The sequence below is a fragment of the Phocoena sinus genome, chromosome 15, assembly GCF_008692025.1.
Source record: "Phocoena sinus isolate mPhoSin1 chromosome 15, mPhoSin1.pri, whole genome shotgun sequence".
NCBI lineage: Eukaryota > Metazoa > Chordata > Mammalia > Artiodactyla > Phocoenidae > Phocoena > Phocoena sinus.
Window position 1 is genome coordinate 62159150 of NC_045777.1, and position 1153433 is coordinate 63312582.

Sequence of the window (1153433 nt, forward strand, 5' to 3'; positions counted from 1 at the left end):
TGGGGCTCTAGAGCGCAGGATCAGTAGTTGTGGCGCATGGACTTAGCTGGTCCACATCATGTGGGATTTTCCCAAACCAGGACTTGAACCTGTGTCCCCTGCATTGGCAGAAGGATTCTTAACCACTGTGCCACCAGGGAAGCCCTCCATTATGTTTTATCAGAGGATACTGAATACAGTTCCCTGTGCTATAAAGTAGGACCTTGTTGTTTACCCATTCTATGGGTAAACTCCCATGGAAAGCTCTTTGACTGTGTCTTGTATACCCCCCAAGCCAGCAACTCTACCCTAGAAAAATTCTTGAACATGTGAATCAGGAGACTATTATAAGAATATTCATAGCAATGTACATAACAGTGGGAGGGAGTGCGGAAAGAAAAAAATCTAAATGTTGGAGATAAGAAAATGGATTTATAAATCATGGTATGTTCATATAATAGAACACTACAAAGCAGGGAAAACACAATTACATACAACAGGGATGGATTCTAGAAGCATAATGTTGATTGAAAAGAAGCAGCAGCATAATACTGCATGGAAGTAATTTTATCATTGAAAGACAAGTGAAAATAAACAGTATATTGTCTGGGAATATATATGGTAATTGCATAAAGAAAAGTTGAAATGATTTTTAAAAAATCAGGTTAGTGATTACCTTGAGAGGAAGCAGGGAAAAGGTGGGATATGGAAGGAGCACACAGGAAGAATCAATAATACAGGTTGTTTCATAAGTTGGGTGTACATTCACAGGTGTTCACTTTACTATGTTTGATAACTTACATTAATATATATTCTTTTTTACATATCAGACTTTCTAAAAATGAAAGAATAAAGTAATTGTCAAATTGCTTGACAGTACAGAGTTAAACTTCTACTGGCTGAGAGTGCAAAGAATTGTTTTGTTTTGTTTTTTAAGCTCTGGCGGTGGAGGGGTAAAGATTCCCACTTAAACAGCTGTCTTGAACATCTTTGTGAGCTAGGGCGTAATTTCCTCTGTTTTGGGGACATGAATGATTTCTGCCCAGCATTCCGCAGGAACTCTAAAGCAGTGAGCGAAGAAATGGTGAGACCATATGGAGACAGCAGAAGGACAGTTACACTGTTGCAAAAACAGAACAGTGCTTTATATTCAACAAGTTGCTGTAGCTGGTTTACGTCCTTTTTATATAGTTCTATACAGTTTCCAAAGGTTGCAACATTTTCCCTTCTTAGAAACTGAGGGGAGGGACACACCCTTTTTCCCTCTGCCTCCTTCCCACCCACCCTGCTTTGGCACCTGTTGTTCCCTATGCTTGGAAGACCCTTCCCTGCTTTTTTGGTCGGCCGACTCGGTACCTCCTTTAAAATTTTAAGTTTAAGGGCTAATGCCTTTTGGAAACTGTCTTCTCTCACTCTCTGATTTCTCATCCAAGCATCATCACAGCTCTGAGATTTCTGGGTAACTCTCTTCGTCAAACCTGCTTCCGGGAGGGTAAGATTAGCTTACCCAAGCTAATCTGCGAGGATAGCGCAGTGGGGACGGAGAAGCGGGTTCCTGGGTCAAGCTGACTTGTTCAAACCCCGACCCACCTATGTCTCTGCGGGTTTGGATTAATCACAGGGCTTCGGGTTCTTCAGTTTGATTGAGGAAGGCTTTGACTCCAAAAAGTTAATACTCGCCATACCCAGCCACCGCTTAGCACCTCCCGGTGTCCTCGTCCTTTCTCCTGGAGCCTCAGGGCTGGACCGAATCATCCTACAAACGTCTCCAGCCTTAATACTAGAGGTGGCCTCATCGCCGCACCTCGCTGGGCGGAGAAAGTCCTCCAAGCGGAAGGAGGGGCCTGATGCAGGGGGCCGAAGAGACCGCCTTGGCGGCACTCTAGCCCGCCGAGGTCACTCAGCTCTCCCCACGTGGGGTTCCTGATTGGCTGAAGGCCGTCGCTCGCACACTCGTTTTCCGGGATGGAGGCGGTCCTAGAAGGAGCACGACTTCCGGCGTAAGGTGTAGTCGTCGCGTGTCCGATCAGATGGCGGCACCGTTGCTTCATACGCGGTTGCCCGGAGATGCCGCCGCTTCGGCAGCTGCAGTCAAGACGCTGGGCGCGTCGAGGACCGGGTAAGAACCAAGGACGCTTCCTTCTGCGCGTCTGGGACCAAAGCCCAGGACCGGGATTAGGGAGCTGAAGGGTCTGGGACAGAGCTAACGGAGTGGGGTGGGAGCAGAGGGAAGAGGGTCACTTCATGTCCTCAAGAGTGAGTCCATGCCCCTTAGATGGGTAATAAAAATGGGAGAGGGGATGGAAAAATGAACCTATTCGCTGTTACATAGTCCCTCCTTTCTCCCCACTGGTTCCTTTATAGCATCCCAGGCCTGGGTACTGCATTCTGTTCCTTTACTCTTCCCTCCTGCTTCTTCGACTAGCTTTGGAAAGAGGTCCCTGGGCTATTTGGGTTATTAGCCAAATGCTGCCACTGACGGAAAATTGCGTCTTACGTTTTGCTTGTTTGTTTTTTAAAATTTGTTTTGACATACGTTTGTTTAACAGTGTTTATATCTAGCTCAGCTTTTAAAGCTCCTAACGCCCGTAAAACACTTCGGGGTTTAACTTTGAGAGTCCTTAGCAGGATGCTATGTTTTTTCACTAATCTGCTCTGTTTAAAAGAAGCAAACTTTGCGGAACACTTGGCATAATATCATTTATTTTATATATATATATATATATATATATATATATATATATATATATATAGGTTTTTTTGTTTGTTTTTTTCCGGTACGCGGGCCTCTCGCCGCCGTGGCCTCTCCCGCCGCGGAGCACAGGCTCCGGACGCGCAGGCTCAGCGGCCATGGCTCACGGGCCCAGCCGCTCCGCGGTATGTGGGATCTTCCCCGACCAGGGCACGAACCCGTGTCCCCTGCATCAGCAGGCGGACTCTAAACCACTGCGCCACCAGGGAAGCCCGTATAATATATATTTTTTAAGTGCCTACTTTTGGCGTTAGGCATGGGGGACAGTATATCAAAAGAGACAGTGTCTCTGGTCTCAACAGACCTTCAGTCTAAGGAGGGAAAGACAGTAGATAAGTAAACGATGATTTCAGATAGCGGTAACTGCTGTGAAGAAATAAAACAGTGTGATGGTAGGGGAGAGGGAGAGGATGGGTACTTTCGATTTCTGATGGGGAAGGTCTCTGACATTTGAGCTTCAACTTGAATGAAGACAAGTGTCCAACCATGTACACATCTGGAGAGTGTTTCTGACAGAGGGAATAATAAGTAAAATGGGAATCTGCTTGGCAGGTTTGAAGAACAGAAAGGACCCTGGCTGCAGTACGGTAAGTGGTTAGAGGTGAGGTCAGAGAGGTAGGCAGGGGCCAGATTAATGTAGGACCTTGAAGACGATAAAGAGTAGGAAACCTCTAGAGAATTTAAGCAAGAGAGTAGAGTAGCATGATCTGTCTTAAGTTTTTGAAAGATCATTAGATCACTGAATGAAGAGTGGATTGCTGGGGGACTCAAGTGGAAGGAGGGAGGTCAATTAGGAGGCTTTAGCAGAAGTCCCACTGAATGATGTTGGTTTAATAAGTATTGGCTGTTATAGCTTTTATTTTTCCCTGTCATGCACTTAATGGCTTGATAATCTTGGTTCTATAGGCTTTCAGATATGCTTGCACTAGAAAATGATTTCTTCAATTCTCCCCCAAGAAAAACTGTTCGGTTTGGTGGAACTGTGACAGAAGTGTTGCTGAAGTACAGAAAGGTAAGAGGTGATAATGTGAGGTTGGTGGGGGTTTTTCCCAGCTTTATTGAAATATAATTGATATATTGAGGTTTGAATTTTGCTAGTCAGAATACAATTATAGCTGTTATACTAAAAACCAGTAGATAAATAAAATGGATTTTAGATATCAATATTGAAATCAAATAAATTTAACAACAGCACGGTGCTGTCAGTTCAGAATTAGAGTAGTAACCCCTTTACTGAGGTTTCACATCTTCAAGTGCTTTATTTACCTAGTGTCTTTTAAAATCTTCAGCAAGTAGTAGAATAAAAAACCATTAGATCAAAGCATTTTATTTCTTTTTTTTAAATAAATTTATTTATTTTATTTATTTATTTTTGACTGTGTCGGGTCTTTGTTGCTGTGCATGGGTTTTCTCTAGTTGCAGCGAGCGGGGGCTATTCTTCATTGCAGTATGTGGGCTTCTCATTGTGGTGGCTTCTCATTGCAGAGCACGGCTCTAGGTGCGCGAGCTTCAGTAGTTGTGGGACGTGGGCTCAGTAGTTGTGGCTCGCAGGCTCTAGAGTGCAGGCTCAGTAGTTGTGGCGCACAACTATGTTGTGGCTTAGTTGCTCCTCTGCATGTGGGATCTTCCCAGGCCAGGGATTGAACCTGTGTCCCCTGCATCGGCAGGCGGATGCCTAACCACTGCGCCACCAGGGAAGTCCCGCATTTTATTTCTTAAGGAATTACCAAAGCATTGCTTTGGGACAATAAACCAGCTCTGTTATTGGGGATTTTTTTTTTTTGGCTTTGTTTTTGTGTGTTTAGAAGTGATTCTGCTGTATCTCAGCAATGGTGGGAAAATATGCATTACTGTCTATTTTTATATGTAACCTGCATTTATATCCATATATATGATTGGATAGTATCATGGAATATTGACTATCATATTCAAATGTCAGTACACAAGTATAGCTAAATATGAATGGCCTGTTGTCATTTTCTTACTTCCAAGCCCCCTAGCTACACTAACATGAGTTTTAAAATTTTCGTAGTCAGGATTTTATAATCCGCAACTGATATGTGTATGTTACAATGTTCTTTTTGTAAAAGTTAAAAATCCTGCTGTTGGTCTTTAACTGGAAACCCAAGCAAGGAAAAATTCACTTCTTTTCCCCCCTTCTTGTTAAGGGGGAAACAAATGACTTTGAGTTGTTGAAGAACCAGCTGTCAGATCCAGAGATAAAGGTAATTAATTTTGTGTTTGATTATTAGCAAAGTTGTTGCCACTTTGTAGAGACATTGGTTTGCACTTTTGGTCCTATTCCATTCTCTAGAGCTTGCTCTATGATCCTTCTTTAATGGTTCTCAACCAGGGGCACTTTTGCCTCTGAGGTAATTTGGTGATGAACTGGAGACTTTTTTTTTTTTTTTTTTTGCGGTACACAGGCCTCTCACTGTTGTGGTCTCTCCCGTTGTGGAGCACAGGCTCCGGACGCGCAGGCCCAGCAGCCATGGCCCACGGGCCCAGCCGCTCCGCGGCACGTGGGATCCTCCCGGACCGGGGCATGAACCCGCGTCCCCTGCATCGGCAGGTGGACTCTCAACCACTGCGCCACCAGGGAAGCCCATGGAGACATTTTTGATTGCCACAACTGGGAGAAGGGAAGAGTGCTACTGGCATCTAGTGAGTGGATGATAGGGATGCTGCTAAACATCCTACAATACACGTGGCAGCCCTTCACAGCAATGAATGATCTGGCCCCAAATGCCTGTAGTCCTGAGGTTGAGAAACCCTGCTTTAATTTTTCCTTTTTAGAACCTTTCTTCTATGCTGCATGCAACTCTCATATTTCTCCAGTTCTAAAACAACAAAACAAAGAAACAACAGAAAATGACTTGTCTTTCAAACTACTACTCTTTCAGTGTTTTTGGAAATGGTTCAAGGTATATACCTGTCATGTAGTAACAACTCAGTAAATGTTATTTCCCTTTTCTTCCTTTATTGCCCAGTTTTGGAAAGAATAGTCTATTACTGTGGGCAGTGGTAGTTAAATTGCCTGGCATTAAAATCCCAACTCCATTGTTTCCCAGTGTGTGATACTGGGCATGTTGTTTAACCTCTTTGCCTCTGTTTTCCTCCTTGTAAAACCAGAGAAATGAGAGAAGTACTTTAAATGTAGCTGTTTTAAGAGGATCCAATGAGTTAATATACAAGAAGCATTTAGAACAGCCTCTGACTCAGAGGACTTTGTAATTGTTAGTTGTTGTTCCTGTTGACAGTCTGCATTTTCTCATTTCTCATGCATGTTTAAATCCACTGTTAAGTCCACTGCTGTATTTACTATGACAGAAGTTACCAGTGATTTCTTATGTGTTGATTTCAGTGGACTTTTTTTTTTTTTTTAAAGCCCCATAGTAATTCCTTGTAGCAGTTTATACAGTTGACTACCCATTTCTTAAAACCTTTCCTTCAAGACTTCCCTGGCGGTCCAGTGGTTAAGACTTAGCACTTCCACTGCAGAGGGTGCAGGTTTGATCCCTGGTTGGGGAACTGAGATCCCGCATGCTGCGTGGCGTGGCCAAAAAATAAAATAAAATGAAAAAACAAAACAAAAAACCCCTTTCCTTCGGTTTCTTTGATCTTCCTCTCTTCTTATCACTTATCTCTAATCATTTTCTTGACAGGTTCTTAAATTTGGCATTGATTGGATTTCCAATCTTAACCCTTTCCTCACTTTACAGATTCGTCCTGTGTGTTTTCCTTATGCCCTCATGGCTTTGAAATTTATCTGTGTCCTTATAACTTCCAGATTTGCATCTATAGCTCAGATTGCTCTTGTGGGCTCCAGACCTGTTTCTTTCTTTTTTTTTTAAATCTTAAAATTTTTATTTAATTTAATTTATTTTTTATCGAAGTATAGTTGAATTACAATGCTGTACAGATGTCTTAACTGCCAGCCCACAGTGTTACAAGTGCCCTGAACTTAGCATTCTCTCTCTCCCAAACCCACGTCTGCAGCTTTCTTTTTTTTTTTTTTTTTTTTTTTTTTTTCGGTACGCGGGCCTCTCACTGTTGTGGCCTCTCCCGTTGCGGAGCACAGGCTCCGGACACGCAGGCTCAGCGGCCATGGCTCACGGGCCAAGCCGCTTCGCGGCATGTGGGATCTTCCCAGACCAGGGCACGAACCCATGTCCCCTGCATCGGCAGGCGGACTCTCAACCACTGCGCCACCAGGGAAGCCCCCTGCAGCTTTCTTTATGTGCTTAAATGATTTATTGCTTACCTTTGTCTCAGCCTAAGTCATCTCTAAAGCACATTCTAAACATGTCATTGCCCTTCTTCATGCCCACTGAAGAATAAAGGACCAGCTTCTTAGCATGGTCTGCAACAAATTTTCAGAGTTCAGTCCCACTAGATACTTTATTTCTTAAATTTGCCATTTCTGTTCATCTTGAGGGCTTTGCATGTGCCTTTTTTTTTCTGGCTGTAAGAGGTCCTCTGTATCTACTTTGTTTGCTACCTATTTGAGCATGGGCTCTGGTTACATAGCCTCCCTCCCTTACTGGCTTTGTGACTGAGGCAAGTTACTGCATTTCAGTGCCTCAGTATCCCCAGCTATAAAATGGGAACCAGTGGTAGTACCTATCTCATGGAGCGGTTGTAAGGATTAAACGAGTTAATATATGTTAAAGTCTTAGAATAATGCCTTGCACGTAGTTAGTCTTATATTAGTGTTTATTATTATTATTACTGTAATTATAAAACTCCTACTCTTTGAGATCCAACTGCAATATCATCTTCACCAACGAACTTTCTCAGGTTCTGTCTAAGCACATGGTTGTTCATTCAGTCCATACCCTACACTGTCAGCAGATCTTTCTAATTGTAAATTTGGCTTACAAGGACTTCACTGATTTGTCTGGCCCCTCTTTGCTCCCCAGATTTATCTGTTGGCTTGCTTGCTCACGATATAGTCCAGCCATACTGAACTACTTTTGGTTTTCTGAAGACATGCTTTTACCTCTGTAAAGTATAGAGCCCCCAAAAATACTCACTCTGTTTAAAGACAATGGAAGCATCACTTCTTTAGAGCTTTCTTTAAAGACCTGTGCATTCTTCCACAGGTACGAAGAACCACATTCTTTGTGTTCGGCTGTATTTTATATCAGCGCATCTCCTTGGGATTTTGACAGACCAAGAATCACATCATTTGTGTCCACATTAGTTCAGAGGAGTGTTAAAATAATTTGTTTCTAATAATAGTTCAGTACTAAAGCACCAAAGTCTCTGACTGGTTTACTTTAAAAAGTGGAGCAGTTTAAATGTTGTCCTTATAATTTTGTTGTACTTGTTTTAGTGGAAAAGTGACAGGATAGAGCCAACTTATTTTTATTTATGTGTAACTTAGCTTGTCTTCTCTGTTTCAGGCCTTGTTATCCTTAATGACTGTGGACATTATGAAGTTACTGTAGTGCAAATGAGTTGCGACTTACTTTATTTTATTACCAGGTTACTTAGGGTTCATCAGTAAATAGTCAGTGTCATTGAGGTTTGTCACATAGATAATGCATAGGAAGCACTCACTGGTGAACCGGTGGGGGAAACGTGGGGAGCTTCTTCATGTGGGGCAAGGCATTGTGGGAAAGTGGGCAGAACGTTGATCTAGGCGGACAGGTTTTTTTTTTTTTAAACATCCTATTGGAGTATAATTGCTTTACAATGGTGTGTTAGTTTCTGCTTTATAACAAAGTGAATCATCTATACATATACATACATCCCCATATCTCCTCCTTCTTGCGTCTCCCTCCCATCCTCCCTATCCCACCTCTCTAGGTGATCACAAAGCACTGAACTGATCTCCTTGTGCTATACGGCTGCTTCCCACTAGCTATCTGTTTTATATTTGATAGTGTATATATGTCCATGCCACTCTCTCACTTCGTCCCAGCTTACCCTTTCCCCCTCCCTGTGTCCTCAAGTCCATTCTCTACGTCTGTGTCTTTATTCCTGTAGGCGGTCAGGTTTGAACCTAGTTTTTTACTGGTTTGGTTGGGCAAACTGCTTATTAATCTTTCTTAGGCTCAGTTGCCTCAACTGTAAAATGGGAATAACAGTAATCCATTTGCAGCATTGTTAGGATTCGGAAAAGGTATATACGTACGGTGTTGAGCACCGTGCCTGGCACATGGTGTGTTCTCACTAAATGACACCCCCTATAAGTAGTCTGTTGCTGTAGGTCCAGCCCTGTCTGCTAATAGTTTATCACTGCAGGTTCAACACTGTCTGTTTGTAGTCTGTTGCTAAAGGTACAACACCATATGTCTCTTTCCCCTACTGAGTCTTAGTCAGCATTAACCATTTTCTTTAAAAAATTAGGGCCTTTTTTTTTTTCTTTTTTGGCTGTGCTGCCCAGCTTGCAGGGTCTTAGTTCCCCAACCAGGGATTGAATCCGCACCCTCAGCAGTGAAAGCCACTGGACCACCATGGAATTCCCCAAAATTAGGGGCTTTAATTTTTTTCTTGTGTATGCTGTATATATGCATGAATACAAACAGTATCTTTATTAAATATAACTGATATCTTATTCTCTACATGGCTTTTTTGTATTGCTATTTAGGTTTTCCCATGTCACTAAAAGTATTATGAATAGTAATTTTATTGTCTGAAAAATATTTAATGGAGTAGTGGAACCATCATTTATATAGAACACATTTTAATTCGTTTAAACCCATTTGAAGGTTGGGTTAAGAAAAAGTTACATTTATTGATGAGTCTAGTTAATCAGCTTAGATGAATGTTGTCAACATGCTTGCAGGTCAGCATGAGTATAGAGGAAGTAGAGGTACTTGTTGGTCCTTGTGGTCTTAGAATATTTAAATCTGTTACAATTCTTTAGTTTAAAGAAGTCCCAGGTGTCAGCATTTGAGGTGTTCTCACTTTTCTAGGGCAAACAAAAGTGATTAGAATTAAGTATTGCATTTGATTCTTTTTCCTGTATATCAGTTATTATATTACTTTTAAAAAAAGGAAAATTTATTGTAACATCTTTTTCCATTTTGATACAAACTAAGAAGTTTTCACCCCAACTTTGGCTTAAGTCCAAGTTTGTGACATTTTTTTCCCTCAATTTAAATTTTCTTTTTTTTTTGATGTGGACGGTTTTTTCTTTAAGTCTTTATTGAATTTGTTACAATGTTGCTTCTGTTTCATGTTTTGGTTTTTTGGCCACGAGCAATGTGGGATCTTAGCTCCCTGACTAGGGATCGAACCCGAACCCACACGCCCTGCATCGTAAGGTAAAGTCTTAACTACTGGACAACCAGGAAAGTCCCTAAATATTGTTGATAGATGATCAATGCCAGATAGCTATCATTTCTCTGTTATTTGAGAGAATTTGTGATTTTGAACGTACTTTTGTTTAACTTAAGGATGACCAGATCATTAACTGGCTGCTGGAATTCCGTTCCTCCATCATGTACTTGACAAAAGACTTTGAGCAGCTTATTAATATTCTGTTGGTAAGTTCGCCATTTATTTCATCAACTATTATATGTAATTCAGTACTTCGAAAATAGTATATATTGTATCAGTAAAATGTTCCTTTTGTCTTTCTTTCTCTCCCACCTCTAGAGGTTGCGGTGGTTAAATAGAAGTCAGACAGTGGTGGAGGAGTATTTAGCTTTCCTTGGTAATCTTGTATCAGCACAGACTGTCTTCCTTAGACCATGTCTCAGCATGATTGCTTCTCATTTTGTACCTCGTAAGTGGCTGCTCTTTGCTTGTTTTTATTTTTATTTTTTTAAATATCTCTATTAAAAAGTTACCTTCCGGGCTTCCCTGGTGGCGCAGTGGTTGAGAGTCCGCCTGCCGATGCAGGGGACACGGGTTCGTGCCCCGGTCTGGGAAGATCCCACATGCCGCGGAGCGGCTGGGCCCGTGAGCCATGGCCGCTGAGCCTGCGCGTCCGGAGCCTGTCCTCCGCAACGGGAGAGGCCACAACAGTGAGAGGCCCGCGTAACGCATAAAAAAAAAAAAAAAAAAGTTACCTTCCCACTATATTTTGGAGATTATGCCACCATGGAAGATTCCAGGATGCTTATTGGCAGCAGTTCTGGTACATGTCTGTCCCCTATAATGACCTCTGTGGAAGTATCTAGATTCATTTGTTGCTATGATTTTTATGGATTGTAATTTGCTTTAGTGAGCTTCTGACGAAGTCTTGGAACTCAGGGATTTTTAGCTACTTAAACCTCCTGCCCGCATTGTAAATTTTATTGTATTAAGTTTGGACAATGGAAAAATCGCTTTTTTATGTAGCTGTTGATTGTTTAGATCAATATTAGAAGAATAACATATTTCCTTTTTTCTTCAAAAGCCCGAGTGGTCACTAAGGAAGGTGACATAGATGTTTCAGATTCTGATGACGAAGATGATAGTAAGTATAAAGAGGATTAAAGCCAAAATTGCCTCCTGTGTCTTAGTGAATGCATGCTGAATGCTAAAGTATCCTGGCACCTCCAGGACTTAACCTAATATGTAGACTGCAACAAAAGGCAACCTTAGATGGAGTCGTTTTGTTATATTTAATGTTAATGTGCAATCAGTTGCCCTTAATGGCATTATTCATAGTCTTCGTTGATAGTTGGTCATGGAGAAAACTCTTGAAGTTATTATTTTGCTGACACATGATTCAGTTTTGGTTAGCAGGCATTTTTAGACTTAGGTAGATAATTGTTCAGTTTTCAGTTTTATCTTCATGCCCATACTCTCCCTTTTCACCTTGTAGATCTTCCTGCAAATTTTGACACATGTCACAGAGCCTTACAAATAATAGCAAGATATGTCCCATCGTGAGTATACTTTGTTTACTTATTTTGAATTGTGGTGTTTAAGTCTCAAGAAAATTATGATTGGTTAGTAGAAAATTGTAAAATGTTCATAGCATCAAAACTGAAGTTATATGCTGCATATATTTTGTATCCTGTTGATATCAGATCACATTCTATAAAAAATAGCATTTCAGTTCTCTATTCATTGTCTTTAACTATTTTTCAAAACTTGTATGCAAATTCTCCCCTCCAGCTTTTTATGGTGGTTAGAATTTTGCTTTTATCTTCAACAGACACGATATCCAAAACTTTTCAGTGAGAAGCCCCTGCGTTTGTGCCATGCCATATGAATAAAAATTAGTTCTAAGAAAATCTTTTAAGGTGTGTAGGTTTCTTTTGGAGGGGTGAACTTCAAATTCCCCCAGTAAGTTTAGCAAATAAGCTAACTTTAAAAAGTCCAAGTTGATAATTTTTTCTCCTTTTTAAAATAATATATATGTGCAGTGATTTTAAACTGAAGCTCTTCATTAAACTTTTGTGGAAAAAAGGATCCCCCCTTTAATTTGCTGTTGATATCAAACTTAATAGAAGCTTATTTTTCCCCAAGTTGTTACCGATTTTCTGTGAAGCCATGCATTTATTTTCAGTTCCAATTGCTTGAAGTAGGAGTTACTGTTTGCCTCCTGTATCTATATTTGCTCTTAGAATGGAAATGTTAGCCTTCCAAGAAAGTCCAGTTAACATGGATTGGTTGCATGTTTTTTCTTTTTAAAATAGAACACCATGGTTTCTTATGCCGATACTGGTGGAAAAATTTCCGTTTGTTCGAAAATCAGAGAGAACATTGGTAAGAAATCTTTTCATGGGGGAAACTAATGGAAAAGTATGTAGTTTTTTGTTATGTAGTTTTAGCTGAGTTTAGGTCTTTTTCTTAAAAGTTGTTTTGTCTGCTGAATTTTAAACTCAAGGCTAAGAATTTGACTCAGATTCCTTTCTTAGCAAGCGACTGACTGAGGGTTCTCAGTGCCTTTTCTCTTATTCCTACGTGCAAGTCAAAGGCAGAGTCCATTTCAGAAATATCTAAATAGGCTTAATGCTTACACAGATGGGAATTACTAGAAGATAATAGTTCATTTAATACCAATTATAAACATGCTTTATTTAAACATGAAGGCAGAGCCTTCTATAGATGAAGTCTTAAGTTTTTTGTGTAATATTTAGATCATCTGCCTAACTTTCAATAGTGGTTCCCTTTTAAGCATAGATTATTTTTTCCTAAATAATGTATTACAGGTATTAAATAAGGAGTTAATAACTTTTGCTGCTATTTGTGATGGTATGCTTCAAGTGGAGTATTACAAATTCTGTATCTCTTATGAATATAGTTGCAAAAATTCTCAACAAAATACTAGAAAATTGAACCTAACAACATATGAAAGGAATTATGCACCATTATCAAATGAAATTTATCCTAGGAATGCAAGGTTGATTTAATACCTCAAAACCAATTAGTATACTGTATCAGAATAAATGATAAATACCACATGGTCATCTCAATGGATGGAAAAACACCAAAACCCTTTTATGACAAAAATAGAAGGGAACTTTATCAACCTGATAAAAGGCATCTATGAAAAATTCACAGCTAACTTTATACTCAATAGTGAAAGACTGAAGCCTTTCCGCTAAGATAAGGAACAAAACAAGGATGTCCATTTTTGCCATTTCTGGTCAGTATTATTCTAGAGGTTCTAGCCAGGTGAGTTAAGCAACAAAAAGAAAAAGGTATCCAGATTGGAAAGGAAGAAGTAAAACTATCTCTATTTGCAGATGACATTATCTTACATATAGAAAAATCCTAAGGAATCCACAAAAACAGTAGAAGTAATAAATGAGTTCAGTATAGTCACAGAATATAAGATTAATGTATAAAAACTTGTTGTACAGGACAGTGGGGAAAAGAATAGTCTTTTCAACAGTTGGTTCTGGGACAAGAGTATGTTCACATGCAAAGAATGAAATAGGACTTAATACACCATATACAAAATTGAACTCAAAGTGGATAAAACTCTTAGAAAATAGATGAAAATATTTGTGACCTTGGATTAGACAACCATTTCTAGATATACCACAAGCAGCCGTAGAAGTAGTTAAATTGGATTTCATCAAAATTAAAAACTGTTGTGCTTCATAGGACACCTTTAAGAAAATGAAAAGACGACTTAAAATGGGGAAATACTTGCAAATCATGTATCAGATAAAGGCCTTGTATCTAGAGTATATAAATAACTCTTACTGACTCAATAATGAAAAGTCATATAACCCAATTTAAAAATGGACAAAGGGTCTGAATAGGTGTTTCTCCAAAATAGTCATACAAATGGCTAATGAGCACATGAGAAACAACATCATTAGCCATGAGGGAAATGCAAGTCAAAACCATGAGATATTGTTTCTTACCAACTAGGATGGCTGTACTCAAAAAGATAGATAATAGCACATGTTGGCAAGGATGTGGAGAAACCAGAACCCCCCTACCCTGCTGGTGGGAATGTAAAATGGTAAATGGTGCAGCTACTTTGGAAAACAGTCTTACAGTTCCTCAAAAGGTTAAATGTAGAATTGCCATATGACCTAGCATTTCCGCTGCTAAGTATATACCCAAGAGAAGTAAAAATATATGTCCACCTGAAAACTTTTACATGAATGTTCAAGGCAGCATTATTCATAGTAGCTAAAATATGGAAACCAAATGTTTAGCAGCTTATGAATAAACAGAATGTGCTATGTCTATACATTGGAATATTATTCAGCAATAAAAAAAGAGTAGTTTACTTGCTACAACATGAATGGACCTTGAAAACATTATGCTAAAACACCACATGTTGTAAGATTCCACTTATATGGAATGTCTATACTAGGCAAATTCATGGAGAAAGAAAGTAGACCAGTGGTTACCTAGGGCTGAGAGGAGGTACATTATTAGAAGATACAAAGTTTTTTTTTTAGGGTGATGAAAATGTTCTAAAATTGATTATGGTGATGGTTACACAACTCTGTGAATATACTAAAAACTATTGAATTGTATACTTTATAAATAGGTGAATTTTATATGAATTATATCTCAACAAACCTGCTTTAAAAACACTGTAGAAGTATACAAATCACAAACTTAATTTACTGGGGGTAATTAAATTATACTAGTATTGTGTATATAAATAGTGTTGTTTCTATGTTGCTTGATAGTCTTTTCTATTTGAATAGTTGAAACTAAAGATTGTGTAGTTTTGCTTGCATAATTATGAAACATTTATTCTCTGTTGAAATGTTCATCTTTTTATGTTTTAGGAGTGTTATGTTCATAACTTACTAAGGATTAGTGTGTATTTTCCGACCTTGAGACATGAAATTCTGGAGCTTGTTATTGAAAAGCTGCTCAAGTTGGACGTAAGTATTGGGTAATCTGTTTTTCTCTTTGATTTTTATTTATTAAATAGTGTTATAGTATTTGTTATTATCATAATATTTGAAACAGTAGTAGCAACAATGGAAAAAAATCCACAGTTCCACCTTTGATTCATTTCTTTGAACATTTCTTGAACATTTCTATGAGCATTGATGTGCTGATGTTTATAGACAGTCCCATTTCTCATGGTTGGGGAACAAGGCATTAATTAAATAGTCACGTAAATGGAAAAGTACAGTGGTAAATGCTGTGAATGGAACACATGCGTTATGAGCTAGAAAACCTGATGTAGTCAGAAGAGGTTGGAAATGCATACCTAAGGAAGTTATTTGGGGATTCTTTATACTTTTTTTAAAGAGGCTTGCAATAAGCTGCAGTGGGAATGAGAAAGTGATGGATTCTGGTGACATGGCGAGGAAAGGTCCTTGAGACTGTATTGGAAGTAGGGGAGTAGAAGGTAAGGGAAAGGAACCCTTCAAAGGTAGCTCCCTGTGGAATGAAAGTTTGGTGTTGCGGTAACAGTAATAAGAAACGTTAGGAGGAAGTTGCAGGATGATGAGTTCCATTTTGTATGGATTGAGGTGCAGCTGGGGAGCTAGATGGAGAATATTCACCAAGCAGTTTTAGCTGCAGGTAGGGGACTGAGAATGAGGCCAACAGGAGAGAGGAAGTGAGATCGGAAATGAGAGGAAAATCAAGAGTCTGGATACCCAGGGAGGATCTGGAGGGAGGAAGGCTTTAGTAGGCAGCATGAGACTTTTTAAAAAATTATTTTATTTATTTATTTATCATTATTTATTTATTTATTTTTGCCTACGTCGCGTCTTAGTTGGCAGCATGCGGGACCTTTGTTGTGGCATGCGGTATCTTTTGTTGCGACGCATGGACTTCTCTCTAGTTGTGGTGTGCGGGTTTTCTCTCTCTAGGGATGTACGGGTGTTCTCTATATAGTTGTGGCGCACAGTTCCAGAGTGCGTGGGCTCTGTAGTTTGCAGAATGCAGGTTCTCTAGCTGTGGTGCCCAGGCTCAGTTGCCCCGTGGCATGTGAGATCTTAGTTCCCTGACCAGGGATCGAACCCACGTCCCCTGCATTGGAAGGTGGATTCTTTACCATTGGACCACCAGGGAAGTCCCCTATTGCTGAGCTTTTTAAGGAGGATGAGAAAAGCAAAGTCCTTGGGTTTGGTGTTTAGGTTGTAGTCTATTGCTGGAGAGAGCATGGATGGTTAGGAAGTGGGGCTGCTAGAGACCTGGTGAGAGTTTGTGGTGTAAAGGGGGGATGAGGCGGGGTGAGAGACATATTTCAGGGTTGGGGAGACTTGAGGTTTGTGGACTAAGGAAATAGGAGTTGATGGGAAGAACATTGATTCTGTAGGAGGTCTAGGAAGGGCTGGAGGTTGGGTGGGCTGGCACATTGCTCACTTGGAGTTAAACCTCTGGTCAACTGCATAAATATATGCTTATGGAACATTTTAGAGTATACTTAGGAAGAAGGTCATTTATAGACAGTTGAAAAGGCATGATTTGAGTGGTATGTTAAACAAGATATCTGAAGGGTTATATAGCCAAATAAATATTCATTAATTCAAATTGATTGCATTTAATAATTTTCTCCTCAGTTGATTGATGATATGCTTCTTATACACCATGCGTGTGTCTTGTGCATAGTTAGAGTTGGACAAACGTTGAGTCTGTTGAAGCTATCTGTTTTAGACCAACATAGCACAGTTCATATTAATTTTATGTACATATGTAGTACAGGGAGCTTAATTTATAATCTTGTAAATTTCTCCATGACCCAGACCCATTTATAGGTTTGCATTGTGATTATTTATTGAGTTACAGTGCTATATAGGGTGCTAATATGGACATCTTTAAAGCATGTGTATCAGATGAATTTCAAGTCCCTGAATAATGTAGTTATATTTTAAGTGCTTTTATTCTTTTTTTTTTTCTTTGTTGTAATGTAGGTGAATGCATCCCGGCAGGATATTGAAGATGCTGAGGAAACAGCAACTCAGACTAGTAGTGGAACAGATGCCACAGAAGGGCTCTTTAATATGGTCAGCATTTATTAATGAAATCAGACATACGCAGTTCACAGTCCCAGGGGGTGGGAAGAAACAGCTAATGGCTTCTCACCTTTTTCAAGGCTTTGAATTAAAACAGTAGTTCAGCAAACTTGAAAATGATTTTTTAAATGAGTAGTTTGCTTTTTTGTTGCTTATTGACTAGTAGAGCTTATTTCCAAGGCTTTGAATTTGGGTTTTGTGAAGTATGTTTCATTTTTATTCTTCTGTTTGTTCTTTGTAAACCACATATTGTTTGTGAAAGAGTGATAAATGGAAAAGCATACCAATGTAACTTCTGTGTTTTACAAACTGTATACCTTAATGCAGTGCTTCTCTACCTGGGGCAGTGTCTTCAGTTGGGTTCACCGGGAGGAAAGCCTGAGATGGGGATTCAGGTGCCCTTGGGACAAAGGGTGTGAGGAAGCTGGAAAAGGCAGGGGAAGGAACTAAGTGAGAGTTCGGTCTCAGTTGGAAAGCAGCTCCAGCCTGATCCCCCGCAGAAGCTCTGGAGCGTGAGTTGCAGGATAGAGTTAGTCCTACTTTGAGACCAGAGAGATGGCCTCCTGTGACCTCAGGTCAGTCAGTTCTGATGGGGAAGGAATGGGAGCAGCAAAGGCATTTCTCTGGAGAAGGGGGGCAGCTGTGAGCTGTCAGCAGCCAATACTCATAGCAGCTCAGGGATGGGCACCCTGTCCTGGGAAAGGAAACCTGGCACCAACAGTGGGTGCCAGGAGCTGGGGGAAATCTGTGATGTTTGCATGGCCACACTGTAAATGGGTGTCTAAATGAGAATAAGAGGCTGAATCTGTGCTTTCATTTTGAATTCCACGGGTGGTTCTGACACACCTCTGGTTGAGAGCCCCTGCCTGGAAAGGTCTTTGTGCATTTTCTTTTATCTTTTAAAGGAAACGATTACCTCAGAATTTTCTCACTAAACTACTTTTACTGAGGCATTTCATGTTAGTTTTTACTTTACTTTCAAAGGACGAAGATGAAGAAACTGACCGTGAAACAAAGGCCGATCCAGGAATGCTTGATCAGATGGTCCATCCTGTAGCTGAACGCCTGGACATCCTGCTGTCTTTACTTTTGTCCTACATTAAGGATGTCTGCTATGTAGATGGTAACAACCTGTAGTAGTCACAGTAACCGCTGCTTTGTTGAACACCTACAATGCACTGTGCTGGGTATTTTTCATACTTTAGTACTGATAGAAATCCTGTCAAAAAATCACTGTTTTGAGTATGAGGAAGAGAAGGTTTAGAGAGATTGTTACTTGCCAACATGACATAGCTTGAGAATAGTGGGACTGGGATTCAGGCTTAGTTATGTTTGTCTTCAGAGCCCTTGATGATATTTTCACCGATTACTGTATTGAAAGCTTATATATGGAGTTTGGACAGTTTTAGGCAGACCTCAAGTTCAAGACATTTAAGAAATGGTATAGTAGACGTTGATACATGGTACTTGGTGTTCCGTATTGAATTTAGAGAGTCTGGGTACTTTGGTTTTGCCAGGTGTTGGTACTGTAGTGAACAAATTGATATGCTTCTTGCCCTTACAGAATTTTTAGTCTAGAGGCTTTGCCTGATAATAGGACTGCCATTCAGTCCTATTATTAGGACTTGAATCTGAATTAATATGTTACTACTCTAACTTTTTTGCTGTTATAAAAATAATACATATTGATTAGAGAAAATTTGGAGAATACAGTAAAGGATTTACAAAGTTTATACAGCCACATTCTTACTATTTGGAGAACCGTTATTAGCATTTTTTTTTCTTTTCTGTTTGTATGGGTATATGTGTTTTTCTCAGTGAATTTGGGGATCACACTATATGTAGTATTTTATAATCTTCCCTTTTCACCTCTTGTGAACATTTTCTCATACCATTCACTGTTCTTCTAAAATAGTTATATGGATTTAACTGGTTTCTTATTTTTTTTCTCCCCCTGCTTTTTTTGCCATTATAAATAACAGTATAATGAACATCCTTGTGTATATATTGTCAATTATTTGCTTGTGATAAATTTCTAGCAGTAGAATTACTGGATCAGAGGGCTTCTGCTTCTAAATGGCAGTTTTACAATGTGTGGCATCACAGTAGTGTGTATGAGATGAGAGCCTGCTTCCTTGCTAGTGCTGGGTTATTGTAATTAAAAAGGGAACTCTGTACAAAATAAAGATGGCATTCCCCCCACCCCCCCACCCCCCGTAGCTTAATAGATGATGTATGTCTTAATGGTGTTGTTTGCTTTTTACAAATTTGGTAAATGAAACTGGTAGCTTGAAAATAATGTCTTTATAAAACTGAAATGCCAAATTTTCTTCGTAGGTAAGCTTGATAACAACAAAACAAAGGATTTATATCGAGATCTCATAACCATCTTTGACAAACTCCTGTTGCCCACCCATGCCTCTTGCCATGTGCAGTTTTTCATGTTTTACCTCTGTAGCTTTAAATTGGTGAGTATGTCATTCACATTATTGTAGCTTATTTTCTTCTTTCCCAGAATTTCCCCTTAAAAAGTGGGGGGTGGAGGGAGGTGTGGAATAGAGACCATGAGGTATTTCTTTGTCTTGAGCTCATTTTACTTAGTGCCCCTGATGAAATAACAAGCCCTTTTTCAACCCGTGGAAAGAGCAGAGGGCATTGCTGCTGCCTGTCAGCTTAAGCTGAGTGCTCTGAAAATGTCATCCTGCATTTGGTCCACTAGGTGGTGCCCTTCCCTTTAATTCAAGCTTTTATTAAAATCTCGTAAGGGATATTTAACTGTTTATTTTCTTTATTCTCTTTCAGTTGATCTTAACTAGCCCAAACTAAATTTTTAATCTAGGATTTAAAAACTTTAGATTTTGTTTTTCTATTTTGAGAACAAAGCAAAACAAAAGAACACAGGACTCTTCTTTGCAACTATTTTGTAGCTTCCTAGAATAGTCCAGGAGAGTATTGGTCATGGATAGAAAGGTTAAACTCAATCTGCCCCAAAGCATGTGTTAGTGGCTTTTGAAAAGAGCTATTTGGGAGAAGTTGGAGGTTGCATCCTTTGTTGAAAAGAAGCAAATTGGTCTTTTTTTTTCCTACAATTAGCATAATTAGTCAAATGCCAACTATATTTATTTATTTTAAAATATTTATTTATTTATTTTGGCTGCACCAGGTCTTCGGTGCAGCATGCAGGATCCTTTAGTTGCGGCATGTGGTCTCATATTTGGGGCGTGTGTGTGGGATCTGGTTCCCTGACCAGGGATCAAACTCGGGCCGCCTGCATTGGGAGTTCAGGGTCTTACCCACTGGACCACTTGGGAAGTCCCACCGACTATACTTTAGTCTCTATTTCTGGTTAAGTTTGATATGTGCAGCCTGAAAGGTACTGCAGAAGGGGTTCCCATGTGAGCGTGGTTAATCATTGGTTTCCAATTATGGCTAAATATCAGAATCATTTACATAGCTTTATTTATTTGTGTTTTTTTTGGCTGCGCCACTTAGCTTTTGGGATCTTAGCTCCCTGACCAGGGCTAGAACCTGGGCCCTGGCAGTGATAGCACCGAATCCTAACTACTGGACCACCAGAGAATTTCCTAACAGAGCCAACAGAGTTCTGGTGGATCCCAAAGCCCTGTCACAAATTTGTAGGGTTCCAAAGCCCTGAAACTGTAGGCTTGATTTTTTTTTTTTGGCTGTGTTGGGTCTTGGTTGCTGGGCATGGGCTTTCTCTAGTTGCAGTGAGCGGGGGCTACTCTTTGTTGCGGTGCATGGGCTTCTGATTGCGATGGCTTCTCTTGTTGCAGAGTACAGGCTCTAGGCGTGCAGGTTTCAGTAGTTGTGGCACACAGGCTCAGTAGTTGTAACTCGCGAGCTCTAGAGCTCAGGCTCAGTAGTTGTGGCGTACAGGCTTAGTTGCTCTGTGGCATGTGGGATCTTCTTGGACCAGGGCTCGAACCTGTGTCCCCTGCATTGGCAGGTGGATTCTTAACTCCTGCTCCACCAGGGAAGCCCCTATAGGGTTGATTTTGATGCTCAGCTAGTTTTGGGATCCATTGAATTATTTAATGCTGTGGAACACCTTTTGTTTTTAATAGTATTATCTCAAGATGTTTTAAAAATAAGAACCATAATAACGTATTCATTATTTATCTAGCAGTATAACTGAGATACTAGAACTTTACCATATTGGTGAGTTAAAAATCTTAGGATTCTGATCACCAGAATATCTTAAGTGTTAAAAAAAGATGAGACCAACACCTTCTCTTTTTATAGGGATTTGCAGAAGCATTTTTGGAACATCTGTGGAAAAAATTGCAGGATCCAAATAATCCTGCTATCATCAGGCAAGCTGCTGCAAATTATATTGGAAGCTTTTTGGCAAGAGCTAAATTTGTTCCTCTTATGTAAGTAACCTAATTTTCTAAGTGCTTTTCATATCATCCTTTAAAAAGTATAGTATTGTCTCAAGTCAGAGAAATATCTGCCTTATTTTTTTGGTTTGTCAGTGAAAAACAGTGACAAAATCTGTTCTCCCACTCTATTCAAGAAGTTTATATTTCTGAGAGGCAATTTCAGAATAAAATGTCTCCTTTTCAAAATGTAAAACCTCACACGAAAAGCTTTTGTAATCTGTTCTGTATGGTTGCACTTGAATATGAAGATCCATTTGTCTTCATGGATGGTGTACAGTGTTGTATACTGTTTTGATTCTTTTTATAGGTTTGTCATTTTTCATTTGCATTCCGAATCAATTGTATCTGTTAAAGCTGAAGAAAAATATCCTTTTAAAGGTAATAAATCTATTTAGGAGGCCAGCTCTGGGCCTGTTTCTTCTAGTTATCCATGAAGATACCTTTGGACAAGGATGCTATTTAAAAACCCTTTCCTGATAGCTAAAAGCTATCTGGCTGTTCTGTCCTAAATTGTTGACTATGGGATTTCATCAGAACCCCTTAGGGAATGGTGAGGTCAACTGGACTGTCTTTCTCTTGTAAGATGTGGGTAAACATGCCCTGCTCTTTGGCCATATTCCCCCAAGAGGGCTGGGAGGCCATCGGAGAAGCCCTTCTGAGTTGATGAGGAGAAACTGTTCTCTAGCTCTTGGGACTTCAGGCATTCTTAGGGGCCTGCCTGTTGTTCCTAGGAGGTCCATGTGCTTGAGCTTGTAACCGGAAGGCTGTCTTTCCACCTGCCTACCATTTTCCTTCCTTTCTTTGCTTCTCCTCTGTGCCCATGGGTGATAGATACAGAAGACAATGGACAGACTTTTCTTAGTTTGTAAGGAGAGGCAATTGTGTGTTCTTATGTCATTCTAGTTTTTTATGAAGCAAGTGAAGTTGACTTGAATTTTTCTTTTCTCTAGTACTGTAAAATCATGCCTCGATCTTTTGGTTAAGTGGCTGCACGTATACCTTAATAACCAGGATTCAGGAACGAAGGCATTTTGTGACGTTGCTCTCCACGGACCATTTTATTCAGCCTGCCAAGCTGTGTTCTACACTTTTGTTTTTAGACACAGGCAGCTTTTAAGTGGAAACCTGAAGGAAGGTCAGTGATGTGGGGTTGATGGATATGAACTGGAATTTCCTTTTAAGCCCCACTTCTAAAAAGATGTGGGGCTTAAAAATAGTTGTATGAACTCTAGTAGGACAAAGTTTTATCACAAGATAAGTAAAATCACTGCTTTTTTTTGTATAAATAAATGGTAAGCGTCTTGGTTAAAGAGGACCTACTTTATATGGGAACATATGTATAACTGATTCACTTTGTTATAAAGCAGAAACTAACACACCATTGTAAAGCAATTATACTCCAAGAAAGATATTAAAAAAAAAGAGGACCTATTTCTTGTAAGCCATTACCTTATGCCATTTTTAGTAATTTTTATCAAAATATACATCAAAGAATCTCCTAACAAAAGACACTTAGGCACAAGTTGGTTTGCTTGCCTCTTAGAATAAGTGTGGTGTCTTTCTTTTTAACATAGGAGAGAAGTATATTTATCGGTTCCAAGACAGTAGTATCTACCTAATTTTTCCTTCTACCTCCATAGTTTTTTGTAAACAAAACAAACAAAACCCTGAAATACAAAGAACTAATGCACACTTGATAAACATGCTCAACTTTACTGATAACTTAAGACATGTAAGTCTCTCTTGGTTTTGTTGGCTGTCACATTGACAGATTGTGTGTGTGTGTGTGTGTGTGTGTGTGTACATATGGAATTCAAGAAGGAGAAATTCCATATTATATAATCATTACCTCTAAGGAATGGAGAATCACTGTGTTGTCTCAGCTTTTTAATGATTCCATGATTGTTAGCAGAAGTCATCACAGTCTTTGTTTCCCGCTATACGCTCAGCATGTGCTGAGGTTGCTTATATCTGAGTTCCAAATTGTCATGTAAGGTTGCCCACTGGAAATGTATGTTTACTTCCTGACTCTTTAAAAGAATAAACTCTTTTCTTTAGAAAAGTTGGTTTGGTCATAAATACATATGGTTGAGCCTAGTGATATTCTTTGGGCTCTACACTGCGTGACTGTCTACATGGACCTATAAAGCATTTGTGCAAATACCTCTTTTAAATTTGTTTTTTTTACTGTATAAAATAATAAGTGCTGCTTAGACTATATTGTGTTTGTATCTTTTAAAAAAATCTTTTGTTTTTTAATCAAAGGTTTGAGGTACCTTCAAAGTCTAAATTTTGAACGGATAGTGATGAGTCAGCTAAATCCTCTGAAGATTTGCCTGCCCTCGGTAGTTAACTTTTTTGCTGCAATCACAAAGTAAGTTATTTATGCTCTATTTGTGGAAGTTATTTCTTAGTGAATTTATGTTAGTATTATAAAATTCCATTAAATTTCTATGGAATTATTTAACAAAATTAATAGCAAAAAACATTTAAAAACCAGTAACCCAGTACTTGTGGAAAGCACTGCATTGAAGGTGTTGTTTTTATACTTAGGTTGCACTGGAAATTGCTACTACTTTTTAATCTGAGGACGATAATTCAGCAGAAGCTTAGGCACTTTGAAATAAGTAAGGCAGCTAGCAAGCTGAGAGGTACAAACCACAGATGTTTATTAGAGTGACTCTCATAATGGTAATAAAAATAGACTGGACATGAGATAAACATCCAACAATAGGAAATTGGTTCATTGAGGGCCTTGTGGCTACAGCTGATGTGCGTAGCATTTATTGTGTGCCCAGCACAGGTCTGATAAGCACTCTGCATAGAACTCACTTAATCCTCACACAATCCTATGACTGTATTATTAATCCCTATTTATAAATGGCAAGAAGGGGGGCACAGAGAGATTGAATGACTTGTGTGGACTCATGGCTAGACTGTGGCAGAGCTAAGGTTTGAATGCCGGCAGGCCGGCTCCTTCGTAAGCATTCACTGAATTATTTTGCTTCACGTAGAAAGTGAATTGGAGACCTTGGGTATCTTATCCTGATATTGAGGGCAGGATCATAGCTTAAAATCTTTAACAGATTGAGCTATTAGAAGATAAGAATAATTTCTGCATCCCTCAGTCCCCTTTAGACATCTTGTTGCTCTCATTCAGCAGGCTTATTTTTCCTTCGCTGGCCATCTAGTTCAAGGTATTCTCTCTCCCTCAGATCTCAAAAATGGTAGTAAAGAATTAAGATAAGAAACCAATAAGCAACAGTGTCCAGTGGGTGGACATTTCCAGCACATCGCGGGAAGATAGAAAGCAGCTGGAAGAGTAGGATGGATGGAGCAAAGCAGAGGCAGCTGCCCGTAGAATATTCATGGGGTGGGAGTAGAGGGCTGCAGTTGAGGAGCAGACTGGCCAGAGAGGCTCTAGATCTGGGGTTTGGGATTAGCATGGACGTTAGGAGTAAGACGTGAGGCTGAGAGCAAGAGGTCGAAATAAAGGTCTGTGTCAAGGAATTTATGTATCATTCTGTAGCTACTGCTTCTGCTATATTGACTCAAATAGCTGTATTTTGATTTCGACTGCTGCGTAATGTTCTCATAATTTTAAAACATCGATTCTTTGTTGGGATTTAAGCTGTCTTCCTTTTTCAGTGTGGGTGCATGGTTGTGTGTGTGTCCTGGTACACAGGCACATACTTCCTGTCACCCAGAAGTGCAGTTGCTGGGTTGTAGGAGGTGCACATCTTCACTTTTACCGAATATTGCGAAGTACTCCAGTGTGGTTTGGCCATTTAACACCAAGAGTCAAATGTGATCCTTGGCTAATGGAACAGAAATGAACATATGGTGCTTAAAATAGCAGTAGTGACCTAAGAGCCTGAGAACAGATACCTGAATGAGTACCGTGGGAGGGAGGGTGGGAGGGGGAGCGTTGGCAAAGGTGAGCTAAATCTTCCTCGCAAAGAAGTGGCCCAGTGAGTGATTTTTGAAGTTCCTAAGTCATAACCACCAGGGAGTTTGACAACATATGGTCCTGTTGGGCTTTGTTGTTGTTGTTTTTTTTAATTAATTAATTAATTAATTTTTGGCTATGCTGGGTCTTCGTTGCTGCGCATGGGCTTTCTCTAGTTGCGGCAAGCGGGGGCTACTCTTCGCTGCAGTGCAAGGGCTCGTCATTGCAGTGGCTTCTCCTGTTGCGGAGCACGGGCTCTAGGCGCATGGGCTCAGTAGTTGTGGCTCACCGGCTTGGTTGCTCCGCGGCATGTGGGGTCTTCCCGGACCAGGGCTCGAACCCATGTCCCCTGCATTGGTAGGTGGATTCTTAACCACTGCACCACCAGGGAAGTCCTGGTCCTATTGGTTTTTATCGCAAGTTTTTCTGTCCACTTAACTGTTTTCACTCACTATGGCTTTTCTTTTCTTTACCACACCACTTTCTGAGGTCGTGATTCAGTAAACCCCATGGCTTTCCCTTAGTACCCTCCTTAATATCTTCAACAGCCAAGTTTCTCTACCAACAACCCATATCCCCTCTCAGTGAATCCTGAATCCCTTTTTCACCAACCCACTAATTCTTACAAACAGTAAAAAATAAGTAAATACAGCTACATAATTCTGTAAACTAAAAGAATTACCGTGAATGCATTAATTTTTAGTGAGTTGTGCCTAATTAGTAATGTAAGCCCACTCTCATATTCTTAAAGTGATAGCACATATTCTTTCTCCTTAGCTAACTTGTAAATAGTAGGCCCAGAGGACTGTACCCCAAAAGCATTACTTTCTACTTTATGTTATTTTTTTTCTTGTAGTTGTTATGTTCAATAAGATCTATGTAGTCGGGGTAGTTGTCACACATGAACGGGCGTGTCCATGCAGAGTAATTCCAGCACATTAATGCCTCTGTCTGTGTTGGTATTATTCCACAGCAAATACCAGCTTGTTTTCTGCTACACCCTCATTGAGAGGAACAACCGCCAGATGCTGCCAGTTATCAGAAACACTGCTGGGGGAGACTCAGTGCAAACCTGCACGAACCCACTTGACACTTTCTTCCCCTTCGATCCTTGTGTACTGAAGAGGTAGGTACACTTAGACGGTCGACCTTTCGATGGTGAATTTAAATGCGGTGTGTATGTGCCTTTACCAGGATCGGGATTTGGGGTTTCTTTGTGGTGAGTGACCCTTCTGGTCGTTGATAGGGTCTCGTGGTCTCCTTGCGTGTTTTCCAGGCCCAGTGTGGAGAAGCCTGTTCAAGCCTGCTGAGGGTCGTGGCACACGAGGGCTTGCAGGTCTCTCCCTCAGTAGGAGCCCAGATTGACACCAAGAGGTTTTTGTTTTTCTTGAAACCTGTTGGTTTAAAAATACAAGAGGCTGGGGATAGAGGTACCTGGATAGGGAGGATGCTGCCTTTTCTTGGCTCATAAATTTCTGCCAAATGACTTGTTCCTTCTTCTAGAGACCACATCCCATACTGTTGCACAGGATAAGCAAATGCCAAGTGATTTATCTGGATGGGGAGTTCTGGAAAACCCCCAGGCCAGTCTTAACTTCAAATGTATATATATATAAGGAAGCAGGATTTCTGCTTATGACAGTTTGTTAACTAACAACACAATGATTTGGGATTATCTGGTCCCCCAAGTCTTGGTTGACTGAAACCAGATTGGTCTTTTTACCCAGATTTATTTTTAGTAAATGACTATAGGAATATTAAAAAGGAATTTCCAGAATAATATAATTTCACCTTCATTTGGACATATTATAATTCACCGTTAATCTTTGCAAAGTTGAGAAGTAATTTCACTTGAAAATGAAAAGTTGAGAAACAGTAAGTGTAATACTCCATCTACGTGAGTGGATGAACTCTTACAAAGAAGGAGCCCCGTTAGTTACAGAACCTACATAGGATATTTTTGGACACCATTATTATTTGAGCGATAGTTTTTACTTCTTCATTTTGGGTAATGGGTCTTGTGAGAAAAGAGTTAAATATGTGGTGACCTTTGCTGTAGTATTTAATTTGATTTTGAAACCTGATCTTCTTGACAGGTCAAAGAAATTCATTGATCCTCTTTATCAGGTATGGGAAGACATGAGTGCAGAAGAGCTTCAGGAGTTTAAGAAACCCATTAAAAAGGTAAATTTATGATTCAACATACTTTCTGGGAATCTCCTATGTGGTTACAGAGCACAGTCAAATAGTTAATAGCAATGTTACACTTTAAAAATACATTTGTTCATTCTGCCTTTACAGAATTCCAAGCCCAGGTTGTGTTCTTACGAGAATAGTGTTTGTTTTTTAATGAATTGTTCAAACCAGACACTTCACATGCTGACTTTGGGAAGTGAATGGTAATTAAAAGTCGGCTTAACACATTTAGATCTCTACCACTTGATCGTTACCACCAAGTAACAGTCTCAGATCTGCTTACCGTTGAAATGTTCCCAGAAGTTAACATTAATTTTGTAGGTTTTCATGAATAGGTGGTGAAGATGCAGGTCTGCAGCATGTCCTCCAGTGCGTGGCCATGGAGCTGAGGCAGCTATTGCCAAAGGAGAAAACTAGAATCCAATAATAAAAAATGTCACCATTTGTTTCTTTGTGGCGCATTCATTTCTGTATTAAAAGTCAGCTTTAATGTGCCTGTCTTCTTTTTTATAAGTAATCATTGGAAAGCTCTTTTTAGTTTTATTCTTTCTTTAAATTTTGCGTTTGAGGAGGATGGTCATTCATTCATTCATTCACATTATGTTAGATTGAGCAAGAATGACATATTATGTTACCTGCCCTCATTGAGCTTAAAATCTGTTCAAAAACAAAAAATCAGACTTTAAACAAACACAACGTGTGATGAGCAGTTGTGCGGATGGTTCATAATAAAGAAGTGTGCATTGGGAAGCGTTCGAAATTAAGATTCTTTTCCTTCACCTTTGTCTTTCCAGAAGTAGCACATTCCTGAGGAAAGGGATTCTTGAAAGCATTTCAAACTGCCACTTGATATCTTGTTGATAATCTCTGTTCTTTGTGCAGGAGGTGGTGGAAGATGAAGAAGATGATTTTTTGAAAGGTGAAGCTGGGATTACACCGAGCTCCTTTGATGCGCATTTCCGCAGTCCTTCAAGTAGTGTGGGCTCCCCACCTGTCTTATACCTGCCAGACCAGTCCCCCACGATCACAAGGATTTGTGATTGAGACTGATATTCCTCCCGTCGTGCCCTTCAGTACCAAGGTTCATACTGTTTGAGCATCGCGTTGAACTAGAGCGAGTACGTGCTTCAGGCGTCTCACTTTCAAGTTAGACTTACGCTAATGTCTGAACAGACGTGGTTGGGTTTTTTGTTTTGTTTTTGTTTTTTCTGTTTTGCTCCTGTACAGACAAAAGGAAAAGACAGGGGCTTCCCTGGTGGCGCAGTGGTTGAGAGTCCGCCTGCCGATGCAGGGGACACAGGTTCGTGCCCCGGTCCGGGAAGATCCCACATGCTGCGGAGTGGCTAGGCCCGTGAGCCATGGCCACTGAGCCTGCACGTCCGGAGCCTGTGCTCCGCAGCGGGAGAGGCCACAGCAGTGAGAGGCCCGCGTACTGCAAAAAAAAAAAAAAGGAAAAGACAGGATATCATGTGCAATATTTTACGGTGGAGTTGATGATAAGTGTTGAAAGCTTGGCTCATTTGTTTAATGTATACATTTTTTTGTTACAGCTTTTTGACATAATTATTGTGAAATTTCTAATATCAGCAACAGCCTATTTTAACAGATTGCATTTTTAACGAGGTTTTTGTCAGAGCCATACTTACAGGACTTTGTTGATATGATATCTTTTCACTGAAAAATCCTCAAGGACACTCTTTGAAGTCTTCAGAATGAGTTTCTTTTGGATACGCTGTTTCCCCTCTGCTGTAACTGTATTTGTGTTCCGCGGTTTCAGTGGGGTGCAGAGAAGATAGCAGCAAAGTGTGGGGAGGGGGCCAGGGCTGGTCCTGGATGCTGCAAGTTGGAGCTGGCACTGAAGGAGATCTCCAGGGACTTCAGAAACTAATAAAAGCCTAGAGGGACGAGAGAGGATTTAGAGAAACAGAATCAGACACATCGTACATTTGTGAGTGTAAAAATGGGTTTAAAAGAAAAAAGGAGTTCCAGGTAAATGTAATTCACATTGACTGAAGTAGGGTTGGACTTTTATAAAACACAGCTCACAGTGTTTTACCCTGACTCTCCCAGAAGTGCTGTCAGAACTGGAACTACTTGTAGTGGAATGTAGTATTGATCATTGAGAATTTCTTTGTCCAGAAGTAGGGGAAGAGAGGGGATTTTAGGTTATTTGGTGGAATGGTTTTGCTAGCAACAGTAGGTCATGGTTACAGCTACAGTCCCTGTCTACTGGCTGTTCGTACCATGGATTCCAGCTCAGTGAAATCCTCTGGCGAGGCTCTTTTTGTATTTTTATAACTAAACACTGAGAGAGAGGAGTCTAAACAACCTCGCTGTATGATAAATTTGTGCAAGCGCTGCTAGTCATTTTGAAGCTCCTGCATATTTTAGCTTCATACCTTATTTGTGTACTTGTTATTTGTGAAAATGGACACCTTTAAATATATTTATTTTTCTGCCACTTTCCTATTCTTTATTTAAAGGCAAGTGATATTTTCTTGATCACAAATATTTTATAATGAAATACTGTCTCTTTCCTAGGGCTTTGTATGCTCTCATATATTTACATTGATGGCAATGTAGAGTTTGAATTTCAGTCTGTAAATATGTTTTTGGAAAATAAGAAATTTTTATTGTTTTAAAAAGTTTTGGGTATTGGTGATTTTCTTTTGGTGACTTGGTGGAAAGTTGTTTGAGAGCCTTTAGGTTCTCTGTTTTTTTAACTGCTGACAAAAAGGTAGGATTTTTGTATAGTGGATAAAATGAGTAATTGAAGATGTGTCTGTAGAAATTAACAGTAAGTGGGGTCTTTGTGAGTTGAGAAGTAGTTTTAATGTAGAAGTATTTAGACAAATAAGTCTAAAATTTCAAAGGAATTTGAGAAAAAAATACTGTGAAAATAAAACAATGACATGGTTAATCTGGAACTTTTGTCCTTATGCCAATAAAGGGAGGTACCCCAATAAAGAAGCTTCTCATGTAAATGTTCTTTTGACTCCTGTGTTTTTTTTATTTTATATTTATTGATCTACTGTATTAAAGCACCGTTTTGCAGTAGAAAACTGCAACTGAGACTTTACTTAATTGATACTTTATTAAAGAGGCAAAAGTAATGCCAGTGTGATTGCAAGTACTCAAAAATAATTGCATACTGGTGATGAGAATGGCTTCCAGGTGCATCTGAAGTGTCACTGACTCTCCTTGATCACACCCAGCGAGTCCAAGGAAAACAAACACTTCCAAAAAGTTACATGCTTTTAAGGAACATCTGTGCAAAAAAAAAAGTTGTTTAATCTCCTTGGGAATTATATATGAAAACAGGATTTTCCTATCCCTCTTACTCAAAAGCAGGTTTTCAACTGGGGTAGGAGTTCCAGGGTCCATCATTTTGTTTGTCTGCTATGGGCAGGTCTTCTTTAATGAGAAGTGGCCAATTCATACAAGTGTGAAAGGACCAATGTCATGGGTGTCAGACCTGTCTTCTCTTTCTAATCAGCTGTGTGACCTTGAGCAAGTTACCTAGCCTCTCTCTGAGCTCCACTTTGAAAATAAAAGTGGAAATTACTAATACCTACTTTATGGTTGTGAGGATTTGATGAAAATGCACGTAAAGTCAGCTGTTTGGTTACCTTGTGAGAAAGTCTAGTTAAGCTGGAAGCATTTTCATGGAAAGGTCTTTTCAAGGCAAAGATAACTTCCGTTTCACCTGTATTACCTACTTAGTACCAACTTAATCTCAACTGGAGGGGAAGGGCCAGAGGGCTCCACCTGCCAGGCAGTGCTTATTACAGCATCCTGTAGACATTCTAATAGTTTTTGCTCTGTGTGAAGTGGGGCCTCTTTTTCGTCCCACCAGTCTTTTGTAAAATTAGTTTGGTTAATGTGGAGTTGGATCTATTTGGGTAATATTTCCAAGTTTTAGAATAGCTAAAACTATTTTAAACTCAAATAAGGTGAGAAGTCTCACGCCAGGGTACCTGTCCTCAGTAGGGTCTGTAGGGTATCTTGCTGATCTTTACTCCCAGGGTTCTTAATCCATCTATGAGTGCCTACTGAATGTCAAGCACCAAGTGTTATTAATGATTTCTGAATGTGTGGCGCTAGCAAACTTTAGGCTCCATTTTCCCAGTTTAAGACAGGTTGTGTTTACTATTAAATACAATCCTATGGCGCAGAACGGCAGGTTCGGAAACTCGTAAAACTTGCTCAAGGTCACTATGGGAAGTGGTACAGCCGGGATATGAACCTAGGCAGGCGGCGACCCCAGAGCCCGCACTCAGGCCAGGTTGGCTGAAATGTGAGCCACGCTTTCAGAACTACATTTCCCAGCGCCCCTAGCGGAGGCGAGCCGCTCCCTCCCGTTTGGACTACGTTTCCCATGGGGCCATGCGCCCCTTCCCCCCCCCCCCCCCCCCCATAGATTTCCTCAGCCTCTTGGGGCTGCACCGCTTCCGTCGGACTCCACTTCCCGGTGGCACCCGCGGCTGGGCGCGGCGGCGGGGCGGCCCGAGAGAGAGGGCGAGGGCGAGGGTGAAGGCGAAGGCGAGGGCGGGGGCAGGGGCGGCGGGCGGCCCGCGGCTGAGGAGGCCGCCGCCTCCCTGGGCCTGCCGGGGTGGCCGCCTCCGCGATGCCGCTGCTCGTGGAGGGGCGGCGAGTGAGGCTGCCGCAGTCCGCTGGGGACCTCGTCCGAGCCCACCCGCTTCTGGAGGTGAGCAGGGCCCGGGCGGGGGGCTTCGAGGCTGGCCCGAGGGAATCCGCAGGCGGTCCAGAGCCCTCCTCACCCAGCCACCACCACCCGCTCTCCCCGAATCAGGCTCGAAACTTGGCGCAGCGGAGGTGCTATCGGCACATCCGGAGCCCAGGCCGTCGGCAGCAGAGTTTTCTGCCCTCGCTTGAGCCATCTGTGGAGCTTTTACCTTCTTTGGACCTTAGAGGGCATCTGCTGAGGCCCCTCTTTTCCAAAGGAGGGAACGGGGGCCCAGAGAGGTTAGGTGACTTGTCCAGGGTCGCCCAGCACCGCGGCTTGAGGACACCCCGGGACCCCCTTTTTCCAGACAGGGCGGTCCCAATCTCCAATCCGGACTTGGCCCGTTTAGGCAAATCTGGGCAGCGCCCTTGCTCGCTCCCTCGCCGGGGATCCCCACCCGTGGTGAGCGCGGCATCGTCCTTGGGTCCTCAGGAAGCAGGAGGTTTTCTGGGGTGGGCAGGGGTGTCCTGGCGGGTCGCCTAGTCTTCTAGACCCGGGATCTGGGGCTCCCGGTTAGTTTCAGTCGGAAGAAAGGGTCCTATTTTCACCCAGCTGGGGCGTGTTGAGAAACCACACCCTATGGAAGGGTGTTTTGTTTTGTTTCCTGCTTTTGTCCTTAGATGGATCTCTGAACCCTTAGTCCAAGCTTATGCAGAGACTGTTTAGAAAAGGGTTCTTACTGTAAAAAAAAAAAAAAAAAAAAAATCCGAACCAAACCTCCCACTTGCCCCAGACCCAGTTAAGGGGAAATCAACCATTTCATTGATTTAAGAGATTCATGTTGAGCCTCTAATGTACGTTGCCTATGGTGTTTGCCTCTTTCCCCACAATCAGGACATTTATAGGGTGGGGATGTTTTTTAATCACAGGGTGGCTCAAATACCATGACTGTTAATTAAGTGCCATAAAGGGGAAAAAAAATGCCCCTTTTGACTCTGCAGAGTGAAGCCGGGGAACCAGATTGAGTCTGTAGGCTCAGGGAAGGTATTTTTGGGTTTTCTTCTGTAACAGTTGCAGGGTGATTTTGTCTGCATGCTTGTTTTGTTTATTTTCCTTTGGTCTCACCCCCAGAATGTAAGCTTCCTGAAGGCAGACAGTGTGTCTTTGTATCGTCAGAGCCTAGGGCAGTCCTTGTCAGTGAATCTGTGCTTTGTAAATATTTGTTACACAAATGTCTGATCAGAATGACCCCTGAAAATGACCCAAAAGATGGGGGGGGGGGCGGGTGTTACTGACAGGGAAAAGAGGACAACTCTGTGTGATTCTCAACTTGCATTTCAAGAAAACAGTAGTGATATTAGCCAACACATACGGGGCACCTAGCAGACACTAGGTTAAGTGTTAAGTACTTTCCTTGTACTGTGTCACTGCCACACCATGAACTGGTGTAGTTGGGAGTACGACTCACCAAGGGAGAAAAATTGCAGCTGCCTAAAGAATATAGGTGGCACCCTATTTTTACGTCTGCTTGAAATTTTCTATGATAAAAAGTTAGATCAGTGTCCAAAGCAGCCCCCTAAGTGTGTAGAGAGCGGGGAATGAGATGAGATACCAGGGCGGCTGGCCCCCTAGAAGGGAGGTTTAGCTTCTCTGGGGAGACGTGGCCTAGAAATGCTGTGTAGTGGGGACCAGTTTGCCTTACAGGAACGGGGGGGGGGGCGGGGTGGGGGCACTTCCATCTCAGCAGCCTAAGGGAAGAGGGGGAGGGCATTCTAGCTGAGCAAGCTGGACTGTGCCCTGTGGCCCCTGGGCGGGAGGGGAAGGGCCCCGAAGGTGGGTGGACTGGCAGAGAGGGCAGGAGGGGCAGAGTGGAAGATAAGCTGGGAGGGGTAGGTCGTACCTACGTGGCAGGGGTTTAGATGGATCTTTCAGCTGACGTGCAGTGTGGAGAAATGAAAGGTTTAATTATTTTTTTAAATAACAAGTAGTGTCTCCTTGGTAAGGAAACAGAAATTATAAATCTCAAAAAGAAGAAAAAAGAATCTGTGACCACAACCATGCTTCACATTTTGCTATACTTTTTTACATGATAGCATACTATATATTCTGTTCTATAACGTGTCTTTTTCATGTGACAGTAGGTTGTGAGTATGCAGTAGCAGCACTTACAAGCCTGTCCATAGCTATGCTTAGCATAGGATAATAGTAACAACAGCAACAATGATAGCAATGCCGTGGAACTTGCTGAGCATCCCAGCCCTAGGAAGCAGGTACTGCTCCTGTTCCCATTTTACAGATGGGGACCCTGAGGCACAGAGGGTGGAGTAAATTGCCCAAGATCCCACATCCTGTGAGTGGTGAAGCCTGGATCACAACCCAGGTGGTCCGCCTTTGCCTCTAGAGCAGCAGTGCTCAATATGTTAGCCACTGGCTGCATGTGGCGATTTACATTTAAGTTAATTAAAATTTAATAAAATTTAAAAATCAGCTCCTCAGTCACACTAGCCACGTTTCAAGTGCTCGACAGCCACATGTGGCCAGTGGCTGCTGTATGAGACAGGGCAGTTACAGATCCTTGCCATCGCTGCAGAAAGCACCTTTGGGCGGTGCTGTCTAGAGCCTTTGTTCTTAACCAGTCACTGGATGCTCAGGAACTGGTCCTGCGGCCTCTTGAGAAACAGTCCCGTGGAATTCCACGTAACTTCGTTCCTGCCTTTAAGCATGCGCAGTATTTATGCTCTTTCCCCATTAGGAACGTTCACAGAGCTAAATCTTTATAAACCCCTGGAATTATTCCTCAGAAGGGTTTTTTTGAGCAGAAAAGCGGGGTCAGGACAGGGGACCAGAGGTGGGGAATGGTGACAGCCACCCCCTACAGACCTGCTGTCAGTTAATCCTCCCGCAGCCTAAGGAGTGGCCGTCATCTGCCCCGTTTCCCAGAGGAGGGGATGGAGCACCGAAGCTCAGCCTAATGCCCAGGTCACTGGCTCAGGGAGAGTCCCCCGGGCACTATATCGTAGGAATTTAGGTGTAAGGGAAGAAAGGACTGAAATGAGGTAGCGCCCGAGGGGTGGGAGGAAGGCTCAGTTCTGAGGGCTGCGCCTGGCAGCACTCTCATACTTGCTCTTCCGTCTTCTTCAAATTTCAGTGTCACTCATAAGTAGCTTTCTGGGGACACAGCCACGGCCACTTGTCATGTGTCGTCTATGCTGCTTTCACGCTGAGGAGCTGAGACCGCACGGCCTGCAAAGCCCAGGATACTTACTGTCTGGCCCTTTCCTGAAACAAGTGTACTGACCCCTGGGTTAAGAGAACAGTGCCATCCGATAGGGACTGGGAAATGAGGATGAGCCGTAGCAGGGAGAGACTGAGGGAAAAGATATTTTTTCGTGAATCTGAGCGTCCAGCGAATAAAAAAAGTTCAGGAAAAGTTCAGAAAACGACTGCTTTTGTTTCAGAAAGGATGCGAGTTTATAAAGTAGGACTGTGTGTTTTTCCACAGAGGAGAACTTTGGCTAACCTTTTTTCATTTTTTGAAGTGAAAGACCAAAGCAACGTTGCTGTTTTCACTTTCTGGCCATTCTCTCTCCTGATAATTTGTGCTTCTGTTTCTCTGGGAAATAGTAGGAGCTGTGTCGATGAGAGACATTGTGATTTTTGGTCTTGGGCACGCAAGTGATAATTCATTTCTCAGAAATAGCTTTGCTTTTGGGTGGTGACCAAGTTGTGAAAATAAGTGGTAAAAATTTGCCGTGACTTCTCCCTCCCCCTCCCCGAAAAGAACAAAAAGAGGTAAGTATTAAAGGAATAATAAAAAGGAAATTCTGCATTCTCCTTTATCTTATCTTGAATTAAGGTGAGAAATGGTGTGAAAATGAAAAGTGCTTACTGCTATGAGGTGTTGTGAGTTTTTGCACAATTGGCTGCATCTCTTTCTCCCCGACTCAGCCGTCTGATCACACACTGCACTTCATTCAGTCCTTAGTTCCTTTCTTCTTTAAAAAAATTTTTTTATTGAAGTATAGTTGATTTATACTGTTGAGTTAATTTCTGCTGTACAGCAAAGTGATTCAGTTATATATATATACTCTTTCATAGCCTTTTATGTTATGGTTTATTACAGGATATTGAATATAGTTCCTTGTGCTGTACTGTAGGACCTTGTTGTTTATCTATCCTATATATAATAGTTTGCATCTGCTAATCCCAACTTAGTTCCTTTCTTAAATGGAGGGGCCAGTCTCACTATAACTGTCTTGCTTCCAATTAATGAAAGTTTATTAAAAGAGAACCCTCTGGAACTCATCAAGTGTATCGTCATGTTTTTTTACATCTCTTGTATTTTGTTAAGTAAGCAAGTACTAACCTAAATTAGCACCAACAGTGAGGAATGGCCAGAAGCCAGTATAAGACCATAAAAATGTTCCCTGGTCTAGACAGTACACAAGCTCTGTATTTGCACACATGGTTAGGAAATTGTTTATTGAGCAGTTTATTTGTTGCAAGTAAGAAGAAAATTATGAAACATTTTAGTGATGCCTCAATTTGACGTTTTTGAAGAAAAAAAAGTTTAATTTAGTTCTCATGAAAGAATTAACCACCTGAGTTTTTCCCCCCAGGCTTACTAATAATTTATACAAATATTCAATTAGTCAGAATTTTCACACCTAATATTAACCTATCTTTTCATAAATTTGCTTATTTATGAGGGCTCCTTTTTGGTTTTCTACTTTAAAAACATAATTACATCATAAGATATTTGGAGACTAGAGCGACAGTTAAATGACTTGTGTTTGCCCTGTTCTAACACAATCATGGTTATATTCGTGAATTTCCTTCCAGTATTTTTCCCTATATGTGGCAACATTTTTAGCATTGTTGTATTAACAGCATATTTGCAGCTTAAATTTTTTTACTTGAATCTTGCTCTTCAGTTTATATTTCCAAGCTCTTTTCCCATAGTCTTCATTTTTTCATGTCTGTGCAGTTAGCAGTTGTGAGTTGGTTCTGCATAATTTACTTGCCTTTTCTGTGGTTGTCCCCAGCTTTGTGCCATTCTCGATAACACAGGGATTGAGTGCATTTTAGGTTATTTCCACAGTACAGATTTCCAGAGGTGGGAATTACTAGATTAGGAGACAGGTAAGGTCTGGATCCCTCCTCCTCTTTAAAGAAAGTGAAGAAGGTCTGTGATTTCTGAGCCACCCAATCCACTAGTCCATATGATCTGATTCTCTTTACAACTGTAAAGAATGGGGAAAGATTTTTGCATCTTATTTCATAGGTACTAGGGTCTTGTTCTATAGGGTGAAAAAAGAACAGAACTTCCTTGTTTCCTTCACATTGTTCCACATGGTAGTTACTGCTGCTGCCTTTTTATTTTAGCTTTTCTGTCAGATAATACACACACCTCAGACCTCACAAGTGTGTGTTTCCCACGTAGGGCACACTTTGGCTCTCTCCACCTCTCTAGTCACTCAATCCTCACTAATTTCCATCACTATTTTATTTTTTTTTTTAATAAACAGGAAAGAGCCAGACTTCTCAGAGGTCAGTCTGTTCAACAAGTGGGACCCCAGGGCCTTCTGTATGTTCAGCAAAGAGAGCTTGCAGTGACCTCCCCAAAGGATGGTAGGTTAGGAAGCAGTGAATTGGGCGTTATCCCCAAAGGCTATTGGATATTTTATTTTATTTCTTTTTTAAACAGGCTCCATCTCCATTCTGGGTTCTGATGATGCCACCACTTGTCACATTGTGGTCCTGAGGCACACAGGTATGATGAGAGAGATGAAGGAAACCGTTAACTTAAACGGACCCGACACGTGGGACCATGAATTTCTCGATTTGCGTTTTCTGGCTCCGCTTACCTCTTCTCCATCTGCATGGCCCCTCCCTGTGGCCCTGGTCAGATGGGTTGGCTGGGCAGCCCAGACGTCTCTATTTTTCCTTTTACAGGCTGTTCAAAGATGAGGCGGTCCGAATGGACAGGCGTAGACCTGGCCTGCTCCCCGAGTTCTCATCGGGAATAACATGAGTCGTTTCACCCTTGTTCTTCAGGTAATGGGGCTACCTGCTTGACACATTGTGACGGAACTGACACCAAAGCTGAGGTCCCCTTGATCATGAACTCCATAAAATCCTTTTCCGACCACACTCAATGTGGAAGGTGAGCTCCACGCTACTCTGTTTTGTGATATTGGGAACTTGACACCATCACGTAGCGGAAACAGCCGTGGCAGCTGTTCCAGCAACGTGGCCTGTCACCAGCACAGTGGCCGCCTGGTCCCCCTGGAGCAGAACGTGGCCCAGCGTCGGCCCCTCGTCAGTAGTTGCTGAGGGAGTGAATGGGTGGCGGGTACAAGGGAAGGTTTGACTTTGAATCTGTAGTTCTGTTCTCAGTAACGTCCTCTTAGATGTCCGTTTTGCGGACATTGCCTTGTTACACCCCAGCGGTGGAATCTCTTCATTCTTTCAGCAGTTGTTTGTTGAACGTTTCCTGTGAACTAGAACTTGTTTTAGGGACATAGCAGTGAATGGAGTAGACAAACCCTGCCCCCGCGGGGCTCACATTCCATAGCAAGGAGATGTCAGCAAAATAGGATTCTAACGATGGACAGGGCTCTGAGGAAAACAGGGCTGGGGAGGAGCCGGAGATGGCCGGGAGGAAGTGGGTGCAGTTCTCAGTGTCGTGGATTCTGTATGACAGCTGACGCCTGCCCTGGGTGTCCACCACAGCGCCCAACCCTCTCACCGGTGACAGAAAGCATGACCACCTGTTTCACATGTGCGGCCCCGAGATTCAGCTTCCCAGAGTCACAGGGTTAGTTAAACGGGAGGCCCATGACCCCAGCCTGGCTGTCTGGCTGGTACTCACTGTCTGGCCTGTCCTCTCCCCTTTCTCTCTCGTTGGTGGGCCTGGCAGGCATTTCATCTTATTTGAAGTCTAAGGCAGCAGTTCCTTTGAATGAACTAGTCCTATGCAAGTTCTTAGAATCCCAAGGCTTTAAAAGACCAGCCTCTCTGTCCAAGTTTCACTAGTGTAACACAGAGCAGTTTTAAAATGTAACTGTTCTCCTGCCAGGTCTGCGACAGGCTGGGCTAGCCTCACGGCTTTGTGGCTTGTGCAGACTGCTGGGCCCTCCAGGTTACGTAGCCGGACTGGGCCATGGGCCCAACTCCGTGATTCTCAGCACACAGTTGTGAGATAGAAGATGTCATGAGGCGACTTGATGCTTTGCCCTGTGCTGCTGATGCGGAAGATTCTGGTTCATTCCTCAGGAGGATTTCGTCTGTCAGGAGAAGGGATGTGAAATACGGCCACACTTTCCCAAGCTCTGGTTGCCAGGTTGTCATAGGCTGAGGACCAGGGGTTAGCAGAGAAGTGTGCACGGGGCACTCAGGGTTAACAAGGTTAGTGCGGTCTGTCCAGCTGTAGGGCTTCCTACCTGGAGCTTTGCTGTGCATGGTGACTCCCTTGGGGAGTAGGCAAGGCTTCCCAGACTTATTTAACCCCAAGAACACTTTTTTCTGTCTCATGAGGCCAGTGTTCAGGGGAACACACTTTGGGAAAAGCTGGTGTTGTAGATAAGCATGTGCTTTAGACACAGACGCAGTTTCCTTCTCTGTGAAACGGAGATGCAAACCCATCTCTCCACGACGCTGGGTGGTAGAGAAGACGGCGTCTGTGCAGGGAAGGTGTCAGTCCCGCCCTTCCCAGTTCTGCACCCCAGGTCCTCTTAGGCTGAGACTTTTAAGAGGTTTGGGAAGCATCCAGCTCGGGGCGGGTCCATAGTGTGACATGGTTGTCTTCTTCCAGAGCAGCCTTTTTCACCCTGTGCCTCGAGGTGGCATCGTGTTGGTGTTAAGACACAGCTCCGCTCGGCCCCCAGGCACCCGGGCAGGGTCCCAGTGTGCCGCCTGGGTTCTTGTGCGTGTGCTGAGGCGTAAACGGGGCCCGGGAGCCGAGAGCTAAAGTTCACAGCAGACCCAGCACACGCTGTCCCGTGCTGTTCGGCCTCTGACCACCTCCTGTCTCTTTGCCAGGCTGGAAGTGCACCTCGTGGGCGGCTTCAGTGATGACAGGCAGTTGTCACAAAAACTGACTCATCAGCTTCTTAGTAAGTTCACTTTCTTCCTCAGATTTGATAAAAATATGTATCTATTCTTGCTTAGATAAAAATCCCAATTAGTACAAAATCCCAATTATTAGTACAGTACAGAGGGGTGCACCTGCTTGGAGCCACACAAACTGCTCAGCTTGGAATCTTCCATAAAGACAGGATAGCAAAGAGCTAAATGCTTAGAGGTAATGGGATGGGGACAAGATTTTCTTTCAAAACAGCAGGTGATGCATCCCAAAATAGCAAGTGCTGTGGACTGTTTGAAAACAAGAACCACCTTCTGGGCAGAAATGTCCATTTTAATCTGAAGAGAATTAAAACCCCGATAAAAGCCAATTTTTTCCCCTGTTAAATTAGCAAATATTAAAAAAAAAAAAAAGATGTTCTTTGATTAACCATGAGGCGGTGAGGTGGGTGTATTCCTGCAGCACTGGAACATACTTTGGTGTAACCTGTCAGGAAAGCCATTTGGCATCATGGTCCATTATGGACCCAGTAATTCCCCTTCTGGGAATGTATTATAAGAAAATAATCTGAAATGTACACAGAGATTTATGCCCAAAGATGGGCAGTAGAATGTTATTTACAATTGGAAATAATCTAATGTCCATTAGTAGAGGAACAGTTATATAGCCATTAAAAAATAATACTTATGAAGAGGTTTGAATTACATGAGAAAATACATATGTACAAAACAATCAGGATATAAAATTGTCTACATCTGAGCTCAGCGGTGCACGGACAAATATGGCAGGAAACATACTGAATGTTAACTGCTAGGATTATGGGCATTAAAAGCCCATACACTTATATCTTTAAAAACCCACGTATTCTTTCCACTCTCCTGTATTTTCCAAATTTTTCATAATGATCAAATTTTTTATGACTGATAATCAGGAAAAAAAAGTTATTTAGGAAAAGGGTAAAAATCTTATGAATTTGTCCCCCCAGCCTCTCAGAATGGAGAGAAGAATGGAAAGCCTTGGTCGAAGTTTCCTTTGAGCTTGAGGCTAGAAGCACGTCTGTCCCTTGGCAGGCAGGGTTCTGGGCATCAGCTCATGTGGATCTGACCTCTGATAAGAGGCCAGGTTGTGACCGGAAGGCTAGTGGATCCGACTCTCTGTCCCCTTCTTGACTTGTTCAGCATATGCTCTGCTAATTAAAGGAACTTTTTATTTTCTTTAAATTGTGTGTCAAATGCCTGAAATCTTTTGAATACTGCACACAGCTCAGAACTGGCTTACATATTGGCAGATGGATTTTGTTTTTTTTGTTTTTAATATTTTTTTAGGCTGTGCCAGCTTAGTTGTGGCACTCAGGATCTTCCTTGTGGCATGCGGGATCTTTTTAGTTGCAGCAGCATGTGGGATCTTCTTTTAGTTGCAGCGTGAGGACTCTTAGTTGCAGCATGCACGTGGGATCTCGTTCCCAGACCAGGGATCGAACCCAGGCCCCCTGCATTGGGAGCGAGGAGTCTTACCCACTGGACCGCCAGGGAAGTCCCTAAAGGAACTTGTTTGACATCAGTTTTTAAATTCTCATCGTAGGTGAATTTGACAGACAGGAAGATGACATTCACTTGGTGACATTATGTGTGACAGGTAAGTTCTGCCATCTTTCCCAAAGCAAAGCTGTAGATTTCGGGGATGTTTTGCCCTTGCTCTTAAAGCAGGACCCAGCATCCGTGCCTCAGTCGCAGGCGGTACTGTTTGTCAAATGCTTTGATGCCTTCTGGCTTTTCCCGTATCTTCTGGGATGGCCTTCCCCGCCCTCCCCACTCCAAATCCTGCTCAACCTCAGTTGAGATCCTGACCCACCCCCTTGAGTGCAACTCCTCTGTCCTTCCTTGGGATTCTCAGCAGTCTGCTCTGTACTTCTGGGAAGGTGGAGGGGCCAGATCCCGGAGAGGAGCTGCCGCCACGCGTGTAGGCGGCTGGGAGGCCCAGACTCTGGAGAGGCGGTTTGTTCGCTATAACCTTACTGCTCTGGGGCTCAGCAGGGAAACAGGGACACAGTCCCTTTCATGTTCTGATTTCCCCCCTTTTTGCAGTGGGGACTCCTTCTTGGCCTTTATTTATGGAAAATAAAAGCGATTGTTTAGTATTTATTAAAAATTGATCTTAAAATTTCTTTTTTTTACGTGTTAGAATTAAATGACCGGGAAGAAAATGAAAACCACTTTCCAGTAATTTATGGCATTGGTAAGTAGCGTGTTGATCGGAAGGTTTATTGGTCTCACACTGACAAGACAAGCTCCGGTTAAAGGCCGATTCCACCAGCTAGTAAGCCCGTTGCTGTCGGTGTGTCACAGCCTTAGGTTCTGATCCTGACTTCTCGGTGTATTTGCTGGGAAAGAAGCTTACTTTCTCTAACCTTTATCTACAAAATAGAGAAAACATCCAAATCCTAAGGCTGTGAAAAGAAACAGGGTAGCAAATATAAAGTGTAGGCATCACCCCCATTAGGGGAAAGCTGAATGTCAGTGGTCTCTGCTCCCCCAAGAGGCCTCTCTGCTTTTTTCCAGCCAGTGCTCTGGGGGCTGGAGCAGGGCATTTGAATTTGAATCTTCTTCGGGATTCAATCGAATCCCTAAGAAGATTCAATTGAATCTTCTTCCCTTCTTAGGGAACTAATTAAGGTTTTGATTGAGAACAAAGATCCTACAAAGGAAAGTGTGCAATCACCCGGCTAAAGAAAACCCAGAACTTTCCTCCCTCCTGTAACAGCCCCTAGGACTCCCAAGGCTGTAATAGGGTGAGCCTGGCTGTCTCTACAGAGGGCTCCTGCCATATCTGTGACATTTATTTGGCTGGGTGTTCACTGCTTTATTCTCTATACTTTGTATGTCTGAAATAGTAAAAACCAACACACAAACACCAATTTGGCCCCAGTCCCAGGCCATGTTCGCAGCCATGTTTGGTCACAGGGCTGACCAGGGAGGCTTTGCCACATGCTGCCTGAAGAGATGGTGTGCCTCCTGTGGGGGGGCCCTTGGTTTGGAACCAGGTCTTACCTAGTCCAGCTCAGGCCTCAGCTCTTCTCAGCGAGATGCTTGGCTAAAGGACTGCATTATCCCTTTCCAGGAAGGTAGATGCTACAGACACCTAAGAGTAACTTTGTTCAGTTTCCACTCTTTTCTCTCTGAGGGAGACTCATCCATATTCTATTACATGTGGTGGCAGAAGTGTGAGACTGTGCCAACCCTTGTGGCTTTTGTCAAGGAAGTCATCCTGTTGTCCCTCACAGCTGTCAACATCAAAACCTCGGAGATCTACAGAGCCTCCTTCCAAGACCGTGGTCCGGAGGAGGAGCTGCGTGCCGCACGAGCTTTAACAGGAGGACCAGTGAGTTTGATTATCATCTTTGTGTTACGGGGTTAAGGGAAAAAGGGGGGCATCAAACTCCGAAGTCTTAAGTTTTATAGACCTTAGAAATGAAAAGTTTGTCACTTCTTTAAAGTTGTACATGATCAGGAACCATCACGAACACGTCACGTAGAATAATAATGAACGTTTTCAGTTATAAGCTCAAGACCCCAGTTCTCTGCCGTGAAGATGTTGGGGAGGTATGTGAACACCCAGCGCCCAGATCCAGAGAGAACGAGCCCCTTTTACTTTGTAAGGACTTTGCCAGTGAAGCTGCTGCAGAGAAAGGCGAGCTAAGGGGGAAGAAGAGCCTTCTCCCCTCTGCACCTCAGGATCACACTCTCCTCTGGACCAAGTAACTGAAGACCGGTTTGCTGGGATGAATTGATTAACCCCCAAAATAATCAAATCATTTTAAGAGTCTGATTGCCTTAGGGTGCTTTTTAATTAAGTAACACCTTCATTTTAAAAGTTAGAAAAATAAAAACCTAAGACTTACACGTTGTTTGAGGAATGGGTGAAAGAATCCTTTTAAAATGCTTAAAGTGTGAAAAAAATAGAAATTGCATTCAGAGCACCCAAAAGAAATCTGCTCACTTATGAAATACTGCCACTTTCATTGGAAATGTCTGGATTCAATGGTCTGTTCTGCCAACCCTTTGACATTGTTAGGGTTCCTTTTGCAGCCTCTCAAGTAGCATAACAGCCTTGATTTAGCTAAGATTCAGGACATATTTCAGTCTCAGTAACCAAAATTGAACATTGCTGGTGAAGCTGAAAACTACCATTGGCACATTTGAGAATTCAGGGAATTGATCATTTGGCAAATTAACATTTTTACAGATTGGTTTTCCCCTTCTTCTGATGGGGCAACGGCATGTGTACTTTTAAGTTTCAAGGTTACTCGGGGTGTGAATAATGAGGCAGTGTTTCATGTAGCATTGAGGAGTGTGGACTTCAGTCAGACACACCTGGGTCTGGGCCTGGCCCTAACTCTTATGGACGTGTGACCATGGGCAACGGGCCCGTCTCTCTGAGCCTCGGGTTTCCAACCAAAATGGGAAAAATGCCATCTTCCTGCAGGACTGTTGTCAGAACTAAACAAAGTAATGTCTGTTTCCCACAAAGTGTAGTACCAGAGAGGTGGAAAGTATTCAGTAAGTAGCAGCTTCTGTTAGTTATGAGACAAAAACTGAAAGAAGCTTATCATCCAGACAAATGCCTTAATTTCAAGACTACACTGGAGCTTGCATTAAAGGTAGGGTTTAAGCTGATTAACATTCCTTAAATTCTATCCTTAAAACGTTCTTTTTTAGATGATTAGTATTTACGATGCAGAGACAGAACAACTTCGTATAGGACCATATTCCTGGATGCCATTTCCCCATGTGGATTTCTGGTTGCAGCAAGATGATAAGCAAATACTAGAGGTGAGAATTTACATGTTGGGTAAATCTTAAATCTGTGGACCTTGGTTTCCTCATCTGTAAGGAAAAAAAAAAGGGATTAGACTAGATAACAGCAGCTTTTCCTTCAGTGTTTGGAGGATGCCATTGGCAGACCCTGTTTAGCTGCTGTATCAGTCAGGGGTAAGTGGAGTCCTGGATGGACATCTACACAGGGCAGCAGTAGGCAACCAACTGTTTTGTTCTTATTAACCCAGGACACCTCGTTTCTTATGTAATTTTACAAATTACATATATATGTGTATATATATATATATATATATATATATATATATATAGTGATCTGAGAACAGCCTGATTAATGTTTAAGGAGCACAGAGAGACTCTGACATCTTTATCAAAGTAGGGAACAGAGCAGGGTTCTTCTCTCATGCCCCAAATCTTGTTTGTTTTTCCAGAACCTTTCCACGTCACCTCTGGCTGAGCCCCCCCACTTTGTTAAACATATTAGATCTACCTTGATGTTTTTAAAGAAATACCCTTCTCCGGCTAACACGCTGTTTCTTGGAAATAAGGCTCTACTCTACAAAAAAAATGAAGATGGCTTATGGGAAAAGATCTCTTCTCCAGGAAGCTAAAAATAAATAGGAATTACCAAAGAAAGCAACTTTTTGGCATGACAAAAGACCACTGGTGGAGGTAGGAAAGAATATCCATTCTACATCCATTCAGTCTTAGGTCTCTTTCCTTGCTCCGTGTTTTTCAAATGACTTTAAAATAAAATCTTATTTTGGCAAAGGTATTTGTTTAGGTTTACTTTTTGGTTAGTAATGAGAGGCAGAGGAGAAGCCAGCTTTCTCACTGTGCTATAAGCAGCTATTTCAGATACTTGGGTAAGTCTAATTCTGCTAAATTAACGAATAAGGGAAAAACTGTCATCTATTTTGTTTAAAAGAACTATTTAAAATGCAGTAAAGTTCGGTGAGAATTTATACATCTCACAGAGATTTTTTTTTTTTGACCTCAAAATATTTTAGAAGCATCAAATCCAAAACTGATGTTATATTTTTAGAAACCTTTATTTTTCTGAAATTGTTATCCAAAAGGAAGTTACCATGCCCAATTAATGCTAAGATTTATGAAGTGAACTCAGTGGTACCAATTTCAAGAACCTTTATTGAAACCAACATTCAAATAGTATCTCAAGGGTGAAATTCTGTTTCAGCAAAACCAATTTAACAATTTCAAATATATATAAAAACATTTAAAAATTAATCTTGTTAAAGGTGATAATTTCCCCTTCCCCCATTTTATCTGCTATACTTCATTGCACCAAATAAACAGGGAAGACTTTGTTTAATCATTTGCACCAAAAAAAAAAAAAAAGGAAAATTGCATTTTGACAAGTGCAAAATGTCAGAAATCACATCAGATCAGAGTGTAATTACAGACTTAATGTGGTGTAACTAAGGCTTTCAGTACTACAGTCCACAAACCCAATGTGAATCCCCACCACCTTAAGGTCTCCCGTAGCTTGACTTCACTGGACTAAAAGGCACAGGGGCCCTTACCTATGATAAATGAAGTGATGCAGTACTTTTGGAAAAGTAGGAACAGGCAGTAATCAAGGGTTACTTCCAATCATTTCAGCAGTAGTCTGGCGTGATCAGCCTGAGAAAGATTACATTTCTGGTTCTTGTTTGATTTGGGCCCAAAAGGGTGAGCTGCTAGTGGAACAGAAGCTACAGAAGCTCCCACGAGAACGGGTCAAAGGTGTACTTAATTTAGAATTTCAACGTAATGAGGTGCTATACAATATTAATAGGAGGCTTTTAAGAGTAGCATCTATTGAGTTTTAGATATTAAACATAGAAATAAGTAGTCTGTACTTGTGTGCCAATTTAAAAGCTTTATCAGTATTTAAAAATATACACACATATATATATATATATATATATATATATAATATGGTCAAGAAGAGTCTTTACAGTTACCCTTAATAGATGAGTCCTTTAATTTGTTTACAAATAGTATATAAAGGGAGAAATGGATTTGTGGCAGAGCTAAGTCAGACAGAAGCACTGTCCAGTCTAACTTGCTTGACGACCCTGCCACAGCTTGAGCGGACACGGTCCTTCCTGACGTCTCCGGGGAAGCAGCAATCGGGGGTGGCAGGAGAGGGCCTCTGACACTCTTATTTACAATCCCATTGAAACCCACTCTCCTTCAAGCCAAACGCAATCCAGTTGTATACTGCAACCTGATCAAACTAAACACCAAGCAAAACAGATGGCAAAGAACACTGTCTGTCTCCTCTGCAGCAGGACAACAGAGAACCCAGAGAGTTCTAAAGAAAGCTGTCTTACCGAAGGGTTATTATGTGCAACCTAGTAACTTCTCACACGTGTGTTTAGAAAGATGAGAGCAAGTGTTTCAAGTGGCAGGCACTTGAAATTCTAAGTTTTCTCTGTGAATAAAAAGTGTTTATGGTAACTGGGGGGAAAAAGGTATTACTACAGTTGGGTAGACAGAAACAGTAGTTGTTGGTTGTTCTATCAATACATACCCACAAAATTAGACAAGTCAATTGCCCTCCCAGAAGCCTGGCTTTCAGGCACATTTGTGTGCAAAAATCCCAGTTAAGCACAAATAACAGTAATTTCTCTCATACTAGCATGTGGCACAGTTCACATTTTCAGAATAACTTCATCTTCCCTGAAACAATATTCAGTACAGTCTCCAAGCAAACACTGAATTTTATCTTAAGCTCTCTGGCTCCTCTACCTGTGGGCAGTCATCTTCCAGGCGCTGGGCCCTGTCCTGGAGGGCCCCCGTCTGCTCGGCTTCTGGAGGGGTGGGCACCCCTGGGTGCCGCTCAGGGCTGTTAGCTTCCGAGGCATCTTGCCCACCCGACAGGTGCTCGATCTTCTCTAAGTCCTCGATGTGACTGACTGAGCTGGTCTCGCTCACAGCATCTGAACCTCTTAGGGACCTTTTAAAAGGCTTCTGGCCTAGAAGGAAGATCAATGAACGGCACTGAACGCTCGGAAAAGGACACCCCTGCAATGGAAGCTGTCTGTGCTCTAAGTGATTGCTTTATTTAATCACAGCTGCTTCGGCAGAAACCCCTGGGATCACTGGCTCTGAAGCATTTAAGTGATGAGGTGAGAAATGAGAGTTGATATGACATTAACACGCCCCCAGTGCCGAGGACTTTGAGGGAACCTCAGTTGGGAAAAGCTCAGGGGAGTGAACACCAGGTTAAGCATGACAGCTATCCAGACCCTGACTTCCCCCAGGGAGTGCTACCCAGGTATTTCCCCAAGGCTTTGAAAAAGCTAAAGGGACAGTGACAACTGTCCTTAAATGATGAGAAATAGGACTTTGGGTTGAAGAATCAAGAAAACAGGAATGCAGGTAATACCAAACGGTTAGGCGTTACATGATGCAAAGGTCTGTTTTACCAGGGGAAATACAACCAGTTTTCTTCAGTGTTAACGAACTCAAACATGGAGACGTGACGTACCTGGAAGTCTCTGTTTAGTGCGAGCGCCTGAGGGGGTCTGAGGCGGTGTTACTCCCGAGCCTTGTACTTTGTACACGTATGTGTGTTCCGTGGACTCCAGGGAGCCTGCAGAAAAGAGGGGGGTGGGGAGGTGTGTGTGGGGGAGGCCCCAGGTCTCCTGACACGTGCCGGGAAGCATATGACAAAGCCATCTCGCAGCTGTGCCCACGAGTGAGTCCCGGCCCTGCTGGGGTGTTTCAGCCTCGTCTCCCCACGTGTCCTGTGTACGTGTGAAAACAACCAGACAGCAGTGTGGCCCAAGTGTGCCTGGGGAGCCAGGCCCCAGTGGGAAATGTCCTTTAGCAACAAGGAATGGATGCCTCTTTGCTAAAGGTTTGGCGGGTTCAGTGTCAGATTATCCCTTGCTGTCATATGACAGTGTAGTCATCATTTCCTGGGGAAGGGGCCCCAGGTTCAGGGAATTATTCCACTGGTAGAACAGGAAAGGAGGGGCCTGCAGCTCAGTATCATCTTCCCCAAATCCCAGCAACTGGTAATACTTGCTAGTTGCCTGGTTTGAAATAAAATGGCTCAGCACTACAGACTATAATCTTTCACTTGCCCCTGGCAAAAGCAGCTCTCTGCTGGGGCAAAACACTAATGAGGACTGCACAGAATGTTAACACTGAACCAAAACGTCCAAGACACACTGTCTGGAGGACTGAACAGCTGAGTGAGCGCGTTCTCGTTGAGGTCAAGAGGAGTCTGCTGTGGGCAACAGGCACCTGCTTTCGTACTGTTTCAGCTGTCGGGGCAGGAGAGGGAAGATGACAGAGTCCCAGGGGCAGACAAATCTCGCCTCCTCTCACAAGAGTCCCGGCCCAGTGCTTGGTGTAAAGCCTGGGACATGGACAAGGCCCCTCAGCACGAGTGTGGGATCCCAGGGCATCATCTGGCAAAACTCTCCAGATGTAAGAGAGTCCTACCTGCCGTTAGGTTAAAAGTTCTTCCCTTTTGTGAAGCCTGTACTGGAGAAAACCAATTCAGCACGGATCCTACCACGGGGATTTGCCGTAACACCCCCTGCAAAACATAACCGTTGCTCAAGGCCATCCTGTGGAGGCTGGCGCCCAGCCTGAGGCCAGCTGGGGAGCCCACCCTGGAGCCTCACCTCTTCCAGAAGTCGCTCCTCATTTGCCTTCTGCAGTTGAACCTGAGCTTCCTGAATTCCTTTCCGAACCACTTCTGTCATGTTTTCCAGAAGCTGTGTTAAGACCAAGAAAGGCATTATTTGTCTAAGCTGCTTGCTGAAGGCCTAGAACTATTAACATAGTGCTGGGGACATCTTTCAAAAGTATATTAGTAAATGGCACTTTAAAATGTCAGTGTAAAAATAAAACAGAATGTCAAATAGAAGAGGTCAAAATGTTAAAGGAGGCCTAGGCAGACGTACCTTGGTGACCAGCCTCATTTGCCAGGGAACAGCAATAACTGTCCCTGTGATCTGAATGTCATATCAATAGAAAACAGACATGACTCTCAACATTCATGGAGACAGAGGCAGAAGTAATATAGGCGGGTTTGGAAGAAACTTCAAGAAGTCCACCCAAGAATGAATAAAGTTGGCTCCTAGGCTTCATTTCCAACTCCCTTCTCTTCCGCACCCCTACTACCAAAAGTGAATCACATGACACGGGTTTCTGCCTCCTCTCAGACCAGTCTTGCTTTGGTCCCTTTTCTCTCCTTTTGAGTAATTTCTAGTGACTCGCATATCTGGTGTGGAGAGCGTCCTGTAAGTCTGACAAGCCTGGTCCTCCGTGCCAACTGGCCAAGAGAAGTAGGTCTATTACTGGCGGAAAGTTCTGTTATCAGAAGCACCATCCCATCCAGCCTCAGGACCAGCTCCAATCGGGAACTCTTCCCTGGCCTTGTCAGGCAGAGGCGAACACATCTTCCTGAATGCACAGCCTCCCCTAACTTCTGTCCACAGCATTTACTACCTCAGTTGCTCACATGCGTCTCTTCCCCACTCTGGCTTGTGAGTTCACTGAAGGCAGTGACCGCATCACATCACCGGCATCCCTGATGCCTGCACAATGCCTGGCTCACAGGAAGCCTTTAAAAACTTGGGGAAAGAATGAATGAACAGACACTGCCAAGGGTAGCTTCTTCCTTTGTGACTCCAGCTAATTGCCCAGGGAAAACCCAGAAAAGGAATGAGACACTGATTAGTCTTACAGACCCTGGAGTTTTCCTCGATTTCTCGGGCTGTGACTGCAATGGTCTCCACTAGTTCAGAAACATCTATGTCGTCACTTGCCATGCCAATGTAAATACAGCTCTTCATGCTTTTATACTCAGGGCCTGCGGGCAGAAACAACAGACTGACTTGGTTCCCAAGTCCTCAGACACGGGCCACTCCCTGTACAGCAGCGCAACCAGGCACAGGAGAGCCTCCCCGAGGGGGTGAGGACGTGGATCTAATGAGGAGATGGGACCCAGAGAGGCTGCAGAAGGGGCAGAGGGCTCTATCACCCTGGGAAGATCTAAATAGCTAAGAGAGACCATTTCCCTTCAAACCAGTTAGAAAACAGCTTTCAAAGTTCACAGTTGACTTTAGAAGGAGTAATTACCCATTTTAAATGTAAGGTCAGATTCCAGTTCATTTAACTTTTTCAGGAGTCCAGCATGGATTTTTTCCCCTTCTGGATCCGATTTCAAACTGCTCTTATCATCATTAGCGTGTTCATACCTATAAACGATATCACATAACAGTACTTCAGCAATCTACAAGATCAAGTGTCTCTTCAGACACAGGATAACAGGTGGAATAGAAGCTACTGGAAGTTACCAAGGATGTGGAATGAGACAAAGGGCAAAGGAGCCACTCAGAGGGTCTCAAGATCAAACCTTTCCAGAAAGTCCCAAGGGAAGCCCAAGTCTCCAGGGGCATGAAAATGTAGAAGGAGGGGCAAGGCTGGGAAGTCCCATCACTTGTAAGAGGAACAGGAGGCTTCCCTGATCCAGAGAGGGGACGAAGGGGCCACAGGAGGGACACACACTGAACCAGAAGAACTGGGAACTGGCTGCTCCTTGGTGAGCTGTAGTTGTCTGTACGCACGTCAGTGGTGCACCCAACGTAGTTCTCCTAGTAACTTTCAAGCTGGCACAGAAAGAACACAGCAACTCCTATTTCACTCAGTGTGCGCTGGGCCGCCTGCCCGCTGTGCTCTTGTAAATGCCCAGCACATCTAGATGAACTTTCATCAGACGTGAACACTGTCACTCCACGCAGTCATCTTAGATTTCTAAGCTGGTTCACAAAATGACCCACCCACGGTCTTTACACCGTACCTGACAACCCCTATTCCAGGCCAGTTTGGGTCATCAACGTATAAGAGACCTGCTGTTCCCATCACCTCCTGCTTGAACTCCTCTCGCAGCTGCAGTGTACAGGTCAGGACTGGCAGCTGGCTCTGGATGCAGGCTACGAGCTGATCCACATCCTCTCCCCGAGTTCCTAAAACTGAACACGTGCACAGAATGTTAGGCAAACGCTTAAGGAATGGCTAAAAATGAGGGGGCAGTGCTCCCACTTCTACTGTCAGAAAGTCAGCAGCTCTAGGTATAGCACATTAGCTGAGCTGAGGGGTTTTAAAAAAGAAGAAAACCCACTAAACCCAGATATGGAAGAATCAGGTGTTAAAAAATCATATAGCTGGCTGCCCAGGTGTAGACACATTTTTTCATTACACCAAAGAATTAGCCTCTCCGATTTAATACACAATGAAATCCTACCATAGAAATCAGATTCTTCTCACAGAAAGACTCTGCTTAAGTCAGGTTATAAACATCATAGCACAGGTTAGAAACAAGGAGACGTCCACACAGTTCTCGCTCTATGTTCACATGGAGAGAAAGAGAGGGGTTTCAGGGGGCAAGGGTGGGGGGCAGAAGGGCAGGGTGATGATGGCTTCTGAAGGTCAGAGCCTGAGAGGTCTCCGGGTTCAGGGATGCAAGAGTCTTGGCAACATCACTGCACCCTCACTTCTGCTGATTCCAACGCTTATATGATCTAAGCCTCAGTGGCCTGGGGTAGCCACAGCTAGCTTTTCCAGTTTCAGAGGCTAAACCTCTGGGGCTAGGCCCCCTGCATAGCAGAAGCAGAGACTCCTGGAAGATCTGGAGGCCACTGGCTATCTTCACGATGGCTTTTCTGTGCAGGACAGCTGCCTGCACTTCACCACTTTGATGTTTTTGAGAAAATATCTTTCCAAAAATGTTGAAAACACCTCATGAAAAACCATCAAACATTTTCTGAAAATGTTTAAATCGTCTCAGAAAAAAGCACAATCAGATTTTTAAGGCATCTCTTTTCAGCTTATTTTTAAGTGCCTACTATAAAATATGCCAACCACTATCCAAGCTATTTCATATTCATGATCTCACAGTTTAATCTTCACATCACCACTATGAGGTGGTGGGGAACAGGTCTGGAGATAAGAAACTTGCTCCAGATCCTACAGGTATGAAATGGCCGAGGGGGGGGACAAGAATCCCCAGGACTTTGTCACAAAAGTCCACGTGCTTTCAGCTCTATAGTTCTCTAAAATGTCTACAACAGTGGTTCTCGACCTTCACTGGCCTACTGTGCCCAGGCTCCACTCCAAGTAAACCCAGTCAGTCAACCAGAATCTCTGCAGGTGGGGCCGAGGCGCTGGGAGTTTTCAGAGCTCCACAGGGATTCTAAAGTCAGTCTGGGCTGAGAACCACTCAACAGAGGGTCACAGGACATCAAAACACAGGAATTCAATTGACTTCAGAGATCTCTCTTTCTGAGAAGTTACCCCGGAAGGTTAATCTACCTAAACTCAGCCCAAAGGAAAAGGAAAAGCCTCTCCAGGGAGAGAAGAGAATATCACAGCCTGGACTTTGACAGACACAGCACTGGTGCTCCCAGAACAGCGAGGGCGACCCACGGAGACTGGTTACCTGCCGCGGTAGTCAGGGGGCTGAACCGCACGCACGTGCCTTCCACCTCCAGATCCATGACCGTGAGGCCACTCGCGGGCACCAGCTGCTTCAGCTGTTCTCCCAGCTGCAGGGAAAGGGGCAGAATGAACACACTCCCGCAAGGAGGGAATCCAGTGTCTCTGGACCTGCCCTCGTCCGCTCAGCCCAGACCCAAGAGGCTACTGGAGGCTAGTTTCCTTTCACCTTTGATTTTCTTTGAATACTTACGGTACCTTATTATTATTTTTTTTAATTAATTAATTAATTAATTTTTGGCTGTGTTGGGTCTTCGTTTCTATGCAAGGGCTTTCTCTAGTTGCGGCAAGCGGGGGCCACTCATCATCGCAGTGTGTGGGCCTCTCACTATCGCGGCCTCTCTTATTGCGGAGCACAGGCTCCAGACGCGCAGGCTCAGTAGTTGTGGCTCACGGGCCTAGTTGTTCTGCGGCATGTGGGATCTTCCCAGCCCAGGGCTCGAACCCATGTCCCCTGCACTGGCAGGCAGATTCTCAACCACTGCGCCACCAGGGAAGCCCACCACCTTGTTTTTAAAAACCGTAAATTTTACCTTTTTTCTTACTCAAAAATAAGTTCACTATAGAAAGATCTACGCAATCAGGTAAAGTAAAAAAAAAGAAAATTTACCCACAATACACCACTGAGAGACACACACTGTTGACATGTGGTATAACCATCCCCCACCCCTGGATCTTCTGGGTGTGTATGTGTGTGTGTGTGTGTATGTATGTGTCTTCTGTTGTCATAAAACATGACATTCTACATGCTGTGTAGTAATCTGCATTTTTTCACATAATTTACAATGACCATTTCCCCTCTGCCGCAAACATGCAGCTATGTGGTTTATACTGGCTGTTCTGAATGTCACTGTGTGGATGTACCATAATTTATTCACCAAAACCCCTAGGTTAGGCATGTCCAATGTTTTTTGTTTTGTTTTGTGTCTTTTTAGGCCGAGCCGTGCAGCTTGCAGGACCTTAGTTCCCTGACCACGGATCTAACCCTCGCCCCCTGCAGTGGAAGCGCGGAGTCCTAACCACTGGGGGCTTGTCCAGTGTTTTGCTAGGATTGGTACTGCTCTGGTGAACATCTTTACATCGTTTAGAATATTCTTTATACTCAAATCCAGGAGGTATGATTTCAGTGTCAAAAAGGAGCCAAAGCATAATGCTTCTGATCCATGTCGCCAGACTGCCAGAGGCGTGCAAGGGTCTGGCTCATGTGCTTCTGGTATCACCAGAGCTCCAAAGTGGCTGCACCGCAGGCCACGTCTTGCACGTTGTTGCTCAGCCTGACACAGCAGCAGGGAAACAGTCCCGTGAGGAAGCGGCGGGAACAATGCTGACGGGACCTGCTGTTAGTCGTGCAGCACGTGGGGCTGTGGTCTGCTTAAGAAGCCCAGGACGAAGCCCCGCGCCTTCACAAGAGGCTCCCCCTGTGGGTTTCTGATTTCCCAGACAGGACCATGTGTTACCCCAACCATCCAGGACGCAGAATAAAGGGCACGTGACAGCTGATCTTACCCAGCGGTTCAGTGCGTCGCAGGAGTGCCTCTCCTGGCTGACTGCTGACGGGGCTGTGTTGGGCGCTGGGATGGCATTAAGTCCTGGATCTGACACACAACACAGAGAGGGGATTCGCCTCCCAGAAACACAGCTAACTACAAAACACCCCTCCAACCCCGTTTCACTTAGCTCCCAACGTTAACCTGAGAGAAATGTCTCAACCGGAAATCAAACAAATATCTCACCATGAATGAACAAAATGGCACATACAGACAACGGAGTACATACAGCCGTAAGAAGTACGGAAAGTCTGTCACATGCTCAACATAACGTACCCGGAAGGTGTTATGCTAAATGAAATAAGCCGGCCACAGAAAGACAAACACTATATGATTCCACTTACATGAAGTAAAGCTGTCTAATTCAGAGAGACAGAGAGTAGAATGGTGGGTGCCAGGGGCTGGGGGGAAGGGGGAATGGGAGTTAGTGTTTAATGGGTATGAAGTTTCAGTTTTGCAAGACGAAAAAATTCTGGAGAGCTGTTGTCCAATGATGTGAATATATTTAACACTATTGAACTGTACACTTTAAAATGGTTAAGGTGGTAAATTTGTTTTTTTAACCACAATTAAAATTTTAAAACAATATATATGTTACAGAGGGTTTAAAGCTTTCACTTTTTTTTCTCATGAAAAATACATTTGAATATATTCTCACAAATAGAATTCTTAATTTCATTTAAAAAGTTTTTCTTTCAAGGAATTTTGAAGGAAAATCAAAGCATAAAATTATAAGTTACCAACCAGTCTACCAGCACTGAGCACCGTGCAAGGAAGTCAGAGACCCAGCAGCACACCAGGCCTCAGAACACAACTGGCTTCCTTTTGTTAAATGGTTGAGGTGCCTGCTTGTGCCAGGCACTGTGCTGGGCACGGGGTTACGATATGAGGCAGACAAGGTTTTTGTCAGGGTGGTGCTTACCTTCTATTGAAGAAGTAGCATAAGGAAATGAAATGAAATCACCATACATTGTTGTTAGGGCCTTGAAAGAAGGCGGGAGCTCTGATATAATGTGAGGGAGTCACCTTGGACAGGACAGGCAGGGAGGGCCTCCATGAGGAGGTGGACGCTGCAGGGACCTGAATGGTGAGAAGGAGCCAGAAGAGCGAGAGCGAGGGGGACAGCAGTGCAGAGGTCCTGCTCTAGGAGACGGTGGAGTGTTCTAGAGACTCAGAGAAGACCAGTCTGACTGAAGAACAGTGAGCAGGAAGAGGAAGTCGGAGGGGAAGGCAAGGGCTAGGACCCGCAGGCCTTCCATCTGGAACAGAAGGTACACAGGCTTCTGGGCAGGGAGGCGGCAGGATGTGGAGAGCGGCCCGGAATGGAGCATGTGGAATGTATGGAAGTGAGAGGTCAGGTGAGAGGGGACCCGTGGCTGTCAGGTGAAAGATAACAGAGCCCTGGACTGGGTAGGGGGCACTTGGGACATTCTTTAAAGATAGAGATTCCTAGATCCAGCTTACTGAGTCAAAATACTCAGGAAGGAGGGCCCCCAGCTCTATTTTCAAGGGACTCTCTCTCATCCATTCCAGCACTAGTCCAGGGACTGGTGTTTGGAAAACACTGGTTTAATCATAGGAAACTGTCAGGAAAATGCTAAGGCAAATAGGTCTGGAGTTCTTGTGAACATTATTCAGTTTTTTTTGAAATGATGGTAAGATTCTAGCAATCAAAATATTTTGGATTATTTAGTTAACTTGAAGTGGTTTAAAATTCAAAGCCCTTAAACACAGAGAGAAAAATAACCCCCCTTTTAAAATCACCTACCTGAGCCTGGTAACTCCTGGAAAAATCTGAACACCACCACTGGCGAACTGAGCTCATCCTCCACCTAAAAGATGGAGTCTGATTATTACCCAGTAACAGTAAATTTCAAACACCTACAAAATCAATCAGTGAGCTTGGAAAACAGGCTACAGACATTGGCACTTAAACACATCAAGGGAATTCCCTGGTGGTCCAGTGGTTAGGACTCGGTGCTTCCACTGCCTGGGCCTGGGTTCAACCCCTGGTCGGGGAACTAACTTCCTGCAAGCCGAAAAACACACGCACACACACACACACACACACCCCACCACCACCAACAAAAAACCACATAAAAAAGTTCAAAGGTTAATTTCATTTGCTAGAGAAACAAAAATCAATGGTTTAGTAAAATTCTTAAGACATAATTATAAGCCAGTCCCGAGAATACATGGCTGAATCATAACATCTGACACTGATACCTTGAAAAGTGGGAGGAAATTTTAATAATTATGGATAAACATGGGTCTAACGTGAAAGATTAAAAAAAGGCAAGGAAAAAGTGGCACTAGAATCACTGTCGAGCGTCCGAGCTTTCAAGAATCCAGAAGTGACGCCACCTCAAGCAGGACTGACTGGAGCTTTTTCTACTCACCCTGTAAACTCTCTGGGCAGGATGCAAGTCCTGCTGGCAATGTGGATAACCACAGTCTAGAACTGAAGCTACGTTTTTCTAAATCATTGAAGCGGTACTTATACTCGGGACAGGCATCAGACAACTATCTTCACTAACAGATTTCATAACAGCTGAAGACGTCCACTGCATTAAGATTGCACAGCACTAGGTCCATGTTCTCCACTGAAGGAATGTACAGTGAGCGGTCAGCTTTCCCGTGGGGTCAGGACACAAAGGGAGCGGCAATGCCCTTGACAGACTGTGGTATTTGAAGTGGGGGGAGGCGGGAGAAGGGAGAGAGGATCTCTAAGCATTTAACAATTCCAGTACTACAATTCTCGTCTTGAAACCATTTCCCAAGGCTCTGCCAGTGAAGGCTCACTCGTAGGGCCACAACAGGATATGCTAACCGGAGAGACAGGAAGTAGCTGGTGCAAGATCTTCTCTACTAAGCTTTTCAAAGGGACAGTGGATGTGATTCAGATCAAGCAAGAGGAACATTCAAATCTGCCAATTATTTATTGAGCCAATTCCTGTGCTTTCATAGGTACTATCTCCTTTAACTTTCACATAAACAAATAAATCTATTAATACCTTTAAAGTTAGAGGGGTTTAATATTTATATAGAACGGAGTAAGCCCAATAAGTAAAGAGGAACAAAGTGACAAAATTCTACACCCATTCCCCTATTCTCAGTTAGGATAAGGCAGAATGACTTGAGTGCCAAGACTTATAGTCTTTTGTTTCTTGTTTCTTTGAGCTCAGTGGTCTCAAATGTCAGCCTGCACAAGAAATCCTGTACAGGGTTATATACATAGAATTCTGGTTCCAGCAACATGGTAGATCAAGCTAATATTTAAGTCATCAATTCTAAATACCTGAAATGCTTGATTAAATGTCACCAATAACCAAAAGAAGTTCAAATCATTGCTAGGCTCACAAAAAAAAGGTGAATCCAGAAAGAAAACAGAAAGAATAGTGTAAGCTGAGCTGCAGGGGCTGGGGGGAGAGGAGCACGGATGGGGCCTGGAACTTCACTTTAATGTCTAAGGTCATGGGTTTGAAACCCATGTGAGGGACAGTGCTGAGTTTACATAAAGCCAGGACCCTTGAAAAACACTCTTCATGAAAAGAGGGAAAAACTCCACCCACTGATCAGTAAGAAAGCTTAACTCTGCCTGATGCTCTGTAGAGAGAGAAAAAATTCTCTCACAAGAAATCAAAATGTCAGGCGTGCTCTGCACCTGGGTGTGATGTCCTCTGTAGTGTAAGACTCCTAGAGCTGTGAAACCAACATAAATAAATGGACCTAGGCCAGTCACAGAAGAAAAAAAAATCTAGCTCATAACAGAAAAATTAAAACACACACAGGGAGCAAGAGTCAGCAGACACAGCTGAGAGGACAATCTGTGGCCCCAAGAACCGAGACACTGAAACGACCATCGGAACAGACGTCCATCACTGTGTTTAAACAGAAACGAAGGACCAGAAATCTTTTTTTTAAAAGATGCTTATGAAACAGAATAACTTGAAAAAGAACTAAAGAGAATATCCTGAAATGAAAAAGAGGTCACTGAAAGTTAAAACGCAGTGAATAGGTTAAATGGCAGATTAGATGCAGCTCCAGAGCAAATTACTGAACTCCAAGAAGGATGTGAAGGGCTACACTAGAAAGCAGCAAAGAGATGGAGGCATCCAAGAGACTGATGGAAGGTGGGATGACAAGGTTCAATATGCAGCTCACTGGTGTTCCAGAAGAGAAAGAGAAAGAGGTCATAGCTGAAAAAATGAATTTTACAGGATTAAATAAAAGAATCCTCAGGTTCAATTAGCACAAGTCCCAAGCAAGATTAAAAAACGAAAAAAATCCTTACTTAGATATACCATGGTGAAAGTGGCAGTACACTAAGGACCAGGAAAATCTTAAAAGCCACCAGAGACGTAAACACGAAACCATGTTAACTGCCCCCCAGAGGCATTCTGGAATTTCCAGGTGTAAGAGTGACAATATTAGAGTTTCCCCTCACATGCTGACTTTAGAGTCTACTCCATGTGCTGGATAAGAGTCCTGTGAAACAACAGCCTTATCAGAATGCAGCTGCAGAGGAGACTGAATCGGGCACTGATAAAGCGGGGCACAAGCACCACCCCGGGCCCTGGAAAAGGCCTTGGTGCTGGAGGCGGTGAGCTGGGGCAGTGGGCCTGTGCTTCTGGGATGGGAGAGGCTCCTGAAGGGCCATCCAGGTGGGAAGGAAGGCGGCCATGGACGCCTGGAGAAGGGAGTGGCTGAGCAGCAGAGAAGCTCTTCTGTGATAACCTGGGGTCAAGTCCTGGCTTTGCCACATACTAGTTCTGGGACTCTGGACACATAACTCATCTGAGCCACAGAAATGGAGATAACGCTACTCTACCCCAGAGATGTACTGTGAGGATTCCGGAGTCAGTACCTATGAAAGCACTAGACTAATACCGTGGTGAGGAGCAAAAGACACTTAATAATTACTTCTATCTTACGGCACCTGACAGCCTTCATGTTGCTTTCCCACGCATTATCTGATATACCCCCTCATAACGAGCCTGAGGCAGGAGGAATTCATTCTCCTGTAACTGACCTCAGAGGGATGGTCCACTGACTAAGTTCGCAGGCAATAAGTGTGCATCCCAGCTCTACCACTGCCTCGCTGGGCAGCCTGGGCACACACTCAACCTATCTGTGCCTTAGTTTCCTCACTAGTAAAAAGGGAATAAACACTGCATCCAATTCACAGATTCTATATATTTATTCACACTTGCGTGCCTACTGTATGCCAAGTATCATACTTGGCACAGGATATAAAACCATGAAAAAACAGGCAAAAGTCCTTGCCTTTACAAGGCTTCTTCAGGGGAAAAACAGACAACAAACAAATATAGACCACAATTTCAGGTAGTAATAAGTTCAATGAAGGAAAAAACCCAGAGAGTGATGGAAGGTGGTGGGTGTTACTCTAGGTAGGGTCGGGGCTCAGGGAAGGCCTCTCTCAAGAGGTGATATTTGAACTAAGATCTGATGGATAAGAAATCAGTAATGAGAAGAATTAGGGGGAACAGTGTTTTCAGGTACAGGGAACAGCATGTACAAAGGAGACTTGTGAGGGTTAAATGAAATAGGCATGTAAGGGACTTAGTACCACGTATGCTACACAGCAAGCATTTCAGAAACAGCATCTGTGATGATGATGATGACGATGGTGGTGGTGGATTACCGACAGGCCACAAGGCCTCATGGTGTTTGCCAGTTACTGTGCCCCCTACTGAGTAAAGCAGCCACTGGAGGGAGGGAGGGAGCAGGGTTATGCCTGGACCATATGTGGCCTTACAAAGATGTTCCAAACCGACTGGAGATCAATTAGCATCATCAGCTCCTCCCTGCTTGGAGGAGAATGAGGAAGGAGAGGACATGAAGAGGAGCCCCAGAGGGCTCAGCAAGGGCGGGACAGGAAGTACACAGGCCCAGCACTGCCTTCACCCCACCAGCGCACTCATTCTAGTCCATAATTTAGGTCTCTGTTTGCAGTCAAGGGCATCCAACCAACATACCTTCACCGACAGCTGAGCGCACAGGCTTAGGAGGTTAACAGAATGAGTCAGTGTCACAGGGCCCCAGTGGTACTGCTGAAATTGGAACCCAAGTCTCCTGACTTACATTCATCCCTCTGCTTCTCCGGAGGGGCCACTGTCCTCTTCCAGGCTAGGACTTGAGTCACCTCAGGTCAGCTGAGTAGCTCCAAGCTCCTACTCAGAAGGCAATGCGAGCAGCCCCCATTCACGCACTTAAACCGAACTGTGTACTAAAGTGGAAATAAACTGCACTCACCTGAACCCCAAATAAACTCAAACATTGGTTTTAAACTTAACTGTATCCTGCAGAATTGTCAAAGAAACACCAGTGACCCTGTTTAAATTAGAATCTGATCTACGTATTTTCTGAAATCCTAAAATACAATGAAGCAAAAGATGAAAACATTCAAACGTGACTGATACTTGGTTATCAGACCCCCTAAATCCTCATCTACTTGTCTAGTTACCGGCCTTAGGGCACAATCTCTGACAGATGGTGGTATCTTTCAGGAAGATTACCAGGGCAAGAGGAGCAGGGCCGCCCCCTTTTCTCTGCCTTATTCCCCTTCATGCAAATGCCAACTCTGGGGTCAAAGGGTTTCAGAAAGAGTAGCTCAAAGCACTCACAGACAAAATGATTTTTCACTTCAGAAAAATGGACGTTCTAAAAATCCTTGGGCAGGTGAAATCAATGGTGCTTATTACATCTTTGTGCAATGCTAAATTTTAACAGAATAAAAACTGCAAATGGATTATATGAAAAGCACTGTATGGGTTCAAACAGTATATGGGGCAAATTTCTAGGCTTTCTGCTAACCGCAGAATTAGGTCATCAGTACACGCATGACTCTCTCCCAAAGAATGTGGTTTTACTGGAGCTGCCACAATTCCATGGACATGCATCAAACCTGGAGAAAATCATTCTAACTCACTGAAATTGAGTTATTTACTTCAAAAAACAGATCAAATTATATACTATACCAAGATTTTGACGTGGTTCACTTTCTTCAAACTTTCTTGCAATCGCTGACTCTGCAAATGACAGAAAAACAGCTTATGTAATTTCATATTAGGAAGCATTTTTTTTGTTTTTTTTTCGGTACGCGGGCCTCTCACTGTTGTGGCCTCTCCTGTTGCGGAGCACAGGCTCCGGATGTGTAGGCTCAGCGGCCATGGCTCATAGGCCTAGCCGCTCCGCGGCATGTGGGATCTTCCCGGACCAGGGCATGAACCCATGTCCCCTGCATCGGCGGGCAGACCCTCAACCACTGCGCCACAAGGGAAGCCCAGAAGCGGTTTTTACGAGGGTCTTTGCAGGTCTGCAAACAAGGATCTCAGGCAGATAAAGCCATCTGCAACTTGATGATTTCTAATTTCAGCTGCCAATTTTTGCATTTAAACATCTGCAATATTCCCCAATATTTCAGTTAAAAGTTATATTTAGTGGTTCCAGAAAAGCTTTTTCTAATGAGACATATGTGAATTTGTCATATTAGCAATATAGGTCATTCATTGATTCAAAAACTACTGAGTGCAAGGCAACAAAAGCAAAATTAAAGAAGCAGACTATGTCAGACTAAAAAGCTTCTGCACAGCAAAGGAAATAATCAACAAAATGAAAAGGGAACCTATGAAATGGGAGAAAACATTTGCAAATCATTTATTTGATAAGGGGTTAATATCCAAAATATACAAATAACTCATACAATTCAACAGCAAAAAGCCAAACAATCCAATTAAAAAATGGGCAGAAGATCTGAATAGACATTTTTCCAGACATAGAGATGGACAACAGGCACATGTAAAGATGCTCAACTTCGCTAATCACCAGGGAAATGCAAATCAAAAGCACAATGAGATATCACCTCACACCTGTTAGAATGGCTGTCATCAAAAAGACAAGAAATAAAAAAAAAAAAAAAAAAAAAAAAAAGACAAGAAATGACAAGTGTTCACAAGAATGTGGAGAAAAAGGAATGCTTGTGAACTGTTGGTTGGAATGTAAATTGGTGCAGCCACTGTGGAAAACATATGGAGCTTCTGCAAAAAATTAAAAATAGAACAACCATATGATCCAGCAAGTCCACGTGGGTTATCTGAACTGAAGAACATGAAAACGCTAATTCGACAAGGTATGTTCACTGCAGCATTATTTATGATCACCAAGATACGGAAACAACTTAAGTGTCCATCAAAGGGTGAATGGATAAAGGAGATGGGATACACACACACACACACACACACACACACACACACACACACACACAAACACACACACAATGGAAAATAATCAGCCATAAAAAAGAATGAAATCTTGTCATTTGCAACAACATGGGTAGACCTTAAGGGCATTATGCTAAGTGAAATAATTCAGACAAAGACAAATACCATATGATCTCACTTACATATGAAATCTAAAACAAAACAAAACAAAACAAAGCTCATAGCTACAGAGAAGACTGGTGGTTGCTAGAGGCAGGGGCTGGCGGTGGGTGGGTGAAAGGGATCAAAAGGTACAAACAGCAGTTATTAAAAATGAGTCACGGGGAATATAGTCAATAATACTGTAGTAACTTTTTTTTTTTTGGCCACAACTTGCTGCTTGCAGGATCTTAGTTCCCCGACCAGGGACTAAAACCGGGGCCTAGCAGTAGAAGCGCGAAGGCCTAACCACTGGAATACCAGGGAATTCCCAATACTGTAGTAACTTTTTTTTTTTTTTTGGCAGTACGCGGGCCTCTCACCACTGTGGCCTCTCCTGTCGCGGAGCACAGGCTCTGGACACGCAGGCCCAGTGGCCATGGCCCATGGGCCCAGCCGCTCCACGGCATGTGGGATCCTCCCGGACCAGGGCACGAACCCATGTCCCCTGCATCGGCAGGCGGACTCTCAACCACTGCGCCACCAGGGAAGCCCCTGTAGTAACTTTAATACTGTATTGCATGTTTGAAAGTTGCTAAGAGAATAAATCTTAAAGGTCTTTATCACAAGAAAAGAAAATTTTTTGTAACTATGTGTGGTGATGGATGTTAACTAGATGTATTGCGGTGATCATTTCACAATGCATACAAATATCAAATCATTATGATGTACTCCTGAAACGAATATAATGTTATATGTCAATTATACCTCAAAAACAAAAACAAAAAACAAAAAACCAGGGGCTTCCCTGGTGGTCCAGTGGTTAAGACTCTGTGCTTCCAATGCAAGGGGTGTGGGTTCAATCCCTGGTCGGGAACTAAGATTCCACATACCACATGGCGTGGCCAAGAAAATGTTAAAAAACAAAAACAGAAACAGAAAAAAAACAAAACCAAACTACCGAGTGCAAATGTGTGCAAAGCACAGTATCCATATTGGGAGGAAGAGCAAAGGTAAATGAGAGTGCACAGCACCGTTAAGAGCTGGTCAGGAGCGTAGAGTCTGGAATAACCACATCTGGGTTCAAAACCTGGCTCTGCCCCTTACCACCTGTGGGACTGTGGGTAAATTACTTATCTGCCACTTACTAGCTATGACCTTGGACAAGTTTTTCAGCCTCTCTGTGCTTCCGTTCCCTCAACTACATAGTGGGGTGACAGTATCTATCCTCCACAAGTTGATATACATTAGGTGTCTAGGACGTGGCATGCATTACATAAGTGATGATGACTGTCATCATCGTTAATATCTCAATCCCAGCTCTCTCATCACTAATGTGGGGACAAAATAACATATACTGCATGGCCTGGGGGTCATTAATTCAACAGATGTTTATTTGAGTGTTGGACACAGGAAAACCCCTCATGAAAACTAATTCTTAATATGTTATCAGTGGACCTTATATTCTGGGGAAGCTGTAGGGACCAAGTGAGAGCCTGCATCCACGGTGCTGTGCAGCGCCTGGCACTGAGTAAATGCTCAGGAACTGCTTCCCACGAAGACGAAGATGAGAAGGAGGAAGAAAAGAAGGAGGACACTGATTTTTGCTCTCAGGAAACATGTGACCTGGTGCGGACTACAAAGGCAGGACTGGACACGGGCGACCACACCTGCTAAACCTCCATGCGGTTTTCACGTGTGCATTTAGCAGCAGTGAGTCAGCAGCAGAGTCAAGTGCTCAGGAGGGTTTGAGATCCGCCAGAGTGTTTGCTGGCAGGAAGATGCCAGAGCTGCAGTGACCTCAAGTGTTTGGTGGCTAATTGTCATCATTATTTTCCTGCGCCCCACTGAATTGAATTGAAAAACACTGAAGGGAATTGAAAAACTCTCCCTGGACTGCCCAAACCTTCCCCAAACTGACTTAGTTACCATGGCGATGAAGGCTTCTCCTTCCAAAGGACCAAACCTCAAGATGTGAGCCAACAGCCCAGTGAGAAAATGTTTTTAAAAATGTGGTGCTTCTGTAAACATAATGAACATAAATCTTAATATTACTTAATGTAAAAATGAAACTACTTCATTTAGAATGTTTCTATTTCATTAGAAACTAATATTAAAATGAACTATCCTAATATTATAAACCAAAGGACTCCTGCTACAGTAATATGAAAATACTAATTTTTCTTAAATATAAAAATGACATGAGGAAGTGTCAATTTCAAGAACATATTTAAAACAAAGATTTATTTTTAAAACTATCTGCATACCTTACTATATGACTAGGTGCCGCTATAAGAGCTTTACATGTACGAACTAAGTCCTCATAACAACCTTCCATCACATCATCACCCCTATTCTACAGGTGAGGAATTGGAGGTACAGAAAGGTGACATCATGCTTTAGACTTAGGTAGAACTCAGCTCTCAAACTGTGTAAATATGGCATTTTTTTTGCTTTCTAAACTACAACATAATTATATATTTTTCACAATTAGAACACCTCAAACAGAGAATTAAAATTGTCCCTAGAGCCTTGCAATTTGGGAGCCCAAGCCGGTGGGTGTTAAAAATATCCATGCCAGCCTTACTCCCCCCAACCATCATATTTCTTTACCCTCAAGAGTCGGTCAGTCAAGTGGAACATTTATCCCGGCTTCTGCATTCTTCTCCACTCCTTCGCTGTCACCTTGGGACTTCTTTTCTCCCCCATGCTGACACCGGCATTCATTTTAATCTGATTTCATATGGACACAAATGCTGGGACAGCCCCAGCAGTCTCTCCCAGAACTTTGAACAAGAAACCTATATATGCAGGGAAATTAGTCTGCTTGCTTATGAGATGGGAAATCTAGACAACAAGGTATTGGGGGGAGGGTAAATCAATGAAGCATTTTTCTGTCTCTGTTTTTGCCATGGAGTATCTGTGACTCATTTGAACTTCAGGTTTCTACTCACCAGCTGACAGGCATGCTTAATCCTCTCCACAATCCCATCAAGTCCCAAGTATTGTAAGGACAACCACAGTGGCAGGGCACGGAGCTTGTCTGTTGGCTTATTTGATGTAAGACCAGCAACTAAAGTCTAAAAATGCCAATATGGGTTTATTAATCAAAGCCAATGAAATCACATAGCAGAACTAACTAGTTACCATTTATTATGCACTTGGTTTGTGTCAGATGCTATGCAGGCACTTGGCTTGCATTATTCATTTGATCGTCAAACAACTCCATGAGGTAAGTATTCTAGGCAACTTAGCTCAGAGACCTTGCTTTGTCTAAGGGTTCACGGCTAAGATGTGGCAAAGCCAGGATGAGAATCCAAATGGGTTCATCCCAGAGCTGGAGCTCTTAGCCATTCAAGAGGCGGCCCCTCCCAAGGCTGTTCTGAGCATCCTCAAACACCTGGCCATTATCACCTGAGCAAGGTATTAACTGTTTAAGAAGAATCAACGAAAGCTTATTTTGCATGTGCCTCTCACTAACTGATCCACTAACAAGAACCACTACTATCCTTTTAAAAACTATATCATGTTACAACCTTTTAGACAATGTGGATCAAGAACCTTAAAATACTCTTACTCATTATTGATTCCACTTCTGGGAACCCAGTCTAAGGAATAATTTGAAACACAGAATGATGCTCATTATTTTAGTAACAAAAATTTGAAAACAGCCTAAAAGTTCACAAATGGAGAATAATTAAATAACTGTGGTACTCAAGTGATGGAATATTACACAGTGATAAAAAGGTTTTCATACACATGGGGTAGTATGGGGAGACTAAATAGAAAAATATATATGGCATAGTTTCATTTATGTTAAAAACATTTTTTAAAAACAAAAAGTCACAGAGGTAACATTAAGGAAAATGTTCACTTTTTCCTTTTTCTGTATTTTGCCCCCAGACCCAATGATTATTAGCCACTCCCCACTCCCTCCCAGTGAGAGTAAGCTTACCAAGGCAGGATCGTCGTGCTTATAAAGCGTCACAGCAGGAACTGCTGGCAAACCCAGCCATGGGCCTGGAGTCAACGTCATGCTGTCACATTTGGTTGCAGCCTACCACAGAGAGAACAACTTCTTGTTACACTATCAGGATACACTAAACCCAACACCTTTCTCCATTCATAAAAACTGTGAAAAGCCATCAGGCATTAAGTGATGTTAAATTCCTTCTTAAAAACACAGTATTTAGTAAATCAACAACATACCAGCACTGATGAGGAGACATAACCTAGAGCCAATGTTGCCAGATTCACACTGGAAGGAAAAACACAGACCTAAGAACTAATTATTTACTGCTGCTTATTCACTAAGTACACACTTTAAATTTAAAAAAATTTTTTAAAAAGGGCTGTGCTGTTCCACACTGACATTTACATGTCTTTCAGCTGGGTTGGTAGCTTTTATAACAGCAACATAAAGTGTGGTACATATACAACTTTCAGGAAAACCTGGAAAATGCATTTTAATCAAAACGTATTTCAGGGGGTGACATCTACTTACTCAGTGTAATGGGTGTCTTATTTTATATTATTTTATATCTTTGGTAGATACCAGTATTATTTCCCAGTCATCCTTCTTTCCCAGAGGGACAATATTAAAAAGCAACGCACCGTGTACGTGTATGATGTCCTGGAAATGGACTACTTGGGCTGCCCTGCATCCTCTCCCCTCTCTTCTCTTAGCAGCAGTCCAATGGTCTTCTGGGAAGCCACCCCAATCTCCTCTATGAGACCACAGCTTCACAAATCACCTAAACTATTAAGTGTTACATTTCCCTCACCACAGCAATTGGCTCAGTATGAGACTCCCGCTGGGACGTCTGACCCTCTGCACACACCTGGAAAGGCGGATGGAACTCTGCACCAGAACAGGAAAGGCTATCTACAGACGGAGCCACCACCATGGAGGAACTTCAGCCAAGTGACCTGGCTGACGTGGTGCCTAAGGCCAATCCTAACACTGGTCTTCTTAGCTATGGGAGCCAATAAAACTTCTTGCTTAAGCCAGTTTGGGTAATTTTGTAATCTGCAAGCCAAAGAGCCCTTAGTGATATATGTGACGACAAAGTGAGCTCCTCCTGGGCCCTCTGCCAGCCCACCATGCAGCCAAATTCCCCTCCACTCACCCTTTCACGTGGAGCCATATGCCGTACTGCTCACAGAGCTCTTTCAAACGCCCAATCTTATCTGTGTGCCCTACTGCTGCAGTTCCTAGGATAAAACACACAAGAAAGGATACTAAAACAAATATTTTCTGAGTCTTTGCAGCATGATAAAAGCTTCTATATACATTATCTCCTTATGAGAGAAGTAACACTGTATCTCTGTTTTATTGAGCTTTTCTTTGAGGACTGGCTTAAAATCAACTTTTGCAAACTGGTTATTCAAGTTTTGAAGAGTGTGTATTGTTCACTATATGTATCTATAAAGTCAAACTTGTTAACTGTGTTATTTAAATCCTCTATATACTTATTTTCTATTTACTTGATCTGTTGTTTCATGAGAAATATATTCAAGTCTCCCACCAAGATTGTGGTTTTGTCAATTTATACTTGTACTCTATCAACTTTTCCTTTATATATTTCAAAGTTATATTCATAAGCATTCATACCTGTTATATCTCTGAGTAGATGTCATGAATTATTATTAATATGAAGTCTATTTTATCTCACAGCAACCTTGCTACAGTACTTGTGTTTCATTAGCATTTGCCCAAGATATCCCTTTTCCACACTTACTTTTTATCACTTTCTGGGTTATTTTTATTTAGGTGTGCTCTCTATAAAAAATACATAGATGAATTTGTTTTGTTTGTTTTAACCAAATTTTAGAGGTCCTTTGTGGTTTTTTTGTTTGTTTTGTTTTTTGTTTTTTGCTGCACTGCACGGCTTGCGGGATCTCAGTTCCCTGACCAGGAATTGAACCCAGGCCATGGCAGTGAAAGCGCAGAATCCTAACCACTAGACCACCAGGGAATTCCCGAGAGGTATTTTGCTTTAATATAGAAAGCATTCTGAAGTCAGCTGAAACATATCACACACTTTGACCCATTCCCTAGGTGATCTGTTTACACTGCAGGCTTTGCTGGGCAGATCCTCCTCACAGAGCCTTTAGTAAAATGCACAGTCACACATTCTCCCAACTGTCCTAAATTTCCAGTTAGCAGAACCCACCTCACAAGACTCCTAACGCTCATCAACAAACACAACTAATACAAGTGCTTCTTTTGCAGGGGTTATGCCAGGAAAAGGGCTGACAACTCCACTCCTCCCCCCACCTAAATTTGTCTCAAATTTTAAAAAAAAATCTAAAATGACACATTTAGTTTAGTAGAAACAAGATCAAAGGCCAACACATGGGTTGTGTCACATGAGCCATCAAAACATAAAGCACTGTGCCGTGTTTAAGTGACTGGACCACATTCAGGCTCTCTTTCTTTTTTGGCAACGCCCACTTGCTAACCACTGGGACGTGCACTCTGGTGACGGCAATGTAGTCACACTGGTAAACCACTCAATCACGTGTAAACTGCAGCCTCTCCCATCTATTAAGTGATTGATAGTAGACTGGTTATGTTTCTTTCTTTTTTTTTTTTTGCGGTATGTGGGCCTCTCACTGTTGTGGCCTCTCCCGTTGCGGAGCACAGGCTCCAGACGCGCAGGCTCAGCGGCCATGGCTCACGGGCCTAGCCGCTCTGCGGCATGTGGGATCTTCCCAGACCGGGACACGAACCCGTGTCCCCTGAATCTGCAGGCGGACTCTCAACCACTGCTCCACCAGGGAAGCCCTATGTTTCTTTTTAAACATACAATATACTAAGGCAGGCAGAAAGTGGTAGTTTTTCTGCTGGCAACAAGGTGGATATGTGTTTTTTCTGTTTATTATTATTTTTTTAAATAATTAGCTTTACTGATTGAAGTATAATTTACATACAATAGAATCCACTCATTTAAGGGTATGGTTCAATGAATTCTGACAAATACAGTGTGCAACCACCATCACACCAAAAGTTCCCTCATCCCCCCTGAAGTTTCACCCTTCTCTATACTCCTCACTGGCCCCAGAAAACTGTGATCTGTTTTCTGTCACTGTAGTTTTATCTTTCTAGAATTTCATATAAACGGATCATATACTATGTAACTTCTTTCATGTTTGGATTTTGGCACTTAGAATGCTTTTGAAATTCATCTGTGTTGATATGTGTGATCAGTAGTTATTTCCATTTATTGCTTAGTATCCCATGATATGTTTATACTACAATTTGTTTATCCATTCATCAAGGGAAGGGCATCTGGGTTGTTTTCAGTTAGGAATATTGCATCCCTAACTGAAGGGATAGTTCCAGTTACTCTGCATCCTCACCAGTGTTTGGCATTGTATTTTTTTATGTTCTCCATTCTAACAGATATATAGTAGTAGCTCACTGTGGTTTTATTTTGCATTTCTCTAAGCATCTTTTCAAGTGCTTATACGTTCATATATTTTCTTTGGCAAAGTTTCTACTCAAATCTCTTGTTCACTTTAAAAACTGTACTGTCTACCTCCAAAATATTGAATTGTAAAACTTCCTTATATATTTTGGATATAGTCTTTTGTCAGAAAAATATTTTGCAAATATTTTCTCCCAGTCTGTTATTTGCCTTTCCATTTTCTTTTTCTTTTCTTTTTTTTTTTTTTTTGGCGGTACGCAGGCCTCTCACTGCTGTGGCTTCTCCGGTTGCGGAGCACAGGCTCCGGACACGCAGGCTCAGCGGCCATGGCTCACGGGCCCAGCCGCTCTGCAGCACGTGGGATCTTTCCGGACTGGGGCACGAACCGGTGTCCCCTGCATCGGCAGGCGGACTCTCAACCACTGCACCACCAGGGAAGCCCAATCTCACACTCTTTTATTTGTAGCTGCACAGTAAGTCTAAAAGTCAGATAGGATAAGTCTTCCAGTGTTGTTCTTTTTCACAATTATTTTGTCTCTTCTTAGATCCTTTTATGTCCATATAAATTTTAAAATCAGCTCATCAATTTCTATAAGAAATTGGAAGTCTGCTGAGATTTTGATAAGGATTGAGTTGAATCTACAGATTAATTTGGGGAGATATGACTTAATAATATTGCGTCTTTCAACCCATGCACATGCCATATTGTTCCATTTATTTGGGTCTTCTTGAATTTCTCTCAGCAACATTCTGTAGTTTTCAGTGTACATATCTTGCCTTATTTTGTTAAATTTATCCATAAAGGTTTTTTTCTTGATGCTATTATGAATGGCATTTAAATTTCAATTGTTCATTGCAAGCTTGATAGACCTGCTTATTAGTTCCAATGGCTGTTCTTTGTGGTTTCCTTAGGACTTTCTACCTATACAATCATGCCATCTGCAAATAAAGACAGTTTATTCTTCCTTTCCAAACTGTATGTCATTTAATTATTTTTCTTGCCTTACTTCACTATCTAGAGCTTCAAGTACAATGCTGAATACAATGTGGTGAGCACAGCAGAAAGTGGTAGCTGACCAGCTGTCTCAAAGGTGGACATTTAAATGTGACATTTAAGAATTTAATTTAGGGCTTCCCTGGTGGCACAGTGGTTAAGAATCCACCTGCCAATGCAGGGAACACGGGTTTGAGCCCTGGGCCAGGAAGATCCCATATGCCACGGAGCAACTAAGCCCGTGTACCACAACTACTAAGCCTGCGCTCTAGAGCCCGTGAGCCACAACTACTGAGCCCACATGCCACAACTACTGAAGCCTGTGCACCTAGAGCCCGTGCTCTGCAACGAGAAGCCACCACAATGAGAAGCCCACACATGCAACAAAGAATAGCCCCTGCTTGCTGCGACTAGAGAAAAACCTGCGTGCAGCAACGAAGACCCAACACAGCCAAAAAAAAAAAAAAAAAAAATTCAATTTAGAAAGGAAGCATATGAAGGAATAGAGAAGCACAACCTAAATGAAAAAGTATATACACACAAACAAGAACTCCCAAAACAAACCAACAATTAAGGGAATCTAATGAGCTAAAACTTTAGTACTGTAATTCTCACCACAGTGCTGCTACCGACTTCCTTAAACACGTGGCACACAAACATTCTTAAGACTTGATCTCTTTTAGGCTAACTATCTAGCCTCTTTCTTGTATGTCCAAAATGGAAGATTCAGGTTCATGATACCTACCAGCATTTGCAACAAGCAACAGAGGCAGTCTTCCTCGTTCTATGTCATCTTTAATCAGTTTCTCCAGGAAGGCAACGTCCTGGGATTGAAAGACAAACCACAAAAACATGAGACAACCCGCACAAAAGTGTATACACTGAAAAATTATAACTTCTAAAAGAAGCAGATGACTCTCAAAATTTATCAGAGCAATTCTTTTCTTGACAATTTTCCTTTTTTCTCCAATCATAGTTGTGAAAATAAAATCGTTTTCCTTCAAAACTAGAAAAATCAGTTAAATGAGATTAAAGTTAGAAACTGGACATACAGAACCAACATTTCTCTAGTTTTAAACATTTACAATAAAAAAAATGTTCTCTCAAACCCCCCCACCAAAAACAACCAAAAATGTTATCTCTGATATTACTCATTGACGTATCTGAACCAGAAAATCTAACTACCTTGATAAAGAAATGCAGAGGGCTTCCCTGGTGGCGCAGTGGTTGGGAGTCCACCTGCCGATGCAGGGGACACGGGTTCGTGCCCCGGTCCGGGAGGATCCCACATGCCACAGAGCGGCTGGGCCCGTGAGCCATGGCTGCTGAGCCTGTGCATCCGGAGCCTGTGCTCCGCAACGGGAGAGGTCACAACAGTGAGAGGCCCGCGTATGGCAAAAAAAAAAAAAAAAGAAAAAGAAAAAAAAGAAATGCAGAACCCTAAAACCTATCCCTTTTGCTTCTGACTTCAGTATGGAAAGGCTTATCTCTTGCATGTCTAAAAATAAGCAGAATCCAATGCCAAGGATTACAATAATCAAAATCTGCCCATTCATAAATCCAGGCAACAGTGATAACCATTTGAAAGAATGAGCTTTAGAAGGAATTTCTGAGGCTTAATTGGACTCCATGTTTCTACTTAAAACAGGTGATACAGTGATTACAAGATTCCTTAAGAGCCAGGTGCTCCTCACCTTTATGCCAGCCAATCTTCCTGGACATTCAAACCTGGCAGCATGTATTATGCAACAGGAAGATCTAAGCAATCCATGAATAACCTAATAATTATCTGGAGGCCAGCAAATAGAACTGCAGTTTAAAGGAAGGTACGGTTTCAAAACACAATTCTTTATTATTTTATAAACCTAAAGAACTCACCATCTGATGCTGGGATCCAAACATAGTGTTACAGGGTACACGACACAAGCAGGGGAAGGGCAAGCCAAGCTGCAAGAAGAAACATACAATTTTACAAGAAAGATCTTTGTCACCATTCCCTTATGTCCCCAAAAGATTGTGGCTCTAAGTCACAATTATTCTTTTTAAATATTCTCTCTCCTTAGGAACTCTTAATATGAGCATTTGGGGGGATAATTTAAAATCCTTCCTCCAAGGATAAGTGGTAAATAACACCAGCTAAAGGCATTCAAAGTACAATATCTTATTTATGGGTCCACCAATTCCTAAAAAGCAACAGATATGGACTAGCAGATGTACATATCTTGAGAGAAATGAAGTCAGCGTTATGGAGACAGTAATTGTCAAATAAATTTTATATTCCTCATTCTTAGCTTCCAAATCCTTAAGGAGTATATGTTTTAGGAATTTTTTTTAACATTTGCAGCATATTGCTCTGTATAACTAAAACTTGGAAGCATTTAAAGACCAAAAATTTAACAAGCAATTTATTCACACTTTATCCCCTTAAAGAATTTTTCTTTTAAATTATGAAAGTGAAACCCAAGTAAAACACACAATAAAAAATTATAGAAATTAAAAGTGAACATCCCCCCCCATAAGCCACCAATCTACTACTGTTAATAGGTTAGTATAGAACCTTGCAGATAATTGCTAGGCAAAAATATATATATTTATATATCTAGGTATAAAAAACATATGCATATAAGCATGTACACACTTTTTAAAACATGAACATGACTATTCTGCCACCTACCTTTCCCACTTAACAGAACACTCTCACACATCTTTTGCAGATTGGACTGCTGTTCCAAGACAGCTCTGGGTCCATAAGAGTCTGGCCTACAGTAGGTACTCAATAAGTAATTTGTTTCATGTTTCTACAGAGATATTATAAAACTCCTTATTTTGTACACCCTCAAGAAGAGGACATAATTTCTTGCCACCAATGACCACAGCTCAGAATCAACTTAAGCCCTGAGTTTCCCCTATGTATCTCCCTGGACTCCTCCATCTTACAAAAGACAACCCCTCCAATCCTATGGGTTTTACTTTAAAACATTCTTGGCCAAGAGGCTTAACAAGTTCTTGACTCAAGGTAGCCCCGTAATCAGGCTACCGTGAACTTTAAAAAATGGTAATGCAAAAAAAAAAAAAAAAAAAAAAAAGGTAATGCTCTTTGATCTAATAATTCTAGACTGGCTCTGAAAATCCATCTGAGGAATACAACCCAAAGTATAGAAAAGCTTCATGCACAAAGATGTCCATAAAAGCACTATACAAAGAGCACTTCCTCAAAATGGTCATAAAAAGCAAAAGAATGCGAACACTCTAATTGCCCAAAAGGGAAACAGGTAAAATACTATATACTCACTTGAAGGAATATTATGAAGATATTAAAAATATACTTTACTTTGGAGAACTGGTAAAACATGATATGAACCTGTATAACAGTAAGTGAAAAAAGCCAGCTATAGCTATGTAAAAACACACATACACTCTGATTAAGCCAAGTCTGAAAGGAAATAAAGTAACGTGTTGACTGTGGTTGCCTTTGGGCAAATAAAAAAAAAAAATATATATCTATATATAAATTTATTAATACACATTTATACATAATAATGACAAAACAAGCTTATAAGAAAATCACCTTTCTTTTCACTTGAAAAAAACAGCAGCTAAAGAAAAACTTCCAGGACAGAACAAAACATCGTTTCTTTAAAATATCCACCTTATGCCACATTACCTGATTACAGAGGTACTGGCCCAGGCCAGGCCTAGCAGCAGCACTTAGATATATAACAGGCGTCTTGTTATATAACACATTGAACCCATCCACCACAAAGTCTTCATAACGGGAATGAATGGCAAGCCTACAGATCTTTGCAAGTCCTTCTCTTTCTTCTTCATGGAAATAAGCACAGCCATTTTCATACCTGTTAAGAGACACCCATATGTCAGTATGTTCCTATCTCTGATATTATATCCCAGTCTTATAACCATGGAAGTAATTCTTTTCTCAATTCCTATCTCAGTGAAAGGAGATAGGAATCACCCTCATCTCAGTGGGCTGACACCTCACTGCAGCTGGAGGTCATAAAGAACAGAGGCAATGACCCCTCATCCACACCCAGCTCCAGAAAGAGCAGAAACTATGAAAACCAGTAGAGAATGGAAATCCCTCAGATATAAAAAGGCTGAAGATCATGGACTGGCTTACTTTACAATAAAGCCAGCACTGGATAATGCAGGCATGGTTCTTAGTAGTTTCAGCCCTAAAACATCCAAAGTTAAGTAAAACTGTCAAAAATGCTAGTCAGGCTAACTTTTGCTTTCACTAATATCTGCCTGGGACATTTTATTCTTCTCATTCTCCAAAAAGAAGGACAGAGAGATTTTCAGTTACAGGTATTGGATTTTTATTAGAACAGAAGAAAATTTCTCCTTTGCCATACAGTTAGGCAAATTCATACTCTCGCCAGGTCAAGCTCTTTCCCAGCATCTGAAAATAAGTCTCCCAAGTTAAATGTTCCAACGTTAGGTAAACATTCCTTTTCCATAAACATAATAGCATAAATAAACACAAAATACCATTGGTCCCATTTCTTCTACTGACTCCTTAGTCTGCTAGAATTCCTTAATAATGCCAATATTATCACAGTATAAAGCAAATTTCAATTTCATAACACATACTCATCTTCCTTATGACAGCATTTCCTTTTTACTAAAGCACAGCTAATACTTTGATTAAAAATACTTGAACCTATTCCACTGCTGTACCTTCTATCAACATGTGCCAATTAGGAATCTTAAGAACAAGTAACTGTGGACACTATCCAACATGTATGTGCTCATGTTCTCAGCTCTTTACATGTATTAATTCATTAGTTCATTTAATCCTCACAACAATGTCATCAAATAGATATTAAGGCTATCCCCATTTCATAGATAAGGAAACTGAGGCACGGAGTGGTTAAGTAACGCTTCCAAGAGGAAAGGGAAGAGGCAGAGCTGAACCCAGGTAGCATAGCTCCAGAAAATAGATCTCTCACAGTCTATACCCAACACATAAATGTCTTTACCAGAAACCAAAAACTTATTACCTGAAAATTCTGCATAGCCATAAGGTAGTGTCTGAAAGTATCCTAGTTGTAAGTTTTCTCAGCTTCTCTTTGTCCAGAGTTGAAATGTAAGCTCCCAGACTGTGCCCCAACAAAGCTATATGACCTTGTTCTCCAATATTCTGGATTCTGTTAATCAAAATTTATTAGATTAAAAAAAAAGTATTAGTCAAAGCATAAATAAATAAAACACAGAGACACATTATTCCACACAAATTTCTGTCAGACTTGAAATGCATTTAATGGCCTAGAAGGCAGACACTGAGATACATTTAGAAAATTCAATGCATAAGGTATTAATAGTTTGGGGGGAAATTTCTTTTTTTAAATTCAAGTCCTAGGAGATAAATATCCTTTTTATTGAATACCAACTAAATACACAAACTGTTTTTGAATAATTTTCTCCAAAAAAGTTTTTTAAATTAAATACCAGTTGAAGAACTATGGAGAGTAGAGCTAAAATGTGCAGAAAATTTAATAATCAACAGACGAAGATCAATTCCCTGCATTAAATAGCTATTTATAACAACACAGCACATTCAAGGGGAACTAGGTATTGTTTTACATATTAAAGTGGAAGGACTAATTTCCCTTATAAAGAATAAATGTAAAAAGAAAAACACAAAAAATTGACAGGATACTGGGCAAAGGAGACAGTTCATAGAATAGGAAATATAAATGGGTCTTAAGACATACAAAAAGACACTTAATCTGGTTCATAAGAAAAATGCAAACTAAAACTATGCTGAAATATCATTTCTCACCTATCAGACTGGCAACGATCCTTAAGTCTGCTAATACCCTTTCAGGCAAAGGTGTGGGGAAAGATGTACTCTCACACATTATGGGTGGGAATGTGAATTGGCACAATTCCACGAAGGGAAATTTGGCAATATCTGTCAAATTTACAAATGCACAAACTTATCTGGCCCAGCAATCCCACTTCTAGGACTTTAATCTACAGAAACACTTCTTCTATGAGAAATGACACATGTACAGAGTTACTGGCTGTAGGAATGTTCATAAGAGTAAAACATGAAAAGGAGACTAGTTAAATAAAATATGGCTCATCCATTTAGAGTAACACTAAACAGCTCTTAAAGGAGAAAGCTCCTTGTATACTGCTATGCCAGGAACTCCAAGACATAAATGAAAAAAGCAAGTCACAGAACAACATGCGTAGTATTTAGGTACTGGAGGGGGTGAGCACAGACATTTTGATTGGGTGTACATACACATAAAGTATCTCTGACGAATACACAAAAAACTGGCAACTTATCTCTAGGAAGGAGAACAAGGTAGGGAGGCAGAGGTAAGAAGGAAAATTGCCTTTGTGTATACACCCTTTCTATCTTTTGAAATTTGAACTGGAAGAATGAATTACTTACTCCAAAAAAATTAAATTTAAAACTATTAAACAGAAAATGAAACTAAATAAATTGCTTGATAGATGCATAAACAGAAATAAAATAAACAGATGATTCACAGACAAAGCGGCCTGCCACCAAGGAATTCAGCTGCAGCACTTCTCAGCAATCAGGGGCGGAAGCACAGGAGCAGAAGCAGTCAGAAACAGAAAAGCACACGGCAGCTATTCTCTGGCCCCTGTGCCAGCCCCTCCCTAAGACACAAGACCATAAAAACGACAAGATTTTAGTAAATGACTTCCTTTTACAAAATATATTATCTAAAATATGTCAATGTCTCTCTGAAGAAACTGAACATCATTTTAATATCACACGTAACTAGGAATTAAATATAGCTTATTACTGCAGCAACTTGTGAGAATGCAATCATTATCAAAATCAAGAACACATATACTTTCAAACAGAAGCTGCCAACTGTTCTCCATTACCGGGTACTCTGGGGCTCCTCATCTTCATCTCCGTGCATCAGATTCTGAACTAACTGGAGGATGCTCACCATGTCCTGTCCACTGCGGAACAGAAAAACAGCTGACAAACAGGTGGAAACAGCACACATCCCTCACCAGTCTCTCACTATTTTTCTCTCGTATAAACTAGCTTGACATGTTTTCTTTTTTAACTGAGGAGCTACGAAAGAAATAATGTGTTTTGAGATACAGTATACATCATTTTAAAAACAAACCTCAAATTATCAACTGAATTCTGAATATAACCTTACTTGTGATTAATCTTCTGCCTAAATATTAATTTGATTTTTAAAAATTTCACCAGCTTTAGCAATATTTCTCTACCTGTTCATTTGAATCTTGGAGACTATTTAATAAGCATGTAATAAGGGCCGAAGTAGTCCTTATAAGCTGTTGGAAGGTCACAAAAGCAGCAAGAATACTCCAATGCCACTGGTGTATCTAGCTTCCCTCCATGTGGGAGTCTTGTCTGTTTGTTCTAACAGAGCTAAACATGAAATGCAAGCATGATTTATTATTACCTCTTCCCCAAGCTGGGGAAACTGCAGATTCGCTTGCAGTGTAAACACTTACTTCTATCCAAGATATGTTTTTAAACGCTCATCACATGAGGAGGTGGAAACTTACGAGAAGAATGTGAAAGGTGAAGTTCTAAGCAATAGCAAGGCAACTTGTAAAACATGTGATGTCAAAAAACTATCACTTTATTAATGAGAATGTGACTAATAAAAAGTTCTCTCTTTCGGGCTTCCCTGGTGGCACAGTGGTTCAGAATCCGCCTGCCAATGCAGGGGACATGTGTTCGAGCTCTGGTCCAGGAAGATCCCACATGCCGTGGAGCCACTAAGCCCGTGTGCCACAACTACTGAGCCTGTGCTCTAGAGCCCGTGAGCCACAACTACTGAAGCCCGTGCGCCTAGAGCTTGTGCTCTGCAACAAGAGAAGCCACTGCAATGAGAAGCCTGCGCACTGCAACAAAGAGTAGCCGCCACTCGCCACAACTAGAGAAAGCCCATGCGCAGCAATGAAGACCCAATGCAGCCCCCCCCCAAAAAAAAAAGTTATCTCTTTTCAAAAAGCACCATCAAAACAATGTCCCCAAACCTATCCTCCTCAAGGTGCTGACCTTCACGTGTGAGGGACTCTGATCCTTGGACATTGTGTAGAGATGAGGCCACGTGACCTTGAGCAAGCTACTGAAACTCACGAAGCCCTACATTATACAACTGTGAGGATGCTGTCAGTCCATGGAAAGCACCGAATGCCACGCCTGGGGAACTGCTATCTCAGGCGCTGGCTATTAGCATTATTAGTGTGAGTACTCCTGACTGGTGACATTAATGCCCTCCCACTCTGAGAATTACGGATGTTCTTGGTAGTACGTCTTCTAGGGAAACTTCTGTGGGATGAGTGGAACGCTTTAATTCCCTTCAGTAGGCCTGGGATGAGGAGACTTACAAGATTTGGTTCCTGTTCTCAGTTGGAGAATGAACTTCACCCGTAGAGGACTTCAAGTCAGCACCCTTCATCTACAAGCAGGAGTGCTTATTTTAAAATGTTAGTACCTGGGGACTTCCCTGGTGGCACAGTGGTTAAGAATCCACCTGCCACTGCAGGGGACACGGGTTCGAGTCCTGGTCTGGGAAGATCCCACATGCCGCAGAGCAACTAAGCCCGTGAGCCACAACTACTGAGCCTGCGCCCTAGAGCCAGCGAGCCACAACTACTGAGGCCCGTGTGCCTAGAGCCCGTACTCTGCAACAAGAGAAGCCACTGCAATGAGAAGCCAGCACACTGCAGCGAAGAGTAGCCCCTGCTTGCTGCAACTAGAGAAAGCCTGTGCGCAGCAACGAAGACCCAACGCAGCCAAAAAAAAAATTAGTATCTGGGTGTGTTAGATGTGACATTTATTGGCACACTGGGATCCTTCTTCTATACTACTCTTTTGCAACATACTTATTGTACATATTTATATTCAGGTCAAAGGACAACTTAAGGGAGTTGTACTATTTACCTACGTACAGTTTCCTGGTTATAAAAAAAATAATAAGTTTGTCTGAGGGAAACTGGGCTGGGACTTTAACTCCAGACTGAATGCTAACATCCTGTGAAAATGTTAGTTGGATAACTACTTATTTTTCTGACTTCTTCCCTGATAGCTCAAGTCACAAACACTTGACAGATTTGCTTTAGTTGCCAAAAAATAAACCACTCTGCTAATAAATTAGAGTTGACATTTTCCTCTCATTTACTATATAATAAAATGATAAATCTTATCAAGTTAAAATAACTCTCACAATAAAGCTCAGTCTACCAAATAGATTACTGGTTTCAAGGATGAATCAAGTATGATAGTTGATTATAATTATGAGTTTGCGTATCACTTTTGAGTTACGAGGCTGTGTTAAACTCTGAACGGGAAAGGGGGAGAAACAGTAGGTTTAGCGTTATCACCAACCAACCAATGGCATTTCAGTTTTCTGTTACACTACATATAACTCTCAATTTGCTTTGTGCTCATTAAAACTAAAATTGTAAGTCAGTGATGGTAAAATCTTGGTTTAAAGAAAGTGTACACCCTAAGTAAAGGTACTTATCTTCATTGCCACCTACCTGCCTTGCAGTGGCCCTGGAATATCCCCTGATAGGAGCTTCTTTCCATTTTCCTCCTCTGTTCTTCTAATTTAAACGAAATAAAAAACTGTTAACCTTCTAACATTTGAGCATGAACATGTGATAATGTTGCTCACAAACTCTTAGTAAATGATATGAGATTTGAAACACACATCTCGCCTTCTCGTCCCAGCCCCCAGGCTGGGGTAGGGTTTAGTTTCAGGAAAATAATATTAAAAATATAATAATACTTCAAGCCACTGCTTGGTTAGTTGATGCCCTATATGACCTGAATATACAGTAAGAAGTATTTATAGATTCAAGTCAATATATTAAATAAATGAAACTCTTAGTAGGCAGGACTGAAAATTATAAGTCCTGTCCCTTAATTTCAAAATCCTTTAATTACAAAGCACCTTATAACCAAGACAAATACCAATTTTAAATTCAGCTGAAGCTAAGTGTGACGTTCTGAAACCAAGAGGTGTCTTTTTTTTTTCATCTTTATTGGAGTATAATTGCTTTACAATGGTGTTAGTTCCTGCTTTATAACAAAGTGAATCGGTTATACATACACATATGTTCCCATATCTCTTCCCTCTTGCGTCTCCCTCACTCCCACCCTCCCTATCCCACCCCTTTAGGTGGTGACAAAGCACCGAGCTGATCTCCCTGTGCTATGCAGCTGCTTCCCACTAGCTATCTACCTTACGTTTGGTAGTGTATATATGTCCATGCCACTCTCTCACTTTGTCACAGCTTACCCTTCCCCCTCCCCATATCCTCAAGTCCATTCTTTAGTAGGTCTGTGTCTTTATTCCTGTCTTACCCCTAGGTTCTTCATGACATTTTTTTTTTTCTTAGATTCCATGTATATGTGTTAGCATACGGTATTTGTCTTTCTCTTTCTGACTTACTTCACTCTGTATGACAGACCAAGAGGTGTCTTTAACAGAAGGAAACTAGTGCTGCCAGTTTCACAGCAAGTTGAACACATTTAATGGGTCACTTCTGTTCCACAGGCTCACCTCTGACTGTCCTCTAGCATCTTCATGGCCTCCTTCAAGTTTTTTCCCATTTCAGCTAGTGTAGGGTCTGCTATCTGGGAAACAAATTTTCAAAAGGTTAAATTTTAACAACCCTCTATTACTTCTGCAACATAATTCATCCAGAAAAACTAAATCCAAGTCCATTTTCTTCTGGATTTATTATAAAATACCTGCATTATTAAAGAACATGTTTGATTTTAAAATTCCAACAGTACAAAGGTATAACATAAAAAAGTCCCACTCCCCAGGGGAGGCCACTTTTAAGTTTGACGTATCTCTCCAAAGTTTCACTTTGCTCATATGCACCTCTCCAAATTGCTTTTTTCTGCTTTATAGTGAATATGGTTCCATGTCAGCAGGTCTACTTCATTCCTCTTAGTGGTTACACCTTTTTGCATCTGATGGATGTATTATAATTTACTGAACCAGTCCTGAATTAATGGACCCTTAGGTTATTTCAGTTGTTCACTATTAGAAGCAAGGTCCAGAAAAGTATGTATAGTATACTATTCATTTTACTGTTGTAGTAGGCTGAAAAATAGCCCCCCAAAGGATATTCACATCCTAATCCCTGGAATTTGTGAACATTACCTTATATGACAAAGTCTTTGCAGATGTGATTAAGGATCTTGAGATGGCACGATTACCCTGAATCATCCAGGTGAGCCCTAAATTCAATCACATGTATCCACATGAGAGAATTGGAGGGAGACCACACAGAGAGAGAAGACTACGTGAAGACAGAGCAGAGAGAGATTTGAAGATGCTGGCCTTGAAACTGGAGTGACGGAGCCACCAAACAGGGAAGGATGGCTGGCAAGCAATATAAGCTGGAACAAGAAAGGAAGGGACACTCCCCCCAAGCCTCTGGAGGGAGCGCAGCCCTGCCAGCGACAGTGATTTCAAACTTCTGGCCTCCAGGACTGAGAGAGAATGTATTTCTGTTGTTCTAAGCCACCCAGTTTGTGCTCATTTGTTACAGCAGCCCCAGGAGACTAATACGCTCAAACATCTGCAAGTGCTTCTAAAAACTTTGGGACACTTACACAAGCTAGCCATAGTGACTGCCTCCAAAGAATGGCTACAGGGGTCAGAGGGAGTCTTTTTAGTTCATATCCTTTTGTTCCTTTTGGATTTTAGTACCACGTGTACATCTATCTCCCATTCAAAACATAAACGAAACAAATTTTTAAAAATTCTTGCAGAATTGAAACACTCATTTTCCTTTCTTTCTTCTTACATCTCCGTAAAAATTTTTAGAGAGACAATCTTGTTGCCCTGAATCTCTGTATAGTATGAATTAGGTTATAAACAATCACAGAAGCTCTCTCTTGTTCCCCCCTTACTCTTCAAATACACTTCAAGTGTATTTATCTGCTTTTCTCTTCATATTGTCTCTTGTACCTCGTAATAGTTTACACAGTGTAGATGTGCAATGAGTGTATATTACCTTTAGTACTGTGTTACCTCCTCAAAATTGTTTATTTTTTAAAGAAATTCTACTGTTTATCAATGTAAGCATCAGAAAATATTAATTCTAGAAGGGACCTTAGGGGTCTAGTCCAGGGATTTCCCACCTGTGTTCTTCTCAGCCTTAAGACTCCTGGAAAGAACTTTGGGGAGAAGGGGTTGGGTAGCCAGTTGGAGCTGCTACCTCTCTGCCCCCCCCTTAAGGAGATCAGCTGTTTTTAACAATAGGGTTTTGAGTAAAGTTTCACTTGTAAAAAGTTTCATTAAAAAGAAGAAAAAAAAGTATAAGCATGAAAACCTCTGATTCTGGTATAACATTTTAGAGGAGAGGAAACTAAGACTTAGAGAGGTACACTGACTTGCCTAGGCTCATGGAACTAATAAATGACAGAGAGGTGCCAGAACCCTGGTTTCCTGATGTGTTTCTGCCTGTTTCTATTACATCACACTGATTCTACAAGAGATTAGAAAATAATCACATAGCCACATCCGATCTAATTTTTACACGAGAAAAAAAAAATTAAAAAAAACAGGTGTTTCCAATAAAAATCACGATTTAAATGTAAGCACCAGATGGGTTAGAGAGTAATCTAAAAGGGTCTCCATGATCTCCATTAACAGTTCTGAGTAGGATGAGGAACAGATAATGGTCAAGAGAATTGATCTTGCTCCTCAGTCTTCTGGTCACGGTCCTTACTACCCTCATCTCCTGTGACACATCAATCCCTGATCATCTGGCCAAATGAAAAGATAAACAGTTTGCTTGATCAATTACACCTCCGTGTTTCATGCTTATAACATCTGCCCCATCTGAAATGTCCTTGTACCTTTTATCCACCTCTAACTACCTATTAAATCACAATTCACTACTTCCAAGAAACCCCTATGGATAAAACCATTTTCACATGTTCACATCCCCTCTAATGATATCGATACCATTTTTTCCTAAACCAAAAATCTGGACTCACTGCCTGACAAATGATTGTATTTATGGGGACAACAGGACGGAAGGCTTGAAACTGGGGTCATTCTAATATGCAACTGCCATTTATCCTCACGATTCTTTACATCCTTTACTATGAACTGTTTATAGATGATCTTTCCACTATAGGTATTCTCCCCAATTAGATTATATGCTTTTTGAAAGCAGCCATTCAGACTCCTACTAATTTTGACTTCTCTTATAAGACCAAGAATCTAAAGTCAGCTTGATTCTTGGGTTGTCATATTACCTCTGAAACCCCTTAGGAAGGCATGGCATATTGGATATCAACATACTGCCTCTAAGTTCAACACGGCTAACTTCTCCTATAAGATTGAACAGATTTTTCAGTTAAGAATAGACAAAATAGTTGACTTACTTTAGAAGCCACTTCATATGACAATACTTATTTTTAAACACCAGAATCGCATGTGATGACAAGATGTTTACACTGAGAGAGGCAAGAGGGAAGTACAGCTTCACATTTCTCCATCTGAGTCTCTCGAGAGAGCAAGCACACACTCATTGAATGGAAAGGCTGACATTTAAATTGCTCTTGATCCTACTCTCTTTTAGAGAGTTAAGTGGGGACAGCGGGGAGTGGGTAACGGGTGCGTAGGGAAAATAGCACTTTTAGTTAAATTTGACTCAATTAAATGGGAATATGATGTAGACCCTCACGTGCTTGTGTTAACGGGATAATCCAAAATATAAAATGTTATCCAGTTGCAGGATATTAGGCCTTAAGTCAAGAAATGCTCTAAGAAAAATATTTATAAATTGGTTCCTTAAACCATGCCTTCATAAACTTCTACTAAGGGCAGCAACTACTTTCTTATTTGCATTTCGTATCCTCAGCACCTGTTACAGTGCCAGAGTACTTGTGTGATAAATGTTAATAAATAATAGCAGGGTAACAGCCAGACACAAAACAAAATGAGTGAGAATTAAGTTGAATAAAGATGTCCATTATTTGGTATTTAGAAGGAGGCTGTTTTACAATATTGAGGGAAGAAAAAAAATAGTATTCTATGCCAGGTTCCCAGAAGAATGTCATATTTTTTCAACCCTTAGCATCTAACACAGGATCTGGCACAGAAAAAGGGCTCAATAAGATTTGTGATCCTTAATAATTACTAACACTTACTGAGTTGCTTGCTCTAATTAACACCTTTACATGCATTACTGCCTGGCTAACCCAAAGGCACAGAGTTAGTATGTTTTGGAGCCAGAATTTAAAACAAGGTCTGTACTACTCTAGAACCAGTGCTCTTGACCACTAGGCAATACTGCTCCTCAATTTCATCAAAAAAGTAAACAAAGCAACTCACATTTTGAAAAAGCTCTTGTCTCAAGAACCATAATTAGAGCTAAGTAAGGTCTCATTTTAAAGATAATCCTTGGGACTTCCCTGGTGGTGCAGTGGTTAAGAATCTGCCTACCAATGCAGGGGACACGGGTTCAAGGCCTGGTCCGGGAAGATCCCACATGCCATGGAGCAACTGGGCCCATGCGCCACAACTACTGAGCCTGTACTCTACAGCCCAAGAACCACAACTATGGAGCCCACGTGCCACAACTACTGAAGCCTGTGCACCTATGGAGTGTGTATATCTACAGGTTCACTTTCTAATTACAAAACTACCACATGTTCACTACTGAAGATTCAGAAACCATTATTAGACCGTTAGTCATTAGATTGCAAATTTGTAAATTATATTTCAGCTATGTTGATTCTGTGTAATGAAGTGGATTCGGTATTTTTGCTTCAATTATGTCTAACATAGATGCATGGCATGGCTTAAAGCAAGTTCAAAACTCCTAAGGAGAACCATTCAACTGTTCATATGATAACTGTCACAGAACTAGACAGCTCATTTTGTAAAACAAGCCCCGCCATTCATCCTTTGATAAGCATCTTTTCAATATTTTTATACTAGTTGATTTCCATCACTTTCAGTGTGGGATATTAAATATTAAAATATCCTGCCATTATCAGAAGAAGAAATAGTATATATGTAATGGTAAAATATCATTAAAATTCTCACAATTTAAATGTTGGAGGAAAAAAGTTGAAAGTCAAATGCAAGATAAAATAGTAAAGGAGGTCAGGAAGTAATTCTCTATTTTTCAAGCCAGGAGGAAATTATACATTTATTTGGAATAAGGCAACATGGGTTAATGAAAAAAATCACTTATTTTTTGCTTTTGGCTAGAATTATATCAACTTAGTTATGAGGTAACACTGGTACTATTCCTACCCGTATTATTCGGAAGACATTATATTTATCATTTTATTCTACTTCATTAAAAAAAAAAAACTGCTGGTCATGACCTGCTAAATTGATTTGACATCTCATATATAGGATGTAACCTGCAGTTTGGGGGGGGAACCCACACTATTTTAATGGATGTTATTGAAAATTAACATCCAGTTATTAGTAATGGAATAAACAATCATTTGTTAATAAAGTTTATTAACTGAGAAGTTGTTTATAATAACCTTTCAAAAGTGGAAACTACATGGGCTTCCCTGGTGGCGCAGTGGTTGAGAGTCCGCCTGCCGATGCAGGGGACACGGGTTCGTGCCCCGGTCCGGGAAGATCCCACACGCTGCGGAGCGGCTGGGCCCGTGAGCCATGGCCACTGGGCCTGTGCATCTGGAGCCTGTGCTCGCAACGGGATAGGCCACAACTGTGAGAGGCCCGCGTACCGCAAAAAAAAAAAAAAAAAGTGGAAACTACAGCAGAAGAAGAATAAAATCTTAGGGCCTAAGATCTGGGAACTACTGCTCTCCAGTCACTTAAATTTTTCTCAGCTTTCAAATGCTTAATCAGCTCTTGTATACATTTTCTTCAGTTAACCAGCCTACCAAAGTGTGACCAAAACTATATGATTCACTTTCACATGAATTAAGGAAAAAATAATACCTCAAATCCTGAATTCATAAACATTACTGTTTAGCACAAATCTAAGTTTAAAAAAAAAAGGGCTGTAGTGACAGCAGATCTGGGATCCACTTGCAAAGGGGCACAAGGGAACTTTTTAGGGAGATGGAAATGTTCCATATCTTGATTATGCTGGTGGTTATATGACTATACACAACTGCCAAAACTCAAACTGTATAATTAAAGTGCATATTTTTATTGTATATAAATTGTTCCTCAATTTTAAAGAAGGAGGTTGAATTGATTTAGTCGACTGAAAAGAAATATTAAGCAAATAACCATACAAGTGGTAACTGATGTGACAAAATTTGCAAAGATTGTATGTGAATAACTGCTGTTTGAAAAATGCAGAGCTATACATTTAAAAAGAAGCAACGTCCAGAAAAGGGGAAGTTTAAAGAGTAATTTTAAAATATATAAATCACAACATTCATTAATAATAGAAGTATACAACACCATGTTTCAATAAACTTTTTTCAGGGGAGGAATATTCATTTTGGGGGGTTCTAGGACTATTGACAGAAGAAAAACGAAAGCATGTGAGAATACTAGCTGATCGTACCAGATAGAAGGCCTTGATGTTAACAAATGCTAGTTTCCAACATTTGCATTAGACTTACAAAAAAAAAACACTACACAGAAATTACCACAACAGTATAAATCAACTATACTTCAATAAAAAACAAATCACTACCTTTCTTCAATTGATAAACGTTATCAGATAAAGCTCTGAATTGATGTTTCTAACATTTCACCTACTCTTTTGCCTTCCACAGCTTTCTAAGCAAGGTTAATCCTGGATAGTGATAAGCATGCAAGTATCAACTTTCCAAAAACCATATATTTTCCTCCCAGGTGAAAACACAAAGGATGCCTGCTATCTAGCACTAAACAAGTGCCCCAAATACTACACATCTCAGAGAAGCAATAAGAACAGCAGCAGCTGCTTCAGGAACACAGCTGTTCCTTATGGGTCAACAATGAGAAAATGTAGGGATTCTCTAAGGTAATAAAAGCACCTTGCAAACCTGACTTACTCATTGGAGCCTCAATTTCTACATCTGTAAATACTTTTGTGTAGTTCCAACAGAAAAGTATTTAATTAAGAACAAGGCACTTTCGTCTATGTTTGTCTTTTAAGAATTGGATACTCTTGGCAAATCTTATTTTTAACTATGCTTGAGTGTGGACTTTACGCTTGAGTGTGTGAGAGCATGAAGACATACTGTACTTATTGGCTCATTAAGCAAAATATTTTAGTTGAAGAGGGATTTGCAAATATTGCATGAGGTGTTAGTATTTAAACTTACAAATCCCTCATGAAAAGAGGCAAAAAAGAACATATAGGGAAAAAAGGGCAAAAATATACAAAAGAGCGGGGAAAATCAGGTAGCAATAAGGAGGCAGCAAAGTTAGTAACACCAGATCAAACCTGGCATCAGTAGAAGTACACAGGGACTTCCTTGGTGGCGCAGTGGTTAAGAATCCGCCTGCCAATGCAGGGGACACGGGTTCGAGCTCCATTCCGGGAAAATCCCACATGCTGCAGAGCAACTAAGCCCATGTGCCACAACTACTGAGCCTGCGCGCCACAACTACTGAAGCCCTCGCGCCTAGGGCCCGTGCTCTGCTACAAGAGAAGCCACCGCAATGAGAAGCCCATGCACCGCAACAAAGAGTAGCCCCTCCTCACCACAACTAAAGAAAGCCTGCATGCAGCAATGAAGACCCAACACAGCCATAAATAAATAAATAAAACAGTTTAAAAAAAAAAAGAAGTACACAGAAGGAAAAAAAGGGGCATTCAATTTACTTGCCTTAAGATACATGATGGGAAAGCCAGGATCGAAATCTAAATTTCAAAAATGTATTCCAAGAGAATCAATTCACTTAGACATTTTATTTTTTATTTTTTTAAATTTTTATTGGAATCTAGTTTGATTTACAATGTTGTATTAGTTTCAGGTGTATAGCAAAGTGAATCAGCTATACATATACATATATCCACTCTTTTTTAAATTCTTTCCTATATAGGCCATTACAGAGTATTGAGTAGAGTTCCCTGTGCTATACAGTAAAGTCCTTATTAGTTATCTATTTTACATATAGTTCATTTACACATTTTATTATGAGTGTTTGCCAATAACTACACGGATGGAAAAATACCACAACAGGCAAGCTCTATTTCTAAGAAGTTTACTAGTTTATCTGGAATCACATACTTATTCTGGAACAAAAAGAAAACTGCTTAAAGCAAAACATGCTATAGTCACTGGAAAAAATAAGTCATTAAGATATGCTTCTTAAAGAAGGTGTTTCCTAGGACTTATTGGGGGATCAATTCAGAAACATAAAGATATCCATTACCCTTATCAATATCATTATTTCCAAAACTGAATTGGAATTATGCAGGTTTAATGTTGCCAACCTTATCTTAAAAATAATAATTCTAAGGAAAGGAACCCATCAATTCCTTCTATGTATCTTCAGAACTTTACTGTTGTAAAACTGTAAACTGTGTGAAACTGCCAATATTCAGATATTTCTAGGGGACAAAAACAGCAATTTCATATGACTGCACCAAGTAATTCAGTCTCACTAGGCTCCTGAAAATCTCACTGTAGCAAATGTTCAATGTCCCTGAGTTGCACCTTCAAATTGAAGGCTTTACTTTGCTGTTTGTTTTTCTGCACATAGGAAAAAGATCTCAGAAAGGTTTACTTTGCCCTCAGTCATTTGAAGCTCAGCATGCCTTTTCCACAGGCACTGGGGGAAAAAAAAGTGGACAGGGCCCCAGGCTGGGCCTCAAGGACTAACTAACCTTAAGGCAGCTAAACACTTAGCATTCGCCACAAAAAACAAAAACTACTGCAATAGTAACAGAAATTAAATAAACAAACTATTAAACTCAAAATAGTTTTATGGCCCTTGACTATTGTTTGGAGGGAATGGATTTAATTTAAGTTAGATAAGTTTCTGAAAGGAATTTTTTAAACATTTTCAAAGTGACTGGAGGCATATTTTTTATATCTAACTTTAAAAGGTAAAATGGCTTCCTTTCTCTTATGTTCTACCAGCAATAACATTAGGCACAAACAAAGTAAAAATCTACATTATATTTACATTTAAAACAAACCTAGAAAAGCCATGATTCTGAACTAAATATTCTACCTAAAGAATCTCTTCCACATACTCTTTCCTGGTCACTCACTCGATGCCCTTTGTTTCTTAATTCCTGTGATTCTTTTTACCCCTCTTTGTTATACAAGGCTTTGCCTAAACTTGTATGCCCCTTACTATAATGTAACCTCTCCAGGGATCATGTCTTATTCACCTTGTGTCTTTCTCAGCACTCAGCACTGGGCTTTGACCATAGTTGACCAGCAATAAAAATTTAAGTCAAAACAGGTTTCTGCTTCAGGTGAAAACATGACTTTAAGCTCAAGCAACTGCTATCTATAATTATAACTCATAATTCTAGATAAGGTGGAACACACAGGACTGGGGACCACCAACAGCTCTGCTAACTACAGCTGAAATTTTGAATAAATCGAGAACCACCAACGCCATAAATTTTTAGGATCAGGAACCTTGTGCCACGCTTTCCCTGACACCCAGCATTTGATAATCATTTACTGCCTTAGGCACCATGCACCTGTATGCAAAACCCTCAATCATGATGGTATAGAGATCAGCTTTAAATGAACGGTAACATTATAGGCTATCATATCCTCACAGAAGTCCTTCTATTCTAGGTAAGAGAGGGATCTACAAAGGCTTATCACAGAAACTGGTCATTTCAAGCTTGGCTAATGGGGGTTCTTTACATGAGCTTTTTAGGTAAAGAGCAGGAATAGAAATTCTGGTAGTCCTTATCAGTAATGATCAGCAATGATCCATCCACGCAGATCCTATTGCCCCTTATAAACAGTAAGGTGGTAACAGAATTTTCCAAATCAGGTCCAAGGGGGTAGGGGGGGAACTTAGCTCAGGATGAGTACAACAGTAAAAAATGGGTTTGGTTGTAATTATTTAGGTCAGAAACAGGGTCAAGGTTGCCTCTTTTAGAGACGAGAATTAGATATACGGTAAATAAATAAATTGGCCCCGCTCTATAGCACTATCCAATAGAACTTTCTGTGGTGAACATTTCTATTATCTGTGCTGCCCCAGTACTGCAGCCACAAACCACATTGTGACTGCTGAACACTTGAAATGTGGCTAATGTGACTGAGGAACTAAATTTTAAATTTATTTAATTTTAATTAATTACATTTAAATTTAAATAGCCAAATGTGGCTGGTGGGGTTTCCATGGTGGCGCAGTGGTTTAGAATCCACCTGCCAATGCAGGGGACACGGGTTCGAGCCCTGGTCCAGGAAGATCTCACATGCCGCAGAGCAACTAAGCCCGTGCGCCACAACTACTAAGCCCACACACCACAACTACTGAAGCCTGCGCACCTAGAGCCTGTGCTCGGCAACAAGAGAAGCCACTGCAGTGAGAAGCCCGCGCACCGCAACGAAGAGTAGCCCCACTGGCCGCAACTAGAGAAAGACTGCACGCAGCAACAAAGACCCAACGCCGCCAAAAATAATAAATTAAATAAATTTTTTAAAAATGTGGCTGGTGGACAGTGCAGCTCTAGATTCTCTAAGTCAGTGGTTCTCAACCAGAGGGGATCCTTTCACCCCCAGGGGACAACTGCCTCAACTGGAGATGTTTTTGGTTGTCACACTGTGGGGAGGAGATGCTACTGGCATCTAGTGGGTGGAGGCCAGGGATGCTGCTAAACATTCTACAGTACACAGGACAGCCTCCTACAATAGAGAATTATCCAGCCCAATGTCAGTGGTGCCAAGGTTGAGACATCTGCTCTAAGTTTACTCAAGGTTGGAATTAAAAGTGCAAAACAGGGCTTCCCTGGTGGCGCAGTGGTTGAGAGTCTGCCTGCCGATGCAGGGGACACGGGTTCGTGCCCCAGTCCGGGAGGATCCCGCATGCCGCGGAGCGGCTAGGCCTGTGAGCCATGGCTGCTGAGCCTGCGCGTCCGGAGCCTGTGCTCCACAACAGGAGAGGCCACAGCAGTGAGAGGTCCGCGTACCGAAAAAAAAAAAAAAAAAGTGCAAGACAAACTGCTATACACCTTGTCTAAACATAATACCCAGGAAGAATGAGATTTTTCCAAGCAGCAGGAAAAGATCTGGGCTGTTCTACAAATATAAAGTAGCAGGTTTTTACTAACAGGTGTTATGTAGGTGTGTTGAGTGCCTTATTGAAATCTTCAGCATCAGCGTTATTACTTCCTGTGGCATTTTTAAACTTGGATATTAACATAAGTAAACACTGTGAGATTTGTTCCTTATGAGTTGGACATACAGTATTGGGGGGGCCGAGGCACCAACTCTTCTAGTTTGAATTCCTTGTCCCTATAATTAACCTATCTATAGTTTCTCTGGATGTCACTAATTTTGAATACAAAAAGAAAACATATATTGTGAAAGAAAAGCAAATCAAGGGCAAGAAAATGGCTCTGTCATCGCAGGTCTGCATGTCTACATATTTAAGAAAAAGCAAGGGTACAAAATTATATTTGGACCAAAGGAAATGTACTGAGTGATTCTATTAAACAATGATAGCACACTACATTATAGAGTGAGAGAGATTACTTGAAATTTTAGAGGATGGGTATCAAATAACATTGTGGTTTCTGTAGCCAGTCTAAATTATGCAAGGATTAGTGTAAATGGCATCATTCAGAACTGCTCAAATAGTTCTTAAATTTATACTAGCAATGTAGAATTTAACCCAGCAGTCTATTCCTCAAAGAAACCAGAATGGACACAATTCAATGTTTTACTTGATTCAAACTTTTTCACAACACAAAATTTTCAACATTCATATTACAGCAATGCTTTTTCTTTTCTGCCCACTTAGCACCAAGAGAAATTGTTCATTACAAGTAAAAGCCCTGTCTTGCTTCAGGGAATATAAAAATAAGACACAATACTAGTTCTGAAAAACTTACATTCAGAATTTTACACACTGGCCTAAGGCAGAGACTTCCAGCCCACACATTCTGAATTCCTGAAAGATCCCTGCAATTTTTGTGAATGTGCCAGGCTTAAGCATGCTGGACTTTCAGTACCTCTTCAGATCTTCATTTGAAGAGTTTAAGATCTTTTATCATCAATTAACATTTAGGGAGCAACCACTGTAATCTAGTAATCAAATACCAGAAAAAGTAATATTTGAAGCAGGATTCCAACCCATTCTGTTTTGCAGATTTGCCTATAACGAACTCTTCTTGGAGGAAAGAACACTCCAGTTCTTTAGATTTCTAACTGAAATGCCACAAAGCCCCTCCCATCTTCTTTATGAAATTGGAAAGGAAACAACACTGAAGGGACATTTTAGCATCATTTTGTATTCAACCACTGGCGTTTGTATTCAACTACTGGTCCACACACGGTGTAGACCGGGGGTTCTCAGCCTCAGCACTACTGATAATTCTCTGGTACAGGGTCTGTCTTGTGCAATGTCGGATGTTAGCAGCATCCCTGGCCTCTACCCCACTAGGTACCAGCAGCCCCTTCCTAATGCCTGATTGTGACAATCAAAAGTGTATCCAAATGTTGGCCAAATATCCCCTGGGGAACAAAACAGCCTGGTGGTTGAGAATCACTGATCTAGACTGAAACTCAAAGTACCACAAGGTATACACTGTGCTCATCAAAAGCCTGGGGAAGACTTTATTCCTAGACAGAAAAACATGTAACATCACCACAGAGGCGGTGTAAGAAAAACATATTATCTTTGTCCTTTCTTGATTCCTTCCACCCAATATATGAGAAACAACGGAGGCATAGGCAATACCACTGTGTGCACATGAAGACATCTGGCTCAACTTGTACAATTACTCCCTTCAACTCTCCAGTGACAAGTGAACAAATCCACAGCAGCTGCTGCATTGAAAAATTGACAAAATGTTACTTCTACCAGTTCAAAATTAAAATAAAGCAGTCTTGAAACACTAGCATTGCTCCTGAATTCCACATATATGAAAAACCGGGTCTGGACAAGCGGACTCCCAAGCTTGAAAAGAAAGGACTTTGAGGGAGGGCAGAAAGTCAGGGTCTGAAAGTAGGTATCCGTGAAGAAATCCAAGCACTGGTTCTCATTTACTAGCCCTAAATCCGGGACAATTAGAATCCATTTCACATGCCAGAGCGGTCAGCCAGGTACATCACGCTGCTGTTTCCCCAAGAGGAAACCAGAGTAAAACCCTGCTACCAGTGGATTTCCGACTGACCTCAGGGTCCCCCCCTCGCCACGGAAAGGGGGAGCCAGAAGTTGTGGAGCAGCAGCAGTCCCAAAGACGAAATTCACAATCTACAGAAGCCCCGCCCCTTTCTGGACCTCAGGGGTCTTTCAAACTACTGCATCAGAATCACGTGAGGACCTCGTTAAACCCACAGATCCCGGTCCCGTCCCCCAAGGTTCCGACCCGAGGGCTGAAAAATCTGGATTTTTACCAAGGGCCCCAGGTGATTCCTAGGCTAGCTGAAGATGGCAAATTACTGCTTGCACATCTCCCTTCCTAACTTGGAACCCACAGACAACCTACAGGTTTCCAATTGGCTCCGAAACAACTGGGGCTTCATTCCAGGCGCTTCTGCGGCCGCAAGTTGTTAGCTCTGTCATCCGAGAGGGTGAGCCGAGCTCTCGCAGGCCCCAAGGTCGGCCCCGCGGCCCCCGACCTGGGCTCCGGGTCGTTCGGGGCCCCGGGTAGAACCCGGCCCAGCCTCTCCCGGCCCACAGGGACCCCAGAGACCCCCGGCCCCGTGACGTGACCAGGCCCCAGCCTCGAGCGACGGGCCGGACGCCCTCGCAGCCAGGCCTCCTCAGGCGGGCCCGTTAGCCCCCGGCCCCCTCCCCGGTCACAATGGCAGCTCGCGACCGGGAAACAGGCGCCCCGCAGGCGGGGGCCTCGGCCGCCGCTCCGCATCCACCCCCGGTACGGACCTTCTCCAGGGGCGCGTCCATGGCTAATGCGGCCGGTGGAGCACGACAGAGGCCCGGCGATCCCGGGCACTACTTCCGCCTCCCGAGCCCCGCCGCCGTTTCCCACGCTGGCAACGCTGACGTCCCGCTCGCCCGCGGCGGCGGGGCGGAGAAGAGAAGGAACTTCCTGGCTGCGCAGCGGGGAGTGGAAAGCGGAGCTCAGGAAGGCGGGGGAGGGCGGGGCCCACGGGGAGGCGGGGCCCACGGGGGTGGGTGGGGCCCTGGGTGGGCGGGGCCGTCCAGGCTTCCGTACAAGGCCGTCACGCCGGCCAGCCCAAATGTTTCCAGGTGAGAGGGGGAGAATGGATGGTGGAGCCGTTCCAAACTCTCTTCAGAAGCCTGTCCGGGTGTCAGAGTAGAAGTATAATAATTATAAGGGGTCACTCATGTAGCAAAATGCTGGAAATACTGGTAACGCACCTCTACTTCTAGTAGTGTTCCAAGTTCTCCCCGCTATCGACATTCCTCAGGAATGGAACAGGCCATTCACCACGGAGAGGCGGGGCGAGCGAGCGCCCCCGCGCACGCGCAGCTTCGGTGGTTTCCTAGGTGCTCAGCGCTTCGCGGGTTTCAGCTATTGGACTCCTGACCAGTGACCGCTACTCTGAAAAGGCGCTGATCAGAGCTGAGGTATTTGTTTCAGACCTTACCGCAGAATTCTAGACGGAAACGACTTTGAGACAACTGGCTCAGCCACTTTCTTCGTGTCAGGCCACAATTATGACTTGTTAGGTAATAATGATAATAATAGATCAGTTGCTGCTATTCCAGTTTATGGTACAACTGCCTTGTGATGTAGAGATCATTATTATCTCCATTTCACAGTGCACATCTAGGTTGGATCCAAGCACCCTGACCCCAGCGTCTGTACATTACACATACTGCCTCTATAACCGCTTCCACCCCTCCTGTATAATCATAAGGTGTTTCCAGGGAATAAGAGAAGACATAAATTTCCTTATTCTTCCCTCTAAATGAGGAAAACTGAAATGAACTAGTCTATCACGGTTACAGTCCGTAAAACAATTCACCTCTAGTACACCGATGACGTTACAACCGCAAAACCATACCTCTTCTCTCCTGTTCTGGGCGCCTCTCTTCCGAAATCTGTGTAAATGACTGGGTTGCATTTTCAGTGTAGTAATTATATTTTTTGAGCTCTCTAAACTGTATTAGATAAATTGCCCAGTTATGTTAATAAAATTATTCTCTACCAAAAGAAGCTTTGTGTACAGTGGGAACTATTCAGATTCTCCACAGAGCTCTGCAAACAGAAAAGGATGATAGATTTATGTCTTCCAAGATCTAAAAGTGGAATGTACCTCTTCGAGCTAAACAAGTCACCTTTTCCAACGTGTTGTTATCAAGCATTTAGAAAAGTTGTTATACCATGAACACCCATATGCCTATCCTACAATGAACATCTACCTGTATTTGCTTTACAAATATGATATTTACATAAGTATCCATCTATCTATCCATCAATACGTCTTAGGTTTTGATACATTCCAAAATTGCAGACATCAATACGTCTCACCCCTTAACACCTCAGCCTGGGTATCATTAAAAACTCCTAATTTTTAAAACCACCTCCAAGTATCTGGATTATATTAAAAAGTAGATTCTACAAAACAAATACTAGAGAGATGAAACTTACATTTTCTATTTTAAAAGTAGACTTTAAAAGCCAACATGAAGAAAGTGGGAATAATTGGTTCATTCAATATTTATCCAAATGTTTATCGACTGCCATCTTGGACAGTTAGGGGCTAGAAATATAAGATCCTGCCCTTAAGAAAATGCTGTTTAGGGCAGAGGTTTTTACTTTGGACCCAGGGGGAGGTCTGTGAAACCCTTGAAACTATGCTCTAAATTTTGCATGAGTGCATTTTTCTGGGGAGCATTGCATAGCTTTCAAGATCAAGTTGGACACACACACACACACACACACACACACACACACACTCCTGTCAAAAGAAATTAAAACCACTTGGCTTGTAGACAGACAGATATGTAAGCTGATAAATTATAATGCGGCATTCTATGGGCTAGAACAGAGAGATGAAAAAAATATTGTTGGAAGCCAGAAGATGAAACCACTCCTTGTGGGAACAATTTGGCTTATATGTTCTGATATAGACCTTTCCTGATTAATAGGCAAAAAGCAAACCAAATAAAGGAAGTTTGTGGTTATTTTTCCTTTTGGGTCCATTCACATGATTTTTGTTGTATCCTGAATAATATTTACATACCCATATTGTAGATGTTGTTTTTAAGTCTTTAAGTTTTAGAATCAACCAAAATTACACATACGGAAGATATAGTTTATTATTCACCATGGTAATGTAAAAATATAAATTACCAAAAAGTGGGCAGGAAGAGGTGAGGTGAAGAGGAACTTAAGGGGAATCACTAATGTCCTCAACTTCATTCCAGGAAGTAAGTAGATACTCTCTAAAAGGGCTAAATCAAGGACTTCCCTGGTGGCGCAGTGGTTAAGAATCCACCTGCCAATGCAGGGGACACGGGTTCGAGCCCTGGTCCGGGAAGATCTCACATGCTGCAGAGCAACTAAGCGCATGCACCACAACTACTGAGCCCACATAGCACAACTACTGAAGCCCGTGTACCTAGAGCCCGTGCTCCGCAACAAGAGAAGCTACCACAATGAGAAGCCCAAGCACCACAAGGAAGAGTAGCCCCGACTCACCGCAACTAGAGAAAGCCTGCGCGCAGGGATGAAGACCCAACGCGGGCATAAATAAACAAACAAAAGCATTTAAAACAGTGAATAAAAGAGCTAAATCAAGATTCAAAGTTTTAACTACAATATTTAAAGACATAAATGAAACCTCGGAAGAAATAAAATCAACAAAAATCAGGAGTTGGAGAAGATAGGAAAGCTGATGCAAATGGCAATAAATTTCTCATTTTTATAGTAAGGAGTCAATATATTTTTCTGAATTAAGAAACAGATATAAGGATATTTTTTACAAAGTAGAAGGTAAAGGCTTTGGAGGAATGGGACTAGGAGTTTGGAGATGAAAGAAAAGAAATGGCAATATTCCATTTTATATTCTTCTGCACTATTTGAAGTTTTATCATTTGCATGCATTTTCTCTTATGAATTAAAAAATTTAAATTAAATTGCCTGTAAAAACTAGATTTCAATCATTTTTTAATATTTTAAAATTTTGAGAGAGAAGTCTGCAGTCCCTAAAGGCAACTTGAGGTGGCAACCCTGAGACCATTTGTATCCTACCTTACTTCATTAGTTACACCAACTTCACTAACAAATTTTTTTTAATCTTTCTATTGTTAAAATATAGAAAACAACTTAAAAGAAATGAATTGTCATTGACTAACACCCTATAATCACTAACACCCTAAAATCACCATCCTCCCCATGAAAGGAACCTTCTCAGATACTCCATAAGCCCCAAAACAATCCCAGTCCCCTCCCAAGAAAAAATAACCACTCTCCCACATTTATAGTAATCATGCACTTACGTTTTCTTTGTAGTTTTATCACCCAAAGATGCATCCCTAAACACTACAGCTTAGCTTCATCTTTAAAAACAAAAACAAAAACTGAAACAAAGCCCCATCTGTATCTATATCTATATATCTTTTTAGTCTCTTTTAATCTATAGGTTTTCCTATACCTTTTTCCTCCTTTGCAACTTATTTGTTGAAGACACCAGATTATTGTTCTAGAATTTCCCTTAGTCTGGGTTTTCCTCTGTTCTCTATATTTCCTGCAGATTGGCAGTTGGACTTAGGCTTAATCAGATTCAGATTTGAAGTTTGGGGAAAAGTAGTCAAAGATGGTGTTGTTCTCTTCACCAAGAGGCACAGAGTACCTGGTTTTCTCTCTTTTTGTGCTGTTAGCAGGCACTAATATTCTTTAACTTACATTAATTCTGACCTGAATGGGAAGGACTGTGGATTTTCTTATACCATATACATTTTTATATCTGAGGAAGGTTCTTCGAGAGTGTAAGTCTGAGATATGATTCCATATCACCCTACTTTCATTTTGGGGTTTTTTTGATGTAATTTCAAACTTGTAGGAAAGTTGTCAGAAGAGTACAAAGAAATTTTAAAAACTCTTCACTCAAATTCCCCAAATGTTAATATTTTACCATACTTGCTTCATTGTTCTCTCTCTCTCTCTAAATAAATATGTATATACACACATTACTTTTTTTCTGAATCATTTCATAGTCAGTTGCAGATGATGCCCTTTGATTTCTAAATAACTTAGTGTATATTTCCCCCCAAAGAAGGACATCCTCCTTCACAACCACAATGCAAGTAATAAAATCAGGAAATTAACATTGATACTATTTCCTCTTTTAAAAAAATTTTATCGAAGTATAGTTGATTTACAATGTTGTGTTTAATTTCTGCTGTACAGCAAAGTGACTCAGTTATACGTATATATATTCTTTTTCATATTCTTTTCCATTACAGTTTATCACAGGATATTGAATATAGTTCCCTGTGCTATACAGTAGGATCTTGTTGTTTATCCATCCTATATATATAAAAAAATAGTTTGCATCTGCTAATCCCCAACTCCCAATCCTTCCCTCCCTCCCCCTCCCTCTCCCTTGGCAACCACAAGCGTGTTCTCTATATCTATGAGTCTGTTTTTGTTTTGTAGCTAGGTTCATTTGTGTCGTATTTTAGACTCCACATATAAGTGTTATCACTTGCTGTTGGTCTTTCTCTATCTGACCGACTTTGCTTAGTATGATAATCTCTAGGTCCATCCATGTTGCTGCAAATGGCAATATTTCATTCTTTTTATGGCTGAGTAATATTCCATTGTACCTATATACCACATCTTCTTTATCCATTCATCTGTCGATGGACATTTATGTTGCTTCCATGTCTTGGCTATTGTGAATAGTGCTGCTATGAACATTGGGGTGCATGCATCTTTTTGAATTACACCTTTTTGAATATATTCTCTGGATATATGCCCAGTAGTGGTATTGCTGGATCATATGACAATTCTGTATTTTTAGTTTTTTGAGGAAAGTCCATACTGTTCTCCATAGTGGCTGCCCCAATTTACATTCCCACCAGCAGTGTACACTCTCCAGCATTTATTTGAAGACCTTTTTTCTTTTGTAGTAGTAGTTTGTTTTTATTTTATTTTATTTATGTATATTATTTATTTATTTATTTTGGCTGCATCGGGTCTTGGTTGCAGCATGCAGTCTCTTTGTTGCAGCGCTTGGGCTTCTGTGTCTTGTTGCGGCACCCGGGCTTCTCTCTAGTTGTGGCATGCGGGTTTTCTCTCTAGTTGTGGTGTTCAGGGTCCAGCGCGTGTGGGCTCTGTAGTTGTGGTGCACGAGCTTTCTCATTGAGGTGCACGAGCTCCGTAGTTGTGGCACATGGGCATAGTTGCCCCGTGGCATGTAGGATCTTAGTTCCCCGACCAGGGATCAAACCCGCATCCCCTGCATTGGAAGGCGGATTCTTTACCACTGGACCACCAGGGAGGTCCCTATTTGAAGACTTTTAATGATGGCCATTCTGACTGGTGTGAGGTGGTACCTCATTGTTGTTTGATACTATTTTCTAATCAATATACTCTATTCAGATCTTGACAGTTATCCCAGTAAAGTCTGGGAGAGAGAAAGTCTGGAATAGTGTGTTCTGGAGTAGCTCCTCCATCTACCAACATACAGTTGTTGGATTTCCTCAGCACTCAGCCCTAAAGCCCCTTTCTTTCCTTATTCTACACACTCTCATCCTCCATTATTCAAGTAACATCTATACCTGGGCTCTTAAACTGAGAGTCACTTCATTAATGCATTGTGAAATGAGTTTACTGGGTCATGTTTAGCAATTTTTAACAAATCAAATGGAATAGAAAACACCAGAGCACATGACATATGGAATAAGAATAATTAGGAAAAACTCCAAATGTCCATCAACAGGTGAAGACATAAATTGTGATCTGCCCATACAATGGAATGGAATATTATGCAGCAATGAAAGGGAACAAACCGCTGATATACAGAATACCATAGAGCAGGGATCAGCAAACTTCTTCTGTCAGGCGCCAGGTAGAAAATATTTTAGGCTTTGCAGACCATTTGGTCTCTGTTGCAACTACTCAACTCTGTGTAGCATGAACATAGCCATAGATAATACATAAGGAAATGAATCATGACCAAGTCTCAATAAAACTTTATTTATAGGCACTGAATTTTGAATTTAATATAATTTCACATCATGAAATATTCTTCTGATTTTTTTAAAGTTGTTTGAAAACATAAAGCCATTCTTAGCTTTTGAGCCTTTAAATAAACAGGGAGTGGGCCAGATTTGGCCCACAGCCTGTAGTTTGCTGCTCCCTGTTACAGATGAATCTCAAAAACATTATGCTGAGTGAAAGAAGCCAAATACAAATTGACACAGACACTGTATGTATACTGTGTGATTCCATTTATATGAAATTCTATACCATGCAAACTCATCTATAATGACAGAAAGCCTAGGGCCAGGGGTCAAAGGGAATTGAGTGCATAGGGGTGCTAGGGAACTTTTACAGGTGATAGAAATGTTCTGTATTTTAATTGTGGTGGAGGTTCAGAGGTATACACATTTGTCAAAACCCACTGAACTGTACAAGTAATATGAATGTATTTGATTGTAGGTAAAACATACTTCAATAAAGTTGATAAAACATATCAGAGTGCATCAACTGTAGTAAGGGTAATCATTGTTTCTGAAACTTCTCTTCCAGTTATGTATATATAGATACGTGCAGTGACTGAATTGAACTCATCCTCTTCCACCCCAAATTCCTCAACATTCCTCATCCCAGTAAAGGCACCATCATCCACCCAGTAGTTCAAGCCAGCAACCCTGATATCTCTCTCTCATACACACAAACTTTCTCTTCCCTAGTCACTTTCAATCACTGTTGCCAACTATACCTCCTAAATATCTCCTAAAGCTGTCTACGAACGGATCTCTGTTGCCACACCTTGAGCACTGCCATTATATAAGTGATCTCTATAGCCACACAGAACCCAGAGTGTAACTCAGCCTATGGGGCCTTCCCAGGCTAGACCGTTACCCTATATCCTCTGCTGTAGCTCCTCTCTGAAATACCCAGATAATAGTATCTCATGCACATCTCCAGAGTTTTTCAGATGTTAAAAACCACCACCTTGGGACTTCCCTGGCAGTCCAGTGGTTAAGACTCCATGCTCCCAATGCAGGGGGCACAGGTTCATCCTTGGATGGGGAACTAAGATCCCGCATGCTGAGTGGCATGGCCAAAAACAAAAACCAAAAAACTCACCACCAAATGGAAGAAATTAACTACTTGTTGATCATGAGCACATAGCCCCCAGACCTACTGATGCCTCAGGATAAATATAGATAATTTTAACCCCTGTGACACCTCCCTGCTACCTCACCATCAACGGATCAGAGAACTGTGCACAAGCTGATCACATACCCTGGGATGCCCCTCCTCACTTTGCCTTTAAAAAGCTTTGCTGAAACCCTGCAAGGAATTCAGGGGCGGGGCAGGGGGGGAGGGGGGCGGGCATGAGCCACCCGTTCTCCTTGCATGGGCCTGCAATAAACCTTTCTTTGCTCCAAACTCTGATGTTGAGGTTTTTTGGCCTCACTGTGCGTCGGGCACCTGAATTTGCATTCGGTAACAAGAGTAGTCTGTTAAACAGAGAAACTGGATCCTCTGTTTATAAGCTTTCCGTTGCTCATAGAATAAAGCATGCATCCTTCACATGGCCCTTTCTACCTCTTCGGTCTTGGTTGTCATTCTTTGGGAAATGTCTTATGTACATATAGGCACCTCTAGGCCCCTATGTCTCTCTTTTAATGTACTTAGCATAACTGTAATTAATTAGTTATTTAATGTCTTCCCCCCAAAAGACCATTTCTGCAGAGATAAATGCCATTTCTGCAGAGATGGAGTCTGTCTTTAATGTTATTTTGTTCCCAGTGACTAGCAGGTAGGCTCTAAAAATTATTTGTGGAATGAATGGATGAATGAATGAATGATGAATCTACATACTGGCATGATGTGCAGACTTTATTCCTAAACATTTTCATTATTTTCAATCTGGTTTTAATGGGTATCACATCTTAAAAAAACATCACAGTCCAAGTGGCGATTTTACTTCCCAAGTCTAGCCAGGTCAGTGTCTAGGATGCAGTGGGGGTTCAATGAATGAATACTGAATGCAATGATTCAACAAATACTTTCTGAGAGTCCACTATACGCCAGGCAGTATTCTAGGAATCGGGGATACCATGATTAAGAGATTGTCTCTGCATTTGCAGATCTTACATTCTTTTGGAATGGGGTGATAAAAAATGGCTCTATATTAATTTGTTGTAAGTATCATAAGGAAAATTAAGCAGGATAAAAGAATGGAGAGTAAATTATAAATGAATCCATGCCTCAGGACGTAAACTTGAAATCTTTGTTCTAAAACATTGAAAATATTTGTTCAGTGATAACTAGCTGGAAATAGAAGAAAATTAAGCAAAGCCAACTTAATACCATCAACAATTTACTAATTTTCAAGACCTTGAGGAAGGCGTTTCTGTTGATTTCTGTTACTTAAAGGACTTTTCTTTGATGTTTGAGCACCTCTGGTAATTTACACTCTACCATCATCTAATTATCCCTGGAGCAGGATTGGACATGATGTCTTGGAAAATCTGAAGCAGATATGTTAACATTGATACAGCAATATGAAAAAAAATTTTGCTAACATTTTAAACTATGATTTAATTTATGTTTAAGACTTTCTTCTAGGGACTTCCCTGGTGGTCCAGTGAGAAGACTCTGTGCTCCCAATGCAGGGGGCCTGGGTTCGATCCCTGGTCGGGAAACTAGATCCTGCATGCATGCTGCAACTAAGAGTTTGCATGCTGCAGCTAAAAAAAGATCCTGTATGCTGCAACTAAAGATCCCACATGGGCTTCCCTGGTGGCGCAGTGGTTGAGAGTCTGCCTGCCAATGCAGGGGACACGGGTTCGTGCCCCGGTCCGGGAGGATCCCGCATGCTGTGGAGCGGCTGGGCCTGTGAGCCATGGCGGCTGGGCCTGTGAGCCATGGCGGCTAAGCCTGCGCGTCCGGAGCCTGTGCTCCGCAACGGGATAGGCCACAACAGTGAGAGGCCCGCGTACCACAAAAACAAACAAACAAAAAAAATATCCCACATGCTGCAACGAAGATCCTGCAACTAAGACCCAGCACAGCCAAAATTTTAAAAATAAATAAATAAATAAAATACTTTCTTCTAAGTAGGATTTTAGAGTATACTTAAATTTTAGGTGATGCTGTAAAAAGGTGAAATAGTATAAAAAGGTGATTTCACCTTTCATTTGTTTCAGATTTATTTATATTTTATGAAAGAATTCAGCCTTCTCTAAAACTGTGTAACCGAAAAGAATGAGCAAAGGCATTAACAGACGATATAAGAAAAGAAAAACATGTGCAGATGCTCAATTAACATGAAAAAGCATCAACATTACTAGTGATTAAAAAAATGCAAAATTCAAGTGAGTTTTTTGCCTATTAAATTAACAATTTTATTTTTTTTGCTTTTAATAATAACATCTACGGTTCATTAGAGTAGGAGAGAAGAAATACTCTCATGCATTACTGGTTGAATTTCAAATTGTTATAAACCTTTTATAGGTTTCAATTATATTCAACTGAATGCAATTTGGCATTCAGTAATAACAACCAAAAAAGCCTAAAATATACGTATCTTTTGTCCGCAAAATTCTGCTCCCAGAAATTTAAACTAAAGACATCAAGTTAAAGACTTTACTATAAGAATGTCATATCAGGGCTTCCCTGGTGGCGCAGTGGTTGAGAGTCCGCCTGCCGATGCAGGGGACACGGGTTCGTGCCCCGGTCCGGGAAGATCCCACATGCCGCGGAGCGGCTGGGCCCGTGAGCCATGGCCGCTGAGCCTGCGCGTCCGGAGCCTGTCCTCCGCAACGGGAGAGGCCACAACAGTGAGAGGCCCGCGTAACGCAAAAAAAAAAAAAAAAAAAAAAAAAGAATGTCATATCAGATTGTTTATATTGGTGAAACATTTTAAACAATCTGTATATTCAATAATATAATAAAAAATTGGTTAAGTTATGATAAACTTGGTCAAAACACACCTTCACAAACAATGATGTAGATAACCTACTTATTGACATGGAAAGATGATATATAGTTAACTCAAAAAGATATCTAACTCAAAAAGATATCTAAGAAAATAGCATGTATAACATTAAATAGTACTTGTGCTAGTTATTAATTTGTAATCTCCTGGCTCCAAATCCATTCTTTTTGCTTGCTCTGTAAAAATGGATCTGGGCCCTTTAAATGTTTCTCCTTTGCCAGCTGGCACAATGTTAAGTTTTATCATTAGAGGGCGCGGGAGAGATATTGCAGGAGGAAAGGGGTTTGCTTCCAGGTTCTTGCTAGTGGGCTTCTCCCTTGCCCTGCGAAGCTTCCCCCAGATGCAAGGAAAAACTTACTCCTCCTGTGTCTCCTCTACTCTCGACACTCTACTACAATCCTACTTCACTCCTACCAGATGTGCGGGTTTTCCACTCATCAAGCAGTTCTGTAACATCAGCTCGGTGTCCTAAGTTTAACCCAATTCTGACACTATCTACGTGGGGAGAGTCTGATCTCATAGGTTAGGGTCTCACTCCCACAAGACTTCCTCCCACTTCACACGCCAATCACAAGTCCAGGTTGTTACCTGTGTTTCTGACCAACTGAATATAAATCAGAGGGTCCCACAGCCTCCTCACTGGGTTCGATTAATTTGCTAGAGTGGCTTACAGAACTCAGAGAAACAGGTTTCTCGCTAGATCACCAGTTTATTATAAAAGGATATAACTCAGGAACAACCAGATGGAAGAGATGCACAGGGCAGGGTATGTGGGCAGGGGTTCTGAGCTTCCATGTCCTCTCTGGGGACCACTCTTCCCCAAATCTCCACACGTTCACCAACCTGGAAGCTCTCTGAACCCCATCATCTTGGGGTTTTATGGAAGCTTCTTTACAAAGGCGCAGTTGATTAAATCCTTGTCCACTGGTGATTGCTTCAATCTCCAGTCCCCAGCCTGCATCCCCAGATGTGGGTGTGGGACTAAAAGTTCTAACCCTCTAATGATGAGATTGGTTTCCCCTGGCAACAAGCCCACTCTTAGAAGCTTTCCAAAAGTTACCACAATAACATAAGCTCAGGTGTGGTTGAAAGGGGCTTGTTATGAACAACAAGACACTCCTCTTATATCGAGGACTCAGAAGCTATTTCAGGCAGAGTACGAAACTGTAGACCAAATACTACAACAAAATGATGCTCCCATTGCTCTTATTACTCAGGAAATTCCAAGCATTTTAGGAACTCTGTACCAGAAACAGGACACAGACCAAATAAATATTTCTTATTATAAATCACTGTATCAAACCCTGGCACCCACTCTGGTGGTTTTGTAGCTGAGTACCTCCAATGAGTTCCCACAACAGTTTACCCTAGAGAGCAGATCTCCAGCAAATTCCACCAGCTGTCAGGGCATTAGAGCAACTGACTTCTTTGTCATTCGGTGAGACAGGGCTGTACCCTCCCAATAAGATCAGGATTTCAGCCCTAGAGGGTAGGGAGGGTTCTTGGGCGTTTTATCTCAGTCCTAGTGGTAGTGGCTGGTCCTTATGTTTGCTATTTCTATACTCTTTAGGGTTCTCTTATTATTCAATCCCTCATCATTCCAATTCCCTGTTAATAATTCTTTATACAGTCGATAATCATTATTTGGTGATTCCATATTTGCAAATTCCCCTACTTGCTAAATTTTTTTTGGAACCCCGAAGTCAATACTCTTGATGCTTTTGCTGTCATTTGAAGACATTCACACACTCAGAGCAGCAAAATATTTGAATCACCCAGCTTGCACTTTCCCAGCTACAGTCAAACAAGGTGATGCTTGGCCTTTTTGTTGTGTCTCTCATACTGCAAGCAAGTGTCCTTTTCATAGTCTATTTCCACATTTTTTGAGCTTTCTGTCAGGACTTTCACTGTTTTAAATGGCCCTCAAGTTTAGTTCTGCAGTGCTCATAGTAACTTTATAGAATGTACCTACATCAAGTAATAAGAATCGACTGTATTAAACTTTCCCTGTTCTAATTACAATGTGATTTCTCCCTCCTGATTGGATCGTACAGAGTACTAAAATCATCTCTAAACCATTATTCCACTAATTAGTTATTTCTTCCACACGTTAGTAGAGTCACACATTTTCTATAGTAAATGAAGTTTCCAGAGGTTCAAAAAAGCATAACTGGAGAAGAAAACTCTCTGAAATTAATTCCACCTTTTATGTGGGAATTCTTAATCACTTGTATATTTGAATATGCAAGATCTTTAAAGCTACCTCTAATGTTGGGTTTTTCATAATTTCAGATTTTCTATTTTATCTCTTCTTTATGTATTTTAGAACTTAAAAAGGTATTTATTTTCCCAAAACTTAACAATGAAAAAATTAATGAAATAAATTTAATTGGCTGCTCTATTATCCCACACCAATGTGGGCAGAATAGTTTCTTAAAATAAAGCTGGTGAAAACAGAGTTCCTGAACACTCTACTTTGAATATTTCTTCCAAATGGCACATTTTCAAAGCACCAAGTCAAAGGTGGAATCTCTGATGGCCGCCATCCCTCTTAAGAAATCTGTTATCACATTTTCATACTCTATTGGGGGCAGGATAGAAGGATGGGGAAGTGTTCCAAACTTCTAAACAAGAGCAAAGGACGGGTACAATTCTCACCTTAGTACTTTGTTTTAGTTCCAATGCTAAGATGGTCTGAAAATGACCATATGGAACCAAGCACCTTTCACATAATTGGTGCCAATGCCAAGGGCATAAGAGTTGCCTAGGTCATAGAGACAGAATTCTTAGGGATGGTTTTTCCACAGCAGAGCTGAAATGCAATGATATCGTGAAGGAATTGTTTAATATCATTTCTGTTAACAGGAAAAATTAAGGCTCTGTTGGGAACCAGGCTTGTATCTTCTTTCTAACAACCTCCCCTCCTGACCTTTTCCAGCTGAGTACCCTTTCTTTCTCTCCCGTGAACATTCATATAGGGAGTCAGCAGTGGCGGTGCCTCCTACCCCCACCTCCATCATTTCAATCCTACCCACTGGAACTCATCCAAATAAAAATAATTTTTGAAAAAGAAAATCATATTTACATTTGCATAAAGCATAGCTCTTTTTATTCATCTGTAGCCACACTAAACAAAAACCTTGTGTTTACTGGGTACGCCCAGCTTCAAATCCAAGTACCCTCTTCCATTCAGGTCAAAGCTGGAGAAATTCTACTAAGAATGAAGGAAGGGGTGGGTGGGGGAGAAAATCTTGAAAGAAGGAGAATTAGATAAGGGTTTTTATTGCCAACCTCACTTCAGGTGACAAGGAGGAAGACAGTTGCTTCAGTTTCTGGCTCTGTACTCACACCCTCAGAGACAATTGATATCTCAGAGGTGATATTGAAGGGGCTGGAGGAACTTCCATGACCTTTTCTGAAGGTCATGACTGTTTTTGAAGCTGATTGCTTCCTCTGTTCATTGGAAAACAGACCTGTTGGTCTTGGAGCCTGTTAAGAGTAGTAGCCTTTTGTTTGTCAGTAGAAATTTACAGATTAGCAAGAGAAGGTAGAAGATTTTAGACACTGCAGCCCACTTGGTGGTTCTTATTAAGCCCCCATTCATTTAAATAAAATGAAATAATAATGGTTACAAATAAGCGTCATTGTAATCATCTTAATGTATGTTTCATGTGATCCTTAGTTGTAAATTGAAGCTCAGTTCCCACATCAGTACTTTATTCCCTGCTGAAAAAGCTCTTAACAAAACACCTCTTTTCCATTTTAACACAGCACTATGTTCTCTGGTTATCCCCCAGTGTTCAGAGATATTTATGTCACATAAATGTGTTGTCTCATTATTGCCAGAGGGCTCTGAATCACAACTTGCACAGATGATGAAGCATCAATATAATGACTTAATCTTAGAGCATCTCTTCCCTTTGAAGGCCAAGCAGGTTCTTTAGCATCTTTACTGAATGAGATTGTCTTTAAGTACTGTATTTTTTGTGGCTTTTAAGAAGAGACAAATATACAGCAATAGTCGTAAAACCATCTCAGCCTTCGAAGTATTCATTCCTCTTTCTTTCAATTCCCATTAAGTAAATACATTGAGCTGCTTGATAAAGATCACCATAGATTTTGGAGGATATTTGCCTCTACAGATTGTTACCAATCTCCAGCCTCACTGGCTTTCTGTGAAGAGAAAATTAATTCATGTAGTAAAGTGCTTAGTAGAAAATCGACACCCACAGTGGGGTCTCGGTAAATGTCAGTCCCATCCCTTTGGGGTTGCCAAATTTAGCAAAATAAATTTTAAAAATAGAGGATGCCCTTGGGACTCCCCTGGCGGTGCAGTGGTTTGGATTCGAAGCTTTCACTGCAGGGGACACGGGTTTGCTCCCTGGTCAGGGAACTAAGATCCTGCAAGCTGTGAGGCCAAAAAAAGAAAAATATAGGATGCCTATTTCACTTCGAATTTCAGATGAACAGTGAAAATTTTTTTAGTGTGCCCCAAATATTGCACTGGGACATACTTACACCAAGAAGTTATTCTTTGCTCATAGGAAATTCCAAGTTAACTTGGCACCCTATATTTTACCTGGAAACCCTAATCCCTCCCCCCACCCTACTTTCCTGCAATTTTCTCCAATTTTGCTCTATTTTTCTCTCTAAAAACTTTGGTTAAGGGAATTGTGTAGGAATCATTAGGGAGATTTTCTTTTTTTCATAATGAAGACCACAATTTTCTCTAATTTAGGCAGGAACTCGTTTTTTGGGTTTTTTTTTAAGCACTGCAAATACAAATCCTTCCCACAAGCCCATAGTTTAGTGCCTGGCACATAACTGTGCTCAATGAATATTGATCAACTGAATGAATGAATGAAAGATTGCCTGGAAAAACCGATGGTCCTGATCTCAGTGTGCTGAGAAATGGGTAGTTTGATTTCAGCTAATGTGATCAATTGCTGTTAGAGGAGATCAAAAGGATTACAGAGAAGAAAGGCACGAATAATGGCCCTCCAAAGATGTCCATGTCTTAATCCACCACACCTGTGAATATGCTATTTTACACGGCAAAAGGAACTTTATAGATGACTCTTAACGTAAGGATCTTGAGATGTGGAGATCACCCTGCATTATCCAGGTAGGCTGAATGTAATCATAAGGGTCCTTCTAAGAGAGAGGGCAGGTGGGTCAGAGTCAGAAAAGACTATATGACAATGGAATGACAGAGAGAGAGATTGGAAGATGCTAGGCTGCTGACTTTGAAGGAAGGGGCCATCCAGGAATGCAAGGGGGCCTCTAGAAGCTGGAAAAGGCAAGGACATGGATTCTCTTCTAGGGCCTCTGGAGGGAATGCAGCCCATGGACCCGTTTTTTTTTCCTTTGGCTGCGCTGCGTGGTATGTAGGATCTTAGTTCCCCAACCAGGGATCCCTGCAGTGGAAGCATGGAGTCTTAACCACTGGACTGCCAGGGAAGTCCCCATGGACCCATTTTAGACTTCTGACCTCCAAACCTCTGAGGACAACAAATTTGTGGCAACTTGTCACAGCAACAATGGGAAAATAATACAAGGGGAATGTAAGTAATAAACAAAGAAAGGTGCGTGCTAGGAGCCTGCTTAGCTGGGACAAGTCTGACAGAAAGATTTACTTGGGACCAGTAACAAGCACAAGGAGAGGGGAGGGATGAGAATCAGCATATGGGTGGATAGAAAGGGTCAAAGAACACAGAAATTGGCAGATTCCCAAGAACTGAAGAGAATGGGTGTATTAATCTGCCCTAGGGCTGTCAGAACAAAATACCACAGACAAAGTGCCTTTAAAAATATGTTTTCTCCAGTTTTCTGGGCTAGAAGTCCAATGTCAAGGTGTCAGCTGGTTTGATTTCTTCTGAGGCCTCTCCCCTTGGCTTGTACGTGGCCTCCCTCTCACCATGTCCTCACATGATCTTTCCTCTGTGCATGCACTGCCCTCGTGTCTCTTTGTGTGTCCAAATTTCCTCTTCTTATTAGGACGCCAGTCAGATTGGATTAGGGCCCATCCTAAGGGCCTCATTTAAAATTTTTTTTTAATTAATTAATTTTTGGCTGCGTTGGGTCTTCGTTGCTGTGCGCAGGCTTTCTCTAGTTGCAGTGAGCGGGGGCTACTCTTCTTTGCGGTGCGCAGGCTTCTCATTGCAGTGGCTTCTCTTGTGGAACATGGGCTCTAGGCGCGCGGGCTTCAGTAGTTGTGGCACGCGGGCTCAGTAGTTGTGGCTTGCGGGATCTAGAGCACAGGCTCAGTAGTTGTGGCACAGGGGATTAGTTGCTCCATGGCATGTGGGTTCTTCCCGGACCAGGGCTTGAAACTGTGTCCCCTGCATCGGCAGGTGGACTCTTAACCACTGTGCCACCAGGGAAGTCCCAGGGCCTCATTTTTAACTTAATCACCTCTTTAAAGGTCTTATCTCCAAATACAGTCATATTCTGAGGTACCGGGTGTTAGGGCTTCAACATATGAATTTTGGGGGCACACAATGCAGCCCATAACAGTAGGGTTGACAAACTGAGGAACAGTCTACGATATAACTGATAAGTGCCCCAGATTGGAGACTAAGGTGATCGTGATCTATGACAATTCAATACAAGGCAAAGTGATCCAGAATTGAAAGCCAGTCCTTGACAAAGGACTTTAGTGGGACAATTGGCAATAGTTTGAATAAGGTCTGTAGATTGGGTAATAGTATTACATCAGTCGTTCTGAAAATTGTACTATGGTTATGTAAGATGTCAATATTGGGGGAAGTTTGGTTGAAGAATATATGGGAACTCTGTACTATTTTTGCAAGTTTTCAGAAAGTCTGGAATTATTTCAAAATAAAAAGTTAAAAATCAAAATATTAATAGTTAACTAAAATAGGATAAACAAATAGAAGAGAGAGGGAGAAAATGAAAATGGAATTGGGTGTGACAATGACGGAAGGAAAAATAGAGGAAAAGAAGCAAAGAGGAACTGATTTCCATGAGGTCAGAGGTTACATCTGCTGTTTGGGTTTCCAATGACCCCCTGCTTTTGGGAGCTCAGCATATGATTTGGGAGGTAATATTCATTGAGGCACAGACTCTGAAAAGAAGGCAGTAGCCCCATTGAATCCCACCTCACATTCATGAAAGGCCTCAAAGTTTAACTTCTGACATTGTCTCTAAAGACTGTTACATAGTCAGTGTGTGTGTCGAAAGTGTGAATTCCTTGTATGTTAAGACATTTAAAATACACTGCCATCTTGGTAACTGAGTTTTGGTATTCTGCCCACACCACTTTTTTCCCCCAATTTTTCCCTTCTTTTTTAACCTTTTTTGGTTCGTTTTGAGATATAATTCACATACCATACAATTCACCATTTTAAAGTGTAATTAGGGACTTCCCTGTTGGCTCAGTGGTTAAGAATCCGCCTGCCAGTGCAGGGGACACGGGTTCCAGCTCTGGTCTGCAGAGCAACTAAGCCCGTGGGCCACAACTACTGAGCCCATGTGTCACAACTACCGAAGCCCGTGCGCCTAGAGCCAGTGCTCCCCAACAAGAGAAGCCACTGCAAGGAGAAGCCCCCGCACCACAACGAAGAGTAGCCCCCGCTCGCCGCAACTAGAGAAAGCCTGCGCGCAGCAACGAAGGCCCAACGCAGCCAAAAATAAATAAATAAATAAAATTTTTTTTAAAAAAGGGTCTTTAATGGTTTTCCGTGCAACTGTTACCACTATCTAATTATACAATAGTTCATCACCCCAAAAAAGAATCCCACACCCGGTTAGCAGTCACTTCGCATGCCCCCCCATTGCCCATCCCCTTAAGTCTGTAAGGATTTGCCTGTTCTGGACATGACTTGTAAGGGGTTAATGCATATGCGGACCAGCAGTATTTCAAAAGCTCAGCCTCCAGGATCGCCAGTGGCCACGGGATTGGTCGGTGCAGTTGGGTGTACGCGGGGCGCCCAATCGCCTTCGAGCGTGGAGAGGAGGCAGGTGCAGGTGGCGGGAGACGGTGCGCCGGTGGCTGGGGGCAGAGGGCGGAGGCCGGGGGGTAGGGGGTAGGGAGCAGGGGGCGGTGGGCGTGGCCCGGAGCTGGCGGCGGTCGCTGGCCGGCGCCCAGGGCACGGGCATGGCGGGCTGGTGGCGGGAGCTCCTGCGCACCGTCCGGCGCTACCCTTGGCCCATGAACGTGCTGCTATACGCCGCGCTCTTCTCAGCCGGCGACGCGCTGCAGCAGCGGCTGCGAGGCGGCCCTGCTGACTGGCGGCAGACGCGGCACGTGGCCACCGTGGCCATGGCCTTCCACGCGAATTTCAACTACGTGTGGCTGCGCCTGCTGGAGCGCGCGCTGCCGGGGCGCGCGCCGCGCGCCGTCGTGGCCAAGGTGCTGTGCGACCAGGCGTTCGGCGGGCCGGTGTACCTCTCTGCCTTCTACTTCAGTGAGTAGCCTTGCCAGGCACCTGGGGGCCGGAACTGGGGGACGGAGGCGGATCCGGAATTGGGGGACGAGAGGCAGGGGTCGGGGTTTCAGGGGCTGGGACCAGGCAGGAGCCTAGGGCTCTGGGGGCCGGGGACCGGGGCTGGAATCCTGGGGTGGGGGCCAGGGTTCAGGAGACTGGGAGGGTCTGGATGAGGGCCGGAGGTCGAGGTGCGAGGGTCGAGAAGTTTGGGGACCGTGGATTAACAGGATTGAGGGGAAAGAAATTGAGGGAAGGTTGCCGGAGAGGCCAGGAATTAGGGGGCCAGGTCGCAGTTCGGACGCTGGGTTGCCCGTAGTCTGGGGCTGGAGGTTTCAGGGGGCCTGGGGCGTACGTAGGCCGGAAGTGGGGAGGCAGGGCTGGGGATCCATTTTCCCCTGATAAAGGTCCACGGGAACGTCGAGGAGACCCCCAGCTTGCTACCATGTCAGCTGTGAGCCCCGTGACCATGTTGTGGGGCGGGGGTCTCCTTTCCACTGGCGGGATACTCCTTTTCAACATACAAACAAAAGGTGAGGGGATTCAGGATGGTGCGGGCAGAGCCGGTGGAATCTGAGGTGCGGCCTGGTTCCCCTCAAAATGTGTGCTCAGGGCGGTAGTCCTGCTTTTGTAGCAAGATTTCCCTGAAGGGGGTCCCATCCCCATATCAAAACCCACAGAAAATGTCAGGAGACCTCGGACCCCTGCCATGAGAGGACTCTGTACCTGTGAGGGTCTGGGGAGCCCCCTCCTCAAAAAGTCCACCCTGGAGCCTGAGGGCCTGACTTTGGGAACCTTTCTTAGCGCCCTAAATTCTAAAAACAATGTCAAGGGCCCTGTGGCCTTCATCTTCATAGCGTTTTCTATTGCTTGGAAGGGAGTGGGCAGGGGAGGGTCACCCAATCCCCTAAGAAAATTCAAGGGTCCTAGGCCTGGCCTTGGCATTGGGGATCACAGATCCCCCAAGGGGTCTTGTCAGTGGCTGTTGGTGCTTTCTTCTAAACTGTGTTGAAGTGGTCAAGTCACCACTTTGAAGGAACCTACACTGCCCCTTGGATCTTATTTTGGGGGCCAGAGTCACTCACAAACTCCGCAGGAAACATGCCTGATGCAGTGCCAACCACGTGGCCCATGGAGTCAGTGAGGTCAGGGGATAGAGGACCTGAGACCAGGAGCTGCCTGATTTATCAGAAGATCTGTCTCTGATCCCAGCGCGTGACTTCCAGGCCAGATTGGCAAACAGGTTCCTCATGCCTGTTACTGCAGTGCCCTTGTACTCTGGTGATGGGATGGAGGGTTGGGAGCTGCTGGCATTTGGGAGTCAGATTCCTATCTAATCCTCAAACAACCCAGTGAGGCAGGTATTGTTATTCCCATGTTACAGACAAGGAAACTGAGGCTCAAAGGGATAAACGACCTACCCGAAAGCAACACAATCCATATTATGGTCTTCATCTCCCTGGGGGGATGTCAGCGTTCCTGAAACCAGAAAGATGCTGCAGTCACAGGGCTGCTGGGGCCTGTGGTTCAAGCCTGAGGCCCCTGAAACCGATTCTTGCCCACATTGCTTAAACTGAAGGGGGAATGGTGGGAAGGGGGTGGGTTGGATGTTTATTCAAGGCACTTCAGACCTGGAAATTGCCTGTATCAGATGTTCCTTTGTGTTGGGGCTGCCTTGGGAGGTAGAATAGTTGTGATTGAAAGGTCTGGCTCGGAATCCACACCTGGGTTGGACTTGGATCACTATCAACCTCTCTGAGCTCTTTTCCTCCTCTGCAACTCCATCATCCTTAGCTGAGGGTTAGGAGAGTCAGATGAAAGAAAACACATCAAGTGCTTAGCCCTTAATTAGTGCTGGGTAAGTGGAATACTATTACCAATATTGGGTTCGGTTTTCTTACCGGTCCTGTTCTAAGAATCCCCGGCAATTGACTGAAAAGATTTTATTTCCCCTTCTTCCTAATCAGAGTTGGAGGAGACTTTTTAAAGCACTGTCATTTTCACACCTTTCCTAAAATAGGAGGGTTTTGTCCTTGTTCCCTGACTTCCTTTTCAGGGTTGTTGAACGTCAAAGTTTTCCAGATGTTTTTAGGAAGTCTGAACTGGTGTTCTGCTTTCAAATTCCATTTAGAAAGCCTCTTAGATGGGAAATCTGCAGTTGCTAGAATACCCAGAGTCCAGCAGCCTTTTTGTAAAAGGAGGAAATTAAATTTTTTAAATTTTAAACATTTCACAACATGTTTTGAAGGGAGAGAAGAAAAGTCACCAATAGTCCCACCATGCTAACACTGAGGTTTTTGTGAATTCTCTAACAGCTTTTTAAAAAAATAATCATTCTGCTATAACTCGGTACCCTGCTATTCTCAGTTCATATTTATCATCACTTTAAAATTTACCTAACTTTAGAATGGAGATTATCTTTTGTTTTCACTGTTGGGTCAGACGGAACATACTGAGTTAGTGATGGTGGTGGTTACCTTGCATACTGGAATAGAAAACTTGAACATGAGCTGTTATACAGTATTCTTCGTATTAAATCTTTTAAAATTCTTCTGGTGTGTGTTTTTTCAAATAGGCATGAGTATTCTCCAGGAAAAGGATGACATATTTTTGGATCTGAGACCGAAATTCTGGAATACATATAAGGTAAGACAGACTTTTGAAAATACGACCAGGATCTTTTTGTATCTTTTTAACATTAAATACATTTAAATAAAAATATTCTTGGGTTTCCCTGGTGGCGCAGTGGTTGAGAGTCCGCCTGCCGATGCAGGGGACGCAGGTTTGTGCCCCGGTCTGGGAAGATCCCACATGCCACGGAGTGGCTGGGCCCATGAGCCATGGCCGCTGAGCCTGCGCATCTGGAGCCTGTGCTCCGCAACGGGAGAGGCCACAACAGTGAGGGGCCCGTGTACCACAAAAAAAAAAAAAAAAATTCTTAAATTAGGGCTCCAGTTGGTTAGCACAGGGTACTATATTTTGACAGATCTTAAATTTGTTTTGATAGTTGAATGAGAAGCTTTAAGAGTGTCTATATGTGTCTCTGAATTTTAGTCAGTGTTCACAACGATTTCTGACATTCTTATATTTATTCTTGTTAGCGATCACAGTGATTTTTTTGGAGCCAAAGAAGTTATTGCAAAATAGGAATAGTAGAATGTGAGTGGCTTAATGGAATCATTCTCACATTTAGAGCTGATGTTTCCAAGTGTGCATTCTGCTGAGTCCCTATGAAAGGAACCTTCTTGACATCACAGAGGTATTTACAGAAAAGGAAGATGTTTCCCAGGGTTATCCTGAGGCTGGAATCAAGTCACCTCTTGTCCTGTTTGCTTAGTACAAATATATATATGATCCAATCCCACAAATATCTATTCACTTATTCAATGAAGATTTATTGAGCAGTGTCCTCAAGACCTGGCAGAGTCAGGGGTGCTTTCCATCTCTGGCCTAGTGTGATTCTATTAATGACAATGTTTGATTCTATTATTAATGACAATGAGGTGAATTTTCAGGATTCCAGAATATACACAGCCTTGTCTAGGGCTCCACATCTACTTAATTCCTGATCAGAAGCAGTGCCAAGCCACCGCCAGCCATCCCGCCAGCCTCACCACACCCCCAGCATCTTCTGTTGAGCTATTCTGAGCACGAGAACCATTATCACCCGCTTGGTGGTTGAAGGCAGATGACAGGGAGGGTGGAAGCCACATGCTGCCGAGCCCCTCCGGGGGGAAAAGCATTCAGAACTCTTGTTACTTCTCTTGAGGCAAAAATTATGGGCCCATGGTGACAACCAAATATGATTTTCTTCTGCTTTACTTTGGGAAAGGAACAAATTTGCCCATGATGTTATAGATCTCATGGAGATAGGTGCATCTGACATTTATACATTTATACAAAGAGCAAGCCAAGCAGAGTTGTAAAAGAAAGGGGCTGTGACCAAGGATTTGCAGATGTTTCAGACTCTCTTTCTTTGATGAAGACATACAGGCTATCTTCATTGGGTAGAAACATGGCGACTTTTACACACCTTTTTAAAAACAGTGGTTCTGGGATTTCCCTGGTGGTCTAGCGGTTAAGACTCTTCACTCCCAATGCAGGGGGCCCAGATTCGATCCCTGGTCAGGGAACGAGATTCCACATGCCGCAACTAAAGATCCCGCACGCGGCAACGAAGATCCTGGGTGCTGCAACTAAGACCTGGTATGGCCAAATAAATAAATAAATAAATATTAAAAAAAAAAACAAAAACAAAAAGCAAAACACAACAAAAACAGTGGTTCCAAATGAGTCAGTTGTATCTATGCCCTTGAGAAGAAAGAGGGTACCGGCAGTCTGATTCCCAGCACCATTTGGGGACTTTCCTGAAGATCTCCCATAACAAGAAACTATCTGCTAGGTATTGCACTAGGTGTTAGCAGAAGATAACACAAAACATATATAGATATAGATATAGATATAGAGAGATATACATGCACACACATTGCTACTGTCTTTAAGGGACTTACAATGTCGTGGGGTAGATAGACAAGTAAATAGACAAACATTAACCTCAATGCCAGGAGCAGTGCTCAGAGCATGCAAACGTGTACTTAGCACAGCACAGAGATGTAAGGGTGCGGCTCAAGGAAAGCTTCCGGGGGCAGGTTATGCCTGAGCGGAGTCTTAAAGAACTCAGGGGAGTTAGGCGGATACCTGGGGCCTTTCCAGGGGCAGAAGGAGCCGAGGAAGGAATGCATAAAACACTGTGGTGTACCTGTAAGGGAGAAACTACAAGAGATGCTATTCATAGAATATAAGATATGAATTGAGGAACAACTGCAAATGACTTTGGATCTTGGAAGGTGTTGAAGGCCATGCCAAGGATCTTGAACTTAAGTGATTACTGGCAAGGGAGACCAGTTAGAGGGTTACTGTGACCAAGTTCATGTAAGAAATCATGAAGCAGTGGGCAGAGGAAGGATTTCAAAAATACTTAGGAGATAGAATTGGTAGGTCTTGATGATGGATTGGAAGTAGGGTTGATGGGCAAGGACACATCTACGGTGACCCATCCGCATTTACTGGGTAGCACGCAGCATTCTGTAAGCAAGAGCCCACTTTTCTCTCCCGGTTATTTGCTTATTTCTCTGTCATCAGTAGGGACTCAGGGATTCCCATTTTTCCGATGGTTTATAATTCATTGCTGTGTTTAATTATTTTTGTTTTGCAAATGTCCCAGACTTGGCCAGTGAGAGTTGCTTCAAGCTGGCTCCTATTTCCTTGTGATAGTCCCCCCATCTTTTTTTTTAAACCACTTCCTTACTTTATATCATAAAGGTAGATGTTCTAGGGCTCATCTTGTACCTTGTACCTGCCCTACTCTGGCCCTGGAATCAACCATTTCTTTGAGGAGTCCTTTTTCCTTTTTGTGGGGAATGGCATAGGAGACCAAGATCTGCACACTGAGTGAGGCTACATTCTGAAGAAAAAAAATTGCCATAAGAAGTGAAGCCATGTTTGGATGGGTTTTTCCTAAAGTAGTACATTCTTTTTTTTTAAAATAAATTTATTTATTTATTCATTTATTTAATTTTTGGCTGTATTGGGTCTTCGCTGCTGCACGCGGGTTTTCTCTAGTTGCTGAGAGCGGGGGCTACTCTTCGTTGCGGTGCGCGGGCTTCTCATTGCGGTGGCTTCTCTTGTTGCAGAGCGCGGGCTCTAGGCACATGGGCTTCAGTAGTTGTGGCCCGTGAACTCTAGAGCACAGGCTCAGTAGTTGTGGTGCACAGGCTTAGTTGCTCCACGGCATGTGGGATCTTCCCGGACCAGGGCTCGAACCCATGTCTCCTGCGTTGGCACGCGGATTCTTAACCACTGCATCACCAGGGAAGCCCCTAAAGTAGTAAATTCTTAAATGAGTATACACTTTAAACTTTAAATAGCTTTTATTGCAACAGTTTATTATAGAAACTTTAGAAAATAAAAATCAGTAAAAACAAAAAAAAATAATACCACCTTTATATTACTAGTGTAATACCACTTGTAAGGACTATTTTAAAAACCTCTAGCTTTTTTTTTTAAGATATAATTTACATACCAAGATCTCTGTCTTTAAAAAAAAAATCCATAATGATGACTCTTTTGTCAGAATGAACAGGTTAAAGCCTGTTAAAATAAATCCATCTTTTTTTTTTTTTTGGCCACACTACGCGGCTTGCAGGATCTTAGTTCCCTGACCAGGGATCACACCTGGGCCCCACCACTGAAAGCCCCGAGTCCTCACCCCTGGACCACCAGGGAATTCCCACAAATAAATACATCTTAAAAGCGAAACTTATTCTGTAGCATGAAGTAGTTAGAATATATTATTATCAAATCACCATAAAGAACAGGTTAGAGTTTTAAAAATTGATTGATGATCCTGTATGTTATCAATATTTCCCTTGCATCATTTGCATGGGCAAACAGGAAAATTGCAATATATAAATATGTGGTGTGGACTTCCCTGGTGGCTCAGTGGTTAAGAACATGCCTGCCAATGCAGGGGACATGGGTTCGAGCCCTAGTCCGGGAAGATCCCACATGCCGTGGAGCAACTGAGTCCGTGAGCCACAGCTACTGAGCCTGCATGCCACAACTACTGAAGTCTGCGCGCCTAGAGCCCGTGCTCCACAACAAGAGAAGCCACTGCAATGAGAAGCCCACATACCACAACAAAGAGTAGCTCCCCCTCGCCGCAACTAGAGAAAGCCCGCACGCAGCAACGAAGGCCCAACGCAGCCAAAAGTAAAATATAAATAAATTTAAGTAAATAAATATGTGTTGTTATTTTGAAAGCAGTTGTCTTCCAGAATTGGTACTGATTCAGGTAGACTTTTTATTGTAAATTTGTGAATATAATAAAAATCTTTATTCCTGTGCCTAACGGCTGTTTGTACAACTCCTTACCCTCTTCCACTCAAGAGACCATAAGTAGTCTAATTTAATCTGCTTAGTCTGAAATGTAATACCGCGTCCACATTCCACCCGCCTGGTGTTTCTCAATGCTTAATACAAAGAACTGTGTGATCGTTTTGTGCGATTAAAAAGCATCCTAATAAAGTTTTTCTTTATTCCAGAGTGGTCTGATGTACTGGCCTTTTGTACAGGTGAGTTTCAAACTACTTAGAATGCCAACTCATGGGTCTGGTTTATATGGAGCCCTAAAAGACTCTTTCTCTATCTGTTATAGCTGACCAACTTCAGCCTCGTTCCTGTTCACTGGAGAACAGCTTTCACTGGGCTCTGTGGTTTTCTGTGGGCCACTTTCCTCTGCTTTTCACAACAGGGTGGTGATGGTACCTTGAAGTCAGCTTTTACTTTCCTTTATATAAAGGGAACAAATGAAGTTGAAAGACCCCCAGAGAAATGACAAGTCAAGAACTCCCTGAAATTGCCTAATTTTTTTCCCTTAAATGCAGAGGATTGCCTGCAGATGAAGTACCCTGCTTACCAGTTATGTGCGGCATTTTGAAGAATTACTATTCTGTAGACCTGATTGTTTTGTTTTGTTTTGTTTTTTTATTGCGGTACACGGGCCTCTCACTGTTGTGGCCTCTCCCGTTGCGGAGCACAGGCTCCGGACTCGCAGGCTCAACGGCCATGGCTCATGGGCCCAGCCACTCTGCGGCATGTGGGATCTTCCCGGACTGGGGCACGAACCTGTGTCCCCTGCATCGGCAGGCGGACTCTCAACCATTGTGCCACCAGAGAAGCCCGACCCAATTGTTTTTTAATTAGCAATGATAACTTTCAATTCTATTCAGATCTCCTTTTTTTTCATTCTAATCCGAAAGTATTATTGATACTTCTCTAGTATTTTCTCTTCCCTAATACTTTGGTTAATATCAATAACAGTGGCAGAATGGCAGTTTATAATCATTACTATTTCTGGTCCAATATTTTATTGCCAGTTGATTTAAGGAGCTTCCATTTTGATTGTACACATCTCTCTTCTAAAATCTCAGGTTATCTCTTAAACACTTTTGGCTCAGATTACCTTTTATACCAAAAATAGTCCTTATAGTTAATTTCTGTTTACACAGAATTCAATCAGGAATATGGAATAACCAGAGTTTCCCCTAAAATGCTGTATAATAATTTATTGTTATGCTAATACTAAAGTTCTGCAAGTACGTTTTATGTACGAAGAAATGTGCACAGTGTATGATTAGTGTTCTGTATAGAGTGTATTTTACTGATGTCTTCTACTTTTATAGTTTTTAATTATTTTTTTAGTTAATGTTTTTTAGTTTTCAGCATAGTCACTTGGCTAAATATCCCATTTCCTAGATATACGAAATATATAAAATATTTCACTTTTAAAAGAAATATATTGAGTGAAGTTTCTAAAAAAAATTAATAAGTTTTCTTCTGGAAGGGAGAACTCTATTCCATAAAGTTCCAGGGAAAATGGTTACCCCAAATTCACACTGATGTTATCTTTTTTAAAATTAGTGCTTTAACATAAATCTTTATAGGTAATCTTTAAAGTGTACATGAGAAACTTGATCCAGTTTTTCAGATTTACTCAGTTTTTCTAACTTCAAAACCAGTGGGTTTAACAATTACTTGACTATTTCAAGAAATTTTAGCAATTTTCAGCTGAGAATTGCATCACTATTCTGTTGCTTCCCATGGAGTGTTTCACAGATTTAAAGATGTGAAGCACTGAGATATTAATATATTTATCTTGAGACTTTATATTTAAGATTAATTTAAGAATGTATGCCTAAATATTTTAAGCAAATAATTTATATAACTTGTAATATAAATTTATATGCCATAAGTAAATAACTTTTAAGTGTGGATTTATTTGAATTTAACAGATATGAATATATTTTACATTATTGGGGCAAGAGTAAGGAAATTTCTAGATAGTTTAGTTCTAAAATAATTTTTTTTCAGTAGTTTTAAAAGTAGTTCGTACAACAGAAGAGCTATTTCACAACATATAAGACACGTTTTGTCATTTGAAAAGAATATCCAGAGTAACTACAGAAAGAACTACCTGGCAATCTTTTAGATGAGCTTCAATATTACTTATGGTGGAAGAATAGTGTTTGGGAAAATATTTCAGAAAATGAACCGTTTTTATACTGTCGAGGGGGAAAAGCTTATTATTCATAAAAGTATGATAATCTTTACTCAATAATGTGTTACTCTGTACTGTAGAGAGAATATGTAGCATGTATTCTCTGAATTTTTGCAAATAATACCCTTTTAATTTTTATGCAGGACTACTTTTTTTTTTTGGTGTGAGAAATGGAACTCATTCGAAATAATGCAGTGTTTGTTTTAAAATGCTGCTGTCCTTGGTAAAACACGCTCTCAACCTTCCAGTGTTTAGAACAGAGCAGGGGGCTCTTACTCTTCTTCCAGGTTTTCCCATTCATAAGGTTTCTTTAACTTTCTTGTGTGTTGCCACCTGGCCCCTTTTCTGGCCCCCTGGTTGCTCAGGCAAAGGCAAAACCTTTCATTGATTTCCCTTGACAGAGTTGAGGTAGACTGGATTTTCAAAACAACTTTACCTAATACGTGTAGAAAACAAAAGGGAAATTTAGAGGATGTTGAAGCATTTTTTTGAAAAAAGTTTACAGAATATTGCTTTTTGATCCTGGGTCCTGGCATTTGAGGTATTTACGTTGTAACTCTAATGGCACCTACCCAGCTTTCCTACTTTTCTGATGCCCTGATGGTCATCGTATGGTTATGCCATTGGCCACCACTACCGGGGAGTTGTCTCCTTGGCCCTGCTACCAGTAAAATCAAGAGTGCCCAGTCCCATCTTTTTGGACTCGTGGTTTCCATTTCCAGTCTCAGATATAGGCCTTTTACCCAGATAACTGAAAAATGATTACTCAGTTCAGGGGAGATCTTTTCCTTCTATACAAGTGGATGCAACCATCCTTATAGTCCACCAGGATAACCATAGTAGATAAAATTTCATAACCCTTATGTAAATAATAAATGTTATTAAAGGGCCACTGTAGGGATGTGAAGAGGGTAAACAGCAAGGTGATAACTGTTAAAAGAAGTCCGTGGTCTAGTTGGGAGTATAAGTGAAGAAATTGATAATCAGGTTCTCAGGACATCTAATCCGATTCATCATTCATTGCTTGAACAGCATCTGTGACAAGTGGTCAATAGAAAGCTTGAATATTACTCAAGTAATGCCTCCCAGCTGTAGGTTAGTGACATAAGCAGTAGGTACTTTGAAATCATGGTGCCCGAGGCAACCTGGGAAGGCTCCATGGAGGAGATGCCTGAGCTGGGTCTTGAAGGATGGAAAGTCGCAAGACTGAAGGTCTGTGAACTGGAGTGGTGATGATAGGATCAGATGAGATGAGATCTTGAAAGAGAGAGAAGAAAAAGAAAAGGCATTTAAGTTCTAAATTAGAGGGAAATTTCCATTGGCTGTTCCTCAACTTTGAATAAAGTAGATGTTTCTGTCCAGCTTACTTGTAATTAAAAATCATGCATAATTTGTAACCTATCAGTCTTTTTCATTTGTAGGAAAATTAATGAAAGTTATTCCCTTTTAGCTATATCATAGTGGGTTTGGTGAGGAAAAATTAGGCAACGTGAGAGTTTACAAGTTTGCAATTTTTTTTGCATAAAAATTTCTGATAACAAGTTTGAGAGTGGCATGTAAAAATATTTTCCTCAAAATCTGTCAGTAAGGTGATTCAGCAGACAAAGTGATTATCTGCCCACTACACAGTCAGTGAGATTTTGCATTTAGGGGTTCATGAGATTTTGCATTTAGGGGTTCATGAAGGGTGCTTTAGGAAAACTTTATCTTATTTGTATTGATGTTTTGGGGGGCCAGAATAAGAAAAGTGTTTAATGAATCAGATAAATTACAGCTACTAAAAGATAATTCGAAGAGAAAAACAGTTTCACATTCTAGTACTTCATTAATAATTACAATTTTGGTTTTTAATACTTTGAAGAAAATTTTGTTTCATTTCTTTCACTGTAAAGCACATAGATATAGAGATTTAACTTTGGTATTTCAGGTTGTGTCTAAATAAGGCCTCCAAATCAACTGTGTTAACCACAACCAAATTAAACATAGATAGTCTCTCTAATTGAGGTAGATGACCCAGAATTACAATTTCTAACTCACCCATACTTTATTTCTCTCCAAGAATTGTCATCCTTTAGGATTCATTTGAAGCTATTGAAAAATATCTTTTGCTAGGTGGGCAATTTACTTTTAGTTCAGTGAAATTTTATGTGAATTTCTATAGTGTTTGCCAAAACAAATTATACCCAGAACACGCTTAACCATATATTCTGGAGGCAGCTTTCGTTTGAAATTAGGTTCATTAAATTAGAAATTTAATGGATTTTTTGTGCCTGAAGATCTTGACCTTGCATTGACTACACTTAACCTAGTTTTACCCACAATGTTTAGAATCTAAAGGAACAGAAAATGCAATTAAACAACTATTGAAAATTTTTCTTTTAATAATGGGGAATAAGTGAAAGGGGAAATCTGGAGATTAACAATAAAGGATGTACTTGGAATTTCAAGCTACTGTGAGCAGTAGCCAACCAAGTGAATAAAATGGAATAGTTAGTAACTGAGTAACATTATTGGCATATATCAGTTAGAAGCATATCTTTTTTTAGTTCTCTTCCCCCTTGTGTCTTCCTTTCCTTAAATCTTTATTTATCTATACCTTCCTTTCTTTCTCTGTCGAATGGCCATAACAAGCCCCCTTCTCCTGTCCTTCATCCCTCCCTAACCCTGACCACCCAAGACAATCCAAGGGGACAGAATAACTGTGATGAAGTTAGGGATCAGACTACTTAAGTGACATAACAGCCATGATGTACAGAGATGGTAGCAGAGCCTCCTCTTTGGATCTTTTCTTCCCTCTGGGGGAAGAAAATGTGGAAGGATCAATCAGCCCTAGGGAGAATTTTGAAGTGAGTGAACATTCTGGAGGCAGCTTCCATTAGAAATTAGGTTCATTTTCTGAAAGTATTAGAAAGTTAATGGGTCCTTGTACTTGAAGATTTTGACCTTGAAGTGTCCCCTTTCTTTTCAGAGATGCTCTCCTTCCTCTGGATGCCCGTTCCCTGCATTCTCTCTGACTTAGTGCGATATCTTCCAAATCAGTTCTCATGTCTTTTCCTCACCTCTCAAAACTCCCATTCTCTCTATCTGACTGATTTCAGCTACATTTAGAAAAGTAGGTTTATTAAGCTAATTTACTGAGATGTGGATGACAGCCTTTCTAGTTGAGTTTTGTTTTGTTTTGTTTTAATTGCTAACACAAATGAATCTCTGGATGGAATTTTAGTACCTATTGCTGTGGTGGGAGGGGGTGGAGATAAGAGGGTATTTTGTGGCAAGAAGACCTCTGAGACACTTTACATTATGCTGTCTATCATTGCAATGTATTGTGAACCTTCCACAATAGATAATCATTATCTGTTTGCATATTTGTATTCCTTTCTAGACTGAGCTTCTGGAGGGAAGAATATATTTCTTATGCATACTTGTATCTGAAATGTCTAGCACAGTGTTGGGCATGTAGCAGAGGCCCTGTAATACTGCTGAATGAATGAATGTAATTTGGATTTCTCATCTTTGTTTTTTGCCTCTGGACTGCTGCTGAGCAGTCTGGACTGATGGCCCTTTCATTTTCATCCCCATGTGCAGGCAGCTGTTTCTGTCTTAAGCTGGGCACAGTCCAGACCTTCACCTACTTTGGCCTCAGGCCCATAAAATTGTCTTTTCTTGGAGATGGTTATGACTTGCAGGCTTTGATGCCCCTGGCCCAACTTGCACATACCCTCTGAAAACCATCTCGTCACACCTCTCCCCAGCTCTACAAAGACTGGATTGTTTGTCTTTAATAATTGGGTGGAGGGGGCTTCCCTGGTGGCACAGTGGTTAAGAATCTGCCTGCTAATGCAGGGGACATGTGTTTGAGCCCTGGTCCAGGAAGATACCACATGTCGCGGAGCAACTAAGCCCATGCGCCACAACTACTGAGCCTACGCTCTAGAGCCTGCGAGCCACAACTACTGAGCCCACGCGCCACAACTACTGAAGCCCGTGCGCCTAGAGCCTGTGCTCCACAACAAGGGAAGTCACCTCAATGAGAAGCCCATGCACCGCAATGAAGAGTAGCCCCCGCTCGCCGCGACTAGAGAAAGCCTACGCGCAGCCACCAAGACCCAACACAGCCAAAAATAAAAAAAATTAAAAAAGGGTGGAGGGAATTCCCTGCAGTCCAGTGGTTAGAACTCCATGCTTCCACTGCAGGGGCCCTGGGTTTGATCCCTGGTCAGGGAACTAAGATCCTGCAAGCCATGTGGCATGGCCAAAACAAAAAAGGGGGAATTGGGTGGAATCTTGATAGCTGGGCCTTCTCCAAACCACTAAATTACCCTTTGTGATGGTTAGTTTTATGTGTCCACTTGACTGGGCCACGGAGTGCCCAGATATTTGGTCAATCATTATTCTGGGTGTTTCTCTGAAGGTGTTTTTGGATGAGAGTAACATTTATATTGGTAGACTAAGTCAAGCAGATTGCCTTCCCTAATGTGGGTGGGCCTTGTCCAATCAGCTGAAGGCCTGAATAGAACAAAAAGGCTGGCCTCATCCCAAGTAATAGAATTCTTACTGCCTGACTGCCTTCAAACTGGGACATTGGCTTTTCTTCTACTGTTGGACTCGAACCATTGTATATATATATACCACATCTTCTTTATCCATTCATCTATTGACGGACATTTAGGTTGCTTCCATGTCTTGGCTATTGTAAATAGTGCTGCTATGAACATTGGAGTGCATGTATCTTTTCGAATTAGAGTTTTCTCCAGATATATGTCCATGAGTGGGATTGTAGGATCATATGGTAGCTCTATTTTTAGTTTTTTAAGGAACCTCCATACTATTCTCCGTAGTGGCTGCACTCATTTAACATTCCCATCAGGTCCCTTTCTGTTGTTTCAATATTATAATTGAACTGTTGTGGATATAATGGAAATAGTAAGTGGCTGTCAGGAAGTTAACTTGGAGGGTGGGAGATGGAATTCCTTTCCTTGTACCCATCTGTTAGCTTTTAGTTCTAGAATTTGAAGGGGGATAGAACAAATGAAAGTAACATGTAGAGTTCAGGTTTGTTAACTTTTCATGGGTCATTCTTTCTGAATGTCTTCTGCATAAGGGTTGTACATTGGAAAGTTGAAACAGAAACTGCTAAACCAAAGTGAAAATATTCCCTGTCCACTTGATTTCTTCAATAGCAGGCCTCTAAATTGAAGATTAAGAGAATGTTTTTAGGGGGGGAAAAAAGTATGTCAGTAAAGTTGTTGTACATTTGGCCAGTATAACTTTTTGCTATGAAAGGAAAATGGGAAAAAGTCAGTTTATGCATGGGTTGAATGCCAGAGAAAACAATAATATTTAGAGGACTTAATAAAGGGACATGAAGTATTAAATTAATATACTGAACAGTAAGATACAGACCCACCACACAAAAATTATAATTTGCCAAGTTTTTGCAGTCTGTTTTTGCTCCATAATGATAAGTATTACTAAAGTGAACCACAATTTCCAGGCTTTTGGCCAATAATGAATTTGTGAGAACAGTATTAGAGAATCTTCTGCAGGTGATGTGTGAATTTTTTTTTTAAGGGTGATAGGTAAGTTGCTTGTAATATGTTATTTATTTACCTCTTTATTTATTTATGGCTGCGTTGGGTTTTTGTTGCTGCGCCCGGGTCTCTAGTTGTGGCGAGCAGGGGCTACTCTTTGTTGCGGTGCGCGGGCTTCTCATTGCAGTGGCTTCTCTTGTTGTGGAAACAAGACCCATATATATGCTGTCTACAAGAGACCCACTTCAGACCTAGGGACACATACAGACTGAAAGTGAGGGGATGGAAAAAGATATTTCATGCAAATGGAAACTGAAAGAAAGCTGGAGTAGCAATTCTCATATCAGACAAAATACACTTTAAAATAAAAACTATTAGAAGAGACAAAGAAGGACACTACATAATGATCAAGGGATCAATCCAAGATATAACAATTGTAAATATTTATGCACCCAACATAGGAGGACCTCAATACATAAGGCAAATACTAACAGCCATAAAAGGGGAAATCGACAGTAACACAATCATAGTAGGGGACTTTAACACCCCACTGTCACCAATGGACAGATCATCCAAAATGAAAATAAATAAGGAAACACAAGCTTTAAATGATACATTACACTAGATGGACTTAATTTATATTTATAGGACATTCCATCCAAACACAACAGAATACACTTTCTTCTCAAGTGCTCATGGAACGTTCTCCAGGATAGATCATATCTTGGGTCACAAATCAAGGCTTGGTAAATTTAAGAAAATTGAAATTGTATCAAGTATCTTTTCCGACCACAACGCTATGAGACTAGAAATCAGGTACAGGAAAAATCTATAAGAAATACAAACACATGGAGGCTAAACAATGCACTACTTATTAACCAAGAGATCGCTGAAGAAATCAAAGAGGAAATAAAAAAAAGACCTAGAAACAAATGACAGTGAAAACTCGATGACCCAAAACCTATGGGATGCAACAAAAGCAGTTCTAAGAGGGAAATTTATAGCAATACAATCCTACCTTAAGAAACAAGAAATATCTCAAATAAACAACCTAACCTTACACCTAAAGCAATTAGAGAAAGAACAAAAAACCCCCAAAGTTAGCAGAAGGAAAGAAATCATAAAGATCAGATCAGAAATAAATGAAAAAGAAATGAAGAAAACGGTAGCAAAGATCAATAAAACTAAAAGCTGGTTCTTTGAGAAGATAAAATTGATAAACCATTAGCCAGACTCATCAAGAAAAAGAGGGAGAGGACTCAAATCAATAAAATTAGAAATGAAAAAGGAGAAGTTACAACTGACACTGCAGAAATAGAAAGCATCCTGAGAGAGTGCTGCAAGCAACTCTATGCCAATAAAATGGACAACCTGGAAGAAATTGACAAATTCTTAGGTGTAACCTTCCAAGACTGAACCAGGAAGAAATAGAAAATATGAACAGACCAATCACAAGTAATGAAATTGAAACTGTGATTAAAAATCTTCCAACAGGGCTTCCCTGGTGGCACAGTGGTTGGGAGTCCGCCTGCTGATGCAGGGGACACGGGTTCGTGCCCCGGTCCGGGAAGATCCCACATGCCGCGGAGCGGCTGGGCCCGTGAGCCATGGCCGCTGAGCCTGCGCATCCGGAGCCTGTGCGCCGCAATGGAAAAGGCCACAGCAGTGAGAGGCCCGCATACTGAAAAAAAAAAAAAAAAAAAAAAAAATCTTCCAACAAACAAAAGTCCAGGACCAGATGGCTTCACAGCCGAATTCTATCAAACATTTAGAGGAGAGCTAACACCTATCCTTCTCAAAGTCTTCCAAAAAATTGCAGAGGAAGGAACAGTCCCAAAGTCATTCTATGAGGCCACCATCATCCTGATACCAAAACCAGACAAAGATGTCACAAAGAAAGAAAATTACCAATATCACTCATGAATATAGATGCAAAAATCCTCAACAAAATACTAGCAAACAGAATCCAACAGCACATTAAAAGGATCATACACCATGATCAAGTAGGATTTATCCCAGGGATGCAAGGATTCTTCAATATATGCAAATCAATCAGTGTGGTACAACATATTAACAAATTGAAGGAGAAAAGCCATATGATCATCTCAATAGATGCAGAGAAAGCTTTTGACAAAATTCAACACCGATTTATGATAAAAACTCTCCAGAAAGTAGGCATAGAGGGAACCTACCTCAACATAATAAAGGCCATATACGACAAACCCACAGCAAACATCATTCTCAATGGTGAAAAACTGAAAGCATTTCCTCTAAGATCAGGAACAAGACAAGGATGTCCACTGTCACCACTGTTATTCACCATAGTTTTGGAAGTCCTAGACATGGCAATCAGAAAAGAAAAACAAATAAAAGGAATACAAATTGGAAAAGAAGTTTGCAGATGACATGATACTATATATAGAGAATCCTAAAGATGCCACCAGAAAACTACTAGAGCTAATCAATGAATTTGGTAAAGCTGCAGGATACAAAATTAATGCACAGAAATCTCTTGCATTCCTATATACTAATGATGAAAAATCTGAAAGAGAAATTAAGGAAACCTATTTACCATTGCATCAAAAATAATAAAATACCTAGGAATAAACCTCCTTAGGGAGACAAAAGACCTGTATGCAGAAAAGTATAAGACACTGATGAAAGAAATTAAAGAAGATACAAATAGATGGAGAGATATACCACGTTCTTGGATTGGAAGAATCAATATTGTGAAAATGACTATACTACCCAAAGCAATCTACAGATTCAATGCAATCCCTATCAAACTACTAATGGCATTTTTTACAGAACTAGAACAAAAAATCTTAAAATTTGTATGGAGACACAAAAGATCCCAAATAGCCAAAGCAGTCTTGAGGGAAAAAAGCAGAGCTGGAGGAATCAGACTCCCTGACTTCAGACTATACTACAAAGCTACAGTAATCAAGACAATATGGTACTGACACAAAAACAGAAACATAGATCAATGGAACAAGATAGAAAGCCCAGAGATGAACCCACGCATCTGTGGTCAACTAATCTATGACAAAGGAGGCAAGGATATACAATGGGGAAAAAACAGTCTCTTCAATAAGTGGTGCTGGGAAAACTGGATAGCTACATGTAAAAGAATGAAATTAGAACACTTCCTAACACCATACACAAAAATAAACTCAAAATGGATTAAAGACTTAAATATAAGACCAGACATTATAAAACTCTTAGAGGAAAATATAGGAAGAACACTCTTTCACATAAATCACAGCAAGATATTGTTTGATCCACCTCCTAAAGTAATGGAAATAAAAACAAAAACAAACAAATGGGACCTAACGAAACTTCAAAGCTTTTGCACAGCAAAGGAAACCATAAACAAGACGAAAAGACAACCCTCAGAAAGGGAGAAAATATTTGCAAATGAATCAATGGACAAAGGATTAATCTCCAAAATATATAAACAGCTCATGCAGCTTAATGATAAAAAAAAAACCCAACCCAATCCAAAAGTGGGCAGAAGAGCTAAACAGACATTTCTTCAAAGAAGACATACAGATGGCCAAGAAGCACATGAAAAGTTGCTCAACATCACTAATTATTAGAGAAATGCAAATCAAAACTACAATGAGGTATCACCTCACACCAGTTAGAATGGGCATCATCAGGAAATCTATAAACAACAAATGCTGGAGAGGGTGTGGAGAAAAGGGAACCCTCTTGCACTGTTGGTGGGAATGTAAATTGATACAGCCAGTATGGAGAACAGTATGGAGGTTCCTTAAAAAGCTAAAAATAGAATTACTATATGATCCAGCAATCCCACTACTGGGCATATACCCAGAGAAAACCATAATTCAAAAAGACACATTCACCCCAATGTTCATTGCAACACTATTTACAATAGTCAGGTCATGGAAGCAACCTAAATGCCCATCGACAGACGAATGGATAAAGAAGTTGTGGTACATATATACAATGGAATATTACTCAGCCATAAAAAAGGAACGAAATTGGGTCATTTGTTGTGATGTGGATGGATCTAGAGACTGTCATACAGAGTGAAGTAAGTCAGAAAGAGAAAAACAAATATCGTATATTAACGCATGTATGTGGAACCTAGAAAAATGGTACAGATGGACCGGTTTGCAGGGCAGAAATTGAGACACAGATATAGAGCACAAATGTATGGACACCAAGGAGGGAAGGTGGCGGGTGGGTGTGGGGTGTGGTGTGATGAATTGGGCGATTGGGATTGACATGTATACACTGATGTGTATAAAATTGATGACTAATAAGAGCCTGCTGTATAAAAAAAAATTAAACAACAACAACAAAATCCAAATGTTTATTGAACTGAGTACCTACTCTAGTTTTAAAGTTGTTTTTCAAAGCCCAGTCCCCGACACCTTGCTACAAAGCCATCTCTGCCTGTTCTGACTTTTGTTACACTTCTTTTCTCCTGGCTCTGAGAACATTTATAGTCTGTACCAGATAATTTAGCACTTTATTTTGTTTTATTCTCTATTATAAGCTATTTTGTGTGTATTATACTTTCTCCCAATGAAATTGGAGCTTTTCCAAGTTAAGGGTTATATCTTATATTTCTTCTGTATCCCTCTAGCCCAATGCTTTGCCCAAAGGAGTTCAAGAAATACTGGTTGGTTAACTTCTGTGTAAATGAGTACTGACAATGGCACTAATTGCATTCACGCATGGAAACCCCCTGAAGTTGAAGAAAGTAGATTTCTTTGACTTTACTAACCACTGTAATAAGTAATATACCATTAAAGCTCAAGCATAGAGAGAAGGGAAGGCGGAGGTGGGAATTAAGATCGGGCAATGGTTCTCATCTGGGGATAATTTTTGTCTCCAGGTAGGGTTGCCAGATTTAGCAAATAAAAGTATAGGACACCCAGCTAAATTTGAATTTCAGACAAACAGTGAACACTTTTTTTAGTATAATTATGTCCCAAATGTTGCACTTGGGGCATATGAATAAAAGTGATTTGTTGTTTATCTGAAATTTATATTTAAGTGGAAGTTCTGTATTCTATCTGGCAACCCTACACCCAGGGGATATTTGGCAATGTCTGGAGACATTTTTGGTTGTCACAATGGGGTGGAGGGGAGAGGGTGTGCTACAGGCATCTGGTGGGTAGAGTCCATGGATGATTCTAAACGTCCTACGATGCACAGGACAGCTCCCACAAGAGAAAATAATCTGACTCCAGATGTCAGTTGTACTAAGTTGAGAAACTCTGTTCTACAGGATATAAGGAAACTAGTTTCAGGTTATCTTACCTTTTGGGCACGGCGATTAGGGTCTTTGACCTTTAAAGGTTTATAAAGATGTTTAAGACTTGAAGTGTGTGTGTATGTCTATACACATATACATACATGCATATATACATATATGTCTACACATACATAGGTATGGCTTCAAAATACAAAAAAAAAACCTCAGAAAATCAAAATCAATAAGTTTAAATCTCTTTTAAAAGAGAATATAATGTCGGTCAGTAATCTGCAACTCAATTCACATAATTATATCATCTATATTAAATGTGGGATGTGGGTGCATTTCAATATGTTTGATACAATGTAGGGTAATCCTCTAAAACAAAGAGTAGAGTGTCTGGGTTTTACAAAGGTTTAAATAGTTCTGCTGAAGTCAGGCAGCATCCAAAATATTGTTTCTGGCTGGGTTCCTGAAGGGAGAAGGCGAGGTTTTGAGATATGGAAGATGCTAGAATGTAAGGTCCACATGGAATATCCAAGGGAAACTTGAGTGAAAACCCAAGGCTGACAGGATAATCAAGGACAGAAATTAGAGGCAAGGGAGAAAAAAAGAAAAAGCTTTTCTGAATCATCATGAGTATGAAATAATTTGTTATATAGTGCTAAAGAAATCCTACCTTCTTATTCAGTTGTCAGACCAGTAAGTCATCTCATGTCACTCTTCTGAGAATGAACCCTGGCAGTGGCTCTCCATCTCACTCTGAGGAACTACCAGGATTCTTATAGAAGCCTGGAGATCCTACCACACCTTCACCTTGACCCTCTGTTCTCAGTTCCTACCACTTCCCTCTCTGTCTCACATTCTCCAGTCTTATTTAGGGTCTGTATTATTTATCTGTTGCTGTGTAACAGATTACCCCCAAGTGTAATTAAAAGAAAAAGCATACATTATCTCACAGAGTTTCTGTGGGTCAGGAATCTGGGAGTGGCTTAGCAGGGTGGTTGGAACTCAGGATCTTCCATGAGGTTACAGTCAAGATGGCAGCTGGGGCTGCCGTCTGTGAAGACTTGACTGGGGCTGGAGGACCTGCTTCCAAACTCACTCACCTGGCTGTTAGCTGGAGACCTCAGTTCCTCACCACATGAACTTCTCCACTGGGCAGCTCCCAACACAGCTTTCCGTAGGGTGAGATCCAAGAGAAAGAACACTCGAGAAAACACCAACACATGCCTTTTATGACTTAGTTTTCAAGTCACACACTTTCACTTCTGCCACACTCTCTTCTCCTCTCTTCTAAATTCAGCCCTCAAGGGCATGAACACCAGGAGGCAGGGGGTCACTGGGGGCCCTAATGGAGGCTGGATACTGTAGGATCCTTGCACTGGCTCTTCCCTATGATAATCTCATGGCCAACTTCCTCACCTCCTTCAATTCTTTGCTTAAATGTATCTTCTCAATAAGGTCTGCCCCTACCACCCTGGTTAAAATTGTCATTGGCCCCCCTTTCCGCTATACTCTCCCAATCCTCCTTACTCAGCTCTACTTTATTTTTCCATAGCTGTAACGTCGTCTTCTACTATCCTATATAGTTTATTTATTTATTATGTTTATTGTATGTTTCCACCCTTCTCTTCCCCCAAGCTCCAGGGAGGCAGGATTCTTTGTTTCTTTTGCTGACTGATGTATCCCAAGCTCCCAGAAAAACACCTGGCCTACAATAGGTACTCAAGAGACATTTTTGATTGAATAAATGAAGACCATAAAGCAGAAACAGTTTATTTTTAAATTGCATTATTAGGAAATCCCTGGTGGTCCAGTGGCTAGGACTCCACACTTTCACTGCTGAGGACCTGGGTTCAGTCCCTGGTCGGAGAACTAAGACCCTGCAAGTGTGCAGTGCGGCCAAAAAACAAAATTGTGTTATTTACAATAGCCAAGATATGGAAGCTACCTAAGTGTCTATCAAGAGATGGATGGATAAAGAAGATGTGGTATGTTTATGGTGTGTATGGCAGTAGAATACTACTCAGCCATAAAAAAGAATGAAATTTTGCCATTTGCAGCAACATGGATGGACTTGGAAGGCATTATGCTAAGTGAAATAAGTCAGATAGAGAAACACAAATACTGTATATCACTTATATGTGGAATCTAAACACCACTACAAACTAGTGAATATAACAGAAAAGAAGCAGACTCACAGATACAGAGAACAAACTAGTGGTTACCAGTTGGGGGTGTGCAATATAGGAGTGGGGGAGAGGGAGGTACAAACTGTTGGGTGTAAGATAGGCTACAAGGATGAATTGTACAACATAGGGAATATAGTCAATATTTTGTAATAACTGTAAATGGAGTGTAACCTTTAACAATTGTATAAAAAATTTTTAAATTGATTTAATTTCTCAATGTCTCAAATAGACAACTACAGCATGTATCAGAAACTCTTATCTCAAAAAGAAAACTGGAACCCAAGCAAGTTCAGACTTCCATAGGATAGAAGAAGACAGAAATGAGAGATGAACTAGGAGTCTTAACAGAGGCATGCAGGGGAGAATGGACAAATCTGGCCCACAAGAGTGCTTTTATGGCAATCACAGTTTGAAGATGGGAAATTTCATATTAAAAACCTGGGTTTCTGGCATCTCCTGAAAACTCTACTTCCATCGGAGAGTTCACTATAGACTTCACTCCCTACGTCTGACAACCTGCCCAATGTGTTCATTTCCATTACCCACCTGGCCCCTGAAGGCATTGAGTTTGCAGTCCCCTTTTTGGATGGTACACTACACTGGTGTCATTGGCCAGATAACCACACACTAATTATAAGCTTAGTTGATAAAAACATAATACAACGTAGGGACATAGTACCTTGACATTTCTTGGATCTGTCCACTGGTAGAATGATGAACCTGTTGGTCAGAGATGGTCTGATTCCATCTTGCTCACTATTCAGCACGTTATATTAATAGTGTTAACATCTGATGTGGTACAGTGTGATTCAGCTTTTCTCTTGCACTTCTCCTGGCAACAACAAATGTGTCCCTTCTGAGTCAGCATTACCTAGATGCTACTGCTGACCAAAATTAGACCATATCTTTTCAACCACATAAATAAGAGCAATTCAAAATGTTCTTAATATTGAGTATGTAGGTCATGTAATCAGCCTATGTTCATAGTTCCTGTGATCTGAGCCAGAGGCAGAAATACAACAGCATGCTCTGCTATGCAAGCGTCATTATATTATAATGAATAGGTAATATTAAATTGGGCTAATGAGTCATATTACCGTAATCCAATATTTCCCTTGTAAAATCCCTGAGGTTTCTACAAGGAAATCTTTTCTAGTAACAAGAAGAGTGGTTCTGAGGCATGTGCCTCTCAGCACCTGGGTCTTTATTTGTTAGTTGTGTGATTCTGGGTAAGGAGCTTAACCTTTCACAGCCTCAATTTACTCAGGATTAAAAGAGATCACATTTGTGAAAGCTTGAAGGACAGCGCCTGGCACACAGTGGGATTAATCGATGTTAGTGTCTTTTTAATTGACATTGATTCTTAAGATCCACAAAATAATAGACTAGATCAGCCGTCCTCTTGAAACTTATTTTCCTATATAATATGGGATCATGTAGCGCATGCTCAAGCAACACTTCTTGAATAGATTTAAGGGGGAAAGAAAAAGGTTGATTTTCTTCTCTTCTACTCCCAAGCCAGGCAAAGCAGATAAAGACACTTCACTTAGCATTTCTTTTCTGAATTGACCCAAAATTAGAGCAGACCCCTAAAAATATATCCTGAAATTTATTCCAATTTTAACCCCAGTCTGTAATTCAACTATATCCAGCTTGGTTATCTTATCAGTGTCGTGGACCAGCAACAGTGTATGTTTTCATATTCCCTTAAGTCATACGATCCTCTTTTTTTTCTTGTAATAATTTCTATAACTCTATCACATTGTATTTCCCATTCCAACTATTAACATTAATTCAACAAATATTTACTCTATGTCCCAGGTGCTGTGCTAGGCATGAGGGACGCCTGAGCTGAGAAGGACCCCATTCTCCGTTTGCTTCTGGTCTAGTAGATAGACTTATAAGCAAATTACAGCTACCACTTACTGTAGGCCCACAAACTGTGGACAAGATTCTGTGCCACGCCCTTTGTATAATGTACAGTGAATAGTTGTACAGTGAAATGTGTAGTGAATAGTTGTCAGCTGCCTCTCCAGCATCCATTTTCCACCCTCCTTCCCTACAGCACCCAGTTCGTGTTTGTAGATCCTCAGGGAGGGCGATTCCACTCCTGGCTCAAAGGATGGAGCAGCTGACCAAGGTGAAGCCAATCTGTGCATTTCCTGCCTGTGGTTACAGTGATTGGTTCAGGGATGGCCATGTGACCTGCAGTGGTAGGCATTAGGAGAGTGATACTCCTAACTTTAGCTGGGAACACCCAACAAAGGCATTCGTATTTTCAGGTTGGGGTATTAATACAGATGTGAGTCCTAGAACTGATGTAACCTTTTTTTTTTTTTTTTTGCGGTACGCGGGCCTCTCACTGTTGTGGCCTCTCCCGTTGCGGAGCACAGGCTCCGGACGTACAGGCTCAGCGGCCATGGCTCACGGGCCCAGCCTTTCCGCGGCACGAACCCGTGTCCCCTGCATCGGCAGGCGGACTCTCAACCACTGCACCACCAGGGAAGCCCGCTGTAACCATTTTTATTAGCATGAAGGGCACAGGAAGAGGAGTGTATCACTGAAAGAATCTCAGAGAAACCCTGATGATTTCTTAATCTCTACACTAGCCTATTTCAAAGCTTGCTTTACCTCTGGGCTTTTCTGTTTCAGTAGCTGATAGATTCTCTTCCTTGTTTAAACCGCTGTGAATTAGGTTTCCTATTACTTGAAGGAAAGCATCTTGAAGGCTACACATGACCTCACAGTAGATGGTGCCTCCATTTTTATAACTGAGGAAGCAAAGGTACTTGTCTTCATCATCAACCCAATACATGGCAGAGCTATGATTTGAACTGAAGTTCGATTGGCTCCAAAACCCACACTTTCTATGATTGTAGAATTGCTTTCAGCATTTCCAGTGCAGTGTGATAAGAAGTATATTAAAGATGTGGCAGTGACACAAAGGAAGAGATTGTTAATTCGTGTGTGTGTGTGTGTGTGTGTGTGTGTGAGTGATGTGGGTATGGAGATATTCAAGGCGAAGGAATAACATATGCAGAGGCATGGAGTGACTGGCTCATGGTATATGCTGAGTAAATGTTTTCTATTTCTTCTGACTTTATGCTTTTGAAAAATTTATATTGCCAGAGAATCTTAACTGGAGGGTACTAGTATCTCCATGGATCCTTCAAGATAACATAAAGGACTGAGAGTTACTTCCAAAAAGCTATCATTCTAAAGCAAAGTTGCACAGATTAATTCAAACATCCCTTCTGTACTATTTGCAGGAGCTGTGTCAACTCAGTGTGGCTACCTCATGCTCAGGTAACCTCAGGTAGCTCAGGTCAACAAGTCATGTCTCTTTAATATCTCGTTAGTCCATGCCCTCCTTTTGATTCCACTGTCATTTTTTGTTTCAAGCCCTCATTGTTTCTCGTGTAAAGTCTTGCTACTCAAAGTGCAGTCCATGGACCAGCAGCCTTGACATCACTTGAGAACATCTAAGAATCTCAGACCCTCACCCCAGACCATCTGGATCAGAGGGTCCATTTTAACATGTTAAACTTTGGGAAGGGGCTTCCTGGTGGCGCAGTGGTTAAGAATCCGCCTGCCAATGCATGGGACACAGGTTCAATCTCTGTTCCGGGAAAATCCCACATGCCGCGGAGCAACTAAGCCCATGTGCCACAACTACTGAACCTGTGCCCTAGAGCCTGTGAGCCACAACTACTGAAGCCTGCATGCCTACAGCCCATGCTCTGCAACAAGAGAAGCCACCGCAATGAGAAGCCCATGCACCGCAACGAAGAGTAGCCCCTGCTCACTGAAACTAAAGAAAGCCCACGCATAGCAATGAAGACCCAACACAGCCAAAAATAAATAAATAAAAATAAAATAAATTTATTAAAAATAAAAAACTTTGGGAAGTACTTATGTATTTTACCACTAGAGTCTCTCAACTGATATCCCTACCTCTAGTTCTTTGCCACCTCCACTCCTCCATCCCATTCTCCTTAGGACCATCAAATGACCTTTCAGGAGTAACACTGAATATATCTCTAGCCTGCTAAAAATCAGTGATGAAAATTATTGTCAGGGGTAGCGATCATTTGAGCGCAAATTAGTTCAATGGGAGTAGAAGTAGGGAGGAAGGGATAGTCTAGGTTGATAAATTCAGATGTACCTAGGCAATATCAGTAAGATTTATAGGACAAAATACACATTTTCTGGCTTGACTGACTGGCTGGAAGGAAACTTACCACCTGTGGAAGGTTTTGGAAGGAAGAGATTTAAACTGAGGTGCTTTGGGGACATTTATTCTAGCAGAGCTGTACAACAGAGAGATGCATATGCAGTCGTCCCTTGGTATCCCTGGGCTTTTGGTCCCAGGACCCCCTGGATACAACAGCCACAGATGCTCAAGTCCCTTATATAGAATGGTGCAGGTTTTGCTTACAGTCTACTCTCATCCTCCCGTATACTTTATTTTATTTATTTATTTAAAAAATAAATTTATTTATATATTTATTTTTGGCTGCATTGGGTCTTCATTGCTGCACACAGGCTTTCTCTAGTTGTGGTGAGCGGGGGCTACTCTTCGTTGTGGTGCGCAGGCTTCTCATTGCGGTGGCTTCTCTTGTTGCAGAGCACAGGCTCTAGGCGCGTGGGCTTCAGTAGTGGTGCGCAGGCTCAGTAGTTGCGGCACACGGACTCCGTAGTTGTGGCTCACAGGCTCTAGAGCGCAGGCTCAGTAGTTGTGGCGTACAGGCTTTAGTTGCTCCGCGGCATGTGGGATCTTCCCAGACCAGGGCTTGAACCCGTGTCTCCTGCATTGGCAGGCGGATTCTTAACTATTGTGCCACCAGGGAAGCCCCATCCTGTATACTTTAAATCATCTCTAAAGCACTTATAATACCTAATACAAGGTAAATGCTATGTAAATAGTTATAAATATAATGTAAACGCTATGTAAATAGTTGCCAGTGAGCAACAAATACAAGTTTTGCTTTTTGGAATTATTTTCCCCCAAACACTTTTATTCTGTTGGTTGAATCTGCAGATGTGAAATGCACAGATACAGAGGGCCGAGTGTACACATCCGGAAATATAGATTTGTGAAATTTTAGCACCCTTTTACTCATTTTACTATTTAGGTTAACTCCTTTCCAGGTAACCTCTAACCTGCATAGGTGATGATGGAAAATTGAAGAAATTACAAGATTGGGTCTGTACATGTGTAGTGAATATGGATAGGAAGCGAAGATTTTGTTCCCTGGATGGAGCACTGTTGTGGAGCATCCCGTAAATATCAATCCCATGTGCAAAAGGATGCTACTGGATTAATTCTACATGAAACAGTCAGATTTAGACAACATCTAGAAGTTGTGTTACGATATGCTTATTTTAAGTTATACACAAGTCGGGGAGCTTTTCACAAATGGACTTTTCTTCTGTTTATTCAGTTCTTCATTCATTCAGCAATCATTTGCTGAGTACCATGTGCTGTTCAGTATTCCAGCTCTGATTATTTGAAAGTGAATAGAACACATTTCCACTCCGTGGGTATACCCATGAAAACATGTGAATTCTAGTAAGTTGTAGTACACACTTCTGGTGAGTGTAAGTTAAGTATGGCATTTCTGGAGAACGGTTTAATAATAGTCATCAAATGCCTTTGACAATGTGCATATCCTTTGATTTAGCAATTTCACTTTAAGGAATTCATCCTAAGGAAATAAAGGACGTCTACAAAGCTTTAACTGCAAGACTCTCCTCATGGTTTTCTTGATAATCTCAGGAAGTTGGGAATAACCTGATGGTCCTCAAAACGAAGGAGATTGCTTATGTAAATTACTCTGCAGGCAGCAGGAATCCAGTGGAGGCTTTTAAGCGTAGGAGTGGCATTGCATGTGTATATGTGTGTGTGTATTTGTATGTGTGTTTTAAAGATAATTTTAGGGGACTTCCCTGGTGGCGCAGTGGATTAAGCTCCATGCTCTCAGTGCACGGTACCCAGGTTCGATCCCTAGTCAGGGAACTAGATCCCACATGCATGCTGCAACTAAGGAGGCCACGTGCTACAACTAAGGAGCCAGGGAGCCACAACTAAGGAGCCCGCCTGCCTCAACTAAGACCTGGTGCAACCAAATAAATAAATAAATATTTAAAAAATAATAAAAAATAAAGATAATTTTAGAAGCAATGTGGAGAATAGTCTCTAGTAGGGAAAAAAACCCAGAAAAGATGTTTTTTTGCAATAGTCTGGGAAAAAGGTGTTGCAGCATTGAGCTAGAGCAGGGCAGTGGGAATGAAGAGGACAATTGGATTTTGGAGAGATTTCCAAGGTAGAATCAACAGGATTTGTTGACTGACTATGTGTAAAAAGAGTGTGGAATATTTGAGAGTAAGGTACAGAGGCTAAATCTGAGATTTCTAATTGAGGTGGAGCAGGTTTGGGGGGAAATATAAGGAGTCTGATTTTGAACATGTTCAGGTTGAGGTTATAAATCCCTCTTCCTGGCTGTTGCCATGGTGATTCCTGGAGGAGAAAGGAAAGCTTTGAGAGGAGATGTGGGATTGTGGTTAAGTGTTTGGACTCTAAGACTGGTCGACTGAGACTGAGTGCAGGTGCTGCCACTTACTGGCAAACTACAACCTCTCTGTAGCTACAAACCCTGATCTCACAGGACAGAGATATAGAGTTAAGAAGGGTAAGTCTTATAAAGTGCTTGGTACACAGTAACCACTCAATAAACGTTGAAAAACAGAAAGCACCGTAATAGAGTCCCCACATGCCCTGGGGACTTTTTTTCATACTTTCCTCACCACCACCCTCTTACAGGCATGTAGCATTGACCTCACTCCTAATAACTTCATGCCCCAGCACAGCCAAAACACCTGATCCCACTCCTTGAGCACTTTGGGCAGAAGTACCAGCTCCCTGCTCTCCAACGGATGCAGGATTTCAGGTCTGAAGTCTTCGGCATATGTTTCCTCAGCTTCTTTTCTCTCTTCTAAACCTCCTTTAAGAGGAATACACAGTGTGCTTTCTGGAACTCTCTTTAACTCTATTTTCTCTTCCAAACCCATTTTCCTCTTTTTATCAATTTCCCCAAGACTGCTGGATATTTCTAAGAGGAGAGAAGGACGGGGGCTGGAGATGGAGATTGAACAGAAGATGAGTTTAACTAGGAAGAGGTGAAGGATGAGAAGAGGAGAAGATGAAAGGGATAAACACTGGGAACCTTAACTGAAGGGGGTGAGTGATGGAGAAAGAGCTTGTGAAGGAGATGAGAAGGGAGGACTGGAACAGCAGGAGTGGGAACCAAGAGGACAGGAGAGAGCATGTCCTGGAAACTGGGTAGAGAGGGAGTTTGGAGTAGGGTCTGGTCCACAAAGTTATATATTTTTGGAGAGATTAAATAGGATGATGACTGGAAAGAAGCTATTGGATGTGACAAAAAATAGGCCATTATGGATCTTTAGAGTATTTTCAGGAGAATAGAGAGGAAGTGACTTGCCCAAGGTCATACCGCTAGTAAGTGGTGGAGCCAGGATGACAGAGCCCAAGTTTTTTTTATCACTCTGCTCTACAGGTAATATTCTTTACATGCCTACTAACATGTCCCAGGTGTGTCTTGTGTTTATGTGGGTTGGAAACTGATGATATGTTATTTTATTATAGAAATGAAACACTAAAACCCCAGATCTGCTTTATGAAAGTGATGCCTTCTTAAGACATTGATTACTGACTTTACAAATGGAACACACCAAAAAAAATAAAATAAAAATAAAAAATAAACAAATGAAACAAACCAACAAAACACCCCAGTTTTGAAGAGAGAAGAAAGCTGTACTAATCCCAACTCTGCCTGATGAAAGTGTACGGTTCTGCTTTGGAGTCTGCCTTGCAAGCATAAGTGACAACTTCTTTGCAGAGCAGTTGACATGGGGTAGGCTCCTGGACTGTGCAGGAGGCATGCAACCTGGTCCAGTTTTTGCATTTTCCAGTCCTTCTCTGTGAATTTCTTTCACTGCTTCCTGAAACTCCTCATCTGTGGAACTCCAAGATATCTGCTAACCATCAATTTAGGAACGTGTTAATACTGGATAACACCGATCTCCCTGGAAGAGTCTGTAAAATTAGGAATATTATTATGACAAATGTAATGACTTCATAGAGTTGCATATTCTGGGATTTATGTAAGGATGATCTTGATAACTTGATGACTACAGCACAGCACGGAAGCCAACTTTTAACTTCAAGTAATGACAGCAGTGATGAAATTAACAGAATAAATGACATTTATTGAATATTTATACTGTGCCATGTGCTGTACTAAGCATGTTTCATAATTAACCCCATTTTACAGGAAAGGAAACTATTTCTTGGACAGCTTCCATAGTTGGTTTAAGGTAAATAGCTTAAATAGCTTCCAATCATGGAGTCAGGATCTCACTCAAGCATCCTGACTTCCATCTATGGCCCTAACCTCTAGAACTTTTTCTTCTGAATCTTAAAATTAATGTTTCTTCTCATGCAAATCATAGTTTCTGGAATTCCCACGTTCTAGAAGCAACACTTCTTATATTTCTTTGAGACACGGGGAGATTTTGTTTTCCCTCTGCATTAGGCTTTTCATTGAAACACAGATGAATTCTTTTTCTTTTCCCAGTTTTTTTTTTGAACTTTTGAATTTTATTTTATTTATTTTTTATACAGCAGGTTCTTATTAGTTACCCATTTTATACATATTAGTGTATGTATGTCAGTTCCAATTCATCCCCCGCCCCCCCACTTTCCCCCCTTGGTGTCCATACGTTTGTTCTCTACAGACACACAGATCAATTCTTCTCTGGCTATTCCCCTGTTTCTATAATCAGAGTGTGTGACTGACAGGATGTGATTCAGTTGGAATACAAGGTATAATGCCATACTGATTATGGGGGGCATTCCACTTAAATGGCTAGTAACGTCTTTCCCTGAAATATTCAAAGAATGTCTTCCAGGAATCAAAGAGAGACAAGGCTGATAAATGATATGCTTTAATAAAAAATGATCTATTAGGAGAAATTGGGGCCATTAGGGGAGGGACCCATTTTGTGAGAGTAAAAATAGCTTGAACAATATCAGGGCATCTCCACGCCCACATGTTCCCCCTTTCTCCATGATTCAAACTGGAATGAAAGACATATCATGGGAATGGGAAATGATCCTTCTGATGTTCTTTCATGAACATGTTTGTATTGCAGTTGAAACTTTTACTATCTCTCCAGATACAGAAGCATCACTCTAGTCCTACTAACATATAGCCTATATACTAGTAGCAAAATGGCTAATTCACTAAAACCCCAGGATAATGCTGGCCAAAGTACATATTAAGTGGGAGACAGAAGGGTTGGCGGGGGTGGGCTGATGGGTGGGGAGGTGTTCGCCTAGCCTAATTTTTCTGAATCGGGCCGTGTAATTGAGCCACTAACTGGGGAATCACTGTCCTGGAATCAGTGTCATTGTTTTGGAAATTCCACTTGCCACGGGACCTCAAGTGATATCCATCAACACACAAGCTGATGGGGGAAGAATGGATCGGGGGTATGGGATTAGCAGATGCAAACGATTACATATGGAATGCATAAACAACAAGGTCTTTATGTTTAGCACAGGAAACTATATTCAATATCCTGTAATAAACCATAATGGAAAAGAATATGAAAAACACACACAAGCTAGAATGGACAACCACCATCAGGTAATGCCAAACCCCAGGTAGGACCAGGACAGATTTGGATTGTGTGGCCAGACCCCTGGAATTCCCTGCTGGCTGGCTGCACAGGCTGGCCTTAGTCATTTCATTAACCTTATGATGTGTTGTGATTTAAATGGTTAAATTCCATTCAATTTAATTTTTTTTGTTAATAGCTTTATTGAGATGTAATTCACAAACTATTCAAATCACCCTTTTAAAGGTACATATTCAAAGGTTTTTAGTATATTACTAGAGTTATGCAACCATCATCACAATTTTAGAACATTTTCACCCAAAAGGAAACCCTGTAATCTTTAGCAGTCCCTGCCTTCACCTATTTTCCTCCACCCCCAGCCCTAAGCAACCACTAACCTACTTTCTTTCTCTGTTGATTTGCTATAATGTTTTCTCTGTAGATAAAGAATCTAGACAGTTTATATAAATGGGATCATGTAACTTATGGTCTATCGTGACTGGTGTCTTTCACTTAGCATAGCGTTTTCAAGATTTAACTGTGTTGCAACATGTATCAGTACTTCATCCCTCATTATTACCAAGTAACATTCCCCTGTAGGAATATACCACATTTTATTTATTCATTCATCTGTTGATGGACATTTGGGTTGTCTTCACTTTTTTGGCTATTGTGAATAATGCTGCTGTGAGCATTTGTTCAAACAAGTTTTTGTGTGGATGTATCTTTCATTTCTTGTGGGTCTATACCGAGGAGTGGAATTGCTGGGTCATGTGATAACTGTGTTTACCCTTTTGAGAAAATGCCAGACTGTCTTCCAAAGTGGCTGCACCATTGTACATTTCCACCAGCAATGTATGAGGGTTCCAGTTTCTCCACTCAGTGTTGTTGTTGTTGTTGTTTTAATTTATTTATTTTTGGCTGTGTTGGGTCTTCGTTGCTGTGCGCAGGCTTTCTCTAGTTGTGGCGAGCAGGGGCTACTCATCATTGCAGTGTGCGGGCTTCTCATTGCGGTGGCTTCTCTTGTTGCAGAGCATGGGCTCTAGGTACGCGGGCTTCAGTAGTTGCGGCATGTGGGCTTAGTAGCTGTGGCTCACAGGCTCTAGAGCGCTGGCTCGGTAGTTGTGGTGCATGGGCTTAGTTGCTCCACGGCATGTGGGATCTTCCCGGACCAGGGTTTGAATCCGTGTCCCCTGCTCTGGCAGGCGGATTCTTAACCATTGTGCCACTAGGGAAGTCCCTATTACCTTAATTTATGCTCTTATTATTATTTTTCTACTTCACTTAGGTTTTATCTCTTCTTTTCTCTTATAGTCTTTTCAGTTGAATACAATGATTTTTTTTTTAACCAGTTCAACTAGTTTTAAGTGTATAGCTCAGTGGTATTAAATACATTCACATTGTTGTGCATCCATTACCCCCATCCACCCCCAAAACTCTTTTCATCTTGAAATACTGCAAATCTATACCCATTAAACAAAAACTCCACATTCTTCCCTCCCCTTAGCCCTCAGCAACCACCATTCTACTTTCTGTTCCTGTGATTTTCACTACTCTAGGCATTTTCACTACTCTAGGCATCACATAAGTGGAATTGTACCGTGTTTGTCTTTTTTGTGACTGGTTTATTTCACTTAGCATTATGTCCTCAAGTTTCAACCATTTTGTAGCATATTGCAGAATCCCCTTCCTTTTTAAAGGCTGAATAGTATTCCACTGTATGGAAAGACCACATTTTGCTTACCTATTCATCCTACCCCATTTATTTTTAGACTTACATTTTTAAATGCATGCATTTAAGGCTATGCATTTACTTACATCAAAACTTACAAGTTTTGATATGTGATACTCTCGTGACTATCCAGGTCTAAATATTTAGAATTTTCCATTGTTATCTCCTTTTTCTCTCACGAGCTATTTAGAAGTACTTTCCTGATCATAAATTTTTGAAGTCTCTTGCTGCCGGTTGATAAATCATTTTCTTAAAGCCTTTTCATACCTCCACAAGCTGTGTGGATACCAAAAGTTGCCCCAGATGATGTGTTAAGAATAACAACAAACAACAAATGAACAACACATGTCCTATAGAGCTTCTCCCCCAGCCCAGTACAAAGCTACATACCTGTGCAGTCAAGAAGGTCAGTACAATAAAGAGGCTAAGTCTGGATTCAAGTGCTGACCAGACCACTTGGTAAGTGTGGGAATTTGGGCAAATAACTTAATCTTGCTGCACCTCAGTTTCATCTTCTATAAAACAAAGCTAACAAAACAGTATCTGTTTCACAGAGTTATTGGGGAGTGTTTAGCACCTAGCCATCATTCAATAAATAGTACTATTTTAAAAATCAGTCTAGCTGCTGATTTTACCTTGTACTTTTAATGCTGCCATGCTTTGTTGGTTAAGATAAACCTTTGGGTTTCTGGAAAGTAAAGACCCATGTTCCAAATAGCTTTGTTATACTTGTGTCCAAAATAGTTTCATGTCTTTCTGAAGTTCATGCAAACACATACAGAGTGGACACAGGCACCGGCAGACAAGATTGTCCCATTTTATATTCAAATTCAAATTCAAAATACAGATACAAACGACAGAGATTGTCACAAAAACGCACTCAGCTAAGCCCAGAACCCACAGATCCAGGTCCACACTCACACTTCTGTAACACTCGCCACAAAGATGGATCCATTGCCCCCAGATAGAGATGCTCTCACAAATCCCACTCAAAACCTAGCAGCACGCTGATGTCACAAGCCCCAGTATGGGCTGCTGCCTTGTTTTTACTTCCTTTGTGATGGTTCTATTTTAGTTGTTTTGTTGTTCTTCGTAGAGTTATCACCTACCCTCTTTTCTGTTTACCCAGCCCCCAAGCTCCGCTCCCCAAGGCTCCATTGCGCATGCGTCCTCATCCTTTTTTTTTTTTTTTTCTCTCTCTCTCTCTCTCCACCTCCTTCCCCCCCCCCCCACCCCCCACTCCTATACCAGTCGGCTGTCCCCGGCCCTGGCGGCGGAAGAGATGGAGCAACGTCACGAGCGCCCGGCCCCTTAAGACGCTGCTGGCTGGAGCCGCCTCCCTCCCTGCAACCCGCGGCGGGGATGGAGTAAAGGGAGACCCGTCGATCTGCCCGCGGAGATCAGCGATGGAGTTAAACCAATCTTTGTCCATCCACCTGGAAGCTGAGAAGCCTTTGAGGCGCTATGGGGCGGTGGAGGAGACGGCGTGGAAAGCGGAGGGACTGGGGAGAAGTGAGTATTCGGGCGGGGGGTGGGACAGTTGGGGATCCGTGCGCTGGAGCGGGTGGTCGCGGGAGTGAGGGGTTGGTAGGGAGCGGACCGAGGGAAGCGCCCCCGCAGCGGGGCTTTCAGCGCTGCGGGGATGCGCTGCGCTGCGCTGCGACGCTCTCTCCCTCGAACAAAAGCCTCCGGGTTGGGCTTCACCGGGAGGCTCGGGAATCTCCAGGCAGCTGAGCCGGGAGCCTGGGGTGGACTCGGGAGTCGCGGATCCAAGCTCGCAGCCGGTCTTGGAAAGTAGGGTCTTTCCCGCAGCCGAGGGAGGAGGGTCTTTTCTCCACCCGGGATGCACTAGGACGCCGGAGCCTTTGGACCATCCTGGAAAGCGCCCACGTCTCTGGAGAGGGGGGAGTGTCCGCTGGGTTTCTGCTTTTGCTTCTCCCCTGGCGTGAGGTTCAGGGCACACCTGAAATTCCCAGCGTTTCTTCCCCTGCCTTCTCCAGGGTCGCGAGGGGGAGGGAAAGGATTAGGGGAAGGTTAACCCTGTGCACGCCCTCCTTTCTCTCTTGACTCAAAAGTCTCTGGTTTGGGTACAATCCTAGAAGGCAGTTCTGAAATGGACAGACTGTATTTGCTACTTCTGTCTACGGTATTTTGGGGTCAACAACATTAACAAATAAACTAAGGATTGTTTGTTTTTAATGAATAGGATGCAGTAGTTGAAACTCCTGCTCTCAAAGTATAGAGGCAGCTGCAGGGGTCCCAGCGTCACCAGCCCTGCCTGCAAACCCCGGGCGCTTAGCAGTCCCCTGCCCTTGCACTGCTTGCTTTAGCTCCGTACCTCCATCCGGGCTGGGAAGGGCCGTCTCGCCCTTCACAAGGACCCTCAGCTTCCTGTCTTGGTGCTGAGCTATGTTGGACCGAAGTATTGTGAATATGCTCTTTTCCTGTCTTCACCTGGTAGAAGATTGTGTGTGTGTGTGCTTTCTCCATACCTGTAATTACAAATTAAGAAGATCTTTTTAGAATGGCTTAACTGTACTCTGGTTTTCATGGGTTCAAGTAGAAATCACAGTCAAATGTCTTAGTTCTGCACCTGGAAACCAGAGTGTGTCCAGCCTCTCTCCTTTTCTTTTCTTTCTCCTTTTAAAATATGGGTCCTTCCTCCCGTTTCATCCTTTCAAAACCCTTTGGCTTTGGTACTTTAACATGACACCAGGGCTGAGGGTCTCTGGTCTTCCTGTACGCTCAAAATAATACCCACAATGGCTGCCTTTTGTTGATAGATTGCCATGTATTAGGTCTTGCCTGTGCTACGAACTTTAAATGCATCCTCTCATTCAATCCCTGGAACAGCCTCCTTGAGGGGAATATTATGACTTATGACTCCCCTTACATAGATGGAAAAATTGGGGCTTGCTAGGTGAGGTGATTTAAGTGGCAGACTCAGGATTTGAACTCAGGTTTGTTGGGCCCCTGAGCCCCTCTCTGCTTTTAACCTGAAGGTGTATTGCTTTCACATTTTCAGGAAGCTTTCTAAATCTGTTGAGAGTCCCAGAACACATTCAGTGATTTTAAGTATCTGGCAGCCTGTTGGTCTCTGGAGTTCACAGTGGCCTTGAAAGTCTACTGGGTCTGTGCAGAATAGAAGCCCTGGGTTTGAATCCTGGTTCTGCCCCCTTGCTGGCATGTGACTGAATTTATAACTAGTCACATTTTTGTTAAGCCTCACTCTGCCTCTGTTCTCTGAAAGGGAGATGAGAATAATGCATACCTTATGGCTTAATTGTGAACATTCAATAAGATGATGTAGGTAGAGCTCAAGGTAAGTGCTGAATATATTGGCTGCTTCCATTATTTTATTACTACATCTGTAGAAAGAACCTGCTTTTATCCTTTGCAAAGAATTACATAAATCAACACTATGGACTAAAGCTGCAACGTTGGCCAGGTCCCTAGTAATTCTCTTATGTTTTTTTATGTTCTCACCACTTTATTAGGAAAAATTTCAAGCATACAGAAAAATTGCAGTGAAAACCTGATTTATAGCATTTTTGCTCCTGAAATTTTTGTACTTCTAAGTCTTAGGCTGCAAACTGTTAAAAGCTTGGCGGGAAGGCCTTCTTATCCTCTCTCTTCCAAACCAACAAAGATTCTCACTCTTGCTTCCCATTCAGATGCAAGACCACAGTTTCTGATCTGCTTTTGGTGTGGATCCCCAAATCTTTTTTTTCTTTCATTTTTACCTATTCAAATTCAAAATCTTCTTAAAGCACTGATCCAGAGTTTCCCTTTTTTTTTTTTTCAGAGTTTCATTTTTGAATCTAGACTTTTGATCTCTAGACTCTTGTCTGCAGCCTAACTTTTTTTTTTTTTTAAAGTGGCCTTTTTTTTCTTTTTGGACTCTCAACTCCCAGGGGATCTGTGGATCCATCCCATAACATCTGGGGCCTCCACTTATTTATTAATGAAGTGTGAAAATTAGTACTATTGATTCTGTGGCATAATAATTGTCAAGCCAATGTCACTATGCAGGAAATGCTGGAGAAAAAGAGAGGCCCGTTAAAAAGAAGACACTGTTTAACTTTTACACATATTTAAATATTTTATGTTAAACACTGAGTAGGTGTTACTTAAAAAGACTTGAAAAGGGGAAAAAGATTGCAAAACTGGTCATTTTCAGTTAAGGTTGTATTAACCATTCTCTTTAATGTTAGCTAGAATTTCTAGGTAGAAGATATAAATAGTATAGTAGCTAAGAATGAGAGTTTTGAAATCAGGTGACATAGATCCAAACCAGCTCTAACACCTTGTTGCTTTGTCACCCTGGGAAAATTGCTGAACCGTTCTGTAAGTTAGCTGTCTCATCTATAAAATGGGGATATGTTGGTTTGAACCCTTGGGAACTTGCCAGCTGAAATCTGAAACTGGCCCCGTACTCAGAGGGCAAGAAGAGGCCAAAGAAAGAGACAGCCACTCCAGATTGGTAGGTTGCAGGTTTAGCAACAAGGGAACTTACATACAAGGCTTGTCTTGGGTGCCCCAAGATCTCTGCACCGGCCCGCCAGAATCTCAACAGTTTACATAGAGGCCTTAATGGGGTTCAGTGGTGTATCCCCTCCTGATGGTCTCAACAACATCCTACTCTCTCAAAGCTTCATCCTTGAACTGGCTCCTAGTGCAAGAAGAACGGGTGGAATATACATTTCAAGGACGGGAGGGGTGAGGAGCCTCCGATTACCCCAGTCCTGCTCAAGAGTCAGTTGGCAGTTCCATCCTCTCAGTGACATCTTCCAACAGGATAGTAAGGACCACTTCAGGCTGTTGGGAGGATTAAATGAGATAATGTATATAATGCATTTAGCACAGTGCTTGACATACAGTAAGCACTCAATCCATGCTGAATGGTTGTCACAATAGGGCAGGGGTCCCCAACCCCGGGCCATGGGCCGGTATCAGCCTGTGGCCTGTTAGGAACCAGGCCATACAGCAGGAGGTGAGCAGCGGGCAGGTGAGCGAAGCATCATCTGTATTTACAGACTCTCCCTATCATTGCACTACCGCCTGAGCTCCGCCTCCTGTCAGATCAGCTGCGGCATTAGATTCTCATAGGAGCTCGAACCCTACCGTGAACTGCGCATGCGAGGGATCTAGGTTGCGAGCTCCTTATGAGAATCTAATGCCTGACGATCTGAGGTGGAGCTGAGGCTGTGATGCTAGCGCTGGGGAGCGGCTGCAAATACAGATTATCATTAGCAGAGAGGTTTGCCTGCACAGAGACCATAATAAATCAATTGCTTGCAGACTCATATCAAAACCTTATCAGTGAGTGACAAGTGAAAACAAGCTCAGGGCTCCCACTGATTCTGTATTATGGTGAGTTGTATAATTACTTCATTATATATTACAATGTAATAATAATAGAAATAAAGTGCACAGTAAATGTAATGCCCATGAATCATCCTGAAACCGTCCCCCCACCCCCGGTCCGTGGAAAAATTGTCTTCCACGAAACTGGTCCCTGGTGCCAAAAAAGATTGGGGACCACAGCAATAGGACATAAGAGGATGGTGCCCAATAGCATTGGAGGAGATTATTCCAGGCTGCCAGTTTTTCCTTGCGTGCATTTCTTTGTAAGTTCCAGGTAATGATTGTGTAGATACCACCTTCTTCCTTATGGGAAGGTGTAGGAGACGACTTTTGCACCCTTGGAAACCACCTAGTATTTTCCCCTTTGAGAAAGAGTCTAAGGAATTGCTCCCATCCACTTATTCTTTTTTTTTTTTTTAATACATTTATTTATTTATTTTTGGCTGCGTTGGGTCTTCGTTGCTGTGCACGGGCTTTCTCTAGTTGTGGTGATCAGGAGGCTACTCTTTGTTGTGGTGCACGGGCTTCTCATTGCGGTGGCTTCTCCTTGCGGAGCACAGGCTCTAGGCGTGCGGGCTTCAGTAGTTGTGGCACACGGGCTTCAGTAGTTGTGGCTCGCAGGCTCTAGAGCACAGGCTCAGTAGTTGCGGCGCACGGGCTCAGTTGCTCCGTGTCATGTGGGATCTTCCCGGACCAGGGCTCGAACCCGTGTCCTCTGCATTGGCAGGTGGATTCTTAACCACTGCGCCACCAGGAAAGCCCTCCCATCCACTTCTGACAACATTTTTCCACTAGAAGTGAGTAGGTTTTTTGTTTTTTTTTTTACTCAGTTGGAAAATGCATAGTGACATTTCAGTGTGGTTAGATATATAAAAGTATTGCTTTCAACCAACTGTAATTAATTAGGGGAGACACAAAGACAAGGTGCCTTTTGACAAAGCACAGAGCTTTTTAAAAGCACAGTTGTCGGTGGTCATGGCCGTTTCATGAAAGATTTGAGTGTGCCTTAAAGGATGATCAAGATTTTGGACAGGGGAGGTGGGGGATGGTGGCACAGCGGGTAGGAGATGCCAGGAGAGATAACAGCATTGGCAAAAGCATAGAGGTGGAAAAAATGTGCTTATGAGTAGGAGATTGGAATAAAGTGGAAAGCTCAAACGATAATCTTTCTATAAGCCCAGGAGAGATGACAATTATTTAAAAATCCAAGGGTGTGTGCCGACTGGCAAACAGATCATTAAACTGGCCAATGTTTCAGGTTTAATAAACAGTGTGGAGACTGAAAAATATGAATTGCCGGCAATCTATATTATAGATACTTGGGAAAGAATTTGTGTTACTTTCATCTATTTGATTAAATATGCTAATTTTATTATTTCAGTTTTGTTTTAGTCTTATTTCTCTGTTCTTATTACAGAAGTAGTACATGCACTTTATAAAGAATTCAAATTCATCTGAAATATAAAAATAAAAAGTGAAAAATTCCCATAATCTGCTCCCCCTTCCCCATTTATTCATTCAATAAATAGGTATTAACTGCTTTATAAGTGCCAGGCAGTGTTCTAGGGGCTCAGACGCAGTGTGGAGCAAGACAGGCAAGGTTCCTGCCTGCATGGAGCTTCTATTCAAGGGGAAAGCAGGAAGTGGGCTGGGAGTGAAGGTGACAGACAATACATAAGCAAATAAATAATGTCGTTCAGATGATGATGTGTTACATGGGAATTAATAGGGGAGGGATATTTCCCGTACAGTGGTCAGGAAATGCTTTCCTAAGGAGGTGACCCTTTGCCATGTAAATGTCAAGGATCCAAGAAGCAAATGCAAAGGCCCTTGGTATGTTAGAGGAAGAGACAGAAGGCCAGGGTGGCTGGAACCGGGAGGGTCAGGGTAGAGAGAGGAGATAAATCAGCGAGGAGTCAGACTGGGTAGGACCTTGTAGGTTGTGATTAAAAAAAAGAAAGTACAAATTTTATTCTTGTAGGAGAAGCTGCTGCTGATTGTCTAGCTTAACTAACATGAGCTGGTTTTGTTTTTAAAAGGTCACATCGGGGCTTCCCTGGTGGCGCAGTGGTTGAGAGTCCGCCTGCCGATTCAGGGGACACGGGTTCGTGACCCGGTCCGGGAAGATCCCACATGCCGCGGAGCGGCTGGGCCCGTGAGCCATGGCCGCTGGGCCTGCGCGTCCGGAGCCTGTGCTCAGAAACGGGAGAGGCCACAGCAGTGAGAGGCCCGCGTACCGCAAAAGAAACAAACAAACAAACAAACAAACAAAAGGTCACATCGGCTATACTAGATGGAGAATCAGACCGTGGGGCAAGTGGTGATCGATGTAATCACTGTTCGCTGTAGTCCCAGGGTCCTTCCTAATCAATCCCATTTAGGATAAGTGGTAGGAATTTCCTTAGTGTGAAAGGAGTGACAAGGGTAAAGGCAACATGGACCACCTTTTGGGAGACTGAGCATCGGGTTAAGGTTTAGGAGGTGTGCTAGTCTCTGCAGTCTCCCTGGAGAGGCAGCTGACAGTGTAACTTTATTGCAGGAACCATAATAGCAGGAAGGTAAAGATGATGAATATGATATTATCTCATTTGTCCTTTGAACAAAACCAATTATTTACATAGCTCTGTTTATTCGGTATTTTAAGTTTCATTTTTGCAAGCGTTTCCTTCTTATATGTCCATTGAAGGAAACATCAGTTATGCCTATTCTTGGTCTCGGATTAATTATTAAACACTTATTAATAATAATAGTAGTTAGTGAGCCTTAGCTATGAACTCGAGCTTATTAAATTCTAACAACTCTATTAGGTCAGCAGATAATTATTCCCCTTTCATAGATGGGGAAACTGAGGCTTAAGGAGGTTAAGAAAGCTGAAGGCCACGAAGCTAGTGAATGGTAGAGCTGGAGCCTGATTCTACCTCTCTTTGACTCTAAATATTCCTAGTCAGTGTCTGTTATTCGTGGCACCGCGCTAGATGTCGCAGAGATTAGAGATGAAATAAGACACAGCCCCTACTCTGAAGAAGCTTACAGATTTGGGGAAGGGGAGAACAGATGTAAAGAACATCATGATATATATTATAAACTGGTATAAACAGTATGAAATAGATGCTAAATGAAGGTACAAGTGGGAAACGAACAGAAGAAGAGATTGGCTCTTCCTGGGGGCTCCAGCATGACAGTTGGAGGAGTGTTTGCACTGGACCTGAAGGCTGAGCAGGGTTTAAGTGGGTGAAGAGAGGGGAGAAGGGCATTTCAGGTGAGCTGCCAGCCTCAGGCAAGGAGGTGGAGATCCCAAAGGCCATGCACCACGTTTTTTTTTTTTTTTTTTTCTGTTTCTTTCCCCTTGGAAAGAAACCTTGGGGGTCTGTTTCACTCATGTGAATCATCTGTTACCTGGATGATCTTGAGGGCTGGAGATAAGCACAGGTGGAGGCTCTTTTAGTGTAGCTCTTCAGAACATCACTCACAAAGCTCCCCCAAGGATGCTTACCATACAATCCACTCATTCCCTAACTATTCACTTACCCAATGGGCTTGAGCCCCTACTATGCATTAGCTAATGAAGAAGACCCAGACTTCACCGTTAAGGAGTTCTCTGGCTGGCTGTGTTCCAATCCTCCCTCTGCTGCTTCCCAACACTGTGATCTTGGACAAGTTGCCTAACTTCCCTGGACCCCACTCTCTTCATCTGTGAAATGGGAATGTACTTAATACCACAAAACTGTACACTTAGAAATGGTTAAGATGGGAATTCCCTGGCGGTCCAGTGGTTAGGACTCAGTGCTCTCATTGCTAGGCGCCCAGGTTCGATCCCTGTTCGGGGAACTAAGATCCCATAAGCCGTGTGGCACACCCAAAAAAATAAAATAATAAATAAATAAATACAGGTATAATTTATATAATATAATAACAAATATATTGTAGGTCCAAGTGGTCACACCGAGGGATGGTTCTGGGGTCTGGAAGAGAAAAAGACTCTTGAAGTAGGCTGAAAAGGTGAACAACATTTCATCACTGAATGAGGGGAACAGCATTCCAGGCAGAGGGAATGGCACACATGCACATTTTACCCAGGAACTACAGCTGGATCAGTTGTGCTTGCTAGGCTCTTAAAAAGTGAGGGAGACAAGACAGGCAAGAGGTGAGTGCATTTTGGAGTCCAGATAAGTTCGTAGGAAGCTAGACAGGAGAAGGCTCAGCTCCACATTTCCTGCAGGGTCCACGTGGGGTGACCAAGGACTAGACTGCTAGAATTAAGTTTGGGGATTTTTGTTTGTTTGAATGAGTCAGAGTCTGACTTACTGATAGTTATTTTTTAGTTAAAATGCCTTGACATTAAAGGAGCAAAACTAGTGATTTTAAGAGAAGTAGAAGAGAATGATGGTAAGAAATGTCATACACTGAACACTTACTATGTGCCTGCTCCAAGCACGTGTTTACATGCATGGTCTTATTTACTCCTTCCAACACATCCTATGATGTGAGGGGCAATGGAGCCATTTATTGCTCTATTTTACAGATGAGGAAACTGAGGCTCAAAGAGATTAAGCAACTTGCCCGATGTCAGTCTGCTAGTAAGTGGCAGAGCTGGAACTTGAACCCAGCATGGGTGACTTCATCCTACTGCCTTTCTTATTTCCTGGGATTAGTAAAACCGCTCTTAATACAGATACAGATAAGGTCGGTTAGACACTGCTCTGGGTTTCTTAGTACTGATTCTGTTCTCTGGCTCATTAATTTCCTTTTCCATTACAAACGCATCCCTTGTAAACTTGAGGACTACATCTCACTGCTTCAGAGTGCCTTCAGGGTAAAACTGTGGTGGGAGCTTAAAGACATTTACAGAAATGCAGCAGAAGAATTTTCCTGTTTTGAAGACTTGTAGCTTCCCAGAGAGAGGCCTCCCTGGGGGTGACCAAGAAAGATTTCATAGACAGTCTAGTGTTTGAGAGTGGGAATTCTGCCTGCATTTGAATCATGACTTTAACACTTATTAGCTCTGTGACCTTGGGCTAGTTACTTAACCTCTCTGAATTTCATCTTCTCAGCTATACATAGCTTTTTTTTTTGGTGGGGGGGTGGGGGCCGCACTGTGCAGCATACGGGATCTTTGTTCCCCAACCAGGGATTGAACCTGCATTGGGAGCGTAGAGTCTTAACAACTGGACCGCCAGGGAAGTCCCTCGTCTTCTCATCTATAAAATGGAGATAGTAAGAAGACCTGCCTCATAGGGTAATGAGGAAGATTCAGTGAGATAATGTGGAAAGCCCTTGCAGAGAATCTGGAAAGCCACAGTCTCACTAAATGATGGTGATGGTGTTGATGATGATGCTGCTGACAGAACAGGACATAAAGTGGACCTTAACTGGGTAGTATTTAAACAATTGGAAAGAAGGAAAAGAGGAAAGTTAAAGTGGGTGGTCTGGCCTCAGGAAAAGAGTGGAGGTGATGAGGTGTAAGGAGATTGTTGGAGGCATGCATGAACTTGGCTGCACTGGTGGATTGGGGAAGTCCAGGGTTGATTGATCAGGGCTCCTAGACTTGAGCAGATTAAAAATGACAGGCTGCTTGGAGCCACTGCAGGACAAGGGGCAGAGGTAAAGAAAGTAGCATCTTAGGAAGACTTGTCTGGCAGTGGTTGCAGACGGGATGGAAGGGCAGGGACTCCGGGGCGGTGGAGGACCAACCAGGTGTGTTTTGGAATCATCTGATCGTGAGTTCACAGGGACTGGCGTCTAAAGCAGTGGCAGTGGGTTGGGAGGAAGGGACTAACCAGACAGACATCTGGAAGGGAAAAAGCATTGGTGGTTGATTACGGAGAGGAAAGAAAGAGGGTCTTCTAAATATAGGCAATGTGACAGGTGGGAAATAACTGTTGTTAGCCTGAGGTCTTCGGAATTTAAATACATCAGCACCAGTGCTGCTTATTCTCACTTTCAGTAGGTTTTAAAGAGGTGCATGGATTATGGGTGTCGGGAGAAGTAATAGTAATGGCCTCTTACCTTTATAGCACTTTCCAGTTTATACTTTTCCTGTGTTTTCTAATTTACTCTTTACAAAAAAGGGCAAAGGGCAGAAGTCGTCATGGCCCTTTGTAAGTGGGGACACAGGTTAAGGACTCACCCCAGGGAAGGGGTGCAGCCAGTATGGACTGAGCAAGGACACAACAACCCAGGCTGTTTGCACTAGACTAGGGTTTCCAGGGACATATTTATTTGGATAAATCACGAACAACAACTGCATTACAAGATGGTGACAGGTATGTCTAGATTTCATAAAATGCAAATTGGAAAATAACTACAATGCATGACACTAATTATTCAGTTTATTTAAAATTCCCAAACAGCTAAGTCATTCATTCATGTATTTGTCCATTCATCCATTCATTTCTTCATCCATTGAATACATATTTAATGATAGCCTCTTATATGCCAGATATTGTGCTAAGCTCTTGAGAGTACAGTAGCCCTTTGAGTAGGACATCTATAGTCCCTGCCTTCAGGTGACTTAAGGTCTTTTGGAAAAAACAGTACTATATGATCCAGCAATCTCACTTCTGGAAATATATCTGAAGGAAATGGAAACAGGATATCAAAGAGCCCTCTACACCCCCATGCTCACTGCAGCATTATTCACAATAGCCAAGACATGGAAACAACCTAAGTGTCCATCAGCCGATGAATGGATAAAAAAGATGTGCTGTATATATACAATGAAATATCATTCAGCCATGAGAAAGAAGGAAATCCTGCCATTTGTGACAAAATGGATGGAACTTGAAGGCATTTTGCTAAGTGACATGTTAGAGAGAAAGACAAATAGTGCATGATATCACACATGTGGAATCTAAAAAAAAAAAATCAGTCTCATAGAAACAGAGAGTAGAAAAGTGGTTGCTAGGGGCTGGAGGAGGGGGGAAATGGGAAGAGGTTGGTAAAAGGGTACCTACCAGCTTTCTGGTATAAGATGAAGGAGAAAAAAAAAGAAAAAAAAAAAAAAAAAAAAAAGATGAAGGAGGTCTGATAAGAACTTGCTGTATAGCACAGGGAACTCTACTCAATACTCTGTAATGGCCTATATGGGAAAAGCATCTTAAAAGAAAAAAAAAGAGTGGATCTACGTATATGTTTAACTGATTCACTTTTCTGTACCCCTGAAACAAACACAACATTGTAAATCAACTATACTCCAATAAAATTTTTTTTAAAAAGATGAGGTCTGAGGATCTAGTATAAAACATGATGACTATAGTTGATAATACTGAATTATATCATTGAAATTTGCAAAGAGAGTAGAACTTAAATGTCCTCACCAAAAAAATAAACAAATACATAAATGTGTGGTGATAGATGTTTTAACTAACTACACGGTGAGAATCTTTTCACAATGTTTACCTATATCAAATCACCACAATGTACACTTTATTTTTAAAAAATTTTTTAACATCTTTATTGGAGTATAATTGCTTTACAATGGTGTGTTAATTTCTGCTTTATAACAAAGTGAATCAGTTATACATATGTTCCCATATCTCTTCCCTCTTGCATCTTCCTCCCTCCCACCCTCCCTATCCCACCCCTCTAGGTGGTCACAAAGCACCAAGCTGATCTCCCTGTGCTATGAGGCTGCTTCCCACTAGATATCTACCTTACGTTTGGTAGTGTATATATGTCCATGCCTAACTCTCGCTTTGTCACAGCTTACCCTTCCCCCTCCCCATATCCTCAAGTCCATTCCCTAGTAGGTCTGTGTCTTTATTCCTGTCTTACCCCTAGGTTCTTCATGACATTTTTTTTTCATAAATTCCATATATATGTGTTAGCATACGGTATTTGTCTTTCTCTTTCTGACTGACTTCACTCTGTATGACAGACTCTAGGTCTATCCACCTCATTACAAATAGCTCAATTTCGTTTCTTTTTATGGCTGAGTAATATTCCATTGTATATATGTGCCACGTCTTCTTTACCCATTCATCCGAAGATGGGCACTTAGGTTGTTTCCATCTCCGGGCTATTGTAAATAGAGCTGCAATGAACATTTTGGTACATGACTCTTTTTGAATTATGGTTTTCTCAGGGTATATGCCCCGTAGTGGGATTGCTGGGTCATATGGTAGTTCTATTTCTAGTATTTTAAGGAACCTCCAGACTGTTTTCCACAGTGGCTCTATCAATTTACATTCCCACCAACAGTGCAAGAGGGTTCCCTTTTCTCCACACCCTCTCCAGCATTTATTGTTTGTAGATTTTTTGATGATGGCCATTCTGACTGGTGGGAGATGATATCTCATTGTAGTTTTGATTTGCATTTCTCTAATGATTAATGATGTTGAGCATTCTTTCATGTGTTTGTTGGCAGTCTGTATATCTTCTTTGGAGAAATGTCTATTTAGGTCTTCTGCCCATTTTTGGATTGGGTTGTTTGTTTTTTGGTTATTCAGCTGCATGAGCTGCTTATAAATTTTGGAGATTAATCCTTTGTCAGTTGCTTCATTTGGAAATATTTTCTCCCATTCTGAGGGCTGTCTTTTGGTCTTGTTTATGGTTTCCTTTGCTGTGCAAAAGCTTTGAAGTTTCATTAGGTCCCATTTGTTTATATTTCCATTTCTCTGGGAGGTGGGTCAGAAAGGATCTTGCTGTGATTTATGTCATAGAGTGTTCTGCCTGTGTTTTCCTCTAAGAGTTTGATAGTTTCTGGCCTTACATTTAGGTCTTTAATGCATTTTGATCTTATTTTTGTGTATGGTGTTAGGGAGTGATCTAATCTCATACTTTTACATGTACCTGTCCAGTTTTCCCACCACCACTTACTGAAGAGGCTGTCCTTTCTCCACTGTACATTCCTGCCTCCTTTATCAAAGATAAGGTGACCATATGTGCGTGGGTTTATCTCTGGGCTTTCTATCCTGTTCCATTGATCTATCTTTCTGTTTTTGTGTCAGTACCATACTGTCTTGATTACTGTAGCTTTGTAGTATAGTCTGAAGTCAGGGAGCCTGATTCCTCCAGCTCCATTTTTCATTCTCAAGATTGCTTTGGCTATTCGGGGTCTTTTGTGTTTCCATACAAATTGCGAAATTGTTTGTTCTAGTTCTGTGAAAAATGCCAGTGGTAGTTTGATAGGGATTGCATTGAATCTGTAGATTGCTTTGGGTAGTAGAGTCATTTTCACAATGTCGATTTTTCCAATCCAAGAACATGGTATATCTCTCCATCTATTTGTATCATCTTTAATTTCTTTCATCAGGGTCTTATAATTTTCTGCATACAGGTCTTTTGTCTCCTTAGGTACATTTATTCCTAGATATTTTATTCTTTTTGTTGCAATGGTAAGTGGGAGTGTTTTCTTGATTTCACTTTCAGATTTTTCATCATTAGTGTATAGGAATGCCAGAGATTTCTGTGCATTAATTTTGTATTCTGCTACTTTACCAAATTCATTGATTAGCTCTAGTAGTTTTCTGGTAGCATCTTTAGGATTCTCTATGTATAGTATCATGTCATCTGCAAACAGGGACAGCTTTACTTCTTCTTTTCCGATTTGGATTCTTTTTATTTCCTTTTCTTCTCTGATTGCTGTGGCTAAAACTTCCAAAACTATGTTGAATAAGAGTGGTGCGAGTAGGCAACCTTGTCTTGTTCCTGATCTTAGTGGAAATGCTTTCAGTTTTTCACCATTGAGGACGATGTTGGCTGTGGGTTTGTCATATATGGCCTTTATTATGTTGAGGAAAGTTCCCTCTATGCCTACGTTCTGCAGGGTTTTTATCATAAGTGGGTGCTGAATTTTATTGAAAGCTTTCTCTGCATGTATTGAGATGATCATATGGTTTTTCTCCTTCAGTTTGTTAATATGGTTTATCACATTGATTGTTTTGCGTATATTGAAGAATCCTTGCATTCCTGGAATAAACCCCACTTGATCATGGTGTATGATCCTTTTAATGTGCTGTTGGATTCTGTTTGCTAGTATCTTGTTGAGGATTTTTGCATCGATATTCATCAGTGGTATTGGCCTGTAGTTTTCTTTCTTTGTGACATCCTTGTCTGGTTTTGGTATCAAGGTGATGGTGGTCTCGTAGAATGAGTTTGGGAGTGTTCCTCCCTCTGCTATACTTTGGAAGAGTTTGAGAAGGATAGGTGTTAGCTCTTCTCTAAATGTTTGATAGAATTCGCTTGTAAAGCCATCTGGTCCTGGGCTTTTGTTTGTTGGAAGATTTTTAATCACAGTTTCAATTTCAGTGCTTGTGATTGGTGTGTTCATATTTTCTATTTCTTCCTGATTCAGTCTTGGCAGGTTGTGCATTTCTAAGAATTTGTCCATTTCTTCCAGGTTGTCCATTTTATTGGCATAGAGTTGCTTGTAGTAATCTCATGATCTTTTGTATTTCTGCAGTGTCAGTTGTTACTTCTCCTTTTTCATTTCTAATTCTATTGATTTGAGTCTTCTCCCTTTTTTTCTTGATGAGTCTGGCTAATGGTTTATCAATTTTGTTTATCTTCTCAAAGAACCAGCTTTTAGTTTTATTGATCTTTGCTATCGTTTCCTTCATTTCTTTTTCATTTATTTCTGATCTGATTTTCATGATTTCTTTCCTTCTGCTAACTTTGGGGTTTTTTTGTTCTTCTTTCTCTAATTGCTTTAGGTGCAAGGTTAGGTTGTTTATTCGAGATGTCTCCTGTTTCTTAAGGTGGGCTTGTATTGCTATAAACTTCCCTCTTAGAACTGCTTTTGCTGCATCCCATAGATTTTGGGTCGTTGTGTCTCCATTGTCATTTGTTTGTAGGTAATTTTTGATTTCTTCTTTGATTTCTTCAGTGATCACTTCGTTATTAAGTAGTGTATTGTTTAGCCTCCATGTGTTTGTATTTTTTACAGATCTTTTCCTGTAATTGATATCTAGTCTCATAGCGTTGTGGTCGGAAAAGATACTTGATATGATTTCAATTTTCTTAAATTTACTAAGGCTTGACTTGTGACCCAAGATATGATCTACCCTGGAGAATGTTCCATGAGCACTTGAGAAAAATGTGTATTCTGTTGTTTTTGGATGGAATGTCCTATAAATATCAATTAAGTCCATCTTGTTTAATGTATCATTTAAAGCTTGTGTTTCCTTATTTATTTTCATTTTGGATGATCTGTCCATTGGTGAAAGTGGGGTGTTAAAGTCCCATACTATGAATGTGTTACTGTCCATTTCCCCTTTTATGGCTGTTAGTATTTGCCTTATGTATTGAGGTGCTCCTATGTTGGCTGCATAAATATTTACAATTGTTATATCTTCTTCTTGGATCGATCCCTTGATCATTATGTAGTGTCCTTCTTTGTCTCTTCTAATAGTTTTTATTTTAAAGTCTATTTTGTCTGAGATGAGAATTGCTACTTCAGCTTTCTTTTGGTTTCCATTTGCATGAAATATCTTTTTCCATCCCCTTACTTTCAGTCTGTATGTGTCTCTAGGTCTGAAGTGGGTCTCTTGTAGACAGCAAATAAATGGGTCTTGTTTTTGTATCCATTCAGCCAATCTGTGTCTTTTGGTGGGAGCATTTAGTCCATTTACATTTAAGGTAATTATCGATATGTATGTTCCTATTCCCATTTTCTTAATTGTTTTGGGTTCGTTGTTGTAGGTCTTTTCCTTCTCTTGTGTTTCTTGCCTAGAGAAGTTCCTTTAGCAGTTGTTGTAAAGCTGGTTTGGTGGTGCTGAACTCTCTCAGCTTTTGCTTGTCTGTAAGGTTTTAATTTCTCCATCAAATCTGAATGAGATCCTTGCTGGGTAGAGTAATCTTGGTTGCAGGTTTTTCTCCTTCATCACTTTAAATATGTCCTGCCAGTCCCTTTTGGTTTGCAGAGTTTCTGCTGAAAGATCAGCTGTTAACCTTATGGGGATTCCCTTGTGTGTTATTTGTTGTTTTTCCCTTGCTGCTTTTAATATGTTTTCTTTGTATTTAATTTTTGACAGTTTGATTAATATGTGTCTTGGCGTATTTCTCCTTGGATTTATCCTGTATGGGACTCTCTGTGCTTCCTGGACTTGATTAACTATTTCCTTTCCCATATTAGGCAAGTTTTCAACTATAATCTCTTCAAATATTTTCTCAGTCCCTTTCTTTTCCTCTTCTTCTTCTTCTGGAACCCCTATAATTCGAATGTTGTTGCGTTTAATGTTGTCCCAGAGGTCTCTGAGACTGTCCTCAGTTCTTTTCATTCTTTTTTCTTTATTCTGCTCTGCAGTAGTTATTTCCACTATTTTATCTTCCAGGTCACTTATCCGTTCTTCTGCCTCAGTTATTCTGCTATTGATCTCATCTAGAGTATTTTAATTTCATTTATTGTGTTGTTCATCGTTGTTTGTTTCATCTTTCGTTCCTCTAGGTCCTTGTTAAATGTTTCTTGCATTTTGTCCATTCTATTTCCAAGATTTTGGATCATCTTTACTATCATTATTCTGAATTCTTTTTCAGGTAGACTGTCTATTTCCTCTTCATTCGTTACGTCTGGTGGGTTTTTATCTTGCTCCTTCATCTGCTGTGTGTTTTTCTGTCTTCTCATTTTGCTTATCTTACTGTGTTTGGGGTCTTCTTTTTGCAGGCTGCAGGTTCGTAGTTCCCGTTGTTTTTGGTGTCTGTCCCCAGTGGCTAAGGTTGGTTCAGTGGGTTGTGTAGGATTCCTGGTGGAGGGGACTAGTGCCTGTGTTTTGATGGATGAGGCTGGATCTTGTCTTTCTGGTGGGCAGGTCCACGTCTGGTGGTGTGTTTTGGGGTGTCTGTGGACTTATTATGATTTTAGGCAGCCTCTCTGCTAATGGGTGGGGTTGTGTTCCTGTCTTGCTAGTTGTTTGGCATAGGATATCCAGCACTGTAGCTTGCTGGTCGTTGAATGAAGCTGGGTGCTGTTGTTGAGATGGAGATCTCTGGGAGATTTTCGCCGTTTGATATTATGTGGAGCTGGGAGTTCTCTTGTGGACCAGTGTCCTAAAGTTGGCTCTCCCACCTCAGAGGCACAGCACTGACTCCTGACTGTAACACCAAGAGCCTTTCATCCACACGGCTCAGAATAAAAGGGAGCAAAAGTAGAAAGAAAGAATTAGAAGTAGGAAGAAAGAAAGAAAGAAAGAAAGGAAGGAAGGAAGGAAAGAAGAAAGAAAGAAAGAAGGGAGGGAGGGAAGGAGGGAGGGAGGAAGGAAAGAGGGAAGGAAGGAAAAAAGAAAGAAAGATAAAGTAAAATAAAATAAAGCAAGATAAAGTATAATAAAGTTATTAAAATAAAAAAGTAATTATTAAGAAAACAAAACAAAACAACAAAAAAAGGACGGATAGAACCCTAGGACAAATGGTGGAAGCAAAGCTATACAGACAAAATCTCACACAGAGGCATACACATACACACTCACAAAAAGAGGAAAAGGGGAAAAAATCATAAATCTTGCTCTCAAAGTCCACCTCCTCAATTTGGGATGATTCGTTGTCTATTCATGTATTCCACAGATGCAGGGTACATCAAGTTGATTGTGGAGCTTTAATCCGCTGCTTCTGAGGCTGCTGGGAGAGATTTCCCTTTTTCTTCTTTGTTCTCACAGCTCCAGGGGCTCAGCTTTGGATTTGGCCCGCCTCTGCGTGTAGGTCGCTGGAGGGCGTGTGTTCTTCGCTCAGACAGGACAGGGTTAAAGGAGCCGCTGATTCGGGGGCTCTGGCTCACTCAGGCCGGGGGGGGGGGGGAGGGAGGGGCAAGGAGTGCGGGGCGAGCCTGCGCAGCAGAGGCTGGCATGACGTTGCACCAGCCTGAGGCGCGCCGCGTTGACGTTGCACCAGCCTGAGGCGCGCCGTGCCTTGTCCCAGGGTAGTTGTCCCTGGGTCCCGGGACTCTGCCAGTGGCGGGCTGCACAGGCTCCCCGGAAGGGAGGTGTGGATAGTGACCTGTGCTCGCACACAGGCTTCTTGGCGGCGGCAGCAACAGCCTTAGCGTCTTATGCTCGTCTCTGGGGTCCGCGCTTTTAGCAGCGGCTCGCGCCAGTCTCTGGAGCTCCTTCAAGCAGCGCTCTTAATCCCCTCTTCCTCGCACACCAGGAAGCAAAGAGGGAAGAAAAGTCTCTTGCCTCTTCGGCAGCTCCAGACTTTTTCCCCGGACTCCCTCCCGGCTAGCCGCGGTGCACTAACCCGCTGCAGGCTGTGTTCACGCCGCCAACCCCAGTCCTCTCCCGGCGCTCCGACCGAAGCCCGAGCCTCAACTCCCTGCCCCGCCCCGCCCCGGCGGGTGAGCAGACAAGCCTCTCGAGCTGGTGAGTGCCGGTCGGCCCTGATCCTCTGTGCGGGAATCTCTCCGCTTTGCCCTCCGCACCCCCTGTTGCTGTGCTGTCTTCCGCGGCTCCGAAGCTTTCCCCCTTCGCCACCCGCAGTCTCCGCCCGCGAAGGGGCTTCCTAGGTGTGTGGAAACTTTTCCTCCTTCACAGCCCCCTCTCACTGGTGCAGGTCCCGTTCCTATTCTTTTGTCTATGTTTATTTTTTTTTTTCTTTTGCCCTACCCAGGTACCTGGGGGGTTTAGTGCCTTTTGGGAGGTCTGAGGTCTTCTTGCCAGCGTTCAGTAGGTGTTCTGTAGGAGTTGTTGCACGCGTAGATGTATTCTGGTGTATCTGTGGGGAGGAAGGTGATCTCCGCGTCTTACTCTTCTGCCATCTTCCCGGAAGCTCAATGTACACTTTAAATATCATATTTTTGTCAGTTATACCTCAGTAAAGTTGAGAAAACTTCTTTGGGAACAGTCCCTGTTTCCAATGATGCAAAACCAAAGGACCAAGAGATGTTGCTGTGTCTCCCAGTCCTTCAGAAACAGAATTCAGTCAGCTTGCTGACCCGATGCCCTCATAGCTAAATGTTTTCAAGAGATTAATTCAGTTGTTTGGCCACAGGTGTGTTTTTGCAGGCCCTTGAGAAAGTGAGTACTAATAGGGTCGAACCAAGTTTTCTGGGCTAACCTGGAGTGCAGTTACTTGATTCTGTTTTCCTGTGAGTGCCATGACCACAGAAACTCTGCGTGTCACATTCACTGCTGAATGCTGAATGCTCGGTGTCTATCACATCACCCAGCACTCAGAAACTTCACATTCAAAAAAATCACCAGTTGCTGAATTGGGCAACTGTTAATCCACAAAGATTGATATGCAAATGATTTAACTGTGTTTTGCAAACCTTCAAAATCATCAAACTAAAAAGAAATAAAGTTAGCTGGAGTCTTGGTCGAAATCACCTGCCCATCTCCTGCTTTAGAAAGTTTGTTCCTGCTCCTGTGGGTAGATGAGCCTTCTTGCTTTCCTGCTTTGAGGGAAGGTTGCAAGATTTTCAGATCAGATACAAAACAACAGGAATAGCTACTATTATTATGAACTGGCAGTGCACCATGAATGTTATGATGGGTGTAGGCTGGGCAAGGTGCTTGACATATATACCGTATCTCCTTGATTCTTAGATGTCAGCAAATGTGGGATGCACCATTCATAGTCACATCTTTTTGGAACAACAAGAACAAAAAACAGCATGGCAGCATTAAATGTACTGGTCCATTAAAAGTCCTTTTAATTTCATGCGGAGAGCAGAGTCATCTTAGATGCTGCTGGCGAAATTGTTGAGTGTTCCAGCCTTTGGGGAAAGCAGTCAGATAACATCTATTAAAGTTTAAAATACTCATATGCTTTGACCCAGCAGTCTGACTCTGGGACTCTACCCAACAGAAATAGAAGCACCAGTGTACAAGGGAGTATGTGCAAAAAAACAGAAAACTGAAACACTGAACACAGTGAAGGCCCAAGAGTAGAAGAATGGTTGAATAAATTATTGCTCATCCACTGTGAAAGGTAGGGAGCTGTTACAAAGGAATAAATTAGAGTAGTCATAGTTGTCTTAGAGGTATTATTGAGGGAGAAAAATGAGATCAAGGAAAATGTATATAACAGGATCTCATTTTTATAAAACAAAATGTCTTTCTCTGTATATAGCACATATAATATATATGCATCCATGGATATGTGTGCGTGTTTGTATGTGTGTGATTTTATTAGTATGGAGAAAAACATGGAAAATGCATAACAAGTTGTTGCTATAGGCTACCTGGGGGAAGGTGGGGAGTGAGCGGGGGAGACGGGGCTGATGTGAGGGCCAGAGTGAGGTGGGGGCAATGGAGAGTCAAGCAAAAAAGAAAATTAAAAGGAAAACTTCACTAAAAAAATCTACTTAATGTTATCACATGTATACATTTATGTTAAATTATGCATTTGTGGGATGGGGAAGGGGCATCCTAACTTCAGAAATGCTAAAATGTGGGAGAAGAAAGTGGTCTCAAAATTGAAGAGATACAGTTTTATCTGATTTACTCCTCTCTACCACCCTATAAGTTAAAGCATTGTGTGTGTGTGTGTGTGTGTGTGTGTGTGTGTGTGTATTAATATATATATGGAAATCCAGGAACAGAGAGATGAAAATCTTGCCCTATTAATCAACGGAGAAAGGATTTGAATCTAGGACTATCAAAAAGTCCATAACTTCCCCTTTAGTTACTTGTAAGCTTCCAACTATATTAAATTCCATTGGCTTTCCATATTTTTAAAGGGAAAGGCACCTGAAAGAGTGTGTGGAAACCAATTTTAAAGATTCTGGGTTGTCACCATGCTGACCCTTCCCACTTAGACCTTCTCCCATTGCAGTTCCCACGTGCCAGATTTCTTTTTTTTTTTTAAGTAATAATTTTATTTTTGGCTGCGTTGGGTCTTTGTTGTTGTGCATGGACTTTGTCTAGTTGCAGCAGTGGGGCTACTCTTCATTGCAGTGCGTGGGCTTCTCATTACGGTGGTTTCTCTTGTTGCGGAGCATAGGCTCTAGACGCGCAGGCTTCAGTAGTTGTGGCACTCAGGCTCAATAGTTGTGGCTCATGGGCTGTAGAGTTCAGGTTTAGTAGTTGTGACGCAAGGGCTTAGTTTCTCTGTGGCATGTGGGATCTTCCTGGACCAGGGCTCAAACCCATGTCCCTTGCATTGGCAGGCAGATTCTTAACCACTGCACCACCAGGGAAGTCAGTCCACATGCCAGCTTTCTCCTGGTGATCCCAGGGCAGAAGAAAGAAACAACTCTCTCCATAATCCTGGTCCCAGAGATAAATTTGGGAAATAGACAATAATGAGCAGAGGAAGGGACAAACCAGTCTTTCCTTACTTCGTGTTTTTCTTCCTGTGTTTATACCCCTTTGTCTTGGTCATTCGGGATGCTGTGACAGAAAGACCATAGACTGGGGGGCTTTCAAACAACAGCAGTTTCACTCTCGCAATTCTGGAGGCTGAGAAGTCCAAGATGAAGACACTGGCAAATCCAGTGCCTGGTAGGGGCTTCCTGGTTCATAGATGACTGTCTTTTAGCTGTGTTCTCATGTGGAGGAAGGGGATGGGGGGACTCTCTGGGGTCTCTGTTATAAGGGCACTAATTCCACTCATGAGGGCTCCACCCTCATGACCTAATCACCTCCCAAAGGCCCCACCTCCTAATACCATCACATGGGGGATTAGATTTCAATATATGAATTGGGGCGGGACATAAACATTCAGTCTATAGCACCCTCCTCAGTCCAGGAAGGAGTTAAGACAGCTGAAAGCTGGAAATTTGTCCAGCCCTACTCCAGGGATGAAATGCAGGTGGCTCTTAAAGTGGCTATCATTGTGACAAGGAACAAAAGTGCTTAAATTATTTCCATTTTGGTTCCATTTGGTTCTTTCACACCCAGCACTCCTGGTGAGACCATTTCACCCACTCCGTGTTTGCGGTGCACTGTTAGTGCTGGAGACCTGCCGTCCACCACTGCACAATCCATCCGTCTTCATCTGTTTAAATAGATGTAGGGAAGGTGTCCCCGGAGCACATCTAAAACAAGTGCAAATGACATCCAGAAGAGCAGCCCAGCAGGGGCGCAGGCGGCCGTGCTGGGATCCAGGAGCTAAGAGGTCGGCTTTTGTAAGGGTCAGCTCTGCCTTGTAGCAGGGCTTTCTTTCTCAAATGCTTATCCAAAGCCAGGACTAGGTTGGCTTTATAAGTCTTTCTTCTCTACTGAGATCAAGATTTTATTTATTAAGGTCAATTTCACATACCATAAAATTAACCCTTAACCGTTGTAAAGTGTACAATTCAGTGGCACTTAGTACTTTCACAGTGTTGTGCAACCATCACCTCTATCTAGTTTCAAAACATTTCTTTGCCACAAAAGGTGACCCTGTATCATTAAACAGTCCCTCCCCCTGTACCCCTTCCCCTACTGCTTTCTGTCTCTTTGGATTTACCTATTCTGTATGTTTCATACATGGAATCATACAATTTGTGACCTTTTGTGCTGGGCTTCTTTCACTTATCATCATGTTTTCAAGGTTCATCCATGGTGTAGCAGGTATCAGTGCTTCATTCCTTTTTATGAATAGTATTTCATTTATGAATACACCACATTTTGTTTATTCATTCATCAGTTGATGGGTATTTGGGTCATTTCTACCTTTTGGCTACTGGGAATAATGCTGCTATAATCATTTGTGAACGAGTGTTTGAGCACCTGTTTTAAATTCTTTGGGGGTGTATACCTAGGAGTGGAGTTGCTGGGCCATTGGCTTTTTGAAGAAGATACGGAGATTTTTGATTTGACTTTGATTTTGATTTTTGATTTTATATTTGACTTTTTGAAGAAGATACGGAGATTTTTGATTTCCACATTCTGTGGCAATTTCACCCTCCTCTGGCCCTTTTCTGTATCCTGCCTTCCCTTGAAGTTTATAAGTTTAAGTAGATAAGACAGTCAATTAGGGAAAGTGACATCTTATGGTAATTAAATACATGAATTCTTAACCAGGGCTCAGGCTGTTTAGGTTCATAGCTCATCTCTCCCATTTACTAACTGGTTGATCTTAGGCTAGTTTTTATAACCTCTCTGAGCCTTCATTTATTCTTCTGTAGGGATAATAATAATTCCAACCTCACAGGGGGGATGTTGAGAAGTAAGAGTGATAAGGTATGTATAATGCTTAGCACAGGGCCTAGCATATAGTAAAAACCTAAGAATATATTAACAGTGACAGTTACTATAAATAGCTGTATGAGTTTGTTCAGGCTGCCATAACAAAATACCACAGACTGGTGGTTTAAACAACAGAAATTTGTTTCTCAAAGTTCTGGAGGTAGGGATCAAGATCAAGGTACTGAAAAGGCAAAGTTTCATTCTGAGGCCTCTTGTCTTGTAGGAGGCCACCTTCTCATTGTGTGTTCACATGGCCTTTTCTTTTTGCAAATGCATGGGGACAGAGAGAGAGGGAGAGAGCGAGAATTATGTCTTTTTTTGATGGACACTAATTCTATCTGATCAGGGCCCTATCCTGATGACCTCATTTAATGTTAATTACCTCCTTATAGACCCTATCTCCAAATACAGTCAAATTAGAGGTTAGGGCTTCAACATGGATTTTGGGGGACACAATAGTAACAGATTTCTTATTTGGGACTAGAAATTATGTTTTAGCATCATGATGTCTTGGGGCTAGAAGGAAATTTGGAATCCATTTGTCCAGGATTTCTCAATCGTGGCACTACTTTTTAAAAAAATTATTGAAGTATAATTGACTTACAGTATTATATTAGTTTAGGGTGTACATTATGAAGTGATCACCATGACAAGTCTAGTTACCCCCTGTCACCATGCAAAGTTACTACAACATTATTGACTATAATACCTATGTTGTACATTACATCCGCTTGATTTGTTTATTTTTAACTGGAAGTTTGTACCTCTTAATCCCCTTCACCTATTTTACCTATTCCCCTAACCCTCTCTGGCAACCACCAGTTTGTTCTCTGTATCTGCGCCCGTTTCTGTTTTGTTATGTTTGTTCCGTTGTTTAAATTCTACATGTAAGTGAAATCATGTGGTATTTGTCTTTTCCCTGTCTGACTTATTTCACTTAGCATAATACCCTCTAGGTCCATCCATGTTGTTGCAAATGGCAAGATCTCACTCTTTTTTATGGTTGAGTAATGTCCCATTATATAGATATACTACATCTTCTTTATCCTTTCACCTATTGATGGGCACTTCTGTTGCTTACATCTTGGCTATTGTGAATAATGCTGCAGTGAACATAAGGATGCATATATCTTTTTAAACTAGTGTTTTTGTTTTCTTTGGATAAATCTTCAGAAGTAGAATTCCTAGATCATAAAGTGGTCCTATTTTTAATTTCTTGAGGAACTTCCATTCTGTTTTCATAATGGCTTCACCAACCTACATTCCCACCAACAGTGCACTAGGGTTCCCTTTTCTCCACACTCTCTCCAACACTTATTATTATTCATCTTTTCAACAATAGCTGTCCCGACAGGTGTGAGAGAACCTCAGCACTGACATTGACGTTTGGGGTAATAATTCCGTGTTGAGGGGACTTTCCTGTGCATTGTAGGATGTTTAGCAGCATTCTGGCCTCTACCCACTAGACACCAATGGCACGTCCCCCACCCATCCCCAGCTATGACAACAAAAGTGTCTCCAGACATTGACAAATGTCCCCTAGAGAGGCAAAATTGTCCCCAGTTGAGAATCACTGATCAGGTCTAATTCTTTTTTGATGCAGATGGCCTAGTTTCATGATGCAGAAGAGTTTAAAGACTTTTCCTGTTCCATCTCTTCATCTTGGCCCCTAGGTTTCTGCCCTCTTTTCCTTCAGATGTCTCACAGTTCACACACACAAAGCGCTGGCAATAAAAACTTGCATGTGCTCAGGATTAAGCTAAGAGAAACACTGTTATGAACTTCCTGAAGCATCAAGAGCTCTCCCCATGCAAAATGGGTTTGATTTTCCTCAGGCATTCCTGCCCTGGAAGATTTCTACTTCCTACAAATTGAAGCGAAGAAGAAATTGTCACTTTCATTTACAAAAGAAAATGCTTCAGGTAGATGACTAGAAATACCGTTCAGACAATAGCTGTTAATTCTGCTACCAAAAGGAGAGGTGTTTATGTCAGCCCAGAGAACAGTGACTTCCATTTCTCTGGAACATTATCTGTGTCCAGGGACTGACCATTTCTTCTTTATTACCACCCCAAAGAGTGCCCAGACAATTATGAAAGGACCAAGAAGGTAGAACATACCAGGTGACAGGTGACATCTCAGTTTTTGGAAACAGAAATGAGCACTTCTATGGGTGGGGTGGGGGGAGAAAAAGAATGCCTAGTTCTTTTTTTTTTTTTTTTAACATTTATTTTATTGAAGTTTACTTGATTGACTATATATATACATCCTTTTTCATATTCCTTTCCATTATGGTTTATCCCAGGATATTGAATATAGTTCCCCATGCTATACAGTAAGACCTTGTTGTTATCCGTTCTGTATATACTAGCTTGCATCTGCTAACCCCAAACTCCCAATCCTTCCCTCCCCCACTCCCTTCCCCCTTGCAACCACAAGTCTGTTCTCTATGTCTGTGAGTCTGTTTCTGCTTCATAGATAAGTTTATTTGTGTCATATTTTAGATTGCACATATAAGTGATATCCAGATGAAGTTCTTAGTGTAGAGGTGTACTCAGAAATCAGGTATTCCTGGTGATTCAGGTGTCTCTTCCTCCTCTTAAGAGAGACAGTGTGTGTACACATCTCAGTTCATGTTCAGTTGCTTCTATGGTGTCTGTAGGGGCACAGAATAAAAATTGTTATTACTGGGGATAGGCTAGTTCCTATGTGACCCCCAATTCTGGCTGTAGATTAGAAACCATCCCCCCCAGTAGCTTTTAATAGAATTAGCCCATGCCCCCACCTCCTTTGAGAGTGGGCTAGAAACCCCTTGCCCAGAAGGCAGATGATTTTCCCAAGTGCTCAAGCTAGGCAGTAGCAGAAATAGAACTTGAACCCATTTGTCCTGTATAATCAAATGCAGCTAAGTAAACAAGAGTTCCCTCCCTTTCTCTACTAGACCATGATGGCCAAACCTGAAAGCTCTCAGTAAAATAAATTATTAAATCTTAAATTGTAAATCTGTCATCGCTCTTGGGAAACCAATTCATCCCCTCTGTCCTGTTGCCCTAGATCAGTCATCAATTTCCGAACACAAAAGATAATATTGGTATTATTATTAGCAACCATTATTCAAAAATTTGTCATGGATGGAGAGATACATAACCTGTGTTTGGTGGACGCATCACTCCATTAATTTAGCTCCTTTTCTGAAGAAAGAAAACACAATACACTGCATTTAGAAAAGATAATTATCCATTAGCTAATGCATTTCCCAAAGAAACAGCCTACTATCCTACAATACAACAGGTCAGATGCAGTGGAAATTCACCCGTAGTTCTAATGGGGCAGGGGCAGGAGACAAAGGCATGTTTCAGGGAATACAGAAAAAAAATTAATGTTACTGTTAAAAGATAATTTTCAGAAAGAGGTAAAATCACGACTCTCACGAAGATATAAAAATGAACACGTGTTAAAGATCTTATTCTACTCAATCAATGAGGGAAACCAGGTAGATGTTATAACCAATTCAAAAGAATCTGAAGAATGGACTCATTTATGCATCAGAAATATTGAAATGAAGGCACAAAGGAAAGTAAAACTGAGTTTTCCATGAAGGAGAGAGAAGTCATTTGGACCCCTCTAGACAAGAGAGGATTTGCATGTGTATGAGAATTATGTTTGCGTTGTTACCAGTTACCTACTACTCACAGTGTTGTAAAATAGCTCAGAGACAATGAAAGACTAGAATCAGACAACCTGGCTGAGGTGGCCCGGAGACCACGTGTGCTTTTTCACTGAAGCATTTCCAGCCCTCCCTCCCCCCCACATTATCTACATGCTTTCCTGCAGAGGGAGCGATGAGAATTCAGGTTCTTCATTAACCACCGTTTACAAGCACAATGAAAGCTACTAGTTTTTAAGAGTTACAGTTATGAAAAGTATGCTTTATTGCAGAAAATGATTTCAAATGAAATCTGATCCAGTGAAAGCCTGAGCTTGAAAACATGGAGTCCAGAGGGGCACTGAAAAATGCCTGAAAATTCGGTCTATTAATTACCCAGCCGTTCATCTCTTGATGCCAAATGGGGGATATTTTATTGACTTTTTAAAGCATCATCCAGATGTTCAGCTTGATTGAAGTTGAGAGTGGGTAAATCCAGCCCTTGCTGGTTACCCATTTAGCTGCTCTGCAAACTAAAATTATCTACTACATATCTATACACACATACATATATATTTAATAAACACACACATTATATATGTATGTAGCAGATATATATTACACACATATATAATATATATATACGTAGTGAACATATATATAAAGCAGACACATATATACGTATATATATATAATTTATTTTTTTATCTTTAGAGTTCAGGGTCATTACCATATCATCCCGTGACTGATAACTACCAACTCTGCCTGGTTAACAGACCTGCCTTTCAAAGAAGAGGCTGTTAACACAGGGACTGGCACATAATGGAAATTCAATGCATTGAGGTATGTGATTCCTTAGCGACTGAGGAAAGGTGCTTCACTTCTTAGGGAGGAAAGGATCCTGGGCAAGCAGCTAACCAGCTTCTAAAAATGGCATTGAAAGAGAAATTACTTTGTCTTCTGTGGCACTGGGATCAGGTATCTAGATTTACAGTATTTACTCAGCTGCCATTTCTATTATTATTTATTTATTTTTGGGCTACGTTGGGTCTTCGTTGCTGCGCGGGTTTTCTCTAGTTGTGGCGAGCTGGGGCTACTCTTCATTGCAGTGCGCGGGCTTCTCATTGTGGTGGCTTCTCTTGTTGCAGAGCATGGGCTCTAGGCGCATGGGCTTCAGTAGTTGTGGCATACGGGCTTAGTTGCTCCGTGGCATGTGGGATCTTCCCAGACCAGGGCTCGAACCCGTGTCCCCTGCATTGGCAGGTGGATTCTTGACCACTGCGCCACCAGAGAAGACCTCAATTATCTAAAAATAAAGCAGAGCAGTTTGAAGTTGGCCAATGAGTCTAAACCCCGTGGTGTTTGATGGCTTACCAGCTCGGCACACATTGCTGCTCCGAGTATAAAGATCCGGCACCTCCACTAAGCAGTTTATCAGCAGCAAGATCTAAAGATAGAAATCCATGTCTCCATTCGTCTTCTCGCCACATTTATAAAATCAGCCCTCTGGATGCCCACTGGCCAATACAATGATGTCTCGTATGACTGTAGGCCTTTTCTCGAAGGCAGCATTTTCTAAGCCGTGTTCTGAGGAATAACAGCTGTTGATAGGTTTTCTAAGAAAAAGGGAGGCCGATGGTCAATAAGTTTGGAAACTGCTGGGTGAAAGGTAGTTCTGTAGATTTCTTGACTGTAGGAATCCTTACTGGGCTGACACGTGGAGCAAATCTCCGTGGGTGCATGAAACCTGCCTTGGCCTTAGTTTCCTGCCTCAGTTCTGGCTGCTCTGCTGTTCACCAGTGTTTTCATCACTCCCTCAGCCCATCTCTCCCTTTCCCAAAACTTCCCATTGCCTCAGATGCCAATTACAAACTCCTCTACCGTATTTGGTTGGTTGGTTGTTTTCACTTTTTAATTGGATATAAAACACTCTGCCTGATCTTCCCCACTCTCCATAGTGCCCTGCTACACTCCCTCCCAACCAAGCCTTATTCCCACCCTGCTCTAAAATACACCCCTACTTTAAATGCTCCAGTTAGATTGGTCTCCTTTCCATCCTCACCTGTAAAATGGGGATCATCTGTCCCTACCTCTTACACTTAGGGCGAGCCTTCGCGCTTTGAACACAGTGCCCAGCGCAGGATAAGGGCCGGATCATGGGAGCTGCTGTTATCATCATTGTCATTATGGTGCTTATTCCCTTCTTTTGCCACTCCGCCCTCCTTTCTTCCTTTCTGCTTAAACTTAATCCTACCTTTCCTCATGGAAGATCCATTCTTCTCCCTGCTTCGCCCAAGCCCTTCATCTGATTTACACAATTGATTTGCACATTTTCTTCTGTAAGGAAAATGCAAATGTAGCTTCAAGCCCCAGATTACTGTCTCCAAGCGCTTCCTATGTAGAAATCCAGGAATTGCCAAAGGTTCCAGCTTCACCTCCTCCAGAAGCCCCCAGTCCTTCCACCGCACCTGTTCTTTTGAAGAATTCCTTCCATTTGACCTCCTGTTATGCTTTCTCAGTTCTGTGCAATATCATGCTTAGTTGTCCTTGATTTGTGTCAGTCGCATGGGGACTATCTCACCTTTAGAGCAGGAACCAAGCCTTAACTTCATTCTCAATCTCCCCATAGTGTTTAGATCAGGTGTTGGCAAACTTTTTCTGTACAAAGGTAGATAGTAAATATTTTAGGCTTTGTGGTACATATGGTGTCTCTCTACTGCTATAGCCCCAAAGCTACCATAGATGAATGCCTCAGTGAATGGGTATGAATGTGCTCCTTATAATGTTTATTTATGGTCACTGAAATTTGAATTTCACATAATTTTTCCATGTCATGAAATACTATTCTTTTGATTTTTTTCCCCCAATCATTTAAATATGTGGGGGCCATTCTTAGCTCAAGTCCAGATTTGGCCTCTGCAGGCTTGTGGCTCCTGTCTTAGACAATCAGCAGGCACCGTAACACAACAGGTCGGATCACAACTGACTTCTTTTTTTTTTTTTTTTTTACTTTCTTAATTCTTTTAATGAGAGCAAAGTGAGGATTGGTACTGGAAGCTGTAGTGGTATTTCTATGGCATTGCTAATGACATCATCAGCTATCCAGCCAGGAGAGTATTGGATTCAACAGACAGATCTTGCGCAGTTTTTCTAGTACAATGAGAGGAAGTTTTAAAATAGATTCTAAAAAAACAACTGACTTCTGATTGCTGCCGGAGAAGAAAGTTCTGGCTGTGATTGGCTTTGTTCTTCCCAACCAGCCACTTGCTGGCTTTCTGCTCCCAGAGCTTGTCCTGTAGCTAGAGAGAGTTCACTGCCTGAGAGAAAAGTTTGTATGGTTCAATGTTCCTTTTTTTTTTTAAACATCTTTATTGGGGTATAATTGCTTTACAATGGTGTGTTAGTTTCTGCTTTATAACAAAGTGAATCAGCTATACATACACACATGTTCCCATATGTCTTCCCTCTTGCGTCTCCCTCCCTCCCACTCTCCCCATCCCACCCTTCCAGGCTGTCACAAAGCACCGAGCTAATATCCCTGTGCCTTGCGGCTGCTTCCCCCCAGCTATCTACCTTACTACGTTTGTTAGTGTGTATATGTCCATGACTCTCTCTCGCCCTGTCAAAACTCACCCCTCCCCCTCCCCATACCCTCAAGTCCGTTCTCCAGTAGGTCTGCGTCTTTATTCCTATCTTACCCCTAGGTTCTTCATGACATTTTTTTCCCTTAAATTCCATATATATGTGTTAGCATACGGTATTTGTCTTTTTCTTTCTGACTTACTTCACTCTGTATGACAGACTCTAGGTCTATCCATCTCATTACAAATAGCTCAATTTCATTTCTTTTTAAGGCTGAGTAATATTCCATTGTGTATATGTGCCACATCTTCTTTATCCATTCATCCGATGATGGGCGCTTAGGTTGTTTCCATGTCCTGGCTATTGTAAATAGAGCTGCAATGAACATTTTGGTACATGACTCTTTTTGAATTTTGGTTTTCTCAGGGTATATGCCAAGTAGTGGGATTGCTGGGTCATATGGTAATTCTATTTGTAGTTTTTTAAGGAACCTCCATACTGTTCTCCACAGTGGCTGAACCAATTCACATTCCCACCAGCAGTGCAAGAGTGTCCCCTTTTCTCCACACCCTCTCCAGCATTTATTGTTTCTAGATTTTTTGATGATGGCCATTCTGACTGGTGTGAGATGATATCTCATTGTAGTTTTGATTTGCATTTCTCTAATGATTAATGATGTTGAGCATTCTTTCATGTGTTTGTTGGCATTCTGTATATCTTCTTTGGAGAAATGTCTATTTAGGTCTTCTGCCCATTTTTGGATGGGGTTGTTTGTTTTTTTGTTATTGAGCTGCATGAGCTGCTTGTAAATTTTGGAGATTAATCCTTTGTCAGTTGCTTCATTTGCAAATGTTTTCTCCCATTCTGAGGGTTGTCTTTTGGTCTTGGTTATGGTTTCCTTTGCTGTGCAAAAGCTTTGAAGTTTCATTAGGTCCCATTTGTTTATTTTTGTTTTTATTTCCATTACTCTAGGAGGTGGGTCAGAAAGGATCTTGCTGTGATTTATGTCATAGAGTGTTCTTCCTATGTTTTCAATGTTCCTTTTAAGGTGCTCATTTTGGTTTTTCTCATGCACAAGGGATAGGATTATTTGCAAGCAAGAGAAATTGACTCTGGATAATTCTGAGCCTTTCCAAGTATGGGAGTAACCCATTGGTCAGTTTAAGAGGTTGCAACTGGAATTTTTTTAATGAAATAGAGGAGAATAGAAAATATAAGAATGCCTGTAAGGTACTAAGAGTAAATATTATTTTGTGCAAGTTTTATCTCACTTATGCCTATGTGTGATTGTAGACACTGGGCTGCTCTGTATGTCTTACTGTGGATCACATTAAATAAATTTGCAAAGCACAGGAACTAAAGGAGAAAAAGGGAATTTAGAAGCATGTCAAAATCCTTCCCGAATCAAAAAAGAGCTAAATAGCCAGGCCTTAAAAAGACAGGGGCTTCCCTGGTGGCACAGTGGTTGAGAGTCCACCTGCCGATGCAGGGGACACTGGTTCGTGCCCCGGTCCGGGAAGAGCCCACATGCCGCAGAGCGGCTAGGCCCGTGAGCCATGGCCGCTCAGCTTGCGCGTCCAGAGCCTGTGCTCAGCCACAGGAGAGGCCACAACAGTGAGAGGCCCGCGTACCACAAAAAAGAAAAAGAAGAAGAAGAAGAGGAACCGTGACAACTATTAAGTTTCAGGTGGCAGAAAATTCAGGGCACTGTCATTGGGCTGAATCAGACCCATTGTTTTGCATCCCTGCAACATTGTGCTCAAGATTCAAATACACAGGAAAGGACAGAGAAAATTTCTGAGTTAACCAGAGTCAATTCTGTTGCTTGAAAATAATCATACCTCCTGTTTGTGAAAACCCTCCAAATGAGAACCTATAAAAGGCATGCTGAACCTTATAAGCTTTTCCCACATCCTAGTGCCTTCTGCCAGTATTGACCTTTGCAACTACTGCTCTCAGGACAGTGGACCCTCTCTATCAGAGGACAAGCTCTGGGACCAAAATGTGGCTGAATGTCAGTTGGAAGAGCCAAGTTAAGATCAAAGCCAAACATAGCCAGAACATAGCATGTGTATATTGGCCCAGTTAGATCAGGACCCAGCCCTTGGCTGAGAAGGGCGCCATCTTGATTGCCAGTCCCACCAGACAGCATTCCACGGGTGAATTGTGTTCTCCTATGGAAATACAGTGGAAATGTTATGACCAGAGAAAGACAATGCATGCTTGCAGACCAAAATCCCTCTGGAGGTAAATCCTTCTCCAACAAAAATAACTGGTGGTTTTATTCTGATAATAAGAGGGATAATGGTCATAATGGTGATAATGATAATAGTCATTTAATTTTTTTAATTAAAAAATACGGAAGATTATAAAAGAGAGCAAATGTCCTTTAAAATAATCCTGCCAACCTCAGATAAACACTGAGAACATCCTTTCAGATGCTCCTTTGTCCTTCCTCTTCTCTCTCCTTCCCTTTTCCCCTCTGTCCTTCTCCTCCTCTGAATCATGCTTCTCAAAGAGAGACAAATCACATTTTGGAACCTGGTCCCTCTTCTCACACATCTCTATTGTCTTGGGGTTTACCTCCTTCCCTGTGGAGGAAGAGAGTTCTTTTCCTTTTAGTGTTTGAATGGAGGATGTCTTCAGGCAGAGCTGTGTGCAGCTCAGAGCAGTGGAAGTTTAAGAGAAAATAATACTTGACAAATTAGATATAACTTGTACAATTTGGAGTGAAAGTTATGAAAGTAGGTTGGAATAGAAAGTCTAATCTGATCCAACAGACACACGTTTTGATGCTTTTTGTGCAAATGGCTCTGCTTGGCTCTGAGGATGGGAAGGAAATGGAGATGAATAAGGCAGAGCTTCTTTCAAGGAGCTTCCTGCTAGTGGAGGAGAGAAGGACAAAGAGATGATGGCACGAACCAGTCCGTGGTAAAGCATGAACCACGTGCTATAGGGACACAGAGGAAAAGGCAATAAGCATGCAATTGTCAATTACAATCTTCATTTCATAAATAACAGGGCACCCCATCTGTCTTCCATCCCAGCCTCACCTGAGTCCTCTCCTGCGTGCTTTGCTTTCAGTTCCCAGGATGGGGAAGCTGTTTTTCCCCTGGTGCCTTTGCCTGGATTCTCTTCTTTCTCCCCTGGTGAACTTTTCCTTCTCACACTTTTAGGTAGCAAATATCAACACCTCAAGAAGGCTTTCCCTGACCTCATCCCCCAGCTCAACACCCTTCTCTCTTAGCACACTGTTTGCTTTCCCATCACATCATTACTGTCTGCTTTCCCTCAATTCTGTTAGCAGAGGGATCACACCTGTTTTATTTGCGCAGCACTTGGCAAGTGCTCCATTAATATCTGTTGAATGAATAAAGAATAAATGAACATGTTCAATGCGAGAATATACTCATTAAAAAACAAGATTCAGCTGAGGAAATTTAAAGGTCTTATTAGTTTTATTCAACGATTCGTGAATTGGGCAACATCCGATCTAGCAGATAGAAAGGAGCTCCAAAGAACAGTCCAAGGCAAGAGATTTTGTGGGCAGAAGTGAACAGGAACAAGGAAGTTGCACTGGACAAAAGAGCGGATTGGTTATTGCAAGGTTACTTTTCTTATGGAGATGGCAGGGGTCTATCAGGAAGATTACTGACAAATGCTGATTAGGGGATTCCTGGTCGACTGGTTTAAGATTCCATTTCTGGGAGAGCCAAAATTGTAGTTAAGTCAAGTCTCGGTGATGTGGGACTCAGCAAAAGCAACTCCATTTGGATTTTACCTAAAATACGTAAAATCTGTCATCTTGGATCAAAGAATTTTCTCTCATAGAAGAGAGTCTTTTTGTGATCTCAAGAGTGTTTTTAAAGTCTCAAAAGAAAATGAGCTTGCAAAATGAATTTCCATTCCTTTATGTGGAAATAATAAATACATTAGTATAATACATTTAAACACATTTTGCAAAGTCAAGCTATACTAAAATCAGACCACTGGATCAAAATTTAGGATCATTCTGCTAATACCTAACTGATTTTTTCCTTCTGTTTTCTAACTTGTAATCATGAGAAGCCTAGCCATGGACTATGATTAAATAGTAACTGCTTTGGTGCAGAGCGCCGAAGCCTGAATGTGCTAACAGGGCCTTCTCAAACTAGCCATGAGCAAGGACCAAGAAGAAGTGTCAAGTTTCCAGCCCTACCTGTCTTCCACTGGGTCATTTTCTCTCCCCCTGGCACATAATAAAATCACCTATGCCTGGACACCATTCCCATCCAATGAGAGATTCTAATCTCTGGAGATATGCGTTGGGCTTATGGCTATAAATGACTTTGCTACAAGATCAAGATCGCTACTGTATGATACTGTGAACTTGCTGAAGGACTGAACAGGAAGAATGGAGAGTAACACTCAGGAAACCCCATTTGAAGGGCTGTCTTTGAGCAGAGCAACGGTTCAGTTGTTGGAATTTGGTTATAATGAGTATTTCATGAGAAATCACTGACATGGGCTCTGTAGCATCAACAATCTCTTGCAACAAAGAAGTCTTGAGTAGGGGAAGAGTAGAAAAATGCCATCTGAAAAAATACCCAGCAATGGCCACTACGAGGGTATTCAACATCCTTTTTTGCCTAGGATTGTCACGATTTTAGGGCTGAAGAGTTCTGCATCCTGGGAAACCATCATTCCCAAGTAAATCAGGTTGGTTGGTTACCCTACTACTACTGCTTGTTTCATGGAGATTTCAAGGATTGGGAAGGCATTTGCTGCCCAATGGTGAACAAGAGAACTGGTCGTCCCCTCCTTATCCATAGCATTACAAGCCAGGTACTGTGATACTGAGAGTGACTGTTGCAAGAACATGGCCCCAGAAGAGAAAGATATAGAATGAAGCTGGTGTATTGGATGCAAACAAAGCAAGCAGTGCTAATGCTTACTAGATATTAAGACAGGAAACAAATTTGTTTTAAGAAACGTACCTTTGGAACTGTATTCACCAACAAGACATTTAACCTGTATACTGAAGCCAGGATGCCTCTGGCCAGACTTTGCCACAGTGTTCTCTGAAAGGGCCGTAGTTGAATGTCTGACTATTCTTTATAGCAATTTCTGGCTAATCAAGTTGACATTTTCCTTTCTCTTCAGGTGGCTGAGATTTAAGAGATTGAAGTGATTTAGTGGCCATTTATGGCAGGGGTTGCATAGATACTGTCAGTGCACTTTTAAAAAGTCTTTTTAAAGACATATCTGCTCATTATGAAAATTCAAACAAGACAGAAGTGTACAAAGTAGAAAGTAAAACCCATTTCCCACCCTCAAACTACCATCAGATTTGGTGTCTAGCTTTTCAGTCTTTTATTGGACATGTATTAACATACGTATTTTTGTAATAAAGGGAATCATATTATGTATATTATACATAACATAGTTTTTTCACTCAAACATTATGTCATGGCCATCTTCCTATGTCAATAATATAGAACTATCTCATCCTTTTTGATGAGTGCATAATTTTCCAACGTCTGCGTATACCCAACCGTTCCCTGTTGATGGACATTTAGGCTATTTCACACGTTTACTCTTATAAATAATACTACAATAAAAATTTTCATTTTTACACATGGATAAATTTTTTAAAGTGGCATTGCTGAGTTAAAGCATTCAGTTTTTTTTTTTGAGACCTTAAAAACATTCTTGAAATCACAAAAAGACCCTCTACTATGAGACTGAAAATTCTTTGATTTGAGATGCCAGATTTTACGTATTTTAGGTTACCTCCACTGCTGTTTGAACAATACCACATACTCAGTATGTCCTGAATAAATATCCTAGATTGAATTGAAGTGCTCTAAAGAGTGTTGGAGAAACAGTCATTATTCAATTAATATCAAGTCAGGCTTTAGGAGATAGGAAATTTCATATTTCTGTTTTAAAATTATGATTAAAAATGGAGGGACCTAATATTTCTCCTGAAAATACAAAATATGAGTGAGTTTAATCAGGTCATAGAACTTAGCATGTGGGAAGAAAAACTCTTTTAGTATTTTTCCTCTCATTTTTGAATGTGGTTAACTGTGTGAGCAATACATAAGTCTGAATTCATCTTATGGGGTTCATTTTGAGACTAAATTAAAACTTCTTAACTTGAGGCAGAAAGGAAATATCCTTATTTGAAGGCAACATGATGTAGTGGAAAAAGTGGCAGTCTGGGAATCAGATTACCTTGGTTCTAGTTTTTGTTCACCCCTAAACTAACTATTTGCTTGTCAACAATCCCCTAATCTTTCTGATTCTTGCCTCCAGATGTATCTTGTCTCATTGGTCTTCCAAATAATTGACAGTCGTTTTCCACAATGCAAATATGACCCCTTGCTTAAATCCATCTGGAGTTCACCACTGCCTTTAGGATGAAGCTAAATTCCTTAGCTGATGGTGTAGCAATCTGTCTTTCTAGCTTTTTCTCCCTTCACATGCCCAGCTAGGACCTTTGATCTAGCTGCCCTCACCTCCTTGCATTACTTTCAAGGCTCACAGTCTGTCATGCCTCCAGGCTTTGGTTCAGGTTATTCCCTCCTTCTGGAAGACCTGGTTCCCACCTGTCTGACCCGCTAACTCCTACTCATTCTTCAATATATAGCTCAGGCTTCTTGCTTTCTTGGAAGCATTTTCTGACCCCTACAGGTTGAATGGACTTGTCTCCTTTTGGTTCTTGTGGACATAACCTATTACCCCATGCATCCTCTGTAATGTCGCACTAATCACACTGCATCATTACAGCTGACTTTCTTGTCTTCCCTCTTTTGAGGGCAGAAGCCTTGACCTGTTCATCTCTGAGTCCCCAGTGTCTACCACAGGGTCTGACACATGTAGATGTTTGATAAATCTTTGTGGAATAAAACAATTGATCTGTCAAATAAGTGATGAAATTCAGTGATACAAAATTCTAGGATTCTTATGAGAATTAAAAGTTGAAAGGAACTCCAGAGCAACCTCTAAGGATATAACTCAAAATAATACAGTAAAAATAAATAAAGAAATAAAAATAATTAAAATTGTTAACTAGAAAATATCTATTTAACATAAAAGAAGTCAATAAAGGAGGAACAGAGGAACAAAAAAGACATGGGACGTAGAGAAAACAAACAGCCAAATGGCAGATGTAAATGCAACAACATCAGCAATTACATTAAATGTAAATTAAACACTCTATTCAAAAAGCAGAGATGGTCAGACTGGATTGAAAAAAAAAGGATCCAACTATATGCTGCCCACAAGAGACACATTTTATATTCAAAGGCACAAACAGGTCGAAAATAAAAGGATAGAAAAATATATACCATGCAAACTTAGAGAGCAGGAGTGGCTATACTAATGTTGAACAAAATAGATTTTAAGACAAAAATGTTACTAGAGACAAAGAGGGACATCTTATAATGATGAAAGGGTCAATACAGCAGGAAGCTACGACAATTATACATATATGCTCCTAACAACAAAAGCAGAAGGGAAGAATAGAATGAGAGTGTGTGTTTTCAGAAGCATTCCTTGAAAGCACTCCATGTTCTTTACCTGGTGGCCTCCTCTCTACTCCATTCTAAGGTATCATCATGCCCCATAGTGGCAGCCTTAATACGGAAAATAAATCACAACAGCACTAGCAGGAACCAGCCTAAGGGAGGAGGCACCATCATTTTTAGGTAAAGGGGAGATGTTTAAGAACTTATTCTAAACCAGGACTTTTTAGTCTTCAGAATTGCATCTTCTCAAGTCTCCTTCCTTTCCATTGGTTTCCCTTTTGCCACATCTCATTTCTCAGTAGTTCTGGTCTTGACACTAGGAATCTTTCATTTTGTGCATTCAATCAGCATGATTTTCTATTTTAATCCCAATCCTACTCTGTGATTGAAAGTGCCATCTTCTGGTGTGATAGGAAGCCATAATTAAATTACCGATTTAAAATTCCCTATCCTTCTCCAACTTCTAAGGAAGTTGACTCCCAAGAAGAATTCTCTGAGTGGGCTGAGGATTTCCTCAATGGGATGCAAATTGGAGAAGTCCAGAGAGGACTAAACAGCCCTACCTAAGAGAAAGAACCCACAAATTACAGGTGATGGGGTGGGGTAGGTGCGTGGGGACCCTGGAGGCAACGTAGCCAGACAGGGGTGGGAGAAGAAATAAAGAGGAGATTCAGGGAGGTGTAAAGGGTATATAGAGAGAAGAGATGTAAATCCAGAGAACATTTAGAAATTTACAAATCTGGGATGAGCAAAATAACCATCTCCCAATAAAACCTTCAACTAAAAAAAAAAGACATTACTGACTACTGGGGACAGGTTTGTTGATTTTGTTTTTCATTTTCTTCTTCTTAATTTGTTTTTGATGTGATGATGTACCATGACCAGCCTGAAGGTGGCCAAGGGGGTAGAAGCAGCAGTTGTTACTCATGGGCTACATTGAGACTAGGCAGTCAGCTTGATATCTCAACACGCCAATGAACACTGGCTGAATATTTACCAGCTCTGCCTAGTTACACAGTTTCCAAGATGAATGAGACATCATGCCTGCCCTCAAGGAATTTATTGGCTGGTAAGAGAGACAGATACATTAGTAGATAATTACATAATATGGTAAGTGCTTCATCAGAGAGAAGATCTGCATACACTGGGATCTCAGAGGCTTCTGATCCAGCCTGAGGACCCCAAGAAGCCATTCAGACCCCTGGGATCATTAACCAGCTGAGGAAGGGAACAGGCAAAGTTGCAGAAGTACAAAGCCGTGTGGTGCTTCCCAAGACCTAAAAGCGGTTCATTATCCACAGAACATACCCTGCGAGGCTTCCATTCCTACCTAGCTTTCCTTCTTTTCTCTCTTCTTCCCTCCTTCCTTCTCATGCTTATCCATTCACCTGTCAGAGTTCATTTCATGCCCTCTGTACCCAAAGCTTGCTCCTCAGAGCCAGAAATAAAACGGGGGAGAAACAAACTTATTCATTGCCCTCATGGAGCTAATCACACAAAGAAAAATATAATTTCCACCTGTGGTAAGTGCTCTGAAGGAGAAGTCCAGGTAGGGTTTCCAGATAAAAATGCCAGATAACTTTGAATTTCAGATAAATGACAACTTTTTAAAGTATAAGTATGTCCCGTGCAATATTTGGGACATGCTTATACTAAAATTTTTGCTTGTTTGTCTAAAATTAGAGTTACCTGGGCATCATGTATTTTTATTCACTAAACCTGGCAACCCTAAGTTCAAGATGCTATGAAATCACACAGCCGGACGGCTTGGAAGAGGAACTGGGGAGAGGGGGGTGTTTCCGGAGGAGGAAACAGCATGGATAGAAGTAGAAGCAGCCTGGATGGAGTATTTGAGAGAAGGTCCCTGGGGCTTGAGCACAGATAGTTAATCCACTGGGATATGGAGAGAGGAGAAGCAATTGGAAAATGAATAAATATATCACGTTTTAAAGGAGGGTGCTGTACAAGTAAATGTCGGGTACAGGGACTCAGTATCTTAATTCTAAAAGATTAGTCAGGAGTGATGTGCACTGGACTCTCTCAGCCCTCCTGTTGCCAGATGTCAAATAATTCAGATGTGAAGGCCAGTCCCCGGGCAACACAAGATTCTTAAACCATGCAGTGTCATCCTCAAATGAGTTGGGTTTTGCTTGTAAACATGCAACCACAGAGAGTTTCAAAAACTAGAAAGAGTTCTGGAAGGCCAGTGTATTTCCATTTAAATATAAGGCGCAGCATAACGGACCCGTCAGAGAGAAACCACCTGGAAAACCTTTCAGTAAACTAGGCGGGCTTTGTTTGCCATGTGGATGGAAAGCCATGGTGAAGAGGATGCCTGAGTGTCTGGCCCATGACCAGGCTAGCTGGACTGGAGCCCCAGTGACTATGCATCAGGCCAGTCACGGGAACAGTGGTTCTCAACCAGGGGCGATTTGGTCTCCCATGGGACATCTGGCAATGTCCAGAGACATTCTTAACTGTCACAAGTGGGGTTGGGGGGATGCGGCTGGCATCTAGTGGGGAGAGGCCAGGGCCGCTGCTGAACCTCCTATGATGCACAAGACAGCCCCCCTTCTCCCCAACAAAGATTAATTTGGCCCCAAATGTCAGCAGTGCTCAGGGCAAGAAATCCTGGCATCGAGGCACTTATGTGGAGAGGAGGGGAAATGTCATTCTGACTCCAATGACAAGAATGATGTCCTGTGCTTCCAAGAGTACAACTCTCCCTCCGTATCGTGGGGGATTGGTTCCAGGAGCCCCATGAATACCCAGATTCACGGTGTTCAAGTCCTTACTCCAGCCTTCACGTATCTGTGGATGCGGAACCTGCGGACAGCAAAGGCGACCCTATTATTTGTGGCAGGGCCTCTGAAATACCCTAAAAGCCATCCTTTGAGCAGCTGTTACAGCAGAAGTGTAGCTAGGTCCTAACACGAAGGGTGAACAGCCTGGAAACCTTGCAGGAGGATGAAAAAGGGCTTCTCTTTAACTACCTTCTCCTGCCTTATCATTGAACCACTGGACGGCCTGACCTGTGCTTTCCCTCAGCCTTCTCGAATATGTGTCATCACAGCCTTAACAACGATTATAGTAACTTCTCACCCTAAATATTCTTGAGAAGATGCCACTAAAGGAGAATATAAGCAGGGAAAGCCACCCCCTTCCCCTCCCCCCACCCCACTCCTGCTGTTGCTCGTCGTGATGCAACTGCCTTAGCAGTGAGGCTGATTCATCCTAGAGCCGGGTCTTCCAAATGTGGGTGTGCCCTAGCATCACGGAGCAAACTTGGGTTCCTTCTGTGTGTGCTTTAATTCCAGGCATAAGACTAGCACAGAATAAAGCCTAGCACTTTTGTATCCACCTTCCAGAATTGATCAACACTAAGATCTTTACTTCAAATCAATTTTTAAGCAAAGAAACAAACGAACAAACCTTAAAGATTCAGCTGAATATCCCTCTTTCGTTCTCTTCCTTCCAGGAGTGACCTGATTGTGAAATAACATGTATCTTATCCACGTGTTTGTGTTTTTACTTTATTACATATGTATCCACACACAATATGCTGTACATGTCCATTTATCTCTTATTTTTACCACTAAACATTATGTTTTCAGGACTTATGCATGTCGATACATGTAGGCCAATTCTTTTATTTATTTTTTGAACTGTTCAAAGTATTTGTAATATAGGAACATACCACAAATGCTTCAACCAGTGTCCTATTGATAATATATAGGTTGTTTTCAATTTTTCACTATTACCAAACACTGCTCTCATGGCCACCCTGGTATATATGTCTTTTTGAGCTCAGGAGCAAGCATTTACGCAGGGTATTTATCTAGACGTGGAAGTGCTAAACAAACAGTATGCACGCTTTTTTTTTTTTTGCGGTACGCAGGCCTCTCACTGTTGTGGCCTCTCCTGTTGCGGAGCACAGGCTCCGGACACGCAGGCTCAGCGGCCATGGCTCATGGGCCTAGCCTCTCCGCGGCATGTGGGATCTTCCCAGACCGGGGCACAAACCGGTGTCCCCTGCATTGGCAGGTGGACTCTCAACCACTGCGCCACCAGGGAAGCCCTGCACGCTTTTATTTTTAATAAATATTGTCAAATTGTTGTCCAACTGTGATTGTATAAATTTACACCCTTCTCAGCAGGTTATGAATTGCCATTTCCTTACATCCAAACAACCATAAGCTATCAAGATTGTTAGAAGTTTGCAAATCTGATGAGTGTGAAATGGTTTTTGTTATTTTATTTTTGCATTTTCTTGATTACCAATGAAGTTAAACATCTTTTCATCTGTTTATTGATATTTGAGTTTCCTTTCTGTGAATCCTTAGTTCATATCCTTTTGCTGTTTTCTTTTCCTATTGCGTTGTCATTTTCATAGTCATTCTTTATATTTGATTCCTGATCTTTTGTATATTCTTGTATGATAAACATCTTATCTCAGTCTGTGGCCTGTCTTCTTTTTTAGCATTTTATTTTGAGATAATTGTAGTTTGCATACAGTTGCAAGAAATAATAGAGAGCTCTCTACCTTTCACCCATTTTCCCCCAGCGGTAACATTTTGCATAGTACAATATCACAAGCAGAAAATTGACATTGATACAACCCATTGACATTATTCAGATTTCCCCAGATTTATGTGCACTTGTGTGTGTGTATTTACTTCTATATCATTTTATAGATTTATATCATATGTATAGATTTGTATGGCCACACCATAGTTGAGATACAGAATAGTTCCATCACAGGGATCCCTTGTGCTACTTTAATAACCACAGTTACCTTCCCCCGCTCAATCCCTGGCACCTACTAATCATTTTCTATTTCTATAATTTTGTCATTTCAAGAGTGTTATATAAATGGAATCATACAGTATATAAGCTGCTGAGATTATCTTTTTTCAGTCATCATAATTCTCTTGAGATCTATCCAAGTCGTTGCATGTATCAACAGTTCATTCCTTTTGATTGCTGAGTAATATTCCATAGATGGATGTACCGTAGTTTGTTTCATCCATTGAAGGATGTCTGCATGGTTTCCAGCTTGGGGCTATTATGAATAAAGCTGCTGTGAACACTTGTACAATTTTTTAGTGTGAACATAAGTTTTCATTTCTCTGGGATAAATACCCAAGAGTATAATTGCCAACTCACATGAAAGCACATGTTTAGCTTTGTAAGAAACTGCCAAACTATTTTATGCTTCTTCTAAGTTGTCAAATTTCTGAGTGCAAAGTTGTTTGTAGTATTCCTTTATTATTCTTTTAATGGCTACAGAGTGTGTAGAGCTATCCCATTTCATTCGATACTGGTGATTTGTGTCTTCTCTCATTTTATCTTTGTCAGTCTCCTAGAAGTTTTATCAATTTTGTTGATTTTGGGGGGTAAGAATTTGAGTTTTGTTTCATTGATTGTTCTCTATTATTTTTGCTGGTTTTGATTTCACTGATTTCTGCTCTTAACTTTATTATTTCCTTCCTTCTGCATTCTTCGGGTTTATTTTACTATTCTTTTAGTTTCTTGACGTGGGTGGGAACTTCGGTTATTGATTTGAGACCTTTCCTCTTTTCTGATGTAAGTGTTTAGTACTATAAATTTCCCTCTCAGTAGTACTTAAGCTGCATTTCATTTATTTCAATATGTCATATTTTCATTTTCATTTGATCCTTTAAAAAAAATTTTCCTAATACAAAAATTTTTCCTTTGAGACTTCTTTGACTCACAGACGTTTTAGAAGTATGTTGTTTAATCTCCAAGTGTTGGGAGATTTTTGCTATATTTCTGTCACTGATTTCTGGTTGGATTACATTATGGTCAGAGAACATAATTTGTATGATTTCAATTCTTTTAAATTTGTTAAGATTTGTTTGAGGGGCCAAGATATGTTCTGTCTTGATTAATATCGCATGGGCATGTGAAAAAAATGTGTTTTACTGTTGTTCAGTGGAGTGTTTCATAGATATCAGTTGAGTTAGTTAATAGTGCTATTCACTTATTTTATATGCTTGCTGATTTTCTGTCTAGCAGTTCTATCAGTTGCTGGCAGTGGAGTGTTGAAGTACCCAATTATAATTATGGATTTGTCTATTTATCCTTTCAGCTCTATCAGTCTGCTTCTGTTTGGTGCATAAACAGGATTTCTGTCTCTTCTTGGTGGACCAGTCCTTTTATAATTATATAACTGTCCCTCTTAGAATGTTCTTTGTTCTGAAGTCTACTTTATCTGATATTATTATAGCCACTCCTTCTTTCTTTTGGTTGATATTTGTATATCTTTTTCTATCATCTTACCTTCAGTCCGCCAATGTTGTTACATTTGAAGTGAATTTCTTGTAGATAACATACTATTGGATCATGTTTTTCTATCCACTCTGCCAATCTTTGTCCTTTAGTTGATATTTTTAAGCAATTTACATTTAAGATAATTATGGATGTTTAGGGCTTAAATCTGCACTCAGTTCTACTGGTAATCATTATATTCTTCACTATCATGCACCGATAGTTAAAAACAAACACCAGTTTCACTTATGTTTTGATGAAGCAATAAGAATTATTAATTTTATCAACTCTTGACCCTTTAGTCAAGGGTCAAGAAAATTTTTGTTTTTTATTTTATTATTTATTTAAAATATTCATGTGTTTACAAAGTCAAAACCTCAATCAAGGTACAGCAGAAAAGTCTAGCTTTCATTCCTGTCTCTTCTGTTCTGTTTCCTCCCCCATCAGTAAATGTTTAAAATTAGATCTTGATTTCTTCTTCTTTTTTAAAAAAATGTAAGCAAGGGCTTCCCTGGTGGCGCAGTGGTTGAGAGTCCGCCTGCCGATGCAGGGGACACGTGTTCGTGCCCCGGTCCGGGAAGATCCCACATGCTGCAACAGTCAGAGGCCCGCGTACCAAAAAAAAAAAAAAAAAAAAAAAAATATATATATATATATATATATATATATATATATAAGCAAATATGTATATTCTAGTATTTCCCACTCTAAAAAAAAATATTCTGGATGATGGAATGGGAAGTACATATAAATCTTTTTTTTTTTTTTTCCCCTGTAGAACACCATTTTTCCTGGAAAGAATAACTGACAAACTATGATTTTTCAGGCTTGAGCGTATGTCAGTTTCTCAAAAATGAGTGAAGTGAGCCTGTCACTTCAAGGAAAACAACTGACAGTATTTGTTGCCAGTGATACAACTTGAGCTTTCAGTAGATGATTAGGATTTTTGAAGACTTGCATCTGTTACCATGAACTTGACAACTTCCCAATATAAGACTTTTCTGGTGAGATTGGTAATAAAGTGAATTAACGTGATTTTTGTGATAAAGTATGTCTGCATTTGGAAGATTGGCCTAACAATATTTTGTTTTTTGTTTTATTTTTTTCATCTTTATTGGAATGTAATTGCTTTACAATGTTAAACAAATATTTTCTAAATGACCAATATATGATACTACAAAATCATATTTGGTTAAAAGATCTTTTCAGGGCTTCCCTGGTGGCTCAGTGGTTGAGAGTCCGCCTGCCGATGCAGGGGATACGGGTTCGTGCCCCGGCCCGGGAGGATCCCATGTGCCGCGGAGCAGCTGGGCCCGTGAGCCATGGCTGCTGGGCCTCTGCGTCCGGAGCCTGTGCTCCGCAACAGGAGAGGCCACAACAGTGAAAGGCCCGCGTACCAAAAAAAAAAAAAAAAAAAAAAAAGATCTTTTCAAAGTGTAAGATAGACCAATGGATTTTTAATGTAACAGAGTATAAAAAGTTCATTGATAAAGTTTCAGATTCCACATTGCAACTAACCTTAAAGAAACTACTCCATCTTGAGTTTCGGTGTAGTAGAAAATAAGAGTATCCACAATAACAATCTGAAAAGGCTATTAAGATACTCCTCCTTTTGCTAACCATGCATCTGTGTGAGGCTGGATTTTCTTTATATACTCCAACCAAAACAATATATCACAACACACTGAATGTCAAAACAGATATGAGAATCCAGCCAGAAATTAAAGAGATTTGCAAAAATGTAAAACAATGGCACTCATTGATGTTTTTTTTTAAAAATAGAGTTTTTTAAATTAAAAGTATGCTATTTATGTTAACGTGTAATGAATTTATAACAATTACTTTTAAATGAATTAGTAAATATTTCTAAATTTTCTCAGTTTTAATTTATTATATAGTAAATATTGATAGGTATAGTATAAGCAAAAGCTCTTGGAGTCCCCAATAATTTTTAGAAAATTGTCAAGAACTGTTGATATATTGCATGAAATAGCTATCTTATTTTATTTTTCCCACATGAATAACCAGTTTCCCCAGTACTAAGGAATAGTCTGCCCTGTCTCTACTGATTTGTAATGTAACCTCCTGCCTTCGGCATGTTTCCATATGCATGTGGGTCTGTGCCTAGACTTCCTTTTTCTGTTACAATTTTCTGTTTGTCCATCCATATGTCAATTCCACCAGTAATTAATAGTCTTAATTACTATTGCACAATATTATTTTACTATCTGGGGAGAATTGACATTTATGATACAAGTCTTCCCATCCATGGCCATGGTATGTATTTCAGTTTATTTGGGTCTTCTCTTTATGTCCTTCAATAAAGTTTTATCATTTTCTCTGCAACAATTTTATATATTTTATTAAATTCATTCCTATAACTTTGTTTTATTTGCTATTATGATTTTTAAATAAAATTTTAAATTAATAGTTATTGTAGTATAGGAATCTTACTGATTTGGGGTGTTAATCTTATAACCAGAAACTTTATTAAAGTCTCTTATTAACTTTAGTAGTTTATAGATACTCTTTTTTTTTTTAACATCTTTATTGGAGTATAATTGCTTTACAATGGTGTGTTAGTTTCTTCTTTATAACAAAGTGAATCAGCTATACATATACATATATCCCCATATCTCCTCCCTCTTGTGTCTACCTCTTACCCTCCCTATCCCACCCCTCTAGGTGGTCACAAAGCACGAAGCTGATCTCCCTGTGCTATGCAGCTGCTTCCCACTAGCTATCTATTTTCCACTTGGTAGTATATATAAGTCCATGCCACTCTCTCACTTCATTCCAGATTACCCTTCCCCACCCCCATGTCCTCAAGTCCATTTTCTACATCTGCATCTTTGTTCCTGTCTTGCCCGTAGGTTCTTCAGAACCTTTTTTTTAAATTTTTTTAGATTCCATATATATGTGTTAGCATACAGTATTTGTTCTTCTCTTTCTGACTTACTTCACTCTGTATGACAGACTTTGGGTCCATCCACCTCACTACAAATAGCTCAATTTCGTTTCTTTTTATGGCTGAGTAATATTCCATTGTATATATGTGCCACATCTTCTTTATCCATTCATCTGTCGATGGACACTTAGGTTGCTTCCATGTCCTGGCTATTGTAAATAGAGCTGCAATGAACATTGTGGTACATGACTCTTTTTGAATGATGGTTTTCTCAGGGTATATGCCCAGTAGTGGGATTGCTGGGTTGTATGGTAGTTATAGATACTCTTGAATTTTCGGTGTGGACAATCACAGAATCTGCAAATTAACACTATTTTGTTTCTATGTCTTATACTTACTTTGTCTTGTCTTATTGCACTGGCTCACCCCTCAGGTATACTGGTAATAGTGGTGATGTTGCATTATGTCAAGCGCCATGACCTCCTGAATTAGGATTTCTGATGATGGAGAAGGGTGCCTGTTACAGGTTGAAGGTATCTAATATGGTGGATAAGTAGTCTGTATGAGGCTAAGAGCATGGGTTTTAGAGTAGGATGATCTGAGTTCACATTGCTATTCTTTTTCTAACTCTGTGACCTTGGCAATCACTTAACTTCTTACAGTCTTAGTTACTTCATCTGTAAAATCAGAATAAAAATAGTCAGGAACTTACCATGTTGCTGTGCAGGTTATGTGAAACAAACATTAGCTTTTGCTTTGAGACCATCTGCCTTGAAGAGAGCAGTTGTACCATGACCTGCTTCTCACTTGGGCGGTGATGGATTTTGTCAATGCTTCCCAGTGCATTTCACTGCTCTTTCCCTCAGGTCAACTGTGCAGTTATCTCTTCTATCTTATGTTGAAGTTCAAGATAGAGAGTGTACCTACTCTATAAATATTAATCTCTTTGTAGAGGTCCCTTGAAAGGAAGAAAAATATTGGGATTAAAGCAAACTTAAAATACCTTTTCCCAAACACTTACTACAGTTATTTGTTAAATCTTAAGAAGTCAGCCTCAACTTGAAAGGCTGAACTTGGACATTCATTTGGCCTTTTGGAAAGGCACTTTGGCAATACTTAACAACAGCTTAAATGAACCATCCTTTGACCCGGGTGTTTCACTTTTAGGAATCTGTGTTATACAAATATCTGCACAAATGCATGAAGCTCTCTGCATTCTAACAGAATTTCATTAGAGCATTGTGTCTAGTAATGAAAATTTGTATCCATAAATGGGAAAGTGGTTAAGCTATGGTAGAGCCTTAGAGCAAAATACTCTGAAGCTATTTGGAAAAGAATGCAGTAGAACTGTCTAGAAAATCACGGAAGGGTCTTCAAGACACATCATTAAGTGAAAAAATGAGTGACAGAATAAGTAGTGTATGTTCCCATTTCCATAAAAAATTGAAAAGATACCCTGCACATGTACGTATAGATATGCATACCCAACTATTACCAGTGGTTGGTTACCTCTGCGGAAAGGGGTGGGGCTGAAGGAGAGGTGTCAAGGGAACTTTTTCCTTTTTTGACATAGTTCTAGATTCTTTGAATTTTCTACAATGAGAATTAATTCACATATTGCTTGTATAATTCTAAAATATCGTTAGGACCCCAAACCAGACCTGTGAAAGTCAGAGATATTTCTTTGCAGGATAGAATCCATCATCATTAATACTGGCAAGATGCCTGCAGTTCCCCAGCCTGCCCCAAGGGCAGAGTGACCTTGAGTAAGAACCAGTCTTGAGAGAAGGGGAAAAGAAGGTCAGGCCCTAATCATGGGGACCACCCAGAGGTGTGGGACGGTGCTGAGGCAGCACCTTCTCTGTCTCTAAGGGAAAAAGTCTCTGCCCAGCGTATGGACCAAATTGGGTGCCTTGATATGAACAGGACCCCATGAGGTGAGCAGAGATGCTGTCCCTCTGCCAGGGCTGGGATTAGGGAGTAAGAAAACAGCTGACTGTCACCAGAACTATCCAGTGGGTGGCTTTGAATCTCGTTACCCTCTATCGATTGGTTGGTGGCTTCTGGAGGGGGAGCCCAGTGGAGAAGGCTGAACCTCATGTGTTAAGAGAAGAAGCTGCATTCAGCCGAGTCCAGCCCACAGTTCAAGGGCAGCTGAGGAAGCAGCCCATGACTCACTGCTCCCTTCAGTTTCACACCTGGAGGAGGATACCACTGACAGGGAGCGAAGGGAGGCAACTTCCAGGGGCTGTGACGTAGGAGTCTCCTATGTTTTGAAAAAACTCAAAAAACAAAAGAGGTTCTACAGGATTTTAAAATAGCGTTTATTGCCTGTGTTCCAAGTTACAAAATAAATACATGTGCATAATAATAATTATAGTTACAATTATTTTGCTGAGCATTTATACTATGTCGGACACTGTGCTTCAAGATTTATATACATTATCTCATTTGGTCTTTATAACAATTTCAAGAGAGAGGTCCTCAAATTATTTTCTCCATTTTACAGTCATGAAAAAATATATATATATACATACATGTAGGAAAAACTCATACATAATTCCACCCTTCAAAGTTGATCAATATCCGGATGCATGTTTTTCTAGTAAATTTTCCATCTGCTTTTTTTCCTATACAAATGATACCCATTTATTTTTCCATATCTGGCTTTTTTAGCATTATAGTGTGATTGCATCCCCAGCTCATCAAATAGTCTTCGATAACTTGATTTTAACCAGCCCCTACACAGCGGAACATCTGACATTTCCAGTATTTCACTGTTATAAAGAATGCTGTCATGAATATATATCTTAGTGGACTACTCTATGATTATAGTTTTGTGAAGACCATAGAAGGATGCATTCTTTTTCTTTTAATTGTGATATACTTGACATATTTATTAGATGAGTTTAAGTGTACAACACGATTCGATATTTGTATATATTGATTGCCAAATGATCACCATGAGAAGTCTAGTTAACATCCATCACCACACATAGTTACAAATTTTTTTTCCTTGTGATAAGAACTTTTAGAATGTACTCTCTTAGCAGCTTTCAAGTATGCAGTACAGCATTATTAGTTACGGTCACCGTGTTGTACATTACATCCCCGGGACTTATTTATTTTCTAACTGGAAGTTTGTACTTTTGACCACCTTCACCCATTTTACCCTGCCCCAAGCCCACCCCCAGGATAAATTCTTCTAATTTTTTGAGAGTATATGCTCCTCCCTCTACTAGGAGACAGTTTAGCTGGGTTGAGATCAGATGAACCTAGGTTTGATTTCCAGCTCTCTGCTACTTACCAACTGTGCAACCTTGAACAAGTCGTTTCCTCTTTCTGGGCCTCATTTTCCCATCTATGAAACATGGCTAATACAACATTTCCTACCTGGAAGGGTTGCCCTGACAATTAATGATGCAGTTACTGCTTAGCCCTTCACTAGACCTAGAAAATTTCCTTCACCCTCTTCTGCCTCTCAGCCTCCACAGGACAAAATCCAACCCACCCTTCAAGGTCTAGCTCCAAAGCCACCCCTGCTAGGAATATGATATATTTCTGGCTAGAATTATGTCCTTTATTTTTTTTAATTAAGGTGAAATTCGCATAACATAAAATTAACCATTTTGTAAATTGAAGTAGAGTTGCTTTACAATGTTGTGGTAATTCTGCTGTATAGCGAAGTGATTCAGAACATTGATCATTGTAAAAGTTTATTATTCAGTGGTATTTAGTATATTCGCAATGTCTGCAACCATTGCTTCTAATTAGTTCCAGAACATTTTCGTCACCTAAAACTCATACTCATTAAGCAGTCACTTCCCCCACCCCTACCCCAGACTAATCTTTCTGTCTCTATGGATTTACCTATCCTGGATATTTCATATGAATGGAACCATACACCATGTGGCCTCTGTGTCTGGCTTCTTTCACCATTTTTACTTTTTTGACATCTAAAATATTTTTTTCTACATACTTTTCCTCTCTTGCCTCATGAATTTCTCCCTCCCCATGGGCTTCAAAGTCCCTCAACCCCGAGACATCCTCTTGTTTATTCTCCAAACGCCCAACATCCAACAAGTGGCCTTGCCCAAAGGAAGCCCCAAACACAGTTTGGCTGAACTGAATGGAAAGTGCAACCCTGAGCATGTTCTCCTGGCTCAGTTGCTAAAGAATTCAAGGAATGGGACTTCCCTGGTCCAGTGGTTAAGACTCTGTGCTTCCACTGCAGGGGGCATAGGTTTGATCCCTGGTCAGGGAGCTAAGATCTTGTATGACGCACAGCCAAAAATGAAATGAAATGAAATAAAAATTCAAGGAAGACACAGGCAAAGGACAAGTCGTCATTCACTGCAGTTAATCCTGAGCGGCCTGGGTGGCTTTGCCAACACCTGCAGATCCCACTGGGGTACTCTTACCTCAGACTCCACTAGCAGTCTGAACGAACACCCAGAAAATAACTTCAGGGCCCATTTGAGAAATAGTTAAAGATGATCTGCAGGCAAAGTAGAGACCCTCATCCTAAGAGGGCCTGCCCCTTCCCTGCTCATGTCCTTTCTATGGCTCCCTATTGCCCTCACCCTGGTTGCTGTGTGAAGAGTGGATTGTGGGGAGTGAAACCATGACGGCTCTAGAAATTGCTCAGATGACAGGCTAGGAGAGGAGTCATGAGATGGCATGCAGCGGGTGGATTCAGGATATGCTTTAGTAGTACAGGCACACCTTGGAGATACTGCGGGTTCAGTTCCAGACCACCGCAATAAAGTGAACTTCGCAATAAAGCAAGTCACACGAATTTTTGGTTTCCCAGTGCACATTAAAGTATGTTAACACTATACCTGTAGTCTGTTAAGTGTGCAACAGCATTATGACTAAAAAGCAATGTATATACCTTAATTAAAAAATAGTTTATTGCTAAAAAATGCTAACCATCATCTGAGCCTTCAGTGAGTCATAGTGGTAACATCAAAGATCATGGATCACAGATCACCATAACAAATATGATGATAATAATGAAAAAGTTTGAAATATTGTGAGAATTACCAAAGTGTGACACAGAGACACAAAGTGAGCAAATACTATTGGGAAAAATGGTGCTGATAGACTTGCTCAATGCAGGATTGCCACCAACCTTTGATTTGTGAAAAAATGCAGTATCTGCAAAGTGCAATAAAGTGAAGTGCCATGAAATGAGGTCTGACCTGAAATGAGGTCAGACCTGCTAATGAAAAAAAGAGAAGGACCTCCAGCATCCTCCCGTGCTAGTTCCTAGCTCAGACATTACACTGCAGCCATCCTGGGCTGTCCTCCTCTCTTGAGGCTTGGTCTTGGCATATGTTTCCTTTCCACCTCGTCCCCTCTTTTTCTCCTCTCCCACTCTCGCTCTGTCCTTCTTGGGTGTCAGCTTAAAGGTCACTTCCTTGAAACACTTTTCTGGCTCCAGACTAGTGAAGGTCTCAATGCTTCTCCTGCCCAAGCACCTATCCACCTTATTGTACTAGCTCATTTGATTGTCTGTCTTTGAGCTCTATGAGGACAGGGGGTGGGTCTGTTTTGTTCACCTCTGTGTCAGCTGCACTGGGCCCAGGGCCTGGCATATAGTAGGCACTCGATAAACAGTGCATGCAAGAATGTCCATTGTCACATTCAGCCTGCTGGTCTGTTCCAAATATTTAGAATGTTCAGGGCAGGTACTAACCACCCCTGCAGGCTATAGGATGACAACTGCACTACTCAGGGCTCTTGAGTTCAAGCAACAAAGCTAATTCGACTGGCTCAAGCTAAAGAAAGAAGTTATTGGCTTAGGTCCTGGAAGAGATTGGGCTAGCTTCAGGCATGGCTGGATGCAGAGGTTCAACTAAGGATCAGTTCAGTTCTGGATGAGCAGGACTCAGTCTCTCCATCTTCTTTTCTTTATTCTGCATCTGCCAATGTCAGCTTTACTCTCAGACAGATGCTTTCTGTGTGGCAATCTCAACAGCTCCAAGCTTACATTAGCCATCAGCTAGCAATCCCAGAAGGGAGAGCATACTCTTCTCCAGTAGGTTCATTAAAAGTCCTGGGACTGACACTCATGACTCCAAATTGGGTAATTTGCCCAGACCTGAACCAATTATTATGGCAGGAGAAAGGGGAAGAGGTTGTGGTGGGATATTTTCATTGGCCAGGTTCTGGATCACATGCCCAATCCCCCAAGGGGAAATCAGGACACAGATGCTGGCTGGGGAAGAGAACAGACATCACTCAGAGGCCACTGGGATTGAAGAGCTGGACTCAAGACCAGAGGCCTAATCCTGACCTTGCCATCAGGATAGCAAATTTCCTGGCCATTCAGGTCCTCATGTTGCCCATCTATAAATGGGACTATCACACCCATTAAAATCACAATTACTACCAACCCTGGGAAGCCATCACTTTCTTTTCCATCCCACTTACTAATTTCTTCAGAGAAGCATTTGGATTGTCTCAGAACCATTTCCATCTTCAGAAATGTGACTTATGAGGAAATTATGCAACTGCATTTTATATCCATTCCGGTCATTTCAGCAACTGGTTCTATGACACTGTTTATCTCCCTCCCTCAGCTCCATCCCAAGTAAAACTGCCATTTCCAGCTGTTTCATTGAAGGAAAATGGAGAAGAATGTTTGCTGCTTTTCAGGGAAAAAGAATAAAAGTACACAACAAATAAGAAAAGGTAAACTGAAGTCTAACACCAATTTGTTGACTCCCTGCATGTCCGATACACCATTTTAGGCATTTTCAACTAGTCCCTCCGCCTACAAACCAGCGATTCTTGGGAGCTGGCCTAGTTAGTGCACAACTAAGGGAATAATTAGAAATCCAGCGAATCCATTATTTGAGAGGCTCATGCTGATGATTCAGAGAATATGAAAACGGGAAGATTGTTTTGCCCTTAATTGGGCTACGTTTGAGGATTCTTTTGGTTGTAGGTAATTGAAACCCATTTGATTTAGCCAAAGGGGATATTATTTAAGGATTCTGGATCATATTAGGATTCTCCAGAGAAACCCAATAGGAAATTTTATATATATATATATATATATATATATATATATATATATATACATATACATATATATATATATATATATACACATACATACATACATACATACATACAGAGAGAGAGAGAGAGAGGGAGAGAGAGAGGGAGAGAGAGAGAGAGAGAGAGTTGCTATAAGGAATTGGTTCATGCAATTATGGAGGCTGAGAATTCTCACGATCTGCCATCTGCAAGCTGGAGACTCAGGAAAGCCAATGGAGTAATTCAGTCTGAGTCTGGAGGAAGCCTGAGAACCAGGGAAGCCAATGATACAAATACCAGTCAGAGGGCAGGAGGATCAGACGAGACGTCCCAGCTCAATCAGTGAGGCAGGGAAAAAAGAGAGGAGTTCTTCTTTCTTCTGCCTTTTTTTCTATTCAGGTCCTCCAGGAACGGGATGCTGCCCATCCAACATGAGGAGGGCTATCTGCTTTATGGAGTTCACCCATTCAAATGCTAATCTCACCCAGAAACACCCTCACAGACACACCCAGAAATAATGTGTAATCAGGGCATGGTGGCCCACTCAAGTTGACACTAAAATTAACCATCACGGGGGTGCCTCACAAAACCCAGGGCGGAGTTCTGCTGGAAGTCAGGAAGGGACTAGGGCATGTCGTGAATCAGGGAGCTCCCTTCCTCCACCATTTCTCCATTTCTCATCTGTATTTTCTTGTCATGTCTCCTTCATTCTTCTCTCACACTGAAGACTGGATTTTTCTGGTTTTGGGGACTTGTGGCAAACAGCTACCAGGCTTATGTTTTAAAACAGCAGTTAGATTGAGGCTAGAATCTTTTATTTATTTACTTATTTTTGGCTGCGTTGGGTCTTCATTGCTGCGCGCAGGCTTTCTCTAGGTGTGGCGAGTGGGGGCTTTTCTTGTTGTGGAGCATGGGTCTAGGTGCACGGGCTCAGCAGTTGTGGCTCGCGGGCTCCAGAGCGCAGGCCCAATGGTTGTGATGCACAGGCTTAGCTGCTCCGCAGCACGTGGGATCTTTCTGGACCAGGGATCGAACTCGTGTCCCCTGCACTAGCAGGCAGATTCTTAACCACTGCGCCATCAGGGAAGTCCTGAGGCTGGAATCTTAATCTCAGTACCAAAGTCTCAGGGAAGAGCCTATTGGTCCACTTGGGTCAGATGTCCATACCCAGTCCAATCAGATGTGGAGATAGGAGAGGGGTGGGGGTCTGTTGCCTAACATGACTATGTAGAATGTTCAGAGAAAAGACATTTTCCAGAATACCTGACGTTCTAAGAAGCTTAAAAAAGAAGTGTGCACTGCATTGTGCTACTAATTAAATTTCAGACTATAGTGTGTTGATGAAAAATTAATCAATAGTGAATCTAAGAAAGAAATGGAAAATTTTATTGGAGCCAACCTGTGGATTGTAACCCAGGAGACAGTCTTTCAGAAAGCTCTGAGGAATATTCTACCCGTTAGAGGTCAAAGCACAGTTACATAAGTTTTTGAGATAAAGGGTTATACATCAAATTATGTATTATTGACAGTTTACACAATCCAGATCTACATGTACAAAGTGAGTAGTAGGTCATGGGTCACTGTGGTCCCTTACAAGATAAAGAAGGAAGGTTATCTCCTAAGGAGGTCTGGTTAATGCAGATATACAGCACACACTAAAGGAGAAGGAGGAGGCCCAAACAGGCAGAGAACAATTTTATGTTTAAATTTTCTTGTCTTGCCATAAAATATGAATTTTGTTTCATCAGGTGAAATCTTGTTGCCCTCATATCTCTCTCTCTCTCTCTCTCTCTCTCTCTTTTTTTTTTTTTTTTTTTCCTGCAGTGGAAGCACAGAGTCTTAACCACTGACTGGACCGCCGGGGAAGTTCTCTTTTATTTTTTTTATTTTTATTTTTATTTTTTTGGCTTCATCATGCAGCTTGCAGGATTTTGGTGCCCCAACCAGGGATTGAAGCCGTACCCCTGGCAGTGAAAGTACTGAGTCCTAACCACTGGACTGCCAGGGAATCCCCCCGCCACCCATCTCTTTTAAATAAAACTGAGATAGTCTTCCCCATAGTGTAGCCCAATTTAGGGGACCAGTTTACAGGGGTTTGAATCCTGGCCCCAGTGTTTTCTGGTTGTGTGACTGTAGGCAAATTACTTACCTTGCCTCTGTGCCTTAGTTTTCTCATCTACCAAATGGGTAGAATAATAGTATCTACCCAGTGCAGTGGTTGGGACAATTAAATGTGTGAATATAAGTAAAATGTTCAAATTCTGCCTGCAAATAGTAAAGGCTTAATAAATAATAGCTATTGTTAAAATAAATAAGTAATAGCTATTGTTATTCTTACTGTTAAGTTCATTTCAATTATGGCTTATATTAGTTCTTAGATTATTTAAAAAATAGAAGATACTAGAAATAGAATTTTTGTGGTTATGGGAAAATAAATAACCATTACTGAAATTGAATACATCCTTGCTGTTGCCTTTGGGATTATTTTTGAGTTCTGGATAGTACTTCTGGTTTACAACCTTAAAAGCTTAGAACGGAGTTTCTTCTAAACAAGTTTCTATAAATAATTAGCAATTCTCATTTTTACTTGGCAAGAAAAGCCAATCGTTTTAACATGTTTCTGAGCATAATAAGTTTGGAACCTAAAGCCCTTAGTAGCCTAGTTTATAAAAGGCTACTTACAAAATGTCCTTTGTGTAAAGGATCCTTTAGGACAAAGGTCTGCAAACCTTCTTTTAATGGGCTAACAGTAAATATTTTGTCTTTGAAGTCAGATGGTCTCTATTCCAACCATTCAGCTCTGTTGTAGTGTGAAAGCAGCCATAGATAATACATAAACAAATGAGCATGGCTAGGTTCCAATAAAGCTTTATTTAGGGACACTGAAATGTGAATTTTGTGTAATTTTCACATGTCACAAACTACTATTTTTCTTTTGATTTTTTTCCCGATATGTAAAAAACGGAAAAACCATTCTTAGCTCACAGGCTTGTACAAAAACAGTGGTGGTCTGGATTTGACCTGTGGGCTGTAGTTTGCAATCCATGCTTTAGGAGACGATCATATTTGCATTTTTGACTATGGACAGGGGGAGACACAAGGATTGCCCTGAATCCACAGCCCTGTTACCCCAGAGGCATTTCCACCCTCTGCTGCTCCTCCTTACACATTTCTCTTAAAAGATGTGGAGTATTTATGTGACCATTATATGCAACATATTTCTGTTATATGCAACAGAAAACTCAAACTTCTTAAGCAAAAAGAGAATGCACTGGGTTCTGTTACTCTAGAAGTCGATCCAGGGTTCATCTGCTTCTCTCCATCTCTCCATCTCTTGGCCTTTCTCCCTTCCATGAAGGTTTGCCCTCAGGATCCATGTTCTGAGAGGTCCAAGGCCAGCAGGAAACTGGGCAGGGTTTCTCTCCCTCCAAGAGTTCACACAAAAGCTCAGGGCCTGATTGCTTGTCTTTTGTTACGGAGCTTCATGCCCATCTGAACCAGCCCCAGGGGTCTGGGGAAACAGAACACCACACCCTGGCAGGGTCAGCCCAACAATCCCCAAGACCCAGGAGTGGTGCCTGCATCGGTTCCCCAACTAAAATGGGGGTCCTCTTACCAAGGAAAGGTGAATGGATGCTGGGAGGCAAAAATCAACAAATGTCCACTTCATGTCGGGGACATCACCATGTGACATTTAGAATCTAAATGCCTCGAACAAAGTGGGTGGATGAGCTGCCAGGAGCAGGAAATTGCTGTTCACACCCCGTCTTCTCAAAGGGATTGCCTGTCTTCCCTTTGGCAAAGTTCTCTCTGCAGGTTCCAGCTTCTCCTGGAGCAGACCTTCTAGGCTTGAGAAACCCGGAGCTACAGAATGGTTTAGATTTCATTTTCTGTGCAGTCAGGTGGTCTAGACTCTCAGCACTCAGTTGATTGAGATTCTGTTTAGGGGAAGCAGTGACTTGAATAGCGAAAAGCCTGGCTCAGCCCCTCACCCGTCTCAGTAAAGGCAGACAGTGCCCCACCCTCTAGCTGGGCTCAAAATAGCTGTTTCTTGATGTGGGCTCTTTGTGACTCATGGTGGAGTTTTCCAGGCTTGGGAGTATTGATGACAATTTCCTCTGCTCGTCTCCACACCACAGAGTCTAGCTTTTCCTACCTTTCCCCAGATATTTATCACCTCAAGGTTATCCCTTGGTATGCTTCATTCTGACCTTGTTTTTCTTTTGCTCTCAGTGACCCACTCCAGATTCAGCATTTTTCCCCCCATCCTCCACCAAACAAGAGTGTGGCCCTCAGTTACATGCACCTACTTTAGGAGGTGCCAACCAGATGTGGGGAAGAGAAAAAATTTTGTCCTCTACCCATCTCAGGCTCCCTGGCTGGAGCCCTGTAAATAAGACTGACAAAAGACAGATTCACAAGAGAAAAAATAAACAGGAGTTTATTAACATGTGCATCACACATATACCTGGGAGTGATGAGTAGCTCATAATAGTGGTTAGAACTTGGGCTGATGTAGCATCTTAACAGAAGAACAATACATTTTTAGAGTACTGGCAAGACAAAGAAAAGGGACTTTGAGTTTCTTATGAGAAGGTCGGTAGATGGAGGAAACTAATGGACAATAAGGACTTGTTAGTCTAAGTTTGTTGTATAGATTGCTCGGGAGCCACCTCCAGGCTGATGAGGATCTAGAGTTGTTTCCAGTGATTAATTTCTCTCCTTCCTGGTACAGAGGGGAGGGGAGACCTCTTTATTATAAACTGATGTCCTGCTTTTAGGCAGATCAAGGAGGGCGGAGAGCTTTTCTTGTATCTTTTTTTTCCTCTCCATTGTCTTCAGCTGAAAATAATCCTGTGCCAAAGGGGCATGTTTTGGGGTGGCATATTCCCGTCATCCTTTACGGAGGACCCTCAGGACATACTCCAGTCCTAACTCTGGGGCCTGGGCCAATGCTTCAGACCCCATCTGTGTGCCTGGGTGTGTGTGTACCCCCAAAATGCTCAGCCTCCCTGCCACCCATTTGCCACACCCCAGGCCAGACAGCCCTGTCTGTGGGAACAGGACAGCCAGCAACTGCGGGGCTGAATCACCTTCTGCAAAAGTCCGCAGAGAGTGGGAGCTACAGAGGTGGCTGTGGCTGAGCTGGAAGAAGCAGGAAGCATCTGCATAACTGCAGTCATGCATTTATTGACTGCATGTATTTTATTTCATTTACTGATCACTTTCTATGACCAAGCCCTAGACTAAGCAATTTGCACACATTATGCTGCATTTAATTCTCCAACTCTCTGAGGCAGTTGCAGGAAGCTGGTCTTCCTACCTCGGTGCCTGCTCCCTACCTCTACACCCTCTCTCATGGGAGACAGCAATCTCATCTCTCCCCCGCTTAGAATCCTTCTGTAGGTCAACCACTGGGAATAAAATCCAACTTTCCACCAGGGCTTGCATTATCTGGCCCCTTCCTGTCTCTCCATCGTGTCACACCCTCCCCTGTTCTCATTTTGTTCTGCCCACACTGGCCTTTTCTCTGTTCTTGAGCGTGAAGCTGGTTCCCCTCTCAGGGCTCCCGCACTTGCTGTTCCATCTGCCGGTAACATTCTTTCCTTCTATCTTCCCAGGCCGGCTCCTCTTGGTCATTTAGTGTCAGCTCAAATGTCACTTTCTTAGAGAGGTCTTCCTCAGCCCCACTGTCTGAAGGATGCCCTGTCAATCGCTTACCAGACCATAACCACATTTTACTCTCTGCATAGTCCTGTCAACTTAAAGGATGTTTATTTTTTTACTTGCTGCCCATCTTCCCCACTAGGATGAATGCTGCATTTCTGTGTGCCTAGTGCCCAGAACATTGCTTGGCCTATGGTAGGTACATTGACTATATGAGAAGCCCCTCAGAACATCTGAGGCCAAGTCATTTGCCCAAGGTCCCACAGAGGAAGGACCCCGTGAGGGGGTGGAGCCCTGAGTATTGAAAAGGGATGCTGGATAGGATAAAAATCACTGCCTGTGAAAAGTATCCCAACTGGCTGAAATTTTGCCTAGTTTTTACGCCCAGCTTTTTGGCATCTTCAGCTTCGTTGAAATCAAGTTGACGTTTGGACTTGAACACAAAGATTTTGCATCTCTTGCAGTGTTGCTGGGAGCTGGCCCTTGCCACACTCCCAGTTCTAGCTGGGACACACAGAAGTTCTGGGGTTTTGATCCACTGGCATGTGACCCTCCTCACCTTCTAATGTGGGAATATTTTTCTATTTATAAAAAATAATACCATATGCTGCCCTCAAGGAAGTGCTCATCAGTCCCCACCCTGTCAGAGTGGGCTGTGCTTAGTGACTTCCTTCTAAAGAGTACAGTATGGAAAGGAGTAGGGGGGGAGAAACCTGACAACTATGACCTCGGCCAGGCGGTTAAGGTCAACATCAAGAGTGACCTTTACAGTGCCCTTGATAGAAGGCAGTGAGAATGGCACTCTCCCTCTGTGGTCTTCCTCTTGCAAACCCATAACCCCAGTCTAATCAACAGAAAAACAGCAGACAGATTCCAGTGGAGGGACATTCTACAAAAACATCTGATGAGTCCTCCTCAAAACCATCAACATTGCCATCAAAAACAAGGACACTCTGAGAAACTGTCACAGCCAAGAGGAGTCTAAGGAGACATGATGATTAAATGTCATGGGGTGTCCTGGATAGGATCCTGGAACAAAAAAAGGACATTAGGTAAAAACTAAGGAAATCTGAGCAAAGTATGGACTCTAGTTTAGTTTAAATATATATATATATATATATATATATATCTCCTTGAGTATTTCTAGTCCGATGCTTTTGCCTTTTATCCGACACTTTTGCTTTCTTTCTGTTTAGGGACTTATTTCTCATGCTGGACTTCCAGTCCAGCAAGTCCATTTCCACATTTGTGTCCTTTCTTCTTCTGCCATGATCCAACTCTCCCTCTGGCTTCCCAACTTGCAGCCCGTGTTGGTGAACATTGAACTTGGCCCACTCAAGCTTGCACACAGCCCAGGCACAGACTTCCCTGGCTGGTTTTCTCTGACCCTCAAGCATCCCAAATCACACCCAAACCACCCCAGCTCAGATAAGGATTTATCCCAGGCTATTCCTCGGTCTTGAACTTTCTGAAATAAAATAATGTTCTTCAAGCAGTTTATCTCTCCAGTTAAGTTTCTAGCCAGTGAGGGATGAAATGAACCACATGATTTCCAAGCTAAGCAATTTTTAAAAACTGAAATATTACTTTAGACAGTCCCAATTTATTTTCCTCTAGATTCTAATCATCTTGGCCCCACCAAGTAGGCTTTTAAGCAGCACCATCTGGTTCTCTACCCATCCTTGCGTGACCTGGGCCCTCTGCTTACTTCTGAATTGGTTTGTAAATTGGAAGTGTTAGGGAGTCTTAGTGAAAGATGCATGAATCACAGCTCAGGATAGATTCATAATTGTCTATATTCATGAAGTCTGTCTGAGATTGCAGGGCTGGAGGACATTTTTAAAGAAATGAACCTTGAATAATAGGATGAACCTGCAGAAGTACCAAAAAAACAGTTGTCTATGCAATTTTAATTGGACAATTACCTTATTGTTATTACAGGGTTATCGATTTCCATGGTTTTAATTCAACATTCTTACCAACTCCCTCTGAATTAGGGAGAATATTCTCTTGTTGGGTCTTTAAGGACCTCAGAAACCAATCTGAGCCCTTCTGCTTGGGGTTGGAGAAATACAACAGAGTGATTTGATGACTCATTGAAGGTCACTTAGGACGTGTTGGGGTGAGGACGCTGAATAATGAAAAAAATGACATTACAGATTGTTAGATAACTGTCAGAACTCATGTGTCATTTCCTTCAAAGCCCCACTTAGAGGTAACACACACATTATTCAAATGAAAAACCTTGCTGGAAACCTCCCTTGGGAACTGCAGTCCCAATCTGTGTTGAAGTCTTGTGAACATTCTCAATGGTGATAAACCTTTGCCTTGGAGAGGGAGTTTGAGGTTTGGAAAGGTCATTCAGAGCCAAATAAAGTGGGTAATCAAATCACGTGAATATAAATGTGTTAAACTGCTTTTCTGGAATGGCTCATAAACTGGTTTGAAAGCAATGATCAAAGAAGAGTTTGTTTATTAATACCTCTCCTTATTCCAGGAAGGATTTAATCAGCATATTGGAGTCTAAAAAATGTTTTAAAAGGCTTGAGGAATGTTGGTATTATTAGAAGCATAGGGCATTCTGAGGTGATTCCTTGATGGGTAATATTCTAGAATAGTCATTTAAAAAAAAGAATTGCTTTCCACTACATTAATATGATCTCCCTCCCCCTTCCCTCCAGACCTAAGACTAGTTTTGTGGATGAGGCAGGTGGGACACACAGCTTTTTAGTGCCTCTCATTCTCCTTAAAAGGCATGGAATGGGATGGTGTAAGAGGTAGGGTATTCCCAGTGAAGGGAGTTCTGGGGAGGGAGGTAAAGTTGGGGCAGGGGCTCCTGGGGCTGATCTCCTCTGTCCTTCCCCACCCCCAGCTCCAGCTGTGGTGTTGGCCTAAGGTGGTCTGATTTCTCTTTTGATGATGGTGGTGATGCTGATGCTGATGATGGCAATGGTGGTGATGATGATGATGGTGATGGTGGTGATGCTGATGCTGATGATGGCGATGGTGGTGATGATGATGATGGTGATGGTGGTGATGATGATGATAATGACGCAGAAGATGATAATGATGATGTGATGATGATGGTAATGATGATGAGGAGGAGGAGGATGCAGCTGCTGATGACGGTGATGGTAGTTGTGATAACTGACACTCGCTAAGACCTCACTGTCTTTATGATGTACCAGGTACCACATTAAGAGCGTTACACACAACCTGTCATTCAACCCTCACCACAGCCAATGAGTAACCTTTATTATTATCCCCACTTAACAGATGATGGACCTTGACAGTGGGAAAGGTCACATAACCAGCTTACCAGCCTTGCAGATAGTTATTATGGAATGAACAAATACTGCAAGCTAGGGTTATTAGACACACTTTACAAACGAAAAAGCAAAACCTCAGAGAATGTAAGTAACTTGTCCGAGGGCACAAGCCAGTAAGGGGCAGAGCCAACATTTTAACTTGAGTCATGCTGTCAGCTAAGGGTGTTGTGCCATGGCTGCTGGCACTGAGCTGGGTCGGGTGGACGATACCCAGCGAGCAGGAGGGCAGTCTTACTGCTTGGTTGCCTCACCTCCTTCACTAAATCTAGGTCCCTTTCTACAGAACACAGATTTTGCCCACGAGGATGTTAATGACCCCATCCTGGGACCCTCCACAGTAGGTTCATTTGGTCTCCTCTACTATATACACTGTGATTTACTGAATAAAGGTCCCCAAAAGATGCTTACACCCTAATCCTTAGAACCTATGAATATGTTACCTCATACAGCAAACAGGAATTATTGTTGCAGATGGAAGTAAGGTACAGACTTTGAGATGAGAAGATTATAAGGGATTTCCCAAGTGGACCCAATCTAATCACATGAGCCCTTAAAATGAGAGAGGCTTTCTTGACTGGGTCAGAGAGAGTTGTGAAGGGCGAAGAAGAGTCAGAGAGATGCACCATAAAAGGACTCAACCTGTCATGGCTAGCTTTGAAAATGGAGGAAGTGGCTATAGGCCAAGGAGTGTAGGCGACCACTAGAAGCTAGAAAAGGCAAGGAAACAGATTCTGGGACTTCCCTGGTGGTCCAGTGGTTAAGACTCTGTGCTTCCACTGTAGGGGTGTGGGTTCAATCCCTGGTTGGGGAACTAAGATCCCGTATGCCGTACAATGCAGCCAAAAAGTAAAAAAAAAAAAGAAAAGAAAAGAGAAAAAACAAATTCTTCCCTAGAGCATCAGTCCCTGCTGACACCTTGTTTATTGCCCAGTGAGACCCATGTCAAACCTCTGACTCCAGAACTATAAAATAATACATTTGTATTCTTTTAAGCCAATAAATTAGTGATCATTTGTCATGGCAGCCATAGACAACTAATACACAGACGGATATTGTTTTTCTTTTTCGCCTCTTGCCTTTTTTTTCCTTCTTGCCTTTTATTAACAGTTGTCCACGTTTGTTTTAGCTGGGGAGGCAGTTTAAGCATGAAGTCAATGTGAGCAGTGATTATCTGCAGAGAGGAAAGCCCCTGTGTGGCTATCATGGTCCCCCTTGTGTCACCTCATTACTAGTCACAGTTCTCAGCTGGCATTTTAGTAGAGTGGTCATTACCAGGGTGTCACCCTCCTGTCCATGGTTTTCCTGTTCTTCCCCCAATTCTGGAGTCCTCCATGTTCCTCTCTGTCCAGACCGGTGCTTCTGGGATGAAAAGAGCTAACGTGTATTGAGGACACCGTGCCAAAGGCTCTATGGATCCCCTCAGTTAATCTTCATAATGAGCCTTTGTGGTGGATTCCATCACTCTCTCCCCATTTCAGGAAACTGAGGCACAAAGAAATGAATGAAGAATCACCTTAACGAAGTACAGATTGTGGGGTCCCCTCTCGGGGGATTCTGATTCAGTAGACCCTGGAGAAGCCCAGAGAGATGGATTTTTTAGTCACGCTCATGTGGGTCTCATGTCCGTGCTCCCAAAAGCACTGGTTGAAAATGTGGGTCTAATAGAGAACAGACTGGTGGTTGCCAAGCGGGAGGGAGAGGGATGGACTGGGAGTTTGGGGTGGGCACATGCAAACTATTACATGTAAAATGCATAAACAACAGGGTCCTAGTGTATAGTAACAGGAACTATATTCAATATCCTGTGATAAACCATAATGGAAAAGAATAATGTCCTATATGTATATAACTGACTCACCTTGCTGTACAGCAGAGATTGCACAACATTGTAAACCAACTATACTTCAATTTTAAAAAATTGAAAAAAAAAAAAGAAAAAGTGGATCTACATCACTGGTTTTCAAGGGAGGATGAGTCTGTGCCCTATGGCAATATTCACAAATGTTAGAAGACACTTTGGGTGGGTGGGAGAATGCTGCTGACTTCTAGTGGGTGGAGGCCAGGGATGCTGCTAAACGTCCTACAATGCACAGGCCAGTCCCCCAGCTAAGAATGATCCAGCCCCATATGTCAGTAGTGCTGAGGGTAAGAAACTCAGGTCCCAACAAAGTGCTCAGAGGCTGCTAAGTAGAGGGGAGGTGAAACTCTTGCTTTCCCTTTGGTTCCTGAGCTTTCAGAATGAGCCCTCAGATGTTCTCACATTCTACATCATTATTCCCAATTTACAGATAAGGAAACTGAGGCTTAGAGAGGTGAAGTCATTTGCCCAAGGGCAGCAGTTAGAAGGAGGCAGAGCCAGGACTTAAACCCAAGTCAGCTTGACTCCAGTGCCTGTTTCTTAACCCCACTGCTGACTGGGCCTTCTCCCTCATTACTTTTGTGACCTTGGACAAGGCCGATGTGGCAGAGAAAATAGAAACTCGGAGACGCTAAAAAAAACATGCCCAAAGTCCCATTAGAGAATAATAACCATGGCCACGATTTGAAGACAAGTCAGTTTCCTCAAAACCTTCCTTGGGAGGTGATTGTGATTACAAGGAGACATCACAGATGGGAAGGCTCCGTGCAGCGGGAGGTATAACTCGCAGGACCCAGAGGCATCCTTATTCACAAAGCAGAGGAGGAGGGCACGGAGCATCTGAATTAAAAGCAGTTACTTTAGCTTCTTGGGAAATGGTGACTCACTAAAAGCAACCAGCTGTTTCCCATTAGATTCACTTTATAGCGAGAAGGCGAGATGCTTGATATATCCCATAATAGGATGTTTGGGGGTTGAAATGGGCTTCTTTCCTACATGAATGATTGATGACAATAAAAGCCTGGGGTATCCCCAGGAGCCTTTGAAATGCATCAGGATATCCATTCCCAGCAGTGGGGCCCAGATATTATTTCCCCAGTGTTTAAGACTCTCTGTGGGGTTGATACCAGGAAGACATGCCTGTGGGTACCCAGGGTGGTGAGAGCTAAGGGCCTGGCCTCTTGACAGAGGGCTGGTGGGGCCACTCTTGGACCCTCTGTTCGGAGCAGGCATTGGTCTAAATGACCGGAAGGCCGTCCTTCTCCAGATCTGATGATCCTGACTTTGACTCCTCCGCCATGTTAGTCTGACTCTTCCAGGGAAAGGACAGGTGATACTGACCACCCTTTATCACGCCCGGGCACTGCACCAAGCACTTGACATGGTTTCTCACTTCATCTCCATAGCAGCAGCTCCATGAGGTAAGAGTTACTGTCCCATTTTACAGAAGAGGAAACTGAGACTTGGGAAGAATCAGTAATGTGTCCAGATCACACAATTACTGGTAGAGCAAGGACTTGAACCGAAGTCTATCCAAACCTGCTATCAGGGGTAAGCTGTTGGTGAGCTAATGACTTTTCTCCCCAACATGTAAGCCCTTTCCTACAAGGTCAACTTGATGAGGGCAAGGGTTTTGTCTGTTTTGTTCCATCCCCATTGCTTAGAACAGGATCTGGCATGAAGCAGGTTTTCAACGCATATTTATTAAATGGATAATAAGAGCAAATATTACAGAGAACTTTCTATATGCCTGGCACTTATGCAAATTCACTAAAAGATGTATATGATTGTCCCCACGTTGCAGATGAAGCAACTGAGGCCCAGAGTCAACAATTGATGGGACCGTGGTCAGCCTGAGAGGTGGCCCTGAGACCTGAAAGTCCATGCCCTTAACCGGCCCCTTCACATGCCATCTCTGAGGGCTCACATGGCTCCCAGAGCATCTGTACCCAACACATTTTTCTTTATTTTAAATCTGTTTTGAATAGGTAACACCTGCCATGGTAAGATTTCAAACAACATGGCTAACAGTAAATCACCAATGTCAGTGTCTCAGTGATGTTAACAGTGGTGGGCACTAGGGGAAGCGTAGATGGAAATTCTCTGTGGCGTTGGTGTTGCAACTTTTCTATAAATCGAAAATTATTCCAAAATAAAAAGCTAATTTAAAAATTCAAACAATAGAAAATGGTGTGTTAGGTGGAAGATGATTGTCCTCCAACATTGACCCCCAGTCTCCCACATCCTCCAAGGACAACCACTGTGGCCCTTCTCTCATGTGTCCTTCTGAGGGTGTTCTAAGGAAGCTGGATGCCTAATAGGTGTTTGTAGGATTGAAATGAATAGGTTCACCTTCATTAAATTGCCTCTGTCATACAAGCTGGGATGAAATAATGACTTGAAATGGCTGATTCATCTTTGGGTGAAAAACTTGACATGTGATTGCAAATTTTCCTTCAGGCCTCAGTTCTCATTTGATTTCCAATGAGAACTGAAGAGTTTGGGCCCACTGCTGCTTGTCAAGGGACCATCAGAACCAAATCCTGTTGTGTCATTCCACATCCTGTCAGACACAGAGATGAGGCTGCCCTAAGGACCTCTAAGACTCTCCCAACCCAAAGGGCTGGAATTCAGTTTTACAACAGCTTTCCCAGGAGGTGGGAGATGCCCAGATGCTCTAGCATCAAACCACATTGAATTAGGTTGCAGGAAAATTACAGGCATACCTCGTTTTATTGCACTTCCCAGATATTGTGCGTTTTTGTTTGTTTGTTTTTTGGCTGCACTGCGTGGCATGCGGGATCTTAGTTCCCGACCAGGGATTGAACCCACGCCCCCTGCAGTGGGAGCGTGGAGTCTTAACCACTGGACGGCCAGGGAAGTCCCCAGATATTGTGTTTTTTACAAATTGAAGATTTATGGCAACTCTGTGTCAAGTCTATCACGCCACTTTTCCAACAGCATTTGCTCACTTCATGTCTCAGTGTCAAGTTTTGGTAATTCTCACATTTCAAACCCTCCACCAGCAAAAAGATTATGACTCAGTGAAGGCTCTGATGATGGTTAGCATTTTTTAGCAATCAAGTGTTTTTAAATTAAGGTGCGTATATTGTTGTGTGTTTTTTTAGACATAATGCTATCGCACACTTAATAGACTACATTAAAGTGCAAACCTAACTCTAATATGCACTGGGAAACCAAAAAATTTGTGTGACTTGCTTTGTTGAGATACTTACTTTATTGCAGTGATCTGGAACTGAGCCCACAGTCTCTCCTACGCTCTCTTTTTCCCAATTTTCGATGTTTATGATTACCAAAGAAGAAAGCCTCAGTTTGGTGGTTTGTCCTTAACACCTCTCCAGTACTTGTTAACTTTTAGTACTTGCTAATCTACTTGGTTAAGAAAGAAAAATTAGGCCTTCAATCTGAGCCTTGGGCAGGCTACAATATTTAGCCAGAATTTGATAACACCACTTTGTTTCCATTGGACTTATGGTTATGGCTATTTTCTAATTATGCTAAGTGATGGTGACCTATTATTTATGGATGTGATAATGAAATTTCCTTTAAGGAGTTTATGTGAGTGAAAAAAAGTCCTTTAAGGAGTTTATGTGAGTGAAAAAAAGTCAACATAAAGAAATATCGAGATGGTATAGTTAGTGTTTAGCTCATGCTGCTGTAACAAAATACCATAGACTGGGTGGCTTAAATAACAGTTATTTCTCACAATTCTGAAGGCTGGGAAGTCCAAGATCAAGGCACTGGCAGATCTGGTGTTTGATGAGGACCCTCTTCCTGGTTTGTAGACGGCTGTCCTGTGTCCTCACATGGTGGAGAGCAGAGAGAGAGGAAGCAAGCTCTGGTGTCTCTTCTTATAATGGCACTAATCCCATTATGGAGCCCCACCCTCATGACCTCCCCTAACCCTAATTACCTCTCAAATGCTCCACCTCCAAATACTATCACATTAAGAGTTAGGATTTCTACATATGACTTTGGGAGGCGGGGTGGGGGTGGGGGAGCCACAAGCATTCAGTCTCTAACAGATAGTACATGATTGTGGTAAATTCTGAATGGTAATTGAGGTTTTGGAAACACTATTCTGTATCCCTTTGTCCTACAGCCTGGGCTTTGGAATCAGACAGACCTGGGTCTGTGCCACTCACTGGTTGAGTGACTTTGGCCAATCACTTATGTTCTCTCTGAGCCTCATCTTATTAACCTGTAAAGAGAGGGTGATAATGAGTATACCTACCTGCCAAGGTATTTAGGAGCATGATGAGTTTAGTGCTGGACTCCTAGTAATGCTTAATATGAGAGAGCTCTGGTGTATGAAATTAGGAAGCAGAGCAAACGTGGGCATTGTCCAGGGGACCCTGGGCTTAACTTCCTACTGTGACCCATGGCTTGGAAAAGACGAACCAGGGAAGACTTCTCTTTGGTCCCCAGAAATTTCCCTTCTCGCCTGTATTTGAATTACGAGTTTCTAGGAGATTGTCAGCCCTCATTTGCCAACCCCACCGCCTCCGCCCTGTCCCCGGGTAGCTTTAAATTTCAAGATAAATGATTAAAACCTGCTGGCACATCCCAGTCATGTCCGGTGCTCAGCTCTTGTTTGCTGGTGCTGCTGTGGCTCATGAGGCATGAATCTCCCTGGTGTGGCATTTGGGGATAAAATGATGGATTTAGCTGCCTCATCCCCCAGAAGTGACTCAGCTGCTGGAAGCTGACTGACAGCAATGGCAGTTGGAAGCCCCTGGGGACTTCTGTGCCTTCGTGCTTCGTTCTCTCTACACAGCCATGCTTTGCTCTCTCTTAGAGCCTTGTTACAACTGTCTTCTCTAGTCGGCCTGAAACGCTTGTCTGTCTCCTTCCAGGATTTGTCCTCCTCGTGGACACCTCATTGGCAGCTGTTGGATGCCTGCTTTCTAGCTGGAGAATGTAGTCAGGTTTCCATCATGCTAGTTTCTATTACACAAGTTCAGACTGAAAAGAAACCGACCATGCATGATATTCACTTACTCACATCCTGTACCAGCATTTCTCAGAGTCTGCTCTGAAGACCTCCTGTATGAAGGTCCTTGGACACGACCCCCACCCCTCAACCCAGGTGTATCCTAATCCCTGGGGGTAGAGCTCCCCAGATAATCACCGCACCTGCAAACTCTTAAAAACAGCTACTCTCTATGTACCTAGTGCAATAAAATAGACTCCGTTTTCTCTATTGCTAAGGTGATGATGGTACTTCTTAAGTGGGGAGGTAGTTCTTAAATGAATAGAACTGATGACAACAAGGGCTTTGGAGTAGGACAGAGCTGGTTTTAAATCTTGGCCCCATCACTTACTCCTTTTCCTGAGCCTCAATCTGCTCATCTGTGAAATGGATGCTAACAGTATGTACCACCCAGGACTGTTTGGGGAATTAAATAAGGTGATTTGATCCTGGCATGTGATAAATGCTCAATAAATGTTAGCTATTATCATTACTGGCTAAACCTGGTTTTTTTGTTTGTTTTTTTAACCTTTAAACTGGGGAAATGATAGCATCTACCATCTAGGGTAGGGGTGCAGGGGTTGGCAGACTTTTTCTGTAAAGGGCCAGATAGTAAATATTTGATGTTTTGTGGGCCAGTCTCTGTTACAGCTACTCATTCTGCTGTCATAGTTCAAAAGCACCTATAAATAATACATAAATGAACGAGCGTGGCCAATGTTCCGATAACACTTTATCTACAAAATCAGGGAGGGGGCTGGCTTTGGCCCATGGCTGTAGCTGGCTAACTCCTCAGCTGGGGTGCTGTGAAGATTAAATGAGATAAGGCTTGTAATGAGCCTAGCACAGTGCCTGGCACAGAGCAGTGACTAAGAGAAAGAATTCTAACGTGTTCCATATCTGATTTGAGGGCTAGGCTTTGCTCCTTTCTCCAGGGGAAGGAAAGCATCCATGAGCAAGACTTTTCAACAGAGGTATCAGCTCCATCCTCTGCCCCAAGTCAAAGCTAAACATTCATCTCAGCACCTGGAGCCTGGCAGTGCCACCGCCTCCATCCTCCCCCAAGGATGGAGGTAAAATGCCAATCCATGGGGTGTGATTAATTCTCTCTGTCCCACGCTTTGCCCCAGGGTATGTTGCCATTTTCAGCATGTGTCCCACGGAAATCAGGTTGCCCATCTAAACCATGATGTGTGAGAAATGAGGATACTTATATCTGCGGGGCAGTTAACTGCACGCATTCACATCCATAAATGCATTTAACCCTCACCTGAGGCTGTATTATGTGGTTAAGGCAGGCAGTTAAGGGGAGAGAGAGAGAGAGAGAGAGAGAGGGAGAGAGAGGCTAGATTTGAATTCTGCCTCTGCAACATTCTGGTTTTGTGATGTTGGCCAAATCACTTTGCTTCTCTAAGCCTCAGCTACATCTTCTATAACATAGGGATTAAATGAGATGTTACATATAAAGCCTACAGCACAGTGTAGCACATGATAGCTGTTGAATCCCATTTTGCAAAGGAAGAATGTGATGCTAAGAGGTAAAAGGGCTCATTCAAGGTCATGCAGCTGGTGATTGGCCTCAGACCAAGGATCTCTAACTCTGACCCCCAGCTGGTTTTCACCATGTCCCATGGCCCCCGCCCACCGCATCCCACTCATCCCCACCACCCCCAGCTGCTTCCAGGGACTCTTGCTGCTTCCAGCCACGGCTGTGCTCCATGCACAGTGACTAAATCTCTTGGAGACAGTGACATGGCTGTCAGGGAGCTTGTACGCTTGTGACCATTCATCACTGTAGTGGATTAAATAGTGTCCTCCCAAAAGTCATATCCACCCAGAACCTCAGAATGTGATCTTATTTGGAAATAAGGTCTTTGCAGGGAGAATTAAGATAAGATTGAAATGAGATCATACTGAATTAGGGTGGGCCCTAAGTGCAATGAGACAGTAAAGGACAGAGGAGGATACACAGAGCCACGGGGAAGAAGGCTATGTGAAAACAGAGGCAGAGGTTGGAGTGATACAGCCACAAGCCAAGGATTGCCAGGAGCCACCAGGATCTGGAAGAGGCAAGGAGGGAGCCTCCCCTAGAGCCTTTGGAGAAAACACAGACCTGCTTCTGGCCTCCAGAACTGTGAAAGAATGAATTCCTGCTGTCCTAAGCCACCCAGTTTGTGGTGATTTGTTGCGACGGCCACAGAAAAGTAAGACACCACCTTCGACCCTAAGATGTGAATGGATAGGGGGGTATCGGACTCAGAATGCCTGTGTGAGGAAGGGGCAACAATGACGGGGCAAAGAGCATGTGTTTTAGAGGCAGACCTGAGCTCAGCCCCTTCCCTTGCCAGCTTTGAGCTATTTTCCTTATTTACTAAGAAAGAGAACATCCTCGTCCTTCTGGCTTGTGGTGAGGATTAAAAGAGATGGCGTGGCACAGTGGGGTAATAACAAAGGTAATCGTAACCGTTCATCAAGCGTGACATGCCTTGGTTAATTCAATCCTCACAACAGCCCAGGGTGGAAGGAGTTAGCAGATGCAGGTGATGTGATGTAGACCTCGGAGTAAAGCAAGAACATTCCTTCCCTACATCTCCTTCTCTACCCATGAAGAGCAGTAGACTACTGCATCCTTCCAAACCCAGCCATTCACTCTGGAAATGTGGCCTAAAGGCACCTCTTAGAGGCATGCGGAGATTGATCTCTGAGAATGCTCATCACAGGGCTGCTTCTTCTAGTGGGGGAAACAGCAAACAACCTAAGTGTCTGGGATTTGGTGAAGTGATTCATGATACAGCCACAAATAGACACCACACAGCCTTTCACACTGCTGCTGGGGAAGAGCATCCAAGGACGTGTGGAAATGCTCGTGAAATGTCATTAAGTGAAAAGAGCAGGTAATAAAATGGTGAGATCCTAACTTTATATTACAAAGACCAGACCTCCATGATGGTATATGTGTGTGTATAACATACGTATAAATATATAGCATCTTTTTTATTTTTTTAAATTTAACTTGGTCCTTTTTTTTAAACTTATTTATTTACTTATTTATTTTTTTATTTATTTATGGCTGAGTTGGGTCTTTGCTGTGCGTGGGCTTTCTCTAGTTGCGGCGAGCGGGGGCTACTCTTCGTTGCAGTGCGCGAGCTTCTCACTGTGGTGGCTTCTCTTGTTGCGGAGCACAGGCTCTAGGCGCGCGGGCTTCAGTAGTTGTGGCTCTCGGGCTCTAGAGCGCAGGCTCAGTAGTTGTGGTGCACGGGCTTAGTTGCTCCTCAGCATGTGGGATCTTCCCAGAGCAGGGCTTGAAACCACGTCCCCTGCATTGGCAGGCTGATTCTTAACCACTGCACCACCAGGGAAGCCCGATATATAACATCTAACTACTAACATCTTTGTGTATGTTTTTCCACTCTTTAAAAAAGTATAGATGTGTTTATATATAACATATATATAAAACACATGTATAAAACCATATATATTACCCTATATATGCACACTACCTATATAATATATATAATCACATAAATTACCATATGTGTGCACTAGAAGAATGTACACCAAGATGTTAGCAGCAATATATGAGGAATTATGTATATACATATATACGCATGCATACGTACTATTATGGATTGAGTGTTTATGTCCCCCACGAATTCATATATTGGGGCCATAATCCCCAGTGTGGCTGATTTGGAGATGGGAAAATAACTGAGATTAAATGAGGTCATTAAGTGTGGGGCCCTGATCCCATAGGATTAGTGTCCTTATAAGAGGACACACCAGAGAGCTCTCTCTCTGCATGAACACAAAGAGTCCATGTGAGTACAGTGAGAAGGTGGCTGTCTACAAGCCATGAATAGAGCTCTCACCAGAAGCTGACCCTGCCAGACCTTGATCTGGGACTTCCAGCCTCCAGAACTGGGAGAAAATAAATGTCTGTAGTTTAAGCTGTTCAGCTTCTGTTGTTTTGTTATGATAGCCCTAGTGAACTAACATACATGCATATATACATACATACATGCAGATATATTTATATATAGGCATATATATAGTGTCTTCCTATATATATGATAATATATATGGCTATATGTATATGGTGTATATATATGTTTATATATATAGTTTTTTAATATATGGTTTTACTTATATGACAATATATATAACTCTAATTATAAATATAAGATCAGAAGAATGTCCATCAAAATGTGGTTAGTTGTTCCCTCTGGGCAGTGTGGTTATAGGTGACTTTTTACTTTGTTCTCTTTTGCTTATCTGTATTATCTGAATTTTCTACAATAAACCCATATTATTTCATATTATTATTACATTACTTAGTATTCCTATAATTATTAATGGTATTGCTAAAATAATTATCATAAACTTTTTTGTGCCTGAAGTTGGCGTCGGTCTTTGGCGACTGGGAGAGGGTGAAAAGGCCATGGTCAAAGGGACCAGAGGCTCAGAAGCCAGGACCAGGAAGGGCTGTCAAGGCCATATGTATAACCCTGAACAAGTTTTGGTGACCCCGCCTGAGCCTCCTCTTGCCTTGTAACAGGGTTCCCATGGAAACGTGCTTTCCAGTTTCCAAAGGGCTGGCTCACAAATACACACTTGCAGCACTGGCAGAGATCTGTGTGCCTTCTTGGGGTATGAAGGTTGCTGGGGCAAAGAGGAGGCTGTCCAGAGGGAATTCTTGAAAACCCATGCAGCCTTGGGGTCCTGATGCCTGCGTTTTGTGTCTCCTACACAGATCAGCTAGACATCATCTCCATGGCAGAGACAACCATGAGGCCAGAGGAGATCGAGCTGGAGATGGTGAAAATCCAGCGTCTCCGGGAAGTCTTGGTCCGGCGGGAGTCTGAGCTCAGGTTTATGTGAGTGCCTGGGGGAGGTGGCGGAGAAAAGGAAGGGGTGTGGAGGGGGAGGACACCGGAGAACCTGACATTTACTGTTTATTGCTGTGTGCCAGGCACCGGGATGAAGGTATTACATACATTCTCACAACCACCTAGAGACGTGGGTATCTATTCCTCTATTTCTTAGTATATAACCATTAGTCAATATATGGCCCTATACAAGATGATTAAATTAGTGCCTGGGTCTTGCTTTCCTGTCTTTTTTCTATTTTTATGCTTCCAATTTTTATTTTTTGTATTCTCAAAGAGCACAGAACTTATATTTTGTTCCAAAACTATAAGCTTCTTACACATTGTTTCTAACATTAAAAACATATCACTAGTGTTTACAATATACTCCCCGTGTTTTAAAAGGAAGGGAGACAGAGAATGTGAGTTCTTTAAAGTACTGAAGAGCTCCCTTCAGCCTGTGGATGCTCAGAAGGGCCAAGGTTGCTTTTGTGACAATGGCTGTCACTCACTGCGCATTTACTGACCTTTGCATGGTGTGTGTGTATGTACATATTATCCCTGCACCTGGCACATGCACAGCAAGTGCTCAGTGAGAAGATTAGCTAACACATAAGCTCTAGCCCTGGGCCAGGCACTGCACTAAGCTCTTGACTTGTGACCTCACTAAATTTCCCCATGTTGCCCGTGAGTCCGACTGCTTAGAGACAAATGTCAACAGTAGACACTTGAATAAATCAAATTATCTAAAACATACAGAAGGATGTCAGTGCAGTCAGGACATATTTTGGGGGCTCAGTGACATACTTCAGGGGAGGGGCTGGCTTCTTGGCCCCCAGAAGTCTTGCTAGCATCCTGCAGACAGAGGTGGATGATAATGAGGGCTCCCCCCAGGCCCCACCTTTAGAGTATGTAGCCTTGCCTGGAGGTGCACCACCTTGTCAATCTCAGAGACGCATGATGGACTCCAGGATGGCCAGGGTAGAGATCATGGCCCACTCAGACCTGGATAAACACCTCATCAGATGACGATCTGTAGCCTCCCGGGCTAACAGGCTGTGTGTGGACCATTCTTGAATTCAGTTTCCTGGCTCTTTCTCAGAGCTAGACCCTCACCTTCCTGTAGGGCTGATGGTGCAGGTGGGTCCTATTCTTGCCTCCATTTTAGAGAAGAGGGAATTGGAGATTAAGAAATTTACCCAAGGTTGCATTAACTAATAAGTAGCCAAGGTAGGATGCAGTCTGACTCCGGAGTTTTTATTAAGTGAGTGAATAAGCGAAGGAAGGATGGAAAGAGGGAGTGAGGGGAGGAATGAAGGAAGGAGGGAAGCTCTGAATATATCTGCCAAGATAATGCCTTAAAGAGTATAAGCTCCTGAGGGCAGGGATCCTACGTCTCATCTTCACTGTTGGATTTTCCCAGCATCTTGAACACTGCCCGGCACTTATTAGGCCAATTAGTATTTGTTGAATGTGCAAAAATTGTTCTTTCACACTCCATCCTGACCCCAATAGTTTCCCTTCACACACACACACACACACACACACACACACACACACACACACACACACACGAGACCCGTTGGAATAGGGTAAGAGGGAAATAGAATTTCAGACCGTACTAAGCATTTACAGGCTCGGGGGGGAAGCTCGGAGTGACGGGAATGTGACAGCCCTTGACTGAAATAGTCCCAATGACTGTAGCTGTAATAACCAGGGTGAGATTGGTTTTGTCACGCCTGCTGGGAAGTAATCAAGTTAATACCCTCAGCTCCCGTGCAGACTGTATGAGTCAGATCATATTGCATGGCTGAGGATGTCTTCTCACTTTACCGTCTCCTGCGATGTTGATTCTTTCGAGAATGGGTTTGAAGACTGCTGTCCCAACACCCCCGACGTTCAGCATTATTCTTTCATGGCTTTCCATTTTCCTGGCCCCTCTCTCTTGCCCTCCCCCTGGGACTCACAGCTTCTGCTTGTTCTGCCTTCCTCTCAGCGTGAACTCATAAGAGTGGGTTCAGTGTCATCCTGGCTCTCTTGCATCCTTGTCTGTGACCCTGGGCACATGACAGGCTTCAAAAGAACTGCTGTTTACCACAGGCACTGTTATACTGCACACGTGCTATGTGTGTTATATGCATTTGCTCACTTATTTTAGCTTTTTGAATCCTCATAAGACCCCTGAGGGAGTGGTTCTATTCCTTCTATTTTATGGATAAGGAAACTGAAGTTAGAGAAGTGAAATAACATTTTCAAGGTCAACAGATAGTATGGGTGGAATTGGGACTTGAACCTGAGGTGTCTGCCTCAGAGGCAGAGCCCTGAACCCTAAGTTAGCCTGTTATTTATTCCCAGCAGAAGGATGCCTTTTCTCTTTGCCTTTTGCTCTTCTAGAATGCGAAGACAAACTCCCGATTGGATGCCCACAATCCCACAATCCCACATTGGGTTTGGTCTTGTTCCACGCCATCTTGAATTGAGTCGGGTGGAAACAGAAGTCATTCTATTGAGTCAGGCTTTGGACTTTTTCATACCCTTTCTCTGGAGAGAAGTGATTTATTTGAAGCCTAAAATGATGAGCTCCAACTTAGTCAAGGTTTTCAAGTTCACCTGCTGGGAATTTGACATAGAGCCTTATTCCTCTAAGGGTTCTCAGGGACCTCAAGAGTCAACACTTATAGAACCCTTAGCACAGATCTAGGCCTTGGCTAAGCCCTGTGCACACATTATCATGTAACCTACGAAAAATGCTTGCTAATGGAAGGATGAAGTAGGAGCGCCTCCAGCGCATAAGGCTCACAAGGTCAGGTTCAGAGAAGGGCTATGAGTGACCCCGACGGGCATGTGTCTCCACCACACACCCAATGCATCTGCTCTCAATGTCCTCCCTTCGCTTGTCCCCTAGTTTCCAAGTCGTTAACTGGTGTTTAGAGATCTCCCTCTTGAATCTGGCAATTTTACAAGCTTCATTTAGATGAGTCAATAAACCCCTTAGTGTCACGAAAACGCCGCTTTAATTGGCAGCAAATGTCCAGGAGGTAAAACTTGAAGCCTCCTTTGTTCCATCCTCGATCCTCCGTGCCACCCACCTCCCAGTCCCTCCCGCTGTTGCCCCATCTCCATGCCTCTCGCCATCCTGGCCTGTGGAGGCTGTCAACAACCTCAGACTCATTTTCTCACCCTTAATTCCAGCACTGACGCACACCATTAGCTTTTCATAACCCCTCCTGCAGCTCCGCTGGCCTGCCTCAGCCCTTCCACACCTTCTCTACTAGGCTGGTCCTGCTGTTTATCTGGGTTTCAGATAATTAAGTATTTTCGGAGGTGGGGGGCGGTTATCTTCATTTTACACCCGTTTGCAGGATTGTCATAAAGGGACAGTGGGCTTTGTCTCTCAGCTTGCTCTGGGCGGCGGCAGCTTCTAATTAATGAGTCAGAGCTGCAGCTGGCAGGGGAGATGGGCTTGTGAAGGACAGATTTCAGGAGCACAGACTCTGGGCTTGGACCCAAGTAACATTATTTTATTAAGAAGGACCAAGTGCGGTGAAGCGGTCGTGCCCTAGAACGTGGCAGAGGTTCAGGGTGTGGTGGTAGAGAGTACATGACTTGTAAACTTTTCAAATACGTGCTATGCTGGGCAGTGTTCTAAGTGTTTTACATGCATTGATCATTCAATGTTTACTGCAACTAGACATATAACATCCTCCCTCCCCATTTTATAGATGAGGAAACTAATGCACAGAGAGGTCAAGTGACTTGCCCCAGGTTGCCCAGGGTCTGTGAAACAGCAGATGATGATATAACCCTGGCATTCTGAGTCCAGAGTCCATGATCTCAGCCATGATGCTATAGGGTCTCTCAACTGGTTTTGAACCCCAGTTCTACTTCTTATCGACTCTGGGCCCTGGAGCAAATCTTCTGCCCTGTTGGGAATTCCCTGGTGGTCCAGTGGTTAGGACTCCAGGGTCTCACTGCTGAGGGCCCCAGTTCAATCCCTGGTCAGGGAACTAAAATTCCATAGGCCGTGCCACGTGGTCAAAAAAAAAAAAAGTTTCTTTAAGGGACTTTCCTGGCAGTCCAGTGGTTAAAACTCCGTGCTCCCAATGCAGGGGCCCTGGGCTCGATCCCTGGTCAGGGAACTAGATCCCACATGCTGCAACTGAGATCCAGTGCAGCCAAATAAATATTTTTAAAAAAAGAAAATCTTTTGCCCTGTTCCAGCCTCAGTTTTCCCCTCTTTACAATGGGACATTGATATTTCCCTGGCAGTGCTGTCGCAAGGGATGGAAAGAGAGGACACATGAAAGTGGGTGGCTCTTCCTAGGTAATAAGCACATCAAAATTCCCTTCCCTCCTTTAACTGTTAATAATGTGCTTTGAGGGAGAAGAGAGGAACAGGGCTGCTTCGTTATCTCCAGAGAAGAGCGAGAAAACACCCCTCTACCTGAGAAGCTGGGGAGTGGCTCTCACCCATCAAATCCAACTCTATTCTGGGGCCTTGACTTTATTATGGTTGTTGTTATTTAAAAAAAATTTTATACTCCTGCATTCTTTATCCCTTTAATGAGCTAATAATTCTGAAGCCTGTTAGGAAAAGCTTCAAGCCAAGGGTGAAATGAAGCATGTGCATTTATGTAACTTGACACTTCTCAGCCACATTTGGCAGTTTCGAGACACTTTGGATGCACTCTGGGTTTTAAATACCATCTCCTAAGAACAGATCAGCATTGTCAGAGCCACTGTACATATCAGGTGGGAAGAAATGTCTTTAATTGCAAAAGATCTAAAAAGCAATTTGTCTTGGGCAAAATATACGAGAATTTGAGGAATTGGGGAAGAAAGGGAGGAAGGAGACCTCGAGGGAAGAGGAAAGGGATGGGGAGGCTAGAGAGGATGGGGAATGTCCCAGGTGAGATATAGGTTGGGGATCTGGGCTGATCAAATGGAGAAAAAAATATCCCCCAGTGGATGGGCTTCTGCTGTTCCAAGTTGCTTCTCGAAGTCAGAACAAGCTTCAGGAAAGGAAATTCTTCTCTCAGGGAGCTCTGGCTGTCTTACCATAAAGGATTTCATGCTCTTGGCTCTAAGGATCTCCTCTGGGCCCTGGTGAGCTGGGAAAGGGATCACTGTATTAGACTCTTATGATGGTTACTTTTATGTGTCAACCTGACTGAGCTATGGGGTGCGCAGATATTTGTTTAAACATTATTTTGGGTTTGTCTGTGAGGATGTTTCTGGAATAGATTAACATTTGAATCAGTGGACTGAACAAAGCAGATTGCCCTCCCCAGTGTGGGTGGACCTCATCCAATCTGTTGAAGACCTGAATAGAACAAAAAGGCTAAGAGGGAACTTTGCCTGCCTGACTGCATGAGCTGGGGCATCGATCTTTTCCTGCCTTTGCACTTGAACTGAAAAATCAACTACTTTTGGGTGTTGGGCTTGGAGACTTGGGCTTGGACTTAGCCTCTATAATCCTGTGAATCCTTATAAGAAGTTTATATCTATCTATCTGTCTATCTATCTATCTACCTATCTATCTATCTCTACATATCTATATATCTCTATCCAACAGTTTCTCTCCTAGGTATACCCTAGAGCTGCTCTGTATAGTTGGGTATGCACTAGCCCCATGCGACTATTTCCATTTAAGTTAATTAAAATTAAATAAAACCTAAAATGCAGTCCTTCAGTAGTCCTAGCCACATTACAGGTGCTCTTTAATCAGTTATGGCTAATGGCTATCCCACTGGAAAGCAGACATTTTTGTAGAACATTTCCATCATCACAGAAGAAACTCCCACACATGAATGACAGGAGGCATATTCCAGAACATTCATATCAGTCTGTTCCCACCTTTTCATCTTCATCCATTGTCCCCCTGCAGCCCCCACCCCTGCTTTCCACGGGCCTCCTTTCAGTCCCTCCCCCTCCAAGGGAGCCTTTTTGTCGGGGCTGTTCCCTCTACCTGGATGCCCCCCTCCCACCTGGTTAACTCTCCCCCTCCCCCCAGGGCTCAGATCCAGGGATACTTCCGAGGGGAAGCCTTCCCAGCACTTCCCAGGTTGTGTCCCATCCTATCACCATAACCAAGATCCTTTGGGTCTTCTAAGGAGAAGCCTTTCCTCCATTTATAAATCTATGTTCATCAGTGTGAGTACGTGTTCCCTATCTCTCTTCTGCTCAATGCTGGCCCTGATGAGGACACAGGCTGAGCTGTTTTCACTCTCAGCAATGTCGTTAGCACCCAGCACATGGCCAATGTGAGTAGGTGCTCTGTGACTATTTACCTAATAAATGAGCAAGAGCTTGACCCCCCTTCTTTTTTTAGTGCCTGACTCATTTGAAGTGGGTCAGTCCATAGTATTCCTACAGAGTGGTCGTGTGACATAGCAGCTTGCAGTGTAGACACTTTACGAAGTGTATGAGTTTACTGTGGCTGCTGTAAGAAATTAGACAAAGTTGGTGACTTAACATACAGGGACTTCCCTGGTGGTCCAGCAGTTAGGGCTCTGTACTTTCACAGCCAAGGGCCCGGGTTCAATCCCTGGTCGGGGAATTAAAACCCTGCAAGCTGCGCAGCGTGGCCAACAAAAACCAAAAAACAAACAAACAAAAAAACCCCACACACTTATTTCTCTTGTCGTTCTGGAGACCAGAAGTCTGAATGGGGTTCACTGGGCTGCCATCAAAAGGTGTCGGCAGTGCTAAGCTCCTCTGGAGGCTACAGGGGAGGATACTTTTCTGAGCCCTTTCCAGCTTCTAGAGCCTTGTTTCTCATGTTCCCTGCTGGTGGTCCCTTCCTCCATCTTCAATAGACCACAGAGTGGGATCGTCCAATCTCTGCTGGCATCAGCCCACCTGTATAACCCAAGATAATCTCCCATCAAGAGCCTTACTTGAATCACACCTGCAAAATCCCATTGCCATATAGGGTAACATATTCACAGGTATCCGGGGATTAGGATGGGCATATGGAGGGACATTATCAGCCGATCACGTTAACTGACTACGGCAGTTCATTTAAGGGCTAAGTGGCAGAGCTGGACTCCCAGTGTGGCAGTGACGGTGACAGGGATGGGCCGTGGTGAGGCCGAGTGGAGGGGAAGGCAACATACACTATATGGAGGAATCTGCATTGCTTCATCTGATGCTGAGTCTTCATCATTCTTTGAAATCTCCCAAGGAAAAAAAAGCATCTTACGAGACAGAGACAGAGAGCATGCTCAGTAATGGCAGCACAGTGCCCTGATAATTAAGGGTTTTCCCCTCTCTTTGCTTGTCTCTGGGAAACTGCTGATTTGAGTGGCAGCTGGGGTTGGGAGGTGCTTGTCCATATCACTTGATCTCAATTGAGGACTCAGTTCTTTGCTCTGCAATTAGCCCAGAATCAGATAATGCTTGCCTGGGCCTCATTTCTCTTCAATAAGAACCACCCTCTCTTGATATTTCCAGGGACAGGCTGCTCAAAGAGAAATGGGAGGGGGAGAAATACAAACAACTTAACAGATTTGCCTTCGTGTTTTGGGTCTACACAGCACAGGCCACTCATTAAATACAGTATCCGGATTACATCTTTGACTTCGTTTAATTGGCTGCTAGTCACTGAGTGATCAGTTACACAGATCTTGCTCCTGAATTCTGGCCACATCTTGGTCCTTTTGTCCTCTAAACTCCTCAGAGGTTTCAAATGAGATTAGGTAAATCTAAGACATTCCTGGTTTGGTTCTGCCAAAGGAAGGGGCAGCCTGTTTTTTTCATTACTAAATGTCCTGGTCTTTGACAGAGTTGCTTTCTGATGAAAAGAGAGGCCTATAACTTTCTCCAGATTATATTACACTTACCTTTGAATTCTAGCTCTGCCATTTGTAGGCTGTGCAATCTCAAACAGATACCTTAACCTCTACAAGACTCAGCTGCCTCATCTGTCAAATGGGATGCAGCCAATATTTCCCAGGGTGGTTTTGAGGAGTAAAAGTGATCATGTTTATTAAGTGCCCGCCCCCATAGTGCCTGCCACAATATAAGTGCTCATTAAATGTTACTTTCCTTTCCTTCAGGAAGAAATTGAGTTTGGAAATGAACAGATGCTTGGTAAGAGCAGACATTGGAACCATGTTTCTTGGTTTTTACTAGTAGTTACTTATTTTGAAGAGGGGTACAGGAGAAGGGAGGAGATTGGAGGGGCGAGTGAAGGTCTCTTCCATGACATGGAGGTACATACAGACCAGAGAGGAGTGACTCGGGGGCACCTGTAAATTTGTCTTGAAACATCTGAAGGACTGTCATGTGAAGAAGGAGTTGTTGTCTTCTTTGTGGAACTAGAACCACAAATGCTGCAGTGAATCCAGTTACCATCCAAGCATGAAAAAGGGCCTTTCCACATATTTGGAGCTCTAAAAGTTGGGGACCGTTGGGAGGTAATGGGTTTCCATACCTGGAGATATCCAAGCATTTATTTATTTTCTTCCTTCATTCGACAAGCACATGCAATAAGTAATACAGATGAGGACTTGCCCTAATAGGAGTCCAGGGGAGGAGACAAATCTGGATGTCTCCAGAGTGAGAGATGGAAGCTTCAGATGGGTGGTGGGGTAGGGTAGCAGGTGCTGAGGTGCTATCTATGGTCAATTCTCAGTGTTGTCATTATTACTAATTTATCTAATGACTCTCGAGCACATACATGTGCCAGGCACAATGCTAGACTTTTTATGTAGATCACCTGGTTTCATCTTCATAGCAACCTGATGTAGCAGGTTTTAATAATATGAGCCACATTTTACAAACGAGAAGACTGAGTTTTGCAGAAGTTAGGAGGCTTGCCCAAGATCACCCAGCTAAGATTGAGCAGGGTTGGGATTCTAGCTCTGCAGCCTGACCCCAGAGCCCTGCTCTGCTGTGTTCGCGCAGTGCCAGTGGCTGCCTCCCAGCCCACTGCCCCTTCTTAGAGAACCAGCCCCACATGAGGGGGTTTCCGGCCTCTCCCTGCCCCCTTCCTCCAGGCCAGAGCTCACTGGTCCACATTGGCTTAGCTTGGGCCAATCAGAGTCTCTCTCCTGGGATACAGAGAGACTGGGCCAGTTAGGTGATGGGAGATTTGCAAACCAAAGACTGGGGGTGAGCAGAGAAAGCCATACTTCGGTGGGAAGGACAGCACAACTACCTTAAGAGCAGCAAACAGGGAGGATGGGGGCCCCCAAAAGCAGAAAATGAACTTGGCCATGACATTCCCATTCCAGTCCTCAAGCTGCCTCGCTGAAATGGGACTGTAGTAAGATGCCACATCTTCTTATACCCTGGGTGTCTACTCTCCAGACCCTTGGAGAAATACCTCCCACCCATGTTGCCACAGCCTGGAGAAAACCAAAATCCATGGCGATGACGTCTGTGAATATCCAGCGGGTTCCTCTCTGCCCCTAGGCTTGGTTTCCTGGGTCCTGTACCCCCATCTGTGTGGATATGAAACTCAGATGCTTCACCACTTTCCATAACAACAAAACAAAACAAAGCCCTATGCTACTCCCATTGGAGGAGTTTAGAACTAAGGATCACGAAAGGGGTTTGCACTGAGCTCTTCACAGCAAACAATTTCAAAATCCACATTTGACATTCCTGGCTGATAAGGTCCTTTTCACCACCCTGTGCAAGGCAGTTCTTTTTCTGGCCCAGTCTCACCACCCTCCTTGTTCTTCTCCTTTGTCTCAGCTCCCTCCATTCCAAGCAAGACAGATTCCTCTCCCTGTCCTTGCAGAGCTGTTTCACCTTCTTCCAAGAAGCCATGGCACCAAAAGATGCTTGGGTTCATGAGAACACGACCCCAGGTGTTTGTCAAGCTATGATTCGCAGCAAAATTTCCTCCCCAAGGGGAATTTGGGTACTAGCTATTAAGGTATTAACATTTCCCCAATTTCTTACACCTTTACTAACCTATCTTTATTTCTATTCTTTCTAGTCTGTGCTGGAACGTTCTATTGAAAACTTAGCTAACGCTGAGAACTCTACTTCCCAGCATCCCTTTCCCTACATTGTTTCCAAGTAAAAGGTGGGAGATTCTGGGAGGCAGAAGGGAAGCAGCAGTGTTGACCTTTTAAGGGCCACCATAGGTTAGACCATGGAGGCAACCAGGTACAGAAGTTCCTGCTCAGCCTCACTCTCTTGCTGCTTCCGGTCCGTCTTGTCTTCCTGATCACGGTGGCCCCATGTCTTCTAGACACTGGGGCAGACAAGGCAACAGCCTTGCATGGACCTGTCCACTTTGCCCCCTGCTGCCCCACCTTGCCAGCTACACGTGCCTGACTTCTCAGGTGGGCTGGCTGGTGTCTCCTTTGGTCCTCACCTCCCCTTCCCTGACCTCCACCTCCCCAGCTCCTCCCACGATTGTGACAGGTCTAATTCCTATAATGCAATCCCTTGCCCTGTAACTCAAGCTGGTTCTGCTTCCCTACTGAGGCCCTGATACACATCAATATACACATCAAAATACGCATCAAGAACCTTTACAGAAGCCACCAGTGGCTGGAGCTAGTGAAACTTGTCCATCTTGCCCTTGGCTGGCAATTCCCCCCAAATCACTGGTTCAAACCTTGACTCACCTAGAGTCAAGGAATCACAATGGAATCACCTGGAGAGCTTTAGAGAAAATGCTGCTGCCTGGGTCTCACTACCAGATTCTGACTTAATTGGTCCAGGGTGTGGCCTGGCCATTGAGAGTTTTAAAAAGCAGTTTGGGTGATTCTCCCCTGACCTCCCACTGCACAGATGTCCCCTCACCTCTTTCCTGGATGAAATAGAAGAACCCAGATGTCTGTCAGCTGCTTGAAGATGACTCACCTTGCTTTCTTTCCACAATTTTTTACTTGATGAAAATGGGCCTCAGACAGAAGGTATAACATACCTACATTAGCCCGACTCCTTGGCACGGCAATAGGCAATAGGTCTGTCTCCAGTAGCTTAGATCGTGACAGGAATCAGAATGAAGTGTATGTTTGTGGTCCTCCCGTGGAGCAACGAGACTCTCAGTGTCATCTGTTGTCCTCCTCATCACATCCATAGTCGAAATTCATTGATTAAGGCTTTAATTGGAAGCGGTGCTGTGTTTATCAAGAAATTTACAGTTCTAAAAGCTCCTAATCAGAAGCTGAATTTATAATCCCTCAGCAATGCTCGCTTCAATTCATTCCATTGCCCACCTGTTTTTGACCCCTAAAAAACCAACACGTGGTCTCTTTTTAAATTTTTATTAAAAAAAATTTTATTGATGTATAGTTAATTTACAATATTGTGTTAGCCTTTTTTTTGGCCACACCCCCACGGCTTGCGGAATCTTAGTTCCCCGACCAGGGATTGAACCTGTGTTAGGAGTGTGGAATCTTAACCACTGGACCGCCAGGGAAGTCCCTAATTTTTATTTTTTAAAGAAATCAAACAAGCAAACCGAGAGTTGGGAAGATGTGGATTTCTGAGTTTCTTCACTGAACGGCAGAGGGATTTGGGGATTAGAGGATAGTAATGGTTTAAGTGGATTCTAGAACTGGACGGTGCAGAAATTCACCTCCTCGCTCTACCAGCAAGTAACTAAGAACTGTAACACTCAGGTCTTTTTTCTGTAAACCTGGTGCAGTAACAGTTCACACTTCGTAGAGTTGGATTGAGGATTAAATGAAATAATGCGTGAAAAGCGCTTACTATAGAGCCCCGTCCCTTGTAAGGACCTCTTGTAGCTAAGTACCTCTTGTAGCTAAGTCTTTCTGCAGCCTACGAAAGGAGCTAGAGTTTGAAACAAGACAAAATTTATCTAGATATCAAATGAGATGTACATTTCGCTTTGAAAGCAACACTTTAGAAAATGCCTGAATAAACTGACATTTTGGCTCAACATAAGCTATATCAGATCATGGCAGGGAACTCTGCACCTTCCTACCGCCTTGAAGATGGTGATTATCTGCTTCTGTTCCACTGTCTCCAGGTGCTAACACTGCCCCTTAGGCCAACCATAACTGGCCTGGAGCTGTCCTGGAGGAAAACTCCACCTGCTCCTAGAACAATTTAGAGTAGGTCTGCACTGCACTCTGGTGCTTAAATCCAGGGACCCTTGCCCAGGGCTTCATTAAGTGCTTGGAGGAGTCAGCCCTCAGCCCATCTGTTGTCTGCTGTCTTGAGAAACATCCTCTGCTTGCTCCCCTGACAAAGTTAACCTGTGCCAGGGCGTGGTCGAGGGATCAGCATTGTGGCAGAAAGAGCACTGGATTTGGAGATGGGACCTGGGTTGAGATTTTGGCTGTGTGACATTTTGAGATTCATTTGGTCCAGTTTTTCCTGAAGTAGGGTACACGCTGGAATGATTTTAGGTAGTATTTGGGAAAGCATTAATTAAGAATTTATTTTCAGGAATTCCCTGGCGGTACAGTGGTTAGGGCTCTGCGCTTTCACTGGGCAGTGCACGGATTCAATCCCTGGTTGGGGAACTAAGATCCCACAAGCCACAAGCCGTGGCCAAAAATAAAAAAATTTATTTTCATGTCTTTTAAGGGAAAATATTGGTATTTTCATTTATGGTGCTGTAAAAAGTTTTATATTCAAGATTTTTTAATTTTTAAAATTAAAGTCAGTGTAAGCAGTCAAGTATAAAGGAAACTATTGAATAAATAATAGTGGAGAGGACCAGAGACCTGGCAGACATTGCCATGGCGATATGCAAATGACCGATGTTTAGGAAACAATGACTTAGCCATTGTCTAGCCTTCTTTCTCCAGAGGGACATATGAATGTCACCTCTGGTGGGTGGTGGGAGGTATAGTCAGCACAGGTAGTGATTAAGGTCAAGGGCTTGCTTACCAGCTGTGTGATCGTGGGCAAATCTCTAAACTTCTCTGTAACTCTTTTGTGTGATGTTTTCTGACACCACCATCCAATGACAAAACTAAACAATTAATAATGAGTTTGATGTCCTATATTCAAGAGAAAAACAATCCACGGGTTGGGAAAGTACAGAGCCTCACAAGCAGAGAAGCACTCTTCCTGATGGATTTGGGGCAAGAGCATTACAGAGCGTTAGAAGAGGCATGAGTGGCTAGAAGGTCAGGATTTCCTTATAAGGCCGGCAGGTCTATTTTCTTTCTTTTTCTTTTTTTTTGGCCACGCGGTTTGTGGGATCTTAGTTTCCTGACCAGAGAACCTGTGCGCCCGGCACTGCGCAGAGTCTTAACCACTGGACTGCCAGGGAAGTCCCCAGTAGGTCCTATTTTCTAAGGTAAGGTGAGCTCGCTAAAGCTGAGTTGGAGGATGTGATTGGTGTGTGTTAGGTTTCCTTGACAGTGGGTTCCCATAAATGCAGACTGACTTAGTGTAGAGGTGTGATGTGGGCCTGGCCCCTGGGCCAGCCTCCATTTTGTGGGTCCTGATATAGTGGAACTGTGCACCTCAGATTGGGACTTGAACTCGACCAAAGCCCTGACTGGGACTCAAACCCACGCAGCTGGGACTTAAACCCGGCCAAAACCCACAGTCTTCCAACTGAGATCACACACCTGGTCTCAAGACTTTAATGAAGCTCAGGTTCTTGATGTCTTGTTGCAGAAAGAATCCAGTGAGAGACAAAGTGATAGGTAAGAAGTGGATTTATTTAGAGAGACACACATTCCATAGACAGAGTGTGGTCTGTCTCAGAAACCAAGAGCAGCCCCAGGGCATGGGGGTCATCTCAGAAAGTAAGAGCGGCCAGTGCAGAGTGTGGGCCATCTCAGAAGGTGAGGCCCCAAAATGTGGCGTGGTCAGTTTTTTTTGTTTTTTTACAGATATAACTTTTCCTTTATTGCACATTAAGCTGTACAAGAGCCACAAAAGAGAGGTACTTCAGTCACACTTCCAGCACCGACTAAGGTTCTCCCAGCTGGAGTGGTTCCAAAAAAGGAGACAACATCAGAAAAGAAAGGGGTACAAAACACCTGAACGGCAATCCTATACTGTGACATGGATGCCCCAGGCCACAGAGTTGTCCTTAGCATGTGCCTGAGAGCACAGGAGAGTCAGGGTGTGCTGTCTGCTTGTGTTTGACACTGGGAGGGAGCCCTAGTCCCTTTCTCCCTCACCCGACAGACCATGGCTGACACCACCCGGGAGCCTGACTGAATTCAAATGGCAATTTTGTATTTGTGGCTCACAAATGTCACATGAAAAGCACCTGAATGTTCACACTGATCACGTGCAAAGAAGCAACACCACCATTAGCTCACCACTTGGACAAAAATAAATTTAAAAAATAAATGTATTCCTCCATTCTGGGAAATGTTTCTTTATTCCTTTCTATCACTTCATCAGATTGAGAGGTATTTAAGGACCTGATTCTTATGCAACCCACCTGGAAGTGCTTAACGGCATCTGTATGTATATATTTACAATAAGTCGACTACCATCGGCATCTACATCGTCTAAGGGAGGAATCACGGACAAGAACATTCATACTCAGTGCATTTCCCTGTAGTGCATTTCCCTGTAGCTCAGAATTTGCCAGCAACCAAGAGAGAAACCAGGGCACGTGCCCCTTGACACAGAAATCATGTTACACAACAGCAGTTATTCCTCAAACCTGGCAATCCAGAAAGGTGACATGAAGTGACAGAAGTGAGAGGGAATGTTAACAGTAGAGCTAGAAGCACTTCTTCTAAAAGGCAAACTGCTGGTGTGAACTCCCACGACCCATGGTGCTAGAGGAGGCCACTTGGCTCCCCATCAGGACATGGCAAGATGAGGCACTGACCCGAGGCCTGGTTTAGGAACTGCCTCATCCCTGCCCAGGAGCTGCATGTCGGAGGAAAGAGGACAAATGGGTGAGGGCTCTTTAAGAACCATCGCTGTAGAGCCAAAGCCCGAAACACACAAGCTAAAACCTGAGACAGTCCTCAGGAAAGATAAAGCTCTTCATTCTCTGGACTCTGGAGGGCTCTTGGGACAGCTGACATCTAAAGCAGGCACCCACCTCAGAGCTCTGGAGGCAGTGTAAGGGATGGTTAGTTTTTATGGGCTGGGTAATTTCATAGGCTAATGAGCGGGAGGATTATTCCAACTATTTCAGGGAAGGGGCAGAAATATCCAGGAACTGGGCCACTGCCCACTTTTTGACCTTTTATGGTCGGCCTCAGAACTGCCATGGTGCCTGTGGGTGTGTCATTTAGCTAATGTATTACAATGAGCATATAATGAGGCTCAAGGTCCATTGGAAGGTGAATCTTCCACCATCTTGGACCTAGTTGGTTCTAACCAGTTTATGTCCTGTCCTTAAGGCTATGTCATTCTTTTAGAGGTTGTGCCCTGCCCCCTTCCCTCCTGTTTCAAATCCAGTTCCTTAAAAGCTCTGGGAATGAGCTTTACCATCTTATTGGTTCCCTCTATAATGGGTTAAATACATTTTTGACAAGTGTTCATTCTCTAGGTGTGTGAGTCACGTGTTTAAATTTTGAAACTACGCTTCAGCATGGTCCTCATAGAGCCAGGTCCCAAGTTCCCTGGGCCCATAACTGAGTTCAGCCAGCACTCACAGAGAACGTTCTGCATGCCAGGCACCGTGCAGAGCAGAGCACTGCGGGGAAGATGAAAGTGGGTGGGACTGGTCCCTAGAGTCAAGGGATTTCATACTTTTATAATAAGTATATGTTAACGTCTTCTCTAGGCCAAGGTGTTCTGTTGAACATAAACAATTTTGCAGATTGCCAGCATCAGATGAGGCCATTCTAAGACCGAGATAGATCAAGACCAAGACAAGACAACTTCACAAGTATGTCTGAAAGTGAATAAGGTTGTGAACATTGTCCAAACCATAAAAATGACCAAACATCTCCATATCCTGGTTCATCTGAGCGACTGCAGCTGCTTGTTTACCAATCTCAGCTTTAGCCTCACTCTGTTCTTCTCACTTTATGGCTAAGAATTAAGATGCCCTATCAGAGAATTCCCCCCACTTCCTGATGACATCCAATCCAGAGTAAATGCCCACTTCCTTTAAACCATCCCCAAAGCACCTAACACAAGCCCAAATCTTATCCTAAAGCCCTTTGTAATACCCTCTTACTGATATCTTTCTGTCCAGAATTGAATTAAGGGGCAAGCTAGCCAGGTGTCCCAGGTATCTGCAGACTCACTAAAGTGGACATAAGATGGAGAAAGTTGTCCCCATCACCACTTCCCTCAGAGGCAGGAGCTGCTTGGGAGAGAAGCTTGTTTCAGTTAGGGTACTTAGCTTCCAAAAACAGAAATCAATGCTGCCTGACTCAAGCAAAGAAAAAGATTTACGGGAAGGCTAGGGGTGGGGTAGGGTGGGAGGAGAGCTCATAGAACCAAAGGTAGTCTTAAGGGCCAGGCTTGGAAAATGGGTAGGAATCCAGAGAGCTCCAGAGGCTAGCCACAGAAACCAATCTGGCCAGGATGCCACAACCATTGTTTGCTGGACATCACAGATCCAGCCTCACCATCCTTCCATCTCTGTGTCATTTGCTCAGTGGTCTTGGGCAGGATCTTCTGGTTAGGTGAGTGTGGGGAAGAGGGAGTGCTCCCTTTTTTAACTTCTCTAATGAGGACTGACACAATGAAAGGTTCCCCCAAAACTAGAGTTTGGGTGTTAAGCAAACCAAAAAATTCCAACTTTTGTCCATTATAAAAGCGAGACTTCCTCTGTTACCAAACCCAACTTGGGTCTGCTCGCTTGCATGTAGTGAAGCCAATCTACTGACACCAGGTCATGGTGAAGGAAAGTGGAGCATTTACTGCAAATGCCAAGCAAGGAGTCCAGGCCAGCTAGTGCTTACAAGACCCAAACTCCCTGATGGCTTTTCAGGGGAAGGTTTTTAAAGACAGGGACCTGGGGTTTACAGGCTTGGGGGCAGCGTACAGTTAACTTCTTCCACCTGGCAGGGGTTCCAGTATCTGCAAAACAGCTCAAGGACATGGCTCAGAATATTATCTAGAGCCCTTGAGAAGGAACTAAAGGTTCTTGACTTTGTTTAATGGCTAAACTATGATTATTTTGTCTTGACTTGTTTTCCTTTGTTTCTGCATTTTCTCAGTTCTCTAAGTTTATTCTTTGGAACTTGGGGGAAGGCCTAGGAGGCTAAGTTTTACTACAAACAAGAAGCAGGTGGAGGTCATGGGGTGGGGAGGGGTCCTGTCCTGGTAAGGCCCCATAGGGCCCTGCTCCGTTGCACTCCAAAGAGTCATTCGTCAGTAATGTAACAGGAGATGGTCTGTAAACAGCCTTCTAAATAGAGTGAGTCGTGCTATCTACAGGATTTTGAAGAGGGTTATGCTGAATTGGTGTCAGAGCTGAATTTCTTGGGACAGTAAAGGAGAGACTTGGAATAGTAAAGCGAGAGACTTCTCACTACTGTAACCTGTGCACTCTGGTGGCACTACTTAGATTAGCATCCTGGCACCACCAATTAACTGGCTGTGTGATTCTGGTTGAGCCACTATAAACTCTAGATGCTGCAGGATCTTCATCTATAAAAGAGAGATGATCACATAGTATCCATCTTGAAGGGTTGTTATAACCCATGTAAGAATTAACTGGGATAATCTGTATAAAGCACTTAATGCCTATCACACAGTAAATTATAAATAAACAGTAGCTAAAATCCTCATTATCATCATATCATCATCATCATCACCATCATCGCCACCAATAATCTTTACCCCATACAGCACTCAGCTTCTCTTTTAAATAAGTGTTTGAATTAATATTTAAGAATGTTGAGGACTTCCCTGGTGGCGCAGTGGATAAAACTCTGCGCTCCCAGTGCAGGGGACCAGGGGTTTGATCTCTGTCAGGGAACTAGATCCCACACGCATGCCACAACTAAGGAGCCTGTGTGCCGCAACTAAGGAGCCAGCGAGCTGCAATGAAGCAGCCTGTCTGCCGCAAGTGAGACCTAGTGCAACCAAATAAAAATAAATAAATAAATAAAAACTAAAAAATCGACAAAATACTTTTTAAAAAAAATTTAAAAAATAATGTTAAAGAGGCATTCTCCAATTTGCCCACCTGTCGGGTCTAGCCAGTGATATTCAGGAATCTTGCCAAACCTGCCATGGTGGGACTATTATACCATGGATATTGGCAAATGACACAAACAAGGCTTCTCCCTCCCTCACCGACTCCCAGTCCATTAAATATTTGCCAGAAGCACCACTGTTTACACTCCTGCCCTGTCCTGGCTTTGGAGGATCCAGCAGAGGAAACTTGCTGTTTCTTTGTGGTTTGCCAAGCCTGGGATCCTGCATTCCATACAAAGAAGGCCACTAATCACTGGTGCTGAATAAACATGAGGGTGATTTAAATGTCAATATGCTTATCATCAAAAGCAGATCTGCTTTTGATGGTGCAGTGAGTCTAAGGGAAATTGTGGGTGGTGATTGTAGATAATCCAGGGCTTACAGAGGGGTGCTCGGTGTTTCATAGGAGGAGCAGGGCTAAGCTAAGAGTATGGACAGTGCTGCCAAATCCATAGGCTACCTTTTGGGCGGGAGCCTTTGCTGGGCTTGGAGTTTGCAGATAGAGTTTCTAAGATTTTTACCTTCTGTCGTTAGATGCTCAGATGAAAGGGAATAACAACTTGAGAAATTCCTATATAGGAGGCGCTTCCAGCCAGCAGTCCTGATCACAAGGAGGAATCGGGATTTATCTGAAGACTGCAATTTCCAATAGCAGGCCCACAGTTTTTTATTGATTGTGTGGTAGAGATCAATAAAAATCACCTGATTTTCTCCCAAGATTTTTTTTTTTTTTAGTTGAACTTTACACAAAACTGGGGAAAATGTCTATTGCCCATCTCAAAAACATTTTGATGTGTATTCATTTTGGTTTATTTTTCAAAAACACTTTAAGAATATTGAGGTAGATTTGACGGCTAATGGAAATTATGGGATGGGGCTAAACCCATCACCCAAGAAAGCTCACATTTTGGAATGGCCAGTGGTTGAAAGTATTTTAAAAGCCTCCTGACAGCAAGGACGGGGCAAAGGATGAGGGTACTAGGGTAGAAGGGGACAACCTGGTACATCAGGGTGACATTTCTAGGCAGTTTGTCGTAGTGGTGATTGTCAGGGCTCTGGAGTCAAACTGTCTTCTTTCAAATCTTGCCTTCATCCCTTGCCAGCTGTGTGATCTTGGGTGATGTACTTAACCTCTCTGAGCCTTCTATAAAGTTGAGAATGATAATACCTGCCCTATAGATAGTGAGGATTTAAAGAGATGGAGCTGGACCCCGTTCCTGACCCCTGGGAACTGTTCAAATGCATGTTAGCTTTTGTTAGTGTCAGCAGGAAAGAAAGATGAACTTGGGAGTGGGGAGGGAAGGTTTGGGGGAGAAAACATGGTCGCTCTGGCAGGAACTCAGCAGGGATCAGACAGTGGAGGCACAGGAGGCCCAAATGCTGAGAGAGCTCAGAATAGAAACGGTATTGATAGCAGAATGCAGAGGCGGGATCACTTGAAATACGGATGTTTAATTGGATTTCTCTGGGGATGACTCACCGCCTTTGATAGATGCTATTACCCTGGTGGGGTCTCTATCATGGGATTTGAGAATTTTCCATCTGCACTTGTAGTCTTGAGGCCTTGTTTCAATAAATGTCCAGGACAGTGTGTCCTCCTCTGTGCCCGCGCCCGCCAGCTTGCCTTCCTCTCTTCATCACGTATTTAATGCGACGTGTCAGGCATGTGTGACGTGCTAGAATCACAGGGCGAAGAGGCAAAGCCCCTTAAAGGGTGCAGTCTATTTAGGGAGAAACACAAGTGCCCAGATGATTATCAGGTGGGTGAGGGGCTGTGCAGCTGAAGGAAGAGGACGTGATGCAGCCTGGGAGCATCAGGAAGACTTTGGAAGGAGATGCTGGGGCCGTCCCGAAGGCTGCATAGGAATTAGACTGAAACAAAGGTGTTCCGCGGGAGGGATGCGTTGAAGGGAACAAAGGCTTGAAAGGTGCATGTCGGGATCACACAGGCATGCAGGCGGGCTGCTAGCCTGAAATGCAGGCTCTATGGCTAGAAATGAGGCTTGAGAGACAAGGGCACAGAGGGCCTTCTGCTGCAGCTATAGTGACCAGCCATGGAGTGGCCCATGGTAATTTAAAACAAAAAACAAAAAACTTAAAAAAAAATCATCCAGATAATACATGCATGTTGAAAAAAACAAACAAAAATTTTAAATACAGAGAAGCCAATGAAGGAAATAAAATTCCTTCAAGAGAATTCCCTGGCGGTCCAGTGGTTAGGACTCTGCACTTTACTGTCGAGGGCATGTGTTCAATTCCTGGTCAGGGAACTAAGATCCCACAAGCTGCGTGGCGCAGTCAAAAAAAGAAATCCTCAAAATAATCAAATGTAACATTTTGAATGCAGTCTTCTTGTCTTTTTTCTAAGCATCTGTATTTTACAAAATTGGATCCTAACATTTCTTAAACCACTTTTTGATATGGTTTATATTCTCTTATATCAATAACATCTCTTTTGAGCATCATTTTTAATACCTGGGTAGAATTTCATTATGCACACATCCCATCCTTTATTTAAGCGGCCCTCTGTTATTGTTGACAATTATGTTGCTTCCAGTGTTTTGCTATTGCAAACAAGGCTCTGTTGCACATAATCATAGCTAAATCTTTATGGTGTCCTTAATTATCTCCCTAGGATGAAATCCTAGAAATGGAATCACTAGGCTAGAGTTTAAATGTTTTCAAGGCCTGTGACATATGTTTTCACATTGTCCCCAGTTTTCTACTCTTATCAATCCATTGGCCGTATTTGCTATTTCTCCTGTGTCTTCTCAAATTCGCACATCACTTCGAACTTGTCAACGGAGGACCGTCCAGGGAGAACGGAGAGGGATCAGGCTGGGAGATGAGGCCACTGTTCTAAACCTTTGTGGCTGAAGGAGATTTTCCTCCTACCCTGCACAGAGCAGGCCCCCTGGGCCAACGACGGTTTTAGGTGATAAGGCTGAAATCCAGAGTCTGGCCTCCCTTTTCTTGTAGGATTGAAGAGAAAACGCAGGACACGCGGGTAGATCTGAATTTCAGATCAATGACATATTGTTTTTTAGGATAGGCATGTTCCAAAGATCACATGTGGCATTTTTTTTTTTTTTTTTTTTGCGGTACGCGGGCCTCTCACTGTTGTGGCCTCTCCCATTGCGGAGCACAGGCTCTGGACGCGCAGGCTCAGCGGCCATGGCTCACGGGCTCAGCCGCTCCGTGGCATGTGGGATCTTCCTGGACCGGGGGCACGAACCTGTGTCCCCTGCATCAGCAGGCGGACTCTCAACCACTGAGCCACAAGGGAAGCCCACACGTGGCATTCTTATGCTAAAAATGATTCCATATTTATCTGAAATCTGACTATACTGGGCATCCTCTGTTTTTGTTTGTTGACTCTGGGAACCCTTCGTGTCTTACCACATCCATTCTGTGTTGGTTGTATTTTCTCCTGAGGTCCTCTTGAGAAAACACTGCAGCCTGGCCAGCAATAACTTTGTTTATTTATTTATTTGGTTGCACTGGGTCTTAGTTGCAGCAGGCAGGCTCCTTAGTTGTGGCATGCATGTGGGATCTAGTTCCTTGATCAGGATCGAACCCGGGCCCCTGCATTGGAAGTGTGGAGTCTTAACCCCTGCACCACCAGGGAATTCCCTGTCCAGCAATAACTTTTAAATGGTTGCAGAGTTCTTCCTTGTGTTGTTGGAAAGTAATATACGTAACTGATGCCCTATTGTTGGACACTCATGGTGTTTCCTTTTCTCTTCTCTCTTCTCCTCTCTTTTCTCTTTCCTCCCCCTCCTCTCCTCCCCCTCCTTCCCCTCCCCCTCCTCATCCTCCTCCTTTTCCTTTTTCCCTCTCCCTTCATCTCTCTATCTTACCTGTTTGGAGTTTAATCTTTGTGCACATCTTAATTCTTTGTGGACCACTCAGCCGAGAGCCTCAGGGCTAGAATTAAGGAAACCCAGGACCAGAACCCTTCACAGCTTGCTGAGCCATCCAAGGGGATGACTTAAACCTGTCTCAGTCTAAGCACTCTTCTTGGCAAGAGATTGGGGGACTAAAAGTAGAAAATACATGAGATCACAAAAATTAGTATGTCCTTAGTGAAGGGAAGGATGTGAAGGACAAATGCCCTAGCAGAAACTGCCAGATCACATTAGCAGGTGCTGCAGGAAATCTGTAGGCTGACCTCATACTCACTGCCACAGCTTAATCCCCCACTGGTGCCCAGAGGAGAAAGCAGCTGGGCCCTCGTCAAAGCGTCAGGTGGTTTGAGAGCCCCGTGGCCCACCCCGTGGCCAGGAACCTTAGCCAGCTTGATTCCTGATGTCTCTCAGAAGTGAAAATTGAGGCAGGAAGCCCACACATAGTAGGGCTGTCAATAATCATCTAGGTTGTCTAGATGATTGATTTATTGGACAACTCAGCAAATCAGTGACTCAATGATCAATATTCCCTTCTCTGGGCATTTACTTCTTCATCCGTATAAGGTGAGAGCTCTTCCAGCTCCAGAACTCGGTTAGTCTCTGATTACTTTCCAAGTTTTTTCCCAAAGATTAGGGTTCAGGATGAAATTTTTCTATAAAGGGCCAGCTAGTGAAAATTTTAGACTTTGGGCCATATGGTGTCCGTCGTCATTACTCAACTCAGCCATTGTAGGGTGAAATCAGCCACAGACGGTAGGTAAATGAACGGGCACAGCTGTGTTCCAATAAAACATTTTTTATAGACACTGAACTTTGAATTTCATATAATTTTCATGTGTCCAGTAATGTTCTTCTCTTGATTTTTATCCAGCCATTTAAAAATGTGAAAACCATTCTTACCTCATGGATTTCAACAAAGCAGGCAGGGAGTCAGGTTTGGCCCATGGGCCATAGTTTGTTGACCCCACTGGAGATTCAAGAGCAAACACAACTTCCAGGAAGTCCCTTGAGCACCTTAAATAGAAAGTTCAGAGTGAGGATGCCCTTTCTCCTTGCTGTGTACATACTGGTCACCATGTCTGCCAGACTGGCTTTCATAGCCACATAGCCCTGCCATGCTCTCACTCTAGAACCTAAGATGGCTCCCATGTCAAGTCCTTTATAACCAAGACCTGTACGTCACCAGTATTTCAGTGGACTCTTCCCTGTCACATAACACTGATATCACACTCCTTTCTACAGTCAGTGTTTGAGCTGCTCCCTCTGCCTGAGTGCCTGGGAGCCTTCTCTGTGACCCTCCAGGCTGTGCCCCTCCCATAAGTGGCGCTGAGAAACCTTCCCCCAAACTACTCTGGTCTCTATCTTCCCTGAACTTCAACCACCACATGAGATGGGACTTTGATATTCCTGTTGCAGGAAGGGGGACCCGTTCCAGGGCTCGAGAGTGGGCTCTTGTCTAACACTAGGAAGCGAATTGTCCCAGGAGACACGCGGGCTGACAAAGCAAGAGACTTTATTGGAAAGGGGTGCCCGAGTGGAGAGCAGCAGGTTAAGGGAACCCAGGAGAACTGCTCTGCCACGTGGCTCGCAGCCTCGGGTTTTATGGTTATGGGGTTAGTTTCCGGTTGTCTCTGGCTGGTCATCTTGCTTGGCCCATAGTTGGTCTGACTCAGGGTCCTTCCTGGTGACACCGTCTCTCTAAGCCAGATGGATTCCAGCGCAAAGGACTCTGGGAGGTTGGTCGTCTCCTCCCTCTTTTGGCCCCTCCTGAATTCTCCCGGTAGATTGGGTGGCAGCACCATGTTCCTTATTGGGACCAGTCCTGCTGTGAGAAAACTCAGGCAAGCAAGGCCTGGCCAAGGCCGGTTGGTTTCGGTCAAGAGTTCTCTAACATTCCCACCTGAGAGGTCAGACTGCCTGGGTTCAAGTTCCTATTACTTACTCTGTGGCCTTGAGCAAGTTCCTAACACCATCCACGGGATGATAATGATAATACTCGCCTGATAGGGTTGCTGTGAGAGTTTATTGAGATGATTTTTATAAAATGCTTAGCCCAGAATCTGGTGCCCGTAGTATGAAAACATTAATAAATGCCAGCTACAACTATACTTCTGTGTTGTTTGACGTTTTTACAGGGAGGCTGTCTTTATATGTGTATAATTTTTAAAAGACCAAAAGTACTCTTTTAGGTCTAAAACAAAAAGCAAAAAATATTGTTGGTAATTTTTTCAGGGAAACTTGTCATTGACATGCAGCATACACACAGAAAAGGGCACAGCCCCCCAGAGTTCAGCTTGATGAGTTTCTCAGTATTAGTAATTTTTCTGAATCCAAACAGAGATGATCTAGAAAAACCTGGGGAAGAGAAGAGTAATCCATGCTTGAGGGAGGTGACATTCTTTTAGGAACAGTGTCCCCTCCCAGATGAGGGTCTGATTACAATCAAGGGAGAAGCCAGTTAACATGCAGACCATAAATGTGCCACGGGGAGAAAACAGGCCTTCTGTGACGTGTCATAAAGGTGTCCCTTTCATGGATGTGTCACCTGAGCCCGTGTGGCAGGTATCTCTCTGGTCGCTTGATGCTGAGAGATGACTGAGCCCAGGGTCTCCCTGGAGATGTCTCAACACTTACTCTCCCCCAGGGACAGCGTTTAAGCTCATTAATCCAAGAATGCCAAACAAACGCACACACTCATCATCTCAGTGCCATTAGGTTGGAGGAAATTGAAGTAGCATAGAAAGTGAGATTGATTCTTTGATGCACGAATGTTGGCTAAGAGTTTTCAGGAGTGTCTGCCAGCTGGCAGCCTAGCCGCTCACCTCCTTACCCAGGGCTGAAGGATGGACAGAAGTAGCCTTTCCTTTGCACCTACTATGTATGTGCTAAGCATAGGGCTGCCTGCTCTACACAGATAAGGTTGTTTCATTCTCATACAACCCCGAGACAAAGGTATGATTCCTTTTCAACAGTGAGAGCACTGAGACCAATGAAAGCAGTGAAAGGACTCACCCAAGTTGTACAGCCAGTCAGCGGCGGAACTGATACCTGCACTCAGGTCTGGCAGGGTCTAAAGCAAGTTATCACCTCTAAATGCTAGCAGAACAGGGCTCCCAGTATCCTTGAAACCCCTCATCCTATATCTGAGGAAACAGAGGTGTGGGGAGAGAAATGATTTGTCGAGTCATTATGGTTTAGTTAGGGGTTTTTTTGGCTGCTCTGAGTGGCTTGTGGCATCTTGGTTCCCCTACCAGGGATCGAACCCACACCCCCTGCATCGGAAGCACGGAGTCTTAACCACTGTACCACCAGGGAAGTCCCGTCATTATGGCTTAATAAGAAATATATTTGGTATTTGACCCCATTCTTGGCACAGAGCTCCTGAAACTTTTGTAATTTTCTGAGTGATTGTGGCGCTAGGAGCATTTTTTGTTCTACTATTTGCTCCTTGACACAAGAGCTTCTAAGACCCCGGGAATTTCCAGAGTGATGAGTGCCTTTTCGTGTGCAAATGAGATGCCTGGAGTCCCTAGGTGGCTTTAGGATGGGGACTGGTCCCCTGAAAGACCAAGACATGATTAGAAGCTTGGAACTTTCAGCTCCACCTCTGCATTCTCTGGGGAGGGGGAGGGGCTGGAGATTGAGTTAATAATTGATCATGCCTACGTGATGAGCCCTCATAAACATCTCTTAAGTATGATGTTCGGAGAGCTTCTGGGTTGGTGAACACATGGAGGTGATGGGAGGGTGGCCCACCTGGGGAGGGCCTGGAAACTCCACACCCTTCCCCATACCTCGCCCTGTGTATCTTTCTTCTAGCTGTTCATCTGTACCTTTAAAATATCCTTTATAATAAGCTACTAAATGTAAGTAAATGTTATTCTGAGTTTTATGAGCAGTTCTGGCAAATTATTGAACCTGGTAGAGGGGGTCACGGAACCACCAATTCATAGCCAGTTGGCATCTGCATCAGGGGCAGTCTTATGAGACTGAGCCCTTAACCTGTCGGGTCTATGCTACCTCCAGGCAGTGAGTATCAGAATGGAGTTAAATGGCAGGACACCCAGTTGGTGTCCACCAAGAATTGGAGAATTGCCTGGTTTGAGAAAACCCACGCATTTGGTGTCACAAGTGAAGAGTGTATAGGAAAAACAGAATTTTCCCTTTAGTCATAGAGGAGGTTTATGGTGAGACTGAGGTCCAGGCTGCACATCCCAGACCAGCATTCCACCTCTAAGACCAGATGTTATTTCTTCTCACCCATCCCAAGAAGTCCACCGCATCCACAACTTACAGAAGAAGCCGAATAAATATTATCTTAAAAAAGCCAACCCTTTCCTCCGTCAGTCTGCTTCTGCCTTCACATCTTGGTCTCTGCTGGGTTTCCATTAGGCTCCACACCATGTCATTTTCAAAGAAATCTTGTAAAGCAGCAGCGCTGTTATTCTGACAGAGCCTATTCACCTCTCCCCGCCCAAAGCTGGTAAAATGACCAATTTTCTCCATCGTCCCAGCATGAAAGGTTAAGATGCATAATGACACAGACTGACTGTCTTTTCCTTCCTTCATCAGACAGTTTCTCAGAGATGACATCGCTTTCTCTAGAACCAGCTGGCAGGAGCAGTTTGATTTCCAGGGTTCAGCACTATTCATGCAGAGAACTGGACTAATGGGGCTTATTGGAAGTTCCAGCCAAGCTTCAAAAGTGCTTTGCATGAACGGTTTAAATGTTTTTTGAATTATATTATTTAATGGCATTGGACAATCATCATGATGTAATGCTCACAGTGAGCAAGGCATACGAATGTTTATTTTGATCCTGTTTTTATTAAAAATGCACATATTGGGACTTCCCTGGTGGTCCACTTGTTAAGACTCCATGCTTCCACTGCAGGGGGCATGGGTTCAATCCCTAATCGGGGAACTAGGATCCTGCCTAACATGCGGCACTGCCAAAAAAAAAAAGGCTATCGATAAAAATGTATGATTCCAATATTTTTCAAGAGGCACATATCCACATACATGTATCAGTGAAGCTGTCTTCAGCTGCATGTAACAGAACATCTGACTGATAGTGTCTTGGACTTTTTTTTTTGGCCGCACCTCGTGACCTGCAGGATCTCAGTTCCCCCACCAGGCCGTGGCAGTGAAAGCCTGGAATGCTAACCACTAGGCCACCAGGAAACTCCCAATAGTATCTTCAATTAATTAGGTATCAGTGGGGTAGCTCAAGGATGTCATCAAAAGTCTGGCTCTTTCCTCGCTTCCCTATGCCATCCTCACCACAGTGGCTATAGCAGCTTCAGGAGTATGAGGGGATAGCACCCAAGACTCAAATCATCTTCCCCAGAACTGCCCGCCCCCCCCCCCCCCCGCACAAGAAGACTTCCTCTTACCTCTCGTTGCCCCAAAGTGGGTCTCATGTCTACCTCTAGCTGCCAGGAAGCCTGGGAAAGTAGATGTCTGGCAGAGGCAAATGACTGGTGCTATGGGAAATGTGTCCCTCCCCTCCCCCCAACAAATTTGTTTGTTGAAGCCCTAATCTCCAATCTGGTGGTCTTTAGAGGTGAAGCCTTTGGGAGGTGATTAAGGTCATGAGGGTGGAGCTTTCATGAATGGGATTAGTGCCCTTATAAAAGAGACCCCAGAGAGAGGATCTCTTTCTTCAACATGTGAGGGTATAGGAAGAAAGCTGTCTGCAAATCAGGAAGAGTCCTCACCAGGAACAGGACCAGCTGGCAGCTTGATCTTGGACTTCCCAGTCCTTCAGAACTGTGAGAAATCAATGTTTGTTGTTTAAGCCACCCAGTCCATGGTATTTTTGTTATAGTAGCCTGAACAGACTAAGACAACTGGCTTCTGTTGTTACCGACCTGGGTCCTTGGACTCCTGTAATCAATAGAAATTGATAAGAGGCCAGATGAGGAATTCAGGTGGGGCTTTATTGGGACTCGTGCAGCATGAGGGAAAGAAAACGAGAAACAGGTGCCCGTGCTTGCTCTCCAAGGGCTGGCAAGCTGGTTCTTTAAATAGAGTGAGGGTGGGGGCAGGTTGGTGGGTTGGGCTGGAGGGGTGGCTTAGGTGAGCTGCCCACCCCCTTGGTGGCGCAGTGTGCAGGGATCATGCACAGTGCCCTACTTTTGCTCTCCACAAAAGAGAAATGGCAGTTGGAGAAATGGAAGGAATGGAGAAATGGCAGTTGGTTTGTGGCCTTTTTGTATCTTATTGTTCATAATTGCCTCGACTGCTACTGCACAGGCATGCTTGTGTGTGCAGTTAGTTTTAGTCCCTTCTAGCTTCTTTGTATCTGTTGCTTGTGGAGACGTGTGTCCAGGTGCAAGCATTGCAGCAAAGGGTCCAGGTCCCAGGTCCCAGCCTGTCTCGCTGAAAGGAGCTGGAGACATTGCCTCCTAAATAGATCAGGGCTATGGGAGGAAGGGGCAGAACGAAGGTCAGTTCAATGTCAGCCTCAACTCCTGCAGCCACTTGGAGAGGAGAGACCATGGTGAAGTGGTCAAGAGCGCCCGCGAGCTTGGGCCGAATCCCAGTGGCCACATACCAGGATGGCACTTTGGTCACATCGCTTAACTTCCATTTCCTTGTCCGTAAAAATGGAGATAAAAGCAACACCTCTCTCAGGGCTGCCATGAGGACTTAGGTGAGTTTATGCACAGAAAGCAAATGCTCAATAAACATTGACTTTTTGTTTCCCTTAATGGTGGAGCCCGTCCCTCCCTCTTCCAACCTGATTTTTGTTTAGGTAAATTCCCTGATAGACAGATTGGGTGGAGGTTGGGGGAAGCAAGCTCCTTTCCTGGGGATGTTCAGGGAACCACCAGGCTTTGGTTTTGCCAACTGGGGTTTGTAAGTTGAAGACCAGAGGTGAATTGCTTGGGATCTGTCCACTGAAACAAACCTAAAAAAGCACAACGTGAGAGTTGTGAGTTAAGATTTATTGGAGGCAAAATGAAGACTATAGCCCGGGAGACAGCGTTTCAGATAGCCCTTAGAAACAGCTCCAAAGAGGTAGGGGGGAAGGTCAGTATATATGTGATTTTGGTGAAGGGGGAGTACATGCAGTCAAGCATATATTTTTTGCAGAAGGTTTCTGCTAGTCTCGTGAAAGTTACTGCTAGTCACGAGGAGCAGACGTCACCATGAAGGATTTTAGTGCTTTTCTAGATGCGAGGAGATGCAAGATTGGGCTCATAAAATCATCTCCTGAAAATATCCAACTATCTGAAGACCTGTTCTGCCAGTTTTTCCCAGAGCACAGAGTGCTTCATTTCTGACCTCTACCCTGAACTCCTTTCAGGGGGTGTCGAAGGTCAGCAGCTGCAGTGGCTCATAATTTAATCCTTGTAGAGGTAGATGGCAAGTGCCAATCTGTAGGTGACAGGTCCGAGGACCACGAGGTGTGTGGAAGAGGAGAGAGAGAAAGAGAAGAGATGGAAAGCTGGCGACAAGAGAAGAATCTGAGGAAAACAACAGTGCTATCTACTAGGAATCTTCATGGGGTTCTGACGCATGCCTGTCTGTGAGAGCGTCACAAGAATTTCACCTTGCTCGTTAATGTGGGGTGAATGTGGATGTGCTTGGGAGGACTCAAAACATGCTAAGTGCAGTTTCGAGATGGACAAAGGGTGAAGGCCCCCCAGGGCAAGCCCGCCACACCTGGGTTACATGTAGGAAGAAGACTGGCGTGAAATTCCACCCAAGCACTCGGAGTGGAACAGTGGCCTCTGGTGCATGTGGATCAAGGTTATGTGTAATCTTAGGTTCCTTCTTCGTACTTGTTTGTATTTTCCAAAATTTCTACAATGATCAGGAATCTGTTCTGCAATCAGATAAGAATTTTATTTAAAAATTTTATTTAAAAAATTTTATAAGGAATATAATTTTTAAAAGTTGTTTTAAGGTTGAACGTTATCTCTGTTTGTCAAATACCCTGCTTATCCAGCATCATTTTCTCTTTCTTCTCCCCCTGCCTCTTTCTAACGGCTAATAATAGCAACAGATACGATTTACTGAGCATTGTACTGTGTATGTCCCAGACACGTGCTCAGTGCCTGACTTGCATAATAATCCTAGAAAGCTGTACTATTATAATTCCTATTTCAAAGATGAGGAAAGTTAGACTCAGAGAAGAATTTCTGGCACATGGCCCTTTGAACTAGAGATGTTTGGTGCCAATACTCTTGCTTCTAACATTACCTGTCGCTCTTTTGTTCTTTCATCGTCTTTCCTTCTCTCATCTTTCAAAAAGTATCTCTCAGGTACCTGTGTCAATTCTGTGGTTATAACCCAAGATTCTCAACTTCATCATGATTGGCATTTTGAACCAGGTAATTCTCTACTGAGGCGGGCTGCCCTGTGCATTGTAGGATGCTTTGGAACATCCCTGGACTCTACCCACTAGATGCCAGTAGCAATCCCCCCACATACCCAGCAGTAACAACAAATATGTCTCTAGATGTTGCCAAATGCCCCCAGGGGCCAAAATCATCCTCCTTAAGAACCACTGATGGAGCCTCATCTCCACGCTAGATGTGGAAAAGGATTCTGGAGCACCTCCAGTTGAAGGCTCACAGATAGGAACCCAGGGGGACAGCATGTACCCTTCTGGCAAAGCCCCCAAGCTCATTTGTGGCAGCTGCCACCTGCTAGGACATTCCAGGGCAACGTTTGACAAGCGCTTGGAGTGCCTGCCCCTGGCAACAAGAGCAGGAGATGCAGGCTGAAACAAGACATTACTGCCACTTGTCCTGAAAGCTGGGATGCTGGGGGTCACACGGGCAGGGCAGGGGGCCCCACGCTGGTCTGTGGATGGCACTTCTGAATGGAGATCAGGTTCTTGGCGAAGACGTCAAGGAAGGAGGCAGAAGGATCAGTGGATTCAGACAAATGGATTTCTGGTCCTGGTCCTGCCCCTACTTGCTGTGCAGACTCAGTTGAGCCTTTTGAGAATATTCCTGCTTTCCTCCATCTCTTCCTGGGACAGAAGGTTGATGTGTCCAAAGTGGTCCACTCCATCCCCTCACCTGCTTCACTCTTCTTCAGAGCATCTGACGTTCTGTTGTATTTGTGTTCACCCTCTGTCTCTCCTGATTAAATTTCAGCTCATGAGGGCAGGGGAGCTGTGCATCCCTGGAGCCTGTGTCATTGGTGAACGTAGTAAGTGGTCATTAAAGACATGCAGAATGAAGGCACACACATACCCCATGGGGAAGCTATTTGGAAATACGTCTTAATGGCCATAGACATGTCATACCCTTTGTACTCAGTGGTTTTACTTCTGAAAATCAGTAGCCCCCACCCCAAATAATCCAACACGAAAGAAAAGCCTTTTCTTTCCTGGAAAGGTGAATCCATGTTCATCCTAAAGCGGCTAAAATAACACAAACAAACAACTCTAAAAGCCCACCTAAGTAATCAAGATAAAGGCATAGGGAATTCCCTGGGAGTCCAGTAGCACTTGGTACTCTCACTGCCGGGGCCAGGGTTTGATCCCTGGTGAGGGAACTAAGATCCTACAGCCGTGCAGTGTGGCAAAAAATAAAAATAAAAATAAGGGCATAATTAAAACTGCTCTGATAAATCTACTTGGTGAAATTCCAGGCAGCCATTACAAATGTTGTTTACAGTAAGATGAGTTAATATTGCAACACACACACATGAAATACATAATGCAAAATTGTATATGCAACCCAATTGCTGAGATTATAGGGGTGAGCTTCCTTTCATACTGTTGGTGGGAATGTCATGCACGGTCCCTCTGAAGGACAGTTTGGAAATTCCTATTAAAATGTTCATGTCACTTAACCCTCCAGTTGCACTTCTGGGAATTGACTTAGCTAGGAATTCCTTTATTTCTAGGAATCTATCCTAGAAATCTATCTGGAAATAAGTCTAATACCTATGAATGGGGGGAATGGTTAAATAAATCGCTGTATATCAATATATGGAATATTATATAGTCATTAAAATGAGATGTGCATATCCTGACATGGAAGGATGCCCAAGACATATCGTTAACTTAAAAAAAGCAAATTGCAAAATGTTTTTTGTGCATGAATGATGGTGTCATCTTTGGTAGTATAAGCATAAACATTTTTTTCAATCTGGAGGAATAGATAACAAACCACTGACAATGGTTTTCTCTAAAGGATAGAGGGAGATTTTCTGTCTATGCGGTGAATTTCTGTAATGTTTAAAAGCTTTTCACATAGCTGAAAAAGGAAAACACTGAACCCACAGCATGAAGTCTCTCACGTATGCCAACAAAAAGCCAGGCATGGGAAGACTGGAAGGAACTCTATCAAGGTGTTATTAACTGTGATTGATCATTTCTAAGTCATTGGATAAAGGGCAGTTTGTTTTGTTGTTTTTTTTTTACTTTTGGTGTAAAACTTCTAAAGAGCATGTGTGGGCTTTACAGAGGACAGAACTCCCCCATTAGCCCTCTTTGTTGAAACCAGGGTGGTGCTCAGGGTGTACAATGTTCTGTTGATGTAACCTGCTGTTGTGCACTGTCCTCTTTCCCCAGGATGGATGACATCCAGCTCTGCAATGACATCATGGACTTGAAGCAGGAGCTGCAGAACTTGGTCGCCATCCCAGGTAACCATGGGGGACCCCACCTCGTGAACCAGCTGCTCAGATCCCCCGTCTGGAAGGCCCTAATGCAGCCTCATTCTTGCAATGCAGTGCTTGCTCCCTGATCATGTGGTTCAGACTCTGCATCGGGCAGACCCGGGTTCAAGTCCTAATTCTGACCACCTCCTTGACCTTGGGCAAGTCACATTATCTCTCTGAGACTCAACTTCTCTTCCTCTGAAAATGGGGTAGGAATAGTAATAGTACCTAACTCGTTGGGTATAAATCTTACTGCAATAAATGAAACAACACAAGCCACGTGCTTAGCTTGATAGTTGGTCCAAAGAGTCCAGTAGATATTAGCAATGATTACTCTTATTATCCTGTTTGGGAACAGGTAGAGTATGGTGGTTACGAGCTCTGACTTTGGAGTCAAACCTAGATCTGTCACTTATTAATGATGTGACCTTGGGCAAGTTACTTCACTATAACTGGGTTTCTTTGTCTGTAAACTGGGACAATCATGCTATCTACCTCAAAGGATTGTTGTGAGACTGACCGAGGGGTGACACACGTAAAGTACTTAACACAGTTCCCATCTTATAGTGAGTGTGTAATAAATAAGTGCCATTATTATTATTACTATTATTATTATCATTAACCGAACACATTTCTACTCAGTGGTCAGGACTCAGAGCTTTCACTGCCATGGCCCCAGGTTCAATCCCTGGTCAGGGAACTAAGATCCTGCAAGCCCTGCCATGTGGCCAGAAAAAAATAGAATGAGGAGGGGGAGAAATAGCCAAGTCCAGACACTACCCACTAGAAACTTCCATTTGATTAGCATGGGGCCCTGGCATTGGTCATGTTTACAAGCTTCTCACATGGCTTTGATGGGCAGTCAGGGCTGAGAGCCACTGGGTCAAGTCTCTCATTTTATACTCCTCCGAGGGATCGTTTAGTTGAAAGATACAAAAACCCATTGAAACGGGCAGTTACTGAAGGACTGCGAGACTCCTGGAGCCTGCAGGCATTATCGTATTCGTTTGCTAGGGCTGCCCTGACAAGTTCCCACAAACTTAGTGTCTTAAGACAACAGAACTTTATTCTTTGAGAGAAGCCAGAAGTCCGAAATCAAAGTGTCAGCAGGACCATGCTCCCTCCAAAGACTGGAATAGAGAATCCCTCTTTGCCTCTTCCAGCTTCTGGTGGTTCCCATCAGTCCTTGTTCCTTGTCTTGTAGCTGCCTTATTCCAGTCTCTGCCTCTGTCTTTGCGTGGCCTTCCTCTCTTTGTGTTTCTCTGTGTGTCATCTCCTCTTCTTATAAGGACACCAGTCATTGGATTAAGGGCTGGCCCAATGAGTATGACCTCATCTTAACTGATTGCATCCACAAAGACCCTATTCCCAAATAGCGTATTTCCAAATGAAATTAAGAGTGGCAAGGACGTACTATTTACTCTCAAACAGGCAGGAAGCTCAGCCCAACTCACAAGGGTCGAGAACCAAAAACAGGAAGGCTGTGGAATGTTCTTTCGCCCTTGCTCTCTCTTTCTCTTCTCTCTTTCTCTCTCTGTCTCTTTCTCTCTTACTCTCCATTTTGGAGCATGTTCTATTTTCTCCCTCTATAGCACATGAGCCAAGCAAGGCCACTTTGTTATCAAACCCAGCTTGGGTCTGCTTGCCCGCAGGCTGTAAAGCCAATGTACTGACACCGGGTCGTGGTGAAGGAAGGTGCAGTGTTTATAGTAGAGCTAAACAAGGAGCCCAGGACAGCTAGTGCTCAAAACGCCCAAACTCCTCCATGGGTTTCAGCAAAGCATTTTTAAAGGCCAGGTGAGGGAGGGGCATCCCAGGGTATGTGATCAGCTTGTGCACAGTTCTCCGACTGGTGGATGATGAGGCAACAGGGCGGTGTCACACGGGTGTGTGTGGGGGGGTGTTAACATTGTGAATCCTCAGGCTCCAGGAGGCCTGGGGGCTATGTGCTCATCAAGTAGCTAACATCTTCCATTTGGTGGGGGTTTTAGCATCTGTAAAACAACTCAGGAAGTGTGCATCAGATACTGTTATCTAGGGACTTCAGAGAAGAGGATGTGGGGGAGGGGTCTGTCCCAGGAAGGCCCCACAGGGTGTAGCTCGGTTACAGCCTCATCTCCCTTCCATGATTTTCCCACACAAGAGCCCAACTCTCGGGCCTCTGTGTTCCAATTTTCAACTTCCCAGGGGACAATGATGGGCCCAACATAGACTGACGTCTCCCTCTTGAGAGGAAGGATTCCCAGAGCCCACTGTTGGCTCAGCAGGACACTTGGGTGCCACTGAGACAAAGGAGACACGAGTGTGTGGCCACCAGGCCAGCCAAGGCCTCCTCAGGCCACAGGGGCTCCACGGGGGGCCGGGGCAGCCTCTAGAGCATGGGTAGGAAATGGGTGGGAAATGGCTGGGGGTGAGGGTCTTTGGCTGACACAGTGCCTGGGCTGCATGACTGACCAGGACTGGGACTAGGGTAGCTCAGCTGGAACATGAAAAATTCAATAATCATATTTTCATGCAATATTTAAAATACCAAAATTCATGCAAAAATATATACCAAAAGTTTAAATAAAGATGAGATCGGGGGCTTCCCTGGTGGCGCAGTGGTTGAGAGTCCGCCTGCCGATGCAGGGGACACGGGTTCGTGCCCCGGTCCGGGAAGATCCTACATGTCGTGGAGCGGCTGCGCCCGTGAGCCATGGCCGCTGAGCCTGCGCGTCCGGAGCCTGTGCTCTGCAATGGGAGAGGCCACAACAGTGAGAGGCCCGCATACCGCAAAAAAAAAAAAAAAGATGAGATCGGTACTGACACTCAATGGGCGGAAGCCAGGAACGCTAGCCCTGCATGGAGGGGACAGTCCCCCTGAAGAACAAGTTCTACCTGAAATGCCATCAACTGTCCTGCTGGGAAACATACACGGTCATAGGGCCACTTAGCAACAGAGCCCAGGTCTTCAACGGCAGCTCCATTGATTCTGCCGGAAAACTGCATCTTCCCAATCACTTCTGTGCAGAAATTCAGATATTAAAGTTCCCTTTCCTCTCCTGCCTTTCCTGCTCACCTCTCCCCACCTTCTCCTCTGACTCCTTGTTAAGAGCCTTTCTGTGCATTCCTTGGGCCAGTGCCAGGTTTCTAGATGGGTTTAGCTGAGTTTAGGGGGAAAAAAAATGATGCTCCTGGCAATTTATCAATAAAAATATTGAGTAAAGAGAACACTGAATGGCCAAGAAAATCATGTTTCTCCAGCCAGGGTCAGAAAATAATTTACCAGACTGTGATGAGATAGAACACCTGGAGCCCTCCCCGCCTTCAGGGCTTCTCAAGAACAAGCCAGGATGCCTCACCTCACCTCCACTGCCACCACGGTCCCCTTAGGGCTGGGGATGCTTAGACCTGGCTGTAGAGGCCATGATACCCTCCCCTTGGACATAAAAATAGTGTCTCCCTCATAGGGTTGTTGGAAAGAATTAATAGTGGTTCTCAAGCAGGGGTGAGTTGGGCCTCCCTGGAGACATGGGCCATGTCTGGAGACAGGCTTGGTTGTCACAACTAAGAGAGGGGGCTGCTACCAGCATCTAGTGGGTAGAGGCCAGGGATGACGCTCAACATCCTACAGTGCACGGGACAGCCCCCATGACAGAGAATGATCCAGTCTCAAATATCAATAGCACCAAGGCTGAGAAACCAGATTAAATAAAAATCTAAAGCTCACGGTAATACAAATACAATGATAATTGCTACAATTTATTAAGCACTTACATTTTGCACACTTATGCGACTTGCTTTCCCTTCATTAAATAAGTGTTTATTTCTTTTGTACCTCGTTTGGTAAATATTTAACCTAGAGGGCACTTAGTCATTAAAACAACAGTGACTATGTAAAATAATAGCCTGTAATAGTAGCAGCTGACTGTTCATGAACTCTTACTATCCACCAGACTGTGAGCCTAGGGTTTTACTTGATTTCTCTCTCTTAAAACTTGCAACAACTTTATGATTATCTGTGTTGAGAAACTGGATGCTCAGAGAGGTTGAGGAATGTGCCCAGAGTCACACAGCTAGGAAGGGGAGGAGCTGGAGCATTAAGCCACGACTGTCTGATTCTATGGCAAGGGCTCACAGTTGTGATAGGGTCTACAGGCCAGGGAAACCAGTTAGGAAGTCATGGCATGGTCCAGGGAGAGCTGATGGTGGCCTGGGCTAAGGAGATGTGCTGGAGGAGATAGATGAGAAGCAAGTTGGAGGGTCACATCGGCAAGCACGTGAAGATGCTAGGAATCAGGTGTGTGATGCCAGCAGGGGATAAAGTTGGCAAGTAGGTGGGTGATGATGGCCAAAAAAAGTGTGTCCCGAGATAGATGGGTGGTGCCTGGAAGCAGGTGAGTGATGCTTGCAGGCAGGTACGTGATACCTGCAGGTAAGTGGGTGATGCCTACAGCTAGGTGGGTGGGGCCTGCAGGTAGGTAGTTGGGGCTTAAGGTAGGTAGGTAGTACCTGGAGACAGGTGGGTGGTACCTGGAGGCAGGTGAGAGATGCTGGCAGAAAGGGTATATTACACGGAAAAGCAGGTGAACAGCATTGGCTGGTGGCATGGAGACTTAGGTCAGTAACTGGTTTGTAAGCTAGCACAGACCCCTTTGAGTAGGTGGCTTCTCCCGTGAGTTGCTGGGAGGGGCTGCATGAGCAGAGGGCTGCAGCTGAGTATCTGGGGAGGCTGGGGGATGCCTGAACTGGCAAGAGATAGAAAACGGGGATGAATAACTTGGGCAGGGAGGTTTGTGAGTTCCTGGGGGCCCTGCCAGTTGCTATGTGACTCTGGCTTAGATCTGGAGCCTGGCGGAGGACAGGGGAATATTGAGGGCTGTCGCTGGTAACTTGGAGAGGACGGTGACATCACTCCCCGAATCCAAGGGCGCTGTGGTTAACTCGCCTGCAGAGGGCAGGGAGGCTCTGTGGTACTGACGAGTGACTTGCAGAATCAGACTTCGGGACCCACCTCGAGAGGAATGATGCTACCATCGTCAACGCAGCGATGAGCAGGAACCCAGGGGCTGCTAGCAATTCCACTCCACTTCCTCACTCCGCTTCTGATTAATGAAAGAAACCGATTTTCTCTCTAATCCAAATATTATATTCTCCTTGCCTCTGGTTCTGCCCCCAGGTCTAGAGGAGATGGTCAGTGCCAGTTCCAGCAGGCAGATGGACAAGCTGCCCCATGATTTTTATCTTCTGAAAAAGTTTCTGCCCTCCTAGTTTTCTCAGTCCTCGTGTCCAGCCCTCGTTCTGTTTCCTCTATGGCGCTCTAGCCCTTGGTATTTGGAACAGGATGGGAAAGCATGGGTGCTTTCCTTCTGACAGATTGGTTGAGCCTTGCTATAGAGTAATTCCCTCCTGCCCCTGGCCTTCTGCACGACCCCCTTGCAGCATCATCATCATTTACCGAGCATACACCACGGGCCAGCTCTATGCAAAGTCATTTACTAACATCACCACAGTCTCGCATTCAAGCCTCACTGTGTATTTTACAGAGGAGGAAACAGAAACTTGAAGAGGTCAAGTTGCTTCTCCAAGTTCATCCAGCAAGTTAAATGGTAGAGCCAGGATTCCAACCCTGACCCCTCGGACTCAACTGCTTTCAACAGCTACACTCAAACTGTCTTTGCTAATGTTGTATTCTTCCCAGAAAAAGAAAAAACCAAGTTGCAGAATCAGAGAGAGGACGAGCTAATCCAGAAGATCCACAAACTGGTGCAGAAGAGAGACTTCCTGGTGGACGATGCAGAGGTTGAGCGGCTAAGGTAAGTGGGCGGCATGTCCCCCGAGCAGAGGGCTGGGGCTGTTAGAACACAACTCAGTTGCCTTCCAAAACCCATCACCTGCTCCCAGGACTCACAGCTTTGCAACAGGCATGGCCTGGGCAAACACTCCCCAAACACTGGATCCAGATGAATCCTGGCCTTCTGGCCTGAGGACCCACTTCACATTCAAGAGAAACTCAAATCCAGCTCCAAAATGTTTTGCAAAGGCCTGTGGATCTTAAGTGAATGTTATTTGAGGAGGTAACCAGGGAGGAATTACATCACATAACACACGGCAGAGCTTCCTGCACATTCTTTTCACTGAACTTTCTCCCAGCTCATCAAGGCAACTTTTCCAGAAACTTCCATTGGTTTCTACAGAAACTCTGCCCCCAGTACTGACTTGCTTCCTTGCCTGCCCACTTCCCAGCTTTGTTCTTTCCCTTCCCCTCTCCTAGATGGCTCTGATGCCCCTTCCTAGCCTTCAGGGTCTCCTGTTTGCAGATGCACCTGCCACCTGGATCTGGACAACCATGGGCCCTGGAGCCATGGCGCACCTGAAGGCTCCCCAGGGAGCCAGGGCACGGGAAAGATGTGAATATTGATTCTTGAATGTTTCTGTGCTGGAGCAAGGCCTTTGGAGTTGTCCACAGGGTAGAGGCTCAGAGGGCCTTTTCCAAACCAGAGGGCAACTTCCTTTTAATTCTCTGTGTCCTCCTGAGTCCTCTGAGGCCCCTAGGATGCACCTTGCCCAACTCAACCAGGCTTGGATTGTTGACTTTGCTCCTGGTGACCCTTGGAAGAGCTGAGGTGACTTGCCCTCTGAGACCTGCCACGTACCTTGTCTAGGGTAACATAAAAGTGCAGGGTCAGGAGAGGGGCTGCCCAGCTCACTAAACCTCCATCAGGGAGGCTGGGTCCTGTAACATACCTGCCTCTCCCCTGGGGTCTCACACTAGTGGGAGTAGCCATTTACTCCATCATTGATATGTGTCTCCGCTTCAGAGTAGATTCATCAAACAAAACACACACACACTATACACACATAACATATGCACACCACCCACACACAACACACATGTACCACCCACACATAACACACATCAACATACATGCACCACCACACATAACACACAGCAATACACATGCACCATCCACAAAGTCTGATACATGATCCCACACTCTTGCCTCATTTCATCAGTTCCTTGATGCTCTCTTAGCTTACTGTACTTTCTTCTTGTCTTTACACATCTTTCTACACAGGGAGCAAGAAGAAGACAAGGAAATGGCCGATTTTCTGAGAATCAAGTTAAAACCTCTAGACAAAGTAACCAAATCTCCAGCCAGTGAGTGCATATGTTATTCCTTTTCCTCCCCCCATCCAAGAGAAAAGGAAATTTAAAAGAGATCTTGAAGCCGAGAGGGGGGCACAACAAAATGATTTCTACAGATCAAACTTGAGCCCAGGATGGCAGCAGGCAGGGCCAGCTTCATGGGTGAGAAACCCGTGCAGTTTCCCAGGGCCTAGAAGGGCACTATGCTTGCTTTAGTGCCCTGCTATTGCTGTCTTGGAATTCTTAAGAATTTTCGAACAGGGGGCCCTGCATTTTCATTTTGCGCTGGGTTCTGCAAACTATGCAGCTAATTCTGGCAGCAGCTGTCACTCTCTGATCATATGGTGTGGTGCACTTCATTGAAGGAGTTGGGTGGCCACTGAGGTAAGAAGGTGAGGACTGAGGGCCATGGAGCTCTGGCCTCTGTTGGAGCTGGAGTTGCTGGAGGAATGGAGCCAGAAGTTTACTTCTCAGAATATTAGCCTCACAAGATACTCAGAGCGAAAAGGGTTCTGTGTGAAATAAGTTTGGGAGATGCTGTGTATTTGACCCTCTCTTTGTAGGCTTCCAATGTCCATTAGCATATTAAAGTGATAATGGGTCCTGCTGTCTAGGAACTACCTTCTCTTTGTTGGCCCAATGAGACCACACTTTGAGCTATAAGAAATGGATGCCCAATTCAAACTGGCCCTAGCAAAAAAGAGGATGTGCTGGAGAAAGAGCAATGGGAACCAGGGGTTCAGGGACTGGACACTGTTAGAACCCTTGCTTTCCTTCTGTTTATCATCTTGGCACCTCTTTGCATGTTAGCTTCATTTTCTCCTACTACACGGGCCTTCTCCCTGGGGCCAGAACTCTAGAACCATAACTTAGTAGCAGCAAGGCAACACCAGTGATTCTCTCCTGCTATCTAAATATATAAGATTCTGATTGGCCTTTCTTGGATCGTGTTCCCACTTCCTAGGCCCATCACTCTCACCAGGAGGCTCAGAAGTTGTGATTGGCTAGATCTGTGTCACATGCCCACTCCTGTAGCCACAGAGACATGAGCTGTTATCAGAAGAAAAGGGACAGAAAATCTTGCTAGGAAAACACGACCCAAAAGCTGCCACTATCAACTGAAGCAGCAAACCCAGTTTTCCCTGACCATCCATTAACATCCCACGAAAACACTGTAGTACAGTGTGAAGGAATACAGAAAGAGAAGGGCCCTGGTCCCTTCTGCAGGCCCCTAAAATCATAAGCCACATGGTCCCTGTCTCAATCCAGCATCTTCAATGGACTGTCCCTTCCATGAAAGGTAAACTAGAAAAACTCCACCAAACACTGTGGAGAAGGAGCAAGGAAACCTGCCTTCTATGTAAGATTATGGATAGAAAAAAGAATTCTGGCAAGAAATCAAAACACCAAGGCTGTACCACATGCAAGAGGCCCAGTGTGGGGTCCAAATATACACCACCCATCTGGTGCTGGAATCCCAAGTTGAAACATTAAAATTAATCCAAAACCAGTGAAGTCTCTGGGACCCCAGCAAAGCAAATGCAAAATTGCTCAGTAGAGTCCCTTCAGCTCTCATAATACACAGCCCACACATTAAAAACAACCCCCATGAAGATGATCTCTCAATAAAAATTTTAAAACCAATAAAGAATTGAACCACCATGAGAGGAGTCAGTAGATGCAACAAAGAGGATGTCTGTCCTCCCATGAGCCAGAACTAACAGACTATCTAAAGTATATTTAAAATGATTAAAGAGGTATGAGAAGGAATAATACCCAAAATGAAATAGCAAGATGCTATGAAAAAAGAATAGGTAGATTAGCAATTAGCCTTCTAAAAAAAAATATTGTCACTGAAGTGAAAACTCAGTGGGTTAAGCACAGAGACATAGCTGAAGGGAGGATTCATATAACTGGAAGACAGAGCTGAGGAACTTACCCAGAATGCAGCACCAAGAGACAAAGAGATAGGAAATATGAAAAAGAAGTTATGAAACATGGAGGTTAGAATAATAAGGTCCAACTTACATTTAATAGACATTCCAAAAGGAGAGAGAACAGAGAACGACAGGTGAGGGTATCTGAAGAGATAATGTGTATTTTCCAGAATTGAAAGATACGAGCCCTCGGATTAAAGTGACTTAAACAAAATTTGTGTCATCCACTCACCAAATACTTCTTGAATTTCAGACTCTGTGCTGGGGTTGGCAGATACAATGGTGAGGAGAACAGAATAGGAGAAGGGCTAAAAGCTATAGTTGTAAGCCAAGGACTGAAAGCCAGTGGGCCTACAGGGAGGTGGGAACAGTCACCAGGACCATATAAAATGCATGCCAGCTCTCCACACCACCTGATCTGTGACATTGAAGCAAGGCCTGGCAAGGGTTGGGATGGAACTGGGGCTGCAGATGATCAGGGCTCTCCTCACCTCACCTCTCTCTCTCTCCTGTTTCCCCTCTCTGCCTCTGCTCTCCTACCTTGCTGCAGGCTCCCGAGCAGAAAAGAAAGCAGAGCCCCCACCTAGCAAGCCCACGGTAGCCAAGACGGGGCTGGCGCTCATCAAGGATTGCTGCGGGGCCACCCAGTGCAATATCATGTAGCCCCCACATGGGGTGCCCCCGGGGCCACGGGGAACCCCCTCCCACCCTCTTGTCTTCATAGCCCCCATTTCACCGGGGCCCAAGAGCTCTCCAAGGCGGAAGGGATTGAAGGCAAGCCCATGACTGCCACCAGGGGCCGTGGGTGCGGCGGGCGGGCCCGGCCGCCCTGTACAGAGTGTAGCAATAGGGAGTCCCTCACCGTCGCATGGCCCTCCCCAGAGCATGCCGAACCCAGGAGTCTGTCTCACTGTTTATCCAACCACCAGGAAAGGTCCTCCCTCGAAAAAGTATATCTCCACTTCTATCTAGCTGTATCTAACCCACCGTGGGAATGAACTGGGAGGGGGCATGATCCCCAGGTGTGTATAGTCGTGACTTTTCAACAGTCTAGCACCATGTTGGATACATCCCCCATCCACGCTCCTAGTTCTGCTGTCAGGCTGCCCCAAACGGCTCCACCCCCGATCTGTCCTCTCCCAGGGGCTGTGCCCTGGAGGGCTCCACACAGCCCATGTGTCTAGAGACACAGAGGGCCCATCTGTAAAGACTGAGCTTGTGTGTGGTGTTGTGGTCACGTCTCCCGCTTCCTCCCCTCCTGTGTCTGGGCACGGCTTGTATCAGGAGTGTGTCCGTTCGATCTTGGCTCTTCCTTCCCTTGCAACGTCTGTCCCAGGTGTGTGGAGCAGAGTGGGGATGGGGCCCCAGCTGGAGCACACCTAGTACTTGGGAGAGGTAGCAGAGAGCTGGGAGCTCCAACACGAGGCAAGGGCAGATGAGAAGGGACCCAGAGCAGATGCTGACCCAGGCACTCTCCACCCACGGGGGCCACCGGATGGACGGAGTGCCAGCAGGACGCCACTCACCAGCCTAACACACAGACCTCCGCAAACAACAATGGCAGGCAGGAGAGGCGGCCTGACCCAACCGTGTCCCATCATTCGGTGGTGTATTTTAACCAGCCTAACAATTCCACCTGTGTAACTTGATGTACATTTGCTACAGCCAGCCCGGCACAGCCCATGTGACCTCTCTGTACGTGTGTGTGTGTGTCGTGACCGGCCTAAGTAGTTAGCATAACTCAAGATTTGCTGATGTGCAATCATCCATCAGAGAAAATAAAAATGGAAACCACGTACACAGCATTTTTAAAGTTTTTACTTTTTTCTTGACTATAGAAGTAACCCGTGTACATAGTTAATCATTTAAAAAGTACAGAAAGTATAGAGAAGTGTTTTTGTTTTTTTAACTCCCATCATTCCTCCAGCCACTCTGACATTTTGGCATATTTCCTCTCTGTCTTTTTGTATGATTTTTTTTTCATGATTGGCATCCTATTGTACCATTCTATAACAGTTTTCTTTTTCCATTTATCATAGTATCACTATCATTCTGCCACATCATTAAAAGCTCTTTATAAACATTAAACACTCTTCATTATATTTACAATGGCTGCCTAGTAATCCATCTTGTGGATATACCGTAATTTATCTAACCAGTCCCTCAGTGTTGGACAATTAAGCTGTTTCTAGTTTTTCGGTATTATAAGTTATGTCAGGATAAACATCTGGGGGGACAAAGCTTCATCTGAATTTCTGATTTTTCCTTAAGACAAACTCCTAGAACTAAGGTTCTAATTTAAATGGGTCACATTTTAAAAAAGTATTTGTAAATCAAAAGTTAACCTGAAGGTCTCTCTAGTCACAGCAGCTGAGTTGACACAAAATACCTCTGAGTTTGATGGCCCCTCCTGGTGGGCAGTGCACCATCAGCCCCTCCCGCTCTGTCACTGATGTGCTTCTGCTTCAGTCCAAGCTTCGGCCCACACAACACTTCCTGCCATTAGGAAGCTGAAGAGGCTCCCTCAGGCCACTGCCAGGGCCACCATCTGGCCTCAGAGGGCACCGCCCTAGACCAAGCATGAAGCGGGGCTGCATGAGCTTCCTAGGGCTTCCATAACATATTCCCTCAACCAGCGTACTTTAAACAACAGAAATTGATCCTCTCACAGTTCTGGAGGCTAGAAGTCAGTGTCCTCAGGGAAGTGTTCCCCCTGAAGGCTCTAGGGAAGAATGCTTCCTTGCCTCTTCCAGCTCCTGGCGGCCCCTGGCAATCTGTTATTGCACCAATCTCTACCTCCATCTTCACGTGGTCTCCTCTGTCTGTGTCTCTGGTCCTCTCTTTTTATAAGGACACCAGTCATTGGATTTAGGGCCCACCCTAAATCTGGGATGACAGATCTTGATTCTTACCGTAACAACTTCTGCAAAGACCCTATTTGCAAATAAGGTCACATTCTGAGATGGCAAGTAGACATGAATTTGGGGGAAGGAATGGTGCTGAAAACTCGGCCTCTAGGCACTGGTGCTGAATCAAATCTCGGAGAGAGAGTTTTAGGTAAAGTAGAAAAGAATAGCTTTATTGCTTTGCCAGGCAAAGGGGGTTGCAGTGGGCTCCTGCCCTCAAAAACTGTGTCACAGCCCAGGAGAATTTGGTAAGGAGTTTTATAGCAATGGTTTAGGGTAGGGTTGCTGATAAAATTAGGGTGTGTGCAGGGCCTGCACTCCTTTAATTTGGTCTCAGGTAATCTCTTGATGAGCTTCTCTGGTTCCTTTAATCTGGCCTCAGGTGGTCTTCTCTGGAATAAAGAATGACAACATCTTCCATTTATTGGGGGTTTTAGTTCTGTAAAGAGCTCAAAGATATTTTTATGTGTATCCCTTGAGGCAGAACCAGGACCCTTCCCCAAGGCTGCACTATTGTTTCTTCACTGCTCCTACCCTGTCTCTGCGTCCCCTCCCTTCCCTGATTAGCAACTGTTCAAATCTGCCCTTTGGAACTCAGGGAAGGTCATGGAGGCTGGGGTTTATTCCCTACAAACAAGAAACAGGAGACAGAAAGGCTTCCATGCCCAGGAGCCCCATGGGGTCCTGCTCGGTTTCAGGGTGACACTATTTAACCTGACTATGCAGATTCTTCCCACTCTTGCAATAAAAACTCAGGCTGCAAAGGGCCCGCCACACTCCCTTCCTGGTGGAAAACGTGTGTCTGGAAGGCCTGACCTCAGACCAATTAGACAGCAGTCACTCACTGCTCCAACAAGCTAAAAACAATCAAAACCCTCATAAAAATCCTGCCTCTAGTACACCCACTGAGCTCTGGAGAACATCGTAACTTATGGCCCTACCATTCCTATCGATTTTTTTAAAGCCAATAAACCACCATTTATTGAGGTTTTCACAGAAGAGCAGAAGAAAGTAATTATTCAAGGTGCTCCCAGATCACCAGGGCTGCCTGCAAAGCTGGGAAACCTTGCAGGCCTCGGGGTCCCACACCCCCAGACTTACTCCTTTTGGATGTTGGTTGGGAGGGGACATGATGATAACTGGAGAAACATTTATTGAAAGCCTATCGCTGTGCACTGAACATGTACGCACATTTTCTTTTCTGTTCTTCACATCAACCCCACAAGGCAGATCCTATTACTGATACCCGAAAACTGGGTTTGCCTCTTGGTGGGTGTTGAGCCAATAGACACAACCAAGCCAAAGATCAGGAGAAGGAAGGATTTATTATTACTTGCAGCAAGTAAGGGGAATATCAGGGTTCTTTCCCAAAGAAGTGCCTCCCCAACAGCAAAATTGGGGAGGTTTTAAGCTAAAGGTACATGCATATTCATGAAGGGGCTTGAGCATAGAATTGGGCCCAAGGTCGACAGAGTCCAAGCCTTAGTTGACTGAAGTCAGGAGGGTCAACCTCATCATTCCATCCTCCACCTGGGTGGGGTCGTTAGTTCCTGCAGAACTCAAGCACTGTATCAGATCGTGATGTATAGCCCTTGAGGAGGCACTAGGACTCCGCTTTATCACTGCACTATTGTTTGACTGTCTTTTCTCTGTTCCTGTCTTCTTTTGTCCCCTTAAGATCATTGATGACTGGGACCTGTTCAAGGGCAAGAATCGTGGCCAGGCTTAGATCACCAAATGGCTTAGGCCAAAATGGGTTCTCTTATGTCAAGAAAGCCATGCCTGGTTCTCTTTCTCCGGGGACTCCCTAGCCCTATCTTCTTACTTTATTACTTCCACTCTGTAGATGAGGAAGTGGTCCAAGGTGCCATGGGCAGTTAGTGGTGGGATGGACATTCATTCTCCCCCACCCCCGGCCCCCTCCTGTAGCCTCAACTGTCCTTCCCCTCCCCATCAGTGTTTAAGCAAATCCCTCCCACTAACAAACAACCCTCTATTCCTTCTTCCCTTGAGGCTCCTGAAACTACACACCTGGTCTCAGATTGGGACACAAACCCAATCGCACCTTAGATGGGATTCAAATCCAGCGAAAACTCGGATTGGGACTTGAATCCATGGGCTGGGACTCAAACCTACTGTCTTTTAGTTAGAATCACTCACCTGGTGTCAGGACTTACTGAAGCTCAGGTTCTTTATGTCTCAGCGCAGAAGGAATTCAGCAAGAGGCAAAGTGATAGGCAAGAAGTAGATTTATTCACATAGGATGCCTGTGAGGCATACAAGCAGGTAGTTCTGCCCTGAGAACTAAGTGGGAAAGCTGGTTTATTTAGGGAGATACACACTCCATAGACAGAGTGTGGGCCACCTCAGAAGGCGACAGGCCCCAAAATATGGGGTGGTTAGTTTTTGTGGGCTGCGTAATTTCATAGGCTAATAAGTGAGAGGATTATTCCAATGATTTCAGGGGAAAGGGACAGGGTTTTCCAGGAATTGGGCCACCACCCACTTTTTGGCCTTTTATGGTTGGCCTTGGAACTGTCATGGTGCCTGTGGGTGTATCATTTATCATACGCTAATGTAATGAGCATACAATGAGGCTCAAGGTCCACTGGAAGTCAAATCTTCTGCCATCGTGGGCCTAATTGGTTCTAACCAGTTTATGTTGTATTCTCAGTGGCCCTGTCATTCTTTTAAAGTTGTGCCATGCCCCCTTCCCTCTGTCTCAGTCTCATCCCCCCTGCTTGCTTGGATCCCTCTTTGAACTGGGGCTGCAGAAAGCTTCTTTGGGTTTTTGGTTCTTCTGGCCATGCTCTCTTTTGGCACCTCTCGTGGACCTTCACAAGTTATTCTCGTGCCAAGAACTTCTCAGATTCCCTGCCAGCCTTTCTCTGATCTACCTGTGCACCACTTTGAAGCCAAAATGGCCTCCTTAAAGTGCAAATCTACCCGGGTGTGTTGCTTCCCAGTTTAAAACTCTCCTGCACCTTCCCCTCCATCCTTGTAGTCTTGGGGCTTGGACCTGGTTTTCAAAGCCTTACTCAATCTAGCCCCTGCGTGTCTCTCCCACCTCCTTCCTCACTGCTCCTCCAGCTTCAGACCCTTGATCACACCAACGTTTAAGGGAACAGACTGAGTAGGAGCAGCTGGGAAGGAAGACGGAACACCAGGCGATGTCAAGGAGGGTGTGTGCTGCAGCATCCAACTTGACCCAGAGGTCATGCACCCATAAGAATTTTATGAAAAGGGCCTACAGGACTTTGCAACAGGATTGGCTTGCTGCGAGAATTTTAGCAAGGCGCTGGTGTGGGAGCCAGATGCATCTGGCAGGGAGTGATCCCTTACACTCTATCCCACTGGAGGGAGGGCTCATCACTCCTATGTGGCAGATGGGGAACTGAGGCTCAGAGAGGGGAAGTGACTAGCCCAAGGTCACACAGCATGTAAGTGGTAGAGCACCAGGACTCGAGTCTGAGAGCTGGGGTGAGAGCCAGGGCCAGGTGTTTATTTCTCATTTCTAATCCCAGCAGCATTACCACCCCACTCCCTGTTGAGCTGTGCTCAATTAGAGGTGACTCATGGCCATGCCAGCAGCCACAGAGGCTCTTATGAACCTTTCCATTCCGTGCTGGCTGGACAGCCCTGGGCTGCAGGGGCTCAACAACTCAGCTCATCTGCAGCTTGAGAAGAAGCAGTTACAACGTGCCCAAGGCCACCAGCCAAGACTCAGGACAGCTGGGAGGCCATCAGGGGCTGGGGCGAGACTCTCAGGAAAGCTGGTTTGAGGAGCACATGTCCAGTCACTTTTCCCTTCATGTGTCTCGAGAATGCCTCCCTTGGCAGGTACCAGGGAACACAGCGATGAACCAGAGCGGGACAGTCCTGCCTTCGGGTACCTTACATTCTAGGGAGGGAGACCAGCATCAACTGCCCAGCGGGATTAGCCGCAGGGAAGGGAAGCTAGAAAGTGAGGAAGGGCTCCGGCTTGGTGTTAGCCTGCCGGGGTTAAGATCTACCACTCCCTGTGTAAGCCTGGGGGGGGTTCCTTCACCTCTCTGGGCCTAGGTGTCTGGATCTGTGAAATGGAGAGAACCACGGGGGTGGGTGGGGGTAAATGAGACAGTGCATGGGAGGGGTTAGAGCAAGGCACAGGGCGAAGTGGATTATTATTGCCTACATCTGCATGTAGGAAGCTGGAAAAACAGAAAGGCTGCCCAAACCTGCCTGTGGTTCTTGGAGGGCTGGAGGCTGGGGATGCAGGGTGAGCGAGCCCAACCCGGGCGCTGCGCTCGTGAAGCTGATAGTGAGCAGAGCCGTGGACATGCTGCCATATGACAAAAGTGGCTGTAACCTAAATGTTGGCCAAGGCCCGTTCCACGTGCTTCCCCAATGTCTGCACCATCCTGGGCATATAGTTCCACAGTCACACCTGGCCCTGACTGCACCCCCATCCACTCTCTACACCCCTCCCCCACACCCTTCCCCTCCCTCTACTTCTGCGAAGTCCACATGGAACTCAGCCCCAGAAACTGATGCTGAAATCTCAGCCTCTGGGCACTGGTGCCAAATCGAATCATGGAGACAGAGTTTTGGGTGAAGTAGAAAAAAATAGCTTTATTGCTTTGCCAGGAAAAGGGGGACACGGCAGGCTCGTGCCTCTCAAAATTGTGTGTCTCAACCCAGGAGGATTTGATGAGTTTTATAGCAATAGTTCAAGGGTGGGGTTGCTGACAACATTAGGGTGTGTGCAGGGCTTGCACTCCCTTAATCTTGTCTCAGGTGGTGGGTCTCCTAATCTTGATGAGCTTCTCTGGTCCCTTTAATCTTGCCTCAGGTGGTTTCCTGGCTGTTCCTCCCTTGATTAGCAACTGCTCGAATCTGCCCTTTGGAACTCAGGGAAGGTCATGGAGGCTGGGGTCTATTCCCCACAAACAAGAAACAGGGGACAGAAAGACTTCCATGCCCAGAAGCCCCACAGGGTCCTTCTCGGTTTCAAAACCATGCTGCTCAAGGTCTCCCGACCTTCCAGAAGGATTATGGGAGTGGGAGGGGGTTTGCATCACAGCCCCACAAACCGGTGATGCTGGACTCCTTGATTCCCATTTCCATCAGCTCTGCCACCGGCCACCCTCTTGCTCACCCCATCCCCAGGCCTCTCCACCAGCAATTTCCCTTTCACTTTCTTCGAACAATTCAGCTCCCTCCAGCCTTCGCCACTGACCTCAACTTGCATCCCCTTTGCATTTCCAGAGAAGCCTCAGCTGTGCTGCCAGCCAGCTCCAGGCTCATGTCCCACCCACAAAGATGATTCACTTCTCTCCTGATAAGATACACGTGCCTCATGGTTCCTCTCTCAGGAAAAGCCCCAGCATCAGGTCTGGTTTCTCATGAAGAATTGTGGGCTTCCTCTGTCACACTAGCATGGGGTGAGCACAGAGGCTGTGGGAACATGGGAGGGGGCGGCTAATGGAGTCTGGGGTGCAGGTTAAACTGTGCAACTCAGATCAGGACTTGGACCCACGGGCCGGGGCTGGAAGCCAGCCAAAACCCAGATTGGGACTTGAACCCACAATACTTTAACTGAGGTCACACACCCAGTCTCAGGACTTAATGAAGCTCAGATTCTCGGTGTCTCGTGGCAGAAAGAATTCAGTGAGAGACAAAGTGATAGGTAAGAAGTGGATTTACTTAGAGAGAAACACTCCACAGACAGAATGTGGGCCGTCTCAGAAGGTGAGAAAGGCACCAGGGTATGGGGTTGTCAGTTTTTATAGCAGTGGGTAATTTCATAGGCTAATGAGTGGGAGGAGTATTCCAGCTATTTCAAGAAGGGGTGGGGATTTCCCGAAATTGGGCCACCGCCCACGTTTTGACCTTTATGTTCTGGCCTTGGAACTGTTATGGCAGCTGTGGGTGTGTCATTTAGCTTGCTGATGTGTTAGGAGGAGGCTTAAAGTCTAGTGGAAGTCGACTCATCCTCCATCTTGGACCTATTTGGCTCTAATCAGTTTATGTCGTGTCCTTGGGCTCTGTCACTCTTATAAAGGTTGTGCCCTGACCCCTTCCCTCCTGTTTCACAGGGACTTGTCCTGAGGGAGGACACATCTCAGCAACAAGACGTGGCAGGGAGAGGAGCTGGAGGAGGAGTGGGGGGTAGTGTGTGGGCAGGGAGCCACCCACCCAGAGGGCTCTCCTGGGCTGCAGGAACCTCTCAGTGCCCCCCTCCGTATCCCGTGTGGAACTAGAACTCTCTGCATTGGGATTTGTTTAAGAAAAAAAATTCAACTAAATAAACTTTAAAGATCTTACTGGCTTTATTCAGTGAATCAGGTGGCATATAAACTAGCAGATAGAAAGACACTCTGAGGGACTGTACAAAATGAGACTTTTATAGGCAGAAGGGAACAGGACAAGGAAGTTACCCCAGACCAAACAGCAGGGAGATTATGGCAAGGTCGCTTTCCTTTAGGGGATGACAGGGGGCCATCAGGCAGATGACGATTCCTAATCAACTGGTTAGGGCTGAAACTGTAGTGAAGTCTTGTTTTGGTGACATGGGGCTTAGCATAAGTGACTCCATTTAGTGCCTGTTGACTTGTTTTTAACAGATCTTTTTGGCTGTAAAAGACCCAAACTGAAGCCAAACAGGCAAAAACATAAGGGCACTTCCTGGCTCCTGGGCTGGGATGTCCCGAGGTCTAGGGTACCAGCAGGTCCAGGGATTCAAACGATGTCACCTGCGCCTGTTTTCCATGTTTTGCTACCTCTCCACCCCACCTCCCTCGTGCTGGCTTTGTCCTTGTATGGCTCCAGCTATAGCTCCTGGCTTCCATTCCTTGGGCCTTCTGGAGGAACAATCCAGAGATTTCAACAAGAATGCCAGCCTGGAGTCTCCCAGGCCTGGCTAGGGTCACATGCTCAGCCCCGAATCACTTGCTGGACCATGGGGTGCAGATCTCTCTCAGCCAAGCTGAGGTCCAAAGGCTGACTCTGGGGACAGAGTGTGATGTCAGCCCAGTTGTGCCAGAAGAGGAGAGGAGAGATGCTGGGAAGTTAAAAACAAGTGTCTGCTGCCTTTTACTAAGAAACAGGACTTCCCTGGCTGTGCAGTGGTTAAGACTCCGCGCTTCCACTGCAGGGGGTGCGGGTTCGATCCCTAGTGGGGGAAATAAGATCCCACATGCCACATGCCGTGCAACGCAGCCAAAACAAAAAAAAAGGAGAATAACAAACAGGCTTTCAGAGCAGGGAAGGGGTTTGTTAAGGTCACCAGCGAGCTTGCTGAAGCCAAGACAGAACTCAGAGCCCTTGGGCTGACTCAGTTCTCTGTGTCCCCTTCTCTCTCTGACATCTGGCCCAGCCCCGTGGGCAGCTCAGGCCTGAAAGGAATGCAGTGGTTCTGGGACTGTCAGTCCCCCATGGGCCTCTAGCATGCTCTTGACTTGCTTTACCAAAGACCTGTTTGTTCAGGTTCGAACAGCAACTGTTTACCCATGTGAACCACAATCTATGCATTTGGAGAGAAGAAACCCCAGAGGAAGCATTTCTGTGGCTTTAGTCTTCGAACAAACCGTGGCCCTGGGCCAGCCAGCTCCGAGCCTATGGGCCCCACTTTCAGTCCTCAACCCCCAGAGAGGCCTGGGAGCCTTTCGACAATATTAAGATAATTTTTTATTTTGAATTTTTTTTTTTTTGGCCATGCCGTGCGGCTTGCAGGATCTCAGTTCCCTGACCAGGGATTGAACCTGGGCCACGGCAGTGAAAGCCCAGAATCCTAGTCACTAGGCCACCAGGGAACTCCCCTATTTTGAAATAATTTTGAATTTATAGAAGTTGTCTTTAAAACAGTACAAAGAATCCCTGTACACCCTTTGACTCAGATTCAGTGATTGCTAGCGTTTTGCTACGTCTGCTTCATCACTCCCTTTCCCTACGTGCTTGTTTTTTTCCAAGAATGACTTTAGCTGCAGACATGATGTTGCTTCACCCGTAAATCCTTCAGCGCGTATTAAAGAACAAGGGTTCTCTTTCCTATTACAGAACAATTTGCAAAGCCCAGCGACACGACACTATGATCTAGCATTTACATTTTATTGATTGTCCCAATATTTTCCATTATTCTCCTCCTCTGCTATACAGAATCTGGTCCAGGAACAAGTGTGCTATGTGTTGCCCCGTCTCTTTAACCTCCTTCAGTCGTTTTGTCTTTCATGACCCTGACAGCTTTGAAGAGCCTAGGCCGGTGGTTTTTTTTTTGCTGACCTGGGCCCTTGAACTCTTTAATCAATAGAAATTGATAAGAGGCCAGACGAGAAATTCAGGCAGGGCTTTACTGGGACTCATGCTGCAAGCACAAGGGAACGAAAACAAGGAACAGGTGCCCTTGCTCGCTTTCCAAGGGCTGGCAAGCTGGTTCCTTCAATAGGGTGAGGGTGGGGGCAGATTGGTGGGTCCACTGGAAGGGTGGCTTAGGTGGCCTGCCCACCCCCTCGGTGGTGCTGTGTACAGGAATCATGTACAGTACCCTGCTTGTGCTCCTGGCACATCACAAGTGGCAGTTCGCTTGTGGCCGTTTTGTATCTTATTGTTCATCATTGCTCCAACTGCGCGTACATGCAGTTATTTTTAGTCCCTTGTATAGTTTCTTTGTATCTGTCGCTCAAGGAGACATTTGTCCAGGGGCAGGAACAAGCACTCCTGTGGAGGGTCCCAGGTCCCAGCCTATCTCAGTTTTAGCCGACAATCTGCATCTTAAACGTGTTTTCCTGGTGATCCTGACGCCCTCTCTGGTCTCCCTGTCTGAGCCCAGAGTCCTGCTGCTATGGGGAAGGCCTGTGTCTTACTCACTGGGGGCCCCACAACTGGCTCAGGGCCTGGCACCCACTGGGGCTCCAGAAAGACTAGACTTCGGAGCTGTGTAGACAGGAACTCCAGCCCAGCTGTGCCACAGCGTGGCTTGAGCAATGGCTCACCCTCTCCAGCTTCACTGTCCCCATCTGTAACCTCACCATGGGGGTGGAGAGTGGTTGGGTTGGTCAGTCTTTAAGGCCTTGCAGCTTTGAAGCTCGGTTGTTGACCCTCAGAAGGTTGAGCCCAGCCCAGGGATCCCTTTCCTCCTGCACCAGGAGCTGGAAACTGGATGTCTTAGGCCTCTGATGTCAGTCACTCACTCAAATTCATCAACTACGGATAAATTTACGTATCATCCATGTAAATTCATCTGCTGAAACTAGGAGTTGCTTCTAACTAATGGAAGTTGGCAAAGGTGATGGGAAGTCATTTCCTTGATTAGGTTACATTACACAAGCCTCCCTCTTAGAGGAATGGAAATTCTTGCTGGCTTGATGAACTGAGCTGCCATTCTGAGGAAGCCCAAGTGGCCGGGAACTGTAGGCAGCCTCCAGGGTCTGCAGGTGGCTTCCAGCTGACAGCCAGCAGAACCCAGGGCCCTCGGGGGGGCTGGGGTCGGGGGAGATGCGGGAGGGTCAGCAGAGGCCAAGCCTCAGAGTCCATGTGCAAAACTGGTCTCCCCACGTACAGAAACGAAACAGGGATTCCACTTCAGAACAGAGCTTTCTTTTCCGAAACTTCTTTCCTGATTCCATGTCTGGCCCAGACACACTAGGCTCGGCTAACACCGCGGGCTGGGCCCCTACAGCCTGTGGGTGGGTCTGTCTGCACTCACTGTGACTCAGGTCTGCGAGGGAGAAGGGGTGGGAGCAGGGTCGGGGTTCTCTCACACCAGGCCCCGCATCGGGAAGGCTTTCGGGCAGAGATGGAAGGGCCACCCTGACCACTGCAGCGCCCCTAGCTGGTTCACCAATGTGGGATGAGGGGGCCCAGCGGCCAGGTCTTTAGCTTCAACTACAGATGCTTCTTCTCCTTTCCTCCTCTGGACCCTAAATTCTCCCCACTTCCAAATCCTTCCTTCCCAGGACATGTGAATCCTTCTCTTCATCTTGCTGAGGAAGGTTCTGGCCCTCAATCTCTGATCTTGTCCCACACACCTGAAAACTGAGGGGCTTGCTTTCCCACCAGTTCTATAATTTGCCAACTGCATCCCAAAGGCGACCGGGTTTCCTCACATTCCAACCTAAGCTGTGCCGCAGGGCTGCCTACCTCCCAGGGAGAGACTAGAACTCTCCTGTGAGAGGGACTTGACACTCAGCCTTGAAAGTATTAATCCACGCAAGCAAATTAGATCAGTCTCCACTGCATGTCTCCCCCAAGAGTGGCATTAGTTAGACCAGGCTGATGCTGTGGAATCACATTAGCAGCTGGGAGATTGGCCAGCGATGGTACGAGCCTGCAGTATAGCCATGCAGGAGGGCATGAGGTCAAGCAAAGCAGTGACGGAGACCTTGCTGACTGCTGGTTTATGGGGCAGAGCCAGGATTCCTGCTTCTCCCCAGCCCTAGAGCCAATATGTGACCTGTCCCCACCCGCGAACGGGGACTAGAGCAGGTCCCTGCTGCAGGAGGGACAGGGGTGCTTCTGAGGACTCGGACTCTGCCCATATGAAGCAGCTAGAAACCAGAGAAGCTAAGTCCCAAAGCACGAGGCTCCTCATGGTAAAGGGAACACACAGGTCAACTGCACATCTGAAGTCAGGTCCTAGAAGGTCACATCCATCTCCTCTGTGTGGACAGGTCTGCTTTCACCCTGACCACGTCTGCTAGGCTGCCATCTCCAGACCGGATGGGAATTGCACAAAGATAAATGTGACGCCCTGTTTCAACCCGCAATCTAGACCTTCCAAATTCCCTTGCCCCCTCTAAAGGGGCACAGTGGCTGCTCAAGTTTCCTGGCAAAAACTGGCTACCGTGAAAGGTGTTTTGAAAGGATTGCCAGAGGTTTTTAAGAGACTTTTAACGTTGAACTTTAAAAAAACTGCACTTCATCAAGAAGCAATTTACCCAAACATTCAAGTCTCTTCTGGGTCCTTTCAAAATCCTGAGACGGGAGTGGAGAGTGGGTGGGGAGTAACAGTGGTCTCAGGAAAAGGGTTTCACAATGGAATCTGTGAAAGAAGTCTCTTTCAAACAGGCTATTCAAAAAGCATGCTTGGCAGTGACAAAAACCAAGGTGGCCTGCAAAATGGATTTCTTTCCCAGGGAGAGAGTTCCTAGGAATTATCCCAAGTTTTATAACTGGAGGGTATTTGTGATTATTGTATTTTCCCCAAACGATTATGAGCTGGAGCGAGGCTGGAAACCCTGGAGGGTCCTGACCACGAAGGGCCAATAGTCCAGTCACCTGCCAGGGCCAGATGCCAAATTTCAAGAGGCTCTAAGACGACAGACCAATTTGCTTTCCATCTCAGAGGTTCTCAGAAGGGATGAGAAGCTGACACAACTGGACTGGTATACAATCCCCCACCTCAAACAAACAAAACACTCACTTGCAAAACTCAAAAATTTGATGCTTGCTTTTAAAGTTTATTGACAACTGTTTGGTCCCAACACACAAAACAGCACTTGAACCACAGAAAAAGTGTTCAAACAAAGTAGACAGTTAAGAAAAACATCTCTTCCCCCAAGCTCAATCCAAAACAAACAGTGCAAGATGGGAAAGGGGGTTTTGGTGATAACTTTTGTCTTTTTTTAAACAGATAAATCTAATCTGGTACATCTTTCCACCCAGAAATAAAGAATTTCGTTGTCTTAATTCTCATACATCATTCTGTCACATCATTCAATTAAACCTCTAGATAAAAAAAAAATAGATAGCAATTGGACTGGCCATCGTGGAGTACATTACGAACACAACGAGCTTCGCTGTATTCTCACACCTTCAAACAGCGATTGTTGGAGTCACACACGCGTCCCAGGCTGACAGGTGACTCCAGTGAACAATTCAACCACACCCACACCACAGCGCACAACTCCAGTCTCTTCTTTGTCTGTTGCCCAAAGAAGCTGCTCTTTGAGGCTGTTCCTAGTGACTTGTAATGGTGCCTCTTACATCTTTAAAGTCCACATTCTTTACCTTCGAGCAAAACTAAAGTCCACGTGTGCAAACTCAGCCTTATGAAATCTCAGAATAAGGCCACTGATGTTCTCAACACCAACTTTGTCACACTGTTTAAAAGCTTCTTACAAAAAAGTGCACCTTTGCATTTTACTTCCTGTCACACTGTGTCGGTAGAGGAAATGCCTTTGGGAGGACTCAAGAGTGCCATGATGCCTAGAAGGCTTTCCCAGGGCCGTTCCATCTTGGTTGGGGCCATGTGCTGAGAACTGGGAATCACTGGCTTCATTTAAAAGATTTGGGGAACAAAAAATCTTACTTGTAAAAATCTCTCAATAGCCCTTATTTTGTGGCATTTTATCAAAATGCTGGCTATGAAATCAGAGCCCATTTTCCGGCTTTCTAGAAGCTACAAAATATAACCATTTCCCCAAAAGAAACCATCTAACTAGTGGAAGACCTTATGCCTACAGGTTTTTTTCTGCTCTATGAACGAATCCGCCTTTTTGCCCAACAAATACAACCCATTGTAAATGTCAGGTTTCTCCAGGAGGCGTAAGAGGCTGCCTGTCACCGGATGCCTCAGCCACCTCAAGGCGAAGGTCATTCCACAGGGCAGTGCTCCCTCAAAAGCTGGCTTTTCCCAAATGCCAACATCAGACACCACAAAAAAACCCAAACATGCTTCCAACAGCAAGAAGTAACAGAGTAAAAGCAGACACTATTAAAAGACACTGAGTTAACAGACACAAATACTCACACACAAAGCTTCCCAGCTACCAAAACCAGCTTTAAAATTATGAATACAAGGTTAAGTTGATCAACCTTGGCCTTCCTATGTATAGATAGAATTTCTGTCTCTTCCTAGTGGAAAGAGCATTGATACCGTTCCTGTTAAAGCACCTCCCTCCTCAGCTCTGATTTGTAATTTATGCATTTGATGCATATTTTAGAAAATCAGACTCTCTTCCCAACATTGCCTCTCGACACACAATAATGTGTGTTGGAATTCAAATGCTGACTTTAAATTCATGACACCAAGACCATCTCCTTTTCCTTAACCTAACCCATATCAAACTGGAACTTAACATAAAAGGGAAGCTTAAAACATCCTTGACTTTCTAGAAAGCTCCTAAATGGAACCCCAAAGTGGAAACATTTTAAAAAATCTGTGATGAAGCCACATTTGTCAACTACAGACATAGTTAAATAAAAAACAAGGCACGCTTACAAGTCACATGGAAGCCAGGAGCCTTCACATCCAACCAGAAAATACATTCTTCCTGCCTCGCCCACCATTCTCCTTCAGTGTTGTGATTGCACAGGATCACAGAACAGGCTTTGCTTCAAAGACACCTCATGCATTTGATTAATACTGTCTGAAAACATCAGTAAGCAAAGGCTTAAGAGACTATATTATGCTACATGTAAGATTTTACCACTGACATGGCTTGATGGAAGTAAAACCACTTCCTCCTTGCTGAGTCCTCACTGCTGTCTTCTTACAGAACACCATTACACTTCATAGTAACTAACAAAAATTTGTTAAAATATATTAAGGATTCTTTAACAAATGACAGAATTTTTTTTTTCCAAATAAGTGGGGGAAAAACTGAAAGAAAAAATTCAGCTCAAAGCTGTGTCAATGTAAGAGAAACAAAACATTATGGAATATGTCTAAAGATGAAGTAGCTGGTTTCTGGGGGTCTTCATCAAAACAGAAAAGGTGTTTTTGAACCCACTTTTGTGTGCAGAATCAGACAGTGCTTTCCCATCCTAATTCTATGTTCAAAACGAGACTCAAAGCTTGGTTATAGGTGCAAAGGAAAAGTTGGCTGCCAATTTTACTCTATTTTTGGGTTGCTTTTTGGCTGGGCTTTCCACAGGGTCCTTGCTGAGCAGCGACTCTGGGGTTTCCGTGGAGAGGCAGGGAGGCACTGGGACAGCCGCTGAGATGCCAGATGAGCTGGAATCAGAGGGCAGGTTTTCGTTCTTCATTGGTATTGGAATTTCCATTTTCTCTTCTTGGTTTAAAACCATAATTTCTGTAAATACAGGAAAGCAAACACATTCAGTTCTAGGACCTGCAAAAAGTGTTCGTTTTCAGTTTTCCTCATTTCTCAAAAAAATACTCCCCAAATGTCACACCTATGCCATAATTTACTTATTAGCTCTGTGGCCAATATTATATGTCACGTAAGTCAAACATTTATCAACTTCGTCTCAGGTCTCCCTTGAATTACAAAACTTCAGAGACCTTCGTTTTTGGCTACAAATCAATGCGCAGTGGTTTAACATTTTTTTCCACTTTCTCTGCCCATTCATTCTCTCTGTCAGGTAGTTAAAGACCCATAAGCCACATGTGACCTAAAGACTTTCAGACCAGGAGGGGCCTTGGTACCAGGGGGCCCTGGCCTATTCCACTGACAGAGTACCGTGCTCTTCGTGCACCCAAGGTGGGGCTGGGGAGGGGGAGTGGGGAGCAGGGCAAGCAGAGATAAGGGGAGAACTGCACAGAGTCAGAAGTACCCTCAAAAATCCAGGAAGTGAAGCAGCCACTTTTCCCAGAGCGCGCACACGCTGCTCTTTCTCTGGCTGAGCCACAAGTAACTAGCCTGCTGTAGGTACAGAGACACTGCTTGGAAGTGATGTGTCCTTACACCTTGGACTGCCACTGCGTGTGCAAGGGGCTCCCGCACCAAAGGAACACAGAGGCTGAGGGTGACGGCAGGGAGGCAGAACCTCAGCTCAGCTCTCAGGCTGACTCTCGCTGGGGAGAATAACGGACAGAACTGCCAGCACCGCTCAGGTTATTTCTCTCCCCGACACACAGGGACGGTTGAACTCAGTACACTAAACACACCAAGGCTACACCCACAGAAGAGCTAACGTCAATTTCCCACCAAGTCTGCTTCTAGGGGAACCGCCCCCGCCATCGCCACAGCCCAGGTCCAGCTCCACAGCCAGGTAGGTATACGTCTCCTCACTGACTATCTTCCAGATAAACAGCCTCAGCTCTTTCACTGGGTGACGGTGCCAAAGGTGCCAAAGGCTGCTAAGAAGACCGAGGCCTGTGGTCAGCAGGGTCATCTCCTGGACGGCAGTGTCAGCAAAGCGGGGAAGGACCATCCCAACAGAGGAGACGACAAGGGAAGGACCTCGACAGAGCAGGTGGGCCAGCCTCTCAGGAGGCCAGGGACATGACAGAAAGACAAGAGGCCTGGGGCTCCAATCCTGGCTCTGCCTCTTCCTAGCCGAGCAGCCTGCAGCCCATGCCATCTCTAGCTGTGGCACAAGCTGGGGCGCTAGACACAGGTGCCCTCCCTCCCCTATTCACAGTCCCACGGAGCCCCAGTACCCTCTGGAGTCGTTCAACTCTGGGCCAGACCGGGGGTGACGTGTATGTCTGGTGACAGGCGGGGGTTGCCGCTGGAGTTGCTGCACTTTCCAAAGGTGGGGAGCACAGCCCAGGAAGCCCCTGCACGCTCTCCTGTGGGGTCCCCACCCCCAGCGCAGCTGCGGCACCCCTCAAGACCACCATCGCTCCCGTGCTTGCTGCTCCCTCAGCCACCTCGGGCTGTGAGCAGGAACCCTGATAGGAAAAGGGGGTCCTGAATAATCCTCACAGGTATATTTGTGCCTGGAAAGGTAGAGTCTCTCCCCACTCCCATCAAACAGTGAACATCTTGGCATTAAGGGTTTACCGTTTAATTAAATCCACAGAGAAAACCCCACAGTGACACAGGGCCTCCTACCAGAAGGCTCCTGAGGGCGCTCCTCAAACTGAATGAGGTCAGCGGACTGGAGGATGACGGGATCCGGTCTCAGCTGAGGGGACGGCAGGCACGACGGGACAGGCGCGCACAAGAGGTCCACAGGGGAGTCGCTGGTCAGGCGGAGGAGCTCCTGCTCCACCGGACGGGGCCCTGGGGGAGACGGCAAGCGGGGCTCCGCTCAGGACTGCGCGGCCTGTGCCTGAAGCCTGCCTTCTCCTTAAGGTCAGGAAGTACTCAAGGTTTAAAAAAAGCCATTAACAGAAAGGTCTGGGTCACTCTCGGTAGGTGAGATGCCACAGCCAGGATCTCCCGATTTGTGTTCTTAGGAACAAAGGGGGGCAATTAAAAAACGCTGAGAAAAATTTAAAAACCCATAGAAAGTAGCTAAGCGAGCAAAAGGTCTGAATTAGAAGACTTGGGTCCCAGTTCTGTCACTTCCTCGCTGAGTGCTCTTGGGTAAGCTACTTAACCTCCCGGAATTTCAGTCCTTCATTTGTAGGATGGAGGTAACTACTGCTGAAGGCTGTGCTGACAGCTTGAGAGGATGAGCTACATTCAGGTGCTTTGTAAAAATGTAAAATGCTACATAGCGGATTATCCTATAAACAGAGAGCACAGTAGCACTTGTAACTATTTAACAATTTGCAGAGTCTTAAGAACATAAAATTCTCATATCTAGCAACAGACTCAAAATTCAAGCGAGTTGATTTCTATCTAGTACACAGAAGATTCCACATAAAATCGGGATCACTCGATGTTGTTCTGAGTAATACTAATTCATTACTATCAAGTCTTTCCCAGGAATGTCCTGTGACAAAGACTCTCCCTAACCCAACTTTAGTCAGGAGTCAGGCTCCTCCAAGCCCTCTTCTCCACCAGACCTTGACCTTGGTCTTCTGTGTCTCGTGTCCTTGCCATGTCCAGTCTTGACAAGAATCTTGAGAAGTCAGTTTAGCAAAAATCCCCCAGCCTTTTGATATCTGATCAAGTTCCTCATCCCACCCCACCCCCAACCTTTGATGTCTAAGTCCTTGGCCTGCCTTTAACAAAAATCCTCTTAGGTCGGCAGGAATCCCCCTACCTTGTTGTCTCCTCTTGGTAGTTTCCCAGCCACCGACCCCCTTGCTCTGCTCCTTGACTATAAGCCCCCACTTGTCCTTGTCGCATTCAGAGCTAAGCTCCCTCTCTCTCTCCAAGGGCAGCAGAGTTGACTCCACTGCAATCATCTTGAAGTATTCTAATAAGTGTCAGAATCTTTTTCCTTTAACATCTGAATTATGCTGGCTTTTTGTCATTATGGGGGCTGCCGACATCCTTCAAGAACATTAACCGGTCAACCATCAAATGCAGGCCAGTTTTTCCTCTGTTCTTAACCAAACACCAGACTCCTTTGGAAAATGCATGAATACTTACCTTTAACGAATGAAAATGACCCAGCATCATCCTTCACCCTCAAACCACCCCAGCTCCACCCCAAGCCATTTCCTGAAAATTTCACCAGCTTTGCTTTGTTTTTCCTCTCTTACCGTCACCACCTGCTCCGAGTTTGAGTTCCAAGGCTGTGCGAGATTCGGGCACCTCCAGGATGCGCTCGGTAGCTGAGGGCCGGGTTTCATGACTGGCAGAGGGGAGACCAAGTGAACTCACACGACCTGGAAGACAAAGAGCACCCATCAAAGGGGGATCAGGGCGAGAACTGGGGCTTCTGAAGGGGGAGGGGATGGGGCTTACTTACTTTTCATGTCATTTTTTAACACTACAATTCTCTTATGACCATGTCCTTTTATCCAGACCACCTGCACACAAGACATACTACTGGTTAAGCAGTGGAAAAGGAGGGGAAATAAGCCCTAAAATTCAGGAAGAGTGTGACCTACTGTGTTTGGTAACATACTTAAACATACTAGGACTTAAAGACCAAATTAACGCCAAGAAAAAATCTTCTACACTTTGTTTTAAAGCAACAGAGGCTGGCAGAAACATGCTGCTTATAAAAAGCTGTAGTCTTAGAAGTTGTGAGACTCAGCTTAAAAAGTACTCTTTATGGCTCTTTAAAAACATCACCTCGCAAACACCAGAGCTGGTATGTAAATGAAGCTAGTTCTCATGTGGGAGCTCTTACCATTTTTTCCAGATACTAAATGCACCTTAAAAGAATTAATGGCTCTCCCACGCCCCTCAAGCTAAGCTCATTACCCTGACCATAAAACAAGGGCCCCGACCTAATAACACTGCCCCCACCTCCGCCGAGAGAGAGGCAGCAGTGGCCCTTGGCTCCCAGAGCCCCGCACGTGCATCTGACACCAAGTCCCTCATCTCGGCTCCCACGCTGTCCTACCCTCGTGTCCCTTCCTACTTCCTTCACTCAGGCTCAAGCCCAGCGTAGCGCTCACCTGGGCCTCCGCAGTGGCAGGCTCCTCCTCTCCTCCTGGTTCTCTCAACTCTACCATGGACAGCAGCCCCATGGCGCTTCCTACAGCAGCCCCGAGGCTCCTCCCCTCTCTCCACAGTCTTGGCCTCCATAACTGAGCTCTTATTTCGCTGAGAGGCTCCAGCTCGGGAGCTCCACACTACTTCTCGCTGCTCTGCATCTGCTTACACTGTCTGCCCTCTCCCCTCTTTGTCACGTGGTTGATTAACTTCTACACATCGTGAGGACTCTGCTCTGGGATCCCCCGCACCTGTCCTCCTCAGTGCCCACCGACGGCTGCACTGACCACACCGACTGTCACCTGCTCAGATGTCTTGACTCTCCATTACCCCATACCTTTCTGAGGGCAGGGTCTGGGACTCACCCACCTCGCACCTAGGAATTTAATGAAGGTTTGCAGAATGAAGGAGAAATGCTAAAATCATTCATTTTTCTCCAACGGTATGTATGTTTTGAAAGGATCAGTTCAAAATGCCTGCAGTTTCATTATTCTGTCCACGAGTGAGCCTGTGGCTCTCCAGTAGGACACCCTCCAAGAAACTGAGAAAACACCCACCTGTGGGATCGCTCCCAAGAGCTCCTCTACACTACTGTAGCCATACGTCTTGGGTTGCAGTGTTTCTCCGACATACTTGGTATAGGCCATGGAAAATTCATGAAGGAAAAGCTGCTGGTAGTGGTAAGTATGAAGCAAAGACCGCACGTTCTTGGCAAACAAATACAGACTTGTGAGCTTCACACACTCCTCTGTCTTATCATTAGTAAAAACCTGGTCCAGGAGAAAACAGCAGCATTAGAAACTTCCAGAGTGACTGGTCCTGCATCCTAGAAGTGAGGGTCTCTCAGAGAGTGAAAAGATGCCAAGTCAACTTGAAAACGTGCAAAAAGCCAGGGAGGAGGAAAGATTGATTCAAGGATCTCCTCCAAGAGAGGGCTATAGCCTTGAGCCAACTCGGGTCCTATTTGTAGGTGTAAGGCAGCAGAGGTCTGACGAAATCGTGTGTCAGAAAGGAAGGAAACTGGTAAACTGAGATCTCAAACGAAAGGAGGCAGTGAAGAGAGAGGGCAAACCCCTAAGTGGACAAAGGGGCACCAGACAGTGGGGACGAAGCCACTAAACCTCGTCTCCCCAAGGAACACCGTGATGCAGGACAACAACATCACTGTTCTTAAAACAACAACAACAAAAGCAATAAAGGGAAAAAACCCCACAAAAACCTTTTGTCCTCAAGTAAGCAAATCTGTTTACCGTAAGCCTTTCAGTCTAACATGCCCTCACTGAGATCTCCTAGAGAACAGATCTTTCCCAGCCTTAGCTGGCAATGGAAAGCCTTTGGTCCAGGAACATCCACTAATATTGCCTAGAACTAGTGTTCATATAATATATAATTAACAGAATTTAGAAAATGTTCGATTTGATATTGTGAAAGAAAACCAGAGCTGGATAGTAGTTAAAGTGGAAAAAACAGATTTTCTTCAGGACTATTGCAACAGGGTATAAGTGTAGGTGTCCTTTTCAGATACAAGGAAAAGTGAGGACTTATAGCCAAGGGGGGCTGGGGAGAGGGACATCCAGGGTAGGGGGAATTCTTGTTAAACTGACCTAACAGGATTCTTGCAGAAGGTAAGCCAGGGTGATCAGATTCCAAGGGTAGGAGATTCTCTCTAAAACTGGGCCATGTGGGCCCATCAAGGATAAGGGCAGGGCCCAAAGACAAAGTATAGTCTAGAAAGTGGCTCAGGGGAGGCTGTTTGGCCAAGGAGAGAGTTTTAAAATTATTTAATTATTGGTCACGTGGTTATATGATAACAATGGTATAATCATTGTTTTCTTACATTGCGGGATTTATTTAGTTAATATTCTATTTAGAATCATTTTCTTTTGGGGGACTGGTATTAAAATTACTTTGGCTTCATAAAAGAAGTGGTGTGCTTCCCATCTTTTTTTTTTTTTTCCAAGTGATCTAGAAGTGGTTTTTAAAAAGTTGGAGTTATTTTTTAGGTGAGTTAAAACCCAGTTCTTAACCATCTGGTCCTTGTGCCTTTTGTCAGTGGTAAAATTTCAATGACGTTCAGTCTTTTTTGTGTTAACTGGTCTAATTTTTAACTTCTTAAAAATCTGGAGTCAATTTAACTTTTTTCCTCAGGATCTTACCTATTTCCTCTAGGTTTTTATATTTGTTGTCCCACAATTGCACACAGTATTCTCTTACTATTCTTCTAATCTTGAAGTATCATCCTTTTTTTCTTTTAAACTGTACCACGCGGCTTGTGGGATCCTAGTTCCCTGACCAAGGATCGAACCTGGGCCCCCTGCAGTGGAAGCATGGAGTCCCAACCACTGGACTGCTAGGGAATTCCTGAACTGCAATTCTTTTTTTTTTTTTTAAGAGTTATTTATTTATCTATTTATTTATGGCGGCTGCGTTGGGTCTTCATTGCTGAGCGCGGGCTTTTTCTAGTCGTGGCGAGCCAGGGCTACTCTTCGTGGTGGTGCGCGGGCTTCTCTTGTTGCGGAGCATGGGCTCTAGGCGCGTGGGCTTCAGTAGTTGTGGCTCGCAGGCTCTAGGGTGCAGGCTCGGTAGTCGTGGCGCATGGGCTTATTTGCTCCACGGCATGTGGGATCTTCCCAGACCAGGGATCAAACCCATGTCCCCTGCATTGGCAGGCGGATTCTTAACCACTGCACTACCAGGAAAGTCCCCCCGAACTGTGATTCTTGAAAGGCCACCTGGTGACCAGCCAGTCAACCTTCCTTTCTGCCCTGCATGTGACTGACAGACCACCACATAAGCGATCTCCTTCAGAAAGAGGTAACAGCAGCAGAGTCTAGCTTGGTACAGGAAAAAGGCACCCCAGTCTAAGAATCTGGAGGCCAGGGCTTTCATCCTGGCTTGTCACTTGTTTGGGCAGGGTGCCTGCACCTGCCAACGCCTCTGTCTGTCTATAAAATGACCAATCAGTCTAATCTAGACCATTTGGTGATCTATAAATACCCAATACAACAGTTTTCATTATGGTGGTTCCAGAACCATTACCATTCATACCTCAACTAAGTAAGGCAGACTCTTCAGAAGTTCGGTCAAAGTCATGAACCCATATTCACAGGGGTTGAGAGGAGTACTGTGGGTGGTTTCATAGTGTCTCTTGAGGTCATCAACAGAAAGATGGGCAGTTCCCTCCCAAGACATCAGCAATACCAGCAGTTGGGCAGTGAGAGCACGCAGAGACTTGCGGTTGATCAGCTGAATCTGTTTGCCAGATTCCATATCAGCAACCTGGGAAGAACAAGAATGCAAACTTTTCAGAACTCAAGAGAGACAGCCTGGGTCATACCTGGTTCATCTAGTTTCACTTTGGCAAACGAGACCAAAAGAGGAAAATCTCTAAGTTTTTCTCTTAAACTGAAGTAAAGTGAGTGGGTTTGCTGTAGCTTCTTTGGGACCCCAGATCAACACTTCAGACCAACTGCAGCAGAAGTCATTCTCTCCCTCCCTCCCTGCTGGTCCAGAACCAGAAACTTCCATCAACACCACCGCTCTCCCAAGAGAAGGAGATAAGACCGGCCAGCAGACATCCATTGGCCCAAGCTTGTGAATTAAGGGTTGGTGTTCTCCGAAAGCAGGAAGTAGTTAGATTGCAGGCAACCCTCTACAGAGCTGCTCTGCAGTCGACTTGCCCCACGTGTGTGTCCCAGGGGCTAGACACAAGGCCTTCTCTAGACATAAGGGCAAGCCGCATTCTTATAGCCCATAAGCACTTGAAAAAAAGCTGGTATTTTCATGTCTGACTATATGTCTACTTCTCGATTTTTTTTCAGATTCTCAAGGAGATAAAGGCTTTAACTGATTAAGTGTATTGGGAGGGAAACCTTGTGAAAGAGACACGGCTTATCATTTGGGGACCAAACAGCATGTGAAGCATGTGAAGAAACAAACATTTGGTGGCTGAGACCTGCAGGCCTTGGGCATGGTGCGGGTGGGAGGGGGGCCGTGTCTGTGAAGTGAGCCATCATGGGAGTGAAAACAGGCAGAGCTTCAGGACACAGGCTGCTCAGGCCTGGGCAGGTGAACCACTGCTCACTATCACGGCTGTTTTCCCCTTTATCTGATTTCCAGCCAGGACCACGGGTCAAGCTCAGGGGCTTTGGACCCTTGGAGGCAAAGGGTGGGTGGCATTTGAGGAGCTAGCCCAGTACCAGTTTGTCTTTGGAGCCGACGCCCACCCAGAGCCAGGGCAGGAGGCTGGTGGGTCAACCCTGACTCCACTCATCGTGGTTATGGATCTGTGAAGATTCACACTACGGATTTCCTCAGCAGACCTGGGGTTTAATCAATCAACAGATACAAGCCCAGGGGAGTCCGAGTCATCTTCTTAGATGCCCAGACTATTATTAAGAAGAAAAAATAAAAACCTGCTTGATGCTACTTAGATACATCTCTTGATTCTCGACCCAGGCTACACATTAGAATCACCTCGCGAGCTTATCTGTGCTCTGAGGCTCAGAGCACACCTGGCCTCATTCTATAAGAATCACAGAGGCCTCAGTATTTCCCAGAAGCTCCCCGGGAGATCGCAATGTGCAACCAGGTTACAAAGCTGGAGCCACTCCCATCTTTTCCCACTTTAATGCTCACATCCGAATGTCCCAGTCATCGGCCCTTATTCATCACAGTCAGCGGTATTGGCTTAGTCTTCCGATCCACCGAAGCCCTCCAACTGCCATCACCCTGAGCAAATGAACATCCAGGGGGCCTGTCCCACACCAGGGCCTTCAGCTCCTCTAAGTTCTCATCTCCAATGACATTCTCTTCTACTCAGTTCCACTCCAGACCCCACCCCAGGCCACACTGGGGACCTTGTCACGGCCCACTTCCAGAATCACTCATTCGAACCTCCCACACGTCCTGCCTGAAGCAGATGCCAGGGTTGGAGACAAGAAGGCGATCCGAACGCTCAATTCTTATGTTTCTTCAACTTTGCCAGCATGGACTCCTACTTCCTCCCGATTCATGAGCCCTCTCTTTTCTTCACTTTCCTCTTTTATCCATCTTGGCACTGATAGGCCATTAAGTCATGAACATTCCTGTCAATACTCTTATCTACACTCCTTTGTCCCTATGTCTTTTCATTGCACCCACCTGGCAAAATCCCACCTTGAACCCAACGCTCTGCTTTCCCTGAGTCTGTACCCAAGCAGCCACATCTCCACTCTCTCCACAGGAAACCTACGTGCACTCAGCCCCGGGGAGCTCCACGCTCCCAGCACCCCTACGGCCTCCCTGATCAGGCCCCTCTCCCGCTCACCACTGACAATTCAGACCTTCTCAGCTCTTCAGTCTGGAATCCCGTCTCTCTCTCCCTCTCTCTAAGCAGTTGCTCTCACCTTGTACTTGACAGAGGAAGAGCTCTGGGAAGGTAATTCCCTCTTTTCCTGGTGACACACATCAAACTCCCCTACATCCGCCTCCGCCCTACCCGCTTCCCTTTTGTCAAAATACTAACGTCAGAGCTGTCCCTCCTTCCACTGAATGCCAATTCCCACGCCTCTGGCTCCCTCAGGACCCTCACCCCACCACCCTTTCTGGCCTTTGTGTATCAATCTCTCTCAAAGAGAGCCTTCTCGGCGGCTCTCAGACACGCCCAGGCTCCCCGACTGGAAAGAACAGCCAGCAAGCACTCGCTGGCTCAGACCCACAGTCTCCTGCTCTTCTCCTTCACAAGCAAACAAACCGAACAGCTGTCTAGTCACCTGCTGCCAATGTCTCGCCCCCGCCGCCTCCTCGTTTCTCAGCCCACTCAGTGCGGCTGTGGTCCCATATCACTGGCGCCGATCCTGCTCCGGCCAGCAGCACCACGTACCTGCACTCAGCTTGGCCCCACGGTCACTAAGTCCTGTCTCACCTGCCCTCTCAGTAGCACCTGGTGCTGCCGGCCACTCCTCGTCCTTGGCCTTGGACGTTCCCCACTCCTAGTGTTCTTCCTGCTCTCCGGCCTCTGCATCCCTGCCTCCCACTAAGGGTCCTCCTCCTCTAACTGCCCAGCATAGAAACAGACTCCTTCCAGACCTGTGACTGGCGCTGCCACCACTTCGTACATTTTCCTTCCACTTCTTCCTCCTTGTAGTGAGTTTTCTTGGTCCTGTGGTGGACGCAGCCTGCACACTGTTCCCAGGACTGCGAGGGTCAGTTCAGCACAGGCTGGGGAAGAAGAGGCAGTCACCCTCTCCAGTCCGGCCTCTCCAGCAACCAAGGCAACTCTGAGCCCCAGCCTGCTCCTAAACCTACTCCATAAGTGAGTCCGAATCCGGAAAGGAGAGCTGTGATTTCAGTCTCCCCAAAACTTCGGAGACAAAGATCTGTGTACAAGGATCCAACTTCAGGTCAGCAGGACTGAGACTGAGACACCCAAGAATAAACACCCTGGGATAAACTGGCGACTTCGCAAATGTTCACAGAGACATTATTTTGGCGAGGCCACTAAAAGACACACAAAAGCAAGACCAAAAATCTGAACTGCCAAACCCAAGTCATCTCCTATTACCCAAAAACGTATTAAAAACACAAGTTGTGAAACAACAGTAAGCAGTGCAAGGTGTAAATACAGAAATGCTAAATCACACGCAAACATCCCGATGAGGATTATGCCGCTGCAAGTCTTACTACGTGAAAAAAAAAAATGTTACCTTTACAACATGGCAGAGTTTCTGTGTTAGAGCCGAAACTGAACTGACATCGTAGTCTTGGAGACGAAATGTGTAACCAAAAGTCTTAGCATATTCTGTAAGCAGATCTGTCATCATAAGGCAGTTATCTTTTTGGGACCGAAGGAGTTTAACAAACTGGGCAGCTAGAGCTTTGAACCGTTCGACCTCTGTCAAAGTAAGGATTTTTTCTTCTCCACATTCCAATACCTTGGAAAACACACAGGAGGAGGAAAGGGAGAACCAGTTATGACTGTTCACGGGATTAAATGGCATAAAATGTATACAATTAGGAACTAAGAAGCACTTCAGTGTTCTTTAATGGATGTCCGATTTCAGTTTTGCAAGATTAGGAAGTTCTGGAAATTAGCTGCCCAGCAGTATGAACATATTTAACACTGCTGAGCTGTGCGCTTAAAAATGGGCAGGTAGGTATTTTACACACACACACACAAACACACAAAATTTTTAAGCACTGCAGGGGTCAAAGATGGTAAGAGTAATGAAAATCAACAACAGAAATCTGGTTTAACAGCGATGACTTAACAGCCAAGCATTTGCATCACCTCGTGCACTCACGCCCACCTCCAACAGAAGAGATCTGAAAAGTACGGGGCTCATGAGAGAAGATTCAGTTTATGAAACAAGCTATGTAATCCTTTTCTCAACAGATTACCTAAAACTAACCTGAAGAATGATTTCTTTATTGAAGGAAAAACCACATTTACCTAAAAATACTAAGAAGCCAACAACACAGCTTCTCTGACTGAAGTATTTCAAATTTTCATCCTATTTCATAACTCCCTACTGCCCAGGCAAACAGGTCTGAAAAACATTTTTTTTAATTCCCCCTTACATTTTTCTGAAAGATATAATTAGAATTTCTTCACTTACTTGTAAAATATCAGGTATGGCTTCAAAAAGTTCGAGTAGTTTGGTAAACCCGTAGTATGCGAGTTTGCACTGCCGGCCAAAGTGGTGATGGTAAGAGGGGATAAATTTATTAAAGGGCATCCGGAAATGGGGTTGGTGTCGCAGCAAATCTACAACATCCTTGGAGAACTGTTTTGTCCTTTCTATTTCATCCTGGGTACGTTCTTTAAAAAACCAAAAAACAAACCATGAACCACGATCTTCTTCTACCCATTTGTGCTTGACATTATTAGTGTAGTTAGTCCTATGCACTGGTTACAAGAGATACCATCTCTGCCTTCCAAACACACACAACCTAAAACCAACACACTCTTCTCTTTCCAGATGGTTTTCAAATTCAATCAAGGGCAGAACACCAGGAAGTCATGACACACATACGCACAAATACACACCTATATAATTTCAGCTTACAAACTAGAAATAATTTCTCTAGCCCCTCCACCTCCCCACACCCACTCCACATATATGAACATGACACACATACATGTCTCTGTACTTTAAAAAGTAATCTAGAAATTATTTTACTAAACCACACTTCTGAATATTAACATGCTTTGTTTACTCATCTGATCTTCAGTTAAAATTGCTAGCAGCAAAGAGTATCAGGCACCAAAAGTTTAACAAAAACAAAGGAGGGAAAAGTTTAAACTTAGATTTCTGTTTCTATTAAATTTTAAATTAGAATTATGAAAAGACTGGCATTAGTCATTTTAGCTTTGGAATACTATGATTTCATGGACATCAGTGTTCTGCAACAGCACAGTTTAAGACCCACTGACTGAAAGAGCGGGAGAACACGACTGTGTGTAGATTTAATTTTTCTGTCCTAGTTCCCACCCCAGACCTCAACTGGAACTACTAAAACGTGGAAGATGAAACATCCATTTGAGTCTTCTTTCCTTCTCAAGTGTGTTATCTCAGAGTTAAAAAGAAGAGACAAGCAACAGCCACGGTAACTGACTCAAACGGATAATTACAGCATAAACAGCCAGAGGCAGGCTGAAAGAGACATTTTCAGAAAGTGCTCGTTATGCCCTTTTTTCCCCTTAGAGTGAATTCTGAAAAAATAGCCTGGTTTTCTTCTTGACAAGTGGCTTCCCCACTCTGAGGACGCTAGGATCCACTGCCTGGCAGAGCAGTTTTCACACTGCACTTTCCATGCAATCTTCAGGAATCACAGAGAAGGAGTGGGAAAGTGCATCCCTTGTATGATTCCATGTTAAAATGACCACTGAGACAGACAACTTTCTTTCAGCAAATTTAAGTCACATACCTCTTTTGGGGATACAAATCACCATTTCATTATCTTGTTGGGACAAGCAGATGGTCGTGTCTGGAATCTCTGATACGATATCAATCAACTCACAGACACCATACTCGGTGACATCCCAGTCCTTTGAGAAACACCTAGGTTTTAACCATGGAAATGGATGAAGAATGAGAAGTAGCATTTGCCTAAATAATTTATAAGTTTTCCAAAAGAATGCTAAATGGAGAAGTTAGATGATTATTTTAAATTTGGGAGAACAAGTGTTTTAAAATACTTGCTTTCATTTTTAAAACAAATACCATATGCTAACACATATACATGGAGTCCAAAAAAAAATAATAATGGTCATGAAGAACCTAGGGGCAAGATGGGAAAAAAGACAGACCTACTAGAGAATGGACTTGAGGATACGGGGAGGGGGAAGGGTAAGCTGGGACAAAGTGAGAGAATGGCATGGATATATATATACTACCAAATGTAAAACAGATAGCTAGTGGGAAGCAGCCGCATAGCACAGGGAGATGAGCTCAGTGCTTTGTGACCACCTAGAGGGGTGGGATAGGGAGGGAGACAAAATAAGGAGGAGATACGGGGATATATGTATATGTATATGTATAGCTAATTCACTTTGTCATAAAGCAGAAACTAAAAATAAAATAAAATTTGCTTTCATATGTTTCCCTTCTCATCAACTCACCAATGATAAGCCTGCGTGAATTCTCTCACAATGACTTGTTTGCTGGCTTGGGATTTGAGAAGTTTTAGTAAATCCTGAGTAAAGCGCTTCACCTGGGCCCTGTGGGTAAGGGTCAGCAAGCGTTTGGAGCCCATTCCAAGAATCTGCAAACCAAACACTTTGGTTATTTATACTCATGAGACCCTGGCAGATTCTGACTTTCTTTTTGATGGTGCTCGCTCTCTCGCTCTCTCTCTCTCTCTCTGTTACCACTCTCAGAGAACAAATCCTTTTATGTATGATATCTGCATTTTGAAACACACAGACCAACAAAATGTAGGTGTCAGAATGAACAACTGCTCACGTGCCTGGGACCCTTTTTTCCTTGCACACTCTTTCCTAAATAGTCATGAATACAGAAATAAGTATGTTATCAGCCTGGGCAACTAATTTTGTCTTTAAAAGACAGCTCAAGTTTTGCAGGCCATTTTTTTTTTTTTTTTCGGTACACAGGCCTCTCACTGCTGTGGCCTCGCCCGTTGCGGAGCACAGGCTCCGGACGCGCAGGCTCAGCGGCCATGGCTCACGGGCCCAGCCACTCCACGGCACGTGGGATCTTCCCGTACCGGGGCACGAACCCGTGTCCCCTGCATCGGCAGGCGGACTCTCAACCACTGCGCCACCAGGGAAGCCCTGCAGGCCATTTTTAGAAGTGGGAAGCTATTATAACACCTTAAGTTAACAGGCAAAGACTCCTTAGGAAGCACTGTCAGGCTCCAGCCCAGTAACTGGTCTTGAACTCCTTCATAAGAAAGGTAAGCCCGCGTTGCAGCAGCTCCTGTGTAACAGGGAACAATTCTGGAGAGGACTCTGCTAGGAGGAAGGAGGGCAGTCTATAGAGATGAGAAGGAAAGTACTCCTCGGTGCACTTAGGAGTTCCTTTGGAAACTCACAGCTTTCTGAAAAACTGAGAAGCCACATCGTGTATAAAACACGTGTATAAAGGAAGTTTTTACAGGATGTTTGCTCTGAGCTGACTTCTTAGGGATTAAGTTACCAGCTACCCTGTTTCTTTGGTGGAGATAGCCAAAGCCACGGAGGAACATTTCCACTGTTAAACAAATAAGCTCTTGGCACTCCTTACCTGCAACACATGAGGCACTGCTTCTAACAATTCGATCAGCTTGGAATATCCATAGTCTGATACCCGGCATTGCTTTGCAAAATGATGGTGGTAAGATGGGATGAAATTACTAATCGGTATGACACAGGATGGCTGGCTCTTCAGTAAATCGATCACTTCTCTACTGAACTGGATCAGCTGGGGGTTACCCACAGGACTTTTAGAACGAAGAAGCCAAGGATCTAAATATGGGGGGAAAAAAAAGGAACAGGCACAAGAGATAAAGCATGACTGCAGCCGATGAAAGAAAAGTAACTAACCTTGCATTCCCTTGCGTGAACTCAATAATGACCGAGCACACAAGACCAAACAGTCGCTTTACTTCTCAGCTGCTAAACCCAGGTCCTCTATAACCAACAGGCTAGCCCAACTTCTTTACAGGCTGGCAAATGCTTCCCCACTACTTCTCGAAGTCAAGTTGCCAAAGCAAAGTATGGTTCACCATAGTGTGAACTTAAAAGGGAAGTGCAGATACACAGGTAGTTTCCAGCTTATAAACTGGTTGTATGTCAAAGATAAATTTGTAACTTGGTCACTAACATACTTTCCCACAGAAACAAAGTTATAAATGGTCATCACGCAGGTAGCCCAGAAGGGCCTAATTAACCCAGAGAGGGGCTGCAAATGTTGTCTAGGAAACTATGGAAAGCAGTGATGTAAAACTAGCATGAGATAAAACTAAGAAACAGGTTTTTGCAATTATCTTGAATGTTCATCTAATTAAGAAGTGTTAATTATTTTATTTATACAAGTGTAAATAATCAGATGGAAACCTTTATAAGGGGATAGTGGGCTAATGACACAGGAGAAAGGAGGGAGCAGCGTAACAAGACAGGATGGGGAGGGTGTAGGCCTGAGGGGAAAGGTAGGAAGAAGCTTTGGTACAAACAGAGCTCACTTGTTATCCTTACCTTTCTTCCTACAGGGCAGGGGGAGGTGGGAGGAGAAGAGGATGAGGAGAAAAGGAGGAAGTGTTGGGGGCCAAAGAGAAGGGAGAGTAGATATGAAGGCAACAATTCACAGTGCTGTGCACAGGTAGCAGGATTAGACACCTGCAACTCAGGGGGTGCCAGAGCTCAGAAACTCATCCAAATCTCGGTTCAAATATCCCAGTCCCTTACATTTACAGTTAAATATATTTTCACATTGATCAAAGTCATAAATGTTGATCAAAATAAATTTCCAAAATAAATACTCAGAGATATTTCCTTCAAATAGCTAAAACTATTTTTAAAGGGCAAGCCAAAAAAGCTTTACAAAATTACATAACTAGAGAGACTTGTAACTGTGAAATTTGGATTTTAAATTTTTTAATAATTTATGCTGGTACTTTCCAAAAGTCTAGCTCTGCCAAACCTTTAGCACTCTGGAGTTTTTAAAAGATCAAAGGAGACACCCACGGTGTTTTATGACAGGCAAACAGTGCTGCTCTTTAAGAGAAAAGCCAACCGCCTGGACCAAATACCTGAAACCTACCTGTGTTTGGAGGCGGGGGCTTGTTGTGAATCCACTTAACTACTTTGATGCCATTCTGTGCAGTGGCGATGTTCACACCTGGGACGCAGGTGATGAGGTGTTCCAAGGGAACACCCCCCCCTCGGTTTTCCTGCACTACTTCTAGTTCACCAAACTCTGCGGCATAACAATCTGGAAAACTGAAGTTGGGGGAGAAACAGGTTAATTAAAATAATGGAAAAGCAAAGCACTTGCCAAACAGACGCCTGCCTTTATTTTAACACATCCATTAATAAATAATTTCTGTTAAGATGCCCATGGGGCTTCCCTGGTGGCGCAGTGGTTGAGAGTCTGTCTGCCGATGCAGGGGACACGGGTTCGCATCCCGGTCTGGGAAGATCCCACATGCTGCAGAGTGGCTAGGCCCGTGAGCCATGGCTGCTGAGCCTGCGCATCCAGAGCCTGTGCTCCACAACAGTGAGAGGCCCGTGTACCGCAAAAAAAAAAAAAAAAAAAAAAAAAAAGATGCCCATGATCTGGGTTTCAAAGTTAAATTAAGGTCCTAGAGAGGCAATCACTGTGGCATTTCTCTCTTTGATGCATTCTGATGGTATCAAAAATTCCTGCAATTTTCTAGCAGAGGGGGTTAAAAATAAGGCAACAGCGTTGCAAGTTCAACCTCCTCTAACATATCAGTTCGGTGGTTTTAAGGCAACTTGGTTCTGTGTTGGCCCCTCTATTAAGCCTACCATGTGGCCCATGGTGTGGCTGAAAGGACTTCTGAATACTTTTCTCCTACAAACGTTGAAATCTACAACTATTTGAGACCGTGCACTCTCTCGCAGTACTTGTGCAGAGCACTTCTAATCATCTTTTCTCTGTGGAGAAGAATCTGCCCTATTCATGCTGATGTTTCTAAAATTCAGCACAAACACAATTTCTTGTTGAAATATCGAGTGAATGGATCCCATCTCAGATACACTTCGACTACAAGTGGTACCTAAAAACGTCAGGCTGAAGCCTGGTACAGTGCGTGCTTGGGGAGAGGTGCAGGCAGGTGGCGGACTTTCTACAAAGGGGAGGACTAAGGTGTCACAATGGCTTTGACACGGTCACCTTAATAAAGGCACGGTGCCCTCGTGTGTCTGCAGAAGACTATGAACCTGGGGCGCGAACGTCTTCAGCGAGAGAATCACAAAAGGAATCTTGTAAGAGTCTGGATCAAATTCATGTTCACTGCCGAAAAGAGAACAAAACAGATGACATTTCTCAGTGGTCTAAGACGTTCCCAAGGTAATTCTAACAGATGCTCCACGACCTTTTACGAAAGGATTACTTCTCAAGGGAAGCGGGCAATCTACCTGAAATCCTTATTGGGACAGTGCTGCCTGCAGACAGGCTCGTGATATTCTAACTCTTCAAATATAATTGGGCTGCAGTTTGTTGAGGAGCCGTCATGTGACTGGGAGGACCCCAAGGGGCTCTGGCGGGCCTGACTGCTGGGTAAGAGACACACCAGTCTGCCATTTCCTTGTTCACGGATTGCGACTGTGTCTGTTAGTTTATACAAATCTGACACATTCAACCTGTGTCCAAACCTAAAAGCAAGGAAAGAGAGAGATGCTGACTTAAAGAGAACGTTTTTCTTTGTACAGAAATTCCTGACCTGTTTAGATAAAGCTCTATATCCAAGAATGGTTCCCCTGTCTCTCTGAAAAGTAAAACTGGGATAATTCTACTATAAATTTATTCACCATCAAACCAGTGATGCTTGGCACTCCCTTCCAGTCATCCCTGGCCCATTGCCCATTACAGTGATTATATATATCATTTGGTACCTAGCCTCCGACCCCACACAGTCTCTGTAAATGCCTCACCTAATTTTTTGAGATGGAAAACTATCAGCCATGACCCATTTCACCTTGGCCTCCCCTTCACTTCCAAATCCCTCTGTAATACTTCTCACCATCTCTGCTCCTCTCCCCAGAAGAGGTATACCCCTTTTCAGCTAACCCTATGCTTCAGCCCCCTGACCTACACTAGACTGGACTCCCCAGTCACCACCCTGACTTGTGTCTTTCATACTTGGAGCTTAAAGGCACAGGATCTGAAGACAGACAGATTTGAGTTCAAATCCTGACTCAACCTATGTGACCTTAGTCAAGTTATAGAACCAAGCTAGGCCTCAGTTTTCCCATCTGTAAAATGGGGTGACAATCCCCACCTCACAGGGCTGATGTGAGAATTCAATGTGGCATGTATGGAGACAGCTTAGCACAGAGTAAGTGCTCATTAAATGTTAGCTGCTCCAATGGTCTCTTCCTAGTGCCCTGCCTACACGCTCAGATCGCCCCATGACCAACACCAGTCTCAAATCCCAGCCCCCACCCCCTACACTGCCCCACTCCACTTATGTCCAGTCTCCTCTGTGCTTTCACTCAGTCTGGAGCTCTCGCGTCTTCCCTATAATGGAAACAGCTGGTCTCTCAGGAGTTGCCTCTGCTGTTTCACCATCCAGTCTGCCATCCCCTTCCCTCCAGGATTGTCTCCACAGGACTCTTCAGAGTTGGCTCTCAAGTCACCAGTGGCCTCCTCCTCCTCCACCCCAAACCTCACACCATGTTCTCAGGCCATCCCCACCCTCCTGATAACACTCTGGCCTCTGGGTTCTCACCGGCTTCCTGTCCCTGGTTGCATTCCACCCAGTTCTGCCCTTTCTCTAGTTCTCCTTCTCCTCTAAGTTCATCTGCTCCCAGGTCTTTCAAGATCATCTTTAGGCAAATAACTGCCGTATCTTCAGAGCTGACTGCTTTCCTGAGGGACTCCAAATGTGCAGAAGACCACCTGAACTCTCTGCCCAGATATTCCAATAGCCCCCTAAAACTCATATGCCCAAAGCCAAGCTCAAAAACTCATTGTAGGGCTTCCCTGGTGGCACAGTGGTTGAGAGTCCGCCTGCCGATGCAGGGGACACGGGTTCGTGCCCTAGTCCGGGAAGATCCCACATGCCGCAGAGCGGCTGGGCCCGTGAGCCATGGCCGCTGAGCCTGCACATCCGGAGCCTGTGCTCCGCAATGGGAGAGGCCACAACAGTGAGAGGCCCACGTACCGCAAAAAAAACCCCAAAAAAACTCATTGTAACTCCTGGACATCCCTGGTGGCACAGTGGTTAAGAATCCACCTGCCAATGCAGGGGACATGGGTTCGAGCCCTGGTCCAGGAAGATCCCACATGCCATGAAGCAACTAAGCCCGTGCACCACAACTACTAAGCCTGCGCTCTAGAGCCCACATGCCACAACTACTGAAGCCCATGCACCTAGAGCCCATGCTCTGCAACAAGGGCAGTCACCTCAATGAGAAGCCCGTGCACCGCAATGAAGAGTAGCCCCACTCACTGCAACTAGAGAAAGCCCTCGCACAGCAACGAAGACCCAACACAGCCAAAATTAAATAAATGAATTTTAAAAAAAACGCACTGTAACTCCTAAACAAGCTTTCTTTATTTCTTCCCTATTTCCAGTTTAACCATACAAACTTCCTCCCAGTCACCTAGGGCAAAAAACTCAGAATCAAACTGACCTCTACTTTTTACCTTGCCTGCTACATAAAACTAGTTACTAAGTCCAATTTCACTGACATTTGAAACTTCTGTGGTGTCTAGTTCCCTCTGTTCCGACAGCGTCTACTCAGAGCCGGGACTGGGGCACACACTCCCCCGTGTCTCCCTCCCTTCCCCATTCACTCCAGCTCAGACACCACCACTGCCTGAAGTCTTCCCACCACCACACCTCTCCCCTCCCCTCCTTCCTCCGATACTTCAGTGGCTCCCACTATCCACGGGATAATGGCCACGCTCCTGGTTCCTTCCACCCTCTGTAACCTCAAGGCCTTTTCTCCTTCCCACTCCTCCTTTGTAATGATAGTTTTCTTTGTTCTATACAATATATGGCGAGTGTCTTTTCCCTTCCAGACATAACAGCCCCAAAGACAAGGGCTGTCTTTCCAGCTCTGCACCTTCCACAGAGCCTTTCGTTCCACTAGTACTTGCTGAGCGTCTACTGAGCACTGGGCATTGAAGACATGGTGCTAGGTCAGACACAGTGCCTGCTGTCCTGGAGCTTACAGTCTCGAAGGTGCTCGAAAATGTCCACGCAATGAATAACAAAACTCATCAGCCAAGTGGAAAAGATGAAAGTACAGCTTTGGGGACTGACGTCTAAATTTGCTAAAAATGAAAGATGTTCTTCAAGTGTGTGTTAAAACTGGAATTTCAATCTGAACACCACTGTCTTGGTCTTATTTCCTCTGCTAGTTCCTTAAGGGTTGCTACCAGTTTTATGCATGGAAGTCACCCATCAGTACTGGCTGGATCAATGAAAAAAGTAATCCTTACTTACTTTTTTTCATAGATATCTGTAAATTTAAAAAGAGGCAGACAACAGGCAGGAGCATCCTGAAGAATGGACATCGTTTCTGCACTGCAAGAAAGAAGTTTAGTCCATTAGAGAACAGACGACTTCCTCTCCGTTCCAAGTTGTATTTTAAAAACAGAGTTCATAAAATTGATTACCATAGTGTGTATGCAAAATAAACATACCCATTTATATCTCAGAGTTGATCTTCCAGAAAACCTTAAAGAATGGACTTCAGGAACAAGGCAATTAAACAATATTTAGTCACATATACTGGGATTTTTATCAGACTCAAGCATAGGGCTTTGCACACCTGTGTATCAGAAAGACACTGACTACTCACTGAGACACTTTATTAATTCAGAGCAAAGGGCACAAGAGCTTGACTGTCTCCTGCCACAGCGCAGTTCTATCAGACAGATGGGCGAGGAATCCCCACAGTTGAAGATACACAACTGAATACACTGGTTAAGAGTGACTGGCTTTAAGCCATAGGATTATGGATGAATTTTGTCTCCTACTTCCTTTATGTTTCTGAAATTTTTAAATTATATTTAATGAGTATTATCTTTATTCTAGGAAATTAAAAAATAACTTAAAATGATGGTGAAGTTTGACTTGCGCATGTTATGAAATGATCATCACAATAAGTGAACATCCATCATCTCATATAGATACAAAATAAAAGAATTATTTTCCTTGTGATGAAAACTCTTAGGATTTACTCTCTTAACAACTTCCATACGTAACACACAGCAGTGTTCATTATATTAATCATGTTGTACATCACTCCCCTAGTGCTTAGTTATCTTATAACTGGAAGTCTGTACCTCTTGACTGCCTTCATCCAATTCCTCCTTCCCCCATACCCCACCTCTAGTAACCACAAATCTGATCTCTTTTTCTATGAGTTTGTTGGCTTGTTTTTTGAAGTATAATTGACCTATAAACAGTATGTTAGTTCCTGGTGCACAAATCATTATACTGTCTGTACACCTTAAACTTACAGGGTGCTGTGTGTCAAAAGCATATTATGAATAAAACCATCACTAGATTCCTAAGATTAGTCTAGTCGTAATGCAGACTTACGGGGCTGGGTGTCTGTGACATTAAAGATATATCTGCAAGTTGAGAGCTTACAGCTTTGTAGATCTACCTGTTATAGACAAATCCACCTTCTACTAAGACTGGAAGGTAATATTTCAGACTTTCTAGGCTTATAAACTTTTATTGTAGAGGCCTACTATTTTTAGAACCTGTTCTAGATATGTGGCATATTATTTTACTCCTAAGTGCCTGCCAAGTTTAAGCTGTACTTCATCTTTGATTAATGACTTGAACAAGGGTAAACTATTCTAGCTAGCTTATTTCTAACTTCTACCTTATTTCTAACTCTATCAAGGGAGAAAAAGCATTTATTGCATATGTGATCATCACAAGAGGGTTGGGAATGGGATAAAATCTATTTTTATTATTTCTAAAATTGTTTCTGGGCCAAAATGTTATTTCCTGAAATAAACGGCTTGTTTGTTCTTTACCTCAGTAAAGAGAGTGATTTATTCGCAGCTCCCGTGGCAAGTGAGACCAGGATCTTCTTGCTGCCGATCTTGTATCTGTGGAGGCTGTTCACGGCACTGATTGCTTCTTGTAAGTTTTCCATCTGAACAACAGCTTTGAGCTGATAATCTGTGTGGGGGCTGAGCTCAACACTCTTCACCTGCAGCAGCAAAAGAGAAAACAGAATGTGATCTACCCAGAACCCTGTCCTCTCAAAACTGAAGGTGACTCGCTAGGCAACTGGTTTGTGGGCTTCAGTGCTGCCGTGAGGGAACCTGTCTGAACTGTGCACTTCCGCTGACCAGAACCTAAGTGAGCTAGGATGGGTGACCTTCAGGGATGTGACATCAGCCTAGCCTGCCTTGTGCTCTGGCACACAATGCTCTCCAAGGCAGGCTTGGGGCCAGCACATGCAAGGAGTCTTTTGCGTCTTCTCCAGACCCTGCCAAAACCTGGGGCATAGCCATCTTAAGTTTCAGTAAAAGGTGCATTTTTAGCAAATTGCACCTAAAAACTGAATCAGATACCGTAAGACATTAACAAAAACAGCCAATATCATTTTAGAACCCTATTTCCATATTTTAGCAGCCAGAGCTAACTAAATAAAACCCATCAGTGTTTTATTTCCCGAAGAGCCACTTAAATCCCTGCCCATGACCACAAGTGCTTCTATGCCAGGCTTCTTGCTCTCTTGGGCTGTATCCTAAAAACAGAATACACAGTACCACCATGAGCAGGCTAGAGGAAAAAGGAAGGTGTTCAAACTCGTTGAGTGACACTTACACCCTGCCTGTAGTTACGTGTGCTGAGTTAAGTGCACTCAACTTGAATGCCAGCAAGGGGTAAAACAAAGGCAAGAACAAGAGTGAAAGGTTACCTTGCCGTGTCTAGAAAACGCTTCCTGCATGAGCTGCTGCAGCTCCTTCCGGGACAATCTGTAGTCTAGGTTGCTGATCTGGATATCAGCACCATTTGCAAATGGGTCTGGGCAGTCGGCACCAACGCTCGAATTTGCAGCATTGAAAGCAAGTGGGGATGCTCTGTTTAAGAGGTTTGGAGACATACTCCTGCTTAAAACATACATAGGTTATTTTTAAAAACTGTTATTCTATTTATTCAGTTTATGCCATTTAGATTTTGTTTGAAGCTATATAAAAACAGCTTGCCGCAATACAATTTGGTTTTCAAATTTTTTTTTTATCTTAAACACGCACTGATTTAGACTCATTGTCAAAAATACGACCTGTTGACTACCTTATTAACAGCAAATAAATTACTCAATATCGGGCTTCCCTGGTGGTGCAGTGGTTGAGAGTCCACCTGCCGATGCAGGGGACACGGGTTCATGCCCCGGTCTGGGAAGATCCCACATGCCGCGGAGTGGCTAGGCCCGTGAGCCATGGCCGCTGAGCCTGAGCGTCCAGAGCGATGGGAAAGGCCACAACAGTGAGAGGCCCACATACCACACACACAAAAAAATACTCAATATCCTTTTATTGGATTATTTAAGGCTAACGGCAGAAATTACAGGCAGGCCTAATGAATTAATTTTCCACTTTGTGCATTTATTCTTAGGACACTGAGCATTTATTCTTAGGAAATTAGCTTGCGATATCAATGTAAATCATTTATCTCCCCCTGGCTCTGAAAAAGCCAGATATTCTTTATGTGTGTGTGTGTGTGTGTGTCTATATATATATATGTGTATGTATGTGTGTGTGTGTGTGTGTGTGTATATATTTTTTTTTGGCTGCGCCACATGGCTTATGAGATGTTAGTTCCCCGACCAGGGATCAAACCCGGGTCCTCGGCAATGAAAGCATGGAGTCCTAAGCACTGGACCGCCAGGGAATTCCCAATATATTTTTTAAATATAAAGATATTTTATTTGATTTGTTTTTTGGCCGTGCCACACAGCATGTGGGATCTTAGTTCCCTGACCAGGGACTGAACCCAGGCTCCCTGCAGTGGAAGCACAAATCTTAACCACCTGACCACCAGGGAAATCCCAAGCCAGATATTCTTGCTTATATATTGTGGCCCTTCTCCACGTAAGGAAATCTTTTACGTGAGTTTGTACATGTCATTTGACAGGTCCAAAGTCATGTTCTATAGTGAGCCTTCACCAACTCAGAAGAACAAATACAATGCTAGAAGGAGCTCATGGGATGCATGAGCTCCTTCTGTTTTCCAAGGTTCCAGAATTACTTGGAGTGAGTTTAGAAAGCTTAAATAAGGTTGGTGTTAAGGTTGTTTACAGAGACCCTCGTTCCTCAAACAGCTTCCTGTAATTACCCCACGAATAAGAATAACCAATGTGTGTCCGTTTGGGCCTCTTCCTCAGCATGAGGCCCATGATGAAGCCATGAGGACATGTTAAGAACATAACGTGCCTCCCATCACTGCCCAAGGACTCCAGGACAGGTTTCTCTCTCTGACCTCTGCTTACCAAGACTCCCACGTGGAGGAGGGAGAAACAGCAAGAATCACTGCCCCCAAATGTTAGCTATCGTTACCAGTGGAAAAGGGGACTGGTGGAGGAGGGGTGGAAGATTTCTCTTTTAAATATGCACTTGTGTATTGCTTGAATTCTGTTAAACAAACTATTTCATAACCCCTTCTACTGCACACAACCACTCCTTGGATCAAGAACCACTCACCGAGAAGACCAAGACTGAGGCGTGAGCAGAGGACCCACTTGCCTGGATGCAATCAACTTGCTAAAAGCAGACGGGTAACTCACTTGGAACAGAGTCTCCTCTTTATCTTTTTTCTCTACAGGAGAACTGGTAACACTGCGGGTGCAGAGGTTCTCTTTTCTAGTGGAGGGAAACATTGCAGGGAAGAGGTCACTTATTTTCCTTCACATCATGACAAGCAGCTACAAGGGAGAATAGCGGAACCTACTTCGGATTGGTTTTGTAAACAGATTCTGCCACCCCCGACGTTTTCGGTGTGGGCGCTGCAGCACTTGAATTTCTGTGAGGCGGTGCCACCGGCCTCAGGTGGCCTTGCTGGGGCTCACTGCTTCGAGTGCCAGTCTTCGACTCCATGCGGCATAGCTCCTTAAAACAGACAGAGCAAGGGAGTTTAACAGTTAAGCCCCCAGGATGTGCCAGACCTTGCACAGAAAACACCTCACTTTGAGTATCCTCGAAAATGTAGAAAAGGACACACCAAAAGCAAGTGAGCACATAAAACAGAGACCAAGAAAGCAAACCTACCATAAACTTCAGAAAGCAAGAGGTATCACAATTACCTGTAAACTTTTAACATTGGTATTTTTGGTAGCAGATCCAGAATTTGCCTGCGACCCTTTTCCAGGTGCGGCTTTGGCACTGGAAGATGGTTCACTTGTATCTTTGATGAGGCACAATTTTGGATTCTTAAGTTTTTTGGGAGACTTCGCTTTATCAGCAGTTGCATGTGAACTCTTTGTTTCACAGAGTTCTCCACTTTTTGGAGTAAATGACACGATGATCCTATTACCAAAGACATCTTCATTTTCCATTCGCTTCAGAGCCCGTTCTGCACTATCTCGGTTTATGAAGCGGAGGATTGCGCTGCAGCCTGTGATATTTAGCACTTTCCCGCCACAATTATCGGACAGGCGTCTGAGCCTGTTGCTGATGCTCTTGCCATCTTTATTTGCTGGTAGGTTATAAACATAGAGTAGAGTCTGGCACTGTTGATACAGAGGAAAAGTGTTACAGTGGGTTGATTCGAGGGCACACATTCCATTATAAACAAGAAGAACAATGAGTGATCTCCAAACTTTAGCTAGCGACCTTGAAGGGGAGATAACAGAGATTTCCACGGGAGAGGGTAAACTTACTTAGACTGAAAAACATGGAAGAAGAGAAATGTATCTAAAATTATCACTCTGACGAATGAGAAAAAAATAAGTGGCAAGATTGAAACGTACTGAATAATCGGTCTTTTTATTTTTTTGTAAATCATAAGGAATAAGGATCTCTACAGTGGGCAATCTCTCACCTAAAATACTACAATCGACTTAAAGGCCTTCCGGATTAAAAAAGTGAGTGCCAAACACAAGCGAAATAGAGGAAATGTAGCTATAGCCAAAAGACTAGAAACATAATGAAGAACAACAAAAGTGAATCAGCAGAGCAGCTCCAAAGCCTGAAGTAGGGCCTATGTATGTTACTCCTTGGGCCAGACTCTGGTATCCCCAACTGCGGATTATCCTTAGCATGTGTTTAATCTCCGGCCAGGCTCTGATCTTGTTGGGTATCAGGCAATGCAGTGGGGCCAGCAATGCAAATGCCTGAATCTGGGGGCGGGGCAGGGGGGCAGTCTCGGTTCTGCTGCCATCACGCTGTGGGACCTCCAGCGGCTTGCTTACTTTTTCTAAGTGCTGACTTCCTCCTCTCTAAAATGAGGAGGTTGGGTGAGATCATTCCTAAAGTGCTTCTGTAATCCTAAAGTTATTAAAATACGTTAAAACTGCATTTCATGAATGGGATTGCCCACCCTTCTGGACCATCCACACTATAGCTCCTCTCTGTTATTACTGTTTAAAAGTTGCACATATAGTCTCCAGACAGCTTAAACACAAGCTCAGTGTTGCAGTAAACATTCTTATCCTAAACAAGACTATGAGAAATACTCAGCCTGCTGGAAACATGTGCACTTTCTCCTGTCAAGTGGCTTACCAGGCTACAGGTGTAGCGACCACTACTCCTCATTGTGCCCATGCATGCCAGGGACCACAACCATAGAAAACAGGCTCAGAGGCCTGCTGGAGCTTCAGGATTAAGTGCCACAACTGTACTATCACTGCTTATTTGACTCCAACCACACCAGTATGTGCAAACCATCATCATATTCTTTACCCTTGAAACCTAGAAGCAAAAAGAGTAATAACTCTCATTCCATTACTTCCATCCCGCTGGCACAAAACATTGCTAGCTTTGTAGACACTGGCAAGTGGTTGTCAGTAAGGTAAATCTGAAAGTCAGTTCCCTATGACATTGTGAAAATAATAAAAGCAAAATGCATACATATCAATTCTCTGAATATCTGTAAGAGAAGAAAGTTTCTAGGCCTGTTTCAAAATCTGGCCAGCCTACTATAAAGAACAGCCTCACCTGGGCTTGGAGACCCCTTATGAAGGGCTGTCTTGAGCCTCTGTAATCTCAACTAGAATATGGCAGAAAGAACACAAACCCACTTACTGGCATCTTTACTGGTAACCTGGGGGGCAGGTCGGAAATGAATTCTTCAAATCTGATCAGCTCATTAGCATGATGCAGCAGTGCTTCTGAGGCCTGGTTTTTATGGACCAAAATTATGTGGAAACCATGCCTGTGTCTCAGGTCACTAAGTTCCAATGCGAAATTGACATCAGCTGAAAGACAAGGTACAGCCCAACCCCCATCCCCAAACATTAGAAACACCTGACAGAGAGAGGTAACTCTAATGACATCTACTGAGAAGGAAGGAATGGCAGGATTGTATTCTAAGTTGCCACCCCCACCCCTTTCTAGAACAGGAACGCATTTCATATCAGAAGGAGTAACATGGTAAGACAATTTTACATATACTTATACTGAACCCCAAGACACGTTACTTCCAGTAGTAAAAAGGAGCAAATGTTAATACTCTGAGGAGCCCCAACTTCATCTTAGATTTTTAAAATTAGCAATACGGGGCCCCCAGGATTAAAAAAATTACATTTTCTTTAATAAACTTGGCCCTGCAAGAATCCTTAAGTTCCAAGGAGAAAAATACAGAAATCCACGTAGACCCATTTTTTTTCTAAACAGTTTTCAAAGATAAGCATAAAATGTCCTATGTATTTCAGCGTCTCTGGGGGCACATTTTACTTTAACATATTTTGGTTTCTATGATAATTCACACACAGCGAGTTTAGCTGAAATTAGCAGATGTTTCTACACTTACTTGACACAAGAACCACAGTGGCAGGAGCAGTGTGAGTATTTGCAAACCTTCGGAGGCTCTGGCGGAGCTTGTCGTCAGCAGCGTTCTTTGCAGTAGCATTGATGTGGGCAACGGTTACCTGCATTAATTTATAATAAGGACAAATGAGAAAGAGCTGAGGTTAGAAAATCACTACACATTCTGCCCGCCTCTTAATAGACAGTTCTTGAGGAAACTTTTATTATTACTGCCACTTAGGAATGGAAAAAAATTACAGTCAAATCTCAATAATTTCCACTTCAGTTCTCCAGACAAATTAACTGGATCCTTATCCCTAGTTTCTAATCTTCTGCTTTTCTGCTTCATCCATCCCCCTTTCAGAAAATAAAGAAAAGAAAGTGAAATGTGAAGTAAACGATCTCTCTCTAGTATCTTTTGCCAACAATTTTGTGGGTGGCAGAGGTATGATATATAATTAAGGTACGATTTGGGGCTGTATTTGATGTCACTTCTATTCATCGTCTATGGCTTCCACCATCAGGTGGTGGAAGAAGAGAGGCATCTGCCCCTAAGGGAGCTAAAATGTGTTTATTCCTGTTAAAACTATCAGGCTCATATTAAAGTCTCCAAAGGAAGGAAAGGTTTGAGAGGTGCCTCAACTACATACAATACAAAATAGGATTTATTAGTTTTCACAAGGAACAGAACTATATAATTTTAGGCAGGAATATGGCATATCAATGGAATTACTTGTCTGAAAGTCAAAAGAACTTGATTCTGGTTCCAGCTGAAGAGAACAGACTTTGGGGTCAGACAATCTGGATTTAAATCTAAGCTCATCCACTTACGGCCATATGATCTTAAAAAAGTTGCTTCACCTCTTGGGCCCTTTCATTTGTAAATTCCAAATAATAAATCCTATGAGCCTTGTTCACAAAGCAGTTATGAAAATCAAAGGAAGTGATACATATGTAACCACTATACTAGGAAAGCACTAGTCACATATAAGCAGCCTTGTTGAAAGATCAGACATGATTAAATGATTTCTAGTACCTAATTAAGAGATAATCTTTTGCTATTTTCCTTTATTTACAAACTTAGCACAAATGCATATTATTAAACAAATTTTCAATTAGAATTCTTAAAAAAAATCACACATGCTTATTCTTCTACCAAAATAGATAAAAATTCTTTTTTTTTTTTACCTGGCAATTATTCAGTTCTTGAATAACTTCTTTGTTTTCTTTACTGATGTCACACACACAAATGAATTCTGCTTCTCTGTGGCCTTTAAAAAACTTCTCACGAATTCTTTGTACAACTGCAGTAGCTGAGCGGCCAGAGGGGACTGAGCAATTTTCAATATCCCAAAAAACTCCAATGGGGGGTAAGTTTTCTAGCACCTGTCCGGCTAGCGCAACTTCTGGTGACCCTTAAGAAATGTTAACATTTTCAATTACAATGGTAAAAAAGAGGTAAGACATTCAAATAAAAATAACAGGTAGCTACCTCTTATTCTTAGGGGCAGGAAAATGAAATTATTGACTAATGTTAAATTTAAGGATACCAACCTCAATGGCTGGTCTAATAAGACAAACAACCCCAAGTTGCCATAGTATCTCTAAGTGATTATTCCCATTTTTCAGGAGAGAACAAATCTAAAGATCAAGTCACTTTAAGCCCACAATAAATCCATCACAAAGCATGAGGCGTTCTCACACTGACCAGTTATGCTCCTCTTAACACTAACACATAGGTGAATGGACGCAGCAGCTCTGAGACCTGACCTTCATGCTCCACCCACACTTGTCTACCGACTCAGTGTGGGAGAACAATGAAGAGGAGACGGACCGTGAAGTTGTTATCATCCTTTATTTTATTTTATTTTTAAAGCACATTTGTTTGTTTGTTTGTTTCTGGTTGCGTCGCAGGGCTTGCTGGATCTTAGTTCCCTACCCAGGGATCCAACCCGTGCCCACTGCAGTAGAAGCTCAGAGTCCTAACCACTGGACCGCCAGGGAATTCCCTTGTCCTTGATTTTAAATGATTTTTAACACTGCATTCATATCTGATTCAAGTTTTTAAAAAATGTTTTTTAAAGATAAAATATATCAATTACTTTTTGGGGAAATGATCTTAGGTTTTCAAATACTGTTTTTCATCAGCCATTACTAAATCTTTCTAAATACTAAGTATGTCTAGGGAGCATACAACCAACAAGTGTGATTATGAACCTAAGTTGACACCAAGTCCCTTCCAGCACTTATTTCTCCTAATATACTCCTCATTTTTCTATACACAGCTTCTGGTCTCAAATAGCATCAGCCCAACATTAATGGCAACTGACCTATTGGTCTATAAGGATAAAAAGATCTTTACCAAGAGATGGAAATGGAGACTCACACACAGTAGCTTTAGAACCACAAGGAATCTTTTTAAAGGTGATTAAATGCAGTGTTAGTATCAGGTATTGAAAACTAATATGCACATTTTACACCATACTGTCATTTACCAAATTTCGAAGCAGCTTTGCCTAGACTGGTCGCCAATAACAACGTGGTCTCCTTCCCTGTTCCTTTGGTTCCACAGCCATTACACAGAGGAATAGTAACAGGTGCAGTTTGAGTATTTGGAGGTGGTATATTTGGCCAGACTTTAGCAGCATCAATTATACTATTTCTTGCCGGCTGTTTTAAAATTTTTTTAAAAAGAGGAGGAGGTTTCAGATACATTATTTCAGAACCTAGAGTTACACATAACAACTGAAAACACATTCTAAGTGTTTCTCCTTTCCACCTGCTAATCTCTGATAAAACGTATTTTCAAATCACCTTTCCCAGAACTATCAGCTACCAATGCATAAACTCACTTCCAAAGTGACTTGAAATGATCAGGGAAGATATTCACATGATCAGACCTTTACATTCTGGGCCATGTGTCTGCTACGGTGGAGACCCTCAGACACACTTTACATAAAAGGAAGTAACGTCTTTACCTGAACACTGGGTGTGACTGAGACCAAGTTTCAAGTTCCCCAAATTATTACAAAGGGACAACATGCAGTTTTACAAGAATGGGTCCATGTATCAAGTGAGTGTTAGCTATAAGAAATCACAATTGTGCTCTAGCCTTTAAAGACTGAACAGAACACGAGGCTTTGCCAAGCTAGGTTCACACGTAAGAAGTAGATTTATTACAGGAGACTCTAAGAGCATAAACTAAATAATTACTCTGTACTTTTTTGAATGGTCCCCCCCATTTTACCCTTTGCTTTCTTTCAGGACCAGAAGGAGTTATGCTGATGGGGAGAAAGCCTCATCACGAAAGAGTCTTTGACCCCACTCACAAAAAAGATTTTTTTCAAGATATATCCATTAGTATTTTAAAAAAGTCATTCCTCAAACCTTAGCTGCACCCAACATAACAAATAAAAAGATACAAACCTTGTTGAGGCAGTCTTCGCAGTAAAGTGAGCCCTTTAAACAAACCGGAGGTACCACATTTAGGTGCAAAGAGTTGGTGCATAAGTGAGGCGTTAGCTCCGACTGTGAAATGTGCTCTTCCAAGTGCCCGGGAGCCCCACTTGTGAAATCAGAACAGGGGAAATAGCCAGCGGAGGAGGTGCAGCCCTGGAGAGCTGGAAACTGATGCAGCTTGTGCACATTACCATGACATGACTGGAAATGGAGCTTTCCACAACAGGGCAGGTGTTTGCAGGGAGAGAGATTACTTTCTAGACACATGCTGGGAAAGTCACTTGCAACGCTGGCCAAACTGTTCCTAGCTGAGGCACTCTGGAGTGAAGATGCAGACTGGAAAGCAAACCCTGACCCCACCTGACACGTGACTGTCCTGGTGCTTTGCGAGTCTAACAGTGCGCCTGGGGGAATCAAGCTACCAGTCCCTCCGCCACCGCCACCACCAAAACGCATTGGCGAAGTGGAGGGGTCATTAGGGCAATGGGCACAGCAGCTTACTTTGGGGACAGTTGAAAGCTGTATTTTAGGTTGCTGAAGAGAATGGATATCTGGAAGTGGGACTGCTGGAAAAAGTTTAGAGCCAGCATGAAGGGGAGATGGTACATCCTTTAATTCCACAGCAACTTTCTTGTTCTCCATGTAATCTTTCTGAGAAAAGAAAACCAGAACACAAATTAATTTTATGAGGCTAGTGACTTGGGGTTACTCACATCTGATTGCATTAAAAAATGGAAACAGTGTTCAAACCTATATACATCACTCCGTCATAACCACACAAAATCACAACCACAAAAATGGAATGGCAGCTAAAACCAGGAGCATTCTTCAGCAGGAGGTGAACATTGAAACAGACAACTAAAATTACAACTGTGTCCTTCCTGAATTTTAAGAGACTTGGGGAGAGGGTCTGTTTACATATTCAACAAGCCTGATTAACCAACCATGTCTCAGTGTCTTCCCTTTGATAACTTCCCCTTGCCTCTCAGTGTCTTCTGAAGACAAAATAGGTGGTATGAAAAACAACACAGTCATAAAAGTATTCACTAAAGACGGCTTATAAGCAAAGCGCCTTGAGGAAAATACTTAATAGTTTGTGCAGTCAGAGCTAGGTGGTTTTAGTAAGGTCCTCCAGGGGAGAAGGTATCAAGCACTACGGATGAGCTCAGCCATCTGCCCAAGTGGCCCATCCATGAATAGGTTTTAAACGTGTTGCTGATGACATTTAGCAAACCCTGGGGTATCATGACCTAAAGCCATAATGCCAACAATTATTTTGTAACCAGTGGAAAGAATTAGAGTAATTAGAAAACTATCTGGGAAAAAGATAAAAGAGAAATAGTTTGTCATATGCCTGTAACATAGACACATGAGGCTGGTATGCTTATAAAGGTTATAGCATTGCATTGGTGTCAGAGACCTGGGTTTGAAGATGATACTAAATAGTTTTATGACCTTGGGTAAGTGACTTAACCTAACCTCTTTATGCTTCAATTTTACCATCCTTCAACTGGGAACAACAGAATGGACCTACTACATTTGTTAGAAGGATAAAATTAAATAGTAAACATAAAGCACTCAGCAGAGTACCTGGCCACTGAAAGGGGATCCGACAAATCAACAACATTTATTGGCTGAGTGCAGGCACTATTAAGATGAAGGGGATGCCCTGATATAGTGATTGAGACATGCTCATCCCTTAGAGCATAGAAAGGTTCATCTGACTGCTATGATTTCAGTCCTTCTGCTATGGGAGGGTATACTAATACGGGAGAAATTTGGATTTTCAGTTACTTTTCCTAAAAGGGAGGTAATAGCAATGGTCTCACCAGCCAACAAGCAGTGTGTTCTGCCCTCTTGATAATTACAGTTCAGGCTGGAAATTAACTCACTGGCATTATGATTTATATAGATCTGGCTCTTATGGGCAGGGTTACTGTGAGTTGGTCTTCCTGAACGTACTCAATTCTGGGTACCACTGACAAAATCGAGATTCTGGATCTGTAAAGGTGACAGTGCAATTCCGTGTCCTGTGACTCTGTTAGGGCTATATCTGCCACCCCAGGACCCTGCTTGAGCTGCCAGCCCTCAGTGCAAACTGTCCCTGAGGTAAAATACTTCTGAAATAACTCCAATTACTGATGCCATGCGACAAAGGTAACTATATAATGGAAAACTGGAGAAGACAGGGAATAGATTTTTTTTAAAAGTCATTATCAATACCCTTATATAAATTCATAGTAAAGTCTCATTTAAATCCCCAGTACAATAGCAAAAAAAAAAGTGATAACGATGAAGGAAATAAAATCAGAAAACGTCAAAATCACTACAAAAAGACAAAAGAAAAAGTTCTAGACATATTTAAATATTCAAGAGAAATCTTGAACAGAAAAAGACTATCAACAAATCCTATCAATCTTTCCTTGATTTTAAGACACAAAACTCAGAAGGCTACTGTAAAACAATATCTATTTTGTACTTTCCTCCGGTCTTACTCTACAATGTGGATTTTGTCTTTGGAATCTGTGACGTTAATGAGAAACAAATCTTTCCAAAATTTTAACATCAAATATTTAAAGCATCTATTGTTACTTAGTGTGTAAGTACAGGAGTTAAAAAATTGTGCCTTCATTGAGTCAGGAATTACAATAATGTGCTACAAGGAGTAATATAAGCAGGATGCAAGAGAAAATTTAGCACAGACTCCAGGGAGAGAGACTGAACCAGACCAAATGGATCTCTCATCTATTTGCATTAAGAATTTGCTATGTCCTTAGTCTTGCACATAGTTACCGTTTGGGGACTAAGTGGCAACGTTTGCTCAGGACGAGAAAAGCAATTTGAGAATTTCCAAAGCCATGGCTTAGCATCATTATCTTGTTGAAGCCATCCAAGTGTTCTACTGCAGGAGTTCTCAGTTCCGTTTCCTTCCATCATACAGCCATACAAAGTGGTTCAACATTCTTTCATCTTTCTTTTCTTTCATTCTTCCACCCTGTTAAGAATGAGATCTAAATATTATTTATTTGCATAAGTACAAATTTTATTACTGAAATCTGAGACTACAACTATATTTATGGTGTATAGGTCATTGCAAAGAGGGCTGATGGGACCAAATCCAGGAACTCTTAATGCTGTGACCAAAGACTGAGTTTTCCATAGGATGTAACAGCCACTCAGTGGTGCTATGTTTTCCTGATGGAGACACAAGATTTAGCCACTCATATCCAGGATTAGTGATGTGGGAAAGTAAAAATAAATGTAAATGTCTTCCAAGTTAAGAAAAAAAAATTATGGTGCAATGGCTCCCAACAAGTCAGATCTTAAGGAACACAAGTAGAATAGCTATCAAAACATATTACACCTTACTAAAATTGGTAAACTTGGTTGACTATTTATGCTTGAACCCTAACTACATCAACCTGATTTTTTAAAAAGTCTATCATCTTCCATTCCTTACGTTTCATAGGTCTTCAAACAAAAATGAACTCTGGACGAGCCCTATTTCTTTTCAGCCATGCTTGAGAGAAGTAGCCACATCTTGGACACCTGCATAACTGGGAGAGAAACCTCTCCTCTTCACTTGGCTGGAGGCAAGCTCCTCCAGCCCACAGCAGATGTTTTCTATATAATATTTCTTAATTCTTCTCGACTATCCCTCACTAAACACTCTACTTGGGAGATTCAAAAAGTTAACAGAAGACAGCATATAATTTGAGTAAAAGAACAACCACATGTCCTCATTCCCAATTATGTAAGATCGTGAAATTGATTTCAGAGCAATCTATCCCACTGTGTCTTTGATATGAGTATTGAAGGTCCAAATTAAGTGACCTCTGTGGTCTTTGAATTTGATTCGGCTACAAAACAAGTCGAACCAACCTCTTAGTTTACTTGTTATGAAAGTGGAATCTGCTATACCACCAAAAATCTAACAGAGAAATCTCAAGTCCCAGATGTGCTCTTATCTACTCCAGAGCAACAACACTCTACAAGTCTTAAATGATACGATAAAAGCAGATCCAATCAGTAGTAGCCATTGGACACAGAGGCGGCCTGCCAGTGGTAAGGACAAGGAAGTCTCATTTCCAAGCCCTCGCCACCATGCCCCAACCACCTCCTACTCTTACTGACAATGGCCATTTTAAGGTTATTAATTTATCTTTCAGAAATTTCTGGGCATATAGAGAAGAATTTCTTTTAGCTATCTCCCTGATAAGATGCTCTTTTCAAGAGATTTCAACATCTACATAGTCCAATGAGGGGAGAGATGACTATATAAGCACTATGTCTAAGATACAGGAAAACCAATCACAAAAAGCAGGGGTAGGCAAACTACTGCCTAAAACTATAGCCAAAACCGGCCCACTAATTGTATTTAAATGGCCTGCGAACTAAGAATGTGTTTCACATTTTTTAATTCTTGGGAGAAATCAAAACAATATTTTGTGACAAAGCTACATGAAATTCAGATTTCGGTGTCTACGACTAGTTGTATTTGAAACACAGCCAAGCTTATTGAAGTCCTATGGCTATGTTTGCACTACAACTGCAGAGTTAATTATTTGCAACAGAGACTGTAGATCATATACCTACAGAGCCAAAAATATTTACTATTTGGCCCTTATGTAGAAGCTACAAAACTTTATTAAGTTTCAGTTTCTTCCTCAGTCAAGTGTGCCTAATTTCTCCCCTGCCCACCTCAAAGCATTACTATGGGGGAAAAAAATCAGATAAAAGATGCCACCATCTGTTTGTCTTCACCGCTGTATGGCTTGTGCCAAGCACGGGGCTCCTACATAGTATATACTAAGGAAATATTTGTTGAATGAGGGAATGAATAAAGCAGCTATTTACCTACAAAAACTGGAGCTAATGTGGAGACAGAGATGGAGTTAACTGCCACAATGATAGTAAATTATGGTACTTGTTCTTCCTATTAAATACAGACCTCATATACCCTATCTTCTCTCTAGAGCCTAAGAATTTGTGATGTTCACGACATACACAACTTCAACATGCTCTCTCAAGCCCCTTCAAGGCCAATCCTGAAAGTGAGCTAAGGTGTCAAGTAAAATACAGTTTACAAAGCTTTTTTGTTTAACATTATTTATTTCCTCATTCAGCAAATATTTACTTAGTATCTACTATGTAGTAAGCCTGTGCTTGGCACAAGGCATACAATGAAGGAAACAACCAGACACTGCAATCCATTTATGTCATCTTTTTTCCCACAGTAAATCTGTGAGAAAGACAAGGGAGAAATTAGCCACATTTTTACAGAGGAGAAACAGAAGTTAAATGAAATTATGTAACTTGACCAATATCACACAATAGAAAGGGAAAAGAACCAGGCTTGTCCACCTCTTTCTATCACACCAAGGTACCTCTGGTATCGCTCAACACGAGCAACAGAAAGTATAAACGTATTAGCTTGTTAGTGGCCTGCACCCCGAAGTTTTCCTAAATATTCCTGGGAATTACATGATGTAATTCAGGTATTCAAAGCAAGTTCTGTTTGATTTGAGTGGAAGTCTCACTTCCGCCATTATCTCTCAGTCTTTGAGCAATTCAGATAGTGGTTGAGAGCCCAGACTGTGACATCAGACTGTCCTCCTATCAATCCCCAATTCTGCCGCTTCCTATCTGTGCAGCTTTGGACAACGCGCAACCTCTCTGAACCTCAGATCCCATCTGTAAAATGGGCCTGATGGTAATAGTAGCACCTTCATAGGTTGTTGTTTGTATTAAATGAGACAAAGTAGAAAATTTAGCAGTGGCCTTCTCTCAACACCCAATCTAGTCCTCAACACCCCACATCACCGCATCCCATTCCTGGGTATTTCTGTTGTTTTTCACAGTTCTTCTTCCTAAAATTATCTTAGTTGCTTGCTTTTTTATTATCTGTCTCCCCCACGTAAATATAAACTCCATGGTAGTACATATGGATCATGTTTTCTTATTCATTATTGTATCTCCTGCACCTAGCACAGTGTCTGGCACCCACCAACAACTGGTGAATGAATGCAAAGTTCAATAAATGCCTCAGAAGCCCATTTAGGTTTCAGTTTCCCTGTATGCAAAACAGAATATTTATGCTCAGAGATGTTAGAAAGTGCAAAAGATGTAACTTGAAAGCTCTAGGTGCTTTCCCTGGCACAGAAAGGTGCCAGGGAAACTCTAAAAGGTGTATCACAGTGTCGCAGTACAATTATTGGGAGTGGTTCAAGTCCTAAGACAACTCAACGCTCAGTCAAGCCAGAGGCTACACCCTAGGGAGTGCTGATAGACCGAGGAGGGTGCAAAACGCTGGGGGGCGGGAGGGTTGCAAAAACACCAGCTGTTCTCTTCCTCTCTTAAACTTCCAACAAGAAGGGTTGCTCTCCACACCTGGAGGGCCCCAAAGGGAGAAAGGAGACAAGTGTGGGCAGGGAGCCAAACACCCCCAAAGGGCAGCAGAGGCGCTGCAATGACAGTCGTGAATTGACCCGAAAGGGAGACAACTCGAACCTGTAGCGGGGGCTTGCCCGGTGGGTCACATTCCTTCCCCTCATACCAGCCAACCTCCCCCACCCCCGCCGGCAACAGGCAAAAGGAGGGGACGCTCTCCCCCTCTCCAGCCTGGTGGCCCCAGAGCACTGGACGCGTCGGGGACTACTTCCCAGCGCTGCCAGCAAACTCACCTCAGCCGCCAGCTCCACCTCCGCTCACATTCCGGCCCCACCGCCTTCCCCCCACCCCCCCCAGGCCCTTTGTTTTGATTCCCGACTCCGCAGCTCCCGCCGCCGCCGCCAAGCGCACCCTCCACTTCCGCTTCCGCACCGCACCGCCCCTGTCGCAAAACCGACGCCCTTCTCTCCTCCCTGCCTCCGCCCCTTCCTCCGCCCCTCCCCCGCCGCCGCGTCCTCCCCGCGCGGGGCGTGCTGGGAACCCCGGGGGGGGCGGGGCCTCGCGGCCCTGCAGCCTCGTCAGGCTCAGTCCCCTCCCGATAAACCCCTAAATAGGGACCTTCCCGGGGGCCTACCCCGGCATTTTTGGCGAAAACCAACAGTTTAAGAAAGCCTTGCCGCTGGCTTATCGTTGTGGCGTGGGAAGGAACCTGAAAGCGGAGATTTAGGGTGCTTGTGAGGTGGAACCCGGGGAAAAAATCTGCGAACCGGGATTTGTCACCGTTCAGCTCTTTCGGGCTTTTGAGGGAAGGCGACTTAAAAGGGATTTTGATGAAAAACCTGATCGTTTTGGCTTTTTTTCTCTCTTACTCTTGTCACGTGATGACCCTACTTTTTTTTTTTTTTTAAATTAAATGACGCATATTTGCTACAGCATCCTTCATCTAGTGCAACCTAGCGGCGAGTGGAGAAAAAAATAACTGCCAACTGGGCTGCCCGCGAGGTCCTTCGGGCCGGCAGGGCGCCTCGAGAAGTTGTGATCCAGCTGGCAAAAAGAAAGCCTGTGCCAAGACTAGGCTGGATTTTGTCACCAACAATTAAGAGGTCCTCGTGACTTAAGTAAGAAAACGTGATTTTTTTAAGTCCTGGTCCAAAGCTCGTTGCAAATGATTACAACTTTTCCAGTGCCCACTTAGGTGAGCAAAAAGGAGACTTTATAGTTGCAAAAGCCATGTGAAGCCAATAACAGCTTGTGTTTTTGGTGACTAGATTTGCCATGTTTGGGGTTTTTTGGTTTTGGGGGGTTTTTGTTTTGGGTTTTTTTGCTTCAGATTCTTTACTTATATTTGAAATTTTTTTTTAATTGTTTTTAAGTAGGCACAACGGACATTTCTGAAACTACCAGCTACTCACTATTTCCTGTTGCAAATTGGGAGAAAAACAAAGCATATATATTTTAAATCTAGACAGTTTACGATGCAATAGCCGAATGCTACGTAAAAGATTATTTCTGAAGTTTGCTAAGAAACAGGTTAACTTTGCATAAGGATCAGCAAGTAAAAATTGCCAAAAGAGAACTTTTTTCCCCCTGAAGTCTGTACTGTGAGGCAACTTCATGAGGCAATCCACATTAAGTGGGGGAGATTTCAGGGGAAGCTGATACATCCCTGTAGACGTCCTTGTAGACAGGTATTGTGGAGGGCAAGATCAAACACATAGCTGAAGAACCCTTTGTGCTTGTATTCCATTTCCAGAAGGCAGATGACAAGTCCACACATCATCTGCCTGCTTAGGTATTTATTACTGCTGAGTAAATCTTCATTGTGTCTGTGTGTGGTAGTATTCTCCAAGTGGGAATTAGAACAGATGAAAAGCAACCCTGTTTCTAGCGTTTTGTTTTTTTCACAGTACCAAAAAATATGCTTCTCTTTAGAGATTTTTTTCTCTCCTTTTCATTCTAGTTGAGTATCTCTGAACACAGACAGTACTAACTAAAAATATAAAAAGGAAACAAAATAATTGTGGATTTTAAAATTGCTTTTTAAAAAAGGTTGTAGCCATAAAATAAAGATCAGACACATTTTGTTTGACATTGCTTGGCATTCTTTCAAGTCCAGAGCTGTGCCTGGTGTCAGTAAGTAAATGCAGTAAATAAAAATGTTATCAATCATACTAAATGGAAGGCTAATGAAAAGTTTAGTGTTTTGAAATAATAAATTATGATGGTAGAATTTAAGCAAGAGAAACCCAACTTTCTGCTCATTAATATCTGAAAGCTACAAGGAAAACAAATTGAATAGAGAGAAAAAAGTTTTAAAGTATACCAAAATTTCCCTTTCATTTTTTTAAGGTTTTATCCAATAACAAACCCATTTACCTAAACACCTATTCCTGAAGAGGAGTTTAATGATAATCATTTCAATATCTTCTCCCTTTTATTTTTAATGGAAAAATGAAGGAAATTGAAAATCAACTGGTTTAAATGATTTAATGTCATGTAGTCAGTACTGATAGCTCATCAACTTGTGGTTCAGTTTATCTTTAAACTGGGGTGATTATTCTCTGCCCAGAAACCTCACAGAAAGGTGAGGCTCTGGAAAGTGTCAAGGGCGTGCAAATGATTTATTAGCATTTGGGGCCAGGATGGAAGTTTCCTAAAAGACACTTTGATACTTAACCCCGTTGATGTAAGTGGTAGTTCCCTTTTGCATCTCTGAGCTTCTTTCAGGAAGTAGCAAGGAGTCGAAGTAGAATTAAAGGTCATTCTTAACCATGGCAGGGATGCAGGAGGGATTCTATGACTGGTTGGGGGCCTCAAAGCAGCTAAGATCTCTGCCTGTAGCATTGTGCTGAAGAGCACCAGTGTAGGAGTCAAACAGACCCAGCTTTGAAGTCTGATTTGTTGTTTATTAATTGTGAAACCTTGGGCAATGCATTTAACTTCCTGCACCCTTTTCTCAGCTTTAAAACGAGGACCATAAAAGTGCTTTCCTGTGGTTCTCATCATCTGGGTCTCAGCTCCATTGTCACCTGGTAGAGTGGCTTTCCCTGACATTCTATCTGCAGGGACCCCTCCCCAGCCCCTTTCTATCATATGACCTTGCTTTAGTCATAGCACTTATTAGCATCTGACATTATTTCACTGTTTCTGTTTGCTGATTTAGTGTCCTTTTAGTACTATAAGCCCTTTGAGGACAGGTGTCTTGTCTGACATTTATTTTGATATAAGTGAGTGTTCAATAAATATTCGTTGGTGAACATCAAGAAGTTAGCATTATGCCTGACCTAGATAACCAATTGAAAAATCACGATCACTACATAGATTGTACTTAACTATGTGCTTAGGCACTGTCCTAAACGTTTTGCAAATGCCAAGTTGACTCATTTCGTCTCTGCATAACCCCATTTTATAGATGAGTAAAGTAAGTCACAGAGAGAATAACTTGCCCAAGATCACACAGCTACTAAGGGACAGAGCAAGGATTCAAAGCCAGCCTCGAAAACAAACTCCTGTAAAGGAGTTTTGCTGCCTTTGAAGAAGAAGATAATGATGTGAAAATTGTTATATTGGTTGTGGGACTTCCCTGGCAGTCCAGTGATTAAGACTTTGCCTTCCAATGCAGGGAGCGTGTGGGTTCCGGGTTGGGGTTCCATCCCTGGTGGGGGAGCTAAGATTCCCACATGCCTCCCAGCCAAAAAACCGAACATAACATAGAAGCAATATTATAACACATTCAATAAAGATGTTAAAAATGGTCCACATCAAAAGGTCTTAAAAAAAAAGAAAATTTTATATTGGTTGTAAAGTTGTGAGGAGGACCTGGGGCATTGCTTATCCTCACTGGACCTAGATCTTTGTCCTTCTATCTGCTTTGGGGAAAAGCCAAGAACAGGAAAATGCAACCGCTGTCAAGGGGAGCGAGTCATATTTTCTTGAAGTGCGTGGCCCGCAAATCCCAGCCCGTTCCCCCGGTGTCCAGGGAACACCCTTTAGCCTCCAAGGCGGGCCAGAACCCTGCCCAGCAGCGGGAGCCTCCCAGGGCCCCTCCCGCCAGCCCGCCCAGGGCCGCCGCGTGGCCATGCCGCGCCCGGGCCCTGGGAAAAAAGTTTCCAAAAGGCGCTGCTCGGCGCTGATTGGCCGAGGCAGACGCGGTCCCGTGGCGCGGCAGCCAATGGGCGGCGCCGGCCGCGGGCGCGGGCGCGGGGGCGGGCGCGGGGGCGGGGGCTGGAAGCCCGGGGCGCACCGCCCCCAGCCGCTGCCGTCGCCGTCGCGGTTCCTCACAGCCGGAGCCGGGTAAGTGCGGAGCTGCGGCCCCCGGGGTGGGGACTTCTCGGGGGCTGCCAGCGCCGTCGCCACCGCCACGGCCGCCGGGAAACTCTTCTGCCCGCCCCGGCGCCCGCCACGCTCTCGGGACCCCGGGCCGCCGCCGTGCAGGGGCCCTGGCGCGCCCCTCACTTGCGCGTCGCTTCCCAGGTGCTGGGCTCGAAAATCGCGCTTCCCTGGAGCCTGCCTTCTTAACTTTGTGCCTTCACACCCTCGTGTCCCTCGCGCCTGGTTCCTCACCCTTGCCAGCTTTCTTTCTCTTTCTGCGCTCGCCTCTCTCCGACCCCGCTGCCCTCCCCTCCGTCCTAGACTTCCTCGGTCCTTCTGCTCTCCACGTCCCGGGTCCCCGCGGCCCGGCCACTCTGCCCTCCTGTTCCCTCCCACCCCGACTCCCCTGGTCTCCCTTCTCGCTCATTTTTCTGCCCTTCAGTCCTCGCCATTGCCTTCTGCTGCCCCCCACCGCCCCTCATTCCTCGTAGCCCCCCTCCCGCCCACGTCCCCACCCACCTCCACCCTCGGTGCAGGCCTCTTTCCAAAAACCTCCCTCCTCCTTGGCACTTCCCTCCCTTTGGGAACGTGTTTGGAACGGTCTTCCTCCCTTCGCTTTCCTCAGATCTCTGTTGCAGGACGGTTCAGATTTCCCCTGACAGCACTTTGGGGAAGGATTGGATAAAGGATGAAAACGCTTATTTTACAGCTTGAATGCGGTGGCTGGGCTCACCTGCCTCTCTGAGGTCATAGGAAACCCCGCCATCACCTTGATACTGCTTTTTGGGGAAGCTACATTGTCTTCTCCAGTCATCTCAAGTTCGCTGTCTCCCGAGGGCTCGACCTTCCCGGATTTCTTTGTCCAGGGTTTTATCATGTTGTGCCCCTCTCTACCTTTAGGCCCCTTTTAACTTCCTTTCTAAAGAAACGACCTTTGCAGCACGCGCCGGACAGAAATTTCTCATTTTCTATGCGAGTTTTGTTTATGTATTCTAGGATAGGATGGCATTTTAGGACATGGGTAAGGTACTTTGAAGAGTAATTGGATCCCAGCGACTCCCAGAGCCCCTTGTTATCTGACCCCAGCGTTGGTATTTAACCATTTTTGAAATTTAAAAATGTAGATGATCTGTGCTCCTGAAGTGTCAGAGGCCTCTGATTGGTATATTTCATCCCATTTGGTTAATAGTTTCTTAACTTGGCTTATTCTGTTAGGATGTGATTTTTGTTTCCAGAGTGTGTTCTTTTGCTTTAGAACGTGTGAGCCCAGAGAGATTACACTCCGCTTCCTCACAAGATAATTCCCTAACACGAGCATGCCTGCATGTGGAAAGTTTGTGCCTGCAACTGGTACTATGTTTGCACCTAGTCCTGACATAGGTGCTTTGTGTTTGCCTCGCTTAGCAGTGCCCAGCACTTAGTAGGTGTTGGGAAATGTTTGAAAAGGAGCAGAGGAGGGGAATGCCTCCGTAGGAAAAGCTCCTTCCTTGGCCTCTTGGTTCAAGAAAATAAAAATTATCCTTGGACAGGATAATTTGTTTTCTTTTTGTCCAAGTTTAAGCTTCTTAAAATTTCAAAAGCAATATGTGCTTACTGCAAAAAACAATATATATCTTAGAGAAGTGTCAGGTACAGGTTCGAACCTCAGTGTCTGCCTTACCCCCATACTGGTATATCCTTACAGACTCTTCTATTTGTATACGCAGAGTGAGATACATTTGCAAACAAAAATGACACTTTCTTAACATATCATAAACTTTCTTCCATATCAGTACATTTACTACTTTTTTTTTTTTTTTTTTGTGGTACGCGGGCCTCTCACTGTTGTGGCCTCTCCCGTTGCGGAGCACAGGCTCCGGACGCACAGGTTCAGCGGCTGTGGCTCACGGGCCTAGCCGCTCCGTGGCGTGTGGGATCTTCCCGGACCGGGGCACGAATCCGTGTCCCCTGCATCGGCAGGCGGACTCTCAACCACTGTGCCACCAGGGAAGCCCAGTATATTTACTTCTTAACTGCACCATTTTCTGATCAGTCCTCTGTCAACAGTTAAGTTCCTCCAGTTTTCCCCTCAGTCAATGATGGTGTACACCCTTGAGCATATGTCCTTGCATGCCTAGTGAGGTATTCTGGTAGCTAGATCATAACAGACTTTGAAAGCACCGAAACAGAAGTCAGACCTGCTGACTCTTGACTGATTTTGCCCCAGTAATGTCACTTCTGCAAAATGCAAAGCCTGCGTCATAACGTAGAAGCCGTGGGAGCATGTGCCAGCCTCTGGCAGTTTCTTTCTTTTTCTCCCTTTCCCTTCTGCTCTTCCATGTGTTTTGATTGGGAGGGATTGGAGTTGGGGTGGAGAAGGGCCGTTAATTCCTGATGGTTTATATGTGTGTGTTGCTCCTGACCAGCTGTGCTGGCTTTCTTCACTCAGAGGAGAGCTGAGAAAGGCTTTGTTTTTTCTAGAGTTTTGAAATCAAAGGTGTGTGTCTCAAGTGTGTTTTCAGACTTTCCTGTTAGGTTTGATCATGGAAAATAGCCGCCCCCCCAAAACTTGCTGAAACACTTTTGTAAGAGTAATAGATCTAAGTTATCCAAAATAGAAAATAAGTACTTACTGGACCACTTGATCCCAGTTTTTGCATGCTGTAGCACATACATTTGAGGTACCCATCAGGTTTGTCCACAGAGCTACTGGGGCATGACGGCATGATGGTGTATTGAGAACGCAAGTTAGGAAGACATATCCCTGTGGCTCGGATGCAATAAATGCATGCAGTATCCACTTTTAAGATAGTGGGTACAAAGTTGTGTATGCTGTGACCAAGCATTAACACCTGCCTGACACAGTGCCTTTCAAAAGACTGCATGGACCAAAGATTGAAACTGACCTCCAGTCTATTGGCAACCCCAGGGAGATCTGGAATTTGAATTCAAAGACTCCCTTGCACTTGGGTGTGGTTTGCCACTGTGTTGCACCTATGCAGAAGGCCAAGGCATACGATGTTTCTGCTTTAGCTTCCTAAGAAACCAGGTGATTGCCTTGCCTACCTACCCCTTACAGTTAAACAGCTTAAAGAGGGTCAAGTTGTTTGGAAGTAATGTATTAAATGCCTAACACACCACAAATAGAAGGTGATGATAAAATTTAGTAAATAATGCTGGAAAAGGGGAACCTTTGCCAGTTGTCTTACCTGCTATCTGTGGCAGGGAGTAATGCACATTAGAACTTTCTGAGACATTTTCAAATGGCCAAAAAAAAAAAAAGTCAGGTTTTTAAGTATGCTGTTTCATAAGAAAGTGAGGTTCAGCTGTTACTTCTTTCCTCTTAGCCTCTAGCATAGTTTTTCTCTTCCCTAGGGGTGTTTTTAAAATGCAGGGGCTGTAATTAGAGTCACAGTGGAAGCGCCTCCTAAAACATCTCAATTTCATTTCTTTACTGAGGCTTAAGTTATAAGCCTCACTGGCTGTGATAAAGAGCCCTTTTCTAAAACTCATCTGTCGTAAGATTGCAGGATGAAGGTTATTAAACTCCAGTAACTGTATCCGATACTCCTTATCATGTACACCTGGGGAGGGGGTAGTTTCCAACATGGCACCCTGTCCTCCAGCCCCTTCCCGTTAATGAGATGCCACTCAGGTGCTGAGGGAGAAAGGTTTTCCCCATCCTGTTAAGTATCTTAGGGATTTACAGAAGTAAACTATAAACTAGCCTGCAGAGGGTCTCTTGCTTCTTTTCCTTAACCTCACATCCCCTTCCAGCGAGTGGCTAGCCTCTATCTTTCCCTGTGTTCGTTCCTTCCACAGGCATTTATCGAAAGCCTGTTATATGCCAGGCACTGTTCAAGGAATTGGGAATAAAAAAGTAAGATGGTGAAGGTCCCTGTGCTCAAAACTGACATACCAGCGGGGGAAGATAAAACAAAAACAAAACTCATAAAGTGATGAAATAAAACAAAGCAGGGGTTAATATGACAGTGAAGGGCTGGAGGAGGTATTTGGTGGGATGTTCAGATAAGGTCTCTCTGGGGAAGACAGTTCAGCTGTGATCTGAACAGCAAGAAGGAAATCTGCTAGCAGAGATCTGAGGGAGGAGCATTCCAGGCAGAGAAAACAGCCAGTTCAAAGACCCTGAGTGGGAGCAAGCTTGGTGTGTTCAAGGAACAGAAAGAAGGCAGTGTGGCTGCAGCGTAAGCGAGTGAGGGGTAGGGCTGTAGGAAATGTTTAGAGAAGTAGGCAGGGACTCATGACGTTGAACTTGGACGTGATCTGTTTCCAAACATCAGGAAAAGTCCGTGTACATTCATTTTTCCTAGTTCCTCACTTTCTCACCCTCCTGTACACAGAATTCCTCCCATACCGTGCATTTGAGACTGTCCTCAATATGATCATCAATGGCCACACAGTTACAGTTGCATGGGCTCTGGTCTCTTAACGCTATAGACATTGGTTTGGTGACCCCATACTAGATGAGCTCTGGGCTCATTAGAGCTTGCGGCTTGAGCAAGGATTACCAGAATTAGGTTTACCCTTACCTGTCACCACGGTAATTACTGTTATTTACACTCTAGGTGCTCTATCCTTTGTACTTTCAGCAAACAAGATCTTTCACTCCAAATGTTAATTAGGCCTCTCTTGTAGCAGAAATCCAGACCTAACTGGTCCAACCAAGAAAGGGAATTGATTATCTCTCCTAATCTTAAATCAGGAATAACTGGACCCAGGTGTCCGAATGATATTGTCAGGACCCAGTCTCTCCACTTCTTGGCCCTGCTTTCCTTTGTTTTGGCTTCATTCTCAGGCAGGCTCCTCCCTTGTGATAGCAAGATGACCACCACGAACCCTAATGGAAAGAGTTTCTTCTCCCTCCCCCTCGGGCTTTATGGAGATATAATTGACATATAACGTTGTGTAAGTTTAAGGTGTAGCATGTGATGGTTTGAGCCGTATATTTTGTGAAATAATTACTACAGTAAGGTTAGTTAACAACTCCAGAGAGTTTCTTTCTTGATAGCTCTGTGAAAGGCCTGGGCCTGGACACTCATTGGCTCAGCTTGGGTTATGTGCACCCCTGAGCCAATCATTGGCTCAGTTTGGATTAGGCTGATCCTTGTCATTGGTTCAGCTTGGGTTAGGCCCACCTCTGAGCCCGCTACCGATTATGCTGGCGGTATGAGTAGTCACATGCCTTCTCCCAGATGCAGAAGATGATGTCAAGTCCATCTGAGCCCCATGGAAGGAGTGTAGAATTGGTTTCCCCAAGGGAATGTTGGGGTGCTGTTACAGAAAGATGGAAGAAGGAATGATGGACTGGAAAAAAAAATCAAATTAACAATTTTCTACTCCATCCAGCTTCTCTGCTTTAGTCAAGCTTTCAGAGAAGCTCTGTTCCCCAGAAGGGAGTGGGTGGGGACGTGGCATGTTTTCTCTGAATTAGGGAAGGGAGAGAAATTTGGAGGAAGTGGTGTGAATACAGGTCCTAACAAATGTAGAGTTATCAGTAAGTACTGTGCTCGGATGTAGGTATCATTGTTCAGTTTCTACCAGGGATAAAGAAGTTGGTGATTGTGTCCATGTCAGCACTGACATATTTAGTGGAATTATTTGTATATTTAGCCAGATACACAGCTTGTTAGTTATGTCTTGCAGATTGAGGGGTTGTGTTCATTCTGTTGTCCCCAGAGACAGAACCATGAGCTAGCTTGAGGGGAAGAAGGGACTTTGGAGAGATCTCATTTGGATTCCTAATGACCTTTTGACAAGCTCAGAGTCTTAAATAAATTGAGAAAATAAGCTGTTACATTGAGAGGCTTTATCAGCCGGGAGTCCATAGACTGATAACTGTTAATAGAAATTTGTTCCCTAACCTCTGCTCTGGATAGCTCTGAATCCTGAGTCCAGGCCCTTATCATCACTTCCCTCTGGCTACTGTCTAATGTGTCTCCTTTTCTTCTCATACCCAGTTCTCCAAAATCCCACCTACTTCCTCTTCCTCACCTCCTAGTTACTCCTCCACCCTGTTTATCCCTCCTCCCTGTGTTGAAACCATTCTTGCCCACATCACCAGTGACCGGCATTTTGCCAAGTCTTGTGGGTGGATATTTCCCAGTCCTTACCTTACCAGCTTCTCTGTTGCATCTTGGATATTGTGGAACATTCTCTTTTTTCCCCTTGAAACCATCTACTCCCGGGACAGCTCACTCTTCTGGTTCTCATCTCTCTCACTTGTTTCTCTGTCTCTGATCACTGTTTCTCTTCCCAGCTTTCAGACACTGACACTCCTCAGAGATCCATAAATAGTTCTCAGTCAATTATCTCGTGGTTCTGTCACAAGAAAAAAGGAAGAACCAGCTACAAACTCATGATTCTTAGATTTGTATTGTTAGCCTGGACTTCACCCCGAGTTTCAGATCCAGTGTTGCATCTCGGTGTATCACAGGCATGTCCAATTAAAAATGTCCCGAGCTGGGTTCAGTATCCCCTCACCCTAAAGACTTTTCCTTCTGATTCTCTGTCTCTGGTGATGGGGATGGCGGTGGCACCTGGTTGCCTAAGTTGGAACCTGTGAGACATCCTCCCCTCTCCTCCCCTCCCCCCACAAATGTAATAAATCAGCAAGTCCTGGTAGGTTTTTTTTTTTAGTACATTTATTTATTTTTGGCTGCGTTGGGTCTTCTTTGCTGCACGCGGGCTTTCTCTAGTTGTGGCGAGTTTAGTTTCCTTGCGTGGGCTTCTCATTGCGGTGGCTTCTCTTGTTGTGGAGCACGGGCTCTAGGCGCGCGGGCTTCAGTAGTTGTGGCTCACGGGCTGTAGAATGCAGGCTCAGTAGTTGTGGCGCACGGGCTTATTTGCTCCGCAGCATGTGGGATCTTCCCGGACCAGGGCTTGAACCTGCATCCCCTGCATTGGCAGGCAGATTCTTAACCACTGCGCCACCAGGGAAGCCCACTGGTAGGTTTATCCATGGAATGTAATGTGTAGGTGGGCTGTATTTTGTCTGGGTTTAGTTTTAGTTTTTTGGCAATGTTTTTTGCCACATTTAATCCAACATAAAGTCTAGGAATTTTTTTTCCCCATTAAAGATCAGCTGTTTAACCAGATGTGGGTAATAATTTTAAAACTTTCTCTTCTAGACATCATGAGACAAGAATAGTAATCTTTTCCCCTGTTTTCACAATGGAGGACTCGGGCAAGACTTTCAGCTCCGAGGAGGAAGAAGCTAACTATTGGAAAAACCTGGCTATGACCTACAAGCAGAGGTCAGTTCTCCAAAGTTCACCTTGCTTTTTCTTCCCATAGTGATGGCAGCAACCATTTATTGTGGGCCTACTATGTGCCAGGCACTGTGAAGGGCTTAACATACATCATCTCAGTTAAATCTCAGCACTGTTCCATGGAGAAACCATTCTCACCCCATTTTACAAATGAGGAAGCTGAGACTCAGTGAAAGCAAGTCAACTTGCCCAAGGTCAGACAGCCAGGGGAATAGCAGAGCTGGAATTTGAACCCCAAAGCCTAGGGTCCAAAGCAAACGGCTGTGCTACTTCCCAGCTTATTTTCTGGCAGGGTTTTATTAGCTCCTGGATGCCGTATCTGGTCTGCCCTTCGTGTGTGGGGAAAGAACTCCCTATGCCTAGCAAAATGGGTTGTTACAGTTTTTTAAATTTGAAACCAGTGTTTCAGTGCCCATATCTGGGAGCTGTGTGTGTGTGTGTGTGTGTGTGTGTGTGTGTGTGTGTGTGTTTAACGTTGTTTCTTTTTATTTCTCATGGACTCTTGTAATCTACCCAGGGAGGTCTTATTCCGGCTCCTCTAATTTCTTTATTCTTAGTTTGATTTAAAGAGAATTTAGGCTTGGTGTTAAAAAAAAAAAAAGATATCCCTTGACTTTTAAGGATTGAGAAGGTAGAATTGGGTGTTTGGGATATGGGGCAGGGACTCATGATAGTGGTGTGATAAGTGAGCATTTGTATTATGTCCAGTTTCTACTTGCAAATAAATCAGAGAATACACAATCCAAAGTGTGCTTACTACATGTTGGGCTCCAAAAAGTACAAGTGGAATGAATGCGTGGAGAGTGAATTGGTTAAGAAAGGGCTATGGAGTCAGGCACACCTGGGGGCAGGCCCAAGCTCTGTTTCTGACTTGTTTGACCTCGAGACAAGTCACCTCATCTTCACATCTGTATAATGAGGACAATGACAGTTTCTGCCTCAAAAGGCAGTTGAATAAAGAGCTGATACATGTATAACAGCAGCATGTAAGCGCTCAGTAAATGATCAGCTAACATCTGGGAATTCTGTAGGGCAGAGAACACGCAAGAGGAACTCCGAGAATTCCAGGAGGGAAGCCGAGAATATGAAGCTGAGTTGGAGACGCAGCTGCAACAAATTGAAACCAGGAACAGGGACCTGCTGTCAGAAAACAACCGCCTTCGCATGGAGCTGGAAACCATCAAGGTGAGGGGGTGAGAGGAGACGCATGCAGGTGTGGATGGTGTCCAGCGTCGTGACTGGAAAAGGGAGCCTGCAGACTTGGCCCCGGGCTCACTCCCACCCCAGGCCTGCCGGGCGTGTGTGACACTTGAACTCTTTATGCCCCTGATGGAGGCGCTCTGTGAGAGGCAGGTCTCACACATGTCCCACGGCCATTCTTGGCTGTTGGTGACAATCCTGCAAGGCACATGGAAGGTAGACCCTTCTAGAGTATGGAGTGTCTCTGGAATTGCTGATGGTTATAAGGCCTAGGGTTATGCTGTCCAGAATTGTCGCCCCTAGTCACGCGTGGCTACTGACATTTAAGTTAATTAAAATAAAATAACTAGAAATTTAATTCCTCAATCATACTAGCCAATATTTCAAGTGCTCAAAGGCCACACGTCTCTAGTGGGTGTCATTGTGGGACAGAGAGGCTGTAGAATGTCTCCATCATTATGGAAAGTCCTGTTGGACAGAGCAGATTCCTCAACCTGGGCACTGTTGACATTTGAAGGTAGCTACATGATTCTCTTGTGGGGGCCGAGTTTCACACTGTGGGCTGTTTAACAGCATCCTGGTCTCCACCCACTAGATACCAGTAGCACCCCCTCCCCCAGGTTGTGACAACCAAAAATATCTGCAGACATTGCCAAGTATCTGGAGAACCACTTCTCTGCAGGGTAAAGAATGCCTTTTGGACACTGTAGAGCTTAGCAGATGATCACAAAGTATAACTGTGTGGCCTAGGGACAGCTCTCAGCCCTCACTGCCAGGCAGGGTCACCTGGCCAGCTTCATAAATGTCAGACAGGCCTGGACCCACCCCGCCCTGAGACTCCCATTCTCAGGAAGTCTGGGTGGGGCCCCAGCATGTATGCATGTCTTGTTTTTTTTTTTTTTTTTTTAAAAACAAAGCTCTTCATATATTTTGATGAGCCACTGGGAGAACTAGCCAAGGCCCTGCAGTGTGAGTCCAGGGCTAGGTGTGATGCACAGTGGAAGGAGATGTGTCTCTTGCCCTCTGGAAGCTTTGCGGGGAAGACAAACCTGACAGCCAGAAACACTTAGTGAAAAGATGCTCAGTTATGTGGTACTGACCATGAGATCCTCCTGAGAGAGATTTGCACGGGTTGTAGACAGCATCATGGAAGAGATGGGAGGGACTTGAGCTGGTGTTTGAAGGTGTGTGTGTGTGTGTGTGTGTGTGTGTGTGTGTGTGTGTGTGTGTGTGTGTGTCTAGCCAGCAACTTGGCATACAAGGGTTTGATGAAGAGTTAATATGGAACTGCCACAGACACGGGCAAGAATGACTGTCAAGTGGACCTTGGGAATCTGGCTTTACTAGCACATGGGAGAAAGCGGGGCCAGCACATGGATTGGGGATCAAGGGGTGAGGAGTAGCAGAGGAAGGACCACACAGACCGTAGAAACTGAGCAGTGGACTCTTAAGCTTTTACGGCATAGACCACAGAGCCCAAGCTGGCCACCCACTGGTCAGTCTGGCCCATAGATGTTGTTTGCTTAAGCCTTTAGTGGTTTTCACTTAACATTGTATCATGAAAGTTTTCAAGCACACAGTAGGGTTGAAAGAATTTTCCAGTGAACACCTGTATCCACCACCTGGGCTCTACCGATGACCTTTGCCATACTTACATACTTTATTATATATCTGTCCATCCATCAATCTATCTTCCCAATGCATTTCAAGGTGAATCACCAACATCTCTACGCTTCCCTGTAAATACTACAGTAGGCTGTTAACTAGAGGTGAGGGTTTGCTTACAGTTTGTTCTTTTGATAGTAAAATTTATATCTTTAGTGGGTTTTTTTTTTTATATTTAGTATCAACATTCAGAGTTGTGAGGCTTCTTGTAAAAACTTAGATTTCTGACTTCCTTTGATCTTCCTTTGGTGGATCTGGCTACCCCAGGCCGGCCTTCTTCCACACCAGCAAAAAGCTGAGTTGTGGTTGCTTAGACAGAGCAAGGCTTCTCCAGTTTGCCCCAGTCCCCACTTCTGTCCTTTCCTCCCCAGCTCTTGACACCGGGGACTGAGTGTCTTTTGCTGCTTACACGTGGCCCACGTCACTCATTTTGTTAACAGCCTGGCCCCTGCCCTAGGCACTGGGGAATCTTTACAGCCCTTACACTGAAGGGGGCTCAGGGATGGGAAGACTAGTGGTATGAACCATCGTTTGGAGAAGGTAGGAGGACGTGCTGACTAAATATCATGCAGTTGCTAAGTAATTAACCACTTCCAGACTGAGCCATTGAACCGGCAGAAGACCTCTTCATTATAACCACATGGCAGGTTCATGAGACACAGTGTGTGGAGCAGGCGAGGAAACAGAACTACCTTGGAGTGAAGAACTGCCCCCAGCACATATTTCTGTCACCTAAGAGGAAAGTCTTCAACTGAGACTCCTTGACAGTGGCTTATTCATTGCAAGTTGAATAAAAACGCTTGTAAGGGATCCAACAGAGCATCTATTGATGCCTCCATCAATTTATTATAATTAGCCCCAAATGAAAGCACAACAGCTTTTCATGTCCCCAAGTTCAAAGGACAACATTTGAATCCTTATGCTGGTGGACAAGCCCAGTAACTGCGTCTTCTTGGAACCTGTGTTGGAACTTAGGTTAGTGACCTAGGATCCTGTACCCTCCTGTTTTATTTGGGGAGGCACCCAAATCAAGGGTGGGAAGCCATCAGAACCATGCCTGGGAATTCGCCCGTGCCTGGGCCTGGTCTGCCCCTGCTTGTCTGAGCCAAGACACTTCCTGTGCTCGTAGCCAGGAAACAGTATCAGAGGAGACAGAGCAGCGTAAGGATGTGACACCCCTCCCTGTCCTCGCCTTGTAAATAATCTGTCTGTTCTGTGGACCTTCTTCTTTCACCATGGCTCTGGCCACGCCTCTCTGGCCCGGTCACCATTACATCACTCTCCCCAGTGCCTCCAGACTGTTTCTAGCAACAGCTTTGTTTACTCGACTGACTCAAGAAGAGGAGTTGGCCTGTTTTTCTAACTTTCTAATTAGACTTGGGCCTTTCCTGTGGAAAGTGAGTGTTTTCTTTCATATTTGTAGATGAAGGAAAGGTGGTAAGGGTGTTTGATGATGGAAAGTAATTAGAGGAGCCAGAGCCGGAGTGAGTGAGTGAGTGTGTGTGCGTGCGTGTGTATGCGCGCGCGCGCGTACATGTGATCAGTTCCCACGTGACCTGGATGGAAGTGGTTGAGGGCAGTTTAGCGTAGTTGTTCTAAGAGCGCAAGCCCAGGTGGCCGGGATGGATCTTGGCCCGGTCATGTGCTTCCAGTTGACTCTGGGCTGATGAAGTGACTGAGCCTCAGTTCCCATGTCTCTGAAATGGCATTAAATAAGGCAACGAAAACAGCGTCCTGAGCCCAGAGGCTGGCGCAGAGTAGACCTGCGGTAAATGTTAGCTGCCGTAGCTGGGCAGCAGCAGGTTGTTGAGGCGTCATCTGGGCTGTGCCTTGCCTTGGAAAGCACCAGCTAGATCACACTAAGGTTCTTTTGGTAAAAACAACAGTTTTGTTTTTTTCCTTCTTCCCTTCCCTTCTGCCTCCCTTTCCCTCCCTCCCTTCTCTCTCTCCCTCCTCAGAGGCCCAGAAGTTCCTAACTCCCCCATGCCACAGGGAGAGTGTCCTGGGTCACAAAGTCAGAACAGTTCTCAAACTGAGTCCATGATGTCCTGATCTGACTGTGAGGCACAGGCAACAAAGTCATTGTGATTCCTGCTATTCTGTCTGTAATCCAGGGATATCATGTGAAGTGCATCGGTATTGCCCTTGTGGATCAGGCTCGGAGAGGTTTATGAGGCTTTCTGTGGCTGTGGACACCTTGCACAAAATGATTGCTTTGAAGATAGTTGGGGGCTGCTTGATACTAGAGGCTGCAGGGACCAGTGTGGGAGGGGGCAGGGTATAAGATGCTCAGGAAGCACTCGGGACTTGACAGCTTGATGGCCCCCTGTTCCCCCCATCATCCCTCATTTGCTTAAGAGTCCATGTCTGTGGACAGAAGGTTCTCCTGACTGAGCTTAGGCTTGTCCTCTGGCATCCTGAGTGAGTGTGACGGGAAGGCTGGTCCCACAAAGATCCTAGAATAAGGGAGAGAGAAATCCCCTAAAGAAATTGGCGTGGGACTTCCCTGGTGGTGCAGTGGTTAAGAATCCGCCTGCCGGTGCAGGGGACACGGGTTCGAGCCCTGGTCCGGAAAGAATCCCACATGCTGTGGAGCAACTAAGCCTGTGAGCCACAACTACTGAGCCTGTGCTCTAGAGCCCGCGAGACACAACTACTGAAGCCCGCGCACTGCAACGAAGAGTAGCCCCCACTCGCCGCAACTAGAGAAAGCCCACACGCAGCAACGAAGACCCAACAGCCAAAAATAAATAAATAAATAATAAAAACAAATTAATTATAAAGAAATTGGCGTGCCGGTGGGCTGTGCAGAGGGGGAGGAATGGATGCTCAGCAGCTAGGGACAACACACATTCACTGCAACGGAGAGGGTTATGTCCCAGGATTAACCTTCAGTGTCTTAAGGAGATGACAGGGAAGGGAGATAAACATCCTCGTCGGGAGTCTTAAATCATTCACTCAGTGTTGATTCTGTCCTTCAGGAGAAGTTTGAAACGCAGCATTCTGAAGGCTACCGGCAGATCTCAGCCTTAGAGGATGACCTTGCCCAGACAAAAGCCATTAAAGATCAACTTCAGAAATACATCAGAGAGCTGGAGCAAGCCAATGATGACCTGGAAAGAGCCAAACGGTACGTTGGGAAGGAGAAAAGAGGTTTGGGAGCCTTTTGTCTCTGGGTACCAGGCACTGTGCTGAGGGTAGAGGATTCAGCACCGAGCAGAGCCAGTGCCCTTGTGGGTCCTACAGCCTCATAGGAAATGGGCAACAGGCAGCGAGTGCTGCAAGTCCCGGGTGCAGTGGGAGCATGTAATTGATTATGTTAATTTGTCCATTGCTGGGAGAATATTAGGCAAGGCTTCCCAAAGGAAGTGCCATTTAGGCTAAGACCGAGGGATGCCTAGGCATTTTCACTCTTCCTAGGGGAAGAGTGTGGGGTGAGAACATTCCAGGCAGAAGGACAAGCATGTGCTCAGTAAATAGGCCCTAAGATAGGACAGTATTTCTTAAACTGATGTTCTGAAGTTTAGCAGAATACTAACAGTAATAAATAAGTTATCGAATATCTACTCTGAGCCAGGCACTTATTTTTTTTCTTAAGAAAACTTTTTTTTAAAGATTTAGATATAAATTACATGCAGCGATACACACAGATCTTAAGAAGTATACAGTTTCATCAGTGTGGACAGTTGTGCACATGCCCCACACTCCTGTTGAGACGCGGGCCCTTGGCACTGCACCCACAGCTCCTTACGTTCTTTTTTGCGGTTGCTTTAGGGACCCCAGTACACACGCTCAACTTTTCAGTCTACTTCATTAATAATGTACCAAATACAACGGCCTTGCAACCTTAGAGTTTCACTTACCATCCTTGAACTTTATGTGATAGCCATAATGTGAGAAGGTAAGAGAGTAAAAAGATAGCCTTTTATATTTACCCACAGATTTACAGTTTCTGGTTCATTCCTTCTTGAAGTTTCCCTCTGGTTATCATTTCCCTTCAGCTTGAAGAACTTCCCTTAGGGTTTCTTGTGGTGCAGGTCTGCTGATGGTGAATTCTTCTCGCTTTAGTTTATCTGAAAATGTCTTCCTTTTGCCTTCATTCTTAAAGGATATTTCCACTGGATGTGGAATTCCAGGTTGACAGGTGTTTTTTTCTTTCAGCACGTTAAAGATGTTCTGCTGTCTTCTGGTCTCCTTGCTGGAGGTCAGAAGTTAGTGGTCATTTGAATAGTCACTCCCCTGTATATAATATGGTGTTTTTCTCTGGCTGCTCTCAGAATTTCTCTTTATTTTTGGTTTTTAGCAGTTTGTGATGTGCTTAGATTTTGTATGTATTTATCCTCTTAGGGGTTTGCTGGGCACTTTGGTCTGTAAATTTGGCTTTCGCCAAATTTAACTTTGGTCATTATTTCCTCAAAGATTTTTGCTGCGCTGTTCTTTCTTTCCTGCCCTTCTGGGACACCAACTACACACATGTTGTGTCCCGTGTCCTTTTGATATTGTCACACAGGTCTCTTAGGCTCTGTTCATATCTTTTCCTAATTTTGTTTGTCTTGGTTCCTCAAATTAGATCATTTCTATTGATCTGGTTTCAAGTTCACTGACTCCTTTTTCCCTTCTCCAGTCTGCTGTTAAGCCAGTTCCAATAATGTTTTATTTTAGATATTTAAGATCTAGAATTTCCTAGTCCTCTACTGATATTTCTTTTTTTTTTTTTTTCTACTGATATTTCTTTGTTTGCATCCTTGAGATAGTTATAACAACTTTCTTTAAGATCCTTTTCTGCTAATTCTAACATCTGGGTTATCTCAGATGTTAGATGTTCCAGTGATTGCCTTTTCTACTGAGTTTGGGTCACATTTTCTTGCTTTTCACATGTCTAGTAATTTTGGATTATATTCTGGACATTATGAATGATGTGTTGCAGAAACTATGGATTCTGTTATGTTTCTAATTTGTTTGTTAAGTAGGCTGAACTCAAACTCCAAACTCTGTCTCCCTTTGATGAGTAGTAGGTGAAATCCGTTTGACGCTTTTAACTAGGCTGCTTCAAGTCTGCCATGCACATGCATGGTTCAGGGGTGAGCCAGAGGTGTGGGAAGAGTTATATATGCAGAATTTGGGATTCCGCCAAGGTGGTGGATTTTTATCACTGGAGCTATAGACACAAAGCTTATAAGATGCAGAATTCAGCCACTGCTGTTCCTTCTTCCAAGTGTTGTCTCTCTTCCAAGTGGTGTCTCCCTTCCGGTTTTTGCCAGTGCCTTCAGATCATTGTTTTTCTCGTTTCACCCAGAGTTTGTAGTTGTAATCTATAGGATGTTTGGTCTGATACAAGCTACCTTATTATTACCAGAAGTGGGACCTCCTTTTTTTTTTTAAAATCAGTTTGTAAGAGTTCTTTGTGTATTTTTGCTGCTCATCTTTTGTCCCACATTGAAAAATATTTTTTACAAATAATCTTTTGTCTGTTGACTTTGTGGTATCAATTTTCATACAAATATTTTTCATTTTGGGGTCATCAATTATGTCTTTTTTTTTTTTTTTAATTATGTCTTTTATAGCTTCTAGGTTTCCAGACTTCACTAGGGACATCTCCTTGATCGTTTGATTATGCGTGTATTCTCTTAATTTTTTTTGCAAGATTTTTTTATTAATTGTTTTAACTTATGCTTTTAATCTACCTGGAATTTATTTTTGTACCTAGTATATGTGTCCCATTTTATTTTCATTAGGTAGATAGCCACTTGTGCCAGTACTATGTGTTAAACACTCCATCTTTTTTCCACTGAATTGAACGCATCTCTGTCATTTGTTAACCTGCCATACAGTTGTTCCTTGGTATCCATGGGGGATTGGTTCCAGGACCCTTGAGGATACTAAAATTTGTGGACGCTCAAATCCCTTATATGAAATTGTGTAGCATTTGCATATAACCTATGTGCATTTTCCCGTACACTTTAAATTATGTCTAATTATAATACCTAATACAATCTAAAATCTGTATGAATAGTTGCCAGTGAGTGGCAAATTCAAGTTTTGCTTTTTGGAACTTTCTGGATTTTTTTTTCCTGAATAATTTTGATTTGTAGTTGGTTGAGTCCAAGGATATGCAACCTACAGATATGGAGGACTGACTGTATATTCTGGAATCTAATTCAGGATTCTTCTTTCTTTTTTGTCTAATGTGCAATTTGTGAATTACTACCAACACCATAATGACTTGGTTCCTGTGGCTTTGTAGTATTTTCTGATTTTTGGCAGGCCACTGGCTTACGATCATTTCTACCCATATATCACTGATGAAAGCAAGTCACACGGCCAAGCCCTGTTAAGGGGTGGGAAGGTGCATTCCACTCACAATGAGGCCAAAGCAAGGGTGTGGCTACAGGGAGGATGAAGAATTGGGACCAATAATGCAGTCTATCACAAAGAGATAGTACATTCATGTGATTCAAAAATAATATACAAAGGGTAGAGTTTTAAAATTCAAATTCAAATAGAAATTTGTATTATTTCCCCCGCCCCGTTCTTTTTCCCACAAAAGAGCATTCTGTATACAGAATGTATGTACTGTTGTACATCTTGCTTTGTCACGTAATAGGTTTTGGAGGTCATTCTGTAGTAGGACACAGAGGATTCTTTGTTGTTGGTTTTTTCCAAGTGCATAATATTTTATTGTATGGTTGGTATTGTATGATGCATAATTATTTATCCGTCCCCCCCAACGGCTGGATATTTGCTGCATTTCCTTTCTTTTGCAGTGATAAGGGTTGCTGTAGTGAATGATACGCATTGCTTGCATAGATGTATATCTGTAGAATAAATTCCCAGAAGTGGAATTCTTGGGTCAAAGGATGTATGCATATGTGTTTTGATAGTTTTTGCCCAATTGTTCTCTACACTTGTACCAATTTCCATTCCGAGCACCTATGTGTGTAAGTCTCCATTTTCCAAATAGCTTCACTAAACAGTGTTTTTTAGACTTTGGATTTCTGCCAATCTAATAGGTGACAAATTAGGTACATTTCTGAAGTATGAGTGATCTTGAGTTCCTTTTCATATATTTAATAACTGTTTTATTTCTTTTTCTGTGAACTCTATCTTCTTGCCTGTTTTCATACTGGATTGCTGGTTGTTTTTTCTCATCAGTTTCTAGGAGATGTTTATATATTTGTTTATGATATGAATTGAAAATGTTAGGAGTTTGTCATTTGTCTTCCATCTTTGTCTATTGCATATGTTACTATTGAAAGTTATTTGGATTTCTGTGTAGGCAAATTTATCTGCAGTCCCAGGTTTATAAAGCAATTAGCCTATGTTTTCTTCTTGTATTTTTATGTTTCCTTTTTTTCTTTCTCTCTCCTGAAGATGCATTGGGTTCACATTTTAGCCAGATGCTGAATAGTTGAATATTAAAATCAGATGTGATAGAGACCCAAATCATCATTATAGAACAAATAAAGTTTTGGAATACTGAAGTTATATTAAAAAAAAAACTTTAAAACATTACAATTTACAATTTCATTATAAAATTTTAATAGTTATATATGGAAAATTTGACAGTCTCCTGCAAGAATGGTAATTTCTCAGCACCATCAGCTGTTTGCTTGTTTTGGTCTCTCCAACTGTACATCCGTAAAACCAAATGACTCACTTTTAACTGAGGAAGGAGATGACCTTGTGAAAGATAACCTTGAAAGACTCCAGGCCTAACTGAATTAACTAAAAAGTAAATATATTCCTTAAAGGGTATTTTGTTTAATATGTGAATGCCAAGATGCCAAAAAATTCAACGAAGATTAAAATTGATTTAATCTAATTTTTAAAAAAAAGTGTCTATGTGGGCTTCCCTGGTGGCGCAGCGGTTGAGAGTCCGCCTGCCGATGCAGGGGACGCAGGTTCGTGCCCCGGTCTGGGAAGATCCCACATGCTGCGGAGCGGCTAGGCCTGTTAGCCATGGCCGCTGAGCCTGCGCGTCCGGAGGCTGTGCTCCGTAACGGGAGAGGCCATAACAGTGAGAGGCCCGCGTACCGCAAAAAAAAAAAGAAAAAAGTGTCCATGTGTTATTACATAGACATTTTTTTTTTCTTTGTCTCTGCCACATGGCTTGTGTGATTCTAGTTCACCAACCAGGGATCGAATCCAGGCCCCTGCGGTGGAAGCACAGAGTCCTAAACAGTGGACTGCCAGGGAATTCCCTACATAGACTTTATTTTTAATTTTTTGTGGTAAAAAATTTGACATCAGATTTACACCTTAACCATTTTTAAGTGTGCGGTTCAGTAGTATTATATGTATTCACATTATTGGCCAACAGCTCTTCAGAACTTTTTCATTTTGCAACATTGAAACTCTATACCCACTAAACATTCATTCTGCTCCCTGTTCCCTTCAGCCCTTGATAATCACTTTTCTACTTGCTGTTTCTATGATTTTGACTACATTAGAAACTCCATATGAATGGAATCAAATAGCATGTGTCCTTTTGTGACTGGCTTCTTCTCTTAGCATAATGTCCTTGAGATTCGTCCGTGTTGTAGCATGTGACAGGGTTTCCCTTTTTTAAGGCTGCATAATATTTTGTTGCATGTATGTACTGCATTTTCTTTATCCATTTATCTGTCAGTGGACACTTGGGTTGCTTCCACCTGTTGGCTCTTGTGAATAATGCTGCAGTGAACAAGGGAGTACGGATACCTCTTTGAGATCCTGCTTTCAGTTCTTTTGGATATGTACCCAGAAGTGGGACTGCTGGGTCATACAGTAATTCTACTTTTAATTTTTTACAGAACCTCCGTACAGTTTTCATAATGACACACCATTTTACATTCCCACCACATCCTCACCATCACTTGTTATTTTCTGTTCTTGGGATGGAGGCCGTTCTGATGGGTGTGAGGTGATACATAGACTTTTAAGTATTTATTGGCTCAAAAAGGATATGTTTTTAGTTATCTAACAGATGTATCTCTTAATATTCATATTTACTGAAAATCTCTTTTCCTGCTTAACTATTTTCAGGTCCTTATAACTGTCCATGAGATTAACAGCTTTCACAGTTATGTATTGCAGCATTTTACTCTTATGATAATAAATATGCAAATACATCAGTTGGCAGAATTTCACCATATAAAGGACATAAAGCTTTTTCCACTCGGCACAACTAGGATGCTTACCTTTATTTGAAAGCAAATAGTCACATAGTAACAATAAGTCTCTGTGCTGTGCCCTGCTGGTATTACTGACTCTGCCTGATTGTATACAGTCGTGGGGGGGGGAGGGTGTCGTTCATCCACACAGGTTCAGGAATGCCAGAAATGCTGCTGAAGTTGGTTCTCTGGCATTCCAGAAGCCAGTAGTAGATTTTGACCAAATACTGAGTTTAAATATTTGATCTAGTTGGAATTCATCTTCGGGTGTAGCATGAGGTGTGGATCCAACATTAATTTTTTCCAGGTGGCTACCTGGTAGTCCCCAGACCTAGAACTGAACCAACCATCTTTTCATCAATGATTCGTGATGCCACCTTTATCATAAATTAAATTCTCATATGTATTTGGATCTATTTCTGGACCTTTGGCTCTCCTTGGTCTGTCTGATCTTATAACTGTTTCACTCTGTGGCACACTGTTCATTACTGAGGCTTTAAAGAGCATGTTCTTTGTATCTAGGGGAGCTAGTGCCCCTGTCCTCTTCTTTTTCAGAGTTCTGGCCAATTTTTTCTTCCAGTTTTATTGAGATATAATTGACATGTAGTACTGTGTACGTTTAAGTGAACAGCACAATGATTTGACTTATATGCATCATAAACTGATTATTACAATAAGTTTAGTGAACGTCCATCACCTCATATAGATACAATATTAAAAAATAGAAAAAACTGTTTTCCTTGTGATGAGAACTCTTAGGATTTACTCTCTTAGCAACTTTCGTACATAACATAGAGCAGTGTTCATTATAATTATCATGTTGTGCATTGCACCCCTAGTACTTGTTTATCTTTTAGCTAGAAGTTTGTACCTTTTGACCATCTTCATCCAGTTCCCCTTCCTCCTATCCCCCCGCGTCTGTAACCACGAATCTGATCTCTTTTTTTTTTTTAACATCTTTATTGGGGTATAATTGCTTTACAATGGTGTGTTAGTTTCTGCTTTATAACAAAGTGAATCAGTTATACATATGCATATGTTCCCATATTTCCTCCCTCTTGCGTCTCCCTCCCTCCCACCCTCCCTATCCCACCCCTCCAGGCGGTCACAAAGCACCGAGCTGATATCCCTGTGCTATGCGGCTGCTTCCCACTAGCTATCTACCTTACGTTTGGTAGTGTATATATGTCCATGCCTCTCTTTTGCTTTGTCACAGCTCACCCTTCCCCCTCCCCATATCCTCAAGTCCGTTCTCTAGTAGGTCTGTGGCTTTATTCCTGTCTTACCCCTAGGTTCTTCATGACATTTTTTCCCTTAAATTCCATATATATGTGTTAGCATACGGTATTTTGTCTTTCTCTTTCTGACTTACTTCACTCTGTATGACAGACTCTAGGTCTATCCACCTCATTACAAATAGCTCAATTTCGTTTCTTTTTATGGCTGAGTAATATTCCATTGTATATATGTGCCACATCTTTATCCATTCATCCGAAGATGGACACTTAGGTTGTTTCCACCTCCGGGCTATTGTAAATAGAGCTGCAATGAACATTTTGGTACATGACTCTTTTTGAATTATGGTTTTCTCAGGGTATATGCCCAGTAGTGGGATTGCTGGGTCATATGGTAGTTCTATTTGTAGTTTTTTAAGGAACCTCCATACTGTTCTCCATAGTGGTTGTACCAATTCACATTCCCACCAGCAGGGCTTTTTTTTGATGATGGCCATTCTGACTGGTGTGAGATGATATCTCATTGTAGTCTTGATTTGCATTTCTCTAATGATTAATGATGTTGAGCATTCTTTCATGTGTTTGTTGGCAGTCTATATATCTTCTTTGGAGAAATGTCTATTTAGGTCTTCTGCCCATTTTTGGATTGGGTTGTTTGTTTTTTTTGTTATTGAGCTGCATGAGCTGCTTGTAAATTTTGGAAATTAATCCTTTGTCAGTTGCTTCATTTGCAACTGAGGGTTGTCTTTTGGTCTTGTTTATGGTTTCCTTTGCTGTGCAAAAGCTTTGACGTTTCATTAGGTCCCATTTGTTTATTTTTGTTTTTATTTCCATTTCTCTAGGAGGTGGGTCAAAAAGGATCTTGCTGTGATTTATGTCATAGCATATGCCTATGTTTTCCTCTGAGAGTTTGATAGTTTCTGGCCTTACATTTAGGTCTTTAATCCATTTTGAGCATATTTTTGTGTATGGTGTTAGGGAGTGATCTAATCTCATACTTTTACATGTACCTGTCCAGTTTTCCGACCACCACTTATTGAAGAGGCTGTCCTTTCTCCACTGTATATTCCTGCCTCCTTTATCAAAGATAAGATGACCATATGTGCGTGGGTTTATCTCTGGACTTTCTGTCCTGTTCCATTGATCTATGTTTCTGTTTTTGTGCCAGTACCATACTGTCTTGATTACTGTAGCTTTGTAGTATAGTCTGAAGTCAGGGAGCCTGATTCCTCCAGCTCCGTTTTTCGTTCTCAAGATTGCTTTGGCTATTCGGGGTCTTTTGTGTTTCCATACAAATTGTGAAATTTTTTGTTCTAGTTCTGTGAAAAATGCCAGTAGTAGTTTGATAGGGATTGCACTGAATCTGTAGATTGCTTTGGGTAGTAGAGTCATTTTCACAGTGTTGATTCTTCCAATCCAAGAACATGGTATATCTCTCCATCTATTTGTATCATCTTTAATTTCTTTCATCAATGTCTTATAATTTTCTGCATACAGGTCTTTTGTCTCCTTAGGTAGGTTTATTCCTAGATATTTTATTCTTTTTGTTGCAGTGGTAAATGGGAGTGTTTTCTTGATTTCACTTTCAGATTTTTCATCATTAGTGTATAAGATTGCCAGAGATTTCTGTGCATTAATTTTGTATCCTGCAACTTTACCAAACTCATTGATTAGCTCTAGTAGTTTTCTGTTAGCATCTTTAGGATTCTCTATGTATAGTATCATGTCATCTGCAAACAGTGACAGCTTTTTCCAATTTGGATTCCTTTTATTTCCTTTTCTTCTCTGATTGCTGTGGCTAAAACTTCCAAAACTATGTTGAATAAGAGCAGTGAGAGTGGGCAACCTTGTCTTGTTCCTGATCTTAGTGGAAATGCTTTCAGTTTTTCACCATTGAGGACGATGTTGGCTGTGGGTTTGTCATATATGGCCTTTATTATGGTGAGGAAAGTTCCCTCTATGCCTACTTTCTGCAGGGTTTTTATCATAAATGGGTGTTGAATTTTGTCAAAAGCTTTCTCTGCATCTATTGAGATGATCATATGGTTTTTCTCCTTCAATTTGTTAATGTGGTTTATCACATTGATTGATTTGCGTATATTGAAGAATCCTTGCATTCCTGGAATAAACCCCACTTGATCATGGTGTATGATCCTTTTAATGTGCTGTTGGATTCTGTTTGCTAGTATTTTGTTGAGGATTTTTGCATCTATGTTCATCAGTAATATTGGTCTGTGGTTTTCTTTCTTTGACATCCTTGTCTGGTTTTGGTATCAAGGTGATGGTGGCCTCATAGAATGAATTTGGGAGTGTTCCTCCCTCTGCTATATTTTGGAAGAGTTTGAGAAGGATAGGTGTTAGCTCTTCTCTAAATGTTTGATAGAATTCACCTGTGAAGTCATCTGGTTCTGGGCTTTTGTTTGTTGGCAGATTTTTAATCACAGTTTCAATTGCAGTGCTTGTGATTGGTCTGTTCATATTTTCTATTTCTTCCTGATTCAGTCTTGGCAGGTTGTGCATTTCTAAGAATTTGTCCATTTTTTCCAGGTTGTCCATTTTATTGGCATAGAGTTGCTTGTAGTAATCTCTCATGATCTTTTGTATTTCTGCAGTGTCAGTTGTTACTTCTCCTTTTTCATTTCTAATTCTATTGATTTGAGTCTTCTCCCTTTTTTTTTTTTGATGAGTCTGGCTAATGGTTTATCAATTTTGTTTATCTTCTCAAAGAACCAGCTTTTAGTTTTATTGATCTTTGCTATCGTTTCCTTCATTTCTTTTTCATTTATTTCTGATCTGATTTTTATGATTTCTTTCCTTCTGCTAACTTTGAGGTGTTTTTGTTCTTCTTTCTCTAATTGCTTTAGGTGCAAGGTTAGGTTGTTTATTCGAGATGTTTCCTGTTTCTTAAGGTGGGCTTGTACTGCTATAAACTTCCCTCTTAGAACTGCTTTTGCTGCATCCCATAGGTTTTGGGTCATCGTGTCTCCATTGTCATTTGTTTCTAGGTATTTTTTTGATTTCATCTTTGATTTCTTCAGTGATCACTTCGTTATTAAGTAGTGTATTGTTTAGCCTCCATGTGTTTGTATTTTTTACAGAGTTTTTCCTGTAATTGATATCTAGTTTCATAGCATTGTGGTCGGAAAAGATACTTGATACAATTTCAATTTTCTTAAATTTACCAAGACTTGATATGTGACCCAAGATATGATCTATCTTGGAGTATGTTCCATGAGCACTTGAGAAAAATGTGTATTCTGTTGTTTTTGGATGGAGTGTCCTATAAATGTCAATTAAGTCCATCTTGTTTAATGTATCATTTAAAGCTTGTGTTTCCTTATTTATTTTCATTTTGGATGATCTGTCCATTGGTGAAAGTGGGGGGGTGTTAAAGTCCCATACTATGAATGTGTTACCGTCGATTTCCCCTTTTATGGCTTAGTATTTGCCTTATGTATTGAGGTGCTCCTATGTTGGGTGCATAAATATTTACAATTGTTATACCTTCTTCTTGGATTGATCTCTTGATCATTATGTAGTGTCCTTCTTTGTCTCTTGTAATGGTCTTTATTTTAAAGACTATTTTGTCTGATATGAGAATTGCTACTCCAGCTTTCTTTTGGTTTCCATTTGCATGGAATATCTTTTTCCATCCCCTTACTTTCAGTCTGTATGTGTCTCTAGGTCTGAAGTGGGTCTCTTGTAGACAGCATATATATGGGTCTTGTTTTTGTATCCATTCAGCCAATCTGTGTCTTTTGGTGGGAGCATTTAGTCCATTTACATTTAAGGTAATTATCGATATGTATGTTCCTATTCCCATTTTCTAAATTGTTTTGGGTTCGTGTTGTAGGTCTTTTCCTTCTCTTGTGTTTCTTGCCTAGAGAAGTTCCTTTAGCATTTGTTGTAAAGCTGGTTTGGTGGTGCTGAACTCTCTCAGCTTTTGCTTGTCTGTAAAGGTTTTAATTTCTCCATCAAATCTGAATGAGCTCCTTGCTGGGTAGAGTAATCTTGGTTGCAGGTTTTTCTCCTTCATCACTTTAAATATGTCCTGCCAGTCCCTTCTGGCTTGCAGAATTTCTGCTGAAAGATCAGCTGTTAACCTTATGGGGATTCCCTTATGTGTTATTTGTTGCTTTTCCCTTGCTGCTTTTAATATGCTTTCTTTGTATTTAATTTTTGACAGTTTGATTAATATGTGTCTTGGCGTATTTCTCCTTGGATTTGTCCTGTATGGGACTCTCTGTGCTTCCTGGACTTGATTAACTATTTCCTTTCCCATATTAGGGAAGTGTTCAACTATGATCTCTTCAAATATTTTCTCAGTCCCTTTCTTTTTCTCTTCTTCTGGAACCCCTATAATTCGAATGTTGGTGCGTTTAATGTTGTCCCAGAGGTCTCTGAGACTGTCCTCAGTTCTTTTCATTCTTTTTTCTTTATTCTGCTCTGCAGTAGTTATTTCCACTATTTTATCTTCCAGGTCACTTACCCGTTCTTCTGTCTCAGTTATTCTGGTATTGATCCCATCTAGAGTATTTTTCATTTCATTTATTGTGTTGTTCATCGTTGTTTGTTTCATCGTTAGTTCTTCTAGGTCCTTGTTAAATGTTTCTTACATTTTGTCCATTCTATTTCCAAGATTTTGGATCATCTTCACTATCATTATTCTGAATTCTTTTTCAGGTAGATTGCCTATTTCCTTTTCATTTGTTAGGTCTGGTGGGTTTTTATCTTGCTCCTTCATCTGCTGTGTGTTTTTCTGTCTTCTCATTTTGCTTATCTTACTGTGTTTGGGGTCTCCTTTTTGCAGGCTGCAGGTTCATAGTTCCCGTTGTTTTTGGTGTCTGTCCCCAGTGGCTAAGGTTGGTTCAGTGGGTTGTGTGGGCTTTCTGGTAGAGGGGACTAGTGCTTGTGTTCTGGTGGATGAGGCTGGATCTTGTCTTTCTGGTGGGCAGGTCCACGTCTGGTGGTGTGTTTTGGGGTGTCTGTGGAATTATTATGATTTTAGGCAGCCTCTCTGCTAATGGGTGGGGTTGTGTTCCTGTCTTGCTAGTTGTTTGGCATAGGGTGCCCAGCACTGTAGCTTGCTGGTCGTTGAGTGAAGCTGGGTGCTGGTGTTGAGATGGAGATCTCTGGGAGATTTTCGCGTTTGATATTATGTGGAGCTGGGAGGTCTCTTGCCGGTAAGCAATGCCATTTCCATTGAGCTTTTGCGCCGCCCTAGTCTCGAAGCTCCCGCCACTGCTCCTCAGGCCGGGTCCCCGTTGATCTCTTTTTTTATGAGCTTGTTTTGAAGCATAATTGACCTACTGTGTTAGTTCCTGTTATACAATATAGTAATTCAGTATTTCTATACGTTTCAAACTGATGGCCACAGGAAGTCTAAGATGTCACCATACAAAGATGTTACATAGTTATTGACTGTACTCCCCACACTGTATTTTTCATACCTGTGACTCATTTATTTTGCTACTGGAAGTTTGTACCTCTTGGTCTTCCTCACCTATTTCTCTCCTCTCCCTAACCTCCTCCCCTCCGGCAACTACCTGTTTATTCTCTGTATCTCTGTGTCTGTTTTGTTGTATTTGTTCATTTGTTTTGTTTTTATTTTTTTTAATGCTGGTTTGGCCAATTTTTTTTTTTTTTAAGATTTATTTGGTTGGTTGCGCCGGGTCTTAGTTGCGGCAGGCGGGCTCCTTGGTTGTGGCATCTGAACCCTTAGTTGCAGCATGCATGTGGGATCTCGTTCCCTGACCAGGGATCGAACCTGGTTCCCTTGCATTGGGAGCACGGAGTCTTACCCACTGTGCCACTGGGGAAGTCCCCATTTGTTTTATTTTTTAGATTCCACATATAAGTGAAATATATGGTATTTGTCTTTCTCTGTCTGACTTATTTCACTTAGTATAATACCCTCTAGGTCCATCCATGTTGTTGCAAATGGTGAGATCTCATTCTTTTTTGTAGCCAACATTCCTCTCCTGGCCATTCTTGTTTCATTATCACATCATATTTCAAATCAGTCCCTGGTGCCTGTGTCCCCCAGTAAAAAACCTGTTCATTTATTTATTTATTTTTTTGCGGTACGCGGGCCTCTCACTATTGTGGCCTCTCCAGTTGCGAAGTACAGGCTCTGGACGTGCAGGCTCAGCGGCCACGGCTCACGGGCCCAGCCGCTCCACGGCACGTGGGATCCTCCTGGACCAGGGCACAAACCCGCGTCCCCTGCATCGGCAGGCAGACTCTCAACCACTGCACCACCAGGGAAGCCCCCTGTTCATATTTTTATTAGATGGTGTTAAACTTATTAGGTAACTTATGGAGAATTGATTTCTTTATGATTTGGGGTCTTCCTCCTCATAAATACCATATGTCTGCATTTTGACAAGCCTCTGTGCCCTACAATAAAGTCTTACATGTTTGCTATTACATGAATTCCTAGCTATTTCATCTTCTTTTGTTGTTATTTGACATGCCAGCCTTAGGGTCACTTTAACTGGTTCCAGTCTTGTACTCTAAAAACAACAAAGGATGATATTTATTTATTTATTAAATTTATTTATTTATTTTTGGCTGCGTTGGGTCTTTGTTGCGGTGTGCGAGCTTTCTCTATTTGCAGTGAGCAGGGGCTACTCTTCACTGCGGTGCACGGGCTTCTCAGTGCAGTGGCTTCTCTTGTTGTGGAACATGAACTCTAGGCACACAGGCCTCAGTAGCTGCGGCACACGGGCTCAGTAGTTGTGGCTTGCGGGCTCTAGAGCGCAGGCTCAGTAGTTGCAGCACTTGGACTCAGTAGTTGTGGCACGCGGGCTTGGTAGTTGTGGCTTGTGGGCTCTAGAGCGTAGGCTCAGTAGTTCTGGTGCATGGGCTTAGTCGCTCCAGCGGCATGTGGGATCTTCCCAGACCAGGGCTTGAACCCATGTCCCCTGCATCGGCAGGTGGATTCTTAACCACTTCGCCACCAGGGAAGTCCCAAGGGATGATATTTAAATCAGGCACTTTTGGTAACTTTACCTTCTTTACCTCTAAAGACCATTTGAGGTAGGAACTAATACGACTCAATCTTGACATAGTAGAAAGTGGTGAATAAATGAATGATTGATCCTCACTTTGCCGTTGGAGGCCCAGAGGCTCTGAGAGGTTAAGTTCCCCAGGGACACTTAGCTAGTCTTACACATTAGAGCAAGGTGTTAACTCATGGGTTCCACTCCAAACAGATGCTTCTGATCACCATGAGATACAGTTACGGGGATGTTAAAGGTCTTCTGGAGACAAACACGGGATCAGTGAGAAAAGTTGCTGACATTTATTGAGCACTTATGTGTGAAACATCTGTTGTGTGTTTTGTGTGTTGCTGCACTCCCCAGCCCCCCACCCCATGCAGAAGTTCTGTTATTACTCCTGCTTTGCATGTGAGGAAACTGAGGCCCAGAGAAGGTAGCTTGTCTAGTTAAACAGATTTCCTTATTGCAGCACTTGTCAGTATCCTTTTTTTTTTTTTCTGCATTGAGTCTTCATTGCTATGTGTGGGCTTTTTCTAGTTGCGGCAAGCGGGGGCTACTCTTCATTGCAGTGCACGGTCTTCTCATTGCAGTGGCTTCTCTTGTTGCAGAGCACGGGCTCTAGGCGCGCGGGCTTAGTTGCTCCGTAGCATGTGGGATCTTCCCAGACCAGGGCTTGAACCTGTGTCCCCTGCATTGGCAGGCAGATTCTTATCCACTGCGCCACCAGGGAGCCCTGCCAGTGCCTTTAACACGGCATTCCAGTGGCTATCTACACTGTCCAAAAGAAGCAGTTGTTAGGGCAGCTGGGCTGGGGCTGGGCGTTGTGAACTTTTTGAACTTTTTAAGGTAACTGAGGGATGAAGATGGCCTCCCTTAGCTGTTTAAATGCGTGTTATTACATTGCATGTGCGTTGTAGTGGGATGTTCTGAACGCTGACTGCATCGTGAGTCTCCGAGACAAGATGGAACATGCCACATCGTGGCATCTGACCGGGGCCTATGGTCCTAATTAGGTCCTGGCTCGTTGCTAAGTGCTTTATGGACATGATCTTATTTAAGCCCCCGGGACAGCTGTGTGCACCTCGTGAGCTGAGAGGTTCCCACTGTGCAGGTGAAGAGCTGGGTCCAGGAAGGTTGAGGGGCCTGCTCAGCTCCGTGGGATTAGGACGTGCCAGAGCTGGGACTTGCACCATGTGTGCATGACCCTTCTTGCTCCCCGGGGCTGTAGGTGCCAGACGGATATGCCGTCTGCTGTCTTGGGCAGCTTTGCTTGTCTCTCACCCAGGGCCACGATCATGTCTCTTGAGGACTTTGAACAGCGCTTGAATCAAGCCATTGAAAGAAATGCCTTCCTGGAGAGCGAACTGGACGAGAAGGAGAATCTCCTAGAATCTGTTCAGCGACTGAAGGATGAAGCCAGAGGTCAGGAGGCCTTGGCTTTGCTCTGTGTGTTTCACCACCGTTGTGCCCTCTCCGGGCCTGAGGGTGTCCTGTCCCACAGCATCACCTAGCATTACCTGTGTTCCGAGGGCAGGGAACACACCGGGCAGGCTGAGCCTTGGTCCCCACCCTGTGCTAAGAATTGTCTGATGTCCAACCCTGTAGAGACCCTTTGTGGGTATTTAAGCCCAGCACCCACTTTATGCCCAGCAGGAGCACAGGAGTTTTGTGGGGAGAAAATGCCTGTTGATGGAATTGCTAGCCAGCCCATTTCTTTTGTGACTTGATGGCTGCTGATACACGTGGCTTGGAACTCCAGAATCTCATCAGCGTTTGCTCTTTGGAGGTAGCACTTCCAAAGGTAGAGCTTTCTAACTCTAAGACATTAGCAAGTCATCCAAGTTGGGTCCATAAGGGATTTTGTTAAAGTCCCAATTAATTGTTTATGACATTCATTTCGTTTATAATGTTTAGCCAGTAGAAGGGGGTTTAGAAAGAAAAACTCTTTTAAGTTTAAAAGGTAGTTGTTCCTAAATGCCCATCAGTAATGAAGTGCTTAAGTAAATTACATAGATTTATTTTGTGGAATGTTAGTTAAACAGTTGTTCAAACAAATACGGTATAGATATAAATGTAGTCATAGAAAGCTTGTTAAGGGACTTCCCTGGCAGTCCAGTGGTTAAGACTCGGTGCTTCCACTGCAGGGGGTACGGGTTCGATCCCTGGTTGCTGAACCAAGATCCTGCATGCCGCTTGGCCAAAAAAATTAAATAAATAAAAAAGCCTATTAGGACATGCCATTGAAGGGGGGAAAACACATAGATAGTAGATGTATGTTTCTATTTACGCTTAATAAGTTATTCATCTTATATGCTTAATAGATACACATATAAACTCTATGTGTGAAATGCAGGGAAAAGATTGAGAAGATCTCCCTCATGTTACAGTTGATTAGGAGTGAGAAGGGGCATTTGAGGACGGGTTGGGAAAGCACATTTTCACTGAGTATTCTGTGTATACCTTGATACATTTGAATTCTCTTAAAACAGTAAAAGCAGTAGTGTATCACTGCCATGATTTGAAAAAAATTTTAAACCTTTTTGTTTTTACTCAAATAAAAACCATGTAGTTTTGCAAGCCTTCCAGGCAAGGTCCTATGGGGTTTGCTTCATTCAGGGTTTCCACCTGGAGTTTTTCACTCTGATCGTTCTTCTTGCTGACCAGTGCCTCCTGTTGACCCTCCCCTTGCCTCATCACTCAAAGCAGAGACTTAAATCTGAATCCTTTTCCTGGCCCAGATTTGCGGCAAGAATTGGCTGTGCAGCAAAAGCAGGAGAAACCCAGGACTCCCATGCCCAGCTCTGTGGAAGCTGAAAGGACAGACACAGCTGTACAGGCCACTGGTTCCGTGCCATCCACCCCCATAGCTCATCGAGGACCCAGCTCTAGCTTAAACACACCTGGGACATTCAGACGTGGTAAGGAGGATGGGAATCAGGAGGGTTTTCTTGGCTTCACAAAGCTTTCCTGGGTGAGAACCGGGGTGGGTCCTGGGTGAGAGAGAAGCAGGACCAGGCTGTACAGCAGGGAGCAAACTGGGGTGCTCACAGGGGCAGACCATTGTGGTGGGTGGGAGGAGCCTCTTGGATGTAAGACGATAGGGAGTAGTGGAGTCTGCGGCAAAGTAGAGAATGGAAGCCTCATCCAGAGGGGCAGCTGCCACTCTGCTTCTACCGCAAGAGGTGTGGGCCCAGCAGACACTCCACTCTTCACCAGAAGCCAGAAATCCTCTTGTCTAATATGAAATCTCCCAAATTAAAAGTTTCAGTAACCAAATAAAAAATTTAAAAAGGATTCTGTGGGTCCAGCAATACATCATCTAGAACTGGACCCAGCATAACCTGTGCTATGCAGTAAAAACCAAGAAATTTGAGTTCTTCTCCAGCCCCTCTGCTGACTGATTAACTGTGAGGCTCTGATTGGGCCACTTAATAGTAAATAATAAAAATAGACAATTATTGAGTACGTAGGATATACCAGTCCCTCTGCTTACTGTGCTTTGTATTTACATATGACCTCACTGGATTCGCACCACGGCCCAAGACGCAAGTAATGCGAGTGCTGTCCCCCTGTGATGGATGAGGAGACTGAGGCCCTGAGTTAAGGAGCTGGCCTGACATCACGCAGCTGGCAAATGGCAGGCCGGCTCCTGGGGTTACACCACCACATGCTCCCTGTCCCTCAGCTTGTGCCCAGGATGAAGGGAGTGTGAGGTTTCCACAACCCCAGGCTAGACCACACTTGAATAAGCACACGACTCAGCTGGGCCTCAGATTCAGCAGGTCTGGGCAGGGCCTGAGATCCTGCTTTTCTAACAAGCGCCCAGGTATGCTGGTCCTGCTGCTCCGTGAGCCCTGCTTTGAAGAGAGAGGAGGCTCTTAGGAGCAGAACCCTTACCAGTGGGGCTTGTTCAGATGCTGTTAATGTTAATTAATTGTATGGAATTCCTAGAAGTTTAAGAGGGCCTGTTTTGATTTTGTTTAAAAAGAATAGCAGGTAAAGATAAGTATAGTCATTATAAGGCCGCAAGAAGTTGGTCATCAGATATGCTCTTGTTATGTTAGGCAACAAACCATTGACCGAAACAGGGCAGCGTTGGGATCAGAGGGGCTTGCTCGCCCACCCCCGGGTTTCACGTTCAGAGACGTTAGTGCCCAGACTTTTGAGTGTTTGTTGGTGTCATGTGTGCATCCTTTTGCACACGCAGGTCTGGACGACTCCACTGGGGGGACCCCCCTCACGCCAGCGGCCCGGATATCTGCCCTCAACATTGTGGGAGACCTGCTGCGGAAAGTGGGGGTAAGACGGCGCTTCCCCAGGGTCCGTGTGGTGTCTTCTGTCTTCAGGAGACTTGAGGGGTGACCTTACCTATTGCTTCCCCTCTGGCAGAGGCTTCATTAGGTGCAGGTGTCACCCTGGCTCTCGTGTCCCTTACAGTTGCTGTGCTTCCATGGGTGTTGTTTCTGACAAACAACCGGGCTGTGACCCTGAGTCACCCTTTGATCCCCGGCTATATCTTTCTTTTCCTGTACCATTTTCCCTGGCAGTTTGGGAGATTCGGATGGTATCTATGATATTTTTTCTTAATTTGAAAAAATTGAGAAACATTTGAAAACTGCCTTCCCTTTTTTTAATTTCTCAGGGAGTTAAAGGGAAAATCTTGAAAGGCTAGGGCAGAGAACATGACCTTATAGGTTTTATGTTAATTCCAGGGAAGGAGTCTTTTGTGCTTAAGAAATCACATAGATATTCTCTGTAGTTGTTTTTCTTAGTTTTAAAAATGATGCCTGGAAAGCCACAGAGTTTAAGTCCTGCCAGTCTGTCATTGACCAGAATGTATGCATTCAGAGTTAATAGAAGCTTGCAACTCGTTTTCTATGTTTTTCCTTTTGGCTTTTGTTTTTTTTGGATCGCTGTTATATAAGCAGGTTTTTATGTTTAGTTAGAGTATACAGAAGCTCAGGGTGATCTCAGTACCCATTTGGTTTCCAGAGGGTCTGTTTACAGCGAGGCAAGTCCTTCTTCAAACCTCCTGCCACTTGGTGCATGTTTTACAAGGTAGCGGAGACAGTGAATGATTCCAAAAGTTTATTTCATATTTCTTGTAGGCAGACGTAAATCATAGGTCGGGTTGGGGACTCTTCTGGAAGCTCCTAAATATCTTAGACTACCAGTTCTACGAGTTGGACATACATTGAATTTGGTGATGGGGTGGAGCACGCTTTGGGATTCTGACACACAACCCAGTTTGACAACCACTGTCTTAAGCTATTATTACGTGTATGGGCTCTGGTGAGAGGCAAGAGTTCTTGTCTTCAGCTTGAGACAGGAAAGCATATTTCTCTCCAGGCTCTGGAGTCCAAACTTGCTTCCTGCCGGAACTTCGTGTATGATCAGTCCCCAAACCGACCCAGTGGCCCAGCCTCAGGGTGGGGGAGCAAGAACAGAGACGGCGGCGACAGACGGCCAGGCAGCACCAGCGTGCCTCTGGGTGACAAAGGGTCAGTACCTTCTGCTGTTCCTCCTCAGTGTCGGGAGAACCCATCCTCTCCAGCCGGGAGCCTCTGACCCCTGACCCACAGCCATTTTTCAAAGTCGCAGGATTATGTCAATGAGGCGTTATCCTCTACTCCATCCCTTAAGACAGAGTTAGGTGGTGTCTGCTGGTTTAGGCAGATGGCCAAGGAGAGGGTCATTTTTATTACTTGATTCTGCAGCCCCAGCTTCTGGTCATGCTGTGAGAATGTCCTTTGTATAAATCACTCCCTTGTTTAAGACTCAAGCTTCAAACACTGCTCTGCTTCCCCCAAAAGAGGATTTTTTTTTTTTTAACCTTTAGAACCTTCAGGAAACTGAATCAGCCAGACTAGATTCCTGAAGCCAGTCACCTGATTGGAAAACACAAATCTGACCTCTAACAGCTTCATTTATTTTCTTGCCTGAAGAAAATCAGTGCAGCTTCCAGATTCTAGAATTCTGTAAGATGTGCCACCATCTCACTGGACCCCAGGCCACGTAAATTTGGGAGCGATCAGTGGCAGACAGAGGACAGGAAATGAAGAATCGTTCTCCCCAGCATGCACATAACTTCCGGACCTTTAGATGTGGGTGTTTTTTTGGAGCGTCTGGGCTTTTTGCGTGGCCTTGGGCATGTGAGCCCTAGATAGCCAGTGTCCTTTTCTTCATTTCACAGGAGAGAAAATTGAGACCCAGTGAGACACTGCTCCCGACCTTGATATTCACTCTTATAACTTTGTGGGGCCCCGTGCTAGCCAGTCTATAACAGCTGTAATGTCCGCCTAATTTGGTTTGCTCTGTCTGAAGGTTGGGAAAACGCCTGGAATTTGGGAAGCCGCCTTCAAATATTTCCTCACCATCGCTGCCGTCAGCCCAGGGTGTAGTCAAGATGTTGCTTTAGGAAATCCACGGAAGCCAAGGCCCCGGTGTCTGTGCAGGAGTCATTTTATCCTCCTTCCCTCTTTAAACTAGGTTTTTGTTTTTTTTAAGTTAGTTTGAGATATACGAGCAAGCAGTCGCACTAGCCAGTGACGGTGGGGAGCGGGGATCGCCTGTGGCCCCGGGTGGTCGTCCCCAGGAAATGCCATCTCATAACCCCTGGCCTCCTTGTCGGGGTGTTGCCAATGGACAGGGACAAAGCGGACCCTCTGGAAATGGCGACGTGGGTGCTGAGGCTGCTCCATCATTTTCAGCAGACCTGAGTCCTGATTGGTCTTGAGAGGTGCTTTTCATGACCGGGGACACCTATAAAGTGGGGTCTGAGCCCATCTCAGGCTCACTCTGGCCCCCACTTTGCTGGAGCTTCTTCCAGAACAAAATCTCCAGTGCTCTTTGGCACAGCAGGGATCAGTGCACTGAAATCACATCTAGGGGTGAAGAACAGAACAGGCATGTACCTTTTATTTAAACTGTGGTGTGGTGTACCTCTGAGACTTTTTAATCTGCCTCTCACTGAGTCTTTTAGAGGCATGCTTGAGTTTCAGAGTACGTTTTGTGGGACCAGGTCAGTGGAAACTCTGTGTCCTCTTTAGACCAATCCTGGCTGTAAGTTGTCCTGAGCCCCTCTGTCCTGGCCTGGGGGTGACCTCTGCTTCAGGACCCTTAGGGTCTCTGGGGTGTGATGGCCTTGGTAATGCAGCCCCTAAGAACAGGACTTCATTCAAAGCCTTGATGAAATAATTGGGGTGACCTTCGGATAAGGTTAAACCACCAAGACTGTCGGTGGGAGGTTCCTTATTAAAGAAGAAACGAACCCAGGATCTCCACACAGATGGCGTGCAGCTCATCCCTGCTGGTTGTGAACGGCAGTCTCACAATTTGGACGCAAGTAAAAAGAACACATGAATTCCAGCGCGTGTGTGCAGCTTAACGGCCTTCTGTTACTAAGTTATTTTTCCAAAAGAACAGCAAAAATATCCTTGAGTTGAAAACAGAACTTTTCAAATGCTACTGAAATTCAGCAGAGAATTAAACTTGAGTGCCCACTTCGTTGCCCTGGCAACATTCTAACCTATATCGGTAAAAGATGTACTTCTATTTTTTTTAAAAGAACAATAAAATCAAGAGAAACTGGTTTTCAGCTAGTTTGTGGTGGTCAGTAAATGCTGCTGCCTTTGTGCTTCTGTGTTTGCTATCTGGTGATGAAAAACTTTTTTTAACCAAGTGACTATGAAAAAAAACTACTTTTTTAAAGATTTCCTGTCGAGTCAGCTTCTTAGAATTGTATTGGGACACGTGCGTGTCCTGTTCAGGGTGTATTAGCATTTGGTCATTCAGTGCGTCCTTGGTTTCTGTAATTCCCCTCTTTTCAGTCTGTTTGATCCCATGGAGTTGGTGTATGGAATCATATGTGTTGAGTGGAAACTTCGCCAGGGATCTCTGTCTAGGACATGCAGGCCAAGGAAGGGACGGGCCCAGGCCTGGGTTTTATGGCCCTCACGCCAAGAACGGTTTTTACATTTTTAAAGGGTGGTTTGATTTTTTTAAAAAAAGACAAAAATGTGACAGAGACCATGATGGAGGCTAAAATACTCAACTTTCTGGGCCTTTATAGAAAAAGTTTGTCGAGCCCTGCCGGGCGAAGTCTTGTGTTTTAACTCAAACATTCAAGGAACTCATATTCTTCACATTAAATACGTGCTGTTTTGATTGATAAATATGTTCTTCCCGGGCATGGTCCTACACCCTGGGCCTCGAGCCACCCACCTCCTGTGTGGAGGAGCCCCTCACTCACACTCACTCTGTGTCTCTGCTCTGCTCTTGGCCAGTTGTGGGGTCTCAGACGATTCATCTCACCTCCCTGGGCCTCAGTTTCCCCATTTAATGAAATAATAACCCTGACTTGATAGGGTTGTCATGAGGATTAAATGAGGCCACCCCCCCCACCCCATCCTCTTTCTCTAGAAAACAACAGAAAAGTCAACTCTATTCTAGTGATTTATAACCTTTTATTAGTGAGGGTGTCCTTAAGTACAGCTGGGGTGCATATGAAACAGCGTGACATTCCTGCTCTTAGCCGTCTGAGCGGCGTCTCCTTTTTAATTCACGTGACTACAGAAGGCACTTGGTCTCGGTGAACTGTGTGCATCTGATGTGCGGGAACTGGAGGGAAGAGGAATTTTCAAACCAGGGCCCACTGGGACGATGGAAGAGTCCACGGGGCAGGAAGGGCTGGGGGTGGGGACAGTGGCACCCATCGTGGTGACTTTCTCCCCAATTCATGTAAACTAAGTTGCCAGTGATTAGTTACCATGGATATATTTTTCTAAAAATTCAAAATCTCTGCACAGTTCTCGGCAGAGGGAGTGGGTGTGTCTGTGTCTCCTGTTGGGTTTTTCCCCTTCGGTACATCGTTCCAAACTTAAGTTGATGCCCTGAATGCAGGGTAGTGGTCTTTATATTCATCGTGAGGGGTGTCTGTGATGTTTGGAGTTTGAAAATGGATTTAGACGGTGCTAAGAGGAGTCCACTGGGTTTGGTTCTGTCCTGTTTTGAGCAAGTTGTTCATTCACTGGCTTTGGTTCCGTTGAAGTCTGCATCGCGAGCGTCCATATCCTCTTCAGAACCGTCCGCGTTTTCAATAACTCTGCGTCCTCCAGACCTTCTCGAGGGAACAAAAGAGGTCTCGTTCCCTCGCCTGTGGGTGTTAAGAAAACACATGTTTCTTTAGTACAGAAATCTCCCTCGAGCTTGGAAGAGATTTTCAGACGGGGCAAAAAACAAACACAAACAAACTCGAATGAGACGCAGATATTCAAGTTGAAGTGAACAAATCCTGACCCATATGGGTGCATTTAATCAGCTGGAATGGGGGCAAAGTAGGTTTTTCAAAGCAGGACCATCTGCTTTAAAAAATGTCTGGCTTGGTCGTTTGCTGACCCACAGGATTCTGGTTGGCTGTGGATTTCTGTTTAGAAAAGAAGGAAAAAAGGCAAGTGGGGGTGATGGCCTCATGGGATTATTCCTACACTGTGGAGCAGGGATGAGGGGGACCTGTTGTGTCTCTACCTCCTTGCTTTCAGAAGGAAAAGGGGGCAGGGGTTTAGGTTTTGAATTGTAGGAAGGTGAGAATGACCACCAACCCTTGAGAGGGAAGGAGGTCCCTGCGTGGATGCCAAGGGTGCTGTCTGGTTAAAGGCACGGCATTGCTCTGCTTTTATGGAGCAGAATTCTTGTTCTGAGTTCCCCCAGGGCAGGGATCTCGCCTGTTTTGGGCGCACCATGGCAGGCACTGTGCAAGGCATAGAACGGGTGCTCAATGAATATTTGTCAGAAAAACATTAGACATGTTAATCCAGGGTGTCTTTTAGCCCTACCTGGTGGGACACCCCTTTCTCTCTGTCCTTTCCGCTCCCATCTCCTCTGCTCTGTGCTGCTGGATGCCCTTTTCCCACAGGGCCTGCCCTGGTCACCTGAAGTGAGGCTTTGCGTAGGAGGGCAGGGCAGGCAGGAGGAGGAAAAATCAGACCCGCCTGCACTTAACCTCCACTGTTTGGAAGGAAAGTTTGCCTTCTTTTCAGCGACCACAACAAATAATGTTGTGTGTTGGGCTCCAGCCATCTGACCCTGTTTGACAGGTCTTCACTCATTTTAGGATGTCTAAGAAGAAAGCAAGTTTTTTGCAACAAAAACGACCTGCTTCGCCACACAAAGTATGGACAGAAAAGCCACGAGGGTGAGCCCATCCCAGTGAACCCAGCCCGTCAGTTCTTTAGTCAAAGGGGGCAACTCAGGTAAGACAGGAGGCATAAGCAAGGCCCAGAGATTTCCTGATCGCTGACATGAGGCTTCCCAACACGAGCCTTCTGGAGTCCAAGGGTGGGAGGAACCCGGGCTGGTAAAACCATCTGGGGACGGTGGATGGTACTTCCCAAGGGGCAGCGATCAAGAATAAATACTTAGTGGCTACTGCCGACTAAAGACCTGGGTCAGCCTCACTCCCATCAGAGGGAAGCTTCTAGGCCTCCAGCCCCTTTTATTTATTTATTTCTTTTTGGCCGCACCTCAAATGCAGAACTTCCCCAACCAGGGATTGAACTTGTGCCCCCTGCAGTGGAAGCACAGAGTCCTAACCACTGGACCGCCAGGGAAGTCCTCCAGCTCCTTTGGAACTAACTTTCTATCACTCAGTCTCTAGAGGTTCTTTGAAAGTCTCTTCCTTCTTTAGCACTGTGTTCTCCAAGAACTCGGGACAGAGTAGGGTCCCGGCGTGCAGGGCTCAGCAGCCATCCACACAGCTCTCCTCCGTGTCTAACCCTCCAGGTTCAAAACTGGATGGGATGGCCTGGAGCTGGAAACAGTGGCTCAGGCTCCCTTTGTCTCTCCGAAGAGTCTGCATTTGCTAACTAGAGGAGTTTAACTGATTAATGCGCTCCCTCGATCTAAGAAGTAAATCAATCGCGCCTGGGTCCCTGTAAGCCCCCTGCGTGGGCACCAGTCCTGAAGCCGGTCTGTTCTGGTTCAGGGGCCTTTCTTGAAGGAACTGGCTTCAAATCCTAGGCAAAGGTTGACACTGGCTATATCTGTCACAGGAAGTAAAGGACCCCTCTAAAATTTTCTTAAAGGGTTTGATCCTGGAGAACTTGGATTCTATTCATGGACTCAGAAATGTATCTAAGGTACTCCTGGCATCCCAGGGATCGGCACAAGAGCGTAAGCACCTGCTGCTTTGCAAGGACTCAGTTTCCATCAACGGGTGGGTCCTACACCCCAGCCAACCCTAGACTCCAGCTTATCCCGTGATCGGGATGCGCTGGCAGAAAAACTACTCAAAAGCCGTGTCTTGGAGGTGTGATGCTCCTGCCTAAAACTCCTGCCAAGACCTCATCCAGCTTTAAGTATTTGGGTAGCGACAGCAAGGCGGGATTCTCCAAGAGAGAAGACAGACACAAGGCAAGGCTGGCTGGGTCTCTCAAGGAGGATGAGGCGAAAGCCAGGCCCCAGGTGCCTCACTTCATGTGTGAGGACATTGTCAGGATCCCAGAGAAGTTGAGGCCTCTCAACCCTGTCTTTTGAAGGCCCCGTGTGCTCCCTGAGTCTTGGGTGTCCATCCCCAGTCCGTGAACATGTGCCCGTGAGACCTCCAGTAAAGGATCTGCCTGGACCGCGCCTGGCCCTGTGGTGGCCGGTGTGGCCCTCGTGCACTGAAGATGCAGTTAGCAGCTGGCCCTCGCTCAAGCCCCACGCAACCCCAGTGAGACATCGGGGTGAGAGCTCGTTTGCCTTGCACGCGTGTGTGGAAACCCCACCTTGGGGGGCACATTGCTGGGCTGCGGCCACCGTGACCCTGTGCTTTGCTAATTCTGACTTGTGAACCAGACCAGCCGGATGGAAGCCGTTCTCCAGGATGGTACCCAGACAGTGGAGCTGGCATATCTGCTCAGCGTGGTGTCTGAGCCAGACGAGGGAGTACGGCACAGCCATGGCCTCATCATTATTAGGGGCCTGTCACACAGGTAAGAGCCATCCAAGCCACACGCAGCCTCTAAACCCTCAGCACGCGGCGACAGGCCACATCAGTGCCACGTCACACGCCAAAGCGGGAGGGAGGAAGGAAGGAAGGAAGGAAAGTGGGTAAAGAGATGAGGTCTTCTTGTGTTGATGTTGGTTTTGATGAAAGACAGTTTTGAACTAAGATATCTAGGCCTTCAGATTTTGTAGGAATCCCGGGAATTTGCGAGGGCCACAAAAGGGGGGCGGGGGGGGCAGGTTGGCAGAAAGGAAATGGAAACCAAGAGCCACAGACACGAGCCGCGAAGCTGCAGGCATGATACCTGGTGAGTCATTGCGGAGTTTCCTGGGGGAGGGGGCCTCTGAAACAGAGAGAGTCCCCGGTGGTTACCATCCTCCCATTCATGTGCAATTTTAATCATCAATGCATTTGCTTCAATTAAATAATTAAAGGCACCTTTAAGTCACCCTTACGTACGGTGGAGCACCTGAAGCCATGAGATCCCAGAGAGCCTGGCACACAAAAGGACGAGCCTTTTTTTCCCCCAATTAAAAAGCAAATTTCTGTCCTTCAGAGCTTCTCTGAAGAACTCAGGTGGCTTCCTCCCATTCTGCATATCTGTTCAGGAACGTAAAGGAATCTGAGTAAGCTAGTCCAAAATATCCTTGTGGGAACAGAACCTGAACAGACCTGGGCAAGGAGCCCGCAGCAGCCTCTTGTTTTAGTATCATTACTCCGTCTTCGTTGCCTTTTATGCCCATAGCAAGACAGTAGAGGTGGGCACCCTGGGCGGCTCCTGTGGAGATGCCTGGTGGTGTCAGGAGTGATAGGTGCGTTGTTCGGGCTCTAAGCAGGGCTTGTGTTGAGATTTACCTGCCTGGTAGAACTGTGTGAAACTTGCTCTATAATTTCTTGCTCGCTGAGGAGCTGGCTAGGTTTGCCCACCTCACTCAAGGCTCTAGTGCTTGATTTTGTGCTTTTGTACATCTAGAGGACTCAGAGAAGGTGGAAAAGGTAGGACCCATCTTCCACTTGTATGTTGTGTGCGTGTTCATATTAACTGTAAAAAATGGTTAGTCCGATGCCAGCCTGTACAGCCCAAGAAGGGTCGTTGTTTGGGGCAGAACCCAAAGAGAATGGTCGGCATGTGCTGCAAGAGTCATCGGTCCCAAGAAAGGGAGCAGTGACAACAAAAGGGTGAGAGAGCTGGGGTGGCTGACTGCTCTCCCACTGCTCAGCCCGCCTCCGAGGAAGGGCAGCATCCAGTCAGCAGCCGAGCAAGTGCTGGGGGGGTCCAGCAGTGGGGACGCACCACCCCTCACGTTGCACGGGCAGGGGGCTCCTTCCCCAATCCCTGTACTCCGAGCCAGTTGCTCTCTTTCCCCTCTTGAAAGGGGTTTGGGCTTTCCCCTTGTCTCGTGCAGTGGTTCTCAGAGTCTGGAGTCGAGATGCCAGGTGATTGCAGAGGGTTCCTAGGTATGCCCTTGGACTGCTGGATTGCACAGTGAGAAAGGTATTCCCTTGTCCACTCTTAAATACATCTGATTATGTCAGAAAATCTGTTTGGTGCTGATGCCTTTGCCATTCCCTTTCTAACTGAGAAGTCTGCCTTCAGGTCATAGTCATCAATTTGTGGCCACAATAGCTAGAATTCACTATTGTTTAGTTTTCACTGTTTCAACTTCATTGTGACCTGTTGATGCAAGGCATGCTGGTTTAACAGTACAGGGGTGGTAGGTTTCATTTGTAAATAGACATATGTATGATTAAATAGTTTATTTCAAAGAAAACATCAAGTCAACAGAAGTACAGGTGGTAAGGCAAAATGGCAAAGGTGGTACGAGAATGCCTGAGGTTGGAGAAACATCACCTCTGACTCAACAATTGAAGGTTTATTCTGTGCCCAGCACTATCCCAGACACTGGGAACAAATAAGCAGACAAAGCCTCTGTGTTCATGGGCTCGCAGGCCAAGAGTGAGGACAGACTGTGTACGAGATAAGTAAAAGAAATAGCAAGTTCCATGATGACAAGTGGGTAAGAGAGAGGAGAACGGTAAAGAGTAAGGTAGGAAATTCTAGTAACATGGGTGAGTGAACACCTGCAGGAAGGGAAGGAGGGGCCAGCTAGTGCAGCAAGCTGGGGGAGGGGCATTCCAGGCAGAGAGAGCAGCCAGTGCAAGGGCCTTGAGGCAGTGTAGGAAGAGGTGGAGGTGGAGGGGTAATTTAGGAGGCAGAGTACAGAGATCACGTAGGGCCTAGTGGAACTAACCATTGGGAAGATGTTACTTTGGCTGTGAGTGAGGTGGAGCCCCCATAGAGGGCTCCAAGCAAAGGAGGGACGTGATCCAGCTCCATTTCTGTGTTGAGAACAGACTATAAGGGGCCAGTATGGATGCAGAGAGGCCCACAAGGAGGCTGAGAAAGTTGTCTAGGTGGGAGGAGAGGGTAGCTTGGACCAGGGTGGCAAGCAGTGGTTCGATTCTGGATGTAGAGTATTTTGTAAGGGAGAGTTGACCAGATTTCCCAACAGAGTGGATGCAGGGTGTAAAGGAGAGAGAAGAATAAAGAATGAGCACAAGGTTTGTGGCCTGGATTAATGGCAACTTTCAGCTGTGGAGGATTGTGAGAAGAGCTGGTTTTGGGGTGAAGGGGTTCAGTCAGGGCCCAGGTTGGGGTATGTTTAGGTGTGAACTGCCTGTTAGGCATTGAATGGGAATGTCAAGGAGGTCTGGAATCCCAGGAAGTCTGGGCTGGAGATAAACTAGGAAGTCACTAGCTACAGATGGAACTTTGAAGCCACGAGGCTGGTTCAGATCACCTAAGGAATGAGCAGCAGTAGGGGTGGAGAGAGGACCAGGATGGCGCCCTGGGGCAGGAAGACGGGGTAGGGGTGGGGGATGGGGAGAGGACCAGGATGGCGCCCTGGGCAGACCAACAGCAACTGGGCTTTGAGATGAGGTACCAGCAGAAGAGGTGAAACATGACCAGAAAGGTAGGAAGGATACCAGGTGAGGGTGGTATCTGGGAGGCCCAGTAAAGAGGAGTGATGGGCTATAGCATATGCTGCTGAGTCAGGTGAGGACTGAGGACTGACCACTGAGTTAGAGTTTTGTGGTAACAGCAGGGAAGGGGGATTAGATTTGTTCACCTAATGGAATGACTCAGTGAGAGAGAACATATCACAAGGGAGAAGGGTAGGACTTTCAGGAACAACGTCCTCAGTTAAACAAGAGGGGGGGTGGGTCTGATGGTGGGGTGGACCTCATTTGGTGCTGGACAGTTGAGCACAGAAATGGGAAAAAACAGAGGAAATGAGCATAGATGTAGGGAGGTGTGTCGATAGGGAAGTGGGGGCTTGTCTATACTTCATGATAGTTTCCATTTTTCCATTAAACAGGAAGTAAAGTCATCAGCTGAGTGAGGATGACAGGGATAGTAAGTTTAGGGAGAGTGAAAAGCAGATGCCTAAGTGGGGAGGGCTGAGAGGATGGGGGAGGGTGAGAGGAGGCGGGGACTGAGAGGAAGGGGAGGCCAAAGTCCAGGCAGCACTAAGTGAGGTCGGCTTGGTTCCGCCATTTAGAGTTTCCAGCGGAAGTGGCAGCACACCTGTTTGCTTTTCCACACTGCTTTGAGCTGCAGAAGGTTGGCAGTTGGGTTTAATTTGGCTTGTGTTTTAACCAAGTCAGTCAGCACAACACAGCAGGAGGGGAGACCAGAGTGTGGAGGATGTGGGAGAGGCCGACCATAACCATGGAGTCAGTGGGGCTGCGAGAGGATGAGAGGATAAGCTGATGGGTTGGAGACCCCGGCGGAGACAGAGGGAGTAAGCTAAAGAAACGTGGTGGCAGGCAGATGATGGGTGCTTGATGGTCACATTAGGGCTGAGAGTTACTGGGAATGCCCGGGGAGTGGCAGGGTCCTGGAGGAGAGAAGGTCGTGGACTTGAGAGGCTGGATCACCCACCTGCTGTGGGGTGTGAGTGAGTGTGATAGGAAGCACGGAGCTCAAACCTTCAGGGAACCAGGTGGACCAGGGGATGGGAGGGAGCCCTGAGGAGTGGGGGAGCACCCACCCCCTTCAGGCTCGGAGGTTCAGGGGTGTGGGAGAGAAAACAACCGCAGTCCACTTACGGCGGAGGGTCTCGACTGTGGGTGCTGGCCCCCCGGGGGACGCTGGGGGAAGTGCCACTGCATCTAGTGGCTGGAGGCTAAGGATGCTGCTTAACATCCTACAGTGCACAGGGCAGCCTGTGATAAAGAATTATTCAGCCCTGAATGGCAGTAGTGCAGAGAAACGCCGAGTCAGGGAAAGTTGGGGAAGAGAAAGTCCAGAAAAGAGGTTAAGGGAGAAGGGATTCTGCAGATGTTGATGACACAGTGAAGAAAGGTCTCAGGAGATGGAGGTACTGCCGCCTCCTCCTCCTCACCTGGAGGATGGGATGGGAGCGGTTGTTAGGACAGAAGGGGTGCTGCTCAGAGGGAGGGCCCCTGTGATCTGGGCCCCGCCCACATCCAGCACACGCTGGTGCTGCATACGTGATGCTGAGCCGGAAAGCCGCGAGGGCTTTGGGGAAAGGGGCTCTGAGCCCCTGTGGAGGTTTCAGGCCGACCCATGCACCCAGCCCATGAGATGAGGCCCCCGGGGGCTGGTCCCTCACCTGAGCTTGCTCTTGAGCGCTGTCACCTCGCGGCCCATGGCCTCGTTGCTCTCTGTGGCCTCATCCAGCTCCCGCTGCAGCTTCCTGCGGTTGGCGTTGATGCGCTGGGACTCTTCCTCTGCCTCCTCCAGCTGCCTCTTGAGTTGCTTGACCCTCGTGTTTCCTTTCTCAGCCTGTCAAGGAGAGGCCCGAGGGTCAGGGGGGTCTGTGGCGGGGCTTGCGGGGCTGGGAGGGGGCGGGGCAGGGTTACCTGCTCCTTGTACTGCTCTGCCATTTTGCGCTCGTCTTCCACCTGCAGCAGGGCCTCCTTCAGCTTCTTGTCCTTCTGCTTCAGCGACTTGGCGGCCGCCTGTTTCTCTCTGCACACACAGGGGGAGTGGGGATGTTTCGGATGGGGAGGGCCTCCCTAGCAGTCGGTGTGTAAACCAGACCAGCATGGCCCATGGTGGGCACTTTTCCTGAGCCCAAATCAGGGCTCATCCTGAGAATAATGTTCGTCCATGAAAAGGAATGAAGTGCTGACATCGGCTACAGCATGGGGGAGCCTTGAAAACATGCTCCGTGAAAGAAGCCAGTCACAAAAGGCCTCGTGATGTATGATCCCACTTGACGAAATGTCCAGAGTAGACAACAGAGACAGAAATTAAATCAGTGTTTGGCTGGGGATGGGAAATAGAGGGTGATGGTTAAGGATACAGGGCTGCTTATCGGTGATGACAGCGTTCTGCAGTTGACTTTGGTGAGCGTGTGCCTATGAATTGTACACTGAAAGCCACTGAACTGTACACTTTAAATGTGTGAACTGTGTGGTATGTGAGTTATCCGTAAAGCCACCACCGAAAGCAAAACCAGTGCAAGGATCCCGACCCTATCTGATGGTCATGAATGTGCCGTGACCTTACAGCTCAGGGACCGTACTTAAGTGAGAAGCCTTCCCATGTGTCTGTGGGCTGATGATTTGGATGTTTTGTGTACCCATTAATGTGACATCCTGCAGACACAACGTTAGGCAAAGTGACATGAGCTCCTGGGAAGTCTGGCTGACATCACTGAAGAGTCATGCTGCTTAGAGCAGCTAATGTCTCAGAGGCTTACTCCAGGCCAGGCTAGGGCACAGCACCTTCCTATGTCCTCACTCAGTTCTCCCAACACAGCTGCAGCGCAGGTACCACTGAGCTGATTTCTCAGCCAGAAATGAAGCCCAGAGAGGCTGACTGACCCCCGACATCCCCGCCACTCACTGGCAAGCCGGCTGTCGTTCGGGCACTGGTCCCACCGTACCTGGCCTCCTGCTCGACCTGCTCCTCTAGTTGTGCGATCTTGGCCTCCAGAGCCGCAATGGTGGACTTGAACTTGGACTTGACTGCCCCCTCCATCTCCTGCAGCTTGCTCCGCAGCTCCTTGTTCTGGCGCTCAAGCTGCTGCCGCGCACTTTCATTCTTCTGGGCCGTGCTGCGCTCCGTGGCCAGCTCATTGTTGAGCTGCTCGGCCTGGGGAGGAGGGTGAAGGTCACCAGGTGGAGGGCTTGGGAAGTGCCAGACGGTGCACTGAGATGAACGGCTCCCCCCCGCCCCACAGCCCCCAGCCTTCGTTGGCCTCTGCGCAGGTCCCTGGAGCTGGAGCACCCAGAAGCCCTCCTCCTTCCCCTCCAGCAGCCAGCTCTTTCTTGGCCATCCTTGAAGACCCAGCTCAAGAGGCAGCTCTTCCAGGAAAAGCATCCCGGTGCCACCCAGGCACCCAGGTCACACGATGGGTCCCCAGCGCCCATCATGGAGCTGGCGCTCAGTGACGTCACTGAGTGCTCACTGTTGTAAGGTGGGGGCTGAGGAAAGAGCAGGAAGGAGACCGCCAAGGCCCTTATGGGTGAGCATCGTCTACTGGAGGGAGCCACCAAAGGAGGTGCTGCAGGCAGGGTGCTGGTGTGACCGGAAGGGGAGGGAGTGGACACTTGGGAGCAGACGTGCTGGGTCCCTACTCTCCCGTCTTCGCGTTCTCGTCCACCCCCACCGGGGCCTGGCACACAGGAGCCTGCCCTGAAGCCGTGTGAGGCTTGGGACGGGGCGGATCTGAGGCATGTGCTGCCCTGCTCCTGGCCGCCCCGGCCCCACCTGCTGTGTGGCCTTCCGGACTCGGTCACTCATGGCCTCCATGTTGCCTTGCTCTTCCTCCAGCTCCTCCTCCAGCTGCGCGATGCGGGCCTCCAGGCGGCGCTTCTCGTCCTGCAGCGCGTTCCTAAGGGAAAGGCAGCCGCTCTGGGGCCTCCAGCCTCCACTCAGAGGCTGAGAGAGCTTCCTCTCTTGGAGAAGCGATGCCTCAGGGTTGCCGCCTTTTATAACTGAGGCTCAGAGAGGCTTAGAGGCTTGTCCAAAGGTACATAGCAGGAAGTGGGGAGCCAATTGGTGTCAGCAAAGCCAGGCCTGGGATGAGGATCAACTCCCTCCTCCCCGACGTCCCCAGATTCCCCGTCCCCACCGTGCCGAATGAGTGAAACTGGCTACACCCTCAAATAGGGTGTGAGAACCCCATGACCCCTGTCATAAGCTCAGCTGAACGTTCTATCATTTTCAGCATTAAATGGGGTCCAGGAGACTCTCCTCTGACTGCCTCTCCCTCATCATCTGAGTCTAGGGACTCCCTTCTCCCCATGAGGCTCATACCTTCCAGACACGCTGCTGGCCAGTTCCTCAGCCAGCTCCTCCTTCTCCAGGTCTGCCTGCTTGCGAGCCCTCTCGGCCGCGGCTAGATCCTGGACGGTGGCAGGTGGGGAGCAAGGAAACCTGCTGTCTGCCCGGAAAGGGCTGAGCCCACCCGAGAATCCACCCTGTTCCTGTCACCTGGCCCCCAGCCGTCTCTAAAATGGCTCGGCCTCCTCTGAGCTCAGGGGGAGGCCTGCAGATCCATCAGGGAGGAAACCCTGTGTCTTTCCCCACCCTCGCTATGGGGCCCACCCGTGTGGAATGCTGGACGAGGGTGCACAAGCTGGGGGTGCCCGGGGCTGCTATCACGGCATCTCTATCAGGGCTCTCGCAGCAAGAAGAAGCCTTTACCTCCTGTAGCTGCATGAGGTCTGCCTCCAAGCTCTTGGCCTTCTTCTCATTCTCTTTGGCCGTGGCAAAGATCTCATCCCGGGAGGTGCGGGCGTCTTCCAGCTCTCTCTGGAAGTCCTTCATCTGAGCCTGCGTGGTCAACAGGCGGGACCAGCTAAGAGGTCCTTACTCACCAAGTCCTGCTGCCCAAATTACCTTTCTGTGCCGACCCTAGGATTTCCCACGATTGACCGCAGAGGCCTCAGCCTCACGTGGCCAGGTGGCTGCCTGGGGCGCGGTTCTGGATGGGCTCCGCAGACCTAAGAAGTGGTGCTGAGATCTGGGGGCCGTAGCCAAATGCCTGATGTTGCCCCCCCAAATGTTGCCCCCCCCGATGTTTCCCCAGGGCAGGAAACAGCCCCCAAAGCTAAAGGGTGATGGAAAAGCACCAGGTGACCAGGCACTGGCGACAGAGGGAGGCCTGTGTCCTCCCACTGCTGCTGACCTGGCTTCCCCCGCGCGCCCGGCCCTCGGGGCATCACCCACCTGCAGTTTTCGCAGCTGCTTGATGGCTTCCTCTCTCCCCTTGATGGCCGAGTCGGCCTGCAGCTCCAGGTCCTTCAGGTCCCCTTCCAGCTTCTTCTTGGCGGCCACCGCCAGGGCACGTTGCTTTCTCTCGTCTTCCAGTTCCGTCTCGTACTCGTGAAGCTGAGCAAGGAGAGAGACGTGCGCTGCCGGGCAAGGCCGCCCCTAGGATCCCTTCCCAGCGCCCAGGTTTGCACAACCACCTGCAAGGTGGGTTTCTCATCCCCAGGTCAAAGGTGAGAGATCAGAGTCTCCATGAAGCCAGGAAGTGGAGGTGGGAGGAAGGAAGCAGGCCGCCCCACCTCCCCTTCCCCCCTTTCCTTCCTCCTCACAGATTACCTGCCTCTGGAGCTGCCTCCTCTTTTCTTCATTCTGCTCATCCCGGGCCTGGAGATCCCGCTCGAACTGGCCCTTCAGGGCCTGCATGTTGACCTCCAGCCTCAGCTTGGCATCTTCTGTCGCCTGCAGCTCATCCTCGAGCTCTTCCAGCTGGGTCTTCATCTCCTCCATCTGGGTTTCCAGGGCTCGCTTGGACTTCTCCAGTTCATGGACCTTTTACGTAAGGGTTGACGTCATGAAGATGGTCGGGCAGCCCCCAGGGACAGCTCATCAAGGTCAGGGAGATGGCTTTTGCCACCCTCAAGATGCCTGACCAGGAGTCCAGACCAGAGCCATCCTCTCGGAACCCTTGACTCAGAACCCACCCCCAAATGCAGTTCTCAACCAGGCCCCTTCTTTGCATCAGCCCGAGGGACTCCTTCCAATTCCTGAGTATTGCTTAGCATGAAGGAGGCACGGAGCCCCCTCCTTCCCCCGTGGACTGATAAATAGCACAGAGAGTGGGTGGGTGAAACGTAGACAAGCAAAGATGATGAAGAGCCACTTACGTTCTTGCCCACGTCGTCCTTGGAGCTAACCAGATCCTCCATCTCAGCTTTGAGCATTTTGTTGGTCCTCTCAAGCTCCTCTTTGGCTTCTAAGGCCTCCTCAAGGGCCCGTGCCAGCGACAGGGCCTTGGTTTCCTTTTCCCTGGCTTCTGCCTCGGCTCTGTCCCTTTCATCCGCATATTTGGAAGAGATGTTTTTCTCCTCAGCCAACAACTGCAACACAGCAGAAGACCCAGAGGTGAGCTCTAGGCATGCCCGAGGGTCGGCTGCATTGAACTGCAAATATGGGGAAGAAGCCTTGTGTCCGGCTGAACTTGTCCTGGTGCAGGTGGAAGGAAGTCAGGTGTCTAAGCAAACAGTTTATAATAAGACTGCTCCCCGACTTCGAGGTCAACCTTCTGCAGAGCCAGCATCCACTGAATCTCTGTGCTTGGAAGTCACTGACGCTGCCCATGTTGGTTAGAACGTGCTGCGACCGAGGTCAGGGTGACATTTAATCCTCCCAGAGTCCAGTTATTCTTTTGTTTCATGGCCACAGTCGCTCGCTCACAAGAGTAGCCTATGAGCCGCGGTAGGGCAATGGTGAGTGGTGGATGGATCTGCACATAGTTCCCCCTCTGCCTGGAGAAGCAGTTCCAAGAACACACCATACTGACGTTAATCTCAGCTTTAGAAAGAGAGAGCAGTATACGCCGTAACATCCAAAACCCAGACTGCCAGAATTCCACAAAGACAGGCAAGTAACAGGGACTCCCAAACAGCAGTCAACACAAAAACTCTCCACTGTTTGCGACAGGAAAATAATAAAGCAGCCTCAGACCCTGGGCCAGGTAATGAAACCACAGATTAGAAGCAATGAGGACAAGCTGTCAGCACAGGGAAGGGATGGCTGGTAGAAGAGGGAAGAATCCCAAAGTACAATCCCAAAACTGATTTTTGGAATAAATCCCAAGTCACTTGTAAACCAAATCATACTTACTAAATCTGAGTAACATATATTAAAAGTTGGTATTTAGGGGTTTGGGTCATACAGGTGTATGCATTTATCAGAACTCAGTGAGTATATGCTTAAGATTTACACATTTCATTGTATGTATTCAAGGGAAGAAAAAATACTTTAAAAAATGAACCCTAGTTTTTATATGCAATGCTGAGGTATCAAGGGGAGATGTACAGATGTCTGTAATTTGCTTTGAAATGCATCCAAAAGATACAAATGACAGATGCAATACACCCTTATAAATAGTGTGTGATAAAGTCTGCGTGGTGAAGCATTAATGATTGAAGCCAGGTGGTGGTGTACAGGTGTTCACGGTATAGTGCTTTCCGCTTTGCTGTGTGCTCAAGACTCTCTGTGATGAAATGTTAGGGAACAGTGGTATTTCAAGGGTAGATACTTTAAATTACTTGGAAATCTCAGCAGGCACTCAGTAAATACTCGCTTAGTAATAAAATCAGTAAACGTCGTTCCTTATCGGGGCTAGAACCCAAGGCATGACTGGGTTTCTAGATGGCCCTTTCTAGATGGTGGTGGGACCCGGAAAGTCACAGTCACTGAGGCTTTGCCACTCTCCTCCCTCTGACCAAGAAGCCCTAACTACTGTTTCACACAGAGCAGGCTAGGCTTCCATCGCATCCAGCAAAGCCTGGATGGGATGCTGACACACACGCAGCAGCCACACTGGATACTTTACAGACCCGATTCCCCCCAGCCAGGGTCCATGAGCAGAGTGGAAGGCCCTCTAGCCCCTACCTGATCAAACTTCTTCTGCTTCTTTTCCAGGTTGGACACCAGTTGCCGCTGGTTGTCCAAATCAACGACCAGGTCGTCCAGCTCTTGCTGAAGCCTGTTCTTGGTCTTTTCCAGTTTGTCATAAGCAGCTGCCTTCTCTTCGTACTGCTGGGTGAGGCCTTCAATTTCCTTCTGGAACCTCTTCTTGCCCTCTTCCAGGGATTCCACGGTGCTGGCAAAGTCCTGCAGTTTCTTCTTCGAATCGGAGAGCTGAAATGGCAGTGTCCAGGGTGGGATGAGAGGAGGGTGGTGAGGGATTCCCATCCCTGTGCCCCTGAGAAGCAAAGACCACCGACTCATTGAAGGAACTCAACAGCAGGGGGAGCCGGCGAGCCAATCAAAATGACGCCACCATTCTACCACAATCACATTGGAGCCACTGATCTACCCTTAAGGGCTCAGGCCCAGAAAAGCAAGGACATGCAGGGGCACCTGGATGTTCAGAGTGGAGATGTGGCGCTCCAGGTTCTGCTTGGCCTCCATCTCCTCATCCAGCTGGTCCTGTAGGCTGTTCTTCTCATCCTCCAGCTGGCGCAGCTTGGTGGACACATTGAGCTTCTGCCGGGTTTCTTCTTGAAGCAGCTCCTATGTAAAGGACACATGGAAGTCTAGGGGCCCACCCCCAGCAAGGTCGTACCCCAGGTGCCTCTGGCTGATGTGGCACGATACCCACCTGGGTGTCCTGGAGCTGGGACCCAAGGGATGCCACGTCCTTGGCCAGTTTGATGGCCTTCCCCTCTGCCTCGTTGAGCAGCCCCGTGACACTCTCAACTTCATTCTGAGGGTGCCGAGAGACTGGTTAGTCGGAACCTCTAGAACAGGATCCTCATTAAGAGGAGCCCTTTGTACTCGGTGATAGGCCTTGGGGTATCCACTGCAAAATACCCATGAGCTAGGGGGCCTGGTCATGGTCACTCCATGGCCCCCCAGGGAAGCACATCACGTACAAGTTGCAATCTCTGGCTGTAGACTCTGGTTCTAGGACCCTGTTAGAGCCCTGTTAGACTGTAGTTAGACTGTGCTGACTGCTGGGCCCTGATCCCTCTAAATGGATCCTGGATCCTTGCCAAGGTTGGCAAAGATGAAGCAGCAGGTCTGAGGCTCCAGACACTGAACAATGTTCTGGGCTCACTCACTCCCTAAAGTGGGGGAAGAGACTGCAGGTGGCACTTCCACTTCCAAGGGTCCTGTCCCTACCACCCCTCTTCTTCACCCCTGCTCTTTGCCCTTTCACTGACCCTTGTGGCAAAACCAAAGACGCAGACACTAAAGGTAAAAGCCTTCTAACTTTTCTCTGCCTTTTACTCCAGGAGCTGGTATCTCTGAGCAAGTCCTTTCGGAGATACCTGCACACCATCTGTCCTCTTCCCATTTACAGTAAGGATATAAATGATCTTGACTCCACTCCTTCAGGACGTTGCTTGTATTAGGATAGCAAAACCCCTGTGCCCAACTGCATGTGGAAAAATTCATACTTAACGCTGCCCTACACCCTGATCCCAGGCTCTAGGTGCATTAAATCTTTATCAGAAGTGGGGCCATGGGCTTCCCTGGTGGCGCAGTGGTTGAGAGTCCGCCTGCCGATGCAGGGGACACGGGTTTGTGCCCCGGTCCGGGAAGATCCCACATGCCGCGTAGCGGCTGGGCCCGTGAGCCATGGCCGCTGAGCCTGTGCGTCCGGAGCCTGTGCTCCGCAACGGGAGAGGCCACAACAGTGAGAGGCCCGTGTACCGCAAAAAAAAAAAAAAAAAAAGTGGGGCCATATCCCACAAATGGCAGGTCAGGCCAAATGTCTATTCAAAGCTAATTAAGACCAAAGAAAACCAGACCATGTCATTCTTCAGCTTAAAACCCATCAGTGGTTTCCCATCACTCAGAGTAAAGACCAACATACATATAATGGGGCCTTGAAGGCCCTGTGTCCTCCGGCCACAACCTACCTCTCCAATCCTATTTTGTGCCACATTTCCCCTTCCATTTGGCATCTAGCTCTACTGGCCTTACGTGATCTCTTCTAATTTCCCACTTGCTGCCGGGCCTTTACACATTCTGCTCCCTCTGCCTATGAGTAGATAGACTTCTTACCTGTCAGACTATACATCTTTCTTTGGGAAGCCTTTCCTGACCCCTCCTCCTGCAGCCCAGGCAACCATATTATTTACACTTATTGCATTATGTGCCTCTGCTTTCTAGCATCATTTTACATTCATTTATGTGGTTATTAACGTCTTACCCTCCACTAGTCTGGAGTTCTCCTGGGGCAGGGACAGTGTCTGTCTGCTTCCTTGCTCTTGTATCTCAGGATTAAACATGGTGCCTGGCATACAGCAGGCACTCAATAAATACTCACTGAATGAGTGGAAGAGAGTTTCTAAAGATTAAATTGAATAGGGCGACCATCTCATCTCCCCAAGGAATGTAACTAGAGGAAACGGACTTGCTTTGCCACGAGAGAGGCTTTGTTAGCCGGAAGAGCCTCATTCCTCAAGGGTCGGTCCCAGCAAAGCCTGCCTCACCTGCAGTTTGTGGACCTTGTCATTGAGCTCGGCCCGGGCCCGTTCCCCATCGCTGCACTTGGACTGCAGCTCCTGCAGCTGCACCTCCAGCTTCTTCTTCTTGTACTCCACCTCCTGCTTGGCTTGGCTCAGGACACACAGCTCTCCAGCCAGGTCTGCGTTCTCTTTCTCCAGCGCCTGCTTGTTCTTGTCCAGGTTGGCCTTGGCCTGGCCAGAGAGGCAGAGGGGAGGGATGGTGTTACAGCCGTGGCTGGGTGAGCATTTAAGATAGGGACCTGTGCTGTTGGGGGATCTTTCTCTTTCCTTTCCCCTCCCTCAGTAAGTCCGGGGACCTGTGCCCCCCCCGCCTCAGGGGAGGGACACGGCACAGTGAAGAACACACAATCACCAGTAAAACTTTTTGGATTCCATTTTCCTAAATCTCAGAGGTTGCAAACTGGCATCCCCTGGGCTGCATCAGCCCTGCCATCCTGTCCTGTTTAATCCATGCAGTACCTTTTAACATTTTAATTAAGAAATACCACATAAAAATCTGGATTCCCAGCTTCTCTTTTTAAAAATCAAATGTTCTATTTCATGGCTAGGTGGTGGTTACACTAATGAATACATTTGTCAAAATTATTGAACTATACATTTAAAATTGGTGAATTTTGCTGCATGTACCTCTGTAAGTCTGACTTTCAAAAAAACAAACTGAAGATCTGGAAACAGAGGCCTTGCCTTCCTCCAAGGTAACAATCAGCTGGATCTACATAGCAGCCAGCCCTGTAAATAGGGCAATCACACTCCACTTGGCCCCAGTCCCCACCATTCCCTATTGTCCATCAGATTTATCATTGAACGTACACTGCCATTTCTGTGAAAGTTTAGAGAAAGTTATTTTATCTAACTAGCTCATGTAGGTGCATGAGTTTCTCCAAGAAAAAAAGTATTTTGGGAAAAAGCAGAAGAAGGGAGGGGCCTTCTCCCAGGGCTGTAGGGAGGAGGAAAGAAGCAAGAGAGAAGTGTGGGTCCCAAGAGCAGAGGAAGCAACAATGGGCTCACCCTCAGCCCCCAGGAAGGTGCTGTGCAGTGTCCAGGCAGCCTCAGAAGCCATTCCTCTGCTCCAGGTGTGACTAAGAGCTGCTGGGACCTCAGACAGGGACAAAGTGCCTCTTAGGGTAACAGTACAGATTGATGAGCAAGGACCCTGGGGGACCTCACGGGATCTGGGCTCCCCAAAAACCTTTTTCCCAGAATGGTGGCAACACTATACACATGTAAGGGGATTCAAGATAGGAATGATGTTACAAGTTTCTCCCAACAATCTGAAAAGTTGCTAGAGGTCAAATAGTCCTCTTTTTCAACGCCCCTGAGATGGTGGACAGGCATTCCAGCCTCTTCTTTCTTATACAGGTCAGGCGCGGATGCTGTCTGCTGGTGGTGTGAACAACTGAGTCTTTCCAAAGAGGCCAGGCTGTGAATCCGGGGTGTGGTTTCCAGCCCCTGCTCACCTCTGACAGCCACCTGGCTCGGCGCTGGTCAGTTACCTTTCCAGGCCCCACTCTTCCAAACACAGAGTAAGAGGGACACATACACCTTACCACTGTCTGGAGGCCTTACTATTTCAGAAGGTGGGAAGAGCCCATTTGGGTTCAGATTCTATCACAATAAAAAATAACTTCTGAACATAAAAAAGGGAAGACAATTAAAAGGGGAAATACATGTTGTAGATAAAATTAGCAAAGGTCTTATTTATCCGACACGTAAAGAATGGACAGAATGCTGAAGACTCATATTCAGACCCCATGTGACAAGTGACAAAGGGGACATGAGCAGGCGTCCTTTTCTCCATTTGGAGCATGAGGGGTGTTCAGTCTGGCACAGCACGTTGCAGCGTGGGGCCTGGAGATTTGCATTTTAGCAAAGGTCACGAGTGAAATTAAATGAGTCAGTGTCCGTAAAACTTTGGAACAGTGGCATTTAAACAGTGCCGTATGAGGGATTGCTGGCGTTATTTAAATGTACGGGAAAATTCTGAGATTCTGATAGAACCGGTGGTGAACCAGCTCATAGAAGAACATTTACTTTGATTGGTGATAGAAACAAATGCAAACTCCAACAATTTTTAGGTAACGCAACAGCCATTTAATCTAGAAAGTGCCGGGGGGAAGCCGTAGCGCTGAGGATGGTATAATTCAGACTCTTAGGGAAGCAACCTGGCAGGATGTCGTAAGCTAAAAAAATTCCCTCCTGGGAATGAAATACAAGGAAATTCTCCAAAGGGAGAGAAAGTTCCCGATACGAAGCATTCAGAGTAGAGCTATTTAACTGTCTCAAGTCCCATATACCCCAAGTAGCCAACCATGGGAGAAAGAAAGATTAGATCTAGCCATTCTCAAACTACACCAGTGGACTTCCCTGGTGGTGCACTGGTTAAGAATCTGCCTGCCAATGCAGGGGACACGTGTTGGAGCCCTGGTCCGGGAAGATCCCACATGCCATGGAGCAACTAAACCCGTGCGCCACAACTACTGAGCCTGCGCTCTAGAGCCCATGAGCCTAAAGCCCATGCTCTGCAACAAGAGAAGCCACCCTAACGAGAAGCCCACGCACCGCAACGAAGAGTAGCCCCCGGTTGCCGCAACTAGAGAAAGCCCGCACGCAGCAACGAAAACCCAACACAGCCAAAATAATTAATTAAAAAAAATACACCAGGGAGAGCTGTCTTGCTACTCAAATCAAATAATGATAGTCTTCTTCTGATCTGCAGAGAAATGAAGATGGCTAGAAGGTTCTCAGTGTTGTTACCTTCCCAGAAGTTTTGCTAAACTTTGCTTATCCATAAGAGCAGTGTATAGTAGACCCTACCCTGGAGAGGCTAAGAAGTGGGTCCAGAGCCAGACTGCTTGGACGCTCGCTGACTAGCTGTGTGACCTCTAGGTGCTCTGGACCTCAGTTCCTTCATGTGTAAAATGAGCTTCATTGTACCTATCCCAGTGGGTGGTTGTAAAGATTAATCAGAATATACAGTAAGCACTTAATAAATGCTGGCTGCCATCACTCTCATTCGAATTGTTGTAGCTTGTTATTGGTCTCAGTATAGACACTGATATGTAGTTATTTGAAGCTGCTGACATACCGTTCTCGATATTTTGTTGTCACAAAAAAAGCATCGCAACTCACCCTCTTGAACTGCTCCAGCTGCTCAGTGAGCTCCTCCACGGCCTGTGTGTGCTTCTGCCTCATCTCCTGCACCTGGGCCTCGTGGGACCGAGTCTCCTCGTCCAGGGCCTTCTTCAGCATCGACACCTCCTGCTCCCTCTTGGCCCTGGACAGGAAGAATACAGTGGCTGGCGGTGGAGGAGACAGCGGTTCACCTCAGTACTATGCAGAAGAACAAGCGCTCTCCCGGGTGACCTTGGGGGAGTCACCTAACCTCTCTGGACCCGGAATTTCCTCAAAACGAGGAGCATGCTACCTGCCCAGAATCTCCCAGGGCTGGCAAACAAATACACAGAATACACAAAATACAGCACATGATATTGTTGGAAGAATGCAAAGTGAATTGCAAACTGTACCGTAAATATTAACATTAGCTCTTATTTACTGAGCATGCACAATATGCCCGGCCCTGACCTAAGTTCATCTCATACAATATTCAGAGTGACCCTAAGAGGCAAGAATATCATCATTTCTATTTTATAGATGAGGAAACTAAAGCTAAGAAAGTAAGCAGCTTGCCCAAGCTGTTGAAACCATTGTGTGACAGGGCGAGAATTTGAACCCAGTCTGACTCTGTGCCCATGCTCTGAGCCATTGCACTGGGCCAGTGGGAATGGAGAAGAACATTGTGCTGGCTTCTAGGCCCAGGTAAGTGATGTTGCACAAAACCCAAAATGTGGGAAATAAATCTCCATGTTAGCGCTTGATACGGGGTGCACTCAAAGCACACTTGTGTATTTGTTGAATGAATAAGCGATCTAGTTTCACTAAAGTCAGGCAGTAACTTTCATTATCTGGCAGGTGACCCGTTCTTATGGTGGGTTTTGTTTTTGTGTTTTTTGGTTGTTGTTGGCTGTTAGCCTGCAGTGACTCTTTAATCATAGACCAATCTAATATTATTTTGAAAATTTAACACACACAGGAAAAGACAGGAATGAAATCCCCCAAAATGTTAACTGTGATGGGACTGGGGGTGATGCTTTTGGTATCTACTTTCCTACAGTTTTCAAATCATTCTCTAATTGAGTATATCCTCTGTGATGCAAAATAAGATTAAAAATAAGCATGCTTATATTAGTTAAAGCAAAATACAATCAGGCCGATAAACATAGGGCCTGAGGAACCCCATGACCCAGGATCTGCTCGGGTTTGCCCCTCTCCACCGTCGCATCAGCGTGGCGGGCCAGTGGGGCGGGGACCCTTCACCTAAGCTCCTGTTGGGTGGCTGTGCTGTCTAGCGTGTCCTCCAGCTCCGTCTTCAGCGCCTCCAGCTCCTCCCCGAGGTCCCGCTTTTGCTTCTCAGCTTTGCTCCTCGCGGCCCGTTCTGAGTCCAGGTCCTCCTGGAGGTCTGAGATGTGACCCTCCAGCTCCCGGATCTTCTTCAGGGCATTGTTCTTCTGAGCGATTTCATCATCAAGCCTGCCGGGGACGGATCCCCAGAATTAAAACCCTGGGGTCCTGATACCCCTGCTATCCATCCCACAATGTGGCCAAAAATGGCTTTATGGAACCAGCCATTTGGGTTCCATACATATCAAAACATGTTTCGCTCATGTCCCAAGACACAGCAGACCACTTCTTGCCATGCTGGATGGTTTGGAGGCTTATGCAGAAACGTGGTTTCCAAGGGCTGATGTAAAAAAACAGGTCATGCACATGTGCGTGTGTGTGTGTGAGAGAGAGAGAGAGAGAGAGAGAGAGGCAGAGACAGAGACAGACATAGGGGCAATACAAAGCACTGTCCCAGACTAGCAAGGTGCCTTGTCTACATTAGGAGCCTAATAGATGCTTTCTGAATGTTAGACAATTATTCCTCCCTGGCAACTACTGGTTTATTCTTTCTTCTATCTGCTCAGCGTCTGAGTTCTGCTACATGCAAAGCTCTTAGCCAGGCACTGCTTGGGGGTGGGGCTGGGGGGGATGTTAAAACCGGGGGAGGCAGTGACTGGGGGTCAGTGTGGGACATGGGGAGCCTTGTCTGAATGGCACGGAAGGGAGCTCCCTCCTGACCACTGTGGAGCTGCCTCTGGTTTTGCCCACGATGGATGGAAAGGGACCCTCAGGAGGGAAGGCACGAGGTGGCCCATCACCCTCGCACTGTCACATGGCACAAACGGGCTGAGGGAGAGCTGGCCAGGGGATCAATCAGAGAATGGATCCCAGCCTGTCTCTCAAAAGCTGGGAGACTGTCACATGTCCCTTCACCTCCCCTGGCTCAGCTTCCTCCTCAGTGAATGGCGGTAACAGCCGCATACCTGGCCAAGTGTCTGCAAAGACACTGCTTGAGCAGAACTTAGCATATGGCGAGCAGGCTAATACCCATTAGTTGTTGCTGCTGTAATACCCCCGGGGGGAAGCCGTTAGAGTGAATCCAGCTCAGAGCTGGGAGAAGGGGGCACAGAGGAAAGGGTGTGGGACACACCTCAGGGGACGGGCAGACTCTGAGGACTGCTGCACGCTGTGCGTGGGACAAGAAGGAGGGTAAAAGCTAGGGAGGAGACACATTCGCAAAAAGAAGGACCTCAGAAGGAGGGGGCGGGGGACAGGAGGGTCCTCTCAGCCTCAGACCCGTGGTGTTTGCGGTGCCAACAGAACAGACTCCGTGCACAACCAGAAATCCAGAGCTGGGGTGTAGACGACAAAGGCTGGGCACCCAAGAGGCAGACACAGTGGGAGAAGAGAGGGTGAGTTTGGAGGGAAGAGAAGAAATTCAAAGGCAAAGTTATGAAGGTGGCAGCAGGACTGGGAGGCACCCGGGAGGCCTGGCCTGGGCCACCTAGCATGAGATGGAGGCCTGCCTGGAGGAGGAGGAGGAAGACCGAGGCCCCCGCAGATAGGCAGTGGCCCTCAGGGCACCAGCACACACTGGACCTGCCCCGCCAGCCTCGCTACCTGCCCAGGGCTGCCTGCAGCTCCTCCTCCTTCTTGGCCAGCTGCATCTTGAGCTCAGCGATCTGCGCCTGCAGGTCGGCTATCTGCTCGTGGAAGTCGCTGGCCTCGCCCTCCAGCTTCCTCTTCAGCTTCTCCAGCTCCTGCCGGCTCTTCTCCTCCTTCTTCAGCCGCACTACAACAAAGCCAGGGCCCCTCAGGAGGTGGACACTACCAGAGAGACCCCTGGAGGACGAGCCTTTCCGCTCAGGCATTTCACATGGAGGAAATTCACACTCACACATCCCCCCCACTGGTAACTGTCCCGCCGGCACCACTGTCTTGTGGAAGGAAAGTCAGTCCCGGTGACAAGCACCTTCTGGAATTAACGTGTGTGTTCACTAAGGGTGAGCAGGCAGCTGGATAGGGTTGTCCCCTTCCTGCAATAATCTTCCGTTCTCAGATTTCCTGTCTGATATTCCTACTTTTAAAATGTCCACTCAAAACATCACTGGGGGACTTCCCTGGTGGCGTGGTGGTTAAGAATCCGCCTGCCGATGCAGGGGACACGGGTTCGAGCCCTGGTCCAGGAAGATCCCACATGCCGCTGAGCAACTAAGCCCGTGCGCCACAGCTACTGAGCCTGCGCTCTAGAGCCCGCGAGCCACAACTACTGAGCCCTCACGCCACAACTACTGAAGCCTGCGTGCCTAGAGCCCATGCTCCACAACAAGAGAAGCCACCGCAATGAGAAGCCCGCGCACCACAACGAAGAGTAGCTTCCACTCGCCGCAACTAGAGAAAGCCCGCGCGCAGCAAGGAAGACCCAATGCAGCCATAAATAAATATATATATAATTTTTTTAAAAAACAAAAAAAAATATCACTGGGTAGCCGTTTTACCTTCCAGTTCTGAAATCATAGATTCGTGCTTATTTTTCAGCTTGGTAAGATTCTTGGCTTTTTCTTCCTCTTCTGCAAGATTTGTTGTTAAGTCACTAATCCTCTCTTCAAGGAGTTTTCGCTCCTTTGGGGGGAAAGAAAAAGAAATATCATTCATTTTTTCCTTTTCTCCAGGGTCTACATTTCACTGTTAGTAATTTCCAGATAAACAGTTGAAAGCAAAGCCCACATTATAACCAAATGCAACCTAGAGTTTTCAACGGGCAAAGAGAAGTTCCTTAACAATAATAATTTCCAAAGATTGACGACTCCTCATCTCAGGCCCCTCCACCCCTCAACTTCACGTCCCAGCCAGGGGGCCCCTCTTTCCTTTCCTACCACAGGCCAGCTCCTCCCAGCCTCAGGGCTCTTGCACAGACGGGACCATCTGCCTGGGATGTGCCTCCACCCCCTCTCCTTCTAACTGCTTCTCACTATTCAGGTTTCCACTTAAATGTCACTTCTTCCAGGAAGCCTCCCCTGAATCCCACCCCCCATCCCCTAGTGCTCTGGTCTTATAAGATGGTGAACACCTCCTTCAGAGTCCTGATCACAACGGCAATTAACGTTTGCGTGTATGATTATCTACTTGCTGCCTCACTAGGATATAAGCCCTACGAGGACAGGGTCCTCCTCCACTGTGCGTGCCCTGCACCTGATACAGACTGGCTTGCAGTCGGTGCCCAGCTCAAAGGACTAAAGGTAGTCCGCCTCAGTGGGGCTGCTTAGTGGTTACTGACTAGGGTGACCTAGTCATCCTGGTTTACACTGGGACATTTCCGTCTTAGGGGCTGAAAGTCCCACATCCCAGAAACCCTTCAGTCCCAGGACAGCTGGTTCCCCTATTACCAACTGCAAATGGACGGTGAGAATGTGAGAGGGGCCCCTGAATCCCAGGCGTATTGCCCTCCCACCCTTGTACAACTTGGGGGTTCCTTCGGTCGTGGTGTTTCTGAGACTTGCTCCGTGGCAGCCCTGGTGCTGGTGGGACCACCGGGGACCCCATCCATGGCACACCTGCATCCAGACGGCAGTCACAAGGCCGCCACATCAATGCTGGACGTAACTACTTGCTCGGCCTTCAATACCTTGTCTCTGACTAAAAAGGGAAGGCATCTGGAGTCCTCAGCCCTCATGAGACTGCCATTTTAACAAAGACGCTCAACCCCACTCACTTTTGACAGTTTATTGTTCTGATCATCCATGACCAGAATATCATCCTCCAGTTTCTTGATCTTGGCCTCAGCCGTGACCTTCTCAAGTTGTAGCTTCTGCCTGGCAGCTTCCTCTTCCTCCAGCTGTTCTTCCAGGTCCTTTGTAGGGGAAGGAAAAGAATCACAGCCTTGCTTAAAACGAAGTCACTCCCGGAGCTCTGGGGACTCATGGATACAGAGGCTTAGCCTGTGGCTCCCTGCAGTGCTCTGCCATCTCCTTTCATCACAAAGAAAAGGTTTGGGTAAGCCACTTTTCTTTGTGGAGCCTCAGTCTCCTCCTCTGTAAAATGGGGATAGTAGATACCATGGTGGTTTAAAAATATGCCCATAAATTCTTTGATACTCTTCCCTTCAAGAGGTGGAGCCTAATTCTCCTCCCCTTGAGTGTCAGCTGGACTTAGTGACTTGCTTCTAACAAATAATATCAAGAGGAAGTGATGGAGTGTATAAGTCAGAGATTAGGCTATAAAAGGCTTTGCACCTTCCTCCCTGTTGTCTCTTCATTCACTCCATCTGGGGAAAGCCAGCCGCCACGTTGTGAGGGCACTCAAGCAGCCCTATGGAGAAGCCCACATAGTGAGGAACGGAGGCCTCCTGCCTACAGTCGCGTGAGTGAGCCATGTGCAAGTGAGTCCTCCAGCCCCAGTCCAGCCTTCAGATGCTGCAGCCCAGGCTGACATCCTGACTGCAACCTTGTACGGGGCTCTAAGCCAGAATCACCCAGCTAAGCCACTCTCAAGAGTCACGACTGTGTGAGATAAATGTTTGTTATTTCCAAGCTGCTAAGTTTTGGGGTGTTTTGGTTCTGCAACAATAGCTTACTGATACAATTACCCCTCATCCAGGGTTGCTATTAGGAAGAAAGGTGTTTGCACATGAAAGCCAGGGCAGTAGAACTGAGCGGGCTTCCAAGGAGACCTGTGTGGGCAGATGGCGGTTTCTCTCCGAGCCTTAGTCTCTTTCTCTGTCCAAAGGGGACATACAACGTCAGATGCACCTCACAGGCCTGCCGTGAGGGTCAAGGGATTTCGTACCCACCGAGGGCTGCCCCTGCAGTGCCTTACCAGCATCTGCTGGGCCATCTTCTTCCGTTCTGCCTGCAGCTGCTGGCCCCTGTCTTCCTCCTCCTCCAGGCGGGCCTCCATCTCATGCAGGATCTCCTCCAGCTCCTGCTTCTTGGCTGCCAGCCGGACCCGCATCTCCTCGGCCTCCGCGTACAGCTCCGTCTCTGCCTGCAGCTGCTCCTGAAGCAGGTTCTTCTCCTCAGTCAGCTGCATGCAGAGGGTGGGGAGACGGCCCGTGAGCCCCACAGGAGCAGGCGTCCTGCCCTCCACAGCCCCGGCCAGGCTCCCGGCCCGGTACCTGCGCGTGTTTCTGCCCCAGCTCCTTGAGCTCGCTTTCTGCCTTCTGCTGCCGCTCCTTGGTCTTCTGCAGCTCATCCTCCTTGGCCTGCATCTCCTCCTCCTGCCTCGTCACCTGCAGCAGGGGCTTCACCTGCACACAGAGGGTCAGCCCGTCACTTGCTTTTGTGGCACAAGGGAAACACTCTCATAATAAATAAATCAGTGGTTCTCAGCAAAGGACAATTTTACCCACTCTCAGATCCTAGCGGGATATTTGGAAATTTCTGGGGACAGTTTTAGCTGTCACAACTGGGGTGGGGAATGCTACTGGCATCTAGTGGATATAGGCCAGGGATGCTGCCCAACATTCTAGAATGCTCAGGACAGCCCCCCGACACAGAATTATCCATCCCAAGATATCAGCAGTGCTGAGATTGAAAATTCCTAAATTAGAGCAATGGGAAAAGGTGCAAAGTGAAAGGAGAAAGTCTCCCCTCCCCCCATTTAGTCCCATCCTGAGAGAGAACTGCTGCCAACAAACTGATATGTTTCCCTCCAGAGAGAAAAGGAAAGAAAAATCCCTACATCCTACCTCCCATTCTCAGCATTGTCCTACACATGAAAAAAAAATACCTGAGATCACGCTGCCCAGTGCTTTTTTTTTTGGCTGCACTGCACGGCTTGTGGGATCTTAGTTCACCCCCCAGGGATTGAACCCAGGTGCCTGGCAGTGAAAGCGTGGAGTCCTAACCACTAGACCGCCAGGGAATTCCCTACTTGCTGCTTTTATTACTAAAAGCTATAAGATAATTATCACCCCATGCTGTCCCATCAGCTTTACAACTTGATTTTTAGATAACCATCATTTTTAATGGTTGAAAAATATCCCATTGATGGATGAGCTGGTGTGAGTCAGTCTGCCAGGGCTGGGCACGGAAATTTTGCTCTTGTAAATGAATGCCCTTCATTCTTGATTTTCTTTATTTCAGATGGTTTTCTGAGAAGAGTTTTCTAGAAGTTGGGTCAGTGGGGATGAACATTTCCAAAAGCAGCTTCCCCTCACTGCTCTTCACCAAGCTGACTCCTAACTCCTGTGTTCAAGCCCTGACTGGGACTAGGGGAGCCCCTGTCAGACACACTGTGGCTACCTTCCTGCGCTGACCCCAGTCTGCCATGGGCATTGTTCCTGTGCTGACCCCGTCTGCTTCCCCACTCGACTAGAATATTCATGAGGCCAGGGCACCCCTAGCACCTTGCACGTGTCTGGTGTACAGTAGTTCCTCAATACATACTTGCTCAGTGAAAAAGGTTTGTGCCCATTTACACACTCAAGGGCACCTAAGAGAAAGCCATGTCTGTCCCTACAGAGCAAGTCTTTGCACGATTGGCTCATGACAGCCAGCGATGCTGCAAGACCAAGTTGTACCCAGAGAAACAGACAATGGATACACACAACAAGCTGGATGGAGGGATCTCCAGGGAGTGATGCTTCGTGACAAAAGCCCATCTCAAAAGGTGACATCCTGAAGGACCCCATTTATAGAACATCCTTGAGATGACAAAATGATAGAAATGGAGAACAGATTCGTGCTTGCTGGGGCTATGGAGGGAAGTGGGTAGGGCTCTAAAGGCGCAACAGGTGATCCTCGCGGTGATGGAAATGCTCTGCATCTGGGTTAAGGTCATGGCTGTAACCCATGTGCCAAAGAGGGGGCCTTTCTCAGGCCTGGAGAATCGCCAAAGGGCAAGGTTTGGTTTCGAGCCCTCAGTTGCACACCTGCTGTCAATGACCTCCAGTTCCACATGGACAGCGTCCAAGTGAAGACCCAGGACTGGGTGGGGGGATGGGGGGTGGGAGAAGGAGGCACTCACTTTGGTGAAGAGCCGCCACCACTGCCAGTTCCTCAGCTTGAGGTAGGCAGCGCAGTTCCTCTGAATCACCTTCATGGCCGTCAGCTGCTGCTGCCTCTTGGCGAAAGCCCTGGGGAGAGGGAAGGGGAGCTGTGAGAAGACCTGCTTGGCTCAGCACACACCTCACTGTGTTGTCACGGCATCCCGCCCCGCGGCATCCCGAAGGCACGATGCTTCTCTTTGGCTTGTGATTTAGTGATTTGTACAAGGACGTCCCCCATTCTCTCCAGCCCAGATTCTCCAGGAAGCTCTGAGCATCAGCAAAAGTATACCATCTGGAGGCCAGAGCCTTTCTCAGTGGACAAGGAAGACCCAAGGCTCACAAAATGCCCTGGATTCAGGTCTGTGGTCCTGACAACACCCAGGAAACTGATCTATGCTACACCGTTCCTAAGGGCTGTCCTACACCCTCAGCTGTGCCACATCTTCCCCAAAGCTGAGTGTCTGACAAACCTATCCTTTCCTCAGATAATTTAAAATCCCAGACCTGACACAGAACCAGCACTCTTCCTACTTAAGGGCTACTGGGTTTGAGAAACCACAGAACAGTGAGCACCATCCTCTCGCCTCTGTGCGGCTGCCATTGCGGCTGCCATCTTGGATGTGGGTGAATTTGAAGAATAAAATTGCCCCAGTTAGTCTGGAGGTGGGAGGGGTGGCAACAGAGAATTTAGTTATGAAAGTTAACAGTTTAGGTCTGTCCCTGGACCAAGAGCTCCCCAGATTTGACCTTGACCATCCTGGGTTTACTTGACAATGAATCAGCTTGACACAGTCAGGGCTCTGCAGATGAGTGCATGGTCCGTACCTCCTGAAGACATATGCCCTGGACAGGAGCTACTCTGCCAGCCCCTGTGTCCTGTTTGGGGTGTGAGTTTCATGGAGGAACTGCAGCCCTCACCCAGCCCTCAGGATTCCCAAAACAGAGGGGGCATCAGGCCTTCTAAGACTTTGCCTTATGAGTCCCACTTGGACATAGGGGTATAGACACAAATACTCTTTCCTCAGACACTTTATCATATTCTCACATTTCTGAAATGATAGCCAGCCACTGTTCTCAACCCTTTTCATGCAGTATTTCATTGACCCCTCATTAAAAGAAGTTTATGAGGCAGGAATGATTATGTTCATTTTCCTGAGGCTCAGAGGTAGAGTAACCTTCCCAAGGTTCTTCAGCAAATAAGTAGGGGAGCCAGGGTGAGAACCCACGTCTAACTCTCCAGAGCCCATGGTCTTAACTCCTTCCTGCCCTGCCCTTATAACTAGTGCATATATTTAAAGTGGTAGCATTTCTCTCCCCCAAGAAAAGGCTGCCATTCAATCAATGATGCATCTTAGAGCAGATGGCCTCTTAGAATCAGAAAATCAGAACATGAGGCCAGAAAGCCCGCGAAATTTTGTATTTCTGGCCTGTGTTTGCAGGGAGGTGATAGCGCGTGGGCCTTTACTTTCTGGCCAGGTAGCCGCGACACATCGCCTGGAAAGCCATGATGACGTCGGTGATCTTTAAGTCCCGCTCCTCTTCTAGGTGGGCCAGGACGCCAGTTCGGAAGAAGATTTTGCTCTGCCCAATCCTGTACAAGTTGGGGTCGAGTTCTAGGGCTTTGATCTGCAGAAGGAAGGAGGATGAGAGTTCCCGTTCTCGGCTATGCCACTTGGCCAGGGGTTAAGTGTGTTTAAGGAGGGTCCCACCCGGAGCAGCTGCGGGAAGTGCCACCAGAGGCCGGGAGGTCTGCAGTTGGATATTTGAGGTGGGGCTGGGGCTGGGCTCACCATCAGAATGCAGGCCTGCTTCCCGTCCATGAAGCCTTTGGGAATGGCGTTTGCGGCCAGGATCTCATAGCTTGAGACACAGGGCAGGAGTCACCGACCGAGTGAATCTCTGTCGTCCGTCTGTCCCTCCACCCAGCCTGCTCACCCCTATCCCACCCGCTGCCCCACCCGTGCCCGGCCCCGGTGGGCTCACCGTTGGCGGAACTCCTGGAAGACGATCCTGTTAGGGAATCCCTGGCGGCAGATTCGGATGCCTTCCAAGACCCCGTTGCACCGCAGCTGCTCCAGCACCAGAAAGGCGTCCAGCTTTCCGGACTGCAAAGACGCAAAGGGCAGTGGGCCGCCGGGGCCGCGGGGAGCAGCAAGCCCCAAATCTCAGGCCTGGTGACCCACCTCGCCAGGCCATGGGGGATCACGGGGCACCAGGTGAGAGCTCAGCTGAGGGTTCTGGTGTCACCTCTTGTACTTGGTGGCACTAGCATCACCTGGGGCTTCCTCCTCGTCACTTCTCCCTCCCTCACTTCCTGTCCATCACCAGTTCTATGACTCCTACCTCCCAAATGTCTCCCCATCTACACACTTCTCTCCACTACCATTGTCATTGCCATCTACTCACCCCCATCTTCTCCTGTCCCAATGATCACAACAACTTCATACTATCGTCCCACCCTGTCCTGACTCTCTTATCCCCTTATTTGGTTTCTAAAATGTGAATCTGATCATGACATACCCCTGCTTTTAAAAGCCCCCGATGGCATCCTACAGCAGGAAGGCCAAGCTCTGGTCCACCCACAGGAACTCCACAATCTAGCCCCACCCACAGTTCCAGCCTCAGCTCTTCCCAATCCCTGCCTCACACCATCACACGTCAACACAAAATGACCCACCTAGCGTTTCCTTGCCCAGACCCTTCATTTCTCACCTCCACGCTTTTGCTTATTCTGGTCCCTCTGCCTAGGGTGCCCTTCCCACACTGCTCTCAGCATCACCAACTTCCCATTCTCTAAGAAGCTTTCTCGGAGCCCCCAGTCTCAAGTGGGAGCCCCAGCTCTTTGGTGTTCTCATAATTTACCCAGATAACATCATGGGTATCAGCTGTCTACCTCTCCCACAACCTCAGCAATACTGACATCTCGGCCTGGATAATTCTCTGTGGTGGGGGACTGCCCTGCACACTGAAGGATGTTTAGCAGCATCCCTGGCTTCTATGCACTGGATGCCAGTAACTGCCCCCTCCCCGTTAAAAATGTCTCCGGACATGGCCAAATCTCCCCTGCAGGGGAGGGAGGGCACACAATTGCCCCCAGCTAAAGCACCCCTGCCCTAGATTATAAGAAACCTGCAGGCAAGGACAATAATTTATCCAGCACTGTATCCTGGCACAAGTGGAGCTCAGTAATTATTAGCTGGAATAATGGACGAATGAGTGATCTGATACCCTGTGCAGCCACTCCAGGGCTCAAGGTCCCCGGGTGCATTCTCCTTTCCTCTCTTGCCTTCTTTTGCCTCCAGGCTGGGAAATGAGCGCCTCTTACCCATGTCAGATGGAGCCCTCGGGGTGGTGGGGTGGTGGTCAAGCTTTCCTCCAGCCCTTGTACCCCGCTCTGCCTTCCCTTTCCCCACAGACCCTGATGATGTCCCGGGGGGACCTTCTGACCCCCCAAGAGCCGGGTGGTAGCCTCACCCTCTTCTCATGGTTGGGGATGATGCAGCGCACGAAGTTGGGGGTGGTATTGCGCAGCGTGGTCATCAGCTTCCCCAGCTGCTCCTTGTAGAGCTGCCCCACGGTGCGGAACATGCCCTTCTTGGTCTTGGAGGCGCTGGGCAGCGAGCTCTCCGTCATCTTGGCCATCTGGTCCAGGCCCACGATGCGGTCCACTGTGGGCACATGAAGGGTGATGTCGGCCCACCCAGGGAACCTGAACCTCCACAGCAGGCCAGGGGACCAGCCTGGAAGGTTGAGACCTCAGGTCCCCTGCTCCCTTGTGGGCACCATTCCCCATTCTTTCCTCTGCCAGCCAACACCTTCCCTCTAGAGGCAGGTAAATGGAGGCACAGGGGGCTTTGCTTTCCAAGTACTATATTATCTATTTCTGAGACCCCGAGAGCTCCTAAGTGACAGAAAGAACAAATTCTCTCTGACATTGTCACAGAGACGTGGGAGTAAATCCTGCTTTTGCCACTGCCTTGGCCTAGCGTCATTTTGTGCCTCAGTTTCTCCTTCTATGAAATGGAGTTGATGACAGCATCTACCTCCCAGGGCAGGAACAAGCGAATAAGGCATGCGAAGTGCTTACTTCCCTGCCTGCCTTCAATCCTTCATCCACCAACAAATATTTATTGAGAGCCTACTGTGTGTCAGGCCCTGGGCATACAGACGTGAACAAAACACAGACCCTGTGTCCCCCTGACCCCAGCTCATATCCTATGGATATTCTAATGGAAGGAGCAGACAATGATCACACATGTAGGTATATAATATTTGGGGTGGTGAAGGTGTGCTTAGAAAGATAAAGCAGGGTTAAGGTGGGTTGGGAATGATGGGGGTGATCTCTTAGCATGATGGGGGTGTCCCTCTGATAAACTGATATTTTTGAGTAGAGACCAGAAAGTAGTCAGGCAGATATCAAGAGAAGGAATATTCTGGGTAGAAGGCATAGCAAACACTCCAACATAGGAATCTGGCACTTTGGTAAGGGCTCAACAAAGCAACAAAGAGTGGGTGGTGGTATTATTATTATTACTATTATCACCACCAAGACTCTTTTTCTTTCAGAATGGAATGAGAGACTCCTACTGGCCCAGCAGGTGCTGCACATACCAAGCCCAATCCTGGCATTGCTATAAATTTCCCTCAAAGCACAGCTTTTGCTGCATCCCACAAATTTTAATAAGTAGTGTTTTCATTTTCATTTGGTTCAACATTTTAAAATTTCCCTTGAGAAAATTAACAAATGACAACACACTTCTAAATAACACATGGGTCAAAGAAATTTGTTCTTTGACCCATTGTGTTATTTAGAAGTGTGTAGCTTAACCTCCACATATTTTCAGATTTTTCAGTTATCTTTCTGTTATTTTTTTTGTGGTACGTGGGCCTCTCACTGTTGTGGCCTCTCCCATTGCAGAGCACAGGCTCTGGATGCGCAGGCTCAGCGGCCATGGCTCACGGGCCCAGCCGCTTCATGGCATGTGGGATCCTCCCGGACTGGGGCACGAACCCGTGTCCCCTGCATTGGCAGGTGGACTCTCAACCACTGCGCCACCAGGGAAGCCCTCTTTCTGTTATTTCTAGTTCAATTCCACTGTGGTCTAAGAGCAGACATTGTATGACTTCTATTCTTTTCAATTTGTTAAGGTGTGTTTTAGGGTCCAGAGTGTGGTCCATCTTGGTGAATGTTCCACATGAGCTTGAGGAGAACATGTGTTCTGCTGTTGGACAACACAGACTACAGGTATAGTCAATTGTATCCAGTTGGTTGATGGTGTTGTGGGGTTCAACCCCACTGGCATTAGACCCCACCATTTCTGCTCCTTGTGCTCAACTAGGCTTCATGTAATAATGTCTTTGTTTGTCTGCCTCTCCCACAAGACTGTGGCTCCTTGAAGGAAGGACTTGCTGAGTTCATCATGAGTCCTAGGTGTGAGGTATGACCCAGGTTGAGATGCTGTTACCCCATCCCAGGGCCTTGACACCCAGGAAATGTTGGCAGAACTGAACCCCATGCTTAAAGCAAGGGCAGCCAGTCCTGTAGGCCCTAGGCCCACAGGCTGTGTGTCAAGAGTGAAATCTGCTGTGGGCACCGAGGTCCAGGAACAAAAGCAGTAAAGCCCACCACCCCTAATAGTCATTGCAGCAGCTGATATATACTAAGTCCCTACTATGGGCTAGCGAATGCTAAGTACTTCACCTGGGTTATCTATTCTCTAATTCTTAAAGGGAACCGAAGTGTGGTCCCCAAACCAGCAGCATCAGCACCACCCAGGAACTTGTTAGAAATGCAAATTCTCAGGCCCCATCCCTGTGAGGAGGCCCAGCGATCATCTGCGTTTTAACAAGCCTCCCAGGAGATCCTGATCCATGGTCAAGCTTGGCCCCACTGATCTCATTTCACCCTCACAATAATCTTAGGGGAGGTAGGGGATTATTATTTTTTTTCTGGCTTTAGCAATGAGGACAGGGAAGCTTAAGGCAGTCAAGTGACTTGTCCAAGATCACACAGCTGGTACATGGCAGAGAAGAGAATTCAGTTAAGGCTTTCTGACTCCAGAGGGGCCTTCTGACCCAACATGCCTTCTAGGATATTTCCTCCATCAGTGCCTGAGCCCTGACTCAGGACCTTCTCCCTGGGGTCCAGGCGTGGGGTTGAGGGCCTCAGGAATTTGTTGAATGTGTCAATCAGACATCATTAGCACCTGCCAACACTGCCCTCTCCCCCACCGCACAAAGGCCCGCCCCTCCTGGGAGCAGGTGTGGGAATCAGGGGCAGCTGGAAGGGGCTGGAGGGAGTTCAGTCCTCCTGCTTCAGCAGGCAGGGCCTTACCGTCCTTCCACAGGTCGGCCACAAACTTGTCCGAGGAGGCATTGAGGAGGGAAGTCACATTGTCATTCAGCGGGTCCATATTCTTGGTCAGCCAGGCGTTTGCATTGTAGTCCACCTGCCAAGGACCACCCCACCGGTCAGGTGCTTCTGCTTCAGTTATGAACTAAGGGCAGGGCTCCAGTCCTCCTGTTTCCCTCCCGGATCTTCCGAGGTCAGAGAGGAAACATTAGTGGTTGCCATGATGGGAATCCACAAACATCAATGAAGAGACCAATAGGTCAGAACTTTAAAGGGCTCTGCGCACAGTAGGGCATCAGCCATGGTAGCCTTTGCTAGGAAGGCCTCGTCTCTATCCTTGCCTTCTCCTAGTAAGCCTCCTCCGGCAGCCTCCCTTTGCCAGAGCCCAGCATGATGCCTGTGATTTCCAAAAGGTGTGGAGCTTTGCTGGCGGTGAATACCCTCTCCTCACACCCAAAGTTCCCCTCTCATCCAGTGAAGGCTTGACAACAATCTGGTTTTTAAATTAAATTTGGGGACCTCTTTTTAATTTTATTATTTTGACTATGAAATGGAAGGAACTGATAAAATAGCTCTGGTGGGCTCTTACAGGATGTGGGTTTTAACTGTGCTGGCCAGGCCTGAGCTAAACTGTGTGCCAATAAAACTTTATTTACAAAAGTAGGCTGTGGGCTGGGTTTGGCACCTGGGCTGTAGTTCGCCAATCCCTGGTTTAGGGCATTGCTTGTCCCCAGTGAAGATACTGGGGAGTCAATAAAATACTCTTAAGATTCTTCAAGTCAGACTGAGCTATGTCTTTTCTACATTATCCAGGACCCTCAGGAGCCATAGGGGAAGGTCCTGTACATCAAGAGCTATGACATGATGACAGTGATGACAGAGGCAGAGGAGGAGGAAGGAGGAGGAAGGAAGAAGAAGACAGCCATCGCAGATTTCCCTGGGTGGCACAGGCTGGCAATGGCAAACCCAAGGGCATGATAAAGGAGATTCCTGTTGGACTCAAAAGTGGGTTTATTGGTCACCCCATTCCAGTTGGCCCTTCCTGTTGGGTTTAACTTGTAGCAGGAAGGATTTAGAGTCTATACAAGAAAGAATCGCCTGGCCACTGAGGTTGGAGTATATTAGAGAGGCTAATATAATAGCTGTATACAGTAGCCTCTCTAATATATTATATTATATATCTCATATATGTATATAATAGACAACATATATATTAGCCTCTCCACTACATTATATATTCTATATCTCTAATATACATGTATTATATATACCTTAGCCTTTCTATTATATGTTATATCTCTATATCTTGTCCCTTACTGATGCTTAGACAAATCATGTATAAGACTTGGTTGGGATTTGATTTATACCAGATGTCTTTGGGTTCTGCCATTCGCAAGTTACTCCTACTCTGAGCATCCTGCCTGGGTCCCCTGGGACAGAGAGACCCCTGGGACATTCAGCTGGTACCTTCCCGGCATAGTGGATGATAGAGAATTCAGTTTTGTCCTTGAGTTGCTTGGGCTTCTGAAACTTGGGGTGGTTGCCCTGCTCCGAGCACAACTTCTCCACAAAGGACTTGTCTGTGGCTTTGGGGAACCAGCACTCCTCGTCCAGCAGGGCCAGCACACCTGGAGGGTTGTTCTGTGGAAGACAAGCAGGGCAGACCATAGCAAGGATGCCCAAACCTCAGGCTTGCCAGGAAGAGCCGGTCACCCAAACACACGCATAGGCTCCATTACTGTATCTACCTACATATAAAGGTGGATTTATGCCCTCGACCCCAGCTCCCCCAATCTATCCTCAAAGAATGATGTGCCCAGTGGACCAGCACTAGGGAAGGGCCAGCCCCAACAGAACATGCTTGCTGCTGCCCCCTCGTGGGCAGTACACACACAACATCACAAAGAGTTTAGCAAAGGAATGCACTCCTTTACGTATAAATTCACCTAAGGGTTCCTTTGGGTAAAGTGCTTCGCTGTGGCTGAGACACTTTAAACTAAGGTGTCAGGAGCACCACCAGATCTGCACATGCCATTTTCTCTGCTGGAATAGCCTTCGCTTTTTGGACTCAGATCAGAGAAGCCTTTCCTGACTATTCTGTCCAAAGCAGGCACTCCTAAACCACTCTCCGTGTTGGCCTTATCAGGGGTTTTAGTTGCTTCTTTTGTTTGGTTTCATTATCCGCTCTTCCAGGAGGGCAGGGACTGCATCCATCTCATTCATTGTTACATCCCCAGCCCCTAAAGAGAGGGCCCAGCCCATAGTAGGTGCTCAGTAAATGGTCATTCAATAATTATTTCTTGTGTACCTATTACGTGCATGGTTCTAGGAGTTTGGGATGGGTCAGTGAAAACAACCAAGATCCTCGCCTTTGGGAATGAATGACTGGGAGAGATGGGAAGGGGAGGGATGGGCGTGGTGGGGAGGGGAGGAGAGGGGAGGAATAAAAAAAGAAATACCGTTGATATGAAAATGTGAGTCAAGGGACAATGTGACTTAGTTCACAAAGATTCAGTTTACAGGCTTTTGGGACTCATTGAGGGGGGAAGCCATGCCCCACGGAGAGTGTGCAGGGTCCGCGTGCCGGCTGCGTGCGAGTGTGAGGTGGGGCCTTACCGGCCGCTCGATGAGCTCGATGCAGGGCTGCAGGTCCAGCCCGAAATCGATGAAGTTCCACTCGATGCCCTCGCGCTGGTACTCCTCCTGCTCCAGGACGAACATCGTGTGGTTGAAGAGCTGCTGCAGCTTCTCGTTGGTGTAGTTGATGCACAGCTGCTCGAATGAGTTCACCTGAGCACATGACACCAGGGGAGGCCCCGTAAGCATCGCGGTACAAGTCAGAGGACTTGGGGCCCCGGAGAAGCTCCGTGCTGGAGAAAGCCCCACGCCGGACACACTTTCCACAAGCCTGCTGTGCCATTTCAGCACCCAGAGAGGTCTCAGGCCCCAGTGAAGGCTGCCCAGGGTTCATGAGGGCTGGCAAAAGTTACTTATTCTCATGTCACATGGTTTTACGGACACACGTGGTTTTAAGGATGCTTATCTCCATCTGCACAATGATTTATGGATAGAATAACCGTGTAAGGTATTTCATCACCCCATTTTGCAGATGTGGAAACTGAGGCTCAGAGAGGGAGTAATTCCATAGTAGATATGTTCTGGAATATCTGTCAATCTCAACATCTTCCCTTTCACTGAGAACTTCCCTCCAACCCATGGGAGTGGGACCCAGGAGGCATGTTACATTCCATGAAGTACTGAAAGACCCGAAAAACAGTGCTTGGCTCTGAGGTGACATGTGGCCCAACTCAGGTAGGAGTCAATGAGACTCAATTCCAAGACTTTGGGTGGAACTGTTGGAAAGAATTGGAACTGGTTGGAACTGAGAGGCAGTCTGGAGCGGTGGCAGCCATCTTGCCACCATGAGGGGAGAGCCTGCTTGAGAATAGAGCCAAGGTGGAGGATGGCGGAGAGAGGGAGATGGCAGGAGTTCAGGTCCTGCCTGTTGGATCCAGCTGTATCTCTGGCCTCAGTTTCAGAAACCAATATATTCCCCATTGGATTTCTGTCTCTTACACCCTCAAGGATTTAACCTTAACTAGACAGTCTCCCACCCTATAGTAGCCACCTGCCTTTCTCCAAAATAGTGATTTCTCCAAGTGGAAGCTAATTTCCAGAGAACCGAGACCATGTCTGTCATGAACCTGCCAAGCTGTACCTCAAAGATCTCAAATCCAGCGATGTCCAGGATCCCCAGGAACGAAGCCCCTTGCCGGTGAGTTTTGTCCAGGGCTTTGTTCACGCGGGAGAGTATCCAGCGGAAAAGGCGCTCATAAGTGGCCTTGGCCAGGGCCTCTATTGCAAAATCTGCCTACGGGGGGCGAGAGGACATGGTTACTCCCAATGGGCTGTGTTTTCACATGGGCCTGGCTGGTGGCCCTGGAGTTTTATTTTCCCTCTACCTATAATCAGTCCTTAAAAAATAAACAAAGAAAAGGAAACTATACCATCTCTACAACCAGCAATGAGGGGCAGAGTGGTCAGACCTAGGAATGACAATGTGAATAATAATCACTTCCTGTCAGAGGGACCTGGAGCAAAGTGGAGTCTGCTCCATCCCAGTGATCATTTAGAGGCGGTCAGTCCTGCCTCTAGAAAGGGTATACAGTCATTTCCAAAACATAGTTCAACCTCGTACCTGCAATTAAGAGCTCAAGATGAGGTCAGGAGTGAGGAACTCTGCTGTTCTTATGCAGTCAGTGTTGTATCTTCAAAACCTGACATAGGACTTTGATTATTCTAGTATTGGATAGATGAGGGATACAAAGATGGATGGGTGGATGGATGGATGTGAAACCAAGTCCCCCTAAAACCGAGTTCCTCTGCCTAGTTTATGATTAATCTCTCTATCCAAAATTTTATTCCCATTCTCGTACTGTACCTGTTCCACTCAGGATTGGAGCGGGGATGGGGGCCAAAACTGAGCAGAACCCTGTGGGGCCTTGACAGGTACAAAAGCCCCTCCATGTCCCCTGTTTCTTGTTTGTAGAGGAAGGGCTCCTAAGCCTTCCCTGATTTCCAAAGAGCAGATTCAAGGAGTTACTAATTAGGGAAGTGAGGGAATGCAGAAACAAAGGAAAAGCCGTCAAGGAACAATAGTGCAGGGATAAAACAGAGTCCTAGTTCCTCCTCAAGGGATACACATCACAATCTGAATGTGATACAGTCTTTGAGTTGTTCTGCAGGAACTAAGACCCCCACCCAGGTGGAGGATGGTGACTACGTACACAAGTGCATAGAACCCAGACTAGCTGGAAGCAGAAGGTCGATGATTAAGATTCCTGGAATACCACCTTGTTACCTCACCACAAACCAATCTGAAGAAAGTCACGCCCCCTGCAACCCTGACCCCAAATGTTGCCTTTAAAAGCCCTTCCCTGGGCTTCCCTGGTGGCGCAGTGGTTGAGAGTCCGCCTGCTGATGCAGGGGACACGGGTTCGTGCCCCGGTCCAGGAAGATCCCACATGCTGCAGAGCGGCTGGGCCCGTGAGCCATGGCCGCTGAGCCTGCGCGTCCGGAGCCTGTGCTCCGCAACGGGAGAGGCCACAACAGTGAGAGGCCCGCGTACCGCAGAAAGAAAAAAAACAAAAACAAAAACAATAAAAGCCCTTCCCTGACAGCCACCAGGGAGTTCAGGTCTTTTGAGCATGAGCCACCCATTCTCCTCATTGGGCACCTGCGATAAACTCTGTACTTTCCTTCACCACAACTCAGTGTCAGCAAATTGGCTTTGCTGTGTGGCTGGTGAGTGGACCCAAGTTTGGTTAGGTAACAGATGGATGGGTGGATGGATGGATGGATGGATGGCTAGAGGGCTGGATGGATGGAAGATTCTGCAGGAATAAATGACAAGTGCAGGAATAAATGGCAAATGCATCATTTACCTGTTCTTTTGTCTGAGCTTTCTGTACCACATCCCGCCCGACTTTGATACGTGGGGTCAGGATGGATCTGGTGAAATCTGTCACATTAATCCCCATGAGGTGGCAAACTTTCTGAGCAGCTGGATGGAGAAAAGAAGCATATTAAGTGTATCACAAAAGTGCAGGCTTGGAAAGAGCACATAACATGGGATATTTGTGATCTGTGAATACATTGGTTTTTCCTTGGTGAGATGGAGCATGATAGTGAACACAGCATGAAAGAGTCCTACAAACTGCTGTCATTAGTGACCTCACCCCCAGTGTTTGGCTAAAAGAGGCAATGATGGGGCTGGGTTGGAGGTGGGCCCCAATTGGGGGCTTAGGGTCAGAACTAGGTTCAAATCCTTGCTCCTTTCCCACTTCCTAGCCATGTGATTTTGGAAAAGCTACTTAGCTTCCCAGGCTCTTGCTTACAAAAAGGATCAGCTATTTGGTACCTTGTTAGGTTATCAATGGGATTAAATGAGGTAGGTATGAACATGACATATAGTTAAATTCAATAAGCATTTGTTCCACCATTCCAAGATATATGTTGCAGCGTATGTAGTGGAAGAAATATTGGAAACAACTTAAATGTCTATTCATAAGGGAGCAAACAAATATATCACAGTATTTTTATAAGATGGAATACTGAATAGCAGTTAAAGCAATGACCTGGCTTTTTCTTTCTCTCTAGACCAGTGGTTCTCAGCTGGGAATGATTTTGCTCCCATGGGACATTGGCAATATCTGGAGACATTTTTGGTTGTCACACTAGGGGATGCTACTGTTAGGAAACCCTGATCTAGACAGTTGTGAGTACAGAGTAAAAAAAAAAAAGTTGCAGAATGATGCCTACAGAGTGACATCATTCATGTAAATTAAAAACACACTCACAAAGCAACACTGTATACTGTTCAGATACATGTGTGTGAAATTATAAACATAAAACCAGAAGGGTATGTGGTACAGTACAATTGTGGTTGCCAGGAGGTTCAGGGACTCAGTTGGGAGGATAAGAGATGTCAGTCTTCTCTATACTGTGTTTTGCTTCATTCTAAAGACAAAGATGTATTTGAAAATATTCACAAATGTCAATTCTGAATGGTGAACATGTGGGTTCTTGCTGTATTCATGTAGTTCTGCATAAAAACTTTTTCTCCAAAAAAAAAGTCCATTAGCTGCTTCCTTAATGTGAAGACTAGTGATACACGACAGTTTGGATGTGTGAGGTGGACGGTAAATAGTGTAGTTTTAGGATTTTTTACCATCTCTTTTCAAGGGTGCTCTTTTGGTTTCTCTTTCCCTGAGGGTCTCTCCTCAGAGCGAGGATTCCTTTAACTTGCTATATCTGGGAGTATAACACATAAGAAACAACTGGCAGTCAAACTGGGAGCTTGGAAAAGCAACCCAATATACAGCCTGAGATGGCGATGTGAGGCCACAGGTGAGCACGTTGGGAACCTATGTCATCCTTTTGCATCAGCCACCAACAAGCATGGTGGTAGCCAGGCCATCTTTTCAAAACACGAAACACTGCTTATTTGCAGGTAGGGCTGTTAAGATTTAGGAAAAATATATAGGAAGCCCAGTGAAACTTGAATTTCAGATAAACAATGAACACTTTTTAGTATAATTATGTCCCCAATATTGCCTAGAACATACTTACTATCAAAAGTGTTTATCTGAAATTCAAATTTCACTGGGCATCCTTTATTTTATCCAACAATCCCATCTGCAGGGAAACGTGAGGTCTGTCTCCCCAACAAGACCGTATATGCCATAAGAAATGGGGTGGTCCCTGTCTCATTTCCTGCTGTATCCCCGTGCCCGGCATATAGCAGGTGCTCAAAAATATTTGTTTAATAAAACAAATGAGTGTGGTGTTTTTAGAAGAGGCACTCCCTAAGGATGTTGTCTGATCCAAAACTTAGTTTTTTCCCCCACTCTCTGACTCAAGAACTTTCCATGTAGGATCTTAAGCAGTGAAAAGTTTGAAAAAAGAGAGAATCAAGTGATAATAATCTAGTCTAGTTCTTGTTAATGCCCCAGATAACCTCATCCAGAAAAATAACCAAAGACAATGTGACCTTCCCTCCCATCACCAAAGTCATCAGTTATTATGAAAAAGCAGCAAGCACCTGTGTTATCCGGCATGGACGCCTGGTCTGTGTTTCTTTCCTTCTTGAAGACAATATTCCCAAGCTGCAGGACGGATGACACCACCTTCAATATGGCTGAAGTGAAGAGAGAAGTACAGATAAGACACAAGTGCCAATCCCAAGGTTTGGAGTCTAAAGGTCATTGAGGACCCAGAGCCAGCCTACATCTTTCCCCTAAAAAGACTCAGTTCTGAGCTTTTTGGAGAAAGCCAAAGCACCCCAATTCCCGGCTAAGAGGGGAGAAAACCTGGCTGGGAGGAGCAGAATATTTTTGGATGGTTGCTAAAAACCATGCCCTACAGTGGAATACTATGCAGCAGGGGATGGCAATCTATAGCCAGTGGACCAAATCCGGCCCAATGCCTGCCATTGTAAATAAAGTTTTATTGGAACCCAGCCACACTCATTCACTTACATATTGTCTATAGCGGTTTGCATGCTTAATGGCAGAGTTCAACCATTCCCATGGAGATCGTATGGCCCACCAAGGCTAAAATATTTACTCTCTGGCCCTTTACAGAAAATGTTTGTCAACCCCTTCTATACAGCAAGGAGACTGAATGATTTATGACTACAAACAACAAAATTGCTGTATATCTCACAAATACTAATGCTGAACAAAGGACTCCAAATGCAAACAAGAACATACCATGTAAGTTCCATTTACAGAACGTTCAAGAATGGGCAAAACTATGCTGTTAGAGGTCAGCATGGTGGTCATCCTTGACTGGGGGAAGCTACTAGAAGGAACAAGATGGAGCTTCACGGGGTCTGGTGGTATTCATGTTCTCTTAGTTATAAAAGGTACTAGTTACACAGGTGTGTTCAGACACATGGGAAGGGATGGAAGATGGATGGTTGGAAGATGAATTGATGGATGGATGAAAGGAAGGAAAATGGATGATAGATGGATCAATGAATGAATAGATAATAGATGGATCAATCAATGGATTGATGAATAGATAGATGGAAGAAGATGGATAGATGGATGGATGGATGGATAGTTGGTTGGTTGGTTGGATGGATAATAGAGAGAGGATTGATTAATGCAAATGCGTGGCTTTAGATTAACTCAGGTGCAAATCACCCAGGACTTCCAAGAAGAAATCACTGTGTTCCAAGAACAAAACCTAGAGATTCCAGCCTCCTCTGGTTCCTTAGGCCAAACGAGCGGTGACAACCTTTTACAACAGCTGTCCTCACACCTGGCCCAGCTCAGGAGGAGAAAGGCCTAGATCAGCCACCCATATGCTCCCATTCACCACTGCAAAAATCTACACCCAAAAGATGAACAGAGCTCCTGTTGATAGGGCACAGCTGAGGCAGTCTCTTTACTACCATCTATGAAAGGGGTTTAGTAAACTGTCAAGACCAATACTCACAGTTCTTAAACTGCAAGTCTAAATTAGGATTGCTGGAATGCCTGCAGAGCCTGGGTAAGCAGTGAATTTCGGCACTCAACCCCGGGCACTAGTGAAAATTTGTTCTGGGGATATCCTATGCATCATTATAGGCTATTTAGCCACATCCCTGGTCTCTAACCACTAGATGTCAGTAGTGCTACCCTCTCCCAAGTTGGGACAACCAAAAATGTCTCTAGACATTGCCAAGTATCCCCCCGGGGCCGAGTCACCCCTAGCTGAGAACCACTGGTCTAAATGAACAAAGCAGATTGATGGGGACTGTGGGGACTCATGGGGGCCACAACCCTGCATGAAAGGGGAGAGTTGCTACTCCAATCATGGCCGCGGGGGAGGCAAGCCCAGAGCTGCCAGGCTTCTGATTTTTCCAAAGATGATGGAAACCCAGATTTTTATGTGAAATCTACCCAGGTTTAAAATTGACAACTTTAATGGCTGTGGAGGCCAATCTCTCTTGAGGGCTCAGGCACTGCTGGTTTGCACTTTCTGGTATAGATAGCACTGTCACAGAAATAACGAATTGTCACCACTCCCAGGTCACAAGAGCTGGTGGACAGCAAAGTGCAAAATGGAGAGGGCTGCTCAGATAGCAAGGGTGGCAAGGGCTGGCAGTCTGGGGCAGTGGTTGAAAGCATGCACTCTAGTGTTAGGAAGTCCAGCTTCACCTTGCTAAGCCTTAGTTTCCCCATCTGCAAAATGGAGAGGGTAACAGCTGTACCTGCTTCATAACGTTTATATCAGGAGAGATGCTGCAAACAGGGGCCTGGCCCAGTAGGTGCTAAATAGAAGTAGCCACCTGTAGTGAGTTGACAGGTGGCCGCCCAAAGACATGACCATCCAGAACCTGTGAATGCGACCTCATTTGGAAAAAGATCCCTGCAGATGCAATTAAATGAGATCACCTTAGATTAAACTGGTGGGCCCTAAATCCAATGACAAGTGACCTGATAACAGAGAGAACAGAAGATGCACAGGGCAGAAGGAAACATAAAGAAGGAGGCAGGTTGTAGTGATGCGTCTACAAGCCAAGGACTGCCGGCAGCCACAGAAGCCGGGAGAGGGGCCTGGGATGGATTTTCCCTCAGAGCCCCCAGAAGAAACCAACCCTGCCCACCCCTTGGTTTCAGACTTCTGGCCTCCAGAACCATGAGAGAATAAATTCCTGTTGTTTTAAGCCACCAAGTTTGTGGTAATTTGTTACAGCAGCCTCAGGAAACTAATACGCCACCCTTATTACTGAGGAACAGGAAATAGGCTTTCCCAACATGTGGCAGACGTACCCCATGTACACAGGGTGGATGATTATAGGTGGTATGTGAAACTTTTAAAACATTTCAATAGTTAGGCACTTATTCTAATTTATTTCAAATTGTATAACCAGGACACATACTTAGTGACTGTCCGGAACTGTTGTTTAGGACAAAGCCCAGAGTGGATGGGGCTATATAAATCCACCCTAGGCATAAAAATATTCAAACAATGATGATACAGATGAAACCCAGAAGCGGCATCAATTGTGAATGACTGACACCTGGAAATGGACCTAGACAGTCCCTGGGAGGATCTGAGGACAATGCTGAAGTTAGCTGCCGGGAGTTCGCATCTTGGCCATGTTAGTAGCAGCTGTGTGACTTCAAGTCAGGTATTAGCCTCTCTGGGCCCATTTCACCATCTGAAGGCCCATAAAACCACCTGCTTCATAAGGTTGTCCTGAGGATTAAATGCATAGCACCTAAACCCAGGCAGTGCTCAATAAACAGTAGCTGCTATGATGTCACAATGATTATGATGGTCTTATACTGTTCCTAGCTCCCTGTGCAATCTAGGGCAAGTAATTCTCCCTTGCTGAAGTCCAGGAACCAGAGGAGACTGGTCACCTGGAACCTCATGCAGCTCCAGGGGTCAGGCCTGACACTACCATCAGCTCCCAATTTTCCTTTGGCTTCTTTGGGGAGGGTTGGGAGTAGCCCTAGATTTATAATCAAGGTTGGTATACACACTGGTCTAAGTCTGTGTCCCATGGGTGTCAGTCATTTGTACACCCTCATCCTAATGCTTGTTCTACAGGCATACCATCTGTTCTACTATTTACTTAACATTTTTTTTTACATTCACTTCTCTTTCCTATGATTCACTTAAGTAGAAAACTTTATCTTAAGTGAAAAATCAGCTTCCCTTGCCATAAATAGATGGCACCTGTAAAAATAAATACAGGAAAGATAAACCATATTATCAAATGCTAGCAAGAGGCTAGGGCCTGCCCAAGGTGCTGGGCCTGGGGTCTACTCTCCAGGGTTAAAAGGGTGATTAGCAAGTGTCAGGGAGGGGCTGAAGACCTAGTAGGTGCCAAACTGCTCCTCTCTTTGAAAGTCATCAGAAGAACTGAAAGGGACTAGAGAAGGGACCACCATCTCATGGTGGGCTTCTGTATCACTTATCACCCAGCAAAGCGAGTCCACATTGTAGAACATTCTGGGCCCCTTTTAACTTTGGTTTCCATACCTTGGTTCTGACACAGATTTTTTTTTTTTAAGATTAAAGGACAAAACCCACCTTCCCACAGACAAAAACAGAGCACAGTGAATCATAAAGTGGGGCTTGGGATTCCATGAGACCCGAGTGAGTCCCAGCTCCAACAGTGTGTCCTTGGGTAATTTCCTTTACTTCTCTGTACCTCAGTTTCCTCATCTGCAAATTGAGGTAATAATGGCCACCCCTTAGGGTTGTTGTGACATTAAATAATGCATATAAAGCATTTAGCACATTGCTTTGTTCCCTGATGTCTTCACTTTAAATATATTAGAAGCATTTCCATGTAAGGCAATGTCTTTCTAAGACCATTTAAAAGGTCCCGTTGCTTTCTTTCATAAGGTCAACCAATAATTAAATAAGCCTTCTATCAATCAATACTTTAGTTTGTTCCAGTTTTTTAGTATTTAAATAAAACTGAACATTCTGGTACATTTTTTTAAAAAGGGGATTTAGCACTCAGAGGAAAACATAGGAAGAACACTCTTTGACATAAATCACAGCAAGATCTTTTTTGGTCCACCTCCTAGAGTAATGGAAATAAAAACAAAAATAAACAAATGGGACCTAATGAAACTTAAAAGCTCTTGCACAGCAAAGGAAACCATAAATAAGATGAAAAGACAACCCTCAGAATGGGAGAAAATATTTGCAAACGAATCAACGGACAAAGGATTAATCTCCAAAATATATAAACAGCTCATGCAGCTCAATATTAAAGAAACAAACAACCCAATCCAAAAATGGGCAGAAGACCTATATAGACATTTCTCCAAAGAAGATATACAGATTGCCAACAAACACATGAAAGGATGCTCAACATCACTAATCATTAGAGAAATGCAAATCAAAACTACAATGAGGTATCACCTCACACAAGTCAGAATGGCCATAATCAGAAAATCTACAAACAATAAATGCTGGAGAGGGTGTGGAGAAAAGGGAACCCTCTTGCACTGTTGGTGGGAATGTAAATTGATAACAGCCACTATGGAGAACAGTATGGAGGTTCCTTAAAAAACTAAAAATAGAATTATCATATGACCCAGCAATCCCACTACTGGGCATATACCCAGAGAAAACCATAATTCAAAAAGACACATGCACCCCAATGTTCATTGCAGCACTATTTACAATAGCCAGGTCATGGAAGCAACCTAAATGCCCATCGACAGACAAATGGATAAAGAAGTTGTGGTACATATATACAATGGAATATTACTCAGCCATAAAAAGGAATGAAATTGGGTCATTTGTTGAGACATGGATGGATCTAGAGGCTGTCATACAGAGTGAAGTAAGTCAGAAAGAGAAAAACAAATATCATATATTAACGCATGTGTGTGGAACCTAGAAAAATGGTACAGATGAACCGGTTTGCAGAGCAGAAGTTGCGACACAGATGTAGAGAACAAATGTATGGATACCAAGGGGGGAAAGCCGTGGTGGGGTGGGGATGGTGGTATGATGAATTGGGCGGTTGGGATTGACATATATACACTGATGTGTATAAAATTGATGACTAATAAGAACTTGCTGTATAAAAAAATAAATAAAATTAAATTAAAAAAAAAAAGGAAATATAACCCTGACATTTAAGACCTTTCATTGTGGGACAAAAAAGGCCACCTACAAACTTGTGTTTCTCATTACAGTGGATCTGAAATTCTTAAGCCATTACTTTCCCATGGAGCGTTGTACTTAAAGTCACAATTATGTAAATGATATTTCTGCTACTTGTTACAGTCTCTGGACTTCTGAGTGCAATTTGTATCTCTTTTCAGGTACCTGTCATGATGTTGCTATCTGTTTATTTGTGTATATGGCCCTTTCCACCCCATTAATTTCCTTTTTTTTAAGATTTTTTTTTTTGATGTGGACCATTTTTAAAGTCTTTAAAAAGTCTGAATTTGTTACAGTATTTATTCTGTTTTATGCCTTGATTTTTTGGCCACGAGGCATGTGGGATCTTAGCTCCCTGACCAGGGATCGAACCCTCGCCCCCTTCACTGGAAGGCAAAGTCCCAATCACTGGACCACCAGGGAAGTCCCGAAAAAAAAAAGGGGGGGGGGGTATTTAGCAAATATCTGGCCTACAGCAAGTACTTAATCATCAGTTGTATTTTCTTTTTTTAAAGCAAAGATTAGAAGTAAAAACTGACTCATGTTCCAAATAAAATGAATCATTCTTGGAGAGCTGATGTCATTAAGGAAGGGATGCTGTAAGCACTGGATTCTGAAGTAGGTTCCTAGCCAAAATCCACAAACACCACCCATTTGTTATCTCATTCATGGAGTCTTCTTTTTTCTGGGCCCCAAGTTATCTCTGAAGGAGCTGCCCTTCCTTATAAGTTTCATTTTTGCAACTGTAGCCATTATTCTGGGGCTCCAAAGGGGTGGGGGTGTGGGAAGAAAGCGAAAATTTCCACAATCTTGTCTTGGTGTTCCCAAAAGAGATTAACCTTGAATACTGAGGCATATCTAACCCAGAAGAAAAAGTGTTTCTTGCACAGTATGGAAACCAGAAATATCTCTATGAGCTTTCCTATTCTCAGGACGAAATGTGTTTCTTGGTCATTGGTTGATGATATTGATCAATATTGGTCCATCACCAGAACTGCCTTTCCAGGAAGAACCCAAGTACACTGACTGCCTCAATTACTCACCCTCCCCTCCACCTACATGTTCTCAATGAGGCCAATAACCTCTCTACCTCCAGCTCCAAGAATGGAATCGAGACCATAACCAAGAGACATAACAGAGCTTTCAACAACCCTGGCTCATTGTGAGTAGCTCAGGAATATGCATGTCAACCTAGGCAATATGACTCCATTCAGGGGTGCAGGCAGGGAATCCACTCTGCTCATTTCTGCTGGACATAAAACCAATGGATGTAAGGGCTGGAGCCACAGCAGCTATTTTGTTGCCAAGAAACTACTTCCTACTTAAAGACAATGTTGTTGAGAGACCAAGTTCTAAAGACATTCTTTGAGTCCCTAGAATTTGCTGTTCCTGAAACCACTATCCCTGAATTTTTCAGCTCTATGAGTGAATCATTTTCCTTTTTGCTTAAGCCAATTTGGTCACTTGTAACCAAAAGAGCCATAACTCGTGCAGCCACCTTTCTAAAACACCAATAAACCACCTAAAGTAATGTTAATTTTTCTCCTTCTCCTTTATTTTTTGAGGGAGTGGGGAATTCAGAGAGCAGAAATCTGTCCTGACCAGAGAAAAGTCCCTAACTAATTCCAGTGGTACTGAGGCAGGAAAGATAGGGCCAGGCCCAAGGACAGCCTCCTCATGTATAGGCATTAGGCAGAAGGCAAAGCCACCTCCTTGTTTTGCACTTAATGAGGCCATGACGCATGAAGGAATGGTATCCAACACAGAAATTTTGTAACATCTGAACAAGAAACTGACCAATAAAACTGTAGAGCATGCACAATAAAAATGCACAGGTTGCTGATGACCCTATAAGACTTTTCACCTGTGGCGCTTGACTAGTAAAGGAAAATGTAAGGGAAAACATCTCTTAGAGCACAGGTACAGTGGTTTCAGCAGAAAAATGCACAAGACTGGGGGCTGATGCAACCTGGTGTAATCCAGGCCACACCTCAACCTTCCCCCTCAATGAACATTCCACCCCTAATCAAAAACACCCACCCATTCAAAGGGCTAAAAATAAGATAAAAGGAGGATCAACAACCCTGCGGGGCACCCCTCACTCACGAGGATGCCCACACTCTTCTTTGAGTATGTAATTTTCACTTCTGCACTAAATAAACTTCTTTGTTCTCTTGCTACTCAGCCTCAGTATGTGTGTGTGCACGTGTGTGTATGTGTGTGTGTGTGTGTGTATGTCGGTGCGTGTTTATTTTTTTCCTTAGTGCCTTGTGTTCCTTGCCCAAACTCTTTTGGACGAGTTGAACAAGAGCCTGGACTTCTGGTAAAGCTTTTCTGGTATCCGTATCGAGAGCAGGAACCTTGCTCTCCTCACCAGCACCCCGCCTCGAGGTGGGAAGACTTACACAGCTGCTCCTCTTCATTGAAGCCCATGATCGCCATGGCCTCCAAGGTTTCTTGGAACATCTCATCGTCCTGGGCTGCCGGGATGGGCACAAATCCATTGGAGAGGAATGTGTAGTTGCTGAAGCCCTCCAAAAGCAAGTCATCTAGAAGGAGAGGAAGACGGGGTGGTGGTCAGGAAGGCACACTTCTATTTTGAACAGGAGACAGGAACCTGGTAAAGGGTCTGGCCCATCGTAATTTCTTTCCCTTTCCCAAGACTTGGACAGTTTAAACCTTCCTCTGCTTCATTGCATAGAAGCCATCACCCACCTCATACAGTGGTGCAGGCTGTGCACTGCCCCAGGGTGCCTGGCAGCTGAAATCCATTGTTGGCTCCACTTGCTAAGCCATGACCCCTGACAGAACATTGCATTTACCCAGAGGAAGAGACACCTTTATCTCAGTTGCCCAAAAGTACCCTGCCTTCAGAAACAAAGCTCTGAAAAGTTAGATTAATCTTTATCCATCCATTTATTAAACTTTTATCAAAATCACACATACACATGGATTTTAAAAATCAATGACTGAGCTATTGATATGAAGCTCGTACTAAGAGCCTGAGAAATGAAACTTGCAGCTTCTAGTCAACACTGATCAAACAGAATTTAATGTGAACTTGACGAGCATCCCGAGGGAGGAAAAAGGCACCCTCGTTTTACAACCTTCATCAGCATTTGTCCCTGAATCACCCCACTTTTTCCTTCTTTAGTAATCAAATAATTCTTTAGCTGTATATGATTTTACCATATATATGTTTTTGGACATCTAATTAACACTGTGATTTTTGTTCTATATATGTTGTGTAATAGTTGATTTTGTCCTATCTTCACCAAACATGTTAAGCTTAATAAATGTATTTATGAGAAAAAATTAATTACTATCTAAAGGTTTATAATAAAAACACCAATTGCTTGTCCCATCTTTTCTCCAGCTCCTACCTTACCCTACAATAACTGCTTTTATCTCTTTTAACTGTTTTTTTCTGGTAGTTACCATTATCTCTCTATGTAATAGGCTTACTATATATTACTTTTATATATCATATTAATGGCTATTTCTGGATATGTCAAAATTAGATATTATCCATTGACTTCCTGCTATGGTGGAAAAAGCTTTGGTGCTCTTACAATTGCTTTTACAATTTAGCCTCCCTCTTCTCAAACTATTTCTAGCTGAATCAGTAGATAAGGCTTATATTAGGGATTGGCAAATCTGGTCTGCTGGTTATCTTTGTAAATAAAGTTTTTTTTTTAATTTAATTTTTTTTAACACAGCAGGCTCTTTTTATTTTGAATTTTATTTTATTTATTTTTTTAAATAGCAGGTTCTTTTTATTGAATTTTATTTTTATTTTTTTATACAGCAGGTTCTTATTTGTAAAAAAAGTTTTATTGAAACACAGCCGCTCCCATCTCCTTGTCTATTTTCTATGGCTGCTTTCATGCTACAACAGCAGCCAGAGTTGAGTAGTTGCAAGAAAAACCAAATGATCCCCAAAGCCTAAGATATGGACTATCTGGCCCTTTAGTAAAAACATTTGTCAACTCCTTGTTTATGACATCTATCAAATATTATTCTCTGAAAAGTCATACTCTGTAGTTACATTCCTTTGTTGTTATTCATCCCTTTCTCTCCAAAATTTATAATCCCTTCTTTTTTTCTTATACTATTTGCTTTTATGACACTGTCCAATATATCAAGTGTCCTCTTCCAGATCAATCTTTAATTAGGCTGGATTTGATTATACTTTTGGAGGGAATTCAGCAAGATGCTCTTCTTTTTAAACAAAGTGTTTTCCTGGGTCAAGTCACTAGGAAGCTACTTGATAAAGTTGAGGTTAAGTTGACACGAGATACCAATTAAGCCTTTGGATTAACTGAAATGCCTGATTAAAGTCACAAGGATTTGAGTCTTTGCCAAGATTTCATTATCCAGACCATGGATACATGTGGAAATATTTGACTCCCCCTAAGAGCCTAACCTCTTCCCAGATCTATCATCAAGCCTACAAGTGGTTCCTAGGGATCTCAGTTGTTGCTTTTATCCTCTCTTGATTTCTGGGGGACCGGAGGCAGAGCACAAAACTGGAACCCAGGTTACCAAACAACAAAATTGTTGACTTTGGTGCCAAAGAGGTGGAAGAAAACTATAAACGCTTCCCTCTGGGCCACGCCATCGTGTCTGCACTATAACTGCTAATTTACCTATGTGCCACTAACATCCATTCCGCCTCCCCTCTTTTATCCAAAATTGCTCCAGATGCCAAGCAACAAGATTAAATAAGGAACGCTGCTTCCCCTAGTGGTGGAACATTGCAATACACCTCATCACAGCAAAGGTACCAGCCCACACATCCTTTTGGTAATTTTCTAAGCAAAATAACTAACCCCGGGTCACAAAACTGATGGGAAGCAAAATTTGTACTGTTCTCCTAAAATTTAGGACTTAAACTTATTACTAGAATGTAGACCATACTATGTACTTGTATTGACTGGTATACTCCTTTATTCAGCTGTGATTTATATATTCTTTGCAGTTAGTAGATTAACTCTTCTACACACCTAGAATGTATAATTTCCTATTGGAGCCTGGTATACAGTATATAGCTTTTATGTGAAAAATATTTTCCTTACAACAGAGGGCAGCAAACTACAGCACATTCTTATTTTTGTAAATAAAATTCTATTGTATAGCTTTGCCCATTGGTTTAGGCATTGCCTATGGCTGCTTCTGCATTACAACATCAGAGCTGAGTAGTTGTGACAAAAACCGTGTGGCCTACAGAACCTAAGAGATTTACTATCTGGTTCTTTACAGAAAAATATAGGTGACCCCTGCCCTACAAAAAGGTCAATTCAAAGTTATTTTCAAAACAGGAATAATGAAAAGTGCTTGGTTCCACTGCCCTTCCAAATTCCTTATACAATCAGAATGCCTCTTAAATACCTGCAAGTTTTGTAAACGTGCAAATATGGCAATTGTCTTTCTCCGTTCCTGGAAGGCACAGATTGTGTCTATTTGGACTTGATGTCGTCCAGTCTAACTGGGCTTGATTAATTAATTATTTAATGCCTAACTGAAATGGACATCTACTATGTCACATAGTAGGTGCTCAGTAAATGAGAATGACTGAACAGAAGCCACACTCACTCACACAAAAGAGATGCTGCCCAGAGATGTGTAGCTCTTTCCCTGGCAGGATCTCAGACTCTATGTTAACGGCTGATCGATTAACCCTGGATCATGATGAAAGGGAGGGCTGAGATCTCCCAACACACGTCTTTGCTCATCACTTACTTCTCATCTTCTCCTTGGCTCCAGCAATCAGATAGTAAAAGATGTGGAATGTCCTCTCGTCTCTGGCTTGGCGAATCGCCCGTGACTTTTCTAGCAGATCTGGTTTGGGAGGAGTTAAGAATCCCAGGGACACCACGTGTACCTCTTGTGGGAACATGACCTTCCTCCCCAATCCTTGTCATACCAGCTGCTGGAGGGGAAATCTCCAGGACCCGGGAGAGGTTCCCTGGAGTGTTCTGAAGAGTCTGATTGCTGGGACAGAGTCAAGCCATCCACGCCTGGTCCACATGAGTTGACCTTCCAGTTCTGGCTCACAGATCCAAAAGAAACCACTGGGTGCTGCTGGCAGGCCCCAGTGCCGGGGAGAAGTGAGGGGAACAGAGTGGGGGAAAAAAGCATAAAAAGACAGGAGTCAAAGGACTCCAGGATGAAAGACTTACGGGAGGGGCATGAAATGAGATGTTTCCCCAGCAGCCATCACCAACTCCTCTTCTGCAGAGTAAGCTGTCTTTAGATATTACAGAGTAAAAATAATTACACCCTCTATGATTTGTTAATCCCTGTGCTAAATGTTTGACGTGCATTTTCTCATTTACACCTCACAAACTATCCTAGAAGCTAAGTGCGAATATTATTTGCATTTTCAATATAGGGAAACTGAGGCCCAGGGAAGCTCGGGGAAGGCTCAATTTCCCAGGAGCACAGAGCTAGGAAGTGACAATGCCAAGTGTCTGTGGTAGCCAAAACCATCCCAGACAAGGGGCTGGGCTTCAAGACCTGGGTACCAGTTCTGGCTGGCTGAGTGACCTTGACCCAGCTGACTAGCTGCCTAGCCTCAGGAGACTGTAAACATGACCCACTAATCAATCTAAGGAGAGCTGTTCTGCCATGGGGGGAGGGGATGGTAGGGAGGCGCATGGGTGGTTGGGCTCTTGTACCAGGTGGATTTCCCCATGTAAGAACCAGGCTCTACTTGACTATGACAAAATCTGCAAAACCCTAACCACTGAAGAATGAATGATCACTTCTTCTCTGTGCTCCCAAATCCATTGGATTAGACTGTGTCCCCCACCCCCGCTCTGTCATGTCAGGTCATGTAGACTAATTTCTCCTCCCAACGCCTCTTATTATACAGGGTCACAAACTCTCATCTGCAATTCCCAAATCCAGAAACGTCTGAAAACCAGAACTCAGCTGGTGGCCATACCCGTTCTGAGCCCACACGAGGCTATTTATGGTCTCCTTATCCCCCCGTAGGAGAATATGGGTGTCTTTTGCTGTATCTCATTTAATCCCTGCCCAGCTCTGGGAGGTGGGGATGGGGCCTGGTCAGTTGACCCCAGCCATGCCCTGAGCCCCCTCTGGGATGCTAAAGAGCACAGGTGGCACTGGTGGGCTGGTGGGATTCTGATTCCTTAGATTTACAGAAACAGCTTCCTGCTTGCTTTGCCAGAAGCAGGCTGTTCCTCTGGGAAAGTTCTGTTTCCATTGACGTCCTATCTGTGGGCTGAAGCTGCCCTGTTCCTAAGAAGGACAAGGGGTCCAGGTTTAGCCTTGGACCCTGGCTCGAAAAGGATGAAGCGAAGTTCTCACGATAGCCGATGCTCAACCAGCCCTTATTCCGTCACGGTTCTAAGAGCTTTACATGAATGAATTCACTTGATTCTCACGACACCTCTATGAGGCAGGTATTATTATCATCCCCATTTCACTGACGAGGCACAGAGAGGTTGAGTAACTAGCCCAAGGTCGCTCAGCTAGGGAGAGGTCCACTCAGAATCAAACACAGGCTGCTTGAGGTCCTCAAACCTGGGGACCACCACACTACAAGGCTTGCTGTTAAGGGAAAACAACCCCAGGGGAGATTTGTTCTGGATGGCACCCAAGCGCCTGGGGAGAGAGGGGTGGCTCTTGTGCCCCCCTCAGGCTCTGGGCAGGAGGTTGGTGGGACCAAGGGTGGGAGTCCCAGGTGGCCCAGGCTCAGCAAAGGATACATGTCTCAATGTTGGCTCCCACGATGTAACCCGTGACGTCGAAGTTGATGCGGATAAATTTGCCCTGCCAACAGGAAAACACAGTCCATGGTGGGTTCCCCAGCCTCAGCCCCTCACCCTCATGCTGCAGGCAAGTGGGGAGAGAGGAGTCTGGGAGCACTCAAGGGAAAAAGAAGAAAACCAGAGAGAGCTTCTTGCAAACACTCAAGAATCTCACAGGTCAGCATCTCCTGAGCTGGGGAGATCGAGGGCCTTATGGCGACAGAGGAACTTAGAAAACACTTTCTCAAATCAATTTCACTTGCTCTTGCAGTGACCCTAGCCCATCATAGCTCTCCCCATTTGAAAGGTGGGGAAACTGAGGCCAAGAAAGCTAGTGGGACCTGCCCAGTGTGGTAGTGCTCCTAAGAGGTAGAGGCGTGAGTAGAAGGCACATTTTGCCACACCCAGTGGCTGGAGGCCTCCTCCGCTGCCCCCCTGCCCAGAAACACGCTGGGCCTCCATGATCAATCAAGCCCAAGTTCATCCAGCTGCGAATTAAACCGCTTCTTTGGGGCAGGTGAGCATGAACAGTGATGCCAGGGAGCCACGCTATCTGAGCAGGCCCTGCATAGGAGGCTCTGTAGGCAGGGCTGGGCCATGCCCCCAGCCCCGGGGCCCATCAGATCTCTCCACTTGGAAAAGATGCCAATCCACTTGCCTTCTGCCTCAGCCGAACCACAGAACCCAGGACAGCCAGGTCCCGCCTCTGGCAGCACTGGCCCTTTTCCTGCTTTCTTAACAGCTGACAAAGGATCATATCCTTACCACCCTCACCCACTCGTGATTACATGGTGGGAGGCACCGTCCCCTAGGCTTGCTTGGGCCTTGACAAAACCCTCCCTCTTTCTCCATCAGGAAGCGAGACAGACAGTAGAATGATTCAGGACAATGAACGTTATTGCAACCGTAACAGAGGAGCCTGCTGGTCCTGGAGCCATCTTGCCTTCCACCCGAGAAGGCCTGGGGCACCAGTGAGTGGGAACATTGCAGGGATTCACTTTGAATTTGCTCTCATTTACTGACATCCTAGAAACTCTGCACTGGGTTACAACGCACAAATGCAGTGCTTCTTGGTGCAGCCAACACAAACCCCACGGGGAGTTTGGAAATCTGGGGGAGGGACTGGAGTTGTTACATGACAGTGGTAGCTACTGCTCTTAGTGGACAGGGGCTAAGGATGCTGGGCATCCTGCAATGACCAAGAGAGTCCCAGACACCAAGCATTAGCCACCTACCCTATGACTTTCAAATGTCCCACCTGACACTCACGGAGGTGAAAAACCTGTTTATAATTAGCTAAGCCTAGACCCTAATGGTGTTTTAGATAAAAACACACAAAAAATGTTAATGTTGTTCTCATGTAGGAATGTCATATCCATGTAACTCGAGAGCAAATTGTTCTTTGGTTCAGAGCTTTCCAAAGAGTATGTCATCATTCTGGAAAATCCCATCCCATGGCTTCCGTCCCCAGACGAACCCTCCCTTGTCTCAGCCTGCATTTGTAGCTGTCAAGGTCACAGTGATTCTGGATATAAATGCAAGTGTCTGACTAGTTCATTGTGTCTTCATATGTGGTCTGGCCTGAGAACTGATATGCTGAAATGCACATTTTAATTATGAATTGTTTTATTTCTCCTTCATATTTTAGCAAGGACATTGTGCTATTTTTTTTTTTAATCTGATGTGTGTAGTAGGTGATGTTATCTATGACTAAATTTTCAGGGAAGGAAAGGGAACACCGCATAATTACTTGTAATAAGAAGTGGGTCTTGGGGTTGACAAGGCTGGGGCCCATGCGTGTGAATATGCAGGACACAGAGATACCCACAGAGCAGCTCTACGTGGGCGGGGCAGAGGTTTCTACAAAGAGTTTTTCACAGGGTCCCATCTGGTGACTGACAGTTCAGAGGGGCACCCACAAATCAGCAGGGGCCTCCTCACTAGTGGAATTCAGATGCAGTCTTTCCGCCAAATTTCTTCATCAAAGTATCTTTCTGGGCTTCCCAGGTGGCGCAGTGGTTAAGAATCCACCTGCCAATGCAGGGGACACGGGTTCAAGCCCTGGTCCAGGAAGATCCCACATGCTGCGGAGCAAAACGAGGCCCATGTGCCACAACTACTGAGCCTGCACTCTAGAACCCGCAAGCCATAAATACTGAGCCCTCATGCCACAACTACTGAAGCCCGTGCACCTAGAGCCCACGCTCCACAACAAGAAAAGCCACCGCAATGAGAAGCCCAAGCACCGCAACAAAGAGTAGCCCCTGCTCGCCTCAACTAGAGGAAGCCCACGCACAGCAACAAAAACCCAACACAGCCAAAAATAAATAAATAAAACAATTTTTAAAAAAAGCATCATTCCTCTTAAAAAAAAAAAAAGTATCTTTCTGACTCTCCTATGGAGTGGAGGCCCCCACTTCTTTTGTACAACAAGATAATTTTTGTGTGTCATCAACCACCTGTGTTCAGAGTTCTCCTTCCCCCATTAGGCTCAGGTGAGAAAGTGGGGGGGCCCTTGGAACCTGGGAAAGCCTGTGTGGGAAGTCCTGCCTCGTTGACTATTGGCTCCCCAACTAGGCCACAAGCTTTGTGAAGCCTGGAACCACGTCTCAATTGTTTGCTGTCTAGTTCAGGGTCTGCTATACAGTAGGCGCTTAATGAAAATGAGCCAAATGAAGAGAGAGAGAGAGAGAGAGAATGGTGTGTGTAAAAATGCCTGCCAGAATGATTGTATACAGTGGGTGCATAATAAATGTTTATTGAAATTTGCATGTGCTTGGTACATAGTAGGTACTCAATGCATGTTTTGCTGAATAAATAAATGAGTATTGGGTGTAAGTGTCTAGCACTTACTAGGTGCTCAGTAAATATTTACTGAATGAATTATGAATGTCAAATTCTAACAGGGAGCCTAGCAAGCAGATGCTGAATGAATATTTGTTGAATGAATAGTGAGTGAATGAATGAGGGAGTGAGTGGCTGGAGCACTTGCAGGGTTGTAAGGTCAAGACAGGACTGGAGATGCAGAGCAAAATGCTGTTGCAATGCACACCTCCATCCCTTCAGCCTCAGACGTCCCCTGCACACACATACTCTGCGTTCTCAGGCAGGAGGGGACACCAGGGGACCCAAGCCTTTTCCAGAAAACCCGTGTGGCTTTGCTACTTACAAATCGTGAGGAGTTGTCGTTCTTGACAGTTTTGGCGTTGCCAAAAGCCTCCAGGATGGGGTTTGCTTGTAGAAGCTGCTTTTCCAGCTCACCCTAAAATTCATTCACATCTAGTTATTGGAGAAAGTGACGTAGACACTGACAGCTCTGCCATAGACAGATGTTGTCACAAAATTCTGCCCTTAACCCACGGGTTCTCTCCTATCCTATCACCTACCCATCTGAGACCCCCAATGCTAATGTCCAGATTTACTCAAGGATTTCAGAAGAGAAACAAATGTCTGAGCTCTCTTATAGCTGGGACATCTGTAAGGACATCACCTAGGAAGACCACTTTTTCCTAGATAGGGCCTGCTCATCTATGTGACATCATTGTCACTGAGAACTGCCACACTGTACAACACCAGGATGTCATTTACATCATAGTGAATCCATGGAGGTGTGCAGTGCACAGCCTGCCCTGCTGTACACGGCAGTCCTGCTGCTGCTTATGTTTGACAAGCAGCTTTCTTCAAGCTAAATCACTACAACCCTCCTTCTGTTGGTTTTAGTGCCACTTTTTATAGTTGCAATTTTTCCTTTCTCAGGACCAGTTTTCTGAAGTCTCCTATGGAAGACAAGTAAGGAATGTGCAAAACCCACCGGGAATACTTCAAACCGACTGCAGAACAAAGCTTCAAAGCAGGTTGCTTGAGCTCCATTCATCAGGTTAAATGCAGCTGAGACTGTACACAGCCCATCGGCCCCCTCTGAGGGGGCTCCTGTGCACAAACGCGGTCACGTGATTAATTGTTGCAGGAAAGGGCCAACAAGGTAAATCATGCCAGGAAGCATCGAGCTGCTCTCTGCCTATCCCCACGACACAGCGGCTGCAGACTGGCTCAGCGGCTCTCCTACCCAGCTCCTCCTCCAGGCCGACCCTGGGAAGTATGGGTCCTGAGGGTTTTCTCCTGTTTTCTCTGCTGGTTCCCCTGTCCTCTTTTTCAGGGCAGTTGGGCTGGGCTAAGAAGAAGCTGGGAAAGGTTCTAGAAGGGAAAAGGCAGCGCACAGCTTTCTCCCTGCTCCTCTATACACCAGGAGGGCATCATGGGTGGCTGTCCCTAAAGGAACAGAACAGGAAGCTACTAATTTGCGTGTCTATTTATTCACATGCCCTCCTCCTTCACAGCTCCCAAAGAAGATAAAAGTGTCATCTCTGGGCTTCCCTGGTGGTGCAGTGGTTGAGTCCGCCTGCCAATGCAGGGGACACGGGTTTGTGCCCTGGTCCAGGAAGATCCCACATGCCGTAGAGCGGCTGGGCCCGTGAGCCATGGCCACTGAGCCTGTGCGTCTGGAGCCTGTGCTCCGCAACGGGAGAGGCCACACAGTGAGAGGCCCGCATACCGCAAAAAACAAACAAACAAAAAAAAGTGTCATCTCTGTGAAAATCCCAGCCACAGTAGAATCCCCATAATTGGGACTTGTGGAAATTTACAATGAGAGCAAAGGGCTTTGCTTGACTAGTAGGAAGAAGACTAATGGGGTCACTTCTGTCAACACAAACTTGGGATCCCAATATCCCCAGAAAAAAGTTCCCTTCCTAGAATGGGAGTTCCAGCTGCTGGGGCCAAAAGATCCTTCTCAGGAGAGCTCTGAACATGAAGATCTGGTCCAAACCACTCATTTTATGGATGATGAGACAGTGGCCCAGAGAAGTTAAGTGACTTGGCCAACGTCACACAGGAGCAGATCCTATATAAGAAGCCTGATTCTCCTTCTGATTCATCCATGACACTGCCGCCCAGGTCTAACTAAGATGGATTGAGTGTGATCCTAGCACACGCTAGGATCTCTTGATCTGAGGGTCTCTCCCAGGCTGGGACCCATATGCCAGCCCCCCAAGCTCTGAGTTAGAGATGAGTTTACACATGCAGAGGTTTGAGCAGGGCCCGGTTGTGTGTCACAATAGCTGGGGCCTTACCGTGCCACCAAAGCTAGTGCATCGTGAACACCAAGACTCCCGTTTCTGGAGCCCTGGGTCAAGCAACCGGCATGCAAAGACGGACACGCACTGCACACACGTGCACAGGGACACACCAGTGCACAGGGGACAGGGCTCAGGGGAGATGTTTAGGGATGATGGCAGGGAGTGGGGAGAGAGGCATGCCACAGCAGTGCCATTAACTGACTGTCAATCAAGCCAGGGAAGCTTTAGGGCCAGAAGGTCCTTAAAGGCTCAACCAGATGGAACAGACGTCTCCAGGGCCTTCCAGTCAGGGTTACCGGTGGCGGACACATTGGTGGGAAGGGTAATGAGATCCATTCTGAACTGGGAAAATCCATTCCCGGCTGGAGGTCAACCCTGGGAAGTCCAATGGGTCCTGCGGGTGGCAACGCGCCCCACGCCCCACACTGACATTGGACACCCGCAGGACGGTGTTTCAGTGAGTTTGTAGGTTTAGGTTGTGAAACTTGGGGATCTAGCCCGTTCTACCATCAGCTACGGGGCTCAGTGGGTGCGACAGGAGCATGCACATCTAAACACACTCCGTGCCTCCCGTACACACCAGGAAAACACTCCCAGTTACTCACGTAGGCAAAAGATGGGCCTTGCTGTGGTTGAATAATACAGTATAAAACAAATGTCAGTGTTATTTCCATCACACGTACATCAGGGTCTGGAGAATATACGATTTCAATCCCCCCACTTAGCCTGGATTCTCCAAGATTCTCCAACTAGGAAAGCAGCAACTTTTCTTGGATTCAATTTCCTTTCTGTTTTGCTGCTTTCTTTTCTAATTTCTTAGAGATTCAGACATTTCAAAGTTTTTTAATTGCTGGGGCCGAGGTGCAGTCTTTAAAACTGTGTCTCATGAGATGCTGTCTGAGATGTGTTTTCACACACAGAGAAAAAGGTATCTGGCACATAGCAGGTGCTTGATAAAGATCAGTCACTATTATCAAGTATTACTATTACTTATCATCACTATTCTAGGAAAAGGAAAGGCGGTGGGAAGTGGTGTTTAACTGCCACGTGAACTTTGGCACTATTTGTTCCCATACACGGTGCCAGAGACAGTGTGGGTTTCCTGCGTCTGTTTGAGGGAGGAAGGTTCCCCAGGCTACAATCAGTGCCCACCAGAGATCTCCGAGGGCCTCCAGACAAACTGGCCTCTGTGGCTGCTCCAGTGTTGCCTCTGAGCCCCAGAAGCAAGATCCAGAGTGGCAGGAACCAGTGACACCCCAAGCCTTCTTCAGGCCTCCGCTCTGCCGTTCCCCTGCCCCCACCCCAAACCTTCACACAGAGGCGCTGGCAGGTCCTTCAAGCAGCCCCATTGCTTGTCGCCTCCTCTGGGACAGACGAGGCAGGGCTAAGACGGAGGAGGAAGAGAGGGATGGACCCAAGAAGGGATGATTCTAGAAACAGGCTCTTCTTTCCTTCTAAGGCCTTAATCAAACTGCATCACCATGGGTTGATCTGTATGATTATTTGATGACCATTTCTCTTTCCCACGAGTCCAAAAGCTCAGTAGCTAGAATAACAGTGCCTCTCAGCCTCATCGCTGGACCCCATCCTGGCAGTGCCCAGCATACAGTAGATGCTCAGTCAAGGGCACTGGACCAAAGCCCATATGCTGAGTGACACCAATGTTCCCATCCCCTGGGGTTCCCATTTGAGGGACACATGGAGGAATGACAGGTGTCCCTCAACACTAGGGAATTTACAGAGATTCAGTTCAGGCAGTAGTTCTCCAGCAGGGGTGACCGTGCCCCACAGAGGGCACCTGGCAATGTCTAGAGACATTCTTGGTTGCATAACTGAGGGCAGGGGTTGCCACCAGCCTCCAGTGGGGAGAGGCCAGGGATGCTGCTAAAAACCCTCCAAGGCATAAGACAGCCCCACAATTACTCAGTCCAAAATGACTTCGGTGCCACGGTTGAGAAGCTTTGATGTCAATCAAGACTCCTCCTCTCATTTCACAGGACAGGACCCCTCAGGAGATGATCCTGGCTAAAGCGAGAAATCACCTAGACCCAAACGGGCCCACCCAGGAGGAAAAACAGCCCTCTGGTGAGCTGTCTGGGGAGGGGCAGTGAAGCACAGCCCTGAGTCCTTACAACGCCAAGTCCTGGCCTTCTTAACGGTGCTGTCTCTCCCTCGGTCAGCCCACGAGCCTGGGGGCCCATCTGCTAAGTCGTGGCCACAGGGCAGGAACTACCACTCACCGTGATACTTGTGTCCTTCTTGCCCTTGTGGGAGGAGGCCACCACGGCCAGGTACTGGATGACTTTCTTGGTGTTTTCAGTTTTCCCAGCTCCAGACTCGCCTCTGAAAGATACGGGAAAAGTGACCCACCGGAAACAGCCCCACACAGGTGTTCTGTGGGTACTTTTCCACAGCTCCGTGCCATTTGTCAGATGGGGAAACTGAGGCTCCCAGAGGGGAGGAGACTTGCCCACCACTGGCAGAGAGCTGGGCTGGGTTTTCAAACCCCACTCCATATCTCAATCCACTCCTCCCGAGAGGATGCAGGAAAGGATGTAGATGAAAAGAGTAAAAGAGAAAGCTGAGTTTTCCTAACAAGGTCCAAACTTAGGTTTATTTGGAACTGTCTACTTTAAAAAATAAATACTTCGTTTTCTAGAGCAGTTTTAGGTTCACAGCAAAATTGAGCAGAGGTACAAAGGTCCTATACGCCCCTGCCCCTGCCCCTTGACATACACAGCCTCCTCAACCATCAACATCCCCCACCAGAGTGGTACCCTTGTAACGATCAATGAACCCACGTTGATGTATCATTATCACCCAAAGTCCGTAGTTTACATGAGGGTTCACTCTTGGTGTTGTACATTCTATGGGTTTTGACAGCTGTACAATGAAATGTATCCACTATTACAGTATCATACAGAATAGTTTTACTGCAAATTATCTATTTTAAAGACATTATTAGGGACTTCCATGGTGGTGCAGTGGTTAAGAATCCGTCTGCCAATGCAGGGAACACAGGTTCGAGCCCTGGTCCGGGAAGATCCCTCATGCCGCGGAGCAACTAAGCCCGTGTACCACAACTACTGAGCCTGTGCTCTAGAGCCCACGAGCCACAACTACTGAGCCCACCTGCCACAACTACTGAAGCCCACGCACCTAGAGCCCGTGCTGTGCAACAAAGAGAAGCCATTGCAATGAGAAGCTCATGCACCGCAACGAAGAGTAGCCCCGGCTCCTGCAACCAGAGGAAGCCTGCACATAGCAACAAAGACCCAATGCAGCCAAAAATAAATAAATTTTATAAAGAAAAAAAAAAGACATTATTAGCCTTGTCAGAGATGGAATGATCAGGCAAGAGACTGCCTTCCAGGAAGGACATAAGTACCCCTCAGAGTACCAGGATATATGTTACAATGTTTTGAAGGTCCCCTTGCAAAAAAGGAGAAAAAGGAGAAGAAGAGGGAGGGGGAGTGGGGAGAGGGAGAAGGAGAAGAAGAAGGGGAAGAAGAAGAAGAAGGGGACGAAGGAGAAGAACTGGTTATCCCATCAGCCACTGGACAGACATAAGCCCCTTCATCCTCTGGAGAACCCCATTCTAATGGTCAGGTGGCTAGCTAATGATCTCAGTCAAGTATCAAAGAATAAACCTGGTTGAAGTAATTCATGCTAAAGTGTAAATGACTGATAAGTTTAGATCAGCAGGGCGTTGTTTGTCTTATCAAAAGAGTACTCCTAGAATATGAGCAGTGGATTATTTTACCAAAATGGCCTTCTCGAACCAGCTACCTCTCTTGGCCACTGGAGATCATGGTGGTGGAATTGTTTCATCCAAGGAGTCCAGACACTGCCTCTGACTCCCACTATTCTCAGTGAAAGGGAAAGATGACTTCAACCAAATCTTTCCTCCCTTCTTGTCCTCTCCTCTGATTTTCTTTTGTTTTTCCTTCCTTTGCCTAGACTCTCATTTGCTGAGGTCACTGAATATTCTGAAACGTACTAATTTTTTTTAAGTCTGAATTTGTCTACCCCAAGGTCGGTTCAAGGTTCTCCACACTGAACCACTGCCACCAGCGCTAGTGCAGTGCTTGCCCTTTTTCCTAATTAGGAAATAAAGAAATTAACTTGCTCTGCCAAGGGCCCATTAATAACTTTGCTCATGGCTAAACGGAAGAAAGAGAGAAAGAGGAAGGAAGGGAGGGAGGGAGGGAGGGAGGAAGAAAGAGAAAGAAAGAAAGGGAAAGGGAGAGAGAGAAGGAAGGGAGGAAGGGAGGAAGGGAGGAAGGGAGGGAGGGAGGGAGGGAGGGAGGGAGGGAGGGAGGGAGGAGGGAAGGAGGGAGGCAGAGAAAGAAACATGTGCCCTGAATTGTCAGACGCAACCCCATGGGTCACCATCCGGAAATCAAGTGTCTGATCTCCAGGAAGGTTGAAACATGTCTCCACGTCTCACGACGATATTAACACTGTCCTCTCCCCTTTCCTAATGGCCTTTCTTCCCAATGGTCACATTATTTCATATGGCCTCAGAGGCACTTTGTGAAATGGGAGCCATGGAGGCATTATCTTTATTTTCTTGAGGAGGACAATTGAGTCCAAAAAAAATTTTTTTTCTTTAATTTTAAGGAGAGAATTGACTTTTCAAGGGGAGTGGAGGCCCTATGTTAATTGTTTCACATGTATTATCTCCTTTACCTCCCCTCCCACAATCCTGAAGGTAGGACATATCACTTTCATGTTATTACAGAAGAGGAACTTTGGGCCAGAGTGGGTAAGCAACTTGCCCTAGATTACACAGCGAGGCAAGAGCACACACAGCATTGAAATCAGGTCTCTGGTTCCAATGCAATCAGGACTCTTTCTATGACGTTTCACAAAGTCATTCCATGACACAGGCCTAACCCTCTAGGAACTTGCTTTCTAAGGTCAGAGGAAGGGAATGGGGAATAGGAATTGATATTTCTTGAAGACCTACTCTATGTTACTGGGCTCAGAAATCTTTTTATTTAATCCAACAACCTAATGAAGGAGTCATTGATTATCCCCATCACCCACCTGGGGAAACTGAGGCTCAGAGAGGTTGAAGTAGTGTTCTAGGTCATAACTGCTCCTGCTATCACACAGATAGGGAATAGAAGAGTGAGATTTGAATGCAGGTCTGCTTGATACCAGAGCCCATGTTCTGCCCACTACACTTTTTTTTTTCTTTTTTACACGTGAAATTATTTTCAAACATTATTTAACACAAGTCTTACAAATATATCACATTAGTTGTGGAGGAAGTTAGATATTTTATAACTTCAGGGCTATAATTTGTTATTGGCAACAAAAGGCAAAAAACCTCACTGCCAGCATGAGGGCACAGTTTGAAGCAACTGAAATCATACAAGCATTGCTTCATAAACACCGATTTTTGAGTGGCATAGTTTCAGAAAAGATTGATTTTTAAAGGATATTTTAATTATGCTCTAACAGGTGTTTGGAATGAAATGCTATATTGCAGCTATCCGTATGAAGGTTTGGTCAGCATTGATTATTCGGAATGTCTAGCTCTGCAAGAAAGCAAAAAGGAAAGTGGTTTGAAATAGACAAACTCTTGTGGCATATAGTTTATATGACTAGAGGTTGTCATCAAACCTTGAAAACAGTCTTGATGTATTTAAGTGAAAGATGGTGGACACTAAGCTGTTATAGGAACAAACTGATCTGTGTAGCTTATCCTTGGAAATTAAGTTACTGAGTTAAAGTTCTTAGTTTTAAAGACTAATAATAATCCATTTAGATCTTCTTTTCAAATCAGTTTACTCGTGAATGACTGCCATGTATTCATTCTAATTTGTCAAGAAATTGGCATGAAAAGTTGGAAACTGATCTTTTTTTGTTGTTGTTGTTGTTGTACGCGGGCCTCTCACTGTTGTGGCCTCTCCCGTTGTGGAGCACAGGCTCCGGACGCGCAGGCTCAGTGGCCATGGCTCACGGGCCCAGCCACTCCGCGGCCTGTGGGATCTTCCCGGACCGGGGCACGAACCCGTGTCCCCTGCATCGGCAGGCGGACTCTCAACAACTGCGCCACCAGGGAAGCCCTGCCAAGTCCTTTTGATCAGTCCAGCCTCAGTGGCTGGAAGGAGGTACCCAATGGCAGCTTAACCCCTCAGCCCCCAGCCAGGCTGGATTCATGGGTGTGTGACCTGTGCAGTCCCACGGGGACAATACTGAGGAGGGCCCTGTGCTTGATTTAATGCTCTGATGTTGCGATCTTGAATTTCTAAATAATTTTTTAATTAATTTTTTTTTATTGGAGTAAAACTGCTTTACAATATTGTGTTAGTTTCTGCTGTACAATGAAGTGAGTCAGCTATAAGTATACCTATATCCCCTCCCTCTTAGACCTCCCTCTCCCCCACCCCCGCATCTAGGTCATCACAGAGCACCGAGCTGAGCACCCTGTGCTATACGGCAGGTTCCCACCAGCTATCTATTTTACACATGGTAGTGTATCTATGTCAAACCTAATCTCCCAATTTGTCCCACTCTCCCCTTCCCCCTCTGTGTCCACATATCAGTTCTCTACATCTGTGTCTCCATTCTTGCCCTACAAATAGGTTCATCTGTACCATTTTTCTAGATTCCACATATATGCATTAATATACGATATTTGTTTTTCTCTTTCTGGCTTACTTCACTCTGTATGACAGACTCTAGGTCCATCCACATCTCTACAAATGACCCAATTTCATTCCTTTTTATGGCTGAGTAATATTCCATTGTATATATGTACCACATCTTCTTTATACATTCATCTATCATTGGACATTTAGGTTGTTTCCATGTGTTGGCTATTGTAAATAGTGCTGCAATGAACATTGGGGTACATGTGTCCTTTTGGATTATGGTTTTCTCAGGGTGTATGCCCAGTAGTGGGATTGCTGGGTCATATGGTAGTTTTATTTTTAGTTTTTTAAGGAACCTCCATACTGTTCTCCATAGTGGCTGTACCAATTCACATTCCCACCAAGAGTGCAAAAGGGTTCCCTCTGAACAAGGGGCTCAGCATTCTCATTTTGCATAATTTTACAAGTCAGGTAGGTGGTCCTAGCTCCTAGGGTTGAACACCATTTCTGAGTCCATTTCAGCCGTGGTCTGCCATTGGTAGCAAAGCCAAATTGCCTCTGAATCTCAGAGCTGTTCAGTCCCTGGTCCTCATGTGACTCCCACCCCTGCAGCCAGCAAAGTCCTCTGGATTTGTGCTGTCCAACTCCTATACACCCTACAAAGCCCAGTTAAGCACTGCCTCTATTTTGAGTACTGCCTCCAGCTCCCCAGGCAAAAGCAGTTCCTCTTTCCCCTGCAGCATCAATCAGCAGAATAACACAGTGGGCTCCAGGGCCAGACTGCCTGAGTTCAAGTCTCTGCTCTGCCCTATGTGACCACGTGCAAGTCATTTAACTACTCCCATGCCTCAGTTTCCTCATCTATAAAATGGGTATAATAAAAAGCACTTCTATGATTGTTATGAGGATTAAATGAGTGAATATATAAAACATTTAGAACAATGCCAGGTATACAAAAATGTTACCTATTGCTACTTTTACAACCATTTCTCTCCTAATGCTTATATATTCTGTTTATATCATTATCTTCAATATTTATACTATCATTAACATACAAGACATATTTTTCTATTGTTTAAGCCAGGAGTCAGCAAACCATTCTGTAAAGGACAGATAATAAATACTATAGGCTTGGTGGGGCCTGCATTCTGTGTCCTAACTACTCAGCTTTGCCTTTGTAGCACAAAAGCAAATGTGGAAACAAATGGGAGTGGCTATGTCCCAATAAAACAATAAAAGAACAGACAGGGACCAGATTTGGCCCACCGGTCAGAGTTTGCTGGCCTCTGGCTGAAGTGTTCCAGTGCTTTTCTGTCCATTTTAAAGTTCAGACTCCTCTAGAAGACCTCACCCACCTCTCTCTGATCTCATATCCCACCCCTCACAAAGATGCCCACATCCTAATCTCAGGAATCTGTGAATACATTACATGAGACAAGAGACTTTTTAAATTAAATTAAGGATCTGGAGAAGGGAAAATTATCTCGGATTATCCTGGTAACCCAGTATAATCACGTGTCCTCATAAGAGGGAGGCAGGAGGGTCAGAGACAGAGATTAGGAGATACACTGCTGGCTCTGAAGATGGAGGAAGAAACCACAAGCCAAGGAATGTAAGCAGCCTCTGGGAGCTGGAAAAGACTAGGAAACCGAGTCAGCAGGTTGTTTTAGCATTTATATCCACTTACCTAAGTAGCATTATATCACTAATTTTTGATTATTCATTGTTAAGCATCAGATGTTGATTTCCCATTGTGGAAGCTGATAATTTAGCCCCTGTTTAACCCTCTCCTCTTTCCCCATAGAAGCAATGTGGTCGCATATAGTATTTCCGGCTAGATCAACACTCAGGGTTTGCATTATAAAGATGATGGAAACACTGCACACAGCTGGGCCCCTTTGTCACTGTGATTACTCTTCCTTCTTGCCTAACTTTGATTTCCCCTAGAATTAATAATTACCTTGTCTTAGTGTTTCCCAGCTTTCTATCTCTATACATATCAGCCCCAAACTTATTACAGATTTTCTAAATCTTCTCTCAATGCATTTCATTGTCTTCACAATTAAATCGCCACCTGACACTCTTATTTATCTGGTTCAGCACCAGGACCCCCAGGCCTAGCACCTGCTTGGTGCCAGTTGGTGCAAAATAAGTATTTGTTGCCTGAGTCTGTCCTTTGGCCTTGGGAGTTTGCTGTAAGGAACATTCGGGGGAAAAAATCTGGAAAAGCGTTTTTGAAAAGCAGATAGCAGGCTCTATTTTCAAGACTATGGCAATTAGAATTCCTTAGCACCTGAACTCAGAACCCATCATTCACAACTCTAAACGTGCAGAGAAAGTTGTGGAGCAAAAGTCTAGAAACAATGCGGTTACTGTTACTATCTGTTAATACTGTGAATAATTCTGTTAATAACATGATTTGTTGACATTGCTTTTAATTGAAGGAGAGGCTAACTTTCAGTTAGAAGTTTAAAATGTATGTTTGTGTATGTAGAGGTATATGTTTGTATACACACACACACACACACACACACACACACAGAGTCATTCTCATTGTTCACACTAGTTATGCTCTATGAAGCCACTGCGAACACTGAATTAGTGATCACTGAACCATCGTCGCTCGTAGGGGAAACACACAGATAGGTTCCTTTGAGCTTCTGGTCCCAAAATTTTCATCAGCCAATCACTATGGTATAACTTTGTTTTATGTGTGTTTCTGTTTAAAGACACTTTACTTAATATATTGTTGATTCATTGACATTGAACTCATGGCTAACAACACTGTAACTCATGCCTGAAGGAGACTCATCTAATACACGTATTTCCTCCATAAGGCACAGCCCAGCCTTCCTGCCCTTAGGAAAACCAGACAGCACTTCGGCACTACACTTGGTGGATGTTTTAAACAGCAAAATCACTAAAAAAAAAAAAAAAGCAACAACAATTCAAAAACGTGGCACTAAATATGCCACAAAGAGGACCCTTGTTTACAGTCTGAGCTGAAACAAGAAGGCCGAGTGTCACCTTGTTCCACCTCAGCTGGGAATGTGTGCGTCAGGGGACCCAGATTTTAGCTCTGCACATGTCCTCGAATGACCACGAAAGCACCATGAGTATTGAATTAGGGGTACAAATCAATGTTAGCAAGTAGGTAAACCTGCATATACAGAATCAGTGAATAATGAGGATCAATTATGTGTGTGTGTATTTTTTTTCACATTTTTTAAGGAATAGAAACAACCAAAATTATGATCCATAGGGGTTGATAAAATAAAACACAGCATCTCCAGGCAGCCACTACTATATATGATCAGACAGAATGCACTCTAAAATACACTGTTGGTTAGAAAAAGCAAGGGCAGATAAGCATATGGTGTATACAACCATTGTGTTTTATGAACTCCAAAGTTCTGGATTCTCTTGGGGAGGGACAAACCCAAGGACCTCTGGTAACACTGGGTCGACATTCTCCCAAGGGATCAATTGTCTGTGGCAGAATCACAGCTGTTCCCTTGAATGGATACTGTGGCTTTCCAATTTGCCGCAGTCTTCACCACTCCCTATTGTCACTCCTGGCCCACTTCACTCCTTTCCATTACCTGCCAGGCTCTCCTAGGCATTTGCATTTGTAGATCCTGGTCTGGGGTTAAGATGAATATCTCTAAACAGCCAGCTGTAGATTCACTGGCCATGCCTAAAAATTCATTAAGATAAAATACCCATGGGCATGGTTATTATGCTTATTAATAGCTACCACTCTTTTTCTGTTACCCTATACTTTCTTCTTTGGTTTCACTTAGAATGGCTGGGGGCCCAGTGGAAATTTCAAATGTAACTTACAAGTAGCACTTGTGTTCACTGTGCATTAACACGTCATCAGGCACTGTGCTAAGAGCTTTTTATGAATTAACACATTTATTCCTTACAACCACTCTGTGAGGTAGGTGCAGTTGTCCATTTTCTAGATGAAGAAACTGAGGCTCAGACAGGGTCAGTGGCTTTCTGTAGATCATGTCATGAGAATATGACAGAGCTGAGACCAGGACTCTGTTCTTTTCCATGTAGCACACAAGCCACCCCCAAAATGAAAACCTGGTCTGGAGCCAAAATGTCCTTGTGTCGCCTTGCTCAGTGCCTCCAAGTGTTGTCACAGCATCACTTAGGAGTGAAAGGGACCCAAACGCCCCACTATCACTTTACTTCTTCAGCCAGGAGAGTCAGCTAACGGTCTGAGGACCCCAATCTCTGCGTGGGCTCACTCCCAGCCCAGGCTCCCCGGGAGCCAAGACTGGGGCCCCCTCGTTAACCCCTCGCAGCCACCAGGTAACCTGAGAAGTCTTCCTACCACAAGGCCTGCACCGATGGGTCAGCAAACTGGGGGATGAGCCAGACGCCCTCACAGCAAAGTGTGCGTCAGAATCTCCAGGACCCTCCAGTCCTCCCTGACTCATGCTTCCCGCCCTTCTGAGCTCCCAGTGGGCTGCAGAGGGGCAGCACCCCAGCTCCCTCCCTCTGCTGGTGGAGGTTCAGCTCCCAGATGCCCCCCTCTAGACCCCCACCCAGAGCAGACGGGGGTGCACAGCTCAGACACAGCCACCCCTTCAGCGTCCCCTGTGCAGACGACCCTTGACAAGTGTTTCCAATCCCTGCCAGCTTGCTGACTGGCCCTGCAGCTTCACAGTCGCCCAAGACACTAGATAAAAACACAGGTTTCCCCAGCTCTACCCCAGATCCACTGAGTCAAGAGCTGCTGGGGGTGAAGTCAGGCCATCCGTCTCTTGAACTAATGGCCCAAGAACTGACGTGCAGCCACGTTTGTGGAGAGAGGTCTAACAGAACCCACACTGGAGGTATCGGAGGTGGTTTTACACAGTTCACGGTCAAGCAAGCAGGGCTCAGCAGAACTCTGGTTGATACTAACCACGGCGCTGCATCAGAACCTCAGCTGCCAACCATGGGCACCTGCACCGTGCCAACATCATGCTCAGCTACCCCCTACGCAGCTCCTTCAATTCTCTCAACAACCCTGGAAGGTGGGCACAACTGATACCCCCCTTCTACAGATGAGGAGACTGAGGCTGGGAGGCTTAACCAACTTGCCCAAGAACAAATTGCTGGCATGCAGCACAGCGGGAAAGCAAACCTAGATCTGTGCCTCCACAGCCTCGCCAGCTAAGCACAGCGGCCACTCTCCTGAAGCATCTGCGCCCCTTCAACACTGCACTGTTATCAAAAGCACCTTTAAAAACCCTGCAGGCCTCTGCCAGAAAGTGTTTCTCCCTCTTCTTCAGAAACAGGGTGGAAGGGATGAGGGCAGGTGGGGTCAAAGTAGGAAGCCTGGTTGGGAGCGAATGCAGGCCGTGGGTGGAGCAACCAAGGCAAACCCCTGGGAAGCCTCCAGTTTTCCAAGAGTCAGCACTGGCCCCAGAGAGAGTGACAGAGGCACCTGTTGGCCTGAGTTGCCTCCCCTGAAGGGGAGAGTCGCCTGACACCAGCATCTCCTGCCACTGAGTCCCAGTTCCCCAGACACTAGGGCATCAGTGCTTATCCCCAAGCGGCACTCTGGCCTCCTTGAATGATCAGAAGGATCTGCTCTAACCTCTTGTCCATACGCTCGCCCCAGTCTGCAAGGCCCTGCATGACCGTGTCCCCGACCACATCCTCCTACCCTCCTCCTTCCTCCCTGCGCCCCACCCACTCAGACCGTCTCCGACCCTCAAAACACAAGTGGTTCCCACCTTAGGACCTTTGCCCTCGCTGTTCCCCACCCGAAACTCCTCCCCCAAATCCTCCTCGGGGCTTGCTTCCTCTCATCACTCCGGTCTCAGCTCATACCCCGAGTGGTTGAGCCAGGGCGGACAGGCTGCAGCTCTTTTTCTCCAGATAGATGCGCTAAATACGAAAGATGCCAGCCATTCCCCACTCCCTGAGGCTACAGTCCGCGGTGGGGCAGGGGACGGTGGGGCTGCGGCTGGCTCATCAGCGAAGGCCAGCGAATGAGGGTTGGGCCCTCCAATGGCCTCAAGAAATTTAGGTCCAGGTCTCACTATCGACAAAAACTCGCTGTGCGCCTCTGGGCAAATCTCATGACCTCTCTGATTTCCTCCTCTATAAAAATGAGGTAACTGGACTTGAGCAGTGGGTTCTCTGCTCTGCCAGGACACACATGTTAGTCATGACATATGAATATCTAGCTTACAGGGCTTGCTTGGTTCTTAGATATATACATAGTAGTCATATATATGAGTATGTGTGTCTGTATATATAGATATACATATACATATTCATATACATACATATATATATGTAACCCTCACAACAACCCTATTAAGTACCATTAAGTACCATTATCATCATTCCCACTTCCCCACTTTATAGTGAGAACACGGAGCCATGGAGAGGTTAAATTTTTACCTGAAGCTACAAGCTAGTGAGAGGCAGAGCTAGGATCGAAACCCGGCTGGTCTGGCTTGTAACCCCCACTCTAAGGAGGCTTTCAATGACATAACTCAGTGGACAGTCCCTTCCATGGATGAACCTAGATTCTAATGAGACCTGCAGAGAAGTGGAGTCACATTTGATATGGAGGCTGGGGACCAACAGCCTGTAAGTCAACACAATCAATCACAGAAAGGTAAAATTGAAAAATCCCTTAAAACATCCTCAAACCTATGCATCTGTGACTTGGTATGCAACGCCCCTCTAAAGCAGCCTCTGTGTATAAATGCCAACTAGATTCTGAGTGTGCAATACGGACAATGCAGGGGAGAGAATGGGCTTGGCAAGGCGAGATGCTCACACCGTCAGGGCCACAGGGGAATGAGACCAGTGGAAGGACTGGCAGAGTCCCATGTCTATTCTCACCCTCACTCTGGAACACATCCATTGGGTGGATGGTGGTGACCTCACCTGCACTAGATCCCCCAGTGCTAGTTTTCCTCCCGAAGCGCGTGGTTGGTTTCTCTAAGCTACGTGCACAGTATGAGATCCCAGTGCCAACAGCCATGACCACCCCTGACACATACAACTCACGCTGGCCATAACCAGCCTGTCTGTGTGCTATTGACCCAATTCTCCACCATAATTATCACCCTGCTGCCGCCCCACCCCCTCAAAGCAATATTTGGAATACAAGTGAATGAAAGGGAGATATTATTACAGAGACCAACTTGAATCCACTTTCATATTAAATAATATGAATCATTCCTGATTTTGATGCTCTATGAAAATTTCCTGCAACCCTTGTAACTGACCAGGTGTGTGTGTGGGGGGGCAGGAAGTGCAGTCTCAGTTATCTCTGAGGACCCTTCCTGGCCCAAAGTTCTGGGACAGAGGTTGTAAACAGGTGGCCCATTGGCAAAGCCAGCCCACAAATGGACTATATTTGGCTGGAGCTCTGTGTATATGTGTTCATGTAAATTAGGTGCCAATGTTTAAAAATTTGATATTTCACATAAAAACCTAGATTTCCAGCTTCTACTGAAATGTAGGAAAGTCTGGCAACGTTGGACCTGCATTCTCCCCTGGCAACAGTAGACAGAAGATGGGTAGCAGCTCCCCCCCTCAGATGGGCCATTTTCTCCAGTTCACCACACTCCCCACCATTCCCTACTGTCCTACACCCAGGACTTTTCACACATTAACAGTACTTGGTCGACTTTGACTGGCCTTTGAGTTTGCAACCACAGTCCTAAATGTCCTGTAATACCTCTTTTCAGACAGAGGGCTTTTGTTGGGAGACACACTCCGGCCAAACTGATCTCTCAGTTTCTCCAATAGAACATGCTCTATCTGACCTCAGGGTCTTTGCATATGCTGTAAACTATTCCTCTCTTTTCTTCATCATCTCTGCATCACTTCTTTGGGAAACCTTTAGTGTTCTCCCCAGTTAGAACTTCTCTGATTTACACATTCTCCTAGTTCCTTACATGTCTCATTCTTCATAATTTTCAGTTTTTAATTACACATTTCTTTAAGTGATTTTTAAAATGTGTATGTATTTTTTTTTTACTTCCTGAAAAGGTAGTACCTTCACAGGATCAAATAGTAAATTCAAGCAGTACCAAAGGGAAGTGTGTAATTATTGTTTTAGTGGCTGTCTTCCCTCTTGAGAAGAGGGTTCGTTTATTTTTGGTTCATTCCTATACGCAAAGTACTCACCAGTGGGACAGACCCATTCAATCTGTTGAATAGTGAGTGAGACAGGAGTGGGTGTAGAGGTGAAGAAGGAAGGAGGGTGTATTAGTTTCCCATTGCTGCTGTAACAGATTATACAAACGTAGTGACTTAAAACAACACAAACTGATTATATTACAGTTCTGGAGGGCAGAAGTCTGACATGGATTGTACTGGGCTAAAACCAAGATGTCAGCAGGGTTGTGTTTCTTTCTGGGACCACTAGGGGAGAGCCCGTTTCCTTGCCTTTTCCAGCTTCTAGAAGCTGTTCTCATCCTGGGCTTCCTCCATCTTCAAAGCCAGCAGTGGTGTGTGAAGTCCTTCTCACACTGCATCTCCCTCTGACTCCTCCCCTGCCTCCCTCTTCTACTTGTAAGGACCTTGTGATTATATTAGGCCCACCTGGATAATCTACGATCCCTTCCCTATTCTAAGGTCAGCTGATTAGCAACCGTAATGCCATGGCAACCTTCATTCCCCTTTGCCATGTCACCTGACACATTCACAGGTTCTGGTGATTAGGAGATGGAGACCTTGGCGGCACCATCACAGGCACTTGTATTGCACTTTGCTTTATTGCAATTTGCAGATATTGTGTTTTTTTTACAAATTAAAGATTTGTGGCAACACTGTGTCAAGCATTTTTCCAACAGCATTTGTTCACTTCATGTCTCTGCGTCATGTTTTAGTAATTCTCGTAATATTTCAAATGTTTTCATTATTATTTGTCATGGTGATCTGTGATCAGTGATCTCTGATGTCACTACTGCAAAAAGATTGCAACTCCTGAAGGCTCAGATGATAGTTAAGATTTTTTAGCAATGGGTATGTTTTAATTAAGGTGTGTACAGTTGTTTATTTTGATATAATGCTATTGTACACTTCATAGACTACAGTATAGTGTAAACATAACTTTTATAGTACTAGGAAACCAAAAAATCTGCCTGACTCGCTTTACTGTGATATTCACTTCATTGCAGTGGTCTGAACTAAGTCCACAAATTCTCCAAGGGATACCTGTATTCTGCCCACCACAGGGGAGATTTTCCTGAACACTGAAAACCCTCTGAATGATTCTAAATTGAGTTAGTATCTTCTACCTATGTATCCAAGTCTTCAAGGAAATCATGACACCAGCCACCAAATATGACACAATACGGTTACTAATTGTGAAATTTGAGGGTGATTGTTTAACACATTGTTTAACACAAGCCAAGACTTCCTCACCAACAGAAATGGCATCTACCTTCACAGAGCGGTTATGGAATTAGAAGCAATTCTGTCTGTAAAATATTTAGTTCAGGACCCGGCACACAGTAAGTGCTCAATAAATGCTGGTTTTTAAAAGGGGGTGGTGCAGAACAAGATGGCATCAGGTATCACTGGCAGTTTAGGGGTGCCAGCCTCAGCATCAGAACATTTGTTCAACAAATGTTTAGTGAGCACCTATGCTGTGCCAGGGACAGGGCAGGGGCAGGGTGCATGGAACAGCAAACACATCAAAGAGCCCTGCTCTCATGGACCTTTTTCTTTAATAGGTTGGATCTTGACTCTAGAAAAACAAAAGAAAAAGCAGCTCCACTTACGTGCAGAGAATGGACTGGTCCTCTCGATCTGAGAAGAGAAAGAAAAAAAGAGCCATGAGTTAGAATTTGCTCTGAGCTGAGGGTCTGGATATGGTGCTTCCCAGGCCTCCCATTTAAGCTCCTACATGCTGGCACCCCTGGGGGTGACAAGAGCCCAGCTGGGCTCATTGCCCAGGTCATAGGGGATAAGACCAAAGCCAAGAGGGCAGCAGGGCTCCTTTAGATACTTTTCCTGACCTCCTAAAGCCCTGGAGGCAGCCCCAGAAAGATACCGGAGACTGACGCGTTCAGGAGGCAGTGAGAATCCCTGCCCCACTAGCTCTGGAGGGTCCCAGGAGACCCACTCTGCCCAGATTAGGTCACAGACAAAACACCGACTTTGGATCCAGACAGACTGGCATTCCAACTTGGCCACTTCCCACCTCTATGGCTTTGGGCAAATATTCTTAACCTCTCCATGGTTCCGTTTTTTTATCTGGAATATGGGGTAGTGGACATTTTTGGTTCGAAAATCCAGTATCCATTTCCTCTTCTTCTGAGAAGAGCATCCTATGGTCCTTAAGGATCCATGTTCGCTGCCCACCCCACCCCACCACCCCACCATCATGTACAGTCTTGGTGGGACTGACCCACAAGCTACCCCAGCCAAGAGGCAACAATGTTTCCTAGGCTATGTCAATCAGAATCTCTGAGCTCAAACTCTGAGCTGGATCAAGGATGGAGAAGGACAACGGAGGCCCTGAGGGGGCCTCACTTCCTGCCCCCAGAGCCCAAACAGCCCCATTTTCTAACATTTTCTGAGGCTGGCTCCCCACTCTTCCCACCCCACCTGTGAGCTCCCCAATACGCCTCCAGAAATTCCTTTTCTAGATAAGGTCTCTGTTGCTTACCACCAGAGAACCCTGGTGGGTGCACAGGGCATGGTGAGGTTAAACGTGATTAAGCAGACATTACTGATCACCTTCTGCTCTTAAAGTGGCCTTAGGGGGTGGAGTCAAGATCCCCTATGAGGGACACGGGGAAGGTTACACACCTTAGTCATCAGCCAGTTAACCATAACCGAGAAAGCAGAGCATCACATCCTCTGCTGGGCAATGGTGAAGCGACAGGCATTTCTTAACTCCATTCCCTGCTCCATTCCCACCATCGCAACCCTCAGCCTCTTATGATCAAAGATCTCCCGGGATCTTGTGACATCCCCCTCCAAACCCCTTCTCAGAGTAATCTTTCTGACACGCTGAACTGCCTGATCGTTCTGCTTCTTAACCCTCTTCCACTTTGGAAGTTTCTTAAAATGTTAAACATAAATTCATCATATGACCCAGCTATTCCACTCCTAGGAATCTACCCAAGAGAACAGAAACATGTGTCTCTACAAGACTTGCACACAAATGTTCACAGCAGCGTTATCATAATAGCTAAAAAGTAGAAACGACCCAAATGTCATAAAATGTGGTCAATCTATACAATGGAACATTATTCGGTCATAAAAACAATGAAGTACTGATACAGGCTACAACATGGATGACCCTCAAAAACATGATGCTAAGGAAAAGTCAGACACACAAGGCTACATATTGTGTGATTCCAGTTATAAGAAATGTGCAGAACAGGTAAATGCATAAAAGAGAGAAGGTGGATTAGTGGTTGCCAGGGGCTGGGGTGGGGTGACTGCAAACAGGCATGAAGGATCATTTTGGGGTTTGTCAGCTGGATTGCGGTGATGCTGACACAACTCAATTTATTGAAAATCACTGAATTTTACACTTATCTTGGGAGGATTTTTGGTATGCAAGTTTTATCTTAATAAAGCAGTTTTTAAAAGCTGTCCACGGCCCCAGTGTCCTCAGATGAGGCCCAGAAGGGGCATCCGAGGCCTCCCGTGAATGGCCCTGACTGCCTCCCCAGCCTTGGCACTTCTATGTCCGTCACTCTTAATTCCCCAGCAACCCCACCCAGATCAACCCCCAAACGCACTCTGTGCCTTTGTTCAGGCTATTCCTGCTGCCTAGCAGCCCTTTCTCTTCTCCTTTCCTGGCCATTTCCCTCAGTCTCAAAGATGACACCTCTTGTAAGAAGCCTTCCACACAGTGATGGAGCCAGGGGGAGGCTTGGCTGTAAATCTCCGTCAACGCTCCTAAGCTATCACAAATAGTCAACCTTGTTAGAGAGAAGAAGCCCTAAGAAAAGCCCCCAGCCTCCATCAAATAACCTGACTACTGCCTCTAAGACCCTCCCAGACGGAAATCCTGGAGCCATCGCTGGCTCCTGCCCATCCCCGAGACAGATGTCTCCACTGCCACAGCCCCTGTGCTGCCCGAGCGCCCTGTCCCAGGCTGGTTTTTTTTCTCTTTGTTTGTGTCTCTGCCCCCACAGAACCATGAACCGCTCATAGGCAGAAGTATCCAGTTCTGGACCCCGCTTCCCTCAGTTTCTGGATCCCCAGCCCCTGAACCCTAAGTCCCTGACACAGAGAAGGTGTAGCTTGGTGAGCACTGAAAAAAGCCAACCCCAAACCTGGAAGACATGAGTTTCTTGATGGGGAAGTTCAATATACACACAAGAAACTGAGTCACTCATTCATTCATTCAACAAATGCTTTTAGGGCATCTACCAGGTATTCTTCCCCATGCTAGACCCTGAAAATACTACATAATAGTATCTACTACTTAGCACCTTCTCTGTGTCATGCATTATTTCAATCATTTGCCTGTATTAACTCATTCAACCCCCGTACATCCTATGAGACAGACCAATTTTATCCCCATTTCACAGATTAATAAACTGAGGCACAGAGAAATTTTAAAACTTGCCCACAGTTACACAGCTAGTAAGTGGATGAGGCAGGATTTGAACCCAACACCTACTACTTATTGAACACCTATTATGGGCCAGATACACTTTTCTGGCACTCTCCCTGTGTGGTCTTTGACCCTGACCCTTTTAAGTTTAAGGAAACTGAGGTCAGGTAACCCAAAGTCACACAGCCACTTCAGGGACCAACCTGGGGGTTGAAGCATCATGCATCAGAGTCTGGGCACTTTCTGCTGTTCCAAATACAGGACAGGGCACAGGAAATGGAACGGAGATCCCTAGCGGCCAAGGCTCCTGCTGGATTAGGGAAGGCATTGGGAGACAAGGCAGCTTGGAGAGACCAGCAGGGACCAGTCAAGGGAAGGAGTGAGGCCTCTTTCCCAGGCCAGAGAAGCAGCCTTACCACCTAAGGTCTAAGGTGACAAGAAGGAAACCAGGGCATGAAGTGGCCTCGGGGATGGAAGGATCTGCTTCCCATGAATCAGGGTAGATCCATCCCATCACCGCTGCCACGCCTGGTCTGAGAACCATCGCTTCAGGCCCAGATCCTCCCCTCCCATCTCCCTGCTTCTGCCCACGCCCCTGCCGTTCTCACAGGGCAGCGGGAGGGGCCTTCTTTTTTCTCTTATAAACTTTTAAAATTTTGGTAAAACATACATAAAATGTACCATTGAGACCATTTTAAAGTGTCCAGTTCAGCAGCATGAAGCATGTTCACATTGTTGTGCGAGCATCACCACCATCCATCTTTTTCATTTTCCCAAAAACTCCATACCCATTAAATAATAACTCCTCAGTCCCTCCTCCCTCCAGCCCCGGGCAGCCACCATTCTACTTTCTGTCTTTACGATTTTTGACTACTCTAAGTAGTCTCATGTAAGTGGAATCGCACAGAATTTGTCTTTCTGTGTTTGGCTTATTTCATTTAGCATAGTTTCCTCAAGGTTCATCCATGTTGCAGCATATGTCAAAATGTCCATTGTGTGGATACACCCCATTTTGTTTATCTATTCATCTGTTGATGGACACCTGGGTTGCTTCCATCTCTTGGCTACTGTGAATAGTGTTGCTATGACCATGGGTGTACAAATATCTGTTGGTGTCCCTGCTTTCAAGTCTTTGGGGTATATGCTCAGAAGCAGAATTGCTGGATTATGTGCCAATTCTGTTGAACTTTTCAAGGAGTCACCATACTGTTTTCCGTAGTGGTTGTACCAGTTTACTTTCCCACCAGCAATGCACCAACATTCCAGTTTCTTCACACCCACATCAACACTTAACTACTGTCTGATTTTTGATAACAGCCATCCTGACAGGTGTGAGGTGCTATTGCATTATAGTAGAAAAATCTTCTTAAAAGAGTCAGATCAGGGGCTTCCCTGGTGGTGCAGTGGTTGAGAGTCCGCCTGCCGATGCAGGGGACATGGGTTCGTGCCCTGGTCTGGGAAGATCCCACATGCCGCGGAGCGGCTGGGCCCGTGAGCCGTGGCCGCTGAGCCTGCGCGTCCGGAGCCTGTGCTCTGCAACGGGAGAGGCCACAACAGTGAGAGGCCCGTGTACCGCAAAAAAAAAAAAAAAAAAAAAAGAGTCAGATCAGCCACGGCCTGGTCAAAACCAGCTGGCTAGTCCCAGTGGTCCCCAGTCTCCCCACCATGGCCTACGACGTCTGGCCTGATGTGTCCCCACTCAGCTGCCTCACTGGCACCTTTCTCTCCTTACCCCTGCTCAGCTCCTAAACAGCCGCTTGCTCCTCACAGAGAACACACTCTTCCCTTCCAGGGCCTTTGCCTGGAACACTCTCTCCCCAGTTTTTGCCATGGGTGATGCCTTCCCATCATCTTGAGGGCTTCCACTCTCCCAGAGGCCTTTTCTAAGTCTCTGTCCACAGGGATGCAGGCAGTTGTCTCAGGGCACTCAGGCAATTAACCTGTTTATTTCCTTCACACCACTTAGAGCCATCTACAATGACCTCTTGTGTTTGTCTATCTCCCTGTGCTGAAAAGCAAGCTTTACTGGGGAAGAGGGGGGCTTGTCTGTTTTGTTTAACACTGTATCTCAAGTACCTGGCATATAGCAGGTGCTCAATTATATTTGTTAGATGGATGGATGGGAGGATGGATGGATGGATGGATGGATGGATGGAAGGAAGGATGGGAGGATGGATGGGACTGGAATAGCCTATGCCTATGCATCACTGGGGACCAGAGAGGATAGTCATGACCATATCTGGGAGAGGGAGGCAGATTTACATCACATAAAGAAGATCTGGGCCACTCCAGGGTCAGATGAATGAGATGACTGTGCAAGCTCCGTGGACCCTATGCCCGTCTCCAAACAACCTTCCCTCTATCCCCTCAGATAACAGATGGACGTTCTGGTGGCCTGGCTGAGCCCAATCCTCAGGACAAAATGCAGAAGAGCCAAAAGGCTATTTCATTCCTCTTTCTCACTCTCATTTTTTCCACCTTGAGCTGGTAGCAAGGGCCACAGCTGCCCGCAGGGGCCACGTTCAGGGGGTCTGGGGAGGCTCCCCTCAGGCAAGTCTGACCTCTGAGCCAAGGGCCAGGGGCAGCCCTCGCAGGGAGAAGGGCCACAGGAAAGAGGCAGCCCCTCCTTTGGCATCAGGACGCTCCATCACCACGAAGTCCCGTCTTCCGGTCCAGCTGTGCTGATTCCGATCAGGCCTACATCCCTGCCTCCTGCTACGACTCATGGGCTGCTCCACAAACCTCAAGAAAGCCACATCGGAAACTCCCACACGTGTGCCCAAGGACAGACGTTTAAGTTGGTCACTGCAAGAATATCAGCAAAAGCAAAGGACTGGAAAGAAACCATTCAACCAGTCTATCAACTGCAGACTAGCAAAATACATTTTGGTATTTAAAATCTGGTAGGGCATGGGCGGGGGGGATAAACTGGGTGACTGGGATTAACATATACACACTACTATATATAAAATAGATAATCAACAAGGACCTACTGTACAGCACAGGGACCTCTATTCAATACTCTGTAATAACCTAAATGGGAAAAGAATCTGAAAACGAATGGATATATGCATATGTATAACTGAATCACTTTGCTGTACACCTGAAACTAACACAACTTTGTAAATCAACTATATTCCAATATAAACTAAAAATTAACTTAGAGAAAAATCTGGGGACTTCCCTGGTGGCGTAGTGGTTAAGAATCTGCCTGCCAATGCAGGGGACACAGGTTGGAGCCCTGGTCCAGGAAGATCCCACATGCCACGGAGCAACGAAGCCCATGCGCCACAGCTACTGAACCTGCGCTCTACAGCCCGCATGCCACAACTACTGAAGCCTGCATGCCTAGAGCCCGTGCTCCACAACAAGAGAAGCCACCGCAATGAAAAGCCGGCACACTGCAACGAAGAGTAGCCCCCGCTCGCTGCAACTAGAGAAAGCCCGTGCGCAGCAACGGAGACCCAACACAGCCAAAAATAAAGAAAGAAATAGAAGACATTAAAAAAAAAAATCTGGTAGGGCCACACAGCAGCACATTGGGCAGCCACTGAAAAGAACCAGTCAGATCGTCATGGACTGACGCAGACCAATCTCCAAGACATAGTAAGCTAAAAAATAAAAGGCTAGGTGACATAGCATTACACCTTTTATGCTTTAAAAAGAGGGATATACGTTCACACACACACATATACATACCTAAGGTGTACACACATACACACACACACACATCTTCAAATACTTGTGTATGTTGGATATATCGTGAAGCTACTTGACACCCCAACGATGGTTGTCCCTGAGAAGAGGGTCTGAGGGACTGAGAACCAGCACAGGAGGGAGACTTTCCTTCAACTCCATCTCCTTCTGTCCCGCACGTGTTTATGCTATGAGTATGTATGACGGTACCCGCATCTCACCAAAAATGGGTAATGTAAAAATAGTCTTTATTGCTCTCAAGCCCATTATGACCATGAAACTTAGGAAAGAGAGGAAAGAAACAGCTGCCTGCCTGCAGCGTCCCCAGCAGCGCCCACCTCCAGAGTATGCACTGTGCCGCGGGGCCCCCTGAGCTCGTTCTGTGCAAGGTGACCCGTTCCACCCTCACAGCAGCCCCTGAGCTGGGCACTGGCACCACGGCCACTTTACAAATGAGGGCAGTACAGTGGAGTGAGGCGACTTGCCCGAGGTCACTGCAGTGGGCTGACCTGTGGCCCCCAAAGAAATGTCCACTCGGAAACTCAGAAGGTGACCTTATCTAGAAGAGGGGTCTTACAGATGTAATTAATTAAGGATGTCCAGATGAGATCATCTTGGATTTAGGATGGGACCTAAATCAATGACCAGTGTCCTTATTTGTAAGAGAAAGGAGAGGGGAATTAGAGGCAGAGGGAGAAGCCACGTGAAGGAGGAGGCAGGTTGGAGGAATGCAGCTACAAGCTGAGGATGCCGAGGACCTGGCAGCCGCCTGAAGCCAGAAGAGGAGAAGGGTCTGGACTGGATTCTCCCTCAGGGCCTCTGGAAGGAACCAACCCTGATGACACCTTGATTTCAGACCTCTGGCATCCCGAACTATGAGAGAACAAACTCCTGTTGTTTTAAGCCACCAAGTTTGGAGCCATTTGTACGGCAGCCCTAGATAATGAACACAGTCACACAGCTAGGAAGTGGCAGGCGGGGACTCAAACTGAGGTGTATGATCCCAGAGGCCTTGCTTCCAGGCCACGGCTTTGTTCTGTCTTCCTCAGATAACCCACAACCATGCGCTGGTGGCATTTCCTTCCAAGATAAAAACAGTAAAACTTTCATCTCCCCAGTACACTCTGGAGAGAGACAGAGGTCAGCATCACAAGAAATCTGTGGAGGGAGGTACCCTGTGCTGGTACGACCCCCAGCTCCTTGGACTGGAATCGAGGGAATATGGATGCCTGTGCCTCCAACTTCCACCTGGAGGGAGAAGTCTGCTGAGGACCAGAGCAAACTAGGAAACCAGTTCAAAACGGATTCAGGAAGGGGCAGAAAGGCAAGACATGGAGGAGCCAGCACCCTGTGATCAGCACCCAAGCAGAGAGAGGACCCGCTGGGGCTGGCCCAGAGCCTGCACTATTTTTTTTTTTTTTTTTTTTTTTTGCGGTACACGGGCCTCTCACTGTTGTGGCCTCTCCCGTTGTGGAGCACAGGCTCCGGACGCGCAGGCTCAGCGGCCATGGCTCACGGGCCCAGCCGCTCCACGGCATGTGGGATCTTCCCGGACCAGGGCACGAACCCGCGTCCCCTGCATCGGCAGGCGGACTCTCAACCACTGCGCCACCAGGGAAGCCCGAGCGTGCACTATTTTAAGGAGTGATTTTGAGATGGACAGACAGACGGGCTATCTCCATCTATCTGCTACAGGGAGACAGGCAGTCTTTCCCAGCAGCCTTGGGAAACCTACATCCAGAGGACGAGAGATTTATAGGGTCAGATGCCTGTCCTGAGGCCTCTCCTCCCAGGTCCCCAGGAAAGGGAGCAGGCTCCAGGGAAAGGCTGGGCAGCTGCTGGGGCGGATCCATGCTGGGCGCTGCCAGGAGACCTCCGGCCTGGGACATTCCCATCGGAAACACACCAGCTCCAAGCGTGGGAAGCTAACTGTGCCCTGGTTGGTTATGGGCAGGAGGGCTCAGCGTGGGTGCTGCTTGCTGACCCATGCGGAGCCCAGGAGACCAACTTCCCCGGGCTTCCTAGCTGATTCCTTCCCTGAGCTTGAGATCGTGTCTGACACGAGAGAGCAGAGTTCTCTCAATGTGCAAAGCAGTTTCCCCCCCAAGCTTTGCACACACTGTTTCTTCTGCCCGGAGCACCATCTTCATCACTTTTCTACCCGCCTAATCCATTCTCTTTTTCTCTTTTTTTTCCCTTTTAGGTGAAATTCACACCACATAAATTTAACCATGGAAAAGTGAACAATTCAGTGGCATGTAGTACGTTCACAATGTCATGCAATTCACACTTCTGTCTAGTTCCAAAACATTTCTATCAGTCCCAAATAAAACCTCATATCCCTTAAACAGTCACTCTCCATCCCCCACTCCCCATAACCCCTGGCAACCACCAATCCGCTGTCTGCCTCTATGGATTTGCTTATTGTGGACATTTCACACAAATACAATTGTATAATATGTGACCTTTTGTGTCTGGCTTCTCTCACTTAGCATGATGTTTTTGAGGTTCACCCCCGTTGTAACATGTATCAGAACTTCATTCTTTTTTATGGCTGAATAGTACTCCAATGTATAGATAGACCACATTTATGGTTCCACTCATCTGTTGATGGGTGTTTGGGTTGTTCCTAGCTTTTGGCTATTGTGAACAGTGGTGCTATGAACGTTCAAGTACAAGTTTTTGAGCACCTGTTTTCAATTCTTTGGGGTATATACCCTAATCCATTCTTGAAATGTCACCCTGAGAGTCACCTCCTCTATGATACTTTTTCTGACTCCATACCTCCCTAGAGCTAAGGTGGGGGCCTTTTTACTCTACATCACCCCCAGGGCTGCCATGGACAGTGGTATGAGTTGTACACTGCATAACTCTAAGGGAGAACCATTCACACTGGTCACTGTAGATTTGTATATTTATTACAACCATCTTTCAGCGGACGGAAGAAAGATGCCTTGAGAAAAGGGTACCTTTTTCTAATTCTATAAAGGTACCACCTGTTCTAGTGGTGACCCTGGCTCCCATAGTCCAAAGATTCCCTCCATCGTAGCACTTAACCTCACCATGATCATTGTTTCACCTCAATACTTTTTAGGAGAAAAGGATTATTTGGAATGATAATGGACCATTTTCCCTTAATATGACAGGCAGAATATTTCTTTTTCATCTTAGTAAAAATTATGCTACTTTACCAAAGAGTAGAAACAATACAAATGTCCAACTGGTAAATGGATAAACAAAATGTGGTCTATCTATACAATAGAGTATTACTGAGCCATAAAAAGGAATGAAGCACTGATACAGGCTACAACAGGGATGAACCTTGAAGACATTATGCTAGGTAAAAGAAGTCAGTCACAAAATACCACATGTTGTGTCATTCACTCCATTTCTACTAAATATCCAGAAGAGGTAAATCTATGGAGACAGAAGGTAGGTAGTGATGGGGTGGAACTGGGAGTGGGAATGGGGGAGTCACTATAAGAGGCCACAAGTGGGCACAAGATTTCTTTCTGGGATGATAGAAAGATAAACTTAGATTGTGGTGATGGCTGCATAACCTTGTAAATTCACCAATAACTGGTGAATTGCATATCAAAATGGATTGATTTATGGCATATAAATGACACCACAATAAAAGTTTTTTAAAAAACAATGTTAGTTTTACACCACCTCTAAATCAAGAGATCTGATTCCTTAAACATCATACAGATCTATTCATTTTTCAAGTTACAAAACTGTTTTTTTCTTAAATAAGTTATTAATTTTTTATTTGGATTACAAAATTAGTACACAACAACTGCAGAAAGTTTGGCAAAGACAAAATCCCCCTACCCTGTGATGGTTAATATTTGGATATATCTCCTTTTCATTATTTTTTATAGCGGTTTAGACTGATTTACACAATTGATGCCATTCGACGGCGTGATTTTCTAGTCCTTTTCATTTAACATTTGACTATAAGCGTTGACCATGTCATACAGTCTTTGTTGCTGATATTAAATGGGCTTGTAATAGTCTATGGGGAGGCTCCTGCTGCTTCTCAACCTCATCTGGTTACTTCCCTCCCCCACTTACACCCCAGCCACACCAGCCTTCTTGGCACTTCCCTAGCACATCGTGCCCATTCCTGCCTCAGGGCCTTTGCACTGCCTCCTCCTTCTGCCTCTAAAGCTCTTCCCTGGTTCTTGATGTGGCCAGCTCCTTCTCACCTTTCAAATCCAAGTTCAAATATCACATCCTCAGATGGAGCCACCTCTGACCACCATGCATTCAGAGCCACTCCCTCAGTTTCTCTCTCTCTTTTTTTTTTTTTTTTGTGGTACACGGGCCTCTCACTGCCGTGGCCTCTCCTGCTGCGGAGCACAGGCTCTGGACGCGCAGGCCCAGCGGCCATGGCCCATAGGCCCAGCCGCTCCGTGGCATGTGGGACCCTCCCGGACCGGGGCACGAACCCGTGTCCCCTGCATCGGCAGGCAGACTCCCAACCACTGTGCCACCAGGGAAGCCCCCTCAGTTTCTCTTGATCCCATCATCCTGTTTTATCTTCTCCTTAGGGGGGAAAAATAACTGTATAATTTCATCACCTGAAATTATTTATTTATTTATTTGCTTACTTCACAAAACTGCTTTAACGCTTCTCCTACTGGCCCATGAATTCCCGAGGTCCAAGGGCTGTGCCTGATCCAGGGGGGCAGGGACCATGTTTGACACATAGTAGGTACTCAGGAAATGCTTGTTGATTTGAATCAGTCTCAACCAATCATTTTTTCTCTCTCTCAATCTCTCTCTCTCTCTCAGAAAGGCAATTTAGATTGAAGCCACAGTCAGCGCTTCTTCCTTTATTCACATATTCACTCAGCAAACAAGTCCAGGGCCCGTACTGTGTGTCAGGCACTGGAAACACAAAGTTTACTAAGACCTACTTAGTCTTTGCTTTTGAGAGGCTTATGATCCAGTGTGGGGGTCAGATGGGCAAAGAATGGACTGCAAGATGTGGGCAAATGCCACAATGGGTATATGTCAGAAGTGCTACAGAAGGGCTGTTTTAACGCTCCCCGAGAGACAGACAACTGAGCCACAGAACAGCTGAGCCACACAGAGAAGGATGTGTAGGAATCCACAGGGGAAAAGGAACCAAGGAGGCAGAGCATCCCAAGCAGAGGGCCTGGGCCACAGGAAGTCAGAGATGGGAAAGAGCACAGCACAAGAGCAGAGATGGCAGGGCTGGAGCCTGCATCCCAGCACCGCCTGCGCCTGGCTGAGCTGTCCGGCCCGGAGCCCTGGGGTCTGCCTCATCTCACACCCCAGCCCCAAACGTGCCTGTCTTCCCTTCTTCTCCCAGGCCTGGGGGTCTGGCCTTGGATGAGCAGGTGTGCAGGGGAGCTTTCCAAGGACAGAAAGGGCTCCCTGCTGTCTCCCCTGCACCAGGCCTGAGTCTCCCAGGAGACGTCCAGCTCCCCACAGACCAGCTATTTCGGCCTGATCCCGACACCAGCTCGTGGTTTCTGGCTGGGGAGCCAGAGGCCTGCAGGCTGACCATAAAAGGAGAAAACCGAGCTGGGCCTGACAGCAGCCCGGGCTGGCAGCTTCTCTTCCTCCCTCCCGCGCCAGGCTGCTGTGGGACCCGTGGAGAGGGAGGTGGCCAAACCCAGGTCCCCGCAGGGTCACCGCTCCCCCCCCACCAGGGAAGGACCTGGCCTCCACCAAGTGCTGAAAGGTGGCTCCCTCCCTAATGCCACCCACAAAGGTGGATGCGGAGGGTTCCAGACCAAAGGTCAGTGCTGGGCCTCCACCCTGGGCCCAGCCAGGGGACAGCTCAGGCCCTGCACTTGCCTGCCTGGTGCTGTACTCCCCAGGCACTGTCCAAATCAACCCTCACAACCACCGGGATAGGTGTCTCCTCATGGGACAAATGAGGAAACTGAGGCACAGAGAAGTGGGCGCCTTGGCAGAGCTGGGATTTGAACCCGCTCCAAAGTGACTCCCTTAACCTCTGCTCTGTAAGTCCAGGCTTTCCTCTCTCTACCCTCCTCCCCCCAGCAGCGTGGGGAGGAAGAGATTCTCGGTGGGCAGAGGTACTCTGAGAGCTTGTGCTGGACCCCAGCAGGACTCTTCCAGACCCGCATGAAGCTCTGGCATCTTTAATAGTGGAACTGGCCAGCTAAGGGGGCGTGGGTACCCAAAGATCGATATCCTCCCGGTGGCCTCCTGGGTCGCAGCTCCCACCTCCACTTTCTGTGTCCTCCTCTCTGCTCCAGCCCCACAGCCTCGTGTGTCCCATCAGCTCCCTTAGGCCCACATGTCACCTCGTAAGGAGGCCTCCTCTGCCCTCCCAGCCTGGGACAGGTCCCAGGGTCCACCTCACAGCTCCCTTGACCTTCCCGACAACACATGTAGTTGTGGTTGGATTTGATTAACATCTGCACCCCTCAGTAGACTGTGTCCCCCACCACAAGCCTCCCCACAGTGAGGCCTCAATCAATACTTTTGGACAAAAAAGGGAACATGGAGCTAGATTCTCTCTAAGGCTGGGGGGACACAGAGCCAGGAGGCTGGAGCATGCATAGCCCAAGAGGAACACACCATCACCAAGTGGCAGCCAGAACTTCCCAAATCCACTCCCTTAAGCATATCTGCTTCTCCAACTCAATATTTACTGCTTATTTCAAAAATTTAATTCTCCTTAGCTCTTTCCCATCTGTGTGAGACACCATGGACAGTCCGTAAAATGCTCATCAGAATCAGATGATCCTTCTTCCTCATTTCCTACCTAAGAACGTGATCTTCTCATGATACCTCAGAGGGCCAACCAGACGGGGCCAGACAGATGGAGCTGCCAGCATCCCTCACACCGCCAGGCCAGATGCTGAGCAGAGAGCGGCAGCAGAGTCTCCAAGAGGCAGAGAAGCATGCAACCGGTCCCCTCCCTGGGGATGTGTCACAGGAACACAGTCTCAAGAGCAAAATGACTTGGAATTACTTCCCGGCTCCACCTCTTAGGCAACTCAGAGCATCAGTTTCCTCACCAGGAAGGGATAAAAACCCACACATTCCAAGGATGTGAAAATAAATGAGACTGGACACACAAAGAGCTTAAAAATACCCAAAGCCCATTCAAAAGCATAATAAGTGCTTTTACTATTAGCTTTTTTATCATTACCACTCTATCCTCTCTGTCCTCTACAACAGTGAGCCAGTGAAGTGGTTACAGACGGCAGTGATTCTGTCCCAGGAGGACAGGGTATCAGGCCAAGTTCAACCCTTTCTAATTATAAGGCCTAAGCCAGTCCTTTAGCCTTTGGGGGCCTCAGTTTCCTCATCTGTTAAATGGGGGTAACAGCACTACACTATCTACCATACTGCCTCAGAGAATGTTTCTAGGGTGGCAAAAGGTGACGTTGCCAGGTTTGACACTCAGCTCGGGGGCCAAGCCACTCGGTGCTCTGAGCCTCAGTTTCTTCAGTCTGTCAAACGGGGAGGCTGTCCTGCAGGGGACTGGCAACGGCCAAGGGAGGCAGGATCTACGGGGCAGTGAGCCCAATGCACATCACTGCCCTTCCTGTCTCTGCTGAGCTTACAGGGGAGCCCCTTGGGAGTTGGGGGAGCACGAGCCAGCCCCCCAGTGCCTGCCGGCCATGGACAGAGGGTTCAGACTGAGTGTGGGAACTTGCAAAGCAGAGAGCGGAGTTTGGATCACTCCACTCCCACAGACCTCTCCGCAGCCTGAAGAGGGTTCAGCCAAGAGCCTGGGCTGATAAAGGTCTGTAGCTGTTGTTTTTTTCTTTAATCCCCTGAGAGTGGCCATTTGGTGCTAATTAGGTGAGGACACAACACTTCCAGTGACAGATCCTGACGGTTCCTCTCATCCTCAGAATGAAATCTCATCTGCCTTTCACACTGTCCCTCACCCCAGGGACCCACAGAGGGGCGGTGGGAGATCCAAAGTGGATTTTGTCAGGAAAGCTTTGGTGATGCTTTCCCCACACTCATCATGCTAATTTGCTGAAGTCACTAACATCAGCTTCCCAAGTGCTGGGTCCTCAACACTAACCCCCTGAGATATAAGGAGACAGCCCTGCAGGAGCAAACAGCCTTCCATGGGGCAGCATGGGCCTGTGCAGCAGCTCAGCATCACCCACTTGTCCAGCAAGCCCTGGGCTTTGCAGTCTGATAAACCAAGTTCAAATCCACTGTGATACTCATGTGTCAAGTTCTTCACCTCCCTGAGCCTCAGTTTCCCCAGCAATAAAATGGGGCTAAAAATAGCACCTGCCTCCAGGGTTGGATTATCTGACCAGTCATGTAAACGTAGGTCCACAAGCAAAGGAAGGGAGGAAGGTAAAAATAAAGAACATTTCAAATGAGTCAATATTTGCTACGTCTTAAAAACTATCATAGTAAATGTCATGGGAAAACTTAAAACTTTGTTGGCTTTCATTACTTTATAGTTTAGTGTTCTTTTTATTATGGATTACATGTGTGGGCACTGTAATAGTTTCAGGGCTTAATTTAAAGGTTCTAATCTGATCCTGTCTCCCTTGTGGGTTTGTGGGAAGGATGAATGGAGATTATTCCTGGAAAGCCCTGTGCATATAGGAAGCACACAATAAAAATCCACTATCACCATTATTGCTTCTTTGGAAAAGAAGGTGTGAGAGAATTTCCATCAAAAGATAGTGGGTTGAATTGTGAAAATAACTATACTACCCAAAGCAATCTACAGATTCAATGCAATCCCTATCAAAATACCACTGGCATTTTTCACAGAACTAGAACAAAAAATCACACAATTTGTATGGAAACACAAAAGATCCTGAATAGCCAAAGCAATCTTGAGAAAGAAAAAGGGAGCTGGAGGAATCAGGCTCCTAGACTTCAGACTATACTACAAAGCTACAGTAATCAAGACAGTATGGTACTGCCACAAAAACAGAAATATAGATCAATGGAACAGGATAGAAAGCCCAGAGATAAACCCACACACATATGGTCACCTTATCTTTGATAAAGGAGGCAAGAATATACAATGGAGAAAAGACAGCCTCTTCAATAAGTGGTGCTGGGAAAACTGGACAGCTACATGTAAAAGAATGAAATTAGAACACTCTCTAACACCATACACAAAAATAAACCAAAAATGGATTAAAGACCTAAATGTAAGACCAGACACTATTAAACTCTTAGAGGAAAACATAGGCAGAACACTCTATGACAAAAATCACAGCAAGATCCTTTTTGACTCACCTCCTAGAGAAAGGGAATAAAAACAGAAATAAACAAATGGGACCTAATGAAACTTAAAAGCTCTTCCACAGCAAAGGAAACCATAAACAAGATGAAAAGACAACCCTCAGAATGGGAGAAAATATTTGCAAACGAAGCAACTGACAAAGGATTAATCTCCCAAATATACAAGCAGCTCATGCAGCTCAGTATCAAAAAAACAAACAATCCAATCCAAAAATGGGCAGAAGACCTAAATAGACATTTCTCCAAAGAAGATATACAGATTGCCAACAAACACATGAAAGGATGCTCAACATCACTAATCATTAGAGAAATGCAAATCAAAACTACAATGAGGTATCATCTCACACCAGCCAGAATGGCCATCATCACAAAATCTACAGACAATAAATGCTGGAGAGGGCGTGGAGAAAAGGGAACCCTCTTGCACTGTTGATGGGAATGTAAATTGATACAGCCACTATGGAGAACAGTATGGAGGTTCCTTAAAAAACTAAAAATAGAACTACCATACGACCCAGCAATCCCACTACTGGGCATATACCCTGAGAAAACAATCATTCAAAAAGAGTCATGTACCACAATATTCAATGCAGCACTATTTACAACAGCCAGGACATGGAAGCAACCTAAGTGTCCATCGATAGATGAATGGATATAGAAGATGTGTCACATATATACAGTGGACTGTTACTCAGCCATAAAAAGAAACAAAATTGAGTTATTTGTAGTGAAGTGGATGGACCTAGAGTCTGTCATACAGAGTGAAGTAAGTCAGAAAGAGAAAAACAAATACCGCATGCTAACACATATATATGGAATCTAAAAAAAATGGTTCTGAAGAACCTAGGGGCAGGACAGGAATAGAGATGCAGACGTAGAGAATGGACTTGAGGACATGGGGAGGGGGAAGGGTAAGCTGGGACGAAGTGAGAGAGTGGCATGGACATACATACATTACCAAATGTAAAATAGATAGCTAGTGGGAAGCAGCCACATAGCACAGGGAGATCAGCTCAGTGCTTTGTGACCACCTAGAGGGGTGGGATAGGGAGGGTGGGAGGGTGATGCAAGAGGGAGGGGATATGGGGATATATGTATGTATAGCTGATTCACTCTGTGATACAGCAGAAATTAACACACCATTGTAAAGCAATTATACTCCAATAAAGATGCTAAAAAAAGATAGTGGGTTGAACACAGGTATTTAGCGCTTCTTCCTCCCCAAACTGTACTAAAGTGACAGTAAAGGGGTTTTTCAAAAACACATGAAGCCGTTCAAATGAACAGGAGAGGAGAGAACAGCAGCAAAACCTGGGAAGCCAGCAAACAGGATGAGTGATGACAGTCCCAGGAGAGAAGTCTAAGCTGATGGTGGGGAAAGTGGAGAAGCACAGCCCCCTGCCTCCAGCCCCAAACCTCAGTAATTGGCAGCCCCCAGGGCCTTGGGAAGTGGGTAGAGGGGAAAAAAACCCCACAAGGACTGATCGAATGTCTGTTTGAGAAGCTGCTAGATACTCCAGATACCTTCTACACCCCTGCAGTCAAGTGACTGCCCTTCCCACAACCCACAGAAGGGGGGCAGATTTATTCTCTGGAGAGGAAGAAATAGAGGGTCTCTGTCTTGGGGGACACCAGGGACCATACTGACAGCAGGAGAATAACACGCAAGTTTGATCCCACAGTTTGAAACCCTCAGCCTCTTCTCAACTAGACCCTCAAAATGATGGTAGACAGATATTTCTCCTCCAGGCAGAAGATTGCACAAGTCTTCTCGGAAGAATCTCATCAGCCCAAGAAAAAAGCCTGAAAGATATAGCAGAAGTGCCCCAATGGAGCAGCCCAGCTTCACCCGCCCATAGCCAGGCTCATTATGAGCAAGCTCCTCCTGCAAGCAGGGAGCCGCCATCAACTGTTTGGTGCCCATGCATTAAAGCATCCCAGATGAATGGACAGCCAGTAATTCACCGAGCATCTGAAGAAAGCCACTAATAAGACAAACATAAATGAAAACAAATAAAAAAGAAAATATGCCTCTTGGAGGAAACAGAGACCTACCTGTGGAAAAGTACCCTCCAAGAAAAGGGACATACATGGAAAAAAGAATGTTATAAGAAAGAAACATTCAGGAAACAAAACAAAGCTCTTGGAATTTTTTTTTTTTAATGAAAGCAGTAATTGAAAACTCAATGGAAGGTTCATAAGATAAAGTTGAGGTAACTGCCCAGAATATAAATGAGACGAGAAAGATGAAAATCATAAAAACAATCTAGGAATTCCATTATGGAAATAAGAAAACATCTAGAAAAAAAACAGGAGAGAGAATACAAAGACAAAGAAATCATTAAGGACGTAATTCACAAAAATTTCCCAGAATTTAAGGACGTGAGTTTATAGATTATGAGGGTCCACTCAGTCTCCAGCACAATGGGTGAAAACAGACACATGCCAGATTCCACCATCATAAACAGGGGGATAAAGAAGAGTCAGGGGAAAAAAAAAAAAAAGCTTCCAGAGAAGGAGAAAAAACTGGTTATACACAAAGGATCAAGAATCAGATCGGGTTTTTTTTTTTTTTTTTTTTTTTTTTCTGTACGCGGGCCTCTCACTGTTGTGGGCCTCTCCCGTTGCGGAGCACAGACTCCAGACGCGCAGGCTCAGCGGCCATGGCTCATGGGCCCAGCCGCTCCGCGGCATGTGGGATCTTCCCGGATCGGGGCACGAACCCGTGTCCCCTGCATCGGCAGGCGGACTCTCAACCACTGAGCCACCAGGGAAGCCCCAGATTGGCTTTTATCTCCTCAAAAATGAAACTGAATCTCAAAGCTAATGAAGCAATGCCTTAAAACTTCTGAAAGAAAACTATTTCTTGCTTAAAAATTTAAAACCAGCTAAATTGCCCTTAAATATTAGAGAAGCATCAAGACTTTCAGATATGCAAGATCTCAATTTGCCTCACACACATCCTTTCTTGAGAAGCTACTAGAGAAAGTGTTCCATTTAAACAGGGAGTAAATCAAGGAAGAAGACCTGGAAACTAGGAAACAAGGAATCCACCATGAGAGCATTGAAGGGTATTCCAAGAATGATAAAGAAGATCCCAAATGTCAGCTACCAGTCATAGAAGGTAGCCAGGGCAGGTCAGAAGACTCCAGTAGCGATCACCTTCATGGAGAAGCTATCAATAGGATCTTGAACACATAGCTAGACATATTAGAAGGAGATTAACATATTTTGAAGGAAAATTTGGGGTAGAATTAGTGATTAAGTACATAGATAATCAAGTTGGGGAAAAAAAGGCAATTACTAACTCCAGGGAAAAGAATAATTGTACTGGAAAAGCAATCACAAGACAGTGCAGAGCTCAGCTGTGAAGAGCATCTACACAGTCATAATAATGTAAACTCTGAATATAGTTTTCATCAAAGTTAATACAAAACTATGTTGGGATTCTATGAGATAGGGCGCAAATGCACGTGTGCTGGGAGGAGACAGGAGGCGCAAAGCAAAGGAGTGACTGAGCTAAATCCTCATGTTCCATGATGAAAAGTCAATAGGCTAGGGCTTCCCTGGTGGCGCAGTGGTTGAGAGTCCGCCTGCCGATGCAGGGAACACGGGTTCGTGCCCCAGTCCGGGAAGATCCCACATGCTGCGGAGTGGCTGGGCCCGTGAGCCATGGCCGCTGAGCCTGCGCATCCAGAGCCTGTGCTCCGCAACAGGAGAGGCCACAACAGTGAGAGGCCCGTGTACCGCAAAAAAAAAAAAAAAAAGAAAAGTCAATAGGCTATTGACTAAAACAGGGGAAAAATTAAGATATGAGCAATATACTCAAGTTTTTTAGTGATTACAGAGGTAACTATCCAAAAATCAGTTAAAAGGTTGATAATGGATACCCCTGGAGAAGAGGAAAGTAGAGAAGCAACAAAGGAGGGCTATTTTCCTTAATAAGCCTTGAGGAATTGACTCTGAATCATCTTCACATATACCGTCACTAAAAATAAAAACTAAAAATGGAAAAAAGGAACAAAGAATCCCTTTAGGCATGTAATACTCTAGCAGCCTATAGAACGGTGCATATGGAATGTTACTATTTGTGGGGAAATCTTGGGGAGAGGGAAATAGATATGTATCTGCACACATGTGCAGAAAATATCTCTAGGAGAATATCTAATAAACTAGAAACCACGGTTATCTCTGGGGAGGGAAATTAGGCGTCTAGTGCACAAGGGTTGAAAGGTGAGAATTTTCAGCTTTTGAATTTAATCTATCATCTCTCCAAAAAAAAGAAAAAAATTGGGAAATGTAAACACGACATCATGTACACATACACATATATAAGCTGCATCTTTAAATGCCTACTTCTCCCATTCTCTTCTTCCCCAGGGGCTTGGCTTCCTTTGAGGAGGGGGTAGTCAGTAAATTATGTCTTAGAAATCCCCTACCATATTCCCAACTCCCCTGTTACTATTCTCAGCCAGAACGCCACCCCAGATCCCCTTTCCCCTCTTAGTAAGCCATCAAGGCTTGTAACTCCCCATCCCTCTAAGACAACCCCCGCCCCCATCCTGACCCTGGTTGGTTCTTTTCTTTAAACAACTCTAAGAGTTCTTCCTTCATTCATCACAAATATTAACGGAGCAGCTACTCCACGCCAGGCACCAGCAAACATGCCAGAGATTCAGTGATGAGCAGGCAGACAAGGATGGAGTTTGTGGGTTTTATGGAGTTTAGGGGTCCTCGGGAACTTAAGCATCTACGTCACATATTTTAAACATTTCATTCTGTATTCAGTGAACGTGTTCTCCACCCCTTCCCAACCCCACCTCTTCACACTCCAGCCTGTTCCACAGAGGACTTGAGGAGGAGGCCACAGCTGCTAGCTTGACACCTCCAAGACAGAAAGTCCAGCATGATTCAAGCCAAATGACTGTACAGCCTGGGATAGCAACATTCACCAATAGAGTCACAAACCGAGCCCACATGTTCCTTCACAGAAACCAAATTCCCACTTTCTAAAGAAAAAAAATTATTTTTCCCAAGCCTATATTTTTCTCCTTGATTTTTTCTTGGGGGGGAGGGATTTTTTTCCATTGGAGTCTATCATAACTAATTTGCCAGGAAGCACCAGGTAAGGCCAAAAGGAATACATACGTAGCAGCTGTTGATTAACATTTAATCTAAAAAGAGCTTATCTTTTATGGTTCTGTGAGCTCATGGCTGTCATTTTCTCTTGAGGTTTGAAATTTCAAATTTTATTTTTTTAAATTAATTAATTTATTTATTTGTTTTTGGCTGTGTTGGGTCTTCGTTGCTGTGCGTGAGCTTTCTCTAGTTGCGGCGAGTGCGGGCTGCTCTTCGTTGTGGTGCGCGGGATCCTCATTGCGGTGGCTTCTCCTTGTTGCGGAGCAGGGGCCCTAGGTGTGCAGGCTTCAGTAGCTGTGGCACGAGTGCTTAGTAGTGGCTCGCAGGCTCTAGAGCGCAGGCTCAGTAGTTGTGGTGCAGGGCTTAGTTGCTCTGTGGCATGTGGGACCTTCCCGGACCAGGGAATGAACCCATGTCCCCTGCATTGGCAGGCGGATTCTTAACCACTGTGCCACCAGGGAAGACCCTGAAATTTCTAAGTAATTTTATATTTCGCTATATAATTCTGTGTTAAAACATAGAGCCTAAAAGGAATGAAATGTTATCAGCCCCAGGGGTCCCGGTATAGAGTATAACATTGCCCCATGGATGGGAAGTTGTCTAGAGAGATGAAAGTTATCACAACACAAAAATATTCTTCAATGAGACGACTATTTAGGAAATCAGACCCCACTGAAACATCTTTCTCTGGTCTGCATCACTGTTGCCCTCCGACTCAAAGGCTTCACCTTGCCAACTACTGGGTGTCAACATCCATTGTCTTGATACAAACACAACGAAGTGGCAGCTCTGCAAAACTGTTGATTTCCCTGAAGGTGCAATGTCACATGTCCATGCCCTCTGAAAGGCCACAGAAAGTCAGATCAATTCACAACCAAATATCAGAGAGTCATCGGGAAAAGTAACATAACAGGGGCTTTGAGGCACTGTGCTAAACGCCAAATAAGTAAAAGCCCGTGGCAAAAGTGGTGATCTCTCCAATAAGTATGCAAAAATTATCCTCTTACCCTACACTGCAGAAATCAAGCATGACATGAGAATGGTGTCTTATGCTCTCACATGGTTCTGTCCAAAAAAAACTTAAGGCAAAAAAATGAATTAATTTTATACTCAATCTAAGAATTAGCATCTAGTTGAAATTACCACCAAATTCCTATTACACGTAAAATAAATAAGTCTGTGTTCATAATTTGCAGTGTCATTTTTCAAGTCCGTCAAGCCCCCTTCCCCCTTAATCTACAGTGCCTGTTTTAAGTGATTTTTTTTCTGGAACCTATTATTTTCAGATAGTCAAAACGTCCTTCATTTCATGCCATTCAGCTCAGTTAGTGTATGAAGGTTTCATAGCAAAATGTTAATGGTGGTGATCTCTGGGTGATAGAATTATGGGTGCTGGTATATTCTCTTTTGCTTAAATATATGTTTTACTTTTTCTAGAATCAATATATAAGATTCAAGTTTTTTTTAAAGTTACACATATGTATTTTAAGAGCACTATGGCAGTGCTTCACTGTCACTCCCCTCTTCCTCTTTGCTAACGAAATTTTCTTTCATTCTGGTATTCAGATAAAATGTGCTTAGTGGGAGCTCCCTCAGCTCCAGGAAAGAACCAGGAATAGTCCAAACCAATCATAAATGTTCCAGTCCTCTTTGCCAATGATTGGTTTAAAGGTTGGCATGTGACCAAGTTTTAGCCAATCAGACATAAGGGATGCCTGCTGAGAAGCTTCTGGAAAAGGTTTTCCTCTCTGATAAAAAAGAGACATAGGAAAAAAACCTAACCCTCCACGTCCTTCATGCTTTTGGATATTATCACATGAGGATGTGATACCTGGAGCTATGGCTGCCATCTTGTGACCATAAGGAAGTAGCCAAGAAAATTCCAAAAAAGTCTGGTTTTGAGCTGCTGAATTAGCTAAGCCTGAAATCATCAACCTTCAGACTATTTGCTATGTGAGGTAATAAATTCCCGTTGTTTAAGCAACTTTAATTGGTTGCTATGTTTCTCGCAAGCAAAAGCACCCCAAATGATACAAGCACTGTAGCTTTGTGATGTTCAGCTTCGCAAAGCGGTGTGTGAACCACCATTTTATACTTTTCCATGAAGAGAGACCACAAATGATTTTTTTCCACAAAAACACATACCTAACTCCAAAAGTCATCACTTTAAAACCTGAGATTTTATCTCCACAGCCCTCTTTGCAAGGTTCCATATTCTGGCCTTTGGAGGTAATGGTAGTCTCTCATCTGGAGTGGTCCAGCTTGAGTCACACCTGTGGGGTTTGGCTAACCCTGTCAGTAACCTTTGGGGAACTTATACCTGAGTCCCTCTACCTTGGGGGGTTATATCTCCTAGGCACATCTGGATCTCTGCCCTCAGGAGCTTCCAAAACTGGGCTCCTTTCAATTCCCAACTCAGAACATTCCTGGAGGAAGATATTCCAGGGGTTGCAAAGTCAAACACAGGGGCCAGGCAGTTAACACAAACAAGTGCATCAGGCCAGGTGAGAACTGGGGAACTGGAGAACTCATACCCCCTCTAAAGGGGCAGCTGACAGGTGGGATCACATGTTGCCAGACATTCCAATACTTTCAAAACAACCTAGAAATCTGGCTTTTTATGTACAATCTCCAAATTTTTAAAAGTTGGCAACTAATTTAGGTATCCTTAAAACTCCATGTGGTGGAGAACAGTATGGAGGTTCCTTAAAAAACTAAAAATAGAACTACCATACGACCCAGCAATCCCACTACTGGGCATATACCCTGAGAAAACCATAATTCAAAAAGAGTCGTGTACCAAAATGTTCATTGCAGCTCTATTTACAATAGCCAGGACATGGAAGCAACCTAAGTGTCCATCATCGGATGAATGGATAAAGAAGATGTGCCACATATATACAATGGAATATTACTCAGCCATAAAAAGAAATGAAATTGAGATATTTGTAGTGAGGTGGATGGACCTAGAGTCTGTCATACAGAGTGAAGTAAGTCAGAAAGAGAAAAACAAATACTGTATGCTAACACATATATATGGAATCTAAGAAAAAAAAAAAAAGGTCATGAAGAACTTAGGGGTAAGAGGGGAATAAAGACACAGACCTACTAGAGAACGGACTTGAGGATATGGGGAGAGGGAAGGGTAAGCTGTGACAAAGTGAGAGAGTGGCATGAACATATATATATACACTACCAAATGTAAAATAGATAGCTAGTGGGAAGCAGCCACATAGCACAGGGAGATCAGCTCAGTGCTTTGTGACCACCTAGAGGGGTGGGATAGGGAGGGTGGGAGGGAGGGAGACGCAAGAGGGAAAAGATGTGGGAACATATGTATATGTATAACTGATTCAGTTTGTTATAAAGCAGAAACTAACACACCATTATAAAGCAATTATACTCCAATAAAGATGTTAAAAAAAATAAAAATAAAAAACTCCACGTGACCAAACCAAACTTATCTGAGGGCTGGATCCAGCCTACCAGTTGCCAGCTTACAACCTCTAGACTATTCGCACCTAAAAATCACATAACAATTGTGCACAGCTTTAAAACTGCCAAAGCTCTTTTCCGTTGCCCTTTCCCAAGTGTAAAGAGGGCAGAACTCCTGTATCTCAAGACCAGATCCATTTATACGAGGAGGTATTCCATTTATGGGAAGAGGCATGAGGGAACTTTCTGGAACTATTTCCCATCTTGGTCTGGGTGGTGATTAAACAACTGTAGACATGTAAAAATTAATTTTATGCTGGACACTGAATTTGTACACTTTTTGCATTCTACTGTTATGTTCTACCTCAGTAAAAGTTATTAATGATAGCAATAATACATAAACATGGAGGTAATATGCAAAGGTCTTCAGTGTGGAAAAGCCTGTTTTACAATCTTCACCACAAGCTGAGAGATGGATCCTATCACTCTCTTTTCACAGATTAGAAAACTGAGGCTGGAGATGAAAAGACATTTGCATAGGATCCCGCAGGGTGTGAGTGACAGCTGGTTGCAAATCCACATCTGATTGGCTCAGCCCCAGGGCTGTTCCCCACCCACTTCCCTTCCCAGGTGAGAGCATCCTACCATTTTCCAGATAGCTGGCCTGCCCAGGGCGAGCGAGCTCTGGAGCGGAAGCCAGAGCGGGCCCATGCCCATATTTGCCCAAGCTATCTGCCCTCCTTTGCCCTCCCGGGCGCAAACACAGATGTTTAGTTTGCTTTTTCCCTTTTTCAGTCACAGCCCTCCTGAGGCCCAGTGCTGCCTGCCAAACTCCGCATTCTTGGCGAGAACTGCAGTCAGGCAGGACAGGAGGGGCCCGGGGAGTGACTGTAAGCAGCCCTGGTGGGCTCCCTGGAGGAGGAGGAGCTCCATGCACCCACGGGCGGCTCACCTTGCAGCATGCTCCGGTAGGCCGTGTCGGCGATTGCGTAGATGTGGGGGGGCATCTCGTGCCGCTTCTTGCCCTTGTACATGTCGATGATCTTCTCCGAGTAGATGGGCAGCTGCTTGTAGGGGTTCACCACCACGCAGAAGAGGCCCGAGTACGTCTGCCAAACAGAGAACCCATCTTATTTCCAGAACCCAGCAGGGACGAGAGCTTGGACAAACAGCCCATGGGGTCCAGCCATAAGAACACCTACCACGGCCTGCACTGTCTGAGCACCACCGTGTGCATTTTCTCACTTCATCCTCACAGTGGCAGCCTTAGACAGATGCGCTCAGAGTCTCATTTTAGAGATGGGGAAACTGAGGCTCAGAGTCCTAGTGGGAACCTCTTGGCATCACTGACTCTGGATACAGGGGAAGAGGAGCAAGGGGCAAGACTGGATTTCTAGGGCACCTGTGTTATAGTTTATAAGTTCTGCGCTCAGATCCCAGCTCCACTCTCACCACTGTTGCTTCACCTCCCTGAGCCTCGCGGGCTTAAATAACATCTACCTCTTCTGGAGCATCTACTGTGTGCCGGCCACTGAGCTAAGCACTTCACAGTCGTCTTCTTCTTTAATCCTCACATCCACCCTGTGACAGGGATACTATGATTTCCCTGCTGCCCATTTGACAGATGAGGAAACTGAGGCTCAGTGAGGTTGTCACCAGGTCATACAGCTGCTGGGGAATTCGGAACTAAAATCGCGACTGCTAACCCCAGAGCTCACACTCTCAACCCTGAACAAAGCACACACTCCCTTGTCTCTAAAATGGTGATGAACACAGCTGCCCTTAAATAGGAATGGTCCTGACACGTTACAACACAGTCAGACATTACACTGAATGAAAGAAGTCAGACACAGAAGGTCATGTATCACATGGTTCCATTTATATGAAATGCCCAGCACAGGCAAATCCACAGAAACAGAAAACAGATCTCTGGTTTCCAGGGACTGCAGAGACGGGGGAATTGGAGTGACTGCTAGCTGGAATGGGTTTCTTTGAGGGGTTATACAAATGTTCCGGAACCAGACAGTGGTGATAGTAGCACTACATTGTGAGTGAGTGTATTACTGCCACTGAATTGTTTCCTTTAAACTGATGAATATGGTGAATCCATATTATATGGATTTTATCACAATTAAAAAAAAAAAGTCAGGAATTCCCTGGCAGTCCAGTGGTTAGGACTCGGGGCTTCCACTGCTCGGGGCCTGGGTTCAATCCCTGGTCGGGGAACTAAGATTCTGCAAGGCACATGGCACAGCCAAAAAAATAAATTAATTAATCTTAAAAAATTGTCCTATATGTATATGTATAGCTGATTCACTTTGTTATAAAGCAGAAACTAAGGCACCATTGTAAAGCAATTATACTCCAATAAAGATGTAAAAAAAAAAATGTCCTGCCCTACCAAGCACAGAGGAGCGTGTGAAAATGAACAGAACAGGGAAGGGGCGTGAAGAGGCTCGCACACCCTGCCGTGCTGTGCCTGGGGGAGGCGCTGTCCTGGTTCTTACTGTATGCTGGCCTTTCGCATGGGCTGAGGTCACAGCCCAGGAGGGAGGCACCAACCTGTCCCACAGGAACTGCTTTTCCAAACAATAACATCAGTGCTGCCCAAGGCTCCGATGGCCAGGAAGCATGTCTTCCCTCCAACTCCCCCGAGAAGTGACTAAAGGAGGAGGAACAGATATTCCATCACTGGGTTTCACTCAGAGCAGTGATCAAAGTCACTTTCACTTGACCAAAGTCACCCAGCAAGACCCTGGCAGCACTGAGCTCCAACTTGGCCCACTCCGAGGATTGGACACTGTCCATAAGGCTGTGGACCTATCCCTGTCCTACAGAAACAATAGATCATTTGTTCATTCATTTACTCATTCATTCATTCATTCATTCATTCAGTGTGTGCCCTAACACTGTGCAAGGCTCTGGGGTTATACTGGAAGACAAAACACACAAGGTCCTGCCCACAAAGGGCTTTCAGTCATGCTGGCAACTGGTTGAAGAGTGGGAGCCTCCCTCCAGGGCACCATTTGCTAAGGGACAATGATGATGAGAGTTGGGCCCGGGCGCAGGGAGAATGATGTTCCTGAAAAGGTACAGGACTGGTGGGGGAGGGAGGGAGTAATCCCCCAGGTTCTCACCACTCCCCAAAAAGGGCAAGAGTGAGGTCAACATAAGGCTTATCTAAACATCCATCAGCCACTTATTGAGCACCTACTGTATACCAGCTCTGTGTTAGATGCTGGAGACAAATAAGTCAATGATCATTCCTGCCCTCAAAAAGCCCCCAGATCAAAAGGGAGACAAGGATGTTCAAAAATAACATCATAAGAACAAGGATGGAGCCCAGCGTATTATGGGAGCAAGGAAGAGAGGGCCCTAACCCACATGGGGGTGCTCAGAGAAACTTCAGTGGGGAGGTACTCCCAGCACTGAGACTTAACAGATAAGGTGCTAACCAGCTCAGGTATACAGTGGGTGCTCACTAAATGCCTGCTAAATGAACGCCTGAGGGGTCAGTTAATTACGAAGCTTCCCTGGAGCAGGGGCAGTGCTGCCTTCATCTCTGTGACCCGGGGCCTTGCACTGGTCCACACATAGTAGGTGCTCAATAGACATTCGTTGAACAGGTGGCAAAGCTGTTCCAGGGCAGAGCCTGTGTGTCTTGTTCATCTGTGTCCTGGTCCCCAGCTTGGGGCCTCCATGGAGTAAGTGCCCAACAAACGATCGATCGTTTGAATGAAGGCCAACCAAGCCCTACCTCCTCTTCAGGCCTCAACTCCACCTCCAGCTCCTCTCAGGCCATGCCCACTGCCACTGCCATGTCCTTTCCAGAATGTATCATTTACAACCCTAACCACCCCTCCAGGGACCTGGAGGCAGTAAAGGGCAGTGGTTAAGAGTATAGGATTGACTACCAAGGAATTGTTGGAGCTCTCATTCTGCTACTTCTTGGCTGTGTGTCCCTGGGCAAGTCTCTTAGCCTCTCTGAGCCTCAGTTATCCTCATCTGCAAAATGGGCAGGTGTAATAGGAGCTCCTTCATTGGTTTGCTGTGAGATAGCCCTCGTGAAACATTTAGCACAGTACCTGGTATGTAATAGGGGCTCAATAAATGTTAGTGAACACCCAGTGCTCCCTTTGTTTCATGATGATGAAAACCTTGCCACCTTGGAAACTTCACATGGAATGTCCTCTCTCCCTGGAACACTTCTCCCTGATCTTCCCAGAGCCATTTCCATCTGCTCTTTCAGGGCTCAGTCTAAATGGCCCTTCTGGACTGCAAGCTGCACACCAGCGTATATCTAGCACCCAGCACAGGGCCAGGCACATAGCAGACACTCAGTAAGTATTTGCTGAATACAATGAATAAAAGAAAGAAGGGAGGGAGTGAGGGAAGGAGGAAGGAAGGAAGGCATGGCTCTCCCAACTCCATCATCAGCTTCTGAAGGAGAAATATCACCTTCCTCCTGTTTGCCTAGGACACCTCCTGGTGCTATGTACACAGCAAGCACTTAATCCATGCTTCCAGACAGATCTGAATCTCTGTCCAGTTCAGCACATCTTTCCGGGGCACAGTGGCCCTACAGGAAGGACTAGGAAGGCAGTAGCACACCCCACACAGAAGCTGGGCTTCAGAATCTCAAGTCTCAATCTCCATTGCTCCAACTTGGGGTCTCACCTGACCCAGCCCACCTGCACTTGATTGTGCTTCTGCTTCCCCATCCCCACGGGCCCCTTTCCAGCTGGTCAAGTTCAGGTTTCAACATCCCCGCTTCCCGTGTCCCAGCCGGCATCTCAGGGCCCGGTGCCACAGCAGGTCCCAGCTGCAGGCCAAGGGTTTCCCTCTTGTGACCGTATTAGGAAGTGAGTCCACTTTTTCCCTAACACTTTATATGGTCAGCCGTGGAGCCCTGAGCTCCCAAGGCCTCTGGCAGAAATGAGGAACAGTGGGGGAAGGTGGAAGAGATGCAGGCTTTAAGTCACAGAGGCCTGGTTGAACCTCAGCCTTGCCCTCATTGCCTGTGTGACTTGAGCAAGAGGCCAAACCCCTGAGCCTCTTCTTCCCCATCTATAAAACAATGGACAACCATACTTTCTTTACCAGGTTGTAGTGCAATGTCATGACTTTCTGAACATGTATCCTAGAGAAAGACCTGGTCCATCAAGAATGTGATCTGCTACAGCCTTGATTTTAAAGGGCAAAAAAGACTAGAAACAACCTAAATGTCCATCAGTGGGAGACTGGCTCAATAACTATGGTACACTGCCCTTTAAAGGAATACATATGTATGTATACAAATATACATATATTTGCCTCTATATGTATAAAATATTGCTGGAACGCTACATAAGGAACTGGTGACCATGGTTTCTCTAAGGAGGGGAACCAGATGGTGAGGAATGGGGTTGAAAGGAAAAGTCCTAAAATACCCTTATATACTATTTTATTTACTATTTGCATGTGTTGTCTATTCAAAAAAAGTGTTTTAAGTCTGAGTGGTTAGATAGTTGTGAACAGACACAAGAAAAAGCCACAAATAAATACATAAATAAGAAATTCCCCATTTCCCCCTCCCCGCCAGACCCTGACAACCACCATTCTACTCTCTGATTCTCTGAGTTTGACTATTTTAGATTCTCATGTAAATGGGATCCTGCGGGATTTTCCCCTCTCTTTGGCTTATTTCACTCAGCATAATGTCCTCCAGGTTCATCCATGTTGTTACAAATGGTAGGATCTCCTTCTGTTTTAAAGCAGGGTTATTACATTGTACGGCGTATCTACCACCTTTCCTTCATCCATTCATCGTTGTAGAATCTATGTTACATATCTGCATCCAGCTCAAGTGTGCCTTATCTTCCTCCCCTCAGTTATCAATCAGCCTCAGGGAGAGGACTGGGCCCTGTGACTCTCAGCATCCCACAAAGAGGGAAGCAGGGGAGCCTGATCCGGTCCCTCCCCAGGCAAGTCTCGTCACCTCTCTGCCTCGGTCACCTCGTGCGCAGGGTGGGATGTGAGCTTCACTCTCGCCAGAGAGCTGGGACTTGGGACGGTAGCCAGTACAAGCAAGGCCCATCTCTTCACTGAGTTCCCTGCGCCTGAAACCCTTGTCTCATCTCCCAGCCCAACACCAGGGACAGAGCCGACTGCTAAGCAGTCATGAAAAATCCCAGGCAGAGAGAAGCCAGCCAACAACAACAGCCAAGATAGCAAGAGAGTGCTGGACCAGGGATCAGAGCCACATGCACGCCCCACATGTGCCATCAATGATCTGTGGCAGCTCAGGCAAGAACCTGCATGTCTAAGATTAGGAGACGGGACCCTCTGGCTTCTACCTCTTCCAGACCCGAGAGGACAAGACATCAGCCAGGACCTGAGCAAAAGTGCCTTGTTCGAAATGAGCCTTGCAGAATGGAAGGGAAAGTTCTCTTCTTTATCAAGGGCAAAGTCGGGCACGGCCAGCTGCCTGAGCATCACCTGCCACCCACCTGTAATAAGGGCTGCGCCTTCCGCTATCACGCGCCGGGTGGATAACTTGCTGTGCCCCCCATCTCCACCCCTGTCCTCCTTTATCTCCTCTGTCACGGACAACGGTTTCTATTTAAGTGATTAAACTGACCAGAAAGGAACGAGACAGGAGTGGACGTGTGGTCACAAGACTGAAAGGCTTTTCATCTAATCTGTCCAGAGAAGCGTAGCAGGAATTTGAAGATTTGATTCATTTTTTAATCTGCTGTCGGAAGATAGTCTGGGTCTTGGGACCTTCATAAGCTCCTCATTTTTCCTGATTTCTATTTTGGGCTCAAACATTTGTGTCAGAGCACAGCAGACGAGATTCATATCCAGGCCCATCCTTGACCTCCTTGGATGAAGATGACTCATCTTGGACAGGAGACCCGCTCCCCTCTTGCTCCCTGCAGATTGGTGTCCTTAGAGATATCCACTCTGTACCAAGAGCCCCAGGTTGATAATGCTTCCAAACAAGGAGTTCGACAAAAGGGACTTTCCCTGCTTAGAGAGCATCTTAGACTATCCTTACAGGGTCTTTAGTACTCTGAGCCTCAGCTTTAATTAGCACAACATCCACTGAATGAAGTATGCTCGTCCCATCTTACAGACTAGCATACTTCATTCAGTGGATGTTGTACTAATTAAATGAGATAGAGAGGAGGCATTTATAGAATTATGAGTTGCTCCCCCATTCTCCCTTGGCTCTTTAAAAAAAAAAAAAACCCATTGTAACCCCCTCTGAACAATCCATAAGAAGAATAGATCATTAATTATGGTACATCCATAGGATAGGTCACAAAGCCCATAAAGGGACATTTTGGGGTTATGAATGAGCAATGGGGATGCTCATCACTGACTTGTACGTAGAAAGAAGAGCAGGTTCCCAGCCTAGGTGCACAGGCTTTTCAATATGTAAACACGCACTATTCTCACATAGAAACACCGGGAATGCACCAACATCTTATCAGCTGTTATCTCTGGGGGAGGACTGATTTTTGTGTTTACTGTGCTCTTCTGAATTTTCCAAATCTTCTGGAATAAATGTGCCTTATTTTCCTAATTAGGAAAAAAGTCTGCAGGACAATTTTAGAGATGACAAGGGAGTTTTGTAATTTTCACATGGTAAAACACAAAGGGCGGGACCAGAGGGCCTAAAGATGGAGGTGACTGTTTCCATAAGTTTGCAAAGAATCCAAGAACATCTGTCTGGTAATAACAAAAATGACCATAACAGCAACAAAACTAATAAAAACAACACCTAGCATGTTGAGTGCCTACAACATGCCAGGAAGCATGCCAAGTGCTTTCTTTTCAGAGTAACCCAGCCTATGAGGCTGGTACTCTTCTTGTGTTCATTTTACAGAGAAGGAAACAAAATTTCAGAGAAATTAGATAACTTGCCCAAGGGATTAACATACCCTTTCTGAGAGGCAAGATAGACAAAGGCTGGACTGGGGGACCCTCTGCCCACCAGTTTGGCTTAATGGGGTTACCATGTCCTTCTATATCCTGGGGAGCTGGCCCACCCCACAAGGAACCTGTACCCCTGAGTCACACATCATCTGGTCCAGACTGTCCCACAGAGCTTTCTGTAGTGATAGGAATGTTCTACACTTGTGCTGTCACAGGTATACAGCAGCCACTAGACACAGGTGGCTGTTGGGCATTTAACATGAAGCCCAGTACCAGTGAAGAAGTGAACTTTTAAGAATTGATGCTTAATTAGTTTACATCTAAATTTAGTTAGCCACATGAGGCCGGTGGCTACCATATTGGACAGTGCAGCTCTAGTGCACTCTGGTCTGCACAGTCAACCCAGAGATGTCCAGGTCAATCTAGGCGTTCCCATTTGGGACAGGGAAGGCCTCCACCAAACCTCACCAAGATCCTCATGTCTCCTACCTACTTGACTGCCAGGATGGACCAGCCTTCCCAAGGAGGGTTAAGAGCTCTTCTTTATTTCCCAGATGGAGGGAGGGCAGGGAACTACTTCACTGAAATCCGTTGAGCACTGACCAAGCGCCTACGGGATTACATGGAATCTTTGGATCTCCTTTACGTGGGGAGGGTGATTGTTCTTATTTTGCAGATGGGAAAACTGAGGCTTCAAGAGGTGAAATAACCTGTTCAATGTCACAGAACTAGGTAGGGCAAGGTGAATGGGAACCCAGGTCTGGACGATCCCATCCCACCATGCAGCCTCTCTCAGTGAAAACTTCAGCCTCCCAACCTGCACCCCGAAGACGTCTCCAAGCCTCTCCCTTCCCTCAGGGGTGCAGGAGGCCAGCAAGAAGTGACTGGCTGCCCCAAGATACTCACGTATATGAGTCCTGAGAAGTACCTCTCCCTCAGGTTGTGTAGCACGGAGGCTTCGTTGAGACACGTCAGCTCTGCCATGTCCTCCACCTTGGAGAACTTGGGCGGGTTCATCTTCTGGATATCATCTTTGCCGACCGTGACCTTCTTGCCATTCTCCACTAGCTCCACGATCACCTCATCCCCCTTCTCCTCCTTGATGCTGGCCGCCTCGAAGCCCTGCTTCTCCGAAGGGACCCACACCAGCTTCTTGGCGGCCCAGTCAGCCTGGGCCACTGGGTTGTTGATGAAGTTTTTGTCTACAAAGAGGAACTTCTCGTCATCACTGAGCTGGTCCTTCTGTGCCATGGTGCCTGGTTGATCCTTTGGGGAATAAGGCCACAGGGTCAGAATTAGACCAGAACCAAGCCCTAAAGATAGATAAAGCCCTCACCTCATCATGTCTGGGAATGCAGTCTGCAGAAACATTCCATAGAGTACAAAGGTGTTCCCTGTAGGATGGTTTATGTTGTCAAAAAATGGAAACAACCCAAAGGCCCTTCAGTAAAGGATCTCCAGGGGCTTCTTTGGTGGTGCACTGGTTAAGAATTTACCTGCCAGTGGTTGAGAATCTGCCTGCTAATGCAGGGGACACGGGTTCGAGCCCTGGTCTGGGAGGATCCCACATGCCACGGAGCAACTAGGCCCGTGAGCCACAACTACTGAGCCTGCGCGTCTGGAGCCTGTGCTCCGCAACAAGAGAGGCCGCGATAGTGAGAGGCCCACACACTGCGATGAAGAGTGGCTCCCGCTTGCCACAACTAGAGAAAGCCCTCGCACAGAAACGAAGACCCAACACAACAATAATTAATTAATTAATTAATAAACTCCTACCCCCAACATCTTCCCAAAAAAAAGAATCTACCTGCCAATGCAAGGGACACGGGTTCGAGCCCTGCTCCAGGAAGATCCCACATGCCGCAGAGCAACTAAGCCTGTGCACCACAACTACTGAGCCTACGCTCAAGAGCCCGCGAGCCACAACTACTGAGCCCGCGTGCCACAACTACTGAGCCCACGTGCCACAGCTACTGAAGTCTGCATGCCTACAGCCCGTGCTCCGCAACAAGAGAAGCCACCACAATGAGAAGCCCGCGCACTGCAACAAAGAGTAGCCCCCACTCACTGCAACTAGAGAAAGCCCGTGCAGCAAAGAAGACCCAACGCAGCCAAAAATAAAAACAAACAAATAAATAAATAAATATATTTAAAAAAAAAAAAGAAAAGGATCTCCATCATTGCCTGTTGTCCATCAACATGGCATGGGTACATAAACCATTATATTTTCATACAATGAAATGCTATCCAGGGGTTAAGATGCAAGAAGTATGTCGAGGTGTGTTGACACAGGAAGATATCCAAGTCTTACAGTTTACTGTAAAAATAAAAGGGGGGTCCTTAAATGGTTAAACAGAGAATTATCATATGATCCAACAATCCCATTCCTGGGTATATACCCAAGAGAAATGAAAACATACCTCCACACAAAAACTCATAAGTGAATGTTCATAGAAACATTATTTCTAACAGCCAAGAAGTGTCAAAAAAAAAAAACCCCAAATGTCCATCAACAGATGAATGGATAAATAAAATGTGGCCTCTCCATATAATGGTATATTATTCAGCCATAAAAAGGAATGGGGTACTGATATACACTGAGCATTAATGAATCTTGAAAACACTATACTAAGTAAAAGAATCTAGTCACAGAGGACCACATATTATATGATTCCACTTACCCAAAATGTCCAGAATAGGCAAATCCATAGAGATAGAAAGTAGATTAGTGGTTGCCAACAGCTGGGAGAGAATTAGAGGGTGACAGCAAAGGGGTGCAGGGTTTCTTTTTGGGGTAATGAAAATGTTCTAGAATGTACTACAATGATGGATGCACAATTCTGTGAATATGCTAAAAGCCATTCAATTGTACAGTTTAAATGGGTGAATTGTATGGTATTTAAATTATATCTCAATAAAACTGTTTAAAAATGAAATATAGGGAATATTGTAAAATAGTAGGTATAATAACCCATTTTATTTAAAAATATATAGAATCCATATAGACAGAATGACTGGAGAAATATGCACTTATCAATGTAGTTATGAAGGGCTTTTTACTTTTTATGGGGTTTTTTGCCAATTTTTTATTGTGGTAAAATATACAAAGTATACTATCTTACTTATTTTATGACACTAAGTTCAGTGACGTTAAGTACATTCATATTGTTGTGCAAGTATCACCACCATCCAGCTCCAGAACTCTTTTCATCTTGCAAAACTGAGACTCCACACCCATTAAAGACTAATTCCCCATTGCCTCTTCCCTCCAGCCACTGGCAACCACCATTCTACTTTCTTTTCTTTTTTGTTTTGTTTTTTTAAATTTATCTTTTGTTATTATTATTTATTTATTTTTGGCTGTGTTGGGTCCTCGTTGCTGCACGCGGGCTTTCTCTAGTTACGGCGAGCGGGGGCTACTCTTCGTTGCAGGGTGCAGGCTTCTTATTGCGGTGGCTTCTCTTGTTGTGGAGCACGGGCTCTAGGCGTGTGGGCTTCAGTAGTTGTGGCACACGGGCCCAGTAGTTGTGGCTCGTGGGCTCTAGAGTGCAGGCTCAGTAGTTGCGATGCATGGGCTGAGTTGCTCCGTAGCATGTGGGATCTTCCCGGACCAGGGCTCGAATCTGTGTTCCCTGCATTGGCAGGCAGATTCTTAACCACTGCACCACCAGGGAAGCCCTCTACTTTCTATCTCTATGAATTTCACTACTCTAGGAACCTCATACCAGTGGAATCATACAGTATTTATCCTTTTGTCACTGGCGTATGTCACTTAGCATAATGTCCTCAAGGTTCAACCATGTTGCAGCATGAATCAGAATACCCTTCCTTTTTTAAGGCTGAATAATATTCCACTGTATGGATATATGACATTTTGTTTACCCATTCATCTGTTGATGGACACTTGAGTTACTTCCACATTTTCTCTATCGTGAATAATGCTACTCTGAACATGGGTATACTTTCTATTATGTATTTTTGCCATACATATAGTTTTATAACTTTTATTAAATTTATTACCAACAAAAATAGATACTTTAAAAACACTTTCAAATAGCCAATCCACATAAGAAAAAGATGTTCAACCTCACTAGTAAATGAAGAAATACAAGGTGAAGCAGTGAGATATTGCTTTTCACCATAGCTTGGCTAAGATGAGAACCACTGATAATATCCAGTGTTGTCAAGAGTGTAGGGTCCGGGCCTCTGCATACATCGCCCTTACAGATGGAAAGTTCCTAAAATTCATGCATACACCCTGACCTGCAATTCGATTTCTAGCAATTTAGCTTAAGGAAACTGAGAAGTGTTAACAGATGTATAAAAATGTACATTGCAGTGCTATTTGGAACAGCAAAACCTGCAAGCAATCCAAACGGCCTTCAGTGAGTGCCTTGTTAAATTACAGAGCATCCAGGCAACAGAATCCTATAATTCCACCCAAAATTCAAGATGTAGACTTATTTATGCCACACAAAGATTTTTCCCTTTTGAACCCTCCTACACTGTTGGTGGGAATGGAGGTTGGTACAGCCACTATGGAAAACAGTATGGAGGTTCCTCAGAAAACTAAAAACAGAATTACCATATGATCCAGTAATCCCACTCCTGGGAATATACTCAGACAAAACTATAATTCAGAAAGATACATGCACCCCTATGTTCATAGCAGCACTGTTCACAATAGCCAAAACATGGAAACAACCTAAATGTCCATCAACAGATGAATGGATAAAGAAGATGTGGTACACATATACAATGGAATACTACTTGGCCATAAAAAAGAATGAAATAATGCCATTTTCAGCAACATGGATGCAGCTAGAGATTATCATTCTAAATGAAGTAAGTCAGAAAGAGAAAGACAAATACCATATGATATCACTTAGATGTGGAATCTGAAATATGGACAAATGAACCTATCTACAAAACAGAAATAGACTCACAGACATAGAGATCAGACTTGTGGTTGCCACGGGGGAGAGGGGAAGGGAGAGGGATGGACTAGGAGTTTGGGGTTGGTAGATGCAAATTATTACATTTAGAATGGATAAGCAACAAGGTCCTAATGTGTAGCACAGGGAACTATATTCAATATCCTATGATAAACCATAATGGAAAAGAATATTTAAAAAAAGAATGTTATAAAAGAAGAAATAATAAAAGTGATAATTCATAGAGTTAATGCTGGTTACAGATTTGCACACAATTTTTGAACATTAAAAGACTATAAATTGGGCTTCCCTGGTGGTGCAGTGGTTGAGAGTCCGCCTGCTGATGCAGGGGACACGGGTTCGTGCCCCGGTCTGCAAAGATCCCACATGCCGCGGAGCGGCTAGGCCAGTGAGCCATGGCCGCTGAGCCTGCACGTCCGGAGCCTGTGCTCTGCAACGGGAGAGGCCACAACAGTGAGGGGCCCGTGTACCGCAAAAAAAAAAAAAAATTAAAAATTAACAAAAAGATTTTTCCCTTTCATCTTAACATATTTGTTTGTCAGTTACATGCTTTAAAATCCTCTCATTGTAAATGCACAATTCAACGATTTTTAGTAAATTTACAGAGCTGTGCATTTATCATGATGCTAAATTTTGGATCATTCCCATCATCTCAAAAGGGTTTCCTCATGCTGGTCTGCAGTCACTCCCTGTTCCTACCCACAACCCTCAGCAACCACTAACCTATTATCTGTCTCTATAGATTTGGCTTTTCGGGGCATTGCATATAAACGGAATAACACAATAGATGACTTTGGACCATGCAAAGATATTTATGATATCTTTTTAGGTTAAAAACAACATGAATAAACGGAATACTCAGCGATAAAAAGGAACAAACTACACAATAAAATAGACGAATCTCAAAAGCAAGCTCGGTGAAAGAAGCAAGACCCAGTCTACATGCTCTATTATTCCACTAATGTGTTAAGTCTAGAAAAGGCAAAACTATGGTGACAGAAAGCAGATCACTGGTTGCCAGAGGCTGGGGAGGCCACTGACCGCCAAGAGGCACAAAGGAAATTTGGGGGTGATGAAAACGTTCTATATCCTGATTATGGAGGTGATTATATAACTGTATACATTTGACAAATCTCATTGAGCTGCACACTTAAAAATCAGTGAATTTTTAAAAAAATGGTGAGTTATATGTAGATTATACCTCAATAAAGCTGATTAAAATATTTATAAGAGAGTATTTCTTGTCATTTTATATGTCTGTGTATACATTTTTAAAAGTCTAGAAAACTACACACTAAAATATTTTATGTCTGTGTATACATTTTTAAAAGTCTAGAAAACTACACGCTAAAATATTAAACTACACACTAAAATATCAATAAAGCTGATTAAAATATTTATAATAGAGTAATTCTTGTTATTTTATGTCTGTGTATACATTTTTAAAAGTCTAGAAAACTACACACTAAAATATTAAACTAGGGTTCTATTTGGTCAAATATGGGACAAGAGTTGAAAGGTGAATATGTTTAAATCCATGAGCTCATAATGATTAAAAAAAATTCACAAGTCATCCTTGTAAGATGCTGGGGAATCAACCCACTGTACTGAAAACTGGTAAAGAAAAGGCGAAACTAAAACACTGATGCTGCCTTTCTACAAACTGTTCCTCAAGGTCACTAAATAATTGACAAGAAGTCTGTCTTTATATAAAATGTCAAGTCATTAAATGCCCTCTCAATATGGGGAGCCCATTTGTGACAGATTCTCCATTCTGTTGTCTAGATGTGTTCATGAGACAAGGTGCTGAGGCAACAGACTCTTTATAGGCCAATCCAAGGGCCCATTCCAGACCCTCTGACCATACCTGAAGGAGCTGCCCTGCTCTAGTAACACTTGCTCTCACTCAGCTCCTCCAATCGACCCCATCTCCCCTCCCCCATCCACTGTTGGTTCCAAAGAACTAAGGTGCAAGCTGAGTTAGGATGTACAGCCACCAGTACGTACTGTGTGGTTGATCCCCCTACTTCAGCAGAAAACAATTCATAACTCCTTTGAATTCACCAACATAATCTCCACACTTAGGCCAACAAATCCCACGGAGATGGAGTAACCCCCATATCCCATCAATGGGCCCCTGGAGCTGGGCAGCTACCTCCTAAAATGCAGACTTTGCAAGGTAAAAATCAGAGGGGCAGTTACTACCACTTTTCTCTTCTGGGGTGAAAATAACAATATTACAAACCAAAGGCTGCCAACAAATTCACTCAATCTCAAACTTATTTTAAAGTAAAAATACAAATTAAAAAACCAAACAAGGGCTTCCCTGGTGGCGCAGTGGTTGAGAGTCTGCCTGCCGATGCAGGGGACACGGGTTCGTGCCCCGGTCCGGGAAGATCCCACATGCCGCGGAGCGGCTGGGCCCGTGAGCCATGGCCGCTGAGCCTGCGCGTCCGGAGCCTGTGCTCTGCAACAGGAGAGGCCACAACAGTGAGAGGCCCGCATACCAAAAAAAAAAAAAAAAAAAAAAAAAAACCAAACAAACAAAAAAAAACCCCAAAGGCTGATTTGTTCAGAAGGGATGGTTATTTCTCCTGGGAGACCTGATCTAGTAGCTCATTTAAAAAAAAAAAAGATGGAGAAATGGGTGAACCATTCCCTAAATCTGAATAATCACTTCAGTTATTCCAAAAAGTGAACTAAAGAATCGTAGAGAATGTGCACTGTGCCAGGTTTAACAATCACATTTCCTGCATTTTTAAATTGTTATTGAATTTCTCTTGGGATGTAATGAGTCCAACATCCTCCCTTCACCTCACTTTCACTGTTTAAAAAAAAAAAATACTACCTTCTACTTAGAAGAATTCCAGCCAATAAAGGTGGAAGAAATGATGAAACTAAAATGTAGCAATTTTGGAACTCTGAATAAAATAATGGGTCTTGACAATGACTATCAATGTTGCTAAAACATCAGACCATTGATTCTCAAACTTCCTTGTGCATCAGCTTCACCCGGGCAGTTGTGGAATCACGGATGGCTGGGCCCACCCCAAAGCTTCCGAGCCAGTAGGTCTGGGATGAGCCCAAGACCTGCATTTGTAACAGGTTCCCAGGTGATGCTGAGGATGCTGGCCTGGGGTCCACACTTTCAGACCCACTGTATTAGATGAAAAGCAGACGGCAAACTTTATAATGGATGGATCGGGCTGGCACCACCTATACCTACTCATTAACCTTAACGTTGCAAAAACAAAGTTGATCAGAGGTTATGTGCCTCCAGAGGGGTTGCTCTAGGAAGTGCCACTACCACCAATGAAATATTCTTACAAAAAGGAAAATGGGGTGGGGTTGGGGGATCAAAACCAACAAAGCCTCTGGATCTAACACCTATTTAAGGCAAATGCGGGGCACAGGGAACATGCCAAACAAGGTCATGGGCATGTGACAAAGCCCACAAGGTGGGAAGGCATAGGACAAATGACTCAGTTTCTTTAACAGGTAAAGTATTTTTAAAAAGGGTAACCTATGGATTAGAAGGGACTTTGGGACCCACAAAAGAAATGGGAGGAGGGTGGGGATGAAATGATTGGCCTCATATGGAAGGTGAGTGACAAGAACCAAGGGGTACGTCATACTGTTCTCTCCACTTTTGCATATGTTTGAAAATTTTCACAATGAAAAAGTCTAACAAGTACGATAAAAGAAGAACACTGATAGAGGCAGAGAAAGAACACCCCTATCCTGTCAACATGCACATCCACACACGGAGCAAATCAGAAATAAAGGTACATTTTGCTGTCTTAAAAAGCCATGCTTTAGGGACTTTCCTGGTGGCGCAGTGGTTAAGAATCCGCCTGCCGATGCAGGGGACGCGCGTTCGAGCCCGGGTCCGGGAAGAACCCACATGCCGCGGAGCATCTGGGCCCGTGAGCCATGGCCGCTGAGCCTGCGCGTCCGCCTGTGCTCCGCAACAGGAAAGGCCACAACAGTGCGAGGCCCGCGTACCGCAAAAAAAAAAGTGGCAGAGCTGGGATCCGAACCCAGGTCTGATTCGAAGCCTGTGTTCTTCTGTCTCCTACACAAGCTTGATGGGCTTGTCAGAAGCTCAGTGGAGTATTTGCAATCAATGAACCGACCCTTTAAGGCACCTAGCACAGTGACCGGCACATAATAAATGTTCAAAATGGGACCCAGATCAGATGAAGTGAACTATAACTCCACACCGCGATAAGAACAAACCTCACAAACACTTGTGTGAAAGAAGGCAAACCCAAGAAGGACATACTGTGAGATTCTGTTTGCAGGCAGGACGTGAAGATGCCGCGAGCTCAGTTCCAGACCATCTCAATAAAGCACATATCACAATAAAGCAAGTCACATGGATATTTTGGTTTCCCAGTGCTTATAAAGGTTATGTTTACACTATGCTGTCATCTATTAAGTGTGCAACAGCATTATGTCGAATGTCTAATTATGTCAACATACGCACCTTAATTAAAAATACTTGATTGCGAAAAAATGCTAACCATCATCTGAGCCTTCAGCGAGTCATAGTAGCAAAAACAAAACCACTGATCACAGGTCACCATAACAAATATTGTAATGAAAAAGCCTTAAATATAGCAAGAATTACCAAAATGTGTCACAGAGACACAAAGTGAGCAAATGCTGTTGGAAAAATGGCACCGATAGACTTGCTCGACACAGATTTGCCATAAGCCTTTAATTTGTAAAAAAAAAAAACCCACAGTATCTGTGAAGGGCAATAACATGAGGTGTGCCTGTATATGAGGTTCAAAAACCAGGCAAATCTAACCTAAGGTGGTAGATGTCAGATGTTGTAACTGGAAGTGTAGGACGTGACGGGGGTGTGTGGGGTTGATGTTCTGTTTCTTGATCTGAGTGCCAGTTACATGGGTGTGCCCACTTTGTGGAAATTCACCAGGCTGCATACCCACAGGGAGGTGTACTGTTCTGATATAAAGTATACTTCAATGAAAAAAAAATTTTTTTCTTTTTATCTTTAATTATGGTAAAATGCACATAATAAAATTCACCACCTTAAGCACTTAATTATACAGTTCGGTAGTATAAGTACAATCAATGAAAAGTTTTTGAATGGTAGCCGAGTATACTCAAGAGGGTGGGGAGACATGTTTTATTTGTTTAGGGCAGCATGACAACTAAGTGGGCTCTTTCTAATTACGATGTTACTGAGTTGCCTTACAAATCAGAAAAAAAAAGCAAAAACTACAACAGAAAAATAAAAGGACAGAGGAATTCCCACTGCCACGAACCCTGCCTAATCTAGGACTCAAAAATGCAAAGAAGATCAAGCACAAAGATTCAGTCTCTGTCCAGAAAAAGGAGAGAGGCTGGGTTGCTTCCCATGTCTTTGAAGCCTGACAGTCACGATGTGTGAAATCTGTTTTGGTCGAAAGAAAGAAGGAAAAGGGAAGAGGAGCTTGGCTTCACCCTAGAATGGCATTTGTCAGAGTATGTTCCTTGGAACCCTAATCCCTCAAAATATTTGGGGTGGTGTGGGGCAGGATTCAGGGAGGTTGAGACACTCTTCAGATATCAATTCTGGGGACTTCCCTGGTGGTCCAGTGGTTAAGACTCTGTGCTTCCAATGCAGGGAACGTGGGTTTGATCCCTGGTCAGGGAACTAAGATCCCACATGCCTTGAGGCACGGCCAAAAAAAGAGAAAGAAATCGATTCTGTGGTCAAATCCATTTGAAAAGCGATACACATCTACCCACCCCATCATTAAGAGGGAGAACTCCCATCGGGATATCAGAGGTCCTGACATCTGAAAGCTAGTTCACTCCTTTGAGCCCATGGCTCTCAAAAACATTTAGCCGCAGACCTCTTTTCCCACCAAACACTGATTAAATCCCATAGATTTGTCCTTGAGAAAATGTGGTGAGCCTAGCAAATTAATATTATTAATATTAGTAATCATAGCTGCTGCTCTATCTTATTGAATGCCAGCTATTAACTCATTTAATCCCCTCAAAAAGGCTATGAGAAGCACCATTACCTCTGGTTTACAGATGAGGAAACTGAGGCACAGAGAGGTTAAGTAACTTGCCCATCATGGCACAGCTAGTTATGGTAGAATCTGAATAAAGATATATTTTTGAAGTGATCTTTTCCGCTTTGTCTACCTTCTTTGAAATAGGGAGAGAACTTGAGAACTGAAAGAAATACAGACACACACGGGACACACCCCGCATCGGTCTGCGGCAATTTGAAGTCTCCAGATAACTTGGTTTTATTGCCGCAAGGACTTGCCTCAGTGTGCGCCCAGAGCCTTGAGTTTTTAAAATTTGGGGTAGTGGACAATCAGGCAAAAAGTGTCAGGTCAGACATTAGGTAAGGCACAGGGGGGAACGCAAAGCAGTTTGGAAGACTGTAGCAGTGATCAGAGAGCACAATTCTCCATGCACTGAATGGAAGGAAAACTTGGTCTGCACCTCCCTGCTGCTAGAGCAGGGTTTCTCTCAACCTCGGCACGCTGACATTTGGGGCTGTTGACATTTGGGGCTGGATAATTCTTTGTTGGTGGGATAGATGGTGGGCAGAAGCCATGTAGCAGAGGGGGAGTGGTGGGCAGGCCGAGAGTGGGGGGGAGGGGGACTGTCGTGTGGAGTTTAAGGCCATTAGTAGCATCTCTGGCCTCTACCCAATAGATGCTAGTAGCACACCCTCCCCACCCCAGTCATGACAACCAAAAATGTCTCCAGATATTGCCACATGTCCCCTGGGGGAAAAAATTGTCCCAACCAACCTGGAATGCCAAGTGTAGAAGGTCACATGGGTGGAGTGTGGGCACATGAGAGCAGAAAAGAGACAGACACCCAGACAGCTGAACCTCAAGGAGACTCCCCACCGACCTGGTTTCTTCCTCTCAAGCCTTCCTCCCCCACCACCCCCCGTCCAATGTCCTGCATCAGCTCTGAGAGCTGAAAGGATACCTTCAGGATCATTATACAGGACTGATGGATACTACCTCCAGTTCATGATCAATGGTATTAGCAACTCCTGACACTGCCGAGTGTGTCGGCTCCATACACAGTCCTGTATTCCTCACCAACAACACCCAGCTTCGTTCCTTGAGCGCAGACAAGCTGTTCGTTAGCCTCTGTAAGACCACAGGGTTACAAGTCCCCGTTCTGCACCAAACCTGCTGGGTGAATCTGGGCAAGTTACTCTCCCTCTCTGGGCCTTGTGCTTTTCATTTGGGGACAGAAATGTGGAGGGCTGGCTAGCTGTAACTTTTTTTTTTTTTTTTTGTGGTACGCAGGCCTCTCACTGTTGTGGCCTCTCCCGTCGCAGAGCACAGGCTCCGGACGCGCAGGCTCAGCAGCCATGGCTCATGGGCCCAGCCGCTCTGCGGCATGTGGGATCTTCCCGGACTGGGGCACGAACCCGTGCCCCCTGCATCGGCAGGCGGACTCTCAACCACTGCGCCACCAGGGAAGCCCCTAGCTGTAACATTTTATGATAACTGTGATTCCAGATCAAAGGGTTGAAGTTGAACCAACTGAGAATGTTTAACTATTTTAGCTTGTTTTAGCATCAGTTTTATTTTCCCCAGGGGAACTCAAGGGTAAAAGATCTTGCCCCTTCTGCTTCTGTATTAATGGAAAATGAATAAAATACCCAAGAGCCCAAACAGTAACAGGATTTGCACATCATCAGGCCTAGTTAACAGCTTCCCTCAGTATTTTACTGCCAAGATTTTAGACCAGAGACACCAACCCAAATGTCCCTGGGGTCAGGTGAGCAATGCAAGGTGACCCAGGCTGGAGGTGGCTGGACAGAGCTCTCTGGTCCTGCCCAAAGAGCGTGGCAGCTTCTCAAGTCCCGTTGGGGTGAGTGAGAATGTGGGCCCTGCGTTGCCAGATCTCCAACAGACCCCGAAGTCTGCGTTTAGGAATGAAATATCCACCCCTAAAGTTAAATCACTGCACATTTTGAATGTCATGCAGGCAAAATGAAAACCCTCTGGGCTTGATCTAGAACACGAACCACCAGCTGGCGGGACCTCTGCAGAGGAGCAACTATTTCAAGGTCTGGCCCAGGTGTGGGAGGAGCCAAAGTGGAGAGGGAAGCAGGGAGGGGGTGGGCCCCCCAGATGCACCAGATCTCCAAGCCCCAAACTGTCCCCACGAGTAATCGGGACTCTAAATCTGTCATTAATAATAGGCACAATTATCACTGTGCTCTTTCTATTCATGGGATATCGGGCCAGGCAATCTATTATATACACCATCTTGCTATGTCTCCTAAGCGTTCAGCAAGGTGGGCATTATTTATTATTCCTATAAGACTATGGAGGTCCCGGAAGGTAAGTGAAAGTAAAGGCTTTTGCTTGTAAAAGTTGGAGCCGAGATTTGAACCCAGATCTGACACCTGATCTACTCTTAGCAAAAAGTCTCTTCCTTGCATGAACTTCCTTGCATGGACTGGTCCCCGCGCCACTCCCCCACCAGCTGCACCCCCTTCTGATATCTGCCTAACTCATTAGAATACTGTTTTTAAAGTACCTCCAGAAGGAAGTTCTTATAAGCAGTAAAGCTAAATTATTTTTACCACCCCAAGAGAACTTGGTTAGCAAGAGGTCTGGTGGCTCTCATGGAGGATGCTTTGAGGATTAGAGAGAACTAGCCATTTCTGGCCCTAAAAGCCCTACTGTGTCTTGTGTCTTGCAACTCTGGCTTACCACAACTTAAAAGAAATGTAGTCTCCTATATGCCCATTTGAAGTTTAAATTTACAATGTCTTTAGAGGACTGTTTAGCAATATCTATCCATTTTCAATGTGCATGCTCTGTAACTTAGCAAATTACATTGCTGGGACTTTATCCTACAGATAAACTCATGTAATTAGACATAAATAGATACACAAAGATGGTCCCTGAAGTCCTGTTTATATGGTGGAGTGAAGCTGGTATGTTTCAGTAAGATGCTATCCTTCCACATAATAGAATATTATGCAGATGATAAAAAGAAACACCACAATGTGCTGATATAGAAAGATGAAGATATGTAATCAAGTGAAAAAAAACCACCTAATTTACAAAGCCAATATTCGTGCAAAAGAGGAAGATTTGACATAGAAAAGTTTTGGAAAGAGGTGCAAGAATACATTAACCATGTTTATATCAATATCTAAAGATGGGGAAGAGCGGAGAGGTGGGGAAGGAGAAAGAGGGTCAGGAATTCTACCTGGAGACCAGGGAATGGCTATAATGACCCACAGGGGTCTCAGACACTGGCCCCTTCTGTGATTCTGTATCATTCGCTGCATGCTTCACCAGCAGAGGGAAGGAAGTTCAAGCCTGCATGGGTGAGCAGGAGGCGAGCACCATGGTCCTTTCTCAAGGACTTTGATGAGGGCTGTTCCTCCTTAACCCCCAAATCACTGATGCAACTCAGAGACACCCAACTTCCCCCTGCAGGAACAATGGGCAGCGCTAGCTTCTTCCTCCATCATCTGATCCCTTACAAAAGTTTCTTCAAAGTCAGCTATTCAAAACAGAACAAAACAAAAATTTCCTTCAAATTCCGACTTGGCCTTTTCCAAACTCAGCCTTTCCCCCATGGTGTGGCCATAGTTAACTGTGTTTAAAGGTCAGGGGTAGAGGGAAGAGACCCCTGGTAGCAAAAGAGTCACCGTGGAAGCCAGACAGGCTCCTCCCACTCACAGGTGAGCTCTTAAAGGATGCCCTCGAGACCCTAAATGAATTAAAAAAGGGCCAATAAACCTGGTATCAGTCATGTTCCTGACACAGGTGAGGAAGTGGGTCTATATTCGAGTGGAAGAAGAATAGGAACTGAGTTTATGAAAAGACATTACACAAAAAGAAAATTGAGGGCAAGTTTCTCTTTTACGGAAAGACTATACCATAGGGTTCCTGGTTCTGCCAAGTACCAGATGGGCTACACTGAGCAAGATCCTTAAGGTCTCTGGTCATGTATGTTATAAATAACCATCCACAGAAGTTCACCAGGGGCGAGACACTGTGCTAAACCCTTCATATGCATGATCCCCTTGAATCCTCCCAAAAGGGCAATCCCTTAGGCTCTGCAGTTAGAAAGAGCTAGGTCTATAGAATCTTGTCTTCCTCATTGGCTAGTTGAGCTATCTTGAGCAAGTTATTCAGACTCCACATTGGTAAAACAGGGCCAATAACAATAGCATCCATTCCAAAGGGCTGTTGTAAAGACTTAGAAACATGATGCCTGTAAAGGATTCAGTGTGTTGTCCAGCAAAAGTGATCAACTAACATTAGCTATTCTCACAAGCCCCATTTTACAGATGGGAAAACTGAGGTTAGGGAAGGTCAGCCTGCATGATTTCTAAATTTGCTTGTGATGTTCTCGGATTCCAGTGGACTTAAAATTGGATGTGGTTTTCCAGAAAAATCTAATGTGTACCCAATTTTAGAAGTACATGGTTGCCCCTACAGCATAAAATCCACCTGTTTGGATTCAATACACTGAGGAAAGGAGAAGACAACTTTCCCACCCCAAAAATAAAACTTCCAAATAAGAGAGAGTAGGGAAAGGTAATCCCCCTTTCCTCCCAAATGTTTTCTCCTCTGGACTCCCCCACTTGTTCCCAAACGGGAAGGACAAGGACAAAGAAATCTCCAGAGGCATGACCAACAAAGCTGCAGTACAAGGCTAATTTGTGAGGGGGCCCGAGGATGGCCTCATGGAAAACGCTACCATAAATGGGCATGTTTGCCTCAATCTCAGCCCTCACACAGAAAAGTAAGGATAACAAATCCATAACAAATACCTTGTACGGAATAACACGTCTACTTCAGACATGATAATAAGATACACAGTGTTTACGAGCCCTAGAAGCTTCTCAAGGAAGGCCCGGCTAGTTCACGTTTTGGACTCTTGGGATGGCAGCCCACCTAATCTAGTCATCGGGCCAACTAGATGACCCCAACACAGAGGACAAACAGTGCATTTTACTTTAAATTTGCAAAAAGTCAGTTGATGTTTTCTTCAGAGATGATAAGCACTTGCCTTACTGGACACATCTGGTCCCATCAGAAACCTGATTCCAACAGTTTTTGTTCATGGTAAAGAAAAAAGATGGTGGGGTCAGGGGTATAGAATTAGCATCAGACAGACACAGGAATGGGATCCACCACTTGTTAGCTGTGAGACACTGGGCAAATTACTTAACCTCTCTGAGCCTCAGCTACCTTGTATACTAAACAGGCATCATAATGACTCCCTTAAAAGGTTGTTGCAATGATTAAATGAGATCAATTAAGTCAAACGCTGCTACAGTGCATGGCACATAAGTGCTCTGTCAATGGTAGTTTATCTCAATGCGAAAGCACCAAGGAAGGACTGCATTTCCTTCCATGGATCTTCAATATCCTATTTCACACACTGCTATCTAATGACTTTCAGTTCTGCTTCTTTAAGCTCCTTCTCTGCATAAAATGGCCACTTTGCAATTTAATCTATCAATTCTTAATACTGTAGTAAATGCTCCCTTTCTTGGGGTTTCTAAATATTTACTTTTACTTCTTGATAAGTATGGCTTTGAATGGTGCCTTTTCCTCAAGCAGCCAAATCCCCACCAGCTCTCAGTGCGGAGAGAGAACGTACAACAGGCAGTAGCCACTTTCTCTCACTTTGCCCACTTAGTAGGACATGAGAGTAACATGTGTACTGGATGCTCTGCAGGAAATCCCAGCCCAATCTTAGCTAACGCACCTGCAGACTTTGTAAGCAAATGTGGACTCTGGCATCCTTCTGAGTATTTGAGACCCTTGGGGTCAACCTGGGTGAGATTTTTAAAAATCTGGAGGGGGGGGTGTGTCTGGAAGAAAATCAAGCTGTAATAAATAAACTGGATCATAACCAGCCTATCACTCAAGGGTTATCAGCAGGCATCCTCTAGAGTGAGGAAAAAACACTCCCCTTTCTGCCCATGTGTTTTTAACTGATATAATTAACAGAACTAAGCAAGCTCCACTGGAAGCCATATTTTGCCTGCCTATGTGATAGGAAATGACTTTTCAGTGAAGCTCAGCTGCACTCTTTTTGCGGCCAGAATAAAAGAAGCCTGGCTGTTCAAGCCAGACCTCTGTGATTTCTAAGGGAGCACATCTCTCAGATTTGCCTCATAACAAGAATCATCTGGGACTCATATATAGAGGGAACAGTTTTTCTGAAGATTCTAGTGTAACCGAAGTTGGGCCCGGGCATTATCTTTAATAAGTAACCCCAAGGTGGTACTTATCATTGGTTACCTTGGGAGATGCTGGTTTGGGGGAAATCTAGGATGATGGGGCAGAGAGAAATGAAAATTGTGAACCCCCAGCCCCATAGTCCTTAAGAAGAGGTCAACAGATGCTCCTCACTGCTCCCCAGCCCCTGTAGGATGTCTTCTAGGATCCTTAAACCCTCTACTCAATTTCCCTTACCCCACCAGGACCACATACTTACAGATCTCCAACTTGGGGGAGAGCGGAGAAGAAACTGGATGGAGAGCTCCTATCTGGCACACCTCCCAGGCAGGGGCGTCCAAACCTTCTCGCTCGCCTGGGACGCCTCTCTTTATAGACCCGGAGCTGCCCGCGGGAGGGAAAGGGGAGGCGGCGGAGGGGGCTGAATGGGTGTGAGTCCTGCGCTGCTCCCTCCGCAGCGCCACCTGCAGGGTCCGAAAAGCGCAGCTTTGGTCCACGCCTCGCGCGCACCTGTCGCGGCGCCCGTAGAGGGGCGCACCCAGGCGGGGGCTCAGGGGGGAGCGGGGGGCCGCAGGGCTCCCGGGAAAGGCGCAGCGGGCAGAAGCGTTCGGGGCCAGTGTCTGACCCCGGCTCTAGGACAGTCACCGAGACTCCGGGTCCCTAAAGAAAGGGGTTGAGCGGCCGGCGTCTATAGGGGATGCTTGAGAATTTCTCCCTTGAGTCTGTTCCAGCCTCACGGAATTTAACCGCTTCCTCCGCGTGGCGGGAACTGTGGGGGGCCCGAGTTGACACCTCCTCTCCCCGCTCGCCATTTTTCTTCGTCCCCCACTACCTGGAAAGGGCCTGGCCGTGCTGCGTGAAGGGTGGGGAAAGGGGATTTTTTGAACTTTGCAAAGTACAAGGCAAGACCCCCCAACTCTGCTGGGAATTGTGCAGAAAGGGGAAGTTTTTACTTTTCCCAACTTGGCATCCCCACCTCCACCCACAAGCAAAAAAATAAAAGAGGCCCAATTGTTGTGACTTCAGGCCCTGGGTGTGCCATTCGCTGGCTGTGTGACCTCAGGCAAGTCATTTCCCTTCTCTGAGCCTCAGTGTCCGAAGCTGAAAAGTGTGTGTGTGTGTGTAATTACGTAATTTGCAAGGTGCATGTCAGGATCCAAGCAGAATGTGAGTGCCAGGCGCTCTTGAAAGTTCTCTTCACCTGCTCCTCCCCGCCCGAAGAAATTCTTGAAAATGAAGCTGCCTGAAAGTTTTCTCTCTCTCCCTCCCTCTTAGTACCACTCCCTTACCCCGTGTCCGCCCCACCCACTCCTGTGTGTCTGACACCGTGTCTCTCCATCACCGTTTCTGTCTTGTTCTGCCTTTTTTCTCTTTATATATCTCCGTCACTCTGCCCACCGCTGTCTCTTTCTGTCCCTCTGTCTCACTCTGTCTCCGGTCTCTGTGTCTCTGGCTCCAGATCTCCCTCCCTCTCTCGCTCTCTCCATCTCTCTCCATCTCTCTCCATCTCTCTCCATCTCTCTCCACTCTGTCACATGCACGCACACAGGCCATAAAAGGAAGCCGCGGCGGTGGGCTGGCCCCGCGCCAGGTCGGGGACCTGCGGGCAGCCGGGCGCCCCGCTCCCCGCCTGGCCCGGCTCCGAGGTTCCCGGCCGGTCCTCCCTACCCGGGCGGGCGGGAGACAACCCAAAAAGGGCAGGCTCAGGCTCCTTCCTGCAGGAATTCCCAGCGCCGCATACCAGCCCGGGGCTGCCGCTCCCCCTGACTAAATATGGTGCCGAGCGGCCTCCCGGCGCCCCGCGGAGGTTGAGGGGGTGGCATCCGAGACCAGCGGGGTGGGAAGGGGACCCTTCTGCTCCCGGCAGAGCCAGAAGGGGGCAGCCCCCAGTCCCCCGTGGGTCCCAGCTGCTTCCAGCCAGAGGGTTTACAGACAGGGTTAAAGATGTTGGAAGACCCTTACCAGGCTCTGTGCTTGGCACTCGCCCCAGTCTTATCCAACAAACCCTCCCCCAGCCACGAGCCGGGTGATGGTGGGGCCTTTATTAATACCCCCATTTTGCAGGTGAGAAAACTGAAGCCCTGGAGGAGTGAAGGGATTTGCCTGAGCCCTCACTGGGTCCAGAGCCCACTGTTGCCATGATTCACTTCCAAGAGAGACTTTTAGGGGAAATGCCCAGGACAATTAGCCTTGAGGCTAAAGACTCCTCTCTGAGGTTAGATAACTAAGTTTGAATCTGCCAGTGCCATTTTCTAGCTATTTGGCCCTGTGCCTCAGTTTCCCTACCTGTAAAGTGGGAGGAACATCAGTCACTTCTTCACTTCCCAGCTGTTTGTAAACAGTCCTTGAGATGATCCATGTAAAATGAACATAGTACAGTGCTTCATGTTAGCTGCTATTATTCAAAACAAACATGAAACCAAGCAGAGTTGCACCAGGCCTGGGGGACGTCATAATGGTGAGGGCCTGTCCTGCCCTCTGTTTCCTGCAGGCTACCAGTCTCCTCTGTAGAGTTCTGCATCTCGGACCCTCTCGGTCCCTTACATCCCTCCAACATCTTGCCTGCTTTTCACCCCTGAAAACATGCAGGCCCAGCTCTCTACCCAACAATGGGCCTAAGTCAGAGAGTCAAAAACAGCCAGCATTCAGCTGGCTGGGACGTTAGGGGTTAAGTTCTTCAGAAAGCAATGAATGCACTGCTTCCCCACGTGCCTTTTAATGTCTGCACTGTAAAAGGAGTGGAAATCATCTCTGCGTTAGTACAGAGCTGATGTGGAGCAGAGAATAGGAAGGGGGAAAAACTGAAGTTGATCATCCCCTTCCCATCCTGGAAAGATAATCCAGAGCAGGCCATCAGTCTTAACTTGCTGGCCTCAGAGTAAAAACGGGCACTTTTCTGGAGGCATTAACGATATTCCAAAGGGGTGCATTTGATTCTTTAAAGAATTTGGTAACTTTTAAAAGAAAATAATTATAATAAATTATCAATAAATGAGGGCTTTATAACAGACACTGAATTGTACTACATTGTCTAACCTAATCCTTATAACAACCCTATAAAGTACTTCAACTTTTTTTTCCCATTTTGCTGTGGAGAAACCAGGTTCAGTGAGTGAAATAATCAGCCAATTTAGCACAGCTAGTTAATGGCAGAGCAGGGATCCCAACCCTGCCTGTGTGATGGAGTCTAGGGTAAGCAGGTAAGAAGTGTGAGGTTTTTAACTCATGATCTGTTAAGCACCAGCCAGGCAGCCACAGGATTGTCAGAGAACCTCTCTGAGCCTGTGTTTTCTCAAAGCACAGATGGTCAGAATCTTTGCCTCAACATGGAAAGTGTTTCATACCCTTCTGGTATACTCTAGAAGTACTTAGGGACAGTGTGCACATAATAGTCATTCAATAAATATCTGTCCAATGCAGAAGCTCAGATGTTTGAATCTTCAAAATCAGATGCCTCCATTTTATTTCTCATGGCTCAAAAAGCCAGTTAAAGACAGAGGGGGAAAAAGTTACCTTCAAAAAACATTACTGTGGGGCTTCCCTGGTGGCGCAGTGGTTGAGAGTCAGCCTGCCGATGCAGGGGACACGGGTTCGTGCCCCGGTCCGGGAAGATCCCACATGCCAAGGAGCGGCTGGGCCCGTGAGCCATGGCCGCTGAGCCTGCGCGTCCGGTGCCTGTGCTCCGCAGCGGGAGAGGCCACAACAGTGAGAGGCCCGCGTACCACAAAAAAAAAAAAACAGAAAAAACAAAAAAACATTACTGTGACTGACTGTCAAGTAAGTTTCCCTGGCATGTCTTCTGTGAGGCGCTGGGTACTGGGAGTTTCCATGAGCTCATGGAACAAGATAGCAGTGGGGAAATTCCACTCTCAGAGTCTTTTTTTTTTTTTAATCTAATAGCTTTGATTTTGCTACTAGGTTCAAAAACTTCCAAAGTATGATTCCCTCCAGTTTCTAATAACATCAAAAACTGGGGGGCTTCCCTGGTGGCGCAGTGGTTGAGAGTCCGCCTGCCGATGCAGGGGACATGGGTTCGTGCCCCAGTCCGGGAAGATCCCACATGCCACGGAGTGGCTAGGCCCATGAGCCATGCCCGCTGAGCCTGCGTGTCCGGAGCCTGTGCTCCGCAACGGGAGAGGCCACAGCAGTGAGAGGCCCGCGTACTGCAAAAAAAAAAAAAAAAAACTGGGTCCAAGCATGGCTTGTCCTTCACAATTATGCATGTCCTTCACAATTATTTAAAAGTGCATCAGCACTCAAGTCATCCAGCTCAAGATCTGCACAGGACTCTGCCTCCTTGCGAATAAAGGGCCATCTTTCCTGACCACAAGCACGGTTCTGCTCCAACTCTCCTGTGCAGAAGCACTTGGTTTCACTCATCATGGTCCCCACGTTTCTCCAGGCTCGAGACTGAATCACACAGTAACTTGCAGTGCTCTTTCCTTTATCACCAATTTCCAGCTCCGGTGTCTTGGTAACTCCAGATTCTCTATCAGGAAAGTCCTAAAATTCTCAATAAAAATAGTTTTATAGTTTCTTACAAAAGTAAACATATTCTTACCATATGACGCAGCAAGTCACACTCCTTGGGATTTACTCAAATGAGCTGAAAACCTATGTCTGTACTAAAACCTGTACACAGTTATTTAGAGCAGCTTTCTTCATTAATTGCCAAGACTTGGAAGCAACCAAGACGTTCTTCTAAGTAAGTGAATGGATAAACTGTGGTACATTCAGGTGACAGAATATTACTCAGCACTAAAAAGAAATGGGCTATCAAGCCATGAGCAGGCATGGAGGAAACAAAAGCATATTACTAAGTGAAGGAAAACAATATGAAAAGGCCACATACTGTATGAGTCCAACTATATGACATTCTGGAAAAGGCAAAACTACGGAGACAGTAAACAGATCAGTGGTTGCCAGGTGCTAGAGGAGAAAGGAGCGATGAATAGAGCACAGAAAATTTTTAGGGCAGTGAAACTACTGATACTGTAATGGTGGGCGGATACATGTCACTATACATTTGTTCAAACCCATAGGCTGTACAGCACCAAGAGTGAACCCTGAGGTCAACTACAGACTTTGAGTAATAATGATGGGTCAATGTAGGTTCACTGATTGTAACAAATGTACCACTTTCGGGGGTCATGTTGATAACAGGGGAGCCTGTGAGTGCGTGGGGACAGAGGGTATGTGAGAACTCTGTACTTCACACTCAATTTTGCTGTGAACCTAAAACTGCTTTAAAAAAATGTCTATTTTTTTAAAGATAATTTTACTTCACTTTCATTTAAACAAAAATTAATGAAGACCACACAATCCTTGCAGAATGGTTGTTACAAAAATGAAATGCCAAGTGGCTGGGAAGCATTGCCCTAAATGCCTTTAAAGGCATATTTTCACAAAATGTTAATCATTCATGTACACTTGGCTTCAGGTTAAAAGAACACATCAAATTTTACATAATCATACAGGCATTCAGTCATATATAAATGTGTTCTTGCACATAATTATAAAGCTATTAGTTTATTCTAAGCAAGCATATATGCTATGCTTAAATTTATCATCTTCAAACGCCACCTCTGCTCTTGCTGAGTTTTTACATAGCCAAAGTTTTAAATGTCTACTTTTCCTAAATCCCTCTTCAAGTCCAATTCCCATCCTATTTTTGTATAAGTTTTCTCCTGAAACTTCTCCTGCATGTCTGGAGGATAACTTCTCCCAACAACCTCATGAAAACCACCAGCAATGATGTACTAATTTATGAGTTCGTGAGAAGAGTTTGATGGGTCCTCTGTGTTTATTTTTGTCTTTTCCTTCCTTGAATTTAAGTGTCTCAGCTCAGGAACCTATTTAAACTACTAGAACATATGGGAATTCCCTGGCGGTCCTGTGGTTAGGACTCAGAGCTTCCACTGCCAGGGCCCGGGTTCAATCCCTGGTCAGGGAACTAAGATCCCACAAGGCACGTGGCATGGCCAAAAAAAAAACTACTACTAAATGCACTTTTTCAAGCCATATGTGGCCCCACAGATTATGATACTGTCCCCTCAGAGAATAACACCACCAGCCCCTACCACTTCCACCCTATTAAGAATAATTGTCCCGGGGTGATATGGCTGATGCCAAGTACCCTCAACCTTACTATGCACCCTCCAACAACTAGGTTCCTAGAGATCCCGAATGAAGGCCTAGGGAGCCATCGCCAAGCCTTCTTCTGGTTCCAGTGGACACCTCTTGATGACGGACAGTCAGAGGAAAGCCCTTTGCACAAAGGTGAGTTGCTTAAATTTTTTTTTGTTTTTTATTAAATGATACACTGAAAGTATAAAAGTTGCCTAGGTACAAACCAGTTATAGAATAATGCATACAAATGTGCTATAGACTACATGTGACAATTCTGTTTAGCTTCTATTTTGATGATTTTATATCAGTATCCAAAATGACAAACTCCAGCATTTTTTCTTAACCCAGTCCTGCATGATTGCAATTCCTGAGGTAAACAGTGTCCACTACCAACAACCCTGCATGTAAACTAAATCCTCTGAGAATAATTCAGATATTTATACTCCCCATACAATAGAATTCATAACTGTAATCAGGTACTATAGATTTCATTTAAAAAATGGAAATGAGCCCTTATCATACTTCTACATCTGTATATGTAATTTTAGCCCACCAATAGGGCCTCTCAAAATCCTTTGACTTGTAAAGTATGGTTTAAGGCAATTTTTAAAATAATTTTCTGCATTCAGATAAAAGTTCTTGGTTAATCTGTAAGGACTGAACCCTGACTAGCACCAAAAATAAAATCAAGTTTCAATAATTTCCAAAAGCAGCACAGAATCTATACCCTGAAAAGAAGGCCAATTCTGTCAACTACAGCCCTTATCACCTTCCCTGTGGAAAATGTTTAAGCTAAATGTCGTCAGTGTACAGGCGCCCATGCAGTTTTGTTCTGAATACACCTTATGATTTGTGCCAATCAGGTGTCTACTATAATAGTTTGTTGTTTTCAGTGAAATCAGTCTGAAGACTCCACATTATAAAAATGTCAATGAATACCAAAGTAGCATTTTAGAGATGGCACTATAAGAGCTCTTACTATTTTTCTACCCCAAGAATAAAAATCGACATTTAATAAGACACTCAGAGCCCATACAAGTAAGGGTTGGCCCTTTCATAGCTCATCTTATAATTGCACAACTTAAGGCCACATGGAGGTTAAACAATGCCATCTTTTAAAAGGTACTTTCTGGTATTTCTCATAAAGCCTGTCTCTTCATGTTTATTCCATTCTTCACGTAATAAACTCTTTGTTTTACTTACAGCAGAATTAAAAGAATTATTCCCCCCCACACACCTTTTAATTAAATCTTCTAGGAGAAACCAAACTGTCTAAGGAAAGAAAAAGTACGTCGTTACCAAGTTTCAACGTTCAAATTTAGGTAGTAATTCAGATACTTAAACCTAATTATAAATGGTTACCTGAAAAAGAGCTAGCTCCATCCCCAAAAACAATCAAACTTTATAGGAATTATAGTTTTTTCTGGTTTTGGTGTTCTTAAAAATTTTTTTTTTTTAAAACATGAATGACTTTTCCTATAAATCCACATAATTCCAGCCTGAAGGAAATTTCATTAATGTGCCATGGTAAAGAACAGAGCAGAGAATTCCCTGGCAGTCCAGTGGTCAGGACTCAGTGCTTTCACTGTGGGGGGCCTGGGCTCAGTCTCTGTTTGGGGCACTAAGATCCTGGAAGCCATGTGGTGCAGCCAAACAAAGAACAGAGCGTATGGCTATAAAGACCTGACTTTTTTTTAGAAGAATTTATAGGGAACTAAAAAACCCTTTCATTTCTCAAAACTTTAGGGGCCTTTAAAATCTTCCTAAAAACAACACATTTTCTTTCAAGTCAAATCTGGTAAGCTAGATGACAGAGTTAGCTTTTATTCACAAATGCAGTAAAACACAAGGGGCTAAAGGTTTTGCAGAAACTCACATTTCCACAAAGTACAAATATTAGTGATGAGTTCTGGTAACATTAGGAGGATAAATAAGTTATTTAATGCATACAAGTTTATAAAAAATGCCCCACATGGAAATGTCATCTCTTCATTGCGGGAGAAGCGTGCAGGTTTTCAGTGTTGGCGCTCCTCCCCTGCTCCTTCTGTAGGTGGTCCTCTGCAATGAACAGAAGCAAAGGTCAGTACTCATCCCAAGTAAAAATGGGCAGCAGGCAGACTTATCTACATACATTATAGGATGTTATATATTTAATATTGTGTGAGTTCTTTAGATGGCTTAGGACAATAAAAGGGCTTTTTTTTAAAACCCTATTGAAGAAATCAGAAATGTTTAGTACTAGGGACTCACTCTAATTTTTCACAAGTGTTTCCTGACTTTTTTTTTTTAAGTGAATAGAGTACACCCTGGAGTAAACCCATGGATAAGTACTTACAAACTTACACTGTATGTAAGGAATGGAATTCACAAGAAAGGACTGTGTATTCAATTAGTATTTTGAGGGATGCCAAAGCTCAACTAAAAAGAAAAACAACAAAAACAAAAAACTTTTCTTCAAATAGAAATCCTCCCAGCAGCACCCTCTTGCGGCAAGAAGAAAATTAGCATGGTTTACAACTTCCTACCAAAATCAGAAAACCCCCCGAGAAATTGTAGAAAATGTTCTTCAGCCAAAAACAAGCAAGTTCCATGCAGGTTCAGAGGAGCCCAGAGCCCCTGTGACCACACACTGTGCTCCAGAATAGTAAAGAAAGGGCCCTAGTTATGTCTGCTCCATTTCTTTTGTCCTGGGGGAGAGGGGAGCTGGCAGAAGTATTCTCGATTAAAAGAACCTAAAGAGACTTAACATCCAATGCGACAAAAATGCAACACACAGGGACTTCCCTGGTGGTCCAGTGGTTAAGAATCCACCTTCCAATGCTGGGGACATGGGTTTGATCCCTGGTCGGGGAACTAAGATCCCACATGCCGTGGGGCAACTAAGCCTGCGTGCCACAACTAGAGAGCCCACGCACCACAATGAAGACCCAGCGCAGCCAAAAAAAAAAAAAAAAAAATGTGATGCACAAACTAAATTCCTAAGAAAACATGAACCCCCCAACCCTAACCCCCAATTCCCCAAACACTCTTTACAAGTAAAAAAGCAAAACCAATGACCATTTTGATAACAGGAGACAAAAAAATACAAATTTAGACAAGTTGTTAGAAATATGCAATTGTAGCACCAAAAATGCACACTAGATTTGCTAATTCTGAGGACAAGTTGCTGTACACACAGTCTTGCTAGTCCAGAGCAGCCCCTCATCCTCAGAGGCAGTGCAGAGTGCTAACACTACCACAGGTCTGGAAAATTCATCCCCCTCAGTGTTAGGCAACTTTGCTGGAAGAACAAGATCAACAATATCCTTAGGGCAAAACCATTTTAGGTTTTCTATAAAAGTGTTATAAAAGAGTTAAGTATGTCACTCATGTACTTCATAGATGTGCAATAATGTTGAGCTGATAATGATTTTCTCTATTATAAAATATCTGGGCTTTTATTTATAGCAAAAACTACCTTGCTTTCAATATTACAAGCACTAATAGCAGCAGCATTAATGAACTGGCTACCATTTCAAAGGTGAGTGTGCCTGTTATATAAACCCTCTTCATTTTTTTTTGTACTCTGAAAGCTTTAATAAAAGAAGTGCTTTCATGATGGCAGGCTTTGGACTTATCTTCAAATAAAAGAGAATTTAATTTTAGTGTTTTATATTTCAGCTGGATGACTCTGTGTAGATAGAAGGTATATAATCTGAAGAATAATTATTTTAATACCTTTATAACTTCTCGATGTTGTCAAAAAAAACTTATGTATCTTTCACACAATAAGTTGGAGTTGAGAAAGTAAATGGAATGCCTAAATGTGTTACTGAAACATAATGCAATTTGGGGCTAACAATTCTTCACAATTCATTGCACGAGGTTCCTGTTGTGTCAGTAACATCTCTGATGATCAAGAATAATAATTTGCAATCACTGTTCTCCTATTAGTGCACTCATTCTCCTTTCTGAGTCTTCCACAGAATAGGTACCCAAAGCTTTGTTGACTTGAACTCGAATCTTTGATGTCTCTGGCACTTTATACAGACAGGAGCCAAGGTAACCCAAGGACTCTTGCATCCTCTCTAGCACACCCTGCCCCCACCCACCCAACTGGAATTAAAAATACCAACGTCATGGGTTTGCTGTGTTAACATGTGTTAATGTGTACAATATCCACTGGTGACAATTAAAGAGAAACTGGCATTATCATATATTCTTGGCAAGCATGTAAAGTGGTAAAGCCTTTTTGGAGGGGAATTAAACAGTATCTACTACATTTTTTAATATGCATATATTTTGAACCAGCAATTCTACTTCTAGGCATCCACATAAGAAAAATACTAATGCTACCCTGCAATACTGTAAAAGCAAAAAATTTAAAACATACAAAAGTAGGACTTCCCTGGTGGTGCTGTGGTTAACAATCCACCTGCCAGCGCAGGGTACACGGGTTCAATCCCTGGTCCGGGAAGATCCCACATGCCACGGAGCAACTAATACTGTGCTCCACAATCACTGAAGCCCGAGAGCTCTAGGGCCCATGTGCTGCAACTACTGAGACCATGTGCTGCAACTACTGAAGCCCACACGCCTATAGCCCGTGCTCTGCAACGAGAAACCACCACAGTGAGAAGCCCGCACACCACAACTAAGAGTAGCCCCCGCTCACCACAACTAGAGAAAGCCCACATGCATCAACGAAGACCCAATGCAGCCAAAAAAAAAAAAACATACAAAAGTAGATCAGTAAAGAGTGATTAGCAATAGTACTATGGAATACTACAGAAAGAACGAGGTAGAAGCAGATCTACATAAATTGATAACACAAGTGAAAAAAGCAAACTGTAGGATAATATGTACAGGAACAGTGCATATAAATTTAAATACGTAGAAATGACTCCTGAAGGACACCCACCAAGCTGCTAACAGCACTACCTTCTGTGGAGGGGAGGGAAATCAAGGCATTAGGGAGAGACAAGGAGGGAGGAGGTTAGAGGGAATTTCACTGATTACTACTGATGTTTAGACATTTACTCTTGTACCGTGTGTTTTGTTTTGTTTTTTAAGTTCTTGCCAAATAGCAGGCAATAATGACAGCTTCTTACCAATACTTGAAAAAGGAACTAAGAAAACTTCTCCATATTCTTTAAGTGGAAAGTGTACAGGAATGGCAATCAAGGTGTTGACTCTGCTAAAAATGATCAGCTACCGGGTTTTAGATGAGTCAATGAACCCCTTAGCCTTGGTTTTCTCAACTAAAATAAGAAGACGGGAATGATTTCTTTTCCAATGTTCCATGGACTTAGAATTCTAAGATATATAGAAGAATAACTCCTAGTAAAGTCAGAACTAACCTTCAAGAGATCACCCTGATTCACAAATATTTTGTTTTCAGATATTAAGAGACAGAGTAAGTATTTAACATGATCAATATATATTTTTTAAATATTCGCAATTATCTCAAAAGGCCATTAAATACTCCTTTCTTTTCTTAAAAATTTATTTATTTTTTATTTATTTGTTTTTGGCTGTGTTGGGTCCTCATTGCTGTTCACGGGCTTTCTCTAGTTGCGGCGAGCAGGGGCTGCTTTTCATTGAGGTGCACAGGCTTCTCACTGCGGTGGCTTCTCTTGTTGCAGAGCACGGGCTCTAGGCATGCAGGCTTCAGTAGTTGTGACATGTGGGCTCAGTATTTGTGGCTCGCAAGCTCTACAGTGCAGGCTCAGTAGTTGTGGTGCACGGGCTTAAATGCTCTGCGGCATGTGGGATCTTCCCGGACCAGGGCTCAAACCCGTGTCCCCTGCACTGGCAGGTGGATTCTTAACCACTGCGCCACCAGGGAAGCCCAACATGATCAATATTGCTCATGGCAGTTCAGGAAAACTGCAAAAGACAATTTGCACTTTAGATGTTTCTTAAAAGTTTATTTCAACAGTCAAGATTTATATTTGTTCTGGGAATTCCCTGGCAGTCCAGTGGTTAGGACTCCACGCTTTCACTGCCAAGGGTGCAGGTTCAAAAAAAAAAAGATTTATATTTGTTCTGATAATCAGCTGCCTGGGCCCCACCTATGATGATCCTTAAAAAGAGAGATCAACTCTCAACCACAGTTGGAAACACTGAGCTATAAACCATTCAATTTAGATTATCAAACTGAGGTCCTACTGCTGATGTAATCAAAACAACTGAAACCTCACTGGAAGAGTGAGCATTCTTAAAAGAAATATGAGCTGTTCTCCTAAGAATTTATTTATAGATAACTACAACACTACCACAAAGAGTATTCCCCCCACCCCCTCAAAAAAAAGGAATCCTGAAAATGCAAAGGACAACACATAAACCTCTGACTGCTCTATCTATATTCAGCAATCTTGCCTTTTTTCAGTCTTAGAGGGAAAAAAATTGATAATGTGATAAAAAGCTCCTTCTTCAGTACGCTAAGGATCTAAGCTACTCCAAAGAGTACAAATCTATGTGAAAATCAAGTTTTTCAACACTTCTTTATAGAAATTATATCTAAGAATTTTGTCTAGTCATCTCCCCACCCCTCACAAGATTCTCCTTCTGAAAAGCATTGGTTTTTTGAGGATAAATAACACGGGCTAACTATATTGGATCTAAATGGAATTAAACTTTGACTCAAAATCTTAGGAAAAACTGTTCCAAAGATAAAAACAGATAGGAAGAAAACATACTTGCTGATAGCTAAATGATAAGTCTCAGAAAACTCATACCCAGTTGCTTTCTTCCATTAGGCTGTCTGCCAAGATTTGGGTTTGGAGGCTGAAGTGAAGACCCTTTCAGAAACGTATTTTGGATGTCATCCTTAGTTCCATGCAAGAAATGAGCTAAAATTCCATATAAAAGAGGTCTATAGCAGGAAGAAAATCAAAATCAATTCAATTTGAATAAATAGGAAAAGCTTAAAAATATCTACTCTTTAAAAGGTAGCCTCTGGCACGAAAATAGCCAATTAATTCACCAGACTTAAAAGAAAAAAGATGCATGGTTATTATCCAAATTGAAAACTTGTTCATGCCTTTTCAAATTTAAGTGTACCATTTAACTCTAAAGACAATTTTAAAATCCAGAGAAAACACATTAACAAATTAAACCTCACCTAAGCTGAAATACAATTTCAATCAATGCACAGGAATCAGCTTTTTTTTTTAAACTCCGAAGTCCAGTATAAGATTTCCCACTACCTAACATGGTCTGATACAAAACAACTATTCAATATATACTTATTGGATTAATAAATCCTTGCCTGGGTTCAAATCCTGGCCCTGCCACTTGACCTCAGCAAGATTCTTAACGTCCCCAGCCTCATAAATGTTTCTTCCTCTATAAATGAGGATAAGCATAGTCTCTACCTCATAGGGCAGTTATGGACAAAATGAATTAATAAATGTCAAGTGCTTAGAACCATACCTGGCACATATTAAATGGTATATAAATGCAAGCTATACAGGAGTCAGGTAAGAACTAGTATTTTAAAAGCTACTTTACAGTTTACAAAACACTCTTCTCTCTCTTCATTTTATCTTTACCTTGTGATATCATAATCATCATCTCCAATTTATAAATGAGAAAACCACAGCTCACTGAGGATTTGCTAGAGATTGCTTAGATAGTCAACAAACTTTACACTTGAACCCCAAGTCCCATATTCTTTTCCTTACAGCATGCCTGGAGATTTACATTAGTGCCCTTGCACCAATGGAGGCTGCTCTGATGAAAATAAAGAGTGGTCTTCCCTTGTTTCCAATATCACAGTTGAAAATATCAATTTAATGGATTGTCTTTTTGAGATAATCTATCTACTTATTAGCAGGTGTGATGGTTCAAAGTATGACATCCTTTCCCTTCAAAAGGTGGAGTCTAACTGCTCTCCTCTTGAGTGTGAGCTGGACTCACTTCTCAGGAACTGAGTAAGGCATTAAGTGACAGCACTTGCAACTTCACAGTCTAGGTCGTAAACGGCATTGTGGCCTCCTCCTTGCCTTCTCTCTTGGTCACTCTCTCTGGGGTAAGTCAGTTGCCATGTCATGAGGACACTCAAGCTGTCCCGTGGAAAGGTTCATGTAGTGAAGAACTGAGGCCTCCGACAAGCAGCCATGTGAATGTGCCACATGGAAACGGATCCTCCAGCTCCAGCCAAGCCTTCAGATGACTGTATCCCTGGTCAACATCTTAACTGCAATCTCATGAGTGAGACCAGCCACAGAAGCCACGCCCAGATTCCTCTCCACTGATAATAAATGTCTGTTGTTTTAAACCACCAACTTCTGGGGTAATCTGTTATACAGCAATAAATAACCAACTACACACAAAAGCAATTTTTCCATACCACAAAGAAACCAAGAGTGAGTTTCTCTATTTAATAAGATGCCTCAGCTCTTATAAAAGCTTCATACAGGGATATAAAATAGGTCTCTTTGTCTACTTTAAACCATTGTTTCCCAAAGTGTTAACTGGTCAAAGAAGATTTTTAAATTTAAAAAATTCTGCTTTCCAAATTTACAATAAAATTTACTTAAGATTTAAAATTTTTAAGACATATTAGAAAATATAAAACTACCACATTTAACCTGCAGCTTCATGAATATTGTTTCTTTTTTCAAAAATCCTACTTAATGTTTTTAAAGTACAGCTTCACAATGCCTTATTTGCAATTCTGAAAAACAAAAACTCTGAAAACTAATTTTCTTCATAAATTTGGCACAAACTCATTTGGTGGCATGGCTTGACCTAGCATAAGGTTATTATACACTTTATCCTACTTTTTGTGAAAATTCTTAAGTTTCACTGAAAAATATTAATGTGACTATTAATGCTACTTCAGACTTCCACTGGAGCCTACACCATATATGGACCACATTACTTTTTAAAATCTGAACCCTTTTCAATGGAAATGTTTTAAAGCAACACTTGCTTTCAGAAAGCAAACTACTGGCAGCGTGACATGAGTTAGAAAAGAAAGTGACTGGAGAGAAACGGGACAGACGCCTCCTGAACTGCACGGCACAGGTCGTGAGGACACACAGGCGCTACTGCACAGGCCAAATTGATGAGACTCGCAAAATGACTGGTGGAGAAGGAGCCAGAAGTGCAAGTGAGCTCTCAGGTGAAGACCTGAATGGCTGTATGAGGAAGCTACGAGGGGGGCTTGAAGAGATGAAAATAATGGACTTGATTTTTGGACACACAGAGTTTGAGATGCCAGCAGAAATGTGGGCCTGTAATTCATGAGCTCTGTAAGAATTAAAGCAGAGTCACCAGCGTGGAGACATCACTAAAGACTCAAGACTACATAGAAAAGTGGGCAGGGGGACGAGAGGAAAAGAAAGTTAAGGACAAAACTTGGGGAAGAGTGCCCACAATTTAAAGGAACCCTAAAGGAGCCAATGAAGAAACTGTGATGACCATTAGGGAGACAGAAAAACCAAGACAGTAAAGGGTCATAAAAGACAAATGACAAGAAGTGTTTTAAGGAAGAGTTGTCAATATTACAAAACACTGCAGAAACTCAAGTAAAGCTGAGCTTCTCAAATTGGAAATAGATATATACCCACTCTTAGTGCTAGGGGCCTGGTACAAAGTACAGGTAGCATGTGATCCCAGAACACTAATTTTACACAAAGATTTGAGGGAGAGTTCAATTTAATTGGCATGTCATTTAAAACATTTTAATGGTAAAAATAATTATATCATGAAGTAGAACGAAAAAAATTCAATAAACTTTTAGAAAGAGAAAACATGAGACTTCAAAGAAATTTCTTACTAGGGGAAAGGTGCTTTGATCTATGTTCCCAGGCCTCCTAGGTACAATTTTTTCTGCCTTTCAGGGATCCTCTAGAAAAAGTTTAAGAAACACTAAAGTAGGAAAAAAACTAAAAAACTACTAGAAAGTGGTCACTCTTTTTCAAGAGCATAGTTTCAGTACAAACAGTGAGGGGAGAATTTAAAATGCAGAGATGGCAAAAGAGGGGGTAATAACAAAATGAAAACAGGGGGTTGATCTTCACTAAGTTCAGTGATAAAAAGGAGTTAAGAGGTTTTTTTGGAGAGGGGAGATTTGAGTACATTCCCAAGTTGAAGTGAAGGAAGCAGTGAGGAGGAAGAGTTAAATGTGAGGAAGAAAACAATTGATAGAGCAAAGCCTCAGGTAAAAAACGAAAGGATGGATCAAGAAGCCAAGAGACGTGACCCTTAGGATGAAGCAGGGGTGCTCAGTCCTCTGAAACCACAGGCATTTAGCACGTACTCACAGCTGCACACCGTAGACGTGTGCTAGATACACGCTGGCCCCAAGTAAATACCTCCTGAATTAAAATGAAATAAAACCACTGCTAGGCAATTATGACTCCAATAAACAATATCTGAAAACTTATTTTTTTAAAAAACTTCTTACATTGTATTATCCTTTGATTCTTCAAATGCATTTAGTTCACGGATGAGAAACTGTCTGTCCAATGGAACTATGGGTTGACCAGATTCTGGGGGGAAAATCATAAAACACATAAAGGTAAGCATACACTTACCACACACAACCCAGCAATCCCACTCTTAGCTCTTTACCCAAGAGACATGAAAACAACGTTCGGCCAAACCTTGTAAATGAATGTTTTATAGCAGCTTGACTCATAATTGCCAAAAACTAGAAACAACCCAAATGTCTATCAACTGATAATAGATAAATCAATACAACCATACAATGGAATGCTATTCGGAGGGAAAAAACAACAGCATCGTCTCAAATGTGTTATGCTGAGTGAAAGGAAAAAGATTCAAAATGCTACATCCTGCATGGTTTCACTTATATGACGTTCTGGAAAAGGCAAATGATAGGTACAGAAAACAAGAGATCAGAGGTTGCTAGGGGTTTGAGGGTAGGAGAAGAGGTTGTCTACAAAGGGACACAGGGAATTTTCTGAGGTGATGGAAACGCTCTATATCGTGATTGTGATTGTGGTGGTAGTTACACAACTGTATGAATTTGGTAAAATCCATAGAACTGTAGACTAAAAATGGTAAAGAATCTTATATGTTAATTTTACCTCATTTTTTGTTTTAAAAAGCCAAGACACTGTAGAAACTTGACTATGTCATTATGTTCCATTCTAGGTAAGCACAAGTCCAAGACATCTAATTGATGATATTTTCATATTCTTCTTTTCTGATTATTAATGTATTATATAGCCATCTATAACAAACTGAAGAAAGTGAAGATACTGATACTGAAGATCCTTAAACCAATAAAAATCATCAGTCTTTATTCAGTTAAGGTATTAACATTCAGTTAACATTAAATAAAAGATGTAGAATATTAACAAAAGATCTATCGAATGGAAAGTTCCAGTATCACAAATAAGGAATCCATTGTCTCTTCCAAAATCCACTTCATGATCTCTTTTCTTTGATGAGGCATATCTCCAAGGCACCAAACAGTCTTAAAGCACAGATTACACCTTGAACAAGGGAATCAAGTTATGTACATGCAAGGTGTTTTTGATCATCCTCCCAACCTCATCTCCCCCAGCCCAGAGGCAATGCTGATCCTGACTATTGTGCATATTCTTCCAGTTCTTTTGCTTTCTTAAGGAATAAAATTTAACAGATAAAGTAAATTTCTTTTTAACTGTTGACTCCCTCCCCCCAATACCATTTCTCTCCCTCTGATCACTAGAATGAGTTTGGAGTTTGCCTTCCTAATCCTTTTCTTTTTTTTTTTTCTTTTTTTTAATTGAAGTATAGTTGACCTCTTCTTTCTTTTTTTATTTAAGTATAGTTGGTTCACAATATTATATTATATTAGTTTCAGGTGTACAACACAGTGATTTGAAATTTCTATAGATTATCTAATCCTTTTTAGATATCATGCTTTCACATACATTTGTATACAGTGCCTGATCAATACATGGTAGCAATATTGAGGCTTTATCTCCAATGTTTTATATTTTTTAATAAAGAATATATATTAAATCTGTGTGTGTGTATTTTTAAAGCATATACATAGAAAAAAGACTGACAGCACATAGGGTAAAATGTAAAGAATTGTTTATTCTCAATACCAGTAAACAAGTATTTATTGTCAGTGCCAGGAATTATGGATGATTTTTCAAAGTATGCACCTAGTTTAAGTGTTTATTGAGTTATTTTCCCCTATAATACAATAAACCTCACGAGCACTTGTTCAAGCTATGGAAAGAGCCCCATGGGAGTTTTATGTTCCAGTCATGTCCCAGATGATACTGTTTGGTAATGGAATTAGATTTCTAGGCTAAATACTTTCTGAGAATTGGGAGAAGGGAAGAGGCAGATTTCATATCAGGTAACTAACAATAAATAACCTCTTACCTGCTATGAGGACAGACGCTGTATACTTATATTTGTTGAATTCCAAATACTCCCGAATTAATTCATTAATTAGAAGGTTTTCATGAGACAATGATGGTCGAGGTTCACTTTCATCATCAAGAGCATTGAAAACTTCAGCTCGAATCCTTGCTTTTAAATGCCCTAATACTCCTCTTTTTTCCAAGGTGTCCTTTAAAACTGTTAAATATAAAATATTAATGCTTCAGTTACAGCAGAAATTTTGTCATTCTTAGCCAAGCTCTGAAGAAAAATGCTTAAAAAGTAAATGGCATAACATGCACTTTCAACCTATACTCTATGACAAACTGAACAATCATCTCATTAGCTACCACAAGCCACATTTGTAATAAAAAATAAAGTTCCTGAGTTGCGATGATTTACTATTTTAATATATTTAAGCAAATGCAAATTTATCCTTCCAACATCATCACTGTCAGAGGCTATAGACTGATACACATTCTTTAGTGAAGAAGAAAAGGGGGAGAGAAATATACTTAGCTTACTGGGACCTGAACTTACCTCCCAGTGTCTCGTATCTTTTCAAGAATGGTTGTCACTGCAGACAGGTTCTCTATGTCACTAAAACCCTCTGGTCCAGAAAGTAGATGATTAAAGATAACAAGTACACTCCGAAAAGGAAGGACTATGTCGTGCCCTTTGTATAAAAACTGATACCCAGAACCCTTGGGAAACGGCCCATTCTGAACATAAAGGTGGGCTTTTGTTCTGGGGGGTTTGTTTTTTAAAGGCAATTATGAGTTAATTCCTTAAAATAGTAAGATTCTGAAATTGTAAGCCTACTTAGAAATCTAACATGTAACTTTATCAATGTCATCTCAAGGAATCAGGGATATATATGCTGAATGTAATCTAACTTCTTGATAAGCAAGGGTCATTATTACAAATATCAGTAGTTATGATAATGAGATTTAGCTATAAATACTAATATGAATAGGGCTGAATTGGCATCATCCCTTGCAGTGGTCTGGAACCTTTTTTTTTTTTCTCACGTTGTCCTTAATAGCTAAATAACAACTCCAGAGAATTAACACATTTCCCCCATAGTGCCTAGAATAGAGAGCTGCCTAGAGGCATTATAATACTGTGCTGTATACTATTGGCGTAATAAATATAGTTTAATACTGTATTATGCTATAGATAAGTACACCCCAATAATGACAATTCAGAAAGGGAGCCCAGAGACTTCCCTGGTGGCGCAGTGGTTAAGAATCCGCCTGCCAACACACAGGACACGGGTTCGAGCCCTGGTCCAGGAAGATCCCACAGGCCACGGCGCAACTAAGCCCGTGTGCCACAACTACTGAGCCTGCACTCTAGAGCCCGCAAGCCACAAGTACTGAAGCCCACGCGCCTAGAGCCCATGCTCTGCAACAAGAGAAGCCACCGCGATGAGAAGTCCCCGCACCGCAACGAAGAGTAGCCCCCCTTCGCAGCAACTAGAGAAAGCCCGCGTGCAGCAACGAAGACCCAATGCAGCCAAAAATAAAATAAAATAAAAGGAGCCCAGGGAGCGTATCCAAGTAGGCATGGACATGAAATTTTTTTAAGCTTTGATAAACAACAAAAACCTGAGTCAGGTTTTTTTTTTTTCTGAGTCAGGTTTTGTTGATTAAAGAGATACAATCTAGACTAGACTAGACTTTAACCTTTCTTGGCCCTTATATTTAGATTCATCCCCTCAACCTTTTTTGCAGGTGTGTTAAGAGTAGTTATCGGGCTTCCCTGGTGGCGCAGTGGTTACGAATCCGCCTGCCGATGCAGGGGACACGGGTTTGAGCCCTGGCCCGGGAAGATCCCACATGCCACGGAGCAGCTAAACTCATGTGCTTAGTTGAGTAGTTGAGTAGTAGTTGAGTAGTTAGTAGGCTCAACTACTGAGCCTGTGCTCTAGAGCCTGCGAGCCGCAACTACTGAAGCCGCACACCTAGAGCCCGCGCTCCACAGCAAGAGAAGCCACTGCAACGGGAAGCCCACGCACCGCAACGAAGAGTAGCCCCCGCTCACCACAACTAGAGAAAGCCCGCATGCAGCAACGAAGACCCAACACGGCCAAAAATAAAAATAAAATAAATAAATTTAAAAAAAAAAAAAAAAAAAAAAAAAAAGAGTAGTTATCACCCAGTCAGACTGTGTAACAGGCCCATAAAAGGCAGGTACAGCTTTATTATGTTGGGATCATAACCGAACCCGTTCTCCAATTCCATCTTTAGAAATTAGACGGAGAGATTTTTTCCCCCCAATTACTCTGTATTTGCACACAGCACAGCCTCAAACTCAGCAAAGAAATGAGAATTAATGAAGCTGGAGTTAGGAAACCCAGCATGTCTCATCGCTACCTCAGCGGTAGGTCACTAACTCCTGCCTCACTTGTCTTCTCCAACATGAGTTCTATGTCTCAGAGGTAGAACCAAGTCAGGTGGAAAAATGTGAGGGGAAAGTGCTTTAAAAAGGTGAAAGCCCATATAAGATAATTGATTGGCAAGCATCTTCAATGGGTTTCTCTTGAACACTAAGTATATTCAGAGCTGACGAATGCAGGAAAAGCATAAAGAGCTCCCTACATCTGTGTAGGACATCCCTTGTCTAGAGAGTTCTAGGGTTCCATATCATCCTGATCTGCCCTCTATTATCATGTTTATTAAAACACTGTACCATGACAATTTCTTCGGAAAGAGCTTCTTAACCTGGTTTATATTCCAAAGTATCTTTAAATCCTCAGAAGTTGCATGCAATAGTACAGGTGATATGTGTTTCCTGGGGAGAGAGTTCACCAATTCATGTCAAGTCTGTCCTTGTGGATAGAGGTATGCCTTTTTAATGACTGTTCATCAGCCCTGGGGCGCAAATATACATTTAGATCAATAATTCCTGAATCATATTCTCAAATCATACTCTCCCCACCAAATCTCTAAGAATCACTGATTTAGAGCCTAAATTGCCTGAAAGATGGAACTGGTTTTACTAGGCAGGCAGCAGTATCACTCAGTAACTGAGACCTGCAGGCCTGGTGCAGCATCTCTAGGTTCTCACTCTGCCTCTTTATAGCTAAATCACTTTAGTTGATCTATTTCACCTCTCAGCGCCTCAATTTCCTAATCTATGAAATGGGCATAAGGTTCATACACAGAATAAATTAGATAACACAGGGGCTGGGCTGTGCCTGACACATAAGGCTCGATGACTAATAACTATAATTACTATTACTTGTTTGGACATTTGCGTCAAAACTAACGGTGTACAAATGTTCTCAGCTTAAGGCCTCGAACCTTTGGGGAACTTTTCCTAAAAACACAGGAGAATGGCCAAGCCAGACACCTTTCTACCTGCACTTTTTCCCAATGGAAAATCGCGACCCACCTCGCAGGTGGTTGTAAGGACGTAACGAAATAAGCAAGCAAATGGTTTAGGATTGTGCTGAACACCAACAACGGTGGTTTAGACATTGTAATCATCAGCCCGGAGGAAAAGGCCCGGCCCACGGCCTCGCCCCCGTCGAGGTCCAGAAGGATGCGACAGAGCCCCAAGGTGCAGAACTATAGACCTCTCAGGTACCTGGGGATCCTGGGACTCCTCCTCCAGCTCAAAGCCGGTTTAAACATTGTCCCTATGCAACCACATCCCCTCAGGGCCCCCGCGCCGCGGCCGCCACACCCTCTGGACGCTCCGCAGGCCCTGACGCCACAGAACGACCCCCGAAAAGGCTGACTAGTGTTCCGCGCCCCCTCATTTCGTCCCATCCTTTTCACAGGCTGAAGGCCGACAAAGTTCAGCCGGCAAGCTTCCCATTCGCACTCACCCGCCTTCAGCTCGGCAACAGTGGCCATTTTTCAACGGCCCACACGGGCGCGCCTAGGCCGTGCGCACGCGCAGCTCCGCCCCGCCCCGCGGCGTGGCCTGTAGCCAACAGGCTCGCCGCTCTTGCCGCGCCTAGTCCCGCCCCTCTTCGTTTACGCTCTCCGTGGTTGGATGGGGTGACGGTCCAGAGAGACCCCACCAATCAGCGAGTGCACTAGGCGGGCCCTGCTGAGGGAGGAGGGAGGGTAAGCCCGGGCTGAGGCAGGTTGGAACCTTACCAGGAGTCTTGCTGGCACCATAGGGCTTAACTTTAGCCTTCATAATTTGCCCACTGCTCACCTCAGCAGCCTCAAGTACTAATTGTTAATAGTTACCAGGTATTAAATTTGAGAATGCATCAGAATCACCTGGAGAACTTGTTAAAACAGATTTCTGGGCCCCACCCCTGGAGTTTCTGATTCAGTAAATCTGGGGTAAGGTCCGAGAATTACATTCTAGTAAGTTACTAAATGATGCTGATGCTGCTGATCTTGGGGATAACACCTTGAGAACCGGTGTATTAAGGGCTTACTATGAATGAGCCTGACACTCTTATAAGTGCTTTACATGCGTTGACATTGATTTCTCTATTACTACCACGTTTCACGAAGGAGGAAACTGAGTGTTTGAAGACTGCAGAGGCGTAACCAAGATCACCAGCAAATGGTGGAGGTGAGATTTGAATCCAGGCCTCTTGCTCTTCAAAGCCTGTTTTCTCCACTGGCGCTTAATACTGGGCAGTGCACATAAGGAATCCAAGAGCTATTTGTGAAGATGATTGATGAACGAATAAGCTCTGGCATCCCAAGGAAATGAAGAAAAAGGAACAAGGGAATAATGTACCCAAAACTGAGTGTGAGGTTCTATGATTCCAGTTGTATTTCCAGAAGGGTCAACATTTTTTACCTAGAACACTGCCTTTTAAACTACTAGTCTTAACCCAATAGTAGATTTTGAAATCTATTAGCATATCCCAATGAACATATTTTCAATGAAATGGAATGGAACAAATAGAAAACATAGAAGTATTGTTTTTGAAACTTTTGTTTCAGGTCTATATGTGTGTTCTGGTTCCTGGTGTATTTCTTAAAGTGGATGGCAGTGAAAAAAAGCTTCACAGCCATTGTAACCTAGAGGAACCCATTCCTATTCCAAACTCAATTCATTTTGACCTCGTGGGACACAGATCTGTTCTGTAACCTTAAAACGGTGCTATCCTGTTGCGCTTCCCTATTCTGTAAAGCCCACAGTGCCTGAAATCCTAGCCAGCATCTGAAGAGATTTATAAGGATTAACTAAATTCCGTAGGCAGAATGTATGAGCTCTTTGGAAAAAGCGTTTGTGAATATACTGATGAGGAACTCAGAGAGAGAGAGGCAAATAATAATGATTAATAGTGGTAATCATACAATAACTATTAACCTCCATTGCCACTCTGTGCGTGGCAGGCCCTGCTCTTAAAACTCTACTTTAAGTCCTCACCAACAGCCCTATGAGATGGATACGCATAGAGCAGTCGTCTAAAGTGAAATCTCATTTAAAATTGTAGTGATATTGGGTAATACACTGTGTTGGTGATGATGTGGTGAAACAGGTATTATTAAGATGTTATGGAAACACCAGCACGAACTTTTTGGCCAACACAATGCCATACCTAGCTGGTAGGCAAGGAGACTGGCCCCACCTTCTCAGAAGGCTGTTTGGCATACCTAAACAACCTTTCACATCCTTGGCCCATCAATTCTAGTTCTAAGACTATATCTTACAGTTATACTCAAACCCGATTATAAAGGATATGTGTATAAGAATATTCATTGTAGCACTGTTTGCGGTAGACAAAATTCTATATATACCTATGGGAATGGCTGAAATAAAAACAACTGACAATGACAATACCAAATGCGGGTGAATTGGCATATATTGCTGGTAGAAAGACAAAGTGGTACAGTCACTTTGGAAATCAGTTTGGCAAGTACTTATTAAGTCAAACATGCACTTACCATACAGCCCAGTAATCCCACTCCTAGATGTCTACCCAAGAGAAATAAAAACTTATGTCCACACAAAAACTAGTAGGCAATGATAGCAGATTTATTCGTGATTGCCCCAACTGGAAATGACCCAATGTTTTCCAGCTGGTGAATGGATATAAACTAGCTGTGGTATATCTGTACCATGGAATATAACTCAGAAATAAAGAGGAACCAAACACTCATACACACAACAATATGGATGAATCTCAAATGCATTGTGCCTAGTGAAAGCAACAAGGCTCAAAGGCTGCATCCTGTATGATTCCATTTATATGACATTTTGGAGAAGGGAAAGTCCTTTTGGGCAGGGTACAGAGAGCAGATCAGTGGCTGCCAGGGGCTGGGGATGAATGAAGGGGATGACTATGTATAAAGATGCACTAGGGAGACTTTTGGAGTGATGAAATTGTTCTGCATCGTGGTTGTGACTACATGATTGTATATGTTTATCAAAATTCATAGAGCTGTACACTACCGCATGTATACCTCAATCATCTTGACTTTTAAAAAATAACTGGAAATAACAATATCATCAGTAGGGGGATTGGTTAAGTAAATTAAGGTTAATGAAATACTATGCAGTCATTCCAAAGAAGAGGGAGCTCTAAACATATATATGTAATTATCAGAAAGATGCATAGATAGAAATTTTTAAAAGTACGGTACAGGAGACTGTGTGTAGTATGTCACCGATGGTCTAAAAAAAGGGAAAATACTATTTGTTTACCTATGAAACCATTCTCCATATAATTAAAAAACTCATCCTTCTCTGTGATGACCTAGATGGGGGGGAGAGGAGGAGGGAGGTCCAGGAGGGAGGGGATATAGGTATGCATATAGCTGATTCACTCCATCGTGCAGCAGAAACTAACACAACATTGTAAGGCAATTTTACTCCAATAAAAAAAATTAATACATAAAAATAAAGAGAGGGAAGCTTGGGGCAAAAAAAAAAACCCAAAAACCCAACTCATCCTGAAACTGTGCCTCATAGGATTAACAGAAACTGGTCACTAATAGAAATTCTTGAGGTTGTCTAACAGCTTGCTTAAAAACCCCTCTGCTTGTAGCCCACCTTCACTAGGCAAGCTTGCCTTAATTATTTTGTTCAAATTGCATAGGCAGCAAGCTTCATGAAGCCTAAACAATAAGATGTTTGCCTGAGTTGTTTTCCAGGAACTTGGAGTCAGCTGTGTCTTATTCAAGCTCAATCAGGCTAAGACTGGTTGGGACCACCAACCCTAAAGCTGGGCCTGTGCGGGTGTCTGATGAATAACCTTTTGATGTCAGAGGGCCAAAAATGCCACCCTCGGATCGTGCTAAGTGCCTCCATTTTTGAACATACATCCCATGAAAAAGCGTGTAACTCAGATATGTCTGTGTAGAACAGTGATTACCTCACATTTTCCCTACCTCCAATCACCTTTCCCCATATCTAAGACCAACCTTCTTTTTTTTAATTAACTAATTAATGTATTTATTTTTGGCTGCGTTGGGTCTCCGTCGCTGCACGCGAGCTTTCTCTAGTTGCAGCGAGCGGAGGCTACTCTTCATTGCAGTGTGCGGGTTTCTCATCGTGGTGGCTTCTCTTGTTGCAGAAGCACGGGCTCTAGGTGCGCAGGCTTCAGTAGTTGTGGTGCGTGGGCTCAGCAGTTGTGGCGCACGGGCTTAGTTGCTTCGCGGCATGCGGGATCTTCCCCGACCAGGGTTCCAACCCATGTCCCCTGTACTGGCAGGCAGATTCTTAACCAGTGCGCCACCAGGGAAGCCCCATCCTTCTTCTTTATCCCATAAATATCTCAAGCCCCTCGTCTGCAGAGAAGTGGATCTGTTCTCCTGTCTCTTCACTTGACTACCTTGTAAATAAACCCTTTTTTTGCTGCAAACCTTGGCACCTCAGCATTTTGGCTTGCGGCACATCAGGCAAACAAACCTGGTTCAGCAATAGCTATACATAGCACACATCTGAAAAGATATACAAGGAAGTACAAACAAAAATTGCCCCTGGGGAAGACTCGATAGCTAGGGGTCAATGGTCAGAGAGAGACATTCTTTAATCCATAGAGTAATTTTGATTAAAATTTTTAATTATGTGTTTACATTACTGTGCACAACCAGCTGTGTGCAGGTGAAACTTGATAGCCCTCCTTTTGACCACATTAAGGGTCTTGACATGCTCAATTCTTGAAGTGTGTGGGGGGGTAAGTAACACCTCCCTTGACCAATGGGAGCCAGTGAATACTCCATGTCTCAGGTGGACATTTATGAGACATATTCTACATAGTTCCCTAGAAGGTCTCCAGTGGGATTAAGCCCTAGTTGCCCAGAGCAGAACTCACCACTGCACTGATTTCACCTTCTTCCCAAGTTCACTGTCACAGTTCCCCCACTCCAGTTTCTCAGAATTCTTCCCTGCAAAAAACTATTTCCACAATAACTCCTTGTCTCAGATTTTGCTTTTTGGGTGAAACCAAGCTAGGACAATTGAAGGAAATGCAGAGTTCTTGAACGATTCTTCATCGTCGCAATGAGGAGTTTCAGCTTCTTGACACAGGATCGTTGCAACTGACCACCTCAAGTGCAATAAATGGCAGCTCATGAACTTCATGGAATCTGAATTCACGAGCTCTTATGATGACAAAATGGGAATTTTATTGTTGCAGCTCACTTTTTTGTATGCTATCATTATGTGATATTGTACGCTGATGCAAATATTCAGTTGGCCAAAAGTTCCTTCAGAGAAGCCGAACAAACTTTTTGGCCAACCCAATATATGTAACTGATGTGTACAGAGAGCATTCCAAACGAGGGAAGGAAGGGTACATAAAGGAAGGACCTGAAATGTCTTCTCGAACCACAGAGACTTGCTTTGGGGTTTTAATAATCTGGTTTCCGGGGTTGGCTGCCTCTTTCTGTAAATAAAGTCCAATTAGGACACAGCCATCGCCACTTTCTAATGTAGGGTCTGTGGCTGCTTTCATGCTACAAGAGTTGAGTAGTTGTAAGAGACCACTTGTAATGGGGTCCACAAGCATAAAATACTCAATCTGATCCTTTAATAAAAAGTTTGCCAACTCCTGACTTCTTGTTCTATGATTTTTCTAGGCAAAGAGTATATTATTAACAAATGGACCATTATTATTTTCAGAGCAATATCCATTAATAATAGAGCAACCAACATTTATAAGCCCTTACTGTGTGCATGTTATTTCACATCATCTTAACAATACTGGGACTTCCCTGATGGCTCAGTGGTTAAGAATCCTCCTGCTAATGCAGGGGACATGGGTTCTATCCCTGGTCTGGGAAGATCCCACATGCCTCAGAGCAATTAAGCCTGTGAGCCACAACTACTGAAACCGCACGCCCTAGGGCCCACGTGCCGCAACTATTGAGCCCACGTGCTGCAACTACTGAAGCCTGAGCCCCTAGAGCCCGTGCTCCGCAGCAAGAGAAGACACCACAATGAGAAGCCCGTGCACCGCAGCAAAAAGTAGCCCCCGCTCGCCGCAACTAGAGAAAGCCCTCACATGGCAGTGAAGACCCAATGCAGCCAAAAACAAAAACAAAAACAAAACAGAAAAACTGGGAGGCAGGTATATCATCCCCTTTCATAAAGAAACTGGGGTTTAGAGAGTTTATGTAACTTTCAGGTAAATGGCAGAGTCAGGACGACCTCAAGTCCACTGACCCCTGCTCAGCTATTTTCAGTTATCCCGAACCAGAGGCACTTCTTCCCTGACCCTCCCATTGCCCCCCCCCATCTCTTATCACTGGACCTTTGCATATGCCCTTCCCTCAGCCTGAAAACTTCTTCCTGCTCTCTCCTCTCCCTCCTAGTTGATTTCCACTCATTCTTCAGATCTCAATTTATATCTCATTTCTTACTAAATGCTATCTGGCTAGAATAGGTTTCTCTTCTCATCTATTTTGGGAGCTGGGAAGGGCTGAGAAAAGGGAGGAATATAGAGATAGGAGAAGGCTTCCAAATAGAGATGTACCTAACCTGGTTCCCCAACCAAGGCTCAAGGTCATGCCCCTTCTTGAGGACAGACCACTTCCAGTGCCTGGTCCATGCTGGAGTATAAAAGTCCAGACTTCGCACCACAGCTTGGGACAATTCCGTGGGGACCCCTCAACTTCAGAGCTTCCTGTGGTAGGTTGAGGCCTTTCTGGGACCCAGCTTCCTCCTCCCCTCTCCTGATCCCCCTCCCTAGGTGTTGAAACCAAGAGTCCTCCCTAATAATAATCTCACTTCCTAATAACCTCACTCTCCGAGTCAGCTTCTCTGGGAACCTGCCACTCAATCCCAGAGACCAGGGATAGCTCCAATTGCCCTTGGTCCCCTACCTTCCCCCCCCCCCCCCCCCCCCCCCCCCCCCCGGTTCTCTGATGACTCATCACTCAGCAATTCCAGAGTTTAGGGCATTCCCTGCATTGCACCTGGAGAGCGGCAGGAATGTAAAGTCATAGTCATACTCAGAATGCCCCAGAATTCCCCCACCCTGCACCAGCACCATGGCAAAGCCACCTACATAGGCTGGACGGAGACTCTGTTTCATGTCCGGTGCCCACACTGGACTGCTTTGAAGGACAGAAACCTTGCCTACCTTGCTCTTCTCTGGTAGAACAAATATTTGTAGAATGACTAAATGAATGAAGTCCTGCAAGGTGGCTCATCTTACAAATGAAACTGAGACTCAGAGACGTAACTGACCCACAATTGACTATGAGTGGTGGAGTGGGGATTGCAGCCCAGCCCTTCTCCTCCAGAGGGACTAAGAAAATGGAACCCACGGAGATCATAGGTCCTGATTTCTGCACTGTGGCATATACATAGTTCTCACATTGGAACGTTGCCATGTAGGAGATTTTAAAGTGGAATTTTGGGGGGTAGGAAGAGGCAGTGGCAATTAATGTAGGTCCTTTAGAGGAAGTAAAATGAATCTGCCAGGTAAAATGACATTCTCAAGCCACTGCCAACAGGACGTTTTTGGAGGGATGGATGAGCAATAAATTCATCAAATGCTTTGTTTACCAAGAGGGCTAAGGATTAAGGAATTCTTGAGGTAACTCTTGCTGATGTATTCTATCAGAGAATCCCAGCTGGACCAAAGCTGCTGGTTGAGATCAAAAGAGTTCAGTCTGTTACCAAGATTTAGTCACCTCCCTCCTGGTAGGGTCCCTTTTCTTAGGAGCTGCAGGAAAGGCTGTCTGGAGAATGGGGGTGAGGTGGGGAGTGCAGATGGAATTTTACAAATTGGAGACAGCTACTTTATAGAAACGTTATCCTCAACAGACAAGTCAAGGCATCTTTTGAAAATACGACATGCCTGCACGTAAGTCATTCACAGCCCCCGAGACTATGGCATCTAAGCTGCTGAGTCAAAGGGATGTGTCTGAATCCCAGGGGAATTCAAATTCCTTCTGATTCATTAAGGAGGAAAACAGCTACTGTCTTTTTTTTGCAATATTGTTGCACTGAGCACAGTGCTAAAAATAGAAGTGACTTATTTTTTAAATACTTGCCTCTTACTAGACACTGTGTGAGACATTTTGCATGTATTATGTAATTGAATCCTCACTTTACCCCAGGAGGTAAGTATTACTGTTATCCTGCTTTAAAGATGAGATGAGGAAACAAGGCTTCAGGAGGCAAAGTGACCTGCCCAGGTCAGACAGCTGGACTGAGACCTGACCATTCAAACAGTCTGATGCCAAGTCTAAGTGTTGCCAAACAAAGTTTGTGTGCCTGAAGCATAGTAAGGCCAAACAAACCAAAAACGTCAGAGTTTGGAGCAGAGAAAGGTTTACTGCAGGGCCAAGCAAGGAGAACAGGTGGCTTGTGCTCAAAAACTTCAAACTCCCCAATTGTTTGGGGGGAGAAGTTTTTATAGGCAAAATTTGGCATGAGGGCTGCAGGGTGTGTGACTTTCTATTGATTGGTTGCTGGTGAGGCAACAGGGTGGACTCCAGGGATCTCGTGCTCAGCCTGAATTTACCATCCTCTACCCATGTGGGGGCCATAATTCTGCAGAAGAACTCAAAGATATTGTTATATATATACTCCTTGAGGGGGAACCAGGATGCTGCCCCAAGGCTGCACGATTGTTTCTTGACTGCTCCTCCCTTGTTCCTGCATTCCCTCCCTTACCATATCTGCCCTTTTGGAACTCAGGGAAGGTCAAGGAGACTGAATGAAGCTTATTTCCTACAAACAAGAAACGGGGGGACACAGAAAGGATTTGTACCCGGGAGCCCCACAGGGTCCCGCTCGGTTTCACAAGGTTTCCTGTTTCATTCATACAACAAGTGGACAGACTATTTGATAGTCCAGATGGGCTAGACAAACCTGTGATGTGTGGTTGTTATAATGAACTTACAGATCCACACAATAAGCACGTTTTCATGCTGGAAAAGAATGTAGGATAAAGATGCTGTCTTGTCCAAAATCTCTCCCAGCTTTCCTAGTCTTTATCTCAGTTAGGGCTTCCCTGTCCTCTCTGAGCTCCAATCATCGTGAGATGATACACACTAAAACTGAAGCAGAGAAGGGTCAAGGACCTTGTTCAAGGTCACAGAGGTCACACAGCTGTTTGGGAGAGGAAAATTTCTCCTTTACCCCTTTGGGTTATTTTGACTGGTCTAACAATGAAATTGACATAAGAGAGATAAACAAATCTAATTTTGTACATACGGAGGTCACACAGGTATAGCACCTAAGAAATGACCAAAGCAGGCTGTTTATAGACTCTTTTAGACAAAGTAACAAGTGAAGGTTACCTGCTTTAAAGCTTTTTGGTAATATTTGTGGAGAAGGTTTTGAAGATTTGTATTTGCTCTTGACAAGTACATTGACCCTCAAGCAACACAGGTTTGAAATTCACAGGTCCACTTAGACATGGGCCTGCACATCCTGCACAGGAACCACATGATCTATGGTTGGTTGAATCCGTGGATGTGGAACTGCAGATACCGAAGGATGAGTGTAAAATTATAAATGGATTTTTGATTTCTTGGAGAGTTGGTGCTCCTAATCCCCGTGTTGTTCAAGGGTCAGCTGTAATCTTAAGGAGGCTGTAATTTATAGTTTGGGCAAGAGAACCCTTTTAGCAGTTTTTTTTTTTTTTTTTTAATTTAAAATTTTAAAAATTTTATTTATTTTTGGCTGCATTGGGTCTTTGTTGCTGCGCGTGAGGGCTTTTTCTAGTTGCGGCGAGCGGGGGCTACTCTTCATTGCGATGCTTGGGCTTCTCATTGTGGCGGCTTCTCTTGTTGTGGAGCACAGTCTCTAGGCGTGCGGGCTTCAGTAGTTGTGGCTCTCAGGCTCTAGAGGGCGGGCTCAGTAGTGGTGGCACATAGGCTTAGTTGCTCCGTGGCATGTGGGATCTTCCCGGATCAGGGCTCGAACCCGTGTCCCCTGCATTGGCAGGCGGATTCTTAACCACTGCGCCACCAGGCAAGTCCCCAGCAGTTTGTATTTTTAAAAGCCCTCAAAAGTAAAATAAACTAGGGAATTCCCTGGTGGTCCAGTGGCTAGGACTCAGCGCTTTCACTGTTGTGGACCTGGGTTCAATCCCTAGTCAGGGAACTAAGATCCTGCAAGCCACGAGAGGAAAAAAAAAAAAGAAAAGTAAATAAATAAAATATCCCCTCTCTTTAGTCTCAAGCAAGTATGGGCATGGTTTTATTATTATTTTTTTTCGGTACACAGGCCTCTCACTGCTGTGGCCTCTCCCGTTGCGGAGCACAGGCTCCGGATGCACAGGCTCACAGGCCCAGCCACTACGCGGCATGTGGGATCCTCCCGGACCGGGGCATGAACCCGTGTCCCCTGTATCGGCAGGCGGACTCAACCACTGCGCCACCAGTGGGCATGGTTTTACATACTTCCTGGAGTATTTACATTTCAAAGACAAGGTAAGGTTTACGTCTTCAAGGGACATAGAGAGAATGCAAGTTTTCTCTTAAGAGTTTTGGAGTGTATTTGTCTATTATCAGAAGTCTACGGTAATTGCTGTTAAATTTTTTCCTTCCTTCTGAGTGCATAATTCAACTTTAGGCCAATTCACTTTAGAGGAGACGGCCTCTAATATCATACCTATCAAATCTTGACTATTAGCCTCCAGCTGAGCTACTTCCTGGTCATTTGCAGGAGGGCCTGGGAAACGTTCTGGCCACCTGTTTCCTTCGTGAAAGGGGATGGGGGTTTAGACCAGGGATCCATAGATCCAAAAGATCTTCTAGAGGATCAAGGACAGGCTGTTGGGGATAAGGGGTGTATAAGAGGGAGATAAAGGGGGAATTTATGTTAGATTTCGTTTTTAATTTTGTTCTAAATTTAATTTCTGTTCTTTCATCTTATTAAGAGAGTCCCAAAGACTGGGTGTTATATTTTTTTGTATCCACTTTTTAGTTTGGTCTTTTCATGGGTACCAATGAGACAATTGTTTGAAGATGAGAAAATTGTCAGTTTAGAAGTTTTTCCAATTCAAAGGATCCATTGTCTGGAGAGTAGGGTTTTCTTAACAGCCACCCAACCCAATAAGCCTTTTTATGGCTTCATTGTGGATTCAAGAGGTATTCCCGAGGAGAGTGAAAAGATGCAGCTTTCACAAAATCCAGGAAGTTCATTCCCAAAGAGAATCTGAGAAAGCAAAGCAAAAACTCAGCCAGGCAAGGTGACATCTCTATCCATCACCCTGCTGTACTGGTTCTTGATAACGTTCTTCCAAATGCATCTGTGGTACCCTTGCAACTCTGATTTCCCACCTAGGACAGCATTGCAGGATCCTGGTTATCTACACAAGCTCTATTAAAATGCAGCACTGGGGGTGAATCCTGGATAGTTACATGGCTTTGAACAAATTGCTCTACTTCTCCGAGCCTTGATTTTCCCATCCATCAAAAGGAGACTAATCATACCCACTTCCTGGGATGTTGGCTACAAATTAGCTAATGCATGATAAGCGCTCAACACAGTTTTTTAGAAAACTGCCTTTATTTGATTAGTAGTTGAAAAAAATTAACAGATACAGAAAAACAGTTTAGTCAGCTGGAGAGACGATAGACACTGAATGCCCCCCAAGAGAACTGACCAGGAGGATACGTGAAAGGGTGAGGAAAAGAGGCATTGTGAACCAGAGCCCGACCCCACCACCCAGGTGAGGCAGGTTATAGCACCTTCTGAAACGTTTAAGTGCCTCAGGCATGAAACCGAATTCCAATTTACTTAGCCCAGCACAGGGCCAGGGGTACTGGGATGGGTGGGGTGGAATGAGACACATTCCAGAGGGTGAGACGGCCATCTTTGACTAGAGAAACTGACAGAACGGGAATTTTTTAAATGAATTTTTCATCTGACTTTATTTTCAAATACACTTTCTTAAAAAAAAAAAAAAAAGACACTTTAAGCAGGGATGACAATTTCAGTACTAGGAAATCCAGTTATACAAAAAGAAAAAAAATACTACATCTAGTCTGGGGTAGATACATTTATTTGGGGTAATGTACATTCAGTGACACTAATTACACAGTAACTATAAGGTAACTAACATGAAACCATGGAACTGTAACTTTGCCACAGCTGCATGGACTTGGGCCTTTCTGGCTGAGCACATCAAAAACGGGATGCCTACCCCAGAGCTAGGCCAGTGAAATCTGTTAAGGAGTAAAGCTCTGCAGCGGTGACTCACCAGAATACCTTGCAGCTGACAGATAATAGGCAGGACATGTTAGTTATAAAGCAGTTATAACCACTGTATAGTTATTGTCATGGTCTGAATGTGGGTTGGAAAAGAATTTCCAGACATAAGGCAGAATGTAAAGAAGATAGAATTTATTGTGCGGAAGGGTCACTGCCAGAACAGCAGGCTGACTTCCTAGTAGTCTGGGAGACTCAAACCCGAACATGTGCTATTGATCAGTTTTTATGGCCAGAAAACAAAGGATGGTCTGAGGTGAAAATTTCATTTACCGATTGGTTGAGGGATATATACTTTCCTTCTATAGGGTGGGAGTGGGACAGGGCAGATGCCTTTCCTTATTTGGGACAGGTCCCGCTGCCCAGGTGGGCATCGCCCAGGTGGGCTCAGGAATTTCATAACCATCACAACATGGTGGAAAGGGCAAGTAAGAGTCCGGTAGGGGCTGTAACACTGACACTTTTTCAGGCAGGGTTGTCCTTTGTCCTTGAAGCACCATTGTCCTTGGAGCACCACAGTTATAACTTGAATTAGTGCCTGGTGTGTCAGATGGGAGAGCAGAGGGCTGTTAGAGCTATGTCAGAGGAACCCTGGCAGGCCAGATGGTTTGGACATCATCGATAATCATGGTTGACTGCTAAACACTGATAGCAAGATGACTTCTGATATGTAATCTTAGATAAATTATAGATAAATGAAAAAGGCCAGTAATCAGCCACTAAGATTAATAAATAGCTCTTCGAAATTTACTGCCTGAGGGCTGTGTTTTGCAGCACAGTTTCCCAAGATGAAGTACCCAGATTTTTCCTTCCTATATCTGGCTTGCAGAGCTGCTCTCATGCCCATTTCAAAAACCTCTCTCACTCCATCTTTGGGCTTTGATGCACACCCCATCTACCCCAAAGCTCCAATTCTGTTTGCCATATTTCTGTCTTCCTCTAGTTTTCCTGGCTCCTGCCTTATCTTGGTTAGCTCCCACCTTCCGCTCTCATCCTTCCAAAGATCCTTCTTCTCCCAAGCAGGATAATGGGACAGAAATGACTACTGGAGTCCATTTTTCTGGGATGTTTTCTGATGAATGTCTGATGTTTCCTGATAAATGTCCCTTTATCAGGGCTCTCAGTGGAGAAACACATCAGTATAACATCAGCATCCAGATAGGCGAGGGGCCTCAGGTGATCTCTTCCTGCCCACCTGTGTTCCACAAAGCCAGTTCTGCCTGTTCTCCATCCACCTCGATATCTGCCACGTAGTTTTCAAACACCATGTGTACACACACCTTTGGGAACTGGTCCTTGCTACACACAGTGACAGAGCACACTGGCCAATGGGGAAGACAGCAATTAATCAAATATTTAATTACAAACTGAATAGGTACTACAATAAAAAAAAAATACAGAGACAACAGGGGACCTGCCCTGGAATGGAGAGGTGGTTAGGGAAAGGTTCTGGCTCAGAAGCTCTGTAACAAACTATCCTAAAACCTAGTGACTTAAACCAACAACAGTCATGTATGTTGCCCACAAATCTGTAATTTGGGCAGAATTCAACCTGGACAGCAAGTCTGGGCTCCACTTGGTGTCATCTGGGGCACCTTGACTGGGATTGGAGAGTAAATTAATTTATGTTAATTTGAGAAACTGCTCCAGAGAAGCATGGTTTCCAGCACAGTTTTATATCTTGTCAGAACAAAGAACATTAAATAAGTCAGGGATACATTTCAAGGGAAAAAAAGAAAACACATAGGTCAGCATGTATACCACAAGCCAGCATGACCTTGGCACCTGGGAAGGGAGTCATCATCAAAGGAGGACCAGCATTGGCATCCAGGAAGGGAGGCATTTAACCTTTATTTTTAACATGGACATTTTTTCTTTGGTCAATGTGTCCTTTTCTCTGATAATTAAAGCAGATGTACAATGTATGTTTGCTGGGCCACAAACAGGCTATTTTAGTTAGTATAAAATTCAAGTTAACTCATGTATAAGCCAGAATGACTTCCCTATATCTCAATATGTGAAAATTTCTTTTATTACTGTCTCTGTAGATATTCATAATCTGGACATTTCATATAAGTGGAGGCATACAAAACGTGGTCTTCTGTGTCTGGCTTCTGTCACTTGATGTTATCAAGGTTCTGGAGGCTTCTCTCAAAGATGGCTCACTCACCTGGCCTGTAAGTTGGTGCTGGTTGACAGCTGGGAATTCAGCCAGGGATTTGGGTTAGGGATCCTAGCTCCTCTCCATCGGGGCCCTTTTGTGGGCTGCTTGGGCTTCCTTATGGCATGGTGGCTGGGTTCTAAGAGTGAACATCCTAAGAGAATCAGGCAGAAGCTTTTCACATTTTATGACCTAGATTTGAAAGTCACATAGTGTCACTTTGATGTTTGTCTCAAGCTCACCTGGATTCAAGGGGAAGGAACACAGACCACACTTCTCAATGGGCAGAGTGTCAAAACACCTTGTAAGAAGAGTGTACCATGGGAGATATAACTGTGACCATATTTGGATAATAACTGCCACAGCTTCCCTGAGGAAGTGTGACGTTTGACCTGAAAGCTGAAAGATAAGTAGGTGTTAACTAGGCACGGTGGTGGAAGAGCTTTCCAGGAACATGGAACAGCATTTAGAAAGGCCCTGAGGTGGAGCAATGAGCACATTTGAGGAAGTGAAAGCAGGTCCAAGTAACAGGGGCAGAGAGGAGAGACACAAAATGAATGTGAAGGGGCTGACGGTGGAGGACATTGTCTGTCATGTGCTTTAAATGTCTTGTTTCTGCTCAGGTTCTCTTGTCCATTCTTCCAGAATAGACAGCACCCTAGAGTACCACTTGGGGACAGTTACTCCCCCACCCGCCCCTTTCAGTGGGGCTGCAAGAGTGGACATAAGACGCAGTTCTCACCATTTAGGACATTCCACACACCCCCATCAGCTTCAGTGATTGGTTCAGTAACAGACACATGACCCAAGCAGGGCCAATGAGCCTCAAACCCAAGACACCCCTGCAGCTGCTGGACAAGGGATGCACTCTTTCTCTGGGGGTTGCCAGGCAGGATATAGTTGGAAGTGCTGGGTGTCATCTTTGACTCTGAGTGAGAAGAACCTGACTGAGAATGACACTGTTAACCTAAAATCAGCCAGTTTTACCAGCAAAAATGTGTTTATTTGGGAAAAGCAAAGAACTGCAACTCAAGACGTGCAATCTATAACAAACCACAGGCACGTCCGGAAAACAACGGGAGCCTGTTTTTATAGGAAAAAGGAGGGGTGGGGAGTTGGGAGGTGCTGTTCTAAGTGAAAGTTCATTGGAGGAAAGTAGGTGGCGATGGCTTCTCATTGGCTGAGCTGCAATGTTTCCCATTGGCTGGGTAGTTGCTGAGGGAGGAGAAATTCTTCCTTTGGGCTAGTAACATAGTTGCGCTTCCTATTTGGGAGTGCAATTTTCCCTTTTTCCTGTGTGGCGTGGAAGTGAAGGTCAGTGCATGCAAATGAAGGTCAGTGCCTGAAAATGATGATGAGTGTTAATGTATGAGACTTTTCCTCCGCTGGCCATTCCTGCCTCTAACTTTAGTGAGGTTTCCTTTATTAATTTTCAACGGGAACAAAGAGAAAAGCAGTACCAAGTGATAGAGACTGTGGAGCTCCTGGACCATGATTAAAGCGAAATTTACCACTCGCCATTTTAGGTACATGAGTCAATAAATTTTGGTTTAAGCTGATTTTAATTTTCGTCACTTGCAACTAAGAGTCCTGTTTAAATTCACCGTTAGGATTTTGGTTATCCTGATGCTTATCCTTCCTGGAATGTTCCAGCACTTCATTTGGCCTCTTCCTGAATTTTTTGTGTGTGTTTGTGATCAATAAATTTTTTTTATTGCTTCTCAGTCTAAATGTCAAGTTAAATTTGTTTGAGATTCAAACAAATTCTATAGAACATTTAAGAACGTTTGTACATAACATTTATAAATTTTCCTTCTTAAATAAAAATAATATGTAATAAAGCCAATTGTCATGTTGGTCAATGATTAATCAAATAGAAAATACATGACAGTTTATGGGACGGTTTAAAATGTCCAAATATTATGCCCCTGGAGGATTTGTCTAGATTAAAGATCTCCCTCAGTCCTTTTCAGGGGACAGATGGATCTTCGGCATATTTGGGCAGGTTTTTTTAGAGTATGCTAGAGGAACATGTCAAATCAGCAGTTATTTGTCTGATTTATTTTTACTCCCTCCTTACCCCCTCCACTAAAACAAAACAAAAAACCCTCCTGATTGATGAGACTTTTTAAAATTGAAGTATAGTTGAGTTACAATGTTGTGTTAGTTTCAGGTATACAGCACAGTGATTCTGTTATACATATACAATATATCTATTCTTTTTCAGATTCTTTTATAGGTTATTACAAAATGTTGCATATAGTTCCCTGTGCTATACAGTAGGTCCTTGTTGGTTATCTATTTAAATATAGTAATGTATATATGTTAATCCCAAACTCCTGATTTATTCCTCCCCCACTTTCCCCTTTAACCATAAATTTTTTTCTATGTCTGTGGGTCTATGTTTTGTATATAATTTCATTTGTATCTTTTTTTTTTGGATTCCACATATAAGCGATATCATATGATATTTGTCTTCTGTTTGGCTTACTTCACTTAGTGTGATAATCTCTAGGTCCATCCATGTTGCTGCAAATGGCATTATTTCATTCTTTTTATGGCTGAGTAATATTCCATTGTGTATATATCCCATATCTTCTTTATCCATTCATCTGTCGATGGACATTCAGGTTGCTTCCATGTCTTGGCTATTGTAAATAGTGCTGCAATGAACATTGGGGTACAGACGAGACTATTTTTTAATGCAAATCAAGCTGTCTTATTGGTAAGAAAATTTAATGTTAAACATAACTGAATATCCAGACACTTGGCAGTTTTAAAAGCTACTATGCCTGTGGCCCTGGCTCCTTTTCCTTATATTCCCATGATTGCCCGAGGGCTGCCACTAGTATACATGGAGGCCTTAAGCAAATTAGAGAAAAGGCCCCTATGGAAGAACAACTTTTAGAAAAAATTATCTCTTTCCATGGGAAGACTCAACCACATACCAAGAAGAACAGAGGCTGAAATTCAGCCCCCAACTACCTATCCAGTGGGAAGCATTTAGTCAGAGCACAGTGCAAAATAGCATGCAAGTAACCTTCACATCCTCTCCTCCATAGATGGGCATCATTTTTTAAGTGTTGTTGAGATGACCCAAGCTGTTCTGGGTATCACATTCAAGCATTACAATGGTCAGAGGAGAAAAGAGAACAACTTCCAGAATGTCTCCCAGCAAACTGGGAAGAACTTTCCCAGAAACACTTAGCAAAGCTCTCCTTATATTCCATTAGTCTGAATTGGATCACTCTTTCTAATCATTTTTTAATTTGTTGAGGTAAAATTCACATAACTTAAAAAAATCACGATTTTAAAGTGTACAAATCAGTGGCTTTTAGCACAATCACAGTGTTTTACAATCATCACCACTATCCACTCCAGAGAATTTTCATTGCACCAAAAAGAAATTGTACCCATTAAGCTGTCACTCCCCATTCCCCCCTTCTCCCAGAACCTCAGGCCCTGACAACCACTAATCTACTTTCTATCTCCATGGATTTACTTATTCTGGACATTTCATGTATGTAAATGGATTCATACAATATGTGGCCTTTTATACCTGGGTTCTTTCAAAAAGCTTGGTTTCAAGGTTCATCCAAGTTGTAGCATGTATCAGTATTTAATTCCTTTTTATGGCTGAATAATATTCTGTTATATGGATAGACAAAATATGATTTACCCAGTCATCAGTTGGTAAACATTTGGGTCATTTCCACTTTTGGACTATTATGAATAATGCTACTGTGAACATTTGTGTACAAGTTAATGTTAAAACACCTGTTTTCAATTCTCAGGCAAATATGGAGTCATGGGATTGTTGGGCCATATGGTAATTCTCTGGTTCCCTTTTTGAGGAACTGTTAAACAGTTTTATTGATTGACTGATTGATTGATTGACTGTGCTGCGCTGCTTGTGGAATTCTAGTTCCCTGACCAGGGATTGAACCCAGGCCCTGGGTAGTGAGAACGCAGAGTCCTAATCACTGGACTTCCAGGGGATTCCCTGTCAAACTGTTTTCCATAGAGACTGCATTATACATTTCCATCAACAATGTATATGTGTTCCAATTTCACATCCTTGTCAAAGAGGATGTTATTTTCCATTCGTTTTTTATTATAGTCATCCCAGTGTCTATGAGGAGACATTTCATTACAATTTTTATTTGCATTTTCCTGGTGATTAATGATGGTAAGCCTCTTTTCATGTGCTCGTTGGCCATTTGAATATCTTCTTTGGAGAAATGTCTATTTAAGCACTTGGCTCATTTTTGTTTTTTGAATTTTATTTTATTTATTTTTTTATACAGCAGGTTCTTATTAGTTATCCATTTTATGCATATTAGTGTGTATATGTCAATCCCAATCTCCCAATTCATCCCACCACCACCACCCCACCACCGGCCGCTTTCCCCGCTTGGTGTCCGTACGTTTGTTCTCTACATCTGTGTCTCTACCTTGGCTCATTTTTGAATTGAGTTCTTTTCTTTTTTGTTGTTGAGTTGTAAAAGTTTTTTTTTTTACATATTTTAGATACTAGAGCCGTGTCAAATATGGGATTTGCAAATATTTTCTCCCATTCTGTGGGTTGTCTTTTCACTCTTTTGATAGTATCCTTTGATGTACAAATGTTTTTACTTTTCATGAAGTCTAATTCACCTATTTTTGTTGTTGTTGCTGCTTCTGCCTTTGGTGTCATATTTAAGAAACCATTGTCAAATCCAAGATCATTAAGATTTGCCTCTAGGTTTTCTTGTAAGTATTTTATAGTTTTCACTCTTATATTTGGTTTGTTGATCCACTTTTTTCACATACACACACACACATATATGTACATATATATTCTTTTTCATATTATTTTCCATTATGGTTTATTACAGAATATGTAGTTCCCTGTGCTTTACAGTAGGACCTTGTTTATTTTATATACAGTAATTTGTATCTGCTAATCCCAAACTCCTAATTTATCCCTCCCCCACTCCCTTTCCCTTTTGGTAAACATAAATTTGTTTTCTATGTCTATGTGTCTGATTCTGTTTTTGCTTTTTTTTTCGGCTGTGCCACACGGCTTGTGGGATCTTAGTTCCCTGACCAGGGATCAAACCCTGGCCATAGCAGTGGAAATGCTGAGTCTCAACCACTGGACCACCAGGGAATTCCCTCTTTCTGTTTTATAAATAAGTGCATTTGTATCATATTTTAGATTCCACATATAAATGATATCATATGGTATTTGTCTTTCTTTTCTGACTTACTTCCCTTAGCATGATAATCTCTAGGTCCATTCATGTTGCTGCAAATGGCATCATTTCATTCTTTTTATGACTGAGTAGTAGTCCATTGTACATATGTACCACATTTTCTTTATCCATTCATCTGTCAGTGGACATTTAGGTTGTTTCCATATCTTGGCTATTGCAAATAGTGAACACTGGGGTGCATTTTCTTTTCAAATTATGGTTTTCTCCAGATATATGCCCAGGAGTGGGAATTGCTGGATCATATGGCAACTCTACTTTTAGTTTTCCATAGTGGCTGCACTAACTTTACATTCCTACCAACTGTTGGTCCACTTTGAGTTAATTTTTGTATATGATATAACTTCAAGGTCCAACTTCCTTCTTTTGCATGTGAATATCCACTTGTTCCAGGACCAGCTGTTGAAGAAATGTTTCCCTAATCAACTGACCATAGATGTATGAGTTTATTTCCACACTCTCAACTCATTTTTAATTTCAATTTCATTGATTCAATCAATTTCATTGATCTATATGTCTATCCTTATGCCAGTACCACAATCTGTGTTTATCGTAGCTTTTAGTAATTAAAAAAAAATTTTTTTTTTTTTAAATTTGGCCATGTCACGCAGCTTGCAAGATCTTAGTTCCCCGACCAGGGATTGAACCCGAGCCCTGGCAGTGAAAGTGCTGAGTCCTAACCACTGGACCACCAGGGAATTTCCAGTAAGTTTTAAAATCACGAAGCATGCATCTTCCAACTTTGTTCTTTTCCCAGATCATTCTGGCTTTTCATGGTCCCTTGCCCTTGCAATACCATATACGTTTTAGGTATGGCTTTTCCATGCCTACAAAAAAGGACATTGGGATTTTTACGGGGATGGCATTAAATCTATAGATTGTTTTTGTGCAATATTGCCACCTTAACAATAGTAAGTCTTCCAATCCATAGAAACACAATGTCTTTCTATTTATTTAGGTCTTCTTTAATTTCTTTCAGCAATGCTTTGTAATTATTAGGGCCAGGAATGAGACAACTAGGGACAGCCCCTATACCCCAGATCCCACTGAAATTATTCAAACTAGCCAATCCTAAACTGCCTACTCTACCTTTCCCATTCCTTCCCTTTGAAACTCCAATGAAGGCTCTTGTCCACATTTCCTCCTTATGCCTCTACCGCCTGACCAGTTCTTGTGTTTCCCTTTGTGACCCCTGCCACAATGTGGCATGCTCCCTTTCCTTGGGATCTGAAGGTATAATAAACTATCTTTCAAAGGCAGTCATCTCCTAATCTGTTGGCCTCACCATGCCTGAATAATAATGAAACCTATATTTAAAAACATTCAAATATTGATACAATGTTGAATAAAGGTAGCAAAAGTGACATCCTTTTCTTGTTCCTGACCTTAGGGGGAAGCTTTAAGTCTTTCATCATTGTATGTGATGTGGGTTTCTTATATATGCCCCTTATCATGTTGAAAAAGTCCCAGTTGTTGGAGTACTTTTAGCATAAAAGGGTGTTAGAGTTTATCAAATGCTTTTTTTCTCCATCAATTAAGATGTTCATGTGGTTTCCACTCCCCCTTTTGTTTTATTAATTTGGTGTATGACATTGATTGATTTTTTAAAGTGTTGAATCACCTTTGCATTCCTGGGATAAATCTCATTTGATCATTATGTAGAATCCATGTATATGCTGTTGGAGTCGCTAGTATTTTGATGAGGATTTTTGCCTCTATATCCATAAGACACATTGAGCTGTAGTTTTCTTGTGATGTCTTTGTCTGGCTGTGGTATCAGGGTAACACTGGCTTCATAGACAGAATTAGGAAGTATTACCCTCTCCCATTTTTTTAAAGGGTTTAAGGAGATTGGTATTACTTCTCTTTTACTACATATTTTTCAGTTATTTTCTTAGTGGTTCCCTGGGAATTATAATTAATGCTTAATTTATAATAATCTAGTTAGAATTAATACCAACTTAGCTTTAATATTATACAAAATTTTTACTGCTACATAGCTCCATTCTTCCCTCTATGTTGTTATTGGCACAAATTACATATTTTTCACTGTGTGCCCATGAATATAGATTTGTAATTATTGTTTTATGTTATTGTCTTTTAAATCACATAGCAAAAATGAAGAGTAACAAGCCCAAAATACATTAATACTGACTTTTATATTTATCTATGTAGTTACCTTTACCAGTGTTATTTATTTTTCCATGTAGATTTGAATTACTGTCTAGTGCCCTTTTATTTCAGCCTGAAGAACTCCTTGCAGCATTTATTGCGTGTCAGGTCTACCAGCAATGATCTCGCCCAGTTTTTGAAGTCCCTTTGAGTATATTTAAAATAGTTGACTTGGGACTTCCCTTGTGGCACAGTGGTTAGGAATCCGCCTACCAATGCAGGGCACATGGGTTCGAGCCCTAGTCCGGGAAGATCCCACATGCTGTAGAGCAACTAAGCCCGTGTGCCACAACTACTGAGCCTGCACTCTAGAGCCTGCAAGCCACAACTACTGAGCATACGTGCCACAACTACTGAAGCCCACGCATCTAGAGCCGGTGCTCCACAACAAGAGAAGCTACCACAATGAGAAGCCCGTGCACCGCAGCAAAGAGTAGCCCCTGCTCGCTGCAACTAGAGAAAGCCCGCGCGGAGCAACAAAGACCCAACACAGCCAAAAATAAAATAAATAAATAAAATAGTTGACTTAAAGTCTTTTTTTTTTTTTAAAGTACATTGCTTTTTTTTTTTAAATTTATTTTATTTATTTATTTTTAGCTGTGTTGGGTCCTCGCTGCTGCGTGCGGGCTCCCTCTAGGTGCGGCGAGCGAAGGCTATTCTCCATTGTGGTGCACGGGCTTCTCACTGCGGTGGCCTCTCCCGCTTTAGGGCACGGGCTCTAGGCACGCGGTCCTCAGTAGTTGTGGCTCGCAAGCTCCAGAGCGCAGGCTCAGTCGTTGTGGCACGCGGGCTTAGTTGCTCCATGGCACGTGGGCTCCTCCCGGACAAGGGCTCGAACCCATGTCCCCTGCACTGACAGGCGGACTCCCAACCACTGCGCCACCAGGGAAGCCCGACTTAAAGTCTTTGTTTAGATATTCTGTTTTTTTTTTTAAAAAATGTATATAGTTGGCTTTTGTTTTCTCAGTTCAGGATTCAATCAAGACTATGTGCTATATTTAGTTGTTATATCTTTTTTTTTTTTTTTTTTGCGGCACGCGGGCCTCTCACTGTTGTGGCCTCTCCCGTTGCGGAGCACAGGCTCCAGACGCGCAGGCTCAGCGGCCATGGCTCACGGGCCCAGCCGCTCCGCGGCATGTGGGATCTTCCCAGACCGGAGCACGAACCCGTGTCCCCTGCATCGGCAGGCGGACTCTCAACCACTGCACCACCAGGGAAGCCCATAATTGTTATATCTTTTTAATATCTTTCAGTCCAGAATGATTCCTCCACCTTTTTCTTTTTTTTTAATGATACTGGCTTTTTAGGAGAGCCCACGTCAGATGTCTAATAGAATGTCCTATTTGATATTTGTCTTATTGTTCCCTCATAATTGGATCCAGGTTAAACATCCTTGGCAAGATGATACATAAGTAATGTGTATGTACAGTCTTTCCAGGGCAATGATGTTGGAATGAATTGGATCCAAACATTTTTGGTTGTGATGTCACTTTGGTCAGTATTCAAATTTCCAGAAGAAAGAATCTAATTGGCCAGGTTGGTTCACATGCCCACTCCTTGGCCAGAGAGGGAAGGCATTTTGACTGACAGTCTCATCAAGAATGTTCTCAGTGAGGAGTAGGTAGCTCAGCAAAAGAAAACTAAGATGCCGTTGAAGCAGGGGGAATGGATGCTGAGTAGGAAAAAATGACGAATATCCACTATCCCTCTCTCTTTCAGTGGTCTCAGCCATTCACTTGACTTCTACTGTTTACTCTATCAAATTCTCAGAATGAAAGCTGACTTCTCTCTCCATTTCCATACCATGTTTACAGCTGTCTGCTCAGAGCCTCTACTTGCATGTCCTAAGGTCATCTAAAGTAAAACTTAATGCCTTCTCCACCTGCCCCTACTCAACCAGCAGAGGAGCTGAATTATCTACAGCTCGATCACCGCCCCCCCCAGAAACCAAAACCCAAATTCATGACTCAGTGTGCCTAGTCCTGTGGTTTGTACTTTTGTCGCGTCTTTTATAGCCTTTCTCTCTTTCATTCCCACATGTATCATCTGAGACTATGCCCAAAGTGTTGTCTGGAATTACAAGTAACAAGGAAGAAACAGCTTTTCAGGTTAAACACATTCAGGGAGCATTGGGGGGACACAAATTTATTTATCACAGAACTTCTCAGAGCCTTGAATGAGCCAATGTGATTTTTAAAGAATATTCTTTTCTTTTTATTTTGCAAAATAATTCAATTTATGGAAAAAAATCTCAAGAATAGCACAATGAACTTCCCAATATTTGTTACCTGGATATATTAATTGTTAACATCTTCTTACATTCTCTCCTCCCTTTCTCTCTTTCTTTCCCTCTTTCTCTCTCATATCTATATCTATACCTATCTCTAAACCTATATCTCTATCTATCTATGAGAGAGAGGATTATTTATATATGTACATATATATATATACACATATATCCTCAATATATATACTGTCCATGTATACTGTCAAATGGTTCAGCAGTAATAACATATATAATTATATCTATCTGTATCTGTATATAATTATTGCTGAAACATTTGAGAATAAGTTGCATACATACGTAAATACTTCACTTTGTATTTCCTAAGAATAAAAACATCTCATTGTTTCATAAATAGTCCATTGATAAATCCATATGATAAGAAAATTCTTATCTCCCACATCAGAGGACAGCTATACAATTTGGGAAGTGCTAGTTTACATTATTTCTATAGGCTCTAAACTCAGTGGTTCCCAAACCTGGCTGCCCATTACTGCCATCATTATTACCGAACAGTAAATGCTTATTGTATACAGATGTAAACATTTCACATGGATGCACTCATTTAATCTTCATAGTAACTCTAAATAATAAGTATTATCATCTCTAGTTTGTACATGAGAAAACTGGGTTACAGAGAGGTTGCCCAGGATGCACAGCTGGTAAGAAACAGAGCTGGCATTTATAGCCAGAATCTGAAGGGTATAATACACTTCTCCCAATGATTCTGTTGGGCAAACAGGTTAACTACTCCTCTCACTGATAGGAAGGCTTTTTGCCTCCTTCTCCTCCAAATTCCAGTTGCTAGATGAATTTACACAAAACACATCTTCTGTTGCTTGTGAGTTAAGGAAATTGTCATTCAGTGGCGTGGTTAAGAACCAGGACTTGGAAGTCAGTTCTGGATTTTCATCTTGGCTCTACCCTTAACCAGCTCCATGGTTTTGAGCTGGGCACCTCACTGGACAGTGAAGGTCGGATCAGAGGAGGAGGTATGGCCAACACTCAGGAAAGGGCTTGGCGATCAATCCATGGCAGCTAATAATTGTGGTTATTATTATTGGTGGTGGTGCTGTGTTATAAACCCCTCAGCCACAAATGGGCAAATTATCAACCGATCTTTGTCTCTGTTTCCTCACCTATAGAGTTGGGCTGTTAATATATTGTCTTCTAGGAGTGTTGTGGGGGTTATAGAGAGGATGTAGTGTTTCGAATGCTGCCAGGCACATAGTGAGTATACAATGAATGTTGGTTATTACTATTATTTATTATTTTCTTTATCACTATGCTCCTGACAAAAGGTTCTACTTAGAACAGCTTAAATATGCTCCATTGTTAGCTGCTTCTGTGTGTTTTTCTTTGCTGTGCTCTCTGCCTGGGACACCATCCCCATTTCCCTGTGTCAAAACCCCAATTGTGTCTCCTCCTGTCCCACCAGCAGTGTCCTTGGTGCCAGGGAAGCCTTTCCTTATCCCCCCATTAGGACTTTATTCATCTCATGGGATACTTATTTCCAGCTTTGTATAGAAATCTCTTGTCTCTTCTCCCCTTAAAGGAGCCCCTTTCCCTACTTCAGGTAACATCTAAACCAGAGCAGACCCCATAACCTGTTACCCTAAAGAGACCAGAGCCATTTTTAGAAGGTGCTAGATAAAAGTCTGCTTGGAGTCAGGGAAACCCATAGATCCCTTTGGTACCTCCCATCTGTCTGTTGCCAAGACTCAGAATAAATGCACTGATAGGGACTGACTCCCACCGTTTAAGGGGCTGCTGCTGAGTAACCTCCTGTCTAGGGAGAGACCTTACCACACCAAGAGCTTCATCATTGCCTAATGGGGGCCCTCCGGGGCTTTATCAAGGACAAGGGAGCTGGTGAGCCTCCTCCACCCAGTGAAACTGATAGAAAGAAATACAATGGGCAGATGGATTGCTACAAAGGCAGGTGGGCAAACAAGACACACAGGCAAGAACCTTCCCTTGCATGAGATGTTTCAATTGCTTTCTGGGGAGGCAGGTAAAAAACAGTCACCAGAGTCCAAGCCCTCCCGCTCTTCATTTGCAAACTTTTAGGCATCTTCCTTAGGTAAGCGTTTTGGGGGCTCTTGCTAATTCCTGGGGACTGAAATAAACAACAGCTACTGTCCTTCAGAGCCTGCTGGATGCCAGGTCCTTCAAAGGTGTTCTCCCAGTAACTCTCCAGAGTGGCGGGTGTCCCATCCAGCTTTGAGCCTTTCTCTAACGTTCCCTTCTCAGTGAGGTCTGCCCGGGACACCATACTGAAAACTGCAACCCGCCCCCACCTCCACTCCGCATCCCTGCGTTCTCAGTACGACCCTCACCACCTTCTAATGTGCAGTTTGATTTACTTATTAAACAGATTTATTGTCTGATTTTCCTCCCACACTCCACAAGGGGGACAACCACAGGGTGGGGCTGGGGGGGCCTTTGCCACTTAGGCTCATTTGGGCATCCCTAGGGCCTACAACAGAGCCTGGATCATTAATACCATGTATGATCTATGAATCGTTTATCATCGTTCATTTATTTTCCTTTTCAAAAATATTGTTTAGTTTTATATTGAAGTATAGTTGACAATAATTACAATGTCAAATAATTGTCCATAATTAATTGACAATCATTTACAATGTTGTATTAGTTTCATCATTCATTTAACCCGTCCCCTTCTGATGAACACTTGGCTGTTGTAAACCTTCTACTATTATAAACACACTGCAGTAAACATCCTTGGGCAAATATCTTTGCACATTTGTGCATTTATATCATAGTAGAGATTCTTCCATATAGAACTGCTAAGTCAAAAGTTATGGAAAGTCTCAATAGATACTGCCAATAGCTCTTCCAAAAAGACTGTTTCCATTTAGACTCCCACTAAGAGTGCATGAGAGGGCTCACTAAGGATTGGTGAAATCGGGGTGGGGGTGGGGAGGATCCCAACTCATCTACACTTGCTGAACCTCTAATATCTGCAAGTGTAGAATCTTAATGTTAAAGGGACGTAAAAATTCATCTCGTTCTCCTCCAACTCCCTTCCCAAGGCAGTAATCCTCTCCAACACAGCTTTGTTCTTAATTCTTTCCTTGTCAGGGACAGAGGTCAAACTTCCCTCCTATGGTTTTCAGGATAAATTGCTACTGACAGGTGACTGGGTCAAAATCTGCTTTCCTATAACCCCACCCCACCTATCCCGGCTCCATTCTCAGGAGCCACAAAAAACTGGGCTAATCCTTTTTCCATGTGACAGCTCTTAAAATATTTGAAGACTGTATCAAATCTCCTCTAAGACTTCTTCCAGGGTAAACCTCCCCAGCTCCAGCCAGATACACCCCCTGGATATGACAGTGTTGACCTGGGGACCCTTTAGGTTAGTGGCCAAGCGTAAAAGCTTTAGGGTTCCCCAGGCTTAAGTTCAAGTCCCTGTTCCCACACTTTCCAGCTGTCTGACCTTGGCTAAGTCACTTTTCAGACTTTAGTTTCTTCCCTTGAATAAATTATATAACAATAGTGCCCACCTTATAAGGTTGCTGGCTGGGACACATTCTTACACACACACACATACACACGCGCACACACACACACACACACACAAATCTAAAACTATATTTTATGATGGTGTTGGTATAAAGACAAATATAATAAAGGCAGGGTTATATTTATTTATTTTTCTTCTGATTCCAAAAGAATTAAAACATTTTCCTGGGGACTTCAACGTATCGTGGCCTTAGACTGTGCCTTCTATAACTGATGGATACATGGGCTCTGGTAACTGGGGGAGTGAAAAAGAGAAAATAGGCCAAGTATATAAAGTTCTTACCACAGGGCCTGGATCTTTGTAACTTAATAAATGATGACCACAAATTTAAAAAGGACTGTGCAGAGAACAGAGTGTGACACTGAGAACGTTTCCCCACAGACCTCTTTATCAGTGCCTGTGGGCTTTGCAGACCCAGCTTCTGAACACAAGTAACACAGCCTGTGCCTTCTCACCTTGCCCGCAAGAGTCTCGTGAGAGAGTTGGTAAAAAAAGATCCAGAGTCTATGGCATTTATGTTGAGAAAAGAGGTGTCTTATCTGCTCAGACTGCTATAACAAAATACCACAGACTGGGTTCGATCCCTGGTCTTCTAAACAACAGAAATTGATTTCTCGCAGTGCAGGAGGCTGGGAAGTTCAAGATCAAGGTGCCAGCACGGTCACGTTCTGGTGAGGGTCCTCTTCCTGGTTGATAGCTGGTGCCTTCTCGCCGCGTCCTTACATGGTGGAAGGGGGCAAAGGAGCTCTCTGGGTTCTCTTTTAATCTTTTGTTTTGTTTTGTTTTTTGTTTTGGCCGTGCCACGCGGCATGTGGGATCTTAGATCCCCGACCAGGGATTGAACCCGCACCGTCTGCAGTGGAAGCACAGAGTCTTAGCCACTGGACTGCCAGGGAAGTCCCAAAGCTAATCTTTTTGTTTGTTTGTTTTGTTTTTGTTTTGGGGTCTCTTTTATAAAGGCATTAATCTCATTCATGAGAGCTCCATCCTCATGACCTCATCATCTCTCAAAGACCCCACCTCCTAATACCATCACATTGGGGATTTGAATTTCAACATATGGATTTGAGGGGGGTGGGGGGACACAAACACTCAGGCTGTACCAAGAGGAAATACACATTTTCTTCAAAAGAAACCTCTTCAAAAGAGGGTCAAAATATCCATGGACTAGTAGAAGATATTTGAAATATATGTAAATGGCAAAGCATTTATACCTAGACTAAATAGAGCTCCCTGAAATCATTAAGAAAAAGACAATTGATAGAAAAATGGCAAAAGACTTTAAGAAGCCCTTGCAAAAGGGAAGAAATCGATATGGCTAATGAAAAAAAAAAGTAGCTTCATTTGTAATCAGGGAAATGCAAATTGAAACCACAATGAGATACCACTACATACTCTACCTACAGCACTTTTTCTGGATACATGTTATATTTTACCATTAGCCTGTGTTTTTAAAATGTATACAATCACAAGGTAAACAAAAAATTGCAAAAAAACAAATAAGTGAAAATTCTCCCTACCACTGGACCTCCAAACCCCTCCCTCCAAATACTTCCTGTTACTAATGGCTGGTGAGGCCTTTCAGAGACTGTGCTTGCCGTAGCATCTATGCATAAGCAGCCACCTTTCCTCAGATAATTAGTGCCATACTTACATCAATTAGGGTTTGAACAGGGAAGCAGAACCAGTATGAGTCCTTACAACTCATAATAAGGGATTTATTATTGAGATTAAGTCTTATAAAACTGTGGACGCTGGTGGAGGATTCAATGGGCCTAAAGTTGCTGGAGATCAGCAAGGCCAGCAGTTGCGGGGTGGGGGGAAGCTAGACATGAATTGGAAAGAAGGAAGGCAAACTACAACCCATATCTGTTTCTGACGTTGTCCTTTTTATTACAGTCATTCTGGTGTGTGTATTGTGGTATCGCATTGTGATTTGCTGAAATATTTTAAAGTAAGTTACAGAGATCATGACATTTCACCTTAAATACTCCAGTATACCACTCTAAAAAATTATCACTTCCGTCAGTTCAGAAAATTTATTTTTAATTATTATTTTCTTGATAATTTTCTCTCCTTTATTTTCCCAGTTTTATTTTTCTCAAATTCTTATTATTTGGATATTGGACCTTCCGTTGTGATCTTCTAATGTTCTTTATTTCCTCTTCTCTCTGGAAGACTTCTTCAGTTTTTTTCTTCCTCTTGTTTCATTGAATATTTTTTACTTCTTAGTTTCTTGATTTCCAAGAGCTTGTTGTTGTTGTTATTCCCTGAATATTCCTTTTAAAAGATATCTTGTTCTTGGGGCTTCCCTGGTGGTGCAGTGGTTGAGAGTCCACCTGCCGATGCAGGGGACATGGGGACGCCTGCGCGTCCAGAGCCTGTGCTCCGCAACAGGAGAGGCCAAAACAGTGAGAGGCCCGCGTACCACCAAAAAAAAAAAAAAGATATCTTGTTCTTTACAACTTAAATTTATACAGTGCTGTATATCAATTACATCTTAACACTGGAAAGAAAAATAAATAAATACAGTTTAATTTAAAAAAAAGATAGCCTGTTCGGTTCCAGGAATGCTATATCATCTATTATCTCTCTAAGATGTTTATGGCAGAGTTTTAGAAATTTACTTCATTCCTCTCATTGTCACTGTTTCTCCAAATCCCATTTTCCTGCTTGTTTTGGAGTTGTCTTTCATAATAAAAGCTTTTCTCAGATGACTGGAGTCTTTGGCTGGTAAAATGCGTGTACACATATATTGACAGCATTACCCTTCACAATAGGCAAAAGATGGAAACAGTCCAAACGTTCAACTGATGAATGGCTTTATAAACAGTGTGCGGTATATCCATACAATGAAATATTACTCAGCCATTGAAAGGAATGAAATGCAGGTACTTGCTACAATGTGGATGAACCTCAAAAATATTATGCTAAGTGAAAGAAGCCAGACAAAATGTCACATAATGTATGATTCCGTTTACAAATTCCATTGGACGATTTTCATTATTCATGGTAGATATGTTCTACAGCGTCTCTGGGAACACTTAATTATTGAGTACGGAATCACTTCTTCTAGGGAAATACAGCTCCTGTGAACCTCTGGTCACAACATTTTCGTGAACCAATCAACACATAATCTTGATTTATATGTGCTTCTGTTGAAAGAAATCTTATTTAGGGAATTCCCTGGCAGTCCAAGTTAGGACTCTGTGCTTTCATGGCTGAGAGCTCAGGTTTAATCCCTGGTCGGGGAACTAAGATCCTGCAAGCCGTGTGGCGCAGCCAAAAATAAAAAAAAATTTTTAAATTCTTATTTAATACATATTGTTGGTTCATTAACATTGAACTCACGGCCAACAGCACTAAAACTCATGCATGAACAAAGCTTACCTAACACATGTAGTTTCTTGGAACACTAGCCAGCACTTCAGCACTCTACCTGGGATTATTTTAAACAGCGAAATCACAAACAAAAGGCACGAAAATGCAAAATGTGGCACAAAATATACCATGAACGCTTGTTTAGAGTATGAGAGCTGAAATAAGAAGGGTGTTGCCTCCTTCATCCTCAGCTGGGAACATGCATGTAGAGCAAGTCAAATTTGTTGCTGCTCCACCAATGACCAGGAAAGTCCACAACTATCAATTTTTTTTTAGGATTTATTTTTACGTATTTATTTATTTTGGCTGTGCCAGGTCTTAGCTGTGGCTCATGGGATCTTTGTTGCAGCACGCGGACTTCTTAGTTGCAGCATGCAGACTTCTTAGTTGAGGCATGCAGACTCATTTGCGGCATGCGGAATCTAGTTCTTCAACCAGGGATGGAACCTGGGCCCCCTGCATTGGGAGCACGGAGTCTTACCCACTGGACCACCAGGGAAGTCTCTCGATTTTGAAATTACAAATAAGTTAAAGTTAATGTAGTAAGACAAATTCAGAAATATGGAATCCACATATAGTGAGGATTACCTGCATACAGAATAGGTCAATCCATAGGGACAGAATTCAGATGGATGCTTGCAGAGACGGGGGGAGAGGGGCCTGGGAAGCAACTGCTTATGTGTATGGGTTTCCTTTTGGGATGATGACAACAACTTGAAGCTAAATAGAGTTGGTGGTTACACAACATTGAGAATGTACTAAATACCAGTGAATTGTTCATTTTGAAATGGTGACTTTTATGTTATATAAATTTCATCCCCCAAAAATTGACATATCCCTCTAAGCAGGACTCTGAACCTCTCTTTTCCCTTTGGTGTGGTGATTGTCCACCTTCAGATCATGGCTGCTCCAAGAAACTGAGTGAAGACAACCCACAAGGACATAAAACTTGAGCAAACAATACACTAACATTGTTTTAAACTACTGAGATTTAGGGATTTTTGTTACTGCAGCATAACTGAGGCTGTGTTGATTACTTCAGAGGTCTAAGCCTGACTGTCATCACTGTGGGAGCCAAGTGGGGTTGGGAGCTTGGAAGTCTCACCATTTCTAGATACCCTCTCACTTCATCCTCCTGTTTTCAGTTTCATGACTCACTCCATCCTCTACTCTGCCCTTTCCCAAATCTAGACTCTCTAAAACTTCCTGTCTTATGCTGTGGCTGGGAAAGATAGAGTCACCTGCTCTATAGGGTGGAAGAATCCACCCTCTCCTTATACTGACTTCCACACAGTTCTTCAGCTTTTGGTCCCAACTCACCCCAGCCTCCATATATGATGGGCATTTTCAGTTTCTCAGATTCCTCTGGTTTGTCCATTGGGGATTAGCTTAGTTCTTGGCCTCTGTCTCTGTGTTTGGCTAATTCACTTCCCAACTGTTTTCTATCTTCTGAAATTTTGTCAACATTCTTCATCTAATGTTGTTTCCTCTCCTATTCTCCTTTTCCTCATTAGTTTAACCTTCTTTATTCCTCAGTGGTCATTTCAGGGAGGTTATGGGAGGGAGCAGGGAGAAAATGTGTTTAATTTGTCATGACTTACTGGGGTCATGAGTGTTTTCCTGTTCATCAGCTATAGACTAGCATAACCGTTTCTGGTGGGTGTGTAGCCTCCCATTATAGGGACGTATCCTCCCACAAAGGATATTTGGCGACGTCTGGAGACATTTTTGGTTGTCACAACCGGTTTTGGGATGAGGGGGCTACTGGCATCTAATGCGTAGTGGACAGGGATGCAGTCAAACATCCTATGATGCTCAGGACAGCCCCCACAACAAAGAATTATCTGGACCAAATGTCAATAGGACATTGAGAAACTCAGAAGTTGAGAAGCTCTGTTCTAAAGGGTTCCTATTGTCTTCAGGATAAAATTCAGACTCCACAGCATGGCCTACAACACCCCAGCCTACCTTTCCTGCACTCCCCCTGGCTCACCATGCTCCAGCCACAGCATCTTCTTTCTATTCCTGGAACACACCAAGCTTGTTTCTGCCACAGGACCTTATCACTTGCTGTTTCCTCAGCCTGAATCTCTCTCTCCTGGGTTTTCTGGTTGCTGACATCCTCACTTCAGGTCTCAGTTCAAATGTCACTTCCTTTGTGAGACCCTGACCAACCCAACTTCCCCTCTCCCCCCACCCCCACCCTCATCCTTATCCAAGGAACAGTCTATTATATTTATTGTACTCTTCAAAGTATCAACTCCTGAAACTGGCTGTTTTTCTTCCTTTGTTTATTACTATGGTATCTCATGAGAGCAGGGACCTGTCAGTCTTGATCTTGAGCATTTTGCCTGCACATGGTTTCTGCTCAGGAGATGCACAAAAGGTCTTGTTTAGTGATCTTCAAGTATTTTACTTGTGTTTCTTCTTAAATAATTTCTAAGAACTCTGTACCCCTTGCATATTTTTAACTTGACATCTAAAATTTTTTAAAATACATTTATTTATTTATTTATGGCTGTGTGGGGTCTTCGTTGCTGTGCACGGGCTTTCTCTAGTTGTGGCGAGTGGGGGCTACTCTTCATTGCGGTGCATGGGCTTCTCATTGCGGTGGCTTCTCTTGTGGCGGAGCACGGGCTCTAGGCACACGAGCCTCGGTAGTTGTGGCGCGCAGGCTTAGTTGCTCTGCGGCATGTGCGATATTCCCGGACCAGGGCTTGAACCCGTGTCCCCTGCATTGGCAGGTGGATTTTTAACCACTGCCCAACCAGGGAAGTCCCTAAAATTTGTTTATTGTAAGTTTAAATAGTTGCAGTCTTAATTTCCTAGTTATTATAAATATTGATATTTTAGAATATAATTTTACTTCATACTTTTAAATATACCTATCATCATTTATTTTTAAAAATCCATGAGCATAATCACACACCATCATGGAAATAAATGGAAAATCTTGTAGGAAAAGAAAAAGAACAGGCTTTTAACACCTGGAAGTTTAATTTTACCATTTTTTTTCTACTTGAACTTGTATTTCCATTCTATTTCTCCCACAAACTTCTATTCTAATATTGATATAATATGTGAAAAGTTTTAAAATTAATCACCAGATCATACTTCTCTGCAACAAAATGCTTGTAAGTTATGTTAATATATATGTGTATATATATATTAACGTCCGGTTTCCCTTAGACTCTAATTTTGAAGAGTATCGTGTGTTCATAAGGCTCTAAGTGTTAAATGGATAATTAATAAGAACCTGCTGCATAAAAAAAATAAATAAAATTAAATTTTTAAAAAAGGCTCTAAGTGTTAAAATTTTTCTCTAAATTATCATTACAATTATTATTTGAATATAATTGATCAAAACAACATAAATATACCACATTATGATCAGTAATTGTTATACATTGAAAAGTATGTTTTATTCTAAATGAGTCTTTTAATGAGATGAATGGGCTAGTTATTTTTTGGTGTTTTTTGGGGGGGTTGTCCATCTGTCTGTGGATAAATATTATTTATTGCTGGAATGGGATAGAGTTTAGAAGAAGCTCTATTCCTTTTTTTTTGCTTTTATAAAGTAAATACTGAGAAATGTTTTTCACATAAACAGGAGACTGGAATGGAAATTTTGTCACAGCCAAGTAATTCAATGTCACCCATGTTTTTTAAAAAATATTTATTTATTTATTTGGTTGCACCGGGTCTCAGTTGCGGCAGGTGGGCTCCTTAGTTGTGGCATGTGAACTCTTAGTTGCGGCATGTGGGATCTAGTTCCCTGACCAGTGATCGAACCCGGGCTCCCTGCATTGAGAGCGTGGAGTCTTATCCACTGCACCACCAGGGAAGTCCCCAAGGTCACCCATGTTTGAATGCCTATTTGCCACACATCACATTATGATTCATTACCAGAAATTATTTGTAATAATCTATTATCCAACAAGTCTTGCAGTGCCTCCTTGATGTTGGTTGGAAGCAAATAGGAAATCATCCGAATTGCAAAAGGATGTTACCCAGTCCTTAGGGGCATTGCCTTTCCTAGCCACACACTATTATGTTTATGCTTTTGTTCGGCATCCAGGTTTTCACACCACAGCACATGCCTTAAGTAAGTTTCAAGATGACTGAGAAGCATTTGCCTTACTTTTACAAAGTGGAGGAAGGACAGTTGTGAAGGCGGGAACACCTTGGACGCAGGCCCTTTCTCAGGCATCTTAGTTCTAGGAGAGAGAACACACAGAAGCTGAGATCTAAACAGATTGTCTTTCTCCTCTATTGAGATATAATTTCATAAAGGTATGTTTTATACAGATACAGTTTAATAAAATGCACCCATTTGAAGTATCCACTTTGATGATGGGTTCTGACATGTATACACCTAATTTCCACTGCATTCAAGACATGGAAAATTTCCATCATTCCAGAAAGTTCCCTCATGTTCCCTTGCAGTCAATCCCCCCTCACCCAGTAGCTCCTATTCTGGGAAGAATGTATACTAACCTGAATCCAATCAAGCCTTTAGATCTAACGTTTACAGAAAATACAGGGGACAGAGGAACGCAGTAAACCATGCCAATGAAGAAACAAAAAAGGAGAAATCCAGAATGTGGGGTATTCTACAGTATAATTGTCTTGCTCTCCTCAACAGGACAATGTTTTATATATATATGAGAGTGGGTAGTATTCTAGATTAAAAGACACTTAAGAGACGAAACTACTAAATGTAGTACATGATCCTTAATTGTAGGAAAGTAAAAATTGGATCGGACTGAGAGATCCAAAACTCAGCCAGGCTGGGGTAACAGACATAATAAAGCTGGCTGCAAAGTTAACAGAAAATAGTATTTCTTCCAAGGACACTCATAGATTTAAAGTGCCACAGTACCCCCCCTCTTTGAGTGACCACTACTTTCTTACTCACTGAGAAACTTTGTTCTCTAAAATTATAGAAAATTTGCAGTTTGAAATTCTATGAGTACCAATGACATGCCTTTCTCTCTCCTGGAACTCAGACGCTGAGAAGCTGCCTTGAGTTCCAAGCCAGACACAGAGCTTCGGATAATGGTGTTCTGAATACAGTGGTCCACAATAATTGAACGCTGTAGTTTCGCAAAAACAGGACCCTGGGTCCACTTGGCAGTCCAGGCTGATATTAGCCCTTTTACTCCTCGACCTCTTTGAGCATATCAAACCCTGCTTCCCAGCTGCTAGCCCTGCTTCTGCCCCTCCCTGCCAAGCCCATGGTCTTGTCGACTGACAAAAAATGAACAGCCTAAAAGCTGAGATTATTAAAATTATTAAAAAATTATGTTTTATTTTATGGACTTTCTGAGGACTCAAACCTGGGAGGCAGCCTCTCCAGATAGCTCTGAGGGCCTGCTCCAAAGAGGCAAGGGAGGAGCCAGGATATACAGGAGTTTTTGCAACGAAAGCCAGGTAGTTGGATCATCACCAGGTTACTGTTAATCAAAGAAAGCCAGGCATCTCAAGTCGATGAATTTAGTGCTTCTCTATGCATGGGAAGATGCAAGAATCTGAGCTCACTGAAATCATTCCCTTGATAGGCACCTCAACTATCCAGGGCCAGTATCCTGCTTTTCTCCACCCTGAATCCTCTCAGGGTGCACAGTTGGAGGTGGCTGCAGGGGCTGATGGCTTGATGGCCACAACATCCTTTGTTTACTGATATGGCAGGTGACATTCTTCATCACAGTCTATTTTTCACCCAGCAGCCCAAGTGATGCTGAAAAAATCAAGTCACACCAGCTCCTCTGCTCAATTCCCTCCCGTGACCTCCTGCTTCACTCCAAGGATAACCAAGTCATCGCTGGGGCCTACGAGGCTCTATGTGAACTGGCTGCATCTCCATTCCAACCCCCCTGGGTTCTCTGCTCTTCCCCAAGCTTGGCTGTCTTGCCTCAGCCCAGGCCTTTGATTTAGTACTCCCCAAAAATCCACTCTCCTTTCGTACGTTTACTTAAATGCCACCTCCTTGGCCTGTCTTCCCTGATCACCGAGTCTAGATATCCACCCTCCTGACCCATACTGTACATTTTTCTTCTCAGCATTTAACTATCCTAAGTCAACTATATTAAACTCTGTCCTATTTATCTTGTAAACAGGTAAATCTCTTTCTCTCTCCCACTAGAATCTCAGCTCCACCAGAAGTGTGGGCGGGGGATTTTGGTATGTTTTGCTCCCTGATGTAGGCCAAACTCCTAGACCAGAGGTCAGTACAATTTTTCAGGTAAAGAGCAAGGCGGTCAACATTTTAGGCTTTTTGGTCACGCGGTCTCTGTTGCAACTACCCAGTTCTGAGGTTGTAGCATGAAAACAGCCATGAAAAATACACAAAAGGGGACTTCCCCGGTGGTGCAGCAGTTAAGAATCCACCTGTCAATGCAGGGGACACGGGTTCGAGCCCTGGACTAGGAAGATCCCACATGCCTCGGAGCAACTAAGCCCATGCGCCACAACTACTGAGCCTGAGCTCTAGAGCCCGTGAGCCACAACTAGAGAAAGCCCCCCCACAGGAACAAAGACCCAACGCAGCCAAAAAAAAAAAAAAGAAAGAATTCCATAGAGCATTAAAAAAAAAATACATAAAAGGACATGTGGGACTGTGTTCCAATAAAACTTTATTTATACAAACAGGTGGCTGGTAGTAGTTTGCCATCTCCTGCCCAGAACACAGTTTGGCAATAAATATTTGCTGATTGAATTGTGAAGGAAGATAAGGTCATGCTCTTATTCTAGGAGGAAAAAGAACCAATTAAAAAATTTCAGGGACTTCCCTAGTGGTCCAGTGGCTGAGACTCTGCACTCTCAATGCAGGGGTCGGGGTACGACCCCTGGTCAGGGAACTAGATCCCGCAGGCCACAACTAAATATCCCACATGCCACAACTAAAGATCCCATGTGCTGCAGCTAAGACCCGATGCAGCCAGATAAATAAATAAATAAAAAGAATTTGAGGGTCTGGCAGGAATAATTGGGGAAAGGAAGGGTAAAAGACAATTAAAAAAAAATTCAGATCATGTTAGAGCAGGGGTGAGATGAGGGGATGGTGGCTACTCGAGGTAAATGAAGTAGGGAAGCCTCTCTAAGGAGATGGCATTCGAGCTTAGGCTGGGCGAGCAGGGAGCCCAGGCTACTTGAAGCTTCAGAGGCTGAGGGTTCCAGGCAGAGGGATTGGCAGGGGGCAAGATTTGGAGGTGGGATGGGCTTGGGGTGTTCAAGAAACAGAAAGCTCTCAGTGTGGCTGCAGCAGCACAGCGACTGAAGACAAAGCGGTTCAAGATGACATTGGGGATGGGCAAGAACCATATCATAGAGGCCTAGTAGGATTTTTTTTTTTAAACCACTCTTTTTTGCTTTCTTTTTTCATGTATATTTTTTATTGTGATAAAATGTACACAACATAAAATTTACCACCTTGACCATTTTTAAGTGTATAGTTCTGTGACATTAATTATACTCATACTGTTGTCCAACTGTCCCCACCATCTGCCTCCAAAACTTTTTCTTCTTCTCAGATGGAAACTCTATACCCATTAAACACTAAGTCCCCATCTCCCACCTCACCCCTGGCAACAACCATTCTACTGTCTCTATGAACTTGACTACTCTGGGAACTTCATATAAGTGGATGCATACAATATTTCTCCTTTTATGACTGTCTTATTTCACTTGGCATAATGTCTTCAAAGTTCACCCTTGTAGCATGTGTCAAATTTTCTTTCCCTTTTAAGGCTGAATAATATTCCATTACATGTATAGATGACGTTTTGTTTATCTGTTCATCTATTGATGGACACCTGGGCTGCTTTCACTTCCTCGCTATTGTGAACAATGCTGTTATGAACATGGGATGGGTGTGGAAATGTCTTTTCAAGTTCCTGCTTTTACTTCTTTTGGGGGTCTACCCAGAAATGGAATTGCTGGATCACATCCAGTAGGATTTTGTACTAAGCACGATAGGAGGCCAGGGGGGCTTTATGCAGGGGTGTTGCTTCCTTGCTTTAATAGGACTCCTCTGGTTGCTGTGTTGAGCTCTGATTGCAGTGGGGAGGGACAGGGATGGGGAGACCAGGCAGGAGGCTGTTACAGCAGTCCAGGTGAGAGACAGCAGTAGCTGGAAGATTCCAGTATGGCTGGGGAGGCCTATATGAAGCAAGTAAATGAGATGATTACAAATAGTGAAAAGTCCTGTGAAATAAATGAACAGGAACATGGTACTCTGATTTCAGGGAAAAACAAAAAGGATCTCTCTGGCATTCTTGATATATGATTCACTCAACTCATGGTCTACCAGGGCTGCTGATGCTTGAAATCCAGATCCCGCATTTTTACCATCAATTTATTTTGTTTGCTTTCATTGAGTGGGTTTGGCCCAGGGCCCAGAGCTGCTGGGTCTGAGGGTGTTCATTACTGTACTTGAGTCACAGGTGGGAAGGAAGGGGCTTGGAAAGAAGGGGAGGGGAAGACTTGTGAGTCTGTGGCTGAAAAAGAAGTGCGGAGAGGGTTTGGTGGTTAAAGCAGGGCTGAGTCTCCTCTCTGCCACGCAGCTGGGGGATCATGGGCAAATTATCTCATCCCTCTAACCATCAGTTTCTGCTCCTGGAAAACCGTATCCTCATTCATTTGGTCTGTCGTTTGCTTGCTTCTCACGAAGGCAGAGATCTTTGTTTTGTTTACCGAAGTGTCTACAGCACCTACATGGTAGGCCCCAATACATATTTTTATTTTAGTTATTTTCTATTTCAAATTTTCGTGTAAGTTATAACTTTTTTTTTTTTTTTGGCTGCACCGTGTGGCATGTGGGATCTTAGTTCCCCGACCAGGGATCGAACCTGTGCCCCCTGCAGTGGCAGCACAGAGTCCTAATCATTGGACCACCAGGGAATTCCGTAAGGTATAACTTTTACAAAGCAAAGCATAGCAAACTTAAGTGTCCAGCTCAACAAATTTTAAGATGTGTGTGTGTGTGTGTAAACCATCTAATGACCACCAGATCAAGTTATAGAACATTTCCAGCTCTCCAGCAGGCTCTCTTGTACCTCGTCCTAATCACACTCCCTAAAGGTAACCACTGTTCTGACATCAATCAACATTTATTAGTTTTTGCCCGTGCTTGAACTTCATCTAAATGGGATCATGAAAAATGTACTCTTTCATGTTTGGCTTCTTTTGCTCCTTGTTATGTGTCGTGAGATTTGTCCATAATGTTACATGCGTTAGTAGTTTGATCCTTTTTATGTTTTTGCTGTATCACATCACAATTTATTCATCCTTTTGACTATTGATGGACAGTCAGGTTGTCTCTAGTTTTGGGCTATTTGAATAAAGCTGTTCTGGACATTTTTGGTAGATGGTCTTTTGGTCTTTTGATGACAGATTTTGGTCTTTTGATGGACAAAAGCACTCCTTTCTCTGGGAAAGGAGTGGAATTGCTATGTCACCGTGTAGTTGTATGTTTAGCTTTAGCAAAAATTGCCAAACAGTTTTCCAAAGTGGTTGAACCAATTTTCACTTCCACTAACAGAGGGTGAGTTTCGGTTGTTCCGCGTCTTTGCCAAGACTTTTGGCGTTTTCATTTCAGTCATTCTGGTGGGTGTGTAATGGTATTTCACTGGGTTTTACTTGCATTTCCCTGATGACTAATGATGTTGAGCACCTTTTCATAAAAATAAATATTTGTTGAAAGAATGGATGAATAAAGAATTTGAATAAAAATGGAAAGAAATCTGACCTTCTTGTACCCTGCTTAAAATCCACAAATGGCTCCCCATCACTCGTGGGGCCAGGCTGAAAACCCTCCTCCAGCCAACAAGATCTTGCATGCTCTGGCCCCTCCTGATCCCTCCTGCCCCAGATGAGTCCCTTCTGCTTCTGTCTCTGATTCCTACCACCCAGACTCTCTTCAGGTTCCTCCAGGGACTTGCTCTGTCCTGCTTCATGGTTTTCCATAAGCTGTTTTCTTCATCCCAGAACACAGCCCAGGCCTCATGAAACCAGACTCATCCCTTGTATCCCAGTTCAAAAGACCCTTCCTCCAGGAAGCCTTCACTGACTTCCACTGCCAGTAGGCCAGGACCCTTTAAAACCCTCTTACTCCCACTTTTTCTTCCTAGCTTTTATCACAGCTATAAATATACTTTGTGTGATTAGTTGATTAACCTGTTCCCCTCCCATTAATAAAAAACACTTTAAACACCCCTCCCCTGCAAGAAACCCCAACACTTTAAGCACCATAAGAGCAGCAACTTTGTCCTGTTTCCAGCAAGACCTGGCGTATAGTAAATGCTCAGTAAGTATTTGTTAAATGTATAAATGTCAAAGCAACAGCTCAAAGAGCATTATAACCTGAAATTAATTATCCCATAAAAACTCACTCACCCTGAGGGGAATCTGGGCCAAAAAAAAAATCACAGAAAACAATGCTATCTCCCTCCCTCCCTCACTAGGTCCATGGCAGGGCAGTGGCAGGGGGAGGGGAGGCAGTCTCAAGTTCAATCACTGTTCCTCTTTTATTTGGTGCAGCCAGTGTGTGTGTGTGTGTGTGTGTGTGTGTGTGTGTGTGTGTGTGTGTGTGTGTGTGTGTGATGGAAACCATACATCAGGCAGGGGATTAAGGAGGAAAGCTTTGACTCCCAGGCCCCAGGCCCAGCTTCTGTCACTGGCTGCCTGTGTATTAAAAAGAGACAGTATGGCAAGATGGTTAGCATTATAGCTTCCTCCCTTCCCGATCAGTCAGCTTGGATTCAAAGTTTGGTTCAGCCACTTACGGTCTACATAATCCCTGACAAAGTACTCTGCCTCAGTGGGCCTCAGTCTCCTCAACTGTAAGATGGGGATAATAATAGTACTTACCTCTTGGGGTTCTTGTGAGCATTACACGTGTTAATTCATGTTCATTGCTAACAACTCAGCCTTGGGAAGCCTCATGACTGTGAATGCTTGTTAATTATTACTGTAACTCTAGTCCTCAGTTTCTTTACCTCAAAGGTAAAGATCAGTAACCTGGTTTTTTCCTAAGTGCTGCAGAAAAGGTGGAGAAAATGTCAAAGCTGCTTGCATACAGCTGTTTGGGTTGGAGATTGGAGCCTTCAGGCTATGAGTGCTTTGGAGTCAGACTGGTCATGGGTTCCAATCCCACTTTTGCCACTTGCCAGCGGTGTGACCTTGGGCAAGTCGCTTCACCTCTCTGAGCCTCAGTTTCTCCACCTGTAAAGCATAGATTAAATAGAGTATCCACCTCCTACTGTTTCTGCGTCAGCTCTGGAGTCAGCAGGCTGGGTAAGCCCAGTGACCCTGGAGAAGTCACTCAAACCTCTCTGCCTCTTGTTTTCTTCCTTCATGAAAAGGGAGTCATAACAGTGAGGGTGCAGTGAGGACGCAGCTACGCTGTCTGGCACTCTCTTGGCTCAAAGATGGATAAGTACACTCTATTTCCCCCGGTTGTTTCTATTACTATTGCTATCGTCGTCGTTGTTGTTACAGCAGGATTTGAAAACCGGTCGCGGGGTCTGGACGCAAAGGTCGCGGCCGCATCTGCAGAGGACTTCCCCGGGCCCCCTATGAGGGGGTAAGATCGGGCGCCCGAGGGTCCGGGGCCAACCGGCCGGCCCGGAGACGGTGCAACCTCCCGCCGCGGCCCAAGCGGGCCGGACGAGGTGAGCGGGGCGGGGCCGTGCGGGGCGGGGCCGCCGCATCCCCGTGACGCGCCGGCCAACCAGGCGGCGTTGCGGCCCCGGCTCCCTCCGCCGCTGCCTCCCGCCCTCGCCGCCGCCGCCGCCGCCGCCGCCAGCAGCCGGGCTAGTCCGTCCGCCGCTGCCCGCCGTGCCCGAGCCGGCCGCATGGCGCTCCGCGGCTTCTGCAGCGTCGATGGCTCAGACCCCTTCTGGGTAAGTGCTCGGCGGCCGCCCGGGCCGCGTGGGGCCGGCGGCAGGGAGCGGGAGGGAGGGAGGGAGGCCGGCGGGCGGGGAGGCAGGCGGTTAGGGCGAAGCGCCGGGAAGGGCGGGCCGGGCCCGCAGCCCCGGGGACCCCTGCCGCCCCGAGCGCCGGGCTCCCCACCCAGCAGCTGGCCTGGGGGCTCCGCTCCCCAACCCGCCCGCGGCCGGCCCCTTCGGGAGTGCTGCTGATGGGGGAAAACTTGGGTGACTCGGCTCCGGGGAAGCAGGGCGTTGGGGAGGGGTTGCCTGTGCCCGGCTCTGGGGCTTTTGGGGGAAGCTGAGGGGCCAGAGCCTGGGGGAGGGGGCTGAAAAGAGGGGCCCTATCCTCTCTGGGGTTCCTTTTTCGATTAAAAATAACCTGCCGGGGAAGGAGGCGCCAGAGGTGGGGGATGTCTCGCTGCTTAAGTTCCCCCATCTCCTTTGTGGGGTGGAGCCCCCTTTTCGCAAACACCCCGTTACCAAAGGGCTGAGCTGGGGAAGGGCTCAGGCTATGGAAAGGGGCTTCCAGCGACTGGGTTGAGGTTTTCCCCTCCCCACTTGTTTTGCATCCGTATTAGTCTCCTGTGGTTACAATTTTTTTTTGTCATCTTTTACTTTCCTTTTGCTTATACTTTGAGGGGAGTTTGGGGGAACAGGGGGAGAATTAGGGAAGTTTGAGGAACAGCCAGGAAAGAAGGTAGGGCTACTCACCCCTGCTCTGACTTGCCTGACCCTGGGGTCAGGTTTGGGGTGCAGCTGAGGATGCCCAGTATCCTGGTACCAGTGGGCATGCCATTCCACCCCCTGAAACGTGAGGCTCGTCTCTGTGGGGACCCCCACCTCCAGGTTTCTTCTGAATGTCCATTGCTGAGCCTGCTGAGTCTTGGAGTCCATTCTCTGTAGTTTAATCCCCAGTGTCTTGGGCTTTAGTTTCCCAGTAATGCTATTTGCCTCTTTGTTACAGGAAGCACTCTTGTGTCCCACCATCTTGATTATTGGTAAACACGGAATGCAGTTCTGGACAGGATAGTTTTCCCACTTTTGTTTAGGAATCAGGAGAGGGAAACACCCTTGGTTCGTTGGAGCCAGTGATTAGCATCCAAAAATACCTTCTTGTTCTGTTTTGTGGTCCTCTCCTTGCAGGCTGCATTTGGAGTGTTGAAAAGTCATCCTTGAGGGCCCCGTGGGAAAGGCTTTATTTTTGGGAGGTATCACTTGGTAGAATAACAAAACACTTCTGGGTATGTCTCACATTTTCAGGCCAGTGGGACCAGAGATTTACTCTGGGGCTGGAAATAGTCCAGAGCTTTGCACTCAAGGTCCAGGACTAATTGGAGAGCAGACTTATTTGCAAAGTAGTGTTGTACTTAGCAGAGAGAGGAGAATCTGAGGAGTCCTTGCTCCCCGTACCTGGTGTAACAACAGCAAGATGATTTCTGTAAGAATCAGATGGGGATCTGGTCTAGTGTTGGCTGTGAATACTGGAATATTTCCTTGTTTATTTTCTTCTCATAAATTACAGAGGGGAAAAAATAGGCGGCTGTAAATTAGATTCTGCACCAGGGTGTATTTTATTGATGGCAACTGGCAGTTGACGTCTAGTCAGGTTTTCCAAAGTCGACTGGGTTTGGGGGTGTCCTCCGTTTATTTAGCTAAAGAAGCTCATCCGGGGAAACAGTTGTGTTTTTTCTCCTGCAAGGACTTTTGCTACAGAAGTTGCCAGGTGGTTGGCTTTCCCTTCTACCAGGCCCTGCATCTTTCCCCAGTCTTTGGCCTTGCAGACTTTCCTCTGCGCTCCCTCCCTCTGGATTTCTGGACTTGCTGGATGTCCCAATTTCTGGAGGTGCCCTGGAACCAGAGTTTGAGAGTAGGCAGCTGGGGCATGAGCACTTCCAGGTAGCAGGAGAAACCAAATGTAATTGAAAGCAGGTGACTTCTGTGTTTTCCAGGGCACACACTCAAGGCCAGGAGAGACTCTGTGACCTTGGGCAAGCCAGTGTGCCTCTCTGTGCCTCAGTTTCCTCATCTGTAAAGTGGGGGTGGGGGCCCCCAAAGTCTCAACCTCCTGCGGTTGTTTTGAAAAGTAAATGAGTCCATCTGTGCAAGTGGCTCAGCCTGTGCCCTGCACAGAGTTAAGCAGAGGTTATTCTTCTTTCCAAAGATGAAGTTGTGCGTTTCGAGTTGCTTGTCCTTCCTTTGGACCCACTTTTTCTTCACCTGGGGCATGGGATTGGGCCACCCACCCAGTCATGCCTGCCTCCTCCCTTGACCAAGGTCATGTGTTTAGAAATCAAGGTGACTAGCCCACCTGAGACTCTAGTCAGAGCTTTGTTCCTGGGCCAGTGCCGGCCTCTGAGCCCCAGGAAATGGCCAGAAAAACCAGCACGTGGAAATAGCCCGTGGTGAGTGTTTGGCTGACTTCCCACCTTCACCCAGGCAAATGCTCTGGGATGGAAAAAGAGGAACTTGGTTATCTAAATGGAAAATAGGGGCTGAGTTCCCCAGCGATGGGTTTGCCTTTGTTTTTTTTTTTGAGGGTGGTTGTAGGGGGGGGCGGGTAGGAAGGACTGTTTTGTGGCTGATGTTTAAATGATGGTTGGGAAAATGGGCACGGGCCTCCCCTTGCGAGTTCATTTTTTTAAAAAATTCATTTATTAATGTGTTGCATGTCCAGTGTAGAAAAATCAGAAAATGTCGAAAAGTAAGCGACAAGTCAGTAAGCAGTGGAGTATGGCGGCTCTGAGCAGTGCTCACATCCCTGGGGTTCAAATCCTGGCTCTGCAGCTTGGGCGAGTTACTTCCCCCTTCATGCCTCAGTTTCCCCATGTGTATAATGAGGACGGTAACACGGTACCAAGAGAATCCTTGGCAGGTGCTTAGAATGTTGCTGCTTGGTATACAGTTAGCACTTAGTACATGTGAGCGGTGCAGCAACTGGAATTTTCTAGTTAATTTTTGCTGCTGTACCTGCTGCTGCTGGGGATGAACAGAAGTGGCGGATCTGTGTCACGGTTCATGGAGTCCTGCTAATATTTGGTCCTGGTGCTGATACTTGCCACGGAGCTGCCCTGAACCATCTTCCACCTGAGTAACCCCCTGAATATTCAATTTAGCTTCTAAAGGGTGGGAGAAAAGGAGTATTTTAGAAACCATTTGAAATTCTTCTTGGGGTAAGGTCTGACCTTGGGGTCAGGCTAATTCCTGGCGTAATTAGCTCCCTTAGGCTTTACAACAATGTAGAATGAGCGGATTTATTTTTCCCCCATTCTTCAAATTTTCTATGGGTTTTTAGACGCATCACTGTGCCTTCCTCCACCTTCCTCTCTGCCCCTCCTTCCAGTCTCCTCTCTCCCTTGCGGATTAGAGCCAAAGGGCCCCTGGAACCGATGGGGTCTTCCCCTCCGTCCACCCCACTTCACGCATGTTGAATCTGAGGCCCAGAATGGCAGCGTGACAAGGCGGATGGCTTTGGGAGGAGAAAAGCCATTCGAGAGGCTAGGGCAGGGCAAGGGCTAGTTCAGGGTTCCTGGGTTCCCCTTCAGCCTTGCAGAACGAAGCCCCAGCGACCCAACAACAAGGAGCAGTGATCTTCTTCCAGCTGGACCGGCTCTGTTTGTGATAGTCTTGGAGGAGCCTCATGTTTGGAACGCAGTGGTGGATGGAAAAATCTCTTTCCATTCGTGTTCTCAACTTTTTGGAACTAACGTCTCCAGCTGGGTGTCTCATGGGTGGCTCCAGTTTACCGCATCCCACATGGAACTTGGAGGCCCCTCACCCCAGCCCTCCCCATCTCAGTTGATGGCAGCCCTGTCCCCAGAGGCTCAGGCCCAAACCCTGCGTCATCCCTGACTCCGCACCTTTGCCTCCCGTTGCACAGCTGATCTGTCAGCAAATCCTGTTGCCCGTTCCTTCAGAATGCCTGCTTCTCACTGCCTCTCCAGCTGCTGCTCCGGCCAGAGCCACCATGGGCTCAATCCTGCATTTGGATGTACCCGCCTCAGTGCGTTCCCTGCTGCCCTCCTTGGCCCCTACAGTCTGGTCTCAACCCCGCAGCCAGAGGGCTCCTGTTAAAGACAGAGGTCAGATCCTCTCCCCCTTGTGCCCAAGACCCTGCAGCGATGCCCCACTTCCCTCAGGGAAAAAGCCAGAGGGCTTAGAGAGGCTTACAGGCCTGACAGCATCTGGTCCCCTCACCTCTCTGACCACATCACCTGGTACTTTCTGTCTCCCTCACACTGCCTCAGGGCCTTTGCAGTTGCTGTTTCCCCTGCCCAGAATGCTCCTGCACCTTCAAATCCTTGTTCAGATGTCACCCCAGACAGCCTTTCCCTGACTCCCTGCCGCTTCCTTGTATTCCCAGTCCTCTGGCTCCTCCCAACCCCCCCACCCAACCCAGTACGTACTGCCATCTACACCAAATCTTTTTTTTTTTTTTTTTTTTTTTTTTTTCAGTACGTGGGTCTCTCACTGTTGTGGCCTCTCCCGTTGCGGAGCACAGGCTCCGGACGCGCAGGCTCAGCGGCCATGGCTCATGGGCCCAGCCGCTCCGCGGCATGTGGGATCCTGCCGGACCGGGGCACGAACCCGTGTCCCCTGCATCGGCAGGCGGAATCTCAACCACTGTGCCACCAGGGAAGCCCTACACCAAATCTTTTACTTATTTATTTTGTTTACTCCCTGTAAACTCTGACCAAAAGGTCAACTTCACAGGGGCAGGGGTTTTGCCTGTGCTGTGTAATCCCAGCACCTGGAACAGTGCCTGGAACATAGTAGGTGCTCAGTAAATATTTACTGAAGGAATGAATGACATGAAGCTTTGGAGTGGCTTGTGAGCTGGGTTGGAACCTCTTTCCAGAGCCCTCTAAGGATGAAATAGTCCCTTACCTGTTTGGAATGGATTCTCAGGTAGAACAAGCCTTCCAGCTTCCACATCCAACTGCTTATATTTTGTATTGCAAAGGTCAGAACTGAGTCTTGTCCGTCCCTTTTTCCAGGACTCAGAGACTGGCATACTGTAGGCGCCATTAGCATTTGAATTTCAGTGTCTGAGGTATGTGTTCCTTGCGGGGAGTTAGATCTGGCCCACTGGTGTGCTGCTTTGACTTTATTTTAATGTTGAATTACTGTGATTGCTAATATTTACAGATGGGGAGAATTCACAGAAAAATCTGCATTTCTGACTTTTGAAAAATCATTGCATGAGGGCCCGTGTTTGTACATGGTGGTGGTCAGCTGGGGCTGCCCCCTGCAGAACAGGCCTGCTGGCCCCAGATTGCCACAGTCCCTGCTCCTCCTTATTGCGCTTTAATTCGTAGGCCCGGTGTCTGTTGCCTTTTTTCTTCGTGCTTTCTTACCTGGTCTCCTTCCCTCACTGATGGACCCCACCTGGCACCCATAGGCGTTTGAGTCGGCATCTCCTGCTTTGAAGCCCGGCCTTTTGGTGAGGTGACTGGGGCCGCTCTGGCTCACTGGTTTGGTGCTGCTCTAGCTTGGTCATGTTGGCAGGAGGGAGATGGATAAGCAAATTATCAATGCCCGGGGAATTTGAAGCAAGCGTCTAGTTTGTGATGTTGGCTCCAGATTTTCATGGTGGGATAAGGTCTAGATTTCATCAGCTCTTAATGGTCAGTAAAACTCTAGCCCATAAAAACTTACCTGAACGTTTTGCCAAAAGAAATAAAGGGCTAATGAAATGGATTGAGATAATGACAAGGACTTGAACATCCTGAGGTGAGTGTTTCCCCCAACCTGGCATGGTAACTGAGACAGCGTCTCTTCCGGTGGAGCTGTGGAACTCCTGCTTCCCTCTTGAAGGCTGAGCAGTGAGGAAGCTGGCGTGGGGGAGGGGTGGTAGGTGTGGAGCAGTTTCTCATCCTGGGCACGCTTGACCTTTTGGGCCAGATAACTCCGTTGTGGGTCTGCCCTGTGCGCTCTGGGCTGTTTGGCAGCATCCCTGGCCTCTACCCACTAAATGCCAGTAGCACCTCCCCGCTGTTGTGACAACAAAAATGTCTTCAGACGTTGTCAGACGTCCCCTGGGTGGCAAAGTCCCACAGCCGTTGGTGGGGAGGAATCTGGAAGAGAAATCTGGGGCAAGACTTTTGCCTCACCCCTCCTGCATTTCCTTAAGTTTTTTTTTTTTTTTTTTTTTTTGCGGTACGCGGGCCTCTCATGTGGGATCTTCCCGGACCAGGGCACGAACCCATGTCCCCTGCCTCGGCAGGCGGACTCTCAACCACTGCGCCACCAGGGAAGCCATTCTTAAGTTTTTAGGCTGTTGAACGTCTCCCGTAATTGGCTTATTGGGGTTGCCGTGGAGAAGCTTAATGAGATGTTAAGGAGGTTAAACTCCAATTAGCTAGAGAAGCGATTGCAGCCGTTTCTATGCCGTTTGCCACTTTCCACCCAGGGCTTTTCTCCCCGAATCCATTTGGGTTGGGAGTGGGGTTTCTGACGGCTCAGTCCCAGGGTGAAGTCCTGGTCCTTAGAGGTCAGCTTTGAAGCGCTGCTCCTTCATCTTAAACTGCCCCAGGATAGGTGGACAATCACGAAGTCGAGACTCTACTTAAGTTTCCCCTTGGTTTAATTGTGGGGTTTCATCTCCTGGAGGAGGTTGCCAAGTTCTGAAAAATGGGTTCTAGGTGACCCGGGGAGGGCGGCATCCGGTACTCTCGGGGAATAATTCAGGTTTTTTGAGGCTTTTTCCTTTCCTCTCAGTGAGTTGTCTCTCTGAGAACCTCCGTTTACCTTTTATTGGCCTCTTGGGTAACTACGGATACTTGCTTGGGAATACCTTCCTCTCTGGAGAGCAGTTATCAGTGCCTGCGTTTCCCCGGCACGGACAGCTTGAGAGTGGTTTTTACAACACTGGATTCGTTCTCCTGTTCTTCTTGCAACCTTTTCTCACTCGTTCATTTATTCAGTCTTTTATTATTAATTGAGCACCTACAGGGTGCTGACACTGTTCTAGACGCTGGGAATACAGCCACGAACAAGGCAGACGAGGTCCACGTTCTCATGGAGCTTACGCTGGGGATGACCAAAATGATTTTGGGTGGCGGCAAGTGCCGCAAAGATGTGAACTGGGAAGAACTGGGGTGCAAGCTATGATAGGGGCATGTCCATGGAAGGCTTTTTGGAGGAGGTGACATTTGACCTTTGACCTGAATGGCAAAGCTGGCTGTGCAAGGGCTGGGGGAAGGGAGCCTCAGACAGAGGGAACAGCAGATGCAAAGACCCTGAGGTGCAGAGCCTGTCTCATGAAAATCTTGCCTGGAGCATTCTGCAAAAATCCATAAAGCACTAATAAAATGGCTTGTGGTAATAATAAGGGTTTGGAAATTCCAAGGAAGAAGCTCACTGCAGCTTAGCGAGGAGATGGAGCGTTACTTGCTCCCCGATAGTCATGGGCTTTTGATCCATTTAGGTTTGAGCGAGTCTCAGGTTTATATTTTTCAATGAGTTTCATCTGTTTCAGAACCTTAGCTGCACCGTTCAGGGTCAGATCAAGTTCGAATTCCCCACTTGATTCCTCCCCTCCAAAGCCTTTTCAGGACCCATTAAGATGATGAGGTGCTTTTCTTGCACGATTAAGATGACTTTCTATAGATTGCTAGAAAACTCTTCTTTTAAAACTAGATGTTGGAGTGAAGTAAGAAAGAGAAAAACAAATACCGTATGCTAACACATATATATATGGAATCTAAAAAAAAAAAAAAGGTTCTGAAGAACCTAGGGGCAGGACAGGAATAAAGATGCAGACGTAGAAAATGGACTTGAGGATATGGGGAGGGGGAAGGGTAAGCTGGGACGAAGTGAGAGAATGGCATAGACATATATACACTACCAAATGTAAAACAGATAGCTAGTGGGAAGCAGCCCCATAGCACAGGGAGACCAGCTGGGTGCTTTGTGACCACTTAGAGGGGTGGGATAGGGAGGTTGGGAGGGAGACGCAAGAGAGAACAGACGTGGGGAATATATGTATACATATAGCTGATTCACTTTGTTATAAAGCAGAAACTAACACACCATTGTAAAGCAATTATACTGCAATAAAGATGTTAAAAACAAAACAAAACAAAACTAGATGTTGAATTGGCCTGGAAGATCTTGCACGGTAACTTTTTTGATTGTGCTTTTACTTTCAAAAAATTATCATTTTAAAAAAGTTATAACTTTTTAAAAAAGTTATAAAAGTCCCAGAATAAAACTATATTCTAGAAGAATATAAAGGGAAAGTAAAAGTTTCAGTACTTCCTCTCCCTGTGCTCTGTTTGCAGAAGTCGCCATTCATGGTAATTTCTTGGGTGTCCTTCTAGAAAATTTCAAGCATATGCAAATATGTATGAAGGGTGAGGGGGTGGGGAGAGATTGAAAATGAGTATCTTTTTTTACTCCCCAAATAGTTTCATATTCTAAATAATGTTCTGTATCTGGCTCCTTTCACTAAGAAACCAGTGTTGATTTTCTTTACATGTTAAGTCCATGCAAATTGAAAGAAAAAGGGAATAATACTTTGCAGGCCACACTTTCTTCTGTTAAGGACTGTGCTGTGTATTCACCCAGTCCTCCCTCGCTTGCTGTCAGGGTCCTTGGTTCCGGTTTTCAGTGTGATGAACGGTGCTGCCACGAGCACTCATCTTGGTACTGTATGCAAATAGATGTAAATGACAAAGCAGAGTAAATCCCTACCCCCACCCCCCCAGAAATTGCTGGGTTGGGGGATATGTGCATTTTGAAATCTGACAGTTCTAATTGTCAGGTGGAGCTGTAGTTTATACTCCCACTAATGGACTCACCAACATTTATTAAGCACCTGCTGTTTGTGGAATTTGAGAGCATTGATCAGGCTGGGAATTGACCAGGCTCATGTTGCTTCCCTGTGTATGAGAGGGTTTTGCCCAGCGGAGTTAAACCTTACGTTCCAGCGGATTTGGTCCAGAGAATGATTGGTTTTGTTCTAATTTTAAAAAGATATGTTTAAATTTTAAACATTCTTTGACGTCTTTGTTGTTTAAAAAGTGTTTTTACATCAACAATTTAACAGGTAAAAGTTTTACTCATAATCTAATGCTAATACATGCTAATACAACGAATACATGTGAATACAACTAATGCATGCTAATACAACTAATACATGCTAATACAAGCTAATACAACTCGGATTTAATTTTTACATGTAAACTTTCTAGTTTCACTGTAGAGTTCTTTTGTTCCTAAAGTGATACTCCTTGTGAGAAAACAACATAGAGATATTTAAATAAAGCGTTAACTCTCTCTCTAATCAATAACCAAGATATACTTCCTGTCCTTTCTCTGTAATCATGGAAATGTTTATAAACATAAATAATATGCTTAAAAATAAAATGGGTTATGTTATAATCATCACTTTATTTTTGCTTAACATATGATACATGGCAATACATAGAATCTCACTAGTAATTCCTTAGTGAATTGTATAATATAGATTTGCTATAATTAACTCAGCCATTTCCCAGCTAATAACATCGCTTGTGTTATTCCCCATTTTTTGTTTCTGTAAACAATGCTCCAGTGACCATTCTTGTACATGGGTTAAAATTATGTAAATTTTAGTTTTTAATGGGTATTGGCTGGTTATTTTCCAGAAAAGTTGTAGCAAGTCCATTCCTAGTGACAGGGACTGAGAATTCTCATTTCTCTGCATCCTTCCTGGCACTGGACATGGCCGAATTCTGTTAATTTGATGGACAAAAAAGATATCTTTTTTCACCCACGTTTCCCTTAGAAGTTAGAAGCTGAGCATCCTACAACATATTCCCTGGTAATTTGCGTGTTCTTTTCTGTGCATGTCTTTCTTTCAGTGTCCTTTTTGTGCATCTTTACTCTGGTTTGCTTTTCCCTGTTAATTTGCGGGGCCTCTCAGTGTATTGGGAATCTTGCCCCTTTGTCATGTGTGTCGCACATATTTTTCCATTGGCCATTGTTTGTTGGTGTGTTGACATCCGATTCTTTTCCAGATTTTTATGTGGTTTTGCACGTTGAGCTTGTAAAGTGTGTACTATTTTCTATCCCACATTTTCATTTATTCTTGTAAGAATTTTCCCATGTTCCTGCACAACTTTTGTAATTATACCTTTAAATGTCCAAGCAGTAGTTCCTAGTATTGGTAGACTGTAATTTATATAATTATTGCCTGTGGTTTGACATTTAGGTTGCTGTTTCCCCCCCCCCCCTTTTTTTTCTTTCACAGAGAACATTGTAATGAATATCATATGGGTAGTGCCTGTTGACTTACTTTCTTGGAACATACTCTTAGGAGTGGAGTGAATATCTCAAATCATCGAAAAGGTTTTGTCCTATCTACAGCCTGGCTTGTGTTTAAAAAAAGTGGTGGCTCAATTCTAGCAGGGTCTCTCTAAGGGTGCCCATCATTATTGTTGTTGTTTTTATGATTGTTAATAGCAGATGACAGGTGCATATTAATGGCAGTGCCTTCTGCAGTCCCTCTAATCAGCTTTATAAGGCTGGAGACCAGTGGCCCAGGGGAAAGCTGGAGCTTTAGGGTGCTGGGGAAGGTGACCTGGTAGTTATAATTTAGATTACCCAGGAGCCCTATGATAAGGCTTCTTCCTCAAAAACAGTTTCACTCACTCAGGGTCGCGGAGCAAAGGACACGTGGTAGTTTAGGCTCTGAGGACTGCAGTTGTAGTGTAATGGGGCTCTCCCTTCTTTTACTTTGTCCACTGAGATCCTTGTGGTCTAGGTGGACCACTTCACACTTGGTGCTGGGGTCAGGGCTGGCCCACTTCCAGCTCATTTGCATATTTGGTGGGGAGGGGTTGGAGAAATGGCCCACCCCCTCAGTCAGACCCTCTTTATTCCCAAATAGGATATTAGTCGGCGGTGGTGGTGGGGGGGCAAGCATTGGCAGCTGAAGGCATGGGGATACTTGGGCGAGGAGAAGGTGTAGCTCCAAAGAAAGCCAGGGACATATATGGCTGGGGTCACGAGGCCAGCTTCAGGGGCCTGGGGGGCGAAAATTCGGTCCTGCCAGTTCCCGGTGTGCGACCTTAGGGCCAGCCACTTCACCTCTGGGAGCCTCAGTGTCCTCATCTGTAACGTGGGGATCATGATCATGCCGTGTATCTCACAGAGTTGGAAAGAAAAGAGGCAAGATATAGAGGATGCTTAGCTTAAGCGTGGCCGGCACTCGCTGTGGTGCTGCAGGAGGCTGGACAGCACGGGACCGTGATGGACAGTTGGGTGCAGTGGAGTGGGGATTTCTGGTGTGGCAATTCTCTTCTGGTTTATCACCTCCTTGTAACCGCTGGGCCCAGGCAGGCCTTGACAAAATCAGGATGGAGCCCAGTGCAATTTCAGGGATTCAGACTACCGGTCCCCAGCATCTGAGGATTTGGGCTAATTCGCCCAGTTGTTATGGGGTGTCTGTAGGGTGCCCGGGTCTGGATGAGGCATGCCAGGGTGTAGGGTGTCAGCTCTGAAATTGGGCTGATGGGTGGGGAAATTCATTCTGCAGATTTTCTTTGTAGTTGAGGATTAAGAAGACTTGCTTAAGTACCTAAATCCATGGTACAGGAGTGAAGGTGGGCTGTGACAGCTGAGACTGCTGACAGATGCATACTTGGGAAGTTCCAGGTTTTCAGTTACTGTAAAGATGGTCACGATTGAGTTACTTAAAGGGACTTCTTTTCTCTTATGCTCTTCTTTGTCTGACATTATAAGAGGTCCAGTATAAAATGAAACAGTACAGGAACCAGTATAGTAGAATGTGAAAATCCTCCATAATGATGCTCTTCTAGAGATAACCTCTTATTGGCATTTTAATTTTCAGTCTCTTTTCTCCGCACATCCCAAATATAAGATATTTTTTTTTTGAAGCAGGAACGGGATTTTCTGAAAACATTCTTTGTGTTTCAGTAACTGTGCGTCTTGGATTCGACCCATTTTTAACTAACATATTTACTCGAAGGTGAAATGTCAACATGAGCCTAATGAAGTAATTTGCTAATAATTGTTTCCTCTCCAGGCGGTTGGATAGCCTTGTTTTTTAACTTCTATGTAAGGGAGATCTGGGAAAGATGTGAAGCAAGGTTGGGTGGGTGTCAAAGGGGCATGTTTTCCACACTCTTAGATGCCCCTTGCAGGAGACAGAGCCTCCGAGGGTCAGTGCGCCAAGACCGTGAGCTGTGCACAGAAGGCAGAGCTCTCACCCCTTGGTCCCGTAGCCTGGGCCCATTCAGTCGACATTCTCTGGGTGCTCTTGATTATCCTTGCACTGAACTTGATGCCGGGAGTCAAAGGATGTGCAGAGCAGAGCTTCCCTGCCACCTTTGAGTGCCAGTCTTGTCTGGGGATTGAACAAATGAGTGGAAGATCATAGCTGTGCAGTGCTACGAAAGGGAGCTCTGTGATGTAGTAGGGGGGTTTGATCTGATCCAACGAAGGAAAGGAGAGGACTTCCTGAGGCCTATATTATATTATAGGTTTGGCTGTATGTGGGCATAGACCCTAAACACAGTGGCTTAAGATAGAAGCTAAATTCTCTCTGGTGTAAAAATCCCAGTTTGGTGTGGCAGCTCTGTCCCTGAGGGTGTCAGGGGCCCAGGCCCCTCCTGTCTTGTTGCTTTGCTGTCCCAGGTGCCGCCCACATTGTTGACCCCAAGAATGTGTACCGCTGTGACTTCCCTGGTGGGCCAGTGGTTAAGAAATCTGCCTTCCAGTGCAGGGGATGCGGGTTGATCCCTAGTCGGGGAACTAAGATCCCACAGGTCGCGGGGCAGCTAAGCCGGTGCACACACAACTACTAGCCTGTGCGCTCTGGAGCCCGCATGCCGCAACTAAGACCCGACACAGGCAAAACTAAAATAAAATAAATATTAAAAAAAAAAAAAAAAAAAGGAATGTGCAACCCCATGTCCACATTCTAGCCAGAGCGAAGGGGGCAGAAGGGTGCAACCCAGAAGTCACCCACATCACTCTGTTCACATCCCACTGGCCAGTACCTAGTCATGTGACCACATCTACCTACAAGGGAGTCCGGGAAATGTAGTTTCTTTTCTGGACAGGCATGTGCCCAGCTGAAGATTAATTACTAGGGGTTCAGGAAGAGTGGGTATTGGAGTACAACTAGTAGTTTGCTACAGAGACAAAAGCAGAAGATAAGAGTGTTCTAGGCAGTGGAAAAAGCATGTACAAAAGCCCCAGCTTAACAAGGAAGGCCAGTGTGGAGATTGGAGAGAAGGGGGGCTGGTGTGAGGAGACAGACAGTGGACCTCTAGACTTGGATCCTCCAGAAAGTCTTGGTTGCTTGATTTTCTGTCTTTAGCACCAAGGCAGGGGTATTTTACATACAATCCTTACAGGCAGCTTCCTTTCTAGGTGTTGCAAAGAACCAATGACTGAATCAATTCTAGTCTTATTTATTTATTGGCTGTGGTGCATGGGATCTTCGTTGCTGAGCTCTGGCTTCTCTCTAGTTGTGGCACACAGGCTCTGGAGTACGTGGGCTCTGTAGCTGCTTCATGTGGGCTCAGTAGTTGTGGCACATGGGCTTTAGTTGCCCCACTGCATGTGGGATTCTTAGTTCCCCGACCAGGGATCGAACCGGTATTCCCTGCATTGCAAGATGGATTCTTAACCACTGGACAACCCGCGAAGTCCCCAATTTTAGTCGTTAGTCCTATTTTATTGGGTGACTTTGGTGAGAATTTATTTTTGTAAATAACATGCATTGAGGATTATTCTACGTCAAGTAGTGCCTTCTTTGTAAATACTTTGTTTGGGGCTCATGGTAATGCTGGGTATGTGCTCTTATGATCCCTTATTTAGATGTGGAAACTGAGGGCACAGTTAAACTTGCCCATGTTCACACAGCTGGCAAGGGTTGTAGACGGTGTTCAAAGCTTCCAGTTTGACCTCAGTGCCTGTCCTCCTCTCCACTGTCTCACCCTCAGTCCCTTGTGTGTAGTCTTCATGATTTTGACATTTATGTCTCACTTCATACCTACTAGGATTGCATTTGGCTCTAAGGAACAGAAAGCATAACTCCAGTGGCCTAGACCTAAAGGTATTTATTTTTTTACACATCAGGAGGTCTAGTACCTCTGGCGGTTGCTGGCATTGGATTAGTGACCCAGTGGTGTCAGGGCTGACACCATTTTCTGTGTCTTTCCCTCAAGGCCCCAGAATGGCTGCCATCACATGTAGGTTCAAGGTAGGGAGAGAGAAGGAGCACACCAGCCTCATTTATCTCTTTTTATTCAGGAGAGTAAAAATATTCCCTCAAAGCCCCTCTCCTGGTGCTATAGACTTCTGCTCGTGTCTCCTTGGCTGGAGCTGGATCACATGACCACCTCTAGCTACTAGGGAGGCAGGGAAAGTGAGCATTTGGTTTTACGCTTCTTTAGTGGGAGACAGCGAGAGAGAAGGGAGTTGGGAAAGGCTGTTGAGGAAGCTAACCAGTAGTGTCTGCCACCTACTTATTTATTACTTTTCTTTAAATAAGTTCACTTTTTTTAAAAAACCTAAATAAATTTATCCCCAAAGGAAGTTTCATGTCACTTTTGAACTTCTATGAGGTTGCAGGTTGGTCATATTCTTGTGTTTACCTAATAGCTGTTAAATATGTCACCACTAAATGAAAAAATAGGATATTCTGCAAACTGCCTAGATCAGTGCTTCTCTCCTCCAGCAGTTTTGGCCCCAGGAGACATTTGTCAACATCTGGAAACATTTTTGGATGTCACAACTGGAAGGAGGGTGCTCCTGGCATCCAGTGGGTAGAGGCCAGGGATGCTGCTAACATTGTACAATGCATAGGGAAGCCCCCCAATAACAAAGAATTATCGGGGCCCAAGTGTCAAGAGTGTGAAGATTGAGAAACCCTTGCCCAGACTCAGTCCACATGCTGCCATGTTTTGGGTAAGGCCATGATTTGCTAGTCACTTATCACTGTCTGTGTGATTCTGTTTTCTCCCGGGTGACGGTGTATCGGTAACACTTTACATCTGTAGCCTGCTTGTACTTTTCAGGCCTCTTCCCACAGCTAATCAGATCTCCAGCAAACCTGAGAAGTATACATGTGGATGTGAATCCAGCATGTTGCTGCTCCCCAAGTATCTTATAGAACTTGAGGAGAAGGGAGCTCATGGACCCAGAAGTGGTTGAAATAAAACCCCTTTTCTGAGGCAGATCCTATCTGAGTGTGTGTTTCAGAAAGAACACTGTGCTGGTAGAGAGGATTGCTCTCATGGGGCAGAAACCATGGCCCTTGGGAAAGGGCTGTACGTCCTTTGTTGAGTAGGAGGTTTTATTGCCTCCTCTCTGCCTGGGTTTGGCAAAAACAACCTGGCCTGGGCAAGGGCCTGGGGAGGGGACTGTAGAGACAGGAACGCAGCTGGCAGGTGGAGATTATCAGATGAGGCTGCTGGCGGTTTTGCCCTAGGTGGCCTGGTCAGGTAGCTTGACAGTTACACTCATCCTCCCGCACCCCCATTAAAGTTACTCGAGTTGTTATGGAGCCGTGCTGAAGAGGTGGGGCAGGGTGGTGATTGCCTCTCTCCTAGGGTTAGCTTGGCTAACAAGTAAGGGCAGTTTTCATTTCTCCTTCTTGGTTCTGGAAACTTAGGAAAAAGCCTCTTGCCATCCTTCATGGTGCAGTAAGATTAGAGAAGAGGCTGGGGTGTTGAGAGAGGCACACCACATCTCATCGAATCCAGGAGGCCGGCAGTTGTGACATGCATCCCAATTTCAGGGACGCTAGGCTATGAAAACGTGGCCAGCAGAGATTGTAGGATGCACTGATCTCGAGATGCAGACAGATGTCACGTGACGAAACATGGGCCTTTGAATTGATGCAATAAGATAATAGTTTCTATTTTCTTTTTGGCCGCGCAGCGTGCGGGATCTTAGTTCCCCGACCAGGGATCAAACCCGTGCCCCCTGCAATGAAAGCGTGGAGTCTTAACCACTGGACCGCCAGGGAAGTCCCAAGATAATAGTTTCTGATCCCTCCCTCTTCTGTGTGTTATTGTTGTAGGTCCAGTGCTAAGTACAAGTGAAACCATAGCCTCCCTGCCTCATGGAGGCCAGTTGGGAAGATGTTTAGAGGAAAATAGCAACACAGGGAGCCAGTGTAGCCTCCGCTCAGATCCTGGTTCTGCTACTTGCCAGCACTGTGACCTCAGTAAAGTGACTTTACCTCTCTCTGCCTGTGTTTTCTCATGTGTGCACAATGGTAGCGCCTGCCTCATAGAGTGCTAAAATTAAATAAGTTAACATACAGTTACGGTGCCAGTCCTATCACTGCGAAGTGCTGTTATTATTACTATTGTTCTCCATCGTTGTTATTACCATTGTCTTCATCATCATCATCGTTACACAGCAGTCCCTGCTCTGGCCCAAAGTGAAATCTGAGGATCTGGGAGGAAGCAGAGGTGGAAAAAGTACAGGACAGCAATGTAGGCCCCTCGATTGGCCCCTAAGTTAGCCACAGTTGACTTCTGGTCTTCTGGGTAACACGGTCTCCTTGGCCCAGGTCAGGGAGCATTTTCATTCTGTGCCTCAGTTTCCACATCCATAAAATGGAGACTAGTGATAGGACCTGTCTCCTCATAGGTTTGTTTCAGGGATTAGACAGGTTGAGCCTGTGCCTGGGGCTATTTAAGGACTTTCTATGAGGGTACCTAAACCTCTCCAGAAAAACAAGACCTCCCTTCCACCTTCAGCACCAAGCATTTCTGTGATGTGGGATCCTCCCCTAACCCTTAATCACAGCTCTTAGGTGGTTGCAGATGGTGTCACAGCTCTTGTTCTTGGTCTGCTTTCACATGCAGGTTAAAAACCCTCATCAGAGGGCGTGAGCCTGGGTGGCCAATGCCTGCCCCTCTCTGTTGGTGGCCTCTCCAGAGCCAGAGGTGGCCCCGGCTTTGGTTCGTGACAGCTGGGTCATTTTCAGCAGGATCCCCTGCCACTGCTTGCTCAGCTCTTGCGTGCCTGGGAGCTTCCTGGTTGTCACTGAGAATGGCCCAGCATGTGAAAATTGTTCCTTTTCTTGCTGTTTGAGTTATTTCCTTTGGGCTTGTGCCCATAACTATGATTGCTGGGTCACAGGCGGGGACAGTCTCTGGCTTTTCTTTGCGCGTTTCTGGGTAGCTCTTCAGATAGATTTATTCACCCCTTCTTTCATTTGTTGAACAAGTCTTTAATGAGCACCTCCTGTACGCAGGTGATTAAAGGACACGATCCCGCTTTGGGGAGATTACAGGTAGGAGGGAAAGAGGTGTCTACTTAGAGCTCAAACGGGATAGTAGTTGATAGTGCAGACGTGCAGGGCATTTGCAAAGCCCTGGGGACTGTGCTAAGCTCTTTACAAGTCCTAATGATTCCGTCCCACAGTAGTGGAGTAGAGACTGATGGGGAAACGGAGGCAGAGAGAGGTGACGTCACCCAGCTAGTAGATGGCAGAGCTGGTTTCAAACCCAGGCCATCTGGCTCGAGTCTGGTTGGTAACCCCTGTCCTGTGCTGCCCCATAAACATAGGGGCACTGAAGGAAATACACGGGATTTGGTCCTAGTAAAGAACCCGGGAGGGGGGCGCTTTAGACAGGTAGGCCTCTCTCCTCCGGCATCGCTGGAAGGATGTGAAGGAGCTGGCCTGGCCAAGGGTATTCCAGGGCCAGAACAGTGGGTGGGAACCCCCGAGGTGGGGAAAAACCTGGGTGAAATTGAAGGACGGTGGGGAGGCCATCACAGCTAGAGCATCAGAGGTCAAGGGGAGAGTATCGTGAGCCACAGTAGGGGCACGACCATGCCTTACAGGACCCGGTAAGACTGATGGTCATAGCTAACAGTCACGGCGCTCGTTAGCCCCAGGCCCTGGACAAAACACTTTCCATTTAATCCTCAAAAACAGCCCTATGAGGTTAATAGACTGCTATCATCCCCATTTTACAGATGGGGAAACTGAGGCCCAGGGTGGTTATGTGACTTGCCCAAGGTAATACAGCTCATATGTAGCGGAGCTGGGATGGGACCCCAGCTGTTTGGCCCAGAGTCTAGGCTCTCAGGGGTGGCACCGTCTCCACCGTGATGGGAGTGTCCCTGGTTGTCACAATAGTGGCCTGTTTGACAGTAGCCATTGTGGGTGCTTCCAGGTCAGTGGCCATGGTAGGAGCACTCAGGTGGGCCAGAGTGGAGGCTTTTCTGACAGACTGTGTCAAATGATTTTGACTAAGCCTGGAGCAAGATAGATGAAAGAAAGTCTCCTTGGGGAGGCTTCAGCATTCCGGCACATGGCTTTATGAGCTGTTATCCTCACTCAAACAATGATAATGACAACAACAACAATAATAGTGGCAGTAGTAATATAGCAGAAGTAAGCAGCAGCAAGTTCAGCCCCCAGTGGCCACTCCCTCCCCTAACACTGGGTTTCTTTGTTTGTTTATTTATTTATTTTTTGGCCATGCTGCACAGCATGTGGGATCTTAGTTCCCCAACCAGGGATTGAACCCGTGCCCCCTGCAGTGGAAGTGCAGAGTCTTAACCACTGGACTGCCAGGGAAGTCCTGTAACGTTGAGTGTTTAGTCCAATGAGAGATGAGTGGCTCAAAGTCAGAGAGGTGGAGTGACTCCCACAAGGCCACACAGCCAGGAAGCAGTGGTGATAGGATTCAAGGCCTTCAGCTCCAAAGCTTGTGCTTTTGGCCATCGAGTTCTGGTCCTCTTCAACAGTGCCCGTGATGCTTCTTGGCACGGATGCGGAGCACAGAGTTCAGATTTCAGTTGGGAGTAGAGACCTTGGGACATGGAGATGGGCGAGCTGGGACACTCTTTGCGTTGGAAGGCTCTGGGGCAGGGGACAGTGACAGGGTGTCTCCAAGAGATTGTTTTGAGGATGAGGTGGCTTTCCCAGTTTCCTGTTTTTGGCCCTATTCAAGAGAAGGGAATGAAAAGAGTAAGCCAGGAATTTTCTCTCTCAGTTTCACAATTCCTTGGAGCTTTTGCAGCGTATAGGTGATGCAGCACTTTCTTGGTGGGAAGCCTAAGTGAACCTCCCCTTTGCTTTGCTTAATTTGTTCAGGCCCTGGCCTGTCCTCCCAGCCCTGTTTGTCACCCAGTCCCCTCCTGGCACTTCGTTCCACTTCTTTGTTCCACTCACATGCCCTAAGCTTGTCCAGCAGCTGCCTTCCATCCTGCCGTGCCCCCGTCTTAGAACACCGTTCCCTCCTGTCTCCATATTGGCAAATCTGGGCCCCCTCCCCTTAGATTTTACCTACTTCAAGAAGACTGCTGAGTTCTCAAGTGGAAATAACAGCAATGACAATAACTTCCACTAATAGAGTGGTCACCGGGTACCCGTCTGTTGTCACATGTGTATTTTCTCAGGGAGGCAGGACCTGTAGCAGTGAACCAGCCTGCCTGCGTTGAAGTCTGCTTTGGCCACAAGGCTGTGCCACCTTGGGCGAGTTCCTTTACCTCTCTGTGCCTTGGTTGGTTCCTCTGCAAAATGGGAACAATAGTACCCACTTCAGAGGGTTGGGGGCGAAGATGAAATAATGTGATGTGTGGATTCACTCTTCATGATGACTCTGAAAAGCAGGTATTATTGTCCTTGCCGTGTGGATGAGGAAGCTGAGTTTTCTTCCCATTCGCTTTGTGAATTAACCCTTCTCTCTTTTCTGGAAGTGTCTTGCCATTTATGTGTATGTCTTCGATGACACTTAGTGCTTTCAAAATCCTTTAGCTATTTATGTACCTGTCCTACCTTCTGGACAAAGTTCTAAGCTCCTTGAGGGCAGGATAGGATGTGGATGTTTCTGGTTCACCCCTGTTACAAAGTGGGGCTTAGGAAATGTGTTAAATGAATGGATGGCAGGTGGGTGGGTCTTGAGAGTCACTAGGTGTTGGCAGGAGTGGGGCCAGATGGAAAAGCTGTTAAGACAGTGGATCAAAACTGGGGCAGTTTAGCCTCTAGGGGGCACTGACAAGATCTAGAGACATTTTTATTGTCATGACTGGGGGCGGGGCAGAGGATGCTACTGGCTTCTAGTGGGTAGAGGCCAGGGATGCTGCCAGACATCCCACAGTGCACAGGGCAGCCCCACAGCAGAGAATTACATGGCCCCAAATGTCACTAGTGTGAAGGTGAGAAACCTAGGTTAGGGGAACAGGTAAAATCTAGTTATAAGCAAGATAACAATGGGAAAAGACATTGCATTAATTCTTTTTTTTTTTTGCGGTATGCGGGCCTCTCACTGTTGTGGCCTCTCCCATTGCGGAGCACAGGCTCCGGACGCGCAGGCTCAGCGGTCATGGCTCACGGGCCCAGCCGCCCCACGGTATGTGGGATCTTCCCGGACCGGGGCACGAACCCGTGTCCCCTGCATCGGCAGGCGGACTCTTAACCACTGCGCCACCAGGGAAGCCCAATTCTTTTTTTTAAGCAAGTGCAAACAAGTCCCGTCTGGATGTATCCTCTTCCTGAGGTGATGAAGTGGGGGTCTTTGTATATTTACTAATTTTTTTGAAGAGTGTTAGGTTCTAAGGACAGCATATATAAGGTGAAAACTTCACGGAATTAAAATGACGCTGGGTCTTATTCATCTTTTTAAAATAGCTTTATTGAGATATAATTCACATGCCAGGTAATTTGCCCATTCAAAATGTACAATTCGGCAGCTTCTAGTATAGTCACGGAGCTGTACATCCATCACCACGACGTCTTTGGGGGGAGAGCGGGATGCAGAAGAAATAATGTATAAAATTAGCAGCCTCGGAAATTGCTGGCATTCAGTGATTCTTGACCTATATCCAGGGTTGGCAAACTTTTTCTGTAAAGGACCAAGTTGTAAATATTTTAGGCTTTGCAGGCCAAGAGGCAAAATTGAGCCACGCCGTTGGCAGAGGCCAATTGTTATTTTTTACATTTTAAATTAAAAAAAAATGTGGAATCCATTCCTAGTTTGGGGGCTGTACAGAAGCAGGCAGCGGGGCAGATTTGGCACATGTGTTGTAGTTTGCCAACCCTTGTCCTGCACAAATGGCAATTCATATGGTTCATCTTAGTCATATATTATACATAATATATACTATGGTGCATATTCCATGACAAATGTAACATAAAGTATTAAATAAGGTAATATATGACATTGACAAATAAATAATATCTGAAAGAAACATGTAGTGACAGAGTGTGGTGAGTGCCCGAAGGAAGCATACAGAGTTCCATGAGGTGGTTAAATGAGGGATTTGTTTGAGCAGGGCTTGGGGGTTGGGCAGGACCCCCTGAGGAAGGGATGTTTCAGCTGAGAATGGAAGGATACCTCTGAGTTGAAGTCAGGGCCGAAGGAACTGGCTGTGTAAAACCTTGAGGCATAGGGTGGTCCAAGAACGGCAAGCCAGGGCTAGACCCAGAGGCTGCAGTGAGGAGTTTTAGGCAGAGTGTGATGCGATAAGGGTTGCAGGTTGAAGCTCTCCCCTTGGCTACTGTGTGGAGGATGGACTGGAGGAAGATCGGGCCACCTGTTAGGAGACTGGGGTGGAATGAACATTTATCAGGTGTGGGATGAATCGAAGCAATCACGTACCTTCTAGCGGTGCGTCACTTTTTTGTTTTATTATTTCAAGTTAGGATTCAAAAGGATTTCTTATTTATCAAAAGGTCGTGGCTAGGGACTTCCCTGGCGGTGCAGTGGTTAGGACTCCACACTCTCACTGCCGGGGCCTGGGTTTGAGGCCTGGTGGGAGAACTAAGATCCTGCAAGCCACGCTGCAGGGCCAAAAAAAACCCCCTAAAATCATGGCTATGTCTTATTCCAGCAAACCCATACGCAAACCCAAGGAAATGAGAATTTCCTTGATGATCTCTCTACCTTTCAGTGGCTAGCTGAGCACTGCCCAATAGAAATATAACGCAGGCCACATATAGAATGTTAATTGTCTGGTAGCCACATTTAAAAAAAACAGGTGAAATGATTGTAATAATATATTTTATTTAACCCAATGTATGCAAAATATTATCATTTCAACATGTAATTAATGAGATATTTTGTATTCTTTTTTTTCATCCTAAGTCCGGTGTGTGTGTTTTTTTAGCACATCCCAATTTGGACTAGCCTCATCTTAAGGGCCCCATAGCCCCAGGAAGCTGGGAGTTACTGTATTGGACACTGAAGGTGTCTTCTCTTATTTTGTTAAAAATTAAACATTATATAATAACATTATAATATTTATAGAGCTATATATACCTCCAGGAATTACATACTACTTTGTTTACTGATTTCCCCCCCAGGTTTATTGAGATATTATTGACGTACAACATATGTAAGTTTAGGCTGTAAAGCATTTAATACCCATGTATATTGTGAAATGATTACTGCGGTATGGTTAGTTACCACCTCCATCCCCTCACATTAATTACTTTCTTTGTTTTCATTTTGTGGTGATAATTGTTAAGATCTACTCTCTTAACCATTTTCAAGCATACAATACAGTATCTCATCTTACAACTGGGAGTTTGTACCCTTTGACCAGCATCTCCCCACTTCCCCCACCCCCAGCCCCTGGCAGCCGCCATTCTCTCTAGCTGAGTTCAGCTTTTTTGGATTCCACACGTGAGTGAGAACATAACACTAGTTTGTCTCTCTGTGTCTGACATGTCACTCAGCATGATGCCCTCAAGGTTTATCTGTGTTGTCACAAACGGCAAGATTTCCTTCATTTATGGTTGAATAATATTTCACTGTGTATATGTATGTGTGTGTGTGTGTATCACATTTTCTTTACCCTTTCATCCACTGATGGGCACTTAGCTTGTGTCCACATCTTGGCTGTTGTGAATAACGCTGCAGTGAACATGGGGTACAGATATCTCTTGGTGAGTGATTGCATTTCCTTCGGGTGTATTTCGTCCTGTTTTAAGGACTACATTCCCACAGGAATCCCTGGGTCAGCGTTTATCTTTAGTTTGGTGACTCTCATTGTGTATCTGCAGGTTATCACACTTAACCTGGGCCACCTTGTTTTCCGCCCGCGTGGCTTACGAGCGATTAAGTGAAGCCCTGTTGGTCTTCGGGTCAGGCTGTCCGTGTTTTCTTTAGCTTAAGGAGTAATTTCTAAGGGAATTCATTGTATCATTGTTTGGAATAGCAAAAGCTTGGCAGCCACCCAAGTGGTGGGCAGTAGGGACTGTGCAGAGGGGATGGGCTTATGGGGAAGAGGGAGACTGAGTAACTTTCTACTGTTTGCCCTTGTATTTTACACACATATGTACATAACATATACGTAGTTAAATTTGAGTCATGTGTTGCCTGTTAAAGTGAAATTTAAAGATGGATTAATATTTTCCATCATTCCCTGCTCCCCAAATCATACAAAAGTGTTTCCTAAGCAGCTCCCCTGTAGGGGGAGGCAAGGATGAGTCAGCCCGTCCTTTAGGAAGATGTCAGAAGTGCCCCCCCGGGCCAGCAGAACCCAGGGCGTCAGGGAGCACGTGCTGTGGAGGCCGAGTTTGATTCAGAGCAGGACCAGGTCAGGATGAGGTGGGGACCAGAGCCTGCCCGAGCGCATGGAGGCCTGCAGGAGCGTCTGCTCGCTGGGGGCACCGCTGGTCCTTGTGCCCTGCCGGCTCTGTGCTGTATGAGTTTCCCATGGCTGCTGTAACAAATCACTGTAAACTTCTGGCTTAAAGCAACACAGATTTATTCTCTTCTAGTTCTGGAGGTCAGAAGGCCAGGGTGTGGTGTTGTGTTCCTTCTGGAGGCTCTTGGGGAGAATCCATTTCCTTGCCTTTTCTAGCTTCTAGAGGCCAACCACGTTCCTTGAGTCGTGGCACCGCCTCACTTTGACCCCTCTTCTTTGGTCATCACATCTCCTTGTCTGATACCTCCCCCCTTTTCCCTTGTAATTCCCTTGTGGGTCCATGGGGCCCACCTGGATAATCAGGATCCTCTCCCATCTCAAGATCCTCAACTTAATTACATCTGCAAAGTCCCTTTTTGTCATGTAAGGCAAAACACCCACTCATTCTGGGGATTGGGATGTGGACATGTTGGGGGGCTCTGGCCAGCACAGTTCCTGGCACATTGTAAGGGCTCAGGACATCTCTGTTGGGTGAAAGAATCATTTGGTGAGGCTGGAAATGTGGAAGGGACATAACAAGAGGTGGATCTGGCACTGACATTTGTTGACCACCTACTGTGGACTCTGGCTCATGGTTAATTGAGTGCATGTTTGCATCATCTCATTAGTATTTCCACTTTACGGGTGTGGAAACTGAGGCTTAGTGGCTTGCCCAGTGTCACATGGTGAGGAGCTGAAACTCCATCTGCCTGATAAGGGGTGTGTTTGGGGAATAGGGCCATTAACCTTGGTAAGGACGGGGATTCTCTTAAAACGGGGTTTCTCAGCCTCAGCATTATTGACACTTGGGGCCGAGTCATCCTCCGATGGGCAGCTGTCCTGTGCATTGCGGACGTTTAGCAGCAGCCTCGGCCCCTACCTGCAAAATGCTCATAGCATACCCCGCAGCCGCACTCCAAGAGTGACACCAAAAATGTCTCCAGACCTTGTCAGATGTCCCCTGGGGGAAAACTTGCCTCTGGTTGAGAACCACTATCTGAAAACATAAAGCAGATGATGACACATCATATCCACAGTCTCCATGCCATTCAGAGTGAAAGTCAGAATCCCGACAATGGCCTGTGAGTCCTGCACAGTCTGTCCTTCCCCAGCTCCCACCTTCCTCCCTGACTGCCTCTCCCATTTTTCTTGAATCATATTGGCCTCTCTATTATTGCTCCCAAATGCCAGACGTGTTCCCACGTCAGGGCCTTTGCACTGGCTGTTTCCTCTGCTTGGAGCGCTCTTCTCCCAGATTCTTTTCCCAAATGGCCAGTCGGCTTACTTACTTGTTTCTTTCAAGCCTTTACACACATACGCCTTCTCAGCAAGGCCTTCCCCCTTCTCTGAGTCCTTTTGTTGTTGTTTTTTTGTTTTGTTTTGTTTTGTTTTTTGCCTGCACTACTCGCTCAACTTGCAGGATCTTAGTTCCCAGACCAGAGATTGAACCTGCGCCCTCTGCAGTGGGAGCGCAGAGTCCTAACCACTGGACCACCAGGGAATTCCCTCTCTGAGTCCTTTTATTATTCTTTAAAATAAATTCTGTTTAATTTTATTATCTCATCCTTTTATTTTTAAAAAATATTTATTTATTTATTTGGTTGTGCCAGGTCATAGTTGCAGCATGTGGGCTCCTTAGTTGTGGAATGTGAACTCTTAGTTGCGGCATGTGAACTCTTAGTTGCGGCATGTGGGATCTAGTTCCCTGACCAGGGATCGAACCCGGGCCCCCTGCGTTGGGAGCGTGGAGTCTTAACCACTGGACCACCAGGGAAGTCCCCCCTCTCTGAGTCCTTTTAATCATCACTCACACACACTATATTTTATATAATACATAGTTTGCGTGTATATATATTTCCTCTAGTTGACTCTCTGTCTTCTCTCATCAGACTAGACTGTCAGATCCAGGAGGGCAGCCCTTTGTCCTGCTGTTCACTGCTGGGTCCTCAGCACCTACAAGGGTGCTCAGTGGATGGATAGATGCTATCCCTCCTGTTTACTGCTGTGTCCCCAGACATGCCTGGCACATGCCTGACCCCTGACAGGTCCCTGGAATGTGACCAAATGGAGGATTTGGTGAAGCTCCAGAGTCTGATAAGAGGAGAGGAGTCGGCAAAGGGGTCAGGGCTGGATGGAGAGTGCAAGGACAAGTGTGTAATTTGCCCATGTGCTCACTGGGCGGGCTGGGGTCAAGGCAGGTCGGAGCAGACTGCCTGCTGCTGACATTCAAAACACCTATGATGGGCAGCCGTGGCTGTTTTCTTCTTGGCGCTCGAAGTCCTGTTCAGGCAGTCTTACTTTTGCGTGTCACTCCTATCCCTGTCTCGCCAGAGTATCCAAATCTGCAACTTGGGCAGGAGGGTTCGGTGAGGATTTGGGGCTCTTGCCTGGGCATGGCCAGGGCCTTCCTGGGCGCTGGGGGTAAGACCTGGATGCTGCCCCGCCCCTCCCCCCAGGTTTCTGGGCTTTATTCTTAGCTCTGGTGAGTCAGAGGGGGAAGGAGGGCCACGGCTCTGCCCGCAGCGTGATACTGGCACCACTGCCTTCTCCACCGCCATGTGGGGGCTGTGGCCTCAGGCCTCTCCCAGATCTCTTCCAGGACTGTGCGGGGCAGTGGAGGCCCCCTGCCGCCTCTGTAAACATGATTAATGTCCAGAAGCCCAGCAGGTCCCCTGACCTAACTTGGGCCTCCCAGCATTCTTTTTCTCGGCTTCCCTTTGCTCCAGAGCTGCCCCTTTGCCGGGGATCTCGCACCCGGGATGGTTCTGCATATGGACTATATAGATGGCCTGTTGCCTCCACGTCCGCCCCTGCCCCTCCACGGTGAGCCCAGTCGTTGGCTGTGTCCTGCAGAGCTCCTTCTTTCCTTTGCTGGGGGTGTTGGCCCCGGCTCTGGAACCAGCCTCTCCGGGTTTGAATCCAGGCTCTGCCAGGTGCTGCCCGGGTACCTTACGACTAGTCTTCTCACCTCCAGTTGCCTCTGTGTCCCTCCCTGTAAAGTGGGAATAAGACAGAAGCTACCTCATAGGGTGGTGGTGATGATGAAATGGAACGATGCACACTGAACCCAGAACACGGAGCCTGTCGTTACAGTCAGGGCTCGGTAAGAGCTGCCATCTTATTGCTGTTATTGTTAGTCTGAGTTTCAGCCCCCTGGGTTTGCACCTTCTACCCTCCCAATCCCAGCCCCTGCCGCCGATGAGGCCGCCCCAGGCAAGCTGAGCACTCACCCCCGCAGTCCGAGTATTGGTGCCATTCTTAATCCTGTTTTTGCAGATGAGCGGTCAGGGTGGGAGAGAGGAGCTAATTTTCTGAAGGTCAGGAGCCAAGTGAGCAGCAGCAACTAGATTCAAACCCAGGCCCAGCGGTTCCAGGGTCCCCACTCTTTCGTGGCTATTGCTGTTGTTTGCATTCCTTTTATCCCCTTTCTCCTTTCTCTCCCTCCTTCTCTTACTTCTCCGTTTCTGAAAAGGTGGATAGGCGCCTGGGTCCCTTCTGCCTGCCTTGGACACGTTTCCTCCGACCTCTGGCTGCTTCTGACCCTCTCAGATCCTCACCTGATAACTTTCTGTCCCATCGCTCTTCCCCTTCATAGCAAGTGTTGTCCTTTGTAATTAGGTTTTGATTTGTGACCTTATGTCTTTAATGGACTGTGAGTCTTAAGAGGGCAGGGTCTGCGCCTGCTTTGTTCCCATATCCCCATGATTAGCCCAGAGCTTGGCATGGAGTAGGCACTCAATACATATTCATTGCATGATGGAATGAATGAATGAATGAATGAAAGCTTGCACTTGTGTTTGTTGATTAGTCTCTTGGCCAGGAACTGAAACTGGAAGCTTTTGGGTCATCTCATTTAATCCTCCCGATCACTCTACAATAGGTGGGTCCTGGAATTAGTCTCATTTCACAGATGAAGAAACCAGGGCCTGGCAAGGCCACTGCATTAGGGTAGTGGGGGCATTTTTGCCCCCCAGGGGCACATTTAGCAGTCTCTGGAGACATTTTAACTGTCACCACTGGCTGTGTATGTCACTTGCAGGTTTTGTGACCTCAGTTTCTTACTCTGTAAGAAAACTGTAAAATGGGTTTAAGTATAGTACTTGCCTCCTAAGGTGGTTTGTGAGGATTCAGCCTGATGTGTGCTATTGGCATATATTGGGTGGAGGTCAGGGATGCTGTTCAACGTCCTACAGTGCACAGGCCAGCCCCTCAAAGAACGTTCTGGCCCCAAATGTAAGTAAGTAGTGCTGAGCTTGAGAATCCTTGTTTTGGGGCACGTATCTGTGACCCGGAGGAGATTAGAACCCAGACCTTGAACCATCATTCTTAACCATCACCCTGCATTGCTCACATTGGGTGGATGGGTAGGGGGAGTTGTAGAAGATTCTGTGTCTGAGTCAGCACTTTGCTTCTCCATTCTGTGCCCATGAGCTTGGAATCCCCAAGGCCTGAGGACAGCATTGCCTTGCAAGCTGCCTCTGGCGGGACGGTGGGACCACTGGCCTCGCAAAACGCTTAGCGCTCCAAGCACCTGGCTGACGGGTGGTGGAGCCCGGGAATTAAGAACTCAAGTGTCAGACAGACTCTCTATGGGTTCAAATCCCCGTGTTGCCTGACTCTTCCTGGCTCTGTGAGCCTGAACCAGTTCTGTAAACTCCCTGGGCCTCAGAGTCCTCACCTGAAAAGGGGGAGTTTTCACATTCCTGACTTTGTAGGGCTGTTGTGAGGTTTAAATGGACTCACGCTTGGAAAACGCTTAGCACTGGGCCCGGTGTGACCACTGTGCTTTTATGATAGGCACCCAGTAAATATGTGCTCTCTCTTTATTCCTAGCCCAGCATTTAGAAATTTCTACTCTTAAACTCCTGCTGCTGCTATTTATTTATTTAAAGTGTGAACTAGTTTTGTTTTTGTTATTTTTTAGAGGTAATACATGTGGAGTAAAAAAATTCAAACAGTACAAAAGATAATAAAACAATAACTAGTAGTCGCCTTCCTCTCACCAGCTTCAGCCCTACCCCCTGGAGATAATCACTCTTCATGTTAACAAAAATGTTAGCTTTTGTTGTTCTTGTCCCCTGCTAAGAAAATTTCCCTGCCTAGGCAAACATCTATATACTCTTTCATACTAATTTTAAGTGGGAACAGTAGTACATGCATATGATAAAAAATTGCAGACAGTACATTTGCTACGTATATAGAGGCATCTGCACTGGGATTCAAATTCTTGGCTGTCCATACTGCTTGCAGGCTGTGTGACTCGGCCTCAGTTTCTGTACCTGTAAAATGGGTTTAGTTATAGCCCTGTCTCCTGGAGTTGTTTGTGATGTAAAGCCCTTAGATCAGTCCTGGCACATGATACTAAGAACCTTACTGACTCTTTCACTTTCCATAGATAGTAGAAGGTAGCACACATTTCTTCATTTGCTTCACACCTTCGCTTAGAGGACATCTTGGCTCAGAGGCCTTTCCTGTCCACCTGATATAAAAGTAGCACCCAGTGCCCACCATGATCCTCTGTTCCCTTGATTCTTCGTCGGGTCATTTGTTGCCTAGACACACATGGAGTTGTTTGTTTAGTATCTACCTCTTGTGATAGAATGAAACTGAGAATGGAAACCTTATTTACCTCCGAATGGTATTGGCATATAGGAATCTCATGAGTAATAGTTGTCCATTGAACTTCCCTGGTGACGCAGTGGTTAAGAATCCGCCTGCCAATGCAGGGGACATGGTTCGAGCCCTGGTCCGGGAAAATCCCACATGCCGCGGAGCAACTAAGCCCGTGCGCCACAACTACTGAGCCTGAGCTCTAGAGCCCGCGAGCCACAACTACTGAGCCCGTGAGCCACAACTACTGAAGCCCGTGTGCCTAGAGCCCGTGCTCCGCAACAAGAGAAGCCACCGTAGAGAAGCCTGTGCACCGCAAGGAAGAGTAGCCCCTGCTCGCTGCAACTAGAGAAAGCCCGTGTGCAGCAACGAAGACCCAGTGCAGCCAAAAATAAACAAACAAACAAATAAATAAATTGATTAAAAAAAATTGTCCACTGAGCCTTAGAAACCTGATGGTTGTAAGTTATTGAGACAGTTGAATGCGAAAAGCGACGTTCAGGCCCCGGGGGAACAGCCTGGTACTAGTAGGCCCTCATTACTCAACAGTGTCAGAGCAACTCTGCTCACGGATGCTGGTGATGCTGAGCGGCAGTTCAAGTTCATAATCACCTCCCCCCTCCTCCTCTCTGCAGCTTCCCTCCTGTCCCGAGGTCGGCCAGCTGGGTCCAGGCAGGACCGTTTCCATTGTCTCCACAGGCCCCAGCCAAGTGAAGCTGTGTCGGCAGGTTGGGGCTGTAGGGGCAGCCCTGCAGAGACCTTAGGCTCTGGCCTAGGGGACACCTGGTACCTGGGTGCTCCTCTCCAGAAGGATTGCAGCCCTGCAAGCACCTTGATTTTAGCCCAGACAGACCCATTTCAGATTTCTGACCTCTGAAACTATATGATAAGAAAAAGTCTGTGTCATTTTAAACCACGAAATCTATGGTAATTTGTAACAGCAGCTGTAGGAAACTAATACAGGTAATTGGTTCTGAATTTGGTGGTGTTTTGGGGATTCACATCTTCCTCTTGGCCCAGATTCCCTGTGGGTGAAGGCATGTGCTCCAGAAAGCTCTGTTAGAATTCTTATATTGCCCAGCACTAGGAGTTGGCGTCAGGGGTGGGGTGGCTCAGTAGTCAGGCTTCCTAGGTTTGAGCCCCAGCCTCATCCCTTACAGGCTGTGTGATCTTAGGCAAATTATTTGACTTCTCTGTGTCTCAATTTCCTCATCTACCAAATAGGGATCAAAACAGAACCTCCTTTCTGGGTGATCATGAAGATTGAGTTAATTCACATAAAGTGCATGGAAGCAATTCCTGGCATACAGTTAGTGCTCAGTTAAAGCTAGGTGTTGTTATTATTGATAACAATATAAGATTGTCGTATTAAGAGTATAATGCTATAAACTTCATTTATTTTTATTACTGATGTAAGACTTAAGATTAGTGACAATAGTCCTTTATTGAGTGTTAAGATATGACACTGAGCTGTATGTATGTAATTTTATTTAAACTGCAGAATAGCTTTAGGAGATAGGTATTCTTAGCCGTTAGTCATAGGTAAGGCTCGAAGAGGTTAAATAACTTGTCTAAGGTCACACAGCGAACAGAGAAGGAAATTGGACCTGTAAGAAAAGGGACAAGGGGACAGATAGTCTTTTGGGGAGGGGAGGAGGAGTGATTGGGAAAGAGAATAGGAAGAGAAGTGGGTTCCAAAAAGTCAACTGAGGCAGTTATAAATAATAGTCATAATCAACATTTATTAGGGCTTTTAGGATCTCCTGTGGAGGAGAAGGTAGTCGCTCCATTTTGACAGTGGGCTTTTTGAGCCTCAGAGAAGAACAGTGACCTATCCAGCAGTATGCTTCTAGTAATGTTGTATCCCTAAATTCACTCGTGTCAAGTTCTGAATCATGTTGTTGTATAAAAAGTTGATGTAGTGGATCAGAACTTGTATTACTAGGGTGCTTTGTATTGTAAGTGAGAGCAAATTTATTTCAAACTTGTGTAAAAGTGAATTTATTGGAAAAGTCCAGTGGGAGGGTGGGCTGCAGGTGAAGCTTGATCCAGCAGCCCACAAAACACCAAGCATCAGTTTCTTTCATCTCTGCCTTTCACGATGTCAGCTTCATTCTCACACTTGCCCTGGTGGTGCCACCCCTTCCTCTCCACTCCCAACTCTTGGTGCTTCCCTTATAAATGGCTGAGACACTTGTCAACCCCACATCCTCACTCTGTGTCACTGGGGACAAGAGAGTATGTGTCCTTGTAGTGATTGGATTGACTGGGATCAAGTGCCCATTCTGGAGCTAATCACTAGCACGTGGGTAAAGGACTCTGCTGACTGGCTGATACTAAAGAGGACCTACCCCTGGAGCTTTGCCCCAAGCATGTGGCTGACGAGAGGATTTGCTTACGAACAAGAGCCAGCGGCTGTTGCCAGAGAAGGGAAAATGTGTGTGGGGCGGGGACAACATAAACGCACTGCAGCATGGCCTTTGGGAAGATGCCTTATCTCCTGGTGCTGTGAAATGGGGATAACAACAGTGCCTCTTCTGAGGGCTGAGTGATGTGCCTGGCCCATCCGTGCTCAGAATGTGCTGGTTGTCATTATTCCTCTGAGAGAGAAGGGTGCGACCTGACACCACGCAGTAGAAATTGTATGAACTTCCAAAGCTTGTGGGCCAAGCAGACTTGGACTTGTTCCCCAGATCCTCGAATGTCAGCACTGGAGGGAGAGGGACATAAATGGATGACGAAGGTGTCCTGAGAAGAAAAGCCTCAACTGGGCGGATCAGGGGATGCCCTTTCTCTAAGATTTCCATGGGCTGGGTTCCCGGAAGTGCAGAGCCTGGGCCAGCGCTGGTGACTGTTTTCCAGACTCCTGGAGCTGAATTTTGTTTCCCAGTAGTTGGGCTGATGGACACTCCATTAGCAGAAGCAGGAAACGGTGGTCCGACCAGCTTGATTTCCGAAGCTCCCTGCGTTTGGAGGTAGAGCCCCTGAGGAGGAAGACTGGGGTTAGCTGTCGTCTCTGGGGTCGGGGCAGTCTCAGTGAGTCGTTTTTCCTTAAGAGTGGCTTTCGGCATTCCCTGTTTCCCCCAGAAACCCCAAATAGAGGGGGCCCCACTGCCTGTCTTCAGGGGTTCTCAAGGGGATTGCACAGAGGATTCATCAAATTCCTGGCAAGTGAGGGACATGCAGGCCTTTGACCCTGTTACGTCACTGCTGTGACAGTGTTGTGGTCAGGACCACTATTGGCAGGCGGTAGTGGCAGCAGGGATGGTGCAAGTTCACGGTCACAATCGGATTTCCTCTTTTCATGCCCCCCTGTTCTTCCGCCTCCCTCCCGTCTCTGCCCTCTCTGTCAGGGCTGGCCACCTGGCTTTAACAGGAAGCCGCTGTCTGAAGAATAAACCCCTTCCTTTGCTAAGCATTTCTCCGACCTCTCCTTCCCCGGAGTTCCGTGTCCTTAGATGCTCCCCAGTCTCCTCTTGCTCACTTCCTAACTTGAACTTTTCTTTGTCCCTTAAGCTTCCTGACTCTGGGCGGTGCTGCGGTTAGTGGTGGAGATTATTATTAATTATTGGTGTCTGCAGCTAATAGCTATCACTTACCAACTCTAGACCGTGCCAGCTGGTGCAGAGGATGGGCCCATTTGATTCTTTTTCCAGGCCTGTGTGTTTTCCTGACCACACTGCTAAGGAGATTGAGGCTTGGAGAAGTTAAGTGACCTGCCCAGGTTCACATGAGGTCAGGGCCTGAATTTTAATCCACATCCATCAGACCAGAAAGCCAGGGTCATAGCCAGGTTCTACCTTGATGGATTGTTTGGTTTTGTTTTTTTTGAATTTTATTTTATTTATTTTTTTTATACAGTAGGTTCTTATTAGTTATCTGTTTTATACGTCTTAGTGTATATATGTCAATCCCAATCTCCCAATTGGATTGTTTTTTAAATAACAAAGTAGGGGGACTTCCTGGTGACGCGGTGGTTAAGAATCTGCCTGCCAGTGCAGCGGACGCGAGCTCGAGCCCTGGCCTGGGAAGATGCCACATGCCGCAGAGCAGCTAAGCCCATGTGCCACAACTACTGAGCCTGCACTCTAGAGCCCGCGAGCCACAACTACTGAGCCCGTGTGCCACAACTACTGAGCCCACGTGCCTAGAGCCTGTGCTCCGCAACAAGAGAAGCCACTGCAATGAGAAGCCTGTGCACCGCAACAAAGAGTAGCCCCTGCTCACCGCAACTAGAGAAAGCCCGTGCACAGCAGCAAAGACCCAATGCAGCCAAAAATAAATAAATAAATAATAAAAAGTAAATTAATTTTTAAAATTATTTTTTAAAAAGTAGGAAATAATGCTGGGGAGGGGAGACATGGTTTGGGCCATTTGTTTACTCAGTAACCTTTGGGTACCTGCTGGGTGAGGAGAAGATGAGTCAAAAGTAAATACCACACAGTCCTGGCACTGAGGTCCTTGCGTGGTCCTTGCAGGACAGAGGTATTGACAGACACGTGAGAAAATCATTGCAATGTACAGGGGGTGTCCTGATGGTTTGGGGAGTGAAGAAGAAGGCTTCTTAAAGGAGGTATCTGAGTTGGGTTTTGAAGGATGAATAGGAGTTTGTTACTGTGGAAAGACAGTGCAAGAAGAGCTTCTAGCAAGACATTCCCAAAGAACCATTCATTTGACTAGCAATTGGGGAATGCCTTAAAGGCAGGGACCATGCCCTTCTTGAATCTCCAGTGCCTTGAGCAGTGCCTGACACAGGCTTGATAAATCCTCCTTTGAGTGAATAGTGGAGTTGACACATTGGGGAACAGGGCGGGAGAAATTGTAGAAGAAACAGATGGGGCTTGAATGTGGAAGGCCTCATGAACCGCAGCAAGGATCGGCTCTGAAAGGTGATCCGGAGCTATTGGAGGTTGTTACCCAATAGCAACAGTTGTGGTCAGGGCCACTATTGGCAGGCGAGGGTGATCAGATCTGTCCCACTTAATATCACAAGTATTTAAGCCTATAACTTTTCCCCTAAGGAGGAGAACCTGACTGCTTTTAAACGCAAAAAATGACAGGACTTTCAGTTTCACTCATCGTAAAGAGAAAAGGAAGTTAAGCTACAGGGATATATGTTCCACTATCAGATTGGCAGAGATCAAAAGCTTTTAATATACTGTGGTATGGGAAGTAGTTACCCTTGTACCTTGTTAGGTGCAGTATAAACTGATGGTACCCGTTGGAGGCAGTGTCTGTATAAATTGTAAAGGCATATACCTTTTGATCCAGCAGGTCTACTTCTAGAAAGTTATCTTACAAACATGCTTGCTTTGTGTGCAATGAGGCACTTATTAGGTTATTTATTCACGGCTTCATTGTTTGTAAGAGCAGCCCAGTGCCCAGTCAGCAGGAGGCTGATGATATAAGGTCAAGTCCATCCATACAATGGAATACAAAGCAGCTGGAGCAAAGAAAGAGGAAGTGTGCAGAGCAGGATGATCTTTCAGATGTGTTATCAAGAGATGAAAGGAAGGTACAGTGCAGGATGTGTGGAGTATGTTTCTCTCCACTTGATAACAGAAAATACGTATTTATTTTTGTTATAGATGCATAAAATATTTTCTGGAAGGATACACAAGAAACCGATACTGTCACCTCTAGAGAGAGGAACTGGGAGGTTAAGGACCAGGAATGGAAGGTGGCTTGTCACTTCTACCCTTTTTTCAAAAGAAATAAAATTAAGCTATCAAGAATAAAGTAGATCTGTGGCACTGATAGAGATAAGTTTCTAATGTTAACTAAAAAAAAGCAAGGCATGGAACTGGTATGTATTATGGTACCTTTTGGGGAATCAAAGTAGGTAAGCTATATTTGGAAGAATATACAAGGTGTTAGCCATGGTAGTTTTGCCTGTGGTTTAGGAGGGGAGTGCTGTGAGTTCAGGAAGGAGGATTCATTTTTCACAGTGTACCATTTTGTGTAGTTTGGGAAAATTTTAGCACGTAAAGTAAATGTATTACCCATTAAAAGTAAATTAATACAAAGAGAGACATGGATGAATGCCTCGGTGGATGGGTGGGTGGATGGACGGATGAATGCCTCGGTGGATGGGTGGGTGGATGGATGGATGGATGAGTCAGTGGATGGGTAGTTGGGTGGATGGATGGATGAGTCAGTGGGTGAGTAAGTGGGTGGATGGATGGATGGATGAGTCAGTGGGTGGGTAGGTGGGTGGATGGATGGATGGGTGTACGGGTAGTGGGGGTGGGTGGATGGATAGATGGTAGATGGATGGATGAGTTGATGCACGGATGGATGGATGGGTGGGTGGGTGGATGGATGGGTTCATGGCTGAGTTCATATCTGATGCACGTGTGGATGCATAGATAAATAAGATAAATTTGGCTGTAGTGGGGAGGACTAAGTGGGGCCCAGAGGGGCTGGAAGCAGGGAATGGCTAGAAAACTACTGCAGGAGTCCAGGCAAGGAATAATTGGGGTAAGGATCAGATTATTGAATTGATTCACATAGGAACCGAGCTTCCTGTATACCTAACTGTGTATATTAGGTCCCAGCATTCTTTTCTTACTAGAAAGGCAGATACCTTTGGAATGAGCTTTTTCTGGCAACTGCCCAGAAACTGCTTTGTATATAATAACCACCAACAGTTTAATCCCCATTTTCACCATCACCTTAAGAATTATAAGTGAAACCAATTAAAATAGTCTTTGATATAAACTACTCCTCTCCATGCTCATTCTTATTTGCAAGGCTGTCTTCCAGTGCCCAAGTCCAGAGGCATGACCTTTGTCCTTTTAAGGGTTTCTTTGTGTCTAGAAGTTTCCTGGCTAAATCCCTTGGTGTATGTTGACCTTTTAAAGTTTACTTTTCAATGATTCCTTGTTCTTTGTTCTGGAAAAATAACCATTTATATCACAGAATAATTAAACCTCTGAAGAACCAGTTTGGGTACTTAATACCTAGGTCTTTGTCTCTCCCTCTTTTTCAAGTCAAATCCTTTTTTTTAACCATCTTAACCATTTTTAAGTGTACACTTCAGTAGCGTTAAGTATACTCACAGTGTCATGCACAACTCTTTTGAAAAACTCGGAACATATATTTTGATTGATCATCAAATGTATCTTTAAGTGAAATGGTCTGCTTGTTCCCATAATTTTCTCTTCTGTAACGTTCTTTGATGTGGCTTTAAAACTTGCGTGGAGTTGTAAGAATCCAGGTTCCTTGGAGTTCCTTGGTGGTCTCACTTATCTGATTGTGGGAAGGCTGTTGGAACCGGAGCTGTCTGGAGGTGTCTGGAGAGCACATCATCCAGTGGTGGGGAGAGAGTGCTAGGGGAAGGGGGCTGCATGGGGACTGGCCAGCTGGACCGCATGGACCTTATCCAAAGGCTGGCTACTTCTAGCTCCTCCCAATGGTTGTAAGGTGGGAATATGGGCCCAGTGCTGCCAGATTTTCTGATTTTTTAAAAGAGACACTGGAAATCCAAGTTTTACATGAAATTTCCTGATTTTTAAATGTTGGCAGCTAACATAAGATTTTTTTTAAAAAAAAGCATGCTTAAAACACCAACAACAGTAACAGCAAACAATCTGCGAGCCATATCAGCCTGGGAGCCACCTGTTTCAGACCTCTAATTTCATCCCACCTAATTATGGTAGAGATAGGAAATTGAGACCCCAAGATAGGGTAATAACTTTTCCCAAAGTTGTATAATGGTTCAGTGGTCAGATCAGGACTTGAATTAAATTTTCCATTACAGAAGTCCGAAGTTTATTCTTGGGCAGATACAGATATACCTGGTCTATTTATGTATGTATCTATCTACTTATCTATTTGGCGTGTCTCTAATGAAGTACAGGTGGCTTGTTAAAAAATTAAAAGTAATTAAAACAAATTTGTTTCTGAGGCTGGATAGCTTAGTGGTTAAATGCAGGAACTCCAGAGCTGAATTCCCTGAGTTTGAGTTTGGCTCCAGATCTTACCAACTGTGAGATACTGGGCAAATCACTGAACCTCTCTGTGCCTTAGTTTTCCCTCCTGAAAAAGGAATGATAAAGTAATTATAGAATTAAAGGAGATAATACGTATAAAGGACTTAGAATAGGGCCTAGAACATAGGACTGCAATTTGGATGTTATCCATGCTGCTACCGCTGCTGCTACCGCTGCTGCTGAAGGTGGCCGTGATGGCCATGCTGATGGTGCTGACGAAAGCGATCACGATAGCGGTGATGCTGATGACATTGATGGCAGTGATACAGGGGTCACGGTGAGGATAATGAAGAAGAATAGAAAGCTCTTAATTCCCAAGATTGTGAAGTAGGAATGATCTATATGACTAAACGACATTTCCGTTTACAGAATACCCTTTAGGATTCCTTTAAATGGCAGTCTCCATCTTTTGTACAATAATGGAACTTACCACAGGTCCCAGAACTTGTCCGTTAGGTGAGATGAGATATACGTTTGTTCGTCGTTCCTTGTTTGTAGTCTTTCTGGCTACTAATCTTTCCGGTTTGCCTGTTCTGCCTGGTAGGGCCTCGTTGTTCTTAAACCCCATGCCAACTAGTTTTGAATTCTTTGTGGGCCCCTTGTCCAAGCTCTTGGGGACGTCCTGTTGACCTGTGCCTGTTTGTGTCCTCAGGAGTGGAATGTCACGTGGAACACCAGCAGCCCCGACTTCACCAAGTGCTTTCAGAACACCGTCCTCGTGTGGGTGCCTTGCTCTTACCTTTGGGCCTGCTTCCCCTTCTACTTCCTCTATCTCTCCCGCCATGACCGGGGCTACATTCAGATGACACATCTCAACAAAGCCAAAACTGTAAGTCACGTGGGAGTTTATCATGATGTGTGTGTTGTGGGGGTGTGTGTGCTGGGGTGGGGAATGGTGGTTGTGAAAACTGACATGTTCCTTCTGCTTAATTGGCCCTGAGTTCCTTTTACTGGGAGACAGAATAATAATGTGGTGGGTAAAGACTGGGGCACTGAGTTCAGACGTGGGTTCAGATATCGGCTCTGCCACTTACTAGCTGTGTGGCTTTGAGCAAATTTCTTTTTTCCTTCCAGTTTTATTGAGATAGAATAGACATGCAGCACTGTGTACGTTTAAGTGTACAGCATAATAATTTGACTTACATCGTGAAATGATTATCACAGCAAGTTTTGTGAACATCCACCATCTCATATAGGAACAAAATCAAAGAAATGGAAAGAAAGTTTTTTCTTTGAGCAAATATCTTAACTTCCCTGAGCCTCAGTTCCCCCATGATTATAGTGGGGGTGATAGGATCTATCTCATGAGATTATCCGGAGGTCTTCCTCCCTGACCAAGGATGTCTTTTTTTTTTTTAAAGATTTATTATTTATTTATTTTATTTACTTTTGGCTGTGTCAGGTCTTAGTTGCGGCACGCAGGATCTTCGTTGAGGCATGCGGGCTCTTTGTTGTGGTGCGCGGGCTCCAGGGTGCACGGGCTCCGTAGTTGTGGTGTGCAGGTTCCAGGGTGCGTGGGCTCTGTAGTTTGCGGCACATGGGCTCTAGTTGTGGCGCATGGGCTTAATTGCCCCGTGGCATGTGGGATCTTAGTTCCCTAACCAGGGATCGAACCCACATCCTCTGCATTGTAAGGCGGATTCTTTATCACTGGACCACCAGGGAAGTCCCAAGGATGTCTTTTTAATTTAAAAAAAGTTTTTATCTTGAAATAGTTTCAAACTATAGAAAAGTTGCAAGGATGATACTAAGCACTCCCCCAGCCCTGTATACCCGTTACTCATAGTCACCGATTTTTAACATTTTGCCACATTTAACATTTTAACCTCATCCTTCTCTTTTGCTCTCTCCATATACACGTATTATTTAGGTTTTTCTGAATCATTTGGGAAAAGCTAGTATCCACCACACCCCTTTACCTGTGATTCTTCAGTGTATCTTTTCTCAAAACAGGGATATTCTCTTATATAACAACAGTACAGTAAATTCAGGAAATTTAACATGGACGCAATACTTAAAAAAAAAAACCTACTGTGTATATTCCAGTTTTGTCACTTGTCCCAATACTGTCCTTTCTAGCACCCCCTCCCCCTCCCCCCACTTCAAGGTCATGCGTTGCATCTAGTCACACTCTTTATTTTTCTGTAATTTTGGAAGAACTTTTCACCTTTCTTTGTGTTTTATGACATTGGCATATTTGGAGCGCATGGGCCAGTTAGTTTAGAGTCAGTTCCTCAACTTGGGCATTGGGACGATGTTCCCTCATGATTAGATTCAGGTAATGCCTGTCTGGCTGGAAAACTACAAAAGGGATGTGGGGTCCTTCTCTGGTTACATCTAAGGCCGCATGGTGTCCGTCTGCCCCTCGGTGATCGGCCTAATTTTGTTCCTCTGGTCAGCGTGTCTGGTTTCTCTGCTGTGCAGGTGCTGGTTTTCCCCTCAGAAGGATGAGCTTTCTGGGGGAGACACGTGAAGGGCATGTATATACCTGCTCCTCATTCCACTTTCTCCTCTTGACTTAGCATGTGTCTCAGTCCTTTTTTAAGCCACATTTCCCAAAATTTATTTTCATAAGCCCTTGGCAAACAGGAAAACTTGAGTGATTTTACTGAAGCTGTCCCCTTGCCTATAATACCGCCGTCCAAACCTGTCTCATTCAGACCACAATCCAAGCCTATCTCAACATGCTGTCTGCTCCCCTATCCTCAGCTGGACCTGCTGTCTTCCTCTTAGACTTCTGGAAGCGCTTTGTACTTCTCTTGGGGAACAACATCTCCCTTTAAAATGTAAATCAGATTTTATCCGTGCCTTGCTCAGAAAACCTCTAGTGGCTTCTCATTATAGGGAGTAAAACCTGGACGTCCTCACAGTGGCCCCGCTTGGTCTGGCTCCAGACTCCTCTTCAGCCATCTCCTGCCACACCCACGGCTCATGCCACAGCAGCCGCAACCTTACTGAACACATTCCTACCGCAGGACCTTTGCACTTGCCCTCTGCCTGAATTGTTCTTTCCCTCCAATAGTCACTGTTGGCTCTTTACCCAGATGTCACCTGATGGGAGAGGCCTTCTCTGACCACCCTATCTCATCTGTTTTATTTCTCCTTATATTACTTCTTGCTGGCATTATTAGGATGTATTTTTCAGTTTGTTTCTTGCCTGTTTCCTTCCACTGGAATCGCAGTCCCATGAAGGCAGTGACTTCTGTCTGTTTTATTCTGTTGTATTCTTGGCACCTTGGCAGGTATGTGGCCCACAGTAGGACCCCAGTAAATTTTGGTTGGATGAATGGTCATCGTGAGAGGCGCCCTGTGCAGGCTGCTGGGGTTACAGATGTCGATAAGCCAGGCTTGCGTTTTCAGGTGCTGGGGAGAATAGTGACCACACAGAGTTGTGCCTGTGGTGCAGGAGAGATACAGACCAGTGTGGGACGGCCCAGGTGCTGGCTCACCCTACCTAGGGCTTGTCTGTGTTCCAGAGGATACCTGCTGTATCTGAAGACCACAGCTGATGGTTTAGGGGGTGGCTGGTGCCCCCAAGGCTGAGATTTTTGCACAGGTGCTGGGGGAAGTTCCGTCGCTGTCCGTTGTAAGATGTGTATGTACTTCTCTTCCAGGCCTTGGGATTTTTGCTATGGATTGTCTGCTGGGCAGACCTCTTCTACTCTTTCTGGGAAAGAAGTTTGGGCAAGCTCCTGGCCCCAGTGTTTCTGGTCAGCCCAACCCTCTTGGGCATCACCATGGTAAGTAGGGGCTGGCACTGTGGAGACCAAAAGTAGTGGCTGGCGTTTAGAAATGAAATGATCTCACAGTAGAAATCCAGAAATACAGCTGTGTTAGGTGAATTTGATGTGGTCTTGGCGGGGGGGTGGGTAGGGAGGAAGGGATAATGGGGCTGAGGCCTAAAGGATGAGCAGGATGTTAAAAAGTTGAAGGGGCTGGGGGTAGAGGATGATCCAGTTGGAGAAGACAGCATGTGCAGAAGTCCTGGGGTTGGAGAGAGAGAGTGAGAGTTGGCCTGTGTGGCTGGGGCAGAGACAGTAAGGAGGGGAGAGCAGGGGAGCAGGAAGGGCAGAGGGCTGACCCCGAAGGACCTCGAGCTTCAGGCTTAGTGGGTTTTGTCTTGTTTTTCATTCCTGAAGGTGGGTTCTAAACCTTTTTTGTGCCATGGACCCCTTTCTTCTTTGCCAATCTGGTCTCCTCAGAATAATCATAGAACACATAGGCTTACAAAGGAAACCAGTCATACACACATATGTATACATATGAAGATTTTGTGATGTACATTTATATTTTTACTTGAGGTTTAATTTACATAGGGTAAAATTCACTTTTTTCCTTGAACAATTCATGAGTTTTGATAAACAGATATGGTCAGGTGAGTACCATGTCCACAATCAAGATACGGAACAGCTCCATCACCCCCAAAAGTTCCCTGGTGCCGCCCCAGCCCTTCTCTCCACCTCTTTACCCCGCCCCCCGCCCGGCTACTGCTGCTGTGTTTTCTGCCCCTATTGCTTTTCCTTTTCCAGAATGTCATGTGAATGGAACCATGAAGTCTGGAGCAGTTTGAGTCTGACTTCTCAGGCCCTGCGGTTCCAAAGATCTTTTTTTTTTTTTAAAGTCACTCAGCATGTTTGATTGTATGGATTCCACACGCACTGTTTATCCATTCTTTGGGTGCAGTACATTTGGGCTGGGAAACCAGTTATCTTTAATCACAGTTATGAAAAGCTTAAAATGCAAAATAAAAATATATGTGCTTCTTTATGAATGCATTTCAAATCAAGACCTACCAGCAGCTGTGACTGACGCCTCCTTAATTTCCAAATAGCGATTGACCATACATGATAGAGACATCTTCAGGTACCTTTTTTTTTTGGCCGCCGCCGTGCAGCATGTAGAATCTTAGTTCCCCAGCTGGAGATCGAACCCATGCCCCCTGCAGTGGAAGCACAGAGTCTTAACCACTGGACCGCCAGGGAAGTCCCTTCAGCTATCTATTTTCAGATATGATGACAGAGCCCCAGGCACTGCTGATGCTGTTGTGGTGTGTTGCTTTCACGTGTCATTGGTGGTGCTAATAAGGGAAAGTGAAACTGTAATTGTTTCCCATCTAAGTTCATGGACCCCTGGGTTCTATCCAGAGCCTGTCCTTGGACCCCAGGTTAAACCCCGCAGTCCTAAAGGCAAAGGTTCTGAGCAAGGGCACGCCAGGCTGTGCATATTTAAGAGTTGACCGTGGCCTCCAAGTGGAGAATGGATTGTGGTGCAGGAGTGGAAGCTGGGAGGCCAGTAGGGGGTCATCTGGCATAAGGGGATGGAGGCTGAGACCAGGGTGAGCAGCAGGTAAGCTGAGGGCGGGCCTTGGTGGCAGAGCCAGTGTGAGTTGCTGATGGATAGATGCAGGGAGTGAGGGAGATGGGGGACCGAGGAGGACAGATGAGGACAGACAGACGTGTCTCTGGCTCAAGCAGCTGGGGGCTGAGGGGAGGTGCCCTGGGTGCCCGTAGCTCCACGGGAGTCAGGTTCGTGACTGTGACTGGCGTTGGGGTCTGCCTCCAGAGGGCCGCCTGTCTGGGGAATGGCCGTGGCATTTCCTTCTTTCAAGGAAACACAGTTTCATTGTTTATTTTCTCTTCCTGATCTCTAAGTCACATGTAAAATGGAAGTCATAGCTCTGGATATCAGGAATGAAATAAAATCCCAATCCGCCCACCACAGTTGTTCTAATGAAGTTTCCTGAAGACAGGCGTGTGACAGTAGCAGGTTAAGTAAGTTTCCTGATCTGCAAACTGGGGTTGAAAACAGTTGAAAACAGGCTGCACCGAGTCGGTGCGTGTGAATGCCTCCTGTGTGGCGGAGATAAGAGAAGCTCAATAAAGGGGAGCAGTTACCACTGCTGCCTGACGCACAAGAACCAGTCAGCATCAGGGCTGGATTTCCTGATCTAAATCGAGGGTCGGCCTGCCACCTGTTTTTGTAAATAAAGTTTTATTGGCACACAGCCGTGTCCACTCTTTCATGTATCGTGTAAGGCTGCTTTCACACTGCAGTGCAGACTTGAGTAGTTGTGAAAGAAATTCCATGGCCCACAAAGCCTAAAATATTTACTCTCCGGTCGTTTAAGAAAAAGTGTACCGATCTCTGTCATAAACTGAGCTTTCCCCTGACTTTTCCATCCTGTCCTGGGTCTGTACCTGGTCTGTTAGATTCCCACAGCTCTCGAGTTGGATACTGTTGTCATCCCCATTTTGCAGACAAGGTAGCAGAGGCTCAGAGAGGTTCGGTGACTTGTCCAGGGTCACCCAGCAAGGCGAGAGCAGAGCTGGGACTGGAGCCAGGTCCTTCCCAGGCTGTTCCCAGTGCTTCCCACGCCCGACAGCAGCCCTCCTCCAGGCCTTGCATCTGCCAGGCTCTGGACTATGGGAGCCTTGGGAGCCTGGCCTTCTCCTGACAACTCCTGTTGTATGCTTTTCTCTTCCAGCTGCTTGCTACCTTTTTAATTCAGATTGAGAGAAGGAGGGGAGTTCAGTCCTCAGGGATCATGCTCACTTTCTGGCTTATAGCCCTACTGTGTGCCCTGGCCATCCTGAGATCCAAAATCATGACTGCCTTAAAAGAGGTAAGTGGTGGCCTCGTTCGGCGTCTTCCGTCAGCATCTCCTGGAAGATGCTTGTTCCTTCTGGCTTTTGTGGAAACCATGCGTTTCCATGGGAACCAGGGGATGGCTACTGCATGGGCCCAGCTTCTTTCCTGAGGATTTCCCTCGCCTGTGCAACCTTTGTTCTAGAACCTTATTTCCTCAGGGCCCCATGTGTCTGTGTAGCTCTCGGGCAGGAGCTACGGGCAGATGCACACCACCCTTTGAGCCTCTGTCAGCGGTAACAGCCAGGCAGGTTGGCTCTCAGTGTCTATTGTCTGGAACAGAGCGGAGCAGGGAGCAATGTTTGCAGGGTGGTGGCTTGGGGACCCTAGACTCGTCCCCACTTTGCCTTGGTGCTGCTCTGGCTGGGAAGTGGCTCTCATTGGCTGCCATCTGCTGCTCCTAGGGATTCAGAAGAGTGTGCTCTTTCAGACTGTCACGTGTTTCCCTGTCACCTTCAGGCTAATCAGGAACTGGCATCAAGCAAAGGAAGGAAGAGTAACTGAATGTTTATTGAGCACCTGCAGTGTACATTTCAGGCAGTCTTTAATAGTGATGGCAGCTGACATTTATTGAGTTGGTGTTTACAAAGTGCCAGGCCGGGGACTGAGTCGTTTCCGTGAATAATCCTACTGACTTCTCATAATTACCCTGACAGGGTCTCTCAGCTTCAGCACTCATTGACATTTGGGGCCCAAGACATCTTTGTTTTGTGGGACTGTCCTGTGCTTGTCGGATGTTCGGGGCAGTGCCAGTAGCCTCCCACTCCTGAACAGAAGAGTCTCTAGACACTACCAGATGTTCCCCGGGAGGCAAAATCACGCCCACTTGAGAACCACTGGTCTGTCTGTAGATGGGGAAACTGAGGCACAGAGAGGTTAAGTCCCATGGCCAGAATGAGCAGAGTCAGGCCTTGAAGGTAGGTCTGTGCTACTCCCAAGCCTGGGGCTCCTCCCCCGTGTCGGCTGCCTGGACCAGGCAGTGTGGACCACGCTGTGACGTCACTGCTTGTCTTCTGTTATCTTGCAGGGGGTAGGGTCAGGGTGGGAAAGCTTGCCGTCAGGCCTGCAGGCTGAGAGAGTGGGCCTCCTGCTGTCTGCTCCCCCGGCCTCCGCAGGTTGCTTCCAGAAAGTGATCTTTTCTTCCTCCTTCCCTCCCTCTCGTGCAGGATGCCCAAGTCGACGTCTTTCGCGATGTCACTTTCTACATTTACTTCTCCCTCGTGCTGATCCAGCTTGTGTTGTCCTGCTTCTCAGACCGCTCACCCCTGTTCTCCGAAACCATCCACGATCCCGTAAGTGTGATCACAGATGAGCACAGAGACACGTGTGTGTGCATGTGCGTGTGCAAGAGAGAATGCACAGTGCCAGCTAACGTTGATTTGAGCCAGTGTCGTACATCTAGGAGCTCCTTCTGTCTTCCCTGAACACCTGGCGATACGTAACATTACCCTCTCCACTTTACCGTTGGAAAAACTGAGCCGTACACGTGGCTTGGGGGATTTAAGGAGGGAACCTGATTCACAGTTGCTAACTGCTGTGTCTTCCAGCCCGTTGTCTTGTTTGGTTGGCGTAGTGGTTTTAGACAGTGCGAGTGAACTTTTAAAAATCAGGAAATTTCATATAAGTTCAAACTGTCCAGATTTTCTAGAAAAATGAGAAGTTCTGGCAGCAGTAGGGCTGTTATCCCACATGGCAGCGGTTGGCCAGATTGAGGAGCATTGCCCTGGTTTCCTTCCGCAGTCCTCACCACTCCCTGCTTCATTAGACAGTCTTGCTTCCCTCACCTATGTACGTGCCTGGCCCCTGGGGGGTTTGAGTTTGAGACCCTGGGTCTCTTGCGTCCGCTTGAGGGAAATCCTGCTTGTGTAGAAGGATCTGAGTGGGCCGGGTGGGGATGGCCGCCCTTCTGCTGGTAGCAGGAAAGTGAACATGGTTATTTATCACCCTTGCCTGTCTTCTTTCTCCCTCTCTGCCTCCGCCCATCCTCTTTGCCTTCCTCATTCCTCCCCTTTCTTCCCTCCCTCCTTCTGTCTAGTGCCGAGTGCCAGGCCCCAATCTGGACACAAGGCTGTAGCAGTGAATAAAGCAGAGTTATTGCCGCTTGAGGTTTATGTTTTCATGGGCAGGGGCACAAACAGTAACCTAGGAGCCAAGTACATATCCTATCAGTCAGGTGGTGGTAAAGGCTGGGAAGGAGAAAGCAGGGAAAGGAAGTAGAGATGATGGTTTGGGGTCATGTGTGATTTTGATAAAAGCCATCAGGGAAGCCTGCGCCCCCCGCTCCAGGAAACCTCATTGGAGCAGAGACCTGAAGGAGTGAGGGAGCCAGGCAAGCAGATACCCAGGGAAAGAGGTTCCAGGCAGAGGGGTGGCAAGTGCAAAGGCCCTGGGGCAGAGCTGCCGTGAATGTCGCCGGAACAGCAGGAAAGGCTAGTGTGGCTGGAGAAGAGAGAGGCAGGAGGGGGCTGAGGGATGGCCTCTCAGAGCTGGGACAGTCACCTATGGGCTGGGTGGGCTGTTTGGATTTTATTCTGAGAGGGATGGGAAGCCTTTGGAGCATTCATTTGATGTTTTGTTCATGGTTAGTCAGCTGCTAACGGATGAAATTGCAGTGGGAGCAGTTTTCAGCTGTGGTTCTGCTGGGTTTGGCCTGAACCTCAGCACAAGGCTGAGGCTGCTTTTGTGGGTGATGAAAGGATCTGTGGGGCATCAGCCTGGAGGAGGTGACGGATGCTCCCAGTGTAAGCTTCAGAAACCCGTGCCCTAGAGTGTGTTCGGAGAGGCCCCATTTTCTCATCTCCCTGCTCTGGGAGGAGCTGGGTTGGAGAAGTTAGAAAAGTGTGTATGTGTGTCTGTGAATGTGTGTATATATGTGTGTTTGTGCACACAGGTGTGTGTGCGTGTGGTGTGTGTACGTGCACGCACCTATGTTTACATGTTTTGCATGTAGATGTGTATGAGTGTGTGCATGTGTGTGTTTTTGTGTGTTCATGTGAGTGTGTTTTGCATGTGTATAAAGTTCACAAGGGCAGCAGCCATGCGTGAGCACCCAGGGGATCCAGCCCCCAGCTGGCACAGAGGAGGAGCTAAGATGTCTCCAGCCCTCATGTCTGCTCTTCATAGGTGTTTGTGTGCACGGGTGTGGGTGTGTGACAGTGGAGTGTCCCCATCAGAAACATTAGGTGTCAGGCTGTTCTGTGGAGAAGGGGATCGCAGTGAACAAGTCATACCCCCCCCTGAGTGACTGCAGACCCTGGGGTGCTCTGGGGGTAACCGGAGCCCAGGGGAGGCAGACAGGCCCACGTGGGGATCTCCTGACTCTTCAGGCTCCCTGTGGGGCCTGAGAAGCAGCCTCTCCCACTGGACGGTCCCTGATGCTTTATGGGGAATTTCTGATTTCTGGTCCCCTCTGGGATCTGGATAGAATTCTTGTCTCTTCTCTCCTGGGTGTGTGTGCCTCGGGGTGTCTCAAAGAGCTGCCTTCCTCCTCTCATTGTGCTTTCTGCAGTTCTGGGGTGTGGGGCCTTCTCTGCCCGGGTACCCCGACTCTTCTCCCAGCTGTTCCTTTTCTCTTGTGGGACTCGAGGCTCAAAGAGGTTGTCTTGACTTACAGCCTGAATCTGATGGTGGAGGCAACATGGTAATGGAAGGAGAGCCTCATTTTGGAGTCAGGCAGACCCTGGGCTTTAATTTCACCTGCGTCCCATTTATTCTGCCAATAGATATTTATTAAGCACCGTTTTTATACTGCGCTTCATTCTGGGGACAGAGCAGTATGTGAAAAAGTGTGGTCCATGCCCTGCTACGCTTATCTGTTACTCCATAACAAACCACCCTGAATTTAGTGACATAAAACAGCAACAGTACTTTGTTATGTTTCACAGGCCCGGGCGTTGGCTGGGCTCAGCTGGGTGGTTTTCACTCAGGGTCCTTGCTCATGTGTCGGGTGGTTAGCACGTTGGCCTCTGGCTGGAGCCTCAGCCAGGGTTGACAGCCCCACCTGGTCTCCCCGAGCTGCCTGGGCTTCCTCACAGCCTGACGGCTGGTCTCTAAGAGTGAGCGCGCACGAGGTGGAAGCTGTGTCACCTTTTAGGACCCAGTCCCGGAGTCACATAGAGTCACTCCTGCCACCCTCTTCTGATTGAGGGAACCACGAAGGTCTTCTGGGTGCAAGGGGTGGGCGCACACAGGCCCCCCACCTCTAGATGGGGGAGCGGCCAGGTCTCATTGTAAGAAGAGCATGTGAGATGGCAGGTGATTCCTGGCCAACTTTGGAAAGTACCATCTACTGCATGCCCCCAGGAAGCTATCGTCCTGTTAAGCAGGTCAGCAGACTGTGTGACTACAGTTGGGATGAAGGCTGGGAATCAGGTTATGTGACTTTTGGATCTGACTTTGGGCAAATCACTCCTCCTTTCAAGACCTCAGTGTCCTGTTCTGGAAAATGGGTTGCGGCTCGATTTAATGCTGGCTGCACCCGCCTCCCTGCCCCGGAACTGAGGCCCGTGATCTGGGGAGGAGGACATTGCTAGGTGTCACCTCTGCTGTCTCCCCGTCACCCTCAGGGCTCACATCACAGTGGAGCCTGGAAGATGGGGTGAGTCCAGTCCCTGTCGCTGTCCCACCCTCAGAGCAGCAGTCACATGTCACCTGTCCTCAGAGCAGTCAGCCAAGCCCAGGGTCAGGCGGGGCCAGCATGGGGGCCGGCAGTGCTGACCTTCTCCCCCCTGCTGAGTCACCAAGCTGTCATCCTCCCCAGCTGGCCCCGTGCCTGACGTGTGACTCAGAGCTGTGTCCTGGCCCTGCTTCCTGGCAGGGCTGCTCCCCTCTGTGCATCAGGTGGGGCCTGGCTGAGTAGGCCTCACAGGCTCTCTGAGGCTGTCACCTGTCCCCAGCCTCCAGTGCTTTGATCTTGCTGGCCCTGAGGCTACTGCTTAGGTTGCAGGGAGGGGGTTGCCATTGGCAGTTGAGGGCATCAGGGGCAAATGTGGCAGATAGTAGACCCTCAGTTCTCAAAGTGGGGTACTCAGACCGGCAGCATCAGCATCCCTCAGGTGCTCATTAGAAATGCAGAGTTTCAGGCCTGCCAAGTCCTGTTGAGTCAGGGTCTCATTTTCACAAGATCCCTGGGTGGTTCATGGTTGGAAAGCACTGGTTTAGCAAATTCTTAAAAGTTGCTCAGCTCATTTGGTGTAAGAGGTATTTTTAATCCTGTTCCTATTTTACTGTGAACATTTCAAATCTACAGAAAAGTTGAAAGACACAGCGAGTACTCCCCATCTACCCACCAACTATATTTTACAAGTTAACATTCTGCTAAATTTGCTTTATCACAAATCTATCTAGTCAGCCAGCCGGCTAAGATTTTTGGTATTTAAAAGTGACCTTGAAATACATTAGTATCCTTCATTCACACACTTAACTGTGCAAATCATTAACCAGAGCGCAATATCTCTTTATGATTCGTTTTTTGTTTGTTTTTTTTTTTTAAAGTAAATTTACATAGTGACATTCCTGAATCTTAAGTTACCATTTGATGGGTTCTGACAAATGAGTAACTCAAACCCCTATTGAGATACAGAACATTCCCAGGATCCCAGAAAGTCCCCTCCTGCCCCTTCATGGTCAGTCTCTACCTCTTGCAGCCCAGAGGCAACTGCTGGGCCTAGACTGTTAATGAGAGCATCGAAAACTCCATTTTTAATTCCTTTCTCCGTTACGCTTTCAGCCATTTCGTGACCCGGTGTTGTGCCGGGGGCTCCGCTGGGCTCGGAGTACCTAGAAACGAACTGACATTGACCGCCCCTTAGGAAAGATGGAGGAGGTGGCGGGCAAATAAGCTGCTGCTGCAGGATGGACAGTGGGGTTCCAAGACAGGGGAGTGCTGGGGGCTGTGGGTGCCCGAGGAGCAGTCCTGCACTCAGCCTTGGGGGCCAGAGCCAGCATCTGGACGAGGGGATGCCTCCATCCCCTCCCGTAAGGTTGAAGGCTGGAGGGTGGATGGGAAGGTGCTCCTGGTGGTGGAAGCAGCATGTCCAGAGGTCCAGCGGTATGATGGAACTTGTGGGTGTTTGGGTACTGTGTGGACTTCTGCTTGGTTGGGTCTCTTGCTGAAAGGAGGATGCATGAGGCTGGTGACACTTTAGGAAAGCCATTGCCAGAGTCCAGGCAGGTTGAGAGGAAGGGTGGCCTGAACAGTGACCCTGTGTGTAGCAGAGCATCAAAAACCAGGAAGAGAAATCAGACAAGTTCATGGGCAAAGCACACATCGTGTGTGCTGCAGTAGAAGAAATTGTGGTCCTGCGCCCAGAGGAGCTTTACACAGCTGAGAAGCGGCAGAGCCAACAAAGGACACCAGTGTAACATGCTGTACCAACGGATTTCTTACTGTCCGACGTTTAGGTGGTTCCAACCAATAATAACAATCGCAGCCTTGTGTTAATAAATAAAATTAACTTATTTAATCCTCACGGCAACCCAACTTTGAGGCGGAACTGTGAGTCTCCCCGCATTTTACAGATGAGGACACCGAGGTTCAGGATGGTGTAGTGTCGCCTGAGTTCACAGGGCTGGACTGGGAGCCCTTCCACCAGGAGAGCCCTTCACATCTGAGCCTGCATCAGCATCACCTGGGGGGCTTGTTAAAACACAGAGCTGGGTCCCACCCCCAGAGCTTCTGAGTCAGTCGGTTTGGGTGGGGCCTAAGCCTTTATGTTTTTAACAAACCCCCAGGCACCGTGGATGCTGGTGATGGGGCCAGGTTTCAGAACCCCTGGTTTGAGCTACACTGCTGCTTACGCGTCCCTTACTGCTGGAGTAACTGGCAGAAAACTGAACTAAAAGTAGAATCAAAACCAGAAAAGGTGGGTGAGGACCCAGAGAGTTTCTGACAGAAAGGCCAAAATGCTGAGGGCCCAGACAAAGGTCCTCAGAGTGCCTTGTGGTCACGGGTGACCAGTTCTCAGGGAACCAGTGCCTGGCGGCTGTGTACCAAATTAGTTTAAACCTCATAGTTTCAGGCCAAATTACCTGCACCAGGTAGAGATGCCAAAGAATGCAGCTCTCTGCATGAACCTCCCTGCTCCTCTTCCTCCGCCTTCAGCCAGGGCCTGTCTGAATTATTCTTGTTTCTTTTTTTTTTTTTTTTTTTTTTTAACGGTACACAGACCTCTCACTGTTGTGGCCTCCCCCGTTGCGGAGCACAGGCTCCGGACGTGCAGGCTCAGTGGCCATGGCTCACAGGCCCAGCCGCTCCGCGGCATGTGGGATCTTCCTAGACCGGGGCACGAACCCGTGTCCCCTGCATCGGCAGGCGGACTCTCAACCACTGCGCCACCGGGGAAGCCCTGAATTATTCTTGTTTCTAACCAAATGGGGGATCAGTTAATAATCCTCCTTCCTCCTGGGACAGGAGTTACTCCATTTCAGTCTCAGAGGCCGGGAAGCCCCCAGCCAGCAGCCCTGTCTTTTCCACCTCGAGAAGTTCTGCTTGGTTTTGGTTGAATGGAACGCTGCCTGGATCCTTGTCCAGCGGCCTCCTTTTTTTTTTTTTTCCTTCTTTCTTATTTTATTAATTTATTTTTGGCTGCGTTGAGTCTTCATTGCTGTGCATGGGCTTTCTCTAGTTGCGGCGAGCGGAGGCTACTCTTCGTAGTGGGCTTCTGATTGCAGTGGCTTCGCCTGTTGTGGAGCACGGGCTCTAAGGCGTGCAGGCTTCAGTAGTTGCGGCACGTGGGCTCAGTAGTTGTGGCTCGAGGGCTCTAGAGCACAGGCTCAGCAGTTGTGACGTGTGGGCTTAGTTGCTCCACAGCATGTGGGATCTTCCTAGACCCGGGCTCGAACCCGTGTCCCCTGCATTGGCAGGTGGATTCTTAACCACTGTGCCACCAGCGAAGTCCCTTTCCTTCTTTCTTTAATTCTCAGTTCTTGACTGCTTCAGAACTCTAATTGTCTGTTATCACATGAGGCCTCTCATGTCAGATAGGGACTTCCAGAAACCAGCTCCCAAACTGATGTAATTTCTTATCTGTGCTGGTGACAGGAGCCAGTGTCTGCCCAATGTGACTTCTGATTATCTGAACATCTGTATCTGGATCCAGAAGAGGGAGGAGAGCTGGGGAGACGAACTTAAGGAGGCTCCTGGATTGTGCATATTAGAAGCTGAAGTGTTCATGTTGCTGATCCAGCCTTACTGCATCTGGAGGGTGCATTTTCTCGCAGGGGCTGGGATTTTTACTAGCCAGAGTGAGGATTAGTCTCTCCCCGCTGGGCCGTCATTTCTTATGGTCTTAGGGGTAGGACTCCATTTGGGTACAATTGGGTATAAAGGGAATGAATTCACCTTCAGTTAGGTAGCTGACAGGTTGCTTTGTTCTTTTCCTTCAGTTTTATTGAGAAATAATCGACATACATCACTGATTAAGTTTAAGGTATAACAGCATTGATGGTTTCATTTACATATATTGTGAAACGATTACCACAGTTGGTTTAGTTAATAACATCTGTTTTCTCGAATAAAAGGAAAAGAAAAAAGCAGTTGTTTTTTTTTTTTTGGTTGCGCTGCATGGCTTGTGAGATCTTAGTTCCCCGACCAGGGATTGAACCCTGGCCCTCAGCAGTGAAAGTGTGGAGTCCTAACCACTGGACCTCCAGGGAATGCCCAAAAGAGCAGTTTTTAACTTTATAAATGTTGAGATGAAGATTGAATAACTCCACCTCTCCTTCCTCATCCTCTCCCCCCAATTTTATCATACTTTAAATTACATCAGTAATTAGTGTTTGCATCATTATAACAGTTGTAAATATTGTTCACTGCAGACCTGTTTGAATTCTGTGTTTACATGTCCCTTTTTTTTTTTTCAATTGAAGTATAATTGGCCTACAATGCTGTAGGCATAGTGATTCGCCATTTCTATACATTTACAAAATGATCATGATAAGTCTAGGTTGCTTTGTTCTTGACCCACAGCTGGGCTTGCCTGATTTTGAAACAATGCCAGGATTTGTGAGGCCCCTGTGTGTATAAGCCTGACACCCTGACAGTTTGCACCGGGCCTGTGTGCAGGTTAGAAAAAGGCATCTGGCCCGCTCTGGGTGGATGAGTTTGAGAAAGGCCCTGCGTCCTTTCAGCCAATGCAGTCCTGCCGCCCCCAGGCCCAGGACCAGCTGCACTTCAGCCCCCACTCGCCCCCTTGGCTGGGCTTCTTTGTGCAGGGCTGACTCTGTGTTGATGCCAAGACTGAAAAAAGGCTGGATTTGGAGGCAGAAGGCCCGCGTTTGAGTTCTAGTTCCTCCCCTTAAGGATCGCCATCTTTGGTGTCGTGAGGTCTGACGTAAGCAGGGGTCAGCCAACTTCTTCTGTAAAGAGGCAGATAGTAGATATTTTACTCTTCGTAGAGCACGTGGTCTCGGTCGCAAGTACTCAGCTCTGCCACTGTAGCTCAAAAGCAGATGTGGACAGTACGGAAATGAATGGGCATCGCCGTGTCCAAATAAAACTATTTTGCAAGTGGCCGGACTGTGGGCCTGACTTTGCCAGCCCTGATGTGAAGCGTCTGGTACAGTTCTTGGTGTGTCACGGTCTGCAGGAAATGGCGGACTTGTTACTGTGTTTACCATTAGTATTCATGTTAATACTGCTAATGTCATTGCTTGAGCTTTTACTCTGCACCAGGAACTGTCGTGTAAGTACTTCACACGTTTTATCTCATTTAATCTCATCATCACCAAGTAACTTGGCCCAGGCCCCTCAGTTAGTAAGTGGCAGGGCTGGGATTCAAACCTCCCTCTAACCACCTTGCTTCATGTTGCTTCACCCATGGACGCCCCCCAGCCCGGCTCCCACCCCCGCCGGGACCCTGTTTTGTTGTTGTTGTCACAGCTCTCACCGTGTATAGTTGTATATTTATTTGCATCTTGGTTTGCTTACTGTCCCTCTCTTCCGAGGCGAGAGGCAGTACGGGGCTGGGACCTCACTGTCTCTCCTGCGTAGCTCAGTCTTGGATGTATTTAGCCACCTCCTGGCGTATAAGCAGATCCTTCCTCATTATTTGCTTAAGAAATAAATGAGTCATTGCCAGCTGTATCCGGCCCCCATCCCCTTCTCTGCCAGCGCCTTAGGGAACTGGGCTGTAGTTGAAGTGTATTTGCGATTCCCTGACAACCCACCCACTTCCGGAAGAAAAGCCAGCCTACAAAGCAAATACCACCACCTGCTCCAGGAATAATGCTGCGGCCTTAGGTTGGAAAAATGAGGTCCCATGGACCTCATTCCACTTGTCCCTCCTTGCAGTCCCATGAGGTAGGCTGAGCAGTGGGACTGACCGCTTCCAATTCCCAGATGCGAAAACTGAGACTTTGGGGTGAAAGAACTTGCCCAAAGTCATTCAGCTAGAAAATGGCATAGCTGGGATTTGAACCCAGGGCCATCTGGCTTTAGGTTGGATTAGAATGTAGGTCTGTGGGCCAGCTGCATCTGATTAAAGACATGCTGATGCCAGGGCCCCAGCCCCAGAGAGAGTGATCTCGTTGGTCTGGGCTGGGACTCTCAGCACCTGTGTTTACAAAGCTCCCCAGATGATTCCCGGGCTGGTAGGACTGGAACCTCCCCATGCCTCATGGCCCCCAGAGTGAAACCTCGTGGTTCTCAGCCCAGGCTTCTTGTTTGACTCACTGGGGAAGATTTTCATGATGGAAACTTTCAAATGTGTACAAATGTGGACAGCATGGTATAATGACCACCATGGACTATTTACCCTGCATCGCATGTAAACATTTCAGTATGTATCTCTGAAAGATAAGGAATTTAAAAATTTTAATAACATTTTATCTTGAAATAACTTGACTCGCAAAAAGTTACAAAAATGGTAGAGTTCCTTCCCCAGCTTGACCATCTTCCTCAGGGGCGCCTTTCCTGACCTGTGTCAACTAGATCAGCCCAGTGAGATACCAGTGATCTTACTGGTAATATTGACTTGCCTTTGGGGTATGATCCTTGTCACAGTTGCGGTTTTGTACTTGTTCACGTGATCGTTTGATTAATGTCTGTCTCTGGACACTGACTGTTTGGGGCTCACGTTCTATCTCCGCTGCTTCTAGCTGTTGGCACCCCGAGCAAGTCTTTTCATTTCTCTGCCCCTCAGTGTCTTTAACTACAAAATGAGGATGATGCTTTTACCTACTTCATAGCGTGGTTATGAAGATTAAATGAGTTAATTTGTGTAAAACATTTAAAACAGAGCTAGCTAGCAGAGAGTGTTAGCAGGTGGTGTTATTGCCCTGGTTTAAGGTTATGTCTGTTTGTTCAGATTTGTGTACAGGTGGCAGGCACATAGTAGGTGCTCAGAAAATATTTGTTGAATGAGTGAATGAATGAATGAAAGAAATAGGAATACTAGTAATACCACACTTACGGTTCTGTGAGGATATGAGATAATGCTAGTACATCGTTGAGTGCCTGGCACATTGTAGATGCTCAATAAATACTTGTTGAATGGACAAATGAATGAACTAAAGCAGGGACAACAGTAGGGCCGTGTTTGTTGGGTTGCTGTGGGGATATAAGATAAGGCAGGTATGGGACGCATTGTACTGTTTTTACACATAGCAGACACTCAGGAAACAGTTACTGGGTAAAACTGGAGGAGCTGCCAGGTGTTTCTTTCCAGGCCACTGGTGCTCAGGAGGGAAGCCCTTTCGGGGTGAAAATCAGTGGTGTGAGACTGGCCGCTGGTCCACTGGGAGGAAGAGCAGTCAGCTGGCTGCTCCCTGCCTAGAGCTGGCGTAGATGAGAAATTTAACCATTCATTTCCCCTTTGCTCCCCGCCCTGTGCTTTCTCTCCACTAGAATCCTTGCCCAGAATCCAGCGCCTCCTTCCTTTCCAGGATCACCTTCTGGTGGATCACAGGGTAAGTCCTGGTCCCCAAACCTCGGGCGGCTGCTGGGCCATGAGTGTGCCACTAGGGCCCCTGCTCTTCCTCCCTTGCCCTTTCCGATGGGGCTGTGTCCTGAGTGTGCCTCCCCTGGGCCGGGGTCTCGGAGACACTCACCCTGACCCCACGTTCATGTGATAAATGCATAAACCTAAACAGCTTGCACCTCTGTGGACGGCTTGGCCTGGGCAAGAAGCTGCACGCTCTTGGCTCAGCTTTGAGTTTGGCTGTTTTTTTGCATTAGGTGTAATTACTGTTGTTGGCATTGTTTCCCCCCATGAGAAAAATAATGCCCGTGCACCGTAGGAAAAGTGGCTGAGAGTGTGGACCAATAGCAACAGAGCATCAGAGGCAGCCGCCGTCCACAGCTCAGTGCACCCCCTTCTCGCCCTCCTTTTTATTTGCACATTTTTTTCTTTACATTGTCAGCATCCTGCTGGGGATTATTAAGATCCTGCCCCCAACCCCCAAGCATTTTTCCTTGTCTTTATAGGTTTTTACAAACATTGTGGGTTTTTTTTTAATTTAATATTTGTCTTACTTAACTATTTTTCAGTTGCCGTTAAAGAACAGCGCTAGGACAGTGTAGTTTGAATATGGACTGTAGGTCATGCCAGCCAGGCTCATATTTCTGATTTTGGTCATTGTACTCTGGTTATGTCAGAGCATGTTCTTTCTCTTAGGGGAATGCACACTAATATTTAGGGGTAAAGATGTGTAGAGTCTGCAACCTACTATGAAATGGTTCAGAAAAAAGAAATACTTCATTTTTTTTTTTTTTTTTTTTTGCGGTACGCGGACCTCTCACTGTTGTGGTCCCTCCCGTGGCGGAGCACAGGCTCCACACGCGCAGGCTCAGCGGCCATGGCTCACGGGCCCAGCCGCTCCGCGGCATGTGGGATCTTCCCGGACCGGGGCACGAACCCGTGTCCCCTGCATCGGCAGGCGGACTCTCAACCACTGCGCCACCAGGGAAGCCCCGAAATACTTCATTTTATTACACTTCGCAGACACTGTGTCTTTTACGAATTGAAGGTTGGTGGCAACCCTGCATCAAGCGAGTCTGTTGGCGCCATTTTTGGAACAGCATTCACTCACTTTGTGTCTCTGTGTCACATTTTGGTAATTCTCACAATCCTTCAAACTTTTTCATTATTATTATAATGACTATGGTGATCTGTGATCCATGACCTTTGATGTTATTACTAGGATTCGCTGAGGGTACAGATGATGTTTAGCATTTTTTAGCAATAAAGTATTTTTAAGCTAAGCTCTGTATGTTGTTGTTTTTAGACATAACGCTGTTGCACATTTAATAGATTATAGGATAGTGTAAACATAACTTTAATATGGGAAACCAAAAAATTCCTGTGACCTGCTTTATTGCAATATTCACTTTATCACGGTGGTCTGGAACAGAACCCACAGTATCTCTGAGCTCTGCCTGTATGTGTTTGCATATGTATGTATCTAGAGACAGAGGCAGATACAGCACACTTAAAATGTTAACAGTCGTGAACTAGGTGAAGGGTAGACAGGAATTCTTTGTAAGATTCCTGTGATTTTTCTCTGAGTTTGAAATGTTTCAAAATAACAAGTTAAAATATTAGGTTTGCTTTTTATCATGAAAGTATTCAAACCGGAAAGACTAGTTTAATAAACCTCAATAAACTCATCACCTGATTTAACGATGGTTAATGCTTTGTCATATTCGCCTTAAAAAAATTTTTTTAAAGTAAATTAGAGCCATCCTGCTATTCCTCCTAAATATTCTCTATGTATCTCTAAAAATGAGGCTGTTTTTCTTGGGTGACCTAACAGTAAAATTAGCAATAATGATTTAATGTGCCCACATGTCCATTATTCCTTATTGAGATATTCCTGAGTTGCGGCCGCCTTCGGTCGCATGGCCGTGGTGGCGGGGAGGGTCGTCGTCCTCCTCCTTCTGACTCTCATCGCCTCGCACCTTGTGTTTCGGCCACAGGATGATGGTCCAGGGCTACCGCCAACCCCTGGAGAGCACTGACCTCTGGTCCCTGAATAAGGAGGATACGTCAGAACAAGTTGTGCCCGTTTTGGTAAAGAACTGGAAGAAGGAATGTGCAAAGTCCAGAAAGTAAGTGCCAGGCATCCTGCCCCGGGGAAGCTGGGCACTCACTGGGGCGACCCCATAGCTCCATCCTTCCACCTCTTACTAGCTTCATGGCCCTGGGAGGGCTGCTTCCCTCCTCCGAGCCATGGTTTGCTCATCTGCAGAATGCGTAGAGTCTGACGTGTAGCTAAGACAATTTGGGTAGGAAAGAAGAGAGAAAGATGTCAAGTGGGAGAACCATTTTGTTTGCCGTGACCTTGGCGCGCGTGTACCTGGCTGTGTGACCCTGCCCTTCCCGAGTCAGTCTCATTTTCCCTGCTTCTCTCCGAGCATCTGGCATCCTGAATGTTCTTGCTGTTTTAAATGTTTTGGTTCAACACGCCACGTCAACTACTTCTTGAGGTGTTCAGCCTAAGAACCCCCATTTGACGGTGATTTGGGCTGTACTGGATTTTTTTTTTCCAACAGCCTTTATTTTTTGGAGCAGTTATAGGTTCACAGCAGTTCTGAGCAGAAGGTGCAGAGACGGGTGCGCGCCTCCCCTGCTGTCAGCATCCCCCATCAGAGGGGCACATGAGTGACAACCCGTGAGCCCACATTGACGCAGCATTGTCACCCCGAATCTGTGGTTTACATCAGGGTTCACTCTCGGTGTCCAGGATTTCAGACTCTCGCCGACGAGAGCTGCATGCCAACCCCGACCTCTGTCATCGGGTTATTTGGGGAATCAGGCCAGGGCCTCCCCAGCACATACCTTATTTCATCAAATCTAGGACGTCATCAGTTGTGCGATGCATCGTTATTTTATGCACCAGTGAGAAAGAGAAACGGCTGCCGATTAAACCAGAACGTGACATTGACATAAGACGCATCCTGCGTCCAGAGGAGCTGGAAGAGAAATCACGAGGGATTTGGTGGCAGGGGACGGTGTCATTACTTCTGTTGTCGTTACGGGGTTGGGCCTGTTGTCCACCTTGGAGAGCTGGCTGATGAGAGCCCAGCCTGGTGTGTGGCCCCGCAGAGCAGCTGGCCTCCCAGGAGAGAGGCCCAGGCTCTAGGTCTGATTCCTCACCCATTGCAGGAGTTCCAGGTCTTCACTCAGGCCGAGGCTGTGGATGGGAATGTGGGACATCTGTGCTGGCCACCAGGACATCAGCAGAGGACTTGTGAGGCTGTGCCATGGCCCGTTCCGGGTGGCCACGGACAGAGGAGAAGTTGTCCCTTGGGAGGTGGATTGAGCTTGAGCCTCTGTGGTTGGGCGTTGTGAGGAGACGGCCGGTGCTCTGTGCACACACGGCTCTGGCCGGGTCCCACGTCTGTGACCCAGTTGGAGGTTCTCAGGCAGAAGTGGGGTCTCTGGTTTCCTTCGGCCTGGCCTGCAGCCTCCTTCCTGATGAGAAGGCTGCGTCCTCAGCTTGAGTTACCCGAGCCTCGCTGACTGCTTGGCTCCGTCTCCTTCCCACGTTGGGTGGCAGGGGATGCCCACCGTGCCGTCCCATGGGGCTCACGCCGTGAGCCGGTTGCCGCGATGTTGTAGGAGGGGCTGGCAGTGAGGCTTCGTGGGAAGAGGACTGGCCGTACAGCATAAAGCTCCATCATGGGCCTGGCCCTTCGTTGGTCCGTTCAGCAGATGCAGTCGATTACTGCTGATATGCTGAGTGCAGTTTAGGCCCTGGGGGTTCAGAGAGTGGAACAAGATAGACAGGCTCCTTGTTCGGTGCTACTTACATTCCGTGTGGGACACAGGGAGTTGGGAGTCAAACACACACTGTTGAGAAACTTTGAAGAGCCTTAGTGTGATGACGAGGTTAAATAGGGAAATGAGGGGGAGAGTGACTGTGGAAGGTGATGCAGGTTTGGTGGTCAGGGATGGCCTCTCTGAACAGAGATTCGTGTCAAAGGAGGGAGTAAGCCGCGTGCAAATGTGGGGAAAGGGCTCTCCGTTTCACGGGAACAGCTAGTGCAAAGGTCCTGAGGTAGAGGTGAGTGTGGCATTCTTATGGAGCAGCAAGGGGCCCCATATGGCTTGAGTGGAGTGAGAGGTGGGGAGAACAGGAGGAGATAAAGTAGGAGAAGTGTTTGCAGGGATCTCATAGGCTATGGTACTGGCTTAGGGGTTGATCCCAAATGCGGTGAGAAGACCGCTGGGTTTTACACAGGGCAGCGGCATGCGTGCCCGGAGTTCTGTTTTATATCAACCAGTTAGGCTGTGCTGAGGAAGGTGGTTTGTGGGGCGAGAGTAGGGGCAGATGGGTCAGTGGCTCTGTTCCCAGAGGCGTGAGCCACATCCGGCCCTGTGATCCCTGTGGGCATGGGTGGGGAGGGGAGAGTCCTGTGCTCTGGGCTGCTGGGTGCCCCAGGGCTCCCGGGGAGCAGGTGACTGCGGCCTGGGCAGGGCTGCCTTGGCTTCTTGGCCTTGGGTCTCAACCTCCACCCCCCCCACTCCGCCCCCAGTTCTTCTCCTCACCCCTGAGTGGCACCTCTCAGGAGTCAGGTCTGAGCTGCTTCCCCTGCTCCCCTGACCTTTGGGTTTTAAAATCCAGTGCCTCACTGGTTTTCATTAGATGATTTTGAGTTTAACAAAATGGAGTAGAAATTTCTCGACTTATGGCCTCCCATAGGTTAAGGCCATTTTGGACTGTGGTTCCTGCTGGAATGACTATAAAATGGTTTGGCGGCTCTGGAAAAGACTTGGGCAGTTTTTTTAAAAAGTTAAATAGTTATGATACCACCCAACCATTCTACTCCTAGGTGTACACCCAAGAGAACTGAAGACATATGTTCATAAACTTGTACAGGGATGTTCATAGCAGCTTTATGTGTGATGGCCAAAGCTGGAAGTAACCCAGACAACCATTAACAAGTGAATAGATGTGCAAATCACAGTGTATCCATGCAAGGGAACACTTCTGAGCAGAACAACAGAATGAACTATTGGTGCACTCAGCCACATGAAAATCTTTAAATAATTATGCTGAGTGAACGAAGCCAGGCAACAGTACATACTAGGTGATTCTATTTATATACAATTCCAGAAAATGAAAGGAAGTCTGTAGTGATGGAAATCAGATCAGTGGTTGCCTGAGGTAGGGGGAGGTAGTGAGATGGGAGGAGAAATTTCAGAGAGGAGAGCTCTTTGGGGGTGATGGGCCTGTTCATTATCTTGGTTTCCCTGATGGTCTGACAGGTGTGTAAATATGTCAGAACTCATCACATCGTACACTTCAAATGTGTGAACTTAATTTTACATCAGTTATACTCCAATAAAGCAATATATAAAAAAGCAGTAGTGTTTAAAGAAAGGGTGACCATTTTACTTAATTGTGTCTATTTCATAAAGGAGTGCAAGCAGCAAATAACAAACAAAAACAAAGAAAACAAAATGCTCCAAAATACAGGTGTTAAGCTATGGTTCCCAGCCTTTCAGACTCATTACCCCCTTGAGTAATAGAGATATTGTAACACCTCCTTAAATATACTTTCAGGAAATATATAAAAATAACCCACTCATGTATCTTACTTTAAAAATCAACAAAGTGTTCTTGCTCAACTTTAACAGAGAACTAAAAGGCAAGGGATTTGTAATAAAACGTCATCCACGTATGTCTGTGTGTAAATGCTCAGGCACATGCTAGAATAGAGAATGAAGAATCGCTGAGTGCTCGTAAGTGGAGCCTTCTCTGTGGCAGCAGCAAATCCTGACCGACCCAGTCTTGCGGTTGTGGAGATCAGAACCGTCATCACCCTCATGGACAGGGTTTTGCAAAGTGGTGATTCATGCTTGGCAAATTTCTGAACAGAACTTAATTTGCACACTGACTGCATTTCTGAAAAAAATCGAGGTATATTTAAACTTGCAAAAAAAAAAAAAAAAACAGAAAACACTCTGTGTATGGATTTATGCCAAAGCTGGAGTTAAGAGTGTAGATTTAGGTGATTTGGGGACTTCCCTGTCTGTTCAATTGTTAAGACTCTGTGCTTCCACTGCAGGGGACGTGGGTTCGATCCCTGGTAGGGGGAACTAAGATCCCACAAGCTCTCGTCGGTGGTGGCAAAAACAAACAAATAAACAGACAAACCCCCCCATAGATTTAGGTGATTTTAGGCAGGCTCTTCACCTGTGTGGATGCCTGGTAGGATCTTGTTCCTTTGGGATGGTCCTGTACTCAAAGAGGGTCTGGTTTCTGGCCCAGTCATTGTGACATCAGAGGGTGAGAAACCCCCTTGACAGCCTGTTTTTGAGAAACAAAAAGCACTCTACGACAACAACAAAAAGGGAAAGAATGATCTTGAGTCATTTGTATTTGTGCTCAGCACAGTCAAAATCCTGCCAGGGCTATACTTTCCTTGCCGGGCTGGAGGGGTGGGAGTGGGGAGGTGACTGCCATGCCCATCTGTGGTTTCCAAAACTGTTATCCTGTATATTGTGAGCTCTGAGGAGAATGAAAATGTGAGTTAAGGGTGTAAAATCCATTCTCTACAATTGTAGGTCAAATCTGCCCTTCTGTGTTATACTGGGTATTATGGATCAAAGACAGTGCTCAGAGTACATCCAGAAATTTTAGTTTTAATTGAGCTATGATCTTTATAAGTTTGAGGTTTTTGCCTTTGCCTCAACATTAGAGATCTTATTTGTTTAACAAATGACAAACAAAGCCTGAAGTAGCTCCTCATGGCCCTTTGGTTGGTTCACGCACCTCCCAGTCTGCTCTCTCAGCCCTGCTCTGGTTACTTGAGGTTCTTGGAAGGGCTGCCTCACCTCTTTTCAAAATCCCTTCGTTCCAGGCCTTGGTCATCCTGTTCCCCCTGCCTAGAGCACCCTTTCCCTCCCCAAGTAGACTCGATCCCTCATCATGCAGGTCTCAGCTTTGATGTCCCCTCCTCCAGGAAGCCCCCATGATAGTCCCCCTCACACGGCTGATCCGTTTCTCTCATGGGGCTGCTTGATGGTGGGGCTCTCCCCAGGGCCTGGCCCAGAGCAGGGCATTCGTGGAGGAGAGAGCAATGGGCACCTTTGCCCATATCGAAATCCCCTGGGTGAGCAAGTTCCTTTTTCTTCCCAGCCTCCAGCTTCCCCACCCTTTCCTGTTCCCCTGTCCTGAGCAGTTTTCTTCTGACTCAGACCTTTCCTCTCCAACTTTCCTTTCTTTCCCAGCCAGACCATTCAGGTGCCCTGCTTTATTCCTCACCCTCCAGGAGCACCAGCTTCCCTTGGAGGGCTCTTGTTCACTGGGTATTTTTTCTCTCCTGACTCGGCCGTAGCTGGTCCCTTCCACTTCTCTAGACCCCTTCCCCCCAGGCCTGAGCCTTCCTACTCTCTGCCCTCCTGAGACCTTCTCCCTGGCCCTTTGGCCGCCCGTCTCCTGGCCACAGAAAATAGCCTGGGTCAGTGGCAGCCCAGGCAGGCCCAGGGCCAGGGCCCAGCTTAGGACGTGGTGCAGAAAATGAATGCGGAGGGGGGAACGACTCAGCCACTCCCTGTCCCCCGGTCCTGCCTTCTTGTCCTCCTTTCCAAGAGGGCATGTGTGTGCTGAATGAGATCATACTAAAAATCCCCGCCAGAATCCCAGCTTCAGGGGAAGTCAGTAAAGTGAGCAGGGAAAGAGCTTACGCAGTGACACTGACAACACGAAAAATAGAAATAATCCTCTGTGGTTGGTGGAATGACCCCCCCCCAAAAAAAGATGGCCGCATCCTGATCCCCAGAACCTGTGAATATGTTAGCAAAGGGACTTTGCAGATGAGATTCAGTTCAGGATTTTGAGATGGGAGACTATTCTGGGTTATTGGGGTGGCCTGATAATCACAAGGGTCCTTATAAGGAGGAGGTGAGAGAGAGAAGATGCTGAGTGGCTGGCTTGGAAGGTGGAGGCAGGGACCACGTGCCCAGGTGTGTGGGCTGGTTTTTTTTTTTTTGGCTGCGTTGGGTCTTCATTGCTGTGCGGGCTCTCTCTAGTTTTGGTGAGCGGGGGCTACTCTTTGTTGCAGTGCACGGGTTTCTCGTTGTAGTGGATTCTCTTGTTGCGGAGCATGGGCTCTAGACGCACAGGCTTAAGTAGTTGCAGCATGCGGGCTCAGTAGTTGCAGCACATGGGCTCAGTAGTTGTGGTGTGCGGGCTCAGTAGTTGTAGCTTGCGGGCTCTAGAGCACAGGCTCAGTAGTTGTGGTGCATGGGCTTAGTTGCTCCGTGGCATGTGAGATCTTCCCGGGCCAGGGACTGAACCCACATCCCCTGCATTGGCAGGCGGATTCTTAACCATTGCGCTACCAGGGAAGTCCCTGTAAGCATCTTCTAGAAGCTGGAAAAGGAGGAAACAGATTCTCCCATGGAGCCTGCAGGCCCACCTTAGATTTCTTTTTTCTTTTTTTTCTTTTAATCTGTACAAATCAAGCATTTTATTTATATAGCAAGGAAGCACTCCTTTATTCTCCTTTTAAATACCATACTTGAGATTTAAAATGACAGTTGGTGGGGCTCCCCCGGTGGCGCAGTGGTTGAGAGTCCGCCTGCCAATACAGGGGACGCGGGTTCGTGCCCCAGTCCAGGAGGATCCCACGTGCCGCGGAGCGGCTGGGCCCGTGAGCCGTGGCCGCTGAGCCTGCGCGTCCGGAGCCTGTGCTCCGCAACGGGAGAGGCCGCAGCGGTGGGAGGTGAAGAAGTGAAGAATGTTACTTGTGCCAGTCAGAATCTGATACCAGTTAAATAGTGGCAGCTTTGCCAATAAACAAGAATGTGCTCTTCCATGGCTAGGAAGGGAGACTTCCACAGCTGACGGGTCCCAAAGATACATGGAGCCACCTTAGATTTCTGACCTCCACAACTATGAGATGTTAAATTTGTGTTGTTTCAAGCCATTGAGTTTGTGTTAATTTGTTGCAGCAGCCGTAGGAAATTCTACAACTTCACCCAGACTTTTTTATTCTGGATGCAGTGGGAGGCCAGCAGTGGCGTTGAGGTTGGGGTGATGCACTTTAGGAGGATCCCACTGGCTGCCGTGCAGGGACTTGGTTGTTAGGGAACGAAAGTGGAAGGAAATGGGGGGAGTGGGAAGGAGGCCCCGGCGATGGTCACTTGCATGGGTCAGAGGCTGTGGCGATGGAAAGCGTGGATGGATGACTGCACACATCCCGGGAGCGGGATGGACACAACACGTGCCTGACTAGAGCTGGGAGCGTGGAGGAGAGGGGTTCAGGGATGATTCCCATGTTTCTGGTCCTTTCCTGGGGTGAGGAGCATCGAGGGGAAGGATACCGACTTGACAGAGCCCAGACCAGTGCCCACGGTTTGGAGTGGGGACAGAGGAGGGCGTCCCCTCCAAGGCAGGTTGGGAGGCTGTGGTCTCCAGGAGGGCGTTTCAGTTGGTCCAAATGGTCAGATGTGGCTTAGATGGGAGAGGCAAGAATCCCCCGTGATTAAACGATGTTCAGTGAGCTCATGCAGTGGGCGATTGTGTCAGGTGGACGATGGGGATGAAGCTTGGGTGCACATTTCAGGGATGGAGCCCATGTTTGGCCTTTTGAGGAGGTTGCTTTGACTGCATTTTGGGAGAGGGAAGCTGTATGTGTTGCTACATAAAAGGTCACCCCCAAGCGTAGCAGCTTTAAATAAGAATGAACATTTACTATGTCACACAGGGTCTCTGGGTCGGGGGTCTGGGATGGGTCTAGCTGGGTAGTTCTGGCTCAAGGTCTGTCATGGCTGCAGTCCTCTGAAGCCTTGACCGGGGCCGTGGATCTGCTTCCACATTGCACATGGTTGGTAAGACTGTGCTGGCTGTTGGCAAGGTCTCAGCATGGGGGCTTCTCCAGGAGGCTGGTGGAGTGTCCTCTTGACCCGGCAGTTGGCTTTGCCCAGAGTGAATGATCCATGAGAGGGCAAGAAAGAAGCCACAGTGTTTTCTGCAACCTAATCTTGGGAATGACACTCTCTCTCCATCATTTCTGCAATATCCTGTTACAAGTGGGAGGGGACTTCACAGGGGCATGTATGGGGGTTCCGATTTCTCAACATCCTTGCAGACCTTGTTGTTATCTGACTTTTTGATGATAACCATCCTAGCGGGTGTGAAGCAGTATCTCATCCTGGTGTTGATTTGCATTTCCCTGATGACTTAAGATGTTAAGCAGCATTACATGTGCTTACCCCGTTCGCATGTCTTCTTTGCGCCTTTTATGGTTGGGTTGTCTTTTTCTTATTGATTTGTAAGAGTTCTTTATTTGCTCTAGTTACGGGTCCCTTATCAGAGTTTTGATTTGCAAATATTTCCTCCCATTTTGTGGGTTGTCTTTTTACTTTGTTGGTGGTGTCTTTTGAAGCACAAAAGTTTTTGATGAAGTTCAGTTTATTTTTTCTTTTGTTGCTTGTGCTTTTGGGGTCGTATTTAAGAATCCATTGCTAAATCCAAGGTCCTAAAGTTTTGCCCCCTCTGTTGCCTTCCACGAATTTTATAGTTTTAGCTCTGTGTTAGGTCTTTCATCCATTTCGAGTTAATTTTTGTATATGGTGTGAAGTAAGGGTCCAACTCACTCTTTTGCCTGCAGCTGTCTAGTTTCCCAGCACCATTTGTTGAAAAAACTGTTCTTTTCCCATTGAACGGCCTTGACAACCTCGTCAAAATCAATCAGGTTTATTTCTGGATTTTTAATTCTGTTGCATTGATCTCTGTATATGCTCAGCCTCATGCCTGTCTCGATTATGGTTGTTTCATAGTAAGTTTTGAAGTCGGGAAATGTGAGTCCTCCAACTTTTCTTTTTCAGGATTGTTTTGGCTCTTTTGGGTCCCTTGAGTTTCCGTATGAATTTTAGGATTAGCTTCTCCATTTCTATAAAGAGCCAGCTGGGATTCTGATGGAGATTACACTGAATCTGTAGGTCATTTTGGGGTTGGCACTTTTCTCTGCCTTTTAGCTATATTAAGTCATGTATAGGTGAGGTAGGTCTTACTATTTCCCCATTGTACAGATGAGGAAACTAAGGGCTAGAGAGGTTAAGGCACTTGCCTAAAGTCACACAGCTGGCCAGGATCCTGAGTCTGTGGTCAGAGTCACCATGCTAAGCTGCTTCTCTGCAGCGACTGGTTTTCTTTGGCTAGGCCTCCCTGTTGGGGGGGGCCTTCTCCTGCCCTCTCCTGGCCGGTGGGCTGAGTGTCTGGCAGACCCCGCAACTGCTCCTTGCTCCTCGTGTTCCAGACAGCCGGTGAAGGTCGTGTACTCCTCCAAGGATCCCGCCAAGCCGAAAGGGAGTTCCAAGGTGGATGTGAACGAGGAGGCCGAGGCTTTGATCATCAAGTCCCCCCAGAAGGATTGGAACCCGTCCCTGTTCAAGGTGTTATACAAGACATTTGGGCCCTACTTCCTCATGAGCTTCTTGTTCAAGGCTGTGCACGACCTGATGATGTTTACCGGCCCAGAGATCTTAAAGTAAGGCCTCTTCCCTCTCAGCCGGGTAGCTCTTCACGTCCTTGACCTTCCACCTGCGACACCCTTCACCCTCCCTTAGGGTCATGTGGCATGCTCCCGAGGGCACGGGGCCAGGCCTCTACCTCCTTACCTGCTTTGCCTGATGCTTTGCTTTAATACAACCATCTTAATTAAGGCCACGTTGGTTGCAAGTAACAGAAACCTTACCAGGCTCCCCTGAAGCCAAAAGGGGGAAGATAGAGGATTATCTCGGGAAACCAAAAGCAGGGACATGGCAGATTGCATGAAAGCTGCAGCCTAAACCCGGAAAGGGCGTCATCTCTGTTTACCTCCCTCCCTCCCTGCTTCTGTCTGTCTCTTTGGTGCCACACGTTCGTTCTCTTTCCCTCCCTCCGCCCCTTGTGCTCTCTACTTGGTCACTTTTGGGTGATGAGGCAGAGTAATCAATGCGAGAAGCCCGGGGCTGCGCGCCCTGCCGTGGTTACTACCCTCCACCCCCACCCCGGCATGGGCATCGCCACGTGGGTTGGGCTTCATAACACTGGCGTTGAGAGTGCCTGCCTTGCCTGGCTCAGGAGAAGGTCACCCGCGGAAGCCAGAGGACTTGTCCCCACGCGCACACATTTCGCGGTCTTTGACGTGGGGCTCTGTCCCTGCTGCCCCACAGGTTGCTCATCAGCTTCGTGAACGACAGGAAGGCCCCAGACTGGCAGGGCTACTTCTACACGGCGCTGCTGTTCGTCAGCGCCTGCCTGCAGACCCTCGTGCTGCACCAGTACTTCCACATCTGCTTCGTCAGCGGCATGCGGATCAAGACCGCCGTCATCGGGGCTGTGTACCGGAAGGTGGGCCCGTGGCTCCCGCTGCCTCCGCGGAACCCCTGGGGGCTCGGCCGGGTTACCTCTCGGGCCCAGCTTCTGGAGCAGTGGCATGACGGTGGCCTGAGTGGTCGCGGGCAGCAGGGAGTGACCGTCAGGCCTGAGGGCTTAGCAAAGCTGATCCCAAGGGCGAGCCTGTGGCATGTCCGGGAGCCCTGGGGTCAGCTGAGGGTAATTGAATTTCTTAGATGGCGCTTGATTTGGGGAGATCCAGGTTTGAATCCGTGCTCTGCTGCCAATAGTGTGTGTGTGAGCGTGTTCTAACTCTCCATCTGAACTGAGCAGATGGTATGTTCCTTGGGTGACAGATACTCAGCAGGTATCTGGGCACGGACAGCCTTACAGGACCTGGATTACCTCCTCGGTCCCTTCATTTCTTAGCCTCTGGGCCACGTGGGTTAAGAAGAGACTGTTCAGCAGGTAGTCAGGAAAGACGGACTTGATCGTGAGCTCTCAGCCCTGCCTGGAAGTTAGACTCACCCGGAGAGCCTCAGAAACTTCCAAGGACCAGGCTACACCCCAACCAACTAAGTCATGATCTCTGAGGGTGGGACCCAGGCATCAGTATTTCTAAAACTCCCCAGGTGACAGCGTGAAACCATCGAGAGCCAGGATGAATGTGTGTCCCTCCAGGGGATGTTTGGCAATGTCTGGAGACATTTTTGATTGTCATAGCTGGGGGTGGGGGCATCTAGTGGGTGGAGGCCAGGGATGCTGCCGAACATCCTAAAAGGCACGGGACGGGCCCTCAAAGAATTAGCCTCAAACGTCAGTAATGCCAAGGATGAGAAACCCTGGCTGAGACCTTGGTCCTTCAGGGTGATCTGGGGACCAGCAGCGTCAGCATCTCTTGGGGGCTTGTTAGAAATGCGGAGTCCCTATTCCAGTCCTACGATAACAAACTCCCTGGGGGTGCGTACACACTCAAGTGTGTGAAGCCCTGGTTTAGGCGACCTCTGAGGTCCCTTCCATACTGAAGAGCTCAGGATGGGGAGGCAGTGAGTGCTGTCGATAAGAGAGTGGGCTTTGTGATGAGACACATGGGCTGGGAAGGCAGATAAGCCGCCAGGAGAGGAGAAAAGAGCAGTGGCCTCTCGACTGTTGAGCTGTCTCCTTCCTCCACGTGGGCCTGGAGGGAGGGCACTGGGCTGTCGCCTGTCACACTCACCCTCTTTCCCTCTCCTTTGTCTCCAGGCCCTGGTGATCACTAATTCAGCCAGAAAATCGTCCACCGTCGGGGAGATCGTCAACCTCATGTCTGTGGATGCCCAGAGGTTCATGGACCTGGCCACGTACATTAACATGATCTGGTCAGCTCCTCTGCAAGTCATCCTTGCCCTCTACCTCCTGTGGCTGGTGTGTGTTTGATGTCATTCCCGTGGCGCGTGGGGAGGGGCCTCCATGTGTGGGCATTGGGGGCGAGTGAGTGGGTGTCAGTGTCTGTAGCTCACTGGCATTTCTTGCCGTCATTCACATTTTATTTTCTGGCCTATCAGCCAGTTCCTGGATATTTTATTCCTTTCTTCAGTTGTTGGGTTATGTTCTCTAGGGTGGCATGGTATTCATTTGCATTTGTCTCTTCTTGACAGTGTATGTAGTTAACAACCCTATAACATACACATTGTATTTCTCCCTCTGTATCCTCCCAAATGCTAACCAAACTCATTTATTCACAAGTCCCAGGTTATGTTGGTTAAGAGTCTCTTGGCTGCAGGGGATAGAAATGCATCTTAGAGTAATATAAGCAAATAAAGGGAATTTTATGGGTGCATGTAACTGAAGAGTCCAGGGTCTGGCTTCAGGTAGGGATGGATCCAGGAGTTCAAGCAGTGCTGTAAGAATTCAGTCTCATACTCTTATCATTTCTTAGCCTTGTGTTTCTCTGAGTTGACTTCATTCTCAGTGGGATTTCTTCAAATGGCTTCCATAGTGTTGGGCTTAGATCATCTTCACAGATAGTGGTGCCAGAGAAAAGAGATTCCTTTTTGCATTCCTCTTTGTCTCAGCCGGGTCCCAGGGGGCACTCTGATTGGCTCGGCACAGTCCTATTCACATCCCTGAGCCAATCACTGTGAAATAGAGTTCTCTGATAGGCCACCCTGGGTCACATGCTCTCTCTCATTGTGGAAGGGGTGGAGGTGTGATTGACAGCCCTTCCGCATGGGGAGGGGCAGTTCCCAAAATATAAAGATGACAAGCAAAGATACTTATAGCCGAATATGTGCCTTATTCTGTTCTACTCTTGGGGCTTTGCACGTGTCTTTCCTTCCACCAGGAATTCCCTTTCCTGTTTCCTCCCTACTGATGGAATCCCACCCAAACTTCAAGGCTGTGACAAATGCAACTTCCACTGATTCTTTTTCCCTCTCAGTTAGATGGACTTCTTCCATCTAGCAGATGTCTTAGGGCATCTACTTCCCCAGAAAGTGCTGTCATAGAACACTTCTTTTAGAATTGCCTTCAGGGTTGATTTGTGATCCATTACAAAATTGCTTTTTTTTAGATGAGACTTGCTGAATGTGTTACTGATATCTGGGGCCGGATAATTGTTCCTTGTTGAGGGCTGTCCTGTGCATTGTAGGATGTTTAGCCGCATCCCTGGCCTCTCTCCATTAGATCCCAATAACACCCCACCTCCCCTCCCCCACACTCCCACCACCACTTGTGACAGTCTCCAGATGTTGCCACATGTCCCCTGGGGGAATAGTCCTCCCTGGTTGGGAACCGCTGCTTGAGACCAAAACCAGGGTTTCTCTATTTGACAATCAAGAACACGACATAAGATAATGGGGGTCAGCGTGGCTCTGAAATCAGGCTGCCTGGGTTCAGATCCTGCCTCTTCCAGACCTTATTACTTAACGTCTCTAAGCCTTGGTGTTCTCACCTGTAAACTGGTAATAATAAGGGAACCTCATCATAGTGATGTTGGGATGATTGAATAAATTAGCGCAGGTAGTGTTCCCTGAACAGTACATGGTACAGCGACGTGCTTGGTATCTTTTTGTTACTATGATTTGCTCTCAGAATTGATTCCCAATGCTTTAGATTGTTGGTAGAAATCACCTTCGTGCTTAGAGGTGGATTAATCTTCACTGGGCAGAGATCCATCACAGAAACAAGCGGTAGCAGCATTTTTTGGGTAACTTAGGACTGGAGACCCCGAGGGTGACTCCTTGGAAGGGACTAACACGCTTACCCTCTAGTTCCATCCGTCTCAGCTAAGCAAGTGTGCACTGGACGGACTTCGTAGGCTGTCTCTTTTTATTTGTGTAACTTGGAAGTTGAAAAATGTTGATCTGTATCTTGTCTCAGTCATGACCACTCAACCTTTCTGAGATGCAGTTTCCTTATCTGCAAATGCGATAATAGAACAGTCTACAGCATCTTATCTACAAGTCCTCAAATTAAAGAGCTCTGAAAATTGAAAGTTTTTCTTAACTTATTTGGTGGCAAGACTTGACTTGAACTGATGTGTGATTTATAATTTTGATTATCCCTCTCATGGGAATATTCCTATTTTGCTACTGAAAAAAATCATTGCATTTGCTTCTGGAGCACTGTGCCAGGGCCCTGTGGAGGTGCGATATACAGGCATATCTACCTGTGTCAGGGGTCCCCGAGACCCCACCAGGTTCGTGATTTGCTAGGAGGACTCATAGCTGTCATTTATTACAGCAAGATTAGCAAAGTTCGGAGGGAACCAAGGACAAGCTTCCAGGAGTCCTCTCCCCCTGGAGTCACACAGGATGCACTTAATTCCCCAGCAACGAGTTGTGACAATTGTGACAGCACATGTGAAATGTTACCAGCCAGGGAAGCTCAGGAGAGACCCTGTGCCCGGGGTTTTTATTGGGGGCTGGTCACACCGGCAGCCTCTGCCTGGCACAGACCAAACTTCCAGACTCCCAGAGGGAAAAGGGGTTAATCAGCAGAAACCACATTGTTCATGCAAACAGCTTAGGCGCAGTGAGTCACGCTTATCCGTTCTGAGAATGGTGGGAACCCTCCCAAAATCCAAGCACCCAGGCGCCAGCCAAGGACCTTTGAACAAGATAAGCCGTCAGGTGGGCCGTGTTCACTGTTTTCTGCTCCACATCCTGTTACCTTTCTGAAATCCTTACGTTCTCATTTGCAAAACTCAACCTGGTCCCAAGGGTTTCGGATAAAGGATTGTGGCCTTGAACGTTCTTACAGGGTTTGTGGGACCCCAAGGGATGCTCCCGGATAAATCTGAAAAGTAATGTGGCTACACTGGGTGGCTCAGCCCGTGGAAGCCCCGTGCTAAGGCCTTTGTTCTTGTTCCTTCCATAGAACCTGGGCCCCTCCGTTCTGGCTGGAGTGGCTGTGATGATCTTCATGGTTCCCCTCAATGCAGTGATGGCCATGAAGACCAAGACCTACCAGGTAGGGGGTGTGTCCGCACAGGGCTCCAAGCTGCATCCCTGCCTAAGGCCTTTCCACTTGGGTGTTAGTTGAGTTCCTTCTGCACAGGCCTTGGGAGTCTCAGCCTTGTCTGCCTGTGGGAACCCCGTGGGGAGCTTTAACAAATGCTGATGCCTAGGCCCAGTTCTGGGGATTCTGATTCACCTAATGTGGGTGAGGCCTGGGCATTGGGAGTTTTTAAAGCTTCCCAGGTTATTACATTGGGTCACTGAGGTTGAGAGCTCCCGAAATAGTTAGACCTCATGGGCCAGTGACTGAAGTCCCATCTGTGAGCCTCCAAGAGATTCCTTATTTCCCATGGGTGTATTCCTTTCTGTGTGTGTGCATTTTCAAGAGCTGAGCAAAAATCACCCCTTGCTTTTCTCCCCATTTCCTTATGCTGGTCTCAGTGTTAAACTCTTTATTTTCAGAGATACTTCGTATTTTTAAAGTTTTTAAATACTCAAGTAACAGAGTGAATGCCTTTTCATTATAAAAGGAAGTTCAAATAATACAAAAGTATATAGATTAAAAGGGCATGTCCCCTTCTCTGTCCTCTTTTTTTTTTTTTAATTTAATTAATTAATTAATTTATTTTTGGCTGTGTTGGGTCTTTGTTGCTGCACGCAGGCTTTCTCTAGTTGCGGCAAGCGGGGGCTACTCTTCCTTGCGGTGTGCGGGCTTCTCATTGCGGTGGTCTCTCTTGTTGCGGAGGACGGGCTCTAGGCATGCGGGCTTCAGTAGTTGTGAAACACGGGCTCAGTAGTTGTGACACGTGGGCTCAGTAGTCGTGGCTCGTGGGCTCTAGAGCACAGGCTCAGTAGTTGCGGCGCACGCACTTAGTTGCTCTGCGGCACGTGGGATCTTCCCGGACCAGGGCTCGAACCCGTATCCCCTGCGTTGACAGGCGGGTTCTTAACCACTGCGCCACCAGGGAAGCCCCTCTTCCCTGTCCTCTTAACACATTGAAGCAAATCCTTCTAGAACTTTTGATGTGTTTATATAGAGATTGGACTAACTCTATAGTTAGGCTTGGTGTGTATATGTGTATGTGTGTCGTGGTGTTGTCACCATATATATTTTAACACAAACGGGCCTGTTTGGCAGAGTGATTTTATCGTCCGACGCCATGCCTGGGGGATCTTTCTGCAGCATGCCATGTGGTCTGACTTCATTGTCTTGAACTCGTGCCTGATGGTCCATAGCAGAGACAGGCCAGAGTTCATTCCTCTGCTCCCCCACTGATGGCTATTTATGATGTGCCTGTGGAATTTCAAATGAGAGAGCTTGGCCGCGCTGGTGATGCCGAAGGAGAGAAGAGTTGCAGGACGTGGGGCTGTTGGAATGAGGTTTGGGGAGAAGGGAGGAGAGGCGTGGGAGGGGCATGGGGCTGTGTCGACTCTTAGCCTCTTCCCTGAACGGCCCACCTCTGAAATGGCTTCAGTCTCTGGCTTTGACCTCATGTTGCTTAAACTGTCCTCTTCTGTGACGCAGGAATGACATAACACTTAATGATAGGGTTCTCGTGAGCAGAACTAAATGCACTTGAAAAGCTTAGAAAAGTGCCTGGCATAAGGAAAATGCCAGGTGGCATTAAAAATATTTAACAACTCTGCAGCATGGGCACCCAAATGGTCAGAACCAGTGCTAGCTGGTACAGAAACACTTCAGCATTTTAACAACCGTGTACTGCCTGAAAAGCAATAAAGAAAATAAGAAAATGGAAGGAAAAAAATGTCATCTCTCGGTTTAGATCAGCAGAGTAGGGCATGTGCCCCTTCCTCCCTGGATACCTGAAAGGTTTTTCTTGCCTCTCTTCCTCCCTTCTGAATTTAAGAGGTTTCTCTGATGTCCAATTTAATGTGATTCGAAGCAGTTTTTTTTTTCCCTTGAAAAAAGAATCCCTTGGAGTGCTCTCAGGGTCAAGAGTTAGGGTTCATAGGGATTGCAGGCCAGCTTTCCCACCCTTAGGATGGCCCATTTTTAATAGGTGGGGTTGTTGAGTGTTGGCCTGATGCCAGGGCCAGAAGTGAGCAGCCGGCCCCCAGGTGTGGTATTGACTGCTCCTCTCTTCGAAGGTGGCCCACATGAAGAGCAAAGACAATCGGATTAAGCTGATGAATGAAATTCTGAATGGGATCAAAGTGCTAAAGCTTTACGCCTGGGAGCTGGCATTCAAAGATAAGGTGCTGGCCATCAGGCAGGAGGAGCTGAAGGTGCTGAAGAAATCTGCCTACCTGGCCGCCGTGGGGACCTTCACCTGGGTCTGCACACCTTTCCTGGTGAGTGAAGCCAAGTTTATCCTGGCCCACATTGTTTGATGTTTTATTGTGTTGTCATGCCTAAATATTTTTCACAAGTCACCGTTTCAGCAAGTCAGCAAGGCCTTCTCCAACCACTCCTTTTTAATAGTGCCACTCCCACCTTTTGTTTTATTCACAGCATTTACAGCTTCCAGCCCAGGGATATTCAAAGTAGCTAGTTCGGGAACTGTTTGTTACAGGTTCACGATAAGATGAGAAGTTTGTGGTGGAATGTAAACTTCTGCTGTCTGCTTCCTTTATTGAGAAAGTCTTTTTTTTTTTTTAAATTAATTAATTTTATTTTTGGCTGCGTTGGGTCTTTGTTGCTGCACACAGGCTTTCTCTAGTTGTGGCGAGCGGGGGATACTCTTTGTTGTGGTGCGTGGGCTTCTCATCGCGGTGGCTTCTCTTGTAGAGCACAGGCTCTAGGCGCGCAGGCTTCAGTAGTTGTGGCTCGCAGGCTCTAGAGGGCAGGCTCAGTAGTTGCGGCGCATAGGCTTAGTTGCTCTGCGGCATGCGGGATCTTCCTGGACCAGGGCTTGAACCCATGTTCCCTGCACTGGCAGGTGGATTCTTAACCACTGCGCCACCAGGGAAGTCCCGAGAAAGTCTTGCTAAGAAAAACAAATGTCAGCTGAACTACATGCGTGCTTGTTGCCATAGTTGAGCTACATTATGGTAGCAGCTCCTTATCTACTGTCATCTGGTCACAAACCGCGGATTGGCAGTGACCTGTGGACCACACTTCAAGTGGCAATGCCAAACATACTCTGAAAGTCACTTATTATTTCATGAATCGTCTGCCTCTCTCCACTAGAATGTCAGGGATTTCTTCTGTTCACTGCTGTATCCTGGTGCCTAAAATGGTGCATAATAGGCACTCAACAAATATTTGTCATTCACCGAAAAAAAATTCAAACTGTACAGAAAGTTATGAAATGAAAAGTATATTGTCCTCCCCTCCATCTGTCCCTTTCCTCCAAAGTGACAGTTTTGTATGTCTTTTTAGGAAAATTATGCATATAGATATTTTTAAAATATTTGTAATATATTCAAATGGACTCATACTTACATGGTGTTCTAGACCTTTGGACTTGATATGTAATCTCTCAGTTCATGCATTCAGATCTGCTTCGTCTTTTTTTCGGTACGTGGGCCTCTTACCGCTGCGGCCTCTCCCGTTGTGGAGCACAGGCTCCAGACCCGCAGGCCCAGTGGCCATGGCTCACGGGCCCAGCCGCTCCACGGCATGTGGGATCCTCCCGGACTGGGGTACGAACCCGTGTCCCCTGCATCGGCAGGCGGACTCTCAACCACTGCGCCACCAGGGAAGCCCTGCTTCGTCTATTTTAGTGATGTATGCTTGTCCAGAGCATGGATGTACTGTAGTTGACTTAACCCATCTCTCGTTGCTGGCCTTTTAGGCTGGTCCCTCTTCTTTGCAGTTATGACCCACATTGCCCTGAATGTTCCCATATGCACATCTTGGGGTACTGTAATGGGTCTATCCCTAGCTGGCCAACTTTGAAAAGTTTAAAGACAATAGTGTGAGTTAACTATTTTCCAAAGCTGGCCCCAAACCAGGAGACAATATGGACTGTGGAAACCCTTTAAGCTCAGTTGACAGTTGAGCATGGTTATGGAGGACTTCAGATCATGCCCCCGCCCATGTTTATTTTTTCTCTCTGTTTTTGTATTATTAACTATGTCATTCTTTTTAAAAGATGTTGTGCTAATAAGTATTACTTAGCTATGTTGGCAAATATATACTCTTATGGGAAGTTCCTATGACTAAAACCACACATTTTCATAAATTAGAAACAGAATTTTCTGTTAGGCTACCATCCGCTTCATCACAGCGGAGTTGCAGGTGGAATGTTGAAGGAAACTCCTGCCTTTTCAGTGTTTGTCAAAGTGTATCCATTCTGACGCTGGATTTTTTTAGGCTCAGCTTAATGTCTCCCAGAGTCTTAACCCGCACACAAGGCAGTGTGGTGGAAATCAGTGATGCTCAAACTTGTGTGGGCCCCCCAGTCACCCGGAGGGCTTGTTAAAATGCAGCTCACTGGGCCCCACTCAGAGTTTCAGATCCAGTCGGTCTAGGTGGGCCCGGAGTATTTGCATTTCTGACATGTTCCCAGGTGCTGCTGATGCTCTTGGTTTGGGATCCACGCTTTGTCCTCAACAGTGGGGCCCATGGACCAGCAGCACCGGCATCACGGGGTCGCTTATTAGAAATGCAGATTCTCAGGCCTCACCCCAGACCAGGCTAAGACAGACCTGAGTATTAGCAATCTCCCCCTGGGTGATTTGTATGCACATTAAAGTTTGGGAAACGCTGGGAAAAAGGAGGAGTAAGCAAACATTTTCTGTATAGGACCAGCTAGCAAATATTTTGGGTGTTCTGAGCCGTGCGATCTCTGTTGCAGCTGCTCGTCTCTGCCGGTGTAGTGCAGGAGCGGCTGTGGATAACACGGAATGAATGGGTGTGGCTGTGTTCCTGTAAACATGACTTTATAGACACTGAAATCTGAATTTTATACACTCTTCATGTGTCATGAAATATTTTGATTTTTTTTGATCCTTTAAAAATATAAAATCCATCCTAAGCTCATGGGCCCAGACACAGATGGGTAGACCACAGGCCATAGTTGGCTGAGCCCTGGCTTAGAGGAATGGAATGTTTTGCTGAGAGTCAGGACCCCTGCTGAATTCTCCTGCCAGCTCATGGTGTGACCCGCAGCGGTCATTTCACCTCCCTGCCTCTGGGTTTTTCAGCGTGAAAGATGAAGGGGTTAGGCCCCAGGGATGTGACATTCGGGCCCTGCCCTCCCCTGCCCCCATACCAGACCCCCGGTCTGTCGTGGTGCTCTCTCCCACTGAGTTACGTTCAAGCAACCCTCCAGGTGACCGCTGCCAATTGACTGGAGTTGGCCCAAGCAGAGACGTCTCTTCGCTGTTCTGAGATTCAGTGTTCCCTAAGATCCCCTCCAGCTCCCCTCCAGCATTCCAGGCTGGAAGGGACTGCTGCTGTCTGATTCTTTTCATACTCCAGTCTCTCCAGCTTTCCCCCAGGTCCTTAGCGACTCTCTTGGTTTTTTTCAAAAGTAAAAATATAAGACTGGATGGTATAGAGGATGTTCGTTCTTTTTTTTTAAACTGTTAAATAGTCTATATGTATTAAATACAACTGCTAAATAGTCCTTATTGTATATATGATACATTTTAATTTAAAAACAGAAAGTAACGCATTCGCGTGGTAAAAATAGTTAAAGCTGTTCCACAGAGGGTCTGCAGCTGCGTTTCTCAACCCCAGCGCTGCTGACATTTGGGACCCAGTAATTCATTGTATCTTTGTTGTGGTGCTGTCCTGTGCTGCATCCCTGGCCTCTACCCACTAGACGCCAAGTGGTACCTCTCCCCCCAACACCTCCCCAGTTATGACAGTCAATTTTTGATTGTCTCCAAACATTGCCAAATGTCCCCCAGCTGAGAACCACCAGTCTGCAGTGAAAGGCACTGCTCTTTCTCTCCGCAGACCCCCATCACCTAGCTTCCCTCTCCATACCGGTTTCTTTTGTGTATTTCCAGAGAGAGCCTGCATGTATACCACCATAACATTGACTATATGCAATAAATGTAATCAAACTTAACCATCTCTTTTATTTACTTTACTTTTATGCAAGTGATAGCAAATCACACAGAAATTCAAGGCATTTGGATTGCATTTTTTTTAATAGGAAAAGATCTGCAGTCAGAAGGGTCAGGCAATAAGGTTTAGTCGGTGGGTTGTGTTACACTTAGGACGAAGGGGACCTTTCCCCCTTTCCCCGTAACCCTTTGCTCCGTACATCAGATCCTCTGACAAAACCTGCAGTTTCCAGCTTGTCACCCACACTGCTAACCCTTCAAATATCATCTCCTGCCCTGGCTTCCGTTAGGAGGCCACAGCAAGAGATGCTTAAGAGTGGGACTGGCTTTTCTTGACCTTGAATTTGCCATAAAGTTTTTGGGTGATGATGGGCTTCCAGAGACGGTGTTGGTTCAGCTGTTTGGCATGAAACAGATGAGCCCAGGGGTCAGTCGGGGACCTTGGCCCAGACCGAGACACTGAAGCCTCTGACTACATTAGGATAAAATATGTGGCCTTCTGTTCCCTTGGAAGGTGTTTGCATGTGCTTTCCACTGGTGAATTACTGCACTTCAAGGATGATGTGGTGTTTACCCACTGGTAGGTGTGATGGAAGACAGAGGCCTGGGGAGGTCAGGCAGGAATAGGGATGCCATGTGGCAGGATTGATGGGACTGTTTTTCTGGAATATAGACCCTGGCATTTATCGTGTCCTCATGTCTACCTAGTGCACTTTCCTAAAATAGCATCCCTGTCAGTATTTAACATTTGCTCTCTTGGAAGATTTGTGAGCTTCTTGCCTTCTCTGTGCCTTGTATGTCCGTCCCTTCTTTAGAATAATTATCATTCCATATGCTAATTACCTGTTGTGCAGTTCTCTGCTGACCGGAACATACATGGGCCTTGTCTTTTTTTGCTTGTATCCCTAGAACATATCCCTAGAACAAGTGGTACCCACTCACTAGGTGTATGTAGAGGAATGACTGACTAAATGAATGGACAGAAAATTTGAATAAACTGTATTAGTCAGGAACTATCTCGCAAGTGGCAGAAACCTAACGTAGGCCCACTAGAGTAAAAAAGCGAAATGGAGATTTTTGAGTCACAAAACTGAGAAGTCTAGGAAGGTGCTGGTTTTAAGCACGACTGGGGTTTCGGGTGTGGCTGGACCTAGGTGCTCCAGAGATAATGTCGGGTATAATTCCTCCTCTGTCTCCCAGCTCTGCTTTCTCCATGGTGGTTTCTCTGTCAGATGGAAACTCGCCATGTGATTACAGTTGATTCTGTCATCTCAGTAACCACAGTAACCAAGGAGAGAGCTCCCCTTTTCCCATTAGTTCCTGCAAAGCTGTGGGGTTGAGTCTCATTGGTTGCGGTTGGCTGCATGCTTGTCTCTGAATCACGGGGGCCAGGGAGCAGGGATGCTTGGATTGGCCAGGCCTGGGTCATGTGGCTTCTTTGGAGATTGGGGTCAGGTTCGGTATGGGCAGTTCATCTGTGGCTGAAGCTCATGGACTGAGGTTGGGGGAGGTTCAGCTCCCCAAAGGAAAACTGACGTGTTGTTACCAGCAACAAGAGTGGATGCCGACCAGGCAGAAGGAACAGATGTCCTCATGGAGAGATGGCAGATTTTTAGGGGTTGGGCTGGGGAAGTTGGTTCCGTCATTTGCCCCATTTCTCAGCATGGGGGGAGGCTCTTTTAGCACTTAGAGGGGGGCGGTAGTCTTCCTTGTTTGCGAAGGATTTTTCGCATCCTGGACCCTCACCCTTTATAAGGCTGTAGCAAACCCCAGCTCCCCGGCCGCCTCCACACGCTTGCAGACACTCGTGCTAGAGAGACCCTGGTGCATATCTGTTCCCCACTAGACTGTGCGTCTCAGGATCTCCAAGGCTGCCTCACACAGTGCCTGGCACACAGTAGGTTCCCAAATTAACAAATGATGGATGAATGAGTGACCTCTGCTTCCTGGAGAAGTGGATGATGTGGATCTGACGGGGACCACGTGATGTTTCTCCCTCTTAATGCGCTTTCTGTGCTGCCAGCAGCCACCCTATCATTTGGGCCAGTGGAGCTGGGATATTCTGGTGGTGAGATGCCTGAGGGCTGATTTTCTCTGTTGCTGAAGAGACACCCTTGAGTGTGTGCTTTCTCGCCCTTGGGCAAATCCACCCACCTGCCTACCCATCCATCTGCCTACCTCTCCATCTACCTGTCTACCCAGCCATCCATCCACCCACCCACAAACATTTCCTGGGTATCTGCCATGATCCAGGAGCTGTCCTAGGCACTGATGATAGAGCAGTGAACACTAAAGACAATAATCCGCACGCTCATGGGGAGTTCATTCATTGTAACTGGGAGAGACAGATAATGCACACCAGTATGATAAATATATAGTATGCTAAACTGTCATAAGTGCTATGGGAAAAAAGGGTTCTGGTTAGAGTGATAGGGAGGGCTTGCAGTTTTTAAATAGGATGATCACGGGACTTCCCTGGCGGTCCAGTGGTTAAGACTCTGTGCTTCCACTGCAGGGGGCACAGGTTCGATCCCTGGTCAGGGAACTAGGATCCCCCATGCTGCACAGTGCAGCCAAAAAAAACAAAAAAAACAAACAACAACAAAAAAAGGGATGATCAGAGCACTGAGAAGGTGATACTTGAGTCTTAACCTAATGGTGGTCAGGGGCCTGACCAGGGAGAGGGCAGAGTGAGAGGCCCTGAGGCAGGACTGTGCTGCCCCAAAAAGGAATAATCGTGGAGGCAAGCGGGGCTGGAACAGAGGGAAGGAGGTGGGAGAGTGGTAGGAGAGGAGGGCACAAGAGTTCAGAAAAGGGACGTTTATGAATCAGGTGGCCCCTGAGCCTGAGTCAAGACTTTGGCTTCTATACTGAGTAAAATAGACTGATACTGGAGAGATTTTTTTTTTAATTTATTATTATTATTATTTATTTATTTTTGCTGTACAGGGGCCTCTCACTGTTGTGGCCTCTCCCGTTGCGGAGCACAGGCTCCGGACGCACAGGCTCAGCGGCCATGGCTCACAGGCCCAGCCGCTCCGCAGCATGTGGGATCTTCCCAGACCGGGGCACGAACCCGTGTCCCCTGCATCGGCAGGCGGACTCTCAACCACTGCGCCACCAGGGAAGCCCCAAAAATTTATTATTTTTATTGACATATAATTCACCACTTTTATGTGTACAGTTCAGTGGTGTTTAGTATATTCACAAGGTTGGCCAACCATCTCCACTGTCTAATTCCAGAGCACTTTCATCACCCCAGAAGGAAGCCCTGTACTTACTGGTAGTCACTCCCATCCCCCCTGTTCCCCCCTGCCCCCGCCATCCCCGGGCACCCACTAATCTACCTTCTGTCTCTGTAGATTTGCCTTTTCTGGGTATTTCATTTAAATGGAACCATATAACACGTGTGACCTCTGTGTCTGTCTCCTTTTACTTAGCATCATGTTTTCTGGGTTCGTCCATGTCGTAGTGGGCATCAGCGCTTCACTCCTTTTTATGGCTGAATACTGTTCCTCTATGTGGATGTGTTTAGAGAGTTTTGAGTGAGGAGAGTCTCTGGCTAAGAGGCAAGTACGTCATCACTACCTGGAGGAGGGGACCTGTGTGTGCAGCCATCCCAGGGATCAGGTGTCAGTGGCTTTTTGAGCATCTAACTTCCCTCCTGGCCAAGGATCCTGGAAAATTTCTGTGTCTCCCCTCAGGGTCACCTCGCTCGTTAATGTCAGAACCAGAACAGGAACCAGCTCTGCTTTCCAGTACCTTGTTCTTGGGAACCAGTTAATAGGCTCTTTGGAAAAATAGTCCAAGGAGTTTGGACCAAGTCCTGAAACAAGAAATAAAACAGCCACCATCTACTGCATTTTACTGTGCCCCAGGCACAGGGCTAAGCACGCTGCACAAGTGCCTGATTCCTTGCTGCCAGAAGCCCTGTGAATACGTATCATGACCCCCATTTTATAGATGGAAAAACAGAGGCTCCATTGGAGAGCTGAGGTGACATCACAGCTCAGAGTCATCCAGCTGATAAACAGGCAGAGCTTATGGATTTAATTTTTAAGATGTAGGACCTTTTAATAGGTAACAAAGAAATGAGGCAGCTGAGACCCTGAAAATACCCTGGACCACATCCACACCAGAATCTTGGCCACTCCGCAATCTCCTGATTGCCGGACATCTGCCCTGAGCTCAAGAATGAGGTCCCAGGCAATTTGTTTCCCCTAGGGAAAGCCTTTAATGGCTCTTGGCGCCTGGGACTAGCATGGGGTAGAGACTTTAGCCCATCTGCTGGGGTGCACGGTTTTCCAGATTGCTTTGGTGGTGTATACCAGGTGATCTCAGGGGGGATGTTATTAGCCTCCTCCGGCAACACCTGGCACTGCTCGGGGGCCAACAGGTGGGCGGGGCATGGAGATCCACCTGTTGATATTTTCCCTCCTAGGCCACGCAGCCCAGCCTTGGATTATTCAGGGGTCCTTCCTTTTTCCTGGCGAGGGAAGTGAAGTGCTGCTGTCTCAAACAACCGAGCCCAAATTCTGATTGCCTGGGAATTGAAATCCCAGGCCCCACTGCAAGGCTTAAGGCAGGTCTGACTTTGAGCGGAAGAGAGTAGCCTTTGGGGGACCCTTGGCTGTTTGTTTTTCTTTTTCTTTCTTTTTTTTTTTTTTTTGAAAACCTATGTTCCTTTCCTGGGGGTATAAAACCCTATACTCTGAGCTGGAAGGAGCTTTCAACAGTAGCACGAATCCTCCACATCCATTTCACTGATGAGATGTCGGAGGCATGGGGAGAGGAGGTGACTTACGTGAGGTCTCGGTGCTCCTATGTGCCCGCGGTCATTCTAGGCCCTGAGGATACAGCCGTGTACAAAAGTCCTTGCCTTTGTGGAGTTTGCATTTCACACTGCAGGAGACGGACAATAAACACCTATAATCTTACAGTGTAAGGTAGTGATAGGTGTTATGAAGAAAAATAAATCAGGATAAAAGGATGGAGGGAAGTAGCAGGGCTGTTTTGGGTAGGGCAGCCTTTTGGAACGGGAAGAGGGAGTAACCAGGCCACTGTCTGGATAGGAAGGTCATTTCGGGCAGAGGGAACCACAAGAACAAAGATCCGGAGGTGGGATCATGCTTGGTGATGTTGAGGGACTCTGAGAATGCCATCCGGTGTCCCATGGAGAATGTTGGTGGGAATGGCCCGGACTTTTGGCTTCTGGTCATTGGTTTATCCAGTTCGTTCTCTGGGTGTTTAGTGAGTGCCTGCTGTGTGCTAGACACTGTTCGGGCGTTTCTGCTGCCTCCAGAGGCCAGTCGTCAGCCCCTGCAGCTCACACCAGGAGGCTGGAGCAACTTCCCCGGGCGCAGGTCACTGCTTCTGTGACTGGGACTCTGACTCGGCCTTCTGCTTGCAGGTGGCCTTGTGCACGTTTGCCGTCTACGTGACCATCGACAAGAACAACATCCTGGATGCCCAGAAGGCCTTCGTGTCCTTGGCCTTGTTCAACATCCTTCGCTTCCCCCTGAATATTCTCCCCATGGTCATCAGCAGCATCGTGCAGGTACAGGCGAGGCTGGGGAACTTCAGAGAGGGGGTCTCTTGGGGAAACAAAGCAGAAGGGCATGAAAATCCCCCTGGATGCAGCTCCCTCTGTGCAACCCATCCCACTGTGGCCAGGGGGCTTATCAAGGCCCAGACTAGTGGCCTTCGTGCTTTTTTGGTCCTGCCCCAAAGAGAGACATACGTTTTACTTCTCGACGCACGCTCGAGTGTATGAAACGAGTTATTGCAGCTAGGCTGTCCTAAGCGCTGCAAGATTCTTTCTGAAACATTTGATCCTCTTCTATTCTGATCGAGTCTGTTCCACCGTGCCCTACCTTATCCTGTTCTGTTTCTTCAAAAAATGCAGCTTTTGACCCACTAAATTAGTTTTGCAACCCATTCACAGGCCTTGGCTCACCATTTGGAAAACCCCAGCTGGCCCCCCTAGAATCCCCCCAGTCCCTGCAGTGGCTCTGTAACGAGAGGGAACCACTCATTCGCACTTGCACCATCTGAAGCTCCTGCACTTTGCTGCCGACAGCATTTGTCACACTCTTCTCCCTAGCCTTGCACGTTTTCCTGTGAAAACCCTTTTCTTAGCCACATAGACAAATTAAGATTAAGATTTGGTTGTACAAGCCCTGGTCAAGGTTTTTTATAAAAAAATAAGCCAGTAAAACCCCTTCTTATTACGAACAATTTCAAATATACACAGAAGTGGAGCGAATAGCACGAGAATGCTGCGTGCCTGTCACCCGGAGTCAACATTTTGCCACAGTTACTTTGTCTAATCGTTTTTCTGTCTTTCTTCTTCCCTTCGTTACTTTCTCTCTTTGCCGAAGAATTTTAAAGCAAATCACAGACCTCTTGGCATTTCACCCATAAATACTTCAGCACAAATTTCTTCTTGCATAAGTATAACACCATTATCATACCTAACAAAATTAACAGTAATCTCTTAATACCCAGTTCATATTAAAATGTTTTGGATTATCTCAGAAATGTCCTTACCATTGGGCTGTTTGAATCAGAACCTTTGCTTTTTTAAAAAATTTATTTTTGTAGAACCATAATTCACATTGTGTTCAACGTGTGCAGTGTGGTGATTGGATCCGTGGATATGTTGCCATACAGTATCGCCACAGTGTCAGCTACACTCCTGTCACGTGCCACGATTATCATTTCTTTTTTTTGGGGGGGGGGAACCATTAAGTTCTAGTCTCTTAGCAACTTTGAAGTTTATTATACAGTGTTGTTGGCCATAACCACCACGCCATGCATTCGATCTCCAGGACACGTTTATCTCCGAGTCGCAAGTTTGTCTTAAACGGGGCCATTGCCTTCGGTTGTTTCTTAGGTCCCTTGTCAGCTACGATAGTGCCCCGCTGTCTTTTTTAATACCGGTTGTAGGCTTTTAAAGGAAAGCAAACAAGAACCAAAACCCTTTTTGTTTTTTATTCTAAGGTGTGGCACTGCAGCACCTTCAGAAATAAGGGAGGATGTGGGCCCCTCTGCACCCAGAGGAAACCACTGTAAGTTAGCCTCGGTCTGTTTTGCAGAGACGTTTTTCAAAATAACTACACCTTGTCGTTGCTTTCTGTGTAGGCGAGTGTCTCCCTCAAGCGCCTCAGGATCTTCCTCTCCCACGAGGAGCTGGAACCCGACAGCATCCAGCGATGGCCCATCAAAGACGGTGTGTCCTAGGAGAGTAGGCGGGCGCAGGGTCTTACCTAGTCTTCCCAGGAGGGTGAACTTGCACTTCTGTTATCTTGCTTTCTTGCTGAGAGGCAGCCTCCCTGGGAGAGGTCCACCCCTGAGGGCCGGGTTCCAGGGCCTGGGCTTTGATTCCATACTGGGCAGATGGATGGGGGCAAATCAAGGATGTTGGAGATTGACCAACCCCCTACCCCCACTAGCTGTGCAGCCTTGGGAAGGTCACTTCAGTGCTCTGAGCCTCACTTTCCCCACCTGGGCAATGGAAATGAAGGTGCCTTTCTTTGGCTGGGTGTTACATGGATTTTTATTGGTAGGTTTGTTTATTTTATAGCTTATTAATTTATCCTTTCCTAGTCAACCCCCCTGAGCAGGGATTTCCAGGCACTTTATAATAAATATTAATAGCACTAATGGTAGTGACCACTTTTGCTGAAATGACACTCCCGCCACGCACGTCCCGTCCTGAGGACATCACTGTACTCCCCGTCCGTTGCTCACTGCAGCTCAAGGAGAGGGGCCCCCACCTACAGATGAGAAGACTCATCTGGGTAAGTTGCACGGCCAATAAGAAGTAGAGTCAGGATTCACACTTGCAGCCCGTCAGCAGAATCTGTGCTCTCACCCACTGTAGAACATCTCTGCACTGAGATTTATTGAGCACCTACTATGTGTCAGTCATTGTTCTGAGGACTCTCTGTTTTGCATAATGTTCTCATCACAGCCCTGTGAGGTTGATCCCATTATCAGTCCCATTTTACAGATGAGGAAAGTGAGGCACAGAGAAGTTAGGTAACTTGCCTGTGGTTCTCCAGCTAGGAAGTGGCAGCACGGGGATTTGAACCCACACAGTCTGGCTCCCGAGCCCAGTAGATATGGTCAGGAGAATGAATGTGTGTATATGTTGGTAATAATGTGTGAGCGGTGCCTGGCACCTTGCAGGCATTCAGATGTCCTCAGTGACGTGAAAACACCCAGCACAGTGCCCGCCAAACAAAGATCACGGTGGTTGTTCCTTCACCAGTATGTGTGAGAGGTGATCGGCCTGGGGGCAGGGTTCCTCAGCCTCAGTACCACCGACATTTGGGGCAAGATCACTTTGCTGCGGGGGCGTCCTATGCATTATAGGATGTTGAGCAGCACCCCTGGCCTCTACCCACTAGATGCCAGTAGCACCCGCCCCAGTTTTGGCAACTAAAAATGTCCCCAGACCCCTGAGTTGAGAACCACTGCTCGCTGGAATCTCACTCCCGATGTCCCTGGCCCGTGGTTGTCCAGTTTCTGCTGTGTGAGGACCGAGTCACTCCCCCCTTCTCACACACACACACACACACACACACACACACACACACACACACACAGATATGAACACACACACACACGCACGCACGCACACATGATGTGGAATGATGCCATCTACCAGAGTCAAATTTCCCTGCATAACACAGGGCTGAAATTTGGGGCAGCCGAGGAGGTTTCGAGCTCTTGACGTTGTTCACAGCTCACTACAGGAGTCACATTGGAAAACCCCTGGGCCTCAGCCCAGGCCTCAGCCCCATTTCCTGCCCTGATGGCAGTCTCCCGGGCGGTTTGACTTTATGTTTACTCACATTCTCTGGGTGCCAGGCGGGGCCCCCTTTGCAGCTCCGGGCCACGTCTTGCAGCCTCTAGCTTGACCGACTCAAGTGGCTTTTCTTAAATTCCTTTAATAGCACCTTCCAGCTTCCTCCTTGTTCTCTGTTTCAGGGGGTAATGGGGGAGGGGGAGGTTAAGTTAGGTTAACCAGTAACTTCCTCTCTCCACAGTTTTTGTTTCTTTGATGGGTGGGGGAATTTATTTCTTCATTGGACAACTCGAAAACACCCCCATCTTTTCTCTAGATGGTTTTAAGTTGGCTCATAATTGAGTCAAAAGTTGTTTTTGTAAGTGAGGGGCGTGGAGTAGAAAGAAAATAAGGGGAGCAAAAGTAGATGAAGGCAGAGGTGCTAGAATCACAGAGGGTCCATATAACGCAGACTTCGTCTTAAGCACCCTCCCCTCCTCCGCCACGATTCCCGACTTCCTGTTCCATCCCTGAGTTTGCACGGTTTACAGTGGCCTGTGTTTTAGGAAGACTGGCTTGCTGTGATGTGAGCAGGGTGGCTGGAGGGAGCGGGGGAGGGGGGGGATGCAGGGAGGTGAGTTAGGAGGCTGCCCTGAAATCCAGGAGTTTCAGGGCAAAGGACCCCGCTTTGAACATAAAGGAGGGGCCCCAGAGGTGTAGTGAGGGCCCTGGGCCAGCCCAAGCTGATGGACAGGCATCTGCATGAGGGCACTGCTTGTGCCCCATGACCTTGGCTTCTTTTCGACTCACCCAGCCAGAGCTGCCGGAACCTCCCAAGACTGAGTAAGGGAGGCCCCCAGGGGTCCCCCGACCTTTCCAGATGGTGCAACATCCTATCTTTCAAAGGCAGAGCCCTCTCGCGGTTTCCTGCTGCTCTCTGGGTCTGAGGCCGCCTCCAGGGCTGCTGGTTGAAGTTCTTTAGAAACGGTGACTGATGTAACCAGATAATTAATGCCTAGCGTGAGTGGCTAGCAGCTGGAGTTGAACCACTTGATGAGGCAAAGCAAACAGTAAGAGCCTGCTGTTCACGCTCAGGCCGTGGCTTCATCTACGCCTGACATATTGTCTCTGGTGCTTTCCAGCTGGGGCCACAAACAGCATCACTGTGAAGAATGCCACGTTCACTTGGGCCAGGAGCGAGCCTCCCACGCTGCATGGGTAAGTGGGACGTGGAGAAAGCCACAGGGCTCTGGGCAAACACAAGTTTGAATTCCAGCTACACTCCAGCTCTGTTACCGTGAATAGGTCACTGCCTTTCTGAGCCTTAGTTTGGCTCGTCTGTCAGATAGATCCAGTCACACCTGCTTGGCCTTCAGGGAGAAGCAGCTGAGAGTGTGCCTGGCTCAGAGAGTTCCCTCAGACTGTATGTGACAAACCTTGTACAGATAGCGGATAGGTTTAGGCAACAAAGGGAAATTTCTGGTTCACGTAACTGAGAAGGTTCCCTTTCAGGGACATGGATCCAGGGGCTCAGACAATGCCATCATGACTCTCTCCATCTTGTCTTTGTTCCCCTTCCATCTGTGCTGCTTCCTTTTCAGACGTCCTCTCCCCTCATGATCCAGATGGCCCCCATTGACTCTAAGTGTCCCTCCTACCTCATCAGGAGACCCACTTGCCTCTTATTGGCCCAAGTTGGGTTATATGCCCCTCCCTGAACCAGTCACTGTGCCAGAAGAGACTGAGTGCACTGATTGGCCAGGCTGGGTCCGAGGTTGTGATGCCACCACTGGTGGCAGGAAGGCTTGGGTCAGCTGAAAAGAATTCTTGTCCACTCACGTTTGCTATCAGGATGGATTGTTCTCCATCCTCTCCAAGGTCCCCCAGCTGCCTGGCTTACCCTTTCTCACACCATTTCCACATCTGGGACCCTGCCCACCCCAGTCCTTATTTTTCCAAATCACAGGATCCAGGGAATTGACCTGATTCCCTGGGTAACTTGTCAATTGCCTCTGATTTCTTTCTGACCGGAGGCCTTGCCCAGGGGCTCTTTCAAGCCTCCTTAAGGAGTCCCCCAAACACAGGGCCACATGGGACATTTTTAGGGGCCAGGTTTATCCTCCATGCCCCTAAATAATTGCTCCCATAACTGGGTAGCCAAATTACTGCTGTATTTTATCTGGGGACGTGGGGAGGGGCAAGGGTCAAACTCTCCAGAGAAAAGAATCTGTGTTAACACCTCCCTTGATGGGACTGCTTGTTTAGGAAGTTCTTTCTTGTGTCTAACTTAACTTCTGCCTGCTTCAATTATAGCTTTTCTCTCTAGTCCTGCTTCACAACTAAATAGTCTGTACCTGTGCCCCCATCCCTGCCTCCATCCTTCCAGTCTCAAAGACCTTACCTTCTTGTTCCAGTCACCCTTCCTCACCCCTTGAATCCCCTGCAAATTTCTCCATCCAAACCTTTTTTCTCGTCAGCCTATAAAATATTCCTGTCTCGCCTGGACGATCACAAGAGCTGCCTCACTGGGCTTCCTGTTCTGTTCTGCCCCCTTAATCCATTCCCCTCCCGGCACAGAACAAAACAATCAGTGTGACCATGCAACAGGTACACAAGAATTAGACAATGGCAGCAAAATCCATCAGCCTTTCCACCAATATGTTGAAATCATAATAGCAGCGGCTGCAAGGCAGCCGATAGCCGATGTCAGTGAACCCAAGGAGGCCCTGGACGTACCCGCTCTTCCCCGGGTGGGTGGAATCCCAGCTCCGACTTTGCTGTCCACGTTGGAGGGGCCAGTCTTTCTGGCAGTGTTGAGCCTGTTTTATTGTACTTCGATTACTGTTATCTGCCATAGGGCAATTTCTGTAGAGACGTGTTTCTGAAACTCAGATTCACCCCCTGCATGGCTCCCAGCTGGGAAGCATGTCCTCTGAGGCCCTCTTCAGTCTGGCTGCCACCCACCCACCTCTTTAGGATTGGCCTTACTTTCCCTGCCTCATCTTGTGTCATCGACGTGTCCACCCCTGATCACGCCTGTGATTTCACACCCATGGGCCTTTCCTCAGGCTGTCCCCTGGGTCTGGGGCACGCTTACTCTTCCTCCAGTGTTGGTTTTGGGGTGTCCTCTCCCTTGGGCACCTGCATCACGCCCCCAGGCAAAGCTGATCCCCTCTGCTCGGCCCCCTTACAGTGGCTCAGCCCCTCAGGTCTGTCCCGCGGGATCTTTTCTAAGATGCAGGTGCATCCCAGCACCTGTCACAGGCCTCAGGCCCAGAGGCCTCTGAGACAGTTCCCTGAGCTAAGCTCATCGTAGACGCGGCGGGAGGAGTTTCCAGACCTCAAAGGCTCGCGACAGCCCTGCCTTCTGTCTCTCTCTCCACTCAGGGGTCCGTCCAGCTTGGGCGGGCCGAGCACCCCCAGCTGAGCCCCAGGGTGTGTCGTGTCGTTTCAGCATCACTTTCTCCATTCCGGAAGGTTCCCTGGTGGCCGTGGTGGGCCAGGTGGGCTGTGGGAAGTCGTCTCTGCTCTCAGCGCTCTTGGCTGAGATGGACAAGGTGGAGGGACACGTGGCTATCAAGGTAGGAGGCCTGGGTGGGGGTGGGGTAACTAATGGCCAAGGGGGAGGCCAAGGGCAACATTATGTTCTCTTTTATGACGACCTTGTTACGTGGGAACAGCTTCATCCTTTCTCCTCTTCTCTGTGCCATCCTAGGAGGCAAGATTGTGGTGTCATTTATTTCCTGCTATGTCTCAGCACCCAGAATAGTGCCCGGCATGTAGTGGGCACTCGATAAGCATTTCTTGGAGCGTGGTCTGCAGCAAACTCAAACTCATCTTGCAGGATATTTGGGGAATAAAGAGTCCTGGGCTCAAACAAGCTTGGGAAATACTGCATATTCTGATTCCCTCCCTCCTGGAGACTTATAAGAAACATTAATAAAGTAAAGGCTCTGAGAAGTCCTGCAAGGAGAAAAAACCTATTTAACTTTGGTTAATCCAGCGTGTCCCAGACACATTTGTCTGCATCTTTTGGTTGTCTGTATAGCAACTCCTTAAACCCCTAAAATTACTGTCTCCTGGAATCTACTTTTGGGGATGCTGGTTTGTGCCATTGTTTTCATTTCAGAGCAAAATCCTTTGCTGATTATATGATGCCCTTGAGCCTAGTGTGCCTTAGAGAAAGCGTATATTACAATAGTTGGGTCCAGACTAATGACATTTAGCCCTTGTTTTAAGAAATGACCTGTCATTACTTTCAAATATATATTATAAAGTAAGATTAATGGGCAATGTGAGCTAGGTTAACGGAAGAAAATTCCAAATCACGGTGGGATCCACATTGCGTTCTGTTTCACTAACCCCGGGTTTCCACAACTGCAGCCCTATTGATATGTCAGGCCAGGTAATCTCTGCTGTGGAGGCTGTCATGTGCATTGTAGGATGTTTAGCAGTATCCCTGACCACTACCCACTAGATGCCAGTGGCAGCCCCAAGTTGTGACAGCCAAAAGTGTCTCTAGACATTGTCAGATGTCCCCTGGGGGACAAAATTGCCCCCAGGAGAGAACCACTGTTTTAAAGTAAAAACGCTTTAAATACAAAGATATGATGGATCTAAAAAGTGAGGGTGCTTGAGTATTTGGTTTGATAAGGTTATAGATTTATTTGTGACTGGTTATTTTGCCTTGGTAAGGGGAGTGTTAGAAATGTGTCTAACACGTTTATTTTTTTCTAAATATTTTAGTTGGTAGGGCTTGTGCATACTGTGTCTGAATTATCTGTGGGTTGTACAGTGAGGCTTTGTGATAGTTTGGCCCCTTTAAGTTAGGAGACTGGAGTCAGCAATTTGGTTATTTATCTCAGAATGAAGGAGAAGAGTTGGGTTACCTGGGTTCCATTCCCAACCTTGTCCTCCTAGAATCCCTTTTTGAAGAAACTTTGATGGCTCCCCTTTGCCTTTCCAGTGAAGCCCATACTCCTCACTAGGACCACCAGCCCCCCTGCCTTCCCCTGCCTCCCAGCTCATTCCTGCCTGTCTTCCCCTCACAGCATGTTCCTGTCACACCAGGCTTCTTGTTCCTTGAACTTGCCGAGTTCCACTCATCTCCAGGCCTTTGCATGTGCTGTTCCTCCGACTGAAATGCTCTTCCCTCTTCTCTTGATCAGACCAAATTATTTTCACCTGTCAGTGCTTGTTTAAATTTTTTTTCAATTACTAAAATATGTAAAACAAGTGCCCTCCCCCTAGCCTTTATTTTTATGCCACTTTTGACACTTTATATTATGTGGAAATAAAGAGTTTAGAAATGGACAATTTTTATACAGACATCCTTGGTTAAATTTCATCAAGGAAATTTCCTCAAGGACTCCTTCCCTGATGTCTCAAACTAAGTCTCCCTTTTTATTTTATTTAAAAATTTTTTAAAATTTATTTTTGGCTGTGCTGGGTCTTCTTTGCTTCGTGCGGGCTTTCTCTAGTTGCAGCGAGCGGGGGCTACTCTTCATTGCGGTGCACGGACTTCTCATTGTGGTGGCTTCTCTTGTTGCGGAGCACAGGCCCTAGAGTGCATGGGCTTCAGTAGTTGCAGCGCGTGGGCTCAGTAGTTGTGACGCACGGGCTTAGTTGCTCTGCGGCATGTGGGATCTTCCCAGACTACTGCTCGAACCCGTGTCCCCTGCATTGGCAGGTGGATTCTTAACCACTGTGCCACCAGGGAAGTCCCTAAGTCTCCCTTTTTTAAAAAAAATGTATTTTTTAATTGATGTACAGTTGATTTACAATGTTGTGTTAGTTTCTGGTGTACAGCAAAGTGACTCAGCTGTATGTGTATATATACACTCTTTTTCAGATTCTTTTCCATTATAGGTTAAGTCTCCCTTTTTAAAGGACTTTTTAAAAGTCTCATATTTTTCTCTCTTGGCATTTACCACAACAATAATCAAACCATTTTCTTTTATCATTCAGGTACTTCCCATTCTTGGGAGTTAGGAGGTTTTTGTTTATTTTAAAATTTATTTTATTTTTAATTTCTTTTTCAATTTTTTAAATTGAAGTATAGTTGATGTACAATATTTTATAAGTTACAGGTGTACAGTATAGTGGAGCTAAGTGTTTTGTTCGCTGCTGTAGGCACTCAGTGAATAGTTACTAAACATGTAAGTGTAATCTCATCAACGAGGATTTCAGCTCTCGAACTCCTAATGTTGGGGCTAGTGATTGACCTAGTATGGGCTCTGGTCCCAGCCCTGGTGACTGTAGTCCTTTGGGACTCGGCTTCCCTCTTGTTAAAACCATAGATATGATGAAAATGTCTCGTGAAGCAGGGCCCTCCTGGTGGGTGGGTAGGCCAGCTGCTGTCTTGTTCACCAAGTCTGTCGGTCTTGCTGCCTTCTCCGCTTTCCTCCTAGGGTTCAGTGGCCTACGTCCCCCAGCAGGCCTGGATTCAGAATGTTTCTCTCCGAGAAAACATCCTTTTTGGACGCCAGCTACAGGAACGGTATTATAAGGCTGTGATAGAAGCCTGTGCCCTCCTCCCAGACCTGGAAATCCTGCCCAGTGGGGACCGGACAGAGATTGGTGAGAAGGTCAGTAGGCTTCAGCATGGCCCCTGTATCAGTCAGCTATTGCTGTGTAACAGCTACAAAATCTGAATGGCTTATGATGTTAAACACTTAACTCTCCTACTTATGGGTGAGTCGACTGTGACTGGTGACCCAGGCTGGGCTCAGCTGGGTGGCTCTGCTCCATGTTGCCGGCCAGCTGATCCTGGCTCCAGGCTGTGGGTTGGCTCAGGTCTGCCCCACATGGCTTCTTGCTAGGGCCTAGGTGAGGGAGCAGCAGCTCCACGGGGGGGAAGCTCTTCTAATGGCGGCAGCAGAAGCCCAAGAGAACAAAAAAAAAAAAATGTGATGTCCCTTAAAGCACACTGTCCTTTCTACCCACAAAGCAAATCACTTGGTTGAGCCCAAAGACAAGGGACCAGGAAGTGCACTCTACCTTTGCAGTCATGTGACTTTGTCACATGACCAAGGGCACTATACAGAGAAGAGGGGTGTCAATGATTCAAATGTCCACAGTTCCTTTCAAAACTGTGATAACGGTAAAAATAATACAATAGCTAACACTTACTGAGTAATTACTATGAGCCAGGCACTGTGCTAAACATTTTATACATATTTTGTCCTTACAGCAAGCCATGAGATGGGATTTACTGTTAACCCTATGTAATGGTTGAGGAAAAGGAGGCCAAAAGACTTGCCTGAGCCCCTTCCCACCTCAGGGCCTTTGCATGTGCTTTCCCCGCTGCCTGGCTGGCTTGCTCGAGTGCCCCCTAGTGGTTACGTGGTGTGCGCTCGGGGAGTGTGAATGTTCTACTGGGGCACCGAAGAGCTTTCCCATCTTTGCTTTTAGTTACAAGCCAGTGGCTCCACCAGCTTTCCTAGTTGGTGAATGATTTCTTTTATTTGAGGGAAATCTGCAGCTCCTTGGAAAGAAAAAACAAATTACTAGGGTTTTCTGGGTTTTTAAGTAGAAAAGGAGCCTGAGTTATTGCTAGTATAAGCAGAAAATAACTCAGTGAGAACTGAGTTTAAGGATACAAATGCATTTCCTGGAATCCAGGGCCTGGAATGTGGTGGGGCTCACAGGCAACCTGGGACAGGCAACCTGGTTTCTCCTCTGTCTTTTGTCTCTGCTTTTCTGCACAGCTTTGTCCCTTTTTTTCACAAGTGTCTGTTTCTGCCACTTGGAGACTCCTCACTTTCGCTGTTTAGGTCCCAGTACCAAATTCTGGAGGGAGAGGACGTGATTGGCTTAGTTTGGGTCTGGTGTCTGCCCTGGGCCAACAAGCTGTGGCCAGAGGGACCCTCAAAATGAACCTGGCTACCAGGACCCCACCTCAGAGCATGGAGAGGGTGGGCATCTCTTGGGAGAGAGGCTGGGCAGTTAGCCCATGTCCACTTTGATTCCAGCCAGATATGGAAGCCATGCTGGGTTATCTGTTGCAGGAGGGCTGTGTGGGCCATGCCCCCTGGTTCACATTAGAAAATGGTGCCCTTCCTGCCGGCGAGTGGGACACAGGCTGGATTGCAGCACCCCCGGGGCACAGCCTGCCTTGACTGTGTGGCTTCACCAGTGAGTGATCCAGAGTAGGAACCAGACTCCAAGATCAGGAGCCCTCCCTGTAGCCAGCACTGTCTGGTGCCACCGGCCTCCCTTTCCCAACTGTGCCGAGTACCCTGCTCAGCAGTGCCCAGAGGCTCAGGTTTTCTCTTTGCCTGTTTTACATTTGAGGCCGAACCCCCTGCCGGCACTTGAACCCACATCGGTACAGGTGTGATCTAACGCCGTTGCCACCTGCTCCATCCGTGGGTGGCGGGTGCAGCCCTGAAGGGCCTGCGGCCGCCGTCTCCTGCCTCCCAAGCAGGTGGCCCCCTCTGTCTGTCTCTGCTTCCCAGGAGGCCCACCCTTCTAACGTGTCTCTGCCCAGGGCGTGAACCTGTCTGGCGGCCAGAAGCAACGCGTGAGCCTGGCCCGGGCCGTGTATTGCGACTCCGACATCTACCTCTTTGACGATCCCCTCTCGGCGGTGGACGCCCACGTGGGGAAGCACATATTTGAAAACGTGGTTGGCCCCAAGGGGATGCTGAAGAACAAGGTACCTGCTGCACGTGTGGCTCGGGGTCTGGGTCTGGCCGTCGCTCTTTGGTCAAGTCGCAGTGTGTCCCCTTTGGGATACCTTAACTTAACTGGACTCGAGAACATGTTTCTAATCCTTCCCTTGGCAGCCTTCCCGGGACAGCCTTCTTGCTCTTGTCTTTATAGGCGGACGTCCTCGGCACTGAGTGGAAGTCATTACCTCCACTTGGCCAAAAGAAGCCTCTCTTCCTGATTAAATAACGGGGGGTGGCTTCGCAGAGGGAAATCCCACCCCAAGATCCCCTGTCAGCAGGGAGGCCGCTTTCCCTTCCCTGCTGAGATGGCCATGGGCTGAGGGACAGAGGTTTGAGCAGGAAAACTGCCACCACACCTTAACGTGAGAGGAAACGGTTCCTTTCCTCTTTTATTACTTTTTAATTTATTTGTTTAGGGGAATTATAGGAGAGGGAGGTTAACTGGCTCTTCTTCCCCCTCCCCCATTAAAAAAGTAAGACATGCCCGTGGGAAAAATGTAGCAAATTCAGAAAACCACGGAGGAGAAAAACAAAAGCAGTTATGCATAATCCCCCCACTTGGAGATTTTTGTATTTCTTTCCAGTCTTTTTGCTGTGTATATAAGTTTTTTAATAGGATTATCACATCATACCTAGATACAGTAAACCTCATGCCACTTAACGTGTTGTAAGCATTCCCATGCACACCACAAAAATTCTGTATAATTTTTAAATATTAAAAAAAATTTTTTTTGCTGTTGTCAAAGTAACATATGTCCATAGTAACAAAACCAGAGAGTACGAGAGCATATGTAAAGTTAAAAAAATGATTCTCTCTCATCCTGCAGCCCTAGCTCCTCTGTGGAAAGCAGGGGCCAGCAAATCTGGCCTGCTGCCTGTTTCTTGGGCAGCCCACTAGCTAAGAATGGTCTGTACGTTTTTTAACTGCTTGGAGAAAACCTGAAGAAAAATATTTTGTGACAGGAAAATTGCATTAAACTTACATATCGGCTTCCATAAATAAAGCGTTATTGGATCACAGCCAGCCCATCTGTTTATGTCTTGTGTATGGCTGCCTTCAGACCTGGCAGCGACCAGAGGGCCCATAAAGCTGAAAATATTTACCAGTTGACCATTTAAGAAAAAGTTTGCCAACTTGTGTAAACAGTTTGATGAACATCCTCCCAAACTTGGAGATAGTTAGATAAAATGTATACACATGTACAAAACTCTGTACTCTTTTCGGGGAGGGAGACACTTGAAAAAAATTCAGCTACTGCCTGCACATTTTTTGCAGCAGTGTCATTCTTTTATTCATCTACACATGCATGGTTCCCTCCTTCCCTCTCCTCCAGATCTTTGTTTAAAAATAACCTCCCCCATAACCCTTGTTAAAATTGCACCGCCCCTAACTACCTCGATATCCCTTCCCCTTTGCTAATGTGTGCTCACCATCCAGCACAGTGTTTTACTTACGTTGGTCATTTCTCCCCCGACCCTGGAATCTGGGGCAGGAATCTTTGTTTCCCTCCCTGCTGCCCCCCCGACCCCAGCTCCCGGCCAGTGCGTGTTGAATGAAAGCACGTGCGGATTGGAATGCTTCTGCACGCTTGCATCCCAGGCACATGTCCAACCTCGCAGTTGAGATCCGTGTCCAGGTGGGCGGAGGGGGGGCAGGGAATTTCCTTCTCGCGCGCATGCGCTGATGTGGCCGTGGCTCTGCCCGCAGACGCGGATCCTGGTCACGCACGGCATCAGCTACCTGCCCCAGGTGGATGTCATCATCGTCATGAGTGGTGGCAAGATCTCCGAGATGGGCTCCTACCAGGAGCTGCTGGCCCGGGACGGGGCCTTTGCCGAGTTCCTGCGCACGTACGCCAGCGCCGAGCAGGAGCAAGGGGAGCCCGACGACGGTAGGGCTGCGCGGGGCCCCGGCGCGGGTGGTGCCTTGTCCAGCCCCAGTTGTCCCCTGGAGGTTCCCACCAGCCACCCTAGCAGCTCATCAGGGCATCAGATGGGGGGTTGGGCCAGGCACCCTGAGGAACCATCTGGAAGGACTTTCTGGGCTGAATTGAGAGGGGGCCCCAGTGCTTTATAGCCGGGTCAGCAGAGCTGGACGCAAGTCCGCACACTTTTCTGCGATGAGGCTCTGTGCCTATTGAGTTTCAGGGTCTCGGTGGCAAAAATGGAGGTAGTGATAGTTACAGTCCTCCTGGCTCCCAAGAGACTGTGAGAAGCCAATGGCATATGCGCCATAATCCAGAACAGATGTGAGGGTCATGAGGCCATACGTGGTGGCAGAGCCTGCAGGCTGGAAGTTGGCAGGACCTGGCTTCGAACCCCAGCTGCTGCTCTTTCCAGCTGTGTGATGTCAGGCCGTTGCTGATAAAGCAGTGTAACAACAGAGCCAACCTTCTGGCACTTGGTGTAGAATGAATGTGCTAGATTACTGGAGCCTTTGGCACGGTACCAATGACAGCTGCTGTTATTACTCCCCTGGGAAGCGTGCCCCTCTGATGTCCCCATGCACTTGGCATCTACCAGGTCCAGGTAGACCTGCCCGCTTCCCAGCCACCACACCCGCTCTGTCCTCCCAGGTCAGGACTCTGAGAGCAGGGATAGTCCCAGAGGCACGCTTTGAATTCTGGGCTGGGAGCTCATCCTGTCTTTATTTGAAGCAAATGGGGTGAGGCTTCTGAGAATCCTGTTCTCTCTCTTATTCGTCGGTTTAAAATTCAGGGAATTGGTTGGCAGCCTTTCCAGGCTCCCCTGTGTTTATGTCAGATTGGCGTCTGGAATGGATCCTCTGCCGGTCCTCCTCGGAGCCTCGACCTGAGTTAATACGGAGAGGGAAGAGGTCACCTGATGCCTTTTCTGCTTTGGGTTCAGCTGTTGCTAAAAAGAGTGGAACTAAAGAGAGGTCACCTGTCCTACTCCGATCTCCCTCTTTCAGGAGCTAATTACAGACTCCCTGAGGGTCTGGGGTGTGTTTGTTACATACTTAGTCCCCAAACAGGTCTCAGCTTGGCTATCCCCCAGGGTGGGGCTGCAGGACTGCCTCGTTGCACAACTCCTGTGGGCAGAGTTGTCATCGAGGTGTCTGTGATGTAAAGACATACAACAGTGAATGGTTGTTGACTACTTACTGGGGCTTCTGTCCTTGACAGGGGTTATCCTGTTGACTCCTCCTACCAGCTTTTCATGAAAGAGGTAGGATGTGGTTCCCAGTTCACTGGTGAGGAAGCTGAGGCTTAGAGAAGCTTGTCCCTTCTATGCCTGGGACAGGCGGGTCCCTGTCCCTGTCCCTGTGAATGGGGCCGATCACTAAGAAAGCTATCTACTATTCATTGATTTAGTCATTCAGTAGGTGTTTACTGAGCACCTAATATGTGTTAAGTGCTTGTATTATTTTCCTAGGGCTACTGTAACAGAGTACCATCAGCTGAGTAGCTTAAACAACAGAAATGCCTTTTCTCACAGATCTGGAGGCTGGAAGTCTGAGATCAAGGTGTCAGCAGGGTTGGTTCCTTCTGAGGGCTGTGAGGGTTCCATACTTGTACCCCAGCTTCTGGTGGTTTGCTGGCAATCTCTGGCATTCCTTGCAGAAACATCACCTCAGTCCACCCTCATCTTCACATGGTGTTCTTCTCCTTGTGGTGTGTCTATCTCCAAACCTCCCCTTCTTATGAGGACACCAGTTATATAGGATTAGGGTCCATCCTCATGAGCTCACCTGAACTTATTACATCTACAAAGACCGTATGTCCACGTACAGTCACATTCCAAGATACTGGAGGTTAGGACTTCAGTATATGAATTTAGTTGGGCGGGGGGAGTATAATTCAGCCCATAACAGTACCATTCTAGGTTTTGAGGAGACAGAAGTGAACAAAATATAGGCAAATCCTGCCCTCGTGGAGCTCAGAATCTAGTGGGAGAGAAAGGCAGTAAGCAATCAGTGGAAGAAGATGGTGTCATGCAGCATTAAGTGCTGTGAAGGAAAGCACGTAGGGGAATGGGCTGGGGAGTGATGGGGGTTCGGGCAACTCAGGCAGGGTGGTCAGGGAAGCCCTTTGTGGGGAACAGTGTTCTGACATGGAACAGCACAGGCCTCAGCCTGGCGTGAGCTTGGTCTGTTCAAGGAACAGAGAAGAGGCCAGTGTGGCCACACCGTGGTGGGCAAGGGACAGGGTGGGAGACGAGGCTGGCAGGGGTGTGGGTGGTTTACCCTTCGGGGCCTTCAGAGTGAGGAGTTTGGGTTTTGTTCTCAGTGCAGCAGGAAGCCACTGAATGTCAGAAAGGGGAGGGCACACAGCAAGAGTGCACACCTTCATTCCTCTGTGTTAGAGATTGCTGGAGTCCTCGTAGTTTTTTAGTTTGTTTTTTTTTTTTTTTTGCGGTACACAGGCCTCTCACTGTTGTGGCCTCTCCCGTTGCGGAGCACAGGCTCCGGGCGCGCAGGCTCAGCGGCCATGGCTCACGGGCCCAGCCGCTTGGCGGCATGTGGGATCTTCCCGGACCGGAGCACGAACCCGCGTCCCCTGCATCGGCAGGCGGACTCTCAACCACTGCGCCACCAGGGAAGCCCTCTCTTTTGGTTTTTTTTTGAAGTGTAATTTACCTGCAACACTATGCTAGTTCCTGGTGCACGGTGTAGTGATTTGATATTTCTATACATCACAAAGCGACCGCCACACAAGTCTGCTTTCTGTATAGATTTGTCTTACTCTGAACATTTCATATAAACAGAATTCTTTAACGTGGTCTTTTGTGCCTGGCTTCTCTCACTTAGCCTGATGTTTCCCAGGTCTGTCTATGGTAGCTTGCATCAGCACTTCATTTCTTCTGATTGTTGAACTGTAGACACACAACGTTTTATTTACTCATTCATCAGCTGACGAGCATTCGAGCTGTTTCCACTTTTTGTCTATTATGAATAGTGCTGCTACAAACCCTAGGGGTTTTAAAAGAAAAGTATTTTCTTTTGCCAGTGCAAGATAGCTGACGCTCCCTCCAGCATTTAAACTCTAGGTTGGAATGAGTTTCTACATGTTCATGCTCCTGTGATTGGAAGGTTCTGCTGTGAGTCTAAGCTGCTTTCCTCTTGCTGCAGAGTCTCCTTCCTCGGATTGTCTCTTAGCCCAAGTCAAGCCAAGGTCACACGATGGGTGGTGGCAACTTCAAGATCACTGTATTTCACCGGCCTGCTTGGTGGGCTGCATGTAGGCAAAAATAACCCTCTGTGCTTTCTAAAGTGACGTGTGTGGGTTTATCTGAATCTTTTTCCCAGAATGAGGTCTCTGTCTCCCCTTTCTATCCAGCTGAGCAGGGACTGTCCTTATACCTTGTTGAGTTTTTTCCCTTCCCTTCCGCCCCAGCCGCCCGCATATCCAAAGCAGGTTATGCAGAACATGGAATGCTGCCAGTTAAAAAAATAGTTTTGTGTGCACGTCAGCACTTAATTTAGTGGTGAAAATACCATCCACCACCCTAGCTCCACTGTGGGTTTATTTCCCCAATTCAGCCACCCATCCCCATGCTGGACAGGTCACAGAGGTCTTCTGCCCATGGGTCTAAAAATCAAACGCCCTCCCCCCTTTCTTTCCACCTCTGTGGAGGGGCCCCCAGCGATAAGGCTTGGCGTCAGGGTCCAGACTTGCTCAGCTGTAGTCAACTCTGAGTGCCAGTGACCTTGGATTTGTTTGAACCACATTTTTGGCTCCTTCTAAAGGGAAACTTTTGTTTCCTCATTGGATTAATCAGGTCTTTTTTAGAACACGCAGGCTGAAGGACAAGTGTCTGCTGTGAGGGGATTCCTTCTCCCTGGAATGGGGAATAGTAGCTAGAGCTTGGGGTCGGGGGAGACTGACCCCTCCCCAGGGATATGCATGATCCTGTTTCTAGGAGACTTTTTGTTTGTTGGTTTTGGTTGCAAAGAGAGTTACAAAGTAGTTCGTTAACCTTGTACTTGGAAGATATAGAACATTTTCATTTTCTCTGGTTTCTTTATTAGAAACGTAAAACCTAGAATGGCGGTTTTCAGTAGAGAACATTTGTGCCTCCCAGGGACACTTGGCAATGTCTGGAGACATGTTTGGTTGTCACAGTGTGGGTGGAGGGGGACACTCCTGGCATCTAGTCAGGAGAGAGCAGGGATGCTGCTAAACAACCTGCAGTGCACGGGGCAACCCCCTGTGTCCCCCAGGAACAGAGAATGACCCAGCCCACGATGTCAGTAGAGCCGAGGGTGTGAAAGCCGCTCTGCTTTGACATCTCTCTGCCCAGGTTCTTCCCTTGTCATCTTGGGAGAAAGACTTTGATTCCAACGACCTGGCTGCTTTTCAGAACCTTATTCGAGACATCTCTCAACCTTGTCACTCATTTTTTTCCCTTTTTTCAGATTTTTTGGGGATTTTTTTTTTTACCTGATTATAAAATCACTATGTGCTCCATGTAGACAATGGCAAAGTGTAGAAAAGCTCCAAGAACCAGCAAAAAGAACATCCTTCTGCTCTTGCACTGCCCAGAGGGGAACTGCGTTGGCATTTGGCCCCTTTCCCACCTGTCTTTCTAGCCCAGGACCTTTTCCCTGAGAAGAGTAGGGTCCTAGGGCGTGCTTTTGTCATCAGTTCTCCTGTCCCTCTTTTGTTTCTTAACGTCAGGTCCCAGGCACCTCCCCGTGTTGCAGAAGTCTGTTGTAAGCACCGAACAGCAGCTGGAGAGTCTGTCAGACAGATGGCACATTCCTCCCTGCTGTCCTCAGTGTCCGTGTTTCTTCCCCTTTTGAGTCTGAAGAACTTGCAGGGCCGAGGCGGGAGGATAGGGCTGGGTGATGTAGCCGATCGATTCCGTTTTTGGTCAAAAACCAGCCGTTGACTGTAAAGCAGTGACTTGAATTCTTCCCTCAAGGGGGAGGCTTGCCTCCTGGCTCTTGCCCAAGCTGAGTTCCAGAACCTTCTTGAGAATAAACAGCGAGCCTGCGAGGTGCCCGCCTTGAGGGTCAGTGGCTGGCTGAACACACGGCCCGGGCAGTGCTTATTATGTATGTGGTTCAAGGGCCGGGGTGGCGCCTGGCTTACTAGTATCACAGGCCCGTCCCTGGTACTTAGAAGTACTCAAAGAAGAGTCATTGGGTTGCAACTTTTATGTCTTTGCTTCTTAATTATTTTATAGCACCCTCCCTCTCCCAACCCCCCACCATTCATATTTTCTCCTTACCCTGCTTTATTTTTCTTTGTAGCATTTAACACTGCCTGACAGTATATTCTGGATCTACTACTTGATCATTTCTTTTTCTCCCTTGGAATTTAAGCTCCATGAAGGTTTTCTTGTTCACCTCTGTATCCCCAGGGCTGAGAACAGTGCCTGGCGCATAGTGGATACTCAGGAAATGTGTTAAATAAGTGACTGAATGAGTTGCATCTTGATTGTTCAAGGCATGCCCTGCGTAACCATCGGACATTAACACATCTGTGTATATATCCCAGATTGGAAAGAACCATGAGCTGGTATTGCCCGTTTCTCTCAGGGCTGGTTTAGAAACCATCTTTGTGGGTTCAGGCTAGGAGATGGCACCACTGTGGCCGATATTGTGCCCCTCTGGCATTGGAAGGTGGCTCTGCTCGTTCACTTGGCCATTCATTTGTTAATCCGTCCATCTGCTTATCTGCTGTGTGCCACGGGGACATCTGGTACATGAGCCACCATATGAAATGGTGCCTCTTGGATTGTGCAGTGCACATCCTGTGCAACCCCACATGGCCATTGGATGCACCAGGTGCTGGGAGTAGAGTGGTAGATAAGACCTAGGAATGGTCTCAAGAGTTCACAGTATGATGGGGGAGACAAACACTAAATAATCAGGGACATCATCGTGCTAAACGCGGTGCTGGAGGCGAGCCTGGGAAGCTGGAAGAACCCTGAGATGGGGTCCCCGTCCCAGCCTGGGGGGTCCAAGATGATATCTAAGCCAAGTCACCTCCTCTTCCCCCTTCTCTCCACGTGGAGCTGGCTCAGAGCAAGGTGTTCGTGTCCTTGAAGAAGCAGAGGCTGTGGGCTGGTGAGAGGCCTGTGCAATCTCCCAGCTGGCACGTCTGCCCTGTGCTCTGTAATATTTTCTCTCTCTCCCTCTGGTGCCCGGAAAACAGGCATGAAGACAGAAGGTCTGTCTGCGTTTTTCTAGCTCTCTTCATGTTTGAACATTTGCAGCTTTTAGAGTAGGGGGCTGGCCCAGGCAGTGTACTTGTCAGGGATGCGCCCAGAACACGTGGGATGGGGAAACCGAGGCACAAATGCAGCAGGTCCCTCAGCTGTCCTTGCCCCTCACCCTTAAGGAAAGACATTCATCCAAACCCTCTGGGCATTTAAGTGGGGGAACTCAAGGCTGGGGGGTTTTACCTTGGTGCTTAACGCTTTCTTGGGTCTTGTGAATTCCCAGGCACCAGTGTGATGGATGAGGAAGGTCAGTGCCAGCGAGGTGGAGTGGGCTGTGCTTGCAGAATGAGGCTGCAGATGGGCTTGTCCTGCTGCTGCATGCCTGGGAAGGGACCCTTGAATGTGTGCCTCTCCATCCCTTTCCATCGTTCCAGCATTTATTGGGCACCTGCTCTGTGCCCGGCTTTGTGGTTGGCCCTTGGGGATACAGTTCAAATCTCCAGATTTCTTACAGGTTGGCTGAGTGACCTCAGCTAAGCTTTACCATCTTTGCAGGTCAAATGACCATGACCAGCATGCCTTGAAGGAGATCCTGGTTGTGAAATGCCTGGCACACAGTAGGTGGACAGTGAATGTAACAGTTTGATTATAACGACCCCACCCGTACCTCCTGGGCATGATCAAGACCCAGGCAGGCCAACACAGCACTGGGGTGATGGGCTCCTGATGGAGTAGCTGCAGGTGGCTGGGGCACCGGAGGTGGGATGTTTCTAGAAGAACTTCAGCAGGGAAGGCTGCCCTGTCTCCCTCTGGTGACAGAAAAGTGTGAACCCGCCACCAGAGCAGACCCCTCCCTCCTGTCTTCCGTAACCGGTATGTGTGGCTGAGGGTCCAGGCGGAGGCCCCTTTTGGAGGCCACGGGAGCCAACTCCAGCCAGTTAAACAAGGGTGTTTACAGCCAGCTCAGAAATCAAAGGCAAAACTGAACAAGCGGGACTCAGGCAGTGGGAACTCTGGGCATGAGACTCCTTTAGGACAGAGCAGTTGGACAGATCTTTGGTCCTGAGGCCACCGATGGCTGAAAGTGCCGGGGGGAGGGGTTCTGATAGGCTGGCCTTGGGCAGGTTCCCCCTTGGCTGGGGAGCCTGGGCATCCTGGCAGACAGGCCAGGGAGACTCGGGAGGAGGGGGACTAAGCCCCTGAAAATTATGGGGTAATGCGGCACACACGTTCGGTTCCCCTCCTAGGACTCTCGGTCCCTCCCTTGCAGACGAGAATTTTCCAGCTGCCCCAGTTGGCGTATCACCTGTGGGCTAACTGGGTGGAGAAGACGGGGAGGCAGCCATGGAGGCCAATGTGGGGGCCTCTACTGTGTGGGAAGCAGGAGGGGGAGGGAAGGTTGAGGCTCCCAGAGGGCCCCCGGGCAGCCGTGCAGGACAGAGGGTTCTCTGAAGCACCTGCCGCAGGACAGGTGTCTCTGGGAGTGTTTTAAAGCATCCCCATCCCTGCACAGAGCAAGACAGTCAAGGCCGGGCTTGGGCCCCAGTGCTGTGCATGTATATGAGCACTGTCTGCATGCAGCTGCATGGGAAGTCCTGCTTGTTATCACTCTTCTTTTCTGTTTGTTTTAGGGTTTTTTTCCAATTTAAAAAAAAAGGTTGCTGATATTTAAAGAAACATTTAAAGCAGTGATTCTCAATCCTGGCTGTGCCCCAGAATTACCTGTGGGACACGTTTAAAAATGCAGATATAACAGTAAGCGCCTCATCAACATCTTACGTTTCCCGAGCACCAGGCACAACCTCATCTCGTCCTCCCGCTAATGAGGGCGGGTGCTGTTGTTGCTCCCATTTTGCAGATGTGGAAGTTGAGGCTCAGAGGTTCATTGCTTCCGCAGTACCCACAGCTGGGAAGTGAGAGAACACTTCCCACACGTCCCAGCTACCTGACTGTGCTCTCAGCATGGAGGTCGGCCTCCCTGGCAGAGTCAGTGCAGGGACCTGGCTGGCCCAGGGCATCCTGGGTGATTCATTCACAGCCAAGATTGAGAATCACCAGCTCAGAGCTCCTCCCATCAACCCAGGAATGACCCCCCAGCCCTGGTTCCCTTCCATCTTCTGTTTCTTCCTGTGGCTGACGCCTGAGAGAGCCTGCCTTTCTGGATTCTGCTTTAATTCATGTCACATCAGCATGTTCTCAGGGTCACTGCTGGCTGTGTATTTATCCCCTCATGTAACGTCTGTGCTGCATCCCCTCCTCTTCCAGGGTCAGTCCTCTGGAGCCCTACTTTATGCTTCTCTCTCCTGCTTTCTCTGTCCTGGCATCAAAGAGTGAGGAAATCAGTGCAAAGTGGGCGGTTACAAACGTATCACTGAGTTGCTGGAAGATTAAAGGAGAGACTGTATTTCAACACAGCACAGTGGCTGACGATAAATGTTAGCCACCGTTCTTAAGGTGACGGTGATCATTGTTGATGCTGGGCAGATACTTCCTGGGATTGGGGCAGATATCCGGCTGGTATGGTGCCCCGTGGTGGCGGTATCAGTTGTTGAAGTGTTGAAATAGTTCCTTATTACTGGAAAAGCAGCCACTGCCCTAGCAGTCCCAGGTACCCCTTACCCCGATCTTCAGGCCCTCCCCTTGATCCGGCAAACAGAGGGTTAACTCTTGGCTGGGGGCGTCTGGGACTCTAGTGTCTGATGCCCTTGTCAAAACTGGTTGTCATTTATTTTGGGTTTCACCCCTGCTTGGGATGCTTGGGGGACCAGAGGACTGTGCCCTTTCCCCCGTGTGGCTCACTGTGTCCTGGCTCCATTATCCGAGCTTCACACAGCACAGATGCCATCACCAGAACTGGATTTTACTGGTCGCTGCTGGCACAGGGCACTTGCTCAGGCCCAGGGCCCTTGAGACGGTTGCAAAGCACCATCCCTGCCCCAAGGAGGCTGGTTCCAGTATCTCCTGCAGCCCAGCTGGGGAGCCTGTCCGTGGCTGCAGCAAAGCAGGTCTTTCTGAGCTCCCAGGAGGCCAGGTTATCTGCCATCTCCCCGCACAGTGACAGGTTTTGGTGTCCAGCTCTTAAAGCCATGATTCCCCCTCCCCGCCAGGCTTAGCAGGTGTTGGCAGGCCAGGGAAGGAGATGAAGCAGGTGGAGAACGGCATGCTGGTGACGGACGCTGTGGGGAAGCAACTGCAGAGGTAAGGCGCGGGGTGGGGGTGCGGACACCCTGGGGATTCTCCCGGCACCACGTTTCTGCCCCCTGCCTGGGGAGGGGGGAGAGGAGGGAGACGGGTGCCCGCGGCGAGGCTCACCTACCAAAAAAGGCCTTCAGCTTCTGCCTCCCTCCCAAATCCTTGCGGGGGGACTTCACTTTCCAGGGAACAGAGGCCCAAAGGGGAAGCCTGGTTCTGTTCCTGCGAGACGGCATGGCTCACACAGGCCTCACGATTTACCCATCCTTCTGCGCTTCTGACACTCAAGCTCCCTACATGGTGTCTGTGGCTCTTTGCTCAAGTCACGCAGAGGGGCCTGGAACGTTCAGGCTTTAAGGACCAGCAGCTGATTCAAAATAGAAGTAATATTGACGGCTGCGTTTTATGTCCTGTTAGGAGCCAGGCACAGCGTCAAGCCCTGTAAGGTCTGTGGACCTGGAGGCAGTTACTGTCATCTTCCCATTTTACGGGTGAACAAACTGAGAGCTGTCCATAGGTCACGCAGCTGCAGAGAAGCTGAGCTTGAATTTGAACCCGAGTTTGGCTTCTGAGTCAGTGCTCCTAAGTTCTACACTTTGGTGCTTTAAAGAAGGTTGCTTTTGGTTAGATCATTGGGTATTTGGAGGAGCGGCATTAACCTCCCTGTGCCTCAGTTTCCTCAGTTGTCAAATAGGGTCTTTGGTGCACTCACCTTGTAGGGTTGTAGGAAGGCTTGTGTGATACGCTGCCTGTGAAGCCATCAGCACTCAGTAAATGCCACTCAGTTATTTGGGTGAGCTGGGACCGCCTGGGGTTACTTCTTTTGGGGTGGGGGGATTTCACAGAAATGGGCTGGGAAGGAAATTGGCACAAGCATCTGTGCCCCCCAGAACCCTGCCCACGGTCCCCTCCTGGGCCTGGCTTTGTATCACACACAAGAGGTGGACATACTTCCTTCCTTCTCTGCTGGTACACCAGTACCGGTGATGAGCTCGGGGTGTGTGTGTGTGTGTGTGTAAAGCACTTAGAACAGTGCCTTGCCTGGAGTCAGCCGGGGGGTGAGGGGACACTGCCCCTGTCTGTGCGGCGGCCAGCATAATTAGTCTAAGAATTAGCTGAGATGAGGCAGGCTCCTGCAGGCTGTCCTGGGACGTAGGGGCAGGTGACTGCGAGAGAGAGCCACAGATGGACTGAGCAGAAACACACAGAACACTGGGTATTCGTTTTCCATTGCTGCATAGCAAAGGATCACAAGCTTAGTGGTTTGTCATCTCAGTTTCTGTGGGTCGAGGCGTCCAGGCACAGCTTAGCTGGCTCCTCTGCTCAGGGTCTCTCACAAGCTGTGACCAAGGCATTGGCCAGGCTGGGGTCTCAGCTAAAGGCTGGGCTGGGGAAGGGTCGGCTTCCAAGCTCACGTAGCTGTTGGCAGGACTCAGCTCCTCAGTTCCTAACTGGCCACAGCCTGGAGCATCCCTCCGTTCCCAGCTCCGTGGGCTTCTCCGACCTCCACACACGCTTCATCAAGGCAGGCAAACCAAGAAGGCAGTAGGGTTGACGACCAAGGTGGAAATCGTACCCCATCCCTTTGCTTGTGTGGGTCTGAGCCGTGTACACACACGCACACGCACACACACACCCACCCATGTCATTCCCAAAGCATACACCTCCTCAGGGAAAGAGACTGCCCCAGGGAGGAAAGCACTCTGAATGATGATCTGTCATGATTTGCATAAAGCTGGTGAGTACTGGTGGGCAGGAAATGCTTTCTGAATAAAGTCTGCATAAAGGAGCGGTTCTTCCATGGGGCTCTGGGGCCAGACCCGTCCCCTCTCGGGGTCACCTGTGTAAAATCAGAAGGGTGAACTAGTTTGGTGCTTTGGGGCCCCACCTCTGCCCGGGTCCTCCATTGCGGTTGACGCCTGTGTGCCTTGCTTCCCCAGACAGCTCAGCAGCTCCTCCTATGGCGGGGATGTCAGCCGGCACCACACCAGCACCGCGGAGCTGCAGAAGCCCAGGCCCGTGGAGGAGGACACCTGGAAGCTGATGGAGGCAGACAAGGCTCAGACTGGGCAGGTGAGGGCGACGGCCCGCGTCGCTGTGTGTCCCTGGGGGCTGGACCCTGTGCGGAGTGCTGGGGTCGTCTTAATTCATGTCTTCCTCACAAGGAGCCTCGAAAGGTACTGTTTTAAGGGCCGGAAACCATACCGGAGGGCCTAGGTGACTTGCCCCAGGTCACAGCTGGTGCGTGACAGAGCTGGGATTTGAACCCGGAACTCAGACTCCAGGGTTGGTATCTGTAGTCTCTGCCGTCCTGGCCACCGCCTCCTTTGAGCAGCTGGGGCCCTTGTTAGCCATAGGTGACCCGGATGCCTTAAATCAGGGCTTCCCACCTCACAGGGTTCAGTTGTGTGTGCCTTGGTTTCAGGTCATCACAGACTCAGCCCTATAGAACATTAATTATGTAGTCAGAAAAAAGTGTTTTTCACTTTTTAATTTCTATTTTTGCCCCTATGATTAGAGGCAGATCCTGTTTTATTGTGCTTTGCTTTATTGCACTTAACAAATACTGCATTTTTTACAATTGGAGGTTTATGGCAATCCTGCGTGGGACACTGGTACCATTTTTCCAGCAGCATTTGCTCACTTTATGTCTCTTTGCCACACTTGGTAATTCTTGGAATATTTCAAACTTTTTCGTTAGTATTATAATTTGTTATTATTACTATATAAAATATTATATTGGTTATTATTATACTATGTTAACATTATATTATGTTATTTGTGATCTGTGACCTTGGATGTTACTACTACAACTCACTGAAGGCCCAGATGATGGTTAACATTTTTTAGCAATCAAGTATTTTTTTAATTAAGGTGTGTACATTGTTTTTTTAGACATAATGGTATTGCACACTTAATAGACTACAGTATAATGTAAACATAACTTATATGCACTAGGAAACTGGAAAATTCATGTGACTCGCTTTATTGCGATGTTTGCTTTATTGCAGTGGTCTGGAACCAAACCCATAATGTCTCTGAGGTGTGCCTGTATGTCAGTGAGAAAGTCTCGGCTGGGGCTTTGTCTTTAATACCTGTCTTAGTCCCTTTGGGCTGCTGTAAAGGCCATGGTAGAGGTGGCTTAGAAATGACATACGTTGAGGACTTCCCTGGCAGTCCAGTGGTTAAGACTTCACGTTCCAATGCAGGGAATGTGGTTTCAGTCTTTGGTCGGGGAGCTAAGATCCCACAAGCCTTGGGGCCAAAAAACCAAAATGTAAAACAGAAGCAATATTGTAACAAATTCAGTAAAGACTTTAAAAATGGTCCACATCCAAAAAGAAAGAAAGAAAAATGACATACATTTATCGCTCATAATTCTGGATGTTGGCAAGTCAAAAATCATGGCAGGGCTTCCCTGGTGGCGCAGTGGTTGAGAGTCCGCCTGCCGATGCAGGGGACACGGGTTCGTGCCCCGGTCTGGGAGGATCCCACATGCCGCGGAGCGGCTGGGCCCGTGAGCCATGGCCGCTGAGCCTGCGCGTCCGGAGCCTGTCCTCCGCAACGGGAGAGGCCACAACAGTGAGAGGCCCGCGTAACACATAAAAAAAAAAAAAAAAAAATCATGGCAGCAGCAGATGCAGTGTCTGATGAGATCTTCCTGGTTCATAAATGGCCATCTTCTTGCTGTGTCCTCACATGACAGAAGGGATGAGGGAGCTCTCTGGGGCCCCTTTTATAAGGGCACTAATCCCATTTATGAGGACTCCACCCTCATGGCCTAATCGCCTCTCAAAGGCCCCACCTCCTAAAACTGTCACATGGAGGTGGAGGGGATTAGGATTTCAACTTACAAATTCGGGAGGAGACACAAACATTCCATCTATAGCACTAACAATCACAAACTTCTCTTTGTAACGAGGAGAGTGGGTTTCAAGCTCTTGTTTTACTGTGTTTTTTTATGATCTTCTGTTTTGGGCAAGTGTCAATTTTCTGTTTATGGTAGTGATGCAAAGTTTATTTTTAAAATTAAAATGGTCTTTTTTTTTTTTTTTAATAGGGAGTAGTGTTTTAAAAATAAGTTTAAAAAAAGTACACAACTAAAAACGAACCTATGAAAGGTGATACGCAGGGTTGGGGCACTGTTCTCTCAGATCTACCTGGACACATCCAGAATTTCCCGGGCCCTGTTTCCAGCTCCTTACCTCATCTTGGTCACACCTGTGGCCGGGGGCAGAGGTGGCTGTAGGGTGTCTTCCTCCCTTGCTCTTAGTGACCCTCCAGGGTCAGAGAAATGACCCAGAATCAAGGACTTGAGAAGGAAGGGCCAGAGGTGCCAGTCCCATTTAATCCTCACTTAATCCCCACACCACCCAGAACAGGTGGGTCCCGCCAGTATCCGCATTCTACATGCAACGAAAACCAAGACCTGGGGGCTTGTAACTTGCCGAAGTCTGAACAGGAGCGGAGCTGGGCTTAGGCCACCCCGGTCACTTCTGACTCCCATGCCCACCTTGTTCCTCTGCTCATGAGGAAGGGTCCCAAATTCTGCAGAGCAACTCGGGGTCAGCAGACAGCTCAGCTGCATGAGGGGGCCAGGTGGTGAGATAAACACGTTCTTTATTCTTCCACTCCCTCCCCACTCTTTCAGTTTGAAGAACAGAGACTTGGAAAGTAAAAATCAAAAGGAAGCACTCAGTTATACCTTGGACTTCTGTTCTTCCACCCGCTTCCTTTTTTTTGTTTGTTTTGTTTTTGTTTTTTTGCGGTACGCGGGCCTCTCACTGTTGTGGCCTCTCCCGTTGCAGAGCACAGGCTCCGGACGCGCAGGCTCAGCGGCCATGGCTCACGGGCCCAGCCGCTCCGCGGCATGTGGGATCTTCCCGGACCAGGGCACGAACCCGTGTCCCCTGCATTGGCAGGCAGACTCTCAACCACTGTGCCACCAGGGAAGCCCCCACCTGCTTCCTTTTAACCAGACTGCACCTCAAACAGATGATGTTTATGACCCAAAATTCAGCATGAGAAGCCTGACGTGACAGTGAGCACACACACAGGGAAAGATACCTGGAGTTTGTTGAAACCACACCAAGCGGGTTGGGTGTGAGGCTGGCCAAAGCACGTTGTCCCTGTCTGTGGTGTTCAGCCACCCTTTGAGTGGCTACACATAATTACGTAGCCCCCATGCTGGGCTCCATAGGGATATAGGGGCATAGGAGTGAAAGAAGCCCCCAGCTGTCACCTGGTGGAGTTGGGGAACGGGCTGAGCAATGGGAGGCCAGTTGCGATTGGGAGGAATTGGTGCTGGGTGTTCAGAGGACTGGGGGTGGGGGGGATGTGAACACGTCCCATCTTCCCATTTTCTTCAGACTCTTTGATGGCTTCCTGATGGTCCTGGAGTAAGAATCGGAATCCTGGACAGGATCTCTCAGGCCCTGTGTGGTCTGGCCGGTTCCTGTTCTTCAGCCTCATGTTGCTCCAGCTATCCTTTCCTCCTTTCAGGTTCCCTCCTACGTCAAGGCCTTTGCACATGCTGGTCCTTTTTTCCATTTTCCATTTTCACCTGGTTAATTCTTTGATGTCCCTTCCTTAGGGAGAACCTCCTCTGATACCTCCCCACCCTGGGTTAGGTCAGGATGCCCAGTTTTATACTCATATGAAATCATGTACCACTTCCAGCCCTTCTCTGGGATTATGCATTTATCTGGGCAATGATGTGTTGAAAGCCTGTCTTGCCACTTGACTGGAAGCTCCGTGAGGGCAGAAACCTTGACTTTGCTGCTGCTGACTTGTTTGCCGAGGAACTAAGGGGGAGGGGGTCGTAGGCATGAGCACAGGTTAGGGGGCTGGACCACAGAAGCTGTTGAAGTTCCCGACCTTGGGTGGGCATGGCTGGTGGGTGCATTCTGTAAGATGCCTTCTCTCCCTGGTCTCAGGTCAAGCTCTCCGTGTACTGGGACTACATGAAGGCGATAGGACTTTTCATCTCCTTTCTGAGCATCTTCCTTTTCCTGTGTAACCACGTTGCTTCTCTGGCCTCTAACTATTGGCTCAGTCTCTGGACTGATGACCCCATCGTCAATGGGACCCAGGAGCACACGAAAGTCCGGCTGAGCGTCTATGGAGCCCTGGGCATTTCTCAAGGTGGGCCTCCCTGCCCCCCACCTGCTGTTGGCACTTGGAACCACTTCCATGTCTTGTTACAGGATTGGGTCCCCCAGCTTGTCAGGGTTTTGCAGACCCACAAACCAAACACACATGAATAGTAACTATCGCATAATAGACACTGAGGTATTTGTAGAATGAATGTTTCTCGAACGCTCTGTTTCGTGTGGCCCTAGGAGACAGAGGGGAGGAGAGCTCCAATGTGCCCATTTTACAGATGAGGAAAGTTGAGAAATAGAAGGCGACCAAGGGCCCTTGCCCCTCATTGTTCTGGCAGGGTAATGGTGTTTCTATAAAGTCTTATTTGTGGACTTTTGCCTGCTGCCTAAAGGTGGGAATTAGTTTATACTAGTGGTTCGTAACGCAGGCAGTGTTGTCCTCAGAGGACATTTAGCAATATCTAGCGATACTTAGAGTTGTCACAGCTTCAGAGTAGGGGTGGGTACTACTGGCATCTAGAGGCCAAGAGTGTTGCTAAACATCCTGCAGCGCACAGCACAGCCTCCACAGCAGAGGATGTTCCAGCCCCAGATGTTAATAGTGAGGAAGTTGAGAAATCCTGCATATACCCTTCCTGTGGTCCCATGAAGGTACCTAGACACCGCAGCATTAATAGTCATAGCTAATGTTTACTGAGCACTTACTTGGTGCCTGGTTCTGTTTTAAACACTTTAAGGTGTTTTAATTTATTTTACTTTTGCAGCAATCACATGAGGTAGGAGCTAATGTTTTCCCCATTTTAGAGATGCAGAAACTGAGGCCCAGAGGGGTTAAGTAAGTTGCCCAAAGTCATGAAGCTAATCCATGGCACAGCTTGCATTGAGCAAGGCAGTGTGGCTCAGAGCCCATCCTCTTCACCACCACGCTACATGGACCCTGAGCTGTGTGTTTATGTGCTCATAAAAGTGATGTCTTTATGATAAATAGTGTATACATTCTGCATTTTGAGCACTTCTTGTGTACCAGGCACATTGCCAGGTGGGCCCTTTATGTTCAGCAGTGCTACGAGATGTGTCATTGTCCCCATTTTACAGTTGAAGAAACTGAGGTGCAGAGAGGTTAAGTGACTTAAGGAAGGTCCCATGGCTGGTGAGTGGTAGCGATAGGATTTGGCTCCAGAGTCTGTTTTCCTAGCCCCTGCCTCATGGCTTCCTTCTTTGATCAAGGAGACCAAGATCGAAGCCTCTCTATCCCTGTGAAATCACCTCTCTGAACAGAAAGGGTGCCCTACCGTGGCTTGTTTGGAGGGACCATAAATGTCTCATGATCTCCAAGAGACGGCTTTGAAAAAACCAGAAGAGCAGGCAATTTCTTAATCCCTAAAACTCCCTCAAAGGGCTAGGGTCTGTGGCCTTCAGATGATAATTAAGAGAAGAGAGAGCACAGAGAGGGTGTGATGTTGACCTGGACCCACAGCAGCAATGTCTTTTCCAGAGCTGTGCTGTCCAGTATGGTAGCCGCCGGCCTCATGTGGCTATTTGAATTTCAGTTCATAAAAACTAAATAAAATTAAAATATCAGTTATAGAGTTACACTAGCCATATGACAAATGCTTAATAGTCGCATGTCGCTAGTGGCTACCACATGGGACAGCACAGGTACATACCATTTCCATTATCACAGAAAGTTCTGTTGTACAGCACTGGTCTAGAGGATGTGGCGTACAGATTAAGAGCATGACGCTGGAGCAGGCTGCTGCCGTTGGAACCCCAGCTCTGCTTCTGATTGGCTGAGTCTCTTGAGGGCAAAGGAATTCACCTACCTGAGCTTCAATTTCCTTATCTCTGTGGCATGAGTACTAATAGAACTTATACAGGGTCCTCATAAGGATTAGATGCATGTAAAACTCACACGGTGAGGTTTGTGCATACTAAGTGATCGATTAATAATTGCCACCATTATTATTGTTATTAGAAGCTGGGAGTCCAGGCTGCTTGGTCCACGTGGTCACATGGCCACTCGTCCCTGCCCTCAGCCCGGTCCCTCTCCCATCGTGGAATTTAACGCGAGAGTGTTTGTAGGTATCACAGTGTTCGGCTACTCCATGGTGGTGTCCGTCGGGGGCATCTTCGCCTCGCGCCGCCTGCACCTGGACCTGCTGCATAACGTCCTCAGGTCGCCCATGAGCTTCTTCGAGCGGACCCCCAGCGGGAACCTGGTGAACCGCTTCTCCAAGGAGCTGGACACAGTGGACTCGATGATCCCTCAGGTCATCAAGATGTTCATGGGCTCCCTGTTCAACGTCATTGGCGCCTGCATCATCATCCTGCTGGCCACTCCCATGGTGGCCGTCATCATCCCGCCCCTGGGCCTCATCTACTTCTTTGTCCAGGTAAGAGGTGGGGTCTTAGGGTCCAGGACGAGCCCAGCTCTGTATCACTCTCCACGTGAGCACAGGGCTCCCTTTGTTTTGTGCTTCCTCAGTGTGGGGCTGTGGAGGACGTGCTGGAGGAGGGTTAGATTTATTTTTGTCAGTTTTGAATACCTAAGTTGATTGTTTTTAGCTTGCAATAAACAAATATCCTTTTTTCCTAACAATAAGGGGTTTTTTTTTTTTTTTTTTTTTTTTTTTGCTGTGCGCGGGCCTCTCACTGTTGTGGCCTCTCCCGTTGTGGAGCACAGGCTCCGGACGCACAAGCCCAGCGGCCATGGCTCACGGGCCCAGCCGCTCCGCGGCATGTGGGATCCTCCCGGACTGGGGCACGAACCTGTGTCCCCTGCATCGGCAGGCGGACTCTCAACCACTGCGCCACCAGGGAAGCCCCAATAAGGGGTTTTTTAAAGCTGTAAGTTATAAAAGAAAATAAGCTATAGCCATAAAGGCATCTTTATTATTAAAATTCCTTTAAGTATGAAATTCTTTAGGTCGTAAGTCCCCTGCAGATAGTGAAGACATGAATAACAGTAACTTAAATATTTTTTTCCCTTGTAATAGAAATCTTGAGGTAGGCTCTTCAGGGCTGGTGTGGCAGCTCCATGAGTTTGTTAATATCCTGGACTCCTTCACTGTGGGTTTTTTTTTTTTTTCGGGGGGGGAGGGGGTGTTGTTCTATCGTCTTTGCCTTCCGTTCTTAAGTTGGTCTCATGGTCCAAGTTGGCTACTGGAGCTCCAGCCATCACATTTCTATTTCAGAAAATAAGCTTGAGGAAGGGGAACAGGGCAAGGGAGCATTTGACAGCTGAGTCAGCATCAGCTGTGGTGCTTCCAGTTGACAGATGAGCATGTTGAGGCCCAAGTGGTGGAGCTGGGAATGTGAACTCGTGCCCGATTCGAAAGCTCTTGCTGGTAACTGCAGTGCTGCATTGTGCTTTCCTGCCTCTGAGAGGTTAGCTGCAGCACAGTTGCTAGTGGGGGACTGCTGTTTAGATGGGAGCGTAATGACTGCTGCACAAAATAAGAGTAAGAAACCACGAGGTGCTCCATACCTCAAACCGCACTCTGTGTGGCCTGTTCGTGTGGGTCCTGGGAGGCCTTGGCCCCCAGTCAGCCAGCGCCCAAACCCTCCCACACTGTGGCCCAGTGACTGGTGAGTGTGAACAAAGGTGGAATCAGAGCAGGCCCCAGACCCTCGCTGTGTTCTCTTTAAATTGGTGCCAGCTTTTCTGGAAAGTCATCCAGCTGCATTTACCACAAATGTTATCCGAGTTCATACCCTGGCTGGACAATTTCCTGAAGGACCCAATTCAAGAGAACAAAATGGGCCAAATGTGACGTTTGAGGCAGCTCAAATATCTGCCAGTAGCAGGGCCTTGAGCACACCATGGAACAACTGGGTAATGGAATGTTACGTGCCTTTAATGGGAGAATTAGGAAGACACTGTTGTGACACTGGCAATCTTATTTTTAAACAACAAAGGGAATGAAGTTAGCAAAGGGCCATGTTGTCAGCACACTGTCATCATAACTAAGACGACGTGCATAATGTGTGTGGGCAGGACTGGAAAGAGAGGCACAAAAATGAAAACATTGCCTTTCTAAGGGTTGAGATTATGGGAGAATTTAGTTTTCTAATGGCTTTTAACTGAATATATGCTTGTCCTATAACCCAGCAGTCTCAATCCTCAGTGTATATGCAAAAGAAGAGAATCTGTCAAGCAAAAAAAAAAAAGAAAGCTAGAATGTTCTTAGCATCTCGATTCATAATAGCCCCAAACGTCCATCACAGGAGGATGGATACATACATTGTGGTATATTTATACAATGACTCAGCAGTGAAAAGGAATGAACTACTAATACACACAAGGAGGATGAATCTCAGAGATACTATGTTGATCGAAAGAAGCCAAACACAAAAGAGGACATTTGTGTGATTGTGTTTTTATGAAGTTGAAGAACAGGCAAGTACGATGTGGTAAAAGTCAGAGTAGTGGCTATAAGGGGTGTTGACTGTGAGAGGACACGAGAGAATTTTCTAGATTTTGATCAGGTAGTGGCTGTGCAGGTGTAGATAAACATAAAATCCATAAAGCTGTAAAGATTTAGTGCACTTTCCAGTGGATGTAAGTTGCATCTCAAAAAGTGGCTTTTGGGCTTCCCTGGTGGCGCAGTGGTTGGGAATCCGCCTGCCGATACAGGGGACGCGGGTTCGTGCCCCGGTCCGGGAAGATCCCACGTGCCGCGGAGCGGCTGGGCCCGTGAGCCATGGCCGCTGAGCCTGCGCGTCCGGAGCCTGTGCTCCGCAACGGGAGAGGCCACAGCAGTGAGAGGCCCGCGTACCGCCAAAAAAAAAAAAAAAAAAGAAAGAAAAGGCTTTTAAGGGTATATGTGTGTAAGGGTATGTATTCTCTCTCACTCTCTTTCTCGGGAAAAGATCTAAAAGGTTATACACTGAAATCTGAATAGTGCTTATCTCTGTATTGTGGACTTAATGTAATGTTTAATCTTTCTGTCTATATCACTCCAAGATTTAAAAAAATAGATATACATTACCGTTTTAACTTAAAAGCAAGTCATTTTTAGAAAAAGGAATGTAAGAGGTAAGATGATGTGGAATTCTGTTTGGGCTTCCACATTGCTGGAATAAGGCATTTCTGCCTGTGGAACTGTTTGGAACTATTTGGCATCCATGAAAATTACCCGGCACACGTCTTAGTGTCTCGGCTCTCAGCCCGCTTCCTGGCACAAGGCAGGTGTGTGTCGGGCAGTTATTTTCACTCAGGAGACCAGGCACTGTCTTGGTCTCTGAAAGAGTAAGGTGAGTCCGCGAGGTGGATTATGTCTCCTGGAACAGAGCTTAAAAGGAAAGCTAATAATTATTTTTTAAAAACCAGGCTATTCCTTAACAAAAATAAATCTTAGGTTAGCTTTTTAGAGGAAATAAAATTCTGAGGACATGACAAGTGGAATAAATTGAGCAGGTAAAATGTTTTAGAACTGTTTCCACCCAGGATGAAAGAAAGCCAGGGAGAGGAGGTGATTCCAGGAGAGGGTAATGGGGTCAGATGCCTGGGGGCCTTGAGCCAGACAGGAGGTCTGGATTTCATTTCGCCGCCAGAGGAAGAGATGGCATCTGACCGTGTGCAGGGATTGTCAGAACCACTGTTCTGAGATGGCCCTGGTGGGTGTGGTCCCTGGGTGAGTTTTCAGAGTTTCTGGAGCCCCAGAAGGCTGCCCAGCTTGCGGTTCAAATGACCATGTGAGCTGCCATCCAGAAAGAAGTGGCTGACCTTGGAGGCCCTGTCAGAGCCACCTGTTCTGTTCAGTGCTCTCCGTGGAAGGTCTCTGCCCCCCAAAATGGCCCAGGGCACCCGACGCAGGCCAGGAGGCAGGAGGCCATGTCCCTGAGCACCCTGTGTCTGCTTTCCCGACTCCACTGTTGATGAAGCAGTGTTACATCTGCAGCACGTCCAGGAGAATAGAGGTGTCTTCAGATGACCAGTCCAGCCTGTGTCACAGCTCCTCAGCACTGCCAGTGAGCGACTCCATCTTGTTAACCATCTGTAACGAGCTGAATGCCCGGGATTAGGGCAGGAGCCGAGCGGATGTGGTCACTGTCCATGGGGACGGGTGGAGGCAGGGTTTGTGCTGAGGTCTGGTTGTCATAAAGCCACACTGCAGGGTCCATAAACCCTAGAGGTCAGTGGTATCAGAGGGGCCATGCAGTGCTGAGGTTAGCACTTTGATGGGGTTCAGATCCTAGCTCTGCCGCTTCCTAGCCACGTGACCTTAGGGAAGAGGTTGTCTTTAGTTTACTCATTGTGAAACTGGAATGAGCACCTCGTAGGTTTCTGGTGAGGACTGCATGAGCTGATATATGTGAAAGAACTTAAAACAATCCTAGGGTGCTGGGCTCCACGTAAGCGTTAGCTATTATCATCATCACCACCACCGGCAGTATTGTGGGCGCTGTGCCTGCCGTTCGCCAGCTGAGTCGGGACACCCTCTGAGAGCAGCCCAGCTCCAACATTTCGCCCCTGGAAGGATCCAGACGTTCTCCAGCGCAGCCCTGGGAGGCTGGGATGAGGGACCCTCCCCCACTCCCCATCTCTTCTCTCCCACAGAGGTTCTACGTGGCCTCCTCCCGGCAGCTGAAGCGCCTCGAGTCAGTCAGCCGCTCCCCGGTTTATTCCCACTTCAACGAGACCCTGCTGGGGGTCAGCGTCATCCGCGCCTTCGAGGAACAGGAGCGCTTCATCCGCCAGAGCGACCTGAAGGTGGACGAGAACCAGAAGGCCTATTACCCCAGCATCGTGGCCAACAGGTGGGCATGGGGCCGTGGGAGGGGGCAGGGGGAGCCCCTTGGTTCCTGGATGAGGGTGTGGAGCCGTAGACTCGGTGCGAGGAGAGGACTTTATAACCATTAAAAGCAGAAAGGAGCACGGTCAACACGCAGCTCCAGGGGCATTGGAGTGCAGGGACAAAGAGTTCTTCTGGGGTCAGAAGATACTGCAGGATCCATCATTTAGCTGTTGTCCTGGTGCTACAGGATCATCAGTGACGGCAGCCTCCGCTATTGAGTGTTTTTGCGCCGTGCTTCTCATCACACCACCCCTGAGTGATGAGTATTGGAAGCAGTTTACTTATATTAGGTTGAACCGTGTGAAATTGCCATTTGGGGGATCAAGAATGATTAAATACCATCAATCAAAAAGAGGGGGTAGAAGTTTGCTAATTATTGACGAATCTGGAAAAGTATCGTCCTCACTTGCTTACCTCCTGATGTATTTTTTGAGATGTGGGATGGAAAACTCTGGGGAGGGGTAATAGCACCCTGGGAGTGACCCACTGTGCACAATGGAATCCCATCGTGTAAGACTGGGCAGGGAGATTGTGAATTACTGGAGAGAACCTTGCCTTCCCTTGAAGAATTTTTAGGGAGTTTGTCCAAATCTGGGTGTGTGTGGGAATAGCTCACACCCTGAGGACCAGTCACATGGATCTTAACACTGTAGTGGAAAAAATGTTGATAATACTGTCTTTTCTAGAATGCTTTACATTTTAAAACATTAAAATAATGTTCCTATGTGATATCTTATAAATGTTAGCTTTAAACCAGTAAACCTGTTTATATTTTAAAGGTAAGGCAATACATTTTAATGTTTTTGAAATGAGGGTGATCTGGGTCTGGGAACCCTTTGGCTGTGTTGAAAATGGTGGTTTATTTCTCACTCCCACCTCCCCATCTCCTGCCAAGAAGAAAGTTATTTTAAATCAGGGGGTGCCTCTTATAGTTGATGATTTCTTAGTATTTAGGAATTTTCTGGGACATATTTTTAAAAAACGCACACATGGGTATATTTTAAAGGTTTCAGTGAGAGAAAGTTGGTTCTTAAAAAGGCAAGCTTCAGTTTCCTGGAAAGGTCACTTCTGGAGAACTCTGTTTTAGTTCCTGGGCTTGCCAGATTAGTGAGGAATTCCTGAAATCGTGTCCCTTCGGCCCTCCTTCCCCATGTCCCATGAGCAGGGCAAACGAGGCCTCTCTCAGGAACTATTGGGGAATTATTTCAGTTAGCAAAGTGGCCACCACCACCACGCCGCCCCCCAGCTATAAATCAAGTCCCTGAAAAGCTGACTCCGGGCGTGTATGTGTGTCCATGTGTCCATCCGTCCCTCTGCCTGTGTCTCCACGTAGGTGGCTGGCTGTGCGGCTGGAGTGTGTAGGCAACTGCATTGTCCTGTTTGCCGCCCTGTTTGCAGTGATCTCCCGGCACAGTCTCAGTGCTGGCTTGGTGGGCCTCTCGGTGTCTTACTCACTGCAGGTAAGAGGGGGTGCTCTCAGGTGGATTTTCCAGTTCTCTTAATGGGGAGCCAATTGTCAGGTTTTTGGGCCTTTGCTTTGGATCTCTGTGGGAGTGGGGGAGAGGAAAGGGGACCAAGTAGAGTTTGACGAGCAGGTCTAGAGCCCAGTGACCAACTGGTGCAGGAGAGAAATTAGATGTGCGGCCCTGATTCCCCCATCAGCCAAGGAGAGTCCTTGATGGCATGAGAGGATGCCCCCAGCTACAAGAGAAATGTACTTAATCCTGTAAATTTCCCTTGAAGCACTGCTTTAGCTGCATGTCCCAAATTTTGATACATTGTGCTTTCTTCTTATCATCTGGTTCAAAATATCTCTTCATTTCCTTTCTGATTACTTGTGTGGCCCCTGGGTTATTTTGACATGTGGTGCTTGCTTAAGAGACACAATGTAGGAAGTCTGGCCACAGTATGTGGGGTTGCTGTTTTGTGTACCTTGGTTATCTGAAACATTTCATAATGAATAATGACTTCATGGAAATAAAGCAACTCTCGCTCACTCTAGAAGCTCCATGTGACTCTTCCACTCACAGGTCACCACATACTTGAACTGGCTTGTTCGGATGTCGTCCGAGATGGAGACCAACATTGTGGCCGTGGAGAGACTCAAGGAGTATTCAGAGACTGAGAAGGAGGTAAAGCAAGCCCCCGGCCTGACGTCTTGGCCATGATCTTCAGTGTGGCTTTACCCAAAAGAATCCTTTGAGCCCTACCACATGGGCCTTCAATAGGCAACCTCTGTCTGACAAAAATAATCTTCTGTTATTTGTTATGTTTTTTGCGGGGGGGGACTTACATTATGGAAAGTGAATCATACTAATTTTCTCTTTAAATACGTTTAAACATTAAATACAAATGAGTCGTTTAAAAATATTAAAAGTCAGGAACAAGAGAATCAGTACATGGATATTGCAAAAATCATGTTATTGGTAAGGAATTGACCAAAGTTTGGGAAACCCTGCATTTATTTAACCCAAGTCCTCATTTTATAGGTGGAATAAAAAGGCATGTAGGGAGGGACGATGGCTGGTCCGAGGTCATGCATGGTCCGTGGGACAGCTGGGAGTAGGACCCAAGTCTCCAGGCTTTGGTGCCATGTTTCCCCTAATAACTGCCTTATTCTGCCCACACACCACCTCCGAATAGCAGTAGTAGTGTTAATAATGGTAATAGCAGTGATGCTTGGAGATACCACCATCCCCACTACTACCAATAATAATAGTAATAGGGACACACACATTGTGCTCTTGTGGGGTGTCAGGGCCTGTACTAAACATTTTACATAGAATAATTCATTTATTCTTTACACAGCCTTATAACTCACATTCTACTGTTATCCCCATTTTGCCGGTGAGGAAATGGACAGAGAGAGGTTAAGTTGCTTGCCTAAGATCACATGGCCAGTAAATGGCAGACCCAGGATTTGGGTGTGTGCCTTTATGCCGCACTTTATTCCAAGAAAGTGCCCCTTGGGAATGAGACCAAAGTGACCCTGGTTAGACTGTGTCTTGAGGATTTACAGAGGTGAACTACGCCAGGTCCTTTAATGCTCTGACTCGGTGAACCAGGGCTCACTTCATCAGAGAGCATCTGTCAGAATGGTGTGAGCGCCCCCTGTGGAAATAAGAGCACATTACACCAGGAGTTTCCCACCCTACACTGAATTTATCTATTTATTTATTTTTAATTTATTTTTATAAAAGCTTTCGAGGTGTAATTCTTATGCCACTCAGTTCACCTGTTTAAAGTGTGAAATTCAGCTTAATTTACTTTTAAAATATTTTACTTATTTTACTACTTTTATTTATTTTTATACTTTTAGAATAAGAGCATATTTGAAAAAGAGAAAGATCACCAGTCCTACCACTATTAAAATATATGTATTTACTTATGTGTTTATTTATATTATGTATGATATTTATTCATAGGTAGAAAGCGCCACCCACTTCTCTCCAGTCCCCTCTGTGTTCTTATAGCATGTCCCCTTATTTATATAAAGGGTGTAAAAAAAAATTAACGTAAGAAGTTTATGGGCGAGAAAGGATGGACTTTCTCTTTTATTGCCCTCACCGTTCCTCTCCTTCCCTGAAGATAGCCCTGAGCCTGGCCCAGAGCACATCCAGGGGTAGACCTCAGGAAATGCTGAACTGAACTAAGCAGCTTTTCAGAAATAGGGGCTGTGTGACCCCAGGCAAGTTGCTTTCTCTCTCTGTGTTTCAGTTTCCTCATGTGTAAACTGGGGATAGGAAAGACCCCACTCGTGGGATTGTACTGAGGATTAAGTGAGGTAATGTGACAGAGTGACCTTCAAGTGTTAGCTGCTGCTTTTACTGTGCGCCCTTCAGACCTTAGAAGCCATTGGAGTATCTCACCTTTACCCTTATGTCTGTCGAGAGAAGACCACTCATTCATTGATTCAGTCCATGAGTGTTTATTGAACACCTACTATGTGCTCTGGGCCCTGGGATATAGCAGTGAACGAATAAAAGAACCTGTCCTCATAGAGGGGATTTCCAGTGGGCGTGGGTGACAGAACAAGCAAATATGTACTTAAAATGCTAGGAGGTGGGCAAGTGCTCTGAAGGAAAATGGAGGGGGGAGGGGAGAGATGGGCCCAGGGCTAGGAGGGTGGTCTCATTGGCCTGAGATCTGCAGCAGGTGAGCAGGTCCAGAGGGTAGTTTGGGGAAGAGCACTCCAGGCAAAAGAAGCTGCAAGTGCAAAGGCCCTGAAGCAACAGGTGTGGGTGTTCATGGAACAGTCCAGAATTCAGTGTGGGGAGCGTAGTGAGCGAGAGAGAGGGCCGTGTGGTCAGAGGGGTCATGGAGGCCACTCACACAGAGCCTTAGGGTACATGAGATGGACTTCAGACTCCTGAACCCCACCCCACCACCCACTGTGATTGCAGGCTCCCTGGCGAGTCCAGGAGATGGCACCCCCCAGCAACTGGCCCCAGGTGGGCCGAGTGGAGTTCCGAGACTACGGCCTGCGTTACCGAGAGGACCTGGACCTGGTTCTCAAGCACATCAACGTCACCATCGATGGAGGGGAGAAGGTGGGCGCACTTTGACCCCCACCAGTTCACGGTCGGGCGTAGGTTGCCACCAGGCAGATGAAATGAGCTTCGTCATTTTCCCAATCTGTCCCTGTCCCAAACCACAGGGTGGAGTGGCCTTTTGGGGAGGGGCTTATGGAAGTAAAAGCTGCTCAGAGTGTCCCAGCAGGGTTGCAGACTGGTAGCCCGAGGGCCAAAGGAAGCCCACAGATACATTTTGAAAGAAATCTAAATTGCAAATGTAGAAAAATCTGGAATGTTTTATATAAAAATCCATTTCCTGCTTTTCTTGAAAGATCAGAACATGTGGCAACACTGGGCCCATCCTCCTTGCCTGGCTCTTTCTAGACAAGACATGAGCCTCCCAGTTCACCGACTGGTCCCTTCCTGCTCCATTCATGTGCCCACTCAGCCCCTTAGGCATTCGAGTTGGCAGTCTCTAGAACAGAAAGACGTCATCGTCACTACTAGGGATGGCTCAAGGGACACGTGAAATGGACAGAATTTTGGAACATATTGCTGTTGCTGGAAGACATGCTTGCCCTGAGACCAAGGGTCCTCCTGGCCGTTTGCCAGAAGACAGTGTTTCATCTCTGAACATACGAATTTGTTAAACTTCCTACCCCAAGGCTCAGAATGTACCGTTCCCATGAGAGAATTTCTCCAACTTATAACAAGGGGAGGAACAGAGTGGGCGGTGTTCTCACTGATGCTTTATGGCTTACGTTACATCATGAGACTCTGCTCTGTGAGTTGCTGTCAGAGGGTGGAGGAGCTGGCCTCTTTGGAGCCCAGATGAGAAGGGAGAGTTCTAACTGGAACATCAATCATTGGCCATTAAATGGGGAGCCCAGTTCCCTCAAGAGAGGATAAGTAGAGGCCAGGTCGTATCTCTAACCTCTTTCTGCTTACTCAGCTGGGATGCAGGGGGATCTGCTTGAACCTTTGAGATATTTCAACAGCTCAGATATTTCACCAGAACAATCTGATTGTTACTTAATATTATCTTGAGTTGAAAATAACTAATTTATAAAAAAGAGCTGATTAGCTATTTGTAATGAGGGGATGGACCTAGAGTCTGTCATACAGAGTGAAGTAAGTCAGAAAGAGAAAGACAAATACCGTATGCTAACACATACATATGGAATTTAAGAAAAAATATATTATGAAGAACCTAGGGGTAAGACAGGAATAAAGACACAGACCTACTAGAGAATGGACTTGAGGATATGGGGAGGGGGAAGGGTAAGCTGTGACAAAGTCAGAGAGTGGCATGGACATACATACACTACCAAACATAAAATAGATAGTTTGTGGGAAGCAGCCGCATAGCACAGGGAGATCAACTCGGTGCTTTGTGACCACCTAGAGGGGTGGGATAGGGAGGGTGGGAGGGAGGGAGACGCAAGAGGGAAGACGTATGGGAACATATGTATATGTATAACTGATTCACTTTGTTATAAAGCAGAAACTAACACACCATTGTAAAGCAATTATACTCCAATAAAGATGTAAAAAAAAAAACCAAAAAAAACGAATTTTAATTTCTAAAAAGAGCTGGCAAAGAGAAGGGAGTCCTTCTTGACCTTTGGCCAAAACAGCCCCTAAAGGAATGTCTCTGGGAAGCTGCTGAGGGTGGGGGGCTATGGTGGGAGGTGGGTTGACCAGATGACTGAATTGCTCTGGGGCTGGTACTTAAAATGAGGGCACCATGGGGCAGGAGGTAACCCCAGATAGCAGCATTCCCACCTCACCCTGGGCCCTTCCTGTCCCACAGGTTGGCATCGTGGGGCGGACAGGAGCTGGGAAGTCATCCCTGACCCTGGGCTTGTTTCGTATCAACGAGTCTGCCGAGGGAGAGATCATCATTGACGATGTCAACATTGCCAAGATCGGCCTGCACGACCTCCGCTTCAAGATCACCATCATCCCCCAGGTGGGGCCGATGGGCTGGGCTGGGTCACGCTGAAAGCGACATGTGTGTATTTTCAGGACAAACCTACCTTTATTCCTACTTTGTTACTTTCATGATTTTTTTTTTTTTTTTTTTTTTTTACTGAAATTGTGCTGTGTTTCTTCACGGAATCTCCTCTTAGCACATAAATAACAGTGAGCCTTAAGCAGGTTTCATTCATTCCTTCACTCCTGCCACCCAGTAGGCAGCTTCCTGAGCATCTCACAGGATCCAGTTAAGATACCGGCTTCTCTGCCGGCTGTCGGTCAGCACAGGGATCTCTGACCCTCCCAAGAGCTAGGCGAGAATGATGAATTTTCTAGACTGATGCCAGTAGGTGGTGATTCCTTAACACATTGCCTTTTAGTGTTGTTTTGCCTTGTATTTCTCCTAAGGTTCTTATCTGGAGGTGGGATGGGGAGGAACCCAAGTACCTTGCAATTAGGAGTTGCCCATGCTGCATCTCCCTTCCGAAAGTTCCCAACACATTTGCATATTGAATGCTCTGGGAAATCTTGCAAGAAAGAAATCTATTTTATTTCACTTAACCCAGAGTTTTCCAGGCTTTTTTCCCCCATTATTGACATCTTCTTCGGAACTGGTGATTCCAAGGGACTGTGAAACCCCATTTTGAACAATTCTGGCAAGAACTTTCTACATTGCCCCTCTTTGCCCCACCTGTGTCCACCGTGACGTGAGCCTCACATGTCATCTGCCATCTTCCCTCCGAACAGGACCCCGTTTTGTTTTCGGGTTCCCTCCGCATGAACCTGGACCCATTCAGCCAGTATTCAGATGAAGAGGTCTGGACGTCTCTGGAGCTGGCCCACCTGAAGGGCTTCGTGTCGGCCCTTCCCCATAAGCTGAACCACGAGTGCGCAGAAGGCGGGGAGAACCTCAGGTAGGCGGGGGTGAGGCCCCAACCGGGTCTCCTCGGCTTCAGCTCTCCCTCCGTCAGGGCGTTTGTAGGTTTGTCCATTTCCATCTGGTTCAGATCTGGGTTTGAGTCCCAGCTCTGCCACATGAGCTGTTTGTCTCTTAACCTCTTGGGGCTTCAGTTTCAGTATCTAAAATGGGTTTCAATCTAGGCTCATTTTACCATGAGGTGTAACCAGGATGGCCAACATGCTTCCTTGCTTACACCAGGTCCATTCAATGGAGAGTGGCTATCAGTCGTTAAACTTTGGAAAGGCTTCTCTTCCAGTCAGTAAATAGCACTGCTCTGAGCCCTCCCTGTCCCCACCCACTGCCCCAGCTGCCGTGGTCCGTCTCCCAGGCTCCCCAGGATCCACCCATGATCCAGCAACTGGAGTGTTAATGCCTGGCGCAGCAGGGATCCTGTGCCTCTTTCGCTTATCCATCACCATGACAGCCAAGCACCAAACCTCAGGTGTGTTCAACAAGAGCCGTGACCGTTCACACACTGGGGTGGTCAGCCAGGCAGCTCTGCTAGTCTTGGCTCACGCACATGGGTGGTGGCCGCTGGCTGTAGGCAGATCTATTCGGCCTCTGCTGGGGGCAGTTAGATTCTGCCCCGTGTGTCCCTCATCCTCCAACAGACCAGCCCAGGCATATTGTCATGGTGATGGCAGAGGTGCAAGAGTGAGCAAAGCCTGGTGTGCATTCCCATTTCAAGCCTCTGCCGGCCTTATGTTTGCCAGCATCCCATTGGCCAAAGCCAGGCATGTGGCTGAGTCCAAAGTCCACAGTGAGGGGCCCCACAGAAGACGTGGATATGGGATCATTTTTGCTACCTGTTATTTTGGATATCACCTCTGAGCCCTGTGTTGAGAATGATTCTGAGCCTGCTTCTAGCTCAACGGCAAGACCATTCTGATCGATTAGTGATGTCTGCCATGGGCACAGATGTGGGGAATGGAAGTGCTCTCCTGGTCTAAGCAGCACCCAGTGTCTCTTCTCCCTTCTCTCAGTTCGGACCTAGGCTCAGGGTCAGGGTGGTTTTGACACTGTTTCCTGGTCCTTCTCTCCCGGTCAAGCGTCGGGCAGCGCCAGCTTGTCTGCCTGGCCCGGGCCCTGCTGAGGAAGACGAAGATCCTTGTGTTGGATGAGGCCACGGCGGCTGTGGACCTGGAAACGGATGACCTCATTCAGTCCACCATCCGGACACAGTTTGACGACTGTACCGTCCTCACCATTGCTCACCGGCTCAACACCATCATGGACTACACGAGGTGATGCCCTGGCACAGAAGGCCTCCGGACCTTGCAGTCCACCCCAGTCACCCGTTCATTCATTCATTCATTCATTCATTCAACACTGTCGTTATGCCTAGTGACAGCCTGAGCTGGTGGAACCTCTCTTTGTCCTGGTTAGTACCAGGCATTTTTTGACATCACTCAATCATTTATTCAGTCAACACATGTGTGGAGTGCCTGCCACATTCCTGGCTCTGTTCCAGGCACTGGGGACTGAGCAGGGAGCTGTCAGACAGGGAGCCTGCTTAAGGGACCTTACAGATTAGTTGGGGGCTGGGTGCAGAGACAGACAATAAACACAGCAACAAATAAAAGGGAATTGTGCTGGGAAGGAAATGTAAAAGGTGATGGAGAGTACTGGGGGTAGCATCACAGGACATAGACATTGACTAGAACTGGGGTTGAGGATGGGCAGCCAGCTGGAAGGCTACTGTAACAGTCCTGGCATAGGGTGTTAGGGGCCTGACCCAAAGCAGGGACTTGCCCAGGTGGGCTCTTGGGGCACGAGGTGCCAACCCCTTCCCCACCCCTCATGTCTGCGTCCCCTCCTTGCAGGGTGATTGTCCTGGACAAAGGGGAGATCCGGGAGTGTGGTCCCCCCTCCGGCCTCCTGCAACAGAGAAGTCTCTTCTACAGCATGGCCAAAGATGCTGGCTTGGTGTGAGCCCAGAGCTGGTGCAGCTGCTCAGAACTGCAGGGCCGACATGCCAGCAGCCAGGGATGAGTCGGCATCCTTGGGAACCCAAGCCTCGCGTAGACTGAAACCAAAAAAAAAAAAGAACAACCCAAAACCAAAACACACAGAAAGCAGCCACCCTCTGGCCCCCTGCCTGGAATTGGCTGTGAAGAAACAGGAGAGACACAGGGATGCAGTGTCCCCAAAACACGCACATCCTTGCCTCTGTTACCCCCACAGACGCACACACGTTCTCACACCCCTGGGAGGGCACATGTGCTCTCCGTGCTCTGTGGGGAAGTTTGGGCCGCCAGACTTCCAGAAAAATCGGTTGCATAAAACATGCTAGTGACCAAATCCAGCCAACTGCCTCAGATCTCTCCAGCCGAAGTCTGCGGGTTCCAAGCTTTCGAGAAGCTCCCTGGTCCCCGGCACCTCTCTGTCCTTGCCTGGCTCTACCCAGATGCTTGTTTCCCCAAGGCTGCAGTTTGGAGGTGAGGGACCTGGTGAAGGTCATTTTCACTCGCGGGCAGTGTCCTGAGGGCCATGGACGCGCTTCTCACCAGCCATCTGGTCTTCTGGGTGCTCAGACGTGGGAACCAGTGTCATAGCGCTGCCTCCACCGGGACTTGCTTCATGGGCCAGAGGCCGCATGTCTCCCAGCGCTTCTCGTTGACGGGACTGGGCTGGCCTCCGGGTGACCTGGCTCTGGAGCTCCAGGCCGGGAGAGCTCTCTCAATGCCGACTTCCCCACTTGACTGCTCACCTCGACACCCGCTCCCGTCTTTGCCTTGCCTTCCTTCCTTCCTCTTTCTACCTGTAGCTAGAATGGGTTTACGCCTCCAGGTGCCCGAAAGAGAAGACCTGGTCATGGTTATTCAGCATGCAAAGCCAAGAGCGCTGGTGCCTCCAAGTGTGAGCAGTTGGTACCGAAAAGAGCCCCGTTGAGTCTCCTCCTTGTTCTTAGATTTCAGTTTCTCACCCGGGGCCTCTGGTTGGCTGTCAGGGGCGGCGGGGAGGAGAACTTGACTTACGGTTGCTGAGTCTCTTCTGGGACAAGCAAAGAACCCATTCATGAGTGTCAGTGATTTTCTTTTTCTTTTTTTTTTTTTTAAGTACTGCTCTAGGGAGAAAAACAGTCTCAAGACTTTAATTTCTTGGGAGGAAGTACTGGGCCGAGGAGCAGCATCCCAGGGAATGGCCAGGTTGGCTCAGCATCTGGTGGTTGGTCCCTGTGTTCCTGGAAGGAAACGGGCAACTGGGGTCCTTTCTTCAAAGCCCTTTAGGTCCCTTGATTGGAGACCAAAGTGAGACCCAAAAAGCAAAGAGAGGTCACGGCTGCCCCAGGATTCATGCTCGCTATGTGAATTACGTTGCTGACTTCAAGCCAGAGAAGCATCTTTCTTCTTTTAGGTGGAAATACATATTTATTTTTTGTAAGTTAAACCATTATTTCACATTAGATAAACCAAGTGTTTCTTGGGGATCTTTTTTGTAATGACTTACACTGGAAACGTGAACATTTGCAAATAATTTGCAGTTAAAAAAAATATTTTATTTCTTTCTAAACGACTGTTCCATTTTCTTTCTAGCGAAGGTTCCTGCCGTCTCTCCAGGAGTCGGGATGGGGCACCCTCTCATCTGCTGCTGTTCTTTCTCCTTGGCGAGCATGTTGTTTCTAGCGGGAGCTATTGGAAGTGGGAACCTAGAGATTAAGAATCAGGTGGGGTTTGGTGGGGAATCGGCGTAGCACGGTGGACAGGGTCCTGCCCTTGTCATCTGCAGGCTGTGTGACCCTAGGCAGGTCACTTAGTCTTCGTGCCTCAGTTGCTTCGTCTGTGAAATGGGGCTGATCACTGCCTCCTGGGCTTGTTGTGAAGACGAGCGCTGATGTGTGTGTTACGTGCACGGCCCAGGTTGGGTTCTAAGACACAGGCAAGGCAAACATCACACGTGGCGAGAATTAGCCTTGGAGATCCCTTTGTGGTGTTAGGCCACGCTAGGCTGTGCTGCAGTAACAAATTAGCCATAAACTCTTGGGACGTGAATACAAGGGTGTATTTCTCATATATTTCTTTTTTTTTTTTTTTCTCATATATTTCTTGATGAGAATCAGGCACCTCTCCTTTGGTACGATGACTGACAGATCCAGACTGTTCTGGTTTTATGACATCGCCTCTCAGGGGCTGGCTTCTGGGTCACCACAGCTGGGGAAGGGAAGTTGTGGACGACTCACACCCACTGTTAAGTATCTCAAACCAGAAGTGACACAAGTCAGTTCCACTCACAGCCTGTTGGCCAGAATTAGTCACATGGCCCCACCAGGCCACAAAGGAGGCAGGAAATGCAGGGACACATAAGGAAGGAGGCCCCTTCCTATGGTAACTGATGTCATTTCTGAGTTTTGGATAGTGGGGGAGGAAGACCGGGGTGTTGGGATCTGAGTTCGTATTGGTGAGTCTGGACAGTGAGGAATGCCAGGATTTGGGGAGCACACACCCCGGAACCATGCTCCAAGGACACACGCAGGTGGAGCGGCCGGCGTTGGCTGTGTGTCCCCTACCCGCCCCCCGCCTCCAGGCTGCCTTGTCTGAGGAGCTGGGAGGTGAAGGTGCTCAATGAAAAGCAGCTGCGAGGTTGTCACCCTTAGAATGAGAAGCACTTGGATGTGCCTTGTGGGGAGTCGATTTTAGGTGTGGGTGTGTTTCTGTCTCAGGGCCTGGCCCTGAGTATTAAAATCCTGGAAGAGGGGCGGGTGCAGCATTAACCCTGAAGAGGGTGAGCCGGGGGGTGGGAGGGGGCCTGCACACCTGCTCTTCCAGGTGAGTGCCCCAGTGCCGTGCAAGGAGAAGGGGAGAAGCAAGCTTTGTTGTGCACCTGCTGCGTGCCAGGCCCTGGGCTCAGCGCTTTGCACAGCTCTCCTCGTGGGAAGGGAGCCCCGGGCTGGAGAGCATCCCCAGCCATGCTTGCCTGCTCACCTCGCTGCTCCTCTTCCAACCTCAGGGTCCTCTCTCTCTTCCCAGACGTCTGCGTCACCTGCTCCTTTCCCTGTTTGACAGGGGCAGCTCTGTGCAAGCAGGGCTGTAATCTCTTTATTTCTCGCTGAAGGCTCATCTCTAGAGCAGGGCATATGGCACGTGCTTAGTGACTACATTCTCCAGTCTGGGACTGTGCTGTCCCTGTGCCGGGCCGGAACCCAGAGTGAAGTCACTCGGGCCCTAGAACTTTCCCTTCCGGAGTTGCAGCTTCCTTGCTGGTACAACGGGGATCTTTGGAGCCACCTGGCCAGGTGGCTGTGAGGATGAAGGCAGCCATGCCTCGCCCTTAGGTTGTCTCCATACGTGGTGATGCCATCCATGCGTTCACTTGTCTGTTCATCCGTCCACCTATTCATTCCCTCCATCCATCCATCCAGTCATACAGTCAGTATCTATTGACCCCTCCTACGTCCTGTGTACCACGCTGGGTGCGAGGGAAAGCACAGCCAATACAAATGCACAGATCTCTCGTCTCAGTTCAAGAAGGAAAGGAGCCCTTTCCTTCCCTTCTGGTGGGATTCTAGAGTGGAATTCAGCTCTTATCCATGAGCGATGTGCTAGAGCTAAAGGAATGTGCGAGAGGCAGTGTGGTACAGTGGTTAGGACGTGGGTGGCTCTGGCACCAGCCTTCCTGGGTTCAGATCCCTACTTGCTTACACTCTGTCTCAGTTTTGTCACCTGTAAAAGGGGCCTAATGATAGTACCTTCCTCAGCACAGCATCCTAGTAAGGTGTGGGGTGACTACCAGAAGGTAGTCACCCTCCGATTGTGAGGATTAACTGGGTGACAGGCATTTAGAGCAGGGCTGTGTGTTTGCTGTGACCAGTGGGACTCGGGTGAGGTTTAAGGACTTAACGGAGAGAGGCACTGACCAAGGAAGGTCTGTACACAGCTCTCCTGCCTCTTTGCTGTGCTCACCCGCCAGCCAGGCCCTGCTGGCAGGAGCCACAGCCAGGGGATTAATGGCCCGGGTGGCCCACGGGCTGGTGCCCAAGGAGCCATGGGGTGGGCCCAACAGCAGCCTTGTTAGTGGGCTCTTGTGGGCGCTGGTTCCGTGGCCCACACTCTGCTTCCTGGCAAAACACCTCCCTTCATGAAGGAGGCTCTTGTGGCCCTGGAACAACACCACGTGACCATGCCAAGCACCCAGCTGCCACCTTTGCCTGCAGTCGCTCTGCCAGGGCATCAGCTGACTCGGCTCCAGGAGGAGACATGAGAAGTGCTGTGTCTGGCCCCTTCCCGCGCCTCGCAGTAGGACAGACACCCACACAAGATGACTTGGACTTTGGTGTTAGGCCCAAGGAGAGATCCCCGCTCTGCCACTTACTAGCCAGGTGGCCTTGCCAGGTCATGTCTGCTCACTGAGCCTCAGTTTTCTCATCTGCAAGATGGAGCAAAATCACTAGTAATGATGGCATTTTGTTGGCATGACAGGGGGCGGGCAAGGGATGCAGACCCCTACCCCATTTTGAAGGTATCAAAATGAACTATGGTCACATCTTGAAAAGGGGAGGCAGCCATGACTGGACCTGGATTTAGATTCCTCTGGGCCGAAAACCCTAAGTCAGAATGGACAATCAGAAAGTCCCTATGAGGTTAGGAGGTCAATAGGCACAATGAAAAAGTGTATACAGAACAAAGATGACAACTCAAGCCTTAAACTATTCAAAGGAATATAGAAAAAAAAAAAAATGTCCCCATGAGCTGTCTGGGACAGGGCAGGCCCTGTGTCCGGGCAAGTAGGTGTGTGTCCACGGGCCTCTCCTGACACACCAACACAGCCGTTGCCCAGGTATTGGTGCATTATTGATGGCGGAGACCCATGACTCAACTGGCAGTGTCTGGAGACATTTTTGTCACAACTAGAGGAGAAGGTGCTCCTGGCTTAGAGTGGGTGGAGGTCAGGGACGCTGCTGAACATCTGACAGTGTGCAGGATGCCTCCACGTGGAATTACCCACCCCGCATATCAATAGTGAAGAGGTTAAAAAAAAATCCTGTTGTATGTACCCTCCTCTGCTGCCCCTCAGAGGCCTGTAAACACAACAGTATCAAGAACAATAGCAAACGGTTATTGAGCACTTACTTTGTACCCTGCTCGGCTCCGACCCTCTCTGAGTATTAACTTGCTCTCTCCCAGCTGCAGTGCCGGGCGTCAGTGCAGACCCCTGGGCAGCCATAGTTATGATCCGGGGATTTGTCTCATTTCTCACGCTGTGCTTTTCAGCTGTGTCCCTGTGACCTCGGGCTTGGCTACTTCAGGCTCTCACCTCTTTCCTGGTGCCTGAAGCCATTTTTATTAGAATGCTGATCGCTGTCACAAACGGGCCCGAGTCTTGTGCGCTGTGTACTGACCTTCGTGGAAGCAAGTGCTGGACCTTGACCCACCCCTGACTTCGGCCTTCCAACAGCGTCTCCCCCACGGCACCTGGCAGGTGGAAGTGTGACCAGAAACGCCCTAGGTGTTCCAACAGCTGCTGGGGCAGATTTAGTCCTGAATAAACAAATGGATGAAATGCACCAAATCCTGAGCAAATTCTCCCAGTAGGGCCCGGGAGACCTGGCTCTTCTCATCTCCCTTTTGGAATTGAACTGTGTGCTGGGTGAGGGCTTGTGCCCGGAGAGGCCCTTCCCTGGTGTGGGCTGTGGCTTGTGCATCTGTTCAGACATGATGCTCCCTGGAGCTCATGCATGAGGTTCTGAAGTAGCAGTTCTCAGTCCTGGCTGCACATTGGAATCATTTGGGCTGGAGACCACACCAGTGGTTGTGAGGGCAGGGGGAGGTGGGTGTGGTTACAAAATGGCAATTTGAGGGGTCCACGTGGAGACGGAAGCAGTCAGCATCCCGACTGTGGTGGTGGATGCAGGAACCTGTATGTATGATGCAATTACATAGAAGTAAACACACACACACCCAGTGAGTACAAGTAAAACTGGGGAATCTGAACAGGATCGGTGGATTGTACCAATGTCAATTTCCTGATTGTGATATTGAGCTGTCGTCTTTTAAGATGTTACTGTTGGTTCCTCAGGTGAATTCTACCAAACATACAAAGAAGACTCACACCCATCCTTCTCAAACTCTTGCAAAAAATTGAAGACGGAACACTCCCAAAGACATTCAATGAAGCCACCATCACCCTGATACCAAAACCAGACAAAAAGACCACCAAAAAGGAAAATTACAGGCCAATATCTTTGATGCATATAGATGCAAAAATTCTCAACAAAACATTAGCACACCAAATCCAGCAACACATAAAAAAGATCATACATCACAACCAAGTGGGATTCTACAAAGTGGGATTCACCCAAGTTCACGAGGATGGTTCGACATATGTAAATCAATGTGATAGGCCATGTAAACAAAAGAAAAGAGAAAAACCACACGGTCATCTCAATAGATGCAGAAAAAGCATTTGACAAAATTCAACATCCATTCATGAGAAAAACTCTTACCAAAGTGCATATAGAGGGAACATGTCTCAAGATAATAAAAGCCATTTATGACAGACCCACAGCCAATATAATAATGATGAAAAGCTGAAAGCCTTCCTGCTAAAATCTGGAACAAGACAAGGATGCGCACTCTCACCTCTTCTATTCAACATAGTATTGGAAGTCCTATCCACAGCAATCAGACAAGAAAAAGAAATTAAAAGGTACCTACATTGGAAGGGAGGAGGTAAAACTCATATGCAGATGATATGGTATATAGAAAACCCTAAAGACTGCACACAAAACTGCTAGAGTTGATAAATTCAGCAAGATAGTAGGATACAAGATTCACATACAGAAATCAGTTGCATTTCTTTACACCAACAATGAAATATTAGAAAGGGAATGTTAAAAAAACAAAACTTTTAAAATCACAACCCCAAAAATAAAATACTTAGAAATAAACCTCACCAAGGAGGTGAAAGACTCATATGCCGAGAACTATAAAACATTAAAGGAAAGTAAAGATGATTCAAAGAAATGGAAAGATATCCCATGCTCTTGGATTGGAAGAATTAATATTGTTCAAATGGCCATACCACCCAAAGCAATCTGTAGATTTAATGTGATCCCTGTCAAATTGCCCATGACATTTTTCACAGAACTAGAAAAAAATAATCCTCAAATTCATATGAAACCATAAAAGACCCAGAATTGCCAAAGCAACCCTGAAGAAAAAGAAAAAAGCAGAAGGCATAATTGTTCCAGACATCAGACAATACTACAAGGCTACAGTAATCAAAATAATGTGGTACTGGCACAAAAACAGACATATGGATCAATGGAACAGAATAGAGAGCCCAGAAATAAACCCACACACCTACAGCCAATTAATCTTCAACAAAGGAGGTAAGAGTATACAATGGGAAAAAGAGTGTCTTCAGCAAGTGGTATTGGGAAAGTTGGATAGCTGCATGTAAATCAATGAAGTTAGAACGCATCCTCTCACCATGTACAAAAATAAAATGGCTTAAAGACTTAAATGTAAGACATGACACCATAAAACTTCTAGAAGAGAACATAGGCGAAACATTCTCTGACATAAATCGTACCTATGTCTTCTTAGGTCAGTCTCCCAAGAGCAATAGAAATGAAAACAAAAATGAACAAATGGGACCTAATCAACTTACAAGCTTTTGCACAGCAAAGGAAACCATAAGCAAAATGAGAAGACAACCTACAGAATGAAGAAAACATTTGCAAATGCTGCAGCCAACAAGGGCTTAATTTCCAAAATACACAAACAGCTCATACAACTCAACAACAAAAAACCCCAAAACAACCCAATCCAAAAATGGGCAGAAGACCTAAATAGACGTTTCTCCAGAGAAGAAATACAAGTGGCCAATAGGCACATGAAAAGATGCTCAACATTGCTAAATATTAGAGAAATGCAAATCAATATGTGGTACCACCTCACACCAGTCAGAATGGCCATCATTAAAAAGTCTACAAATAACAAATGCTGGAGAGGGTGTGGAGAAAAGGGAACCTTCCTACACTGTTGGTGGGAATGTAACTTGGTGCAGCCACTGTGGAAAACAGTATGGAGGTTCCTCAGAAAACTAAAAATAAAATTACCATATGATCCAGCAGTCCCACTCCTGAGTATATATCTGGACAAAACTATAATTCAAAAAGATACATGTACCCCTATGTTCATAGCAGCACTATTCACAATAGCCAAGACATGGAAACAACCTAAATGTCCATCGACAGATAAATGGATAAAAAAAGATGTGGTACATATATACAATGGAATATTACTCGGCCACAACAAAGAATGAAATAATGCCATTTGCGTCAACATGGATGCAACTAGAGATTATCATACTAAGTGAAGTAAGTCAGAAGAGAAAGACAAATACCATATGGTATCACTTATATGTGGAATCTAAAGTATGACACACATGAACCCATCTATGAAACAGAATCATGGACATAGCAGACTCTGCCAAGGGGGAGGGATGGAGCGGGAGGTTGGGGTGAGCAGATGTAAGCTTTTATATATGGAATGGATAAACAACAAGGTCCTGCTGTAGAGCACAGGGAACCATATTCCATATCCTATGATAAACCATAGTGGAAAAGAATATTTTTAAAAAGAATATATATATATATGTATGACTGAATCACTTTGCTGTACAGCAGTAATTATCACATTGTCAATCAACTATACTTCAAAAATAAAAAAGATGTTCTTATTGGGGAAAAGTAGTAAAGGGTACACAAGTAGTTTTCTGGATTATTTTTTACTACTTGTCAATCTACAATCATCTCAAAATAAAAGGTTACTCTGTAAAAGTTACACACACCATTGTTCCAGCCCCAGCCCCAGCCCCAGGGATTCTCATTTCATTGGTCTATGGTGGAGCCTGGGCACAGGCAGTTTTTTGGGGTCCCCAGGTGAGTCCAGTGGGCAGCCAGGGCAGAGAGCTGCTGTCGACTTTGGCTCCAGGGTAGATGGGGCTGGATGAGCCCTGATCAGGCCGACCTGTGGGTTGCTGTGTCCTCTTGGGTCTGGGGTCCTTGGGCATTTTCTCCTCCCAGAGAGCAGAGAGGGGTCTAGACTCAATTCCATGGGGCCACTGATGACCCCAGGTCACTGTGTCTCCAGGGCCTGGCAGACTCTCCGGGTCGGTGGGGCGGGAGGAGGATCCAGGGGCTGGGCTCAGACCAGGCCTGATTCCTGCGCCAGCCTGTAAAACAGGCCCCTCTGGGCCAGCAGCTGGGCCGGGCTGCCGCTCTCTGCCACCTGCCCCTCGTCCATGACCAGCACCCTGCAAGGGAGAGGGACACAGCCAGCTCTTTGGACCCCAGCCCAGGGTCTTGGCCGCTCTGAATGCCCAGTGTGTCTGCTCTAAGCAAGTCTGGCCTTCCACGCAGCTTACTGACCCTGACGGCCCAGTTGGAAGCATCTGCTGGGCATGTGTCTTCGGGCTTATCCTTCCCCTGTGGGCATCAGTCTTGCCACCTGTACAACGTGCACTTCATAATCTATTCCAGTGCCCTTCCAGCTCTAAACCCTGATGCCTTCCTCTGCCTGCAGGGGTGCCCTGGGGGCCAGCTGTGAGGGGTGGGGTGTGGGGGCTTACCTGGCACAGTCCAGCACGGAGCGCAGGCGGTGGGCGATGAGTAGTACCGTGCACTGCGCAAACCAGCTCCCCAGGGCGGCCTGCATCTGGCGCTCCGTCCCCGGGTCCACAGCAGCCGTGGCCTCATCCAGGATGAGGATCTGGGTTTTCCGGAGAAGGGCACGTGCCAGACACAGGAGCTGCTTCTGGCCTAGGCTGGGAATGAGTGGGACAGGCCAGATGTTTGCACATCAGGACTGATCTGCAGGGGGTGCCCAGAAATGTGTCCTCATGGCAGCTGCGGGAGTGGGGAGTGGGTGCCTGTGTGTCCCCAGACGTGGGTCCCTAGTCTACAGAGCTGGTAGGAATCCCCATCCTGCCATTTTTGAGCAGAGTGACATTAGGCAAGTCATTGAAACCCTCTGGGCCTCAGTCTCCCCATCTGTGCAATGGCTATCTCTGTTTCTGTTCTATGGTCTTCACTATGTGCCAGACACATCCTATATGCTTATGTATATTAACTCAAAGACCACAAAGGTAGGTATTGTGTCAATGAGTCCTTCCTCACTGGGTTGTGAGGATAAGACAAATCATATAAAAGCCATGCATGTCACAGAGTAAACCCTTCTTTTACTCCAGTTACAGATGAAGAAGTTGAGAGTCAAGGTCACACAGTCAGTGAGCCCCCAGAGCCTGGAGACTCAAGGGTGTTTGGGACTGTTTCCTGCCATGTTCAGCTTCCTCAGAGTAAACCCTTTAGGGAACCAGGACCTACTACGGCCATGTGGGTGTCAGGTGCCTGGGCTTTGCTCCAGACTCATTACTTATGGGGTAGGTGAGTTGGCAACTCTCAAGCCTCAGATTCCAACTCTGTGAAATGGGGTTAGTGAAAGTGCAGCTTTGAGGATTAAAATGAATATTGAAATGAATATTTCTTACATGCCAGGCACTGTTTCAACAACTTTACACATAGCACTCATTTAATCCTTACACAGATAGGCAGGTTCTAACTATTATTCCCATTTTACAGATAAGGAAACTGTGGCACTGAAGATTAAGTAACCTGCCCAAGATCCTACAACTATGTCTATGCTCCTGGCTACCAAGCCCTGCTGCCCTTCTAGTGCCATTACCACCCACGGTCCCTCACCCTAACATCTTCTGGGTCAGGTGGGTTTTAGAATCCAGAATGTCTTGACTTTTAAAAAGGCACACACCTGTACATCTGTGTTCACAGCAGCACTATTCACAATAGCCAAAAGGTAGAAACAACCCAAGCGTCCATCAATGGATGAACGGATAAGAAAAATGTGGTCTATCCATACAATGGAATATTATTCAGCCTTAAAACTGGAGGAAATTCTGGCACATGTTATATCATGGATGAACACGGAGGACATTATGCTGTGTGAGATAAGCCAGTCACAAAAAGACAAATACTATAATATTCCCCCTAAATGAAGTACCTAGAGAAACAAAGTGAAATGGGGGCTGGTGGGAGGGAAGAATAGAGAATTGTTGTTTAATGGCTACAGAATTTCGGTTTCACAAAATGAAAAAGTTCTGGAGGTTTGTTGCACAATGATGTGAATGTACTTAACACTATGGAATTGAACACTAAAAAATGGTTAAGATGTTATGTGTATTTTACTACAATTTCTTAAAGCTTTTAAAGGCGTACACCTTATGTTACTTGACAACCCCAGTGAGCGTGGGGTTAGCACCCAATATCAAACACAGTATTTTTGCAGCAAAATAAATGCTGAGTGAGATAAATACAGACCAGAAGTAGCCTTGTGTCAGTAGAGGTTGAGTTTTGCCACCAAATAAACTTAGAAACAAATTTAGGAAAAAGAAAAAATATCTCTTGATATTCAGAGATTGTGTTGGAGTTTGGAATGGCTGATGAGGGATGGGATTTGTACTGTGATTCGGAATAGAACGGGGTTGATCATCCTATGTGGGGAGGTGACTTCCAGGGCATATTACCCTGGGGGGGACCTTGGCCACACCTGCCTCTCCCCCAGCATCTCACAGGGTTTGGCTGGGGTGCGGCGACCCTACCTCAGGTTGTCGCCTTGGTCGGCACACTCATAGTGCAGCTGGCCGGGCAGGCTGGCCACCGCGGCCCTGAGCTGCACCGTCTCCAGGGCCGCCCAGATGGCTTCGTCTGAGTGCTCTTGTAGCATGTCGAGGTTCATTCGCAGAGAGCCGGGGAACAGGATGGGGTCCTGGCCGGAAGGGACAGTGGGTCAGAGCTGGGCCAGCCATGCCTCCCACCTCTCCCCCTCCCCCCACCTCTGCCCACCCCTCCCCAGGCCTCACCTGGGGGATGATGGTGATCCTGGACCGAAGTGTGTGCAGCCCCACTTGGGCGATGGGGACCCCGTCGATCCAGATCCCGCCCTCAGCCGCCTCTAGGAGCCGCAGCAGGCCCCCAGCCAGGGAGGACTTTCCTGCCCCTGTCCTGCCAACGATGCCCACCTGCCGGGGGATGGGGGAGTAAGGCCCATTCTGACCAGGCCTGGCCAGAAGGCAGGCCATAGCCCACAGGGTTCCTGGGCATGTCTTTGCTAGATGTTTCCCCTGCACCCAAGACCCATCCATCTATCCATCATCCTTTGAGCATCCATCCTTCCATCTGTCCATCTGTCCACCTGTCCATATATCCATTCATCAATCCATCCAACCTTCTGTCTGTGCATTCTTCCCTATTTTTCCCTCATCCTGATACACCTCTCCCATCTTTTCATCCACTTCCCCACCCTTCCTCCTATTTCTTCATCCTTCCCCTTCCTTCCATCCACACCCCCTCCATCATCCCTCAACTTCCCTTCCATCATTCTGTTTATGTCCCATCCTTCTATTAATCCCCCTTCCTTCTACCCATCCCTCCCTCACACTTCCTTCCATCCCCCTGCTTCCATCCATACTCCTATCCTGCTCCATCCTTCCCTCTGTCCTTCACACCATCCTTCCATCCATATTCCTATCCTGCCTTCCATCTCTCATCCTTTCTTCCACTCCATCCCATCCATCCATTCATCCTTCCATCCATGCCTCTTTCTTCTTTCCATCCAGCCCCCAATCCCAGCCATCCATCCTTCATCCTTCCATCTATCTGCCCATCTTTCTATCCATCCCCCATCCTTCCTTGACACTTGGTGGGGGTTCAACACTCTTTGTTTAATAAGTGAACGAAGCATGTGTGTCGCTCACTGTATGACAGGCACTCTTTTAGGCACCAGGAATACAGAAATTAAGGAGTCCTTGCTCCAAAGGGCTCACCACCTGGTCTTGGAAATAGTGCACCTGAGTAAACGTAAATACAGTGATGAACAAGCACTCTCTATCATCAGGCTCTGGCCCCGCAGCAATGGAGGTAAGCATAGAGCTGCTGCTGTTCCTGTTGCCTGGGATGGAGGTTGATGGGGTCATCAGAGAAGGCTTCATGGAGGAGAAGATACTTGAGTGGAATCTTGAAGGATGACTAGGAGTTTAGGGAGGGGGAAGATGCCGGGTGAACCACACCGACTGCTAGCCTGTAAGCTCCTCGAGGGCAGCACCATGTACCCACCTGGCCCAGGGGCTGCTGCTCCGCAAATGTTGGCTAAGCCCTGGCAGGGCAATGAATGAAGTGGAGAAAGGGCCTTGAATGCCAAGCTCAGGAGTTTGGGCTTTACCAGAAGGAAGCTGGGAGAGAGAGGAAGGTCTGGAGCAGGGAAATAACATGCTCAAATCAAGATCACAGGAGAATAGATTGGAGGGGGTGAAACAGGAAGCTGAGGGCCTGGAGCAGTGGACGGGAGGGCAGGGAGGAAGTGTCACCAGGTGGGGAGGGCAGAGAAGGATTCAATGAAGCAGCCTGACTAATCATCTATAAATGAGGTGATATTAGGGGTGTTGTCAGAGTGAAAATGCAAATAATAATGAATAAAAGCATTGGTGAGCACTTCTGTAGCATTTGCTATGTGCCAGGCACTGTCCCAGGCAGTTTCTATGTATTAACCCAGGTAAACTTCTCAACAACTCTATGAGGTTGACATTATTATTCCCACTTTACAGATGGGAAACTGAGACCAAGGCATGCAGTGACTTGTCCAAGGTCAGGCATGGCAAAGCAAGGAACTGAGCCCATGCAAACTGGATAAGTATGTGGAACATTCAGCACCTCACCCAGCACGTAGTAGGTGTTCAACTAATGATAGAGAAAGAAGAAAGAAGTTGGGGTGATGCCTCCTCATCTGGGACACCAAGGTGGGTGGGTTTCACCAAGATGGAAGCAGGTTTGGGGAAGATGATAAGTTCCCTTTAGGGCGTGGTGGGTCTGAAGACTGGGGGACCTGAGGTGCGGACGTGGAGCAGACAGCTGGTGCTCAGGACCTGGACTCTGGGTGATGCCCAGCCTGGCCATGGCCCTGAGGCCTCTCCAGCCGCCCTGTGGCCTGGCCACCACAAGGAGGAAGTTGCAGGTGAGCCGCTCACCTTCTCTCCTGCGTGGATCTTGAAGGACACTCCCCGCACGGCCAGTGGGAGCTCGGGTCGGTATCTCAGCCCAAAGTCCCGGAACTCGATCTGCCCCCCACGAGGCCAGGGGGGCCGGGCCGCACAGGTGGCCGGCCTCCAGGGTGCCTAGGGCAGGAGGGGACATTGGGTCAGAGGAGCCTTTCTCCAGGCTTCTCACAAAAGGGCCTGCCTCTCTGACCCTCAGTTTCCTCTTCTGTAAAGTGGGCTTATTTACTGCTACTTTACAGGGTTGTTATGGGGCATGGAATGCAGCAAGGCTAAAAACAAATAATATTTGATATAGTGAAAATAAAAAAATAATGGTGTTGGCTACTCTTTATCTATTGTTGTTATTAGCCATTATTAATTTTCAAATATTCTCTCTTTCGCTAGTAGAGGTAGACACTCTCCTTTTAGGGAAAAGGGCAAGTCTGTGCAGTGGGGAGACCACTGCTGCCATTTGCTATTCCTGTGACCTTGAACAGGTCACTCCACTCCCTTGTGCCTTGGTTTCCCCATCTGTGAAATGGGGCTAATTAGAGTGGTGGACATGTATTGAGTGTTTGCGGTGTGCCCGACACTGTATGAAGTCCCTTATTGTGGGATGACCTCCTAGTACACCCGGCACCGTTATGTTGCTGCTATGTCTCTCTACTGTTCCTGCTATTGCGTTTCAGTAGTGCTAGCGTGTTACTGTTGTGCTACTGTTATGTTTCTATAATGTTGCTATCAAGCTGCTGTTATGTTACTGTCATGTTGCTGTTACTCCTGGTCCCCTGTCACTCAGAGTGCCCTGCCTTGCCATTCAGAGGAACCAGGATTTGACCTCCTCTCAGACCCTACCCTCTTAACCATTCCTGCCACCTTGGCTGTGACTGCAGTCTGCAGTGGTGGGGGCTCTAAAGCTGGTGGCAGATGTCAACATGGGTCCACCGTTCTCTGCTGTAAGTCCTAGATGGTGCCCGCTCCCCCTCCATCTCTTGTCCATCACCTCCTTGGGCGTCTGGGCGTAGTCCTTCAATCGTTCCACTGACACGATGCTGTTCTCCAGGTCTGTCCAGCTGCGAACAGCCCACTGCAGCGTCTGGGTCACCTGGTTCGAGAAGACACCTCAGGACAGCTTCAGCAAGGCCACCCCACAGGTGAGGCAGGGGCTGGGAGGCGGGACCCAGGGCAGACAAGGGGGCAGAATTTGGCTGTAGCCATGAGGATCCCTCTTTTCCTTTAGTTGAACTGGAGTATATGGACCAGAAAGGAGCCCTTGGACATCAGCTTATCCAACCCTTCTTGAAACAGGTAGGGAGACAGGACCAGAGAAGGTGTGTGGCCCTCTCAAGGACACCCAGCAGGATCCAGCCCAATGACTTCCATTTAGAGAGGTTTCCCTCCACTTAACACCGACTTCCCACTTGGAACCACGCCAAGCTCCTCCCCAGGGCCTGCTCACCCTGCCCCCACCCCTTCCCAACCTCATTTCCCTCCAGTTTTGTCCTCACACTCTCTCCAGCCACACCGCTTTCTCGTTGTTCCTCTAACACACCAGTCGCGCCCCTCCCGCCATCCCAGGGCCTTTCCTCCTGCTGTTCCCTCCACCAGGACTGCTCCTCCCCTATTCCCCCACTTCCTTTAGGCCACAGATCTCAAGCCCCCTTCTCAGAGAGGTCTTCTGGGCCATGCAAAAGAAAAGCACCTTCCCCCCAATCATGTTCCATCCTGTTAACTTGCTTTATCCTTAAGCTTAGTTGCATCAACTGTAAAATGAGGACAGTAATAGTACCCCTGGTGGGGTTGTGGGCAGGATTAATGAGCTAATATTTATAAAGCTCTTAGAACAATGTCTCATTCATAATGAATGCAACTTACATATATGTGTATATATATATATATTTTTTTTTTTTTCCTTTACAGATGTCATAACCTGACATTAAATATTGTTATCAATTGTTAACAAAATGTTAACAATGCACTGGAAATGGACTCTGTCTACTTTATCTCCATGAGTCTTTATAGTGTCTGAAGTGAAGGGATTACTGCCCCTTTTTCAGAGGAGCACAGCAAGGCTCCGAGGTCCAGCCCAGGCTCTTGCAGAGCCGTGTCTTCCTCACTGGTTGGTAGTTTGGACTCAGGTCCTTGAAGGTCCCACTGGCAGAGGTCTGTGTCCATTCTGCCCGCACCCCAGAGCCCAGGTTGGGGTGTCGGAAGTACCTGCAGGGCGGCTGAGACAGAGAAGCCCACGAGGCCGGGGCTGAGGTGGGCCTTGCTCAAGACTGCGCACAGGGCGGCCGCAAACACCAGCCCATTCCCCACGAGCTCCAGGTTGGAAGCGAGCCACCTGCAAGGGGACAGGTAAGAGTGGGGTCAGTGGGGCCTCTCTGCGCTACCTGCCTCCCTGGGCACAAGGCCTGGACAGCGTGCCGGCTCGAGTGCCCATGGGGTCCCGGCAACGGTCTCCTCCACACCCAGGCCCCACAGTAGGTGCTCAAGTAAGCTCTGCTGTGCTGCCACTTTTCTGTCCCCAGGCTATGCCAAGCCATGTCCCCTGTGTTCCCCCTGCCTGAATCCGACCTCCATCTTCACATGGCCAACATCTTACCCTCACACAGCCAGCTCAAGCCTCACCTCCTCAGAGAGCCCTCAGGACGACTCCTCCCTTTTATCACTCTGTATAAGTAAACTCGTTAATCAGTCCTTGACTGTCGGCCTCCATCAGCAGGCTCATGAGGGCAGCAACTTTGTCTTTTTTTAAAATTAATTAATATTTCATTTTTGGCTGCATTGGGTCTTCGTTGCTGTGCGTGGGCTTCCTCTAGTTGCAGCGTGTGGGGGCCACTCTTCGTTGAGATGCGCGGGCTTATTGCGGTGGCTTCTCTTGTCGCGGAGCACGGGCTCTAGGCGCGCGGGCTTCAGTAGTTGTGGCACGTGGGCTTCAGTAATTGTGGCTCGCGGACTCTAGAGCGCAGGCTCAGTAGTTGTGGCGCATGGGCTTAGTTGGTCCGCATCATGTGGGATCTTCCCGGACCAGGGCTCGAACCTGTGTCACCTGCACTGGCATGTGGATTCTTAACTACTGCACCACCAGGAAAGTCCATCAACTTTGTCTTGTTCATGGCTCTGTCCCCAGGACCCAGCACAGGACTGAGCACGTAGTAGGTTCTCAACAAATACATATTGAATGGATGAGGAAATTGAATTCCTACTTCTTTTTCCTTTTATTGAATTCCTACTTGACCATACATTCATGCATTCATTCAGCAGATATGTATTCAGCACCTACTGTGTGTGCCATGCATGCTGGAGATGCTGGGGACACAGCCGCAAACCAAACAGATCAAAATTCCTGTCTTCAGGGAACTCTGGGCTTCACTGCATATAACACCTAGTCCTTTTAACAACCCCACGATGGGAGGACTGTTGTCCCCATTGGACAGATGAGGACACCAGAAGGGTTAGGTACTTGCCCAAGTCCACAAACATAACAAACACCGGGATTTGAAGCCACATCTGCCTGACTGAGGGTCTGCCACTTCCTAGATGGCTGACCCTGGGGGAGTCCCTTCACTTCTCCGAACCCCAGTTTACCCATCTGTGGGGTGAAGTAACGTCTGGCTCATTATAGTTGTGAGGATTAAATGAGATACACCCATCGTACGTGGCGCAGAAATCATCGACCCTTCCACAAAGTAGGTGCTCCGTAAATGTTTGTAAGGTCCCTCCTCCCTAGGCTAGGACCCCAGGAAGGGGCAGGGCAGGTCACCCAGAAGGCATATGGCATTGAGACACTGCCCACAGCTGCAGGGCCACATAGCCCCAGCTGGCTGGAGATCTGGGCAGAAAGAAGGAAGAAACTGACATTTATTGAATTCACACCCACTGTGTGCTTGACCCTCTCCACACTCTGGCACCAGACTGACTGGATTCAAATCCTCACTCCACCATGTATTTGCGGTGTGGCCCTGGGCAAGTTCCTAAATCTCTCTGTGCCTAAGATTCATCGTCTATAAAAGGGTCTCTGCCCGGTGGAGTTGTTAATAGGATTAAGTAAATCAATCCACAGAGGATGCTGAGGACTGTGCTGGGCATGTGGTAGGCACATTACAAGGATTAGCTATGAGTGTATTTGTTTAATCTCGTAGCCACTCCATGAGTGCAAACTCACTTTGACAAATGAGGCTCAGAGAGGTTATGTGACTTGCCCAAGATCATCCAGCTAGTAAGTTGCAGAGCTGGGATTTGCACCTGTGTCTGTCTGTGCTCAAAGCTTGTGTTCTTATTCTTGCTTAGTACCGAAAGGAGGCCAAGGATGCTTATGTAGCTCCTTTGTCACCAAGGCAACAGAGGCTGGTCTAGTGGCCTGGCAACAGAGGCTTCTTCCGTTTTGCTGACACCTGTACTTCCTGCCCACCTGCTGTTGGGGATCCCTCAGGCCAAGGTCCATCTGCTCACACTGTGAGCCATGTGCACCCGTGGGATCTAGGCTCTGCTTTGCCCTCGACTCGCTGTGTGACCTTGAGCAGGCCACTTGACCTCTCTGACCACACAGTATGACCTTAGGTCTCATCCTCTGGGGACACAGAAGGATTATAGGTTCTTCTCTGCCCGCTTCCTACCTGTCAGCCACCAGCCGCGGGAAACTGACTCTCTGGCTTTCATCCATGTGTGCGTCGTTCTGAGCCACAAAGCAGCCCTGGACCCGGAAGGCCCTGACCACTGCTCCACCCTGGAATGTCTCGGCCACATGGGAACACACGGATGAGTACCTGGCTGATTCCAGGCGTCTGAGCTGGCATGAGCTGGCCACATACAGGCTCTGAAGTGGGACAGTGGGGAGCAGAGAGGTCACAAACACAGAGAGACAGTTTGAGAAGCATAGGGAGCTCTGTTACCAGCTTGCTGTGTGGCCTTGGGTCAGTGGCTTCTCTTCTCTGGGCTCCAATTTCCTTGTAGAATCAGAGTTCCATGGGTCTTTTTAAAAATCACCTGAGACTCTTCAAAAACTCCCAATGCCTCACCCCCGAACTATTGAATCAGAATCTCTGGTGGCATCACCTTGGCCTTGGAATTTTTAAAAAGCCTTCGGGTGATTCTCATGTATGGCCAGGATGGAGACACCCCTAGTCTATAGTAAATATCTCATTCTCAGCTCTAAGGCCAACTGCTTCACTTAGGGCCAGTCATTGTGGAAACAAAGCCACAAAGGGCAAGGAAGGCAGCTTGACAAGTCAAATTCATTCACTTAACTCGAAGGTTACATGCCAGGTGCTGGGAACACAGTGATGCACAAACGATATATATTGTTATTTGGTTTGAGGTTGGAAGTTGTGTGCGGCTGGCAGGCAGGAAGGAATCTACATTTGCTGATCACCCAGGCTGCATGCCAGGCTCTCTCCAAATACAGTTGACCCTCGAACAACATGGGTTTGAACTGCACAGGTCCACTTATCTGTGGATACTTTTCAATAGTAAATACTACAGTACTACGTTCTGCACTTGGTTGAATCTGTGGCTGTGGAGGAACTGTGTATACAGAGGGCCAACTATAACTTCTAAGCAGATTTTTAATTGCAAGGAGGGTCAGTGCCCCTAATCCTCACGTCGTTCAAGGGTCAACTGCAGTATTCAGTCATTGTGAGGTGGGCATCAGTGTCGTTCACAGTTTATAGGTAAGAACACCAGAGGCTCAGAGGGATTAAGCAGCTGGTCTAAGCCTCTAGAGCAAGCAAGTGGCAGGACCTGGATTCAAACACATCTCTGTCCGACTCCAAAGCTCTAGAGAAGCAGTTCCTCCCCCAGGTCAAGAGGCTATAGAAAAGACTTGGGATAGTTGTGGAGGGCAGCGATGGCCATGGTTTTTGTCTGGCTACCATGTTTTGTTTTGTTTTTTCTACTTCTGATTTTTGTCTGGCTACCATGGTTTCTTCTACTTCTGATTTCCTTGGTGGGGATGGGGGGGTTGGCGGTTAATCATGAGACCAGATCATAGAGGTAGTCACATGACACAGCCCTGCTAGGCAGAGTAAACTATTCCTTTGGTCACAGTGATGAGCTCAGGGATGACACATGCCTCATGAAAGGCCAATCAGAATCTTCCCTGGGATGGATGTGTGAATGCTGAGCTGGAGAAAAGTTGCTTTGAGTTGGGGGTTGCTGAGGTGGGAGGCTGTGAGTATAGAGTTGCAAAGGGGCCATCAGACCTGCCATCAGACCTGCCCCCTGGAAAAGGAGTGTGTGCAAAATTAGGCCAAGCAGAGCTGAGCCAGTGATTCTTAAATATTAGCATGGATCAGAATTACCTGGAAGGTTCATTAAAACCCAGATTTCTGGGCCACAGCTCCATAGTATCTGAGTCAGTAGGTCTTGAATGGTGCCTGAGAATGTGCATTTCTAACTAGTTCCCAGGTGAAACTGATGCTGCTGGTCTGATACCACACTTCAAAAACCACTGAGGGAAGATATGGAAAGAGTGACAGCGTCCTAGTGAGAGCTGACCCCCTGCACCCTGGGAGCATAAGCCATTAAATTCTGTTCTTGTGTTTAAGCTAATTTAAGTTGGTCTCTGGTTCTGGCAACTGAAAGAGTCGAGCCTAATACAATGGTCTTTTAGTGCTTGCAATGCCTTCTTGGTTTCCAGATCACCGAGGAAGAGATAGCTGATTTCAGCAACAGCAGCAGGATAAACTGTTAGACGTTAAGAACTTTGATGTGAACATTTGGAAGACAGAGATGAGAGTAAGTGTTAGAAACAGACTGTGGTGTCTCTGTCTCTGAGAATTCTTCTAGGGCCAGCTCCTAGATGTCCAGCTGGGCAGAACCTCTTACACTGAGTCCTGCCCAGAGACAGGGGACTGGTGGAGGTGACCTCGGCTGGCCCCAGGAGCCTCTCCAACCTCCCCTTACCTGAAACCCGGCATAGAGGAGCAGCAGCGGCAGGATGGCCACGACAGCCAGCGGGGTGGTCACTGTCACCACCAGGCCAACCTCCAGGAGTCCGAAGGCATACATCAGTAGAGACCGGAATTTGTCTGGGATGTCCACGTCTACTATGTCTGTCTCTTTGGAGAAGCGGTTCAGCAGGTTCCCAATGGGCGTCCACTCAAAGAAGCCAATAGGAGACTGTGCTACGTCCCACAGGAGCCCCCGGAAGAGCAGGCTGGATGCCCGGATCCCTCCTAGGAGCACTGTGGCCATGGAGGCAAAGAGCCCGATTGCTGGGGAGAGAGAAGGGGTCAAGGCATAAGGGCTGGAGACCCCCATCACCCTGTGGTGGCTATGTTATGAACTGGCCACCCTGATTTATCCTTTGATGGGACCACCATGCAGTGGGATAAATAGTGTCTCCCCCCATATTCATGTCCACCAGGAACCTCAGAACATGACCTTATTTGGAAAGAGGGCCTTTGGGGCTTCCCTGATGGCACAGTGGTTGAGAGTCTGCCTGCCGATGCAGGGGACACGGGTTCGTGCCCCGGTCTGGGAAGATCCCACATGCCGTGGAGCGGCTGGGCCCGTGAGCCATGGCCGCTGAGCCTGCACATCCGGAGCCTGTGCTCCGCAACGGGAGAGGCCACGCGTACCACAAAAAAAAAAAAAAAAGAGAGAGCGTTTGCAGATGTTATTAGTGAGAGCTTGAGGTGAAATCCTGGATTTAGGGTGGCTTCTAAATCCGATGACTAGTGTCCTTATAAGAAGAGGAGAGGACACACAGAGACACAGAGAAGAAGATGATGTGAAGACGAGACAGAGACTGGAGTGATACACCACAAGCCCAGGAATGCCAAGGATGGCTGGCAACCAGCAGAAGCTAGGAGAAAGGCATGGGACAGTTTCTCCTTCAGAGCCTCCAAGAGGGACCAATTTCTGCTGACACCTTGATTTTGGACTTCTGGCTTCAGAACTGTGAGAGAATAAAAATTTCTGTTGTTCTAAGCTACCAAGTTTGTGGTAATCTGTTTTATGGCAGCCCTAGGAAACTAATACACCCCCTTCCTCCCAATGCCAATCTGAGTGCTTGGAACAGAGCTAACTTCACTCTCTGTTTCTGGGGTGGGGAAAATTTCATCCCTAGCCAATCCGAACCTCTGCAGTTGGCTCAGGGGTGAACACATGACCCAAGTCAGGCCAATGAGACCTGGGACTCTGCTGGGACTTCTGGGAAGAGGTACTCACTTTGTGGGATACTATGTTAGCACCAGGGGAAGTAGCCTGCCTGGACAGGAAGCTATCATAGAGGAAGAAAATGAAGCTAATCTTCCAGCATTTGCTGGACCCGTGGATCCAGCTATACCTCAAGCTAGTTACCTATGGATTCCAGTCCCACAAGCCAATAAATTCTCTTGTTGCTTAAGCTAGTTTGAGACATATAGTTTTAAATAGTTAGTATATTATACCTGTATAGTTTGTAGCTATATTAACCTCAAATAGAGCAGACTTTAGAGTAAGGAAAGTTATCAGGGATAAAGAGGGGCATTACATAATGATAAAGGGATCAGTTACTCAAGAAGACTTAACAATCCTTAATGTGTATTGCTTAACAACAGGGCATCAAAATATGTGAGGCAAAAACTGATAGAACTGCAAGGAGAAATAAATGAATCCATTATCATAGCTGGAGATTTCAACACCCCTCTATCAGAAAAGGCAGAAAATCCAGCAGGGAGAAAATCAGTAAGGACAGAGATGAACTCAACAACACCATCAATCAACTGGATATAATGGACATAAACAGACCACTTCATCTAACAGGAGCAGAACACAAATTCCTAAGCTCACATGAAACATTCACTAAGATAGACTACAATTCTGGACTATAGAATACACCTTAACAAATTTAAAAGAAGAGAAATTATACAATGTCTGTTCTCAGACCACAGTGGAATTATACGAGAAATAACAAATACCTGGAAAATCCCCAACACTTGAATATTAACACATTTCTAAGTAACATGTGGGTCAAAGAAGAAACCTCATGAGCAATTTTAAAATATTTTGAACTAAATGAAAATAAAAACACAACTTACCAAATTTGGGGCATGTAATAAAAGCAGTACTTAGAGGTAAATGTTTAGCACTGAATAAATATATATTAGAAAAAAGAAAGCTCTAAAATCCATCGTCTAAGCTTCTACTTTAGGAAACTAGAAAAAGAAGAGAAAATTGAATCCAAAGTGAGCAGAAGAAAAGAAACAATAAAAATTACAGTAGAAATCAGTGAAATTGAAAACAGGAAATCAATGAAACCAAAGCCTAGTTCTTTGAAAAGATCAGAAAATTGATAAGCTTCTAGCCAGGCTAAGAAGAGAGAAGACACAAATTACTAACATCTGAAAAAATTTTAAAAGGGACATCACTACAGATCCCATGGATATTAAAAGTATAAAAAAGGAATACCGCGAACAACTCTCTGCCCATAAATTTGATAACCTAGGAGAAATGAACCAGTTCCTTGATAGACGCAATCTACTAAAACTTATGCAAGAAGAAACAGACAATCTGAATAGCCTATAACTATTAAAGAAATTGAATTGACAATTAATAACTTTCCAAAACAGGAACTGCCAGTCCCAGATGAGTTCACTAACAAATATTTAAGGAGAAATGATACCAATTCCCTACACTCTCTTTCAGAGGGTTGAAGCTGAGGGAATACTTTCTAACTTATTCTATGAGGGCAACATTTCCTAATACCAAAATCAGACAGACAGTACAAGAAAACTGTATTGACCAATATCTCTCAAGAACGTACATGTAAAAATCTTCAACAAAATATTAGCAAATTAAATCCAACAATGTATGAAAAGAATCATACATCATGACCAAGTGGAATTTACCCCAGATATGCAAGGCTGCTTCAACATTTGAAAAATTGGGACTTCCCTGGTGGTCCAGTTGTTAAGACTCCGCGCTCCCAATGCAAGGGGCCTGGGTTTGATCCCTGGTCAGGGAACTAGATCCTGCATGCCGCAACTAAAGATCCCGCCTGCGACAATGAAGATCTTGCACGTGGCAATGAAGATCCTGCGTGTGACAACTAAGACCCAGTGCAGCCAAATAAATAAATAAATATTTTAAAAATCTGAAAAATCAATTAATGTAATCTATCACATCAATAGGCTAAAAAAGAAAAATCACCTGACCATATCAATAGATGCAGAAAAAGATTAGACAAAATCCAGTACCTATTCATGATAAAACAAATAAAAACAACCCCCCCAAAACAAAACCCAAAACCTCTCTCAGTAAAATAGGAATAGAGAACTTCCTCAACTTGATAAAGAATATCTATTAAAAACCTAATGGTGAGAAGCTAACCTAATGGTGAGAAGCTTGGTGCTTTCCCAGTAAGATCTGGAACAAGGCAAGAATGTCCCTTCTTACCACTCTTCTTCAACACCCTGCTAGAAGTCCTAGTTAATGCAGTAAGATAAGGAAATAAAAGGTATGCAGATTTCCAAGGAAGAAATAAAGCTGTATTTGTTTGCAGATCACATGATCATCTATGTAGAAAATCTAAAAGAACTGACCAAAGACTCCTGAAACTAATAAGCAATTATAGCAACATTCCAGTATGCAAGGTTAGTATGAAAAATTCAATCACTTTCCTATATGCCAGCAAAAAAAGGAAAGCCCACAACTAGAAATACAAACAGTACGAAAGGAAAAATCTCATTGGTAAAAGCAAATATACAGTAAAAGTGCTAAACCAACCACATCTAACGCTAACAGGAAGATTAAAAGATGAAAGTCGGGCTTCCTTGGTGGTGCAGTGGTTGAGAGTCCGCCTGCCGATGCAGGGGACGCGGGTTCGTGCCCCGGTCCGGGAAGATCCCACATGCCGCGGAGCGGCTGGGCCCGTGAGCCATGGCCGCTGAGCCTGCGCGTCCGGAGCCTGTGCTCCGCAACGGGAGAGGCCACAGCAGTGAGAGGCCCGCGTACTGCAAAAAAAAAAAAAAAAGATGAAAGTCATAAAATCATCTATATCCACAATAAGTAGTTAAGGGATATACAAAACAAAAAGATGTAAAATATGATGTCAAAAACAGTAAATGTGGCAGGGAGAGAAAAAAAAAGCAAGGTTGTTAAATGCTTTTGAACTTAAGAGATCAACAACTTAAAAAACCCACACATATATGGATTGCTATATTTAAACCACATGCTAACCACAAACCAAAAATCTATAATAGACACACACAAAAAAAGAGAGAAAGAAATTCAAAAATAACACCAAAGATAGTCATCAAATCACATGGGAAGAGAACAAAAGAAGAAGAAAGGAACAGAAAAGAACTATAAAAATAACCCCAAAATAATGAACAAAATGGCAGTAAGTACATTAAATGTAAATGGGCTAAATGCTCCAATCAAAAGACATAGAGTGGCTGAGTGGATATAAAAAAAGACCCACATGTACGCTGCCTACAAGAGACTCATTTTAGACCTAAAGACACACAGAGATTGAAAGTGAGGGGATGGAAAAAGCTATTCCATGCAAGTGGAAATGATTATAATAGATGACTATGAACAATTATATGCCAATAAAATGGACAACCTAGAAGAAATGGACAAATTCCTGGAAATGTACAACCTCCCAAGACTGAACAGGAAGAAATAGAAAATATGAACAGACCAATTACCAGGAATGAAATTGAATAAGTAAAAAAAAAAAAAAAAAAAAAAAAAAAGTCCAGGACCAGATGGTCCAGACGCTTTAGAGACAAGTTAACACATATCCTTATCAAACTATTCAAAATTGCAGAGGAACAAACACTTCCAAAATCATTCTACAAGGCCAGCATCATCCAGATACCAAAATCAGACAAAGATAGAACAAAAAAAGAAAATTACAGGCCAACATCACTGGTGAACATAAATGCAAAAATTCTCAACAAAATATTCGCAAACCAAATTCAACAATACATTAAAAGGACTATACACCATGATCAAGTGGGATTTATCCCAGGGATGCAAAGATGGTTTAATATCCACAAAGCAAGCAATGTGATACACCACATTAACAAACTGAAGAATAAAAATCACACGATCATCTCAATAGGTATGGAAAAACCATTTGACAAACTACAACATCCATTTATGATAAAAATTCTCAACAAAGCAGAGGGAATACACCTCAACATAATAAAGGCCATACACAACAAGCCCACAGCTAACATCATACATAGTGTTGAAAAGCTCAAAGCATTTACTCTAGGGTCAGGAACAAGACAAGGATGCCCATTATCACCATTTTTATTCAACGGAATATTGGAAGTCTTAACCACAGCAATTAGACAAGAAAAAGAAATAAAAGGAGTCCAAATTGGAAAGGAAGAAGTAAAACTCACCATTTAGAGATGACATGATACTATACATAGAAAATCCTAAAGATGCCACCAAAAAACTACTAGAACCCAACAATGAATTCAGTAAAGTTGCAGAATACAAACTTAATATACAGAAATATGTTGCATTTCTATACACTAACAGTGAACTATTAGAAAGGAACTTAACAATCCCATTTACAGTTGCATCAAAAAGAATAAAATATCTCAGAATAAATCTAGCTAAGGAGGTAAAAGACCTTTACTTGGAAAACTGTAAGACACTGTTGAAAGAAATTGAAGATGACACAAATGGAAAGATATACCATACTCATGGATTGGAAGAATTAATATTGTTAAAATCCTCATACTACCCAAGGTAATCAACAGGTTCAATGCAATCCCTATCAGAATATCAATGGCATTTTTCACAGAATTAGAAAAAAATAATTCTAAAATTTGTATGGAAACACAGAAGATCCTGAATGGCCAAAACAATTTTGAGAAAGAAGAATAAAGCTGGAGGTATCACACTCCCTGATTTCAAACTATATTACAAAGCTACAGTCATCAAAACCATATGGTACTGGCACAAAAACAGACACACAGATCAATGGAACAGAATAGAAAGCCCAGAAATAAACCCACATTATATGGGCAATTAATCTACAAAAAAATATGCAAGAATATACAATGGGGAAAAGACAGCCTCTTCAATATTACTCAGCCATAAAAAGGAAGGAAACTGGGTCATTTGTAGAGACATGGATGGACCTAGAGACTGTCATACAGAGTGAAGTAAGTCAGAAAGAGAAAAACAAATATCGTATATTAACACATATATGTGGAATCTAGAAAAATGGTACAGATGAACTGGTGTTTGCAAGGCAGAAATAGAGACACAGATGTAAAGAACAAACGTATGGACACCAAGAGGGGAAAGCGGGGGGTGGGGGTGGGGGTGGGATGAATTGGGAGATTGGGATTGACATATATACACTAATATGTATAAAATAGATAACTAATAAGAACTTGCTGTATAGCACAGGGAACTCTACTTCACTGTACAGGAGAAACTAACACAACATTGTAAAACAACTATACCCCAATTAAAATAAAAAGACATAAGGTTGGATTGGATTTAAAAAAAAAAGACAGCCTCTTCAATAAATGGTACTGGGAAACATGGACACTACATGCAAAAGAATCAAACTGGTACATGAGAAAGAATCAAACTAGACTACTCTCTCATACCATATACAAAAATAAATTCAAAATGGATTAAAGGCTTAAACATAAGACCTGAAACCATAAAACTTTTAGAAGAAAACAGGCAGTATGCTCTTTGACATTGGCCTTAGTAATATTTTTTTGAATATGTTCCCTCAGGCAAGAAAACAAAAGCAAAAATAAATAAATGGGACTACATTAAACTAAAAGGCTTTTGCACAGTGACGTAAACTATCAAGAAAATGAAAAAATCAGCCGACTGAATGGGAGAAGTTATTTGCAAATGATATATCTGATAAGGGATTAATATCCAAAATATACAAATAACTCATACAACTCAACATCAGAAAATCAAACAACCCAATTAAAAAATGGGCAGAGGATCTGAATGGACATTTTTTTCAAAGATGACATACAGATGGTCAACAGGTACATGAAAAGATACTCAACATCACTAGTCATCAGGGAAATGTAAATCAAACCACAATGAGATATCATCTCACACCTGTCAGAATGGCTATTATCAAAAAGACAACAAATAACAAGTGTTGGTGAGGATGTGGAGAAAAGAGAACCCTCATGCACTGTTGGTGGGAATGTAAACTAGGGCAGCCACTATGGAAAGCTGTATGGGGATTCCTCAAAAAATTAAAAATAGAACTACCATGCAATCCAGCAATTCCACTTCTGGATATTTATCCAAAGAAAATGAAAACACTAATTTGAAAAGATATATGCACCCGTATGTTCATTGCAGCAGTATTTACAATAGCCAAGATATGGAAGAAACATAAGTACCCACTGACAGATGAGTGGATATAGAAGAGGTGGTATATATACAATGGAATATTCCTCAGCCATAAAAAAGAAATGAAATATTGCCATTTGTGACAACATGGGTGAACCTAGAAGGTATTATGCTAAGTGAAATAAGTCAGAGAAACACAAATACTGTATAATTTCACTTATATGTAGAATCTAAAAAACAAATGAACAAGCATAACTAAACAGAAACAGAGTCATAGATACAGAGAAAAAACATGTGGTTGCCAGAAGGAAGGAGCAAAATAGGTGAGGGAGACTAAAAGGTACAAATTTCCATTTGCAAAATAAATGGGTCAGATGTATGAAATATACAGTGTGGGGGAATATAGTGAATACTTACATAATATCTTTTCATGGTGACAGATCGTAACTAGACTTAGGTGGTCATCATCTTGAAATGTAGAGAAATATCGAATTGCTATGTGTGTAACAGGAACTAACATTGTGTTGTATGTCAATTATACTTCAAAACCAAACAAACTCATAGATCAGATTTGTGATTACCAGAGGCAGGGGAGTGCGGGGAGGGGGAACTGGATGAAGGCCGTCAAAAGGTACAAACTTGCAGTTATAAGATAACTAAGCACTAGGAGCGTAATGTATAACATGATAAATATGATAAACACTGCTGTGTGTTATGTATGAAAGTTAAGAGAGTAAATCCTAAAAGTTCTCATCACAAGGAAATGTTTTTTCTATTTCTGTAATTTCGTATTTATATGAGATGACGGATGTTCACTAAACTCACTGTGGTCATCATTTCGTGATGTATGTAAGCCAAATCATTATGCTCTACATCTTAAACTCACACAGTGCTGTAAGTCAACTATATCAACAAAACTGGGACAAAATATTATGGTATACAACTCAGGAAAAAAGACTCTGTGGTATTGGTGAAAGAATAGACAACTAGATCAGTGAAACGGAGATGAATAGGTGGAGTACAGAGAATTTTAGGGCAGTGAAACTATTCTGTATGATAGTGTAACAGTGGATATATGTCATTATACATTTGTCCATCCCATGGAATGTACAACACCAAGAGTGAACCCTGATGAAAACTGCAGACTTTGGCTAACTAGGATGTGTGGATATAGGTTCATTTGTAACAAATGTACCACTCTGGTGGGGGGATGTTGGTAATGACGGAGGTTATAGATGAGTAGGGAAATCTCTGTACCTTCTGCTCAATTTTGCTGTGAATGTAAAACTGCTCTAAAAAAATAAATCTATTTTTTAAAAAGGAAGAGAAGATGGGAGGAGATGATGGTGGGGATGTGATGCAGGGCTCTACCTCCTCTGGGGGATGGGGGTGGGGCAGTGGCAGAAGCGTGGGATTGGGGTGGGGTGCTGGAAGTCACCAGCAGTCAGACTTGGGGCTGTCCTCAGCTTGGGAGAGGGGCAGAGTCCAGTGGACCTGCTGCCCCACCTAAGTGCTCAGCTGCCCCAGCATCTGGAGGCCAAGATTCTGCCTTTGCTGATGAGGCTGGAAGAGACTCTGAGGCTTCTGTAAAAGTAGGGATGTGCCCTGTCCCCCACTTCCCCAGCCCCATCTTAAGGATGCAGGTCTGTGTTTGGACCCAGGACATTTGCACAGATGTTCAGGAAGGACAGGGTGAGCCAGGGAGGTGTGGGCGAAGGAGCCCTGAGAAACCCTCGGGTGGAGCTGGAGGATGGAGAGTGAGGAAGGCTGGCAAGGGTACCTTGGAGGCAGCCCAGGAGCCCAAAGACCCAGCCCCGCAGGGCTGCGTGAGTCTGCCGTCCGTCCACGGTGGGGTCATCTGCCCACAGGCTCAGCCAGTAGCCACGGCAGAAGGAGGCCACTTGCTGGCATAGGAAGAGGAAAAGTGCATGGAGGCAGAGCGGGGTGCCCACAGCTCGTAGGTAGGTCAGGTACATGGTAGCCTTCACCTGTAGCACACGTAGGAGAGATGGGGGCAGAGAGACACCCCAGGGGGAGAGAGGAGAGGCCAGGTGGGGCCCCCAAAACTTGCCAGTGGGGCAGATGGAACCACCACGCAGTACCTCCCACCTGGAGCATCCTCTCCCCTCCAGGCCCGCCCAGCCTCAGGACCCCCTTCCTCTATGGCTCCCAGATGGCAGTGGGAGCCTTAAAGGGGACAGGCTGTGGCACTTTCTGAGTTTGGAGTGATTTATTGAACACCTACTATGGGACAAGCATGTGTCTCCATCCTCATCATAATTCCCACCTGACAGATAGGGAAACTGAGGCACAGAGAGGTTAAGCCACTTGTTTAAAGTCTGGTTCCTACAAATCTGAAATTCTCCATGCAGCTGCAGCCAGAGTGAACTTTTGAAAACATCCACTTGCTGTTGAAAACATCTTGCTGTTGCTAACCTGCCCTGGACTTTCTCTTGCTCTGAGGAGAAATTCTAAACCTCTTGTACACTCTTTCACCTTACCGTCTACGCACTATCCGCTGGTTTCATGGGATCCCTTTCTTTTCTCTGGCACCCTAAGCTCCTTCTCACCTCAGAGTCTCTGCCCCTGCTGTTCCCTCTGCCTGGAATGCTCCTCCCCCTGCTCTTTCCATGGCTACTTCTTTCGCATCCTTCAGGGCTGTCAAATGTCACTCCTCAGAGCATCCTATCCAAGCAGGTCCCTGATCCTTGGTCGGTCCCTGTCTCATCACTTTCTTTATTTTGTTTATAGCATTTATCACTACCTGATATCACCTTGCTTATTAGCATAATTGTTTTCTCACTCTCTCCCCTGCCCCCCACCACTAGCCTGCAAGCTCCACCAAGGCAGAAACTTGGTCTGGCACACAGTGGGGGTTCTGTAAATGTCTTCTGGATGGATGAGTAGGTGGATGGTTGAGTGGGCGAATGGGTGAGTAAATGGGTAGGTGGGTGGGTGGATGAATAAATGAGTGGGTCTGTAGGAGGGTGGGGGGATAAATGAGCGGATGGATGGATGGATGGCAGGGTGGCAGATGGGTGGATGGTTGTGTGAGATGGATAGAAGAGTGAGTAGATGGGTAGGTGGATGGATGGGTGAGTGGGATGGATGGGTGAATAGGTGCAAAGGTAAATGGATGGATGGATGAATGAGTAGGTAGGTGGGTGAATGGGTGGGGGATGGGTGGACAAAGCAGCATAGGAGAGAAGTAGTACAAGTTTCAGATTCAGACTGTCCTAGGTTTGAGTCCCAAGTTGGTCACTTGCTAGCTGTGAGAACACAAACAAATGTCTAAACTCTTTAAGAACCCAGTTTCTTCATCTCTAAAATGGAGCTATCACCATCTGATTTTAGGGTGGTTGTGGGCATTAAGAAGTATGAAGTATCTAGAATCTTACGTGGCACATAGTAGGTGTTCAATAAAGGTGAGTCGTCCCCCCAGCCCCGCCCCCCCAAGTGCTGTATCTCTTGGGAGGTCCTGAGTCCCGGGGGGCAGCAGTGGCAGTGGATGTGGAGGGGGGGAGGGAGCAGCGGGTGGTTACCCTGCCATATTGCATGCTGTCCTCTCCTTTTGGCTGTCCTGCCCCCTCAGGATCATCTAGGGGAACCCCTGTCTGGGCCTCTGAAGTGGCGCTGTCCTTCTCAGGGACTAACTTCATGGACCTGTCATTTAGAGGAAATGAGGACAAATCAGTGTCTCTCTTCGTGGGGTGTATATGCCCAACCCTCATGGCCACTGGAAGCCACTGAGCCACTCTTTCATTCAACTAACGTACTGAGCACCAACTAGGTGCCATGCCCCAGTCCTCCCTCTGTGGTGCCCAGCTAGATGCCACCTATCACCCCAGAGTCAGGCAAGCCCGTTCTTCCGATGCCATCTCACTGAATGAACTTATTTGCCAACTTTGGAACTTGGTTTTCATTTTGTTCTAAGCTTTGCTGCAATCATTTTGCACCTGCTCTTTATTCTCAGATTTGTCAGTCCAGGTTTGCAGGAAGTCAGCTTTGCACAATTCAGATGCTGAAGATTTCTTGAATGTTCCTTTTATCTGTGGCTGAGTAGGCTGACAGCCTTAAATGTGAATTACCATCTGCTAACTGTGAAACCCTGGGCAGCTGACAATCTCTCTGTGCCTCAGTTTCCTCAGGTGTAAAATGGGGATAATCTATGTCTCTCTGGCTGCCTATCTGTCTGTCTATCTGTCAATCAATCTATTTATTCACCTATCCATCTTTGTGATATTGTGATTTATGTTAAGAAATATATACTTGGTCTTTGACCCCATCCCTGGCACAGAGTTCCTAAAACCCTTGTAAATTCCTAAGTGATAAGAGCCCTAGAAGCATCTTTTGTTCTACTGAGGTGACTCTGGGTGGGCTCCTGGATGGCTCCTGGTTGGGGGCTGGTCATCAGAACGACTAAGCCATGACTAGAAGCTTGGAATTTTCAGCCCCACCCGCATTCTCCAGAGAGGGAAGAGGGGCTGGAAATGGAGTTAATAACGGATCATGCCCACACGAGGAAGCCTCCATAAAACCCCAACAGTATGGGATTCTGGGTGCTTGCAGGTTAGCGGACACATCCACATACCCAGAGGTTGATACACCAAGCTCCACGGGGACAGAAGCTCCTGCATGTGGGACCCTCCCAGACCTCGTCCTGTGAATCTCCTCAGCTGGCTCTTCTGTCTCCTTTGTCACATCCTTTAATAAACTGCCGAATGTACGTGTTTCCCTGAGTTCTGTGAGCTGTTCTAGCAAATCACTTGAACTCGAGGAGGGGGTGATGCAAACCCCCATTTTGTCCCCAAGTAGGACAGAAGTTGTGGGAAGCCTGGAGACCTACTACTTGCAATTGGCATCTGAAGTGGGGGGAGCAGACTTGAGGGACTGAGCCCTTAACCTGTGGGATCTGACATCTCCAGATAGACAGCGTCAGAACTGAGTTGTGGAGAATTGCTTGGTGTGAAGGTTTGCGGGGGGGCAGGGGGCACCCATCTGGTGTCAGAGTGAACGTTGTAGTTGTGTGAGAGTAATGGAGAGAAAGAGGGAAGACTAGCAGGTTTTTCCAATACAATATTTATCTACCTACATCCATCTGTCTATGAACTCTACCTATCATCTATCTGTCTATTCATCCATTCATCATCTATCTGTTTGTCTGTCACCCTATTTGTCTACCTACCTACTTACCTCTCTACCTATTATCTACCTATCTGGTCTTACTTAGGATACTGTGCACTGTGAAGACGGTGGGCCGGTCCAGTGTGTGGCCCAGGAGTACTCTGGCTGGCTAGCTGGGATGGGAGGAACTGGGGCCCAACCTCAGGGACCGAGGCCCTCCGGTTCCCCCTGCAGTTCCCTAACAGCTGGCACTTAAGCTCACACTCTCTGGTTCCCAGTGGTCTGTTGTTCTGTTTCACAAGGTCACTTTCCACAAAAAGGGAGAGCACAGGAGTCCAGCTATGGCCTGGCTATAGGGGGCAGCAGGCCTCCTCCTGGTGGCCCCCACCAGCACCAAGCAATGCTGATGTCCTTCAGAGCATGAATGACAGGGCCTGGCACGGACATTAACAACTATGGCGTGGATCCTTCTTTGGAGCTGGCCCTGCCCCACTCCAGCCATGACAACTCTGATAAACTTTAAGGGATTCATCACATCTGAGGGCAAACTGGTCATCCTGTGAACAGAACATGTGGGGACTTAATCATTGTGGCTAATTGATTGTCAAATAGTCTCTGGTGAATTATCCCACGGCTGAGCCCCATGGTGGGTCTTAAGCAGATGTTCAATCCAGAATGGTTGAGATGCAGGTGGTGACACAGCCGCCTTGCTTCAGCCTCAGCTTTTGTGCCCTCCCCAAGCTCTGCACCAGAGCAAACTCACCTCTCTGGTCCACCCTCAGGCCTCCCACCTCCAGCAGAGCCTCTGCGGTCCTTGGCACTGGCCGGGGGTTCTGTTTCTGCAAGGTCAAGGGAGCCGTGTCACTCTATGGGGGTTGGTACCTCGGGGTCCGGATGCCAGCTTTGACACCCATGGGCTGTGCAGCCTCCACTCGCTGAGCATCCATTTTCTCTGATCTGCCTCCTCCCCCCTCTCTCCATCCTCCCCGGGTTCTTCCAGGAACATTATTCATTCATCCACTTATTCACTTGGCAAATATAATCAAGCATCTGCTATGAACTTGGGGTTGGGAAACAGCAGGAAACACTGCACATAGTCCAAAAGCTCAGGTCTCCCCAATACCCTTGCATAAGCAATTCGTTGTGTCTGCAGTGTTCTTTTCCAGGTAGCTCTCACCCAACCTCAGGTGTCATCTCCCCCAGGGAAGGACCCTCCTGCCCACCATCCCCCAAGCCGGAAGGGTTCCATCTTCAAGCTCCAGGGGGTTGACACCGTGAACCAACACTTAGGGTTTTTACCGGGGTAAGCCAGGGCTCAACAGAGGAGGCAGAGCCTGGGACGTGGGACCTGGCTGTGAAACCCCCTCTGTCATGCAGGGGCAGCACACAGCGTGCAGTTGGAGGTTCAAAGCCCAACAGTGCCACTTATGAGCCAGGTAAACTTGGACGAGTTCCTTAACTTCTGGGCCTCAGTCCTCATCTGTAAAATGGAGCTAAGTACAGTACTGACCTCATAGGGGCTAAGTGGTGATTAAATGAGTGAATGGAGGGGCCCCTGGCTGTTCTTTGTCACTCACTGTGGCTGCGCTTGGATCACTGACTTCACTTCCAGAACACTGTCATTTTTCCAGTGGGCACTGTGTTCTCTGGATTAGTAGAAGCCCTAGCTGGCATGTTGGGGGCCTCTGGCCTCAAGGCACCAAATGACCTCTTTGCTCAGTCTCTGTAGCAGTTTCAAGCACAGACCCTGGAGTTGAACACACCCAAATTCTAATGTGACCTTGGGCAAATTATTTAACTCCCTTTGGCCTGAGTTGCTCGTCTGAGAAGTGGCAGCCATAATTGCAGGGGTCCCCCAGGGGTGTTGTGGAGACCACATGAGACAATGCATGTTTATAGAAGCACTTAGCACAGCCCCTGGCTCACAGAAGGTGCCACGGGCTCTTACTGGGGGCTGGGTGGCCTTGTGGGAGAGGCGTCTGCCCCCAGGCCTGGGCCTGCAGGGAGGGTGTGGCCAGAGTGCCCCACTGGCCAGTGGGATCTGTGGAACCTTCTCCCCGAGGGTGACAGAAGCCAGGCACAGAGTAGCCCTGCCAGTACCTCCTTCTCCTCCATCTCCTGGCTGTCTGGCTCCATCCAGAAGGCCCGCCAGGGTCCCCTTCCTGTGCAGAAGCTCCTGGAAGGAACCCATCTCTGTAATGGCCCCATCTTCCAGCACCACGATCCAATCAGCCTGGGGCAGGACGTGGAGCGCGTGGGTGACGAGAATCCGTGTCTGGGCAGGAAGGGATGGAATTTACACTCGTGTGCTTGACCACTGTTCCAGAGCTGGGGGAATGGGCTGGGAGTGTCCTGGGGCTCAGAGTGGGGAAAGCTCTCCTTCTTGTGCTCCTGCCCTTTTTCTCAAAAATAGCATGTCCCAACAGTGAAATAAAGGGACTCCTTCAACCTGTCTCAAAACCAGAAGACACGGAGTTCAACTGAACGTGGCCAGTGACCTGAGGCAGAGCTGTGGTAGTTTAACCACAGACCCAGAAGCAAGAAATGACTGCTCGGACTTCCCTGGTGGTGCAGTGGTTAAGAATATGCCTGCCAATGCAGGAGACACGGGTTTGATCCCTGGTCTGCGAAGATCCCACATGCCACGGAGCAACAAAGCCCATGTGCCACAACTACTGAGCCTGTGCTCTAGGACTTATGTGCCATAACTACTGAAGCCTGTGCACCGCAACAAGAGAAGCCACCACAATGAGAAGCCTGTGCACTGCAACAAAGAGTAGCCCCCGCTCACTGCAACTAGAGAAAGCCCGCGCAGCAATGAAGACCCAGCACAGCCAACAAAAGAAATGACTGCTGCTGTGAGCCACTGACATTTGGGGGTTGTTTGTTATGCAGCACTGTCACAGCAAAAGCTGACCATTACAAAGAGGAACACTGGATTCATGGAGAATGGTGGTAAGCAGACTTGGGTTAGGACTTTCTCTGCCTTTGCTCTATGCCCTCTGAGACATTTTCCCAAACTTACCGTTCCCTGGAGCAGCCCATCAGGCCCAATGACCTGTTTGAAGACATGCTGGCCGACATGGGCATCCAGGGCTGCCAGGGGGTCATCCAGCAGGTACACAGCAGCCTTCCTGTACACAGCCCGGGCCAGGCTCAGCCGCTGCTTCTGGCCCCCAGAGAGATTCATGCCCTGTGGCCATAAGAGAGAGACAGGGACCTGAGTCTACGCCTGCTGGGTGAAGCTGGTGTGACAGGGGCCAGGTCTGCTCATCAAAGTGAGCTATGGCTCATGGTGCCTGTCCTCTAGGGCCACCTCCAGCTTGAAACACTTGCTCTCAAACCAACATCCCCCCCAGCTTCCACCCTGCCTGGCTTCTCCCCTTTCCAGACAAGCTTCCTGCACCCACTGCTCCCTCCACTTGAGTCTGGCTTCTGTTCCCATTTCTCCACTGATGCAGCCTTCCTCAAGGACATTGGTCACTCCCCTGTTGCCTAATCCAGTGGTAGCTTTTCAGTCCTTATGTTCTTATTTCCTTCCTTCCTTCTTTTCTTTTCTTTTCTTTTTTCTTCCTTCCTCTCTTCCTCTCTTCCTCTCTTCCTCCCTTCCTCTCTTCCTCTCTTCCTTCCTTTTGTTCTTTCACTTATTCATTCATTCCACTCATATTTACTGCATGGCTATTATGTACCCAGCAGTGTTCTAGGCTCTGGGGGCACAACAATGAACAAAACCTCATCCCTGCTTTCATGGATCCTTCACTCTAATGAGGGTGGGGTGGGATAGAGATAATCAATAAACAAACACATAAAATGTTATCACCTATCAGATGGTGTTATACACCATGAAGAATAATAGAGCAGGGGAAGGGTGTAGGGTGTACTGGCGTGAGCAGGGTTGCTGTGCTGGGTAAGGTGGTCAGGGAAAGCTACTCTCCACTAAGAGACTTGACGGGATGAACCATGTGAACTCCTGAGAAACAGCTTTACAAGCAGAGAGAACAGCAGGTGCAAAGGCCCTGAGGTAGGAGCATACTTTGGGTGTTCCAGGAACATCGTGGAGATCCATGTGGCTGGAGAGAAGCAGGAAAGAGGGAGCATGATGGGAGATGAAGTCAGAGATAAGTGGGGTCAGATCGTGGGGGTGCGCCTTGTCAGTGATGGTCAGCACTGTGGTTATGACTCTGAGGGGATGGGGAGACCTGGAGGGTTCTGAGCAGACAAAGGACATGAACTGACAGATCTGAAAAGAATCCCTTTGGCTGCTGCACTGGGATTAGCCTGTTAGGGGTGAGGACAGAAACAAGGAGGGCAGCCAGGGGCTCCTGCAGCAATGTGGGGAGAGCTGATGTGGGGACTGGAACATTCTGGATCTGCCTCAAAGGTGGATCCAACAGGATATGCTGATGAATTAGATGTGGGTGTAAGAAAAAGAGAGGAATTGAGGAGGACACCAAGGTTTTGGATCTGAGCTCTGAAAGGATGGAACTTCCACCACCCAGGATGGGGCGAGCTTCGGGGGAGGAGGTAACGGGAAATCACATTTGGTTTAGGATGTGACACGCTGGACAGACGTAGCCGGCAGCAGGCACCCCCTCCTTCTGATACCCCTTTCCCTTGGCTGCACGATGCCTCATCCTCCTCCCTAGATGTTCCTTCTCAGCTGATCTCTCTGGCTCCTCCAGACCCTTTCCAGGGCCCTCTCTTCTTCCCTAGAGGAAACCTCACCCATTTACTTGACTTAAACTTCCACTATTCCACTCTCAATTCCCTAATCTGGGGGTCAGCAAGTGTTTTCTGTAAAGGATCAGAAAGTAACTACTTAAAGCTTTGTGGGCACACCACCCCACCCCCACTGCCCTGGTCTCTGTCACAACTGCTCATCTCTGCCCTTATCGTGCAAGAGCAGCCATGGACCACAGGTAAATGAATGTGCATGGCTGGGTCCCAATAAAACTTTATTTACAAACCCAGATGGTGGGCCAGATTCGACCTGTGGGTCATAAGTTGCCAATCCCTGCCCAACCCACAGCTCCGGATGCATACATCCTGTTTATTGGACATCTCTGCCCAGACCCTTTGGTGAGGTCCAGAGAGGAGAAGCAGTTTGACCAGTGTCACCCAGAGAGGCAAGGCAGGAGCCTAGATCACCTCATTCCCAGTTGTTGGAGAGCCCCTCACCACCAAGCCCTGCCATGTCTCCCAGCCTCTCCTCGGTCTCTATTTTCAACCATTCACTCATTAATAACTATTTATTGAGTACCTGCTATGTGCTTGGCTCTGAGCTGGGCCCCTTTTCTCCCCTACCTCCCTGCCCCCACCCCAGTTACCCTCCCACCACACCACCCACAGGTCAGGGTGGCAAATGACCCTCAGCCGCCATGCCTCCCTGGCCCAAGAAGGCCCTGAGACCCTCACCTGCTCCCCAGTTTGGGTGTGGACTCCTGCAGGGAAGCTGCCCACGTCTGGCCACAGGGCACAGGCCTCTAGGACCCTCTCCAGCCATGGCAGGTCCAGCTCCTGCCCGAAGCACACGTTGTCTACCACGGACATGTTCTGGACCCAGGCCTCCTGCGGCACGTAAGCCACCGGACCCTAAAACACAAGGAGGCTGATGGGGACAGAGGAGGAACGGTGGGAGCTAGGCTCTTGGTGGTGGTGGAAGGCGGCAGGGAGCTTAGCTGTGAGACGGGGAACGGAGGAGCAGAGACGGGGACATTCCAGCAGACAGGCAGGGGTGCAGCCTCACCTTGATGCTCACGGACCCCTCCACCTTTGACAGCTCCCCAAGGAGGGCGGAGAGCAGGGAGGACTTTCCTGCCCCCACTGGACCGACGACAGCCAGCAGGCAGCCCTGGGGCACCGTAAGGTTGATCCTGGCAACACAGAAGGGGTGACGTGTCCCTGGGTAGGATTCAGCCCGAGTCTGCGCAGAATCAGTGAACCCCAGACAGAGCCAGCCTTGGCTGCTGATGTCACACCTGGGGTCGGGGGGCCGCTAAGAGGATGTCTGGGGGCCATCCTTCCCTCTCCCGATCCCTGTCTGGCTATGCGAGCAGCCATTCTGCATGTGATCATACATGTGCCCACATACGTGCACGCACGTGTGTATGTGCAGTCACTACACCACACACGCACGCATGCATGCACACAGATGACACAGGCACGCACACATAGGGCACATGTGTCTGTGCACACATATACTACATACACAGACTGCACACACACAGATACCCTCACACAGGTGCACATATGCACACGTGTGTGTACACAGACATGCACACAACATATACACAATCCATGCACACACAAGTGCATGCACACACACAAACATGCTCTCACACACGCCCGTGCATACACACATCTGCACGCACGCATGTACACCCGTGTGTACACATGTACCCGCACTCACACAGGGTTTATTGGGCAGGAGGTTTAACCAGCATCTCCTCTTGCCCAGGTCATTGCCACAAGCTCCTCACCACTCTTCCTGCTTCTGCCCTCCCTCCCTGCCCCTTTCTGTGTCATGCAGTCTGTCCTCCATGCAGGGGCCCAAGGGACCTGTTCAAACCCAAGCCGGCTCATGACACTCCCCCGCTGAAGCCCCCGGCGGTTCCTGTTTCACTCAGGGTAAAAGCTGAGGTCCTAACAATCATGAAGGACACCCAGCATCCCATTGCTGCAGCCATGCTGACTTCCTGCTTCCCAAACACACCTGGGGGGATTGTGCCCTGCAGGTGTCACATAGCAATGTCTAGAGACACTTTCAGTTGTTATACCTGGTGTGGCTGCTGCTGGAATCTAGTGGGTAGATACTGGGGGTTCTGCTAATCACGCTACAGTGCACAGGACAGCCCCCATGACAAAGAACTATCCAGCCCTGAACATCAGCAGTGCTGAGCTGGAGAATCCTGGGTCGAGGCATACTCCTGCCTCAGGACCTTTGCACTTGCTGTTCCCACTGCTTAGAAAGCTCCTCTCCCAGACACGTGCAAGGCTCATTCCTTCCCCACATTTGACCTCTGTTTAAATGCCAAGCCTTCCCTCACCGCACACACCCCTCCTTTGACATCGTGCTCTGTCTCCCGACCCTGATTTCTCATTTGTGCACCCCCCCACCCCCGATCAGAACATCAGCCCCAAGAGCACAGGGTTCTTATCTGTTTTCTTCACTCTATTCCCAGTTCCTAGAACAAGGCCTGGCACATAGCAAGTGCTCAATAAATACAATGAAATGAGCAAATGACAAGAAACACAAATATGGCCCCGGGTGTTTTCTTTCCCTTCACAGGGAGTTTTGGGGTTGGCTGGGGTTTTCTGCCACAGAGACCCAGCCAAATAGTTGGGGGCTGGAGGTGACAATGACCAGTCTGACACAGAAGGCACAGAAGCACCCACAGCTGACTGGGCCGGGCCTTGGGGCTGCTCTTGGCCAGGCCTCCCTTGGCATCATCGTGACCAGCCTGGGGACCAGAGAGCCATCTCCTCCCTGTTGGGCGAGGCTCAGATGCCCTGTTCCCCCCTCCGTGGGCAGGAGCTCTCCCTTTCCCAGCTTTCCCATCCTCCCCCACTTCATCAACGGCAACAGGAAGGTTGTTACCAGGGAAACCACCTGTACCTGTGCAGGCAGGGAGGGCTTTCCTGGGACCAAGCGAAGGTGCCTTCCTGTATTCTGATGTAATCCTCTCCAGTGGCTGCAGGGCATTAAAGACCAGTTATAAGAGATGCTCCCGGCTGGCCCCTCCTCTAAGAGACCCCCAAGCACCAGGAAATCTATTCCACTAAACAAACTGTCCCTCCACTTACTGGCTTGTGTGTGACCCTGTGGTGGTCATATTCTCTCCCTGCCGGATGGTTATACAACTCAGGGATCAGCAAACCATGGCCCGGGGCCAGATCCTGTCTGCTGCCTATTTTTATAAAGTTTTATTGGAACACAGCCATACCCATTCATTTATGTAGCGCTATGGCTACTTTCACACTACAAAGGCAAAGGTGAGCAGTTACAACAGAGAACAAAGGGCCTTGGAAAGCCTAAAATATGTACAATTTGGTCCTTCACAGAAAAGGTTAGTGGGCTTCTGATACAATTTATCACCTGATCTGGGACTCTGGAGAGTGAAGGGAGCGTTATTAATTTCACTGGGACCACAGATGTAACCAGGGACATATGGTCTCCCTATGTCCCTGGGTCTCGGATGTTTTATCTATATAATGAGGGAGGAGCCAGATTTAGTGGTTTTGGACACTGAATACACATTTAGAATCACCTGGAAAGATTTTTTAAAACACAAAGCTCTCCATGGCTCAGCCCAAACCAATAAATGAGAATCTCCATGGGGGTGGGGCCTGAGAATCTTACATCTAATGAGCGGTTGACACCCGTTGACACCCCCTGGACTGGATGGTCTCTAGGGGAGGGTTGCAGACAAAATGCAGGACGTCCAGTTACATCTGAATTTGGGATAAACAATGAGGACTTTTTTAGGATAATTATGCCGCCACACATTGCATGGGAGCTACTAAGACTAAGAAAACCTATTTTCTGAGTATGCGATATTCAAATTTAACTGGGAGTCCTATGTTTTTCTTTGTGAGTCTGGCTACCCTACTCTGGGGTCTTGTCTTTTCTTAATGGTCTGGGGTGTGGGGATGCTTCTCCATTTCCCCATCTGTAAAATGGGTGGGTCATAGAGGTATCCACCCCATATTGCTGGGTGAGGAGCGAGGGGGTCACCACTAAGTAAAGCACTTTGAATGTGCTGGCTCGTGGTAAACACTTGGTCAACATTAGCTGTCGGTGTCTGTGTTCATCTCACTGTCACACACCTTTGGGGGAACAGCAGGGACTGAGACTGGGGGGGCGGTATGAGGCTCTGGCCGCAGGCAGGTGACCAGGTGTGTCAAAGTCATGACTCAAATAACCCTTAGGGGTCTCTGGTCCAGGGTCCGTGGGGCCCTCCTGTGGGGATAAAGGCATGACATCACGGACCCTAAGCTATTTATTGGGCAGCTCCTGAGACCGGGGACCTGCTATCTTTTGGTGGCCCTCAGGGTGATCCTGGTGGAGGTGGGGTGACACAGTGGGGAACGGAGCCGGCAGTGGGGGAGTTACTGCCCAGGGCCACACAGCTGGGTGAGGCAGACCTGGGATTTGAATGCAGAGCCCACCTCTGAATGCCCACATCACACTGATTTGGCTGAACAAAGCTTTGCCCAGCTGAAAACGTGCCCAGAGCTGTGAGGAGCCTCGGAAACAGCAATTTTGGGTTATTTAGAGGCCTCTTTGCTGACTTCTGTGGGGTTTTCTCCTAATAATAATTCTAACTAAAATGCACTGAATGCTGACTTTGTGCAAGGCCCTCCTCTAACTGCGATGCTTCAAAGGACTCATTTAACTCTCACAACAATCCTATGCAGAGGTGCTGTGATGACCATCATGTCCATTTTGCAGATGGGAACACTGAGGCTCAGAGAGATTAATAACTGGCCAAGGTCACCCATGTTGGGGTCAGTGCTGGAGCCAGAGTTTGGATTCAGGCACCAATGTCACAGGATATACTTCTAATCACCATGTGGGTGACTTCTAGGTAAGCAGCTTGATGCTTTCTTAGGTACAAGGGGAGAGCCCTTACATGGCATCTGTTTCCTAGTCACACGGCTGATGGCCTGGTCTGCACATGCCAGCACACGCCAGCAGCCCCTCAGCTGGGCCTGGCATTCCATCTGTGGGAAGGGGGAGCCCTGCTGGTTCCCTCATCCCTCCCACCCCCTTCCTGCTGAACTCAGCTCTCACCACATCTGCAGGACCTTGAGTCCACGGCCTCAGGGTCAATCTCTTCCAGGCAGAGGAAGGCAGCCAGACGGTCAAAGGACACCCGGGCCTGGGAAAACGAAAGCGCTAGGTCAACTGTGCCATAAGGGCAAAAAAAGAACTCGGGCGTTGGGTGCCTCAAGATGGTGGGAAAGCTTCCGGACTACCGAGTCCTACACATTTGCAAGGCATCAACACAAAGCTTTCTAAGTCATGGAAAATGATGCATGTGAGGTTGGCACAATGAGGTAGTGGTGACCTCCCACCTCCTTGCTTCCATTCTGCAGACCAGACCCGGGAAGAGGATGGTGGCTTTTCCAGTTGGCCTGTCATCAGGAATGATTGCAAACTTTGTCCACCTGGAGGCACCCTCTCCACTCCCAGCCCCAACCCCATCTTCCGTGATGAAAGGATAGTTAATTAGGGATGGCTCAGCTGGACCAATTTTCTCATTTTCATCACACGGTGTGAGTGCAGACAGTAGAGGAAGAGAAATGAATTGAAATTGCTTTGTATAAAAAGGGACTGAATTCTTGCATGTGGAATTGCTGGTAAGGTGAGGCTGCCTATCTTGAGGATGTTTGCTGGCATCTTCCCGCTGTTCCCTGTGCCCTCCTCTTTCCCTGCTTCGTTTCCTTGCCCCGGCACAGCCTGCTACACCCCTACAAGGCTCCTCCAAGACGGCCTCACCTCCCTGCCACCTCACCTGGACAACGGAGTGGATGGAGAAGGGCAGGAAAGCCTGGGCCTTGTTGAGAATGTTGAGAACCGTGAGTGTCACGAAGGCCTTCTCAGCGTCCATGGCATTTTCCTCGGCCACCAGAGTATGGACAGCAAACACAACCAGTGCCACCTGGGTGGGAGACACAGGAGGTGACATTGAGCTGCTACACGTGGCCAGGAAAGGCAGGCCAGCTGTGGTATCTCAAGGGGTCCTTGTGGCCACACCTGCCATGTGGGAATGGGTTCCCCTCCACCCAGATCTCCTCCCAAATTCTACTGATGAAAGGAGTTGCGTGCTTGTGACCCCTGTTCTAAGAATCAGAAACTCTTGGTTCCAGGCTTTGGGGGACACCACAGTTTTCCATCTTGGTGGCATTTTTGTAGTTCTAGACATGGGTGGAACTTGTGACTCTAGACTCTCTGGGAAGATGACTCTGAAGTTGTAGGTATCAGCAGCCACGGAGGGCTCTAGGTCCTGGTGGCATTTGTAGTTCTGGATGTCACTAGGGGGTGGTTCTGTTCCAGGGGTTGGTGGTGTTTTGGTTCCAGGTGTCGTTGATATGATGATCACACTAGGTGCTGGTCAGTCAGTGTGATGGTGACCCTGTGATCCTATATGGGGAGCCCTTATCCCCGCCCCCAGCCCTCCCTCCCCCAGTCCATGCTCTGCAGGGAGACCAGAGTGACATCACCAGAAACGTGGACACTTGGAAGGACACCAGAGACACAGAGAAGAGGAGGCTGGAGGTCCTCAAGGCGCCCAGCTCCTGGGCCCGGATGCTCAGGACTCTGTCCAGAAACGCTCCCTCCCAGCCGTGGTACTTGACCGTCCTCACGTTCCTGAGGATGCAGCTGGTGAGCCGCGCCCGAGAGTCCTTCTGCCTCATTTGCTCTTCCTGGGACCAGAGAGAAGAAAAGAGGGGACAGGGACGGACAAGTCCGGGATTTTCCTTCTCTGCAACCGCCGCAAGCCGCCACCGCGCCCACCCCACACCTCTCTCCTCCCCACTGCCCTGCGCCAGTGCAGGACCCAGGACCTGCAGGCTTCCCGCCCCCTTCCTGCCTGGAGTGTCCCTTCTTCCAAATGCCAAACCTGATGGTGGTTCCTCTTCTTGGTGATGAAGAAATTCAGAGGGAGAAGGCTCAGGAAGACAGCGATGGCGGTGAGGGCAGAGGGTCCTAGAAGCTGGAGACAAAGGGCAGGATGTCATGAGACAATTCCAGAAGCCCAGCTGTCAGTACAGGGGTGGAGGGAGGCTCAGACTTGGGCCCTAAGGCAGGGAGGTGTCAGAGAGTCCAATGAGTGCAGCCACCAGGTCTTAGAGACCAGGACTCATGGGCTCCTTAGAAGGAAATACCTGTGGAAGATGGAGTCCATCTTCATTAGGGAGGGGAGAGAGGGGGAAATGATGCATCTCACACAATGGAGTGGGGACGGGGTCATAGTCAAGACGAGTCATGCACCTAGATGGGCAGGGCAAGGGCGGTGCCTGGCTAGAACGGTGAAGACAGACTCTGGAATCGGGATCTGGCTTCAAATCCTGACTTTACACATACTGGTGTGGCCTTGGGCAAGTTACTGACCCTCCCTAAGCTTCAGTTTCTCAATTAAATGGAAATGGAGCTGTTCCCACTGCCTGTAGTGAATGCTGGTGTCATACAATCAATGATTATCCCCTGACAAGGGTTGCCAGATTTAGCAAATAAATATATTTAACTGCCTGCCCAGTGAAATTTGAATTTCAGATAAACAGCAAATAAGTTTTTAGTATAAGTATATCCCATGTCATGTTTGGGATATATTTATAATAAGAAATTCTTCTGTTTATCTGAAATTCATCTTTAACTGGACGTCCTGTATTTTGTCTGGCAGCCCTACCCCCCAGCTTTGTGACTTGGGACAGTTATCTTCCCTCCCTCGTTTGTTTCTCTATCTGGAAAATGTGGAGGTGGCGAGTAGGGTAAATGATTTTTAAGTGGCTATGATGTGAGATTCCTCCTGAGGTCATTTGGGTCCATTCTCTAGACAAGCCCCACCCCCGTCTTCAGTCTGTCTGCCTCATATTCCCCTCTCAGCCCCTAAGAATGTTTACTTTCTAATCTTGACGCCCTAGCAAGCCAGTGTTTCATTTATGCAGCAATTGCGCCTCCCAATGGCCAAATGGAGAGATGCCTAGAAGGCAAACACCTGCCTACAGCCAGGGCTGGGAGAATATTCAAAGGAATGTGAACAGAAGGTTAAATAAACTCTCTCTGGCAAAAATGCTACAAATGCTAACTGTAGCAACCCCAATTCCTACCCCTCCCCCTTTACCAGGGCCTCATGGTTACTTTCTGATGTTAGGACCACCTGCCAAGAGTCAGGGAAAGTGATGGGTGTGTTGTCTGCAGTTTCATTTGAGTCACCCGTCGGCCTGCTTAACTGCCCTGCATTTTCCCCAGTGTCCTTCCTCCCTTTCTCTCTAATAATAACAGCTAACATTTATGCACTTGCTGAGCACCCTCTGTATGCTAGGTCCTAGACTGCAAGGTAGCAAGTCAAAAAGTGTCCAGGCCCCAAGCCCTTATGGTGGGGGCACTGGAGCAGTAGCAGAGGTACAATAATGATGATAACACACAGCTGATATTCTGGAGCATTCCACACTCACAATCAATATGCTGTCGATACACCCACCCAGGGGCCTGTGAAACACAGCACATGGGCCAGATCTCTCCTGTTTATATGCCGACCTCAAGCCGTACAAAGATTGTTAATCGTTCTTACATTTTAAAGTGATTGAAGTAAATCAAACGAGGATGATTTCATGATATGTGTAAATTACATGAAATTCAAACTTCAGTGTCCATAAGTAATTTTATTGGAACACCACCAGGCCTGTTTGATTAGTATTGTCTGTGGCTGCTTGTGCACTAGAAGGGCAGAGTTAAATAGTTTTGAGAGAGACCCTATGGCCCCTAACGTCTAAAATATCTACAATCTTCCCCTTTACAGAAAAGTCTGTGAGCCTGGAACCAGCCCACATGGAGCAGAGCTGAAGAAGATCTTCAGATGAACTGCCCCACCCCCATGCATAACCAACAAGACAATTAAACACCTATAGGGTATAGCTGTGTCCCAGATGCTATCTAAGTGCTTCACAGGTATTAGCTCATTTAATTCCTCAGCAACTCAAGGGCTGGGGCACTTCGGTTAATTATAATCCTCACTTTGCCGATGAGGAAATGAGGCACCAAGAGGCTAAGTTACGTACCGGGAGGTTTTACAACTAGCAAGTGGTTAAAGCAGGATTCAAACCCAGGCAGTCCCACTACAAAGTCTGTGATTTTAATTAAAAAGAAAAAAGAAAATCCTGCACCACAAAACAGACATAAGAAAGTTAGAAAAAGTTCTGATTTTTTTGCCTGGTTGGCTACTTTATGCTCTTTGAAAACCAAGTAGTAAATTCTTTCCCCTAAATTTTCTTTCCATTTTTTTTGTTGTTGGTAGTGGTGGTGGTGATGGTGCCCTACCATTACTGGTAACTTCAAAACATGCTTAATCTGCCCACTTGGTACCCTGATATCACACCCAAAAAGTGCCAATGTCATCACAATCATCATCTTATAGACGAGGAAACTGAGGCCCCGAGAGGTGAGCATCCTGCCCAAGGTGAAGTGAAGGTCATCCTCGTCTAAGACTTTGCCCATTACGTCAGCCCGCAGGGTGCAGGTGGGGATAGGATTAAGAAGGAGGAGAGGAAGGGGGGGGAGGATTCAACTCAAATCCCAGCTCCCTCTGCCCCAGCACACCTGCCAGAGGTAGAGAAAGCAGATGATGATCCAGATGAGCGGCAGCCACAGCCCGTTGAGGTAGGTGATGCTCTCCGTCAGCCGCTGCACGTCCACAGACACCAGGTTGACCACGTCCCCCACTGCGCTGGCCTTTCTGGAGCTGCTGGACAGAGCCAGGACCTGGGAGGGGCAGAAGATGGAGACCTGAGTCAGGAAGGAGGGAAGGAGTGGGTGAGGGGCAGTTAGGGAGGCCCATGGAGGCAGGGAGACCCACGGAGGGAGGAAGGGCCCAGGAGGGAGGGAGGCCCACAGCTTGGACTGAGCAAGAGAACAGCCACCCAGCAGGCCGGGGTCTAAGCTGTGCTGCCCCTGCTGGCTGAGGCAGATTTCTTTACCATCTGAGCCTCAGTTCACTCATCTGTAAAGTGGGCTAATAAAATCTCCTCAGCTAACTTCCCATTGTGAGACTCCAGGGAGAAGACAAAAATGAAAATACCCTGAAACCCCTAAAGCACTGGACTAATTAATAACATACTACATAAAAACCTTGGATTCATGCTGATAATGGTGGTCATCTGCTGAGCACTGTATCCTAGGCACTGTGCTAAATAAACTAACAGTTTCACCATTTTCCGTGACGGGGCACATCAGACAACAGTATGGAGCAGGTACTGCCGTATTTCATTCAATCCAAAACACTGTGGATAAAGTACTCTCTATTTTTGTATCACTATGGGAAAAAAATCAATGCCAACTAAATTAAAACATCTTGATTTCAGAAGTTGAAAAGAGAAAAAAAAGTGAGACTAGAATCAGTGAGATGCAGAATTATTAACCCCATTTCACAGCTAAGGAAACTGAGGCACAAAGAAATTGACCGATTTGCCCAAAGCCAGAGGGCTCCTAAGTGGCTGGGCCAGGATTGGAATCCAGGATGACAGAGGCATGACATGGGCTAGACGGGGTGTTAGACTGACCCCTGCAGGCATTCAGTGTGCCTCTCAGACACCAAGCTGGTTTTCTGGCAGCCCCAAATTTGCCCTAACTCTGGGGTCACAGTGGACCCCTTCCAGCCTGTTGAATGCTACGTGCTACTTGCAATCCTCTCTCTGCTGAGTGTGTCAGGGAAGAAGTGAGGGGGTGAAGTGGTGAGCTGGAAATGATTGAGTGTAGAAATTCTGAAAAAAAATCTTCAAATCTTTACGGAGCACCTGCTCTGTAGGGCCTCACTCTGAGGTGAGTACTGTGATCAACAGAGGCGGGGCACTTGCTGTCTTCAGAGTGGAGTTTGAGCTGGGGAACAAAATTAAATAAAGATTTACATAGTTCATCCTTTAATAGTAATTATGATGAGTGCCATGAAGAAGTGTTTTAAAATATAGGTTTTATCATTATTCAGGCATGGCAAGCACACAGTGGATCAGAGAAGACTGCCCTTGACGAGAGGGTTTATTATACTCACAGATCTCAAGAGGAGGGGGCACCCCACGCTATGAGGGGGCCACTTGGGGAAGCACCAGGATGCTGCAGGGTTGGAGGGACCACAGGCAAGAGCTTGTTGTGGTTTTCATGGGAAGGTCAGGCAGGGTAAGCAGGCTTAGGATTGGCTAGTTTGAATAATGCCACCAGGCTCTGGGCCTAGGAGCTGGGCCTCATTGTCTGGTACCCTGCCCTGGGGCGATTAGGGCAGGGGATAGTGGCTTAGAGTGTTAGGGCCCAAAAAGGAGGCAGTTGGGGTGTGAGCTCTGGATTGGTTGGCTTGCATGTGAAAGAGATGATTTCAGATGAGTCACTTAGCATCTCTGGGAACTGGCTGACCCTGGGAGGGACAGAGGGGCAGTCCCTCCAGGGTCAGCAAGACCCCAGATGTCAAAGCACCAGATACAGAAAATAGGAAGACACAGTTAAAACAGAAGCAGCCCAGAGGGCAGAGTGGAGGGGTATGGTCATCATTAGGTGATGAAGGCGGCCGCCCCAAGGGTGGGGACGGGAAGGGCAAAGGCTTCAAGTCATCTTCCTGCAGCCTCAGCTCCATGTGTGGACTCCCAAGACTGGACAGGCCACACCAGCTCCAGTGTGCTCAGGGGGATGTGGCCTGAAACTCAGGAGCCACTCACATGGCCATCCAGGAGCTGATCCCTTTGCCCCCTTCTTTCCCAAGTGACAGCTCAGGTATGAGAGAAAGGAGCTTACACAGGACTGCGTTGCCCTTGCTCAGATGCTCCAGACCCCAGAGGGGCCAACGTCTCTTAGAGCAGCAGCCTCACGGGTTTCGGTTCCAAGGTCCAAGGGGACAAGAATCACTGCACAGAGAGAAGCCCAATGCTATGGCTTACCTCCGGGTATCATAGCTCATTGGCAGAACTTCCAGCCCAGATGCAATTTACCAGTGGGTCAGGGGTCATTTTCACTGTAAGCAGTGTTACCTGGTGAAATAGCTGACAGTCCACCTTTATCCAGTTTCCACACAGCCCATAGGTTAGCCCTTTATCCTCAGGGGGGTGAGTGTTCACTGCATGAAGAGTTGGGGAAAGGGTGCCCAGGCAGTGGGAACAGCAAGTGCAAAGGCCCTGAGGTGGGAGATTGTTTGGCGTGCTTGAGGAACTGAAAGAAGACCTGTGGGGCTGGAGGAAAGTGAAAGAAGTGTGAAGGAAGTGTGTGATGTAATCAGATAGAAGAGGTCCCAGGGTCAGATCATGCAAGGCCTTATAGAAATAGCCAAGGAGGTGAGGGTGTAGTGTGAGCAACTATGAGTAACGTGATGAATGAGTGTGGTTTTAGGCAATGATGACAGTAACGGTTCAGGAACATTCCTCTTCTTGGCTGGAACATGTCTGTAAATTGGGACAGGATGGAGAGAGAGGAAAGGCCACGCCTCTCCCCTGGGGCTCACCTTTCTGTACACCAGGCCTGTGATGGCCATTCGCAGCCTCATCTGTAGCACCTTGAGTCTGTACATGTGCTGCTGCTCGAACAGTGTTTGCAGGCAGGCGGAGAGGAACATCAGCACGGCGAGGAGATAGCCCTTCCAGGCCGGGGTCTTGGGGTCACCAATAAACTCCAGGAAGAGGCTGGTGAGAAAGGGCACCCATGGCTATTGCCTCTGCCTAAGCCTGGCCACGTCTGGAGGACCAGAGACAGTATGGGGTTCTTTTTCGTTTTCTACAAAAATGGTTGCAATCATTTCCCCCACTGTCCATGCTCATTTTCAGCGTGACTTGCGTCTCCTCCAATCAAGAGGTGAAGTTTTTACTCCCACCTGTTATGGGCTGAACTGTGTCCTCACAAAATGTATATGTTAAAGTCCTAACCCCCAGTACCTCAGAGTATGACTGTGTATTTGAAAATAGGACCTTTAAAGAGGGGATTTAGTTAAAATGAGGCCATTAGGATGGGCCTTAATCCAATACAACTGGTGTCCCTGTAAGAAGAGGAAATTTGGACACATAAGGAGACACCAGGGGTGCATGTGCTCAGAGGAAAGACCACGTGAGGACACAGCGAGAAGGCAGCTGTCTGCAGGGCAAGGAGAGAAGCCTCAGAAGAAACAACATTGATCTTGGACATCTAGCCTCCAGTAATGTGAGGACAAAAACTTCTGTTGTTTAAATGGGACCTAATTAAACTTAAAAGCTTTTGCACAGCAAGGGAAACCATAAACAAAACGAAAAGACAACCTAAAGAATGGGAGAAGATATTTGCAAACGATGTGACCGAGAAGGGATTAATCTCCAAAACATACAGACAGCTCATACGGCTCAATATCAAAAAACAACCCAATCGAAAAATGGGCAGTAGATCTAAATAGACATTTTTTCAAAGAAGACATACAGATGGCCAAAACGCACATGAAAAGATGCTCAATATCGTTAATTATTAGAGAAATGCAAATCAAAACTATAATGAGGTATCACCTCACGCCGGTCAGAATAGCCATCATCAGAAAGTCTACAAATAATGCTGGAGAGGGTGTGGAGAAAAGGGAACCCTCCTACACTGTTGGTGGGAATGTAAATTGATACAGCCACTATGGCGAACAGTATACAGAGGTCCCTCAAACAACTAAAATTAGAGTTGACCTATGATCCAGCAATCCCACTCCTGGGCATATATCTGGAGAAAACTCTAATTTGAAAGGAAACGTGCATCCCAGTGTTTACTGCAGCTCTATTTACAATAATAGCCAAGACATGGAAGCAACCTAAATGTCCACTGAATGGATAAAGAAGATGTGGTATAGATATACAATGGAATATTACTCAGCCATAAAAAGAATGAAATAGTGCCATTTGCAGCAACATGGATGGACCTAGAGATTATCACACTAAGTGAAGTAAGTCAGAGAAAGACAAATATCATATGATGTCACTTATATGTGGAATCTAAAAAAAATGATACAAATGAACTTATATACAAAACAGAAATAGACCCATAGACATAGAAGAGAAGCTCATGGTTACCAAAGGGAAAAGGGATGGGGATAAATTAGGAGTTTGGGATTAACATATATACACTACTATTATAAAATAGATAACCAACAAGGACCTACTGTATAGCACAGGGAACTATACTCAATATTTTGTAATAAGCTGTAAGGGAAAAGAACCTGAAAAAGAATATATTTACAATATAACTGAATCGTTTTGCTGTACACCTGAAACTAACACAACATTGTAAATCAACTGTACTTCAATAAGAAAAAGAAAAGAAAGAAAGAACAGTAGAAACGATAAGCACCAGAAAAAAATTTCTGTTGTTTAAGTCACCCAGTTTGTAGTACTTTGCTATGGCAGCCCTAACAAACTAATATGCCACCTCTTGAATCTGGGCTGCCTGTGCAACCAGCTTTGGCCTCATGAGAAAATGCAACTTTTGCTTTGTCTTGGAACCCTGCCAAATGGCCCTGTGAACAGGCTGGAATCAACCTTTTGAGGATGAGAGACCACCGGAGCAGAGACAAGATGTCCCAGCTGGGACTGTCTTGGACCAGCCAGTCCCCAGCCAGCCCCACAGGTGACTGCGGACAGATGAGTGAACCCAGCCAAGAAAAGAAGAATCGCCCAGCTGAACCCAGCTTGAATTTGCTGACCCACAGGATCATGAGCTAAAGAAGTGGCTTTAAGCCCCTCACTTTTGAGGGGCTTTGTTGTATAGCAAAAGCAAACTGATACAGTCAGGCTAGAATTCACTCGTTTTCCCTCCTCCCCAAGGTCACTCACTTTCTCGTTTAATTGGTCCTTCCTGAGTATCCTTTTCACCCACCCTCAGTGCCCTGAGCACCAGAGGTCTAGGCAGAGGCAGAAGGAGGGCTGAAGGTCCCCTGGCCCTGGAAGGACACCGTTAAAGGGACCACCAGCCTCAGCGAGGCACCCAAGGCCTGGACCCACCTGAGGAGCTTGGGCACCGTGAACCTGAAGACATCACTGATGATGAGGCTGAGGGTCCCCAGGAGGAAGGTGGAGCGGCCCACCTGCCAGATGGCCCTCAGCAGTGGGCCCCTCTTGCCCCCTTGTTGCTGTAGAAGGGTCTCCGTCTCTGGGGTCTCTGCACCACGGTTTCCTTTCCTTTTAAATGCTGTCGCCTTGGTGTGCCTTAGGGGAGAGGAGAAATCAGCTCTGGGTCCTTGTAATAGACTGAATGTTTGGGTCTCCCCCACCCCCACCCCCTCCCCACCACCCAAATTCATGTTGAAACTAATCCCCAGTGTGATGGTATTAGGAGGTGAGACTTTTGGGAGGTGATTAGGTTATGCAGGCGCAGCCCTCATGAATGGGATTAGTGCCCTTATAAGAAAAAACCTAGAGAGTGCCCTCAGGTGTAACCCCATTTCATACATGAGGAAACTGAGGTTCAGAAGGTAAACTTGTCCAAGGGCACACAGCTGAGAAGTGTAAGAACTGGGATTCGATCCCAACCTTCAGAGCCCAGCACTTTTTTTTTTTTTTTTTTTCTTGCGGTACGCAGGCCTCTCACTGTTGTGGCCTCTCCCGTCGCGGAGCACAGTCTCCGGACGCGCAGGCCCAGTGGCCATGGCTCACGGGCCCAGCCGCTCCGCGGCATGTGGGATCTTCCCGGGCCGGGGCACGAACCCGTGTTCCCTGCATCGGCAGGCGGACTCTCAACCACTGCGCCACCAGGGGAGCCCTGTTGGTTGCTTTTACTAGAACCGGGTGCAACTAGTCTCTTGGCCCAGTTTTAACAGATACGAGTTTCCTGTTGTCCAGCAAAGCAAACCGCCTAGCCCCACTCCACCTGAACGAGCTGAAGGATCAGTGGTGTGCCTGGGTCTCATTTTTCAGAGAGGTGGGTTGAGACCCCAGAAGTCAGCCTTTTTACCCCCAAGGCCCAGCCAGCAGTGTGAATACCCCTCCACCACAAGCCGGTCGTCCAGTCCCTCCCTCCCTCCCCCTCAAGAATACTCTCAGCATCTCCTCAGGATGGAGGGGAGGGACAAATCTCAGTATGCAGTCCAAAGGAAAAGTGGTATTTTTAGCACAAGAGGCTATAAGGAACCAGTCTTTACCACCCGGTTTGCTAAGAAATAAGCAAATGTTAATCTTCTACCCCTGTCTTGAAGCCTACCCCCGCCCCCCAGCCTCCCCTTCCGGTATTTGCAATTCAGCCATTTTTCTAACCCTGCGCTCACCTCTCTCCCTTGTCACCTCTGTAGCCCTGAAATGTGCTCTCCTTGGCGCCCACAATTTGCCTGGGGTCGGGCAGGGTCAGAGGCAAGGCCAGCATGGCGTCCGGGCCGTGCGCCTCGATGCCAAATGTTGGGTGCTTGTCCTGACTCGGCTGGTGCTGCACACCCACTGGGCTGGACGACCACTGGGCGAGTGCCAACCAGGGCCACCCCCACCTCCGGCCCCGTCCAAAGTGGGACCCAGGTGGGTAGACTTTTTGCTTGTATTTTCTTTTTACTTGTATTTCCCCCAGCACCTAGTTCAGCACCTGAATGCATAGGTGCTCAATAAATACTTGTCCAGTGAATGGGAAAAATCAGATGGAGTGATGTGTGCAAAGGGCCTACTGCTTGATATTAATAAAGATTTGTGGAAGGAAGGAAGGAAGGGAAGGAGGGAGGGAGGGAGGAAGGAAATGATTTGGTTTGGTTGATAGAACCTGGCCTTTGAGCAGGAAAACTGAGGTCCAAATGCCCTTCCCTCTGAGCCTCAGTGTTCCCATCCATAAAATGGGGTGGGTGAAGAGACCACTGTGAAAGCCTCTTTCCAGCTGGATGTTTTGCTCTGTTCTGTTCTAGCTGCTCACCCCAAAATTCTGAGTCACTGTGTTCAGCCTGCAGGCTTGGGAAAAAACTTCTTCCTTTCTAGCTGGTCTCACTTTCCATCAGGGAAGGTCTCTAGACTGGTGGCTGGTCTTTGGTCTGTGGCCCCAAAGCCATTTAGTGCAGGACCCAAAAATGACCACAGGCCAAGGCAGGAGGTGTGAGTGAGTGGCCAGGTGTAAGCTGGGGGATATAAAAGGGAGTGGTGGCGACTGAAGCTCACATGCCCTGTTCAATGGGGAAGCTGCTACCCAGATCCACCCTCCTGTTGCCATGCAGGGATGTGGCCATTCTACTTTAAGAGAGGCCAAAATTCCAGATTTTCATGTGACATCTCCAACAGTTTAAATGTTGGTGACTTATTAGAAAGCAAAACAAAGAAAAATCCTTAAACAACAAGATACCATGCTGGCCAAACACACCTGTGACCCTGACTTGGCCAGCAGACAGATTGGTCTGTGACCTCTTAAGATGACGTCCTCTCCCTTCCCCCAAAGGTTGCAAAATATTTTAGAAATAAAACCAAAGTTCTCTTGGTGTGTAATCAGTCAGCTTAGAAAATGCCTGAACCAGATCTGCCATCCTCCTCTCTTTCTGTCATTTGTTCACGGATCCTCAAACTCTTCTGGAGAACGTTTCTGTGTGCTATAGCTCTAACACTGGGTGACTATCATTCCCAGGCTGGCAGGGGAGGCGAGAGCTGGGAGAGGGTGGACAAGACCTCCAGGGTCCTTTTGAATCAATTCTGCCGCTCAGAACTCACTTAAGCTGTACTTAAACTCACAGTACAGCAAGATATGCCTGAGGTGAGAGTGAGAGCTGCTGTTTTGAGTTGCTCATATTACTTACCCCTTTTGGAAAACATACTCCCTTCCTTTGGGGAGCAGCTCCTCCCTGTGTGGCTCTGAAGGGACTGCCAATTATGGGGACTGCTCTCCAGCCCTGGGATTGGCCCCTGAGAGGCACAGGATTCAAGCCAGCCAATAAAAGGCCTTCCTTGGGATTTTCTATGTGGATGGTAGTAGGGGTAGCTGAGTTGGCATGATACAGGACAGGCGTTATGGAGAGACCAGTGCCCAGACAACAGCTGAGCTGAGAGATGGAGGGAAAGAATTTGGACACCATTCAAGTCCTGGATCCAGCCACACCTGAGGCCAGACCTACCTTCTCAGCTATGTGAGCCAGCAGACTCTGTCTCTCTCTGGCTCCTTCTAATTTGTGGGATTTAGCCACCTATAACAACCACCACAAAATCATAGAGTATGCAGGGGAACCCTGTAACTCTTCCCACAGAGCTACTTTTGTCTGTGCCCTGAAATACCTGGCTCCAGGGAGGTCAAGCGACTTGTCCAAGGTCATCCACCACTTGATGGCAGGGCTACATTTAACCCGGGTTTAATTAATTCTATTGGAGAGCTTATTTCTCTAGACCAAAGTTTCACAAACCAGGTTCCTCAGGCTCTGAGCACTTCTCAGAAGTTTCCAGAGATGCCAGAGAGGGCAAGAGTGAGGCAGAGTGGGCAGGACTAGAAAAAGATTGAAATCCTCTGGATAACTGATATTGCTGGACCTTTTACCATTTTTAAGAAATTCGCTAAGTTCTTTTCTATGAATCATTTTTTTTTCATCTCCCACAAGCTATGAGCTAGGGCTAATGGCATCCCCCTTGAACAGATAAGAAAACTAAAGGCCAGGAAACTAATCACTTAGGTTAAGTAATAAGTGAGTAGTTGCCTGCATGTTATGGACCATACCTACCTCTCCACCCCCAGTCTTAAAATAGTCCTTCTGTTCCCTGCCTCTATCCCACCATCCGAGCTTCCTTCTGGGAGCCTGGAGAGGTTCCCCCTCTGTCAATATCCTTTTGGAACCTGCAAAGCACTCTGGGAGGAAAAGCATCTTGAGCCCGGCCTGCTAATGCTTAGTGAGGTCAGCTGACAGGGAGGGGACCGTGGCGGTGGAGCCCGGAGTAGGGGCGTGGTTGTATTTGGGGTCGAGTGATTTGCTGACCGAGCTTTGGGCTGAGCTCCCATCTTCCACACACTCACCGCTGGGCTGCACTGCAGTTCCTTGTCCATTCCTTTTCAAGCTGGGAAACAAGTTCTTTTGAGGAGTTTTCTCTCCCAAGCGACCAGAGGTCTTTTGGTCCCAGCGGCCTCCAGTAGCCCCTCCAAACTAACCTGTAAAAGAGGATCACCAGAGCAAGCTCCTCCTGTGTCTGCCCCTGAAGGGTCCTGGCTTGGTAGCTGTGTGACCCTAGGTAAGTCATTTCACCTCTCTGCACCTCTGCTGGCCCCTCAGTACAAGGAAAGCAATTTACCTAACTGCACTAACACTGGGGGACACTTCTCGGTCTACAAAGAACATCTCATTTAATTCTCACGTGAGCCTATACAGTAGATTTCTATTGATCCATTTTACAGAAAAGAAAGAAAACAGAGGCTCAGGGAGATTAAGTGACTTAACCAAAGGTTGACACTTGACAGGGGAAATAAACCTCCCTAGGAGTCAGAAGTCCAGAGTTGAAAACTATTACTGTGGAGGAAACCTGAACTCCTCCCTCAGCTTTAAATGTACCCATTCTCCTCCTTGGTCACTGCTCCAGCTACCTGGCCTCAGGACCTTTGCACATGCACATCACTCTGCTTAAAACTTTTCCCCTGCCGCTTCTTACTTGCCCTTCACCTCTGGCCTAGACGTTATGTCCTTAAAAGCCCACTTGATGACCCCCGACACCCAAGTCCAGGTAGATTCTCCCATTGCAAGATCCTCTAGTTTCCTGAGCTTTTTCTTTATAATGCTTGCTGCAATTATCATTATTTAATTTTTCAGTCTGATTATTTATTTAGTCTTTCTCCTCCACTGGACAGTAAGCTCCATAGGGGCAAAGACAGTACACATCCTGGCTCAGGGCACAAGATGTGTCAAATAAAAATCACTACTTTTCGGCCCTGTGACCTTGGGCAAGTCACTGCCCAGCAATGGACCTCAATTTTCTCACCTTAAAATAAGAGTGTTTCCCATCACTTGGGACTGGTATATGAGATGACTGTAGTTGGTGCATTGTTGGAGGAGGTCATCGAGAGGATGTGACCACTTGTGGACCTGTGACCTGGACCCAGGCAATCTGAGGCTCCTCCCTCCCCTGTCCTTGGAATGTACATTCTGCCCACTGTTCTCACACTAGGAGCTACTTCAAGGATGCAGTAGTTAAGTGTTATACCATCTGGATGGTGTATGTGTCTGAACCCTGTTAAGGCCTCTCTGTAAACTGTTGAGATTTTGGTGGGCAGGTGTGGAGATCTACTTATATTGCGGCACTCAAGACAAGCCTCATATGTAAGTTCTCTTGCTTGTTAACCCTGCCTCCTACCAGTCTGGAGTGGCTGCCTCTTTCTTCCGTCTCTCCAAGCCTACCGTCTATTGGTGCCAGTTTTCAAAGCAACACGCACACACAAGAAATTAACGACTGCAGACTTCCACAGCAGGAGTGTTCTTATCTTTTTAGGTCTCTTTCATCTTTCTCATGACACCAAGGAGAAGGTCTTGTTTGGAGCTGGTCTTGAGCTCCTCTTTGAGACTTTCCAGTTCCCTTTTCTAATGCAGAGCAAACTCAGGCAAGCAACAGTTTGGATCCAGAAATTATTCACAATACTTGGTTTTCACTAAAATTTTGGTGTTCTACATGGCAAGGGATTCTAGATATTTCTGATTTTGGTAGCGATAGAAAGTTTCCTTTTTAAAAGGTTATTAAAGTAGAAAAAGTGAGTTGATTCAAAGAAAATTCATTAAGTAAATAGAGTTTGAGCAATACCCCAATAAGGCAAAAAGCTTGAAGAATGGTCCATAAGTGCCTACACTTGGGAAACAGAGGGCTAGATTCTCTCTAGAGATGTTTAGCAGATTTCTATGCTCTTTTCACCAGTTCCACACCCTCAGAGTATCCTATTCTTCATTTATTTAACAACCACTTTATATAATACTCATTATGGGCTACATCCTGTTCTAAGTGTTTCACAAACCTTATCTCATTTAATCCTCAAAACTCTATGAGGTAGATGCTATTATGATCCTCATTCTACTAGTGCAGTGACTGAGGCACAGAGAGGTTAAGTAGCTTGCCCAAGGTCACACAGCCAGGAAGTGGTGGGGCTGGGATTCAAATCTGGGTGTGACTGTGATCTGACTGTGGTGTGGTCAGGAGAGGGCCCAGTAGGTGGGTGCATCCTCAGTACCTGGTGTGCTGACCCTGGGGAAAAATCTGTCTTCTTCACCAGCCTGGAAGCCTCTAGTGAATAAAGAATTGGTGTCTTACATCCTCATCCTTAGTGCTTAGCACATAATAGGTGCTTATTAAATGTTGGTGGAATGACTAGATAGATAGAGATATGATTTTATTGAGTGCCTTCCATGTACAGGCACTAAGCACTTTACATTTAATGAAGGCAGTGATGTTCCCATTTTACAGAGGGGAAAACTGAGACTCCAAATGCTTGTGATATGGCCATCTAAGAGACAGAGCCAGGATTCAAACTCAGATCTCACCCCAGTGAGTGAGTGGGAATGGGATGTGGATGGTGGACACACTAAAATCTGAGAAGGAAGCATGGAGTCTGGGATGGAGAAAGCCAGGCTGACCTTGGTAGGCTTGGGAGGAAACCTCCTGGGGGAAAAGCTGTGATGACAAATAAGAGGAACGAATGCAGGTGGGTGGGAGCACCACCCCAGCCCCTTCCCTGCTACTTTACTTACCCAGAAACCCACCAGAACATGGCCTTGGAGGGGAAGGAGGCCCCAGCCTTTGGACATGGATTCTGCAAAGACAAATGATTTAGAAGGGGGAGGACTTGGTCTCATAATCCATGGCCAGTATGTGGTAAGGAGAACCAAGGGCAGGAAGACAGAATGAACTGACCATGAGCTTAATACTGAAAGCACAGACTGAGATGTCCTGCCTACTTATCTACAGTAGATACCAAAGGGCATGGTGCTTCCTAGCAGGCAAGGCAAAAAAGGGATTCGGCCACAGGACTGAAAGTGCCTACAAGGTAAGAACGAACAGTTGCTCAGAACAACTTTAATAATACTGAGACCAAGAAGTTCTCAAAGCAAAAGGACCATGCATGACACAGACAAGAATGTCCTCAACAATATCCTTCAGTGAATGTGGGAAGGAGGTGAAGAGGAAGTGAGATTTTACCAGCAGCTCCAGGAAGACTGCACAGATTACACTCTTCACCAATAGGGCATGAGAGTGTCCATTTTACCACATCTTTGCCATCGCAGCTTGTTACCAATTTTTAATTTTTTTCCTGCTACTCTCATTGGAAAAAGTCCTATTACAGTTTTAACTTAATTATCCAAATCGTTGAGCATCCTTTTAGATGATTTCTCAGCTCAGCTGTCTTTTTCTCAGAGAATTCTTTCCTGATTTCACAGACTTAGTCAGTGTTACCTGTTGTAAACTCTCACAGACCATGGACTTCTCCTGCAGAGCATTTCTATTGGGCAAGTCACTTTAATCTTGAATCTTTACAACCAGTCCCAGTTGCAGTTTTCCACACGTTTGTGTAATTGTGTGATTAATGTCTAGTTCCCCTACTTGGGTGTTAGCTGCATGAGGACAGAGACATCGCTTGTTTACCATAGATCCTCAGTACCGAGCTGGGGCATAGAGCATGTTGGCAAACTGCAGCGCCCAGGCCAAATCCGGCCCACTGCCTGTCTCTGGGAATAACATTTTATTGGAACACAGCCATGCTCCTTTGTTGACATAGTGTCTGTGTCTGCTTTTGTGCTATGAAAGCAGGCTTGAGTAGTTGCCATACAGACACTATATGGCCCACAAAGCCTAAAATATTCTCTATCTTGGACAGAAAGAGTTGGCCAACCCATGGAATAGAGTAGACATGTAATATGCTTTTGGCTGAATGAATAAAAAAATTAAAGGCCTGTACTCTAGTTTAACTTCCTTCCATCACTTGGGGGGGGCGCTGAGATGGAACAGAAGAGGAACAGGGACAAGCAAGGCACTGGGTTGGAGGTGTGGTGACTTACAGGCTGCGGGGGACTTTTAGGGAAGAAGGGGGGTTGATCGGCGAAGCAAGACAGCACAAACTCTGCCACCACCAGAGACAAGTACAGGTAGGTTGACAGGTGGCGGAAGGGGTCACTCTGGAAATCCTGTGGGAGAGAAAGCAGAAGACCCACTGAGTCTGAGCTCTTGAGGAACAGAGATTGGGGAGGGTGTGGGGAAGGGGAGAAGGGGGGGAGGCTGAACAGGGTTTCTGATGCTGGGAGCAGTGACCAGGCAGGGGGCCGGAGCCGCCAGTTTTGAAAGTCAGAACCCCCAGCGTTCCTGGCCTTCTCCAAAACACCTGGCTTATGCATATTCTGTCCATACAAATGGCAGGTGGGGTGTTTGCCCTTAGCCAGGTGACAACTGGCTTTAGGCACCGGGGCATGAGTTGAAGGGACACTTTGACTTTCTCCTTGTGCAATAAAGGACCCCCTTCCCCTCCCCCCACAATCTCTGGTCCCACTCCCTTGTGGCTAGTGTTCTCTGGTTTAAGAAGGGAGCTAGTTTTATGGAGCATTTACTCTGCCTCGGGCACATGCTGGAGTCTTTACATGCACTGTCTCATCAAGTTCCTCCCGACCCTGACCCCAGCTGGGGTTTACCTGCTCTGTGTTACTCGTTGGGAAACCAAAGCTCAGGGGAGTGATAGCACCTTGATCAAGGTCACACAGATGATCTGATCTAGATCATGAGCTTTTGCTGCCGTGCCATGGTTGCTTTCGCATCCCTTGCCCCTTCTGGCCAGAGGACCCTAATTTTTTTTCCCATGCTCAGGTATGGGGTTTATGCAGAACTGATTCCATCCCAGGGGGTGGGCAGGTGATGGAGGCCTGACTAATGAGTACCATCTAGTCCCCTGGCTACTGATGGAACATAAGTCTGGAGCAATTGGGGCTCTTCTTGCCATCCCACTGGAAAATGAAGCAGAACCAAGGGACAGAGAGAAATGGAGATCTGGTGGTGTTATCTAAATGTCTGGACCCTCTATGCCTGGCAGGTCCCACGTCTATGAGCTAATAGATTCCCTTGGACTTTTTTGCTTAAGCTAGTGTGAGTTGAGTTTTTGTGGCTTAAAACAAGAGCCCTAGCTTCAAATCACAATTTTTCTACTAAATCTTTATACTTCTTTGTTTTTATTTTTGTTTTTTGGGGGCAGATAGTAGACAGTTTGATATTCCAACTACATTATTCCCCATAGTGTCATTTTTACCATCGTTTCTACTGGAAAGTTTGTTCTGAATTTGGGTGAGATGGACTTGGCTCTGCAGACCTGAGCTGCATGACCTTGAGGAAGTCACTCACTTCTCTCAGCCTTAGTCTCCTCATCTTTAAAACAGGACGATTAGAGTCTTCACTGGATTCCTGATGTCAAGTGCTTGCCACAGGGCCTGGCACATGGAGCTCCACAGCATAGGTGGTCCCAATAGTATTATTTCTATGCTGTGTTCCAAACAGCTAACTGATAAGTCAACTGTGGAAACCCATCCTTTCATAAATCAGTGGATGGCCTGTGGAATTTTCCCATTAGTTACAAAAATTGCTTTGTAAAGAAATCTGTCCTTAAGGACAGAAGGTGTTTCTCTGCCTTCTACTTTTTTTTTTTTTTTTTTTGCGGTATGCGGGCCTCTCACTGTTGTGGCCTCTCCCGTTGCGGAGCACAGGCTCCGGACGCGCAGGCTCAACAGCCGTGGCTCACAGGCCCAGCCGCTCCGTGGCATAGTGGGATCTTCCTGGACCGGGGCATGAACCCGTGTCCCCTGCATCGGCAGGCGGACTCTCAACCACTGTGCCACCAGGGAAGCCCTCTGCCTTCTACTTTTACGAGCAGGACAGAGTAACCATTTGGCTCTTGAAATGATGACCAGCAGCCTCTGATTGGTTTCCTTATCCGACGTCCTGGGTGAGTGCGCCAGCTATGCAAGTGGTTGTCAACTGGGGAGATTTTGCCCCCAGGGGACATTTGCCATTGTCTGTAGACACAGGTTACCATAATGGGGTGGTACTACTGGCATCTAGTGGGTGGAGGCCAGGGATGCTGTGCAACATCCTACAGTGCACAGGACACCTCCCCCCCGCCCCCACCCAAAAGAGAATTACGTAAAGGGTGCTGAGGTTGAGAAACACTTGTTGAGGTTATATATTTTTCTCTGTGCAGATCATGCCCCCTAACATGGAAACGCTGCCTCCCAGGTAGGGAAACAAATATGGATGAGTGTGCAAAATGAGTGTGTAAATATGGGTGCATGGGAGCATGGATGAGGGTGAGAATAGGTGAGAATGAGGGGAAACGTGCAGGTACATGGAGTCAGAGTGAGTGCAGGTGTGTGCTGGAGGAGGCCATCCAGAGGTCGTGACCGCTGGCTGACCTGTGAGCTGGACCCAGCAATTGGAGGCTCCTCCTCCCTCCCCTGTCCTTGAAATGTGCATTGTGGCCACACTGTTCCTGCACTAGGAACTACTTCAAGGATGCAGCCTTTCCTTGAAAGAGCAATGTGTTGATGAGACCCTCTGGACAGTACATGTGACTGAACCCTGTTAAATCTTCTATAAACTGTTAAGATTCTGGCAGGTGGGTGCAGAGATGAACTTCTCTTGCATCACCCAAGACAAGCCTCATAGGTAAGTTCCCTTGCTTGTTAAAATCGTCACCTACTGATCTGCAGTGGCTGCTTCTTTCTTTGGTCTCTCCTGGCCCTCCGTGTATGGGCTGGTTTCTAATTTCACCCGGGAACCCCTGAGGTTTCAAACCAACAGTGTTTCAGTGCCTACGCAGTGTGTGTGAGTGTGTGCATGTGGGACATTTGTGCCTGAGTCCTGTAGGAGCTTGAGGGCATAGCCACACCTGGGTGGCAGTAAGTGTGAGTGGACGTGTGCAGGCGAGTGTGTGTGTGTCTGTGTGTTTGTGTGTGATGTTTCAGAGTCTGTGGTTGTGTGATGCGTGAATGGGTTCATACAAGTGTGTGCAAGTGAAGTGTGTGACTTGAGTGTGTAAGACAATGGGAATTTGTGTTGCTAAAAAGGTATGGGATGATGGGAGCTTCGATGTGAAATGTGTTTGTGTGTCACTTGAGTTTAAGCACTTGTGGTGCGTGTGTCTCTGTGTAGAGAGTAAGCCATGGGTGGAAAGGTGAGGAGGAAGGATGGGACCCAAGGCCTGAAACTGCCCTACTGGTTCCCAGGTGGCCCAGGCCCCCACTTACCCCTTGCGAGGCCTGCTGGGCGGTGCTGGTGGCTGGGAAGAGAAAGCAGAGCAGCCAGTACCCAAAGAGCACCCCGGACGCCTGGACCCCCTTCTTCCTCTCAGCGTGGATCAGGAACACGGCGAAGCTCTGGACCAGAGTCAGGTGGGAGGTGGACAGAGGCAGGGAAGGGTGGGGGAAGAGAGGGTAGGGAAGGAGCCCCGCTCTGCCCCATGCCCTCCACCAGGGCACAAAAAGCAGCAGCTAGGGACAAGCCAGCAGGTCTGGGGATGTCATTTACCATTGTGGTGAGCCACACGGTGGGGTGTATGAGGAACTCTAGGGCCTGGGGTGTTCCCTGCTGGATTCTCCAAAGAGTCACAGACACGCTGGAGGTGCACAGGATTATGAGGGCGAAGCCAAGCACCTGGGGAAACAAATTTGGATAAGGCTGGTGGGAGGCTGGGAAGAAAGATGGCGGCCAACTGGACAGTGACCCCCCATCCAATTGGACAGTGGCTCTGGATGGGGCACTGTAACGTACCAATGTGATCATTAAACAGTGCTGACGTGAAAGAAAAAGTTGTAAGGGGTGATGCAGTTCAATCTTGACCTGTAACTGTCATATAAATAATGCACCACAAGGGCCCAAGCCAACTCGGTGGTTTCCAAAATGCCAGCGGTGCTCCCATAATGCACGGGAGGATGCTTTAGGGATGAAGGAACAGCATGAAATGAAATTTACTCTCTAGGGTGAAAAAGTTATACCCTCTTTAAGTCTCTTTCCCTCCCTACTATTAAATCAAGGAGGAACTCTCTGTTGGGTCTGATATGTCTCCAGGCCTGCTCTAAGACACATTGGTCTCTCTTTTGAACAAGAGAAATCAAGAAAGTGGGCAGACCTGGGCACACTGGAGAAACTATTGAACATTTCAGTTAGTCTCAAGCAGGGGTCAAACTACCACCTGCAGGCTGGGTTTGGCCTCCTGCCTGTTTTTGTATCACCTCTGAGCTAAGAATGCTTTTGACATTTTTCAATCATTGAACAAGACTTTAAAAAGTCTAATATGTCATGACATGTGAAAATTATATGAAATGCAAATTTTAGTGACTATAAATAAACTTTTATTGAAACACGGTCACATCTATTTGTTTACTGTTGTCTGTGGCTGCTTTCCTGCTGCAAGAACAGAAGTGAGTAGTGGGGACAGAGACCACATGATCCTCAAAGCCTCAGACATGTACTATCTGGCCCTTTAAGGAAGAGTGTGCCAACCCTGGATAGGTGGTGGGCAACAGGTCAAAAATTTACAAGGTGGTATGGGAATAAATGAACCTTGGAGGGCATTCTTGTAGAAGTCTGGAAAACGGGAGGATGAGCAGAAAAGCTCACACTTGCAATGCCAGTGTTTTTCTAACACTGTCAAATAAATACATAACAATTTTAAGGACTGTTCTTTAGTACCGCCAGTGGGGAAACACAAAAATCAAGGCATAGCTGTTAAACATTTAAAAGGTTCATCCTAGCATGGCCCTAGAATCACCTTGTGTATCCCAGGAGTGTACACTGCACACTTTGGGGAATGCTGGGCTGTGATGGCCATAAACTGGATGTGTGGGTGTCTGGGGGTGTGTTTGTGGATATATGGTTTTTATTATTACCAGATCTGTTTGGGAGAATCTATTCCACTGAGTTTCCCTCTGTAGCCTCTGGGGTATTGCTCTGTTTGATTAACAGGGTCCCTTCTTGTCCCCACGCTGTGTGCTCCTTGATAGAAGAAGTGTCTACTTTGGGGTCTCTGCCAGGTTCCAGCCTGTTTCCCCCGACCCCCTACCATTGTCTGGTTACAGGCTCCCAGGGGCAGTGGCTACCATTTTGGCCTTGAAGAGGCGGGACATCTGGAGGTAGCCCTTGTCATGGCGGTGGATGTAGAGGAGGTGGATGGGGCCAAGGACCCAGAGGTACATGGGGGGCACCCAGACCCCTGCCGTTTTCAGGAAGCACAGGCTCAGCAGGCGGTCAGCGGCGGGCTGGGGCTCCGTCTGGTTCCAGACCTGAGGGAACACCAGGGTGACTCTTACAATGGTACAACGCAGGGATCCCAAACTCACCTGCTTAGGGGGCCAGGCAACTCTTTGGACCCCTAACATTTACATGAAAATGTGCTAAGCACTCTTTAGAGTGCTTCATAATTCTCAACTTCTTTAGCCCTAACCCCAATCTTATGAAGTAGATGCAGTCATACTGATTTTGAGGCAGCTGAGGCTCAGAGAGGCTGAGTAAGTTGGCTGATGTCACCCAGTTGGACAGTGGTGGTGCTGGGATCTGAACCAAGGCAGTCCGGTCCTAGAATCTGGGAGACCTGGGCTCTCTGATGAGTGTTGGGCACAGACTTATAACCACTGTAGGAGGTGGGTATTACTGTCCCCATTTCATAGACCAGAAACTGAGGCACGGGCTTGGGGGGTAGGGGAACAGACTCCTTCGGGCTCACACAAATAGGAAGTGGCAGAGCTGAGTCCATGCTGGCCTGTCTGAGCCCGAAGCTTGTTCTACTGGAGATCACCATCTGTAATTCTTAACTCAGACCTTCTGCTGGCCTTTCCTTATCTGAGAAGTGTGAATGTGAGTTTAGAAGACGCTGCTTCAATTCTCCCCCTACTGCATCACTGCCACCCTCCCACTAAAACCCTTTGATGAGACAGGAACCAGAGAGGGGTGGGGGGTGGGGTCTTGTAGGCCCCTTTAACAGGGCTGGGTTCTTCGGGGGGACCAGCTTGGTTAAGGGAGTCGCCCCGCCCTGCGGTTAGACTGGCAGGTCTCTTCCCCTCCCGGCCGGGAGTTTGGAGGTCTCTCCCCTCCCCTGCCCAAGAGATCTCTCGAGCCCGAAAAGGAGAGTGGGGCGGGATAGAGACACTCACCTCCGGGCCCGCGCAGGGCTCGCCAGGCGCGGCCATCGGGCGCCGTGCGTCCGTCAGTCCGTCTGTCAGACTGTTGGTGGGTCCCTGGACAGCTTCTTTGGCCGCGCTCCGCCGTGCAAGGGGCGGGGATTCGAGCGCCGGGATTGCGAGGCCCCGGGCAAGGTCCGGCCGCGCGGCGGGGGTGGGGCGCGAAGGGGTGAAAGGAGGCGAGGTGGAGGGGCGCTAAGGGAGGCCCCAGCAGGCAGCGGGGGAGGGGTTCCCGGAGCCCCAGAAAGTGCAGCGGCATCCCCATATGACCCCCCTTCCCCCTGGAACAAATGTCATCGCAAGCGTCCCGAATACTGTGGACCAACAATTCCAGGAATTTATCCTGATAAGTGAACCCAACAGGTGTGCACATGTCCAACAACCGGCACGGGGGATGGGGGCACCGCCTGGTTAGTTAGAGCCGCAGTCTCCTCACCTGTGGGATGGACATTGTCTGCCTCTACGGTCGGGGGAAGATTTTAAGATGACTGACAAAGCGTCTAGCACAGTGCCAGGCACACAGTAAACACGCAAGCGGAGTTAGCTCTTATTAGCATTAGTAGTATTATTTCATCCCTAGGTTACTAAGCTGTGGTTCAAAGCGCCATTGCAGAAATATATTTAATACGGAAATAAGGTTGCTGAATGCTAAGTGAAAAAAAGAGATTATAATACAAAATGGCCTGTGATATGTTTCCAAAGGAAAAAAGTATATGCTTAAGTTGGGGAAAGTGGGGAAGGAAGTCAGGTCATTTACCTTCTTCTTCTGGGTCTTAAAGCAAGGTGTGTCCCCAGCCACGAGTTCTTTTGAGAGATGACTCTATGTAACATATATGCATAGATGAAAAGATGGAAATGCTCTAAAGCAGTGGTCATGGGAATCCTAATTTTTCTTTTTCCTTGCTTTCCCTTTTCTATTTTCTTTCCTTCTGCAATGAGCATGTATTCCTTTCAAGATAGGAAGGAAAGACTCAGCTTTTTCAGACCGACAAGCACAGGTGCTCAGTTTGAGTGAAGAATTCAAATCCTTTGCGCTCTCCATGCTGCCCTGTTACTTCTTGTCTTCTTTTTCGCGCCTCCGGCAGGGCTTCCACAGCATGGGTTCCCTGGCCTTTTCCCCTTTCCTTTTCTGAGTTTCTCCAGCCCTGGTCTGGGGCCTAGGCAGTATGCCTTCAGCTGTCCTCCTGCCTGGGACACAGAGCAGGGACACAGAAACTCAAGGATCTGTCTTGAGGCTGAGTGTGGATGGTCTGCTGTTTACATTCAGATCATGTCTGTTTATTTGAGGTGGTTTTGGTGGAGGCTGACGGAAATTATGGGGAGGCTTGAGCCTCCTCTCCCTGAAACCCCCGCTGCAGTTGGCATTGCCACAGTCCTAGTGCTTTATTTCTTTGTATACCTGAAGATGAATTTGAGGGGAATGGCGAAAGTTTGAGGGAGAATGGTTAGGAAGGCAGGAAGAACACAGAGGAAATCAGCAGGTGAGCCAAGAACAGAACTCGGGCATCCCAAAGCCTGCTTTCCAGCTCTCTGAACAACACATGGCTGTGTGCCGAGCCCTAGATAAGTCCCTTTCCCTCTCTGGGCCTCGGTTTACCATTCTGTACGATAAGAGGATTCCATAGGCCAGCATTTCCTAATCGATGGCTTTCACCCGCCTGGTGATTTGCTAAGACAAACCAGGGATTTATGTTAGGGACAGTAAAGGGCATCTGTTTCCATTGTAATGATAAATAATGAACCTCAGAAAATAAAACCATTATTTAAATAGTTTCTCTTTATAATTGAACAGTTGAGAATCTCACTGTATTTGTAGTGAGAATGTAGAGTGAGAAGCAGAAATCTGATGCGCTCATGATTGAAATCCTCAGTGGGTGTATCGTTGCATTGTAGCCAATGTGAAGGTTTTGACGATTGTGTAGTTTAAAATCATTGTGATTCATAATTGTATTATATTGCTTGAGTTTTAGCCACAATGGCAAATTTCAGTGGGAAATCTTCTCTCTTACCTCATCATTTAGAAACAAAGTATTAAAAACTATCAAAATAAAGCACTTGATGTTTTCAGGAGTAAAATGGAAGACTTTCAAATATCAGGTCAGAAAAGCAATTTTTGTCTATTTTGATGTGGTGACTTGTAGTTCATCTACACTATGTTATACACTCAGTCTTAGGACAAAATATAACGTGCTGATTTTTGAACTTATTTGCAGACAAATCATGCATCGTCTCACGGAGCTAGTTCAAAGTAAATCAAACTGCATGCATCTCTTGCTTACTGGGGGAAACCCTCAAAGTTTGTTTCTATACAAATGTTATTCGAGCTGGGATTAAATAAAATTTAAATACCTTTTAACTATTATGCTGAACTTAAATGACATGTTTTTCTTTTAAAAAAAACTAATTCATCATTTATCACGGAAAAATACATCAGTTGACACAAATCCCTAAAAGGGGTTTGAGATTATACTTGTGAAATTTACGGTCAAAAAGATTTGGGAAAGTTGTTGGATACTTCGATCAACAGTCTCTCGTCCTTTCCAGTTTCAGTGCTACTGAATTCCAAAGTAGGGTTTAGCTTTGTAGTTTATGACTGTATACACACACGTTGCAACTGCACCTGCCAGACGGTGCGCGGAGTCCTCCAGGCCTCCAGAGGGCACAAATGGTCTCGTTTTGTTGCTGAGCATGCGCCATAATTCTTTTGCCTGGGGGAGTGGGCGTGAGGCCGGATCGCGCACGCGCGGCCGAGTCGGGGCGGGGACTGGGCTGTCAGCCGCCAGCGGAGGAGGAAGCTGCGGTCCGCGTGCGGCTTGAGGGGCGGGACCTGGAGGCCTGCGGAGGGTCTGGCAGCAGAGGCAGGGCCATGCGGGAGCGCCGGGGCGTGAGGCCGCCGGGGTCGGTGGTGGTGGTCGCCACCGTGGTGCTGCTGCTGAGCGGCGTGGGGCCGGCGCGCGGCTCCGAGGACATCGTGGTGGGCTGCGGGGGCTTCGTCAAGTCGGACGTGGAGATCAACTACTCGCTCATCGAGGTGAGCGCCCGCCCCGCGGCCCGGAGCTCGCTGTGTGACCCCGGGCCAATCGCTCAACCTCTCGGAGCCGCGGTGGCCTCGCCTCTGACACCAGGCAGTTGCCACCAGCCCCCCACTCTGGGAGTCCTTTCCTTTTTAAAGGCGCCGCTCTCCGCGGGTCTCCACTATCTCCTCCCCAGTCGCGCTGGAGTGGGGGTTCTTATCTTGGGGTCAGCTACGGAGTCGGGGTGGGATCGGGGCCCCGAAGGTATGTGCACATGGGTGTGAGGGACATTTTTGGTGACGATGATGGTGGTCTAAAACTTTTATTAGGTCACGCAAAACTAAGGATCCTGCAAATCAAGACCCCAGATTCTTCAAAACCTAAACTCCAGATCCCCAGAATCCAGGCCCCAGATCTCTTAAAACCCAGTCTCAGCAGGACCCAGACCCCTTAGGACTGATACCCCAGATGCTCAAACTCCCAGGAACCCAGACCTCCTGAAATTCAGATTTCTGAAACCTATATTCCAGAACCTAGAGACAGCAAGTCTTACCCACACAACAGAGAGTCCCTGCAAAGTTCTAATCCACTGCTCCTCCAACCACCCTGGGGAGCTTTTAAAGAGCGTGGATTCCCATCCCAGAGATCCTGACCCAGTAGATCTCTCTTGGCATCTCTGGGGCTGGGAAACTGTATTTTTAACTTCCCTGGTTTCCCCCATGGGACCCCTTTTCCTCTGAAAATGGAGAGTTGTCAGCTGCCTGTACTGGGTAGTTATTGGAATTATGCTAGAGATTTGTGCAGAAGTCTTTTTATTAAGTTGCAAAATCCTGTTCAGTTAGATGATTTTTAGCCTAGTGGAATTATGACCCAGAAAGCTTGTGAGAAGAAGGGAGATAGATAGAGGTAGGGGTAGAAAGTCACTTGCAGGACAGATGGGAAGGGACCCGAGGGAGGGCTGGCCTCTGTTTTAGGAGGTTACTGATGATGGGGCAGAAAAGGGAATTTGAGAGAGAAAAAAGGAAGTGGCTGAAAAAGAGAAGGGGGAGGGGACTAAGACCCCAAAGGCTGTCTGTCTGAAAGCACATTGAGCTGCTTCTGTGCTGGTAGCTGGATGGCTACAAGGGTTGGACCATTGTGTTCTACAAAGTAGGTTACTGATGATTGGGGGAGGGGTAGGAAGTAGATTCCCATCCCACTAGCTCTTTGACCTGGCCTTGCTCCAAGTCCCAATTTTTATTCCTGTAAGATGGTGTTGGGTGAGAGGCAGCAGAACCCAGCATCATGTATTTTCTAAAGAAGTTAATCAATCGTCACCTTCAAGACGATTGGTCTTAAGAAGTCAGGCGTTTAATGAATCTACCCACTGACAGTGGCAGGGCTCCTAGGATCTCTGGGTGCCCATGCCACCTCCTGGGTTGTGGGCGCAGGACATTCCAGAAGCCGCCTGGAAAGGCTTTGCAACTTGTAGTTTTCTGGGGCTCCAGGAGGAAAGTGAAGGCAGTAAGGGACACTCCCACCCCACACACTAATAGTGACCTTGAGAGTAGAGGGCAGGTTTTGTGACCTGGTATGAAATGTGTTCCCTGAGCCCTAGGGCTGCCTGTCCAGGTGGTCTGAGACACTCATTCTTTCTTAATTTCCGATTGTGAAATGAGGTGTTTCATACGTGTAATGTATATTGCCATTCTGTGCCCTGACCTGTGCTTTATGAAAGAAATGTAAGTAAGATATTTCACAATCATTTCTTGATTGTGTTTTCTGTGTCCCAGTAACACTACCTTCACTCTTCTCCAGCTCTCTTCCCTTCTGGGTGTTTTTCCATCATATTCATTCAGTCAGTAACTGTTGAGTGAGCCCCGGCATGTGCAGAAGCCTTGTGTCTGGTAGGGATATTCAGTTCAGTGAACAGAGCAGACAGAAATCCCTAAAAAAGAAAAACTATATTGGTTGCTAATTCTTTAACAATCAGGAGATTTCACATTAAAAACTGCATTCCTGATTTCTCTGGAAAACCAGCTGATCTTTGGGCTGTAAAACTTGGCTTGGGTTAAGTAGCGATCTGTCTCTCTTTAGGTGAATGCCCCTTGATAGGACTTCCATGGCCCCTCTGGACAGCTGGATTTTCAGTCCCTGCTTTCAGTGCATGCATCTGAATTTCTTTATGGCCTGTGAACAAGTTTGAGTATTTATTGAGTACTTACACTAAATAAGACACTGACCCAGGCGCCATGGAATGTAAGCCGTGGTCACCGCCCACGGGGAGCCTGCAGTCTGTATGTAATTTCACTGTGTTCCTTTCCTAAGTGCGCGCGTTCTGAGTCTGCTGCTTTATACATCTTCTTAGCTGGTGTGACCCAATTCTGTTATCATAGTTACAGATTATTAACAATTAAAAGTTTCTAGATGGATGTTACTCCAAGCATTGGGACTCTTTGGGGTAAATAATACAGATCCCTGGCCCTCACCTCAGACCTTCTATTTTAGAAACAGACATGGGGCTCAGAAATTGCATTTTTTTTAAGGTACTTTACAAAAAATTGAAGTATAGTTGATTTACAGTGTTGTGTTTAGTTCCTGGTGTACAGCAAAGTGATTCAGTTATACATATATATATTCTTTTTCATATTCTTTTTTCCATTAAGGTTTATTACAGGATATTGAAAATAGATCCCTGTGCTATACAGTAGGACCTGTTTTTTATCCATTCTGTATATAATAGCTTGCATCTGCTGGCCCCAAACTTCCAATCCAACCCGCCCCAGGAATTGAATTTTAACAAGCCCCTTACTAACAGCAAACTTTGAAAATTTGTTTTAGACCCAGAAACAACGTAGAGACAGACACTAAAATAAACTGAAAAACATTGAAAAAATATGACTTTGGGAGATAGTTTCTATCTGAAAAATATCAAATCACATTATTTTGGGGATACTTGTCTTATTTCCCTCTGTCCTAATGCCTAGTGTTAGTAGCTTCATATGGTGGCTCCTCAGCAAATGCATTTTGACTGAATGCATTCAGGTGCATTATATGTAGCTAATTCTCAACAGTGATATTATGACTTCTCTTTTCTTTCCTTCCTTTCTAGATAAAGTTGTACACCAAGCATGGGACTTTGAAATACCAGACAGACTGTGCCCCTAACAATGGTTACTTTATGATCCCCTTGTATGATAAGGTAAGAGGGGAGAGTACTTTAGTCTTTTATGATGGGAAGTTGTCAGTGTGACCCACAGGGCTGCGCTAACTAGGAGAGTGGCTTTCCTACATGTGCAAATACTCATGTTTTGTAAGTTGTAAGTGGAGTATGGTAATTCTGGCCAAATTCTGGCCAAGCTTATGAACTGGTTTGATTGAATGCAGTGATTCTCAATGTCTCCAGGGACATTTGGCAACGTCTGGAGACACTTTTGGTCGTTACAACTGTAAGGGAGGGAGAGTGGTGCAGTTATCTCGTCAGTGGAGGCCAGGAATGGAGCTAAACATCCTGCCATGCTATACGGGACAGACCAAATGTCACCAGTGCCAAGGCTGAGAAACCCTGATCTAATAGAACCCTTTACTTGCAAGCAGCTTAAAATATCGTTAAAAAGAATTATATAAGTAATATGTGAATTCATGAGCTTTGTGAAAAAAATCAAGGTGTTCAGAAGTATATGAAGTAAATTTTATCTTTTATCCCCCAAACCCCCCTCCCTCTATAGTGATAACCTCTGATAAAAGTTTCAGTGTGTATCCTAGGAGATGGCTTTCTCTGTATTTAGAGTTATACAGATATCCACGAATATACATGCATGGACATATATGCAGATACACAAACACATGTGCACATAGATGGGTATCCATGCATACCCGTTCTCCCACCCCTCATTCTCCCCACATTTCAACTTTTTATTTGGAAACATAGATTCACAGGAAGTTGCAAAAGTAGTTAATATACTGTGTAGTTTTGCTTTTGATTAAAAAAAAATACAAATGGACTCAAACACTAGGCATTGTTCTGCAATGTGATTTTTTTTCCCTGTGGTGATGTTTTGGCACACTTTGGACATCAGCATGTATGGACCTTCCTTTTTTTTTTTGCGGTACGCAGGCCTATCACTGTTGTGGCCTCTCCCGTTGCGGAGCACAGGCTCCGGACGCGCAGGCTCAGCGGCCATGGCTCACGGGCCCAGCTGCTCCGCGGCATGTGGGATCTTCCCAGACCAGGGCACGAACCCATGTCCCCGGCATTGGCAGGCAGACTCTCAGCCACTGTGCCACCAGGGAAGCCTTGGACCTTCCTTTTAACGGCTGCACACATGTCAGAGGCAGGCCAAACTAATTTATTCCCAATTTCTCTATAGACACAGAGGCTTTTTCCCAGTTTTTAAAATTATTACTAACCACACAGCAATAAATATTCTTGAACTTACATCTTTATGCACAATACATAAGATTGATTTCTAGAGGTAGACTAGTTGGGTCTTGAAATCTGTTTTTGTTTTTAAACTATTAAAACATTCTCAAGGAACCCTTCACTCAAGGGTGTATGTAAAATCTAGTTTTAAGAAATGACTTTAGTTCCTGAAGATCTGGCTGACCCTGGCAACCTTAGTCATATGAGGGGTTAACAGGAGACTGGATTAATAGAATGTTTGGAATCAGAAGACCAAGAGCACTGAATACAGAGTCTTTGTAACTCTTTGATGGGTTAAATGGGAGGTTCGGGGGTTGAGATTGCAGCACATGAAGGGAATCAAGAGCTCACTACCATTTACAAGTACAAAGTTTATGCTTGGAATTCCATTTCAGGTGTGAAAATTCTAGATAATAGGCTAGCACTAAACTAAATTAAACTAGTTGAATAGTCATCAGTTCTTAGTCCTTTGCAGTGATTTTTTTTTTTTCTCCTTGTAGGGAGATTTCATTCTGAAGATTGAGCCTCCTCTAGGGTGGAGTTTTGGTAAGTTAACAAATAGCCAGGTATACTCTGTAAAGGATTAGGTTATATGCTGAATATTAATTTAAATTGACAGAGTGCATAGATTGTTAAAATATTAAGGATTCCTTTCTAGTGTGGAAGAGGGTTTTTTTGGTTTTTTTTTTTAACCGCCTTGCCCCTATTACTTTAGAGTAGATTGGATTTACTTTAGACCTACTTTAAGATTTTCTGTCATGTTTCTTACAGTTGGCATCTTTTCTTGTACCTCTCAGAAAACTCCACCTTAGCAGCTTCGTTCATTAAGTGTCAGTAGAACTTGATGAATATAGAGGTCAGGAGTGGGGACTTGGTTCCTCTTCCAGGATGGCTTCTTTCATAGCCCCCTCAGTGTTTTGTTTTGTTTTTTGTTGTTTTTTTTTTCCCTCAGTGTTTTTAAAAAAAATTTTTCAGTGAATTAATGGCAACATTAAACATTGTGAGACTTGACATAAAAATCCAGATTTACTTCTCTTAAGAGATCAGAAGATCTGACAACCTTGGGCCTTACCAGCTCTGTGACGACCTTGGACGAGTTACTTCCGCTGGGTTGGCGTCCGTCTTCTCACTAGGGGTCAGGAGAGTAGTAGTACCTGCCTCACAGGCTACTGGAGGATTAATGGACCAGTGTATTTATGTGTTCAGAATCGCTGGCACATAATTGGCAATTAATTAGTAAACACTTAAAAGCAGTCTTTCCGCACACATACAAACAAAAGCTCCAGACTTTCCTGAGGTGACTGTCTTTTAGCAAAGTCAGAGGAGCGGGAGTGGGCTGGATCAGAAGAAGGGGTCCTGCTGTGACGTGGCTGGTGTTTTTGGAGAGCAGAGCCTTGACGTTTCGGTAGAGGGTGTGTGACCCCAGTTCTGTAGCTTGGGGGGAGACGTGGAGGGCCCAATTGTTCCTACCAGGCCTGCCTGTGTGTTAGAGGGGGAAGAACTGAGTCCCTGCTGTCACAGTGGCAGCGACAGCCAACTCGCATCTGGGTGACAAGCTCTTTCTCAGTTCATGGCCTGGGGTGCCTGGCTGGTGCGGTCCAGAAAAGTGGAGGGGAGTCAAAGCCAACCCACGGCCAGAGAGACGACAAATCGGCCAGAGAGGTCACAGATCGGTGGCTTGCAGGAGTGTTTTGTTTGAATCCCCTCCCTTCTTGTCAGTTCTTTTTCTTTTAATAAGTTTTTAAATTAAATTATAGCATACTTTCTGAAAATTGTACTCATCACAGGGATATCAGGCGATGAATTTTCACAAAACAAACACACTCACATAACCACCACTTAGATGACAAGACAGAACCTGACCAGCACCCAGAAGTGCCCTTGCTAATCGCACCGCCCGACCTAAGATTATAGATTATTTTGTCTGTTTTGAACTTCATGTAAATAGAATCGCACAGGGTACGTTTTTGTGCCTGGTTTCTCTCTCTTGACAATTTTCACAGAATTCATCCTTATTATGTGTTATTATGTGTTAGTATATTAGTTCATTCTACTGCTGTGTGAATATCAAATGATTTACCCCCTCTACTGTTGGTGGACATTTGGGTTGCGCCCCAGTTTTGGCCACTAGGAGCAGTGCTCCTGCGAACATCCTTGTACATATCTTGTGGTGCACACATGTCTACATTTCTGTTGAGTATATACCCGGGTGGAATTGCTGGGCGATAGACTTTTTACATGTTCAGCCCTAGTATAGATTGCCGGACAGCCAAGGTTGATGTCGCGGAACTTTGCTCTACCAGCCGTGTGTAAGAGTTCAGACCTCCACATCCTCTGGCTGTCAGTCTCTTTCATCTTAGCCGTCCTGGTGGTGGAGTGGTGGCCTCGCACTGTGCTTTTTTTTTTTTTTTGTTTGTTTGTTTGTTTGTTTGTTTGTTTTGTGGTATGCGGGCCTCTCACTGTTGTGGCCTCTCCCGTTGCGGAGCACAGGCTCCGGACGCGCAGGCTCAGCGGCCATGGCTCACGGGCCCAGCCGCTCCGCCGCATGTGGGATCCCCCCGGACCGGGGCACGAACCCATGTCCCCTGCATCGGCAGGCGGACTCTCAACCACTGCGCCACCAGGGGAGCCCTCGCACTGTGCTTTTGATTTGCATTTCCTGATGGTCCATGAGATTGAGCACTTTTTCATATGTTTCCTGGCCATTTGGATATCCTCTTTTTGTGAGCTGCCTGTTCAAGGTTTTGTCCGTTTTTCACTGGTGCTTTCCCCTGTGTATGTGCGTCATTCTTCATTTTACCAGAAATTCTCTTGACTGGTCCATTTTTTCCTCTGCTTCTCACTTCACGGTCTTCCGAACCTTTTAAAAACTCAACTTTAACCCCTATTATAATGAACTCTTCAGTTTTTTTTTTTAAATTTGACTTAGTTGCTAATATTGAAAAATCAGGTCACGGCACATAAAATCCAGATTTCCAGTTGTTCTTGAGAAGGTGGAAGCTTGGGCAGCGCTGGGTCACGTGGCAGTAGAAGCTGTCCCCCTTTTTCCATTTGCTGCAGTCTGCCCTTGGCCAGTCTGCTGACTTCTAATCCACCGGGTTACTATGGACATTGGAGTTTACAGTCCTGGTATAATGTGGCCGAACTCCTGTACTTCGTCAGGAGACAGATGTGGAGCCAGACTTTTGGGGTTGAATTTGGGCTCTGTCCCTCACAAGCTCTGTGATTTTAGGAGATTCTTCAACCTTCCTGTGCCCCACTTTACCCCTCAATCGGCTGCAGATGTTACTACCTACCTCTAAGATAGTTGTCAGGATTAAGTGTACTTAGCTCAGTGCCTGGTCTCTGGTGGGCGTGCAGTAATAAAACTCTTTGGCACTCACTGGATTTTCCGTGGGACTCTGAGATACAGCTCAGCTGCAAGACTGTTACAGAAGTATATTACACTGCAAACTCTGGTTCCCTTTGGGGTGGGGGAGTGGGTGTCAGGATGTAGGGGTGGGAAGGAGACTTTCCCTGCGTACCTCCTTGTGCCTTCGGATTTCAAGCCATGTGAGTGGCTCAGAAGTGAATACAGTGACAATTAAGCAGTTCAATGTGTTTTACGCCGACAGTTTCATCCTGTCCCAGAACTCAGCTTGCTCTTGTGTCCTGTACCCTGTTCCCCCCTCCCCCTGTCATTGGGCAGAGCCAACCACCGTGGAGCTCTATGTGGATGGTGTGAGCGACATCTGCACGAAGGGCGGGGACGTCAACTTCGTGTTCACGGGCTTCTCCGTGAATGGAAAGGTTTGGCATTTGTCACATTCGCTCTGTGGTACATACTGGGTCTTCTCTTACCTTTAAAAAAGCAAGATGTTTTTAAACTGGGGGCTTTGAGCCCACAAGGGACCCACAGATGAGCTTCAAGAGGGCCTGGGAGCTCAATGAAATTGCATGTAAAACGTAGCGGGTGTTTTTAGGGGCCGGGTCTAGGTTGCTGGTCACTCCCCTGTCCGAGTATAGATACCAGGATGGCTTTTTAGAGGGACACGTTCTCAGGGGAGAGTTCCCCCTCCCTGCACCCAGCAACGTGGTTGAGATGCGCATATTTATTGCCTTCCTTTTCTTCATGGTGGGTTTATTCTCCTTTCCCTTGACCCTGAGAGTGAGGGCCTTTGGTCCCGGCTTTTTGTGTGGGTTTCTTGTTAGAGATGGGGACCCTGGGTATTTATTCTTTCGCAGTGGTTTGTAAAATAATTGTGCATCTTTAATTGAAGGTGTCTTAGAGTCAATGAAACAAAGTGTCATTTTACTGTTGCTGTTCCCTCTCCCTGTCCCCAAGCCTCCCTGGGAAGGGTATCCACAATCTGTACCATCTTTTCCAAGGAAACTTGACCCAAAGAAGGTCATGGGCTTCGTGTGGGGAGCAGGATGGACCGTGCGGCTGGGAGGAGGACGTTGCTGCTGGGTGGCTCCTAACTCCTCCGTCTCCATGGCAGGTTCTCAGCAAAGGGCAGCCCCTGGGGCCCGCAGGAGTTCAAGTGTCTCTGAGAAACACAGGCACAGAAGCAAAGATCCAGTCCACAGTCACACAGCCTGGTGGAAAGTGAGTCATGCATGTTACGCCCTGCCCTGAGGCTAGAGCCGGGCCCTGATGTGGGGGGAGCTTTGGATTTAGGGAGACCTGCGTTCAAATCCTGTTTCGGCCTCTTAACTTCAGTCGGGTTCCTGCCCCTCAGGGCCTCAAGTTCCTCATCTGTAAAATGGAAGTCATTTGACCCGTTACATCTAGCGTTGATGCAATGATTAAATATGAGATAAATAAAGCACCTGCTGCAGGGCCTGGCATATGGTAGCCCTTCATTTAATGGTTGGGACTGGCTCTGGAGCCCGACAGCCTGGGTTTGAATCCTGGTTCCCCCATTTGCTAGCTGTCTGCCCCGGAGCAAGTTACTTAACGCCTCTGTGCCTTCGTTTCCTTATTTATAAATGAGGATAATCATGGAACCTACCTCTTAAGGTTATTGAGAAGATTAAATTGCGATATTATCGTTTCAAACTGTCTGGCATAGAATATGTGCTTAATAACTTAGCTCAATACAGATTAGCTCAATTACGATTTTTAAAAATCATTTTATCGGGCTTCCCTGGTGGCGCAGTGGTTGAGAGTCCGCCTGCCGATGCAGGGGACACGGGTTCATGCCCTGGTCCGGGAAGATCCCACATGCCGCGGAGCGGCTGGGCCCGTGAGCCATGGCTGCTGAGCCTGCGTGTCCGGAGCCTGTGCTCCGCGACGGGAGAGGCCGCAGCAGTGAGAGGCCCGCATACCGCAGAAAAAGAAAAAAATCATTTTATCACTATTACATCACAGTCATTTTGTAGTTGGAACTAACGACTATTTAATTAACCTTGCTGAGTCATATTTAAAGCATTTATGTAATGGATTTATATCGTTGAGTTGTAAATGTTAATAGATATGCCAAGATTAATATCAGAATAGTTCCACCTGATAATGTTGGAAGCATGCAAATCACCACTGACTACTTCAATACACAAATATGACTAAACTGCAGAATAGAAGTTTGTAATGAGTCTGTCAAGTACATCATCCAATTTTTAAATGATGATTGTTGAAATTATATTTCAGTTTTGAAAAATACTTATTGATGCCTCTCCAACCCCCTCCCCTGATCTGTAGAGGATCAGAGGAGGGGGTTGAATGTGGGACTTGCATTTTCTCTAGTTTCAGTAATTTGCTGCTGACCGAGCTGGGAAAAGTGACTTGAACTTTCCGAATCACTTTCCAAATCTCTTTGCTGTGCGCTAACTAAACTGACAGTAACATGCAGAACCGGGATGCTATGAACGTGAGGTAGAGGCTGAATCTTACCCAGGCCAAAATCCAGTGGCAGTGTCAACTCTTTTGTAGCAAATTGATTTCCAGGCTCTATCCAGTTATTACAGGCAACATTGGATGTAATAAAATACCACCACAGAAGAAGAAATTGCATGAAATTTTTGGAGTTCATATTGCTGGAATTAGCCCTTTCATGGTCCGATGCTTTGCAAATCTAAAGAGCTATATGTGTCAGAATCCTGGTAGTGGTGCTTCCATCCTCAGCTCATCCCACTCTGGTCTTGGTTTGTTCACAGCTGCTAGAATAATCTTTGTCAGCTTCTGGTTTCATCACAGTTGCTTTGTGCAAGAACCCAGATTGGCTTCTATTTGTGTCTGATAACAGGTCTTAATAAACTCTGGGGTAGGAGTCAAGCTCATTGTCACCTGCCCTCCCCTAACGCTTAGTGTCATCTTGTGTAAGCGTCCGTCTCAGCTTATTGGGTCTGTCCTCTGTTCTTTATCCACCTCTCGTCCATTCCCACTTCTTCTGCTTTGGATGCTTCCCTTCTCTCCTGTTCATGCCTCTCACTCTGTTAACACACACTTGAATGTTCTGTGACTGATCCTTGCTGAACCACAGGGACTGGTTTTTAGGCCAGAAATTTCTGGGGTTAAGGGAAACATGAGCCTTCCTTCCCATTAGCACATGAACCCCTCTCCTTGCACACAGCCAGTGCCCAATAAGTGTTGTCTGATGAGGATTTGTACAGCGAAGGATTGAATTTCATTTATGCTCATTTAACTGGCTAAGGGCAAGTTCGTGATAACTCAAACATTATTTTCTTATGCTTCCAATAGTTGTCCTAAAATTAGAAGTGCATGAGTTGTTGGCAGAAAGTGAAGTGGTATTTTGTATTTCTCAGGTTTGCGTTTTTTAAAGTTCTTCCTGGAGATTACGAAATCCTTGCAACTCATCCAACCTGGCCATTGAAAGAGGTGAGCATTTATTTCAGTTATGTCGATGGCCATGCCAACAGTGTGCTGGTCTGGGGACAAATGTAGAGGTTTTCAATTCCAGGTATGAAATGATTTTATGGTTTTTCTAGAAGTCGATGGAAAAAAACAATGGTGCTGCTGATTAGTTTGGTGGTACTTATACAGGAAAACTCCCTCCATGTAGCAGATGTTGCTTATATTGGTTTCAGTTTTAGGTAACAACATTGTCATCCTGCTGTGAAATTGGTCTGTTATTAACTGTAGCTATTTTAAGCCAAGTCAACACCAGAAGGACCCGATGAGATTATTTTATTGTTCTTTTTTTAGTCTGTAACAGCAATCTATAAATATACTTAACAATTTAGAAACTCTTGTACATGTGCCCAAGGAGAATGTATAAGAATGTTTATTGCAGCTTTGTTTGTAGTAACAGAATACTATAAACAACCTAAATGTCCATTAAGAGGAGAATGGATTGTGGTTTCATCACACAGTAGAATTCTGTATGTCAGCAATAATGAATGAACCAGAGCTATGCATATCAATATGACTGTGCTTAAAAGCATAAAGTTGAAGGGAAAAGGCAAATTGCTGAAGGATAAGGAAATGTGATACCATTTATATAGTCATTAAAAACACTTACGATAATACCACTTATGGATACATTCACATGTAGAAAATTGTAAAGACGTGAGTGGGAATGGCAAACAGTATGTTCATTATGGTACTGATGTTTGTAGAGGGAGGGAGGAAGGGGACGTGGGCATCTGCAAGGGTCTAGAATTGTGTTTCTTCTCTTTTATTCTTTAGCTGGTTGGAACTTATATAGGTGTCCTTTGGTATAGATCCCTATATCTATTTTTTGTTTGACTGAAATAGTTTATAACAAAAGATAAAAAAAGGAAGAAAAATACTAAGCGAGGTTCTGTAATAACTGTGAAGAAACAAATTGAAGTTAAGACTTAAAGAACATTTTGACAGGCTTAGTTTTTATATTAGTTTTGAGGCTGCGTCTCATTTTTTTGCTAAAGAAACATCAATATTTCAGTTTTTACCTTGTAAGTTTTACGCATTTATAATTGATGATATAGTTTCACACCTAGATATGTCTGTATTCTTTTTATGACTTTGTTTTCAGGATTTTTCTCTTCTGGGCAACATTGAAAAATGTTTCATTTGAAACCCCATAGCTTACACATTATAAATAGAATACATTTTAAGGTTTGCATTGTCTGTTAATTGTATACATAAAGGAATTTGAGTTTATTCATGTAAAATTGTGTTTTAAAGTAAAGCAGGCTGTTAAAAGTCAGGATAATGGCTGCCCTTTGGGGGAGTAGTGACTGGAAATGAGCATGAGGGGAGCTTCTAGGGTGCTGGTTCTGTTCTGTGTCTGGGTGTTGGATGCATGGTGAGTTTGGGAAAATCACTGTGCTGGACACTGAGACTGTGTGCAGTGTTCCCCATGTGAATTATACTTTGACAAAGAGTTTAAAAATACACACATACATACCATTAAACATGGAAAAAAATAAAGCATGTTCATTAAAAAAATTGGAACATACAGAAGAGCATAAAGGAGCGGAAGTGGAAAATCTGGAAGGTGGAAAACTGTAAAAGAGGTAAATTGTTACCATCTAGACGAAATCACCATCATCTCCATTTTGCCACAGTTCCCTTCACTTCATTTTGCGAATTAAAAAACAGTTGTTATGGTACTACACGTGCAATTTTGTATGTTGCTTCCCCCCAGTTAATATTTTAGTGTCAGCATGTCCTCGTGTTGTTAAACGCTTTGTGTTTATTCTTTTGGAAGTTGACATCTTCTCTTGTAGGCGAGCACCACTGTACGAGTAATGACCTCCAACGCCAATGCCGCGGGCCCCCTCATAGTGGCTGGCTACAACGTGTCTGGCTCTGTCCGCAGTGACGGGGAACCCATGAAAGGGGTGAAGTTTCTTCTCTTCTCTTCTTTAGTAACCAAAGAGGTAAGCAAAGAAGAGTGAAGAACAAGAGAGATTGTGGGCAGGGCTGGGGGCACGGGGGATCACAGACTAAGAATACACGGTTTCAAATGCAGGTCAGTTTCAGACTAGAAGACAAAGGTACGGTTACCAAAGGGGAAAGCTGGGGGGTGGGGAGGGATAAATTAGGAGCTTGGGATTAACAGATAAACACACCACTACATATAAAATAGATAAACAGCAAGGTTCTACTGTGTAGCACAGGGCACTATATTCAATATCTTGTAATAAGCTATAATGGTGAAAGAATCTGAAAAAGAATATATATATGTGTAACTGAATCACTTTGCTGTATACCAGAAACTAACTCAACGTTGTAAACCAACTATACTTCAATTTAAAAAAAAGTAAATAAAAAATAAAATGCAGGTCAAGGTTGATTTATGGTTTCAGCATTTAAGAACCTTGTGTTTCTCTGTTGACTCACAAGAAATTGAATGTCTGCACTGGGAGGCAGTGGAATTCAGTGGAAAGTGCACTGCCTTTGAAATCAAACAGACCCAAGTTCAGACAAATCCCAGCTCTGCCTCTGACCAGCTGTGTGAACTTGGGCCACTCCAGTTTCTTACCTGGAGGATGGTGACCATTTTTAACTTTTCAAACTTGAATGTAAAGATTTTATAATCTACTATGTCCTCTGCTCTGTCCTAGGTTTCAGAAATATATATTTTGTGAAATAAAACTTATACAAGTTTTTTTTTAATTAATTAATTTATTTATGGCTGTGTTGGGTCTTTGTTTCTGTGCGAGGGCTTTCTCTAGTTGTGGCAAGTGGGGGCCACTCTTCATCGCGGTGCGCGGGCCTCTCACTATCGCGGCCTCTCCTGTTGTGGAGCACAGGCTCCAGACGCGCAGGCTCAGTAATTGTGGCTCACGGGCACAGTTGCTCCGTGGCATGTGGGATCTTCCCAGACCAGGGCTCAAACCCGTGTCCCTTGCATTGGCAGGCAGATTCTCAACCACTGGGCCACCAGAGAAGCCCCTACAAGTATTTTTAAAGCATGGCTATTTGATAATAATCAGAACATGTAAGTGGAAAAGGAAGTCATTTTGGGTTTTTTCTCCTGGCCTAGGATGTCCTGGGCTGCAACATCTCCCCAGTGCCTGGGTTCCAACCCCAAGACGAGAGTCTGGTGTATTTGTGCCACACGGTCTCCAAAGAAGACGGCTCCTTCTCCTTCTCTTCGTTGCCGAGTGGAGGCTATACTGTGGTGAGTGAAGTCGACTTCCATTCTGTTTATGTTTGGGACACATATCAACGGGAAAAGTCAGTGCCATTTGGATATCAAAGGACTGAATGGTTGGCCTGCAGTTCCATAAACATTTTATTTAGCAGTTACTGAAGATGTAACTCTGTCCCCTCAGTAACAGCTGGGAATAGTGCAAGTCTTTCTCTTGCACAAATCTGAAACAGTTATGATTAATAGTGTCTCTTTGCCTGCTTTGAACCCCTAGTTATTTGTGGGCTGCTGGATTGAGTGTTAATATTGATGGTTGAATCATGTTATTGGCTCTTGGTAATTAACCGACTTTTTCTTCCAGATACCATTCTATAGAGGGGAGAGGATTACCTTTGACGTTGCTCCTTCTAGACTTGACTTTACAGTGGAACATGACAGCCTGAAAATTGAGGTAAGGCCTCTCTGTTGGAGTTCCCATCCCTGGGCACAGGTGTTGCAAATGTGTTAAAAAAAATCAGTTTATCTAGAAGTACTGTTGGAAAAAAACAGAATGTTGTACTCTCTTCCACTTCATTCTGGGATCCACTAGATCCTTCACCTCTCTCACATAATGTCTTTATCTTAGAGAATTAGAGCCCTATTTACATCTACTTCATTCAATGAAATATATTTACCAAGTGTCAATGACATATATTTTAGGTACTATTCTAGCGATGGGCATATAGCAGTGACCCAAAGAGGCAAAAGTTCCTGTTTTTGTGGAATTCATGTTCTAATGGCAGAAAGAGACAATATACTTAAAAATAAGTAAATAAGAAAGTATATGAGAAAGTCTTTGTTCTTTAGAAACATAAAGCAAGAAAGGAGATTATATAGTTTCAAGGTTAAGATAGGGTTGAGGTCTCATAGGTTGTTCTTGGGAAGGCCTTAGGGTGAAGGTGACTTTTGAGTAACAACCTGAAGGGGAAGAGGCAACGAACTGTACTTACATCTGTGGGAAGAGTGTTTAAGACAGGGAATGGCAGGTGCAAAGGTCCTGAGGCAGGAGTGTGGCCAGAAGGTTTAGGGAACCCCAGAAAGGCCAGGGTGGCTGGAATGGAGCAAGTGAAGAAGGGAGGAAGAGGAGAGAGTGTCAGAGAGATGGTCGGGTAGGTTGTGCAGGTCCTGGTGGGCCATTCTGGGTAACAGTTGGCACCACTGAAAGGTTCTGAGCAGAAGAAGAGGTGTGTCCCCTCCAGCTGCCATGTTGAGAAGAGTCTGCAGGGGGCAAGGTGGAAGTGAGGGACCAGTTGAATAGGTGAGAGCTGACAGAGCCCGCAGTGGAATGACAGGTGGGGTGATGGATGGGGTGATACAGGCCCTAAAATAGATGGTAAATGTGTTTTTCATCATAGTTCTATCTTTAATTACAGACGTAGAAAATGGTTACTGTAGAAAATTTGCTAGATAGAACAGATCCCCGAAGAAAACAGCAGTCTTTCATAAGTGGACCACCCAGTGTTACAGTTATTGAAAAAATTAAATTTAATCGTTTTATTTTAATGTTACATTAGAAAGTACTGTGTTAAAGTAGCTTAAACTGGTGGGAGCTAGCTTTTAGGTCACATTCTCAGTGGGGTTCTCACTCTGCCTTTTAAGATTCAGTAAAGCATTTGACTGTAGCGCTGTGCCCTGGAGGGGGGATGGAAGGGTGAAGGTCAAGTCCTTCGTGCTTCAAGGGGCTTGCACAGAAGGATGGGGGCAGGTGAGTGGGGAAAGACATTTCCCAGATCACAACCAAATGCAAGGTTTTAAACAGACATGAATGGAATTTCAGGGAGTGGCTTGTAAGCTGTATGAGGTCGGGACCGTTGAGTCTTATTCCTTAGTGTATTCCTAACACGTGATTTAGTGCCAGGTACGTGGTAGGTGCCTAATAAAAGTGATTGTTGAGTGAATATATAATTTAATAGGTGGGTTAACCACGTCTTTTTAGAAGGATCAAGAAGAGCTACCTGGGCTTCCCTGGTGGCGCAGTGGTTGAGAGTCCGCCTGCCGATGGCAGGGGACACAGGTTTGTGCCCCCATCCAGGAGGATCCCACATGCCGCGGAGTGGCTGGGCCCGTGAGCCTTGGCCGCTGAGCCTGCGCGTCCGGAGCCTGTGCTCCGCAGCGGGAGAGGCCACAGCGGTGAGAGGCCTGTGTACCGCAAAAAAAAAAAAAAAAGAAGAAGAAGAAGAAGAGCTACCTGACTAAAGAGGAAGCCATTTTCTTAGAGCTCAAATGCTGTTGCATATATGCGTGCATGCATCCATCCATTCAGGAGTCATTTATTGAGTGCCTACTGTGTAGCAGGTGACTGAGTCAGAAAAGGTCCCTATCTTCATGAAGCTCACATTCTAGTGGGAGGTAGACAAACTAGAAGAAATCAAACAAGGACATACCAGATAATCGGGAGGTTTTTGCTGAAGCCTAGAAAGTAGGTTAGTGTGATGGACAGTAACTGGCTGGGGCGTGAGGCAGGGGCTCCCGAGAGAGGGTAGTTAGAGCATCTCAGAGGTGGTGACAGTTTGAGCTAAACCTGAAGGACGAGAAGGGGCGGCCTCTCCCCCGTCCTCTGCAGGTGTGGGAGGAAATCCAGGCTGAGGGAGCAGCTGGTGTGAAAGCCCCTCGTGGGGAAAGCATGCAGGAACCCAAGATCAGGATGGCTGGAGCCCTGCTGAGTGCAGAGAGCCAAGCCCTGGCCCTCACAAGTGAGGAGGCCCCAGACACATAAACCAAGCGGAAGACAAGACGTGGGAAGGGGCTGCGGGTGGGTGAGCTGGCAGGGAGCTGGCTGGCACGGGGCACCAGGAGAAGGCAGCGTAGGCAGGGGTGCTGAGTGGCGGTGTGAGGGGCATGAGGGGGGCTTCTGCGGCTCAAGCACATGACAGCCTCCTCCCTGTTCTTCATCTTCTAGCCTGTGTTCCACGTCATGGGATTCTCTGTCACTGGGAGGGTCTTGAACGGACCTGAAGGAGAGGGTGTCCCGGACGCGGTGGTCACCCTGAACAACCAGATCAAAGGTGGGCAGACACGTTGGGCCCTGGCCTGTTTGTCTGGGCTGGGTTTTGCTCACAGAGAGGAATGGAAAGGAAAGAAAATCTTAACGACTCTATGAAAACATGCCAGCTTTTGGTCTCGAGTATCCCTGTGTAGATGAGGGCTACACAGTTGTTTTTGTCTCATCCTTTGTTGGCCTGTTTTTGTTTTACAGTCAAAACAAAAGCCGATGGCTCGTTCCGTCTGGAGAACATAACAACCGGGACGTACACCATCCACGCCCAGAAGGAGCACCTCTACTTTGAAACCGTCTCAATCAAAATCGCACCCAACACGCCTCAGCTGGCTGACATCATCGCCACAGGGTAAGGCGGGCGTGCGGGGCCTGGAAGCGCCGGTGCTTACGTTGGCGGCCAGTGGAGGACAAGACCACCTTCTGTCTGACCGTGCGTTTCTGCCAAGGGTCCACATCCAGTCTCAGACACCTATGGAGAAACTCAGGCTGGCTTCTTTAGAAAGATCAGAGCTAAGTGTTATAAACTGAAGGTGCTTAACTGTTAGCTGCTTCAAGAAAGTCATCTTGCTTCAAAGTTAAAATGGGTTCAAGTTAGGAGAAGATCTGTTACACCTGACTTCACATCTGTGAGCCTGCCTTGGCTTCACTGGAAGATAATGTAGTTGGTTGAGAACGTTTGCTGTAAGATGCTTCGGGTCGTTGTCACAGTTCTTCCCACTTTGTACTTATTGTGAGTTGTGAGGGGATATCCCGTGGTTGAATTCCTGTAGTTTTACCAAGTAGTGACAGTGCCTAGTGCAGAGAACCCTGGCCTTGGAGTCAGAGTTTGGGTCTTTCTCTTATCCGTGTGTCACCTATAGAATGGGGAGGCTGCCATCCCTCCTTGGCAATAGGTGCTCACTAAACAGTAACTTAACGGGGTGGGGGTTGGTGAGCAGGGTCTGCGTGGAGAGAAGCCTCTCAGAGCAGCGCGGTGCGGATGGGGGCATAGCACTTGGTGTTGCTGGAGTGTAAAGTGCTGGGTGGATGAAGGGGACAGATGTCAGAGGGCCTCCTCACTCGCTGTTGGAAGACGGGGATTTTCACCACCAGGGAGAAAAGTTAAGGGGCCGGTGAACGGTGTGAGCACGGAAGTAATGTGGTTAGATTTTTGTCTTCAGTGAGACACTGTGGTGCCACGGCTGGGGGGAAGGCCTCGAAGGGGAGAGGAGAGGGTGCGGGAGGCCTGAAAGCAGAGTTGACGAGGGCCTGTCTTATGGGGAAGTCAGGGACAGATCTGGAAGATGTCTTAGGGTTCCCAGCCTGAGAGGCAGGATGGCTGTGGACGGGGAGAGGAGCCTGTCGGGGATGAAGCTTAAGTTTTGGCCGCGGCGGTCCATAGGCCCACTAGGTGGCGCTCTCCACCACGTGCTTGGATAGATTGTAAATCAGGAAGACTCGGCCGCAGGTGGCAGCCAGAACCTCGAATGTGTAAGAGCAGGTAGAAGTGGATCAGTGGACCGGAAATAGAATGTCAGCCTTCGAGGGGCGGTCTTAGGAGAACCTGGGGTGGGGGTTTAGGTGTGACCTCCCGACGGTCTCGGAGGTTCAGGAGCTGAGCCCTGAAGGCATGCTTTATTGGCTTGGTCGCTGAGGAGGTGACCGTTGTCTGTAGGCAGGCGGGGGGTCCGGGTCTGGGGTTCAGTGTTGAAAGGCAGGTGAGGAAGCAGAGCACCCGTGGAGCCTGCTGCTGTGTGTGCCGTGGTGGAGCCTCAGGAAGTGACTCCTGGGCTGCAGTTCTCCCTGCTTCCCTCATAAACAGTTCTGAGCAGCGACTCCAGGTGAGCCACCATGATAAGTGCTGGGTGTGTACAGGGAACCAGGCTAACGTCACAAAGGCAGGGGTCCAGGAGACAGACTGAAGACGAGGAGTCAGTGACGGTAAGTTGGGGTGGGTGTGCAGGAAGAGCTCGGGGACTCCGAGGGGACTTCGTTTAGGTGGGGCGCTGTGGGAGCCGAGACCTTTGGGAGGACCGAAAGGTAGCCGAGTGGAGGGCTTGGCAGGCAGAGGGGACAGCGTGTGCCAGGGCCTGGAGGGGACAGAGGAGCTCTGGGGTCGGGGTGGGGACAGCCAGCGTGGCTGGGGGCAATGGTGAGGCTGGAGGGCCACGTGGCCTTGTAGCCATCTTGTGGGGATGGGCTTCTCCCCAAGTGAAGTGGGAAACCATTGATGAGTTTTCATCAAGGGAGCCGCGTGGATCAGGGCATTTTGGAAAGTTTTGGGGTTTTTTTGTCTTTTTTTTCTCCCGACTGCTGTGTGAAGAGTGGATTGGAGGAAAGCCAGAGTATAAGTGGAGGGCGTAGATGGGAGGTGTGACAGTTGTCTGGAGGAGGTGGTGACCGGTGGGACCTGGGACCCTGCTGGTGGGGGAGGGAGGAGGCGTAGGTGGATTTGATGAGTGATATGGAGGCTTTGTGCATCAGAGCCCAGGTTTCCTATTTGAGCATCAGGGTAGATTGAGGAGGTGCCATTCATGGAGATGAGAGAACGTAATTTAATTTTATATTTATTTTCTTCTTTAAAGTGGAATATTTGGGTCAAAGAAAGAGAAACAACATTTGTTGAGCATAATTGGAAAAATTCATCATTTTCCTTTTGGTCCGTTTGCCTTTTAATTCATTGATATTTCTTACTCTTTCTGTTTTTCCCTTTTAAAAAAATTATTTGCTAATTTATTTGAAAATCAAACTCTGACTTCTGTCTAAATGGCAACGAGAATATAGTTGTCTTATGATGCACCAAAATTACTGATTTCTCTTCATTAATGTATTAAATCCTGATGAAATAGTTTATTGACACATCAATTTTTAAGAGCTTCAGTATAACAAAACACTGTCTTACTGGCTTTTTAGTTCTTTTTCTAAACTAAAACAATATATATTTGAGGTTTAGGGTAATTGGACACTTATCTTTTATTGAGAGTACGAGCTAAAACTGATTGTATGGTTAAAATATTTAAAACTTAGGCAAAGAGGTTCAACTTGGAATGAATAAGGGGACTTGCCCCCCGACATGGGCAGAAATGAAGGGAATATGGAAGGTCCTTGAGAATAATTCCATCAGTAGTCCCTTCCTATCCATTTTCTCTGATAGTACACAGTAGGGAACCAAAAGGCAAGCCTTTGAATCTAGATCAGGGGCTGGCACACTTTGTCAAGGACCAGAGAATAAATATTTCAGACTTCATGGGCTGATAAGGTCTCTGTGACAAAACCCGCTACAGACAGTTCATAAATGAACGGGCTTGGCTGTGTTCCAGGAAAACTTTATGTGTGGACACTGATGTCATAGTAGCATGTCGTTTATTGTGTCATGAAATAATCTTTTGATTTTTTTTTTCCCCCTTTAAAAGTGTGAAAACCATCTTAGCTCACGGTCCCTCCTGAAACAAGTGGCTGGTGTGACTTGGCCCGTGGGCTGTGGCGTCTTGCCCCTCACTGTCCAGCCTGAGCCCCCATGGCCAGGCTGGTCACATCCCTTTAGGGAGACGGCTGTGCTCTCCTTCGCTCCCAGACTTCACACACACAGCGTTCCACCGCCTTCTTGTTCCTTCTGCTGTTTTTTCTTTGCAGCATAGTGGGTGTGCCAGCATTTAGTGCACCCCATAATTATCCAGCGCTAAATCCGGCATTTTTTATTCTCCTTCTGTCAAAAGGCACAACTGATTTTTTATCTAAAGTGATTCTCTTTAAGATTAGAAAATATTATCTTTAGGCAGTTGAAGAAGCGATTGTGGCCTCCAGCTGTGGGACATTATTACACTTAAACGCACCGTCTAAAAATGAAGACGGTCACTCCACGGATGCCGGGCTTCGTTGGTGTTTATTAGTGAGCAGATGTGCCTTTCATGTGCTTCTGGAGGTGTGCCTTGTAGCACTTTACACACTGCTCATTGCAGTCTCCAGTCTGAGCCATTACCTTAATAGGGCTTTTCACTTATAAGTTGCTTCTGTGGCTCCTAGCTCCTAAAGAGTTCAGTTTTAGCTCTGCATTTTTGTTTAACTTAATTACCTTTACTATTCAGATCTCTCAGATTGCTTTTATCTGTGCATTATATATAATCACAGGCAAGGAAGGCGTCTTTGATAACCCTGCCTTGTTTTATCCCCTGGGTAATACCACACTTTCATAGGCAGCTTACAGCTCTTGCTTTTTTTTTTTTTTTTTTTGCCGTACGCGGGCCTCTCACTGTTGTGGCCTCTCCCATTGCAGAGCACAGGCTCCAGACGCACAGGCTCAGTGGCCAGGCTCACGGGCCTAGCAGCTCCACGGCATGTGGGATCTTCCCGGACCGGGGCACGAACCCATGTCCCCTGCATCGGCAGGCGGACTCTCAACCACTGCGCCACCAGGGAAGCCCAGCTCTTGCTTTTAAGGACTAGTCCACATTCTCAGTTCGAAGCTGCTCCACCATCCACGACCCAATTATCTGAAGCATTTTTATCATCCACAGATTGTTTGAAAATTGCCTCTGCAGTGGGAGATGGCCAGATGTCACCCAGAACATACAAACAGCCCTGCCCCGGGCCCTCGCTCTGCCTTTTCCTTATGCAGAAAGAGGTCCAATCTTCTTTCTAAAGGTTGCTTTTAAAACTGGAGTCATTTTGGCTACATTCCTATCTCTTCATTAAGATCATACTAGTCTGAGGGACGAGGGCTGAAAGAGGGATGCATAGTTTGGGTTGCTAAGCACCTTTCCTGTGATAATTGAGTTCTCATGCTGGAATGAACGGTCCCCTTGTTGCAGGTTCAGTGTCTGTGGCCAGATATCAATCATTCGCTTCCCTGACACTATCAAGCAGATGAGTAAATACAAAGTTGTCCTGTCCTCTCAAGACAAGGACAAGTCTTTGGTCACCGTGGAGATGGATGCTCAGGGATCATTCTGTTTTAAAGCAAAACCAGGGACCTACAAAGTCCAGGTATGACGAGTTTTGTTCTATTTAAGATATTTGAAAAAAACACCAATGATTTTAAAAGGGTTATTTTAAAATGGGGTTAGAGAAGGAGCATTTCCATTCCCAACTTCTTATTTTGAAATCTTTACATTCCTGCATGTCACAGTTAGTAGAGCAGGCAGGCAGCTGGTTTGAAGGTGATGCAACAGGCCTTTCTCTTTTCCAGTCCTGATGTTTATTAGGGGTTAGTATCAGGCTGCCAGTCATGCCTCCACCTTCTCAGGCTTCTGGCTGCTGTTGAATATCCACAGGTCCCCAAAGGAGATCGCAGTGAACTCTTTATTCATGGCAGCTCAGTAACATCCACAGAGCATGGCTTCTGGACCCTGAGGCCAAACAGAGCTTCCCTTTTCCTGCCTTGCTGTAAATTGAAGACGCTGGGCAGGCACCACCTAATTTCTCCATCCAGGCAGGTGGAGAAGCAGGGGAGACCCTGGCTTGTAGTCTCACTGCCAGGGTGAAAGCCTGAGCACTGGTGGGGGCAGTGGGCAAGAGATGAGACAGAAACGGAGGTCAGGCCACCGGCCCCGTGCGGTCTCAGGCTCTCACCCGTCAAGTCAGCTGCTCCCTGGGGAAGAGCAGGGGAGGGGATTGGGAAGGGTCCTTCTAAGACTTTGCTCCCCTGTAGGGCCAGTGGGATCCCCCCCCGCAGCCGCTAAGGAGATGGGATGGGCGCACAGCCTTGCCCCTGCTTCCACGAACAGCATACTGTGTGGGTGGGCAGCTCCTTTACCAGCCAGCCAGTGTCTTGTGACGTTGGCCACATGGACAACCCTTTAGAGGCCCTTTCAGAGGCATAATCAGGCCCTTTTCCAGGGAAGGGCAATTCCAGAATGTGATCTCTACCAGGGATGAAGAAGGCAAGCACTGCCTCCTCTCCCAGTCCCTCTTGTGAACTTGACAAAGGCACACAGAAATGAGGGAAGAAGAAATGGCCCAGTTCCACTGTTGGTCATCCACGTGGCCTCCACAAGTTCACAGCTTGTGTCACGAGTGACCTGAAGCCAGGATCAGGTTCTGGGATTTCGTATGGTTTCCACCTGGGTGCACATGATCAATGACAGCTTTGCGTGCCCTGATACGCTTCTGTGTACACCTGGCGCTGCTGAAGGCTAGTGCTTTATGTCTGCCTAGAAATATGTTTTCTTCACACCGGCTGTATGCAGATCTGTTGTGATTATAAAACTAGGCCTAGGAATGAACCTTCGTCCTGCAGAATCCGTTTAGCCTTGGGCCCAGGTGGATGTTCTGGTGCCACGTCGGTCAGGGAGCAGCGGCCCTGATGCAGCCGCTGACCTTGTTCTGTGTGTCCCACAGGTGATGGTTCCTGAGGCGGAGACCAGAGCGGGGCTGATGTTGAAGCCTCAGATGCTGCTTCTGGCTGTGACTGACAGGCCTGTGATGGACGTGGCCTTCGTGCAGTTTTTGGCATCGGTTTCGGGGAAAGTCTCTTGTTTGGGTAAGATGTCAATTGAAAGCAAGAACAGATAGGTTCAAAGAAGTAAGTGGGGAGAGGTGGGATTTTGGTGAGCTTTTCCTCACTGGGCGGCATTGAAGGTAAAAGCAGAAGCTGCTCCGGGGAGTGGTGTGTGTCTGAGAGTCTGTGTCGTGTGCAGTTCTTTCTGAATAATTGCCACAAACACCATATCATTTCTCTTTGAGTAATGCTGCCTTGGCTTCCAGAAGAACATGTGGGTTTCTTTTTATTGCCCTCTGACTCTGAAAGGAAGATGGTAGTTGGGCCCAGGTTTCCATCCCAGCTCTGTCACTTACCACTGTGAGACTGTAAGCATGTACTTGCCCAGCCTCCGTTTTTCTTCTGTAAAATGGGAATACTACTGCTCTCGGGGTTTTAATGAGGCTTAAATGCGGTCATGTCAAGCGGGAGTGTAGCACAGTGGTTAAGATCTTAGACTCTGGAACCAGACCGCATGGGCTTGAACCTTTGCTGTGTGACCTGGGGTAAATTACTTAACCTCTCTGTGCTTTGAGTCCCTCATCTGTAATGTAGAGATGTTAATGGTACCTACCTCACAGGGTAGTTGTGAGCATCAAATGAGTTACTGTATGTATAGCCGTTGGAAGTACCTGGAACACAGCAAGAGCCATATAAATCTTTGCCATTATTAGTAATATTACTATGATGATGATAAAGGGTCCAGTTCTATACCTGGTATGAAGTGGATTTTCAATAAAGTTTCATCACCTTTGTCTATTTTTCTCTTACTCCTGTTGATGCTCCATAGATATTACTTCCCCTAATGCAATAATTGCTGGGTGGCTTCATTGTTTGGTACCGATGACAAGCATAGGGGGAGACTTCCTAGAATCAAGTAGATGCATGTTAGCTTTGAAGGAACCTCCTGGCACTGTCCTTCAGGAGCTGAGGGATGGGAAGCAGCACACAGAGATTGAGGGTTCAAACGGGTGCTATGGTTCACAAGGCAGTCAAGTGAGGCCCCCGCATCTTTTCTCTGCAGACACCTGCGGTGACCTGCTGGTGACCCTGCAGTCCCTGAGCCGCCAGGGCGAGAAGCGGAGCCTCCAGCTCTCTGGCAAGGTCAACTCGATGACTTTCACGTTTGACAGCGTGTTGCCCGGAAAATACAAAAGTAAGAACCGAAGGCAGCACTTCCTGTCTTTCTAAACTTTCTAGAAACCTGCTCTCAAGTTGCATCCCAGCTGTACAGTTGTACTTGTTTAACTCTTCTTTACCCCTTGACCTTGAATGTGCATTATTTAGCCTTGGGCAGTAATGCAGAAGTCGAAGCTTTATGAGCTAACTGCCGCCTCATCAGGATGACCCACACGCTTCTTCTCATGCCATTTTATTTCTAAATGCCGGAAAAGAGTGAAATAATTACACGGACGTGTTCTACCACTTAGCAGCTGTGTGAGCGAGGCAGCTTACTTGATCTCCCTGAGACTCAGTTTCCCCTTCTGAAATAGGAGTCATAGAACCTTTCTGCAGAATGTAGGACTCATGAAATCCAGTATGTGAAGCCCCTTGCACAGGGCCTGGGAAGCAGAAGGTGCTGGCGAATGTTGTTTCTCTTTTCTCTGCCTTTCTTAAGAAGCTCCCATTGCTTGTATTTTTGCTCTGTCAGAGTTTAGCTGGGAGCTGCTGGCAGTGAATGGCTTATAAAGTAGGCTGATTTTTCTGGGGAATTATATTTTCTATTATGTCAGGTGTTGGCAAACTATGAGCTGAGGGCGACTGCCTGTTCTTATGAATAAAGTTTTATTGGAACACAGCCACGCCCACTTGTTTGTTTATCGTCTGTGGCTGCTTGTGTGCTGCAGAGGCAGAGTTGAATAGTTGAGACCATGTGGCCCGCAAAGGTGAAAGTATTTACTCTTTCGCACCTTACAGAAAAGGTTTGCCAATCCCTGAATGTCTTACTTGTAGTCTGCTCTTAGGCCCAGTTGAATTTCTTTCTTGGTGATTTTAATGGCCATTGGTTTCAGTTTTTCTTTAGCAGTTACTTATTCCCAGTGTGATTAGCTCTATGTGTATACTGACACACACACACACATACATATCTGTTGGTATGTATATGTATAGAGGCTCACACATAGAATTCATTAGCGCTGTTTTTCTGGGGGCATTCAGGGAGGCGGTGTGCTCTGTTCCCACGTGGGTGTGTGTTGTGTCCTTTGCAGTCAGCATCCTGCATGAAGATTGGTGCTGGAAGAACAAGAGTCTAGAGGTGGAGGTTCTGGAGGACGATGTGTCAGCGATTGAGTTCAGGCAGACGGGCTATATGCTGAGATGCTCCCTGTCTCACGCCATCACTCTGGTAAGCGGAGCTTCTGAGGATTCTCTTATGTGGAATGACACTCGCCTTTTAGAGAGCGAGAAGAACTAGCATGCTAAGAGTATTATCAGCATAGATAGTCAAGGCGGATTCCCTTTTCTGCCCCTCGACTCACCCACCTATTACGGAAAGCACCATGAGGAAGCATTTTAAGTCCCTTAGTGGAAAGATGCCTTTGTTTGGGAGATTTCCTTGTCCTGGCTCCACATTAAATTTTAACTTTGACTAGTGATTTGGGGAAGCTGTTGCCATAGTGCAAAGCACGTGGGCTCTGTAGCATCGGGCAAGTTCATTTAGTGTTTGTGGGCCTCAGTTTCCTCCTCTAAAATTGAGATCATAATACTCACTCCCCAGGGGCATGGTAAGGTTTAAGTAACCCTCTTACGTATTTGAAGTTTTCCTGGCCATACACTGCTATTGTTTATGAACAGGTGCAGCTGAGGACAGAGTTGGTTATTCTCTTGTAGTCACTGAAGCTGGGCTGGCAGTGTACGCAGTGGATTTCAGGAAAGGGAGCACCTGTGTACACCTGTGTAGACCCAGTCATGAACTTTATATAATTTTTTGACTTCCAGCAATGGCAGATGTCACTGTAAGGTCCCAGTGGAGAAACGGAGGCAAATGGCCATTAAGTGGCCACTTATATTAGACACCAGAGGCAGTGAGACTGGTGTCTCCAACACCAGTTGAATGCTCTAACCACTTAACTGCAAGTGCTCAACAAACAGCTTTGTTACGAGAGATGGGTTGATTAATATCCAGTTGAGAATAAGTAATAGACATTTAGGAAGCCATCCCTTCCCTTAAACCCTCCAGTGGATTTCCACTTCCCTCAGACGGAGATCCATCTTCCTTAACAGTGGCCAGCCCTTCGTTAACTCGTACCTTACCCCTTACCCCTCCCCCCTTAACTCACTGGGCCATGGCATACTGGCCGCCTCGGCCAGTTCCACACCAAGCTCGGTTCCTTCTCTGGGCCTTTGCACATACTCTTCTCTGCCTGGAATGACGTGTCTTCTGCACAGTTGAGTGTATTTGCTTTTTCTCATCACTCAGGCTGCAGCCCCAATGTTACCTGCTCAGGAGGGGTCTGTTCTGAGGCCAAGCTGAACAGGCCTCTGCGGTGGTCCCTCTCTATCCTGCTCCCTGTTTATTTCTCTGTAAGCTCTGTTACTTCCTAGCTGAAATCTACTGACTTCTTTGTTGACTACCTGGGTTTTCTCTCTTCCTATATTAGAATGTAAGCCTCCCTGAAAACAAGAGCCACGGCAGCAACCAAGGCCCAGCCTTGAGTCTGCCGTATAGCAGGTGCTCAATAAATATTAGTTGATTGAATGAAAAAGATCACGTTTTTGTTGGAAGTTTTGGAAGCTTTTTGATTTTCCTGTGGCGCCCAGCTGCTCACATGATTAATGGGCAAAACAGATGACTGGTTCAGAAACAGAAATATTATTAATCATCGCTGTGTCTCCATCTCCCCTAGTAAGTCATTGTATTGGCTTTGGTCCCTTAGGAATTTTATCAGGATGGAAATGGACCTGAGAACGTGGGGATTTATAACCTCTCCAAAGGCGTCAACCGATTCTGCCTGTCCAAGCCCGGTGAGTCTGGAAGGATTGATGTGCTACGAGTGAGAGAAATGGAAAGGCACCAGAGGGTGGTTTTAAAGGCATTTTTCCCTATCTCGGTTCAGTTTGCATCAAGCTGTCAACTTTGGCTGTGGTTAGCTCCTCTGGAGGGAGCAGTGTTTTTACCCAAAGAAATAGAGGTGGGGGCTGGCATGTGTTCGCAGGCTCTCGGGTTGGAGTTGGGGCCAGACCACTGGGCCCTTTTCACTTCTAAAAGGATTGCACCATCAGCCCATGACCTCTCCTGATGAGTGATCTTTTTAAGATAAAGATTGGATCATCTCCCGCCTTGCTTAAAGTCCTTCAGTGGCTTCTCTGTCAGTGACTTTATTGAGATGCAATTTGCAGACCATAAAATCCACCCATTTAAAATGTGTTCAGTACAGTGATGTTGAGTAACTATACCTAGCTTTACAACGATCATTATAATCCAGTTCAGAACATTTGCATCACCCCAGTAATATCCTTCCTGCATGTTTACATTTGATCTCTATTCCCAGCTCTAGGAAGCCACTAATTTATTTTCTGTCTCTATGGATTTGCCTTTTTTGGACATTTCATATAATGAAATCATACAATACTGTTATTTTTTAGGCTTCTTTCACTTAGCGTAGTGTTTTTGAAGTTCACCCAGGTTGTAGCAGGTATTAATAATTGGTTCCTTTTTATTGGTGAATGGTATCCCATTGCATGGCTATATTACAGTCTGTGTATCCGTTCACTGGTCGGTGGGTATGTGAGCTGTTTCCAGCTTGGGGCTATTATGAATAACGTTGCTGTGAACATTTGTGTACGAGTCTTGGTTTGGACATTTGTTGGGTAGATACCTGGGAATGGAATCATATAATAAATTTATGTTTAATTTTTAAAGAAGCTGCCAAATTGTTTTCTGAAAAGGCTGTATTTGCCATTTGATATTCCTCCCGGCTGTGCCTGAGGGTTCATGTTTTTCCACATCTTCACCAATATTTGTTGCTATCTTTTTGATTTTTAGCCATCCTGGTGGGTATAAAGTAGTATCTCATTGTGGTTTTATTTTGCATTTTCCTAATGAACAATTCAGTGACTCCTCTTGGTTCTCAAGATTAGATACAGTAATCCCCACTCACCCATGGTTTCACTTTCCACAGTTTCAGGTACCTGTGGTCAACTGTGGTCCAAAAATATTAAATGGGAAATTCCAGAAATAAACGGTTCATAAGTTTTAAATTGCATGCCATTCTGAGTAGCGTGATGAAATCTCTCACCATCCTGCTCCCGTCCAGCCCGGAGATGTGAATCGTCCCTTTGTCTGGCACGTCCACGCTGTATACATTACCCACCTATTAGTGTACGTGAAAACATAATATGTACAGGGTTTGGTACTATCTGCGGTTTCAGGCATCCACTGGGGTCTTAGAACGTATACCCCACAGATAGGGGGTACTCTTGTACAAAACCCTTAATCAGACCTTGAGCTCCTGTATAATCTGGCTCTACCTGTCACACTCTGCTCCAGCCACTCTGTCCTGTGTCTTAATCAGGATGCCGTTGGCTGCAGGTAACAAAATCTATACGACAGCCCCCAACAAGTGGAGTTAATTTGGCTCAGTAGCAAAGTCTGGCAGCATCAGGCATGGGTTCAGCAGCTGGTAGATGTTAGAGTTGGTGTCTTCGTGATTCTTTTAGCTCTTTCCCTGGTATTTCTTACCTTGTGTTTTCAAGGTGCCTACTGTTGCCCCAGAAAACTTACGTTTAAGGCAGGAAGATGAGGAGAGGGGCGGGCAAACATTTTCCATGCCGCATCCTCCAGGAAACTTCATGTCTTACCGGCAAGAACCGTGTCACAAGGCCACTTTTAGCTGAAAGGGAGCCTGGGGAGGTTGGATTTGCTGCCTGAGGCTGGGCGCATTTTCACCCTAAACGTAAGCAGGAAGGACAGCTGTTAGGGAGACAGCCAGCAAGCCTGTGGTTCAGATGCTGTGCTCTACCTCAGTGCTTTCCCTGCCCCACCCCCTCTTCACCCAGCTCTGCCTGCCTGCCCATCACTTCTTGGTTCCAGTGTTACTCCCCAGGGAGACTGGCCCCACAGTGTCGTTGAGAGCTCCCTGCTGTGCTCGTGTCCACAGTGCCCAGTTCCTCCCCTGCCCATACTCGTCACACCTGGTGTGCACGTGGCTGTCGAATGCTCTCTCTGTAGATGGCAAGCCCCATGAAGGCAGGGACCGTATCTGTCCCCACCGTGTACCAACACCTGGCACAATACCCGGCCCGAGTGTTGCCCTAGTGTTCGTCAAATGAAAGAACAAACAAAATGAATGAAGAAACCTAGTAATCTTTTTTCTGCTCGTAACTGCATTGAGGCTTGATCAGTGTGACAGTAACAGCAGAGGTGATTTGAACTAATTTCATGTTTTGGTCAGTCATATGGCCAAAATGTTGGTTAAAGACCATTTGGGAGAATCCATTGTTAGACTTTGCTCCTTCCTGAAACTATTCTTCTGGCAAATGACATCATATGCCCCTAATCTGAGTGTACCCCACGTGAGCTCATGGCATGAAAGTGTTTTTGCAGTTGTTGCATAATTTTCTGGGCCTTCCCCTGCCCCATGCCCCCTCTTAGGAATATTTATAGGAAGGAGTCCAGGCTGTGGCTGTCTTTTGGATCTTTAACAGAATCTATTAGGTAGAAGATTCTCAGTCTGATTCGCAGTAGAAATGTACTTCCTGTTCCTCCTTGTGCACGTGTCTGTTAGCTTGGTCTGTGTAGACTCAAGTGCTGTGACTTGTTAAATTATGCAAAATGAAAATCCTTGCTTTGTGAGTGGGCCTTTAAGTGGATCAGGTCATTGGTAAGAAGCCATCGTAGGCAGCGGAAAAGGCATTTCTGATCCCGTGCTGCACATCCATGATAGGTTGTAAGTGAGAGGCACCGCCTTTGGATTTCGGATGTTGGAATTGCTCAGCATAATAGACGCTCTTCTCTGAAAATTACTTTTGATTTCCTGGCTGCAGGCGTGTACAAGGTGACCCCTCGCTCCTGCCACCGGTTCGAGCAAGCGTTCTACACCTATGACACGTAAGCCGGGCGCCGACTGCTCCGGGGTGTCTGTGTGTCTCCTGTGGAGGAGAGTGAGCCTGACTCTCTTCTTCACTCATTGCTGAGAACACGGGAGTTTTTTGTATTTTTTCTGGAAGTGGTAAGGTTAGGCACGGAAAAGAATTTCTAGACAAGGATTTTAAGACAGTTGGGTAAATTACTGAGGAAATGAAGGTAAAGCTCTCTTCCCCAAGAATTCTGTAAACCCAGGACGGAAGGCTGTGGTTTGGAAGTGGCTTAAATACAATGTTTGTTGAATCTTCCAGCCTCACTGATGAGAATTTCTCAAGCTCAAGTCTACCGTTTTTCTATTTTTACAAATGCTTGTGGGTTTCACAGGGAACTGGAGGTGTAAAGTTTTGGTGTGGAGAATCAGTTTACTCTTAAAGACACTTGTATGTATTTCAGGAGTTCTGAAGCGCTAAGAGCAGTGTCACATAGTATATTTCAGGGTCAGGAAGGTCACCCGTAAAGGATGTTGTTTGTGATCCTTTGAGAACCACGAGGTGATGTGGTGTTTTCTTTCCACTTCTCTAATTTATAGGTCTTCACCCAGTATCTTGACGTTGACAGCCATTCGCCACCATGTCCTTGGAACTATCACCACTGACAAAATGATGGATGTTACCGTGACTATCAAGTAAGGCTAGTGTTCCGTGCTGGGCTGAGCACGGGAGGGTGGTGGACCAGACCTTCTCTAATGGACGCTCTGAAAATTATTCTTGATTTGTTATATCTAGGCGTAGTACAAACAGTCTTCGCTCTTATACTTATGTGACATAGCTGTAAATTCACAACAGCCTGTTCCTTTCCTTTTATGACTCAGGAATTAACTGTGGATGAGGAAGAGTCTCCTGACAGCTCGTTTCAGCGTCTTAAATTTCTGTTTGAACTCGTTACACTTCCTGTCTTTGCTAAGGAAAAAAAGAATCTCTGGTTTGTTCACTGTATTTCAAGCGTTTTCGCAAATTCAAAAAAAATTGCCTATTTTTCTTTAGAGCCTTTCTCGAAGGCTTGGGAAATAGACATGACACCTTATATGAGAAGGGTCATGAGAGAAAGTGTATGAAAGGCAGTCCCTCACTGAGGGTCAGGTTTCTGTGAATGTCACCTTTGAGAGGAATTTTTGCTGTGTGGTGGGTGCATCTGACACCCTAATTTTCTCAAGAAAGGAAAGAATTTTGACAATATGACCATCTTTGTCAAATATAATGGAAATCTGAGTAACTTTCTCCCAGCTTACCTTATTTGAAGTTGCCTTTCCAGCAGTGTCTCCATCTTTCTGTCCACCCGTCCGTCCGTGAAGAAAATATGGATGGAGAATCCTCAGTGGTTAGGCACTGGACGTAGGCGATAGCCCCTGCCCTCGTGGAACTTAGAGTCTCATGGGGGCAGCGGACAGTAGTCCAAGAGTCACATACAGAACTGTAAAATTACAGCTGTCATAAGTGCTTTGACTTTGACCTTGTCAGGGGGTTGAGGTCCATGCAGGAGAGGTGGGCTTCTGGGGGCCAGCCACGTTAAGGGTCTCAGCTGTGTCCCATGGACACTCTGACATATTTCAAGTAGAGGGATCACTTTCTTTTTGTTTCAAGAAGGTCCCCCTGGCTGCTGAGTGGAGAACAGATAGAAGAGGCGCAAGAGTGGAAGTCGATCGAGGTGGGGGCAGAGGCTCTTGTAGGAGTCCAGGTGAGGGAGGATGGGGCTTCAGCCAGGCGGATGGCGGTGGGGATGGAGAGAAGTGGACAGGTTGGAGAGTTATCAGGGAGATTGAGTTGAAGGGACGTGGCAGCAGGCTGACCACGTGGGGTCAGGGAGGGAGGAGTGTCAGGGGCAGCCTGTGGTCTCTGACTGAATTGATGGGATACCTGTTCACCAGGGTGACATGGTTTCTAGGAGAAGGACTTGCTATGTTTGTCTTGTGGGCCTGGCACGTTGCCTGGTGCTGGAGCAATGTCTTTTAGTATTTTCCTGCTTGGAAAGTATGAATTACTGGTATGACTAGAAAGTCATATTTTTACCAGTAGTGACTCCGTGTTACGTTGTTTTCAGTCTTTATTAACTTTATTTTTGTAACCTCAGAAGAGTTTTTGTTTGGTTTGGTTTTGCTGAAAATTATGTGAAATGCATCTTCCAGCTGGACATGGCCGGGGGTGGGGTCCCTAATGGGGATCTTGTACTTCCCGGATCCAAAACCAGATTCCTGGTGGTCGCCCTCCACAGACCTCCTCTGTAGCCTTCCCTGTTTCAGAAATGGCAGCTCCATCTTTCTCGTTGGTCCTTGATTATTCTTTCTCTTGCATCCCATACCCAACCGATCCATCTGCAAATCCTCAACTGTACAATCCTCGGTATCCATGGGGTTTGGTTCCAGGAGCCCCCGTGGTTACCAAAATCCACAGATGCTCAAGTCCCTTATAAAATGGAGTCGTATTTGCATATAATCTATGCACATTCTCCTGTATACTTTAAATATACTTTAAGTCATCTCTAGATTACTTATAATATCCAACGCGATGTAAATGCTATGTAAATAGTTGCCAGCATGTGGCAAAATCAAGGTTTACTTTATGGAACTTTCTGGAATATCTTTTCCCCCAAATACTTTCCATCTGCAGTTGGTTGAATCCTCGGATGCAGAACCCGTGGAAATGGAGGGCCAACTGTATATCCGTCATCCAGTCCTTTCTTAGCACCTGGCCTCTATACTTTGGTTCCACCCACCCTTGTCTCTTGCTGGGATTGTTGCCGCAGCTTCCTGTCTGGCTTCCGAGTTTTGGCTGTTGCTTTATAACAGTGTGTTGTTCATGGGGAAGTCCAAGTGATCTTTAAAAGTGGAGACCCTGTCATTCCTCTGTTTAAAACTCCATCCCCTCAGGGTCTACACCAAGGTTTTCCAAGCCCTAGTCTGACACCTGATCTGGCTTTACCTGATCTGGCTCTGCCTGGGTCCCTCTGCCCAGGCCTCCCTGTTCTCCTCCTTGCTGTTCCTTGAGCATGGCAGGGAGCTGCCTCCAAGGCTTCGAGAGACTTTGCACTCGACACCTCCTTGCCTGAGGCCTCACCCAGAGCCAAGTGGTTTGCTCTCTGTCGCCCTTCCTTCAGGTGGCGTGGTGTCACCTTATCAGAAAGGACTTGGCTCAGCCCCTAATAAAAAGTAGCGCGCCCCTCGCCTCCCACCAGCTCTTTTATCTTTCCACGCTGCTTTATTTTTCCTTATTGTACTTATCACCTGACAACGTTTTTCTGTTGATTGTCTGCCTCTTCCCACTAGAATGTGGATTCCACGAGGTTGGGGAATGTTGTCTGTCCTGTGTACGGTCTCCCCAGTGCCTGGTTCTCTTGCAGAGTATGTTCTCAATAAAGGTTGAAAGAGAGACAGAAGATGGTGGTGTGGTGTGGGAAGGACTCCATGTCCTACGGGAAATCTGATGTTTCCTTCAAGTCATAAAGTCAGTGGTATTTCATCCCAGCCCAGATCTATCAGATACGTCCACCATGGCAAAGAAGTTCAGTTTTTTGTTTTTAAAAAGCTATTAGTTTATTCAAAACAGGAGAAGAGTGTGTTGGTGGCTTTATGAGGTGCTTGGGTTTTTTTACTGCTGGATCTCTGCTTGCAGAAATGTCTGATTCCCACTGACTACAGGGATACGTGACTTCGTCTTCTGGACCGCTCCTTCCTTTCTTCCAGATCTTCCATCGACAGCGAACCCGCCCTGGTCCTCGGCCCTCTGAGGTCCGTGCAGGAGCTGCGGAGGGAGCAGCAGCTGGCCGAGATCGAGAGCCGCAGGCAGGAGAGGGAGAAGACCGGTGGAGAGGAGGGGGTTGAGGGAAGGACAAAGCCCCCTGTGCAGGAGATGGTGGACGAGTTACAGGGCCCCTTCTCCTACGACTTCTCCTACTGGGCACGGTAAGCGCTCTCCGGCTTTCCCTGCAGGGTCGTCTGTTCTGATGTCCTTCCTCATGGGGGGACAGACCAGCCACACTGAAGTATCTTACTTATTTTAGGTCTGGAGAGAAAATCACTGTCACACCCTCGTCTAAAGAGCTGCTCTTTTATCCTCCTTCCATGGAAGCCACCGTCAGTGGAGGTAAATGTCAGCTCAGCGAGCCGATGACACACCTTTGCAACTGTTTCTTTCCCTGCAATTAAAATTTTATTCTGTGCTACTGTTATAGTGAAACCATCTTTGTAAGGCACTTCAGTCCCCTTTGGCACATAGATCTTACTACTTGATGAGTGAGTGGATGAACGAAAGGTCTAAATCAGTAAACGTAACTTTCACTATTAGAATTGGGGGATCTTTTTGGAAAAGGACTCAGTTTTCCTTGATGTTATCAGGTTGACACCAGAAGGGAGATAAAAAGCAAAAGCATCAGTTGTTGAAACGTCTGAAATGTCTTCGTGTGTCCGAACTGTTTGTGATGTTTATGTTTTTTGGTCGGGGTTATGGGAGGGTCTTTTGGGGACTGGATAACCAGAAGTGATTGCTGGTGGAATATTTAGGCTACCAATAGCTTTTCCCAGCATCGTGGGTTCATTAAACCCTGGACGTTTCTGTGTTTGGAAGGAGAGTATTGAAGGGCGTGGCTGTCCAGCAGGCAGCCTGTCCAGGGCAGCCTTCCATACCGGTCCTCTGAGGTCCAGCCACACAGGCTCTGACCTGCAGTAATGGCTTCTCTCCTCACCTGTGGCCTGTGAGAGCCAAGCGAGAGGAGCAGCGGAAAGCCAGCTTTGTTGGCTGTACCTGCTAACGTTCCTGGCAGTCGAACAAGGCCATTCGTCAATGGTGAGAGGCTTGGGCCACTTGCAGTCACTGAGGATTCTGGTACCGTCAGCATCCTCATTGGAGCTGGCTTCCAATATCTCCGTTTTAGGCCCTTCTTTAATGGGAAGCCCCAACCTAGTCTTCTGTTTATCTCTTTCCTTTTTAGAAAGCTGCCCAGGGAAGTTGATTGAGATACAAGGGAAAGCAGGCTTATTTCTGGAAGGCCAGATCCACCCAGAGTTGGAAGGAGTGGAGATTGTCATCAGTGAAAAGGGGGCGAGTTCACCCCTGATCACAGTCTTTACTGACGACAAAGGTGCCTATAGGTAAGGCCGTGACTAAGAAACATTTGCTTGGGATCAGTCGGGGAGCCTAGAAAGAAACTGGGGAGCCAGGTTTCTTTGGGGCAGATGATGCTTCTTCCAGGATTTGAAGCAAAGCCATCTCCAGTGTTTCTTTTTTATTCAGTGTTGGGCCACTGCACAGTGACCTGGAGTATACCGTGTCTTCGCAGAAGGAGGGCTACGTTTTGACTGCGGTGGAAGGAACCATAGGAGACTTTAAGGCTTATGCCTTGGCAGGCGTGAGCTTTGAGGTAACACTGTGTGCTTTTAAAAAGCAGCTTTATGGGGTATAATAGACATACAGTAAGCTGCACATAAAGTGTATAATTTGACAGTTTTGACATACGATGACCCCCATGAAAACACTACCACAGTCAAAATGGTGGCCACATCCGTCACCCCCCAGAATTTCCTCATACCCTTGGCAACCCGTCTCTCCTGCCCCTCCCCACTGCTCTGATCTGCCTTCTTTCACTATGGATCATTTCGCATTTCCTAGAGTTTTATATAAATGGAATCATTCAGGATGTACTCTTTTTTTGGTCTGGCTTCTTTCACTTGTAATTAGGAGATCTGTTGACTTTAGCTTGTGTGCATACCTTTTGGGAAGTATTTTAAGCTTTCATCCTTGACTCTGTTCTCTGTTGAAGGATGCAGAATGTCTTTCTCTCTTGCCTCAGTCCTTCTTGGGAAGAAGCATGCTGTGTAATGGACAGAGTGAGTCTGGAGATCCTTGAGGCGGAATATTTTCAACATAGAGGCCAAATAAATTAAAATTCTATATTGCAGAATGCATTTTAAACCAAACTGAAAGATAGTCAAACTGGGAAGAAATATCTGTACCATAAATAACATTCCCTGTTTACCAGGGTCTCCTAAAATCTATAAGAAAAAGACAGCCCAACATGGGACTCCCCTGGTGGCGCAGTGGGTTCAGAATCTGCCTGCCAATGCAGGGGACACGGGTTCGAGCCCTGGTCCAGGAAGATCCCACACGCTGTGGAGCAACTAAGCCCGTGCTCCACAACTACTGAGCCTGCGTTCTAGAGCCCGTGTGCCACAGGTAATGAACCCTGTGTGCCTAGAGCCTGTGCTCTTCAACAAGAGAAAGCCCATGCTCGCCGCAACTAGAGAAAGCCCGTGCATAGAAACAAAGACCCAATGCAGCCAAAAATAAATAAATTAATTAACTAAAAAAAAAAAAAGACAACCCAACAGAGAAAAGATGAACCAAGGATATGAAAGGCAGTTCACAGAAGTCATCCAAGTCACTCATAAACAAGCAGGAAACACTCGACTTCGGTAGTCACTGGGGAAATGCAAAGGAACACTGGGTCTGGGCTGAGATTTGCAATAATCAAGACAATATCCATCTTCTTGGCGAGCACGCATTTTCCCACACATAGGTAATTTGTTGGAGCTGGAAATGGTTACAGCCACCATGGAGGGCAGTTTGGGGGTTTCTTTCTGAATTTCGAGTGCACACTTCCGACAGTTCTACTCCTAGGAATTGACTGTTTGGAAAAAGAAAAACTTAAGTGCGCAAAGATACACACGCTCAGGGACGTTCAGATCGTCTCTCCTTTTCCATCACTAAACTCGGTGGCTAGCCTGTGTGCCATTGTTGGCTGACCTCTGCTTTAGAACGATATGCAGCTGTTCCGAAGCAGCGAGGCTGATCGGTGGGGACTGGTGGACGAGGGCATCCGGGAAAGTGGCTGAGGGCAGAGAAAGCAACTTGCAGTTACAGAACCGTACAGTTTAGGGGGCCTCCCCCAGCCCCACCAGATCACTTATGAAGTCCGTCAACAGCAGCCATAATGCTGATAAGATTTGTGTGGGCACAGAGAGTTCTGGAAGGCTGCACACCAAACTATTAACATTGGTTACCCTGGGGATGAAGAGGAGACCTTTTGTCTCCCCCAGTGAATAACGGTAAAAGAAAAACAACCCATTAAGGATTACCTCTTGACTTGTTTATGGTTAATATGAATTAACCTTGCTCTGGGGTTCCTTTTTCCACCTCCAGATAAAAGCCGAAGACGACCAGCCCCTCCCTGGGGTCCTCTTATCCCTCAGCGGTGGTGTGTTTCGTTCCAACCTCTTGACTCAGGACAACGGCATTCTGACCTTCTCAAACCTGGTAAGGTGTCTGGTAGTTTACTGCCTGCCGTGAGAGTGCCGGGACACGGCGGCCGTGGCTTGTGTGTTGCTTGACAACGTGAAAACAGAAAACCAGCCTGGAGTGCTTTACGTTTCTTCGGGGACCAGACGTAATTAGAGGATTGCTCTCACTAGAACTTAATGCTGCTGATTCGTGTTCCCTTCTGCACAGACTTCTTGTTTTCTGGTCACCCCCTTGTCACTGAGACAGTGTAATTAATTACCCCGGCCACAGCGGCTCCTGTCTTAGGCATCCCTTTGTTTTACCACAGGATCGTGCTGTTTATAATGCCGAGTCTCGTTCGGGGGTTGAGCTTGTGTTTCTTCTGCAAAGCACACTCCCCATGGTGGGAGGATAGCACCCATTTTTCACTGGGGATGTAGAATGAGGCCCTGAGTGGTGGGCACTCAGGAGTGCACGTCAATTGGCTATCTTGTCAGTCCTGGGAATAAAGTGACTGTTACAGGGATGTCGCAAACAGGCAGTGAGGTGTATCCGAAAGATCACATGCTGTGCAGTGATGCGCACCCAGCTTCAAATCTTCCATCTGCTACTTCCTTGCTGGGTCATCTCAGGCAAGTTACTTGACCTCTCTGAGCCTCAGTTGCTTCCTTCATAAAATTCACATATGATTTCTACCCCACAGCGTTCTTGTAGGCACACCATGATGACAGCTGCTGTTAGACTTGTAATTGCTGTCACTGTAATGATTTATTGTAGAGTTAGAGTTACCATTTCTGGGTGTCTAGGAAGCCATGGAGCTCTTGGGCCTCATTCTGGTCCATCATGACTTCAGCCGCCCCCTTTGAAGCCATACCTAGATTTGCAGCAGAGGCTCAGTTTGTGGTTGTCTCTCGGCAGAGCCCCGGCCAGTATTACTTCAAGCCCATGATGAAAGAATTCCGGTTTGAGCCATCCTCGCAGATGATCGAGGTGCAGGAGGGGCAGAACTTGAAGATCACCATCACTGGCTACCGCACGGCCTACAGGTAGGCAGCCCCACCTGCACCCCCCTCTCCCAAGCCCGGGCTGTGGGATCACACTCATGCTTCTATTCTCTAGAAACTCATCCCAGTCTTCATACTGATTTTATTTGGAAGACAAGGGACATAAGATATGAGGTCCACAGGCTCCTGACTGCTGCTGTTTTCCTCTAATATCTCCAACAAGTGTCCCCCCGCACCTTTTTTTTTTTCTTAATTTTAATTTTGGCCATGCCAGGCAGCTTGCAGGATCTCAGTTCCCTGACTAGGGATTGAGCCCGGGCCACAGCAGTGATAGTGCTGAATCCTAACAACTAGGCCAACAGGGAACTCCCTTCAAACAAATGATTCAGTCACAAAGTTCCTATTTTGAAATTGGCCTGAAAGACCCTATTTAGTTCCTAAAAATTTTCATTTTTTAAAAAAGTTTGAAACTTGAGTTACATTTTGAAAAGGAGGAAATGCATTCACTTGAGTGAAACTTGGAGATGCTGGAAAGAGTCTGTACAATGTGAAGTTTCCCTCCTATCCTGGTCTCCAAGCTACCTAGGTTTTCCAGTGTTTCTGAATACTTTCAGAGACGGTTTATACAAATATTAGTACATATATTTATACACATTTACAAAAGCACTCGAGGCAAAGATCGATTAATCAGAAGGAGTGGGTTTAGAAAAATGGACCATTTTCAATCAAATATAAAAATGGAACGAAAGGGGAAGTGACTTATTTTCATTTTATTGGATGCTTCATTATTTAAATTAAAGCTTAACAAAAAAAATACAATAAAGTGGAATAAAATAAACCTTAGCCTTTTTCAATTACAATTTTCTGGAGCATCCCTTAGAATGTACAAGAAGAGAAATTGATGACAGCCTTCTGGCTGGCCTGAGCCCTCCAGCAGGAAGGCTCGATTTGCAAGTGACACAGCTAGAACTGAGTTGTCTGGGTCATTTGGGGCAGTTCTCCATTGAGCTATTTTGCACTGTAAATTGTTAGTAAATGCAGGACACTTTCCCTGAAATCTTTTGTGTGCTTCAGAAAACCCCAAGAATGTCATGTTCTGTTTCTTCTCTCGTCCCTCTAGTTGCTATGGTACAGTTTCTTCCTTAAACGGAGAACCAGAACAGGGTGTTGCCGTGGAAGCAGTGGGCCAGAACGACTGCAGTATTTATGGAGAAGACACCGTGACGGACGAAGAAGGGAAGTTCAGGTTACGTGGATTGCTGGTGAGCCTTTGAACGTGTTTCATTAGTGGATTTTTGCATACCGGGTTCAGCAGTGCCTTGTGGTGCCCCCAAGACTGCTAGGAATGGGGTCGAGAGCGTTGCCAGGGCAGTGTAGGTTCTGGAACTCTTCCCAATCCCTATTGTAGCTGACATACTTACCTTTTATGTAGCTGATGTACTGGGTTGGGGGTTTTGTAGTGAAATAAAGGTGGAAAACCATGGGTTTGGTGCACCTTTTGCCTAGCATGGGTAGTGTGGCTCAGGCCAGGGCTCTCAAACCAGATGCCTGTGGCGCCAGAAGACAAGTGTGAAAGGCTGGAGGATGCTGGGTGCCTGGTAGGGAGTGGTGTGGACTGCGGGACCCTGGAGAGGGCCTGGCCCACGAGAAGGGGGCAGCTGCCACTCAGCTCCAGCTCTACCCAGCTGTGTGGGAAGACAGACTCAGGGTTGCCAGATTGTTTTGAGTTTGTAAAAATGTGAAAACTTCTGATTTTTAGATGTTAACAACCAATTAGAAAAAAAAAACAACCCACAACTCTGTGCAGGCCAAATAACCGACTTATTTGTCCTTTTGACTGCTCAATTGCAACATTTGGTTCAGAATTTATGGTGCCTTTTTCCTCACTTTTACTTGTACATCCACACATTCATTTGCTCGTTCAGCAGACACTAAGTAGGAGTCACCAAACAAGAATGTGGGTTGATGGCACCCACTGGACAGGGCCACTTGGATCCAGGGTTTGGTCCTCAGCCTTTCAGATTCACAAACTGGATGTTCTTAGTTGACCCCAGGGATAGTCGTACGCCTCTTGGCAACTGACTGATGTTTGCCTGAATCGCGTGAGCTGAGGTGCAAATCCGTTTGCCAGTTTACTTAGGTATGTTGGGGCGATGCTGTGCTTTCCCAAAGGTAAGAACATGCATGTCCATTGTCCGCCCATCCCCACTCGCAGATATGGGGAAGTCAGGTCAGGAAGTTGCTTGGTGAGTGAGGAGGGTTCAAAAAGCTGAAGGAGGAAGATGGGCTTGGGGAGGACTGGAGAGCGTATGCTCTGATGGCCCAGCCGGATGCACACCCACAGGTAGGCTCCCTGTGCCCTCTGCCCAGCACTCCCCGTCTTCAGTATCTTCTCCTCAGACTCGGCGAGACAGCGGCGCTCTTGCTCCCGCAGGAGTCTGGATGACCTGACCGCGATGCTCCCTTCTTGCTCTCCTCTGCCCTTGGAGAGGCCCACCCTCTGTGGAGCATGCTGCCACCGGGACACTGCTCCCTGCTGTCCCCCAGGCCTGCTTTCCTTCCTCGTAGCAGTGGTTCCAGAGAGCACAGAGTGGTGGCGGCAGCATGGACGTCCCCCGCCCCGCAGGCCGGCTGTAGCCAGGGCCCCGGGAGGGGCGACGGGTCCTTAGAGCCAGCTTCTCTGTCTCCTGCCTTCAGTGCAGGCCCAGCCTTTGAAATTTAGTCCTTCATGGGCTGCACTAATGCCTTTCTCCCTGCCTCCGTCATTTCTTAGCTGTGTAAGTTCAGGCAAGTGTCTCATGCTTTTTATTTGTTTCATCATCTGTAAAGTGAGGATGAGAATAATGTCTACCTTCCAGGATGGCTGTGAGTATTAAGTGAGTTAATACACGTAAAACACATGGAGCAGTGTGTGATACACTGACTCCGTAAGTGGTAAAAGCAAGAACAGACAGCACCTTCCCCTGAGGTGGTCCTCACCAGAACTGCCAGCTTAGGTGTTTGCGTGCAGCTTTTCTTGGTCTAAGTTAGCAGCAGGTAGAGGGCCTGGCAGGGGCCTGTGCACTTCAGTCTGCCTTCCCCTGGCCGGGGCTGGGGGGACTCGGTGTTCCAGGCTCACCTCCCTCTTACGGTTGTAGGAATGCAGATTCCGCATCACCGTGTTGGTTCTTCCGAGGGTCTTAGTGGCCCAGACATGTTTCTCTAAACTCACCAACTTAACACATTTTATTTAACTAAACCGAATATCGTTTTCTTCTCCACGACAATAGATTTCCATCTTAAATGATGCTGCCCCACACCCTCCTCGTAATAGGTGTTAATTCATTAGTGGTTTCAGTGTTGTTTAGAGTCGCCCCCTTGTGGCAGCCCACGCCTTTTTCACGTGCCAGGCCTCAGATTCTGGAGGAATAGCCTAAGGCTAGACGTTTCCCATCAAGGGTTTAGATTTGAGTTTTCCAGTCTCCCAGAGGACACTGGGCTGGAGAGCCCTTGTTGAAGATTTCCCAAAGATTTCAACCCCCATAAGAATTCATTTCCCCAGTTGATCTTTCCGGTCAGTGTACTTGTCAAGGCATCTTGGGTGAGAAGCTGCATCCCTAGATGTTGCTGCCAGAGGCTGAAGGTGAATCCCAGAGTCAGCCGGCCAGGAGCGAGGAGTCGGGCCGGTTAGGATGGGAGCAGCTGCCCGATGGGCTCCTGCCCGGCTGGGCATGGGCATGAGGGGGCAGTGCCCATTGTTCCCATCTTCAGCAGTGCCCGTCCCTTCTTTTCTTTACAAATCGCTATGCATGTCTTTCCTTTCTAGGTGCAGGTAGATATTTTGAACCAGACCCAATGCTGCTAGTCCTCACTGAGCTATAAAGTGAATTAATACAATCACCATTGGTGATCATAAATTTGATTGTTCTTGTTTTTTTAATAATATCTTTATTGTCTCTGTAAAGGTACCATGTGCTCATTATAAAATAGTTCAAGCAACATATCAAAAAGGATAAAATTTTGAAAGGGAAAAAAAAAATCACCCTTAAGCTACCACCTGGAAGGGCCCCTGGTTAATGTAGAGCGAATGCCGTTTCGGGCACTGCTCTGCCCGCACACAGAGAAGAAGGTCACAGTGCACACGATTTTAGGAGACCAGGGCTGTGTTATCCTCGCTAACGTATAGATCGACAGTTACGATCTCAGGGTTGTCCCCTCTTGGATGCACACGGTCAACTTTGAACTTGGCCCCGGCTCTAGATCCTAATGTGTCATCGGGTCCAGTGTGCAGTTGATGATCATCAATTGGTTGTTTTAAAAGTTTTTAAAACCCCGCTAGTATAAGTGATCTGTCATCCTTTGCAGAAAGATGCAGATCTTTTCTTTTAGTAAGTGTGTAAGAAAAAAAGTAGTTCAGAAGTTGACAAACAATGGGTTCTTTTATACTCTTAAAGCCTTGCGTAAAGCTAATTTTGTCTGATTTGCAGCCTTCCGAGAAGGCTCATATCTTGAACTCATATCTTTCTTTATTAGAGTTGCAACTAGCCCATACAGCAATGTAAGAAACAAACAAAAAACTTCATTTCTTTAAGGCAGTTTACTTCCCTCTATTGGAAAATTGTCATAATGTGCTGGCTTTCTTAGAACAAAGTACTTTACTGCTATCCGCCCAAAAATTACCTAAGTAAATAATATACATCCTTCATGTGTGCAGTGTCAACAAGAAAAGTTTTTTTAGAAAAAGTGTGGGTTTTTTTTTTTTTTGGTAAACATCATATATGCCTATACATTTGAGGAATAGAATAAAATGTATAAAGAAGAAATTTGTTTTAAAAAAGGGAAAACCTCAAATCCCACTCCCCAGAAATAATACCCCTTTGGGAATGTCATTCCAGATACCATTCAGTGCACATACACAGCTAGAGGGGCGGGCTGGGCAGCAAGGAAAGAATAATTTTATCAGAATAAGCATATCATGCTTGCAGTTTTGGAATCAGAAACCACATTTAATTTCCCTTGGGTAGGAGAAACTGAATGGGGTTTGAAGGAATTGTAGAACTTCAGGAAAATGTTTCTGCATCAGGGTGCTTTTTCAAGGAACTCTTAAGAAGGTTAACAGGCCACATCTTAGGAACTGAGGTGGAATAGGAAGGCACCCATCTGATGGGGGCCTGCAGGCAGAGCAGGCTCAGATCAGGTCTCGTGACAAGCCCCTTTCCAAAGAAGTGACTCCTGCGTTTGTTTGCAGCCAGGATGTGTATACCACGTTCAGCTCAAGGCAGAAGGCAACGACCACATTGAACGGGCCCTGCCTCACCACCGGGTCATTGCGGTATGACATGAAATTCTTCAGTGGAATCGTGGCATGATTGCTTCCCTGATCAAAAATCCTTCAGCACTCCTCTGGCTGTCTGCCTTTCATCTGTTTCGGCCGGGGTGGGGTGCGGGGGGCGCTTTAAATCCTAATTAAGGGCCCTCTTGGAATAGTGTCATTTTCACAAGCAGCATTTTCTTGGGCTTTTAATGAATAGCATCGCTGTCGTGCGTACAGAGAAGAAATCCCAGCTGTTGTTTCCCCACTTCCCCTGCAAGTTCCGATCATTATTCTGCAAGTTAAGGATCTTAAGGGCTAAGTAGCATTTCAAATCAAGGGAGGGTAATAAAGAGAACATGGGCTTAATTGGTGATGGGGCTGCCCACTTTTATATTTAGATGACCTTGTTTTCCCACCAAGGAGAGCCTCTTGATCTTTAGGATCACAACTTAGCTAATTGATCCCTAAAGAGGCAGCCCTCCAGGTCACAGGAAGTGGCCTTGGAATCATTTTCAGTGAGGTTTTCTTCCATAGAATAAGTCTTGTTCGCTAGAGTAGAGGGCTTGGGTGGACGAGAGGGCCTGCCTCTTGCTGGCTTTATTAGGTGGCATTAAGCATAAAGATTATGAGGGGTTAGGAGGCCGGTGGGCCATTTAGGACTTTTTGGCCTAGAAAGTGAGTTTTCTTGATGTCTTTATGGCATCTGGCATTTTAAATGGTTGTGATGGCTATGTCTTATAATTTTGTATTTCCCTGCCATGGGGACTCAGGCCAGGATCACAGGCAGCCATGTGGACTATGGTCTCACATATGAAAAGGTCACAAACGGGGGCACCCACCCACCCAGGGGGGGCAGCTGGAGCTTGGCTCCTGCCAATCCCTGCCAGGCAAGAACATCTTTCCCTTTTTTCAAGAAAAGCTGGGAAATCTGCCTTTTTTTAAATGAAGTTGCTTTTTTTGAATGTTGACAAGTCATTAAAAGTTAGAAGAAAAAAAGAAACTGTGCTTGTCAAACAAAATGTGCCCATGGGCCAGGTGTCGCCCATCTCCTGTCACTTTGGGACCATAGACTCGGGCTGCTGGAACGGCAAGCTTTGCTCCCTGAATACAAAGTGAAGTCAGCTAGGAAATAGCTCCTAGGAGATCCCCCGGCTGGAGTAGAGGTCCCCCTTGCAGCGTCCTCAACGCCAGTCTTCCTTCTCTCTTCCCAGGTTGGGAATAACGACATTGATGATGTGAACATCATAGTTTTCCGGCAGATAAATCAGTTTGACTTGAGTGGAAATGTGATCACTTCATCCGAGTATCTTCCTACATTATGGGTAAGGCCAGATTTTTTAGGTTCAAGTGCTCTGTTCTTTCCGGCTTCAAGATGAGAGGGAGCAGGATATCTGGGCCTGTCTAGCGCTTGCTTTAGCTGAGGGTTGAGGTTGAGATTTAAGAATCTTCAATCCCAGCATGCCTCTGGGGGAATGATTCCTGATTGCTGGAGAGACACGTGGTCCAGTTTCAGATCACTGTTTTGCCAGCCGTGTGTGTCTTTGGAAGCATCACAGTAGAAACCTAATGAACGAGCAATACAATCTGGAATCTAAAACAGAAAGATGGTTTTAGGGCAAAGCACCTCGTCACTTTCTAGATTCTGTGCAGGGTTGGGGTGATGGGCAGTGGACCTGGAGTCAGACAGTCCGGGCTGGCTCCTGTCCCACGGTTACTCACCTGGCTGCCTCGGGCACCCCCTCATTCCTGTGGACCTCTGTCCCCTGCTCTGTGATACCACGGAGTTGGACTCAGTGGCCTCTTAAGGCCTGCTGGAGTTCTAACAGAACCCGCATGTCTGCAGTTAATGAAGAAGTGTCTGTACAGTGCCCTGTGATGCCTGGAACGATGTTAATGAATCACCATGGGGAAGTATTTTTCAGAGGCACATGTAATATATACAATGAAGCATTTGACTTGAGTGAGAACATGTGCTTAGGTTAACTCACCTCAGCTGCCCTTCAGGGGCTGTGGGCATGTTGTCTGTGGGCCTGGTGGGTGATGCCCAAGTGTGAAGAGGCCTGGGCAGGGATGGGGAAACTGGAGGGAGGGTATGGCGCCAGGGCTGTACCTCCCGTGTCTCACGCCCCATTGCAGATGGTAGTGGGAACAGGCAGCGAACCTGGGCTGGAGAGAAAGAAAGGCCACCAACAAAGCACTGAATTGCTTCTGGAAGCAGCCAGAGAACCAAACGCAAAATGGGAATGCATTTCAAGTTTAAGGAATACCTGTGGGGTTGAGGATACAGCATGTGGGAGGCCACGCCAGGTGGGCGAGGCCAGCAGTGAGGAGGGCTGGGTCCCAGGATCTACCAGGCGATAACTGTGCGACCTTAGGTGACGCGGGCTCTCTGAGTCTCCATGGGGATGACTACCATGCCCGTTTAATAGCCAAGATTGGTGACGATGTATGTGAAGTGCCTGTAGCAGGCCTGGCATGTTATAGACATGTTAGAAGCTATTCTCTTCAATAATATCACTACACTATTTTGAGTGTTAACATAAGTTATCAGAATCTATTTTAAAATCTTAACATTTCAACACGTGTCACGTCACTGGCATCTCAGATGCGTTAAGAATGGCCTGTCAGGGGCGGACGGTTGCTCTTTCAAAGATCCATGTTTCCAGAGATCTTCTCCCCACAAGAGATAAGCTGACCCGAGGGTGTCTGGAATGCAATGTTTATCGTGTTTTCAGTTTTAAAAGCATGCCCTCTTTGTCTCTGTTCTCCAGGTAAAGCTTTACAAAAGTGACAACCTGGACAACCCGATCCAGACGGTCTCCCTGGGCCAGTCCCTCTTCTTCCACTTCCCGCCCCTGCTCAGAGACGGCCAGGTGATGCCCGCTCCACTCTGCTTTCCGTCTTTGTCATAGTGGTTGCACTTTTCAGCTAAGAAAACACAGTTCTCCCATTTCCCCCCCTCATACCGCCTTGCTGGCACAGTTGATGTCGTGCTTTCTGAATCAGAGGAGGTGGGGCTCTCTAAGGATTATTTTTTTGGAATTAGCTCTTTTTCTATTTACAAAAATAATACACATTCATGGCAGGAGATTGGGGAGGGGGGTGGAAATCAGACATAATCCCGTCATCCAGAAGTAACCACTGTTAATGTGCTGATAGGTTTCCTTTTGGTCTTTTTTTGATTCATATGCACATGTGTGTATAAATATAAATACACATATATATTTATTTTGATAATGGAAAGTTGGGACTGTTTTGTACAGTGTTTTGTAGTCTTTGCTTTTCAGTGGAAACTGTATCACAAATACTTTCCGCATCGTTAAATCTTCCATAGCATGATATTTAATGGTTGCACAGTAGTCCACGGTAGAGGAAATACCATCATCTATTTAACCGAGGCCTTAATGTTCATCACTTACTGATTATAGGATGTTTCCTATCCATTTTAATTGGGCAGAGCAAGCTATCGTGGCTGGCGCAGTGGCAGCAAACTTTGCAGAGAACTTGGTCCCTTTCCGGGGGACTTAGCCTGAGGGTGTGAGTAGCGAGCCTGTGTGTATGTGGTCCCTCCCCCGGCTTCTTACCATTTGCCACGGGGATGATACTCTTATGGCCCTTTTCAGCGTGAAATGGCTGTGAAATAACGAAGCAGGTTGTGATGGAGTTTGGGGCCTCCTCCCCACTTCTCCAGGTGCCCTTTGTAATCGAGCCACTTTCGGCAGCACAACACCATGGACACAGACTCCCCTGGGCTCACAGCCTGCTCGGTGCCCTACAGCTGAGAGACCCTGGGCACGTCACGCTTCACTTCTTCAGGCCTCGCTCTCCCCATCTGTGAAACGGGGGCAATAATCCTGATCTTGTCAGTGATTGAGAGCAGAACAGGCATTTGCCTAATGTGCTCATGGCACCGGGCCCCTGGTCGGGGCTCAGCACACCAGGACCATGACCGTCACTGGAACCACTGCAGAGACGCTGCGTCTTAGAACTCGCCAGCTAATGAGCCACTTAAGTATCATCCCTTGAAAGTCAACCTCGTTTTAGATCGAAAACAGTCTTCCTCAGTTTGATCATGTGCCCCCCTCATCAGAACTGACTCGTCAGAACTGTATGTGTTTCATAAAGTCAGATTCTCCAAGGACCACCATAGGTGCAGTGGTTGGATACGCTTGTAAAAACGAGCTCTGAGCGCCTCTTCAGAGATGTCAGGGACGCACGGCTGTCAGTGCTGGAATAGCCTGCTGAGGCCGCCCCTTGGGAGTTAGCAACCTAGGCTTGGAGGTGTGAACTTGGGGATTTCTTTAGAAACATAAAGTCCTTTACATCACAGTCATACGTTAGGAGTTAGTTTTCTTTTGCTTTGCCCCAGCTGTCCTTTATGAAAGCAACAACTTCTTCCCTGTGCACAGAATTATGTGGTGCTTCTGGACTCCACGCTGCCCAGGTCCCAGTATGACTACGTCCTGCCGCAAGTGTCCTTCACGGCAGTGGGCTATCATAAACACATCACGTTGATCTTTAATCCCACGGTAAGGAGGAAGGAGTTTCTGGGTGTAGGGTGTGAAGAATGGTTCCAGGTACCACTGAGTGCTTTTCAGAGCCCATCCTGTGTAGGAAGCTGGTGGGAGTCATCATCCCTGATGTAGAGAGAAGGCTGGGGGCTCGTGCGTGGCAGAGCCCGGACTTGAACGTGGCTCCTCTGCTGGTTTCTGGCTCGTGCTCGGTGACCAGGCCCATGATCTTACCTGAATAGACGGTTCCTCCCAGTTCCGCTCAGCGGAGACTCGGTCACAAAGTGCCAAATAGACGAGCACGTAGGGGAACTATTTGTCTCCGAGTGGAGGTGCATGGTGACCCTAGGGGAGGGAGAGGGCCTCTGCAGAGGGCGCTAGGGCTGCAGCCTGGGACACCTACCAGGGCTCGCCAGGACACTCCGTCGGTGCAGGGAGCCACGTAGGCGGCCTGGGCAGGACAGAGGTGCCACTTGGTGGGGGCCAAGCAGCCAGGCCTCGTAGCTGCTGCCAGGAGTGTGGTCCCACATCTGAGACGGTGAGAGCAGGGCCATGTGCCAGGGAAGGGATGGCCTGGCGGGGTGTCCTGCTGGTCCTCACGACAGTCCTTCCATGGGGAGGTGCCATTTTTCCATTTTTTATGGAGGCTCAGAGAGGCTGAGTGACTTACCTGGGGGTGGTCATCAGATCCGGGTTTTACCACGTTCCAGCCGTCTGCTGGACAGCTCATTGCTATACGCTTATGAGGGCCGTAAGGGCGCTTCGCTTTATCCTGTGTTGAATGTCAGTACCGACAGCCACGTTGTTGATGCTTGACCCAGTATTTCACACACTGCTGACCACCCCACACACCTCATCTTGTTGAACTTTCACAACATTCGCCTGCAGGAGGTGTTGTCTGTATTATCCCCATTTTATAGTTGAATCAGCTTAATCTTAAAGTGACTGCCCGAGATTACACGGGAAGACCTGGCCTGGAGCCTGGACCGCGGTCCTCAAGGCTTCTTCTCATAATCGCTCTGTAACTTCCCACTGACTTCAGCTTCTCCTTAAGGATTTACTTTAATGGAAAACGGTTTGGGATCTAAGACATGTCAAAAAATGTTGGAGTAGGCAGTTAGGGATGGAAATCTGTTCCTGCCCTTCTGTTTATTAAGGGACCATGTCACTCTGCCTCACTCATCTCAGGTCAAAAGGCCCCTCAGTCATTCTCCAGCCTACGTGTTCTCAGATATTTTGGTCTTGGGACCCCTTTACACTCTTAAAAATTGTTGCGAATCTCAAAGAGGTGTGATTTGTATGGGTTATATATATATTTATCATATTAGAAATTAAAACTGAGAAATGCTGAAAACACAAGAATCCATAAGCCACACGTCCCATTACCTGTTACAGTCATGACATCATCACATTTGCAGCCTCTGGGGAAGTCCACTGTACACTTGTAAGAGCATGAAAATGGCACGTAATATCTTAGTATTATTATGAGAATAGTTTGGACCGTGCAGATCTCCTGAAAGGGAGGCCCCTGAACTGTATCTTGAGAACCAGTGCTCTGGCCCGTTAACCTGTTTCATCGTCAACTGAAAGTTATCTTTTAAAATTGTTTCTGTTGTCAGGGTGGAGTGGACTAGTTAGGATATAGGTTCATTTGCTGTTACAGAGACCCAGCATTTCAGGGGCTTTAGCAAGAGGGAAGTTTCTGTCTTATGTCAGTACCAGGAGTGAGCAGTCCAGGGGTCATATGGCAGCTCCAAGGTGCCAGGGCCTGCAGCTCCTTCTCTCCCGTGGCTCTGCCATCCTCCAGCACGTCGCCAACCTTCCGAAATGGCGCACTTGGCTGGAGGCTGTCTGGCCAGCAAGGAGGGAGGGCCCACCACTTCTCTCCGAGGGTACAGCCTGGGTGTTGCACCGTCACTTCTCTTCCTGTACCGTTGGCCAGAACTGGTTCCAGGGCCCCACCTGGCTGCGAGGGAGGCTGGGGAATGTGGTCTGTTTTGACTGGCCCAGATGAAAGTCAGCCCTTCCACTGGAAGGAAGTGTGAATGGCCCCTGGGACCCAAGTGCTGCCTCTCCTCCTCGATGGGTATGACCTCTGGGACTAGCTTGCTGCCCACTGTGTCCCTAAGCCTGGAACAGTGGGTTCTCGATGCCTCCTTGTAGGAAAGAGTCCATGTGTGTGGCTGGGACCCAACAAAATGAGACCCTTCTACTTTTCAACCACAGGGCCCGCAGCTGTTTGTCCTGTCAGTTTAGACAGTGAAGGGTGCGGGGCTGAGTAGCACCTTGTTATCGGAATCTGGTTATTCCGGAGCTTCAGGGAGCAAGTGAGGAGGGTTTGTGCAGCAGACGATTCACTTGAGATTTATCTGCGTCGCTTCGGTTCCTTACTTTGGGTACTGAGTGTGCCGGGGGTCCCGGGGGGGCCGGCTCAGAAGCCAGGCGCATCAGGGCTGTGGATGGAGCACTGGTGTCTGGGGGTGACGGTGCTTTCGATGTTTGCAGAGGAAGCTGCCCGAGCAGGACATCGCGCAGGGATCCTACATCGCCCTGCCTCTGACGCTGCTCATCCTGCTGGCTGGCTACAACCACGACAAGGTAGGGGGTCCCGAGACCTCATGGGCAGCAGATGTGTCGTGGGGAGGGATCCCTCATGACTGGGACGTGGCAGTGGAAGAACGTCCACTGTTACAGAGGTTACAGCATTTTAGGTCATGTCCAATTCCTAAGGCCTCCTTGCAAGGCCATAACCCTCTTGTAACAGCTCTCCTAACCTTTAAACCTGGAGTACCTCTGGGTCTCTGGTGGCCGTCTCTAGTACAAAGACCTGCCCTGGTCTGAACTGAGAGCACAGAGCAGGTGGTGACGGGGCCTGGGAGGGAGGGGCGCGGGGGAGGGTCTCTGATGTCCCACTGGACGGAAGTCTTCTCCCGGCGTCCCCCTCTCTCATACTCTCTCTCTTTCCAGCTCATTCCCTTGCTGTTGCAGCTGACAAGTCGCCTGCAGGGAGTCCGAGCTCTCGGCCAGGCAGCCTCTGACAGCAGTGGCCCGGAAGACGCTAAGAGACAAGCCAAGAAACAGAAGACGAGGCGGACGTGAGGGGAAGAGGCCAGGAAGTCTCCCTTGGGACAGGCCCCTGGCGTGGAGGACATGCTGCCTGTCCCCACCCGCCCCTCGCCCAGCCCCGGTGCCATACCGTGAAGGGACCCTCCTGTCACTCTGCTGAGCACAATTGATTTTCTGAGTTGAAGATAATTTATTATTATTTTTTTTGTCAAAGAAGTATTTAAGCTGTGCCGGTGGTGTGCGAATGTAATCCTCAGTCTTCTGCTGCATTTGCAAGAAGAGTTCTAGTAAATGGGGGCTCTGGCCCCCTAATCAAGCACCTGTTGGATTGACCGTCCCCTTAACTTCCCTGTGCAGTTGAGGTCCCTGCTAGAAACCACACAGCCCGTGTCTACTACTGGGAGGGTGTGTTAGGAGGTAAAACTCAATAAAGTTGCCCGTTTGTTTGTGTTGTAGGTCATCTCAGGTGTAGTCCTTGGATGACATGGGCTAATGCTGGGGTCACCGACTAAGCCGCCTGGAGGGGCACGTGAGTCCTGAGTGAAGGCGAGATGACATACGGCAGCTGGCATTTGGCCTCAGCGGTGGTAGGAAGACAGGGGAGGAGGGGTTGTGGCACAGCGAAGAGCCCCACCCCCACCTGATCTAAAGGAGCCTGAGGTTCTCAGGGGCTCTGGCTCCCCGGTGCCCCGCGGGAACATGCGTTCATTTTTCTAGAGAAGCCAGGAAGACAGTTTTATGTGAACTCTTCCAGGTTTTAAATGTTAGAGACAAACAAAATGCATACGTAGGATGTGTGAAGCTTGAAGGCTGCGGGTTTGCATAAGGGATCCACAGGAATGCTCACCATTTGAACAGCATTAGTTTAATTCTTATAGGAAGTAATTAAGTTAATAAGTTATATTGGAAGCGGGGACATCCATCCATCCAATGTTTATTGAGTCCCATGTGTGACAGGCACCGGGGTATGCGATAAGCAGAGTAGACGACGGTATAAACGGAGCTGGACGAGGACAGGGCCCCTCTGCTTTTATCCTCATCGTGTCCCCAGCGCTTGGTGTGGAGTAGGCATTCTAGAAGGAATGAATGAGTGAATGCATGCGTGCTTGCAGGAATGAACAAGCACAGGGCACGGGGCCCCGCCCCCCACAAGCGCACGACCCAGCCATCATTGGGTGGAAGACAAGCCAGCAGGTGGACGAGGGCCGTGCGGAGAGCTGAAGGCCTGGTGGATGAGGCTCACATGGCCGAGGGGTCACAGAGCAGAGGTCCGATCCCACCTGAGAGCTTAGGGAAGCTTCCCAGGCATGATGTTTAGGCCAACTCTGGAAGGACCCAGAACAGAAAGAGGAAAAATAAGGCAGAAGGTCTTGTTGGGTGCCACGACCAGTGCAGACAGTCAGCTGGAGGGTTCCCGGCCCGTTGGTGGCCACCCGAAGAGCTGCTGTGTTTCCAACCAGCGGCTGTTGAGCTGTTGGCCATTTCACGGGTGTTACTTTTTCACCATGAAAGGAAATAAACTCTTAGAGATCTGGGACAGTTGAGATACATAATCCATTTCTTGGAGTGTGTTCTAACTCTTATTCCAAGTGGACACCCAGAAACATCCCTTTTAAATGTTAATGGGGCTTTTTATTGACACAGTGTAAAGGTTAAGAGCTCATGAAAGATATGACTAAATGTCAATATGTTCCATCCAGTTCCAGGCACTGCCATTAAGTGGCAGTCTACCCCCGTCACTGCTACATGTCACCCTTGGTGGTGGTGGTGGGTCTTCTAAAGGGCTCTGTTCCTGGAAAAGGCTGCTGTCTTTCTCGGTCCATTTGGAAGTTGGGCCTACTCTGTTGCCTGTAGTTGTCTTCATTTGCTGGCAATCTCAGGACAGCTCCCCTGATTCCCCTGTGAGGTGTAAGTATGAATAGTTAGAGGCTTTTGAACGGGGCAAAAGTTATATGAGACAGATTTTTTTTTCCCTGAGAAAAATGTCTAAAATGGCGGGTCCCTGAAGACCTCCATTGCTTGCACATTTTTTTGCTTATTAAAGTAGCCCCAACCTCAGTGAGGACACCCCAAAGACCAACAGGGAAGTGCCCTTCCAAGGTGCTGGCTTCACCTCAGTCTTTCCTGGTTTACTTGTTTGGAATGTTATCAACCAACCAGCAAGGATGGTTGGAGTAGGGGGTGGGAAGGGGTGGGTGTGAGGAATGTGTAGTGGGGAGGAGCTGGTGACTGCAAGAGAGGTGGAGGGAAGAGGCGGTCCTTGTGCCCAACTCTCAGTGGTCTGTAAGGAAAAAAGATTCGTGAAAGTAGGGAAAAGTGAATGATTACCTCCCTGAGTTAAGAGCACTCGCGGAAAGACTAGCCTTTCTCAAGTGGTGACCATGTGCCAGGTGCCATGCTGAGTCGTTTCATGCATGAACTGCTTTGTCCACATGACCTTATGACACAGGTATGTTTTCAACCCTACTTTACAGAGGAGGAAACTGAGACTTAAAGATCTGGCAGCTACGAAGTAGCAGAGGTGGGATTTGAACCCAGGTGCAAGAGTTCTTGACCACTGTGCTCTGCTAACTCCTGCTGCACAAAGTGAGTCGGTGCATTTGTGTGCCAGGTTGTCTGGGAATAATTCAGGGGTTTAGAAAGTGAATGTCATCTGCCAGAGATGTGGGCATAAGCTGTGATAAATGTAGTCAAGGCACAGTGACATGCAGCCATGTGTGCAGTGGAGCATCGGGCCATAGGACCTTTTAATTGTTCCATCAGCATTGTTTCCAGAACCAGAGTTATGTGACTAAATGCTTAAATCCAATTCCCTAAACACAAATCCAAATCCAGTGGGTGAGATTCCCCTTTCCTCAAAAGCTGGAGCAACCTGATGAGGAGAGTTGGGAAGGATTTTTCGGACAAAGTTTGCATAGTTGCATTCCGTTCTGTCTAGGCTGAGTGTTCACTGGGAGTGAGGACTGTGTCTCAATCATCTGCATTTCCAGTCCCTCACACATGGCGGGTGCCTGAGGTAGGGAGCCAGCCTCAAGATCATCCCCCTGATGATCCCCACTGCCTTTGTGTGTGGTCCCCTTGCACGCTGAGTCAGGGCTGGCACTCAGACGTGAGTAATGATGTGTGCCTTCTCAGGCGGGGTCATAAAGGGCATTGCACAAACATGAAAACAACCTAAATGTCCATCAACAGATGATAGAGAAGATGTGGTGTGTATATACAATGGAATACTACTCAGCCATAAAAAAGAACAAAATTATGCCATTTGTAGCAACATGGCTGCAAGTAGAGATGATCATACTAAGTAAGTCAGAAAGAGAAAGACAAATACCATATGATATCGCTATGTGTGGAATCTAAAATATGACACAAATGAACCTATCTATGAAACAAACAGAATCATGGACGTAGAGAACAGACTGGTGGTTGCCATGGGAGGGGGGGAAGGGAGACGGATGCACTGGGAGTTTGGGGTTGGTAGATGCAAACTATTCCATTTAGAATGGATGAACAACAAGGTCCTACTGTGTAGCATAGGGAACTATACTCAATATCCTGTGGTAAACCATAATGGAAAAGCATATAAAAAAAGAATGTATGTAGTGTATGTGTATAACTGAGTCACTTTGCTGCACAGCAGAGATTGGCACAGCATTGTAAATCAACTCTACTTCAATAAAAAAAAATTCAAGGGCACTGCACTTCCCACTTTGGCCCTGGGGGAAGCCAGCCGCCTTGCGTGAGGGTACGCAGACAGCCTTCGGAGAGCTGAGGTCCCTGGACAGCAGCCAGTCCAGCTTGCGAGCCATGCGCTTCAGCAGCCCTGGACGTGGATCCTCCAGCCCCAGTCAAGCCTTTGGTTGACTGCAGCCCCAGCTGACGTCTAACTGCAGCTGCTTCAGAGACCCCCCAGGTGACACTGCCTGGCTGAGCTCTCCCCAAATTCCTGACTCACAGAATCTGGGAACATGATATATGACTGTATTAGGCCTCTAAGTTTCGGGGTTATGCAACATTAGGTAACATTAGGTATGCGACATTAGGTAACAGGAACAGTACTCACTAAAGGTCTGTCATGAATGGACAGTGACTGAGAGACTCCCAGTAAATCGATGCATTTCTACTTGTAGTAGTCAAGGCTCTTTTGGTTCAAGTGACAGGAACCCAACTCCAACTAGCTTAAGCAAAATGGGGCATTTCACTGCCCATGTAGTTGAGAAACCCAGGAGTGTCTGGCTCCTTGCATGGCTGGATCTAGGGCATGTCTTAGCCTCCCGGCTCTGCTTCCCTTTGTGTGTTGACTATGCTCTTCCCCCCATCAAGGCTCTACGCCACCTCTCAGTGATTACCTCTTAAAGACCGCTCTGCTGGAAACCGACAGACATTGAAACCGGGTCCTTTTCTATTTGTTCAGTCACTGCTCTGCCTGAGGCAGTGGCAGGGGCAGATGTGGAACGGACTCCACGGTGAGTAGAATTTGGGAAAACTGGCTTTTGACTTCTGATTTTTTCTGCTTCTGTGGAAGATGGTCACCCAGCAGCGTTGGGCCTGTGTCATCCCAATTTGCAGACCGAACAGAAAGAGAACTTCCATCTCACAGACCCTGTGTCCATCTGGGGAAGGTGAAGGAGTGATGGGCAAACTGCTCATGGGGCCCTGGCCAGCCCTGAGCCACACCTCCGTCCATGCCATACAAAGCTCCTGCAGGGGGTCGCTGTGTTTCCCAGAGAAACAAGGGATCCCGGGTGGGCAAAACCAATAGAAGTCAGCTCCACTCCCTTCAAAACTTGATGACAAGGCCTGGTTGAAGTCACCCACCATTTTTGGCTTTATCTTTTCATTAGCAAATAACTGTGACCTTATCATGACGTGCCTAGGGGAGGGGAGAAACTTTTCTTCTTGTGGGCCTACTGTGTGGAGTGCGGGAAGGTATGGGGGGACCCCCTCCCTCCCGCCTTCTCAGTGGGAGCGTTTATGCTTCATGATACAGTGGTAGGATCTTGGATGGATAACGACCATTGTCACTACAGCCCTTCTGTCCCCACACCTGGGGTTGTTTACGATGCTGCCCGCTTACATACCCTTTCGGATGAGTGACTCTTTCACTGTTCCACCTTGTGGATGAAACAGCAGCCCATCTTGCATTTGCTTTTTGGAATTTGAAGATTCTGTAAAATAGATGAATGCATTGGAAAAAGTGGTCCCCAAGTCTGTGTGGAATCCATTCCTCTGGGGACTGATGGCTACCCCTCCCTGTCTAGTCTCTGCAGGGGAGGCGGCTGGCAAGAGGAGGGAAGCTGACAGCTGCTGCATTTTTATCCTGTTACTGCTCTTAGAGCCGAGAGGAAGAGATGGCTAACCGCCGCTGAGTGATCAAACTCGAGCTGGGCCTCTCTCGCTTCCTTTTCATGGGCTGGGGTGGGCGGGAATACAGAGAAAGAACATTTAGTTGCCTACTAAAAATGCTTCTTCCCTTCTACGGTTTCGAGAATGCCTCACCTAAGTGATGACTGATACTCAGTTAATGATGGTAAAGAACTGATCACATATGAAGATGAGGTCTAAGACTGACACTGGTTGATGGCAGGGGTCAGCAAACTCTGGCCCCCAGAGTCGATTTCTGTTTTGTAAATAAGTTCATTTGTATCATTTTTTTTTACATTCCACATATAAGTGATGTCATATAATATTTGCCTTTCTCTGTCTGACTTCATTTAGTATGATAATCTCTTATGTCCATCCATGTTGCTGCAAATGGCATTATCTCATTCTTTTTTATGGCTGAGTAATATTCCATTGTGCATATATACCACGTCTTCTTTATCCATTCATCTGTTGATGGACCCTCAGGTTGCTTCCATGTCCTGGTTATTGTAAACAGTGCTGCTATGAACACTGGGTTGCATGTATCTTTTTGAAAAGTTTTCATCTTTTCTGGATATATTCCCAGGATTGGGATTGCTGGATCATACAGTAGCTCTATTTTTAGTTTTTTAATGAACCTCCATACTGTTCTCCATAGTAGCTGCTCACAGACATGGAAAACAAACTTATGGTTACCAAAGGGGAAGGGGGGGGGTGGGGGAAGGATAAATTAGAAGTTTGGGATTAACAGGTACACACTACTATATAAAAAACAGATAAACAGGGACCTACTATATAGCACAGGGAACCATATTCCATATCTTGTAATAACCTATAGTGAAAAAAAATATATATAAAACTGAATCACTTTGCTGTACACATGAAACTAACACAACATTGTAAATCAACTATACTTCAATTAAAAAAAAAATTACAAATTGCCAAAAAAAAAAACCCCAAAACTATGCCTCCCCCACCCCTGCCAAATCTGGTCTGCCACTGTGTTTGTATATAAAGCGTTATGGGAACACAGCCACACCCATTCATCTACAAATTGTCCGTGGCTATTTTCATCCTACAACAGTGGAGATGAGTAGCTGTGGCAAAGACTGTAATGCCCCACAAAGCCTAAACTATTTACTATCTGCCCCTTTATAGAAAAGGTCTGCTGACCTCTAGTCTACTGGGTACTTTGTAAAGTTTGATTTTGGGGAGAGTCATTAGTTCATTCAACAAGCATTAGTTGAGCATCTGTGCTGTGCCAGGCCCTGCTCTGTGTACTGGGGGTTAGTGGTGAGAACATGCGGCTGGGCCTCAACTCTCCGGAAGCAAAATGCTGACGGAGGAGAGGGACATGAAAGGGGTGAGTGAGAACTTCCTGGATGAGAACGTGTTGTAAAAAAAAGAGGGGAAGAGGGCGACGGGGTAGAGGGTGATTGGTGTCAGGGAAGGCCACTCTGAGGAGGTGCCGTTTGAGCTGAGACCCGAATTAGAGAAGGGCCCTGTTCGGCAGAGGTCGGGAGGCAGAGCTGCCCGGGTGGAGGGGACAATAATTAGAAAGACCCTGAGGAGGAAATGAGCTTCACGGGTCTGAGGAAGAGCCAGGAGGTCAAGCCCTGGATGGTGTGGGGTAGCTGCAGGAGAGACTGAGCGGAAATGGCCAGTGAGGTGGGGGAACCCAGGATACGGTGGTTGGGTAAACAGTTGTCAGCGCTCCACCCATTCATTGATGGATGAATGAGTGAATGGTCCTTAGAAATAATGTTGGTCATGATCCATCCCATGACTCATATGGAGACCACGTCACCAATTCACACTTGTCTTCTGTTTAGGATGAACCGTATGAAACTGCCATTTTTATAGGTCAAAATGGTTGACCAACCATTACACATGCGTACTGAAATTAAACAAGTAAACGGATAGTGGATATGGGAGCCAGGTTTCTCATTGTTGGAGTGGGAGGATACAAGTAAGCAAAGGAGGGAAGACTAGAATGATCCCTGTGGTGATGGATTAGAGTTGGAGACATCAGTATGAACTCACATTTCATATAGACACAGATGGTTGCATATGGCAATATTTATACATATGTGCATACACACAGGCTAGTAACACACATATGCTTCCTTGCTCTGCCAGCGGAGCAGGGCTAGAAGCAATGAGAGCTTAGTAGCAACAAACACCCAGTGCCTAGATCTCCATTCTCTAATAACACCCCTCTCCAATAAAAGGCACCCGGGCTCGGTGGAGAAATGTCTGATTCTAGGACTTGGGTGGGAAATATAAAGGATGAGCTGGGAACATCGTATAGTGTCAGAAAGTAAGGAAGTGATACCAACCAGGGTTCTTGGCCTTCCTTAATCAATAGAAATTGATAAAAGCCAGACAAGAAATTCAGGCAGGGCTTTACTGGGGCCCCTGCTGCAGCAGCTGGAGAGTGAAAACAAGTAACAGTTTCCCTTACTTGCTCTCTGAGGTGGGGGGAGCTGGTTCCTTATATGGGGTGAGGGTGGGGGTGTGTCCAGGGATTGGGCAGGAGGGCTGGCTTAGGTGTTTTGCCCACCCCTTTGGTGTTGTGTGCAGGGGGCATGTGCAGTACCCTGCTTTTGCTCCCGACACCCTGTTTTTGCCTCTGGCTCTTCAGAAGTAGCAGTTGGGTTTTTGGTCTTTTTGTATCTTGTTGTCCATAATTTGCCCCAACTGTGCTGTGCACACATCTATTTTTAGTCCCTCATAGTTTCTTTGTATTTTGTTGCCGGAGGATTGTCCGGGTACAAGCACTGCAGCAAAGGGTCCCAGCCTGTCTCAGAAGCACTAAGCAAAACAAGACAAATCACCACATTGATGGGGGTGGATCTCAAAGGGACACAGGAGCCAGCTGAAAGAGCTCCCATAGTCAAAGCTGGAACAATCTGACCAACAAAATAAAGTAGTACTGGATTATAACTCAAAGTATAGAATAAATATCCATGGTTCCATACTGATATAAATCAATGACTGAATAAATAAACGGCCCAGAAAAAGGACACTAAGTAAAAACTAAGGAAATCTGAATAAATTTGGACTTTAGTTAATAATAATGCATCAATATGTGAGCATATGGGAACTTAACTATCTTTACCATTTTTCTAGAACTATTCTAAAATAGAAAGTTTAAACATTTATTTAAAAAAAAGGTCAAATGCAGCAGTGTCATATGCTCAACCTAGTAGTGTTTTTCCTGGTTTAGTTTGTGCACATGAATTCATATTGTGCCATTTAACCTCTGTTGCCTGACCTTCAGCATAGCCAATGACCCCAAGAGACAAAAAACCCAAGTTAGGGATATGTCTTGGGGCCAGGAAATGGCCCAGCATCCAGACTGCATGCATTGGTTACCTGGAAAAGCCAAGGAATAGTATAGGCAGGGGTTGGCAAACTATAGCCCATGGGTCAAATCCAGCTGGCTGCCCATTTTTGTCAATAAAGTTTTATTGGAACATAGCCACGCCCACTTATTTACATATCGTCTATGGCTACTTTTGAGTGACAACAGCAGAGTGGATAGTTGCAACGCAGATCACACAGTCCACAAAATATCTACTGCCTATCTGGCCCTTTAAGGAAAAATTTTGCTGACTCCAGGATAGGGGACACAGTTCTGTCATTATCCTTTAGCAGGAAGGGCAAGGAATCCCCATCTCAGGACAAGTCTGTCTTTTTAACAACAGAACATACAGCTGGGCAAAGCCCAAGGCTCACTTCCTTGGGACTGAAACGGATCATTAATATTGAATGTTTAATATCCTACTTGCTCCAGATGATTCCATTTAATTTCTATTATCTCTCGCAACAGGGCTCTCAGGTGCAGGGGTCAGGGCTGTTTGTCTTCCTTGGCTCTCTGAGGCTTCAGAGCATATTGATTCTGCAGAATGCACATTTCTCTGAAAAGAGCGTCTCCCTACATGACAGGAGATCACACACCGCTTGTTTCCTGTCCCTTTCATTCCCCTCTGAACATGATAAAATCATGATCCCAGCATCACCGAGGGACCCTCATGTCTCTTTGAAGAAGGTCTCCTTTTGCTTGCCTTCTTTTAAAATCTCTTTCAAGCCAGTGAGGCAGAGTGGAAAATGTTCGCTGGCTCTGGAGGCAGACAGGTCTGAGTGCGAGTCTTGGCCCTGTTATTTACTGGGCTGTGTGACTTTGGACGAGCTGCCTAACTTCCCTGAGCCTGTGGCTGTTCCACGGTAAAATGAGGAAAAGGGGGCATTACAGGGCGGTTGTGAGGCTTCAGGAAAGTGGTGCTCACAGAGCACCTGCTGCAGGGCTTGCTTCCTGGTATAATCCCTTCTCAGAGGCAGGGCTGACATTCAGCTGATACCCACTGGTGTAGCTGTGCCCATGTTTTACAGCCAGCCATTGGGGTTGGTCACAGTGTTCTGATTGGTCAGTGCCCATGCCATGACAGATGTTCAATATTCTGAAAAGCATCCCTGAGCAGAGATGAATTCACCGCTTCCTTTTACAGCTTCAGACAATTACATTGGTCCACACTGTAGGAGTCTTACCCAGATCCTGTTTACCTGGCCAGGGTACCTTTCCCCAGCTGCTGTGAGTGCTGGCTGCTAAGAGCTCACAGCTGTCTCTTCTCAGGAGAACTGCCCTCTCCAGATGCGAGACACCTTACCCGGGAGGGGATGCCTTGCCCCAGTGAGTAACTGACACAGCAGTAGGGCTGGCTGGCCCCTGCCTCACGGTGGTGCAATCTGTGCTCCAGAGCTCCCTGTGGGATCAGGCTGAGGGAAGATATTACATTCTTGCTCGGCTCTTTCCCCTCCGCTTCCTGGGGCCCTCACTTCCCTTCTCCTGAAAGCCCCCCCCTTAAAAACTCATATCTGCCCAAGTCCCTGCTTTTGGCTCTGCTTCTAGGACACCTGGCCTAAGGCCATCAGTGACCTGCTGCTACACATCCAGATCTTTCTGCAATTGCTGGAATAGTGGTCAATCCTTGGGGGCCCAGTGAGGAAGGGTCTGAGGGGCCATGTGCATGGAGCTGGTTTGGTGGGGTCTGCAGGCAGGCAGGACCCCATGGGGGATGTGACTCAAGGGTTTTGTCAAATATCTTTTATCCCCCTGACAATGCAAAAAAATGTGGGCTCATACTCGAGGGTTTCGCCCACGCCACACTGGGCCCCTATGGTCCGCTGTGCTGTCAGCAGGTGTTGCACTTGGGAGACGTGTGTGTGTGTGATGTGTGTGTGTATGTGAGCTGAGGTTACGAGCCCCCCTTCCGGCTCAGTGCCCCTGCCTGGGCTTGCCTTGTCCACCTGTTGCTCTGGGCCCCTCAGGTGGTGACTAGCTAGCAAACAAGGAGGGCACTGGGATGCCTTGCTCACTGGGACTCTGGACCAGCCCCCACCATATTGGGCCTTTTGGCCTCTGGGGCATGACTTGGCCTCTGCTGGCTTTGAAGGCCTGCCAGAGACACACCATCTGGTCTGGGAAATGTTCTCAGCCTGGGCACAGCCCACTGACCACTGCTGGTCTGTGACTTCTTTGTCCAAGAAAACAGCCCAGCCTGACCTGAGTGGGCACCAGGGATGGGGCCACATCTTGGGAAAGGATGCTTTGGGTGAACCTGGTTTCTGGACCTGGTTCTGCCACTAAGGTGCAGAGGACATTGTCAGTTACTGCCCCTGGCTCCGTCCTAAGCCTAGGGGAGAGCTAGTCTCTCCCTGGGTTTGCCCAGGCTGGACCACCCCTGCCTGAGTGACGAGTTGGGAGAAAGACATTAATGTTTGGAGCAGTGATGTATTAGTCAGTACTCTTGTTTGCAAGGCTTGGAAACACAGCTTGTTCTAGCTTGGGCAGATGTCTCCAGAATCCAAGGAAGGGCAGGATGTGCTGGGCTTCCAGAACACTTGGAACCATTGGCTGAGCCCCTGCTTCACCTTAGGCACAGAACTAAGGACTTTATAGTATTTTTCTCATTTGATACTCAAAACACACTGATGAGGAAACTGAGGCTCAGTGCAGTTAAGCGACCTCCCCAAGTCACACAGATCATAAAGCATGTCACTGATGCCAAAGCGTGAGCTCTTAGCCACCAGGCATTGTTATCAGTGTATTCATCAGAGTTGGCTAAACTGTTATAACAAATAGACCTAAGCCGAATGGCACATACACAATGGAAGTTTATTTCTGATTCATGTTACTGTGAAGGGTGGTCTCGGGTGAATGGGGAGGGGTTGGTTTATGTTATGCACAATTGTTGGGGGCTCACAGAGTCTCTGCTGTCTCCAACATGTGGCTTCTAAGGTCCCCTTGGAGACACAGCACGGTGGAGCATGCATGGTAGGATTTTATGGGCCAGAACAGGAAGTGGCACCTCACTTCTGTTCCCATTCCACTGACTTGAACTCAGTCATGTGGGTCCACCTAGGTGCAAGGGCTGCTGGGAGATCTGGTTAGCTGTGTGTCCTGGAGGAAGGGAAGGACCAAGTCTGATGGGCAGCCTGCAGTCTTCCCCACACCGCGTAAGTATTGCCATTATTTCTTGCTCTCTTCTAGTCCTTGTCCCTAAGTAGTTTTCCTACTCGAGCCAGAATATATATTCTAGTTCTTACCTGATTTCTTTCATTTATCATAATCCTTTTTCTGTGTGGCTCCACTGAGTTTTCATAACAATCATGATTATAGGCTGTGTACTCCAACTGTTGGACAGTTAAGCTGCTCCAGGTTTTTTCAGATAATAAAAACAGTAAACATATTTATGCAAAAAAATCTTTGCTACTGGTGAATTATTTCTTTAAATTTTTAGGAGTGGGAATTCCAAGGGTAATGAGTGAGCATTTTTACAGCTTTTGACCTTTATCTCATTGCTTTTTAAAGGGTTTGTCACCTTCCACAAGGAAACTCGTCATCTTACCAACACTGAGTGCTATAGCTTTTTCTAATTTAGTTGTTGTTATCTGGTTTATTATGATGTTATCTGGTTTATTATGATGACCTTTTTCAGGTCTTCAGTCCTTTAGGGGAGGAAGTGTTTGTGTGTATCTGGCCTAATTCATCCCTTCTGTAATTTTAGGGGTTGAATGAAAGGGGTTGCTTCGGGGACCAGGGACTAGATGCTGTCCATCTGTCACCTCTGCTGGTGTTAGCATCCTTGGTGACTTGGCCTTATTTTGTCCCACCACAGAAAAGCTCCTCTAATGTGGCAGGTTACTTGGAGTGAGTGAGAAAGAACCTTTGTGGGACTAAGCTACTGATATTTGGGGATTTATTTGACACTGCAGTACATTCATTCTAGCCTAATATAGAACTTTCTGTACATTGTTTATAATTTCTCAACTGTCTTACAAAGCAGATATTCGTATCTTCACTCATCAAGTGAGAAAACTGAGGTTCAGGGAGGTCGAAAAGCTCTCCTAATATCACCCAGCTGGTAAGTGGTAAATCCAAGATTCAAACCCAGCTCTGACTGGTTGTAGAGCTTGCTTTCTTGCCCCGCCAACCTGGAAGTCTTAAGATGTAACTCAGGATTGAGAAGGTGGGGGAGGAGGAAGGTAGCAGAACTGACGAACAGGATGACATGGAAGTGAATGTCAGTACAGCCCACCTCCTGCCAGAACTTCAACTGTGTAATGTAACAGATTACACAATGAGTCCGGCACTTGGAATATTTTCAGATGAGCCGTTCTGGAGCATTTGCTAAACATTCTGGATGTGTCTTCAAAGACCCCCTTCATACTTCATGCAGGCAGGCAAAGCAGGATGATAATGCATGATAATGCCCCTTCAAGGGAGTCTGGGAGGACTGCTCTCTTTAGTCCCTCATTAAAGCTGCATGTGCACTTCGAGGGAATGATGGCCAGCATCTGGACCAGATGTCAGAAGGGCCACAGCTGGGAGGGCCCTCAATCCTTGGCCAACTGGCTTCTTCCCAGTGAGGCTTCTGGGCAAACTTCCCTTGCTCTCAGGATGAAATAAATGCTAATGTCCCCAGCACGCCTCCCTTCTCATGAGGACGACTTTTACCTTCTTTCCCATCCCTGACATTTTGAAACCCTAGTGGGGTCCTGCCTCCACCTGCCATTGACTGATTTGACACCAGTGTCCCCTGGCCACAGGTGACTGGCCCAGAGTTTGGCACGTGACCCAAGCTGGGCCAGTCGGGGCCCTTCCCTGGGATTTTGAACTTGGAAAGGGAGAGAGTGTCAGTCTGTCCTTCTATCGGGTGGAGGCTGTGAGACATGAGGCTGGGGGCTGTCGGGAGCCTCATCTCCTGCCAGCAGGAGGGAAGCTCATCTGCTGGGAGAAGGAAAAAACTGACAGAGGCAGAGATGAAGAGTGAGTATGTTGAAATTCAAGTGCTTGTTTTCAGTTACGCTTGTACATGCCGCTCTTCCTTTGATTATAGTCTAATGGTGCTGGGTGCGGCCTCTGGAGCCAGACCACCCAGGTTCAAATCCTGGCTCATGGCTTAGGTGTGAGACAGCCAGACTGTAAAATGAGATAAATGAGAATACCTGCCTCATAGGGCGGTTGTAAGGAATAAGAGATACGTGCAAAGTGCTTGGAATAACGCCTGGGAGGTATTAAATGCTACATAAATGTCACTTCTCCTTCTTCCTCCTCTTCCCTTTTCCTCCTCATCCTCCTCATCCTCCTTCTAATAATAATAGCAACAACAATAATGTTATTATTATATCTACAACTACTAATAATTTTTATTGAGATATAATTGACATATAACATTGTGTAAGTTTAAGGTATACAGCAAGGTAATTTAATATTTTTGTATACTGCAAAATGATTACCACCATATTGTTAGCTAACACCTCTATCACATCACATAATTACCATTTCTTTTTTGTGGTAAGGCTGTTTAAGATCTACTCTCTTAGCAACTTTCCAGTATATAATACAGTATTATTAACTCTAATCACCATGCTGTACATTAGATCCCCAGAATATATTCATCTTATAACTTACCTCCTTGACCAACTTCTCCCCATTTCCACAACCTCCCAGCCCCTGGTAACCACAATAATATTATTATTATATCTAATAATAGTATTAACAATAATATGCCATTATGTCTAATAATAATCTAATAATTTACTATTAGTATTATATCTAATAATAATATTATTGTATTTAATAATAATAGTAATAATTAGAGACTGTTCAGTATCTTACCAATAAGTTGGGCTTCTTACACCTACAATAAGAAGCAGTGAGAGACTCTTGAGAGATGAAATAGTCCTTCAGAAGTTGGTGGGGCTGATGCTGGAACCAACTTGATCCTTCACTGGTTGCAGGTTCTGACAGTCAAATATGCTCCACCAATGACCGGAGGGCTTGCAGCTTCCGGTCTAGGGCTAGGTGGGAGGGCCTTGGGAACAGGAAGAGGCGGGACTTCTGCCTCAGCTGTGGGAGGGAGACCTTAGGCTTCCGCTGTGTAGGCTCCAAACTTTGGAGCTTCCTGGCTGAAGTTCGGAACTGGCCCGGGACACGCAGGGCCAGGAGAGACTGCGGAAAGCGGCAGCCGCTCCGCATTGGTAGGTGGTAGGTGGCGGTTTTCACAAGAGAATTTATTATACAAACGAGGCTTGTCTCGGATGCCGCAAGATGAGGTGGTCTCTACGCGTCTGACAGAATCTTCAAAGTTTAGAGAGGCCTTGACGGGGTTCAGTCACGTATCCCGGCCAGATGGTCTCCACGACGCCTTTCTCAAGGCTGCGTCCTCGAAATGGCTCCTAGTGCAGGAACAGCACATTCCAAGGACAGGGGTGCGGTGAGGAGCCTCCATTGCCCGGGGCCAGCTCGCGGGTCACCCAGAGGTCACATCCTCTCTATGACCTCCTCCAACACGCTGGACGCTGAGCAGAAGAAACAATCTCCCTGCAGGGCTGAGGTGGCTGAATGAAGCGAAATGGGGGCAGGAACTGAAGTTTGCACTCCTGGAGTCTTTACTCAGCCTGCTTCACTTACCCGTACTCTCTTTTGCTTCTTATTCTGGCTGGAAGTTTCTCTTCAGCTTTTAACACCCAGAGTCCCCAGAAGCCGCCACATGGCTCCACCAGAGAGGAGAGCAGAATCAAGAGATGGAGACGTTGATCTCATAGTATCGTTTTGGACCCCTGAGTCCTACCGTACCTGAACCCCTGGACTCTTTAGACGTGTCAAACAATGAATTCACTGTTCGCTGAACTGATTCCAGCTGCTTTTCTGTTGCTTTGCAATGGAAAGCGACCTGGCCAATACCACCTCCAAAATCAGCAGGCGAGAGTGAGATGCCAGCTATTTTTAAACATTTGAGACAATCAATTCAAAGCTTAAAAGGAAAAGAAAATCCCAGGGCTGAGGACTCTGAGCACATGTCCTGGAGAATCACTCTGAACCAAGCAAGAATGTGGACTCTGAGCAGCTGTCAGCAGCCTGAATGCAGGCTGGGCCAGGAGGGGAAGGAAGGACGGCAGACGGACAGGAACGGCAGCAGCATATATCAAGGCTCCAGGACTGGTATGTATGTTTCCTTGGAGGAGGAAGCACAGCGCAGTCGTTGCCTGATGGATGAGAAGGGCTCAGCCTGAGTCTGACGGACCCTGATTGTTCAGGAGTGCTTCCCTTTATGCAGTGAGGTTGTTGTTGAAAAGATGGTGGAAAAGAGAAGTTAAGAAAAGTAGGGTTTATTTTCCAGTTTTTTTTTTTTTTTTATTTGATGTATTTTGGGCTGTGTTGGTTCTTCGTTGCTGTGCACGGGCATTCTCTAGTTGCGGCGAGCGGGGGCTACTCTTTGTTGCGGTGCGTGGGCTTCTCATTTCAGTGGCTTCTCATGTTGTGGAGCGCGGGCTCTAGGCGTGCCGGCTCACTAGTTGTGGTGCGCGGGCTCTAGGGCGCAGGCTCAGTAGTTGTGGCTCACGGGCTTAGTTGCTCCGCGGCATGTGGGATTTTCCCAGACCAGGGGTTGAACCTGTGTTCCCTGCATTGGCAGACGGACTCTTAACCACTGCGCCACCAGGGAAGTCCCTCCAGTTGGTTTTTGTACTAGCCACAGTTTCATTTGTTGAGCCCTGAGCCCCTACAATGTGCTGGACACTCTGCTTGTTTCTTTCATATGTAGTATTTACTCATTCCAACCAGGCTCGTATACAGCTCTTCATATCTGGTACTGCACAACTCCTGGGTGAACAGCGGTCCTTGGAATTTTGCAGTGCATAACCTTTGCAGCAGTATGGGCCAGTCCTGTTTCCAACAAACTGTAAGCTAGTTGGTGTTATATCTCCGTTTTTTAAAAAAAATAGTTGAGGCACTAGCCACAGAAGGGGTAGGTGTGTTGCCCAAGATAACATAATTTGTGGGTGGGAGAATTCTAACTCAAACCCAGGTCAAGGTAACTTACTTTCCATTGTTATCACTTAGCTCTCTGTGAGTTAAAATACTCTCTAGGATAAGTTTAGTTGCTTCTCATATCTCAGACTTACTTGGAATGTGGACCAGTGGAGTCATATTGTTCATATTGATGCCTCCAGTTCTTAGCAAGGTACCTGTATCCAATGGGCAAGTGCTTGTTGAACTGAACTGGGACTGAACGGAGTGCCAGGGCTCCATGAAGAAAACCTCATCCAGGGGGCTGGACAGAGGAAAATGCACTTAGAGGAATGGGTGTTTTCTAGTTTCTAGTAGAAATAAATCTAGCAGTACGTTTTGAAGTTGATGATGAAAGGGCTGATTTCTGTAGACATCACCAAACCCTGAGAACTTTTCTGCGAGCTGTCTAGTGTCTTGATGGAGTACACAGCCAGGCCCATCTGGCTCTGTAGTGGAGACTTATCACTGGTGTTTCCTTCCCTGTTCCTAAAATACAGTAGGGATTCAACAGTGTGTGTAGGATGGGATTCAAAAAGAATCATACTTTTGTTGGGAAATGCTTCTTTGAGATGCTCAGCTGGGGGAAGATAAGGGCTGGGGATTGCAACTTACCCTGAAGATAGAAAAAGCCATTTGTAACACAAAAGGGATTTACCATTTCTTTCTGGAATTGGCCTTCAGGTGGGGCTATGTTTGACCTGTACTTTATTTTAAGTAAACTTGAATTAAAAGCAAACATTTAGAAGTTAGAAGAGTTTACGTTAAAAATCCTGATTTTGAGCTCCTCTTAAAAATCAGAAGATGGGGCTTCCCTGGTGGCGCAGTGGTTGAGAGTCCGCCTGCCGATGCAGGGGACACGGGTTCGTGCCCCGGTCCGGGAAGATCCCACATGCCGTGGAGCGGCTGGGCCCGTGAACCGTGGCCGCCGAGCCTGCGCATCCGGAGCCTGTGCTCTGCAACGGGAGAGGCCACAGCAGTGAGAGGCCCGCGTACCACAAAAAAAAAAAAAAAAAAAAAAAAAAAAATCAGAAGATGGACCCACGCTCTTGCAGGGCAATGATCAGCTGGAGGTGAGAAGCAGCTGTCCCCTTTAGAAGAGTATGGGCTGCCCAGTTCACAACAGTTCCCCCACTCCCTATTGTATTATGCCCAGACTGCCTCTCCCTCATTTCTGCTGCTAACTGGTCCTTATAGATGTTTGAGTTTGTGATTCTTATTTGTGAGTCTAGGCTGGAAGATCAGCCATTCTTGGTTTTTATTACAGCATGTTTTTTTTTTTAATCATCTAAAGAAGGACTCACATAGACTCAATAGTTTCTCATCCATTTTTGGAGATGGGGAAACTGAGTCCAAGTAGAAGTTAAATCACTTATCTGGGGTCACATGGCAGGACAGTGCTGGTCCTGGAAAGTCCAGCATCTTTCTTCTTGTGTACCATGAGAACAGCTTCTACTGCCCTTTCTGACTTGGCCACTGGGGAACTCAGAGCCACATTTTCAGATCCAGTTTAGGAGCTGACCTTCTGGCCTGTGTATCTTTACCTTCCATCCTGCTCTATTCCTGTCTTTCTCTCTTATTCTAAATTATTTTTCTCTAGTCCCAAGTTTAAATTTATATTCTATAATTTTGTCATACATATTTCTTGGAGTCTACTGTAAGTTCGATGTGGGTGGTGAATGAATAAACAAAATGTCATGAATTTTAAAAGTCCAAGAAGGGCCTGCATCACACCAAACTTCAAGCTGGATGACTTGTCATAGACTCAGACTGTGGCTCTGTCGTGACCAACTGCCAGTTTTTGTTTGTTTGTCTGTCTTGAGCTCTTTGCCAACAATACATTTTGCTTTCCTGGCATCACAGTGGCCCAGGCCAATGCCTTCAGCTTAGAGTGCCTGTGAGGGGTCGGTCTGGTGTTAGGAGGGGGTTGGCAGACTCTGTCCTCAGACAGGCCGTGGGGGTGGAGATGGGGTAGGGGCAGCTTCACTACCTGCCTGGCATCTGGGTCTTGGTTGGAGAAAGAATTCCAGGCCCTGCCAACTTCTGTTCTATCTCCCATGGTCCCACCAGTGTGGCCATTCCTGCAACGATCTAGAGAGAAAGTTTCCAGCCAGGAGTTTTTGGCTTGTTTGATTTTGAACTTGTTCCCTCACATCCCTTTCCCCACCTCACCCTGTTGGTCCATGGACATTTTTTTGTTTTGTTTTGTTTTTTGTTTGCGGTACGCGGGCCTCTCACTGTTGTGGCCTCTCCCGTAGCGGAGCACAGGCTCCGGACGCGCAGTCTCAGCGGCCATGGCTCACAGGCCCAGCCGCTCCGCAGCATGTGGGATCTTCCCGGACCGGGGCACGAACCCGTGTCCCCTGCATCAGCAGGCGGACTCTCAACCACTGCGCCACCAGAGAAGCCCATGGACATTTTTAAAAGAAACAGTTGCGAGACAAAATCAAGTCCAGAAATTCAAAACAGGAGCCATTTTTATTTATCTTGGCTGTTCCAGGGTAGGGAAGGGAACTCATATTTTTGGAGCTTATTCTGTGCCAGTCAATGTGCTGTGTTAGCTTGAGTGCCTCCTCTTTGATTTCAGAATAACTTAGAGATGGATGATGCACAGCCTGATCCTGGCTGACTTCTATAACTGCCTCTCTCTTCCTTGCTTCCTTCAGCTGAACTGGCCTTCCGTCACCCATCCTCGGCCTTTCCCCTCCCCCATTCCCCCCCCCCCCCGTCCCCCCAGTACAAGCCCAGTTCTCCCAGCCTTTCTGACTTCGCACGTGCTGCTCTCTCTGTACTGGGAATTCTTGTCCCTCCTGGTCTTTGCTTGGTTGACTCCTTCACACCCCCACGCCTCAGCGGACATATCCTTTGAGGCCGTCTCTGATACTGAAGTAGGTGATTATCTCACAGAAACCTTTCTTCCTTTACTGCACTCTTCAACTCTTTTAATACTTTTTATACTTGAATTTTTACAAATATGTTTCTTTCATTATATCATAAATCTGTTTCTTCCATTATAAGTTTCATATGATGGAGTCGTGTGTCTTGTGTTCTGTTGTATCCCCAAGTGCCTAGCACATAGCAGGTGCTCAATAAAAATTTGTTGAATGGACATTGAATCCCATGATTTGAGTGTTATAATTATTGTAATTATGATTAGTAACCAGGTGCTGACTCTGTGCCAGGCACTGTGTTGGTTTTTCTAAATCTAGCATCTTTATTTAATTCCACAGTGATCCCAGTGGGGTGGATTGTATTATCCCCATTCCTCAGAAGAGGAAACAGGTTCAGTTCTTTGCTTAAGGCCACCCTATTAGGTAGTGGTAGAGCTGAGATTCAAACTCAGGTTTTCTAACACTAAAGGTGTGTTCCTCCCACTCTGCCCCCATGTTCCTCTCCAGAGGAGGAGTCCTCGTACTGCCCGGCTTACTGTTTGACATCCACTGAGGCATGTGAGTCCTGGGGAAGAAGGGCAGAAGGGACAGGCTTGCCAGGTGGGAGGCTGCTTTGGATGTCAGCTGGGAAGGCTGATGTGGAAGTGGGGGCAGGCATCTTGCTCCACATAGCTGGGCTGGTAGGGCGTGTGTGTGTGTGTGTGTGTGTGTGTGTGTGTGTGTGTGTGTGTGTGTGTGTGTGTGAGAGAGAGAGAGAGAGAGAGAGAGAGAGAGAGGGACAGAGGGAGAGAGGGAGAGAGGGAGAGAGGGAGAGAGAGGTCTCTTCCTCTTTTTGTAAGGACACAGTCCCATCCAATTAGGGCCCCACCTTTATGACCTCATTTAAACTTAATTACCTCCTAAATACCTTTTCTCCAGATACAGTTGCATTGAGGTTAGAGCTTCAGCATATGAAATTTGGGGGTGGGGGTGGCAAGGGGTGGGGAGAGACACAATTCAGCCCATAGCAAGTCTCCAGAGCGCTTTGGGGAGTCCAGGCTTTAGGGCCAGATAAGCGTAGCTCCAAACCCTGCCTGGCCCTTTCCTAGCTCTTGGACCCTATTTTTCTAGGTCTCAGTTTCCTTCTCTGTGAATTGGGGTTACCACCATCCACCCTCCTTGCTTCATAGGGCTAAGTAGGAGATGATGTAATGTGTAGAAATGCAGTTGTTTTATGTGTACTTATTGTCATTATCTCTACTCTAGAGCAGGCCGACTATAATTCTTCTCCCTCTTTTCTTCCCAACCTTGAGTAGTTTGGAAGTTATTTTTAAAAGTCTTTGAAATGTCCTTTTCTGTATTTGGCAAAAGCAAAATGGAAATTGATAGTGTTGTCACGGCTGGCGTCCCCCTCCCCCCGGCTGCCTGGCTGGGGGAAAAACTTTGGGAAAACACAGGTTTCTGTTGAAGCGGCTGGTTTGTTACTGTGTGAACATTTCCTGCAAGACCTGACCAGCTCTCCTTTAAAGCAATTTTTCCTTTTCTTGTTCCTTTTCTTTTCCTGCCAATGTCAGGTCCTCTGTGTCACAGCTGGATTCAGAAATCAAGGCAGCAGGAGTCGGACCCCAATCTGGCCACTTCCAGCAGAAAAGCCCTCCAGTGGCTTCTTTTTGCCTTAGAATAACATCCAGATTCTTTATCGTCACCACAGGCCATGTGTGGTCCACCTGTCACTTCCCCTCTTTCACTCAGCCCCACTCCTGTGGCCTCCCTCTGCTCCTCAAATGCACAAATTCTTTCCAACCCCAGGTAATTTGCATGGGCTTTTCTCTCCGCTTGGAACTCTATTCCCCTCTGGTCATAGATGTCTCCTTCTTTGACATCTCTGCTCAAGTGTCACCTTCTTATAGGGCCCTTCCCTGACCCACCAGTTGAAAATAAATCCCCTTCGCTATTTGGTCACAATTGGGCATAACCTCAGTTAGGGTTACCAGAGAAAAACGGGGTTCCCAGTTAAGTCTGAATTTTAGGTAAGCATCGAATAATTTTCTAGCATTGCATGGGACATACTGTACTAAAACGTATTCATTGTTACCTGAATTTCAGCTTTAACTGGGTGTCCTGTATTTTATTTGCTAAACCTGGCAGCTTTGCCCTCAAGATCCGTGTTGAACAAATGAACGAAGCTCTCCGCACAGAGCCTGGCACACAACAGGCACTGAGTGCATGTTAGGTATCATCTTCATCCTCCTCCTCCTCTAGTTGCTTCTTGGAACTTAGTCTCCCTGCCCCCTCTTCCATCTTTGGAGATGGACGAGAGAATGTTTTCTACCAGAGGGCCATTGCCCACCTCTTTAGAAGAGCATAATTAGTCTCTGCTGCGGCTTTGGAATCTGATTGCGGTGGTGTTTGGCAGGGAAACTCAGTGAGTTATCACAGAGCATTCCCTCCAGCGCTGGGTCATGCAAATATTTATTGCAAGCGTTAAATAATAAATGGAACAGCCTGCCCAATGGTAAATCTGTCATGTCTGGTTTCAGCCAGGAGTTGTGACGGCCCCAGAATTGCTGCCCATTCCTCTGCCTCCGCCTGCCCTCCAGAGGGACAAGGCAAACAGCCGGCTTTCTGGGGGGAACTCAACAGGGCTGATTAGACACCTGGATGCCAGAGGGGGTGGTGGGGGATGCTCAGCCAGGCACGGAAACAGGCAGGTAAGGTCAGGCTGCGGCTGGGAACCCGAGCCGGTAGATGAGATGCTGGGTAGGCCTGGCACAGGCAGTCACGCTGCAGCCCCCGCCGTGGTTCTCAGGGCGGCGGGGCTCCTTGTCCACGTCTCGTGTCATCTCCAGTATTTCTCCTGACGCTCATGTCAGCTTCACTGGCCAGAGCTGGCCAGCGTCTGAAAGTGGCGTCAACATTCCGCCCCCGTTTCTCGACTGAGCGGTGGCAGATGAGAGAGGAATGAGCATGTTAGATACTCAGATGCAGTGATGTTTCCCGAGCCTCTGACATGTGCTGAGGCCTTCAGCAAACATTCTGCCATTTAACCTGGCCTTACAATGTGGATCTCAAATATGTGGGTTCGTGAGCCAGACGGATCTGAGTTGGGATCCTCTCTGCACTCCTAGAGCCATAGTTTCTTGAGCTGTAAAGTCGGGGGAACGATGGTTGCACCTCTTAGGGTCACGTGGCAATGAAATGAGCTCATAGAGGTGAAGAGCTTCGCACAGTGCCTGGGACCTGGTGAGTGGTCACCAAATGCCACCTCTAATGGTTAATAATGGTCCAGAGAGGAAAGTAACCTGCCCAGATCCGCAGACAGAGCTGCTCCACTAAACCATGGGCAGGGATAAATCACATCCCGGAGTATGGGGTGAACAGTGTTCTGGTCACATAGCCACTGAGTGGTGAAATTAAGGCTCCAACGTGGGGTTTTATGGCCCTCAAATAATGCTCTTTCTCCTATCCCAGACCTGCCCTAACCCCTGTAGGGTGGTGGGGAGTGCAGCCCACATGCCTGACTCCAACCCTCATAGCCTGGGATTTGTGGTGTCTCCCAGTGGTGAGGGATGGAGCTGGAACCTGCCACGTGGCTGCGCAGAGTGGGACCACGTAGGACGCCTTTGGCTCTGAATCACTGAGAACCCGACTGGAAGTGGCTTGGGCAGCAGTGCAGTTATTGCCTCACAGTAGGTGACCCTGTGATTGGTTCATTCAAGCATTTTGTTGTGTAATAGCTGATCTAGTCTCTTTCCACCATTCTGCTCTTTTGCCTTCCACAGCACAAGGCTCTTGTCCTCAGGGGTGCCCCTCATGGTCTCAAGATGATACAGAAAGGGGAGAAGAGAGCCCAGCCCTTCCATTTGTCCCTTTTATAATCACTTCCCCAGAGCCCCGCAGCTGACATCCCCTTGAATCTCATTGGTCAGAACTGCATCACATGCCCTTTTTTAAGCCAATCACTGGCAAGGGAAGTAGAATTACCATGATGGGCTTGGATCAGTGGTTTTCAAAACGTGGTTCCCAGTCCAGCCTCATTAGCATCGCCTGGGAGCTAGTTAAAAATACAAATTCTAGGCCCTTTCCCCACACTTCCACCCTCCAACATGCTGAATGAGAAACTCTGGGGTGGGACCCACAATTTATGGTTGAATAAGCCTTCCAGGTGACTCTGATAGATACTAAGTTTGAGAACTTCTGGCTTAGACCAGGGATCTTTTCCTATATATAGCCAGATAGTGAATATTTTAGCCTTGTGGCCTTACAGTCTCTGTAGCAACTGCTCAGCTCTGTTGTTGTAATATGAAAGCAGCCATGGATAACACGTAAACGAATGGGCCTAGTTATGGACACTGAGATTTGAATTTCATATAATTTTTATGTATTAGGAATATCTCTTAGCCAGCTTTTTCATCTTTCCACTGAAGACAGTCTTCATTGTTCTGAAAAGCCTGGACATGTGTTCTCATACCTGAAACTCCAGCTCATAATCCCAGTGGTGTCAGAGCCTGGGAAGGTAATTGTGTGTGTGTCCAGGACACTGTTTCAAGCTTCCTGCACCTTCTTTGTGATCCTCTAAGATGCAAATCCCTACTCGCATTTTATAGATGAGGCAACTGATAACTGAGTTTCAAAAGGTTACAGGCCCAGCATCTAGAGCTACTTCACAGCTTCCCAGTTATGTGAATTTTCTGCCAGTTCTCTGGGCTACTCCCTGGAGGGTCCGCAATCCATGGTCTGGCTGCTGGCCTCCCTCTTTTCTTAGTAATAATAAAAATGCTGGTAGTAACAACAACAATAATAAATAGCTACCATGAGACTGAATGTTTACAGTCTTCCAGACACCATCCTAAGCACTTTATATATGTTACCTCCTTGAACCTATATCAATATTGTAGGTGAAGTAACTCAGGGTCACCACCAGTGAGTGGGGGACTGACCCAGTTTTGAACCCAGACTGTTGGGCCCCAGAGCTCAAGCTTGATTAATTACTAGAAGGAGACCCGATATTAAAATAGAATCAAAATAAATATACAGAAAACTTTAACTCTGACATTCTTCCCCCATCCCTTGCCTGAAATCTTTTGAACATGAACATAATGGTTTTGCTGTGCTTTTGTTGCTTTCTACCTGGATAATTGAGGTCCAGTACTCCTGTTAAACAAATATGCCTCTAAATTTTAGAACTGCTATAGCCCTCCGTAAATACGATGATGGATAGGAAAGGGGATTGCATTGTTGTTCTCCTTTCTAGTATAGAGAAGAGAAAATTGAGGTTTCTGTGATTTGTCATGTCCCCCCAAAGCCCTAACTACCAATGTGAAGGTATTTGGAGATGGGGCTTTTGGGAGGTGGTTAGGTTTAGATGAGGTCATGAGGGTGGGACCCTCATGATGGGATTAGTGCCCTTATAAGAAGAGAAAGAGACACCAGAGCTTTCTTTCTGTCCACCATGTGAAAACACAGCAAAAAGGCAGATGTCTGCAAGCCAGGAATAGAACTCTTACCAGAACCTGACCATGTTGGCACCCTGATCTCAGACTTCCAGCCTCCAGAACTGTGAGAAAATAAATATCTGTTGGTTAAGCCACCAAGTCTATGATATTTTGTTATGGCAGTCCAAGATGACCAAGAGCAGGGGAGTCTATCCTGGCCTGTCAGGAATATCAGATCTCAGAATAAAGCGTGAAAGGTGACAGCTTCAAAGCTTCTTACTTCCCTGCCCTCCACCTCTCGTCATCACCAGTCCCTCCTGTTCAGGATGTGGGTGCACCTGGTGTGGAGTTGAGAGGGGTTGGAATTCATGGGAGGAGACTTGAGAACTTACAGTAAAAATAGCATCACAGATAACTTACTGTGTTCAAGGCATGAAACTATAGGTACCAGGAAACCCTGATTTAAGTGAATAGGGGATATTTTTCTCCTGTAACAAGATGTCTGGAATTGGGGCTTTGGGGATGGTTTTTGGCTCTGGTTAGCATCCTGGGGACTCTCCTGGCCTCCCTCTCCTGGTTCCAAGATGGCTGCCATGGCTCTAACCTCATGTCCTCATCTGACCAGATCCAAAGGCAGGATAGGGAGGTGATGGAGCATGTGAGTGTTCACGTAATTTCTCCTTGTAGTAGTTATCCATTGCTGCATAACAAGTTACTCCAAAATTTTGAAGCTTAAAACAATAAACATTTATCATCAATGTCCAGGAATTCAGGAGTACTTCACCTGGGTGGTTCTACTTCAGGGTGTCTTGTGAGGTTTCAGTCAAGATGTTGGCTGGGACTGCAGTGTTCTGAAGGCTTGACCAGGGCTGGGGGATCCATTCCAAGATGGCTTCCACACATGGCTGGCAAGTTGGGTTGGCTGTCAGTTGGAGGCCTTCACTCGTCTCCATGTGGGACTTTCCATGGGGTTGCTTGAGTGTTCTCACAACATGGCTGCTGTGTCCCCCAGGGCCATCTGAGACTGAGCCTAAAGAGGAAGCAGCAATGCCTTTCATGTTCTAATTTGGGAAGTCACACATTGTCACTTCTCTTACTTTCTATTCATTAGAAGTGAGTCAGTAAATTTAGCCTTCCCTTCAAAAGCAAGGCAGTTAGTCTCTACCTTTTGAAGGGAGGAGTATCAAAGAATTTGTGCACATATTTTAAAATCACCACACTCTTTATCAACCTCTTTCTTATCAGAGAGGGGTCTGTCCCAGAAGACCTCCTCCCTCAGATGCCCCTTATATTTCATTGGCTAGTCCTGGGTCACATGACCACTCCCCAGAAAGGACAGGACTGAGCCAACTTTCCTGAGATAAGAACCCCTAAGTAGTACTGGGGTTCTTTTAGCAAGAAGAACTGGAGTGGAGAGGATGGCTTTTGGGTGGCTGTCAACAATGTCTGCCATAGTACTTTACATGTTTGATCTTTAGTTCTCCTAATAACCTTACAAAAGTATGATTACTACCCATGATTTGCTAATAAGGAAACTATGGTTCAGAGAAGTAGGTAATTCCCCTAAGGTCATACAGCAAATAAGGTGGGAGAACCCAGGCTCATCTAGCTCCAAAGCTTGTACTCTTTCCACTGTGCTGCCTCTCCCATCACAACAGTGTTTCGCAACTGTTGGGGGGGAGGGGAATTTTGACCCCTGGGGGACATTTGGAAATGTTTGGAGACTTTTTTAGTTGTCACAACTGGGGATGTTATTGTCATCCAGTGGGTAGAGGCCAGGGATGCTGCTGACCAACCTAGAGTGCACAAGACGCCCCCACAACAGAGAAGGATCTGAACCAAAATGTCCATCGTGCCAAGGCTGAGAACCCCTGTAGTAGAACAAGTTCTGGGAGGGCAAGGATCATGCTATCTTTGCCATTTCTGAATCCTCTCCACTCAGCTTGATCCTGGCACACTGTAAGCGCTCAGTAAGCACTGACTGAGTAAATGAACAAGTGAGCTTTACCGAATTCCAGAGTCAAAGCGTCTTAGACTTGGGGAACTGCAGGGTTGTGGGAGGTGGAGAGTGACAGTCCCCACAGTGGACTCACCCAAGCCTCCAGCTTCCCCTGGTTGTAGGAGGCCTGGTGGAGACGTGGTCCTGCCTCTGAACTTGGTCCAACACAGCCTCTGCCCACCACGTGTGAAGGGGGGCTGACCGATAGATGGTCAAGCTTGGTCACCTGTTCATCTCTGATATCACAGAAACAGTGGGACCGAACAAAGAAACACTTCTCTGAATCTACCCATTTCTAAATGGACTAGACAATGAGGAGGAAACACAATGATTTATTTCTCACTGCCCTTCGTTCCACACTCTGCTCTTTGTAGGCAGTTGCTGGTGCTTCAGGGCAAAGACAATGAAAGTTCTTCCTTGTATCAAACTCCTTTCCCTGGGAGACAGAGCCCTGGCATCAGCCTAAACAGAAGGCCTGGGCTCTGGGAGCCTGGCTCAGAGGTCCAGGGTGTCCGTGCCCATGCTTCCCTGGAAATAGGCTGGACTTGCAGTGATTAACAATTATCTTTTTTTTTTTTTTTTTCGGTACGCGGGCCTCTCACGGCTGTGGCCTCTCTCGTTGCAGAGCACAGGCTCCGGACGCGCAGGCTCAGCGGCCATGGCTCATGGGCCCAGCTGCTCCGCGGCATGTGGGATCCTCCTGGACCGGGGCACGAACCCGCGTCCCCTGCATTGGCAGGTGGACCCTCAACCACTGCGCCACCAGGGAAGCCCAACAATTATCTTGTAATTGATATTTCAATACCTGTTGGCTTCTTCATTGGATGTTTCCGTATCACATCAGGTTATGAGAGAAGGCAATGTTCTGTAATGGCTAGACAAGACAGAATTTTTTTTTCCCCTAGAGGTCAGTTTTTGCAGCAAGGAGGGAGCCTTGAATTGACTTGAAACGTGTCCCTGGCTTGGCACCGCAAGCAGAATAGTCATCTTATCCTCACAAAAACTCCATTCTGCAACTGAGGAAACCGAGGCTCAGAGAGATTATGTGGCTTGTCCAGATCCCATGGACAATAGGTGTAGAGTGGGGATTTGAACCCAGGACTGTCTGTCCACCTGCCACTACCCGGCAGTCTCCAAGTCTCAGTACAGTCTGGCTCAAAAGGCCACACTGTACTCCCTCGGCCTTGCTCTTGTGGTGACCTGCACCCCTTCTTCAGAGTCTTGGCTACTGCCAGAGGCTGGATGTTTGTGTCACCCCAAAACTCATATGTTGAATCCCTAACCCCCAATACAGTGGTGTTCAGCAGTGCGGCCTTTGGGAGGGGAGTAGGTCACAAGGGTGGAATTGGTTTAAACACTCACGTCAAAGCAAAGAATTCTGGAAGAACGCGTCTCAACTTAAGATGTGTAACGAATCCTGGTTGGGAGAGGATTGGACTCCCCCACCTCCTGTGTTATCTTTATCTTTCAGCCACTAACCCTCCCATCTTCATGTGAACTTTTGTCTGACAGAAGTACTGGCATGGTATTTGCTCAAAAGAAAAAAATTTAAAAATGAGGGCTAGTCTAGAAGCCCATATCCTGAGAAAGGCCAAGCAAATTCGAGTTAATTAGCATGTGAAGGTGTTCGCAACACTGGTGGTGATTGCATTATAGTACTGATGTGCATTGTCACCTGGTCACACGCCCTAAACTTACACAATGTTATACATCAATTATATCTCAATTAAAAAAACTACATTAGACTAGGAAAAAAGTTAAATAAGATTACATTTGTGAAGCCAAATTTGGGGTTCCACTGGGAAACTGCCCTGTCTTCCTCACCATGTAAATCTCCATCAGCTAAATAAAAGTGGTCACAGCTTCATGGCTGCAAAGCTGACTTTTCTTTCCATGTGAACTTCTCTTTAAAAGACCCCATGCAAATCTAGAAAGATGAGGGGCAAGCCAAAAAATTGATTTTCTTGAAATGAGGCTACCAAAGCACACAACATATGAGTGACAATGAACATATTTTTTCACATTGTTCTCCTCATCCCTGTCTCATTCATGTCTTTCCTTGGTCTCTTCCCATGGACCTGCATGGACCTTTCTCCAGTTTGCTTATGGGAGATGTGGATGGAAGAGAGAGAGCTGGTCTGTGGTTCCTCACGGCCCAATCACACCCCTTTCCTAGGTTTTGGGTCGTCTGCTGTCACGTGCCCAGCTGGCAGGGAAACTCAGTTTTCCTCTGACTCTGCTGAGGCTCTGATTTTGGAGGAGGCTGAGATCAGACTGAGCCTTTGGGGTCCAGGTGGGTAGCGTTCTGGCTCCCTGGGTGCTGGCAGTTGCCATCTGGCTGTCCTGGGAGGGCAAGGGAAGTGATCCCCACCTTGTCAAGTGTCTGAGGGAAGAGCTGGCTGTCGGGCTGGGTGCCGGACAGGGACAGGTGCAGGGTGTGCTGGGGAGGCACGGCCAGCTATTCCCAGGGCTCTCGGTGAGTCTGCCAGGAGGCTGTGTCTAGGCAGCCTCTGTCTGATCCTGCCTCCTCTTCACCCACCATCCCCTCACTGCACCTCCCTGTCCTGAGATTTCCCACCAGGCTGATGCAGGGATGTGGTGTTGAACAAAGTCTAGATCAGCCGTGTGCACAGTACTGGGTTAAGCCTCCCTGGAGAATGAAAGGCAGCTTGTGTTATTCTGCTTGGGCTGCCATAACGAAGTACCATAGACTGGGCAGCTTAAACAACAGACGTTTATTTCTCACAGTTCTGGAGGCTAGAAATACAAGGTCAAGGTGCTGGCTAATTTGGTTCCTGGTGAGAGCTCTCTTCCTGGCTTGCAGATGGCCACCTTTTCGCTTTGTCCTCACATGGCAGAGAGAGTCAGAGAGAGACATACACACACACACACACACACACACACACACACACACACACACACACACACAGAGAGAGAGAGAGAGAGAGAGAGAGAGAGAGAGATCTCCATTAACCCCACCTCATGACCTTGTCTAACCCTGATCTCCAGCAGCCTCATCTCTGAATAGCATCACATTGGGGGTTAGGGCTTTAACATTCCAGTTTTGGGGAGGGGGCACATTCAGTTCACAGCATACCTCCTCAATCTCAACCCTGCTCTATGTGCAAGAAGCTACCAGTCTTTCCTGGAGGCCTAATGCCTTGATGAAATATGAGAAAAGCTCCCCAAGATATACACCCTGGGAGTATGGGCCCTGCAGAAGTCATTTCATCCAGGCCCGAGACCCCAGCCTGTCAGAAGCTAGAGGCCAAGGTTAGGGAAGGAAGCAAGAATCTAGGAGGCAGTCAGGGGAGAGGCCAGACTCCAGTGGAACCTGGAGTGAGAGGGGTTGGGTGTATGAGAAGGGGCACTGTGGGCAGGAAGGGCCCAGGAAAGGCCTGGATGGTGGTGGGGGCAGAGGTGTAGAAGCTGGTTTGGGTGAGGACACAGTGAGCCAAATAGAGACCCACTGGGCAGGGACAGATGCACAGATGCTTCCTTGGCTTGTCTCCCCTGGCGAACGCAGCAACGTCCACACATCTCTTCTCCATCTAGGTGGGCCTCAGGTGTGGTCAGGAGCAGAGGAATGAAAGCCAGGGTTTGAATCCTGCCTCTGTCTCTTTTTTAGCCACATGACCTGGGACAAGCCACTGAGCTGCCAGAGCCTCAGGCTCCTCATTTGTAAAATGGGGGAAATAGTCTTCATGCATTACATGGTGCTCTTGAGAGTCTTGGGTGATGATGATGGATGAGAACGTGCCTTGTAATCAGTAAAGACATTTAGCCACATCCCCTGAGCATCTGTTATGTGCTGGCCCCAGTACCAACTGCTGGGAGTCTGCAGCAGAAGAGTTTTTGGTGGGTGCTGGACAGAATGGGCTGGTGGGCTCATGGCTGGAGCCCAGACCTCCTCTGCCACTAGTCTGCCCTGGGCAGGAGTGAGCAGTGCCCACCTCACCTCAGGGTTATTATTTTCAGTCCATCAAATCCATCTGTCTATCTCATCCATCTTCTCATCCTTAGACTTAGGGAATTTCAGGTTTGGAAGGGATTCCATTTTTGCAAGTAAGGAGACTGAGCCTGAAAAGGGGAGTACTTCTTAGCATAAATGTCTGAGCCACATTCCCTGGGTGCGTCCTGTGCTGGGGATTGAGTTGAATCAGATTTGTCTCTGTCTCCATGTGTATCAGGCCTGGTTCTGATATGATTTCTTCTGAACCTCTCAAACTCCCAGGCTATCACACACACCCCTTCACCAGTACCCCACCCCAGATCACCTCTGGTGGGAAGGTTAACAATTGTGCTGCTACAACCTTCCAAGAGAAATTACTATTCCACCTTCCTCCCACCATGGAGCTCTGACTGCCAGCCAGCCAACGGGTGAGCCAGCTCCAAAGCACAGGTTAGAGTCTGATTCCAGGGTCCACTCTTGGTATCCACTCTCCTAGGTCATGTTCCTTGGAAACAGACTCTGAGATGGGGACTTGCCTGCGGGAAGTGGACAGGGGAGTCACACCCGTGAAGAAGGGAAGCAGGATTAGGTGAAGGGAGCAGTTGGACTGTGGGGAGGTGGCAATGGAGGCCTCAGCTAATCCTTCTCAGAGCTCTGAAGCTGAGAAAGGCTTTCCACCTGGTGCCTGACACTGACCCATCATGAGATGAGGACTGCTCCCTGGGGATGTGACCTTGGTCGAGGCAGCTCTCTTTTGCCAAGGGAGATTTCTGGGGAGGGCTCAGTGGTGAGACATTGAGAGCCAACACCCTGGCAGCTGGGAATGGTCTGTGCAGCACCATGGGGTTGCCACTACAGCTCCTCCCCTTCAAAATCACTGTCTATGATGGAGACTGAACCCACGTGTGTCCAGAACCCCTTGCCTCTCCTACAACGGCCCCACCCTCCACATGGCTGTGGTAGCGGCTGCTATGTTCTTCCATGTTGATCCCCTGGCCAAAATGGACTGGCTCAGAGGAGGGCACCTTACTGAAGCTGGCCCACTAAGATATCTGTCTTTATCGCCACTGGTGACTGGTCCAGTTATAGGCACTTGCGCTAGCCTGGTGTGGTCAGAATTCTTCCTTGGGAGTGGGGTGGGAAGAGGTTTCTGTTGTTAATCAGTACTTCCCTGAGGATGGGAGGCCCACAGTGTGAAACTTGGGAACTTTGGTGGTTGGAAGGGAGGCCAGTCTGCAGTGGGAGAGATGAATCTGATGTGCAGTGGGAAACAGAGGTGAAAGACAGGGACATGTGAGCCCTGATGAACTCCAGCAGCCTGGTTCCAGCTGTTCCTGAAGCCTACATTCTTTTGTACCTTTTGCATGGTTTGGTTGTTTAGCCTTTTTTTTTTTAAACTATCATTTTAATAAGTTACTCCTTTTGTTTAAGTCAGTTTGAGTCACTGGAAACAGTGACTCCCAGTACATGTAAAATTGTAAGGAGTTGTTCTTTTGAATGTGGTTTAGTTGATCATAATGAACCCTTTTGTCAGCTCCATAAAGTTCCAACTTAACAAATCCCTCTAGGTGTGGCTCTAGAGATAGGCTGGGGGCCCAAGGACTACTTCCAGTCCTTAAATGTATTTTGTTCGATTGGTATGGTGTTTAAAAAATCCAGTTGGAAAAAAAAAAAAATCCAGTTGGAGTGGGATAGGGAGGGTGGGAGGGAGGGAGACGCAAGAGGGAAGAGATATGGGAACATATGTATATGTATAACTGATTCCCTTTGTAATAAAGCAGAAACTAACACACCATTGTAAAGCAATTATACTCCAATAAAGATGTAAAAAAAAAAATCCAGTTGGAATCATCTAATAATTGGGAGCTTTATATAGCATCTGGCCTTTTATCTTCTCTTAGTGTATTAGAAGGTTGGGCAGCATTGGACCCATATTTCCACGTGGAAGCAGGTGGTCGGTACAAGATACGCAGTAGCTGCCCCCACCTTTCTTAATGGGGCATGAGCTCCAGTTTGTCACAGACCCCACCATTCTCTATTGCTTTCCATCCCTTCCGCTTTCTTCATTTATGTGACCTGCATGTATTCTGCAGGCATTTTAGTGTGTGGTTCCTCTTTGTATATGGACTCCCTGAATTGTGTGGCCTTCTCTGACCCTGTCAAACTTCAGATTCCTAAAGGGAGACAAAAAAGGTACCACACATTGTGGAGGGAACAAATGAAGTAAAGTAGGTGAGAGCTCTCAGAAAGCCTAAAGCTCTCTGAAATCACAGAGCTATGGAAGTGAGAATTATCATCATTATTAATAACAACTGAAAGGACAGGAGACAGGGAAGTCAGCCCCCACTCCACCACCCCCCCGCAAGCCCAGAAGGGTATTTGTGCCATCATGATGGCATTTATCATTGACATTGACAGTTATTATTAAACTATGTCAACTTGCAAATGCAAAATGTTAACCAAACGAACTAAAATGAGCTGGCAGAAATAATATCTAGGTGCTGTCTACCTTTAACTTTTCTTTCTATAAATTGTTGTGGCATTTCTCCAGGGCTCTGATCAACAAGGAAGAAAAGAAAGAACCCCTTTGGCTTATTGAAGGTGTTACTTGTTATTCCAGCTGATATCCTGTGTGTCCCACTGTCCCCCCTGTCATTGCTGATGTGACGTTTTAGACCTTGGAGACCGTACACTGCTGGCCAACTCCCTCCCCTGGACACATTTATTAAAAAGGGGTGAAGTGTCTCTCCCTTTGTGCCTGTCTCCTCTCCACATTGAAGTTGATTGACTACATTGCATCCTTTTCAAGCTCAAAGTGCAGGCAGAGGTTTGATGAAGCATCTTGCTGCGATCCGTAAGTGGGCTGTACTTTGAAAACATGATGGTTTTATATAACTGTTTGTGTCTGTGGCTGCCTCACAACTGCTGATGCCAGAGTCACTGTGGCATTACTTCATGCATGCCCAGGACCACTGTAATCTAGCCCACCTCCCCCTGGTCCCTTCCCACTCTGTGACCCCATCCCTGCCATATTTATGAGTGTGCCGTGTGAGCTCACGCTTCCATGCTGCTCTTTTGTCCAAAATGTCCTCTCCTGCCGTGCCTTCCTGCAAACACCTTATCTTTCCAGACTTTCTTTGATGATTAAGGAGCTTCAGCACCTGAGTCTTATAATTCTGAAAATCATCTCCTAGTTCCCACGACCCCAGATGCAACAATATGGCTTAGGGGAGGAAGAATAGCCTTTGGAGAGAGGATCATGTGCGTTTGAGTCGTGGCTCTGCCAATTACTAGCTATGCATTTTGGGGCAAGTTACTGACTTTTCTGAACCTCAGTTTCCTCATCTGTAAAATAGGGATAGTGATAGGACCTAAATCTTGTTGTGAGGATTAAATGTGATACTGTATAAAGTGTACCGTCATCACAGTGCCTGGCACATAATGAATGATTAATAGGAGCAAATTAATCTAGCCTTTGAGATGGATTGACCCCAGGCAGACGCTGGAAACCTTTTAAACTGAAATCCCATCTTTTGACTTCTAGGCTCCCTTTCCCTAAAAGGCAAGTGCAGAGAAGGATCTAGCTGATTGAAGTTTTTTGGTTACTCGAGGGCTTGTTACCCTCCTATGGCTTTGTGTTAATTTTGGGATAAAGACCGAAATCCTCAATGTGGTTTACAGTGTCTCACGTGGCGAGGGGCCTTACTCATCTCTTTAGCCTCATATTCCACTTCTTCTCACTCCCTGGGAGGGCACACTGCCACAGGGCCTTTGCACAAGCTGCAGCCTTCTGCTGACCCACCTTAATCCACATTACCTACCCATTAACACCTATTCACTCTTAAGAGCCCAGGTACTTCTCCTGGAAGCTGTCCACAACTCCCTGTGTATCAAACCATATCCCTTCCTACAGAACACTTACTCTGACTTCTGATCCATTTCACATTCATTTTTGTGTTTATTTGATTAATGTCTGATTCTTCCACTGGACCATGAGCTCCATGAGGGCAGGGACCAAATCTGTGTGTTGCTCACTGCAGCATCCCCATAGCACTTACGTTAAGCAGTGGCCGTAATGGGTATTCACTAAATAATTTGTTGAATGTACAGGTGAATAAATGACTGTTGTTTTAAGAATGTGTGCAGCCAAGATGTTTGCTTGGAACCTCAAAGTCGTAATCTTGAAGAAAGAAGGACCAAGAGATAAATCATTGGAAGACAGAAAATAGCATGATGGAACTGGGTTGCTTCTGACATCTGGGAAATGGACCGTTAGGGAGGATTTGAGAAGGAAGTGAGCGTGATTAGTGCTCATGGTTAAACTGGCTTGTAACTCGGGGACTAAGTTTTATTTGAGAGTAGGGCTGCTGCTGGTGAGGTGGTTTCTGTTCCTTGTAAATAGGGTGTTGATGATTGGGTGGACTGACCCACCTTAGGGTCTTACAGAGTTTAAGGAGCACAGCCCTTGCCTCCTGAGTTCTTGACTTGCTATCACAAACACTTCTCAAACAAGCCAAACATTTATTATCCCCAAAACACTGCAAACCTGTTCTTGATAAACAAATTTGGAAAATACAGAAAAAAATGAATAGAAAAAAAAATTAACCAGCATTCTACCACCCAGAGATAATTGTATTAACGTTTTGTGCACGTTTCTAATTTTTTTAAAAAATGTGTTTCTCTCTGTGTTTTATCTATACAGCATTATAATCTGCTTTTTTTCAATTAGCAAATGTATCATGAATGGAAAATGCCCAGGAAAGCAAGTGTCTCCTTCCTCCTGTGAGGCTTGATGTGACAGTATCAGCCTTGTTCCAGGAGGTTGGGAGTCCCTGAACTGCAGAGTATCTGGTTAAGGTGTGAACAGGGGCTTTGGGAAGGATGGTGAGGTGAGGAGACAGGCAATGGTGCAAACAGAGGCATAGACTCATGGAGCACTTGATGTGACACATCCCCCAGACACTCACCAAGAGATTTTGGGTGGAGAATATGTGTAAGGACCTCAAAAGCAGGGTCATCCTACTGATAATCTGGAAGGTAGGGTCTTGGAACCATTGACATTTTCATTTATTCACTCAGCAAGTATATCTTGGGTGGCTAACATGTGTCAGGTGCTGGGGATTGAAAGGAACAGAAACATGGCTACATTTGAAACTTACACCATCCCACTTACACATGTAAAATGTTTGGCACAGAAGGAGCCCAATAGAGGGCAACCAGAGAGATTAGCATTCATCCCTTTTCCAGAATCTATGGTTGGTGATTATTCCCATGTTGCCAAATCACTGGAAGGGGCAGAGAGCTAAATGTTTGTGATACTTTGTGTCCATACAGATGATTGTTGCAAAGATATGTTGACTCCCTTTAATACGTATGTAACTAGTTGAAAGCAAGCAGTTTATGGGTACGCAGTATCAATAAGACTGGCTCTGACACCATTAGCTCTAGCTCTGTTACATTATCAAGAAAACTTTCGTTGGGGCTTTGGGATACCTTATTGCTCCTTCAATCACATCGTGGTCCTTAAGGACCAACTGATAAGCCAACTTTTATTACCTTGTGTTTTTTTAATCACCACAGGGAAATGATAACAAGGCATTGGGAAGGGAGACTTTTCATACAAGATGAAGTGAGCCAAGCTTGGAAGATGACACTTTTATTTACCTTACAAAGGAAGTGGAATGAGATGAAGGCCTCTGCTGATCAGCAAACCCAAACCATTCTCCCTTCTGCCCGGACAGAGAGCCTTCTAAACGGGTTGGGTTCTGTTGCACTTAGCAGCTCTCATTTTTCTGTGGCAAGGAGTCTGGGGTTTGGAGTTGGAAGGTACGCATGTCATGGCCAATTCCAATTAGATTTGATTCCAGGAAAAATGTGTTTTTAATCCATTAGGTACAGAGTCTTTCTAGGATCTACAAGTTTTTCAAGGTTGTACAAAAATATTTAAGACTTGAAAAAAAATTATTGGCTCCAAAATGTGAAGAGAAAGCAGCAATGTTGAAATTAATGAATATTAAAAAAAAACCTCCCACAAACTGTGCTACTTTGTCAATATTGCTAATTGTTAAATTTAGTGTTCATAGAGATTTCATTACATCTGAAAACGCTGGTAGATTAGAATTTCCCACTTTCAAGAGCCTCTGAGTATGCAGATTGCCAAGAAATCACATGCAATCAGAAATTAAATAAGCCACTTATTGCCAAATAATTTCAGAAGCAAAATTTAAAAATTTGCTCAAAAATGTTTTATAGCAAAAAATCCATTTAACATAAGATATAGGCAAATTTGTAATATGATTGAAATGGTGTCTAGTGAGGCCTCCCAAAGTAAGTGTGTTTAGGGTCTATGAAACTCTTAAAAAGGCCTTGGTATTCATCCTCCCTCCTCTCCCACCTATAAAATAGATTAGACAGAAGATATTTTTAATGGTGGCTCTTTTGTGAAGTGTTTGACCTTTATGGTAGACTAGATTATCGTTCAGTAAATATTCATTCTCTCCTTTACCTCACTGATGTTCAGCGAGGTCATGTGACTTTGCCTTGATGAGGGCTGTAGGGTACTTCCCCACGCTTTGTTGAATTGGCCATGTGATATTCTTTGGCAAATGGGATGTGAGAGGACCTAGCTCTAGCAGATGCCTAAAATGTGCTTGTGTGATAAGGCTTGCCCTCTTGTGCTCCTGCCTTCTCCACGAGAACAGCATGCCTTAATTAGTCACTGGTCCCAGAAAAATGAGAGACACGTGGGGCAGAGTTACCCCAGCATAACTGTAGACCTGCAGCCTCAAGTAGAGTTGCCCTAGCCAACCCACAAAAGAATGAATGAGAAGTAAATGCTTGCCAAGAATTTGCAGTTGTTTGTTTCACAACATAATTGTGGCCATAGCTGACTGATACAAGCTCCTATACACAGAGGCACTTACTCATGTTTCTGACACAATAATGGTTTGTTATTTTCAACTATATTGCTAGTTACTTGTTATTTTCAACCATGTTACAAGGGTCATAACTCTAAAAATTTAAAGTTCAGCTACTTTGCACATGTGTTCCCTCTGCCTGAAAAGTTTGTCTCCCTGCTCTTCATGTAGATGGCTCTTTTTTTCATCTTTGTCTCTGGCTTTAAATATTATTTCCTTGGAATGATCTCCTCTGATAAATTATTTAAGTTCCATCTGTGGTGGAGCCTGCAATTTCATATTCAAACATCCATATTCCCTTTTCTTTTCTGAAGTAAAGCCTTGAATTTTTTTCTTCTTTTGGAGAAAATCTCAAGCTTAGAGAAAAGTTGCAACTATAGCACAAATAACCCCCTTCCCACTCCCCACATCATTTGTGAATAAATTTCTGACATGATGCCCCTCATCTCCCAATACTTTAGTGTGCATTTCTTACAGTAAAGGACCTTCTCCTACATAATCGTAATACAACCATCAAAATCAGAAAATTAACACTGATACATTACTACCATCTGATCTATAGACCCCATTCAAGTTTCACTAACTATCCCAATAATGTATTTTGTAAAGGATCCAATCCAGGATCCTGCATAGCATTTAGTTGTCATATCTTATTCTGGAAGGGTTCCTCAGTCTCCTTGTTACTTTCTTGACCTTGATACTTTTGAACAGTACAGGCCATTTATTTTGTATAAGGTCTCCCATTTTTGATTCTTCTGATGTTTTCTCATGATTAGATTCAGGTTATACACCCCTCAGGCTTCAACACCTCATGCCAGGCAGACCTCTGTCCCCTGTCATGGATGCTTACCTTGTTTGGTTCCATCTAATGACTTTAAGACTGAATTTTTGAGGAAGGAAGGAAATCAAAATTCTGATTTTAATCAGGGTGACATGAACTCAGCTGAAAAACCCCACATTTTCTAATCTCTCCTGAAACTAGCTGTGGCCATGTGATTTAGTTCTGGCCAATGAAATGCAAAAAGAAGGGTAATATGGGAATTTTTCTCAGAGGGAGGAATATTCCTTTCTTTGCCTAGTCCTGTTGGTCTGGGATTGGGATGCAATGGCTGGATCTCCAGGTACCATATATGACCATGAAAACAAGTCCAAATGAGAAGTAATGGTTCCCAAATTAAGCCCATGGCTTAAGAAGGCAAATTGAGGAGAATGTGGTAGTTGGTTAAATATGAGGCATAAGGGAGAAAGACTCAAAGATGATGTTCAGCACTTGGCTTGGGGAAGTGCATGAATGGTGATGATATACACTGAGAAAGGGAGCCCAGAAATGGGAGTGAAATTATTTGAGAGGCAGGATAAATTCATTTTTGGACAAGTTGAGTTTGAGGTATGTGTCTAAGAGACATGTGATAGAGCTCTTTAAGGTCAGAGACACTGGAAACAGATTTCAATACCAGTATGGTAGACAGAGGGATCAAATCATGATTCTATTCATTGGTGGGAAGGGAGGCTAGAGGGGAGATGTTGAGCATCTATTTATTCTCTATGCTGGCCATGCTTCCTGTTTCCTGAGCACTGACCATGTGTCATATACTCTGGAGACTGGGTCCCAGGGCTGACAATGGCTTGGAACACTGGTACAAATCACTGGATTCCTCATTCTAGAAGGGAGCACTGGGGGCAAATCCTTCCTCCAGGTCGTTAGCTAGTTTTCCCCTTCTGTGAGGAGAAGTCTAGATTTCTTTCCCCAACCCTGCTGTCTCCTTTTCTGGTGAATATACCTCACCTTATCCTAACTACAAACCAAGCCTGTGAGGAAGATCCTGTTATATTATTATACCCAGGCTTAGAGAGTCAGGTGGGCTGAGATTACGTTGGAACCCAAGTAGTCTGACTTAAAGAGCGTCAGTTCTTAACCTCCATGCTATACTGCCTCCTAGCAGCTCAGGCCTAGTGAATTTTTACTCCTGGTGGTGGTTCAAAGCTTACAAAGTGCTTTCACATCTTGATATGATTTGGTCCTCACAACAGCTCTGTGGAGCAGGTGAGGCAAGTATTGTTAACCCCCAATTGGAGATGAAGGTACTAAGGACTGGAAAGATTAAAGGACATGCCCAAGGTGACCTGCCCATGAATGGCAGAGTTGCATACAACTTTTGATCTTCTAGTGCCCTACAGAGCACTTTTCCCACAGTACCATCTTTATTAGTATCTTTGAAAAAGGTATGCCCTTTATTTAGGCACTCAGCATCTCAGAAGCACATAATACCATAAGCTGACATCGTAATACTCATTACTTTGTTAGAATGTACCCAGGATTTTGGTTTTATTCCTGTTTGGTGAGGCCAGCAGATCAGGAGATGATTGCCATTGAAAAGATATTTTGTTACTTACAGTTCCCAAGAGGAAGGGGTGTGCTATGCCATGCAGGGCCATGTGGGGAAGTCCCAGTGTCAGTCAGGAGGCAGAAGGAGCAAGGGGAAAGCATGGGCCTGAGCATTTATTGTGGTTTCTGTGGGTGAGATAGGGTAAGTATCCTGAGCAAGTTCAGGATTGGATAATCTGAGTAATTTGGCAGGCTCTGGGTTATAGGGATGGTTGCTAGTTGTCTGCTACCTGGCCCTGGTGTGATTTAGGGCAGAGGGATAGTGTCCCAGACTGTAGGAGTCTGATTAAAGGAGGTAGATGGGGGTGTGGACTGGAGATTGGTTGGTTTGCAAGTCAAAGGCATGTTCAAAGTCACGTTGTCTGCTGTCTCTAGGAATTAGCTAGCCCTGGGAGGGGCAGTCCTTCCCTGAGTCTGGAAGGCCCCCAGATGTCAAAGCATTGTAAAATATAGAAAGACAAAAAACATGATGAATACAGTTTCACAGATGGGAAGTGGAGGCTCAGTAGATAAGGGAATGGGCCTTGATTATCTGGTGTCTACCCTCCCCGTGGCCGTGGTGTTGCTGATCCATAACTCAGCAGTGGCAGAGGCTCTGTGTGCAGTGAACCACTTCACAGCTGGCTAGTTGGGGCAGAGGAGGGTCCAATAATCGAATCTCCCCAAGCAGGGAACAGTGTAAACCCAGACATTCCCCCAAACTGGGAAGTATCAGGAAGAAAGTAAAAAATGGAAGGAATTACAAAGGCATTCCACCATGGTTCTTACAACAGATTGAGCCAGTCTTTGTAACTTCAAATTCACAAGGATATTGCAAAGAGTTCCAACTGTATTAATTAAAATGGCTGGCTCTTTGGGACAGGGTCCTACTGACACCAAGAAAACTGACTTTTGCCTGTCTTCTCTGGATTGTGCAAGGATTCAGTGTCATAATAGACAACCTCAGCCAGGATTTTAAAAAGCAGAAAAACTGCAAGTAACTGATCTTCATTAATTGGAATTGCATATTTGGTGAAAACATGCTGGAGATTGTCTTTATTTCCTGGTCAGTCACTTGTGCTGACCCTCTTTGTTCTGCAGGTTGTTCTGGGAATAGGGTGCAACAAATCTTTTCTGATATGAGCAGTCCTGCCATTCCAAGATCTCTGGTGCCAAAAGGGATTTCTGGCGAGAAGGTTCATCAATTTGCATAAAGAACTCAGATAATTTTCTAGTAGGATGCGGGTCAGAGAGGCTATATAGCATAGTGTTAAAAGCTTGGGCTCTCTTATCAGACTGCTTAGTTCCAAATCCTGCTTCTGTTACTTATTTGCATGTGATCTCGGGCAACAAACCTCCTAGTCTTAGTGTTCTCATGTGTAAAATGGGATGATATGGTGATGATTAAAAGAAAATAACATACATATATAATTATTTAATTATACTGTAAATATATTAATATATATTATAAATATCTGTCTATTTGTATCTAGCTATCTCAACGTAGGGCCAGGCATGGAATAAGAGCTTAATAAATACAGTAATTATAATCAGTTACTCACTCCTCTCCCAGTCCCTTCTTTATGAGATTTGGAAATCTATTTGGATGGATGTGAATGCCTAATGGCAGCTAATGCGTAATGGCAGAGAAGGGAAACAAAATACTGGAAATAAAATTACCCTGAAGGAGGAAGATGTCCTGGCTGCTGACCCAGTTTAACACTAGACTAAGAATAGATTAGGATGGTCCCAAGTCAGATCTTAAGTGTAGGACCCTGAAGGCCTTAGAGAGGAGTATATGATGAAAGGTTTAAGTGTTTGCATATAAGTTCAAAGAGCTGGAACCCGGGAGCTGAAGTGTGGAGGTGGATTATTGGGTCCTATATAGGGACTGGACTATGTGGGTGTCAATTGTCACAGCATAGACACCCCAACTGTACTGAACCGGGTTTCAACAGTGACACCTTGTGGGAGCCTTGGGGATGAGGGGAGATGAAAATGGGGCTGCAATGAATGGATCAAACTTCTCAGGTTTCTCTTTGCCTGGAGTTTCAAAGTGACCCTTGGATTAAGTAAATGTTTGGATTTTGGACCGTAAGAACGGAAATCTAGAGGGAGATCCTGGCCTTCTTATTCCTATGAGCATGGTAAGAAGGCATGAAATTAATTGGAAAAGTAAGAGGTGTGACTGTTTCCTGGGTTAATAAAATGGTCATGTCTGTTAAACACATGGGAGCTCATTTCACCCTCATAACAGATCTGCAAGATTGTGTCATTATCCAAATCCTTGATGAAGGCTGACCAGGCGCTGCGTACACTGATTCCTGCCCACAGCTCTTATCTCTTCCCCTAGTACCTGCTGACTTATTTGCTCTGATCCAGCCACACTGGTCTCCATTCTCTTCTGTGAACAAGCCAAGTTCTTTCCCCCCTCCAGACTTTAGCATTCTCTCTTCCCTCTGCCTGGAATGCTGTTCCCTAGATCTTCACATGACACATTCTCATCTGTTGGGCCTCACCCCAAATGTTACCCTTTCAGAAGGTGTTCCCATCCACACCCCTTCCTCCACATTAATTTCCATCACATCACTCTAACTCTGAGATGATTTTTGTTACTTCATGGTTTGTAGAGTTAGAGGCTGTTCCCTCCACCCCCCACCCTGGCCCCCCACCTTCTGGGCTGGAATGTAAGCTCCATAACAATAACTTTCTAAGTGTTGCTCAAGATCATATCCTCACTGGCCTCCATAGTGCCTGCTACATAGTAAGTGCTCCACAAATATTTGTTGAAAGAATTCATGACTCCTTATTTTACAGATGACGTGTTGGGGGCACAGAGAGATGAAACAGCTCTTCCACAGTTACACAGGTAGTGGATACTCTTAGCGCTCCACCCGTATCTCCCAACTCTTACCTGTTACGTGTGCACTGGCTAACCAAATGCATTTGTGTTTCTCTGCCTGAAGACTTTCTCTGGTTGTAACCTTCTTTACTCACTTGAGTAACAACATGGAAGAGCTGGGGATTTTACACCACCCTCCCCGGAAGCATCCCTCCAACAGGGATAGGTGGGAGTAGGTGGATAACTACAGCAGCCCTGTCTCCCCACCAGGAAAAATCCTGGCCCCTGGATGAGACTGCTATGAGATGTGCTCATGTGTGCAAGAGCTGGCTGTGTGCATCTTTCCCCAGCTTCGTGTTCAGTGACATCATGCGGGTGGTTTGAAATCAGCCACGGTGGGAGGATTTACACCATGGCGATGGGCAAACACTACACATCAGGGCTTTTCACTTTTTTCCAGAGAGTCAGTCATTAAACGCTCATCAGCACACGACTGGATGTGTTCCACGCTGCCTCCCAGACTTTCCCATCAGGATTAAGCTCCAGTTGTCCAAAGCGGTCACTTGCTTGATAATTTACCCTCTTGGGAGCTTTCTCTCTCCTGTCTCATTTCCCCCTCCTGTTTCATTTACCTCCTGAATAGACTACTTGCACCTGGACCTCAGGGTCTGTTTCTGGGGAAGTCCAAACTAAGGCAGGATTTAAAACCAGGCCTGTCAGACTCCAAATCCCTGCGTGTTTCACTAACACCCACCACCTCTTGTGTCTTCCTCATTCTTTCAGGGTGGCGAATATCCTCTGATTGTGGCGGGGCCTCTAAGGAGTGAGACAAATGCATTATATTGATGCAATTAACTGGCAATTAAGAAGTTATCCTTCTTACATTAAAGGTTGGATTAATTAGATAAAACATGAGGAAATCTAATTTACTTAGTAAATTATTCTTTATATAAAAAATGATTTTAAAACATAGTCATGGTTTCCATAAGACTTGTAGGCACCAAGATGGATTTTATTGCTGTCCTGTGTAATGATCCACATCATGCTTCCATTTCATGCTTGTTATAATTGACTGTTCATGGTTTCTAACTCTGCTGAAAGACTGGTTTGAATATTCAAGGGCCTCACCAGGTGGTTTAACAGATTTGACACACTGATGGTGTTAGTTACAAACTAAAGGGGCCCTCAGAGACATGTTAGGTGCTAACTAATAGACCCTCAGCTGAAAAGAGGCCGAAGGAGAGTAGGAAGAGCTTAGGCTTTGGGACCTTGTATTAGTCACAGCACTTTTGTTCACAAGTGAGAGAAATTCAGCTCAAATGGGCCCTAATGCTTCAGGAAATTGGGAAAGAAAAAGAACTTCATGCTTCAGGAAGTTGGAAAGTTCAAGGATATAGATTTAGCTTCAGGCATGGCTGAATCAGGGGTTGCTTGCTAAAGAAGTCTGTCTCCTTCACTAGAATATAAGCTTGATAAGGACAGATACCTTCTCTGTTCTATTTGTTGCTGTATTCTCCATCATTTAGGACAGTGCCTGGCACAGAGTAATAATAACAACAAATATTTACATAGCACTTTGTAAGGAGATAGCAATATTCAAAGTGGTCTACACATACCAACTCATTTAATCCTCTCAACCCAATAAAGTAGATAAGCATTAATGATGTTCCTTATTTTTCTACATGGGAAACTGAGAACAACCCTCAGAATCCACTAACCTACTCCCTCAGATTCATCTAGCCTGGAGATTTTATGGCCTTGATCAAGACGTAGCTTCCCCTGGGGTCTTTTTTTAAAAAATATTTATTTATTTATTTGGCCGTATCAGGTCTTAGTTGCAGCACGTGGGATCTTTGTTGCCGTGTGAGGGATCTTTAGTTGTGGCATGCAGGATCTTTTAGTTGCGGCATGTGAACTCTTAGTTGCAGCATGTGGGATCTAGTTCCCTGACCAGGGATCGAACCCAGGCCCCCTGCATTGGGAGCGTGGAGTCTTAGCCACTGGACCACCAGGAAAGTCCTTCCCCTGGGGTCTTTAAAGTTAGACAATAGGATATTCAAAATTGAACCTGTCTTTGTAACAGAAAATTTGAGATGCTCAGAAATAACCAGGATTTCTCTGTAGATGTCATAAAGAATTTATCACTTTGGCAGAACTGGATCCAGGTTTTGTGGGGCCTGAAGCTTACACAATTTGGGGATCTCTCTGTAGGAAAAAGAATATAAAATTATGCGTATAAAATTAGACACAAAAGGGAATATTTGTTTGGAATGAGAAAATTAATCAAAAGACGGTCTGGAGCCTTTGGATATTTAAATTCCATTCTTCTGAGTTCTCTGTAGGTAATGAATCAAAAGTATGGACCTGGATGGGCTTTATGCTTGCCACCTGGCTTCCCCTCCCTCCTAGTGCCCTCCACAAGCCCAGCACACACAGGAACCTGGGGAAAGAAAGGGCCTGAAGCCTCAGCTTCACTAGCTGTATAGTAAATTCATCCCTCTCTCTGGAGAAGTGGACAACAGAGTCTTCTCTGAATATTGAGGAGAAGGGCATGTGTGTGTCCATGTGCATGAGATCCAAGTTGAGTACATGGGAGCCTAGTTTCAGTTTCCTTTGAGGGGAGCTTGAAGCTTTGGGTTGCTCTCTCTCAGACAATATGAAACCATTTCCCAAGGTTGTATAATATTCTGCCCTAACCTTTTCCTCCGTCGTCTTGCCTGACCCCAGGGTTTGTCATCTCGTGCTTCACACACACACACACAGGAAGCGATCAGCTCCCCAGGGGCCAACCTTTGGCAAATCCTCTGTCAGTGTCTTAATACAATTCTGTTCATTATCTGAAATCTTTCCATTTCTAGGCTGGTGTCCTTTTATTTTTGATTGTTTTTCTCTTTGCCAAGACTAATTAAAATGTGATGTAGAATCTTTTTTCCATACCAAAGTACAGATAGGGTGCCAGGTGTCAAACACCCTGTCTATATTTGATTTGGAAGCTTCTTCTGACTTCAGATGTGCACTGTTATAGCGGCAAGGGATTCATGCAAAGTGTTTCCTCAGCAGGTGTGAAGGGCCTGATGGGATGGGAACCAAAAACAAACCAGGTCCCCAGAGTGGACATCAATTACTCATGAACATCTATCAACATGGAAGCAGCGTCCACTGATTCTGTATTCTAAAAATCCTTGTGTGCGTGTGTGTGTTCACCTACTGTGTGGCAGGGACTGATACAGTGGTGATGAGTTAGCGTATACGTTAGTTTTCTAGGGCTTATTTTCTTCACAGTTCTGGAGGCTGGAAGTCCAGGACCAAGACCAAGGGTTCAGGAGGTTTGGTTTCTTCTGAGGCCTCACTCTGGGCTTGCAGGTGGCCTTCTTCTTGCTGTGTCCTCACATGGTCTTTCCTTTGTGCATGCGAGCCCCTGGTATCTCTCTGTGTGTCCAAACCTCATCTTCCTAGAAGGACACCAGGCAGATTGGATTAGGATTCCACCCTAAAGGCCTCACTTTAACTTAATTGCTTCTTTAAAGGCCCCATCTCCAAATACAGTCACATTCTGAGGTAGTGAGGATTGGGCTTCAACATATGAATTTTGGAGAAACCTGTGTCATGTTCAGTCCCTGACACCATGGATGGCTGGAGAGGGCCCACCCTGCCGCTGACCATGCTGAGAACTGGCTGGACTTGGACAGGGCCGCTGCCCCCCATGCCTTTGACCTTGTGAACGGTGACCTGATTAGTGCTCACCTGAGCTCCTCATCCTTCAGTCCCTGATTCTCCAACTTCCCCGGCACCACAAAAGGATAATATATCTGTGTTATAAGGCAGTGGTGAAGAGTGTGGGTTCTGGGTTTAAATTTAGACTCTGCCTCTTATTAGCTGAGTGACCCTGGGCAAGTCATTTCACTTCTGCTAATCCCATTTTCCCTTTCTGTAAATTGAGGGTTAATATAAGCACTTACTACCCACATTGTAGAAGGGCTTAGGTGGATTAATGGGCATAGCACATTAAACACTCACTGAGTGCTAGCTACTATTAATAGGGTTATTTTGGTTGCGAAGGACAGAAACTCATTGGAAGTAATTTAGGCAATAAAAGGGGAATTTATTGACTCCAATAACCAAATCTGGGAAAGGTAGGGGTACAGTTGAGCATGAGGGCCACTGGAACCTGCAGTAAACCATCCCCATGTCTCTCAGATCTGTTTTCATTGTGGTGGTTTTGTTTATTCAGATTGCCTTTCCATACTTGGCTAGAACCGTGGCTCCAACAACCTTCCCTATTTCAGGATGGAAGAGACCCTCTTACATGTTTACCATGTGAAAAATCCTGGAGAAGGACTCTGATTGGCTCAGCTTAGGTCACATGGTCATGCTCCCATATGGCCAGGTCAGGGGCTAAAGTACAGGTCCCAGGGTGGAGTCAAGATGGCAGTGTGGAAAGACGTGGAGTTTGCATCTCTCCACAACTAGGGCATCTGCCGGATGCTGGTAGGGGACCTCAATGCCCAAAGAGATGGGAGGAACCCCCAGGTGAACAGGTAGGACGTGGGGGTACTGAGGGGTGAGGAGAAGTGGAGACTGGGGACAGGACGAGCGCCCTTGAGGGGTGGCCAAGAGCGGGGAGGGGTTCCCACACCTGGAGGGACCTTTGTGGGCTCAGATCAGGGGGCATTGTGCCCAGAGTTTCCCCTGCCCAATTGCCTGGGGAAGTCTTCCCAGCTCTTGGTCTGGGTCCTACACCCTCAGAAACCCCACTGAGCTGCGTTGGTCCTGGAGACGTAGGAGGGAGGCCAAGGGAGAACAAGAGAGACAGTCGGGAAGGGCCCTCCAGGACCGCAGGGTGGAGGGCGTTTGCCCCGCCCACTCCAGCCTGGGAAGCCTGCTGGGCTCCCAGGTGGGGTCCCCCACCCTCTGGGCCCCTTCCGTTCCTTGAGCCTAAGCCCCACCTGCCACAGTCCCCAGAGTCTTTTCAAGCCCTGTGGGTCCTGAGCATAGGCCCTGCCCACTGCCCAAACCCCACCCCTGCTTAGTCACTACCCTCAACAGCCAAGGCCTTTTCCACCTTTCTTTTTTTTTTTCCTTCTCTTCTTTATGACTATTGTGGTTCTGTTTTACCTTCGGGTGTTGTTTCATGTATATTTTTATTTTTATATTCTTTCTAACATATCTGTTAGTTTCCTAGCCTAATTTTATTTTTTTACTCTTTGTTATTGTTCCCCCCACCCTTTTTTTTTTCTGCCGCCCTGCACGGCTTGCGGGATCTGGGTTCATGAGCCAGGGGTCAGGCCGAAGCTACTGCGGTGGGAGCTCTGAGGCTGAACCACTGGACTAACAGAGCAACTCAGACCCCAGGGAATATTCATTGGCGTGAGGTCTCCCAGAGGTCCTCATCTTGTCACCAAGACCCAGCTCTACCCAATAGCCTACAAACTCTAGTGTTGGAAGCCTTAGGCCAAACAACCAGAAAGACAGGAACACAATCCCACCCATTAAAAAAAGAGACAGCAAAAAAATATGTCACAGATGAAGGAGCAAGATAAAAACATAAATGAACAAATAAATGAAGAGGAAATAGTTAATCTACCCAAAAAAGGATTCAGAGTAATGATAGCAAAGATGTTCCAGAATCTTGAAAATAGAATGGAGGCACAGATTGAGAAAATACAAGAAATGTTTAACAAAGATCTAGAAGAACTAAAGAACAAACAAACAGAGATGAACAACACAATAACTTAAATGAAAAATACACTAGAAGGAGTCAATAACAGAATAACTGAGGCAGAGAAATAAATAAGTGAGCTGGAAGACAAAATGGTGGAAATAACTGCCAAGGAGCAGAATAAAGAAGAAAGAATGAAAAGAATTGAAGACAATCTCAGAGACCTCTGGGACAACACTAAATGCACCAACATTCGAGTTATAGGGGTCCCAGAAGAAGAGGAGAAAATGAAAGGGTCTGAGAAAATATTTGAAGAGATTATAGTAGAAAACTTCCCTAACATGAGAAAAGAAATAGTCACCCAAGTCCAGGAAGCACAGAGAGTCCCATACAGGATAAACCCTAGGAGAAACTCACCAAGACACATATTAATCAAACTAACAAAAATTAAATTAGAAGAAAAAGTATTAAAAGCAGCAAGGGAAAAACAAAAAATAACATACAAAGGAATCCCCTTAAAAGTTATCAGCTGATTTTTCAGCAGAAACCGTGCAGGCCAGAAGGGAGTGGCAGGATATACTAAAAGTGACGAAAGAGAAAAACCTACAACCAAGATTACTTTACCCAGCAAGGATCTCATTCAGATTCGATGGAGAAATCAAAAGCTTTTCAGACAAGCAAAAGCTAAGAGAATTCAGCACCACCAAACCAGCTTTACAACAAATGCTAAAGAAACTTCTGTAAGTGGGAAACACAAGAGAAGAAAAAGACCCACAAGAACAAACCCAAAACAATTAAGAAAACAGTAATAGGGACATACATATCTATAATAACCTTAAATGTAAATGAATTAAGTACCCCAACCAAAAGACACAGACTGGCTGAATGAATACAAAAGCAAGTCCTATATATATGCTGTCTACAAGAGACCCACTTCAGACCTAGGGGCACATACAGACTGAAAGTGAAGGGGTGGAAAAAGATACTCCATGCAAATGGAAATCAAAAGAAAGCTGGAGTAGCAGTACTCACATCAGATAAAATAGACTTTAAAATAAAGATTGTTGGGCTTCCCTGGTGGCGCAGTGGTTGAGAGTCCACCTGCCGATGCAGGGGACACGGGTTCGTGCCCCAGTCTGGGAAGATCCCACATGCCGCGGAGTGGCTAGGCCCATGAGCCATGGCCGCTGTGCCTGCGCATCCGGAGCCTGTGCTCCGCAATGGGAGAGGCCACAGCAGTGAGTGGCTCATGTACCGCAAAAACAAAAATAAATAAAAAATAAAGATTGTTACAAGAGATAAGGAAGGTTACTACATAATGATAAAGGGATCAATCCAAGAAGAAGATATAACAGTTACAAATGTTTACGCACCTAACATAGGAGCACCTCAATACATAAGGCAAATGCTAACAACCATGAAAGGGGAAATCGATAGTAACACAATGATAGTAGGGGACTTTAACACCCCCACTTACACTAATGGACAGATCATCCAAACAGAAAATAAATAAGGAAACACAAGCTTTAGCTGACACAACAGACCAGATAGATTTAATTGATATTTATAGAACATTCCACCTGAAAGTGGCAGAATACACTTTCTACTCAAGTGCACATGGAACATTCTCCAGGATAGATAACATCTTGGGGCACAAATCAAGCCTCAGAAAATTTAAGAAATTGAAATGGTATCAAGCATCTTTTCTGACCACCACGCTATGAGATTGGAAATTAATTACAGGAAACAGACTGTAAAAATCACAAATACATGGAGGCTAAACAGTGTGCTATTAAATAACTAAGAGATCACTGAAGAAATCAAAGGAGAAATAAAAAAATACATAGAAACAAATGACAATGAAAACACGATGACACAAAACCTATGGGACACAGCAAAAGCAGTTCAAAGAGGGAAGTTTATAGCAATTCAATCTCACCTCAAGAAACAAGAAAAATCTCAAATAAACAATCTAACCCTACACCTAAAGCAACTAGAGAAAGAAGAACAAAGACAACCCAAAATCAGTAGAAAGAAAGAAAGAAATAAAGATCAGAGCAGAAATAAATGAAATGGAAACGAAGAAAACAATAGCAAAGATCAATAAGACTAAAAGCTGGTTCTTGGAGAAGATAAACAAAATTGATAAACCCTTAGCCAGACTCATCAAGAAAAAAAGGGAGAAGACACAAATCAATAAAATTTGAAATGAAAAAGGAGAATCACAACTAACACCACAGAAATACAAAGGATTATAAGAGACTACTACAAACAACTATATGCCAATAAAATGGACAACCAGGAAAAAATGGACAACCAGGAAGAAATGGACAAATTCTCGGAAAGGTACAATTTTGCAAGACTGAACCAGGAAGAATTAGAAGATATAACCAGACCTATCACAAGTAATGAAATTGAAACTGTAATTAAAAATCTTCCAACAAACAAAAGTCCAGGACCAGTTGGCTTCACAGGTGAATTCTGTCAAACATTTAGAGAAGAGCTAACGCTGATCCTTCTCAAACTCTTTCAGAAAATTGCAGAGGTAGGAACACTTCCAGATTCATTCTACGATACCACCATCACCCTGATACCAAAACCAGAAAAAGATATCACACACACAAAAAATTATAGACCAATATCACTGATGAACATAGATGCAAAAATCCTGAACAAAATACTAGCAGACAGAATCCAACAACATATTAAAAGGATCATACACCATGATCAAGTGGGATTTATCCCAGGGATGCAAGGATTCTTCAATATATGCAAATAAATCAATGTGATACACTGTATTACCAAATTAAGGAATAAAAACCATATGATCATCTCAATAGATGCAGAAAAAGCTTTTGACAAAATTCAACACCCATTTATGATAAAAACTGTCCAGAAAATGGGCATAGAGGGAACCTACCTCAAAATAATAAAGGCCATATATGACAAACCCACAGCAAACATCATACTCAATGGTGAAAAACTGAAAGCATTTCCACTAAGATCAGGAACAAGACAAGGATGTCCACTCTCGCCACTCTTATTCAACATAGTTTTGGAAGTCCTAGCCATGGCAATCAGAGAAGAAAAAGAAATAAAAGGAATACAAATTGGAAAGAAGAAGTAAACCTGTTACTGTTTGCAGATGACATGATACTATACATAGAAAATCCTAAAGATGCCACCAGAAAACTACTAGAACTAATCAATGAATTTGGTAAGGTTGCAGGATACAAAATTAATGCACAGAAATCTCTGGCACTGCGATACACTAACAACGAAATATCAGAAAGAGAAATCAAGGAAACTATCCCACTTACCATCCGAACAAAAAGAATAAAATACCTAGGAATAAACCTACCTAAGAGGCAAAAGACTTGGACTCAGAAAACTATAAGACACTGATGAAAGAAATCAAAGATGACATAAACAGATGGAGAAATATACCATGTTCTTGGATTGGAAGAATCAATATTGTGAAAATGACTATACTACCCAAAGCAAGCTACATATTCAGTGCAGTCCCTATCAAACTACCAATGGCATTCTTCACAGAATTAGAACAAAATATTTTACAATTCGTATGGAAACACAAAAAACCCTGAATAGCCAAAGCAATCTTGAGAAAGGAAAACAGAGCTGGAGGAATCAGGCCCCTGACTTCAAACTATACTACAAATCTACAGTAATCAAGACAGTATGGTACTGGCAGAAAACCAGAAATATAGATCAATGGTACAGGATAGAAAGCCCAGAGATAAACCCACACACATACAGGCACCTAATTTATGACAAAGGAGGCAAGAACATACATAATGGAGAAAAGACAGCCTCTTCAATAAGTGGTGCTGGGAAAACTGGACAGCTACACGTAAAAGAATGAAATTAGAACACTACCTAACACCATACACAAAAATAAACTCAAAATGGATTAAAGACCTAAATGTAATACCAGACATTATAAAACTCTTAGAGGAAAACATAGGAAAAACACTCTTTGACATAAACCACAGCAAGATCTTTTTTGACCCACCTCCTAGAGTAATGAAAATAAACACAAAAATAAACAAATGGGATCTAATTAACTTAAAAGCTTTTGCAGAACAAAGGAAACCATAAACAAGATGAAAAGACAACTCTCAGAATGGGAGAAAATATTTGCAAATGAAAGAATGGACAAAGGACTAATTTCCAAAATATACAAACAGCTCGTGGAGCTCAATATCAAAAAAACAACCCAATTAAAAAATAAGCAGAAGACCTAAATAGACATTTCACCAAACAAGACATACCGATGGCCAAGAGGCACACGAAAAGGTGCTCAACATCACTAATTATTAGAGAAATGCAAATCAAAACTACAATGAGGTACCACCTCATACTGGTCAGAATGGCCATTATCAAAAAATCTAGAAACAATAAATGCTGGAAAGGGTGTGGTGAAAAGGGAACCCTCCTGCACTGTTGGTGGGAATGTAAATTGATACAACCACTATGGAACAGTATGGAGGTTTCTTACGAAACTAAAAATAGAACTATCATATGATGCAGCAATCCCACTACTGGGCATATACCCTGAGAAAACCATAATCCAAAGACGTACTACAATGTTCACTGCAGCACTATTTACAATAGCCAGGACATGGAGCAACCTAAATGTCCATCAACAGATGAATGAATAAAGATGTGGCACATATATACAATGGAATATTACTTAGCCATAAAAAGAGACGAAATTGAGTTATTTGTAGTGAGGTGGATGGACCTAGAGTCTATCATACAGAGTGAAGTAACTCAGAAAGAGAAAAACAAATACCGCATGCTAATGCATATGTATGGAATCTAAAAAAAAAAAAAGAAATGGTGCTGATGAGCCTAGTGGCAGGGCAAGAATAAAGACATAGACATAGAGAATGGACTTGAGGACACGGACGGGGCGGGGGAAGCTGGGGCGAAGTGAGAGTAGCATTGACATATGTACACTACCAAATGTAAAATAGATAGCTAGTGGGAAGCAGCCACATAGCACAGGGAGATCAGCTCAGTGCTTTGCAACCATCTAGAGGGGTGGGAGGGAGACTCAAGAGGGAGGGGATATGGGGATATATGTATGCATATAGCTGATTCACTTTGTACAACAGAAGCTAACAGAGTATTGTAAAGCAATTAAGATGTATTAAATAAAGTACAGGTCCCATTAAAGCTTCTTAGAGCAGGGGCTGCTTGGTAGATTAAAATAATGGATTCTTCCCATGTCATCTCAAGTTTCTCTGTACTGTGTCTGGCAAGTGGTAGAAATTAAACAAATTCCCCCTTTCGCCTTTCATTCTGACCTTCATGCCCAACTTCTGTTATACAAAAGAGTAATCCAGAAAAGAAAGTCAGCTCGACTGAAGGACCTGAATAGTGAGGAAAACTGCCTCTTACAGGACGTGAGGAAAGAATGATGGCCTAGGCTGGTGTGGGCTCCATATGAAATCTACCTGAAACTCAAGTCAGGAAGATATATTCATTCCTTTCTGAAGACAAGACAAATTTTAGGCAATGATTCACATTTACATTTGGAGAGCTAATTGGAAATAGGTGTTAAGAGCCTTGGCAATTGTTCATGCCCTTTGACCCATCAAGTTTGCTTTTATGGTGTCAGGAACTGTGAAGGGTCTGAGCTGTTGCTCTGTGTGCAGGCTAACAAGTTATCCTGTTAGCTTGTTTCATGGATGTGGGCAGAAGACATGAGACTGCTTGGTCAGAGGCAAAAGCAGGAAGCATGTGCTTCATGTTTGTGCCCATTCCCCTGGACCCCAGAGTTCCTCAAGGGTGACATGGAGATGGACCCTGGTGGCTGCTGTGCATGTAGTGGGTTTGCATCACAGCTGAGGCATCCCAGTCTCTTCATAAAGGGGCTGCCCAACCTTTGCTCTGGAGGGAGGCATTATCTTTACAGTCCTGGTCAGCCAGTGAATCTGCTTTCGGCCCCATTATCTCTCTCTTCCAATGCCGTTGGCTATACAGACATCCTTGTAAAGATAGGTGGGAACAAAGGCTGGTACAAGATGTGCAGAAATGTGGGAGTTGCATGGATAATTGTCTCCCAATAAACAGAATATTTCCTAAAAAAAATATATCTGAAACATAAGCAAAAATTTATTCATAAAGCACTCAAAGGTCCAACATTAGGTGGGAGGTTAGGCAGACTTTTGCTGGAAATATTCTGCTGTTTCTGAAAATATCCTGAAGCTTTTGGAATGGCAAGTGGAAATGTTCAACCTAAAATATAAAGTGAAAAGTTCAGGCTGCAAAATTGAGTATATGTTTTTGTTAACTATGTAGAACAATCTATTATAGAACACAATTGGGAGGGAGATTTGCTAAAGTCTTGTTAGTCTTTCTCTGGTCAGTGAGTCTAGGGGTAACTGTTGTTTTTTCATTTTGAATTAAAAATATATTTTCACTTTTCTATAATGAACATGAATTACTTTCATAATAGAGGGGAAAAAAACCAAGGTAAATTATTTTTGAAAGCAGTGCCCAGCATTCACAATTTGGCAAAAACAAGGGAAGAAAGCATGAAATAAGTGCGGAAAAAAAGGTTTCAGTTAAATTAGATGTCCAATTAAGTGATTTGCTTGTCTGCAAAATATCTTTTTGACAGACAGTTAGTTCTGGGCAAGTCAAATGTTTCAACAGTATGTTCTTATGAGGCAATTAAAGTAATTCATATTTGATGTGCAGAAGTGTTGTGGTAATTGGGAAACTTTCCCAAATGACATTTGAAGCTGGGCTCATTGTACTTTATTTTTCTTTCTGGAAATTGTCTTGACTGGAGAAGTTTGAGTCATTTCCTTGAGAAGCCATCTAGCTGGGTATGCTAAGGAGGCTGGTGGATTGTAGGGCAGAATTTTCCATTGGTTATAGGAAGTTGTGTTGGGATCAGACTATAAAGGATCAATGCTAACAGCATTTATTATAGTATCAACCATATAAATAGTATCAACAACAATTACACAATGCATATTTTGAGTGTTTATACTGTGCCAGATATTACAATAAGCACTCTGTATATTTGTTAATTTCTGCAACTGTCCTGTGCAATAGATATGATTGGGGTTTCACTATTACAGGTGGGAAACTGAGGGCCAGAGAGGTTAGGTGACTTGTCCAAGGTCATACAGCCAGTAAGTTATGTTGCTAGAATCTGAATCCAGTCAGTCTGACCCTTAAGCCCTTGTTTATAAGCTCCTGGACGTATGTGCTGGAATTTCTTGGAAAATAATAATATTTTATACTTTTCTCTGTACTTTCCTGGATAAGGCAATCTGACTTTCCTCCTTTTTTTTTTTTTTAATGTTTAAAATATACTGTTCTTTTATTTAAACTTGGTTCAGTACATGGACAGAAATGTATGGAGACAAAAGTTTTATGTAAATACTTAATATGAGGTAAAGATTTTAGAAATCTAAGCATTGCAGTTAATTGTGATGGTTTCATGTAGTTCTTTATAAATAAGAAATAATATTTAAAAATGAATATCAGAACATGTCAAAGTAATCTATATATAATCAAATAACAATCAGGCAATTTGAAGGCAAATTATTCTAAAGTGCTTCTAAGTTTCACCCACTCATGTGTCTGACATTTCTTTTCCTGTTATGAAATTTGACAAAAAGATCCTTGGAAAAGGGAAGAAAAAAAATTAAAAAAATTTTTTTTAATTTAATTTTTATACAGCAGGTTCTTGTTAGTCATCAATTTTATACACATCAGTGTATATATGTCAATCCCAATCGCCTGATTCATCACACCCCCACCCCCACCCATCGCTGCTTTCCCCGCTTGGTGTCCATACGTTAGTTCTCTACATCTGTGTCTCAATTTCTGCCCTGTAAACTGGTTCATCTGTACCATTTTTCTAGGTTCTACATATATGTGTTAATATACGATATTTGTTTTTCTCTTTCTGACTTACTTCACTCTGTATGACAATTTCTAGATCCATCCACGTCTCAACAAATGACCCAATTTCATTCCTTTTTATGGCTGAGTGATATTCCATTGTATATATGTACCACAACTTCTTTATCCATTTGTCTGTCGATGGGCATTTAGGTTGCTTTCATGACCTGGCTATTGTAAATAGTGCTGCAATGAACATTGGGGTGCATGTGTCTTTTTGAATTATGGTTTTCTCTGAGTATATGCCCAGTAGTGGGATTGCTGGGTCATATGATAATTCTATTTTTAGTTTTTTAAGGAACCTCCATACTGTTCTCCATAGTGGCTGTAACAATTTACATTCCCACCAACAGTGCAAGAGGGTTCCCTTTTCTCCACACCCTCTCCAGCATTTGTTGTTTGTAGATTTTCTGATGATGCCCATTCTAAATGGTGTGAGGTGATACCTCATTGTAGTTTTGATTTGCATTTCTCTAATAATTAGTGATGTTGAGCAGCTTTTCATGTGTTTCTTGGCCATCTGTATGTCTTCTTTGGAGAAATGTCTCTTTAGGTCTTCTGCCCATTTTTGGATTGGCTTGTTTGTTTTTTTAATATTGAGCTGCATGAGCTGTTTATATATTTTGGAGATTAACCTTTGTCCGTTGACTCGTTCCCTTGTATGTTATTTGTCATTTTTCCCTTGCTGCTTTTAATAATTTTTCTTTGTCTTTAATTTTTGCCGGTTTGATTACTATGTGTCTCAGCATGTTTCTCCTTGGGTTTATCCTGTATGGGACTCTCTGCGCTTCCTGGACTTGGGTGGCTATTTCCTTTCCCTTGTTAGGGAAGTTTTCGACTATAATCTCTTCAGATATTTTCTCGGGTCCTTTCTCCCTCTCTTCTCCTTCTGGGACCCCTATAATGTGAATGTTGTTGAGTTTAATGTTGTCCCAGAGGTCTCTTAGGCTGTCTTCATTTCTTTTCATTCTTTTTTCTTTATTCTGTTCCACAGCAGTGAATTCCACCATTCTGTCTTCCAGGTTACTTATCCGTTCTTCTGCCTCAGTTATTCTGCTATTGATTCCTTATAGTGTAGTTTTCATTTTAGTTATTGTATTGTTTATCTCTGTTTGTTTGTTCTTTAGTTTTTCTAGGTCTCTGTTAAATATTTCTTGCATCTTCTCAATCTTTGCCTCCATTCTTTTTCTGAGGTCCTGGATCATCTTCACTATCATTATTCTGAGTTCTTTTTCTGTAAGGTTGCCTGTCTCCACTTCATTTAGTTGTTTTTCTGGGGTTTTATCTTGTTCCTTCATCTGGTACATAGCACTCTGCCTTTTCATCTTGTCTATCTTTCTGTGAACGTGGTTTTTATTCCACAGGCTGCAGGATTGTAGTTCTTCTTGCTTCTGCTGTTTGCCGTCTCAAGATTTTTTTTTTTTGACATTCAACTTCTGAGCTTCAGCATCTTCTGTCTATTATCCTTTATGCCTGCACAGTCCAAAGTCCATCTCTGGACCCAGGTTGGAGTTTTAACAGCCTGTGCTGGCAATGGATTGGATCCTGTGGCTGATGAGCTGGCAGAAAACCGAGAAAACAGCTTTCTGGGCCAGTTGGGAATCATGCATCAGAAAGGCCACGTCAGTTTCAGTTGCAGGAGAAATAGAGTCTGCTTCTTGATGGAAGAGTAGCAAAGTTAGTTCTGAAGGTTGGGAAGTCCAAGATCAAGATGCCGGCTGATTGGTCTCTAGGGAGAGCACCCTTCCTAGCTTGCAGACAGCTGCCTCCTTGCTGTGTTCTTACCTGACTTTCCTCTTAAAGCAAGTAGGGTATATTGAATTTGCTCAATTTGAGAGAGAAAAAAGCTGAAACACAGAATGGACAGGACTGCCCTAGGCACATAGTGAAACAGTAGGAAAATTCCATTTTTAAGATAGCAGGGGTTTTATATCTATACTCTTTGTAAATTTAAATTGATAATATCTTTTATATTCCATGAAATTGGATGAGAGGTGAAGTGGTGTATTAGCCAAACTCTTTCAGTTACATGCTGTTGTTCCCTGCAATGTCAAAACCCACAAACAGACTTAGATTTCAGGTATGGCTGGATCAAGGTGCTTAAATGATGTACTTTGGAATCTCTCTGATCTCTAGCTCTCGGTTCCGTTTTCATCTATGTTGGCTTCATTCTCAGACAGGCTTTTTTCTGTGTCATCAGCAGCTCTTGACTTACCTCTTACTGGCCTAGTAATCCCAGGGCGAAAGGAACTTATTATTGCCAAGAAACTTGACAGAAGCCCTGGGGCTGATTGTCATTGGACCATAATGGTCATGTGCCTATCTCTGAACCAATTATTCTGACGGTGAAACTAGAGGATGGTGATTGGTCAGTCTGAGTCATGTGCTCACCCTTTGTCCCAGGGGATGGTGTCAGTCCTACCTAAACTACAGGCATGAACAGTGAAAGAAGGATTGTTCCCCAAAAAGAAAACAGAAATGCTATAACCAACAAAGGAGAATGGATGCTGATTGGCAAAAATAACGGTTGTCTGCAGCCAGCCTATAATACCAGAAAGAAACTTACAGGGAATAAGAAGAGCTGGTGTCTATTCCTGGCTCTGCCACAAACTGGCTGAATGACTGTCATCAGTTACTCTCCCTCTCTGGGCCTCAGGTTCCCAACCTGTAAAAGGGGCTAGCCCAGAGATCTGGTGTTAATTTGATTTGCAGGTAGCAGGCAGTCAACAGACAAGATGTTCTCATTGCTGCCTTAAGCTCACCTTTAGAATTTCAGCTTCTGTTACATGTCAAAGATGATTGTTCTCAATGTGAGGAAAAGTCATTTATTAAACCAGGTGTGTACATGGGTAGTTGAAATCAGCACTTGCAAGGCTTTTGTTAGGTTCATTCCTTGAGGTTTGAGATTGGGGTGTGCCTGCTTTGACTGTTTTGGTCATGATGTCTCAACTGCTCCTGGGGAGAAGACACAGCATCTACAATAGCAAATTTAATCTGCAGATGTTAAGTGGCAGTTGGCTGATAATGTTGGAATTTTTGCTTCTGGTCTCCATCTAAAGGATAATTTGTTTAGTTATGACTGTTTTAGTCATAGGGAGGAAGGAAGGAAGGGAAAAAGTTTGTGAGGAGGGACAGCTAGCATTTATGGAGTCCCTTAATAACTGCTTTCATTTTTACTATCTCCCCAGGTGACAGTGTCTTCATGTTACAGGTGAGGAAACTGACCTTAAGAGATATTGGGCTGTTAGCACATCAAATTCATGTCCTTTTTTTGACAGTCATTCAGCAAGTGTCTACAGAGCTCCCACTATGAGCCAGGTACTATTCTAAATGCTGACAACACAGTAGTGCCAAGAGAGACATGCTCCCTGCACTTATAGAGCTCACATAACAGTTGGGGAGACAAACAATAAATAAGTCAGTATATAAAGATTTTCAAGAGTAGGAAGTATTCTGAATAAATCAACACTGGCAACACTGTGGTGGAGAATGTCTGAAGTGAGGAGTGCCGTTAGATGGGGCGATCGAGGAGGGCGTCTGGGAGATTTTGAGCTGAGATTTAAATTATGAGAAGCAAACAGCGGGACGATGGCCTGGAGAAAGATGTCCAGGCAGTGGGTAGAGCAAGTACGAAGGCCCTGAGACAGAAATAGGCTTGGGACAGGAAAAAGGGCACCGTGGCTGGAGGAGAGCTAGTGACAAGATGATAAGCGATGTTGTTGGGAGACTCAGGCAGGGGCCAAATCACACAGCTCTGGGAGGCCAGGGTAAGGGGTGGTTAAGAGAAGGTCATCGTTATTTTTTCATTGTTTTTTTTTTTTAAACATAGATTTTTGAGGTATAATGTACACATTGTAACCTTCATCTGCTGTAAATGTACAATTCAATGATTTTTAGTTGTTGATATTTAGAGTTGTGCAACTATCACCAAAATCCAGTTTTAGAACATTTCCATCGCCATCATTATTCCTTCAATTGTGCTTATGTTTAGCCTTTACATACCAAAGCTAATTATTAGAATCAAAGAATAAATTTTTTTTCAAGTTTTAATGAGATGTAATTGACATTGTATAAGTTTAAGGTATATAACATGATGATTTGATGCACTTATATATTCAGCCATGTTGCTTACATATTCATTCATTCTAAGAACAAATTTTTTTGATGTGCTGAAAAAATCATTTGGTTGAAAATGGAAGGGTCAGTCCAAGCACTTCAGTTGCAAAGTATTTTCACTGCATTCAATTTGGATCTTACGACCACTCTAAGAGGTGAACATCACTAGCTCCATTTTACAGGTATTGGGTGGTTGTGCAGAGGGCTTAAGTAACCTGCCCGAGATCACACAGCAAGTGGCTGAGAATCCAGGACTTAAACCTAGTTTAGGCCTCCTGACTTCAAATTTTAGGGCTTTCTTGTCAACAGCCAACTACTATGTTGCTGATTTCTGATCATGGTAGATTATTAACCAGTTGATTCCTGACAAAATTGCATCCTCTGTCCTTTCTCTGCCTCATGGGGCACAACCAGACACCATCAAGGCTGGAGATGAAAGATTTAGCTGCAGAGTTTGCATGAGTTCCTCCAAAAACAGATTCCCCTCTGTGTCTGCACAAGAGGTAGGATGCTGGGAAGACGGGATTCGGGAAATAAACAGAAACAGGCCATCGCAGAGGCTCTCTTGTACTCAAGGAGTGTTGATAGGAAAGTTCAGATCATCTCTTTTGGGAGAATGTTCTTTTCTGTAGGCACTAGAGTTATTCCAGGGCCATGTGCATGGCCCTCATTCAATCATGAAAGGAGTCAAGTTCATTACACTGTCTGGAGCCCTCTGAGATTTAAGTTCTTTAGGCTGAAGTGCCCCCTCGTAGGCAATCAGTGTGGGAGTCCCTGCAGCGGGGAGGATCCAGGGGTGGGAGCTGGGTTAGAGTTAGACCCGAATAGCCAGAGTGTGGAGTATATAAGTGATGTGTGCTGAGTGTTGAAAGCAGAATTTACAAGATGCTGTGTTAGTTCCTCCGAGAAACAGGCTCTAGTACGTGATCAGACATGCATGATTTTTATTAGGAGAACCACCTGTGACAGAAAATGGGGAGGGAGCCAGAAGAGGCAGGGAGAGCCCCCAGACAGCACAGCAAGTCCGACCTCCAGTGAAGGAGAAAAAGGAGGGAAGTCAGGGTGGCATCACTATAGGGGAGTACTCAAGCCAACTTTGGGGACAGGAGTCTTGTGTCTCTCAGGAAGGAGTGTCCCTGCCCTACTCAGTCACCCCAGGTGGCAGCCTGTGGAAGCATACGGATTTCAGATCACAGTAGCCCCTGGTCAGTTTCATCCCCTATAGTGGGAGGTCTGCGAAACTCATTCCTAGGGCCACCATGTGATGGCCCGTGCAGCATAGGGCTGGCGGGGACGTTGACTTGGCTCACTACTTACATTAAAAAAGTAAGTTGCTGGCATTCAGTAATCTGTATATTTTACATTTAAAAAACCTGTACTTTCTGCTTCTCTTTAAAAAGTAGTGGCAGCCTGGCAACATTCAACTTCCATTTTCACAAGTCACCCAGGACGGAATCCTTGCTTCGATGAGGCGTGTGCTCTCCAGTTCACCTCAGTCGCCACCCAGCCCTGTTTTCCCACCTCCAGCCTTCTTCATTCGTGTTACATATCTGCCCCTGTGGGCCTTTAAGTTTGCAACCCGTGCCTTAAAGATACCTGAGAAACTGAAATTTGAAAGTCAAGTTCAGGCATGGAATCACATGGGTCAGAGCAAATTTGGGAGTCAAGGCTAGAGGCTGACCGAACAGCAATAGAGCAGGGCGTCAGCACCACAGAGCCGATGTGCCTGCTGGAGAAGCCACGGGTGGCCCGGGCCCATAGCAGAGTAACCGATCCTCATGGAGAAAGCTTGGTTGAGATGGATGTTTGAGCAGCTAAGCACTCTGCCGTTGTGTCAGGTCAGTCCAGGAACCACCCTCCATGCTCACACTTGGTGGGAGCTGTGTTTCACCCCATCCTTGAACCATGATGTGTTCAGCAACTTGAACCATGATGTGTTTAGGTTGTTTTTATTTGCCCAGCACCCTCTTGTTTAGGAAGCACTTCTTCCTCCTTCTGTGTGGTTCAGCAAGGCTGCCAGCATCTTTCTTCTCCTAAAAAAGTCAGGGGTATCTGAGGCTGGGTTCCCCCAGGAGAAGGCCCCTGATATAAGGATTTGCATGTAAGTGGTTATTTGTAGGATGACTCTAGGAAGTCATGGATGTGTGTTAGTCAGGGGGCTCCAGAGCAACAGGACCAGTAGGAGATTAATTAATTAATTAAAAGGAATTGCTCACACAATTATGGAGGCTGACAAATCCCAAGATCTGTAGGATGAGTCAGCCAGCTGGAGACCCAGGAGAGCCAATGTCTCAGTTTGAGTCCGAAGGCAAGAAAATCCTGATGTCCCAGCTCAAAGGCAGTCACGCAGGAGGAATTCTCTCTTGCTTGGGGGAGGGTCACCCTATTCATTTCTATTCAGTCCCTTACCTGAGGCCCACACATTAGGGAGGGCAACCTGCTTTACTAAGTCTACTGATTTAAATGTTAATCTCACCCAAAAACATCTTCACAGACACATCCAGAATAATGTGTTACCAGCTATCTGGGTACCCCATGGCCCAGTCAAGGTGATACATAAAATTAACCTTCACAGGGAGAAATGAGACGATGGAATTTAAGTCAATAAAGAGTGCGGTAATGAGAAAGCTACTTCTACAGGCACTGGGGCTCAGTCCTTTTGGTGAGCTCTGGTTGACAGTGTGGAACACACCTCAGAGGTTCCCATCTGAGTGGTGAGGAAACTGAGATATTCATCTTCCATTTCTCATCTGACATGTCTGAGGGATGCTCCTGGTGGGAGGTTACTTCCTGGAACTTCTGGCTCATCCTGTCTCGGCCAAGAATAAGCGTTTAGGTGGTGAGTCTCGGGGGCTTGCAGTGGCATGCCTTCAGCTTGTATGGGGGTGACGGGGGTTCAAGGGACATGGGTGGGCATTGCCATTGTCTGCTGTGCTGGGCAAATGGCACATGCCTGGTCAACCACAGTGCCCCTTCTATCTAGCAATGTTGACCATAGGGCAGCGCCTGGCCTGAACAGGGTCCATCAGGATCTCCCCTGGGATTAATTTATCATGGCTCCTAAACAGGTAGGATGTGAATATGGAGCTGTCAGCATCTGCTTTTCCTCGCGCATAGGGAGAGATGGAGAATAAGGCTGAGCAAAGACAGATGGAGGAGAGAAATGGGGGAGGGGAGGGTGTATGCCTCAGTGGCAGTGAGTCCTTTCTCTAGTCCCTGGGGCTCTGGTTCTTTCCGTAAACTATGCCAGCTGGATAAACCAATGTATTCCTTTTGTGATGAATTGAGTTAGAGTTGGGTTTCTGGGGGTGAAATCAGGAGCCTTACAACCAGTTATGGCAGGGTGGAGGGGGCAGAGTGAGAGAGAGATTGGATTGAGAGAGAGATTGCCCTGGGCCTCAGAGCTTTCTCTACTTATTAGCTCCCAGTGCCTGAGATTTAAGATGCTGGAAGGAAGATGAGTTTATGGTGGAAATCTGTAACTGACCATTAACTAGAATGGCACATCTAAGCCCCTGTGTCTGACCAATTGTTAGGTCTTAACGAAACAGCAATAAAGAAAGAATTTTTACTTTCAGCGCCTAATTAGCCATTCTTTTCCTTCCTGACTTTTAATTTTATGACTCTAGCTTATAGGATAAGATTTTATTGTACTCAAGTACAAATTAAGGCCAAACAAGGACTCTCCCATGTTTCTGCTTCTTCAATTTAAATTTATTTTTTGTAGGGTGGCACACAGTACTCCATTAAATGTCACGTGTAAGAACTGTAAATTTTTTGAAGAGGGAAAGAAGCAAGCTTTTATCCATTGTGATCTGTGTTCTAAACACTACGAGAACTCATATTAATTAAAAAATAAATTTAATGCTGTTGTTTAGTTGCCTAAAAAAGAAATTATTTGTCTGAAGTGCTCTAAGAATAGGCACTCTAAAATGTGCAATGATGGAAAATAACAGTAGTTGCCATTTGTTAAAATTCTATTAGTACCGTGCTAGGTCCTTAACATTTAATATCGCCAATCATCCCATGAGGCTTTGAGGATGCTTGATCTCCAATTGCCATGTGAAGAAATGGTGCCTCAGAGAAGACTTAACCAAAGTCTCAAAGAGAGAAAAGATAGAGCTGGGAGCCAGTTTGCATTAAGACCCTTTGAACTCCAAAAATCTGTGTTCTTCCCACTTGTAAAGGGTGTGTTTTGCATGTGCTGTGTATGGGGGTGGTGTATTGATGTGTGTTTCAGTGCTAGACATTGTGTTGGGTACTGCACATAGTAGGCACTCAATAGCACTTTTGTTTGGATTTAGAGTGTGTGGGTAACTGAAGCCTTGAGACCAAGGGGGAATTTATCTTTCCACTGTGTCTGATCAAAGAATTTGTTAGGTAAATAATTATATTTGTGTCATCATGGAAATTGTATTTGTGTCCCTATAGAAAACAAGGATTCTTATTTCTTTCTTTCTTGAAATTCAAAATAAAATAAAGAACCTTGCTGACATCTACCATAAATCCTCTTTTGTAACAAAGCAGAGTGTAGAGAAGTCTATGAGAAGAGATTAACACTATCTTGTATTTGCACTGTACTTTACAGTTTAGAAAGCATTTGCTTACCGTGTCCCTTTAGATCCTCCCATAGCCCTGTGAGGTGAGAGGTACTTGGATACCCATTTTACTGGTAGGAAAATGAAGCTTTGGAGAGGTTGGGTAACTTGCCCCAAGGAGGTACAAGAAAGAGTTAGGTGTTAAAATCAGGATGTGAGTGGGGTTCATCTGATTTACAGTTCATACTTCCTGAACAAGATTTTGGAGTGGTGTAAAGATCTCTTCAGAGAAACAACCATTTTTCAGGCATTTATAGCCCACTTTAGCAGTACTCAGTTGCATTCCTCTGATCTGTATGCTAATTTTGTATACGTCTTATCTCTTAAATAATCCGAGGGTATGTGTGTGGATGCTCTCTGATTTGAAATCCTGTGTGCTTAGAACTAATGGGGTTGTAAAACATGCTCCAGAATTTACGCTTCCCTAATTCATCCTGATTTCTCCTACCATTCCATATTAACAGGGCCACCTCACCCCCTGCTTTCTGCTCATTATTTTCCAGAGTGAAAGCACAAAGTTAGCTGCTCTCAATTTTTCTCCAGGGTGTTGGAGCCCAGGCTGGGTGATGGGAGAGAATGGGGGGGTGGGGAGAGGAGGGATCTGAGCTGGAGAAAGATATTTTTAATTTCCTCTTGTTCTCTCTAGCTTGGGAAGTTCTGTGTTGCCTGGAGGGTGTATACCCATTTTATTTTATTTTTATTTTTTACAAAAAACAAGGTGAGATTCTGTCTTTAATTGGAGTAATTAGCCATGCTCTAAAGATGGGTCAGCTAAAGCAGAAATCGGTGGCCAATTGCTGGGGTTCAGGATGAGCCACCAGAGAGCTAATGCCAGCTTTATGTCTGATTACAAAAGTCATACATGTTCATTATAGGGAATTTGGAATCTAGGGAAATTATAAAGAAGAAAACGCTAAGTTTTATCTGTCTCTTGTCAGCCATTGGGCTGGTTGGTCGACCAAGAATTCATTACTGTTATAGACATTCATTGCTCAATAGAATTATTTTATCAGAAGCCTTTTCCTTGATGGTGATAATGCTAATATTTATTGAATGGTTACTCTATGTGGAGTCTGGGCTAAGAGTTTTATATAATCTGATCTCATGAATACTTTTATTTTCACTGTTTCCCAGGTGAAGAAACAGGTTCAGAGAGATTAAGAACTTGCCCAAGGTCACACAGCAACTGAGTAGGGGTGCTGGAGTTTGGGTTCAAACAGTCAGACTCTAGAGTCCAGGATCTTTATCACTTTACCATCCATGTGTTGTTCAAGGGACAACATGATTCACTTTTGGTTTTCAGGAGAATGCATGGGAGGGAAGGAAAAGTACCAAATGGAGAAACAGAGCAGGGAAACCAAACTCCATTTGCTGGTCATGGCCTATATTAAAAAAATAGAGCAAAGCTGAGGGTTTCACTTGTGTGTTGCCCCTTCCAAATAGCCACTATTGAAGTATGCACCTTCTCCTGATGCTGCCCTCAAGACTAAGAACATGGGCAACCTCTTTTGCCTGTAATCTTTAGAATTAACAGCATATTGGTCCTCTGAGGGTGGGTTGGATTTTTAAAAAACATTTGGAAGTCATTTGTGGTTTTCAAACTTTAAAAAAAATACTCCTAAAAGGAAAGGAGAATGACTTCAAACTCTGCAAGTGTAGCCCAAAACAGTCTCTCCAAGGGTGAACATTTCTTTGAAGTTTCATGTTTTATCTTAGATATTTGTGAATTCTGTGTTCTAAGTCGTGCTATATCTATTTTAAGTTACTCACAGAATAAAGTCTATTGATGCTACAAGGAAGACGGTCATGTTTATTCTGTAGCTTTGAATGTTCCAGGGATACAGTAGGGTTCCCCTGGGGTACCTGTGCCCCAGTTTGAGAACCATGGCTCTATTACAGGGAGTCTCAAACTCTGATCCTGGGGTTGCTGGTTGTCCCTCAGGGCATGCTCTTTTTCCCTCACTCTTTTAAATTCCAATGTTTTGAATAGTTTAAATTTCAAAAGAGAAATAATGTAAAAAGTATAGTAAAATGTCTCTCTCCTATCCCCATCCCCCAGCATCTCAGTACTCCCCTGAGGTAGCCAGCTTCCAGGAAGTTCCCCAGTGATCCCTGCCTCTTGGCATTCACACCCTTTTGTGGTCCCCTCCCATATTGTAACAGGGTTGGTCTTTGTGACCAACAGAATGCTGCGGAAGTGATGGTATGTCACTTCTGAGGTTAGGTTATAAAAGACTCCAGCTTTGTTCTTGGGCTCTTTCTGTCTGTCCATCTCTCTTTCTCTGTCTGTATCTGTCTCTCATCAGTTGCTTTGCAGGAAGCCAGCCGCTGTGTTGTGAGATCACTCAGGCACCCTAGGGAGAGGTGAGGAATTGAGGTCTCCAGCTAACAGCCAGTGAGGACCTGTGGCCTGCCAGCAGCCACATGAGTGAGGCTGGAAGCTTATCTTTCAGCCCCAGACAACCCTCCGATGACTGCAGTCCTGGCTGACGTCTCCCCTATAGCCATGAGAGACCCTGAGCCAGAACCTCCCCAGCTATGCTGCTTGTGGATTCCAGAGCCACAGACACTGGGAGATAATAAACGCTTGTTGTTTTAAGCTGCACTATTTTGGGTAGTTTATTATACAGCAAAAGACACCTCATAAATCCCACCTTAAAGAGTTTCTTACATTGTTTCTAGAATTTATATACATGAATATAAGCAAATATAAATACAAATTCTCCTTTCCCTCTTTACTCAAAATATAATCTGCTACACATACTGTTCTATACCTTGCTTTTCTTAGTACAGTATTTTGGGGAGATATTAGTGCATAGAAAGAGTATAGAGAAACCTCTCTTTTTTTTTTTTTAGCAGCTGAATAGTGTTCTGTCAAATGGCCATACTATAATTTGTTTAGCCAGTTTCCTATTGATGGCATTTCCAATGTTTTGATATTATTATGTTTTTGTGTGTAATCTTATGCATATGAATGCAAGTGCATTTGTAGCATCAGTTTCTGGAGGTAAAATTGCTGGGTTAAAAGGGTAATTTTGTAATTTTGATATTGTTAAATTCTCTTCCATAGGGATTGTATACCAAGTCACCTTTTCTGTCCATCTGACCCAGCAATGTCTGAGAGTCCTGTTTCCCCAGAAGGGAAGGGAGAGCTGGTTGGATTTGAGCTGATGCAAATGTGAAATCCTTCAGTTCCAACGAGCTGATGAAGGGTCCCTCCAAAGACTTTATTTTACTTAGGACTAAGGCAACCTTCCAAATTTTAAGTGTTTTCAAAATTTGGTATTTATAAATGAAACCAGTGTGTTCTCTGAGTTTGCAGAGGATACAAATTCAGTTTTCTTTTATGACTGGCTGCCATGTACTGTCAGCAACTGCCCAGGTAGAAAGTGGGAACAAGAAGGGCACATGGTCATTGGAGTCTCTTTCCCTGAAAAAATGAGCTGCCCCAATGTGGCAGCTTGAACTCCATTCAAGAAATGGAGTTCTGGAGAACTCCAGAAGTATTTTCAACAATGGCAGCATCATTGGAGTAAGTAGGTACCTTCCCAAGTTGACAATATTTTACCGTATTTCCTTATTTATAAGGTACCGTTGATTGTAAGTTAGATCACTGATTTGATAACAGCTCTTTGGGGGAAAAAGAAACCCTACATTAAATACTTACATTGATTGTAAGATGAGTGTGTTTTAAAAATGATGGAATGTTAAAAAACATGTAGCTTAGATTCATGGAAATGCAGTCACTCAACTCAATTCTATTTGGTTAAACCCAAACCTGTATTGGGTGCCTCTCCCTTACTTCTCTCTCTCTCTCTCTCTCTCTTTTTTTAAATTTCACACCGAAAGGGAGTAATTAAGTCAATCCAGATCTGAGGAGAACTGGTACAATGGGGCAGAGTGAGCCTGTCCTGGAATCAGACAATCCTGGGTTTGAATGCTGGCTTTTACAACTTAGGACCTGGGAGATCTTAGGCAGATTACTTATTTCACTGTTTTTTGAGCCTTGATGCTCTCATCTCTCAAGTAGAGATATTAATACCTGTCTCAAGGGATGCTTATGGTTACAAGCGCCGGAAGCCCAACTCAAGGTATCTGAAATGCAAAGGAATTTACTGGGAGGATACTGGGTTAGTTCATTGAACAAGAGGCCACGGAAAAGCAGCATGGCCATTGGGCTTTGGAAAACTGGCTCTAGGATTGATGCATCTACAGAATTGTTTTTGCATCTCTTGTGTAGAGCATGAAATAAATGTGAAGTTTTACATCTCATTGGTCCAGTGACAGGAATGAGACCGAAGAGGTTCTCTTGGTCCCAGTGTCCAAAATTCCAAGGAAAGAACCGTCTGGTCCTGCTTGGGTGATGTGGCTGTCCCTGGGTCAACTCTGATCACAGGAGGTGGGGGTGGGGTGGGGGTGTTCTTAGAAAAAGATTATGGGGCAGAAAATACCATAACTATTCAAGCAGAGTTGCTATGAGGATCAAATCTCCATAATACACCTAGCCCATAGTAGATGCTCAATAAATGGCTAGTATTAATAAGAATGAAGATAGTAGATACTGGTTGGCAAACATTTATTGAGCGTTTTTTGCATGTCAGGCACTATATCAAGCCCTTTACATGCATATCTCATCAGTAAAACTTTTGCATTTTTATTCCTTATCACTAGGAAATCCTTCTCCCCCACCCCCATCTCCAGTGCCATTTAAAAATCCACTAACCATAACTGACTCTCTGAGGGTGGCAGACATCAAATGAGAAGAAGGAAGCTTGAGTCCATGTTTCCTGCCTGGAGATGAGTGAGTTTCTGTTTTCTGTGCATGAAGGAGAGACTGTTGATGTTGGATGACACTAAACTTTTAGAAGTTATTGCACCCCCAGTTGGAAGCAAAGGGGCCACAGTGAATAAGAAATGCTTTTGCTGCTTTTTGGGTGAAGGGAAGAGAGCCTGCACATCTGCTGGGGCGGCTCACCCACACTGCCTGCCTGGGTCCAGATTTCTGGCATCGATATGACTTCTTGGCTCTCTTGAGCCCTGGATCTGCTTCAAAGTTGGAAAGCCCCAAGACTTCTGGGCTCTGTAGTTACTCTGGGTTTTGAAGGATAGTTTCTCTTACTAGCAAAATCATGGTGGAAATTTATACAGATGAAGGAGATACACCAGAGTTTGGGGTAAACCTGCTGCTGGTTGATGATGTTGGTGTCAGTGGGGTGGGATTGACTCTCCAAAGAGCTTTGGCCCCTCTGGGGCTGGAGGTTCTGGGTGAAGGAGATTTTCTTAGTCTGTCCTCTCTCTGGATAGTCTCTGTGCTGGATATTTAGCATTTGCCCCTCCAGACCTGCTCTCCACCCATCCTTCTCCTGCTCTGTACCCCAGGAGGCTGACCTTTGTGGACTGCATCACCCGAGCTCCCTTACCCTCTTGTGGCTGGTTGGGTTTGACCAATAGAGGACCCCCATAGGATAGTAGAGGGTGGGGGGAGAGAGAAGTTGGGGGATTTTATTCCTCTGGCTCTTCCCCGCTGAGTTGCCATGGGTTGGCTGCCTCTCTCTACTGAAGGTCGCAGCTCCTGCCAGGCAGCTCTCTCCAACAACTATAGCTACCCTCCTTGGGTTCCATAACTGTTTCATCTTCTTCCTCTTCTGGGGTGGTACTGGCTCCTCACTCTTGCTAGTTGTGGGGTACTGCAGCATTTCTTTTGGGTTTTCCTAAATCTCGCTCAAAGCTCTGTACATAGCCCTTTATTAAACTCTTCTTGATTATACCACTTGAGCAAGCCATGTGTTTCCTGCCATGATCCTGATTGATACCATATCCCAGAGAGAGGGTCAGCTCATTTATTCATTCAGCAAACCTCTCACTAACACTTACTCTGTGCCAGGACTTGTGCTGGAGGCTTAAACAATAAGATATGATTTTTTGTCTACGTCTCTGAGTTCTCAGTTGTTCACCCCACAAAATGACTCTAAAGAAAAAGAGAATATTTTGAGGAGAGTCCTGAAGGACCAGCCTAGGAAAAGGGCCCCAAACCAAGGTTGCCGTAGAGGGCTATATGGCGGCAACTCCAGCAATGGCATGTGTTGGGGATGGGCTGGTCTGCAGACCACAGCTGTCCCTGCAGAGAATCCATGGAAATCCAATAGGCCCCATGCTCTTGCATCAGGAGGCAGATCGCAGGAGAAATCATCTGATTGGCTGTGCCCAGGCCCATGCTCAGTCACATGTAGGGTGACCAACTGTCCTGATTTTCCTGGGACTATAATAATTTTAGCATTGAAAATTCTTCATTCCACAAAACCTCCCAGCCCCCTGATTGTGGGAAGGAGACTCTGTCCCCTCTGGCTTCTATTTCTCAAGACTGCACACAATGGAGGTTTGAAGGACATTTCAGGCCAGAATTTGGGTATTTTCAGGAACCAAGTATGACTGGAATGTAGGGGCGTTGATCAACCAGTTAATTCATGTATTCAATAAATATTTACTGAGGCAACTATTATGTATCTGTCTCTGTTGTAGGGGCTGGGTATAAAGTGGTAAACACAATGTGGTCCCTGCCCTCATGGAGCTTACAGAGTTGGTGGACATTAATCATAGTGAAACAAATAAATGTATAATTACAAATAATGATAAACACTATGAAGAACATATTGGAGCTATGAGAATGTATAAATCGTAGGGTATTTTGACCTTGGGTGGGTGCTGGCCAGAGATGGTCTGGCTGAGGAAGTGACTGTTAAGTTGAAACCTGAAATATGAAGAGGAGTTAGCCAAACAATGGGGTGTGGGTGGGTGGTTGGAGGAGGGGTACAGAAAGCCTGAGGCCTAGTAACAGGGATCAGAGATAAGGCAGCTCTTTACAACCCTGTCCCGAAAAGTCCTCCTAGACCAGCCCCCCCAGCCCCGCAGTCCAACCACCACCTGCCAGTGAGGCCAGCGAGGGTGAATTGTATCAGGAGTGAATTCCGTACAAAGAAATAACAACTTGGAATCCACATGTATTTGTTAGCAAGTAACAGAAAACTCAAATGGTTTAAACAACTCATTTGGGGAATTATTATCTTGCATAAAAAGGAGTTTGGAGGTAGGATAACTCTAGAATTGGCTTATTCAGTATTTCAGTCACATCATCAAAGACCTGGGCTCTTGCCATCTTTCTGCACTGACTTATGGAGTGTGGCCTTTGTCCCAGTCTTTTCCTCTGTTGGCCACAAGATGGCTGCCATAGCTCCAAAATCACATCCTCACACAACAATGTCCAAAGACCAGAAGAGAAAATTTGTCTTCCTGTATCACTTTTGGACAACAGGAGATACTTCTAAAGGCGCCCAATAAAGTTCCCATCAACCCTCTTTGGTCACAATTGGTTATGTGCCTATTCTTAAAGCAATCACTAGAAAGGGGGTCAGTATTACTATGATTGGTTTAGATCAGTCAAGGTTTACTCTTCATGGCTCAGGAGGGGTATAGCTTCTCCTGAATCATGTGACTGTTCAGTACCTAAAAAATTGGGGTTTCCTTAGCAAAGAAGAAGGGGTTCTTTCTTAGATAAGCAATAGTAGCATCTACCAAAGTGTAGGAAAAGCTTGTGGGGTGTGGTGAGTGATGAGGCAGGAGACTGGGAAGATTCCAGAATATAGCATCCTGGTGAACTAGGCAATCCAGGAATCTCCAAAGTGACTGTCCCACCGTCATAGAGTCCATTAGTGTCAGAGGAATCAAGATGCCTCAATGGAGTCATTTTCTCCATAAAACCTTTCTGCTGAGACCGATGACCCTTAGCTATAGAGACACCTTCACTGAATCAGTGACAACCAAGGCTTCCTGCATCAGTGACAGTGCCTAGAATGGTGCTATCCTTGGGCCTTGCATCTGTGAAGCACTCAGCAATGTACGAAGCATTTCCAAGTCTGGACTCATTTCCCCTCAACTCGGTAATGGGGAAACTGAGGTTCAGAAAGGTGAAGGGACTTGCTCAAGTTCCCAGAGCTGGAAAGTGGGAACACCTGGACTCAAGCCCATAGCTTTTAACTGAAGGTTCTTGTGTTCCACCCTCCTGCCTTCTAGATAACTCCCGATGGTCCTTAGGTAGATCCTCAATCATGATATATTGACAGTATGAATGAATGCAAAAGAAAAGGTTAAAAAAAGTTGTACAAAGATAAAAACCCAGTTGTGACTCTCCTTGTGGACCCACGAATAAAGGAGAGTTATGAAACGGAGACCTATGAGCCGCCGAGCAGCACTCCCTGGGTTTGGGGGGCTCTGTCAGGCCCCTCTGACAATGCCACGTATTTACCTTGCAGATGAGTGACTTCATTTCTTGTTCCACATGCATCACCAGTGGATAATATTTATGCAAATCAGAAGCCATTCCCCTTACTTTATTTTGTCCTGAGATCTTTGTATCCATTTGATTTTCTACCTTTTGACTTGACACTGTTCTTCGGGAGACCATGGTGTGTGACGCATTTCAATAAACAATGCTGAAGTGACAGATTACGGCTTTAAATGAAATTGTGTTCCATAAAGTGGGAGACAACGGCTTATAACTACCATCGGCTACAGGCATTTCGGCAAAAATGATCTTTCATGCTTTGATCTCCACTGTATCATTTTACTGAGTGGCCTCATGTGCTCTATCAATCAAACCCACTGACAATGCAGGAGAATGACATTTAAAATCAAATGCAAGTCATAGATTCATCTGCCCAGGAGGAAGAGGTATGTGTCGTGAATCCTCGTTTCAATCTTCTGCGATTACAACTGAATTAGTCTTTGAAAAATCCAGAGGATGAAATTTTCCACTTCCCAATTTTCATATTATTATTATTTTTTTAAAGGGGGGCAGCATCAGATCAGTATAGAGGCAGACGAAAATGATTTAGCTGTGAGATCACACGCTTGCCTTCCATCTGACTGTGGGTTAGGGCCTTTTCATATTCCTCTGACGGAGATTCTTCACATAGGAAGGGATGTTAAGAAGAAAGATGTTTTCTAACAAGAAACATTTAGACAAGGAGGCTGTGACCCCGCTCACTCATTCTCATCTGCTTTCTCGGCACACGTGAGGTGGGGGGAGAACCAGGAAGGAACTGTGAACCGCTGGGCTCTTTTCTCTGAGGAGCTTTGCACAGATTGTGTCATTTTATATCCACATATCCCTGTGAGTAGGTCATCCACAACCCTGCTTTATAGATGAGGAAACTGAGGTCAAGAAACATGTGCAAAAGGTCAGTAGAGCTGAGATGGGATCCCAAGTCTACATGATTCAGAATAACACGCTTTTAGAAATTTTGAGAAGGAATATCCTTGTTGATTGCCCTCTATCTCTGTAACCTTAGCGCCTGGCACACTGTAGGTGCTCAAGGGCACTTGTTCCGTGTCTAAACCAGGAGTCAGCAAACTTTTACTGGAAAGACCCAGATGGTAAATATTTTCTGCTTTTCAGGCCATAAAGTCTCTGTAGCAACTCCTCAATTCTTTTTTGTAGCTTAAAGGTTGGCATAAACAATACAGAAGCAAATGAGAGGGGCTGAATTCCAATAAAATTTATTTATGAACTCTGAATTTTATGTAATTTTCACATCATGAAATAGTACCCCTCTTTTGTTTTTTTTTTTCCGGTTATTTAAAATGTAAAAACCATTCTTAGTTTGCAGCCGTAGGAAAACAGATGACATGGATTTGATATGCAGACAGTAGTTTGCTGACCCCTGGTTTACATAATAATTACTTTAATCATTCCCTACTTAGTAGGTGCCAAGAAATATTGTATCTCAAAGGTCTAGTTTGGTGCCAGGCACAAATGTTCTTTCTCCATGGGGGAAAGATTTATTTTGAGGGGGTTCATAGCCTTCTCTGCATTTTAAGGAGAGCCCAGACCTTGTCCTGGCTGGTTCCTGGGACTTTTCTCATGTAAAATCTGGGGAGGAAGAGAGCAGAGATGGCTAAAAAGTGGAGACAAAAGGGTTAAGTTAGTCTACTTGACAAGGGTTGAGAGACACAATGTTGCGGGGAGGGCAATAAACTATCAGGTGTTTGGGGGTCAAAAGAGCTCTATGGGGGTTGCTGGTGTGGGAACTGAGAAAGGCAGGAGAACTGGTGAGGCAGGAAAGGGGACTTTAGGAGCATTATTAGGAATTGGATCTCCTGTTACAGACGTTCTCACTGGGGATTGAATTGCCCCACTCTTTTTTTTTAAAAGAATCTGTGGTTTTGGGACATCCCAGCTGGCACAGTAGTTAAGAATCTGCCTGCCAATGCAGGGGACACCAGTTCGAGCCCTGGTCCGGGAAGATCCCACAATGCCGCGGAGCAGCTAACCCCGTGCGCCACAACTACTGAACCTGTGCTCTAAAGCCCGGGAGCTACAACTACTGAAGCCCGCGTGCCTGGAGCCCATGCTCTGCAACAAGAGAAGCCCGTGCACCACAATGAAGAGTAGCCCCCGCTCGCTGCACTAGAAAAAGCCTGCACGCAGCAACAAGGACCCAACGCGGCCAAAATTAAATAAATAAATTTATTAAAAAAAAAAAAAAGGAATCTGTGGTTTTGGTTGCCCTAACAATGGGAGGTAGAGGAGTTACTCAAAATGGGAGACAGTTTTATTAGATGCAAAAAACACCCCAAAACCAAAAAAAACCCACAACCTTATGTTATGCTTGATTTTTGAATGGTCTACCAGGCATTCAATAGGTTAGAAACCTATTTATGATTGTCCGAATTCTGGAACCTTCTGTCCTGCATACAAACATTGAAGTGTCCAGGAGCATAAGTCATACTCCAGCATAAGTCAAGAGAAGATCACACTTTGTTCTGTATGGCGTATTGTCAAGAAAGAGTCGCTATTTCGGAAAACCCTGACACTTGTAGTTACTCCACTGTGACACACACCTGCTCTTTCTGTATTTGTGACTGTCACATTCAGTGATTCTACACATAGGTGTGAGCATCTGACTACCTCATTCAGTCCCTCCATTTGAAAATATCAGCAAGAACATCAGGGCATTGGACCTGAGAACCTGTGACTGGTGATATTCTTTGGATTGGTACATGGGGACCTGCTGTTAAATTACTTTCAAGTTGCTGGAATATGTTCCTTGAATGCAGAGACTGGGCCCCTGATTATATTAGGGACACAAAAACATCAACTGTGGGCACCTGGCAGAGTGAAATAATCGGATGCTTCCTTCGGGAGCGACTGCTTTCTTACCTCCTGTTTTCCTTTTGTTTGCGGGGTAAAGCCACACTCCTTCACCTCCCACATCAGTGCTGCATGCTCTGGTCAGAACTTTTAAAGTGCTTCTAACTTTCCTTTAGCTCAGTTAGAAGAGCACTTTTTCTTCCCAGTCTAATTACGGTTGGAGATGACCATCAGTTCAGGCTGTGCCCAGCCCACCCGCTCTCGGGTACTAAGGTGCTTTCTCCCTCCCTGGAAAGTGACTGTTGTCAATTTTCTCCTTTAGGCAGCTTGAGCCATCCTTCCCTTTACCCAGTAGGACCTTGATAAAACTGGCATCTCCGGCCCTTCCTTTTATGGTTGTTTTTATTCTCCATGTGCCCAGAGATATAGTAAATGAAAAGGTTGGCTGGGGCGGGGCAGACGTTTTGTTCTGATGGAAAATTCCATGAGGATTTTCTATTATTACAGTAGAGTGTGGTGGGTGAATCCTTGAATCAGACTACCTGGGATCAAACTCTGCCTCTACACATTACTAGAAGCTGTGTGACTTTGGGCAAGCGAGTTAACCTCTCTGAATGTCACTTTTCTTATCTGAAAAGGGTGTAACCGAGCAGGACCCTATGGGGCCTTCCTGGGACAGAGCTCCCCCCACCCCCGCCCCTGCCCCGCCATGTCCTTTGCCTGCCTCTTGTTTCCTTTACCACAAAAATCAAAAGCGCCCTGGGATAATGATGCCTGCTTATTGGTAAGCACTCAGGGCTGTCTGTGAGACAAAGGTGCTCAGGCAGCTGCTGGACAGGATCTGGAAGCCGCCACCGGCCAGGGGCCCATGTGCCGCAGGTGAAATGCCCCCTTGGGACTGCCATCCCATCTGGGGTGCCAAAATTGTTACTGAATCAAACTTGGGTCCATTCACCTATGCCCAGTAAAGCCAATCTGCTGACACCAGACTGTGGTGAAGGAAAGCACAGCATTTATTGCAGGTGCCAAACAAAGAATTCAGGTCTTTTGAGTATTAGCTGCCTGCATTCCTTGTTCAACGGCTGCAGTGAATGCTGTGCTTCCCTTCACCACAGCCTGGTGTCAGTAGATTGGCTTTACTGTGCATGGGTGAATGGACCCAAGTTTGGTTCAGGAATAAGGGTAGTGATAGTACGATGAGAATTAAATGATACAATGCATAGAATATGCTTAGCAACCAGTACCTGGCGTAAATTACCCACTCAGTAAACATCAGCTTTATAATGTCAATTACTGTTTATCAGTATACAAAATAAAGGTCTAAGATTTCAAACTCATGTTCTCTTAAATGTTCTCTAAATTATTCAGGCGAAGAACTCATTTTTTTGTGTATGTGTAAACCTAATATCCCTTAATAAATTTTTCCAAGTTTTGTATGTTCTCAGGGTTATAATCCTGTTTGACCTTTCCAATACCAATAGCACAGGAACACCCATGTCTGTGATGCATGCTTTCTTTCACTGTCCTGATTCCCTTTCCCAAGCTGGGCATTGGAAAGGAGAAATGTTGGAGGGAGGACCAACCATCCTTTACTGTCTTAGTCAGTTTGGGCTGCTAACGAAATAGTGTACACTGGGTGGCTTAAACAATAGGCATGTTATTTCTCAGAGTTCTAAAGTCTGGGAAGTGTAAGATCAAAGTGCTGGGAGATTTGGGGTCTGGTGAGATTCCTCCTGGTTTGCACATGGCCATCTTCTCATTATATCCTCAGATGGCAGAGAAAGAGAGAGCTCTGGTCTTGGGGGCTCCACCCTCATGACATCATCTACACTTAATTACCTCCCAAAGGCCCCACCTCCAAATACAATAATATTCAAGATTAGGGCTTCAATATGTGAATTTTGGGGAAACACAAACATTCAGTCCATAACATTTCCTTTTCCAAAACCCCTTTTTAAGCCCTCTCTGTCATCCTTGCTGTCCTCATTTGCTGGATGAGGACATTAAGACTCTAAGACATGCTTTGAGTCATCCATGGCTGCACAACTTATAAGTGCCAGCTCCCCAAAGGACTGCATTTGGTGTGAGAACAGAATTCACCACCACATCATATCCATCCAAGGTGCATAAAGCCTTATTAATAATAAGTGGGGAGACCCAGCTTGACCTTGAGATTTTTCTGTGGTTGGGCTTCGGGTTCGTTTGATTCCCAGATCTACCACTCAGATGTTCAACAAGTTCCATCACCTCTGGTGCTCAGTTTCCACATCTATAAATGGGAGTAATAATAGTGCCTTTTTATCGTTGAGAGGATTTTATGACATAATGCAGGTGAAATGCCTATCAAGATGCTGATAGGGTTAAGTGTTCAATGCACATTGGGCATTATTAGCTAAGATGCACAAGCAGCAGTGGTTTGGTTTTTATTAGTGGATAACATTCCTGTCTGCTGTCATTTAGGGAGAGCAGAGTCCTAAGGGGAGAGTCCTGACCACAGGTCAGGAGAGTCTTGGGGGTTGGTGAACATTTCCGTCTAATGTTTCAAAATGGGAAAACCTGGGCATCCCATGAAAGCCCCTGATATCTTAAAGCAAAAAATAGACATGATGAAGGAGGAAAAACTCAGGGGAGTGGTCAAGGAGGGGGTGGGGAAAAAGGATTCGTGGAGTGCTCAGCAGGTGCCAAGAATTTTCCATTTGTTGCATCACCTAATTGCAAAATCACACTGCAAGGTGGGTGATATTAGCCCCATTTTACAGATGAGAGAAAAGGGACCAGCCAAGTTAAAGAACTGGCTCAAAGTAGCACAGCTCGTGAGGGGTGGAGCTGAAATTAGAACCCATGGCTGTTCAGACTCCAAAGCCCATGTCCTACATATTGACACAAACTTCCCGTCCAACTAGCCCAGTCAGGTAAACTGAGGCACACAGTGACAAGGGGGCTTATGGAAGAGATGTCCTGCCTCCTCCTTAGGTATCTCCCCCTTCCCATCACCAGTTGCCACCTATAAACTCTTTCAAACTGTGGTAATGGTTTCGAATTTCCCTGTTATGTTGATTTGGTATGAGAAATTTGGGATTTCCAAATTGACAGAGAAATCTGATTTTAAAGATTCTGGAAGGCAAACATCTGTGAAAAATCAGAGGAACAATGTCAACATCTGTCCCTGTGAAAGGAAATCGCTGAGATTCTCAATTCACAACCAATCAATCTTGGAGGCCAGGGTGCTTGCAAATTTAAAGGCATGTTGCAGCTATAGGAATGGCTACTTAATTTAGTTTGCATGCCTATGGGATTTTTCATTGTTCCTAGTTAAAAAAAAGTTTTTTCTGAATAGGGAATGTGCATATGGCAAAAAAATTTTAACAGTAAAAACAAAGTGGACAGCGCAAAGGAAGTCTCCTCCTTATCCCAACCACCAGTTCCTCCTCCCCAAAGGTAACAAATGTCTCTGGCATCTCTTGAAATCTTCCAGAAGATACACTCTTTATATAGAATAATATATGGATGTATGGTCCCTTTCCAATCTAAAAGCTATAAATGATAGCACAGTGTACACATTATTCTGCATCTTGATTTTTTTCACTTAATAAGATGTCTTTGTTACATATCAGTACATCCAGTGGTGCCTCCTTTTTTCTAGTGGCTGTGAAGTATTCCAGCATATAGATATAAATTAGTTAACCAGTTCTCTGAAGCTAAACATTCAGGATGTTTTCTGTCATTTTCCGCTACAACCTATGCTTGTATGTACATTGGTGCATATGTATGTGTTCATCTGTAGGATAAGTGTTTAGAAGTGGAATTGCTGGGCAAAGAGGTTATGTGCTTATAATGTTATGTCTTCTAGTTTAAAAGGAAAGTTTTATTCTTTATCTTGGAGGGAGCATCACCTTCCTCAAGGAGATCAGACTGATGGAGCTTAGTGACCACTCACAGTTGCTGTGGCCGCCTTGCTCCTCCCCAGCTCTTCTTCAGGCCAGAGAGATGGAATGATGTCTGTTTGCTACATCTTGAGTTGCTGGGCTCAGAGATAAACTGCCACATATTTAGAGTTACCCCAGTCCACGAGGTCTGCTGTGTTTCTGAATCCTACAGTTTCCTTCTTTTTCCTAGATCCACACCAGCCCCTTTTTACTCCAGTGCTAGACTCAGTCTTGTCAAGTCAGGGTTCACCCAGACTCTTCTGGTTGAAAACCTAGTCTCCTGGCTATACAATCAATTCAGGATTCTTAAGCCATCCTGGGTTTTAAATCTTAATCAATTCAAAGTTTCTCCCATCTTTCTCTTCCCTCTTTGGTGACAGGCTTTGTGCTGGGTGCTGTGCCCCCAGCCTTCTATGTAGGACCGTGGAGGCGTGCCTGCCCAGCTCTCAGGAGACTTGGCTGCTGACAGCTCACAGCTGAGTTGTGCCTCTGGCTGAAGGAAACTAGCCAGTTCCAGGAAGTCCTCCCTCTGCCCTATGGCATCCACAACCAATGATTGATTCTTAAGTGCTCCCAAGGCCATGTCCCTTGCCTTGATTTGGGACATCTCTGAAGGAATGCCCCAGTTTCAAGGTTCCCCATGGGATTGCCTCTGGTGTCCATAGCAACTGCTCCACCTTCTGCCTGCTGCTCTTTCCTTCCTTACGGCTGATGCTCCCTGGTAAACCTCCTGCACACAGATCTCCATCCTTGCCTTTGTCTCCCTGAAAACCCAACCGGTGATGGGCTTTTAAACATCACAGTGGGGTGTGGGTGTTCGGCAGAAGGGCCACCCTCTGGCCTGCCGAGGAACAGAACTTGTGTATAAGTGCCTCCAGGGAGGGGCAGTGTTCCTCTTGCCCACATAGGGGGTTCTATGTAGTGTGGGGGTGGAGATGACCCTGGTTCTACCTGAATGCGTCTCCTTTCAGCCTAGTCCCACTTGTTTGCTTTGCTGCCCAGAAGCTAAATATGCTCACCTGAATATTGTCCTTTTGCTGTAAAGGATTGGTTGACTCAGCAGGTCTGCGGTGTTTGAATCCTGCTCTTTCCAAAGGAAGGTCTGGCCCTTGACTGACTGCTGGGAGATAACCTCTAAGTCCTTGGAATATTCTGCCTGCTAAGAATGTCTTTGTTTAGTGGGGCCTTGGGATGTGCCAGATAATCTATGCCAACAATGTGATTTATGGGGAATGCCTGTTTTTGTACATCTCATAGGCTTTGCCCTCTGGAGGGGTTGGAAACTGAGTAGCTAAGATCAGCCGTGAGGGCGGGTGCTCCATGCCTATGTGACCCGCAATAAAAACCCTGGACAACAAGGGCTTGGATGAACTTCTTTGGTTGATAATACTTTGTATGTGTTGTCATACATCCTTTCTTGGAGAATCAGTTGCTGTCCATACAATGCCCCTGGGAGAGGACAACTGGGAGCTTGCACCTGGTCCCTCCTGGACTTGACCATATGCACTCAGAAACATTTTTTTCTCCAGCTTCATTGAGGTACAAATGGTATATATCATTGTGTAGTTTAAGGTGTACAATTGTGTTGATTTGTTGCACAAATATTGTGAAATGATTACCAAATAAGGTTAGTTAACACTTCAGTCACCTCACATAATTACTTTTTTTGTGTGTGTGTTGAGAACACACAATCTAACCTGTTAGCGACTTTAAGGTATATAGTACAGTATTGTTAACTGTAGTCACCATGCTGTACAGTAGACCCCAAGAAATTATTCATCTTACAACTGGAAGTATAACATTTGACTAACATCTCCTTATTTCCCCATTGCAGCCCCTGGACCACCATTTTACTCTCTGTTTCTATGAGTTTGGCTTTTTTAGATTCCATATACAAGTGATATCATGAAGTATTTGTCTTTCTCTGTCCATTTATTTCACTTAGCATAGTGCCCTCAAGATCCATCCATGTTGTTGCAAATGGCAGGGTTTCATTCCTTTTTTATGGCTGAATAATCTCTCTCTCTCTCTCTCTTTGTATCTATCTCTATCTCTCTCTCTATCTCACATTTTCTTCAGTGGACATTTAGGTTGTTTCCATGTCTTGGTTATTGTGAATTGTGCTGCAGTGAACATGCACGTACAGATATCTCTTTGAGATTCTGATTTCGTTTCCTTCAGATATATACCCAGATACTCAGAAGTGGGATTGCTGGATCATATAGTAGTTCTATTCTTAGTTGTTTTGAGGAAACTCCATACTGTTTTCCATAACGGCTCCAACAATTTACATTCTCACCAACAGTGCACAAGGGTTCTCTTTTCTCCACATCCTTGCCAACATTTATTATTTATTGTCTCTTTGATGATAGCCATTCTGACAGGTGAGAGGTGATATTGTGGTTTTGATTTTCATTTCCCTGATGATTAGTGATATTGAACACCATGTCATGTATTTGTTGGCCACTTGTATGTCTTCTTTGGAGAAATGTCTGTTCAGGTACTCTGCCCATTTTTAAATCAGAGTTTTTTGTTGTTGTTGCTATTGAGTTTTATGAGTTCCTTGTATATTTTGGGATATTAATTATATTATATATAATTTTATATTTTAGATATTTGGATATTAACCCCTTATCAACTACATGGTTTGCAAATACTTTCTCCCGTTACATAAGTTGTCTTTTCATTTTTAAAAAAGTTTTATTTTTATTGAAGTATAGTTGATTTACAATATTGTGTTACTTTTAGGTGTACAGCACAGTGATTTAGTTTTATATATATATATATATATATATATATATATATATATATATATATATTTCTTTTCAGATTCTTTTCCCTTATAGTTTATTACAAAATGTTGAGGATAGTTCCCTGTGCTATACAGTAGGTCCTTGTTGATTATCTATTTCTTTTTACATCTTTATTGGAGTATAATTGCTTTACAATGATGTGTTAGTTTCTGCTTTATAACAAAGTGAATCAGCTATACATATACATATATCCCCATATCTCTTCCCTCTTGCGTCTCCCTCCCTCCCACCCTCCCTATCCCACCCCTTTAGTTGGTCACAAAGCACCAAGCTGATCTCCCTGTGCCATGTGGCTGCTTCCCACTAGCTATCTATTTTACATTTGGTAGTGTGTATATGTCCATGTCACTCTCTCACTTTGTCCCAGCTTACCCTTCCCACTCCCTGTGTCCTCAAGTCCATTCTCTACATCTGTGATTTACTCCTGTCCTGCCCCTGGGTTCTTCAGAACCATTTTTTAAATTTAGATTCCATATATATGTGTTAGCATATGGTATTTGTTTTTCTCTTTCTGACTTATTTCACTGTATGACAGACTGTAGGTCCGTCCACTGCACTACAAATAACTCAATTTCATTTCTTTTTATGGCTGAGTAATATTCCATTGTATTTATGTGCCACATCTTCTTTATCCATTCATCTGTCGACGGACAGTTAGGTTGCTTCCATGACCTGGCCAATGTAAATAGAGCTGCAGTGAACATTGTGGTACATGACTCTGTTTGAATTATGGTTTTCTCAGGGTATATGCCCAGTAGTGGGATTGCTGGGGTGTATGGTAGTTCTATTTTTAGTTTTTTAAGGAACCTCCATACTGTTCTCCATAGTGGCTGTATCAATTTACATTCCCACCAACAGTACAAGAGGGTTCCCTTTTCTGCACACCCTCTCCAGCATTTATTGTTGGTAGATTTTTTGATGATGGCCATTCTGACCGGTGTGAGGTGATACCTCACTGTAGTTTTGATTTGCATTTCTCTAACGATTAGTGATGTTGAGCATCCTTTCATGTGTTTGTTGGCAGTCTGTATATCTTCTTTGGAGAAATGTCTATTTAGGTCTTCTGCCTGTTTTTGGATTGGATTATTTGTTCTTTTGATATTGAGCTGTATGAGCTGCTTGTATATTTTGAGGATTAATCCTTTGTCAGTTGCTTCATTTGCAAATATTTTCTCCCATTCGGAGGGTTGTCTTTTCGTCTTGTTTATGGTTTCCTTTGCTGCGCAAAAGCTTTTACGTTTCATTAGGTCCCATTTGTTTATTTTTGTTTTTATTTCTATTTCTCTAGGAGGAGGGTCAAAAAGGATTTTCCTATGATTTATGTCATAGAGTGTTCTGCCTACATTTCCCTCTAAGAGTTTTATAGTGTCTGGTCTTACATTTAGTTCTTTAATCCATTTTGAGTTTATTTTTGTGTATGGTGTTAGGGAGTGTTCTGATTTCATTCTTTTACATGTAGCTGTCCAGTTTTCCCAGCACCACTTATTGAAGAGGCTGTCTTTTCTCTATTGTATATTCTTGGCTCCTTTATCAAAAATAAGGTGACCATATGTTCATGGGTTTATCTCTGGGCTTTCTGTCCTGTTCCATTGACCTATATTTTGGTTTTTGTGACAGTAGCATACTGTCTTGATTACTGTAGCTTTGTAGTATAGTCTGAAGGCAGGGAGCCTGATTCTTCCAGCTCTGTTTTCCTTTCTCAAGGTTGCTTTGGCTATTCAGGGTCTTTTGTGTTTCCATACAAATTGTGAAATTTTTTGTTCTAGTTCTGTGAAAAATGCCCTTGGTAGTTTGATAGGGATTGCATTGAATCTGTAGATTGCTTTGGGTAGTACAGTCCTTTTCACAATGTTGACTCTTTCAATTCAAGAACATGGTATATCTCTCTATCTGTTTGTATCCACTTTAATTTCTTTCATCTGTGTCATTGTTTTCTGCATACAGGTCTTTTGTTTCCTTAGGTAGGTTTATTCCTAGGTGTTTTATTCTTTTTGTTGCAGTGGTAAATGGGAGTGTTTCCTTATTTTCTCTTTCAGATTTTTCATCATTAGTGTATAGGAATGCAAGAGATTTCTGTGCATTAATTTTGTATCCTGCTGCTTTACCAAATTCATTGATTAGCTCTAGTAGTTTTCTGGTAGCATCTTTAGGATTCTCTTTTTATAGTATCATGTCATCTGCAAACAGTGACAGCTTACTTATTCTTTTCAGATTTGGATTCCTTTTATTTATTTTTCTTCTCTGATTGTTGTGGCTAAAACTTCCAAAACTATGTTGAATAATAGTGGTGAGAGTGGACAGCCTTGTCTTTTTCCTGATCTTAGAGGAAATGGTTTCAGTTTTTCACCATTCAGGGCAATGTTGGCTGTCATTTTGTCATATATGGCCTTTATTATGTTGAGGTAAGTTCCCTCTATGCCTACTTTCTGGAGGGTTTCTATCTAAAATGGGTGTTGAACTTTGTTGAAAGCTTTTTCTGCATCTATTGAGATGATCATATGGTTTTTCTCCTTCAAGTTGGTAATATGGTTTATCACACTGATTGATTTGCCTATATTGAAGACTCCTTGCATTTCTGGGATAAACCCCACTTGATCATGGTGTATGATCCTTTTAATGTGCTGTTGGATTCTGTTTGCTATTATTTTGTTGAGGATTTTTTCATCTATGTTCATCAGTGATATTGTTCTGTAGTTTCCTTCCTTTGTGACATCTTTGTTTGGTTTTGGTATCAGGGTGATTGTGGCCTCGTAGAATGAGTTTGGGAGTGTTCCTCCCTCTGCTATATTTTGGAAGAGTTTGGGAAGGATAGGTGTTATCTCTTCTCTAAATATTTGATAGAATTCGCCTGTGAAGCCATCTGGTCCTGTGCTTTTGTTTGTTGGAAAATTTTTAATCACAGTCTCAATTTCAATGCTTGTGATTGGTCTGTTTATATTTTCTTTTTCTTCCTGGTTCAGTCTTGGAAGTTTGTTCTTTTCTAAGAATTTGCCCATTTCTTCCAGGTTGTCCATTTTATTGTCATATAGTTGCTTGTAATAACCTCTCATGATCCTTTGTATTTCTGCAGTGTCAGTTGTTACTTCTCCTTTTTCATTTCTAATTCTGTTGACTTGAGTCCTCTCCCTTTTCTTTTTGATGAGTCTGGCTAATGGTTTATCAATTTTGTTTATCTTCTCAAAGAGCCAGCTTTTAGTTTTATTGATCTCTGCTATTGTTTCCTTCATTTCTTTTTCATTTATTTCTGATCTGATCCTTATGATTTCTTTCCTTCTGCTGATTTTGGGTTTTTTTTTATTCTTCTCTAATTGCTTTAGGTGTAAGGTTAGGTTGTTTATTTGAGATGTTTCTTGTTTCTTGAAGTAGGATTGTATTGCTATAAAGTTCCCTCTTAGAACTGCTTTTGCTGCATCCCATAGGTTTTGGGCCACTGTGTTTTCATTGTCCTTTGTTTCTAGGTATTTTTTTGATTTTCTCTATTATTTCTTCAGTGATATCTTGGTTATTGAGTAGTATATTGTTTAGCCTCCATGTGTTTGTATTTTTCACAGATGTTTTTCCTGTAACTGATATCTAGTCTCATAACGTTGCGGTCGGAAAAGATACTTGATATGGTTTCAATTTTATTAAATTTACTACGGGTTGATTTGTGACCCAAGATATGATCTATCTTGGAGAATGTTCCATGAGCATTTGAGAAGAAAGTATATTCTGTTATTTTTGGATGGATTGTCCTATAAATATAAATGAAATCCATCTTGTTTAATGTATCATTTAAAGCTTGTGTTTCCTTATTTTGGATTTGCTTTGGGTATTTTCATTTTGGATTATCTGTCCATTGGTGAAAGTGGGGTGTTAAAGTCCCCTACTATGATTGTGTAACTGTCGATTTCTCCTTTTATAGCTGTTAGCATTTGCCTTATGTATTGAGGTGCTCCTATGTTGGGTGCATAAATATTTACAATTGTTATAACTTCTTCTTGGATTGATCCCTTGATCATTATGTAGTGTCCTTCTTTGTCTTTTGTAAATCTATTTTAAAATTATTTGTAAATCTTATTTTAAAATCTGTTTTGTGTGATAGGAGAATTGCTACTCCAGCTTTCTTTTGATTTCCATTTGCATGGAATATCTTTTTCCATCCCCTCACTTTCAGTCTGTATGTGTCCCTAGGTCTGAAGTGGGTCTGTTGTAGATAGCATGTATATGGGACTCGTTCTTGTATCCATTCAGCCAGTCTATGTCTTTTGGTTGGAGCATTTAATCCATTTACATTTAAGGTAATTAACAATACGTATGTTCCTATTACCATTTTCTTAATTGTTTTAGATGTGTTATTGTAGGTCTTTTCCTTCTCTTGTGTTTCCTGCCTAGAAAAGTTCCTTTAGCTTTTGTTGTAAAGCTTGTTTCGTGGTGCTGAATTCTCTTAGCTTTTGCTTGTCTGTAAAGGTTTTAATTTCTCTGTTGAATCTGAGTGAGATCCTTGCTGCATAGAGTAATCTTGGTTGTAGGTTTTTCTCTTTCATCACTTTAAGTATGTCCTACCACTCCCTTCTGGCTTGCAGAGTTTCTGCTGAAAGATAGCTGTTACCTTTATGGGGATTCCCTTGTGTGTTATTTGCTGCTTTTCCCTTGCTGCTTTTAATATTTTTTCTTTGTATTTAATTTTTGATAGTTTGATTAGTATGTGCCTTGGCACGTTTCTCCTTGGATTTATCCTGTATGGGACTCTCTGTGCTTCCTGGACTTGATTGACTATTTCCTTTCCCATTTTAAGGGATTTTTCAACTATAATCTCTTCAAATATTTCCTCCGTCCTTTTCTTTTCTCTTTTTCTTCTGGGACCCCTATAATTCGAATGTTGGTGCATTTAATGTTGTCCCAGAGGTCTCTTAGACTGTCCTCAATTCTTTTCATTCTTTTTTCTGCTCTGTGGTAGTTATTTTCACTATTTTATCTTCCAGATCACTTATCCGTTCTTCTCCCTCAGTTTTTCTGCTACTGATTTCTTCTAGAGAAGATCAAAAACAAATTTTTGATTTCACTTATTATGTCGTTCATCATTGTTTGTTTGCTCTTTAGTTCTTCTAGGTCCTTTTTAAACGTTTCTAGTATTTTCTCCATTCTATTTCCAAGATTTTGGATTATCTTTGCTATCATTACTCTGAATTCTTTTTCAGGTACACTGCCTATTTCCTCTTCATTTGTTTGGTCTGATGGGTTTTTACCTTGTGCCTTCATCTGCTGTGTGTTTCTCTGTCTTCTCATTTTGCTTAGCTTACTTTGTTTGGGGTCTCTTTTTCACAGGATGCAGGTTCATAGTTCCCCTTGTTTTTGATGTCTGCCCCCAGTGGCTAAGGTTGGTTCAGTGGGTTGTGTAGGCTTCCTGGTAGAGAGGACTGGTGCCTGTGGTCAGGTGGATGAGGCTGGATCTTGTCTTTCTGGTGGGCAGGACCGTGTCCGGTGTTGTGTTTTGGGGTGTCTGTGACCTTATTATGATTTTAGGCAACCTCTCTGATGATAAGGTGGGGTTGTGTTCTCGTCTTGCTAGTTTTTTGGTATAGGGTGTCCAGCACTGTAGCTTGCGGTTTGTTGAGTGGAGCTGGGGTGTTAGTGTTGAGATGGAGATTTCTGGGAGAGCTTTTGCTGTGTGATATGACATGGAGCCGGGAGTTCTCTGGTGGACCAATGTCCTGAACTGGGCTCTCCCACCTCAGAGGCACAGGCGTGACACCTAGCTGGAGCACCAAGACCCTGTCAGCCACACTGCTCAGAAGAAAGGGAGAAAAAAAGAAAGAAAAATAAAATAAAGTTATGAAAATAAAAGCTAGACAAAATTATTAAAAAGAAAAAAGATCAAAAAGTAATAAAAAAAGAAAAAATAAATGGACAGACAGAATCCTAGGACAAATGGTAAAAGCAAAGCTATACAGACAGAAGCACACAAAGAAGCATACAGATGTGCACTCACAAAAAGAGAAAAAGGAAAAAAAATATATATATATATAAAAAGGAAGAGAGCAACCAAATCAATAAACAAATCTACCAATGATAATAAACTCTAAATACTAAACTAAGATAAACATAAAACCAGAAACAAATTAGATGCAGAAAGCAAACCCCAAGTCTGCAGTTGCTCCCAAAGTCCAGCGCCTCAATTGTGGGATGATTCGTTGTCTATTCAGGTATTCCAGAGGTGCAGAGTACATACATCAAGTTGATTGTGGAGATTTAATCCGCTGCTCCTGAGGCTGCATGGAGAGATTTCCCTTTCTCTTCCTTGTTCGCACAGCTCCTGGGGTTCAGCTTTGGATTTGGACCCGCCTCTGTGTGTAGGTCGCCTGAGGGTGTCTGTTCTTCGCTCACACAGGACAGGACGGGATTGAAGTAGCAGCTGATTAGGGGGCTCTGGCTCACTCAGGCCCGGGGCTAGGGAGGGGTATGGAATAACCAGTGAGCCTCCTGGGCAGAGGCCAGCGTGATATTGGAACAGCCTGAGGCATGCCATGTGTTCTCCTGGAGAAGTTGTCCCTGGATCAGGGGACCCTGGCAGTGGCTGTCTGCACAGGCTCTCGGGAGGGGAGGTGTGGATAGTGACCTGTGCTTGCACAGAGGCTTCTTGGTGGCTGCGGCAGCAGCCTTAGCATCTCATGCCCGTCTCTGGTGTCCGCGCTGATAGTCACGGCTCGCGCCTGTCTCTGCAGCTAGTTTAGGCGGTGCTCTGAATCCCCTCTCCTCGTGCACCTGGAAACAGTGGTCTCTTGCCTCTTCAGCAGGTCCAGACTTTTTCCCAGACTCCCTCCCAGCTAGCTGTGGCGCACTAGCCCACTTCAGGCTGTGTTCACGCAGCCAACCCCAGTCCTCTACCTGGGATCTGACCTCTGAAGCCCGAGCCTCAGCTCCCAGCCCCGACCCGCCCCGGCGGATGAGCAGACAAGCCTCTCGGGCTGGTGAGTGCTGGTCGGCACTGATCCTCTGTGTGGGGATCTCTCCACTTTGCCCTCTGCACCCCTGTTGCTGTGCTCTCCTCCATGGCTCCGATGCTCCCCCCCCACTGTCTCTGCCAGTGTAGGGGCTTCCTAGTGTGTGGAAACTTTTCCTCCTTCACAGCTCCCTCTCAGAGGTGCAGGTCCTATCCCTATTCTTTTGTCTCTGTTTTTTCTTTTTTCTTTTGCCTTACCCGGGTACGTGGGGACTTTCTTGCCTTTTGGGAAGTCTGAGGTCTTCTGCTAGCATTCAGTAGGTGTTCTGTAGGAGTTGTTACACATGTAGATGTTTTCCTGATGTATTTTTGGGAGGAAGGTGATCTCTACATCTTACTCCTCCGCCATCTTGAAGGTCTCCCCGATTATCTGTTTTATATATTGCAGTGTGTACATGTTAATCCCAACTTCCTATTTTATCCCTCCCCGCAGCCCCCTCTCCCCTTTGGTAACCAGAAATTCTCTTTCTATGTCTGTGAGTCTCTTTCTGTTTTGTAAATAAGTTCATTTGTATCATTTTTTAGATTCCACATATAAGTGATATCACATGATATTTGTCTTTTTCTGTCTGGTTTACTTCACTTAGTATAATGATCTCTAGGTCCGTCCATGTTGCTGTAAATGGCATTATTTCATTCTTTTTTATGGCTGAATAATATTCCATTGTATTTATATATACCACATCTTCTTTATCCATACATCTGTCGATGGACATTTAGGTTGCTTCCATGTCTTGGCTATTGTCATTAATGCTGCAATGCACACTGGGGTGCATGTATGTGTTTGAATTATGATTTTCTCTGGATATATACCCAGGAGTGGGATTGTAGGATCATATGTTAGCTCTAGTTTTAGTGTTTTAAGGAACCTCCATACTGTTCTCCATAGTAGCTGTACCAATTTACATTCCCACCAACAGTGTAGGAGGTTTCCTTTTTCTCCACACCCTCTCCAGCATTTGTTATTTGTAGACTTTTTGATGATGGCCATTCTGACCGGTGTGAGGTGATACCTCATTGTCATTTTGATTTGCATTTCTAATAATTAGCAATGTTGAGCATCTTTTCATGTGCCTTTTGAGCACAAGGAATTAAGGCTGTTGGGCCTTATATTAAGGGACTGGTCTTTTATTTCTCATTGATTTAGGTAACATGAGGCTGGTGTGTCCTTCTTTGAAGCACCAAGACACGTGAGGGGTTGCATTGGGTGTTCCCAGGCTTTCCAAGGTTTTTGAGTCCCAAGGGTCTTCTCTTTGCTTGGGTTCTCTGCTTCCTGTTGGGGTGACAGGAATATATTTGGGGTCCCTGATGGATATACCAGCCCCCTCCTTAAATTTTCCTGCTTGCTTCCAGGATGTAACTCCAGCCCCATCCCTTGAAGATGAATTTTTTTTTTTTTAATTTAATTTTATTTATTTATTTATTTTTTTGCAGTACGTGGGCCCCTCACTGTTGTGGCCTCTCCCGTTGCGGAGCACAGGCTCCAGACGTGCAGGCTCAGCGGCCATGGCTCACAGGCCCAGCCGCTCCGCGGCATGTGGGATCTTCCCGGACCGGGGCACGAACCCGTGTCCCCTGCATTGGCAGGCAGACTCTCAACCACTGCGCCACCAGGGAAGCCCTGAAGATGAATTTTTGATTTACCTGATGTTTTTGCAGAAATTCCTTTCTTCCTTTCACTACATGGTGTTTGGGAAAAAGTCAACTCCAACATTTAGTAGGTTTGTGAAACTGGGAAAAACCCTTCATCTTTTTGAACTTTAATTTTGTACTGGATGGTATTTTTTTATTTGTCTGATTTACTCTATCTTTTTCTTCTAGGAAAGCTTTCTCCTTCTTGTAATTTTCTTTCCTTTCCTTTTGCCCTGTGGTTCTTTGGGGGTAACTTATATGTGCATTCATTCATTCATCACATATTTATTATATGTTTCCCATGTGAAAGGCCCAATCCTAAATGCTAGAGATACAGTAATGAAAAAGATAGGCCTAGCCCTAGGAATTCACATATATACCAAAACTTGGGAGAGTGTGTGAAAGGTGATATTGTAAAGGCAGCAGTAAGGCCTGGCAGTGGCCCCAGTGTGGGAATGAACCACTTGGAGTAGGTTGAGCTGGGGAAGTAAAAGCTTACAGAGGAGGAGATTCTTCAGCTGGGTCTTACGGGGTGAGTAGGAGTTTGCCACATGAACAGGGATGGGAGAAGGGCATATCAAGCGAAACTACAGAGGAAGTCTGTACTTTTGCTTGTTCAGCATCCATCTGCTTCTCTTCCAGTAAGAGCAAAATTCACTTTGGGCAATCACTGCTCTACAGAGTTGATATTTAGCCAACACACACATGTATGGCCACACTGGTTATTTATAGCCAGCATCCATTCTGACTAGTGGGTTTCTGTGCCATACTAGTTGTTAACTGTTTTGAACATCATGCCTCTTTTCCCTATATTTCCAGACTATGATGTTTCTTAGGGACTGTTTCTCACCCACCCTTTTAGGGGTAAGCATGTGATTCAGTTCTGGACCAACATCCTAACCAGAGTGATTCATTCAGTTATGGACCAGTTGGTGTGACCCAAGCCAAGCCAATGAGCACTGTCCCTGAGACTTTTGTTGGGACTGCCAGTCTACTGGAGTTGCTAAGTTGGTAGAATATAAGCTGAAAGTTTTTGGGAAGAGCTAGTGTATGGAACAGACTGGGAATGAAGCCAACACAAAGGGAATAAAGAGTTCAGAGATGAAGTTCAGATTCCTGTTTGTATCATCAGAACTCCTGGCTCTAGCTATGCCTGAATGTACCCCTGGGTGTAAGTTAATATGCCATTTGCTTACGCGAGTTTGGTTTGGGTTTCATTTGCATCAGAAAAAATCCTGACTGTCGCAAATCACTATGCAGTCAACTGCATTTATTCTTAAGTCTGAGATGTTCACAGTGAAAATTTCAACAAACTCTTTCTGAGACATCTACTGGAAATATCTGCCATTTTCTTCTGTTCTTCAAATCTATCCAAGAGTCAATTTGGCTTGGTGTGGAAGCACAAGGGATTTAGAGGCAAATAGATATTTCATTTACCAGTTGAGTGATCCTCTGTTTTCTCATCTTTGAAATGGGAATAACACACCAGTGTGGGGGGTAAATAAGTTAATTTCACAGTGGTAACATACTAGCACACAGTTAAATATAATTCTGTCACGTGTGGAGAGGGGTGGAGAACACCTTGGCAATCACTTCTTCCTGGTGCACCTTGCCGGCTCTACAAAGGAAGACAACAATCCAGTCCTGTCACTCTCAGCCTTGATGCAAGAAGTGGTGAACCAGCTCTGTGTCTTGGGTGAGCCACCCCACCAGCTGGGGAGATAATGAGTTCAGGGGAAGCTGGGGGGAAGTTCTTGTTGAGTTGCTTGGCACCTCCAGCACCCTTGAAGCCTTCACTGCAGCTCTTCCTATATCTTTTGGCTCCTGATGACAGTTGCTTATGAAATGCAGGGCTGGGCTCACTGCTGCAGGGAGAAAATGGGTGCGGGAGTCCTTGAGAGGAGTTACCAGGGCCCAGAGGACCAATGGGGCTTCATCCATCACAGAGAGAGAGAGTTCAACACCAGCCCTTCCCAGGTTGAATCTCACTGTTCCTCCTCCTCCCTCACTGCTGTGGACTGAATGTTTTTGTCCCTCCCAGTTCATAAGTTGAAGCTTAAACCCCAGTGTGATGGTATTGGGAGGTGAGGTCTTTAGGTCATGAGGGTGGAGCACTCATGAATGGGGTTAGTGCCCTTATAAGAAGAGACATGAAAGATATAGTCTCTCTGCTCTGTGGAGACACAGCTAGAAGGCAGCTTCTGAAAGACAGGAGGAGAGCTCTTGCCAGAACCCAACCATGCTGGCACCTTGATCTTGGACTTCCCAGCCTCTAGAACTGTGAGAAGTTAATGTCTTTTGTTGAAGCCACCCAGTCTGTGGTGTTCCGTTATAACAGCCAAGCTAGGAGTGTGTTCTTGACCCTGCATTTCAGACATGGTGAGGTTGGACTCCACACCCTAGAACTTTAGTCCAGGGAGATGAGGAAAATGGGAGGGGACAGTATGTAGAGGGTTGTAAATTATGCTCCCCTAAATAGGGGATATAGACTTGAACCAAGTGTCACAATTTTTCTGATTCCACTTTGCCTTTTCTGTGAGAATTTCAAATTCCTTTCAGACAGCCCTGAGAATCCTGAGGGAGTTTTCTTTGTGTTTTAGAACATAGCAGCCTCTTACATATTCTACCAGAAATAATATTTTATCCACCAGCTGTTTTCTCAGCCTATTGTTTATTCTTCACCCCCATTCCTTTTCTTCAGAAACTTGCCCTTCCCAGAGCCCTGGAAAATTCAGAACCCTGCATATGTGATTCTTTTGGCTCTGGTCATGGCCAGTTGTATCTACCAAAGGGCAAATATGGGATCAAAGCTAAGCCCTGTGGACTCTCTCCCAGGAATTTGGAATTTAGAGTCTGAGCTCATCACTGGTGGGTGCTTGAACCTAGAGGGGATGGAAAATTGATGCCACTACAGGCATGTCTGACTTATGGGCGCCTGGAGCAGAGAAAATGAGTACAATGGGTGTGGACAGACAGAGAAGGAGAGAGGGAATAAAACACATAAACAGAGACATAGGAAGGACAGGTCAGGCAGTCTTAGAAAGACATGGACAAGCTGTGTTGGCTCCTGCTGGCTTTCTACCATGAAGCCTTGCTGTATTTCTTTGAGTTTTGTGGGGTACCCTGTGTTATGGGTTAAATTGTATTCCATCAAAGATATGTTGAAGCTCTAACCCCCCCAGTACTCAGAATGTGACCTTACTTGGAAACAAGGTCATTGCAGATGTAGTTAGTTAAGATGAGGCTGTACTGGAGTAGTGTGGGCTTCTAATCCAATGTGACTCATGTCCTTATAAGAAGAGGGTAATTTAGACACAGACATAGAGGAAAGACCAGCGTGTGATGACGAGGCAGAGGTTAGAGTGACGCTGCCACAAGCCAGGGGACGTCTGAGGCTGCCAGGAGCTGGAAGAGACAAGGAAGCCTTCTCCCCTAGAGGCTTCTGAGAGGGCATGGCCCTGCCAACACCTTAATTTCATGCCTCTGCCCTCCAGAACTGTGAGAGAATAAATTTCTGTTGTTTTAAGCCACCCAGTTTGTGGTACTTTGTTATGTCAGCCCTAGGAAATGAATGTACTCTGTACCCTTCTTGAAGTGAGTTCTGTGCCATATAATGAGATTATCTCAACCTAAGAATCTAGGTCTGTCAACTTGCAGTAACATCACAGGACAGAGGAATATATTGAACCATCCCATGAGTGAGCAGTCAGCAAAATCCAGACTGGATAACTACAAGCCAGATGTCCTGGGTCCTTCCACAGATCAATTGTAAGGTAAAGAAAAGGATAGAAGAGAAACTTGTAGATTAAAAGAAACTTAAAAAGATGCATCATGAAGAGAAGAGCCCTTCACCTTGGTGGTATTCTTTCCCTAAATCCACAGCTCCCGTCTAATCATGAGAAAAGCATTAAACTGAAATTGAGGGACATTCTACAAAATCCCTGACCAATACTCCCCCAAACTGCCAAGGTTATGAAAAACAAGGAAAGACTGAGAAACCATCAAAGACCAGAGGAGCCTAAAGAGACACGATGAATAAATGTAACAGGGTTTTGTTGTCTGCTTTTTGTGTCTTATCCAAAATATCATTGCCAAAACCAATGTCAATTCACAATAGCCAATATATGGAAATAACTTAAGTGTCCATTGATGGATGAATGGATAAAGGAAATGTGATACACACACACACACACACACACACACACACACAAACACACACACACAGAGGTATATTATTCAGCCATAAAAAGAAGGAAATTTTGCCTTTTGCAACAACATGGGTGAACCTGGAGGACATTACGCTCAGTGAAATAAGCCAGACAAAGACAAATCTACATAGAAATGGTGGACGATACCTAAGCCTCAGCCTTTTTGTGTCTGGGGAACTGCCTTCTTCAGAGAAAAGGAGGTCAGGGGGTTATGGGGGAACGTGAACTAGTTGTGTTCCTGAGTTTTACCAAATAAAATAGAATCTAAGAAGAAAAAAAAATCTTACTTTTATATTTCACCTATATGTGGAATCTGAAATAGTTGAACTCACAGAAACAGAAGAACAGAGGCTGGGGGGTGGAAGAAATGGGGCAATGCTGATCAAAGGGTACAAACTTCCAGTTATAAGATGAATAAGTTCTTATAAGTTCCAGTTATAAGATGCATAAAGCACAGCATGGTGTTATAATTAATAATACTGTATTTTATACTTGAAATTTGCTAGAAGAGTAGATGTTACATGTTCTCATTACACACACACAGATGGTAACTTTATGAGGTGATGGATGTGTTAATTAATTGTTCTAATCATTTCATAATATATATGTATATTAAATTAGCATGTTGTACACTCTAGGTAGCTACAATTTTATTTGTTAATTATACCTCAGTAAAGCTGGTAAAATAAAAGAAAATAATAATGTGGTATTCTGAATGGAATCCTGAGACAGAAAAACAACAGTAGCAACCACTAATGAAAAAACTGGTGAAATCCAAACACAGTCTAGGCCCTAGTAATGTTGGTTCTTTGGTTTTGACTAATGTACCACAGTAATGCAAGATGATAACATTAGGGGAAACTGATAGTAGGTGAGGGAGTAAATGGGAGGTCTCTGTACTATCTTTGCAGATATTGTGTAAATCTAAAATTATTACAAAATAAAGTTTATCTATAAAAGAGAAAAGGCATATCAAGTTACAACTTGGGTCAGACTAAACTATAGTGTCCAAGGATGCACATGTGGGTGATAGAACTATAAAAACATACAAGGAAGGGATGACTGTATAAGTTGGGACAGCATTAAATGGGGAAGGTCTGTGATCAGGATGAAGGACACGGTGGGGCTTCTGGTGGGGTTGGAGCTGGCAAACTTCTCATTCTTTACTGATGAGAGGTAGTTGCAGAGATTTTGCCTTGTAATAATTCAGTAAGCCACCAATTTGTTTTGTGTGGTTTTCAGTGTTTTATTTTCCATTTGAACAGGTTTAGACAGTGGATCCCCCTGACAGCTGCTGAGTTGCCCGCTGCTCTATCCATGTTTACCTCTGGCTAAACTAATAGGATAGCCTCCTAGCTGGTCTCTGGCTCACTCTGGTTCTGTCCATCCCAGGACTCTGGTCTCTGTAGCCAGAGAGATGTTTTACAACTGCCAAGCTGGTTATGTGTTGGGTGTCAAGTTGAACCATTAACTGAACTAATCCAGAAGCCATCATACCTTGGTCCTTGTTGACACAACCCTGTTTTTTCAGGTATCAGGCAACCATACACCTAGGGAAGGTGGGGCTTGTCCTCAGCCCCAGGGGTGACTTGTGAAGGCCATTCCCCTGTGCCGGTGGTTGGTCTAGGGCTGGGCATGTGATCTGGTCTTGGCTGATGAATGAGAGGGGTAACTGTCTGACAGCTATAAAGGGCTCCCTGATAGAAAGAGAGCTGCGCAAGGAGAAAGAGTCCCACCCTTCCTTCCTGCCTGAGATGTGTAACGGGAGACAGCACAGCTGCCATCTGTGACAGTGATAGGAGACCTTGCCACACAGGGAGGATGACAGAGCAGGACAGGAGCCTCTGGGTCTTGCTGACACTGTGGAGCAGCTAGGCCCATCTTGGAAATAAAAAAATGAGAGTGTCAATTCCCCAAGCAATTCACACAAACTTCCAGGAGGGTTTTGGACCCACCAGGATGGATGCCTAGTGGGCTTTGACCCTCTCTGATTTAGACCAACAGGAGACTTCAATGGACATGCAAGTTGTTTGAAAACAAACATATTTGTTTTCCCTTCTGCTGCCCTTGATTATGAGACTTTGAGGCTTTGAGCCTAGGGAGAGTGTCTGCTTCCCCTGAATTTCCCTAGCCTATGTACTGTGCTTAGTACAAATATTGGTCACATGTATTATACCACTCAGAGTAGTGTTTGAATGAAGAGAGAGAGAGACTCAGAGTCTGAAGTCCAAATAGGAAGGCTGGACTGAAGAAGTGGAGGATAAGCATTATATAACATTACCATCATCACCATCATCATTATCATCATCACCATCAGTTCCATGGGTTTGGTGCTCTGTACCCATTTCATAGATGAGAAAACACAGTCTGAGAGCAGTGCAGTGATTTGCTCAGTGAACACTGGGCAGGGCCAAGACCAGAATACTAAGCTTCTGGGTTCACAGGCTGAATCGATCTCTAACTAACCTGATGTAAATGGCTTTTTCTACTTTTCTATAATGAAAGTGTGTGGTGGCAGATGGAGTTAGGTGACCTGAAACTCAAGTACCTGTATTCTAGCTGCAGCTTTCTACAGTTATTTTTGAGCCTTGTTTTCCTCATCTGAAAAATTGTGTATTACTTTCCTATTGCTGTGTAAAAATTACCACACACTTAGCAGCTTGAAATAATACTCCCCATTCCTCCTATTTATTAGCTCAGTTTCTGTGGATCAGGAGTCTGTGCACAGATTAGCTGGGTCCTCTGCTCGGGCACTCCCCAGGCTGCAATCCATGTATCAGCTGGGGTTGCAGCCTCATCAGTGGCTAGGCTGGGGAAAGACCTGATTCCAAGATCACTTAGGCTATTGGCAGAATTCATTTTCTGTGGTTGCAGGACTGAGTCCTTGTTTTCTTGCTGACTTCTAGCTGGGGCCTCTGTCAGCTCCTAGAGGCTGCCTACATTCCTTGCCATGTGGTCTTCTCACAATGTGGTGACTATTTCCTCATAGCCAGCAAGGAAATTCTCTCTTTTAGTCTACTAAGATGGCATCTTACATAATAAAACATAGTCAGGGGAATGACACCCAGCACCTTTGCCATTTCTCTTGGTTAGAAGCAAGTCACAGGTTCCACCCACACTCAAGGGGAGGGGACTGTACAAGAGAGTCCTCTTAGATGTGTCCGTCACAAATGGGTGTCACAATCAGGAATTGAAGCCCAGGGACCATGCCTGGCACATACAGGGACTCAATATGATCATGCTTATTAATATGTAGAGGGGGTGGACAGATGCCAAAGCTGAATTCTGTTCAGGTATTTGTCAAGGACCAGTCCTTCCCATGCACAACCCTCTGGGTAAACCTCCTTTGACTTGGGACTCACCTTAGCTATGAGAATCATTTTTGGAACTTGCTAGCAAAAATTAGAGCCTAGAGAATTCTGAGGCAGCTGCTTCGCAGGCTTCAGGCAAATGATTTTGACCCGTCCTGAAGCCAGAATCATTTCAAGGGCATGGATCCCTTGCCCTGGATCTACCAGCAGCAGATGCTCCAGTGGGGGACATGTGTCCACTCCGAGCAAGGTTGAGAGAATCAAATCAATTTCTTTTATGACCCGAGGCAAGTTTGAAATTGGCTCTTCCAAGATGAAAAGGGAAAGTCAGGAGCCTCTCCAAGGCTCCCAACTCCCCTCCCCCTCTGCCTCCTTTCTGTCAGGGCTCCTGCAATTTAACTGGGGTGGGATTCCTTCCACCAAGCAAGGCAGTTGGCCTCTCTCACTGCAACACGGGCCAGGCCAAAGACAATTTCTCGAAGTAGCAGCTGTAGGCCGCCCTCTGGGCAACTCCATTGAGGTGGTGCTTGTACCTTGGTAGATTTTGTGACTTCGTAGATGTCAGGGACTGTCAGCTGTACCTGGAGTGGGATAGGGCAGAAACAAGCCCTCTGTGGGAGGTGAGCCTCTGTGGTCCTGGAACTGCCAAATGTGAGTGGCCCCTGAGTCTCAGCCTCCAGTGATGATGGTGTCACCTCTTATTTGTACCGTGTGTTGGGGGCAGGGTGACCATGTGTCCTGATTTGCTGGGACAGTCTCTGCTATGCATGATTTCCTGGTTTTGCCTGTCTCAGAAGTGCTCTGGTTTGGATGATAAACTAGATGATCCCCCTAGTTCAGGGTTTCTCCACCTCTGCACTGTTGACATTTTGGGTTAGATGATTATTTGTTGTAAGGGGGTTGTCCTGTGCATTGTACAATGTTTATCAGCATCCCTGGCCTCTACCCTCCAGATGCCAGGAGCACCCTTCCTCCCAGTGTTGCCAAATGTTCCCTGGAGGGAGGGAGGAGTCCCCCCTAGTTGAGAGCCTTGGCCCTGGCTGGAGCGCACTGTTGAATCTTTCCTCCTGATATGATCTGGGAGTAAGTTGAGTCTTTGATTCATATTCTGGGGGAAAAGCTCTACATAGTGGTTCTTTGTTGATTTTGTCTGCTCAGTCTCCATGCCTCTTTTTCTTAGACCAGCGTCCCACATTTCTTTTGGGGAACCTCCCCTTCTTTATTCTCAGTCTGTGTGAATGGCTCAAGGGAAAGGGGGCATCACCCATCCAGATTGGGCTGATCAGAGAATGTCATTCCCCCATTGACTGGTTCAGGAACAGGCCTTTTATTTGGGACAGTGAGTCAGTTGCAGGACTTTTGTTAGCTCCATAGAGAAAGACATGTTCTCTCTTTGCTGAAGTTGCACAGCTGGTAGGATGGAAACCTGGAGCTGTTGGCTGTCATCTTCATCCGCTTGAGGGCAGAACCTGCCTGAGGATGAAGCCACAGGAAGGCAGAACTGGAAGAGGAGGAAGCAGGCTGATCCACACTGTTTAAGAACAGATATTTCGTTGAACGTAAAGACAGATCTCACCTAGAGTTAATTTCTTTGTTAAGCCAGTTTTGGGTTTTTTTTAACATTTTTATTGGAATATAATTGCTTTACTTTGTTGTGTTAGTTTCTGCTGTATAACAAAGTGAATCAGCTATACATATACATATATCCCCATATCCCCTCCCTCTTGTGCCTCCCTCCCACCCTCCCTATCCCACCCCTCTAGGTGGACACAAAGCACCGAGCTGATCTCCCTATGCTATGCGGCTGCTTCCCACTAGCTATCTATTTTACATTTGGTAGTGTATATATGTCCATGCCACTCTCTCACTTTGTCCCAGCTTACCCTTCCCCCTCCCCGTGTCCTCAAGTCCATTCTCTATGTCTGCTTCTTTATTCCTGTCCTGCCCCAGGTTCATCAGAAGCATTTTTTTTTTTTTTTTAGATTCCATATATATATGTGTTAGCATACGGTATTTGTCTTTCTCTTTCTGACTTACTTCACTCTGTATGACAGACAGTTTCTGTCAATTCGCAGCTCAAAAATGCCCTGTGTTTCCATGGGCTATCTCTCCATTCCCTTTCCCAATCTGTTTAGTTTGGTTAATGGTCAGTTTTGGGACACCGCATGGGAGGGTCCCAGAACCCTCTGATCTTGCTCCCTCAGCCCTCCTGCTGCTCTTTCACCTCATCCTTCTGAATGTCTCAAGAATGCACGGAAACAGCATCTACTCCTGCTCCTCATTCCTTTCTACCTCCCATTTCTCTTTCCAGCACTAGATCCCTATTTTAATTACACCCACATTTACAAGCAGTTCCTATAACTTACGGCACACCTGGACAGAAATAATCTCTTTAAGCTATTACCTAGTCTGCTGAAATCTCTTGTAACAGATTCTATCCAAGCCCTCTGATTTAAGGATGACTATTGAGGAAAATTGGTAAAAATACAAAACTATGAGAAGCCCCATTTCAAGAGCCAGAGTAGATAAGTTTTGGATTATTCTCTTTTGCCTTTCATATGTCTACATAATTGAGTTCATAGTCTATATGAAATTTTACATATGTATTTTCAAAAATATAACATGACTTAGATTATGCCCAATTAAAAGTTGTGAACATTATTTATTATAATTTTTTTTTTGCGGTACGCAGGCTCCTCACTGTTGTGGCCTCTCCCGTTGCGGAGCACAGGCTCCAGACGCGCAGGCTCAGCGGCCATGGCTCACGGGCCCAGCCGCTCCGCGGCATGTGGGATCTTCGCGGACCGGGGCACGAACCTGCGTCCCCTGCATCGGCAGGCGGACTCTCAACCACTGCGCCACCAGGGAAACCCCGTGAACATTATTTTTAATTATTGTAGAGGATTCCATTGTATGAACATAACATAATTTAAAAAATGTTTTCCAATTGGTAGACACTTTATATTTTACTATTGGCAATAATGTGATAGCATCCTTGGGCATGAATCTTTATCGCTTTACTGGACCACTTCCCTAGAATAAATTCCTAGTAGCAGACTTTCTCAATCAAAGGGGATATTTGTGAGGCTCTTGATATATATCACCAAGTGGCTTTCTAGAAAAATTGTACCTGTTTGCATTCCCACTAGCAGCATGGGACGGTCAGATGTCAGAATCATGATTGCAGTTGTTGATAAGGATCCTGAGCTAGGTATTGCCAGCAATATTTTAGCACCACCAGCGCTCCCACCAATAATAATAATTAAATAGGCTCATTGGGAGCTCATAATATTCCAATTATTTTACTAAGAATTTTCCATGTGTTATCTCATTTAGTCCTTCCAGTAACTTACAGGTTAGAGAATCATAAAAATTTCCCCATTTACAGATGAGGATAGAATACCTAGTGAGGTTAAGCAACTTGTATAATGACCACAGCCAGTAAATGGTGGATCCCAGACATGAACCTGGGCAGTCTGACTTCTATGAGTGTTATTCTCTACTTGTTTTGCAAGATAGAAATGACCAGTTGATGGTAACTCTACCCAATGGTTAGCTGCACTGTGCACAGCTCCCTACAGGTCTATCTTGAGCAAAAGCATTGGCACACGTTGCAAATAAAAGTCAGGGCTCTGTCATTAACATTTTTCGTGTATCCTCCTCCTAAGAAAATTGTTACCCTCCCAGCCAGGTGTGTGGCTGAAGGAAATGACTCTCATGATTCTGTGAATTCCAAAGAATTCCCATTAACTGTAGTTCTAAGCAGGTCTGTTTCCCTCCACTGTGCTCTCTCTGCAAAATGCCAGCTGCACGTGTCTCTTGGGAAAAGCTTCTCTCTAAACCAAAGTGGGTCATTTCTCACTGTGAAGATGGGGATTTGCCTAATATTTGGCATTACCTTTTTTTGAGGCATTAGTGCTTTTTGAAGAGTCACTAACTTGGTTTTTACAGCTTTTCCCTCTTGAGGGGCTAATGCCTAGCTCCCAAATTGTGTGACTAGGCTAGCAGCGTCAGTGTCATCTGGAGCTTGTTGGAAATACAACTCGTTGAGCTTTATCCCAGACTCGTTGAGTCAGAAACTCTGAGGGTGGGCCCCAGATATCTGTGATTTAAGAAACCTTCTGGGTAATTCTGATGCACATTACAGTTTGAGATCTACTGCTCTAAACTATACTTTCGTCCTTTATGAAATAGTAGTAGTGATAGTAATTAACATCTGCCTTGTGGATTATAGGGGGGATTACATGAGCTAATTTGAGTCTTTGGCACAGTGAATGGCATAAAGTAAGCATTTAATAAGTGGTAGCTGGCATCATCATCTCTGAACTTGTCCAGGATCACTGTGCAGGGCCTGTGTAGTCTTTATCTGTCCGGCATCACACTCCTTTCAGGGCAGACTGTCTCCTGCCTGTGGGTTTGGTGGGGCTCCAAGCATCATTTCCTACTCACCCACCCTCTGTCATGGTGTGACCAAAGCATGCACAGTCCAGTGCTTGTTGTCTGGGGATTTTGCTCTTAAGCAGAGCCTCAGGGAGTGGCTAGATCAGGGGTTAAACCCTAGTCATTCCATGACACTCCAGCCCTGTGCTTCTCAACTTTTAATCTGCTCAAAACTTACCCAAAGATCCTATTAAAGTGCAAATTCTGATTCAGAAGGTCCAGGGGGTTCTGAGAATCTGCATTTCTAACAAGCTTCCTGGTGATGGTGATGCGGGTATTGCCGGTTTGTGGACCACACTTGGAGTAGCATCCCTAGAACAGTGGTTCTCATTTTTAGCCTCACATTAGAATCATTGGGACATCTTTGAAGTGCGAAGATAGCCCCACCCATAATAATTAAATCCCAGTTTCTGAGGGTGAGGTGTCTGTGTCAGTGGTTTTAAAAAGTCTCTAGTTGATTCCTACCTGCAGCAAGGATTGAGAACCACCACTGTAGAGAGATGGTCCAGGTGTTTCTGGCAGGGAGAGCCCTGGGACCTCCTTAGGTGTGGGTACCATATTCTTTCTTTGATGCTGTGAGTTCCCCCCTTTAAATTTTTGTTTGATTTTACTTCTGTTCTTTGCAACCAAAGAAGCTTAACTGATAGAGCCCCAGAAATAAGAAGCAGACTCAAGGCTAGTATTCATTTTCTCTGGCCTTTCAATTTGCAGATCTTTCTGCAACACTACCAGCTTCTCTGGGGTGGGGTTTTGATTTGGTTGGGATAGTGCCATAGGGATATAAAATGTCTCCTCTTCTCTCTGTCCCCTTCAAGACCCACCTGGCGGGGTGGGGAGACTGCTTCTCTCTAGGACTGCTTTGCTCTTTTCTCAGTGCTAGGTCTGGATTCTGTGGGTGAGAGCTTCACCAGTGTTGACAAGGAACACCAGCTGACAGGAGTATGAACCAGGCTGCACACCTGTCAGGTGGCGATATGAAAACTGATGGTCTGTCCCAGGCAGGGTGATCAGCAGCCGGTATAGTGTCCTCTTCCTGTCTGTAGCATGACACACAGCCACTTGGGCTTCTCCAGGAGGTGACGGTTCCCTGAGCTGATTACATCTACCTCGTGGAGCTAATATTCTCCCACTCCAGATGGACTTGCTTTAACCCAGACCAGCTGACCGTGATCTCCTGGAGACAGCGTTGCCAGGGAGACACAGATGCAAAACAGGTGTCCAGGATGCCTTGGCTATAACTCTGCCTGGAGGTCCAGATGTCCGACTCGTATCCTAGTCTCTCCACTTGGGAGATGTCCTCACCTCTGAATTCGGTGGGGCCCTCATAAGCAGAGCTGATGCTCGCTGACATTCACCAGAGTCGAAACATTTCCATACCACAGTATATAGCTGCTTCTCTTTCTGCCAGCCATGCCTCCCACCTCCTCATGGTCCAGCATCTAAAGAGTTAATGCCTGTTCCAGCAGAGGGGGCTCCAGGGCCTGCTCCCACTCCTAATTGCGATCCTCAGCACCCCTGCCACAGCATTGTTACATGTGAGATACCACCCTGCCCCAGAAGCTGATCCTTAAGGCCAGAAGTACTAGGGACACAGGAGCAGATGGAGGGTGAGTACGGCAAGGTCAGCCTCGACAGATCCGAAACTAAGAAGGGCTATAGGTGCTTGCCTTTCATGGGTGGGGGCTGGATTGGGAGGAGAGCTGGAGCAAGAGAGCTTTGCTTTTCATTTCAAATCTTTTTTTTTTTTTTTTCCCCTGGTACGCGGGCCTCTCACTGTTGTGGCCTCTCCCGTTGCGGAGCACAGGCTCCGGATGTGCAGGCTTAGCGGCCATGGCTCACGGGCCCAGCCGCTCCACGGCATGTGGGATCTTCCCGGACCAGGGCACGAACCTGTGTCCCCTGCATTGGCAGGCGGACTCTCAACCACTGCGCTACCAGGGAAGCCCTCAAATCTTTTTTATCACATGATTGTATGCTTTCAAAAAAATTTTTTTAAAAAAATTCTTGAAAAAACCAGAAGTGAAAATAATTCCTCTACAGCTATGGACATAACAATTAACAATAATTTTTAATGCTATATACTAATTTCTATCAATGTACAAGGTTCTTTACATGTCACCGAATTCACTTCTAATTCTCACAACAGCCTAGGGTGACCCAAGTCTTGGCTTGCTCAGGACTTTCCTGTCTTTAGCACTGAAAGTACCGTGTCCCTGGAACCTCCCTAGGTCCAGGCAAGCCCAATGGGATAGCCAGTCACCCCACTACAACCCCCAAAGCCAAGTGTGTTTTACTTGAGGGGGAAACTGATGCTCCCAGAGCTTCTGTAACTTGCATAATGATCACACAGCTAGTTGGTAGTAGACACAGTTAATTAAGGGTCACACAGCTGGTTTGTGGTAGACGCAGTTAAGAGTCATACTACTAGTTGTGGACACAATTAAGAGTCATACTGCTAGTTAGTGGTAGACAGAGTTAAAGGGCATAATACTAATTTAGTGGTAGAGCTTGGATTTGAACAAGGCACTTCCCGATTCTGAACCCTGTGCTCTATTTGTTACACTACATCATGTGGCGCCTTAGAGCTGAAAAGACTTTAGGGTCTACCTTTGTTTGTAGACAGGGAACCTTGGCCCCAGAGTGGCGAAACGACCTACCCAAAGTCACACCATGAGTTAATTTTGTGCTTTGAAGGGACCAGTGGACTGGAAGTTAGGGGAGATTTATGCCACGGCAGGGACCCATTAGGAGGCCTGCCAGTTGGCTTTGAGAAGAGCGTGTCTCACATCTCACACCTCGCTGGAGCAGAATTGGCACTAGCAAGGCTGGTATCTGGGGCCAAGGGCCTGTGCCCAGGGCTGGGGCCCGGTTGGAGCAGGGAGGCTGCTTCACTTTATAATTTACATACACGACAGCAACAGCCTGGGGGAAAATAACCCAAACAAACTCTCAAAGTTGTTTTGGACTTAATCCCAGGATCAGAAGCAGCTCGGTAAGATAAATAAGATAAAGCTGGTGTGCCTCTAAGGTTGAGCGATCATATCACTATTGCATTTGAAATATTCATGAGGGGAAGGGAGGTATGAGAAACAGCTACAGAAACATATTCTGGTTTGAAAAGGCAGAATTCAAAGGCATGAAAAATGAATCAGGGGAAATTAATGTTGGGGCAAAGGGGGAGGAGGTGGGCTGGTGGGGGGGACAATTATTGCCCAGAAGGAGTAAGGAAGGAGACGTGGAGGAGATGTTTCAGACTGGGTTGTGATCAGAATTCTCTCCTCTGCCTGGAATATTTGAAATGTCAGTCGTCTCGTATATCAATTGAAGTCAACACTTGGTCGCAAAATGGATGGTTCTGGCAAGAATTAAAAAGCAGGGTGTGGGGTGAGGGGGATGAGATGGGGAGGGAGAGATGGAGAAAAATCAGCAAAGTGAACTAACTCCTGTAAATTATGGACGAGTTTCTGATCTCTGGAACAGGGCTCGGTAGAGGAACAAAATGACAAGAGACAGGAATGTCAAAACCTGGCTCTGCCAAAAATGTCCGCGATTGCTTGCACAGCTCTGAGCCTCAGCCTCTCCCTTTGAAAGCCAGGGCTTGGGCTGGATGCCCTCCTAGGTCACTTCACTCCAGAATTTAGGGGCTCTGATTTTCTGATGTACTTAGAAATCAAGGATAACTTATGGCAAAGTGGTCGTGTGCACATCAGCGGATGGTAGGACACAGTGCTTTTTGGTAATGGTGGCTGTTGACAGAGCCACTTGTCTACACCATGTCAGTGAGTTCAGTGGGGTTTGGCCTCTTTTAAAGGCAAGTCCTTGGAATGTTGACGGATGCAGTGGTCCTGGAGAGAGATCTGGCACTAAAACAAATGATGTCTGCATATCCTCTGTGGTCCTGGACCAGCAGCATCAGCATCACTTAGGAGCTTATTAGAAATGTAAGTTCTCTTGTCTCATTCCAGACCCCCTGAGTCAGAATCTGCCTTTTAACAAGATCCCTGGGTGAGTCATGTGCATGGTAAAGTCTGAGTGGCACTGACCCAAGACAGAGCAATTCTGCTTCTGGATTTATACCCCAGAGAAAGTTTCACCCCTGAATGTTCAAGGAAGTGGGTTTGTGGCAGTGGGGACTTGGAAGCAATGGAGATACCCACCAGAGGGGGAATAGATAAGTATGACATGGTGGATGAGCTCTGTGGAATACTACCAGGTAGCAGATAGAAGAATATATCTGATTTATGCACAGCAATATGTATAGATCTTAAAAAGAAAGTACTGAGAGAAAAACATAAGGAACGGAATCAGTTCTACAGCATGACACATTTATTGGTTAAAAATGCATTACACACAAACCAGCACAATATGTTTAAATCTCCATGAGGGCAGAGACTTTTGTCCTTTTTTTCACGACTGTATACCTGGCATACAGTTAGCACTCAACATTTGATGAACAGGTGCACTTTACAAGTATATGAACTCATTCAAGGGAAAAGAAATACATACAGTGAGAGAGGATTTTGTTCTCTATGATGGCGCTATGCCAGCAACTAAGGAGTAATCCCTTCAACCTTTTGCCTCTGGGGTGGAATAGAAGCTCAGGCTCATGTGAGAAGGATGCTGGCCAGGCTGGGCTCCATTCGCAGGGTTTGTCCCACCCAGCAGTCACTTGGCTGCCAGCCTCTGGCCCATCCCATGTCCCATCTGCTCATCTCTTGGCTTGCCATCTTCCTGCTTTATCACTAAGGCTTTAGTCTGTTTGTTCCTATAGAAACAGACCCTCCAAAGAATCTGATGTGTGCATCACCTCACTTATCCTCACAACACTGCCTGGACCAGTGATTCTCAACTGGGGACAATTTTGCCCCCCCGGGAGACATTTAGCAATGCCTGGAGACACTTTTGATTGCCATGACTTGGTGGGGGTAGTGCTCCTGGTGTCTAGTGTGTAGAGGTCAAGGATGCTTCTAAACATCCTACAATGCACAGGACGCCCCTACAGCAGAGAATGATAGGGTCCAAAATATCAACAGTGTCGAGGACCTCTGCCCTATAGGTCAGGGGCTCTACTAGCTCCATTTTCACAGGAGAGGAGATGTGGAGAGGTTGGGTAAGTCATCCCAAGGTCCCGTAGCTGGTGAGCAATGAGCTAGGATGTAAACCAAGTGAGGCTGGCCCCAGAGCCCTTGCTCATACCACACTGTACATGACTGCTTCTCAGAAATGGAAAACCCAAACAGAGATGCAACAGCTTTTTACTCCTTCACTCAGTTATGCTACAACAAAGGGTGACCAGCTGTCCCAGTTTGCCTAGCACTGAGCAGGTTCCCAGGATGTGAGACTTTTTGTGCTCAAGCTGGGATGGATGGTCACCCTAGTACAACCCAGACTCTGTAAGCATCTGAGCTTGAGGCTTGGTCACCATAATTAATCTGTTGCATTCATACCATGTGGTAATCACTATTGATATAGGGACCCAACCTCAGTCCCAGGTTCACATAGTCTCAAGGCCAACTTTCTTCATGTACTGAAAATATTCATCTGTTAGGTCCTTGAGTTAAGTCAGCAAGCCTCCAGGTAGATCAAAATTTATCCTTGGAGGATTTTTAAGGTTTGTTGGAGAAGCAGATCAGTTGGGGATAGTGTGGTAGAGGAAAAATTCCCACGGTTTGATGGCAAGGTCAGAGTTCCCATTGCCTAACCTGTCTGGGGCTCAGTGTCCTCATTGCAAATTGAGTCAATAACAGGAGCCACGGTTATGAGTATTACCTGTACCAGGTACTGTGCTTTCAAGGTGTTTGCACATAAGGTGTTGTAAGGTTATCTCATTTAATCTTCAGCGCTGGGAGTGGGTAGCTCCTTGGATTAAGTGGTGAGCCCAAGGAGCCAGTGAGTGATGGAGTCAGGACGCAAACCCAGATTATCTCACTCCAAAGACCACACTTTTACAGCTATGTAACATCTCCCGGGGCTGGTTCTGAGGAGATGGGAAAACATGCCAGTTAGAGTAAAAAACAGGAGGTGGCCTCAAGGGCACGCGCATTCAGTGTGTTTGCAAAGGCATGTGTGTTTCTCAACTGCCTAAGACCCCTGCAGCATCCCTGGCTCCCCAGCACCTACAGAAAGGGTCCCTGTCAGCTGACCTCACCCTCCAGCACCTGAACACCTCTCTTGCTCGCTGCCCACAACAGTGTGTGTTTGATGTGATCAGTGGGTTTGAAGTATGGCTCAGGCCCCAGGAGCCTTCTTGTTTCATGGGGAAGCAGAGCTCCAGTCTCTCAGCAGCAGCTGGCCTGTCTGTTCTCGACCCTACTGTATGAGTCTGGCTTGAGCTGCAGGATTTGTGTGTCAGCTTCAAAAGTGCCTGAGGCTGTGTCCACATGGTGAAGGTCCTTGATATGTTGCTGTGGTTTGCTGAGACTTCCAAGGCCAGGGGTCTGCTGGGGAGTCGACAGGCTGATTTCCTTCTTGTTTGCAGCCGAGTGCCACATTCTTACATGCTAATCATTCCGAGAATAGTGGTGGTTGCTGTTTTTGTGAGCACTTATTCTGTGCCAGATGTCATGCAGATAATTTCCCACGGAATGCTTCCCTCCTCTTCCTGGGCTGCTGGTTCTCCTTACGCTGCTTTACTTTTCCTTCTTTCCAGAGCTAGGAACTGTATTCCAAAAACCTAGAAAAGGGTCTGACAAATGTCATTACTCAATATCTGTTGAATGAATAAATGAGTGAGTGCTAGGCTCTATGTTAAGCCCATTGTGTGCATTATTTCACTTAAATCTCATGATAATTCTATGAGATAGTCATGATTTTTGTCCCCATGTTACAAAAAAGAAACTGTTCTCAGAGAGGTCAAGTAGTTTCCCCTCAAACACACAGCCAATAAATGTCAGAGCAAGAATGCAAACCTAATTCTTTCTCCAAATCCTACACCATTGTCCAATACTAGCACCCATATGTAGAGGTATATTTTTAGTATTTACACACTTATATTTCCATGCCACACATCCACAGATACGTATCCTATATAATATGTACATGTGTAATATGTACACGTAAACATGTGTAAGTGTATCAGATGACTGATCAGTGTATCAGTCATCTATAGTTGTGTAACAAGCACCACAAAAACAGTAGGTAATAAAAATAAGCATTTATTTCTTGTGCATAGGTCTGTGGTTTGGCTGGGGAGACTCTGCTTTAGGCTGTAGGTTGCATTTAAGTCTGATCCCTACATTTTCTTCTGAGGCCCAAGCTGGAGAGGCAGTGGTTTCCTGGTGAAAGTTGGCAACTTCCGATGGGTGAGCAGAAGTAATTGATGCTTTTTAAGGCCTAAGCTGAAAACTGGTCCTCTGTCACTTCTGCCCACATTCCACTGGCCAAAGCAAGCCTAACATTAATGGAGCAGGGAATTATATTCCTCCCATGGTAGAGGGAATGGGGAGGAGTAAATATTTGCTGAACAATAACACACACCTACATATTGTATTTTCGTTATATATGGATATGTCTGGATTTTTTGCTCCCATGAAGCCAACTTATGTGAAGAGCTCTATTATGCTCTTCAGTTTTCCTGGGAATTAATTTCCTTGTTTGAAAAATGGGATACAAATGACTAGCTTCTGTTCAGAATTAACTTTTGCTATTTATCTGAGCTAAGCTAACACACACTCGAGCTCCCATGTGTAATAAAGCGACGTGGACAGGGTCTTGAGCTCTGTGGCCATATTTCCTGGCTTTTCGTGATGACCTGGGTGACCTTGGAGAAGCCTCTCTGAGCCTCGGGTTTCTTTTCTGTGAAATGGTGTTGGAACAAGCACCTACTGCACAGAGCACTGGGAGGATTAAGTAAGAGGATGCGTGTAAAATCTTAGCACAGTGCCTGGCTCTGGAAGGCACCCAATAAATATTAGCTATTGTTATTAATAGTAATACTGTTCTTGCAACTAAAACAGCACAGTATTCTATTGCTGCTCAAGGCTATTATCTCACCTTGTCCTCGGCTGGTTTCCAGAACTAATGTTCCTCTGACCCAGTGCCTTTCCCAATTATGAGCACACTCTTTCCTTCTAGACTTGGCCTTGGGGTTTGGTCTTCCTGCTTGGCTTAAGACTCCTTCCCTACAGAAATGTTCAGACTTATCTTACCGATTTGTGCCTTCTCTGCCTGGTCAGACACTTTGAGCACAGCACTGGCCCCAGTCTGGTACTCCAAGTTCATTGGAGCATCACAGGCTGATTGTGAAATTTCAGCGAGAGAATGGGTTATGGGGGAACCTTCAGATGCCCATAGGCAGCAGCTCAGATGTTTGTGAGCTGGAGTGTGGGATTCTTTTTACCTGAAGTCCTCCGGGAGTTGTCAAGCTTCCAGTCTTTGCAGTTTAGGCAGTCTGTTTGTAATGGTCTCAAGAAAATCCATTCTGCCTACAAATGTGGTGACCTTTAATTTTTTTTTCAGAATTTTCCAAGATGCACATTGACTCTTCCTGTCAGCGTGGAAGGCTCTAATGCCGCCTGGGGCATTTAGATTGCATTTGCCAATCGCTGACTGCTGTAGCCAATTTGTTCCTGATCTCAGGGTCAATTTTGAATAATTTTAGCTGGGCTAAGTCTCTTGCACTGAATAACTTAGAAACTATTAAGGCAGAAGCAGGAGTGGATATGGGTCTGTATCTCTTTTGTAGATGTTCTTTCCCAGCTCTTACATTCATGGATGTGGTGACATCAAACAAGAGAGGAGTGGACATGTACTGGGTACCTCGATATGCCAGACATCGTGCTGGGCACTTTACATGTGCTAGTTGTTTAATCTACCTTGTGAGGTGAACCTGATGATCTCTAGGATACAGATGAAGAAACTGAGGCTACTGGCCAGCAGGGCTGGGACTGGATCTGATTCCAAAGCTCAAGTTCTGCCTTCATTAGTGTACAGCACCCATCAGAATACAGCAGGTGCGCTGGGATCTGCTGCCTCCCCTTCTGTTGCCTTCTTCTTTGGATCAGCCCCTCTAGGCCTGTCACCCTGGTGGGGGCTCCGTGCCGGGCATGGGGCTGGCATCACAACTGTTCCTTGATCTCACCATGCAGTCCTATAGAAGTGACCTGGTGCAGGCTGGTGGTTTCACACGTGGCCTTTGGAGTGGGTACACCCAGATCTGAATCCTTGTGAGGTGTGTGACAGGTTGGGCTCCTTTGAAGCCTGAAACAGGGATTTGGGTGGGTGTGGTTTACTGTGGGAGGGCTCTTGGGGAAGGGAGGTGAGGGAAGGAGGATGGGGAAGGAGAAAGAGCCCAGGGCTATGGCCTGAATATTTGTGTCGCTCCCAAATTCATATGTGGAATTCTACCCCCAAGGTGGTATTAGGAGGTGTGGGGCATTTGGGAGGTGATTCAGTCATGAGGATGGAGCCCTCATATTGGGATTAGTGCTCTAATAGAAGAGACCCCAGAGATCTCCTTTGTCTCTTCCTCTGTGTGAGGACACAGCTAGAAGACGGCCATCTATGAACCAGATGTTGCAGGAAGGGGGACCCCTTCCAGGACCCAAGAGTGGGCTCTTGTCTAACACTCGGAAATGAATTGTCTGAGGAGACACATGGGCTGACAAAGCAAGAGACTTTATTGGGAATGGGCGCCCGAGTGGAGAGCAGCAGGTAAGGAAACCCAGGAGAACTGCTCTGCCATGTGGCTCACAGTCTCAGATTTTATGGTGATGGGGTTAGTTTCCAGGTTGTCTCTGGCCGATCATCTTTCTTGGCCAGTAGTTGGTCTGACTCAGGGTCCTTCCTGGTGGCGTGCATATCACTCAGCCAAGATGCATTCCAGCTTGAGGGTTTCTGGGAGGTTGGTCATCTCCTCCCTCCCTCCTCCTTTCGGACCCTCCTGAATTCTCCCGGCTAGTTTTTGATGGGAGCGCCACATTCTTTATCGGGACCTCCTCTTGTGAGACACCTCAGGCAAGCAGTTATCATCATCGTGCCTGGCCAAGGCTGGCGGTTTCGGTCAGCGGTCCCCTAACACAGAGAGCCGGGTCTCACCAGACACTGAGTCTGCTGGCTCTTGGATCTTGGACTTCCCAGCCTCCAGAACTGTGAGCAATAAATTTCTGTTGTTTATAAGCCACCCAGTCTATGATATCCTGTTATAGCAACCTGAACAGACTAAGACACTGGATACGGAGACTGAGACACTGTGAAATGACATATCTTGACCGAGGTCACACAGCTTATAAGTGGCAGGGCTAGGATTCCAATTCAGTCTGTCAAGTCCTAGAGCCCCCAAGTGAGCTGTCCTTGCAGACCGACTGTTTTGATCATGGGACATCTGTTTTTTGTCACTCCCAATTCCTTGAATTCGCCATCTTCTCTCTCGTCTCTTAGCTTTTGCAAATTGTATTTTCTGTGCTGGAAATACTTCTCCCCCCTTTTGCCTGATCTCCTCTGGTTCATCCTTTGAGTCTGAGCTTAGATTTGGCCTCTTCCAGGAAGTCCTCCAGGTGATCTCCTCCCACTTGTACCTTCCCCAATCAAAGCATCTATTAGGATATATTGGAATCACCTGGCCACTCATCTGTCTCTCTCACTAGACTGTGGGTCCAAAGGGGTGGAGATTTTACCTGTCTTATTTATCATTATAACCCCAGACCCTAGCATTTTGTCTGGCACATAGGAGTACTTGATAAATACTTACTTGATTAAAGGAGCACTCTAGACTCAGAACTGAGTACATTGGAGGCTTATAGGAGTTATTGTTCTGTTGAATTAAAACTACATGGACTAGGGACTTCCCTGGCAGTCCAGTGGTTAAGACTCTGTGCTTAGATCCCACATGCTGCACCACTCAGCCAAAAAAACAAACAAAACAAAACACACACACACACACACACAAACCAACCTGCATGGACTAAATGCTTTCTGGGAAGGTTTTAAAACCAAGTCTACAGGCCTGCCTGGCTAGAGCCTGTCAAGTCTATGGACAGAGCCCCCCATCCATAGAACCAACCCCCTTCCCTGGGAAGTTCCAGGAATTAAAATAAGGTTCTGGTGTAGTAGCCAAGAGTTCTTCAGAGACTCTTCTGACATTTTTATTTAATCACTGCTCAATTCATTTATTTAAAGTAATGAATTATTTTCTTTTCATTATGAATATAAGAGAATCACATTGCTGCAAATTTGGGAAACAGAAAAGAAACCCACCCATTATCATTTGGTATGTACATTTATTGGGAGTTTTCCCATTCCCCATATATATGTTTTCTTTCTTTATTTCTTTTATTTTTATTCTTTTCTTTCTTTCTTTCTTTTTGTTTAGTGGTATGTGGGCCTCTCAATGTTGTGGCCTCTCCCATTGCAGAACACAGGCTCTGGACATGCAGGCTCAGCAGCCATGGCTCACGGGCCCAGCCACTCTGCGGCGTGTGGGATCTTCCCGGACCGGGGCACAAACCCATGTCCCCTGCATTGGCAGGTGGACTCTCAACCACTGCACCACCAGGGAAGCCCTGTTTCTTTTTTAATTAAATGTACTTACAACCATACTAGGAATATAGTTTTCCATCCTGTTCTGTTACTTTTTTTTTTTTCACTTAGCAAAATGAGATTTTTCCAAGTTTAATTACATAGTTTTAAAAATAACCGTCTTTTTTCCTACTTTTTCCCCTTTTAAATTTTTTATCAAAGTAATATGTGCACATAGTAAAAAGTGAAAGAACAGAAGGGCCTCTAATGAAAGCAGCAGTTCATGACCCCTTCTCTCCTCTCTCCCCTCCCCAAATCCTATTTCCAAGAGGCAACTCCTTGAAATGTTGTTTCCATTTTTAGATCTTCTGGTATTTATCTCTATAACTCCAAATAAGATGCTTATACAGCTGTTTCTTGATTTATCAATTTAAGACATTTTCTATTGACTCTCTGCCATAGAAGATGAGGATTCGGCTTACTGACATTGTCCCTACCCTCCTCGTCTCTCCCTCCACATTTTTTTACTTGAAGAAAGTAATAAAATGCAATGCACATGGCAAATCATGCCAACAGGGTGAAAGGAACCCTCCTGCAATGCTTCAGTCTTTACCTCCCCCTGTTCCCAGTTTCTTATGTGTTTGTGTCTGGAGATCAGAAGATGGCTGCAAACTTTCTGACATTCTACCATGGAGAAGCGGGCTCTATCTCCCCTCCCTGTGAACCTCTGCTGGCCTGTGACTGCTTTGACCAATAGAACACCGTAGAAATGGTGCCATATTGGTTCTGGTCCTCACCTTTAAGTGGTTGGGTAGTTTCTGCTTCCAGTCTCTTGGAACTCTTGGTCTTAAAGTCCTGAGTCACTGTGTAAGGAGTCCAGTCGATGACCCTGCTGGAGTGACACGTGGGGAGACCCTGAGATGACACGGAGAGGGAGAGGGGTCCCCTGAGACCAGCTTCCAGCTGTCCCCAGCACAACACCCGGCATGTCACTGAAGCTGTTTGGAGCCTTCAGAGCAGCCCAGAAGTCAGCTGAATGCCAATGAGGGACCCCAGTGGGTACCACGTGGAGCATAATTGCCAAGCTGCTTGAATTCCTGACCCTAAAAATTGTGCGCTGTAACAACCATGGTTGTTGTTTTAAGCCAGTAAGTTTTGAGATTAAGCAGAGCAGCATCCTTCCAGAGATAGTCCATGAGTCACAGATTTTGGGAGGTGTCCTCTCCACCTATCAACAGAGCCCAATAGAAAGTGTATACACTATTGATTTATTGGGCTAAGTAATCAGTGGGCTAAAGAAGGAGGAATGAGGAAAAATGGAAGTGAGGCAGGAAAGGAGAGAAAGCAAATGCCAGGTGGTGCGTATCATGGACTGGCCATGGCTTTACAGAAACACAGCCTGTCCCATGGGCCACCTCTGGAGACGTTCTGTAGAATCACTGCATCTCAGGACTGTCTGTAGTGAGGTAGGAAGGGCAAGTCCTTTATCTGCCAGCTCCCTCCTGCCTCCTGTCTTTTATTAGTGAAAGTTTGCCTCACCATGTTTTATCCCCCAGCCCCTCCTAGCAGCTACTGGGGAGTCCAGAACCTCTGGGAACTGGTGGGCGTGATCGAGGCCAGCTCTTGCCCCCACTCTGGGTAGACTGAGTAATTTTTGATTGGATGCCAGACTTTGTGAATTTTACCTTGTGTTGGCTGCTGACTAATTTTGTGCCTCGATGCTGAGGATGCAGCATTGAACAAAACAAAGATCCCTGCCTTTGCTGAACTTTCATATTAGTGTGGGAAGACAATCAGGAAACAATAAGCATAATTCATGTTTGCTAATATTATTGTTACATTCGAATCTTTATGAATACCTGCCCCAAACAGCTGTTTTAGTGGTTGCATATTTGATTGAATGGTTTTATCACTGTTTAATGATGCATTTCCCTATTGGTGGTTAATCAAATTACTTTCTCCAGTTGGAACCATCTAGAAGCTCAGAGGCTTAAGCTTCAAAGTTCAGCAAACAGAAGTTGAGAGTTCATTCTGAAGTCCATTGGGGAGCAGCCACTCCTATACTTGGAACTAAAGATTGATCTCCCTTGTCCTGTGAACTGGAATTGCCGTGGATTGGATGGTCCTACCTGGTGTGCCCCTGGCCAGCAAAAGAGATGATGGGGGATTTTAAGATGGCAGGAAGGACCTTACACACCCCCTTCTACAGTCTTCAGCTCTTTGGCTACACCTGTAGCCCAATATCTAATCAGTCACCCAGACCTAGGGTCAAGGTCTTAAATATCTCTTGAGTCTATATTTTCCCCTCTGTTCCAGTGCCTTGGTCTTCATTTGGGCTTCTGTTACTTTTTGCCTGTTGGTTTTGAATTCTTGTCTCCTACTCCATTGATCTCCAGTTTCCAGTAATAATTATGTTATTTGCATTGGAGGATGTGGCAGATGCTGTTGGTACCTTGCCCACACCCACCGGTACTCACTGTTCCTACCGCAAGCACCTGCAACAATGCCTGGGGCTTCCTTGGGCAAGGAAGTGCAGAGAAATGCACACTCAGGGGAGGGTGGTTGTCCCACCTTCCTCACCTTTAAGATGAGGGCTGCTCTGTGCTGGCTCCCAGAAGTCCCCCATGGGACTGAGCTCCACTTATCTATATTAACTTGCTCAATGCACACGGATTGGCCTCTTCCCTTTCCCTGTCTCACTTCTCCACTATCTTACCAGTGTTTTCTGGAATTGCTTCCAGATAAACCGCATGCCTTCAACCCTTCTCTTAGGATCTGCTTCTGGGGAAACCCACCTAAGGCAATGAAGAATACCAGGAGCCATGAGGATATATTTATATATATAACACAGGGGAATCCTACCTAGTGTTGATGAGCGGTGAAGCGAGACTTCCCTGAGCAATGTCTTCTAAGGTGAGATCTGAAGGATGAGCAGGAATTAGCTAAGCAAATTAGCAGGCATGGGGAGAATAGCGGGAGAATGTTCCAGGCCTAGGGAATAGCATGTGTGAAGGTCCTGGGGCAGGAATGCTAGCATGGCCAGAGTGCAGAGAGGGAGGCACAGTGCGGCAGCCATGTGGGGATGATCTATGTCTGAAAGGTGAAGTTGGGTCCCTGCCTTTACATCTCTTTCCGCTTCATTTTAGTTCTTTGTCTGTATACTTTTGTGAATCTCACTATGGTCTGGCTTCATTTAAATGCATCTGAAATAAAATCTCTAATGTTAATAGTGTTGTCAGATGCAAAAGCCTCACTTGTCTTTGGTTCCTTTTCACAGACCGCTGTCTGTGAATTTCAGGGGAGGATATGAGGATTTTGATTGGCTTTTTTTGGTATGACCACATTATGTTAATTTCCCCATCGTCTTAGGGTATGAGAACATAAAAGCAATAACTCATTTATACTAAGACTGAATGTGCAGAGAGGTTGTCATGGAAACCAGGGGAAATATTCACATTGGCTTGAGTAAATTGAATAACCCCTGTTAAAAGATTGAACACATCGCTTATTTACCCAATTGTGTTGTATGCAGAAGAGATAAGAAAATCAACGTGATAAATGAGAGTTTTGGGGGGCGGGGGACGAGGTGAGGATGAAGAGGGTGATTGAATACTTGGGATGTGTTATTTTTATTTAAATAGTTATTCCCCTTCTCCTTCCAAAGGCTGTATTTTTGTTGCTAAATGGGAGTGGGGTCCTGGGGTGGTAGGGGAAGGGTCCAGAGGAAGTGAATGTGAAGTTGCCCCCCGGAAAGATAAGCTTAGGGTGTTCCATGACTCTGGATGCCAGAGCCCTGGGCGTATTTCCCCCTCGGAGCCTCCTCTGAAGTCTTGGTTGGAGTGGTTGAAGGGACATGAGCATTTTCAGCATTTCCCCCTTTGCTTTTGGCCGGGTTGTTTATTGTGTCTCAAGCTGATTAAAAAAATATACTAGTTCTTTGGCTTTTTATTTTTTAAAGCAAATGCTTCAACTTTTCCCAAATAACTCCTTAAAAAACGGACGTGGAAGTCAGGCGAGGAAGTCGAGTTGGGGACACACTCATTCTGGATTGTAGTGGCAGGAAGCCCTCTGAGCCCAGGGCACAGCCTCCTGAATGTGGTTATAGACCAAGGGGGCTTCAGTACCAGCCCCTCTGAGGGTTGTGTCGGGCCAGCGTGGAGAGCAGTCCTGGGCTCTGGAAGGCACTGCCAGCGGTTCTTCAGGGCCACCTTGATGTTGCACCTGTACGTCTCATTCTGGGAGATGCTTTTAAGAGGCAGGTTTCTCATCAGCAACTTCCACCCCAAGCACCACAGTCCTGCCTCCTCGTGATGTCTCTTCCCCCTCACAGTCTGCCCTGCCACCATTTCCAGGAGTAGATAATTCAGAGCCTGTTGTGGTGGGTTGATGGCAAAATATGCCCCAATGATTTCCCTGCCTGGATCTACACTGTCTTTGTTCAGGCTGCTATAACAAATTACCGTAGACTGGGTAGCTTATAAGCAACAGAAATTTATTTCTCAACTGTTCTAGAGGCTGGAAGTCCCAGACCAGGGCGCCAGCATAGCTGAGTTCTGGTGAGGACCCTCTTCTGGGTTCTAGACAGCTGACTTCTCGCTGTGTCCTCACATGGTGGAAAGAGGGTGAGAGAGTTCTCTGGGGTCAGGTTTTTCATTTATTTATGTATATATTTCAATAAAATTATATATGTTTAAGGTGTGCAACAGTATTTGACATATATACATAGTGAAGTAATTAATATAGCCAAGGTAATTAACCATCTCCTAACATAACTACTATTTTTTTTTCTTTTTTCGGTGTGTGTGTGTGTGTGTGTGTGTAGTGAGAGCACCTGAAATCTGACCTCTTAGAAAATTTCCTGTGTTCATTACAGTACTATTAACTATAGTCATCATGCCTGTACCATAGATCTCTAGATTTATTCATCCTACATAACCACAACTTTGTACCTCTTGACCAACATCTCCCCATTTTCCTTGCCTCTCTGGCCCCTAGTATCCAAAATCTTTTGAGAAGGATGACATAAATTAAATTTGATATTCACAAAGTATCCTCCTCTGATATTAGGCCCTTTTGTTGGGTGGGGAAACAGAAGCCCAGAGAAATGAAGTGACTTGCTCAGGGTCATGCAGCTAGGATAGGGCAGAATCAGAACCAGAACTTAGATCTCCTGGTTCCTCATGAAGTACTTTTTCTTCAGTCCCAGGCAGCCCCTGGAATCCATCTCCCCTGGTGGGGAAGTTCTCCGTACACTGATCTGTTCTGAGTAAACGTTACCAAAGCTCCCACAGAAGGCATTTATTGCAGCATCGTTTAATTAGGAAAAAATTGGAAAGACCCTGAATGTCCAACTAAAGAGGAACAGATGGCACTTATGATCCTTTCATACAGTGGAATATTAAGGATTATAAATAATATGCAGGAAGCACAAAAACGTAAGATGGCACATATATCGTAGTATAACATAGGGAAAGAAAGCAAAATGACAACGATGTACATTAAATGCACTAACAAAAAAAGAAGGAAGCATGCACAAAATAACAGTTGTTTGTAGATAGTATGTCGGTTCAGGTCCTCTAAGAAGCAGAAGGCAAAACAGGGATTAATCATGCAAGAAATTTATTGGAGAAATGCCTGGGGAGGAAAATGGGGAGGGCGCAGGGGTAAGCAGGGAGGACCTTCAGGTCATGATGCAAGTCTGACACCTATGAAAGGAGAAGGAGAAGGAAGGGAAGTTTAGCCTCCTCTGAGAAAGTTTCAGCCAGGCTAATAGGGAGTTCTTGAGACATAAGTTGCCTGTTGGACAAATCCAGCACTGGAATAGAATAGCCTGGTTCTAGTACTCCTGCCATGCTCAACCATTGGCTGGGAAAAGCCCTGGGAAGAGTGGCTTGGCATGAACACCTCAGTGGTCCAGAAGTGCAGTGGCTGGAGACTAATGGTCAGCTCTGCTCTCGAGAGTCGGTTCCTGTGAGGGAAGATCTGAGCAGGGAACCTCCATGGCTGCAGCTGCTGGTGCATTATTATAGCAGAAGCATTTGGTGAAGGCACACAATGGTGGTCTTGAGAAGATTAAGGCTTTGGGCTGACTCTCCCTACCAAATACAGGCTCATCTCATTAGCACCTGTACTTTCCTTTCTTGTGCCCAGAGAAGCTGTGCTGAGTCATTTGAACAGAAGGGGTCTGTCTATCCATCTCCCATGACAGGAAATTGTCACAGCTGCCCCAAAATGAATGGAAGGACTTTGCCAAGTTAATCTTTCCTGATTTACTGCCTGCACCATATCCATTTTGAAAGAGACACTTAGTAGTATTAATGGTCTAATGTTTTTAGGAAGTGATTTTTGGTGAGCATGGCTGCAGGGGAAGGTAATTAAGGTCAGAAAGGGACCTTGAACCCCCTACCTGTGGTTTTGAGGTCCTCCTAAACACTCTGTGGTTCAAAGCTCCACGAAGGAAGGGACTTGCTGACGACTGAATATCCATTACCTAAACCAATGCCTGGCTCTCAGTAAGTACTCAGTACGTTGCTTATTAAATTAAAGGAATGGTTAAAAAGAAAACAAATGATATGTAGAATCTATGCATCTCTAAGTCAGCAAGCATTGGCTGAAGGTTTGTTGAACTTGGTCCTGCTCAGCAGTGTACCTGCCCACCTATTACCTCTCAAAAGGCTTGTGATGTTTAATTTTATGTGTTGACTTGACTGGGCCACAGGGTGACCAGATTAAACATTACTCTAGTGTGTCTGTGAGGGTGTTTCTGATGAGATTACATTTGAATCGGTGGACTCAAATAAAGTAAATCACCTTCCTCATGTGGGTGGACAGCATCCAATCCACTGAGAACCTGAATAGAACAAAAGGCAGAGGAAGGAGGGATCCGCCCCTTCCTGCTTCACTGCTTGAGCTGGGACATCTCATCTTATCTCCTGTCCTTGACTAGGATCTATGCTATCAACTCCCCTGGGTCTCAGGCCTTTGGACTTGGACTGAATTACACCATCCACTTCTCTGGTTGTCCAGCTTGCAGATAGCAGACTGTGGGACTTCTTAGCCTCCATAATCATGTGAGCCAATTCTTCATAATAAATCTCAATCTCCCTCTCTTGAGAGATTATGAGGGATTGTATAATTGTAATATATGTATAATATTGGTTCTAACCTGACTAATACAGGGCTCTAGAAAATTTATTTCATCATGGCCTTCCTCTGGTAACCTATCACCTTTCATTTTCTTTGGGATCTAATATCAACAATTCTTGATCTCCAGCCCACCTTCTTGGCCGTAACTTCTAGAGTTTGGTTGTTTTTCATTTATTCCACCTTCACTGGATTTCAAGATCTCCAAGCATAGTTCCAGGCATTTGGTGTGCAACTCTGAATAAGACAATGTTCAGATCATCTACTGCTGCATAATAAAATGACCCGCTCACATGGTAGCTGGAAATAAATATTTGATCTTATCACTCACGACTGTACTGACTGAGAAGTAGGTGGTTCTCATTTCACATATCTCATGTAGTTGCGGTCAGGTAGTGGCTGGGGCTAGAGTCATCTAAGTCTTGACTGTGTGGACCATATGAGATGGCTCAAACACATGCCTGGCAGTTGATGTTGGCTGTTGGCTAGGAGCTCTCAGTTGGTGGTGTTGCCTGGGGCACCTTCATGTGGCCTCTCCATGCAGTTTGGGTTTCTCAGAACAAAGTGGCTGGGTTCCAAGAGTGAGTGTTCCAAGAGATAGGAAGTAGCAACTGACCATCTTTTAAAACCTGGATCAGAAACTGGAACAGGTTGATTCCCACTCTATGCTATAGATCAAAGCAATCACAGAATTCATATGATCAAGGGAGAAGAGGTAGATCCTATCTTTTAATAAGAGGAATGTCAAAATGTGTAGCCACTTGAAAATGACCATGGATGGTCTGTACTGTTAAGGAGTGCAGAGTTAATACAGAGATAATGAATACAGTGATAGAGTTAATATAGAGACAGTAGGCTGAACAATGGCCAGCCAACGATATCAGGTTGTAATCCCTAGAACCTGTAAGTGTTAGCTTCTGCGAAGGAAGAGTCTTTGCAGATGTGATTAAGTTAAGGATATTGTAATGGGGGGAGATTATTTCAAATTATCTAAGTGGGCCCTAAATCCAATCACAGTGTCCTTATGAGAGGAAGGCAGAGAGAGATTGCACACAGAGAAGGGGAGAAGGCACTATGAAGACAGAGACAGAGACCGGAGTGATGTAGCCACAAGCCAAGGAATGCTCACAGCCGCCAGAAGCTGGAAGAGGCAAGAATCAGGTTCTCCCCTAGGGCCTGTGGTGGGAGCATAGCCCAGCTGCTGCCTCAATTTCAGCTCAGTGAAACTGATTTCAGCCTTCTGACCTCCAGAACTGGGAGAGAATAAATTTCTGTTGTTTTAAGACACTGAGTTTGAGGTAATTTGTTACAGCAGCCTCAGGAAACTAATACATAACCAGACAGTGACAAGAGAGTGTGAAGAGGGTTATAAAAGAGAGAAACACCTAGGGAGAGACCTAACACCCAGTCCAGTGGGGAGAGAAGTGGGCAGGAAACAGTTAAGACCTGAGTCTGAATCCCTAGGAAATATGTGTGGCACAGGACCGGGCGATGAGGGCTGGAGCCACACTTTTCCGTTGGCATCTCAACTCTGCCACACATTAGATGTGTTTTTAATTTGTGGCAAGGTTTCAATGAGTAAATTGAAACTTGTAAATTCTTGGCACATAGCCAGCAGTTTAAAAATGCTAGTTGTTAATTATTGTCATTATTTCCTTTGGGATTTGGTGAAAGATATTGTTCTTCTGGGGTAGAACTTGGCTCCTATTTTAGCCATGATTTATGTCTGCTGCTGGCTATGTTTTTGGGTTATTTCCCTTTCCAGGTAATTACACTGCCAGTTCATTGCCAAGGTGCTCTGCCACTGTCAAGGAGAACCAAACAATTGTCACCCAAGGGCCCAAGGCTTAGGAAATGCTCCTCATCTATTTTCCTAGTAGCCTATGCTTTATCCCTGCAGTGAGTCAAATCCTCAGGAATCTAGGCACCACACCTTCAGGAAATCCTCCTAACAATATTCCCTTGACTTTTTATCTCTTGTAATGAAGTGTGACATATGTACAGTAATAGTAAGTATAAAAATCATAAGTGGATAGCTTGATAAGTTTTTTGCACATGTATAAAACTGTGTAACCACCATCCTGATCTGGAACATCTTAAGCACCCCAGAAAGCTCACTTGAGCCCCTTTCCTGTCAATATCTCTCAAAGAGAACTGCTATTCTAACTTCTTTCACTTAATGAATTTGCCTGTTTCTGAACTGCATATAGATGGAATCATACTTTATGCACTTTTTGGATGTGTGTTTGGCATCTTTTGTTGCAACATGTTTCTGAGATTCATTCATGTTGCTGCACGTGCCCATACTTCATTCTCAGTTGTGTATCATTCCACTGTATAAACAAACCACAGTTGATAGACATTTGGACTGTTTTCACTTTATGGTAATTACAAATAAAGCTACTACAAACATTCTTATGTTAAACCTTATGATGCATGTATGCACTAATTTTGTTATGTATATACCCAGAAGTGAAATTGCTGGGTTACAGGGAATATATTCAGCTTTCATAGATGTAGCCAGTTTTCCAAGGTGCTTATACCAATCTACACTCACCAGCCATGATGCCCTACATCATTGCTGACACTTGATATTGATATCCAACTGACCCAGCACCACTTATTGAAAAGACCATCTTTTTTTTTTTTTTAAATATATACACACACATTTATTTTTTCTGAACCATTTAAAAGTAAAGTTGCAGGCATGATCTCCCTTTATCCACAAATACTTCATTGTATATTTCCTAATATAAGGATATTTTCCTGCTTAATCACAGTATGATGATAATATAATACTATTAGCTAACATATAGACCCTATTTAAATTGTGCCAGTAATGTCCTTATAACTAAAGAAGAAAACATTTCGTTTGATCCAGGACTCTGTGTTGCATTTAGTCCGGTCTCTTCAGTCTTCTTTAATCTGGAACAGTTCCTCAGTCTTTGTTCTTTATGACTGACATTTTTGAAGAGTATAGGACAGTTATTTTGTAGCATGTCCCTCAATTTGAGTTTACCTGTTTCCTTATGATTAGATTCAAGCTGTTTTTGGCATGAGCTACACAGAAGTGATGCTGTGTTATTCTCAATATCAGGGGCATGTGATATTTATGTGTCCTGTTACTGGTTGTGTTAACTTTGACCCTTTGGTTAAGGTTGTTATGTTAGTTTCCTGTTGCTGCTGTAGCAAATTACCACAAGTTTAGAGGCTTGAAACAGCACAAATTTATGATCTTATAGTTCTGGAGGTCAGAAGTCTGAAATGAGTTTCACTTGGCTAAAATCAAGGTGTCAGCAAGGCTGGTTCCCTCTGGAGGCTCTAGAGCCTCTGCCTTGTGCAGCTTCTTGAGGCTGCCTGCACTCACTGGCTTGTGGTCCCTTCCTCTAAGCCAGCGGCACAGCAGCTTCAAATCTCTCTCTCTGACCTCTGCACCTTTCTTCACATTTCTGACTGGCTCTCCTGCCTCCTTCTTATGATGAGCCCTGTGATTACACTGGGCCCACCTGGATAATCTAGGATAATCTCCGCATCTCAAGATCCTTAATTTAACCACACCTGTGAAGTCCTTTTTGTCACGTAGGGAAACGTACTCACAGGTTTGGGGATTAGGCTGTAGACATCTTTGGGGGGAAAAGACCATCTTTTCTCACTGAATCACGGTGGTGTTTTTGTCACACATTTTCTGGACCTCCTCTTCTGTTCCATTTGTCTACCCTTGTGCCATTTTACTGTCTTAATTATTTTAGCTTTATAATAAATATTGATATTTGGTGGTATGTCTGTAGCTTTGTTTTCCTTCAAGATGGCCTTGGCTATTTTTGGCTGTTATAATACATCTTCATATAATTTTTAGGGTCATTTTGTTGATTTCTCAAAAAAAAAAAAAAACAACCTGCTGGGATTTTGAGTGGGATGGCACTGATTCTATAGATAACTGGGAAGAATTTCTGTCTAAACAATATTGAGTTTTCCAGTTAATGAATTCTCTGTTACTTGTAGCCATTAATTTCAGTCTTCTTTAATTTCTCGCAAAAGTATTTGAACTTCACAGTACCTGACCTGGCTATTATATTAGTTTGTTTTTTGATTAAATGGAAAGATTAATGGATGGACATGAGCTTTATGAACTGTAAAATGCTTTGCTCATTATTAACCAGGGGAAGAACATATTTGTATTTGACTTTAATAAGGGCTCCCCACGTCCCCCTTTCACTTTCTCTGATGGCTCTGAATTGTGTAATCAAGCTATCAAACTATCTAAAGGCTCTAAGATCTCCCCTGAATATCCAAGTCACTCTGGGCCTATTCTGCATGACTCTCATGCATCCTTAGAAAAGGATGACCTTTTCTACTTTATCTTTCTTTCAGAAAGTTGCCATCCATTATTTAAATCCAGGGACCCATGCACTCATTTATTGAGCATGTACTATTGGGGATGTGTTGGTTGTCTACCCAACAGCCATTCCCCCTTCATTGCTGAGAGTGGTGTCATTTTGTTTATGCCAGTTGGCCGTACACCCAGAGAAGACAGGGTCCTTCCTTCCCCTGGCCTCAGGGCATGGACCTCAATTGGCCTAAGCTAGGCATACTCATCTCTTTCTTTTTAGCAGTGACTGGCTTAGCATTGTCATGTGCTCTGTTCTTGGCAATGAGCTGTAAGCATCAGAAAACCCCCAATGCTCTAACGTCATTGAATTAACCTTCCTGGACCACCTATGCCTGGGCTTTTTGTGGAAGATAAAATAAACCTATGTCAGTGTCATTTAAATCATTTTTAGTTCAATTCTCTGTTACATGCAGCCAAAGTACCCTAATCAACTAACTTTTAGTTTGAGTTCTCACTGAAGCAGCCTCTGAGGCAAGGATTTGGGTGGAAATAGTCTATTAGGCTAGGCAAGGTGGGGGGAAAGGAGACAGGCCGGGAAGGGAAGGGAGATGATAAAGGGTTCATTATCAAGTTAGTTACCACTGTGGGGGTCACAGAGTTTAATCTCTCTGGTTAACTCTGGAAAATAGCAAAGAACAGGGATTTGTAGGTTACAGTCCATGGCAAATCTGGCTTGCCACCTGTTTTTGTAAATAAAGTTTTGTTGGAATACATTCACACCAATTCATTTATGTATTGTCCATGGCTCCTTGTGCACTACAACAGCAGAGTTGAGTAGCTGTGAGAGACTGTATGGCCCACTAAGCTTGAAATGTTTACCATCTGGCCCTTTGCATGAGAAGTGTGCCGACCCCAGGGTAGAACATGCACTCTGGATTTACCTCACCTGAGAAGTGGAGGAGCTGGGGTATTTACACACCCCTCCAATCAGTCGCTGGTTGAGTCCTCCCCCCCAGGGGTGTATTAATTCCCCAGTACTTCTGACCTGCCACATGCACAGGCAGAGTGGGCCCTGGCCACCATCAGTGGGTTCTGCTTCAAGCAAAGAGATGTAGATACTTGCTGTTGGCAATTGGGCAGGTGTGGCCCCTAATGGTAAGATCCAGGATGGACTGTGCACTGACAGGGACTGTTCCACCAATGCACATGCATCCAGAGGTGGCTGAGAAATGCTCCTGATCCAGCACCTCATGGTCCCAAGGCGAGGTTGGAAACTGCCAGACATTTTATAACAAAGGAGTGTAACCTGGATGTCAAAAGATCTAGGTAAAATTTACTCTTGCTAATTTCTGCTTACTCAGGGATGGGGGTCTTCTCAGGGTCCCACCTGCCTCTGGCTCTGGTGCTGCCTACACTCTCTCTGTTTCATCCCCCATGAGCCCAAATGCAGAACTTGGCCTCTTCCACAATGCCTACTGGAAAGCTACTCATGTTGTGAGTTCAGGGGACTCTGTTAAAGCCTGGGGCCTCAGGACAGGATGATTTTCTGGCACACATAGGCTTCTAGGTCCTTCTTTTCTCTCTCCAACTCTGCCCCTCCGCCCTTTCCCAAAGGGCTCCAAAACCTTCCCTTTTATTACGCAGGTCATTTCTCTCCAGTTTCCACCTCCAAATTTCCTTTCCTAAATGCTTGTAGGGCCTCTGCAGAGCAAGGCCGGAGAAGTGGAGTAGCTTGATCTTTGATCAAGCTAACAGCAACAACAACAGCAACAAAGGACCCAAAGAAACAAATGAAACTATTTTTTATGTTTTTCCTTCAGACCAAAACATGCATCTTATTGGTAGCATCAGGTGAGGGCCCCCTTTGGAAACATTTTCCTGCACCCTGTGATTCTGACAAATCCTCTAAGCTTCATCTCTTCCTTTGCCAGGTTAGTTTCTGGACTTACACAGTCAAGTGGCTGGAACACATACTTGGTATGCTCTGCTTCTGTTTTGTTTTCTAAAATAGAGACCCCGTATGATGTTAGATCTGTAGAGCATCATGTCAATACACTGGGTCAACTCCTTGGAAGAACTCTCTGTCTTGCTCATGATAGCTAATTAAGTAGGGCATCTAAAGGCAGTCTAGAAAGTTCTTTCATATGAAAATTCCCAAGAGTTTAGGTCTTTGCTTTATTTTTTTCGGGGGGGATAGTAGTTGGAATATAAGTGAAAAGTGATTAATACTGAGAAAAGTGAATCAGGTTCAGAAAATTCTGCAGTGTGCTTGGAAAATCCCACCAGCACAGTATCCACAAGGGGCACTTGGTTCTCCTTTTCCCACAAGGAAAATTCCGTGCAGTTTCATCCTCTATATGCAAGTGGAAAGTTCAGGAATGTGATTTTGAAAAAATTGTTCTTTTTCATTCCTCTCAAATGATCTGACTTTTTTTCTTGGCTCACTTAGAAGTAAAAATGGAAAGGTTAGACAATTTAAATATTTAAAATATTTTTGTATTCATTTCCATGAAGTCTCTTAACCCTCTCAAACTGGTGTCAGAGTTTTGTCTTCTAACTTATCTCGTGTTTCTGCTGTGCATTTAAAATGAAAGATTACTTTTAATTGGAATTTCCTACGTTTTAGAGAGAAATCTCTCTCTTTCTCTCTTTTATTTTTAAGTCACAGAATCAAAGAATGTCTCTTGCAGGCTTTGACATCAAGCTGAATTACTGAAAAACAGTGGGGTTCAGGAGCCTGAGTTTATTTTATTTTATTTGTTATTTTTTCCAGCTTTATTGAGATATCACTGACAAATAACATTGTATACGTTTAAGGTATACAATGTGATGATTTGATATACTGATATCTTGTGAAATGATTATTACAATAATGTTAGTTAACATATCCATCACCTCACATAGTTACCATTTGTGTGTGTATGTGTGTGTGTGGTATGAACATTTACAATCTATTCTCTTAGCAGCTTTCAACTATACAGTACAGTACTGTTAACTCTAATCACCATGCTGTACATTAGATCCCCAGAAGTTATTCATCTTGTAACTGGAAATTTGTACCCTTTGATCAACATCTCCCTAATTTCCCCATCCCCCATCCCCTGGGATGGGGGGGTAACCAACAGACAGTGTCTGTTTCATGAGTTTGAATTTTTTATATTCCACGTATAAGTGACATCATGCAGTATTTGTCCTTCTCTGTCTGACTTATTTCATTTAGCGTAACATCTTCAAGGTCCACCCATGTTGGTGCAGTTGGCAGGATTTCCTTCTTTTTAATGGCTGAATAGTATTTCATCACATATAGATATATTCTTTATCCATTCATTCCTAGATGGACACTTAAGTTGTTTCCATATCTTGGCTTTGTAAATAATGCTGCAGTGAACATGGCCTTGTTTTCAGTTCATTCAAGAGCCTGAATTTAAAATAAGCATTGGGACTTCCCTGGTGGCGTAGTGGTCAAGAATTCGCCTGCCAGTGCACGGGACACGGGTTCAAGCCCTGGCCTGGGAAGATCCCACATGCCGCGGAGCAACGAAGCCCATGTGCCACAACTACTGAAGGCTGCACGCCTAAAGCCTGTGATCCATAAGAGAAGCCACTGCAATGAGAAGCCCGCATACCGCAACAAAGAGTAGCCCCTGCTCGCCGCAACTAGAGAAAGCCCTCGCGCAGCAACAAAGACCCAACGCAGCCAAAAATAAATAAATAAAAAATGAATAAAATAAGCACCTCAGGGACTTCCCTGCAGTTAAGAATCCGTGCTCCCAATGCAGGGCGCCCTGGTTCGATTCCTAGTCAGGGAACTAGATCCCACATGCCACTACTGAAAAAAACCCAAGATCCTGCATACTGCAACTAAAGATCCTGCATGCCACAACTAAGACCCAGTGCACCCAAATAAAAAATAAATAAATAAATAAAATAAGCACCTCAGATAGCACTGGCTACAAAACTTGCAGGGCCTTGAGCCAAATGAAAACATGGGGGGGGGGTCCTCGTTAAAAATTATTAGGAATTTCCAGATGCCAGCAGCAGCATGAGGCCCTCTGAGCAGGGGCTGTGTGTAATTGCTGGCCCTGTGAATGAGCTGGCCCTGATTTCAGGAAATTGCTCTGTGATCCAGGTTTTGAAAACCTCTGCCTCAGGTTGTCTGGCTATGACACGGATGTGAATAAAGAGGATATAGCTGGCATTAAGTGTAGAATTTGGTTTTGTTGCTTTGTGTGAATACAACATGGGAGATTTTTTGAATGGCATTTCCCCGACTCTTACTTACGTTGTGTATTTGCACGTTACTATACACAAGTGGTTTTGCCTCACAGGGGACATTTGGCAATATCTGGAGACAATTTTTGTTGTCATAACTGGGGGTGGGGGTGTCATAACTGCTACTGGCATCTAGTGGGTAGAGCCCAGGGGTACCACTAAACTCCTACAGTGCACAGGACAGCCCTCCAATAGAGAATTATCTGGTCCCAGTTGTCAGTAGTGCCAAGGTTGAGAAACTGTGCTATACATTACATACTGGGCTCGTACCCACTCTTAAGATATGAAATCAGAGGCCCAAGGAGGCTAAGCACTGTTATTTATTATTTCTTTGTAGGAAAAAATAAATCCTTCTTGTTTCAGGAAGGAGCAGTCAGTATAATTTCTAAAGATACATACACTATAACATAAAAATAACTAGGAAATCAGTGGAGATGTGTTTTCAAGGACACTCTGTAGACTCAGGACAAATATTCAGCCTTCAGTTTGTCCGGTGAGGTTACCACTTGTGCACTGGGCCAAGTCAACATCCTTTTAGTGGTGTCTTGTCTCCTTCCTGATTTAGAAAAGGCAAACCCACCTGCTGTCATGAAAAATACCTTCTAGAAGCTGCCAGGTAATTGGGTGATATTTCTGGATTTGTCTCCCTGTCTAATGTACATCAGTTAAACTTTTGACTCTTCAGTGCTTTCTGGAGAAAGTAATAATCGGAAGCTAAATTGACTTGGTTCTTTTCTCCCCCTTTGCCCCGTATTTGTAAAGATTAATCTTCAGTATCTATGAGTGCTGCGTGATTTGCAGAAACTGCAGCCGCTTTATCAATATCAACCTGGCCTCCATTGATCAAACCCTCATTTAGGCACTCACTGCGTTTGCTGGAAACAGCCCAGAGACGAGGAGGGAAGGGAAAGGGCCCCTTCAGGTGGCCTCCTTGCCTTGGAGTTTCCACTGTTTTCTGAGATGATCTTGCACGTCACTGGTCAGCACGGTCACTTAGAGAGCAGCCTGGAGGTGGTGCTATGGGTGAGTCACTGTGGGAATAAACCTGACAGTGGCAAAGACGAGTAAAGCAGTGGTTGAACTGTCCTGGCTGAATTGTTTTTCTTTTTTGTTTCCCACACTGGATTCCCTTGGCTTGTGTCTGTGATCTCTGGTGGGCTTGCAAATACAAGCGATGCATCTCCATTTCATTGAGGAGTTTGTGTGTACTCGGAGGTAAAACAATACTCACATATAAGTGAGGTCATACTGTATTTGTCTTTCTGTGTGTGGCTTATTTCACTTAGCATAATGTTCTACAGGTATCTATGTATCTGTCTATCTATATTTCATTTTCGTTATCCATACACCCATTGATGGACTTTTAGGTTGCCTCCATGTCTTGGCTATTATGAATAATGCAGATATCTCTTTGAGATCCTGATTTCAATTCCTTTGGATAAATACTTAGAAGTAGATCATAGGGCAGTGCGATTTTTAACTTTTTGAGGAAACTCCATGTTGTTTCTCATACTGGCTGAACCAATTTACAATCCCACCCACAGTACATAAGGGTTCCCTTTTCTCTATATTCTCACCAACACTTGTTATCTTTTAAAATGTTTTTAATTTATTTTTTTAAATAGTAGCAATTCTAACATAAGTGTGAGGTGATATCTCACTGTGGTTTTGATTTACATTTCCCTGATGATTAATGATGTTGAGCACATTTTCATATGTTTTTTGGCCATTTGTATGTCTTCCTTGGAGAAATGTCTGCCCAGGTCCTTTGCCCATTTTAAAATCAGGTTATTTGCATTTTTGCTACTGAGCTGTGTGGGTTCCTTATATATTTTGGATAGTAACTCCTTATCAGATAGATGGTTTGCAAATATTTCCTCTCATTCTCCAGATTGTCTTGTCATTTTGTTGATGGTTCTCTTTGCTTTGAAGAAGAGGATGTGTTGGTCAAAGGATACAAAGTTTCAGTTATGCAAGATGAATAAGTTGGAGATCTAATATACTGCATAGTGTCTATAGCTAACAACTGTATTGTATACTTAAAATTTGCTAAAAGGATAGATCTTATCTTAAGTGTTTTTACCACACAAAATAACAATGGTTATAATAAAGGGGATGGGAGGAAACTCTGGGGGGAGATGGATATGTTTTTGGCCTTGATGGTGGTGATGGTTTCACAAGTATATACCTATCCCCAAAGTCATCAAGTTGTACATTAAATATTGCATTTCAATTACACCTCAGTAAAATGGTTTGACAGAAAACAGTACTCACAGTGCTTCTCATTTTTGGGGCAACTACTGTATATTGGACAAATTACATAAATTAACTCTCATTTTTCTTAGCAGCTTGCGATGGCTCCTCAGTGCTTCTTTAGTCTGATTTCTAAAACCCTGCTTGATGGGATCCCTGTTTACTTTTGCAACCTCATCCCTCACCACCTTCTTTTTATCCAGTTCATTCCAGCCACACTGAACTTCTTTCTGTTGCTTGAATCGACTTTGCTCTCTGCACCTTTGGGCCTTTGCACATGCTTTGCTCTGGGCTTAGAACATTTCACTTTCATTCACTCACCCTCACCAATATCTTGCATGGGACCACGGCATTGCCCGTGCCTGTAAATATTAGAAAACTCTACTAAAATTGCTTGAATGCAAGCTGTTATTTGGCCTGAAAAATAATAAGCTCAGTGGTAGACAGGCTATGGCTGGTAGAGTGAGTCAGAGGTGCTAGTAGGGACTCCAGCTTCCTTGTCTTCCTGCTCTGCCATGCAGCTTCCATCCTCATGGTTGCAAAATGGCTGCTTCATCTCCAGGCATCACGTAGCAGGCATGGAAGCCAATGAAGGACAAAGATCCAAAAGGCTCAGGGTATATTGTGCCTTGCTTTCAGTGATCAGAACTATGTCAGGTGGCCAGCCTCAGCTGCAAGAGATGCTAGTGAAAGAAGGTTTTTCTGTTGGATACGTTGTTACCCCCCCAAGAAGAAAAACAAAACAAAACAAAAGTATTTTATTAATAAGGAAGAAGGATGAAATAGAAATCAGGAGGCAGTTCCTATATACCCATTAGTGCTCATATTCATCTGGGAAGTCTTTCCTGAACCCCCAAGACTGACTGTGGAATGTATAGGTATTGGGTGATCTCATGGAAAGCATTGAAGTTATATGAAATTGTGATTATGCTGATCTGTCTTCCTTACTGAATTGGAAGCTCCATGAGAAGGGGGACCTGGTCTACTTTGTTCACAATTACCTAATTCGGTGCCCTGGTACCTAACATAGTTCTTGATATGTAGTGATTCACAATGAATACTTGTTGAATAAATGGAAGTAGCTGCTATTTTGCTCACATTACAGGTGACACACTGAGCTTTAGAGAGATGAAATAACTTGCCCAAAGTAACACTTAAATAGTGTTACACTTCATTAATTCCTTCATTCAGTAATGTTTACTGGGTACCTACTATATGTTTATTGTGTACCTACTATGTTCCTGACACTTGGGATACATCAATGAACAAAACAGACAAATTTATACCTTTTAGGTCCATTACTCTAACGTTTTATTATGAACAACTTCAAACATATAGCAAAGTTGAACCAGTTTCCCAAGGAACAAGCATACACTTACTACCTAGATTCTACCATTTCTTGGGGCACTTTTATTTTAGTGGAGGAAGACAGATAATAAACAATAAACAAAATAAATAAATTACATAACATTGTAGAAAGTGGTAACTGCTGTGGAAACTATGGAGCAAGTAAAGGGATTTGGGGCATGCAGGTGGGGATGGGGGTGGCCAGCCTTGGCCACATCGAGATGGCAACATTTGTGTGAAGAACTGAAAGAGGGTGAGGGAGTGAACCATATGTGTATCTGAGGGAAAAGCATTTCCAGGCAGGGGGAATGGCCACTGCAAAGGTTCTGAGTTGGGAGCCTCGTGTTTAAGGAAGAACAAGGAGGACTTTGTGGCTGGAGGGATGTGAGTGAGAAGGAGAGTTGATGGTGAGGTCGGCACAGGAGGAGCAGCTTTGGGGAAAAGAGCAGGAGCTCAGTTTTGAACATGTGATGCTTGAACCACTCAGGGAGCAGAACTGGGATTTGGACCCCAGTCTTCCCAACTCTTCCCATTTTGTCATCTCTGTTGGCCAGGTGTCAAGAGGGTCCAGGGCACAAGCCTGCAGGGCTGTAGGGAAACTTCAGTTTTACATGGAAGACTATTTGGCAACCACTTATGTTGAAAGCAGAAGTGCTTTGGATTGAGCAATTTCACATGTGATGATTGTCTTTGTCTCAAGCAATAGGAAAGACCCATCCTTAAGAAGAACAAGAGCATACTTTGGAGTTAGGCAGAGAAGTTGGTTCAAGTCCTGGCTCTGCTATTTTATTAGCTGAGTCACTTTGGGTGAGTGACTTAATGTCTCTGAGCCTCTCTTTCTTGATCTGTAAAATGGATGCAGTAGATCCCTCCTCAAGAGTGGTGAAGGGTTAAAGGAGCTAATGCATGTACATGGCTTAGCCGAGTGCCAGTCCATAGGGACAATGATAGAGATGGAATGGGAGATCCCAAAGGGCGCCACAGAGAGGGTGGAGCTGCTGCAGGGAAACAAATGTCCTCCCTATCCTCATACACACAGTGATGCCTGGAGGAGCAGCAGATACCGTACTTATCCCAGAAAATCCTAGGGAGGCCTCCTACCCACAGCGACTGAAGAGCGAGTGCTCAGCAGCCCACACTGACTTTCCAGCATCATAGGACCTGACATTTTCCAGCCACAGATCTTTGCGGGCCATATCCCTCATCAGAAGTGTCTTTCCTGTTCCTTGACAGCGGGATATCTAATCTTTAGGACCGAACTAAAATTTCTCCTCCTTAAGTTGCCTTTTATTACTGTTCCAACCTATAGGATGCTCTGTCTTGTCGGGCTCCCCGCTGCACTGCTTGCTGGGACTCATAGACACAGGGAGACCAAAACGTTTGGGCAAGGGCAGGGGAAGGGCAGTACCCTGCTCGGAATGACGGCAGGGATCAGCACAAGATGGCCCTACTGAGCCACCTCTGTCAACTGGGGCACCGTAATGCCAACGTGGTTTTTCTTTGTTCTCATTTTCTTCCTTGAAGAGAATTTTATGATTTCCAAACTGTCCCAGAAGGAATAGAACTGTGACTGGTGTCCCATAGTTAAACAGAGGTGATTTCACGTACCTCTGGTAGTCCTGTCACATTGCCAGGCATCACAGACTTGTCACCATCCTCCATCCATCAAATAACTTGGCACTTGCTGTGGACAATTGACATCCAAATACTGCCTCCTCTTTTTTGGATTATATTTTATATCTTGGATTAGAGTGTAAATGCCTTGAGGGCAGGGCGTGGGGTCCATGCTAACCCAGCAAAAGTTCCATAAAGTCTTGTTGAATGTTGTCAACCTCCCTAGTGTATGGAATCCACACAGCTGCCTGGAAAGCTAAAAAACCCAGCTTTGAAACAACCCTGCTCCATTTCCATACTGATGGAGAGGAAAGCAGCAAATCATTTATGGCCAAGAGTCAGCTCTCTTCATTTCTTTCTGGAAATGCTATTGATGGTGGCTGGGGAAGTCATTTGTCTTCTTATTTTTCCCTTGGCAGGGTCCAATTACTCAGAGCCCCCAGCAATGCAGGGGCAGTATTCAGAGGCCCAGCATGCAGGTGGGATTTGATGCATGAGAGGAGAATTAGAGCTTAAATAAGGAAACTTGGGCGGGATCACGTGTCCAGGCCTCAGCCCTATTGTCGCTCCCTGTAACTGCAGAGCGGTCCTTGAGCAGATTTGTGTGGGCAAACCTTAAAGTCAAGATGCTCTGTGCAAAACACCACACTGTTATTGACCTGTTTGACTTAAAATAACCAAATTTTGTAATCGATTGTGTTCCAAGTTGGAGGCCACATTATGCTAGATTCTAATACAGACAAGTAGAAGTTGGTGCCAAGATTTAAAGAAAAATCAATGGGAAACATAAATTTTTTTAACTGTTAAAATTTATTCATCTATTTAAAACATTTTTTATTTTTAGGATTTATTCATTCTTCCAGCCTCTCATTCATGCATATATCTATTTAACAAGGTGTTTTAAAATTACTTTTATATTGCTACTTATTTTAATGTAAGTATTACACACAGCTCAAAATTTGAAAGATATAAGAGACTGTAGAGTAAAAAGTAGTTCCCACTTTCACCGTTGTCTCATACACTGTTCCCTCCCAGAAATGACTACCACTGTTGATAGTCTCCTATGTTTCCTTTTAGAAATAGTCTTCACTTGGAAATGCATATCCATGCATCTGTTTGACCGTCATCCATCTGTCCATCCATCCAGCTATTTATCCATCCATCCATCCATCCATCTGTCCATCCATCCATCCATCCATTTATCCATCCATCTATGCACCTGTCCATCCATCCATTTATCCATCCATCCAACCATCCATCCATCTGTTGATCCATCTATATACATTTTTTTCAAGAATGAGGAAAAGTCAGCTATTATTTGATTTTAGATGGAAGACTACCTTGTTCCACTGATCCAGTGGAAAAGAGATTTGGAGCCACTGTCCTTGCTGTTTAACCTACCACACGAAGGCTGTAGTGTTGGAAAGTCAGAGATCCGCCAGGGAAGACTGGGCATTTTAAAACAGCTACATGCAGCTATTCAGATTTTATTCTGGTGCAGCCATATGGTTTTGTGTTTGATTCTGAGGGAGAGGGACACTTGCAATAAATGAATAAAGAGAAATTAAAAGTGAGAGAGTGAGGTGCCATGGAGAGGGTGATTGGAATCGGGCATTCTTGGATTCAGCCCTCATTAAGAGCGGTAGGATGAGGTTATTTAACATCTTGGAGTCTCAATTTTGCTATCTGTGAAGTGGGGATTACTATATCATCCTTTGCAGGTTGAAGGCTAGCATAATTCCTAGATATAGTCAGTGCTCATATCATGATTCTGCTATCAACATTAAGCACATGTGAGTCCTTTTTTTTTAACATCTTTATTGGAGTATAATTGCTTTACAATGGTGTATTAGTTTCCACTGTATAGCAAAGTGAATCAGCTATACATAAACATATATCCCCATATCTCTTCCCTCTTGCGTCTCCCTCCCACCCTCCCTACCCCACCCCTCTAGGTGGACGCAAGGCACGGAGCTGATCTCCCTGTGCTACGTGGCTGCTTCCCACTAGCTATCCATTTTACATTTGGTAGTGTATATATGTCTATGCCACTCTCTCACTCGTCCCAGCTTCCCCTTCCCTGTGTCCTCAAGTCCATTCTCTACATCTGCATCTTTATTCCTGTCCTGCCCCTAGGCTCTTCAGAACCATTATGTTATTTTTTAGATTCCATACATATGTGTTAGCATACGGTATTTGTTTTTCTCTTTCTGACTGGCTTCACTCTGTATGACAAACTCTAGGTCCATCCACCTCACTACAAATAACTCAATTTCGTTTCTTTTTATGGCTGAGTAATAGTCCATTGTATGTATGTGCCACATCTTCTTTATCCATTCATCTGTCGATGGACACTTAGGTTGCTTCCATGTCCTGGCTATTGTAAATAGAGCTGTGATGAACATTGTAGTACATGACCCTTTTGGAATTATGGTTTTCTCAGGGTATATGTCCAGTAGTGGGATTGGTGGGTGGTATGGTAGTTCTATTTTTAGTTTTTTAAGGAACCTCCATACTGTTCTCCATAGTGTCTGTATCAATTTGCATTCCCACCAACAGTGCAAGAGGGTTCTCTTTTCTCCACATCCTCTCCAGCATTTATTGTTTGTAGATTTTTTGATGATGGCCATTCTGACTGGTGTGAGGTGATACCTCATTGTAGTTTTGATTTGCATTTCTCTAATGATTAGTGATGTTGAGCATCCTTTCATGTGTTTGTTGGCAATCTTTATATCTTCTTTAGAGAAATGTCTATTTAGGTCTTTTGCCCATTTTTGGATAGGGTTGTTTGCTTTTTCAATATTGAGCTGTATGATCTGCCTGTATATTTTGGAGATTAATCCTTTGTCAGTTGCTTCGTTTGCAAATACTCTCTCCCATTCTGAGTGTTGTCTTGTTTATGGTTTCCTTTGCTATGCAAAAGCCTTTAAGTTTCATTAGGTCCCATTTGTTTATTTTTATTTCCATTTCTCTAGGAGGTGGGTCAAAAAGGATCTTGCTGTGATTTATGTCATAGTGTTCTGCCTCTGTTTTCCTCTAAGAGTTTTATAGTGTCTGGCTTTATATTTAGTTTTGTGTATGGTGTTAGGGAGTGTTCTAATTTCATTCTTTTACATGTTGCTGTCCAGTTTTCCCAGCACCACTTATTGAAGAGGATGTCTTTTCTCCATTGTATATTCTTGCCTCCTTTATCAAAGATAAGGTGACCATATGTGTGTGGGTTTGTCATATATGGCCTTTATTATGTTGAGGTAAGTTCCCTCTATGCCTACTTTCTGGAGGGTTTCTATCTAAAATGGGTGTTGAATTTTGTCAAAAGTCTTTTCTGCATCTATGAAGATGATCATATGGTTTTTCTCCTTTAATTTGTTAATATGGTTTATCACACTGATTGCTTTGCCTATATTGAAGACTCCTTGCATTCCTGGGATAAACCCCACTTGATCATGGTGTATGATCCTTTTAATGTGCTGTTGGATTCTGTTTGCTATTATTTTGTTGAGGATTTTTGCATCTGTGTTCATCAGTGATATTGTTCTGTAGTTTCCTTCCTTTGTGACATCTTTGTCTGGTTTTGGTATCAGGGTGATTGTGGCCTCGTAGAATGAGTTTGGGAGTGTTCCTCCCTCTGCTATATTTTGGAAGAGTTTGGGAAGGATAGGTGTTATCTCTTCTCTAAATATTTGATAGAATTCACCTGTGAAGCCATCTGGTCCTGGGCTTTTGTTTGTTGGAAGATTTTTAATCACAGTTTCAATTTCAGTGCTTGTGATTGCTCTGTTTATATTTTCTATTTCTTCCTGGTTCAGTCTCGGGAGGTTGTGCTTTTCTAAGAATTTGTTCATTTCTTCCAGGTTTTCCATTTTATTGGCATATAGTTGCTTGTAGTAATCTCTCATGATCCTTTGTGTTTCTGTAGTGTCAGTTGTTACTTCTACTTTTTCTTTTCTAATTCTATTGATTTGAGTGTTTTCCCTTTTTTTCTTGATGAGTCTGGCTAGTGGTTTATCAATTTTGTTTATCTTCTCAAAAAAACAGCTTTTAGTTTTATTGATCTTTGCTATTGTTTCCTTAATTCCTTTTTCATTTATTTCTGATCTGATCTTTATGATTTCTTCTGCTAACTTTGGGGGTTGTTTGTTCTTCTTTTTCTAATTGCTTTAGGTGTAAGGTTAGGTTGTTTATTTGAGATGTTTCTTGTTTCTTTAGGTAGGATTGTATTGCTATAAACTTCCCTCTTAAAACTGCTTTTGCTGCATCCCATAGGTTTTGGGTCGTCGTGTTTCCATTGTCATTTGTTTCTAGGTATTTTTTGATTTCCTCTTTGATTTCTACAGTGATCTCTTGGTTATTTAGTAGTGTATTGTTTAGCCTCCATGTGTTTGTATTTTTCATAGATTTTTTCCTGTAATCGATATCTAGTCTCATAGCGTTGTGGTCGGAAAAGATACTTGATACGATTTCAGTTGTCTTAAATTTACCAAGGCTTGGTTTGTGACCCAAGGTATGATCTGTCCTGGAGAATGTTCCATGACCACTTGACAAGAAAGTGTATTCTGTTTTTTTTGGATGGAATATCCTATAAATATTAATGAAGTCCATCTTGTTTAATGTATCATTTAAAGCTTGTGTTTCCTTATTTATTTTCATTTTGGATGATCTGTCCATTGGTGAAAGTGGGGTGTTACAGTCCCCTACTATGATTGTGTTACTGTCGATTTCCCCTTTTATGGCTGTTAGCATTTGCCTTTGTATTGAGGTGCTCTTATGTTGAGTGCATAAATATTTACAATTGTTATATCTTCTTCTTGGATTGATCCCTTGATCATTATGTAGTGTCCTTCTTTGTCTCTTGTAATAGTCTTTATTTTAAAGTATATTTTGTCTGATATGAGAATTGCTGCTCCAGCTCAAAAGAATGGAATATATTTTTTCATCCCCTCACTTTGAGTCTGTATGTGTCCCTAGGTCTGAAGTGGGTCTGTTGTAGACAGAATATATATGGGTCTTGTTTTTGTATCCATTCAGCCAATCTATGTCTTTTGGTTGAAGTATTTAATCCATTTACATTTAAGGTAGTTATCGATATGTGTGTTCCTATTACCATTTTCTTAATTGTTTTGGATTTGTTATTGTAGGTCTTTCTCTTCTCTTGTGTTTCCTGCCTAGAGAAGTTCCTTTAGCATTTTTTGTAAAAGCTGGTTTGGTGGTGTTGAATTCTCTTAGCTTTTGCTCGTCCATAAAGTTTTTAATTTCTCCATTGAAACTGAATGAAATCCTTGCTTGGTAGCGTAATCTTGGTTGTATGTTTTTCTCTTTCACCACTTTAAATATGTCCTGCCACTCCCTTCTGGCTTGCAGTGTTTCTGCTGAAAGATCAGCTGTTAACCTTATGGGTATTCCCTTGTATGTTATTTGTTGCTTTTCTCTTGCTGCTTTTAATATTTTTTCTTTGTATTTAATTTTTGATAGTTTGATTAATATATGTCTATCATTAATATGATAGTTTGATTAATATGTGTTTCTCCTTGGATTTATCCTTTATGGGACTCTCTGTGTTTCCTGGACTTGATTCACTATTTATTTTCCCATATTAGGGAAGTTTTCAACTATAATCTCTTCAAATATTTTCTCAGTTCCTTTTTTTTTCTTTTCTTCTTCTGAGACCCCTATAATTTGAATGTTGGTGCATTTAATGTTGTCCCAGAGGTCTCTTAGACTGTCCTCAGTTCTTTTCATTCTTTTTTCTTTATTCTGCTCTGTGGTAGTTATTTCTACTATTTTATCTTCCAGGTCACTTATCTGTTCTTCTGCCTCAGTTATTCTGCTATTGATTCCTTCTAGAGAATTTATTTTTTTATTTTTTTATTTTTTTTGCGGTACTGTTGTGGCCTCTCCCGTTGCAGAGCACAGGCTCCGGATGCGCAGGCTCAGCAGCCATGGCTCACGTGCCCAGCTGCTCTGCGGCATGTGGGATCTTCCCAGACCGGGGCACGAACCCGTGTCCCCTGCATCGGCAGGCGGACTCTCAACCACTGCGCCGCCAGGGAAGCCCCCTTCTAGAGAATTTTAAATTTCATTTATTGTGTTGTTCATCATTGTTTGTTTGGGCTGATGGGTTTTTACCTTGCTCCTTCATCTGCTATGTATTTCTCTGTGTTCTCATTTTGCTTAACTTACTGTGTTTGGGGTCTGCTCTTTGCAGGCTGCAGGTTCGTAGTTCCTGTTGTTTTTGGTGTCTGCTCCCAGTGGGTAAGGTTGGTTCAGTGGGTGGTGTAGGCTTCCTGGTGGAGGGGACTGGTGCCTGTGTTCTGGTGGATGAGGCTGGATCTTGTCTTTCTGGTGGGCAGGACCATGTCTGGTGCTGTGTTTTGGGATGTCTGTGAACTTATTATGATTTTAGGCAGCCTCTCTACTAATGGGTGGGGTTGTGTTCCTGTCTTGCTAGTTGTTTGGCATAGGGTATCCAGCGCTCTAGCTTGCTGGTCGTTGAGTGGAGCTGGGTCTTCACACTGAGATGGAGATCTCTGAGAGAGTTTTCACTGTTTGATATTACGTGGGGCCAGGAGGTCTCTGGTGGACCAAAGTCCTGAACTTGGCTCTCCCACCTCAGTGGCTCAGGCCTGACACCCGGCCAGAGCACCAAGACCCTGTCAGCTACGTGGCTCAGAAGAAAAAGGAGAAAAAGAAAGAATGAAAGAAAGAAAAATAAAATAAAATAAAGTTATTAAAATAAAAAATACATTATTAAAAGTAAAAAAACAAAAAGGTAATAAAAAAAAGAAAGAAAGAAAGAAAGAAGAGAACAACCAAACGAAAAAACATATCCACCAATGATAACAAGTGCTAAAAACTATACTAAAACAAACTAACAAAAAAACAGACAGAGAGATCCCTAGGACAAATGGTAAAAGCAAAGGTATACAGACAAAGTCACACAAAGAAGCATTCACATACACACTGACAAAGGGAGTAAAAGGAAAAAAAAAAAAATATATATATATATATATATATATATATATATATAAAAAAGCAAGAGAGCAACCAAATCAATAAACAAATCTACCAATGATAATAAGCTCTAAATTCTAAACTAAGATAAACATAAAACCAGAAACAAATTAGATGCAGAAAGCAAACCCCAAGTCTGCAGTTGCTCCCAAAGTCCACTGCCTCAATTTGGGGATGATTCATTGTCTGTTCAGGTATTCCACAGATGCAGGTACATCAGTTTGATTGTGGAGATTTAATCCACTGCTCCTGAGGCTGCATGGAGAGATTTCCCTTTCTCTTCTTTGTTTGCACAGCTCCTGGGGTTCAGCTTGGGTTTGGCCCTGCCTCTGCATGTAGGTCTCCTGAGGGCATCTGTTGCCACCCAGACATGATGAGGTTAAAGTAGCAGCTGATTAGGGGTCTCAGTCTCACTCAGGCTGGGGGGAAGGAGGGGTACAGAATGTGGGGCGAGCCTGTGGCGGCAGAGGCCAGTGTGACGTTGCAACAGCCTGAGGTGCACCTTATACTCCCGGGGAAGTTGTCCCTGGATCATGGGACCGTGGCAGTGGCGGGCTGCACAGGCTCCCGGGAGGGGAGGTGTGGATAGTGACCTTTGCACACAGGCTTTTTGGTGGCTGTAGCAGCAGCCTTAGCGTCTCATGCCTGTCTCTGGTGTCCGTGCTGATAGCCACATCTCGCGCCCGTCTCTGGAGCTTGTTTAGGTGTTGGTCTGAATCTCCTCTTCTCACGCACCCTGAAACAATGGTCTCTTGCCTCTTAAGTAGTTCCAGACTTTTCCCAGACTCCCTCCCGTCTAGCTGTGGTGCACTAGCCCCCTTCAGGCTGTGTTCACACAGCCAACCCCAGCCCTCTCCTTCAGATCCGATCTCTGAAGCCCTAGCCTCAGCTCCCAGCCCCACCTGCCCCGGCAGGTGAGCAGAGAAGCCTCTCGGGCTGGTGAGTGCTGGTCAGCACCGATCCTCTGTGCAGGAATCTCTCCACTTTACCCTCTGCACCCCTGTTGCTGTGCTCTCCTCCGTGGCTCTGTAGCTTCCCTCCTGCCCACCCACCGTCTCCGCTAGTGAAGGGGCTTCCTAGTGTGTGGAAACTTTTCCTCCTTCACAGGTCCCTCCCTGATGTGCAGGTCCAATCCCTATTCTTTTGTCTCTGTTTTCTCTTTTTTCTTTTTCCGTACCAAGGTACGTGGGGAGTTTCTTGCCTTTTGGGAAGTCTGAGGTCTTCTGCCAGCGTTCAGTAGGTGTTCTGTAGGAGCTGTTCCTCATGTAGATGCATTTTTGATATATTTGTGGGGAGGAAAGTGATCTCCATTTCTTACTCCTCCGCCATCCTGAAGCTATCTCCGAGTCCTTCATTTTTTATCAGAAACTGTGATCTTTAGGTTGATGATTTAAGATACAGTGTAACACAGAGGCAGAGGGTAGGCTGCAAAAAGTTCATGGTGTAGGGCAGAGTCTTGGAGTATGGAATTTAGGGATAGCAGAGGATATCTTCCAGTTTGAGAAAGGATGGCTGCTGAGCTACAAAGCTACTGGGGAAACAGTAACCTCAGTTCTTATTATGGCATTCCCTGCAGCATCCCTGTACCAGCCTGGGAGAAATCTTCCTATGCCCCTGTCTCTGGGCAGGTTTATTCACACTTCTGGCCAGATCATGGCCTCACTGCTGGCTGCCTCACCTTCCATCCACCTTCCCAGTTCCATCTGTTGACTGTTTCTAAAATGCTAATGTTGCCATTTCACTCCTCTGGTTAAAAGTCCCCATCACCTTCAGGACAAAGTTAAATTCCTTAGCACACAAAACCTTTGGTATGGACTGAATATTTGTATCCCCCTAAATTTCATTCATGTGTTTAAGCCTAATCCCCAGTGTGATGAGGTGTTTAAGTCATGAGGGCTTAGTGCCCTTATAAAAGAGGGCTCAGAGAGCTCCCTTTTCCCTTTCTCCATGTGGGGACACAACGAGAAGACGGCTGTCTGTGAATCAGGAAGGGGATCCCCACCAGACACCAAATCTGTTGGCATCATGATCTTGGACTTTCCATCCTTCAGAACCTGAGCAATAAATGTTTGCTGTTTAAGTCACCCAGTGTATGGTATATTTGTTATACAGCCCAAACTGACTGAGACACTTTTGAGAGGGGACCCTTTCTAACTCCTCCCACCTCAATTTTGCCCACTTGTTTGTGTACATCTAAGTCTTGCAATTTGGTGCCTTGGCATGCACTGTGCTCTCCCTGGAACCCTCTTCCCTTTCTTCGTCCAACTCCTTCCCCTTCTTCCTTCAAGGCTCAACTCAGACAGCCCTCCTACAAGGTTTCCATGACACAAGACCAGCATCTGGTCTCAGGTGACTTGATGGGGCACAACAGCCACCTCCATACGTTTCTTTCCATGAAGTAGCTCTCAGGGTAGATGAGGGGTCACAGGGTGAGAGTTGGAGTTGGGTTTCTTATGAATCTGTGAGGGTGGGCATTCACCAGCAATATTCACTACTGTGGCTCCTCTTGTCACATAGGAATCCCTCAGGGCGATGAGGCTTGTGGGGAATGGTAAGCAAACACTGAGGAGCCCAGCTTCTTTGGCAAGGTTGTTCCTGTCCCAGTTGGTAAGGGTGAACATCTATTGCATTTTAATTTAATTTTAGTTTACTTTTATTGTTTCTTTATGTCTTTGCTGGGGTTTTAAACAAGATTTTAAAAAAAGGTAGTCATAGGACAGGCTTTGACCTCCTCTCTGGACTTGGTGTTTTATTTTGTTTTCAGATCACTGTGTCAGATTTATTATAGAATAAACTTAATTATTTTTATCAAACTATGCATAAAACACAATGGAATTTTAAAAAATTTAGAATATTAAAATTTTTTAAATTGAAGTATAGTTGCTGTACAGCATTACATAAGTTATAGGTATACAATATAGTGATCCACAATTTGTAAAGGCTATACTCCATTTATAGTTGATACAAAATATTGGCTATATTCCTCATGTCGTACAATATATCCTTGTAGTTTATTTTACACCTGATAGTTTGTACCTCTTACTCTCCTACCCTTGTTACCCCTCTCCTCTTCCGTCTCCCCACTGGTAACCACTAGTTTGTTCTCATAGTGGAGTTTTTAGGGCATATAAAGTTTAAAAAACATTTTTCTAATTTTGAAATAATTTTAGATTCGTAGAGAAGTTGCAATGATAGTACAGAGTTCCCGTAACGTTATCATCTTATGTTTCTGTGGTCCATTTGTCACATCTAAGACACCAACATTGCGACTTAACTATTAACTAAATTCCAGATTTTATTTGGATTTCATCAGTTCTTCTACTAATGTCTTTTTTTCTGTCCAGGATTCAATCCAGAGTCCCAGGTTGCATCTAGTCTCATGCCTCCTTAATCTCCTCTGTTCTTTGATGGTTTCTCAGTCTTTCCTTGTTTTTCAGGATCTCGATAGTTTTGAGGAGTGCTAGACAGGTATTTTGTAGAATTGGACTTGGTGATTTTAACCAAGGTTCAGCCCCCCTCACTCATCACATCAATAAAAGCCTCTCTTGGAATTTAGCAAGGGCATGAACATTTCAGATGAGCCTGCCATCTGTGGTGCCCCTGGAACACAGGAGAGACCCATCTGGGAGACAGAGATCTCTCAAATTCATGTGTTTTCTCTGGAGGGGATTTTGTCTGTAGGCTCATCACAAAGTTGGATGAGACTTTGGCCAAGGCCAGGGTAGCAGATGTGCTAAAAAATTTAAGATTTATTTCCTTGCCATGGGAGGCTGAGTTCCAAATCCTAGCTTGTGTGTGCAGCCTGCTCCACCAAATAATGAGGCACTGGGTGCTTTTTAAGGCAGCTGACCTTTGGAGCAAATTATCCAAGGAAATCTGATTAGCTAGTTCACTGGGTTCCTGCAAAACGGATCTTGGTATATTTCTGCAGCAGAAATGTCAGCATAATTGGAGTTCCTGGAGCTCAAAGAGCTTCTTTCTCATTGTTTCCATCCTTTGGAGAAAAAAAAATACCAAACAAACAAAACCCAAACCCCCAAAGAATTATTCTTTGACTTATATTCTTTGCTTTTGCACATGGTTCAGAAGCTGTTTCTGGCTGTATTTACAACTTTATTAATCATGGGAACAGCTCGAACATCATTTAAACAAACAAGCCAAAAGAAAAAAAAAAAAAATCCATCCCCAAATAGATGATTTGAGCTTAATAGAGATAGCCCAGAAAAAGACCCTAAATAAATAAACCGACTTTAATTGGAGGGAAAGAACATGGGGTGGTAATTACTTGAGATTGTGTGCCATGCGATGTAACCAAATTCGAAACTCACTAATTTCATTATTTTAATGGAAGTCTGCATCCCATTCATTAGGCTGACATATGACTAGCCATTAGTAACATAACAGTTCATTTCTAAAGCTATATTGGAGAAAGAGTGATTGGAAATGAGTGAGGGCCAGGCCTGGAGGAAGTTGACAGTGCTCAGAAGGGGACTTCTGGATGGGATTTGTGGAAGGGGCAGGGAGCGCAGGAGGAAAATTGCTAATTTGGATGGAGGCGGCAAACCATAGAGTCAAAATACAGGCCTTAGATCCAGAGACACCCAGGTTCAAATTCTGGGTTTGCCGCATACCAGCATGTTACATACTTTCTCTGAGCTTCATTTTCCTTATCTGTGAAATGGGGATAATAATAGTCTGTACCTCATAGAATTGCTTGTGATGATTCAATGACGTAGTTGTTTACAGGGTTTAGTTTAGGTCCTGGCACATAGTAAGCTTTTTTTAAAAAAAATTGAAGTGTAGTTGATTTACAGTGTTGTGTTAGTTAGCCATTAGTAACAGTTCATTTAGTTTAGGTCAGCAAAGTGACTCAGTTATATATATATATTCCTTTTCATACTCTTTTCCATTATAGTTTATTACAAGATATTGAATATAGTTCCCTGTGCTATACAGTAGGTCCTTGTTGTTTATCTATTTTATATATAGTAGTGTGTATCTGCTAATTCCAAATTCCTAATTTATTCCCTTCCCCCTTCTCCTTTGGTAACCATAAGTTTGTTTTCTGTCTGTGATTCTGTTTCAATTTTGTAAATAAATTCATTTGTATCATATTTTAGATTTCACTATAGGTAATATTATATGATACTTGTCTTTGTCTGACTTATTTCACTTAGTATGACAGTCTCTAGGTCTATCCATGTTGCTGCAAATGGCATTAATTCTTTTTTGTAGCTGAGTAATACTCCATTGTGTGTGTGTGTGTGTGTGTGTGTGTGTATGTCACATCTTCTTTATCCATTCATCTGTTGATGGACATTTAGGTTGCTTCCATGACTTGGCTATTGTACATAGTGCTGCTATGAACATTGGGGTGCATGTATCTTTTTGAATTAGAGTTTTTGTCTTTTCTGGATATATGCCTAGGAGTGGGATTGCAGAATCATATGGTAGCTCTATTTTTAGTTTTTAAAGGAACCTCCATACTGTTTTCCATAGTGGCTGCACCAATTTACCTTCCCACCAGCAGTGTAAGAGGGTTGCCTTTCTCCACACCCTCTCCAGCATTTATTATTTGACATTTGCTATTTGTAGATTTCTCGATGATGGCCATTCTGACTGGTGTGAGGTTATACCTCATTGTAGTTTTGATTTGCATTTCTCTGATAATTAGTGATGTTGAGCATCATTTCATGAGGCACATTGTAAGCTTTTAATAAGTGGTAGCAATGACGGAGATGATGTTGCTATTATTAGGTAACAGTATCTTAGGACTAGGAGATTTTGCTGTTGAGGAAACTGAGGCTGATAAGGGTAAGGTAAGTTGTCCAAGTTCACCCTTGGACAGATTACTGATCTGTTACTCAGATTCCTGATTCCCAATATAATGCTCTTAAAACATAGTTTTTTATTATTTCATTTTCAAATAGACAGTTTATACACATGATTCAAAACTTTAAAAATAAGCATATGTCAGTATATCCAGCAAAAAGTATTCCTCCTACTTCTTTTTTTTTTTTTTTTTTTTTTTTTTTTTTGCGGTATGCGGGCCTCTCACTGCTGTGGCCTCTCCCGTTGCGGAGCACAGGCTCAGTGGCCATGGCTCACAGGCCCAGCCGCTCCGCGGCATGTGGGATCCTCCCGGACCGGGGCACGAACCCGCGTCCCCTGCATCAGCAGGCGGACTCTCAACCACTGCGCCACCAGGGAAGCCCCCTCCTACTTCTGACACCACCTTTTCATAGGCAGCCATGTTAGCAGTTTCTTCTTTATCTTTGTAGAATTTCAGGCATATACAAGTAAATATAAATACATTCCTTTTTAAAAAATTACACAGACATTTCTGTATCCTGCCTTTTTAACTTACAATGTATCTTGCTTATCTTTCTGTATCAGGTTAGTAATAGTTCTTTCATTCTTATTCGTAATTTTATATTTTTCTATTATATGGATGTATCATGATTTATTTAATTTTTGCCCTCTTGATGGACAGTTAGGCTAGCTCCCGTCTTTTGCTATTATAAACCACATTGCAGTGAATAACATTGTACATATGTCATCTTGCACAGGTGTGTGATAAATTTCCAAAAGTAGAACTGCTAAGTCAAAGAGTGAGTACATTTGTACCTCTGATAGTGTTCAAAGGTCCAGAGGTGCTTGGGGTGGTGATTTAGCCATTAGCATGAGCTTCCACCTGTGAGGAAGCCCATTTCCCAGGTGCTATTGACTGAATGTTTCCCTGTTCTTGTATCCCCCACGTCCATTCATATGTTGAAACCTAATCTCCAATGTGGTATTTGAAGGTGGTGCCTTTGGGAGATGATTAAGTCATGAAGGTGGAGTCCTCATGAATGGGATTAGTGCCCTTGTGAAATGGGGGCCTCAAAGAACTCCCCTCCCTCTTCCACCTTGTGAGGATACAGAGAGAAGATGGCTATCTATGAGCCAGGAAGCAAGCTCTCACCAGACACCAAATCGGCCAGTGCCTTGATCTTGGACTTCCCAGCGTCCAGAACTGTGAGCAATAAATTTCTGTTGCTTATAAGCCACCCAACCTGTGGTATTTTGTTTTAGCAGCCTGAATGGAGTAAGACACCTGATTGCCAGTATATGTGTGTGTGTGTGTGTGTGTGTGTGTGTGTGTGTGTGTGTGTGTGTGTATACACACATTATTTGTCTGTATCTATATCTGAATGACATGTTGTTTAAAGAACATGTGGCAAGATGAAGGCTCGGAGATAATGATGTCACTGGAAAGACAGAAGATGGGGAAGCTGGATTATGTTGCAAAGAGAGCACAGAATGTCAAGTAAGATGGGCCTGGGCTTGAATCTTGACTATGCTACTCATGGCTTTGTGGCCTCAGGTAGGTTCCTTCACCTCTCTGAGCTCAGTATCCTCACCTGTAAAACGGAGATGATAATACTTCCATCACAGGCTGCTGGAAGGATTAAAGGAGAGCATATAGAAAGTAGTTAGCGTGATGCCTGACACATAGTGGGTGCTCAGTATGTAACTGGGCCTAAGATCAAAATGACTCATAATTAACCAGCATTATGTTATATATTATATAAACTATACTATATTAGTGGGGAATAGATAGCTAACATTTATTGAGTGTTTACTATGTGACAGACACTGTGCTTTACTGCTTCTCATGAAACATTCCACTTACACCTTAGGACAATTCTGTGAAGTACTCTTGTTATCCTCTCTTTATGGATGGGGAAATGGAGGTAAGAAAGCTGAGTACTTTGTTCAGTGAAACACAGCTAGTAAGTGCTAGAGCTTTTATTTGAACTGAGGCAGCCTGTCTGTGAAGGCTCCTTTGATCCCATTTCCTGTTCTCTTGACCTTACTTTGTGGGGAAGGAGCTGGCTGTCCAGAGAGAAGAGGACATCATGGGGGGAACATTTATCCCTCAGAGCTGTCAGTCCCTTTCCCATCTTAGTGTGACCATGCTCAGCTTCCTCATCTCCTAGGCAGACATCATTCTGATCTGAAAGATTCAAGAACACTTCCCTGTCAGCTTCTCCTAAAACGGTCCAAGACTTACGCTGTGTGATGAATACCAAATCAGATAAAGATTTTTATCCTTATGTGAAGAATGAATACACTGCCCAAACAACTTCACTCTTGATTAAAGATACCCAAGATTCATCCCCTGAAAGTTGTGTGTTTTCCTAGGATCTTGGGAAAATTGAAATAAGAAGACACTAAAAAGGAAGCTCTCTGAGGACAGGGATTTTTGTTTTGTTCTCTATTGTAACGCCAGTGATTAAAAAATGCCTGGCACCATAGGAAGCACTCATGCTAAATGGAGGCATGGATAAATGCATGAACTCAAGAGAAAAAGACTCTTTGCCACAGAATCCTAAGAGATTTTATTGTCCTTGTTGCCATAGAAACCATGCAGCTATCCCACCAAGCATGACGTCAATGACCACCCATTTATACATAATGTGGTAGGAGAGAAAGGAACTGCTTTTCAGGTGGGGCATTTTGATTGGAGGGGGTCTCTGATTCAGAGAGTGAGGTGGGCTCATTTTGCCTTGAGAGCTCTTGGCATTTGACGATCCTTGGCATTTATTCATAAGCGTGGATGAATTTGAGATTTACTTAGACATCTTGACATGCAATGCCAAATCTCTAAATTCCTAAATTTATTTACCAGTTAGGGGAAGCATATTCCCAACTATAATTTTATTTACAAAGGGCTCTAATCTGGTGTGCGTCTGAAGGCATGTTTGTTTAACAAGTTACTCAATTAGCCGGCAAGGAAAGAACAAAGGAAAGTCATTATGCAGATGTATGCCCATTCAAAGCCATTCTGCCTTTAAGATGCTTTCTTTGCAGTGAGGGAGGAGAGATTCCAAGTCTGAAAGTTTTCCGTCCCTGTTGTGCTTACTGCTAATTCTCTTCTAATATTAGACTGTGAATGATTAATAATGTTGCATTTCAACACTCTTAGATTTGTCAATTTTTTCAGTCTAAAAGCATATAATTACAGATTATTTTAAAAACTGGGAAGGAAATCAAACATGAGCCACACTCTAACTCATCCACAAACTCTTTGATACATTTCTTTGAGTATTTTTCCATACATAGTTTTACATATTTATAATCCTATTGCACATATGTAGTTTTGTAGAAACCACACATATGCGTTTTCCACCTATGGCATGTTACAATTATTTTGACTTCTATTATGAAACTTTCAAACACATAGAAAAGAAGAATAGAATAGTATAATAAACCACCACATATTCATCATTTAGAATTAGCACTAAATATTTGCTATGTTTCTTTTGTTTACTTATGTGTGTTTTTTCTAAAATGTTTTAAATTAAATAACACACTTCATGCTATTGAACCTTAAATTAGTGGTTCTCAACTGAGAGCAATTTTGACTCCCTCAGGGGATATTTGGAAACATCTGGAGATATTTTGGTTGTCACAAGGGGAATGCTCATGTAATGGGTAGAGCCCAGGGTTACCCCTGAACATCCTACAATGCACAGGACAGTCCCCCCACGCCCGCCCCAACAGAGAACCATCTTTTCAGCAGTTAGTGCTGAGGTTGAAGAACTTTGCCCTAAATTACTGAGAATGCATTTTCTTTTTCATAAATTTATTTTATTTATTTTTGGCTGCGTTGGGTCTTTGTTCCTGTGCGTGGGCTTTCTCTAGTTGTGGCCAGCAGGGGCTACTCTTCTTTGGCTTCTCTTTTTGCAGAGCATGGGGCTCTAGGCGCGTGGGCTTCAGTAGTTGTGGCATGTGGGATCAGTAGTTTTGGCTTGTGGGCTCTGGAGTGCAGGCTCAGTAGTTGTGGCACATGGGCTTAGTTGCTGCACGGCATGTGGGATCTTCCCAGACCAGGGCTTGAACCTGTGTCCCCTGCATTGGCAGGTGGACTCTTAACCACTGTGCCACCAGGGAAGCCCAGAATGCATTTTCTAAAATGTAAATTTCCACATAACCACATATCACCATCACTTCTAACAAAGTTAAACATAATTCCTTAAAATCATCTAATCATGTGTCCATATTTCCCCAGAATTCCCCTAGAATGTCTTTCACAGCTGGTTATAACAAACATTTTCTCATTTTATTAGCACTCTTTATAGAATATCATTCCAAATGACTATAAAATAGTCTATTGACTGTATTCACCAAAATTCATTCAAAGGATCCACTATTTGGGGGCATTAGTTTTGCTTCCATGATTTAAGGAAATATTTATGTAAACAACAATAGTTTACTTCTTTTCAAACTTCATGCCTTTTATTTATTTATTTATTTTACTTGCCTTATGTCCTGGCTAGGAACTTTAGTAAATATTGAACATAAATACTGAAATATTTAGTGAACATCAAACAGTGTTGAGAGTGGTCATCCTTGCCTTGTTCCTGATTTTGGGAGAAAAAAATTTAATGTTTTCCATTAATTATTATATAAACTGTACTTTTTTTAGTTACACTAATAGGTGTAATTTATCATATTGAAGACACTGCTGTCTATTCCTAGTTACTAAGTGTTTTCATTGTAAAAGATTCATGATTTTTGTCGAATGCTTTTTCTGCATATTTTGAGATAATCAAATAATTTCTATTTTATTCTGTTAGTATGAGGAATTACTTTGATTTTCATGTTAAACTAACCTTGCTTTCTTGGAATAAAACCTGCTTGGTCATGAGGTATTATCATTTCTATATGTTGTTAATATTTTGTTTAAAATTTTTTGTCTATGTCCATGAGAGATATTGGCCTGTTATTTATTTTTTTCTTGTAATATCTTTGTTATCAGGGTTATGCTGGCCTTGTAGATTAAGTTGAGAGGTGGTACCTCCTCCTTCATTTTCTGATCTGTGCAGAATTGGTGTTATTTCTCCCTTAAATATTTTGTAAAGTTCACTAGTGAACCACATGTACTTGAAGTTCATTTTTGTTTTTATGGAAAGGTTTTTGTTACAAATTCAGTTTCTTCAATAGATAGAGGGTTATTTATTTTCTTTGTCTTCAGGGTTGGTAATTTGTAGTTTCATTTAATTGATATTTTTGTATTATTGTCATAATATTCTTTTAATATTTATGTTTTTAAATATCTGTAGGACCTGTAGTGATGTTCTGTTTTCATTCTTGATGTTGATAATTTGTGTTTTCTCTCTTTTTTCCTTGATTATTGTTGAGACTTTGTATTTACACTTTACTTTTAGTATTTTCTTCTGATTACTTTAGGTTCTTCTACTTACTTAAGATGGAAGAGTAGATAATCAATTTCATACTTTTCTTTCATACTTCTTTATTTAACTTTTTAAAATTGAAGTATAGTTGATTTACAATGTTGTGTTAATTATTGTTATACAGCAAAGTTATTCAGTTATATATATATATATATATATATATATACACACACACACACACACACACACACACACACATTGTTTTTTTAAATATTCTTTTCCACTATGGTTTATCATAAGATATTGAATATAGTTCTCTGTGCTATACAGTAGGACCCTGTTGTTTATCCATTCTATATATAAAACTTTACATCTGCTCACCCCAACCTCCAACTTCATCCCTCTCCCAGCCCTCTCCCGCTTGGCAACCACCAGTCCATATTTCTTTTTTTTTTTTTTTTTTTTTTTTTTTGCAGTACTTGGGCCTCTCCTGTTGTGGAGCACAGGCTCCGGACATGCAGGCTCAGCGGCCATGGCTCACGGGCCCAGCTGCTCCACAGCATGTGGGATCGTCCCGGACTGGGGCACTAACCCGTGTCCCCTGCATCGTCAGGCGGACTCTCAACCACTGCGCCACCAGGGAAGCCCCATATTTCTTTAAATAAGCATTTAAAGTCACAAATTTCCCTTTAAGCACTGATTTAGCTTTACCCCAGAAATTTTGATATGTTTTCATTATTATTCAGTTCAAAATATTTTCTAATTTCCTTTGTGATTTCTTCTTTAATTCATGGGTTATTTAGGAAAGCGTTGTTTTATTTCCCAGTACTTTGGGGATTTCTAGATATCTCACTGTTAATGATTTCTACTTTTATTCTGTTGTTTCCTCTATATGATTTCATTCTTTGATACTAATTAAAACTTTTTATATGACTCAGAATATGATCATTTTGCTGAATGTTCCATGTGCACCTGAGAAGAATGTGTTCTCTGCAGTATCCTATAATACTACATCAGTTTGGTTGATAGAGTTGTTCAAATTTTCATTATCTTTACTGAGTATTTTTTCTGCTTGTTCTATCAATTACTGAGAGAAGGTGTACATTCTTCAACTATGATTGTGGATTTGCTTATTTTGCCTTTCAATTCTGTCATTTTTTTTTTCTTCATGAGTTTTAGAACTCTGTTGTTAGGTGCATATATATATTTGTCTTTGTTTTGTCTTCTTGATGAATTGATCCTTTTATCATTTTGAAATGTCCTTCTGAATCTTCAGTAATACCCTTTGTCTTAAAGGCTACTTTGTCTGATATTAACATAGTCATATGATATTTCTTAATTTTAGTGTTTTCATGGTATATTTTTTCATCCTTTTATCAATACTTTCTACCTGTCTGCATCTGTATAATAAAATTTTGTTTCTTGAAAACAGTATATTGCATCTTGCTTTTTATATCCCATTTGACAATCTCTGCCTTTTGATTACAGTGTTTAGTCCACGTACATTTAATGCTATTAGTGAAATGGTTAGTTTACATCTCCCTTCTTGGTATTTGTTTTATATTTATTTTATTTTTTCTTGACTCCTTTGTTCATACTTATCTTCTTTTGGGAAAATTGTATATTTTTTAATATTACATTTTATTTCCTGTGTGGATGGTTAGGTTATACCTCTTCTTGTAACCTTTTAAGTTGCTGTAGAGATTACAATGTACATCTTCACAGTACGCCATCAAATAATATTTAACTACTTCATAAACAGTGAATCCATACTAAAATCATACTATTGTATAATTATACTATGTCCAGTTCTGCTCTTTGGGCTCTTGTTATCTCCTATTTTATAGCTATAAATAGCTATATATCCCGTAATACATTTTAGTTGTTTTTGATCTATACAGTCAGTAGTCATTTTAAAAATTTGAGGGCTTCCCGGGTGGCGCAGTGGTTGAGAGTCCGCCTGCCGATGCAGGGGACATGGGTTTGTGCCCCGGTCCGGGAGGATCCCACATGCTGCGGAGTGGCTGGGCCCGTGAGCCATGGCCGCTGGGCCTGCGCGTCTGGAGCCTGTGCTCCACATCAGGAGAAGCCACAACGGTGAGAGGCCCATGTACCGCAAAAAAAAAAAAAAAAAAAAAAAAAATTGAGAAAATATAGATATAAAAATAAATGTTCAGAAAAGGTCTTTTCCATTTACACAAATATTTACCCTTTCTGATGCTCTTTATTCTTTTTTGGGATCTGGGATTCCGTTTGGTGTAATTTCCCTTCAGCCTGAAGAACCTCTTTCATCAAGTTTCTCAGGTTTTGGCTCTCTGAGGATATATTTATTTCATCTGTTTTGAAGGATATTTTTGTTAGATATAGAATTCTCTGCTTCCATTTTTTTCTTTTAGTATTTTAAAGACATCATTTAATTGTTTTCTGGCTTCTGTATTCTAGCTTATAATAAGAAGTCAGCCATCATTTATTTTCTCCTCCTTTATGTAATGTTTCATTTTGCTCTTTGTCATTGGTTTTCATAATTTTAATTATAATGCGTTTGGTGTAATTTTCTTTATATTTATCTTGCTTGGGATTTACTGGGTTTGTTGGATCTGTGGATTTATCTCTTTCATCCATTTTGAAATGCTTTCATCTATTTATTATCACTTCAAATATATCATCTGTTCCATTATTTTTCTCTTCTCTATCCTGGACTTCTTCACATCACTTAATACCAAGTTAGACTCATTGATATTTTCCTATAGATGTTGAATATTCTGTTCTGATTTTTTCATTATCTGTTCTCTTTATGATTCAGTTTGGGTAATCTATTGATCTTTTCTTTAGTTCACTGATATTTTCCTCTGTTTTTTTTGTTTGTTTGCTAGAAAAAAATAGTTTAACAATGAATAACATTTAACAAATTATGCATTTCTAATGCTATATTTTTAAATTTCTAGTTATTCCATTTGGTTTCCATCTAACATTTCTAACATTTTCTGAGGAACATATTTCTGCTGGAATTTCCCATCTCTTTCTGCATATTGTCTACCATTTCCATTAGCTTTTTTTTTTTTTTGGCGGTACGCGGGCCTCTCACTGCTGTGGCCTCTCCCGTTGTGGAGCACAGGCTCCGGACGCCCAGGCTCAGCGGCCATGGCTCACAGGCCCAGCCGCTCCGTGGCATGTGGGATCTTCCCAGACCGGGGCATGAGCCCATGTCCCCTGCATCGGCAGGCGGACTCTCAACCACTGCGCCACCAGGGAAGCCCTCCATTAGCTTTTTAAAAGCATTTTTATCATAGTTTTATAAAGTATCTGCTAATGACTTCAATATCTGGATCATTTCTGGGTCTGTTACTATTGATTATTTCACATTTTTTTCAATTATTAATGTACCTTTTAATGTTTGATTGTATGCTGGGCATTTTGTATAAAAGAGCAGTAGAAACTCAAGTAAAAAAAATAATTTCTTCTAGAAAAGAGCAGTCCTTTTCTTTTTTAAACATATTTTTAATTAATTAATTTATTTATATTTTTAATTTTTTTTGGGCCATGCCACGTGGCATATGGGCTCTTAGTTCCTCAACCAGGCATCAAACCCATGCCCTCTGCAGTGGAAGCATGGAGCCTTAACCACTGGATTGCCAGGGAAGTCCCAGAGCATGCGTTTTCTTATGTCAGGCCATTAGAGTGGGAGCTGAGTCCATCTGGTCTGTAGTTGAGCTCAGTCTGGACTTTGTTGCAGCTTTAGTTTTATTCAGCTTACCACTGGTTTCAATATTTTGATGGTGAGATCAGAACTTTTTCTCTAGCAGGTCGTGAGATCTGGGCACTGATGAGATGCCAAGCTGAACCACCAGTTTTAGGGACTAGAGAAACTTCTCATGTTGTAAAGCTTGGATACCTGCGTTTTGGGCCATTGGAGAGCTCTCTTTGTTCTCCAATCCCACTGTCCCTGCTTTCTGAACTTTGTAAAATCTATTTTAATCTTGATGCTTTGCCCCTGAGTATTCTGAAGGGGACATTTCCACCCCTTGTGAAGTCCAGAATGCTTTGAAGGAGGCTTGTCTTAGTTCTCTTGCCCTTCCTTCAGACCTTGTTGGAGCATCTCTGATGCCCTGCCTGTCCAGAATGCTTCTGGTGGATTCATCTTTGTTGTCCTGCACTGCCTAAATCTCTCCTCCCATTTTAGGGAACAGCTGTCTTGCACTTAATGTGGAGGTTCCACATGTTTCAGGGGACACTCTCTCACTTCTTTTCTCACCCCTAGTTTTGTCTACTATCCTTGAGTATTGGTGAAGACCTGTGAGAAAGTGTTCAAAAGATGGGTGGAGACTTGCTCTGTGACTGGGGCTTCTTGGGATTCTAATGTCATGCCAGCCTACAAATGGCTATTACTAGTTTGGTAGGAGTTTGGCTGTTTTCTCCTTACTTATTCTATTGCCATTCTTCCTCCTGTAGTTCTGCCAGGGATAAGATCAGTGGTAAATCTCTTCTAAAATAATACTCACTTTCTGGAATTTAGTTCATTTGGCTTTATCTGTGTCCTTAGCTCACTGAAGAGGTTTTAAAAACTGATTTTATAGCTTATCTGGCTTTTTGTTATTTGGGTGAGACTGGCATTCTATGGAGACTTTCTATTTATGAATTGGAAATAAAATGCCAACCAATTATACTTCATTAAAGATATGTATTCTTAAATTGTTTAAAAATATTTATGATAATTTTCTTAGCATAGATTCTAGAAGGTGGATACTGGGTTAAAATATCTACAGATTTTCATGGTTTTTAATGAAATGCGGTCTTATAATTAAAAAAAAAAGGGAAGCCACACCAATTTTTGGTGAATGAGAATAACCATTTGGCTTAATAAGCTTTGAGAATTATAATTAATTTTATTTTGCTACATTATTGGGCAAAAATATTATCATGGATTCCACATCTTTAATTTCAAATATGTACAAGATCAAAACCTTACGTTCATTTTTTAGTGGGACTGATCTTACATGGAGACTAAATGAATCCATCAAGCATCACAATTGTTTGAGCAGATATTAATAATGGCTACCATTTATTGAGTGCTTATTATGAGAAAAAGTGGCAATTTGATCCTAAGAGTTACCTGTGAGTACGATATCATTTAATTCCTTCTTATAGAGGATCTACTCCTTACAGAGGAGGAAATGAAGGCTCAGAGATGCTGGGACAGAATTAACGCCAGGTTAGTCTGAATCCAAATCCTCAGTCAACCACACAACTTTGATATTATTTTTATCATATTTGAACCCAACTGGTATTGTTATTTGTATCAGTCAGCTCTTGCTACTATAATGCTGCACAACAAACTCAAATGTAAAGCAATAGCATTTATTTCCATTGATCTGCAGATCAGCTGTGGCAGTTTTGCTTCAAAATTCCTCAAAAGTCCCCTCTTAATTATTTTTTTTTTTTTTTGCGGTATGCGGGCCTCTCACTGCTGTGGCCTCTCCCGTTGCGGAGCACAGGCTCCGGACACGCAGGCTCAGCGGCCATGGCTCACGGGCCCTGCCGCTCCGTGGCATGTGGGATCTTCCGGGACCGGGGCATGAACCCGTGTCCCCTGCATTGGCAGGCGGACTCTCAAACACCGCGCCACCAGGGAAGCCCCCCTCTTAATTATTTATTGAAGAAAAATCTTATTTCCCAGGCTCTCTTCTGGGCTCTGGGGAAACAGCAGTGAATAAAACGGACAAAAATTCTACCCTCAGGGAGCTTCTATTCTAGTGGGGGAAGGCAGACAATAAACGCATAAAAAGTAGAATATAATTCTATACTTAGAAGATGCTGATAATTTCTAATGAAAGAAATAAAGCAGGGGAAGAGGATGGGATGGATTGTCAGGTAGAGATGGGGGTTGCTGTTGCAATGTGTTTTCTCCTGTCACCCCACTTCTCAGCATGCTGCCCAACCCCAGCTTTTCTGTTCATTTTTGTGATGCAGAGCTATTTAGCTACCTCCTTGTTTTCACTGTCTTCTTCTAAACTGTGCCCTGTTGTGGGAGCCTCATATTTCATAACCAAAGCTGCCTAACAAGTATTTTGCTAAAGAAAATATATTTCATCTGGAGAGAAATAGTGTCTCTCTCTTAGGGGCAGAAGCAATGCAGTCAGTAGTAGTTTTAAATGGCATTTTTTTCTCTGTCACTCATGATTGAGCTCTCTTCTTTATTTAAAGTTGGAGTCAGAGATGAAGATGTGTAGGGAACTTACTAAGGAAAGTAAACTGGTTTTTGGGGGCCACCTACAAGGTGTTAGACGTGGTACAAGCAGATATTTTTTCAGTAATCCTTGAATTACATATGATCATTCCCATGTATCTAATGAAATGCACAGGGAAATTAACCTGTCCCCAGACACATGCTGCTGCAGATGCAGAATTTCATTCTTAAGTGTGCTCTCCACTCCCAGGCCCCCCAGCCACCCTGCTGTTCTTTTTGGACTGCGTGAGAGATGCTTACCTTCTAACTATTGCGTCTAGACCTGGGATGCTAACTTTGTGGTCCTGTGTCTCTCTTCCACCTCATTGTTAGTTTGTGTAGTATGGATCCACTGCTGTAATGGGAGGAAGCAGTCAGGGCTGGGGGAAATGAAAGAGTTCCCAGGGCTCCAGGGGAATAAATGAATTCCACTGATCTTGTTTAGTTCCTTATGGGATCATCCACCATGATTGAACAACCTGAAGCCCAGGGTAGTACAGGCATGCTTCCTGCCCAAAGCCACAGTGTAATTCAGGGCTGAAAAACGGATGTATCTTTCTGTTAATATTTCCTGTATCATGCCTATTATACTATATTATATACTATAATATATATAATATGTACCACACAATTTAGACTCCCTTCTGCTCCACTGCCATTTGCTTCTAAGAAGTCTTGGCTTTCCTCATTCTTTCGTAATTCACTAAGGAGAAAATATTCTCTGGATGTAATGTAAGCAGATATTTGTTGAGGGCCCACTTGGTGCGCAACAAACGGAATACAGAAAAGCTTTGTTCTTGTCCTCAGGAAACTTATCCTCCTATTGTTTCACTAATTTTATTTTTAGATATTTTTAATGCAATATTTGAAACAAAACATAAGGTATGAAAACTATAAAGCATATTAATAAAATGAGAACCCATGAAATCATTGCCTAACTTACTAACTAAAATTATCAATACTCCTGGGTCTTTTGGATATTAATTTCCTCTCACCCCCATTCCAGTCTTATACAGAAGTCCACTATCCTACTTTTGTGTTTATCATTCCCTTCCTTTGTGATAACACATTTATCACAAATGTGTTATTTACTATATTTATTTGGTTTTGCTTGCTTTTGAACTTTATAAAAATAGTATCATACTATAAGTAATATTTGAGATTTGCCTTTTTTCATTCAATGTGGTTTCTAAGATTTACCCCATATTTTCTATGTTTTTCTCTCCCTTTCGTTGAATTGAAATTTTTGCTTGTTTTTGTTTGGTTTTCTTATTATGTTTCCCCCTTCTACTGGTTCAGAATTAAAAAACTTCAAAATTTACAACTTCAAAATTCCAAAATTAAAATTCTCCAAAATTCTAAAATTCCAAAAACTTTAAGTCCCTTTTCTCTTACTTTTCCCTTGAAATTTTACCGTATAGACCAAACAAAATTGAAGATCAATAAATGTCTTAACTTCTCCTTCCAAATAATAGAAGGACTCTACAATGCTTTAATGCCACTGTCTTCCTCCTGACCTAAATGTCAATATTATCAATTGTTTCAATTTTGTCTGCTTTTAAAACCTCACAAATTGGGATATTAATATTTCATACTGATGTAGATAAATACAGATTTGCTTACCAGTTTAAGAGTTTATTTGCTAACTATTCATTTCTTCTTGCAACCTGAGACCTCTCTTTTGGGCCATTTTCCTTTTTCCATTTCATTTGGAATTCTTTAAGTGAAGATCTAGTGGTAGTAAAATCTTTCAGCTTTTTGTTTATATGGAAATGTCATCATCTCATAATCATTCTTTCTTTCTTTTTGGGTGGGGAGGCTCTGGAATCCTAATATTTACTTTTATTTATTTATTAAAAATTTTTAAATTCAAGTTGATTTACAATGTTGTGTTAGTTTCATGTATACAGTAAAGTGATTCAGTTGTGTGTATATATATATATACACATATATATGTAAAGAATATACATATTCTTTTTCAGATTCTTTTCTATTATGGTTTATCAAAGGATATTGAATATAGTTCCCTGTGCTATGTAGTAGGTCTTTGTTTATCTATTTTGTATATAGTAATGTGTATCTGTTAATCCCAAATTCCTAATTTATCCCTCTCCCACTTTCCCCTTTGGTAACTGTAAGTTTGTTTTCTATGTCTGTGAGTCTTTTTTTTGTTTTGTAAATAAGTTCATTTGTATCATTTTTTAAGATTCCAGATATAAGTGAAATCATGTGTTATTTATCTCTGTCTGACTTATTTCACTTAGTATAATAATCTCTAGGTCCATCCATGTTGCTGCAAATGGCATTATTTTATTCTTTTTTATGGCTGAGTAGTATTCCATTATATATATACCACATCTTCTTTATCCATTCATCTGTTAATGGACACTTATGTTGCTTCCATGTCTTGGCTATCATGAGTAGTGCTACTATGAACATTGGGGTGCATGCACCTTTTTGAATTAGAGTTTTGTCTTTTATCTTTTTGAATTAGAGTATATGCCCAGGAATGGGATTGCTGGATCATATGGTAATTCTATTTTTAGTTTTTAAAGGAACCTCCATACTGGTCTCCATAGTGGCTGCACCAATTTACATTCCCACCAACAGTATAGGAGAGTTCTCTTTTCTCCACACCCTCTCCAGCATTTATTGTTTGTAGTTTTTTTTTTTTTTTTTTTTTCCGGTACGCGGGCCTCTCACTGTTGTGGCCTCTCCTATTGTGGAACACAGGCTCCGGACGTGCAGGCTCAGCGGCCATGGCTCACAGGCCCAGCGGCTCTGCGGCATGTGGGATCCTCCTGGACCGGGGCACAAACCAGCATCCCCTGCATTGGCAGGCAGACTCTCAACCACTGCGCCACCAGGGAAGCCCTACCTGGTCACTTTTTTTTTTTTTTTTTTTTTTTGCGGTACGCGGGCCTCTCACCACTGTGGCCTTCCCCGCCGCGGAGCGCAGGCTCCGGACGCACAGGCCCAGTGACCACGGCCCATGGGCCCAGCCGCTCCGTGGCATGCGGGACCCCCCACCCCCGGACCGGGTCATGAACCCGTGTCTCCCGCATCGGCAGGCGGACCCCCAACCACTGCGCCACCAGGGAAGCCCTACCTGGTCACTTTTGATAGTCTTTGATTACTTTCTCATTTTTTCTAATTCTATATTTTATTTCTTTTACACACGATTATTGTGTATTGCATATCTGGTTGTTTCTCTGTTTCCTGTATCTGTATCCAAAGTCAGTGGTGATAAAAGTACGTTGTGTATTCTTTCTGCTGATCCTCACTCATGGTGGCTTATTTCCTAGTGAGTTTGGTAGTTTTTGATTGTGAACTCATAGAGGTTTGATCTTTATTGAAATACCAAAGGCCTAAGTAAGGAAGTCTTTCCAGTGGAGAGGATTTGTATTTGCCTCTGCTGGAGCCTGGAGAGTACCTTGTCTCCCTTTAAGAAACTGGCCTAATGTGTCATTCTCAGATTCGTATGCCTTGCCACAGTCACTGATTGGTTGTCATTTTAATAATAATTATTTCTTATTTTTAAAGCCACACACTGTCCTGGGTGTTCTACAAACATTATTTCTAACCTTCCCAGTAATGCTGTCACCCACGTCACTGATGGAGGAGATGGCGGCTCAGCATGTTTGGGAATACTCCCTTTGTTGTGCACTTGCATGTCATCTCTGCTCATCAGAATCCCTCCCCTCCTTCCACATATACCTCAAGTGCTACCTCCTCAGGGATACATCCTGAGCTTAGGTTCTTACTCCCATGTGTTCTCATAACAATTTGGCCCTGCTGTTAGAGCACTCAACCCATTTCACAGATGAAGCATTTGAGGTCATTTGTGGGTATTTGTGGAGAACAAGCCATAAGCTTATGTGAGTGTCAGGGAATTCCTATTGTCAATATGTGCCCCAAACACCCACTGAAAGTCTCTTCCTCATTGGGTTGCCCTGTCCTCCAGTTACCTCAGGTAAACAATCTTTTAAGTGGGATTTTGTTCAGAGATTGCACTTGGAGTGTTTTTAGTGGGCCACCATGGCTCTTCATGAGTTTCTTTGCACCTTTATAAGCCACATCTTTGGTATTTTATTGACCTATGTTCTTTCTGCATCATGTTTAAAGAGGTCTCCAGGGAATTTGTTTATTTTTACTTCTTTTACATGTTGATAGAAATAAGCTTTCCCACAACACCTCAAGAACAAGTACTGTCACCTATTTACTTATTTATTGTTTTCCAAATTAAATAAAAATTGCTTGAGTTGCCACCATCTGAGTTGGCCAGAAGTCCTATATTACATTATTGGGGCTTTCCTTTACCATGGACCATGCAAGAATCACAGGGTTTTTACGACCCTAACATCTTACTCAATGGTGAAAAACTGAAAGCCTTTCCTCTAGGACCAGGGTTTTCTATAGTTAAGAAAAAAAGGTCCTCACAACTTGTACTCCCAAGTAGGGAGCAGCTCTGGTATTTGTCAGCCTGTTATTGTTCCTCACTGCCACAGACGGCACTGTTGAACACTGATCCGGCACCACTGGGCTGCATTGCCCTGCAGCCTGATAACTCTTAGAGTAACCCCTCTCCTTAGGTCCACATTTGACTCACTGGGCTCCCCCAGCTACAGCCCTTGGAACAAAATTCTTTCTTTCATACACTGAGCCTTCATTTCCAAGGACTCTCCCCTCAAAAGGTCCTGCTCCAGAGCAGGTTTATGTGTACATTCACCATGGGTCCCATAACTCCTGTGCCTTTCACAAGGACAGGAGGTTAGGAAAAATCAACTCAGGGCCAGACCATTTTTATTTAAGTCTTTGAAAGAGAAAAAGAACTTAATTTGGTTCCCTTTCCTGGACAATAGAGATTTACTGCCTCTAAAAGGTTTTAACAACATGCAATGGGAAAGGAAAGACAAGACCTTAGATCAACAAGAAGGGCAGTCATGCTTTGTGGCAGTGAGTACTAATTACACCCTGGCATTTTACTTTCTCCTTATTCCTGTCAGTGATAGAACCTCCCAAGCCTTAGCTGAGTACATGACCATTCAGGTGGAGGCTACATTTCCCAAGTTTTCTTGAAATTACATGTGGGCATGTGACTAAGTTATGGCTAGTGGAATGTGAGCAGAAGTGATGTGTACAACTTCCAGTTAAATCATGTGAAAGGAAAATGGTTGCAGTCCATCCTCTTGCCTGTCTTTCTACAGGCTAGAATTTGATGGGTTTCTGGTAAGCCTGCTTCATTCAACCATGTTGTTGAGAACAATTCTCCAGAAGAAAGAAGAACAATAAGATTTAAGAAACCTGGGTCTGTGGATAATTGCAAAGGGCAGAAGAACTGTGGCAGCCCAGACTATTTACCTCTGGATCCCTATGTGAAAGAGAAAGAGATCCCTACCCTATTTGAGGCACTTTGTTTGCGGTTCTGTTATTCCATCACCTCAGCCAGTGTCCCAACTAATATACATCTTCCGTAGTCAGTGGGATTGGAGAACATATCATCTCTAACTCTCCAATGAGCCAGCCTCTTTAGGGCAAACAAGAGGAATTTCATTTGGAGAGTGGCCTTGTGTGGTGGGGAGAGTATGTGTTTGTAGCCAGAGATTTCAGGGTTCACATCCTGTCTCTACCACTTGTACAAGTCACTACTTCATAATATGTAAGATGGGACTTGCAGAGCATATATTACGTACTTGTAGGAATTAAATATGTTAAAAGATAATATGTTTAAAGATCTTGGCACAAGGTCTGTTAAAAATTAGGTGCTAAATGAAAGTAAGTTCCCTTCTGTCCTTTTAATCATCGCACCAGGCTGCGTCTGTAAGACTCTTAATGAACTGACGCATTTTTAACCTCTTCAGCTTCATCTTGGGCCACTTTTCCCTTGCCCATGACTCTGTATGACTCTCCCAAGCCCATGACTACCTTCCCTTCAGTACTGTGATGACTCCAGTTCTTTCCTGCCCCTGAGTCTTTGCACTTCCTTTTTCCTTCCACTTGCAACCTCTTCTCACTGTCACATATTAGAGAATCCTCCTCCTAAGGCCATTGTATCTAAAATAGCCCATTGCCCATTGTGGCAGGCAGGATGACAACACACCCCCGCAAATATACCCCATCCAAGTCCCTGGAACCTGTGACTATGTTAGGCTACATGGCAAAGGGGAATTAATGTTGCAGATGGAATCAAGGTTATTAATCTCCCTAAACTAGGGAGATTGTTTTGTAATGTCTGGGTGGGCTGAATGTGGTCACAAGAGACCTTAAGAGCAGAAGAGGAAGACAGAAGAAGAGAGAGAAAAAAGTATGACAATGGAAGCAGAGATATGTTGTTGCTGCCTTTGAAGACAGAGGAAGGGGCCATGAGCCAAGGAATGACAGGGACCTCCAGCAGCTGAAAAAGGCAGGGAAATGAATTCTCTCCTAGAGTCTCCAGAAGGAGCACAGTCCTGCCAAAACCTTGGTTTTAACCCTGTGTGGCCCATGTTAGACTTCTGAAATACAGAACTATAAGATAATAAATTTGTGTTGTTTTAAGCCACTAAATTTATGGTAACTTGTTACAGCAGTATAGAAAACTAAAACTGCCATATCCTAGCCCAGCCGTAGCCCTCTAACACATCACCCATTTTATTTCTGGCCTAGCACCCATCACAGTCTGTAATCATCTTGTTTAGCTGTCCATTGGAAGACTCCAGTCAAACGTGTGTTTTATGAAGATAGAAATGTAGTTGATCTCATTCACCAGATCACCCAGTAGATTCAATATTTGTTGAATGAATGCATGAACAAAAAAATGCATTTTCCTCATCTGTAGGGCTTCTTCTTTCAGGAAGGATAGTTAGCATTTCTGAAAGTGAACAAGGAGATTGAAGGTGACTGTGGAGGGGGACCATGTGACAGAGTGGCAGGAAAAGCAGACTCGGAAGTCTGACTGCTGGCCGAACCAAGTCCTAATATTCCAGTTCTGTTTTAAGGGTGAAGCAGAATGGAGGAGATTAAACCCAGACTATATTTAAAGCACTTTTCCAGCCTACTTTTAATCAGCTGTAAATCTTTAGTGACCATCAGGAGGGGATCTGAATGTCCCACGTGCTGCCTTTTCTCAGGAAAACTCAGTCTGGGACACTCCAAGTTTTTTTTTTTTGTTGTTGTGTGGGCCTCTCACCGTCGCGGCCTCCCCTGCTGCGGAGCACAGGCTCCAGACGCACAGGCTGAGCGGCCATGGCTCATGGGCCCAGCCGCTCCGCGGCATGTGGGATCCTCCCGGACCGGGGCACGAACCTGCGTCCCCTGCATTGGCAGGCAGACTCTCAACCACTGTGCCACCAGGGAAGCCCCTGGGACACTCCAAGTTTTGACTAGTATCTGCAACACTTCTGCTCATTCACAGCGAGACCCGGGACCCTCTGCCACCGCAGGATCATGTGTTTGTTTAATTAGGGTACCGAGTACAGCCTCATCCGGTGGCAGATGTTGCCATGTGTAATATAATAAATAAAAGTCTTTATAGGACCCAGCAGGCAGTGGAGCCTTCAGTTAGCAGATGGCGAAATATTAAACTGGCAGAGCAATAACTTCACCGCCAGAATCAGCTGGTCCCTGCCCAGATTTTCTCTGACATGAATCAACTTCATATAGGATGTGTCACTCAGCTACAGATTCATACCCTCACCTGCCCTCTCTCCATTTCCCTGCTAGCACCATTCTTTCCTTGGCATCCCATTACTGAAGTCAGCTTCCTGGGGAGTGGAATCTTGTAACCCCATTAGCTGGTCGATGAGAGGAGCTGGCTGGGCTGGACTGTAGGGTTCCTTTATGGGGGAAGGAAATGCAATAAACCTGGTGGATGTCCTCCAGTGCCAGTTTCTCCTTGGTCCCCAGTTAGCCAGATGTTATGATACCTGGACCCTGGGCCCTAATGGTGCAGGAGGGTAATCCCACTTGGCTCCAGAAGTCCTCCTGTTTAGGATGGGAGGGACAGGGGAATGGCTAAATTAGTCCAGGGGCACTCCAGAGAACTGGAGAAAACAGGCCTTTTTGGTCTGAACAGGGATTGATTGACATCTGTACCATTGCTCAGGGGGCACAGAGGGGAGCATTGAACTTGTTTACCAAACACCGGATTATACTACTCATGTTTATAGAGGGCTTGCTGAGCGTCAGCCAGGACTCTGCATATGAGCTTTGCAGGAACAGTGCTGTTCCATCTTCACCATAACCCCTTGAGGCAGTAATAACAGACCCTTCTAGCACTTCCTGTGTGCCAGGCCCTGTTCTAAGAGCTTTATGTATATTAATTCACTTAAAACCCCCAACACTAAGCCTTAAAACCATTTCTCACATGGGAGAACAGAGGCTCTGAGAGATAAAATGATTTGTTCAAGATCCCACGGCTAGTAGATGTCAGAGCTGGGACACCACCCAACTCTGTCTAAATTGGGGGGTGATGTTCTTAGCAGTTGCACTAATTTTGACTGCAGGAGACTTAAAAGTAAACTTTGACAGAAGATGGTGAATATATAGGCAAAATACTACCCAGAACATGGGGTGGAGAACTGTGGTAGGAAAGAGGATATGGACCTCACATTTGTTGACATTCACTAAAATAAACTTGACTATTTTTTGACAGGTATTTGAAAGACATTCTCTCCTTTAATCCTTATAGCAACCCTTTGAGACAGCTATTATTATTATAATCCAATGTTACTGATGGGAAAATTGGGATGAGAAGGATGATTTGACTTGCCCAAGTTTGCACAACCAGTAAGGAGAGGGGCCTGCATTGAGACAGAACCTGTCTGAACAAAGCTCTTGCCTTATCAACTCAAGTTTTTCAAAAGGTTTCTTGGAAGAGGATTTTGGAGATGTGAAAAATTTAAATAAGTAGAAATGAGGGAAAGGCATTCCAGGCATAGGGAACAGCATAAGCAAAGGCCTGGCCGGTGTGGACAATAGGGTGTGTGTGTGTATGTGTGCGTGCGTGTGTGTGTGTGTGAAAGTGAAGACTGGGGAAATGAGGCCAATTGCTGGAGACAGGCAACCATAATCCCACTACCCAAAGATAACCATTACTAACATTGGGTGTTTTTCTTCACAGTCATTCATACAGACATACATAACACACACGTCTGTCTTTATGAGGTGTTTATGTAATTGAAATCTCTTTGAATATATAATGTTGCATTCCAGTTTTCTACCCTCATAAAATTAGTACCGATTTCTCAACATCATTAAACCTCTTTGTAAACATGTATAGATATAGGAAAATACCTTGAAATAAGGTTAAGGGGGAAAAGCAGGATCCAAATTCATAAGTTTGATATGCTTTCATTAAATCTCTTTGTAAAAATGTATAGATATGGGAAAACACCTCAAAATAATATTAAGGGGGGAAAAGCAGTATCCAAATTCATACATTTGATATGCTTTCAATTGTGTTAGATACACACTCTCGCATGAAGGCCCACACATAAAAAAATACCATACAGAATGGAAGGACATCCTTCAAAATGTTAATAGAGGCTGCCTTTGCCGGGAGGGGAGTTTTATTTTCTTCTTGGCATCTTTCTGTATTTTCCACATTTTCAATAATGAATTTTTATGATGAGAACATTTTGCATAGCTACATAATATTCCAAGGTATGGACTTACCATTATTTATTTTGTTACTGCCCTATTGAGGACCTTCAGGTAATTCCTACATTTTTATAATTATAAATAATGCTGCATTAAATATTCATTTATTTGTTCAACACATATTCAAGAGTCTGTGATGCACCATATATTGTGGTGCACATATCTGCTCATGTTACTTAATGCCCATCATTTTACATATGAGGAAACTGAAGAGCAAAGAAATCACTGAGCTAGTTGAGGGTAGAGGTGGGTCTGTGCATCCAGGTCTTTCAATTCTGAGGCTTTATCTTTACCAGACCACCTCCCCCAAACATCTGGTCTTCCTTTTCCAGAATGGTGGCAAATCAGGAGAGTTACTTTGGGTGTACTCAGTCACAGATCTCCTCCTGCCTCTGCCCCCTGGAACTTTATTAACCATAATTGACGTATAACATTGTGTAAGTTTGAGGTGTACAATGTGATGATTTGATACATGTATATATTGTGAAGTGATTACAGCTATAAGTTTAGTAAACACCTCCAGCACCTTGCATAGCTACCTTTTTTATTGTTGTTTTGGTGGTGGTGAGACCATCTTAGCAACTTATAAGACAGTACTGTCAACTATAGTCGCCACGCTGAATATTAGATCCCCAGAACTCACTCATCTTACAGCTGGAAATTTGTACCCTTTGACCAACATCTCCCCATTTCCCTCCCCCCGCCCCAGCCACTGGAAACCAGCATTCTATTCTCTGTTTCCCCCTTACTTACTGGGTTCTGTTCTCTCTGATCCCTCCCAAATTACTTTTTAAAAATCACATCATTCTGTGTGATAGTTTGGATTATTGCCCAGCAAATGTTTACTTCCTTCGTTCTCCAATTGTGGGTGGAGTTTATTTTCTTATCCCATGATTCTGGACTTGGCCATATGACTCATTTTGGCCAACCAGATATTAGTGGGTGTGACATGAGCAGAGGTTGGAATATCACAGAGTTGTTGGGCTTGCACTCTTCACTTCTGCCATGGCCAGGAGAGTAAAATGCCCTGGGTAACCTGCTGGTCCTGGAAGAATGAGGAATGCCTGGAACGGACCTGAACTGAACCGATGGCCTGGAGCCAAGCCTTGCATGTATCAGCCAGACCCAGGCTGAACCATAGATGCACGAGCAAGATTTAATGCTTGTCATTGGAAACCACTGGTGTGTGCTACACAGCACAGCTGTGGTGTAGTACATCAATGCACGCTATTCTGTTGCTTTTGAAATTCTGTCTTTTCTCATTGGGGCACAGTTTCCATGGGAAAAGAGACAATGTCCATTTTGCTCACTCTGGAACACCAGCACTTAGCATACAGTAGATGCCAAATAAATACTTATTGAATAACTGGCGACCCCAGGATGGTTCACATAATACTTGTACCCATCAGTGTTTGCCGAATTGAATCATCGAACCATCCAAATTAGTTTGTGTTGTGTCCCAACAAATATATCTTTAAACTCAAGTTGGCACATGGGCCAAAAATGGTTAGTGATGACGCTTCTCTCTCCTTTCCTGCTCTCCCACCGCACGAAAGATCCTCCTTGTGAGGTTACACATACTGAAAACAGATGATGTGTCAACTCAGTAATTTAAACTATGGACCTGTAGTTGCTTAAAGATGAACTTGTTTGGAAGAAAAATGAGAAAAAGGCTTGTGACCATCCAACAGAGTCCCCAGATAAGGGCATCAATTTCGGTTCTTGGCAGGTCCAGCACACATTAGAGAAAACTGCTGAGGTCAGCAGCGGAGAGTAGCTACACTTCTTATTTTCACAAACATGGTTTTGGGGATGGTAATCATATCTATTAGCAAGGGTGACACCACTGTGGGCCTGGCAGATAAATGAGCTCTCCCACATTGCAAAATGAGCAAAGTAGAGAACGATAAATCATAACATTAGTTGAGACATCATCTATCTTTTGTGGCTTTCCCTTTATTCGCGCCACGGTCCCTCAGGACACTAATTCATTTACTGCATTTTATCGGGGAAAACACGTCAAGGTTTGGAGGCTGCTTTCAGTTAGGGGAACAGGGGCAATAATGTGTGTCATTAATTAGGCAAGGTTGGGAGTTTCAATCCAAACTCTGGTCTCCACTGACTTCCATAAATTGAGTTTTAGGACTGCGTCTGTGTCTTGTATTACTTCATCAAAAAGGAGTGTTATTGAAATATGCCCTGAGAGGGGGAGAGAGAGGAACATGTCTGCTCACTCTGAAGAAGCAATAAATTTAGGGACAAACCAGGTGACAAGCCAGATGCAATCTGAGTTGTCTAAAGATTCGTTCTGTTATCTGCATGTAATTGAAGTAAATGTGGGAATCTGGAGGATACGGAGCTTGAAGTACTTGTGTATGTCATCTAGTGGCCATATTCTTGATCCTAAGACATACACTGAGCAGATTTTTAAGAATTCTAAAATCATGATGCATTCTTCATTTGATACGTGCGTTGAATGTAGGATTATTACTTCATCAAAGGAATCCTAGAATCAAGGTAGTTATTAGATTGAGTACTTCAATTACCAATTGCTGCATATTAACTACTTAGTGGGTTAATAAACTTATTATTGCTATGATTCCAGAGGTTGGCTTGGCTCAACTGCAAAACTTCTGGTCCACGTGTCGTTAGCTAGAACTGCAGTCACGTGGGACTGCGACTCAGCTGGAGCGCCCACGTGGCTCACTCACACAGCTATTGTCTGGGAGCTCGACCAGGGAGCCTCACTTATCCTCTGTGTGTTCTCTTTGGGTGGGTTGGGCTTCTCCCAGCATGGCAGCTGGTTTTAATGGGCAGGAAGTAAAAGTCACCAGTCCTCTTAAGGCTCAGAAGACTTGGCAGGTCACTTCCATCACATTCCATTGCTCATAGCTGGTGCAGCCAGCCCAGCCTGAATGAGAGGGGAGATAGTATCCTCCTTCATGTGAAGAATGGTGTGCATGTTGGGGGCCATCTGTGGAAATTAGTAACCCACCGGACTCTGGTGCAAAGTCTAATAGAGACCCATCTTTGTTGTGGTCCTTTTGTGAATCAAAACAACGCCTTTCCTTTCTTCTCTTTGCAAGGAATCTGGACTTGGCTAAGCAAGGAAGACGTCTTTGCCAGAAGGGAAGGGGCTTGTGCTCTGAAGAAAGGAGTGGTTAGTGGTTCCCAAAAGCTCGTATTAAGCTTCTCTGGCTCCTTGATGTTCATGGAGTTCACAAACGTGACAATTTTTCATTCTCTACCCCTACCCCCACCGAAGGTGTAGACTTTCATCTTGGTAAATACCACCACCATCCATTCATTTGCTCAGCTCCTTAAGCCTGTAGCCATCTTTGCCTTTTTCTTTCTCCTACATTCCACACCCAGTTCATAGCAAATGGCCAAGATACATCCACAAGCCTTCTATCCACTTCTGTCCATCTTCAATTCTACCCCTAAGCCAAGCCACCATCCCATCTCCCTTGGCCTGTTCCAGTAGCCTTTATAACTGGTCCTCCTGCTTTATCTCTTGCCCTGTTCTGTCTATTCTCCATATAGCAATGAGAGTGATCTTTAGACTAAACATAATCAGATGATGTCACTCCTCAGCTTACAAACTCCCCAGAGGCTACCCATTGTACCCAGAACAAAACCCAAACCACTCACCCTGGTCTACAATGGCCTTTGTGATCCAACCCTTGCCTGTCTCTCTTAGCTCATTCCCCAGCGCTCTCCCTCTTGCCATGCTAGCCTTCTTCCTGCTCTTTTAGCACACCATGGCCATTTGCATCTCCTGGCCTTTGCACCTACAGTTTACTCTGAAAAGTTTCAGGCTCTGGGGATGCATCATGGATAGACCTTGCTCTTATGGAGCTTTCAGAGATGGAAGACAGCAGACAAGTCAACACATGGATAAGTGTCAAGAGACAGTGAGTGAGCATTCTGAGGGTAAATAAAGTGGGGTAAAGGGATAGAGAGTGATGGGGGGCATGGTGTTAAGGAAGCCCTTTCTGAGGAGGTAGCTTTGAGCAAAGACCTGAATAATGAGTCCTGTAGATATCTGGGGGCAAGCAGGGCAGAGGAAAGAGCCAATTCAAAGGCTCCAAGGTGGGCAGAGAGCTGTAGGGCTTGGAAATTGTGACTATAACCATAAAACATGCTTCAGTAGAAGCTCGTGGTTAAATATGAAAGTCACGCAGCTGAGGCTGTGATGAGCTCTTTGTGGGGTTTCCATGAGGAGGGGGCTTCCTTTTAGGGAAGAACTCTGAGATACGTTGTTGGCTGAATGGACAGGGCCTGTCCTCAGCTTTCCTTCTGCTCTGCCCACGGCCTCTTGGCATTAGATTTAGCACTCGAGGCTCTGCCAGTGTGATTTCCCTGGAAGAGCAGAGTCCTGTTACGAGGACAAAGTGCAGTCCTGACGATGATGACATCTTCATGTCCCTGTTGACACTTCTAAGGGGACATAAGAAGAACTGCAAGCTCCCATTCTGATATTTTTTTGTGTATCATCACCCCCCCACCCCGAAGGTCCATCTGGGCTCATTTGGACTTGGATTTGAATTCCGCCATGATGTTTATGGCTGTGGGATTTTGGTGAGGAGTTGCCAAAACCTGAACTAGACAGGGGTCTGTGGTGATGGTTCTCAGATTTGGATTATTTATGCCCAGTATTATGGCTCTTGCATTTTTGTTTTCAAATTTTGTTTTATTTTTTGTATACATAAAACATTTACATCATTCTAAACTAAGAATGGTATTAAAAAGTTATCCTCAAAACATTGGGGGTACAAAGAGGGGTTGCTGGTGAGTGGTTGCCCTGGGGGGACAAGGTAGGTGTTCTATCACTGATATTGTTTAGTGGTGCCAGTACACAATGATAATAAAAAGCAGATGGCTTTTAGTTGCTTCCCTCTCCTCATTTCATATTGCTTATTCATTCATATGCCCGTCAACATGTCTCATATATTTAAAAAAATAAACCTTGTATTTTGGAATAATTTTAGATGTACAGAAAAGTTGTAAAGATAGCACAGAGAATTCCCATATTTATCCTTCATCCAGTTTCCCCTAATAGTAGCATCTTATACAACCATGATACATTTGTCAAAACGAAGAAATTAACATCAATATAATACTGTTAACTAAATGACAGACTTTATTCAGGTTTCACCAGTTTTTCCACCAATGTCCTTTATTTTGGACCCAGGATCCAGTCCAGGACACCGCATTGCTTTTAGCACACAGTAGGTTTATTACTGTTTTTTACATTCTCTGCAGATAGTGCATCTGGTTGACTGCATCTGGTGGGGCAGACCACTCCCACACTCCTCCTTTCTTGGTACCTCCTCCCACTCTCAGCCTCAGTGCAGTCCCACTTCCATTCTGATTACCTCTATCCTTATCTCCCCACTCATGGGAACCACTTTCTGATGATCTATTCTTCCATGTTTTATTTTGCTAATATAAACAAAGATATATGCTCATATCTTTCCTATACAAAACTATATACTATTTTCTGAACCTTGCTGATTTCATTTAAAAGTTATAAATTGTAGACCACTCCATATTGGACATAGAGATCTTCCTCATTCTTTTAGTATGATTTCATGGCACTCTATTGTGTGGATGTACCATGATTTAGTCAACCATTTCCCTAATGATGGACATTTGGTTGTTTCTATTTATTGGGTATACAATACTGCAAGGAAGGAAAACAGTGAGACTGGGATGGAGAAAATGATGTTCATTTGAAAACCCATAAAGGATAGAACTGAATTGCCTCTTCTATGGAAACCTGGGGACCCCGAAAACTTATCTTTCCTCTTTCCTAAGGGGTTGTCCCTCTCTAATGGCCTTGACTGTGGAGGCAGGCTTTGAAAATGTAGCCTTGGTGATAAGCAAGGGATCCCATAGATGAAGCATCAAGATTTGCACTTGCACTTGCTTTGTAACAGTTGCCAGCAAAAAAGTTATGCCAGCTCAGGAAATGGACGCTAGTCAATAATGCCTTCAGTGCAAATATTCTCTTGGAATAAGTTATTAACTCCCAGCAGACCTTGTGGTCAGACACAATTAGAACCTTCTCCCACAGTGGCCACATGCCATTTAACAGGTTGGGGCTATGGCCTGCAACGTGGAATTGATGAGGCCCAGGGGATATCTTTGAATGGAGGTGGGTGAAGATGGGATGGAAGTAACAGCTTGATGCAGGGGAAAGTGCCGTGCAGGTGGATAGACCTGAGTTCGAATCTTTGCTCATTGTTTAGCTGGAGTCCTTTGGGCAAGGTCCTTTACCTCTTTGAGCCTCAGTTTTCCCATCTGTTAGATGGGATAAGGGTTGTGAGGTTTAAGTGAGCTAAAATATGTAAAGCATTTAGCACAATGTACACAGTAATGACAGGTAATTAGTCTGGGAAGAAGTTTCAACTCCATGGGATAGAAACATGGAACCATTTTTTCAATTGTATTATCGACTGTGTGTTAAATCTCTACCCTACTGCTTGGCAGCTCCCTTAACTTTCTGATTACTTTCAGCTATTAAAAATCTCAGTCAGGTCCAGGTTAAAACTCCAATTTCAGATCCAATGGAAATTTCTCTCCCTTCCCAATGGCAGGGACCTAAAGAGGTGGGGGGAGGGATAGGGAAAGGGTGTTACTTAACTTGGCAAGGCTGTAGCTGTGGGGTGGCACTTCTGACCTGGCATCAGCCAGAGTGACACCAGGTCTGTCTGTGGCTCAAACTTGTGCAAATGCGGTGGCCCTGTCATTGGTGGTGGGCTTGGTCCCAACTTTACCTGTGTCCTGTCTGTCACTGAGCCCCCTAATAGAGGGCCAGCCCTGCCTCCCTTTGTTTCCTTTCAATCATCCTTGGCCTCAAGCCCCCAAACTCAGAGGCTGGAGGCCTCTCAGCTCCCTTTGGCTTCTCCTGTACAGAGAGTCATGGGCATCCCTGAAGGGCTCTGAGGGTGCAGGGAGTGAGAGGTGCTTACTTTGCTTAGAGTAAACTTTCCCAAGAATCCTCACTTTGACTTTGGTCTGATGATGGCACTGGAGGGGTCTTGTGGTTCTGTACCTCAAGGATGGGGACATTAGCTCACCTTCTTATAAGTCACCTCATCCCTGGCTCCAGGGTAGGTGACCATATAATTTATTGTTCAAACTTGGACACTTCTGAGTATGAAAGGGAGTGGGGAGTTATAAATAGTTGTGCTAAGACATCAGGTATAAGTTGGGACCATCCCAGGCAAACCTGGGTTGTGTGATTGTCCTCCCTGGGAGCAATTTCTCTTGGAGGTCTCCTACCCTGATCTAGGAGCCAGCTGTCTGCCATAGTTGTCAATTCCAGAACAATAGGAAAATTCCCACTTGATGTGGGAATTCCCACCGCCATGCCATGGTAACAAAGTAGGTGGTGATGGTGAGGATTAAGTGAGAGAGCTTAGCACAGTTGCCAGCACACAGTAGGTAGGTACTCATAGTAGATCCTCTCACCTCTGCTCCCCATTCCACTCCATGGAAGATCCACCTGACCAGTCCACTCTGAATTCAAAGCCAAATGATAATAGCTCACACTCATTAAACACTATGTGCCAGGGGCTGTGCTAAGTACCTTATATGCCATATCTTTTTCCATCCTAACAACAACTCTAAGGTAGGTAAGTATTATGATGTCTATTGTACAGTTAAGACAACTGAGGCCCAGAGAGGTTAAGTGCCTCCCCAAGGTCACACAGCACATAAGTGACAGAGCTGCAGTAGAAACCTGGGACTGCCTGACTCCACAGTCCATACCTTTAACCATTCTGTTGCATGAGGAATTGGGAGAACATAAGTAGAGGTGGCAGCCAGACCATTTAACTTCTGAGCAGTCAGGCCAGAGATCTCAGGCCTGTTACCCAATGGAGAGGAGGACAGGAATTGTCTCTCGGAGTTGAAAGTGGAGCCTTGTGCAAGAATGAGAGATCAAGAGAACTCTTGGACCCATTGCTGAGGGGTCTGAGGTGGTTGGAAAGAACTCAACCTATGGAAGGGTGGATGCCACATGGGAGCTAAGACTAGGAAACCTGCCATGCATTTTCTGTTTTAGGTCCTCTGGCAGATCTGATATGCTGGAGGGCATTTAGATCATCTGAATCTATAGATTGTCCAATTTAATCAATTATTGTCTCGTTTTGCATGCATTTTGACTTTGGTTCATTCTAGCATTTGGCTGAAATGCTCCCAGTTGCTTATGTTCCCAATCAAATACTGACTGACACATTTGCATCAAGTGTCCTTAAGTGCCCAGCTCTGTGGTGGTCACTTAGGGGGACATGTGGTCTGTCGTCAAGGAATTACTACCTACTTGGGGGAAAACTTAACATGGGACAATTTGCTCTGTCTTAGCCCTGCAAAAGATTGCTTATATTTACTAATTTATGTTTGCCATGCTTTGGAGTTATGCCTTCACTTTGCATTTGGGAGATGTTTTAGTTAGCTAGTGCCAGGATAATGCCACATAACAAACCTTCCCTATGCTATGACATGTAACAATAAACATGTACTTACTTGGCTGTTGCATCTGGAGGGATGGCTGGGGAGGCTCTGCTGAACTCAGCTGGGCTTGCTCATGCAACTGTAGGCCATCGGGATTTGCTGAGCTAGGCTGGTCTCAGCTGGGTGGTTCCGCTGCATGTTGCAGGACTATGGGTTAACCTGAGTCAGATTGACTCTTTGGACCAGGGGGCTGGCTAGGGCATGTCCTTCTTATGATGATGGCAGAGGTGCAAGAAGGCACATCCAGCCTCACAAGACCATCTAAGCTCTTGCTTGCATCATGTCTGTCTTCATCCCTTTGACCAAAGAAAGTCACATAGCCAAGCCCAAACTCAAGGAGTGGGGAGAAACTACCAAGTTACATGGCAAAGAGAATGAGGTCAGGGAGGAAAGGAGAACTCAGAGGAAGTTGTAAAAAATAGTCATGAAAGACTCCTGGGGTGCTGATGCTGCTGAGGTTGCCTATTTCACTCCCAGTGCCTGTCATGCCTCAGCATCAGAGAAAGCTGTGTTTCCCTTGAGCAACGGGGGTATCTTTATTGAGTGGATGAATCTCATGTTTCTTTCTTTGCTATGGCCAACAGGAAGCCTAGAGTCAAATTTCAGCTCATCTCTACCTTATGGCTATAATCACCATTCCTGATGCTTACCTGATCCCAACCCACATATGGCTTCGTCTTATTTTCTCCTTCTAAGACACTCATTTATTTTATCCTGTTGTATTGCGTAGGTTTTTGTTAGCAGCTACAATTATTTTTTTGAATGTGGTGGGTATGAATGAACACAGCCAAATGCCAGATGAGGGGAACAGATAATCCATTCCTCTGTGGTGTGCCAGGCTCTGTACCTGGTACTGAGGTTATGTGTTGAATCTTATACATTCCATGTCCTTGAGGAACTCACATGACAATAGGCTGTAGCAGGATTTCTCAATATCAGCACTATTGACATTTTGGGTGGGCTGGATAATTCTTTGAGGTGTGTGAGTGTGTGTGTGTGTGTGTGTGTGTGTGTGTGTGTGTGTGTGTGTGTCCTGTTGTACTGTAGGATGTTTAGCAGCATCCCTGAGCTCAACCCATCAAATGATGGTAGTACTTCCTCACCTCAAGTCGTGACAATTAAAAATATCTAGAGATTTGCCAAGTGTCCCCTAGAGAGCATAGTCACCCCTGGTTGAAAATCCCTGGGAGATAAAAAATATATATATATATATTTTTTTTATTATATATATATATATGGGCTCAGGGAAGGTTTGCCAAAGGAGGTGATACTGGCTGGAGTGGGGGTCTGGAGGCCAATTGCAGGAGCCAAGTGCAGGGGAAGGGAGAGGTCATTTCTGTGACATGGGGCAGCAGGTGTTGGTGGAGCTGTATGGAGCTGGGCAGGAACAGTGACTGATGAAGTCAGAGGTGCAAGCAGAGCCAGGCCCTAAAGGCATGGTCTTGGCTGTGACACAGATCTTGGATGAATTTGATTCTGTAGGTCAGTGCTTCTCAACTTTCAGAATGTCTGAGAAGGGACACTTGTTATCCATGCAGATTCCTGGTCCCCACCCCAGGGATTTTAATCCAGGATAATTGGATATTATGAATAGTGCAATTATGAACATTTGTGTATAAGTTTTTACATAGATATATGTTTTGAATTTTCCTGGATATGTACAAAATAGTGGAATTGCTGGGTCATGTGGTTAACTTTGTGCTTAACCTTTTGAGGAACTGCCAGCTCTGTTTTCCAAAGCAACTGCACCATTTACATTCCCACAAGTAGTGTATGAGGCTTCAGATTTCTCCATATATTCACCAGCACTTATTGTTGTCTGTATTTTTTATCATATCCATTCTAGTGGGTATGAAGTGGTATCTCATTGTGGCTTCCCTGATCGCTAATGACCTTGAGCATCTTCTCATGTGCTTGTTGGCAAACAATGTGTTGTAAACCTTCCCCAGTTTATTTTAAGGTGTGGTCAGAGGTGTGAACAACCTGTCTGTGTTGAGGGAAAGCAGAGGTGCTTGTGGGGAGTGTAGTTGGGAAGAGCTTCCTGGAGGAAGGCGAGCAGCCTAGAGAGGTTAGAATTGTAGTGGGACCCGCTGAAAGGACCTACTGAAAGGTGTGAGGTCCCCCTGGGAGCCCCTACAGGAGGGATTTCAGGGAAAAGAGCTGGCGAGCGGAGTCCAGATCAGAGGCTCCCGCAGGGGTGGAGTGCAGGGGGTCTAACTGGGAAGAGGATAGTGGAAATGTAAAGAGGGGCTGGACAGAAGGGCCGTGGCGAATTGGAATAGACTGGACTTTGGGCTGATGGAGTACCGGGGGCAGAGGAGAGGGGAGAGGTGGGAAGGAAGGGTCAGATTTTGCACTTCTACTTCAGGGGCAGAAATGGGGAATCCATTTTGGGAAGGCTACAGAGGGTGGGTCAGACCTGGAATAGTAGCTGAGAAGAAATGGGGACACGAACAGTCTTAAGTCTGAGGTGTGTCCCCTTACCCTCGCTGAGCCTCCCCTGGCTTGTCTCTAAATTGGGGGTGACAATCCTTTGTTGCAGGGTGTTTCTGGGGGTTAAGTGAGGTAATTGATATAGGCTGGAAAGCTATATTGACATGCACTTTGTTCGTTCATCTAATTTATTACCTTGTATTATTATTTACATTTGGTTCTCTCCTATGAGACTGTCTTATTTATCTTTATAACTGTCTCATATGTTTGTATAAACTCAGTGCCTCAGATTTACAGTTTCCTTTCCTTCCCCTTAATAACAGTTGATCACTCACTGTGTGCCAGGAGTTGTATATATCGGTTACCTTCCCTCTGCTTCCAACATCCCTTCAAGGTTCCCATCCCTGGTTTGCAGATGAGTAAAGGAAACCCTCCCGAGAAGCTTGTCTGTGGGCTGAGCCTATTTATGTTGCGGGGGGGGGAAGGGAATAATAAATTATTGATCCTATGTTATATGCCAGACTATATAGATTTTCTTACTTAATCTTCCAATCACTCGGTGAAATGGGCATGATTGTCCCCACTTTGCAGATAAGAGAACGAATTGAGCAAGACTCCACAGTTAGGGAAGTGGCAGGGTCAGACTGCAAAATCCACAGCTCCGCACCTCCCCACCTCCCCTCTCCCGAGACCTCCCAGCAATGGGAAAAGGGGGTATAGAGGGGGGAGGGTCTGCAAGAACAGGGAGGCGAGGCCTGCAGTGCCTCCCTAGGCACCTAGATGGCGCTCAAGGCTCGGCTTCCAGGACACACCTGGGGCTCCAGCCTACCTGTGGAAAACAGGCTGCTGGTTTTATGCAACAATTTATGGTAAGGAAAGGAAGAGGCTGAAAAATTTGTCTTGCCTCTGTTTTGTTTTTGTTTCTGTTTGCAAAACGAATCTACCGCCTCTAAGCCTGCAGTTCATCTTTGTAGCTCCGTCAGCCTAACATGCCGGCAAAACCCTGAGGGTGGGGTGGTGAGGGCACAGGCAGGGTGAGACATTTCAAGCAAAAAATAAAGTGAAACGGCCCCATCATAGAGGGCACCTCTCCTGACCCTCTCATCAAAGTTGCCATGGTTTGTAGATGTCAGCGAATTCCCCCACCCTGGAAAGCAGGGCCTCTGCCAGTCAGAAGACATAATATTGTCAGAGGTGGAAAGAGTTTCTCTTTTGGTCTCTGACCCCTCATTTTGTGGATCTAGAAGATGGATGGCTAAATCACGGGTCTGAATTTAGGTCTTCTGGTGCAATTTACTCACCCCATTCAACTTTTCTCTTTGTCTAAAAAAAAATTGCCTTTTTTTTCCCCTGATTTGGGCAGCACCTCGAGGAGGGGCAGGGCAGGGCAGGGGGGACACCCTGCCTGGGTGGAGTGGGAAGTCCTGGGGTGGGGCTCAAATGGGAAACGAAGCATCAGGTCAGCTCAGAAAGGTCTTGCCTGGCTTGGAGAGGCAGCTTGGCTGGATTTTCAGCTCCTGGGACCCACGTTCAAAGGAATAACAGGACTGTTCTGAGAAATTGAATTGTGTCGTATTTATTTCCTGTTTTCACTTCATGATTATTCTCAAAGTCTGAATGTGGGAACTTTCTTCATACACATTGTGGATTTGGATACTAACTTGAAATCCGCTGCCTCATCCCCCATTTTTTTTTTTTTTTGCTTTGGCTTGGCCACCAGGGAGCTTGGCATCCAGTTGGAGTCCAAATGCCTAAAACTGTGAAAAACCTAGTGAATTGCATAGATGCATTTCCCCTTGGTCTTCATTTCCTGTCTCAAGTATATTTTCCCCAGCTTTGTTTCTTAATTACATTTTCCAGCTTTATTATGTTGTGTACCTTCTCTGGAGCTGCCTCAAGTCCTTCATGGAATAAATAAAAATGCTTTTGTAGTGGGGCATTTTGGCTGACTGAGCTGGGGGTCTAGATACTTCTACTGTGGGCACTGCTTCCCTCTCCTCTGTCCCCTCCCAGGCCCTCGAGCTTTTATTGTGGGAAGGAGGAAGGCAGAGGGGACGGGCGAGCATCTGTTCTGCCTTTACCCCTCTGCGTGGCCTGAGGTCCTATGATTAGAGGGATGGAGACAAACAGCTACTTTTCATAAGAGGACTGCTGATATCCTAGGCAAGGTGTGGCAGCCAGAAGTTGGCAGAGCTCTCAGAGGGACTTTATGTGCCTGTGCAGGCAACAAGCAAAGCAGCTTCAGGGACTGAGTGACAACCGATGGCACAGGGTTGGCCAGAAGGCCATTCTCCCAGGCTCTGCAGGGAACTTCACTGTTTGCTATACTCAGGCAACTCAACAGACTGGAAGCTTTGGGGCATCTGGAATAATCTGTTGACTAGAAACAGCAACGAAGCTTTGCTCAGTCTCTTTGTGGGCAACTGTGGGCCGGAACAGACGTGAAAGTGCTTGGGGAACTCTGGTGGTTAAAGGCAGATGGACACATCACAGAGACTCTTCAAGTCAACTGGAGACTGACTGGAGGGGGGCTAATGTCTGCAAACCATCCAGGTAAATGGTGTACATGCCCTCATCATTTGTATATAAAAGAAAGTATGACTAATTTGTCAGGACCTATCAATATTAGAAATGCACATCCCCGTTAATCCAGCAGTTCTGTTTCTTGGAATCTATCTTATGGAAATGTCCGGGGGTGTGTGGAATAACATATGTTCAAGATGTTCATTACAGTATTGTTGTAATAGTGAAAAAGTAGGGGTAACCTAAATGTTCATCAATAAGGGAGTGGCTAATTATGGTACACCAGTACTATTGAGTGTTATGTGGCTGTTACAAAGGTGAGATACACTTATATGTGCTAACATGGAAATCTCCCAAACACACCAAGTTTAAATAAACTATCTGTATATATAAAACTATATATGATATCTACATCATTACATATATATAACTATATATATATGTATACATATGTATGTGTGTACACATATATAATGTGTACTTTATATATACAATAAATACCCCCTCCCCCAAAGGAAGGCATCTGGGTTTGTAGACTGGCTGTGATGACTAATGACCGTAGAAAAGTCATTGTCTGTGCTTGGGATCATACTAAAAATATTTGACCACCTATAGGGCATGAGCACTGACTCATCTGAATGGATGCTGGGGCAGAATATGGAGACCCCTTGCTGTGCCAGGTGTTAACTCTTTAGTTCTTGGATTATGTGTGGGTGGAGGTGTGGGAGATTCCAAGGGTGATTGTTGACTAACTACTATGGAAGAATTTCTGTATGTTAATAACCAGTATGGCCATACTGATGCTCTTGGTTAAATATCAGCCTCGCCATTGGTGGTCATATTTTTAAAATTCTGATAAAAACAAAATGAGCTTCCTGTACCCTGATTTGTGAGTGGCAAACTGTGAAGTGGGTCTCACAGAGCAGAGGCCTCCGGGAGTTGCTTGATCCTAAGCTGTGGACTCGCTGCTCTGGGAACTGAATCCCTGCCCTGAATCCAGCATTGCCATGAGTCCTGCTGTATCACACCCTTTAAGAGAACTAACCCCATCCTGCAGAAAACTTGGTATAATTAGTCATTAATAACCAGAGCCTGGCTTCTCCATGGTGCAAATTGTTTCTGTATTGATCTCCACCCGCATTGTCAGCACCCTGAAAAGATTGAACTTTAAGTGCTTAATTCAGCCTCATTCAACCGAAAAATTTGGTTTTGTCCTCCAAACAAAAGCACCCTTGTTTTAGTCTTCTTTTTCCTCCCACAAATAATAAAATCAATCAGTTTCTCCCCCTTCCCCCGCCCAAACCTAGTCTTCCCCTGTAATCAATACATTTTGAAATGTCAATGTATTCCTGGGTGAGGAGCTGGGAAGGGCTGGGGGAGGAGCGGAAGGAGGTGGGAGCTGATGGGAAGACAGCTTCAGCATCTCCAGGCCAGCAGGTTGCCTTTAAATCCCATCATGGCAAATCCCAGCTTGTGTCAAATCTCTGGGCTTCCACACCTGGGTACATGGCGCGGGGTGCGGCCTTTCAGGTGTAGTTGATTGAAATATTAACCAACATTTTCAGTTTTGCTTCACAACCTTAAAAACAAACTGCTAAGCTTTCCACGTTTTTAAAGTTATCAAGTAAACGGTATGGGAGTCGTGATCACACTCACTCCATCCCAGATCACTTGTCCTGAGCCCCACCTTTTCCATGAAGTTGGTATTGATGGGGTTTTGGAGGGGGTAGGGGGCACGGAGGGGGAGAGACTCAGATCAGAGCTGGTTTATTGGAAAAAGCCAGAGCCAAACCAGCCAACCAGAGGTTGACATCTCCAATTTAAGAAGTTAATAATATTCCTGCAGAACTGGTTTGGACAGATTGTGAGAGGTCATCCTTTGGGGGAAGAGGTGTTAACCTTGAGTGCCAGCTTTGCGCCAGTAACTTTGTAAATATGATCACAGTGAATCTTTCCCGGTTGCAGAGATGAGGAGACAAACAGAGACTAAGTGAATTGCCTTCAGGTCACAGAGAAGGGAAATGCCAGAACCGCATCAGGAACCATGCCTTTCTGGACTTGCCTCATCCCCCCAGGAAGAACACAATAGTACCTCCTTGTAGAGTGGCTAAAAGGGTTGCATGAACTATGCCTGTAAAGTGTTTAGTTGTATTAAGCACTTAGAAATAGCTGGTATTGTTATCATCATTATAATTATTCTCCTGATACACATATAATATTTGCTTTTAGAAAATTTCTGGTATCAGTACATTTGCAAAAAATTTATTTTTTTTATTTAAAAAATTTTAATTTTTATTCTTTTTTTAATATTTGAATTTAATTTTTATTTTTTTATACAGCTGGTTCTTATTAGTTATTGATTTTATACATATTGGTGTATATATGTCAATCCCAATCTCCCAATTCATCCTACCACCCCCCATCCCCGCTTTCCCCCCTTGGTTTTCATACGTTTGTTCTCTACATCTGTGTCTCTATTTCTGCCCTGCAAACTGGTTCATCTGTACCATTTTTTTAGATTCCACATATATGTGTTAATATACGATATTTGTTTTTCTCTTTCTGACTTACTTCACTTTGTATGACAGTTTCTAGGTCCATCCGTGTCTCTACAAATGACCCAATTTCATTCCTTTTTATGGCTGAGTAATATTCCATTGTATATATGTACCACAACTTCTTTATCCATTCGTCTGTCAATGGGCATTTAGATTGCTTCCATGACCTGGCTATTGTAAATAGTGCTGCAATGAACATTGGGGTGCATGTGTCTTTTTGAATTATGGTTTTCTCTGGGTATATGCCCAGTAGTGGGATTGCTGGGTCATATGGTAATTCTATTTTTAGTTTTTTAAGGAACCTCCATAGTGGCTGTATCAATTTACATTCCCACCAACAGTGCAAGAGTGTTCCCTTTTCTCCACACCCTCTCCAGCATTTGTTGTTTGTAGATTTTCTGATGATGCCCATTCTAACTGGTGTGAGGTGATACCTCATTGTAGTTTTGATTTGCTTTTCTCTAATAATTCGTGATGTTGAGCAGCTTTTCATGTGCTTCTTGGCCATCTGTATGTCTTCTTTGGAGACATGTTATTTTTATTCTTAAAATATGTTTGACATTGAAAATAAAGACAGAATCTCTACCCTCAAAGAGATGACAGTCTGATTTTGAGAGAATAGAGGAAGAAGAAAAAAAAAACAAGTAACAATTCTGTGTCATACTTATTATAGAAGGAACATGCTAGAAGGAACACAGAGGAAGGTCACCTTATATAACCTGGAGAGGAGACATCAGAAAAGGCCGGTAGGGGGATTTTAACTCATGAAAGATGATGATTAGGTGTTAGCTGAGTAACCGAGGAGTAGGAAGGGAATTGTGAGCAAGAGGGAGCAGCGTATGCTGCGGTGCGGAGCTGTGAAAGGGGCGTGGCCTGCAGCTTGTTGTGAAGGGGGTGGCTGAGAGATGGCCAGAGATTGGGCTGGGCAGGTGGGCAGGGCTGGATCGTGGTGGGCCTTCCTGGCTAAAGATAAGAGGTTTCATCTAGGAGGCTTTGTGAATCCTTGAAAGTTTTTAAACAGGAAAGTGGCAGGTTCAGAATCATGTTTCAGAGGATGACTTTGTGCTGTGCATGGGGGCTCCCCTGGAGAAGACTAGAAGTAGTGAGGCTGCATCAGAGGCTGCTGTAGTGACCTAGAGGAGACACTCCAAGCCCTGAGTATGAACACAATAGCTGTGAATGGAGAGACACGGGGTGGGAGAGCCATCCAGACATGGGATCCATAAGAATTGGAGACCAGTTGGATGTAGAGAGTGAGGGAGGGAGAGGAAGTCTAAGATGATTTTTGTTTGGTTGGTTGGTGGAACCTTTGATCAAGAAAGGAGGCAGCAGGAGAAGCATGTTTTAAGAGAAAGATGGAAAGTCAAATTTCAGACACTTCAAGTTTTAGGTATATAGGGCATCCAAGTGGAGATGAGTGGATATACTCTGCGGTCCTGTGTGTGTAGAGCACAGTAATTGGTGATCGACAGATGATTAACATTTGTTGAGGGAATGAGTAGATGGCTAAAACCGTAATGTGGATGAGATTGTCCAGTAGAAACATAAGTCCAGCAGGGTGAAGAGGAAAGAGTCCTGGGGGAACATTAATCACCCCACTGACACCCAAATAATGAATTAAGAGAAGCTTGAAATTCAGAAATCATAAGCATATCAGTCAAGAGAAGAAGATTCAGGGTATGGCAAAGAGGCATTTTCAGCACTGATGTTGACCTATACAACTTATCGACGAGCTAACCATTTTCTTTCTTAGAGATAATAGCCAGCATTCACTGAGTACTGCCTATGCGCTGGGCCTTGTGTCAGGGATTTACCTGTATTTCTTTACTTAACTCACAACTCAGTGACAGGGAGATGCTATGTTTTTTCCTTTTCTAGAGATAAAGAAATTTGGAGTCTTGGAGACATTAAGTAATTGCTCAAGCCCTGTAGCTTATGTTCAGTGGACTTGGGATTCAAACCCAGGTCTGGCTGACTCAGCCAATAATCTTCATCACTCTTTTGTCTCGTAAATATCCAGTCATTTAAAAAATCAAGGCTGAGCATATCAGGTTGTGCAAAAGGTGCTTTGTCTCTTAAGACAATCAGATTGAGAGAATGGTACTATTTGTGAGGAATGTGGGATGTATAAGTTGTTACACTGGCCTTGTATATCTTTGGGTTTTTCCAGGTACTTTATCTGCCACCTGTCTCTCCTCATCTCCTATGATATTAAGTTGATGGCTTTTGAGAAGCTGCCATCTTTAGTGGAGGTTGCTCATTTTCCTGATCATGGCCTGGAGGACTTTTCTCCATCTGAGTGAGCATTGAGATAAAGGATAAGCCAGTCCCAAGGTCAATTGGATGAACAGAATCTTTCTTTTGTTGGCTTGTGGAGACCAGTTAGTAATGGTGGATGAATGGATTCGATTAAATGCCTTCACTGATCTAGGTCTACTGGGGGTAGTGATAAATTCCCAAATGAGGTGAGGGACCTATTGGGTCTGAACACATCACCTTGCCCTGGCTTTGGTAGATTCAGAGCAGCTCCTTCAAGTATCACAAGAAGAAGGTCTACCAGTACTTCCATTCATTTACTTTTTGAGCAGCTTGTTTGCCTCAGTACCCATCCATCATAGTGGCAATAGCACAGTCTTTAGAGCCAGGCAGGCATAACTTTGACTTCTAGCCCTGCTTCTTGCTAGACGCATAGAATTGGGGAATGATCTTAACTTCTCTGAACCTCACTTTTTTTTTTGAGTTATACATATATATTTTTTAACTTCTTATTTTACATTGGAGTATAGCCGATTAGCGATGTTGTGATAGTTTCAGGTACACAGCAAAGGGACTCAGCCATGCATATCCATGTATCCATTCTCCCCCAAACTCCTGTCCCACCCAGGCTGCCACATAACATTGAGCAGAGTTCCTTGTGCCATACAGTAGGACCTTGTTGGTTATCCATTTTAAATACAGCAGTGTGTACATGTCAATCCCAAATGCCCTAACTATCCCTTCTCCCCATCCTTCCCCCCTGGTAACCATAACAAAACTCACTTTTCTTATCTGAAAAATAGGACCAGTAGAGCTTAGCTTACCGTTCTTGTGGACATGGCATAGTGCATTAAGGTGCTCATCATGGGGCCTGGTACTGTGAACATGCTCAGTATATGTGAGGCCCTATTTCTGAAGGGAATGGAGGTGTATACCCCCTAGATAATCTGTAGCTGGGTACTTATTCCATTGCCTCCAAGAATTTTTGTATTTTCATCCAAATAAGATCTGGTATTAAAATGGCCCCCATGTTGTCATTGTGTTGTAAAAGTAATCAGAAATTGTCCAAGAAATTCAGATGTCACAACTACTTGCAAACCATTGCTTTTAACTGAGTGTGAGAACCCTTGATGGAGCCCAGTACAAGTATTCCATATTATTCACAGTACAGAATCACATGAGCTGGATTCCAGGTTAAATGAAGAACACGCCTTTCCCCTGAAAAAAAGATATAGTTGATGCAAAATGGGTAAAGCTAGACTGACATTCACAGGCTCACGCTGACCTGTGGTGAGGAGGCACGATACCTCCTGGAACTTATGCTGACTATTCTACGAGTCTTGAACACTGTGGATGTAGGTCACCTCCCACAAGTTGATGTCCAAGCAGCTCCAAAGCTCAAGAGGAGTGATGTGATGGGCAGCTGTGGGGCCGAAGTGACACAGGTCTTTGCAGGACGACGTGGAGGACTGGGTCACACCTTCAAGAACCCTTCAGAATGTTTTGTCATGGAAGCTCAGACTGTCAGAGTAAAAGGGGTAGAAGGTGCGGGAGGCCCAGAATTTGGAAATAAGGCGTACCCTGTTGCTAAAACATAAAATTAATAAGTATTAGATCAGAGGTAAGAAAGGCAAACTCACCGTAGCAACAACAGTAGAAGTCACACATAATAAGTGTGTACTATTTGCCTGGTTTATTCTAGGCTGGGGGTTCATATAAGTTTGGGAAGACATTCTAATGGGGTGGGAAATGGACAGTAAACATGTGCATTATTTTGTATATTAGGAGATAGTAAGTGCCAATATGAAAAATAAAGCAGATAGAGAGTGTGGGGCAGGGAGCGGGTGTTGTAATTTCAAGTTGGTAGTTGTGGAGGGTTTCAACGACTAAATAACATTCAGCAAGACACACTCTCATGACCCAAGAAGAGCATTGCAGGAAGAGGGAACCCCAAAGTGTCCAGGTACTGAGGCATGAACTTTCCTGGCACGTTCAAATCAAAGCAAAAAGGCTGATGTACCTGGAATGGAGCAAAGTTCAGGTAAGAACAAGGTGATGGGAATGAAGTCAGAGAGCTAACAAGACTGAAGGTTCTTGGGACGACCAGGTTGATACTTATCCCATCAAAGGGCATATTGTCATCATCATCTTTTTATTCTTCTCCATCTTTTCCTTGCTCTAACATTTTCTAGGCACTTTGACAAGCAGGTGACCTGGAGGGTCTTCTCAACCCTCATAACAACCCTTTGAGGCAGATCGTTTATCATTCTTATTGCACATACAAGAAATCAAGGTCTGAAAGGTCACAAGCTCCGTGGCAAAGGCTCAGCACTTTTTTTCTCATGCTATCCTGCCTCCATTTCCAAAGCACCGTTTATTTGTGTCGCACCTTCCAGCTTTGGCTCATAGCTTTTCACATAAGAGCATCCAAGAAACTCTTGTGTATACCTGTCAACTGCTGTTTTTCTTTTTTTTAACTTTGAAAAAACAAGGTTTATTATTCACAGGTCCTGGGGAGTACACATGTTGCGGGGCCACATAGCAAGAGGTTTGGTCAGGAGGTGAGGAACAGGAGTACACACTAGAGAGCAAGAGCGCACACTAGCAGACCTGAGGTTCTGCCTTCATTCTGGTTGAGGGTGGGGTGCCTAGGGTTTTGCAGGTTCACTCTTTATTGGTGAGTTTAAAACATGAGAGCGGGAATTAAAGCCCAGGGAGGGAAAAGCAGGGTCACTCAAATGATCAGTTATCTAGGTCAACCAGGGCTTTCTAAAAGGGAAACTTCATGGGTGGGGTGGCCTGGCTCTTTATATAGTTGTATAGCTGGCAGTGGGTTTATTTGAGATGGATTTCTTTGCAATGTATACCTCAGCAATCAAGAGCTTAATGTCAGGCATGCACTTATATTACAATGAAAAAAGCGAATTGTCAGGCACTTACACCACACTGCTTCTTTCTAATCAACCATGGGATCTCATGGTAAAAACATGCCTTTTGAGATTGGCTTTTTTGACTCAGAACATTGTCTTTGCAATTATTTAAGTTGTTTTGTGTTATAATAGCTTGTTCCTTTTTGTTGCTGAGTAATATTCCATGGTATGGATATACCACAGCTTGTTTATCCATTTACCTGTTGAAGGATATTTGGGTTGTTTCAGTGTTGGGTTTTACAAATAAAGCTGCTGTAAATATTCATGTGCAGCTTTTCAGTTCGCTTGGATAAAATACTCAGAAGTAAAATTGCTGAGTCATATGGTATATATATTTTATTTTATTTTTTAATTTTTATTGGTATATATATTTTAAAATTTTAAGAAACTTCAAACCTGTTTTCCCAAGCAGGCGCATCATTTTCTGTTCCCATCAGCAATGTATGAAACTTCTGTCTTCTCTGGATGCTCATCAGCATTTGGTGTTATTGGTATTCTTTATTTTAACCAATCTAATAGGTGTGTGGTAGTATTACATGGTGGTTTTAATTTTCATTTCCCTAATGATTAGTGATGTTCGACATTTTTTCCCTTATGCTTATTCTGTCAATTGCTCTTGATGCCTCATCTTCCTTCTCACTGGCAGTGGTACAAATGGAACAGGCAGACAGTTTCTCTGGGCCTCCCTGTTATGGACTGCATGTTTGTGTCTCCCTTAAATTTATATGTTGAAGTCCCAGTCCCCGAAGGGATGATAAAAAGAGGTGGGGCCTTGGGGAGATAATTATGTTTAGTTGAGGTCATGAGGGTAGAGCCTCCAAGATGGGATTAGTGCCCTTATAAGAAGAGGAGACCAGAGCTTTCTCACACCATCTTGTGAGGATATAGCAAAGTGTCTGTCTGCAGACCAGGAAGAGGGCCTTCGTCAAAACCTGACCAAGTTGGCACCCTGCTCTTGGACCTCTAGCCTCAGAACTGTGAGAAATAAATTCCTGTTGTCTAAGCCACCCATCCATGTATTTTTGTTATGACAGCCCAAGTGGACTGAGATGCTCTTGTTTGTTTTGCATAACATTTCCTTTTTGAGTTGTGTTGCGGGGCCTTGTTCATAAGCACGGACCTTCCCCACATGCTTGTTGGTACTTGGTTGTGAACCACCATCTTCCATAACAAAATTCTCCTTTGTCCCCATCTCTTTCTTTGAGAATTGCTATCTAATTATTAATTTTTGTTTTAGTGTTTTCTCCTCTCTCTTTTGCCAGTTTGCAGAGGCAGGATCTGCCAGGTGTTCCTTGCTGCCCACTGAGCAGACTTTCTCAATTTTACAAAAGCTGCTATGGTTGGGACTTTTGGCACTCAGCCACTTCTGGTTCTTTCTCCTTCTGGTAGAGAATTGCATTTCTCTGCCCCTTGGCGTTAGGTTAGGTTCCGTGAGTGGAAGCGATGCTGCTACTTCTGGGCAGAGGCATTCAATTCCTGGCGTGAGATCTTTGGGGCTTTTTTCCCTGATTGAGGCAAACCCTGAGGCATCTGTTGAGCTGGAGGGTCCATGAGCTCCATGAACACTGAGCCACCACACAAAGAACAGTGGCTGCCATCCTAGAAAGCTGCCAAGGCTCGAAGAATCACTTTTGTTGTGTCACAGATGTGATTTTGGTCTGTGTGTGTGTGTGTGTGTGTGTGTGTGTGTGTGTGTGTGTGTTGTTCCTGTAGCATCACCTAGCTTATACTGATTGACACCTCTTTTTCTGCAAGACCAGGTTGAGTGTCAGGCAATATCCTGATTTTTACTCAGTGTGAAGTTAGAATTTGAGGTTTTGCGGGAGACAGACTTGCGTTGTATGACCCTGGGCAAATGACTTTACCTTTCTGCATTTTCTGGTTTTCTTTTCTGTAGATCGAAGAGACTTATACCCACCTTCTAGGGTTGTTGTGAGAATTAAACGTAGTAACACGTGTAATGTAGGTAGTATACAGTAGACGTTTAATGAATGCTTGTTTTCGTTCTCCTTTTCCTGCACCATCGTAAACTCGAAGATTACGCGCCCATTTTATTTTTTTTTCTCCCAAGGATTTCGCCACTTTCTCATTAACCAGTGTTTCCTTGTTGCCAGGATTTAGTGCCAAGTAACCATCTCCCTTGTTGCTTCCTCTGACTTCTTAAAGATGAAATCGTCAGCAAGGCAAGGCGAAGATTGATCAGATGAGACACCCAGCAGATGTCCAGAGAGTCTGAGTCCCCAATGCTGCTCCGTCCTGCCTCTGTGCCAGTTCTGTAATCTGTATTAGGAAAACATGGTCTGCTTGATTGCTCTGTAGCAGACTTTCACAACATTAGCAGTTGCTTCCCTTTCTTCTAGTTCTCCATGATATTTGTTTCCATTTTCAATTTTTATCCAATTCAATTAGATGCTTGTTTTGACTCCGGCTCTGAGCTGGGCGTGGGGGATACAGAGGTGGATTAAGGCGTAGCTCCTGCCTGCCAGAAAGTCACTCTGGTGAGGGGAACAGATGAGGTAGACAAACTCACCCACCCACCAACCACCAACCAACCAACCAACCAACCAACCAAGAGGACAACCCCAAATACTGTGATGACTACAAACACATAAGCATGTACATGATACAGAGAAAGGACTAAGGAGGAACTGATGAATTCCTTTGGGTCTAGGAGTGGTAGAGGGATGAAGTCTTTTTCCAAAAGATTCTGTTTCATTAGGGTTTTGATGGGTGAATAGGAGTGCACCAAGCAGATTATGAAGGAAGAACATTTGGGAAAGAGAAATAGCATTTGCAAAGGCACAGTGACATGAGATGTGAATAGTTCTGGGCAATATATGGGATTTGGTGTTTAACAGAGCATAAAGGGCAAAGTGGGAAGTGGTAGGAGGTGAGGTAGAAGGTTTTGCCAGGCAGGCCAGTGGGGAGAGGACACATTCTTGAGTATATGGGCATTTATTAGACCTGCTTCTCTTTGAGGTTTACTCTTTATTGCTTTTTGCTAGCCATGCCCTTCAGTGAATAAGATTGTATTTGTTGCCTTGTCTGATAATGTTGGGTGGTTAGCCCTCATGGGTCTGGATGGAGTAGAGGGCTCTTGGAATGTGCAGAAAAGAACATGGAGTCAGGATAAAGGCGGACTTGAGCTCAAATCTGACAATGTGTTTTATTAACCCCATGTTCCTGTGCCTGAGGTCTCTATTACCTCCTCTGCAGAGGGGGGGAAATCACGCCTGCCCTACTGAGCATCTGTGAGGACTAAAATGAAAGAAATATTTAAAGTACTCAGCACAGAACTTGGTGTCCATTGGGTACTCAGTACATCTCCCAGTTGGAGAAATCAGTTACTTGTGTTTGGGAATTGCATTAAGCTCATAAAGAAACAGCTGAAAATTGTTAAGACTGATTTAAAAAATACAATTATGCTTTATTTTTTCCTTTTGAGAAAAGTTGTTAGTTCTTTTTCATGACAAACCTCTCAGGGCCCTCAAAGGAGGAAAACAAATTTGCAAAAAAAAAGAAACTTGAAAGAATATGACATTTCTGTTGTATCAAACCTCAAAGGTCTTACCTTGAGATTATTTTGGTAAATCCATTTACATTTTTTACTCCCCCCACCCCCAAACGTCATGTATTAGAACACATTGCTGTTTTGACGTCTCCACTGTGATATTTTTTTAAGCCATCAGTAGAGTTTTAAATATCTCAGGACTGAACTCTGGCCTTTGAGGAAGGCAAACTAATTATTTCTCAAACGATTCTGTAGAGCAAGCCGCTGGCATTTGTTTCCGGGCAGCTTAGAAAGGAAATGCGAAACTGGTGGCTTTTTAAGGAAGAGGATGTGCAGTCAGACAGGAGTTCAGAAACTTGTCCACCCCGTTTCAAGAGGAAGCCCTGATGTTCCTGGAGAACAGCTGGGGCCAGGGTTTCACGCAAATGGTTTTGCAGTTGACTCAGGCAAAACAAAAGCAGTGCTGATGGGTGGGATAAAGGTGGTCACAGATGTCAAGGGCTGACTGAAGTCTTATATAATCATTTGATGGTCCCAACAACTCTAGAGAGTAGAGACTTTTAGTCCCGTTTTACAGATGTGGAAACTGAGTCTTAGAGAAGAGAAGTCTTATTCAAGGTCACAGGGCCCGGAAGTTGAGGGCTGTTTTTTGCCTGACACTGGAGTGTGTGATCTTAACCACTTGGCTCTGCTGCCTGGGGGTCTTTATGCTGTGTGACCTTGGGTAACTTACTAACCTCTCTGAACATCTGAGTTTCTTCTTCCATCAGACAGGGATGACAGTACTACTACCAACTTCTTAGTTGTGAGGATCAGGTATACTTCCTGAGAAGGAGGCACCTAGTGAAAATAAGTGAAACATTGTAATTAATTGGGTTCTGAGTACACTGACTAATATTTCTTATGGTTATACCCTCCCTAGCTCCATCCTGTTCTATACCTGGCTGTTAGTTTGCTGTCAGAGATGGTTCCCCCATGGACCACAATACACATCTCTCATCCCCTTTATCTTTTCCCACCTTCCCACCTCTGGCTTTTGTTTCCTCCCCACAGGGTTACCTGACTCCTGAAGTTCTTACTGAAATTCCCTTTCTTCGAGATATTATAAGTTTCCTGGTGGAGGTTTTTGGAGTACATAGAAGAGAGGCAACTGACCAGACTGGGGGTTTAGTGGAGATTCCTAGAGAAGCTGACTCTTGGGGGATGACGAGGATTTGGGTAAGAGGAGAGAGGAGAGGCGAGAGGGATTGCAGGCTTGTGCAGGGGCATGGCATGTTCTGAGACCCACGAGTATTCGTACAAGATAATGGGTGAGGGTGGAATGTCAGTATTGTTAAAAATTGGATGAGTATTTTTCTACCTTGTTTCCTCAGCTAGACTGTTAGTCCCAGGAGAGGAGAGACTGCATCTTAATTCCATGCCCCTCACAGTGCCCTCTCTGGGGGTGGGCACAGAGCCAGCCCCAGGAGAGACTCAGGTCATTGATTTTTTAATACTCACGTGCTAATGAGTTGGGTTTTACTGGAAGAAGTGGGCAGCTTAGCAATGCAGAAAGGCCATAGACTTTGGAGTCAGACAGACCTTATGGAAGTCACTTATTCTCTCTGAGCCTCAGTTTCTTCACCTATGAGATGGGGGCAACATGTACATGCCTCAGGATTTCACAGGATTGCTGTGAAAATGAAATGAGATATGATATCTGTGAAGGGATGGACAGAGCAGGTGCAGTATGTGTTAGTTCTTGTTGTTTTAATGACTCTCCTGTGAATTAATTCTCAGGGCTCATGGAGGTTGAAACTTTGTTGTTGGCAGCTAGGGATGGGTGATTCATCTAAGCAGAAGCTTGCCAGCGTTGGCCACAGCTCAAGTTAGCTCACTGCAGCTTCCACCCAGGAGATGCTGCTTTGCCATCTCCCTGTTCTGGAGATGGGAGTATGCTTCCATGGCAGATAAGATGGAGGAGGACACGTGGATGTGGGAAGCATTCTGTTTACTTAGACTCACCTCTGTCAAAGTCGTGGGGGTTAAATAGGCTTGTAGGACATAGGAAGAGTTCAGGCTTAATACAATCCCTTTATCTGCAGCTCTTGACCATCCCCTCAAAACTTCACCCTTTTCCTACTACAGTGTTGGCTCCACAAGTGTAAGGATCTTTGTTTAGTTTGTATCCCGAGAGCCTTGGATAGTGCCAGGTGCAGAGTAGGGGCTCAGTCATTTTGCTGAAAGGATAAATGCACAACTGCCTCCCAAACTCCTTCCCTTATTTGCCTTCAAGATGGAGTTGGCTAGATCACGTCCTGTCCCATCCTGTTACTACTTTCTTCATGGCATGTGCCTGCTTTGCTATAATATCATTAGCATGGAGCAACCAGGAGTGGAGTTCTGTGACATCCAGTCATCCTGGGAAGTCTCATTTCCTGCCTGCCTCATTCGGTCAAACTTAGACACGAGTTTTTGGCTGATGTTGGTCTCTTAGCTCAAGAATGTACATGCTCTGAGGTGTTTGGTCAGCGTGCTCCCAATGACCTGTTCACCCATGCGTGAGCCTTTGAGTCAGTGACTTGGCAGACTCTCAAGCTGCTACCCCAAATGGATGATTTCTCTCCATCCAATAAAAGATCGTATAACTTTCCAATTAATATTATTGATGGTTCTGGCAGCAGAATTTCTCCCCTCTTCCCACCCCGAGAAACCAGGTCAGGTCAGCAGTCACCAAGCATGTCCCGTGTGCACTGGGGGAAGGGCACTCACTGTCCACTCTCTTTCCCTCTCCATCTTTCCCTGGCATCAGTGGTCTTCAGATACACAAGTGTATGAAGTGTAATCATATGTCTAGCTGTGCCTGTGTCTTGAAAACTCTCCTGGCTGCTGTTTTCAAAGACAATTGAAAAGATGGTAGCTGTACTCACCTTGAAACTTCATTTTTTTTTTTTTACATCTTTATTGGAGCATAATTGCTTTACAATGGTGTTTTAGTTTCTGCTGTATAACAAAGTGAATCTTGAAACTTCATTTTGATTTTCTTATTCAATACAACGTGACATTTTCTTGAAAGGGATATTCCAGTTTAGGAGCCAAAAGGTGGGTCAGTATCATAATGATAAGAGTAATAACTGGCATAAAAAGAATTTCAGATAGAATTAGTGAATGCAGGCTGTCTGCTTTGAGTGTTTTGCTAATAATTACCACCCTGCCATGCCTCATTCTGAAGGGCTAACTCATTTTCAGCTGAGCTTCAGTTTACAATATGAGGTTGATGATCAAACACAAGCTTCCCTTAAAGTAGGGCCATCAGGAGAAATGGCTCTGATAGCTGAAGCTGGCCGTGATGGAGTGCGATGAAATGGGAGTTTCAGGAATGTAGTGTGGAATCTCCACTGACTTTCTGTTTTTATTTCACAATCAAGAGCCATGAATGAGAGAGAAATATGTTAGTTACATTACTTTAAAATAGCCTGGCAAAAATATAATTTCTTATTGATTAGTTTCCCGTCGAAGGCAAGGCCTGTGGATAAAAGAAAATTAACTGCTGAAAATTCTAAAATAAAGAAAGTAAATTAGGGAAGATGTTTAAATTTTTAAAAGGAAGAAAAAGGTGTAATCAATGTACCCAAACCTGCCACTTATAAAAAGTACTGCTGAAACTGAGTTCTAAGTTGTTCTTGATCTGATTGACTTGCTTCATTTACTACAGTATTTAAAAAATACAAAATAGACTGTTTGGCTTTGCTTTCTATGTTTCAGGTACCATGGAAAGTAAAGAAATGTAGGAATAAAAATTATTCCTGGAAATTAGGTAAGGAATTAGTTGGTGGGTTCATATGACATCATAACTCTTTTTGGTTACAAGCAATAGAAACCTGATCCAAACTGGTTTAGACCAGTGGTCCTCAGTTGGAAGTGGTTTTGTCCCCTAGGGAGCATTTGGAAATGACCGGAGACATTTTTGGTAGTCACAGCCGTGGGGTGAGGATGGCTATTGACTTCTAGTGAGTAGAAGCCAGAGGTGCTGCTAAACATCCTACAAAGCACAGGACAGCCCCCATCCAGCCAAAAAAGTCAGTAGTTCTAAGGTTGGGAAATTCTGGTTTAATATTTTAAAAAAGTAGAATTTATTGACCCATCACTGAAAAATCCAGGATAGATGTAGTTGGACACAGATGTTCCAACAATGTCATCAGAAGCATCTTTTTCTCTCCAACCTGCTACTTTCCCTGTGAGCTTCTTTCTTAGGGGGTTTTCTCCCTCAGAATCACAATATGGGACCCAGCAGCTCAATGAAAAAGAGCTCGTCTTTCTCATTGATTCGATTCCCTCCAAGAATCCTGAGATTGGCTCTTGTTGGCTAACCTTTGTTATATCATTTCTGAACCACTGCTGTGGGTCTGGATATACTGACTGAGCCCTGGGACACGTACCCACCCCTGACTCTGGGGTGGGGGTGTTGGCTTGGTCCATCTAAACCACTTGGACTGAGAGAGTGGTGAGGTGTTTCTCCAAAAGGAAAAATGGGGTGCTGTTTCTGCAATAAGGGAGAAGAGATGCTGAACAGCCAAGCAACAGACGTCCACTACGTTTATTTTCTGAGGAAATTCAGAGTGGTGGTGGTACAGGGGATACCAGGACTCCCTCCTCCATCCTTCTTTTTTTCCTATCATCCAGAGTAAGTTATTTTTAACATTCCTGTGATAGTCTCCCTTTCTCTATCTCTCCTAGTACTCATGTTACATTATAATTACATTATAATAAACTTATTTATTTACATATCCATCTGTTTTCCTAAACCATGAGCTTCTAAACACGGGGATTACATCTAATTCATCTTCATGTTTCCAACACCTTGCTCAGGGTAGAACACACAGTAGGCTACAATAAAACTTTTTTTTTTCTATAAAGAAGGAGTAAAGGAGAGCTGAAAAGTCAGTTTGGTCTTATTAGACTATTGATTAGCCATTAATCAGATGTTTATTGAGCAGCTACTATGTGCCCGACACACCAAGCCCTGGAGACATAGCAGGTAACAGGGCAGGTACATGTCGAGTGTAGCATCTGGGGAGGTGGCAGCCATTGGACAAGTAATCAAGTGGGTTGCATGATGCAAAGGGGAAGTTCCGAGAGCATGGGTCCACCTTAGAGTGGGACTCTGGGGAAATGACACTTGAAGGGGACAGCCTGGAATGTTGAGTGAGAGCTAGTTTTGCAAGATGTGGGTGGAAGAGCTTTCTGTGCAGAGGGAACAGCCTGTGCAAAGGCCTTGAGAAGGCGGTGGGGCACACGGTCATGGTTATTACGACCTGTTTGCAAGACAGGGTAGCATTTCAGATCTGATTTAAGGAAGGGTGGCCTCAGTTCTCCACTTTGATGAGTCTCTTAGGCAGTGATTGTTTAATTTCAAGGAACAGAAACACATTCAAAAAAATTAAAGTGAATAGGAAGTTTTATTGTCAGGACACAAGGTTCTCAGGGGACCCACCATAACAGCTGGACCTCGTGGGACCTGGAATGTTGTTAGCCAGACGTTCTCTGTGTCTTGCTCTCTGGGGGGCTCATCTTTGCACATCTGCTCCAGTCTCCTCTCTGCAGACTGGCATCTGCCATCGAGATCTCAGGTTCTGCTCTTGATCACTTTCCACTTGCCCAGGGCTCTGGCTCTTCCTCTTTATGACCTTATTTTTCCTGCTTCTAACACCCTCTGACCAAATCAGCCTGTATCTCCGTTTTAAATTTCCAAGTGTAAGAATCTGATAGGCCCATGTGATGGGAAGTGGAAACAATTAAGATGCAGAAAGTTGGGCAAGCATTGCTTCAGATGTTACTTTTGTGAAATGTTGGTAACCTAACATGTCTGGATTCCAACCTCATGGAAAATATCACCCCCAGATAATAGTCTTGGGTACATAGTCAGGGTAATTCTTACCCCATTCTCTCTCTTTCTCACTCAGAATACTCCAGCCATGCTGGTATTCTGATTTCTCAAACATACAGCCTTTCACATGCTGTTTCCTCTTCCAGAGATGCTCTTCTCTCCTGCTCTTTACTTGGTTAATCTTTATTATCCTTTAGGTCTTAGCTTAGACATCATTTTCTCAATGAGGTCCTTCCTGACTCCCTGAATAGAATCGGTTTTGCCCTTTCTGGTTCATGGAACCCTGTTCTTTTCTCTTAGTTTTTATCAGAATTTGCAATTTTATAAGTTTTGTACAATTATTCTTCCGAGACTTTTAACTCTTAGAAGAGAAGGAATCACATCTGCCTGGCATCTAGTAGGTGTCCAATAAACACTGGTTAAATTGGTAAAGTAAATGTAATTATCCAGAGGGAGGTCCCTTTGAAAATTTTGTTTACAAAGGGTAAAACCTTCTGTTTAAGATGGTTGCATCTTTACTTGATGGTAGGAGAACACCTTAAGTAGGGACAACTCTGATATTTGATATGGATGCTAAATAGAAGATGCCCAAATAAACTTCACACGTGAGTTAGGAAGATCCAGTCTCTGCTCCCAGGTTTCTTCCTTCTGTTATTTTAGGATGATTCACAGGGCCAACTTGTACCAAAATTTTGGCAAAGAGAAGGGAAACTAACATTTATTGGGAAGCTATTAATGGCACTTTATAAACACCATCTCATTCAGTTCTCTTGACAACCCAGTAATGTGGGGGATACACCTTATAGACAGTCTCCTTCAACTTCTGTTCCAGCATCTGTCAACTATGCTATCTGTACTGCAGAGGCTGGAAACCTAAAAGGTACGTTTCCAAGACTCCCTTGCAGCTAGGATCCTGGATATCATTCAGGTTTTACAAATCAAATGCACCCTGCGAGTCTTGAATTTAGAACTGAGTTAGAGGGGAGAAGGGCATAATGCAATCCACCTTGCGGGTGGATCACTGCAGAGTCAAAGTGGTTCTATAGCCATTAGCTCCCTGAGTCGGTGACTTCTTGTAGCAATGGTGGCAGTTTTCCCGATCATCATAGAGGTAGGGAGATTTTGGGGCAGAGAGTTGTTCCTGGAAGCTCCAACTCTTTGAGTGCTTCTAAGTCAGTTTACACCTAGTGATGTGTTCCTTTCTGCTTAAAGTAGCTGAAGTGATTTCTGTAGTCTGCAACTGAGAAGTACCTAAAACACCAGGTTTCTTGTACTCTGTCCTCTCCCCACATTTTACAGATGAAGATCTGAGGTCTGAGGATCAGGGTTCAAATGACCTGGCTCAGGTTTCATGGCAGGTTAAGTGGCTGAGAACTTGAAACCAGACTGACTCTTTCCGTTTGTCTGCCTTCACTGCTGCCGCCCACTTCTTTTCTCTGGGCTGCTTTTCTCTCTCTCTTTCTTCCAGTATCCTTCTACCACAGAACATTTCATTCCAAACAGATGGGATCTGACAGTCATATTCATTCCAAGGCCTTAGGGATGTGATGTAACTCTTCAGGCATCTCTACATCTTTCAGAGGACCGTGGGGACAGGGCGATGCTGAGCCCTATGGCAGGGCATGACTCACAAGTGGAATCCCAGACACCATGGCAACCACTTGAGGCAAAGTTGAGGGAAGAAAGCTGGGACGGGAGAGAGTGGAAGGAAGGTCAGGAAAAATAACTTGGGTTCTCATCTCTTAATTGTCCTGGCCTGATTTCCTTGAGACATGTGTTAATCTTCCCAATTTGCGGAAGGGGGCTTGCCCCAGGTGGTAAGCTTCCTAAAGCTTTGGATTTGGGTTTATAAGCCTGTCGGAACGGAGCATGCCCCCCCTTTTGACCCACTCCCAAGAGCTCTCCTGTCAGATTTTAGACATGCCAGCTAATTCCTTTCTATAGATTTGCTCGGCTTTATTAGGAGTAATGGTCTCCAGGGTATTTTCCTTTATAGACATTATAATTAGTAATTGTTTTGAAGGGCAATTGCTGTTAAACTACTTATTTTTTCTTTTCCTGGAGGACAGGACAATTTCCAAGACTGATTATTTCACAATTGAAATTCCATGTCTCCCAGAGGTCGATTTTTATAGTGGTTGGTGGAAGCAAAATCCTCTCTTGATTTTTTCCATTACGCCTTCAGACACACACACACACACACACACACACACACACACACACACACGGAAACATTCCTGGGAAGACATGCAGAAAAACAAAGCCTCCACTGAGTGTTCAACAGCTTTTATAGACAGTTGCCTGCCTCTCTGTCTAATGGGATAGATGATAAATGCTCCCAAGATACCATTTCAGTCAATTAATTAGTTAATGTTTAAAGATGGAAAGTGTCATGTAGTTTTCTTAATAAAAAAGACTTGAAATGAGAAAAAATAGGAATGAAAAGACAGTGCAAGTTTTGCCTTTGAACTGTAATTCCTGTCTCTGATTCTGTGGCCAGTTACAGGGCAATAAGCATCTGCCTATTGTCAGGTCACCTCCATGAAGTTCTCTCTTTGGGTCAGAAATTTTCAGTACAGTAAGTGTGATGACGTAGCTATTTTTTTTCTTGTAAGTGGAACGAGGGTAGGGATATCTAGAGCTGGGTTTGTTGTTTGGGGCTCCGAAGCTGGGTTGGAGCAATTCCTAAATCAGTCCCGCTCAGGAAGGACTGGCAGATGAGGGTGTGGCGTGCAGGCGCTTCTTTAAGATGCCCCAAGGTTCAAGATCCAGGAAGTAAAATTCAGTCCTTTCTTATGAGGCTTTTGAGCTTTGAGCTGGAAACAAGAGGGAAAGCAAAAGACGGGATGTTGGGTGAATATTAAACTGAAGTGAAGATGGGAGTATAAGCATTGGTGTTAATGAAAGGAGAGGGTCGCAGAAAATGACCACCGTTAGGGCTGCAGGACCCAGTTCCCATGATTTTGCACAGTTGCTTCCATGCTGGTTGGGTGGCCGCTTTGGTGAGAAGTTTTGGGGTGAGGTCAGACAACCCACGTCAAACACAGGTTCATCAAATCCATCCACTCCAACCATCCTAGGCAGATGCCTGCATCACCCATTCTACTGCTTGCACCTCATCTGCCTGTTGAGAGGATCTTTCAGAAGGGGGGTGCATCTGAGAAGCACAGACACAATGGTTTCTTGAAATTCCATTCAATTCAGATATTTGAGAAAATAGCAGTGTTTGATTTGGAGACACATCCCTTGTATGACATACTCGTGATTGTGGGCTGATAAAAGACTTTTTATTTTCTCATCACAGCTGCTCAGACATTTTTCATTAACAGAATTTGGAAAACAATTGATTAAAGCATAATCTCTTGTCTTCCCACACAGTAGCTAGTAGTGATGGAGAATTCAGGCTCTGGAGTTAGGTCTGTGGTCAGAAGTCTGGCTCTCACCCACTAGCTGTGTAGTGTAAACTTGTAGTTTCCTTATCTGCTCAGAACCTCAACTTCCTCATCTGTAAATGGGGATCATAAAAATATTTATCTTGGGAGGATTAGAGAGAAAGTTATTTATTCATTCATTGCACAAATATTTATTTTTTTATTTTTATTTTTTAAAAAAATAAATTTATTTATTTATTCTTGGCTGCATTGGGTCTTCGTTGCTGCATGTGGGCTTTCTTTTTAGTTGCAGCGAGCGGGGACTACTCTTCGTTGCAGTGCACAGACCTCTCATTAAGGTGGCTTCTCTCGTTGCGGAGCATGGGCTCTAGGTGCACGGGCTTCAGTAGTTGTGGCTCATGGGCTCTGGAGCGCAGGCTCAGTAGTTGTGGCACATGGGTTTAGTTGCTCCGCGTCACATGGGATCCTCCCTGACCAGGGCTCGAACCCGTGTACCCTGCACTGGCAGGCAGATTCTTAACCACTGCATCACGAGGGAAGCCCCACAAATATTTATTGAGCTTCTGTGACGTGGCAGGCAGGTACTGGCATGTGGGTCTCTCAGTAGTAAGACAGGAAAGTTCTTTGTCATTATGAAGTTTATATTCTCATGAGGAGGCAGACGATAATTGAGTTAATTAAAAATGATGACGGACTATGAAGAAAATGCAATTAAGGAACATGATAGAGAATGGCTGGGCATGGAAGGTGGGCAACTTAGCTTGGGAGGGCCTCTCTGAGATGACACTGAATTGGGAAATGAGGGCTGACAAGGAGTGAGCCACACGAAGATCAGGAGAAGAGCATTGTTGGCAGAGGGAACAGCAAGTGCAAAGGTTCTGAGGTAGGAAGAGCTAGACATGCCCTAGAAAGGAAGGGACCAGCAAGGCCATAGTATGGGAAGTGATATGGGGGCCTGGGAAGAGATGTAGTCCAAAGGGTAGGCCGGGGCTGGATCATATAGGGCCTTAGAAGCGATGATCATATAAAGTGCATAAAAATGCAATCTCAGTCTAGTACCTGGCATAGAGTCAGTGCTCAATAATCTGTTTCCTTTCTTTATAATTCCTTTTCCTTGAAATGTTGTTGAATTTTGGTCAGGGTATGAAAATTCCCATCCTGGCTTCTTCTTCCTCCCCTAGAGCTGAAAGGATCTGTTAGTTTAGGAACAAGGAAGGGTTCCCATTTCTCACAATGCCACAGACCATGGGAAGAAACTGAGTAAGAGTTCCATGTGTCTCAGAGGGAGGGGGAGTAGGATCTATGATGCTCAGGAGGCTATGATTACCCATTGAGTAGGTAGAATATGAGACATTAATAAGCTTGGATTTAGACAATATTAATTAGAATACAACTTATATGAGCTGGACTTTAAGAATCTGGAACCCTCAAATAACCAGAATGAAGACTATTCTTTGCTTCGAGGAGAAGGGTAAAGACAAGGAATATGATGCTAGCAATAATTTTTTAAATAAAAAATTCCACCCTTCAAAGACCTCTGATGATTCAGCCTAGTTTCTTTTCTTTTCTTTTCTTTTTTCTTTTTTTTTTGCGGTATGCGGGCCTCTCACTGTTGTGGCCTCTCCTGTTGCAGAGCGCAGGCTCAGCGGCCATGGCTCACGGGCCCAGCCGCTCCGCGGCATGTGGGATCTTCCCGGACCGGGGCACGAACCCGCGTCCCCTGCATCGGCAGGTGGACTCTCAACCACTGCGCCACCAGGGAAGCCCCAGCCTAGTTTCTAACACCATCTTTACTCCTCTGGCCTGCAGAATGCTCATCTCTTTCAGAGAGACACAATTTCTTTGGGGGGATTTATTTACAGTGAACAGCATTGTGGGCTAACATATTGATTCTTTTTCCAAGTAGTAAGGGAGGAAATTAGTGACATTTTCAGTTTTATCCCTCAGCTAACCAGGAAAAAAGAACCCTAAACAAACAAACAACAACAACAAAAAATGACTGTTTGCTGAGTCCTGGTTAATCAAGTTTTTGCTGTGGTTGGCAGACAAAAGCTGAGCAGATTTCTTCCAAGTGTGGTGCAAAGTAGGGCTGGATTTTTCTGTAACTTTTCATTGGGACCAAAAGAAGAAATCACATCAATCAGAGATAATTTCCCTGGGCTTCCCAGAGGGGTATGAAAGGAAGAGTGAACTCCCTGTTGCTCTGAAGTGGCAGCAAGTGACCATCCAACAGATGAATCAAACAGATGGGATGAACTGTCAATGTGAAATTGATAAGCACCCTGATGATGGAAAAGAAGAAACTGCTTAGAAAGTGACATAGAGGATGCATAGAGTGGAGATGTTGCTGAGTACTAAAGGCCTGCTGTACCCTTGATTTGGCATCTGGAGAATGATGGAGTAGAGGGAGGCATTTGGCCAAAATCTCATAGTGAAAACAATTAACAAATAAATTAATTACTTTAATAAACATTCAGTAAGCATCCACTCTATACCAGGTACTATGCTTAGGTGATAAGTTAAAGAAATATATCAGCCCTTTTCTCTCCCATATGTCTGCCCTGAGGTGATAAGTTGGGGAGACATGGGAGAGGCAAGGGATATTGATGATTAAATTAAGGGTTATGAGAACCGTGACAGAGGGGACACAAGGGCTCTGGCCTGGGGATTCAGAAATGGCTTTTTGGAAAAGATGTCTGATTTGGAATATTTTCTAGTTATAGAAATACTGTTGACCCTTGAACAATGCAGGGATTTGGGGTGCTGACCCCAGCACAGTTGAAAATCTACATTTAACAGTTGGCCCTCCCTATCTGGTTCTGCATCTGGGGATTCAACCAACTGCCCATCATGTAGTACTATATTACATATTTAGTGAAAAAAATAAGTGGACCCATGTAGTTCAAACCCATGTTGTTCAAGGGTAACTATATTACCTGTTTTTTTATGTTGAGATCCTATATGTTATCTATTGCCACATAACAAATCACCCCAAAACCCAGAGGCTTAAAACAACACAAACTTATTATCTCATAGTTTTTGTGGATCAGGTGTCTGGCTGTGAGTTAGCGGGGTCCTCTGCTTCATGGTTTTGCACAAGGCTACAATCAAGTGTTGGCACATGGTCTCATCCGAAGACTCATTTGGGGATGTATCTATTTCCAAGCTCACTCAGTGGTTGTTGGCAGCACTGAGTTCTTTGCTGGCTGTTGGCCAGAGCCCACTGTCAGTTCCTTGCCTCTTGGGTCTCTCCCACGTGGCAGCTTGCATTATCAAAGCATGCAAAATGGAAGGACAATACAGAGAGTCATCCAGCAAAATATGTCATAATCTTTTCTAACCTAATTATGGAAGTGACACCCATCACCTTTAGACTTAGAAGAAAGTCACACTCAAGGGAGGAGATTTCACAAGGGCATGAACATAAGGAGATGGAGATCATTGGAGGCTATGTCAGAAGCTGTCACAGATCCCAGAAGCAGACCCTGGAATAGGACTCATTTTAAACTGATCTGTCAGGAAGTGTTTCCAGCAAAACCACAAGGAAGTATGTGATACCAAGCAAAGTCCTGCAGAGGAGAACTTTGGCTCAATCTGCAAGGGTGACTGGAGACAGTCTATTTTGGAGTTATCCCCATTGGGGGCAAGGGAGTTGGAGTATTTATATCCTGCACCTGCCACTCGTTGGCTAAGGGCTGCTTTTGGGGGGACATAAATTCCCAGGAACTTGTGGCTCTCCAAACATTAAGAGAAAGTGGGTTCCAATAGCCGGAAGCTGTTGAGAGTGAAAGAACATGGTGTGCATGAAGATGTCCAAGGGATCCTAGGGGTGTGGGAGGGCAGTGACAGCATCTGCTACTCATGTTCATTATAAAAATTTGTGAAAATAGGAAAGTATAAAGAAATGGATAGTTCTGTAGGAATAACTGCTACTGGAAATGAATCTTAAAGGTTGAGTAGAAATGATTCCAGGAAAAGGAGGTGGGGAGGAGAGATGTAGGCAGGGGATTGTGGAGGTGAGTGAGCATAGCACATTATACTAAGTAGTTTACAAAAAGAGATTCTAAGTAAAGCATAGGGTAGGGATCCATGGGCCGCAGATGGGGTTTGTCGGTCTACACATTGTTTAAAACTTTTGAGCCAGCATTGAAAAATGGCAGATCCTATAAAAATGTCTGGATTTCCTTATTCTTTTGAAAATGAGGAAGAGCTCGCAATACTGACTCTGTATTCCTGCTGGGAAAAGGGGCTGGACCAGTGAAATTGCTGAGTTTTTGAGTTGGGGCATGCACTTATGGTTTTCTCTGGGCCCAGCACCCTCTGCTGCATCCCTGTAGACCTTTGAGATTGGGACCTCTGGTCTGAGTGTGTCAAGTGAGTGGTGGAAGATGAGATTGGCAAGAGCTACATAGTTCAGGAGGAGGTCCTGGGGGCAGTGGGGAGCCATTGAAGGTTTTAAGTATCAGGATGACATGGTGAGATTTGTGCTCTAGAAAGCCCTAACCACTTGACCCCACTGACACACAAAATCAGGTCTGGGAATCAGCTGTTATCTAGATTAAACTTGTAAAATGGGTCTCAGATGTTCAGAATTCGGTTAATTATAATCCTTGTTCATGACACACTGTCATCATTTCTCTAAGAATGAACCTCTTTTATTTTACTTTAATTGATTAAGTATTTAATAATCTAATAAATGCCCTTGTAATTATCATCCAGTCCACATGCTATAACATTGACAATAGCTTCCGACCATTTTCATCTCACCTGTTAGTGGATTCTGTTCTCTTTGCTTGTTCATCAACCATTCCCCATCATAGTAACCTGGTAAAGGTTAGATGAACTTAGACATCACCTAGTCCATCTGTTTTTAAAGAATCTTTCTGTTATACATATACATGTATCTATTCTTTTTCAAATTATTTTCCCATTTAGATTATTACAGAATATTGAGCAGAGTTCCCTGTGCTATACAGTAGGTCCTTGTTGGTTATCTATTTTAAATATAGCAACGTGTACATGTCAATCACTTTGCTGTACACCTGAAATTAACACAGCATTGTTAATCAACTATACTCCAATATAAAATAAAAATTAAAAAAAGAATCTTTCTATCCAGTCATGGGAAATTCACTGCTTCAGCAAGCAGCCGGTTCTAGTGGTTAGAGAGTTGGTTCTGTCCACTGATTCTAGCTGTGCTGTCCGTTAACTTCTTCCATTCACCTGGAATCTGGTAAACACAATCTTTATTCAACGTGTATTGAGCACTTTCCTTGGACAAGGCACTGTGGGGAATATAAAGTGGTTAAGACAAGGTTTTCTACACCAGCAGAGTTTATAGTTTAGTAGAGGAGATAAGACAAATACACAAATAATTATAATTATAATACAATGTCAAGAGTGCTGTGTATTATAAGAGAGGAACAAGCAAAGTGTTATTGGAATTCAGGGAGAGAGACAGAGATTAATTCCAGGTAGAGGAATTTGGAAGAGCTTCAGGCAGGAGGTAGCATTTGGGCTGTGCCTTGATGGGAGGTGGACATAATGATTTTGCAAACTGGGAAGAGTTGATGGGATCATGCTATCCAGGCAGACGGAACAGCGTGGACAAAGGCATGGAGGTGGGGGAGCACAGGGTCAATGACTTCCAGGGAAATGATTATGGGTTTAGATTCTCTTTGTCCAGGAATCTAGATGAAGAAATCAAAGGTTGAGGTCACTGCAAGGGGACTGAGGCCACAGGCATTCATGGTATAGACTGTTTAACTGCCAATATTCCCTCACCTCTTCTTCAGCTTTACTGATTCTTCCCCATCCATCTCCTCCTCCAGGAAACCTTCTATACTTCCAATTGTTGGCCTAAGTACCTCCCTATGTACTCCCAAATCTCGGTGGATTTACCTCTGTCTTAGGCCTCAATTCTGTCCTATCTTGTCATGGCTGTGTTATGATTGTGTGTTTATGTCTTGGTCTCCTACATAAGACCAGAGCAGTCTAGGGCTGGAATCATGACTTCTATTCCACCATGTCACCAATACCTAGCACAGTGCCTGGCTATGGTAGGTGTTCAATATATAGTGTCAAGTGAGTGAATGCTTCCTATTCTGGTCTTATTACTGTCTATTTCTTTCCTTCATATCCTGCCCATTGGACTTAGAATGTGTATTTGGCTCCCTCTACTTTGCTGTCACTCAAGGTCTTTACTTTGCCTTATTCTAGAGTATATTTTCATTTTATGCATTACTTTTGGACTCAGATTCTAGCTTCCATATTGGCTCATCTGGCAAAGACACAATTTGGACAAATACTATTTATTCAGCCTATCTCCTCTTCTTGGAGCCCCAATATCTGATCCCTTGGACATTGTTTTCAATTAAACAGTTATTTATTGAGTGCCTACTACATGCCAAGAATTCATGATGAGGGCAGCCCAGTGATGTCACCGGGTTGACCCAAGTTTGGGTACATCTCTGAATATCTCCAGAAAAACTAAGAGGCTGGAGGAAATGGTACAGTCTCATGGAGAAGAGAAGTCTGATGTGTCAACCAGATTAATTCATCCTGGGCCACAATTAGATGAGTGTTTGGGTCCATCAAGCAAGTCCTGATGCAGCTATCTCTTCTGCTGTTCATCAGGAATCTATATGGGCTCTTGCGAGGGTAACAAGAGATTGTAATTCTGAAGTGGAACAGAAAGAAACGTAATTGGATCAATGGGCTGTTAATGATGCTATTGAGTAGCTTTCTGCCAGAGCCGTGTTGTGGATGGGGCTGGCCACAGAGGACCTGGCCACGCTGTGTGAACGCCCGACTTTGACACAAAGCCTTCTGCAGATTGTAAAGTGCTTTCTGTATGCATGATTTCATGTAATTTGTTCTAGTCCTCCTTGGTTAGAGATGGAGTTTTAGGGTATCAAGGCAGGCTTGCCAGACAATTGGCTACATGTCTGGGGATGGGAAGAAAGATCCACATGGATATTTGTGCTTTACGGGGTGGTTGTGAGCATCACATAACCTTGTGTTTGTTGCTGTGTGGTTTCTGATGGGGGAGAAATGGGAAGCAAAGTGAGTGCCTCTCCACAGAGGAATGACCAAGTAAGTTATGTTGCATCTGCCCATGGACTTGTTCTTGCCCGTCATGGAGAATGAGGTAGCATTCTAACAGTTGACTTGGAGGGCTTTCTGCGAGGGATTGGTGTGTATAATGTGATCCCTTTTCTACAAAACAGACAATGATCACGCATGCTCATTTATGTCTGTATGTTTGTCTAGAGTGAAATGAGGATGGAGAATATATAGAACACAGGGCTCTTTATATAGGGATTTCAGTCTGGACAGGTCATGGGGCAGTGGTGGGAGGGGGATGGGGCAGGGCAAGAAAGCAAAAATAAGGAAAAAAAAGTGCTCTCTCTGTCTTTCACATACATACACATCTGTGGATATATATGTAAGGCAAAATAATTTAAAAAATGATAAAGGAGACAAGTGACATTATTTTTATTCACATAACATGTAATCACATAACATATGCTGGGCACTGTGCTTGGCATAGGTGATAGAGTGATAAGACCCAGGATCCATCCTTTAGAAAGTACTTTATAAATGTATCAAAGTGCAATGCAAACTAGAGTGATTTTTTTAATCCTAGCTGCACATTAAAGTCTCTGCAGGAGCTTTAAAAAAATCCTGACGTGCAGATCCACACCCCAAACCAATTAAATCTGAATCCAGGGTCTGGGCACCTGAATTTTAAAAATCTCCCCTGATATGAGATGTCTTAGGACCTGAATTCTAGTACCTTAGGACATGTTATCCTGGGCTAAAATACCTACTGATAACTCTAGGCTAGCCTTTTCAAAGCTTGCATTTATTTAACAAAATGCTAGAGCTAAGTAAAAATCTCTAAAGTAGTATTGACCTAGGGAGGTGGTCCCTGAATGCCTGTACCTGCTGTCATTCCAAGGCTGCTGAGCTAAAGCGGGGTACCAGAGGGATGCTAAAGGGTGGAGGGAGACTAAGAAGGGGGCGGTCTGACCTCACGGCCCCTTCCTGTGGGCTCCAAGTCCCCACCATCCGCTGAAGCTGTTTTTCCCCTGGCTTCATGGTGTTCAGATCAAAGCAGCATCTCCTCAACAGGTGCTTACCTGGCTGAAGCAATGTGGTTCTGAAATTAATTGGGGACACTCCCCTCCTCTAAGATGTCGGCACTTCCTAATGAATTGTTTTCCCACTTAAAAATACACACTTATGTCGCTTAAGGAGACTCAACAGGTGAAGCCCAGTAATTATGGATCTCTGCAGGAAGGGGAAGTGAAAGCAGCAGCTGGTTCTCTGTAACAGCGCCATTCATCAGCCCCACCTGCACAGGAAAGGGGAGGCACCAGTCACAACACCAGCCCAGAGCACCGGGCCATCCCATCCTTAGGAGTTTCACTGTCCCACAGTGCTGAGGAAGGGAATGTGCAAGGCCAGGCAATGGTGAGGCAAGCACGGCACCTCAGATGCAAAATGCAAGTTGTGCTCACCCTGCAGGGTAGCCTTTCAAAAGGAAGAAGGCAGGAGCTGTAGGCCTATTGAGGCTCAAACTCCTAGATCATCCCTTCTGTGAGATTTTATTGGTAAAAGCAAATCACGTGGCCAGCTCAGATTCAAGAAGGTGGACAAATAGACTCCACACTTTAAAGGGAAGAACAGCAAAGGGGTGTGCATGTAGGGATATTACTACTTTAGTAATCACTATAATTCCGATTTGACGTACAAGCACTGTCAGAACTGATCGTCACCATCTCCTAATCCACACAGCAGTCCTCGCAGCAATTCATAACAGGTAGAAGTGTGAAGGATGTGGCTCTGCCAATATGGACTTACTTGCATGACTAATGGGTCAGTGGGAGAAGCAACAGACCTGCAAAATCCCAGAGATTCTCAAGTGCCTAGAACTTGCATTTCCATATTTATAAAGAACTTCAGCCTTTCTGTTGTCCTTGTTGACCCTGTAGGCCCTGGTTGGTCCTATATTTCTACCTATTTCTATGCCAAAATTAGGCATGTCCCCCCATCTCTTTGTGTTACCGCATTATCATGAAACAAGGAGTGGTTAGGTCTCCTGGTTACCTTGAGGCTGGGCAGCCCCTTCTTGGTGATAGCCCATTGGTTTCTTTCAAGTGTGTTTAGCCGTATGATACTTCTCCAATCTAAATCTTGCAAACAACTAAACATTTCTATTCCATGATCTCCTCTAAATACCTGTCAGTGTTAAAACAACTTCAATGACTTTCTGTTGTCCTGGTATTTTTGGTGTGAGCCTGTTTTCCTCAGGTGTTAGGTCTACTTAAAAAGTACTCCTGAACCTGAACACCTTGATCTCCTTTAGATCTTTATTCAAAGATCGCTTTCTAGTGAGTTCTTCTCTGACTTTACCATTTAAAATTGAAACTCCTCCCCGCCAGCCCCAATCTCCTCCGTTTTTATTTTTTCACTCCATACCACTTAACACCAGCAACCATTCTATATGTTATACTTATTTGTTTATAGTCTGTCTCTCTTCTTCTAGGATGTAAGCTCCATGAAGGTAGGTGATGTTTCCCTGTTCTGGTTACTGTTATATCCTCAGCACCTAGAACAGTGCCTGACCTATAGTAGATACTCAACAAATATTTATTGTGTGAATGGGTAAATCACCTCTCTCCATCTCTCTTTATTTATCTGTATCTCTAATTGTATCTAGTTCTTTCTATATCTGTCGATCTCCATTCATCCACCCACCCATCCATCCATCCATCCATCCATCCAGTGAGCCTGCCTGATTAACATATGAGCATGGCTGAAATTATACTCAGAACTGACGACTAGGAGCAGATCAATTAATATCAGAGAGTTTCTGAGGCTTTGCAGTCTCTTGTTCTTGCTGAGCATCTATCTTTGAGGTGAGGGAAGTCTGTGGTGAACATAAAGGCAATTCTTCAGCTAAACAGAGCCCAGGTCCTGTTAGATCTAAGAGGTTTCATTAGGGAGTGAAAACTCTGTCATGCCTGAAACTTTCAAAAACTGAAACTGCAAACATTAGAGAATTTATCCTTTTAATCTGAGAAGCTTTGGAGCTGGGGGGCTGGGAGGGTCATTGCAGGCAGGTGAGAATCCTTCCATCTTTAGATTATCCTTGAGGAGATTTGTGAGTTGTTCTCTGCCCCTCTGTACTTCTCTGTTTTTAAACATTTGCTGAGGGGTTCTTTGGTTGTTACACAGTGAGGCAAAAGTGAGAGAAAAATACATTCAGGTCAGTTTGCCGAGGGCAGTGCTGGTTTAATATGAGGAAAGGGGAGGGACATTCACTCTGTCTCCCTGTCACCGGTGGCTCTAATCTGCCTCATGAGCTGAGATGGGAACATTCACGGGGTTCCTTTTCCCTGTGGTTGCAGCCCTGAGAGCAGAGTCACAAGAGAATGTCCATGGCTGTATCTGGTCAAACCATTGTTTTGTTTGACTCATACAGTGTTGATTTGATTTGATTTTTTTCTTTTGGACTACAGGCTCAGGACACATTGACATTGGTCTGTGCAAAGCTCCAGTGCAAGGAGGAGCTCACGTAGTGGACCTGAGGTTGTCTCTTTAGAAGGTTGTGCTTTGGGGTTTGACCCTTGACTGGCATCAGGGAACTTGGCTTTTGGATTGTTCCCTATTTTCAGTAATAAGGCTGTTTTGCCCACCTGGGGCGCCGAATCCCTGCTTCCCTTTTAGGAGTATGGAATTTCTGTATGTGATCAGCCCCCAGTCAGCCCCCTGAACTTTGAGTCTTAAGTGGACTTCCCCAGGCAGAAACACTGCACACATGTTGCTGAATTTTGCCAGAGGGAGGAGTATGTTCAGTGTGATCCCTGGGGGACGGGGAGAAATGGGGAGATGTTGGGAGCTTGTGCACAGATTCCTCCAGCCCTCGCCTGATATAGATTTACCCCCTTGCTGATCCCTGTAATAAACCACAGCTGAGAGTACAATTGCCTCAGTCCTAACTGCTAGTCTTTTAGTGCATCACTGACTATGTCTCTTATTTTATTTATTTGTCTGCAGGCTCATTTCCTTTTATCCGCACACTTCACTTGCATTCATTTATATTCACTACTCTTAAGAGGCCACCGTTTTGTGCTTAACGTACATTTTGTTTATGTTCTTGCAGCATGTGTACTTTGTGTGTGTGTGTGTATTTATGTTTTGTCTGGCTTTATTGAGATATAATTGAGATATAACATTGTGTAAATTTAAGGCATACCACACATTGATTTGATACACTTACATATTCCAAAATGATTCCCACCATAGCATTAGCCAACACCTCCATCATTTCACATAATTACCATTTCTTTTTTGTTGTGAGAACATTTATGATCTACTCTATTAGCAACTTTCAAGTATATAATACAGTATTATTAACTATAATCACCATGTTGTACATTAAATACCCAGAAATTATTTGTCTTATTTCTAACATAGCTTTATATTAATTGTGTAATAGGGCTCTGAATCAATATCTTATTTATTTTATATTTTAAATTATACAGTACAGGTGCCCCCTCCCCTTTTTGGTGTATAGTTCTGTGAATTTGAACACACGCATAGATTTATGTAACTACTGCCTCCACAGTCAGGATATTATTCCTTTACAGTCCCACCTTCTCCCCACCCATAACCCTGGCAACCAGTGATCTGTCTCCATCACTATAATCTTGTGTTGCCAAGAAAGTCATACACAGGGGACCATCCAGCATGTAATGTAAGCTTCTATTGCTTAGGACAGTGCCTTCGAGATTCATCCAGGTTGTTGCCTATATCAGTGGTTTGTTTCTTTTCATTGCTGAACAGTATTCCATGGTATGGATGTCCCTTTATCCGTTGACTCACTGAAGGACATTTGGATTGTCTCCAGTTTTTGGTCATTATAAATGGAGTTGCTATAAACATTTGTGCATCTGTGAACGGGTTTTCATATGAACCTAAGTTTTCATTTCTTCAGCACACTCAAGAGTGGGGTCGCTGGGCCATATTGTAAGTGTATGTTTAACTTCACAAGAAACTGCTGCACTGTTACAGAGTGGCTGTGCCATCTTGTACTCCCCTCAGTAATACATGAAAATTCCCAGTTGCTCTGATGTTTGCCAGTCCTTTGTATTGTCAGTTGGATCTGTATCTTCTGAAAGTGCCCCCTCTAAGTTTTATTTTTAGTTAAGGTATAATTAACATAAAGAGCACAAATCTTACATGCCTAGCTTGATTTTCTTTGCATATGTATAGATGCCCACATGATCACCACCTAGATTTAGCACTGCAGGTCTCCCTTGTGAACCCTTAAATTCCCTCCGGAGGGAACTGCTGTAATGACCTCGAACAATATTGATTAGTTTTGCCTGATTTTGAACTTCATTAAAGGAATCATACACTGTACTCTTTTGTGTCTGGCTTCTTTGCTAAACCTTATGTCTATGAGGTTCATCCGTGTTTCATATAGTTGTACTTTGTCCATTTTCATTGCCGTATAGTATACCATCATATGGGGATACCTTAATTAACTTATTAACAACTAATTGTTTTCAGTTTGGGGCTATTATGAATTAAAATTCTCTGCATATATTTGCACCTGTCTTTCGGTGGACACAAGTGCTCATTTCTCTTGGGTATACTTCCAGAAGTAGAATTGCTGGGTCATAGTATTTATATTTGGCTTTAGTAAATACTAAACTAAACAATTTTCCAAAGTACTTGTATCAGTGTACGCTCTTAATGTGTGCACTTAAAAGAGGTTGATGTATGTGGAATTGTACTAATGACCTCATGAAGTTTCTTATTCCTCCTCCTCCCTCTCATTGTAGTTGTAAGGTTTCTCTTTACTGCTTTGTGTACATCTAAAGTGTCACTTCTGGGCTTCCCTGTGGCCCAGTGTTTAAGAATCTGCCTGCCAATGCAGGAGACATGGGTTCGAGCCCTGGTCCAGGAAGATCCCACATGCCTCGGAGCAACTAAGCCCATGCGCCACAACTACTGAGCCTGTGCTCTAGAGCCCAAGAGCCACGACTACTGAGCCCACGTGCCACAACTACTGAAGCCCGCGGGCCTACAGCCTGTGCTCTGCAACAGGAGAAACTACCGCAATGAGAAGCCTGCACCCCGCAACGAAGAGTATCCTGCTGGGGCTTCCCTGGTGGCACAGTGGTTGAGAGTCCACCTGCCGATGCAGGGGACACGGGTTCGTGCCCCGGTCCGGGAAGATCCCACATGCCGCAGAGTGGTTGGGCCTGTGAGCCATGGCCGCTGGGCCTGCACGTCCGGAGCCTGTGCTCCGCGGTGGAAGAGGCCACAACAGTGAGAGGCCCGCGTACCGCAAAAAAAAAAAAAAGAGTATCCTACTGCTCTCCCCAACTAGAGAAAGCCTGAGCACAGCAATGAAGACCCAACTCAGCCAAAAAAAAAAAGTCACTTCCAGTACTCCATGGTGTTTACTCATCTGCTTTTACTTGTCTGCCTCTCTAGTAATGGACACCCTGTGGCCTCCAACTTCCTGAAACAACAACTAACATTGCAGTGATCACCTTCATATGTGTCCTTCTAAGGGGCCTTGTAAGAATTTCTTGTAGAACTGCTGGTCATTGAGTCTGTGAATCTTACTTTGACTAAAAAGTAACAGGTTGCTTGGGTCATACCAGTGTCCAATCCCCTCAGCTGTGATGAGGATTCCTACATCTCCATATTCCTGCCAATTCTTGTCCTTTTCTTTTTTTTCTTTTTTTTTTTTTTTTTTGCGGTACGCGGGCCTCTCACTGTTGTGGCCTCTCCTGTTGCCGGAGCGCAGGCTCAGCGGCCATGTCTCACGGGCCCAGCCGCTCTGCGGCACGTGGGCTCTTCCTGGACCAGGGCACGAACCCGTGTCCCCTGCATCGGCAGGCGGACTCTCAAACACTGCGCCACCAGGGAAGCCCCAATTCTTGTCCTTTTTGAAGTGTCAGCATACTAAGTCTGAAGTATCTCATTAATATTTTAATTTGTATTTCTCTGCATACAAATACATTTTAACATCTCTTTATGTATGTTTAATGTTTATGTGGGTAAAGCGAGTTCCCTTAAAGCAGGGTTTCTCAAGCACTGTTGAATTTTTGAGAAGGATAATTTGTTGCCGGGGGTGGAGGGGGGCTGCCTGTGCATCGTAGAATGTTTAACACCATACTGGGCCTCTGCCTACTAGATGCCAGTGGCATCCTGCCCCTAGTTGTGACAACCGAGAATGTCTCTAGATGTTGCCAAATGTCCTTTGGGGGGCAAAACTGCCCCCAGTTGAGAATCAGTGCTATAAAGGGACCAGAGTGAAGCAGACACTAATTAAAGATAAAATATCCAATAGTACGGGCATTTAGGAATGGTGGAGTTAGAGGAGGATAGGAATTTGGGTGACTGGGATGTAGAATTGTTATATTTTCAGACCTAACTAGCTCCAAGTGGCATCAAGATCTGGAGTTGCAGTCTCTCACATTTTGCTTATCTCCCCATTACCCACAGATTTTTGCCTTAGAGATTTTCATCTTGAGAGTCAGGTAAACCTGGTTTACAGTGACACCCAAGGGGACAACAGGGGACTGAGAAGCCCAGGTTGGTGGGAAATACCCATGGTGGCCAACCAGAGGGACATTCCAGTTGTGGTTGAGGATAAATGAAAAGGCTGTGGTTGGAGATGCAGTGCCCTTTATTGGAGCTGAGATGGATCTTGGAGTCTGAAGCTGAGCAGATTGGTCAAGGAGCTTGAAATAGGGCCAGGAAAATGGCTCTGTGCATCATAAGAGTATGGGAGGCTTGCTGTTAAGAATATCAGACACACCACTAGTCTTCTTTTCTCTTCCCTGAACACTACAAGGTCCTTCCTGCCTCAACACTGCCGTGCATGATGTTCCTTCTGTCCCAGATGTTCTTCCTTTTGTGCTCTAGGTAGCCACCTCCTTCTTATCACTTAGGACTTGGCTCAGGTATCACTACGAACCACCCTATTGTTTATTGCCATCTTCCCAGTTCTGAGAACAGTATTGAATAGATCAAAAATTTACTGTGTTCATCATTTTATAGATGATAAAAAATTTCAGAGAGCTTAAGAAACTTTCTTAAGGTCACACAGCTATTAAGTGGAAAAGCTGGGATTTGAATTCAGAGCTGTGTCAAAGCCATGGTCTTATCATTATACTATACTTGACCTCCATCCGTGAAATGGGATGATAACTCTTGTCCAAATTAGCAAATATTCAACTAGGGGTCTGGCAATGCCCTAGATGCTGGGGTACAGTGGTGAAGAAGAAGGAAAGGGCTCTGGTGTCACTGAACCCACAGTTTAGTGGGATTGATTGACCTGCAAGAAGACAGTTTCCATAGAGTGTGAAGGGTGCTGTGACAGGAGATCACCTGGTGAGTAGGAGCTGGCCAGGCTTCGAGAGTAGGGGATGATGGAGAGGACTGTTCTAGGAAGAGAGGTGTTGCAGATGAGAAGAACTTGGTGACTTCAGGGAGCTGAAAGAAGTTCTGGGTCACTGGAGGGGAGAGGAACTGTTGGGGGTGGTGGAGGGTAGGGGTCCAGGAGATAAGAACTCTAGAAGCAGTGCATTTGAACTTTATCCTAAGGGCACCAATCTGCGTCAGTGACTCAGGTGGGATATTGGAGACATCTGGGCTTAGGGTTTTTCTAGGTGGATCTTATTTGACTTGGTAACCCAAGTACCCAGCACAGGCTTTGATAGAGTTTATCAGCCCGGTGGCCACATTGGGCTAGCCACAGGAGTGGATTTAATTAACTAGTCACTTAATCAAACAACTAACCAGTTAATTAATTAAACAATTAGGTATTGAGTGTGTAATATATACCAGAGACTGTTCTAGGTGATTGGGGAGGCAGCATTGAATGAGAAAGCAAACCCCCTGCCTTCCTAGGTTGTGAATACTGCTGTGGGGAAGAGAGTAAGTGATTTCGTAGAATGTGCAGTATGTCCGGTGGTATGTGCTATGGGAAAGGATAAAGAGGGCAGGGGCATAGCACATGACAGGGAGGAGAGGGGCTTACAGAATTAAATAGGGCCAGAGAGAAGTTCTCACTGAGAAACTGACATTTGAGAAAAGTCCAAAGGGAATTTGGTTGGAGAGCAGGTACACATGACCTTGAGGCATCTTTGACATGTCTGAGAAGCACGAAGTGGCCTGTGGGGCTGCAGTGTCATGAGCCCAGAGGTGAGTCTTAGGAGATGAGGTCAGACAGAAAGAGGCCAAGCCCACCATCTCTGCAACTTGAAGGTGAGCATCCCGAGCCTCCTGGAAATTGTAACAAGGTTGTCTAGGCATTGGACTGTCAGCTGGAGCAGCTGGTGCTGACTGGCTGGTGTTAATTACACGTCTTCAGCTCATGTTCCCAGGCAGGGTGGCTTAACTTAGATTAAGTCTTTGATTTAATACAAGGTTCGTGTCCCATGTGCTTAAGGATATGACTTGATTTAACTGTTGAATCTATAAATTGACCTTCTGGTTGGGGATTTTCTTTTAATCTTTCAATTAGATCTAAAGATGCTAACTCTGTTTGCAGAGGAATAGGTACCGTTGCACATCAAGGACTTTTGCATCAATGCAGATGGCCCAAAGGGTATTCAGTTGACTTGGACTAGGCTTAGAAGGAGTCCTAATTGTTTTGGGCTAGCCCTCTCCCTTGCAATATACACTGTATACCTACAGGGGAACAAAAGAACCCCAAAACAAGAATTTTCAAAGAGGGAAAACAGTAACATGGAGCTCAGTGTTCCTGACATGAATATCCATTGGGTTTTTTTTGTTGTTGTTTAAAAAAAAGGAATAGGAGGTTGGGAAGAGATACCTCCAGGCTTGGCCATTTAGTCATTCAAAGGATATTTATGGAACATGTCAGGCACTATTCTGGGTGTTGGGGACATGGCAGTGGACAAAGTAGACAAAAATCTTGACTTTATAGGATTTACATTCTAGCGGGCTGATAGGAAGGGAGAGACAAAGAAATTTTTAAAAATTATTTGTTATATTGTGGTAAATGCTTGGAAGAAAAACAAAACCGGACCAGGGCATGTTGGGAGTGGTGGGGTTCCAATTTAAAATAGGGTGGTCAATTTTTTTTGTTATAAAGAAAATTATTGGGAAAATTGGTGAAATATGAACAAAGTCTGTGCATTGGGTAATAGTATTAAGTCAACATAAATTTCCTGACTTTATGTAGTAATTATATGACTTTGGTCTTAGGAAGTACACGCTGAAGTGTTTAGGGGTAAAGGAATATTGTGTCTGCAACTCACTGTCTAATAGTGCAGAAAAAAATACAAATATGTGTACACAGAGAGAAGATGATAGAGCTAGTGTGGTAAAATGTTGACTATTTTGGGGGAACTAGGTGAAAGGTTATATGAGAGTTCTTTATACAAATCTTACAGTTTTCCTGTTAGTGTAAAATTATTTCCAAATCTAAAAAAATTTACAGAACTAAGCAAGCCAGGTGGTGAGGGGGGGGAGGGGGCATCACAATCCCCGCTGCTCATCTCCTACCCCTCTGCTTGCCCTTGTTGGACACTATAGGTTTACTATCTTCTGTGCAACGCTTTTTTTTTTTTTTTTTTTTTTTTTTTTTTTGCGGTACGCGGGCCTCTTGCTGCTGTGGCCTCTCCCATTGCGGAGCACAGGCTCCGGACGTGCAGGGTTAGCGGCCATGGCTCACGGGCCCAGCCGCTCCGCAGCATGTGGGATCTTCCCGGACCGGGGCACAAGCCCGTGTTCCCTGCATCGGCAGGCGGACTCTCAACCACTGCGCCACCAGGGAAGCCCTGTGCAACCCTTTTTTATTCTTCCCACCCCTCCACCCACCAAACATGCCCTTGCACAATTTCCTATCTTTGTTTCCTCTTTTTCTTCCTGGAAAACTCCTATTCATCCTTTAAAACCCTCATCTACGAAAACTTCTTTTTGTCCTCTCCTATGCTCTCCAGAGAGAATAAATAACCCCTTCCTCTGTATCTTGTTTTTCCTCATATTACTGCATGGGAAACACATTACTCTTTTTATTTTGGTGTAAGTTTTCCACCCTTTTTTTCTGACTGTGGGTGCCATGGATCTTCTAAGTCCTGGGCCTCATTCATCTTCCTATCCCCAGCCAAGATAGAAGCTCAGTAGAACACTGTTTGAGATGGATTGAAGGGTCTGATTGGAGAATAGGAGCTTGAGGAGGGGATGGCACAGTGAAGGAGGGATCCTGATGGAACAGCCCTACAGTCAGCAGAAACACCTTTTTATGGAAATAATGACACATCTGCAGTCAAGGCACAGTGTTCAGGGAAATCTAGAGGGCAGGGAGACATTCACAGAATGTTTGCATCCCAGAGCTGGCTGACAGTGATTGGGTGCAGGGCAGGGTCAGGAAGGTGATGGGGGTAAGATAATAGATAGAATTATGGCTTAGGTTGGTCTAAAAATAAATGTTAGTGGGATGTTGGCCAGTTAGCCTTTTTCATGAAATGATCAAGACTTCTTTTGCCCAAGTTCCTGTCAGGTTTTCTCACCATGCTGAACTCAAAATGACGGGGTCTCAGTACTGAACCACAGCTCAGTGGTCATTAGTCCAAACCTCATGGAATGCTCGCGCCCCTCATTACTTTGATGCCCCTGGTTTTAAGCTCAGGAGGAATGAGACCTGGAACGTTAACCTTCCGAGTGGAATGCGGAATACAGAACTGGTAACAGACCTACTTCTGTATCGCTGGGTGCCCTGGGAACAGATATTCTTTGTTGTACATGGCACAATTTTCAGGCAATGTAGCTATCAGTATAGTTCAAGCAGGGCTTTTCCCTAAAGTTTGGAGACTCAGGCACAAATTGATTGAGGCAGAGTCATGTGGGGTCTGTAGGGATCTGCTGATGAAGGAGCAAAAGAAAACATTGTGGAATGGAATAGCTGGTGGGTCAAAGAATAGGAGTCTTGGAGACAGATAGATCTGGGCTTGAGTCACAGCCCAGTCACTCACCAGTTATGAGACCTCAAGTAAGTCACTTGGTCCTCTCCGAACTTCAGTGTCCACACCTGTGAAATGGGAATAGTCATCATACCTACCCCAAAGGGTCCTTGTGAGGATTGGGTGAGTTAGTGCATGTAAAGTGCTTAGCGTAGTGCCTGACACATAGTAAGTGCTCAATAAAGTTAGTTAATAATAATAATATAATGAAAATAATTAAAAATAAAAAGAATATATCTCATTTTCTCATGTACTTCCTCTACTATTCTGTGAGTACTTCAGGGCAGGGGTTGTGTCTGATTTACCTGTGAGATCCTGCACCCTCTACAAGGGCTGATGTGGAGAAGGTACTTGGTGAATGCATTTCTTGAACTGAGTTAGACCCACCATCCATGTAGCCCAGATTTCGTCTCCAGGATTGGCACTGAGTCTGTTTGGTTCACAGCTGTATTCTGAGCACCTCACGCGGCAGCTGGCACATAGCAGGCACTTAAACATTTGTTGACTGGTAGAGGAATGAATGAAAGGAGCAGTAAACAGGGTTTCTGAGAGGTGTCCACCGAAAGGCCATATGCATGCTCCAGAGACCAGGCAGGGCTGCCGGCCACTCTGGTGATATTTCACCACTTCTGTATAAATATGCAAGATTATATTAAATTAAACGAGTTACTTATATGTACACAGTAAATATTGTGGAAGATTATGTACCAAACTGTCACCAGAAGTTTTCTAGGGAGTGGGAGCACTAATTTTTTACTGTGCGTTTATCTGTTGCTTGATATTTGGAGGGTAAGTGCACAGTACTTTGGTAGCTAAAACATCAAATAAGATAAAGAAATAAAATGTTGAATTGGTCAGATAATTGAAGAAGGAGAGGTTGAAGATGAGGAAGAAGGAAGAACAGAACGAGTGGGTTTTTTTAGAAAGAAAAATGTCAGACACTGGTACAACCACCTTTGGCCAAGCATTTTGTCACTCCCAAACCGCAGACCTTATCCTCTTGCCCTGAAGGGGGTGCTGTCCTTTCTTGGTACACCTTTAAATGTCTAGGTCCTATGGAAAAGGAGTGAATGAGGCACATTTTCACACTTAAATGGCAGTGTTTTGTTTGGGATAATGCTAACAGTTCATGAGAGCAGCTACCAATTATGAACACTCTGTATATAGAATAGTGTAATTAGGAAAAATTTTGCAATTGGTCAAATTTGGGTCAGAATGCCAGCTCTATCATTTGCTAGTTTGAAAAGTTATTTTGCCTCTTGAGACTGAGCATTCTCATCTGTAAAATGGGACTAATAAATACCTATTTCCTGTATTGCTTCGGGGTTTAGTGAGAGGGTGTTTCGATACAGCCTGATTCTTGGCACATAGTGAAAAACACTGGATAGCCGTTTTTTTTTAACATCTTTATTGGAGTATAATTGCTTTACAATGGTGTGTTAGTTTCTGCTTTACAACAAAATGAATGTTATATATATACATATGTTCCCATATCTCTTCCCTCTTGCGTCTCCCTCCCTCCCACCCTCCCTATCCCACCCCTCCAGGCGATCACAAAGCACCGAGCTGATCTCCCTGTGCTTTGCGGCTGCTTCCCACTAGCTATCTACCTTACGTTTGGTAGTGTATATATGTCCATGCCTCTCTCTCGCTTTGTCACAGCTTGCCCTTCCCCCTTCCCATATCCTCAAGTCCATTCTCTAGTAGGTCTGTGTCTTTATTCCTGTCTTACCCCTAGGTTCTTCATGACATTTTTTTTTTTTTTTTTTGCGGTACGCGGGCCTCTCGCTGCTGTGGCCTCTCCCGTTGTGGAGCACAGGCTCTGGACGCGCAGGCTCAGCGGCCATGGCTCACGGGCCCAGCCGCTCCGCGGCCTGTGGGATCTTCCCGGACCGGGGCATGAACCCATGTCCCCTGCATTGGCAGGCGGACTCTCAACCGCTGCGCCACCAGGGAAGCCCAGATAGCCATTCTTATGATGATGATGATGGTATTTGTTGGTATAGATAGCCAGTCGGCTACTAAGTCACACCCACATCTCCTACGTTTCCAAAGGTTTATCATGAGATATTGCTTTCAAGTTCTCAAATGCTTTTCTGAAAAGGACATGTGCTATATTTAAAATGGTCTTCTCGAGAGGTTCCAACCTGGTAATCCTGTGCAGTGCATTTGGTAAACATATTCTTGGTGAGCTTATGGTGGGTCCTATTGATCAACTCTTCTCTAAACCCTTTTAAATCTGCTGTTTTACAATCTGTTCAATGATTTCTTCAGAAATCAATGGCTGAGTCTGGTTCTTGGATTATCAATTTCCAACTCATCCCTGTTTCCTTTGTGGTCTCTCTAAATTTTTGGTTTCTCCCAAAGGTGTCAAAGCCCAGGTCTTTAATGGCAGCTCCATGGACAGAGCCATGAATTGTGACACTTTGCTCCTCCCACCTTTGAACTCATTTAAAGCAATGTTCTCTTACCAGCTGCTTATTTAAGACTTCAGACTTCAAGTTATTCTTAACAGTACGTGTTCTTTCATTTTTGCTCTTAATTTTTTTTTTTTAGTTGAAGAGATGGTCATGTATGAATTTGCAATTTTCTCTTTTATCTGAGGTGACAGCTGTTGTTTTGCTGCCCAGTCTCTTCTTCTGGTACCTGCTTTCCTTCTGGAACAACATGCTTCAGATGTTGTTGAAACCACCCTGGACTCCAGGTTTTGCTGTGTGTCCCAGGCTGGCCGATCAGAACATTGCATCATCTTGACCCCAGTGATTGGTTCAGAGATGAGCGTGTGACCCAATTGGTGTGAATTAGATGCTTTTGTGTCTGTGGGAAGATGAGGCAGAGGCTCTTTTCTTCTAGAACTGCTAGTAATAACAGTGAAGTGAGCCTAGGCTTTCAGGAACCACTACCTGGGTCTGATTTTTCTGAGGACACACAGTGGAGGGCTGCACCAAGAGAGAAAGTAAGCCTTTCTGTGGGTGAGCCTTAGAAGCAAGCTATTCCTGAATAAACCCTTACCCTGGGCTTTTCAATTCTATAAGCCAATAATCTCCTCTTTTGCTTAATCCAGTTTGAGTTGGGTTTCCTCTCAATTGCAACAGAAAAGTCCTAACCAGTACACTTAAAAAAAAAAACAACAACCCAGAGAACAACCACTGAACAATGCTTTAAAATTCAATTTTGAGAGGCCCTTGGCATTTTGTTTTTTGGCAAGTTATTCTGAGATTTATGCCTTTCTAACCATATCTTTGACCTTTTCTGCCATTCTTTGGTGTTTGCTTCTTGATCATGGATCCCTTATACGTGTTGTAAGGTTTTAAAAATCTAAGCAAATCCCTAGCCTGGACTCATGATTTCTCTTACTAAAATTTTACCACACATCTAAGTTTAGAAATATAGAAAAATGGGAGAAAAAAATCCAGTGATCTATTACACAACAAAACCAGCTAACATTTTCCCAAATTTCTTTTCCAATTTTTCTTGTCCCTGCATAGATTATTGGATTACACTCAGTTAATAGTTTGATATATTGCTTTAAATTGCTTTTGCAAAGTTAATGAATGCTTATGACATAACATTTCAAAGATACTACACAGCCTTCTGTACCTTGCATTTTCTCACTTCATGGTTAATCTTGGAAAGGGTATCCGTACAAAGAAAGGTCTCATTCTTTGGTTATGTGGATGTACCTGCGATAAGTTAAGCAAACCCTTACTTTCAGGCATTTTGTTTCCAGGTTTATGCCATCAGAAGCCAGTGCTGCCCATCTTTGTGCATGAAGCCTTAGTGATATGTGCATGAAGCCAAAGGATGCACTCTCTGTAAAGAAAGAACATGATCAAACAGCAGGAATGCTTTTTAAGGCCACTGACGCCACTGTGAAATTACCCTTGCAAAGGACTGCTGCATTTGCTGCTCCATCCAGTAGCAATGAAAGAGCTGTGTATATATATTTTTGTTTGTTTGGCACTGAGATCAGTGCCTGGCATACAGTAAGTGCTTAATATGTTAGATATGATTACTGCTATTTTTCCCTTTTACTCTCCTTACTCTTTTCTAACTCATTTGTATAATTTGAGAACATGTTGTCAGTATTTCACTTGTGCAAACCTCTTCCCCAAGCCTGCAGACTGTGATCTTGCAAACATAATCTTTTCTCTGAACTTTAGGAAACATTCCTCTCCCATCTCAGGGAATAATATGGGCCATAATTCTGAAAAGAGAAAAAAAGGAAAAAGTGATGCCTCCCTTGGATAGGTTAAAATCTAAAATATGACTTTCTCCCCAGTCTCTTGTTGCTTCCCATTTTTGGGGCCCAATCAAAATCCCGAGCACAGAGCCTGACACATAGTGGGCACTTCATTTTTGAATGAATGAACGGTTGATTGATTGTTAGGCTCTTTTCTTTTTCAGTACGCGGGCCTCTCACTGTTGTGGCCTCTCCCGTTGCGGAGCACAGGCTCTGGACAGCACAGGCTCAGCAGCCATGGCTCACGGGCCCAGCCGCTCCGTGGCATATGGGATCTTCCACGAACCCGTGTCCCCTGCATTGGCAGGTGGACTCTCAACCACTGTGCCATCAGGGAAGCCCGATTGTTAGGCTCTTTGATTAACATCTCCAGTAGTCAACTGTAAGCTCAATTAGGAAGGTGGCCATCTTTTCTTCTTACCAAAACATGTGATGGATATTTGTTAGATAAACAGATGGATAAATCTAGGTGCCTGTAATTCAAACAATCCAAAAGTTGGCTGTCTCTTCAGCATCATAACCTGTGATTCTTTTAAAAATTGCTAACAGCTTCCCAGGGACCACTTACTGTCACTGGACTAGAAACTCTAGGGATGGGTCTGAATTCTGTGCTTGAAAAACCTCTCCTGGTGATTCTGATATCACCATCCTTACAGAAAAGATCATGGACCAGTGCTTGGGGGACCACTGGCATTTCCTATCCCAGTAGCCCATTATAATTTTTTATTTCTGAAGTGGCCTCTTGGCTACTCTGTGGGTGATCTTATCTGTGAGTATACACTATTTCATGCTGATAAGCCACCCTGACTCTCCAGCAGCTCCCCCTGACTTTAATCCTATTAATAAACCTGTCCCCTGGCCTCTGAGGATGTGCTCTTTATATCTTGCCTGTTAAGGCTGCAGCAAACAGCTTTTCCTAGCATTCTACTACAACTCAGTTTTATTACAACCTTCTGCTCTCTTTTGGAGAAATAGACTTGATGCTCATGATTTCAATCACCAGGCTCTTGCTGGCCAAATGGCTCATCTGCTGTTTTTATGGGGCTCTAGTGATTCTACCCGATTGTGGAAGTTGCAGGACAGGAAGGAATGAGCAGTGCCCCCCCACCCACCTTTTATGTGCAGATGCTGTGCTGGGCACAGTAGCAGTAATTTACATCCATAAGCAGGTATTGTTATTTCACTTTTCAGGTCAGGAAACTGAGGTTAGGGAAATGAAGCAAATGACCCAAAGACACAGGTTAGCAAGATACTGAATGGCAGGATTTAAACCCAGGTCTGTAAGATTCCAGGGTCTCAGCTTAGAATGTGCAGGTCCACGGGGGCTGGGCAGGATACAAGAAGTGGCTCTGTTGTGGAGGGGATGGGATGGAGAGCTGGACCAGGAGAGACTGAGGGGATCAGCCTGGAGGGGGTCCTGCGGGTATCAAACCAGGGCTGAAACTTACAAGAGGGCTCCTGAGACTTGGCCGTGGGAAGGAAGGAACAGCTGAAGGCACCCGGGCAGCAGGTCTGCAGACTGCTCAGGATCATAATTTATCACCAGCAAAGCTTGCCATTTAATTCTCTCATTCAACAAACATTTATTGAATTTCCACCTGTGTGCCCAGAAGTGCTGGGGTGCTGAGAAAACAAGGCAGAAAAGGTCCCTGCTATTTTGGAGCATATGTAATACTGTATTAATAATCATAGTAACCGACAGTCATTGAGCACCTGAGTACTAGGCACTGTTTTAATTACTTTACATATATTAATCCATTAATCTTAACAACTACCCTGTAAGGCGAGTACTATTATTACCTCCATTTTACAGCTGGCCAGTGAGAAGCTCTGCTGGGACTGGGACCTGTGACTGTTGGCTTCCAAAGCTCATAATCTGATCCACTGGACTCTGTTTCTTCCCATTTGGCCTTTTTCCTCAACTTCTTTCAGTAGCTTTTGATAACTTCCAGTTTCATTTACTTTGTGTTGTGTTCTTAATTGTTCTCACAGGCATTTCTTAAAGAGTCTGCTTTTAAAATGTAAAGCATTTAATTGGCCTCTGTGGTAAAAAGGCAGACACCTGCATTTTGTAGAATGTCATCTGTATGCAAATTACCAAACAGCCTCCTAGTCCTTCTGCTGTGTGGGATTCAAGGCTGCTTGGAGACCCACTCCTGGTTTCATTGCTGACCTTCCTCTGCTCCTGTGACCTGAGACATTTTAGCATCTGTTGAATTGCTCAGTTCAATATGATATATTTTTCTTTTCTTTCCTCCTAAGTGCCCAGCCCAGTGGGGTTGACCAAGATATACTGAGGCAAGAGATCTATCCTCGAGAAGTCTATAGTCTAGCTGTTGAGACAGGACATACCCAAGATGAAAAACTGAGATTATCACAGCAATGCTAAATTAAGTGTTAACTTTTTGCAGTAGGGATTGCCAGATGCTACAGAGGTTCAGAGTAGGGAAACAGTAGCATGGCTTTTGTGAAGGAGGAGATAAGCTAGGTTTTGAAAGATTTGGATAGGTGGAAGTAAAAAGGAACGTTATTCCAGGCAGGAGCCTCCCAAGGGCAAAGGGATGGTGGTGAGAATGGCTTGACCTCTATAAAACATGGAGGAGACTAGGTCCTCTGGAGTCTTAGGGAAGGTGAAAAGCTTTCAGAACCGACTGTGAAAGGGAAATCAAAATGGAGTTGGTATTGCTAAGAGAGCTTAGATGGAACTGGGAGGCTATTGAGGAAGTGGACTTAGGCACGTCTCAGCCTAGATGGAATCTGACCTTTTGACCACTTATTGTCTTAACGCAGGCATCCAGAACATCTGCCAGAAACTCAAGATACTTATCGGACCCTTGCCTTAAAATAACTCGTGACAGCCCATCTACTTGTCGGACCCTTACCCTAAATAACTCATGACAGCCTGTCCCTTAAGGACAAATATTTCCTTTCTTGTGTCAGGGTCAGTCATAACCCTTGAAGTTCTGTGGGTTTTGTCCTGACTCTTTTTCCCGGAACACTCGCTCAGTTTTACCTAAATCTGTCTCTCCTGAATTGCAGTTCTTAAGACCCCAGATAAAGCTCTTTGTTCTTTGCGACCTCTGTACTGATTATTGTTTGACACAACACTCCACAATAACAAAGCTAATGTTGAAGTGTTTCATATGTGAAAAGCACCGTTTAAACTCTCCCGTTTGATCTTCAAAACACTAGGTGAAGTATGTACTATCCTCATGGTACTTAGTGGAAACTGAGGCTCAGAAGGCTGACGTAACTTGCCTAAAGCAGCAGTGTAAGTGACAGAGCTGGGATTTGAACCCAGGCAGTCCAATCTCAACCTCCATGCTCTGGACATCTATGTTATATTCCTAATACTGCTAATCATTCTTCCCTCAAAGGGTCAGAGGGGTTAAGTTATCTTTTCTTGATTGCAGACAACAGAAGCCATTCGAGCTAGTTTAAGCAGAAAGGAATTTGTTTAAAAGCAACGAGGGTGGGGCTTCCCTGGTGGCGCAGTGGTTGAGAGTCCGCCTGCCGATGCAGGGGACAGGGGTTTGTGCCCCGGTCTGGGAAGATCCCACATGCCGCGGAGCGGCTGGGCCCGTGAGCCATGGCCGCTGAGTCTGCACGTCTGAAGCCTATGCTCCGCAATGGGAGAGGCCACAGCAGTGAGAGGCCCACGTACCGCAAAAAAAAAAAAAAAAAAAAAAAGCAACGAGAGTGCACACAGACTCTACCAGAGGGCTGGAGGTTGAGCTTGCCAGGAGCTCCAGTGCAGGGCTGGTCTTTAAAGACCACACTCTTGCTGTTCATGGGTATGGGCACCATGCTCATATTACTGAGTCTGAATATTGCCCTGATGCCTCAAGAGCCAGCTGCTGCCATGCCACCATTGCCAGAAAGATGGATTCTGCCAGATGCCTGCTTCCTCACAGTGCTGTCTTCTGAATTGATGTTTCTCTTGAGTATACCTGATTCTCAGAATACTGGGCAAGCAAATCTTCTGGCTTCTCTCTTGGGGAGAAAGGACTCGTAAGGTAGAAATGCCCCTAACATAGGAAAGCTGTTGTCCCCAAAATGCTGGGCAGCTGGAAAACATGACAATTTTCTACAACATTAGTAAATGTGGAGCTGGTGACCAGTGCTGTGTCACTCTGGCCCAAGAACATGGCTCCTAAGTAATGGTCTATGGTCTGAGGCTTGGCTGGCTGAAGAGAATCACTCAGGAAGTCTGTCAAAAATACAGAGTGCCAGGCCTCTTCTCCAGAGGTTCTGATTCAGTGAGTCAGAGCAAGGCCTGGGAGCATACATTTGTCAGAGCTCTTCACATGATTCTGATGTGTAGGCCAGGTTCAAGAGTCAGTGACATTCTCAGTGACATTTTTTGCTAATTCCAAGGAAATACTTAATATATTAAAGCTGCAGGTCTCCACTGGGGGCGATTTTGCCCCCCCAGGGAACATTTGGCAACACCTGGGGATATTTTTGGTTGTTACATCTAAGGGCTGCTACTGGCACTCAATGCAGAGATCAGGGATGCTTCTGAACATCCTACAGTGCGTAGGACAGTCCCTTTCAACAAAGAATCATCAGCTCTGTATGTCAGCAGAGCTAAGGTTGAGAGTGTCTGTACTAAAGGGTGCTCATTTTTCCTGAGATCCTACAGCAGCATTCTCTCCAGAGGTGTTGCACTCCCGTTAAGATAGAATAGCATGTAAGAACTTTGGAGATGCCAGTCCCTCTTTAAATCTTGGCCATTTGAAACATAACCCCCTATGCTCATGTTGTCATTTCAGAGAGGGAAGTGTCCAGAGCAATGTCCCTGTGACCACTTGATCACATCTGTTCTCTGGCTTTTAAACTTCACCTGCCCTACCTGTGACTCAGACCTTGACAAAAGCCCAGGAAAAGTGTCACTGCTGGGCCAGTCCTTGGCTCTTCTCTTGGCCTGAGAAGGAGGCTCAAGGAGGTGGCATAGTGGAGTGGTTTTAGGCATGGTCTTTAAAGGGAGACCTTGATTAGAAACCTAGATCTCCCGCCTATTCTTCTGAGGCAAGTTATTTCGCCTCCCTAAAACTCTGCTTCGTCCCCTGTAAAATGGAGTCAATGACAATGCTTCTGTCTCTGAGTTGTGGAGAGGATGGAATGAGACAATCATGTGTCTCAGCTGGCTCTTGCTGCAGTAACTCCATGTGACAAACAGTCTCATAATTTCAGTGGCATACCACAACAAGCGTCTGTGAGGATTAATTTTATGTATCAGCCTGACTGGACTGGGGTGCCCAGATATTTAGTCAAACACTATTCTGGGTGTATCTGTGAGGGTGTTTCTGGATGAGATTAACATTTAAATGAGTAGACTGAGTAAAGCAGATTGCCCTCCCCAGTGTGGGTGGGTCTCTTCTATTCAGTTGAAGGCCTGAGTAGAACATAAAGGCTGAACAAGAGGGAACTTTGCCTGAATGACTACATGACTTGGGACACTGGTATTCTCCTGCCTTGTACTGGAACTTGCACCGCTGGCTCTCCTGGTATTGGTTCTGTTTCTCTGGAGAACCCTTATTAATACCGCATCTTCCTCCTGCCCATGCACCTGCAGGTTGGCTGTAATTTGGCTGATCTGGACTGGGCTTGCCTGCAACACTGTGGGTTGGGCCAGGTCCATTCCACGTCTCTCATTCTCCCTGGACCAGCAGTTACCCAAGATATGTTTCTTTATAGGGTGAGAAGCAGGAGCACAAGAGGGCAAGCCCAACCATACAAGTACATTTCAGGCTTTTGCTTATATCAACATCTGCTTCTATCCCACTGGCCAAAGCAAGTCACATGGCCAAACCTGAAATTAATGGGGCTGAGAAGTATACCCTGCCCACAGTAAGAAGGAGAGAGGGATGATAACCCAAACCATCACTCCTCTGTGGCGAGGACCTTAATATAATACTCTGAGTCATTACTCTGTGCTAGCTCAGTCTCAGTTCTTCACCAGCTTGGTGCTCTGACCTCTAGTTGATCCATGTGTGCATTAGCTTCAACCTCTTGCCTGTGAACCTGTCTCAGATCTGTTCATCTGGCCATCCCAGGGGACCTCAGTTTCCTCTTCTCTGCCAAATTATTAGTTGTGTAAATAAACAGCTCACCCTCTGTCACTGCCCAACAGCACTGCATGCTAGGCTTTTTGTATGGTAGGTGCAGCCGACTTGAACTCACTCTGGTCTTGGTTCATTGAAACTTTCCCGTTAGTCTCTGACTCTCTTTGCTGCTTATCTTAAATCCTTCCCTTCTTTCCAGGATCTGGTCAACCAGTATACCTGTTGAAATGGCTCCAGCCTTCAGGAGTCTCTTCTCAGCATTCTTATTCTGTTCCCCACTCGGTTAGGCGCACCCTGCTTCTGCAGGATGGCTAGCTCTCTTCCACACACTGACATGGACACATGGACAAGGCCCTGGAGTCCACAGGGTGCTCAGTGGGTTCTCAGCCAGTGTTTGTTGATATTGAAGGTTTGAAAAAATGGTTTATATTTATTTTTCCTTTGTTCTAGACAGAGGTCCCTATATATTGAGAAGCAGCATAGCATGGTAGTTAGGCACACAGGCTTTAGAGCAAGACTTCTCAGTCTTGGCTGCACGTTGTAACTGATGGGGACATTTAGAAAGTTCTGGTGCCTGGGTCCTGTGTCCAAGGGTTCAGATTTATTTGGTTTGGGGTGTAGCCTGGACATCAGGATTTTTAAATGCTTCCTATATGATTCTGACATGTAGTCAAAACTGGAAATTGCCGCTTTAGAGTAGGTCAAAATTTATTTTTAAACTTTGGCTTTGCACTTACCAGATCCAGCTTGGTCAATTTACTAAGCCCGTCAGAGGCTAACGCCCTCATGTGTAAAATGAAGATAATATTATGCATTTCCTTGCGTTATGTAAAATGGAACGAAATAGCCAGATAACAGGCACTCAGTAAGCATTTATTTTCCTTTAAAACAATTTCATTTTATTCAACAGAGTTAGGTTCCTTAGTGAAAGCTAGGACAAAACAGAAAATGAGGGGAAAAACCCACTTTGAGTCTTACTCCAGCAACTTTTCATGTATTGCCTTTAGTTCTTGTCTCCTTCATATTGCACATCTTTTTATTTAGCTTTTAACCTAGGTTGAAATCATCGTGAAATACAGTCTATACCCCGCTTTTCTTCATTCAACTTTTGTGATGAGGTAATAACCGCTGTTTCACTAAATCTGCTAAGGGTTCAGAATTCTGAATGTCTCACAAAGCTAAGGTGGGTCTCTCGTACTGAGAGTCATGGAGAATTGTCGGCCTTTCTTGTGATTTTCTTGGTGACAGTCAGTCCCCCTGCTGCCCTCTTTGTGCGCTCTAGAGCGCTATGTCCAGGGAGCGACCCTGAGGGCATGTGCACCAGTCTGAGCTGACTTTTCATGTGGAAGATCCTGCTGCTCTTTACATTACAGGGCAGATCTGGTGCTATCTTTATGAGGGATTAAACTTTATTATTACTAGGATGAGAACATCTCCTGTCATTTGCGACAGTCCAGGGATGTCTGCATTCACCCCATTCTGTCAGCAACCCAGTGACTCTTCCATGCCCCAGGGCTCACACTCTTCATTTCCAATCACACAAACACGGTCCTGACTCAGGGCAGAAAGAATCAGCCCTATTTTCCATCCAGTTGCACTCACCTACAAACCTAGCCCTTCTGGAGTTTCAGGGCTGTTGAAGAGGCAATACCATGCATGGAGAAAAGAGGTCTTTGGGATGTAGCAGCTTTGATTTTGAATCCAAGATTTGCAACTTACTTTATGATCGACTTTTGGTGAATTACCTAACACTCCAAGCCTCAGTCTCTTCATATTTAAAAGGGGAACAATGTGGTCTGCCTTTTAAGGTCGTATGACAGTTAACAATGAACTCGTTTATCCATTTAAAAATATTTATTGAGCGCCTGTTATATGCCACAGACTGTGTTAGGTACTGGGAATATTGGGGAGCAAGCCAGAAAGCTCATGCCTGTGTGGAATTTGCAGTTTAGTAGGAGATATTTAAGTAGATATTATAATCCACTGTGGGTCAGTTTCAGATGGGCAAGATGTTCTGGAAGTGTGTGGCAATGACACCTAATGTGGATGTGGGGATTTAAAAATAAATACAGTGGATTGAGTTGCTGTGGCAAGTCTACTCTTCCTGTTTCTCTTTGACTCCAGAGAAATTCTGGGCAAGTATGACAAGAAAAAAGAAATGTAACTGAGTTTGGAAAAAAGAAAGGAGAACTTCCATAGCAGAAATAAAGAGGAAACTAAAAGCTAGAGTGGTGGGCAGGAGCTGCATCTGGACCGCCCCAGGTGTCTCCTCTGTGTGTGGAGCTGCTGGCTTCAGGCAGAACTCACCCATCATGGGAAATGGGAACTCGAACTCTCCACCTGCAGGCTTAGGGCTGCAGCAAGCAGGCTGGGCTTCTGTCTGGGGCTGTGGGTGGGAAAAGAATCCCCTGAGAGAAGCTGGAGTCACACGGGGCCTTGTGCGTGGGTGCAGATTCTGACCTTGCCCCATCACACAGCATGGGAACCCTGAATGGAGGGATTAACGTAAAAACTGGTCCAAAGGGCTCTGGTGGGGGTTCTAAGACCAACCCATGGAGGACCTTCCCCCTCGGAGCTTTTGTACAGGCTGCTCCCCAACCTGGGATAGATGCTCCCAGTCCCCCTTTGGGTCGTCCCCTCCCTGCCTGCTTCACTGGACAGGGTCTTGACTCAAATGTCACTTTCTTGGAAAGGTTGTCCCAGTCCTCCCAGATTAGATCAGAGCCCTCCCCTCCCCTTATGCTTTCCCTTTCTCTTTAATGTACCTATTACAAACACAACTTAATAATTGTGTAATTATGTGGTACACAACTGCCTCCCCTACTAGATTGTTAGATTGTAAAAGTAGGTAAAATCTTGTACATCTGTCTTTTTACCTAATGCTGCGTTCCCTGCATATTAGCTAGCACATAGTCGGTGCTCAAAAAATAGATTTTTGAGTAAATGAATGAACGAATGAATTTGTCCTCAGTGGCCATGTCTACTACCCCCATCTCCTACCAATCCCAAATGGAAATAAAACAATAACACCTTCATGCTTTGTAGTTACTGCAGAGTGAAAATACACACTTCTACTATGGCAGTGGTGCTCAGATTTTAGTGTCCGTGGACCACACCTTGTGAGCCACTGCTGCACAGCATCATTATTTTGGTTTGTTTGGTTTTTAAGCCAGAGCTATAAAATATACCACTGATGACATGACTATAGCCTTATGCCTTGAAAACTTAGCATAAACAAGTGATTAACATATTCGATGCCTGATGATATGTAAGCATTCTTCCTGGGAAAATTGGGCTTCCTGTCTTTCTTATAAGTGGGGAAGAAAGTGGAAGGGTGAAGAGCTTGGGTTCTGGAGTCAGACCTGATGGTTTCCAACCCTGCTGTCACCCCCTGCAAGTGTCAGAACTTAGGTAACTTATGTAGCCTCTCTGACTCAGCTTGCTAATCTATACAGTGGGATGAATTGTAGGACCTGCTTCACGGGGTCGTTGAGAACTAAAGGAGGTAACATTAATAGTTTCCTTTCAACAGTGCCTGGCATGTAGTAAGCAATCCCCAAATGTTAGTTATTATAATGGGGAAGAAGAGGAATATTTAACAGTATGTGTTAGGCATCCTGTTAGAGGTTTTCACACACATTGTCTCATTTAAGCCTCCCAGCAATGCTATGAAACAGGTATTATTAGCCCCCTTTTATAAGGGAGGAAACCGAGGCACAGAATGGTTAAGTAATTTGTCCAAAAATACATATTTATCAATAGTAATAATATCCAGGGTTGGCATTGAGTCTATGTAGTGTCATAGTCTATTACTATTTTGGTGCTGCCAGGCCTCCCAGCATTTCCAGGAAGCAGGCTCCTCGGAGAGACTGACAGTCTAACCACGACAGGAGTGGGTTCTGTCTATCTCCTAAGGCTAGAGGCCCCTCCTCCAGCTGACCTGAGGCTGCAGCTCTGTCCTTTCTCACTCACATTGAAGGGCGAGCTGACATGGGAACATTTCAAAGGCGCCTCAGCCCGGAAGGCCAAGCTGTCCATCATGCTTAGAGAGTGACAGTGATGATGCTTCCCAGGAGAGCCGCGCGGCAGGACCAGAATCTCTTAACAGCCTAGAATCCCACTTTTAAAAGCAGGTTCACCAGCAGCTGCCCGACTTTCAAAGAAAACAGCCCTGGCTCCTGTCCAAGGGCAGGATGTGGCTTCAGTCTTTCTTTCCCAAGTGGAGGCTGAGTGGAAGTGACAGTGTCCACCAGAAATGGCAGCTCTGACCAACAGGTTTTGAGTTGGTTGAGGGTCCTGTTCTTGACTGGTTTGGACAGAATGCTTTTGAAGGTGTTACTGGAAAGCATCCCAGTGAGAATGGGGCTGTGAAGGCTCAGATGAGTTGCCTATATGCTCTGGAATCTCAAGATGTCCCTGGAGGGTGGGATCACCCTGCCTGGCAAGTGGGCAAATACCCTTCCTTGATTGGGAGGCTTTGGGCATGGACTATATAGGCACCTTCCTTGGGGTGTGAATTGTGGGTCATAGAAGGTTGCCTTATGTCCCATTTATTTAATTTTTTAAACACACAACAGACTGTGTGGTGCCCCTACTAGTAACCGTCCTGGCTGCCTGTTGCCCTCAGGGTCAAGTTCAGCATGGCTTACACGGTTTTCTTAGCTTAGGTTTGCCCGGAAGTGGATCAATGAGATAATGGATGTGAGATCCAGTCATTCATTTGGGAAGGATCTCAGGAAACACCCAGATAAAGCATGGAATTGAAACACTGAAGGGAAAGCAACCAATAAAACTATTGGTTTTATTGGTTAAAATAAACTATCAACTGGAGTGATGGTGGGCAATTGGAGGGTGGTCTTCCTGGGGAATTCCAGGGAAGGGTATAGAACATGCACTTCAGAGTTTTCTGTCTCCAGAGGTGAGGGAGCTGGGGTATTTATCCTCCAACTCTTGTCAGTCACTGATTGGGGGCCCCTGGGGTGGGGCAGAGGGGAGCATGAATTCACTGAAACTTCTGTCCTGCTGATGGCAGGGCCAAAGTGGGACCTAGACTCAGAGAAGGCGCTCAGGCAAAGTGGTGCCTGTGTTGGCATTTGGAGGCCAGCTGCCTTGCATTGAAGAAGGGACATGAGTGGGCCTCCAACAGCATCTACTATGACATCCACAGTCTGGTTCAGCCCACCCCTTATACACACCACACACAACCCCCCCCCCACAATCCACAACTCCCACCCACACAACGCACCTACATGACCCAACACACACATACACGGCCTACAATACACACACACACACACACACACACACACACACACACACACACAATCTATAAGCCACACATACAACTGTCAATCCACCATACAACTCACAACCCATAATACAGTTATACACAACACACACACACAACCCCCCACAACATACAACCCTATTATTCCCCTTTTTACAGATGTGGAAAGTGAGACTCCCAGGGTTACGAGTTACTCACTTTCCAGCCTGTTGGGGCCAGACCCCAGATCTTCTCATTCCTGCTCAGGCACATTTCCCATTCACCCTTTGAGAACGGGCGTGGACCCCCTTACAGTGCTCACCTTGGGAAGTTCATGGCTAGTTCAGTAATGCTGCTGATCCTCAAAGTGTTCTCCTTTTTCAAAATGAAAATATCTTTTTAAAGTAGAAAACCAATATATGCTTTAAAAAAAAAGAAAACCAATATATACTTTTCTTCTTAAATATTTTTGGAAAAGGCCCTGAAAACAAGTTTTAAAAAAAGGTTTCTTTGCAGTTTTTAATCAAAGCAGAATTTTCTGGCCTCAGTGTTCCTCACCTGTAAAATAGAGGTGTTGGAATAGGTCAGAGGTCTTCATTGTGGCTCTGTGACACCCCATTGATGAGCTTTTGGAGATCTGGGAATCGTTGGAAATTTATCAGAGAAGTTACATGTGTGCACCTTTTTTTTTCCTGGGGAAAGGATTTATAACTTTTTCAGATTACTGTAGTTCTGTGACCTCAAAATGTGTATCAGTCATCACCCTAGATATTCCTTAAGGTCTCTTTTGGAGGAATTGTGTTAAAATCTTTGTGAAATGTCAGCAGGTACCGTAAACCTGAGGACCAAGAATTATTTTTTAAGATTTGCAGTAGGAGAGTGGGAAAGAGGTGGTATATCTTGTATATTTTATGGCCAACATTCAATAGTCAAGTTAACTGTGATTTTAGTTGTTAAAACACAATGCTGGAGAGAGTTTGTTTTCATCCATTGCTGGAGGAGGTGTCAATTGGCCCAATCCTTTGGGGACGCAGTTCGGCAAAATGTATGAAGAACTTTGAAAGGTTTGTATCTTTGATCTAGTAATTCCACTGCTGGGCCTGTAACATGGAAAAATAAAGGATTATGGAGATCTATATCACAGAAGAAGTATTATATAAATCTTAAGATCATCTTGATATATCCCTAAAAACATTTGATAAAATCTGATATCAATGACTGATAATAGGACAAATGGAATCTGAAAATGTGCTTTTTAGACATAACCCCAAATTTATACCAAGTCAGTAGTCAACCAATATTATGCCTGTAGATGCAAAGAGATACTAAAGGCATTTCCACTGAGTATAAGGATAAATTACTCTCTCTGTCATTATTTACAAGTGCCCTGGGATTGCTTGCCAATGCAATAATGGAAGAAAATGAACTAAGGATATATACCAGAAAGAACATGGCAAAGTAATCATTACTTAAAATGATAGGAATATCTACATAGAAAATTTCATAAAGTCAACTAAAAACTATTAAAAGTAATAAGAGAATTCAGTAGTTTGAACTTTACCGTTTCTTTACCAACGATAACCGGGTAGAAAATATCATCATTTAAAAAGATTTCATTGATAGTGGTCACCAAGTATATAAGCCACCTAGCAAAAGATGATATGTAGGACACACTGAAATCAATTTGTAAAATTACTTTAAATATTGTAAAAGACTACTAGATGTGCTCTAGAATGCGATGCCCAGGATTTCTAACCAAGTCCCATTAATCTACAAATTTAACATTAATCTATAAATTTAACTTACATTTTTGTGACAGAAATTATTTTAAATTTCATTTGTATGAATAAATAAGTGAGGACATGCAGTTCCATGGGTGGATTTTGTGCCTAAATTCTAATCTACATTTTCTACAACAGGCATTTTTTATTCAGTGATACCCAAATAGTGCATATTTTTTAAAAAAATCATGGTAAATAGGAAGGGAGTGGACATTGTGGGTGGCCATGTTGAGTTTCTGCTGGCTTTGTGCTTTTAGCAGAGTGAGGGTCCCAGTGTGACTGGTACCACTTCTCATGTATTACTAGAGAATTTCCAGAAATTATCCATCACTTTCTTACAGGTGGATATAGGCTGTGATGCTCCTGAAATGGGCATCGTTTACACAGAGGGGGTCCTCTTAGGCTTGGTCACCTGCCTCACCCCCATCATCCTGCACAAAGTTACCCGAAAATTGCACAGAGGAAAATATAGCCCATCTCTGTGTCTGGCCACTGGCAACCAGCCTTGGCTCTGGGGATTTTGTGGCAGGGGCCGTGGGGGAAAATGGTGGGCTTTGGCTTTGTTTTAGTCCTCATGAATCTCTTCCTAGGGATGATGTTGGGTCCCAAGATTTAAGGAGGGATATAGGGATGCAGTGACCCAAGGTAGTGACCCAATCTTTAGGGAAGGCTGCCTGACATTCTACATAATAATGGCCTCAGCAACTCAGAGTCAAAAAAAAAAAAACAAAAAATCACAGAGTTCTGACTCTGAAGATGTTCTAAGATGTCTAGACCCATTTTGTACATGTTTCCCCCATAGCATTCTTTCAATTTTTTTTGAACACCTACAACAGGTTAACCATGGTGCTGTGCGGTTTACCACTGTTGTTTATTTACTAATTTACTGTCCTTTTCCCTCACTAGAATGTAGATGGAAACCTGTCCATTGCCGGAACTTCAGTGATATTGACAGTGCCTGGCATATTCAGGCCCCCAGTGAATATGTACTGGGTGAATAGAGATGAAAAAAATAGTTCCTACCCCCAGACGTTCACAGTTCAATAGGGAAAAAAGGGGGAATATAAATGATTGCAGTGCAAGGTGATTCTTTTCTAGTGAAAGTGTGCACAAGTTGCAAAGAAACATAAGACGAATTTTTGCAGGGGATTTCTGAGGCTTCACCAAGGAGGTGGTGCTTGATTTGATCCCTTTTAAAAAGTATGAATATCTGTCAGTTGAATAGAGTACAGAAGGGCATTCCCAGAAGACAAGTGTTATGGGCTGAATTGTATCTCCTCCAAACTCACATACTAAAGCCTAAATCCCCAGTACCTCAGCATGTATTGGGAGATAGGGTCCTTAAAGGTAATTAAGGTTAAATGAGGTCACCAGAGTGAGCTCCAATCCAGTGCGACTGATGTCCTTATTAGAAGAGGAAACTCAGACACAGACAGACACACAGAGGGAAGACATGTGAGGACACAGGGAGAAGATGGCCATGTACAAGCCAAGGAGAGAGGCCTCAGAAGGAACCAACTTCATGTTACTTTGATCTTGGACTTCCAGCCTCCAGACTATGAGAAAATAAATTTCTATTGTTTAAACAACCCAGTCTGTGGTACTTTGTTATGGCGGCCCTAGCAGACTAATACAAGGGGGATAGCATGCGTAAAGGGTGGAGGTGGGACCGGACATAGCTTCTTTGGAGACTCTGGGTCTTTTGGTAGAACCATAGTACATAGTTTTAGGAAGAGGGCTGTCTGGTAAAGAAAGAAGGAAGGGTATGGGGTGTCAGGCTCATGCCTACATGAATGAAGCAGGCCTAGTGTACGACAGTAGGGAGGGGTGGAGTCTGTGGTGATCTGGGGAGCACAGGCACCATCTCGAGGGGCAGATGCGTGGTGATTCTGTGGCTGATTGATGCCATGTGGGAATGGGGGCCAAGTGTTGCTAAAATTCCCTATTTTCAAGACAAGTCAGGAATATGAATTTTTATGTATAATCTTACGATTTTTAAAAGTTTGCAGTTAATGTTTTAAACTCTGGGCCACGAAAAGATATATTTATATGTGTATATGTGTATATATATATATACTAGATGAAGCCTATGGGATTCCCATTTGTAATCCCTGAACAAACGAAGGTCATAAAGGATGTATGACGAGGAATTTTAATTCTCCTATTTGGCAGGGGGAACAGTTGGTGAATCTTGAGTGAGATAAGTGAACTGAACTCACACTGGCGGTGGTGGTTTAGGGCAGCGCTAGGCAGGCTTTTTCTTAAAGGGCCAGATAGTAAATATTTTTTACTTTGTGGGCTGCAGGGTCTCTTGCAACTACCCCACTCTGACATTGTAGCATAAAAACAGTTGTAGACAACATGTAAGCAAATGGGCCTGGCTGCATGCCAAAACACTTCATTTACAGAAACAGATGGTGGGCCAGATGCGGTCCATGAGTTTGTTTGCTGATCCTGGGTTCAGAGGGCTGGAGACCTGAACGGGGGCTTGGTGGGGGTGGGGTCCGGGGGATGGGGGTGAGGATGAGTTTGGAGAATAGTCTAGGTAAGAGATGAGTTGAGGCTGTGGTGGTAATGGAATGGGGAAGATAGGAGAGATCCAAGAGCTATTGAGCAGGTAACATTGTCAAGACTCTCTGATTGATGAGCCTGTGAGGGAGAGAAAAGAACAACAGATAATGCCCAGGGTTCTGGCTGGACTGAGGGGCTCAGTTTGAACCCCTTGTCAGAGAGGGAGACATTTCCCTCTACCCTTCTAGGTTCTTCTGGCTGGTCTAAGGATTAAATAGACATGAGACAAATTAACAGGAGAAAATCAAACAAAAGTTTAATAACATGTATACGTGGGAGAGACTCAGGAAAACTCACCAAAATGGCTGAAACCCTCACCTTAAATACCATCTGCTGCTAAAGACAAAAGAGGATGTTGGGATAGGGGTTTGGGACCTCCACGGGGAGGAAGGCAATTGCCATGGAAAAGGAAACACAAATGTTTAGTAAACAAGTGTTTGCTGGGTCTGCAGAGACAGTGGGACACAGAGAGGAATTTTAACAAACACTTTATTTGCTAGGTTCCACACATCTAGTTCATACTCCAGTGATCTATGGTGATGTTCCCTTCCTGGAAGGGTCCTCTGTCTACATTCTTTAGGCAGTTAGGGGGAAGGTCAAATTTCTTCCTGAGTCTTTTGGGCCTTGATTGTTTTCAGCCCCAAATAATCCACACGCTGAAGACATTTTGGGGTGGCAAATTTTGCTCCCCTACAATTTCCAGTGTCCACGACTTCCCAAGCCAGCCTATTCCACTTTGGGGTGACCCTGATGAGTTCCTTTTTCCTGTGGACCCTAACCTATTAGAAGGAACTCTTTAGATCACAGAATTGTCCTGCCCTGCTGCTCCAGCTAAAAATGGAAAACTTCATTCTGTCCAGCACTTAGGCCATGAGCAAGTTTCGTGTCTGTTGCCTTCAGGTTATTACAGAGTCTCTGGCCCTTGGTCTTGGGATACGAAAATGGGTCTCCAAACAATTAGAGTAACAAGGAGCTCTGCAGGGATCAGGACAGGCTAGGACTTGGGATGCCAATTACCAAATCTCTGTAGGTCGCCACTTTCCAGAACAGTGGGAAAAATGTGATAAATTGTTTTCTGAGTAGAGGTGGCCTGGCCTGGCCTGAAGTGCACCCTCCAGGCTCTGGTGCATGCCTGCCAAACCAGGAGGCCACTTTGATGTGCTCCAGGTGGCCACTGGGACCACCGCAAGGCATCGGGAGCTACTGGACTCTCTCTTTTCTCTGCCATAGCCCACAGATGCCCCACAGAAGCCGGAATGCTGGGGAGGGTGAGCGAAGGACCTGTTGCAGAGCTAATGAATTCTGCTCTTACGTTTCTGCAGCCGCTGCTGAGAGATGTGTGCAAAACAGTCCCCAGGCACTTAACAGGGAGAGGAGGAAAGGATATACAAATGGCCTGGTGTGCAGGGGGCTGGGCTGCCTCTGACTTTGAAGGAAGTGGCAGTACAGGACTTTGTGAGAGGAGAGTGGCCCTGGAGGAATCTGTGGGGATCAGACTGTATTTATTTTGAGACCCAGCAGGCCTGGTCCTGTACTCAGAGATGAGCAAGACCGTGACAATCCAGGAGACTGACGAGGAAGGTCCAAAGGGGGAGGAAGGAGGCTCATGCGTTGGACTCTGTGGCGGAAAACAGACTGGGCTCATTCACACATGTTCATCATCGACTCCTGCTAGCACCCCAAAGCCAGGGATTATTAGGGATGCAATGTAATTAATTTCAAGTGTTACATGCTCTTGGCTTCATCTTGTTTCCTACCTTTGTTTTCTCTTCTCCTTAATTTCTCACTTTTGAAATATTGTATTTGTCATTGGAGGTGGATTGGATAAATCTAAATTGAGGTCTGGGGGTGTGGGTCTGCAACCACAGTTGTTTGTGCCTGGGTTGATTTTGTAGAAGGAAGGGTTCTTCAACGAGGAAATTTTGGGTATCGTGGCTGCATGAGAGATCCTCCGAGGGACCCTATGGTGCTGTGATCTGCTTCTCAGCCCCACTCCATAGGCTAGGTCTGGGCTCTCAGGAGAATGGAGTGGAGGTTCTTTGTTACAAGCTGAAGGGAGCTTTGTGAGAATTGATGCACAAGCAGTGGGGCTGTGCATCAACCTGACAAAGTACAGCGCCCTCTACTGGTGAACCACAGGTTGGTTCTGACTCAATGACCCCAGAAGGGGAATCACACCATTCAGCTCCCCAGGGATTTTAGGTCTGGCAGGTATGTCAGAGATAATCAACATTTCCTCCTCTTCCTGGGAGGAAAGCTAAGCACCAACACCACCTCCCTTTCACAGACAGCAAGTCCACCAGCCAGCCCCTGCTGAGTGAGCTCCAGTGGCGGGGCCCTGAAAGAGACACGTTCCGTATGTGTTTCTAGCAGGCAGTCAGGAGCTGGCCAGAGAGATAGGAATCACAAGCCTACATCCAGATGATTGGAACAGCTGAAGTGGTCCATCCTGGGGCAGGGGAGGAGGTGGGCTGTTGGTCCAGGACTTGTAGAGAAGGTAGAGTTTAGAGGGGTGGGTGGAGGATCATTCCAGGTCGGGGTGCAACATAAGCAAAGACATTTGGGGGGAACAGTGAGGAAACTGGCCCAGTGGAGGTCCAGATTTCCTGTTGAGGTGGACAGGTGGTTCCTCCCTCTATGCATGGCCTGTCCCATGTTATTCTGTAGCTCCTTGCACCAAAAGAATGTAGTTTAGGGCTTCCCTGTTGGCGCAGTGGTTGAGAGTCCGCCTGCCGATGCAGGGGACACAGGTTCGCGCCCCAGTCCAGGAAGATCCCCCATGCCGTGGAGCGGCTGGGCCCGTGAGCCATGGCTGCTGAGCCTGCACGTCCAGAGCCTGTGCTCCGCAACAGGAGAGGCCACAACAGTGAGAGGCTTGCATACCGCAAAAAAAAAAAAAAGAAAAAGAATGTAGTTTATTTCCCTGCTCCTAAACTTTGGGTTTGGCCATGTGGACTGCTTCGGCCCACAGAGTAAGGCGTAACTGCATGTCAGTTCTGGGCCCAAGCCCTAAGAGGCCTCACCCGTTTCTACATGCTCTCTGTGTCTCTGCCGTCACCATGAGAAGCATATACCTTGGTTAGTCTGCTGCCAGAGCCAGAGGAGGAGGAGACACACATGGAGCAGAACCAGCTGCCCCAGCCAAGCCCAGATCAAATCAGCCAGCCCAGCTGAGCCTACATCAGCTGAACCGCAGATGCAGGAGTTACATAAATTCTTATTGTTGCATGACACTTGGATTTTGCAGAAAGCAGTATTGTAGCCATAGTTAGCTGATAGAAGAGTGAAGGAATTCATTGGCACCTCCCAATTCTGAAAGGATGCACTTGCCTCTAAAGTCTGGGTGCACATGTTTGGGGCTATTGATATTAGCTTCTTTTCCCTTCTAGTAAAAACTTCCCCAGAGAGAAGAATTGATTTCCTCAAGGTCACATAAGTTAGCAGCAGAATCAGGGCTAAGAGGGAACACCTCTCACCTTGAGGTCAGAGTCCACTGCACCACCAGACCTTCCTGTTTGTATTCCTGCAGAGCACGGCATGGAGGTCAGGAAAAACTTTTCCTTGCAGGTTGGTGAGGACTTAGGGTTTCAGCAGACACTGATGCTCAGCTACTATCCAGATTGATGTGGCCGTTTGCCGTAACATTTAGCAACCTCTCTATCAAATAAATGGCCAGAGAGGCTCCTGACACTTCCAGTATAAAAGAAAGAGGAGCCATATTCTGCAGCTTTACGAGGCTGCCCGAACAAGACCCGTTAAAGGAATCATTGTGGGTTGAGGCTCTGGGGCTGAATTGGTGGTGTTTCTTTGCCCCACATGCCTTCAGAGTTTGCTGTGAGTGATTCTGTAGGATAAAAAGGGCAGGGACGGTCAACCACAGCTGGGCAAAGTGGGTCTTGGCTGGACAGGAAGGACCACACCTATGAAATCATGGGCTAACAAGAGAGGGCTTCTTTATAGAGAACCCCTTAAATAACTGTTCCTAGGTCTGAATTTGAGAGTGGGGAAGGGACTATTCTGCAAATGATTTAGCCATGTATAACCAAATACCATCAGGCCCATTATCTTTACTTAAGTCATTATTTACTGTAAATTGCTGGTGCTGCTGCATTTTGCCTTATGGTAAATTCTCCTCTTGGAGTTAAAGATGCCTAATAACAATTTGAGTTTTCATATGACATTGGAATGATCCAGTATGCAATGTACATAATAACCGCATTCTAGAAAGGCATAACAATTTAAAAGAGGTTGAGAGAGAGAGATGGAGTGTGTGTGTGTGTGTGTGTGTGTGTGTGTGCGTGCGTGCACGTATGTGTTTGATGGTGATGCTGGTGGTGAGGCTGGAATTGGTGGGAGGCAGGGATGGTTTGGAAAATCTCACTCCATAGAGCTGAAAAAAGGTGGAAATAATTCCCAGTCTCAATGCTACAACCTTAGAAGCCTCTTGAGTCTCAAGAGGCAGAGTGAAAAACTGTGGAGGAACTGAAGGACTCTTTCTTACATCCTTGCTGTTCAAACTGTTGTTCTCACAGCGGCAGAAATGGTGTCACCCAGGTTCTTGTTAGGAATGCAGGATCTCAGTTCCCACCACAGACCTGCTGGATCAAAATCTGCATTTCACAAGGTCTCCAGATGATTCGTGTACACAGTAAAGTTTGAGGAGCCCTGTCTTACAAGACGGGATGAAGTGGAGGAGGTGGAAAGGATCTGTCTGATTTCGACAGTGTATGTTAGAGGGGCTTGCCCCGTTTGTCAGTGTGCCATGGACTTGAGAGTTGGAAGATTTGCACTTCTGTCCTGGTGCCCTATGTGCCTTGGGAGAGTCCCTTGGCCATGTAGAGCCCCAGCGTCCCCATACATTCAATGGGGATAATAGGATTTAGCATGACAATAGCATGCAGTATTACTATGAAGATGAAGAGAGTATAAGTAAAGAATCTGGGACAAACCCAAGGTTCAATATTTGTTCTGTTGTTCTTACCCCAAGACATTGAGGGTTTTCCTTTCTAAATAGGTGAGCAATTAGGAGGCAGTTCAATGGCAAAATATAACCAAAATCTATTGAGCATTTTCTGTGTGCCAGGCTCACTACTGTGTTTGCTAAAGGATTTTAGCCTGGAGCCAGACTGCTTGGTGCAAAGTCTGCTAGGAGCCAATGGGCTGGTTACATAACCTCTCTATGCCTCAGTTTCCTCATCTGTGATGTGGGGATAATAAAACTGCCTATTTTTTTGTGAGCATTATGTGAATACAGTCGTCCCTTGGTAACCCTTGGGGGGATTGGATGTTAAAATCTGCAGATGCCCAAGTGCCTGATATAAAATGGTGTAGTATTTGCATATAATCTTATACATACACCCCGCTTATACTTTAAATCACCTCTAGATAACTCATAATACCTAATACAATATAAATGCTGTATAAATAGTTGCCGTGTACAGCAAATTCAAGTTTTGCTTTTTGGAACTTTCTGGAATTAAAAAAAATATTTTTGATCCATCAGTTGGTTGAATGTGCAAATGCAGGAGCCACAGATACAGAGGGCCAACTGTAGTACATACATGCTCAGTGCTCACTGGAGAGTCTCATATATAATGAGTACTGAACCATCATTAGCCATTATTAACACACTTATTTAACCCTCACTGCAGTCTCTGGAGGAGAGCATTCTTATCCTTATTCCATAGTTGAAAAACTGCGAGGCTAAGGAAGTTGCCTAGGGCCACATGGCTGGGAAATGGTAGAGCCAAGATTTGAACCCACATCTCTCAGACTCAGAGACCATGTACCTCATCAACTCATAGTTCTGTTCTGCTCATATTAAGAGGCCAGGAGAGTAACCCTGTAACCAGACCAGCTGCCCCAGGAGTTGCTCTTGGTTTCCTTCCTTACGGTGGTCAAGGCAAAACCAAATGGAATTGGAAGAAATCAAAGTGCCAGGAAGTGGAAAGGCAAACTCTCAAAGCACTTGTGCTGATATTTACGGCTTCCCTTTGAAATGCTTTGTTCATAACCTATCAAGGGCAATTTGGAAACATGTGCTCATGGAGGACAGCGTTGGCTGCTTTTTGACACTGTCGTTTCTATTATATATACAGTGACAGCCGCACAGGCTCGGCCTGGACATGACTTATTTATGGGGCAGCCCAGCCCCAGCTGAGCTAGTCTTCGGTGCTTGCGGTAGATTGCACTAGAAGAAAGGGAATGTGCAATTTGGGGAGGTAATTATTTTTTCACGTATTCATTAAAAAGAAGGGATTTTCCAATTACCACTGGAATGAAAGAAACTTTTAAAATTAAAATTTCAGATTAAAATCTAGAGAGAGCTTGTACTAGATTGGAAACCAAGAGTCTTGGCTTCCATGCAGCTCAGTGTACTTTTCAGATTCCAGTCCTGTCTCTGCATCTTACCAGCTGAGTGACCTCGGGTGAGTTGCTTCACCTTTCTGAGCCTCAGTTTTCTTATCAGTAAGATGGGCATTCTGATTGTTCTGAGAAGATTAAATGAGGTATCACACGTAGAGAGATTAGTGCGAGACCCGGTAGGTGCCTAGTGAACGTTTGCTATTATTATAAACAGTTGCAGAACTGGCTTTGTGACCTAGGGTGAATTAGTTTTTTTAAGTGGCTTACTTTTTAAAAATGAGAAAGTGGGGTAAGATTATTTTTAGTTTCCTTCTAAATCAGCCATTTTGCATATTTTCATATTTTGCATCTCCCCCATGGACAGGAGAAAGAATCCATCTGAATGGAATCCATCTCTGCATCTATCTATCTATCATCTATCTATCATCTACCTATCTATAATATTATCTATCATCTATTGATATCAGGTGCACATTCCATAAAGACTAAGAAGAAAAAAATTTCAAAACATTTCCATTCCTTGAGACTGAGCAGAGTGTAAGCTTGCCATTTGAGTGGATATGGAGTTTGTGGGCAAGACATTCTCTTCTTAACTTACTACAATCTTTATAAGCACAGTAGAGATCTTGGTCTTGGCTTAATTGCTGGATATTTCATGGTTGTCCGACTTTTTTTCCCTGTCTTTGTTTGTTGATAGTTTGAAAGAAGTGGGCTAAGTCTAATGAAATCTACCTTGCTATGAAACTACCTCACAAAATGTTAAAGTCTAGCTTTTTTTCCCTTAGACCCACATCTTGAAATAAAACAGTGATTAATAATATTTTTATAGGAGGCATATTGTCTGAAATATTTTAATGGAGTTCAGTGAAATTTATTCTGTAAGATCTAGTGGAGAGATGTAATTTCCATGAGTAATAGTTATCACGAATATTATTATGCTCCCTAGGAGGGAGATAGGGAGGGAAGGAGAGAGGAGAGGGAGAATGAGAGAATAACTTAAACCTTAGAGCATGTTGTTATAAATGGTGGTAATTATTTCTTGCATTTGAATACTCTATAATATCTGATATATAACATATTAACATATATAATATATTATATAATAATAACACACAGCCTTTCTTATTTCATCCTCACAGCCACTTTGTGAAAATGACATTTTCCCATTAACCAGGTTGGGAAGCTGAGGCTCTAAGAGCCTTAGCCCAAACGTGCCTCTGGTTAATGAAGAGCCAGGGTTCCCACCCACTTTTCTAGACTCCAAGCGCAGTGTTTAATTTGTAACACAACCTTCCTGGCACAAACCCAGTGCGATGGTTTACATCCTGTTTCTCCCACCCTCTCTCCCCATCCCCTCATGCCCTGCAATTGTTGAGAAGTGGATTATTTGATGGACAGAATATCCACATTAACTGAGAACTGCTCCAGAGGTCATACCAGAAAGTTGGAACCCTCTTTATTCTAAAACTCTATAGGGGAAAAAAATCTTTTGATTCAGAGAGCACTTCAAGTTCTTATAAAGCCTGAGCATCTTTTGGCTGAGAGCATCACTATTCTTTTAAAAATTCCAAGGAACCTTTCTGCTTATTTCGAGTTCCCTGGTTGCTCGTATTCTGAATAAGCAGCTGTTTGCTGAATTTACACCGCGCTCAGAGTAAATACTCTTGTATTGCAGAGGAAACCTCTTTGCTTTCTGTGTTTCCCTTGTGCTTTTCCAGTTTCTTGCTGTGTTGGCGTATGTATTAGTCTAAGCAGCGGCACTTATTAATTAATTGATTATCTAATTCAGCTGACTGTATGAAGCAGGAGGATTTATGACTAAATGCTCTGAGATAATGTCCTGTGGCCTGCCCAGTTCTCGGGTGGAATATCAGAGGTGCTGAGAGCAGCTCCTCAGCTTAGGGGACCAGTGCAGCGGCTTTTATGCAGCACCTGTGGAACTCTATCCAGGATTCCCCAGGCTGTGAATTTTGGCTGCCTGCTCATCCACCTCCCCTAGGAGCATTAGGAAGGAGGAAAAGGGAGGAGGAGGGGAGAAACTGAGACAGAGGTAGAGAGAGAGAGATGCAGAGGGAAAAGAAGAAGGAGGAGAAGGAGAAGAAGGAGAAGAAGGGGAGGAGGAGGAAAGGGAGGAGGAAAGGGAGGGGGAGGGGGAGAATGAAGGGGAAAGGGTAGGGGGAGGAGAAGGGGGAGGGTGGGTGGATGTGTGCAGGACAGGGATGTATAGCATCTCCTCCTCAGCTTCCTCCAAAGCCCTTTGTCCTTCCAGTTGGGTGTCCTGCTTTGCATTCACAGCAGGTCTGTTTACAGGACTTTCTGTGCAGAGAGAAGGTAGATTTTAAGCAGCATTTATATCCTTGTGGTGTGAGAGTAGTCCTAGGTGGATATAAGTTGTGTAAATAAATTTGCTCATTACTTTAACTGCACGCGAAGGAATATATTTCCTGGACCAAATTGCCTCTATCTCCCATTCCCCCTCCCTTTTTTGAGGGTAAGGCTTACATTTGTTTGCTTATCTGTTTATTTGGTAAGTCTGTCAGTCTGTTAGTCTGGGGTAAAGGAACTAGAGAGCGTTTAAGAGGCTTTGAATTCTGCTTCTTAAAAGGAAATAAACGTTAAGCCTACAGAGCATTTTGGGAAATACAGAGAAGGGCATTTGTATCCACAGCCCAAGGAGGGGCTGTGCCTGCATTACCAAGAAACAGAGAAGCTCTTGGGCTCTACTGACGGCCAAACAAGGAAGAAGAGAGACTGCACAGGTAGATTTCCCAGAGGTCCCTGACTCTGAATTCTAGTGACAAGTGTCGAGCCTCCTGTAGTCTCTCTGGACATCATCATTTGTTCAGCCAACCCCACGGGAAACGAGAAGGTGGTTACTTATATTAGAGCAGCGTCTCCTGGATGCTCTTGTTTGGTTCCTGGGTGAACTTCAAAAACTTTCAGAGTTTTATGTTTATTTTAATGACTATTAGGAGACAAAGTATAGCTGGCACATTGAACTTTTGTTCTCAGCAATAGTATAAATTTTCCTTTTAAAATAAATTAAATTAAAATGTAGAGTCTATTTGAAGAGAAATATTAAGCAAATAAAAGGGCGGCCGATATACCAATACAGCAGAAAATTGTGAAGGCCGTACGTCCTCCTTTCTGTGTTTAGGGAATTGGCTGCTGACTGTCTTGGAGACATGCCTGGCCCCTGCTTCTGCTATAGAAGCTAAAAAGCCAGTTCTTTGCTTTCCATGATCCCTGAAGGATACAGTGTGAGCCCTAAACCTAAGTTCAGCCAATAACAAGCTCCTTCCTAGGACCTTGAATCTAGAGCTACTGACACAAAGACATGGGCCATGGGGGATGTAGAGACACTCTCACTGGACTTTTCCCAGGGTGAGATGTTAGCTGTAATTTTGGTCATCTACTTTCCCTTGATTCTTTCCCATTTTCAAAGTCTAATGTTCTGTTTCCTCTTTGTCTATATGAGCAGCTGGGTGCTTCTGATAATCCCTCTCCTATTTAACTTAGAGTCCAGTTCTGTTGTTGATAACTTGGAACCTAATACCAGGAGGTGGTCTATGTAGCGTTTAGAGCACAGATTCTGGAATCAGGCTATGTGGGTTCAAATCCAGGATCTGCCACTGACTAGTTGTGGGCTGTTAGGCAGATGCCTTTTTAAGCTTCTGCTTACCCATCTATAAGATGGGGAGTATAACAGTGTCCATGTCAGAGAAGTGACATCAGTGACGTAAATGAGATAAACATCTAAAATTGAGTTTGTCATAGAGCAGGCTACCTATTCCAATGACCAGATTTGGAATTGTAGAAGGACAAGAAAGATTAATTTCAGATGCTCTGTGCCCACTTTTATTTTGTTTATTGATTATTGTCTGTTTCCTTTCAGTAGGACTTTACGTGGGAAGAGATCTTTGTCTGACCCATTGATCTACCCCAAATGCCTAGAAAGTGCCTGGCAAAGAGCAGCTGCTCCATAAATTCATGTGAAAGAATGAGTGAATGAGACAGGACTAGTCTTATTTTTAAATCTCTCTCTTTAACTCTGCTTTTGGATTTTTGGGTGGGAGAAGCTAATGGATGAAAAAGGGAATTCAGGCTAATTAGCTTTAATTAAAACAGACACTCCCTGGGGATGGGGACAGCTCTTCTTCTCCTTCCTTCCATCCCTTGCCTTCTCTCTCCAGATTCACCTTCTTTGCAGTCAGTCCATCTTCCCTTTCTCCCTCTGTATTCCAGTCACCCAGCAGGACTTGGTGCTTACTCTGGAGGTCTGTCATAAGGGTCTGGAGGTAGCTGGATAAAAGGAAGCTTCATTTCACTCCATTCTCTTTACTTTCTTCTCTTTACTTTTTCCAGCCCCTCTTATGCTTTTTTTTCCATTTGCTGAATGACATTATATTTCTCCTTCTATAGGGCATTTGCATATTCTCTTCCCTTTGCCTTGAGTGATTTACCCTTCTTTTCTCTCCTCATTAGTTGACTTATCTGCATCCTTCAGATATCATCCTCCAATCATGTTCTCCCAAGCATCATTTTGGTATTGTGAGAAGGGCATAAATTAAACAAACAAATTAAGAAAAGGGCAAAGATTAATTCTGATGAAGATCAAAATACCACCTTTGTTAAACTGGACAAGCTAATGTTGGAAAATGTGGCTTATTTCTGTGGTTGAGTGAGATTCTTAATACTAAACCCGGAAGTAACTAAGCTCACAGGCAGCACTGGACCACACAGGATCCGCAGTGATAAGCCTGCCTCTGTAAAACTTAAAGCATAACATCAAAAGCACAGGCAACACAGAAAACATAGATAAGTTGGACTACATCAAAATCAAAAACTTTTGTGCATCAAAGGGCACTAGCAACAGAGTGAAGGACAACCCATGGAATGGAGAAATTATTTGCAAATCATATATCTGATAAGGAGTTAATATCCAGAATATATAGAGAATTCCTACAACTCAACAACAAACAGATAACCTGATTAAAACATGGGCAAAGGACTTGAATAGACATTTCTCCAAAGAAGATATATGGCTGGTCAATAAGCATATGAAAAGATGCTCAACATCACTAACAGGGAAATGCAAATCAAAACTGCAATGAGATAACACTTCATTCCCATTAGGATGGCTGTTATCAAAAAGAGAAATTAAGTGTTGGTGAATTTGTGGGGAAATTGGAACACTTGTGTTTTACTGGTGGTCATGTAAAATGGTACAGCTACTGTGGAAAACACCTTGATAGTTCCTCAAAAAATTGAAAATGGAATTGCCACATGGTCCAGCAATTCCACTTCTGCATATATACCCCCTAAAAATTGAAAGCAGGAACGCAAACAGATATTTGCATACCCACATTCAGAGCAGCATTATCTACCATAGCTGAAAGGGGAAAGCAGCCCAAGTGTTCATCGATGGCTGAATGAATAACAAAAATGTGGTGTGTGTGTGTGTGTGTGTGTGTGTGTGTGTGTGTGTGTGTGTGTATGTGTGTATATATATATATACACATATATATATATATATATATATATATATATATACATACAATGGCATATTTTTCAGCCATAAAAAGGAAGGAAATTCTGACACCTACAACATGGATGAACCTTGAGGACATTATGCTAAGTAAAATAAGCTAGTCACAAAAAGACAAATACTGTATGATTCCACTTATATGAGGCATCTAAAGAAGTCAAACTCATAAAGACAGGAAGTGGGGTGTTGGTTGCCAGGGTCTGGGGGAGAGGGGAGAATGGGAAGTTATTTAATGGGGATAGAGTTTCAGTTTGGGAAGATGAAAAAATTTCTGGAGACAGATGCTAATGATGGTTGCATGAGAATGTGAAGGTACTTAATGCCACTGAATTGTACACTTAAAAATGGTCAGAATGGTAAATTTTATATTATGCATATTTTGCCAGAAAGGAAAACTTAAGCATGGAAGAGCAAGCCAAGCAGATGTTTCTGCCATGGCTGCCTCCTAAGAGGAAGGAGAAGGCAACAACGGGCTCAGCCAAAATTCTCTTCCTAACTCACCAGTGGAGGAGGGGGACGGAGGGCAGGACTGTTTCATTAATGGAATTCTCTCCACCTGAGAAGTAACATAGGGCTGGCGAAGAAGCATCTCCCCAACACCATCCTGAAACCAGGATTTAATCAGTTTTCCCTGTTTTATTTTTACATAGAACCCTGTGTATTTCTTGAGGGCTTCTTAGATCATAATTGTATTTCTGTTTGTGTAATCATTTAGTACATATCCCTATTATTAGGTTGAACCGTATGAAATTGCCACCCTTGTCAGTAAACCGTGGTTGATTATTGGCAGTCTCATGTGGTTCAGCACTCAGCAGAGTTAGCACTGGCAGGTAAAGGCTGTGTCTGGTTTTGATAACTCATCCTACATGTGGGGCTTAGCACAGAGCTGCCATAATGTCGGCGCTTAGCAAATTATTATCCTCATAAACGTAAGTAACTATTTACCGAAGAAATGGGATGGATGTTCCCATCAGATATCACAAATTAAAAGATGAAAAGCCTTAATTCTTTTAAAAAAGAAATAGAGTGATATGTCTGATGTTGAGTACTAATGTCATGACATTTAACGGTCACATATTAGTTATCTCTCATCTATCCTGATTTTGTTGTCTTGAATAGTATAAAGTCATAGAAATAAAATAAATATCACTTTCTAGAATATGTAGGAATGAATGTTTTAAGGAATGGATAAGAGTCCATCTGTGATTACTAGCTTGCTTTAAGGAATAAACATTAATTTCATCAAACAAGATTGGGGCTGACCTTCTTGTTCCCCAGCATTCAACTGGTTTTTTTTTTTTTTTTGTCTGCGTTGGGTTTTTGTTGCTGCGCGCGGGCTTTCTCTAGTTGCAGCGAGCAGGGACTACTCTTTGTTGCGGTGCGCAGGCTTCTCATTGTGGTGTTCTCGTTGCAGAGCACGGGCTCTAGGTGCGCGGGCTCAGTAGTTGCGGCACGTGGGCTCTAGAGTGCAGGCTCACGGGTCTAGTTGCTCCGCGGCATGTGGGATCTTCCTGGACCAGGGCTTGAACCCATGTCCCCTTCATTGGCAGGCGGATTCTTAACCACCGTGCCAGCAGGGAAGCCCTCAACTGGATATTAAGTCTCAGCCAATATTCAAACCAATTCTGCTGGAATCCATACCCACATCATTTTCCCCTGTATATTTGCCTTCTCCCATGGTGCCTGTTTTAATTTGAATTCAGTATTGCCTTTTCCTCTATTCTATTTCAGATGGGCTGATTTTTTTTTAAAGCAGTATCTAGGGCTGTGGGGTGTTAGAGAAAGAGCCCACCTCACTGACCCTTACTTGCATTTCACAGGATTGCAGAGTTGAATTTTTCCCTCTCTCTCCCTTATTTTCCTATTACCTCACTCTGCACCCTGTTGTTTGGATCCAAAGTTTATTTCTAGAAATGGAATTCCATTTCCACAATTTTTTTTTTCTCATAGTCTGTGCAGAGAGGCAGACTAGCCTAATGGTTAAAAGTGTAGGCTTTGCCGCATAGCACAGGGAGATCAGCTCGGTGCTTTGTGACCACCTAGAGGGGTGCGATAGGGAGGGTGGAAGGCAGACACAAGAGGGAGGAGATACGCGGAATATATGTGTATGTATAGCTGATTCACTTTGTTCTAAAGCAGAAAGTAACACACCATTGTAAAGCAATTTTACTCCAATGAAAATGTTAAAAAAAAAAAGTGTAGGCTTTGGAATTACACAGCTTGGGCATGCCAGTTACAAGCTGTGTGACCTTCGGCAAGTTACTTAAGTTCTCTGTGCTTTAGTTTCCTGATTTCTAAAATGTGGGTTAAATGGGTTAATATATACAAAGATCATAGAACAGATTCTGGAATGTAGTTAAAGCTCTAGCAATATTAGTTATTAATATCATCATTAATATTATTATTAATGATACAGTAACAGTCACTTGAAATTTTAGTACGAGTGAAATCTTTCAGAAAGGATTTCTAGGAAATCAGAGACCAAAAATAAAAAACGAAAGAAAGAAAGAAAGAAAGGGAGAGAGAGAGAGAGAGAGAGAGAGAAGAAAGAAAGAAAGAAAGAAAGAAAGAAAGAAAGAAAGAAAGAAAGAAAGAAAGAAAGAAAGAAAGTCAACTAAAGTACCAGAGGTTTTTGTTTGTTTGTGTGTTTCTTTGTAGAATTGGTTCTAAGAGGGAGGAAGCAGGGAGCAATTTTGAGTCTTAATGGCAGGAAAAGGTAGTGGAAAATAAAGAGAGAGGGAGAAGCTTAGTTACATTCGCTCCTATGCAATACAGAGAGGGTCAGTGAGGTGCACTATTTCTCCAACACTTCAAAGCTGTAGATATTGTTTTTAAGAAATGGACTCAATCTCAAATAAAATGGGATAAATGTGATGCCAAGCCCAAGTTAAAACAGGCAAAACAAGAGAGAATTCTGGGTATCTGGGATGGAGCAAGCCTACTGAGAGGGAGAAGCATAAGCCTTGACATGCTGTCGGTATGCAGTAAAATATCGTGAGATAAATTTGTTGAATCACAGCAAACTAACATTTGGAATTTGGGAGCTCAGAGGTTATAGGCAAAAGTTGACATGATCTGTCTCTGACAGAAACATTTCTGCCTAGAAAATGAGGTGGCACAGAGCCATCAGGTCCAGCTCAAAGATTCCAAGATATCAGAGGGGATGTGGACTCAGTGTGATGCATGGAAGTCCCTGGAGACACAGGAGAGAAGTTGCTCTCTGTGTAGCAATATCCCAAACCACCTTGAAGAGACTGAATGACAGTTTGAGCTGGATGAAATATGGCTGAACCTTCTTAATAATAATAGTGGCAAAAGATGATGATAATGATAATGAAGTCATTTCTTTGTGCCAGGCAGTGTTCTAAGCTCTTCAAGTATATAGACAACCCCACGACCCAGGTACCACTATACATCCTGTATTTCAGATGAAATCTTTTGTGGCAGCAGAATCCTAAGATGACCCTCATGATCTCTGCCCCTGGGTATAATGCCCTGGCCAGTCCTTTCCGCATTAGTGTAGAAGGACCTGTGACTTGCTTCTAGTCAATAGAATATGGCTAAGGTCATGGATGAGGTATTACTTCCTTGATTAAGCTATGTTCTGTGGCAAGGGTGATGGCATGCCACTCCCTTCATTATGTTATTTTATATATCTATATCTGTATCTAGCTATATAGATATTGATGGGTAGAGAGTTATATTTATACTTATGTGACTCTGAGAAGAGTCATTCTCACTTTCCTGTTAGCTTTAAAGAAGCAGGCCACCAAGAGTTCTACAGCCACAAGGAAGTGAATTCTACCAGCAATATGAATGAGCTTGGAAGCTGATCCTCCTCCAGTCAATCCTCTAGGTGAGACTGTAGCCTAGTGAGACACTGAGCAAAAGGGCCAGCTAAGTCATGTCGAGACTCCTGACCCATGGACACTGTGAGATAATAAATGTATGCTGTTTTAAGCTGCTAAATGTATGGTAATTTGTTGCACAGTAATAAAAAAAAAAAAACAGTACATCTTTTGTCAAGGAATTAGAGTGATCGACTAGATTCTCTGATTCAGATAATCAGTCTCCCAAGAGGGCCAAACCAGAGTAGGACAAGTAAAACATAGGAGTTGAGGCCCCTTCCTTATGTGGAACTATCTTAGTCCAAATAGTCTCTCTAGTTTTCCCATGATGCTTCTGAGACATTCTGAGCTCCTTATCCTAGTTAGTTAGTTGTCCCATAGCACTCGGTACTTTGCTATCATACTCTTGTCTCATGAAGAACACTTGCTTATTTATTTGTTACTGCCACTGAAATATAAGCTAGTGAGGGCAGGGACTGAATTTGGCATCTTCAGCATCTAGCCCAGTGCATGGTTCTATAAATATTTGTTAAATGAAAATATGAACATGTGAATGAGCAAATAACTGACTGATGGACATGGCTAATAAAGGTGTCACAGCCTAGTGATTAAGGGTAAGAAAGCTGAGACATTAAGCAACATGCCTAAGATATGACTATGGACAGGCTGGGACTTGGGACCTGGGCAGACCACCTAACACCATCCCTCTGGCCCCGCCCACCGCTTGGTCCCCACCCTCACCCCATTTAAGAAACCAGCTCACCCCCTCAGAGAGCAAGAGGGCCAGCAATGGAACCTGTAAAGTAAAGTCTTGCCTGAATTTCTTGTCTGGCCTGTAATCAATTTCTGTTAATTAAAGAGTCCAAGAACCCAGGGCAGTAACATACTAGAAAGTGGTGTAGATCGGGGATCCGCAAGCTTTAGCCCACTGGCCAAATCCAGTCTGTCACCCATTTTTGTAACAACCATGTGATAACAATAGTTTTTACATTTGTAAATAGTTGGAAAAACCAAAAAATAATATTTTACAATGTTTGAAAATTGTAGGAAGTTCAAATTTCAGTGTCCAACAAATAAAGTTTTATTGGCACACGGCCCTGCCAATTTGTTTACCTGCTGTCTAGTGGCTGCTTTTACACCACAGTGGCCGTTGAGTGGTTGTTAACAAAAACCACATGGCCTGGACAGCTTACAGTGTTTGCTATCTAGTACTTTACAGAAGTTGCCTCTGGAGTCAGGCTGTATGGATTCCAATCCCAGCTTATTTCTCTGCTGTATAATCCTTTTTTTAAAATTAATTAATTACTTTTTTGGGCTGCTTTGGGTCTTTGTTGCTGCACGTGGGCTTTTCTCTAGTTGTGGCGAGTGGGGGCTACTCTTCATTGCAATACGCGGGCTTCTCGTTGCGGTGGCTTCTCTTTTCGCGGAGCACAGGCTCTAGGCGCGCGGGCTTCAGTAGTTGTGGCACATGGGCTTCAGTAGTTGTGGCTCGCGGACTCTAGAGCACAGGCTCAGTAGTTGTGGCGCACGGGCTTAGTTGCTCTGCAGCATGTGGGATCTTCCCGGACCAGGGCTCGAACCTGTGTCCCCTGCATCGGCAGGCAGATTCTTAACTACTGTGCCATCAAGGAAGTCCCATCTGCTGTATAATCTTGAATATCAGTTACATTTTTTTGTTTTCTCAAAATGGAGACTATTACCTAGCTCTTAACACAGTGGTGAGAATCATTCTCATGCACAAAGGAAGCTTCTGATCAATGTCAGTTTTCATAACTACTATGCCATAGAATATCCAATTCATGTTATGAAATTTTATTCTGTAGGAGAAATAGTTGTGCTCTTTTAGATGGCTATCTGGTGTTTCTGGATACTTTTTGATTATTTAAGATTCTGGTGACCAGATTATTTCAGTTAAGATTCTGGTACAAATGACCTTTGTACCCACTGAACTACCATCTTCTGTCAGTCCCTGCCAGACAGAACAATACCTTTCCCAGGCTTATTTGTGTGTGTGTGTGTGTGTGTGTGTGTGTGTGTGTGTGTGTATAATACATATTGCATTTGGAAGATGATTCTTCCTTTGGTAAAATGCCCTGCTTTGAAAGCTTCATGACAAGACAACGTTGGAAATTTGGACTCATATGTGGGGCCAGGTTCTCATCTACAATATATTGTCCTGGGAGCCAGCATTCATATGACTCTCTCCTGGGAGCCAGTGAAGAAGACAATAAGGTAGTATTGCCTATGAATAATCAGAGTTAAAATGTTTTCCACCAGCCTTCATAGTACCTGAAATTCTTCTATTGGATATTCATTACTTGAGCTCTCAAGTTATTTTAGTCTTTAGAAATATTCTAGCACCTAGTGGAGCGCCAAGGATATTGTAGATACATGAAACTGAGCAGGATTGTCATGCTAGTGGGTGGTCCAATGAAGTGTAAATGTCTCAGAAGTGATGAATATTCCTCAGGAATCTCACCTCTTTTTCTCTCTGTGAGGCCCTGATGATGGTTGCATTTTCAGAGGAAAGTGACCAAAGGCAGAGAGAAGTCTTACTACTGGCATCTGAGAGTAAGAGACTTATTCTCCCAGTTCAGCTCTCATCCATCCCAACAAAACTTCATCAGAGTTTCTCAAACTTTAGTGTGTCTAACAGTAATCTGTAGAACATGTGAAGAGTGAAGATTCCTAGATCTCAACCCCAGGGATTCTGGTTCTGCAGCTCTGGTGTGGTAGCTTTTTCTTCCTTTAAGAGCACCCCAGGTGATTCTGATGGGAGTGGTCTCTAGACTGCACTTTGAGAAAGTTTAACCTAGGTGTAATTGACTTTCAAACTCTGTGAGTTCAACCATAAGTAGACAGTGATTGGCTTTTGCCAGTGTCCCTTTTTTGTGATTGATGATCCCAAAGGTGATTTGTAGTCCCACCAGAGAATCTAACTTCTGTAATCAGAGAATGAATTAGCCCTAGAGTTCTTCCAAGCCAGAGTGTTGGAGGTCTAGCCATTAGGCTTTCTGGTCAGATAAGTGTGTAGTCAATGATCTGTACATCAAGCAACTTGTTCAGGCCATAGCACAGTGCTCCTTTTGGCCTTTGGAAATGATAGTTAATGCCTCCTGGTCATTATAGTCTTCTCCAAAAAGGTCCTCAGAAGGAAAGTGTCGCTGAAGCAATGACCACTGGCTTCCATAAAGAATCTCATCAAGGGCCAGACTCTCACATACTGGAGCTAAAACAGTCAGCCACAGAGGCTTATAAACTTCAAAATAAAAGATTGCTTGGCCTCTGGCAGGGAGGCATTATAAATCTTGCTGAGAACTTGAAATGCTGGTTAAACTCATTATTTGCTGTTCAAGACTCTCCTCTTGCAGTTTTCATCCTCTGTTAAATTTATAATCTCTAAATCCTTAGCCAAGATCCAAGCCTTTAGGGAGGAAGCAGCCAGAAGATTTAAAATTTATCCTGTCCCCAGGGATGTTAATGGTGAAACAGACTTTGGTAATATGTTCTTAATTGTCACCATAAATCAACATCGTACGATATAAGTTTGCCCATGCAAATTGCCAGTTGGAGAGGAAAATGCTTTGGAGACAGCTGTAACTTTGATGAGACAAGTGGCCTGTCTCTGGAGATGTGGCCCAATAAACATACTAATTCACTCCCTGAATACCTACCTACCTGCCATGCTCTTCACTCTCTGATAAAGTACTCTCCTGGCTGAGGGAAGAAGCTCCTAAGTGTTGAGTGTTGAAATTTCAACACACAGAGAGAAGGACATTCTTGCCCCTGGGCTGTAGTTTTTCACCGAAATCTTCTGTACCTTAGGGATTGTTCCTTTAAATGCGTCCTCTGGAATATGTCAGTCAGCTTATGCAGTCTTTGAGAGTTTCTCTAAGGAAATCCCAATTATTTTTTCTTTGCATGCATTTCCTTTCCAATTAATTCACCCATCAAACCCATGCTGCATACTTACTATGTGCACTGTTCTTGGCATGCAGCTATAGCAGAGAGTAAGAAAAGATCCCTACACTTATGGGGCTTATATTCCAGAGGAGAACAACAGACAACTTATTTTTATGAATAAAAATATCAGGCTCTTTTGGGTTGGGTGGTTAAAGAAGTCTTATCTGAAGAGTTCAAATCTGAGATCTGAAGGAAAAGAAGCAGCCAGACACAATCCAGGGGAAGGGGTGATAGAGGCCAAGGTAAATCAGGGGCCCTAAAGAATGAGGTTGGCATATTTGATACACAGTAAAAGGCAAAAGTGGCTGAAGTACGAGTAAGACGCACAGTGCAAAGAGATGAGATTGGAGAGAAGGGCAAGGTCAAATCCTAGAGGGCTGGCAATGGGCAGTATCCTAAGCATGAAAGGGAGCCCTGTAGGTTTTAATGACATGGTGTAATTTTAATTTTAAAGTCCAGTTCATTCTGCAGAGAATGACCTGTAGCAGGACAAGTGTGGAAGCTGGGAGGTCAGTGAGAAGACTCTAGCAGCTTTTCAGGTGAGAGATGATGACCAGGATAAGAGGGATGAAGAGAGGATGGAGAGAAGATGATGGATTGGAGGGAGTGGAAGGAATCAAGAGTGACATTTCAGTTTTTGGCTGGAGCAACTGAGTGCCTGGTGGTGCCATTTACTGAAATGGCAAAGAGACAATTTGTTTTTGCTTGGGGTTTTATCTAGGGGATAGGAACTGGACAGTTCTGTTTTGGCCTTGTTAAATTTGAGGTGACTAGAAGACACTGAAATTGGGCTGCTGAGCCTGCAGGTCATAAATGAGCCTGGAGCTCAAGGGACAGAGTGAAAACCCTTACGGGTGATCTGAAAGGCTCGCAGCTGAAGGACAGGAAACTGACAGCTTCCGTTAGCACTGCTTTATTATTACAGATGATTAGCCGAAGCCCCCACCTGGCAAGGGCACTGAGCAAGTAAAAAACTAGGACCGTTGAAGCCTCGACTTCAAGCTACCCCCACTTATGTATATAGCATCTCACTCGTGTTCTTTCATGGTGTTTCCTGTATGCAGATTACCAATTTTTTCATTCAGCGAATATTTCTTGAGCACCTACTATGTACTGGACACTATGCTAAGCTCTTGGGAAAGAAATATATGTGTCCCTGCCATCTTGACCTGCTTTGTCAACTAGTTATAGTTATCTTAGGGAGTAGTTTTATAAGGTTCAACAGACCAAGATTTGATCCCAGCCCTCAAACTTGGTAGTTCTATATTTTTAAGCTATCATATAGTAAAAGTGATTTTTTGGTATTTAGTTCTATGAACTCTAACACAAGTATGTATACCTATAACCGTCACCACGATCAGGATACAGAACAGTTTCCATTCCAGGAAATTCCTCTTATAGTCATGCTCTACCCCTACTCTTGAGTCACCTCAGTGTAAGGGGGAGGGAGTTAAGTTATTTCTGAGTTCTCTCCCACATTTCAGACTCTCTGACCTACGATCCCCGGTGTTTGGTTCATGTGGACAAGGGTCACAAAGGTGCATCACTGGAATGAGAGGAGAAATACAAGAAGAAGCTGAACTTAGACAGGAGAATACATTGAACCGGAACAGAGGTGGCCTCAGAGAGGAGGGGAAAAAGAATGACTGAATCCAGGCGCTGTTCACCTAGAATATATGCCTGTTTTGATGGAAGGGCTGCATTTTATCCCTGTGCTCTCATCCGGGAAGCAGGGACTAGAAACTGGTTGGTGTGCATGGATAGGTGAAGCCATATATGCTGGAAAGTAACCAGGTAACCCCAGGATGAGGAGACCTCAAAGTTACTGAGACAAAGTTTCTACCTTCCCTGTGCAATGAGCTCTGAAAATCAAAAGTAAGTTCAGTTTAAAAAAATTATGACATTTCTTGCTTATCTCTTTTGGACTCTGATTTTTACCCAAGACAAAGAATAACTTTAGAGGGAAAATTTAGTTCCTTGTCATTGATCACAAATGTGCTGAGGCAGGAAGTAGAAATACACACAGTTGCAAGGTTGTCAGGTAAACTTTTGAGGCTGAGGGCTGCGTGAATTTACTGAAAGGGTCTTCCCATGAATACCTGATGCATAGAGAAGGGAGAAAGAAAGCAGAATAACCATCGCCAGGCTTGCTTGTGGTGCTGAGCAGACCACACCAAGGATGTGGGTCGCAAGTCAGCATTTTGCCGTTTTCCTTCACAGGCTCCTTTCCCTGAATTGTATGGCACATTAAATTCAAACAATAACATCCTTCAGGATCCATAACGGTGCATCATTATGTAAGTTAAGGAACTAATTAAAGGGGGGCCCTGTCTCCCTGCTTTCATTGTACTAAATCACCTGTGCCCCATTTCAGCCAGTGTTTCCAAGCCAGTAATTTGCCCATAAAAATGATCTCACATTAGTCCAGCATGTTGGGTTTCATTTCCTCTTATGCAATGATCTATTAGTAATTGGAGAAGACATTACAGCAGAATAAATAATTGAACATATATTAAACGACGTTGGAGTCGCACTTGGCTGAGGAGACCTGCACGTGTTATGCATTTAAACTCTTGAGAGGGCAAAGCATCCTTTCCTGGCAGTTGTCCATCCTCTTCTGGAGGCATGGGGTTCTTGTTGTCGCATATCCTCTTTTTGTAGGTGAAATGCAGACCCTGTAAAGGTCAGACCATCTGCTGAAATGTAAAAGAAGTTGGCAGCAAAGTCAGGGTGTCACCAGGAGGGTTCTAACTGTCTGATGAGGGGCTTCACAAGGTGGCCTTTATTTTGGGGAGAGGTTTATCATTGTCCAGGACCTCCCAGGCTCAAACTCTCTGTATCAGCACAGGAGAGCAGAATATTCTCTCTCAGGGAGAGAGCTTGATTCAGTCAAGCTTGCAGGCATGGAGAAAACACCCAATTGCCAACATATTCATTTAAAAGGAGGAAATATGACAGCCTGGAGGCAGGGTCTCTGTGTTTAGTTGCACAGAAAGTGTCCTGCATAATTCCAGGGGGTACCATTCATATTGGGGTTCTTTCCAAGGGCATACTTTTGTCTCCTGGACAAAGCCTTGTACCCTCGAAGGCAAGTGACCACTTGGTTTTACAGATGAAGAAACAGAGGCCGAGATAATTTGGTGATAATACGTAAGAAATAGATTGATCTAGTGGTAGAACTTGGGCTCAAACCCAGGTCTTCTGGTTCCTAGTCCAGTCTTACCTCTCACTGCATGTTGACTTTTTAGGTTACATCCCATATGACTCCATTTATGTAACATTTGTGAAATTACCTAATTTTAGAAGGGGGGAACCAAGGTTTAAAGATAGGGAGGGGTATGGGTTGGGAGTGAGGTGGGGGTAGTTATAGAAGGCCAACCTGAGGGATCCTTGGGGTGATGAAAATGTTCTGTATCTTTATGTGATAGTGGATACATGTACCTACACATGTGCTAAAATTGTATACCACTAAATACAGCCCCCACCCCACAAATGGGTATAGATAACAATGTGGAAATCTGAATAAGACAAGTAGATTTTATCACTATCAATATCCTGGTTATGATATTATACTATAGTTTTGCAAAATGTTACTACTGGGGAAAACTGAGCAAAGTGCACACACTGTATCACTTCTTACAACTGCACAGCTACAACTATCTCAATAAAATTTCAATTAAAAGATAAATGAACTGAAGTTCACTATAACAACATTGGTAAGTCCCAATGATGCTGTTTACTTTTCTCGTGTTTGGAATATTTATTTAAAAATTCCTTAAAAACACTGTGATATTTTTATTATGAAACTTTTCAAACACACAAAGTAGAAAAGACAGTATAATGAACACCCATTTATCTCTCACGTAGCATTTGTTAGCATTTTGTCATATTTTTCTAGATCATTTTAAAGTAAATACAGAAATACTTCACCCCTAAATATGTGAATCTGGATCTCCAAAATATAAGATCATTTTCCTGTATTACCACAATACTGTTATCATACCTAACAACATTAATTCCTTAATATCGTATAATGTTGGTCCATATTCAAATTTCTCCAGTTTTCTCAAATTGTTGTTTTTTTTGTTTTTTTTTTTTTGCGGTACGTGGGCCTCTCTCACTGTCGTGGCCTCTCCCGTTGCGGAGCACAGGCTCTGGACGCACAGGCTCAGCGGCCATGGCTCACAGGCCTAGCTGCTCCGCGGCATGTGGGATCTTCCCGGACCGGGGCACGAACCCGTGTCCCCTACATCGGCAGGTGGACTTTCAACCACTGCGCCACCAGGGAAGCCCTCAAATTGTATTTTATAATTATTATTTTTAAAAATCAAACAAGAATAATGGGTTGCATTTGGTTTTTATGTTTCGTACAGCCCTTTAGAGCTAGTGTCCAAGTTCATACGTTGATTACAATATCCCTGATAACACAAGGACAGCCTTGGGATGGCTATGTTTTTGGCAATGGTGCTCCAAAAGACTGTCTTGAAAACCCTTCACTCACGGAGTTCTTATTAAAGCTACCTTATCTTTGTAGGGTGCTATTTACCTGATGAGTTTGTTATCTCATTTGATTCTCTTAGCAACACGGGATGCCCCAGTTTTCTCTATTATAGATGAGATAATATGAACTCTCAATCAAGATAAGTAGTTAACGAGATGCTTCTTATTATCCCTAATTTACAAATGGAGGAAACTGAGTTTTAGAGAGGTGGTGGTTTTCCCAAGGTGACCATTAGTGACAGAACCAGACCCACTGGTTCAGTCATCTTTCGATGGTGCCAAGGACCACACAAGAGGAGAAAGGGAAGCCATGACACCCCACACCGAGTTTCGCCCAGCAGGTTCTGGGAGCCCCACTAACCACCATGTATTTGAAGGTGTGGCAGACTTTCTTCTCTTGCTGCCAAAGGCAGAAATGGGATTTACCCAACGCGACTAGAGGACTGGAGGGACGGGCTCCATCTGCATCTCTGCTCTGACCCACTGTATCTGCAGGTGTGGCTCATCCCCTGCCCACATCCCTCCGGCTCTTATCACTTCCGTGGATGTTGGTTTAACTTTCAACGGCTGGCACCAGTGTCTCTTTGCCTGAAGGCTCTCTGTGGTCACCAGAGCCCACTTTGTCCCTGCTTACGGGAGGCTAGGACTGGGAGGTTAATTCCTCAGGAGGAGCCCCCAACCGATGATGACTGAAAGTTGGGGAACAATACACAGCTCTCGGGTGTCTCTGTGGGATGACTCTGAAGTGCATCTTCTGCCCTGGTCCCAGGTGGGCCAGCGTGGCTAAGCCCCAGTTGTGCACAGTGGTAACTTATCTGCTACCATACCCTTTGTATTGGTTTCCTTCCCTTCCCTGTCTCACTTCTCTTCCCCCTACTCACGTGTCCTTGGATCACCTCCTAATAAATTACTTGCACTCGAATCCTTACTTCAGGAGGAACCCAAATGAAGACACTTCCCTAAATCTTTGTCTCGATCCACCAGGAGATGTGGCTTTTGTTTTCCTGGGCACACAGTTCATGCTGACTCACTAAGTACATGGTTTGGGATGAAAAAGAGATTGAGAACCCAGGATGAAAGGTTTTCTCCCTGCATGAAAGCTAAATGGCCTGGGTTATAGAGAGTTATCTGTGGTCAGATCTTGCCTGGAAGGAGAATGAGATCCCTAAAGGTAGACTACCCTTGGAAGATATTTCACCGTATCCATTAAGAGAGGCCTATAAATTTTAGGATTAATATTCTGTTTTGGGAACTTTGCAAGTACAATATTCCTTTTTTTCTAGGGGAAAAAATGCTTGCATAAAACTCTGCTTTTAATTAACAACACGTAGTTAAACTAATATTGGTTCATTAGGCAGAGTGAGAACTTTTACTGATGGCAACTTTCAAAGGGAGAAAGTACCGATCTGATCTGTGTTGACCAGAAAGCATCATTTCTCAAGCAGCTTAGCAGAGGTAAGGCTGGGCAGATTTATTTAGATCATTAACCTCGGGCTCTAAAACTAGAGCCCAGTGCGGGGTTTGTAAAACGGCTGCCTTGCCCACACTGGGGTGCTTTGCTTCCCAGTGGAAAAGAGAAAATGATGGAAAAAACAGGGCACTGGATTGCTGCTCAAAGAGCTTTGGATGGTATGTGTCCCCTCCGGCTTTGTCTTCCTCTTTCCAGAGCTGGTTGGGTTTGCTGTGCATTAGAACACATCCCTTCTACGCTCAGACATGCCTCTCTTTCCTTGGGATGGTTTATTGGCCAATCTGTGCAGAAAGGCCTCAATAAGGATTTCTGGCTATAGCAACAGGGCAGCAATTTAATAATCAGAAATCCCAGGTAGATCTACCCAAAGGGGACATAAAGAGTGCAAATCGACAAGGGGTTATTTGACCTTTCCCAGGAGATGCAGGGGTAGTGGAGGTGGCACAGCAGGTTTAGGGGGATGGCTACAGCTCAGTTTTATTACTTTATTGGCTCATGTGCTCAGAATGTTGAAGTCTAACATTTTAAAAGTGTAATTTTTCAACTTTTGGAATAATTTTATATGTTCTGGAAATTTGCAAAGATGGCACAGATCATTCCTGGATACCCCTTCCCCAGATTCCTCTATGGTTGATATCTGACACTATCCTGGTACCTTTGTCAAATCTAAGAAACCAGCGTAAGTGTATTACTATTAGCCAAACTCCAGACTTTATTTAGGTGTCACCAGTTTGTCCAGTAGTCTTTCTTTGTTTTTTCCATGACCTTGAGAGTTTTGAAGAGTAGTGGTCTGTCCTTGATTAGGGCTTCTCTGGATTAGACTGATGTGGAGGATTTGGAGAAGGACACGACAGAACTGGAATGTCCTTCTCATTTTGTCATGTCGGGGGTACATGCCATTAACATGACTGGTCACTGGTGAAGTTAACCTGGTCACCGGAGTCTGATTTTTAAATATCTGTTTTCCATTTTCAGGGCAGGGATATGGCGGGTGGGGATGCTCTTTTAGGGCAGGAGGATCTTAGAGTTGAGTCAAACAGCACATTCTCGAAGAGGAGGGGGACAGCAGATCTGGGGCAAGGAGACAAATTTGATGAGAACCAAGATGATTCCATTCCCCTCCTGGCCACCACGGAGCCACTGGAAGCAGTTAAACAAATGGACAAGATATATGAAATAACTTTTCCAACACTGGCCTTTGAATATTCATAGACACTTTATGTATAATACTCAAAAGCTGGGAAAACCCAGATGTCTTTCCACGTGTGAATGGATAAATAAGCAGTGGTGGATTCATACAATGGAATACTCCTCAGCCACAAAAAAGAATTAATTACCATTATATGCAACAACACTGTGAATCTCCATGTCACTCTGAGTAAGAGAAGCCAGACACAAAGGAACACGTACTGTATGATTCCATTCACAATAAATCCTAGAGCAGAAAAACTAAAACTAATCACTAGTGACAGGACTGACCACAAAGGGGCATGAGGACACTCTTTAGTGTATTATATTTGATTGGGATGGTGGTTATATGGGTATATACGTTTGTCAAAACTTATAATGGATACGTTTTGTTGTACATAAATTATACCTTCATGATGCTGATGTAAGAAGAAAAAGTAAATAAGGACAGAGTCAGGAAAGTAATTTTAAGCCTAAGTTTTAAAGAGAGGAGAGGGGATGACAACAGGAGAGCAGGAAGGGAGGTCAGTACCTGGGAAAGTCAAAGGCAGGATGGAAAGAGGTAGAGCAGGGGACATGGGGAGAAGTTCAGACCAGGAATGTGAACCCCTCCAAGGGCACTGAGGCCCCAGTGGTTTACAGGCCTGGCATCCCTAGTACTCCTTCCTACTCCTAACCAAGTCTCCCCACCATCCTCTCTCACAGCACTCAGTATTAAATTAGTCTGTATCCCTGACTATACCGTGACTCTCATTTTCTTAATAAGATGGTTAAGGGCTTCCCTGGTGGCGCAGTGGTTGAGTCCGCCTGCCGATTCAGGGGACATGGGTTCGTGCCCCGGTCTGGGAGGATCCCACATGCCGCGGAGCGGCTGGGTCCATGAGCCATGGCCGCTGAGCCTGCGTGTCTGGAGCCTGTGCTCCGCAACAGGAGAGGCCACAACAGTGAGAGGCCTGCGTACCGCAAAAAAAAAAAAAGATGGTTAAATGCTTTTTTATGGCCAACTTAAAAATATAAACTAGAAATACAGATAGAAATTCAAATGGCTACTTACATTTTTTTTTTTTTTTTTTTTTTGGCTACTTACATTTAATTCATTTAGTTTATATGCCAGTTTCAATTTGTATATAAAAGAATAGGTTATTTTAGAACATGGCTTTTTTCTTACTCGCCCTGTTCATGAAACAATTTCATTTGTACTCTATCTGTGCGTGGTGTCTGTGTCTCCATCATTCCCTCAGTCACCCAGAAGAGTTATTCTACTAGTGAGCACTGCCTTATGCTCACCCTAGTGGGGACCCATTTGTCTCAAGGCTGGCCAGCCCTGGACATGGCTGACAGGTGGGGGTGAGTTAGCCATTTGGCCACATGGCAGATTCAGAACAGGGGGGCTGGAGAGTCTACCCACCCTAGTAGAAGGGTATGCACTCCCCTGAAGTGTATGTAGCATATCCGCAAAGAATCCTTCAATAAAGTCCTCTCTGGCCAGTAAATTTGGCCAAACAGGTGGTCGCCAGAGGGGAGGAAGGTAGGGGGATGGATAAAATAGTTGAAGGGGATTAAGAGGTAGAACCTTTCAGCTATGAACTAAATAAGTCATGGGGATATAATGTACACATAGGGAATAGAGTCAATAATATTGTTACAACTTTGTATGGTGACAGGTGGTAGCTGGATTTATTGTGGTGGTCATTTCATAATGTAAAAAAATATTGAATCACTATGTTTTACGCCTGAAACTAATATAATATTGTATGTTAATTATAACTCAGAAAAATTGGCCAGATAGATCACTTTCAGTTTTGGTCACACAGGGGAAATTTCACACATGGTCTGTGAAGCCTGAAGCTATCTTGGCAGCTACTCCTAGAATTAGTTTCTGAGTCTCCCCTAAAAAAGCCAGGGCCATGGGAAGAGCCCAGGACTGTCTGGTGGCCTGTTATCTTGTTATCTTACAACTAACTAACTAACTAACTAACTTCTGAGTTTCTGGAAGCCAAACTCAGAAGAGGCTGTGGATAGAGTCTTGTGCCTTTGTGTCACACCCTTTCTGAATAAGTTATTTGAAGGCAGACAGCCACTAAGGATTGAATTTGTTTTGTTTGTTTGTTTTTTGTTGTACGCGGGCCTCTCACTGTTGTGGCCTCTCCTGTTGCGGAGCACAGGCTCTGGATGTGCAGGCTCAGCGACCATGGCTCACGGGCCTAGCCGCTCCGCGGCATGTGGGATCTTCCCGGACCGGGGCACGAACCCGTGTCCCCTGCATCAGCAGGCGGACTCTCAACCACTGCGTCACCAGGGAAGCCCAAGGATTGAATTTTTTTAAAAAAAACTCAATATTTGTATAATCTTTGTTCAGAAAATCTGGTTTGGGGCATTGAAATCAGTTAACCATGTAGTTAATTTCAAAGAGTTGTAAATAGGGGGCCATAAGACCGTAAGTATAATGTAACTGTAACCATAAAGCAAAGCTACACTAGACAGATACATACTTTTGTAAATGGCTGGAATTCTATCACAGGGCTAAAAACCTCTGATAATAATAGCTATTGTGTTCATTAATTGCTCCCTCCTCTTACAAGTAAACACTATGCCCTAGACAATTTGTTATGGCCTGGGGATAAAATAGTTGACATGGCAGTCTTTATACCCCGTTGAAATGACTGACTTATGATTGGGTTTCAAGATCCCAGAATACATCAGAGTATTTCATGCTCTTATATCTTTGCACCTGTTGCCCCCTCTGCTAGGGATCACTTTCTGCTGACACTTCCTCCTCCATTTGCCTGGCAAACTCCTACTCCCTTTTTGTATAGTTTTCCCTAACATCTCCTTGTCACTCTTCCCCAGCCCTTGATAGAATTAACTCCTCCCTGCTCTATGCTATGCTGTACCTTGTAAGTGCTCCTTTTTCTATGCTGAATTGCAATTATTTTTATTTGTGTCTCTCTTTCTTCCACTAGACCAGGAGCATCTTTGGGAAGAAACTGTGTGTTTTTTTCTACTTCTGTATCACAATGCCTAGCACATAGTAAGCACTCAGAAAATGTTGCAGGGTGGCATTCTAAGCAAATTCAACCTCTACTCGTTTATGCTTTGAAGCTTGTTTCTAGGAGTTCAAGGGTCACCTAGGTGACTGGAGTTCCACCTGTTGATTCCACTTCCTGTACCCACTCTGGAGTCTTCAGAGGGTCCCTTAAGCTAACTTTCCTTTGCTACCCCAACCAAGGTGTTGGTCAAATCACTCACCTCTCCACTCCATTTACCTACCCCATGTTGATTTCTTGAGAATCTGCGGCTTTACCAACTCCTCGTGGCTGGAGAGTTGTCTCCTTTTATTCTCACCAGAAACCCGGTGGGGTAGACAAGGATTGTCATCCCTATCTGAGCTGAGATGAGAGGTTGAGCCGTTTGCCCAGGCTGTGCATTTAGGAAGTAGAAAGTGGGACTCAAAGTTGGGTTTTCTGATTCCGAATCTAAACCTAACGTACTTTTCAGAATGAGAAGACTCCCTTGTCTATATGCCCAGCATATAGTGCTAAGTATTATAAAGGAGGTTAAGAAGGTGAGGTTCATTTCTTAGAGGAACAAATGGACACATTTAAAATGCAAGGTCAACATGGAGAATAGAGGAGACAGAAGAAGGGGAAGAGTAGTACCTGATGGTCAGGGGCTGGCCTGGCACCCACAGCTAGCCCTTGGTGCTCTCCTGTTGAACAATTTCACTAATGATCAGCATGAAACAAGGCCACTCTGTGGCTGTAATGGAGCAAGATGAACATGAGACCATTCCACAATCAGGTCTGAGCACAAAGCAAGACCATTGTCAAAACCTTAAAAATGGCTAAGTATCCTTATTTCCTGCCTTATAGGAATGACTGCTGCTTCTTTATCAATTACAGCCTTAGCCCTACTTTGTTCCTCTGATCTCTATATAAGATTCATTAAGACACCTAATCATAGAATTGTCTCATCCAACTTCCTGACACATCCAATCCAGAGCAAAGCCCTGCTTCCTTGAAACCTCCCCCAAATCACACGACACCAGCCCCAATCCCACAGTGAATTCTTGCTAATAGTCTCTTACTGAGATGCCCCATGTTTTCCCTGCTGTGCCATCCCCCTCATTGCAGTGGGTCAGTAAACCTAGTTTTGTCTAATGAAAGTGTGTTCCTGATGGTCTTCGATGAATGGGCACCAACAAAGGGGATAAGACTTGGTAGGATGTGCTCAAGAAACACCACATGAGTGGTCCAGATAACTGTGAATCAAAGGATGCCACAGGAGACCTTTGGAAGTCTTTGAATTCCAGTTTCCCCCATTGATCTTATCTCTTTCTTTCTGAAAAACCTGGGACCTCTTACTTCTTCTTTCTGTTAGTCATGGGGCCAGGGTGGAGATTTCTCAACCTTGGCTGCACATTGAAACCACTTGGGTAGTTTTTGAAAACACAGATACCTGGTTCCCAACTCCAGAGATCCTTGTTTAATTGGTGTGGGCTGTGGCCTGGGCATCAGAATTTTAAATTCCCAGGTGAGGCCAATGTGCAGACAAATTTGAGAGTCACTGGTAAAGTGTGATTTGTGTGTGCGGGTGCATGTGTGTCTAGAACAGTGTTAAGAGGATGCGAATGTATGCTGCTCATGTGTTTGTGATATCGTATGTGTGACAGAGTAGGAATGTGTTTATGTGTATTGTGTAACATGAGGCTGTATGTGTGTGTGCCACGGTGGGCCATGCCTCTGTGTATGAGCGTGGGCCCTGTCTGTGCAGCCCTGTGGGAGAACAGGACATCAGATGGCCTTGGGGGCCAATTGCAACTGCAGGTGATTGTGGGGAAGTCAGCAGAGGGTGTCTATGCCAGGCTCATTGGCAGTGAAGGAGGCTTTGTTAACTGGGGAGCTGGGTGGGGGGAGGAGCCCCAGTTAGCAAGGCGTGCCTTGAGCAGCTGGTGAGAGACTCTGAAAACCCAGCAGTGTGGCAGTCAGGTACCAATGTGGGGAGGCGTTCTTTTGACTCCTGTCCTGATTTAATGACTTGGCAGGAGGGCATTGGGAAAAGATGGACAGCAGGATTCTTCTTTCTTTAAAAACTCATTTCTCCAGGTAATTTTGCTTAGAGCAGTGGTTCTCAAACTTCTGAATGCATCAGAGTCACCTGGAGAGCATGTTAAAACACAGCTTGCTAGGCCCCCGTTCCAGAGTTTCTCCCCAGATATACAGAATCTGGAGAGATGCCTGACAGCTTGCATTTCTAACATGTTCCCAGGTACTGCCGGTGTGGGGGGACCATACTTGGAGAACCACTGGTTCTCACGTTTCCCCTGCTCATTGGAGCCAGCTGAGAAGTTTAAAAAAAATGTTTTTTTCTAGTCCTTATCTTGGACTACTGTAATAAGAATCTGTGTGCACATGTGCGTGCGTGTGTGTGTCCCAAGTAATGGGAGGTTTCAGAAGTGCCCAGGTGAGTCTAATACTCAGCCAGGGCTGAATACCAGCCCAGCACGTAAGCTTCATGAAGGTGGACGTTTCTGTCTACTTCTTCTTTTGTTCACTGGTGTATCTCCAAGTGCCTAAGAATTGCCTGTCTCCCAGTCGATGTCCAATAAACGTTTGCTGAATGAATGGTGTTACTCACCAGGGAGCAGCTCTCCAAGACTAAGAATTATCTGATAATTCAACATTGATCTAAGCACCTCCTGTAGGTAAGGAGGTGTTAAGAGTAGTTTCTTGCAGCTCCATATTGAGGTCCACGGCCTGCTGGCTTTTTTGGTGAGGGGCGTCCAGAGGTTGAATAGCGTGGGTCTGTCTTCTAAAGTTCCAGAGTTCAGAACGTTCATGTCCATGTACGTGACCAAGATTTTAAACTTTTTAATCCTTTAGATGCCAGGAAAAACAAATCAGTGATGAAGAGAGAATGCACCAGCCACCATCAGTAACTCAGCCCTGTCATCCCAAGCACCCTGGCTCCAGTGACAGGGATATGCTACTTCCAGTTCAGATTTACTCCTGAGGAGTTGGATGATTTGTGTCATCATGACACCCTTGCTGTCAGGGCTCATGCCTCGCGCTTGGACACCTAGTTAGAGCTCAGAGCTCTTTTGTCATTATTTATTCTGTTTATTCCTTACCAAATGTATTCAAAACTAGATCTTGACGGTGCTGGATGTTAGAAAAAGGGGCAAATCTAAGGAGGAGGTGCTATACCAAGGGCCTCTTTTTAATGAGAATGTCTCCTTACTGTATTCATTCAGCAAATATTCTTGAGTGTTGTAATGTGCCAGGCTCTAGGAAACAGGGAAGACGTGTGGGCAGGACAGCACTGTCCAGTAAGGCTGTGATGATGAAGGCGTTTTGTACCTGCACTGTCCGCTGTCCGTGGCGATGACCACTAGTCACATGCAGCACTTGGGCACTTGAAATGTGGCTGGTGTGACCAAGAAATAGACTTCTGTCTTATCTGAATTAATTTATACTTAAATTTCAATAGCCACATGCTGTTTAAAATGGCTGATAACTAATAAGGACCTACTGTATAGCACAGAGAACTCTACTCAATACTCTGTAATGGCCTGTATGGGAAAAGAATCTTAAAAAGAGTGGATATATGTATATGTATAACTGATTCACTTTGCTGTACACCTGAAACTAACACAACATTGTAAATCAACTATAGTCCAACAAAAATATAAAAAAAAACCAAAGTGGCTACCATATTCAACAAAGCAGGACAGGTTTGTGAGAATGGCATATCATCTAAATATATGATGATGACATTTATTAGGTGCTTTGAGAGAGAAATGGAAAGTACTTTGAGAGCTTATATCAGAGGCATGGGACCTCATGTGGGGAAAGGGGAAGGCTTCCCTGGAGAAGTGAGGTTTGAGATCTTTCAATTCTGCCTAGAACTTCTCCTCAGTGGGGGCCCCCCTTATATCAATGTGAGGGATCAGGTGCTGTTTCATTGTACATCCCTTTAATTGACCTTGCTTTCTTCTCTTTCTAGGACAACTCCTACCACCTCCTTGCTTGCTCTTTAGCCCCAGAAAAGTATCCCAATGCAAATAAACCCATAAGAGGAGCCCCTAGCCTGCCAACACAAGCATTTCATCACCATATTCAGGTAAGTAAAAATTAAAACTTGCATCATGTATTATTTAGTGGTTATCATATTACATATGCAATTTGTGTCCTGCTTTTTAACCTATTGTAGTGTGAATATGTTCTCACGTTATTAAAAATTCTTGCTGGCTATCATAATTGTCCATCCTGTGGCTGTATACAATAATATGTTTCATCAATTTCTTACCTTTGGCATTTGGGCGCTATTTTCTTTTATTGCTATTGTAAATAAGGCTGTGATGAACATGCCTGTGCAGAGATCTGTGTTTACATTTCTGATTATTTGCTTAGGGTAGATTCTTACAGGAGAGGAGGATACTGAATCAAAAGATATGAGGTTTTTGATTTTAAGGGTTTTCAATCCACATTGCAAAATTGCTTTCTAGAGAGTTTGTATCAATTTATAATCCCTTCATCAATGAATGAGAATTCCAGTTATTTTGCTATTCTCTTTTAAAATCACATCAAACACGTCTGCATGTTGCTACAGAGGCTTTATAACCATTATTTGTAGTGGCCGCATGAAGCTTGATTGCAGTGATGTGCTGTAATCATCCTCTCTCAAAAGAGGTTGCTAATTGATGCTGTTTGTGCTGGGCTTTCCCTGGTCCTGCCAAATGGAGCGCCTCCATCAAGTCACAGCTGTTTGGAATCCATCTGGCCCTCCAGGGCTGTTCTGTCAACTTTCCACATCCAAGGGCAGCATTTCTTAGGCATGTACTTTCCTTTAATGATATTCCAAGAAGCAGGGGTTTCTTGGAGCAAAATCCAGCCCACATCGGCAATGTGGGTCTTTGGCTAGGACAGAAGGTATCTCAACTAGGGCATTCATTTCTGCCTGATGCTTGTTGAAATGGATGAGCACTGGAATGGGAGTCAGAAGATTTGGGTTTATACCTGACATTTTTTGGTGACATCCTGTGTGCCCTAACTACCAGTCAGGGATTTTTTTGGTTTCAGTGGACAGAAACTTAACTCCCACTACTTAAAAAGCATCGTTTATTGTTTCATATAAATGAAGATATCAGGGAAATTAGTTTCAGATATGGCTGGATCCAGGGTTTCTAATAACGCTACAGCTTTGATTTTGCTCTCCAGTCTCTTCGTTCTGCATATCTCTATACTGGTTCAATTCTCAGAAGACTGTCCTCTTGTAGAGGATCACAAAATGTGCTCTCAAATACCCTAGTACAAGAGTCAATAAATCACGACCAATGAGCCAAATTTGGCCTGCTGTCTAATTTTTTAAACAAAATCTTATTAGGACACAGCATGCTTATCCATATATGTATGGTTTATGGATGCTTTTGTTCTAGAGCAGCAGAGGGTTCAGTAACGATGACAGAGACTATTTGTAGCCTTCAGAGCCTAAAATATTTACTATCTGGCCCTTTACAGAAAATTTTTGCTGATACCTGCTCTGGTAAAAAGGTACTAATCCACAGTCTCAGAAAGTTCTCCATGCTTGACCAATTATTAGCTCTCCAGCTATCCCCTCATTCTTGGTTTCATACTACAGTTTTTACCTAACCTCTTGAATCCAGGGACCTGTTCTTTGGAACTTCTAACTGGCTTGGACTATAATCATTCTAAACTATTTTCCTTAGTTCCACCTGCTGCAAGAGGGGTTATGTGTGGTCTGGTTCCCACTCCCAGTCATACTTCCCAGCTCCTGCCGGTCAGGAGGAAAGGTCATCTAGACTGTCTGCCCGCCCCAGGGGTCCCCAGTTGTCCTTTCCCGTGTTATGGGGCAGCTTCAGCTGTGAAGGCAGTATGCCTGCAGGAGTCTAAATGCTTTTTATTCATGAGGTTGTTGAGTTCCTGAAAAATGACCTTTGGTGTAAGTCTTTGAATCTGATACGTGGCTTTGGAGGTTTCTTAGATCAGTGATTTTCAGACCCCATTCATGAATCAGACAAGAGTAGATTCCTTTTGTAAATTTATTTTGAGTGAAGTTCAACAGCAAAAATAGATAAAATAAGTGTTTGAAGTGTGTGTGTAGAAGTAGCTGGAATCTTAACTGCCCTTCAATCTCATTCCCTTTCCCCCAGAAGTCCTGCAGTCCTACCCCTAAGGTTAGGATTAAGTTAACCTTAATCCTAACCTTAACTAGAACTCTAACCTTAAACCTAACCTCAACCTTAACCCTAACCTAACCCTACTCTTAACCCCAACCCTAACATTACCCAAATCGAACCTAACCTTAGCCCTAAACCTTAACCCTAAACCTAAATCTTAACCTTAACCTTCATCCTCAAAGCAATCTAGGACTTTGAGTTTGATAGCCATTGTCTTAGAAAAACTTCATTAGCCATGCTATTCAGTGGGATTTCCTGGTAATTTTGCACTGAAAGAAGTTAGTCAGAAGCTCCATCAAAAAGGGGGGATGAGAAGAGTTATATTTACAATTTAAAAGGAAGTGCATTGATCATTGGAAAAGCTTACTGTTGCCACAGACACTCTCAGGTAAATAATTATTTTAAGCAAGTGACAAACATGTTCCCTTTATATCAAGATGAAGATATCATTTCTGCCTCGTTTTCAGACTGTCTGTAGAGCCCTCATGTTGGGGAGAAGTGTCTGTTTGTGTTTGGGGTCATGCTGGAATGGAAGGTTATTTCTCTGAATCCCGATTGATGCTGGTAGGACTACCTGGCTAAATTCATGATTCTCTAACATCCAGGGTCAACAAAATCCATGTAAATGGAAACTATAGGGAAGGAAAGAATATATTGGAGAAGGTAGAAGAGAGGAGAGAAAAGGATGGGTCGGTGGGAAGAAAGGATGGGAAATAATCAAAGAGAGATACTAGGTCCCAGTCACTAATCTCATGCTGCAGTCTGGTCAGATCAGTCCTCTGCTTTAAATTCTTCAAGGGCTGCCCAGTGTCTACAGGATAAAGGCCAGGTTCCTTGGCAGCACACACAGTGCAACAGCGTCTTGTACCACCCTACTCTGGATTCCTGTATTTCAGTGCTATGTTTTTATGAAGTTTCCCCAGTGTACCATGCTGTCATACTTCTGTGTTTGTCCATGCTGTTCTCTCTTTCTGGGATGCGCTTACTCTTTTTATCTGTCTGGATAGATCCTCCATCAGGCTTCCCTGACCCCTCTCCGTGCTCTTCCTCTGTGCCTCAGGCTCACATGGATCACAGTACTCTTTCCTTCATTCAGCAAGCGTTTGTTGGGCTCTCCTCTGTGCCAGGTGCTATGCTAGATGGTGAAGATTAGCAGTCAGTATACCATCTCAATCCCAAGTAGTTGTGGAAACAGATAAATCACCAGGAAATTACCCAACCACGCTGTAGTATGGGAGATTCAAAGGGCTGTAGGCTCCTGGAGGAAGGCAGCTCCTCCAAGCCTGGGGCTGAGTGCTCCAGGAGGGCCAGCAGTGTGATGAAAGAGTGTGAACACAGAAAGAGCTTGAAACTTCGAAGGCGTGAAAGCAGTTTAGGAAGATTTAGTCTGTGGAGAGAGTTAGGCAGGAGCCGGGTCATAAAGGGCTTCGCCAGCCATATTGAATATTTGGACTCCATCCTTAGAATTGCAGGGAAACCACTGAAAGTTTTAAGCAGGAGATTCACATAATCACATCTGTACTTTAGCTATATTTCTTTTCTTATTTTCTCTTATACTAATAATCTCAGTTAATGTTACTGGAGGATACCACAAGAAAGCTATTATGTTGAACCCTTTATATAGATTATCTCAGTTAAGTGTTGCTACTATCTCATAAGATAGATATTGCTGTATAAGATTATTATGTCATCATATATCAGAGAGATTAACTAACTTGTTAGAAGTCATGCTTCTAACCATTAGAATAATTCTGCACTTCATAATTATCAAAAATTGAGATATTCATAGTCACCACTTGAGAGAACTCAGAGTACATTTACTTACATGATCTTATTTATCCACTTGATATTCTTAGAACTCTTGGAAAGACCTAAGACTATAATGACACCGAGGAAGGGATTTGGCCAGGTCCTCCCAAGTGAGGTCTCAGTCTACCTGGAAACTAGGCTCTTGAGGATTGATCTTATATTTCATTAGTCTCCATGGTTTTGGCTCCACTGCCCAGAAAGCATCTGGCTATGAGGGTTATGGTGAGCACATGGCTACATGATTCTCTTCACACAGAGAATTGAAAGAATAAGGTTCTTTTCTCATTCTTGGATGAGGAGCGTGCTAGATGATGAGATGGGGTCAGGGGAGACCCTGAGCCATCTCCATTGTTGTGCTTGGTGTTGTCCCTCTAATCAGAAAGAAGATATCTGTTCTGGTTGGAGGAACAGAGCACCTTAGGTTTGGGTTTGTGAGACCTGGTCATCTGTGAGTTGTAGTGGCTGCTTTACGGAAATCCTCTTCTTTCTTCTTTTAATTCCTTCTTCCATTTTTTCTGTTTTCCTTCCTTTTTCCATTTTGTTTCCTCTACCTTCATCTTGTTCACCTATACCAACATCATCACCACCAACAAACACATCAATATCACAATCACTGTTCATCATGGTCTTACCACTGAATTGCATCTTCTACCACATCAGTCTTCATCATCATCATCATCACGTCGTCATCGTCATCATTAACATGATCATCATCAGCAGCAACATCTTCCACCACTCAACCTCAACACATCATTGTCTCATCAGGGTCTTGTCTTTGCATCATTGCTTTTGGCATTATCATCACTGTATTATCGTCATCATTGCCACCGTCATCACTCCCTTTAATGTGCCAGGCACTATGCTCAGCACTTTATACACGTATCTCAGATCATTTACAAAGCGAACTTTTGTGCTTGATTATCCCCATTTACAGATGACAACCCTGAGTCTCAAAGAAGTGAAGTAATTGTCCCAAGGTCCCAGAACAATCACCACTATCAGCATCGTTTCTTCTATAAAATTGATTTGTTCTCTAGGCACCAGAGGTTCAGTTTATTTTTAGGAATTGAAGGAAATTACAAGGCTGAGCTCTTATTCTCTGTTAACTGGGGGCTGCTATGAATACAATGAAGGAGATTTGGGGTTTTATTCTCTGGTGACAGTTGTTCCCTGTATTCAGAAGAGCTGTTCTTCTTTGGATTAATTGTTAAATTTATGTTTATGATTATTATTTCTAAAGGGACATTTAGAGTTGAACTGTTTCAGATAATAAATCAGAGCCATGATTCAAACCAGAGATTTGCCTGATTCCAAAGCACCATGCTATCTGAACTCCCTTGGTGATTATGCCAAACGTAAGTCCTGTGATTCCCAGGCCCATGGTTATCTATCTCACTAGCACACCTTGTTTGGATCCCTGGAGCATTAAAGTACTCTATGGCAACAGTTAACTCCAGGAAGCTCTACCTGAATGGATGGTATCATTTCCCAAACTCCTTTTCCCTTCCTTAGTCATCATCCAGTCCCCTTTTAGGAGATAGTGTAATATTGTGGGAAGACGGATGGGGAGTCAAGTCCATGTTCTAACACTACTGGTTGCCTGACTTGAAATAATTTACTTCCATGATACTGAATTTATTCTTCATCTATAAAAGAGAAATAACACCAACTACTTCATAGCTGTGAAATTTAAATGAGAGTCCATGTAAACTGTTTGACATGTATTAGATGTCAATAAATGTTGACATTAACTCATCAAAATGAACTCCACCCTTCCTTCTTTTTTCCCTGCAGTACTGTGCTAAATGGGCTAGTTGAAATCCTTAATATATGAGAGGAGAGATAAACTGATAGACATTAAAATGGTTCAGTCTGTGGCTAGCAGAGGGTCCTTTGGCAAGTCAGCTTAGCTTGGCTAAGAATTATTTTCCCTATTCCTTTAACATCCAGATGTCCAGCTGTTCACTTTATCCTGTTTCTTTGAGCCCCATCTGCCTCTTCTCAAATGAAATCCATTACACAGAGCCGAGCGAGATTTACTGAAGAGGTTGTAGGGGAGACAGAGCAGATAAGTTTATACACATCACAAGCAAATTGAAAAATTCCCAAGTGTCTTACTATTACATTATGTCCTGTATTTTTCTTCCCTGACACCCAGTGTAGTGTTCTGGATCCTCAACAATTATCAGAGCGATTCTTCTCTACCCCATACTTGGAAATTCCCACTCATAACAGTACTTGACAAAAAAATAAAAGGACACAGGTAACTGTGGTCACCATTTATCAAGGCACTTTGTTGTTCTTCTTTTGTGACTTGTGCGTAACTTTATGCCTTGTGCTCTACTTCAAGCTGTTAATCAGTGTCTCCTAAACACATACAGTGCTTTCTCCATCAGAAGTTATCATGACAGTGGGTAAGTGTATAAATCTTGCTTCACCTCATTCATGTGAAATGAGGGTGCTGGTGGATTCCAGACAGCTTCATTGTTTATGTCTGTGTATACTCAGTAAATTATGGGTTTTGGGCCCTTTTGGGGGAAGAGAAATCTCATGGTGGTTCAATATTTGTTTAAACATAAGTTTCAGAGTCAGACCCTCCCAGGCTTAGATGTAATTTCATTAGAATTAGAGCTCAATATCCATTATTTCTATATAGTGTCCGTGCCTATTTTTGTGCCATGTAGACACATACGAATGAACTTGGAATTTAGCCCCATTTATAACCTTATTTCTGCTTTTATCTCTCTGATCTGTTCATGTATGCTCATTCATTAATTAAACCATTAATTACATGCATATTTATAGGACGCCCCTATGTGCTAGGAACTGTATTAGATAATAGAAATATGGGGCTTTACAGTCTTATGTTTGTGTGTATGTACATTAATCAAATAATTACGCAAATAAAATAAGGAGAAAATTGTAGTATGTGTAAGGAAAAAAAAGCCAAGTATGAGGAGACCTGGCCAGTTGGAAATGTCAGTTAGGAGCTGCCTTACCTTCTTGCACTACCGTTTCCTGTTTGAACCCTGACCTCTCTCTGGACTTAAATTTTCAGTTTCTTTAGGCGGTCAGAACAGACTCATTATGTATTCTGGAGGTGGGATGATGAAAGGCACATGAATAGATGGATACAAATAATATAAGAGGCAAGTTCAAGAGGCTGAGACTAAAGAAGGTACTCATCTGGCCTAGAGGTGATCACGGAAAACTTCCTAGAAGAGGTGATGCCTCGACTAAGTTTTGAAAGGCAATTAGGAGAGCTAGACAGGTAAAACAGGGAAGGGGAGGAAGTGGTGGTCCAGGCAGAGGGTATCATGTGAGTACAGGTTCAGGGAAGAGACACATTGTGGTATAGTGGTGTGTGTGTGTGTGTGTGTGTGTTGTGTGTGTGTGTGTGTGTGTGTGTTGTATGTGGTGTATGTATGTATACAGGAAGTTTCACCATAATGGGAGCATCAGTGGTGAGCAGTGAGGCTAAAAGGGCCACAATCAGCCAGCACCTCCCATCAGAGCTGAGCTCCACATAGAGGATAATCATAGAATTCTATAGAGGAAGCAGGACAGGCTCCATCACCCCAGACACTCCCCTGCTTCCTTCCAGGCATCTCTTTAAACTCTTATTTGTTGAGTTCCATTTCCTCATGGCTCTTTGTCCAAAGATCTCTCCCTGCTTAGCCAGGTAATCTGGCCTTTCTCTGACAGTAACAAGGATGTGCATCTTGGCAGAGACTGCCCGAAGTGGCCAGAATTACTCCAGGGGGTGAGACAATGGCGAAGTGTAAACCACACAAGAAATATTGAACTTTGGGGGCCAGCGAACAATAATATGCCACTTTATTCCACTCCTGCTGGAGGTTTATATATGTTACTGTCACTTCTATACTGTTCTTCTACCACTGGCAATTTTCTCTCAATGTAATTTTTATTTCCCAACGGTCTACCAAGGTTAAAAGTGCTGGAAAACGAATGACTATCTTTTGCCAAGGGACAGTAAATTAAATTAACTGTTGGTGGGTGGCCAGCTCTGGTCAGAACTATATGTAAATAGGTGAAATCCCTCAAGGCATTTCTGCAAGTATTAGTTGTTCATTCCAGATGTTGACCATAATATGAGAGGTCATGAAGAAAATTCTGGGAACAGGGGAGGAATTTCTGCCTGGTCTTCCATTGTACTAGCTAGCTTTCTGTAGCTCAAGCAGCACTAGCCCATGAAAACTTTTCTGCCAGCTTAATGAGTTGAGAGTCTGAGGGTGAAGCTATTCTTTGTCCCATACGGACAGTGAAAACAGGAATGGAAGGGTTAAACCCTAGTGCATGGGCGTTGGTTGGCATCATCTCAGGCTCTTTCCAATCAGAAACAGTGAAATTTGCATACTGCTCCCTGGTTGGCCAACATCAATTATATCAATACAGGCTCCTCCCCTCATGATTGGGGTGTTCCTAATGAATTTTACAGGGGGAGGATCTCTTTTGAGGAACATTTATAGGACAATGGAGCCCTCCCACTGAGTGGTACCATGTTTATGGAAAATACAATAGCCCAATATACTAACTTGGTGCCTTTGGTTGGCTTTTCAATATCGGAGGATTACAGAGGATTGTTTCAAAGTAGCAAGTCCCAGAGCTATCAGTCCATTCCCTGTTTCCCTTCTTTTTCATCTCCAGTGCAAAGAGACTCAACACTGGCATTCCTCTTTAAGCTGCTACCACCCAGGTTATCCTTTACTCCGGCTACCAAATGATTTCTGGGATGTCTTCATAATTTATAGCCTGTTTCTATGCTTGTGGCCCACGTGAATGGCTCATTAAATCAAGCCCTTCAAGAGAGGGACTTTAAAGAAGGAAAGGGGGCTTATTTATTGAAATACAGGAGAGAAGGTAGAACTTGTCCAATATCTCAGCCTTGCCTCCATTCTGCCATTCCTGCCCCAGGGTGGAAGATCCTCACAGGTCCTGCTGCCCCTGGTCTGGAAGTTGCTCTATTAATGGCTCCATTACTTAGCCGAATGGTTTACAACTTCTCCAATCTATCCTGAGGTATCCTGAGCTTGTTGAGAGAGGTAGGACTCGGGAGGACTGGCTGAAGCACATTCGGTCCATCTACCCCAAGATAGTCTTGAAAAGACCCCTGGAGATTTTAGGACCACATTATCTTGGCCCCTGTAGAATTGTTTTCCTTTAAATTTCCCTTAGACACATGTTCTTGGCTTTCACCAAAGGCTGAAACATTGCTTCAGGGAACCCAATATTATTCCCATCGTTGAGAGTTTTGCCCGTTCTACCTCTCCGTGGTACCTGCATGAAAAAGTTTTAGAATTAAATCCAGGTCCTCATGCACAGTGCTGCCAAAGGAATACGTGGAAGCTTCTATCAAGCCAGCATTTGCTTGCCATGCTGTTTTCCTCAGCTGTGTCCTCTCGGAGGAAGAGAGCCTTCTTCCTTGCATTAAGGCGCAGTCAGCTTGCCTGCTTCCAGTCACAGGGCAGCTTATTTTATTGCTAAATTGCATGCAGACACTGTACTCAACAAGAGGAGCCTGCCCATGGAAGGGGTGTGTGTGGAGGAGAGGGTGTTGAGGGGTGGTGAGTGGTGGTGTTCCTAGCTCTCCCGAGGCACTTTATAGGTTAGTGGTGGTCCTTGCCCAGGAAAATGTCTGCTCTCCCTATGGAACCATATAAGGGATGCGGTTCCCTTGATGTCTTGACTGCCAGGGGGCTCAGAATCAATTGGCTTCACTGGCATAAATATGCAGGGTTGAGATGTAAGTCTCTGCATTATATTTTACCCAGTCTTATCCTAACATCTGAGTTCTAATTTGCATTTCAGTTTTACCGGATTGGTATCCTATATACTGTTTGGCAATAAATTTTTAAAAAATGATGCTGTGGTGAAAGTCAATAACCTGCAGAATGAATGGACCAGGTTCTTTTCAGAAAAGGCTGTTTCAAGCACACAGGAAATGCCTTCACTCTTCTGCTAGTTCCCTGCAGCTTTAGTGATCTGTGCCTCCAAGCTGGTTGGACACCAGGAAAGTCACAAAGCAGTTCTCATTCTGCCTTAACGGTGTGGCCATTCTATGATAAAACAGGACAGAAGAGTGTAAATCTCACAGCAAATTAACGGGATGAGGATGTTGTTAAACTCACATTAAAATTGAATTCATTGGGGGAAAATATTTTCCCACAGACACCATGAAATTATTTCAAAAAAGAGAATGATGACAGGAGAGGAAGCCCATTCTGTCTCTGTTCCACCTGAGAGAGTGCCCTCCCTGGACTAACTACTTCTTTCCTTCACCCAAACAGCAGGGAAGAAACTTAAGAGAATATTCCCCCAAAGGAAAATTCCTGCCCAAATTGCTTTAAACACTGAGTCAGTATCATTTAATTGTACATTCTCTGCACAGATCAAACAAACCAGCCAGATACATACATGAATGACTGTATTCATATAGGCAGCGGAAGAGTTTTTATCTCTTTACTGGAGAAATTGGTATAAATGAACTGGGGGCAAATCCTCCTTTATATGGTGCACATGTGTTAGGCTGCAGGGTTCATAAATTAGCCTTTTGGAGAGTCCAATCACAATCGAATATGCTTAATATTCAGACAGCGTAATTTCAACATTAAAGATCTTGAACAAAGATTACGATCTTGAACAAAGATCACAATCTTGGAAGGTACTAAATTAAAAAAAATACTCCCCCAGAATTGCATTTATTAGCTCCTGATTTCTGATGTATGTTTCATTAGCCTGTGGTGGTAAGTATGGGACCGTGTAAAGGAAAAGCATGAATCACCATTTTGGAACATTAAATCCAGATTTTTGACGATAACCTATTTTTGTGCTGCTATTAGGGGAGTGCCAGCTTGTACCCACATCCAGTTATTAATCTGTGAAATGTTTTCTCTCTAGTGTGTTATGTTCTTTCTAAGTCTGCTGCACTTAACCGTCACTGACTAAGTGGGTTATTAAATGGGAGCGAGAAATGAATCAACAAAGTATATTCAAATGCTCGATCTCCAGCATTGTTCTTTGACTTCATTATTTAGGCATTAAATTCCATGCAGCACCGGATGTAATTGTCAATACAGAGAGGCTTGATTTGTGGGGGATGAGTTTTCTTTGGCAATTACAGTTTTAGGTTTACAAGCACACCAGAAATCCTTGCTACACGATAATAGCATGGATTCCACAATCACATCTTTCAGTGGGATCATGGCTGGCTGTGTTGGGGAGCTGACATTTTCATTAGAGAATGGAGCTGGTCTTTGCAGCAGTACATGAAAGTTTTTGCACACGCAGCCACTGGTGACACTGTGCTTTGGTGTGGAAGCACATCTTGGCACCATAAGGCAACTGATCTTACTCTGTTTACCCAGCTTAGTCAGAAAGAAAAACATAATCATGCATCATGTTAAGAGCCAGACTGCCTGGGTTTGAATTCTGACTCTACTGCTGCCCAGCTGTGTGAATTTGGGCAAGTTACTTAACCTCTCTGTGCCTCAGTGTTCTCATCTGAAAAATAGGATAATAATAATAATAGTATTGTCTCCGTTTTAGCTTCCTTAGAAGCAGACCCTGAGACAAAGATTTGGGTGCAAGTAATTTATCTGGAAGGTTCAGAGAGAACATGGGTACGTGAATGGGGAAGTGAGACAGGGAAGAGAGGGCAGCCCAAAAGGTGGTATTGCTAAGGCAGCTGCCAGTGAGTCACACAGAGGAAATTACTCTGGGTGACTGTGGTGGACATTGCATAACATGCAGCTCAGAGTTATCTCTCCGGAGGGATGAGTGAGCTGGTGTATTAGTCATCTGTTGAAGGATGTTCCCAGGGGAGGGGCAGCAGTGCATGGCACACGGGAGGATAAAGCAGACTTCAGCAGCCCAAGAAGCCCTGGCAAAGAAAACCAGGGGCTAGAAGCTGGGGGTTGGGCTTACATGCCTTGCAGTGATGAGTGTCGGCACCCATGGCATCTGCTCCAAGCACCTACCTCTTCAGGTCATTTGCAGGCTCAATGAGCCTAGCTTTTTTTTTTTTTGAGCCTAGCTTTAATAAGCCAGTGTAAGTGTTTACTATCACCTACTTCATGGGGCTGGAGTGAGCACTGAACAAGGCTGGGTAAGTAAAGCCTGAAACAGCACGGTGCCTGGCACAAAGTGCTCAGCAAATGTTTGTTAAACAAAATACCTACCCTGTGTGCCATTATTTTATTAGCTTCTTCAGTCCTCTCAAATAGCCCTTGAAGGTGAGTGTATCACTCTTTTTCTTTTTCTTAACATCTTTATTGGAGTATAATTGTTTTACAATGGTGTGTTGGTTTCTGCTTTATAACAAACTGAATCAGCTATACATATAAATATATCACCATATCTCCTCCCTCTTGTGTCTCCCTCCCACCCTCCCTATCCCCACCCCTCTAGGTGGTCACAAAGCACTGAGCTGATCTCCCTGTGCTATGCAGCTGCTTCCCGTAAGCTATCTATTTTACATTTGGTAGTATATATAAGTCCATGCCACTCCCTCACTTCGTCCAGCTTCCCCTTCCCCGTGTCCTCAAGACCATTCTCTACGTCTGCATCTTTATTCCTGTCCTGCCCCGAGGTTCTTCAGAACCTTTTTTTTTTTTTTTAATTCCATATATATGTGTTAGCATACAGTATTTGTTTTTCTGTTTCTGACTTACTGCACTCTGTATGACAGACTCTAGGTCCATCCGCCTCACTACAAATAACTCAATTTCATTTCTTTTTATGGCTGAGGAATATTGCATTGTATATATATGTCACATCTTTCTTATCCATTCATCTGTTGATGGACACTTAGGTTGCTTCCATGTCCTGGCTATTGTAAATAGAGTTGCAACGAACATTGTGGTACATGACTCTTTTTGAATTATGGTGTTCTCAGGGCATATGCCCAGTAGTGGGATTGCTGGGTCATATGGTAGTTCTATTTTTAGTTTTTTAAGGAACCTCCATACCGTTCTCCATAGTGGCTGTATCAATTTACATTCCCACCAACAGTGCAAGAGGGTTCCCTTTTCTCCACACCCTCTCCAGCATTTATTGTTTGTAGATTTCTTGATGGTGGCCATTCTGACTGGTGTGAGGTGATACCTCATTGTAGTTTTGATTTGCATTTCTCTAATGATTAGTGATGTTGAGCATCCTTTCATGTGTTTGTTGGCAATCTTTATATCTTCTTTAGGGAAATGTCTATTTAGGTTTTCTGCCCATTTTTGGATTGGATTGTTTGTTTTTTTGATATTGAGCTCCTTGTATATTTTGGAGATTAATCCTTTTTCAGTTGCTTCGTTTGCAAATATTTTCTCCCATTCTGAGTGTTGTCTTTTTGTCTTGTTTATGGTTTCCTTTGCTGTGCAAAAGGTTTGAAGTTTCATTAGGTTCCATTATTTATTTTTGTTTTTATTTCCATTTCTCTAGGAGGTGGGTCAAAAAGGATCTTGCTGTGATTTATGTCGTAGAGTGTTCTGCCTATGTTTTCCTCTGAGAGTTTGATAGTGTCTGGCCTTACATTTAGGTCTTTAATCCATTTTGAGTTTATTTTTGTGTATGGTGTTAGGGAGTGTTCTAATTTCATTCTTTTACATGTAGCTGTCCAGTTTTCCCAGCAGCACTTATTGAAGAGGCTGTCTTTTCTCCATTGTATATGCTTGCCTCCTTTATCAAAAAAAAGGTGACCATATGTGCATGGGTTTATCTCTGGGCTTTCTATCCTGTTCTGTTGATCTATATTTTGGCTTTTGTGCCAGTACCATACTGTCTTGATTACTGTAGCTTTGTAGTATAGTCAGAAGGCAGGGAGTCTGATTCCTGCAGCTCTGTTTTTTCTTTCTCAAGATTGATTTGGCTGTTCGGGGTCTTTTGTGTTTCCATACAGATTGTGAAATTTTTTGTTCTAGTTCTGTTAGAAATGCTGTTGATAGTTTGATAGGGATTGCATTGAGTCTGTAGATTGCTTTGGGTCGTATAGTCATTTTCACAATGTTGATTCTTCCAATCCAAGAACATGGTATATCTCTCCATCTGTTTGTATCATCTTTAATTTCTTTCATCAGTGGTTTATAGTTTTTCTGCATACAGATCTTTGTTTCCTTAGGTAGTTTTATTCCTAGGTATTTTATTCTTTTTGTTGCAGTGGTAAATGGGAGTGTTTCCTTAATTTCCCCTTCAGATTTTTCATCATTAGTGTATAGGAATGAAAGAGATTTCTGTGCATTAATTTTGTATCCTGCTACTTTACCAAATTCATTGATTAGCTCTAGTAGTTTTCTGATAGAGTCTTTAGGATTCTCTATGTATAGTATCATGTCATCTGCAAACAGTGACAGCTTTACTTCTTTTCGGATTTGGATTCCTTTTATTCTCTGGTTGCTGTGGCTAAAACTTCCAAAACTATGTTGAATACTAGTGGTGAGAGTGGGCAACCTTGTCTTATTCCTGATCTTAGTGGAAATGGTTTCAGTTTTTCACTGTTGAGAATGATGTTGGCTGTGGGTTTGTCATATATGGCCTTTATTATGTTGAGGTAAGTTCCCTCTATGCCTACTTTCTGGAGGGTTTTTATCATAAATGGGTGTTGAATTTTGTTGAAAGCTTTTTCTGCATCTATTGAGATTATCATATGATTTTTCTTCTTCAATTTGTTAATATGGTGTATCACATTGATTTGCATATATTGAAATCCTTGCATTCCTGGGATAAACCCCACTTGATCATGGTGTATGATCCTTTTAATGTGCTGTTGGATTCTGTTTGCTAGTATTTTGTTGAGGAATTTTGCATCTACATTCATCAGTGATATTGGCCTGTAGTTTTCTTTCTTTGCGACATCTTGGTTTTGGTATCAGGGTGATGGTGGTCTCATAGAATGAGTTTGTTCTTCCCTCTGTTATATTTTGGAAGAGTTTGAGAAGGATAGGTGTTAGCTCGTCTCTAAATGTTTGATAGAATTCACCTGTGAAGCCATCTGATCCTGGGCTTTTGTTTGTTGGAATATTTTTAATCACAGTCTCAATTTCAGTGCTTGTGATTGGTCTGTTTATATTTTGTATTTCTTCCTGGTTCAGTCTTGGAAGGTTGTGCTTTTTTAAGAATTTGTCCAATTTTTTCTAGGTTGTCCATTTTATTGGTATATAGTTGCTTGCAGTAATCTCTCATGATCCTTTGTATTTCAGTTGTTACTTCTCCTTTTTCATTTCATATTCTATTTATTTGAGTCTTCTCCCTTTTTTTCTTGATGAGTCTGGCTAATGGTTTATCAATTTTGTTTATCTTCTCAAAGAACCAGCTTTTAGTTTTATTGATCTTTGCTATTGTTTCCTTCATTTCTTCTTCATTTATATCTGATGTGATCTTTATGATTTCTTTCCTTCTGCTAACTTTGGGGTTTTTTCATTCTTCTTTCTTTAATTGCTTTAGGTGTATGGTTAGGTAGTTTATTTGAGATGTTTCTTGTTTCTTGAGGTAGGATTGTATTGCTATAAACTTCCCTCTTAGAACTGCTTTTGTTGCATCCCATAGGTTTTGGGTCATTGTGTTTTCGTTGTCATTTGTTTCTAGGTATTTTTTGATTTCCTCTTTGATTTCTTCAGTGATCTCTTGGCTATTAAGTAGTGTATTGTTCAGCTTCCATGTGTTTGTATTTGTGACAGATGCTTTTCCTGTAATTGATATCTAGTCTCATGGCGTTGTGGTCGGAAAAGATACTTGCTATGATTTCAGTTTTCTTAAATTTACCAAGGCTTGATTTGTGACCCAAGATATGCTCTATCCTGGAGAATGTTCCATGATCACTTGAGAAGAAAGTGTATTCTGTTATTTTTGGATGGAATGTCCTATAAATATCAATGAAGTCTATCTTGCTTAATGTATCATTTAAAGCTTGTGTTTCCTTATTTATTTTCATTTTGAATGATCTGTCCATTGGTGAAAGTGGGGTGTTACAGTCCCCTACTATGATTGTGTTACTGTCGATTTCCCCTTTTATGGCTTTTAGCATTTGCCTTATGTATTGAGGTGCTCCTATGTTGGGTGCATAAAGGTTTACAATTGCTATATCTTCTTGGATTGATCCCTTGATCATTATATAGTGTCCTTCTTTGTCTCTTGTAATAGTATTTATTTGTCTGATATGAGAATTGCTACTCCAGCTTTCTTTTGATTTCCATTTGCGTGGAATAACTTTTTCCATCCCCTCACTTTCAGTGTATGTGTCCCTAGGTCTGAAGTGGGTCTCTTGTAGACAGCGTATATACGGGTCTTGTTTTTGTATCCATTCAGCCAGTCTGTGTCTTTTGGTTAGAGCATTTAATCCATTCACATTTAAGGTAATTATTGATGTGTATGTTCCTATTACCATTTTCTTAATTGTTTTGGGTTTGTTATTGTAGGTCTTTTCCTTCTCTTGTGTTTTCTGCCTAGAGAAGTTCCTTTAACATTTGTTGTAAAGCTGGTTTGGTGGTGCTGAATTCTCTTAGCTTTTGCTTGTGTGTAAAGGTTTTAATTTCCCATCAAATCTGAATGAGATCCTTGCTGGGTAGAGTAATATTGGTTGTAGGTTCTTCCTTTTCATCACTTTAAGTATGTCCTGCCACTCCCTTCTGGCTTGCAGAGTTTCTGCTGAAAGATCAGCTGTTAACCTTATGGGGATTCCCTTGTGTGTTATTTGTTGTTTTTCCCTTGCTGCTTTTAATATTTTTTCTTTGTATTTAATTTTTGATAGTTTGATTAATATGTGTCTTGACTTGTTTCTCCTTGGATTTATCCTGTATGGGACTCTCTGAACTTCCTGGACTTGATTGACTATTTCCTTTCCCGTATTAGGGAAGTTTTCATCTATAATCTCTTCAAATATTTTGTCAGACACTTTCTTTTTCTTTTCTTCTTCTGGGACCCCCATAATTTGAATGTTGGTGTGTTTAATATTGTCCCAGAGGTCTCTGAGACTGTCCTCAATTCTTTTCATTCTTTTTTATTTATTCTGGTCTCGTTAGTTATTTCCACTTTTTTATCTTCCAGGTCACTTATCCGTTTTTCTGCCTCAGTTTTTCTGCTATTGATTCCTTTTAGAGAATTTTTAATTTCATTTATTGTGTTGTTCATTATTGTTTGTTTGCTCTTTAGTTCTTCTGGGTCCTTGTTAAATGTTTCTAGTATTTTCTCCATTCTATTTCCAAGATTTTGGATCATCTTTACTATCATTACTCTGAATTCTTTTTCAGGTACACTGCCTATTTCCTCTTCATTTGTTTGGTCTGATGGGTTTTTATCTTGCTCCTTCATCTGCTGTGTGTTTCTGTGTCTTCTCGTTTTGCTTAAGTTACTGTGTTTGGGGTCTCCTTTTTGCAGGCTGCAGGTTCATAGTTCCCCAGTGGCTAAGGTTGGTTCAGTGGGTTGTGTAGGCTTCCTGGTGGTGGGGACTAGTGCCTGTTTTCTGTTGGATGAGGATAGGTCCTGTCTTTCTGGTGGGCAAGACCGCGTCCGGTGGTGTGTTATGGGGTGTCTGTGACCTTATTATGATTTTAGGCAGCGTCTCTGCTAATGGGCGGGGTTGTGTTCCCCTCTTGCTCGTTGTTTGGCATAGGGTGTCCAGCACTGTAGCTTGCTGGGTCTTAGCATTTAGATGGAGATCTCTGGGAGAGCTTTCGCCATTTGATATTATGTGGAGCCAGGAAGTCTCTGGTGGACCAATGTCTTGAACTCGGCTCTCCCGCCTCAGAGGCACAGGCGTGACACCCGGTCGGAGCACCAAGACCCTGTCAGCCACGCAGCTCAGAAGAAAAGGGAGAAAAAAAGAAAGAATAAAATAAAATAATTAAAATAAAAATAGTTATTAAAAATTTTAAAAATTGAAAAGTAATAAATAAATTAAAAAAAGAAAGAAAGTAGAGAGCACCCAAACCAAAAAACAAATCCACCAATGATAACAAGCGCTAGAAACTATACAAAAAACGAAACAAAAGAAAACAAAAAAACAGACAGATAGAACTCTAGGAGAAATTGTAAAAGCGAAGCTATACAGACAAAATCACACAAAGAAGCATACACATACACACTCACAAAAAGGGAAAAAGTAAATATATATATCGTTGCTCCCAAATTCCACTGCCTCAATTTTGGGATGATTAGTTGTCTATTCAGGTATTCCAGAGACGCAGGGTACATCAAGTTGATTGTGGAGATTTAATCTGCTGCTCCTGAGGCTCCTGGGAGAGATTTCCCTTTCTCTTCTTTGTTCGCACAGCTCCCGGGGTTCAGCTTTGGATTTGGACCTGCCCTCTGCGCGTAGGTCTCCTGCGAGGTGGAATTGAGGCTGTGGAATTTGGGAGCAAGAATATATATATTTTTTTCCTTTTTCCCTTTTTGTGAGTGTGTATGTGTATGCTTCTTTGCTCGGACAGAACAGGGTTAACGTAACAGCTGATTCGGCGGCTCTGGGTCACTCAGGCGCGGGGGAGAGAGGGGTACGGAATGTGGGGCGAGCCTGCGGGGCAGAGGCTGGCGTGATGTTGCACAGCCTGAGGCACACCATGTGTTCCGGGGAAGTTGTCCCTGGATCACGGGACCCTGGCAGTGGCGGGCTGCACAGGCTCCCAGGGGGGAAGATGTGGATAGTGACCTGTGCTTGCACACAGGCTTCTTGGTGGCTACAGCAGCACCCTTAGCGTCTCATGCCCGTCTCTCGTGTCCACGCTGATAGCTGCGGCTCACGCCTGTTTCTGGAGCTCATTTAGGTGGTGCTCTGAATCCCCTCTCCTTGTGCATCCTGAAACAATGGTCTCTTGCCTCTTAGGCAGGTCCAGACGTTTTCCCGGAGTCCCTCCCGTTTAGCTGTGGCACACTAGCCCCTTCAGGCTGTGTTCACGCAGCCAGCCCCAGTCCTCTCCCTGGGATCTGATCTCCAAGGCCCAAGCCTCAACTCCCTGCCCTGGCCACCCCGGCTGGTGAGCAGACAAGCCTCTCGGGCTGGTGAGTGCTGGTCGGCACCGATCCTCTGTGCTGGAATCTCTCCGCTTTGCCTTCTGCACCCCTGTTGCTGCGCTCTCCTCCGTGGCTCCGAAGCTTTCCCCCTGCCCACCCCTGCCTCTGCCAGTGAAGGGGCTTCCTAGCGTGTGGAAACTTTTCCTCCTTCACAGCTCCCTCCCAGTGGTGCAGGTCCTATCCCTATTCTTTTGTCTCTCTTTTTTCTCTTTTCTTTTGCCCTACCCAGGTACATGGGGGAGTTTCTTGCCTTTTGGGAAGTCTGAGGTCTTCTGCCAGAATTCAGTACATGTTCTATAGGAGGTGTTCCACATGTAGATGTATTTCTGATCTATTCGTGGGGAGGAAGGTGATCTCCACGTCTTACTCCTCCGCCATCTTGAAGGTCTCAGTATCACTCTTTCACAGAAGAGTTCATAGGGGTTAAGCTAGCAGTCAGAGCATAGCCTTGGGATCATGGCGCAGGAAGCACTGTGGTTGGAATTTGGCTTCTTGTGCTCACTAGCTCTGAGATCTCGGGCAAGTGGCCAAACTCCCCTTAGCCTCAGTTTCCTCATCTGTAAAATGGGTGCAGTAAAAATATTTTCTTTTACTCTTGTGACCATCAAATAAGATTGATGCTTGTGAAGATCTGCAAAGTGCCTAATAATTAGTAGCAGGAGTGATGGTTGTTATTATTATCAGGAATAGTAGTAGTAGTAAGAAGAAGACCCAAGACAACCTAAGTCTGTCTGACCGAATCATTTCTCATTGCTTCTGAGTAGATTACCTGATGGGGATGCTTTAGAAGGATTGGTTGGCAGCTTCTACATTGGCTCCCAATGATCCGTACCTCCTGGTATTCATACTCTTCTGGAGATCCTCTCCCCTGTGTGTGATCTGGTCCTAGTGTCTGGCTTCTGATGAGCAGAACACAGCGAAAGGGATGGAATGGCACTTCCAAGGTTAGGTTACGTAAAGGTTAGGTTGTTTCCATCTGGTCTGCACTCTCTTCCTCACTTGCTGGCTCTGATGGAAGCCAGTTGCAATGCTGTGAACTGTCAGGTGGAGGATGGAGAGGGCCCGTAGCAACAGCTCTGGCCAACAGCTAGAGAGGAGCTGAGGTCCTCAATCCGACACCTCTGAGAAACTGAATCTTGCCAACAGCCATATGGGTGATCTAGGGAGTGGAGCCTTCCCCGGTTGAGCTGGAGTTGACTGCAGTCCTGGCCGGTATCTTGCCAGCAGCCTTGTCAGAACCTGAGTCAAACAACCCAGCTAAGTTGTGCCTGGATTCCTGGCCCATGAAAACTGAGAGATGATAAATGTTGTTTTTAGGCACTAAGCGTTGGGGTAATTTCTACTGCGATCTACTGCAGTAGATCACTAACTAATACAGAAAGTATTAATTTCTTCTGAGGTTTCTTCTACTTCCAGGAATTGATAATAGTTGATGTCCAGGCATAGGGAGTGTTTTGGTCAGTCACCACAGTATAAATGGAAACTATAGTCCTTAGGTCTGGCTTAATATTCTAAAAGGCAATTCCTTTTTGTTCTAGTGATACCATGAGAGAGGAAAGTCAAAATAATGATGTCATGGTGCAGTTCAAAAATGATGCTTTACACTAGTTGTTTTTAAACCTTTTTGATCCATGGAACCCTTTGTTTGAATCAAATGTTGCTGGAGGAGGTCCACGAGGAACCCAGGAAAATAAGATGCTGTCCCAGTGGGAGGAAGGTGGAGTCCTGGGGCTGCTTTGTTCCTAAAGGCTCCCAGAGCACAGGTCTAAAGCCACTGCCTAGACCTTATTCCTCAGGGGAGAAACGGGTAGTGAGATAAAATAAGCACACACTTTGATCACCTCTCGTAGCAAGCTCGTACATACACTGAACAGGCAGGAAGGAAGCTGTGTCAGGGAATCTGAGAGCCAGGAGGCCCTGCTTTCAGATGCAAGAACTTCTAGGGAGTCAAGACTGGTCACTGCATGGGTGTCAGGCAGAATGCAGACCTCTGGGTTCTGCTGCCTTCGAATGCTCTGGTAAAGAGAGTGAGAATGGAAAGTTGTTTCTTGGTATCCGTAGGGGGATCAGTTCCAGGATGCGCAAGTTCCTTGCGTAAAGTATTTGCATGTATATAACCTATGCACATCCTCCTGTATCTTTTAAATCATCTCTAGATTACTTATAATACCCAATACGATGTCAATGCTATATAAATAGTTGCTGGCATGTGGCAAATTAAAGTTTTGCTTTTTAGAACTTTTTGGAATTAAAAAAAAAATTGATCCGTGGTTGGTTGAATCCACGGATGTGGAACCTATGGATACTCAGGGCCAACTGTATAAGGCTGCATTTGGAAGGGTTGAATGTCAATAGGGAGGGAATACACAGTGGCTAGAAGTGGAAAGGGCCTGCTTCTCATTTAGAATGTGAGAAGCTTCAGCTGCTGAAAATTGCCCTGTGATGGGAAACATAACTCATGGACATTTCAGGTAAGGATGCATTAGACAGTTGGACTTAACACATGTTTTTCAAGCTTGCCTGATGATCAGAGCTTTGAGATAGACAGAATTTAATACTCTAGGGTGGGAGCCTGAGAAGCTATAGATTGAACAAGTGCCCTGGATGAGTATCAAGTGAGTGGAGACACAGGCATTTGATACAGGAGTACTCATTCCTGGTTTAAAACATCCATCCATCCAGCAGTCACCCGCTCGCCTATTAAATCATTCAATACAACGACTAGTGTGTATCAGGCACTATAATGGCTCCAGGAATGCAAAGAAAGATGACACTTAATCCCTGCCCTTTAGGGGCCCACAGAAGGATTTGGAAAGCAACAGGGAAGAGTCCTTTCGGACTTGGCAGGATGAAATAGATCTACGACAGAGGAAATAAGAAAGCAAAGGCAACTAATACATACTGATTGCCCCAAACTCACCTAATTTATCTTGTAGTCACCAATTTTTTCTCTGTGGTTATTTAAAGTGAATATAGTGCAATTTAAATATGGCCTTGCACATTCCCTCTTAGGGATATCCCTGTTCATCTGATTGATCCAAGGATTTCAAAGGGCCACACCACCCTGTACTCCTGGATTTGTAATTAGCAAGCCAAGTGGAATGGACTGGATTTTCATACATCCTTTCCCCAAGAAGGACTTCAGCCACAATCTCAGTTTTCCTGCCTGCTGTGTTCCTTCCTCAGAGACAAAATTACCACCAGTCCCAGGAAATGAGCCCCTTGAAGGAAAGTGATTAGCCTTGGCCTCAAACTGCTTTCAAAAGGTTTGCAAACAGTACGACTAGAAAGTATGAAGAACGGGGTGGGTTTCTTTCCCTTTTAAAAAGTGATTGAATCCCACTGTCTCCTGAAGATGAATATTTCTGCTGGGCAGATTTGCTTTGTAAATTACAGACTCGAGTGGCTTTCTTTTTCTTCCTGCTGCTTCAGCGAACCAGGAATTAAACATATTTACAATCAAATAAAATATGAGGGCTCTTGATGGGTTGGAATTCTGACAGCTCCGGGGCTCAGATGTATAGGAATAATGTGATGGTGTTGACCCAATTGTTCCACATGTGCTTGTGGAGATCTTACAGGGGGGTGCAAGGTGCTGTGTTAGTGATGGAATGATGTAACAGTGACTGAAAGAGACAGGCCACTGTGTTCAAGGGCTAAAAGTTGAGGGGGACATAGATTTTATATAAATAATAAGCAATAGCATATATAAGAGCTAAGATGAAGAAAGCATGTAGTCAACAAATTGAGTGTCTGTCTACTTAATAATGCCAGGCCTATTTCTAGCAGTCACCAAAATAGACAAAAATCGCTGTCTTCATAGAACATTTATTTCTGGATGTATATGTGTCTGTGTGAGCGGTAAGTGCCATAGTTTTCTTATTTATTTGGATTGTCCAATGGTGAGTGGTGTGGAGAACACAAAATCAAGGAGGGGGGTGGATAAAGAGTGTGTGTGTTTTGTGTGCCCACATGCACTCATGCATGTGTGAGTGTTTTGTGCAAATACATTCACATGTGTACACTTGGTGAAGCATATAATTTTAGATTAGTAGCTGAATTCATTTTCTATTGCTGCTGTAATAAGTTACCATAAATTCAATGGCTTAAAATAATGTAAATGTATTATAATACAATTCTGGAGGTCAAAAATTTGAAATGGGTCAGCAGGCCTGCATCCTTTCTGGAAGCTCTTGGTGAGAATCCATTTTCTTGCCTTTTCTAACTTCTGAAGGCCACCTGAATTCCTTAGCTCGTGGCCCCATCCTCCACTTCGAAGCCAGCATCTTCCAACCTCTCTCTCTCTGACTTGACTTTCTTGCCTTCATCTTATGAGGACCCTTGTGATTACATTGGGTCCACCTGGATAATTCAGAACACTCTCCTCATCTTGAGATTTAACTTAATCACATATGCAAAGTCCCTTTTGCCATATAATGTAACATATTCACAGGGTCCTGGGATAGGACATGGGCATCTTTGGGGGACCATTATCAGCCAACCACAGTGGACAAGAAAAATCTCATGAAGGAGCTATTTGATCAAGGTCCTGAAGGAGATGAGGGTGAGAATCAAGCAGATTGCTGGGGGAAAGCATGTTATAAGAAGAGGAAATAGCAGGTGAGTTTGGAGAGTGACTGGAAAGTTTGAGGAACAGCACAGGGGCCAGTGTGGCTGGAGGAGAAGGGAGTGATGGGGAGAGTGGTACAAAAAGCCTTAAAGAAATGATGGGACTCAGTTATGCAGAATCTCAGTATAAGAACTCGCTTATACTCTGAACTGGCTTATACTCATTCAACTCTGAATGAGATGCGGATCCATTGAACCCATTGAGTATTAGTTTGAGAGCTGCATGTGGGTGGAACCTCTAAGTCAGTCTTAGAGGAAGGAAAATATAAACTGAGATCTGTAGGCTTCCCAGAGAAATCAGTATTAATTATAGATAAAGTGTGTCATCCATTCTGCTAAATACCTTCTAGACCGACCTCATGTAACACCCGCAGTGATTACTTATCCCTTAAACAATTCCGTAATGCCCCAGACTGTTTTGAGGCAGACAGACTTATTGTTATTTTACAGGAGACACTGAGGCTGAGGAGGATTAGTATTAGGGCAAATCGCTAATAAATATGATGAGGCCAGAATTTGAGTTCAGGTCCTCCCAACTCCAGCATCTAGACTCTTTGATCTATTGTTTTATTTGGCTGCCTCTCAGTTTCCAGTTACATGGGTCAGCCTAAGTGACCACTGGTGCTTAGAAAGGAGTGTTGCAGGCCTGAGTCAAGAAGGACCTTGCTTTTTCTGTTGGTTTTGGAAATTTGAGCACAAGGGGTCAGGTTACAGAAGCAGAAAACATCTCAGGAAAGACCAAGAACCACTGTTTCACAAATTGGGATGCCAGGCAGGCAATGCGCCAGAGGCAGACACTTCTACTGTGGGCAGCCCAGGTGAGTAACCTAGGGATAGCACTGAGTGTATTCATTCATCGAGTCCTGACTGTGTGCCAGGAGCTGGGGGCTTGTCCCGGAACAGGACAGAAGGTCTCTGCAATCACGATCCTGACTGGGTGGAAGACACACAAATACAGTAGGCACAGAAGGATGATGAAAATTTCTGATTAAGTGATATAAATGAGATAAAACAGGATGGTGTGATGGAGGAAAATCAGGGGACAATTTAGATGGGTGGTCAAGGAGGACCTCTCTGCAGAGGTGACATTTCTTTGAGACCTGGAGAATGAGAAGGCAACAACTATGGCAAAAGCCAAGGAAAAGGTGTTCAGAGGGAACAGTATGTGTGAAAGGCCTGTGTCAGGGATGAGTTTAGAGTGACTGAGGAATGGAGATTGGCCCCCGTGTTTGGGGCTGAGTGAAAAAGGCTGGCCATGAGCAAGCAGGTGTCAACCTGAACAGGCCTTGTAAGCATGACCATAGGTTTGGAATTTGCTCTACATGGGATGGGAAGACCAGTGGTGGTTCAGAGCAGGGCACTGCCTTAATCTGATTTATATTTTATAAAGCTGACTCTGGCTGTTGGGTGTGAGGTAGTTTGGAGGGAGGGTAAATGGGGGCTAATACAGTCATACAGGGGGCCTGGGGTGGAGTGATGTGTCAGGGGAGTTTAGGGAGATGCTGATGGATCAAGAAGTGTGGGGAGGGGGAAGGGAGGAAGCAGAGGTGATTCTAAGTTTTTGATATGAACAACTGGGTGGATGGTGATGGTGACTGGGGAGGACTGGAGGAGAAAGTGGTGTAAAACTGGGGTAGGCAGGGAACAGTAAAAGGAAGAATCGGGAGCCCCAGATGGAATTAGAAGGCAAGATGGAGGATCCAAGGTACATAGAGAGAGCAAGGCAGAGACAGCGGAGCTGAGTGGGATGAGTGGGTTGAAGGATGTTAAAGAGGTGGCCTGCCACGGCCATGCTGACCCATGCTCTCGGCATCTGGCATTTTTTGGGAATGGAGCTTATTTTTGCCGGGGTGGGGGACTCCACCAAGCTGTTTAAACCACGTCGTGGTCTCCATCTTCAAGGAGTGGATGTGATAGGGAAGGACACCTCTTAGTTTAAGGCCTTTGGAGCAATAAAATCTTGCCTGGAAGATGCTTATGAGCCCTTCCAGAGATGGGCTGGGGACCATTCCCACACAGATGTGGAGACTCAAGTAAGCAGATATCTATCTAGTGAGTTGAGCACCCAATTGTTTTGATATGGAGAACAGACTTTCTGGGTGAGGGAGGGGAGTTGTTTACAACATGATAAAAACATCAAAACAGTAAACCTGGGTAACAATTTGGGCTTTCCAAAGCACTTTCTGTTTTTCACTAGGGTTATTTTCCCTCTATTTAAAAAACTCTTTATTGAAATATAATATACATTCAGAAAAGCACATTTACATGAGTGAGTGGCTGAATGAATTTTCACAAACTGAATACGCCCATGTAACAATCACCCAGATCAAGAATTAAAACATTTTCTCTCAAAGCATTTTTAAATTTCAAGACCAGATACTAGAATGAACTATTTCTTTGAGGTCTCTCCCGTCAGTGCCCCAAATCAGGCACCAAACCCCACTTCAGTCAGCCAACCTCAGTGTTGTATGTGCAGAAGGTGGATTCTCTATTCCCTCGGGGTCTGCCCCGTGACTCTCCCTGAATCCCACATCCCTTACTTGGGTTCGGTTGACCTGCAGTTCATCTGACTTGCCCAGATTTCTCAAATGAGACACAAGCATTTCAATTTCTTGGGTTCTTTCATTGACCAAGGACATAGCCCCCTTCACAGAGCCTCCTCCTTAATCAACTTTATCCAAAATGTGTAGATGTATATATTTTACCTTTCCCTTGTTCAAGGTAGCTAGAAGCATTACGAAGAACCTGGAATTTTCAGTACAAGGCTTTGCTTTTAGGTCTGAGAAGATAATCTGTGTGAAGAATGAACTGAATGAAGAATGAGGTCTTTTAATTTGTTGTTTTTGGAGGGAGGGGAATCAAAGTTTCTTTGGTGTGCCATGGAAATGCTTTTGTGGTTTATTCTTTTCCTCTGAGATTTGAATATCCTACAAGGCAGGTGGCATGGAATGCTGGCACACGGTGGAGAAGAGCAGGGGCCCTTTAATCAGTCAGACCGAGTTTCAAATCTTGTCTCTGACTCTTGCCAGGTGTGTGGACTTAGCTGTTTACGGAACCTCTCCGAGACTCTGTTTTTCTATCTGTAAAATGGAGATAAGTACCATTTCAAAGAGCAGTTATGAAGGTTAAAGAAGAGATTACATGTAAAGTGTTTGCCACAGAATTTATTACCACTAAAATGATTATTATTATCATTAAAGGAATAATAATTGCCATTAGAACAATGTTAAATTACTGCTGTTGTTGTTATTATGGTTATTATTACTCTTGCCGTTTGGCAGGTGGTAAAACTGAGACCCAGATTAAGTGACTTGTCCAAGATCACAGGGCAATGCCCGTCCCCTGACTTCCAAGCCAGTCCTCTTTGCACTCAGCACGTTTCCCCATTAAGCACACCCAGGCCCCTTTCCCAGCCCATCTGGTCACCGATGGCAGCTCTGATGAAGCAGCAGGGGCAGCTGCCAGCCTTAGAAGAGAGACCAGCCAGCTCTGTGTGCTGGGCATCATTTAATTAGATGACCTCCAAAGATGGCTTTTCCAGCCGACTATCTGGCCTCCAGAAGAGCAGCATTAAGGAGTTAATGGGGCTTGGCTGAGGTGATGGGCCATCTGTTCTTAATTACCCAAAGTGCACAAGGCCGAGGGCAGGCTGGCTGGGGGCAGCAGGGCACTGCCAGCCTGGTCCAGTTGGCTGCCCTCTCTCAGCTGCCTGGCCTCGTGCCTCCCAGCAACCCTGGGTCCCCAGGTCCTTCAGTTTGCCTTCTGCTGTTTCTCCTACCTCTGAGATAGAGAAGCAGAAGCTCATGTCCAGGAACCCCAAGTGATGGGAACAGGAGATGGGGGTATCTTACGTTTGGTTTTCTAGATGCAGAGCCTGAGGCAGGGATTCTTGTGCAAGTGGTTTTCTGGGGGGAGCTGAGGGGGAGTGAGGGAAGCAGGATGGGGCAGAGGGACTGAGCAGGATGTAGGTTAGTGTCACACTGGTCCTTGGGGAGCTCTGGAGCTTGAATCCCAGTACAGAGTTGGTCCTACCTCTGTGTGAGGGGTGATGCAGTTCTCTGGAGAGGGGGGTGGGCATCTATGAGTTGCTATCAAAGGGTTCTTGCAGCAGCTGGGGGAGGGATGCACCCACCAGAAAGGAAACCTGGGTTGGGTACCAAGAGGAGGCTACAAGGTAGACCCTTGAAAAAGAATCCCCTTTGGAAAGAAAACAAGCCTGTTCTCTGCTTCTTTTTTTCCCCCGACAGGAAGCTGAATTTTGTCTCTCACTCCCCAAGCCCTGATCCATATAAAGCCCTTTCTGCTTTTCCTCCAAGGCAGACGTAGTAGCTGTTTAAGATGATGGACTTTGCACGTAGGTGTGGGTTTGAATCTTGGTTCTTCTGCCCACTAGCAGTCAACCTTCGGAAAGATACATGAAAATTCTGAGTCCCAGTGTCCTTGCCTATAAAATGGGAATAATAGTACTTCCTACCTTTTGGGGCTTTCTGTGAAGATTTAATGAGATGGTGCATGTAAAGTACTCAGAACATGCCTGGCACTTAGGAAATTCTTAGTTAATGCTGGTGGTCCTTCCTTCTCTTCCTCTTCCCTCTTCCTGTCTCTCCTTCTTTCTACTATTATTGCTGTTGTTGTTGGCAGAGGTCGTGGTGTTGCCCTCCCCTGGCAAGGTAATGGGCTTGGTTTGGAGTGAGGCACAGTTCAGTTTAGGGGAGGAACCAAGACTTATTCCCAGGTGATGCTGTGATATTTCTGAGATAATCATAAAAATTCACATTTGCCAAGAGGCACATGAAAAGATGCTCAACATCGCTAATCATCAGAGAAATGCAAATCAAAACCACAATGAGATATCACCTCATACCTGTCAGAATGGCTATCATCAAAAACAACACAAATAACAAATGTTGGTGAGGACATGGAGAAAAGGGAACCCTCATGCATTGTTGGTGGGAATGTAAATTGGTGCAGCCACTGTGGAAAACAGTATGGAGGTTCTTCAAAGAAAAACCTACCATATGATCCAGCAATTCCACTACTTGGTATGTATCCGAAGAAAATGAAAACACTAATTTGAAAAGGTACATGCACCCCAGTGCTCATAGCAGCATTATTTATAATAGCCAAGGTATGGAAGCAACCTAAGTGCCCATCAACAGATGAGTGTATAAAGAAGATGTGGTATATATATAGAATGGAATACTACTCAACCATAAAAAAGAATGAAAATTTGCCATTTGAAGCATGGCAAACATGGTTGGACTTGGAGGGTATTATGCTTAGTGAAATAATTCAGACAGAGAAAGACAAATACTGTATATTATCACTTATATGTAGAGACTAAAAAATAAAACAAACTAGTAAATATAACAAAAAGAAACAGACTCACAGATATAGAGAACAAACTAGTGGTTACCAGTGAGTAGAGGGAAGTGGGGAGGGGCAAGATAAGTGTAGAGGATTAAGGAGTACAAACTACTATGTGTAAAATAAGCTACAAGGGTATATTGTACAGCACAGGAGATATAGGCAATATATTATAATAACTATAAATGGAGTATAGCCTTTAAAAATTGTGAATCACTATATTGTACACCTGAAACTTACATAATATTGTAAGTCAACTATATCTCAGTAAAAAATCCACATTTGTATGTGTTGGGGGATCCCTGGTCTTCCCCTGTGACCCCTCAACAGGCACCACGGTGGAGAGAAAATACAAAGTCAGGTAGCACAGGTTTCCTGTTGGTACTCTGAAGTTACTTGTCCTCTCTGAGACACAGATTTCTTATCCATAAAATATCCAACTAGCAGTGATGCTGTGAAGATTAAACGAGATGATGCCTGAGCCTAGGTCACATGCACTGTGGAAATGCACGGTCTGGGCTTGTCTGGTGTTCTGGCACACTGTAGATGCTTAACAATCGGTTTCTCTTCTCACATTAATGCTGGTGGATTTGGATTTGGAGTGAGTTCAGCCACTTCTGTCTTGGACTGTGGAACATTTGCTGATCTTTGGTCTCAGTTAGCCACAGCTTTGGGCCCCTTAGATTTTGGAGCCCTGGAATCAAGGTCTCTGCTGTGGTGCTTCTGATCAAGGCTCTGGCCACTGCAGGCCTCTGTGTACTCAGGTGTCAGAAAGACTTGGGTCAAAGCCTTGCTCTTCCACTTTGTGAGTTGTTCACTTAATCTTTCGGATCCTCTGTCTTCATCTGTAAAATGGAACCATTATGTTCTTCTCAACATTGTTGTACAGATTAAACTAGATAATGCAGTTCAGTCCAGGATCTGAACAGTGAAAGGAGAACCAATGCCTAATGATGTCATTAATGATCTCAAGGAAGAACACCATCCTTGGGGCTGGTAGATGAAAATACTCAGGACTTTTTAGTGATTCTAAAAAGTTAATTCAACAGGCAGAGCTGCCCTGGGCACTTCCATTCGATGGCTCCAGGCTGGATCCATTTGCACCCTTGGATCTTGGCTCTTGAGCCCAGCTATCTGGTGCACAGTGCAGGCTGTGAAGATGAGCCTAATAGTGAAGGAGTGAGTGTCACATGTCCCTGTGATAAGAGCAGGGTTTGATGCCTGGGATCACCGTGGTCTGATGGTGGTATTTGGAGATGGATATCGGGTTTTTGAGGAGAGTGCCGGGGACCTTGGCCAGTATTACAGCCCGATTGTAAATTCACTGCAGAGCTCCTAGTTGCTGTTCTGAAAATGACTTCCCTCGCTCCCTCCCCTCTGTCTGGCAGGACATGTTCATAATTTTCAGTCTTCGGCTAGGATTATATTTCATCAGCTGCTTTAAAGTTAGATGTGGACATGAGACCTGCTGTGGTCCCAGTAAACCTCCATGAATGGATGGCACGAATAAGAAATCAGTGTTTGTTATATCCCACTGACATTTGGCGTTTGCTTGTTACTGCAGCATTACTGATGTACCCCGACTCACACACTTGATGGATGTGTACAAGACCCACAAGACGGGGGACTCTGCCAGATTTTGTTCACTGTCCTCACCTCAGGGCCTAGCATAGTTCCTGGCACATATAAGCAGTTGATAAAAACTTGTTGAAGAATGAAAGAAAAACCTTGGAACCACCAGACCTAAGTTTGATCCTGGTTTTGTCACTCATCAGCTCTGCGAACTTTAGCAGTTTACTTAACCTTTGTAATCCTTAAATTTTCTCATCCTTGGAATGGGAGTATCATTCCTTGAAATGTTACTGGAGGATTTATTCTGATAATGTGGAAGTTTCTGGCACATAGTAGGCACCTAATACATGATGGTTAACAAAAGTCTTTTACTTTGAACAGAGAGGGAAGGGATGAAGGAGAGGGGACTGAGCCTGTATTAGTATTTCTTTCTGTAAGAAGGATTAGGGTGGGAAGGAACTTGTGGGCAGCATTGATGGGGGAAGGATACCCCAGTACAAGTGTCCCCAAAAACTAGGAGTTGGGGAGGGGAAGGATGGAGAAGATCCAGGCAGATGTCTCTCCAGAGTCCAAGAGAACCAATTCAAATGGCACAAAACATCCCCAAATATTTGAGTAGAAGCCATAGCTAGTACGTTTTTAATTACCCTGCCAATAAAGATTCCTGGGCAGAACGGTCTTCGATGCATAGTAATGTTTTGCAATGTTTTTAGTAATTGGGTTAAGATAATTTATTAGAGTACTGACTGGATATATTTCAATAATTGCTAAGACTGGAATATTCGCCTTTCCTCCCTGAATGCAAATCACTCCCCAATGGGCCAAAGCACTGGAGAATATAGTCCTGAATATGCAAGTCACTTTGAGACAAATTCTGAAGGCTGACTGTAGCACCTACGTGAATATTTATTTTAAATTGCACTTGGAAGCTCCCTGAACTGTGAGTCCTGTGTTGGGGGACCTGTTTTGCTGGCGGGGTCACAGGCTATGGTGGGGTGACCTACTGCAGTTTCTGTTAAAATTAAAGGAAACCTGAATGCAGATGGGAGGTGAGGAGGGTTGGCCAGGGCCCCGGTGAGGTCACTAGCAGCATGAGAGACATAGCTAATGGCTAAAACAGATATTTCCCTCATCTCTATTTTCTCTACTGAGCTTGTTGGGGTGAAAACAAGCTAACCCTCTTTTAAGAAAAATAATCAGCAGAAGTATTAACAGAGGAATTGAGAGGATGAGAGTCTTGCTGGGAGGATGAGGGCACATTTGCAATCAAGATTTAAAGGTAATAAGCTTCCTAAGGTTAATTTGTTTTATCTGGCATGAGCACAGCATTGGGAAAAATAACTCACTTAGTAGAAGCTTTGCATTGTTGGGAAATAACAATAGTAGTGGGAGTTGCACGTATGACTGTTGACAGTGCCAGACAGGTTCCTAAGCACGTTGCGTGTATCCAATTCATTTAATCCTCACGAGAATGCAATGAGGGGAGGTATTATTATCCCCATGAAGAAGTTGAGTCTTGGAGAATTGACGCATGTTGGCTAAGGTCTCTCTTTTTACAAGTGGATGAGCCATAATTTGAACCAAGACCTTAGAACTCTGAGCTCCTGCCTTGGACCACCAGGCTATATTACAGCCACCACTTACTTAACAGTCACTGTGTTTTGGGTCCATTACATGCACTGGTACATTTAACCGTTGAAATGTTTGTTAAGATGTGTGTCGCTACAATTTGGAAGGCAAGGAACAGAGGAGCAGGATCTGTGGATATCTGATTAGTGGTGAAGTTGGTGTTGCTGAGAAGGGTGTTGGTGATTTAAATGAGAGTGGGAAGGCATATTGGGCGGGAGAGGCAGAGAAAATGTAAAAAAGTTGTAGACCTAGAAAAATACCCATAGCCCTTAGCTTCCTCATTCATAAAATGGGGTTGATAATTGCACCAGCTTCAAAGGTACTTAGCGCCGTGCTTGACACATAAGTGCTTAAATATTGGGTATTAATATTGCTCATAGGGGATAATAATTGGGATTTTCTGAATACTTAGGAAATGTGAAAGCGCAGTAATTGTTCACTACCATTTGGAAAGTTGATTAACCTACATCTTCAAAGAGTAAATAAACCTTTATAAATATATTCCCAGCACAGGAAAAAAAAATTGACATAATAGTCAACCACGGGCCCACAAGAAAGGAATGAGAGTCACCATATCCCAGTGTTAATTACAAAATAACCGGAATCTGACCTTTATTCTTCCACTTTTAGATCTCTTGGGGTTGCCTGGGGATAGATTTGTTCATGGAAGACAGTGAAAAAGACAAGTAAGAATGGGGTTGCTGTGCAGAATCAGTCTTTCCATCACTCGAAGTGTTGACAGCATCTCCCATCATCCCCACAACTGTGCAAAATAGGTAAAGAGTATGATATCCATTGTATAGGTGAACAGTGAGGCTTAAAGAGGACAAAGGACTTTCTTATGACCACAGAGTGACCAAAGGGTAGAGGCTCAAACCTAAAGTCTTCTCGCTTTGGATCTCCTGAACTTTTCCCATTCTTCCCAAGAATCCTTGGGGAGGGAAGTGGGTCCTAAATTGGGAGCTGGACTTGGAATTGTCACCGTTCTATCCCCATCACCACAGAACCCATTGCCAAGACTGCCACCACCACCATCACAGTCAAGGTGTTTTTACCAAATGAGCTCTCACGTCAGTTGAGAGGCTGTTTGTTAATCCCATCATCCTCCCCAAATAAAGAAGAGTCTATGCAATAAGAGGTGGTTACAGCATCCCCAAAAGTTTCCTAATAGATAATAAATTAGGAAGAGAACATTCTTTGCTCTGTAATTAATGGAAATTTACTATTTTTAAGCTTCCTCTGGGAAATTTTCCATGTCAAATGAATTTGTTGATGGGGCCTGAGAGGGAAGATATCACAAGTGTTCCTGTGTATACTTCTTCATTAGTCGGCTGCTGGAGGTTAAAGTTTTAGTCACGTCTTCGGATGGCTTTGATCTCTCATGACAGTGTTAACTCTATTTGCTCCTTGGTATCAGTCTTGTATTTTAAAATAGTCTTTTGAGATAGCCTTGCTAATTATTTTGCTGGAAGTTTAATTAAGTCTTGTCACGGAGGAATATGCTATCTTGGGGAATGGCTGCTAAACGTAAGTCAAATTGCTAAGAAAAAGACTCGTGACAGCTTGATTAAAAAAAAAAAAGAAGAATGAGGTAGTTTCAATGTATGATATGCAATGTTCTCCCAGATACGTTTAACATGAAAAAGCAAAGTAACTAAACAGTATTAAAAAGGGATTGGCAAACTTTTTCTTAAAAGGCCAGATAGTAACTATTTTATGCTCTGTTATGGTCTCTGCCCTCCTCATGTGAAAACCAATAGACAATATATAAAGGGCTAGGCATGTGTTTCAATAAAACTTTATGCATACTAAAATTTGAATTTCAAAAATTTTTCATACATCACAAAATATTGCTCTTTTTTCCCCCAGTCGTTAAAAATTATAAAAATCATTCTGGGCTTGCTGGCCATATCAAAAACAGGAGGCAGGCTGGATTTGACCTCAAACCATAGTTTGCAGACCCCTGGTCGTCACTTGTGTATAAATACACTCACACACCACAAACACATTTATACCTACACACACCAAATATGATAGATGTAATATTTTTGAAACACCTCTTGAACAAACCTCAACAAATTTAAGAGGATAGAAATTATTTCAAGCATCTTTTCTGACCACAATGGCATGAAACTAGAAATCAAGCACAGAGAGAGAAATGAGAAAAAATGATTACATGGAGACTAAACAACATGCTACTAAAATACCAATGGGTCAGTGATGAAATCAAAGAGGAAATTTAAAAATACCTTGAGACAAATGACAATGAAAACACAACCATACAAAATCTATGGGATGCAGCAAATCAGTCCTTAGAGGGAATTTCATAGTGACACAGGCCTTCCTCAAAAAACAAGAAAAATCTCAAATACACAACCTAACATACCACCTAAAAGAATTAAAAAAAGAAGAATAAACAAACCTAAAGTCAGCAGTAGAAAAGAAATAATAAATATCAGAGAGGAAATAAATAAAATAGAGATTAAAATACCTCTTGGTGATTAATTGTTCCCTCAGAAGCCAGTTTCTTTCTTCATGGCACCCCTTGGGTTATGAAAGCTAAGCCACGAAGCTATTGTCCCAGAGAAGGAGAGAGCCACATGGAGTAGAACAGAGGTTCAGTCTTGAGTCTCAGATGACTTATTTCTTTTTTCCCTAATAAAGGGCAAGAAAATAACCTTTGAAGCCAAACTTCATTGAGGTGAAATTTTGTGCATTTTTTGTTTGCTCTTTCTTTCTAAATTCCAAAAGCCTTTTTACACACCAAGGTGCAAGGCTGGCCAACTTAGACCATAGAGTTTCGTGACAAGCCATTGTGTCCTGCTTGGTGGAGGTGCTGGAGGAAGCCTCTCTGGCCCTGGAAGGAGCAGTAGACCAGGTGGGAAGGAGAAAGACGTGTGTCAAATGCCTTCTTCCTGATGGATACACCAGAAGTAGCATAAGAATCAGGAAGATAAATGTGGGGGCCTTTCAGAGCTTGATGGGGCACATTCCTGATTTCCTGTAGTGCAGAGTAAATATTTTCACACCCATGGCATTTAGAAGTTCCACTTTTAGTTTGGTAGAGAAAATGCCAGAGAGGAATGTGGGGGAATGGATTCCCTGCAGCCTGTGTCCAGAGGTCCCCACAAGTCCCTTCAGGGGGATGTGGAGATGCCGGGAGAACCTAAGGATCACCTGGGATCAGAGCCAGGAGGGCTCAGAGGACACGGAATTTGCAACAAGAGGCAATTGGCCAGAACCAGAAGTTGGTCCCAGTATGATAGTCCAAACATCAAGAGACCTGCCATCCCTTCTAGAGACACCAGAGACAGACCAGCCCCAGCCATACTGTTGCAGGTGCCAGAAAAGTCCTGAAGGATGTCTGGTGGACCTGAGGCTTCCTTCTACTGCTGTGAGGACACCTACAGTCTTCTGCACCCATGTAATGTCTTGTGGAAGAGAACAACAGTCTTGGTATGGAGTTTGAAACTCAGATTTGATTGAATATTTATCCTAAAGAGTCTGAACCAACTCAAGACTGTATTAAACTTCCTGAGATGAGGATGTAAAAAACTGGCACATTTACTGTTTTTCATACTACCTAGTGGAATGGGTCTCTGATAAAGATGAAATCAGGGAATATAAAGTTTGCTAATTTAAAAACAGGCTTTATTTTTAAAGAAACGAAATTGAGTTATTTGTAGTGAGGTGGATGGACCTAGAGTCTGTCATACAGAGTGAAGTAAGTCAGAAAGAGAAAAACAAATACCGTATGCTAACACATATATATGGAATCTAAAAAAAGATTTTTAAAAAAAATGGTTATGAAGAACCTGGGGCAGGACAGGAATAAAGATGCAGACATAGAGAATGGACTTGAGGACATGGGGTGGGGGAAGGGTAAGCTGGGATGAAGTGAGAGAGTGGCATGGACTTATATACACTACCAAACGTAAAATAGATAGCTAGTGGGAAGCAGCCGCATAGCACAGGGAGATCAGCTCGGTGCTTTGTGTCCACCTAGAGGGGTGGGTTAGGGAGGGTGGGAGGGATACGCAAGAGGGAGGGGATATGGGGATATATGTGTATGTATAGCTGATTCACTTTTTTATAAAGCAGAAACTAACACACCATTGTAAAGCAATTATACTCCAATAAAGATGTTAAAAAAACCCCAAAAGACTTTATTTTATTCTATGAAGCTGTTTAGGTTCACAGCAAAGTTGAGAGGCAGATATAGAGATTTCCTGTACACCTCCTACACCCGCAACGCACAGCCTCAGCACCACTCACCAGAGTGGTACATTTTTTTTACTAAGTTTGAACCTATACTGACATCAAAGTCACCCAAAGCTTGTAGTTTACATTAGGGTTCGCTCTTGGTGTTGTATGTTCTATGGGTTTTGACAAAAGTATAACTACATGTATCCACCTTTATAGTATCATACAGAGTATTATCACTGGCTAAAAATCCTCTGTGCTCTGCCTATTCATCTCACCCACCAACTCGACCCCTGGCAGCCACAGATCTTTTTGTCATTTCCATACTTTGCCTTTTCCAGAATGTCATATAGTTGGAAGCACACAGTATGAAGCCTTTTCAGATAGGCTTCTTTCATTCTGTAGTATGCATTTAACATTCCTCCGTGTCTTTTCATGGCTTAATATTCAATAGTTCATTTCTTTTTAGTGCTGGATAATATTTCATTGTGTGGATGTACTACAGGTTATTGATTTATTCACCTATGAAGGCATGCTGGTTGCTTCTAAGTTTTGGCAATTATGAATAAAGGTGCCATAAACATCCGTGTGCACGTTTATGTGCAAACGTAAGTTTTCAACTCCTTTGGGTAAGTACCAAGGAGTGATATTGCTGGATCATATAGTAAGAGTATATTTATTTTTATAAAAAACTGCCAAACTGTCTTGCAAAGAATTGTACCATTTTGCATTCCCACCAACAGTGAATTAGAGTTCCTGTTGCTCCACATCCTCACCAACATTTGGTGTTGTCAGTGTTCTAGATTTTGGTCATTCTAACAGGTATGTAACAGTGTCTCATTGCTGCTTTAGTTTGCAGTTCCCTGATGACATAGGATGTGGATCGTTTCGTATGCTTATTGGCCACCTGTATATCTTCTTTGGTGAGGTGTCTGTTAAGGTCTTTGGCCCATTTTTAAAATCGGGTTGTTTGCTTTCTTATTGTTGAGTTTTAGGAGTTCTTTGTATATTTTGGATTACAGTGCTTAATCAGATGTGTCTTTTATAAATATTTTCCCCCAGTCTATAGCTTGTCTTCTAATTCTCTTGTCTTTTCACAGAGCTGAAGTTTTTAATTTTAATGAAGTTCAGCTTATCAATTATTTCTTTCATGGATTGTGTCTTTGGTGTTGCATCTAAAAAGGCATCATCATACCCAAGGTCATTTAGGTTTTCTCCTATGTTATCTTCCAGAAGTTTTATAATTTTGCATTTTCCATTTAGATCTATGATCCATTTTGAGTTACTTTTTGTGAAGGGTGTGAAGTCTGTGTCTAGATTCATTTTTTTGCCTGTCCAGTTGTTCCAGAACCAATTATTGAGGAACTGCCTTTTTGCCACTGTTTTGTCTTAGCTCCTGTTTTGTCAAAGATCCATTGACTATATTTGCTGTGTTTTTTCACTTGTGAGTTATAGTGGATGAAGTTTGATTTTCCTACATAAAATGCTTATATACACATCCCACACTTCTGGAAGTATAAGTAAGAAATACGCTTGTCTCCCGGAAGTGGATCCTGTGGGTCAGGAGGTGAGAGAGTACTTATTGTTTACTTCTTTTTTATTCCACTTAGAAATGATCACTGTAGTCCAAACAAGAGGTGGTGGTAGTCTTTTATACCATGGTTTGAAGCTTGGAATTGATTCTATATGTGAAGGGTGTGAGCCGAGCAGTGTCCTGGTAAGGCTTGTATAATTAAACAGGTTGCCTAGTCACTAATCGAGAAATGAGGTTGGCCTGCGGAAACTGGAGTCTGGAAGGTCTTTTAGGAGGCTGTTGGCATAATCCAGGAGAGAGAAGGTGAGGGTGGGAACTGGGGTAGTGACAGTGGCATTAACAAAGAGGGGAGAGATTTGGGGGATAGTAGGAATAAGCTCAGATCCATGTAAGACAAAGAAGGGGTCGAAGAAACAGTAGGCATCACAGAAATTGTAAATGGAAAAGCGAATAGAATGAGAAGAGACAGAGTAATCTGGATGCAGTGCCCATCTCTTTTATGATCTTGTGTACTGTCCATCTCTTACGTTGAAAGTAGTTTAAATCTATCTTTACTGCATCTCTGGAAAATGCTAAAAAGGAATTAGGTATATATTATACAACAAAATCATCAGTCAATCTCTCTTCTTCTCCCCCTCCTTCCTTTCCCCCTTTTTCTTTTAATTCCCCTCTCCCTTCCTCACTCCTGTCAGCTTGCATGGCAGTGACCCCAATTCCTCATCATTCCTTCCAATCCTCCCCAATCTTTCTCTTCCAAAACGTAGTCTTTCTCAGCTCTTCTCCTCCTCCATGTCCCCTAGCCCCCAACATTCTGGATTTGTGCCCTTTCCCATATGAGTCATTCTAGCCTCCTTTCTCTTCTTCAGTTTTGCTGAGTGATTAGAAGAATAGGCTGAGAGTCAGAACCCCTGGGTCTGCATCCTGGCTCCACAGCTAACTAGTTACGTGACTCGGGCAGGAACTGTAACTCTCTAAACGTCTGTGTCCTCACGTGTGGAAAGGGGGCAATTGATCCTAGTACCTCTTTCACTGTGTTGTAAGGATTAAGTGAGATAATACTTATAAAGTTCACCACGGTGCTTGACATATTACAAACGCAGATTAAATAGTAGCAGTTATAATAATGATCAGTACTGTCCTGATTAACACAAGAAATGCCCAGATTCAATCAGCAGCTGCTTGAGCAAAAAAGAAACAAACAGCAAAACCTCCAAAACAAAATCAAACAAAAAAACAGAAGAGAAATCCTCAAACAGAACAGCAACAACCAAAAACCCTTATTACGTGGAACAGAAAGGCTTTGAATTCTAAACACTGTGTGTGTGTGTGTTTTCACTTTAAAACTATCATAATGATTCTCTCCCTGTATTGCTGCATAACAAATGACCCCCAAATTAGCAGTTATAAACAATACAGTTTCTGTGGGCAAGGAATCCAAGAGTGGCTTAGCTGAATCCTATGCTTCAGGGTCTCTCACAGGCTGCAGTCAAAGTGTTGGCTGGAGCCTTAACATTTCAAGTTTACCTGGAGCAGAATCTGCTCCCAAGGCTACTTGGTGTTTTTTGGTAGGATTTGGCTCCTCATGGGCTGTCAGGCAGAGAGTGTAAGTTCTTTGCTGGCTGTTTGCCAGAGGCCATCTTCCCTTCTCGGCAGTGTGGCTCCCTCCACCAGAGCAAGTATGTGAGAAGAGCTGGTGAGAATACGAGCAAGAGGGAAATCTCAGTCTTTTGTAACCTAACAACAGGAGTGCATCCCATCACTTTTGCCATATTCTATCGGTTAGAAGTGAATCTCCTGGTCTGGCTCACACATAAGGGGAGGAGATCATTAGGGGGCTGTTTTGAAGCTTCCCACTACAGTCCCCTAATTTTTTCTCCTGTGTCCCATCCCTTAATCCCAGCTGTTTTTTAAGAATACATCTTACTGCACCTAGATACCACTGCATCTGATCACTCATTGAATATTATTGTCAGATGTCAGGAGCTTCTCCATCATGATCCTCCCTGGAGCCTAAAGAGAAGCTGTCTCCTTCTGTCAGTTTAAATCAAACCTGCTAGAGATCAGAATAGTGTATGTCCCGCTGCAGAGAGGGGCAGGGTAGTGTGGTGCTATGGGTGATCGCTCGGTGTTCTGACTTCCTATTCTGAAAAAGCTGAGGGAATTGACATCAAGGTGGCCAGTCGAAGGGCCATTGCATGTTTCTGGAACATGCTACAGTGAAATTTCCCTCTTCCACAAAGATTGGAGATGGGGAAAATGAAGGATGCTCGTGTGAGAGGCATCGATTATGGAGAATGTATATTAACTACCTATTATCATTACTGGTAATTATCATTGTATTATGAGACTGCTAGTGAGAAGAGAAGATGGGCTTGTCTTTTCTGAAATTAGACTCATTTATTTCCATTGGGCTGCTGCTTTGGGACATTTCTAATAAATCCAGCATCAGGAAAGAGGAATTCCAAATGCATATTTAAAACTAGAGCTAAAGTAGGGACAGCCAGACGTGCCTCTCAGTCTTCTAGTCAGACAACAAAGAACTTAGGTATGGTTTGGAAGAGATAGATGGATAGAGAGAGAAACCTAAGCAGGCATTCTGTTAAGTAAAAAACTACTACTATAGTTCTGCTTCTAATAATACTAATTAGAAATGCTCTTAGGTATAAGTAATAGAAAAATTCAAACAAGACTTAAATGAGGTTTCTATTCACGTGTCAGAAAGTCTAGTGGCATGTGGCCACGAGCGTTGTTTCAGTGGTTCAACAATGAGAGGCCAGAATTTTGTGATTCCCTCCACCCCATGGCCACAAAATAGCTGCTGTGCTCATAACGTCTCATCTATGTTCAAGTCAGGAAAGAGGAGGCAGGGATGGCACCAGCTCAACTGTTGCTTTTATCAGGAGAACAAAAACATTTCTCAGAACCTGTCTCTTCCCTCATTACGAGGGTCTCACCAAGGTGCAAGGGGATCCAGGAAAGTTGAGTATTTAATTTTTCTCTGCTGTGATAGTAGAAAGTGGCAAGACAGCATATACTAGTAAGTCAGGCTTTGACTCTCTGTCTGTTGCCCAGAGCCTGACCTTTTGATCATGACACAATATTGCTCTATCTTGCAAGCATTTACTGAGAAGCTGATCAATCAATGGCCACTTCTTTATTCTAATTTTTTTTTTTAGATTTTTAAGCTTTTTACATTTTTAAAAAAGCTTTTTAAAGGTATAATTTACACATCATAAAATTATCCTATTTTAAGTGCACAATTTAATAAATTGTAAATTTATAGAGTTGTGCAACCATCACTATAACCCAACTTTAGAACATTTTTATCTCCCTAAAGAGATCCCTTCTGCTCTTTTGTGGTCACTACCATTCCTATCCCCAGCTCCAAGTAACCATAATCTTTGTTTTGTCTCGTGGATTTAGCTTTTCTGATATTTCATAGGAAATTATACAACATGTGCTCTTCTGCATCTAGCATCTTTCACTTAGCATAATGTTTTTGAGGTTCATTCATGTTGTGGCATATTTTAGTGTCTCATTCCTTTTTTTTTTTTTTTTTTGCGGTATGCGGGCCTCTCACTGTTGTGGCCTCTCCCGTTGCGGAGCACAGGCTCCGGACGCGCAGGCTCAGCGGCCATGGCTCACAGGCCTAGCCGTTCCACGGCATGTGGGATCTTCCCGGACCGGGGCACGAATCCATGTCCCCTGAATCGGCAGGCGGACTCTCAACCACTGCGCCACCAGGGAAGCCCCTCTCATTCCTTTTTATTGCTGCATTGTATTCCATCATTTGGGCACACCGCATTTTGTTTATTTCTTCACCGTTTGATGGACATTTGGGGTGGTTTCCAGTTTTTGGCTATTTTGAATAATGCTGCTATGAGCATTCATCTGAAAGTCTTTTGTGGGCATATGTTTTTATTTTTCTTGGGTAGATACTTAGGAGTGATATTGCCGGGTCCCTTCTACATATGGTAAATTTCTGTTTAACATTTTAAGAAACTGCTGCTGTTTTCTAAAGCAGCTGCATCATTATACGTTTCATATACAGCAGTGTATGGGGGTTTCCATTTCTGATTGCATCTTGTTACCAAAGGTAGAACAGTAGTGAAAAAACCCAACTCTGGTTTCATGGTACCCTGATCCAGGCTCTGCTCTACTATTTATGACTTGCATGGCTTTGAATAAGCTATTTCAGCCTCAGTTTTCTGCTTTTAAAATGGAAATCATAATCCCTGCTTTGTATGGTGGTTGAGAGGACTAAATTAGACTACTGGCCCAGCGTCTATCATATAGCAATTTTTGTATTAGCTCTTATCACTAGGAGTAAATCTTCCGTGTGTTGGTTGGTTGGTTTTGAAAAATTATTTTACCTGTGGTAAAGTAGAAAAAAAACACGTTAATATTTGGATTCAGTAAATTAGTACAACTTGCCCCATTAGGGGGAGTGATTTGGTACAAGCTTCCAGTCTTGAGAACGTAAAACGTGTTGGGCTGGTTGAAATCTCTCTGGAAACAAAGTGGATGAGTTCATGTCCCCACCCCACCCCCGCTGCCCCCACACCTGACAACCTTGTCCCAATTCCTCCAATTCTCCAGCCACATTCTTGGGCTTTTTTATGCTTTTCTGACTCTAGGGTCGGGGGTCCCCAGGTGCCGTGTTCCATTTTTCTGTAGCTGTTTTTCCCACTGCAGTTTTCTGCCCTTTCCCAGGAGGTACACAGGGAACCATTTGCCTTTCATGATCTCTGCTCTTCTTTGACCCAGGGACGACCCCCCCCCATCACTCAGGAAGTGCCATTGCGCCTGAGTGCCAAAGCCATTTCTGTGCAATATGATAGTTAGGAAGTGATTGTACTTTCGTTTCTGAAACATAAATTGTTCTGCAACTGATGAGAAATAGAGCATCATGTGGCTCCAGCCATTTGGAATAACTGATCATGGCCTGTCACGTGAGCACATTGACACACACGGCTTTCAATTAAAGCAAACAAACGAAAAAAGCCAAGAGAAAAGTCCCAGGAAAATGCAATTTGCAAGTTGTTCAATATTTGTTTTGAATTTCTACCTTATTCCAAATGCCATCTTGTAATGAGAGCACGATTTCCTCTTTTTGTCTCCCCCCGTCCTTCCTTCCCTCCCTCCTTCTTTTTCTTTTCGCTGGAGGTGAGAGGGGCTGTCTTGATATCCTCGGGGATGTTGTCCAGCTGATGATGACTCAACAGTCCTTTGGCTCAGCTAGGGGTTGCAGCTCTTCTCCAGCACGCAGACTGTGTCACTCCCAAGTCAAATAGGTTTGCTGGCTCTTTCTTTCTCCCTTTAAAGAGGGTTTCTGCAACTTGCTGTTTTCAAGAGACTCCAATAAAGATATTAAAAAAAAAAGAAAAAGGAAAGAAAGAAGGACAACTGGGAACTCCAGAGACCAGATCTGCATTTTAACTACAGCTCTGGGTTACTCGAAGGCACATTACACTTGAAAAGCACTCTCTTGAAGTAGTGGTCCTCAGAGCCAGAGTTGCGTCTTTGGTTTCACCCAGGGAGTTGTTAGAAATGCAAATTCTCAGGCCTATTGAATCAGAAACTCTGGAGTAGGGCCAGCAATCTGGATTTTAACAAGCCCTCCAGGGGATTCTGGTGCACACTCAAATCTGAGAACCGTTGAATTAGAGTTTTGTGGGTTTTTTTAAGCTGATTTCTCTTTAGGTGTGCTAGACTGTGTCAGACATTTTAACCTGTGAATCCACTGGCCTGACCTTTGAATTACTGTATCAAAAAGCTCATACCCATCTGCCCCTGAAAGTGTTGGGACTCCATGAATAGGAGACGAGAACTGAGTAGCATTGACGGGCTGTAGCCCAGCAAACTCAATTAGTTTGTCTTTGCCATCAAGGATAGTATCCAAACAGCAGTTTTCTCAGAGAAATCTCCTTGCTCCAGGGTGAAAACAGACAATGACTGCTGTCGGGGAAGTAGACATTTCTTCTGCCCTTCCAGGTTCTTCTGGATGGTCTAAGGATTAAATTGACATGAGACAGATTAACAGGAGAAAACCAAACAAAAGTTTAATAACATGTATACATGGGAGAGACCCAGGAGAACTGGGTAACTTGCCAAAGGGGCCGAAATCATCACCTTAAATGCCATCTTTAGCTAAAGACAAAAGAGTGTGTTGGTCTGTGTCTTTGAGAATGGACTTGAGGATATGGGGAGGGCGAAGGGTAAGCTCTGACAAAGTGAGAGAGTGGCATGGACATATATACACTACCAAACGTAAAATAGATAGCTAGTGGGAAGCAGCCGCATAGCACAGGGAGATCAGCTCCGTGCTTTGTGACCACCTAGAGGGGTGGGATAGGGAGGGTGGGAGGGAGGGAGACGCAAGAGGGAAGAGATGTGAGAACATATGTATATGTATAACTGATTCACATCGTTATAAAGCAGAAACTAACACACCATTGTAAAGCAATTATACTCCAATAAAGATGTTAAAAAAAAAAAAGAGGATGTTGGGGTAATAGTTTTCGACTTCGGAGGGGAGGAAGGCAATTTATACGGGGATGGAAAGGCAAATGTTTGGTAAACAAATGTTTGCTGGGCTGTGCAGAGACAGTGGGACACGGAGAGGAATTTTAACAAACAGACTTTGCTAGGTTCTTCCCTGCCCACACACTTAGTTCATATGGTGATAGATCCCTTCCTGGAACAGATCCTCTATCTAAATTCTTTTAGACAGTCAGGGGAAGGTCAAAGGTTCTTCCTGAGTCTTTTGGGCTTTAAAAATAATCAGCCTAAATTAATCCTCAGTCCAAACAGATACAATTTGGTGTGGCAAATTTTGCTCCCCTGCACTGTTATCACAAGGTGTTCTCATAGCAAGCCCCTGTTCTGGTGGGCTGCAGTGCCCTGAGCTGCACACAGTCATCAGCGCTGGCGGCCCGTGCTCCTGAGGCTGTATAATCCACAACAGGTGATGCCGTCCTGGAGACGAAGCGATGCTGGTGGCAGGCTGGAGGACAGTCCGACTGTACCCTGGTGAGATTTGACTCGCTTCTCTGAGCTTATGTCTTCAAGGTGCTGATCTCGTTTACCAAACGGGAAGAGTGCTATCGCCTCTCTCTCCTCCCTGGTAGATCTCTTGTAAATTCCAAAAGGATGTCTAAATGCATAAATGCTTTGAAAAGTTAAAGCTGCTCTACAGATACGCAGAATCACGCGTGTTATGAGCAGAACGTGGAATAGGATGGGAGAAAGGGTTGGAGCTGCGCGTTTTGAGGGAAGGGAGTTTAAAGAAAAATTATCTCCGCTATGCTTCTAACACTGACATTGTTATGTTCCTTCACAAAGTTCATGCCTGAATGAACTCAATTTAATTATTTAATACAATTGTATATATTTAAGGTGTACAGCATGATGTTTTGTATATGTACACATACACATAAGTGACATGATTACTGTAGTGAAGCTAATTCATGTTTCTATCTCTTCACCTAGTTCCCAGTCTTTGCCATGCACACTTCGGTGTACACCAAAATCAGCTAGGTTCACAGGCTTCCCCATAGACTCACTACATCACAGTTTCTGGTGGTGAGTCTGGGAACCTGTACATAAATCAGCACTCTAGATTATCCTGTTGGAAACTACTGCTTTAGCCTCCGGGCATCAGGGATGACAAGCCTGTGATGTGTCTATCATCGCTCTCCCACATGGCATCCAGGGCAGACATCATTAATCAATCACAGTTCTCTTCATCTCAGCCCAAACACAGCCTCTGGATCCTTCTCAATGCCAGGCAGCCACTTCCAGTTAATCAGGGCAGAATGCCAGGGAGCCTTCGGTAGGGAAACTGAGAGAAATCCATTCTCTTGGAATGGTTTAGTTTCATCGCAGTTTTGGAGAAAGGAGACAGAAATGGGTTTTGGTTGTGGGTCAAGGAAAAATAAAACAGACTGAAGTTAGGATAAGGGTCCAAGGACATCTTCATGGCTTGGAGATGACCAAAGTAGGCCAGCACAGCCTTGCTGGGGGTGGGTAGGTAGCTGTGAAAGTACCTGCTGAACTGGAGGGAGGAGAGGTAGAGATACACAAATGACCTTCTGCTTTCATATAGCTTCTGGTCCTCTTGCAAGAACTTTCATACCAGTTATGGACTGAATGTTGTGTCCTCCCCGAATTCATATGTTGAAGCCCTCACCCAAAATGGGATGGTATTAGGAGGTGGAGCCTTTGGGAGGTAATGAGGCTTACATGAGGTCATGAGGGTGGAGCCCCCATGATAAGATTAGTGCCCTTAGAAGAAAAAGAAGAGTCACCAGAGCTTCCTCTCTCTCTCTCTCCACCATGTGAGGACACAGAGAGAAAGGTGGGGATGTCTGCAAGCCAGGGATTGGACCCTCACCAAGGATTGAGTCAGCTGGCACTTTGATCTTGGACTTCCCAACCTCCAGAACTGTGAGAATTAAATCTCTTTTGTTAAAGCCACCCAGGCTATAGCATTTTAAGAGCTAACACAGTACCATTAGTGATAGAGCAGAGGGGTGAAGACTGTGGCCTCAAGTTTGCTGCTTTGTGGCCTCTGAGTCTTGTTCCCAGAGAGCAGGGGTGAAGATGGGATTGTTCTAGATGAAAAGATTCTTGAGAACACAGTCCATCTCCTCCCATTTTAATAGAAGAAGAAATTCCTTTCTGGGGAGATGACGTGACCTGTGCAAGGTCACAAAGCATGTTTGTGGGAGAGCCCAGAAGTATACGGGTTCTCAGCATCCAGCTCAAAGCCCTTTCCCCTCCTTTCTCTGGTGCTCAGAGTGTTTCCAGAACCTTCAGCCACATTTCGGATCTCCAACACCACTTGCACAATACTTCCCCAAATAGCATTGAGGTCGAAGTCTGCTAATCACAGTCTCCTGGAAACATTCACAGTGAGATTAGAAAAGGAATTGAACTAGGCTCAATGGTCTCCATTGGGACGGAAACCGTAACATGCCGAGTGGGAAATTAAAACAGGGTCTTTGGGGAGAGAAAAGAGGGAGAGACAACGCAGCCTCTCTTATCTTCCTGCCACATGTGAACTCTGTCATCAAAGCTTCAGGTTTTGATAAGCTCAGCATGTCTTATCACTGCCTCTGACACAGGCATCGATCATTCCTTAAACTGTGTTCTGGGAGGCATCTCCCCCTCTCCTTGGACGGCCCTACAATCGCCTTTTCATCCCTCCCCCTTTATTTGTTGACGTTGACATTACATGCAGAGAAGGCCGCTTTCAAAAATACATCTTTTTAATCACTTGTCTTCCAGGAGAAGAGCAAAGGGGTGCACGTCTGTGCTTGGGTGGGTTGCTGAGATGCCTAACATCTCCCAGCACAGGCAGCCTCTGACAAAGAAAAACAGGCTTGCATTTGGGACTTACATCTGGCCCAGTCACTGAGGCTGGACTGCAGATTACAGCGGTGGAAAGGCATGGTTAAAGCAGCCCAGTTGCCATTGGGGCTGGATTCTGCGGAAGACTTTAACCCTGACGGGCCATGCAAAAGCCTGTATCAGACTTTTATTTTCTGTTATTTTATCAAGAAATTAAAAATCCTAGTCAAACATCTTCTCATTTTCAGGGTAGTAATTTTAAAAACTTTGATCACCCCCCTGCTTGTGTGACCATTTCTGAAAGCAGCACATTACCATTCCATAATAGTAAGGCATACATACAATTCAATTTTATGCATTTTAGGGATGGGAGTGTTTAGTGCTTAGTCTAATTGATCAGGTGGGATGGAAAGGCTTTGAGAGCTAATTACCTTCCACATTGGAAACACTTTATTGCTTGGATGACCTTTCTGGAAAACCAGGGTCAGCTAATGGCCCTTTCAGATTTTGTTGGAAGAATACTATAGCCAGAAACAGCAGGAACAGGAAGAATGGCTTTGGATGGAAGCAGGAATGATTTCATTTGTTGTTTCTGTCTTTTTATGCAGTTGCTACTTAATATCCATAGATCATTTTATGTTTACTGAGTCATTCTACATTTTCTAATGTCTTTGAGATCTTGGTAGTACTGTTATTTTTTTATTTTTTATTTTTTTGTGGTACACGGGCCTCTCACTGTTGTGGCCTCTCCCGTTGCGGAGCACAGGCTCCGGACACGGAGGCTCAGCAGCCATGGCTCACGGGCCCAGCCGCTCTGTGTCATGTGGGATCTTCCCGGACCGGGGCACGAACCCGTGTCCCCTGCATCGGCAGGCGGACTCTCAACCACTGCGCCACCAGGGAAGCCCGGTAGTGCTGTTATTAATGCCTCCATTTTAAAGAGGAAAACCTCAGGGAGGCCAAGGGACTTGTTTAAGATCACATAGCTGGCAATTGGCTGAGTTTTGAACTCAACTCAGATCTTCTGAATTATTTTATTGAAAATTCCACCATTTTTTTTCTAGGGGTGGCTATCAATTTAACTTTTTGCAGATGACCTCTGTTTATGAAAAAATCATTCATAAATGATTTTTTATGAATGGGCTCAGTAGTGAAACAGATATAAAGGAAAATGGCCAAGTATTCCTCAAGAAAACCCAAGTAGAGTCATGGATGTCTGTGCAGGTTGCTTACTGTACAATGGTAACATTGAAGTCCAGCCCATGATCTCCTTATCCAGCCTTGAGCGCTAAGGTGAGGTATGTCCACCCAGAGGAGGGCACAGCTCGGCTCTAACCCACTTAGACACGGTGTACCTGTCAAGTCGTACGCCACTTTATCTGCAGGGGACGCTGCCATTTTCTGATTTGCACAAAGATGCCATATGAGCTCTTAGTGACCTTGGTCATTATTAAATGCTGAGGCTACGGCCCAAAATGCTCAGACTTCTATTTAGTGATGGAAATTAAGATTATGTTCATCAGGGCTTTGCCTTTGTAGGGTTAGAGGAGACTTGCTCCTCTCTAAAAATGGATTTAGGTTGAATGATACTAAAAACTTTTTTTAAAAATAAATTTTTTTGTTTTTTTTTATTTATTTTTGGCTGTGTTGGGTCTTGGTTGCTGTGCGTGGGCTTTCTCTAGTTGCGGTGAGCGGGTGCTACTCTTTGTTGCAGTGCGCAGCCTTCTCATTGCAGTGGCTTCTCCTGTTGCAGAGCACGGGCTCTAGGCGCGCAGGCTTCAGTAGTTGTGGCACGTGGGCTCAGTAGTTGTGGCTCGCGGGCTCTTGAGCACAGGCTCAGTAGTTGTGGAGCACGGGCTTAGTTGGTCTGCGGCACGTGCGATCTTCCCGGGCCAGGGCTCGAACCCGTGACCCCTGCATTGGCAGGCGGATTCATAACCACTGGTGCCACCAGGGAAGCCCCCTAAAAACTTTTTATTTGCTCCTGGGAAATATGTGTTTCTTTTCCTAGACATTTGTTTACAGGTGATCAGGGCTGCAGAATCCTTCCTGGAGGGCAATTTGGTCAGGCCTGATCTCTTTCCCTCAAGCTGGAGAAAGGACTTTGAACATAAGCTAGACTGACCTTGGTATATATACCCCTTCCAGCATAGTGAACACCCCAGACTTTTAGAAGTACACTGTAAAGATTTTTAATGCCTTGTTGGGACCTTTCAGGGTGGAGCCCGCTGTGTGGTTGGAGTGGGGATTTCTCCTGAAGGAAGGGTCTGTTCCATAGTCAACATCCTGGCATGGAAATTGAGGTGGCCTCGGGTTGGGAAGGGGGCTCTTTTGTGTCTGGGGCTGGAAAGAGTAGGGACCTGCATCTGTAGGGTTCTCACTGGAGAGGCAGTGATTCTAGTGGCAGCAGTGAGTTCCTCTCTGTGAAAAATTTTGAAGTCCCCAACAATTTAGTAAAGATTTATTAAAATTTTATGACCTAGTCTTGGTTCTGCTTGGATGGGGGGCATTAGCAGAGGGGCTTCTCTTCAAGGTTGGAAAATAAAGTTGGCACAGAGATGATTGAATAAATCCGATCAAATGCATTCCTCTAAAATGTGTTCCCAAAGCTCTTTGACCCTTTACAAAGGGAATGACTGAGGGAGCCTCTTGCCAAAATGTTCGCTGTAATGTTAATATACTAGAGAGATGTCATGCTATGATGTTGGAGACAAGTTGGTCTGGTTTCAAACACCAGTTCTGTAGCTTATAGGCAAATGATTAACTTTCTGAGCCTCAAATTTCCTCCCCTGAAATATGACCATGTTAATCCCCACCTCAAAGGTTTGGGGTGAGTCTAATCTTTAAGAAAGGAGCCTAGTGTCAGGCACACAGAGGTGCTCAAAAAATATTAGCTCCCTTCTTGTAAGAAAAAAGAGGTCTTTTAAGAAAAAAGGGAAGAGTTCCCAGTATTTCTTCAGTCACACTGAAAAGGCATAATGCTGACTCCACCTAGACCAGGGATTGGACAGCTTTTTCTGTAAAGAATCAAAGAGTAAATATTGATATTTTCTTCTTTGCTGGTCACACAGTCTCTGTTGAACCCACTCAGCTCTGCCATGGTAACAGGAAGACAACCAAAGACAGTGCATACACAAATGGGTGTGGCTGTGTCCCAGTCAAACTTTATTTACAAAACAAGTGATGGGCTGGATTTGGCCCTTGGGCTATAGTTTGCAGACCCTTGACCTGGGCAGTGTTCATCTCAAAGCCTCTGTTTTGATTCATAAGCTGTGTCCACTCACCTGTTCCCCTTTTGGTGAGTCATTTTTGTTCTCTGTCCCTTATCTCTCTATGGACAGTACACACAGTCACTTAATAAATGAGGATGCTGAGGAGACCCCTAATTTTCAAATAAACAGAGAGGGTAAATTGCTAAGCCTCCACAGCAAAGTGGATGCAGAGCTGGCCTAGCACACCCTCCCCCAGCCCTTCCTCCCAGAATCCATCTCTTTATTTAACTCACTGACCCATTCTGCCCTCTTGTAAATCAACTGGATTTGAAATGGCACCTTTAGCATATTTTTAAATCTTTTGCCCTACTTTTCCACATTCATCTGTGGATGGTAGAAAGTTTTCAAATTAAGTGTCACTGCTCAAAGTCAAAAATTAATTAATTAGTCAGTGGCCAGACGTGTGCAGTGCCCAGAATGCTTATCAGTCAGCCTCAAAAGCTTTGCTAATTAGAAAGAAGTCGGGGTGGAACCAGGCAGATCAAAGAGCCCAGTCCCTCTCTCTTAGAACTTCTATCACACTGGTCCTGGAATTCTAATCAATTCTACCATTTTAATAAATTCTGTGGGCTGGGTCTTATTTTGTTGAGTGTACAGTTTGCAGGTAGGGATTCATCACAAGTGTTTCCAGTTTGCAAGTACTTCTATATGGGGCACATCCTTCGATAAAAAAGACTTCAGTGCATCCTTCCAAACACAACCCAAAAGGTAGGTACCATATGCAAATTGCTCAACTTTCCCAAGTGCGATGACAAACTTTACACCTGAAACTTTACCCTTCTTTACTGTAAAAACTTTTGCTCAGCACCTTCGTTTGAGCAAGCATAGGGCTGTGCATATAGCTTGACAGGCATTTTTTTTTAGCTTAATAAAATTTTATTTCATTAATCAGTGACAGCACTTTTAAAAACAACTTTATTGAGGCATAATTTACATACCATAAATATATATGGTGCACAATATATATGGTGCACTTAATATATGAAGTGCACAATTTAATGATTTTTTAGCAAATTTACTGAGTTGTGTGCAACCATCACTACAATTCAATTTTAGAACATTTTCATCACTTCAGGAAAAACTCTCATACCCATTTACAGTTAACCCCTAATCCTAACCCCAAATCCTGGCAACCACTAAATCTACTCTCTGTCCCTATATATTTATATATGTCATTTCTTATAAGTGGAATTATACAGTGTGTGGTCTTTTGTGTCTGGTTTCTTTCACTGAGCAAAATGTGTTCATCCGTGTTGTAGCATGTATCAGTATTTCGTTTTTTAAAATTGCTGGACAATAATTCATTGTATAGCTATACAACATTTTATTTATCCATTCATTTGTTGATGAATTTTTGGGTTGTTTCCAGGTTTTGGCTATTATGAATAATGCTGCTATGAACATTCACATGTGGCTGTACATTTTCTAAAGGTGAAATTATTGGGTTTACGGTAAATTTGACCTTTTAAACAAACTGCTAAACCTTTTCCCAGATTAGCTGCACCATTTTACATTCCCATCAGAAAAGTATGAGGGTTCCCACTGCTCCAGGTTCTCACCAACACTTGTTATTGTCTTTCTTTTGGTCATAGTCATCCAAGTGGGTATGAAGTGGTATCTTACTGTGGTTTGAATTTGCATTTGCCTAATGACTTGATAACAACTTAATTGCATAGAATGATTTATACCAGTATCTTCCACTGCATATTTGGAAGAACTCCAGGGCTATGAGATGCCTTACAAGTAAACGGGTTCTCTGGGCCATAAGTTTGGGAAATACCACAAATCATTTCTACCTCTATTCATAGTTTACTGTACTGAGAGCTCTGGCAAGTTCTGTAATGGAGAAACCTGTCTGAATTTATTGAACTCGCCACTTCCTAGGTTTGTTTGAAAATAGAAATTTTGAAACCATGGTGGAAATAGGTTTTGGGAAGTGCTAATGTCTGCCCATTCCTCAGACTCTGTCTCATTGGAGAGAGTGGACAGTGGGCTGACCAGTGTCATCCGTACAGTGATCCTTGTCCTGCAGGGAGCTGACCAACCCAGGGAGGAGATCAGGACCCCATTTATCTTCCTGGAGTTCTGTCTCATTTCCTTACATCACCCACACAACCTCCTCCACCAGGGTTAGAGTTCTGTGCAGTGTGCACTTAGGGGAAGGGAGTGGAAAGATCTGGCTTGTGTAATAAAATGGAAGGTTTTCTCCAGGTCTTGGCGGTGTTTTGGTAAAAGAGTGAGGTGAGCTGGATGATGAAAGGAAAGTATGTCACAGCTTTCATTGGGCTCATTAGTATCAAGGAATGGCTTAAACTGGTGGTCCTCCCCCAAATATGTCCACCTGGAACCTGTGAATGTGACTTTATTTGGAAAAAGGGTCTTTGCAGTGTAATCAAGTTAAGGATCTTGAGATGGGATCATCCTGAATTAAGACAGTCTCTAAATCCAATGACTTGTGTCCTTTTAAGAGATAGAAGAGAAAAGGACACAGAAAGAAGAGAAGATAGAGGCAAAGATTGAGGCAGTTATGCTGCCACAAGCCAAAGAATGCTTGGACTCACCAGAAGCTGGAAGAGGCAAGGAAGCATTTTTCCTTAGAAACTTTAGAAGGAGTGTGGCCTGGGGACATCTTGATTTTGGACTTCTGGCCTCCAGAACTGTGTGAGAATACATTTCTGTTATTTTAACCTCCAAGCTTGTGGTCATTTGTTATGGCAGCCCTAGGAAACTAACACAGACCTTAAGCACAAGGAACGTTATGACAAGAAGATGTTTAATGGGGTGGGAGAGTTCAAGCCCTTTCTTCCAGCCTTCAGTGGGTACTGAACCAGGATGGAAAAGCAGGTTACAGTGGACAGATCTGAGAGCTCATAGGTCAAAATGCAGCCTAATTATCCTGGAGAAAAAAAGTGAGGGAGGGGCATAAAGGGAAGGGGTAGAGGCAGGAGCAGAAAGAGGAAGTGGGAAGGAAGAAGAGATAGAAGAAGATCAGTCAACGTATCCTTAGGACCCAAGAGTAAGTCTAGTACAGGTTGGAGGTGCTTAGTCATATAGACTGAGAAACAGAGGGGCCCAGAGTTGATGCCCAGTGGAGAAGGTGGCATGTCTGAGAACAAGCCTGGGGCACACACAGCCTGAGGCTGCCTTGGGCTGCCTTTCAGTTGCCTGCTTTTCAAAACCTGGCTGATTTCTTCTCTTTGCAGAGGAGGAAGAGGTGGTAGAGGTATTGTGGGTGGTGGATGGGTAAGAGAGTATATGGGATGGAATGAAGGTTGGTCATTTTGTCCCAATAGTAAAGTGTGATGTTCTGTTCTGATAGATTCTTGTTCATCGTTCTAATAGCTGCTCAGGAAGCAGCCTTCAGATGGCTAATTATGACAGTATCTAATGTTTATTTATCACAGCTCGAGCCACAGGGTTATGTGCTTTATATACAAACCACGTTTTTCTTCCACCATAACCCTATGAGGTGTGTATTTTATTAGTGTCCCCTTTCTTTTAAGATGAGGAAACTGAGGCTCAGAGAGATTAAATGACTTGCCCAAGGTCCAATAGCTAGTACATGAGGGAGGCAGGATTTCAGTCTCCGTTAGTCTGACCCCAGTGTCAAAGTGTTCAACCACTCTAGGCTGTGAGACCAAGATCCCCTGTGGGAGAAACGAGGCTTTGTCCACTCTAGCTCCAGAAATTCTCACTCCAGACCAGAAGAAAGTCCATGATGAGAGAGAATTTTCACAGTTCTCTTACTGAGTAATCATGGGGCTTTGATGTATATGTGGGCATAGAGGCTGGCTGCAAGGAGATGCTTCTTGGTATAATTATGATGAGAAGCACTGGGTGGGGTAGAAAGTTCAGACAGTCCTGAAATCCATTCCTGGCTCCGAGAAGGACTGAGTGGTCATGGGGAAATCACTGAGGCTCTCTGAGCCTTGGCTTCCTTATTTGTAAAAAAGAAATAGCTCTTTGATATCTAACTTGCAGAGATGTTATGAGTTAGACAACTCTATCTATCTGTCTATGTACTTAGCAAAGAGCTAAACACCTTGGATCTGCTTGGCATATAGATAATGAAGAAATGATAGATCTTAATGTTACCCTTATTTTCATTTTTATTATAACTTCAGCAGGCTTATGGGATGAATATTTGTCCCCTCACAGTTTCTTTAACTGAAATTACTGACCCAGACAAATACCCCACATATCTAAAGAATAAATTGTTTTTTGAGCCTTGTTAGTTTAGAACATTAGTTCTGAGTTTTTAATCTGGCTGAGCAAACTGAAAATGGAGTAAACATTTGCAACCACACGGATACAGTCGACAGCCCCACATGCCTCAAAGTAGGAGAATTTTACTTATGACTTCTAAGCACGACTTGGTGAAAAAATTACCCATTACGGTGGGCCTCTCTATCTTAGGTTAGAGGCCACCCTGGATCCTGGAGGTACTGCCCTGTAGCCACCAGCTTCCATTTCAGGACTGGAGAGACAATGATGGGAGGGGGAAGAGGGGACAAGTCAGACACTCTGGCAGATGTGGCAGGAGCCAAGCTGTAAATAACTCAGTAAATGTTAGAGAATGGGATGGGTGGCATTTGAAATCATAAGCGAGCCCTCTCTGAGCAGTCACTGCGCCTAACCTTTTGGAAAATTACACTGACCCGCATCTTAGCAAAGGGTATTTATCAAAAGGAGAGCCGACTGTCTTTCAGAATCCATGGTGAGAAGGTATTTACAGCAGGAGGTTTGACATGTGGAAGGGTTTGGTGACCTTGGGGTGAGCTCTTGGAATGGCTTCCTGTTCAGACTTATATTTTGGGAAAGGCCTGTTGTGGAGGGAGCAAACTCAGACATCTTTTTCCATATTAGTGGAGTTGTCATAAACAAAAAGAACCTTGGTCAACAGGAAGGGGAATGTTCCATTTAACTCAGTGGCTGCCACTCAGCTCCAGCCAATTGTAGCTATGAGGGCATATAGACACCATGTTGCACAACCTTCTGTTTATTCCCAGTCCCCCTCCACCCCCCACCCCCCCACCCCCATGAAAGCCTAGGATCGTAGCGTGTACATGTCTCCATTTGAAACTTCTGGAAATTAGTTTCCGTTTTTTTTTTTTTTTTTTTTGCGGTACGCGGGCCTCTCACTGTTGTGGCCTCTCCCGTTGTGGAGCACAGGCTCCGGACGCGCAGGCTTAGCGGCCATGGCTCACGGGCCCAGCCGCTCCTTGGCATGTGGAATCTTCCCGGACCGGGGCACAAACCTGTGTCCCCTGCATCGGCAGGCGGACTCTCAACCACTGCGCCACCAGGGAAGCCCTAGTTTTCGTTTTATGCTAGCCAACCACATGGAGATCAAATTAAACTTGTCCCTTGCCAACTGGTAGGAACCCGTTTGAGAACTTCAATGTAGTAGTGAACTCAGGCAAATCCAAATTAGAAGGTGCTTTGTGGACATGTCAGAGTAATGTTTTCAAACTTCAGTTCAGGACCCATTAGGAGCTCATGACATTAATTTAGTGAGGCATGGTTGCCTTTTTAATTTTAAATAAAGTAGAAAGTGTCAGAATGTATCACATGTTATGTTGATGGTTAGTTTTATGTTGTCAACTTGACTGGGCTAAGGGATGCCCAGAGAGCTGGTAAAACATTTTTTCTGGGTGTGTCTGTGAGGATTTCTCTGGAAGAGATTAGCATCTGAATCAGTGGGCAGAATAAAGAAGATCATCCTCACCAACATGGTGGACATCATTCAATTCACTGTGGGCCCGAAGAGAACGAAAAGGCAGAGGAAGGGCAAATTCACTCTCTCTGTTTCAGCTAAGGCAGCTATCTTCCCCTGCACTCAGACATTGGCCTTTCCGGTTCTCAGACGTTCAGGCTTAGACAGGCATTTATACCATCAGCTCCTCTGATTCGCAAACCTTTGGATTTGGACTGAAATACACCACTGGATTTCCTGGTTTTCCAGCTTCCAGATGGCACATTGTAGGACTTCTTGGTCTCCACAACCACTTGAGTCAATTCTTATAATAAATCTCCTTATTATCTATCTGTCTATCTAATCTATCTGTCTATCATCTCCTATTGGTTCTGTTTCTCTAGAGAACCCTAATATATGTAAAACCCACATATTTATAGCACATAAGAGTAGAGCTGCAACAGTACAAGGATCATCCCATTTAACTTCCCCCCTTCTCCCCAGGTGACCTTTGAGGATCCTCAGAGAAAAATGTGAAAACCATGGGTCTAGGGAATTTTAGGGGCTGTTTCTATCCACAGTACTGTGGTTGGAACTCAGTGATACTACTGTGCTGTTTCATTGAAGAGCATTATAGCCTAGTCATGGGGGTGGAAAACCACCTTGTTTAGGCCAGATGTTTGGTGAGAGCCAAGGGGGCATGGTCTTTCAGCCCTACAGGAGCAGAGTTTGAATGCTGAGCTCATCCAGGTGAGCAGACCCTGAGACATGGTTTATGGCAACCAGAGACACAGGAGACCAGTTGGGCACATTTAAAACACCGTTTTATTCATGAGAAACATGAGACTCACATGAAACAGACACCTACCTGTTCATGCTGCCCATCAGGGCAATGCTTTCTGTGTATTACCTGTGGTCAATAATCAGAAGGTGTTTGGTAGAACTCAGGAACTAAAGGAATTGGATTCTCTCAACTGGCATTGCTTTCTGGTGGTCAGGGCGGTGAGTATGATTATATGAAGGAGGGTCAGCACTGCTCGGACATGGTCTGGTTGGAACCCCTTTTTCTTTGAACAGTGGTGGGACTGTAGCCTGTTAGAATGTAATTTCCCTCTCCTTATTTTACAAAAGAGAAAATGAAAGCTCAGAAAGGTTAAGTGTCTGGGAACAGAGACTTGAACGATGTCAGAAGTAATTTCTGTCCGTCTCTCATCTTTGGCTCTGGGCTGCATATTAACATAAAGCTTTATGCAGCTCTCTAATTGCAGACAAGCCTTCTCCTTGGTGTTGAAAATGTAGATGCCAACAGATCCCTCTTTTTTTTTCCTCACACAGTTTTAACTACCTAGAGAGGGCATTCTGATTTCCTTTCTCCTGATTTCAAAGTTTCCAAGGAAGGGAACCCGTTGGCTCAGCTCATTATAGGAGCTCACCACTGGCCCGTCAACTAAGGCCAGGGGTCCTTTAATGCAAGGTCGTGGCAGCTCCAGTGGAAACCATATGGATGGAGTGGGGGGGAGGGGCGATTCCACGAGTAAGGATGGGGCTTAGGGGATAGTGCTGGAAAGGAAAAATAAACCCACAGATACTGGCTCTAAGAGCACAGTAACATTCAGTGCCTCAGTGCCTTACTTTCTCAAAATCTCACTATAGGACCACATTCACGTGTGAATTACTTTATTCATTCATTCATTCAACCATTATTTAATCACCATCTAGAAGGTGACTGATATGTTGCAACCTGTTTTGTGATTCCAAAACATTGAGTCAAATTAGAATAAGGACAGAAAATAAGGAGGGATGTGATGGTGCTAAACAGGAAAAACAGTACATTTTTGCTCTAAGGGCCTAATATGGTGTGTTTTACCTGTTTAGCTATCTCCCTTCACCAGACTGGATATTCCATCAGGGAAGAAATGTCATCTTATTGATTCTTATAAAATCCTCTCAGAGTCCTTAATATACAGTCAAGTGTAAACAATATGGTGGAGGGGTTAAGAGCAGTGGCTTAGAAGCCAGACATTGTAGGTTCAAATCTTGGCTTCACCACTTCCTAGATATCTTAACTTGGGAAAGTTACTTAACTTCTCAGGGCTTAATTTTCCTCAACTATGAAATAGGGATATTGATAGTTACTCCCTAAAAGGATATGTAAGTATTAAATGAGTTAATATAGGTAAAATACTTAGAATAGTGCCATGATACTTAGTCAGTGCTGGATAAATACTGAGTTCTTACAACCTGTTGTTCTTTGAAGAAGGGATATGATAATCCTGATTGCAGGAAATGCTTGGCTTTGGAGCTGATGCAGAGCCTCCGTGTAACAGGTCACAGACAGAGCAGCATTCAGAATACTACCCAAGCTCACAGTGTCACACAGAATGCTTTTTTCTTGGCTGCCCCTTCACCTGGAGGGCAAGGAGCAATGAAACAAACTCCAAATAAAAGTTGCAATAGAATTTTCTTTTCCTCTTAAAAGAATCTTTCAGCTGTGACATTCTGTGCAGTTTCTGCATAAGGGGTATTGATGATGTGCCACATTTCATTGTATTCAGCACTGTACTTTGTGAACAAAGAGAGAGAAGGCTCTGTTAATGCGCCTGGGGGACGCGCTGTCTCCAGGTAGAAAGGCCACCTGTGGATAGAGCTGGGTTATAGGCAAGAGGGATGCTTCAGCTGGGCTCATCTTAAAGACACCTTAGTTTCTGCACATGTCAGTTGGAACCTAGGACTGCTATTGGAAATTAACCTGCCATTAAGTGTAGACTCTAGGAGAGCATTTTTCAAATTTTAACATGCCTTTGGATCACCTGGGGATCTTGTTAAAATGTGGAGTTTGATTCAGTAGATTTAGGTAGAGGCTGGGATTCTGTCTTTCTAACAGGTGCCCAGGTGAGGGTGAGGTTGGTCCATGAACCACACTTTGAGTCCCAAGGAGGTAGCTTATCCCTCAGTCTTCCTGGCTTATTTACATCCTGTTTACTTATCCTGACATTGCTTGCTCAGATTAACCACATTGTAGGGCTTGATTATCCTTTGTTTCTCTATACATATATTCAACAAATGTATATTGAGCATCAACTTTGTTCCTGAATTTCTATGACACATGAATTCATTCCAAACCAGTGTTTCTCAGCCTTGGCACTATTGACGTTTTGGGCTTTGTTTAGGGGGCTGTCTTGTGTGTTGTAGGATACTTATCATTAGCATCCCTGGCCTTTACCCATTAGATGTCAGTAGAGTCCCCTCTCCCAAGGTGTGACAACCAAAAATGTCTCCAGACATTGCCCAGTGTCTGCTGGGAGACAGAATCACCCTGGGTGGAGAATCACCGGGTCAACTCAAAGTTGGTGACTTGTGACAACTGAAACTACCACCATATAAAGTAAATGCTTGTTCCAACATAGTGTTGTATGTACAAAATGCTCTCATGTGTATGATCTGTCTGAGCCTTGCCAGGACACAGAGTTTCCCCCAGATGAAGGGGATGCAGTTTCATGGTAGAATTGGGACTTGAACCCAGGTCTTCTGGGATTAAGCGCTGAACTCTGCCCACTCCCACACACTGCCTTCTCTATGATTTCCTGCCTATCTTTGGCTTAGAGGAGCTGCTGGGCATTCTTGGTTTGGTGATCTTCTCTTTCAGATTATATTAATAAGATAATAATTACAGTATTTCTTCATAAATTTATAGAGGTGGAATAATTCAGTGATTAAGAGCCCTCTGGAGCCAGCCAGGCGCCACTAATAGTTATTTGAAAAAAATTTTTTTTATTGAAGTATAGTTGATTTACAATGTTGTGTGATAGCAAAGTGACTCAGTTATACACATATATACATTCTTTTTTTAATATTCTTTTCCATTATGGTTTATCACAGGATATTGAATACAGTTCCCTGTTATTTTGACTCTATGTTTCTGTCTGTCTGGGCTGCTATAACAAAGTATCATAGACTGAGTGGCTTATTAACAACAGAAATTTATTTCTCACAGTTCTGGAGTCTGGGAAGTCCAAGCTCATGGTGCTGGCAGATTTGGTGTTTGCTGATATCCCCCTTCCTGATTCATAAACTTCCATCTTCTCACTGTGTCTTCACATGGTGGAAGGGGCTAGGGAGCTCTGTGGGGTCTCTTTTATAAAGGCACTAACCACATTTGTGAAGGCTCCACCACCATGACCTATTCACCTCCAAAGGCCCCGCCTCCTAATACCATCACATTGGAGATTAGGTTTTAACGTAAGAATTTTGAGGAGACAGACATTCAGTCCATAGCTGTCTGGGTATGCACTAATCATATATGAAATGGGGATAAAAGTAAGTGCCTCACAGTGCTGCTGGTGGTATTGGCAGGGAATAGAAGGGTGCTTAAGGCTCACATGTGTACATAGACTACTTTGCTACTTGCTTTGTGTAACCCATTGGTTTTCCTCACTATGTAAGACTCTGATGGTGGCCAAATCCTACCAATCCCTTCTCTTCCCTTCCAGGATTCTGACTGATGGGCTCCCTGACAAAGCACATGATTCCATTTTATTCATATTCCCCTAAACACATCCAAAGCAGCGTGTCCAGTTAAACCTCGAATAAGAACATGCCCTAGGCTGAGCAGAGCCTCCTACTCTTCCTCCTCGGAACTGAAGATAGTTGAGTTACCCATCCAGCTGCAGGGATGAGGCCCATAGGTCTATGGGACACAGAAGACAGAAGGAGAGGCATGTCTGGGGTGTGTTCAAAGAGGAAGTGGTGAACGGTGGGTCCTACCTCTGAGGCCCTGCCCTTCCATAAATCATGATCCAGTGGGTGTTGCGCTCTGATCAGTTGTGTTAGTCCTTTCCTCCTTTCTTGGGGAGAACTGAGGAGTGGAGAGAGTTTGACAGTTTCCCTCCCACAAGAGCAGAGAGTTGTCCTCTCTGCTATGATCCAAGGAGGAAATGTGGGGTAAGGAGAAGGGTCTGCCCTGAACATTCACCTTGGTTTTCAGGAGTGAGGAAATTGACCTCATTTTCCCTTTACCCAAGTCAATTTTCATCCCTTTGGCATCTTGTTACTATTCATTCACTGGATCGTTTAATTGCTTCATCCAGGTGGCTGGTGGGGATCACAACTGCTCCTCACTGGACCCCCTCTGCTTCCAGCAATTATCCCTGTCTCCCCTCGTAGCAGCACCATATGCCAGAGTGGGGCTTGTCAGGGACCAGGGACAGGCTTTAGGAGAAGTTTTAATTTAGTGCCATCATTGAGAGTGATGCCCTTGTGTAAAAGGCTCATATAGAATACACGTACATACAAGAAGTTTATATTGTTTTTGTTTTTAATGTTATTCCGTTTTTGTTGTACATTTCCCTGCATCTTGCTATTTTCACTTAGCAGTACCTATGTAACCCTGCTAAAGAATTTTAATGGTATTCTAAGCACAAAAGGAAGCTATTGGAAGTTTTTGAACATGGTGGTATATTTTGCTCTTCAGAAGATTATTCCAGATTAAGTCCAACAGCACCTGTGATAAAACATCCCTAGACCCCAGTCTTCCAATCCCTGCTGAGACCACCGGTTCTCAGTTTCTTATACCAACACCTTAGGTTTTCTAGACCCCCCCACTGCTGACCCCCTCCTCCCAAATATTCTCACACCCAGACTGTCTGCCACCCAACCACTCCCTCCCCAAAGTCCATCACTCACTGTTCTCTTTGTACTCACTTTTGATTTCTATATCTGAAGAACTGATTTCCTTTCAACTTTACTTCTTTGAAGTCCTAGTGCTTTGAATTATTTTCACTTCTTTTATTCTCCTGGAAAATTCCTCATGGTTGTTTTCATGAGCATCAGTAACAGGGAGTTTGCTACCAGCAAGTATATCCTGCCAGTGTTGTCTCAGTGAATGGGTGACTTTAGAATTTAAAAGAATCTGAGGAGTTGTATAAGATAATTGCCTGACCAAGGCAAGCATCTATTTTTAGGATTGTTCAAATGGTCATCAGATTAATACTTCTGGGACTGGGAACTTACTACCTCTGAGACCATTTTATCATCGGACAGTCTTAATTATTAGACTTTTTTCTTATATTTTGCCTTCTTCTAAAGGGTCACTCTTCTCAACCTCTAACTTGGGCTTCTAAAATCAGAGTATTCCCATTTTACTTTTTAATATCTAATTGTAATTTTCTAAAACCACAATGACTGTTTTCCCATAAGGCCTTTGCTCAGTTTTACATTTTTTTATAGCTTTGTTGAGGTATAATTGGCATACAATAAGCAGTACATATTTAAAGTGTAGAATTTGATGAGTCTTGACCTATTTATACACCTGTGAAACTATCATCACATTAAAAGTAAGGAATATATCCATCACCCGCCCCCAATTTCCTCTTGCCTCTTTATAGTGTCTCCTCTCTACCCCTCCCCTCTGCATCCCCAAAGGAAGCCTTAATCTACTTTTTGTTACTATAGATGACTTGTATTTTCTATAATTTTATAAAGATGGAATTATACAGTATGTACTCTTTTCTTGCCTGGTTACTTTCACTGAACATCATTTCTTTGAGACTCAGCCATGTTTTTGTGTTAATCAGTAGTTCATCACTTTTTATTGCTGAGTAATATTCTAATGAACAGATGTACCACAACTTGTTTATCCATTCACTTGTTTAAGGACATCTGGTTGTTTCCAGTTGTTGACTGTTACAAATAAAGCTTCTATGAATGTTTGTGTAAAAAGTCTGTATGAACATACGCTTTCATTTCTCTTGGATAAATACCAAGGACTAGAATGACTGGGTCATACAGTAGGTTTATGTTTAACTTTGTAAGAAGCTGTCCAATTGTTTTCCAAGCAGTTGTACCATTTTACATTCCCATTAGCAATGTATGAGAGTTCCAATTCCTCCTCATCTTCACCACTCCACCTGGATATGGTTAGCCTTTTTATTTTTAAGCTCTGCTCATTTTCATCCTGTGATCCTAGAATACATTGGACAGAACTTTACTTCCCCAAAGAGCTGTGACAGGCTGGCCACCATTTTCTATGGTTTTAAATTGTCTGACTATATTGAATTACCTATTCAACAAAAATTATTGTGATCTGATATGTACCAAGCCTTAGGTTATTCAGGATACTTAGATGCAGGCAACTACGTCATTTTCTAGCAAACAATTCCAAGACTCAATACATAGGTTGTAATGGAGTGGAATTGGGGTTATGAAACAACATGATGTGCTCTGATACCACAGTTGGTTCAATACCACTTGGATATAGGGTGCAGGCAGCAAGAAATAAGATGGGGCAAGTCCCTGTGTGCCATACTAAGTGGTTGGTGATAGAAGAATGTTGAGGAATGGCGTGCGTGGATCTGCACTTTATAAAGTTCACTCTGACAGTGTAAATGAAAACGTTCTCTTGAGATACGGGCTCTGCCACATATCTCTCTGTTGATTTACCTTCTTCTTTAGATTCCCTTGGGTGTATTTGGAGCCTTCCTCTCTGTCTTAAATCCCACACATCTTTGGCTTTAAAAGTCAAAATGTGCCAACTGTGGTTGGGCCCCAGTGGCTGTGCCCTGTGGGTAGGACTGTGTTTTTCAAGGTGTCAGTGCTGAAAGGGAAGGTGTGTCCTTATAAAAATGGCCTTTGGCTTGGGCTGCCGTGTTACCTGCCAGAGCCCTGCAGGGATGTAATTTCCTGGGGTGTCCATTTGGCAAGACGCTGAGAGAAGCCACCTGGATAAATGGAAGCAAAGTGAGAGGCCAGACCTTGGTCTTTTATCTGTGTGTCTGTGCAGTGCTGATGTTTAGCAGGACATAGCAGTACAGTTGCTCCATTGTTAAAATGTTAAAAGACTTCCATATTTGTTGGTATACAGCAGCTTCTCTGCACCCCAGTAACTTGGCCCCCCTGCCTGCACAAAAGGGGTCCCAGGACCCTGTGCTATTGCAACAGTTGGCTTCCTTCCCAGTTGATCAGTTCCTATACCATAATAGTTACTATGGTTATTAAATATTTAAAATTTTTATCATCTTCAGAAAACCCAAATGTGTAATCTAAGGAAAGATTATGCCAACCTGATCCAGCATATATATGTCAGGTGATGCTGGAGGTGGTACTTATGTGTTTTGAAACTAAAACATTCTAGACTCTCTAATCAGCATAAATATTTCACCAATAAACCAGAGGTTTCTGAAGAGAAACCGTATCATGGAGAATCACTCAAGCAGATCTAAATGAGTACTTCAGCAGTGGCTTTTTATTTTGTAGAAACTCAAGAGATTCGGTGTGAACTTCCAAGTCAGCGGCTGATTTTTCAGAGCAGGGGCTATTTCCTTTGATCCTGACTAGCAGTTGTTTTAGAACCACAGTTAAAGATTTTCTTTTTGGTTAAATTCAATATAATTTTCATCATACTTGATTTTTAGACACTGTAATTGCCCATAATTGTGTCTGTCCTATCTCTATGGTAATATGGACAATTATAATGGATTATCCTTTTGTTTTCCTGGTCATTTGTTGATGCCTTTTTTGTTGTAAGGATTTGAAAACATAAGGCAATTTCACCAATTACTGGTAATGTTATTCAGATATTTAATTTATTTTCTGCATGCATAATCAGCCATAAATACATTTTAGCTAATGGAGATGACAAGGGTATAATATAATTTGAGCCCAAACAAATTCAAAATAACATTAGGAAGGAAACACAAAAACATGGGAAGGAAAGAAATGGGGGACTCAATCTGTCTTTAGTTTCCCTTATGCCAGATCTTCTAATGTGGACCAGTTCTTCTGGGTTAATCTGTCCTTTGGGTTGTTATAAAATGATGAAAGGGCCTAGTAAAATACATGGTGCATAGTAGGTGCTTAATAAATAGTTTTTCCTTCCTTTCTCTCTAAAAACCGAGTTGACTATGTATTTGGTGTTTGCTATGGATTGAATGTTTGTTCCAACCCACCCCCTCCAAAAAAAATCGTATGTTGAAGGCTAACCCCCAGTGTGATGGTATTAGGATGTAGGGTTCTTGGGAGGTAATTAGGTCATAAGGGTGGAGCCTGCATGGATGAGATTAGTGCCCTTTTAAGATGAGACATGAGAGAGATGACCTATCTCTCTCTCAGCCACGTGAGGAAACAAGGAAAGATGGCACCTGCAAACCAGGAAAAGGGGTTCCACCAGGCACCAGATCTACTGGTGCTTTGATTTTTGATGTCCCAGGCTTCAGAACTGTTAGTAAATAAATGCTTGATGTTGAAGCCATCCAGTCTATGGTATTTTTGTTATAGCAGCCTACTCTGACTAAGATGGTTTTGTTTCATCTGAGACTGTTCAAACTCTTCCCTTTGCCCTCCAGCCCAGAGGCCAAACCTTAGGGTGCAGGAAAAAGGTACCACACCAACCACAGGAATATTGGAATTAGAGTCAGAACCTTGGTCCAGAGAAAAAGGAAAGTACAAAAATGGAACTTCCTCCCTCCAATCCCCAGGAAGTGTCCTGAAAATAAAAACAAAACCTGCTGTGACCCCATCTTACCTCGGTTGCACATTCTATCTGAGTGCCTGCCTGCTACCAATTTCAATTATGGACTACATTCCACTTTGGTTTCTTGAGTTTGTACAGGACTGGTAAATGCAGGAAAATTTCTTCTTGTCAGAGAAGGCTCCCAGCAGCTGCCCAACTTCTCTCTAAAACCCTTCCTTTTGGAATACTGATTATGCCAGTGAGAAACTCATTTCGTAGCTAATCTGTCTTTAACACCTGCTAATCTCCATTTTTGTCAGAGAAACTGTGTAACCCAGTTCCTGGCTGTCTTCCAGCTGGGGTGGCACTGGGGAACAGAGGGCAACCAATCCTCAGTTCTGGATGCACTTCTATTTTTATACCTCCAGGAAGACCCATATTGGATGATTTTAAGTTGTTGCCTTGCTCAGAGGAAAGTGTGTGAGTGAATTATGAGCATGTGTCTCCATCTGAAGGAACTTCTTGCCACCCTGCCACTGCTTGGCATTCTCCCTGGTGCAGCAAACCATCTGGGGGTCCTAGTAGCACCGGTGACTAAATCTGGAGGTCTTTCCTTGCCTTATAATAAGAGAAGAGGGTCATATTTATATCCAGAAATAAGGAAAGATATGGACATCTGGGGCTTTGGTGAGGGAGTCTGGGGTAGCTTGGCAGTTACTGGGGAAAAGATAGAAAGTTTTCAAATGTCAAAGGAGCATTTCCCTTGCTTCCATTCTGAAACCAATGGAGCAGCATCTGGCAATGTGCTCATCCTCCATGGCTAGCTTCTTTTGCTGTTTGCTCTTTCTTCCACACATTTGGACAGGAGGGCCTTGCTGTATGTCTCCACCTCTGGAAGCAGATTCATGTGTTTTAAGCCTGTCGAACAATTGCATGCCTGAGGGGCATTAAATGAGAATCTGGATCTGCTGAGTGGCATCCTCAACTATGCATAACATCCAAATAAGTAAATGTCTATTTGCCCATTTACAGTTGTGTTCAAGAAAAGCGTTTTACATTCTGGCTGCACTTTCCAATATCCACACCACTTAGTGTGGCATCTTGTTATTTGTTTTCTGTTTCCCAAAGAGAAGAAGGGGATGGCTGAAGGTGTGAGGAACCGAGTAAAGTATCCATTTATAATTTTGGGGTGGCCTGTGCCACTGGAAATGATGCTAAATCTTGTGACCATTAGGATAGACCTAAAATGAGGAGGTTCCAAGTAGGGCCATTCAATAGGTTGAAATCAGAAGAACTGTCTCCCTGTTTACCACTAGACTTATGGTTCACAGAACTATTAAAAGAAGAGTGTGACGCTATAGTAGGACAGAATTCTGACCTCCAAGCTGGCACTGTCAACCTCAGTGATGTTGTGACTGCTTGGTCACCAAATCACGGGTGGAGTGGTGCTCGTGGTTGGATGCGACCCATGACATCATTGTTGTCATGGTCAGTTACACATGAATTGTGATGACACTCTCTCGATGCTTTGTTTTGTGGAGTAGCAACTATTTTGAAGAATTGCATTGTGATTGTGCATACATATATATGTCCTCAAGTTTTAATTTTTAAAGCACTGAGCTCTTCTGGAAGGAAGAAATCTAAACAATGAACATTTTATTAATCTGAAATAAGTCCTGAAGTAGACATTTGAAGTAAAAGACCTTCTTGTATTCACTGAGATATAATTAACATACAAGAAAATGCACCCATCTAGAGTGTTCAGTTCAATGAGTTTTGACAACTGTATACACCAGCGTAACCACCATTCAAATAGATCTGCACCATCCCAGAATCCCTTTGGCTCCACTTTAGTGAATTTCTTCCTTTTCTCCCACTGCCTGATTTTTGTCACCATAGATTTGCTTCGTCTGTATATGGATTCCATGTATGTAGTTATTCTTATGGTTTGGACTTTGAATTCAACATTCTCTTGTTGATGGGGATTTACATTGTTTCCACTTTTTGTCAATTATCAATATGGCTAAGAACATTCTTGTACAAGATTTTGGGAAATCATTTTTTCATTTCTTCTAGGTAAATATCTAGAAGAATAGAAGTACAAACCTGTACATATCTGTTGCATAATCTGCTTAACTTTTGCAAGAAACTACCATGTATCTCTAAAAGTGGCACTAACATTTGTACACTCACACCAGCGACGTATGAGAGTTCCAGTTGTTGCACATCTTTGTCAACATTTGGGGTTGTCAGTCTTTTACTTTAGCCATTCTAGTGGGTGGCAAGTGTTGTCTGATTATGGTCTTTAATTTACATTCTCTGAGGACTTAATGACGTTGAGTCCTTTTAGAAACACTTGTTGGCTATTTATGTATCTTCTTTTGTGAAGCATCTATTCAAGTATTTTGTGAATTTTAAGACGTTTTGTTGCTTGTTTTTTAAATTGTTGATTTATGGTTTTTTGTATATCCTGGATACAAGTCCATTGTCCCATAGTGATGTTGTAAATATATTTCCTAATCTGTGCCTTGTTTATTCATTGTCTTAATAATGTCTTTTGGTGGGCAGAAAATTTTAATTTTGATGAAGTCTAATTTTTCAAAATTTACTTTTTAGGGTTGTGTTTTTGTGCCCTGTTCAATAAAACCTTTGTTCAACCAAGGTCATGAGCATTTTCTCTTTTTTTTTTTCTGTAAGTGTTAAGGTCCTGAGTTTTATGTCTAAATTCATGATTAATCTTGAACTAATTTTTGTTTATGTGGACAAAGAGGTCAAGGTTTTTTCTTTCTATATAGAATTCAGTTATTTTAGCAACATTTGTTACAAAGATGCACTTTACCCCATAGAACTGACTTGGCATTTTTATGAAAATATCAACTGACCATATAAGTGTCAGTCTGCTTCTACATACTGTGTTCTTTTCCATTGATCTAGATTTCTATACTACTATCCTATTATCAACCTGTCTTTATTACTGTAGCTTTAGAATAAGACTTGAAATGAGATAGTGTTAGTTCTCCAGCTTTGTTCGTCTTTTCAATATTGTTTTGGTTATTCTATATCTGTAGTATTGCCATATAAATTTTAGAATTATCTTGTGTATTTATAATGAGTAGCCTGCTGGAATTTTGATAGGAATCATGTTGGATTTGTGTACCGGTTTAGGGACAGTGAATATCTTAACAATATTGAGCCTTCCAATCTATGAACATTGTATAACTAACTCTCCACTTATTCAGGGTTTTACTTTTTCTCAGTAATATTTTGTGTTTTTTTTATACATCTTTATTGGAATATAACTGCTTTACAATGTTGTGTTAGTTTCTACTGTACAACAAAGTATTTTGTGTTTTTTAGTAGGCTTCTTGCACATATTTCATTAGATGTCTTTCCTATATGTTTATACTTTTGATGTTATTGAAGATTATATTGTTTCTTTGTATTTTGAGACAACTTCAAACTTTTCAAAAAGTTAAAGGTACAGAACAAAGAAACTTTTCTTCAGGAGCATTTGAGAATAAATTGCCAACACTATATTTTATTAACCCCTAATACTTTATATATATTTCCTAAAAACAAGGATGTTACCCTAAATAACCACAACACAATCATCAAAATAAGGAAATAAACATGAATACTTTATTAACATATAATCGTCAGACTCCGTTCAAGTTTTGTCAGTTGTTCCCCAAATGCTCTTTATAGGAAAATGGTCTGATCCTTTCAGTATTTAGCTGTACTATTCTGAAACAATTCCTCAGTCTTTCTTTCATTTTCATGACCTTAACAAATTTTATTTTAAAGAGCTTGAGTTGGTCTGGTCTTTCCTTTTGCTTAGATTCAGGTTATTCATCCTTGGCATAAATATCACAGAAGTAAGGCTCTATTCTTATCGCATCCTACAAGGGTTACATAGCTTTGATTTGTTCTATTACTGATGATTTCACTAAAATGGTGTCTATTAGACTTCTCCACTGTAAATTTTTATCCGTTTGCAATAAGTATTTTGTGTACTGGTATTTTGAGACTGTCTTAATCTTCATCAAACATTGAATTTATTCATTTCTATCAGTATAGGTGCATGCATTCTTATTTTATTTAATAAGCTTGAATCCATTAATATCATTCTTCATTTTGATGCTCAAATTGCCCCTGATTTAGCTGATAGGAGCACCTTCAAGCTAATGCTCATGTCTTTTTGACATACCCACGCTGTTCTTTGACTACATCCTTACTTTCTGACAAAAAATGTTCCAGGCTCATCTTTTACTTTTCTTGCCTTAGACCTGGAATCAGCCATTTATCCAAGAAGCTCTTAATCCTTTTATTTCAGAATGGTGTTTAGAAACCAACATCTGGGCCTTAGATATGCTCATTACTGTATATATTGCTTGTATGGGTATCTGTCTATATTTACTGAAAATTACTGGTTTACACCAATACATTCAATTCCATCCAGCAACACAGAGTTCATTCTAATTTTCTCCCTTTCCATATTTGTAAATCCCTTTACTGACAGTGAGAAACTTAACTTCTGTTACCCTCAATGTATCTACTTATTTGACCCATCCACCTATAAGTACCAATACCCATCATTGCTGCCACCCCTGCACACCCTACTCAGACTCCAACACCTTGTGCTAGGCTCCCCTCCCAGGTTGAATGGATGCCTTATTCAACCTGCATTGGCTTTGGTGCCTGACACCTGGCCACTCTCCCATGTGCAGATAACCCTTTCACTCTGCTTAGGTTCGGACACCTTGCAGTGGGCCAGACTGTCATGTAAGTGTCCTCTTCATTATGCTTGGGCTTCAGCACTATGTACTGTCCCATTACAGCTTTGCCCCACTTCCCTGAAGGGATGCCTAATCATGTTCAGCCCCACCTAGTGACTTTTGGACTGAATTATCCAGGAAGGAAAGGGGAAAGGAAAAGGAAAGAGCTAGTATGTTTTTAAATTTCAGTTTTAAATTGTCTATTGCTTATATGTGGTTATACACTTAATTTTTTATATCAAGCTTATATCCTATCACTTTGTTAAATTTACTAATTAGTTTTAGAGGTTGGAAGATTTCTTTGGACATTCTACATACGCAATAATGTAGTTTGCAAATAATTAGAATTCTATCTTTTTTCTAATCTTTATACATTTATTTATTTTTCTTTTTTTTTTATTGTACTACATATGATTTCCAGGATAATGCTGAATACAAGTGATGAGAGCAACATTATTGCCTTGCTTTTATCTGGGGGAAAGGATTAACATTAAGTATGGTAAGAGATATGGTGGTAGCTGTAAGTTTTTCACAGATTTGCTTTTTAGCTTGAGAAAATGTTTTTTTTTTTCTTATTCCTAGTTTGCTGAGTTTTTTTAAATTACAAAAAGGTATTGAATTTTTGTATCTCTTGGGATGATTATATGATTTTTCTCTTTTCTTTCACTAATGTTATATATTACATTGATTTTTTTGAATGTTAAATCAATCTTATATTCCTAGGATA

At 44.7% G+C, this 1153433-nt stretch overlaps 12 protein-coding genes, 1 long non-coding RNA gene, 2 other non-coding genes and 1 pseudogene across 44 annotated transcripts; 9 read left to right on the forward strand and 7 right to left on the reverse strand.

Moving 5' to 3' along the window:
- Positions 1–1953: 1953 nt before the first annotated feature.
- On the forward strand, positions 1954–30615 carry RRN3 (RRN3 homolog, RNA polymerase I transcription factor). Of its 7 annotated transcripts, none has more exons than XM_032606271.1 (18): positions 1954–2098; positions 3689–3743; positions 4900–4956; positions 10141–10230; positions 10343–10472; positions 11088–11147; positions 11499–11562; positions 12319–12388; positions 14890–14988; positions 16978–17070; positions 18064–18202; positions 19417–19547; positions 21343–21473; positions 22433–22617; positions 23748–23856; positions 26405–26557; positions 27528–27615; positions 28510–28774. In XM_032606271.1, the coding sequence occupies exons 1-18, from the start codon at positions 2010–2012 to the stop codon at positions 28669–28671; spliced, it is 1905 nt and encodes a 634-aa protein (XP_032462162.1). In that variant the 5' UTR covers positions 1954–2009; the 3' UTR covers positions 28672–28774. The 7 variants fall into 7 exon arrangements, 6 of the variants coding, with proteins under 6 accessions (XP_032462162.1, XP_032462160.1, XP_032462166.1 ...); XM_032606269.1 differs by having other exon boundaries at positions 1972–2098; positions 3638–3743; positions 28510–30615; XM_032606275.1 differs by having other exon boundaries at positions 1991–2098; positions 27559–27615; positions 28510–30615.
- Positions 30616–32110: 1495 nt separating this feature from the next.
- On the forward strand, positions 32111–46628 carry NTAN1 (N-terminal asparagine amidase). Of its 4 annotated transcripts, XM_032604034.1 has the most exons (10): positions 32111–32335; positions 37843–37945; positions 38022–38087; positions 38372–38480; positions 40358–40431; positions 41982–42035; positions 42582–42635; positions 43681–43778; positions 45116–45229; positions 45664–46628. In XM_032604034.1, exons 1-10 carry the CDS (start codon positions 32255–32257, stop codon positions 45841–45843), a joined length of 933 nt encoding a protein of 310 aa, XP_032459925.1. In that variant the 5' UTR covers positions 32111–32254; the 3' UTR covers positions 45844–46628. The 4 variants fall into 4 exon arrangements, with proteins under 4 accessions (XP_032459925.1, XP_032459928.1, XP_032459926.1 ...); XM_032604035.1 differs by lacking the exon at positions 37843–37945 and having other exon boundaries at positions 32167–32335; XM_032604036.1 differs by lacking the exon at positions 37843–37945 and having other exon boundaries at positions 32180–32335; positions 38270–38480.
- On the reverse strand, positions 44690–96315 carry PDXDC1 (pyridoxal dependent decarboxylase domain containing 1). Of its 2 annotated transcripts, XM_032604032.1 has the most exons (24): positions 96134–96315; positions 82688–82761; positions 81660–81725; positions 79008–79088; positions 77135–77281; positions 75778–75967; positions 73992–74060; positions 72859–72937; positions 68816–68900; positions 67896–67944; positions 67642–67743; positions 66641–66766; positions 62307–62357; positions 57074–57137; positions 55265–55353; positions 53703–53808; positions 52065–52236; positions 51344–51462; positions 50953–51074; positions 49882–49974; positions 49697–49793; positions 48732–48836; positions 47990–48216; positions 44690–45283 (listed from the first exon to the last, which is right to left on the reverse strand). In XM_032604032.1, exons 1-24 carry the CDS (start codon positions 96152–96154, stop codon positions 45224–45226), a joined length of 2394 nt encoding a protein of 797 aa, XP_032459923.1. In that variant the 5' UTR covers positions 96155–96315; the 3' UTR covers positions 44690–45223. The 2 variants fall into 2 exon arrangements, with proteins under 2 accessions (XP_032459923.1, XP_032459924.1); XM_032604033.1 differs by lacking the exons at positions 44690–45283; positions 49697–49793 and having other exon boundaries at positions 48084–48216.
- Positions 96316–114487: 18172 nt separating this feature from the next.
- Positions 114488–122211, forward strand: MPV17L (MPV17 mitochondrial inner membrane protein like). Its single transcript, XM_032606156.1, has 4 exons — positions 114488–114797; positions 117391–117461; positions 121919–121948; positions 122032–122211. Exons 1-4 carry the CDS (start codon positions 114488–114490, stop codon positions 122209–122211), a joined length of 591 nt encoding a protein of 196 aa, XP_032462047.1.
- Positions 122212–149672: 27461 nt separating this feature from the next.
- Positions 149673–284707, forward strand: BMERB1 (bMERB domain containing 1). Of its 2 annotated transcripts, none has more exons than XM_032604991.1 (6): positions 149673–149838; positions 224325–224448; positions 256933–257006; positions 262702–262816; positions 264080–264162; positions 266638–267856. In XM_032604991.1, the coding sequence occupies exons 1-6, from the start codon at positions 149733–149735 to the stop codon at positions 266748–266750; spliced, it is 615 nt and encodes a 204-aa protein (XP_032460882.1). In that variant the 5' UTR covers positions 149673–149732; the 3' UTR covers positions 266751–267856. The 2 variants fall into 2 exon arrangements, with proteins under 2 accessions (XP_032460882.1, XP_032460881.1); XM_032604990.1 differs by lacking the exon at positions 266638–267856 and adding an exon at positions 283962–284707 and having other exon boundaries at positions 149733–149838.
- MARF1 (meiosis regulator and mRNA stability factor 1) lies at positions 280408–321553 on the reverse strand. Of its 5 annotated transcripts, none has more exons than XM_032604985.1 (27): positions 321422–321550; positions 317532–317733; positions 314706–315389; positions 313775–313949; positions 312468–312694; positions 311284–311401; positions 310557–310729; positions 308618–309043; positions 308266–308423; positions 308019–308177; positions 306236–306428; positions 305340–305518; positions 303787–303867; positions 300749–300985; positions 300504–300623; positions 299409–299587; positions 297894–298114; positions 296771–296913; positions 296077–296210; positions 294765–294967; positions 293853–294080; positions 290215–290445; positions 287724–287936; positions 286472–286532; positions 286263–286388; positions 284716–284886; positions 280408–283005 (listed from the first exon to the last, which is right to left on the reverse strand). In XM_032604985.1, the coding sequence occupies exons 2-27, from the start codon at positions 317673–317675 to the stop codon at positions 282761–282763; spliced, it is 5229 nt and encodes a 1742-aa protein (XP_032460876.1). In that variant the 5' UTR covers positions 317676–317733; positions 321422–321550; the 3' UTR covers positions 280408–282760. The 5 variants fall into 5 exon arrangements, with proteins under 5 accessions (XP_032460876.1, XP_032460877.1, XP_032460879.1 ...); XM_032604986.1 differs by having other exon boundaries at positions 281314–283005; positions 306236–306425; XM_032604988.1 differs by having other exon boundaries at positions 281314–283005; positions 315240–315389; positions 321422–321514.
- Positions 317824–317950, forward strand: LOC116741032. The gene has a single exon (XR_004346010.1). It is a non-coding gene; the product is annotated as a small nucleolar RNA SNORA25 (small nucleolar RNA).
- A 3807-nt stretch (positions 321554–325360) lies between the features above and the next one.
- On the forward strand, positions 325361–363570 carry NDE1 (nudE neurodevelopment protein 1). Of its 6 annotated transcripts, none has more exons than XM_032604063.1 (10): positions 325361–325421; positions 332567–332692; positions 333739–333892; positions 338554–338702; positions 354249–354385; positions 355702–355881; positions 357171–357262; positions 358313–358464; positions 363075–363155; positions 363534–363570. In XM_032604063.1, the coding sequence occupies exons 2-10, from the start codon at positions 332610–332612 to the stop codon at positions 363550–363552; spliced, it is 1047 nt and encodes a 348-aa protein (XP_032459954.1). In that variant the 5' UTR covers positions 325361–325421; positions 332567–332609; the 3' UTR covers positions 363553–363570. The 6 variants fall into 6 exon arrangements, with proteins under 6 accessions (XP_032459954.1, XP_032459959.1, XP_032459956.1 ...); XM_032604064.1 differs by lacking the exon at positions 325361–325421 and adding an exon at positions 325465–325601; XM_032604068.1 differs by lacking the exons at positions 363075–363155; positions 363534–363570 and adding an exon at positions 359157–360560.
- On the reverse strand, positions 361409–488527 carry MYH11 (myosin heavy chain 11). 3 transcript variants are annotated; one of them, XM_032604059.1, is made up of 42 exons: positions 488390–488527; positions 471846–472205; positions 463969–464125; positions 438694–438721; positions 424562–424664; positions 422927–422947; positions 420356–420448; positions 417145–417208; positions 415151–415249; positions 411814–411957; positions 403815–403910; positions 401656–401774; positions 399930–400082; positions 398828–399001; positions 397679–397852; positions 396194–396308; positions 393334–393527; positions 391843–391964; positions 391650–391719; positions 391325–391485; positions 389838–389946; positions 387985–388116; positions 387687–387893; positions 386584–386721; positions 385370–385493; positions 384492–384663; positions 382806–383018; positions 381561–381705; positions 378396–378602; positions 376553–376657; positions 376312–376464; positions 375841–376089; positions 374088–374300; positions 373540–373752; positions 373162–373323; positions 372637–372765; positions 372247–372335; positions 371698–371821; positions 370871–371079; positions 369840–369948; positions 369590–369762; positions 361409–362117 (listed from the first exon to the last, which is right to left on the reverse strand). In XM_032604059.1, exons 2-42 carry the CDS (start codon positions 472188–472190, stop codon positions 361985–361987), a joined length of 5940 nt encoding a protein of 1979 aa, XP_032459950.1. In that variant the 5' UTR covers positions 472191–472205; positions 488390–488527; the 3' UTR covers positions 361409–361984. The 3 variants fall into 3 exon arrangements, with proteins under 3 accessions (XP_032459950.1, XP_032459951.1, XP_032459953.1); XM_032604060.1 differs by lacking the exon at positions 422927–422947; XM_032604062.1 differs by lacking the exons at positions 422927–422947; positions 463969–464125; positions 471846–472205; positions 488390–488527 and adding an exon at positions 451963–452132.
- Positions 488528–494409: 5882 nt separating this feature from the next.
- CEP20 (centrosomal protein 20) lies at positions 494410–510508 on the reverse strand. 2 transcript variants are annotated; one of them, XM_032606631.1, is made up of 5 exons: positions 510443–510508; positions 506605–506802; positions 504659–504743; positions 500979–501115; positions 494410–496317 (listed from the first exon to the last, which is right to left on the reverse strand). In XM_032606631.1, exons 1-5 carry the CDS (start codon positions 510468–510470, stop codon positions 496241–496243), a joined length of 525 nt encoding a protein of 174 aa, XP_032462522.1. In that variant the 5' UTR covers positions 510471–510508; the 3' UTR covers positions 494410–496240. The 2 variants fall into 2 exon arrangements, with proteins under 2 accessions (XP_032462522.1, XP_032462523.1); XM_032606632.1 differs by lacking the exon at positions 494410–496317 and adding an exon at positions 499771–500127 and having other exon boundaries at positions 510443–510501.
- Positions 510509–522928: 12420 nt separating this feature from the next.
- LOC116740475 lies at positions 522929–552876 on the reverse strand (annotated as a pseudogene).
- Positions 552787–684180, forward strand: ABCC1 (ATP binding cassette subfamily C member 1). Of its 3 annotated transcripts, XR_004345736.1 has the most exons (32): positions 552787–552922; positions 590828–591004; positions 593790–593915; positions 596660–596797; positions 597987–598112; positions 608666–608727; positions 610736–610867; positions 620033–620263; positions 620931–621108; positions 622336–622497; positions 625453–625545; positions 627642–627845; positions 636928–637074; positions 638661–638748; positions 641454–641529; positions 643766–643892; positions 646722–646898; positions 648803–648970; positions 650695–650878; positions 660227–660317; positions 662252–662384; positions 666248–666455; positions 668498–668808; positions 672978–673177; positions 674549–674675; positions 675246–675347; positions 677619–677765; positions 679543–679701; positions 680454–680620; positions 681717–681911; positions 682491–683105; positions 683728–684180. XR_004345736.1 is itself a non-coding variant. In XM_032604779.1 (31 exons), the coding sequence occupies exons 1-31, from the start codon at positions 552875–552877 to the stop codon at positions 682597–682599; spliced, it is 4593 nt and encodes a 1530-aa protein (XP_032460670.1). In that variant the 5' UTR covers positions 552787–552874; the 3' UTR covers positions 682600–684180. The 3 variants fall into 3 exon arrangements, 2 of the variants coding, with proteins under 2 accessions (XP_032460670.1, XP_032460671.1); XM_032604779.1 differs by having other exon boundaries at positions 682491–684180; XM_032604780.1 differs by lacking the exons at positions 593790–593915; positions 596660–596797 and having other exon boundaries at positions 552815–552922; positions 682491–684180.
- On the reverse strand, positions 617508–617638 carry LOC116741031. Its single transcript, XR_004346009.1, has one exon. It is a non-coding gene; the product is annotated as a small nucleolar RNA SNORA24 (small nucleolar RNA).
- ABCC6 (ATP binding cassette subfamily C member 6) lies at positions 683705–749984 on the reverse strand. The gene is made up of 31 exons (XM_032604781.1): positions 749910–749984; positions 748860–749042; positions 747289–747414; positions 747009–747137; positions 743787–743912; positions 742482–742543; positions 739778–739909; positions 735832–736035; positions 733338–733515; positions 730463–730624; positions 727767–727859; positions 727366–727569; positions 726657–726803; positions 725933–726020; positions 723755–723830; positions 721886–722012; positions 721555–721731; positions 719165–719332; positions 718240–718414; positions 716903–716978; positions 714558–714678; positions 712796–713003; positions 703621–703931; positions 701334–701533; positions 698932–699058; positions 697718–697819; positions 696706–696852; positions 694546–694704; positions 694285–694451; positions 692242–692436; positions 683705–691926 (listed from the first exon to the last, which is right to left on the reverse strand). The coding sequence occupies exons 1-31, from the start codon at positions 749943–749945 to the stop codon at positions 691818–691820; spliced, it is 4515 nt and encodes a 1504-aa protein (XP_032460672.1). The 5' UTR covers positions 749946–749984; the 3' UTR covers positions 683705–691817.
- Positions 697184–698717, forward strand: LOC116739901. Its single transcript, XR_004345737.1, has 3 exons — positions 697184–697670; positions 697778–697868; positions 697955–698717. It is a non-coding gene; the product is annotated as an uncharacterized LOC116739901 (long non-coding RNA).
- Positions 749985–752669: 2685 nt separating the features above from the next.
- On the forward strand, positions 752670–805488 carry LOC116739903 (nodal modulator 1). 5 transcript variants are annotated; one of them, XM_032604782.1, is made up of 31 exons: positions 752670–752967; positions 756042–756131; positions 757853–757898; positions 761041–761141; positions 761834–761940; positions 764097–764169; positions 766005–766157; positions 767267–767404; positions 767736–767825; positions 770313–770418; positions 770610–770760; positions 775199–775373; positions 776727–776868; positions 777890–778021; positions 779073–779209; positions 780741–780828; positions 783850–783913; positions 784479–784574; positions 787626–787844; positions 787943–788025; positions 788870–789029; positions 789172–789298; positions 791077–791190; positions 792073–792200; positions 793279–793420; positions 797386–797469; positions 798663–798773; positions 800223–800324; positions 801861–801980; positions 804468–804560; positions 804930–805488. In XM_032604782.1, the coding sequence occupies exons 1-31, from the start codon at positions 752803–752805 to the stop codon at positions 805059–805061; spliced, it is 3669 nt and encodes a 1222-aa protein (XP_032460673.1). In that variant the 5' UTR covers positions 752670–752802; the 3' UTR covers positions 805062–805488. The 5 variants fall into 5 exon arrangements, 4 of the variants coding, with proteins under 4 accessions (XP_032460673.1, XP_032460674.1, XP_032460675.1 ...); XM_032604783.1 differs by having other exon boundaries at positions 752692–752967; positions 804951–805488; XR_004345738.1 differs by having other exon boundaries at positions 752694–752967; positions 801821–801980.
- Positions 805489–1153433: the final 347945 nt, after the last annotated feature.

Coding starts and splice junctions, on each gene's coding strand:
- RRN3 (XM_032606269.1), top strand. CDS start 2,010: ATGGCGGCACCGTTGCTTCATACGCGGTTGCCCGGAGATGCCGCCGCT. Junction 12,389..14,889: donor GAAAATCAGAGAGAACATTG/GTAAGAAATCTT, acceptor TTTATGTTTTAG/GAGTGTTATGTTCATAACTT. Junction 27,616..28,509: donor TTAAGAAACCCATTAAAAAG/GTAAATTTATGA, acceptor TTCTTTGTGCAG/GAGGTGGTGGAAGATGAAGA.
- MARF1 (XM_032604985.1), bottom strand. CDS start 317,675: ATGATGGAAGGAAACGGAACTGAGAACTCCTGCAGTAGAACACTTGGA. Junction 313,950..314,705: donor GCGAAGACTGCCTCAACAAG/GTTTGTATCTTT, acceptor ATTTTAAAACAG/CCGGCAAGAAATAGTATAAT. Junction 299,588..300,503: donor GGCACCGTGCCTTTATTAAG/GTGACCGTGTCA, acceptor CCCCAACTTCAG/TTTTCCAGATTGTTATGCCG.
- PDXDC1 (XM_032604032.1), bottom strand. CDS start 96,154: ATGGACGCGCCCCTGGAGAAG. Junction 75,968..77,134: donor TGGCTATGCAGAATTTTCAG/GTAATAAGTTTT, acceptor GTCTCTTAACAG/GTATGAAAATGGCTGTGCTT. Junction 67,744..67,895: donor ATGTCTCCTCATCAGTGCTG/GTATGTTGTTGA, acceptor TCTCTGTGGTAG/GCTGCAACCAAATGTGACAG.
- CEP20 (XM_032606631.1), bottom strand. CDS start 510,470: ATGGCCACTGTTGCCGAGCTGAAGGCGG. Junction 501,116..504,658: donor GAATCAAAGGATAATACAAT/GTAAGAAGTTTT, acceptor TTCCTGCTATAG/ACCTCTTTTATATGGAATTT. Junction 496,318..500,978: donor TAATGGAAGAAAGCAACTGG/GTATGAGTTTTC, acceptor TGTTCATTGCAG/AGGACCACCTACAGAAGGAG.
- BMERB1 (XM_032604990.1), top strand. CDS start 149,733: ATGGAGTTAAACCAATCTTTGTCCATCCACCTGGAAGCTGAGAAGCCT. Junction 257,007..262,701: donor GAACTTGGTCGCCATCCCAG/GTAACCATGGGG, acceptor TATTCTTCCCAG/AAAAAGAAAAAACCAAGTTG. Junction 264,163..283,961: donor AGTAACCAAATCTCCAGCCA/GTGAGTGCATAT, acceptor ACTATCTTCCAG/ATAAACAGCCTCAGCTCTTT.
- NTAN1 (XM_032604034.1), top strand. CDS start 32,255: ATGCCGCTGCTCGTGGAGGGGCGGCGAGTGAGGCTGCCGCAGTCCGCT. Junction 40,432..41,981: donor ACTGACTCATCAGCTTCTTA/GTAAGTTCACTT, acceptor TTCTCATCGTAG/GTGAATTTGACAGACAGGAA. Junction 43,779..45,115: donor GAGCTTTAACAGGAGGACCA/GTGAGTTTGATT, acceptor GTTCTTTTTTAG/ATGATTAGTATTTACGATGC.
- ABCC1 (XM_032604779.1), top strand. CDS start 552,875: ATGGCGCTCCGCGGCTTCTGCAGCGTCGATGGCTCAGACCCCTTCTGG. Junction 610,868..620,032: donor GAATGTGCAAAGTCCAGAAA/GTAAGTGCCAGG, acceptor CTCGTGTTCCAG/ACAGCCGGTGAAGGTCGTGT. Junction 637,075..638,660: donor TCATCAGCAGCATCGTGCAG/GTACAGGCGAGG, acceptor CTTTCTGTGTAG/GCGAGTGTCTCCCTCAAGCG.
- MPV17L (XM_032606156.1), top strand. CDS start 114,488: ATGGCGGGCTGGTGGCGGGAGCTCCTGCGCACCGTCCGGCGCTACCCT. Junction 114,798..117,390: donor CCTCTCTGCCTTCTACTTCA/GTGAGTAGCCTT, acceptor TTTTTCAAATAG/GCATGAGTATTCTCCAGGAA. Junction 121,949..122,031: donor TGTACTGGCCTTTTGTACAG/GTGAGTTTCAAA, acceptor TATCTGTTATAG/CTGACCAACTTCAGCCTCGT.
- MYH11 (XM_032604059.1), bottom strand. CDS start 472,190: ATGGCACAGAAGGACCAGCTCAGTGATGACGAGAAGTTCCTCTTTGTA. Junction 399,002..399,929: donor CTGGATTTGAGATCTTTGAG/GTACAGCTTGGC, acceptor TCATGTGCTCAG/GTGAACTCATTCGAGCAGCT. Junction 373,324..373,539: donor GGAGGCAGCTCCAGAGGCAG/GTAATCTGTGAG, acceptor CTCCTTGCTCAG/CTTCACGAGTACGAGACGGA.
- ABCC6 (XM_032604781.1), bottom strand. CDS start 749,945: ATGGCCGCGCCTGGCGAGCCCTGCGCGGGCCCGGAG. Junction 694,452..694,545: donor GGATCACCATCATCCCCCAG/GTGAGGCCTGGG, acceptor CCTTCCGGCCAG/GACCCCATCCTGTTCCCCGG. Junction 692,437..694,284: donor GACCAAGGCGACAACCTGAG/GTAGGGTCGCCG, acceptor ACTCATTCCCAG/CCTAGGCCAGAAGCAGCTCC.
- LOC116739903 (XM_032604782.1), top strand. CDS start 752,803: ATGCGGGAGCGCCGGGGCGTGAGGCCGCCGGGGTCGGTGGTGGTGGTC. Junction 761,941..764,096: donor GTCACACAGCCTGGTGGAAA/GTGAGTCATGCA, acceptor TGTATTTCTCAG/GTTTGCGTTTTTTAAAGTTC. Junction 800,325..801,860: donor CCCTGCTCAGAGACGGCCAG/GTGATGCCCGCT, acceptor CCCTGTGCACAG/AATTATGTGGTGCTTCTGGA.
- NDE1 (XM_032604063.1), top strand. CDS start 332,610: ATGGAGGACTCGGGCAAGACTTTCAGCTCCGAGGAGGAAGAAGCTAAC. Junction 355,882..357,170: donor ACCTGGGACATTCAGACGTG/GTAAGGAGGATG, acceptor TTGCACACGCAG/GTCTGGACGACTCCACTGGG. Junction 358,465..363,074: donor GTGCCTCTGGGTGACAAAGG/GTCAGTACCTTC, acceptor CACTCATTTTAG/GATGTCTAAGAAGAAAGCAA.